The sequence below is a fragment of the Pan troglodytes genome, chromosome 10 (genome assembly GCF_028858775.2).
Source record: "Pan troglodytes isolate AG18354 chromosome 10, NHGRI_mPanTro3-v2.0_pri, whole genome shotgun sequence".
Taxonomy (NCBI): domain Eukaryota; kingdom Metazoa; phylum Chordata; class Mammalia; order Primates; family Hominidae; genus Pan; species Pan troglodytes.
The window spans coordinates 7,849,147-8,677,106 of record NC_072408.2 but is presented as its reverse complement, the minus strand read 5'-3'; the positions used below and the strand labels follow the sequence as shown (position 1 = coordinate 8,677,106).

At 40.5% G+C, this 827,960-nt stretch overlaps 3 protein-coding genes, 2 long non-coding RNA genes, 1 other non-coding gene and 1 pseudogene across 122 annotated transcripts; 2 read left to right on the top strand and 5 right to left on the bottom strand.

Moving 5' to 3' along the window:
• Positions 1-31,793: 31,793 nt before the first annotated feature.
• On the bottom strand, positions 31,794-568,693 carry ERC1 (ELKS/RAB6-interacting/CAST family member 1). 50 transcript variants are annotated; one of them, XM_063786196.1, is made up of 21 exons: positions 567,218-567,506; positions 526,430-527,255; positions 462,181-462,597; positions 444,252-444,326; positions 438,755-438,910; positions 436,806-436,889; positions 433,071-433,238; positions 408,335-408,502; positions 369,427-369,564; positions 368,041-368,181; positions 366,686-366,826; positions 360,066-360,259; positions 346,034-346,045; positions 313,574-313,709; positions 287,807-287,938; positions 284,676-284,729; positions 253,029-253,189; positions 156,935-157,079; positions 120,615-120,713; positions 82,626-82,814; positions 31,794-36,155 (listed from the first exon to the last, which is right to left on the bottom strand). In XM_063786196.1, exons 2-21 carry the CDS (start codon positions 527,096-527,098, stop codon positions 36,018-36,020), a joined length of 3,417 nt encoding a protein of 1,138 aa, XP_063642266.1. In that variant the 5' UTR covers positions 527,099-527,255; positions 567,218-567,506; the 3' UTR covers positions 31,794-36,017. The 50 variants fall into 50 exon arrangements, 47 of the variants coding, with proteins under 47 accessions (XP_063642266.1, XP_063642265.1, XP_063642267.1 ...); XM_063786195.1 differs by having other exon boundaries at positions 436,797-436,889; positions 567,383-567,506; XM_063786197.1 differs by having other exon boundaries at positions 567,383-567,506.
• On the top strand, positions 137,344-148,826 carry LOC107967815 (uncharacterized). The gene is made up of 3 exons (XR_010148233.1): positions 137,344-138,251; positions 147,643-147,725; positions 148,340-148,826. It is a non-coding gene; the product is annotated as an uncharacterized LOC107967815 (long non-coding RNA).
• Positions 567,567-646,984, top strand: RAD52 (RAD52 homolog, DNA repair protein). Of its 22 annotated transcripts, XR_010148229.1 has the most exons (14): positions 610,087-610,179; positions 617,612-617,751; positions 624,105-624,206; positions 626,453-626,554; positions 627,635-627,728; positions 627,893-627,960; positions 630,514-630,632; positions 630,829-630,979; positions 632,249-632,324; positions 641,192-641,373; positions 641,531-641,670; positions 643,480-643,578; positions 643,888-644,115; positions 644,557-645,500. XR_010148229.1 is itself a non-coding variant. In XM_009424583.5 (13 exons), exons 3-13 carry the CDS (start codon positions 624,123-624,125, stop codon positions 644,616-644,618), a joined length of 1,254 nt encoding a protein of 417 aa, XP_009422858.2. In that variant the 5' UTR covers positions 567,580-567,669; positions 568,674-568,901; positions 624,105-624,122; the 3' UTR covers positions 644,619-645,500. The 22 variants fall into 22 exon arrangements, 12 of the variants coding, with proteins under 12 accessions (XP_009422863.2, XP_009422858.2, XP_063642291.1 ...); XM_009424583.5 differs by lacking the exons at positions 610,087-610,179; positions 617,612-617,751; positions 630,829-630,979 and adding exons at positions 567,580-567,669; positions 568,674-568,901; XM_063786221.1 differs by lacking the exons at positions 610,087-610,179; positions 617,612-617,751; positions 630,829-630,979 and adding exons at positions 568,219-568,428; positions 568,674-568,901.
• Positions 585,303-609,682, bottom strand: LOC134807452 (uncharacterized; annotated as a pseudogene).
• On the bottom strand, positions 644,560-804,050 carry WNK1 (WNK lysine deficient protein kinase 1). Of its 47 annotated transcripts, XM_063784742.1 has the most exons (33): positions 802,436-804,050; positions 743,822-743,994; positions 730,437-730,657; positions 727,545-727,702; positions 700,811-700,899; positions 698,668-698,887; positions 696,745-697,075; positions 695,818-696,005; positions 688,926-690,164; positions 686,682-686,765; positions 679,680-679,829; positions 678,027-678,485; positions 677,063-677,341; positions 676,271-676,368; positions 675,987-676,149; positions 674,997-675,113; positions 674,488-674,661; positions 674,225-674,282; positions 673,815-673,937; positions 672,882-673,409; positions 671,932-672,839; positions 670,710-670,793; positions 668,788-668,871; positions 667,493-667,553; positions 663,379-663,452; positions 661,287-661,948; positions 660,356-660,558; positions 657,324-657,518; positions 656,341-656,433; positions 653,514-653,555; positions 651,668-651,694; positions 649,973-650,160; positions 646,548-649,526 (listed from the first exon to the last, which is right to left on the bottom strand). In XM_063784742.1, the coding sequence occupies exons 1-33, from the start codon at positions 803,192-803,194 to the stop codon at positions 649,209-649,211; spliced, it is 8,550 nt and encodes a 2,849-aa protein (XP_063640812.1). In that variant the 5' UTR covers positions 803,195-804,050; the 3' UTR covers positions 646,548-649,208.
• LOC112205159 (U4atac minor spliceosomal RNA) lies at positions 775,678-775,803 on the bottom strand. The gene has a single exon (XR_002939010.1). It is a non-coding gene; the product is annotated as a U4atac minor spliceosomal RNA (small nuclear RNA).
• Positions 804,051-818,588: 14,538 nt separating the features above from the next.
• Positions 818,589-826,937, bottom strand: LOC134807540 (uncharacterized). Its single transcript, XR_010148219.1, has 3 exons — positions 826,799-826,937; positions 820,071-820,164; positions 818,589-818,984 (listed from the first exon to the last, which is right to left on the bottom strand). It is a non-coding gene; the product is annotated as an uncharacterized LOC134807540 (long non-coding RNA).
• Between the last annotated feature and the right edge of the window lie 1,023 nt (positions 826,938-827,960).

Below are 827,960 nucleotides of genomic sequence, written 5' to 3'. Positions count from 1 at the left end.
CAAGCAAACAAACAAAAGAATGGCGAGCAAATGGGAAAAACTAATGAATGTGATCCTGTTAATGAACTACTCAAATGCTTGACCGAAAAACAAGGCACTCTTTGGAGTCATGATTGACAAGAAATACCATTTTCCCTTTGGAGACTCCAACATCCCCATATGCCTCCTTTTTCCCTCATCTCAACTTTGACTGAAGCCCTTTAATGCTTTCTATACTGAGGGACATTTCAGAGGAAACGGAGACAGGGTGCCTGCCCTCAAGGAGCTTTGTTCTTATAGTGGGGCCAGGACACAAGCAAATGGAAACGAAACGAACATCAGATGCCCAGGCCACATGCCTCTGGTGCCAGAGCCCCTGGCGGCTCAAGGCCATCCGGACTAAGGGTGGTGGCCGAGCTTCTCCTTCCCTCTCTCTTACTAAGGAGCTGGTTTCCCCTGGGGAAGGTCACTCCCCTTCTTGGATCCTCACCTGTAAAGAGCATGGGTCTAAATACTCCCCAAGAGTAAACAAACCTATGATGGAGTCAAAGGGGAAATGGAGAAAGATGGAGGTTTGAGAGGAAGACAGTGAATCTGACACCAAGACACTTACTTTTAAGGTCAAGGGGGCATTCAAGTGTTGACGGCAAGAAACAGGGAATGTAAGGAGCGTTAGAGGTCAGGGTGGCTGGAGGTGCAGTTTCAAAAAGTGAGCTGATAAATAGGAAGGCCAGAGGGCAAGGCGAGAGAGATGGCGGAGTGAGCAACCTGTGTAGACAGGGCCCACAAGTTTAGGAAGAGGAGAGGGCAGACTGGAGGGTGCAGCAGGGGTCCCTCGGGTCGAGTGATGTGTGCTCCACAATAAGAGAGCCACAGTAAGACACGCACAAAGGCAGAGAGAGGCAAAGCCAGGAGCATTGGCTGTTCCTGTTGGTAGAGGGGGCTGGGAGCAAGGAAGAGAGGGCGGCAGGAACTCAGCAGGGGGCTGGCATTCCAGAGCGGGAGCAGCCCCTTCTTCCTTCCTCTCCAGAGACTGTTAGGATGACAGAAAATGCAGATACCGAAGGAGAGGCCAGCCAGGAAAGGGAGAAAGGATGGCCACAAGCTCCCACAAGGACACTAAAGTGGCCTCTCCAGCTGTCAGGGGAGGCTGACCCCTCCCACGTGGCTGCCCAGGGTGGGAGGCACACCTGTGCCAGGTGACCAGAGGGTGTCTCAAAGTTGTTCACTCACAGACAGCTCCTGGAGGGGCTTCCTAGTGCACTGAGGGTTGAGTCCCTGGTTTATCGGAAGCTCCTGGGAAAGAATGTTTACAGTCCAGTTTCCAAGGCTGTGCCTCTGGTCTGTGACTTCTAAGGCTCCACAGGTCATTCTGATCCTGAACTCAGCCAGGGATCCCAAAGGCCCAGCGTCCAGTGAGCTTGCGGGAGGAGAGAGGCTTGCTGACAGGTACAGGGTAGCCCAGAAGAGCCGTGGCACCCCCTGCCCCAGGCCCAGGAAACACATCACTTCAGTTCCCTGGGACCGCATTGCAGTGGAGGGCGGCAGAGGGGCGGGTGAGAACTGGAGTCTTTGAGGTCTTCCGCCATCCTGGCTTCTTCCTGCTTGGCCTTGCCAGGGACCAGGTGTGCTCACCCTGAGCTGAGACTGGGTCCTGGGTTCCGCCATCATGTTAGCTTTTGCTAAATGGTACTAACAAGGATGATAAAGGAAACCCACAGGTAATCCAGACATCTCAAGGAAGTAATGGTTTGTCTCCTGACCCACGATTATTATCAAAAGCATTTATAGGCCAGGCGCTGTGGCTCACACCTGTAATCCCAGCACTTTGAGAGGCCGAGGCGGGTGGATCACCTGAGGTCAGGAGTTCGAGACCAGCCTGACCAACATGGAGAAACCCCGTCTCTACTAAAAATACAAAATTAGCCGGGCGTGGTGGCGCATGCCTGTAATTCCAGCTACTCGAGAGGCTGAGGCAGGAGAATCACTTGAACTGGGAGGCAGAGGTTGTGGTGAGCCGAGATAGCACCATTGCACTCCAGCCTGGGCAACAAGAGTGAAACTCTGTCTTGAAAAAAAAAAAAGCATTTATAAACTATTGAATTCCACCCTATGAGCTGTGATCTTTGCTAGAATGTCTTATCTGAAGCACTTGTTTGGCTTCAGAAAAAAATGATTGTATCACCAGAGACAAACAGTAATAAGTGAAAATGCATCATTGTAATGGACAATTGTTTAACAATTGAAGTTTTTAAATATTCAAATGTTAAGCTTAAAGCATTTAGCCTGGCACTCTTCCTTTCTCTCTGATATTTTTCACTCTATGTATTTAAACAATTGGCCCTCCCTATTTGTTGGTCCCACGTTCACAGAGTCAACCAACCTCAGATTGACAATATTTTTATTTTTTTAATTTATTTTTTTGAGACACAATCTCGCTCTGTTGCCCAGGCTGGAGTGCAGTGGCACAATCTTTGCTCACTGCAGCCTCCACCTCTTGGGTTCAAGTGATTCTCTTGCCTCAGCCTCCTGAGTAGCTAGGATCACAGGTGTGCGCCACCACAACCAGCTAATTTTCATTTTGTTTTGTTTTGTTTTTTGTATTTTTTTTTTTGAGACAGAGTCTCACTCTGTTGCGCAGGCTGGACTGCAATCTTGGCGCAACCTCCGCCTCCCGGGTTCAAGCAATTCTCCCGCCTCAGCCTCCCAAGTAGCTGGGACTACAAGCACACACCACAACGCCCGACTAATTTTTTGTATTTTCAGCAGAGATGGGGTTTCACTGTGTTGCCCAGGCTGGTCTCTAACTCCTGAGCTGAGGCAACCTGCCCGCCTTGGCCTCCCAAAGTGCTGGGATTACAGGCGTGAGCCACCACGCCCAGCCTAATTTTTGTATTTTATTAGTAGAGATGGGATTTCACCATGTTGACCAGGCTGGTCGTGAACTCCTGAGCTCAAGTGATCCACCTGCCTCGGCTTCCCAAAGTGCTAGGATTATAGGCGTGAGCCACTGCACCCAGCCTGAAAATGTTTTTAAGAAATAAAAAATAATAATGCAACAACAAAAAATAATATAAACAAAAAGCAATACAGTGTAACAACTACTTATATCACATTTACATTGTATTGGGTATTATAAGTAATCTAGAGATGATTTAAAGTATTTGGGAGGATGTGTGTAGGTTATATGCAAATACTATCCCATTTTATATTAGAGACTTGAGCATTCATAGATTTTGATAGATTTTGATATCATGAGGGTCCTGGAACCAATCCCCCAGGGGGTACCCAGAGACAACTGTACAAGCATCTGGGTCCTAATACATAACTAACATCAGCATCCTTTGTTAATTGTTGAGGTTCCTAAGTATGCTGGTCAACGAAATGGTTCATAGAAAACAGCAGTCACTGCCAGGCTTGGTGACTCACGCCTGTAATCCCAGCACTTTGGGAGGCCAAGGTGGGTGGATCATGGGGTCAAGAGATCGAGACCATCCTCACCAACATGGTGAAACTTCATCTCTACTAAAAATACAACAAAAAAATTAGCCGGGCTTGGCGGTGCACGCCTGTAGTCCCAGCTACTCCGGAGGCTGAGGCAGGAGAATCGCTTGAACCCAGGAGGCAGAGGTTGCAGTGAGCTGAGATTGCGCCACTGCACTCCAGCCTGGCGACAGAGTGAGACTCCATTTAAAAATAAAATAATAATAATAAAAAAGCAGTCAGCCTTAATGCTAATTAGACCCTAACATTCCTCCATTCCTAGAAGTCCTCTCCAAGGTGCATTGGCCATAATAAAGAAGGTGAGGGCCAGCCATGGTGGCTCACGCTTTTAGTGCCAGCTACTTAGGAGGCTGAGGCAGGAGGATCACTTGAGCCCGGGAGATGAAGGCTGCAGTGAGCTATGATTGTGCCACTGCACTGCAGCCAGGTGACAGAGCGACACTCTATCTCTAAAAAGAAGTAATAAATAAATAAAGAGGATGATATAGACAAAGGTGTTTACCGAAGAGATGGAAATTATATCCAGTGATTTTTTTCATTTCATGTTTCAAATTATGAGCCTTGAACGCCTTTGTGTTCTGACAGAAGAATGAACAGATAAATACCACGGGTCTGTATAGGCTTAGAAAGGTATTGGAGGTGCTGATTTTTGTGCCCCAAACCTGAGTCGATAGGAGAGTAACAGATAAGGAGAGAACAGGGCAAGAAGGAACTAGCCTGGGAGAGAGAAGCACCATCTAGTCACTTTGTCCTCCTGTAAAGTATCGATGATCTCTTGTACACGCATACTCCAATGTCCCCCTCCCCTCAGCTTTTTTTTTTTTTTTAAAGCAAGGTCTCACTCTGTTGCCCAGGCTGGAGTGCAGTGGCATGATCTTGGCTCACTGCAACCTCTGTCTCCTGGGTTCAAGTGATTCTCGTGCCTCAGCCTCCCAAACCGCTGGGATTACAAATATGCACCACCACACCTGGCTAATTTTTTGTGTTTTTAGTAGAGACTGGGTTTCACCATGTTTCACCATGTTGGCTAGGCTGGTCTCGAACTCTTGGCCTCAACTGATCTGCCTGCCCTCAACCTCCCAAAGTGTTGGGATTACAGGTGTGAGCCACTGTGCCCAGGCCCTCTTCCCCCACTTTTAATTTTCCTTTTGCCTTTCTTGTAGCTTGATAACATGACCTGTATCCCCACCTGCCTGTTTTATTCTTGGGCTGACATTTGTGGTGCATTTTAAGCTGGAATTTCTGGAAACAGAAAGCTACAAGATCCACAGCAAAAGCTACAAAATGCAGTGGTGGAATTTCAGGCACCAGGGCATCGCATGGAGGAGACATTCCAGGGCCCCAGAGTGGGTGGGGAAGCTGCTGAGATCCTGAGAGCCTTCCAGTACCTTCAGACCCCACCACCCTGGCAGCAGCCTGCCCAGAGTCCACTCCCTTGGGCGACTCTGCTTAGGGCTCCCCCATCATCTAGCCGGTGGCAGGCAGCCAGGAGCTACGCGCCTTCTTTAATTTAAATGTACATCTGGGTTTGCAGTAAGTTACAGGGACAAGGGTCTCCAGGAGTGGACCAGGGAAGGCCCTGCCCAGGTAACCAAGCCCATGTCAAGCAATCCACAGTCCTCAGGATTCTTCCTCCATGGGTGGGGTTTTGATTGTGTGTTTTAAAGATGCCTTCATTGTAACAATTAAAGGATCAGAATAAATCTGACCACAATCAGTACTTTAAAACCTTCTTGCTTTGCACTTAGAGAACCCTTGGCATGGCCCTGCTTGCCACGGTGACTGACAACAGCGACCCAGACAGACAGAGGACACTCACTCGCTACAAATGCTGAGCACATAAATATTTACTTAGGCACAAGCAATGGCCTGAGTGCCTTTTATGCGGTGGGGAGAGAGGAATGAATCATGCAGGTTGGCAGCTGGAACAAGACGGGGAGAGGAAGGGGAGTCTCTTCTCTGGGGAGCAGCTGTCTTAAGAGCTGCCAGAAATAGGAGAGGGAGGACTGGAGCTGGGGGAACTTGAACATGGAGAGCCCTGAGAGGATGCGAGAGAGGACGACCGGTGGGCAGCCCTGGGAGGACCCCACCTCTGCCTGGGAGGAGCCTCAGGCTGTTGTCTGCCAGCCAGTGCCAAGGGCTGGAGGGGCCCCGACGGAATCTCACCACTGTTTGGAACAAAGAGTAGTAGAATCTCAGCCCTGCTCCCAGAGGGCGGAGGACGGGAGGCAGGGACGAGCACACCTGGTGAGGCGGGGTTCACCACGGGGCCCCACGGAACTGCCAGGGGCCTGCAGTTCTGCCCTACCCAGTCCTGGGCTCCAGAAGCCATCTGCCAAGACGGTGGGCCTGTGTGCACCGTGCTGCAGGGGTGTGTCTTCTCCCACGCCAGGAGGACCGTCACCCCTGTTCACACCCCGCCCCCAGCCTAGACCTGGTTTTTCCTACAAAACCCCACCGAGACGTTATCTTCCATCTCACTGGGGTCAAGGAGTGGCTGACTGCCCGGTAGCAACAAAGGACGTTTTGAGCCGCGGAATCCACAGGTATCAACTTGGATCCTGGGGCTGGGAACAGAAGTCCCAACACCAGGTAGGGGGTAGCCCGTGGACATGCAGGAGGCAGCCCCAGAACCAGGGAGGGGGCGGCCCCAGGACAAGGTGGGGGCAGCCCAGTGTGCATCCCTTCCTGTCTAACCCCTCATCACTCGGCTGGTCCACCAACAAGAACTGCTTAACCTGGGGCTGATTCTGTGACTCCCCATTTGACCACTTCTCTGCCCTAGAGGGCAGCTGAGAGAGAAGGAAGGAAGGAAGTAGATTCTCTTTGGTCCTTGTTCCCGGCTTGGGTAAGAGAAAGGAGGTGTTCGCTCCTCCTGAGCCAGGCCCTGGCCACCCCCTTTCTGCTGTCCCTCAGTAGACACCTGCACTGTGATCCTAGGCATGGTGGCTGTGGTGGAGGTGGAGGTGACGGGGTCATGGGAGGGAACATCTCCAGCACAATGCAGCTTTAAAACCACTGCCTCTGCAGCACGGACTCTGGAGTCCAGCTCCCAGGAAAAGCTTCAGATTAGGATATTTCTATTGTTACTACATGTAGGCACTTTGTCAGTTGCACTGTAGCTTTTCTATACTGTACTGGCATGGGGTGTGAGGAAGTTACGTGCAGGGACAGCAGCTCCCACCCAGGACTAACTTCTGCAGGAGAATTATGATAGCATCAGGAAAACAACAGTAATAATCCATTCTAATTGAGAGGTTATGGTGTACTAAGGAGTTTAATCCTTACAGCAACACGATGAGGTTGACTCTCTTATCCCATTTCACAGATGAGAAAACTGAGGCTTAGAGAGGCCAAATTACCTCCCACAATCACACAACTAGCAGGAGTCCAGGTCAGGCTTCACACCCAGTTGTAGAAAAGCCTGTCGGGAGAGAAATCGGGAGACCCTTGCTGCTGTTTAGGCCAAATTCTGCCTCCACCTACCACAAACTGGGAATTGGTTCTTTATTCCTACTTTTCAGAGCCTACATTCCTACAATTACTCAGGACAGGAAATCTACCATGCTGGCCCTAATTCTATAAATAGTGGAAGAGGATGCGTTCACTGGAAAGCTTGAGAGAAATGTATAAGATGAAGTGCTTTTTATATAATCTGTTCAAGTTCACAGTGAGGCAGGAAACCAATTTTCCCCAAACTGAGAACTGAGGAAAGGGCCATCCTTTGATTCTTACCTCCCTTTCTCACCCCTGTGGCCAGAGAGGTGTTGCTTTTAATAAAGCAATTTCCAGGTGGTGCTTGGAACTCCACGGAACAAAAACCCACAAGAAATGGCTTGGGGGGTGGGGGCTGCCATTTCCTTCATTTTTCTCTGTTTTCCTTTACTTCCACCAGGCTAGAGATCACAAAACAAGCCAGAGACCCCACCAAATCCCAGGGTGGGGAGCTCCCCCTAGTGGCCCAGTGGGTCCCCCTGTAGACCCCCCCTGGGGTCTTGACGAAAGAAGGGAAGGGAGCAGATGTTTGAACAAGTCTAGAGTCTTGTATAAGAGAGAATGATCCACTCCTGAGCATACACCCAAAGAATAGGGCAGGGACTCAAAGAGATATTTGTACAGCCATCCATAACAACATTATTCACAGTGGCCAAACAATCCAAGTGTCCATCAGTGGATGAGTGCATAAACAAAAATGTGGTATAACCACACAATGAAATATTATTCAGCCTTAAAAAGGAATGAAATTCTGCCACAGGCCACAACATGGATGATCCTGAGACATTATGCTAAGTGAAGTAGTCAGACACCCAAGGACAAAAACTGCATAATTCTACTTATATGAGGTACTCAGAGTAGTCAAACTCAGAGATACAGAAAGTAGAATGGTGGTGGCCGAAGACTTGGGGGAGAAGGGAATGGAGAGTTATGGTTTAATAGATACAGAATTCCAGTTGGGGATGATTAAAAATTTGGGAGCTGGTGGTTGCACAACAATATGTGTATACTTAATGCCACTGAATTATACACTTAAAAATTGCTAACATGCTAATTTTATGTTATGTATCTTTTATCAAACACAAAAAATAAAAATAAAAAAGAGAAAATATTTCCACCAATTTTTGTGGAAAAAGCACATCTTTTTCCAGGTTTCTAGAAATTTTGCCAAATCACTCAATTTAGGTTGAAATTCTGTGTATTTAGTCTCAGCCTAGAATGAAATCTAGGGTAAATATTGTATTGAAATTTATTTCATCTAGGAGAATAAAATGTGGTCTTAGGCTGGGTGTGGTGGCTCACACCTGTAATTCCAGCAATTTGGGAAATTTGGGAGGCAAAGGGGGGTGCATCACTTGAGAGCAGGAGTTTGATACCAGCCTGGCCAACATGGTGAAACCCTGTCTCTACTAAAAATACAAAAAAAAAAAAAATTAGCTGGGTATGGTGGCATGCACCTGTAGTCCCAGCTACTTGGGAGGGTGAGGCAGGAGAATTGCTAAAAACTGGAAGTCAGAGGCTGCAGTGAGCCAAGGTCACACCACTGCACTCTAGACTGGGCAAGAGAGCAAGACTCTGTCTCAAAAAAAAAAAAAAAAAAAAAAAAAAAAAGAGTCTTAGGGAAGGATAGACAGGTCAATGGAACAGAATAGAAAACCCAGAAACAGGCCTACACAAATAATGCCCAACTGATTTTTGTCAAAGGTGCAAAAGAAAATCAATGGAGGAAAAATTGTCTTTTCAACAAATGATGCTGAAGCAATTATACATCCATAGATTAAAAATATGAATCTCAATCTAAACCTCACATTTTATACAAAAATTAATTTAAAATGCATCATAGATTTAAATGTAAAATATGAAACTATAAACTTTTAGAAAACTGGGGAAAATCTTTAGGACCCAGGGCTAAATAAAGAGTTCTTAGACTTAATACCAAAAGTATGATCCATAAAAGGAAAAAAATCGATAAAGAAAAAAGCCCTGTTAAGAGGATGAAAAGACGGGTTACAGACTAGGAGAAAATGTTTTCAAACTATATCTGACAAAAGTTTATATCTAGAAAATAAGAACTCTCAAGACACAACAGTAAAAAAAAAAAAAAAAAAAACCATTAGAAAATGGGCAAAAAACATGAACAGGTATTTCACTAAAGAGGATATATGGATTGCAAATAGGCACACAAAAGGACATTCATTGTTAACCATTGGAGAAATGGAAATTTGAAATCACAGTGAGATATCATTACACATCTATTAGAACAACTCAAATAAAAATAGTGACAACACCAAATGCTGGCGAGGATGTGAGGAAACTGTATCTTTCATATATTGCTAGTGGAAATGTAAAATGGTTCAGCCACTGAGGAAAACAATTTGGCAGTTTCTTAAAAAACAGTTTCTAAACATAGACTTACTATATGATCCATTAATTGCACACGTGGGCATTTACCCCAGAGAAATGACAACTTATGCTTACACAAAAATCTATACTTAAAAGTTCATAGCAGTTCTATTTGTAATAAGTGAAAATTGGAAAAAGCCCAGATGTCCTTCAGTGGGTGAATGGTTAAACAAACTCTGGTACATCCATATCATGGAATACTACTGAGCACAAAAAAGAAAGAAAGAAAGAAAGAAACTATTGATACATGCAACAATTTGGATGGATCTCAAGGGCATTATGCTGAGAAAAGCCAGTCTCCAAAGGTTACTGGATGAAAGATACTCTGTATGATTTTTGTAACTTCCTGTGAATCTATAAGCATTTCAGAAACAACAAAGACTGGGATAAAACCCACTGCAACTCTGCAAGACAAGGAAGAGAAGGGAAGTAAGCTTATGAAGAATTTGCCCTGTGCCAGGAGGTCCAGGACGTCCAGGACATGGGCCAGGCAGTCTGCATGGGTCATCTCATTTGATTCCTTCAGAGCCCTGTGAAGTTATGCAGCATCCCATATTACAGACAAGGAGATCAAGGCCTCAAGTGTTATAATTGTGTTTCAAACCAAGTCTGTCTGACCCTAAAGCCTCCTCTCTTTTAGGGAGCCGAAGTGTATATGAACTTTTGAAGCTAAGTAGTCACGTCAAAGAAAAACAAGTTTTGCGTTGTCTGCCAAAGTTACCACCATCTCAGAAGTGAGCCTGTGCACTTTATTTCGATCAGTCATCATTGATTGAATGGTTCATCTCCAGTTTATTCTGTTTGATATCATCCACACAAGCTAATCACAACAAAGCCCTGCCTTCTGATAGTTTATGTCCTTCCTTAAATGCCACTTTTGTTATGTCACTCTCTAGCCAAAAAATCTAGGTAACTATTTTTTCTTTTATAGATACATAGTATTTTATATGTTTATGGAGTACATGTGAGTGTTTGTTACATGGACAGAATGTGTAACGATCAAGTCAGGGTGTTTGGGGTATTTATCCCCTTGAGTATTTATCATTTCTATGTGTTGGTGTCATTTCAAGTCCTTTCTTCTACTTCGAAATATATATAATATTGTTGCTAGTCACCCTATTCTGCATCAAACATGAGAACTTATTTCTTCTCTTTTTTTTTTTTTTTTTGAGACGGAGTCTCGCTCTGTCCCCCAGGCTGGAGTGCAGTGGCGCCATCTCGGCTCACTGCAAGCTCCACCTCCTGGGTTCACGCCATTCTCCTGCCTCAGCCTCCCAAGTAGCTGGGACTACAGGCGCCCGCCACCACGCCCGGCTAATTTTTTGTATTTGTTTTAGTAGAGACGGGGTTTCACCGTGTTAGCCAGGATGGTCTCGATCTCCTGACCTCTGGTGATCCACCCACATCGGCCTCTCAAAGTCTTGGGATTACAGGCGTGAGCCACCGTGCCCGGCCTTATTTCTTCTATCTAACTATATGTTAGTACCTATTAAACAACCTCTCTTCATCTCCACTTCCACCGACCCACCCTGCCCATTCTCTGGTACCTATCAATTCTACTCTGTATGTCCATGAGATCAAGTTTGCTAGCTCCTGCAAATGAGTGAAAACATGCGTTATTTATCTTTCTATACCTGGCATATTTCACTTAACATAATGACCTCCAGTTCCATCCATATGGCTGCAAATGACACGATTTCATTCTCTTTTTATGTCCAAATAGTATTCCATCGTGTGTATATATGACATTTTTTAATTCATTCATCTGTTAATGGACATATAGCTTGTTTCCTTACCTTTGCTATTGTGACTAGTGCTGCAATAAACATGTGAGTGAAGGTATCCCTTTGATATACTGATTTCTTTTCCTTTGGATAAATACCCAGTAGTGGCATTGCTGAATCGAATGGTAAATCTATTTTTAGTTTTTTGAGAAATCTCCATACTACTTTCCGTAGTGGTTGTACTAATTTACATTTCCTCCAGCAATGTTTAAGAGTTCGCTTTTTTTCCACATCCTCCTTAGCATCTGTTATTTTTTTACTTTTTGATAATAGCCATTCTAACTGGGGTGAGATGATATCTCTTTGTAGTTTTGGTTTACATTTCCCTGATTGTTGGTGATATTGAGCATTTTTTCATATACCTGTTGGCCATTGTATGTCTTTTGAGAAATGTCTATTCATATCCTTTGCCCATTTTTTTATTATTTTATTTTATTATTTTTTAAGACAGAGTCTCGCTCTTGTCGCCCAGGCTGGAGTGCAGTGGCACAATCTCGGCTCACTGCAACCTCTGCCTCCTGGGTTCAAGCGATTTTCCTGCCTCAGCCTCCTAAGTAGCTGGGATTACAGGCGTGGTGTGCCATATGGTCTATTCTGGAAAATGTTCCACATACTGATGAGAAGAAGGTGTATTCTGCAGTTATTGCATAAATGTTCTGTAAATATCTTTAGGTCTATTTAGCCAAAAGTCCAGCTTAAATCTGATGTTTCTTTTTAAATTTTCTCTCTAGATGATCTGTCAAATGCTGAGAGTGGGGTATCAAAGTCCCCCACTATTATTGCATTGGAGTCTATCTCTCTCATTAGATCTAGTAATATTTGCTTTATGACTCTGGGTGCTCTAGTGTCAGATGCATATATATTTAGAATTGTTATATCCTCTTGCTGGATTGATCCCTTTATCATTATATAATGACTTTCTTTGCCTTTTTTTTTTACTGTTTTTGACTTAATGTCTGTCTTATCTGATATAAGTATAGCTACTTCAGCTTGCTTTTGGTTTCCATTTGCATAGAATATCTTTTTCCATCCCCTTACTTGCAGTCTTCATGTGTCTTTACAGGTAAAGTGTGTTTTTTGTAGGCAGCATACAGTTGGATCATTTAAAAAATCCATTCAGCCAATCTATACCTTTAAGCAGAGAATTTAATGTATTTACCTTCAAGGTTATTATTGATATGTGAGGTTTTGTTCCTGTCATATTGTTAGTTGTTTTCTGGTTGTTTCATATGTTCTTTGTTCCTTTTTCTTTTATTGTTTGTCCTTATCGTTGATGGTTTTCTGCAGTGACACCCACCACTTGAGTCTTTTCTCTTTCTCATTTGTGTGTTTGTTTACCGGTGAGTTTTATATTTTTATGTGTTTTCATGATGGTAACTGTTGTCCTTTGCTTCCTAGTGTAGTGCTCCTTTGAGCATTTCTTGTAAGGTTGACCTAGTGGTGATGAATTCCCTCAGTTATTGTTTGTCTGAAAAAGACTTTATTTATCTTTCATTTATGAAGGGTAATTTTGCTAGATATAGTATCCTCTGGTGGCATTACTTTTCTTTTTTCTTTTTCTTTTTTTTTTTTTGAGACAGGGTCTCACTATGTCACCCAGGCTGGAGTGCAGTGGTGCGATCTCAGCTTACTGAAACCTTCACCTCCTGGGTTCAAGCCATTCTCCTGCCTCAGCCTCCTGAGCAGCGGGGATTACAGGTGTGCACCACCATGCCGTTCTAATTTTTTTATATTTTTAGTAGTGACAGGGTTTCACCATATTGGCCAGGCTAGTTTTGAACTCCTGACCTCAAGTGATCCGCCTGCCTCAGCCTCCCAGAGTGCATGCTCAACATCTCTAATCATCGGGGAAATGCAAATTGAAAACACAATGAGATATCACCTCACACCTGTGAGAATGGCTATTATCAAAAAGACAAATGATAATTATTAGTGAGGCTGTGGAGAAAAGGGAACCCTTGTACACTGTCGATGGGAATGTAGGTTAGTACAGCCATTCTGGAAAACAGTATGAAGGTTCCTCAAAAAAATAAAAATAGAATTACCATATGATCTAGCCATCCCATTTCTGGGTATATATCCAGAGGAATTGATATGTTGCAGAGATATCTGCACTCCCACATTCATTTCAGCATTATTCACAATTGCCAAAACATAGAAGTAATCTAAGTGTCCATCAGTGGATGACTGGATAAAGAAAATGTGGTATATACACAATGGAGTACTACTCAGCCTTTAAAAAGAAGGAAATTCTGTCATTTGTGACAACATGGATGGAACCAGAGCATTATGCTAACTGAAATAAGCCAGGGACAGAAAGACAATACTGTGTCATCTCACTTACATATGGAATCTAAAGAATTGATCTCATAGAAACAGAGAGTCGCAGGGCTGGGAATATGAGGGGGAGGGATGGGGAAAGGGAAGAGGTTGATGAAAGGATATGAAGTTTCAGTTAGACCGGAGGAACAAGTATTGGTGACCGTTCTGCAGTGACCTCAGTTAATAATAATGCATTGTATATTTCAAATAGCTAAAAATAGATACTTAATGTTCTAACCACACAAAAAAATGATGTTAGTGAGGTGAGGGAGTGTTATTCAGATTGATTGAATCTTTCTATAATGTACAGATAGATCAAAATATCTCATTGCACCCCATAAATATGTACAATTATTATTTGTCAATTAAAAATAAGTAAAAACAATCTTAAAAAGGAACTTAAGTCTCTAGCACACAGTAGGCACTCAGTACAGGCTTGTCGAATAAGTTCATTATGAACCTATCACATATGGCCTTTTATTCGCATTCAATGTGTATTTATGAATTAGTTTTACCTTTCTAACCAGATGCTAAGTTCCTTGGCTCACACTGTTTTATATTCTCAACAGCCCTTAGCCCAGACTGTTAAATGATTTTAAAACAGCCGCCAATAATGAGAGCTCATTCTCGCTCTGCAGCTGAGTATCCATTCTCACTGCAGTCATCTACGTGGATGACCTTGCTTTAGACACAGTCACTGCTGGGGTGCTGGTGGCCTTGGGGTCCAGCTGCCACTGACTTTCTCCTTGTTCCTTCTCTGCTTTTGTGGAGAAGTTTGAGTTGCCAAGGACCCAAGACACACGATCTCTCAGCCATAGCGCATCCATCCACCTCCCTCCTCAGTATTTCCTTCAGCAATTATGACCTTCCTTAGGGGGTTGACTTGGCTCCTTCAGTTTCAAGCCTGCATCTGGAATGAACTCAGACACCAGAGCGCACAGCCCTGGTCATCCATCTCTGGGGATGAGCAAATCAGGAAGGAGCATGGAAAGCGTAACTGAAGACGAATGGGTTAGAGGCCGGGGAAGGGGCTGGGGCTGTTGCCATGAGTGGGCCTGACCTCACGGCCTTTCATAAATCACATTCACTGGACTGAGGCTTGAGAGAGACACGCCAGAGGGAGGAAGGTGTTTGGGAAACTCACATGACTGTGGAGAATGAGCTTGTGTCAGAGACAGTGAGTGGGAAAAGCTACCTCTCCTTTCCGTTACCCAGGTTCTCTGAGCCAGCATCACTGAGCTCTGGGGACCCTCCTGAGCCGGTTAGACCTTGAGGGCATCTGCTCAAGGGGGGTCTTCAGAGGGGTGTTCTGAGTGTTCTTGAGCCTTGGAGCACAGGAGTCGGGCTGGGTTTCTGGCATCCAACCTCATTCCCCAGGAAAGCACCATGGGGTCCATGCAAAGGGGCTCTGGTGAAGGACTTGGCCACGTGTGTCTTGCTGCTGAGTCTCCGCTCAGGCGGAGGAGGAGAACCAGGATCGTAACCTTGGAGACCACAGTGACTCTGTGTAGTGAGAGAGGAATGGGAAGGGAGTAAATGGCTGGACTTCCGTCTCTACTGCGATCATGTGGGTCAGGTCCAGGGTGTCAAAGGAACAGGTGCTGCCGCAGGTACATTTCCCTCCTCTCACAACAGTGTAGACACACGCAACTCTTGGTTACTGCTAACACCTCATTCCTGCGCCCCAGTGGGGCAGCACGTTAGCATCAACTGTGCAGAGCAGGCTTGGTAGGTCCCCAGGGGTCTGAGCCACCAAGCAGAATTGCAACAAGAGGAAAATTACGGTATCCCCAAACGTTTCTTTAAGGCAGGGGTTGGCAAGCTACGCCTCCCCATCCAAATCCAGCTCAGTATCTATTTTTCTACAGGCTGCAAGCTAAAATGACTTACATTTTGAAGTGGTTGGAAAAAAATTTTTTTAAGAATAATATTTCATGATGTGAAAATTATATGAAATTCAAATTTCAGTGTGCACAGTTTTATTGCAACATGTGCAATCTTTTATATGTTGCTTTAGCGCTCTGATAACGGCATCGCAGGCCGTATGGGTTTCATATGCTAAAATCAAGACTGGCCACATAATTTGAGATACAATATGCAAATGTAGAGCCCCTTGTTTAAAAAAAAATTAAGAATTCCGTGATGGCAATAGTTGAGGATTAAACCAAGTGTGGCCCCTACACCCAGAGTCCTGGGTGACTGCCTATGAATCCAGCCCTGACTAAAATATTTACTCTCTCTCTGGTCCTTTACAGAAAAAAATTGCCAACCTTTGCTGTAGGGGCTAAAATACCAACAAATGTTTTCTCTTTTCTCTTTTTTGAGATGGAATCTCGCTCTGTCACCCAGGTTGGAGTGCAGTGGCGCAATCTCGGCTCACTGCAAGCACCGCCTCCCGGGTTCACGCTATTCTCCTGCCTCAGACTCCCGAGTAGCTGGGACTACAAGCGCCCGCCACCAAGCCCGGCTACTTTTTTTGCATTTTTAGTAGAGACGGGGTTTCACCATGTTAGCCAGGATGGTCTTGATCTCCTGACCTCATGATCCGCCCGCCTCGGTCTCCCAAGGTGCTGGGATTACAGGCGTGAGCCACTGTGCCTGGCCATGTTTTCTCTTTTTTTCGTACTATTAATGTTAATCTCCAGCAAAAAATCCGGGGGAAATTATTAAGGTATTTCTAGATACTTTGAAAAGGAGTTATTACATACTAGGACCCAATACGGGTTGAGTAAAAATAAATAATTCCGAATTAGAGTCATTTTCTTTTCTGACAAAATGACCTATTGGGATGCGAGGGTGTGTAAGGCTGAGCAGGCGAGTGCCATATACCCGTGTAGCAGCCCTTCCACTCAGGCAGCCATCCACATTGATACCAAAACTATCAGGAAAACTGTGTAGTGACAGTTTCTTCCTGTGTGAAGTTACATTCAATGTGTAAATATTTCTTCTTATTTTTCAGTCACATAATAGCTCATTCAAAAGTACTTCAGGCCAGCGCGGTGACTCACGCCTATATTCCCAGCACTCTGGGAGGCCGAGGTGGGCAGATCACTTGAAGTCAGGAGTTTGAGACTAGCCTGGCCAACATGGTGAAACCTCGTCTCTACTCTACAAAAATTAGCCAGGCATGGTGGTGCATGCTTGTAATCCCAGCTACTAGGGAGGCTGAGGCAGGAGAATCTCTTGAACCCGGGAGCGGGAGGTTGCAGTGAGCTGAGATCGCACCACTGCGCTCCAGCCTGGGCGACAAGAGCGAAACACCGCCTAAAAAAAAAAAAAAAGAAAGAAAGTATTTCAGATGCATTATAGTTGGATTGATAAGTTACTTTTGAAAGTTATTTCCTTGGGAGGCTAAGGCAGGAGAATTGCTTGAACCTGGGAGGCAGAGGTTGCAGTGAGCGGAGATTGTGCCATGGCACTCCAGCCTGGGCAACAGGAGTGGAACTCCACCTCAAAAGAAAAAAAAAAGAAAGTTATTTCCAAGTCTTGGGCTTTTTCTCAAGCCATTTTCAGAGGTTGTGAATGAAGCTGAATGCATATGAGCATTTTTGTTGGATGCATTCATTGGATTTCGTACTTACAAGGCAGCAGACATAGTTTATGGCTCCAAAATGGGGACTGAGTGAATCCTGATCTCCATCCCCAAAGGCTCATGTCTACACTTTGTGGTTGCGGAATTTTAGAATCTGAGTGATGTTATCAGTTGAAGCATCGCACAGTCTTTTGCTGTCTCCACCAGATGACATTAGCTTATTAAATAAAATGTGAGATGCAGTTTCTGTAGGAGGTCACAATGGGGAATTCAGTTCTAGTTGGAGCAAATGGTATTGACCTTTGCTATTATTTCTGATAGAACAGATTCATGCTTGTTGAGGTAGAAACGGGCTGTGGGATGGGATTCAGGCTCCACCTATGACCAGTGTTTAGTTGCCCAGCTCTTGAGTTAATCTTAGGAAGACACGCTCTCCACTTCCTGTAGACAAGGAGTTTCCCAGAGCAGGGGAGCACATTGTCAGGGCTAAGGCAGGAGGAAGAGCTGGCTGTAGGGGGAGCGTGCTAGCGGGTGTCCAGGTCACCTGGGGCCAGGGTGCCCCAGCTCCGAGATCTTTTGCGTGCTACTGGAGGGAGCTTGGGGCCGAGGAGCAGGGTCCGGGTGCTGCCATGCATGGCCATGTGACCTTGAACACACGGCCACATATTTTGAGGCCTCCTTGTGTTTAGAATGAAGAGAGTGGACAGGATTATTTCTAAGATCCTTTACTGCTCCAATCATCCATGAGTCTCTAAGGAAGACTTTTTTACATAAAAAATCTGTTCAAAAACAGAACTGGGCTGGGCATGGTGGCTCATGCCTATAATCCCAGTACTTTGGGAGGTCAAGGTAGGAGCGTCACTTGAGGCCAGGAGTTTAAGACCAGCCTGGGCAACATGGTGAAACCCCATCTCTACAAAAAACACAAAACAAATTATCCATGTGTGGTGGCATGTGCTTGTCATCTCAGCTACTAGGGAGGCTGAGGCAAGAGGATTGCTTGAGTCCAGGAGGTCAAGGTAGGATCGTGTCACTGCACTCCAGCCTGGGTGACAGAATAAGACCCTGTCTTAAAAGAAAAAAAAAAAAAAAGACTGGCTGCCTTCATGAGGTAGAGAGCATGTATGCACGGAGGAGATTTTTTCAATCAGAGGGAAGTTGGGGTGACCCCCACTGCCCTCCTGCCGTACCCTTAATAGAAAGCAGCCTTTTCTTTATTCTTATATAAAATGAGTTTCTCAGGAGGTTTGTGCTCTAAATCAAACAAATAGAATAAAAAGTCCTTTACTCAACCTCCTTGTGCCCTATTCCCCATTCAGAAAACAGAAGACATGTTCAGAGATGCTTGTTGACTAGGCGAGAGGGATCCAACACACTGGCTAGACAGCCTGGGTCCGCAGGGCTGGGGAGGTGCTGCCTCCGGACTGCGGGAAGGGCTGGGCTGGCCATGGGGGCCAGGAGCCTCTCAACAGCCCAGGGACACCACCCTCAACCCAGCCCAGGGTGGGTACCAGTGCTGGCAGGCCCAGGGGTGCTGGGCCAGAGGTCTGTCGGGGGAGAGGCCTTGGTGCTGGGCTAGCAAATTGGCTTTTAAAATTCATTAATTTTTTTTTTTTTTTTTTGAGATGCTGTAACCCAGGTTGGAGTGCAGTGGTGCAATCTTGGCTCACTGCAACCCGCACCTCCCGGGTTCATGCGATTCTCCTGCCTCAGTCTCCCAAATAGCTGAGATTACAGGCAGGCGCCACCGCGCCTGGCTGTATTTTTAGTAGAGACGGGGTTTTGCCATGTTGGCCAGGCTGGTCTTGAATTCCTGACCTCAAGTGATCGGCCTGCCTCAGCCTCCCAAAGTGCTGGGATTACAGGGGTGAGCCACTGTACCTGGCCAGAATTCATTACTTTTTTATTGTGGTAAAATGTACATAATATTTATCATCTTAGCCATTCATAAGTACACAAGTACACCACGAATACATTTAATGCTGTGGCACTAAACTCATTCACGATGTTGTGGAAACATGACCACAGTCTGTACCCAAAACTTCGCCCGTCATCCCTAACAAAAACTCTACCCTTCAACCAATAACTCGCCCTTCCTCCCTTCCCCTCACTTGCTGTCTCTAGCTACCTTTCATTAAGTTTTTATTGTGAAAATTTGCACAACATGGAAGTTATCACTGTAGCCATTTTTAACTGTACAGGTCAGTGGCATCAAGCACATTTACACTGTTTGCAACCATCACCACCCTTCATCTCAGAACTCTTTCATCTTCCCAGATTGAAACTCTGTATACTTTCAACCCTAACTGCCCGTTCTGACCTCCCCCAGACCCTGCAGGCAGGGGTTAGACGAGGCGAACATGGGCAGAAAGACTCCTTTGCGTCTCTGTGAATTTGCCTGTTCTAGGTCGCTCGTCTAAGTGGGATCATACAATATTTGTCCTTTTGTGTCTGACCTGTTTCACTCAGCATGTCTTCGAGGTTCATTTTTGTGTGGCGTGTGTCGGAACTTCAACCCTCTCTGGAGACGGAATAGCATTTGTATGTCTAAGCCGTAATTCACAAGTCCATTCATCTGTAGCTGGACACTTGGGTTGTTCCACCTTCTGGCTGCTGTGAATGAGGCTGCTATGGATAGGGGTGTAAGGATCTCTCTGAGACCCTGCTGTCAATAATTCTGCATATGTGCCCAGAAGTGGGATTGCTGGACCACAGGGTAATTCTATGTTTGATTTTTTTTTTTTTGAGATGGAGTTTCGCTCTTGGTGCCCAGGCTGGAGTGCGATGGCACAATCTCGGCTCACCGCAACCTTCACCTCCCGGATTCAAGCAGTTCTCCTGCCTCAGCCTCCTGTATAGCTGGGACTACAGGCATGCACCACCATGCCCAGCTAATTTTGTAGTTTTAGTACAGACGGGGTTTCTTCATGTTGGTCAAGCTGGTCTCAGACGACGCCCGACCTCAGGTGATCCGCACACCTCGGCCTCCTAAAGCGCTGGGATCACAGGCATGAGCCACTGTGCCCAGGCTGTTTGATTTTTTTTTAAGGAACCACCATATCATTTGGGGGTGGTCTTTGAAAGAGCACCACAAGCTACACCCAGAGAAGCCACCGCAGATGCTCGGAAGGTGGCGAGGAGGAGCTCTGGCTTGGGGGCGGGAGGCCTGGGCTTCAGTCAGCCTGGCCACTGCTGGGCTGCCTGACTCTGTGTAAGTGGCGCCGCTACTCCGGGCCTCAGCTTCCCTCATGTTCATTTATGGAAAGCATTTTTATTGAACACCTAGAATGCTCCAGACACTCTCCTAAGCACAGGGATGTACTGATGATAAAGCAGATGTGAGCCATGTTCTCACTCAGCTTTGCATGGAAGGTGGTAACGGATGGAAAGGGCAAGCTCAGCCCTGACCCATCATTAGAACTTCAAGAACTCGGAAGCTGGGAGGGCGTGTTGGTTGATCAAAGATACTGTATGTTCTCATATGAATAACCTCCTGTCGTGGTTTTCATATAAATAACTCCCTTCTAATTGCCATTTTTAAAACTCAGAGAGGGCCACTGTGAAAAAACACAAACAAATCTATGGGGTGCTTGGTATGGAGCGAGGAGTCGTCTGTGTGAAGGCGCTGGGTGAAGACCACAGCACCTCAGGCACAGCCTGCCGGTGCTGGCCGCCTACGTCCACACGGGTGCGAGTGGCGGGAGGTGGCAAGGTGGGGGCCGGCTGGCCCGGGATTGTTTGGTCACTAGAGTCCCTGACAGTGCAGTGACTGATGCAAACCTGGGACAAACACACACCAGCAAACCTCAAAGGGCATCTCAACAAAAGCTAGTGAGGGACACAGAACGTAAATCATGGGGCTTGAGTCAGGAAACTCTGCCACCAACCCAGCCCAGCTGCAGACAGCTGCGATTTTTGTGTCCTGGAGACCCAGGAGAAATTCCTTCCAATCTTGAAACCCGTCCTGATCAGCACCCGAATAAGGAGAACTCTGGGCTACAGGCCCCCACAATTTCCACCCTGCAGTTTCCTGATCCCAGTCGCTACAAGTGGAGGAAGAGAAGAAAACATTTTTGTGGTGAGATCTTTTTAAGCATAGGAAAAAATAGAAGAGAAAGAAAACAAGGGCAGCTCTGGGCAAGGGCCTGACAGGTTTGGGGTTGGAGATGCATCCCTCGGAGCCCAAATGGCAATTAGCGGGCAAGGGTGGGTGCAGGTCAGGCAGGCACGGGCGAGGTCATGCAGGTGAGGCAGGTGCAGGTGAGGCGGGTGCGGGTGAGGCGGGGCGGGTTTGGGTGACGGGGGTGCGGGTGAGGGGGGTGCGGGTGAGGTGGAACGGGTGAGAGCGGTGCAGGTAAGCCAGGTGCGGGTGAGGCGGGGCGGGTTTGGGTGACGGGGGTGCGGGTGAGGGGGGTGCGGGTGAGGCGGGTGCGGGTGAGGGGGGTGCGGGTGAGGGGGGTGCGGGTGAGGTGGAACGGGTGAGAGCGGTGCGGGTAAGCCAGGTGCGGGTGAGGCGGGGCGGGTTTGGGTGACGGGGGTGCGGGTGAGGGGGGTGCGGGTGAGGCGGGTTTGGGTGACAGGGGTGTGGGTGACGGGGGCCAGGGTGCCGAGGGAGGGCAGGCGGAGCATTTCTTTCCTTGCTGCCACCTGAGGAAGGGGCGTATTCTGCCAGGGTCAAATGCAAGTACAAGCAGTCACTCCAGCCTGTGTGAGCTGTCTCGAGTCTCTTGCTATTAAGGAAGAGGAATTAAGAGGAACTCGGGAAGAGGTAGTTCACTGAATAGAAGCCTGTTTTGCAGATGCTGATATCCAGTCAGGAGTATTTTTAATCACTGTCTACAGAGACACCTACATACACACACGGGTGGGGAATGAACCCAAAGTTTTTAGGGGAAGTCTCTCAGGGCCCACCCCGTGCCACAGACCTTCCTCGGTTGCAGAGATTCTGGGCAAAGCATCCGTGCTCTCATGAGATTATCCTGGGGAGATTTAGAAGAATTTTGTGGCCAGTCCCAAGCTGTGCTGATAATTTTTAACACCTAATGCTACTACCAATACTTTTGTTAATACAGGAAAGACTGGCTGGGCGCGGTGGCTCATCCCCATTCTGCTGAAAAAAAAAAATACAAAAAATTAGCCGGGCGTGGTGGCGCATGGCTGTAATCTCAGCTACTTGGGAGGCTGAGGCAGGAGAATTGCTTGAACCTGGGAGGCAGAGGTTGCGGTGAGCTGAGATGGCACCATTGCACTCCAGCCTGGGCACCAAGAGCGAAACTCTGTCTCAAAAAAACAAATAAATAAAAAGTAAAATAAATAAAACAAAACAGGAAAGACCAGTGGGTCTCCTGAAGCCATTTGGCCACTGAAGTCTAGGTGGCCAGAGAAAGACCAGCACAGAGCTGCGCCCACCACCAGGGCGCCCTCCCTCCTTCCTTCATCTTCACTGCCTCCCTCAGGCCAAGGAAATCAGAGACGCCAGCTCCACGGAGGGACAGCTTTGTCACATGTAGGATGCGGTGGTCCCTGTCCCGGGTGCCACGAGGTCCTGTCCTTGGCAAGCTTATGTCGGATCGTGGGGATGAGATGCAAGTTCAGTGACGCAGAATCGCAAAAGCCCCTTGTGGTGCAGAAACGTCATCAATTCCAAGCCTTCTGGAGATGAACCGCCGAGGCGGTGACGCTGAGTGGGCGTGGGGGCAGGTGCCTGAGGTGGCAGGGCACTTGCGGGGAGTCGTGGAGCCCAGTTGGGGCGGAGGTGGAGCCGGCTGTTTGCAGTGTGAAAGCTTCTCTGGCTGGTCTGCCACGCTGCGTCCTGTCCCGAGCCCCGTGCTCACTGCGGAGTCGTGTCTTCATTCTGATTCCTGCCCTGGGTGTGGCGCCCTCACAAGCAGGGCTTTCCCGTGTGTGTCTTGTGGGAGGCTGACATGGTCCCTGCCCCTGCTGGAGCAGCATCTTGTGTTTGGAGGAGGAAGGGTGCCTCTGGGTGGGGGGTAAGGAACGGGTGTCCTTCATCAGGGGGACCCACTGGGACTTCGCTCTCTCGCTAGTCTAGCAAGTGGGCAATTCTGGCCAGTTCTCAGTCTTGCAGGGGTCGGCCCTCCCTCCCCTGCCTTGCTCTGGGCCCTTTAGGCGTGAAGGAGGCTCCATTTGCTAAGGAAACAGTGTGAGGAGAGCAGAAGCAGGAACAGCTTAGAGGTCTTGCCAGCTCCTGCGCCACCCTGCTCTGGCCACGGGGTGGGTGGCTGTGTCGGGGCTGTGCCTCCCTCTGCCTCTCCTGGCTGGACGCGTGGGCTCACCCCCACCCTGCTGTCTTCCTCCACTCGATTCCTTCTGGATTAGCTCAGTGTAGCATTACCCCAAAGACTCTGTCCAAGTTGGCAAGAATCGCACATTGGGCTGTTTGGCTTTTAATAAAATTTATGATTTAAATCTTGTGCTCTTAACACCTTCTTTGCAAGCCTCAGAGGGAAACAACAATGTTGAAGTTGTTTACTCATTTCCTTCGTCACGTGGAGACCCTCACACTTGGCCAGGGCCCGTGTGTGTGAACACAGAGTCAGGTTGTGTGGCTGTACACACACACACACACACACACGTGCACTCAGAGGAGCGGAGGAATCTTTGGGAAGACTGGCTGTATTTCAGTACCTGGCAAATTTCCAGAACATCAAATGAGCCCTTAAGCAGGAAGACTCCTCTGCAGAACTAACACCTGCAGTAGATTCTGAGCGTTTGCCTCCTCACCAGAGTCAGTACTGTTCCCCTGGAAGTAAAGAAGGAGACTTATCAGGCCTCTTGTGTGCCCCCAGGAGGAAATACAAGTTCGAAGCGCACCAGAGGACCTGTGTGGAGATTTCAGCGTAGGGGAGCGAGGAGAGGAGAGGAGGCCGTGGTCGGATCCTCACACAGCTGCTTCCCTCCCTCCCGGCTGCTTGCACTGGCGATGCAGTCAGGCCCGGCACCGAGGCAGCTAAGGCTGCGGCAGACCCTGCGCTGTCCTGGACCCTGGCCTGGAAACAAGGAATTCCGCAGAGGCAGCAAATGGGATTCCCCTTGACATCAGGTAGCCACCGCGCAGGCTTGCTCTGACCTGTCCCGCCCACAGGGAAAGCTGGGGTCATAACGGATGTCCAGGCTAATATTTCCAGGCCCGACACATCTCCAATGACGTGGGCTAGAACTGTGCCAGCTGCAGAAAAGAAGGTCCTGGAAGACGAAGCCCTGGGAAGCCTGCAAGTCATCAGATCAGCGCCGATCACTTGGCAAGGTCAGCGTGTGCACAGGCATGCTCGACTGGGTCTGCAGGGGACCCAAAAGCAGGAACAGACACATGCCCTGCCCTCAAGGGGCTTGTAGTCAGTGAGGGGACAGGAGAAGGAAAGCAGGCTCCTGTTTTGGGTGGGAGGCAATGGAGATCTAAGTGCTCTCTCACCGCGGAGGCTGCCTGGGGACTCTTCAAGGGGCTTTTGTGACATTTAGTCCATGTAGGAGAGTTCAGAGATACCGGAGCCAGGGATGGCTTGCATGCTGCGGCCTGAACCCCATGACGTGACATCCTGGCAAAGGATCCAATGTTGGGCTCCAGTCTGCCTGGGTCCCCTTTGTCACAGTGACTGACAGGCAGGGCAGACAAAGCTCTCATTCAAGAGAACATCCCAGCCAGGTGCTGTTGCTCACGCCTGTAATCCCAGCACTTTGGGAGGCCGAAGCGGATGGATCACCTGAAGTCAGGAGCTCGACATCAGCCTGACCAACATGGTGAAACCCCGTCTCTACTAAAAATACAAAAAATTAGCTGGGCGTGGCGGCAGGCACCTGTAATCCCAGCTACTCGGGAGGCTGGAGCAGGAGAATCTCTTGAACCCGGAAGGCGGAGGTTGCAGTGAGCTGAGGTTGTGCCACTGCACTCCAGCCTGGGTGACAGAACGAGACTCCCTCTCAAAAAAAAAAAAAAAAAGATTAAAAATAAATAAAAAATAAAAAAGAAAATAAAAAAATAAAAATAAAAATTAAAAGAGACCATCCCTGCAGGAGGATGACGCGGCCCCAGATGATGAGGCTGGTGGATTGGCACCTGGGCTTTTTTCCCCTCCTCGAGCAGAAACAATCTGACTGTTGGTATCTGACTTCTTGGGGATGGGGTGGGCACCACAGCCCTTCCCGGAGTGGCCTCTCAGGAGGGCAGGCCCAGAGGCCTCTGTGAGGGCTGGAGGGGTCTTGGAGCAGGGGTAGCGTGAAGAGGCCGGCAACGCCCTCACGTCTCCAGGACAGCTCCCATTGCAGGCCTCAGTGCTCCCATCTCTAGCTGGTTTCTACACCCACGGAGGATTTTAGACGCAGGAAATGGCCTTGGAATAGGGTCTGGTCAGAGGGGGATGACCTCTATAAGGGTGATGGTTCTGTTTCCAAGATCCTAGGCTTTAGGACAAACGATATGAGGGCTTCCTCACAGCCCCTGGGAATAATGCCACCGACTTACCGCAGGCACCACCCAGCAAGTTTTCAAGCAGGAGCCAGCCGGCCAAGGCCGACTGAACGCAACCATGGGTGCCGGGCCCTGCCGTGTGCACGTCGGGCCTCACGCGGTCCCCTAGTCCCTCGCCCACCTGCCTTCATGTTCAAGGCCCACAATCCAGGCCCCACTTTGCCCTGAAATGGAGAGCTGATTCCTTGCCATTCCGCAGGACAAGCGTCCTGTCCCCCACTGCCCCGTAGGCCCCACAAAGGCTGTGCTCGGGGAGGAGCGGTGAAACCGGAGGCAGCCTCCCCTGAGAAGGTCAGTCCCCCTGCAGCCAGCCTCCCCCGATCCCCTGCAGCCAGCCCCATGGGAGTGCCCAGGCAGGACAGTGGGATGAGGAAGGCCAACTGGCTTCCTGCCTAAAGGGCCAGATGGCTCCTCAAAGCTGCCGGGTCATCCTGACATCAGTACTTAGGATAAAAACCAAGAAGAACTTCGGGATGGAGAAACGTGGCACGCCTCCCGTCACCTGGACCTGCCCTGCTCGTCTAGGGTCACTGCCTGTGTCCTGGGGTTTACTGCTGACCTGAAGGCCCAGGCCTGGCTGCTGCGGGAGGCGCGGTGGTGGCCGGGGCGCCGTCTCACGGAAGTCCTCGTTCCTGGGTTGTGTTCCCGGCACGGGAGCGCTGCACAAATGCAGAGGGAGGAGTCCAGGCACATCGGCCCATTACATCCTGCACACGGGCCAGGTCCAAGTCAAGATGCAGATTCCCACAACCCTGAAGAATAAAATCATAGTAATAAAAAAGTGTTAAGCCCAAGACAAACCAAGCAGGAACCATCTTTCGAGCGTGAATTCTTTCAGATGCCAGAGATGGCTTTTTGTTATGGAAGTTTCTCAGACATTCGATGCACTTTTTTTTGCCCACATCTGACTCTCCCTCTTCAAAGCAGTGCGGCTCAAGTTTTTGACTCGCACGAGCAAGGCTGAGCCGACCAAGTGCTGTGGAGACTGGGACCGAGGGGCCGGGAAGGTGCCAAGGTGGCCAAGACAGAACTGAGCGTTAACTTGGGAAGGGAAAGATGAATGTCGCACGCTGGGAGCAGCAGGAGGAGTTGGGAAGAAGAGTGCTTCACGGCTGAACCCAGCCGAAGGCACGGATGTCCCAGGTCACCCTGTAAGCCATTGCCTATGGCAGGGGATGGCTTCTTCCCCAGACGACACGGCAAAGGAATGGTCCCTGTGGACAGGGAGGGCTGGAGTGGCACTACCAAGCCTGCAAACCTCATTCCTGTCCCATCGAGGGCCTGGAGGAGAGAACATTCATAGGGCTTCATCGCCTCATTCCCAGGAAATCAACTGCCCAGAGCCAAACGGAGCCTGAAATCCTGACGTGACTCACATCCACCGTAACGGTGACCAAGCCACGCATGTTATTTTCCTCTTTCCTCTGAAACCCCCAGCCACAGTGTGGCCCTGATGCCTCAACCCCTCTGAGGCTGTCGGGGAGTCTGGGGCCAGAGAAAGGTTTGGCAGCAATGGACCCATTCTGAACCCAGGTCCAGTTAAGTTGCTGTATAACTCAGGGCAACTTAATCTTTCATTTCTAGTTTCTCTGCCAGAAAAGCAGGTGAAGGGAGGCAAAATACAGACCTCATGTTGAGTAACTGAAGATTGAGTGATGCCCTTTCTAAAGGGCCCACCTGCCTGGATGCGGTAAAAACAATGTCCCATGTCAGCTGGTGCTTTGGCTAACACCTATATCCCCGCACTTAGGGAGGCTGAGGCGGGAAGATTGCCTGAGCTCAGGATTCAAGACCGGTCTGGGCAACATAGCGAGACCTCATCTCTACAAGAGTTTAAAAAATTAGTTGGGCGTGGTGGCACACACCTGTTATCCCAGCTCCTCAGGAGGCTGAGGCAGGAGGATCACTTGAGCCCAGGAGGTCGAGGCTGCAGTGAGCTATGATTGCACCGCTACACTCCAGCCTGGGTGACAGAGCCAGATGTGTCTCTCGATGTATCAATAAGAACATCCTCCTTCCCTTAGGGAAGCAGAGTCCCCTCATGTAGCTTCTCTGCACGTGGCCTGGGGAGCCTCCCTTAGGTCACAGGCTGGCAGCTCCAGAATGCATGTGCCCAGGGGTGTTTCCTTTGCTTTTTTATATCAGCCCCTGGGGAGGCTTTTCTTTGTCTGCAGCTGGGGAGGGGTCAGGACCACTGGGGCTGTGAGATCGTGTCTCCCAAGCTGGCCTCCTTCCTAGGGCACTGGGGATCCCCTTTCATGCTGCAACTGCGGCCACAGCCGCGCCTCATCGCTCTGAAGCCACGCAGTACGCACGTCCTCTGTCCACACTGGCCACTTGCTGTCCCAGGTGCCCTCCTCGTACTTTCCTACCTCCCTGGTCTTGCTCATCTGTCTTTTTGGCTTCCCTTCACCCCCTTTTCCGGCAAAATCCACCTGTTGAAGTTGTGTGACGAGCACTGCCTGCTCTCGTGCCCCACTGCACTTCACTGGGCTTAGCTGTCCCCAGCAGACTGTCCTCCCCGGGAGGTGGCCACAGCAGTGGGCTGAAGAACACACACTCTGGAGACAGAGTCGGGTGTGAATTCCAGTCTCACCACTAACATGCTGTGTGGCGCTGGGAAGGTCGTGCGTCCACTTTGTGCCTCTCCTGTAAAGTGGGGTAACAGTACCCACCTTGTAGGACTGCTGTGAAGGTGAACCGACACCAAACCTGTGCAATGCTCAGAACTGAAGCTGGCAGGTGGTCCACATGTCACTAGCTTTTATTATTTGTAGCCTGGAGTCTAGAACACAGGGAAGTACAAATTCTGAACGGAGCGCTACAGTGGCCCTTTGTGAATGCAGAGTGCTTGGATCTTCGGAGGAAGAGGCCTGTATGGGCAAGTACAGTTGAAGGATGTGAATATTTAACTGATTCAGGAAAAATTCAAACACAAGAATAAGGAGAATGGACTTACAAACCCCATGCACGCAGTTCCCCAGCTTCATAATTACCGACCTCTGGCCCATCTTTTTGTCTCCACACCCTTGCTCCTCCCCGACAGACATGCTTGATTATTTTTAAGTGAATCACAGATGTTAAGAAAGCAATTTATGCTCTGTAAAGAAAATTTCAAAAAGGAAAAAGATTATCCTACGGCACCTTCCTTATGACCTAGGCTGGGGACAGGGATGAAGGAGGCATTCTTTCAGAGGGGAAGAAGAGACTGGGAGGTCAAGCGGCAGCCCAGGGCTGCAGTCTGCGAGTCTGGGCCCTTTCCAGGACACCTGGGAAGGCTCACAAACCTCACACCAGCTTCCCCCCAGCCCCAGAACCTAACTATTTATTTTTTTTGAGACTGGGTTTCTCTCTGCACCTCTAGGCTGGAGTGCAGTGGTGTGATCACTGCAGCTCACTGCAGCCTCCATCTCCTGGGCTCAAGTCATCCTCTTGCCTCAGCCTCCAAAGCAGCTGGGATTATAGGCACATGCCACCGTGCCCTGCTAAATTTTTAATTTATTGTAGCGAGAGAGGTCTCACTATGTTGTCCAGGCTGGTCTCGAACTCCTCGCCTCAAGTGATCTTCCCACCTTGGCCTGCCAAAGTGTTGGGATTAAAGGTTTCAGCTAGAGCACCCAGTCCCTAAGTAGCTCCTAATCATTTTTGAGCCAGCCTGAGATATTCCACCTCAAAAATAAAGTACTAGTTATCTTCTCTCAGTTCCAAAAAAAAAAAAAAAATTAATGGATGGAATTCTTAAAAGTTTTCACATATTTTCTTTAAATCTATTGTCGGTGTCCACTTGCCTGCAACTGGGTACTGGTAGAATGCAGGGTGAATAAATAGCAAAAAAGATGAATGGGAAACCTTGGAAACAGCTGACCAGTGTAATCTGACAGCTTTCTGTGGACACATTTGCTTGTGGTTGTGATTTTATATTGTGCAGAATAATACATGCTCGGCTAGTAAAATTGTTCCTGCTTCATATGATGAAAGTACAAGCAACCTCAGCCCTGCGGCCGTGTCCACAGCGCCCTGTCTCCCGGGCACGCCTCCCCTGGCAGAGCTTCCCAACAGCTGCTGTGGCTGCAGAGAGCGAGGCCAGGGTGGGACCTGGGCACTGGGAGGGCCGACTGGGAAGAACGAGTTTGGACTCTCTTGCTACAATTCCCAAGAGCCAACACCCAGCGTGTGGCAGAATTTACACGGGAGAGGGAAGGAATGCAGCAAGCTGGCTTGATTCCTTTCTTGGGTAGACACAGAAGTGTGGCTAAGCAGAAAAGTAATTCTCATAAAAGAAATTCCCCAGAATAATTTCTTATTGAGCATAAAGCCCAAGACAAATCCCAAAGCTGGAAATGACAGCCGCGTCCAAGCACGGGGTTTCTCGGCTTTTACTCTTGGCACGCACACTTTCTGTTGACCCAGCCTGCACGCCCCAGAGTCAGTGCATCAGAACGCGCCCTGCTGAAGCTTGAGTCCCAGTCCTGGGCAAAGCCCTCCCTTGGTGGCCGCCCTTCCGGCTCTTCCACCTTGGTACAACAGCAGCACCATCCCTCAGCACTGGGCACCTACTCTAAGCTCTGGAACAGTGAGACCTGATACGGATAACCTGGCCCGGGGCTGAGGGTAGAAAGAAGGAAAAAGGGAACCGGGAATTGACTTTAAAAGCTGCAAACCCGGAGATCAGGCGGGAAGAGAAAGGAGGCTCACTCCTCCGAGGTCACAGCGGGCTGGGGGATGTGGCACCATGCCCGTCAGGGCTGTGTGGTGACTCTCACACCCACCGTAAATCCTGGGACCCCTGGCCCTCGGGCTGCCTGCCATTGGAGTTGGCCTCTTGGGCACTGCAGGCCTTGTCCATCTTTTCTAGCATTTGGGGACACACCTTGCCTGGATGATCAGCTGGGTGACACTCAAAGAAGGACACAGCACGGTTTTTAAATAACTTTATAATTTCCTGGTGGATTTAGTTTGTGAATAAAAAAGAAAAAATGAACAAAGTGTTTACAATAATTATCAAGGCAAAGTTGAATATAACACAATTTCTTTGTAATGTCATTATCCTGTCAGTAACACAACTCCAGCAGGAACACACACATACAGCTGAAGGCAGCGGGTGCATGTGCATCCCAGACACCACCACGGAGGCTGCTACTGTTACCAAAAGGAACTCAAGCTACAAGGGGGCAGGTGCTCCTCAGCTCCTCCACTAAAGTGCAACACTTCTCTTCTGACGCATCAGGGAGCAGTCACAGGCCCCACTGGATATCCTGCAGTGCCCGGCAGGTGCCCGGGCTAGTCCTGCGATGGGCCAGCAGGCCAGAGTGGGTGGTGCTGCCCTCAGAATGTGTAGCTGCAGTAGATGGATGCAATACTGGCGTGGTGTGGAATGAGGGGCTGGACCCAGAGGGCCTGCTTTGGCTGGGGTGGATTCTCTGGCTTCAGTAGGGTTCACTTCCTTTCCTGACAGTGGCTTCTCTGGGGTCAAGAGAGAGCCTGGGCCTAGGAGATCTGGGGTCTAAAAAAGCTCAAAGGGAAAGAATTGAGGGCCCGAAGCCAGAAGGAACTGACATGGAGGACAGTCTGTTCCACCTGGATTGCAGGCTCCAGGCTGGCCAGTGCTCGCCCGTGCTGGGTGGTCACTGGAAGAGATAGCACCAAGTGGGCAGGAGAGGTCCTGTGGCCTGCCAGGCAGGGGCTTCAGGGTCAAGCCCAGGTTACCATGCAGTATTAGGCACACTGAGCTAGAACCCACGTCGGGTGAGGGTGGTTATGGGGTCACAAACTGTGAAACCTCTACCCAGAGGTCCTGAACATGTATAGGAAAATCCTGGCACAACTGCGAGGCTCTGAGCCCCAGATTCTCGTTCCTTTTGCTCGGCAGGTGTCTCTTGCCCAGGCAGGCACTACCCTAAGTGTGCTCCACGCTTCCTAAGCCGCCAGCCCAGGGCCACCTATGCCAGCCTGGGAGGAGGGGAGTGTGGCTGCCCCATAGCTTGAATTCCTTTATTAACAAGATATTGGTTTGCATTTTTAAAACACAGCTCTTTAATTTTTCATTTCTACAACTACGTTTTAATCTTTTAATAATCTCAACAACAGACACAATGTAACTGCCCCAATTCTCTGAATCACACAGACAATATCGACAAGCAGAGAAAGAAGAGAGGAGGTGGGATGTGACAAAAACCCGCTCCCCCAAATCAATCCCTAAAACCACTTCTCCCCCAAGAGTCAGGAGAAGTACCTACAACAGGGCCACAGCACTTGCCAAACACATTGGAAAAAATCAGGAGACAGTTGGTTACATTTTTGACACTAAAAAGTCTGGAGACGGTTTTTGCTGAAGAGTAGGTGAAGACAGCCATTTTGTTCAGAAGGATTTCCCTGTAACGTATGTCTTTTCTTGCCTAATTCTTCCCTAATTTGCATGGGGGAAACTCCAGATCCTCTTTAAGACATTCCTTTGAGTGGTTCACGTCCCCTCCTGAGCAGCCCAGGGCTGGCAGTGATGGACGGGCGGCCTCACTCTGCGGAGGGCACCTGCTGCATTGCAGTCTCTTCTCATCCTTCCTCCTCAGTTCCGAACCCAGGCAGGTGAAGAGGCGGCCAGGAGCAGATGTTAAATTACTGGTATTTGCTGACACGGGGTCCGCTGGGCTTGAGAAATGCCATGTGGTGTCACACTCCACGCAGTGAGGTCTTCTCTGCTTGGCTCTTTCCTCAAAGACTCTGAGGGTCTTGACACCGGGCCTACACTCAAGTAACATGGTCAACAGGAGGGAGGGATGGTTCTGGGAGGAACAGGACTCTGGCAGCAAATCCAAATGCCAGTGGATGGGCGGCTCAGAAACATTTATATTTTGGGGTGACACATGATGGTTGCCTCACAACCCTGACCCTCAATAGTGGAGGGATTAGTTCAGCAGGTGGGTAAGACCGTGTCTGTGATGACTTCGCCTTCCTCTTCTCTCACTCTGGGGGTGGGTGAGCCCGCAAGTTCCTCATGGAAAACCAGACTTCAATGGACAGAAATCGAGGGGCAAGTCACAATGCCCTTCTTGACACTGAAGGCGGCCTTGGGTACAGTCTGCTTTACAAGTTATTTCTAAAACCCAAGTGTGAGGAAGTCTGAGAGCCACAGGTAGATCTTTAGATTGTAAAGTGCAAGGACAAAGGTTAAAAGGTTAGAGCTGAGATGAATTTGGTGATTCCCATCCATATATATATATATATTTTTTTTTAAATGGAGTCTCTGTCACCCAGGCTGGAGTGCAGTGACACGATCTCGGCTCACCGCAGCCTCTGCCTCCCAGGCTCAAGCGATTCTCCTGCCTCCCGAGTAGCTGGGATTACAGGCGTACGCCACCACGCCTGGCTAATTTTGTATTTTTAGTAGAGTCGAGGTTTTTGCCATCTTGGCCAGGCTGGCCTCGAACTCCTGATCTCAGGTGATCCGCCTGCCTCAGCCTCCCAGAGTTCTGGGATTACAGGCGTGAGCCACTGTGGCTGGCCCCATCCATATTTCTTAAACATGTTAAAGCCCGTTCAAAATTTTTCCATTTCAAATGGTATCAAAGTCCTTGCAAATCTCAATTAAGATACCTCATCAATGATTCAATGAGTACCGGGGGTTAGAGGTATATGAAAAGATGAGAAGCTCACACTGTGCTTCTTCAGTTACAAAACCCCATTGGGATCACACTCACTCTTCTTCTTGCCCTCTTTATGGTGACATTGATTTGGGGTGCAGATCTTTAGGTGCTAAAGGGCAACTAGACTTGCCGATGGAAGGGTTTGGGGAAAACTAAGGGCAACCTGCACGAGTTTTCAAGGCTATATAACTTCAGTAGCAGTTGTATGACCGTATGAAACCATGACCGCTAGGAGAGGGGCATGGAATGACAAGTCCTAGTGTGATGGGAGTGGGACATTTGGTTAAGTGTTGGTTCAATGATCTAGACTCAATGAGATACTCTGAAAGCTACAAACTGCATCCACTCTGCCCTACAGCACAAAGGCAGGCCATGTTTATTATTGAACTCTTAGCCAGTCTCCAGTGCCCAAGAACGGTCAAGAAGATTCCTTGCTGTTCATAGAGACCAGACAGATGATATCTGTCCCAGAAATTCTTCTTCTCAGACGCAGTGTCACAGAGGGCTTCCTTCCATCAGTTTTTCTGGAGGGTAAGTGATGGAGAATGCTGAGATGAAGAGGAGAGTCACACACCCAGTGGCTGAGAGTGGCAGGTGCTGCACCTGATGAGAAAGTCCACGTGGGTGGGATCTGGGGCACCTGCTTGGAGAGAGCAGCTGGCCAGTGCCCGTGCCAGACCACTTGTTTAGGCATGGCCTCGCCTGCTGTCTTGGTTCCACTGTGGCCCCGTGAAGGCTGTTATCACACCCCAGTTCTTTACGTTATGGTGGATAAAGCGAGATGCTAACACTCCTGCCTTTCAGTGCTGGGAGCTTTCTACATGGTTTACGGGCACTGCAATGAACAGAATTGAGGTAACTGACCACAAACGACCACCACTTACTATCTAACCCCTGCACCCCTCTCTGGCCAGCCTGGCTATCAGGAAGCATCTCAGTAAGAGGTTTATGAGCAGAGTCCATTTAACCTTCGATAAGAAACGCTCCACAGTTTCCTCTCACAGGGAGAGGGATTGTTTCACAGCAGGGAGTAGGGGGAGCTGGAAATCTGACCATGTCAGTTAATGGGACAGTCAAGGGCTGGTGGTGGGAAGTTCCTGGACTGATGGGGCTGTGCTGACTCTACAGACTTTAAATTCTCTGAGTAAGTGGGGAAGGAGAGGAGAAAATGCAAAACGAAAACATCGAGTCCAGCAACTCTTATCAGGAGATGTGAGTGTCTGCTGGGTTCTGGTGGTATTTGGGTTAAGTTCCTGCCTAATTATTTACGACTGCTGTTGTCTACGCTACGTCCTTAACAATGCCAATACCTTCATTGATTTGCAGTCTTGGGGTCAGCTTTCTGATTTGCAACATGAAGCTGGCTGAATTCCACGAGGTACATGCAGATGTCAGGAAATGGCCACCCACAAGTAGATACTCAGAGCCCCTCTAAGGGCAATAACGAACAGCAAAAATCCAGAATCATCAAATGGAATCCTACAGGCAAGCGGGTGACTGAGCCCCCCCAAACTCATGAATTCCATTAGGGAACTTTTCTAGAAAACACACCTTAAGATCGGGGAGGGGAAGGACATGCTATTTACTGCTTCAACTCCAGCAGGTATGTCTCACAGAATCCACTACATCTCTCCCTCACTGAGAAGTGGCCTTTTCAAGGATGGATGACTTGCACACAGTAGGCATTTCATAAATATTCTCTGAATGAAATAACCGAGGAAGGAATGTGTGTAGGAGGAAAAACCTTCATTTATGCTAGAAGAAGGTTCCAGGCAATGCACAAGGCTGCGGTTCAGAGAAGACGAGTCAAGGGCAAAGCTAGCAGGGTGAGTGAGGGATCACAACTTCAGCAGCCACTGGGCTGCAGGAGCTCAGGACACGGGTGCTGGCAAGGCAGGCAGCCTCTTGGAGGTGTTCGGGGGAAACCAGCCCAAGAGGAACGGGCATCTGTTACTGGGGCAAAGCTGCAGGCGGGGACAACAGGGTCTCATATGTCAACTTTGTATGTTCTCTTTTTAATTTTTTGTAGAGACAGGGTCGCGCTATGTTGCCCTGGCTGGTGCTCTTTCAACCTCACATGTTCTTCAATTAGAGATATTTGATCTAACACCTCAGTATGATAACGTCAACAGTCTCAAACAGGAGAGACTGGTGGAGAACACCTCACACCATCTTCTTGTTAACTGGCCGAGGAACAGAGTGAGGAAGGCTGGGACAGACACGCAGGGCTGGGTGAAGACTCAGACCTTGGGAGAACGAGTGCTCCCAGGGCATCGTGAGGCCTGCTCACAGCTCCCCGGTACAAAGCATCTCATGTGGAAAGTAAGCAGAAGAGACAGTAAAAAGAAGAGTCGATTTTCTCTTCCCTTCCCCCTTCTCTTTTTCTCATCTTTTTGAGATTGTTTTTTACCCTTTTAGGAGAAAGCACCTATTGTGATATTACAACACTCAGCTCTCTGGTCCATTGGAGGCATCCTCTCAGCCTGTTGAACTCCAAGTCCATTCCTGGTTTCATTCTCATGTCAGAGGACAGGAGGTGAGAGGCTCCTCTGCTCCATGGCTCTCTGTCAGGGCAGAGCCACCAGCTCCCACAGTTCTCCACTGCTGATGACCAGGTGGCAGTTCTTCAGAGAGATTCGACCTTTTGTCTACCCTGGACATCAAGAAGGTTAGTGTAGAGACCACATCCAAAGCAGAAAGGCAGAGTAAGATGGCAGATGTAGAAACGGTGCTGGAATCACACTTCTTCAAGTGAGCAAGTTGGGATGAAGTTTGTAGTGTTTGGTGCCAAGAAGGTTCTGGGCACCTGTTCCTCGTAGTTCTCCTTTCTTGGCTCCTGGGTTGACTACCTCAGGCTTCCCCATAAAGCAGGGTCAAGAGGACTCTTCCAGGGCATTGACCACTTGCTCTAGGATGTCGGGACAATGGTCTGCTATCTGCTGAAGAATGGCGTTGGCAAACTCCTGCAGTTCTGCATTGTCCCGTTCACCTTTCTCTAACTCATCCTGAAGCTGAAAGGGAAAGGAGAGATGGATTTCAGATACAACAATCCCATTTGCACTGAGCTAAGAATTATTTTTCATCAATAAATGACAAAGACACTCTGTATGTGAAGTCTCTCTGCATCAAAATTAACCATAAGAAAAGTGTAAAAGCAAATATCAAATGCGTCTTCATGAAAGTGAGGCCCAAAAAGTGAGTCACTGGTTCTAGGCCGAAAGCTGGTCATTTTTGCAGAGCTGTGACTTCAGCCCTGGCCTCTCACTGTAAACAGAATGTTCTCTCCACCAAGTCACAGGCTCACGAACGTGCATGAGAGCAGGAGAGAGGGGCACGGTGATCTCAGAGAGGACCCTAACCTTGTGGAGTGACCCTCGCCCTAAGGGAACTCAGAATTTAAAGGACTTCGCCATTTGCCGTGTATCGCTTTCATCCGGTACATGAGCCTACCCACCTGAGGCCTGCTCATTTAGCTGAAGAGATGACTTTGAGAAACACAAGATAATCCCTTTGCTTAGAAGTAAGTATATTTCTAACTTCCTGTTGTTTTTAACAGCCTCTTTCACATTCCTTCAAGCATTTTAACCAACATTTCTTGAGCGCTACTCTGTGCTGGGTGCTGAAAGCTGAAGGGATTTGGTCCTTGTCCTGAAGACCCATTTAGGTTAATGGAGACAAGCACGTAAACAGATAAACGACCACCCAGCAGAGTGAGGCCGCAGCTGAGGCTTGAGCATGTGCTGTGGCAGCCCTAAGAGTGTCTGCTCACCCTGAGGAGTCTGAGGAAATGCTACTGAAGAGGCGTGGGGTGTGGATCTTCAGAGCTGACTAGAGTCCGTCTGGGAGACCAAAGACAAAGGAGGCTGAGCGCAGAAGAACAAAGGCTGATGCGTGGGGCTGGGACAGGCCTGGCCCAGATCTTGCGAAAAGGGAAGCCTCAGGATGGCAGGAATGTAAGGCACAGGGAGTGGGTGGAGAATGCCGGGAAATGGAGCTGAAAACACACGCGAGGGCCAGACGGAGCACGAGAAGTGAGGGCGTTCCAGTGTGATCTGCCTAGAAACCAAACCACAACCACAAAAAAGGAGTCCACGCAGTTTTTTTTTTTTTTTTTTTTGAGACGGAGTCTCGCTCTGTCGCCCAGGCTGGAGTGCAGTGGCGCGATCTCGGCTCACTGCAAGCTCCGCCTCCCGGGTTCACGCCATTCTCCTGCCTCAGCCTCCTGAGTAGCTGGGACTACAGGCACCCACCACGACGCCCGGCTAATTTTTTGTATTTTTAGTAGAGACGGGGTTTCACTGTGTTAGCCAGGATGGTCTCGATCTCCTGACCTCGTGATCCGCCCACCTCGGCCTCCCAAAGTGCTGGGATTACAGGCGTGAGCCACCGCGCCTGGCCGTCCACGCAGTTTTAAATGGTACAGTGACATGAGCATCGCCACTTTCTCAGACTGAGCAGAAGGAAGAGTCCACCAAGGGCAGCTCCTGCTCCCAGCCCAGGTGGGGGTTAGGCAGGGCTGAAGCAAGGGAGGGTCAGGGACGTGGAAAGGAACACACAGGTCTGAGCCTCTTCAAAAGGCAGGACTAAAAGGGAGAACTGGAGAATCATTTCTGACAATTCTAGCTGGGGATATTGGACAAATAAGACCAAGAACGAAGGAGACAGCAGGTTTTAGGAAAGAAAGGAGGAAAATTAAAAATGGAATATAAAGTCTAGTTAAGAACATAGGCTCTGGAGTTAGGCTGCCTGGGTTTCAAGGTCAGTTCTGCCAATCAGTTCATCTGACCTTGACTTGTCTGAGTCTCAGTTTCCTCATCTGTAAAATGAGGCAATAATAACCATGTCAGGCCAATGTTTTAAATTTTAATTTTTTGGAGAGATGGGAGTCTATATTGCCTACGCTTGTCTTGAACGCCCAGGCTAAAGTAATCCTGCCTCTGCCTCGGCCTCCCAAAGTGCTTACAGTCGTGAGCTCCTGTGCCCTACCTTATAGGGCTGTTTTAAGGATTTAATGAGATAGTCATATAAAGTGCTTGACAAATATTAGGTGTTCTGTTACTAAATGGGTAAGATCACCCAGCAAGAGCATACAGACTAAAAAGCAAAAAGGGAGCTGCGTACAGTGGTGCATGCCTGTAATCCCAGCTACTTGGGAGGCTGAGGGTGGGGGAATCGCTTGAGCCCAGGAGTTTGAGTCCAGCCTGGGTAAGGTAGTGAGACCCCATCTATCTTTTTTTTTTTTTTTGAGACGTGAGTCTCGCTCTGTCACCCAGGCTGGAGTGCAGTGGCGCGATCTCAGCTCACTGCAACCTCTGCCTCCCAGGTTCGTGCCATTCTCCTGCCTCAGCCTTCCGAGTACCTGGGACTACAGGCGCCTGCTACCAAGCCCAGCTAATTTTTTATATTTTTAGTAGAGACGGGGCTTCACCGTGTTAGCCAGAATGGTCTAGATCTCCTGACCTTGTGATCCGCCCGCCTCGGCCTCCCAAAGTGTTGGGATTACAGGCCTGAGTCACCGCGCCTGGCCTTTTTCTCTCTTTCCTTTCTTTTCTTTCCTTTCTTTCTCTCTCTCTCTTTCTTGTTTCTTTTCTTTCCTTCTTTTCTTCCTTCCTCCCTCCCTCCCTCCTTGCCTCCTACCCTTCTCCTCTCTCTCTCTTTCTATTAATTTGAGACAGGGTCTCCCTCTGTTGTCTGGGGGGAGTGCAATGGTTTGATCAGGCTCACTGTGGCCTCGACCTCCTGACCTCATGTGATCTTCCTGCTTCAGCCTCTTAAGTAGCTGGGATTACAGATGTGTACCACCATGCCTGGCTAATTTTTGTATTTCTCTTTTCTTTTTCTTTCTTTCTTTTTTTTTTTTTTAGAGGTGCGGTCTAACTATGTTGCCCAGGCTGGTCTTGAACTCCTGGCCTCAAGTGATCCTCCTGCCTCGGCCTCCTAAAATGTTGAGATTACAGGTGTGAGCCACCACACCCAGCTGAGATTCCATCTTAAAACAGGCAAAAAAAAAAAAAAAATCTAGATGCTTGGCACCATAAGACAGGGCAAGAAAAAGAAAAGAAAAGAAAGAATCTAGATGCTCTGAGTCAAGAATGAGCACAGTGCTTCTTAAATATATCAAAGAGTTAAGAATAGACCTAGCAATCTTCCTTCTGCTAAATGCTGACTAAAAGACCAGGACACTGAGGGGCCTGAGTTAGACCGCGCTGCCTTGGTGCACCCCAAACTCTGGCTGTGTCACATGAGTAAGAATCTCTTCAACGGGGAAAGCTAGGAGGCTGGGTACCTTGTAAATACAGCTGCAGAGAAAACAACCTAGGAATGCTGCTAAGTGAAAAGGCTACAAACCCTAAAGTCTCAGCAGAACTGACATCAACCAAGCTACAGAAAAGGTTATGGGGTGGTGTTGCTTCAGTATCTTGATTCCAGCTGGATCCTTCCCAGGAATATTCCAGACAATTCTAGTTTATATTCTGAGCCAGGTAACTCTTCTTCAGTCTCTACAAGTCACTTATTTATTTCCCATGAAATAGTCTTTATTCTAATTGGGCTTCTGTTATGTTAAGTAGATAATCATGAAGTTACTGAAGATATAATTTAGTTTAAGAACATTTTTTTCAGGAGTTTTCCACAATTTAAAAAGTGCTTCACAGCCGGGAGTGATTTCACAGCCGGGTGCGGTGGCTCACGCCTGTAAACCCAGCACTTTGGGAGGCCGAGGTGGGCGGATCCCTTGAGGCCAGGAGTTCAAAACCAGCCTGGCCAACACGGCAAAACCCCGTCTCTACTAAAAATACAAAAAATAGCTGGGCATGCTGGCACGTGCCTGTAGTCCCAGCTACTCGGGAGGCTGAGGCATGAGAACTGCATGAACCTGGGAGGCGGAGGTTGCAGTGAGCCGAGATCGTGCCACTGTACTCCAGCCTGGGCGACAGAGCAAGACTCTTATCTCAAAAATAAAATAAAATAAAATAAAGTAAAAAGTGCTTCACAAATATTGTAAAAACTTTCGAAAATAAAGAAAAAAAACAAGAAAAAAATCACCTAGAATATTACCATCATCTAGAGATAACCACTGCTATATATTTTATCATGCATTACTTGAGGCTTTATGTATGTGTGTATTTGTGTGTATAACACATTTCCAAACAAATCCTAAAGGTTCTTTTTGGAATTTGATAATGGATTCTAACATTTATCCTGAAGTATAAATATAGAGAAGAGTCAAGAAAATATTTTAAAGAAAGAAGAGTGATGTTAAGACTTGCTTTACCAAACAAAACATGCCTTAAAAGTACAATAATTAGAAGAGTGTTGAGTTGATACCATTAAATGACTGGGATTTAGGATATGACCAGGAAGCATATGAAGTCAATGAACTGTACGGGGTCAACTAGGCCCATTTATGGTTGTATTCTTGCTTATACCATACAGCAACATAAATTCCAAACTGGTTAAAGAAGTATATTTAAAACCTATGCTGTGAAAACACTGAAAGTAAATTTAAGAGCATATTTTTTATAATCTTGGAATGGGAGACAGAAAAGTATTTTTAGCTTTATTTTGGAGAGGAGGGTAAGTGCTTTTAAATTCAGAAGTCATAAAGGAATAAAAGGGTAAGTTGGGCTATTTAGAAATTTAAAATGTCTGTATAGAGACAGAAGAGCTATAAATTTAATTAAAGTACAAATGACGGCTTGAAAGACATAATAAACACAAAACAAAAAGACAAAGGATTGACATTACTGTATTATGAAGTGGTACCATAAGCCTAAAAACCTATAACCTAATAGAAAAACAGGCAGAGAATATGAACAAAAAACTCACAGAAGAAATACAAATGGCTAACAAACACAAAAATAATACCCAACTTCATTAATAATTAAATATGGCCAGATGCAGTGGCTCACGCCTGTAATCCCAGCACTTTAGGAGGCCAAGGTGGGCAGATCACAAGGTCAGGAGTTCAAGACCAGCCTGGCCAATATGGTGAAACTCTGTCTCTACTAATAATACAAAAACTAGCCAGGCGTGGTGGCGGGTGCCTATAATCCCAGCTACTTGGGTGGCTGAGGCAGAAGAATTGCTTGAATCCAGGAGGTGGAGGTTGCAGTGGGCTAAGATCACGCCACTGCATTCCAGCCTGGGTGACAAAGTGAGACTCTGTCTCAAAAAAAAAAAAAAAAAAAAAAAAAGAAATATAAACTTGACCAGGTTTGGGGACTCACACCTGTAATCCCAGCACTTTGGGAGGCTGAGACAGGCAGATCACTTGAGCCTAGGAGTTCAAGACCAGCCTGGGCAACACAGCGAGACCCCATCTCTACAAAAAATTAAAATAAAAAAATTAGTCAGGTGTGGTTGTGCGTGCCTCTAGTTCTAGCCGCTCTGGAAGCTAAGGTGGGAGGAACTCTTGAGCCCAGGAGGTTGAGGCTGCAATGAGCTATGTGATTGTATTGCTGCACTCTAGCCTGCGCAACACAGCGAGACCCTGTCTCAAAAAAAGAAAAACAAGACCCAGCACGGTGGCTCACGCCTGTAATCCCAGCACTTTGGGAGGCTGAGGCGGCAGGCGCATCACGAGGTCAAGAGTTCGAGACCAGCCTGACTAGCATGGTGAAACCCCATCTCTACTAAAAAAAATACAAAAAAATTAGCCGGGCATGGTGGCGTGCACCTGTAGTCCCAGCTACTCAGGAGGCTGAGGCAGGAGAATTGCTTGAGCCCGGGAGGCGGAGCTTACAGTGAGCCGAGATCACGCCACTGCACTCCAGCCTGGGCGACAGAGCAAGACTCCATCTCAAAAAAAAAAAAAAAAGGAAAAGAAAAACTCAAAACAAACAAACGAACAAGAAATATAAACTACAGAGTTGGCTAGGGCATGGGAAGTGGGAACAGCAGAGCAGCGACCTGTGGGACAATTGTAGGGAGGTGAGCAATTTGCTCTCATCAGCCAAATGTAATTGTATATGTCCTTTGACCAAATAATTCTACTTTTAGAGTATGTTCAACAGAAACACCAGTAAGAAACTGAAGAATGTATGTACAAGTATGTTTACTAAGGCAATTTGTAGGAACAAAGAATTTTTTTTTTTTTTTGAGACGGAGTCTCGCTCTGTCACCAGGCTGGAGTGCAGTGGTGCGATCTCAGCTCACTGCAAGCTCCACATCCCAGGTTCACACCATCCTCCTGCCTCAGCCTCCCGAGTAGCTGGGACTACAGGTGCCCGCTACCACGCTCGGCTAATTTTTTGTATTTTTAGTAGAGATGGGGTTTCACCATGTTAGCCAGGAAGGTCTTGATCTCCTGACCTTGTGATCCGCCCGCCTCAGCCTCCCAGAGTGCTGGGATTACAGGCGTGAGCTACCACGCCCGGCTGGAATAAAGATTTTTTAAAGACCTCATTGAAGCTGGGCGCAGCGGCTCACGCCTATAATCCCAGCACTTTGGGAGGCCGAGGCAGGCGGATCACGTGAGGTCAGGAGTTTGAGGCCAGCCTGGCCAAAATGGTGAAACCCCGTCTCTACTAAAAATACAAAAAAAATCGGTCACACGTGGTGGTGAGTGCCTGTAGTTCCCAGGTACTCGGGAGGCTAAGGCACAAGAAAAGCTTGAACCCCAGAGGCGGAGGTTGCAGTAAGGCGAGATCACGCCACTGCACTCCAGCCTGGGTGACAGAGCAAGACTTCTCCAAAAAAAAAAAAAAAAAAAAACTCTTAGTGGATGGAAGGAGTTTTGATTTTACTTTTACTTTACATACTTCTGTACTGTTTATAGCACAAGCAACATCAATTTTGCAATAAGAAATATACCAAAATATATAACATAAATACCTTTTAAAACTGTATATACTTTTAAAGGCATAATTCTGATACTCTACGACCTTAAGGAGGGAAAAATTGAAGTGTATAAAATATCCACTCAAAAAGTATTAACCAACTGGCCAATAAAAAGGAACGAAGTTCTGACACGTGACATTATGTAAAGCTACACTATGTAAAGTATATAAAAACATTACGTTAAATGAAAGAAGCCGGTCTCAACAGACCACGTCTTGTATGATTCTATTCTTTTTTTATTTTTGAGACAGGGTCTCATTCTGTTGCTCAGGCTGGAGTGCAGTGTCAGGATCTCAGCTCACTGCACCCTCCACCTCCCAGACTCAAGTGATCCTCCTGCCTTAGCCTCCCAAGTAGCTAGGACTATATGCACATGCCCCTACACCTGGCTAATTTTTGTATTTTTTTGTAGAGATGGGGTTTTGCCATGTTGCCCAGGCTGGTCTCGAACTCCTGGGCTCAAGCGATCTGCCCACCTTGGTCTCCCAAAGTGCTGGGATTACAGGCGTGAGCCACCATGCCCAGCCTGATTCCATTCTTGATGAAATTCCAGAGTAGCCAAATCCAGAGTTGGGAAGTAGGAGTAGCAGCTGCTTGGGACTGGGGTAGGATGGGGTGATTGGCAGTGACTGCTAATAGGTGGGGGCCTCCCTTTGGGGTGACAAAAATGTTCAAAAATTGACTATGGTGATGGCTGCACAACTCTGAGAACACTAAATCTACTGAATTATGTACTTGCAATGGGTGAGTTGTATGTATGTAAATTATATCTCAGTAAAACTATAAAAAAATTGGCCAGGCGCAGTGGCTCACGCCTGTAATCCCAGAACTTTGGGAGGCCAAGGCAGGTGGATCACTTGAGATCAGGAGTTCGAGACCAGCCTACCCAACATGGTGAAACCCCGTCTATCAAAAATACAAAAAAATTAGCCGGGCGTGGTGGCAGGTGCCTGTAATCCCAGCTACTCAGGAGGCTGAGGAGGAGAATCACTTGGACCCAGGAGGTGGGTGTTGCAGTGAGCTGAGATCGCGCCAGTGCACTCCAGCCTGGGAGACAAGAGCGAAACTCCATCTCAAACAAACAAAAAAACACAGCCGAGATCGCGCCAGTGCACTCCAGCCTGGGAGACAAGAGCGAAACTCCATCTCAAACAAACAAAAAAAACACAAACAAAAAAACTCTTCAAAAAATTGACTGAGTGCTCTATGCAAAACACTGTGTAGTAACTGCCACAAATAGGTAGAGATAAAATGCTACTGCCTTCAGTAGTTTGGACAGAAAGGAAGGCAGGGTTGGGGGGGCGGGTATTTTCTTGACAGCAGGGGACAGAAAATGGTCAGTTCAAATGGAAACACAGTATGAGGTGAGGCACAAAGGAGGAAAGGCACTGGGCTGCTCACTGCAATTCTGGAGCACAGGAATCGCCGGATCTTGATGGAAGCGATTCCAGCTCTTCAAGAGAGACAAAGGCCCCCGGGCTGGCCAGACACGGGCATCACTCCTCAGCAGGCCCCCATTCCATTACACAGTTTCAGCGAGGCCACACCTAAGGGCACTGTGTTCCGTTTCAGACACCTCATTACCAGAAAAATGGAGACAAACTGGAGTAAGTTCAAAGAAAAATGGCAGCAGGACTAAGAAGCTGAAAGAATCATTTTATGGGCAGGATTAGAAAAACTAAACATGGAGACCCGAACTAAGTAAAAACAAAGGGCAGGGAAATGTGATTGTTACCTACACATGCCAGGAGGGTGTAAACAAGAAGGGGGACAGTGATTTAGCGCTGGAGGAGGAAGTGTAACAAGAAATGGTGGAATAAGATTAAGGAGAAAAAAAAAACCAGAGGCAGACTACAAGGCTATGCTTTTTCCAGGGTCTAATGTGTGCTACGCCTGGGAAAAGGTGTTTAAAAATAGAGGGAATCACAGAATCGAAAAGTTTAGAGAAGGAAGTGTTCCTTCACTCGCTGGAGTTGCTTTCCATCTGGTAGGCCCTTCTCTGTTCTCCAGGGATTAGGCATGGTTCACATTTTATCTGAAAGCAGTATTACATGTGGGCACAGCTGAGCAGGGACAGATTTCATTGGCGCTTGATCCATTCTATTTTTTCTTGGCTTGAAAGAATCTCAAGGATCAACTTCTCTTGTGTAACCGTGACTACTTTTAAAATGCGATTTTTATTTTGTTGACTTTGATTGTAAAGCTTTAGTCATTCTGAAGTCAAAGGAGTACAGGCATGTGTCGTTAAAACTTTTAGATTGCTTAGGAAAGAGAGGCGATGTGAAGAAAGCAACCTGAAATGGATTAGTACCTCCTTATACTAAAATACGGCGGCGCCCCCTTGTCCACGGTTTCCCTTTCCACGGTTTCAATTACCGTCAGTCAACTGCGATCTGGAAATATTAAATGGAAAATTCCAGAAATAAACAATTCATAAGTTTTACAGTGCATGCTGTTCTGAGTATTGTTATAACTGTCCTATTTTATTATTAATCTCTTACTGTGCCTAATTTATAAACTAGACTTTATCTCAGGTATATATGTATAGAAGAAAACAGCATCTATAGGCTTCAGTACCATCCACAGTTTCAGCATCCACTGGGGAGCTTGCAACAGACCGCCCAGAGTAAGGGGGACGTCTGGGGGCGTCTGCATTTCTTTACCATGAGCATCACATGAAAAAAGGCAGTTTTTCCATGGCTTTGGGATGCAATGGATTCTGTGGATAAGTTGGGAAAGATGTATTTTAGTGTCTGAAACTTCCCCTAACAGGTATTACTCGAGATATTCTTGCTCTCTTCAACCCCCTGCCCGCTACCCACACCCCCTCCCACACCTGCTTATCTTCCTCACCTCCTCTTCAAGGCCGGCCCCTTTAGGCTTAAAACCAGAAAAGAATTTCCCAAAGAGTACAAATTAAATTGTGACTTAATGAAAGTGCTCATTACATTCTAGTTACAATGAACTGATTCCTTCTTTCCCCTTCCATTTATTGCCTTGTTAAGACTACAAATCCAAACCCAGTAATGTAAGGAGGAGTAATCCAATGAGATTTTCCATTTCCCATTCTCCATTTTCTAATACTGGCAAGTAATCCCACCACTGAAACTATTACAGTGAAAAATACTGGCTTCTTGGTTACTTTCTTAGAAACACCATAATTACGGGCAGCACTGAAGTTTACCCAATCAGCTCCCTAGATGTGCAGATGCCATCTTCTGTGCGTGTGCTGAAAACCTTGTATCTAAAAACAAACAATAACAAAACATCGAAAAACACTTCCAGAGTAAACCGATTTTCACTAAACTGCAAAACAAGTTTGCTCCCATGAATTCTGCCAGCCCTTTCTATAACTTAAGCACGAAGTCTCGTATCTCAGCACCTTAGTTTCCTCTATATACAGCATTTCTACTACAAAATATTCCTCAAGCCTCCTGGGCACTGCAATATATTTTTTTTTTTTTTAAAAAAAGCCCCTTTCCACCAAACCTTACTTTAACTAAGATACTCTGGAGGAAAGGACTGTTGGAATGACACATGTACAAGTATACACCTTCGGTAGAGAAAATGGAACATGCTTTGTTAAAATAACATGTGCTGTATTCCAGGGGCTTAGAGGTGTGGATGAGGACAGGCGTGAGGGCAGCAGGGCTTGCTGCTGCTCTCAGTGCACGGGGCACGGCTCACGACAGCTCCGTGCTGTTGACTACGTGGGCACCCGGGGAGTCTGGATCCGTCCTGCCTCAGAGTGACCCCACCTGGCTTCTCCAGGCGAGCAGGGTTCCACACGCCTCAGGAGCACCCACACTCCTGAGCTAACTCTCCATGTCTCTGTCCCTTCAGTGAACTCTGTTTCCAACCCCTCCCTTGGTTTTTCACTATGGCTTCTGAGGGCACTGAATCCTGCCCGTCCTGAAAAGACTTTTGGAATCTGCATCTCACAAGCTAGTAGCAACTTTTCTCTTCCTGTAACCAAATTTCTCAAAAGAATAGTCTACATGTGTTACCTGCATTTCTGAGTTCTCTCCTTAATAACTGAGAATTTAGTTTCTGCTATTTCACTGAAATTGCCCTCTCGAAAGATTACAGAAGCCTCTATATTGAAACCATAAAATATTTGGAGAAGTTAAAATGTCTTAAATGGAGGAATAAACATGATTAAGGATTGGAAGCCTCATTTCTGTAAAGGTGTGAATTCTGCCTCAACTAATCTATACAGTCGATGCAAGCCATATCAAAACTGGCAGGTGTGTATGTGAATAGACAAGCTGATTCCAAAGAGTAAGTGGAAATGCAGAGAGCCCAGAACAGCCAAGACGGCCGCCAAGAACAAAGCTATACAAATGCTCCTCTCTGGAAGAAGGCTGTCACTGCAAGGCGGCAGCAATGCACACACATAGCACTGGCACGAGAGCAGACACACAGACCAATGGGACGAAAAGAGAACACGGAAAAACCCTACACGTATATGGCCACTTGACTGTGCATTGGGAAAAGATGGTCTTTCTGATAAATGGTGGGGCTATATGCAAAACACATTTGGATTTCTATCTCATGCCATTAACAAAAATCAATTCATGATGAATACATATATAAATGTGAAGGGTAAAACAATAAAGCATTTACAAGAAAATGTAAGAGACCATCTTTAGGGAATGTAAAGATTTCTTAAACAGAACACAAAAAGCAATAATCACAAAAAGAAAAAATTGATAAACTGGATCTACATTAAAATTAAGGATTTCTGTCTCTCTCTTTCTCTTTTTTTTTTTTTATTGAGACAGAGTCTCACTCTGTCGCTCAGGATGGAGTGCAGTGGCGCGATCTTGGCTCACTGCAAGCTCCACATCCCGGGTTCACACCATCCTCCTGCCTCAGCCGAGTAGCTGGGACTACAGGCACCCGCCACCACGCCCGGCTAATTTTTTGTATTTTTAGTAGAGAAGGGGTTTCACCGTGTTAGCCAGGATGGTCTCGATCTCCTGACCTCGTGATCCGCCCGCCTCGGCCTCCCAAAGTGCTGGGATTACAGGCGTAAGCCACCGCGCCCGGCCGGATTTCTGTCTCTTAAAAGACACCATTAAGAGAGTGAAAGGGCAGTCCACAGGAGAAGATACATATCTAATGTATGCATATCCATAATATATAAAGAACTCCTATAAAGCAGTAACAACAGTTAATAATGAAAAATAGGCAAGACACTTGAATGACCACAAGAGTATACTGAAATGGTTAACAGACATATAAAAAGGTGGATAACTCATTAGTCATCAGGAAAATACAAGTTAAAATCACAAGGAGATACCACTAAATGACCACCAGAATGGCTAAAATTTAAAAAGACAGACAATATCAAGTGCTGACAAGGACGTGGAACCACTTGGCCTCTCCTACACTCCCGGTGGGAGTGTAAATGGCCATAACCACTTTAGAAAAACATCTGGCAGTATCTACTAAAGTTGAATGCCAAGCTGAACAAGTGGACTTGTAGGTACATGTAAATTCACCTGAAGACACTGATAAGAGTATTAAAACCTGGGAACAACCCAAATGTCCATACTGAATGATAAATAGACGATAAACAATTTGTGGCACATTCATACAATGGAATATCATAGAGCAATGAGAATGAATGAACTATATGTGTAACAAAACAGATACAATTCGTAAACATGATGTTGAATGACAGAATCCAGACACAATAGAGTATGGTATGATTCCAGGCATAGGAAGTTTAAAAACAGGCAGAACTAATCTGTGGTGTTTGAGGTCAGGTTATCCTTGGAGGATGAGGAGTGACTGGAAGGAGGATGACAAGGGGCTTCGGCACTGGTAACATTCTGCTGCTTGTTCCAAGAATTTGCTATATGAGTGTGTAATTCAGCTATATACATAGGATTTGTTTACTTTTCTGCATGCAAGTTATAATTTCAAAACTTCAGAAAAAAACCCATCAAGGACCCCCAAGGATTATCTAACTGTACGATCCAATCTGACCCTGAAAACATCTGCTAGGCTGTCTGCCCTAGAGGCCCCCAACACCCACATGTTTCTGGCTCTCCTCCGCCTGCCCCAACATTTCTTCCCTGCCCTGGTGTTGTTCTTCTTTCTGCTCAGTCTCACACGTGCAGGGGTTTCCTGAGGTCTAAGGAGACTGTCCACTGTTCTCTCTTAGATCCTCTGCTTAGCGAAACGTGTTTACCTTTAGCTTTAAAAGGGGGGAGGGTGATAATAACAGCAACTAAGTTACTGGGCATTTATTATGGGCCAAGTATTATTCTAAGTGCTTTAGAGATTAACACATTTAATCCACTTTCTTTCAAATTTATTTCTTTTGAGGTAGGTGTTCTTTAAAATTTTTTTTTTAATCACAGAAAATATCACATGTATAATAACTAGCATAATAACTCTTCTATGCCCATCATCTAAACGTAACCATTATGAAGGTGGATCTACACAATTATAACTCTAGCTTCTTTTTCTACTGAGTTTCAGACTCACATCTTTCCAGTGCCTGATAAACATCTCTTGGTGAATGTTCCCTTTACACATCAAATCATACTGTTCATACTATTTACTGAATTGTTCTTTTCACCCAATAATTAAACAGCTTTTCATGTGATAAAATATTCTTCTAAAATAATTTATAATGGGCTGCATTGTAATCCATTTTATTAATATATTGTAATTTATTTAACTCCAACAGACATTTAGTTTGTTCTTGTTTTCATTACTATAAATATTAATGTATTATATTTTCCCATACATAAATCTTTGCATGTCTATGATTTTCTACTTAAAATTCCTGAGTCAAAGGGTATAGACCTGTGTAAAGCTTTTGACAAGTAACCAGACCATTCTAGAATAGCTGTACTGATATTCAGCCCATAAGCAAGAAATAAGGGTGCCATTTTCCCACTCTCTGAACATACTGGGGACTCCAACAAACCAACCAATCCCAACCTTCCCAGTATGACAGCACTGTTTTCATTCGTAGTTCTTCCCATCTGTAGTGAAGCCAAAAACTGGGGTAAAACATTAAAAAATATATATTTATTGGCCACTTCTTCTGTGAGTTTCCTATTAATGCTCTTTCCAGATCATGTTTCTTCTAATTTAGTTTTTTCTTTCTTTTTTTTCTTTTGAAGAGAGTCTTGCTCTGTTGCCCAGGCTGGAGTTCAGTGGAGTGATCACAGCTCACTGTAACCTCTAACTCCTGGCCTCAAGTGATCCTCCTGCATCAGCTTCCCAAGTAGCTAGGACTACAGGAGAGCGCCACCACGCCTGGCTAAGTTTTTTTTTTTTTTGAGATGGAGCTTGCTCTGTCGCCCTGGCTGGAGTGTAGTGGCGTGATCTCAGCTCATTGCAATCTCTGCCTCCCGGGTTCATGCCATTCTCTTGCCTCAGCCTCCTGAGTAGCTGGGACCACAGGTGGCCCCAGGCTAATTTTTAAAATATTTTTAGTAGAGACGGGGTTTCACTGTGTTAGCCAGGATGGTCTCAATGTCCTGACCGTGTGATCCGCCCACCTCGGCCTCCCAAAGTGCTGGGATTACAGGCATGAGCCACCTTGCCCAGCCTTTTTTTTTTTTTTTTTAAAGAGATGAAGTCTCACTATGTTGCCCAGGCTGCTCTTCAACTCCTGGCCTTAAGCAATCCTCCCACTTCAGCCTCCCATAATGTTGAAATTACAGGTGTGAGCCACCACATCTAGCCTAGTTTTTTCATTTCCGATATCCTTGTTAACAATCCTAATTCAAGCTCTCATGTTCTACCATCTTGCAATAGCTTCACAACTACTTCAACCCTGGTGTAAGAGTAATCTTTCTAAAATAGGCTGGAACAGTTCCCTCCTCCTCTTCCAACATCTTAAATGATTTCCTTCCTACAAAATAAAAGACTAAGCTTTTTGGCATGGGAGCTACTGCTCCAATTTCATCTCCTGGTACATACCTGCCATTCCCTGTCTTTGCTTTTCCTTTTCTCTCATTCTAGAATGTGGACAATCTCACTTCCTACACATCTTTCTTCTCTATCTTTCTTATCCTTCACGGTTGAGCCCCTTTTCTCTGGAATGCCATCCCTGGTTAGAAGTGTAAACTGCTACAGTATTCATTTTGTCCCCTTTCAATAGTTGGTTTTATGTTTAATTCCCCAACTGTTCTTCAAGCTCCTTGGTGAATTCTTTTTTGTATACCAATATTGCCTCGTAACAAAAGGCCTGCACGTAGCAGACAATCTGAAAATGGTGAATGAAATAAAGGAATAGATACTAATTCTGGGGAAAGGCCTCGATAATGTTCTGAAGAGCTATTTAAGTTCAAATTTGAAGCATGTCCAAACCAAAACAATCTGATGATACAGGCCCTTTGGTAGACAGCAGGGCACATAAACTATACAGTGTAGCACCCCACTGTGTATAGTTCTTAAGGGATGGAATACGGGACAAGTATAGGTACGAAGGTGGCCTCTGGCAGAAATTCTCTGGCTTTTGTGTGCTGAATGTTATTAAAATGCGTTCTGTTCTTAGTAGCTGTTCCAGCCCTCCCTGAACTCAGAGTAGTAATATGATTTCTAGAGGGACTTGAGCCAAGAATCACAAATGCAAGAGCAACTCAATCTGAATGCTCAAAGCAACACAGGCTGGAAGCGTATGCAGCAGAGGGAAGGGGAGAATGCCTCACCCTACCACTGCGCAGGGAAGAAACGGACAGAGGAAGCTCAGCAGAGCGGGAACATTTCAGAGATGAGGCTCTCCAAGCACATGGCAGACAAAAGCATGCTTACGACTGGCTACAGGGAAAACCACTCAGGCCCCCTTCCCTCTTTGAGTGTTAGGATAACTGCCAGAGAACAAGCTGACAGTCCAAAGAATAAGGAATGCGAGGGGGCTGAATGGAGAAAGACAAGCAGAGCTGAGGGGTGGGCTGCTTGATTCAGGGAGACTGTCCCAAACATTTACCGCTCAGCACAAGTCATGATTTTAGAACAGAAGCGACATTTTCTCTCTAGTAAAGATGTTAGAGAGAGCTACCAGAACTCCGTGAAATAAATTTGTAAAACAGAAAATACAGTTAAAAGTTCTGTGGACTTGGCCTGATTTCAAGGTAAACAACTCTATTCATAGTCACAAAGCATGAGGTGAAAGGGAGCAAGTATTGATGGGTATAAAGAAGGGACGGTTACAAGAGGGGTCAGTGAATGAACTCCTCTGTGGTTGGCAGCGACTCAGATTAATTCCTTTCTGCAGATGGTTTGGTGGAGGGCAGGAAATTATTCAGAAATGCCTAGTTTGGTTTAAGCAGACAAGAATCTAAACTTGAGGTTCTAACAGCTAAGTCCCAGGATGTGTCACAGGCCATGAGGTCTGAGCTGTAATCTGGCATGATGTTCGGAGCCTTTTGGAGCTGACAGATCAAGTGGAAATGGTGCTCGTCCTGGCCAGGTCTGGCCCACAAGCCCCTAACTTGAATCTGCAGGCTTCTTAGGAGATACGAAGACATAAAATAACTTCCTAGTTTGGAATTTCACACAACTGGAATAAATGGAAATGTACTTTGCCGTAAGAGCATCTATTGAATAAGACATAAAACTTACACAGTCAGAGGGATCTGGAATCCCTCTAACCCTCTGCAATCCCTCTAAACCTCAATCTTTTTTGCCCAGGCATCTATTTTTCTACAGGCATCTGGTCACTTTTTGACTCTACAGAATCCCTTTAGCACTTAGTACCAGGGAAAACTAAAATTGCTCTTGAAGAATTTATCCTATGGTTATTTCCCACTCATTAAAGTTAACTCCAAAGTCCTCTTTCCTTTCAAGTCTGCACTTGCAGAGACTGTGCAAGTGGGCCGGAAGTGGTAATGGCTGTGAGGCTGCTGTGGGGACTTCTCCTTCTCCCTCCCTGTCCTTTTTTTTTTTTTTTTTTGAGATAGAGTCTCACTCTGTCCCCCAGGCTGGAGTGCGGTGGCGAGATCACAGCTCACTGCAGCCTGGAACTCCTGGGCTCAAGTGATCTTCCTGCCTTAGACCGCTGAGTAGCTGGGACTACGGGTGCGCACCATCACACCCAGCTCCCCTTCCTACTTTGTGATGAACTCCTTTGCCAGGCAATGTATGAATTTGTTTTTACAGGAAGGAAAGGCTGTTGCTTAGACCAAAAGTAAGTAAGATGTTACTGCTCTCCCATAACTAACTTTGAACAAAATGGCATAATAAACACGAGAGTTTGGGCCGGGCGCAGTGGCTCACACCTGTAATCCCAGCACTTTGGGAGGCCAAGGTGGGTGGATCACGAGGTCAGGAGTTCAAGACCAGCCTGATCAACATGGTGAAACCCCGTCTCTACTTAAAAAAATACAAAAATTAGCTGGGCATGGTGGTGCGTGCCTGTAATCCTAGCTACTCAGGAAGCTGAGGCAGGAGAACTGCTTGAACCCAGGAGGCGGAGGTTGCAGTGAGCTGAGATCGCACCACTGCACTCCAGCCTGGGCAACAGAGTGAGACTCCTTCTCAGAAAAACAAACAAAAAACAACAAGAGTTTGGCTCCATTCGGGTCTGTCTATCCAAAGTCAAAATTCCACTGCTTAACAATTTGATAGTTCACAGTCATCTCCTCCAGATTCAAGTGGTGATATAAAGGGACTTCCTCCTTTCTTTCCCTCATGATAGAAGATGAGATTCCCTGGATGGGAGGGAAACTCAAGTATGTAATTACTTTCTTGTATTATCAACAACACTTTATGCCTGGCATGTAATAAGTGTTCATTAAATATTTATTGAGTGAATGCTAGCCATATGCCTTAGGGTAGCTAGATTTATCTTCCTTCCTTCCTCCCTCCCTCCTTCCCTTCCTTCCTTTTTTCCTTTCCTTTCTCCCTTCCTTCCTTTTCTCTTCTCTCTTTTTTTTTTTCTTTTGAGACAGGGTTGCACTCTGTTGCCCAGGCTGGAGTGCAGTGGTGTGATCATGGCTCACTGCAATCTCTACCTCCTGGGCTCAAGTGATTCTCTCACCTCAGCTTCCCGAGTGGCTGGGACTACAGGGACATGCCAGCACACCCCACTAATTTAAAAATTTTTTTGTAGAGAGGAGGTCTCACTATGTTGCCTAGACTGGTCTTGAACTCCTGGCCTCGAGCAATCCTCCCACCTTGGCTTCCCAAAGTGCTGGGATTATAGTGGGGAGCCACTGTGCTTGGCCTAGATTTTTTAATGTTAGGTCATCACATATTTCTACCATTCATTTTCAAAGGTTAAAAACAAAACAAAAACAAATCAAGAGCTTCTCTGCTTCCCAGCTATGGCACTGAAAACTCTGCAACTGCACTGGCAGCCCCCAGCCCTAAAAGAAATAAAACAGTTAAGATTTCTAGTGAATCTATATAAAAACATAAATTATCGTTTAGTTTTCCACCCTGTCCCCTATCCCCGACCTGCAGCTCAGGCAAATACCCAACAATGGAACAACGAGACCTACAAATGCTATACCCAAAACAGGCCAATTCTGAAATTTAGACTCATCAGCCCGGAAGGGAGCTACAAGAACTACTAGTCCCATTCTCTAACCTTACAAGTAAGACAGCTGAGGTCTCAAGAGGTACAGGGCCAGGTACACAGGTTAGACTGATAGATCTATCTGTTGTAGGAAAACTTAATATGTATCTATCACGCCTGGCCAGTGGTTAGAGGATCAGGCTCTACTGCATCCAGGTGCACAAGCTCTCCATGGAGAAAAAGAGGAAGTCTCCCCTACCTGAGAGGAAAGCTTTACAAGGAATCTGGTCTTGCTAGCTGTCAGACCTCTTCCAGCTGTCACCACTCACAGTTGTTTATTATTCTTTGCAAGGTTAGAGTCAACCATTATTTTGTGAAAGTCAACAACTGAGAGACCAAGTAACCCCAGCAAAGGTGGACAAATGAATTGGGGTCAGTGGCAATCTACAGGACCAAGAAACACGTGTTGCTAACACCTGTCGCTCCAAATTAACCTCCTCGTGCATAGCAGGAGCTGGAACCACGCACTACAATAGATACAACAATTCAGTTTTAAACCGTTATCTGGACAAAAACCAGAACAAATGTTTGCTTTCTGATGATTATATTTTGTATTTGCAGATGTCACCAACATACTCATATCTTAATTTCTAACTTACTTATGTCTAGACACTTCTAAAATTCTGGCTGTCTTCCTGCCTAAAGCATTCTTCCCTAGCTGAGATAATTTCAGTTTTTTCTACGTGATAGTCTGTGCCTACAGCAACTTTCCAGATTATCCTCTTTCCTGAAAAGTTATACCTCTCTAATTTTTTAGAGAAAGGGTCTCACTGTGTTGCTCAGGTGGGTCTTGAACTCTTGGCCTTAAACGATCCTCCTGCCTCAGCCTCCTGAGCAGCTGGGACTACAGGTGTGTGCCACCATGCTCAGCAGGTTTTATCTTGATGTGGGTGTTATACCTTTTCTGAACAAGCTGGGAAGGGAGCTGAATAGAACGGGAGTTTGGCAAGAGAACAGAAAATATGACTATAAAAGACAAAAATGAGAATTAAAAAAATAAAACTCAACAGGAGATTTACATTGGTCTGATGAGCTTCTATGCACTAAGAAAACAGGGGACCACCTCTTCTACAGAAATGTCCCTGGAACACCAAAGGAACTGTGACGTGGTATCCCACTCAAAGAACAAGCCAGTTACCCTTCTGTGTGGAATGCTTGGACGAAGTACAGTCCTGAAGCAAGAGATGGACGGATGGACTCTGGAAGTCTTTATCAGGCCAAAGATTTGCAGATGCAGGCTTGAGAAAGTGTGGAGTATTCTAAACAAAGAAGCAGATTTCCCAGTGAGGCAGATTTTTAATCCGGTTGTCTAAGCTGATTTGGTAATATCTCACATTACTTCTTACAAATCTATTAACTGAAGTGAACAGAGACGTTCAAATTAAGGGCTCGTCATTATAAAAATGGAGAAAAATTTCCCTCCTTACCAAAGGGACCCATCAGAGCAGCAGCAGGGCTCTGGGAATCGCAGACACAGCCAGGTTAGCTAGTCCGCCTAGCGTATTTGGTTTGGCTCTCAGAAATGAAAAGTGTCAAAAGGGAGAAGATGAAGAAAAAAAAAAAACAAAAAAAAACCCCAAACCCAAACAACTAATAAGAAACCTAATGCTGAAACTGTCAGGGTGGTAAGAACAAGGCTTTGTTGCAGTTGAGATTTAAGTGCTAAACCAGCACAAAGCCTGATCCACGTCCAGGCAATCTCTCAGGCCAGGCAGAAGAGAGAAGGAAGTTTCCCCCCAGCCACAGTGGCACGTGCTCAATGCACCCTCTACGTCCAGGGCTGCACTCTGCTATTTCCAGTGCGTGGTATCTGATTCTAGGGCCACTGTGACAGGGAGAAACTGGAATGGCGCCCACAGAGAGCTATGGATCTTGCTGGATTTTCTTTTTTTTAGTATAAATCTGATACATTCTCTGGGTGGTATCTCCTGACTCCCTGGTGAGATGACGAAATGACCCTTTGATGTGATACAAACTCCTGGCCCAGTAACTCACAAGGGCCATGGAAGGGGTTCCATGGCTGCCAGAGCTCTAGGGTCCTGTGGGCTGCTCTGAGTGACCCCGGGGCATACCTGCCCAGTTCATGGCACACCACAGGGACATGGCAAGTTGTGTCTGACTTGGCTGGCATTGAGGAGGATGGGGGTGGGGTGGGGCCTGGAGTTGCATGTTACTAGTTTTGGATTGCTAAAGGGAAAACAGTACTTTATGTGATTTGAAAGCTCTTGGGGAAGGTTGGGGTTGAAAGAAAAATATTCCCACAGCCCCCTAAAGCTCAGAGAATTTTGTTGTGTGTTTACTTAGGTGAAGAGGTGTGAGAATGAGGGACTCCCGGGACGTTTCCAGTCCAGTCTGGCTCAACGAATGCTTAAGGCTCTCCATACTTGTGAGTGCAGTTCCCCCAGAAAGTGTGGGTGAAGCCACGGAGCTCCAGGCCCCACATGGCTTCACACAGTTTATTCCCACACGGAGGGGAGGCGAAGCCCGCACCACAGCAATCACTCTGGAAGGACCGCCAGGTCCTTCTTCTTTGCCTCTCTTTCTGAGAAAACAGCTGGAGAGGGCGGTGGGCCCACCCCTCCGAAGCAGCCAAGGGAGACAGTGAGCTCCACACAGGCCAAAGGCATGGAATCACCCACTGCACACCGCCCGTGGAGGCTGCTCCCAATCAACAGCTGCCCCAGCTACTCCCATGTTGCAGCACTTTCCAACGATCCCAATGCCCGTATGACAGCTGCTGGCAGCCTGCAGGGTGCCACACCAGACAGTGCTCAAGAGCTGGGCTCAAGGCTCCCACCAGCAGGACAGGGAGAAGAGAGCTGCGTGGAGTCACGGCCCTGCAGGAGCCTCTTAGTAAGATATTCTTAGTTATCTACTCTTCCTTTTTCTCCCGGCAAGAAATCCATAGTGCTTGGTTAGTGCACAACACCTAGCACAGACATGTATCTATCTGCTGTTACGCATTCCTGAAACACTCTGCTTGCACTAGAAGGCAAATGTCCCTGTGGCATCCTGCAGAGGAGTTAACATTAGTGAATGAGAACAGCTACAGACAGAGATGCCTCTGACAGGCTAAGAGGACTTTCTTCCCAAGGTTGCACAGGGAAGTAGTGGGAAAAGGTCTGAAATGGAAGAAATGTCCAGTTCTAACTCTGCCACTTAGCTTTACCGTCTTGAGCCTCTCTGTCCTCAGCTTCATTATGTGTATAAACGGGAGATTAGATGATTTCTAAATTCTTTCCAGATTTAATAATCTGTGGCTAAATACAGCTCATCCCTGGTTTGCCTTATAAAATAACAGTAGAACAGTGATCCCTGAGAGCCTGCAGGCCCTTTCTTTCCTTTCTTTCCTTTCCTCTCTTTCTTCCTCCTTTCCTTTCCTCTCTCTTTCTTTTTCTGTCTTTCTTTTTTGACGGGGTCTTGCTCTGTTGCCCAGGCTGGAGTGCAGTGGCATGATCTCAGCTCACTGCAACCTCCACCTCCCGGGTTCTAGTGATTCTCCTGCCTCAGCCTTCCAAGTAGCTGGGACTACAGGTGTGCAACACGATGCCGGGCTAATTTTTGTATTTTTAGTAGAGACGGGTTTCACCATGTTGGCCAGGCTGACCTTGAACTCCTGACCTCAAGTGATCCACCCACCTTGGCCTCCCAAAGTGCTGGAATTACAGGCGTGAGTCACTGCACCTGGCCCCTGCAGGCTATTTCTAGTTGGAGTTTTTTGCTTTCGTGAAGTCTTCCCCCTGCAGCTTTTCTCTGTCGTATCATACAGTGCTAAGAAAACTCATTACTCCATCTTTTCCATGAGTCTTTACCTTCTTGCTAGTTGTATTCTGACATCTATCTGTGGCTTACTTACTTTTAGAAGTAAGTATTTTTTGGTTCAAATTTAGGCTCAATCCTTGTAAAAGGTTGATGTGATTTCTCACATACTGTAGATCGGGAGTCTCCAACTCCCAGTACTGGGTCCGTGTGCTGGTCCAGGCCCTGTTAGGAACTGGGCCACACAGCAGGAGGTGAAGGGCTAGCCAGGAAGCAAAGCTTCATCTATATTTACAGCCGCTCTCCATTGCGTGCATTACGGCCTGAGTTCCGTCTCTTGTCAGATCAGCTGAGGCATTAGATTCTCATATGAGCGCAAACCCTATGGTGAACCACGCACGCGAGGGATCTAGGCTGCGTGCTCCTTATGAGAATCTAATGCCTGATAATCTATCACTGTCTCCCATCACTCCCAAATGGGACAGTCTAGTTGCAGGAAAACAAGCTCTGGGCTCCCATGGATTCTACATTATGGTGAATTGTATAATTATTTCATTATATATTACAATGGAATAATAACAGAAATAAAGTGCACAATAAATGTAATGTGCTTCAATTATCCTGAAACCATCCCTTCCCCGTCTGTGGAAACACTGCCTTCCGTGAAACCAGTCCCCGGTGCCGAAAACGTTGGGGACTGCTGCTCTAGATGTATCAGGTAGCCTAAAGTTGGAGAATCCTAAGAATAAAGATGCTCAATCATCAGGCCTGGGATACAATGAAGAGGTTAAGCTGGTTTTTAATCTGGCCATTGGGTCCCTCCCTTTTTTGAACCCTCCTTTTCCCAGTCTCTTCCTGTTTGTATCATCCTAGATACACTGGGCACGCTAAGGAGAAACTGACAACACGCTGCCCTTCCTAGAAAACTTGCACTTAGAAAGGCAGTGCCTCAGAGAGATGCCTCATTCAAAGGAACAAACCGAACCACTGAAATTTCAGGCACGCAGGTCGGAGCCTTATCCAATATCCCATCACACTTTTCTGTTAAGTTGGCAATAAGATGTTAGTGTCCGAAGTTTGCTTTAGAGCTTACGTTAGAAAAGAGTAAGATGTTTCCAGTCTGATAACATTAAAAACTACTATTTATCTTTAACAAGAACACCATGAGAAATCCCATCAATCACAACCTGATCTTTAGGGCTATTAAGCATCGTTGCACTTTACAGCAAGATCTGTTATCTTTAGTGTTAAAATTAAAGACTCTCTTTCACTCGTTCAGCCTATGCTAGGTAGGGGCACTTCCTTTTGTGCCTAGGTGGTCTTTTGTATAAAAAGAGGTGAACAAAGCAGGAAGATAGCATTTATACAGCGTAGAAGAATACCATAATCTTATCTCTGGAAAATTCCTGATGTCATTCACTTGCTAAACAAGCACCTACTTCATATTTTATGGCTTTATGTCTCTTACACAACTCTTTTAGAAAGGGCCAGAGACTCAGTGCTTTTCTTACAGCATTCTTTATTGAAGTAACCAGCAGACCCTGAATGGCCCCTAAGGGAGTATTCAGTAATTACTGGACATAACAGATTCGCCAGGACCCCCTACCTTTTAACAGGCAGAGCCCCACAGTTTATTTGGAATGCAGTTTCCAGAGCTTGTTTGACAGTCAGTTATTTTGAAACCCTTAACAATTACCCAAGCAGTAGTTAGGTTCGGAAGTTGTTGCCATGAGCCTATTTTACCCATAATGTCTGTGGTGGGCTGAGCTGTGTCCCCACCAAATTCATAGGTGGAAGCCTAAATCACCAGAACCTCGGAATGATGTGACTGCATTTGGAGACAGGGCCTTTAAACAGGCGATTAAGTTAAAATGAGGCAGGCAGGGTGGTTCCAAATCCAGTATGACCGGTATCTTTATAACAGGAGGAAATCTGGACATACAGAAAGACACTGGGGAGCACAGGGAGAGAGAACAGACCACGTGAGGACACAGCGAGCAGGCAGCCATGTATACACCAAGGAGAGGGGGCCTCAGGAGAAACCAACCCTGCCGACCCCTTGATCTCGGACTTCCAGCCTCCAGAACTGTGAGGAAATCAATTTACGTTGCTTAAGCCACGCGGTCTGTGGTATTTTGTTACGGTGTCCGGAGCAAGGTAATACAGTGTTGTTGGTGTGCAGTGCCATAGGACCTAACCACCATTTCATAACAGTTTATACGCTGGAAGGCGCCTTCTGAGATCCAACTCCAGACATCAGGATATGTCTTCACTTGTCTCAGTGGCAACAGAATTAGCCTGGTCCCATCTTTCCTACTTGGCACCAGAAGGGGGCCTGGGAGAAAACCCGCGACTGTGGCAGTGGCCCCAGCAACAGGACATTCTCACAGGGCATGCAGGTGATTCTCCAGAAGGCTCAGGGAGTAACAGCAGCAACAGCAAGGAGGCCCCACTAGTGCTGCCGTGGAGGGCTGGCACTTTTGGGACCAGGTGGTACTGCGGGGAGAGAGGCTGTGGCCGCACTGCCCCCAACTCTCTAGGGGAAGCGGGGCTTTCAGGCATAGGCACAGGAGTCAAGTGGAGAATGGCAGCAATGTCTGTCTGCAAACTGGAGATGGTTCATATTTCAGGGTTCCTGTCTGATTTTACACCTGGGCAGTTATGCCCCACTGGAAGAAGGGTGTGTGGTCTCACACCTTTTTGTTTAAATTTACGTTGGTTGTCTAGAGATTACTGTTGTACACAGCTACTGTTCCTACAGGAGCTTCACATCCTTCAGGTGTGCTGAGTGCCTCTGGCATGCACCATTGCAGACACTCTGTAAGAAATTTACGTTACTTGTATTTCTAGGCCATCTCAGTAAGATTGGTACCACCAAACCTTTTGTAAACAATTTAAAAGTTTGGAAGAAAACTGTGGGCAATTTATTTCAGATGCTCTAACCGGACCGGAAGACTGTCATTTCCACAGTTTCTAGTCCCACTGGCTTTAGGTTTGCAGCATTGGTGCAGGTCACACTCATGTCTCTTTGGCATTCACAAGGACTCATTTTCTTCTCAGCTTAGTTGGGGGAGCATCATCTCTGGAAGATGACACTGGCGATGACAGACCCGCGTTCAATGACCTGGATTATAGTAATTGTCGAGACTCATTAAAATTCCAGGATGGTAAATAATTCTTCCTGCAGGAGCTCAGGGACTCAGAAGGGTGAACTTTCTTCTCCCACGGGAATACGTTCAACACAAAGGAAAAAAGCAATTAGGGCAGCTAAAATACACTAAGATCTCCATAAATGCTGAGCTTTTTATAAAATATTTTTATAAAATATTTTATAAAATATTCCATATTCATATTTTAGGACTCTTTTAAAGAGTCCAGTGTGAGGCCAAGCTAATAAAAACTAGATTAAAAAAGGCTTTTGTGGCCATGCACGGTGGCTCACGCCTGTAATCCCAGCACTTTGGGAGGCTGAGGTGGGCAGATCATGAGGTCAAGAGATCGAGACCATCCTGGCTAACACGGTGAAACCCTGTCTCTTACTAAAAATACAAAAATTAGCTGGGCGTCATGGTGCACACCTGTAGTCCCAGCTACTCGGGAGGCTGAGGGCAGGAGAATTGCTTGAACTTGGGAGGTGGAGGTTGCAGTGAGCTGAGATCGCTCCACTGAACTCCAGCCTGGGCAACGCAGCGAAACTCTGTCTCAAAAAAAAAAAAAAAAAAAAAAGGCTTTTGCATTCTTTGCTGCAAAGCTGAAGGTACATGAGAACTGAATTCACAATAGGACGTTTTTATGTTCAGTTTTATTTAGACCTGGTGAGTTTGGGGTAGGTACCAGTAATAAGGATCAAGAGCTGCCCTAGTTTAGAGGTGAGGGGAAGACCTGATAGGCGAGCCACGAACACCAGAACTCCCCTTCTCTGAGATAAGCTATGGAAGGAAATGACTGGAACAATCTTTTGTATCATAATGTTTTGGTCTACAGAGGTCTCCTAATATTTTCTCTTTCTTTCTCTTTCTGCACAAACAAGATTATTCTACATTTAGCACAAGGTCCCACATATACACCAAAACTCCATGAGGAGTTCTCACATCCATCGGGAGAGAATTGCAAATAATACTTAACATCTGTGTCATTTCAACTATGTAGAAGAGTTCCTTATCTCCCTGATACTCACATCCCCATTTCCTCTTTCTTTTCCCAACTTCATCTGAGGGGATTTTATCAGAAGCAAGGCAGCCATTCTGCATCGTAAGGTCCAACTTAGTACCCTGTCTTCCCCCGGACCTTTGGTATGTCTGCCCAACCTTCCCCATATTCCCTGCCTCCTTTTTTTTTTTAAAGCAAGCTTTTCCTTGCCAGAGATTTCAACATCCAATTGGCAAGATACCCTTGTCTTCGTATTAAAAAGTTAATGGCAGCTGTCACAGAAGAAGAAAGTGCCAGACTGTGTGTGAGAGCAGAGAGGAGAAAACTACTCGATAGTGTTTCTCATCAGTTTGTCAAGACACACACACACACACACACACACACACACACACACACACACACAGTCTCAGCACCCCAACCCCTCTCTTTCCGTTCTCCAGAGCAGTCCTGATACGGACACACATTTATCTTCACAGTTCTGCAATTCTTTTTGCTGGATTGCTGGACTTGCCTCCCACAGTCTCTCACACTATGCTGCCCTTAGGTTTTTTGGACAAGAGTTCAGCATCTGAGCTGGGGAAACAAGTTCAAACATCACAAAAAGAAGAAAACCAGATCAGAAACATTCAGGCTGGGAACCAGAAGAAAGTTTGCTGCCCCACAAAGAACCATTCTTTTTTCTTTCTTTGTTCTTTTCTCTCCCTGCTGCCCCTCAGGCCCTGTCCCCCAACAGCTACATCCATTTGGCTACTTGAGCGATACACCCATCTGTGCAGGCGCGTTCAGGAGGGAAGAATGAACTGTCATGTCTGTGACTGATGATTGATGCGGTCCCTGAGTGAGGGAGATGACTCCTAGGTTCTGTGCCTAACACTGCCCCAGCATTAACACCCCCTAATCCACCACCTTGGAAAAAGAGGGGTGCAAGTTAAAGAGTAAGTGAGCAAAACCGAGAAAACAAATGGAGAAAGGAATCCAAGGAGAGGATAAGTCTGAGCCAAGTTTTGGAACAATACTTCCTGAAAATTAAAAATGGGACTAAGTGCTGGGAAAGGGACCTGGAATCCAAAGCTCAGTGAGCCACAGAGGGGCTGGCTGATGAAAGTTGATTCCACTGTGGTTCAGCCTCTGATGGGAGGCTGGCATTTACGGTGGAAAAAAAAAAAGAAGTTTGTACTCTAGAGAAAAATTATATTTTTAGCTTTTTAGCAGAATCTGCCTATCAGTTGTACTACTTCAAAAAGTTCAAAAGGAGACTGGAGGCGGAGTATTTTTTTTAAACGTTGCCATATAACAAAATGTACAGATCTTTAGGTGTACAATTGAATGAATTTTGATGAATTTACCTACCCACATGGCCATCTCCCCAGTCAAAATATAGGACATTTTCATTACCCCAGAAGGTTCTGTTTTATCCTCTTTCAGTCAATTCCTGTAAGTAATCACTGTTCTAATTTTTACCACCATAATTTATTCTGTTCCTGAATGTCACATAAATGGAATAATACATTTAGTACATAATTTTTTGTGTGTGTCTGGCTTCTTTTGCTTAACACAGTGTTTCTGAAGATTCAGTTGTTTGTATTAGTAGTTCATTCTTTTCTATTGCTGAGTAGTATTCCATTAATGATATATGATCATTTAAAAATACCTGTTCTCCTGTTAATGGACATTTGGGTTGTTTCCACTTTTGCACTTTTTCCAGTAAAGCTGCTATGAACACTCTTGTACAAGTCTTTTTGTGGACATATGCTTTCATTTCTTTTGAGTAAGAATAGGATCCCTGGGTTACAGGAGAGACGTACATCTATAAGAAACTGCTTCTCAGTTTTCTAAAATATTATGCCATTTTACCCTCTCATCACAGTGTATCAGAGTTCCAGTTGCTCCATATCTTCACGAGCATTTGGTACTGTCAGTTTTGTTAATTTTAGCTATTTTAGTGATACTGTAGTACTATCTCTTTGTGGCTTTCATTTGCATAAACACTTATTCATGTGCTTACTTTGTATATTTGGAGAGTCTGTTCAAGTCTTCTGCCCATTTAAAAACTTATGTTGTTTTAAGTATCTAATAGATACTAAATATCTGTTAAATATCTTTTGTTACTGACTTTTAAAATATCTTCTCAATACAAGTACTTTGTCATGTGTGTATGTGTTTTTGTGTGTGTATGTATGTATTTAGTGAATATTTTTTCCCAGTGTTGATGAATAGAAGTTTAAAGTTTGATAAAGTCCTATTTACCATTTTGTTCTCTTAAGTTTAGTGTTTTATGTCTCTATGCCTGCTGAATTGGGGGTAGTTTTAGCAATATATGTTAGGTGCCTTTTGGTTAATATCTGGAATTAAAACACATTTCTTTATTAAGGCTTAAAACAACCACCCATTGCTACAAAGGCTCAGTTTTATTTTATTATTATTTTTTGAGACAGAGTTTCGCTCTTGTCTCCCAGGCTGGAGTGCAATGGTGCAATCTCAGCTCACTGCAACCTCTGCCTCCTGGGTTCAAGCTATTCTCCTGCCTCAGCCTCCTAAGTAGCTGAGATTATAGGTGCCCACCACCACGCCAGGTTAATTTTTGTACTTTTAGTAGAGACACGATTTTCCCACATTGGCCAGGCTGGTCTCGAAATCCTGACCTCAGGTGATCTGCCTGCCTCAGCCTCCCAAAGTGCTGGGATTACAAGTGTGAGCCACTGTGCCCGGCTCAAAGTCTCAATTTTAGAGCCAAAAACATTGGCTTTATCTAAAATTCCTGGGTGACAAAGGTTTTAAAAACGAAAGCTGCACTTTCAAAAATATTCAATCATTCAACATACAGGTTATACATGTCTCATATTCATATATAATCCATATGGCTAATTGTATGAGATGATCTATCAAATGGGTACAATATTGACAAGTATGGTGAGGTTGGGACGGGCACTAAGTGATGGGGAGTCAACCTTAGTTTTTAAAACTCTCCAAAAGGAAATTCTACAACATTCTTTTGAATTTTTTCCATGTTGCTTAGTTTTATAGTCAGACAGCTGTTCCCTATGTTTAACTAAAATATTTCTTTTGTAATTTAATATATTATCTTGGTCTATCCTAAGTGGAACTAGAAAAATGAAAAAAAAAAAAAAGGGCCTCCTCATCGTTTAGGCAAGTCTTTATCCTATGAAAACTGCCTTTTCAAAACAATTGTTCATTTTTCATTTCTCCTTTCTTCCCCTTTTCAACTATTTTACCTAATTTATTTTTTATGGAGTTCAAGTTAGGATGTCACATTCAAATACTGTCCTAAAACTGGGAGGAGGGGGCTATTATACATCCCTGTTATACTAGATAATAGACAATCAGGGTTAGAAAAACAACACCACCACCACCTTAGAAACAAGCTGACTCAAATCATCTTGCAATCCTGAATCCTTTTTATAACCCAACTGAGTAGCTTCTCTCCAGTCAAAAGGACTTATTTCAAATATGGCTGCCCATTCTTTTTGTGGAGAGATCTAGGAAGTTTCACTTTCTGTTAAACTTAAACCTGCCTTCTTGTAATGTTTACAATTAAACACTGTAATGGTAATGAAATGGATGTCGCGTTCAAACGTATTTACCTCTTGTAACGGTGCTGCGATGGGTGGAGCTTGGTGTAACTGGCAGCACTGCTCATGGGGTAACACCGACTCAGCCCACACAAAGCTCCACCTGCCACGGCACCATTTTGCGGCTGCCTGTGGGTGTTACCTTGGGGTTGGCTATTTAGGCTAATACTTGTATTTTCAATACTCCTGTGCCTCTCAATTTTCACATGAGGATTAAAATCTTAATCCTAGTTTACTAAGTTTTAAAAAACTTTTTATTTTAAAATAATTTCAAAAGAACGTCTTATACCAGAAAGTAAGGAAGTTTTCCAAGAGTAGTGGGCATATATTAGAAGGATGCGGGAAACATCTTGGAGAATTTGAGCATTGAAATAAATGATTATAAAATATTATAACTCACTGAATAAAACAGAAATCTTTAAGTCTATTCTGGTATAGATTTCACCTGGATTCCTTAACTGCTAACATTTTACATTTGTCATATCATTCATTCATTAATTCTCTATCTTGATAAATATACCTGTGTATACACATCTGTCTCTATCTGTATCGTTATCTGTGTCTCTATCTATGTCACTCTGTGTATGTTTCCTGGTGTTAAATTCAGGTGATTGTTTGGCAAGAGTACCACCTGTGTTCTTCTCTGTGCCTATGATGAAGAGGCACACATTGACGTGTCCCACTACTGGAGATGCTAACCTTAATCACTTGGTTTAGATGGTATGTGTCAGATTTTTCCAATGTAAATTAACTATAAATACTTTGTGCTAATTAACTGACATACATTTTTGTGTGTTTGACGAGATACTTTCAGTCTATGCAAATAGTCTGTTCTTAGTCAGCCTTCACCCGGTGTTTTCACATTCGTTGATGATACCTGCCTAAATCAGTCACTACTATAATGGTGCCAAATGCAGATTCTCTAATTCCATAATTCCGTCTACATTATGCTGGCATTCAACTACAGGGTGGAGTTTTCCTTTCTCCCCCATTTACTTGTTCATTCATTCATTCGTTCACTTCTTTATACCATCACAGACTCAAAGATATCTATTTTATTCAATAGAATATTGATTATTTCTAGTCCAGAGATCTGAAAGAAATTTCTCCCCATGGGTCCTCATAAAAAGTCTAATTGTAAGCAACATCTTCAGCATCCTTTCATATATATAGCCATGAGGTTCAGAGATTTCTTTTTTTAAAAAAATCTCAGCAATATCATAATGTCAAAGTTCATTTCATAGAAACCATTTTCTAGGAGACCCTAAACTAAATATTGCTGCCCAAGTACTCAGAAACCTAATGTATTATTTGATATAGGAAATAAATTTTCAAGTCTTTGGAAAGATTTAGGCAATACTCCCTCTATATTGGTTGTTATAATCTGTTACTATCTTTACTTATTTTGATGCTCGAATTCCTCAAGATTTTCCCCATGTTGTTTTGATACATCCCCACCACTCTTGGAATGCTTCCTTACTTCCTGGTATAAAACTGTTCTGGGATTATCACGTGCTTTCCCACACACAGCCCTAAACTCAGTCATTTCCCCAAAGAGCTCCGGTTCCTTCTGGTGGGAAAAGGCATCTAAACCAACATTTGAGCACTAAGTGAGCTCTCTGTTACTGGGTGTCACTGCTTCCAGGTCCCTTCAGCAGATAAGGTTAGAAAATACATACATGCTTTGGGAAGCCAAGGTGGGTGGATCACCTGAGGTCAGGAGCTCAAGACCAGCCTGACCAACATGGAGGAACCCTGTCTCTACTAAAAATACAAAATTAGCCAGGCATGGTGGCGCATGCCTGTAATCCGATTCAGTTACTCGGGAGGCTGAGGCAGGAGAATCGCTTGAACCTGGGAGGTGGAGGTTGTGGTGAGCCAAGATCGTGCCATTGCACTTCAGCCTGGGCAACAAGAGCGAAACTCCGTCTCAAAAAAAAAAAAAAAAAAGAAAAAAAAAGAAAATACATACGTGTATATGTGTATACATACACATATACACATATATAAACACACATACACACAGAGAAATCTAAATCTATTTATCTGTTAAAAACCATGAATTCATATCAATACCTCTAAAAACAATCCAATACGATAGGGTTTGTCTTTACTCTTTCTATATCTGGTACTCTTATCTCCTATAATAACAAACACACTATCCTCAATATATTAGCCCCAATATATTTACTCATTTGCTTGATCTCCTGGTATGTAACCAGTCTCTCAACCATGTGGGCCACCTTCTTGGCCCTGGCCTGCTATTTCCACTCATGCTAGCTGAATCCTCAGCCCTTGCCTCCCCAAAATGTTGGCCATTTAGGCTGGCTTCTTGGTCTCAGCATGACAAACACACCAGCTATGCTAGCAGAATCCATGGTCCTGCCAAATGCCCAGGGCATGATCCTGAGGACCAGCTCCACTACCAAATATGCCAACCATGCTGGTCAAACCCAGTGCCTTTGTCCTGCCAGTCATTTTGGCTATATCCGTTGAACACTTGGCACCAGACTCACTGACCATGCCAGCTGATTCCTCAGCCACCATTAAGGGGAAGGGGCAGATTGACTAACTTTTTTTTCTTTTTCTTTTTCTTTTTTTGAGACAGGGTCTCGCTCTGTGGCTCAGGCTGGAGGGCAGTGGTGCTATCTTGGCTCACTGCAGCCTCAACCTGCTGGGCTCAAGTGACCCTCCCACTTCAGCCACCAAGTAGCTAGGACCACAGGCATGCACCACCATACTTGGCTAATTTTTTTTTTCCTTTTTCGATTAACTTTTAAAGTGTATGACTCTATACTTGAACACTGAATAGCTGCATTCTGGTATCTGTCAAAGACTAGATCCTAAACATATTGCTGCTTAATGTATAAAAAAATGGTTGAGACAACTAATATTTAGAGAGTACTGCCTAAATCTTTCCAAAGACTTGAAAATTTATTCCCAATATTAAATAATATATTAGATATCTGAGTAGCAATATTTATGGTCTCCTAGAAAATGGTTTTTATGAGATGAACTTTGGCCTTATGATATTGCTGAGATGTTTCTTAAAAAAAGAAGTCTTCTGAACCTCATGGCTGTACATATGGAAGGATGCTGAAGATGCTTACGATCAGATTCTTTATGAGGACCCATGAGGGAGGAATTTCTTTTTCTGTTTCTGTTTTAATATTGTGGGGTACTATAAACTGCATACTACAGACATGTCACTTAATGGTGGGGATACATTCTGAGAAATGCATCGTCAGGAGGTCTTGTTGTGGGAACATCACAGACTGACTTACACAGACCTAGGTGGTATAGCTGCTACACGCCGAGGGTGTCTGGTACAGCCTATTGCTCTTAGTCTACAAACCTGTACAGCATGTGACTGTACTACGTACTGTAGGCAACTGGAACACAGTGGTATTTCTGGATCCAAACATATCTAAACATAGACAAGGTACAGTAAAAATATGGTCTTATCATCTTACGGGAGCACTGTGGAACATGGGGTCCATCCTCGACTGAAATATTGTTATGTAGCACATGACAATAATTAAATCTCTGACAGTGCCTGCGAGCTCACTCCTGGCTTCACCTTATTTTTTCTCTCTTCATTTTCTCTAGATTATTAGAATTATGGGGATGGGAATGCAAGAGAACACAGTTCTTCTGGTGATGCTGAGGGCCCCACCCTGAGAGCTGCCACCCTCTTTGATAAGTACAGCTCCAGAACCACTCACTGCATCTGGAGTACTGTGAGACTCAGACCCGAGCTGCTGCTTGCTTATTCCATCTTCTGATGTGTGCTCCCCCTTGGCCTTACATTACAACAATATTATAAATATAACTTCCAATTTTATATAATTCAAAACAAGTAAAACACATAACATGAACTAGATAAGAAAATTACCTTGAGGAGCTAAAATAATGGCTGTTCTTTCATGTATACAAGATATTTAGAAATAATATCTTCTTGGTCATAGGGTTTCTCAAATCTGACCTGACCCAAGTTTACTCAGCTGCTGGAACTTGACAAGATTGCAGCTAGGGGTAAGGTGGCCCTGAATTCATTATTTCAACAACATACGCTTGGTAGAATCTACAGACAGGAAATCCAAAGAAATAGAAACCAAATACTTAAGCCTTCAAAAAATACCTGCAAACCAAAATATTTAAAGTGTGTAGAATTAACTACATATAGTTAGCCAAAACCAAATCTATTTAATCAGACTATCTGACTTCGGCCAGTTGGTGTAAAATCACGATACATAAAATTTCTTCAAATTATGATACTTTGACTGCAGAACAATATTACGCCCCAAATTGGTCACCACGTTCACTTTATAACTACATGAGCCATTGCACTGGTGACAAATTGCAAAGTTGAAGTTTATTGTTGCAGGGAAATTGTGTTACACAGCACAGTGGTGAATGAATAAGAGAGCCACAGGAGGCCCATAAATGTTTCCTCACCTCATTGGAAAGCTGAACACAGTCACTTGCAGCTATGAGAAAGATCACATACCTGAGTGTGGTCTTTCCAATATCTGCACCTGTGGATATCGAACTTTCCCACTCCGTCGCATCTTTCGAAACTAAGGAATTAATGTGTAGCACATGTTCAGTACTGCCTTTTAAAATCATACACAGTGTTTATGTAAAACTCACTGTTACCCCTCTCAAAGGAAGCAGGACTCAAATCCTTGAGTTCTATGAAAAAGTTTGAAATTTTGAAAATGAAAAACGGTTCGCATTTATATACAAGGGAAAGGCGACTTGTCAAAAACGTTCTCATTGAATTTTTCTCACAATTTTCATGGAGTTTCTTAAGAGCCACTAACGCAACTCCCTGAGTAGATGTTAGTTCTACGTGAGCTAATGTCAGTGCTGGATTCATGGAGGCACTAACAAGGCTTCCTGTCCCACAGATGGCAACAGGGCTTGGCGGTGCAACCAGCACATCTTACACATGAGGAGAAGTTCTAAGCGCAGTGCAGAACCCCTGGACCTGGAATTTCAGTGATCGGCGATTCTGAAAGCTAAGTAACAGTGGTCAGATACGGGAGCGTCCTAAAGTAAACAGAGAAGATGCTGAAATCTAAAACTGAACTTCAGAGGCCAGGAAGGGGGTTGGGGCGTGCTGAAGAGAGGCTGATTAGTGGGTTAAAATATAGTTAGATAGAAGACCTAGTGTTCCACAGATCAATAGGGTGACTACAGTTAATCTGTTGTACATTTTATGAAGATTAGAAGAGAATTTCAAGGTTCCTAGCATTAAGAAAGGAAAGTACTTAAGATGATAGATATCCCAATTATTCTTATTTATCTTTACACAGCATATGAATGTATCAAATTATCCATACTCCAAAAATATGTATTTCTATTGCGTATCAATTTAAAAAACTCCTGAATTTAATAAAACCTTTTTCTTAGTGCTAGGTCAAGACACTTCGTACCATAATAGTGTTCCACCTTGACATTACCTCAATCTATTTCCTTTAAAGAAGGCTTCTTTAGGGCTTAGACCACTAAAAAAATGGTCTAAGAATCACCATCTCTGAAAAATGTCAAGAATATGTTTTATTCTATTATCAAATGACTAGAAGGCCTGAGTTCAGTAAGTAATAATGAACTGACAGCCTAAGTAGTATGAGACCATACATTTTAAATTTATATCACACTCAACAGTATTGTACATTGTTTATGGAAACATATATGTATTAAAAAGCTAAAACTATGGACTGTAAAAATGCACACCAATTTAGGACGGTGGCTGTGCCACTGTAGTTGAAAAAAGAAAAATATAGCTGAGAAGAGATACAAAGAAGACTTTAATTATTATTAGAGGCAGGAAAAAACAAAGTGTTTTTCCTAATCTCACAGAGTCGGCACAACTCTTCTGACCCAGATTCTCCAGCAGACACCAACTGGGTGTCCTAGAATTTAATTCTGATACTAGTTACCTGGAGACAGTGTCAGACTTCACAGATTAAGGGCTCAGTCCCACAATATCCACCCTCCAGCTTCAGATGCCAATCACAGGTTGTGACCTGTGCTTCTGACTGACCAGCTATAAACCAGAGTTCTCAGGATCCCTTCCTCGGATTAGGTTAATTTGATAGAATGGCTTATGGGACTTGGGGAAACACTTTACTCATGTTTACCCATTTATTACAAAGGATATTTCAAAGGATAACACAAATGAACCGGCAGATGAAGAGATGCATAGGGCAAGGCACGTGGAGAGGGGTGTGGAGCTTCTGTGACCTCTCTGGGCACCTCCAGCACCTCCGTGTGTTCGGCTGGCTATCTGGAACCCATCTGGACACTATCCTTTAGAGTGTTAGGGAAGATTCATTAAGTAGGCATGATTAATTACATCATTGGCCATGGGCAATCAACTCAACCTGCAGCTCCCCTCCTCTCTCTAGAGGCTGGGGTGTGGGCTGGAGAGTCCCAACCATCTATCACAGGGTTGGTTCCCTTGGCAACCAGTCTCCATCCAGAGCTCCCAGCCACCAGTCATCTATTAGCAGTAAAAAAACAAACACGCATCACTCAGGGGATTCCAAGAGTTTCAGGAGCTCTGTATAAGGAACTAGGGACCGAGACCAAATGTATATTTCTTATTATATCACAATATCATACTATATTTAGCATTAAAAAGGATCTGAAGCAGATAGGACGAAGTAATATTTGTTAATTCTGGGTATAAAGGTAATGTTATATTAATCTCTATATTTTTCCAAATGTTTGAAATATTTCATTAAAATTAATTTGATACAATCACACACAATAAAGAAAAAAGCCTGGGGACAAAAATAGAAATTATATATATATATATATATATAATGTAAAAAATGGTAAGAGAAGGTTTTCACAGAGGAAACTTTCTTCTGGAATCCTCTGCAAATAATTTTTTGTGACTCCTAAAATATGCATGTTTAAGATTGCTTTCTTCGATCACAACATGGACACAGAATGACAGGGAGCTTGACATCGAGAAAGCCTGGAAGTGAGAAGACATAAGGCCAAATTTTCCATGCTCAACATTTTAGAACAAGGGAAAAGCTGTGTGCTTCTGGGGGTAGGGCAGCAACCTTCATGGCCTCTATTCCTAGGCTAGAGAATTGGTACAAAATCTACCCTACCTCTTGTGCTGACATTAGGCAAAAGCAAACTGTTGCCAGGAAGGAGACAGGGACTCCAGTAGGACCCCAAATTATGAACAGATTCAAACTAGAAGTCTGCTGCTACTGGGGAAGGGGTAGGAAATCAGCCGACAGTCTACACCTGTGCTGAGTAGGGGGGAGATGTTGTCTGTCATTGGGGGTGGGACAGAAGTACCAAGACCAAGACTGGAGCAGGAAAATGAAGAAGCCACTCCTGCCCGACCCTGAGTCTTCATTGAGTAACAAGAACAGTCTACTGCTTAGAGAAGAACAAGAGCATGGAGAGAGGCCCTCTGCGGTGCAGGCATGAAGGACATGCTGAAAGCTGAGAGAGAAGCATGAAACAGAAACATCGGCACCATAGAGCTCACATTAAACGTACGAAAGTGGCAATCCACCACTGAAAAGCTCAAGGCCTGTGGCACCATGAAGGTAACTAGAGTGGAAAGAAGCCCAAACCCAGCTCAATTAGTGAGTTATTTGATTCAGTCCCCAATGCTAATGGCCTGACAGAAGAAGAGGAAAGTATATTTCCAGACATAAGTTTTATTTACCTTGGTTTCCACTGTTCTTTTTACTTAGACTATTTAACATTTAATAAAAAATTATGACACACACACAAAAAGAAAGTGAACTTAAGTACAGATCAATATAAATTATCCAAACTAATAACAGAAAACTTCAAGTATAATAAGAAAATATAGAAAACAAAACAAAACAGAAATCCAAGAGATATGGGACAATATCAAATGATCTAACAAATACATAATGGTAGTTACAAAGGAGAAGAGAGAAGTGGGCAGAAGATATATCTGAAGAGATAATAGCCAAGAATTTTCCAAAATTAATGAAAGACAACAAAACACAGATCCAGAGCAGGGGCTCAGAGAATTCCAAACAAGATAGATATACAGAAAAACACAACTAGGTACATTATCATCAAATGGTTGAAAACTAAAGATAAAGAGAATATTTTGAAAGCCTCAGGAGAAAAAAGAACATGGTATATCAACCAACCAACCAACCCACTCACCCCAAAACAAAGCTACGTGAATATAGCGACCTCAACAGAAACTATACAAGCCAAAAGAAAATGGAACCACATCTTAAAAGTATTAAAAGAAAGAGGAAAAAAAAAAATCCCTGTCAACCAAGAAATCTGTGCCCAGAGAACATCTCAAAAATAAGGTGTACAGTTTTCTAGGGCTGCCATAACAAAATACCAGTCTGGGTGGCTTAAACAACAGAAGTTAATTTTCTCACAGTTCTGGAAGCCAGAAATCCAACATCAAAGTATTAGCAGGTTTCATTTCTTCTGAGGCCTCTCTCTCCTTGGCTTACAGATGGCCACCTTCTTGCTTTGCCCTTATGTGGCATTTTCCTGTGTGTGTGTACCCTGGTGTGTCTCTTAAAAGGATATCGGTTACAATGGATTAGGGTTCACCCTAATGGCCTCATTTTAACTTAATTATCTCTTTAAAGGTCTTATCTCTAAATATAGTCGTCACACTTTGAGGTACTGAGGGGTAAGACTTCAACATAGGAATTTTGGGAGGGGGGACACAATTCTGGCCATAACGGAAGTTGATAAAAATACACTCCTTCATACAAATAAAACATAGAATTAATTACCAGCAGATGTGTACTACAAGACATTTAAAAGGAAGTTCTTTTTTAAAATTTATTTTTAATTTATTTTTAATTTTCTGAGACAGGGTCTCATTCTGCAGCCCAGGTTGGAGTGCAGTGGCGTGATCATAGCTCACTGCAATCTTGAAGTGCTGAGCTAAAGTGATCCTCCCACCTGGGCCTCCCGAGTAGGTGGGACTGCAGGCACACACCACTGTATCCAGCTAATTTTTTAAATTTAAATTTAAATTTTTGTAGAGATAAGGGTTTCACCGTTGTCCAGGCTAGTCTTGAACTCCTGGCCTCAAGCAATCCTCCTGCTTTGGCCTCCAAAAGTGCTGGGATTACAGGCATGAGCCACTGCTCTCAGCCTCAGTAAGTTCTTTAGAGAGAAGGAATATGATGACAGATGGAAATTCAGACATACACAGATAAAAAACAAAGATTTTTGAAAACGGTAAACATATGAGAAAGATATTATTTTATAATCTTAATCTCTATAAAATATAAATGATTAAAATAGACAAATGGGACTTCCTGAAAATAAAAAAATGTGTGCATCCAAAGACACTATTACCACAGTAACAGTGAGAAGGTAACCACAGAACGGGAGAAAATATTTGCAAATCGTATATCTGATTAGGGATAACTATCTAACTATGTAGAGAACTTCTAAAACTCAGTAACAACAACAACAGAAAACCTGATTTAAAAATAGGCTGAGAACTTGAATAGATATTTCTCCAAAGAAAAAACAGAAATGGCCAATAAGCACATGAAGAGATGCTCAACATCATGAATCATTAGGGAAATGCAAATCAAAACTATGTGATGCCACCTTACACCCATTAGGGTGGCTACTATTTAAAAAACACACCAAAGACTACAGAATAACAAGTGTTGGCCGGGATATGGAGAAACTGGAACGCTTGTGTACTGCTGGTGGGAATGTCAGTTGGTACAGCCGCTGTGGAAAACAGTACGGTGGTTCCTCAAAAAATTGAAAATAGGGTTAACTCATAGTCCAGCAATTTCTCTTCTGATTTTATACCAAAAGAACGGAAAGCACGGCCTCGAAAAGGTATTTATACACCCGTGTTCACGGCAGCACTATGCATGAGAGCTAAAATGTGGAAGCAACCCAAGTGTTCATCAATGGAGGAATGAATAAGGAAAATGTGGTATATAAAACAGTAGCCTTAAAAAGGAACGAAATTCTGACACAGCATTTCCTTAAACAAGGTGCAACACAGACGAACCTTGCTACATGAAATACGTCAGTCACAAAACGACAAATACTGCGTGATTCCATTTATACGAAACCCTTACAGGAGTAAAATCAGAAGGCAGATGGAATATGGGGCAAGGGAGAATGGGGAGTTACTGTTTAACAGGTATGGCGTTTCAGTTCTGCAAGATGAAAAGAGCTACAGAGATAGATGGTGGTAATAGTTTACGTTATGAATATAACACTGAACTGTGCACGTAAAAATTTTTAAGATGGTAAAATTTATGTTGTGTATGTTTTAGCACAATAAACAATAAAAAAGACAACTGATTTAAAGCAAAAACAGTAACAATGTACTATGGGGTTTATAATATATGGAGGAATAAAATGTATGCCAATGATAGCATAAAGTTTGAGACAAAGGAAATAGAAGTATACTATTGGCAGATTCCGATACTATACCTGAAGTGGTATATTATATTTTCAAAATTTGACTATGATAAGCTAAAACTGTACACTGTAAACCACAGAGTAATCACTTAAAAGGGGTGGGGAGTTGAGCTTTAAGCCACTAGTGGAAATAAAATAAAATAACAAAAAAAAATTACTTTAAAAGAAAACAAAAACAGAGGAAAAAAAGATGAAACAAATAAATATAAAGATGATAGGTTTAACTTTACTGTGTCAATTGGAAACCATCATTCTCAGTAAACTATCGCAAGAACAAAAAACCAAACACCGCATATTCTCACTCATAGGTGGGAATTGAACAATGAGATCACATGGACACAGGAAGGGGAATATCACACTCTGGGGACTGTGGTGGGGAGGGGGGAGGGGGGAGGGATAGCATTGGGAGATATACCTAATGCTAGATGACGAGTTAGTGGGTGCAGCGCACCAGCATGGCACATGTATACATATGTAACTAACCTGCACAATGTGCACATGTACCCTAAAACTTAAAGTATAATTTAAAAAAATAATAAAAAAAAATAATTATATCAGGTGCAAATATTCTAAACACTTCAATCAGAAGACAATTACTGATTTGATATATGTTCTCTACAAGAAACCCACCTTAAATAGAAAGACATAGTGTGTCAGCCCATTCTCACGCTGCTATGAAGAAATACCCGAGACTGGGTAATTATTAAAGAGGTTTAATTGACTCACACTTCTGCATGGCTGGGGAGGCCTCAGGAACTTACAATCATGGTGGCAGGAGACAGAAGTGCCAGGCAAAGGCAGAAAAGACCTTTATAAAGCCATCAAATCTCATGAGAAGCCACCCACTATCATGAGAACAGCATGGTGGGTAACAACCTCCATGATTCTATTACCTCCCACTGGGTGCCTCCCATGACACGTGGGGATGATGGGAACTACAATTCAAGATGAGATTTGGGTGGGGACACAGCCAAACCACACCATTCTGCCCCGGCCCCTCCCAAATCTCATGTCCTCACATTTCAAAACACAGTCGTGCCTTCCCAACAGGCCCCCAGCATTAACCCAAAAGTCCAAGTCCAAAGTCTCATATGAGGCGAGGCAAGTCCCTTCTGCCTATAAGCCTGTAAAATCAAAAGCAAGTTAGTTACTTCCTAGATACAATGAGGGTACAGGCATTGGGTAAATACACCTACTCCAAATGGGAGAAATTGGCCAAAACGAAGAGGCTACAGGCCCCAGGCAAGTCTGAAATCCAATAGGGCAGTCATTAAACCTTAAAGTTCCAGAATGATCTCCTTTAACTCCACGTCTCACATCCAGGTCACGCTGATGCAAGAGGTGGGCTCTCAGGGCCGTGGGCAGCTCTGCCCCTGTGGCTCTGCAGGGCACAGGCCCCTCCCAGCTGCTTTCATGGGCTGACACTGAGTGCCTACAGCTTTTCCCGGTGCACGGTGCAAACCAGCGGTGGATCTACTGTTCTGGGGTCTGGAGGACGGTGGCCTTCTTCTCAGAGCTCCACTAGGCAGTGCCCCAGTGGGGACTGTGTAGGGGCTCTGACCCTGCATTTCCCTTCTGCACTGCCCTAGCATTGAAAAAGACAAAGTTCTTGTCCTGTCCTCATGGCGGTGGTGTTGGTGGCAGCATGGTGGCAGTGAAATGCATTGGAGATATGAGGTGAAAAATGCAAATGTCAGGAGCAGAAGGCTCTGCATCACAAAAACAAAACTACAAAACTATAAACAAAACACGCACACAAAATAAACCAATATGCATATTTGGCAGTGACTCACATCTGTTTCTTGGCCTTTAAAGCTGAAGTCAAACTCTGATCACAATACTTTCATAGGCAAGTCATTTTGTATTGTTAGACAGCCTACATTACTTCCTTAAATTCTTACTTGGGGTAAGGAAGCACGAAACGGGTTGGTTTCTCCACCAACCTTTAGAAGCTATGAAGAAGCTTATAGCAGGGGTTGTTAGTTACTGTATTCCTCTGTAGATGACCCAGGTCTCTCGTTTCGCAGGGACTGTTGGGGAGAATACAATTTCACACACCTCAAACAGTAACTTCAGTAACTGAAGAACATTCTCAATTAAAGGGAAACATGACAATATTAACAGAAGTCGTGTGTGAGCACAATTGTTTGGATGAGTGCAGTAGCTTGACTGTAACACAATCTGCAATGGGAAGTCTATTAATCAGGTTTCATTCACTCAAAACTTGCTGAAAAATCAGTTTGAAATTTTCTATCTTGGTATCACTCGGAAGATTTTTTTTCCCCTTGGTAAGATTGAGTTAAGTCCATCTAGGCATATTGAAAATACAGGACTGAGCAAAAATATCTTTTCCATTTCAAAGACAAGCTGGGCAGGCATGGTCACTCATTCCTGTAATCCTAGCGCTTTGGGAGGCCAAGGCAGGCCGTCTGCCTGAGCTCAGGAGTTCGAGATCAGACTGGGCAACATGGTGAAACCCCATCTCTACTAAAATACAAAAAATCAGCTGGGCACGGTGGCGCGAGCCTGTAGTTCCAACTGTTCGGGAGGCTGAGGCACGAGAATTGCTTGAACCTGAGAGGTGGAGGTTGCAGTGAGCTGAGATTGTGCCACTGCACTCCAGCCTGGGTGACAGAGCGAGACTCTGTCTCCAAAACAAAAACAAAAACAAAAACAAAACAAAGACAAACTGTTTTACAAAGGAATAATTTAATGCCAGTTAAACTTTAATACATTAATAAGCACTGGGTTTTTGTTGTTGTTGTTGTTGTTTGTTTGTTTTTGAGACAGGGTCTCGCTCTGCCACCCAGGCTGGAGTACAGTGGCACAATCTCAGCTCATTGTAGCCACGACTGCCCGGGCTCAAGCCATCCTCCCACCTTAACTACCTGAGCAGCTGGGACTACAGGCGTGTGACACCATGTCTGGATAATTTTAATTATTTTTAAAGACGAGGTCTCTCTATGTTGCCCAGGCTGGTTTTGAACTCCTGGGCTCAAGGGATTCTCCCACCTCAGCCTCCCAAAATGCCGGGATTACAGGTGGGAGCCACTGTGCCCAGTAGCACTGCTTTTAAGAAGCATCGTTTTTCTGCAAAATTCTGAAGCAAAAGTCTCTAAAATGAATAGCCATGTGCCTTGTTTCCAATGGGCTTTTGGTTGCACTGTAGTTGTGTATGTATTTATTTCCATTACATTTTTACTATATGGTTATCAATATCAAAAAGAGCTATTAGGAATTGAATTTAATACTGTCTTTTTTTTTCTTTTTTTTTCGTTTTAGAGACAGGGTCTCACTTTGTCACCACCCAGTCTGGAGCACAGTGGCACAATCATAGCTCACTGTAACCCTGAACTCCTGGGCTCAAGCAATCCTCCTGCCTCAGCCTCCTGAGTAGCTGGGACTACAGGTGTGAGCCACAGCACCTCGCTGAATTTAATACTGTTCTTTAAATTTTTTTCCTCTTTCAAGAAAGAAAGAAATTAAAATTCCTATGGCAACATGCTAAATTTGAGAAGTAGGCCTTATCTTTACACATCAAATAAATGATGGATAACTAGTTAGGCTGTGAAATATGCCTGTGTACTAATATTAGGCAATATCCACATCATGGGAAAGTAAGTACAGCTCTAAGGCTCACCAGTTTGCATTTCTTGACTTGTGGGTTTTCACTGTCATCTTTAATATCACACCACAGGAAGTTCTGTATTAAATACAATTTACCTTCACACACGAGTAAACAAACAATATTTAAGAAATAGAAAGTATTTAGCTAGAAATAGTAAGTAGCTTCAAAGTTCTGATGAAGAGTTTTAGTAAGTTTACACCACCTGTGCCTTTCTTTAGCCTTCTGTTGGTATGATTGAATCTATATGGGGTAAGGAATATCACTGACTTCTATCAGTAAACTAGGAGCAAAAGGAGCTTTAAGTTAATATTTCAAAAACTGACCTATTTTTCTCTTTTTCTATGTCTCAATGTTTATTTACTTTTTCTTTCCTTCACTTTCCATGTCTGTACTGTATGCCTGCTCTCATCCTGTCTTCTGTTTCTTTTATTCCTGATTTGTTGTCTCCAGGCTAGCCTTACCCTGTCTTTTACTGCATTAAAAATCACAACATGTAAAAAAGAGAATCACTGGATTTTTACAAGTGACAGTAAACAGAAAATGTCGTCTAGGGAGTACTATAGATGGAATGTTTACCCTCCTCCCCTCAATTCATATGGTGAAATCCCAACCCCCAACGTGATGGTATTAGGAGGTGGGCCTTTGGGAGGTGATTAGGTCATGAGGTCAGCAGCATGCGACAGGACACAAGGAACCAGAAACCAACCATGCTGGGGCCCGGATCTGGGACTTCCAGCCTCCAGAACAGAAAGCAATAAATGTCTGCTGTTTATAAGCCACCCTGTCTGTGTTACTTTGTTTTAGCTACCTGAATGGTCTAAGACATGGGATTAACCTAAACTACTCAGACTTTCCTTCAGTGGCTACCGCTTCATGGAATAACCTATGGCAATGGTAACAGACCGTCCTTAGCCTTCTCCCTTATAAATCAGCCCTTTCGGATACTTGAGTAAGTTACACTGAGCCAAAAATCGTACTTCCTCCAAAAGGTAATTCCAAATATCTGTTCAAGACTATTCATTGCCAAGAAACTTGAATCTAAGAGGAAAATGGTGGTTACCAGGGGCTGGAAAGATGTTGCTGAAAGGTTACAAAATATCAATTAGACAGGAGGATTAAGTTCAAGAGATCTAGTGTACAATTGGCCAGGCGTGGTGAATCACGCCTGTAATCCCAGCACCTTGGGAGGCCGAGGTGGGCGGATCACTTGAGGTCAGGAGTTCGAGACCAGCCTCGCCAGCTTGGTGAAACCCCATCTCTACTGAAAATACAAAAAACTAGCCAGGCATGTTGGCACGCGCCTGTAGTCCCAGTTACCCGGAAGGCTGAGGCAGGAGAATGGCTTGAACCCGGGAGGTGGAAGTTGCAGTGAGCTGAGATCGTACCATTGCACTCCAGCCTGGGCAACAGAGCAAGACTTCATCTCAAAAAAAAAAAAAAAAATCTACTGTACAACATGCTGACTATACTTAATAACAATGTATTGCTGAGAGTAGATTTTAAAGTGTTTTCACCACACACACACAAAAATGGAAAGTATGTGAGGGAATGTATATATGTTAGCTCTATCTAGCCATTCCTCAATGTACACATATTTCAAAATTACATGTACATGAGAAACATACATTTTTAATTGGTGAATTAAAAAAAAAAACAGTAAAAAATCAATTAAAAATCAGTTTAAAAATTATATCTGGAAACCCCTCCCCACCCCCAAATCTTGAATCTAAACATGGAATTCCCCAAGGTAGCCCTCACTGCATCAACCTACGCAGCAACTGGATTCCCCGAGGTAGCCCCCACTGCATCAACCTACGTGGCAACTGGATTCCCCGAGGTAGCCCCCACTGCATCAACCTACGCGGCAACTGGATTCCCCAAGGTAGCCCCCACTGCATCAACCCACACGGCAACTGGATTCCCCAAGGTAGCCCCCACTGCATCAACCCACGCAGCAACTGGATTCCCCAAGGTAGCCCCCACTGCATCAACCTACGCGGCAACTGGATTCCCCAAGGTAGCCCCATTGCATCAACCTACGTGGCAACTGGATTCCCCAAGGTAGCCCCCACTGCATCAACCTACACGGCAACTGGATTCCCCAAGGTAGCCCCCACTGCATCAACCTACGCGGCAACTGGATTCCCCAAGGTAGCCCCCACTGCATCAACCCACACGGCAACTGGATTCCCCAAGGTAGCCCCCACTGCATCAACCCACGCGGCAACTGGATTCCCCAAGGTAGCCCCCACTGCATCAACCCACGCGGCAACTGGATTCCCCAAGGTAGCCCCCACTGCATCAACCCACGCGGCAACTGGATTCCCCAAGGTAGCCCCCACTGCATCAACCTACACGGCAACTGGATTCCCCAAGGTAGCCCCCACTGCATCAACCTACACGGCAACTGGATTCCCCAAGGTAGCCCCCACTGCATCAACCTACACAGCAACTGGATTTTCACAAGCTCTTTTCAAAGTTTGAGTGAGAGGCTCACCTGCCCCTGGGTCATCTTCTGCAGCTCATTCTCCCAAGCCGCCTGGTCATCGTCCAAGTTATAGGAAGCTGGTGGAGTGAGTCCACGGAGGATCAGGGGGTCTCGCTCATGGCAGAGGGCTGTCAGGTGTCCAATGTACAACTTTAATTTACTTCTATTTTGGTCAAGTTCTAAGAGGGGCTGGATGATCTAAGGCAAAATAAAATAAAATAAAATAAAATAAAATGAGAAAAGTCAAGGTCAGTCTGAAATGAGAGGTTCAAATATTCTTTATGCTTTCCAAGTCGAAGAAAATTGACCAAAGACTAAAGCTCTTCTAATCACTACTGAAATCTTCAGGATTACAGAAACATTTTCACATACTGTCACACATTTACGCTGTCACACCCAGCCGCCCTTCTGGGAGACAGGAAGAGAATGCTGGCTTAATATATTCACACCAGACGGATAGCTCTGTATCGAGGCAGGGATTAAGCACAGGACTAACTTGTTTTTACAGAGATGCTATTCCTGATACAGAAAGACTCCAGTTACCTCACAATTTCTCTTTTCACTTATTTATGAGTAGATTACAAAAAGCTGCTAGTGAAACTGCTCATCTGAAAGCCTGGACTATATATATACTTCAAGTGTTCCTCCACCTCCTGGAATGGAAGAAAAATTCTGCCTCTGGAGAAAGTGCATGTTTTTCTTGGCCAAGAGATGTGATGAGGGAACTCATTACGAATTCTGTCTCATCCTGGCTGATGCTCTTCTCATTTATTTCACAGAGGTTATCCGATATTCTTCTGAACCAGTGACTGATAAATCCCTATATAACACCAAACACCTGACTCACAGCCAAGGACTCTGAAATTCTTAGTTGTAACATTGGTTCTGTGTTTTTCTTAAGTAACAGACTTGCCCTACGTTTTTTCTTTTCTCATTCCTTTCCCCTGCTTGAACAGCTACTCCTTTGATTCCTTCTGGAAGCACACTAAGTGACTGATGACTCCTGCCCCAGGATTTCATTTGACAGCTCTCGTGACAATAGTCTGCCCAGGTATTTGGTAGCTGGTCAAAGCCTGGAGTGCTGAGGAAGAGAGTGGGGCCAGACCTCACATCACAGAACACTGAAGCATTAGAGCAGCCCCTGCTTGACACGCAGCAGCTGTGAGCACTGCGAAGCACCGCCAAAATGCTGGCAGTTCTCAGTGTGTTCCCAGGGCTCACACAGCAGGTCTGCACCTGTTGCATGTCACCGGCCTGGCAATTTTCATGAACAGGACACCTCTGGCCTAACTAATAAATTGGGAGCTCAATAATCTTCAAGTCAATAGGAGCAAGGCCTGGTATTACTTTCCACAGTAACACTGATTCCTCCTTGGACCCCCTCAGAGGACTGCTCCTGCCACGTTCCTTTATTTCTTTTTCAACAAGAGTTTTTTAAGAAATAAAGTTTTATGTTTTTATTATGAAAACAATATATATTTTACTCCAAAAAATTGGGGGAAAAAAGAAAAATATAAAGGAAATAAGACTTTTGCATACACTTCCATCAAGAAGTAATTATTTGGCCGGGTGTGGTGGCTCACGCCTGTAATACCAGCACTTTGGGAGGCCGAGGAGGGCAGATCATGAGATCAGGAGATCGAGACCATCCTGGCTAACATGGTGAAACCCCGTTTCCACTAAAAATACAAAAAATTAACTGGGCGGGTGCCTGTAGTCCCAGCTACTCGGGAGGCAGAGGCAGGAGAATGGTGTGAACCCGGGAGGTGGAGCTTGCAGTGAGCCGAGATCACACCACTGCACTCCAGCCTGAGCGATAGAGCGAGACTGTCTCAAAAAAATAAAAAAAAAATAAAAAAGAAGTAATCATTTGTAACATTTTGGAAATTTTCCTGCCAAGTCTTTTAATAAATTTATATAAATCAGCTTCTAACAGTATCACACCTCACATTTGCTTGATACATTATCTATTTAACATTATATTGTCAGTACTGTTCACTACATTATATATGACCGAAACTATGTTTTTCATGGCTGCATAATAAATATAGCACATTTCCTTTGTTTCTAATACTATTTCCAGGAAATAATTAAAAGAGAATAATGAGCAAGGGCTTAGTGGCTAAAACAATCTTCAGCTTGCTAAAAAGATCAGAGTTCAGTTTAGGCCTATACAGTATATTACACAGAAGCTGGAGCCTGGCTAGACAAACCAGAGAGAATTAATCAATTTAGCATTACTTTTGTTTTTAAAATTCTCTCTCTCTCTCTAAGGATAAACGATAAACACCAAAGTGCTGCTGTGGAAGGCTGCTGGGCTCTGTGAGAGACTCCTAATCAGCAGGTTTACGGTACCAGTTCTGGCCCGGAATTTCCTACCTATGACAGGCATGTCAACACTGCCAGTCACAGAAGGAAGACAGTGTTTCAATCAAGTAGAGAATTTAGAGTGGGGGAGTTGGATAGTTTTTTGCAAACAATACCAACTTTTCAAAAATATTGTATTTTATTTCTGGGCATACATGTATACTTGTGGTCGGTCATGGTGGATCATGCCTGTAAACCCAGCACTTTGGGAGGCCAAGGTGGGCAGATGACATGAGGTCAGGATTTTGAGAGCAGCCTGGCCAACATGGTGAAACCTTGTCTCTACTAAAAATACAAAAATTAGGCGGGCGTGGTGGCGTGCGCCTGTAATCCCAGCTACGTGGGAGGCTGAGGCCGGAGAATCGCTTGAACCCGGGAAGCGGAGGCTGCAGTGAGCAGAGATCACACCACTGCACTCCAGCCTGGGCGACAGAGTGAGACTCTGTCTCAAAACAACAACAACAACAAAAAGTATACTCATTGTGGAAAATTTACAAAGGATTCCAGGTGCAGTCTTCAAAGGTAAAATTACTTTAAATGCAAGCACACTCTGTGCGCCAATGACGAAACCGTCTCATCACGTTTCTATTACTACACCCCCATGATGCCAAGTAACATATCCCTATTTCATTCCTCATTTTTTAAAAGCTTGGTTTTCTCTATCTTCTTTCACGAATACATTGATTTAAAAAAATCACCTTTGGGATTTTCACTGGATTTGTGCAATTTATTCCCATTCTTTTGGTGCACACGCGCATGTTTGTGGGTATAGAGCTGCCATCACAAATGCCACATCTGGGCTGCAAAGGCTGAAAGAGCTGCTTATCTTAGGTAATTACTTTTGACCGACAAAACTGGCAGAAAAAAGTATGACCACGAAGAAAGGGGACAATGTGATAAATAGTCATATTGAGAAGGTCAAATTCCTTATAGTAAAACAGAATTTAAAAAGATATTATTAGCTCACTCCTACAACTACTATGGCTGCGGACGCTGACTTTTTAGATCCTTATTCTTAATAAACAATAAATTTCAGCCGGGCACGGTGGCTCATGCCTGTAATCCCAGCACTTTGGGAGACTGAGGCGGGGGGATCACTTGAGGTCAGGAGTTCGAGACCAGCCTGGCCAATATGGTGAAACCCCATCTCTACTAAAAAAACACAAAAATCAGCCAGGCATGGTGGCGCATGCCTGTAATCCCAGCTACTTGGGAGGCTGGGGCAGGAGAATTGCTTGAACCTGAAAAGGGGAGGTTGCAGTGAGCCGAGATCGCACCATTGCACTCCAGGCTGGGCATTGCAGCAAGATATGTCTCAAAAAAAAAAAAAATTTCAAACAGATTTAAATGCATTTTATGCTGATGGCTAATTGATTAAATAAACATGATGGCATCTGGTATTCTGAAAAATTTCAGAGTCCAATCGAAAACTTAAAAAATAAGGCTGAGGTCAGGTGTGGTGGCTCATGCCTGTAATTCCAGCACTTTGGGAGGGCAAGGTGGGTGGATCACTTGGGGACAGGAGTTCGAGAGCAGTCTGGCCAACACGGTGAAACCTTGTCTCTACTAAAAATATGAAAAGTAGCCGGGTGTGGTGCGCACCTGTAGTCTCAGCTACTCAGCAGGCTGAGGCATTAAGAATTGCTTGAACCTGGGAGGCGGAGGTTGCAGTGAGCTGAGATCACACCACTGCACTCCAGCCTGGGCGAAAGAGTGAGACTCCATCACAGAAAAAAAAACAAAAACAAAAAAACGCTGAGGCAGGGGGATTGCTTAAGGCCAGGAGTTTGAGACCAGCCTGAGCAACATAGCAAGACTGTCTCTATTAAAAAAAAAAAAAAGGCCAGGCGTGGTGGCTCACACCTGTAATCGTAGCACTTTGGGAGGCCAAGGAGGGCAGATCACAAGGTCAGGAGATCGAGACCATCCTGGCTAACATGGTGAAACCCTGTCTCTACTAAAAATACAAAAAAAATTAGCCGGGCGTGGTGGCAGGCGCCTGTAGTCCCAGCTACTTGGGAGGCTAAGGCAGCAGAATGGCGTGAACCCAGGAGGCAGAGCTTGCAGTGAGCTGAGATCTCGCCACTGCACTCCAGCCTGGGCGACAGAGCAAGACTCTGTCTCAAGGGAAAAAAAAAAAAAAAAAAAAGAGAAAGAAAGAAAACTTAAAAAAGAATGAAATTCTAAATTGTTTATCCGGGATAAAAACTCATTTTACAAAGAAAAGATAAATGTTTGAGGTGATGGATTACTCTGATTTGATCATTTACATTGTATAGAGGTATCAAAATACCACAAATACTCCCAAAATATGTATCATTGTGAAAGCATATGAAACTGCCCAACTAGTATAGTCCCCAAATCTATCTGTAAAAAACTACTGAAGCCTCTCGGAACACATGAACCATGTCAATCATGTGGGAAATGCCCTTATCTCTTCCCTTTTCTCCCTATCTAATTTGAGCAGTCCACTTAGAAAAGAAACTGTGTTTCCCACAAGGTAGAACTGCCACTGCCTAATCTCAAGAGGGAAGAGGGACATTTGCCAAGTAGAAAGAGAATGCCTTACAGGACCCGTAAGTTGTAACTTTTTTCCACATGCGACCTCAGTACATTGGCAAGGGGTCCTGCTAAAAATCATCAGATATGTGGTCAGGCCAAATTGGTTGTACAGCTATAATGAACTGTAGTTAAATATACTTTTCTGCACTAGGAAAAAAGAAGTTAAAAAATGAACTCGTCATGATATTTGCTTGTACCAAATATGATGCCAAAACGTCATTATGGCCCCAATGCTACATTTACAAAACTGTTGAGGACATTTAAATTATAAAAAGGGATGAGACATTTTTGGTTAAGTACTAAGAGCTTTGTTTCTTCTTGTAAGAATTTATTTGTTTATGTATTAGATTCTCAAACAGGTTTCAGAGGCCAGCATTTCATGGCATAGTGACAAGACCAGTAATCTTCCAAAGGTGTTTATTTTAACCTAGTTTCCACTTCAGTGAGGTTGGATAACTGATGGTCTTTAGGAAGACAGGTAAGTTGTTCCTGTATCATTCGATACAAATAGTAACAGAAGATTCTACAGCATTCCACTTCTGCAACTCACTCATCTATGAGATCCAAACACACTTTCTTGGGCCACGTGACTTCAATACCTGGAAGAAATGTGCAGAGTGAAGCGTCTGTCCAGCAGGCTCTTCTCTTCCCACTCTACTGCCTCTGTGCCAGATAGTTACTCTAAGAACCATTCCGAGAGGCACAACACAGCCTCCTCATAAAGCCTAGATGAACAGGTACTGGATATTATTTGGGGCTTAAGGTATTTTCTCATGGGGTACTAATCTTTTGTCCGTTGAAAGATGTCATTTTTTATAATATATATATATACTTTTAAATTGAGACAAGGTCTCGCTTTGTCACCCAGACTGGAGTGCAGTGGTGCAATCACAGCTCACTGAAGCCTCAGCCACCTGGGCTCAGCGATTCTCCTACCTTAGCCCCCAAAGTAGCTGGGACTATAGGCATGCACCACCATACCCGGCTAATTTTTAAAATTTATTGTAGAGAAAGGGTCTCACAATATTGCCTAGGCTGGTCTTTAACTCCTGGGCTCATGTGATCCTCCTGTCTCAGCTTCCCAAAGTGCTAGGATAACAGGCCTGAGCCACTGCACCCAGCCCGAAAGATGCCATTTTTTTAAAGCTAACATTCATTGATGACTTATTGTCTTCCTGGCAAATTATTTTTATATCTACTATGATTCTTCTGTGGCTAGCTCAGAGCCCTGAAGTGGCTACAAAATCTTTTTGTTCTTTTTACCTGCTGAAGTCTTCAGAGGCAGGTTCAACTGTCCATATATTAACTGCATAAATGTTAGTGGTAGTTTTGATTTCTTATTGGACTGTCATTGTACTGCTGTCTCTCAACATAGACTACATTAAGAAAATCCCAGAATAACAGATTAACTTTCCATAAATATTATCATCTTAGAATGGCATTCTTATCCAGAGGCCCCAGCGGAGAGCTAAACTCTGAAAAGTAAAAGATGCGAGAAAATAAAATTCATTAATTCTGCCTCAAAGTCTTTACCCTCAATAACTAAGATATCTTCTTAGTCAATAATGTACTTCAGGGTCAGGAAAATGAAGGATAGTGTGTCAAGCCTCGTCACAAAGGTTTGGAGCAATGTGTTATGTTCTTATTTAAACACAGCTATTTTGTGAAAGAATGGAGTTCACAAAATCATATAATTCAGTTACCACTAGGAGTTCAGGTCCAGGGACCACTAGGTCACTGAGATGAATAAACGTTAATCAGAAATCTCACTACTAATAGAAATATCTGGTTCTAAAAGTAGAAACTCTCTCCAAAGGTTTCAGATTGAAAGGGTTTTATGGTCTGTCAAAGTGTAAATGTGCCTATGAAAACCAAAAAAGACTATAGGTTTTGAAATGCAAAGAAACATGAGAATCATTTTTGAAAATAACAAATGATCATTTCTTCTTAGTTTTACAGCTCACAAATCTGTTGCCAATTTTTCTTTAAGGATGCATTACCACTCTAGCAAACAAAACAAAACAAAACATCCTTTATTTCTGGATTCAGCTATGAAGAGAAAACATTATGTCCTCAAAGCTGTAAGGAGATATGGAACAGCGTTCAGAATAAAATAAATCTTGAAATCTCAACTATAGAGCTGCTAACTGCATTCTGCCTATTCAATCTTCATTCAGTTAACATCTCTTTTACCTTATGCATTATAAAAAATGCTACTCAAAAGAAATCTAAGGGACGTGCATAGGGAACAGACTGTTAGGGGCTTGCCTACTAGTGAGGGAAGGACATCTCTGGCTGAGCATATCTATGTGTCTCTCCATGTGCTACAAAAGGATGTCAAGACTGTAGGCATCTCTATACTTGCTTTAGTACTCAGAAATTTGTAAGATACATTAAAACCAGGTCATTCACCACCAGGTGGGCGAACATGTATATACAGATGAGGACAGCACATAGAAATGGGGTGAAAAGTGAAGAGAATGCTACTAGGAGGCATAGAAGCTATTATTACAAGCCAGCCAATCAAGGGTACATACAGTATGCGCCCTGAAAGGATGGCTGCTGAAAGTCGATGAGATAACCAGAATCAAGAAGTCAAGAAAGCCACTCAGAAAGCCACTTACTGCTGCACTCAGAAATTCCAGGAGCAGAAATGTGTTCCAAAATTCTTTCTTGCTGTTAAGAGTTAACAAAGACGAGAAAACACTTTGAATTCAGTTCTTGGCTTGAGGCTTGGCTCCCCACACAAATCACTCATTGTGTTTTAGTGAAAAATGGAAGAGTTAAGTATAAGTACATATATATATATATATCTGAATGGCTTCCCTACTGTACAGTACAGTTCCAGGGCTACAGATTTATGAATGAGACATTAGGGGCAAAAATCTAGGCATGTGGAAGAAACATGAGGCAAAAGAGGGAGAAGAGACAGTCATACTTTTTGAGCAGGCCAGCCCCATAAGGACTGACGCTGGATTTCAAAGGAAAAGCTAGGCGGGCAGTTGGTCACAGGGAAAAATGGTGGCTTTTAACTCCCTGCATGCCCGTGTGAACACATAAACATTGAATTTGATAACTCACACTCTCTTCTGACCCTCTGAGGCCTGGTGCCTCACGTGCTGTAACTGCTGCAGTCAAGCACAACACCACCTTTTGGCATTATCACACGTCTGCTAGACGGATGGATCTGAAAAACAACAATACGCTTGTTGCCTAGGGGGCAAAAGAGTGTAATAACCTCATAATCACATTTTATCTTCTCCTTTCTCTCCTATGGCATTGGGAGTGGAGGGGAAAGGCAAGTGGAGCTACCCACGGTAAACAAAAGGGACCTCCTGACCTTGATAGCATCTCAACAAACAAGGAACAACATAATAAAGATGTGACCTGAACTGAAGAGGAACACATTTACCGGCTCCTTCTCAGTCCGTAGGACTACAAAAAAGAGCCAAGTATGACTGTCTAGTCACTATGAGATTTGATAGTTTATCTGTACAAAGGCTCCCAAAGACAGGCCAGTCTCTGGAGGAGACTCTTCTGTGAGTGGTAGCTATTTCAAGGTCAGGATAAGAGGGCGTGCGTGTGTGTGTGTGTGTGTGTGTCCGTCTGTCTGTACATGGAAGGGCTGGGGGAGCAGGCAGAGGCAGTTTGCAGTTAGTCACCTTATTATTTGAACTCTAGCGTCAAAGCAAACACAACAGACTATGCAGATGTAAGTCTACTGCTGAGTGCTCACAGATAGGCTATAGCCACTGAGGGTCTCATCATGTGTCTAGAGCCTGTGGTAGACGTAGCTTCTCATTAGAGTGCTTAATAAGAACATGGCCTGAGAGGGCACAGGTGGCAGGGAAGAAGAGTTAGCTATCACCCGAAATCCAAGAGAAACTATAAATATATCTGTAGCTGTGTGTAAATATCAGAAATGGGCACCTTTCCATTGGAGAAAGGCAAGTCACATACAGAAATCTGATCTTTAATGCTAACATCGGAAACAGCCAGAAAACTGTTTCTCACTGTAGCAGGTGAGAAATGGTTGTGATTTGGTGTTTAAGAATGCACGGGGGCAAAGAATGCACGGGGGCACGAAGTCCAGATGGGAGGAGAGATCTGAGCAAAATGGCCCTCAGCCAATATTTCCAGCTTAGTACAGCTTAGTTTTCTCTGAAAATAGTGGCACAACAACTTTGTATCACCAAGAGGATGAGGAAATGTTTCTGTGTATCATAAAAGAGCACTTCAAGAATGAAAACAGTACCAGGACAGAAGGCACTAAAAGGGTGCCTCCCTAGCTTCTTCCTCTCAGTACTATAAACTAAAATAAAGCTGGTTTTTCAGGGGGACAGCAGCTAATTCCAGGAAAGCCAGGGGTATATACCTGCCTCCCCAACCCTAGCAGCTTTGGTTTGTTTCTATGTACTGTTATTCTCTTCCTTTCTTCTCCTACCTCCCCTCTCTCCTTCTGACCTGCCCACGGGAAGAATCTTTACTTCCACTCCACACACGCGCTAAAAAATCTCATACATCTGAGAAGCTAAGAAGGATCCTGGCTGCTCTGACAGAGTTGTACTTCCTGGATTTATGTTTGCTATAGTCAATCAGGAAATCATATTTAAAAGGCAAATTCTTTCTGAAAATTTTATATACCATGGATTAACAATTTCCAGACATCAACCCTTTCACCTTGGGAGTAATCCAGACTTTGGTTGGAAAAAAAGATTTGGGAAAAACAAACATGAGGAAGACGGCTTTCTCTACCAACTTCCTTTATTTGAGAATAAAACCTCCCATGCAGTGATTGAATTATTCTCTCTCTCTCGAAACGTTAAGCCGTGTACCACAACACAAACTCTGACGGTCATCACCACTTCAATATTCATAGTTGTGGGCGCTTAAGCAAAGCTTTATTATTTGAAGATATACAATTGACTATGATGAAAGAGGCTAAGCATGGTAAACACCAGAGATACTACAAATGGTGGCTGATGTTTCAAGATTACACAACCTGGACCATGACTAGCCTAAGGATCTCCAGTCAGACGACCCTTTGGGTGTATGTAACACCCATCTCTGGAAGAAGGACCCACGTGCTCTGTTTCCCTCTGCTCCAAACACAAGATCATTAAGCTGGGACTGGAGATCAATTCTGAAGGGTAGTGGCAAAGGGGGGCAGCCCCACTGGGAAGTGGGAAATGGAATGGGCGGAAAGAACAAACCCTAGCATTTGACAGAACGGACTGATACTCATGGGGGAACAGCAGAGCGCCAGCAAGCGGCCACAGAAGGAAGTTCCAAGGGGTACACATCTAGACTGAAGCACAGGTAACTACATGACTCAATAAAGAGTAAGTAGGCTCCTAGTTTAGCTGTAAAGTGACTGATAGTAAAAAAGAAAAAGGAAAAAGTTAAGCTTATATAGAATCTTCATATATCTATTTTTTAATCTCCCAGGCTCTCATACCAGTGCCACCTTTTAGTACTCACAAAAAAGCTACTGCATAAAGGAAGCCACGTCCAGTTTTAGTGAGGAAATCCAGAGGATGGAGACCACGTTTTTGATATAATCAGAGAATCTAATATATTACGGGTGTTTAGAAAATAGGAAACAGATTAAAGAGTGAAATGATAAAATCTAACTCTAGAAATCAAGCAAAGAAAAGGGACAAGAGGAAGCAGAACATGCCTTTTCTGCACCATGTTAATCTGCTCTTGTTTGTAGCTGCTTTTACCTGATTCTCCTACCAGGGAGTACACCCTTTTTTTTTTTTTTTTTTTTTTTTGAGACAGGGTCTCACTCTGTCGCCTAGGCTGGAGTGCAGTGGTGTGATCACAGCTCACTGCAGCCTCAGCCTCAGGGAGTATACTTTTGATAATAAAGACACATACTTTAACAGTAGCAATAGCTCTCTTCATGCTTTAACCAGTCTGCCCAAATATACACAACATACAATTTTGAGGAATTCTCCATACTCAGTTGCCTTGTGGGCTTCAGCAACTGTAATCTTCTTGCATGAGATGCTACTGCTGACAGGAAATAGCCTTTGTTGGACCATTCAAAGGGAGTAAAGTCTCCGCCATCTTGTTCGTTGAAGCAATAAGATCTCATGCCATTGGTCAGATACACTTCTAATTAACAAACCAGCCTCCAGCTAGCAAACCATCCACACATCATTTCCCAGATGCAGCATTTCAACGAATACTGCAAAGCCATTCTAAGGCAGGTGTGTGTGCCTCCGACAACCTGTGAGTTCAGTGCTGTACATTCTATGTACGTGAAGGTTTTCAGCTCCCCGACTTCATTAGCGCATTCTGTCTCAATGATCATGTATTTCTGTACTTCTGTACAGAAGAAAGCATCAGGTTAACATGCTACTTAAAACATACACGTGCATAGAGCTATGAAATGTCTGATTGGCTGGAGCCAGGCTCCTCTGAACTAGGACTCCTGCCTCTGCCATCTCTTGGAGCAATTACAACTTGTACCTTCCAGAAAAGCATGCTGTTTGCCTGCATGCTTGCCCTTATCTGCTCTCACGTCAGTTACTTCCCTCAGGAAATTTTTTAATTAGCCTGGAATTAAATTAATTTAGGTGATCCTCTGCATCTTATAATCTTAACTAAGAATTGCATCTACCTAAACATTTCTTTGGCAACGGCTGCTGTGGCATCACAGCATCTTACAGTACTACACTGGATGCAGACACAGTAGTCCATCCTTTAGTACCAGGGCAGGCAATGTGGCTCCCGTGGCTAAGGCCATTCAAACACCGCACAGCCAGGAGGATGCAGGCGGTTGGCTGGTGACATCACGTTAATGACTGGGTATTCAGTTTCAGAGACTGTGGTGAAAAAAGTTTTTTTTGGTTTTTGTTTTTTAACCCAGAGGCTACCCTCACTAGAGACAGATGTGTATCACTTATGTGCTATGACATCTTTGCACTGTATTGATAGTTCTGTGCCACAGAGCAGAATTACACACAGAGTGATACAGTGGTGAAGAGCATGGGCTCTGGAGACACACTGTATGGCTTGATTCCAGGGTCTGTTACATTCTAGGTAGGAGATCTGGAACAAGTTGCTTTGGTAACAGTGTATTAATGGGGTTGTGATAATCTACGTGCCTGCCACATAGTAAAGTTCTTCAATAATTATCAACTACTATTATTTCCAATAACCTGTTTTGTCATCTGTCAAATGGGAATAATTATGCCCATCCTTGTGAAGATCACGGTACATGTAAAGACAAGTTATCCTTGGTAACTACCTGACATCCTCACCCTGAGGACATTTTAATGCCACCACATGCTTGGCCTCACCAAGGCCTGTGGATGGCTAGGGAAGGCGTGTAAAATGACAAGAAGCACAACAAGAACCAGATAAGCAACACAGCACTACAGTCCATGAACCAAATTCAGCTCCGCCTTTTTTGTACAGCCCATCAGCTAAGAATGGTTTTTATATGAACATGAGATTTCAGTGTCTAAAGTTTGTTAGTTCATAGCCACAGTCATTCATTCACATATTGCCTATGGCTGCTTTCACACTACAACAGCAGAGGTGGATTGTTTTGGCAGGAAGTACACAGTTTGCAAAGCCTAAGTATATGCTATCCCAGTACTTTGGGAGGTCGAGGTGGGAGGACTGCTTGAGCTCAGGAGTTCGAGACCAGCCTGGGCAAAACACAGAGACTCATCTCTACAAAAAGTTTAAAAAATCAGCAGGGTAAGGTGGTGCATGCCAATAGTCCCAGTTACTCAGGAGGCTGAGGTAAGAGGACTGCTTGAGCCTGGGCAGGAGGTTGAGGCTGCAGGGAACTGCGATTGCAGCACTGCACTCCCCGTATCAAAAACAAACAAAAACCAAAAGTGTAACTATACACTATTTACTATCTGGACCATTAAAAAATGTCTGCCAATTTCCATAATAGATCCATCTCAGATAACAGGGTAAATATAATATTAAAGAGGAAATTCTTATAATTTTCCAATAGATTATTGTAAAAAGGAATAATAATTACTATCTTAAAAAATCCATTCACAATGAAAAGTACTTGTATCAAGAATAATATTAACACAAAATAAAACATTGGCTAAATGGAAAATTGGATTTGGCAATAGGCATAAAATGAAAACTGACAGTTACAGGAAGTGATAATTAGTAAAATCTATGTAAAAACTGATAAATAAAATCGTTATGCAATTTAAATATGAAAAAGAACTAATACTAATTAAAATGATTCCATAAGATAAGAAAATTTAAAAATCTGAACATTTTCAACTACATGTATAAATTGATCAAGATACTAAGTTAACTTAGTTTCAGCTCCAGAAAACACTCAGTTAAAAATTCCTTGATACTGATACAACCTGAATTAAATATCTGTGAATAGGTTAAATGTTTCTATTGGGTCCAATGTTCTCAAGGTTAGACAAGTCTAAAACACTAATTGGATCAAAACAGCATCCTGTACTCATTTCGAGTACAGAATACAGAAGATGGAAGGAATTTTAGAGATATCTGCCCCCGTCCCCTGCCTAACTTTCTGAATGAAAAATTCAAAATCCTGAGAGGTGACTTGATCTGTAAAGATGACCAGCAGCTAAGTTCTCAGTCAGCATCAGTGCATCACAGCTTGTGCTTCTCCCCTGGAGCGGTTATAGAACTTTCAGGCTTTATTTCATTGCTTTTCCCTGAGTAGTTCCTACGGGCAAGTTAACTTTCTGAATTATAACTGGGCATTCAGATGGTGTTCTCTATTTTCTCAACCAAGAGAGACTGGAAACCATTTGGGACATTTCCTATAAGAACCAGAGCTTCTTGATAATAAACATATTCTCACTTATAAACTCTTCTATCACTGCACCCCTTCAGCCCCTCAGCATCACTCTCCAGGACAAAGTAGCAAGCTCTGAACTGGCTGTCCTGTTTCCAGTACTCTGCCCCGTGTACCTCCCTCTCCACCTGTCCAACCTCTACAGATTGCAATGGCATGCTGAGGTCTTCACGATCCACCTGCTGCTGACTGCAACCACCTAATGGCTTGTTTTTCCCTCTCTGACATCCCATAGTAATTGAAAAAATAAACCTGAGGCTGGGCGCAGTGGCTCATGCCTGTAATCCCAGCACTTTGGGAGGCCAAGGCAGGTGAATCTCTTGAGGTCAGGAGTTTGAGACTAGCCTGGCCAACATGGTGAAACCCTGTCTCTACTAAAAATACAAAAAAATTAGCCGAGTGTGGTGGTGTGTGCCTGTAATCCCAGATACTCGGGAGGCTGAGGCAGGAGAATCGCTTGAACCCGGGAGGCAGAGGTTGCAGAGAGCCGAGATCAAGCCACTGCACTCCAGCCTGGGCAACAGAGCGAGACTCTGTTGCCAAAAGAAAAAAGCCTGAAAATTATTTAGCATTCCTCTTTTCAAAAAGTGGTGCCTAAGCCCTAATACCCCACTCAGTGTGGGATGGTCTTAGTGACTCACTTCTAAGGAACAGAATGTGGCCGAAGGGATGTTGTGTAACTTATGATTCTAGGTCATAAAAGGCATTGTGGCTTCCTTCTGGCTCTCATCTCTCAGATCACTCATTTTGGGTGAAGCTGGACTCCATGTCACCACATCCAGGAGCCCAACGGAGAGGTTCCATATGGCAAGGAACGGAAGGTTCCTTCCAATAGGTGGCACAAACTGTGGGTGAGCAATCCTGGAATTGGCTGTTCTATCCCCAGGGAAGGTTTTAGATAATTGTGGTCCCATGAGAGACCCCAAGTAAGAACTGCCCAGCTAAGACGCTGCTGAATTCCTGGCACATAGAAACCACTGAGATGAAAATCATTTATTGTTGTTTTATGCTGCCACACTTTGGGGTAATGTGTAATGCTGCGACAGATAATTGACATACACCCGAACTACTATGTATAATGAGCTGCCAAGAATATACTAAATTTGTTATGCTGCTTATGCTTCTATATCTTTGCAAATGTCTTTATCTAAAATTGTATCTGCCTGGCAAATGCCTACTGCTCCTTCAAGAGTTAGCTCAAGTGTCACCTTCTTTGTGAACCCCTGAATCTCTCTGGAGACCTGGGTTTTTCTATTGCATCTTGTATACTTTTTCTCTGTTGGAGAAAATCCATCATTTAGCAGTTGTTTCAATGTCTTGAAACATGTATTTTTTACCACGTACCTAATGCAGTGTTAGGCACATGGCAGACGTCCCAAAAATATTTTTGAATTAATCTTATTTCTCATTTCAGTTTTAAACCAAAATAATAAAAGTTTCACATCACATGGAATTATTCTGCATGAACTTGAGGATTCAGATGTAAATGATAAAGGAGTGTGGAGAATGTACTTTTCAGTTAAAACATGAAATCAGAGATAAACATCCTGGTTCAATTCTTAGAAGACAAAACAATATGAATACTAGATTTTTAAATAGTGACCCAACAACAAAATGACTATGTGACCAAATGTAAGATGTTTTCATTTGATTCTAGAATACCAATAGCAAAATTTTAATAACTTACTTCATATTCACATGAAAATGCAGACAATCTAATACCTTTCTAGGCTTGCCAAATCCCTCCTCCTGCAAAAAGTTTATGATCCTAGTCTTGAAATACAGGAAGAAACAGTGCTATGTGTTCAGTAGTGACTATCTATCAATGAAAAGAAATGAAGTTTTGCTAACAAGTGTTTTGCCTTAAAACCTGAATTTTCACCAAAAAGAAGCCATCTGTTTTGAATATTGTATAGAGCAAGCCTCTATTTGTGCTCTGCTTTGATCTCCTAGCATAATAGGAAGCCAGGGATACAGTGCAGCTACCCCTCAATCAAGTGTGCTCATTTATCCCAGAAATGCCGAGCCAGATCCAGCTGGAAACTTTAGCCTCATCGTCCTAGGATCAGGAAGAAGAAGGAAGGCACATCAGGGAGAATAGCTCTTTTATTTTGGTTGATAATGCAGTTCTGTGTCTAAGAACTGCAAAACAGTTAACCCAAAACAGATAGTAATCCTGAAGACAGAGAGTGTGTATAGAAAATAACAAATCAGCGCGGAGCTGAGGACAAGTGAATGAAAGCAGTACTGCAGGGTCCTATCGTAAAGGGTCTGCTGTTTAATATTTCAGATAAAATGTGAGTTGAACCACATCCTCCACAACGTAACTCTATGAAATCAAAATGTGATGGAATACGCAAGTGTTAGGTCTGTCTTCCAAAACTGGTATTAAAAAAAGGTCAAGTCGTAGGCTAACTGAGGGGGGTGAGTAATGAACTTCATGATATAATATTCTAGAAAGCACACTAGGTATTTACTGGAGCTAAGATCAGCCTGGGACACTAATACACATGAACGGAATCCAATTATAGGATAACCTATTAGGGTGCAGGGAGAAACCAAAAGATTAAAAATAGCTACTACACTGCAGAAAACTGTAAATAACATACAGGCAACTTTTCTTTAGGGTAAAACTCATCCATGTTTTCTTTTAATAAATATTTGTTGAGCCCTGTCGGGTGCCCACATTTTCAGATGACTGTGTGGGAAACAAGTAATACATGAAGAGTTTTATTTTGTACAAAGTACAAAGATACTTTGTTGTCCAGGAAGAATGTCTAAATCACAAATAATACCACAAATAGGGGAAGACAGCTCTTCCTCATTAGTAAAATGCCCATAATCATTAAGATATGAACCCACGGATCTGAGTGCATATGTTCCAGAGATGCTTCAAATGCTATATAATTTTCAGTCTAATAAATAAATCAAGTGAGTCCCAGGACAATGCCACCTTAAATCACTCAACAGAAACCACAGAAAAGCAGGATCTACCTGTGAAACACTATAAATGATGTCTTAAAATACATTAAGTAAAAGGTTCTACCCCAAATTACTTACAATGCACTCATGTAGCCTAAGAGGTCTCTGCCTCAATGTCACCCTCACTGCCATTTATTGAGCACGTCCTATATGTCAGGCAAAGGGCTGAGTGCACTGACTACATTATTACATTTAATTCCCACCTTAACCTTTGGCATAGGTTTTATGATTGCCATTTAACAAATGAGGGACCTGATGCTTAGAAAAGAAGTGACGTGACTTGTGGGCAGTTACACGACCACCACGCTGGATTCAAATTAGGTCTTGGGGCAAAGACACTCTTTATCACCAAGTTAAAAGGCCCTCAAAATAATACAAACGCCCTGTAGGGGAAGCAAAAGAAAATATATTTTGCCAGTTTTATAGGTGGGATGCAATATATTAAAAAAAAGAAAATATGAAATTTATAGTTGCACTATTGTCTTGTATCACAATTATGACAACAGCACATAAGAGAAACAGTAATGCTGATCTGTGATATTCACTGAGATTGCATCGGGGTGATGGGATTATGGACGATTCTTTTTCTTTTCTATTTTCCAAGTTAAGTGGTTACTGTTGACTATAAATGTCTCCTCCAATCCAACTTCCTCACATAAAAGTTCTGATAGGCATCGAGGCACCCAGGTTTCACACAAAGGAGGCCCCCAGCAGTGGTTTACACAGTATGTGTAGCGTCTGCCAGGTAGAGAGCACACATTATAAATCTAGGAGATATGGTGAGACCTAATCCTTTCTTGTCTGCTTGAGTATGCTTTTGTCTTGATGGTCATCTGGTTCTGGAAGGGTCTGTCTGGGATTTAAGAACACAAAGAGCAGGTGAAAGCAGGTCTGAGACACTTCTAGGCTGGTGTCCAGTTATCAGAGAAATTCTAGTTAAGAATAAAGTATATAAACCTGCCTGTAGTGTCCCAGGCACTGCAGCTCTCCAGACATGTATGTTCTAGTGGGCCACTAGAAGGAGGGCAGACACAGCTGTTTTGAAGGAATTCCAATGGTTTTGATACTTATATGGAGAAAAAATGGTTTTTACGAAAAAGGTGGAAGATGGAATGTGGCCCAGTCACAAACCACTCTAAATTACGAAGAAAAAAAGAACGACACATTGAATTTAGAGGTACAAAGACAGAATGGTAAGAAAACCTGGGGTAGAATTAGGAAATAAAAGCAGCATTCCAGTGATATGATAATGTGGACAGAGCTTTCAAATCTGCAATAGTATGCATTACTATACCACACTAGATGAACCACTGTAGTCCACAAAACGTACAATATAGTTGTAGTCTAAATTTGGCAAAAGCTGTATAGTCTAGAGCAAAGATCCTAGAATTCTGGGAATTTCTGCAAGTTATTCAAAAGTAATTGAGTTCTAGAGAATATTAATGTTTAACAAAAGAGACTAACCCTAAAAATCCAGAAATCTGGTATCTTCCAATATTAGTAAACGACTACACCCTGCTCCTATTGACATTCCTCTAACTTACTTGTAAAGAATGTTCTAAAGGCCGGGCGAAGTGGCTCACACCTGTAATGCCAGCACTTTGGGAGGCTGAGGCGGGTGGATCACCTGAGGTCAGGAGTTCGAGACCAGCCTGGCCAACACGGTGAAAACCTGTCTCTACTAAGAATACAAAACTAGATGGGTGTGGTGGTGCACGCACCTGTAATCCCAGCTACCTGGGAGGCTGAGGCAGGAGAATCACTTGAACCCAGGAGGTGGAGGTTGCAGTGAGCAGAGATCGCACCATTGCACTCCAGCCTGGGCAATAAGAGCGAAACTCCATCCCAAAAAAAAAAAAAAAAAAAAAGTCTAAAAAACTCGCTGTGTTAGACTTCAGATTCAGATACTATGCAAAAGCTATACAGAAGTACATGGTGGCTACCTACAGGTTAGTAAACAACAGCTATTAATTGTATGTCAAATTATGGATTTAGAAACTGCTTTCACATTCATTACATCGGTGCCTCAAGAAAAGTAGGATAGTTATCATCACTCCCATTTCAGAGATGAATAAACTGAGGTACCAAGAGGTTAATGGATTACTTTGAAGTCTCTGACCCTGATTCAATGCTTTTTCTATTACTTTCAGTAGGTGTCTACATTTTTCTTGGATAATTCATGTTAACAGACATATCTGAACCTTGAGGAATTTAATAGCTCTGTGCATTAGGGCCAGAAAAATGATAGTTGATCCTAATACTAAGTCTGTCAGAAAAAAAGTAAGTTTGGCCATTAAAAGGATGTGCTGAAAGCTCTAAGTGACGTAAACAGATCAACATTGTCTCACAGTCATTCTGTGAAGCCGAAAACACACTGAGGAGAAATGACCGCGTGAGACCTTTGTTCACAGGGGAATGATGATTACTGTAACCAGTTCCTCCTCTGTTCCAGTCCTTGCTATGAGGAAAGGCTGCACAGGTACAGACAACTGGCATGTCTTAGGACAGTCAGAGATTCAGGAATTTGGGCTGGTGAGAATGCTGGTACTTAAGTTTGTTTCTCTGCTCTGTTTGTCAAGAGCTTCTACAAGTCTGTGGGGAAGGGGAAGAAAGCAGAATGCAGAAGAGGTCACCATCCACTGTAACAGGAAAATATTCCTGTCCCCACAAGAGATGTGGCTATGCCATCACACTAAAAAGTGCTCTCACTGCCAACTACCAAGCACAATCCAGCATAAGTGCCTACTAAAATTATGTATGTGCTTTACGTTCCAGGAAGCAGATAGTTTTGTTTACACAACAGAAGCACAAATTTAAAAGAAATAATACTCCTGGCAGCAAAGAATTCTAACCCTGTTCTACTCTAAGCAGTAGCATGCTATTCCAACCCCTACCCCCCACAAAAAATTAACAGGCAACTGAACAATAAGAAAAGAAAAAAAAAAGGTTCTTAGGTTTTAAGGATTTAAGAAAAAGCTTCTTGAGGTCTCAAGCCACTCTGACATCTCCCTGGCTATGCGTTAGTGAGCAATTATCGACCTGTGGAGTAGAGACAGATTATCTATCTATCTATCTATCTATCTATCTATCTATCATCTATCTAATCTATCTATCTATCTATCATCTATCTATCTATCTATCTATCTATCTATCTATCATCTCAAGCTCTTCTCAAGACACACTTTCAGCGGACGGCTGGGTAGAGAGAATCACAGGCAATTACTTCAGTGTTTATTTCTTTTTCAAAGGTCAAAACCAGTTTTAGTTTGTTTACTTCTAGGGATGAAGAAACAAGAGGAAAAAGGGAGGATGATAGTGAGCTTCCTAAGGCTGCCTGGGTCTCTCCCGTCTTCCTGGTTAAGACAGCACTGCCTTGAGGATCTTTAGAATTAAGAAAAACGACTCTTTTTTGCTTTTTTCCCAATGGTTCTTTTAGAGACATAAGAGACTACTCTTTTTAAATCGTGATATGAAGAAACCACTTTGTTTTAAACAGCTAAAGAACAGAATAGAATTGTACTTGTGTTGGTATACAGAGAATGAGCTTTGGTTCAAGCAAATATCAGGAAAGCAGTAAAACTGTAGCCAAAGGTCATAAGGTCACGTATTTATGAAGCTGTCCTTCCTGACCTGCTCTAATTCTTCTATTACCCCTCTATTGAAAACACCTGGCATTGTATGTTCAATCATTAGTTTTTTCTCTAAAGATTTAAGCTAGATTGCCTACTCATTCATTATGTCATTATGAGCTGCTTCTTCCTTCAATATTAGTTATTAGAAGGCTAGGACCAACGCTCAGTCAACCTTGGAGGTAACTAACTTCCTGAAGTGAGTACTATTGTATCCACAGCATCTCATCCACACTGAGACTTAGAAAATAGATTATTAAAAAAGAAACACACACACACACACACACACACATACATACACACATACATACACACACGAAACCATATTATCTGGCAATCTGCCACCCAGAAAATACTAAAATTCAATATTCAACAAGTATTCACTGAATACCTATTACTTGTTAAACAATATTTACATCTACCTTTACTGTTACTTTGTAGTGCCCCTTGCTGATTTAAGACAGATAAAGTAGATTTCAAGACAAATGATATTTCTGAAAATCAAAAGGGATGTTTCACAGTGGTAAGAAGGCCAGTTTATCAGGAGTATATAACAATCATAAATGAGTCTGCAAACACAGCCGGAGCTTCAAAATACAATGTAAAACCTGAAATAATTCAAAGGACAAGCAGAAAAATCTCCGATTTTTGTTGGAGATTTGAACGCTTCTTTCTCTGCAATTAACAGACCTCTCCCTCTACAAAAATTCAGTGAAGACGGGAGGATCTGACAGGCTCTATCAACCACCTGACCCAGTTGATGTTTACAGAACACTGTATGTGACAATTAAGAATACCATTCCTTTAAGAGCACAAGTTACGTTCATTAAGATGGATCACGTTTTGGGCCATAAAACAACAGTCTCAAAAATGTAAAATAATTAAGACAATACAATGTATGGTTTGTGATCACAATGAGATTAAACAGGTGTTAAAAGATAAACAAAGGCAGTTAGAATTTTAAAGAGTTTATTTGAGCAGACAACAATTCGTTAATCAGGCAGCCTTAGGCCATAAGTGGTGGGGGGTTCTGATGAAGAGATCGGGAGAAGACTTTTGTAAGGTGAAAGCAGAAGCAAGGTAAAGAAAATCTCTTATTGGTTAAAGTGGGGCAGTAATGTTTTTTGGATCATTCCAGTGGAAAGTCCCTGGTTAGAGGTTGGCCAGGCAGTTTCTGATCGGTTAAACTTGAGTATTGGAAAGCCCCTAGGTAGGGGGTTAGTTGGTGGTTTCTGATTGGCCTAGAATATGACTGTTTACAAAGAGTTGGGTTACAGCTTGTTTATGTAGGAACTCAGGGCATTGGAGCTGCCTTAGCCTAATGGCCTCCCAACCAAAATTACACTGAGTTTGAAATAGTACGTGAAAAAATGCTGAGCATCACTAATCATTTGCATGCAAATGCAAACCATGAGATACCATCACACACCAATCAAAATCGCTATTATTTAAAAACCCCCAAAAACAAAAAATAACAAATGCTGGAGAGGATGTGGAGAAAAGGGAACTCTTACACAGTGATGGTGGCAATGTAAATTAGAACAGCCATTACAGAAAACAGCATGGAGGGTTTTCAACAAACTAAAATAGAACTATCATACAATCCAGCTATGATACCACTAGGTATATATCCAAAAGAAAGGAAATCAGTAATCAAAGAGATCACTGTACTCCCATGTTTAGTGCAGCACTATTTACAACTGCCAAGATATGGAACTAACCTAAGTATCCATCAACAGACGAATGGATAAATGTGGCAAATATCTATACAATGCAATGCTATTTAGTGATAAAAAAAAGAATGAAGTTCTGTCATTTCAGCAACATGGATGAGCTGGGGGGACAATATGTTAAGTGAAAAAGTCAGGCACAGAGAGATAAATACCATACTTTCTCATTTATGTATGGAAGCTTAAAAGGTTGATCTCATACAAACAGAGAGTAGAATAGTGATTACTAGAGGCCAGGAAGGGTAGGGGGAAGGGGAAAGCCAGGGGTGGGTTAATGAATATAAAATTGCTTTTGCAAGAATTATAAAAGTGAGAAAAATCTAACCTGACTCCATCTTGCTTCTAATGTCACAAGCTCACTCCCCTGCTCATTCCTGGGCATAGGCCAAGCTAACTATGGGAGGAATTTAGCTTATAGTTTAACTTTGAAGCAAAAATGATAATAGTCCCTCTGCAAGCTGACCCCCACGGGGGACTGAAACCATCTCTGTAAGACAAATGAAAGGCCACAAGGTTAGAATTATGGGAAAAGACTGAATTCTGCTAAGATGTAGGTGTAGTTAAATGATAACCAGCCATTGTTCCCTAGCTTATTTTGCCAGGCTGGAGTGCAATGGCATGATCTCGGCTTACTACAACCTCTGCCTCCCTGGTTCAAGCAATTCTCCTGCCTCAGCTTCCCAAGTAGCTGGGACTACAGGCACGCACCACCATACCCTGCTAATTTTTTTTTTTTTTTTTGTATTTTTAGTAGAGATGGGGTTTCACCATGTTGGCCAGGATGGTCTCGATCTCCTGACCTCATGATCCACCTGCCTCAGCCTCCCAAAGTGTTGGGATTACAGGCGTGAGCCACTGTGCACGGCCCGTTCCCTAGCTTACTTTTCTAAAATTGCTTACTCATCAAGAGTCATGTAGCTGGAGGTTACAAAATTTGTAACTTCCCCAATTACTCCTATAGATAACATCACTGTTGTAAAACCTAAGATTGGTCTTTAAGATATTTTTCAGACTTTTGCATTCTGGCAACCAACTGACTCCACTTGGACCTGTTACTCATACCAAGGAACTGACTCAACCGGTCTTGTGAACCCCATCTAGAAACTGATTTAGTGTATGAAGATAGCTTTTGACACCTCTATGATCGCAACCCCAACCAATCAGCAGTACCCATTCCTTAGCCCTCAGCCTGCTAAATTATCCTGGAAGACCCTAGCCTCTGAATTCTTGGGGAGGAAGATTTGAGAAATATCTCTCGTCCTCTGATCAGCTGCCTTGAGATAATTAAACCCTTTCTCTACTGCAATGCTGCTGTCTCAGTGTATTGGCTTTTCTGTGCAGTGGGTGAGAAGAATCCACTGAGCGAGTAAAAGCACAGGTAGATGGGAGGAACAAGTTCTAATGTTCCATAGCACTATAAGGTGACTATAATTAACAACAATTTGTTATGTATTTTTCAATAGCTAGAAGAGTGAATATTAAATGTTCCCAACACAAAGAAATGATGTCTGAGGTGACAGATATGCTAATTACTGATTTGAGTATTATACATTATACACATTTATCAAAATATCACTGTACCCTATAAACATAAAATTATTAGATGTTAATTTAAAAATAATAAAGGAAAAGATTTAAATACAATAATAGAATGCTTTATAATTAAACCCCCCCCCCCCAAACCAAAACCAACCAAACAAACAAAAACACTGGGCTTGGGGAAGTAAACCAATAAATGCACACCCTTGCACTCCACACACTGTTCTTCTCACAAAGAAATACACTCATTTTGTAAAGAGTTCCAGATAACTCTCCTGTAGGGTTTTGCTTAAAAGTTTAACCTCGGCCAGGCGCGGTGGCTCACGCCTGTAATCCCAGCACTTTGGGGGGCCGAGGTGGGTGGATCACGAGGTCAAGAGATCAAGACCATCCTGGCTAACATGGTGAAGCCCCATCTCTACTAAAAATACAAAACATTAGCCAGGCGTGGTGGCAGGTGCCTGTAGTCCCGGCTACTCGGGAGGCTAAGGCAGGAGAACAGTGTGAACTCGGGAGGCAGAGTTTGTAGCGAGCCGAGATTGTGCCACTGAACTACAGCCTGGGTGACAGAGCGAGACTCCGTCTCAAAATAAATAAATAAATAAATAAATAAATAAATAAATAAAATAAAAAAAAGTTTAACCTCACAAAGCAAAACAATTTTTTTTTTAAAGGAAAAATCTCATTTAATTGATGTTGGGAAATTATTTAAGTCAGTCCCTGGTTCAGAGTATTTTTCTGGATCCAATTTCTAAAAGATGGTCTCCAAATTTGTATCTCTATTGAATGAAAAATGCTTCAATTCATTAAAAAGTTAAGTTTGTAGCTGTTAAGTTGCCTAAATATTCAGTCTTTGTAAAAGGTATAGGTGTGTATCTTTGTTAAAGGAAATGCTGAATGTGAACACATTTAAAAATAATAAATTATGCAAATGATTCTTTTAAAGACTTCTAAGCAGTTCAAATCAAGGAAGAACAGTGTCATGCTTTATTATGCTAATAAAGCAACCAGTTAAATAAACAAACAAATAAGCCCGGTTCCCAAGCAGAGAACAAAAGGCTAAACCAAAGCCTCAAGGGTAGTTCTTTTCCATTTCAAAACCTTGAAATGTTTACCTGGGAAAGAGGAAGGTGCCTCTTTTCACTAAGAAAATTTTTCAAAATAATATTCAGTGCATGTTTTGAACATATCTTTTTTTTTTTTTTGCCAGAAAATCACCATTACTTCTTTTTTAATTAGGAAAGTTTTAAAATTGTAGCAAAATACACATAACATAAAATTCACCATCTTAACCATTTGAAGTGCACAGTTTAGGAGTGCTAAATACTTTCACACTGTTGTGCAACCATTCTCCAGAACTTTTTCATCTTGCAAAACTAAAACTCTATATCCACTATACAACAATTCCTCATTTCCTCCATTACTTTGGTTTTTCACAAGGTTTTATGTCTTGAATGAAATGATGAAAAACATGGCTTCCATTTTGATATGAAACATTAAGGGAAAAATAAATTTAAATGTAGAAATTTTGTCAGCTTTTTTGTTTCTTCTCAAGAATGAGACCTGAGAGATGGCTTACTAGATAGAATAAAGGATGTGAGTTCCAGCTTTAAAAAGACCACACTCTTGGAGGCTTCTTACACTACATGTTATTGATATTTGAAGCAAGAAAGGTATGTCATATCTACATAAAGAAATGTATCCAGGACGTATAATTTTGGAGAAAAAGTACATTTGTAGTATACTAATCCTAAAATGCATTACCAGAAAGATTAAGGTCAACACTTAGGAGAATAGTTACAAATTAGTCCAACATACATACATTGCTACCATGGGGTCCTTTTCTACTCAGATTTTAAAAGGAGTTTATTGTTAGTCTTCATTATTTATAATTGGATATTCTTATGGGAATATTCTTAGGGGAGAAGAGATTTTCTTTTTTCATCCGCTGCCAGGTTAATGGGGGAGAACCCTATAACAGAGACTAGCAAGAGAAAAACATACACATTTATTTACTGTAAGTTTTATGTAACATGGGAGCCTTCAGAAACGAAGACCTCAGCCGGTCTCTGTGGCTCAGGCCTGTAATCATAGAACTTTCGGAGGCGGAGGTGGGAGGATTGCTTGAACCCAGGAGTTCGAGACCAGCCTGGGCAACACAGTGAGACCCTGCTTCTACCAAAAAATACAAAATTCAGCAGGGCATGGTGGTACACGCCTGTAGTCCCTGCTGCTCAGGTGTCTGAGGCAAGAGGATCCCTTGAGCCCATGAGTCCGAGGCTACGGTAAGCTATGATCATGCCACTACACTGCAGTCTGAGCGACAGAGAGAGATCCTGTCGAAAGAGAGAAAGAAAGAAAGGAAGGAAGGAAGGAAGGAAGAAAGAAAGAAAGGAAGTAAAAGAAGGAAATCTGTGTATGATGAAGAGGAGACAGTCATGGAGAAATGGATTTGAGGACAAAAGGGTCTAATCTAATAACAGTAATAAACTGGGGGGAATTAACAAGGCCTGTTTGTTGTTCTTTGTGTTCCTCTGTCTTCAGAGATAAGGACATTCTTTTCCTTCAGCTATGGGGTGGGTACCTCTGCAATGAAGGTTTTATGACTTACTTTAGAGGCAGGTCAGAAAATTCTTTATAGCTTGCTTCAGGCAAGAAGGGTGAGGAGAAGGTCAGAGAGACCTTCCTGCTTCTGTTGTTGTATCCAATGCCAAGGTGCCATATTTTGGGGTAGCGTGTCCTGAATTCCATCATTTACTCTCCTCTCTCTTGTAATCAGCATGAACACAAAGGCATAATAACCTCTTTAAAAAATCCTTCTAGCTATGTATCCTTCAGAGGTAGGTCAAGTTTTGATATAATTAGACATATCTGGCTTCAAATCTGGCTTCTACTGTGTACCAGGTATGTGAACTTGGATAAGTTAGCTAACTTCTCCACAGTTCAGTTTCCTCAGCAGTAAAATAATGAAAATGGTATCTATCTCTTAGGATTGTTACATTGGTTTCAATGAAAACATGCTTACAATATGATTATAAACTTACAACTTAGTGTTTGGCACTTAGTAGGTATTCTTTAAATGGTAACTACTAGCATCACCCATCATTTACTCTTTATTTCCCAATGCCTTTGTCAAAAATAACTCTTTTCCAAAATCTTTTTTTTTTTTTTTTTGAGATGGAGTCTTGCTCTGTTGCCCAGGCTGAAGTACAATGGCACAATCTTGGCTCACTGCAACCTCCGTCTCCTGCGTTAAAGTGATTCTCCTGCCTCAGCCTTCCGAGTAGCTGGGATTACAGGCACGCGCCACCACACCCAGCTAATTTTTATATTTTTAGTAGAGACAGGATTTTGCCATGTTGGCCAGGCTGCTCTCGAACTCCTGACCTTAGGGTGATCTGCCCACCTGGGCCTCCCAAAGTGCTGGGATTACAGGTATGAGCCACCGTGCCCAGCCTCCAAAATCTTTTTTGATTTGACATAGGTTCAAGCTGCTTGGGAGCAGGAAAAAAAAAAAAGCAGCAGCAGTAGCAAAACTGTTTATGTGTTTCAGTACATGCTCATGAGATGAGATGGTGGCTTAGAGAAGACAGAGGCCCACAGAAGGGACCTGCTGAGTATGGTATGCAAAAAGGGCTGGCGGAAAGCTTGGCCTTTAATAGCAGAGGGCAGAGTTCTGAGACAGCTAGTGAGAATCCAGGACAGAAGGATGAGGTGTAAAGGGAGTGAACCCTCTGGAAAATAGTGAAAAGCAGAAATGAGGATTTTAAATTTCTTTGTGGAGAGGAGGGAAGAAGAGAAACCTGAAAAGCAGAAAACAGGTGGTGTGCCGAGGTCAAACAGTAAACTAAAGACATTTCTGAGCATATAGAGGAAACACTATTAAACTGGAGTTCAGGTTGTGCAAGAATAGTTTGAATCCAGAGTTTGAAGAGTAAGGAACTCTTATTCAATACTCCCATTAAATGACAGCCAAGAGGAAGACAGAGAAAGTGAAGAAGGGAGGGGAAGAGAAAAGCAGGAAGGGTATTAATGATATAAGTGGTCAGCTTGTGCCTTCAGGTTAAAGCCAGCTAATAGCTAACATTAACTGAGCAACTACTGATATGTAAAAGCACTGTTCTGTTTTAAGGGCTTTATGTTACTTCATTTAATCATCAAACAGCCCTCTGAGGCAGGTGTATTATTATCCTGATTTTACAAATGAAGAAAGTGAGGTACACAGGAGTTTGAAACCAAGTAATCTGGTTCCAAAGCCTACCTTCTGACTAGGACCTGAAAGCAACAGAACTAGATAAAGGGACAATCAACTTAGAAGACAGTGATTCAGACAACGTCCAAAGGCAGCTGATTACTACTTTAATTCTCTGTAAAGCTTAATATGTAACTGTTCTTGCGAGCTCCTCACATCTGTAGTTTGTCTCTTTGAATTATGGGTGTCCAATATTAAAACAGAAGTGTGGGTGGGGATAGCCATGGAACCAATGGAAGGACAGACACCCTCTGTTTCACTTGGGCTGGTTTCCTCACCAGCCCCTACACATCATATTCTCATTCTTAGGTTGGAACCTCCTTGAAGTTAGTTCCTATCTGAAAACTTTTCTTTTCCTGTCTCATCTTCCCAAACTTTACTCAACCTCCAAGACCTACTTTTTCTCCCTTCTATGGTTCCAAATTCCTCACTAGATTCCTGGTTAGTCACATTTATCAGTGAACTCAGAAACCGCTTAGTTTCTTTTCAGTGAGGGTCTGTCTTGGGTAACCTACAGATATTCCTTACCAGCAAAGACCATTTTGTTATTTCCCCAGTTAGGAATGCAATTCAATTCAACACCCTTCCACAGACTGTCTACTATGTCCAAGGAACTAGACTGGAAAATGGAAGACTCCTCTTTGGGTATGGTGTAATGGAGACAGCGGGGGTCTGGAATATCTGCCGCTTGTTAGCTGTGTAATCTTGGAAAATTATTTAACGTCTATGAGCCCTGTATGAGATAAGACACATGAAAGTGCTGGACCTATAGTAAATGCTTAATAAATGTTCATTTTCTCCCTCCTATTTCTCAGCAGCTAGATCCTTGTGCTTCTTGAATTCCATTGGCTTTGTTCTAAGCTTTCCAGGAAAGAAGTTTCTTGCTAAAATCTCTGATCCACTTCTGAAAATAGAGGATCGAATTCTTCCTTGTCTGTCATATCAAAAGTCAGTCCTGATATTGGCCCAAATTGGTTTTTGGACCATTTTCTCCATACCAAGAAAGCAGTACAATTCACTGCACCATTTAATTCTGCAAGATAATTTAACACCTCCCTTCTATGGATGTATTCTCTAGAAATTTAAGGCTTCCATTGTTGCACTATTGCAATGAGAATAATTTTAGGATGTTTCAAACTGATAAGTACACTGACAACTCCACTAAGATGGACAAAAAGGAAATGCCAAAAGAGAAGGAGATGCTTGTTTTACAACACTTGTCTTAAAAATCTGTGTTAAGCCGCCCCGTCCGGGAGGTGAGGGGTGCCTCTGCCCGGCCGCCCCTACTGGGAAGTGAGGAGCCCCTCTACCCGGCCAGCCGCCCCGTCCGGGAGGGAGGTGGGGGGGTCAGCCCCCCGCCCGGCCAGCCGCCCCATCCGGGAGGGAGGTGGGGGGGTCAGCCCCCCGCCCGGCCAGCCGCCCCGTCCGGGAGGTGGGGGGATCAGCCCCCCGCCTGGCCAGCCGCCCCGTCCGGGAGGGAGGTGGGGGGATCAGCCCCCCGCCCGGCCAGCCGCCCTGTCCGGGAGGTGGGGGGCGCCTCTGCCCAGCCGCCCCTACTGGGAAGTGAGGAGCCCCTCTGCCCGGCCAGCCGCTCTGTCTGGGAGGGAGGTGGGGGGGTCAGCCCCCCGCCCGGCCAGCCGCCCCATCCGGGAGGGAGGTGGGGGGGTTAGCCCCCCGCCTGGCCAGCCGCCCCGTCCGGGAGGTGAGGGGCGCCTCTGCCCGGCCGCCCCTACTGGGAAGTGAGGAGCCCCTCTGCCCGGCCAGCCGCCCCGTCCGGGAGGGAGGTGGGGTGTCAGCCCCCCGCCCGGCCAGCCGCCCCGTCCGGGAGGGAGGTGGGGGGGTCAGCCCCCCGCCCGGCCAGCCGCCCCGTCCGGGAGGGAGGTGAGGGGGTCAGCCCCCCGCCCGGCCAGCCGCCCCGTCCGGGAGGGAGGTGGGGGGGTCAGCCCCCCGCCCGGCCAGCCGCCCCGTCCGGGAGGGAGGTGGGGGTATCAGTCCCCCGCCCGGCCAGCCGCCCTGTCCGGGAGGTGAGGGGCGCCTCTGCCCGGCCGCCCCTACCGGGAAGTGAGGAGCCCCTCTGCCCGGCCAGCCGCCCCGTCCGGGAGGGAGGTGGGGGGGTCAGCCCCCCGCCGGGCCAGCCGCCCCGTCCGGGAAGTGAGGGGCGCCTCTGCCCGGCCGCCCCTACTGGGAAGTGAGGAGCCCCTCTGCCCGGCCAGCCACCCTGTCCGGGAGGGAGGTGGGGGGTCAACCCCCCGCCCGGCCAGCCGCCCCGTCCGGGAGGTGAGGGGCGCTTCTGCCCGGCCGCCCCTACTGGGAAGTGAGGAGCTCCTCTGCCCAGCCACCACCCCATCTGGGAGGTGTACTCAACAGCTCATTGAGAACGGGCCATGAAGACAATGGCGGTTTTGTGGAATTGAAAGGGGGGAAAGGTGGGGAAAAGATTGAGAAATCGGATGGTTGCCGTGTCTGTGTAGAAAAAGGTAGACATGGGAGACTTTTCATTTTGTTCTGTACTAAGAAAAATTCTTCTGCCTTGGGATCCTGTTGATCTGTGACCTTACCCCCAACCCTGTGCTCTCTGAAACATGTGCTGTATCCACTCAGGGTTGAATGGATTAAGGGCGGTGCAAGATGTGCTTTGTTAAACAGATGCTTGAAGGCAGCATGTTCGTTAAGAGTCATCACCACTCCCTAATCTCAAGTACCCAGGGACACAAACACTGCGGAAGGCCGCAGGGTCCTCTGCCTCGGAAAACCAGAGAACTTTGTTCACTTGTTTATCTGCTGACCTTCCCTCCACTATTGTCCTGTGACCCTGCCAAATCCCCCTCGGCGAGAAACACCCAAGAATGATCAATTAAAAAAAAAAAAAAAAAAAAAAATCTGTGTTAATATTTACATCATCTCTAATGAAAAAGAAAAGTCTAGCATACTGGTCCAAATCCTGTTTTGAGATGCTACAGTGCTGATCTAATAGGCAGGCCATTTCCAGATTGTAGTAAGTGGCATGTTCTTATACCAAGACCAACAACTTCTAAGCCCCTTGGTAGGTCCATCCTTTACTGAAGGGACCTAGCACCAGTTCACACAAACTGCTCCACGGGGTGAAGTTCAGAAAGAGCATATGCTGCTCTTCTTGATGGCTAAGAACCACAGGTTACTGGAAGGAAAGTTTCTACCCGAAGGATTTTCAGTTGGTAAATGAAAAAGGTTTCAGAATTACATTCAACTCCATTATATTCAGTGTAAAATTTTAGGAGGCAGGCTCTAGGACTTCATTATGATTTTCCTTTAAATTCTCAACATTTCTCTAAAATTCTTTTGTTTCTATTCATCTTTCTTATCTTCCCTTTCTAGTAACAGCAGTGTTGATAATAAAGCTAACAACCAATTTCTATGCTCCTGGTTTCAATGTAAACTTTACTTTTACTTTTCTGGATTTTTGTGAATTCAGTAGTTAAATAAATACACACACACACACATATATATTTACTGAGGACCTACTATATCCTGGGCATTTATTTAAATGGTGGGAATACATAAGTAAATATATTAAAGTCCCTGTCCTCATGGGGCCTACATTCTACAGTAAGGAGGGAGGAGGAGGGAGGGTAAAGGGAGGTGGGGAGGAGGGGAAGAAAGGAGAAAGAAAAAAGAAGAAAACTTACAGTAAACGGATAGAGAGTGGCATGGATAAACTAACTTACATAGGAAATCTTTGCTCTGGAACTCCCTGTTGGGCGGAGACTAAGTCACATGTGCACCACTGAGATCTATGAGTCAGCAACGTCATTGCTATGAATCGAATGTTTGCGTCCCCTCAAAATTCATATGTTGAAACCCTAATCTCCAAAATGATGGTATCTGGATGGCTTTGGGGAAATTATTAGGTCCTGAGGGTGGAGCCCTCATGACAGAATTAGTGCCTTTATAAAAAGAAACATGAGACAGCTTGCTTCCTTCCTCTCTCTCTCAGCCCTGTGAAACACAGTGAGAAGCCAGCCATCTGCAAAGTAGGAAGAGGGCCCTCACCAAACATCTGACTACGCTGGGATCCTGACCTCAGACTTTCAGCCCCTAGAACAGTAAAAAATAAATGTTTGTTGTTTAAGCCAGGGGTCTCCAACCCCGGGGCCCTGAACCAGCACCTGTCCGTGGCCTGTTGGGAACCGTCCAGCACAGCAGGAGAGGAGTGGCGGGCAAGCGAGCATTACAGCCTGAGCTCCGCCTCCTGGATCAGCGGCGGCATTAGATTCTCACGGGAGCGCAAACCCTACTGTGAACTGCGCATGGGAGGGATCTAGGTTGCACGCTCCTGAAGAGAATCTAACTGATGCCTGATGATGTGAGGAAGAACAGTTTCATTGTGAAGCCATCTTCCCCAAGCCCCCGTAGTGGAAAAACTGTCTTCCACGAAACCGGTTCCTGGTGCCAGAAAGGTTGGGGACTGCTGGTTTAAGCCATCCGGTCTATGATATTTTCAATAGCAGCCTGAGCTGACTGAGATAGTCATAAGACTTCATGGCTATTGGACCCAGTGCAATTTAAACACATTACAATATAGACATTTATTCAAGTGATTTACTGAATAGTTACATAACTTATCAAATCATGCTCAAATTCTACTTAGTTATTGAACTTAGAACACCTAACATGAATGCCTGAGCAGAAGGACATGTGAGAGAGAGAACCAATTTCTTTTTCTTTTTTTTACCTTTTTTTTTTTTTTTGAGACTGTCTTGCTCTTTCACCCAGGCTGCAGTGCAGTGGTGCGATCTTGGTTCACTGCAACCTCTGCCCCCCAGGTTCAAGTGATTCTTGTGCCTCAGCCTCCTGAGTAGCTGGGACTACAGGTGCCTGCCATGACACCCAGCTAGTTTTTGTATTTTTAGTAGAGATGGGGTTTTGTCATGCTGGCCAGCCTGGTCTCAAACTCCTGGCTTCAACTAATCTGCCTGCCTCGGCCTCCCAAAGTGCTGGGATTACAGGCTTGAGCCACCGAGTCTGGCCCTCACATGGATTTTCTATAGGCCAAGAGGAGAGTGAAGGAACTGTTATTTTTTTTTTTATCAGTGGAGGCAGTCCTTGCTTCAGTCGGTGTGTCTTAGGAGGGCTGCTTGACAGCTAATTCTTTCAAAGATTTCACTGACTAAATGTCATATAATAGGGAATTTCTTTATAAAATTCAAGGTGTTTTCCCAAAGGAAAAAATTCCTCAACATATAGGAGATGAAACTTGTGGTGATGGAAGAGAGCTATCACCATCAATATGTCTTCACTATCTCTTTTACTGTCAGATACTAGTTCTTCCTTCCAGACCACAGAAATGCCTGGGGACCTTAAGTCACAACTTTTCAATCTTTGTTTTGCATCCTGACCTATAAAATGAGGGCACTGGATTAGACGATGATGTTAGTAACAACGGGAACTAACATTTACTGAAAGCTTACTATTTCCTGGAGATGGATCTAAGTTAATGATGACAACAGCAACAGCATAACAAAGGCATGTACAGTACTGTTCAAAGCATTCTATAGCCATCAACTTATTAATCTATCCAATAATCCTAGGAAGTAGGCATTATTCATAAACCCATTTTTTGGATAAAGGAACTGGGGCTCAGGGAGTTTAAGTGACTTTCCCAAGGTCACAGGGCAGGTGGAGAGGTCTAGATTCAAAGCTGTGCAGTCTGGCTCTGGAGTCCACGTGTCTCACAACTTATCTACTCCCCACAACAACCTCCATCCTAAAGATGAAGAAATTGAAGTATGGCGCGATGACATACCTTGTCCAAATCAGAAGCTAGTACATGGTGGTGGTAGAATCTGAACATAGGCATCCTGCTCCAAAGCCTACACTCTTAAGCATTACGCTTTACCACCTCTCCTGAAATGGCCTAACTCCAGAATCCTTTTCAGCTGAGTACATCTGTGATTCTCTTCCCATCTATGGATTATATCAAGGAAGGCTCATACTTGATCAGTATATATTGGTGTCCTAGAAAATGTTTCAGATGCAAAACATGTTCTTAAGTTTGATAAGATAAATCGTCAATTTCAAAAGTTTGAATTTCTAAAGAAAATCTATTTTCTGTAAAATTAGTAAGGAAACAGGAGAAGGAAAGTGGATAGCCAGTCAAAACTTCTGCAGTGTTTTAGGGGTCACTCATGCATTTCTTTTGGTAAAATCCTTATGATATAATGAGGTTTATAGCACATTTTATAAAATTGGAAACACCATATCATAGAAATGCCAGTTATGGCTGGCTAATTGCAATTGCATGGTGTTAAACCAATGAAAGTTAATATATTAGTGCAATATGCTCAATAGTGCGATAATTGGAAAAAGCTAAGTTATCCTGTTTTGGTAGAGAAAGGAAAATGAAGATTTCAGGAACAAGTTTATATACTGATTTGTTTACTCTCTAGTCTCCTGGTGAAGTTACCTATAGGCCTGTTTCCTAGAATACCAACAGGCTTCCTCTGATTGGCCAGAAAAAGGATTTGCAACAAAAATATAATCATGTCCACATATGTGGTGCTTCCAGCTGAGGGAAGCTAAGAAGCTCCTATGTTCTGCCAAAATAGACAAGGTAGGGGCATGCTCATTTCTAAGAGACCAGTAAACTACATCCAGCTACTGCACAGTCTCACATGCTTGATGATGACAAATACCTACCCTTGTCCAGTGCAGATAATTAGCACATTGACTGCTCTCAGCTTTAGCTTTCTCTGACATGCAGCATCCTAACCTGAAGAGCTTTCTGGTTGATCCAGTGCGTTTCAACTTCATTCATGCCCTCAGGATAAAGCCATCTGGACAGCTTCCCACCTCACAGCGCACAGCCCGTTTCCACAACTTACCTCTCCATCCTTCTTGGTTGTGCTCAACGTTAAGAGATCTACACATGTCCTCATCATTTTCAGAAGTTTAACACCAAGACAAAGACATTTCAGGGAGAACTGACTCCAGGGGAGTGAGATCACTGATAAGCATGGGCAGTGAATCCAGGGAGTGCAGGCCACCAAATATGTGTGAACTTATTAATCATAATTATTACTTTTTCTAAGAAAAGGATTTCCTTAGTCAAACCTCAAGGGCATCAGATCAAAGGGAGATACTGCCACGGCTGGACTATACTTTCCAGCCAATTGTCCTGAAAAGGACAATCTAGACAGTGTCCTGGCAACTGTTGAATACTGCAGCAATCCATGAAAAGGGAGGGAAAAGAATTTTTAGAATGACTTCTAAAAAAAGTTTTCCTTTACTTTGCTCCTCAATATTTTTAGGGATAGTTTGAGGGTAATGTCAAAGCCCCAGGGGATGTGTCCGAGGTGCTGACTGTGAGAGCTCATTCTTCTACAGAAAGAAACAAAAGGAGGTTTTAGTTCACAGTACAGTTTTTTTTAAACACCATGTATTTATAATTAATCATCATAAAAAGTATACCTCAAACTTAGGCCAATGAGCAAAGTACTTGATCAATTTTCTATTGCCAATTTCATATAAAATTACTATAAACCTTGCCAGGACACTGTAAAATCACCCTAGAAAGGGTAATTAATAAAATCACAACTGGAGAAATTTAGTTACGTGTCCTAGAAGTTCTCCCAAAAATGTATAAAAAGAAATTACAGAAGTGACTATTAACACACAACGAGAAAAAAAAAAAAAAAAAAAAAGCCACAAAATCCAAACCCCACTATGTCAGCAGCACAGCAACACACACAAGAATCACGTGAAAATGAAAAAACAGAAAGCACACCAGGGATTTCATGAATTACAGAGAAATGAGATGTGAGAGTTACTGTGTAAAAAGAAAAATGAAAACAAACAAAAACCATTTCTATAGTTAAGGAAAGCTGTTTCTCACCGTTCTGAACAAAATGGCTGAACTAAGCCTCTGATTGGCTATGCCCATATACCCTCCTCCTCATCCTACAGGGAGAGAGATGACAAGGGGGCAATGCCCCAGGGCAGCATGGAATGAAAAAGAGGTGGTTAGTATTTAAAACAAAGACATAAGCATAATGTAGCAGAAGAGAATTTCTTGACTCTCTCATACAGATTCTAATTCCCTAAACTATCAAAATTAGTAGTTAATGTTGGTCCTCTGTATCTGCAGGTTCCACATCTGTGGATTCAACCAACCGTGGATGAAATATATACATATACATACATATATATATATAAATCAATAAAAAATAACAATGCATTGATAATAAACAAAATTTTAAAAATACAGCATAACAACTATTTGTACAGTATTTACATTGTATTAGGTTACAAGTAATCTAGAGATGATTTAAAGTATATGGGAGGGCCAGGCGTGGTGGCTCATACCTGTAATCCTAGCACTTCGGGAGGCCAAGGCGGGCAGATCACCTGAGGTCAGGAGTTTGAGACCAGCCTGGCCAACACGGTGAAACCCTGTCTCTAAATAAAATACAAAAATTAGCCAGGCATGGTGGCAGGTGCCTGTAATCCCAGCTACTCAGAAGGGTGAGGCAGGAGAATCACTTGAACCCAGGAGGTGTAGGTTGCAGTGAGCTGAGATCATGCCACTGCACTCCAGCCTGGGCAACGCAGCAAGACTCCGTCTCAAAAACAAAACAAAACAAAACAAAACAAAACAAAACAAAACACAGTATATGGGAGGATGTGTGTAGCTTATATGCAAATACTATGCCATTTTATATAAGGGACTTGAGCAACCATGGATTTTGGTATTTGTGGGTGGGTTTGTCCTGAAACCAATCCCCTGAGGATACTCAGGAACAACTGTAGTTTGTCATTATACTTCTTTTCTTCCTACTTTCCAAGATGCCATCTCTATCTCAGGGCTGGATCTGGGCAAAATTATCAAGTTAGAGGTTTTTCTTTATGTTTTTCTTTTCCTTCAACCTTTCTCTGTTTGCCTCTTCCTACTCCAGGCATGCAGTTCTATTATCAAAAACCTGTTTTCATGAGGAATCAAACATGCATCTTATACACCCTGGCATAAATTCAGTTCCAGGTATCAGGAAGCAGGCAGAAAAGGTAAAATGATCTCTTGGCAGGGAAAGACTGCTGACACCAGGCAGATAGCTCTCCATTTTGCCCACATTAAATATTTACATTGTTTTCCTTCTAAAATACAAGGCTTGCCTCAACTGGCTTAGGAAACGTCATCATAATAGGACTATACCTTCCGAATCTTGGAAGCAACAGCAATTTGAATACCATTGCTGCTTTCACCTGCACTATTTCTCCTGCTTCTGCTAAGATAACGCCATAGCTGTTATTTAGTGGAGACGTTTAGCAGGAAAGTTTTCCTTGATGCTTTAGTCATATGGATGTGATTACCTGACTGTTTTTTTTTTTCCCTTAGCTATATATTTTAAGACTGGGTGTGATAGAGATGTTAAAATTTGATTTTTGGCAATGGGATATGAGGTAATCTGTTCACCATTCTCTCCCATCCATCATTTTCAAGATTTGGGGAGAGTTCCCTTCTTCCAAGAAACTAGAATGGAATATGGTTCCCTTCAGATTCATCAATGTCTCTTTTGCGTTGATGAGAAGTTGAAGGCAACAATTTTCCTTAAGCATGACATGCTGGAGGGATCCACAAGGACAGGGAGTGAAGAACTAAGTTTCAATCTTCACTTTTAATACGTAATGAGCAGAGAGTTCATAATTTGCAACTAAACAGAAATAACCTCCAAACTGTGCCTCACTAGGCTTGCAAGGAAAGAGTCTTGTTTTTCTAATAAGGCACTATTTCTTTAAAAAGAAAACCAAGACAGTTAAAAATTAGTAAAGACAGTTAAAAATTACATATTATTAGTGTGTATCTCTGAGGTTAATTTTTTTTCTCAACCCAATTCAAGCATTCTTTATTGTTCAAATCTTTCAAGTATCTGCTCTTAAAATATCCAGAATCACCAACTTCCTATAAAGAAACTGAATCTGTGATTTTTTTGAAAAGAGTAGAGTTTTCAGAACTGAATTAGCTATTTATTTTTATTCTTCTAACTTATATCTCAGAATTTGCAACATGCTAGTACAAAAACATTTCAAAATTTAAGTGTGTGGGTTTTTTAATAAAACATTCCGGAGCCGTCTTACCTGGTCTGGGGAGGGCTTGTGATTTGTTTGATTGGAATGGGAGGATTTGAAGTGGTCATCCTCGTAGTTGTCGGCCATTAGCTTCATTCGATTTTGCGTCTAGGAAGAAATTATTCATAAGGTTAAATTTAAGTAAAGTTTCTATGACATACTGTAAAGTAACGAGTATTTTAAGAGTTTCATAAGAAAGGATAAAACTAATCCTGTCTGCAATAAAATAAACTAAATATGGGATTTCTGAGGATATTGGAAAGAGTTTAGCCAATACTACGGGCTGAATTGTGCCTCCCCCAAATTCATATGTAGAACCCCTAAACCCCAACGTTACCATACCCAGAGACAGGGTCTTCAGGAGGTAATTAAGGTTAAATGAAGTCATAAGGGTGGGGCCTTAATCTGATAGGACTGGGCTTCGTAAGAAGAAGAAGAGAAAAATAGAGGGATTTCTCTTTATATCTCTGTCATATGAGGATCCAGTAATTAGGCAGCCTCTGCAAGCTAGGAAGAACCTTCACTAGGAACTGAATCAAACACTACCTTGATTTCTCCAAACTGTGAGAAAATAAATTTGTTTGATTAAGCTATCCAGTTAATGGCATTTTATTATGGCAGCTTGGGCTAAGACTGGCAATTAAATTGATACAGAAATTTTTTGGGAAGAGGCAATATCCCCAAATCAAGCACTTCATGAATTGTCTTTTTAAAATAAATAAATAAATAAATAAAGAGACAGGGTCTCACTATGTTGCCCAGGCTTGTCTCAAGCTCCTGGCCTCAAGCCATCCTCTGGCCTCAGTTTCCCGAGCAGCTGGGACTACAGGTACACGCCACCATGCTTAATTTTAAAATTTTCTTTGTAGAGACAGGGTCTCAGTAAAAAAATCAATTGAACAACTATTACAATTTACTACAGAGTTCAGTGAGGTGTTCAGACAGAAGTGCTCTCTCTCTCTCATATATATATATATATATATATATATATATATAAATAGCTTTTCTTTATACCATCAATAAACAATTCGAGTCTTAAAAATAAGTTAAAAGTTCTGAAATCCTTCTCCTCAACCCTAAGCCAGAAGAGGACTATAATCCCATTGTCTTTTCTCCATCTTTATCAAAAAGGAAGACTGGATTAGTGATTCTGTGTGAGTGGTTAATTTAGGCCTTGAATAAATGAATAATATATTGAACATTTTAGAAAAATTAACTCTGCAGAGTAAGCAGCTTAGAAAATGCCAGGGTACATGATGCATAAAATCAAACAGCAATATGTTACACTAGTAAAATATTGTTAAAACTTGAAGTTTTAAAGCATTAAAAATAAACTTGCTAATACTGTATGATTTAAAAATACTCACTAAAGATAATTTGGGTTTTCTTTGTTATATTTTAGAGAGTCTCATTCTGTCACCCAGGCTGTACAGTACAGTGGCATCATCACTGCTCACTGCAACCTCAGACTCCTGGGCTCAAGTGATCCTCCCAACTCAGCCTCCTGAGTAGCTGGGACTACAGGTAGGCACCACCACACCCAGCTAATTAAAAAATTTTCTTTTGTAGAGACAGGGTCTCACTATGTTGTCTAGGGTGGTCTTGAACTCCTGGCATTATAGATAATTTAAAAAATAAAGTACAAACAAAAAAGAGAAAAGAAAGAAAAATCATCTATAATTCCTCTATCAGTGATTGTCACTCTTAATATTTAGGTGTATCCATTTAGTCTCCTCCCTGTGAACATAGAAAGTGGCATGCTCTTCTGATTTATTCTATTTCTTCTCTATTTCAGCTACACTATGATATTTTAAAAGTTACTATATCTTATAGCATATTTTCATACCTGGTAGAATATGTCCACCAATTCTACTCTGTCAAAATTTGACAGGTTATTTTTAACACATTTTAGTTTCTAGATGAATTAAAAATAGTTTGTCTAGTTTCATAAAAAAATTTACAGAGATATGTAATGATGTCTGAGCAAGGGATTTAAAAGAGCCAAATTGCCTGAGTTTAAACTCTAGCTCTGTCTCTCACCAGCTGACTTTAGGCAAGCTATGTAAATGCTGTGAGTCTCAGTTTCCTCACCTTTAAAATGGGGATAACAATAGTTTTCTCCTACGTAAGACTGCTGTGAGGATTAACCTGCTGAATTAACACAAGGAGAGCACTTAAAAAGGTGTCTGGCGTAAAACTGACACCCAATACATTTTAGCTATCATCATTATCATGACCATTTTTTCATGTCATTAAATAGTATTCTAAAATATTGTTTTCAAAATTACACATATATGTATATGTGTATATTATATGTGTGTGTATATATATATGTATATATATTTATTTGTTGGTTTTAGAAAGTTTATGTATTTTTTTTAGAAACTTTAGAAATGGGGTCTCACTATGTTGCCCAGGTTGGTCTTAAACTCCTGGCCTTAAGTGATCCTCCCGTCTTGGCCTCTCAGAGAGTTGGGATTACAGGCATGAGCCACTGTGACCAGCCCAAAATCTACTTTTAACTGGCTGCACAGCATTTGGCTGAATAGATATCCATTTATTTAATTTTTTTTTGAGATGGAGTCTTGCTCTGTCACCCAGACTGGAGTGCAATGGCGTGATCCTGGCTCACTGCAACCTCCGCCTCCTGGGTTCAAGTGATTCTCCTGCCTCAGCCTCCCAAGTAGCTGGGATTACAGGCGCCTGCCACCACGCCCGGCTATTTTTTGTATTTTTAACAGAGATGGGTTTCATTATGTTGGCCTGGCTGGTCTTGAACTCCTGACCTCATATAATCCGCCTGCTTTGGCCTCCCAAAGTGCTGGGATTACAGGCGTGAGCAACTGCGCCTGGTCCCCTGAATGGATATTTAGTGAGTCCCATACTGTTGAAGATTTAGGTTCTTTACATTTTCACCTAATAATGTAAGCACATTTTAAAGTCAATTCCTCCCTCCAGTACATAACAATAGAAAAAAAAAAACCGATTAATAAATTATCTGTGAATCAAATTTCTCTTTTCTGGGAGGACCCCCAGAGACCTTTGCTATGGTCTGAATGTTTGTGTTCCCCCCAATTTTATATTATTTTTATTTATTTATTTATTTATTTATTTATTTATTTATTTATTTATATTTTTTGAGCCGGAGTCTCGTTCTCTTGCCCAGGCTGGAATGCAGTGGCGAGATCTCAGCTCGCTGCAACTTTTGCCTCCCGGGCTCAAGCAATTCTCTTGCCTCAGACTCCCAAGTAGCTCGGATTAGAGGCACACACCACCACGCTGGCTATTTTTTTTGTATTTTTAGTAGAGACAGGGTTTTGCTATGCTGGCCTGGCTGGTCTCAAACTCCTGACCCCAAGTGATCAGCCTGCCTCAGCCTCCCAAAGTGCTGGGATTACAGGCATGAGCCACTGCGCCCAGCTTCCCCCACATTTAGATGTTGAAACTTAACCTTTGATTTGGTGGTATTATGAAATGGGGCCTTTTGGAGATGATTAGGTCAGAGGGTGGAACCCTCATGAATGAGATTAGCACCCCTGTAAAAAAGGCCTGAGGGTACCATGCAATATACCCAGGGAACAAACCTGTGTATGCATCCCCCGAATCTAAAATAAAAGTTGAAAATAAAAAGAAAATAACGAGGAACAAGGTTCTACGGCCAAAGTTTGTACTTTGATTTGGGAGATGTAAATATCTAGTTGTATCACTGGTAGGAAACTGAACTCCTAAAGAGGACAGTGTCTCACTCAAAAGAGAAAATATGAAAATAATGTTTTTCTTCTGTTTTTGCTCTCCCAGCACACTTTGCTTGTGAGACCAACTATCGATTTTTTCATATAGAACTGTTATCTCCATTATCAAACTGGTGGCAAATAACATACTTTTTTTTTTTTTTTTTGCAAACAGTAGTTGTTCAAAGGATAATTGCAAATGAATGAGTAAGTAAATGGATGAGTAAATAAATGAATGAATAAATAAATGGATGAGTAAATAAATAAATGTATCCATTATACTTGGAAAAAGGCCCGAGGGAGCCCGTTTGCCCTTCTGCAGTGTGAAGATGCAGTGAAGCAGCACTATCTACGAAGCCGAGAGCAAGCCCTCATCAGACACCGAATCTGCTGCTGCCTTGATCTTGCACTTCTGGTCTCCAAAATGGTGAGCAATAAATTTCTATTGTTTATAAATTACTCAGTCTGAGTTATTTTGTTATAGCAGTCTGAATGGACTAAGACAATCTTGAAAAGATGTAGGCTAATTTTTCTTATGGCATGTGGTATTTCATGACAAAGTCTTCTGCAAAGCAGCTCTCAGAAAAAAGGAAAACAGAAGAAAGGAAAGAGGCATATACAGAAAGTGAGCGAAACATCTGTATCATGTCATTCAGTTGGTTAAGAAACCTTTCCATGTTGACTTTAACAGGAATGTGGGTGAAAGTAGACTTGGCTAGTTATTTTCTTAGAACATGAGACAATCTTTAATATCTGATATCTAGCATAAGTTTAAAAACTTAAAAAGAAATCCTAATAAAGTACACACAAATCCATTTTCAAGGCAGAACGCATTTAAAGTACTTCTTAGGAATGAGTACATATGCCTGCCTGAAAAAACTGATCCAAGTGGATAGATAAGACCAAAGATTCCTTATTTGATCCACGTCAGAGAATGAAAAAAACAGTTGTAAGAACTTACTTCTCCATTTCCAAAAGACACAAAGATGATCAAAGTTTAGTGTTCCTAGGTCTAGTATGAAGAAACTTGGTGTGAAGTCTGTTCCCTGCGTAGTTATGATGTTGAGCACTAAATATCTGACAGCTCACAGAGCATTAGATGTTACACAGATCATATAAATGACTCTGTGCTCTTAAGGGGCTCTCATAGTATGCTCTTCTCAAGATAAGACCAAAAAGCAAAAGGAGTAATTCCTTCATGTTTTACTGACATGAAAGATATTTTATATCCAAATGTTTTTCCTCTTGAACCGTGCCAGGTGCATGTGCAGGGAGATGAAACCCCTGGTCCCAACGACATAAAGAATAACGTTGTCTGAAGGAAGGAAGGGGGAAAAAAAAAAGGAAGAAGGGAAGAAGGAAGAAACTTGCTGAAATAGACTTCTTTGCTATCAATGTATATCTCCAGGTATACATACCCTCCCAGAGGAAAAAGGAGTTAGTTGTCTATTCTGTTAATTTTTTCTTCTACGACAAAAATGTCAATGTCTAAAATGTTAAAATAACTTGTTACAGAAACTACATTTCATATTAGAATACTAAGCTAAGAGACAGGATAGGCTATCCAAACCCAGCTATTAAAAGAAAAAGTTTAAATTCTAATTAGATTTATGTTTTAGTATTGATAAAAAAAAATCTGAGAGTTCAGCTGCAGGTTCTATTAACCAGAATAAAAGCAGACTAATTCTTTAGTAATAGAAGTCTGAAGGGACATCAGATTAAGTCACTGTTAAAATTATTATAATATCTGGTCTTTTCTTCATGAACAATCTGTCCCACTATGTATTTCACATCTAATTAAGTCATTAAATCCTCTCTAAGAACTAGCTTTTAGTTTCACTGATCTTCTCTTATAGCTTGTTTTCTATTTCATTTAATTTGTTTTTATTTTCTTTGTTCTTTTGTGTGTGTGTGTGTGTGTGTGTTGGGGGTTACACAGATATTCTTTTTCTATTTCTTGATTTGGATGCTTAGCTCATTACTGTTCTTTCTTTTTTCTTTTTCTTTCTTTTTTTTTTGAGACAGTCTCTCTCTCTCTGTCACCCAGGCTGGAGTGCAGTGGTGTGATCTCGGCTCACTACAACCTCCGGGTTCAAGCGATTCTCCTTTCTCAGCCTCCTGAGTAACTGAGATTACAGATGCCCACCACCATGCCCAGCTAACTTTTGTATTTTTAGTAGAGACGGGGTTTCATCATGTTGGCCAGGCTGGTTTTGAACTTCTGACCTCAAGTGATCCACCTGCCTTGGCCTCCCAAAGTGCTGGGATTACGGCGTGAGCCACCATGCCCAGCCTTTTCATTTTCAATTTTATATATGTGTTAAGAGTATAAATTTTCCTCCAAGAACTGCTTTAGCAGCATCTCACAAATTTTGATATACAGTGTTTTTCCCTGTTCTAAATATTTTGCAATTTCTCTTTTTTACAATATTTGCAATTTCCTTATTTTCTAATTTGCAAAATCTGTAATTTCCAGTTTTTTAAATGTATACTTTCCTATTTTGCAATATTGGTCCTTCTGAATTTCCCCTATGGTCTTTCTCAAAACTCCTATCAGATGAATGTACCTTCTCAGTCTGTTTTCCATGTCTCCTAATCTCTCTTTGATATTTTCAATTTTGTTTTATCCTTCTGCACTGCATTTTGGATAATTTCGGCAGAATCTTCAAGTTCATCAATTCTCCTTTCATATATGTTAACTTGCCACTAAGTTTTTAATTGAATAACTAGATTTATTGATTATTTGGTAAATCTACGTGTACTTTTAAAAATACCTTTTTTTTTTTTTTTTTACCGCCCTCCCTTCAAAAATAGTCAATTTCCAAGCCAACATTTACTGAATACTTACTAAGTGCCAAGAATTATTCTAAGAGCTTTAGGTAATTTAATCCTCATAGCAACAATATGAAGTTGGTACAATTTTCATGTCAATTTTATTGAGGTACAGAGAGCCTAAATAACTTAGCGACATTCATATGATGAATAAGTCACAGGGCTAGAGCTCTAATACAAACAGTCTAGCTTCAGAGCCTGTTCTCCTTTTAAAACTAAAATAATTATATTTTATATTGAGAATTTCCAAACATACACCAGAGGAAAGAATAGAAAAAACCCATATATCCATGTCCTCCTTCAGAAACTATTCTATTGCTCTACCTGTTTCCTTTATCTTCCCTTCCCTTTATTTGCTACAGCATTTCTTCTTCTACTACTATGACTACTGCTACTATTAGTGCTACTTCTATTACTGCTTCTTCAATTTTTGAGAGAACTGTAAATTCACATGGGGTTTTAAAAAATACAAAAATAGGGCTGGGCGCGGTGGCTCACGCCTGTAATCCCAGCACTTTGGAAGGCCGAGACGGGCGGATCACAAGGTCAGGAGATGGAGACCATCCTGGCTAACACGTGAAACCCCGTCTCTACTAAAAATACAAAAAATTAGCCGGGCGCAGCGGTGGGCGTCTGTAGTCCCAGCTACTCGGGAGGCTGAGGCAGGAGAATGGCGTGAACCCGGGAGGTGGAGCTTGCAGTGAGCCCAGATCACGCCACTGCACTCCAGCCTGGGCGATAGAGCAAGACTCCGTCACAAAAACAACAACAACAACAACAAAAAACAAAAATACAAAAATACAAAAATAGCCAAAACAATATTGAATGAGAAGAATAAAGTTAGGAAGACTCATACTTTCTGATTTCAGATCCTACAGTAAATAGTAGGTTTACCTACAGTGTGTTATCAGCATAAAGATGGACAAAGAAATCAATGAAACAAAATTGAGAGTCCAGAAACAAATCATCATTTTTTTATGGTCAACTGATTTCCAGTAAGGGTACCAAGACAATCTAATGGAGAAAGAATACTCTTTTCATCCCATGGTGTGGGACAAATAGAAATAGACATGCAAAGAAAATGATGTCAAACTCATTAAGTCTCAGTCTCAGAACATATAAAAGAATAAACTCAAAATGGGCCAAAGACCTAAATGGAAAAGCTAAAACTATAAAACTCTTAGAACAAAACATAAGAGTAAATCTTTGAGGCCTGGGTTAGGCAGTGATTTCTTGGATAATATACCCAAAGAGCGAAAGTGGCAAAAGAAAAAAAAAATAAATCGGAGCACATCAAAATTTATAAAATTTTATGCCGTAAACAGTATCAACAAGAAAGTGAAAAGAGAACGACAGGATGGGAGAACATATTTATAAATCATATATATGATAAAGGACTTGTGTCTAGAACTCTTACAACTCAATAATAAAAATACAAATACCCCAATTAAAAATGAGCAAGGGATTTGAATCTTTTCAATCAACAAAGAAGATTCACAAATAGGCAGTAAGCACAAGAAAAGATGTGCAACACCAATAGGGAAATGTGTATCAAAGCCACAGTGATCTACAGTAACAACGGAGAAGCAATACAATATAAAACAAAACAAACAAAACCCCATAATGAGATACCACATCACATCCACCAGGGTGGCTATTAAAAGTCAATAACAAGTGTTGGTGAGAATGTGTAGGGACGGTCATATATTGCTGGTGGGATTGTAGAGTGGTAAGGTCTCTTTGCAAAACATTTTGGTAGTTCCTTAAAATGGCAAACATACAATTACCATATGACTTAGCAATTCCAATCCTGGGTATATACTCAAGATAACTGAAAACGTGTTTCCATGCAAAAAAGTACCCACAAATGTTCACGGCATCATTATTTATTATAGTCAAAAAAGAGGAACAACCCAAAGATCCAACAACTTATGAATGGATACATAAAATCAGGCATATCCATATAATGAGCTATTAGCCATAAAAAGGAATGAAGTACTGATACATGCTACAAATATCAATGAACCTTGAAAACATGATGCCAAGTTAAAGAAGTCCTGCAAAAGGCAACATAGTATATTATTTCACTTATATGAAATCTCCAGAATAGGCAAATCTATATATAGAGAAAGTAGATCAGTGGTTGCCAGGCCTGGGGGAAAGGGACAATGGCTACATTTAACAATTTGAGCAGCAAAATCAATAATGCTTTCAATTTGTCAAAATGTATTTAATATATAAAAAGTGATGACACTGAAATAATACTAGAAAAAGATACTTTAAAAAATAGGGTATTGTAGTGATGGTTACACATTTCTGTGATTTACTAAACAATATGGAATGGCATATTTTAAACGGGTAAATTGCATGGGATGTGAATCATATCTCAATAAAGGTATATAAAATAAGCCAATGTGCAGCCATGTAAGTAAATAATGCTTTTGCTCTTAAAAAATATTAAGAGAGGGCAGGCGTGATGGCTCACACGTGTAATCCCAGCACTTTGGAATGCTGAGGTGGGAGGACTGCTTGAGCCTATAAGTTTGAGACCAGCCTGGGCAACATAACCAGACCCTGTATCTACAAAATAAAAAAAAATTGCTGGGCATGATGTCACATGCCTGTGTGCAGTCCCAGGTACTTTGGAGGCTGAGGTGGGAGGATTGCTTGAGCCCAGAAGGTCAAGGCTGCCTTGGGTCATGATCGCACCATTGCTCTCCAGCGTGGTTGACAGAGTGAGACCTTGTTTCAAAAAAAAAAAAAAAAAAAAAAAAAAAAAGTAGGAGAAAAGAAAATAAACTCATTTGTCAGCACTGAAGTTTACTAGGGAACTCATTACATAAACAAATGAGTAAATGAATAGATGTGTGCAAGGACAAAGCATCCCTGCCCTCTGGAGGATACAGCAACAAGGTACCATCTTAAAAGTCAAAAGCGGCCCTTACCAGACAACCAAACCTGCTGGTGCCTTGATCTTAGACTTCCCAGTTCCAGAATTGTGAAAAAATAAATTTCTGTTCTTTATAAACTACCTACCTACCGACTTTGTTATAGCAGCATACCATACACAGACTAAGTGGGAAACCACAATCCGGCTGCAGGGGTGTTTATTATTTATCATTTCTTCTAGTCTGGTTCAGTCAGAGATAGGAAATACATATTTTTTTAAAAGGGAAAAAATTATTGGTTAACAGTAATGTTTTAAATTCAGATTTAAGATTACAGATCTCAGTCTTGAAGACCGGGTTTACTAAACTACTTTGATTTTATATTTTATATTTTTTTCTCTTATGCTGAAAAATTTTGGTTCCTAACAATAACATAATTACTTGTTATTTGTTTTCTCTAACAATATAATGCTTTTAAAATTCAAAACCAATAGAATTACTATCAATATGCCTTCAGGATGAACTCTAAAATCTATTTGGGCTAGGCACAGTGGCTCACGTCTACAATTCCAGCATTTTGGGAGGCTGAGGAGGGAGGATCACTTGAGCCCAGGAGTTTGAGACCAGCCTGGGCAACATGGTGAAACCCCATCTCTACAAAAAATACAAAAACTAGCCAGACACGGTGGCATGTGCCTGCAGTCCCAGCTACTTGGGAGGCTGAGGTGGGAGGATCGATTGCGCCTGGGAGGTTGAGGCTGCAGTGAGTGGTGATTGTGCCACTGCACTCCAGCCTGGGAAACAGAGTGAGACCATTAAAAAAAAAATCTTTGCATTTCTGTTCTTTTACTTGGAGTTTATCCTACTGAGATGTACAGAGAAAAATCTGTATTATAAAGTTGGCTGAAATAATTATTTGCTCAATGTGAATGTCAACAATTTAATATATAATTAGATTCATTTGTTTCTGTTTGTTTTTAAACTTCAAGGACTGCTTTTTTCGTTTTTTCAGATCTAATTTTATTTTTGATTATGTGATACATTCATTTGATTCCAGAGTCAAAACTATATAACTAGGTATAATCACAGAAGGCTTGCTTCCACCCCTGTCTCCTCTATCCTGTTCCCTCCTTTTTAGAGGTAACTTTTTTGGGTAAATTTTTGATTTGTCTTTCAATTGTTTCTTCTTGCAATTATTAGCAACCATATACTCATATAATTGCACATGTTACCCCTTTTCTTACATAAAAAGTAATATGTTAAATACATTACTGTGCATCTTGCTTTTTCATTTAACAGTATGTTCTGGGAATCGCTCCATATCAATAGAGATCTTTCTCATCCCTTTCTACAGCTGCACAGTATTCCACTCTGATGGATATACTATAATTGACAACAAATATCCCACTGTGGCACAACTGGGTTATTTTGAATCTGTTGCTATTACAAATATTATAGCAATGAATTCCCTTGTGTATATGTTATTTTGTATTTTTGAAGATGTGTCTGTGGGACCAATTTCTAGAAGTAAAGCTTCTGGGTCACAAAGTCAACGCACAGATAAGCAATGTTACTACATATTGCCAAACTGCCTCTATAAGAGGTCTACATTTTGCATTCCCACCAGGAGAGTATCAGAGTTCCCAATGTGCACAGCCTGCTTAATTGAGTGTGTTGTTAAATTCTCGATTTTGGTCACAAACACCTCAGTTTGCCATTATCTTACTATGAATGGGTAAGGACCATGTACATTTCTTTCTTTGTGATCTTCAGGTAGGAACTTCCCAGACAAGTAGTGACATAAATTTTTAGTCTAAACCTGGGGAAGGTACAGGCTTGATAACTTTGGTTTCTTAGAGCCGACTCTGGGCTCCTTCCCAGAGTCAGGGCAGAGAAAAGCTTCTTTGTCATCTGTCACTGGTAGATGTTTGACTGAATGAGTCTTGCTTTTCTGCACAGCAAGCCTCTAACAGACCCATCTTCAGCAGAGGTTCGGTTCCAACTCCCCACCTCTTGTGAGCTCAATGCCTCACCTCCATTCTCTGTATAGGCATTTTGTAAACCCAAGTCCTTCTAGTCATAACTAGGTCTGCTAGCCCCTGGGCAGCTGCTGCATAGGCTCACACACCTCATCTTTATCTTTCAGCCCCCTCTTTGATTCTGACACCATTCTCTCACATGAGCTCAACCACACATGACAAATTTTTAGAGGTGGTAAAAGCTTATGCAGCTTCTTGAGGTTTGGAACAAAAGACTTTCTGCGCTTTCTGAAACAGATTCTAATCATCTGTTTACGTATCTTTTCTTCCAATAGATTTGAGTTTATGAGGGCTGTGACAGAGTCTCATTCATCTTTCTATCAACTCAGTACCTAGTAAAATTGCCAGCTTAGATAAAATCCTTTATATGTTTGTTGAATTCAAGAATCAATTTTCCATGACTGGTGCAAAACAATGATAGGTTTGTAGCTCCCACCTTTCCTACGATTAAGGACGACATATATTTTTTGGCAATGAGTCTAACATTTTGAATGCTTTTTCTATAAAAATTCCTTTATTAAATAATTCATTTTCCTCTTTGTATTAAACAAAAATAGATATATAGTTACCAATCAGAATTTAAAACCCAGTGTTACCACAGTGAGTTATCTCAGTCAAAAGCAAAGAAAACAGACATCTCAACTAGCACAGTTTTTTCTCAGATAAAAAGACAATTTCTGTTCCTTACACTAGTTTCACAAAAGAACTCTAGAATCCAGGGACTCCAGTTTACACGTAAAGTTTTCTCCTTCATTTCCTTCCACACAAATAGATTTAATATGAAAAGGAAAATTGTTGATTATGGATATTCACTTATTTACTTTAGGACTCAGTGATTTTTTTTTTTTTTTTTAAAGACTCCATGTAGTTTTTCTTCTTATCTCAGGGTATTCTTGGGCACATCACCATTTATGGAATTAAGCTCACAAGACATCTGTTCTTTCAACATATTTCCCATGAAAACTACTTTTTTCCCCCTTCTTGGTAGAAAGCAAATAAAAAAAAAATTTTTTTTTGGTCTATCTGCTCGTTCTTAAGAAACTGTTCTCTTCCATCTCATCATGACCGTTTTTGTAATCCTTAGAAACGCTTGCATGGGATTCCTGGCTTCTATAACACAGACACATAACTCAGCTGGGCGGACTTACAAACATAGCTTATAGTTTTCCCTGAGCTGAAGATATCCCTTCTTAGCTGCCAGAATGAGTATGTTCATCTTAATGGTTAATTCCAATTACCATGTATATTTAGCACTTTCCCATATGCTGTGCAGACTTTAACTTCGAACTCTGGAGAAGAGCAGCCTATATTTTCTCTCTTCAAACATATATTAACACAAGGATAAAAACACATTCAACATTTTAAAACTGAAAAAAAAAAAACTACAAAATTTCTATTCCACTCCTAATTTTTGAAAGATTTCCTGTTTTCTGGCAAGGCCATGGTATATAATTATGGTACATTCTGGTGAAAAAGTAACAGTCAGATCTAAAAAGCCATTCCTAAAAGTTGGTCATGAACTTAAGTTCCAGGAGTGAAATATCTTTTGGGCCAATTTGCCTATAATGGCCCAGTGCAGTACCTAAAATGAAACTGTTCAAAAACAAAGAGTGGTTGAGCCTTTGCTCCTGGTCACTGCCCCACTTTGGAGTACAGATCTCACATCCTTGCAATAAACCTAATGCAATCCAATTCTAGTTTTAATGTCATAGGATCATTTCTCCCAGCTGTATCTGTTCTCAAAGAACAGAATGTTTAAAGGGAATTATTAGCTGGATCCAGTGAGACTCAACACCATATCTAAAGAAAAGAAGAAAATGCAGGCAAGTGCATTCTGTTATTCTAAAAATCAGTGAACAATGGCCAGGATCCAAGAACATTTACCACAGTATGTCTGTAATTTAGGTTATCCGAGTGGCTGAGTGTATTAGTCTGCTCTCACACTGCTGTAAAGAACTACCTGAGACTGGGTATATTTATGAAGAAAATTGGTTCAAGTGACTCAGTCCCTCAGGCTTCACAGGAAACATGACTGGAAGGCCTCAGGAAACTTACAATCATGGCGGAAGGTGAAAGGGAAGCAAGCACCTTTTCTACATGGTGGCAGGAGAGAGTGAGAGCACAGGTGAGGGGGGAAGTATCGCAGACTTTTAAACCATCAGATCTCAAGAGAACTCACTCACTATCATGAGAACAACAGGGAGGAATGCTGCCCCCATCCAATCACCTCTCATCAGGCCCCTTCTTCAACACTGTGAACAACAATCAACATGAGATTTGGTTGGGGACACAAAGCTAAACCATATCACTGAGTGTACAGTTGTATTTTACAGATACAGAGGCCACGAAAACAAGAATACTAAATTTCTTTTTTCTTTTTTTTTTTTTAGAGGAGTCTTGCTCTGTCACCCAGGCTAGAGTGCAGTGGAGCAATCTCGGCTCACTGCAAGCTCCGCCTCCCAGGTTCACACCATTCTCCTGCCTCAGCCTCCCCAGTAGCTGGGACTACAGGAGCCCGCCACCACACCTGGCTAATTTTTTGTATTTTTAGTAGAGATGGGGTTTCACTGTGTTAGCCAGGATGGTCTCAATCTCCTGACCTCGTGATCCGCCTGCCTTGGCCTCCCAAAGTGCTGGGATTACAGGCGTGAGCCACTGTGCCCGGCCTAAAAAGTTTTTTTTAAAGTATGATCATTTCCTTACTAAATATACAGAAATTAAATTGCTTAATGCTTTTTTTTTTTTTTTTTTGAGACGGAGTCTCACTCTGTCACCCAGGCTGGAGTGCAGTGGCGAAATCTCAGCTCACTGCAAGCTCCACCTCCCGGGTTCACGCCATTCTCCTGCCTCAGCCTCTGGAGTGGCTGGGACTACAGGTGCCCGCCACCACACTTGGCTAATTTTCTTGTCGTTTTAGTAGAGACGGGGTTTCACCGTGGTCTCAATCTCCTGACCTCGTGATCTGCCCGCCTCGGCCTCCCAAAGTGCTGGGATTACAGGCATGAGCCACCGTGCCTGGCAATGCTTTTTATAATCACATAAATACAGCATATTTTCTCCTGCTTGAAGAACAGCTAAGCAAGCAGAGAAAGTGAACTTCAAGAATCCAAGCACTTTACACACACACACACACACACACACACGTGTTCTCTCTAAAGGAAAAAAAAGAAGAACTTTAGATCACAAGAATAAAAGTTCTTTTTGATATTTAAATTGAGACAGGGTCTCCTCTGTCGCCCAGGCTGGAGTGCAGTAGCACAATCACAGCTCACTGCAGCCTTGACCACCTGGGCTCAAGCGATCTTCCCATCTCAGCTTCCTAAGGCCTGGGACTACAGATGTGCACCACTACGCCCAGTTAATTTTTAAAATTTTTGTTATGTAGAGATGAGGTTTCCCCACGTTGCTCAGGCTCATCACTAACTCCTGGGCTCAAGTGATCCTCTTGCCTTTCAGTTTCCCAAAGTGTTGGGATTACAGGCGTAAGCCACCACGCCCAGCCAAAGTTCTTAAAGCTAGATGTTCTGAGGGAATTTTATCTTTTCTTTTTACAAAATCATGGTCCATATGTGGTAAGAAAAGAATATAACTGAGTCAAAACATAAACCAACTATACACCTGTGTGTACATACAGTGAAGTATCTTTAAATAAACCCAGAGGATATAAAGGCATTTTTAGATTCTTACTGAACCATTCAGATTGAAAGCAAATGATATAAGGCCAAACTCTCCAATACCATTTTTTTCTCCTATACTCTGACTATTCATTATAAAAGGATTTCTCTGTATATATGTATCTGTACAAACATACGTGGTTACATTGTTAAAATTTTCCCACAGCTACTATTGCACTCTTGATTTTCTCTATTCTCTAAAGTTTCTTTTTTGTACAACTGAGCTAAATGGCTTTCAGTCTTTTCTGTAGAAGAAAAAAACAGAAAACCACCATTTATTAAAATCGGGCTTTTCTAAAAAAAGTTGTTAATTATAGAAAATTATCTTAAATTATCTATCTCTTCATAGTTGTTGAAATATTTCCACTTATAATTTTATAAATCCAAATATTTGAAAAACTTTGATTTCCAGAAATATACAAGTATCAGGTATAGATTGATTCTGATAAGAAATGAATACCCATTAAGGACCACTTAAAATGAATTGGAAGCTGAATAAAGTAATGATACTAGACATCAAAGCTCAACTGCTGCCAGAGGTATGGTTTTCCAAAACAGGTAAATATGTGACTTGGGCTAAGGGATGAGGTAGTAATGAAAATTATAACTTAAAAAAATCGGTTATCTGCATGTAAGCATTAAAATTCAACCTACGGATTACTTAGATATCTAAGCCCAGAACATACATTTTATTTTCCTAAAGAGAAAAGGTAGTTTGCTTAAGTCTTCCTTCAAAAATAAATCCCCACCTTTGAGGCCTGATCACTCATGAGATCTGATCAAATTCCTCATCTCCCACTATCAATATGTCATCTCTCTGGCTTGTCTTCAGCAACTCCTGTTGAGTAGGTCTGGCAAGAATCCCCCAGCCACGACATTTCTTCTTAGTAATTTTCCATCACTGACCCCCACCCTGCTCCTTGGCTACACATCTCCATTGGTCCTTGTGTATTCTGAGTTGAGCCCGATCTCTGCCCTCTAACACAAATCCTCATCTCAGTGGTCCCCTGAATAGTCTGCCTTACTGTCTTTAAGAAGTATCAGGAATATTTTTTTTTCTCCAGCACACTAAGTATAAAAGTACAAGAACTATAGACACAGACAAACACTAAAAAGGCAGAGAGAAGGCAGATCAGTCAGGAGTGCTGTGACCTGCAGCTCCCTGGATCTTCTTTTTGCCTTATATATCCAGAGGTAGAGCTGAAGAAGCCAACAACCAGGAAATGCCAACAGGCATAAACCAAAAAAGCTTCAACAGGAGCCCACTCTCTCTAGCCAAAGAAGCCTCCAAAGGAAAGGGACAGCCTAGCAACATAGAAACCTGTGGGACAACAATCACTGTATTCCAAAGACCACGTGGTCCCACTGTCACTCATGTCAGTAAAGACCAAGCGGCGGGCCCCATGCTCACCAGGTTGTGAGGAGGTGCTTCAGCCTCTCCTTGCTCCACTGGAAGGTGTCAGGGAAAGCCGAGGGAGGCAGGGCTATAATCTCCAACCATCAGCAATGAAGTCTCCCCTCCACAGTGTCACTAGAGACTAGGTGAGGATTCTAGAATTCCACCTCCATGGAGCAGTAACAGCCATGTCTCCTGGTGGAGTCAGGACCTTCACTATTGCACAGCAGTAACCAGGCCCCCCTTCCTTCACCCCCACAGTGTTAGTGGAGGCCTTCCTACCCTAACCAGGCAGGGATACACCAGTGAAGCCTAGTGGGGACATGAATACCCATCTCCACCTAGGAGTAACAAGAAGCCTCCACCCCTTGAGTGTCAGCAGGGTCCAAGTGGGAGAAACTGGACTTCTACCTCCACTGGGCAATACTGAGGCAGCACCCCATTCTTCCCCTGCTGGAGTGGTGTCAAAGAAAACCAGCTAAAACAGAAGTCTAAGTAAGACCCAGAGTCATATAGCATAACATCCAACATGTCCAGGTTTCAACTGAGAATGACTCAACATCCCAAGAACCAGGAAGACCTCAAACTGAATGAATAAAAGACAATTATGATTAAAGGCACAGCAGGGAATTGAAACATTCATCTTGCCAATAGGATTAGGTAATTAGCCAGCAACTGATCAGCTACCATAGCTGGACTACTGCTGGGCACCAGAAGTCAGAAACAGCTCTTAGAAGACATGCCAACATAGCTGCTCCCTCCCTCATCAAACTTGTCAGTAAGGCTTCATTAATTTCCTCTCCATTCCTGGAGTGGGATGGTTGAATCAGAGTGGGACTGTGTGTGTCTGGAAGTGACCTCAACTTAATCAGACCTCAACTCAATCAACTAGGAAACTTCTAGGGCCGGGCAACCTATTCCAGTCCCAGTTCTTGTAGTAATTTGACCATAGTGAATCCACAACTGGGTTCATTTAATACTCCAAAATTCATGGTTTGACCACAGTTTTATTTTGGTGGTGACTAAACTAACCCCACCTCCGGGAGATGAACTGACAGTACCTCTGGGCATCCTAAGCATGGTCTGGTAAGTACTTTTGACTTTCCTTCCAGTTTTTAGGTTCAGAAAAATTCATTCTTTGTCCCATGTTTCACCTTCCCATTTAGATTAATAGTAGTAAATGTTAATTTTATTAACTCAGTAATGTATCAATTTAGTAATTTTTACTTTTATCAATTTGAAAAATTAAACTTTATTATTTTTTAAATGTATTGATTTATTAATTAATATTAATAGACAGTTGGTATTTACTGTATCCTTGATTTTTAAAAAATTTTAATTTATGTCACTGTGGGTTACACTGTCCTAGAAATATATGGAGCCATACTGGCTAGTGATCGGTTCTAAATATATCAAGAGACAGGTTTATCGCTAAACAGGCTGACTTATCCCTGTTTAGATGTTTGTTATAAGCTAATCACTAATCATAACATACCACTGTTTACTACTATAATTAGAAGGAAATAATCTACCAAAGAAAATAAAAATTTTAATAAAATGTCTACTGGTATTTTGAAGTATAATTTACCACCCAAATATACAAAGGTCACTTCCAGACACACACAGCCCCGCTATGATTCAACCATCCCACCCCATGAGTGGAGAGGAAATTAATGAAGCCTTAACGACAAGTTTGATTAGTTCATGAAATAAGTGTGTAACTTAAAATGGAGAGATTAACCTACTCAAGGGTTTTTTTGTTGTTGTTTCTTTAAAGGCACTACATATTTTTGCTTAGAGACTGAATGCAAAACAGATTTTTTAATGTAAGGTGCTTTAAAGGAAAATAGGCAAAATACCCGGGAATTAATAGGATTTGGACAGAATTCTTTTCTTGAGGGAGTGCTTTTCAAGACTACATTTATGTTAACTCTTTGGAGTATTCATGTAGCATTATCCTCATTTCCAGGAACAGAGCTTTATTAATTTATATATCAAATCAGCAAAATGGCTATGGGGTATATAAGATCACAATCACCTGTGATCTATTGTGCCATAAATGCTTAAAGCATTTTCAACACATGTAAGACATGAAAAAAAGGTCTTAAAAACCCTAGAACTGCATAAAAACTCCTAGCAATGCATATCCAGTAGAGCCAATTCTGAAATCCATTACCAACAGGCTTACAGAGGGCATATGCTCATTGAACTATAATCTATAAGGATGAAAAGAATGGCCTGTGTTAATATTTTAGTATGTGTCAGAAAACAGTAAAAAGTAAGTATAACTTGCCTATATTCTCTCTTAAGCAAGCTATTCCATTTTCATGGGTTTAAGTAGTATTTCTGTTCTGATGACTCCAAAATTATCATTTCTAGCTCTCATCTTTACCTGGAGCATCTCCAGCCAATGGCTTTCTTGACATATCTATTTGGGTATAAATAACCTCGAATTCAACTCTACTAAAAATAAGCATGTTATATTCTCTTCCATATATGGCCTTTCTTCTTGATTACTCATTTTAATTAGGGAGACCACTTCCACTTACTTGGCCAGACCAGACATCTGACTGGCCAGTGGTCTGTGGGTAGTGACCGTGGGACCCAAGCATAGAAGAAACAGCACGGGAACCACCAATTACTTGTTCCTTTGCCACAGTGACCAAGAAGGCCTCATACTGAAAGAGCTAAAGGAGGAAATTTTCAGTAGAATTGGATTACTGAATTGCTGCATGGAGGGCAGCTTCCTCATAGAGCCGGCAAGATCTGCGGTGGACTTTGTGTAACCAAGAAATAAGCGTTTACTGTGTTAAGGCACTAAGATTAGGTGGTGTTTGATACACAGAATGGCCTAGTGAATACATTACTCCATCTCAACTACCCTATATTCTTGTCCTCATCATTTCATATTTGGGCAACTGGAATAGATTCTTAAACAGTCTCCCTGTTTTTAATCTTACCATCTTCTTACTCCAGGCTCCCCTTAACTTCCTCCATTAGCTGCCAGAGTGATTGATTTATCTATAAAAGAAAACTCTGAAAACATCAGTGAGACTAAAAGCCTCTCCATGGCTTGGCATCACCTATAGGAGCAAGTCCAAGCTACTCTCAGCATTGTCAATCCAGGGCTCTCCGTGACCTGTCTCCTCCTGGCTCTGGAGTCTCACGTCACTGCCCAGGAGTAGTGCAGACTTGGTAATAAGAAGCCTTCTATGGCTCCCTGATCTCAGGATGCTTCATGCTTCAGCACCCCTGGCCACAATGATCCCTCTGCCTAAGAGCTCCTTTTCTAGCTCATTCATGAGGCTAATTTTTTTTTTTTTTTTTTTTTTTTGAGACAGAGTCACTGTCACCCAGGCTGGAGTGCGGTGGCGCAATCTCGGCTCACTGCAAGCTCCGCCTCCCGGGTTCACACCATTCTCCTGCCTCAGCCTCTCTGAGTAGCTGGGACTACAGGTGCCCACCACCATGCCTGGCTAATTTTTTGTATTTTTAATAGAGACAGGGTTTCACCGTGGTCTCGATCTCCTGACCTCCTGATCCGCCCGCCTCGGCCTCCCAAAGTGCTGGGATTACAAGCGTGAGCCACCACGCCCGGCCAAGGCTAACTCTTATTAGTCTCTTAGTATTCTCCTTTCTCCAAAAATATTATTTGACCTCTTCTGCCCCCAGGCTGTCTTAAGAATGTCTTCTTTGCATATATCAACAAATGCTAGTGATTAAGCAGAGATAATGTATTCACCTTTCTCCTTCAAATAAAGGGGAACTCTAATACATTCAGGGGCAACAAGCTTGTCATACATGAAGGACTCGAGAAGCTGTGTTACCTACTCCATGTGTTAGTTTCCTGGAGCTGCCATAAGAAATGATCACAAACAACATAAACACAACATAAATTTACTCTCTCACAGTTCTAGCAGCCCCAAGTCCAAAAGTATGGTGTTGGCAGGGCCATATTCCCTGTGGAGACGCTAAGGGAGCATCCTTCCTTGCCTCTTTTGGCTTCGGTGACTGTGGACATTTCTTGGTTCATAGCCACCCAGTCTAATCTCTGCCTCTGCCTTTATATCACCTTATCTTCTGTATCTGTCTTCTCTCTGTGTCTCACAAGGACTTGTCATTAGGGTTAGGGCCCCACCTGGATAATCAAGAATGATCTCTTCTTGAAATCCTTAATTTAATCCCATCTGCAAAGACCCTTTATCCAAATATGGTTTCATTTACAGGTTATAGGAACTGGACGTGGACATAATGTTTTTTGGGGGCTATAAGTTTGGGGAGGGCATGTGTTTTGGGGGGCATTCCATCTACTACAGCCTGCCTTCTAGTCCCACCAAATTCTTATCTGTCCCATACACAACATATGTTCACCCCATTCCAGTATCCCCCAAAATCTTAACCCACTATGGCACAACTCTAAATCCAAAATTCCATCTAAACAGCATCACTTGAAAGTCCCAAATCTCCTCATCTAATTAATCTGAGTTGGGTATGAGGGAGACTAAGTATGATCCATCTTCTCCATCTGTCAATATGCGAAACAGAAAACAAGTTATCAGGTTCCAAAATACAACGGTGGGACCAGTATATGATAGACATTCTCATTCCAAAAGGGAAAAACTGGAAGAAAAAAAGGGCTCATCAGCCCCAAGAAAGTCTGAAATCCAGCAGAGAAAATTCCATTAGGTTTCAAGGTCTGAGAACAATCCTCTGACTCAAGGCTGTGCCCTCTGCCTGTGGTGGCTCCCCTGGCTTCTGCCTCTGGGTCCCTGGTTGCTCTGTTGACAGAAAATCTTTAAGTTTTGATTTTTTAAGATACAATTAATCAATACTGTCAGAATTCAGTAGAGCAGTTACTCCTGCAGGAATAGGCAGGGGATGGTACCTGAAAACGGAGTGTGAGAACTGGTTGCTGGGGTGTCGGCAATCATCTGCTTCCTGGATGTAGATGCTGGTTACATAAGTGTGTAAAATTTCACTGACATGTATACTTAGACATGTGTACTTTTTAATGTATTTTTTTTTTTGAGACGAAGTCTTGCTCTGTTGCCCAGGCTGGATGGAGTGCAGTGGTGCAATCTTGGCTCACTGCAACCTCTGCCTCCTGGGTCCAAGCGATCCTCCCACCTCAGCCTCTGGAGTAGCTGGGATTACAGGTGTGCACCACCATGGCTGGCTAATTTTTGTATTTTTAGTAGAGACGGGGTTTCACCATGTTGGCCAGGCTGGTCTCAAACTCTTGACCTCAAGTGATCTGCCTGCCTTGGCGTCCCAAAGTGCTGGGATTACAGGTATAAGCCACCATGCCTGGCTGCATGCATTTCAATTAAAATTTTTTTTGTGACCGGGCACAGTGGTTTACGCCTGTAATCCCAACACTTTGGGAGGCTGAGGTGGGCAGATCACAACGTCAGGAGTTCGAGACCAGCCTGGCCAATATGGTGAAACCCTGTCTCTACTAAAAATACAAAAATAGCTGGGCATGGTGGCAGGCACCTATAGTCCCAGCTACTCGGGAGGCTGAGGCAGGAGAATCGCTTGAACCCAGGAAGCGGAGGTTGCAGTGAGCTAAGCTCGTGCCACTGCACTCCAGCTTGGGCGAAAGAGCAAGACTCTGTCTCAAAAAAAAAAAAAAAAAAAAAAAAAAAAAAAAAAAAAAAAAAAGGGCTGCATTGCAAGAAGCTTTAAGCAACAGAGGAAATGATCTCTGACAAGGGGAGTAATTTCTGTCAATCATGGCTCATGTTTTTTCTTTTCCTATAGTTATATCATTATGGTAATAAAAAGGAGGATATTTCAGTTACGGCTCCTTACTAGACGACACAAAAGTAAGAGACCCACTTAGTCTCATCTGAGATTGTTAAAATATGTATTAAGATAAATAGTTACTTCAGTGCACAGCCATAAGAGCTGCAAGTCAGGTGCTGGTAATTTCATCTACCATTCAGGAGGACAATGCGGGCTTAGGGAACATTGCTGTGACTGTTGTCTTGATGTCTAAATACAAAGAGAGCTCTAGATAGCAATTAGCTGAACTAGAACCAGCCTTAAAAACAGGTTTCCTTCTGTTCTTCCTGGCTATTGTTTCTCAATAATAAGATAGGGGCCGGGCGCGGTGGCTCACGCCTGGAATCCCAGCACTTTGGGAGGCTGAGGCGGGTGTTATCACGAGGTCAGGAGATCGAGACCATCCTGGCTAACACGGTGAAACCCCCGTCTCTACTAAAAATACAAGAAAATTAGCAGGGCGTGGTGGTGGGTGCCTGTAGTCCCAGCTACTCGGGAGGCTGAGGCAGAAGAATGGCATGAACCCAGGAGGCGGAGCTTGCAGTGAGCCAAAATCGCACCACTGCACTCCAGCCTGGGCAACAGAGTGAGACTCCATCTCAAAAAAAGAAAAAAAAAAGATAGGAAGGTAATTGCGAGGAAACTTGTTAGGAAAAGAAAACTTGATTTATAAGAATCTTTCATTTAGCAGAAATTGAAATTAAGAAATGTTAAATACTGTAGACTAGGGGAATATGATGCAACTGTGTCCTTTCACTGGCTTCAGGCCAATGACTGAGAACCAACCAGGCTTCTCTAAGCGTGTTTTATAATCTGGGTCTCAGGAGACAGTTTGGTGTTTGTTTCGTGTGCAATTTGGGTGTGCTCGTAAAGTGCATATGTAGATTTAAACACAGTAATATCCATTCAATCTCTTTGTGTATTTCTAATGAATCAGCTTGTTAAAAGTTAGGTAGGCCCAGACTGTACATGTTCCAAATTATTTTCTGAGAACCCATAATTTTAGATTTAACCATTAGTAGGTTGTAATTTTCTGCAAGACCAGGAAAAACATCATATCCAATTCTAAATGCTCCATTCAGGAACAAGGCTGGCAATAACATAAACTTTAAGCATCTCTACCCTGAAAACCAACTACCACAAATACTGTTTTAGTATTAAAGCTCAACAATTTATTTATTTAAATTCTTATATTTCATAAAACTTTTGAAATATAGGGGGAAAATATTGAACTTCAGGTATGATAGATGTTCCTTCTTCAACAGTCACTATTTTCTATGAACTTTTCAACAGCTTTCCAATCACTCATCTCTATGAGCTGTTAAGTATGCAAATTAATTGATTCTTAAAATTAAAAAAATGCTGGTGGCTAAACACTATCTTAATAAATGCTGTGCAATACTTTGGAACCAGATTTGCCTACATCTTGTCTATGTATACATGACAGTAATAGTATTTTAATAACAAAATTATTTCCAATGGTAATTTAGGGTTATGAGCACACAGATTTTCGAACTTAGCTGCTTAAAAATCAGCTTATCATTTTACCCTCTGCTCTGCTGTACAGCTGTTCATTAATCCAGTCAACTATTTACAAGGTAATTGTTAAAATTAGAAGACATCTTTTTAACACAAGATTTAGAAAACAGTTTGACCTGTCAGGATTCTGAATTAATTTTTTAAAATTGGGGGCAGTCCTTTACAGTAATGTATATATTTTCACTGTAATTTATAATAAGGGTAGATTAAAGTACTATTTATTACAACAGAGTATGATGGGGTTATTAATAATATGGCTGAAGGCTATTGAAATCTCTCACCAAAAGCACATGCTGTAATGATGGTAACACACTTTGGTGTAGTGATCAGGAGTGTCAGCTCTGGAGTGATATGATCGGCTCTGAATCCTGCCCTGGCTCAGCCACTTATGAGCTACGGCAAGGGCAAGTTACTTACTCTTACGACTTAGGGCAAGTTACTTAACCTCTTTCCCTCTCTGTAAAATGAGGATAACTCCACTTCTGAGGGCTGTAGTGATGATTAAATGAATTAATTCACATAAAGAACTCAAAATAGGGCTCAGCTGCCTAGACGTTAAACAGTATTTTCTTGAGATGACTAATGGCGTGAATACTGTTTTCCAGAAAGTCATGTGATAATACATTTGGTCATGTAAATTACAGCTTCTGAAAACGGCACTCAGTGACAGCTAATATTCTAGTTTAACACCACTCCTATTATCCTTGAATGCAAATATCATTTAATTCCACATTCGCTTTTTTTGTGTGTGTGTGACAGAGTCTTGTTTTGTCACCCAGGCTGGAGTGCAGTGGTGTGATCTTGCCTCACTGCAACCTCCGCCTCCCAGGTTCAAGTGATTCTCCTGCCTCAGCCTCCTGAGTAGCTGAGATTACAGGCGCATGCCACCACACTTGTCTAATTCACATTTGCTTTTAATGAGTATCTACATTAGTTCAAAAGAGACCAAAAGAGGCAGCAGGAACAGATTTTTGGAATATATTGGTCTGACTGGTTCCCACCAAGAGAAGTTTAATGGAGGAGGGAACGACCCTCAAACTAATCTTTCTAGTTTTACATATGCTTAATGAGATCCTCAGACCAAGGTCAATGAGCATAGGAAAGGCAGCTATAAATCACACCACCTGACGGACACAGAAGAAACAGGGAGAGGAGGGCACCAGCGTATGGGCAGGAAACCTAGGTTGATTTATCTGCATTGAGACAATTCAAGAGGGATCAGGAAACACAGAAGATTTATAAATTAATTCCCTGTGGCATCATAAAAGGCAGCAGTTTGACGATAGGAAAGGCAAGTTAGATTTGACACTGGAAATGAAGGGAAGAGTCTTATCAAATTGTTGTGAGGGATTTTCCTACATCTGGAAATGATGACAAAAAAATGCAACAGATGGATGAAAGGAGCCTGGGATGAGTCCAGGTTTCCCCATATTCCCAGCCTCTGGACTTTTTACTTATTAGTAACTCCAATCAAGCAGAATTCATCAAAATATGATCTATTTCTTTGAAGGATTCAAAAAAACCAATATTTTTTCATCTTCATAATGCAATACTTTTTAATAATACTTTCATAAAAAAAGCAAATTTCTATAGACAGAGTTAAACAATCTTTACACACGTTTTCTTATGCTTTTTGATTTGCTTCTTTTTAAACTCTTAATGTCAGCCTTTAGCAGATGATACAGCTACAGGTAAATATGTTGATTTATCAAAATACAGAAAATAATGAATTTTAGACTTTAAAATCATTTGATCTATCCACCCAATATTATAGGTGAGGAAGATAAAGCCCGAAGAGGCAAGTCAGGCAGCTTGTGGCCTTATTTGTGTTAAAACAAACACAATTAAATCAGCCTTGTGGACTGATTTATATAAAAATAAAAAACACATTAGCTGCCAACACTTAGACATAAAGAGATTTGTATAAAAATCTGAATTCTCCAGGGAAACATGGATGCGTGAATAACACAGGGCTCGCATCTTACATGGTCACAAGAGCTGGAATTAGAAGTGCCTGCCTCTGTAGACAACACCATGTGGCCCCTACTTTCTCACAGTTCTTTTTCTGCTGTGGCTTTAAACCACTCACTCCTTTTATTTATGAGATCTGCTTTGCCCATACAGCCCTAGGGTTAGGCGCTATTAAGGATCTGAATAGTACTTTGTAAAGTGTGAAGTGTTTGATATTCGTTGATGGTGTTATTACGTTCAAGATTATATACTTATTTATCAACAGAGTTGGATCTAGAGCTCAGGTCTCCTGACACTCAGTTACTATTTCTATTGTACCACGCTATACATACAAACAGGAAAACAAGACAGGAATGGTTATAGAACGGGAATTCTTAGATTTGAACAAATAATCACACCAAGAATAACCTGGCTTAACATAAAGAATAAATACAATTAACAACTCTAGTCCAAGTGAAAAGTTTCTTTCTCTTTCTCTCTGCTCCCTCCCTCCCTCCTTTCTTCTCATTTGTTCAACTTAAGCCAAGGGAAAATGAATACGTGAATGGAAAAAAGCACAGAATGGCTTTGCTAATGATAAGGAAAAATAGTGACTTCAGGCTAGGAAATTCCAACCTATCATGATGAGTCTTGAAGAGAAGTTTAAAGTGGAGATTGAGCTGAGGAAGTGCAAGGCACTGTCCTCCAGAAGTGAGGACAGTGAATGAAAAATGGTTTGCATCTAGTTTCTTTCAAAACAATTTGGATACCATCAGTAGGAACAATCTAGTTGATCTTAGTGTTTGTAATGGTTCAGAGGAAGAAGTATATATATTTGAGTACTTAATATACACAAATTTAGGGTTGAAAGGAGGTAAAATAATTTTTAAAAGATTAACATTTTTATCTTAACTAGTCAATAGGGGCCATTGAGGACGGTTGTGGTGGCTCACGTGTGTAATCTGAGCACTTTGGGAGGTCAAGGTGGGAGGATGGCTTGAGGCCAGGAGCTATGACTGCACACTGCACTCCAGCCTGGGCAACAGAGTGAGTCTCTGTCTTTATTAAAAATAAATAAGTAAATAAAAAAATAAGGGCCTTTGAATTATTAAATATAGACTGAACTGTAATCTTCTGTTTTTCTCGGAATTGCATTCTTCTGTCAAATTCTGAATATTCTAACCAAATTTTCATTTTCTAGGATAAAACAACAGTCACCATCAAGGAGATAACATCATGCAGGACAGCTGGGAGGTTGATGCTGATGTGCACAGCAGATATGAAGTAGGCACCGTCAAGGGCAAGGTGAAGGGGCCCTGGCAGTGCCTAACACAGATGTGTTTTGAGGAATGTCTTCTCAGTCATAAAACAGGCACCTGGCATTATAGATGACAGATTCATATACAAAACAAATGGGTACATAAATGCTCTCTGAGGCTGGCCTCATTATCGAGGATTTAAACTAAGTGAGATGAACAGATGTTTACAACATTTTACTTTCCACAGTTTCCGCAGCACTTAAGCTGCTGCGATACTTGCTATTTAATTTTCCCTTTATTCACTAACAACTCAGGAGCTCTCTGCTGTTTTATCCTACCATTGTTATCTTCTTTTAGAATGTAAAACAGTTTTAATAGTATGATGAATGGGCTTTTCCAGTTGTTATAGAATTGGTGACCAAGGCCCAAAGCAGGTGACAAAAAAGAGCTAAGCAACCAAGATGTATAAAGGCAGCTTAGCGGCCAGTGGCTGAAAAGGCACTACTGTCAGCAGTCCACTGCCTCAGCAGGTGCCCTTCATCCATCTGTCTAAGACTGGTGTGAGCGTAGTGCTACTGCTGGAAGGACTTGTCACATGGACAGTTACGTGTTCATTCACAAGAGTCCCCTTTGCCTTAGGTAAGACAGAGAGGGCTCAAAGAGAACCACTCCTAAAGACTGAGTGTGAGTACAAGTCAAGGAGACTGGCATCTCATTCCATCAGACTTGTTGATTTGCCTTGTGCTTATCTGAGAAGGAGACAGATGGCAGACGGAGACAGATGGCAGACGGAAACAGAAGTATCGGAGGCGGCCTATTTCTCACCGTTTGGCACGGCGAGGATGCATGCGCTTTCTGTGGGTCAAGTGATATTACAGAAAGCTGTCAGGTTTGCATCTTTTGGCTGCTGCTCCACCCCAAAGGAAACAATGTTGGCCAGAGAAGCAGCATCAGAAGATGAAGAAGGCAGAGGAGTGAAAGAGAATGGAACTTGTCCCTTTCCCCTTGCAGGCCTCTCAAGTGAGCTGACGAGGGGAAGAAACGATGAATAAGTTCTGCTTTGTTGTCTGATCTGCTTTCTTACACTGTATAGTATGGTGGAATCATACAGTATGTACTTTTCTGTGTCTCCATTTTTGCTCGGTGTGTCTTTGCGATTCATCCAACCTGTTGTGTGTATTTGTAGTTCATTTCTATCTACTGCTGAGCAGCATTTCACTGCATGGACATACCAAATTTGTTAATTCATGCACTTGCTGTGGTAGTCAGCCTTCAGGATGGCTTGCAAGGATCTCTGTCTCCAGGTATTCGCATCACTGTGCTGTCCCCTCCTATACTATATAAGGGTTGGTCTGTGTGAACAGAATAAGGCAGAAGTGATGGTATGTCACTTCTGAGGTTCGGTTATGGAAGACACTGCAAATTCCATTTTGGTTGCTCTCTTCCTCTCTCGGGTCACTTCTGGAGAAGCTGGCTCTCGTGTCCTAAGTAACCCTACAGAGGACCCCGGGTCAGAACCACCTGCTAAGCTGCCTGCAGATTCCTGACCCTCAGTCACTGCGTGAGACAATAATTACTACTTTAAGCCACTCAGTTAAGGGTAATTTTTATGCAGTAGTAGATAACTAATAGATTTTGGCATAACTGGGAATGGGGTAACACTGTAACAAAAACTTCAAACGCTGGTGTGGCTTTGGAGCTGGGTAGTGGGCGGAAACTGGAAGACCTGGAAAGATTCTGAGGAGAGACTAGTGCAAACCTCAAGTGCCCTGAATTGGCTGTTCGCTGAAATAGGGGCTTTTAGGAGGCTGCCACTGGATCTTCAAGGGAAGCAAGGAACTTGTTACTGGGATCCTTGATATGCAGTACCAGAACTTTAGCAACAATGTCACCTACAGTTGTGTAGAAAGTGGAGAATGTACTGAATGAACTCAGAGATCTAGCTAAGTAGATTTCCAGTTAAAGTGCTGAAGGTGGGGGCCTGGTTTCTTCTTGCTGCTTATGGTAAAACGTGAGAGGAAAATACACTAGTGTGGCCACCCCAAAGACAGCTTAGCATGGTCCTTTTATGTATTTATGGGAATTTACAAACACAGCATAAATCTAAAATACATATATTTTAAAAATTCCCTATGTGTATTACAGCAACAAACTGAAACTGAAAAATTAGACCAAAATATCACAAAATATATTCCCTAAATTAGTCAATATTTGACCTGCAAGTAGTGTTCTTTGTGATGTACTTCCCTTTGATAGTGTATTTGTCAAAACCATGAAGTCCCTAATGGGAATCATAGGTATAAAATACCCTAACTATGCAATTTATTTCAGGATGTCATCTGAAGGTTCAGATGCAATAATGTAAGTCAACAAGGTACACTCTACCCTCATATTCCTTAAATTTTAAGTCTTAACTTCCTGACTCTGTAAGAAAATTTAGTCCTCTGTTGGTTCAGAAAATAGGACAGAGAAAAGGAAGGGAGGACTGCTGTAGAAAGCAGTTAATACAACTGACTAGACACATGTCTCTCTGGCTGACCATTACAATACAGAATAACGGCAACTTGAAATTCTACATCATGTATGTGGCTTTAAAGGTTGATTCTCCATTATTCTTATTGGCAACAAGTTTCCATCATGGATTTCATGTCTAAGGAAAAGGCTTTAAATCACTAAGTAGACTACAGACAGGTCTATTTTCTTGGCTAGTTAGGAGAATTTTTCGTATAATTTTTTTTTCATAGAACAGAATAAGTCCCAAAAGGTGATTTTCATCTAACTGGGTTCATATTAGATTATTAGTATGTCTTCACAAGATTTTAGCTTCGTTCAAAAACAACTCATGTATACTGCAGAGAGCCGACAATCAGTCTGACATGTAAGAATCAATTATTTACTGTCTCCAACTTGGCGGTCCTAAATATTGCTCCAACGGGGAGCGGTCAGGGCCCTGGGCTAAGAATTTGAAAATCAAATTTGAGCCTTTTTTTAAAAAAGTATCTGACCCCTACATTCTTCAGATCAATGTTAAGCCAGTTCTTCCCAAATTTTAGTAAATGAGAACAAATCACATTTTTCATATACAAAACAATATATTTATATTCTTTACTCAAAACTTTGAGATAGGTAAAGACGACACATTTCAAACCAGTAAAATGATTTGAGTTTGGCTAGAGAAGAATTAATAATAAAACTGCATTTTCTCTCATAAAAGCTGTGATCAAAGAACATGTCCACCAAAACTGAAAGCTGAAACAGATATTTTATTGTTGTCATAACCCTCAGTTCCTAACAAAGAGAGTTTACTGAACCTTCAAAAAGGTATTCACCTTTGTACTATAAACAAGCCTGGGAAATTTTAGTCCAAATAATGATTTATTTGGAAAGTTCCAAGTGGCTAGAGTGATGATAAAGTGTCTTTTCAACCGCAACTTCATAATTAGTACACCATGCTTCTATAATAGACAGTAGCCTTTTCCACGAGGAGGAAAAGATAGATGATATACAGCCATTTAAAGGTGGGCCAATGGCCAGCCCTACATCATGTGAGAAAAAAGGTTAAAGTCAAAATAAGAAAGGCATTAACCTATATACATTTTCTTTTCGCTAACAACAAAGGAGTAAAATAACCCTAAATAAATGAATCGAAAGATAGCAAGTTCATATTATAGGACAAATTGTTTCTGAGTGGGATATGTGGACAGAGCATTGAATCCTGTTATTATGGTAACCAGCATTCTAATAGGGATGGGGAAGTGTGAAAGCATGTACAAATGCGGGTTCACAGATGAGTGAATGTGTGCTAGAATGTCTGCTAGATTGCAGAAACGGCCAATTCAAAGCTTAGGCTGGTTTTCCCAACCTAATCAGTGAATGTCAAAGTACTCAGCTTTACCGATGAAACAACAAGTAAGAGCAAAGGTATCATAGGCAGTGCCACAAGAGAGACTGAAAACTGTTCACTAGAGAGTGGACGGAAGTTAATAAAAGACAGTTACTCAAAATATTATTCACTTGATTCAGGTATTTTTTCATACCACACCTACTGAAAGTACTTGGGGCAACGGTGAAATACTCTTCCCATCAAGAACTTAGTGATTAGGGAAATAAAGCGGTCTTGGGAGGATTAAGCAAGTAAAATACACATAACACAGTAGAAAACTACTGTATGAAAATGCTTGACTGAAGAATATGGGATCATTCTCAAGACCAACGGGATCACCTGATGTCATCTCATCTCAAGGAAGTAGTGCTGGGACGACGGGAGAAAGACCGCGTGTACCGAAAGGTGATGCTCAGCCTGGAACAGTGAAAAGGGAAACAAATCACACCGTTTCTTTTTTGTTTCTGGTTCTTTACGGATGGAGAGGGGAAGGGCTGGAGTATAAATAGATCCCCTTTTCTGTGTCTCAGGGAACAAATGAGTATCATAAAAACATAAAATAGTATTGTTTGTATTATTCTAATTCTAATACAATCTGATTACCAACCATCTGGAATCTTCACAAAAGATGGTGACAGTGAGAAGAGAATCAGTTCTAATTCTAGCTCCACCGCTTAGTCTTCTTCATGGAAATTTAGCCAGTTTTAACCTTTTTGGGTCTGAAGCGCTTCCCCAAATAATGAAGACACTCTCCAGAGCTGTGGGGAAGACCCGGTGATGTAAAGCCCCTATGCCCTGCGCACGACAGTCAAGTGGCACGTGGTGGCCATTATTGTCACTGCTCTATTTTCACAGAATTCTGAAAAGTTATACTACTCGGGGATACCCAGAACGGGAGGTAACATGTGGAAAATCACAGAACTCGAAGGCGAGTGAGATGGGATGTAGCTTGGGAGTTGACATTTTCCTAATGTTGAGGACTTCAGCCAGACGGGCATTTAAATGTTCTTCAATGACGAAAATGTAAGATTTAAGAAAGACATATTAGAATTTAGAATTATTTTTTAAAAATTCTATATGAGAGTCATATCATTAAAAAGAACAGGTGGAAAAAAGAAAGGATAAAAAGTACCTCTACCTCTTTTTCCTAACTGCCCTGAGAAATACGTTCTTCCTCAGAGGAGTGGAACGCCATGTGCTGGTTGTGTAATTCTGAACACTGTGTGAGTCTGCACATTTAAATAAAGTGGCTAGAGACAACCAAGAAGTAGAGCCAGGCCAGGCGCAGTGGCTCACGCCTGTAATCCCAGCACTTTGGGAGGCAAACACAGGTGGATCACGAGGTCTGGAGTTCAAGATCAGCCTGGCCAAGCTGGTGAAACCCCGTCTCTACTAAAAATACAAAAAATTAGCCAGGCATGGTGGCGGGCACCCATAATCCCAGCTACTCGGGAGGCTGAGGCAGAGAATTGCTTCAACCTAGGAGGTGGAGGTTGCAGTGAGCCGAGATCGCACCACTGCACTCCAGCCTGGGGAACAGAGCAAAACTCCACCTCAAAAAAAAAAAAAAAAAAAGGAACAAGAGCCATGCTTACTGAGACTACCCCTCCCTCAACGTACTGTGTGTAACCTATGGCACAGTTCTGACCACGAACAGGGCTATCAGTGACAGGGAATGGAAGGGGGGACTCTAAGCGCTTCAGGTGTGCTATCTTATTGAATTTCACACCAACTCTGTGAGGTAAATCTGAAGTGAATGGGTAAATAAGTTACATAATGTTTGGATGACCTGCTAAAGCTGTCAGCAGAAAAAGGTGGCAAGGCCAGGACTACCTTCTATAGAACGTGATACGATTTGGCTCTGCGTCCCCACCCAAATCTCACCTCGAATTGTAATCCCCATGTGTCAGGGGAGGGGCCTGGTGGGAGGTGATTGGATCATGGGGGCAGACCTCCCCTTTGCTGTTAAGACAGTGAGTTCTCACAAGATCTGATGGTTGAAAAGTGTGTGGCAGTTCCTCGCTTGATCGCTCGCTCTCCTGCCACCATGTAAGATGTGCCTTGCTTCCCCTTCACCTTCCGCCATGATTGTAAGTTTCCCGAGGCCTCCCCAGCCCTGTGGATCTGTGAGTCAGCTAAACCTCTTGTCTTTACATTATCCAGTCTCAGGTAGTACTTTACAGCAGTGTGGAAGCGGATTGACACAGAATGTCTGCCAGATGACTACAACAACCAGGGTTTGATGCATTAGCCTGTGAGTTCCTTTAAGACGAGCACTGTGCTTTTGTATCCCTCACGCCTACAAAACACTGGAATCAAAGAATATACGCCTACAAAACACTGGAATCAAAGAATATATGGTGTGACAATTAATTCTAATGCACAGGATTACAAAATTGTAGTTGTAAATGAGATTATCCAGATTCAAACCAAATCTGTTTAAGTTTGTAGCCTTTACTTTTATACTGTTATAGTTGACTCTTAAAAACAGAAAAAAAAAAAAAAAAAAAATCCCAGCCTGTCCTGAAAAGCCCAGCCTGCCTATAACACATCTGTGTAGAGCACACAGGGGCAGAGCCAGATTTCACACCAGCAACCAACACAATATGGAGGTTGTAAAATTCTGGAGGTGAAAAGAAGAAAATAATGCTGAGAGAAAGGCCACCTTGTGACAACTGCTGTGACTAAACAGATTGTATTAATGCTTTCCAGGGTTCTATCGGAGTTTACATTAAATCTCGTGCGGGGGCCTGACAATCACAGTGGGGCTTCGTCATGACTTAAGGTCTGAACACACTGGCTGGCACCCACCACAGAACATCTGGAGTTTGTTAGACAGCCTTAGTTTATTTTTTTCACTGGCCCTGGCCCCTTCCTCTGATGCAGCCTCTCCAAGTGCTGCTTTGCCATGAATGAGTCAAGGAGACAAGTTACTCTGTAGGGGGTGGGGGGGCGGTGGTTAGAGGGGATAAGTAAATTGGGACCATATTAGAAGGTGACCCCCAAATCTATATATCCCTCATTGCTTCACCTCTTTCTGACAATAGGATCACATGTGAACGCCAAGAGCCTATCAGGCAGTGGCAGCTCCATTTGCTGGAAAGCCTGGTCAATGCTGACTGCTTCCCTGTTAGGAAATAGCCTTTAGACTGAGGCACATTCCAGCAATTCATGGACTAGAAGCTTTAAATTAAAACAACATTGATGCCATATCCTCTTTCCAAAAGGCCTCTCCCTTGTCCAAAAGTTAGTACACACTCTTGGAGGAATTAAAGAATCAAATGCCTTTGGCAAGACTCCTTCCTTCTTGCTCACAGCATCCAGATACGCTTTGAAAGGGCAGGAATGTAAAAGGGAGGCAGGAGATGACTGTAGGAAGGACTCCTGAGAACTGTTATTATTTTTCTCTTCATACAGGACACATCGCTACAGAAAATTCAAGGCATGTGGTTTGATATAAAGACACTGAGAATTGTTTAGCTACTTCCTTCTAAGGTTATAAGCTCAGAGATTAATTAATTTCCTTTTCTTTTTTTTCTTTTCTTCTTTTTCTTTTGAGACGGACTCTCGTCTTCTTGTCAGGCTAGAGTGCTGTGGCGTGATCTCGGCTCACTGCAACCTCCACCTCCTGGATTCAAGTGATTCTCCTGCCTCAGCCTCCCAAGTATCTGGGACTACAGACGTGCACCACCACATCCAGCTAATTTTTGTATTTTTAGTGGAGACGGGGTTTCACCATGTTGGCCAGGATGGTCTCGATTTCCTGACCTCATGATCCACCCGCCTTGGCCTCCCAAAGTGCTGGGATTACAGGCGTGAGCCACCGTGCCCGGCCAATTTCCTTAATTTTCACATAATGAAAACATATGTTCTTCGGAGGCCATTTACAGTGGTAAATGAGGTATGGTATTCTGGTCTGCTAGATATTCAATTCTATTTGGTGTCTTAAGTGAAGAGATCAAGAACTGCTTAAATCATAGGCCTATGTATTCAAGCCTAACTACTTAAGATAACTGATATTGCTGAATATATAAACTCACACAGCAGTGAACTCCCTTCTCCAATAATATCCTCCAATTTGCTATTATCAGCTTCGATGAGCCACATTTCAGTTTTCAACTACTGGACGGATGTCTTTCATAATAAGCACATTCTTCCTATCTTACATAACAGGTAGTCAGAATATTAGATGATGTCCTCTTCTGGCTAAAAAGTATTTTAGGACCCTGGAAAAGTTTTATTTCACTTGTCAATAAGCAATGGGTTACTTTTTGCTGGTCAACTATCCATCCTGCAGAAAAAAGACATCTTTTGGTATTTTCTCAGCAAAGTGTGCAACATAAATACATATAAAGACTATTTCTAAGCAGTTTTAATTTGATCCACAGAGAAAATAACTTTGTTGTTTAAATATTGATTCTTGTTAACATAAACATTATGCCAAAATACCATCAATTGATGACTGACCTCCAAAAATAGAAGAAAATAAATTTCTTTACTTGAAAAGCTCTTTCTCGGTCTCATTACTTGAGGGCGAAGAGCACACCTGGGCAGCCAAAATGTACAGACAACGTGACTGGGAATGCAGGAGACAGCCACGGAGGCTGGGACGCGGATGCTGCGCCCAGCCAGGAGCACTCAACGAGGAGCACTGCCGTTCAAGCAGGGCTCCGACGTAAACATCCAGCACTCTCGTTATCTTCCAAGGAAAATGTTTTTCCCCATTTCTTTATTGTGGTAAAATATGTCTAACATAAAAGTTACCATTTTAACGATTTTTAAGTTGATGGTTTTGTGTATTAGGTACATTCATACTGTTGTGCAACCATCATCAAAGGGGAAACTTTTAGCTTTTATTTTCACAAACAAAAGGTGTTACATGAATATTAAGCATTAAATTTTGAGAGCATTTAGGCTGGAAAAGAAAAGGGCCAACCTTTGTTCTTATCTTCAGAGCTTACCCAATCCTGAATAACTGGAAATCTTTTCATGAAAATATCCTTAGTGGCTGCTGTCATAGAAATCTTGCTGGATGTTTAAAAAAAAAAAGCCTTTTCATGTCAAATGGGCTAATTTCAATAATTTCTACAATCCATTGTACAAAGTTAAAAAACATTCTCATAGAAGACCTGTGACATTGTCCAAAACAGCCCTCTTACCACGAATGCTCTGCATTTCCTAGACACAGATTTGCGGAGATAAAAAGTCTCTAATGATGAAAACTAACTAGCTCCAATGATCAGATGTCTAATATGAAACATGAGACCTTAAAGTACAAGCTGGCAAAGACCTGTGTGGAGAATGGTGTGAAAGCTGGCCCCACTGACCCTCCTGCTGGCATTTAATAATACCTGCTGCTTAAGCTGCTGTACCAGACGATCCTTCTCCCGCTTCAGGGCAGCCACTTCCTCTTGGGTCTTCTTCTTAGAGGACGAAAGCTCCAAGAGAGCTATATTGGCGTCTTTTTCACTAATGGCAGCCAGAAGAGCTTCTTGCCTGCAAAAGAAAGCAAACGCCAACAGCGCCATTCACCCCTTCCAACAATTCTTTGGAGTTACTATTATCAGTACCCCCATTTTGAGGGTAATAAAACCAAGAAAGCAAACGCCAACAGCGCCATTCACCCCTTCCAACAATTCTCTGGAGTTACTATTACCAGTACCCCCATTTTGAGGGTAATAAAACCAAGAAAGCAAATGCCAACAGCGCCATTCACCCCTTCCAACAATTCTCTGGAGTTACTATTATCAGTACCCCCATTTTGAGGGTAATAAAACCAAGAAAGCAAACGCCAACAGCGCCATTCACCCCTTCCAACAATTCTTTGGAGTTACTATTATCAGTACCCCCATTTTGAGGGTAATAAAACCAAGAAAGCAAACGCCAACAGCGCCATTCACCCCTTCCAACAATTCTCTGGAGTTACTATTATCAGTACCCCCATTTTGAGGGTAATAAAACCAAGAAAGCAAACGCCAACAGCGTCATTCACCCCTTCCAACAATTCTCTGGAGTTACTATTATCAGTACCCCCATTTTGAGGGTAATAAAACCAAGAAAGCAAACGCCAACAGCGCCATTCACCCCTTCCAACAATTCTTTGGAGTTACTATTATCAGTACCCCCATTTTGAGGGTAATAAAACCAAGAAAGCAAACGCCAACAGCGCCATTCACCCCTTCCAACAATTCTTTGGAGTTACTATTATCAGTACCCCCATTTTGAGGGTAATAAAACCAAGAAAGCAAACGCCAACAGCGCCATTCACCCCTTCCAACAATTCTTTGGAGTTACTATTATCAGTACCCCCATTTTGAGGGTAATAAAACCAAGAAAGCAAACGCCAACAGCGCCATTCACCCCTTCCAACAATTCTTTGGAGTTACTATTATCAGTACCCCCATTTTGAGGGTAATAAAACCAAGAAAGCAAACGCCAACAGCGCCATTCACCCTTCCAACAATTCTTTGGAGTTACTATTATCAGTACCCCCATTTTGAGGGTAATAAAACCAAGAAAGCAAACGCCAACAGCGCCATTCACCCCTTCCAACAATTCTTTGGAGTTACTATTATCAGTACCCCCATTTTGAGGGTAATAAAACCAAGAAAGCAAACGCCAACAGCGTCATTCACCCCTTCCAACAATTCTTTGGAGTTACTATTATCAGTACCCCCATTTTGAGGGTAATAAAACCAAGAAAGCAAACGCCAACAGCACCATTCACCCCTTCCAACAATTCTTTGGAGTTACTATTATCAGTACCCCCATTTTGAGGGTAATAAAACCAAGAAAGCAAACGCCAACAGCGCCATTCACCCCTTCCAACAATTCTTTGGAGTTACTATTATCAGTACCCCCATTTTGAGGGTAATAAAACCAAGAAAGCAAACGCCAACAGCGCCATTCACCCCTTCCAACAATTCTTTGGAGTTACTATTATCAGTACCCCCATTTTGAGGGTAATAAAACCAAGAAAGCAAACGCCAACAGCGTCATTCACCCCTTCCAACAATTCTTTGGAGTTACTATTATCAGTACCCCCATTTTGAGGGTAATAAAACCAAGACTTTCCGAGTTTACATAGCTTGCCCAAGTTCACACCTGGAGTAAATGGTACAGCCAGGAATCCCATTTAGGCGAATGTGACTCTAAATTGTCTTTATCATGTTGTTATATTGCTATCTTAATAAGTTCCCCTATATTAGGCTAGGTGAAATAAGCCAGTCACAGAAGGACAAATACTGCACGATTCCATTTACATGAGGGATCTAAAACAGTCAAACTCACGCAAACAGACAGTAGAATGGTGGTTGCAAGGGAGAGGAGAGAGGGGGAAATGGGGAGTTCCCATCAGTGGGCATAAAGCCTAAGTTACGTAAGATGAGTAAGTTCTGGAGATCTGCTGTATGACATTCTCTCTACAATTAACGATACTACATTGTACACTTAAGTGATTAAGAGGGTAGATCCCGTGTTGTCTTCTTACTACAATAAAATAAAGTTTAAAAAATATTCAGGCCAGGCGTGGTGGCTCGCGCCTGTAATCCCAGCACTTTGGGAGGCTTAGGTGGGTGGATCACTTGAGGCCAGGAATTTGAGACCAGCCTGGGCAACATGGCAAAACCCCACAAAAATTAGCTGGGTGCGGTGGCACACGCTTCTGGTCCCAGCTACTCACTACTCGGGAGACTAAGGTAGGAGGATCTCTTGAGCCTGGGAGGTGGGGTTGCAGTGAGCTGAGATGGTGCCACTGCACTCCAGCATGGGTGACAAAGTGAGACCCTATCGCAAAAAGAATAAATAAAAATTGTTAACCTTTTAAAAAAAAACTATATTAGTAAGAACTTAGTATTTCATTTTATATTTTAAAAAGAGTTCCTATAGTTGTAGTTGAATTTGAAAAGTAAACAGTTACTTTAAGAATAATCCTGTAACTTACATACTTTATCCATTTAATTTATTCCTTTGATAATTATTCTGTAGCTTCCAGATGAACTGAGGCATTACTGACACTGAAGACATTTTCATGCATACAGTGTACAACAAACTGCAAACTTTAATGAGGTGGATATAGAAACACAGCCATCTATTCCTGGTGCATTATGAACATCAATCATTCTTTTCATCTCATCAATGCAAATAAGTTTGCAGTTGTGGCTTTACTGGCAATGATCTGCACACTTTGAAACAGTAATTTAAACTTTACAGATTCCTTGTGGTTTAGCTAATAATTACTTTATGGTTTGTGTCCAAAGGAAAAAAAGGTGGATTTAGTGGGGAAGCTGATGTAAGAAATTTACAAAATAATCACAATGGCGTTGGTGAACAATTAGTTTCATAATCCAAAATGCATTTCTCAGTAGCTCATCTTTTATGAAAGAAGACATATTTGATTTATAGGAACTATATAAGTGGCCTGAGCTTTTGACCTGAGGAAATGCTGAATCTGAGAATGCATTGCCCAAGTTTAACCTTGCTTCTGTCTTTTGTTAAGATAATTGAGCTTCAACAGCAGTCATATGGAAGAGTTTTAGTTTAGCCACAGACTGGAAGACTATCTGTCTACTGAATATTCTAATGGATATTCTTTATTCTGGATGCGTAGGTCTACTCAACTCTGAAAGCAATACTAACAAATAGAAGATGTGTACTCGGTTTACATCATGGAAATAAAGATTTGTTTCACTAGTTTTGCTGCTGGAAGAGAGAAGATTCTCATCGCACTGTCCCCACACTACGTAATTCTAAGAAATGGCAGGCAACTTATACCACGAGGATCCAGTCAACACTAAAGGGATAATGACAGTCTAAATATATCCACTGACCACTTGAAAAAAATATGTTAAGTGGTGAAATGAGCTTAAAGGTGAAAGAGTTCAAGAAGGTCTAACTATGCAGTTTCCTGTTGACTGCGGTCATCTGTTCCCTTTCGGGAAGCTCAAAGACTGACCAAGCTGGAAGAGGCAGCATGCTTTCCCAATAAGGGTGCTACATTTCTGTGCACCAATAGTCAGAATCACACATTTAGTAGCAGGCAAGCAGCAGCAGGTGAATGACAGATAAATTACTCTATCTAATTAGATTGAAATACCAGCACCTTTGCTGAATGCAAAATACAAAGGTGATCGGACTTGAGGCCTATTTTGTGCTTAAGGAAAATATTGTAATATGACATAGTAAAAATGATTCCATATTGTTGAAGCTTCTTGACTCAATTCCAAACTCTTTCATAAATGGTATGCTTGGACAGCTAGTGTGGTACAGTTCATCTCTGGGGTAAAATGTCAAATTTGCAAATCACAATATGAAATAACAGATGACAATTTAGATTTCTAATTTCAAAGTTTTGAGGAATGTGTGATTGGAGTCTGAGCCATTGGAATAGCGTCTTTTTAATAAGATATATAATTTGAAGTATTTTTTATGCAATTCAAATAGAGATTTTATTTCATTGATGCTATTTTTTTTTACTAAGCAATGATAATATGCTATGGACTATACAGAATCAAACTTTCTCTCCTATGACCATGGCTCTCATCCTCTAAAAATCCCCTAACAGATCATCATGTCTTTCTGCTTTCCATTTACAACGTATACTCCTGACACTGATTTCTACATGTATAGGTGCCTAAGAAGGGCAATTCATAGTCAAGAGAATAAAATGTTTTGATTATATATTGCACATATAATCATATGAATTCTGAGTAATGTCTATCTTTGATAGGTGTACTAGCTTTTAGGTTTTTCTTTTATTTTCCAAAAGGGACAAAGACAGTATTGTTCTCTTGGTTACAATTCCGGTAAATCTGAAGTGGATGGTACGAGGGAGAACAAGCTCTTGAAAAAAATCTGGAGGATATTAGGGAAGAATGTGGAAGTGAGTAGACAGTGACGCAAAGACTTTTAGGGAATACGAAAATTGCTGTTCCTCTAATCCATGTCGTAGAAAGGACCATATGGTATAGTCGGACTTACCTGATTAAGTTTTACATGGCACACTTGAGAGTGTCTAAACTCAGAAATGTTGTTAAAAACACTCAGCTTTTCAGAGGGAATGGAATTCACAGTGGGAAAAAAAAGCAAATTGAAAAAGAATTTTATTTTAATAGCTGTCTACTCAATATAATTGCTTCTTTGAAAAAAAGTATTTTCTGATAAAAGTAGTACACAGTCATTGAAGAAAAACTGAAAGATACAGAAAAGTATAAAGAAAATAAAAATTACCAGAAGTAATTCTTTTTTATAACTTCTTTTAATCTGAGTCAATGGTTTGAGATCACCTATTCTAATACTGATATAAATATTTTAAAGAAATTGAACCTCAAAGGAATTAATCATCGACTTTAAGAGCTTTACTAACTAAAGGCTATCCACAGAAAGGGGAGACTTGCTAGTGTAGCACATTCTGACTTCATTCCCATGAGTCCCTAGGGAGTAATACAAGCACATAAAATGTGAACGGTAATATATATATGCCACAAGCCCAGGGCAAAATAAGAACTGCAATGCTTTTCCTGTCAAATTACTCTCCTTGTTCTGTTCCCTTCTTTTCCAGAGTTAAAAAAAAAAAAAAAAAGGAAAATGTGGACACGAAACCTTTCAAAGTGATTAGTAATCCCCCCCCCCACATGACCAACATGCACATTATTAGCATAATGAGTAAGTAGCAGCAGAAATCCAACTTTAAGTCATTACAGTAGTCTATTCACTCTATCCCTGGTGCTTTAAACTACCAGGCCAGTTGAACCTGCCCTTTGACCTGCAAATTCTAATAGAATCAAGATGTCTCTAAAAGGGCTCTGCTGCGGCATCTGTGCTTCAGGAAATAGTAAGACCACCCCCTCTATCCCCTTCCCCCATCTGGGCAGATTTCAGAAACTGGAGGCAAACATCAAAGGCAAATGGAGCTCAAGATGCTTTTGAATAACATTCCTGAATCCTTGAGAACGCCACAACATTAGACTTCTATTGCTAGTAAATAAGAGACCGTAATTAGCGTTGGGATATGGTGGTTAAAAATCTGAATGAGTCCTAAGTATGTGTGTGTGTGTAACAGAAATGCAAGACAAAAAGAGGAGTATGAATGAAGGGATGTTACCAAGGTTTATTATTCGCTCCTCCTCCAACCGAGTATGTCAAATTGAATGACTGTGTAATCATGTTCTATACATTCTATCATACTGAAAACATCTGGAAAAATACCAGATTAAAACTAGAACAAGATAAGTAGCTTTGGGCATTTTAATGTCATGGACATGTAGGAATAGTTTAATTTACTCTAATTTTAAGATAAATCTGAAATCTAGATTAACTTACCGATGGACTAAATAAACCTTCGATTCTGCTACCTTCCTAGTTATTTAACCAATTAACTATCCAGAGTGAGTAGTAAACTACCAATATATCTCTTCTACTCTTCTATCTCTTTTCCTGAAGAAATCCTCTAATGACTAGATTCTTCAACTTCCCTTGCAGAGGTTTCAGAGACTATGGTAGATACACTACTTAAATAAACTCTGTGAAAACCATAGTCCATGGGAGAGCCTCTGTGGGTGGACCTCACTGAAATACCTGCCCTCGCAAACTTTGGTCCCTGTACATCTTACGTCCTCTGCAGGTCATGTTTATTTAGGTACCCAGAAATATCTCTTTAATGTAAAATGTCAACACTAACATTTTACATGTTAGTAACATAACAAATTACCCTTTTAATGTTAATAGAGCCATCATATTCCTGGACCCACAGGCTGACAACATTTAGTTTTTAATGTACCCACTGTTTTGTCTGTGCATGTCACTCCCACCCTTTTATCTTGGGCCTGCATTATTCTTAAAGCCTCTTCTCTGATTTCTCCATCATTCTATACTGTCCTACTTTTCCAAGGTCATCGTCATTAGGTCTCTTGCCATAGCAAATATTTTTGCCTAATATTCAGGATCACCTACAATTTTTTAACCCATTTCTTCCTTACTGTCTTCCAACGACTCTCTGTCATAGAGCTGCTATGTGTTTTCACTTAGGTTTATGTTATGTCCTCTGCCTGAAATGCCTGTAGCTTTCTCTCCTTCAAAATCTGGCTGCTCACTTAACTGCTAATTTCTCTCCATTCAGCATCTCCTTTCAGCACTTACACAGTTTGGATGATATTAACAGGCATTTGCTCTGTAAATGTTTTTTGATTCTTCTACATGGGTAGGGTCTGTTTCTCTGATTATAGTATGTTTATGATTTACCTCTTCAAAATTGATTAATGTTTCTGGTTTATTGGTCTGTTTATTAGCTCATTAACTTTTATCTTTTAGGTTTTTTTTAGTTGTGATAAAACACACATAAAATTTACCATAATCATTTATAAATGAACAGTTCAGTAAAGTACATTTACATTGCTGTGCGACCAACCTCCAGAACTCTCTTCATCTCACAAAGGTGAAACTATACCAATAACAGTAACTCCTCTTTTCCCCTCCCCCAGCCTCTGGCAGTCATCATTGACTTTCTATCTCTATGAATGTGACTTCTGTAGGTGCCTCACATAAGTGAAATCAAACAGTATTTGTCTTTTTGTGACTGGCTTATTTCACTTAACATGATGTTTTCAAGGTTCATCCATGTAGCATGTGGCTGAATCTCCTTTTTCAAGGCTGAGTAATATTCCACCACACGCACATACCACATTTTGTTTATCCATTTATCCAACATGGACACTTGGGTTGTGTCTATCTTTCAGGTATTATGCTGCTATTTTTACATTTTAAAAAATGTCTTCCTTCGAGAGTCTTGGTTCCTAAACTTGAAAACTAAAAGCTTTCAAGTATTGTTCATGTTCTGCATTGCATTAGCCTAAACTGCTTAAGCTTTCTTGTTTTATTTTATTTAGGGCTGCAGTTACTCTATATACTCTATACTCAATACGCTGATATACTTTGCTAGTCTTCAATGTTTGCCCAAAGCCTGTGCTTAGGAATAGTTGGAATACAAAATCCACAAAGACAGGATCTTTGTCTGTTTTATTCTGTAATGAATTCCAAATGCTAAGAATAGTTCCCAGCACAGAGTAGGCTCATAATGAATGTATCTTGAACCAACTGCATCTCTGATTCTGACTTCACTTCTATCTGTTGTGGTGGTTCCCCCGCTGTTCAGTGTTTTCACCTATTCTGAAGCTGTATTTCACTGCACTTTTAAGGCATTTTTTTTTCCAGGCCAGTAGCGTCTAGGCAAGTGAGCAGAGCGCGTAAGGAAGATAAACATAAACCACAACTAGAAAGAAACCATGAGCTTTGGGCAACTTACGTTTCATTTAAAGAAAGAAAGAGTTGTGTTTTTCTCTAACTGAACACCTAGGTTCACTAGGTTCAATTCTATATGTCATAATTTGAGAAGGGGTGCACAAGTAGAAGGTATCAAAGGAAGATGACATAGTGGGATTATGTAAGGCTATGTTAATCTAAAAAGATTTACTAACATAGCACAATCATTTCTACCAAAATTTTTAAGGTAGGTTTTGCAAAAACAGAACATTGAATCTGTGTTTGTCCAGAGGGCACAATTGTTACTAAAGCAGGGGAAGTCACAAAAGAGAGAGATTTTGGTTTATAAAAGGAACATCTAGTGTATTAATATTTGTTAGTAAGTAGAGTTGGAAAGCTAAAAAATTATAGATCTTCCCATGACTAGGTGTTTAAAGAGATTATTGGAGATATTGTGTAAGTAATTTTGTTTTCAGTGGTGAGACTGTCCTTTTCAACTCTAAGATTTTAATATAACTAATGAGATGAAACAATAAATGCTAAGTGCCAAATATACTGTATGGGCAGTAAATGCTGAAGTAGTACAGCAGAGAGAAATCACCTCAGGCTAAGGACGTGGGAACTGACATGGGCCCTATTTTGACAGAGAAATATGAAAGACAGAGTGGCAAGTGTGAAAGCACCAGTCACATGTGAGGACACATCGTAGAACTGGATTAGAGAGTGTCTACAGGGACAGGAAATGGCAGAGAAGCTGAAGAGGCAGCTCTAAATCAGAGTAGAGATGGTCTGGAATGGTGGCCTAAGGAATAAACAGAATGTGAAATCCTTGAGGGTTCTAACCAGAACCCAGCAGGCAGAGGGTACACAAAAATGCTGAATGAGAAGTGATTTGATTTTGTACGTAATATAGAAATACCAAAAGTTTTAGAGAAGTAAAGCAAGGTCTTATAAAGACTGAGTTGAAGGTAATGAGGAGAGATTAGAAGATTCTGCAAGGGGAAAGGCCAGGATGCTACTGCTAGAGATGTGTTAGAAGTAAAAACCTTATATTACAAAAACAGTTCCTAAAGAATGAAGAATAAAACGCTGCTGTCTGACTCTTGGATTCAAGAATTGCAGGTAGAACTCTAAATGAAAGACTAAATGCTAGTCAATGAATATGCAACACAAAATAACTATCACATTTATGCTTAAATGCTACAAAGAAACTTTCAAAGGTCACCAAATACAGACTATTTCAGGGCATAGTTCCAACAGTGCACGCTGGGGTCCTGCCTAGCACAGCCCTCCTGCAGCACAATGGCAAGTCCTGTGCAAAGCACAATGTCCAAGATTTCTCATTTGCTGCTCATCTCATGTTTCTCTATCTCCTGACACAAGGGAAAGGAACTGACCTACAGTGAGAAATACACTCATGGTTGGGCTCGGTGGCTCACACCTGTAATGGCAACAATTTGGGAGGCTGAGGCGGGTGGATCACTTGAGCCCAGGAGTTCGAGCCCAGCCTGCGCAACATGGTGGAACCTCATCTCTGCAAAAAATAAAAAAAACTAGCTGGGCCTGGTGGTGCATGCCTATAGTCCCAGCTACCTGGGGGACTGAGGTGGGAGCATCCTTTGAGCCCAGGAGGTCGAGGCTGCAGTGAGCCGTGATGGCACCACACTGCATTCCAGTCTAGGTGGCAGAGCAAGACCCTGTCTCTAGAAAAAAAAAAAAAAAAAAAAAAAAAAAAAAGGAAAGAAATACACTTACAAGGGAATGGGTAGAGAAGTTATCCCAATATGGACTGACTTCCATTTTTCACAAGTTCTTGAAAAAGATCAAAATTAACATTATAAAGGCAGAAACTGCTGGTGATTATAGCTCAGTAAATGACACTGATTGAACAAAATTGTGGGTGGAAAACTTGTGTTCAGTTTTTTCCTTCACCTTTTCTGAAAAATGAGCATGTTCATAAGATTATGGCAAATTTAGAAGACTTAGTTTTACTGTGCTATTGAGACCTCTGCTATCAAGCCTCTACCTGCTTCTCAGATGGGCAAAAAACTCGACATCTGTATCTCTACTTGTTAAAAAACAAAAGTTTGTACATTCCAAATTTGTTTAAAAAATATAAAAATGAACTGTATTCTAATCCACAAGGATCGGAGGCAGATCAGTCGTTGCCAGGGACTGCACTGGGAAATGAAGAGTGACCAGAAAGGGCAGACAGAAGCTCCTGGAAATGACTGTAGCTTGTCAAACTCACCAAAATGTATGTCTAAAATGTTTGCACTTTATTGTATTTATATTATTCCTCAATCAAGTTACTTTAAAAACCATAAAATCTTCTGAATGAGGAATGTTCTCATATAGCAAACATGATAAGTATAAGCACTTTTTAAAATCTATAGTCAAATACAGATAACATAAAATTGACCATTTTAAACCATTTTAAAGTGTATATTTCTGTGGCATTAAGTACACTGATACTGTTGTGCAACTGTCACCACCATCCATATCCAAAGACTTTTCATTTTCCCGAAAAGAAACTCTACACCTATGAAAGGCTAACACCCCTCCTCTGCCCCTTCCAGCCCTTGGCAGCCACCATTATACTTTCTGTGTGTTTGAATCTGACTACTCCAGGTACCTCATATAAGTAGGATCACACAGCATTTGGCCTTTTGTATCTGGCTTATTTCACCCAGCATGATTCGAGCACAATGTATTTTTATGCTTCCAAATTTAAATAATGTGGAAGATACAAATTACCCTATGAATATTTTTTCCTCGAGTCCTCTTTTCCAACTCTTCGAGAGAGAGAGAGAGAGAGAGAGAGAGAGAGAGACAGAGAGAGAGAGAGAGAGAGACAGAGAGACAGAGCTCTGAAGATCAACGGTTCTTATCGAGCCACTGCTGGACTAAGAAGGCAGAGCTGGCGAGTGCCAAGATCGGATGGACAGAGCAGATGAGAAAAGGTCCAGGGCAGAAGAACTCGTAAGACCTGGTGAATGCTGGCAACTTTGCTGGGGTCCTGATGTCCTTTTTCATTAAGTGTAGTTAAAAATACACAACCACAGCTTCAGTGCTGTCAGACTGAATATGATGCAGAATCTCTGTGAATGACTTGTTTTTGGCCACTTAGTGTTAAATATCATTTATGGTGATACTGAAAATTTGTTCAAGAAATGAGATATTTATAGGAATTCTAATTTCACATGCACACAATAGTGTGTCTTATCTTCTAGAGGGATGTAAGATAATGACACCTGAAGAAATACTAGCAACTAAATAAAACAACTTGGAGATAAAAGGTCTAAAAGCAAATAACGAACTGCATGGAAAAACAGAATGACTTTAAGAAGCATTGGAATCCAGGTGCTTTTCCAATGAATATTTTAAATAAAATTCAGCCCCATGGCTCTAAACAAGGTCCCAGTGAACTCTGACATTCTTTCCACTCTTTCCCCCATACTTCATACAGAAAGTCAAGCTGCTAGTTTCATCTCACACTGTTGATGAGTTGATAGTAAGTAAAGGCCTTCTAAATATTACATCCTCAGTTTTTTAATGAATAATCACGGTCTTATAAATGTGGCCCAATGTTCCAGAGTTTTGCTTTCCTGGAGGCACTTTCATGAAAACCAACTTCATGAGAGATTTTCATTCCATATTCATGACAGTGGAATGCGAATTTAGGCTAAGTTTTTAGATATAGGTCTTAGTTTTAGTGCTCAAGATTAAGAAGGTAGCAGGGCTCCTGGTATTTAAGCACAGTTCTAGCTTCCCTTATGAAGGTGGCACCCAAAACTCATTTAATCAAATCATGCATTTCTACAAATTGTTTACTAGTTTAATAAAAACAGGCAATTTTTAATTTAATTTTTATTTTTTTATGTTTCTTTAATTATTATACTTTAAGTTTTAGGGTACATGTGCACAATGTGCATGTTTGTTACATATGTATACATGTGCCACGTTGGTGTGCTGCACCCATTAACTCGTCATTTAGCATTAGGTATATATCCTAATGCTATCCCTCCCCCCTCCCCCCACCCCACAACAGTCCCCGGTGTGTGATGTTCCCCTTCCTCTGTCCATGAAAACAGGCAATTTTTTTTAGGCCAGAGACTGAAATAGCACATCCTCAGTTTCGTGGGTCTATCTTTGAGTATCTTCCATTCATCTTCTATGCCCACCTTTTTTTTTTTTTTTTTTTTTTTGAGACAGAGCCTCACTCCCATCACCCAGGCTGGAGTGCAGTGGTGAGATCACAGCTAACAACTGCAGCCTAGATTTCCCAGACTCTGGTGATTCTCCCACATCAGCATCCCAAGTAGCTGGGACTACATACCAAGTAGCTGGCATCACCATACCCAGCTTATTCTATTCTATTTATTTATTTTTATTAGAGAGGGGGTTTCACCATGTGGCCCAGGCTGCTCTCCTGGGCTCAAGTGATCCTCTCACTTCGGCCTCCCAAAGTGCTAGAATTACAGGTGTAAGCCACTGTACCCAGCCCTGTATTTCCTTAAACGTTACTTTAGCAAAAGTTATCTAGCTGCTTCCTTTATAAAATATACTTGTACTTATATTTGAAATGAAAAGATATGTTCTTCAGGGAATTAATTTTGGGAAGTTACACAAAAATTTATTCTAGTGATGCTGCCAAATTTCTCTTTAAGCTTCACAGTTTTATTGCATTATTTAAATATTTGGAATTATGACAAATACCCTTTTTATTAACTGAATTTTAATTTTGACACCAAGTCTTGTGCACAATGAATCAGAGTGATAGGTTTTGGATTACAGTGAAGTGTAAGTACATATTTATTTTTAGGGGCATCCTGCAAACTGGCTCTGAAAGCAATTTCCAAGAAAAGGATCACAAATATATTTGAGCCATGACAGCCCCAATGAAGTAAGTGTAAAATCACCTATATGACTATTGTGCGACTCTATTGGATCCTAAGTTCCAAAGTTCTTATTTTTTGATAGAAAGATTCTTCTACTTCATAGCCAAGCTTCATTTTCTTCATGACTAGAGAGCACTTCTGCTGAATGACATCCAGATCCTTGTTTATATTCTAAGCTTCTTTACTTTTGAATTATACTTAACAATGTCTGTCAATAGTAAAACAGACAACATAACTGAAATTAAAAAATCAGAAGAGAAATTAAGAAATTACAATAAGCCTCAGAATGTCTTCTTAAACAAACAAAAAAAGAAGATGCCAGAGGAGAAGGGAGTACCTAGTTACGACAATGCCTGCTCATTTGGTATTTACTGTTTAGAATAAGATCCACTAAAAATTTTTAAGATTTACATTAATTTGCAAAATAATGGCACATAGTATCTTTCTCTAAAAAAAAAGCCTGCATCTATAGAATTATAGTTAACTATCAAATTGTATATAAAACGTATCTATATATTCTCCATGTTAGAAGACTCTAAAGATGACGTAACTCTTTTGTGATACACAAATATATACAGACCAATAGTCCTTTCAATATAATATGTAGGGAACTACAGTTTACGGTGAAACATTATAACAGAAAGGAAAACAACATCAATTCAGTGAGTGGGCCAAGGTTTGACTATTCCCTCCCAAACTCATGTTGAAATTTAACTGCCTTTGTAACAGTATTAATAGGTAGAACCCTTAGGGTATGTCAGGCCATGACCGCTGTGTCTTCATGAATGGATTAATGCCATTATTGTAAGGGTAGGTCTGTTAACGAGGAAGCGGGGTTTGGCCTCCTTTTACCTGCCTTCCGCCTTTCTCTTACCCTCTCTTTGCCCTTCCACCATGGGATGACACAGCAAAAAGACCCTTGCCAGGTGTCGGTTCCTTGCTTTTGGACTTTCCAGCTTCCAGAACCATAAGCCAAAATTTCTGTTCATTATAAATTACTCAGTCTGTGGTACTTTATTATTGCAGCAATAAAATGAACTAAGACCATCTTAGACTGTTCCTTACAGTCTTAGTTCTAGTGAGTTGTCTCTATTTCTGTTGAGTGTAGAAGTGACTCCTGGATTCTACCTAATGTCTACCTATTTTGACAGAACTCGTAAAGAAAATATGTTTAATTTGACCTAAAATGATTGATTATTCAACCCCTCACCATTCTACAATTACTGATCCTCACGGAGAAAGCCTCGACTGAGCCTACTTTTCCCTGAAGCTGTTATGCTTTCTCTTTCCCCACCTTGGTCAAAGTTTTGAGGGCTCCAATATAGTACTAATGACAATTTTGGATTCCTGACTTCAAGGCAGCAGAGCAAAGACCTATCAGTGACATTTTCCTCCAGAAAATTACTCCCAAACACCAGAATGAAAAAACGAAGCAAACTCTTATCTTTGTCGATGTAAGAAGATTTATGTCATGCCAAACTATAACGGTTGAAGTGAAAATGGATATGGAAATTCTAAATGATTTAGCATATGAAAATCAATCCAGAGTGCGAACCTACTACTTAGCTTCATCTCTTGAGGCTCAAGCTCAGCTTCCCCTCCTCCAACTTCATCCCCAGATCTCCAGCACAGATCAGTGGATTTAAGACATAATTCAGTCTATGAGCGGGAAGCAGCTTTCCCCTGCAGAACCCAAGGGCTCACAAAGAGGTCAACGGCTGTGGAGAGCTGTATAGCTTATTACATGGTATCAGATTTGCTTTACAATGGTGGCTCTCAAACATGAAAGAAATTATTCAAAATGGAAGTCTGTGCTCTACTCCAGACCTACTGAGTTTCCGGAATGGACATCTATACTTGAGATCCACTGTTTTAGAGGAAGACGAGCTGACTTAAAAGACCAACATCAAGGTATTACATACCTCTGATTCCCTACATCCTTGCCAAGACTGGATTTTTAGCATTTGTATGTACTTTCCTAACTCAATAAGTATATAAAAAGAATCTTTCAATTCCACAGTGAAAATGATCAAAGTAACTTTCGACTCTTAAATTCTGATGATATTGCAGGCACTCATAATGTTGATCATTATTGGACTTAGAAATATTATGCAAAGATGACTTCTATGGGTTGGTTCTATCTAACGTATTATTTGAAAAAAAAAAAATTTAGTGTTTTTTTTTTTTTTGAACAGACAAGGCCTTGCTATGTTGTCCGGGTTGAGGTGCAATGTTTTTTCACAGGCATGATCGCAGCTCACTGTAGCCTCAAACTGCTGGGCTCAAGCCATCCTCCCAAGAAGCTGGGACTACAGGCATGTACCACAAGAACATCCTATAATATATTCTTGGGCAAATCTCCTCCTATTTTCCTGGCAAGGGCTATCACAAGACAGACAGGCGAATTTAGGATCTTCTGCTTTCTACATATCTGCCTTTAAAAATAGCTGGCAAGCCAAGGGAGTTTCTGTTAGGGATTTACTCAAATCCTATCAAAATCTCTACTGAATTATGTCTTAAACCCACTGATCTGCGCTGGAGATCTGGGGATGAAGTTGGAGGAGGGGAAGCTGAGCTTGAGCCTCAAGAGATGAAGCTAAGTAGTAGGTTCACAGTAACATCTGGAGATGGTCTGATAAAAAGATTTATATTGGCCTTTTCTCTCATTTTGTCTTTATTATTTTACAGTAGTATGTCCTTTATGCTTCATGTTTTATAGTGTATGTAATGTGAACAGAAAATTTCAGAATACAATCCTCCCATATGAAGATGTAGTCCCTTCCAACTAAGGTACACCTGTTGTTACATATGTCTACTTTTGGACTACACCATTTATCTTGTCTTCTTTCCTTAGGAAGTCTCTGTCTCCAAAAGTAAATAAAGTCTTCTTACATTGTCTCTCAGAACTCAAACTCCAGAATGCTTCTACTTATTTAGATGTCTGTTTTAAGAATTATTGAATGCTTTCGGCAATTAATCTCTGCACTTTGTCACTGTCCCACTGTTTATTTAACCTTTCCCAGTTTTAGATGGATAGCATGTCCGTACCAGCTGTCCACACTGTGCTACCGAGGGGGCTTGCTCGCCTTTCTTTAGCCTGTGCTGCATTCCACGTCTGTTTGCCATGACATTTGCTAGAAGAATGCCAGCAGTGTCAGGGCACTCAGGTCTCCACCTCCAGCAAAATCAAGATCCAACTGTGTCTTGATCTCATAAAATAGCCAACATTACATAGAACATCTAATTTTGGGATTTGTGGTACACTTACAAAAAAAGTAGGAGCTGCTCCAATGAGTAAGTATCCGAGATATACTCCTATAGCTGTATAGGAAGCTTGTGAAAGCTGTCAGGGATATATATGAGTGCATGCTGGGATGCTGAGAGAGTACTGAAGACATTGGGGCTACTGAGATCTTGGAGGTCACCAAAAACATTTGTTGGCCAAATGGATGAAAACAAACCCGGTAATTTATTACCTTCTTGCATTAATGATTCAACAATTTAATTATTCATCAGCTATCAATTTGTTGGCAAAAACTATAAGAGTCCCTTTTCTCATACACAGGTTTGGAATGAGACACCTGGTATGTAAATTCTGTGGGAATGGGCAATGACTATGCCTGCATCAGGTAGATAAATTCTCATCAGCTGGGATGGTCCCATCTTTTCTGCATCCTCCTATAGGTTCTAGCTGCTTGCCAAATGCCAGACAGAATTTAAAAACAATGCTTACTACACCAATTTTTCCTTTTAATAACGGGCATACGGTTAAAGTAGACATAAAAAGATGGGAAGTGCAGACTTTTAAAATGAAAGTGTTTTTGTTTTTAATTTGAAGGTTCTCTCCTTAGCTATGGCATTATTTTTATTAGGGAAAAATATGCTCAAAATCGTAAAGCAATAACCTTTACTGCCTACTGAGTCACACATCCTACTTCTCAAAGACACACACACAAAAAAACAGCAACTGAAAATATTATTTCAAAGCAAGTTTTAGAATTTTATTATCTATAAACTCAATTTTTTAAGTTTTAAACTTTTGCATATTTTAAAACAACAGCAGTAAAGATTTCAAAACTATAGAAATTGATACCTGTTACTGTTTGTATTTTGCATATGACCTCTGGATCTCTTCTTCCTCTCAACGGAATATAAATATATAAACACACACACACACACACACTTTTTTTTTTTGACAGTCTCACTTTGTCACCCAGGCAGGAGTGCAGTGGTGTGATCTCAGCTCACTGCAGCCTTGACCTCCTGGGCTCAAGCGATCCTCCCACCTCAGCCCTGCAAGTAGCTGGGACCACAGGCATGTGCCACCAGGGCTGGCTAATTTTTTGTGTGTGTTTTGTAGAGACAGGGTTTCATCATGTTGCCCAGGCTGGTCTTGAATTCCTGAGCTCAAGCAATCCACCCACCTTGGCCTCCCAAAGTGCTAGGACTACAGGTGTAAGCCACCGCACCCAGCCAGGACCGAGTATTTTATCTCACTTAGAGCATCTCTATTTTACCTTACGTTAAAGCCATTTTTCCCATTTCTGAAGCTGGTTGACGGAATTAACTTCCTCATGTCCACCCTCAAGTCAGCCAATCTTTGACTCAGCTTTAGTGGTTCACTGGTGCCCACCTCGTAGAGTGAATTCAGTTTCCCAAAATACCATTCTGTCTGTGACCAGTTGGAGCTGATGATCAGAGCAAGAGGAATAAAGACAAGATGCTTTCTCTTGTTATTTACAGTCTGCTCCACAGGCCAAACTTTACCTCTGGCATACATAGCTATTCTCTAGGTCAGTATTTCTCAAAAGCACATTCCACAGAAGTACAGCAAGAGACAGTAACAAATAAGCATGACAGAAGATTTCCACGGTCAAATATGTTTGAGGAACACTGGTCATAACAGCACTGCTGCAGAACTTAGAAAAGCTTTTTATGGTGTAGGTTGCATATCTTTAATAGGGGGCTATATTTTAAAGCAGGAATCAGCAAGCTACTGCCACTCATGGTCAAAGCCAGCCCATGGCCCATGAGCAAAGAATGGCTTTTCCATTTTTAAATGGTTGGAAAAAAAGAAAATAATAATACTTTTGTAACCCCAAATAATATAGCATATAACATATAATAATTACATTTTGTGAAAATTATATGAAATTCAAAGTTTAGTGTCCACAAATAAAATTTTAGTGGAACAAAACCTTGCTCATTTGCTTATGTATTTTCTATGGCTGCGTTGGTGCTACAAGAGATTTGAGTAGTGTGACAGAGACCAAATGGCCCACAAAGCCCAGTAAGTTTACAATCTGGCCCCTGAAAAAGTTCCAACCCTACCTATATTTTCCAAACTTAACTGATCATGGAACCCCACCTTCTCTTTTTTTCTGGGTGGAACATCACTTAACACCTTGAGGGATACTAGAACACGAGAAAACAGTTTGGGAAGTGGTGATTTAAAGATAAATCAGTGGGCGGACTGCTGTAATCCCAGGATTTTGGGAGGCTGAGGTGGGCGGATCACCTGAGGTCAGTAGTTCCAGACCAGCATGGCCAACTTGGTGACACCCTGTCTCTACAAAAACACAAAAACTAGCCGGGCGCACTCCTGTAGTCTCAGCTACTTGGGAGGCTGAGGCAGGAAAATCAACTGAACCTAGAACGCGGAGGTTGCAGTGAGCCGACACTGCGCTTCGGCACTCCAGCCTGGATGACAGAGCAAGGCTCTGTTGTGCCCTGACCCAAGAAAAGGATAAATAAATGATTCTTCAAGACTATGAATGAACTGGGTAAACACTCACTATAATTAGCATTGCCAGCATGATTACTATAGAGCCAGATATTCTACTAGGCACCTTCAACTAAGTTTTTTTTTTTTTTTAAGATGGAGTTTCACTCTTGTCGCCCAGGCTGGAATGCAACAGGGCAATCTCGGCTCACTGAAACCCCTGCCTCCCAGGTTCAAATGATTCTCCTGCCTTGGCCTCCTGAGTAGCTGGGGTTACAGGTGCCTGCCACCATGCCCAGCTGGTTTTTCTAATTTTAGTAGACAGGGGTTTCACCGTGTCGGCTAGGCTGGTCTCGAACTCCTGACCTCAAGTGATTGGCCCACCTTGGCCTCCCAAAGTGCTGGGATTGTAGGCATGAGCCACCACACCTGGACTTAACTAAGTAATTTCATCTTTACATCAACCTTATGAATCTGGGGAGATACCTGGTAGGCATCTGTACTGACAGTCCTGCAATCAGGACCCGATTAAAGACTACGTGGGAATGATCAGCACTGAAAGTAATTGAAATCACAGGAGTATATGAGACCACCAAGATAAGACACGAGACCACCAAGATAAGAGGCGGGGCACACAGCACTGGTGGAAGAAGTCTATGAAGAACTGAGGGGGAATGGTCTTAGAGGAAAAAGAAAACAAAAAGAAGGTGGTCCCCTGGAAGCCAAAGATAAAGAAAGTTTCCAGAAATAAGAAGAGATTAAACATGTTAAAGATTCACAGGCAGGTCAAGATAAAGAATACAAAATTTCCATCGGATTTAGTTTTTCGAAAGTTACTACTTTGGAGAGTAGTTTCAGGGCTGGAGGCAGAAGCTATATTGCAATGGGCTGAGCAGTAAACAGCAGTAAACAAGTGGAAAGAGATCATAAATCAGTCTTTCAAGATCACACAAAACAAAACCAGAATCACAAACTCTTAGCATAACAAGAGACCTTACAGAACAGATCCATTCATGAAAATCATGGCTTGCTTGTGTTCCACACCACATGGCTGCCAAGTGGCCCCCCAGCCTATGTTTAAACACATTGAATGAGCTGGTGCCTATACCAGCTTTGACAACCTCTTAGGAAATTACTTATAGAACTGATCCCAAAAGCTCTCTGTTTTTAAGTTTTATTTATATTTTTTATTATCCTGCATAATTATTAAGACTGAAAGAGCTGTCTCTTTGTAACCTTAGTTCTATTCCTTTAAGCTCCATAAAAGAAATTCATTCTTTCAAATAACTGTCCTTAAAACATTTGAAAATGTTCTCCTGTCTCTTTAGTGTTAAAGAATTATTTGTAGGCCGGGCGCGGTGGCTCACGCCTGTAATCCCAGCACTTTGGGAGGCCGAGGCAGGCGGATCATGAGGTCAGGAGATTGAGACCATCCTGGCTAACACGGTGAAACCCCATCTCTACTAAAAATACAAAAAATCAGCTGGGTGTGGTGGCAGGCGCCTGTAGTCCCAGCTACTCGGGAGGCTGAGGCAGGAGAATGGTGTGAACCCGGGAGGCAGAGCTTGCAGACAGCAGAGATCACACCACTGCACTCCAGCCTAGGTGATAAAGTGAGACTCCAGCTCAGAAAAAAAAAAAAAAGAAAAGAAAAGAAGACTTGATTGCTTCTCATACCCAATAATTTTATCAAGGTGAGAGCTAAAAGATCTGACTGAATATGCATGCCTAAATCACACTCATCTATATTTTTAAAAGAAAAAAGCCATCTCAAACTTAAAGTAGTCCTATTCTAGAGTAAATACACATTCCCTTACATAGGATATAATGAATATGTATTTGTATGTACTTTGAAAGAAACAAAAACAGAAAAAGCAATAGAAAGAATAAAGTAAAAACAAGTGCTACAGTCTCCGATAACAATCTCTCATTAAACATATGATTTTCATTCTCTCAAATGTCTGCGACCACTATGTGCATGGACAAGTGTAGTAGAGAAAACTGCATTAAGAGCTCAGACTGAAGGTCAATGAGGACAAGAAATTATTGTGGCGGGGGGGGGGGGGGGGGTTTACTGACAGATCTCGATGTGATGTTTTCTGAATTAAGAAGATAAATTCTAAGAACATTCTAGCTATTATAATATAAAAATTCACCCTTCTATGAGAAAGGTAAGTATATATAAATACATAAACTATACATGATGACATTCAAACCATTTGCAGTTTGGCTCCAACCTAAATTTTCCAGCCTGATGGTCCAGTGATTTGGAAATTTCTCATATTCCCCCAATACATGCTGCCTTTCCCAGTGTCTTTTTAATCCTTTTCAATTAAAATGGCAGTCTTTTAAATCCCTTTTGCCCTTGCTGGTTCAGCTCAGTTCAGCACACATTTATTAAATGCCTTCTATGTGACAAAGGTCACAAGGAACACTGAGAAAACTAGGATGGGTACTCAATCTTGAAATGCTATCCTGAGAAAGCTCCCTAAGCAACAGGAACAGGGTGATATGATGAAGGCTTGTGGTAGAAGGAGCCTGGTGAGCTCTAACAGTCCTTGAGGCAATAAGAGGGTTAAGGCCTGTTGACTCTTGAAACTCTGGGGAGAATTGGGTATTTCAGAATGCTGTGCTGGGTTAAAGCTGGAGGCCTAATGGATCCTTGGGCCCTTCGAAGCAGTATATACTCAGCAGTGATTTACTTACCAACCGTTTAACCATTATTATAAATAATGTACCATTAATTTATAAATAATATGTGCTTAAATATTCAAATATTAAGAGAATGAGAAAATAAGACACAGAATGGGAGAAAATACTTGCAAAAGATACATTTGATAAAGGACTGTTATCCAAAATAATACAAAAGATACTTAAAACTCAACACTAAGAAAATAAATGATGTGATTAAAAAATGGGCCTTATGATACACTGCATGTATTAAAACATCACTATGTACCCCATAAATATGTACAATTATGTTGTATCAATTAAAAATTGAAAATATTATAAAAAACAAAAATAAAACAAGATAAAAGGAAGAAAATGCACCAGAGACCTTAACAGACACCTCACCAAAGAATATATACAGATGGCACATAAGCAGACAAAAAGATGCTCCACATCATACGTAATCAGGAAATGTATATGAGAACAATACATGAGAACAAAAATGTATATGAGAACAAAAATGTATATGAGAACCACTACACACTTACCACAATGGACAAAATCCAGAACACACACTACCAGATGATGGCAAGAATGCTGAGCAACAAGAATTCTCATTCACCGCTGGTGGGAATGCAAAATGGTACAGCACTTTGGAAGACAGTTTGGCAGTTCTATACCCAACTAAACATACTCTTAAGATCTGGCCATTGCACTCCTTAGTATTTACTCAAAACATAGAAATTATTTGAAAAACATGGGCAACACTTTATAGAAATAAATCCAAGAGAAAATATCAGTGACAACAGGACTAGACTATATTTCAGAGCTATTCTTTAGATTTGTAAGCAGTAAATCAAAGACTGGATAAACACAGCACACAAAAAGTCCAAGGATATCACTATGGTGTGGATATGGTTTGTCCGTCCCCATGAAAACTCACGTTGAAATTTGATTCCAGTATGATGGTGTTGGGAGGTGGGGCCTAATGGGTGGCGTTCAGGTCACAGGGGCGTGAATCCTTCAGGAATGGCTTGGTGCTCATCTTGCGGTAGTGAGTGAGTTCCCACTCTGACAAGACTGCATTAGGTATTGCAGGGAACAGATTAGTTCCCAGGAGAGTGGGTTGTGATAAAGCCAGGATGGACCCTCAGGTTCTCCTGTTTGCATGTGTCCCCTTCCCCTTTGACCTTCTCTGCTGTTTTGTGACGCAGCATGAAAGCCCTTGCCAGAAGCCAGGGCCATGCCCTTGAACTTCTTAGCCCACAGAACCATGAGCTAAATAAACCTTGTTACATTATAAATTATCCAGGCGCAGGTATTCTTTTATAACAACACACAACAGACTAAGACAGACACACTCTAAGAAGGATGAACTTAATTAGCTCTAGAACTGTAAGTCCCTATAAAACAGGAAGAAATCTTGTACACGACATGAGATCCTGCTGGCTCTGTCCTACCTGACTTCATGGATTTATGGCAGTTTCCCAGTTAAAGGCCCATCCCATAGACCATGTGTGGCTTACATATTTGCCATTCCTACTGTGGTATGGCATAAATAAATCATGAGGCTTGGGTCAGTACAGCCAGCCTGTAAAGTGATTCATGGAGCCAGAAGTACCATCCCCTAGGACTGTGTACTTTATTACAGTAAACCTCAGAACAAGATACAATTTCCTGACTTAAGCAGCAGCCTTTAAATCAGGACACCTGGACAGCCTTGGAACCACTTAAAAAATACAATAGGTCTCAACCCACCACTGTGTCTCAGTGCTGGCCTCCGACTGCCCCAGGCCTGTTCTTTTAACACTAGATACTAAATTCAGAATAAGTCCCTTCTGAGTGAATTACTGTGGTGAGAACAACAGAATAAACTGAACGCACCCCATCCTCTTATCTCCATTGTTTTCTGTTTTTCCCTGACTTCACTTACCCACTGAGGAAAATAACATCCCCCATGACGAATTTTTCCCTCTTCCTTTAAAACTCATAAACCAGGAGGAGCCCCTTTTGGTGCCAAAAGAAGAAAGCACAACACTGTGAACCTGGTTTCCCTCCTCAGTAAGGAACAGTAGAGTGGACCTGGAGACAAAGTTGTCAGAGCATTCTCTGCTTAGAGACCTAGGCTGCAGTCAGTGCTATTTTATGTAAATTACATGTACTTTAAACCAACACTGGCAAGAGCGCCATACTCTTGTTTAGGAAAGCTGGAAGTCTAACCAGTTGTAAAGGTTATGTGTTTGATGAACTCCTAAAAGTTTTTTAAGGTCTAAGTATAATCAAGCTATCCTTTTATGTTCTCAACTCTTTGAATAAAATGCTGGAAGCAGCTAAAACGGCCAACACATTCCAAGGTATCAAAAATAACTTTTTTTTTTTTTTTTTGAGACAGTCTCACTCTGTCATCCAGGTTGGAGTGCAGTGGCATGGTCTCGGCTCACTGCAACCTCTGCCTCCCGGGTTCAAGCGATTCTCCTGCCTCAGCCTCTCGAGTAGCTGGGACTACAGGCGTATGGCACTATGCCCGGCTAATTTTTGTATTTTTAGTAGAGAGGGTTTCACCATATTGGACAGGCTGGTCTTGGACTCCTGATCTCGTGATCTGCCCGCCTCGGCCTCCCAAAGTACTGGGATTACAGGCGTGAGCCACTGTGCCCGGCCAAAAAGAACTCTTTTTAAGGCAAGATCTCGAACACTTTTTAGCTAGGACAAAAAGCTATTAATCCTAATCAATCTCACTTTACGGATTTACTGAAGCCTTGAAGCCAAAGGTCAGTCACATACTAACACTGTTTTATGCTTCTTCTTGTAGAAACCCTGGAGAAAAACAAGTGTTGGGACTCTGTTATAAGCACAGAACTGACTCCAGTGTCGTGGTTTTCTTGGGGACAACTTAGGAAAATTTCCTTTTTTCAATAGACGTCTACTTGTTGAATATGTTTTGAGGACATGTAGCCAACAACAGACACAAAAAAGACACAGTGCATTACTACATTCCTTTACAATAAGAACATGGGACAGGAGAACAAATATGAAGTCTAGCTCAGCCTCTTCACACCTCCCCAAGTCATCAAAATGATTGGACTGTATAAGCACATGAGGTGTGCAGAAATAGGAGCATGGCAATGGGAAGAAAAAGTATATTGCAAAAATCAAATCAGAAATATTTCAAGGCTTGAAGCTTTCCAGTGAATCATAAAATAGAGGAAGGAAATGAATATAGGAATGCTCAGCAGTTACCAAAAAACCTACATTCCGGTGACCCGTGTATTTTAAGAGACACAGGTCTTTGTAAGTCCTGAGTAGGAAATCTTGTTGCATTATATTGTGAGACATTATACATTTTTTTTTTTTTTAGATCGAGTCTTCGCTGTGTTGCCTGGGCTGGAGTGCAGTGGCACAATCTCGGCTCGCTGCAACCTCTGCCTCCGAGGTTCAAGCAATTCTCCTGCCTCAGCCTCCCGAGTAATTGGGACTATGGGTGCCTGCCACCACGCCCAGCTAATTTTTGTATTTTTGGTAGAGACGGGGTTTCACCATGTTGGTTTTGGCCAGGCTGGTCTCGAACTCCTGACCTCAAGTGATCTGCCCGCCTCGGCCTCCCAAAGTGCTGAGATGACAGGCGTGAGCCACTGCGCCTGGCTGGACATTATACATTTTTTCCCCTTAAGCTGATTCTTCATCATTGGCCATACAGGCACTGTACGGTTCACTAAGTTTCCTAAAAAGAATTCAGTAACAAAAGTTCTTTAATGAATAAACACTTTTGGAAACAAGAGTGGCAGACATACTCTTTCTTAAAGACGTCTGGTTCACTTCTTATACCCGTATTTTGCTAGGAAAGAAATCCAAACCAGGAAGAGGCAGTGGTAGATCATTTACACTGGTCACATAGTGGTTCCTTATTAGCAAATGCTACCAACCTTTGTAGCATGCCAGACAATGTAAATAAACACTGCAGACAACACATTGTAAAATGTACCACACTCTAGAGAATCAACTAAGTGGAGAGACATACAAGAAACCTGTGTTCATTTTGAATTTTAATTTTTTTTTTTTCTTGAGACCGAGTCTAACTCTGTTGACCAGATTGGAGTGCAGTGGCGCCATCTCTGCTCACTGCAACCTCTGCCTCCCGGCTTCAAGCAATTCTCATGCCTCAGCCTCCTGAGTAGCTGGGACTATAGGCATGCGCCACCACCCTTGGCTAATTTTTGTATTTTTAGTAGAGACGGGGTTGCACCATGTTGGCCAGGCTGGTCTTAAACTCCTGACCTCACGTGATCTGCCCGTCTCGGTCTCCCAAGTGCTGGGATTACAGGCTTGAGCAACTGTGCCCAGCCTTGTGTTCATTTTTGTAAGCCTTGAATTCTTAACCTCGGAACAAAAAGGACAATTTATGTGGCTAGCATGAAAAGTGGTATCAATCACAAAATTTATACTGTATTTTCTTGGAAATACATCTTAAGAACCTTCAAAATAGACAAGCCTGAGGTCTACAGATTTTCTCTATATAGAAATTACTACATCTTGAAAATTGCTGAGTATAGATTTTAAGTGTTATCACCATGAAAAATGACAAGCATGTGAGATAATGAATATGTTAATTAGCTTGATTTAACAATTCCACAAAATATACATATTTCAAAACATCATGTTGTACATGATGGACATACACAATTTTTATTTGTCAATTTAAAAAAACTAATTGTTTTAAAAATAAATTGCTGTACCATATTATCTCTACTTCCCTTTTCAGTTGATCTTAGCCAAATGGCCAAGAAGCGATCAACTTCCCTTTTCAAAGTAGTTAATTTTGATTAGGATGCATTTTACACTGACTAATAAGCACACCGTGAAACAGTAAAATACCTAAAATGTACGCTAGTATTTCAATGATGCATTTCAACGCAGGTCCATGTGAAAATTGCCAGGAGTGACTCTCGACAAAGATAAATAATTGTGTTTGTCTCAATTTTATTACCTTGTCACAATTCTAAATACCTTCCCTGGACTACAACATACCATCCTCAAAGGATCAAAACAAACAAAACCCAAAAAACCTGAAAACCGTCATCTCTTACATAAACAAATGTCACAACACGCTGTTTCCTATACACTGGAATACCTGACTGATAGAGTCTATTTATTCCATTAGGGCCAATCAGTTGTTCTCCTAGAAATGAAAGGTCTGTCAGTATTTTTGAGTTGGGCTGCAGGTAAGAAAATCAACAAAAATTTTGGTGAAAAATAGTGTTGCTCTTTACCCTATTCTAAGCCCAGAGACAATTCAGAAGTGAGGTGATAAAACTGTGAGAATTCCCAGTAATATCCCCAAATGTGGAGAAAAACAGATGGAAAAGGGTGGATTGGTGGTTTAAGAGATGAGTCAGGACAAAACATTTAACTATGGCAACCTCATAAAGGCAAGAAAAATTACTAGGATATGCTGTTTTCTAGCAATCTCTAAAGAATTTCACAGATGATCTGAACCTACTCATGCTTACCAGGATGAATACAGGATATTTATCAAAATTTCAGGAAAAACAAACAAACAAACAACAACAACCTGAGTCCAGGCCTTCCACAAAGACTGTGGAGATCCAGCTGAGCATAGTCCTAGCTCCTCACATTTCCCAGGTTATAGAAAAGCAGGCTGAAGTCAATTCCTGGCCCTTCTGTTCTAACTCAGAGGGGCAACATCAGATGCAGTGATGGCAGGAAGAGAGCATCCGGGAACATTCATCCACTCTGCGTTAGAAGAACACACCTAAGAATTTCATAACTAGCTAAGTGATACTTCAAGTAGAATGGCAAATAAACACTACCAAGCATGCAAACATAAAACAAGAAAATCAGAATTCAGCATCAGTCTTTCCTGAAATAGTCAAGTGAAGATAAAATTAAATAAGCAAAATGATACAGCAAAAAATTCAGGGATAGGGAAAATGTGGCAAAAGGTGTTAAGTGCTGAATTTAACTCCCAGACTAAGTAGCCTGGGAGTTATAAAATAAGATGTAAATATTATAAACCTTGATAAAGCTGATATAAAACTATATCATTAAAAACTGGTGAGAAGAAGTGATAATTTCTTCATCTTTTAGAGCATGGCATGAATTAATACTGATTAAAATAAAAATAAAAGATGCTGTTGTAAAACATAACCCCAATCTCTATCTCTTTTCTTAAACTTGGAAGGATGGCTTAGGAATTCTCCTTTATAGTAAAGAAATATTCCGGCCAGGCTTGGTGGCTCATGCCTGTAATCCCAGCACTTTGGGAGGCCGAGGCGGGCAGATCACGAGATCAGGAGATTGAGACCATCCTGGCTAACACGGTGAAATCCCATTTCTACTAAAAAATAGAAAAAAAATTCGCCAGGCGTGGTGGCTGGCACCTGTAGTCCCAGCTACTCAGGAGGCTGAGGCAGGAGAATGGCGTGAACCCGGGAGGCGGAGCTTGCAGTGAGCCCAGATGACGCCACTGCACTCCAGCCTGGGCGACAGAGTGAGACTCCGTCTCAAAAAAAAAAAAAAAAGAAGAAATATTCTACTGAAATTCTCTTTATTCTGCTAATGTCAAGTAAAATTAAATTCAATTTTTATTTAAAATGGCATGTTACATGTTAATTTTTTTCTATATGTGCATAGGAATATGACAGGAATCCTGCTTACCTCTACAAATAATGATTATTTTCTAGGCAATTGACTTGGGGGCTGTTTTTTTCTTTATTCTTTCTACTTTGTACTACTGCTTAAATTTATAAAAGAATAACAAATAAGTAAATCATATAAGTGACCGAAGGAGCACTAAAATACACAAGAAAAAGCATGTGTTCTGGAGCTGGACAGTGCCGCTTACTAGTTGTATGACCCTAGACAAGCAGCTTCCTGAACTTCCTTGATTTTATCTGTCAAATGGAAATATAAATGTGTAAACTTACCGGAGTTGTTATTAAGATTGAGATAGTGTAAAATAATAATTATACCTCTCTTACAGACAGGACTCTGGCACATGGCAGGCCCTTAACAAATGTTAGTTTTCCTAGAGAGCTCAGGTTCCAACAACAGAAAGAGAAAGAAAAAGTGGAATTACCACTCTGGGTTTTAGATTTCTTTTTAACTGTATCTTTTAACCTTTAGTCAAGAGTTAAATGAATACTTATTTTAGTTCCCAAGATTTGTGTGGCTGAGGACTGTCAGCTTTGTTAAAACACAGTGATCAAAATGTACCGTCAGGGTTTCAGGGTTTCACAGCACAAGCCTTCATGTGGTTCCAGTCTCTCCTTTCCTCCTTCAGAGATCAACAGCTTCTTCACTCAGTGCAGAGAGAACACTGTGTTAAAACCCCTCTTTCCCCCCTTTCTCCCACTGAGGTGCTGACGGAATCTACTGCATACTCAAAGTACAGCTCATGATTTGCGAAGAAAAGCCACCGCCACAGAACCAGGCCAGGTATCTTTTAAAAATAAGTAAATAAATGACAGACCCCACCCCAACCCTGACTCCCCTCTTTGAGTCCCATAAAAGTATTGTTGTATAATCAGATGTTTTATTTATAAACAAAGATGAAAATGTTTTTACAGGCTGGGCGCGGTGGCTCACGCCTGTAATCCCAGCACTTTGGGAGGCCGAGGCGGGGGGATCACGAGGTCAGGAGATTGATATCATCCTGGCTAACACAGTGAAACCCCGTCTCTACTAAAAATACAAAAAATTAGCCGGGCGCGGTGGTGGGTGCCTGTAGTCCCAGCTACACGGGACACTGAGGCAGGAGAATGGTGTGAACCTGAAAGGCAGAGCTTGCAGTGAGCGGAGATCGCGCCACTGCACTCCAGCCTGGGTGACAGAGCGAGACTGTCTTAAAAAAAAAAACAAAAAACCAAAATGTTTTTACATATGAAATCTACAATTTAAATGATAAGCTTCAGAATATACCTTATTTCAGCATACTGGCAGGTAGTTTAGAAGCTTTAAAGGAAAGTCCTGCAGTCACTGGCATTATATGATGTGTTTAATCTTTCCTAGTAATATGAAGAATGAAAAAGCATCTAAGACTTGGGTGAGAAGTGAGACAGTGTAAGTGGCATAGATGTTCCGAAAGGATAGTTAAGAGAATGACTGATGAAAACACTGAGCCACTGACCACCACAGAACTCTCTAAAAATAACTCAATGTCAATACTAAGATAACTAAACTCAAGTTACAAGAGAATCTGCTTCAGGGAAGAACAGACATACAGTTTTTCTACTAGATACGATATTCCTGGTGCAGCTCATAGGAATCTTTTGAATTAAAAGCAGCATGATGACTGTATGGGATAGTTTCATGCCAAAATAATCAGCGGAGCACTGGAACTGAAATATAAAGACTAACACCAAAGCTGCTAGAATTTGAATGACCCATGAACTAATTTAGCATTAGTGACACAGATAAAAGGGGGGAAAATACTAGTTGGGACGAATGGCACTCTCTCTTGAAGGATGAAGTCTATAATGGAAAAGAAATGGTCGTTTGCTTATGATGCCTGTTTGCACAGGGCTCTGCTGGCCTCATGTTGCCTACATGAGAGATCCCCAGTAGAGCTGTAAAGCCTGCTTTAAGTCCAGGTGCTCTAACTCCTGTCTGTCAAAACAGGACTGTTTTCTTAATAAACATTTCAAAGCTCTCTAATGCCCGGACTGATTAGTTTAGGGGCTGGAAGGAGTTGTGAGGACCGCATGAGTGACAGGCAAAAAAGGCAGATAACACAGATACTGGTATTTATTTCATTAAGTGTGTTTAATAAATTTTGAGAGTGTTACTGTCTGCATTCATGTAATGGATTACAGGGTCAGCATGATCTTCCTGAAATATGGATTGGATCACATCACTTCCTTGCTATAGAATAGCAATTTAAATTAGTGGCATGGCATAGAAAGCCCTTCTAGCCTTTTCCTCAAAATTCTCCTCAAACATTCTTTGCTCTAGCAATACTAAATTTCTTATAGTTCCTCAAATACACATTAATATTTCATACCTCTGTGACTTTTCGTCTGCTATTTTATCAACTAAGAATACTCGCAATGCTCTCCTCTCTGATTTATCCTAAGAGCCAGCTAAAAGACTAGGAGGGTCTGTACGATACCAGGCAGACATGGGATGATGTCCTCTCAGATTGAGTCTAGCTTCTACACTTAAATTCAGCACTTGGCACCTTTTGCCATGGTTTCTCTATCCCTGCATTTTTTGCTTTGTCTTTGTTTTTTTTTTTTTTTTTTTGAGACAGAGTTTCGCTCTTTGTCGCCCAGGCTGGAGTGCAATGGCGCCATCTTGGCTCACTGCAACCTCTGCCTCCCAGGTTCAAGCGATTCTCCTGCCTCAGTCTCCCAAGTAGCTGGGATTACAGGCGTGTGCCACCATGCCCAGCTCATTTTTGTATTTTTTTAGTAGAGACGGGGTTTCACCATATTGGCTAGGCTGGTCTCAAACTCCTGACCTCAGGTAATCCACCAGCCTCGGCCTCCCAAAGTGCCGGGATTACAGGCGTGAGCCACTGCGCCCGGCCTGCTTTAACTTTTTGCTTACTGAATTTTATCTTTACTTGACTTTTTCAGGAAAAACTCTCTCTACAAGCTCCCACTGAAACCTGTTCATACTTCCTTTATATTATTATAGTATATTATTAATATAATCTCCTGTTTTGTGTATTTCTCCATAGATTTGGACAGGTAAAAACCATCCCCTTTCATCTATGAATTCCCAGAAGAGAGTAGAAACTGTTTACCATTCAGTGAAATACAAAAAGAAATTCTTATTTTTCTTAAGTTCAAACGAAGTTTTGAATATCCATTCAAAGTGATTCAGCAAGAAACTGTCAACAGAATTTATGCAAAATATTCCAGGCTGATCCCAAAGCTTCAAGTTTCTTTTTTTAAAAATTATACTTTAAGTTCTAGGGTATGTGTACACAACAGGCAGGTTTCATACACAGGTATACATGTGCCATGTTGGTTTGCTGCACCATCAACTCTTCATTTACATTAGTTATTTCTCCTAATGCTATCCCTCCCCCAACCCCCCACCCCATGACAGGCCCCAGTGTGTGATGTTCCCCTCCCTGTGTCCATGTGTTCTCTTTGTTCAATTCCCACCTATGAGTGAGAACATGCAGTGTTCGGGTTTCTGTCCTTGTGATAATTTGCTGAGAATGATGGTTCCAGCTTCATCCATGTGCCTGCAAAGGACATGAACTCATCCCTTTTTATGGCTGCATAGTATTCCATGATGTATATGTGCCACATTTTCTTAATCCAGTCTATCGTTGATGGACATTTGGGTTGGTTCCAAGTCTTTGCTATTGTGAATAGTGCCGCAATAAACATATGTGTGCATGTGTCTTTATAGTAGCATGATTTATAATCCTCAGGAGATTGAGACCATCTTGGTCAACATGGCGAAACCCTGTCTCTATTGAAAATACAAAACAAATTAGCCGGGCTTGGTGGTGTGCGCCTGTAGTCCCAGCTACTCAGGAGGCTGAGGCAGGAGAACTGCTTGGACCCAGGAGTCGGAGGCTGCAGTGAGCCGAGATTGCGCCACTGCACTCCAGCCTGGGCGACAGAGTAAGACTCTGCCTCAAAAAAAAAAAAAGAAAAGAAAAGAAAAAGAAAAGAATAAATGGACATTCAAGGAAAAATAGAAATGTTAATATTCTGTGTTTTAAACCAATCTGTATTTATTCCTTTGGAAGAAGGTAGAATATACTGGCAATGTACCCCTTAGAATGAAAATAACAAGAACTGGAAAACACATCCTTAAAAGAGAGTACTAGGCTGGACACAGTGGCTCAGGCCTGTAATCCCAGCACTTTGGGAGGCCAAGGCAGGAGGACTGCTTGAGCCCAGGAATTGGAGACGAGCCTCGGCAATATGGAGAGACTCTGTCTCTATATTAAAAAAGAGGGGGAAGGGCACTAAAGCCTACTAAAAGCAGCCAGGTGGAACAGCTGCCAGCGAGAAACCGAGCTGACTGGCACAACAGACCTTCAGAGGGAAGGCAGTGAGAGTGGATGGAGGGAACACACAGAAGCAGGCTGAAAGGGGAGGATGCTGGGAACGCTGCACCGGGCTACTGCACACAGGGACTTGTTCCTAGCCCCCAACGACCCTGAGGGAATGAGCGAGTTGTACTCACAAAGAGTAATCTGCTCTTGCTACGGGCCTCTGGAATTCCAGCAGAAGATGACCCCTCATCTACCACAGACACCGATTTGGCAGGGAGAGCTGCTTAGAGAAGCAAGGGCAGCGCGTCAGCTGAGGTGGAACCCAGAGGGTTTGGTGTGGTGGAGTCTGTAGTGGAGCATGGCTAGGGAAGCCCATCTCCCTAGGCTTGACTTGCTCCCATAGGAGACTTTAGCCCCAGGGGAACAACTGGACCTAACCTCTGCAAGACCTCAACTCTGGGGGTCTTGCCCATCAGATGGGGCTGGTCCAACCTGAGCACCTCATGGTCTGCTGGACTCTCTAGGGACCACAGCCTAGCTGTGCCTGCTTGCAGGATAGCCTTGGGTACCCTGGAGGCTGTCATTATAGCTCCTGTGCTGGGGAACTATGCCTGACTGGCAGAGAACTCAAGCAGGCTGGCCCCCACGGTCACACACTGGCCACGCACCAGGCCTGCCTGCTCTCTCCACACATTGCAGCTTCCCCCCCAGGCCTACAGCAAGCCTCCACATCTCTTTGCCAGCACATGTGTACGTGGGCAGATTTTGCTTTCCTTGCCCTGCCAGTGTGCATGTGTGTGTGCACCCTACCACCTGTTCCCCCTCTGCTGGACCGTCACTGCAGTTGGAGCCTTGGTGAGCACAGAACCAGCCAGCCCTGCCCTTGTGCCAACACTGCCACGGGAGTGAAACCAGGCACAGAAGACAGCAGACCCTCCCCAACCCTGAGCAACCGCCCCTGCCTGGGGCACACAGAGACCTGTCCCCACCAGTAACCCACATCCATGTTAACACAACCACCAGTGATATCACATGCACAGTCACCAGCAAGGGCTCCCTGGCCCCCCAGGCTGAGCTGCCTCTGCCACTGCAGTGAATGCCTACATGGGGGCAGGCACCCTGGCACCTGCTAGCACCCTGTCACAGTCATCCAGCTGAGCTGCCTCTGCCACTGCAGTGAATGCCTACATGGGGGCGGGCACCCTGGCACCTGCTAGCACCTGTCACAGTCGTCCAGCTAGGCTGCCTCTGCCGCTGCGGTGAATGCCTACATGGGGGCGGGCACCCTGGCACCTGCTAGCATCCTGTCACAGTCGTCCAGCTGAGCTGCCTCTGCCGCTGCAGTGAATGCCTACACGGGGGCGGGCACCCTGGCACCTGCTAGCACCCTGTCACAGTTGTCCAGCTGAGCTGCCTCTGCCGCTGCGGTGAATGCCTACATGGGGGCAGGTACCCTGGTACCTGCTAGCACCCTGTCACAGTCATCCAGCTGAGCTGCCTCTGCCACTGCGGTGAATGCCTACATGGGGACAGGCACCCTGGCACCTGCTAGCACCCTGTCACAGTTGTCCAGCGTGTACTCTGCTGCGCTGCTGCTGTTGCTGGCATGTGCAAATGAGGACGGATCCTGCTGCCGCCACATTATGAAGCACTTTGGCAGACACCACCCATTAGATTGTAGTGACCAGTGATCGTGGAGCACTTCAGCCCCACCAGCACAGTGGACTCCTAACCTCAGAGGAGCCAGAGAACAAAGTCATTGCCCAATATAAGTCCCCCAAAGTTAGAGCACACAGTCTAGAAGATCAGAGCTGAGTGTTGGCCCCCTAAAGTCTTCCAGAAACAGTCAGTTGGCTGAATCCACCTTATACCACAATCAAACACTGAAGGTCATCAAATAGTATAAAAGAAGAAGAAAAAAAAAACTATCCAAGGTCAGCAAGTTCAAAGATTGAACAAACATTACCCCAGAAAGATAAGAAAGAACCAATCCAAGAACTCTTGACAACTCAAAAAGCCAGAGTGCCTTCTTTCCTCAAAATGACTGCACCACCACTCCAGCAAGGGTTCTGAACCGGGTTGAGATGGCAGAAATGACAGAAACAGAAGGCAGAATATGGATAGGAATGCAGATCGTTGAGATGCAGGAGTATGCTGAAACAAAATCAAGGAAGCGAAGAATCACAGTACAACAATATAGGAGCTGACAGACAAGATAGCCAGCAAAGAAAAAACATGTAATCGACCTGACAGAGCTGAAAAACAGACTATAAGAATTTCATAATGCAGTCACAAGTATTAACAGCAGAAAAGACCAAGGTGAGGATAGCGTCTCAGAGCTTGAAGACTGATGTTTTGAAATAAGGAAGTCAGACAATAATAGAGAAAAGAGGGTATAAAGGAATAAACAAAACCTCCAAGAAATGTGGTATTATATAAAGAGACCAAATCTATGAATCACTGCTATCCCTGAAAGAGATGGGGAGAGCGTAAGCAACTGAAAACGTATTTCAGGATATCATCCATGAGAGCTTCCCAACCCTAGCTAGAGAGACTAATATGCAAATTCAAGAAATGCAGAGAACCCCAATGAGATCCTTCATGAGAAGAACATCCTCAAGACATAATCATAAGGTTCTTGAAAGTTAAGATGAAAGAAAAAAATGTTAAAGGCAGTTAGAGGGTAAGGTAAGGTCACCTACAAAGGCAAGTCCATCAGACTAACAGCAGACCTCTCAGCAGAAACCCTACAAGCCAGAAGAGATTGGGCACCAATAATCAACATTCTTAAAGAAATTCCAAGCCAGAATTTCATATCTGGACAAACTACCTTCATAAGTGAGGGAAAAGTCAGATCCTTTTCACACCAGCAAATGCTGAGGAAATTCATTACTATCAAACCTGCCTTACAAGAGCTCCTTAAGGAAGCACTAAATATAGAAAGGAAAGACCATTACCAGCCACTTCAAAAATGCATTTAAGTGAACACACTAGTGACACTATAAAGCAACCACACAAACAAGTCTGCATAATAACCAGCTAACATCATGATGACAGGTTCAGATCCACACATATCAGTACAAACCTTGGATGTAAATGGGCTAAATACCCCTATTAAAAGGCACCAAGTAACAAGCTAGATAAAGAACCAAGACCCACCAGTGTGCTATCTTCAAGAGGCCCACTTCGTATGCAATGACACCCACAGGCTCAAAATAAATGGAGAAAAATCTACGAAGCAAACAGAAAAAAGCAGGACTACATCCTAATTTCAGAAAAAATAGACTTTAAACCAACAAAGATTAAAAAAAAAGAAAAAGAAGAACATTACTAAATAGTAAGGGGTTCAATGCAACAAGACGACCTAACTATCCTAAATATATATGCACCTAACACTGGAGCACCCGGATTCAGGAAGCAAGCTCTTAGAGACCTTCAGAGAGACTCAGACTCCCACACAATAACAGTGGGAGACTTCAATACCCCACTAACAGTATTAGATCAAAGATTAAGGCCAGGAGCAGTGGCTCATGCCTGTAATCCCAGCACTTTGGAAGGCTGAGGTGGGCAGATCACTTGAGGTTAGGAGTTTGAGATCAGCCTGGCCAACATGGCAAAGCCCTGTCTCTACTAAAAATACAAAAACAAAACAAAACAAAACAAAATAGCCGGCATGCTCGTGCACGCCTGTAGTCCCAGCTACTGAGGAAGCTGAGGCAGGAGAATTGCTTGAACCCGGGAGGCGGAGGTTGCAGTGAGCCGAGATTGTACCACTGCACTCCAGCCTGGGCAATGGAGCGAGACTGTCTCAAAAAAAAAAAAAAAAAATTAATAAAGATATTCAGGACCTGAACTCAGCATAGGATCAAAGGGACTTGACAGGAATCTACAGAATTCTCCACCCAAAAGCAACAGAATATACATTCTCACCTTCGCATGGCACATACTCTAAAACTGACCACATAATTGGACAGAAAATACTCCTCAGTAAACGCAAAAGAACTGAAATAATAAACACTCTCTCAGACCACAGCACGATCAAATTAGAAATCAAGACTAAGAATTTTGCTTGAAACCATACCATTATATGGAGATTGATCAACCTACTCCTGAATGACTTTTGCATAAATAATGAAAGTAAGGCAGAAATCAAGAAGTTCTTTGAAACTAATGAGAACAAAGATACAACATACCAGAATCTCTGGGACAGAGCTAAGACAATGTTAATGGGGACGTTTATATCATTAAATGTCCACATCAAAGAGTTAGAAAGATCTCAATATAACAACTTTACATCACAATTAAAAGAACTAGAGAACCGAGAGCAAACCAACCTCAAAGCCAGTAGAAGACACGAAATAACAAAAATTAGAGCTGAACTGAGGGATATTGAGACATGAAAACCCATATAAAGGATCAATGAGTCCAGGAGTTTATTTTTTTTTTTTAAAATTAATAAAATAAACTGCTAAATAGGCTAGTAAGAGAGAAAATCCAAATAAACACGATTAGAAATAACAAAAAGGATACTATTACCGAACCCACAGAAATACAAACAACCACTAGAGAATATATGAACACCTTTATGCATGTAAACTAGGAAATCTAGAAGAAAGGGATGAATTCCTGGACACATACACCCTCCCAAGACTGAACCAGGAAGAAACTGAATCCCTGAACAGACCCATAGTGAACTCTGAAATTGAGGAAGCAACAAATAGCCTACCAACCAAATAAATAAATAAATAATAAATAAATAAGCCCAGCACCAGATAGAGTCACAGCTAAATTCTACCAGATGTACAAAGAAGAGCTGGTACCATTACCACTGAAACTATTTCAAAAAAATTGAGGAGGAGGGACTCCTCCCCAGCTAATTCTACGAGGTCGGCATCATCCTGATATCAAAACCTGGCAGAGATAAAACAAAAAAAGAAAACTTCAGACCAATATCCTTGAGGAACGTCAATGCAAAATCCTCAACAAAATCCTGACAAACTGAATCCAGAAGCACATTAAAAGGCTTATCCACCAAGATCAAGTAGGCTTTGTCTCTACGATGCAAGGTTGGTTCAACATGCAAAAATCAATGTGATTCATCACATAAACAGAACTAAAGACAAAAACTACATAATTATCACAACAGATGCAGAAAGGGCTTTCGATAAAATTCAACATCGCTTCATGTTAAAAACTCTCAATAAACTACGTATTGAAGGAACATACCTCAAAATAATAAGAGCCACCTATGACAAATCCACAGCCAATATCATACTGAATAAACAAAAGCTGGAAGCATTCCCCTTGAAAAACTGGCATAAGACAAGGATGCCCTCTCTCACCACTCCTATTCAACATAGTATTGAAGGTCCTGGACAGGGCAATCAGGCAAAAGAAAGAAATAAAGGGCATCCAAATGGGAAGACAGGAAATCAAACTATCCCTGTTTGCAGATGACACAATCCTGTATCTAGAAAACCCCATGGTCTTGGTCCAAAATCTTCTTAAGGTGATAAAAAAACTTCAGCAAACTTTCAGGATACAAAATCAATATACAGATATCACTAGCATTCCTATACACCAACAGTCAAGCCAAGAGCCAAATCAGGAATGTAATTCCATTTACACGTGCCTGAAAAAGTATAAAATACCTATGAATACAGCTAACCAAGGAGGTGAAAGATCTCTACAAGGAGAACTACAAAACACTGCTCAAAGAATCAGAAATGACACAAACAAATGGAAAAACATTCCATGCTCATGGATAGGAAGAATCAATATCGTTTAATGGCCACACTGAACAAAGCAATTTATAGATTTAATGCTGTTCCTATCAAACTACCAATGACATTCTTCACAGAACTAGAAAACCATCTTAAAATTCATATGAAAACCAAAAAAGATCCCCAACAGCCAAGGCAATCCTACCCAAAAAGAATAAACCTGGAGGCATCACGCTACCTGACTTCAAACTATACTACAGGGCTACAGTAACCAAAACAGCCTGGTAACTGGTACAAAGACACACAGACCAATGGAACAGAAGAGAGAGCCCCAAAATAAGGTTGCACATCTAGAACTATCTGATCTTCAACAAACCTGACAAAAGCAAGCAATGAAGGAAAGGACTCCCTATTCACTACATGATGCTGTGGTAACTGGCTAGCCATATGCGGAAGATTGAAACTGGACCCCTTCCTTACACCCTATACAAAAATTAATTCAAGATGGATTAAACACTTAAATGTAAAACCCAAAACTATAAAAAACCTAGAAGACAACCTAGTCAATGCCAATCAGGACACAGGAATGGGCAAAGATTTTATAATGAGGATGCCAAAAGCAACTGCAACAAAAGCAAAAACTGATGAACAGGATCTACGTAAACTAGAGAGTTTCTGTACAGCAAAAGAAACTTTCAACAGTATACAACCTACAGAATGGGAGGAAATTTTTGCAAGGTATGCATGTGACAAAGGTCTAATATCCAGGATCCATAAGGAGCTTAAACAAGAAAAAAAAACCCCATTAAACAGTGGGCAAAATACATAAACAGACGATTTTCAAAAGAAGACATAACACGTGGCCAAGAAGCACATGAAAAAAGCTCAACATCAGGGATCACTAGAGAAAAAATCAAAACCACAATATTATCTCACACCAGTCAGAATGGCTATTATTAAAAAGTAAAAAAATAACAGATGCTGGCGAGGTTGTGGGAAAAGGAAACTGAACACTTATACATTGTTGGCGGGAGTGTAAATTAGTTCAACCATTGTGGAAGACAGCATGACGATTCCTCAAAGAACTAAAGACAGAAATACCATTTGACCCAGCAATCCCATTATTGTGTACATAATAAAAGGAATATAAATTGTTCTATTATAAAGACACATGCACGTGTATGTTCACTGCAGTGCTATTAACAATAGCAAAGATACAGAATCAACCTAAATGCTCATCAATGATAGACTAAAGAAAGTGGGGCCAGGTGCAGTGGCTCATGCCTGTCATCCCAGCACTTTGGGAGGCTGAGATGGGTGGATCATGAGGTCAGGAGATCGAGACCACCGTGGCCAACATGGTGAAACCCCATCTCTACTAAAAATAGAAAAATTAGCCAGGCATGGTGGCATGTGCCTGTAATCTGAGCTACTCCGGAGGCTGAGGCAGGAGAATCGCTTGAACCTGGGAGGCAGAGATTGCAGTGAGCCGACGTCGCGCCACTGCACTCCAGCCTGGCGACAGAGCGAGACTCCATCTCAAAAAAAAAAAAAAAAAAAAAAGGAAATACGGTACATATACACCACGGAATACTATGCAGCCATAAAAAAAGAATGAGACCATGTCCTTTGCAGGCACATGGATGGAGCTGGAGACCATTACCCTTAACAAACAACACAGGAACAGAAAACCAAATACCGCATGTTCGCACTTATAAGTGGTAGCTAAATGATGAGAATCCGTGGACACATAGAGGGGAACAACAGGCACTGGGGCCTAATGGAGGAGGGAGGGTGGGAGGAGGAAGAGGATCAGGACAGATTATAAAATCACTAAGGGTACTAGGCTTAATACCCGGGCGAGGAAATCATCTGTACAACATTATAAAATCACTAAGGGTACTAGGCTTAATACCCGGGCGAGGAAATCATCTGTACAACATTATAAAATAACTAAAGGGTACTAGGCTTAATACCCGGGCGAGGAAATCATCTGTACAACATTATAAAACAACTAAGGGTACTAGGCTTAATACCCGGGCGAGGAAATCATCTGTACAACATTATAAAACAACTAAGGGTACTAGGCTTAATACCCGGGCGAGGAAATCATCTGTACAACATTATAAAATAACTAAGGGTACTAGGCTTAATACCCGGGCGAGGAAATCATCTGTACAACATTATAAAACAACTAAGGGTACTAGGCTTAATACCCGGGCGAGGAAATCATCTGTACAACATTATAAAATCACTAAGGGTACTAGGCTTAATACCCGGGCGAGGAAATCATCTGTACAACATTATAAAATAACTAAAGGGTACTAGGCTTAATACCCGGGCGAGGAAATCATCTGTACAACATTATAAAACAACTAAGGGTACTAGGCTTAATACCCGGGCGAGGAAATCATCTGTACAACATTATAAAACAACTAAGGGTACTAGGCTTAATACCCGGGCGAGGAAATCATCTGTACAACATTATAAAATAACTAAAGGGTACTAGGCTTAATACCCGGGCGAGGAAATCATCTGTACAACATTATAAAACAACTAAGGGTACTAGGCTTAATACCCGGGCGAGGAAATCATCTGTACAACATTATAAAACAACTAAGGGTACTAGGCTTAATACCCGGGCGAGGAAATCATCTGTACAACATTATAAAATAACTAAGGGTACTAGGCTTAATACCCGGGCGAGGAAATCATCTGTACAACATTATAAAACAACTAAGGGTACTAGGCTTAATACCCGGGCGAGGAAATCATCTGTACAACATTATAAAATCACTAAGGGTACTAGGCTTAATACCCGGGCGAGGAAATCATCTGTACAACATTATAAAATAACTAAAGGGTACTAGGCTTAATACCCGGGCGAGGAAATCATCTGTACAACATTATAAAACAACTAAGGGTACTAGGCTTAATACCCGGGCGAGGAAATCATCTGTACAACATTATAAAACAACTAAGGGTACTAGGCTTAATACCCGGGCGAGGAAATCATCTGTACAACATTATAAAATAACTAAAGGGTACTAGGCTTAATACCCGGGCGAGGAAATCATCTGTACAACATTATAAAATAACTAAAGGGTACTAGGCTTAATACCCGGGCGAGGAAATCATCTGTACAACATTATAAAATAACTAAGGGTACTAGGCTTAATACCCGGGCGAGGAAATCATCTGTACAACATTATAAAATAACTAAAGGGTACTAGGCTTAATACCCGGGCGAGGAAATCATCTGTACAACATTATAAAACAACTAAGGGTACTAGGCTTAATACCCGGGCGAGGAAATCATCTGTACAACATTATAAAATAACTAAAGGGTACTAGGCTTAATACCCGGGCGAGGAAATCATCTGTACAACATTATAAAATAACTAAAGGGTACTAGGCTTAATACCCGGGCGAGGAAATCATCTGTACAACATTATAAAATAACTAAAGGGTACTAGGCTTAATACCCGGGCGAGGAAATCATCTGTACAACATTATAAAATAACTAAAGGGTACTAGGCTTAATACCCGGGCGAGGAAATCATCTGTACAACATTATAAAATAACTAAAGGGTACTAGGCTTAATACCCGGGCGAGGAAATCATCTGTACAACATTATAAAATAACTAAGGGTACTAGGCTTAATACCCGGGCGAGGAAATCATCTGTACAACATAATAAAATAACTAAGGGTACTAGGCTTAATACCCGGGCGAGGAAATCATCTGTACAACATTATAAAATAACTAAAGGGTACTAGGCTTAATACCCGGGCGAGGAAATCATCTGTACAACATTATAAAATAACTAAAGGGTACTAGGCTTAATACCCGGGCGAGGAAATCATCTGTACAACATTATAAAACAACTAAGGGTACTAGGCTTAATACCCGGGCGAGGAAATCATCTGTACAACATTATAAAATAACTAAAGGGTACTAGGCTTAATACCCGGGCGAGGAAATCATCTGTACAACATTATAAAATAACTAAAGGGTACTAGGCTTAATACCCGGGCGAGGAAATCATCTGTACAACATTATAAAATAACTAAAGGGTACTAGGCTTAATACCCGGGCGAGGAAATCATCTGTACAACATTATAAAATAACTAAAGGGTACTAGGCTTAATACCCGGGCGAGGAAATCATCTGTACAACATTATAAAATAACTAAAGGGTACTAGGCTTAATACCCGGGCGAGGAAATCATCTGTACAACATTATAAAATAACTAAGGGTACTAGGCTTAATACCCGGGCGAGGAAATCATCTGTACAACATAATAAAATAACTAAGGGTACTAGGCTTAATACCCGGGCGAGGAAATCATCTGTACAACATTATAAAATAACTAAAGGGTACTAGGCTTAATACCCGGGCGAGGAAATCATCTGTACAACATTATAAAATAACTAAGGGTACTAGGCTTAATACCCGGGCGAGGAAATCATCTGTACAACATAATAAAATAACTAAGGGTACTAGGCTTAATACCCGGGTGAGGAAATCATCTGTACAACATTATAAAATAACTAAAGGGTACTAGGCTTAATACCCGGGCGAGGAAATCATCTGTACAACATTATAAAATAACTAAAGGGTACTAGGCTTAATACCCGGGCGAGGAAATCATCTGTACAACATTATAAAATAACTAAGGGTACTAGGCTTAATACCCGGGCGAGGAAATCATCTGTACAACATAATAAAATAACTAAGGGTACTAGGCTTAATACCCGGGCGAGGAAATCATCTGTACAACATTATAAAATAACTAAGGGTACTAGGCTTAATACCCGGGCGAGGAAATCATCTGTACAACATAATAAAATAACTAAGGGTACTAGGCTTAATACCCGGGCGAGGAAATCATCTGTACAACATTATAAAATAACTAAAGGGTACTAGGCTTAATACCCGGGCGAGGAAATCATCTGTACAACATTATAAAATAACTAAAGGGTACTAGGCTTAATACCCGGGCGAGGAAATCATCTGTACAACATTATAAAACAACTAAGGGTACTAGGCTTAATACCCGGGCGAGGAAATCATCTGTACAACATTATAAAATAACTAAAGGGTACTAGGCTTAATACCCGGGTGAGGAAATCATCTGTACAACATTATAAAATAACTAAGGGTACTAGGCTTAATACCCGGGCGAGGAAATCATCTGTACAACATTATAAAATAACTAAGGGTACTAGGCTTAATACCCGGGCGAGGAAATCATCTGTACAACATTATAAAATAACTAAGGGTACTAGGCTTAATACCCGGGTGAGGAAATCATCTGTACAACATTATAAAATAACTAAGGGTACTAGGCTTAATACCCAGGCGAGGAAATCATCTGTACAACATTATAAAATAACTAAGGGTACTAGGCTTAATACCCGGGCGAGGAAATCATCTGTACAACATTATAAAATAACTAAGGGTACTAGGCTTAATACCCGGGCGAGGAAATCATCTGTACAACATTATAAAATAACTAAGGGTACTAGGCTTAATACCCGGGCGAGGAAATCATCTGTACAACATTATAAAATAACTAAGGGTACTAGGCTTAATACCCGGGTGAGGAAATCATCTGTACAACATTATAAAATAACTAAGGGTACTAGGCTTAATACCCGGGCGAGGAAATCATCTGTACAACATTATAAAATAACTAAGGGTACTAGGCTTAATACCCGGGCGAGGAAATCATCTGTACAACATTATAAAATAACTAAGGGTACTAGGCTTAATACCCGGGCGAGGAAATCATCTGTACAACATTATAAAATAACTAAGGGTACTAGGCTTAATACCCGGGTGAGGAAATCATCTGTACAACATTATAAAATAACTAAGGGTACTAGGCTTAATACCCGGGCGAGGAAATCATCTGTACAACATTATAAAATAACTAAGGGTACTAGGCTTAATACCCGGGCGAGGAAATCATCTGTACAACATTATAAAATAACTAAGGGTACTAGGCTTAATACCCGGGCGAGGAAATCATCTGTACAACATTATAAAATAACTAAGGGTACTAGGCTTAATACCCGGGCGAGGAAATCATCTGTACAACATTATAAAATAACTAAGGGTACTAGGCTTAATACCCGGGTGAGGAAATCATCTGTACAACATTATAAAATAACTAAGGGTACTAGGCTTAATACCCGGGCGAGGAAATCATCTGTACAACATTATAAAATAACTAAGGGTACTAGGCTTAATACCCGGGCGAGGAAATCATCTGTACAACATTATAAAATAACTAAGGGTACTAGGCTTAATACCCGGGTGAGGAAATCATCTGTACAACATTATAAAATAACTAAGGGTACTAGGCTTAATACCCGGGCGAGGAAATCATCTGTACAACATTATAAAATAACTAAGGGTACTAGGCTTAATACCCGGGCGAGGAAATCATCTGTACAACATTATAAAATAACTAAGGGTACTAGGCTTAATACCCGGGCGAGGAAATCATCTGTACAACATTATAAAATAACTAAGGGTACTAGGCTTAATACCCGGGCGAGGAAATCATCTGTACAACATAATAAAATAACTAAGGGTACTAGGCTTAATACCCGGGCGAGGAAATCATCTGTACAACATTATAAAATAACTAAAGGGTACTAGGCTTAATACCCGGGCGAGGAAATCATCTGTACAACATTATAAAATAACTAAAGGGTACTAGGCTTAATACCCGGGCGAGGAAATCATCTGTACAACATTATAAAACAACTAAGGGTACTAGGCTTAATACCCGGGCGAGGAAATCATCTGTACAACATTATAAAATAACTAAAGGGTACTAGGCTTAATACCCGGGTGAGGAAATCATCTGTACAACATTATAAAATAACTAAGGGTACTAGGCTTAATACCCGGGCGAGGAAATCATCTGTACAACATTATAAAATAACTAAGGGTACTAGGCTTAATACCCGGGCGAGGAAATCATCTGTACAACATAATAAAACAACTAAGGGTACTAGGCTTAATACCCGGGCGAGGAAATCATCTGTACAACATTATAAAACAACTAAGGGTACTAGGCTTAATACCCGGGCGAGGAAATCATCTGTACAACATTATAAAACAACTAAGGGTACTAGGCTTAATACCCGGGCGAGGAAATCATCTGTACAACATTATAAAATAACTAAGGGTACTAGGCTTAATACCCGGGCGAGGAAATCATCTGTACATTATAAAATAACTAAGGGTACTAGGCTTAATACCCGGGCGAGGAAATCATCTGTACAACATTATAAAATCACTAAGGGTACTAGGCTTAATACCCGGGCGAGGAAATCATCTGTACAACATTATAAAACAACTAAGGGTACTAGGCTTAATACCCGGGCGAGGAAATCATCTGTACAACATTATAAAATAACTAAGGGTACTAGGCTTAATACCTGGGTGAGGAAATCATCTGTACAACATTATAAAATAACTAAGGGTACTAGGCTTAATACCCGGGCGAGGAAATCATCTGTACAACATAATAAAACAACTAAGGGTACTAGGCTTAATACCCGGGCGAGGAAATCATCTGTACAATATAATAAAATAACTAAGGGTACTAGGCTTAATACCCAGGCGAGGAAATCATCTGTACAACATTATAAAATAACTAAGGGTACTAGGCTTAATACCCGGGCGAGGAAATCATCTGTACATTATAAAATAACTAAGGGTACTAGGCTTAATACCCGGGCGAGGAAATCATCTGTACAACATTATAAAATAACTAAGGGTACTAGGCTTAATACCCGGGCGAGGAAATCATCTGTACAACATAATAAAACAACTAAGGGTACTAGGCTTAATACCCGGGCGAGGAAATCATCTGTACAATATAATAAAATAACTAAGGGTACTAGGCTTAATACCCAGGCGAGGAAATCATCTGTACAACATTATAAAATAACTAAGGGTACTAGGCTTAATACCCGGGCGAGGAAATCATCTGTACATTATAAAATAACTAAGGGTACTAGGCTTAATACCCGGGCGAGGAAATCATCTGTACAACATTATAAAATCACTAAGGGTACTAGGCTTAATACCCGGGCGAGGAAATCATCTGTACAACATTATAAAACAACTAAGGGTACTAGGCTTAATACCCGGGCGAGGAAATCATCTGTACAACATTATAAAATAACTAAGGGTACTAGGCTTAATACCCGGGCGAGGAAATCATCTGTACAACATAATAAAACAACTAAGGGTACTAGGCTTAATACCCGGGCGAGGAAATCATCTGTACAATATAATAAAATAACTAAGGGTACTAGGCTTAATACCCAGGCGAGGAAATCATCTGTACATTATAAAATAACTAAGGGTACTAGGCTTAATACCCGGGCGAGGAAATCATCTGTACAACATAATAAAACAACTAAGGGTACTAGGCTTAATACCCGGGCGAGGAAATCATCTGTACAATATAATAAAATAACTAAGGGTACTAGGCTTAATACCCAGGCGAGGAAATCATCTGTACAACATTATAAAATAACTAAGGGTACTAGGCTTAATACCCGGGCGAGGAAATCATCTGTACATTATAAAATAACTAAGGGTACTAGGCTTAATACCCGGGCGAGGAAATCATCTGTACAACATTATAAAATCACTAAGGGTACTAGGCTTAATACCCGGGCGAGGAAATCATCTGTACAACATTATAAAACAACTAAGGGTACTAGGCTTAATACCCGGGCGAGGAAATCATCTGTACAACATTATAAAATAACTAAGGGTACTAGGCTTAATACCCGGGCGAGGAAATCATCTGTACAACATTATAAAACAACTAAGGGTACTAGGCTTAATACCCGGGCGAGGAAATCATCTGTACAACATTATAAAATAACTAAGGGTACTAGGCTTAATACCCGGGCGAGGAAATCATCTGTACAACATAATAAAATAACTAAGGGTACTAGGCTTAATACCCGGGCGAGGAAATCATCTGTACAATATAATAAAATAACTAAGGGTACTAGGCTTAATACCCGGGCGAGGAAATCATCTGTACATTATAAAATAACTAAGGGTACTAGGCTTAATACCCGGGCGAGGAAATCATCTGTACAACATAATAAAACAACTAAGGGTACTAGGCTTAATACCCGGGCGAGGAAATCATCTGTACAATATAATAAAATAACTAAGGGTACTAGGCTTAATACCCAGGCGAGGAAATCATCTGTACAACATTATAAAATAACTAAGGGTACTAGGCTTAATACCCGGGCGAGGAAATCATCTGTACATTATAAAATAACTAAGGGTACTAGGCTTAATACCCGGGCGAGGAAATCATCTGTACAACATTATAAAATCACTAAGGGTACTAGGCTTAATACCCGGGCGAGGAAATCATCTGTACAACATTATAAAACAACTAAGGGTACTAGGCTTAATACCCGGGCGAGGAAATCATCTGTACAACATTATAAAATAACTAAGGGTACTAGGCTTAATACCCGGGCGAGGAAATCATCTGTACAACATTATAAAATCACTAAGGGTACTAGGCTTAATACCCGGGCGAGGAAATCATCTGTACAACATTATAAAACAACTAAGGGTACTAGGCTTAATACCCGGGCGAGGAAATCATCTGTACAACATTATAAAACAACTAAGGGTACTAGGCTTAATACCCGGGCGAGGAAATCATCTGTACAACATTATAAAACAACTAAGGGTACTAGGCTTAATACCCGGGCGAGGAAATCATCTGTACAACATTATAAAATCACTAAGGGTAGTAGGCTTAATACCCGGGCGAGGAAATCATCTGTACAACATTATAAAACAACTAAGGGTACTAGGCTTAATACCCGGGCGAGGAAATCATCTGTACAACATTATAAAACAACTAAGGGTACTAGGCTTAATACCCGGGCGAGGAAATCATCTGTACAACATTATAAAACAACTAAGGGTACTAGGCTTAATACCCGGGCGAGGAAATCATCTGTACAACATTATAAAATCACTAAGGGTACTAGGCTTAATACCTGGGTGAGGAAATCATCTGTACAACATTATAAAATAACTAAGGGTACTAGGCTTAATACCCGGGCGAGGAAATCATCTGTACAACATTATAAAATAACTAAGGGTACTAGGCTTAATACCCGGGCGAGGAAATCATCTGTACAACATTATAAAACAACTAAGGGTACTAGGCTTAATACCCGGGCGAGGAAATCATCTGTACAACATTATAAAATCACTAAGGGTACTAGGCTTAATACCCGGGCGAGGAAATCATCTGTACAACATTATAAAATAACTAAGGGTACTAGGCTTAATACCCGGGCGAGGAAATCATCTGTACAACATTATAAAACAACTAAGGGTACTAGGCTTAATACCCGGGCGAGGAAATCATCTGTACAACATTATAAAACAACTAAGGGTACTAGGCTTAATACCCGGGCGAGGAAATCATCTGTACAACATTATAAAACAACTAAGGGTACTAGGCTTAATACCTGGGCGAGGAAATCATCTGTACAACATTATAAAATAACTAAGGGTACTAGGCTTAATACCCGGGCGAGGAAATCATCTGTACAACAAACCTCCATGACTTAAGTTTACCTACGTAACAAACCTGCACATGTACCCCTGTACTTAAAATAAAAGCTTCAAAACAAGTCTATTTTGAATAGCTGCAATAGTTTCCCCTCCTCACCTCCCTATGCTCTTACACAGGACATGCAGTTTATTATTTTCCCCACCTATAACAAGTAAGCAAAGAAACCTGAAACGATCTTTTCTGTGACACTAAGTAAACTACTGAAATGATCCAGGACTGCTTATATCACAGTTGGTGACCCAGAATAAATCCTTTTTATTCTTAAATTTGGGGGGTGCCTCCAACCTGACAGTGGATCCACACCATCCATCCTAAAGAGACGGCTACCAGTGGACAGGTTCTGCCAGTTATACAAAGCTGCTAGTCAGCTGTATCGCCCAGAGCAGAGGCCTAGCAGGGAAGCAAACCTGCAAACACCACCAAAGAATTTCAATTTGGCCATGTGCCACAATCAATCCAGTTCTCCTTAAACACGAAGGGACAATGAAGAATTGACTAATACATGAAAAACCTCTGAAATAAAAGAGAAGATACATGAGTTTAACAACTAAGGCTATAGGAAACACAAATAATTCAGGAAATAGAAGAACATTTTTATAAAAGGTCTAATCAATTTCTGAAGAGAAATCCAAGAAGACGCTAAAGCTACAAAACAGATACAGCAGGCTATGAAAAAGAACATTCCAATTGTAAGAAAGTTAAAATGCTCTTTAGCAAAATAAAAAAATTCAAAAGTACCGTAAGATAAAGTCAAGGATATTTCATCCCCCCAACCAAGAACTAAATGAAGAAAAGGAGATAAAAAAATACAGAGTAAAAAATTTAAGAGAAATCTAAATCCAACAACTAGAAGTTTTAGAAGGTGAGAATAGTGAAAATGAAGGAAAGGAAACGACCAAAGAAGTAATACAAGAAGTTTTCTAAGCTTAAACAAAGGAAGAAAAAAAGAAGTCATAAATATATCCCGAAATCCAGGAGTCTTCAGATTCAAAGAAATACTTCTGGTTAAGATGGTTTAGTAAAGTCACGCTCTGAAATATAAAATACATAGCAATGACTATAAGGAGAGATCTAGAAAGCTACAGCTGGGATCAAATACAACTTAAACGTATGTGTGGTGCATAAATGGAACAGAGCTGCAAAATACACCATGGCCTGCCAGGAATATGGATCCGAAAGCAGCCTCGGGAAGCCAGAACTCTCACTCCTCCTGGATGAGGGGACTAACAACACTTTATAGAAGATACAGGCTCATCGGTTAACACCAGAAACTACAATCGTGTACTCACCTCCTGTCCCAATGACTAATTATTTGTTAGGATCAGGGCATAACGAATCAAGCAGATGGATTCAAGAACAGAAACAGAACCAAGGTATCTACCGGCTCTGTGACTGGATCTCTGTGACAGCCTCACTATCTCCCTGGGTCAAGAACCACTACTTTACTGGAAATGCTCATGGTACCACTATCTGTAAGAGCCCCAAACTAAATGGGCTCTGTCTCCATCAACAGTGAATAAATAAGTAGATGGATAACTGCTAGACAAATAAATATTGTATAGTCACCCAATGTAATACCATATGGGATAAGATTGAAAGAACTATTGGCTACATGTAAAAACATGAATAAAACTCACAACACAGAGTGAAAGAACCCAGACACAAAAGAGTACTTATTTGATAACTCCATTTATATATAACACAAAACAGGTAAATTTAAAATATGCATTCAGAAGTCAGGATAGTGATTACTCAAGGGAGGTGTTACTCACTGGAGGGAAGCACAAAGAGGGCTTCTGGAGTATTGGGAATATTCTGTTTCTTGATTTGGGTGTCAGGTTACATAAATTTTTCAGATTGCAAAAATATAGTGAACTAAACTGACAGTACACATATTCTTTCAGAGGTATACTATACACTCCAATAAAAAATTTAACAAATATGTTAGTAAAGTTACAGACAAAAACTAAATAAGCAGGGGACAGTACATTGAATGTAGCTGAAGACAGAATCAGTGAATTGAAAGATAGTACTAGGAATTTACTCAAAACATGGAACATAAAGGATAAAAGACATAAAGAGATAAAAAAGAGAGAAGATAAATTAAGAGACATGTAAAAAAGACAAAGAGACTCTAAGTCTACTCGGAGTTGCAGAACAAAATATTAGAGAAAACAGTATTTGGGAGAATTGTTCATAATTTTCCAAAATAGAAGGACAAGATGAGTCTTCAACTTTAAGATATGGCTGCATGTCCTGTGCAAACGAATAAAAATAAAAATTCAACTGTCAGAAGTTAGGGAAGGGGAAGAGAGAAGAAGGGAGGGGAAGAAAAGTGGGAGGAAGAGTAGAGGTACTGATAACCTTATTTTACATGTCACTAGGCAGAGAGCCTGTGGGAAGATGATAAAGAGAAATTAGAGTTTTAAGTGTATGATTTAAAGTTACAAAGGTAACGAACAGGAGTCATAAAATAATAATAATAATAATACAAAAACTGGGAGAAGGAGTGAGGGAAAACAGGCAGCAATTTAAGTAAGCTAAATACTGACTGTAGCAAGGAGTCAATAAAAAATAACATTATGAGTCTAAAGTTCTGAGTGATGATTGCTTCTCAGCCTTAGCTAAGAGCAAGTGCAAAGTTTTGAGTGAAGAAAGCTCAAAGGATCACTCACTTGAGGATGTGGAAAGGGGGACAGAAAAGGTAGAGGTGTTGTTGCTTTTCCTTATAGGCCTTTCTATGCCATCTGACTTTTCCCATTATCGTGTATTATGTTGTTTATGCATTTCACAGAAGAAAATAAAATGTTGGTCCTGTAAAAGGTGAACTTGTGCTTCCTAGTTATATAACAGATGATACTGGTTCTTAGCCATAAAACAAAGGATACTGCTTGAAACTTCAGGGTTGAATCCACTGCTGCTGGCTCTAGGGTTTAAATATTCCCATCTCAGCTTTTATAATTTACTTCCATTGGGAACTGTTAAACTATTCTCCAGAATCTTTTTAAAGGAGAAACCAAGCACACTAGAAAAGTGGGGTCAAAAGTCCTGGGAGCTTTTAGCTTAAATCATCTTTAACTCCTCCCTTTCCTTCAAATTCCACATATCCCTTTGTCATTAAATCTTCTGTTCATTCTACCTCCTCAATATTGCTTCATCGTCCACCTCTGACATAACCCTAATTCATAATTTCTTGCCTGAATTACTTTAACATCCACTTATTTTGGTATCTTATTCACATTTTCCCCTTCCCCAGCTAGGTAAGATCTACAAGAGCAACATTAGATAGCAAAAGGAAACCAAAGTTACGGATCTGTTCCTTCTCATTTATTAGTATAATTGGGAAAATTACTCACTTTGTTACAGTCTCAGTTTCCTCAACTATAAAATGAGTATAATGAAAGCAGCTTTCTCACAAGCTGCTCGTAAGGCTTTCAGAATATATACATGGAAAACGTAAAACAATATATTATTATTGTTCTAGTTATTGCCTCACTTTGCATCCCAAATAGGGATAGAAGGCCATTATTAATACGTGGGTAGTTGATTTTATTTAGGCTATTATAAAATTATTTTGAGATTATTAGATGAATCTATATTGAAAAATTTAGAAAAAAAATAACCTTTTCTAAGACTTTTCTTTTTTGTTTTTTTTGATTCAGAGTCTTGCTCTGTCGCCCAAGCTGAAGTGCAGTGGCGTGATCTTGGCTCACTCCAACCTCCGCCTCTGGGGTTCAAGTGATTCTCCTGCCTCAGCCTCCCAAGTAGCTGGGATTACAGGCATGTGCCACCACGCCTGGCTAATTTTGTATTTTTTAGTAGAGATGGGGTTTCGCTATGTTCGCCAGGTTGGTCTCAAAATCCTGACCCTCAAGTGATCTGCCTGCCTCGGCCTCCCAAAGTGCTGGGATTACAGGCGTGAGCCACCGTGCCTGGTCTCTAAGGCTTTTTTTTTAAAGTAACTTTTAAATAGACATTTATTTATTTGTCAAATCACCTGTAAAAAGTTCCAAGAATGAAAAAGACAAGGACCCTCCCTCCCCAAGAACAGAGGCTGTCTTATTCCAGGTGATAGTGCTAACACGTAGAACCGTGTCTAACACTGAATTAGATGCTCCTAATTCAACAGAAAACATGTACACAGATATTTTAATCCATGGTAAGAAAAAAAGAAGAAGCAATAGGAGAGGTTCAAAGCAAACTCAGAGAAAGAAATGATTTCCTGCTGTATGTAGCATCATTTGTCATGGAAGAAGTAGCATCTTAACTGAGGGAGAAAAGGGGAGGGGGGGAGAAAGGAAAAAGGGCAAGAGGGGGAAAAGTGAAAGAGAGAGAAAGGAGGAACGTGAGGTCATATGGGCGTGGCGCACAACAGGAGGACCCAGATTATGGGGAACCTTCAACGCCAGGCTTCGGAGTCTGAATTTTATCCTGAAAGGATAAGAAGCCTTTGGAAAATTTTAAGAGGAAATAACATGACCATATACGTGTTTTCAAAAGTATTAAGGGCAGGTGCAGTGGCTCATGTCTGTAATCCCAGCACTTTGGGAGGCCATGGTAGGAGAACTACTTGAGCTCAGGGGTTTGAGACCAGCCTGGGCAATGAAGTGAGGCTTCATTTCTAACAAAAAAAATTAAGCTGGGCATCATGGCATGCATCTGTGGCCTCAGCTACTTGGGAGGCTGAGGCAGGAGGACTGCTTGAGCCTGGGAGGTTGAGGTTACAGTGACCAGTGATTACGCCAATGCACTTCAGCCTGGGTGACAGAATGACACAACATCTCCAAAGGAAAAACAAACAGACAAACACAAACAAACAACCAAGTATTAACCTGGAAGAAGCAGAAGAAAAGGACTGGCAAAGGGTAAAATTAGTTACAAATTAGCTAAGATGCTGTTGCAAAAACAAAGTGATAAAATAGAATAATTCCTGTGAAGAGAGAAACAAAATGATGTGGAGATATGTCTCAAAGGTTGAAAAAGCTATGAGAAGCAAGGGAAAAAAAGTGGTTAGGAACAATTTAATTAGTTTCCGGCTTGAACAACTGAGTAAATGACATTTCTTGATGATGAAGATACTGAGGAGCATATTTGTAAAAAAAAAAATGATGAGATGATTTTAGGTATGTTGAGGTTGTTTATGGAACGTTCAAGCTGTCAGGTGCAGTTGGCAGTTGATAGGGGCCCAAAGTTGGGAAGAGAGATATGGGCTAGAGTAGACCACTTGTGTATTTATTTGTACTTGGACGTCATAAGCATGTATCAATAGCGGTTGATGCCACTGAACAGATAACATTACTTTGGAAAAAATATAGGGGAAGAAAGTATAGAAGGAGAAGAGAAGGGAGCTAAAAGTGGACTCATGGAGACCATCAGTTGTAAGGGAGAGAAAAAGGGGACTTTTAGGGAACGGCTAAAGACACAGGAGGAAAACCAAAGAAAGTACTGAAACAACCCAAGATCAACTGTCATGTGCAGGCAACATGAAGAAGTTCCCACAGAAAAATTTATTTGGGGGCTACATATCGTTTAATGTTATATAATCATGGGAATAAAAGACCTCTAAATGCTACTGTAGGTAACTCTAAAATACTTGTGTAAATATATGTATATTTTGCTAAAAGTACGTTAAAAAAACTTCATTGTTAGAACATAAAGATATAAGACATGACTCTGGGGGATGGATCCACAAGACACATAAAAATCACTCATGACTTTAATAGAAATGTCTAGTATTTTTCTTTTCCAGAGTGGGCCTCAAATCATAAAGAGGTTATACATTTGAATTAATATGGTAATTTGTAACTTAGGACACAAGATTTAGAATTAAAACAAGGCCAGTAATGTGGTAGATGAAATAATGTTAAATTGGGTTAATTTTTAATATTAGGTACAAAAAGAGTTAAATTAAAAAACCCCAGCATTTATGAACCAATGACTATTAACGAGGTAACATGTTAAGACATAATTTGTCACAAACTGAAATACCTCAGTTCTAGTAGGATGTACATCAGCTTATTATACATTATCCACAGATTTTTGGCATTATTAAAAAAAACCCACAAAGTGTCTATAATTGAGCCTGGAGTAATGTGACTATGTCACACACTATTTCAGAGAAAAACACGCAAAAACAGGGAGTTCTACTTTCTGTTGGCAATCTATAACCTTTCCAAGAGGGAGAAATAATAAGTTTAAAATGACTGACAACATTACCCTGTGAACTATTCATAAACAGGGAAACTAAAAAATATCAACTTTTCAACCTAAAACATTTGCCCTTACAAGCAATTTCTTTCAAAAACTCAAGGGAGACTTTTTGTCTCTACATCTAAAATATCACCTTTCAAACACAAAGAATTATAGTACCTAGTCTGTTCTAAATTCTTCTTGCATATAGTCTTTCTGGCTTTGATAAAGAACGCTGGACAAGGTATAACTGGAAAATGGTACTATCAGGCAGGATCAAAACTTAGTTTGCATCCTTTTTTGACACAGATGAATTGCTTTTCTGCTTCAAAGGGTGAGCTTTGTCATGAATGCCTTCGGCACTGTAGATTCATGATTATCCCAGTCTGACTAGAAGTTATCACTTGATAAGCAAAATAGGAGAAATAATGGGACTTAATGCAGTTCATAATTAAATCTAATTTGAGAGGTCAAGGTCTTGGGCCAGATTCTGACTTACCTTTTTAAATTAGTGGTCTTTGAGTAAAATGTCTTGATTCTAACACCTTGTTCACTTTACCAGCCTGCAAATCAGTAAAACGGTGAGGATTTTTCTACCTTACTTTTGGAAAATAAAGATTCAAAGATAAACTGGTGAAAGTTCCTGGCATTCTTTCATGAAAAGAAATCAAAACTTATTTCCAGGATGACGACTAACTTAGGTTCATTTTCTCCAAAGGAACAAGAAGTTTTTGAATCATGAACATCAAAGTAGAAGATTGGCAGTTTCATACCACAATCACATCCCTGAAACCAGTAAGGTTTATCTGACTTCAGCAAATATCCAACTAAAGCGACTGTATACAATGGTAACAATTGATCAAATAAAGAAATGAGTCACAACCAAAGATGCAAACAGGTTTGGAGAAGCAAAAAGGAATGAATAGACAAACGGGTGCATATCTTGTATTATAAAAGAGAAAAGAGAAACTATACTCATGAAAGAAATGAGTCAAAACTATAATCCTTAGATTACTCTTTAGATGTCTACAAATTTTTGTTTATTCTATTTGTCTTTCAAGAAAGAGGAATAAATGGTATGGTCAATTCTAAGAATTACAATCTGAAATATCTAATTTGAAAAGTGAATGGAATCAAAGAAAGTTAAAATATATATAAAATTGTCTTTATTGAACTGTCTTGTCAAACTTCTGTCCTTCTAATATTAAATTTATAAAGTTTTATGAAACATGCCTCATTCATATGTTTACCAATAAAATCAGTTGTCGTGGCTCCTAAGGACTGTTTTCTTACAGCAGAGAAAATGCCAGTTAAACAGGATAAAGAATAAAGCCAAACTCAATGGATACTTGGCACAATTAACAATGTTATCCAAACCTCTGGACACAAACTCTTAGCATTTTTTCAACCTCGAAACTGGTTAAAAATAGTGCACTATGGGTTCCTTGAAATTTATCATCAAGCGAAACTAAGCAAGAAAGGCCCTGACAATTCAGCAATACAGACTCCCAGAACATTGATACGTTTTATTACAGCTTAAAGACAGAGGGAAACATGGGTGGGAATAATAGAATTTTTAAAACTTCTCAAAGTCCATGTTCTGCCTAAAACCGAAAAAGGGAAGCTGAAGAGCTTCTTGAAGACTAAAGCCAAGTCTTTACATAAGGAACGCTGAGTCATCAACAATAATTCATTTTTTTCTACAAACAGTTGATTATTTTTAAAGTTTAGAGACTTTAAAAACTCACTAATATTCTATGTTTAACACACTTCCAGTAATTAACTTAAAACATTTTATACATTAAGTTGCCTCCTGTGTGGGCTACAAAATATATGTGTATGAGGGGTGACTACCAATGTGAAGTGGGGATGAATGGACTTGAAAATACTTCATTCACTTTTATGATACCTGAAGAAAAATAGGCAGTGGAGGCCTAAACTGAATTTGGAAAATGAAAGATTCACCAACATTCATAACTGGAAACAAAATTGGAAGATTTACCTTAGGTATACTCATTATCTCCAATTAAGTTTGAGACTGCCAAGCAACATTCTAGGAATCAAATAAACAGGAGTAGCAAATAATTCTGGAAGGTCTAATCTGTCATACCATATGTATTGGATAATAATTTTAATGGAAAGAAGGAAGAGTTATTTTAAAAAATGAACTTTATATTCAAGCCTTGTTTCGGATGCTCCCTCTCTGACTGGATTACCGCAGTGACCATCTGAGACTGAGGCCTCTGGCTTGGTACGTTGAGAGAAATAAAATATATATTTGTCTTTGGTGTCCATGAATGATAAGTTACACTCCTGACATATGCACCCAGCAAAGTCTACCTGTTAACCTCCTCGAAATGAATTCTATGAAAAAGCAAAAATCTTGGCAGGCTCCAAAGTGAGACATGCCTTCTGTCTGGGTTCTTTTCCCTCCCAGTTGCTCCCAGGGTAGACTTTGGAGTTCATTATCACCTCATCAGTAGGTCTGTCAGCTGCTAATGACGAGAGAAGACTAAGTCACTCACTAATTCCTGGCCTTTTTGCCTTCTCCAGAGCAGAAGCAAATCCAGAATAGACGGATACGTTTTAAACCCACTATATTCACTTGCTCATTGTAATTTATCAGATCAATCAACTTAACTCAGAATAGGAAATGACTGACATTAGATATTCCTCTAAAGGGGCACTGTTCAAATACTGTTCAAGAACATCAAGATATGAATTAGCAGGGAGACAAGACCACCGACCAATCTTTGATGTACTGCTAATAACAGGGAGGTGGGAGGGCAGGGGGTGGCTCAAATAGGATGACAAGGGTTCACAGCTTAGAAGGTAAAACAGCAGAGGTGAAATTCGGGTAAAACGGGTGAAGATGTTGGGAAGCAGCAACAATCAGCCATACAGCTTTCAAGGTAAGGAGTAGTTTCATGTTGCACATTTAAAAGAAAAAATTGAAAAGACAAGAACAAAGAACAATCATTCCTTCTAAGCAAAATATTTTCCTAATGCCTTTTCTATTTTGGAGTGTGGTTTCAAGTCTTTAATGTGGTCATAGTTAATTTTCTGCAACAAATTTGCTATACTTTACCTACCCATACTCACAGAAAAAAACTTAAAAGAATAATGAGAAAACGAACTCTAGGTATAATATGTAAGTGAATGTATTCTAGTTACGATTTGTGATTTCCTTGTACAAACGTAGCATTTGAGTCTCAATATTCACAAAACTCATGGAGTAATAAATCTCTGTGGCCTGTTTCAAATGGTGTGGCAGTGTAAGAATTATAGACAGTGACCATTTCTTTATTCTGAAATATAATTTATATAGATACCACATGTGTACAGAAGTGCCCTGAAAAACTGCAACATGTAAATGTAAGAAGTTATTTTCCATGTTAACTAGTATCTTACATTGGCTGACAGGAAAGCTAATATTCAAAGTGAAGGCACAACAAATCACATGTAATTTTATATAACACAATACTTTTGGTTGTAGCCTTTTTTTTTTCCCATTACCAGCAAGCACCATACTTCAACTCATCAAGTGCGTTGACATTAAAATTAGAATTATTCGGGCTTTAGACATTGCACACTTACGTCCAAAATTATTTGTCAAATGTTGAATAGTCACATAATTAATTCCCCACAAAATATATAGTCTATACCAATTTGAGCCCTCTTTTCTAAGACATAAGATTACAACATAATTTTTCCCATCATGGTGAGGAAACAGCTTGGCAATAAGAAGAGAGATGAAACAGAAAGTAGGTTTCCCAATTCCTAGACCAGTTTTCTTTTGTATCATCCACTGTTAGGGCATACATACTCATATTAATCTTTAATCAACAAAACTAAGGAAAATCAGGTGTGAAAAAGGAAGTCAGAGATAATTTGAGATAACCGAATTAATCCAGCAAAATCAAGGATATTTTGGCTGTTCTAAAATGGACAAATTAAGGTCGCCAGGCTGGAGAACCAAGTTAAAAGTTAAGTTTAGAAAATATAAGCAAGCTTAGAATGGAAAAATGATGACTGAGACAAGTTACGTCAGATTTCAATCAGAATAAAGAGCTTAGAATTGGAAAATTTTATCAGGTGAGAAAAGGTCAATCTAAAAGAAACAGCTGAGAATTATGGAATTATCATTATTAAAGATGTTTAGACTAGAACTCAACATCCCCCTCTCTGGCATGGGTTTGTGTAATAAATGTTTACTTCTTAGCAATTTCTGTAAGTGCTAGATTTTATCAGGATTGAAGAAAGACAAACTGATAGTTGTTGCTCATTTTTTCTCATAGAAAATTGTACAAATGAAAGTAAATTACTATGGATGCTGCTTGGTATAATGGAAAGAATCTAGCTGTAATCAAAGTGATGGATCCAGTCTCAGTTCTATCACTAAATTGGCCTTTTGACTATGCACAGATCACTTAGCCATTCTGAGTATCAGTTTTCCTAAGAGAATGGAAAGGAAGAAGGAAAACCAGCATGTAGTGAGAGCCTACTATCTACTGTACATTCTCAGTTAGTAATACTCATTTTATGTTTACAGCATTCTTATGAATTAGTTATTATTATGCTCATTTTAAGTGATAAAACTTGGTTCAAAAAGACAAATTTGCCTAAGATCACACACACATTTTTTTAAAAATCTGGTGGAGTTTTTATTAAATCCGGAGAAGTAAAAACCAAATCGTGAGGAACTGGGGGGATGGGGCCACCAAGGAGTGGGAGTCAGGCCACCAGGGGAGTGGGGAAGGGGTGACTGAGGACAGAGAATGGAGCCAGGCTGGGCTGGCCACCAAGCTCACACTTTTATACCAGGCAGCAGAGCAGACTTTGTGTCTTATCTCTATTTTTCTCTGAATTCCATAATAAAATATTAATTGCCTCTTAACAGCCCCCAAAGGTACCAGTAGCCTTAATTCTCTGTGGTTTTGCTGGTTAGAAATTTGCCATCCCTATTGCCATCAAGATTTTTCTACTGGCATACTCTGTGCCAGCTCTGAGAGGGTCTCCCGCCCCCAGTCACTAACCTCCCTCATTTAGTTCTTATATTGTTACCACAGTGATACTTCTATGAAATACAAACTTTATATTTTCACATCCTTGAACAAAGCTCCAAAGATAGAAAAAAATGCCAAAATCTTTGGAAGCACACATGAATGTCTTCACAGTCCATTTTCAACTCTCCCTCCTAATTTCATTGTGATGGTTCATATTAGGTGTCAATTTGATCGGACTGAAGGATGCCCAGATAGTTGGCAAAATATTGTTTCTGGGTGTGTCTATGAGGGTGTTGCCAGAGGAGATTGACATCTCAGTCAGCGGACTGGGACAGGAAGACCCACCCCCAGTGTGGACGGGCACTATCCAATTGGCTGCCAGCATGGCCAGAATAAAGGAGGCAGAAGGAGGTGGGATACACTGGCTCAATGAGTCTTCTGGCTTTCATCTTTCTCCCGTGCTGGATGCTTCCTGCCCTTGGGAATCAGACTCCAGGTTCTTCTGCCTTTGGACTCCTGGATTTACACCGGTGGTTTGCAGGGGGTCCTAGGGCATTCAGCCACAGATTGAAGGCTGCACTGTTGGCTTCCCTACTTTTGAGGCTTTTGGACTTGGACTGAGCCACTACTGGCTTCCTTGCTCCTCAGCTTGTAGACGGCCTATTGTGGGACTTCACCTGTGATCGTCACTGTGAGTCAATTCTCCTCCATAAACTTTTCATATATACATATATGCTATAGTTCTGTGTCTCGAGAACCCGAATACATTCACCTTCACTCCAGTCAAAATGACCTAGGTGCTACTGCCAGAAAACATCTATGCCTTTAGGAAGGCTGAAGATGTGCCTGGCATGCGTTCCTCACGCATCCATACGGAAAAAATGTCCTGGACTTTTAAGTGTAGTCTGTTTTTACCAAGGACTGTAACTTCCTCCATGCAATTACCATGCTGACCAATCCAGACTGTATTTCTTCCTCTTCTCTACTGGCAAAATCTTAATCTTCGAAATGCTACTAAATTGTCACCTCTTCTGTGACTTTCCCCTCCAAACTCCCACTGAGCTGATTCTTCCTCTGACCTTCCATATAGCATGTCATGCATACCTTTATAAGGTATTACCTTAAAGTAGTTTTCGAGCCTGTCTTCTCTATTGTTCTCAGGCTTTTACTTATTTTTGCATTATTGTCCTTCTCTTGTCACCCAGCAGTGTCTAATAAATGATGAATATTAAATTTAAGTTTGTTAAATGAATTAACAAATCTGGAAAGGATAATGCTTTCATTATCAGTAAACATCATGACCTCCTCATTGATCCTGCAGTGGCCCCATTTCCAGCACCACAAGAGGTCAAAGATCATCTTGTTTAGGATGTATGTGCATACGGTGCAAGAGTAATGGGAGGGAGAGGAGGAAAGGAAAGGAAAAAGGAGGAGGAGCCGGAAAGACGGGCCAGGAACAAATAGTGCAGGGCCTAGTGGGGCTAGAGAAGGGACACACTGCAGGGCAAGGAGGGGTGGCCAGGAGGAGGAATCAAAGTTTTAAAGTTTAGGGAACTGGGTGGAGGTTAGCACCTTTTCTTTTTTGAGATGGAGCCTGATAATTGCAGAGGACAGTTTCGAGACGGCTAGTGAGAATCCAGGACAGAAGGATTAGGAGGAAAGGCAGTGAGTGTTCTGGAAAATCAAGAAAAGCAGAAGTGAGGATTTTAAATTTCTTTTTGGGAAGTGGGAGAAGGAGAAACAAAGGCAGAAAGCCTAGGACAAAGAATAAAGTAGTTAATGACATTTCTGAGAGTACACAGGAGACATTATTATAATAGTAGTATTATCATTATTATTGTTATTTTTTTTCGGAGACATGGTCTCACTCTGTCACCCAGGCTGGAGTGCAGTGGCACAACCAGAGCTCACTTCAGCCTTGAACTCCTGGACTTAAACAATCCTCTTGCTTCAGCCTCCTGAATAGTTGAAATTACACATATGTGCTACCCTGCCCGGCTAATTTTTAATTTTAATTTTTGAGATAGGGTCCTGCTGTCACCCCAGGCTGCAGTGTGATGGCATGATCATTGCTCACTGTAGACCTCCCAGGTTTCAAGAGATCCTCCCACCTCAGCCTCCTGAGTAGCTGGGACCACAGGCAAGCACTACCATGTTCGACTAATTTATTTTTATTTCTTTGTAGAGACAGGGTCTCAGTACGTTGCCCAGGCTGGTCTGGAACTCCTGGGCTCAAAACATTCTCCCGACTTGGCCTCCCAAAGTGCTGGGATTACAGGCGTGAGGCATGATGCTGGGCCTAATTTTTTATTTTTTGTAGAGATGGGGACTTGCTATGTTGCCCAGGCTGGTCTTGAACTCCTGGTCTCAAGTGATCCTCCTGCCTGGGCCTCCAAAGCACTGGGATTACAGGCATGAGAGGCACTGTGCGCAGCCAATACCACTATCTAAGGTAGGAAATATGGAAGGCAGGATACATGCATAGGCAGAAATAATGAGTTAAGCTTTAGTTTAAAATTCCTGTAGGGCACTTATCTGAAAATGCCCAATGGCCATATGAAAATCTAAGTCCAGAGAGCTTCAGGATGAATGGTTTGGAAGTTACAGATACATACATGGCAGTTGAGGGTGAAGAAGAAAAAAACGAGCACTATTATCTGACATTGATTAAGGGCTTTCTAAATGCCAGGCATGATTCTAAGAACAAACGGGGATCAATGCATTACATCTTTAGACTATAGGAAGGAATTTTTATTATCTTCATTTTAAAAATAAGGAAATAGAGATGAAAATATTTCTAGTATTATCTTGCCAAGCTTACATGGTTAGAAACTGGTAGAGCTGGTATCTGAACCCCGGCAGACTAGTTTCAGAGACCCCCTCTCTGACATAACTTCTGAGTAGTTAGTATAAGAGAGAAAAAAATGTCCAAGGTGAACCTGTACATGGGAGATGAGCAACCTTAGGCTGGAAGGGGAACACCAGCATTTAAGGAGTGGCTGTAGCTCACTTGCATAAACATTTACAAAGCATCTACTACATAACAATCAATATGTTCTAGATATTGGGAGGTAAAAAGAAACAATGGGCCGGGCGCAGTGGCTCAGGCCTGTTAATCCCAGCACTTTGGGAGGCCGAGGTGGGCGGATCACCTGAGGTCGGGAGTTTGAGACCAGCCTGACCAACATGGAGAAACCCAGTCTCTACTAAAAATACAAAATTAGCTGGGCGTGGTGGCGCATGCCTGTAATCCCAGCTACTCGGGAGGCTGAGGCAGGAGAATTGCTTGAACCCGGGAGGTGGAGGTTGTGGTGAGCCAAGATCGCACCACTGCACTCCAGCCTGGGCAACAAGAGCTAAACTCCATCTCAAAAAAAAAAACACCAAAAAAAAAAACCCCAAAAAGACAATGGACAGTTAAATAGGAGAAACAGACTTTTAAACAATGAACTAAAATACATAATGAAGATTCAGTTATAAAAAGGGCCATTATCAAAGGATTAAAAGGAACAGTTGAAGAAAAGTCTGAGAGTGAGGTGACACAGAATCCAAGGGAGGAAACAGCTTCAAGATAACATTTTAAAAACGTATTTAGTAGGGTGGCAAATGCTACCGAGTAGCCACATAGAATGAGAACCACATAAATTATATTGGGCTGCTTCTTAACTTTTGAAAGGAAACACATTCTGAAAAAAGCGGCATCTCTGGTTAAGTATTTTCTCTCAGGTATAGATTAGAAATTCCCGGCCAGGCACGGTGGCTCACCCCTGTAATCTCAGCACTTTGGGAGGTGGAGGCGGGCGGATCACGAGGTCAGGAGATCGAGACCATCCTGGCTAACACAGTGAAACCCCGTCTCTACTAAAAATACAAAAAAATTAGCTGGGCGTGGTGGCGGGCGCCTGTAGTCCCAGCTACTCAGGAGGTTGTGGCAGGAGAATGGTGTGAACCTGGGAGGTGGAGCTTGCAGTGAGCCGAGATCGTGCCACTGCACTCCAGCCTGGGCGACAGAGGGAGACTCCGTCTCAAAAAAAAAAAAAAAAAAAAAAAAAAGAAATTCCCATTATTCTAAACCCTACATATAATTAATTCAAGCATCAAAGACTTTAACAGTATGGGATCTAAGTTCTACTGGTTTCCTCACTTGCATCAGTGAGGTATATTATCGCTTAAGTATATAATCCTGCGTGAGCACGAGGACACTTATTCAATCTACTATCACAAACTTAAAAGCAGATGACTACTTCTCAAAGCATCAAAACACAAAGGATGCCTTGATTAGTGGGTATAAAACATATTACCACTGCCGAACGTGGTATGGAGAGATGGAAAGCTTTTCATCTCTATTTCCTTATTTTTAAAATGAAGGTAGTAAAAACTCCTTCCTGTATTCTAAAGATGTAAAATGCATTGATCCCCGTTTGTTCTTAGAATCATTCCTTTCAAGGAATATGCTATGAACTTGGGAGTAACTTTGTCTTTTGCTTAATTTTATTAGCACAAAAGGAGATAAATGCTTCTCACAGTGTAGCTGTGTACTGTGAATTCAACAAACTTATAGAAGAGATATAGGAAATGGTTACGAAAGCCAAACATTCTTTTTATATTGAACACTCAAGTATTATTTATAAAGGCTTCTAAAGCAACTGCATGCTTTCCCAGTATATCACCTAAAGCCATGAGTAAGATACTCTATTTGAAGTGCCCAAAGAGAACATTCATCAGGAAGAGAACAAGCTTTAGAGGTCTCAAGTTTCTAGGAGTGAAGCCATTTTGCCTTTAAATTATACTCAGAAGTAAAACATAATTCAAAACAGAAGCTGCATTTTCCATGCTGACAACTCTATGTATAATTGATTAAACAAAAGCATCATTGACAAGTAGGCTCCGCATTGTATGAATACAACAGGCAATTGCTACCTTTACAAGAAATATCTGTGCCACATATGGCACAATATAGAGCAAAATATATATACACACACACACACACACACACACACACGTATCATATGCTGGCCACAGTGTCACATAATTTCACATACAATTTTGCATTTAATTCTCATAATACTATCAAACAGGCATTTACTAGCTTTATTTACATACACGTGGAAACTGAGGCTCAGAGTAAATTAAATGTTTATGTCCTGTTGTGACCTAAGTCCCAGTGTACCCTTAATTTTAGTTCTAACTTGAAAGCTCATTTCCCCCCGCACTCGCCATGTTACCATGTGTGCCTGCACATGGATATTCTTATACGCTTCCCCTTGTAAACAAATGGTAGCTTTTCCTCCGCACTCGCCATGTTACCATGTGTGCCTGCATGTGGATATGCTTATACCCTTCCCCTTGTAAACAAATGGTAGCATACTGTTTTACATCTTCCTTTTCCATTTAACACTAGCAACTAGAGGCTGGGAGTGGTGGCTCACGCCTGTAATCCCAGTACTTTGGGAAGCCGAGGCGGGCGAATCACGAGGTCAGGAGATCAAGACCATCCTGGCTAACATGGTGAAACCCCATCTCTACTAAAAATACAAAAAATTAGCTGGACGTGGTGGTGCGCGCCTGTAGTCCCAGCTACTCGGGAGGCTGAGGCAGGAGAATGACGTGAACCCGGGAGGCAGAGCTTGCAGTGAGCCCAGATTGCGCCACTGCACTCCAGCCTGGGCGACAGAGTGAGACTCCATCTCAAAAAAACAACAAAAACCAAAAAAACACTATCAACTAGAATTACAAACACATACTCCCTCTGTTACATTTTGGAATTTATCCTGCAGATATACTTGCATACATGTGAAATGACTTTTGTAATAAGGTTATTCTTATACTTATGAAAATTCTGCATTACAAATTTGTTAAAATTTTGTAGCATCAAACGTAATGGCAAACTGTTAGAAGTAACTTAAATGTTCATTAATGGAGGACTAATTAAATATAATACTATGGAATACTACTCTGCTGGAGAGAAAAGAGTGAGTAATGGTGTAGAAAGATATCTCAAATATAAAAGTAAGTCAGCAAAAATGTAAAAGATGGATAGTATCCACTACACCTAACAATTAAGGAGATGCACACTCTCATACGCATTTGGGTGAGAGCACATGTGGGGTGGAGCCTTTTATAAGAGTGCTTGACCAACAGTTTTCAAAATAAAATACGCCATTATGTTTTGACCCAGCAACTCCATTATCTATCCTAGAAAAATATGCTTACATATGTGAAAAGATGCAAGTATAATGATTTTCTTTACAGTATTATCTGCAATATTACACAACTGGAAATAACCTAAATAACCTTCAACCAAGAAAGGATGAAATAAATAATGCAATACCTATACACTGGAACACAAAGCACTTGTTAAACAGAATACAGCAGATCTTTATGCTGACATTAAAAAATAACCATGAATATTCTTCCACTGAAATATAAATTGCAGAACAATATATCTAACATTGTATATATAAAATCAGAAAAAAGGTAAAAATAAGAAGCCGCCCCCCCGCATACAAACACACACACCAGTATTCTATATGCTATTCCATTTCTATCATAGCTTTAGATACTTTGAAAAGTTATTACAGGTAAGGGAAAAAATACAGAATTTAAATATGCCAAGCACATTTTTGTGATGGTCCAAAACAATTACCAAAATTCTGAGGCTTTCATTTTCTAATGATGAACTCAATTCATGAATTTGTTTCAATAATGATACCAAAATGTAACATATATGAGCCTAAATGGAAAGACAAAATCTGAAATACATCATTATAATAAAGTCTTGCTAATAAAATAATCCAAGTGATATTTTAGTACTAAAATTTATGGGACTGACCAGCTATGCATGGATAATGGTTGTTTGTTTACTTGAAAGAAAATAATAAATATCTCATATCATACCTAACAGTATCCTGCATATACAGAGAGCTTAGTACATAAATAGGAAAAAGCAATGTAAGAAACAGAAATTGCGTAATATAGAAACTCAAACTGAATCATGTGATAACAGGCACATGCTTTGGGGGTGAGTGAATGAGAATTTTTCTATTTGGTATACGAAGGAAAGCAGAAAGCTAACAAACAGAGGTAAATACTATCCTTAAAGCGAATATAAAAAATATACTCACATATAATAAGGGATGAATTAAAATCAAATTTTATTCTTAAAGTTTCACTCTTAGCAGAACTGGATAGTATCACCGTTGACTTTTAAAGCAATAAAACTGACACTGACTCGAGATGAAGGGATGAAAAATGAAGAAAGTATCACTATAGAACATAAAATAGCAGAAATAATAAGACAGCTATCATAAAGCAAGCATCAGTTCAGAAGTCAGGACCATGGAATAAATAGGACAAAGTTCTGTGCTTTGTGAACCTTCCCCCTTTATTGAGGAATGGCATTTTCTGACACATAATTACTCCCACAGAGGAAATGCTTTTCCATAACCTCTTCTTCAAAATTACAAAAAGCTGAGAATTACACAGTAAATTTTTGGCAGTTAACTTGGAGAGACTGTTGCTTGGAGCTGCTGCACCCAAACACTGAGCTTCTCAGCAAACGGCCTGCTGCAGCCCGTCAACTGATCTCTGTGGAGGCCCCACCGAGAGACCCACAGGCTCTGCAGCTCAGTGCCAACAGCCTTTCAATACTCCAAAGCTTCACTTGCAACTCTGCATAAATTGCCAGTTTCTCTTGGCTCCAGAGACAGCTTCACCTGCAGGGTTTCACTTTTCTGTTTGACACCTTAATGTTGATTTTCCTACGCACTACAAAAGAGCCCTCTCCAGTGCTTCTCACACAATTACACAATCACTCTATTGTGAGTCAGAAGAGGATTAATGATTGAGTTTTATTTGATTATAGTCTTGATTAATCCTGACTTTGTTTAATTTGTGACCTTTGCTGGAATCCCAAGGGCTGGGAATTAGAAAATGCACACTGTACCACTGTATTCCGAACAGTTTGAGCTTGCCAATTTATTTCATGCCTCATTAGCCACAAAAACTATAAAATTTTAGTCCAAAAACAGTTCCACATTTTTTCAGAGTACGGGTACAAAATTTTGTATGAGCTTTTCATTTTGATTTAAATACAGTAAGCCAATAATTAAGTCTACCCTAGTTATACCCATAGGGTTCTAATTCCAACTGGCAGGTATCTCAGCAAAATACCAAACCCCAGGCAAGTCACATCATGATGCAGCTGCCCTGATTTCCCAAGGCTCAGATTTAGTTTTTGTGAAGGGCAGAAAAAATAAAATCTGCTTTTAAAAAATCCTCCCAAATTACAATATTCCTTGATAAACAAATCTTAAAATAGATATCACATCATGGAAATTTTAGTTCTAACTTGAAAGCTCATATATACTTATTTACTATTTGAGAATAGCATTTGTAAATTTTTAGTTATTTACTATTTCAGAATTAGGTCTTTTAAAACATTTTTATAAATAATTTACAATAACACATGCTACATAAAATATTTACCTTTTAGAGTTCCCAGAATCAGCAAATTATTTATGAGAAACTACAGAAGAAGCCCTTTTATGTGACACTCAAGTCTGCTAGGTGATTAACTAAAATATTTCTTAAAGAATAAAGAAAGTATATAGAGAGTGTTTTGCTGCTTTGAAGCTGCTTTGCTGGTTTTTCATGTAGACAAGATCCAAAGATCACCATATAATCTGATGACTTAGGTTCAGTATTGTCTTTTTCACATCCTTTTCAGCTCTGGTTGTGTGAAAGTGGGGCTAGTCAGTATGTAGACATTTGAAATACAATGCCAATTTCAAACTTTGAGGTTTCAAAAAGTCTCCCAATATTCAGTAACTGTTACCTAATTCAACAGCAGCAATTTTTTTTTGGATTTACTTTTTTTAAAATTATACTTTAAGTTCTGGGATACACGTGCAGAACGTGCAGGTTTGTTACATAGGTATACATGTGCCATGGTGGTTTGCTGCACCCATCAGCCCATCATCTACATTAGGTAGTTCTCCTAATGCTATCCCTTTCCTAGCCCCTGATCCCCCGACAGGCCCTGTGTGTGTGATGTTCCCCTCCCTGTGTCCATGTGTTCTCATTGTTCAGCTCCCACTTATGAGTGAGAACATGCGGTGTTTGGTTTTCTGTTCCTGTGTTAGTTTGCTGAGAATGATGGTTTCCAGCTTCATCCATGTCCCTGCAAAGGACATGAACTCATCCTTTTTTATGGCTGCATAGTATTCCATGGTGTATATGTTACACATTTTCTTTTTTTTTTTTTTTGTTTTTGAGACAGAGTTTCTCTCTTGTTGCCCAGGGTGGAGTGCAATGGCATGACCTCGGCTCACTGCAACCTCTGCCTCCTGGATTCAAGCGATTCTCCTGTATCAGCCTCCTGAGTAGCTGGGATTACAGGTGCCTGCCACTACACCCAGCTAATTTTTGGTATTTTTAGTAGAGATGGGGTTTCACCATGTTGGCCAGGCTGGTCTTGAACTCCTGACCTCAGGTGATCCACCCGCCTCGGCCTCCCAAAGTGCTGGGATTACAGGCGTGAGCCGCCTTGCCTGGCCATGTGCCCCATTTTCTTTATCCAGTCTATCATTGATGGGCATTTGGTTTGGTTCCAAGTCTTTGCTATTGTGAACAGTGCTGCAATAAACATATGTGTGCATGTGTCTTTATAGTAGCACGATTTATAATCCTTTGGGTATATACCCAGTAATGGGATTGCTGCGTCAAATGGTATTTCTGGTTCTAGATCCTTGAGGAATCGCCACAGTGTCTTCCACAATGGTTGAACTAATTTACACTCCCACCAACAGTATAAAAGCGTTCCTATTTCTCCAAATCCTCTCCCGCATTAACAACAGCAATTTTGAAATGACTTACCTGCATCCCTTTTCCAAAACATTTTGCTTTATTTCACAGAGATATTTTTTCATATGAGTATGTCATTGGTTTCTTATAATAATAAAAATATATAATTAAAATATCAAGAATAGCTGGAATAAATAACTTTTCAGCAATAATACAACTCAACAGGTTAACAGAGCCATGCCTGGTATATGTGACAGTAATCTAGTAGCTTTTTCAGCATGCTCTGAGCAAAAATTGGCATGGTTAACAGAGAAAAGAAAGTCTCAACCTGACAAGTAGTTATGAATTAAGTGGAAGGTGGTTTAAAAAGCTTCTCATATATTTAATAGTGTTCACTGCTCAGTTAGCCTAAAAGTGCCCATTAGCTATAAAAAGATGTTTACCAGCCGGGCGCGGTGGCTCAAGCCAGTAATCCCAGCACTTTGGGAGGCCGAGGGGGGTGGATCACGAGGTCAGGAGATCAAGACCATCTGCCTAACACGGTGAAACCCCGTTTCTACTAAAAATACAAAAAATTAGTCGGGCGTGATGGCATGCACCTGTAGTCCCAGCTGCTGGGGGAGGCTGAGGCAGGGGAATGGCTCACTGGAGGTGGAGCTTGCAGTGAGCCAAGGTTGCACCACTGCACTCCAGCCTGGGCGACAGAGTGAGACTCCGTCTCAAAAAAAAAAAAAAAGTTTACCATTTCATACTGTAAATTCACGTTTCTAGAAATGATATTATTGTTATCAGTTTTGTAAAGTGATGAAACACCCATGATTCACTTCACTGTCTTTCTATGAACTCAATTATACCATCGGTCCCACCTTGTCTCTTCTTTCCTCTCTCTTGCTCTCTCTCTCTCTCTCTCTGGCTTTCTCTCTCTCTAATGTGCCATTCAGAAATAAAACTAGTAAAAAAATAAGTCTGAGAATAAATTTGGGAAGAGGCACAACTTCATGTTTTAAAATCCTGTAGATCCGCCCACCTCGGCCTCCAAAAGTGCGGATCCCCTGAGGTCAGGAGTTCGAGACCAGCCTGGCCAACATGGTGAAACCCCGTCTCTACTAAAAATACAAAAATTAGCTAGGCGTGGTGGCGGGCACCTGTAATCCCAGATACTTGGGAGGCTGAGGCAGGAGAATAGCTTGAACCTGGGAGGTGGAGGTTGCAGTGAGCCAAGATCACACCACTGCACTCTAGCCTGGGTGACAGAGCAAGGCTTCATCTCAAAAAAACAAAACAAAACAAAACAAAACAAAAAACTGTAGAAAACTTCTGAATATGGGCTGGGCGCAGTGGCTCACTTCTATAATCCCAGCACTTTGGAAGGCCGAGGTGGGTGGATCACCTGAGGTCAGGAGTTCAAGATCAGCCTGGACAACATGGTGAAATCCCACCTGTACTAAAAATACAATTAGCCAAATGTGGTGGTGAACACCTGTAGTCCCAGCTACTTGGCAGGCTGAGGAAGGAAAATTGCTTGAACCCAGGAGGCAGAGGTTGCAGTGAGCAGAGAGAGTGAGACTCCATTCTCAATAAATAAATAAACAAATAAATAAAAAAGAAAGAAAATTTACTGACTAAAATCCAATGAAGACAGAAGCAGAAGTCTTTATGGCATTAGACCATCAGGCAAGTTTCATTTGGAAATACTTCATTGACATAGTTAGAAAACTACTTCTGAAAGTTGGGAGAAGAGTTAGGAAGACTGGTTGTAGTAAAGATAGAGCCCAGAGGTAAAATAGACAAGACCAAAATGGACAGACAGATTGAAACAAAAATTAAGATATGAACAAATAAATAATTTTTATTTTTAAAAGATTGCCATTATCTTCCTAATATAAGGTGAAACGAAAACATATTAAATGTTCATGGCTTAGATTTTCTAAAAGAAAAAAGCTTTGACAGTAAATTACATATTTACTTCTTAGAAAGCTTCACACAAATTACTACAGTAAAGAAAAAAACTGGCTGGAGTTAAAAATACCTTATGTCAATTTACCAGGGTCAATCATTGTGTGCTTGTCAAAAACTCAGGTAGGAAAGTTCCTCAAAGTAGAATTGCAGGGTCAAAAGTTTTTGCGCATTTTTTAAAACCTTTGATAAATACACCTAGTTGCCCTCGTTTACTACTTCAGACTATCTTTACACTCAAGTACTTGTTTCTTTATATTCTTATTGCCACTGGGTATTACATCTCTGATACTATGTTACATTTTTAGAAAGGGACTTTTTATTTAAATTTAATCTTCTTTTGTCATAAGTGAGGCTTAATATTTTCTTATAGTTTTATTAGTCATCTGCGTGTATAGTTTTGTGAATTGCTTGATTATATTCTTTGCCTACTTTTCTATTATGATCAATGTTCTCATTTCATGGATGGAGAAACAGAGGCCCAGATAGGGTAAGTATTTTTCTTAAGGCTTTATAGTAAATGAATCACCTCTATGGAGTTAAAATTTAAGGAACCTTCTCATCTTTCTAATACAATAGGAAATACTGATGAAGTAGACAGGATGTGGGTTAGCATGTCAGCAACGTAGACTCACCATACCCTCCAGCCCATTATCACTACCACACACTTTAATTTAATTTAATTTATTATTATTATGTTTTTAGACAGAGTCTCACTCTGTTGCCCAGGCTGAAGTGCAATGGTGTGATCTGGGCTCACAGCAAACTCCGCCTTCCAGGTTCAAGAATTCTCCTGCCTCAGCCTCCCGAGTAGCTGGGATTATAGGCACCTACCTCCATGCCCGGCTGATTTTTGTATTATAGTAGAGACAGGGTTTCACCATGTTGGCCAGGCTGGTCTCGAACTCCCGACCTCAGGGGATCCGCCCAGCTTGGCCTCCAAAGTGTTGGGATTACAGGCATGAGCCACCGTACCCGGGCAAAAAAAAATTTTTAGAATATTTAATACTTCCAGAAAAATACTGAAATGTCATGGGATAAATCAAAATGTTTTTGGTCTTTACATGTATTTTTTTCCATTTTTTGTACAATTTGATTTACATATGGGAGGTGATTGGCCTCTTTTCAGTGGTTGGTTAGTGCCTCTAAAGGTCTTATTCTAGCCTTGTAAGTCTATCTAGGATAGATAGAATTAAAGCAATACATGGAGTTATAACACGTTTCTGAACAGGAAAGTTGAATCTCTGTTTAATATCCATCCACTCCATCAACATCCTTTACTAACGGAATCTGGATTTTGCACTGGATGGTCACTGCCCAACTAAAACGTGATATTCCAGGCTCCTTTGCAGCCTGTTGTGTATAGAGGGTGGGCACGCTACAAAGTTCTGGCCAGTAAGAAGAAGAAATCTAGTGGGTGGGTCTTTGATATGGTGATTGTTGTTTAACCAGTTGGCACGTCCCTTTTCCCCCTTGTCTTTCTTCATATTCTGGAATATGTAGGAAAGGCTTCTGTATGCCACCATTTTGCAAGCAGGAGGAAGAAGGCCATATACTAAGGATAGCGGAAAAGAAAGAGCCCAGAACCACTGGTATCATGGAGCCACTGTGCAGCCCCAAATTGCCTATTAATAGAATAAACCCTTATTCTATTAATCTTTTCTTATGGTTTTATTGCAATAGGAGCATCTTTTGGATGTTCATTAAAAATGAACTAAGAGAACCCTAAGTGATACTGCTGTAACCTGCCAAAAGTAATGATGGAGAGTTAAGAAGACTGGCTGCCAGGAATAACATGATAAATGTTACAGTGAAAGTGGCTGCAGGAGAGACAGAAGGGGACTTTAAAAGTAGAACTCTTAAAAACAAGCTCAACTCATGAAAGAACTGACCAACTCATAAATATAGTGGATGACTCAAGCCTAAAAATACATGTAATTTAACAGAAGCAATTATCTTGGAAGTGAGGTAAGAATCAACCAAAGTCAATATATTAAATGCCTATATGTAAAAAAAACTGCTTTGGCCGGGTGTGGTGGTTCACGCCTGTGATACCAGCACTTTGGGAGGGCAAACTGGGCAGATCACTTGAGGTCAGGAGTTTGAGACCAGCCTGACCCACATGGTGAAACCTCGTCTCCACTAAAAATACACAAATTAGTCAGGCATGGTGGCAGGCACCTATAATCCCAACTACTCGGGAGGCTGAGGCATGAGAATCATTCAAACCCGGGAGGTAGTTGCAGTGAGCCGAGATCCCGCCACTGCATTCCAGCCTGGGTGACAGAGGAAAAAAAAAATTGCTTTACTTCTCTGAGAAACAAATAATACAATGTCAAGGAGTCAGAGGTGCCATCAGTGGGTTAGGAGGACACAAGCAAACAGACTGACTCTGGCAACTGATTTTCTTTGATACCTTTACTGCTTAAAGCTAGAGGTCAAGCTCAAGGTGCTGAAGAGACAGCAGCATAAACTTCAAAAGAAAAAGTCAATATGGGGTATGTGATCATACCACTGATTACACAGAGATGTCAGGAACTCCACTTCCTCCTGTAGCTGTTGATGAAAAAATAGAAATAGTAGCTACAAGCAGCAGAAAATGTGTTTCTAGGAGAAGAAATTACGCTGTCCAACCCCTGCACTGAGATGCAAAAGACAAAATTATGTTCTTGAGGAAAAATGGGGACATAGTTTTCAAATAATAAACTATATATTGGGTAGCATAAGAAATAATTAGTTTAATTTTACATAGTGGAAATTCAATCATATAAAGTCAATGGGAAAGTTTTTATATTGCTCAAATTTTATCAAATTTCCTATCATCCAGCTGGTGAAAAGACTTAGTTTTGGCCATGTATCTCCATAGAAAAAAAGACAAAGCATGGCTACTTCAAGTGAAATAGCCAGAAAAATAACTGAAAACTCTATGAGTAAAGCAATTGCATCTTTTTGAGGAAAGAATAGAACAGTGCTTGCACATTTTATGCCAACTGGATCGGTACCATTTCCAAGAATTTCTGGTCTAAAATAAGTTGGTAGTTGCCTGATACACGAGAAAAACTATTACCACTTCACATACATAGAAAAAAAAGACTGTTTCAGATGCTCACAGGAAAAAAAGGTCCCCATTGATAGGACAACTATGTATTTAGGTTAGAAGTGACAATAAAAATTAGGTTAATAAATTATTTTCCTATAAATAAGAAAGATCAAAGGCATATCTCTCTTGCTATCTTAGGCATATAAAATCCTTTTTACTAATCAACTAAGGCTGATCTCATACCTCTAACACTACTGAAGTTTGACAAAAACAAACATTGATAAATTTAATGTTGTATCAACAGAACAGGGGAGAGAAGTCAGTGGTCAATTTTTCTTGCCAAGTAGTTTTGTCTGTTTTACGGCTCTTAGAAATTCTAGGATGCCTAAGCCAGTGCAATTAAGTGACACAGGCAGAATTCAAACCCTGGTGTATCTGTTTTTAAAGTTCGTGCCAGAAAGGATACCTAACTACTAAAAGTTACAAAACATGAACTTGATTATGGACCTCCTGTATCCTTATAAAATGTTCCCTTTGTTAAGGTGATATTCTCATTCTTCACATTTCTGTGCCTATGTTTCTAGTCTCCCTCCCTTGTGAGTTATATCATTGGCAGATTTTGAAGAAAGAGGTGAACACACGCAGTTCAGCCCCTTCTGCTCTCCTCTCTTCAGACCTGGCTGCCTATGCAGAAGGTCCATCCTGTTCTACTCTCTGCCACGCAGTAAGAAGCCTGCAGTTATGCAGCTGTGCTGGTGGCAGGAGTGATATACTAGTGAAGCTACTTGGCTGCAAATATGAAGTCATGTTCTCTAATCAGCTTTGTCAGTAATGACGATAGTATTTTCATCTCCCTTATTTTGACTCCCCTGTTTACTACTCAACTGGATCCAGATTCAAGGGGATAAATACGGAAAATCTTTGGCAAGGGATACACAATCTATCTGCCCAAGAGCAGAAATTCAGAAAAGCCTTTGGACTGTATGCAGTACCCTTTAGAGCACAGAACTACTGCATCTCCCTAATTTCCCAAATGTTTTAGCCTCTGATTATTCATTGAGATTCTAGTAATAAAGCAGTAATTACTGATCAAGAACTGTTTAAATGGCCAGGCGCGGTGTGGCTCCTGCCTGTAAATCCAGCACTTTGGGAGGCCAAGGCAGGCAGATCACCTGAGGTCAGGAGTTCGAGACTAGCCTGGCCAACATGGTAAAACACCATCTCTACTAAAAATACAAAAAAATTAGATGGGCCTGGTGGTGCGCACCTGTATTCCCAGCTACTTGGGAGGCTGAGGAAGAGGCAGAGGTTGCAGTGAGCCAAGATCATTCCATTGCACTCCAGTCTGGGAGATTAGAGCAAAACTGTTCCTCAAAAAAAAAAAAAAAATAATAAAAAAAAAGAACTGTTTAAAGTGTTTTACATGTATTAACTTCCTTAAAATCCCCTCAGCACTAACACGGTGAAACCCCTTCTCTATTAAAAATACAAAAAATTAGCCAGGCATGGTGGCGGGTGCCTGTAGTCCCAGCTACTCAGGAGTCTGAGGCAGGAGAATGGCGTGAACCCGGGAGGCGGAGCTTGCAGTGAGCCAAGATCGCACCATTGCACTCCAGCCTGGGCGACAGCGTGAGACTCTGTCTCAAACAAAACAAAACAAAACAAAAGAAAACAAATCCCCTCAGCACTAGGTACTATTACAAATTACCACTCTATAGACGAGGAAACTGAGTAACTGAGAGGTTACATAACTTGCTTACAGTCACACAGACAGGAAATGGTGAAGGCCATTTTAAAGTTGTCAGTCTCTCGAGTCTGTGACCTTAACTAGTTTCCGTCAGTTCAGTAGGTCTTAAGGAGACATTAAAAAAAAAGAAAAAAAAGTCAGAGTGCACATAATGAGAATACTGTTTTGTTAAATACTTATTTCACTATGTGTGTGTCTGTTAGAGCAAGAGTGAGAGATAACGAAGAGACAAAAAGGGAGAGAGAAGGGGAAAGGTACAGAATACTTTTCTTATTGGGGTCAGAGTAAAAAAATAGGCCATGCTGTCTCTCCACAGGTGGGTGAAGAAATTCATAATCATTCTGATAACAACCTAGTATATGATTTACTCACTTCCCCTATAGTCTGACATACTAATAATTATTCCTAAACTAAGATGCCATCAATACTTATTATTAGATAATCTTACTATCTACAATACTACCACAGTTCCCAAATTGTGCACTGCAGCACCCCAGGGAACTCACAGGGGTACTGCAGAGCATTTTAAATTTTGAGAAACACAGTGCTGTCAGACAGTGTGCAAATTACTAGCTTGTGGTATTTCACAGTTCAATACGACATCATGCAAAATTATTGTTCATGATATTCCATCTCTTCGAAATTGAGTTTTTGATGGTTGCGGTGTATCTTAGTCTATTCAAGCCGCTGTAACAAAATATCATAAACTAGGTAGCTTATAAACAACAAAAAATTACTTCTCACAGTTCCAGAGGCTGGAAAGTCTAAAATCAAAGTGCTGTAAGATTCAGTATCTGGTGACAGTCCGCTTTCTGGTTCACAGATGGCATCTACTCACAGCTTTTCTCACACAGTGGAAGGGGCAAATGAGTTCTCTGGGGTCTCTCCTACAAGGACACGAATCCCATTCATAAGAACTCCACCTTCAAGATCTAATCACTCCCAGAGGCTCCACACCTCCTAATATGATCACCTTGGGGTCAGAATCTCAACACATGAATTTTGGGGGGACATAACCATTCAGACCACAGCACTGTGACTAAAAGCACAGCACAGTTCTGCACAGAAATTAGCGTGGAACAAGAAATGAAGTTGGCAGTGGCCAATCTGATTCCAAGGTTTAAAAAACCGTGCCATGCCCAACAATCACACATTTGATGAGTAAGTAATAAGAAATTAAAATATTTTCTTTCAATTTATTATTACTAATATGTCTATTATTTTTTGACATGATTACAAACTGTTGGAACACAACAAACTGTTGGGAACTGTTAAGTATTTATTTTGGTCTAAAAGTCACGAAAAATTTAGTGATTGTGCTAGAACCAAGTAATGTTGGGAACCTCTGTCCTACTGCCAAGAAACTGACTTCCTTTAAGAAAGCTGTAAGATAATGTCTACCATCAAGTTTGAAGAATTTTCAAGTATTCTTTCAATTTATGCATGCAGAACAACATAAGCTGCTTTAGTTTTTTATTGAAATGTCCTAATTTTAATATAACTGAATAAAAGCATTTTTTTTTCTTTATCTCAGGTCTTTATTTGCTGCTAATCTGTTGCAATACTCTGGGATTCAAGGGAAATTTGCCTGTGAAGTAACTGCTACCATTCATGCAAATAATAATAATAATAATAACAATAGTAACAGCTAAAGAAGAAACAGAACCTCACCTATGAACACGTGACTGTTTGGCAGCCACTGATTCTCCTCTCGCCTCTATCCCTGTCAGAGGTTAGGACACTGCCCTGTCTTAAGAGCTACACTACTAGTTTTCAAATAATAAAATAATGTCTTATATGCACAATGACCATTCACACAAATGTGACCTTTGAGGTTTATCTCCTGATGTTTTGAACTGCTGTCAGTATTCAGATGGGATTTACAATGAATCAAAGCTACTACTGGTCACACTACATTACATCTACAATGGAGTGCAATGAGATACCATAATATTTTCATTTGTACTTTTTATTAGCCTACAGTTCAGTTCAGTTCTAGTCAATGAAATACATAGTACTTTTTAGGTTGAAAGCCTCTATTTATAATACTGCTTTAAGAAGCTTAGATGGAGGAGGAATACCACAGAGGACATTGATCCTCTGACCTAAAAAGCAAGTTAAAAATGCTCAATTTTAAATAAAAAAATCTTGGATAGCAAAAAGGAATCATCAACTTACCTAAACAGTGATTGGTGACTAACTAAAGGGGCGCTCGGGCATTAGTTTAAAGCAAAAACCAAACACAGCTCTGGAACCGTCTTAGGTTTTAAAAGTGAAAACAAGAATATAATTTTTAGCAGGACGCAGAAAGGATGCACCCACAGCTAAAAGTAGTAGGAGAAGCAGCTGCAACAGAAAAACTCCTTCAAACCAATGACATCCAAGTTAACTGCAGAAAAGTCACTTCACTCAATTTCAATGTGCAACTTCTATTTAATCCCAACTACTAATAAACAACAAACACCTCACCTGACATGTTTACAGGGCCTGTGGACTCATTATTCATACATCACCACAAAGTGGGTGGCAGGGAGTTGAACAGAAAGAAAATTCATGCCAAGTCAACCCAGGGTCAAATCACCAAGAACTTATTTTACGCAATACTCATTAAACTCAGTTATTCTTTTACTTATTGGTCCAAAATTAAATGACCTGATTAGCTATCTTCAGGAAAAAAACAAAGTTGATTTATCTTTCCCTTTAAGACAATCAATCCAAAGAAACTGACAACAGCTGAGCTTTAGTAAAACAGGTATCTTCTTAGCGATCAAAGAGATGAGACACAAATGAACACTGACGTGTCATAAACAGTCTCTAGGGCCTCACTTGCTCCGGAGCCCGTCAGCACTTCCCAGGATGCCAGCTGGGAAGAAGAGGGCATGTGCCCACAGTATCTCCATCTGAAACCTCCCAACTACAACCATGCCAAAGATCACCTATTGTTTGCCTGTGATGTATCCATAAAAGTTTATATACATAAACTTTGCCATTATTTGGATACTTTCTAACAGATGAAATTACAATAAAATGAGTAATTAACTCACTGAAACATGTATAGGTGTCTGGTCAAAAAACTTTCTGGGCCTGTCTAAAAAAAACAAAAAACAAAAAAAAAACCCAACTTTCTGATTAGGCCTCTTCTACAATTGGAAATTACTGACAGCTTCACACTATATTATTTCATAAAATAGGATTTCATCCCTAGCAAGCAGAGCTGCAGCATCTACTTAATAACATAACAATTTCATTCATCTCCCGATGTCTTAAATTGAAGCACTGAGGGGTTTAGCTACATGAACTCTGCCAATAAAATAAAACTACAACAAAAAAATCAGACCTAGAAATAAAAAGAAATGTTTTCCAATACAGTTTTACATGGAGAGATGGAAATACACAAGCACAGTGTGACTGTCTTATCTCCACAGGAAATTAGCAACTGAACGTGGTTTACTCCTCCAATTTTCTACTTCAGTATTAACGGGTGGAGCAATTGCCACATGGAACAAGCCCCTTTAATACCACCTGGTCTACTTCCCAGCAGTAAGTTCCACTCCCAGGCCTGTCATGGCTCATTTAAATAGTACAGTATGCTCCCTCTGTAAGTCTGCTCCTAGAGCTTAGAGAATTTAAGATATAATGAGATACGAAGGTGTTTATCATGAGGTAGAATGGAACTCTGAGCCAAAGCAACAGGAGCTGGATGTCATGAGCAGGCTGAGAACAGAAGGTTTTTTTTTCTTTAAAGTATACTGGAAAAATAAACTATTCCAGAAGACACCATAAAGTTTGGGTAAAGGCAGAAGTTTTAAGCAGAAGTAACTCTTACAGAAACTCAGGAAACAAAATAAGATTTCAGAAATAGAGATGAAGAGCAGGAAGTACATCTTTCATCATTGCCTTCTGCTGCCTTTCCACAGAAAACTGTTGTTTAAGAGAGCTGTAATTCATCCCATCCCATAAGCAATGGCAAAAACTTTGCAACAGATATATATCTAAAAAGCAACAATCAAATCCATCTGATGGATTTTGAAGACTTCAGGAAGAAAAAGAATGATTATAAAAATAACAGTTGACAAAAATTAGGAGAGAAGGAGAAAAAAATCCTAACAGACTGAAAATAAATTAGCTTAAATTGGAACTTGTACTTGTGATAAATATTGTGAAGGAACCCAACATGACCCTCCCCTCTTGCTCCAAACTCATAAAAATAGTGCATAAAAAGAAAATAATAATTAGGTATTGAGCTTTAGCCAAAGCAGAAGTGCTAATAACAAAGAATTCAGTTATAGCTGACGAGTTTAAGTGGAAATAACTTACGGGGGTGGGGCGAGGGAGCGGTAGGCAAAAAACTGGGTTATAAGCCTTAGGGAGGAGATCCCAGGATTGGGGCTCAGGAGGAGCTGGAACTAACCTTTCTGCATAAAGTTAAAGAAAGTCACAAAGGTTGACTATCCCTGTAAAAATAGAGACCTTTAGAAAAACTTTACTTACTAGCCCAATGAAGCAACAAAGACTCTTAGGCTATGGGTAGGAAAAGAATTACTCATTAGAAATCACTGATGCATGAGAGACACACAGAATCCCAAGCACAGAAATTAACATAAAAACTGGTCCAGAAAGAGTGAGTGTACTAAGTCCCCAGAGAGAGAAACTGGAAGCTGCTCTGAAGGAACAGGACTCCCAAGGAAAGTAGCTCCACAGAAGCACAGCTACCAAAGATTAGAAAACAAGCCCTCGTTTAAGAGTTACAACAAACAGGCCGGGAGCAGTGGCTCACGCCTGTAATCCCAGCACTTTGGGAGGCCAAGGTGGGTGGATCACGAGATCAGGAGATCGAGACCATCCTGGCCAACACGGTGAAACCCGTCTCTACTAAAAATACAAAAAATTAGCCGGGCGTGGTGGCGGGCGCCTGTAGTCCCAGCTACTCGGGAGGCTGAGGCAGGAGAATGGCGTGAACCCGGGAGGCGGAGCTTGCAGTGAGCTGAGATCGCGCCACTGCACTCCAGCCCGGGCAGCAGAGCGAGACTCCGTCTCAAAAAAAAAAAAAAAAAAAAAAAAAGAGTTACAACAAACAGAAGACTTCACATTGTAAAAACTCGAAATAATAGAACTGTGTTAAAGGGCCTTTAAATAAGCATAACAGAGGTTCTCCTAACAGAATGCCAATTATCAGACTCTCTGGATCAACCAGTATTCTTTCTCCCTTTCAATAAATTGGCTGACACCCAGGCATATTGAAAGATAGCAACTCAGAGACAACCGAAGACTCTTTTGGCTGCTTAACCAGTTGTGCTTCCAACTGTTTTTCATGTATCTTGCCTTCGCAGAGTGCCTTAAAGACTATCTCTAAATCTCAGAGGTAGGTGCTGATTAGATTAAGCCAAGAACGATAATCCCACTTTCCCTCCTCAATGACTTGGCACGGGACTCTGTCTAGCCTAACAGATGTTGAGTAAAAGTCTACTGTTGGGGGAGGCTGGATATCAGGACTTCTGAGAAACATTTTCAAATATCTAAGGAAGAGACCTAGGAACACTCAAAAGGATGGCATCACTTGACACCAGCCTGAGGACAAAAATCAACAGTTCAATGCCAGTACATCTGGTCAGTGGATATTTTTAAAATCTTGACTGTAGTTGTATTTACACCTCCTGTGTTTTCCTTTTATAGACTATGTTTTTTCACCACAATACAATAATACTGTGAACTCCACAACAAATACCTCTCTCCCAACTCCCAATTTTATGAAATGAAACCACCACACCCAGGAATCCAGAGACTTCATCATACATGAGAAAAAAAAAATCTAGATATATATCAAACCTTGGATATAGCTAATGGAATTCTCTCTTTTTTTTTTTTTTTCTGAGGTGGAGTTTTGCTCTTGTTGCCCAGGCTGGAGTGCAATGGCGTGATCTTGGCTCACCATAACCTCTGCCCCCGGGTTCCAGCGATTCTCCTGCCTCAGCCTCTTGAGTAGCTGGGATTACAGGCATGCGCCACCACACCCAGCTAATTTTGTATTTTTAGTAGAGACAAGGTTTCTCCATGTTGGTCAGGCTGGTCTCGAACTCCCGACCTCAGGTGATCCCCCGCCTTGGCCTCCCAAAGTGCTGGGATTACAGACGTGAGCCACCACGCCTGGCAGATAGAATTCTTTTTTTTTTTTTTTTTTGAGATGGACTCTTGCTCTGTCATGTAAGCTGGAGTGCAGTGGCGAGATCTCAGCTCAATGCACGCTCTGTCTCCTGGGTTCATGCCATTCTCCTGCCTCAGTCTCCCCAGCAGCTGGGACTACAGGTGCACGCCGCCACGCCCAGCTGATTTTTTTTTGTATTTTTAGTAGAGACGGGGTTTCACCGTGTTAGCTAGGATGGTCTCAATCTCCTGACCTCGTGATCCGCCTGCCTCGGCCTCCCAAAGTGCTGGGATTACAGGCGTGAGCCACCGCACCTGGCCGGTAAAGCAGCATCAAGACTGAGAGGATTGACTCCAATTTTGAAAGAAGTTCTACTGTGGGTAAAATGCTTATCCAACAGCATCCCATGCTTCAGAAAAATCTTTTGTGAAAGGAAGAGTCCATTGATGTGGCAACTTTATTACTGTCTTATTTTAAGAAATTGCTACAGCTACCCGAACCTTCAGCAACCACCACTCTGCTCAGTCAGCAGCCATCAAGATAGAGGCAGGACCCTCCACCAGCAAAAAGATCATGACTCCCTGAAGGCTCAAGATGATCAGGAGAATTTTTTTTAAATAAAGCATTTTTAAAGTATGCACATTTTTTACGACACAACGCTATTGCACACTTAACAGACCATAGCATAGTGTACATTTAACTTTTTCTTTTCGAGACAAGATCTCACTTTATCACCCAGGCTGGAGTGCAGTGATGCGATTACAGCTCACTGCAGCCTTGACTTTCTGGGCTCAAGCAATCCTCCTGCCTCAGCCTCCCGAGTAGCTGGGACCACTGGTGTGTGCCACCATGCCCCGCTATTTATTTTCTTTTTTTGTAGAGACAGGGTCTCTCTATATTGCCCAGGCTGGTCCTGAACTCCTGGGCTCAAGCAATCCACCTTCCATGGCCCCAAAGTGCTGGGATTACAGGCGTGACACATTCCACCCTGCTTACATATAACTTTTATAAGCACTGGGAAACTAATAAATTTGGGTGACTCGCCTTATTACAATATGCACTTTATTTCAGTAGTCTGGAACAAAACTTGCAGTGTCCCCAAACTATGCCTAAAATGCCCTAAACAACCATGTTTATGAATACATACGTTTTGGAATTTTCTTTTGAATTTTATTCTCTTTCCCTCCTTCTTTTCTTGCATTACTAGGATCTCCAATATAGTATTGAATAGGGGGATGTAGACATTGTTATCTCTTTTGCAATCTCAGGGTCCAGCTTACATCATTAGGTATGATGTCAGCTGTAAATTTTTCATGATGCTCTTTACTAAGCTGAATTACCTTCTATCTCTAGTCAGCTAAGATATTTTATCATAAATGGGTGCTGCCTTTTATTAAAAGCCTTTCTGAATGTCCTCAGGTGACTAAATGATTTTTTTCTGTATTTTGTTCAGGTAGTGAGTTTAATTAATTCATTTTTGAATACTGAACAAACCTTACATTCTAGAAATAAGGCCAACCTGGTTGTGATATATTAGCTTTCTTATTTATCTTGAATTCAAATTGCTAAGGTTTTGTTAGGGACTGTTATGTCAATGTTCATGAGTGACACTGATGTGTAATTTATTCTTTTGCAATGTCTTTGTCAAGTTTAGGCAGGAGGGTCACAATTCTAAGCTGACTTGGTAAGTATTTCTATAATACCTTATTTTGTGAATGAGTTTCTCTAAGACTGGTATTACATCTTGCTTAAACATTTGGTAGAATTCAACAGTAAAGCCATCGGGGCCTGGAGTTTTCTTTGTAGGAATGTTTTTGATTATAAATTCTATTTCTTTTTCTTTTTTTTTTCTTAATTTTTAATTTCAGGGGCACATGTGAAGGTTTGTTACATAGGTAAACTTGTGTCACGAAGTCTTGTTGTACAGACTATTTCATCGCTCAGGTATTAGGTCTAGTACTCATCAGTCATTTTTCCTGATCCTCTCCCTTCTCCCACCCTCCACTCTCCACCCTCCAATAGACCTCAGAGTCTGTTGTTCCCCTCTATGGGTCCATGTGTTGCCATCATTTAGCTCCCCTTGTAAGAACATGTGGTATTTGGTTTTCTGTTCCTGCGTTAGTTTGCTAAGGATAATGACCTCTAGCTCCATCCATGTTCCTATAAAAGACATGATCCTGTTCGTTTTTATGGCTGCACAATATTCCATGGTGTATGGGCACTACATTTTCTTTATCCAGTCCACCACTGATGAGCATTTAGGTTGATTCCATGTCTTTGTTATTGAGAACAGTGCTGCAATGAACGTATGTGTACATGTGTCTTGTTTTATTTCAAATAGCTTTTGGGGTCTAAGTGTTTTTTTGTTACAAGGTTGAGTTATATAGTGGTGAATTCTAAGATTTTAGTGCACCTATCAACTGAGTACTATATACACGTGGTACCTAATATATAGATTTTTATCCATATCTTCCCTCCCCCACCCCCTCGGAGTCTCTAAAGTCGATTATATCACTCTGTATGCCTTACATACTCATAGCTTAGCTCCCACTTATAAGTGAGAACATAAGGCTTTTGGTTTTTAACTCCTGTGTTACTTCACTTAGAATAATGGCCTCCAGCTCCATCCAAGTTGCTGCAAAAAACATTATTTCGTTACTTTTAACGGCTGAGTAGTATTTCATGATGTATATATGATAGAACGATTGATATTCCTTTGGGTACATACCTAGTGATGGGATTGCTGGATCAAACTGTATTTGTTTTTCGGTCTTTGAGGAATTGCCACATTGTCTTCCACGATGGTTGAACTAATTTATACTCCCACTGACAGTGTTTAAGAGTTCCTTTTTCTCTGCAACCTCACCAGCATCTGTTATTTGACTTTGTAATAACAGCCATTTCAACTAGCATGAGATGGTATCTCATTGCAGTTTTGATTTGCATTTTATCTAATAATCAGTGACTTTGAGCTTTTATTCATATGCTCATTAGCCACATGTATGTCTTCTTTTGAGAAGTGTCTGTTCATGCCCTTTGCCCATTTTTTAATGGGGTTGTTTTTTTCTTGTAAATTTGTTTAAATTCCCTACAGATGCTGGATATTAAACCTTTGTCACACAATTTGGAAAAATTATCTCCCATTCTGTAGGGTGTCTGTTTACTCTGTTGGTAGTTTCTTTTGCTGTCCAGAATCTCTATAGTTTAATTAGATCCCATTTGTCATTGTTTGTTTTTGTTGCAACAGCTTTTGGCGTCTTTGTCATGAAATCCCTGCCCGTGCCCATGGTATTGCCTAGGTTGTCTTCCAGGGTTTTTATAGTTCTGGGTTTTACATTTAGGTCTTTAATCCATTTTGAGTTGATTTTTGTATATGGTGTAAGGAAAGAGTCCAGTTTTAATCTTCTGCATATGGCTAGGCAGTTATCCCAGGACCATTTATTGAATAAGGAATCCTTTCCCCCATTGCTTGTTTTTGTCAGGTTGGTGGAAGAGCAGATAGTTGTAGGTGTACAGCCTTATTTCTGGGTTCTCTATTCTGTTCCTTTGCTCTGTGTGTCTGCTTTACTACCACTACCATGCTGTTTTGTTTACTGTAGTCCTGTAGTATAGTTTGAAGTTGGGTAGCATAATGCCTCCAGCTTTGTTCTTTTTGCTTAGGATTTCCTTGGCTATTTGGGCTCTTTTTTGGTTCCATATGACAAATTCAATTTCTTTAATAGATAAAGGCCTGCTCAGTTTTCTATTCCTTCTTGAGCCAGTTTTAATAAATTGTATTTTTCAAAGACTTTGTCTATTAAATTTATTGGTATAAGTTTGCTCAAAATACTGTCTTATCTTTTTACGTGTCTTTAGAAACTGGAGTGATAACCCCTCTCTCGTTCCAGGTATTGGCAATTCATGTGCCTTCCTGTTTCCCTTGATCCATTTGGTAGGGACCTATCAATTTTTTTAATTCTTTAAAGAACCACGGTTATGAATTTTGTGAATTTTCTCTGTTGATTCTCTGTCTTCTATGTGTTTGATTTCTGTTTAATATTTCTGTTATCCTACTTACTGTGGTTTACTCTGCTTCTTTTTCTGGTACCTTAGTGTAGAAACTAAGATCAATGAATTTCAACTTTTCTTCTTTTCTAATACAGGTATATAAGGGTAAAAATTTCATTCTAACCACTTTTTCAACTGTGAAACACAAAACTTCACATTTGAATTTTCATTCAGTTCAAAACGATTCCTAACATTCCTTCTTCTCTAAGCCATGGTATTTAGAATTATGTTATCTAATTTCCAAACATTTTCTAAGTATCTTATTAACTTCTAACTGAATTCTACTATGGTTAGAGAACAACTTTAGCATATCTCAGTCTTCTGAAATTTACTGAGACTTACTTTTAAGGCCCAGCATATGGTCTGTATCTGTGAAACTTCCATATGCACTTAAAAAACATATATTTTCTTCAGTTGTTAGATGTAGTATTCTATAGATGTTAAATAAGTCAAGTTAATAGTCTTTAGATCTTCTATATTTCTGATTGCTTTTGTTTGTTTAGTAATTCTATCAGTTTCTAAGGAATAGAGGTCAAAATCCCCGGTAATGACTGGTGACCACAGATTTGTTTTACCTTTAGTTCTGTCGGTCTGTCCTTCATGAATTTTGAAGCTCTATTAGATATATATTTATTAGGATTATTATGTCATTTGGATGTGTTGTCCCCTTTATTATATGCTCTTTTCTTATCTCTGGGAATACTCTTTGTCTGGAAGTCTCCTTTGTCTGATATTAATATAGCTATGCCAGGTTTCTTAGGATTACTATTTCCAAGAAGTACCTTTTTCCGTTAATTCCAGCCAGTGTTTATGATAGTACAGGTCTTATGTACAGCATACAGTTGAGCCTTGCTTTTTTTTTTTTTTTTCTAATACATCCATTTTAGTATCTCTGTCCTTTACTTGGTGTGTTTGCTATATTTCATTTTGCCATAAATATTGATATGGTTGAATTTATGTCATTCATTTGTTGTTTCTGTTCTTTATTTGTTGTTCCTTTTCTGCCTTTATTGGTTGGATAAATGAAACAATTTTTAGCATTGCATTTTATTTCCTCTGTTAGCTCTTCAGGTGCTTTTTCTTTGTTTTTTTTTTTTTGTGACAGAGTCTCGTTCTGTCGTCCAGGCTGGAGTGCAGTGGCGCCATCTTGGCTCACTGCAACCTCTGCCTCCCAGGTTCAAGCAATTCTCCTGCCTCAGAATCCCGAGTAGCTGGGATAACAGACACCCGCCACCACACCCGGCTAGTTTTTGTATTTTTAGTAGAGACAGGGGTTTCACCACGTTGGCCAAGCTGGTCTCAAACTCCTGACCTCAAGTGATCCGTGCGCCTTGGGCTCCCAAAGTGCTGGGATTACAGGCCTGAGCCATGGTGCCTGGCCGCTCTTCGGGGTTTTTAAAATTTTTGTTGTTATTATTTTGGTAGTTGCTCTACAGCTAACAACATGCACCTTATCAAAGTCTATTTAGATTAGAAATTGTACTACTTCACATCTAACACTTCGTAATCTTTCTTTCTCTCTTTCCTTTCTTCTTTTTTTTGTTAGAGACCAGGTTTTACTCTGTCAACCATGCTAGTGTGCAGTGGCACAAACAGAACTCAGCGTAAACTCAAAATCCTGGGCTCAAGTGATCCTCCAGTCTCAGCTTCCCAAAGCACTGGGATCACAGGCATGAGTCACCATGCCCAGTCAACAGTTCATATTTTCTACTTCACGAACGTAACAACCTTACAATTCTACCTCCTAATATTTTGGGATACTGTTGTCCCATCTTTCACTTCTACACATATTATAAATGCCAACTCATCATGTTATTTTTGCTTTAAATGGTTAGTTGTCTTTCAAGGGAATTCTGAGAAGAAAAAATACATTTTCTATATGTATCAACTGATTTACCATGTCTGTGTTTTTTTTTTTTTTTTTTGGTGGAGGGACAGGTCTCACTCTATCACCCAGGCTGGAGTGCAGTGGTGTGATCTTGGCTCACTACAGCCTCCGTGTCCTGGGCCCAGGAATCCTCAGTCTCAGCCTCCCAAGTAATTGGAACAAGAGGTATGAGCCACCATCCTCAGCTAATTTTTTTTTTTTTTTTTAGAAACAGGGTTTCGTCATGTTGTCTAGGCTGGTCTCAGACTCCTGGACTCAAGTGATCCTCCCACCTTGGCCTCTCAAAGCGTTGAGATTACAGGCATGAGCCACAGTGCCCAGCCCATGTCCGGTGTTCTTCATTCCTTCCTGTAGATTCATGCTCCCGTCTGGATTCATTTCCCTTCAGCTTGAAGAACACTCATTAGCATTTCTTGTAGAGTGCTTTCTAGAGATGAATTCTTTTCATATTTGTTTATATGAAATTGTCTTTATTTAATCCTAGTTTTTAAAGGATCTTTTTCTTTGCTTACAGAATTTTAGGCTATTTTTTTTTTTTTTTCAGTACCCTGAAAGAAGTTCCATTGTCTTCGGGTCCTCACTGTTTCTGATAAGGACTCAGCTATCATAGTTTCCCTTTATGTGCTGTGCCTTTTTTCTTAGGCTGCTTTTATTTTTCTCTGCATATTTTGTTTCCAGCAACTGGACTATGATATTTCTAGTTGTGATTTTTTTATTTTTTGTATTTGTCCTGCTTGGTTTCACTTAGTTTCTGGGATTTGTAAATCAAAGATTCATGGTTTCAAATTAAATTATAGAAATATGTTGGCCATTTTTAAAAACTGTCTTTCATCTGCTTCATTCTCACTCTTTTATCCTTCTAGTGTTCCACATGTATGTTAACCCATTTGAAATTGTCCTACATTTCACTGAGGCTCTGTTCATTCAGTAAAAATCCTTTCACTCCCTGTTCTACAGATTGAATAATTTCAATTGATCTATTTTGAAGTTCACTGACTCTTTCTTTTGACAGCTCTAATTTGCCATTAAGACTATCCAATAGGCTGGGCACGGTGGCTGACGCCTGTAATGCCAGCACTTTGGGAGGCCAACCTGAGGTCGGGAGTTTGAGACCAGCCTGACCAACATGGAAAAACCTTGCCTCTACTAAAAATACAAAATTAGCTGGCTGTGGTGGCACATGCCTGTAATCCCAGCTACTCGGGAGGCTGAGGCAGGAGGATCGCTTGAACCTGGGAGGCGGAGGTTGCGGTGAGCCGAGATGGCGCCACTGCACTCCAGCCTGGGGGACAAGAGCGACACTCCATCTCAAAAAAAAAAAAAAAAAAAGACTATCCAATAAATTTTTCATTTCTATTTCAATTATCAAATTTCCATTTTCATTTTATGATTATTACTTTTTTGAGATAGGGTCTCATTTTGTTGCCCAGGCCGGAGTATGCTGGCACAATCAAAGTTCACTGCAGCCTCAATCTCCTAGTCTCAAGCAATCCTCTCACCTCACCCTCCCAAGTAGTTGGGACTATAGGTGTGCACCACCACACCTGGCTGGTATTTAAAAACATTTTTGTAGAGACAAGTTCTCACTACGTCAAATTTCCATTTTAAAATACTTTTCCTTTCTCTGTTGAGATTTCCTATCTATTCCATCATCAACATGACATTTTTCTTTAATTCTTTAATGTATAAGGGTGAATTTAGTTTTTTTTTTTTTTTCTGTTAAACCAAATAGGACTCCTCAGAGGTGATTTCTACTGCATGCTCTTTTCTGCTCTATAGATCATATGTTCCTGATTCTTTGCATGTCTGGTAATTTTTAAAAGTTCAACATGGGATATATTGCAAATATCGTTAATTTCTTCTGAGGAGCAGTGATTTTTATTCTAGTACATATAAGTCAGTTAATAGTTGACTCCCTGAACTTGTATAGGTTTGGATTTAACCTTTGGTATGCTGATCTGCTGAAAGCTCAGGGTATTTCCCAGGCTTCTCTATCTCGGTGAGACTCATTGTCCAAATTTGGTCTACCCTGTAAGAATTAATTGGGGCCTTGTTTTACTAGTCTTAGCCTGGGTCTAGAGTAGGCCTTATATTAGAGCATGGTCCTTGTTCCTAAAACCTATCTTTTTTGTTATCTCAGCTAGATAACTGAAGTTAACAAGGATTTCTCCATGTTGACTGGCTTGGAACTCCAGATTCCCCATGGCTCTATCTCTAATATTACAATTCCACTCTCATTCTGTAGCATCTAATCTCTGGTAAGCCTTGGGCAGTCTCATTCAGTGAACACGTAGCCTAGTCCTCAGCCAGGAATCATGATACCTGGCTTCCAACTTCTCCTCAGTATACTGCTTGTATATGAATTACTTCCCTGATTTACACAGGACATTTACAACTACAGAATCAGGGGACCTCAGGAGGTCATCTGGCCAAAGTCCACAATTTTTAAATCGATGGGGGACCTTTCGAATCTGAGTGAGAAAACTGCAGACCTGAAAAGCTAAGTGATTTCTCCAGGTACGAACACAAAAGCACAAATTGGATTTTCAGTTGTAAATGTCATGCTTTGCAAGCACATTCAGCTTTACCAACTTCAACGTGCTTTTTTTAAATCTCATTTGATCCGTACAACAACTTCATGAGGTGGGTCTAAGTATTACTATGCCTGCTTCACGGGTAAGCAAACTGGCCCAAAATGTAAGCAAATCCTTTGCTACACAGACCATCTGCTAATCCTCTTTCATTCAGTAACTTCTGGAAGAAAAGCTTATGATTAAATGGATAGATTACTATCTTTGACATCCATAGCTTGAGGGGAGTTTTACCTATTTGGAGAGTGAGTAGCTACCTATAAGGTACACTCTGGAGAACAATGAAAAAGATGGTCCTGAAAGGAAATTTAAAAAACAAAAAACATCAAAAATCCAAACAAAACCAAAAAAACCTGCCATGCTGGTAAATTATATATCAGATTTTCTTCAACGGGGTATTGCAATTAGGTTAAGGCATCAGGTTACCTACCTACAATAATTAACCTTTTAAATGATTCATTTATATTTAACAAAAGGGATGAGGGTTGATCCTATACCTCCAACAGAGAAAAAAAGAAAAGATAAGGAAAAAGTAGGACAATAATCTCACTTCCTTCCTTTTGTGAAGAGTAGATGACAGACAGTCTTAATTTCATCCCTACACAGGTAAGCACATTTTTACACGTGAACCATATATTGATAGAGAGAAAGAATTTTGAAAGCTGAAAACAAGAGGGACTTTCGGAGCCTTTATCTGAAAAGTTTAGTTCTTTATTTGTTACTTAGACCTTATTCCAGCCACTTGAGGCTTTTTACATAAGAAAATGATTAGAAAGCATGGATTTTTTTTTAAACATGGTTTCTTCTATTTGGAAGTTATGTCTGATCTTAAAAAGCTAAAATGTGGAATAAGTTTAAAATTTAAAGAAGGAGAAAGGCAAAGAACATGTAGGGTTATTTGTAATTTATTCCAATTCAGGTCACAAGAAAGTAAAGAAATTTCTATAGGGTGGGCCGTATAAAAGCACTGAATATCAGGGCAGAAAAAAGGGGAGCAGAATGAGAGAGTTAAGCAAAACTGAGGAGGAGTCCCAAGGGATAGTTGATTGTAGATATAAACTTTGCTTCATAATTTTAACTAGTCCCAGACCCACCAATGCTATTTGTTTATAGCTATACTGTACAACATATTGTTTTCTTTTTCAAGTGTAAAATAATTTTATATTAATTTATGTGGGCTTCCTACATAACATTCAACCTCAGTATTCTAGCCCATTGTGAAAAATGCTTCCAAGTCCACTAAAAGTCCTTTATCATATGTCTACAGACTTAAAAAAAAATGGCTTTTGGTGGAAGTATAAATAAATATGGCTTTGTGAAGAGTAAACATGCTCTTATGTAACTCAGAATGCATTTTCATTTTTATTTTCCCCCCTAAATTGTTACTAGGATATAATTTGGTTAACTATTTACAATTTTGTGGTTAATTTGGAACACCATGTCATAAATCCCTAATGAGATTTTTTTAGAATGTGAACAACCCCACAATTTTTTTTTTTTTTTTTGAGACAGAGTTTCACTCTTGTTGCCCAGGCAGGAGTGCAATGGCATGATCTCGGCTCACTGCAACCTCCGCCTCCTGGGTTCAAGTGATTCTCCTGCCTCAGCCTCCTGAGTAGCTGGGTTTACAGGCACCCGCCATCACGCCTGGCTAATTTTTGTTGTTGTTGTTGTTGTTGTTGTTTGAGATGGAGTTTTGCTCTGTCGCCCAGGCTGGAGTGCAGTGGCACGATCTCGGCTCACTGCAAGCTCCGCCTCCTGGGTTGATGCCATTCTCCTGCCTCAGCCTCCCGAGTAGCTGGGACTACAGGCGCCCGCCACCACGCCTGGCTAATGTTTTGTATTTTTAGTAGAGACGGGGTTCACCGTGTTAGCCAGGATGGTCTCGATCTTCTGACCTCGTGATCTGCCCACCTCAGCCTCCCAAAGTGCTGGGATTATAGGCATGAGCCACCGTGCCCAGCCATGCCTGGCTAATTTTTTTTTTTTTTGAGATGGAGTCTTGCTCTGTCACCCAGGCTGGAGTGCAATGGTGCAATCTCGGCTCACTGCAACCTCCGCCTTCCAGGTTCAAGTGATTCCCCTGCCTCAGCCTCCAGAGTAGCTGGGATTACAGTGTGCGCCACCACACCCAGCTAATTTTTGTACTTTTAGTAGAGACGAGGGTTCACCATGTTGGCCAGGATGGTCTCAAACTCCTGACCTTGTGATCCACCAGCCTCGGCCTCCCAAAGTGCTGGGATTATAGGCGTGAGCCACCACGTCCAGCCAATTTTTTATATTTTCAGTAGAGACGGGGTTTCACCATGTTGGCCAGGCTGGTCTAGAACTCCTGACCTCAGGTGATCCACCCGCCTCGGCCTCCCAAAGTGTTGGGATTACAGGTGTGAACCACCATGCCCGGCCTGTTAACAGCTCTCTTAATCACAATTGTACTCTACTTTTCTCTCCTAACAGTCAATAATTTTTTAAATGTCAGAATTTAGTACTGGACTCTTCTTAGGTACATATGAAAATTTATTCTCTGTTTGTGGGAGACCTTTTTTTGGCCAGAAAGCATCTCATGAGTATATAATTTAACACAGAGATATTTGGATTTCTCTGCCAGCTTTACTTGTTTCCAGAGAAGACCAGTCTTCTAAATATGTCTGTCTAGTCAGTTCAGGAGATTCTAATATTTTTCCTTTTTCACCTGTGTTGACATCATCTTTTAAATCATATTTATTTATTTTTTAAGCTCCCAATGAGTATAGTGATTTAACTTCTACTCGTTGGTTTCATTCTTTGAATGACTTACAACTAACTGCCTGCATATAGGAGGCTACCTATTGAATAGCTCTAAACTCTCAATGAAACCAAAGAGCTCTGCCACCCCTTCCCTGAACAAACCAGTTGTCAGGGCAGTGAAATTCACAGCTTAATAAAAATTTTATTAAAAATAAAAAATGGACTTATAAAATTTATTCTGAATGCTAATGTAGGGTGGGCCTGCAGGAGGAGTTTGAATGCAGGGCAGTGTCGAATGAACTAGCTCATCTAGAATTCTTAACAGTGAACCTCATGACCTCAACTGATACTTAAAATTTATTACAGTTATTACAGTTGTTATTTTATTATTTTTCCCCTGCTCCGTTTTATCCTTTCTTTCTTAAGGGAAAAAGGCTAACATAAAAGTGGAATAAAAAAGTAATGGTTAACAAAACCACAGCATAAGGAAGAGAAGACCCATTGTGGGATCTGCCAATTAAAACGTTCCTTCTCTCCAGGGCTGGCTATAACCAACGCAAATGTTTCCAATGCACCATTGGCAGGCTACCAAGTGAACCGTTTTACGTCTCCCCAAACTTACGGTCACCATTTATCTGTAACAGACGCTCAAAAATTACATTAATATATACTAGGAATGGAAAATAGCTATTAAATCATTTCTCTTGGCTTGATGAAGTCAGGATTATTCCAGAAAACAAAGCTATTCTAGTGCTTTGCTGAAGAATTTTCTATGCAAATGGGCCAACTACCTTTTCCTGAGGGAAGACTCTGTCTTATTCTAGCTCCAGAGTCACACATACGCATGTTTCAGTCTCCCTGCACACTTCATTCCCCTCATATTTCTGCCTCTCAAGTTCTCTAGGTAGACTAAGTCTTTTCACTTGTTCAATGATCAATAATTGAATAATTTAAACCTTTAAAATATGGTGGGTCCTGCAGTGACTACAGAGTGAAGAATCTAGTGTCACTGCCAACAGTCACAGGGAGGACTTTCCTTTCTCTACTTAAACCTGCAAGCTTTTTTCTGATGATGCTACTTGGAACTCTAACCTCTCTTAATTCTCCCCCTATGCCAATCCACTTCCGGCTTCACTTACACATTACTTCCAAGACATATCACTCATAATGCTTTTCTAAAAGGACAGAATCTCGTAGCCTTGCACTATAGCCCAAGAACGTGAAAGCACAGAGGACACCTCAACATTCTTGGGTTGCAGTCACAATATCACAATCATCATGTCCCATGAGAATACATGCTAAGGCATCATGGCAAGATTCTGTACAGCTCTATTATTCAGGTATTCAAAGTTTATTGATAGTTCAAAGTAGCAGAAAAGTAAACTGATGTCAGTTTAAAGCACTAGTTGGAGTGAAAAAAATTTATTTTAGGCCAAAGACAGACTGTGCATTTATGCAGAGAAGAAGTGAGCAAGGGTCATGTGAGAGAGAAGTGACAGCGAAAGGCTGCTGAGGCGGGGACTTGAAATCTGTGACAGAAAGAAGAATCTGGCCTTATGAAGGAGAAAAAAACCTATCCTCTGAGACAGAAAAGAAGACAACAAAAATAAAGATAACTGCTGACAGAACGAGGGTAAATGAGGGATCCCAGGATAGACCTGGTTTCAGTAAAATAGCAGTAGGGCCTTTAGGTAAGGGGAAGGGTTAGGAATGGTAAATGAGAGGGTACAACTGGATTTTCAAAAGAGACATGTTTGTTTTAAACAGAAGGTCACTGAGAAGTAAAAGAAACATCTACTATGTATTAGCAGATGTATACATGCTTCACAACAGATTATGGTCTCAGCAACCTACAAAATGTGGGGGAAGCAGGAAAATGTGTATAGCAAAGCTCTGCTAAAAGTGACAATTTTCTAAAAATTGGCTTCCAGTGTGGCAAAATGGTAACTACTGAATCTTGGAGACAGGTATATGGGGGTTCATTCTCTCTACTTGTGTGTACCTTTGGAAATGTTTACAATAAAAAATGTGTTTAAAAATTGCCTAGTCTTCATACAACCTCAGAACCAACAGCCCTCTTCCCCAGTAAGCTCGCCATTTTGCCTGAACTTTCCAGAAGATTTTAGGAATTTCAGAGAGGTAATTACACACAGATATGTATAAGCCAGAGGATTTAGAAATCATTAAAGAGGAACCAAAAATATTTCTATTTGATCAGGATTTGTTCCACCTTTGACCAAATTTATTCTAGAGAGTGAGAAATACAAGTTAGCACTAAAATTAAGTAAGTGTATTGGGGTAAAACACAGAGCCAGAAGATAAATGCAGGGAGAAAAAGTATTTCCACTAAGCATATGCTTGAAGAATAAGACTACAAACACTTACTTCATCTCCAGAACTTCCTCTAAGTGTTTCCTTCTCTCTGCCCGAAGATTAGTCAAGTGAGTTTCCTTTTCTGCCAGAGACTGCTGGGTGGAGGACAGCTTTGCTTTCATGGATTCTAGTTCCTGCTTTACCTTCTCCATGGCCATCAGTAACTCCTCCACCTATCATAAATATGGGAAAGAGAACAACAGAGTATCTTGATCAGTCAGAGTCAGAGGACCTGGGTAACACGCAACTCCTGGGTCTAGAAAATTGAAGAGACACAGGAACACATTAAAAATTCTGTACTCTTTCTGGATCAGTTATGTGTATGTATATATCAAGAATCAATATAGCAGATAATAACATCCCTACGGTATAATTCTTTTCAGTTTAGGTCAGAAAGAACTTAATACATGCAAGGGCATACGAGTCATCAGTTTAAGAAGTTGCACGCTGCCACAGACAATACCTTTTAAGGAAGTTCTTTGGAAATGACCCAGAAATTTCCATGGAAATAATACAATACAAATATAAAAAAATATACAGAACGATTTTAGGAAATAAAAGACATAAACTTGACAAATAACAGATTTCCTGTATACATAGATGAATAATTTTTAGTCCTCTAAACTAAAATTTTCCTATTTACATCATTAAGAAGAATTTGTTTTTAAAGAAACTGCTAGAATTCAATCAGACAATTTCTTGCTCTAAATCCAGGTAGGTAGGGTTTCTTTTTTAAGGAAGGCAGAAAGGAAATATATCCCTATATACCTATATAACTATACAGGCATATATATACCTATATACTACATAGGCAGTGTATATATTATATATATATACTATATATTATATAGGCAGGAAGGAAATATATCCCTATATACCTATATAGTTATATGTGTATGTGTGTGTGTGTGTGTGTGTGTGTGTATACATACCAGATAGAAAGGAGACAGAATGCTTTAAAAATGACATGGGGAAAAAAAAAAAAGCCTTGACAGCAACAGACCTGAAAAACAACAAACAAAAAGCCACCAGAGAAGACAGACAAAATGCTAAAACATAAGGAAAAGAAACTAAGAGAGCAAGGTAAGTACTTTATCAGTAATTTCCACTTATTCCAGGTGGCTACCAAATCAGAATTATTTAAATAAACTTGTTCATTTTAATTCAGAAGCAAATGTAATCAAACAGCCAACTGCATCAATTACAAGAGTTTATGTTAGGTTGTTAATTGCCAAGAAATAATCTTGGTAATAACCAGTCTTTTCAGAAGTAAAAGGTAGAGCAGGTAGAGGTGGGGCATTTGCCATTCATTGACTCCTACATAAACCCCATTTGTGTGATGCTAAAACAGAGAAACCTGGAGTCAAAAATCAGCATGACAAATCAAAGTTGTTTCACTGGCCCTTGGAAATTAGTGCTTCCTGCCTAAACAAAGTTTCCATGTTGATTGGTAACAGCTGTTAAACAATGATAGTAAGCAGATGCATTTAGTTTTTTTGGCACCTGAATTTTTTTATCCTTCCAGAAGTGAGCAAGTTAAATGTCTTCAGCTAACAGCATCCTCACAGTCCCAGTTGCCATAAGAATATATTGTTACGGCCGGGCGCTGTGGCTCATGCCTGTAATCTCAGCACTTTGGGAGGCCAAGGCCGGTGGATCACCTGAGGTCAGGAGTTCAAGACTAGCCTGGCCAACATGGCAAAACCCTGTCTCTACTAAACAAACAAACAAACAAAAAAGAGAATATATTGCTATGTAATATACTGGGATATGTATTCGCATATCTGCAAGCTTTACATGAACATATACCATTGATTCCATTTTATCAGTTTAATTCATGTAAAATTTTATCTAAAATTGGGTACAAATAATACACCAAGCTATGTTTTTATAACATAAAATCAGTAATGGATAAGAACCATTTATAGGAGCTCCAACACATAAAGCATAGGATGTGTCCATCTTTTATAAACTTTAACAGATCTAAACAAAATCTTCCTCTTATCCTGTCTTTTGCCACTCCAGGCAACCAACATTGGCACTTTCTTACATAACTTGGACAGATATTTTACATATACACAAGCAAGCATGTACAAATAAACTATTCCTCCTCTTTCTACACAAATGGAAGCCCATTCTATACATACTCCTATGCATTTAAACATTTTGGGAAACTTTTTATTAAAATACAAAATAAACATAGAAAAATACACAATAAATGTACAGCTTTAAGAATTTTCTGAGTGAACACACTATGTAATCAGCACATAAAACAATAAACTAAACATTACCGGTACCCCAGAAACTGCCGGCATATCCCCTTTCCAGATAAAGAGTAACTGGAGTAAAAGAGTATTCTGCCTTTTAACACTCTAGATTAATTTTGACTGCTTATTTTTAATTTATACAAATGAAATTATGTAGTATATAATTTTACAGATTTTTAAACTCAGTGTACTATCTATGAGATTCATCCAGGTTGCGTGATGCAGTTATCATAACTGTATGGTATGCCATTGTGTGAAAATACCATTTATTTAAAGCACTTGTGATAATGAGCAGTTCTTAATTTTAATGGAGTTTAATCAATTTTCTCCTTTATATTTCTTATATGCTCAGAGCTTTTCGTATACTGAATAAGATTTTCTCTACTTCAAGGTCATGAGAATATTCTTCTATCCTTTCTTATAAATTCTTTATTGTTTCATGTTTTCATTTACAATATATATGCAACTGATTTTTGCATACGTTGTAATGGTTAAAATTCATTTTTATTTGTATGAAGATAGAAGAATTTCAAAAGTCATGGTTGGAAGAAACTTTCTACCTACTTTGCAAAAGATTATAGCTTTAAAGACTACTTATAAACTGTAGGAAAAAATGCAGGGTCCAGCCCTACCGGGCCTGTGGGTTTTCTCTTTGTGTGTGGAGATGAGAGATCGTAGAAATAAAGATACAAGACAAGAGGTAAGAGAAAAGACAGCTGGGCCCCGGGGGACCACTACCACCAAGACGAGGAGACCGGTAGTGGCCCCGAACGCTTGCACTCGCTGCTATTTATTGTATTCTAGGCAAGGGGGCAGGGTAAGAAGTGTGGGGCATCTCAAATGATTGATAGGGTCAAGCGAGTCACGTGTCCACTGGACAGGGGGCCTTTCCCTTTAATGTGATCGAGGCGGGGAGGAAGGACAGCATACGTCAGCATTTCCTATATGCACTTAACAGAAAGATCAAAAGACTTTAATACTTTTACTAATTCTGCTACTGCTAAGAGGGGGACCCAGGTGCACAGGCTGAACATGAAAGTGGACGAGGAGCGTGACCACTGAAGCACGTGACCACTGAAGCACAGCACCACAGACACACGTTTAGGCCTCTGGATGACTGCGGGCAGGCCCGGCTAACGTCAGGCCTCCCACCAGAGGTGGTGGAGCAGAGTGTTCTCTAACTCCCCCAGGGAAAGGGAGATTCCCTTTCCCGGTCTGCTAAGTAACAGGTGCCTTCGCAGGCACTGGCGCTGCCGCTAGACCAAGGAGCCCTCAAGCGGCCCTTATCCGGGGTGACAGAGGGCTCACGCTCGTCTTCTGGTCACTGCTCACAGTGTCCCTTCAGCTCCTAATTCTGTATGGCCTGGTATTTTCTTAGGTTATAATTATAGAACTGAGATGATTATAATAATAAAGAGTAACACTACAAGCTAATGATTTATACTATTCATACATAATCATATCTAAATCCTATTTCTAGTATAACTTTAATTATTCTAATTGTTTTCTTTATTATACTGGAACAGCTTGTGCCTTCGGTCTCCTGCCTCGGCACCTGGGTGGCTTGCCTCCCACAAAAGAATATTTAACAATGTTCTATATTACACATAACTACCTCAAATTTTATGAATAAGCAACGTAAAATACTGCATGCAAAAAACGGGGCCTCCCATATGCATGTATTTTAGAATCCAGTGCAAAGCAGCCATCTCTAGACTTACTACCCAGGAGCTCTGCAAGTGCGTTGCAGCTGTATCGCACTGAATCTCCCACGAAAGGTCATTAGCATTCTTAGTGTTACTTATCCCTTACATGTCTTTATTTTTACCTCTAAGGTATATATGCCAAAATAAATCACTGATTATTTTCATCAGTTTACGAACTTCATATAAACAGCATTTACTTTCTTATTTCATCCAACATTATGCTTTTTTGATGTGTGGGGTTTTTTTGTTTGTTTGTTTTTTGGGACAGAGCACTCACTGCAACCTCCGCCTCCCGGGTCCGAGTAGCTGGGACTACGGTGCCCGCCACCACGCTCGGCTAATTTTTTTGTATTTTTAGTAGAGATGGGGTTTCACTGTGTTAGGCTGGATGGTCTTGATCTCCAGACTTCGTTATCCTCCCGCCTTGGCCTCCCAAAGTGCTGGGATTACAGGCGTGAGCCACTGCGCATGGCCGATGCATTTTTTTTTTTAAAGGCTCACCGTATGTGAATATTCCAGAACCAAGAGCAAACACACACCTGTGTATTCACCTCCCAGAAGCCAAAAACAGTGACAGCTCAACAGCATTGACCGCACTACCACTAAACTGAACAGGCTCCTTAGAAAAATGACTGAGTCCAGATTTCAAGCAGGAAATTTATGAGATGAACTTTGTACATCTTGTGCTGGAAAAAGCAAGAGAAATAGGGATCATGGCAAAAGGACACAGAAACCCTGATACCAAAACCAGCCAGGAAGGAAGGGAAGGACTCAGGGAGGGAACTAATTGACTACAGAGGAATATCTCCTACACAGATGCAAAAATCCTCAACAAAATATTAGAAAACCGAACCCAACAACATGTAAAAATTGAGATTTATCCCAGGAATACAAAGGTGGTTTAACATACAAAAATGAACCAATGTAATTGGCCTGGTTTGAATATCTGTCCCCTCCAAACCTCATGTTGAAATTTGATTCCCAGTGTTGGAGGTGGGGTGCTTAGTGGGAGTTACGTGGGTCATGGGGTGGATCCCTCACGAATAAATTAATGCCCTTCCTCGGGGATGAATGAGTTCTCATTCTCTTAGTTCACTGAGAAAGAACTGGTTGTTAAAGAAGAGCATGGCACCGCCCCATCTGTCTTGCCTCCTCTCTCACCATAAGATCTCTGCAAAAGCTGGCTCCGCTGCACCTTCCACCATAAGTAGAAACACCCTGAGGCCCAAACCAGGTACAGATACCAGTTCTTGAACTTTCAAGCCATCGTGAATCGTGAGCAAAAGAAACCTTTTTCTTTATAAATTACCTAGCCTAAGGTATTCCTTTATAGCAACACTAAATGGACTCAGGGCTACTGGATATCATATCAATAATACACTGTATTAATAGAATACAGGAAAAAAAAACTCTATGATCAACTCAATCGATGGAGAAAAAGCATTTGACAAGTTCTAACATCCTTTCATGCCAAAACCACTCAACAAACTAGGAATGGAAGAGGACTTCCTCAACTGATAAAGGGCATCTATGAAAAACCCACAGGTAACATCATCCTTAATGATGAAAGGCTGAATGTTTTTCCTCTAGGATCAAGAACAAGACCAGAATGTCTACTATTATTATTTCAATTTAACATTGTACTAGACATAATAGCCAGGGATATGAGGCCACACAAAAAATTAAAAGGATCCACATTAGAAAGGAAGACATAAACTATGTTTAGTTTACAATGACATGCTCTTGCACACAGAATGATCCTAAGAAATCCACTAAAAATCACTTACAACGAATGAGCATTCAAATGTTGCAGGGCACAATAGCAATATACAAAAATTAACTGTATGTCCATACACAGCAATGAAAATGAAATTAAGAAAACAATTCCATTTAAAATAACATAAAAAAGAATGAAATATCTAGGCATAAATTTAACAAATGAAATGTAAGATGTATATACTGAAAATGACAAAACATTGTTGAAAGAAATGAAAGACTTAAATAAATGGAATATTTATGTTTATGGATGAAAGACTTAATATCGTTAAGATGGCCAATACTCTCCAGGTTCAACATAATCTATACTGATCTACAGGTTCAACATAATCTCTATGAAAATCTGAGCTGTTGTTTTTTTGCAGAAATTGACAAGCTGATTCTCAAATTCACATGGAAATAAAAAGGAGCCAGAATAGCCAAAAACATCTTGAAAAAGACAAAGCTGGAGGGCTACTCATACTTCAAAACACACTACAAAGCTTCTGGGTTGGTACTGGTTTAATGATGGACAAAGATATCGGTGGAAAAGAAATGAGAGTCCAGAAATAATCCTAACTTTCCAGGTCATAATTTTGACAGGGGTACCACGCCAATTCAATGGGGAAAGAATATTCATTTGAACAAATGGTGCTTGGACAAATGCCCCAGTACTTCATACTTCTAATTTCTTAATGGCATTAACTTCCTGATGACACTGGGTCACTTGTCCTGTCTTATGTACCACATTCGGGATTCCACTGACTATTTCTTTTCTTTTTTTTTTTGAGGCAGAGTCTCACTCTATCGCCCAGGCTGGAGTGCAATGGTGCAATCTTGGCTCACTGCAACCTTCACCTCCTAGGTTCAAGCGATTCTCGTGCCTTAGCCACCCCACCGCCAGCTAATTTTTGTATTTTTAGTAGAGACAGGGTTTTGCCATGTTAGCCAGGCTGGTCTTGAACTCCTGACCTCATGGGATCTGCCTGCCTTGGCCTCCCAAAGTGCTAGGATTATAGGTATGAGCCACCGCACCCAGCCTTTGTTGACTATTTCTTAATGGTGCCATTTAATCTGTTCCTCTTATCCTCATTTTTCTTGTAAACTGAAAGACTTAAAGGTGTTAAGTCTTCGTCAGATTTTGGTTCAGTATTTTTGGTCTTTTTGACAATAATATTTCGTAAGTAAGGCTGTGTAGTCATAGTATATCACATGAGATATATAACTGGTTGTCTTTCCCATTTTTAACAATAACATTGATTAGTGGGTTCAGGTGACAGCAGTATGATATAAATATTTTTATTTTAATTAATTAATTAATGTTTTTTTTTAGACAGTCTTGCTCTGTTGCCCAGGCTGGAGTGCAGTGGTGCGACCTCGGCTCACTGCAACCTCTGCCTCCTGGGTTCAAGCAATTCTCCTGTCTCAGCCCTCCAAGTAGCTGGGATTACAGGCACCCACGACCACACCAGGCTAATTTTTGTATTTTTGGTAGAGACAGGGTTTTGCCATGTTGGCCAGGCTGCTCTTGAACTCCTGACCTCAGGTGATCTGCCCACCTCGGCCTCCCAAAGTGCTGGGATTACAGGTGTGGAGTCACCACACCCAGCCTGACAGAAATCATTATAAATGTATTAATTAATCTTTTGTCAAATTATTTAATCACCTAAATAATAATCAGTGAAGGTGCACGTTTTATTTGTTTAGGAACCATTTATACTTCTTCTTCCTTCGAATTCCCAGCCACATCTATCCCCACCTTCCCACACAACACCAACAGCTTGCTTTTCTTAGTCTTGCTGATTTAAAGGAGTTATAAACATATTAATGAACATATATTCTAGATAACGACCCTTTATCAACTACGTGTGTAGCAAATTTATTCTTCCAGTTTATGGCTTTTTCTTTCCATTATACTGGTTTTTGATAATCAGAAATAAAGTTACATGCCACATAATGCTTTAGTCAACAATGGCCCACATATATGATGGTGGTCCCATCAGATTATAATGGAGCTGAAAAATTCCTATTGCCTAGTGATGCTGCTGCCATCACAGTGTTGTAGCACAATGCATTACTCACGTGTCTGTAGTGACACTGGTTAAACAAACCTACTGCACTGCCAGTTATATAAAAGCATGGCACATACAATCATGTACAATACGCAATGATAATGAACTGTTACTGGTTTATGTATTTATTGTACTATACTTATTACGTCAGAGTGTACTCCTTCTACTTATTTTAAGTTAATTGTAAACCAGCCTCAGGCAGGTCCTTCAGGAAGTATCCAGAAGGCACTGACATCCCAGGAAGATGACAGCTGTGTGTGTGTTATTGTCCCCGAATGCATTCCAGTGGGACAAGATCTGGAGGTGGAACATAGTGATACTGATGATCCTGACCCCGTGTTGGCATAGGCTAATGTGTGTGCTTATGTCTTAGTTTTGGGGAAAAAAGTTTTAAAAGGTCATAAAAAAGTAAATTTTTTTTTATAATAGAAAAAAGATTATATCAAGATATAAAGAAAAATTTTTTATATATTTGTACAGCAGTACAATATGTTTGTGTTTTAGGCTAAGTTATTAATTTGTGTTTTAGGCTAAGTTATTACTATAATACTATAATAAAAGTCAAAAAGCTTTAAAAAATTTTTGTTTTTGTTTTTTTTTTTTTGAGACAGAGTCTCGCTCTGTCGCCCAGGCTAGAGTGCAGTGGCGCAGCCTTGGCTCACTGCAACCTCCACCTCCCGGGTTCACACCATTCTCCTGCCTCAGCCTCCGGAGTAGCTGGGACTACAGGTGCCCGCCACCACACCCGGCTAATTTTTTGTATTTTTAGTAGAGACGGGGTTTCACCGTGTTAGCCAGGATGGTCTCGATCTCCTGACCTCGTGATCCACCCGCCTCGGCCTCCCAAAGTGCTAGGATTACAGGCGTGAGCCACCACGCCCAGCCTATTTTTAAGTTTATAAAATAAAAAAGTAAGTGGCCGGGCATGGTGGCTCATGCCTGTAATCCCAGCATTTTGGGAGGCCGAGGCGGGTGGATTACGAGATCAGGAGATCGAGACCATCCTGGCTAACACAGTGAAACCCCGTCTCTACTGAAACATACAAAAAATTAGCTGGGCGTGGTGGTGGGCGCCTGTAGTCCCAGCTACTCGGGAGGCTGAGGCAGGAGAATGGCGTGAACCCAGGAGGCGGAGCTTGCAGTGAGCCGAGATCGTGCCACTGCACTCCAGCCTGGGTGACAGAGCCAGACACCGTCCCCCCACAAAAAAAAGAAAAAAAAGTAAGCTTAGTAAGCTAAGGTTAATTTATCATTGAAGGAAGAAAAACATTTAAAAAATAAGCATAGTGTAACCTAAGTATTCAGTGTTTATAACGTCTACAATAGCGTATAGTAATATCCTAGGTCTTCACATTCACCCACCATTCACTCACTGACTCACCCAGAGCAAGTTCCAGTCCTGCAAGCTCCACTCATGCTGTTTCCCTAACAGATTATCTTTTAAACAATCTTTTCTATTGTACTTTTACTGTGCTTTTCTATGTTTAGATATGTTTGAATACTAGAACACTTACCTTTGTGCTACTACATTATTCAGTACCGTAATGCTTTCCACACGTTTGTAGCCCAGAAGCGAAAGGCTATACCGTATAGCCTAGGTGTGTAGTAGACTACAGCACTAGACTTGTGTAAGTTCGCTCTGTGATGTCTGCACAAGGAAGACTGCCGAAGAGTGAACTTCTCGGATGTAATTAAGTCTTTGTTGTTAAGGGCACGACTATACCATATATTAATATATTCAAATTTATCAGACATTTATTTTAGAATGTGTGACGTTTACATTCCATTTAACAAATCCTTTCTTATACTCAAAGTCGTATTTCCTACTTTTATACTGGTTTCATTGGTAGGCTAAATTAGTGGTCTCAATTATTCATTCCTTTATAGTAAAAATGTACATCTATATCCTTGCTAGGGGCTTATGATGGGCAAAGTACCCTGAGTACCTTTGGCTAGGCTACGTGACTTGCTTTGGGTAAAGAGATGTTTGCAGATCTGACAGAAGCTGAGGCTTACAGTCTGAGTGGCTGAGTTGCATTTCTACCATTGCCAGGAGAACAACATTTTGCATAGCTGCTGCCCCTCAGCTGGGCCCTAGAAGGAGCCATGTGGGTCAGAGCCACCCCAGTTAAAACCTAACTCAGAGCCAACCATGCTCACCCTCCATGTCTGTGAACGAGAAATAAATGCTTGGTATTGTCTGTACCTTAGTTAGAATTCTCCAGAGAAACAGAGTGTATATGTGTAAATAAAGACTTATTATAAGAAACTGGCTCATGAATCACAAGATCTATAGGGTGAGCTGGCAAGCTGGAGACCCAGGAAAGCCAGTGGCATAGTTCCAACCCAAATCCAAAGGCTTGAAAAGCCAGGAGAGCCAATGGTATGGCTCCAGTCTGAAGGCGAGCAGGCTCCAGACCCAGGAAGAGCCAGGGTTTCAGTCTGAGTCTGAATGAATGCAAGGAAAAGCTAATGTCCCAGTTCGAAGGCAGTCAGGCAGAGGGAATTCTCTCTCACTTGGGAAAGATCAGAGTTTTGTTCTACTCAGGCCTTTAACTGACTGGATAAGGCCCACCCACATCAGGGAGGGCAATCCACTGTACTCAATTTTGCTGACTTAAATGTTAGTCTCATCCCCAAATACCCTCACAGAAACACCCAGAATACTGTCTGAGCAAGTATCCGGGCACCCCGTAGCCAGTCAAGTCAACATATAAAGTTAACCATCACAATATGCTACCGATATTTTGTGGTTGTTCGTTATACAATATCTGATTGATAAACTTTGTAAGAGTTTTAAAGTATTGCTTTTCATGTTTAGTCCTTAATCCATCTGGAATTCATTTTTGTATATGGTATGAGGCAGGGGTCTGATTTCATTTTTCCCCATATGGATAGCCAATGTGCAGTACCATTTATTTAAAAATTTATTCTATCTTAACCTTTGATATATATCAAGTATACTCACAAGCATGGATATTTCTGCACTTTCTATTATGATCCACTCTTTTGCCTAGTCCTGTACCAATACCACATTCATTATCTTAATTACTATCACTTTATAAGGCTTGATATCTAATAAGTCTCAGCTTGTTCTCTTCAAGAGCATCTTAGCTATTCTTGAACTTCTGCAAAAATATTTAGATTTTATCATATGCCAGGTACTGTTCTAGAACACATAATGAACTAGATATATTTTTAGAACTTTAATATCTTTCATAAAGTTTAATAATTTTTCTCATTAAAATGTTAAACATCCTAATAATATTTATTCCTAGGTACTTCATATGCTTAATTTTCTAGTAAATAGTATCGTTCTTACAAAAAATGTAAATTTTCTGTTCAGTGCAGATTACGGAAATTGAATCTGTATCTAGCAGTCTTCTTAAATGCTCTTACTGACAGATTTTGAAGTTTACTATATAGACAAATATGGTAGTTTTCTTTCTTTTCTTGTAATTCTTACAATATTCATTTCTTTCACTTGCCGTGCTGCATAATCTAGAATGCCTACTACAACGCTGTACAGACATGGTGATAGCATGCATTCTATTTTATTCCTATCTTTAAAAAGAATCCTTTATAAGTTTTATCTACAAGTAGTGTAATTTTTAATAGACACCCTTTATTAAGTTAAGGAAATTCCCTTGTATTGCTAGGTAGTTAAGAATTTTTGAAAATTATAAATGAATGTTAAATTTTCTGCATTTCTTGAGATGACCACTTAACTTTTCTTCTATCATCTTTTACTGTGATGGATTATAGTAATTAGTTTTCTTTTTTTTTTTTTTTTGAGATGGAGTCTTGCCCTGTTGCCCAGGCTGGAGTGCAGTGGTATGATCTCAGCTCACTGCAACCTCCATCTCCCCAGTTCAAGCAATTCTCCTGCCTCAGCTTCCCAAGTAGCTGAGATTACAGGTATGCACCACCACGTCTGGTCAATTTTTGTGTTTTTAGTAGAGACGGGGTTTTGCCACGTTGGCCAGGCTGGTCTTGAACTCCTGACTTCAAGTGATCCACCTGCCTTGGCCTCCCAAAATGCTGGGACTCCATCTCTACAAAAAATTAACCACGCCTAGCCAGGATTACAGTAGTTTTCTACTGTTAAGCCAACCTTGAACTCTTGGAATAAAACTTGCTCATGCACATTTTTCTTTTTTGTGTACACTAATTTTGGATTGGTGTGATTACGTTTAGGAATTTTTCTACATGTTCAGGATGGAGACAGGCCTAAGCTTTTCTTTTCTTGTATTAACTTGTAAAGTTTTGATATAAAGTTATGTGAACCTTATTAAATATGTTGTTGAGTGATTGTTCCCTCTCTTATATTTCCAAATTGTGTCTGTAAGATTGAAATTATTTGCTCCTTGTATATTTGCCAAAAGTTACCAATATAAATCTCTGGGCTTGAAATTTGTAGGAAAAATTTTTATTACTGCCTCATTTTTCTCAGGTTTTCTTTTTCATATTTAGCTGGCTTTGCTAAGTTCAATTTTTCTTGGCATTTGGTCATTTAGTCTAAATTTTTAAATGTGCTGGCAAAGATATCTTTATATCTTTCTAGCACCTACAAGACTAGTAGTTGTGAACCCTCTACCATTCTAAAATAAATATTGTTCATTGTGCCATTTTTCTTTTTTCTTTTAGTCTCACCAAAGACCAGCTGACTTTCTTGGTGTTTTCAAAGAATGAATTTTGGGCTTTGTGGATTTGTTTTATAAAAGAGTGACAGGGATTTGGTTTCCCACTTGACTATCTTGGGCTGCCTTGATCTTTTCTTTTATCCTATGAAGATATAAAACCCAATGTTCAATAGTTATCAAGTACTTATTTTTGAATTCCCTACCTATTCATCCCCTGACCTGAGAATTTCTTACCTTTTTGCCAAGATATAAATGCAATTTTATTGACTATCTTCAATTGTTTCTGTGAAAGTTACTTCCCCAGCATCAAGTCTGTCATGTTTAAGGACACATTTTACCCTTCATTCAAAACTCTTACTTCCAAAGCAAACAAAAAAAATTCGATTAAAATATGAGCAAAAGATCTCTATAGACATTTCTCAAAAGAAGACATAAAAATAGCCAAAAGTTACATGAAAAATGTTTGACATCACTAATCATCAAAGAAACGCAAACCAAAACCACAGTGAAGCTGGGAGTGGTGGCTCATGCCTGTAATTCCAGGAGGCCAAGGCAGGAGGAAGGGGTTTGAGGCCAGCCTAGGCCACAGAGTGAGACTCCATCTCTACAAAAAATTAGCCAGGCACGATAGTGCACATCTGTAGTCTCGGCCATTCTGGAGGGTTGCTTGAGCCCAGGAGTTTGCAGCTGCAGTGAGCTATGATCACACCACTGCGCTCCAGCCTGGGTAACAGAACAAGACACTGTCTCTCCCTCAAACCACTCCTAAAAAAACCCCACAATGAGATACTATCTCATCCCAGTTAAAATGGCTATTACCAAGAAAGCAGAAAATAACAAATGCTGGCAAGGATGCAGAGAAGGCAGAGCACTCATACACTGTTAGTGAGAATGTAAATTAGTACAGCAACTATGGAAAATAGTATGGTGTTTCCTTAAATAACTAAAAATAGAACTCTCTCATGATCCAGCAATCCCACTACTAGGTATATATCCAAAAGAAAGGAAATCAGTATATCAAATAGATATTTGCACTCCCATGTTTACTGTGGCACTGTTCACAATAGCCAAAATACGGAATCAACCTAAGTGTCCATCAGTGGATGAATGGATAAAATGTTGTATGTATCCACACACACACACACACACACACACACACACACACACACACACACGAATACTATTCAGCCATAAAAAGAATGAAATCCTGTCATTTGCAGCAACATGAATGGAACTGGAGAACACTATGTTAAGTGAAACAAGCCAGGCACGGAAAGACAGATGTTGCTTGTTCTCACTCACACGTGGGAGCTAGAAGAAATTTGATTTCATGGAGATAGTGAACAGAATGGTGGTTACCAGAGGCTGGGAAGGGTAGGAGGGAGAGGGGGATGAAGGGAGGTTGGTTAATGGGTACAAAAATACAGTTAGATCGAAGGAGTAAGTTCTAGTGTTCAATAGCACAGTAGGGAGACTATAGTTAAATCATTTATTGTGAATTTCAAAATAGCTAGAAGAGAAGATTTGGAATGTTGCAACACAAGGAAATAATAGATGTTAGAGGTGATGGATACCCCAGTTACCCAGATTTGATCATTACACATTGTACACATATATCAAAATATCACATGTACCCCATAAATACGTACAACTATTACATATTGTTAAAAAATTTAAAAATCTCCACCTTTCAGATTTTTATCTGTTAGTAAAATCATTTTCTTAAAGATTGCTTAATTTTCCCATCCATTTGAGTGTCAGACCCTCAAAGTATTTCTGCCTCAGATTATACATATATCCAAGTAAGTTCTAAAGCATTTTAGTATTCAAGGCAAGAATGGTACCATACATTCCTGGTATTTCCAATCAATCATCTGATTTGCTCTCTGGCTCTAAGCCAGGGAAACAGTTTCAAAGTCAAATTTAATTACTTCATTTTCTGTTATGTTTCCACAATCCAGGAGAACACTTCCAGCTAGAATCATTTGGTTCCATTTCATGCCTACCACTGAGCAGTTGTACAGTATTGGGTACAGCCAGAGAAACTAGGGTAAAGACCGATGAGTAGAAGAAAAGAAGAGATAAATCCTATACTAAACAATGAAGAATTTATCCACACTTTAAAAATATACTCCAGGTCACAGCACAATTTTCAAAAGCAGACGTTTTAAAACACAGAAAAGCTCAGGCCAGAGCTGGGACTCAAATATGTAACTGCCTCCAGTAACATAATAAGCAGAAAGCACGGGGCTTGACAGTGTGCAGTGCCAGCAGGACCAGATGGTTTGCTTAAATCACAAGCTAATAAACTTTTGCTCAGAATAAGAAGGGAACAAATTATGACTTTACCACAGACCTATTTTCCTTAAGAAAGCAGCACAATAGGGGGCTTCAGAGGCTGGCAAAGCCCGCTTCTTCAAGTTTCCCACCTTCTTCTGTTCCACAACCAGGAGAAAAACACTTTTTGTAGTTTCCAAGACGCATATGGAAAATCTTGTTATACTCTCTTGGGAGAGTAAAAGGCATAAGTCTCCACAAGAATAAAACAATTAGAAGAAAAAGGGAGTGGTACAAAAAGATTATCCAGAGGTTCAGCAGTCACCATGCAAGCCAGATTGTCACTTGAGAAGTCCACTGGTTTCCCTGACTAGAACAAAATTCCAGATTAAAACCTACTCTCTGTTTTATAATTATGAAGAAAAAAAGGTAACAAGCTCTTGAGTGGAGGAGCATTTTTGAAGTATTAGTGAAAACATGTATACACATATACCTACATACATAAATTCTATCATCCTTTCCTAGGAAATTCCTTTAGAGGATCTCACAACCATTGCTAATGAAAATTTGAATTTACATTTCCCAAGAGAGCTTTAGGCTATTATTTACACTAGAAATCTCTTTTTTCCAATACGTTCTTTTTGCCAACTCATGGTAATTCTTTGACAAGATATATAGCGGTAGTACAGTATTTTATAACTATGGAATAACTATAGTTATTGCAATAATAATTACTTACATTATTTGTCTACTTTGAAGTACACTGTTCTAAGTGCTTTAGATGTATTGTCTCATTAAAGCCTCAAAATGATCCTATATGGTGGGTATAAAGTATTATTATCCTCATTTTTATGGCAAAAGAAACAGGGTTAGTGGGTTTAAGTGCCTTGTCCGAGGTCATACAGAGAAAGCAAAGCTAGGATTCCAAGCTAAGTAGTCCGACTCCATCCTGCTATACACACTGAGCGCTGCTTTGCTATCACGTATCAGTGTTTACCAAAATCATCCACAATGGTATCTAATGAGTCACTCTGGGGAGTGTTCCCATTCCCACTCTTTTTAAAAGAGAGTGGAAACATATCAGTGTGAAAGAAATACTTCTTTTTCAAGCCATCTCAATTTTCCTTTTATTTTTTAAAAAAATCAACTCAGAAGGCTTAGGAAGATAAATCCCGTAATAAGCACTCATCACTCCTAAGTAGGGCTTGAAAAATAAGACACAATAAAATGTGGATGCACATTTTCAAAGCAAACATCACCCTGCTGCTATGACCCTCAGTATCTTGTGTCACTGATGTTAGAAAGAGGCTAAGACGGGCCAATGTTTCATCATTGCCAATTCTATTTAGGTGACTTTGGCAGCACAGCATCAAAACCAAAAAATAAACACCTGAATTAATGCACTGAAAACAAACTATCTTTTCAGCAGAATATTATTTCATTTTTTCTATTTTTAAGTCAGCCTACATCATGCTTTGACAGCAAAATATTATTTATCTCCCAAGATTTGCTTATTTCAGCAACAGATTGTAATGGAATCAGTTAACACAAAAAATTAATGATCTACTGGGTACACATAAGCTCCTGGAAGAAGGGAGGACAGAAATAATCTAAGTAATAGATTGCATTTTCTTCCTCCAGCAGTAGTAACAAAGAAGATGTGGCAACCACCATTTTATGCTTTCTTCTGCATCTGGGTCTGAGAGCTCTTAATATTTCATTAGGGTTTGTGACAAATGTCTAATTTAGGAAATGAAATATGAATAGAGGTGGAATGACAAAGACCATCCCTAGAACTCTGAGCTCTGATAAGTTCTCTTCTGAAAAGGCATTTTTTTTTTTTTGCTTTGCTAGGGAGTTAAGACAATAGAATAAAGCAAGTGTTGAATGGCTATATAATTTGTCCAGGTTTTGGAAAGAAATTTCCTTCTTAAATAATCTGATCATCTCAAATGGAGAAAATATTTATTGCATTTTATTTGGAAAACAGCAAACAAAACAGACCATGTAGGGATTCAGCCCTTCTTCTAAGATCAAATGAAATAATGTGAGTAAAACAGACTCAAACACTTTCCTTAAGTTTTTAACAAAAATAAAAGTTCACTGCCATTTTAACTGGAAATTTTAATTCTTCTCATTTGCAATGGTGAAAAAAACCAAACTGCCACCTAGAAATAAAGTTGACATTTCATTAATTAGACACACATTTTGTGGAGAAAATTTATTTCAACATAACCCTGGACAGTTGTTAGAAACACAATGTTGGCAAATAAAATGACACTTACTTGACCTTATCAAAAGTATACTATTAGCCAAGGGAGAAAAGTAAAAGGATGGGATTTTATGTCTGGTGACCCTAGGACGCCAAGAGGGAAACTCATAAACATCACGTAAGTGCATGTATAATATGTGTATGTATGTGCATATACGATACGTGTATGTTTGTGCATGTCTGGTGTGTGTGTGTGATTTTGGCCATAATAAGGCTCAACACTTGTATGCTGCCTTTGTAAGCTACTAAAACCCTTGCAAATACTTATCTCAATGTGAGGTAGTGAGTGGATACTTGTGGGGATAATAATTTCTTCCATCTAGGTGAGATTACAGATACTCGGAGAGATTACAAAACTTATGCCAAATCACTGTTAGTACACAGAACAAGGATTAGAATCCATGTCACTTGACTTCTAATCCAAAGCACTTTACATTAATTTTAATGCATCTTTATTCATTTATTAAAGAGGGTGGAGATAAGAGGAAGGGACAATTGAATGTCAAAATAGGACTTGGGATATGACACACACAAAAACTATCTGTTGAATAGGATAAATCCCACCGTGCACATTTCTCCAGAAAAAAATACCTTTCATTGAAACATCCAGGAAGACACAGCCAAGGAGAATATAAACTGCATATAAAAATCAGCGGGAAGCCATCTGGCTCCCAAGGCTTTACTTTCAGCCGTATCTTGGATGACTGCTTCTATAATCAATAACTTGGTTTATCAAACTTCTCAGTAGGAGAAAAGAAATAAGAGCCAAACACCCCAAGAACTCATTACAAGCGAATGATATATCCCTTGGTATAGATCCACCACATAGACTCCAAGCGTGCTTCCTGGTACAGAAGTTGCTCTGCAGTTTAGATAGAGTATAGGGTATAAAAACATGTCTGGTCGGGCACGGTGGCTCACATCTGTCATCCCAGGACTTTGGGAGGCTGAGGAGGGTGGATCATGAGGTCAGGAGTTCGAGACCAGCCTGGCCAACATGGTGAAACCTTGTCTTTACTAAAAATACAAAAATTAGCTGGGCATGGTGGCATGCGCCTGTAGTCCCAGCTACTTGGGAAGCTGAGGCAGAAGAATTGCTTGAACCCGGGACGCGGAGGTTGCAGTGAGCTGAGATGGCGCCTCTGCACTCCAGCCTGGGCAACAGAGCGAGACTCCGTCTAAAAAAAAAAAGTCTGCTTTGAAAACCAGTATCCATAGACTTCTGGCAGTCATTTCTGGGGTTTAATTTTGGATATGCCAAAGGTTTGTTTCCACTGTACTTAATTTTTTCACATCGCTCTAACTTTTGAAAACACAGATACAGTCCTTTTGCTGAATAAAATGAAAACTTGAGCCTAAATTTAAAGGCATAGATATTTCCTGGACTTCCAGGACAGTATTATCATATACTACTATGTCAAAAAAATTTTCTGGAGGTTTTTCTAGAGGAAGAAACTAAGATAACAACAACAAAAAAAGACAAATCCAAATGCATTACTTGAAGAGCGACTACTCATGTTTCTAGAGAATTTTTTGGTCATACTATGTCATGGGGTTATTTCCTGGGGGCTTCAGTTCTGCTTCAGAATTTCTTTAGCAGTTATCTACTGACCCCATCTGGTAAAATTATAGAGTAAGTTATAGTCTTTAAAGCTTCTGTCAACTCGATTTCTAAAAATTTTATGAAAAGAGATATTTTAAGAGAAACAAGAAAATAGGAGATCAGGGCAAATGAATCTAAAGATCTTTAGCTTTATCTTCCTATACACATAGGATGAGAGAGAAAACATACAATTAGGAAAAAGGTCATGCCATTCACTTAGAAGGATTTTACATTCCAACTAATTTACACTCCAAGTTCATGTTGAGTATAAAATCTCCACTTTTTTTTTACTGTTATATTATTTATAAAGTTTTCTGCTTTCTTTTTCGAGTATACTAAACATTACTCCATCTTTTAGGGCTATCCGTATTCTAAAAGAAAGAGTTCATGTTGCTGCCTTTTCCCTTGTTATTCTTGAAGATGACTGTTAGTACTCTGACCTTTTATTAAGGGTTCTATTAAAACTCTGAGGCTTTTTTTATTGTTTAATATAAACACAAGGTAATTATTTTAAAATTGTATTCAGCAGAAAGGGATGAATATAACTTCAAATATAGTACAAGGTAGCTTCAAACTTTAAGTACAGAGTTACTAAAAGTGGAGAAATGTCCGTTTTAACCATGAAATTTAATCTTATGATTAAAGATTTGTGTTGCTTTCTAATCTATCAATATTCAGAATCTGATTCCATTAAAAGGGCTAAAAATTACATGAAGAAATGGAAGGTTTTAAAAACACACTGAGTTTCATTTTCTTCCCTACTATTTCCAGATTTTTTAAGGTGGCTACAACCATACTATGAAATTTCAACTCTTTTTTTGGACATTCATTCTCTGAGACATTGAGTTTTTAAACCTCCTGTCATTAGAATATATCTGGGTAATTTCCATTAATAAATGGATCAAAATGCAGAGTGCTGGGTTGCCATTACTAGAGACTTTATCATTCCTCTAACTTAAGTCATTTCATACATCTTTCAAAGATCAAAAGAAGGAGAAGTCTAAACATGGAGATTTCTGGTAGGGCAGGGTACAGCCATTTAACAACTTCTTTCAACAAGCCAGAGATGGCAGAATTCTCTTTGAAGTGGCAGCCCCATTGGCTTTTGAAGTCCCTTGTCAATTGCAGAATGGCTGTGGTGGGGTTTGTTTTGTAACCAGCTGTCACCATGAAGGCAGACATGACGTATTTCCAGCAGTCTCACTTCAGGGTCTGTCAAGTGACTGATTTCATAACCAGCCACCATAACAAAGGGGATTCAAACTCCTTGACAGCAGAGCGAGAGTCTACAGTGAAACCTACGAGGTTCCTCTTGACAGAATTTAATTGAAAGACTGAACTGATTACACAACGGCAAAGAGAAGATGATCGTGAACTGTCATATCTCTTAGGTACCTGAAACATTAAAAATATACTTTCTATATGCTTATCAATATCATGTTCCATAATAACATCTTACATTTTAAAAATGAAGTATCTTTGAACAACAGTATCTACAATCTGTGCATTGACCAAACATGATGAACTTCTGCAGAAACCAGTAAACTGCTTTACAAGCACCGTTTACGTTACCAACGTAACACTCTATTTTTTTTGTAAGACAGAATGATTCTACATAGTTCTGAATAACGTTTGTATCTGTAACACTTTTGGACTGCTTAGCTACTCATTTCAAGAATGTCTCACAGAAATCAGTTAAGACTTATAAGAGCAAGCAAAGAAAATGAATTTAGGATATGTTAAGAAGAGATTTCTGTAAACTATTAAATGTAACCCATTACAGCACTATATGAAATGAATCAGTCTTAATAATATTATGAACCTATTTCCAAGTCCGGGAAAGATGAGGCAAATCTTGAAAAACCTAATGTCAAATTTACCAGTGATGATCAGAAGCATCAGTCCCACTAAAAGGAAATAAAGTAGGATCAAAAAGATTTTCAAACGATTCTAATCAGTTTATACCTGCTCTGCAGAATGTTTTGAATTATTACATGTTTTCATAAACATGGTGGCCTGGTATTTCCGAGTGGAAGGCTCACTGCTACGTAAGACTTTCAGCTAGTTCCCACTAGCTAAGAGGTCAACAACAGTGGGCCCAGAATTTTGCACATTCACTTTTTGAGACATATAAGCCCTCTGTTTTGCCACTGAAGGACAGGTCAGGGATAATAATGATTTCTAAATTGTATTTTTCCACTCTGGCTACCATTCTTTAAAATCAAGCACAAAAAATGTAAATAACTTTCACATAAATATCTATTCTGATTCTTTAAATCTACAATTCTGACACCTTTAAGTTCTTCTGTTCAGATGAAAAAGTAGTTTATCAAATCCAGTGGAAATGCAATTGCAACAAAGAAAACATTTCAAAACACTGTTTAGATAAGTATAAAAATATGATAAAATTACCATTAAATCCTAAATTGTTTAGTAAGTACAGTGATGCTGCAAACATTAAGTCAGGACAAAATTTCATTTATTCGCTCATAATTTAATTACTTAGTAAATATTCATTGAATGCCATTGTGTACCAGGCACAATGGTAGATGCTGAGGATACAACAGTAAATAAGACACAGCTCCTGCCCTCAAGGAGCTTTCATTCTAGGAGACAAAATGGAGACAGTCTCTTAAAGCAATAGGTAGTAAATACGTAATAATAATGCAGTGTTATTAAAAAAAAAAAAAAACAGGACTAAGTACAAGTGCAGTTGAAAAACATGAGAGGCTGGGCACAGTGGCTCACGCCAGTAATCCCAGCATTTGGGAGGCTGAGGTGGGCAGATCACCTGAGGTCAGGCGCTCGAGACCAGCCTGGTCAACATAGCGAAACCCCGTCTCTACTAAAAATAACAAAAAATTAGCTGGGCATGGTGGCGGGCGCCTGTAATCCCAGCTACCTGGGAGGCTGAGGCAGGGATAATTGCTTGAACCTGGGAGGTGGAGGTTGCAGTGAGCCGAGATCATGCCACTGCACTCCAGCCTGGGCAACAGAGAGAGACTCCATCTCAAAAAAGAAAAAGAAAAAGAAAAAGAAAAAGAAAAACATGAGAGAGACATGTAACTCAGACTTGGAAGGTCAGAAAAGGTTTTATGGAAGAAGTAGGATTTTTCCAGACAAGGGAATAAGGTAAGGTTGAAGAGATTGCTTCACTCAGAAGGAACATGTAGTTTAAGACATGTAAGCCCTTCTTTACTCTTCTGAAAAAGGACCCAACAAGAACTGGCACTTGTTTTCGACCTAGAAAACATTACATATATCTGAGAATCTGTTGTTTAACAACTGAATAATATTATAAAGAAAGTATGTACCACAGTGACTGGCAGACAGTAGGTAATCAGTAAGTGTCAGTAAATCTACAAGAATTGTAGTTTGTATTAAGAATAAAAGGTACTCTGCCTTCCGACACAAGTGGAAGCCTGAGACCCTCACCAGAAGCAGATGCGGGCATCATGCTCCTTCTAGTCTGTAGAACCATGGCCAAATGAACCCCTTTTCTTTATAAATTACCCAGCCTTAGGTAATTCCTTTATAGCAACACTAAATGGAATAAGACAACCATCCACTTAAAGATCCTCATGATAAAAAGCGTAGAAATCAACCTTGCCACTTCCCTCTCCTCTCCCTCATCATCAACATGCAATTGACCAGCAAATCTTGCTGAGTTTATCTCCAAATAGACCTCTCCATCTCCTTTGCCATCACCCTACATGTCTTTGGATTATATGTTTTCCTAAGATGTCCTCAGCCCTTTCTACCCTTACTCTCCTATTTATTCTTCATATAATTGCTGGAATACTCTATTTATTTTTGAGATGGCGCAATCTGGACTCACTGCAACCTCTGCCTCCTGGGCTCAAGTGATTCTCCTGCCTCAGCCTCCTGAGTAGCTGGGACTATAGGCGTGCACCACCACGCCCAGCTAAATTTGGTATTTTTAGTAGAGACAAGGTTTCACCATGTTGGCCAGGCTGGTCTCGAACTCCTGACCTCAGGTGATCGACCTGCCTCAGCCTCCCAAAGTGCTGGCATTACAGGCATGAGCCACTGTGCCCAGCCTGGAATACTCTTTTTAAAACAGGAAATAAGTCTTACCGCTCTTCTGCTTAAAATTACTTAAAAGATAACCACTGTGGTTAAGATAAAACCTAAATTCATTAACATGACTATCCTATATATTCTGGTTTCTGCCTACCTCTCCAGTTTCATGCCACACCATCCATTCATTCACTCATTTATTCAATCACTCACCTACTATCCATAGAGCTACCGGCTCACTTTGACTTAGTACACTCCACGAACTCTGGTTTTCTTTTGATTTCCGAACTATGCCAAACTATTTCCATCGTTAGGGTCTCCACACATGTGGTTCCTGCTGAAGTAAACTACCTGCCATTCTTAATTTCACTAATTCCTACTTACTTTTCATTTTCATTTCTCAATTTAAGTATCAATGTGTTAAGAGATGCCCTCCAGCTAGGCACGGTGGCTCATGCCTGTAATCCTAGCACCTTGGGAGGTCAAGGTGTGCGGATCACAAGTTCAGAAGTTCGAGACCAGCCTGAACAACATGCTGGAATCCCGTCTCTACTAAAAATACAAACATTAGCCGGGTGTGGTGGTGCATGCCTGTAATCCCAGCTACTTGGGAGGCTGAGGCAGGAGAATCGCTTGAACCTGGGAGATGGAGGTTGCAGCAAGCCGAGACCACACCACTGCACTCCAGCCTGGGCAATAGAGCAAGACTCCATCTCAATAAATAAATAAATAAATAAATAAATAAATAAATAAATAATAAAATAAAATAGAAGAGATGCTTTCCCTGACCATTCACTCTAAATAAGGTCTCGTTACACACTTTTATAAAATACTATACGTTTTTTATTTGCATGGATCAAATTTTAAAGTATATGTTTATTTCTGTGATCAATCTCCCCTACTAACATATAAGCTCCATGAGGAAAAGGACCATACTCATTTGGTTCAGTAAAGTATTCTCAGTTTCTAGCACATAGGAGGATCTAGATAAACAATGAATGAACAGCGAAATGAATGGATGATACATAAACTTCTAACAATGCTGGGGTGGCATGTTCTCACTATGGACATCGAATGTAGATGACTCTCATTTCTGTAACTATTCCACTCCTTTTTCCTCCACTAATTCCATCACTCATGTCATAACTTTAAGCATCTACATGATACTACTACACGAATGTGGAAGAAAACACTCATATGCAATTATAATATCCCTTGAAAGTGATCTAGTCTTCCACCATTATTTCTTAAAGGAAAAATTACTTTTGACAAACATGGTTTTATGTCACAAATGTTTTTCCAAAAACAAAAATTTAAAAAATGACCAACTATATCAGAAAATGCTTGTATTTGAATATCCTAGTGTCACAACTCTGTCAGGCTTAGGAGGAAAAACTAACTAGTATCTACTAACTATGTATATGTAGATAGATAGATATCCATGTATCTATCTGTCTGTCCATCTGACTGTCTGACCGACCATCCATCCATCCACCCACCCATCTGTCCAACATACTATAGAGTTGAACTGTCCAATATAGTAGCCACTAGGCAGATATGGCCATTAAAATTTACTTAAAATTAAATAAAAGCAAAGTATCAGTTTTTCAGGTGCTCTAGCCAAATTTTAAGTGTTCAACAGAAACGTGGCTAGAGGCTACCATCTTGGTAGAACAGACATAAAACATTACCATTGTTTTAGAAAGTTCTATTTGACAGTGCTGCTATAAAGACTACAGAGGTTTCAGAAGCCCATAAGCACTTGCGAAGAAAAATGTATACTTATAATATTCACTTTATGCCAAAAAAGTAACTTTTGTTTAGATTTCAAGTCCTTCTAATATTGAATAGTATTTAGAAACCGTATCTGACCACTACGAGTGAGCATTGCTACTAAGAAGATGATTTGTTTTCTAGGTATTTGCAGTACATAGGAAATGCATGTGTGACTGTGTTTAAGAGAAAAAAGTCATAAATTTAAACAAATGTTTCAAATTCCAATTTAAGATTACAAAGACTAAACCCTTAAAATATTTTTACGGTTTTAAAATTTCCGTATCTTCCTGCTTCTAGGAATAAGATCTAAGGATAATGTTCTAAAACCAATGCTTAGTTTCAAATAATGCTAAGAAAGTATTTTTCCCCTCCCTCCCTTCCTTCTGGAAACTATAGAACATCTGGCTTAGTAAAACTGAAAGCATTAGAACTGGATTTTATAGCATATATTTCTAGCAGTTTACTAAAGCTACTCAAGGTTTTTTGGTTTTTTTTGTTTTTTTTTAGACGGAGTCTCACTCTATCACTGAGGCTGGAGTGCAGTGGCATGATCTCAGCTCACTGCAACCTCTGCTGCCCGGGTTCAAGCAATTCTCCTGCTTCAGCCTCCCGAGTAGCTGGGATTATGGGCACCTAGCACCGCGCCCGGCTAATTTTTGTATTTTTAGTAGAGATGGGGCTTCACCATCTTGGCCAGGCTGGTCTTGAACTCTTGACCTCGTCATCCACCTGCCTCGGCCTCCCAAAGTGCTGGGATTACAGGTATAAGCCACAGCGCCCGGCCTACTAAAACTCTTTTTATGAGAAGACCATGGATGTAAAATGGGAAATAATGTACAGATTAAGAACCTGTATTGATCTAAGACAGACTCTCAGAGAATAAATAATCTGGTGATAAGAATAATGTCCATCTGATCAACATATTAGGTGACTGTGTTATTCTCAGTTGATGCAAATCTACAACTTCTAGAATATGAGACCAGATTGGGGAGAGGACAAGAATTTGCTTGAGTCACAGTATTAAAACTTGACATATGTAAATTAGAATTTAACAGTAAGTTTGTCACTGCTGGTGCTGAATCAACCAGACAGGGTCTATAAATACGACATTTATCTGGGGCCTTCAGCCAACCAGTGAGAGCAGTGCCTCCCCTTGGAACCACAGAGGGCAGTGGTGGTGACAACAGAAGTACCAATAGTGGTAGATGTTTACTATGGCTTTACCATGTGTCAGAATCTGTTAAAGGTGCTTTATACAGATACCATCTCTTTAATGTGGCAGATGTAGTAACTATTTCTTTTACAGCTCGGGGAACTGACCCACAAGTAACTTGCCCAAGATCATAATTTCTAAGTGGTGGGAGCCTAATTCCAACCAAGGCTTCTAACTCCAGAGTCCACCTTCTTCGCCATTATGGAATACAGCTTCCCTAAGGTTCTGGAACGACCTTTTGAACTGGAAAGCCACAGTGTAAAAATTTCTGTACCTAACCTATCACTTCTGCCTCTCTCAGACTCGACTTCCGTCACATTCAGTAAGCCTACTTTCAGCTTTGTAAGATTACAAAGAAGTCCTCTCAGATGAGATGAGCAAACCTGGGGGAAAAACTGGTTGGAAGGTGAGAATCAAAAGATTGAACTTAGTTTCTAGTTGAGATATCAAGGAAATATTGGTGTAAAGATATGAAATGGGCTGTTGTCTATTTCGTAAGTTTGGATCTCAGAAGAGAAAACTGGGCTAAAAATATAAATTGTGCACGCATACAGTGCCAGCTTTGTGGAAAGGTAGCTTGAGCCCAGGAGTTCGAGGCCGTAGTGTGCTATAATCATGCCTGTAAATAGCTACTACAGTCCAGCCTGAACAACATATCGAGAACTCATCTGTAAATAAATAATAAAAATATCTGATGTGATAACAATTCTAAAACTGACGATAATGTAGCTAACATTTCTTTAATACCATGTCTTGCTTCTTATCCTCAAACAAATTTTTCCCTCAGGCTTTCTCATCTCAAAAAATTATACCACTATTCTCCCAGTTGGCCAACCAGAAATCCAATGGCCATCTTTGTTTTCTCTTCTATCCTTTATCCATACATGTAATTCACCAAATCCTTTTAGCTCTATTTCCGAAAGACGTTTTAAATCTATTTCTCTTTATCTCCACTGTCACTGTGGAATCTCTTCAGCTATTGCCTGATTCGCCCAACCCCTTGCATAGACCAAGAGTCTCTCTATACATTTTTGCTTCTATACCTCCTAAAAGAGTTTATACAACTATGATTTTTAAAATGTATCTTTTTATACTTCTTTTTTTCTGCTCACAAACATACTGAGACAGAATGATTTTAACTTGATATATAAATTTTTTACATCGAAAGTTTAAAGAGTTGCAAAGATTTAATTTCTTGGGTATTAAAGACTGTTTTTTAAAAAAGCATCACTTTTTTTAAAGAAAAGGAAGTATCCAATAAAATACAAATACCATACTTGATATCCATCATCATCTATTCAAAAACTGTAAGGACAAATTATTATTTACATTTTCCTTTTTCTCTTTGACCTTGTTTCCATTCTACTTCTCCTTAGAATTTTATACTAATGTAATTTACTTTGTGCTAGATGGCTTGCACAGATCCTGTCTTGTACTTTTCTCAACAAAAATATTTATATAAATTTAAATTTGATATTTTAATATTTTCCTGTGGTCATAACCCTTAAGAATTCTTGTGCACTGAGTTATCATTAGAATCACTAGTTATATAGTATCAATCAAGACCAATATATATATTGAATATTATAAGAAAATTATTATTAAACATGAATACATTTTAATTAAAATGTATCTTATTAAACATATTTATCTTAATGAGATTAATGGGACTTTTATACTTTTATTAGTTTAGATATCCCTTGTTAATATTACTATTAATAGAAAGATAAAGGTTCAGACCGGGCACAGTGGCTCACGCCTGTAATCCCAGCACTTTGGGAGGCAGAGGCGGGCGGGTCACCTGAGGTCAGGAGTTTGAGACCAGCCTGGCCAACATGATGAAACCTCGTCTCTAATAAAAATGCAAAAAAATTAGCCAGGCATGGTGGTGGGTACCTTTAGTCCCAGCTACTTGGGAGGCTGAGGCACAAGAATCGCTTGAACCCGGGAGGTGGAGGTTGCAGTGAGCCAAGATCCCACCGCTGCACTCCAGTGTGGGTGAAGAAGTGAGACTCCATCTCAAAAAAAAAGGAAGATAAGGGTTCAGCATCAATTCTATCGGTATGTTTCACTTCTATAGATGTAAGCACTAAGAAACCTTCATCATATAAATGGATAGGAATGGAAGGAGTTTTGTTGTAGCAATATAACTCAACTCTTTGCATTCCTTCAGACTTACATGCCCCAAACCAGATAGTAACGTGTCATCGAAAATTATTTATAATAATCTACCAACTGGCAACTTAATTAGGTTTTATTTCAATTCTGTTGAAAACAACCTGATGGACTCATCCATTATCTTAACACCAATATGCTGAATTGTCCCTTTGTTAACATTCCAAAGTTTTTTCACCTCTGAGGAATAGAGGATAGTAAGAGTCAGGAGAGTTGTCAAGTGAGGGGTGCAGAACCGTGAAGGGGAAAATGAAAAAGGAGAATCTGCACACCTTAGGTGCCTTTTGAGCAGATCAATTTCAGGGATACGTATGTTTAGAGGCTGAGAGCCTGTGCCCATGTGCCTTTTGGGAAAGTGTTCATGCACTTTCAGGCGTGTGCATACCTCAGAAGACATCCAGCCTAGGCTACTTTAATAGCCCATCTGATCCTCCCGCTTTCAATCTTACCCCCCTCTAATTCATCCTCCACCCAACATCCAGAATGATCTTTTAAAAACATCAATCAGATGATGTCACGCCCTCTTTAAAACTCTTCAATGGCTTCCATCCCTCTTATGAAGCACAAACTTCTGCCATGGCTTATATAAAAGGCCCTGCATAGCTTGCACTGTTCTTGCCCGCCAGTCATATTAGTCTTCCTTAGACACGTTCAGCTCTTCTCCACCTTATTACCATTATGATTGCTGCTTCTGTCCCACTTGTCACATGTAAGCTTCTTAGCCTTCAAGGCTTAGGACAAAGCTACTTTCACAGAGGACCCTCTCTGAGCACTTAATCTAAAATAGCTGCTAACCCTCCAACTTTCAAGAAATTATTGTGTATTTCTGAAAACCTGTTCCTTTGTCATAACTAGCAATTAAATGTTATCTGTTGGGTTAGTGTCTGTGTCCCTATCTGAACTGTAAGGTCTCAGGCATGAAACCACAGCTACTTTGTTTATCAGTATGTATTGTCCAGGACTACCACAGCACCCACTGAATAAGTTATAAAGATCTGTTGAATGAATGAATGAGCAAGTAAACTAATAATAACTATTGTTCTTTGTTCAAAGGTTCTCTACTTCCTTGAACATAAGCTTGAGCATGCTTCATTCAGCATGATCTGACTGTGCACACCTGTACAAAGGATCTCTCTTACTCTCTCATCTTTTTCTCTTCTTTACATAGTTCTTGCCATTCCTATTTACACTCTACTGTAGCTACTAACCACAACTTGGTTTCCTAGACGCTTCTAGCTTTCACTTCTGTTCCCTCTACATGGAACATGTTGAACATCTTTCACTTCTTTGCCGAGTTTCCTTTCTTTCCTTTCCTTTCCTTTCCCTTTCCCTCTTTCTTTCCTTCTTTCTCTCTCTCTCTCTCTCTCTCTCTTTCTTTCTTTCTTTTTTATATGGAGTCTCGCTCTGTCCCCCAGGCTGGAGTGCAGTGGCACGATCTCAGCTCACTGCAAAGTCCGCCTCCCAGATTCACGCCATTCTCCTGCCTCAGCCTCCCGAGTAGCTGTGACTACAGGTACCCGCCACCACACCCGGCTAATTTTTTAATTCACACATAGACATCTCCTCCAGGAAGCCTTCTGCAGACCTCCCAAATCTGGATTTCAGGCTTGCCCCTCTTGCTCTGTTCCTAAAGCTCTGTATTAAGACCTCTGCCATGGTAGTTGTCAAACAGAACCATAATTATAAGTTCATCCTTCAGTCTTTCCCAATAAACCACAAGCTTCTTGAAGACAGAGGCTGTATCTATTACCTTTTCATTTCAGTGCTTAATGTGGCATTTGGAAAAGCACTAGATATTTTTTAAATGTTAGCAGGGAAAAAGGTACAAGTGAAAGTATAATTTTATTTTCAGAGCATCACTGCCATTTAATAAACATTGAGGGAAATATAACTTAATATTCAGACCAGTAAAGAATTATGTTTATAAAAGTAAAGAATAAATTGCTAAAAGTAAAAAAGGCAATAAGAAAGACGAAGCAATACAATTATAGTTCTATTAGTGTACATTATCTTCTACAGACATACCCCTCTACCAGTTTTGCTTCTGTAGTGGCAACTGTTCATTCTGAAAATGAACTTGGGTATTCTGGTGATAACTGCTGCATAAATGACAGAGGAGATTTCCAGCCAATGAAGAACTTTATACATGAACAACAACAAAAAAGTATGTAATCCTTAAAAATGCTCATTAATGTATCATTACCTAGCAAACCACAGATATAACCCTATAACCTTGAACATCAAGAATTTATACTTTATAAGCCAAATAATGTCAAAATGGCAATTTGAAAAAATATTACTGTTTATCACTGAATATCACTGTTAAAAATGGGGCTTTTAAAAGAACAATCAAATTCATATGTGCAAATATGTTGTTATTATTATTATTTTTAAAGACAGGGTCTCACTCTGTTGCCCAGACTGAGATGCAGTGGTACAATCATGGCTCACTGCAGCCTCAAACTCCTAGGCTCAGGTGATCCTCTCACCTCAGTCCCTCAAGTAGCTGGGAATATAGGCATACCCCCTCATGCCCGGCTAATTAATTTTTATTTTCTTGTAGAGACGAGGCCTCGCATTGTCGTACAGGTTGGTCTCTAACTCTTGGCTTCAAGCAATCCTCCAGCCTCTGCCTCCCAAAGTGCTGGGATCACAGGCATGAGCCACTGTATCCCGGCCCAGTGAAGATATTTAAATCACTCTTTTAAAATGTTAAAATTCAAAAATTTAAATTTCATAACATCATAGCTGAACTAAGCATACTGCTCCTTAGCCCCTGGCAATTCTGAGACTTGTTTAGGAGACCTTGTTTAAGAAAAGTGACACTCACATTCAATAAAGCACAAAACCCACCAAAAGTTAAACAGAGAAAGCTTCCAGAAATAGAATCCCCACGTGGAAAGGGACAAAGCAAAAGTAAAGGAGCTGTTGGGTTCTCCCCTGTGGGGATCATTCACTTCCATCTTCTAATTTGCTCACACAGGTTAGGGGGCACCTTCCTTCATTAGGTCATTACACAACTTCTCTAAATTTCTAGCATGGGCTCAGCGTGGGGCAGCATGTATTAGGAATAAATAAACTGTAAGGGGATCCCGTGAGAATAGAGAAAAGGCATCAAGAGATGTTTTCTTATGGGAGTTCTTCCTTGCTCGAACTTTGGAAGGTTCTACATCTTATTTTAATAAGAGCTATGGCTCCCATACAATTTTACTTTGCTCTTGGAGGAATTAAGAGATGTAGATATCCTACCTTTATCAGAAAAAGTCATTCTTTCCCAGAAGCTAAATTTAAGTGAGAAACAGGTAACTTTTGAATCTGAGAAAGATAGAATAATGTTCCTAAACAAAAAAGCTCATTTAAGGCATTTCAAAAGAACATTTGTAGATTATCTCAGTACATATAATTAACGTACATAAGTAAAATTAATAGTAGAGCTAAAAGACAGGAAAAGATGGGCCAGGCACGGTGACTTACACCTGCAATCCCAGCACTTTCAGAGGCCGAGGCGGGCGGATCACTTGAGGTCAGGAGTTCGAGACCAGCCTGGCCAACATGGTGAAACCCCGTCTCTACTAAAAATACAAAAATTAGCTGGGCGTGGTGGCACATGCTTGTAGCCCCAGTTACTTGGGAGGCTGAGGCAGGAGAATGGCTTGAACCCTAGAGGCAGAGGTTGCAGTGAGCTGAGATCACGCCATTACACTCCAGCCTGGGCGACAGAGCAAGACTCCATCTCAAAAAAAAAAAAAAAAAAAGACAGGAAACGATAAAAATAATAATAATAAATGGGAGAGGAGAGGACAGTAGATGAAGATTGTAAGGCTTCAGAAGTATAAACATAAAAGCAATTTCTTCATACCTTGAACCACTTAAAGTTCAAATAACTGGTCTCATGCAATATTTCACGCAACAGCTTCAGATAGGCAGTGAGTAGCAGAAAGGTGGACGACAAGAAAACAGAAAAGGAAAAAAGCATACAATTAAAAGCAAAATACATACAGCCACTTTGGGAGACTGTTTGGCAGCTTTTTCCAAAACTCCTACCATATGATCTTACCACAGAATCCAGCAATCACACTCACAGTTATTTACCCAAATGAGCTGAAAACTTATATCCACACCAAAGTCTGCATGTGAATGTTTACAGCATCTTTGTTCCTAAGTGCCAAAAACTGAATGGTACCAAGACATCCTTCAACAGCTGAAGGAATGAACAAACCGCGGCATATCCATACAATGGAATATCATTCAGAGATAAAGAGAAATGAGCTATCAAGCCACAAAAAGAAGAGCCTTAAATGCAGATGCTGAGTGAAAGAAGCCAATCTGAACATGCTACATACTATATGACTCCAACTATCAATAAAGAAAACGGCAAAACTACAGAGGCAGTAAAAAGATCACGGACTGGGGAGACGGGGGAGGAATAAATCGGTGGGGCATGATACTTTCAGGGCAGTGCAACTACTCTGTATAATACTGTAATGGCAGATGCATGTCATTACACATTTGGCAAAACTCACGGGACTATGCGTCACGAAAAGTGAACCCTCAACTATGGACCACACAGTTAATAACAATGTATTAAAACTGGTTCATTAATTTTAACAAATACTACACTGACGCAACATGTTAATAGGGGAAACTGAGGCAGAGAAAGGCGTAAATGGAAGCTCTTTGCACTTTCTGCTCAATTTTTCTGTAAACCTAAAAACTGCGAAGTCTATTAACCATAAATAAAACATACCCCTAAAGCATATTATAATCAGTTCACACAATAGCCTCAAAAAGGAAAATACATAACAGAAGTCTGTATCCCATAATGACATGATCTATTATTAATTGCCAAAATCTCTGCATGATTTCTGATGTTTAATACTTGTCAATAAATAATGAGGCCAAAGCAGAAGAAAAATCTGTATTTGAAAAATAAAGGAGAGAATATAAAAAGGGTAAAATCAAGATTAAAGGAAATTCCTCTCCACCCTTGGGTGACACAATGGCTGTCACCATCCCTTCTCTGAAGCTCTCCACTAACCAAGCTCTATGTGACTGTGCATTAGGAATGTATTTGAAGAAAGAGTAGACAAGGTATTTATCTAGGAACAGGGCACTGAAAGGCACTCATTCTGCAAAAAGTTCATTCTCTCTCAGCTTTGCCAATGAGGTTGGTCTTTTTTTCTATACTTGACACAAAAGAAACCATATCTTTGTATCTCACACAGCTATGAAGGGACTCCCTGGGGCACATACTATGTCTGCCTTGGAAACATACCCTTCTTTACTATAGCTACCTTAACTCAAAATAACACCTTGGTCTGACCAAGGGGTTCCTAGAAAGATTCCTGCCACCCTCTCATTGAATATTTTTTTCCTGTTTAACATTTATATTTCTCCCACAAAGAAATGGAAAGGAAACAACTACTGCAAAATTAAGTGTTATGAACCTCTGTGTCAGATAGATTTGAAATCTTTTTTTTTTTTTTGAGACAGAGTCTCGCTCTGTCGCCCAGGCTGGAGTGCAGTGGCGCGATCTCGGCTCACTGCAAGCTCCGCCTCCCAGGTTCACGCCATTCTCCTGCCTCAGCCTCCCGAGTAGCTGGGACTACAGGCGCCTGCCACCATGCCCAGCTAATTTTTTGTATTTTTAGTAGAGACGGGGTTTCACCGTGTTAGCCAGGATGGTCTCGATCTCCTGACCTCAAGTGATCCGCCCACCTCGGCCTCCCAAAGTGCTGGGATTACAGGCGTGAACCACCGCGCCCGGCCTAGGTTTGAAATCTTAAATCACATTCTCATAATGGGAGCTGGGATTATAACCTTCACTTGTTAAAACTATTTCTTCCACTCACTTTTCCCATCTGTAGTTATTCTTCCTAATGAAAAGTCAAAAGCAAGAGTCTGGAGATCTTAAAAGATGCAGGATATATATAAAACAAGCATCACAAACTGCCACAGCAGAACTCTTCAGCAAGTCCCTCCGAGGCTGAGACATGCTTATCTGGGACTCAAGTGCATGGTTTCTATGTCCTTCATACTCACTGTTAACCTTAACTTGTTACAACCTTAACTCTTCTCTTCAATGAGGCAGGGTATGAAATGAATAAAATATTAGCTATTTGAAATTAACGTTTTTCAGTCAGAAATGTTTGTATCTTTTTTTTTTTTTGGCCGGGCACAGTGGCTCACGCCTGTAATCCCAGCACTTTGGGAAGCTGGGGCAGGTGGATCACCTGAGGTCAGGAGTTCGAGACCAGCCTGGCCAACATGGTGAAACCCCAACTTTACTAAAAATACAAAAATTAGCTGGGCGTGCTGGCAGGCACCTGTAATCCCAGATACTCGGGAGGTTGAGGCAGGAGAATCACTTGAACCCGGGAGGCAGAGGTTGCAGTGAGCTGAGATCACACCATCGCACTCCAGCCTGGGGGACAAGAGCAAGATTTTGTCTCAAAAAAATTAATTAAAAAAAAAAAAAAAAAAAAGAAATGTTCATGCTTTTTCTTTCCGTTTAAAAGCCAGGGTTGTGCCCAGTCTTGTAGCAGACAGACAAGCTCCATTTCATCTCGTCCAATACATTAGCACACACTACATAAATATATATGGGATCAGACCTAAGTTATTAATGCAGGGACTTCTGTGTTAACATGAGTCAATTCTCATACAACTTTATTTCAATTCTTATTTAAGAAAGAGTAGACAAGGCATTTATCCAGGAACAGGGCACTGAAAGGCACTCATTCTGCAAAATGTTCGATTCTCTCTCAGCTTTGCTAATAAACTTGGTCTTTCTTTCTATACTTGACACAAAAGAAACCACATCCTTGTATCTAATACCGCTATGAAGGAACTCCTTGGGACTTCTCCTCTATGAAGTGTTTTTGAAACCCTATAAACATACAATATGTATAGTTTACCTAAACTATACTGGTTGTGTGTTACCTTTTGGTTAACCAGCAGCATTGCTTGGAACTGTATAAAATAGCAGACCTGTTTTTCAGCACTGGTCCTGGCTGATTCCTCTTGTGCTAGCACCATTTCCCGCTCTGCAGTTATCTGTACACTTTCTCTTAGTGCTTCTTCCAGCTCTTCAATCCTGTCATCCTTCTTACGGAGACTGTCCTAGAAAATGATGGAAGACTAGGTGAAGTAGATTAATTACTTAACCCAGGGAGAGCCTATTTATTAAGAAAGGGCTGTTTGCTTATTAAATGTTCTTTCCATCAGAAGCAAATCCAGGTCAACAAGATATCGTCACAGAGGACACAATAAAGCAGGCAAGGAAAGGAAAGAAGTAAAGGAGGCCGAAGAAGTATATTATTAACAGCAAAGGGTCAAGTTAGTTAAGCAAGATAAATGTGAGAAATTTGCTCTCTGTAACAGAGAGAACAAAACTGTGTTAGACAGCAGAGGTGGCAAGGGCTTGATTATTTAAAAGCACAAAGTTGTTTTTGAACTACTCTCTAAGCATAAAGCCAGCTTTGATGAGATAGTAATTAGACCGAATATCAAAACACTCTTTCCCTGCAGTTAAGCCTAGATGAAAAAGTGCAGTAAGCAGCATCGTCTTTCAGATGATAATCTTCATAGACAATTGTCAGCAAACGATTTCTTAAAAGACATTAAAAAGCAAGTGATGCATCCTAGTATTTCAAGAATGTATGGTTTTCTCATAATCTCATAGGAGAAAACCAAAAATGACAACTGGATATAAGTGGCCGGTCTGGCTAAGAATGAGCAATTTTATTAGCCAACCAAGCAATTCCCAGCCCTGATGTTCTACACAAGTTTAAAACACAGCTTCTGGAGAGGTGAATGTTGATCTATCAGAAAGTCAAACAAAACCCTACAGAACGCTGAGTTCATGTAAGATAGGAGAGATCTTAAGAAGACAACATGAAGAAGAGTTCAAGTGGGATGGAGAACTGCAGTCATCAGGTTATTATAAGCACTTCCTTCTTTAACTTCTTATGAAACTAGAGGATTAAGAATAAAGTGCTTCCTTTTAAAAACACATAAAAGAGCAAGATTTGCTAAACCATTCTCCAATTTTCAGAGTACTCAGGAAAAGATATCCAAGAATTTTTTATTTTATCTAAGAAACTCAATTATACCACAGCCCACTTTTTAAGTCCTTTTTGACAACTGTACCTTCAAAAATCTAGAACTTGAAATCTGTCAAAGTTAAGTCAGATTTTTCTCCCCACTTTGGAAGAACAGCATCTATTATTTAACATTCTTCTTAATCAACGGTTGATAAATCTTTTCCTCTCTCGTTTTTCTAAATTTTAAAAAATGAGATTTAGAAAAAAATTCACATTTTGGTGCTGTACGTGATGTTCATGTTACAAGTTTTCATTCTTCTCAGAGAACTATGGTTCTCCACAGTTATAAAATACTGTGATCTATTCCCATAAGTGAGGTTCTGTTTTATGTAGGGCAGTTTATCTGTATCAAACAAAACAAAACAAAACAAAAGAAAACACATGCTGTTTGTTGAGCTCTTCCTTCCCTCTGTTGACTTGCCATGAGCAGCACAGTACAGTGGAGGGTTTAAAGGGACGCCGCGCGCAGAGACAAGGAACGATGCCCGTCAAAACAAAGGCCAAGGTGGTTTCTTCAGAATCAAAGAAAACTCAACATAAAAGAAGGATTACGAACTAAGAGATGGATGCAATGATTAGTTCAGTCTTCTCAAACCCTCTAATGAATGAGAATGACTATTTTGGAGTAATGTGGGATTCTAAAATACAGATTGCTGTAAGTATAAAGAAGCATAAAGAAATTATTAATACATAAAGTTGATAACGTTTCTCATTAGCAACTTACGGAAAACTCAGTATTATGTCTTTGTGCGGTCTATCCTATCCCACTCTTAAACTGTTTTTTGGAAGTCTCCTGAGAGGCTTCTATTATCTACATTGAGGCTCAAACAGTTAATTCCAAATAACTTCCCAGGAATCTATTTCAAGCAAACAACTTCATTTGTACATCTGCGTGGGGCAAAAATAGCTTTGTGGCTGTATCAATAAAAAACTTTTAGGGAGAAAATGATTAGTAATTTGTCACAATGCAGAGAATCAAGTTTCATAGTGTTTCATTATAAAACTCATGTCATGACTTTACCTGAAGCCGGCAGTGAAACCAGAGTGTACTCCATGAGCTCAGTGTTCATGGCCTTATTTAAAAAAGATTTCTGGAATTAATGGCAAAGCCTGGTTCAAAATCTTTCTCGATAATAAGGATGAAAAACAAAAGCCAAGTGAAACTACAAATAAAAGGAAATGGCTGATAAGTAATATTTATGTGATATTATAAGTCACATAACATTTCGATGTAAAGCTAAGTATGGAAGCATTTGCTCTAACGCAACTGTATCAAACTAGGATAGTATAATACAAGAGAAAGAAGACGGCAAATATCTCTCTCACCTTCATTTACAAAGTCCAGAATTACTTAATCTATCGAGTGGGTAAAATCTGGCACGTTTTAGTTTTGGAATTTTGAGAGCTCTGCTAAAATAAACCAAGGAAGTTTCTCTTGTGTTGAACCACAGCTTGAATCTCCTATTTAATTTAATAAAATGTTGAGCCACTGTAAGAAATAAACAGGAAAGCCTTTGAGTCCTACAAATACCAGAGTACCAACAGCACTGCTAGGTAATATTTATAATCACTCTTTCTTGTCCTCGCTCTTGCAAAAAAATTAAATCCATCATTTGGTGCTTAGATGATAATATGAATACTCTTTTTGTAAAGTTTAGAACACTAGAGGAAAGAAAACATCTTGAAAACTTTTAGAAAGGCCAAAAATGATCACTTGTCAGATCAACAAAGCAGAAGACACTGGAGTTTTTAAAGGCAACACAGGAAAGTAGAACACAATTTGAGTAATGGTTTCAAAACTCTAAGGGAAAACAAATGTTTACCAATGTAGAATTCTGTATCTAAACTACCAATCAAATATGGGAGTTGAATGCAAAATCCCCCCAAAAAAGTAACTCACTCAACGACTCTCTCAGGAAGCTACTACGGTATACTCTATGAAAATGAAGAGGTAAACCTGGAAAGATGTGGGATCCAGAAAAAAGAGGTCTACCATAGGTGAGTGGTGAAGGGAACCACAAGCATGACACAACCTAGAGACTAAGTACACACTACAGCAGAGAAAGGAAATGAATGTTTCCAAGAAAAACAGCAGATGTATGGATTATCCAAGGGCAATTAGTAAGGGATGATGTATTTTTATAGTAGCAATGATATCAGGAGGAATTTTATGGGTGTAGAAAGGAATCTGGGAATAGATACCCAAGAAAGCAGGGCGTGGTGGCTCACGCCTGCAATCCCAGCACTTTGGGAGGCCGAGGCGGGCGGATCACGAGGTCAGGAGTTTGAGACCAGCCTGACCAACATGGTGAAATCCCGTCTCTACTGAAAATACAAAAAAATTAGCTGGGTGTTGTGGCGGGCGCCTGTAATCCCAGCTACTCAGGAGGTTGAGGCAGGAGAATCACTTGAACCCAGGAGGTGGAGGTTGCAGTGAGCCAAGATCATGCCATTGCACTCCAGCCTGGGTAACAGAGCGAGACTCCGTCTCAAAAAAAAAGAAAAAGATACCCAAGACAGGAAAAACAAAAAGGAAAACTAAGGTACCCTAGGAAAGACCAAAATGTAAATCATAATATACTACATGCCTCAGTTTTAAAAATGTAGACCTAGATATAATTATATTGGAAGGACAGAAAGAAGGAAGTGTGTGTGTTGGTTTGTGTAAAAACACTAATTCCTCATCATCTATGATAAGACGTCAACAGACAATGCCCAAATAAGAAAAATAATAGAACAATAATATAAGAATGTCATTTGGAAAGATAAAAATAAACAACAGTAGAAACAACCAAAAGAGATGAAAGTGGTCATCTCAGAGGAAGAGGAATCAGAGTTAGAAAAGAATAATAGAAGTGACTATTATTCTAAGACATGTAAGTATTATTTGTGTAAATAATATAAAATACATATTGTTCTGATATAAAATCAAAAGAAAATTGAAAAATATGTTAAAAGAGTATCTTGCACTATGAAGAAATCAATAGGGATATAAAGACCTTCTGGAAATAGTTACAAGTGTCATTGTTTAGATAACTGATATCTCAATATGTAAGTTAACTGTTTACTGTGAAAAGAGAAAAGCAGACCAGGCAAACACATCTTCAGGCAGTGCTCATGATCAAAAAAAAGAAAGGTAAAGAGAACAAAACATGTATGGATTATACATCATTGTGCTCTTCAGCTTTTTATTCAAAAGTCCTATGAATTTCTTCATGGCAATATTTTACAGAAGTGGGTCAGAATTATGATAAGAAATTCCTTTCAAGTCTTTTGATAACCATGGGATGTTCTAAACAACAACATTTTTTAAAAGGGACAATATTATCACAGTAAGTTCTTCCATAAATCCTGAAGATTCTGAAGATTTAAAAATCTCTAATCTGTCAATGCCAGACTTTGAGTTGAAGAAGTGACAGTTGTCACCAGCTTCCTTGAAAGTGAGTGAGCCAGTAAGATGTCATATTAGACTTGAGAATCATGAAATGCAACAGACTTCACATACTTCTGCTCTGAGGACCACATGGATGAAGTAAGGGGATGTGCTAAAACCCCTGGAAAGTGCTTCCTGGTGGCTCAAGTGTAAGAGTGATTCTACCATGTGTAGCCTGAGGCTTGGAAGACATGCTTTACATGCTAAAGTGCATTTTCTCCTTCAAAAAGTCCATATTCACCAACCTTCATGATAAACTATGAGACAGTAAGAGCCATTCTGAGTCTGTAATGCTGAAGAAATCTACATATACTATCTACTATCCCTAATTCCTCCTATCCCTGTATTCCTTAGGTTTGAAGGATCTGAAGCATCTGGAAATTAGGAAGTTGACTTACTGGAACTAAATGCAGCTAGAGATTAAGGTAGGACACGTCACACTTAATTTGAGAAAATCATACCTGTTGTTTATAGGCATTCTTAATCTGCCGCTACTTAGAAGAAAATATTCTTCTTTAGCTAATATACTATTTGTACTGTCCAATGCAGAAGCCACTAGCAACAACTAGCTACTGGGTGATTAAACGTGGCTAGTCCAAACGGAGATGTGCTATAAACACACCTAAATTTCAAAAATTTAGTCTTAAAAAAAGGAGGTACAACACTTCTTTAATAATTTTCATATTGATTATATGTTGAAATAATATTTTGGATATATTTGATTAAAGAAAACATTATTAAAATTAATATGTTTCCTTTTTTTTAATGAGACTATTAGAAAATTCAAAATTATACGTGTGGCTCACATTGTATTTCTACTGGAGAATGTGGCACTAGTTAGAGCAGTTTTTTACGTAGGAAATAAATCTATAAAAGGCTATATGACACATCATGTTTTACATACATTTGTAACTCTTTTCCCAGCTTACAGGCTGTCAGCAGACAAATATGAGTTATATAGGTAATAAACACCAACAAAAGCTCCAATGGTACCCAACCCTGATAATTACCATGGTGATAATATGAATAAAACAATTTAAAATAGCATTTATTATTCTAACAGAGAAAACCAAACTGTGGATTTAGAGGGGAAAAATCAGACTATGGTAGATCACCTTAATACTAAAAATATAAAATATCTGTAATCATTGTTCATTGTTGTATTAATTAGTTACTTCGAAACTTAGCAGCTTAAGACAACAGTGAATACTGATTATCTCACACAGTTTGTGTGGGTCAAGAACTCAAAAGCAGCTTAGCTAAACAGTTCTGGTGCCAGGGTTTCTTATGAGGTGCTAGTCAAGATGTCAACCAGGCTTCAGTCCTTTGCTTCCACTTACATGGCTGGCAAGGTGGTGCAGCTAGTGGCAAGAGGCCTCTGTTCCTCTCCACCGGGCTGCTTGAGTGTCATTACAACACAGAGGCTGGCTCTCACCAGGGCAAGTGATTCAGGAGTGCAAGGCAGTTGCATCAATATCTTTTGTGATGTAGCTTCAGAAGCCGGCGCCATCACTTCTGCCTTCTTGTACGGTTCATACAGACCAATCCTGACAGGGTGCGGGAGAGGACTACACAAGGGCATGAACGCCAGGAGGTAAGGATGACTTGGAGTCAAACTGAAGGATGGGTATTATACAACCTGATGATGTAGCTCCAGTATAACAAAACTGGATTATCAATGAAGACAAAATTTCTTCTCCAAGAAAAATGCCTTTTAGGCTAACAGGACCTCAATTATAAAAACACAGCTGTTGGTAAGAGACTATATTAAAATGGAACCCAAACATACCTAAAATACAAAGGCAGATATTATGGAGACTACAGAATTGAGATATGGCTCAGCATTTCACTGAATGTGAAACCAGCAAGATATGCATTATGTCACGAATTATTCAGAATAAACTCTGCAAGTGATTTGAATTCTAATAAAATATTTTCTTGTGACTATGATTACAAATTAGAGTAATCCAACGTATTCATAAATAGTTCAACACCAAGAATACTCAGTGATAGGCCAATCATCAAAGTTCAGCTGAAAAAAAATTGGGCAAATGTTTTAAGAGATATACAATGGAGGTTTATCAATAAGCTTAGTCATCACATTTGAGTGAATCCTCACATTTGACTGTTTGGGGAATCAACTTTTTTTTTTTTTTTTGTTAGTCTGAGAATGAAATACTCAGAGTCTATTGGCCCCCACTGAATAAAGACCCTCTTTAAACTCCTGTTTCCTCATGAATTTTCATTATAACTGCTTCTAGTCTTAAAGTAGACAAGCGAAAAAGTTATAAAAAAAAAAGGCAAAAACAGTCTAATTTTAAATTACAACTGTGTATTTCAAAATTGTTTTTAAAGAAGTAGATTTCATCAGAGTGAACAGGCAACCTACAGAATGGGAGAAAATTTTTGCAATCTATCCATCTGACAAAGGGCTAATATCCAGAATCTACAAAGAACTTAAACAAATTTACAAGAAAAAAGCAAACCCCATCAAAAAATGGGCAAAGGATATGAACAGACACTTCTCAAAAGGAGACATTTATGTAGCCAACAGACATGAAAAAATGCTCATCATCACTGGTCATTAGAGAAATGCAAATCAAAACCACAATGAGATACCATCTCACACCTGTTAGAATGGCGATCATTAAACTCATGCCTGTAATCCCAGCACTTTGGGAGGTTGAGGTGGGCAGATCACAAGGTCAGGAGATTGAGACCATCCTGGCTAACATGGTGAAACCCCGTCTCTACTAAAAAAAATACAAAAAAAAATTAGCCAGGAGTGGTGGTGGGTGCCTGTAGTCCCAGCTACTCGGGAGGCTGAGGCAGGAGAATGGCGTGAACCCGGGAGGCAGAACTTGCAGTGAGCCAAGATCACGCCACTGCACTCCAGCCTGGGCAACAGAATGAGACTCCGTCTCAAAAAAAAAAAAAAAAAAAAGCCAGGAAGCAACAGATGCTGAAGAGGTTGTGGAAAAACAGGAATGCTTTTATACTGTTGGTGGGAGTGTAAATTAGTTCAACCATTGTGGAAGACAGTGTGGTGATTCCTCAAGGATCTAGAACTAGAAATACCATTTGACCCGGCAATCCCATTACTGGGTATATACCCCAAAGGATTATAAATCATTCTATAATAAAGATACATGCACACGAATGTTTATTGTGGCACTGTTCACAATAGCAACGACTTGGAACCAACCTAAATGTCCATCAGCGATAGACTGGATTAAGAAAATGTGGCACATATACACCATGGAATACTATACAGCCATAAAGAAGGATAAGCTCATGTCCTTTGCAGGGACATGGATGAAGCTGGAAACCCTAATTCTCAGCAAACTAACACAAGAACAGAAAACCAAACACCGCATGTTCTCACTCATAAGTGGGAGGTGAACAATCAGAACACATGGACACAGGGAGGAGAACATCACACACTGGGGCCTGTTGGGGGGGTTTAGGGCTGGGGGAGGGATAACATTAGGAGAAAATAGCTAATGTAGGTGACAGGTTGATAGGTGCAGCAACTCACCATGGCACGTGTATACCTATGTAACAAAACTGCACATTCTGCACATGAAACCCAGAACTTAAAGTATTTTAAAAAAAGTGGATTTGAGATGTTCTCACCACAAAGAAATGACAAGTATGTGAGGTGATGGATATGTTAATTAGCCTGATTTGATCATTCCACAATGTATACATGTATTCAAACATCACCATACATACGTACGATTATTATTTGTCAATTAAAAATTAAGCTTGTAATCCCAGCACTTTGGGAAGCCAAGGTGGGTGGATCACCTGAGGTCAGGAGTTCAAGACCAGCCTGGCCAACATGGTGAAACCACATCTCTATTAAAAATACAAAAATTATCCTGGGTGGTGATGCACACCTGTAATCCCAGCCACTCGGGAGGCTGAGGCAGGGAGAATTGCCTGAACCGGGGAGACGGTGGTTGCAGTGAGCCAAGATTATGCCACCACACTCCAGCCTGGGAGAGGGAGTAAGACTCTGGCTCAAAAAAATATATAAAATAAAATAAAATAAAATAAAAATAAAAATTAAAAAAATTACAAAGGGGAATTATTAGGTTGGTGCCAAAGTAATTGTGGTTTTTGCCATTAACACAGGTACTGTTTGGAGATAAGCCATTTTATAGCACTAATTAGAAAAAAGCATTAAATTGGCAGCCTAGGGGAATAAGACTAAGTAGAGAGAGAGTTTTATTCCATGCACCTGCCCTAACTTGGCTATTTTACTCTGCTTAAACAATTCAGGCAACCCAAAATTTAGAAATGTACTGTGTGTCACAGACATCTCACTTAATAGCTATCTAGAGATAGCAAAGGAACATGCTTTATCATTTTAAATAGTTCATATCACCTAAAATGAAAGCAGTATCTTTAGAGTTTTACTTCAACTGCTATTAACCACATTTGCACTCACCAAAACGAACCCAGACCATTTTTCCTACCATTGGATTATGTAACTGAAGCCTACTTTTGCCAGCCTCACATATTTGCCAAAATCAAATACGAATACTTCACTCACAGAGTACAGGGTTCACGGCAGGAGGTTTGTGTGACTACTTTGAGGGGTCTGGTAGAGGGAGAAGAAGGAAGACCTTTCAAAGAATCCCTCATCTCCTTAAAGAAGACGACTCCTATATTCATTCAAAGAGACTAGGGCAGAAGTTGGGACAGCCTAACTATAGCTTCACTCAGGCAGATTAACAGGGAGAGACTGGACTCTACAGGAACTCCCATGATACCACTCCCAATACAACTCTCAGAACTTTACTTCTTGATGTCAGCTCTGTCAACACCAAGCTACACATCACTGAGCTGTAAGACTCTACCCTCCACTGCCTTTTTTTTTCTTTGAGATGCAGTTTCCCTCTTGTTGCCCAGGCTGGAGTGCAATGGCGTGATCTCGGCTCACCACAACCTCCACCTCCTGGGTTCAAGCAATTCTCCTGCCTCGGCCTCAGAGTAGTTGGGATTACAGGCATGCACCACCACGCCTGGCGAATTTTGTATTTTTCGTAGAGATAAGGTTTCTCCATGTTGGTCAGGCTAGTCTCGAACTCCTGACCTCAGGTGATCTGCCCGCCTCGGCTTCCCAAAGTGCTGGGATTACAGGTGTGAGCCACCGCACCCAGCTAGTTGCCTTTCTTTCCAATCATTCAATCAGAAAAGCAAAGGCAGAGGATAAACTGCAATTAAAATTTAATTTGTTGTTCCCTCAAACATCTCCCTCAAAAATTGTTAACAAGGCTCTACAGTATAGTAACATAAAAAAGAGCTACTTGATAATGGTAGATCTTCCTAAGCTTTTGCCTTTTTCTGCAGCAGAAAGAAGGCCAATTCAGATTTCACAAAGATTATCCAAAGTAACAATCTCCCACATTCTCTCCTCCCTCTCCCAACTCTCATTCTGACATGGTAATGGAAGTCATTTATTTGAATTAATAATAAGAGCTGCTTCCTTGGAAGTAAACACCACTTACCAGATAGACTTTAACCTGTTCTGAAAGATATTAATGTTAACTGTTATCCATTATCCTTAATGTAAAGAGACAGTAATTCTTTGTTACCTTCAACCCCACTGCTTATTCTGCCTCCCTCTTCCCCATCCCCTAAGCATATATACACATCCAGAAGATTTCATTAAAATCATTCAACATGTCAGAATTCATTTACCAACTTCTCAGATGCTTTGTGGGGAAAAAAATTGAAGCCAGATGCACTGATGAAGTGAAAGCTAGCACAACACAGAGACAGAATTTGGTTACACACCAACTAGTTTAAGGCAATACTGTGGGTTAAAATTTAAAAATATTCTCTCCCTCCTTCTCCTTAAAACTCCTTAAATGTCTCCCATCAGTTAAGAGTGGTGCTCTGTTATAACCCCAATTGTTAAAAACCAAAGTCAAAACAAAAGCAGATGTATTTCATTAAATAAACAGAAAAGTACACATATAAAAATGATGCTTTATATCAATAAATTTTACACAGCATAGAGTACAAATATCCCATATAGACTGGGAAGGGTCTCATCCTGAAAATCATGGTAGCTGAGTATGAGAAACTTGGGCGAGGACATGGAGTTCACCTAATCCTAGGACACTGTAAATCTTTGATCTGTAATGCTTATAAAAAGAACAAGCATACCTTTTCAAAGTCTTTACCAAAAAATCCCAAAAATATCTTTTCCTTAAAATAACAGACAACTGATGTGGCCCATAAGAGGCTGACCTTTGCTTCTGAGGTCTTAGAAAATGACTATTTGCATACCTGCTTCTGTTCTCTTAAAAAATAACAGGATTAGTATTCAGTGGCGTAATAAGGCAACTATAATTAACAACACTTTGTTGTACATGTTAAAATACCTAAAAGAATAGAATTATAACGTTCCTAACACAGAGAAATGATAAATGCTTGAGGGGATGAGTACCCTAATTACCCAGATCTGATCATTACACATTACATGCTTGTATCAAAACATCATGTGTACCTCGTAAATATGTATAACTATTATGTATCCATTATAATTAAAAATAAAATTTAAGAAAAAAAAGAATCTCATTGGAGACTTTTCCTTCCAAATGCAAACCAAGAAGAGCTCACACAACACAAAGGAAAGGAGTAAACCATTCATTTCACTAAAGTGAGAACTTAGTAGTCCAGTTTTTAATAATTTTAGTGCCTAATGTAATTTTATTTATCATTTTATGGAGAGCACATTAGTCCTATCAATAAAGTCTTTCAATAAATTTCACTGCTATTAAATTGAACTGACATGTGGCCAGAGGGAAAAGTACTATAGAGTCCATTTCGAACACTGCAGAATTTTAAAAAATAATGTTAAGCCGTGTTTTTCTTTCTTTCTAAATGGTAAAAAGTGGCCCAGTTTGAGATAGGAGTTTTTAAAAGCTGCACACGTAACCAACAATTTGTGTAGGTGCTTCACCTGCAGTAAAAGAGAATTTTCATGCGTAATTTCAGCAACTATCCACAGGGATGTAAAAACAGATGCTGATTTATATGCATACTTTTCCATTGTGATCCGTTACTCTAATATTCATTAAGAACACCATAAAAACTCACCTACGACAATATTCTATATAGAAAAAGCCCTGTTTTACTAAGAAAAAATTTTTATTAAAAAGGAAGAAATGATACAGGATTAAACATTTAAATAGGTGAAGGAAAAGTTCTAGAAACAGGAAATCAAAATTTATTTTTGCAAAAACAGGAACATTAATATATTAGATGTATCCAGCATGTGACAAATCACATACTATTTCTAGAAATAGTATTCCTAAAAAGATGTCAATCTTAATTTTTATAAAAGGCTTTCTTAAATAATTATCCCCCTGGCAAATCTAAAAATGAAGGATAAGTAGTGTTCATTCTCAGAAAGGAAAAAAAATCTCTTACCAAAATGAAGAAACTGTTTTTGTAGACAGAGTTAAATCAAATTACAGAGAAAAACACAAATGTTTCATTGACTATATATCTAAGAAGAGAATATGCTTAAATATATGTAAAGCTGATTTTCCCCGGCTCTATTTCCATTGTTTTCACTTTCTTTGAACTTTATTCTTAATATTCATTGGTTTCGGGAGAGCTGACTCACAGCACCACAGCATTCTTTCAGCATTCCATTAATCTCTCTCACAACAACCTCTTTCAAGGTTAAATTCAGATACTTATCTTTGTTATAAAGGAAAACAAAGCCCCAAACCACTATTGATAGGAGCCTCCTTTCAGTCCACTCTACTTTGCATTATTAGGACGTGACTAAAACTTACAGCCTTGTTGAAAGGTGTATCTGAGTGTCACTGCTCAAAGAATTAATATTCTCAACTAAGGGAAGATGGCATTTCCTGTGTTAAAACATACAAGGCTCTTAAAGGATAGCCTACAGAATTTTAGATAATATTTATTAGGATGCTGAACGGAATATCATTCAGTTCCAAAAAAATTATAACTAAATTAAATTTTATTATTTATAACTCAATAAGTACAGCCATAATTAATGAACCTATGCAAAACAATGTTTAAGAAAAACTAAAAAGAAATTTTAAAGTAATTCTTCACTTATGAAAGATATAAACTAGCTGAGAAGGGAAAATTAAATGGGTTAAATCTCACAGGGGCAATTATAAAACAATGTATTGAAAAGTATGTAAACAATAAAGCATGATTAAACACACAGGCTAAGGAACAATGGATAAGACAATAACAAGTCCAGGCAGAGTTCATCAACAAAAGTTAATTTGAAGGCAGAATCTTTATGTAGTAAAACTGGAAATCCACAGGAAAAAGATTCTGCGGAAGTAGAAGAGCATACATTAGGAAAACCTGTTATATTCAAAGAAACCAACACTGTCAGCTTGTGTAAAACAGAGGAGCCAAGCATCTGACTTCAAGATGAGGTTAAAACAGAGCTTGCTTTAATAGGAGGCTCCAAATGCCAGGTGCCGTGATCTGAATCAGATCAGATCAGAATCAGAATCTGAACTTCGTGTGCTCCCAAAATTCAAACGCTGAAATCTAATCACCAATGTGATGGTATTAGGAGGTGGAGCTTTTGGGAGGTCATTAGGTCATGAGAGCAGAGCCCTCATGAATGGCATTAATGCCCTTATAAAAGAGGCTGCAGAGAGCTGCCTTGCCCCTTCCACCATGTGAGGACACAACAAGAAGGTGCTACCTATGAACCAGAAAGTGGACCTGTACCAGACACCAAATCTGCTGGTTCCTTGATCTTGGACTTTCCAGGCACAGAACTGTGAGAAATAAATTTCTATTGTTTATAAGCTAGCCAGTTTACGGTATTTTGCTATAGCAGCCCAAATAGACTAAGAGACCAGGCTAAGATGCATGTGACAGAAAGTTCTTGACATCTACAGATACAATTAAAATCAATAAACATTTATGAAGTACCAACTATATGTAAAATACCAAGACATGATCCCCAAGCTCAAGTATGCAGAGGAACCAGCACACAACTAGTATATAATACAAAGTAATATAAAATAATCCCCAAATCAATGCAGAAACAAACTAATGAAATTACAACAGAAGGTATGATTAATTCCAACTGTGAGGATTTAGGCAGCTTCGCAAGAAAAAGCATCTGCCCCTTAAAAGATGGGTAGGCTTTCAAGAGAAAGCTTTTTTTTAATCCCCAATTCACCAATAGTCAAATCAGCTAGAACTACGCTTCTATATGTTTTATTTGAAAGGTTCTTGCTGTTGCTGGAATTTACCTAATTTCAGTTCTGCGTATAGCAATTACTATAATTGAAATTATTCTACTTGTATTATAACACATCGTTTGACAGCCAGCAGAAATAAAAAGTTATAATAAGTAATGTAAAGTATAATCCATGCATTTTGGAGGCTAAGGCAGAAGGACTGCTTGAGGCCAGGAGTTCAAGTCCAGCCTGGGCAACACAGCAAGACTCAGTCTCTACTTAAAATAAGAAGAAAAAAAAAAAATTAGCCAGGTGTGGTGGCACACCCCTATAGTCCCAGATACTCCAGAGGCTGAGGCAGGAGAATCGCTTAAGTCCAGGAGTTTGAGGCTGCAGTGAACTATGATCATGCCACTGCACTGTAGCCTGAGTGACAAGAGTGAGTCTGTCTCTAAAAAAATTTTTTTAAATATAAATAAAAACCTCTCTCCTCAATTCTCACAGAGCCCTTACCAGAATGTGAGCTTCTTGAGAGAAAGAAGCTTGTTTGTCTCGTGCAACATTACTGTTTCTAGCATAGAAAACTGCACAGCACACAAAGGTATGAAACAGTGAGCAAACACTTTTGTATGACTCTTGTCCCACTCCAATCATCCTCCAAATATTGCAAAAAACAGTATCCTGAAAATGCAAATCAGATCCTGTCAACTTTTCACGTAGAATGTTTCACTACTTGTAAAATCTAAACTTCTTTTCATGGCCTATAAGGTCCCTTTTGACCTGATCCTTACCTATTCTCTACTTTGAAAATGCCAAGCTTTTCACTGCCATATGGGTAACCTCAATTTTTTGTCTTCTCCACTTTTTATACGGCTTTTTCAGATCTCAATATCCTTTGGGAGGACCCCTCTGATGTCACTACCTAAATTTGTTGCCCAAAATATTTCCCTCCCCCATCATCTATCACAGTGTCCTGTTTATTTCTTTGTAGTACTTACCCTGATTGATATTTACTTATTTGTTTAGTTTTATTGTTTTTCCATGAGACAATGTTCCAGAAGGGCAGAGAACATGTCTTTTCACTGCTGTATAACCAAAGATTAGCAACAGTGCCTGACACTTAGAAAGCATTCGATAAATTTATATTGAAAAAATGAAAGACATCTCAAGTATGTTTAAAAATGAGTAAAATTAAACCTTCTATACTTGAAGGATACAGACAGGTCAAGGTTCATCTCTAGGTCTAGGTATAACTCTACTGATAATAGCCATATTACATCATCATGGCTTGAGGATTTGAGTCTAATCTTTAGAACGATCAACTTGATTAGCTACATCCTTTTTATTTTTATTTTTTTGAGATGCAGTTTTGCTGTTGTTGCCCAGGCTAGAGTGCAGTTGCATGATCTCGGCTTACCGCAACCTCCACCTCCCAGGTTCAAGCGATTCTCCTGCCTCAGCCTCCTGAGTAGCTGGGATTACAGGCATGTGCCACCACGCCCGGCTACTTTTCTATTTTTAGTGGAGACGGGGTTTCTCCATGTTGGTCATGCTGGTCTTGAACTCCCGACCTCAGGTGATCCACCCACCTCAGCCTCCCAAAGTACTGGGATTACAGGCATGAGCCACCGTGCCCGGCCTGATCAGCTACATTCCTAATTAAGCTACGGGTTTACGAAGTCAACAATATGAGAACATAATATCTGCATTCCTAAATTCAGGAAAAATGCCTGAGCTAACTAACCTGTTATGTTAATTTTGGTAGTAAGACATTTTTAAATTCCAAAGCATACTTATTTCAAAGAGATGGCAAAGTGAACTGGGTGATTAAAAGTGCTGAGAAATATAGTGTCAATACATTTGTTAAATAAAACTTTTATTCTGAATTAATTATGAACATACAGAAAAGCTGCAAAAACAGAACAGTGCCCATCTGCTCCTTATACAGGCTCCTGTAATGTTTATGGTTTACATAACCATAATAAGATGATCAAAACTGGGAAATTAACACTGGTACAATGCTATTTACCAACCTGAGAACCTTACTTTCATTGTTTTTCCACCAATGTCCTTTCTTTCTGGATTTTTTTTTTTCTTTTTTTGAGACAGGGTCTCACTCTGTCTTGCAGGCTGAAGCGCAGTGGCGCAAACAGGGCTTACTGCAACCTCAAACTCCTGGGCTCACTGCAACCTCAAACTCCTGGGCTCAAGTGATCCTCCCTCTTCAGCCTCCCAAGTAGCTGGGACTACTTATAGGTATGCACCACTATACCCAGCTAATTTTCTGTTTCTTTTCCTGAAATCTGCTTTAATCCAAGATCCCACAATTCATTTAGCTGACATTTCCCCTCAAATACATCTGTAACTGCTCAGTCTTTCCTTGTCTTTCATCATCTTGACATATTTAAAGTGTACTGCTCAGTTATGTCGTAAAATGTCCCAGAATTTGCATTTGTCTGGCATTTTCTCATTACTGGAATGAGGTTACACATTTTTGGAAAGAATAACACAGAAATGATATCGTGTCCCTCTCAGTGCCTTATATCAAGGGGTTCATGAGGTCAATGTCTCTTTATTACTGGTAACGTTAACTCTGAACACTTTGTTAAGGTGTCCTGGTAGGTTTCTTCACTGAAAAGTTATAGTCTTCTGTTAAAATAAATAAACACCTTAGGTAAAACATTTTGAGACTATGAAAGCCATGTTTAACCTCAAACTTTCACACACTAACTTTCACAACCAGCAGTTTGTCTCATGGTGATTTTCTTTTGGTCTATTTCCATCTATACTTATTAACTGAAATTCTTCTATGAGAAAGAACCGTCTGTCCATATGCCATTTATTTATGTATTTGATTACTTATTTATATCAGTATAAACTCGTGGATATGTATTTCATTCATGATTAAAATACTATCTTTTTTTTTTTTTTGCTCACGTTTCATTTCTTTTTTAAAACTGCCAGTCTCCTTTGTGTAGATTCACCATGGTGAATTTAAGCACTCTCCCACCTATAGGCAATTAGGTTTTCAAAATTTTGCAATTACGAATAATGTTATAAGTCACCTTGTACATATGTATTTTTATATTTTTGGACATGTATATGCATATAAATCTACGACATGGGATAGCTGGGTCAAAAGATCTGCACATGTATATCATATATAACCCATATAAAAAAATCACTTTGAGGCCTGGTGCAGTGGCTCACGCCTATAATCCCAGCACCCTGGGAGGCCAAGGTGAGAGCATCACTTGAGGCCAGGAGTTCGAGACCAGCCTGGGCAACATAGTTAAGACTCAGTCTCTATTTAAAAAAAGAAAAAAAAAATCACTTTGGGAACTTTAATAATGTTTAAATGCAAAGAGGCTTCTGAGACCAAAAAGTATGAGATAAGTTACTATAAATCACAGTAATTAACTGTCCAAAACACAAAGGTAGAAATAGGATACAACTGAGTGGCAACATGACATCGCAAGGAAGAGTATTCATATCTAAGGCCATGATAAATGACAAAAAAGTGTTTAGAATCTCTGGGATCCTCAGATTCTCTCAGTTTTTCAGGTATCATTTTCATTTCACATGTAAGACAGTGTTTAATCCAATCAGAACATTTTAATGTGTTGAACCAAAAACAAAAAGCAAAGTAACCACTTACTTCTAAACTCACTTTCTGCCAAAAGGAATTACTTTTGGTACTATCTGAAGTATTCAAAGAATGGAAAATTGAAAAGAAATGAATCATCTTTTCAGAACACTTTCAATATAAATGTGGAATTCTGAATTAAATAAACACAGTACAAGGACAATAAAGGAATGGATGCTACATATAACTAATACAAATGAATCTCACAAATAATGATCAACAAAAGAAGTGACAAAAGAATAAATACAATAATTCCATTTATTGAAGTACAAAATATACAAAACTAAATTATACTTTTTGATATATGTGCAGGTCATAAAGAAAAGCAAAGAAGAAGAAAAGTCAGAATAGTAATCTCTAGAGGAACAGAAGAGAAAAATGATAGCAAAGAAATACACATATGATTTCTGGGATGCCAACAATACTCCAATTTCTCGAGATGATCATGTTATAAGTATTCTTTACACGGCACATCTACATGTGCATGTGCATACTTTAAAAATGTATTTTATTTTTCAGAGTTAAAAAAGAGAAAAAATAGAAAAGTAGTACTACTGCTCTCTGGCAAACTGTAACTTCTACCTGGAACAGTGAAGCCAGTGATGAACTTAACATCACAAGTGGCAGTCGCTGAATAACAAAAAGTGAAAATGAACCCTGCAGGTCAAGTGTTAATCTTCACAAATAAAATAAACTTACTACGTGCTTATTAACGTAACTAGCAAAATTGACCTTTGAATATCAAAACGGCATCTGATAAAGATTAAACATAAACTATTCAAAACATTAAGTATAAGGCCAGGTGTGCTGGTTCACACCTGTAATCCCAGCACTTGTAGAGGCCGAGGCAGGCAGATCACATGACGCTAGGACCAGCCTGGCCAACATGGTGAAACCCCGTCTCTAATAAAAACAGACACACAAAATTAGCCAGGCATGGTGGCACACTCCTGGAATCCCAGCTACTCGGGTGGCTGAGGCATGAGAATGACTTGAACCCGGTAGAAGGAGGCTGCAGTGAGCTGAGATCACACCACTGCACTCCTGCCTGGGTCATAGAGCAAGACCCTGTCTTAAAAACAAACAAACAAACAAACAAATCATTAAGTACAAAACACTTAATGAATATTTTAATCCTAGAATTATTATACTTAACGTAGAAATACTAAAATAATTCCTTCAAAAAACAGAAATAAGGTAGTAATGTTTCCCTTTACTTCTCCTATTTCATGAAAACATCAACAGATCACCTAAATAGCCAGAAATTTAAAACACAAAACATTGTGATAAAAATGATCAAAATAAGAAGACATAATTAATTGCTATTCTACTATTCTATGACACACCAAAAATATAACCAGTCATTAGATTACGATTGTGTGACAATTATTAAATACTTCTAGAGTACCAAGTCTTCTTTAACAATAATACAGAATACTTCAATCACATGGTATATTAACTTCAATCTGGAATTATGTGCCTGGGAATGATGGTTAATGTGTATGTTATGTAAATTACTCACCACAACTCTCCTAGCATTATTTCACATCAAATTAGAGCACGGTACCAGAAAACTATGTACCTAGGTGATATTACTGGGTACTGTGGCACTGCCACTACAGAGTTTTAACTTCACAGCCTTGGTCTTAGCTCTACATAGAAAAAAATATAAATATGGCCATACGTATTAGGTTTCCAAAGCTAATCATGAAAACTTCATCCACAGTAACACTTGGGATAAAGAACTGGCGTTCAAAGTGTTTCTAAACGTGGTTTCAAACTTCAGCACTATTTGCAGTGTGGGCCGAGAAATTCTTTGCTGTGGGGACCATCCGGAGAACCACAGGACGCTTAGCAGCACCCCAGCACTCTGCTCACTAGATGCCAGAAGCACCCCTCAAGTTGCCAATGTCCCCAGACAGTGCCAAAGATTCCTTAGCGCCAAAACTGAGCCTTAATTGAGAACCACCGCTCTAAATGAAGTAACACGAGGCAAATTTCTCACAAAATCCTACCGGAAAAATTAAAAGTTCTCTCCTGATGAAGTGAGTGCCTCCTTTTACAAGAAAATTATAGCATCTCTCACGTTTCATTACATCCCTACATAGGACCTCAGTATCTCTCACGTTTCATTACATCCCTACAGTAGGACCTCAGTATCTCTCACGTTTCATTACATCCCTACATAGGACCTCAGTATCTCCCACGTTTCATTACATCCCTACATAGGACCTCAGTATCTTCTGGGGATTGGTTCTAACACTCCCCTGGAATATGAAAATCCACAGATGCGCAAGTCCCTGATATAAAATGCTGTCGTATTTGCAGATAATCTATGCACATCTTCGCATATATTTTAAATCATCTCTCGATTTCTTCTAATACCCAATACAATGTAAACACTATGTAACTAGCTGTTACACTATATTATTTTCTATTTATTTTTTATTGTTGTATTATTCTGTTTTATTGGTGTTTTTTTCCATAATATTGTCAATCCACCGTTGGCTGAATCCAAAAATGCAGAACCTATGGATATGGAGGACCCACTGTACCTGTTATGTTACTACTACCTAGTCCAATCCTGTTAACATTTGCTCTTATAGAAGCTTTTACATGTATCATCTCATTAATGCTCACAACCTTTAGAGACAGAAGCTCTGTAAGGAATTTGACTCCGTTTTCATAAGGAGAAACGTTATTTTATAGGTGAATACAATAAAGAGCATTTGCTAATACTTTTTTCATCTTTTTATGGCTTGAAGTTTCATTTGCCTTTTTCTTCTCTATTATCTACCACAAATCTTTAATAATTTGGTTGTAATCTGGATATTAGCTTTCTTTAGAAAATATTTTATATTCCTTAAATCTTTTTTAACATGATAAATAATAAACATAAATAGAAATAAAAAGAGGAATGAATTTAGTTCCTGGCTGGAGATGACTAAATAAATTACAAGTGATAATATTCTTTAAGTTATTAGTATAATTTAACAAACTAAAGACACTCAAATGATGTTTCAAAGGTTGTTGAAAAAACTGATAAATTTACCTAGAAAAAAAGTTTTGAGATAAAGTTAATGACGTTGAAGATGACCTACTGACTTTGTAAACAAAGGGCAAAAGAAATGCAAAAAGGCTGGGCTTACGCCTATAATCCCAGCACTTTGGGAGGCCGAGGTGGCTGGATCACCTGAGGTCAGGAGTTCCAGACCAGCCTGGCCAACATGGTGAAACCCCATCTCTACTAAAAATTCAAAAAAATTAGCCAGGTGTGTAATCCCAGCTTCTCGGGAGGCTGAGGCAGGAGAATCACTTGAACCCAGGAGGTGAAGGTTGCAGCAAACCGAGATCACACCACTGCACTCCAGCCTTGGGGACAGGGCAAGAGACTCCATCACAAAAAAAAAAAAAAGAAGAAGAAGAAGAAGAAATGCAAAAAATTGGATTAAAGACAAAACAATGAATCTAGAATGAAATGGAAACTTCTATGTGATTATGTAGCATATGATTAGGTAGATTTAAAAATTTTTTAAAGAATACCTATTTACTAAGTGCTACCAGGAGAACTGGGTATCAGGGTAAAGAAAGAGTACTTTAAATCTATGTTTTGTAAGTTAAGTTAAATAAATTCCACATGCATTAAAGCAATGAACATTTACAAGAAACAAACACATACACACAGCTAAAGAACTAAAAGAAACTAGTATGCTTGACTCTGTTGCAAATGGGAGATTAAGTGAAAAAATTGCCTTGAAAGGACAAGATAAGCAATTTAAAAGATTTTTTTGAAAAGATGTTTAAACAACAAAATCTAATAAATTTCAAAAGAAAAATGACTGAAAAAGAAAAAATACGTAACAATCATCATTCCTCAATGTAATTCATAACATATCAATTCAAAGGAGGTGATATGAAAAGATCTTCATGATAGGTAGCAAATGTAATTAAAATTTGACACGGAAATTTCAGATAATAAATCATTACATGTGAAAAACGGACAGTGTCACTGAAGAAATGAAATATAACAACTTGAAGATGCCATTATATGTAAAATGAGCAAAAAATTAAATAGAACCAAAGTGGCTATAGGGAAAATAGAATGCCTGCAAACTGCTGGAGGTACTATAAATTAGTTCATCTTTGGTAACAAAAATTTAAGAAAAGCTACAACACTTCATATACTTTGAGTAAGTTTGCTCTGAGGAATAGCCAAAGGAAATCACCAAATTGGGTACAATTTATCTGTACAAATTTGCTCTGTGAAAATTGAAAATTAAGAAATGTCCAGAAAAAGAGGAACATGTATAAAGCTACTGAACTCTGGATTCAACTGAAAATAACAAGTACAAGCATCATTATGAAACATATAACTCATGGAAATGTTTAAATGATATAAAGTTTTTAAAAAGCAAAATACGGAAGAGTGTATATATATTAGTATTACAAATAAGTAAAATTAAAGTTTAAAAATGTAGAGGGATATAAACAAATATATATTATGGATTAATTTTTCTAGTATGTTAATTAAAATTTATAATTTTTAGACAAAAGCAAAGGTATATGACCAAAGCTATATGACCTTCAGTTTAAAAACAGAAGAAACCAACTCCATGAAATTCAAGCAAAGATATGAAAAAAGTTACTTGGAAAATACAGAAAATATTTCTCAAGTAAAGGGAAAACACAAATAAGGAGCTTGGCTAAGAAATGAACCCAGAGTCACAGGCTCCACTCCAGGGCTACACAAATATGGTTAAAAAGCTAGCTTAGAACTGAAAGACACACTAAAGTCTAAGAGTGAAGTCTTATCTGTCTTAAGACTCATTTTACAGATATGAAAGTTTCAAGTGGTTAAGTGATATCTTTCTTTTCCAGCATTTTATTAGGGACAATTTCAAACATGCAAAAGTATAGGAAAGATAATATCATACACCCCATGTCACCACCACTCAGCTTCAATAAACTATCAAAAAATGGCCAATATTTCCCCTACTACCATTGGAATTTTAAAAAGTAAATCCCAGTGTTAGGGCATTGGTGTCCCAGCAATCTCCAAATTATTTTTATAGTCTCACAATGAAGTTTCCAGATTTAAAAATAATTTGTTTTAAAAAACTGTGCTCATTAGTCTTTCTTATGCTCAAACTGTCTATCCTAGGCCAGTGATAGCCCCTTCATTCTTGCTCCTCTGTCCATCCTTATATGACCCCAGTAGTCTTTGATAGGTTCTTAATTTTTCATATCGCATGATGCTATAGCGCAGTGATTTTTCAAAATGTGGTTCCTGGTCCAGGAATGTTATCATCACCCAGTAACTTAGAAATGCAAATTCATGGGGCTTTCCCCAAACTTACTGAATCAAAACCCCTAGGGACAGGAGACAGCAATCCACTTTTCTAATAGCCCTCCATGTAACTCCAACGCACACAAGTTTGAGAACCACTAATTTAGGTTTGTCTTGTACATTTCTTGCTCTAATCCTGGAATGAGTAACTTCTCCAAGAATTCCTAACTTCTTTTATTTTCATTTAATTTATTTTAGAGACAGGGCCTTGCCCTGTCACATACGCTGGAGTATAGTGGCACAATCACAGCTCACTGCAACCTTGAACTCCTGGGATAAAGCAATTCTCCAGTCTCAGCCTCTAAAGTAGCTGGGACCGTACGTGTACACCATCCTGCCAGGCTAATTTCTTAAATTTTTTTAGAGGCAGGGTCTATGTTGCTCAGGCTGGTCTTGAACTCCTGGTTTCAAGTGATCCTTCATCTCACCTCCTGAGTCGCTAGGATTAGCATAAGCCACGATGGCCGGCTGTATTTCTTCATCATGTTGTGGTAAATGACAATGCAGTGGTGGGGAGTACCCCTAACACCCAGATTGCGATCTCTAAATATGATCCATAGGGCCAGGCACAGTGGCTCACGCCTATAGTCCTAGCACTTTGGGAGGCTGATGCAGGAGGTTCGTGTGGAGCCAGGAGTTCGAGAACAGCCTAAGGCAACATAGTGAGACTTTGTCTCTACAAAAAATTAAAAAATTACAAGCCTGCAGTCCCAGCTACTTGGGAGGCTGAGACAGGAGGATCACACAACTGCACTCCGGCCTAGGTGACAGAGTAAGACTGTCTGTCAAATAAGTAAATAAATAAATAAACAAACAGAAATATACTTAAGTAACTGAGTAGTTAGTAAAAGAACTGAGATCAGATCCTAAGTATCCTAACTTGTAGTCCAGTGCTCTTTTCACGGTATTTGAACGAATTACATCTCTGTGTAACTTGCACATGGCCATCAGCTATCTTTTTCATAACTTTGGTATCTATCATTTACTTAGACACCTTGGGGAAGCCAGTCATCCACTCTAAATTAGTTTTCCCTATAGGTAAAATATAAATAATATAATCTATCTTATTTATCTTTTAGTTTATATAAAAAGGAAATAAGAGATTACATATGAAAGCACTTTTGGTGTTATAACAACTGAGAGAAGATTAGAAGAGTATCTTTGGTTTATAAAGAGAGACTGCTAATAGAAAACATTAAATGATGAGCAGGGGAAGAAAGACAAATGAAACAGTTAAAGTGCTAACATAAAGAGAGGCTTGCCTTATCATAAAATAAATACTTTCTAGAATTAAACAACGTGGCCATAGTTCAAGAAGGGAGGTTAAATTGAAATCCTAGAAACAGACTCATCATTAATTTCATGAAATATAAAGACATCAATTCAAGTTTGTGAGCAACGAAATAATTCCCTATAAACATTCTTGTGAAGTTGTTAGCAATAAAGAAAAAATATCCTCACCACACAAATACCACAAAATGAATTAAAAAGTACAGGCAAAAATATGAAAGCACAGAACAACTTAAAAGTATTCATGTGTAAATATATACTCTCAAAATGTGGATAAACTAAGCAAAAAATCCATGGGAGGAAAACCTAACAATGGAAGAGAGATTTAAATTACATTAACAAGCAAAAGAAAATTCAAGACTTGAAAAAACAATGTCATTGGTAATCAGAGAAATATAAATTAACACAGAATGAAATATTTACCACTCATCAGATTTGTATTTTGTTAAAAAAAAAAAAAAAGGAGGAAGAACAGAAAGATGAGAAAACTGCCAATATTAACTGTTATTGGCAGGGATGAGGAAAAACGGGCATGCTGCTTTTTGCAAAATTTGGTGCATTTGAGGAAATTTATACTTTTTCTATAAACATAATCAGTAAAAGTTACATAAAAGAGGAATGAGAAAAAGAAGTAAAAAGTAGAGTCTTCTTCATATGTTAAAAGAATTTGTTGTAAAGCCTCAAAATGGCTTCTACATAGTAACCCCTCCAAATCTCTCCAGTAAAGATTGTAATTGCGGCATATACACAGTATCAGACCCAATTAGAAATTGTTAACTAGAGAAAAACAACCTGGCAGTGGCTTAGTCTTAGCATGGCTTTCAGAGACTCCAGCACGTTTATGGTATTCTTCCCTATAATCTACACCTTCATTCTGAAGCATTATGATCAAGACAAAGAGGACAGTCTACAGATTCAGGAAGTCCCAGTTAAAATCATGGCTGAGCCATTTAGAAGCTGTGTGCATTTACGTAAGTAACACAATGTCTCTGAATCTATTTCCCCCGGTGCAAAATGTATACAATACCACCTGCTCCGCTTGGATTACTGTGAAGGTTAGAACAAAATGAATGACCAGAGCCTAGTTTCAAATACTGAGGACCTAACTGGCACTTATAATATGGTAGCTGCTACTGCTGTTATTGAGCCTGGTTTAATTAATCTGTGAATTATTAGGTTTAGGCATCAATTATCACTCCACTGAAGTGAAAAAATACAGTTTATATGTCATATTCTGTATGACTGTAAAATATTCTTGCTAACTTGAATATTTAAAAAGAGGAAAGGAAGGAAAGATAGAGGGAGGTTAGAGAGGTAGAAGGAAAAGAGAAAGGAAGAATAGAAAAAAGGAAGAAAGACACAAACCAAGACTAGCAATCCATTTTAATGAATGGAACTGCAAAGAGGTATACTGACAACCCTGAAGCCTAATATAACCCACTCATTAAACTGTCATTGAACTTACCAATTAAGTGTGATCAACTTGAAGCCAGTTGAACTTCCTCCTATGCTGAGGTGTCCTCATAAAGCTGTGGAATAAAACTTGCATTTTCTATTTAAAGCCATTCCTTCATTGCTAAACAGTTGGTCTGAGAGGAAGGCAGCAAGCAGGGTTAGAAAGAGAAAAAAGAGGGGGATAAAGATGAAGAGAAAAACAACGTGCGACTGCGGATGAAATGTCTTCACCCGATCCTTGCAGATTCTCCTTGTGTTCTAACCTGTAGCTGCTGAGAGCTGTCGTTGAGATTGTCCTCCCGTCGTCGCGCCTCCTCTAACATTTGTGCACTCTTCTTTTTTTCCACCTGCTCCTTGTGCTTCAGATTTGCTACCTTCTTATTCTGGTCTTTCACTTGCCTAATGACAGAAGGAGAAAAATCAAGCTTTGCATATGTATGTATAGAAACAAATATGTTTATCGAGAGACTTATACCAGTGACAATAAGGAATGGCTGAAAACCAACAAATAAATACATGCTGCGAAATTTTTCAACAATTCCAAATTCGTTCCTGTCAATGGTAGCACATTCGTTTACAAAAATAAGTTTTCCCATAAAGAACATGTATTTCAGCATGTATTCTATGAAGAACAATGAAATCATAAAACAAAAGAAAGGCATGGGATAATTTGAAATGACTAAAAAGAAACCAAGTCAGAGATTTTGGAAATACAGAAGCAGTATTTTTGACATCGACGCACTGAAATATTAGAATGGCTGATAGAAAAAGAAAGCTTTGTAAAACAACTCTAATTTTACCATTATTAAATATTTCAAACATTCAATACACTGTATATAATGTAGGTGTATATGAAAATAATGACATGAAAATCCATAAACCTAGCTTAAGAAATTGAACATCATATTTACTTCTGAAGCTCCCTATTGTGTCTCTCTCTACTATTGGTCTATCCTCCATTAATAAGAACAACCTATATCTCAAAATTTATGTTTAAAATCCCTTTGCTTTTATTATTGTTTTGCTACATATATATATATGAACTGTTCATTTATAGTTTACATGTTTTTGAGCTTTATCAAGATAAATAATTATTCATTTTTCTTTTCGGTACAGAATGATATTCAATATTATTCCCTTTCAATAGGTTTCGAGACTTAGACCATTCAGAGTGTAAGGTATCTTTTAATCTTCTCCACTTTCACTGAGGTATGAAATAATATATGGCAATTACTTTAATCTACTCCCCAGAAGATGACAATTGCATTGTTTCCATTTTCTTGCCATTTTAAATAATGCTGCTAGGTGCACTCTGATATACCTGGGCAGGAATATCTCTAAGGTATAGGCCTAGGAACTGAATTGCTAGGAAATACAGTAGGTACACCTTATTTTATTTTATTTTCCAAGATGCTATATTAATTTATACTCTTGCTAGCTGTGCACAACTGTTGGCCATTATACCTCTCCACACCCATTAATACATGGTACTGACTTTCTAAATGTTTCCAATAGGGTAGAAAAAAAATAGTACCTCATTATAGTTTTACAATGCATGTTTCTAACCACCTAGGCTGAATATCTTATCATACAGTATTTGGTCATTCCTGTTTCCACTTCTGTGAAATAGCTATTTGTGTCTTTGTCCACTTTTTAAATTAACATATCTTTTTCTTAATGACTTGTAGGTATTCTTTATACATTATAGATAATAATACTTTATCCGTTATGTGTTATGTAAGTATTTTCTTCTAGTCTATGATTTCTTTACATCTTTTCATCGATAGAATTCAATTTTATTTTTTTTCCGAGATGGGATCTCACTCAGTCGCCAAGGCTAGTGTGCAGTGGCACAATCTCTGCTCACTGCAGCCTTGACCCCCCAGGCTCAGGTGATTCTCCCACCTCAGCCTCCTGAACAGCTGGAATTACAGGCACATGCCACCACACCCAGCTAATTTGTAGTAGAGATGAGGTTTCACTATGTTGCCTACGCTGGTCTTGAACTCCCGGACTCAAGCAATCCACTGGCCTCTGCCTACCAGTGTTGGGATTACAGGCATGAGTCACCATGTCCAGCCTAAAACTTTTAATTGTTTCAAATGTATCAATCTTCTCCTTTATAATATACAATTTTGTGACATTTCCACAAAATCTTGTCCATCCAAGTTCATAAAGATATTCCCCTAAAACGACGTTAACTTTGTCTTTCACGTTGCAGTCATTAATCCATCTGAAACCGAGGTTGCATATGTTATGAGGTAAAAACATACTTCCATTTTGGGGGGTTTGGTATAAGAATAATATTTCATTTTTTACATGTATTTATAATGAATTTTCCCAGGAATATTTACATGCATTGCCACTTCTGGTGGGTACCAAGTTTCTATATGCACGTGTACCTGTTTTGTGGCTATGTTTGTATATTTCTGTGCCAGATCTATACCACCTTAATTACTATACCTTTACAAAAAGTAATTAGCAAGGCAAGGCTCCCTACCTTTTTCTTCTTCAAAACTGTCTTGGCTATTCTTGGCGCTTTATGCTTCTCATAGAAATTTCAGAACTAGCTCGTCAAGTTCCACCAAACCAACCAACCAACTACAGCAACAAAAAACCTAACAGCAGCCTCTGGGATTTTGATTCCAATCACATTGAAGCAATGTCAGTTTGGGAAAAACTTCATGCTTTTGGATCTTTCAATTCATTAACATACTACAGATGCTCCTCAACTTACCATTGGGCTATATCCCAATAAACCCACCATAAGTTGAAAATATCCTAAGTCCAAAATGCATTTAAAACACCTAATCTGGAAAGTAGCAGTTGTTTACTCTCCTGGTTGTGTGGCTAACTGGGATCTGTGGCTCACTGCCACTGTCCAGCATCACAAGAGAGTATCATATTACATACCAACAGCACAGGAAAAGATCAAAATTCAAAGTGTGGTTTTACTGAACGTGTATCACTTTTGCACTATCGTTAAGTTGAAAACTTGTCAGTGTGTTTATCTATTTGTTTAGGTCTCCTTAAAAGGCTTCTAACAAAGCATTATATTTTCCTCCATAAAAAATGTGTATATATTTTATTTCTATGTACATTATACGTTTTGCCATCATTTAAAATTCCAGACATCATGTCATTATACCCTTATACATGCTTCCTGATGCATCTCCAAAAAAGAGCATGTTTAACAACGTAAATTGTAACAAAATTAACAATTCCTCAATATCAGTATAATATATAGTCCATATTCAAATTTCCCCATTTGAATCAAAGTTTATTTTTTACAGCTACTTTATTTGAATGAAAATACAAAAAATGCCCATACATTGTGCTTATTTGTCAGATCCTTCAAATCCCTACTAATCTAGAGAAAAGTCTCTTACCTCCTCCAATGTACCCTTTTTGAATGCCAGTGATTTTTTTAAAAAGGAAATCAATTATTCCATACAACGACTCATATTCTGGATTGTACGTTTGCTTCTTCATGATGAAATTCAACTTGTTTCTCTATATCTCTTGCTTTTTGTTTGTTTTGATACTGAATATTAGCTTTAAAGACTTGAATATATTCAATTTTCATTTTTAGGTAAAAATAATAATTAATGGTGTTGTGTAACTGACATTGCCTCACATCTGACAGCATATAATATAATGTCTGGTTTTCTTACTCTTTTTTTTTTTTTTTTTTTTCTGAGACAGGGTCTCACTCTGTTGCCCAGGCTGGAGTGCAGTGGCGCAATGTTGGCTGACTGCAACCTCCACCTCTCGGGTTCAAGCCATTCTGGTGCCTCAGCCTCCCAAGTAGCTGGGATTACAGGCGTAAGCCACCACACCTGGCTAATTTTTGTATTTTTAGTAGAGAAGGGGTTTCACCATGTGGGCCAAGCTGGTCTCAAACTCCTGGCCTCAAGTGACCCACCCGCCTCGGCCTCCCAAAGTGCTGGGATTACAGGCATGAGCCACTGTGCCTGGTCCCTGGTTTTCTCACTCTTAAAGAGGCTAAGATTAACTAGTGCATCAAGGCAGTGACAGCCTGGTCTCTTCTGTGTGTAGAGTTCACCTTTTATCAACCTTTCACCTAATGGCTCCATGCACTAATGAACTTTTCCTGAATAAATTATTTTAGTAACTTTTTAAAATTACATTTTCTAGTGGCTTTTTGCTGGCATATAAACAGGAACATGATTCCCCTATATGGGTATTCTATCTAGAAAACCTGTTAAACGCTCTTGCTAATTCTAATTATTTTTCTGTAGTTTTTTTTTTTATTTTTCTATGTATTCGGTTTACAGTTATATAACACATCACCGAAGTAAACCAATAAAGCCCTTATGACTGATCACAAAGGAATGGAGATTCATGAAATGACTGATGGCATTAAAGATAATCATCCTAAAGAAGCTCAATGAGACTCAAGAGAACCCAGAAACAAAAATCAGGAAACTCAACAAAAATTAGGAAAACAATACATGAACAAAACAAATAGTTTAATAAAGGAATAGAAACTCTAAAGAACCAAACAGAAATCTTGAAACTGAAGAATACACTGACAACTGAAAAAAAAAAAATTAATAGCTTCAATAGGAAACTCAGTTATGCAGAAGAAAGCATCAGGGAACTCAAGCACACATCGTTTAAAATTATCCAGTTAGAGAAACTAAAGAGAAAAATGAATTAAAAACGACGAAAGCATACAGAAGCTCCGATGCAGCATTAAATGAATGAGGATGTGCATTACCAAGGTCCCAACAGGAGAAAAGAAGAAATACCTAGCTCACGTAAATGAATGTCTGTTGCCTGAGAATTTCTCAAATCTTGAAAGAAATACGGACATCTAGATTCATGAAGCTCAAAAGCTCAAGTCAAAGAAAATTACACTGAAACACATTATAATTGAATTCTGAAAAATCAAAGGCAAAGAGGAAATTTTGAAAGCAGCAGGAGAAAAGCAACCTATAATACAAGGAAACCCACAACACATATACACACACCACCATTACCACCACCAACAAGGCAATCAGTGGATTTCTCAGCAGAAACCTTGCAGATCAGGAGGGAATGAAATGATATAGTCAAAGTGCTAATAGACAAAAACTGCCAGCCAAGAATATTATACATAAGAAAGTTGTTGCTGGGCACAGTGGTTCATGCCTGTAATCCCAGCACTTTAGGAGGCCGAGGTGGGTGGATCATGAGGTCAGGAGATTGAAGACTATCCTGGCTAACACGGTGAAACCCCATCTCTACTAAAAATACAAAAATTAGCTGGGCATGGTGGCAGGCGCCTGTAGTCCCAGCTACTTGGGAGGCGGAGGCAGGAGAATCGCTAGAACCCAGGAGACGGAGATTGCAGTGAGCCAAGAACATGCCACTGCACTCCTGCCTGGGCAACAGAGCGAGACTCCGTCTCAAAAAAAAAAAATTGCTTTACTTCTCTGAGAAACAAATAATACAATATTAAGGAGTCAGAGGTGCCATCAGAGGGGGGAAAAAAAAAAGTTGTCCTTCAGAAATAAAAATGAGATAAAGACATTTCCAGACAAACAAAAGCTGACAGAGTTCATCACACTAGACCTGCCTTATAAGAAATGCTAAAGGGAGCTGAGTTGAAACTAAAGGACACTAAATAAAAACATGAAAACACATTAAAGTATAAAACTCACTGGTAAAAATAAATATACAGTCAAATTCAGAATACTGCAATGCTGTAATCATGGTACATAAATCAATTTTAACTAGTATAAAAGTTAAAAGACAAAAGTATAAAAATAACTATAGCTACAATAATTTGTCAATGGGTACACAAATATAAAAAGATGTAAAGTGTGACATCAATAGCATAAACTGTGAAGGAGGGAGACATAAAATTGTAGAATTTTTGTAGGTAATTAAAGTTTAGTTATTACAACCTTAAAACAGCCTAAGATGTCTTATGTAACCCTCATAGTAACCACAAAGAAAACTAACCTCCAGTAACATATAAAAGACAGAAAGGAATTAAGCATACAATTACAAAAAAAAAATCATCAAATCACAAAGCAAGAGAGAAAGGAACAAAGGACCTACAAAACAGAGAACAACAAAATGGCCTTAACTATCAATAATTACTTTAAATGGATTAAATTCTCCAATCAAAAGATATAGAGTGGCTAACAGACTTTTTTAAGTATCCAACAATATGTTGCCTACAAGAGACTCACTTTAGCTGTAAAGACACACACAGGCTGAAAACAAAAGGATAGAAAAAGATATTCCATGGAAATGGTAACCAAAAAAGAATAGAAATGGGCTTACTTATATCAGACACAATAGACTTTCAGTCACAAGAGACAAAGAAGGTTATTATACAACAATAAATGGGTCAATTCATCAAGAGAATATTACAATTGTAAATGTATTAATATATATGCATCCAACCTTAGAGCACCTAAAAATATAAAGCAAATACTAACAGAACTGAAGGGAGAAACAGACAGCAATACAATAACAAGAGAGGACTTTACTACCCCACTTTTAACAATGGATAGGTCAAACAGTCTATCAATAAGAAAACATTAGACCTGAATAAGAGTATAGAGCAAATAACAGACTATATGAAACATCCATCCAATAGCAGCAGAAAACATATCCTTCTCAAGTACACATAGAGCATTCCCCAGAATGTATCATATGTTAGGCCACAAAATTAAGTGTTAAATCCAACTATGTTAAAATTATATCAAGTATGTTTTTCAACTACAATGGTATAAAATTAGAAATCAATAATAGGAGGGAAATTTAAAAATTCACAAATACATGGAAAGTAAACAATATACTCCTGACAAAACCAATGGGTCAAAGAAGAAATCGAAAGGAGAGTCAAAAAGTCAGGCCGGGTGCAGTGGCTCACGCCTTTAATCCCAGCACTTTGGGAGACTGAGGTGGGCGGATCACTTGAGGTCAGGGGTTTGAGACTAGCCTGGCCAATATGGTGAAACCCCATCTATATTAAGAATTAGCCAGGCGTGGTGGCACATGCCTGTAATCCCAGCTACTCAGGAGGCTGAGGCAGGAGAATCGCTTGAACCCAGGAGGCGGTGGTTGCAGTGAGCCAAGATTGTGCCATTGCACTCTAGCCTGGGTGACACAGTGAGACTCCAACTCAAAAAAAAAAAAAAAAAAGAGTAAAAAAGTATCTTCAGGCAAATAAAATGAAAACACAGCATTCTAAAACCTATAGAATACAGCAAAGCAGTTCAAAGAGACAAGTTTATGACAATAAACTTTAAGAAAAAAAAGATCTCAAACAACTTAACCTTACACCTCAAAAAAATAGAAAAAATAACAACCTAAGCCCAAAGTTAGCTAAAGTAAGGAAATAATAAAGAGAAGAAATAAATGAGAGACCAGAAAGAAAATTCTAAAAAATCAACATAATAGTTGTTTGTCAAAAGATAATCAAAATTGACAAGCTTTGAGCTAGAATAACTGAGAAAGAGAATTCAAATAAGAAAATCAGACATGAAAGAGAAGACATTACAACTGATCCACAGGAGTACAAGGAGAATATTATGAAAATTAATACACCAACAACTTGGATAACCTAGAAGAAATGAATAAATTTCTAGAAACATATACCCTAAAGACTGAATCATTAAAGCAACAACAACAAAATTGAAGACTTTTTTTAAAAAGAGATTCATTCTTGCTTGGTTGTCCAGGCTGGGGCACAGTGACACCATCATAGATCATCAAAATTCTGGGGTCAAAGGATCCTCCTGCCTCAGCCTCTCAAGTTGCTATAACCACAGGCATGCACCGCTGCAACTAGTTAATTTTTTATTTTTTGTAGAGACCAGTCTTGCTATGTTGCCCAGTCTGGTCTCCAACTCCTGGTCTCAAGTGATCCTCCCACCTTGGCCTCCCAAAGTGCTGGGATTACAGCCGCTGTACCTGGACAAGTGAAGAAATATTAATAGCTGAACAGACCAATAACAAGTAAGAAGACTAAAGCAGTAGTCAAAAACCTCCCAACAAAGAAAAGCTGAGGACCAGATGGCTTCATAGCTGATTTCCACCAAACACTTAAGCACAAGCTAGTACCAATTCTTCTCAAATTCATCCAAAGAATTAAAGAGGCAGGAACACTTCCAAACTCATTTTAAAAGGCCAGTATTGCCCTTATACCAAGGCCAGATAAGGATACTATAAGAAAAGAAAATTACAGGTCAATAGTCCTGATGAAACTAGATGCAAAAGTTTCAACAAAATACTAGGAAACTGAATTCAACAGCACATTAAAAGGACCATTCACTATAATCAAGTGGTTATTTGCAAGGATAGTTCAAAATATACATAAATGTCATACACCACACTAACAGAATGAACGATAAAAATCACACAATCATCTGAAAAAGTATTTGACAAAATTAAATATCCTTTCATGATAAAGACTCTCAATAAATTAGGTAAAGAAGGAATGTACCTCAACACAACAATAAAGGCCATATATGATTAGCCCACAGCCGATAAACCTAATGGTGAAAAGTTGAAAGCTTTTCCCCTAACATCAGGAACAAGAAAAGGGAGTCCACTCTCACCACCTCTTCAACAGAATATTCGAAGTCCTAGTCAATTAGGCAAGAAAAAGAACTAAATGGCACACAAACTGGAAAATAAAAAGATAAACTGTCTCTATTTGCAAATGACATGACCTCATACACAGAAAACCCTAAAGCCTGCATAAAAAAATTGTTAAAAACTATTATAGTAAGTTCAGTAAAGTTGCAGAATATAAAATATACAAAAATTAGTTGTTTCTATACACTAACAATGAACTATCTAAAAAGAAATTTTAAAAATCTTATTTACAATAGCATCAAGAAGTTCACAGGAATAAACTTAATCTTAAGTGGCTGAAAGATTTGTACACTAAAAACTAGAAGACAAAGGAATGGAAAAAGATACATACAAATGGAAAGATAATCTGTTCATGAATTGAAACAATTAATGTTGTTAAAATGTCCATACTACTCAAAGCAATCTATGGATTCAATGCAGCCTCTATCAAAATACCAATGGCATTGTTTCACAAAAACAGAAAAAGAATCCTAAACTTCGTATGGAACCATAATAGACCGTGAATAGCCAATTGTGAGTAAGAAGAACAAAGCTGGAGTCATCACACTTTCGGATTTCAAACTATGTTACAAATCTAAACACTGTGGTACTAGCATAAAAACAGACGTCTATACCAATGGAACAGAATAGAAAACCCAGAAATAAATCCATGCGTTTACAGTTAATTGATCTTCGATAAAGATACCAAGAACACACATTGGGGAAAGTATAATCTCTTCAATAAATGGTGTTGGGGAAACTGGATATCTACATGCAGGAGAATGAAATTGGACCCTTATCCCTGACCATATACAGAAATTGACTCAAAATGGATTAGACTTAAACGTAAGACCTAAAACTTTAAAACTAGTAGAAGAAAACATTGGGGAAAGAAAGCTTCCTGACGTTGGTCTGCACAATGATTTTTTGGACATGACCCCAAAAGCACAGGCAACAAAAGCAAGAATAGACAAATGGGACTGCATCAAACTAAAAGGCTTCTGCACAGCAATGCAAGCAATCAACAGAGTAAAGAGACAACTTACAGAATGGGAAAAAATGCTTGCAAACCTATCTGATAAGGAGTTAATATTCAAAATGTCTAGATAACTCAATAGCAAGAAAACAACCTGATTTTAAAATGGGCAAAGGATCTGAATAGACATTTCTCGAAAGAAGACTTTAAATGGCCAAATGGTCACCAGGTATATGGGAAAATGCTCAACAGGCCAAAGGATAGCTAAATGTGAAAAGACGCTCAACATCACAGGAAGATGCAAATCAAAACCACAATGAGATATCACCTCATACCAGTTAGAATGGATACTATGAAAAAGACAAAAGATAACAAGTATTGGCAAGGATGTGGAGAAAAGAGAATCCTGGTACACTGTTGGTGGGAGTGTAAACTGGCACAGCCATTATGGAAAACGGTAAGAAGGTTCCTCTAAACATTAGAAACAGAACTACCATATGACTTAGCAATGTCACTTCTGCTACACATCAAAAACAACTGAAATCAGGATCTGCACTCCCATATCACTGCAGTATTAGTCACGATAGCCAAAATGTGAAAACAACGTAAGTGTGCATCAGATGAATGGATAAAGAAAATGTGGCATATATAATCAAATGGAATATTTATCAGCCATAAAACAAAAAGGAGGCCAGGCACAGTGGCTCACGCCTGTAATCCCAACACTTTGGGAGGCCGAGGCAGGTGGATCACTTGAGGCCAGAAGTTTGAGGCCAGCCTCGCCAACATGGCGCAACCCCATCTCTACTAAAAATAGAAAAATTAGCCAGGCCTGGTGGTACACACCTGTAATCCCAGCTACTCAAGAGGCTGAGGCAGAAAAATTGCTTGAGCTCAGGAGGTGGAGGCTGCAGTGAGCCGAGACTACGCCACTGCACTCCAGCCTGGGTGACAGAGTGAGACTGTTTCGAAACAAGAACAAAAGGGAAATACTGCCACTTGTGATACGAATGAACCTAAAAACATCAAACTCACAGAACTCAGAGAGAGTAGAACGGTGGTTTCTAGAGGGTTGGGAAAGGGGGAGATCGTGGAAGATGTTTGTCAAAGGGCATAAACTTTCAGTTACAGAAGATGAGTAAGTTCTGAAGATCCAGTGTACAGCATGGTAGACTATAATTAATAATACTGTACGGTGCACTTGAAATTTGCTAAGAGCAGATCTGAAGGGTTCTAACAACACACAAAACAAGTGGTAACTATGTGAGGTGATAAAGGTGTTAATTAGCTTGATTGTGCTAATCCTTCACAATGTATACATGTATCAGATCATGTGGTACACCGTACTTAAATGCATGCTATTTTATCAATTTATATCTCAATAAAGCTGGGAAAAATTATTCAAGATAAAATCATGAATTAATGACACAGATGATGAGATAATTCATTCTCCATTGAAAATGCACACTGAGAAGTTACATTTTAGATCTCCATTTTTGGCCATCTTCAATATCTACAGAAGAATTCAGCCACAGACAATATAATAAAATCAGCTATCACTAGAGGAAATAAAAAGAAAAATAATGTTTATATTTATTCTCCTTACTCTATAATTTTTTATTTCTCATTTTAACAATCTGATATCAATTATATTAACTAATGGAAAAAACAGACTGGCTCTTGGCATTAGAGAAGACAAACAAATGGAGAAAAATTCTGTTTTTACGAATCAAATTGCTTTTTCTCAAAATTAAGTTCCTCCTAACATTCATTTACTAGATGCAAAAATTTTGCTCTGTTTTAAGAGAGAGAAAAAAATTTAAATGGTGCAGAAATTCCTTTCACCTTGCATTTGTGAATTATTCCAGACGGTGCTGGCAACCTTTAATGCCAATAGCAGTAGCCTGGTTATTTGGGGCATTATGATACATGGAATAAATAACTGAATTAAAACTACTAGACTATGTTTTGGTTAGAAGGCAGATATTTAATCCAATCAAAGCCAATTTCATTCCTCAGCACTTTCCATCACAATTATATCGAAGAGTAAGTGATTTTAAAAATCCTACTTTACCTACAAATCATAAAACTAGGTTATGGTGTTTTTAGTCGTGTTTCAGAAAAAACAATTCAAGAAATTCATTACCCTCATCCTATCCAATCAACCACTCCGTGTGTGTGTGTGTGTGTGTGTGTGTGTGTGTGTCTGTGTGTGTTTTAAGAGACAGCCTCATTTTGTTGTCCTGGCTGTAGTATAGTGGCGTGATCATAGCTCACTACAGCCTTGAACTCCTGGGCTCAAGTGATCCTCCTGCCTCAGCCTCCCAAGTACCTGGGACTATAGGCACACATCACCATGCTCAGCTAATTTTTGTAGAGACAGCACCTCGCTATGTTGCCCAGGCTGGTCTTGAACTCCTGGCCCCAAGTGACCCTCTCGTCTCAGACTCCTGAGTTGCTGAGATTACAGGTGTGAGCATTCCACCTGGCTCACAGACATACTAACGGCTACCTCCATCAACTCCAAAAAGACATAATAAAATGCTAACTAAAGAATACAGAGCATGATCCCAAATGTATGTATATACACACATATAATGAAGAATATTAAGATGGACAAATTAAGCATGTTTTTTTCTTTTTGTCTTTTGAAAATTCATTTTTTTCTTTTCTTTTCTTTCTTTCTTTTTTTTTTTAGACAAGGTCTCACTTACTCACCTAGGCTAAACTGCAGTGGCACAATCATAGCTCATTTCCCAGGCTCAAATGATCGTCCTATGTCAGCCTCCCAAGTAGCCGGGACTATAGACGTATGCCACCATGCCTGGCTAATTTTGTCATTGCTGTTTATTTTTTGTAGAGATGAGGTCTCACTATGTTGCCCAGGCTGGTCTCAAACTCCTGGGCTCAAGCAATCCTCCAGCCTCGGCCTCCCAAAGTGCTGGGATCACAGGAGTGAGCTACAGCGCCCAGCCTATTTTTTTTTTCTTTTTTATCATTTTTTTATAGTTTCTAAATTTTCTACTTCAGACATAAAATATTTTAAAATTTTCTTTAAAAGTTGTTTCTAAAAAGAGATATGGTTGTATCTCAAAATAGGTTGTTTGCCTATATCAGACTAGATATACAAAGTAGTACAGTATGGCACATTTTTTTGGTCTTTGATTCTTTTAAGTTTTTGGTCTTTGATTTTCTTAATCCATTTTCTTTTCATATTTTAAATCTCCTATCTTTAGTTTCACCACTATTATTTCTTCACCTTCACTCTATAGGCTAAAGGATGACTATCAAGATAAAATGGTTTTATCTATGATAGGCAACCAAGAAAAGTATAGAAAATTGTGAGACAATTAAATCAATCTCTTGCCTACCCCCACCTTCTCGTCCTGTGTATGCGTGTCTGTCTGTGTACGTGTGTGTGTGCATGCACATGTTTTTATGAATGTATGCATAGTTCTGAATTCATGAATTAACTGGAAAAGATGAAAACACACAATGATTTTCTTGCCTATTATCCTTTTCAATACTGTTTCTCTGGGAAGAGATATAAGAGGGAGTATCATCTAAATATACGTTAAAAGAGTAAAAGGAGGGTATTTCTGGAATGTATATTTAGGAAAAAACATTCTGAGACATAACAGAACTTGTGAAATGAGGAATTTCCTTCTTTTTCCTTATAAACATCTAGTTTGATTTGAATCGAAATTCTCAAGAAAACCCAGATGTTAGTAAATTCCTATCGTGAGGTGCCATGGATTTAATGGTTTAGTAAATTTATTAAAACTCTCTCAACTGCTGTTTTGCCTGAACTAATCTGAATTTCATTCATAGTGAACGTAGATGTTTTACCATTCTTCAAGCAGGAAGAGGACAAATTAGAGCAATTCATAAATAAATTAATGCTTTAAAATTAGATTCACAATTGCTAAGCTCCCAACTATTATAATAAACAGTGAAATGATGAATAAAAGATTTAACTCTCTCCACCAGCACACAGATGTAAGCAAACAAAAGTGTAAGAAGACAGAAAAACGAAGATGGGAAAGAAAATAGTAGTTGAATTTTTACTGGTCTCTGCCACCAGAAGTTTTACAAAATGTGGTCCACCATCTTGCTATCTAAAGTGTGATCCATGAACTTATATCATGAGTATCACCTTAGTGCTTGGTAGAAACACCCAATCTCAGGTTGATGCCAGACCTACTAAATCAGAATCTGCACTTTAACGAGGTTCCCAGGGGATATGAATACACACTAAATGCACAATGTTAAGAAACAACAGTCAATGAAGACTATGCCAGGCAGGCTTTGCCCATATTTACTTTGTTATTGCTACCCTAAGCCTCTGTCTCTTAAAATCCAAACTCAAATTTAGGTAAATCTATTAGATCACAACTATTATGGACGCTCCTAACTCCCACACCACTTTAACTGAATCTATCTTATGACTTGTTGACTTGTTCTCCACATTAGGGAGGGAGTCTACATACCTGTATTTTATAAAGACTCTGTACTTTATGAACATGCCTTCCTAGAGGTTAAAGTCCTCCTCTGATATATTTTCAAAATCCACAATTCCTAGTACAGTTCCTTGTGGTTTATAGGTGCTCATTAAACATTTGTTGAACAAATGCGTAAAAAGGAAACTAATCATACCCTACTGACAAATCCACCCAAAACAAAACTCTGAGAGAAAATACAGTTTGTTTGAAGCTCTAAAACAATGGAATTACTAAAAAATAAATATCTTCCTTGTATCTTAAACATCTAGCAAAATTAATTGGTAAAGGAATTCTTATTATCTGTCTTTAACTTACTCCTTCCTATTAAGAAACTAACAACATTTGTCAGAGGCTACACTTCTACTGGCTGTTTTGCTTTACCAAAAAGGAAGTTACATATAGTTAGTGTTACACGTTACTATACCATAAAATCTCCCACACAAATTTAAGAAAAAATAGGATGCTTCTATTGTCAAATTTAAAAAAATATTATCAATCAAATTTCACTAAGATATTTGTGTTTTCACTCAAGAAGAGAAGCTTAAGCTAGGGCTTAAACAGACAATGATTAAAAATAAAATGACATTGCTAAAGCACTGTGTATATTACACATAAACATCTATAATATTTATAAAATGTTACATATAGAGAATATGGGCCAGATGTGGTGGCTCACGCCTGTAATCCCAGCACTTTGGGGGGACAAGATGGGTGGATCACTAGAGATCAGGAGTTTGAGACCAGCCTCAAAACCCCGTATCTGCCAAAAATACAAAAATTAGCTGGGCTTGGTGGCACCTGTAATCCCAGCTACTCAGGAGTCTGAGGCACAAGAATTGCTTGAACCCAGGAAACGGAGGTTGCAGTGAGCCAAGATCGCGCCACTGCTCTCCAGTCTGGGTGACAGAGCGAGACCCTGTCTCCTCAAAAAAGAAAAAAAAAAAAGAGAATATGTACACTCATAATAGTCCTACAGCACATGATGATAATGCTTTGGTCAATAATAGACTGCATCTTGTATGCAGATGCATATAAGATTATAATACTGGATTGTTACTGATGTTTACATGTTTAGGTACACAAATGCCACTGTGTAATGCTGCCTACGGTAACATGCTGTACAGGATTATAGCCTAGGAGCAATAGTCTATACCTTACAGCCTAGCTGTGCAGTAGGCTAGACCATCTATGTTTGTGTTAGTATACGCTATGATATTTGTACAATGATACCACATAGTGATGTGTTTCTCAGAACCTATCATCCCAATTATTCAATGACTCATGACTATATATATTGCACACGTGCACACACATGCACACACTCTCTCTCATTTTACCTTCCTCCAAAGAGCTCCACTCACAGTTAACATAAAAATTAAGACATAAAATTTTATAATACTACTTAAATATCTAATTGTGCTTTAAAAAATACCTGCCCAAAGAATAACCAAAAAACTAAAAATAAAATGCTAATAGTTTCACTTGTTATTTATCTAATTAAAATGCTTTTGACTATTTCAAAGCCATTTTAAATATGGGTTTTATTTTCACGGAACCATATTCCTAACTGTCTAAAGAAAACAAGTCATGATGAAAAGGAGAAAAGATATCAATACAGAACGTAAAAGTGTTAATTACTTGGAGTTTTACATAAACACTTTTAACTTCTGCAAAAATACTTTAAATGATCAATTCAACATTTTTTTTAATCAGCAAGGAAACTGCAGGATAATTAGTCTCATCTTACATTTGGTGTCTTTTATTTCTACGCTTATTCTCACTACTACACTAATTTCTTTGAAGACAAGGACCCGATTTTATACAACTCCATAGATCTGAGATGAGGACTGTCTTATGGCAATTAATCAATGTTTACTGAAGTGTTTTGACTTTTTTTAATGCTGGTTCTCAAGATAACTTTAATCTATGACCATTAATTCAACAAATATTTAATAAAAGCTTCTATGGGCCAGGTGCTATCTTCGAAAATATGGCCGTGAACAAAACAGACAAAAATCTCAGCCCTCACTGAGTTTACTGTCCACTGGAAAGAAAGAGAACATAAGAAGAATACATGGTATGTCAGACAGTGATAAGTCAAATGGGAAAAATAAAAGAAGAAAGGAGATAAGGTGTGTAGGAATGGGTGGCGGGATTGGAATTTAAATTAAGTGCTCAGGAAAGGCTCCACTGCAAAAGCAACAGCTAAGCAAAGATGTGAAGGAAGTAAGGGAGTGAGCCTGAGTGTTCCTCACGAAGGAAACAGCAAATGCGAATGGGCACGAGGCCCAGGTGAAGCAGACAGGAGCAACAGGCCACTAATGAGGAAGGCAGGTAATGAGGGCCACCGCCTCCAGCAAGGGTTAGCAAACTTCCCTTGTAAAGGATCAGAGAGCAAATATTTCACATTTTGTGAATCATGTAAAATCTGTCTCATATATTTTTCTTTTTTGTTACCCTTGAAAAATGTAAAACCCATTCTTAGCTTGCAGGTTTTACAAAAATAGGTGCCAGATGAGCTGTAGTTTGCCAATCCCTGCTGAAGAGCTTTGCAGGTCACTGGAAAAGTCTTTTTCATTTGGAAGCAATTACTTGTTATCACAAAGTACAAAAGAATTGCTCAAAAACACAAATAAAAATAACAGTAACCTAATAAACATTCAAGTTTCTCTCAACTGATGTAAAGCCACATATTTGTCCATAATTTAAAACTAGCATGCATTCTCAACTGTCAACTTTTTCAGAAAAGAGCCAGCCCTCGCACATCTATTCAGCAAATATTTACTGAATGCCTGCCAAGAGTTAAATACAGCTAAGGAAGAAAAAAGAATACAATGTCCCCACCCTCAACAAACATATTGAACTTATTTTTAAAAGGAGGAGGTGGGAACATAAACTAACAAAAAAGTATGTCATAGCACAGTGACATGTGCTAGGAAAAAAATTAAAACAAGCAATGTAATGGAGACACTGGATGTGACAAACAGTGTATTTCAGCTACAATGGTCAGGGAAGAGACATATAATGATCTAGGAGAAGAGGCACAGAGAATCATAACTACAAAGGCTTTGAGGATAGAAAATGCTTAGCTTGTTTTAACAACAACAAAAAAGCTGACAGGTGGAGTATATGGAAGGGGAGGTTGTGGTGGGGTTACAGGGGTGGCAAGAAGCCATAGGATACAGAGCCTAAGCTGTGGAAGGAGCTTGGGTTTCACTGTGTATGATGGGAGAACACAGGAAGGTTTTAACCAAGGAGTGACAATGTCTAAGAGTTCAGTTCAGGCCAGGTGCGGTGGCTCATGCCTGTACTCCCTGCTCTTTGGCAAAACCCTGTCTCTACAAAAAACACAAAAATTAGCCACGCATGATGGTGTGCACCTGTAGTCCCAGCTACTTGGGAGGCTGAGGTGGGAGGATGGCTTGAGCCTGGGAGGCAGAGGTTGCAGTGAGCCGAGATTACACCAGGCTACTCTAGCCTGGGTAACAGTGAGACCCTGTCTCAAAAAAGAAAAAAAAAAAAAAAAAAAAAGAGAGTTCAGTCTGATTGCTACAGAGATGAGACTAGTACAGAAGTAAGATATAGAAGCAGACAGCCATTGGAAAACGGCTGCAGTAATTTGAGCAAGGGATAATGGTTCCTAGAGAGAATCGAATGGAATCATTGAATTAAAGACACATTTTTGAGGTGTGATCGGGCCTACTAATAGATTTAATGTAGGGAGTAAGAAAAATCAAGGATTGCTTGGTGATTTATTGCCTGCACAATGAGTGAATGGTAGTACCATTTATTGAGGGTGGGAAACTGGGGAAGAAGAGGTTTTGAAAAAGGTGGGCCAGATCAAGAGATCTGTTCTGAGTAAAACTAAATTTGATATTTAACTAAAGACATTGTGTAGGTAATAAGTAGAGTATTCTGGAGCACCTTGTATATTATTAATTTGGTAGCTATTGCTGTGTTTTTGATAATGAATGCCTTAGACTTGAAGAAGTCTGAGGCCAGGCATGGTGGCTCACGCCTGTAATTCCAGCACTTTGGGAGGCCAAGGCAGGTGGATCACCTGAGGTCTGTAGTTCAAGACCAGCCTGGCCAATATGGTGAAATCCTGTCTCCACTAAAAATATAAAAATTAGCCGGGCGTGGTGGTGCATGCCTGTAATCCCAGCTACTCAGGAGGCTGAGGCAGGAGAATTGCTTGAACCTGGGAGGCAGAGGTTGCAGTGAGCTGAGATGGCACCATTACCCTCCAGCCTGGGCGACAGAGTGAGACTCCATCTCAAAAAAAAGAAAAGTCTGAGAATATATATATATGAGAATAAGACTGAGAGTGGAGGCTTTTAGAGGTCTAGAGGAAAGTGGCAGAATCAGAAACACCACAAAAGGAATGACAGGTGAAAGAGGGAGAAAATAAGGAGACACTGGTATCAGAGATACCAGAAGAAAACAGTGTTTCAAGGAAGGAAATGTGTAGAATGATGCTGAAAGGTAAAGTTAAGATGGGGCCATGGAAGTGATTTCTGTATTTGGTAACATGGATATTTATGATAACTTGACAAGAGCAGTTTCGTAGGAGTACTAAAAATAGGAGCCTGATTAAACAAACTTGAAGAAAGGTAAGGAAAGGCAGATAGCAACTACAGTCAATTTTTTAAATAAGATTTGCTGAGAAGGGAAGAGAGAAACAGGGTGGCAACTAGAATAAGACATCACATCAAGAGAATGATTTTTTTTTAAGACATTAAGTGGAACTCTAAAGGCAGGTTAGTACACTTGTGAACCAGGAGAAAGCAAAAATTTGAAAGGAGGGAGAAGGATAATGAGGGAGAAGCATCTTTAGGTTGGGCAACTGGGATAGGATTAACAGAAAAGGCAGCAGAGGTGAATTCAGGAATAGTGGCACTATTCAGGCAAAGGCTCCAGGTATAGATGCAAGTAGGCTGGTAGATTTGATGAGGAGACAAACTGGGTAGCATCCAATTATTTTAATTTTCTCAAAGAAATATCAAGTGAAGCCAGAAACTTTGAGTGGAGGCGAAGGATTTGCAGATTTTATAAGAGAACAGAATGATACAGTCACCTCTGAGAATGGGAAATCAAATCTAATAGTCCTCTTAATTAGGACTGCCTGCAGAATTAGGAGCAATTTGAGATCTGTGGCCATAAATTCAATGTGAGACCAGTCTGCAAAGCTTTGTGACTCTTCTTGCCCGGTAACATAAAGCTGCTCAGGGCAGAGGCAGTGTAGGAAGACACTTGCTTTAAATCAGGATTGAGGTTTAGCAAGCAAGTGTGACAAAAGAGAAAAGCAAGTAAGTCAAGGGGATTTAGAAGGGAGTAATTACACTGCTGGACCATGAAATCTGACCCGGGTAAGGAAGGAAGTGTGAGGCCATACGAGGTTCAAAACAAACAAAAAAAAGTAGTAGGTTGTTGTTTCAAGGTCCTAATTAGATGGAATAATTGGAGTGGAGACCAGAGTAAGTGAACTGGGAAGACAGGAGGTGTTGGCCAGAGCTGAATTGTATCTTTCAGTATCACCATTCCAAGGTGGAGAATTCTGACGGGTGACAATCTGTTCCACATTTAGAGGCAGGTTTACTCTACCCAGAACAGCTACACAATGCCCTAAATCAGAGAAACGACACTGTCTAGGAATGGCAGCAGGCTAGAGGAAAAGCAAAGCAGAGAACCCACTCCCACATACCACAGCACAATTTATAGAGCTGTTTTTCCAAAACAGTCATTGTCCATTTCCCAAACTGTGTAAAGATAAGAATCTAGTACTGCTGGTACAGTCAGAATCAATTTATAAAGTCTGATAAAACAGACCAAGGATATGACACAATGCTATGACTGTACTGTGCCAAGAAATCTAAAGGTGTGGCTGAGAAATAGAAAACCAAAGAAAACCCTGCCTTAAAACGCAGGCTTGGCTTTTTGGATCTATGACAGAATAAATTTATTGTCAACTTTTTTCACTGTTTAGAAAAAGGAGGAGAGGGAATACTTTTATGTTGTTCACTTCTGGATTTCTTGCTGATTAATTCATAATGACAGAGGAAAGCACGGAGCACTTTTATGGAGCAAAGCACCCATTTTTGTTAAGCATTATCATAATTTTTATCACTGTATCAAACAAGACATACAACCTTACACTTCTGAGTAAAATGTTCATAGTAAGAGAAATAAGTGTATATAACCTCTTCCTCTACCTCTATTATTTTCTCCCTTAATTGTATTATTATTCTGCAACACTCCCACTTCATTTAATTTTCCTCTCCCTTTCATGTCTCTTGTTTATATGCCTCAGGCTTCACAGGATCAACCAGGGATTCAACCCTTCTTGGTAGAAGTCAGACATATAGTGGTTGCTAGCCCCATGACTTTGGAAAAGTAACGTACTAGTCTGAATAGACAATATGGCCTTTTATTTCCTATTATCTTGTTTCACTCTTCCCAGCTGAAAAGTGTTTTTGTACATATCATTCCATTTACTCCCCCCGCCCCCCGTCCCTCCTCCCCAACCCCACCAAGGCTATGTCAATGATGAAAGTTGTGAATGCTACAGTTGAATTATACTGCACCAACAGCATATGAAAATGTATATGCAGGAATAATATGCCATCCGTATTTCTCCACCTGGTGATTTCACAGGGCTCAGCTTAAAAACTAATTTAATTTGTACATTTCACTCTAACATGCATAATACAGAAGTAACAGCTGGAGGCTAACTGTGGGAAATCAAGGCATAAAATCATTAATAAAAGCAGATCTATTAAGTAAATGATAGTAACACCTTTTTCTGTGCAAATAAATATTAGTGATCAGAAAATCTCATATGTAGTTTTCTCAATAAATGTTAGTTAAAATAAAATAAAAATCATTAAATCAAATGGGTAGAATACTATTAATTGCTAAAATATCCCAGTGAGATGGGAGAGAAGAATAAAGTTACGAGTTTCTGATTTCATTATTAAAAGATGCACCTAGAGGAAAAGAACGGAAAGAAGGAAGGAGAGGGGGAGACCAAAAAAAAGGTAACTTGTAAATCTGAAAATTTGGGGACAATTTATTTTCATACAAAAACATTTACATTCCATTTCCAAATAGTCTTTAACCAATAAGATTCTGGTTTTATGTAAAACATGACTTAATTTACAAAGATTCCATATGCACACAATTGAATTATAAAAGTTGTTTATATTCCCACACTTTTTGCTTTTTTTGGATTCACACTAACTACGTAATAAAATCCATATCCCCTTAATTAGCACTAAAGGTCTTTAACAATAACCTATATTTTTAATATTCCCTCATGCAGTAAGCATGAGGAAAAGATTCTTTTGTTTTTTTGCCTTTTCAGATGTCTTCATGTCCCTGCCCTTTCCCTTACCCTGTCTTTGCCGAGCATAAGAGCATACATGCGCTCATTCTGCAAGAAGCAGCTTAAATGGCAGTATCTTGGCAAAGCTTTCCAGCACTCCCCTAAACAGAACTTATTCCTTCATCTCCATGAGCTAAAGGGTCTGTATCTAGATGATAGTATAATATAGTATAATTATAAAAGAAAATATTTTCTAGATCCACTGATAGATTGTAATATTGTAAAAAATGCAAATATTAGATCTAGAGTTCCCAAATTAGATGCAATTCAAACCAAAAGACATAATGCAAAGTACCAGTATTAACTGAATATGCTGTTAAATTGCTGCTCACAATGCACTCATGGTACTTATCACTATGGTCCAAGTTGTTTTGTTTTGAGCCATAAGATGATCCAACTGTCTCAGAAATTTTCTCAAATTACTTTTTAAAAAAACTTTGCTGCTTATAGTACATTGTGACATCATTGAACTCTGCTTGGATAAAAAGCAACAGTATGGATTAGGCCCACCACTGTTCTTTTCTCATTGGCCCATGACAATTACAACAGTAATACCTGAAGACAATGAGATGATATCCATAAATATAAATGAAACTACATAGGGTACTTCATTGTAAGACAGTCACCCAGGTGATCCAGAATATGTATATAAACTTTATTGTCATTGAAATGAAAATACAAAATCATAAAATTTACATGGTAACTTGTAAATCTCAGAATATGTTCAAGGTCTCCCAAGGGATGTGAGGACCCCTAACAGGAATACAAATGGTAGAGTGGTTAAAAGCAAAAGTTTTAAGGGCTAAAGAGCTCTAGGTTAAATGCTGGTTCACTATTCATTATCTATATGATCTTTAGCCTCTCTAAGCTTCAGAGTGTTCTTATCTTTTTTATTTATGACATGGGAATAATGCCCATCTCTTATAGAATTGTGAGAAGTAAATAAAATAATGCAGGAAACATGCTTAGCGTAAGATTTGGCACACTGCAAGAGGTTACTAACATATCCTTTTTCTCCTCACCCCAAACATATATGTGTGTGTGTGCGTGTGTATGTATAAACACACACGCATATTTATCTGTTTTATATGTTAATATATAAATTTAAATATCTAAATTTGCCCTTACATTAAGATCCAAGCAAACATGGAATATGCTTCTTCTTCACTCTTTGAGGGGAGGCCGGGAGGGGGGAGTGGAGGGAAGGAGGATACTATTGAAGTTATGTGTTATATGTTTATATCTAACTCAAGCGCTATGCTAAATATAATACCATAATAACCCTTACAAGTACTTATTATATACCAAGCACCTTAATGTTTATCACAGCATATTTATCATCTTATTCAAAATGTTTTATGAGGTTTTATTAACTCCACACTAAAAATGAAAAGAGCAAACCTTCAATAAAATTGAATCATTACCCAAAATCAGTTTTAAACATCCTAGAACTAGTACTCAAACTCAGGTCTGTCTGACAGTAACTACGATACTTTTAACCTCTCTACTATAGAAATTATAAGCAAATACTGTTTACCTGGGAGATCTCTGATACCAAATATGAAATGAAGATGGTGTACATAGTACATAAATCAGAAGGCAGAAACCCACTGCTCTACAGAGTTGTTACCTACCAGGATTCTATTACCATGGTTAACAGCATGTATTCCTCTGTTCTTAGGAAATTTCATCTTTCAGTGTCTTTTTTCTTTCCAAAAGTGCAGCATATCCAATGATGTAAGTACCCTGGCATTCTCATATGGATTCATTTCCTTTTTTAAAAACTCAACTTTTCCTTTTTTTTTTTTTTCTTTTATTTTTGGAGACAGAGTCTCATTCTGTCACCAAGGCTGAGTGCAGTGGCGTGATCTCGGCTCACTGCAACCTCCGCCTCCTGGGTTCAAGTGACTTTTGTGCCTCTGCCTCCCGAGTAGCTGGGATTACAGGCATGCACCACCATGCCTGGCAATTTTTTTTTTTTTTTTTTTTTGAGATGGAGTCTTGCTATGTCGCCTAGGGTGGAGTGCAGTGGCAGCGATCTCGGCTCACTGCAACCTCTGCCTCCTGGGTTCATGAGATTCTCCTGCCTCAGCCTCCCAAGTAGCTAGGACCACAGGTGCCCACCACCACAACCAGGCAGTTTCTGTATTTTTAGTAGAGATGGGGTTTCACCATGTTGGCCCTGCTAGTCTCAAACTCCTAAGCTTGAGTGATCCGCCCACCTCGACCTCCCAAAGTGCTGGCATTACAGGCATGAGCCACCGCACCCGGTCTTAAAACTCAACTCCTCTGAAAGCAAGTTTCGACTCTACAACAGTATTTCTATGCACTCTTCCTTTTCAAAGCTACCACTTTCTTCCCACTTGAAATGATGAGTATGACCAGATGAGTTTAGTTCTTCCACAGAATCTGTCTCTTCACTCACATTAGATGGTGAATGTGAAAGTGCACTTTAAGCTACCAGGTACTAAATAAATGTAAGACACTATGGGGTTTTTTCCCCTCTTTATGTGAATAGTCAAAATGGAAGCCAAAAGATTTAGGCACAAAGAGTCAGGAAATAATTTTACATCTAGAAAAAAAATACCGGTAAGTCAGAAAACTAGACTAAATGCTAGGTTACAGGTAAAGGTGAAGAAGACTAACCTCACAAAGGGCAGAATCGGGATTACTAGACAACTAAAAAATATGCTTTAGGCATTGCCCAGGAGAAAATAGGCTCTGGGATGTAAGAGGATCACATTTATCTAAGCTTTGACAGCCTGCTAAGTTTTTTACATATTCACTACTCATTAAATAGACAAATATTTCATTAAATGCTACCATTATATACCAAACACTGAGGATATAATTTTGAGAAAGCCAGGTAGGAAGGGGTCCCCAGAGAAACTCCAGCCAGCGGTGCCCTGGGAGGAGAGCACACTGGGATGGAGCTACAGAAATCTGCACCTTGTGCAGCAGGGAGGAGCCTGGCCCCTCCTTTTCACGGGTATAACCTGGGAGTCAATCTGCAAGGCGGGAAGCACTCTAGCAAGGAATCTGGCCTGCAGAGAGGCCCTGTTTCCCCCTTTTCCTTTTCACCCAATAAAACCCTGTCCTACTCATCGTTCGAATCGTACGCAAGCCTAAATTTTCGTGGCTGTGTGACAAGGACCCCGTGTTTAGCTGAACTAAGAAAAATTCCTGCAACAATTTCATGAATAAAAATTGTTCGTGCTCTCAAATACTTCCCAGGCATCTAAGGAAATATAGTATATAACAAGTGCTATTAGAGTGGACAGGAAAGAGCCCTAAGCTAGTCTGGAGGTGGAGGTGATGATCAGGGAAGGCTTCCTGGAAAAACAGTATCTGAACTTTCCTAAGGGATTAAGTCCAAGTTACTAGGCAGGTGATCCAGTACTAGGCAGAGAAGAACTATGAACAAAAACCTGAGGAAAAGGAGAATGTGTTATCTTGGGGAAAACCTCATGGTTCAGAATGACTATAGCTTAAAGTTGGAGGAGAGAGTAGAGAAAAAGAAAGCTAAAGGTAAGCAAAGCCAAACAATTATATGCTAAGCAAGGAATGTGTAGCTTACCCAAAGTATATAGGACTTATATAAGGAAGTGATATAATCAGATTTCCCAAAATTTGGAACAAGCTGAAAGGGAAACATAATGAGAGTGGACAGGAGGAAGCATTAGATAGCTTTTGCAGTAATGTAGGAAAGAATCAACTTACTCTACTGTTGCATCAATAAACTAATAATGACAATAAGCAAGCTACTATGGTTTATATTTAATTGACCTCCTTTAAATAAGGTAAAGAGCCTGTGGTGAATTTTCCTCTCACAACACATTGTATAGAACTTCTGATTATGGCCGGGCACAGAGGCTCACACCTGTAATCCCAGCATTTTGGGAGGCCAAGGATGATGGATCCCCGCAGATCAGGAGTTTGAGACCAGCCTGGCCAACATGACGAAACCACGTCTCTACTAAAAATACAAAAAAAAAAAAATTAGCTGGGCGTGGTGATGAGTGCCTGTAATCCCAGCTACTAGAGAGGCTGAGGCAAAAGAATCGCTTGAACCCTGGAGGCAGAGGTTGCAGTGAGCCAAGATTGCGCCACTGCACTCCAGCCTGGGTGACAAAAGCGAAACTCCATCTCAGAAAAAAGACAAAAAGTTCTGATTATATCCAGGTTATATCATTATGATCACTTCCCCAAGCCAATTGTTCCTTCTAGTTTTCTTGGAAAGTCATCTGCAAAGTACTTTCCTATTAACATCTCAACTTAGGCCAGGCATGGTGGCTCACGCCTGTAATCCCAGTACTTTGGGAGGCCGAGGTGGGTGGATCACCTGAGGTGGGAATTCGAGACCAGCCTGACCAACAATGAAGAAACCCTGTCTCTCCTAAAAATACAAAATTAGCCGGGCATGGGGGTGCATGCCTGTAATCCTAGCTACTCCAGAGGCTGAGGCAGGAGAATCGCTTGAAAACAGGAGGCGGAGGTTGCGGTAAGCCGAGATTGTGCCATTGCACTCCAGCCTGGGCAATAAGAGCGAAACTCTGTCTCAAAAAAAATATACATATATCAATTTAAAAGATTGCATTTGAAGGGGATTATTTTTCACTAACACTTTCAAAATAGTTGTGTAACATACTTAAGTGATTTTTGAATATAGAAACTTACAATAACAAACATTGAAATTTGTAATACCTAGGCCAAACAGCTAGCTACATTTTTTTTTTTTTTTTGAGACAGAGGCTCACTCTGTTGCTAGGCATGGCACAATCTCAGCTCACTGCAACCTCCACCTCCCGGGTTCAAGAGATTCTCCTGCCTCAGCCTCCTGAGTAGCTGGGACTACAGGCACGTGCCACCACACCCAACTAATTTTTGTATTTTTTAGTAGAGACGGGGTTTCACCATGTTGGCCAGGCTGGTCTTGATCTCTTGACCTCGTGATCTGTCTGCCTCGGCCTCCCAAAATGCTGGGATTACAGGCGTGAGCCACCATGCCCAGCCCTAGCTAAAGAATCTTAAAACTGTCTTTTGTAGCCATTGACAGCAACTATCCCAAACACACCAGAAAATAATAACAACAATCCCATATTAATGAAGGAAAGCGAAGTAAAGAAAAATTAAACACACATTTCCCTCCTGCCTATGACAGGAGTCAAGTTTCTGAATCCCATTACACTACACCTTAAAGATGAGATCTGCTTGCAAAAAGAACTAGTTTTGCGATCTTTGCTATCATGCTCAAACATTTGACAACCCAGACAAGAGGTGGAAGTTAAAACAAAAGAATACAACTTCACCAACAAAGAAAATGCCAACAGTGGATAAACACTGCAGCTTAAAAAGACCGTCTTAAAGACAGAGCAATCTTGACGTACACACAATTAAACCACATCACTTACAGGTCTGCCAGCTGCCAGTGAAGGCCACTGATTTCCTCGTCTGTTTCTCCCAAAGCACAATCTCAAATTCTGAGACCTCAAAACCACATACATGGACAACAGAAACTGGAGGTTGGAAGGAAGGTTTCTGTGAAAGCATAAGCCATACCCAAGAAGCCAACTCAATAGTTCTGAAGTTTGTGACTTTTTTCTCCAGTTGCTTCACCCTAAATTTCTTGTCACTTTGTTCCACTGTTCAATATGCTTTTATACATTTAAAGCAACAAGGCAACAGGTGCCAGTGAAAACAGTGCTTTTGCTCTAACATCCTAAAATCTTAACCTGACTCTTGTACCCATGCCAATAGAAAACCTCAGACGTCCTTTAACAAAGGCAAACGGTCACCTTGATATCCTAAACCCAAGGAAAGGTCGATTTTTATAACAAGTTCAAATATGAGCTAGTATAAATAAATCAACAGAGATATTGTTAAACGTTTGTGAATTTTTTAAAAAAGGAGAAAAATCTATTTGAAAAACATTAACTCACTAAAGTCTTATGAGTCAAAGCACGCTCAACAGACCAACAGTATCAGCACCAACTGGGAGCTTTTCGAAAGGTAGAAAAATTCAGGCCCCAACCAAATCCATCAAATAAGAACTCTATTTTAACAAGCTCCCATCCAATTTGTATGACACTTAAGTTTGAGAAGCCCTGTTCTAAAGGATCTTATAAAATAATCAAATTACCCAATATCTGAAATACAAGTTGTGTTATAGAGCATTTCTTGAGCAAGACAGAAAATGTTGATAAATAGGACAACACGAATGAACTAGTCAATACTATAGGAACATCTCATACAACAGGCTACAAATGGTGACAGACTAGCCAATCTCACCTAAGAATTAGAGCAAAAAAAGAAACCAAAATGCTATGAAGAAATCCCAAACATTGCTACATGAAACCATAAGTTTGTTTAACTGTGTGAATTCCAAATGTATTGATAATCATAGGGAACAATACATACCAATAGCCCCCTTGCAAATAAAGCCATCATGAGACTGCTTTAAAAACAGTTTATCACGCCTGTAATCCCAGCACTTTGGGAGGCCGAGGCGGGTGGATCATCTGAGGTCAGGAGTTCAAGACCAGCCTGGCCAACATGGTGAAACCCTGCCGGGCGGATCACGAGGTCAGGAGTTCGAGACCAGCCTGAGCAACATGGCAAAACCCTGTCTCTACTAAAAATACAAAAATTAGCTGGGCATGGTGGCGCACCCCTGTAATCCCAGCTACTCAGGAGGCTGAGACAGGGGAATTGCCTGAACCTGGGAGGTAGAGGGTGCAGTGAGCTGAGATCACATCACTGCACTCTAGCCTGGGAGACAGGGCAAGACTCCACCTCAAAAAAAAAAAAAAAAAGAAAAATTAGCTGGGCGTGGTGGCAAGTGCCTGTAATCCCAGCTACTCGGGAGGCTAAGGCAGGAGAATCACTTGAACCCGAGAGGCGGAGGTTGCTTGAAAGCAGTGAGCTGAGATTGCACCACTGCACTCCAGCCTGGGTAACAAGAGAAAGACTCCGTCTCAAAACAACACAAAAAAAGTTTAATTGCTGATTGCAATATCACTATTTTATTCAGAATTAATCCATTTCCCATACAAGACAGGCTTAGTATAATCAAAAGAAGACACAACTGCAACATGCCAACAGCTGCCAAATAAGAGATAGAGCTGCATGCAGTTTCCACTCCAAGACCACACATTCTGCTTCTCTGGCCACTGTGCATACCAAATAATACAAGTAATCCAACCCTCCACCCCCATGCTCCAAGGATCTAAAAAGCATAAATTTAAAAAGGTATTACAACCTGCATGTCACCTCTAGATGTCACAAAAACATAACAGAACAAGATATAGAGCAGGGGTGTCTATTCTTTTTACTTCCCTGGGCCACACTGGAAGAGTAAGAATTATCGGCCTACACATAAAATACACTAACACTAATAATAGTTGATGAGCTTAAAAACATGCAAAAAAAGCTGATAATATTTTAAGAAAGTTTACAAATTTGTGTTGGGCCACATTCAAAGCTGACCTGAGCTGCATGCAGGCCATGGGCTGTGGGCCATGGGTTGGACAAGCTTGATACAAAGGAAAGGAAAGCGTGAAGTAAACTTGAAATGAGACAAACTAGATTTGTGCCCTAGATTCTGCCACTTAGTAGCTATGACCCGAAGAAAATCATCTCATCTCTCTAAAGTCAATTTTCTGATCTGTGAAATGGGAAAATGTCATCCAATTCATATAGTTGTTATGAGTTGAAGTGAGATAAAGAATGTGATAGCATTTTTAACAGTGTCAAACTGTAATCAGAAATCAGACGTGTTTCTGTGGTTTTACTGAGATGGGGGGGTGGGTGCCAGAGTAAGTATGGCCCAATAGTTATTATAAGACATATTAAAAGATGATTTGTGGTTTATATGAAATTTAACTGGGCATCCATATTTTTATTTGCTAAATCTGGCAACTCTATAAAAACTCAAATTTTGGCCAACTTTAAAATTATTCTTTCTTCCCTTCTCTGTTGAATTTGCCATCTTCAGCTGATTTACAGAATTTGTGGTGATCTACAACCGTGGTGATCTACAATTGCTATCTAAAAAAACATTTACCATTTATCAATGCATGATAGCATAAAACTATCATTTTCAGGAGAAGAGTTAGGAAGATCAGCACAAGTCTGCATTCACATATTTTTCTTTCCCACCAATGAGTTATTCAAAAGAGTACACTACCACACCAGCAGATGTTATTTAACAGAGAAGATGCTACACTTGCTTGTGCAGACTATTACAAAAACACTAGGCACTATTATTTGAAAGAAAAATAATAAGAAATACACTCTTGAACAATAGAGTTGCTTAAAAAAGCTAAAGGAATGAAAAGTGGAAGCTAAAAATGCAAATAATAACAGATCATTCTCCTGGGTTATAAACTCTTGCCCATAAGTCAAACTCCTTGTAAATAGAGTTTATGGGGTCAGAAATTTTCTAGGGCCTATAAAAAAAAGCTTTAGCTAAAAAAATAAGAAACTAACCCTTTCAAAAATACAATATCTATTTTTGTGAGTGATATATCTTATGATGAGGTTTTAGCAACTAGTGCCTTTTCTTAATGAAATCAGACAATAATGTAAAAAATCTTTTTAAAGTGTGTAATCAGAGAAATAACTATTTGAATTAGATTTTAGAAATTAATGTGAAATGTTTTCATCAAACTATATAAAAGAGACTATAACAATGGGATTTTTTTGGGGGCAAAGTATAAAAGTATTTTAACTTTTAACAACATAGGGACTCTGGTCTTAACCCATTTATGCCTAGTGTTCTATTATTGGAATGCTAAGCTTGTGGGAGTTATTTATATCCTACTGCTCAAGGTCATCACGAAGCTCTGATTCTTCACACACAAAAAATGTACAACCTCTGGTATAAATGGGTTAATGAAGTTGTTAGAAACTATCACACATATTCCAAACATTTGTTTTAAAAACAAGTCTACAATGGAAACTGATAATTAAAACATAGATATTAATAATATTGAGCTCAATTTTAGACTTAAGTGTTAATGAGAATAAAGAGATGACATTTATAGCTCTCATCTCTGAATGACCGTTAGCCAAAAGAAGAATTCTGAACCAAATCATATATTTTCATCTATACATGGAATAATTTCTTTGTATTCACTCTCTGGTGCTAATGTCATTGAACAGGAAATAAAAAGATGTGTATGTCTGAAGACAGAAAATGTGAGTCTTCAGTCAGTATCACTCTAAATAAAATCTCACTACTCTGTACTGAATGCAAAGGAAGACAGAGGAGAGCAGGGGAAGAAGACAAGGGAGAAGAGAGGAATAAAAATAAACCTCTGCAAAATAGAGATGTTTAGTGGAGACACTAAAATACAAATACTACAGTTAAGCATCACTATTAACACAAAACAAGTGGTTAAAATAAACAGGGAAAGGTTAAGTATCTTGCCCAAGGTCATATAATGAAGTCACCCAAACAATCCAGTATCAAAGCAGTAATAAATTATACTCTCTTTATGACCTATTCAACTGGACTTGGCAAAACCACAATTAAAATGGTAAAATGTTTCTGTCTAGAAAAAAAATACTGCACTAAATCATAATCTGGAATGAAGAGAGACTTTAAACTTTTGCATACTACAGCTAAGATGATCTTTGCCACTGAAAAAACAATGACTATTTTATTTTGTATTCCTTGGAAAATAAACTTATTTAGAAATAAGTATGATTTAATGGCATTTGCTGCTGGGTAAAAGTGAACTAAAATAAACCAGCTAACAATATTACAATTAATATAACCTGTAACTCAGTGAATTATGTATATACCAATGGCTTCACTGTCAAATTCTTCTGAAGCTTTTCTCAGGGTTTCATTTAGAGAGACTGAGAGCAAAACCAGTCGTGCAAAGGACTAACTATGGGACAAATGATAAAACTTCCCACTAAAATGAGTCAGCTTGAAGCTTAAGTTAGAGATGAAAGTTCTCTAAACACAAGGCAAAACACTTCATGAAATTTTTATACTAAAACTCAACTGCTTTCAGATTTTGCCACCTAATTGGAATTACTTAAGTGGTACCCATACTGTTCTACTACAATATGTGGAGAAAATGTTTAGAGTAGAAATGGGAAAATCTATTTTTTAAATGCAGTATTTGTGTTTGCTATTTTTATTACAAACACTTTAAGATTCCTTCTGTAATGAATACAGCTTACTCAAAATGGGCAGGGGGCATAAATTTTTTTCAATTTATTTTCTTTTTTGGGGAGCTAACTCTTTAACACTTATCCCAGTGTAACCCATATGCTAGCTGTTGAGTCAAAGAGGTGCTTTTATAAACAGAAAATATATATCTATATATATATATATACACACACACACACACACACACAGATATATATATATACACACACACACATATATATATAATCGCTATTATTATTAGGCAGTTGCTAGGTAAAACACATATGATATTAACAGGCTCATTTCTGAATCCTATCAGAAATCCTCACACTTTATATTGCCATGGCTCATATGCAAAATAAGTAACTTTTTAAATGCAGATTTTTGTTTTGTGCCACGTCTCTCACTATTTACTTACTAATGAAGATGGGCAAGTTACTTAATGGTCTCTGCACTTGTGCTTTTTCAACTAAAAAATCAAAATAATACATCTCTCTTCATAGTTGCTAAGATCAATTGAAACAAAATACGTTCCGCTACAGTGCCTCTGGCACATATAAACACCAGTAATCGTTGCTGTTTTTCTTATCACTAGTTCTACCACCCAGCAGAGTCACAAAATGAAACCAAAATTTAAAGGATGTGGGTGTGTGTGTGTCTGAAAGTTCGTCTCAGTAAATAATTCAAGGTTTCTTCTATAAAGCTATAGACAGTTGTGACTTTCCCTCCATCATTTTTGCGGCACTTTATCCCGTTTAATAGCCAGAATGTCTCTATTGAATGTTCAATTAAATTAACACAATTCTTTTTCCCCTCCTCTTTCCTCGTAATGCTCTTTTCATCTCCACTTCTCTCTCAGTCAAAATCTGGCCATCTGGTTCTTGCTCTCTGACTACTCACACTACCTTTTCAAAGCACAAAAATCTGAACACACTCTTCTGATAAACCCAATACCCTTGACATTTTATCCTCACAGCTAGATTTCTAGATATCTCTCTCCTGAAATATGTTCAGTTCCCTATAAGAATTCAAGATAATGTTCGCAAACAACACTCAATCACATCATCTTTGTTTTAGTGCAAGCATACTGACCTTGAGGTGAGACTGAAGGAAACAGCAAATCCAGGAAGAAAATGTGAAAAAGAAAGTTAGAAAGAATTAATAAGGACAATATTCAGAAATATTATTCATGGACATCATAAAATGCAGGATTAGAGAAGGGAAGGAGTCACAAATTCTATACAGTCACTAAAAAAGAATTATTTCAGATTTTCAACTCTCAACAAATTTACTTTCTTATTAGATTACACCATTGTATTTTAATGAAAGTTTCTAAAAAAAAAAAAAAGTTGTCTAAAATTTACCATTTCCTGGGGCAGGAAAAAAAAAACAATTTCTTAAACACTAAGAAAAATAGAGAAGGTTAGCCATCTCATTCTCATTTAAGTAGTCAAGAGTTGGCTTTAAGTAACTGCACAATTTTAGTCTGCTTAGTTTTATAGACACCCACCTTATAACTAACTATGCCTTAACCACCCCATTCCATTAAGAGGATCCAAGTTATCTAAAAGCAAAAGCAGAAAAACACAGCTTCTGTAGAATACAGAACTTTAATGTACTTGAAATAATTTTCTCAAATGTTAAAACATAATTTTCTCCTAATAACAACTAGTATTTCTCACTCCAAATCTACCAAAATCCTCAAATGGTGCAATCTAAAAGCAATACTGAACAAGAATACACAGGCTTGTTTACATCAATTCAGTTCCAATGCTGCTTAGCAGTAGGAGATATAAAGCAGTCATGCTTAGTATTCCTGCATAGCATGTAGCCCTTACAGTTCATTACTGCCTTTTACAACAACGAGCAGTTTTTCTCTTTTCAAAAAGTAATCAGTTTCACTGAAATTAGTATGATCCTCCAAATAGTTAGGGCTTCTAACGACCAGTATCATCTGGATTAGCTTCATGGTCTAAATTGTACCTTAAGAATCTGAAACAAAATATCTATTTCTTGAATGCAAGCACCATTTCCATTTATACTTTAATGTTTTCTAAGACTTAGTGATGTCTTGCAAAAGTATAATTCAGTACTTACAAGTTTTAAAAAGTCATTGTGAGAATAAAAAAGGATAAGAAGGACAAGATTTGTTACCTTGTAACATGAAGAGATGAAAAACAGAAACAAAACGACTTGCTGGCAATCACATGGTGCCTTAGTGGCAGATACAGAATAAGAATGTAGCAGCCGGGCAGGCGCGGTGGCTCACGCCTGTAATCCCAACACTTTGGGAGGCCGAGGCATGCAGATCACCTGAGGTCAGGAGTTTGAGACCAGCCTAGCCAACACGGTGAAACCCCATCTCTACTAAAAATACAAAAATTAGCCAGGCGTGGTGGCACACGCCTGTAGTCCCAGGTACTCAGGAGGCTGAGGCACAAGAATCGGTTGAATCCGGGAGGTGGAGGCTGCAGTGAGCCGAGATTGTGCCACTGCACTCCAGCCTGGGCAACAGAGCAAGACTGCTGACATCTCACCTGGGCATAATTTATCTGTTTTATGATGCTTCCTTAGGAGTCTATAAAACTCCATGAACGTTTAGCATCTATAACGCAGTGTAAAATGCAGACAATGTTCAAAGGCAGAAAGAAGCCGATCTCTAAATGATTGTTCCCAATGATCCTTTTATCTCATTGGTCATGACACAGGAAGTCAAAATAATTTTAGATGAACAAGGACATTAACTGAGTCTTCTTTGTATGCAAGTTTTTATATAACACACGGGTAAATCCATGGGAAAAAATGGAATGCATTCCTGCCAGAGAGCAACTTTAATTATTAATTTTTACCTACTTTATTATTCATGAATCATATTTCACTTTAGCGTCAAATTACAACTCTTTTTTTTTTTCCTTTTTGAGACAGGGTTTCACCTGTCACCTAGGCTAGAGTGCAGTGGCGCAATCTTGGCTCACTGCAAACTCTACTTCCCAGACTCAAGTGATCCTCCCACCTCAGCCTCCCAAATAGCTGGGACTATAGGCATACACCACCACACCTGGCTAATATTTGTATTTTTTGTAGAGACGAGGTTTCGCCATGTGCCTAAGCTGGTCTCGAACTCCTGGGCTCAAGCAATCCACCCACTTTCATCTCCCAAAGTGCTAGGATTACAGGCATGAGCCACCACGTCCGGCTAAACTGTAATTCTTGGGAAATAACCTTAGGAGAAAAAATCTGTACATCGAATTATATGTAATCCTAATGTTTATACTTTTAGGTAAAACATTACAGTAGCCATTAAACACAGATTCCTGTAAGACCACAGTAACAAACTATAAGGTGCTGTGCCCACAGGAAACTTTGGGAAGATAACCTAACAGAACTGACTACAAAAAGCTTTGTAACTTACTCTCCTTTTAAAGGAAATCTATGATATTCATCAAGGAGGAAGAAGAAAGAAACAAGCAGCTTCCCCAGAAAGCAAGCTGAAGCAAGCAGGATCAGATAAAGAACCAGTCATCTTCAGTTGTAATATGCTGGCATCTTTCTTTTCCTTTTCAGTTTTTTCATTTTTTAAACACAGACCATTCTCCCTCAAGCAAGAACACACATTATATAATTACTCTGAGCCACCATCCGCAGCCCCAGTCATCTCTCTTCCACTCTAACCACATTAAGAGCATATTCTCTGACACTATACTTCATGGATTGAAGATGCATATCCATAAATTTAAAAGTAAGAATATTTTTCTCTAAAGAGACACTTTCCTCATGAATTATATAGCAGTTTATGTCAAACTTGCACATGGCTTAATTTCTATATGGTAGATCTTTGAAGACACATTAAATGACTATCAATTCAAAATTTAAGGAAAAATATTTACAAGAATAAAGACTAAATACCTAGGTTTACATTTTCAGGTTACACTATGCAATAGATGCCTGAATATAATGGGATACTAACATAAAGTAATATCATAAAGCCCATTTTGCCAAGGAGATGGTCCAAAAGAAACCGTTTTCGGTCAACCTAAATAAACAAACTCAGCATATAGGTAAACCAGTCAAATATCTAATTTACAATTTATACTAGTAAATACATTCACTTGGTTACTACACGTACATTTAAAATGAAATATATGACAAAATAATATTAATTTAGAAATACTACTTTCTCCTACTCCCACATTCAACAAAACAATTTTATTCACTCTTTGAATGCATTCTTAACATCAATTCACCAAGGACAGAAGACACATCATAGTATAAAGTATTTGATATTACTGAGAAAGAAAAAAGTTATACCAATTAGATTATACCACGCCATTTACTTGTATGTGTATCCAAATTTCAGAGATGTTAAAATACAAAAACAAGGTCAGAAATGGCATTTCATTGTGACAAAAAGGAGAAAGGGAAAGTTACCTACACTTTTGTTTAATCTACAAATCTAAAAGTAATTCAACTGAATTATAGTAAATTGTATAAGAATATAGGCAGATGAATGTACTTACATTTTTACAGAAGGAAAAATGTGCAAATATATATGTATGCATATATAAACATGTACATGTGTAAACATACTATATACATATAAAAGAAATATAAAAATATTTTCAATATAATATCAAGGTATGGGAGACTACTGAATCTCTCTTTTTAATTTCTAAAGGGTCTGAATATTATGGGCAATGGTAAGAAAAGGAAATGTGGGCCGGGTGCAGTGGCTCACGCCTGAAATCCCAGCACTTTGAGAGGCCGAGGCTGGCGGATCACGAGGTCAGGAGATTGAGACCATCCTGGCTAACACAGTGAAACCCCGTCTCTACTAAAAATACAAAAAACTAGCCGGCTGTGGTGGCGGGCGCCTGTAGTCCCAGCTACTCAGGAGGGTGAGGCAGGAGAATGGTGTGAACCCGGGAGGCGGAGCTTGCAGTGAGCCAAGATCGTGCCACTGCACTGCAGCCTGGGCGACAGAGAGAGACTCCGCCTCAGAAAAAAAAAAAAAGAAAAGAAAAGGAAATGTGAGATGATTAGATAGCAGAATGAGAAAAGAGTGCTACTTCTCTTTTATAACATATATACATTGGTCTCTCTAATGTACAGTCACAGGACAGAATGTGATAGGTACTACTGGAAAAGCACAAGTAAAGGAAAGAGAGATTACTAGCGAAAGGAGGTCAGTAAAGTTTTCTTTTTCAAAAAAAGTAACATTTAAAATAGGTCAGATTCCCACAAACAAATAAAGGGAACAAAACTTTCAGTCAAAGAGAAAAGAATAAGAAAAGACAGATAAGAAAAAAAGCATTCATCTTCAAAATTTGACTGCTATCAAGCCAAAAATTGGTAATATCATCCTATAAACTAGTTCAAGTTTGCCAACACATTTTAGAAGATTTATGAAAAATAAAAACCTCCATTTTCATTGTATAAAAATTTTAGAAACTACTTGTAAAATCTTTAAAAGAAAATTTAAAAACTCAAAAGGCAATAATCTTTAGGCATTAAGTTGAAGCCTAGCAGCTATTTTCCCAAATGCCATCAGAAAGGTTCTCTTTCTCTTACACATACACACGTGCAAATAACACCTCCAGACTAAAAATCACTACCGGCATGATAGGAAAATGACCTCATTCATTCTTTGTGTTCCAAAAAAAAAAAAAAAGTTATGTAATCTGTTCATAGGATTTGGGCTAATCTTGTTGATTTTTGTTTTTAATCAAGGGTGTTCTTAGTATGCTCAGAATTTAGCCCAAATCCTATGAACAGATTACATAACTTTTTTTTTTTTTTGAGATGGGAGTTTCACTTTTGTTGCCCAGGCTGAAGTGCAGTGGCACAGTCTCAACTCACTGCAACCTCTGCCTCCCAGGTTCAAGCAATTCTTGTGCCTCAGCCTACCAAATAGCTGGGATTACAGGTGCCTGCCACCATGCCCGGCTAATTTTTTTTTTTTGTATTTTTTAGTAGAGACAGGGTTTCACCATGTTGATCAGGCTGGTCTCGAACTCCTGACCTCAGGTGATCCACCCGCCTCAGCCTCCCAAAGTGCTGGGATTACAGGCGTGAACCACCGTGCCTGGCCATAACATTTTTTTAACAAAGTCAGTTGTTTATAAATCAAAATATAACTACCTTAAAAACAATACTATAAATACACACTAGGTTGTCTTGGTAGTCCACAAAATTAAAGTTTAATCATGATGTAAAAGCCAAGAGCTAATAGTTCCAGATGAGTGACATGGTTTGGCTCTATGTCCCCACCCAAATCTCATGTTGAATTGTGATCCCCAGTGTCGGAGGTGGGGCCTGGTGGGAAGTGACTGGATCATGAAGGTGGTTTGTAATGGTTTAGCATCATCCCCCTAGTGCTGTCTTGTGATAGAGTTCTCACAAGATCTGGTTGTTTGAAAGTGTGTAGCACCTCCCCCTTTGCTGGCTCGCTCTCTCCTGCCGGCCATGTAAATGTGCCTGCTTCCCCTTCACCTTCTGCTATGACTGTAAGTTTCCTGAGGCTACTCCAGAAGCAGAAGCCTGTACAGCCCACAGAAACATGAGCCAATTAAAACTATTTTCTTTATAAATTACTCAGTCTCAAGTATGTCTTTATAGCAGCATGAGAACGAACTAATACAATGAGGTATGGAAAAGATGGTTAGCAAAGAAGATAAAATTAACCACCACAAAATAGAAAAACAAAGTTACCTCCATCATAACTACTCACAAGGCTAGCCCTAAGAATTTTATGTATATACGAACAACAAAACTGATCTCCAGTTCTCCTATCTTTCTCAGAATAATTGTAGCAGTGCAATATTTTGGCTTTCCCTCTGTATTCTGTATCTCTCTACTAGAGCTGGAGGACCTGAAATTAATATTAATAGTTTAGGATCCAAAATTACTTATTAGCCTTCCAACCAAATAACCTCCCAAGCTACTATCATTTAATATTGGCTTCGAACATGCAAAGACCAAAGACTTAAGAGTCCAAATTTCAGGGCTGGCTGCAGTGGCTCACCTCTGTAATCATATCACTTTGGGATGCAGAGGCAGATGGATCACTTGAGCCCAGGAGTTCGAGACCAGCCTAGGCTATCTGGCAAAAACCCATCTCTACAAAAAAAATACAAAAATTAGTTAGGCATGCTGGCATGCGCCTCTAGTCTCAGCTTCCCAGGAGGTTGAGGTGGGCGGATCACCTGAGCCCAAGAGGTCAAGGCTGCAGTGAGCCGTGATAGTGCCACTGCACTCCACCCTGGATGAGAGAGACCCTGCCTCAAAAAAAAAAAGCAACAAAAACAAAACAAAACAAAACAAAAAACAGTCCAAAGTTCAACAAGTCCTTTCTTTCTGATACTACTACATTCTGGGCACATGATAACTGGGATGACCAGCCTCTGTGGTATGTTAAGTGATACCTTCCAGTAGAGCTCAACCAGACCTTAAGGAACTAAAATTTCATCACTGGAATTTCTAGCTATTAGACAAGCTATAGATAAACGCCAATGCTAGCATAATCTATAAATGAAATGACAATAGCTTCCGTATTGATGGAGTCTTAGTCTCTTTGAGCCAGACGTATCCCTTAACTGAGTCCAGACTGAGAGAAGCATTAAAAAGTACAAGTGTAGAAAAACTGGCCCCTAGCAGCAAAACAACCCACATGCCAGTTCCACAGTACCTGTCCTGTAAGTGGGCATTCCAGCACGTGGGAAAGAGTGTGGCCTCAGTAAGATCCTCAAGTGAACAGACTCTGAATCGTCTAGCTGTCTACAGCCTCCTCTTCTAGGAGGTGAGGTCATTAATGAAAACTGAACACCTGAAAAGGATTTCTTTTCAGGAAGGAGAGACAGACACTGGAATTGTTAGGCATGACTCTGCTACCTACTTATGTAATACAGGACCAGTTGTTTAACTTCAAACATCTGTATAACAAAAATCTAGGCCAGGCACAATGGTTCATTCCTGTAACCCCAGCACTTTGGGAGGCCAAGGCGGGCAGATCACTTGAGGCCAGGAGTTCGAGACCACCCTGGTTAAGATGGTGAAACCCCATCTCTACTAAAAATACAAAAATTAGCTGGGCATGGTGGCGTATGCCTGTATTCCCAGCTACTCGGAAGGCTGAGGCACAAGAATCGCTTGAGCCCGGGAGGTGGAGGTTGCAGTGAGCTGAGATCATACCATTGCACTCCAGCCTGGGTGACAGAGGGAAAATCTGTCTTACAAAAAAAAAAAAAAAAAAAAAAAAAATATATATATATATATATATATATATATATATATGTAGAGAGAGTGAGAGAGAGACAGAGAGAGAGACAGACAGAGAGAGAGAGAGACAGAGAGAGAAATAGCGTGCGCACATGCACCAGGTGTGGTGGCTCATGCCTGTAATCCCAGCACTTTGGGAGGCCAGGGGGATCACTTGAGTCCAGGAGTTCAAGACCAGCCTAGACAGCATAGTGAGGCACCAGCCCTACAAAAAAATTAAGCAATTAGCTGGGCATGGTGGTGCGTGCCTGTGGTCCCACCTACTCAAGACACTGAGGTGGAAGGATCGCTTGAGGCTGGGAGGTCTAGGCTATAGTGAGCTGTCATCACGCCACTACACTCCAGCCTGATCAACAGAGTGAGATTCTGTCAAAAAAAAAAAACCTACATAAGAAACCTTTCCAACACATACCACCCCCCAACCCAGAAAGTCATGATGTAGACAGGGCAGCTAAAATGAACAAATATAACTAAACAAATTGCATTAAAATTTTTGGGTATCTTCCTTAGATTCAAAATACATCCCCTTTAAAGTAGCTGTCTAGTCGGAGGCAAAAATCCGCTATGCGTATTCCTCTCGAAAGACGAAAGGGCGAGATCTGTTCCAGGCATTTGGGTGGGGATGAGGTGGAGGCAGAGACAAAGAGAATAAAGAGGACTACAACAAAGGGAAAGCAGGACTGACACCTGAGGGGGCTGATTTGAAAAGAATGGCATAGAATAATCTATGACTGGTTTAACTATTACCCTCAAATTACCACCTTATTTTAAAAGAACCAAAATCAGCACACTGAGGAAGTTACTCCTGATTTGGGGGAGTAATTAAAATACTAGGGAAATTATTTTTTGATTTGGAAGGTATTAGGTAGACAAAGAAACCCCAATTTGGTCAGGGCCCCTGTGTTGTCCCGGCTTTCAGCAGCATTGATCCTTATTTGACTTACCAAAAAACTTTAACTCTTTTCAAAATGATTGCTTCCATTACAAAAAAAAAGGTGGGGGGGGGGGGGCGGAAATAAGTATATATTTATATCTATTTGAATGCACTGGGTTGGAAGTAACGGAGAATCCTCATCCAAACTGGCTTAAACAATCAGAAATTGTCCTATCTCACATAACAAGCAGCACAGAGGCAGTTTCAGGAATAGTCCATTTCAGTTCCAACTCTGCTTTGCTGAGGTTTTGTTAACTGTCACTCTCTGGACGCTGGCTTCATCTTAGGTTGGCAGAAGTAGCTGCAGCAATTACGGGTATCACATCCCGACAAGATAATGTTCAGGAGAAAGGGGTCATCTTTCTTCTTGCAAGTCTGTCTTATAAGAAAATCATTCCCAGAAGCCTCCCTGTGGTTCTTCCTTCCAATCACTAATGCGTATGTGCTCAATGTGAAACTAGTCACTAAGAAAGAGAATGCTATTATCCTGATTGACTTTAAAAAATCTGAATCTACTTCTGGAGCTGAGGAAATAGGGAATTATACATACTTGTGGTTGTGTTAGAATGGGAAAGTAGAAAATTAAATGTTAAGGCAAAAGGGAGAAACTGAAGTTTAATGTATAAAATTAATTTTAAAAGTAGGTCTCAGATCTGCAGAGGCTGGGACTAGGGTTGGGAAGAGATTTGCTGTAAAGGGGCAAAAGGGAACTTTCGGGGATGAGGAAATGTTCTATATATCTTGATCATGGTGGCAGTCACATTAAGTGTATAGATTTGTCAAAGCTCAAACAATCAGCTTAAAATGGGTGCATTTTATTGTATGTAAATTATGCCTCAAAGTTGTTGAGGTTTTTTAAGGGGCTTCTGCGGACTTCTTATAGAGCCCCTCCTTCAAATCGCTGCTCATATATCAATAACTTTATCAGACAGGTCTTTCTCGACTATCCCATAAATAATCACTTGGCTGAACTTCAAAACACACCCTGCCGCCCCCCCCCCCAAAATCTATATCCATTAAAATCCCAGTTCTTATATTCCCTCAAATCAGGAAATACAGTAAATCCACAATTCCTATTAATCTTTAGATCACACAATAATAGACTCTATTATTCTTTGGATCACTGAAAATTTCTAACTTTGATAAACCAAAGGCAACCTTTGTTATCTAAATTATATGAAAATCAGATGGTTGCCATTCTCTGAATACAAGTTTTGAATGGCATATTGAATCTAACAATCTCATATTAGAGTAAAATTGAGTATTTCTGCTGCAAACACTAAACTCTGTGAATCCATTAGTCATGGCATTAGAAAAAAGGTAACAAAGCACATTAAAAAGCAAAATTATAAGGCACAATACAATATACGGCACAGGGGACAATGTTCCCAGGGTGGTGCTGTAACATGGGAACATTCAGCTAAGATGGACAGCGTGAGTGAAAAAGGAGACAGCAAGCAATCCTGTATCAGCCTCCAGTACGCTTCTAAGTACTTTATTTATTTTATTTTATTTTATTCATTTTTTGAGACAGAGTCTCGCTCTGTCACCCAGGCTGGAGTGCGATGGCATGATCTTGGCTCACTGCAACCTCCACCTCCTGAGTTCAAGCGATTCTCCTGCCTCAGCCTCCCGAGTAGCTGGGACTACAGGCATGTGCCATCATGCCTGGCTAATTTTTGTGTTTTTAGTAGAGATGGGGTTTCACCATGTTGGCCAGGCTGGTCTCAAACTCCTGACCTCAGGTGATCCACCTGCCTCAGGCCTCTCAAAGTGCTGGGATTACAGGCGTGAGCCACTGCACCCAGCCACTCTAAGTATTTTAAACATGACAGCAAAGAAAAGCCTACTCACTATTAATCTAAATAGATCTAATATGCTCATTTTAGGAGAGAAATTCTCAGTTACATTCAGGGTTCCTGAGGCTACTCTAAATTTATCTACTTATCTAATGACTTTTCAAGCTCTGGTTTGTTTGCTTATTTGTATACTATCCAGAACCATCAGATGATGACTTTTTTGAAATATTAACTTGTCTATGTTACAGTGCCCAGTTATTCCATCAAATATTAATCTAGATGGTGCTTGTGAAGGTAGTTTGCTGACATAATTAAAGCCTCTAATCAAATTAAGTAAAAAAGACTATCCTAGATAATCCCAATGGGCATAAATGAATCCTTTGGAAAGATTTTAAAACAGGGCTGAGGATTCCCAGGAGAGAAAAGAAATTCTGCCTGTGGACCACAGCTTTGGCTTGTGCCTGCAACAGGTTCCATCCTGCTCACGATCTTCTCTTCCTGATAGCCTGCCACAGGGATTTCAGTCTTGCTTAGCCAGCCCCACGATTTTACAAGACTATTCTCTGTAATAAATCTCTTAATATATGTAGGCATATATTAATATATATAAATATACGTATAAATCTCATAATATATGTATGCTTCTGTGTGTGTTTATATGAGTGTGTGTATATATGTATTTATCTATCTCTATGTGTGTGTGTGTGTGTGTATATATATATATATATATAGCCTACTAATTCTGCTTCTCACTGAATTCCAACTAATATGCACCACAGTATGGAACATGAATTTAAAGTATTACTTCTTAGATTTAATTGGGGAAAATATTTTATATTTATAGATGTATTAATGGGCTTATCCAATCTTCTTTTTAAAATTGCAGTGAGTCAAGAGAGTAGGACAACACTAAATCATCTTCTGACAAGAACTCTTATTTTCTGTAACAGCCAACATGGGAAGGACCTATTTATTTATTTCTTTAGATCACAAAGAACAGGCCTGGGAATCCTTCATAATACAATCTGAACCATTTAATATTGGAGATCCTTTTATAAGAAGCACTATAAAATGCAAAGAATACTAAGGATTTTCTTGAGTTCAATTATTGTAACAGTCTCCTTTCATTTTTGCACTTAGTGGGTTGCTGAACACCCTTAAGAAATTAATTCTACATGCTGAATCTACAGTGTGGCACTACAGTTACATTAGTTGAGGAACTATTTAAAGAGTAAAACAAAGACTAAAGCAATCACAACTAGCAATATCAGAACTTTACCAGAACGAACACAGACTGATTGTATCAAAAAGTAGGGTACCTAAAGAGGTACAGTTCAACTTGACATATAATCAGCTGTTCTTTAACTCTGATCAAGCAAAATTCCAAACAAGCCCCAGCAGTAGCAAGAGCAGCAGCAGCAATTCACTCTAGTATAAGACTGTAACCTTATTTAATGCTCACTTTCCCAGAAAGTCCCAAACAAAACCCCCTGATGGTACAGGGACAGAAACCTGGCATGGAGGGTACAATTTGCACGAGACTGGCTTTCTGAGAAACAGCCATGGCCAAGGGGCAGAAGGAGCATACACATATAAACACACAGACGCCAAAAACCCCAATGGAACAGGACCATGGTAAGACAAAAAGAAAAATGAAGAAACTCAAATGATAAACTACAGGGAGACAGACACAGGCATAGGAAATAGTGGAATGGCAACATAAGAAGCAAATGATTAGTAAGAAACACAGCAGCCACACACATGCAAATGAGTACTAAATCTGGGAACAAGAGGTATAACATAATCCCAACTGTCTTTGACAAAGAATGCACTGATTATCTCCTAAAATAAGCAGAGCTCAGTTTATAAAAATGGCATTCAAGGGCATAAGTGAAACTAAAATCTACCTTAGTTTGTAAGCAAGCCATAATACTAAATATAACCACTTCTACTTAAGACATTGGGTCCAGATGGGGTAAAAGAATAAATCACCTAAGGGTAAGGAGTCTTCAAATAACAGTTGCCAGGAAGTCCAAAAAGAACATAACTAGCCTTGGCAGAACAGAAAGAAAATTGATTTGGAATTTACAAACCCCATTCTATTAGCTCTGGCTCAACCACTGTGTCACTTCAGCAATAACTTCTCTGGGCCTCAGTTTCCTCTTCCATAAAATGCCATGCTCGATCACTTTCACAAATTCCATGATTTTACCGTTTATTCAACATCTTAAACTATGTTACCAAGGAACAAACTACAAAGCTGGTAGCAAAAGCTGAGTTATGAAAGCTGTTCCTTTTTTTTTTTTTCCAGTAGCCAAGAAACTGTGCTGAATTCTAAAACAAAATTATAATGCAATAGGGCCAGAGGACAGAACTCTACAGTGCTTTTTCCAACTTTTATGAGAGTTACATTCTGTGGAAAGAGTAGATCATTTACAACTCTTTCTCAAAATGTGAGAAATACAGTGGCTAATAAAAGCTGCTATTTGGTGTGCTTTGGATATCAAATACAGACTTAGTCCTATTTCTTACTCTCCTTCAGTTCACATCCATCTCCCAAAATCAATATTGGTGCCAAAAATGAGTCAAAAACATTTTCAAGCAAGCTGCCTGAAATAGCAAGCAATAATTTCAAATGTAGATTTCTAATAAGAAATCAAACCATAAAATAAAACTTATTCAAGGAATTTCTTTTCTGAAATATATTTAGTGGGAAGTCACTAATCAATCAAAAGCACCGCATTTTTGTATCTATGCAGTACTGCTGCAGATTTCAAGCCTTTCCAAAAGCAAAGAGAGGCATGTATTCACGTAAGCACGTAATGGGTGAGGGGGTATATACACATGTGTGCATATGTGTGCATGTGTGTGTTGTGGGGAAGGCTGCAGTGCAAAAATGAAGACTAAAAAATGTACATAATCTAATCTTGAGGCTATGGTAGTTTTAAAATTCTGACTTAGAGAATTTTATCCATATATCTTATCCAGAACTGAACAAAATGAGTAGAGTTAATACCAAAATAAGAGGAAATAAGTGAGCAGGTAATCAGCCCGTGTTATTTACACTTTCAGTACAGTGAAAGAGAACTGTGAAGGTTAGACTTTATAGTTTTGGTTTCTTGAAAATTAAAATTCTATGACTATAGAATAGGAAAAAATAATACCTTCAGAGGACAGTATCAAGTCTACCACTAACCCCAAAACTTTAAAACTTAGTAAAAAATTTATGGAAGTACTCTAATACTTCTCAGCCTTCAAGATCATTAAAAAAAAAAAAAAATTATTCTTAAGGATCAGTCCTCAAAAGGCCAAGTAGATTAGTGACCCCTTTCTGTCACTGTCAGTCTTTCTGGCTGTTCAGAATACAGGTAATTAACAAAGTTCTACCGGCAGAGTTGTTTCTGCACAGTTTTACATTTATGTTAGACATGTGGTGTAAAAGAAGAGGTCAAGAGGCACATGCTTGACCTTTAGCATAAAATAATAAGAAAACACACCAAAAAAATTATAGGAGACCTGTCTGCCTAGATCTGTTCAAACACAGAATATTTTGAAGAATTCCAAGTTAGAGACAGCTTCATAAAAAAACATATCCGTGGCTCCTAAATTGTCCTCAAAGTGTCTCTCCTCCTAATTTTGATCTAATGCACTGAAGTAACAGCATGCTTTTCAACAACAAAAACTGTGAAAAGTCTAAAAATTTACAGCCCAACAGAGCATTAGCTCAACAACAAAGGTCTAAACCAGTGATAAAAGATTAACTCCTTTGCTTGAGGATCATTTGATCATTATACAGAGAAATTAAAAAGTAGACATTTGTCCTCTCTTGATTTGCCAGTAAAAAAAACTTTAATTTTAAATTAATGAATACTCTCTTTTTTGTCAATCAATGATGTTACAGCCCATAGCTTCCCAATTTATTCCCATTCTATGTTGCCTTTCAGACACCGCAACAAAGAACGCACACTGACCTAGAAAAAAGGCAGCTAATACAGTAATAGCAAGAATTCGAGAACCTAAATTCAGAGTTAGATACACTGAAAAAGTATGTCCCCAAAAGCATACTTTTAAAACCATACTTTAACCTCATAAGCCCCAATCAGCTTCACTTTCTTACCTTTCCAACTCAGCTATCTTCTTATCTTTGTCATTCTTCTCATTTTCCACCTCCTTCAAGATTTCTAAGAGTCGATCAACTTCTGCCTGGGCCTTGCTAGATTCATCTTTGTACCTGGTGATCTCTCTCTCCAAGTGCTGTATTCGGTCACTCATCTCTGGACTGGCTCTGGCTTCCAATGCTGCCTCATGTGCCTACAAAGAAAAGCATTTCAATCCTATCAGATACACACAGGTGGCAATGGGCAAACCATGTCCCAAACAATGATTTATATTCCAATTTAAGTACAGAATTATCAAATATCTACCAGTTTGTAATTTATAAGGTTTTTATCTGCTTAAGTATTATATAGACAAATATTAGTAATAAATGGAGAATTATCTTAGGTTCCAAGTAGATTAGTTGTTTTAAATAACACATCTCTGAATATTATTAAATCAAACACCATCATAAGCCAAAAGATGCTTCAGAGTTTAGTGAGACAAACTAACAGTCATTGAACTGTTGTTATTGATCTCTCCAAAAGAATATCAAAAGGCAACACCAGGGACTCACTGCTGATCGTACAGCCGGACCAGTGCAGAGACCTAACTCCCACTAGACCCTAACTTCCATTTCCATTTCCTATATGCTGCTTTACCTAACACGTGTGACTCACATGGCCTTGGGCATCTAGAATCATACAGATACTGGGAGTGTGATGCCATAATAATGTGAGTCAGGTTAAGAAAACAGCTGCTACCATCACACAGGTACCTCCCTCATGCAAGGATTAGAGAATTTACGAAATAATATGGGACAAACAAATGAATTCAGAAATCGAGAACCACACTTAAGGATGGGCTCAGTGGCTTGAACCTGTAATCCCAGCACTATAGGAGGCCCAAGCAGGGGGACTGCTTGCAGCCATAAGTTGAAGACCAGCCTGGGCAACACAGCAAGGCCCCATCTCTATTGGAAAAAAAAATTGTTTAAGAAAAATTTTTTTAAAAGAACCACACTAAGATCTGAGAAAAAAATTTTTATTCAGGATCCTACAAAAGTCAACTAATATTGTTAATGCATTTTGGAATACAAAACAGTTTCAATAATTACAAACTAATTTTCAAGTCCCTAGCTGTCTTCTGGAATCTCTAAAGCCATGTATGTATAATGTGTTTAATGAGAAGACAAAAGCTTAGACGTTTTATTTTTTCTTATTCAATAGACAACAGAATATATTTAGTCCCTTAAAATGGTTTGAAAAAACATTAAAGGAGAAAATATATATTCTTAGGAAATATTTCAGAAAGCTCTGAAGCAAAGTACCCTGAGTAAATGAGAAATGTTTATATAATTATATTAAACGCTTGGTGAAAGTAACAGCTATACTTTTAAGATAAGTCCTTTCCCAAGTTCATTTGTTTAAGGCTTCACATGTGTAGAAAAAAATCTTTTATGTCTTAAATATAGGCTTCCCTAACCCTTAACCTTGATACACATATGAAGTATATTTTAAGAAACAAAAATCATATAAGTTTGGAAGGTAAGAAGAGAGCACTGTTCTGCACTGAATGTTGTCCAATGTCTAAAATCAGTTGTTTCACGTGGTTTCCCAGTTTTTGAGTTGTTAATTGTAGGAGGGAAATTCCTGTAGTAGTCAATCCTTCATGGGCAGGAGAAGGCTATAAATATATCTAATAGAAAAGGAGAGAGGGAAGAAGACCATAAGGAGTACCAAGATCAGGAGATATTTCAATAGAAAGCTGATCATATTACACATAAAGAGAGGGGACAACAAAGGGGAAGAGATTGAAGATGCAAACAAAAGCAGAAGTAACTGAGAAAATTCTTAGTATCTACGAAGAAAGGTGACGAAATAGGCAATAGGAGGCAGCTTGATGTAGGGGCACAAAAGATGATTGTGTAAACAAAAGTGAAGGTCAGCTGCCATTTAATGTCACTGAGATAATTCTGATTTCTAATAATTTTTTATAAATTATTTATTATAACTCCACAAATATAAATATAACTACTGCATATCAGCATTCTGGGCCTTCATACATGCTGGTGAGTCCTTACTTTGAGGTCTCGGCTTAGAAAGTGTCGCTTTTGTTAGGAGGTTCTCCATGACCTTGACCTAAGTTAGTTCTCCTTGATATAAGCTTCCCTCACACCATGTGATTTACTACAATTACCTTTTTAAGTGTCTATCTTCCTGATAGAGGCTATAAATTATATAAGTCGAGGGACAGGTCTGTCTTGTCCACCACTATATATCCTCAGTGCACAGTGTGGTAACTGACAGAGTAAAAACTCAATTATTTGTAGAAAAAATGAATATGCAAAAGCAGTGTGCTAGTTTCCATTTGATTTAAGACAGCCCATAGGCCTAAACGGTAGGAAAAGAAAAATGATTGGGAAGAAGAGAAATTAATCAGTAATTAAATATAAGTGCAAGATTAAATGTAGCTGGAAGATTATTAAGAATATCAAATAAGGCCAGGTGCAGTGGTTCACGTCTCTAATCCCAGCACTTTGGGAGGCTAAGCTGGGAGAATTCCTTGAGCCCAGGAGTTCAAGACCTGCCAGGGAAACACAATGGGACCTCGCCTCTACAAAAAAAAATAAAATAATAATGATAAAGATAATAAAAGAATACTAAATGACAATCTTTAAAGACAAAATAAATCAAACTAGGAAAAAAAAAAAACAAAGATACTATAAACCTTCCCTTCCCTTATGACAACAAATTCTGTATCAGAGTATTTACATCTAAACTCTTGCTGAGTTATTTTGTACTTTAAAATAAAATTCTAAGAATTTTAAACCCCTTAAAGACCTTTACAACTATATAAATTATAATACAAACTCAAAAAAAGGCATATTTTTGAAATCAGTGTTATAAACATCCCTTTAAAAGGGATTTCTAAGCCAGGTGCAGTGACTGGCTCACGCCTGTCACCCCATCACTTTGGGAGGCCGAGGTGGGTGGATCACCTGAGGCCAGGAGTTTAAGACCAGCCTGGCCAACACAGCAAAACCCCATCTCCACTAAGAGTACAAAAATTAGCCAGGGGTGGTGGCGCACACCTGTAATCCCAGCTACTTGGGAGGCTGTGGCACGAGAATTGCTTGAACCCGGGAGGTAGAGGCTGCAGTGAGTCGAGATTGTGCCACTGCACTCCAGCCTGGGCAACAGAGTGAGACTCTGTCACAAAAAATACATGAAGATAAAATGGATTTCTAAATTGTGGAATATGACATTTAATTCAAGATGTAAGCATTTCTTCTGTCCATAGAGTCACTTATCATGGTATCAATATGAAAGGTATTTTCTGGATGAAGGTGTTTTATTTCATGCCTTCATTTTCTTCTCCCCTTTCTTACCCATTAAGTTCTAACTATACGTTAACCTATGCTTTAAAAATGCAGATACTCCATACACCTTGCTTTTAGAATGTGAAAAGGTCAACATTCAGAAGCAAAAGCTGCAAACTTTAGTGAAGTAACAGTATTTGTATAAAATATCACCTTTGGACAAGAGAGGCTGACCTAACAGTGAATAATCCTCCTTAAAATACTGAGTTAAAGGTTAAGCTCTCCATCCACAGGCCTTGTTCTACTGAAAAACACCTACCTTTAACATTATTAAAACCTCAGTACTCATACACTGGAGGCAAAGATTTTGTTCTTTTGTATTTCATACATGTCATAGTAAAACATGTAAGATTACAAAACCATGCAGATAATCATATTCCCATAGAAATCAACATTTTCACCACATAACCTATTTAATGAGAAAGTAAAGACTAAGACAAGTTTTTTTCCTTATTCAATAAGCAACAAAACATATTTAGTCCCTTAAAATGGTTTCAAAAAATATTAAAGGGGCAAACATACATACTTAGGAAAGCTCTGATTCAAAGTACTTTGAGCAAAAGAGAAACGTTTATGTAAATTTTGTTAAATGCTTTGTGGAAGCAATAGAGGTACTTTCCAGATTAAGTCCTCTACCAATTTCTTTTGTTTCAGGTTTCATCAGTTGTCAAAATTCAGTTACTAAGCATGGCCTTTACAAAAGACTCTATTGGCAGATACATATTTTAATGTGTTAGCAAAACTGTACCCTAAACTGGTGTGGCTAAAAGCCACAACATGGTGGAAATAAAAGCAAAGAGAAGCAGTCCTGAATGAATTAACTCACTAGGAACAAAACAAGGTAAAAGCAGCAGAAACGCAAACAGTTTCCAAAGTCTCAGGAAAAATTTTGGTCTTAGAGAAGCCTTTCTATTTTGTAGTCACCTCAATATAAATTAAAAAAAAAAAAAAACAACAACCTAGAGTTCCTATTTCGGGAAGGGAGAGGTGAGAAGGTTAAGTATATTCATTTATCTATAGGGTGATAAAAATGTCATTCACACAAAAGCCAGAAAAGAAACTATCAACTGGGACTTTCTGGCAACACTTGGCTAGGTCACTCACTGGCTTGGATGAGTGGCTCCACACTATTCCAGGATGCCAAAGACAGTAAGAAGCATCAGGGAGAAAAGAAGAAAGAAAAGTACAGAAAATGGTTTTAAGAGTAAGATAATCAAGGGAAACAAAATTAACGGTTAAAAAAATGGTGAAAAAAAAACCAATAAAAAAATCAGAGTACAGAAATAAATATTTCACTCTACAAGGAAAAAAAAAAGCATTAAGCATTTTTAAAATTCTGATAACTCAAGGCTGAGCATAGTGGCCTTGCTCCCAGCAGTTTGGGAGGCCATGGCAGAAGGATCTCTTGAGGCAGGGGTTTGAGACCAGCCTAGGCAACATGGCAAGACCCCTCTATTTAAAAAAAAAACAAAAGGCCAGGTGTGGTGGCTCATGCCTGTAATCCTAGCACTTTGGAAGACTGAGGCGGGTGGATCATGAGGTCAGGAGTTTGAGACCAGCCTGGTCAAAATAGTGAAACCCCATCTCTACTAAAAATACAAAAATTAGCCGGGCGCAGCGGCATGCACCTGTAAACCCAGCTACTCTGGAGGCTGAGGCAGGAGAATCACCTGAGACCGGGAGGCAGAGGTTGCAGTGAGCCGAGGTTGTGCCACTGCACTCCAACCTGGGCGACAAGAGTGAGACTCTGTCTCAAAATTAACTTAGCCAGGTGTTGTGGCATGGGTCTGTAGTCCCAGCTCTTCAAGAGGATGAGGCAGGAAGATCACTTATACCTAGAAGTTTGAAGTCACAGTAAACTATGATTACGCCACTGCACTCCAGCCTGGACGACAGAGCAAGACCCTGTCTCTAAAAAACAAAGAAAAAAAGACCAAAAAATCTGATATCTCAAAAGTTGAGTTTCAATCCTTTCCTCAATAAATTCTGAGGATATTATCTCACGCTGAAGACATGGAATGCCAATATTCAGATACAGGATATACATTCTTAAGCTATAAATAGGTCAAAAATGACTCCAATTATCATTACCTCAAGACCAGTCATTTCCTACTCCAAACAAAACAGAGAAGAAATCTACTTTTAAAATTTCAATGATAAGCACAGGCTTTTGAAAAAATGTGAATTAGAACACTAATAATACAGTAATAGTTTCCAAGAAGAAAATACGCCAAATAGTCCTTCATGTAAATCTACACATAAGCTATAAACCAAAAAATAGACCCTAATGTAGAAGGTGAAGACAATAAAATTCTAGGCCCAATAAGTTGCTAAGAAAAATTAAAAATATAACAAATAAAAAAAACTTTCTGACAATATGTGCCCTGTCTTTAAAAAAAAAGCTAGGAAATTAACATTCTCCAAAATGAGATAAAATCTGAAACAGGATATTTAACAATTATTCTGAGTCTCAGACCTTACTACATATGTTAAATTAGAAAATATGCTCCCACTTATTCTTTTTTTTTTTTTCTTTTTTTTTTTTGTGAGATGGAGTCTTGCTCTGTCGCCCAGGCTGGAGTGCAGTGGCAGATCTTGGCTCAATGCAACCTCTGCCTCCTGGATTCAAGTGATTCTCCTGCCTCAGCCTCCTGAGTAACTAGGATTACAGGCCTGCGCCACCAAGCCTGGCTAATTTTTTTGTGTGTTTAGTAGAGATGGGGTTTCGCCATGTTGGTCAAGCTGGTCTCGAACTCCTGACCTCGTCATCTGCCCGCCTCGGCCTCCCAAAGTGCTGGGATTACAGGCATGAGCCACCGTTTTTTCTTTTTTTAAGAGATGGGGTCTCACTCTGTGGCACAGGCTGGTGTCCAACTCCTGATCAAGTAATCCTCCCACCTCAACCTCCCAAGGAGCTGGAATTACAGGCATGAGTTACCACACCTGGCAGAAGTCTGATTCTAATGGAAGAAAAATATCAGGTAACAGAGATTTTTACACTCTGGTCTCATATTTTACCCACAAGAGAGTTGCATATTTTAATCTTTCTCTGAACTGTCAATTTTCAAAGATTTGGGGATTATCTTGAATAAAATAAAGTAGGATAAGAATGCTAAGATAATTAATTCAGATATACATGGTATTTTAAAGTTTGGCGGATTATTATTCCATTGGTAAATTATTCCATATAAACATGCTAAGGTTATCTACTATGTTCTTATTTAAGGCAAAGCAAAAAAATGTGAAATTTTTTCTTTAACCTTTTTCAATTGTGATTCCATTTTCAGACACTCCTCCTTCTTCTGCTCCAAAGCAATCTCTAGTGTCTTAAGCCGTGAGTCCTTTTTCAGTCCTGAGGATGCCAGAGAAGAAGCATGCTCTTTCAGATCCAAAAGTGAAGCCTAAAAGAAGGAACACACATCTAGAATAAATAATTTTAAAAAAAATAGAGGTTTAAATTTTTAAATTTATCATGGTAGCTGTAATTTCCTTTCTATTACCAAATGCTGACATACTCCCATTTCAAGGAAACTCATTCATGAAATATAAAACAATATTAGCTCTAGCTTTCAACTCTTAACAAATAAGATGGATTCTCAAGAAATACCCATTGAACAGTGATGTAAAGAGTTCTGTCAATACAAAATAAACCAAAGTAGATCAAGCTTTGTGAATGTAAGTAGTCAAACCTCAGTAGCTACGTTAACTTAAACAGAAAACATTTTTCGGCCAGATACCTGTAAACCCAGCATTTTGGGAGGCTGAGACAGGGGGATCACTTGAGGCCAGGAGTTCAAGACCAGCCTGGGCAACATAGCAAGACCCTGTCTTCACACAAAAAAATTTTTTTTAACTTAGCTGGGCATGGTAGTGCACACGTATAGTCCTAGCTACATGGAAGACTGAAATAGGAAGATCCCTTGGGCCCAGGAGTTCAAGACTGCAGTGAGCTATGATAATGCCACTGCACTCCAGCCTGGGCAACAGAGTGAGACACAGTCTCTTAAAAGAAAAAAAAAAATCACATTTTTCCCCATTAAAAGAAAAATTCTATTAGGAATTTAAACTTTCATAACATTGCCTAAAGATATTAGAAAGAAAATCCACAGAAAGATGCTAAAGCTCATGCATTATCATCATCTGATTACATAGCATGAGGCATCTTTGCTATTTAGGTCATATTAACAGGATTCTCCAAAAACAAGATCAAAGTATATTAAGTCACCTAATTTAATAGCTGTTGTGTTCTTTGATAGTTGCTATACATAAAATTTCCTCCTTTTGCATATTCCTTTTATCTATCAACTTTCTTATCTTTAGCACACTATTTCTCCAAATGTATCTGAGCTTCAGTTACTTTAGGTCTATAAAAATATTAGTAAGTAAAAAACCAACATAAAACAAAGTGAGTAATACTTAGAAAATGAATGAACCAAGCCGCTATGTCTCTGCAAAGCTTTCTGAAATATTCCTTAAGGTATTCACAAAAGCCTGCTAAAAGAATATTAAAAAAATTTTCCATCGAATACTTTTTTACATGCATTATGTAAACACCAACATACAGACACATGCAATGATTAAGCAAACAAACTAATTCCATTTTGGGGAGCTTAACCTCTTTCTCTGAAAGGTCGCCTTGCAACAGGCTGACTTTTTCCTTCAAGTCTTTAAGATCTTTTTTGTAGTTATCAATTTCCTCTTGCTTCTCTCGCTCATCTCTGTCCCTCTGCTCCTTTAAGCGTTCAATTGTCCGCTCCTGATGAGAGAATATATCAACATGTGAAGAAATTCCCTTTTGCACTTATATGACTGTAATTCTGCTTTTAGCAGAATTTCAAACTTCTATATTCAAAAGACAATGGTAAGTTTTTAAAGAATCCACTTTTTTTTTTTTTGAGACAGAGTTTCGCTCTTGTTGCCTAGGCTCAAGTGTAATGGCGCAATCTTGGCTCACCACAACCTCTGCCTCTCGGGTTCAAGCGATTCTCCTGCCTCAGCCTCCCAAGTAGCGTGCCACCACGCCTGGCTAATTTTGTATTTTTAGTAGAGACAGGGTTTCTCCACGTTGTTCAGGCTGGTCTTGAACTCCTGACCTCAGGTGATCCACCCGCCTCGGCCTCCCAAAGTGCTAGGACTACAGGTGTGAGCCATTGTGCCTGGCCAGAATACATTTTTTAAATAATTCACCCTTCTTATTCATCTTGCCATAACAAGGATATAGGTTTATTCATTTGAATCCCAAGGTTTCTTTTCTTATAATCTCAACTAGTATTTGATATCACTAAAGTATTCTTTTGCAATACTTCCATTTATTCAATTTCCAGGTAACTAAAAGCTTATATATACACCCTAAGGACAATAACTAACAAATATTTCTTCTCTATATATTATTCACATGTTGCTCACAAGGCAATGGAAACAACTCACAACTCACACACCAAAAAAGGGGGGAATGGGAAAGATTTTGATATACTGAGCTTAAAATATAAAGGAAGGTAAAGAAAAGAGAAATCATCAAAACTTTCTGTCAACAGATACTCAAGAAGTTTGAAAATCAGAGCAATTTGGCCAGGTGCAAGGGCTCATGCCTGTAATCCCAACACTTTGGGAGGCCGAGGTGGGTGGATCATTTGAGGTCAGGAGTTCAAAACCAGTCTGGCCAACATGGCAAAACCCCGTCTCTACAAAAAATACAAAAAATTAGTTGGGCATGGTGGCTCATGCTTGTAATCTCAGCTACTCGGGAGGCTGAGGCAGGAGAATCGCTTGAACCTGGGAGGTGGAATTTAGTGAGACAAGATCACGCCACTGCACTCCAGCCTGGGCACAGAGTGAGACTCCATCTAAAAAAAATGTTTCCCTTCACACTACGTATGTCAGCAATAGCACACAGCAGCTCTTTTCCCTTGTGCCCACAGGGATTTCTTTTGTATTCTATATCCAGTCTTAGATTAATGAGAAAGCAGAAAACGTGTGTGGAGAGTTGGGGCCAGCCACTCACTTTCTCTGCAAGGGCCTCCTCCAAAGTTGTCAAGGCAGTGTCAGTGTTGGTGGTGTCAGCCTGCAAGGATTTGACCCGTTCTTTCAAGCTGCTCATCTGCTTTTCCTTGTCTCTAAGCTGCTCTTGAAGATTTTCAATCTAAATGTACATAAATATTTAAGGGAAAAGAGAGGACATGTATAAAAAAACAATAGCACAATCAAAATCACTTCAATTTGAAAACAGATAGCTCAGGGTTGTCTGTGTGTGTGCATTCTGTAGAAATCATTTAATCCTAAGAGTTTCAGAATTACATGCAAAACCTTAAATTTGTAGGCAAATTAAATTTGTAGGCATTTGTAGGCAAAACAAAAAAAAGTACACACACACACACACACACACACACACACACACAAATCCCTAACAAAATAAGAAAAGTAGCTAGCAGAAAAGATCCAGTATAGAGATGGCCATGTAGAGAGGAAAGCCATGAGGACTAGGATTACTTCTAAAATGACATTGTAAATGCCAAGAGGGATTTCTTCACAAAGAATAAAGGGAGGACAGAGGATAGAGCAGCTAAACAGTGAAAAAGACAAATCAGCTATATAAAGAAAAGACTGTTCTTAAAGGCTAGTGTTAGATGGTATAAAACTAACCTTTTATCTAAGCAGCAAACATTTTCTTAGCCATTCATTCATACATACTTATATGCATTCATTTACTTATATCATCTTTTATCTAAGCAGCAAACATTTTTGTGGCCATTCATTCATATACACTTACATGCATTCATTTACTCAAAAATGTTTGTTGAATTCTGTATTACATGCCAGACACTATGGATATGAAGAAAAATGAATAGACTCATTTTTATTCTACCATGAGATGGTAAGAAAATGCATCATTATACAGCTGAAGCCAAGCTATAAAACAGTTTGTGTGCCAACCTAAGGAGCACAGATTTTATTCTAGAGAGATGGAAGCCCTTAGAGATTTTTAAGCACAGAAGTGGTCTGGCCAGTTCTGTACTTTAAATAAATAACAGTACCAGTGTTGGCAGTGTCAGCATGCAAGGATCTGATCTTTCAATGAAAATTTAAGAGGACTCACATATAGACATGGAAAACCATTAGAGTTTGTATCAGTTCAGGTAAGATGATGGGGACTCAACATACTATGAGATAACACTGTGGAAATAGCATGTTATCACTCAAGTACAGCAAGCGGCATGTTATCACTCAAGTACAAGGAGACTCAAGTACAATAAAAATTATTATTCAAGTATAATAAAAAAAATCAAGCAAACTATGAGGAAATTCTAAGGAGCTATCCTTAATAAGCTAAAGGAAAATTATAAATAAACCAACTACTCACAAAGTTTATTCATTCACTATATACACAGGAGTTCAAATTCCCACCATAGATCAGGCACTTTTCCAGTTGCTGAGGAAACAGAGTAATGAAAACAGACCAAATCCCTGCCTTCATGGAGCTTACATTCTAGTAAGGTAGACAAATGAATGATGGAGGGAGGGAATGAGTGATTGAACAAATGAATGAATCAATATAGTGTAGGGCAGAGATAAGTTCTATGGAGAAAAATGAAGCAGGAGAATATAATCACCATCTCCTCTTGAGCTGATACTAGAACTACCTGATTTTTCTACGTGGTTTTCAAAATGCAAGATAAACATTATCTCCTCTAGGAACAGTCTGTTGCCCTCACCCCCAAGAGAAAAACCTGATCATTGTCTGTACCCCAGTAATGATACATATACATGTACATTTTATGTATAAATACACACTCCTCCATTCTTCCATGTATCTATATATTGATCACATATCTCCATTCCTCTATCTATCAATCATTATAGCACTGATTAGTGTATGAAACCATATGTAATTCTTTGTTTTATACATGTCTCCACAAGTAGACATGGATCCTGCCCCTCCAGCTGTTTTGTACCTTCCTATACAGTACATCTCAGATCATAGTAAACATTAATCAATAAATGAATAAAATATAAGTTTGGACTTCCATAAACTATATTCAGGGATTCACAAAAACTCCTGCCAATAATGGAATTACAAAACAATCCTGGATCCAATTGTCAGGTAGTTTCTTACATTAATAAATTTAGTACAAGCTCTTTAAGGTACCTCTCTAGAGTCAAGAAGAACTCGACAGGCAGAACAAAAAAGCTAAGAAAGAGATTTGGTAAGTTTAGAATAGGGTATGTGAATATGCTGAAGCTTACATTTTCACTTGTTAACAAAGAGATAATCATATGGGTGAACCACTGAATTGCCCAGTAAGAGATCAAAGCCTATTGTAAGAACTGAGTTCATCCGAGATGGAAAGCATTAGTCTTCCCTTGATTTAATCAGACACTACTATTGAAATCTCATACGGATCAACACTTAGGTCAACTCATAACCATTAAAGAGAATTTTGCCACTCAAAAATTCAGTACTCCATATACGGGTATACCTGGATTTCTTACGCTTTGCTTTATTGCTCTTCACAGATACGGGTTTTTTACTAACTGAAGGTTTGTGGGAACCCTGCGTCGAGCAAGTCTATCGGTGCTACTTTCCAAGAGCTTTCTAACTTGGTGTCTCTGTCACATTTTGGTAATTCCTGCAATATTTCTTTTTCACTATTACTGTATCTGTTACAGTGATCCGTGATCAGTGATCTCTGATGATACTATTGTAATTTATCTGGGGTGCCATGAACTCTGCCCGTATGAGATGGTGAACTTAAGAAATGTTGCATGTGTTCTGACTGTTCCACTGATCAATCATTCCCTCTTCTCTCTCCCTCTGTGTCAGCATTCCTTGAAACACAACTACATTGAAATTAGGCCAATTCATAACCCAACAATGCCCTCTAAATAGTCAGGGAGAAGGAAAAGTTGCACATCTCTCACTTTTAGTCAAAATTTAGAAATGATTAAGTCAAATGCTACATGCAGAGTTTGAAAAGTAAAAAAGATTAAGCTTAGCGAGGAAGGCATGTCAAAAGCCAAGACAGGCTGAAAGCTAGGCCTCTGGAACCAAACAGTCAAGTTACTGAAGGAAATCAAAAGTGCCACTCCAGTGAACACACAAAAAAGAGATCAACCTTATTGTTGATATGGAAAAAGTTTGCTGGTTTGGATACAGGATCAAACCAGCCACAGCATGTCTCAAGCCAAAGCCTAATCCATAACAAGGCCCTAACTCTCTTCATTTCAATGAAGATTGAGAGAGGTGAAGAAGCTAAAGGAGAAAAGTTTCAAGCTAGCAGAGGTTGGTCATGAGGTTTAAGGAAAGAAGCCGTCTCCATAATATAAAAGTGTAAAGTAAAGCAGCAAGTGCTGACAGAGAAGCTGCAGCATGTTATCCAGGTCTAGCTAAGACAATCAATGAAGATGGCTACAACAAACAATGAATTTTCAATGTATTTGATTGGTGCAAAAGTAATGGCAGTTTTGCCATTGAAGTTACTTCTGCACCAACCTAATAGATGAAACAGTCTTTTACTGGCAAAAGATGCCATCTAGAACTTTCATAGCTAGAGAGGATAAGTCAATGTCTGGCTTCAAAGCTTCAAACATTAGCCGGGTGTGGTGGTCCATGACTGTAATCCCAGCTATTCAGGAGGCTGAGACGGGAGAACTGCTTGAACCCGAAAGGCAGAGGTTGCAGTGAGCCAAGTTCATGTCACTGCACTCCAGCCTGGGCAACGAAGCGAGACTTTGTCTCAAAAAGGAAAAAAAAAGAAAAGAAAAGAAAAAAACAAAGAAAACGAAGCTTCAAAGAAGAGGATGACTCTCTTGTTAGGGGATAATGCAGCTGGTGACTGAAAGTTGAGGCCAGTGTTCATTAATCATTCTGAAAATCCTAGGGCCTGTAGAATTATGGTAAATCTACTCTGCCTATGCTTTATAAATGGAACAATGAAGCCTCTATCACAGCTCATCTGTTTACAACATGGTGTACTTGGTGTATTAAACCCACTGTGGAGACCTACTGCTCAGAAAAAAAAGATTCCTTTCAAAATATTACTGCTCACTGACAATGCATCTGGTCACCCTAGAGCTCTGATAGAGAGGTACAAGGAGATTCATGTTTTTCTTATGCCTGCTAATACAACATCCATTCTGCACCTCATGGATCAAGGAGTCATTTTGATTTCTAGTCTTACTAGTTAAGAAATACATTTTGTAAGGCCATAGTTGGTGATTCCTCTGATGGATCTGGGCAAAGTAAATTGAAAACTTTTTGGAAAGGATTCACCATTCCTGATGTCATTAAGAACATTTGTGATTCACAAGAGGAGGTCAAAATATCAACATTAACAGGAGATTGGGAGAAGGTGATTCCAATCCTCACGGATAACTTTGACAGGCTCAAGACTTCAGCAGAAGTAGTCACTAAAGATGTGGAAATAGCAAGAGAAACAGAATTAGAAGTGGAGCCTGACGCTGTGACTGAACTGCTGCAACTTCATGATAAAACAAACAGATGGGCCAGGCGCAGTGGCTCACACCTGTAATCCCAGCACTTTGGGAGGCCGAGGCAGGCAGATCACTTGAGGTCAGGAGTTCAAGACCAGCCTGGCCAACATGGAGAAATGCTGTCTCTACTGAAAATACAAAAAGTTAGCCAGGCATGGTGGTGGGCACCTGTAACCCCAGCTACTCGGGAGGCTCAGGCAGAAGAATCACTTGAACCCGGGAGGCAGAGGTTGCAGTGAACCAAGATCACGCCATTGCACTCCAGCCCGGGCAACAATAGCAAAACTCTGTCTCAAAAAAAACAAAAAATTGAACAGATGTGGAGCTGCTTCCTCTGAATGAGTAATAAGAGTGGTTTTTTTTTTGTTTTTTTTTTTGAGACAGAATCTACTCTTGGTGAAGATGCTGTGAACATTGCTGAAATGACAACAAAATATGTAGAATATTAATAAACTTAGTTGATAAAGCAGTGCCAAGGGTTGAGAGGACTGACTCTAATTTTGAAAGAAATTCTACTGTGGGTAAAATGCTATCAAATAGCACTGCAGGATTCAGAGAAATCTTTTTTGAAAGGACGAGTCAATTGATGCAGCAAACTTCACTGATGTCTTACTTTAAGAAACTGCCACAGCCACCCCAACCTTCAGCAACTACCACCCTGATCAGTCAGCAGCCACCAACACAGAGGCAAGACATTCCACTAGCAAGAATATTACGAGTTGCTGAAGGCTCAGAAAATCATTAGCATATTTTGCAATAAAGTATTTTTAAATTAAATTATGTACATTTTTAGATATAATGCTATTGCATACTTAATAAACTACAATATAGTATAAACATAACTTTTTATATGCTCTGGGAAGCCAAAAAATTTGTGTGACTCGTTTTACTGTGGTGGTCTGGAACTGAATCTGCAATATCTCCGAGGTATACCTGTATATACAGAACACAATGCCTTGGTGTTTACATGTTTAACCAGCTGTGCAGGTCATTCCAGTTGCTAAAATATAGGTCTTATACAAAGAAAAGCTATGGTCATGCTGTTGATTAGACTTTCTTGTCAAGAAAGGGCAATACAAGAAACATTATTTAAAATGAAATTTCACAGAACCAACCAAGTTTTACATACAAGAAGGCAGATTTGTTTTATGAGCCTACCTAATATACAAACACCCCTTACATGCATCATAAGGATAATACCCTTCTTTCTACTCCACCATCTGCATCTAGGGAGAAATTCAGGAATTAAAATGTTAACAATTTCACTTTTATACCTTATATGTAGTTAAACTATTAAAGGAATCCATTATTCTTTGCTAGTAAACACTTCTGCTGATATACTCAGGTGCAGAAGCTGCTGAAACAGGTAAAATCCCGTCAGCAAGTTCTTGGCAAGCTACTTTCTTTTTCAATTACCCACTCTAGAGAGACTGCCTGTTGAGTCGGAGTGAAAAGGGATGGCTATTCTTAGACTCTTATTTACTTCTAAAAGAGGAGAAACAAACATTTCATAGTGAAAGGATCTCACAAAATAAAAAAAGAACAGTGGACACTAAGATTACCTCCTCTGGGCAAGCTGCCATCAGCGAGGAAGACCTGAAATAGACACAGATAGGTGCAAACCAGCTGTGTAAGCACTGAACAAACCCGAAACACGCAGGGGGTGGGAGGTGGGTGTGTCGGGTGAAATTTGTGTCCATAAAAATACTTCTCTTTCCGTTTATCCAGCATCATGATGGGTAACAGCTGAGCCCCGCTGAATGCAGCATCACGATGGATAACAGCTGAGCCCCCACTGAATCCAGCATCATGATGGGTAACAGCTGAGCCCCACTGAATGCAGCATCACGATGGATAACAGGTGAGTCCCATTGAATCCAGCATCATGATGGGTAACAGCTGAGCCCCACTGACTGCAGCATCACGATGGATAACAGCTGAGCCCTCACTCACTGAATTCAGCATCATGATGGGTAACAGCTGAGCCCCACTGAAGGCTCCCATGACATATCCTCACTTTCGTTGTGATCAAGGACCTCAGTTTATATGTGTCACTGACCAGCTGAAGAATGAATGTTACCACATTATTCTTGTCATTATTCTCTTCTTTTTCACCAAGCTAATGTTGAGGTTATAAATGCTGTTTACTCTGATAGTCCCATATCATATTATTTCAGTATGTATTATGCCATTTTTATAAAATATTCAGCAGAGAGCCTATTCTATACTAATTCAAGTACCCATAGGATCTGAAATATAAGATTTGTAAGAAGCTTTGAACAGCCAAGAGAAAAACTGGATCCATTATGCACATACTAGAACATAAAGATAAAAATGATTGTTCAGAATCACGTTTAGCACAAAAATACCCTTTTAAATATGCTCGGAATATCCAGTTTTTAAAAACTCTCCATTGTTTAGGACTATAAACCACAGAACCCCTAAAATACAATAACAAGAACGACGATTCTAACAGTGGTGGTGGGGAGGTAGATTACAGAAGCAGCCAACACTTAAAAACATGCCAGGTACTGATGCAAGGACTTTATATGTAACAATGATTTAAGCATCACTACAGGCCTATGGGAAAACCACTAGGTAGTGTAGCTCCAGAATCTACTCTTAATTACCACCCTATAAATAATATGTTCTATGGTGAAAAACTGAAAAAGTAATCACATAAAGCATCTTTCCATAAATGATTTCTTATGATTATAGTGTTTATTAATATAGTATACCATTACTACGATCATGTACTTAAAATGTACCCCCTACTGAAGCAAAGAATAAAACGAACCCCCAAAGAATGAGGTACCAAACCACTGCAAATGGAAAAGTACATCCTTCATGGATGAAACATACATCTAATCACCACACACTAAAGCTGCTGGGCAGAGCCAAAGATGCTTGACGTTAAGGATTTCAGGACCACGACGTTATTCAAATAATCTGTTTAGCCTAACTTTCAAGGTTAAAGGAAGCTAGTTTATTTACAGACAGACGGACCAAGGAGGACCTGACAATAAAACATTTAAAAGGTTTTTCTTCTGTTACATAAATTAGTTTTAAAATTGAAAATTAATAAAATAATTGTTACAGAAAAGGATACATTTTATAATCCCATGGGTTTTTTTTTGTATAAACTCTCCCTGATATAGAAAGAAATCACTACCTATTAGCATATATTCAATTTCTGTACAAGCAAAATTTTGTAGTGATCAAAGGAACTGGCATTTATTCTACACATCTGTGCCGTCAATGATAATAGAAGGGGGGTGATACCCAACAGGTTTATATATACAGTTTACTATCATATATAATTATCATTATTGAGTAGTAAACTCAAGAAATACATATTTGTTTGTTCTGTTTTTGAGACAGGGTCTTGCTCTGTCACCAAGGCTGAAGTGTGACAGTGTAATCACTGCTCACTGCATCCTTGAACTCCTGAGCAATCCTCCAGCCTCAGCCTCCGGAGTAGCTGAGACTACACATGCATGCCACCACACCCAGCCAATTTTTAATTTTTGTAGAGATGAAGTACTGCAACATTGCCCAGGCTGGTCTCAAACTCCTGGCCTCAAGTGATCCTCCCACCTTGGTCTCTCAAAGCATTGGGATTACAGATGTGAGTCACTGTACCCAGCCCAAGGAAGAAACATTTTTAAATTAACTGTTTGGAGAAAGACGACGTTATTCCTTAAAATGACCTCTGTAATCATGGTACAGTTCTGTTTACTAGGGTGGAAAGAAACAGAAATAAAATGGTTATTTTATATAGAGGCTTTCTTGTCCTCATACAATTTTTATTTTAACAAGAAAGAAAATCTGATAAAATCAGAGGAAGTCTAATGCTGACTGCAAAGCTACAGAGTGAATTCATCAAATCTGCATACTAATTCCACATTGGCACAGATTTATTGACATCTTTTGTTTTGGCTTTTATCAGCCCTGCCCAGTTGTCAGGAGCTATCATGTTTCAGTCTGGGTGATTTATTTCCAGTCAAGTGGAACTGATTACTCTGCCTTTGAGGCCCAAATCACTGGGCAAACGCAGAAGAGACTTCCTCTAGGACACAGTTCTGAGGACAAGACAGCTCAAAACACTTCTTGCAGTCCCCTGGCTCACTTTAAATATCATTTAAGGGAAAGGAACATTTTTGAGGGTGCCTCCACAGGTCTTTTAAATAGCCATCAGCATCAAATTTATTGCATGAAGTCAGTTATTCAAAAAGGCTCTGACCTTTACTTTCTTGGTTAATAATACCTTTCAGTATTGATGGCAGAAATACAGTCTGGATGAACTGGTCATAATCAGTTGGCAAAGAGGGATCTATAGTAATTAATAGTGAATTTTTCCTTTTCAGGTTCTAAGTCCCCTGATTTCTGGTCAACAGTTTGTCCACCATCAGACACTCGGACAAAATGTACAAACAAGGCAAAACTATAATTTACCAAAAAAAAAGAAAAAAAAAGAATGTTTTGCCCAGACTATTGCTGACATCTAAATTTTGCTTCTCCACTTGTTTCCAGCGATGAGAAGCTGCAAGACTGACAAAACCATAAGAAACTCTAAGCAATGTTTTAAATTTAATTTGGGTTTTTAAAAGTTTTCATATCAGTATTCTTAATTACTGCTTATGGTCCTCAATAAGCCCAGCAAAGATGTCGGGTAGCAAGTAACACTTCCTTGGTTGGGTTTCCCTGTCAGTTGTGTTGTTCTCTCATAGTACAGATTATGGAGTGAATTATTGCAATGAATGACTAGTTACGTGGCATTGAGCAAATTGCTTAATCTTTCTCATCACTTTAACTGTAAAACAAAAGACTAGTAACATCTCTTTCAATTATAAAATATAACAATATTCTTCTAAGGAAGATGAGAACATTTAAAAAGTAATAAACTTCACCAGAATACTACTGTGTTTTATCTTTAAAACTGTTCAAATTTAATTATACAGGAATGGTATAGCCCTTAAGAAAATATATTTTCAGAGTCCACTGCTCCAGGTAGATTTCATTAATTGCTGGTAGGAAAGAAAGTTCCTTGACAGATTTGCTCATGGTACAGATCATGGAACTAGGGGCCTCTCGCATTAGAACAACTGGATACAATGACACAAAAGCTGGTAAGACCAAAGGTCACTGCCAGTCAAGATCTGCCTGGTAGATAATTATGGAAAATAGCTCAAACCCTTCTTTTTATATCTAGTCAGCATATATAAAAAACTGACAGACCTCCCTGTGCTAAAATTGCTCAAAAGACAAAGAGGGCACATAAATCCACAACGGTAATCCTTCTGTGGCAGTAGCAATGATGAGATTTCACGGAGGCCCTCAATTCACATCATCGATGTGAATGGCTTCCCTTGAAGTTGTTCAGTTACAGTGGCTGTCTAGGTAGCCTAGTCTCAGTTCACTACATTTTAGTGATGAGAGATCCAATATTTTTTTAAAAACTAAAGCAGGCAAAAGAGGCTTAATTTTTTTAAAAAATCCATTGTATTGTAATAATTTAAAAATTGGGAATAATTAAACACTTAACAATAAAAGGCTAGCCAAATTAAATATGGTCTATCCACTGGATGGAAAGAATATTACACCACTACAATTCATATTCTTGAGAATTAAGGATACAAAAACTTGTTTATTATACACTATTACATGAATAAGACAGGTCACCAAAAAGTATGTGTAATATTATACCAATTTCAAGTGAGGAGAAGTTTATTTTTACACAGATTTTTTCTTTTTATAGCTTTTCCATACTTTTCATATATTTAGAATGGACATCTACAATTTTAATGATAATGCCAAAACCAAATATTTTCTGAATACAGTCCAAGAAATCTTAGCAAAAGGAGATTCTCTTATCATATTCACCTGCCAACATAGAAAACCTCTAGGGGTTTCTTTGGGGCATGTAAGCAACTGTATTATTTAACCCATACCTTTCACAAGTTCATAATGTGTAACCAAACAAACCAAGCTTTCAGAGATTTGGGGAGTCTTTCTTCAAAGAAAGACTGAGAGACACAAATAAATTCAAAGAAACCAAGACTCTGAAAAACTACTTGAATATAAGGTCTGAAGGAAATATGATGAGATGTTTCACTTATTTTTAATTTAAATTCAAGTTCATCTCACTGAATTTTTATTTTCGCCAGGTCTACTTTTTTGGGTTGAAAGATGCTAACTTGTACTAATATCCTACCCTATATTCTACCCAAGACTGGGTTTCCCAGAAAGCAGACCCTGAGATAGACATTATTATGCAAGAAGTTTATTAGAGGGTGCTCTTTGGGGTCGGTGTCAGTAGATAGGAAGAGAAAAATGAGGATTGTACAGAGGGAGCAATTCAGCTGCCACGAAGTCCCAAAGGATTCTGACAACCCCACGAGGAGCTCTGAAGCTGTTGTCCCAAGTAGGGGGAAGGAATTCAAACCATGGCACCTCATAAGGATCAGTCACTGGATGTCCATGGGAGGGGGCTTGCCCTCGGGCAAGGTGGTGTCTTTAGCCAAGACAATCTCTAGGGAAAGTGGAGGGCTTTCTGTTGATAACACTTTCAGCGATCTGGGGAAATAAGTCCTTCAACAATCAGGAGAGACCTAGGTTGCATCGATCATCGCAGCATCCACCATACCCAACAGCTACACTCTTTCTAGTTAAATTATAATTAACATGAAATTGTAGTTGCCATGAATTTCTGTTGTATTTGAACCATACACATATTTTATGATTTTGTAAAACCTAGAAACCAGTGTATATCACCAACTTGGTTGTTCCATAGATGGTGAGTGTTTTTATTTATTTTTTTCTTCACCATGTCATGGTGAAAGGTGGGTGTTTTTAATCAGAAGTTCATGGATAAACTTTAAGGTGTATATTATATCTCAGTTCACACAAATGAACTATGCACACTTTTACCTGGAGAAAGCCCATAGCTTTCATCAGACTGTCAAAAGCATAAGAGAAGTTACAAATTATTAATCGGTGGCATTCTTTTCAAGAATCCAGAATGTTGTTTAAAATGACCTGTCACAGCCGGCACGATGGCTCACGCCTGTAATCTCAGCACTTTGGGAGGCCGAGGCGGGCAGATCATCTGAGGTTAGGAGTTCAAGACCAGCCTGACCAACATGGCAAAACCCCATCTCTACTAAAAATACAAAAAAATTAGCCGGGTGTGGTGGTGGGCACCTGTAATCCCAGCTACTCGGGAGGCTGAGGCAGGAGAATTGCTTGAACCTGGGAGGCGACGGTTGCAGTGAGCTAAGATTGCACCATTGCACTCCAGCCTAGGCGACAAAAGCAAGACTCCTCCTCCAAAAAAAAAAAAAAAAAAAGACCAGTCACTTCATTTAAAGTTGTTTGCTTAGCTGCTTTATAAAAGTGCCAAATTTGGCCAGTGCAGTGGCTCACACCTGTAATCCCAGCACTTCATGAGGCTGAGTCGGGTAGATCACTTGATCCCAGGAGTTTGAGACTAGCCTAAGCAACATAGCGAAACCCATCTCTACTACAAAAAGTATTAACAATCAGCCAGGCATGGCGGTGTACAACTGTAGTCTTAGTTCCTTGCAGCACTGAGGTAGGAGGATCACCTGAGCCCAGGAAGTTGAGGCTGCAGTGAGCCATGATCGCACCACTACACGGCAGCCTGGGTGACAGAATGAGACCCTGTCTCAAAAAAAATAAAAATACCAAATGTGCTGTGTATAAGGCAGAGTTCAGCCTGAATGAGATGCAATGAAACAAATCCAAATGTCAGTTTCTTACCTATATGCACTGTATATAAGAAGCCCAAAGGCTGACAGGGCGTGGTGACTCACGCCTGCAATCCCAGCACTTGGGGTGGCCAAGGTGGGTGGATCACAAGGTCAAGAGATCGAGAACATCCTGGCCAACATGGTGAAACCCTGTCTGTAGTAAAAATAAAAAATTAGCAGGGTGTGGTGGCATGCGCCTGTAGTCCCGGGTACTAAGGAGGCTGAGGCAGGAGAACTGCTGGAACCCAGGAGGCGGAGGTTGCAGTGAGCTGAGATCATGCCACTGCACTCCAGCCTGGGCAACAGAGCGAGACTCCATCTCGAAAAAAAAAAAAAAAAGAAAAGAAAAAAGAAGCCCAAAGATCTTATAGAATTTTGCAAATTTTTCTCTGTAAAATTACATGATTTTTCTAATCTGAAAAACTCCTTTAGGAAAAAAAATCATTAGGAGAAAAAATTGAGGAAGTCTGACAATTACAGGAAGATAAAAGATAAAGAACAAAATAGATGTCTGATTCTTGAAGCTATTTTCTGGTTAGGATATACATACTGGTGTAGCAGGAAAAAGGAAGAGCATAAAAGGCTGCTTCATCAGAGTCTGATTTAATAACTTCTTCACGTGGTTAGTTACTTCAATTTCTCAACTAGAGTTGACAGATACCTGGGCATCTAATCAAACAGCCATTCCCACAGATGAGAATGCAATGTAAGAGAATTTATGTCAAGTTATAAGCAGTTTTTAAGCAGAAGAAAATATTGACTCTGCTTTAAAACTGCGACCAGGCACTTTTCCCTAAATCTTTTGTCTTTTTCTAGATATGTGTCTGTATATTTACTACTCTGACAAGTTCCTGCTACAGGATCTCCTGAGAAACAACTAAGAACAATCTTTGTCAGAAGAGGGATCTGACCCTTCCTTATTGACTTGTTAATTATCAATTTTCAAGTTTAAAATGTGTGCTCGGTCAAAACACTCAACTAGAACTTGCAAGACTCTGAGAACATTAATGTGGCGTATTAACAACAGATGAGAAAGGACACAGATAAGCACAGATCCTCAAATTATTCACTAAGTTACTTAAAAGCCCAAAGAAATAATGTTTAATAAGAGTCAAAATTATTTCCATGATGTAAAAATATTACAATATAAGCCTTTGCATATGTCCATTTATATTACACCTTAGCACTTGAAAATTAAGCATTTATCCAAAGGCTATATTCTCTCAGGTCCACTTCTATTGTCTCCATAATAATGCTGATAGAACAAGTTTCTACATTCATCCAGCTGAAAAACACAAAGCTATTTAAAAACAAATCTATCTTTACCCAGGAATGCAAGGTTAGTTTCAAAATACAAAAATCAATCAATATAATGTACCACATTAACAGAATACAAGAGAAAAACCAAATGATCATCTCAATAGATACAGAAAAAGAATTTTATAAAATCCAACATCTTTTTATGAAAAAAACATGCAACAAGCTAGGAATGGAAGGGAATTCTCAACCTGATAAACAGCATCTATGAAAAACCCACAGTCAACATCATACTTCAAGGTGAAGACTGAAAGCCTTCTGTATTCGTCCATTTTCATGCTGCTGATAAAGACATATCTGAGACTGGGAAGAAAAAGAGGTTTAATGGACTTACAGTTGCACATGAATAGGGAGGCCTCACAATCATGTTGGAAGGCAAGCCACCATGTGACTTGCTTGGAAGGCACCAGGCAAAGACAGAGAGAGCTTGTGCAGGGGAGCTTCTCTTTATAAAACCATCAGATCTCGTGAGACTTATTCACTATTGCAAGAACAGCACGAGAAAGACCCATCCCATGATGCAATTGCCTCCCACTGGGTCCCTCCCACAATACATGGGAATTGTGGTTATTACAATTCAAGATGAGATATGGGTGGGGACGCAGCCAAACCACATCATTTCGACCCAGCCCCTCCCAAATCTCATGTCTTCACATTTCAAAACCAATATCCCCCAAAGCCTTAACTCATTTCAGCATTAACTCAAAAGTTCACAGTCGAAGGTCTCATCCAGTATAGGCAAATCCATAGAGACAAAAAGGAGGTTACCGGTTGCCAGAGGATGAGGGGTTGTAATTGCCAGCAGGTGTGAGTTTCTTTCTGAAGTGTTGAAAATTGGACAGTGATGATGGTTGCACAACATTGTAAATATTGTGAAAACCACTGAATCATATAGTTTAAAATGGTAAATTTTATGATCTGTGAATTCTAGCTCGATTGGAAAAAAAATTCCATCCAAATTAACCCCTCAGTGCTAGGTCAAAACAATATCCATCAACGAATTGTGAAAACACTCTAAGTTCTGAGATGTATCTTGCTTTATCCCCCTCAAATAACACAAAACAGTTTAGCCATGTTTATTTCTTCTTAATGTTCTTAAAAATTCTCGCCAGGCGCGGTGGCTCATGCCTGTAATCCCAGCACTTTGGGAGGCCGAGGTAATCCCAGCACTTTGGGAGGCCGAGGTAATCCCAGCACTTTGGGAGGCCGAGGCGGGCGGATCACGAGGTCAGGAGATCAAGACCATCTTGGCTAACACGGTGAAACCCCGTCTCTACTAAAAATACAAAAAAATTCGCCGGGCGTGGTGGCGGGCGCCTGTAGTCCCAGCTACTTGGGAGGCTGAGGCAGGAGAATGGCGTGAACTCGGGAGGCAGAACTTGCAGTGAGCCAAGATCGCACCACTGCACTCCAGCCGGGGCAACAGAGCGAGACTCCATCTCAAAAAAAAAAAAAATTCTCCTGCATTCTGTGTATCATCTATACACACCTCTATCTTCTAAAAGGCAGTCTTGTAGCAAGCACACTGGTTCTTGTTAGATCACTAATACACAAGAGTTTCCATCTAGACAGTCGTGCTTCTCACCCAAGGTGAATCGCCAAAATCAGTAAGTAGCATTAATTCACCTTCTGTTAGTCCTCTTCCTTTCCACATACCTTATTCTTCTGTACTTTCTTCCTATGAATTACATTTATACTCTGTGGTAATTCCTGAATTAGGTAAAACAACTCTTAAGTTGTTCAGAATTCTTTCTGGTTTGGAGTAGCTCGTTTGAAAGCAACAGATAACAGTAGAAACCCTAAAAATAACAGATTAAAACACTGAGCAGAACATGGAAATAGAAACATTCCACTTCCATTCTGGTTAATAAGGCTGCAATATCATAAGACAACAGAAAAGGGAGTAAGAATTTTATTGCCATACCGCACAAAAAAACTCACTCTTTGATTTCCAACCCCTTATCCAATGTTTTATTCTACTGAAGTAGATATTTTCCAAAAATGGTCACAACAATGTCTCCCATCTCACATACTCTTCTGCCATGAACTCTACCCCTTCTCAGGAAGAAGGTGGAGCCCCATTCTTGACACCACCACCACCCTGCTTTAATAAGGACAGGTTCTGGCCAGGCACAGTGGCTCACGCCTGTAATCCCAGCACTTTGGGAGGCTGAGGTGGGCGGATCACGAGGTCAGGAGATCGAGACCATCCTGGCTAACACAGTGAAACCCCTTCTCTACTAAAAATACAAAAAATTACCTGGGCGCGGTGGCGGGCGCCTGTAGTCAAGCTACTCGGGAGGCTGAGGCAGGAGAATGGTGTGAACCCTGGAGGCAGAGCTTGCAGTGAGCTGAGATAGTGCCACTGCACTCCAGGCTGGGCAACAGAGCAAGACTCCGTCTCAAAAATAAAATAACATAAAATAACATAAAATAAAATAACAAAATAAAATAACATAAAATAAAATAACAAAATAAAATAACATAAAATAACAAAATAAAATAAAATAAAATAGAATAAAATAAAATAAAAAGGGCAGGTTCTGTGACTACTATGACCAACAGAATACAACAGAAGTGACCTGCTACTTCCAAGCCACTTTCAAGAATAACCCTTAACTGACCAAGCAGCTTCTGCTTCTAACATCTATAAATCTGGAAGCAGCTTCCACATTAGAAGTGTGACTACTTTCCCCATGCCACGAGGAACCCAAGGCACCTGCAGAAGCTGGGGCAAAAGACACCATGTAGGTCAGACATGGTGGCTGAGGCCCGTAATCCAGCACTTCAGGAGGCCATGACAGGCGGATCACTTGAAGCCAGGAGTTTGAGACTAGCCTGGCCAACATGGCAAAACCCCGTCTCTACTAAAAATAAAAAAATTAGCCAGGTGTGGTGCTGCATGCCTGTAATCCCAGCTACTAGGGAGGCTGAGGCATGAGAATTGCTTGAACCCAGGAGGTAGAGGTTGCAGTGAGCTGAGACTGTGCCACTGCACTCCAGCCTGGGTGACAGAGTGAGACTCTATCTCAAAAAATAAAAATAAAGAAAATAAAAATAAAAACCACCATGTAGACAGAGGCTAAGGAGCAAAGAGAATATATGCAAGTGAATAAGCCATCTTGGTAGGAGATCATCCAATCATAGACACTTCCAGGTGAAAATACACAAATCAAGAACTAACTACCTATGTGAGCCCTTCTGGAATTCCTGATTCACAAATAAATAAGCAAAATAAAATGGTTGTTTATGCCACTGCGTTTTAGGGCAGTTATCATGCAGCAATAGAGTTTGCTAGATCTATCACAATACATCCATTTTTATTGTTGTTTTAATCACTTATATCTGAAGTTTATTATTTCTAGATTATCACAATGTAGGGATGAGGGGGTATTTTGTTATTTTGTAGTATTTTTTGGAGAGGAGTGTTCTGGAAGTGGAAGGAATACTGCTAAGGAACATATCATAATTAAAAGATTTACACTATAACAAGGTAAAAAAAATAACCTCCCTTTCTAAGAGAATAATTCTTCAATAATTATAAAATATCACTTGTATAGGATCAGCATCATTTAAAACCAGAAACCTGTTGACATACAGAAGTTAAATCATACTTTGCAAGTTAAACTCTCCACTTCCTTAAGGTTTACTTTTAAAAAGGGAGGGGAAAAAAGTTGTATGAAGCAAATAAATTTACACAGAGTATATTTCCTTAGCTACCAGTAAAAATATAATCATCAAATCAAACTTCATTTACTGCGCATTGTTTTTGCAATAAAATGATATTTCAAGAGTTTAACTATACATATTCTCCATCAACAAAGAACTGCAAAGTGAGTTCTATTAGACAATTATAAGTAAAGGAAAGAAAAGGAAAAAATTCTAATATCTAACTAAATTATGTTTCAGACGTAAAGTTCAATTAGGCCTGACACAGTCTTCTCTAAACTTAGCTTGTTTCACAGCTGGGTTAAGATTTAAAATAATAACATTCAGAAAATACAGGAATTGATCCTTATTAAAAATAAAAAGGCACAATTTTAAAAATAAAATATTTTCTCAGAATATATTAGTAAATATTGTCTTTAATTAAAAAAACAACAACCTTACTCTCCTGTCCGATTTTATGATATGGAAAAAGTGAACAAACTAACAACTGTCTTATCCAAGACTTCACAGAAAACAAACGGAACATACAAAGGACCTATTCTTTCTGACCTCCTACCCAAAACAAAATAGAAGAGATTTAAAGAACCAACTAGGACAAAAAAAAAAAAAAAAAAAAACCTATATATCAATTGGCTTTCTAAAACTCTAAATATCAAAACCTAGGAAACTGGAGATGCAAGCAAAACGAAATAAACAGAAGTTACAGAAGCATGGAAGGGAATGTTGATAGCATCTGTGTAAGCAAATTAAACTCCAAGCTACATTATCATTTATAATCAATCAAGCAAGAAGCTGTACAATTTTAACACAGATTTTGAATGCAGCTCAGATTCAAATGCTCAATTACATTTTCCAGGTCAGTGATTTATTATAAAGATAAGAAATTTACTGTAACACAAAACTACTTTAAACCATAGGGGAGAACCCTGGGAAGGAGGAGCCCAATACTAATCCCATTGTACAGCACGCTTGGCCATCTGCTATTGTCTCGTTTCATTCTCTAAGCACTGGGTTACCCTAGTGCATACAAATATGTATACTACTTAGAAAGCAAGGAAGACTAGGGGTGGACAGTGGTGGCCCAGACAGAACCAGAGACAGTCCACAGTATGTGACTAACTTATAACCCAGCGATTACCATAACTGCCATTGTGCTCAGAAGAAAAAATTTCTTTTAAGTATATCTAGATAAATGCCAAAATAACATAGTTTCTCAGTACTGCTCCCTAAATATTGCAATATTTAAATATTACTTAAATATACAATTATAATATTCATGAAAGAAATGATTAGAGAATGTAGACACCAAAGAACAAGAAAAGGATAAATGTAGTGTTACCTTATTCTTCTTCCTTAGGGAACAAGTGTCTGAATCAAGAAGCAAAGTACAGAATTTAAGGCTTTTTTGTACAGAATTAAGGCATCTCTACAGGGATACCTAAACTTCTACCTTAAAAGTTATACCACAATATCCCACTGAAGATAAATTTCTACAGTTTTTGATTGAAAATCTTCTGGGACAGAGGAGAGAAAAACTCAACTCAACTGCTTCCTAAATTAACAGGTCAATAAAGATGACTACATTCACTGTAATTTTTCTCATTATGTAAAAATTGGGTATAATTTTGCCAGGGAGCAAGTGATTTCAGAGTTCGTAATAAGACAGAAATGGCATTCATATGCAGAGCTCTACCAGAAATTTTTAAGAGCGTATATTACAAATGTTTAAAAGCAGAAGTGAAATGCCAGGGCATGACACAGTGGAAAGGAACACCCCTCCCCGTTTTTATTCACACCGCTCTCCAGGCTTAGATGCCCCCTTCTCCATCTACCTTGCAAACTTTCAAGACTCAGCTCCTAAGACTTCCTCAGACTCCTTTCATACAGGGCTAAATCTAAAATTCCTTGTTTTTTTTGCCCCACCGTATACCATTCGTATCATAACCTTCTAACCTCCCATAATTCTGGGACTCCTGAGAGCAGAGACCACATCTGTATGTCTTTGCCTAGCACATAGTGGAAAACACTATGCGGAATGAGGACAGTTTAGAAAGACTGGGAAGACTGGGAGACCCACAAGAACATAATTTTGACTGTACAACTACAAATGTACTCATTAAGGAAAAAGAAGAAGAAACAGCAAAGACTATTCCAGTGCATACATTGCTTAGAACGCTAGGAAAATATGTGTAGGTGGTGGTCCTGAGGTGGTTCACTATCAAGGTATCATCATTAGAAGGAATTTCAGGCTGGGCACAGTGGCTCATGCCTGTAATCTCAGCACTTTGGGAGGCCAAGGCAGGAGCATTGCTTAAGACCAGGAGTTTGGATACCAGCCTGGGCAACACAGTGAGACCTTGTCTCTACAAAAAGAAAAAGAAAATTTAAAGAAGAAGGAATTTTACAGGCTGATCTTACATTTGATTTTTTTTTTGGCACAGTCTTGTTCTTTCGCCCAGGCTGGAGTGCAGTGGTGTGATCTCAGCTAACTGCAACCTCCACCTCCTGGGTTCCAGAAATTCTACATCCTCAGCCTCCCCAGTAGCTGGGATTACAGGTGGGCACCACCACGCCCAGCTAATTTTTTGTATTTTTAGTAGAGACAGGGTCAAGCTCCTGACCTCAGGTGATCCACCCTCCTCAGCCTCCCAAAACGCTGGGATTACAGGTGTAAGCCACCATGCTCAGCTTGATCTTAGATTTTTAAGGGTCTTATTGAAGAACATACATGAAGGACAAATAGGAATATAGATTTATAAAAGTCTGGACCTGCAAACAAAGTGAGCTTACAAAAAAAAAATTCTACAGGCAACAAAAAAAGCTTTTAGAATTGTTGTGATGGATATATCAATCTGATCAGCAGTTTCTTACAATGTATCACCTAAATCTTTTGGGGGCTTGTTCAACATTTTATTGTCTATACGAAAGTATACAGAGCACGTTTATAAATGGGTAGAAGGCATGAAATTGAAGGACTGACAATCCTTCAATCAAATCAAGGCTAAACAATTTGTTAGTCTAAACGATTTGTTAGTCAAATCAAGACTTGATTGTCAGACTAAATTACTGTTAGACTAAACAATCAAATCAAGAGTCAAAAGATTCTCCATGATTCTAAATTCAGAGTAACTGGCTGAATGAAATTTAATGAGAATAAATTCTGTTGATACCTCATATCCTGAGTATATACCACTTTACAGGTTCCAAGGTGCACGATTTCATACACATTACATCGTTCCACAAGAACCTCCTTAAGTAGCTATTATATCCACTCTACAGATGAAGAAACTGAACGTTAGTGAGTTTCACTGAGTAGCCCACATTTCAGCTAAGGGCCGTGAACGGAACATGAATCCCATTTTAATCATCTCTCTTGCAATTAGATCCAAAATTCTAACTAAACAAGTCAAGATGGAAGAAAAATCAGTTTAGACACATAAAAGTCATCAGAAAAAATAACCAAAGCAAATAAGAACAATGAGGGGAATAAAAATACTTCACGTAGGATATTGAGATTTGGGGGCTGCCAAAGAGTAAGCTCCAAATATCTAAATATCATGCAGAAAAAAGTTCTGACTTATTCACTATGGCCCCAAGTTAATCTCAATCAGCAAATACTCTAAGGCAGGGGTCCCCAACTCCTGGGCCATGGACCAGTGCCGGTCTGTGGCCTGTTAGGAACTGGGCCGCACAGCAGGAAGTAAGTGGTGAGACAAGTGAGCATGACCACCTGAGCTCCACCTCCTGTCAGATCAGTGGCAGCATTAGATTCTCACAACAGCATGAATCCTACTGTCAAGTGTGCATTCGAGGGATCTAGGTGGCATGTTTCTTATGAGATTCTAATGCCTGATGATCTGACGTGGGACAGTTTCATCCCAAAACTGTCCCCTGCAGCATGGCCTGTGGAAAAATTGTATTCCACAAAACTGGTCCCTAGTGCCAAAGGCTCTAAGGAATCAATTCTGGTTAAACAAAATAAGGTCAAAACTGTCCAAAACTGATACATGCTACCTGAGAGGAAATCAATTCATTCATTATAGTTGGACATTTTTCTCATATTTATTTGCCATATGTACTTCCTCTTATTGAACATGTATAAATACTAAAATCAAGTATTAATCTCTGGGATAGAATAAAAAGGAATACTATCAAGGAGAGATATGCCAATGAACTTCAACAATATTTGAAATGTTTACTTAACTTGAGTGATTATACTCAGTATATTATTCTCTATACATTTTTGTATCTCTGAAAGGGTTTTTAAAATATAAAAAGATAACATAAACACATGGTCAACAAACAAGGAATTGGGATAGCACCCATAACCCTTCATACAAAACAATTCAAAGAAGTTCCTGGGCAACCAAAAATTAAAGTTTAAAACTTGGGAACAGCCAGGCGCGGTGGCTCACACCTGTAATCCCAGGACATTGGGAGGCCAAGGCGGGCAAATCACCTGAGGACGGGAGTTCGAGATCAGCCTGACCAACATGGAGAAACCCCATCTCTACTAAAAATACAAAAAAAAAAAAAAAAAAAATTAGCTGGGCATGGTGGCACATGCCTGTAATCCCAGCTACCTGGGAGGCTGAGGCAGGAGAATCGCTTGAACCCAGGAGGCGAGGTTGCGGTGAGCCGAGATCATGCCACTGCACTCCAGCCTGGGCAACAAGAGCAAAACTCCTTCTCAAAAAAATAAATAAATAAAACAAAAAAATTGGGAACAGTTAAGCTGTTTTTAACGACTAGTTATGAGCATTAAATATACTGAAATTCAGAAATAAAAGCTAAATATGAATCATAATTACAGTAAGCAATGTTTCTCCTTTACAAAAAACAACACAATATAAAACTGAAAAGTACTATGAACTCAGCAAAATATAACAAAAGTTTACCAACTAAAATCAAGAAGGGGGATTGGTAATATAAATAAACTATTTTTAATAAAAAGTAGTCAATAAACGTGGCTTCATTTTTAAACGTGTTAAATCAAGACACAGAAAGTTTTAAAATATTGTTTAAAGTAACAGATAATCACAGGAGAAACTAGGCACAAACTATAAACTCTGCCCACTCTACTGGACATATAGCAAAATTAGATAAAGTGACGGATTACACTTTAATTTTGCTATATGTCCACTTATAATGAATGAATTGATTTCCTCCCAGGTAGTGTGTTATCAGTTTTGGACAGTTTGACTCTCTTTAGAATTGACTCCTTAGAGTATCTGCTGATTGAATTAATGTGGGGCCATATTGAACAAGTCTAATCTTTCTTCTGCATGATGGTTTTTTAGATATTTGGATCTTCACTTTATTAAAGCCAATGGTCAATTTTCAGTTTTTGTAACTCATCAGCAGTATTTGAAAAAGCTGATCATCCTCTCCTCTTTGAAACCCTTTCTTTACTTGACTTCTGAGATACCACATTCAATAAAAAAAGTAACAAGTTCATTTTTTGGAAGAGGAAAATTTGACAAAATCATACTAAAGTTCATCTGAAAAAGTAAATGAGTGAGAAGAGTGAGAAATTCCTGCAAAAATAAAATTAATATAGCAAAACAATCTACTAATCTGATAATTTATTTGTGGCATTTCAAATCAGAAGAGAAGGGGTGGATTATTTAATAAATACTATAATGACAACTGGCCAGCCACATGTAAAAACATAAAACTGAATCATTACGGCAATATATAAATTTTATAAACCAATTTTTAGATGTATAAAAAGAAACTTTAAAAGTACCAGAGAAAAGCATGTATGAATTATTTAATAACCTTGGCAAGGGCGGACTGCTTGAGCCCGGCAGTTGAAGGCCAGCCTGGGCAACATGGCAAAACCCTGTCTCTACAGAAAGCTAAAAAACTAGCTGGACATGGTGGTGTGTGCGGCTGTAGCCCAGCTACTCGAGAGTCTGAGGTGGAAGGTTGGCTTGGAGCCTGGGAGGTAGAGGTTGCAGTGGGCTGAGACTGCGACACTGCACTCCAGCCTGGGTGACAGAGTGAGACCCTTTCTCAAAAAAATATAAAAAGGACTTTGGCATGTATAAGGACTTTCAAAGTGTGACCTAAAACTGAGAGGACATAAAGAAAAGTACTATTAAATTTGGTGACATAAACCCCCAAATAAATACATAAATGAAGTTAAAAACAAAAAACAAAAAACAGGAAAATGTATTTGTAAAACATAAAAGGAAATAGACCAATGTATTTACTAGAGGAAAAACTTCCTATAAATCAACAAGAAAAAATACATCATCAAACAGAAAAATATGGAAAAGAAATTAACATATACCTCCCAATTAAAACAAAACAAAAACCTATGAAAAAATGCTCAATGAGAACTCAACTTTAAATGAATACTAAGCAAGAAAAGAGACACTTCAGAATTGCCTACCAAATCAGTGGAAATTTAAAAAGGTTTGATAACAAATGTTTAATGAAACTGTGCAGAAAAACATTCTCCGTGTAAATCAGTGGAAGACTCTTGGTGGATAATTAAACAGCTATCGACATTTTACATGCATACAATATCAACTCATGAATGAGACGGTTATGTCATTATGCGTTATACTACTATAATCAACAAGAGGTCAGGCGTGGTGGCTCACAACTGTAATCCCTGCACTTTGGGAGGCTGAGGTGAGCAGATCATGAGGTCAAGAGTTCGAGACCAGGCTGGCCAACATGGTAAAATCCTGTCTCTACTAATAATACAAAAATTAGCCAGGTGTGGTGGCGCGCGCCTGTAATCCCAGCTACTCAGGGGGCTGAGGCAGGAGAGAACTGTTTGAACCCGGGAGGCAGAGGCCGTAGTGAGCTAAGATTGCACCACTGCACTCCAGCCTGGGTGACAGAGTGAGACTCTGTCTCAAAAAAATAAAATAAATAAAATAAAATAAGAAAAACCCCTATCTTCATCTACCTGTAAATCTTAGGTTAAATTTAGTTAAATTATGGTAGAAGTATGATTCAGAAAACCATGTAGATATTTTTTAAGATGAGATAAAGCTGCATATAAGATGATATTAAAATGTTTATTTTTAAATTAATAAAAAGTATGATTCCAGTTGTTTTTTAAAAGGTATATAACACATAAATGCTTGATATGCATAGAAACTTTATGAAACAGCACACAAAGAACTGTTAACAACAGTTAATAACCCTAAAGAACTGCACTGAGAGGAACAAAGGATGGGAGAAGGAACTTTAATTTCACTCCATATGTTTTGGTAATTTTTATTTTTATTTATTTATTTATTTTTTACCTTGAACACATATTACTCTCATACTGTTAATACAAGCCATTTTTTAAATCCTACATTGTCATTTCTCAGGGCTTTTAAAAAAAATACTTATCAGCAGGGCGCGGTGGCTCACGCCTGTAATCCCAGCACTTTGGGAGGCTGAGGTGGGCAGATCACGAGGTCAGGAAATCGAGACCATCTAACATGGTGAAACCCCGTCTCTACTAAAAATACAAAAAATTAGCCGGGCGTGGTGGCACGTGCCTGTTGTCCCAGCTACTCAGGAAGCTGAGGCAGGAGAATGGTGTGAACCCAGGGAGGTGGAGCTTGCAGTGAGCCGAGATGGCGCCACTGCACTCCAGCCTGGGCGACAGAGCGAGACTCCGTCTCAAAAAAAAAAAGGAAAGTTTAATTTTCTTTATCCATTCATTGGTTGATGGGCACTTAGGTTGATTCCACATCACAGATGTCTTTTTTTTCAGAATGACTTCTTTTCCTTTGGGTAGCCACCTAGTAGTGGGACTGCTGGATGAAATGATAAATCTTTTTTTTTTTTTTTTGAGATGAAGTCTCGACCTGTGAGTGCAGTGGCATGATCCAGGCTTACTGCAACCTCTGCCTTCCAGGTCCAAGCAATTCTCTTGTCTCAGCCTCCCAAGTAGCTGAGACTACAGGCACGCACCAATATGCCCATCAGATTTTTTTATTTTTAGTAGATATGGGGTTTCGCCACGTTGGCCATGTTGCCAGGTTTGTCTTGAACTCCTGACCACAGGTGATCCATCTGCCTCGGCCTCCCAAAGTGCTGGGACTACAGGTGTGAGCCACTACGCCCAGCCTGAAATAATAAATGTACTTTTAGTTCTTTGAAAAATATCCATACAGTTTTCCATAAAGGTTGTACTAATTTATGTTTGCTCCAACAGTGTGTAAGAGTTCCCTTTTCACCACATCCATGATACCAGCTATTATTTTTTAACTTTTTAATAATAGCCCTTCTGGATGGGGTAGGGTGGTATCTCACTGTGATTTTAATTTGCATTTCCCTGATGATTAGTGATGTTGAGCATTTTTTCATACATTTTTGGGCATTTGTATATCTTCTTTTGAGAAATGTCTATTCATGCTATTTGCCCATTTTTTATGGGATTATTTTTTTTTCTTGTTGATTTAAGTTCCTTGTAGACTGTGGATATTAATATTTTGTTGAATATGATGCAAATATTTTCTCCCATTCTGTAGGTGGTCTATTTACTCTTTTGATTATTTATTTTGCTGTACAGAAGCTTTTTAGTTTAATTAAGTCCATTAAGTCCCATTTATTCATTTTTATTTTGTTGTGCTTTTGAGATCCTTGTCATAAATCCTTCGCCTGAGCCAATGTTCAGAGGAGTTTTCCCTGTGTCCTCTTCCGGAATTTTTATGGTTCCGAGTCTTAGATTAAGTCTTTAATCCACCTAGCTTAATTTTTACATGTGGCAAGAGACAGAAAGTGTGTGTATAAATACACGTGGGTATGTGTGTGTATATATACACATATATATACACGTGTGTGTATGTATATATACATGTATATGTGTATATATACATGTATATGTGTATATATACATGTATATGTGTATATATACATGTATATGTGTATATATACATGTATATGTGTATATATACATGTATATGTGTATATATACATGTATATGTGTATATATACATGTATATGTGTATATATACATGTATATGTGTATATATACATGTATATGTGTATATATACATGTATATGTGTATATATACATGTATATGTGTATATATACATGTATATGTGTATATATACATGTATATGTGTATATATACATGTATATGTGTATATATACATGTATATGTGTATATATACATGTATATGTGTGTATATACATGTATATGTGTGTATATACATGTATATGTGTGTATATACATGTATATGTGTATATATACATGTATATGTGTGTATATACATGTATATGTGTATATATACACATATACATACACATACACATATACATATACATACACACACACACCATGGAATACTACTTGGCCATGAAAAAAAGAATGAAATCATGTCTTCTGCAGCAACCTGGATGGAACTGGAGGCCATCATCCTAAGTGAAGTAACTCAGGAATGGAAAACCAAATACTGCATGTTCTCACTCATAAGAGGGAGGCAGTGCTGAGTACCCAAAGGCATACAGAAAGGTATAACGGACACTAGAGACTCAGAGCAGGGGGAGGCAGGCAGGGGAGAAATGAAAAATTACCTATTGAATACAATGTACATTATTCAGGTACACTTGGGAACTTCCCAAACTACTCCAAACGAATAAAGTTATTAATTAACAAAAAAAGAAATGGAGTATCCCAAAAGTGCAGGAAGGGAAAGGGCCAGGGGAAGGCGCAGGGCTGGCGGCTGTGATTATGTAGGCCAAAATCCGACCATGTGAAGAAAGGAGGGCCCAGGAGGGCAAGCCCAGCATTCCACACGCACGGCCAGGGAGGGGCTTCGAACACCTGCCCCGCTTGGCAAACTCACAGTGATCCATTTGTTTTCCCTTCTCCGAGTTCATGCATTCTTCAAGCTTTGGTAACTGGAATGTTTGTCTTTTCAGGCTCAAAAACAGTCAGTAGAAAAGGAACCAAAATTAAGTACCAATCATATGTCAGGATTCACCTAGGAAAACTGTGAGCTGTTGACTGGACTGCTTCTCTGAATAAGCTGGTACTCCCTTTTGTCTCTAATTTTAAAAGCTCCCAGGCAGCAATCTGAAATCCACAATCTCTTTGGAATAGGATGGGAAATATTCTGAAGGCACAGTTAAACACGTACAAGTCTCAAGCCTTAAAAAGAGTCAAAATACCAAAGGCAAGAAATTGTGGAGCTTTGCCCACAGTGCTGTGATAACCTGCAATTGTCTAACATATTCAGCATGTGTCTATCAGAGTTCTAGAACAGAGAGACATCTTGGGATTAATCTGATTTGGGAAAAGCCTTTAACTGTAGCTAGGAGTCACCTCAGTGTTCTTCATGTAATCAAGCCTTGGAGATTTTCTGTTGTGGTTTGCTCTTCTGATGTACGGTTCCCAGAAGTAGGAAATGGAAAGATGACCTTTTACAGACAACTGTGAAAGGAGAAACTATGACTGTGGAAGAGAAAGCTCCCTAGAACGCCCTCACAAAACCATCCAATGGAAGACATCCTCCAGGAGGCCTCCAACGGATCCCTTGATACTACAACAATACCGGAGGCTTAGGAGCTGGGAACTTCCAGGGGCTAGAGATCTCTTGCTGTGGTCCTTTCCATCATCGCACTGACAACAGCTCTCTCCAACACCTTTCTGCTTACCACCATCTTCCTCACCAGGAAGCTACATACACCAGCCAACTATCTCACTGGCTCCTTGTTCATATCCATGAGCATCACATAGACCATCACACACACCTGGAAATTTGGCCAACTCCTGTGCAACATCTGGCTGTCTTCTAGCATCACGTGCTACATGGCCTCCAACCGATATTTCTGTCTGTTGCTCTGACCAGGTACTGGACCATCACCAATGCCCTGTAGTATAGTAAATGGGCCATCTCAAGTTGTATCTCTATCCCAGTGCTCTTCTCCTAGATCTCTTGCACCACCTACTCCACATGTAAGACCTTCTACATTTTGGTTGTGTTGTTCATCATCTTCACACATTGCCCAACAAGAACATCCAGAAGCCATCATCACAGCACCACTGCCCAGGTCATCACAGCTCACTCTGCTCCCTCAACCCCAGCCTCCATGAGAGGCAAAGGCGCTTAACTGGCTCTCCTCTGCTTGTTAATCACATGAAAATCAAGCATGCTTATAGTGTCCTAGTACAACGGGAAATTTACTTTCAAACAAGGAAAGCCACAGAAACCCTGGGGATCATTTTAGGGGCTTTTATCATCTGCTGGCTGCCTCTCTTTATTGTTTCTCTGCCAGCCAAGATACCCAACCATATTAAACATCTTCATCTTGCTGAGCTTCTTTTTTTTTTTTCTTTTTGATACCAAGTCTCACTCTTGTCTCCCAGGCTAGAATGCAATGGTACAATCTCAGCTCACTGCAACCTCCGCCTCCCGGGTTCAAGCAATTCTCCTGCCTCAGCCTCCCGAGTAGCTGGGATTACAGGCACCTGCCACTACTCCCAGCTAATTTTTTGTATTTTCAGTAGAGACAGGGTTTCACCATGTTGGCCAGGCTGGTCTCGAACTCCTGACCTCACGTGATCCACCTGCCGCGGTCTCCCAAAGTGCTGGGATTACAGGCGTGGGCCACCGCGCCCAGCCTTGCTGAGCTATTTTTAAACTCCATCATCAATCCAGTGATGTACATTCTGTCTAATGAACAGTTTCACCAAGCATTTCAGAAAGTTGTCTTTTTTGCGGAAAGCCTCCTAGTCTTATTTGGTGGCTACTTGGTTATCTTTACCTGTTGTCTTCTGATCCACCAAAAGTTGGGCAGTTGTGTGAAATGAAACAGGACTGAAATTTGTCAACAGCGTTAGGTAGAAACATGGTTCACAGGGTTACCTGTTGATATAATTCACATAGAAAAGTGCCTGGCACTGAGAAAGAACCCTGGCTCAAAGGATGGTTTCCTGGTGTACCTAAGATTTGTATAAACCTCCAAGGAAAGCAGAGGAGAATAATGACCTGAATTGAAACAGAATTTAAGAGTTCAAATGGAGGGGTCCATTCCACATAACACTCTCCACTGGAATATAACAGGGATTTCTTGCATTGAGTCTTTCTTAGATCAAATCTGTCCTGGTTGTTCATGAGATATTCAATATTGGGGTGCACATGGTCTATGGTGACTTGGAGAGAGATCTGGAAGCCAGGGGCAAAGAAGACAAATAGAATTAGGTTGACTGCTTTGTAGCCTTCCCTCTTCCCCAATAAATTCATACAACCTTAATGTTCCGAAGGTAAAATCCCTGATCTCCCCCACTGAAGTATTTATAGGTTTTGGGTCCACCAAGCTTTGAAAAGAATGCCATTCCAAATTTTTTATTTTTGAGCTCTCTCAAAATCACTGTTACCTTATTATTCTTAACCCTAATACGCTGCCAAATTTGAATTGATTTTTTAAATGCACTTTTTGTTTAGAATAGTTTTGGATTTGCAGAGAGGTGAGGATGGTACAGAGAAGGTGATACAGAGAGTTCCCGGGAACCCAGAGGCCAGATTTCACACTGTTAACATCTTACATTAGTATGACACATTTGTCATAATTAATCAACACAGATACATTATTCTTAACAAGAGTCCGTGCTTTATTCGCATTTCCTTAGTTTCTGTCTGCTGCCATTTTTCTGTTCCAAGATATTGCCTGGGATATGTCATTATGTTTGGATGGCATGTCTCCTTGGCTCTTCTTGGCTGTGACAGTTTCTTGGACTTTCCTAGTTTTTGGAGGCTTGGCAGTTTTGAATACTACTAGTCAGTTGTTTGGTGGAATGTTTCTTAACTGGGATTTGTCTACTGTTTTGTTCATAATTGGACTGGGGTTGTGCGTTTTGGGGAAGAGAACCACAGAGGTGAAGTATCATTGATCATATCAAGTACACATACTGTCAAAATGACTTATCATTGTTAACAATGACCCAATTATTTTTCATATCCCATTCTCATTAGGAATCTTAAGATGTTGACTCATCAAATAAAAAGCCTGAAATATCATGATTCAAAAATAAGCAATATAAATAATAAATAAAAATGGTAATACCTGCTCAAAACACATTAGACTAGCTATTTTTATTTGATCAATTTATATGTAATGGTTTGAAGATAAAAGAGTTGTAAATAACTTTGAATTTATCCTTTCCCTATGAATATGTTCTGCTTCTGGAAAATATTTTAGTTCTACTGTTCTATTTTTACTGCCATGGCTATCAGGAGAAGCCTCTGACTGCGGGAGAGAGGGTAGGGGGTTGTTGCTACCAGCTAATTCAGGGTTCAGTAGTAAACTATGAGATGGATAGTTTCCACATATAAGTATGCCTAAACTGCATCTGAGTTCCTTCAGTAGGAAAATGTCCTGTGCTGTCTGAGGGAAATGCTTCAAAGACTCTGTTTAAAGACAACACACAGAGTTATGAACATCTTATCCCATGCCAGAATGCTTTGCAATTTACAGGAGAGTGCACTGTAAATCCCCCTAAGATATTCAAAACAACCTTCCCCTAAAGCAAAATCTTGATTCGATTCTTCTCAGTCTTGGTGATGGCCAAGGGACTATGGTCCCAGAGATTAGTTCAAGTAATATTAAGCAGGTGAAATTTTTCTATGTTGTATCCACCACCACCCATGTCATTCCTAATACCTCACAAAGCAGGCAAATGAATGAAAACTAAAGAATAATAATATTCAATCTGAAGTCTTGTTCAAGTAATACGCTTTATCTCCACGACTTTTTGCCAGTCAATATCTATGTATTTGTCTCTATATATCATATTGGCTGAGTTTCAGAAATAAATGATAACAAGAAATGAAAAAAAGATGTCTGGCATGGTGGCTCATGCCTGTAATCATAGCACTTTGGGAGGCCGAGGTGGGCAGATCACTTCAGTCCAGGAGTTCGAGACCAGCCTGGCCAACATGGTGAAACCCCATCTCTACAAAAAATACAAAAAATTAGCTGGGCATGGTGGCATGTGCCTGTAGTCCCAGCTACTCAAGAAGTGAGGTAGGAGGACTGCTTGAGCTCCAGACACAAGGGTTGCAGTGAGCCATAATTGCACCACTGCATTCCAGCCTGGGCAACACAGTGAGACCCTGTCTCAAAAACAAATCAACCAATATATATGTATATATGATACTGTATTGAAACTAAGTTTCAGCTGTAAGCACTAATCTTCTCTCAATGGTGCTACACAAAATTTCAAAAGTTTAAACAGTAAAACTATGGCTAGAATAATAAATGCTGTTTTGACCTTTGTTCTCTGGATGGAAATGTGGAAAAAGTTGTTACTCCTGCCTAAAAATACATAAAACTGCACGTTTCACCAAGAAAAAAAGATTACTTTAAAGTTATTTTTATATAATTTTTAAAAAATACATAGATCCCTTGAGAACTTTAAACTTCTCTAAACCTACAGTATTCATTTTATTTTTTATGGATACTAAATTTAAAGCTATCTCTATTTTATCAGCCAACAATGGTGCTGGAAATACATCACAAATGTTGATTCTGACCACATTAATACAGTAACGTCAACAAAAAAAGTACACAGAATGGGAAGGATCTAAGCACTGAAAATAACAGGCATAAAGGTAATTGTCTACAAAGCATTACTAGGCCAAACTTGGTGGCTCATGCCTGTGATCCCTGCACTTTGGGAGGCCGAGGCGGGAGGATCATCTGAGGTCAGAAGTTTGAGACCAGCCTGACCAACATGGCGAAATCCCGTCTCTACTAAAAATAGAAAAATTAGCTGGGCGAGGTGGCAGGGGCCTGTAATCCCAGCTGCTCAGGAGGCTGAGGCAGGAGAATCACTTGAACCCGGGAGGCAGAGGTTGCAGGGAGCCAATATCACGCCACTGCACTCCGGCCTGGGTAACAGAGTGAGACTCAGTCTCAAAAAATAATTAATTAAATAAAATAAAAAAGAAGCACTAATAACATAAACCAATTTTGAAAACAGTTGTACTATCTGGTAAGTTTTAAGACACATAAAAGTTTGTAACATGATGAATTATTGGGGCAGTGTGGTGTACTAAGACAGCACAATTACTGATCCTCTGCTGCCTTCTGTGAAGGATGAAGAGGAAGGACAAAGAAAATATATACAAGATTTGCATGATATGTGTGTGTGTGTGTCTGTCTCTCTCCTGTTGCCATGTAAGACGTGCCTTGCTTCCCCTTCACCTTCTGCCATGATTATAAGATTCCCAAAGCCTCCCTAGCGACTCAGATATGGAAATGTGAGTCAATTAAACCTCTTTTCTTCATAAATTACTTAGTCTCAGGTAGTATCTTTATAGCTGTGTGAAAATGGACTAATACAAAAACTTTTCTAAAAATTTTTACCTAGTTAAAAATAAGAAATGCGTTACTTCCAAACAACCTTTGAATTCTAACCAGTATATCTTTTCTTCCAGCAACATGAATCATCTAAGGCTTTTTTAGTAGCTTGCTGTCATGTTCTCATGATCTGAAAGGCAAAGTTTAATGACTGAAGACCCACGCAATCTTTCAACACTTTGGTTTTAAATGAAGTAATCCTTATAGAATGAGAGCGAAGAAAATAGGAGCTGAAAAACAAATGTTATAAAAGTAAAATATATGCCCCTAACACTTATGACCTAATGAAAGTGATAATCCATCATGTCACCAACATTTTGGGTATAATCAGCCTAGAGCAACAAACAGGCTGCTGGCACAGTGGTGAATCGAGTCTTTGTGCATCCAGATGCCTTCAGAAACTTGCACTGTATGAAATCAAATAATGAAATCACTCCCCTCCTCACAAACTCCACAACTGCAATAACCAGCGAAATTTTAAAAATTCATATTTTACTAATAATATCCTACACTTAAAGAAAAGTTTAATAGGAAATGGAACTCAAAAGGCTTACGCATTATTAATCATAGTAAAAATTACAAGTAACTTCTAATCCACTAAAAGTTGTCTGGTCATATTTCTTACCAACATGTTATTGTGCCTAATAAGAAGTAAATGTATGAGAAGCACAATGGGAGAAAAATATACAATGATCAAGTGCATGAGAAGTGAAAAGTGTTTTGAAACTATTAGGTCTATTACTTGAAAATATTACTATTGAAAGATCAAAACTAATACCAATAAAATAAAATAAAAATCAGATGATCATCTCAATAGACCCCAAAAAAGCAGTTAACAAAATCCAGCATCCCTTTATGATTAAAACCCTCAGCAAAATTGGCATACAAGGGACATACCTTAAGCCATCTATGACAAAGCCACAGTCAACATTATGCTGAACGGGGGAAAGTTGAAAGCATTTCCCCTGAGAACTGGAACAAGATAAGGATGCCCACTTTTACCACTTCTATTCAACAGACCCCGCCATCCCATTACTGGGTATATACCCAAAGCATTATAAATCATGCTGCTATAAAGACACATGCACACGTACGTTTATTGCGGCACTATTCACAATAGCAAAGACTTGGAACCAACCCAAATGTCCAACAACGATAGACTAGATTAAGAAAATGTGGCACATATACATCATGGAATACTATGCAGCCATAAAAAATGATGAGTTCGTGTCCTTTGTAAGGACATGGATGAAACTGGAAACCATCATTCTCAGCAAACTATCACAAGGACAAAAAACCAAACACCACATGTTCTCACTCATAGGTGGGAATTCAACAATGAGAACACTTGGACACAGGAAGGGGAACATCACACTCCGGGGACTGCTGTGGGGTGGGGGGAGGGGGGAGGGAGAGCATTAGGAGATATACCTAATGCTAAATGACGAGTTAATGGGTGCAGCACACCAACATGGCACATGTATATGTATGTAACAAACCTGCACATTGTGCACATGTACCCTAGAACTTACAGTATAATAATAATAAAATTAAAAACAAACAAACAAACAGTACTGGAAGTCCTCGTCAGAGCAATCAAACAGGAGAAAGAAATCAAGGACATCCAAATCAGTAAAGAGGAAGTCAAACTATCATTGTTCGCTGATGATAAGGTCATATACCTACAAAGCCCTAAAGACTCATCCAAAAGCTCCTAGATCTGATAAATGAATTCAGTAAAGTTTCAGGATACAAAACTAATGTACACAAATCAGCAGCACTACTACACATCAATAGTTACCAAGCTGAGAATCAAATCAAGAACTCAACCCCTTTTACAATAACTGCCAAAAAAAAAAAAAAAAAAAAAAAACAGTAAAATACCTAAACAAGGAAATGAAAGACCTCTACAAGGAAAACTACAAAACTGCTGAAAGAAATCACAGATGACACAAACAAATGGAAACACATCCCATGCTCATGGATGGGTAGAATCAATATTGTGAAAATTACTACACTGCCAAAAGCAATCTACACACTCAATGAAATTGCCATCAAAATACCATCATCATTCTTCACAGAACTAGAAAAAACAATCCTAAAATTCATATGGAACCAAAAAAGAGCCTGCATAGCCAAGGCAAGACTAAGCAATAAGAACAAATGTGGAGGCATCACATTATTCAACTTCAAACTATACAAGGCTATAGTTGCCAAAACCAGTCATGGTACCGGTATAAAAACAGGCACACAGACCAATGGAACAGAATAGAGAACCCAGAAATGAAGCCAGACACTTACTGCCAACTGATCTTCAACAAAGTAAACAAAAACACAAAGCAGGGAAATGACACCCTATTCAACAAATGGTGCTGGGATAACTGGCAAGCCACATGTGAAAAATGAAACCGGATCTTCATCTCTCACCTTATACAAAAATCAACTCAAGATGGCTCAAAGACTTAAATCTAAGACTTGAAACCATAAAAATTCTAGAAGATAACACTGGAAAAACTCTTCTAGATGTCAGCTTAGGCAAAGACTTCATGAACAAGAACCCAAAAGCAAATGCAACAAAAAGATAAATAGATGAGACTTAATTAAACTAAAAAGTTTCTGCACAGCAAAAGAAATAGTCAGAAGAGTAAACAGACAACCTACAGAATTGGAGAAAATATTCAGAAACTATGCAACTAACAAAGGACTAATACCCAAAATCTACAAAGAATTCAAATCATCAAGTAAAAAACAAATAATCCCATCAAAAAGTGGGCTAAAGACATGAATAGACAATTCTCAAAAGAAGATATACAAATGGCCAAAGAACATATTAAAGCTCAAAAAGGGCTGGGTGCAGTGGCTCACACCTGTAATCCCAGCACTTTGGGAGGCCAAGGCGGGCGGATTGCCTGAGATCAGGAGTTCAAGGCCAGCCTGGCCAACATGGTGAAACCCCGTCTCGACTACAAATGCAAAAATTAGTGGGGCGTGGTGGCGAGCACCCGTAATCCCAGCTACTCAGGAGGCTGAGGTAGGAGAATTGCTTGAACCCGGGAGACGGAGGTTGCAGTGAGCTGAGATTGCACCACTGCACTCCAGCCTGGGCGGCAGAACAAGATTCCATCTCAAAAAAAAAAAAAGCTCTGCATCACTAATTATCAGTGAAATGCAAATCAAAACCACAATGCGATATAATTTAAAAATAAAAAAATAGATATTTGCATGGATGTGGTGAAAAGGGAACATTTTTACACTGCTGGTGGGAATGCAAACTAGCACAACCACTGTGGAAAACAGTATAGAGATTCCTTAACTAAAAGTGGACCTACCATTTGATCCAGCAATCCCACTACTGGTATCTACCCAGAGGAAAGGAAGGCATTATACGAAAAAGACACTTGCACAGGCATGTTTACAATAGCACATTCGCAATTCCAAAAAATATGGAACCAGCCCAAATGCCCATCAATCAACACGTGGATAAAGAAAATGTGATATATATATATATATATATACCACAAAATTCTACTGAGCCATAAAAAGGAACGAAATAATGGCATTTGCAACAAGCTGGATGGAGTTGGAGACCATTATTCTAAGTGAAGTAACTCAGGAATGGAAAACCAAACATTGCATGTTCTCATTTACAAGTGGGAGCTAAGCTATGAGGACGCAAAGGCATAAGAAAGATACAGTGAACTTTGGGGAGTCAAGGGGAAGTGGGAGTGGGTGAGGGATAAAAAGACTACACATTGGGTACAGTGTCCACTGTTCAGGTGATGGGTGCACCAACATCTCAAAAACCACCTCTCAAGAACTTATTCATGTCACCAAACACCACCTGTTCTCCAAAAACTACTGAAACAAAAAATAATAAAAAAAAGTTTAAGTTTTAACTCACTTTATTTGATGGATACTTTCTTAATGTAGCTATCAATTCTAACACAAAAGCAAGCACTGTACTTTAGTGGGAGAGAACTAAAAGCATTCTCATTCAGATCAGGTATAATGTGGAGATGTCCAGTATCGTGTAGTGTGGTACGCATAAGCAGAAGGAGAAGGAAATGGGCTACATACATTAAAACTGAACACAGGAAGATAATTATTATTTAGAAATGATAACACTACATATTTGGAAAAGCCAAAAGAATAAACTAAAAAAAAATCCAAACCTTTAAGAGAATTCAGTATGATGACTAAGTACAAAACTGATATAGAGAAATCACAAGCCTTCATGTGCACAAAAAAACAAGCAGTTAGAAGATGTAATGAAAAACATAACACTTTATAACAAAAAGAAAACCTAGGAAGAAGCTTAATAAATGTATAAAATCTATTATGAAGGAAACATTAAAACATTTCTGAGAAACAAAAAATGAATTCATGGAAAGATATACCCCATTCTTGTCAATTCTCTATAAATTAATAACTACAAATTTTATATACTCCCAATAAAAAACACAACGGAAAGAATTAAAGGCAGGAGATGATAAAAGCTGATTCTAAATTTCAAATGGAAAAATAGCCAAGAAAAAAAAAAAAGCTAGGGCACTTCTGAAAAAGAAACGTACCTTAGAAGGAATTAGCTATTAACATATATCACAAAAACACAAAAATTTAAACAATGTTACTGGATACAGACAGATCAATATCACTAGAAAATAAGAAATATTCTAAAATATAACTTTTGTAATATGTCACAAAATCCAGAAGCCTTAAAAAATTCACTTTATTTAAGAAGTCTGAACACACACACACACACACACACACACACACACACACACACGAGTCAAAAGCCAAACAGAGCTAGGAGCAGTGGCCTTGGGAGGCTGAGATGCGAAGATGGCTTAGGGCCAGGAGTTTCAGACCAGCCTGGACAACATCTGTTTTATTTATTTCTTTTTTTTAAAAAAAGGGGGGCTGGTGCAGTGGCTCACGCCTGTAATCCCAGTACTTCGGGAGGCCCAGGTGGGTGGCTTGCTTGAGGCCATGGACTTCAAAACCGGCCTGGCCAACATGGTGGTAAAACCCCGTCTCTACTAAAAATACAAAAAATTAACCAGATGTGGGGGCGGGCACCTGTAGTCCCAGCTACTTGGGAGGCTGAGACAGGGGAATCACTTGAACCCAGGAGGCAGAGGTTGCACCGAGCCGAGATTGTGCCACTGCACTCCAGTCTGGGCGAGAAAGTGAGACTCCATCTCAATAAATAAGCCAAACAAGAAGAAATGTTTAGAACTCACATCAGACAAAAGAACTAATTTTTAAATTGGGAAGAGATTTCTACAAATCAACTTTTAAAAAAGCAGGAAAGAACTCAAAATAAAAATGGGTAAAGCATATAAACAAATAATAGAAAATAGAAAGGATGTTAAATATAAAAGTCTGTTCGACTTTACTTCCAATGAAAGAACTGCAACTACACTGACATTGTTTGCTCACCTATCAGACTGCCAAAAAGTGAAAAAGCCTTTTAACACACTCTGCAGACAAGTATGTGGGAATATAACACTTTCATCACGGATAGTAAAAATGAAACTTGGTACAGTCTCTTTAAGGTTACTTGGCAAAATCCATCAAAATTATAAATGCGTATCCTCTCACTCAGCAGTTCAACTTTAAGGACTTTATCCTAGAAATATACTTGACTTGACAAATGTATAAACTAAACATGTACGACATTTTTTACTATTAATCATTTTATGTAAAGGAAGAAATTTTTAGCAAAATTAATGTCCATCAGTAGAAATTTTGCTATAGTATATCCATACAATGCTGTTAGTAACAACAATGAAGAAACCCTTGGAAAGAATACCAAAATATATTAACTGAAAAAAGGGGAAAGAACAAGCACTAAGGAACAGTAAGATTTGTATTGAAATAGACACACACACTTTTTTTTGCTCATATATGAATTATGTGTTTGTCTGGATGCTACTGGTCTCAGCTTAAAATTGTCATCTTATTAAACACACAAATGAAGTTGTACTATCCCAAGTCCATGTACTAAACCAGTTTAGTACAGTTTCAATAAAAGACAGAAGGGGCAGAAGAATGTCAGTTCAAACACTTTGGCAATTTACAAGGCACTTTTGAGAAACAGCATGAAAAGCACTACTGGAAGATACTAACAGTGTTTAAATTTTTAAAAACTGAATATATAGAGCAGTCTTAACAATCTACCTACCGCAACAACAATTCCAAATTACTAATCACAAAAATATAAACTGAAAAATGAGCAAGAAACTCTGACAGCATTTAGAAATAACTTAGTGGTAGGAGTGAAGATGTATGAGGAATGGGCCACTGAACTCGAAACACCTGCACCTTACCTTCTTCTGAAGAACATTAACCTTCCGCTCCTTCACATCCAACATGTCCTTGAGGTCATGTATCTCTCCAGCTTGTGTCCCCTTCTCTTCAGCCATATCCTGAATTTGTTTTGTCTTTTTATTCAACATGGTTTCCTTCTCTTCCAAACGCAATCGGAGAGCATCCACCTAAGAATGTAAGAGTTTTACAAGTGATGAATTAAAAAGAAAAGAATGTAATTCCTTTCAAATAGATATGTTATAAAGGTTATAAAGAGGTTGAGTTTTGTTATTCTATAAAAGTAGTATTATCTACATCTATGTTTCTCTGGATTCAGAGTCCAGTGTGCTCACCGTTACACAATGGAATCTCTACAACTATGTTTCTCAAACTTCACGCACATCAGAATCATCTGGAGGGCTAAATCAAGCCCTTAGTTTCTGATTCAACAGGGTTGGGGTTCAAAATCAGTATTTCTAACAAGTTTCCAAGTGAAGCTACATTGCTTTAGAAAATCTAAAATGAGGAAAAGGGAAAAAAAGCATCACCAAGCATAACACTGGCTATATCAGATAATACAGTCTAGTCATAGGCTCTGAGGCTTTTATGAAAAACAACCCCATAATGCACTTAGATATCCATACAAAGCAAAAGCAAAGGTCTACTTTTTAGACAGCAAGACTAACCAGCTAAAAAGTTTGGTAACTAGTTACCTTTATCCCTGAAGTTTAATGCCTTTCATTAGATATAACTTTAAAATAACAAGAAATCTAATGATACTTATTTTAAAATCCATTCACAGAAAATTTTATTAAGCTTTTAGCACCCCATACATAGATTCAGTGCTGTTCAACAGGAAAATAATGAGTCATATTTTCAAGCCGAAAATTGTTAATAAGCTGTTTTACATTCTTTTTTCATTATTGTCATTTCAAACATATAACCCATATAAAAAACTATTAATGAGCTATTTCATATTTTTTCATACTAAGTCTTTGATATCTAATGTATATTTCACCTTTATATCACATCTCAATTTGGGCTAGCCACATTGCAAGTACTTAATAGCCACAAATGGCTGGTGGCTACCAGACTGAACAGTGCAAATCTAAGAAATCAAGTATGGTTCTATGGTCTCTCATCTTTAACTTGTCTTATTTTTCCTATCTGAACGTGGATTAAACCACAAAGAAAATATGAATAATGTTTCATATTTAGGGTACATCAAAGCACTCAGGAAGATCTAATACAGGTTGAACATCCCCAAATCTGAAAATCCAAAATCCAAAATGCTCCAAACTTCAGAACTTTTTGAGCACTGACACGACACTTAAAGGAAATGCTCAATGGAACATTTTGGATTTTCGGATTAGGAATGCTCAACCAGTGAGCATAAGTATAATGCAAATATTCCCAAACTCAAACTCTGAAACACTTCTAGTCCCATGCATTTTAGGTAAGGGATATCCAATGTGTAGCCTATCTAAACTACAAGGTATCTGAGAAGCAATACTGTGTGTGCGGTGGTACTTCCTGTTCAGTTAAGTAGTATGGAAAATTTCTTAACAAGACTAGTCTCATTGGAGACTGCTATAATAAGTACTTGCTACTACTGTAAGTACTTACAAATTATGTTGGACCATATGGAAAGGAAAAACATGTAGATAAACCATAGTTCACTCTGCTAAACTACATTTCTACCAACTACTTCTATGCGACCAGTCTCACCAAGCCAGAAAGTAGGGAATAATCATTTGAGCTCCCATTTGTCATTATTCACCACAAGTTCTACCATGCTCCTTCAAAAGAGTCTTTCATCTGTAATTTACCTCTATTCTACTTTAATATACATAGTTAACCTAATTATAATCTGGAAAGATCTACCCGAGAACTTTCAAACTCTAAATTTTTTTTCTGAATCACAAATACTATTCTTTTCTTCCTCCTACACCTACTAAATCTACCCTTTGTCCATAGCATGACCTCTGATCTATCATCCTTCTTTTTTTGTCATTCGTCTTTATTCTGGTTTTTGTTTTGTTTTGTTTTCCTCCCAGCTTAAGCAATGATTTCAGTCTCATATCAACTCCTTAAAAAAAAAATCATACCTGTTTTACTTTACTACTTTATTTCTGAATTAAACAGTTTTCTGGGCCTTCCTGCATGTGTTCATGTATATTTTTGTCACCATATACAGTAATCCCCCCTTGTCATCAAAGAATATAATCCAAGACCCCCAGTGGATGCCTGAAACCACAGACAGTATCAAACCCTATACACACTATGTTTTTCCTCTATATACATATCTATTACATAATAAAATTTAATTTACAAATTAGTCACAGTAAGAGATTAACAACAATAACTAGTAACAAAATAGAACAATTATAACAATATGCCAGCATCATTACTCTTATGCTTTGGGGCCATTATTAAATAAAATACGGGTTATGTGAACACAAGCACTGATACTGCAACAGTCGATCTAATAACGAGACAGCTACTAAGTGACTAAGGGGCAGGTAGTGTGGATACGTGGATACACTGGACAAAAGGAAGATTCACCTCCAGGGTGGAACACAGCAGAATGGCATAAGATTTCATCACACTACTTAAAAAAAAGCTTAACTTAAAATCTGTGAGCTGTTCTTTCCTGGAATTTTCCATTTAATATTTTCAGACCACAGGTGACCACAGGTAACAGAAACCAAGGAAAGCAAAAAAGCAGTTAAGGGAGGACTACTGTATATACATTAAAATCCTCACAGTTCTGTTCTCAGGTATCGTATTTTCTTCCCTTGCATTCTCCCTGCAGAAAACGTCACACTCTCTCACGGCAATGTGGGAAACTGGGCCGTGGAGGAGATAGCAGGCCCAAGATCTCACAGCTACAAATAAGCAGAGATTTAAGATTACGTGGTCTTGCCTCCAGACCCCACACTCTTAACCACTAATTCTCTAACACCACCCTCACCCACAGGATCACAGCGGGGAATTCAAGGTCCTCCGTGGTCAGACGGTCCCAATGTACCAGCACTGCCTAACCTTTGCCATATGCCTCCTTGCCCCACTTCCAGTGGCTCTCCATTGCAGCAGTACTGCCATTCTCTGAATAAATACTATACTTTCCTTCTTTCTTGTCATTGTTCACATTTTGTCCTATGCTTGTAATATCCTTAACCCTCTACCACTTAAAAAAAATCTGCCTACTGAACACATCTTTCAAGGTCCTTTTCCTACGCTACCATTTTAATAAATATTTTCCAAACCCCCAACAGACAAATACTATCTCCCTCATCCTTTCTCAGGGTATTTTGTAATAGAATTTAACACTTTTTTTTCTACTTATAGAACTTAATAACATTATTATACAGAACTTACCAATATTTCTATATATAATATATTATATATAACATATATTATATATTACATATTATATACAACTAATTATATATAACATATATATTATATAATATATTATATACAACATATGCATTATATACAACATGTATTATATAATATATATATTTTGTAATTATATCATATATGATATATAATATATATAATTATATATTATATATGATATATAATTATATATAATTATATGATATATATTTATAATTTTATATATTTATATATTATGTAAATAAATATAATTATATTATATATAATTATATTATATGTATTATATATTATATATAATATAAAACAATATATAATTATATATAATTATATTTTATATATAATTATATAATATATACATTTATATATTTATATATTATATATACTATATATGATACATATATTTAATTTATATAAATATATTATATATTATATAATATGTATTATATATAATACATATAAATAATATACATAATATGTAATATATTATAAATTATATATTTTTTTTGTTTTTTTGAGACAGTCTTGCTCTGTCGCCCAGGCTGGAGTGCAGTGGCACAATCTCGGCTCACTGTTAACCTCTGCCTCCTGGGTTCAAGAGATTCTCCTGCCTCAGCCTCCCTGGTAGCTGGGACTACAGGTGCATGCCACCATGCCCAGCTAATTTTTTTTGTATTTTTAGTAGAGACAGGGTTTCGCCATGTTGGCCAGGCTGGTCTCGAACTCCTGACCTCAGGTGATCTGCCTGCCTCGGCCTCCCAAAGTGCTGGGATTACAGGCATGAGCCACCACTCCTGGCCCATATTTTGCCCACCCTTTTATCCTCAGTAATCCTATCTCACTTAAAACATTTAGCACTATAAAGTAGCTAACATTATCTCCCTATTTTAAAAGATGATAAAACTGTGACTCAGCGTAGTTAAATAGTTTACCTCATATTGTATTAAAGAACTGGTGAGTAGAAGGACTATGGCCGGGCGTGGTGGCTCACACCTGTAATCCCAGCACTTTGGGAGGCCAGGATGGGCAGATCACAAGGTCAGGGGATAGAGACCATCCTGGCCAACATGGTGAAACCCCGTCTCTACTAAAAATACAAAAATTAGCTTGGCATGGTGGCGCATGCCTATAATCCCAGCTACTCGGGAGGCTGAGGCAGGAGAATTGCTTGAACCAGGGAGTTGGAGGTTGCGGCAAGCCGAGATGGTGCCACTGCACTCCAGCCTGCCAACAGAGCGAGACTCTGTCTCAAAAAAAAAAAAAAAAAAAAAGAAAGAAAGAAAAAGAAAAAGAAAAAAGAACTGATGAGTAGAAGGACTGGAACTCAAAGACTAGATATGACATCAAAGATTATAATCTGTTATCACATACCAAAGAATACCAGCATAAAGGAACACAGGTGAACACAGGCAGGCAGGGAAATCTCTCCTATGAACAGTATGTCAAAAGAGTCAGAAAAGTTTTCTAAAAGAATAAATGTCTGAATTGGTTTTTGAATGATGAAGAGAACATCACTAGATACAAAAGGGAAGGCAGAGAGAAATGCATGGATATCTAGGAAGAGGAAATAGAATACTTTAAAATCTAGAAACATGAAACAGCATGATATACTTATAAATTCATTTGGTATTGCTTGGCATAAAGTAAGAGAAGAAGGAGAATAGACAAGCCTGAAAAGATAGTAGATCATAAATCCTTGCCTGCCAAAATAAGATGCTTAAATTTTATCCTACTTGCAAATGGAAGTCAGTGAAGATTTTTAAGCAGGAGAAAGTCATGGTATTTGTATATCGGAAAAGTTACACTGGGCTGGTTACTGGAGACACAAAGATAACTAAGATATTTCCTGTCTTCTGCTGAAGTTACAACCTAATGGAGAAGAATGTTGCCAAAATAGATCACATAAATATATTATAGAAAGTGTAGAGAATATTTTCTTAAAGTACAGAAAAGAAGCACTCAGCTTGCTTGGAGATACCTCAAAGCACGTAAAGATGAGCAGAAGATGGCTGGTGAGGAAGATAATGGAAGAACCTTTGAGCAGAGATAACACAAATAATGAAGATTAGAAAGGATGTTAACTTCTCAGAGAGCTATGAATAGAGAATTGCTAAAGCATAGAATAGGCGGTAAGTTATGTGAGGTGCAGCAGAAGACAAGGCCTTAGCCATGGAAAGCATCAGTGTCATGTCTAGGAGCTTGACTTTTATTAGTTGTATATAAGGGATAAAAGAGAGATAAGTCAAACATGGGTTCCCAGGTTTCTGATGAAGAAGACTAAATGGGTTTTAGCTTTGAGAGAGAATAAGAACCTTATTTTTGGTGTGTTATTTCTGACATGACATATATCTTAACAGTCTCCCTGATAATACCTGAAATGCTTTGATAATAACCTGAAAATACCTGATAATGACCTGAATATGAGCTAGAAATCCAGAAAAACCTAACTGTTTTACTCACTTAGGACTGCCCTAACAAAGGACCACAAACCAGGTGGCTTTAAACAATAGATTTTTTTTTTCCTCTCAAAGTTCTGGAGTTTAGAAGTCTGACATAAAGGTGTAGCAGGACCTTGCTCTCTATGAGGGCTCTGAGAAAGAGCCTTCCTTGCCTCTTGCTGTCTCCTGGCTCCTCGTCTTGTAGACGATGCATCACTCCAATCTCTGTTTCCACCTTCACTTCACCCTCTTCTTTGTATCTTTATATGTCCTCTCTCTTCTATAAGGACACCAGTCATTGCATTTAGAACCCACTCCATCATGATCTTATCTCAAACCTTAACTAATAATAGCTTCAAAGACCCTATTTCCAAATATGGTCACATTCTGAGTACCAGGTAGACACAGATTTATGGAGGATACTATTCAACCCACCACACCTACTGCTACAAAACACCCAGAAATGCTAGGTAAAGCACAACAAACTTCTTTTCAAATTCATAGATCAGCATGCATATAAGCATATACAGAAGTGTACACATAGAGAAAGAGACAACATCACTAAAATGTTGAAAACAGAGACTAGAAGCCCGAAGTGGTAAGCTTATAACAGAAGTGACGCCTGTCCTGCTTTTTCATTGACTTGTTTCCGTGACCTGGAGAACTGAGTTTGGAAGATGCCTCCAGTAACAGAAAATAAGATATCAGGGCAACACAAAGGTTAGGTTGGAACAGGAAGCAAAATCCCAAGCCCCCTTTGGGCAAGTACCCTGCTCTAGAGAAGCCTCAGGCACCCACATGTTCTGAATGTTCCCTTCCATTACCATTCTCAGACCCTCTGGTCTCAGGACTCCTCAGCACTCTTCAAAATTACTGAGGACCGGCAGGGCACAGTGGCTTAGGCCTGTAATCCCAGCACTTTGGAAGACCAAGGTGGCCAGATCACCAGAGGTCGGGAGTTCAAGACCAGCCTGACCAACAGGGAGAACCCCTGTCTGTACTAAAAATACAAAATTAGTCAGGCGTGGTAGCGCATGCCTGTAATCCCAGCTACTCAGGAGGCTGAGGCAGGAGAATCACTTGAACCTGGGAGGCGGAGGTTGCAGTGAGCTGAGATCACGCCATTGCACTCCAGCCTGGGCAACAAGAGCAAAACTATGTCTCAAAAAAAAAAAAAAAAATTTACTGAGGACCCCCAATTATTGAGTTTTTATTTATGTGAGTTATATCTATCAATATTTGCTATACTCAAAATTAGGGCCAGGTGCGGTGGCTCACACCTGTAATCCCAAAACTTTGGGAGGCTGAGGCAGAAGGATCACTTGAGGCCAAAAGTTCGAGACCTCCCTGGGCAACATAGCAAGACACTATCTCTACAAAAAAAATTTTTTTTAAATTAGCCAAGTGTGGTGGCACACACCTATAGTTCTAGCTACTCGGGGGTCTGAAGCAGGAAGATCGCTTGAGCCCAGGAGTTCAAGGCTTCAGTGAGCTATGATCACACCACTGTACTCCAGCCTTGGTAGCAAAGCAAGACACTGTATCTTTTAAAAAAAAAAAATTAGAACAGCTTTTAAATAACAATAAACCCATTATGTTAATCAAAGTAACATTTTAATTTCAAAAACCTGTATTTTCCCCCTAAAATAGTAAGAAGAATGTAATTGTTTTAAATTTTTGCAAATCTCTTTAATATCTGGCTTATAACGGGGGGGGGGGGGGGCGGTGCACGAGGAGACTAGCTTTAGAATAAATGCAATTTTGGTACCATCTAACAAAGCTTAAATGAAAGACCCAAAAGAATGAAACTATTTCCAAGTATTTTACCAGCATCACAAAACAAAGTTCAGTAATATTTACAGGAATACAAAATGCCTAGCACCCAACAAGGTAAAACTCACAATGCTTGGCATCCAACCCAAACTCACCAGACAAGCAAAGAAGCAGAAAAACACAACTCATAATACAAGGACAAAAAGCATTCAGTGAAAACTGAGATCAGAAATAACACAGATTACGGTATGATCTCACTTACATATGGAATCTGAAAAAAGTTGAACTCAAAGAAACAGAGAAGAGAATGGTGGTTACCAGGGGCTGGGGATAGGAACAGGGAGAGGCATGGGGAGATGCTGATCAAAGGGTACAAACCCTCACTTATAAAACAAGTAAGTTCTGGGGATCTAATATACAGCAGCGTGTAATTAATAATGCTGTATTATATACCTGAAATTTGCCAAGAGAGTAAAAATCACAACACTCCACCATGCAAACAAAAAAAGGTCCAAAAGGGAAGTGTCAGAACAGACTGAATATTGATTCAGTTAAAAGAAAAGGACTGCAACCACAGAGTAAAGACCTTAGTGGAATATGAAATTCAACAACCAGGCTGCTCAAGATGCCAAAGAACCCACTGACTCTTATCCACTGGCATTCAGGCACAGCTCAAGCCAGCCAGTATCACTACTAATCCTATTTGACAGTATCAGGTTTGGTTCCTATTAGCTGAACCCATTACAAGGCATCAGTCATGGCGAAGGTGCTTACTGAATCTGGTGACCCTTCTACACAGTTAAGGAGGTCAAAGCCTTAGAAAAGTATACGTCAGAAATTTGAAAAATAAATAAATCATATGATCATTTGCATCTAATTACTACACGCTAATCTGTATTTTGTATACTATATATTAATCTACCACTACCTCTGACCAAAAGCAAAAAACAAAGCACCTCATTAAAAAAAAAAAAACAAAACAAAACCGGCCAGGTGTGGTGGCTCACACCTGTAATCGCAGCACTTTGGGAGGCCGAGGCGGGTGGATCACTTGAGGTCAGGAGTTCAAGACCAGCCTGGCCAACAACGTGAAATCCCGTCTCTACTAAAAATACAGAAAAATTAGTCAGGCGTGGTGGTGCATGCCCGTAATCCCAGCTACTCGGGAGGCTGAAGCAGGAGAATCACTTGAACCTAGGAGGCGGAGGTTGCAGTGAGCCAAGATTGTGCCACTGCACTCCAGCCTGGGTGATGCACTCCAGCCTGGGTGACAAGAGCAAAACTCCGTCTCAAAAAAAAAAAAACACCCCACATTATTTTATCCTGTATCTCCTAAATACACAAATTCTTACTACAAAGGCAAAAAGCTTAGGCATTCAAACCTAAAGTCTCAACTGCCTAATTTTCTTGTCTCTCAGTTCTTCTAAGCATTAATTTCAGAAAAATAAAAGCCTTTCCATCTGTGGGACATGGATTTGTATGTAGGAACACATCCCTCATCACTTCTAAGTGTTTTTCATTCTGATGGCACCACCATCACACAGGACAACATTTGTGAGACCCCACATTGCTGCCTCTTTATGAAAGGCACCCAGATGCCCAAGCTGCACTTTATATTGGATCCATGATTCAGTTAAGTGACCTGGAAACATGTCAATGCTGACCGGACATAAATACCCGCACGGCACTGAGAGAGCATCAAGTATGAATTGGTGACCGAAAAAGGTGACTGAAAAGGGAAAGAATAAGAATTCTTGTTATAAACATACAAACCTTTAGTATAAGTGTGGCTGGAAACACAGGCTTTGATACAAAAAATATTTCATATAATAAATATTAGGAACAGAAACTGCCCAAGTCCATACCCCTAATTATTAAATGATCTTTTATTGACTAAGTATTCAATTCTAATCACCTGTGTACACTTTGTCTTAGTCTGCTTTTTTGTGCAGTACAGAATTCAAATACGCTAGTCTGGAGATTTGAGATAAAAACCACCACAAAAACCACTTTGCTACTACCAGATTAATTGCTCTGAATTCTACACTGATCTTTTGGTTTGGAGTGAACTAAATTTGTAGTATAATTTTGCGTGAGGTCCGTATTTTACAAACCACAAAAAACATATTCAGGAAAACCCCTCAAAGGCCAGCAGGACACACACAGTCATTGCCCTGACACCAGTCCTGGCAGGAGGAATAAAACCTCGTTTATTCACACCAGCGGAGCTGCAGGAACAGCATTCGCCCAACTTGTCAAGTTTGTCTGTGGCAAACAGGTCACGCCAACTTCAATAAAAACAGAAGGCTTCTGTCTACACGGTTTCCTCTACCAATGGAAGTGAACAGAAAATGGCTACCCTACTGTTTTGGCCTCTCACTTCTGATCAAAAAACAATTAATTCTGGCCGGGCGCGGTGGCTCACACCTGTAATCCCAGCACTTTGGGAGGCCAAGGGGGCGGATCACAAGGTCAGGAGATCGAGACCATCCTGGCTAACAGGGTGAAAGCCCATCTCTACTAAAAAAATACAAAAAAATTAGCTGGGTGTGGTGGTGGCGCCTGTAATCCCAGCTACTTGGGAGGCTAAGGCAGGAGGATGGTGTGAACCCGGGAGGCGGAGCTTGCAGTGTGCCAAGATTGTGCCACTGCACTGCAGCCTGGGCGACAGAGAGAGACTCTGCCTCAATAAAAAAAAACAATTAATTCTGTCAACGTACCTTAACTTTCCTTTGTTTTAAATCAATAAACAGATCTATCTAAAGGCAAATTAGTAGTAATAACTAGTTGCATGGATATGTGGCTTGTTTCCTATCATTCCCCTCTTGGCTTTGCCAGCATGACACTTTTCCTTTCTAACTCTGTGATCACACTTTTCCGTGTTCTCCATCCTCTGTCATTTCCTCCTCCTCACATCTCACGGCATGGAAGCTCCTCTGGAGAAGCTAATCCAATTCTAAGGCTTTCACCGCCGCCTCCACAGCTTCCAAAGCTTTATTCCTGGCCCCAACTAGTTCTAAAAACCCAAAATTCTAATAACTTTTATTTAAACCACATCTTCCATTGATTAGTTTAGAATGAGACATTTTTAAGAATTCTTTATTTTAATGTATGTTAAATCTGACTGGTATCTATTATATTTTCTACAATTTTCCTGTATTCCGCAGTACTTCATAAATTTTTTTAACAGTTAAATAACTGAATTTAAACTCCCAACTTTAAAGCTGAGAAAAATCAAGGCCCAAACTAATTAAGTAACTTGCTCAAGTCCACTCTAAATGATATATCCTATGACTGCATTTCCCATTGTTCCCACCTAGATGGGAGGCTGAATGCTACGTGAAGGGCACTGAGCCATGGGACTGACAGCATTACAGACCACATGGAAGTAAACTGTTTTAGAGTACTGTTTCAACAAACTGCATTGAGCTCTGTTTGATACCCCATACTTGACAAAAAGATGAAAAGCTCAGATATCAAAATAGTCAAGATAGAAATGAGTCATTGCACAGTACACAGTTTAAAAAAAAAAAAGACTATATGTTTCACAAATTTATATTCTGAAAAATTAATGTTGATACCTTCACTCATTTTCCCTTGAAAACTCATAGCAGACAAAGAAGACACAGTATTGGCTACACAAAGTATACTGCAATAAGTGCTATTCAGGTACGCAGCCCCAAGGAACTCTTGGCCTCTGCAAACCTGATAAAGCATGGCAGTCAGCCAACCTACTTTGACCCCTTTAAGCCAACACATAACGTAACACTTCCTCGTTCTGGTATCAGAACTAAGATCAACAAAGCCTTATAACTCTATGTGAAAACCCTCACAGAAAGGGAGAATTCCTTATAGCTTTCTCTATGTGAAAACCCTCCTGGGCTCAAGTGATCCTCCTGTCTCGGCCTTCCAAAGTGCTGGAATTATAGGCATGAGTCACTCTGCCTGGCCACTGCCGAGGTCTTTATGCTTTCTTACAATTTCTGTCTTCACACACCTTGAGCTTCATTTTCATTTTGCCACTGTTGAAATATATATTCCATTTATTTCATTCCTATGCTCTTGACAGGGAAGATAGAAACAACCTAGATGCAGAATTCCACCTGCTCTATTATTTAGCAACATTGTACCAACAAGGAGAAGCAACAGACAAGCTCTTCCTTTTGTGATCTTTCTCTGAAATTCCTCACCTTTACTGAATAAACCTCAATTGATTTGCGAGTTTTGGCTGTAACGGCACTCTTACTGTAAGGTCTATGCCATACTATTATATTGAGATTGGATTCGTTTTTCCTGTTACATTAATGCCTTTTCATCTCCTGTTTTTTTTCTTGCATCTCATTCTTTTCTTCTTTCTAACATACATCTTTTAACAGTTCTTTCCATAGGGATCCTGGGTAGTAAACTCTCATTTGTATTAATCTGAAAGAAAAAGTCTTTCTTCTATCTTTACTGAAGAATGATGAGAGTTCAGCTTGGTACAGAATTCTGAGTTGCCAATGTTTTTCATTAAACTTTGAAGATTTTACGCTACCATATTCTCACTACTGTTGTTGCAACTGAAAAGTCTGATGTTGGCCTAATTGTTAATCCTTTACAGGTAATGTATTTTTTCTCCCCAGCAGGTTGTTTGTTTTCTTTTTTAGAGACAGGGTCTTGTTCTATTGCCCAAGCTGGAGTGCAGTGGCACAATCATAGCTCACTACTGCCCTGAAGCCCTTAGGGTCAAGGGATACTCTCGCCTTAGACTTCTGAGTAGCCAGGACTACATGTACACAGCACACCTGGTAAGTTTTTTTTTCTTGTTGTTGTTGTTGCCTGGTTAGTTTTTTGTTGTTGTTGTTAGTTTTGTTGTTGTTTGTGGAGACGCGGTCTCACTGTTGCCCCGGCTGGTCTCAAACTCCTGGTCTCAAGTGATCCTCCTACCTTGACCTCCTAAAGTACTAGGATTACAGGCGTGAGCCATCATGCCCAGTCTACCTGGCAGTTTTTAAGATTAGTTTATCTATGGTTCCACTATGCTGTATGTAGGTGTAGATATTTTCCTGCTCAAGAATAATTTGTTCCTGAATTGAAGAATCCATTCCTATCATCAAAATCAGAAAAATTCTCAGCAATTCTCTCTTAAGATTGCCTCCCATTCTCTTTATCCGCTCCTGAAACTCCTACATATAAGTTGGGCTCAATTTACATAGAGTTCTTTTTAATAATTTCTATCTTCCTATCTTTCCTATTGCTTGCTGGGTAATATCTCATCAGATCTATGTTCCAATTCACTAACTGTTCCTGCAGCTCTCTATAATCTGCAACTACACTAATATACTGAGTTTTCCATTTTAGTTACTATATATTTCATGTCTAAAATCCTGTTTTGATCATTTATAACCCGGTTGGTTTTATTTACAGTACCTTTGTTTTTTTCCTCGCGTTTTAAATCGTTTCTTTATGCATTTATTAATTATAATAGCTAATATTTACTGAGTGTTACTACATAGATAATTAACATTTAATTCTCACAACATTATGAGGTAAGGCTATTATTCTTCTCACAGATGAGAAAACTGAGGCAAAAAAGTATACACTCATACAGCAAGTGGCAGAGCCAAGATTCAAACACACTGTACTAAACAGCTAGTGCTAGCTGGGCACGGTGCCTCACGCCTGTAATCCTAACACTACGGGAGGCTGAGTTGGGAGGATCACTTGAGTCCAGGAGCTGAAGACCAGCATGGGCAACATAAGGAGGTTCTGTCTCTATAAAAATTAAAAATTAAGAAAATAAAAATTAAAAACCTAGTGCTACTTCAGCTTTTGCTCTCAATAGTCATGAAACAACATCCTAACAAGTCATATCTGATCATCCATTCTGGAGAGTGTGCCCATGCCTCTCAGTCCGTCCTTTAATCATTTAGCTTATACTCTCGTTCTATTATCCAACGTTCCTAAGGGTCTGATCACTCCATTTGTTCTTACTCCCATTATTGGTTCAGGGGAGATTACAATCCACAAGTGACTAACTAACGCAGAATTGTAAATTCATTCTAAGCAATGCTTTTACCTGTGGGAATCTACACGTCCTAGGTTGAGAGAATGTCCCTTCAGAGCAGTTATGTCTATTCAAACTCAAACCTGCATGATGAGAGACCCTTCTCCACAAAATCAAAGCCAAGGAGAATAAGTCAGTCTCTCATATTGCCACTAATACTGGTAGGAGGAATTTTTTTCTCGTCCGACCTTTCTCAGGATAGTACTAGATCTATGCGGAGGTCTTGGCTTCAGATCCCTGTCTCACTTAGGACCAAGGTCTATCTGTTGTCCACGTGTTATCGTTGATTCATGTAAAGTTCTACTCTTGTTTTGTTTTACTCTTTTTCCATTTATGTCCAATACCCATCCCTCCTTCAATATGCAGCTATTCTAATATGTTTTACTATGTTCCTGAATATGTATCTTAGAAACACAGAGGGTGATTTTTATATTCATACATGTTTTCAATGTATATTAATGCTACATACCTCAACCTGTTTTTTACTTTTAAAAAACGGGATGGATGCTGTTTTTTAAACAACACACTACTTGTAACAAGTACTGTAAAGTGAGCCGAGACTGCACCATCGCACTCAAGTCTGGGCAACAAGAGTAAAACTCCGTCTCAAAAAAAAAAAAAAAGTAAACATAGATAGTACTTATATCTATCCCTGCTTCTGCATCACTGCTTTTGACTTTTGTACAGTATTCCATGGTACATATCCACAATACTTTATTTATCCAACCCCCTAGTAATAAACACTTATGCTGCTTTTAATTCCTTCTTCCCACAAATAATACTGTGGTGAACATCCTTATACATGTCCTTTTGTGGACCAGCAGGAAAGTTTTTCTGGGAAATATACCAAGGAATGGGATTACTGAAACCACCTACGTCATTTGTGTTACTGTTTGCCCAAATCCTCACAAGCACTGAATGTTATCTCACATTCTAATTTTTATCAATTTGATGAACAAAATATAGTATTTCATCATCTTTGAAATTTGCATTTCTTTATTTACTAGTGAGATTGATGATATCATGGCATAGTTGTTAACCACTTAGGTTTCTTTATCTGTTAATTGTCTATTCAAATCCTTCCCTCTCCCTATAGTCTCTATTGATTTTCGAGCTTTTTTTTTTTTTTTTTTTTTTGAGACAGAGTCTCGCTCTGTCGCCAGGCTGGAGTGCAGTGGCATGATCTCAGCTCACTGCAATCTCCGCCTCCTGGGTTCAAGCAATTCTCCTGCCTCAGCCTCCTGAGTAGCTGGGACTACAGGCACATGCCACCACGCCCAGCTAATTTTTTTATTTTTAGTAAAGATGGGGTTTCACCATGTTGGCCAGAATGGTGTCGATCTCTTGACCTCATGATCCGCCCGCTTCAGCCTCCCAAAGGACTGGGATTACAGGCGTGAGCCACCACGCCTAGCCTCAAGCATCTCTTTTTTCTTCTTTATCTGAATCCTTACTATTTTAAGAGGCTCTAAAAAAACTCTTCTCCCAATCTCATCTGTTAGCTTTGCCAATGGTTTTCTTTCTTGAACAGAAATGCTTAAATTTGATGGAGTCATTTAAGTTATCTTACCCAATATATTCCTACTAAACATTTTCATTGATTAGCTTTATAGTTTCTCTTTAACACTGAGGTCTTTAATCCATCTAGAGTTCACTGTTTCATCTAGCATGAAGTAGGTGGCCAACTTTATTCTCCATATGGTATGTCAGTTTTCTCATACTTGCTTAATTTTGCACTAGTTTATGACTATCTCTCCACATAAATGTTTCTGATTTCACATTCCCTGTTCTTTTCATATCTGCTCCTTCCTGTGCTAGTTACCGCACTGTTCTGAGGTGCACTGTTTGGTTTCGTTTGGTTTACGACTCTGTATTTTCATGTCTCACAGGGCAGGGTTCTCCCATCTTCTCTTCTCTTTTTGTTTAATGTTAGAATAGCTTTATTCATCCATATACATTTTTAAAAATTTAATAGTGGTAAGATATACAGACATAAAATTTGCTATCTCAATCATTTTAAGTCTACAGTTCAGTAGTGTTGAGTATATTCACACTGTTGTACAACCAATCTACAGAACTCATTTCACCTTACAAAACTAAAATTCTATACCCATTAAACTCCACATTCTCTCCTTCCCAGCCGCTGGTAACCACCTTTCTACTTTCTGTCTCCATGAATTTGACTCTAGGTATGACAAGTGGAATCATATGTAGTATTTGTCTTTTTGTAACTCCTCCTTACAAAATTTAAAATAAAATGAATTCCTAAAAAATACTGTTTGTTTTTTTTTTTGTTTGTTTTGTTTTGAGACGGAGTCTCGCTCTTGTCACCCAGACTGGAGTGCAGTGGTGCGATCTCAGCTCACTGTAACCTCCGCCTCCTGGGTTCAAGTGATTCTCCTGCCTCAGCCTTCCGAGTAGCTGAGATTACAGGTGCGCACCACCGTGCCCAGCTAATTTTGTATTTTTAGTAGAGACGGGTTTTCACTATGTTGGCCAGGCTGGTCTTGAACTCCTGACCTCAGATAATCCACCTGCCTCAGCCTCCCAAAGTGCTGGGATTATAGGTGTGAGCCACCGTGCCTGGCCGACTGCTTGGTGTTTTAATTGGAAATGCAGAAGAATATATACATTAACTTCAGGAAAACTGATATCCCTGCAGGATTAAATTATACCATCTATTGACATGGAGTATCTTTTAATTTATTTATTTTTCCTCATATCCTTGGGTAGAGTATTAGGCTTTCTTGTTTTTTCTTGGGGAGTGGGGAACAACTTGAGGATGAAAATGACTATTTTTAAATATTTGATAGAAAATATCGAATATTGGGCTGGGCGCGGTGGCTCATGCCTATAATCCCAGCACTCTGGGAGGCCAAGGTGGGCGGATCACAAGGTCAGGAGATTGAGACCAGCCTGGCTAACACAGTGAAACCCCATTTCTACTAAAAATACAAAAAATTAGCTGGGCGTGGTGGCATGCACCTGTAGTCCCAGCTAGTTGGGAGGCTGGAACAGGAGAATCACATGAACTTGAGAGGTGGAGGTTGCAGTGAGCCAAGATCGTGCCACTGCACTCCGGCCTAGGCGAAAGAGCAAGAATCTGTCTCCAAAAAAAAAAAAAGAAAGAAAATATCAAATATTTTCTCCTCGAAAGCCATCTGGGCCTTAGGATTTGGGAGGGAAAAAGGGATGAGGTTGATTACCATTTCAATTTCTATAACGACTGTTGTTCATGTTTTCTCTTATCTGTTGAACTTCTTCTGTCATTTTATATTTTTCCAGAAACTTATTTCTTCTTGTTTTTCAAGCTTATTCGAATATAATTGTTTAGAGTTGTCTTACATTATTTTTAAACTCTGTAGTACTAGTAGTTACTTTCCCTTTATCATCTGTAAGAGCTGTTCCTGTCCTATTAACCTTTTTCAAATAACTACCTCTTGGTGTTGTTTTATTCTCTATTAATTTCTCACCTTATATTTATTATTCTTTATTGTTTTTGGATTAACTCTGTTTTTTCTAAGTTTCCTGATTTGAACACCTAGATTACTTGCTTTTCTTTCTTATTTTCTGATAAATATGTTAAAAACTAGCTATTTCCCTCTAAACACTGCTTTAGTTACACCCCACAGATTTTTTTCTAATTATGTCCCACAAATGTTTATATAGAGAGCTTTCACTGCCACTCATTTTTAAGTGTTCAAATTTCTCCTTTAACCCACAGGTCATTTTGGTAGTATGTTTCAAGATTATAGACTTATTTTGGTTTTCTGCTGCTGTTCTTTACTACCTTTATTACTACTTTACTATCTTTACTCCTGATTTCTAATTTTGCTGCATTAGGAGTGCAAAGTCATGTGACTTTGACTCTTGGGAATTTTAAAGTTTCCTTTATGACCCAGTACATGGTTAGTTTTTACGACTGTTCAGTAAGTTCTTGAAAATATTGTTTATTCTCTATGTTAGGACAAAATTCTATATACACATCTATGAACTTGAGCTTGTTAATGTTATTAAAACTTTATGTTGATGCTTCTTTGTTTATTTGATCAAATTCTGACAGGAGCACATCCAACTGACCAACTACAATTATTGATTTATCTGTTTCACCTCATTGCTGCTATATATACATTTATTTGTTTACTTATAGACAGAATCTCGTGCTGTCACCCAGGGGTATGATCTTAGCTCACTGCAACCTCTACCTCCTGGGTTCAAGCAATTCTCCTGCCTCAGGCTCTCAAGTAGCTGAAAACTACAGGCATGTGCCACCACGCCCAGCTCATTTTTGTATTTTCAGTAGAGACAGGGTTTCACTATGTTGGCCAGGCTGGTCTCGAACTCCTGAACTCAGGTGATCCACCCACCTCGGCCTCCCAAAGTGCTGGGATTACAGGCGTTGGCCGCCGCGCCCAGCCCGCTTTATGTATTTAAATGCCATGCTGTTAGGTGCATCAATCGGCACGGTTATATTTTCTTGATCTACTGTTTCTTTTCTCAGCATATAACATTGCTCTGTGTGCCTTAAAAGATAATTTAATCAATATTAACATAAATCATATTTGGGAAGGCCTATTTTCCTGATATAACTTTTATTTTTAAATTTATTTCTATCTCTGTATTTTTAACTTTGCTGTTACTTTCTGTCTGTTTAACTCTTGTTGACATTATATTTCTGTATCTTTTTAGCCCAACTGAGATTTATATTTTCATTTTGATCCAAGTACTTATTTGTATTTATTGACTTACCCATGATTTGTACTTATCTCAGCCTTCTTTTTCATGGTGTCCACATGCTATCACATTTCTTTCTCTCCCCTCCCCATTCTTCTCTATTCTCCACTGGGTAAACTGGGTTTTACTCTGACGGTTTGAAACTTATACATTCCATTCTGATTTTTCTAGCGTATTAAGAGCCATACTTATGCTTGTATTTTCTTAAGCTTATCATTATCTTCTTAAGTAACTGTATTTTCTTAAGCTTATCATTATCTTCTTAAGTAACTTAATGTAACTGCTTAAGCTTATCAGTATCTACATCTTCCCACAAACAAGACATTACCCCATCACCACCGTAAGCAGTGCCATCTCACCAGCTGGAGCTGGGGGAGTGGTTGTGGCAGGAAGCAAGCCTCCCAGATCAGAACGCCTCTGGTATGATCATCTGTACCGCTGCTAGAACAAATGCTCTGTCCCAGGTATAGAGAGGATGCTGAAAGGGGAAGGAGCACTCCAAAGCCAGTCTACCTTCACGAGCAGACTTGAATATCATACCAGTGTCACCCTGCAGCACCCACCCCAACCCCTACCCCATAACTCCTACAATCCACATACAACAGTGAGAGAAACACATTCATCTGAAAAAGATTCGAAGCCCTATCTCTTTTCATAGTACCCAGTCCTCTTTTATTCTGAGCAGCTGTTTCAGAGATTTAGATAGATATATACAGATATATTAATAGATGCAGATAGAGAGATAGATATAGATCATCAGCCTTTGTTTTATTTGCCACTGTATCCCCAGTGCTCAGAAGAGTTCTCAGCAGGTACTCCCAAAACCGTGTTGAATGAAGAGATCAATCAATACATCTTTCTCTTCTTTCACAATCTCGTCACAAAAGATGCCTATCTCTTTCTGAGGCTATGTAATTCCATCAACCTAAATCCTTTTCTCCTCTCTACCAACATGAATTGTTTCTTCTTCTCCCCATCTTTCTTTGTGGCTAGTCCTCAACCTACCAATCAAACAAGAGTCATGGTCGTCTATGCACATCATAATTAGCGAAGTCAGAAATGATGAATTCCAGTCCCAAAACTAATACCAAGTAGTTGTATAGGCCTTCAGCATGTCACTATATTCTCTCTGCACAGGGAGGAATTGCAGCGTTATGATCAAGAACGCAAGTTTGGGGGTTTGAATAGATCGGGCACTAGGTCATGTAACCTCAGTCTCTCTAAGTTTTAACTCCCCATCTGTAAAATGTTACAGCAATTCTTATTTCTTAGAAGGTTACTCTAAGAATTAACTGGGAAAATGAAAGTATACAAACCCTCCATGGTACAAGACTCAGGTTAGATATTATCATACATATTCTTTAAATTACGGAAAGACTGGATGATCTCTAAAAATGCCCTCTAGTTCTAAGAATGTATTACTAACTCTTACTATGCTGAAGAAGTCAGAACTCTAGCTTCAAGTGGCACTGGGCTGGGACTGCAAGCAGAGGGTGCACGTCAAACAACAGCATCCTAGCTCTAGTGCCTAGTGCCGAAACATCCTAGAGCAAGGGCAGGTCCTCACCTCGTGCTAGATGCTGATCTCCTGAGCACCTCCGAAAAAAAGAACCACTTCCTCTTACTATTACTAAGATATAGATTATATTCCTTACCTATAATAAACAGAATTCCAAAACACAATTTCACGGAGAAGGGGAAAAACCTGTACTACTTTGAAGCAGTAAGGTGTACATTATTTTGGCTTATTGATACAATCAGCTCTGCTCTGCACATTGAGAATTCATCCTGAAAATACATTTAATGGTAGGTCCCTAGTATAGCATCACGATTTTGGAACAAGAAAAGAACTTTAATTCTTGAGAATACTGTAAATGATATATCAAAAGTCCCAGTGTTACTAGTGAGAGTAGCCTCAAGTGCCAGTCAAAAGTGGTATGCTAATAAGCAGTTCACAAAATTCTCAATTATAAAAGCAAAACAACAATAATTATCTTGTCTAACCCATGCCATTACTATGAAGAGCAAATAAAACAATAAAGATCAAATCAAATCAAAGTGCTATAAACTGTAAGGTGTTTCAAAATTTTTTAACCCACTGAATTTAAATTTCCCTCCATGGCTGGACACAGTGGCTCCTGCCTATAATTCTTGTGCTTTGGGGGCTGAGGCAGGAGGACTGCTTGAAGCCAGGAGTTCAAGAACATCCTGGGCAACATAGTGAGACCCTGTCTCTACAAAAAATACAAATTAAAAAATCAGCCAGGAGTGGTGGCCTGCATCTGTAGTCCTAGCTACTCAAGATGCTGAAGTGGGAGGATCACCTGAGCCCAGAAGTTCAAGGTTACAGTGAGCTATGATCAAGGCACTGCACTACAGCCTGAATGACAAAGTGAAACCTTGTCGCAAAAAAAAAAAAATTAATTAATAAAAAAATGTCCCTCCATATTCAGATGAGAACAGAATTAAACACCTAGTCATAAAAACCTTAGGAAGTTGTTATTATCATTATCCTCATTTTATAGATGAGGAAATGGAGGCTTAAAGAAGTAAAGTAACTCCTGAACGGACGCGGTGGCTCACACCTGTAATCCCAGCACTCTGGGTGGCCGAGGAGGGCAGATCACCTGAGGTCGGGAGTTCGAGACCAGCCTGACCAACAGGGAGAAACCCCATCTCTACTAAAAATACAGAATTAGCCAGGTGTGGTGGCACATGCCTATAATCCCAGCTACTCGGGAGGCTGTGGCAGGAGAATCGCTTGAACCCAGGAGGCAGAGGTTGTGGTGAGCCAAGATTGTGCTATTGCACTCCAGCCTGGGCAACAAGAGCAAAACTCCATCTCTCTCTCTCTCTCTCTCTCACACACACACACACACACACACACAGAAGAAGTAAAGTAACTCCTCTAAGGTCACACAACTAGTAAAGGTAGAGGGCTGGTTTTCAAGCCTATGTCTGACTCCAAAGACCATGCTTTTAACCACTATATTACTAAATCCAGACCACCTCTGTGAAAGTCATCAGATTAAAAGAGATGGTTACAAAACAGGAGTGATTCCATATATACTGTACCTTGTATAACACCAGAGGGCCTCATTCCATGTACCCTGAATAGGGAAAACAAAAAACAAAAAAACAAAACAAAACAAAAAACAAACAGATCTTTTCACATGTAACTGTTTTCCTTAAAGGATTTTTAAAATTTTTTAAACTCCAGGCTAGGCACAGTGGCTCACGCCTGTAATCCGAGCACTTTGGGAGGCAGAGGCAAGAGGATTGCTTGAGCTCAGAAGTCCTAGACCAGCCTAGGCAACACAGTGAGACTCTGTCTCTGCAAAAAGTTTTAAAAATTAGCCAGGTGTGGTGGCACATGCCTATAAGTCTTGGCTACTCAGGAGGCTGAGGCAGGAGAAGCGTCTGATCCCAGGAGTTCCAGGCTGCAATGGGCTATTAATATAATCATGCCACTGCACTCCAGCTTGGGTGACAGAGTAAGATTCTATCTCTAAAAATAAAAATGAAAGAAAAACTCCATGCTCCATGTTCTTTTTTCATATATACTTATTTAGTAATCTGAGTGTTAGATCTTTTGAAGTCTGGATAGCTGCAGAAAAGAAGATGAAATCAACTAAGAGCAAATTATAGAAACACATGAAAACTTTCAAAGAGCTGGTATAAACTGCCTTTTACTGGGCTCTAACATTGGCAAGTTACATTGGAAAAGGTGACTCTTGTCAAGTGTCACCAGAGTAATTTTTAAAGTAATGCTAATAAATAGACATATTACATTCTTAAAATCATCCCAAATTCCAAAGAAAGTTAGCTTTCATTCTTTTATCTTTTATGATGAGATGGTTCTGTTTGAGCAGTGGCCCTAGTAACTTACAGAAATAATCACTGAGACTCAGCTACTCCTGCAATGGCTAAAAACTAAAAACCATTCATGAATGGCAACAAATACAATCTATTCTCTATGGTACAAGAAACCAATCACAAGCCCATCTGGGTGAGACCTGGCTAATAAGAATATTATTTGAGGGGGGTACAAAGAGAAGCATGGATTGCCAAGGGGGAAAAGTCATTTATTAGACTGTGACAAGCTTTTAAATGTTTGCATTATCATTAACCAACTGCTTGGTTCTCTGGTTTATACACCTGCCACCTCCATCCAAAGCTATTACAGTAGCAAACTTGGAAGTGTGGCTGACCTCTAGAACACTGGCGCCCTCTTCTGACCCTTTTGCTGTATTGCATGCACTCAAGCTACTGAAGTGAAAAACGATTAATAAAGCTATTACATTTTAAAATAAAGAGTGTAATTGGATTGTTTGTAACTCAAAGGACACACGATTGAGGGGATGTATACCGCCATTCTCCATAATTTATTTTCACATTGTATGCCTGTATTAAATATCTCACATACCCCCTAAATATATATACCTACTATGCACCCACAAAAATTTTAAAATAAAGCTATAAATGAATAACTTTGCAGGTAACATTATCTAGATGATTTCATATTTATAATTCCCTGAATAAACCTAAGTTTAGCTTAATAAAAGTAAGAAAATGCAGATCATCTAAATACTATGTTCTCTTAACATCTCAACAGTATATGCATTAGTTGATTTTATTAGAAGAATTATAAAATGATAACAATGACGAATGTACAAAGACTTTACTATGTGCCAGACACTGGCAGTAAATAAACGAGTTTAATTCTAACAACAAACTTATGAGTTAAGCACTACTATTCTCTTCACCTTACAGACGTGAAAAGTGAAGTGTAAGGAAGTTGAATACATTCCCAGGATCACGCGACTCACAGTAAGTGGTAAAGATGGAAGTCCAAACTCAGTAAACATGACTCTAGAGACAAAGCCTTAGCCACTACTGCATCTCATGATTTTATACCCAAATATCTCTGTGAGGTAGAATGGAGCTGACATCATAACAAAATGAAACATAACTAAAATAGAAAAAGTGTAAGTTATAAGAAAAATGACAAACATGTCAGCTAAAATCTCCCATTTTTAACAAAGCCCCAAATTGTACAGATAAAAATATTACATGAAACAGTTTCGGTTCCTTCTTCATTCTTCCTTATTGGAAGATTCTTGTCTTCTAAGACTATGAGGTTTTTATTCTTTCTTTTCCTCCTCATTCCTTTTTTCCACCAAATTATGTTCTTATTTTTCTTTAAAGAAAAAAAGCTAATCTACATCATATGCTTTATGTTTCTTCTATAAAGCAAAACTACTTATCTATTCTTAAATTACCGATTTCACTGCAACCTTTAAAAAATATTTATATTAAGACAGTAAATCCACATGGCATCATCAACTCTTTCTCTTCGATCATTGAAAGTAAGATAGATAAGAATCGATCTGGGATTATTTAGCAAATACACTAAATATCTATCTGAAGTCATATACCTATCTGAAGATGGTCGATACCTAACTGAAGTCATAGCCAATAGTCTAGATCATCTTCCAAGATTTCGAAAAACACTGCCCGGGCATGGTGGCTCATGCCTGTAATCCCAGCACTTTGGGAGGCAGAGGTGGGCGGATCAAGAGGTCAGGAGTTCGAGACCAGCCTGGCCAATATGGTGAAACCCCATCTCCACTAAAAATACAAAAATTAGCCAGGCTTGGTGGCGTGTGCCTATAATCCCAGCTACTCAGGAGGCTGAGGCAGGAGAATCACCTGAACCCAGGAGGCGGAGGTAGTGGTGAGCCAAGATCACGCCAAGCCAAGATCACGCCACTGCACTCCAGCCTGGGCGACAGAGCGAGACGCCATCTCAAAAAAAAAAAAAATTTTTCTAAAAACACTAACTTTATTTTCAAACAGGATATGAAGACACATTGTCTAATAATCTGTGGTTTAAAATTAGACTATCTAGAACTTTAACAGATTCCAGTTTCCTATATACAGTTATTCATAATATCACAACTTAAAGACACTTAAATGTACTCCAAACACAGTGTAACCAAGCTCATTGTCATTCATGACTAGAAAATTCACCAGGGGTTGAACTGAAGCTTCTAAATCAATGATTTCTCTTTTACAATTATCCTTTTATTTTTAATACTGTTAGAGTATACTTTGAAGTACAGACTTGGCGAAAGTTTAAAGAATTAAAAACATAAACTGCACCTGTTTTAACTTGTTAGATCTAAGAACAACTGAAACAAGACGGTTACATTTTAGCACAGTGACTGATCACGCTGCTGAAGAATTAATCATAACATTACTCATATTTCCCAATTCTAAACATAACAAAAACAGCACAGGTAACGCTTATGAAAAGGTGCCAAGAAACCAACTCCCCACAAATCCCAGAATTCTTTCTACCTCAGTCTGCAGGATGGCAGCCCTCTGCTCCTTAGCAGTCAAGGACTCCTTCAACACTTCAATGTGCTGTTTACTATCTGAGAACTGGTTTGTGAGTGTTTCTAGCTTTGTCTGCAGGGCGAGTAGTTCTGTGTCCTTTCTGGACAGCTCCTGTTTCACCTGGCCAATCTAGAAAAGAAGTAAAACACTTTAAGGAAAAAAGAAATAAAACAAACACCTCTTATCTGGATCTTTCACAGATCTGAGTCACAAAATATGAAACTAAATGCAGCACGAACTGTGTGATAGGTCATATTCATCTTTTTGCATGACATAATCTTGGATCTCCCCCAACCCTGAGCCAAAAAAAAAACACAACTTATTCAACCAATAGGGAAATGTCCAGTTTTCATTTATTGTGTCTTCTAAATATTCTTTGAAACCTCTTAGAAAGGGAATGGAGGGAAAGGAAATTCCAGTTCAATTAGATGACTATGAGACAGCAGTAAGCAACTGAACAACACTGTACTGAGGAAACGGTTTTCATTTTTCTAGGTGAGACCTCTTCAGAACATGATGGATCAAATGCAGGATGAGTGTAGATATAACACAAAAGGTTTTAGAAACCTCCTAGTACTATTTAAAATTCAAAATCTGCTGCCGTTGCGCTAATTTTTCACTGTTATCTTTTTCATTCTCAAAAGTTTGCATAAAATTCTTATCTTAAAAAGCCACTTTTAATGTTATACATAACATGGTTTTGTAAAATCCTATAATTTGATGTTATGTGTATTGATTAATTTCTCTCTTAACATTGAAAGTATTTTCTTTCTAACACCTTCTTTACATTCCTGTTTTCTAAGAATTTTTAAAATAGTTTTTTACCCTAAATGTAAGCCATGTAAACAGAAATTACATCTGCTTTTACATTATGTCTACCACCTAACAAGGAACTAAAAAAGATACTAATTATTGGAAGTATACATTTGACAAGTCAGTAATTTCGGTGTCACTGATGAAACAAAAAGTTATCTTTTCATTTTCAAAAACTTGAATGTATCTGAAGTATTGTAATTGTAATAATCTTAGGTATAAGCGATAAAGCTTTTGAGAACAATTTCCCATGAAGAAATAAATTTCACATTAATTAAAATTAGACCTTTGAGGAACACCAAAAATAAATTTCCAATGTAGCCTTCTGTTTCAAAAAAGATTAAGTATTTTTCTCATATGCATAAAATCTCTTCTTAGAGATATAGTTATTCATTCATTCAACAAATATTTCTGTATGCTTATTGTATACAAAGTACCTGACGATACTAAAAACATCAGTGGAAGATAATTTTAAACGGTGGCTATATTCATCCTGCAAAATAGTATGTACCCAAGAGTTAGCACACACTGTAACAACGTGGAGTCTTTTATGATATCCCTTCACCAATAAAAACAACCCATTAACACTATTCCATTCCCTAACACACTGATTGTAACAAAAACACATTTGTTGTATGAATGAATATTTTGGGGGATGTTCAAAGTGTTACCATTTTCTCAGCTAAAGAACTATGACTTAAAGATTATTCAAATTTCCAGCTACCTCTAATCACGTGGTCAAAAATAAATATAAAAATCTGTTTCGTCATCATCTGCATTATTAAGTAAGCTTCAAATAATGCTATATTGACCTTAAAGACTAAGAAAGAAAAGAAAATATTTTAAATGAAAAGCAGGGTTTAGGCCGGGTGCAGTGGCTCACGCCTGTAATCATAGCACTTTAGGAGGCCGAGGCGGGTGGATCACAAGGTCAGGAGATCAAGACCATCCTGGCCAACATAGTGAAACCCATCTCTACTAAAAATACAAAAATCAGCTGGGCATGGTGGCGCATGCCTGTAATCCCAGCTACTCAGGAGGCTGAGGCAGGAGAATCACTTGAACCAGGGAGTCAGAGGTTGCAGTGAGCCGAGATCTCACCACTGCACTCCAGCCTGGCGACAGAGCAAGACTCTGTCTCAAAAAAATAAAGAAAAAGAAAAAAAGAAAAGAAAAGCAGAGTTTAGAAGCACAAATTTTCCTTAAAGACTGAGAAGGGAAGAGATTATAAAGGGGAAGCAAATATAATACAAAGCTTAGGAGCACAAGGCTTTGCAGACATTCACATATGAGAACTAAGCTAGCTATGTGTCCCTGAATAATTACTTTCCTAATCAGTTTCCTAATTAGTAATAAGGAGAAATTATATGAATGCCACTGTACTGTTTATGGATTCAATAAAATAAAGCGTGAAATGTGCTTAGCCTGTTGTCTGACTCGATGCAGAAATTACTAATAGTAGCTATTTTAAAAAGGAAGTTATCGATCAACCTTCCCTCCAGCCAATATATGGTTTCCAGAAACCAAATTAGACCCTTTCCACCAAAATGTTTCCCTTTTTAATATATACTATGAAGTGGACCATAAACAGCAAATCTACAAAAGTAGCCCAAGTTTGGTTTTTTAAATGCTGTATTTTTTTATTCCAGTCTTAGCCACAATTAGTTTCAGAAGCAGTTTTTGCTGACACTTTGACAAATGTGTGCACAGCCTAGTATAGGTCAGTAAAGAACCTGTAAGCAGTATGTGGAAGAAGACTGCCTGTATAAAACCAAATCCTGCCTCTTACTAGCTGTGTTTTCCTAGGCACCATTCTGTTACCTCAGTTTCCTCGTCTATAATTTGGAGTTGATAATATGTCTAACTCAGCACCTTATAAAATGTTTATAGTAAGTGTGCAAGTGTTAGCTACTTTATTATTCAGCCATCCCTCGGTATCCATGGGTCCATGGGGGACTGGTTCCAAGACACACCTTGGATACCAAAATTAATGAAGGCTGAAGTCCCTGATATAAAATGATGTAGAATTTGCATATAACCTATGCACATCCTCCGGTATACTTTAAATCATCTCTAGATTACTTGTAATACGTAATACAATGTAAATATTTACAATGTAAATAGTTGTCATACTGTATTGCTTAGGGAATAATGACATGGGAAAAAAGCCTGTACATGTTCAGCACAGACACAACATCCATTTTTTTACCCTGAAAATAAAAAAGTTGGTTAAACACACAGATGCAAATCCACAGATATGGAGGGCCAACTGTATTTATTTTATTATTATGTTCTGAATTGAAATTTTAAGTTCATTAGAATATTGGACTAGATTTAGATACCTGAAATAAGTCTCTTAGTAATTTCAATTTACTAGATAAATACTTTCTATACATCTGTCCTAAAGAAAGTAACATTTGTGGCAAAATCACTCACTGGAGACTTAAAGATAATGTCTACATAAGGTAAAGCACTTTGCTCAAGAGTTCCAAATTCAAATAAACTCTAGGTGATAGGCCTAGAACAACTGCATATATTCTTGTACCTAGGAAGAAAAGAAGGCCGCCATTCATATAAACCAACAATAAGGGGTTGAGAAAAAAACAGGCTTTGAAATACCATCCACAGAGTGACAAAAGCAACAATAAAGTACCAGGTACAAGGCTTCCAGAACATGTGAAGGCTCACTGCACACAAAGTGACATGTGGGTCAAACTAGTGAACAGGAGTCAGTTAAAGAGCAGAGCAGGCTGGTTAGTGCTAGTAATGGGCAAAGCTGCCAACCATAGAGAATGAAAGGGTAAGCCACCCAGAAGCCATAGAGCCAGCAGGGTCCCACTGTGGGACCACCGCACACAAAGAGGTAAATCTTACGGCAAAGACCTCAGCCTGAAGACCAGCCGCTCTCTTTTTCAGCTCCTCCCATTGAGCCTCTTTCGAACTTAGTTCCTCCTTCAGTTGTTCTACCTGTCACGACATTATTATTCTTTTTCACTTATGTGTCAACTTAGGTCTTCTTCTTGTCTACTTTTGAGGCAGAATGGTAACTGGAAATAACAATAACTTATATAACACAATCAAATCTGTTCCCCTCGTTCCCCCTTCAAAGAGCCATAGGTAGTTTCTCTAAGTTCACAGGTTTTTTCCCCCCACAGTGGACTGGAATGTGCTAATCAACAAATGAAAAACATAAACACAGAGATCATACTGCACTATGTCTTGTTCTCAAATTAGGGTGAAAAATCCAAACTAACAGAAAGTTGGTTATGTGAGGCCAGGCGCAGCAGCTCACACCTATGATTATATCCCAGCACTGTGGGAGGCCAAGGCAGGAGGATCACTTGAGGTCAGGAGTTCGAGACCTGCCTGGCCATCATAGTGAAACCCGTCTCTACTAAAACTACAAAAATTAACTGGGCACGGTGGTGGGTGCCTGTAATCCCAGCTACTCAGCAGACTGAAGCTTGAACCCTGGAGACGGAGGCTGCAGTGAACCGAGATCACGCCACTGCACTCCAGCCTGGTCGACAAAGCATACCTCCGACTCAAAAAAAAAGAAAAAAAAAAAAAAAGTTGGGTATGTGAGTTTTTAATTTCTAAAACTGAAATGAAAGTAGTAGAAATAATTAATAATAGAGTCTGAAGGTAGCAGAGGAATATTCTGTAGACTTATATGCCAGGTATGGGCACCATGGCAAGAAGCCAGAAACTGGAGGGGAAGTGATGTTATCATTCCTTCACACTACTGGGATGTTTCGGGTTTCATTTCTAAGAACCTGGAGAATACAACTGGGAAATAAAGGGGGAAAACAGTTATTTTCTGGCTTAAACTTTATAATTACAATCATAATGTTTAATTAAACCACAACAAAACTGGTAAATTGATAATTGTGATAAACTAAATCCTCCAACTTGCCTAAATAGTTTAGAGAATCAAACTAAATGACTTTGGATACAAGCAAGGAACATTGTGACTGATGATAAACACAGACTGATAGGTCTTGGTGGTATCTATCTTTGTCATATTACGCCTGAAGTGCACATGGGAAGCAATAAACCTGACAGCAAGTGGATCTTCCCCACAGGATAGGGCAAAGAAAGGGCTTTCCTTTACAGAACTGTATTTGGAGGGGAAACGTAACTTCATTTCACCCATTTCATTAAAAAGCCTCTTAGGGCTGGGCACAGTGGCTCACGTCTATAATCCCAGCACTTTGGGAGATTGAAGTGGGTGGATCACCTGAGGTCAGGAGTTCAAGACCAGCCAGGCCAACATGGTGAAACCCCATCTCTACAAAAAATACAAAAAATTAGCCAGGTGTGGTGGTACGCACCTGTAATCCCAGCTACTCGGGAGGCTGAGGCAGGAAAATCACTTGAACATGGAGGCAGAGGCTGCAGTGAGCTGAGATCACACCACTGCACTCCAGCCTGGGTGACAAGAGCAAAACTCCATCTCAAGCCTCTTAGGGTTTTGACTTTTTAAATAATTCACAAGAGGTAAAGAACCTGATGTTTCATATAGTGAGAAAAACTCATCTGGAAGTTTTTCGGAAGTACTAATAGATATGAAAAGTTAAACCATGACAATACATATGTAGCCTCATACAGAGAATTGTCTTTATAAGTAAAAACTTGTAATAACTATCTATGTCAGTAATTCTGACTTTAATTCTGGAGAAGTTTCATTTGAAAGAACTGTGCTAAAAGTATTCTTCCCTGAAACCTGATAAAATAGTGTAAAATACGGCTTTATCATCACCAGAGAAGTAAAAAATATGCATCAATTTTTCAAACCCCTGTTAAGAATCAAAAGTCTCACATGCCATTACCTTATTTTTCATAAATTTAGAATGGCTCCGATACACTTCCATTTGCTTCATTTCTTCTTCCCTTTCCTCAGTACTCAAAGCACCATTCGATTTCAGCATCTGAATTTCCTCTTCCAGGTCTCGAAGCCCACGCTCCATAGAGGAAATTTTTGAATCCTGAAGACAATGGAAGATTTAGTGATTGAAGTATTCACAAAAACCCAGAAAAGCTGAATAACATATTTAAAGAAGTTACATTTAATAAAGATAGACAAATATACAGAAAAAATGCTGTCTGGCAATTGGTGCCTTGCTTCCTTTTTTTGAGACAGAGTCTGTCGCCCAGGCTCTAGTGCAGTGACGCAATCTTAGCTCACTGCAACCTCTGCCTCCGGGTTCAAGCAGTTCTCCTGCCTCAGCCTCCCAAGTAGCTGGGATTACAAGTGTACGCTACCACGCCCAGCTAATTTTTGTATTTTTAGTAGAGACAGGGTTTCGCCATGTTGGCCAGGCTGGTCTCGAACTCCTGACCTCACGTGATACACCTGTCTTGGCCTCCAAAAGTGGTGGGCTTATGGGTGTGAGCCACCATGCCCGGCCAGTGCCTTCCTTCTAAAATACGTCCTTTACAGCCATTTGAGTGGGAGGAGAAGCACTCATATCCACAGTATGATTTTTCTTCTATGGCTGCCTCCAGTTCTGCATCCTTTAAATTAAAGTTGAAAATAATTACTAAATTACTGAAGAAGTAAATGCAACGAAAAACTGGTTAAAATTTCTTTGCATCAGAAATTACAAATTTCTGGTGAAAAAAATTTCCAGTATTAATAGTAAAGCCTTTTCTAGTTCTAGTATTTTATCATTTTACTTGGTGACCCCTAAAAAACATATTATGCCCCAAAGGAGGGGGAAAAAGTAAGAGGGTTTCAAAGATTTACACAGTAACGTGTACAGCTATATGTGCAATAATAAAAATTACATAACATCCCACTGCAGAAAAATGGGGGAATAATTAAGCTGTTATTTATCATGTTAGCAATCCTTATTGTCTGTACTTCATACATTTAAAATAATTCTTAATTTTTTAAAATCACTGTCCTTATAAACCATCATCTCTACCACAAATATCACCTTCCAATAGAACATTATTTCATATTCGATCTCTTGATTTTGTTTGTGGCAGTACCTAGTTTCTCCCCAGGCTACTTTACATGTCATGAATTACAGAAAGACTCCTACATGGAATGAATAGTTTTATGTATCTGTAGCTGCAGGTGCTTACTCACCAAAGAGAGACCTTAAAGAGCATAAATTAAGTGTAGCTTTATTTCACTTGGAGTTTTAGATAAACCATTCCTTTGGAAGCTATTTTGAAATTAACTCCTTTTCTACTTTACCTCAGTAATTTCTTGATTAAGTCTCCTTAATTCTCAGAGCATAAAGATGAGAGAGATTGAGGCGTTATACCGAGAAAACCACACCTGGCTATTTTCCGGTTCGAGTGAGGGAGGAGGGGATGTACTCCTCTGTCTTGCTCATCACGTGGCCGTTAGAACCATCAAGGAAAACTGTCTTTTATAAATTCATTCAAATTAAACTTAAAAGGTACCTGTTCACAATCCATTGTACTGAATCGATACAATCACAGTCATTCTATACCTAAACCAGGATTTTTATTTACTCATGTGCAATGACTGACCCATAAAAAGTACTACTTCAATTGCACTACCTGAAAATTCACTTTTAAGATTGCTATAAAATTTCTCTGGAAATATCAGAACACAGCCCCTTAAAAAAGACTAAAATACTAGGCATAAGCATATGACTAGCCTACAAATGAAAGAAAGTGAAAGTTAAAGGTAAGCTCTCCTCTGTCATTAGCCTGAGTGGTAATGAAACTGGACCAGCTGAAAGAGGGAAGTGTATCTCCAGCAGCACTGGGGCTCCACTCAAGACAATTTAGTCCCAGGTAAGAACTCCAACTCTGTACATCACATGGCAGCCGGAACCTGTACAGAGCCTCTAGAAAGTCTCTACAAGGCCCTTAAAAATATTATCTATCTTCTCCCCTACCCTAAACACAGACAAAGGCAGCTTTTGACAAATTAGCACCCTCACTACCAAATCATGAGCCATAAAACCTTCTTCCCAAGAAGGGATCATGACTCCAGCTCTGAAAACCAGGACGCAGGTACTGACTAACCAGACGAAGAACCTACCAAGGAAATCAGGCCAGAAAATCAAGGCCTGATACTCTCGACTAGTTCTAGCACCAACCCAATGGGTACCAATGCTGGGTTTAAGGAGAGTCATTCCAACCAGGTTTCTTATTCCTAGAATGTGTAATATTTAAATAAAAAAAGTCCTTTTCACTTTACTACTCTGTACTTCCCCAGCCCCAGCCCTTCCATCATTAACCAACCAATCCCACTGGACTTACTGAAATCCTCTGCTCTTTGTCAAATTCCCCAAATTCTCAACCTTTTTCCCATCAACTCTCTCCAGTGAAGGCCAATAACACCCCAACACCACAAAGGAGCAGGGGAAAGGGTTGACATTCTCCCAGTTCTTCAAGGCTGTTTCCCTTTATGGAAAGTTCATACTCCTTTTCTCCTACCCTCCCCATTGCTGCCATCCAGGGACTTCTCCATCACTCCTGCCCATTTTTGGAAGTCTTTGGCACCTGGCTTACAATATCCCCTTCAATCACCACTCTTGCCATAATCCAAGGATTGCAATGTCAGAATTCTTTGACGCCCTTAACTGCAATGATCTCATCCTCCAGTCCATTTGGGTGATCCAGTTTATAGGACTGATGGATCCTATCATCATCCAGAACTCTCTTCCCCTGGCCTGTCATACCCTCACTCTGATTATTTCCTGTTCAACCTCACAGAGAATTCCACTTTCCTAACTTTTACATTTTCTCCCAACCTGTCAGTCCACCTGAATTTTACTCTTTCCAGATACAGGGTACAGTCCAGGACCAACCTCCAAACTACTCTGTCATCATCACCCTCAATTCATTTGCATCCCAATCACTCGCTCTGCTTTATCTATCCCAGCAAAACTCTAACCCTAGAGCAGTACAGTCATTCTTCCCTGTTCCTCCACTGGTAAAGGAAAAACAAACAAACAAACAAAAATAGTAGAGAAAGGGGAGGAAGAGAAAGAGAAGAAGAGGGGCAAAGAAGGAAAGGCTGGAATGAGGGAAAATGGTGGGAGAAGGGATAAGAAGAGGAAAGAGAGGAAGAAGAGGCGAAAGAGGAGAGGGCAAAGAAAATTGCATCACCTTCAAGATTACTGGGCTCTTTTACTTCAATCACCTTTCTTCCCTATTTTCCCTAAAGACTACTCTAGATTTTCATAATTCTCTGAAGCTCATTCCACATTCTCAGCAACACAGCTATTTCTGCTGTGATTTCAGCATCACATCCTCTTGACCCCACTGGGCCACCAGAATCTTTCTCCTTCTTAGCAGAATGGCTGAAGGTTCACACAACCTAAAATGCATCCATTGCCACCAAGTAATACTATTACTCGTCCTCATTCTGTCAAAAGGCGGTTAAACAAATCATTTTGTGGACATAGGTACATTCATGTGTTTTATTCTTAGGTGTTAACAGGGGATCAGGAAATAACACAACAAACTTGTGGTGAATGTGGAAAGGGTAAAACCATGCAACTGAACGACTCTAAAGGCCCTTTACAAGATGATTATACTCAAGACTACCAATTAACTACAAAGAACCCAGAATCCACTAATTCGGAATTTGTTTGGTAAATCCTTTCCCCACCGAGAATAAAGATGTATACAATATAAAGTTTTAAGAGGAAATCATCCAAATTAAGACAACAGTTCCCATAACTACTTCAGAAGTATCTATTTACATAAAATTATTTATATACCATTGACTAAATATTCTTGTCATATCAACAAATATTAAATGAAGGCCCACAATGCAAAACACAGTATTGAGCTTTCTAGAGGATATGAAGAAGTAGTTGTGGGGGGAGGTCCCTAACTACATGAACTTTTATGAGAAAGAACAGATTGTGAACAAAAATAACAGCTGCAACAGCTAGTATGGATTGAATGTTTGCTATGCGCTAGGTCCTGTTCAAAGTGTTTTAACTAATTTAAACCTCAAAACGACCCACTGGATGAGTACTATTACTATCACCATTTGTTGATAAAGAAACTGAGGCATAGGTAATTTGCTCCATATCTTACAGTTGGTTAAGTGAAGCGAGATTTTGAATCCAGGGAGTTTAACTTAGAAAGCAAGCTCTTAATCACTATACTGAACAGCCTAAAGATTTCTAAATATTCATTAACTTAAGGCAGAGGTTTTCAAAGGATGGTCTATGGAACTCTCAGGGTACCCTCAACCCTTTCACAAAGTATGCATGATCAAAACTATTTTCACAATAATACCATGATGTCACTTGACTTTTCCACTGTCTGCACTAAAGATATACAGCAATGATGGGCAAAACTGCTAGTGCCTTAGCACAAATCAAGGCAATGGCATCAAACCATACTTGTAGTCATTACATTAATATTTGTCACGTCAAGTACTTGTAGGAAAAAAATGAAAAATAAGAAATAAAATTTTTAAAAGACTACTTCATTTAATACTGCCCTTGAAGAAGCAGTAAAAAGTATTACTTTTAATAAATCTTGGCCAGGTGCGGTGGCTCACGCCTGTAATCCCAGCACTTTGGGAGGCCGAGGCGGGCGGATAACGAGGTCAGGAGATGGAGACCATCCTGGCTAACACGGTGAAACCCCATCTCTACTAAAAATACAAAAAATTAGCTGGGTGTGGTGGCAGGCGCCTGTGGTCCCAGCTACTTGGGAGGCTGAGGCAGGAGAATGGCGTGAACCCGGGAGACGGAGCTTGCAGTGAGCCAAGATCACGCCACTGCACTCCAGCCTAGGCGACAGAGCAGGACTCCATCTCAAAAAATAAAAATAAAAAATAATAAAAAAAAATCTCAACTCTGGAGTACACCTACTTTTAATATTGTGTGTGACAAATGGAATGAAGCTGCGTGCTGAAATACGACGGCTGTCCCTAAGCACAGGACTCGTGTTGCTTTGAGTTGTAAACTGAATTCAGTATTTTCTTCACGGAACACTATTTTTACTTGAAAGAAAACTGACAAGCTATGGTTACCCAGACTTGGTATCTGGCAGACATTTTCTTAAAATGAAGGAAGTGAGTCTGTCATTTTAAGAGAATAAAGGGGTCCTGAGACCAAGACATCTACGAATAGCTGATTTAAAGAAATTCTGTTCAACTCTTTTTGGTCCAATTTGAATTATGGTCTACAAGTAAAAGGAAATAAAACTGAAATTCTTTTAAGATGTCATTTTCATTGATTCTCACTCTTAATCTCCAAATAAGTGAAATACTATTACATGCCATTTCCTAACACTCACACATGGAAGTTTTTGATCACTTAAAAGTATAAGGTAATTCATAAGATTCTTTACTAGATTCTCACTTACCTTCATCTCAATAACAGTTTGCAGAGCTTTTGTTTTGGCAGAATCAGGAGCATTCTCAAACCTTCGATGCATCTCCTGTAGAAAAGAGGCAGAAAGAGATTCAGTGCTCTCCTGTTCACCCTCATTTTCTTCAAAGAGGAGTGCGAGCCGATGTATGCAAAAGATCACTACAGCCTTATGAGACAATGACCCCTTCTGTGTTACCAACCTTTCCCTGTGAATCAGGGAATCCACAGACTGCATTCAGGCTCACTCAACCATGCAGGCATAGGAGGATCCCTATCTCTGAACACCTAGTTATTTAATATCAGTCACACAGACACGAGCTACCATAACAGCTGAAACTATGATTTCACATCCTCAGGTTGTGTGTCAATCTTCCACATAACTCCGGGAAATATAATCAGAATTCCAAATGATCCAAAATGGGGATTAGAAATGCTCCCTTTTAAAAGGAGAAATAAATACCATCACAATCAGTCTGCATTGCTGACTGCAGCTGTGGAAAGCAATCTGTGTTGACAACATCCTTTCCACGGCATCCACCCCCAGAATAACAACCACCTGGTTACCTACGATGAAGCTCGCTCTCTAGTGGTGCTACAGTTAGGAAGAAAAACATGACACTGTTGAACAAGTTTCCTAAGTAGTTCAGGTTCAGAAAATGTCAGAAAAACATAGCTTTTTTTTTTTTTTTTTACCCAAATTTTACTGAGTTCCGGATAGAAAAGGAAGGAAGGGATATCAGAGCCTTCCAGGTTACCAAACCACCTCGGTGATTTTCTTGTCGGACTCTGTGAATGTCTCTAAATAAATAAGTCAGTACTTCCAAGTACCCTGGGGACAGGCTCTTGGGAATCCAGGGAATACAGAGATGAATGCTTTCTGCTGCCTCTCTCCCTACTTCCAGCTTTAACTATCCACCTAGTCATCCCACTTTCATGTCCAACAAACATTTCAGACTCTATATGCTCAAAACTCAACTCCTGACGAAGCGTGATGGCTCACACCTGTAATCCCAGCACTTTGGGAGGCCAAGGCAGGAGGGTCACTTTGGCCCAGGGGTTCGAGACCAGCCTGGGCAACAGGCAAGATGTCATCTCTACTCCTGATGGTGCCCCCAAACCTGCTCCATCCTTCCTGTTACTCAGGCCACAAACCTACGAGTCTTCTTAATGCCTTCCTTTCGCTCTCAAGCCGCAGTCAGGAAATCCAGTTAGCTCTAGCTTCAAAACATACCCAAAATCCAAGCACTTCTTGCCATCTCCACGGCCACCACCTGGAATGAACCACTAAACAAAAATATACCTTTTAATCCATAACAACCTTCTAACTGAGCTCCGCTTTATCTTGCTCCACTACAGTGTTTTCTGAATGGAGCACTGCAAGTGACCCTTGTAAACATAAAGTTGTCCTTGTCAGTCCTCTGCTGAAAACCCTGTCATGGCTCCCCATTCGACTCCAAGCAGAGCCCAAGTCCTCTCGGCAGCCTGCAAAGGCCTCATCTCATCGCCCTTCCCTGGGTCTGCATGCTTTAGCCACCCTGGACTCCTTGCTGCTCCTCAAATATGCTAAGCATGCTCCTGATCCTTAAGCCCTTTGCACAAGCTGCTAGGGGAAGACTTCACTTCCTTCCAGTCTTGGCTCAAATGCCTCTTTTGTGTTAGTATTAGGTTTAGTTGTTGTGATAATGCCATTGTCGCTATGCAAGGGAATGTCCATATATTTTAGAGACGCATATTAAAGTCTGCAGAGGAAAATGACGTCATGCCAGGGATTGGCTTTAAAATCTTTGGTAAAGAAAAGAGGAAAAAGAAAAAAGAATACATGGAGGAAGTGTGGCAAAATTTTCGAAACTGGTGTATCTGAGTGATGAGCATGTGGAGATTCATCATGCAGTTCTTACTGCTTTTGTGTAGGCTTGAAATTTTTCATAACAAAATGAACGTTCAATGTTTTCAGTATAATCTACACCTTATTTTAAAATTTAACACAGCCAAAAAAGAACGCATGTGTCCTTCCCCTTTACTTCGCTCTACTTTTTCCTGTGTATAGCACTTACCCTCTAACATATTTTATGGTTTATTATGTTTCCTTATTATTCTCTACGAGAATGTACGCTCCACAAAAGCTAAGATCTTTGTTTCATTCATTCACTGATGGATCCAAAGCACCTACAACAGTAGCTGCCACACTGGTAAGCGCTTAATAGACATTTAAGGAATGAATACTGAATGAATGAAATGGCTACCAAATGTTCAAGAATTAGCTAGAAAGGAAATATTTTAGTCCCTTCCTACTCCTGTGCTGAATTTTGTACACCTCCTATTTCTCATACAGCATGCTACACAGCTTACATAGCTCCATGAGCACTTACCCCATTGTATTAGCAATAGTTTTTCTTCTCTAACATACCATACTGTGAACTCTTTTAGAAACTGTCTTCTGTATTCCTCAAGCACTGTCTGATATGTAAGCAGTCGTTAAAAATTACTTCTCCTCTCTATCTGTTCCTCTTTTGTTAGATGAAGGAATGAACGATAAATGAATGAATGATCAGCCAGTTTCTATCCTCACCTCTCCACTGAACCATACGATCTAAAATAGCAAATAAAAAACCTCCTTGTTTCTAAACCTAATAGTTATTGTCAGTTCACCTCCTTTGCAAACTCTAGCTGGTACCAGAAAAAAAAAAATTTAAGTTAAAGAAGGAACGTCTTTAAAATTTTCAACCGGCTTCCATTAAAGAATTATCCTAGCTCTAAACTCTTATTCTCCACCCTTTTCCTTTCCTACCTGCAGACATTTTCTAAATTCCTGTCCTTGGAACATCTGGATTCTATAGCCTGAATCCAAAGCCTTCACTAATCCACAGAGTAACTTTATGCGAATTAGGAAAAAAGCAACCCTTCTTGGGTAGATGCAACATCACCATGAAGCACAGGCTGAATTTTAGGGCCTATGGGCTCCATCAGCAGGAAGCTCTTGTTTGGTGAACAACCCGTACAAATAACCATCCCAAACAGCCCTTCCCTAATCCTATGATTTCAACTATTACCTTTTCATGTATACCCCACAAAATCTATTTATCTTGCACCGTGGCAGGCATTCAACACTCTTCCTCGCCGTGTGATATCTGAATTCCTTAGCATGTGTGGGAACTCCACATTTAAAGGCAGAGTCTACCTCCCACAACAGAAACTGAAAATGCCACATACTTGTTGCCCAGCCTTTCTTGCGATTAAAGCCCAGGTACATGACCTAATCACCTCAATCAGACACATTCGTCATGTACTTTGAAACAGAATCTTGTGACATGAAGAAGCCGGGACATGAATATTTACAGACAATTCCAGCAGTGGGTGGCAGAGGCAGCAGCTACCTCAGGCTTCCAGACACACCAACAGCAGAGGCTCCAGTGGTGGTGAGCAGTGTCAGTGATGTCGGCGTAACACACTCACACGCCTGTGCCACGCAGCACTGTCATCACTAAAGCAATATAGGAGTGTGATTGATTCGAGGCATTATTCTTGGCTACATAACTTCAGAGCCCAGTTCTCTAGTCCTCCCAGAGGCTCTGGGACCTATGTATTTATCCCATTTATGCACTCCAGGAACTAAGTTTTGGAGATATAATAATGAGAAATAACATACTTGGTCCCTTTTATCATGGAAGCTTTAATAGGAAAAATAGAGTTTAATCAAATAATCATCTATGCAATTCATCAGGGTCACTGACGACCTCCACATTGCTAGCACCCATGATGCATCCTTAGTCACTGTACCTGACCAGCAGCATTTTACCCAACTGCTCAATCCCTCTTCCTTATTCTACTCTCTTTCCTTGGCTTTCAAGGTATGGCACCCTAAGCTTTTCCTCCTATCTTACCCTAAGCTTTTCTTCCCAACTCCTCAGGAGTGTCCCAAGCATCAGTCCTTTGTAGGCTTCTCTTTTCCACCTATACTCATTCCCTTGGTATTTACCCTTCAGTATCATGCACATACTGGTAACTCCCAAATGTTTACCTCCTACTGAAATCCATACTCGTATGTACCTTTACTTTCCTGGAGTATCAAATATCTGCCCCACTGTTAACACATCTGCAAGTGACCTCCTGGCCTTCCCCTCTAAACTTGCTTCACTCATCCTGCCTTGATTCATGGTATGCATCCAGCCAGTTGTTCAAGCCAAAAACATAGGAGTCTCTTTTTTTCTTACACCTATATCCAACTCATCAGGAAATCCTGCTCTTCCCATTTTCAAAATATATCCTGAAACTTACCACCTCCACCATCACACTGCTCTAAGCCACCATTATCTTTTGCCTGGATTACACCAACAGTCTCCCAAATCTATCTCACCCTTCACAATAGAGCATCTAGAGTGATCTTTTTAAAACAGAAGTCAAAATATGCTTGCAATTATCAAAAGCTTCTCGTTCTACTCACAGTAAAAGTCACAGTCCTTATGCTGACCTAGAAGGCTCTACATGATCTGGCCCTGTTACCTCTCTGGCCTCATCTCTTATACTCCTCTCTCTCATCCAGTTGGCTCCAGCCAGACTCGCCTCTTTGCTTTTCCTCAACATGTCAGTCACCCTCTTGACTTAGGGCCTTTCACTCACTGCTCCCTTTGACAGGTTCTCTCCTTCCCTTAACTGTTGAAGTCTGTTCAAAAGTCAAAGTCTCGGCTGGGAGCGGTGGTTCATGCCTGTAATCCCAGCACTTTGGGAGGCCGAGGCGGGTGGATCACGAGGTCAGGAGTTCAAGACCAGCCTGGCCAACATGGTAAAATCTTATCTCTACTAAAAATACAAAAAAATTAGCTGGGCCTGGTGGTGCGCACCTGCAATCCCAGCTACTGGGGAGGCTGAGGCAGGAGAATGGCTTGAACCCAGGAGGTGGAGGTTGCAGTGAGCCGAGATGGTGCCACTGCAGTCCAGCCTGGGTGACAGAGCAAGACTCTGTCAAAAAAAAAAAAAAAAAAATCAAAGTCTCAAGCAGGCTCATCCTTATTACCCCATTTTCACTTATGATTTGACTCTAATATACATTCCCAATCTCCCTAACCAAGATCTACTTTTTTCTTGGTATTTATAACTGTTTATGTTTATTGTTTGTCTCTCCTATCCCAGGAATTTTTCTTTTTTATTCTCTGATGTATATCAGCACCCAGAACAATACACAGTACAATGATAGTACTCAAATATTTGTCAAATGAACGAAAATACTTTTTAAGTAACTATAATTCATATGTAAAAAGTGTTATAAAGAAAATATCCACAATACTGTAAGAGATCCTGAGGTAGTCTTGGGATCTTGTAAAGTTTCCTAAGGAACACCTGAGAGCTGAAGGATGAACAGGAGTTAGAGTGGGCAAAGTGCAACCATAAAAAGGGAGGGGAAAGATGATCTCACAGGTATGTTTTCGGCCAACTAAAATCCAGAGAATGACACATGGGAGTTGAGAATCTGAAACTGCCCACACACCACTGCAGAGTCTCTGTGAACTCCAAGGTGTTCAAATGCCTGCCCTGAAGACAGCTGGTCCACATCTGCTATCTCTCCTTCTTCCTCTCCCTCTCCCATTCACTCTTTTTATTTTAATTACTTTTAAAATATTTCAGACATACAAGATCCCTTTACCTCATAAAAGCAGCCTAATCTGGCTTCTTTCTCTACCCCTCCATTGAAACAACTCATCAAGACCACCAACGAATTCTAAGTTACCAACTCTAACAAACACATTTCTGTCCTCATCTCCCTGGAACTCTCAGAAGCATTCAAAGCAACGGCCCAATCCCTCCTAGACACTTGTTTTCTCTTGACTATTATGACATCACACTCTCCTGTTTTTAGTTCTCACTCTCCAATTGCACTTTCTCTGTTTCCTTCACAGGTTCTTCCTTCTAAATTAGACCTCCAGGTCTAAATTAGACCAGTGACCAGGTGATCAGTTCTAACCTTTTTCTCTTTTCCATCTAAACTCTTTAATCTACTACATGGTTTAAAATACAATGGAAATGCTGATGAATTTCTAGGCCTGCCCTCTGCTCTGATTTCAGGACTCATACATCCAACTGCCCATTTGGCATCTCTATTTAGATGTCTAACAGGCAACTCACACTTATTTTATCAAAAAAAATTCTTGATTTCCTCTTCTTCAATCTCACCCATCATCTGGTGACTCTGATGAGAGATGAGTCTTCTCTGTCTCATTAAATGGCACTGCCATTCCAGTGGCTCAAGCCAAACACCAAAGCTCTCCTTTTTCTCCTCCTGATATTCATTTCCCACAACCAAGTCAACAGCAGGTCCTAACTGTTCTAGTGCGGAAGTATTTCTTGAGTCTAACCATTTCACCCCATTTCCAGTCTAGCTTGCAACAGCCTCTAGTTAGCTTTCTTCCACCTCCTTTGTCTATTTTCAAGAGAGCACCAGGGTGATCTTGATAAAATATCCACAAATCATGGCATTAATCTGCTTTAAATCTTTCAATAAATTTACCATTATACTTCTCACTTTGACCATAAGGTGAGATGGGCCTTCCTGTCATAAACTATCATAAAATTAAACAAAATGCATGAAATAACTGTTTTCAGAACCTGTTTTCAGATCAAGCAATACAGGACTATGATCCTTGAGAGAAAATAAACAAGGTGATGGCCCAGATATGTCTAGTATGGGGCGTAGGGAAGGAAAGCCCAAACAAAGAACAGCAGTCTTGCAAAGCTCCAAAGACAGTTTAATGAGTAAGGTTCCCATTAATCTGCAAAAATTTGCAGAGCAAAATACCAGAGGTCTGGGCACCATGGCTCATGCCTGTAATCCCAGCACTTTGGGAGGCCAAGGCAGGCAGATCACTCGAGGCCAGGAGTTCAAGACCAGCCTGGCAAACATGGCAAAACCCCGTCTCTTCCAAAAATACAAAAAGTAGCTGAGCATGGTGGGGGGCACCTGCAATCCCAGCTACTCGGGAGGCTGAGGAAGGAGAATCGCTTGAACCTGGGGGGCAGAGGTTACAGTCAGCCGAGATCGCGACATTGCACTCCAGCTTGGGCAACAGAGTGAGACTCTGTCTCAAAAAAAAAAAAAAATTAAAAATTAAAAACAAAACACAGAGAAGGGAGCTTACCAGAAAAGCAGCACTGTCTAACCTGACAAGGGTCCCCTTGAGTCTTTGGCCAAATACTAAGCTGTGCATGTATAGGGCAAGCTGCCACAAAATAAGATCAAGAGCTACTGGAGAAAGAGCAACTATCAGAGAGCCATGAGTTGAGCAACTACCTGAACCCCATAGGGCTGGGAAAAATTCAAGTTCCAAATAGTGGGGAGAACAGCAGAGGCATTTAGTAGAGACACTAAAAGGTCAAGCTTAGGAGTAGAGCTGATGTAGCCTAGAGAAAAGGCTGTTCTAAACCAGGCCTAACAGAGTTTAAAAGCAAGTCTTGAAAGGATCAAGTTAATCCCCAAGTAAATTAACTCTTGCCAGACAAAACAACCCTTCATTAAGGAAGATACCAAAATCCAGATACTCAATCACCTTGTGTCCATAATGTCCATCACACAACAAATTCTATACACACGAAGTAGGAAAATACGACCTACAACCAGGAGACAAGTCATTCCACTGAAATAAACATGGATATTACAAAGATGATGGAATTGTCATTCCAGCTAATAAGCCAAGAAATGCTCCAACTGCATGAGAAAAAAAAAGGAGGAATTAAGGGCAAATCGGTAATTAAGATATTTAAAGCATATTTTTGAAAAACAGACAAAACAAAGACATAATTCTTAGGGATGATACCTAGGAATGATATTAATTTAACATATAATACAAGATAACAATACTATGATATTAAGGATCAGATGTGATAAGTATAATAAGCAAAGGCATGATAACTATAAAACCCAGAATACTGGTTACTTTTAGAGGGAAGGGAGAGTTCTGGCTGGGTTGGTTCACGTACAGGACTTCCGGGTGGCTGTGAAAGTTCTATTTCTAGACCTAGGTAGTGGTTATGAGGGTGCTTACTTTATAATTTACTTAACTATACACCTGTTTTATTCTATTTCTTACATGCATTCCATATTGTATCAAAAAAGAGTTTTTAAAATCTCTTAAAATTATTTGTTTTCTTCCATCCCAACACCTAACACATTAATTAGTTTAGGCCATAATAATCTCTCGCCTGCCTTAAAATGACAAACTCGTCAGCCTCCTCCCAGCCTAGTTTGTCCACGTTGAATCTGTTCTGCACACTACAAGGTGATCGACTGGGCACACGGTAGATATTTAATAGTATTTGTTCAATAAATGAGTGTCGAACTTTAAATTGTCTGAGTAAAAATAAAATGAACTCTGCTAACTATAAACAATCTTCATTTATTAACAAAATTTTATAACCTATACTTTACAACATTTTTATTTGGTATTTCTGTATCTACTTGAAAATATTAAAACTGCATTTTTTAAAAAATAACACACAATTTAGATTTTCAACTTATTTCATCTGATTTCTCCTCTTGAGCATCACCTAATTCCTAAAGAAAACAGAAAAATCCATTTGAATAAAAAGTCCTGACTGGGTGCAGTGGCTCATGCCTGTAATCCAAACACTTTGGGAAGCCAAGGCAGGCAGATCACTTGAGCTCAGTAGTTCGAGACCAGCCTGGGCAACACGGTGAATCCCCATCTCTATGAAAAATACATAAAACTAGCTGGGTGTGGTGGTGCTCATGTGTAGTCCCAGCTACTTGCGGGGGCTGAGGCAGGAGGACTGCTTGAGCCTGGGAGGTGGAGGCCGCAATGAGCCAAGATCACGCCACTGCACTCCAGGTGACAAAGTCAGACCCTATCTCAAAAAAAAAAAAAAAAAAAATCCTTCCCTGCGTACAATAAAGAATTGGGGTGTATTTTAAACCATCCATAGGCATAAAGCTTTTCTACAAAGACGTTTTAAAACCCATTGCTCAAAACAAACTCCCATTCAGAAGCCTGCACCTTACAGTTCACTATGAACACATCTTCCAGTCAGTGAGCTCATAAGCTCCCCTTTCCCACCAAGCACATCAAGCCTATGCCTCCCGCATTGTCAATAAAGAGAGAAGACTGGAAATAGAAGTACTATTCAAAGAAGTGTAAGAAGTAGAATATGCTATTTGGTCACTTTATTTCACTCCTTTTTGGCTGAAAATTTTCATTTGAAAAAATTAGAGGTAGAAGTATCTGAATCTTGTTATAGTCTATTTGTCTTTTTTTGTCTTAGTCCATTTAATGTTGCTATAATATACTTTCAACTGTGGTAGACCATAAAAAATATGTTCATTTTCTCTCCTTAAATAACTAAAGAATAATGACTAATTTATATTTAGAAAATAAACAAGTTAGAAACAATTTTTTTTTTTTTTTTTGGTGCAGTGGCACAATCTCGGCTCACTGCAACCTCCACCTCCCGAGTTCAAGCGATTCTCCTGCCTCAGCTTCCCAAATAGCTAGGACCGCAGGCATGCACCACCATGCCTGGCTAATATTTGTATTTTTAGTAGAGATGGCATTTCAGCATGTTGGCCAGGCTGATCTTGAACTCCTGACCTCAAGTGATCTGCCCACCTAAGCCTCCCAAAGTGCTGGGATTACAGGTATGAGCCACCATGCCTGAGAAACAAAATTTAATAATTCTCCTTTTCCCTAGTTGTTTCTTTGTAAAAGTAAGTCAACTTTTACTTGCACACCTGAGAGAAAGAAGTATGTGTGACTAAAAAGTAAAACTTAGGTCTGAAAATTTTTTTTCAAGTTTCAAATCTTAGCCCTCAGCACCCTTGGTTCAAGGATAGAAGCTCCACATTGTTCGGGAAGTCCCTTCACAGATTCAATTTCTGAATTTATCATACTGACAACACAGCGGAGACAGAAATAAAAAAGAAGGGAGGGTAAATGGAAAGAACTGTTACCACTTTTTCGTATCTTAACTTGCCCAGTGTCACACACCATTGTACCTGAACCCATTACCATCTCTGGTAATAGTAGTGTGCTCAGAAAATGTCACCTTGTCAAAATGGAAATGAAGGACAAATGATGTAATTTAAAAAGGAGAGGAAGGGCCAGGCACGGTGGATCACGTCTGTAATCCTAGCATTTGGGAAGCCAAGACCAGCGGATCACTTGAGGTCAGGAGTTCGAGACCAGCCTGACCAATACAGTGAAACCCCATTTCTACTAAAAATACAAAATTAGCCCAGGTGTGGTGGCACACGTCTGTAATCCCAGCTATTTGGGAGGCTGAGGCAGGAGAATCACTTGAACCCAGGTGGCGGAGGTTGAGGTGAGCTGCGATCGCACCACTGCACTCCAGCCTGGGCGATAGAGCGAGACTCTGTTGCAAAAAAAAAAAAAAAAGAGAGAGAGAAGGAATAACTTAAATAAATAAGGTATGCAATTGTTCTCATCTTCCAAAATTGCTACAAAAGACAAACTAAGAATTTCTTTTTCTTTTTTGGCCGGGTGTGGTGGCTCATGCCTGTTGTCCCAGCACTTTGGGAGGCCGAGCCAGGAGGATCACTTGAGGTCAAGAGTTTGAGACCAGCCTGGCCAACAAGGTGAAACCTCATCTCTATTAAAAATACAAAAATTAGCCAGGCATGGTGGCAGGCACCTGTAGTCCCAGCTACTCAGGAGGCCGAGGCAGGAGAATTGCTTGAACCCGGGAGGCGGAGGTTGCAGTGACCTGAGATTGCACCACTGCACCCCAGCCTGGGCGACAGAGCCAGACTATGTCTCAAAAAAAAAAAAAAAAATTCTTTTTAAATTCCTATTCGTTTTCTATGTTTTTCTATATATATATATAGAAATATATATATATTTATTTATATAGAAAAATATACATTTATATATAGAAAAATATTTATATATAAATAAATACACATAAACATATATATGTTTCTTTTTTCTTTAATCTCCTCTGCTTATACCTTCTAACTGCCAGTAATACTGACAAACTGACAAGCAGTCCTCAGATATGCTAGTTAGATTCAGAATTCCCCAGCCTAGAACATATTCAAATATTAGCACTTTTAACCTCAAAGATTTTTGCAAACCTAACACGATAGCAGTTGTACTAATACGGTTTGTTGATAAAAATACAGACAAAAAACTACTAGGCTGCAATAATGTTTTAAAACAAAGTTGTATTTTATTAATCACAATAGCATACCAGCATTTAAGTAAGTAGGAGCACATACTGAAATATATTATTTAGTTGGCCTATAGACAATGTTTGGTATGCATATGGATTGAAGACCCAAAAGTTCCACAGCCAACTTAGGTATCCTCTGCTAGCGGACTGAAAACCAAAGTTGGGGCCTCAAATGTTGGTGTATAACAGAATCACCTGTCAAGCCCCCAGCACTAACCAAGTCTTGCCTGTAATTCAGCATTTGTCCAAGAGATGTCCCCACTCTTCTAACAGTCAAATGAAAGGAGCTACAGCGAAATAATACAAAACCTAAGAATAAGCAGTCAAACAACAATGTGATTTGAGTACCAACAGAAAATACAATGCTTCACTGAAATCTTACTTTTTACCTCTCGGCTTTTAGGGGGGAGAATTATTTACCTGCCATCTACAAAATCATGTTAATAAAGAAAATGTAAAACTAATTACAAATGTTACTATTAATAGCTACAAATGCCATTTTAATGCTATCTTATTTCATCAAATCTAAGATGCCACTGATTATAAGACACACCACTGTTGTACATGCTGAAAAGAAATAGTGGAAATGCCTCCAAATAAATCATGACACAAAACTTTATCATAAATTTAGGGTTTTGTTTGTTTGTTTGTTTTTGAGGCAGAGTATCACTCTGTTGCCCACGCTGGAGTGCAGTGGTGCAATCCTGGCTCACTGCAACCTCCGCCTCCTGGGTTGAAGCAATTATCATGTGCCAGCCTCACAAAGAGCTGGGATTACAGGCGTGTACCACCACACTCAGCTAATTTTTGTATTTTTAGTAGAGACAGGGTTTTGCCATATTGCCCAGGCTGGTCTCGAACTCCTGGCCTCAGGCGATCCGCCCGCCTTGGCCTACCAAAGTGCTGGGATTACAGGTGTGAGCCATTGCACCCGCCCTAGAATTTTTACTTAATACTGATTGCAAGAGTTAGTTTTTTTAAACTTATTTAAACAGAGTTTAATCACATACCATCATAAACTGTTTTCATAACTTTCTCCATACCCAGTAATTTTGTTTCAATGCTGATTCACAGAATATTTATGCAGAAACACTGAACAACAAAGTTAACATGGGAAATGCCAACAATGCTCATACCTCAGCTGAAATGATGACAAAATGAATGGACATGATTATATTTGTGAATACACGGGCAAACAAATATACCAGGACTGCTGCTTTGCTGATATAGACTGTTAACATGACACCAAGTGTTAACACTTAACTCAATTTCACTGTTAAAACAGGGAAAGTTGTGACTTTTAGAATTGATTAAATGTGGGCCGGGCGCGGTGGCTCACGCCTATAATCCCAGCATATTAGGAGGCCGAGGCGGGCGGATCACGAGGTCAGGAGTTCAAGACCAGCCTGACCAACATGGTGAAACCTCGTCTCTACTAAAAACAGAAAAATTGGAGGGAGGCGGCGGCGCCGGCGGCGGCGGCTCGGGTGGCTGCGCTGGGAGGCGGCGGTGAGAGGCTCGCACGCCTCCAGCCCGGGACAGAGACCCGAGCAGCCCCGGCTCTGGGCTACGGACTATGGGCGAATAGCTCTGACCACCCGGCGAAGCATGCCGCCTGCCTTGGCCTCCCAAAGTGCCGAGATTGCAGCCTCTGCCCGGCCGCCACCCCGTCTGGGAAGTGAGGAGCGTCTCTGCCTGGCCGCCCATCATCTGGGACGTGAGGAGCCCCTCTGCCTGGCTACCCAGTCTGGAAAGTGAGGAGCGTCTCTGCCCGGCCGCCATCCCATCTAGGAAGTGAGGAGCGCCTCTTCCCGGCCACCATCCCATCTAGGAGGTGAGGAGCGTCTCTGCCCAGCCGCCCATCGTCTGAGATGTGGGGAGCGCCTCTGCCCTGCCGCCCCGTCTGGGAAGTGAGGAGCGCCTCTGCCCGGCCGCGACTCCGTCTGGGAGGTAAGGAGCGTCTCTGCCCAGCCGCCCCGTCTGAGAAGTGAGGAGACCCTCCACCTGGCAACCACCCCATATGAGAAGTGAGGAGCCCCTCCGCCCGGCAGCCACCCCGTCTGGGAAGTGAGGAGCGTCTCTGCCCGGCAGCCACCCCATCCAGGAGGGAGGTGGGGGTCAGCCCCCACCAGGCCAGCCGCCCCGTCCGGGAGGGAGGTAGGGGGGTCAGCCCCCTGCCCGGCCAGCCGCCCCGTCTGGGAGGGAGGTGGGGGGGGTCAGCCCCCTGCCCGGCCAGCCGCCCCGTCTGGGAGGTGAGGGGCGCCTCTGCCCGGCCGCCCCTACTGGGAAGTGAGGAGCCCCTCTGCCCAGCCAGCCGCCCCATCCGGGAAGGAGGTGGGGGGGGTCAGCCCCCCGCCCGGCCAGCCACCCCGTCCGGGAGGGAGGTGGGGGGGTCAGCCCCCCGCCTGGCCAGCCGCCCCATCCGGGAGGGAGGTGGGGGAGTCAGCCCCCCACCCGGCCAGTCGCCCCGTCCGGGAGGGAGGTGGGGGGGTCAGCCCCCCGCCAGGCCAGCCGCCCCGTCCGGGAGGTGAGGGGCGCCTCTGCCCGGCCGCCCCTACTGGGAAGTGAGGAGCCCCTCTGCCCGGCCAGCCGCCCCATCCGGGAGGGAGGTGGGGGGGTCAGCCCCCTGCCCGGCCAGCCGCCCCGTCCGGGAGGTGAGGGGCGCCTCTGCCCGGCCGCCCCTACTGGGAAGTGAGGAGCCCCTCTGCCCGGCCAGCCGCCCCGTCCGGGAAGGAGGTGGGGGGGTCAGCCCCCCGCCCGGCCAGCCGCCCCATCCGGGAGGGAGGTGGGGGGTCAGCCCCCTGCCTGGCCCGCTGCCCTGTCCGGGAGGGAGGTGGGGGGGTCAGCCCCCCGCCCAGCCGGCCGCCCCGTCCGGGAGGTGAGGGGCGCCTCTGCCCGGCCGCCCCTACTGGGAAGTGAGGAGCCCCTCTGCCCGGCCAGCCGCCCCGTCCAGGAGGGAGGTGGGGGCGTCAGCCCCCCACCAGGCCAACTGCCCTGACCGGGAGGGAGGTGGGGGGGTCAGCCCCCCGCCCGGCCAGCCGCCCCGTCCGGGAGGTGAGGGGTGCCTCTGCCCGGCCGCCCCTACTGGGAAGTGAGGAGCCCCTCTGCCCGGCCAGCCGCCCCGTCCGGGAGGGAGGTGGGGGGGGTCAGCCCCCCTGCCCGGCCAGCCGCCCCGTCTGGGAGGTGAGGGGCGCCTCTGCCCGGCCGCCCCTACTGGGAAGTGAGGAGCCCCTCTGCCCGGCCAGCCGCCCGGTCCGGGAGGGAGGTGGGGGGGTCAGCCCCCCGCCCGGCCAGCCGCCCCATCCGGGAGGGAGATGGGGGGGTCAGCCCCCCGCCTGGCCAGCCGCCCGGTCCGGGAGATGAGGGGCGCCTCTGACCGGCCGCCCCTACTGGGAAGTGAGGAGCCCCTCTGCCCGGCCACCGCCCCGTCTGGGAGGTGTACCCGGCAGCTCATTGGGAATGGGCCATGATGACAATGGCGGTTTTGTGGAATAGAAAGGCGGGAAAGGCGGGGAAGGGATTGAGAGATCGGATGGTTGCCATGTCTGTGTAGAGGGAGGTAGACACGGGAGACTTTTCATTTTGTTCTGTACTAGGAAAAATTCTTCTGCCTTGTGATCCTGTTGATCGGTGACCTTACCCCCAACTCTGTGCTCTCTGAAACATGTGCTGTGTCCACTCAGGGTTAAATGGATTAAGGGTGGTGCAAGATGTGCTTTGTTAAACAGATGCTTGAAGGCAGCATGCTCGTTAAGAGTCATCACCACTCCCTAATCTCAAGTACCCAGGGACACAAACACTACGGAAGGCCGCAGGGTCCTCTGCATAGGAAAACCAGAGACCTTTGTTCACTTGTTTATCTGCTGACCCTCCCTCCACTATTGTCCTATGACCCTGCCAAATCCCCCTCTGTGAGAAACACCCAAGAATGATCAATAAAAATAAATAAATTAAAAAAAAAAAACTTACAATCATCAATAAAGAATGACACTATACACAACATGAAAAAAAAAAAAAAACAGAAAAATTAGCTGGGCCTGGTGATGGGTGCCTGTAATCCCAGCTACTCGGGAGGCTGAAGCAGGAGAATCGCTTGAACCCAGGGGGCGCAGGTTGCAGTGAGCCGAGATCGCACCATTGCACTCCAGCCTGGGCAACAAAGCGAGACTCCGTCTCAAAAAAAAAAAAAGAATTGATTAAATGCCAGTTTTTTTTAAAAGATGGACAATAATTCAATAACTAATGAAATTTCTGGATACCCTAGCATTGCCAGCCCATAATTCTTTGTGCTGTTTCCTGATACGCTAGTGATATTCTGTACATCTCCAGCAATCATTTCAAGTCCCCATTCCCCTAATCTAGATTACAGCAGTTAAATTCCTTACTATACTCCCTTGTTCACTCTTCTCTCCTTCCTCCATTTATTCTCAGCACAACCAGAGTAAATTTTAAAAGCTAAATCAGATTGTGTCACTCCCTTGATTCAACGGTGGAATGGTTTTCTCTCCCATTTTGAATAAAATGGTTGCATTATCTGCAAGGATCATAAAGGCAGGTACTTTTACTCAAAGACAGCATGGATTTGTTTGCTGCTATATCCTTAGTGCTGTGCGCATGGTTGGTGTCCAGTAAATACGTGATAAGTGAATCTGACTCTGGCCACCTCTCCAATTTCGCATCTCATTAAGTCTTCCCCTTATACAGTATATTCTTGCCCTCCAGCCTCCCTCCTGTTTCCTCAAAACTCCTTCCTATGAGGTCTTTAAAACTGTTAATGCTTCTTCATGAAATTATTTTACTTGGCAAAGCTGGCTCCTTCTCTTCAGATCTCCACTGAAAGGGCACCTCCTAAAGGACACTTACCCTGTTATAAAATCCCCTTCCCAACTTAATTAGCACTCCACCCAGAAAGTCTTACTGAACAGTGCTGATGCACAGCATTCCATCCTTGTAAGATAAAAAAAGAAACAAATAATGAAGGAATCTATAAATAATAAAAATGGGGCTGGGTGCAGTAGCTTACGCCTGTAATCCCAGCACTCTGGGAGGCCGAGTCAGGCAGATCACCTGAGGTCAGGAGTTTGAGACCAGCCTGGCCAACATGGCGAAACCCCGTCTCTACTAAAAATACAAAAATCAGCTTGTGCACGCCTGTTGTCCCAGCTACTCAGGAAGCTGAGGCAGGAGAATAGCTTGAACCCGGGAGGTGGAGGTTACAATGAGCCAAGATCGCGCCACTGCACTCCAGCCTGGGACAGAGCAAAGCTCTGTCACTAATAATAATAATAATAACAACAATAATAATAATGGGCCAGGCATAGGCATATTGCCTGTAATCTCAGCACTTTCAGAAGCCAAGGAGGGAGGATTGCTTGAGGCCAGGAGTTCAAGACCAGCCTAGGCAACATAGGGAGACTCTGTCTCTACAAAACTTTTTTTTTAATTTAAAAATTAACAATGCATGGTGGCATGCACCTGGAGACCTACCTACTAGGGAGGCTAAGGCAGAAGGCTCACCTAAGCCCAGGATTGCAAGGCTGCAGTGAGCCATGATCATGCCACTGCACTCCAGCCTGAGTGACAGAGTGAGACCCTATCTCTAAAAATAAAAACAATAAAAATTTAAAATAAAAAAAATGACTGGAAGCATATACATAAGTTAATAATTATTACTAGGTAAAAATACCTTGAGTTATAAGTTTTTGTTAATCTATTTCCTAATTTTACTACAATGGATTTCCAGTGCAATAACATCATGTTTTTAAAAAACAATGATGTTCTACTTCAAAAATAAAAATGCCCTCACTGTTAAAAAAGATTTCAGACTTTTTACAAAAGGAAAAATTATAGAACAACCTACAAATTAAGAAGTATTTTTTAAAATTATTATTTTGCTGCTTTGGGAATACGCCATTTTTTAAACCTCCTTCCTCACATTTTATTTAAAAAGGAATTATTCAGACTCATACTAACACAGATTAGGGATTTATTTTCCCCTGCCCAAAAGTGAAAATTACCTGAAGTCCAACTATATATAGAAAAGTTATTATGACTATTAATTTTTTAATTCAATATAAGATGGTTTCTTCCTTTACGCCTTCTTAAAATGATACATTATTTAGAAAAGTAAAAAATTATCAGTAGTCACCTAGGTCAGCTAAAAATAAGTAACACTGTGTCTCTACATCACTCTCTCCAGCTATGCCTCCATGGCAGCCAATGATTTTTATCACGTCTCTTTTACAGCAAGGCAACAGTTTCCATGGAAACCACAGGGCAAATATCCATTATTGCTGCCAAGGACTTTTATAAGCACACATAAGCTGAGATAACCGCTTACTCTCTTTTATTAATATTTTTAAATTAAGCAATGGTTAGCTATTCTGATTCTGGTTTTGTTGTGTTTGCTGTCTCTATGAACAGATCTAGAGATGAGTGAAAAATCAAGGAATTTTTTACCCCTTTAGCAACAAATGAACTCTCAAAATCAGGGGAGCAGGAGAGAAAAGACCCAGAAAGTCATTAAGCCAGCATACATACCAGACAATGTCATCCATCCCATACAACAGGGCAAATCAGAATAGAAATCAGTGACGCACTTAAATACAAAAGATGAAATTCTCTTCCACCAGCACGGCAGAGCACGTAGATTCACTGGGGCCAAGATGCTGATTAATCAGTGAAAAAAAAGATAACCAACAAATCATAAAACTAAAAAAGTAGTCACATACCTCTCTCAACATACTGTTCTCTTTTTCCTTCTGCTCCAAAAGGCTTTCTAGGTGATGAACGTGCATCTCTGCCTCTGCCAGTCGTCTTGTTCTCTCATGGTCTTCCTCGGTAGCCTTGGCAGAAAGTCCTTTGCTCTGCAACATTTCCAGAAGCTTCTTAATGGATTCATCCCGAGCATTTAGGGTCTGCTTTTGAGTCTCAATACGCAGCTCCATTTCCTCCAATGTCTTTCGAAGAAGAAACAGCTCTTTGGCCTGCCGCTCATGCTCAGCATGAAGCCTCTGAAAGTTCTCCTCTGTCAGCTCTGCTACACAAGGTTCGCCAGTCCTGCTGCTACTATCCTGCTGAAACAGCTGATTCAGGTCCCTCTGGATCCGCAATTCATCCTGGAGAGCCTGGATCGTCATCTGCATGTGCTAGAACCAAGACAAAAAGAAAACCCCCAAATCAGCTTTCCTCCTCAAGTAGCAAATCAGAGCAGCCTGCAGGAATCAAAAATAGCTACAAGAAATCTGCATCTAGCAAATTAGGATTCACCTGATTCTGTTTTACAGGTCCTTAAAAAATGATTGAGATAATATGCAAAATGTCAGTAATTTAACTTCAGTTTATTCCCAACAGGAAGCAAAATAAGTATGGCACTCACTCCTCACTTTGCATAAACTATAATAAAGACACTGTTCAAAATTAATAGAAGATATTACACGGAAACTAAATTTGAGGGAATGTGGGAAATGGGAAATCTACAGGAATATGAATACATTCTTTCAAAAAAATTCATCAAAACGGCCGGGCGTGGTGGCTCACACCTGTGTAATTCCAGCACTTTGGGAGGCCAAGGTGGGCGAATCAGCTGAGGTCAGGAGTTCAAGACCAGTCTGACCAATATGATGAAACCCTGTCTCTACTAAAATACAAAAGTTAGCCGGGCGTGGTGGCGTGTGCCTGTAATCCGAGCTACTTGGGAGGCTGAGACAGGAGAATCGCTTGAACTTGAGAGGTGGGAATTGCAGTGAGCCAAGATTGCACTCATTGCACTCCAGCCTGGGCAACAAGAGTGAAACTCTGTCTTAAAAAAAAAAAAAAAAAATCTTTTTTCATCAAAAAATACAAGGGATGGCCAGGCGCGGGGGCTCACACCTATAATCCCAACACTTTGGGAGGCCGAGGCAGGCGGATCACCAGGAGTTCAAGACCAGCCTGGCCAACATGATAAAACCCCATCTCTACTAAAAATACAAAAATTGGCCAGGCACGGTGGTTCACGCCTGTAATCCTAGCACTTTGGGAGGCCGAGTCGGGCACATCACGAGGTCAGGAGTTCAAGACCAGCCTGGCCAACATGGTAAAACCCCATCTCCACTAAAAATAGAAAAATTAGCCAGGCATGGTGGCACGAACCTGTAATCCCAGCTACTCAGGAGGCTGAGGCAGAAGAATTGCTTGAACTGGGAGGTGGAGTTTGCAGTAAGCCAAGATCACACCACTGCACTCCAGCCTGGGTGACAGAGCAAGGCTCCGTGTCAAAACAAACAAACAAAACCGAAGGACAGCGAAATACAAAATGACTTTTAAGTATTATAAACATTAAATAATAAATATTAACATTTAACAAGTAGTTTGTATATGCCAGATTGTACCACACATTTTTTATGTTATTTAATCTTCATTATGACACATGAACTCTTTTTTTATTTTACTGTAGTAAAAACCCTTAACATGACATCTACTTTCCTAACAACTTTTAAGTGTACAATGCATTACTGCTGACTACAGGTACAATGTTATACATCAAATCTGTAGAGTTTATTCATCTCAACCAAAAGTTTCTATTCCTGTTGATTAGTAACTCTCCATTTCCCCCCACCCCCGGCAACTACCATTACACGCTTTGATTCTGTGAATTTGACTATTTTAGATACCCAACACATGTACTATTATTTAATTTTATAGATGAGGGCACGAGGCTTAGAGAGGTTTAAGCACTTGTCCAAGATCACAGAGTAAGTGATAGAGCTGGCATTCAAAGCAATCCTTGCAGCCCACTAAAACTAGAACCAAGAAAAAAAGAAAACTCCAAATCAGCTTTCCTCCTCTAGTAGCAAAAACAGAGCAGATTGCAGAAATCAAAACTGGTAATACCCAAAGATAATAATATAGCAAAGTTTTTTTTAAGTTAGAACATGCAAAGCTTTTTATACAGGGCACGGTAACAACATGGGTGGCTAATAAAGGTGTTAATGCAGATGAACTACTAAAATGTTTGAGAGGGTAGATCTTTAGCTTGTATCCCTAAAGAAGATATACGAACCTTTAATCTGAATGGTTATGTAAATTCCAGCACATTATACAATGAATTCCAAAAGGCTGTGACATCAAAAATCTTATTTTTAGGAATGAAGAAGCAACAATAAAAGATCATTCCTTGTATTCAAGGCCTAAGCAGTGTACCATACTGGGAAGAACACGAAACTGTGATGAGAAAACATGAGTTTTAGTTCTGACTCTCAAGCTGACTAGTTATGACATTTAGACATGTCACCATCTTTCTGGGTTTCAGATCCCTCATACTTTAAATGAGGGTATAAATACCTGCATTATCCATTGAAAAAATCTTTTTTTTTTTTTTTTTGGAAATAAGGTGCCTGCTCTATTAGTTCGTTTTCACGCTGCTGATAAAGACATACCCAAAACTGGAAACAAAAAGAGGTTTAATTGGACTTACAGTTCCACGTGGCTAAGGAAGCCTCAGAATCACAGTATGAGGCAAAAGGCACTTGTTTAATTGGACTTACAGTTCCACATGGCTGAGGAAGCCTCAGAATCACGGTGGGAGGCAAAAGGCACTTCTTACATGGCGGCAGCAAGAGAAAATCAGGAAGAAGCAAAAGCGGAACCCCCTAATAAACCCATCAGATCTCGTGAGACTTATTCACTATCACGAGAATAGCATGGGAAAGACCGGCCCCCATGATTCAATTACCTCCTCCTATGGCCCTCCCACAACATGTGGGAATTCTGAGAGATACAATTCCAGTTGAGATTTGAATGGAGACACAGCCAAACCATATCACCTGCTAATGATTTTCAGCCTTAAAAAGGAAAGAAATTCTTACACATGCTACAACACAGATGAACCTTCAAGACGTTGTGCTAAGTGAAATAAGCCAATCACAAAAAGACAAACACTGTATGTATCCATTGACATGAGGTATCTAGAGCAGTCGAATTGATAAAGAAGGAACTAGAACAGTGGTTGCCAGGACATAGGAGTGGGACAGAACGAGGAGTTATTGTTTAATGGGTATAGAGTTTCAGTCTGTCAAGATGAAAAGAGTTCTGGAGATAGATGGGATATACTGAATGCCACGAAACTGTACACTTCGAAATGGTTAAGATGGTAAATTTTATGTTATATATATTTTACCATAATAAAAAATTGGTTGGAGAGAAGATGTTGGTCATAAAATTCCACTTATGGATATTTTAAGTTAGTTCTCATTTTTCACTATTGTAAGATGCACCTTCACATATGTATCTTTACACATGAATCCACATTTTTCTTGGGAATTCTCAAAGATGGAATTGCTGGATCACAAAGTATGCACAATTGTAATTCTGATACATATTACAAATCATTTCTATATGTATCTTTGTATATCAACTTTTGTCATATTACAAATCATTTCTATCTGTATCTCTGTATATCAACTTTTGTCATATTACAAATAATTTCTATCTGTATCTCTGTATATCGACTTTTGTCATATTACAAATCATTTCTATCTGTATCTCTGTATATCGACTTTTGTCATATTACAAATCATTTCTATATGTATCCCTGTATATCGACTTGTGTCATATTACAAATCATTTCTATCTGTATCTCTGCATATCGACTTTTGTCATATTACAAATCATTTCTATCTGTATCTCTGTATATCGACTTTTGTCATATTACAAATCATTTCTATATGTATCTTTGTATATCGACTTTTGTCATATTACAAATCATTTCTATCTGTATCTCTATATCGACTTTTGTCATATTACAAATCATTTCTATCTGTATCTCTGTATATCGACTTTTGTCATATTACAAATCATTTCTATATGTATCTCTGTATATCGACTTTTGTCATATTACAAATCATTTCTATCTGTATCTCTGTATATCGACTTGTCATATTACAAATCATTTCTATCTGTATCTCTGTATATCAACTTTTGTCATATTACAAATCATTTCTAGCTGTATCTCTGTATATCGACTTTTGTCATATTACAAATCATTTCTATCTGTATCTCTGTATATCGACTTTTGTCTTATTACAAATCATTTCTATCTGTATCTCTGCATATCGACTTTTGTCATATTACAAATCATTTCTATCTGTATCTCTGTATATCGACTTGTCATATTACAAATCATTTCTATCTGTATCTTTGTATATCGACTTTTGTCATATTACAAATCATTTCTATCTGTATCTTTGTATATCGACTTTTGTCATATTACAAATCATTTCTATCTGTGTCTTTGTATATCAACTTTTGTGACTCCTCTCTCCTTGTTCTTTGCCCATTTTGTTATTGAACATTTTTTCTTAATCCATTTTAAGAGCTCTTCATATTAGGAAAATAACCTTTCACCTGCTGTGTATGTTACAAATATTTTTCCAAGTCTGCCATTTTTAACATTGTTTATGATGACTTTTAATAGATATTTTCTTTTTTAATACAAAGGCAATGACATTTTCCTTTATCATTTCCGGTTTGGGTATTATGTTTTTAGCAAGCAGTGAGCTTTCAATTCTGGTAGTCTTCAAACACTTGAAAAGCACTGCTATTTCTTTCGAAGAATAAACTCACCAAAAAAAAAAAAAAATCAGGAATTTAAATTCATGAATATAAATTTTAAAATGCATTTCACTACCAGCATCATCTTTTAAAGATTAACACTTGCTGGAGTTCAAAAGACCTTCAATAAAAAGATGTATCAAAATGCTAATTCTCTGAAGCCTAGTTTCTTTCCCTTGGAAGTCAAAAAAAATCCTGACACTCCTGAGTGAATATATCCCAAAGGGAAATACCAGAAGTGAAATTCAACAGGGAAGCTGATTTCTAGGTATGACTGTTCCTCCTTTTCTGACCATTCGTCATCAATTCATTCAAGTCAGGAGAAATATATGTTGGCTACAGTTAATAGTTTCACATACGCTTTGGCACATATGGCTAAATGTAGCATGGCAATTACTATTTTGGTAAAGAAAGAAAACGTTAACTACTAGTGTGTCTGGTTCTTCAGCTCCGCCTGCACCCATTTTACTATAGTATAAAAATAAAACAATGCTCTGACTGGTAGCCTAGAAGTCTATACAGCAGTTTTCTCCACTAAAATATAAACCAACACTTCCTCTTTTGGCTACAATCAGGCTAGCTTTATTTTATAAAAATTCCTGCCAACTCCTTTAGAAGAAGGAAAAAAGCAGACTACAAGCAAGGCTACTCTTTCTCCAGCATATTCATACAGAAGATAAAATGGGCATATTCATACATCACAGACATCTATAATGATCAACCAAAAACAGATACATTGAGTTTAAGGAAAGATCGAGTTGTCAGATAATACTAGAATGTCTATTTGGGAAGTCTGTTCCCGACACACTGCAAAATGATCTCACACTCCAAATTTTATAGCAACACTCACTAGTCTACTTCTCACTCTAACACTCAGCTTGATTTTGAAAGGCTGGGAAAGTATTTGTCTAAAATTTACTCCAGGGACTGTACTATTATTACACCAAGCTATATCTCAATGAAATGGTAGGATATTGTGAACAACAATAATGAAAATTCTTAACTATCTGACAGGGCCTATGACTTTTATTACAACAATTAGATATCTGCAAAAACAATGACAGATCACAGCTACTATTCACATATTGTAGATAAATATCAGAAGCTCTTCTGAGGCAGAACTTCCAACAAATAAACTGTCATTAGTTTCTTAGAACAAGAGTACACTTTGATCCCGTTTATTCTTATTCCTAAAATAACAGAACTATGTAGTCTAGAGATATTTTTAGAGAAAAAAAATTATGGACACGTGAAATGGTCATGATTACAAACAAAATATATCACAGAGAACTCAGTACACTGTTTATCAAGAAGATCAGAGTTAGAGAAAACACCAGTATTGTACCCTTTTACAAATGTTAAATTAAGAACATTTTTTTCTGAAACATATAAATACATGTATTAAATAAACTTTATTAATGTAACATGCAAAAGAGTTTTAAAGAATTCTTAAGTCAACCAAGTCAAGCTTCCGGTTTGGTTGGGCTATCTGATGTTCCCGTCTGTGCTGCCCAGGGCTGTATGCTTATCCACAGAATAGCACTTCTAAGACTGATCTGCAATTTAATTCTTTGTATTTATCATCAATAAACTTTCTAGGACTTAGGAATGTCATCTTTTTACCCTGTCATATATTTTTTATGAAAAACTGACAAAAATTAAACGTTGAGAAATTATGTTGAAAGTAAATGGCTACTGTATATTAGCCGCATTGCAAGTATCTGGGAAGTTATAACTCTTCCTTAAAAAAATAATGCAGCCAATTACTCTTATTCTAAAAAAATCACTCATGCCTATAATCCCAGCACTTTGGGAAGCCAAGGCAGGCGGATCACAAGGTCAGGAGTTCAAGATCAGCCTGACCACCATGGTGAAACCCCGTTTCTACCAAAAATACAGGAATTAGCCAGGCATGGTGGTACGCGCCTGTAATCCCAGCTACTCAGGGGGCTGAGGCAGGAGAACTGCTAGAACCGGGGAGGCAGAGGTTGCAGTGAGCTGAGATCCTGCCACTGCACTCCAGCCTGGGCGACAGAGTGAGACTCCATCTCCAAAAAAAAAAAAAAAAAGAAAAAGAAAAAAAAAATCAGTTCTACACCAACCAATACAAGTAATTCTTAAATCCAAACTGGCCAAAATACAAACCACAGTCCTAATAAAAATGTTAATTATATGCTCTAGGTTTATTCAATATTTGCCCTGAAGCAAAAAGAAGCATTTTCAGATAATCAACAGTCAACAAGAATCTTTCATAGTTGTACTATACAAAGCACAGCAAAAGTACAGGATAAAGTTCTTATCCAAAAATAAAGCTCACAAATGGGTAAAACATAAGAGTTATAACCTATTACAAATTTTAAATTAACAACAATATTCAAGAAAGACAAAAGGAACACAGATAAAGCACTTATTTTACATGCAATATATTCAAATGAAGCTTAGAACCTATAAGATCACTATGAGCTAAACTCATAAAACTTTAATATATCTCTATGAAAACAAAGTACAGTTGACCCTTGTACCACACAGGTTTGAACTTTGAGGGTCTGCTGACACATGGATTTTCTTCTGCCTCTGCCAAATCTGAGACAGCAATACCAACCCCTTTTCTTCTTCCTCTTCCTCAGCCTACTCAAAACAAAAATGATGAGGATGAAGATCTTCGTGATGGTCCACTTCTACTTAATGAATAGTAAGTGTATTTTCTCTTCCTTGTGATTTTCTTTTTTTTTTCTTTTCCCCCTGAGACAGTCTTGCTCTGTTTCCAAGAGATGGAGTGCAATGAAGTGCACTTTTGTTGCCCAGGCTGGAGTGCAATGGCACAATCTCAGCTCACTGCAACCTCCACCTCCCAGGTTCAAACGATTCTCCTGCCTCTGCCTCCAGAGTAGCAGGGATTACAGGTGAGCACCACCATGCCTGGCTAATGTTTGTATTTTTAGTAGCGACGGGGTTTCACCATATTGGCCGGGATGGTCTTGATCTCTTAACCGTGTGATCCACCAGCCTCGGCCTCCCAAAGAGCTGGGATTACAGGCATGAGGCACCACACCCAGGCAATTTTCTTAATAACATTTTCTTTTCTCTAGCTTGCTTTAAAGAATGCAGTATATACATAAAATACATGTTAACATATAACATACAAAATATGTGTTAATCAACTATGTTATCAGGCCCCTGGTCAACAGTAGGCTATTAATAGTTAAATTTGGGGGGTGTCAAAACTTATACACAGATATAACCCCACTTTGTACAAACGTCAACTGAATTCTAATTTCCATAATTTTAAAAGAAGAAACATTTTAAAAGAAGAAACTAATTTAATGAGTCTGAACCACAGAGAATGAGACAGAGGAAGAGCCTCCAAGGTAATTTAATCCTCCTTATTGTTAGTTTAGTATTCTTTGAGTTAATGACAGAGATTTATTTCCTGTACAGCAAAGCACACTGAAAGCCCTCAAATATTAAACCAAATCAAAGTTTTCAGACTAATCTAAACACAAGCAGGAGACTCACCAAAATGCAAAAAAGACCCACACTAGAACTCAAATGGATGGATTAAATTGTTTAACATTCTCACCCATTATTTGGAGCTTACTAACCAAAGTTATTTTCCTCTAAAAAAAGATGTCAGAGTCAAGAAAATGAATGAGCAATTACACTAGAATTCTAACATCTACTCTCTGCCTCTGAATCCAGGAAAAATAAGATCATCTATCTTTTTGCTCTGCGAATGCTGTACCTAAATCTAAGTAGCAAGATAGTCGCTGGAAAACATCAAAATTTGGACAACAGGTTTATTTCAGCAATAAACATAATCCATCTTTATGCTACCACAACCCAGAATAGAAGTTAAAGAATAAATGAAAATGTGGTCGGGTGCAGTGGCTCATGCCTGTAATCCCAGCACTTTGGGAGGCCAAAGTGGGTAGATCACTTGGGGTAGGGGAGTTTGAGACCAGTTTGACCAACATGGTGAAACCCCATCTCTAAAACTACAAACCTTAGCTGGACATGGTGGCATCCTATAATCCCAGCTATTTGGGAGGCTGAGGCAGGAAAATCGCTTGCACCCAGGAGCTGGAGGATGCCAAGATCACGCCACTGCACTCCAGCCTGGGTGACAGAGCAAAGCTCTGTCTCGGAAAAAAAAGAAAAAGGAATAAATGAAAACACTATCAAAATGGGTAAGTCCTACTGTCATAAATGCATTCTATATACACCACATGACGTTTCAGTCAACAAGAGACTGCATGTATCATGGTGGTCCCATAACATTACAATGGAGCTAAAAAATTCCTATCACAGGCCAGGCATGGTGGCTCACACCTGTAATCCCAGCACTTTGGAAGGCAGAGGCGGGCAGATCACGAGGTCAAGAGATCAAGACCATCCTGGCCATCATGGTGAAAGCCCGTCTCTACTAAAAATGCAAAAATTAGCTGGGTGTAGTGGTGCGTGCCTGTAATCCCAGCTACTCAGGAGGCTAAGGCAGGAGAATCGCTTACCCGGGAGGCGGAGGTTGCAGTGAGCGGAGATCATGCCACTGCACTCCAGCCTAGCGACACAGCAAGACTCCGTCTCGGGTGGGAGGGTGGGGAATTCCTATCACATTGTCATAGCCATCATAATGTTGTAACACATGCCTTACCCATGTGTTTGCAATGATGTTAGTGTAAATAAACCTAATGCGTTGACAGTCATATAAAAGTGTGGTACATACAATTATATACAGTACATAATACTTGATAATGATAATAAATGACTATGTTACGGGTTTTTGTTGTTAGCTGTTTTTATTTCCAAGTCCCTTCTGTTTTGAGACAGAGTCTCGCTCTGTCGCCCAGGCTGGAATGCAGTGGTGTGATCTCGGCTCACTGCAACCTCTGCCTTCAGAGTTCAAGCCATTCTCGTGCCTCAGCCTCCCAAGTGGCTGGGATTACAGGTGTACGCCACCACCCCCTAATTTTTGTATTTTTAGTAGAGATGGAGTTTTGCCATGCTGGCCAGGCTGGTCTCAAACTCCTGACCTCAGGTTATCCGCCCACCTCGGTGCTGGATTCAGGTATGAGGCACCTCATCTCCTAGACAGTAGCATTTTATTGGTCTTATATCTTGTGTATATTTTCCACACATTGCTGAAAAAAACATTTTTTTAAATTTTTTTTTGAGAAGGAGTCTTGCTCTGTCGCTAGGCTGGAGTGCAGTGGCGTGATCTCGGCTCACTGCAACCTCCGCCTTCTGGGTTCAAGCCATTCTCCTGCCTCAGCCTCCCAAGTAGCTGGGACTACAAGTGCACAGCCACCATGCCTAGCTAATTTTTGTATTTTTAGTAGAGACGAGGTTTCACCATATTGGCCAGGATGGTCTCGATCTCTTGACCTCATGATCTACCCGCTTCAGCCTCCCAAAGTGCTGGGATTACAGGCATGAGCCACCGCACCTGGCCTGAAAATTTATTTTTAAAGTATTTATTGGCTGGACACAGTGGCTCACGCCTGTAATCCCAGCACTTAGGGAGGGCGAGGCACGTAGATCATGTGCGGTCAGGAGTTAGAGACCAGCATAGCCAACATGGTAAAACCCCATCTCTACTAAAAATACAAAAATTAGCTGGGCATGGTGGTGCATGCCTGTAATCCCAGCTACTAGGGAAGCTGAGGCACGAGAACTGCTTGAACCCAGGAAGCAGAGCTTGCAGTGAGCCGAGATCGCACCACTGCACTCCAGCCAGGGTGACAGTGCGAGACTCTGTCTCAAAAATAAAAGTAAAAATTAAAATTAAAGAAAACACAGAAAGGACTTGGAAATAAAAACAACAACAAAAATGATAAAACTTGCATAGAGAAGACCATACATTTTTCTTGAAGCAAAACACTGCAGTATAAATATAAACATTTGTACACAAACCCTTAATATTTTCCATGACAATCATCAAATAAGATGCGTCTGAGACTCTTTTGCACATGTGTTTGTAAAGACATTAAGCAGATAAAAGAGCTCCTCAAGAAAATTAATGAAGAAAATTTTTGAGAAATTAATGCAAGGAAAGGCAATCAATGTAGGTAGTAAACATTACAAAAGATTACTTCATGTTTTCGTATTTGAAAGGAAAATAAATTTGCTCTTCCTTCATAAATTTTCCTTCATATTTAAAAGGAAAATAAATTTGCTTCCTTGGTTATCTGCCAATTCTATCACACAAACCCCAATAAATATATTTGTTGGCATTATTTCCAGACAGACATTTAATTCCTGCATGCATACTGCAGAGCTTTCACACACCAAGTTATATTTGCAATTCAAATGCTTAGGTCTATGATCACAAAAGCTTTCATATCACTTCAGCTGACTTTACACTTTTTTTTTTTTTTTTTTGAGACAGAGTCTTGCTCTGCTGCCCAGGCTGGAGTGTAGTGGCACAATCTTGGCTCATTGCAACCTCCACCTCCCAGGTTCAAGCGATTCTCATACCTCAGCCTCCCAAGTAGCCGAGATTACAGGTGCCCGCCACCAAGCCTAGCTAGTTTTTGTATTTTTAGTAGAGACAGGGTTTCGCCATGTTGGCCAGGCTGGTCTCAAACTCCTGACCTCAGGTGATCTGCCAGCCTCGGCCTCCCAAAGTGCTGGGATTAAAGATGTGAGCCACCGTGCCCAGCCTCAGACTTTATACTTTTAAGGGAAAGATATTTGGATGGTTATCTTAGGAAGTACTAATGATAAAACTTTAAATTCACAAATTAGACTTCAAAATTTTTAATTTCTGCTTATCAAAAAACACTGTATCATATGGAAAGAGTGATGAGGAAAAATTTTAAAAAGAAAGAGACCACTATAAAAATTGGCATGCCACATATAACTGTTAAAGGACTTGTATCCAGAATATATAAACTACTTCTACAACTCAATTTAAAAAAAAAACTTTTTAAAAGTGGGTAAAAGACTTAGATACTTCAAAAAGAAAAATACATTCCTGGGGAAGATGAACGTTCTTCTAAGGACAATAAGCAATTGAACTAACTAACCAATAAGCAAATGAAAAAGTGACTAGTATCTTTAGTAACTGGGGAAATGCAAATCAAAACCACAATAAGATATCACTACACCCCCACTGGAATGGCTAAAATTTAGACAATTAACAATACCAAATGCTGGCAAGGATGGAAGCAGCCAGAAGCAACACTGAAAACTGCTCTGGTAGTTTCTCACGAAGTGAAGTATGCACCACCCTAGGACCCAGGAATTCCACCCTTAGGTATTACCCCAAGAGAAATGAAAACATGTACCAATAAACACAACCATATAAAAATGTTTACAGTGGTTTTATCTGTAAGAGCCAAAAACTGGAAACAACACAAATGTCCATCAACAGAAGATTGGATAAACTGATAGTACCACATTCACACAATGGGGTGTTACTCAGTATATAAAAGGATAACTATGGATACATGCAACAACATGGATAAACGTAAAAAACAACACACTGAGCAACAAAAGTCAGGCACAACAGGGTACAGACTGTATGATTCCATTTAAATGAAGTTCGAGAACACGTAAAATTAAAGTGAAAGGAATCAGAACACTACCTGTGCTGGGGGGCAGGGATGATGCGAACTGGGGAGAGATGCAAGGGAACTTTATGGGATGACGGAAATGTTCTGTATCTTGACAGAATTGTGGATTACACGGGTGTTGGCATTTGTCAAAACTCATGGAAACAAGATACTTAAGGTGTGTGCATTTCACTGTATGGAAACTATATCTCAACCAAAATATGTTTTGAAAAGAAGTAAAAGGTCTAAGGTTTAAAAAGGGAAAATAAATAAATATTCAAGAGAATCTCTTAACAAGTAGGAATGACTTGGATTAGAAGAAGGAAGAGTAGACCAGGCACAGTGGCTCACACCTATAATCCCAGCACTTTGAGAAGCCGAGGAGGAAGGACTGCTTGAGCCCAGGAGTTCAAGACGAGCCTGGGCAACACAGACACTGTCTCTACAAAAAAATTTAAAAAATTAGCTGGGCACAGTGGCATGCATCTATAGTCCCAGATACTCAGGAGGTTTCCCTGAGCCCAGGAGTCTGAGGCTGCAGTGAACCATGATCATGCCACTATACTCCAGCCTGGGCGGCAGAGTGAGACCCTGCCTCCAAAAAAAAAAGAAGAAGAAAAAGAAAAGAAAAAAAGAAAGTAAGAAAAAAAGAAGGGATGATAATTTAAATGATTTTAAAGAACTCTTCCAGTTCTGACATGCTTTGTAGCATACTTTTATTGCCTAACTTAATGTAACCTTACATTCTTAAGGTAAAACAGAAGGTTTAAAAGCTGAAGTTTGAGGTTATAAAGACACATTCAAACATACAACAAAGTAAGAAAACCACTACCAATAATTTGCCTTATTTGCTTCAGAGCTCTCTCTCTCTCTCACTGTTGCTTATTTAACAATTCACATAAATGATGTCATTTGCACAAGGTTATCTCTGCAACTTCCTTTTGTTACTTAACATAATATGCTTCAGATTTATCCACATCGATACATGTAGCTCTATTTCATTCATTTTATAAACTTTATAATATGGGTTCACAATTCTTTTTCCAAAAATCTAAAATCCAAAAAGCTCTTAAGTTTTCCCATAACTTAATTTAAAAATGTAATTAACCCAAATAGTATGAAGCCATTTAAAATCTATTTATCCCACTTAATATGAATATTCATAAATTTTGCTACAGAAAAATTAGTATGTTTGATTATGAGGTGTTTCCCAAATCCCAATGGGAGTGTTATACAATAAATGGTATACATACCGAATTACCTTTAAAGTTTAAAAATTTCTAAATTCCAAAATACATCTGCCCTAAGCATTCTGGAGATAAGGATTGTTTACTTGAATTCCACTATACGAATAATATCAATGTATCCATTCACTTACTGAGGAACAGTTAAGTATTTTTGTACTTATTCACTATTATAATAAATACACCTCCATCTATCTAGATCCTATCTAGATCACCATTATAATAAATTACACCTCCATCTATATAGATCCTTGAGCACATGGGTAAAAGTTTCTCTCAAGAAGACACAGAAATAGAACCGCTGGGTAGCAGAGTGTGCCTCCAACTTTACCAGTCATTTAAACTTGCTACTTTTCCATTTTATATACAGCTAAGTACACCATGCAGATGATAAAAGGAGTCAGATATCCAGCCTGGAATGCTTCTATCTAAGGAACCTTGATATCTAATCATATAGCACTAACTTTTGGTATAAATGATCAAACTGCTATTTCATAAAAACAAAACAAAAAAACCCCACAAATGATTGTGCATTCAAGTCCATCAATAAGGAATAAAGGTACAGCATTTTCAAAGAAAGCTGTGAATTACAAAGCTGTCTTAGCAGAACCCTCACTTCATTCTGAGACAGGAGAAATATTTTTAAAATTACATCTATGGAATATTAAATAAATCTACCTCTCAATATAAGACCTTATGTTTCTCCATTTAAACAAACAACCATTTGCCAAAAAAGAAATAACCTTTTGTGTCTTAATGTGCCACTTACTGCCATTTTCAAGACAGTTTAGCTTACTTAAGAAGGTATACATAAAGACATCATCTTCACGCTCTACGTATGCAGAGACTATGCAATGCTCCAATGAGAACACAGTGTAAGAAGGCGAAAGTTCCCTGTTGAAAAAAAATTAGTCTGCTAATTGGATCATTCTTAGACAAAAGAACCAAATTGATAAGCAATCGGGCATAAGAGGAGAAATCAATAAATTTACCTTGCTAGTATATTTTGAGGTTTTGTTCACTTAAAAAACAAAATTATCAATAAAATCAGAGCTTCAAGGGTATGAAATGCAATTAATTTTCATTTTTTCAAGGGCTTTTAACATCATTTTACTGTTAGAGGGATAAAAATTATTCACAAAAAAATGCTAAGCATCAGTAAAGAATCAGGTATCCCTGAGTGACTACTTTTTTTTTAATTCCTCAAGGGAAAAGTAATTTATTTTTGTATGTAATAAATAAGAAAGGGCTAGAAGAGAAACTTGATTCTTGTGTCTTTTAAGCCTTCAGGTTCCTTATCTCCAAGATAATTTCATACGGATCTTTGAGATCAAAATTTTGGCACCTTAGTGTACAATTACAGTATTTGGCATTTTGTAGGGATTCTCAGGTAAAGATGAAAAACTTGAACATCTCTCTCCAAAACTTAGAGTCTTAATTAAGATCTCAGCATCACCGGGCGCGGTGGCTCACGCCTGTAATCCCAGCACTTTGGGAGGCCAACACAGGCAGATCACAAGGTCAGGAGTTCGACACCAGCCTAACCAACATGGTGAAACCCCGTCTCTACTAAAAATACAAAAATTAGCTGGGCGTAGTGGCGGGCGCCTGTAATCCCAGCTACTCAGGAGGCTGACGCAGGAGAGTCGCTTGAACCCGGGAAGTGGAGGTTGCAGTGAGCTGAGATTGTGCCACTGCACTCCAGCCTAGGTGACGGAGTGAGATTCCATCTCAAAAACAAAAAACTCATCTCATCATCATCGCTTCAAAAACTTAAACATCTCTCTCCATCTATGTTCCTTCCCACCTTGCTGCTTCCTCTTTTCAACTATAATCTCTCTCAAAGAAGGAAAGAGAGAGGAAACAGAAAAGATTGGGAATAATTCTAATTTCTCTCCTCCTTTCACCTAACATCATAAAATAACATATTTCCCTGAGAATCCCTACAAAATGCCAAGTACTGTTGTACTTGTACACTAAGGTGCCAAAATTTTGATCTCAAAAATCCCTATAAAATTATCTTGGAGATAAGGAACCTAAAGGCTTAAAAGACACAACAATCAAGTTTCTCTTCTGGTCCTTTCTTATTTATTGCATACAAAAATAATTACTTTTCACTTTAGGAACTAAAAAAAAAATTAAGTAGTCACACAGGGATACCCGATTCTTTACTGATGCTTAGCATTTTTTTAATCCAAATATATGAGCAGGGATAGATGCTTATACATGTCTTTATTCTGACAATTTCCTGTGTGTGTGTGTGCATGTGTGTTTAATAGAGAGATGGGGGTTTCGCTTTACTGCCCAGGTTGATCTCAAATTCCTGAGCTCAAGCAATCCTCCCACCTCAGCCTCTCCTGAGTGGTTGGGACTGCAGGCATGCATGCCACCATGCACAGCTTTTTCTGACAGTTTTGAACAAAATTTTTGGTCCCCATATTACAGGGGTAATTGACATTTCAAATAAAGCTACTTGTTTAACCTTAAGGTTTCTATACAAAACAAGAAAACTTAAATGAAATATTCACACAAGAATATTAAATAACTTTAGTGAACCTAAAATTTTCACGCCAGAAAGAAAGGAAGTACTCAAAGAATAACAGGAACATGTCTACCAGACACAGGAGTGAGCTTGAATGGGCTCCTACTGGCCAACTCTTGGACAGATTGAGCATCAAATTCAATAATGGTGATTACATACAAACTACTGAAAAAAACAGGGATCTATAAATCCAGTACAGACTTCTGGAGGACTGTGGACTGAGTGCATAGCACAGCTCAGTCCTGAGCAGCAGGCCGCCATTCAGGAGCTCCTGAACTCTGCGTGAAGGGCCTTAATGTCACCCACCAGAAAACTAACTCCAAATAAACGCTTACCCTTTCGTTTAAAAAAAAAAAAAAAAAAAATCCATACAGATATGACATAAATAAATTGAACAGTTGATGAAGAATGAGATATGTATATAGTCTCAAGGTATCTCCTCACAAAATAAGTATTAATTACAAAAGGAGAGTAACTGCCCAGTGGAGAAGCTGGAAAGATATTATCACCTTGCTCAAGCAATCAAAGTGATCATCTTCAGTAATAAGACAGCCTGACAATCATGTGCCACCTGCCAGGGTACAATGACAAGAACAGAGCATCACTTCTGTGATATTCTTTTCAGTGATATACAACCTGAGCATATAATGAAGAAACATAAGACAATCCAAATAGAAGTATATTCTATAAAACTACTAGTCTGTAATCCTTGAAAGTATCCAGGTCATGAAGCCAAAAACAGACAGAAAGTGTCCCAGATTGAAGGAGATGAAAGAGACATGCAACCTGTGGACTGAAGGAGATAAGAGAGACATGTAACCTGTGATTCTAAACTCAATCTTTTTTATTTACAAAGATTATTTTTGTTTATTAGAACAACAAACGAAATTTGAATTTAAAGGTAATTTCCTGAATGTGATGGTTATGCCAAAGGTCCCTTTTTGTGGGAAACATACACTGTATGAAGGGGAGCGGTATGATGACATATAGGTTGGCAATTTATCCTCAAATGGTTACAGAGGCAAAAAAGTTATTTTTACCGTATTTGGAATTTTTCTCTAAATTTGAGATTGTTTCAATTTTTAATTACTGAAAAAATATGATTGGGAAAAAATCCATTCAAAGTAGGGAAAAAAATTTTACAAATTACATAGTAGTAACCTTGACAAGAAATACGCAACACTTAAATGAAGAAAACTACAACACTTTGCTGGAACAAGTAAATAAACTTTTAATCAATTAAAAAAAAAGCCATACTTTATTTTTATTTTTTTGACACAGGGTCTCACTCTGTCACCCAGGCTGAAGTGCAGTGGCGCAATCCTGGCTCACTACAGCCTCAACCTCCCAGGCTCGAGTGATCCTCCCACCTCGGCCTCCACAGTAGCTGAGACCACAAGTGCATGCCACGACACTTGGCTAACTTTTTTATTTTTTTTACAGATGAGGTTTCACCATGTTGCCCAGGCAGGTCATGAAGTCTTCGGCTCAAGCAATCTGCCCACCTCAGCCTCCCGAGGTGCCGGGATTACAGACATGAGCCACCATACCTGGCCCAAGCCATACTTGAAAAATAATTTGTAGGTTTAACACAACCCTAATTGTGGTTGACTGAGAAAAAGAACAGTTCTAAAGCTCATTTTTAATTTATTCAGTGATCCAAAATATATTTATTGAGTATTTACCATGTGTCAGGTACAAGGGATACAGCAGTAAGCAAGAAAAATAAGATCTTTACCCTCATGGAACCGAAATTCCAATGAAAAAGAGAGTAGACAAACTGTCAAGAATGTTATTTACAGATTGTGATAAATGATATTGAAGAGATAGGATAATATGGCAGATTGGGTACAGGATTTTCTACTTTAGATAGTGTTGGGTTCAGGAGGGCCCTTTGAAGAAACAGCATCTGAGCTGAGCCCTGAGGCAGCTGGGATATAAAAAGAGTTGGGTAAGAGTATTGGGCAGCACCTAAGAATAAAGAGTGAGAATGGCAAAAATACAGATACGGGAGGGAAATTTTTTTAATGCCCAACCGGCCATTAATACAAAATTATAAGCCTGTAATAATTAAATCAATCTAGTACTATAAAAAAGTACTAGAAAAAAGGATAACAAACAGAAAAATAGATCTTATAATATATAAGCACTTAACAACAACAACAACAAAATGCCACAAACCAAAAGGAAAGACACTGATCACTTACCCATACACTGTGTAGAACGTTCTTCAGTTATTAGGAAAACATCAAAATAAGTTTGTCTCCTCACACAAAAATACAAAACAAATTCTTAAGGAAGATTAAAGAACTAAGAGTAAAATGCAAATTAATTAGAAAATAAAAAATATATATACACATTTAATGATACTCATTCAGATAAAGAAGGCCTTTCCAAGCAAAAAAGAAATGTAAGGAATTGCAAAAAAAAAAAAAAAAGTGTGGTACATTTTACTGCTTACCAATATAAAATGTGTATACATCAAAAATATAAAACTAAAGAGCAAATGACAAACACTGAAAATTATTTATAACAAATGTGAGAGGAAAAACTTTATCCTCACTATATAGAGCCCATATAAATTAAATATTAAGCTCTTCCCTTCCCCAAGAAAAATTAACAAAAAATACGCAATTCACAGATAATACCCAAATAGCCAGTAAACACAAGAAAAATGTAAACCAAAAAATGCAAATTAAAACAAAATAATACTTTTTAACCTATAAAACAGGCAAGATTTTTTTTCAGGGAAAAGATCTTCGAAGATAACATTAAGATGGGAAGTGAGACATGCATTCTTACACACTGTTTTCCATAAAATTAGACCATCTCACTAGCAATCTGTCAATAGGTATATCCAGAACAGCCTTTCTAAACCAGTACTGTATTCTGCTAAAGAATTAAGCCCTACATAAAATAATTTCATGACTGTTTTCTCAATTCTCTCAAGGATAATTCAAGCCAGTAGAGTTCAAGACGCACAGGAAATACGTTAATTTCACTACACATAGTAGATGCCTCAAGGCATCAGAGCTTAATTTCCTCAAGGATGGAATTGAGAAGGGCTGATCAAGAGCTACTTTAAAAACACGTATTCTTTAAGAATATTATAATACACCTCTTTCATTTTATAAGCACAATTGTGTCATCATCAAGAAGCAGAGACTGTATTTTAGCAATGTTGCTTTTCTCTCCCAACATAAGGTAGCTAATATAATAATCTGTGGACTCATTTTTGTAACATTTTTTTCATTACAAAGTAATGTTAACTATGTCAAAATATGTTAAACACTTTAATAATATATAATGTATATGGGGGGAAAAGGACTCTCCTGTAATTCCTTTGATCATCTTTGACAAACAGGTTCAATTATTTAGCAATCTACCTTAGGAAAATAATCAGAAAATGTGAAAATGTATTAACAAAGATAGTCATAACAGTATTATAATAAAAAGAAGGAATACCCTAACTATCCAACAATAAAAGAACAGCTAAAAATATGACATCATTTCATATAGTCATTTAAAATAACCTTCCTGAAGAATATTTAGTAACATAGGGCAGATGCTCTAAAGTTTTTAAATCAGTTCTTTAAAGTCATATAAAGAGTGTGAGGGCCAGGTGTAGTGGCTAACACCTATAATCCCAGCACTTTGGGAGGCTGAGGAGGGAGGATTGCTTAAGGCTAGGAATTCGAGACCAGCCCAGGCAACAGAGCGACATCCTGTCTCTACAAAAAATTTTTAAAAAATTAGCCAGGGCTATTGGTTCACACCTGTAGTCCTAGCTACTCAGGCAGCAGAGGCAGGAGGATCACTGGAGCCCAGGAGTTTGAGGCTCAGTTAGCTATGATTGTGCCACTGCACTCCAGCCTGGGCAACACAGTGAGACTCTGTCTCTCTAAAAGAACGAAAGAAATGTGTGTGGTATGTGTACACATGCATGCATCAACCCAGCTGAATATGTCTATGACACATAGAAGTATAGAAGGTTTCTTTTCCTACATACCCTTTAGTATTCTTAAACATTTTTTATCATATGTTAATATTACTTTGTAATGAGGAAAAAATATTAAAGAAATAACTCTACAAAGTACTATGTTATCTACTCCGCATTTAGAGAGAAGTAACATTGCAAACGATAATGAATGCTTCCTGAAGATGGTACAATTGTGCTTATAAAGTAAAGGAGGGTGAATAGAATATTCTTCTCAAAGAATACAGAGATCAGGCCAGACGCAGTAGCTCATGCCTACAATCTCAGTACTTTGGGAGGCTGAGGAGGAAGAACTGCCTGAGCCCAGGAGGTAAAGACCAGCCTGGGCAACATGGCGGGGCCCTGTCTCTACAAAAAAATTTAAAATGAGCCTGGCATGGTGGCACGTGCTTGTGGTCCCAGCTACTCAGGAGGCTGACGCTGCGGGATCACTTGAGCTGGGGTGGTCAAGGGTACAAAGATCCATGATCACACCACCGCACTCCAGCCTGGACTATAGAGCGATACTCTGTCTCAAAAACAAAAAATACACAGATCAAGAATCTTAACAGTGCTACCCTAACAATACACTCTTCCACATACTCCAAAGTCAGTTCCAAAGTTAGTCTCCAGTCAAGAAACAATGAACACTAAAACTAAGAAATTTGCCAGACCTTCAAATGTACACTAATGAGGGACATTTTAAAGCTAGAAAGCAATAGTTGTCCTTGAGACTGGCCTGTAAGTAAAATCCGCCTGCTTTTTGAAAATCCCTACCTACCCAGTATCATCAAGGTTCTAATCAAGTTATAAGTTCACTTAAGTATTAAAGTTAGGCAGCCAATAACCTGAAATCAATACATAAAAGCTTCATTGGGCAATATAAATATACTCTTTAGAGTCAAGGAAAGCTCTCATTTCAGCACTATACACAGAGTTTACAGACAAAATAAGAAATTATAAGCTGGGCGCGATGCCTCACGTCTGTAATCCCAGCACTTTGGGAGGCCGAGGCAGACGGATCACAAGGTCAGGAGTTCAAGACCAGCCTGACCAACATGGAGAAACCCCAACTCTACTAAAAATACAAAAATTAGCCAGGCGTGGTGGTGCCTGCCTGTAATTCCGGCTACTCAGGAGGTTGAGGCAGGAGAATCGCTTGAATTCAGGAGGCGGAGGTTGCAGTGAGCCGAGATCACACCACTGCACTCCAACCTGGGCGACAGAGTGAGACTTCGTCTCAAAAAAAAAAAAAAAAAAAAAAAAGGGGGGGGGGGGCCGGGCACAGCGGCTCACGCCTGTAATCCCAACACTTTGGGAGGCCAAGGCAGGTGGATCACGAGATCAGGAGATCAAGACCATCCTGGCTAACACGGTGAAACCCCGTCTCTACTAAAAATACAAAAAATTAGCCAGGCTTGGTGGCAGGTGCCTGTAGTCCCAGCTACTGGGGAGGCTGAAGCAGGAGGATGGCACGAACCCAGGAGGCGGAGCTTGCAGTGAGCCGAGATGGCGCCACTGCACTCCACCTGGGGGACAGAACAAGACTCCATCTCAAAAAAAAGTTATAAAATCATCTTATATAATACTGTTAACAAACAAAGCACCAGTGAGTTTATGCCTATCATTCAAGAACACTGAACTCACTGTTTGACATTTGGCAAACGACTATAATACAATCTTTGAAATCAAAATGTCAAACTGACACAACCAGCTATGGCAATTACTCTAAAAAGTAGTGGCTAGGCCGGCCGCAATGGCTCACGCCTGTAATCCCAGTACTTTGGGAGGCCGAGGTGGGCAGATCACAAAGTCAGGAGTTCGAGACCAGCCTGGCCAAGATGGAGAAAACCCGTCTCTACTAAAAATACAAAAATTAGCTGGGCTTGGTGGTGGGCGCCTATAGTCCCAGCTACTTGGGAGGCTGAGGCAGGAGAATCACTTGAACTCGGGAGGCGGATGCTGCAGTGCGCTGAGATCGCGCCACTGCACTCCAGCCTGGGCGACAGAGCGACTCTGTCTCAGAAAAAAAAAAAAAAAAAAAAAAGCAGTGGCTAAAATGAAATACAGTAAAATTGGCAAACTACACTGGACACACACATAGTTTTGCTCTAAATATATTTTTTACAATATAAATTAGCTCATACATGATCATGGTAAATAGAGAACTATCATTATAACAAAGCTGTGCTGATTCATGTGTACCTTTTCCTAGGCAAGAGAACTACAAAGACAGGCAGAATTGCAGCCTTCAGCAGGAAAGGAAAATGCCCTCTGCTTGGCTGCTGAATAAATAGTGATCCTTTCAGCTCTATTTTGAGAAAACTAAAACACAGCACCTGTATCCAGGGCTCTCTTCCTACAGGGGCACACCCCTGAGCACTCATGGCCCTCTGCTCAAGACAGGCTGCACTTTTTCCTGCGCTCAGAGATCCACTTCCATCAGCATTTTCTCAGCACTGTAAGCAAGCATTTCTACTCAATTACTTCCGTGAGTTTTGAATATATGTTGAAGCATTCTCTGGCTACTATGACCTGGCATCCTAGTGCTATCCAAGTAATCTCCTGAGGTACCATTTATTAACATTACTTCTGTTTGTGTTATGATTACAAAGTTACATATATTTAGAATACTCTTCCCCAAACCCTAACTTTCCAATAGTAAAATTTTATAGAACCTGATGCTTTTCATCGGATAGCAGAAACACTGGCATTTTACACTAAAAACTTTTCAAACTGGCTTGTTATAAAATGAGTTGTAAAAACAATTTAGTGGTTGCCAATCTTTTTTCATTAAAAGAAAATAAAACTTAAAACATCTAACATCGTCCATAGAGTAAGTATTATATCATAAAACTTATGTTTTGGCCGGGCACAGAGGCTCACACCTGTAATTCTAACACTTTGGGAGGTGGAGGCAGGCAGATTGCTTGAGCCCAAGAGTTTGGGACCAGTCCGGGCAACATGGCAAAACCCCGTCTCTATAAAAAATACAAAAACTAGCTGGGTGTGGTGGCACATGCCTATAGTTCCATATTTTCAACTACAAAACTTAAAACTGAAAGATAAAATACCGAACTCAAATAAACATAAGTTCGTAATAAGATCCTTCTTGCTAATTTTTTTTTTTTTGAGACAGAGTCTCGCTCTGTTGCCCAGGCTGGACTACAATGGCGCAATCTCAGCTCACTGCAACTTCCACCTCCCAGCTTCAAGCAATTCTCCTGCCTCAGCCTCCTGAGTAGTTGGGATTACAGGCACCTACCACCACACCCGGATAATTTTTCTATTTTTAGTAGAGATGAGGTTTCACCATGTTGGCCAGGCTGGTCTCAAACTCCTGACCTCACGTGATCCACCTGCCTCAGTCTCCCAAAGTGCTGGGATTACAGGCGTGAGCCACCGCACCCGGCCTCTAGGTGATAATTTTCAAAGTATCAAACTCATTCAACAAATCTGTGTTTATGACTTAAGACGCTCTCAACATAGCCAGAGCAACATAAGTACCATGGGTGCCCCCTACCGTCCAGTCCCTGATTAAATTTCAAGGGCTCACTTGATTTGATAAACAAGGTGTAAAGCAGTTTAAAGCCATTATTTTAAACTACCAATATAGTTCTTTGTTCTTCCTAATCTATCTTGCAATGCTGACATAAGGCTTAGAATCAATATATGTGAAGGCTCCAGCTCACGGTAAATCCTCAACACAGGGCAATTATATTAATCACCATAGCGAATATTTGTTTTAATTTATGACTGTTCATAAAACTTTTAAAAAATAATGTATTGAGGTGTAGTTCATATAACATAAAATTAACCATTTTAAAGTGAACAATTCAGTAACATTTAGTATGTTCACTGTGTTCCGCAATGACTGCCTCTACCTAGTTCCATAATATTTCCATCACTCCAAAGTTAAAACTCCTTACCCAGCAGTTTCTTCCCATTCCTCATTCTTCCCAGCCTCTGGCAACCACCAATTAGCATTCTACATCTGTAGATTTATCTACAAAATATATTACATATACACGGAACCATACAATAAGTGATCTTTTGTATCTGGCTCCTTTCAGTCAGGATAAAGTTTTGGAGGTATATCCACACTGCAGCATGTATCAGAACTTCATTCCTTTTCATGGCTGAATACTACTCTATTGTACGGCCAAAGCACGTTATCCAGCCAATACTGTAGATATACCTGCAGGAAAAAGTATTTCTGCACAAAAGCTGCTCCATAAAATTGGAAGGAGCAGCTGCTGCACCAGATGCACAGATGCCAAAGTAGACACAAGAAACATAAAAAAGCAAGGGAAATACAACACCTCAAAAGAAACTCAATTAATTCTCTAGGAAGAAATCCGTCCCCCCCGCCCCCAAAAAAGAAATCTCTGAAATGCCTGAAAAAAATGAAAAATAATGATCTTAAGGAAACTCAGCAATACACACACACACACACACACACACACACACACACAAACGGTACAAAGAAATAGGAAAACAATTCATCAGTGAGAAATTCAACAAGGAGATATATATCAAACAAACAAACAAATTGTGAAATTAAAGAATTCAATGAGTGAAATAAAAAATAGAATAGACTACATCAAGCAGATTTTCTGAACTTGAAGACAGGTCTTTTGCAAAATCTCAGACAGGGCTGCGCGCAGTGGCTCACACCTGTAATCCCAGCACTTTGGGAGGCCGAGGTGAGCAGATTACCTGAGGTCAGGAGTTTGAGACCAGCCTGGCCTGGTGAAACCCTCCCTCTACTAAAAATACAAAAATTAGCTGGGTGTGATGGTGCACACCTGTAATCCCAGCTACTCAGGAGGCTGAGGCAGCAGAATCACTTGAACCCAGGAGGCGGAGGTTGCAGTAAGCCAAGATCGTGCCACTGCACTCCAGCCTGGGCAACAGAGCGAGACTCTGCCTCAAAAAAAGAAAAAGAAAAAAAAGAAAAAACTCAGAAGAAAAAGAAGACAGGATAAAAAAGAATAAAGCCCACATGGCATATGGGACACCATTAAGTGAACAACTACTTGCACTTTGGGAATTTCAGAAGAGATGATAAATGGCATAGGCAACCTGTTTAATGAAATAATAGCGGAAAACTTCCGAAGTCTCAGCAGAGATACAGGCATATATCCCTCGAATCTTTGGTATTCACAGATCCCAAAACATATTCAGCCCAAAGAAAGTCCTCTCTAAGGTACATTATTGCCAAGTTGTCAAAAGTAAATGATAAAAACAGAATTCTACACTGAACACGGTGGCTAACTCCTGCAATCCCAATGCTTTGGGAGGCCAGGCGGGAGGATTCTTTGAGGCCAGGAGTTTGACACAAGCCTGGGCAACATAGCAAGACCCTATCTATACAAAAAATGTAAAAAGTAGCCAGGGATGGCTAATCTTTTAGCTGTAGTCCTAGCTACTCAAGAAGCTGACGCAAGATCACTTGAACACAGGAGTTCAAGGCTGCAGTGAGCTATGACTGAACCATCACACACCAGCCTGGGCAATGGAGCAAGACCCTATCTCTAAAAATAATAATAATCACAGTAATAAAAAAGAATATTCTGAAAACAGCAAGAGAATACTCAGGAGGCTGAGTGGGTAGGATTGCTTGAGGCCAAGAGTTGGAGGGCTGTCGTGAGACATGATTGTGCCTGTGACTAGCCACTGCAATCCAGCCTGGGAAACAGAATAATGTCTCTCAAAAAAAAAAAAAAGTTTTTTAAACAGCAAGAGAAAATCCTCAAGTCACATATATGGGAATCTCCATCAGACTAATGGCAGATTTCTTAGCAGAAACTTTACAAGTCAGGAGAGAATGAAATGATATATTCAAACTGCTGAATGAAGGGGGGGGGGAGCAAAAAAATTGTTAGCCAAGAATACTATACCCAGCAAAGCTATCTTTCAGAAATGAAGGAGAAATAACGTCTTTCACAGACAAATGAAAACTGAAAAAATTCACCACTAAACCAGCCATACAAAATGCTGAAGGGAGTCTTACATCTGGAAGAGAAAGAATAACATGTATCATCACGAAAACACATAAAAGTATAAAATTCACTGGCAAAGCAAATATACAAATGAGAAAGAGAAACTAGTCAAATGTTATCACTACAGAATACCACCAAACAGCAAGGATAAACAATGAGAGGAAAAAAGGAACACAGGATATACAAAGCAATCAGAAAACAACAAAATGACAGGAGTAAGCCTTCACATATCAAGAACAATCTTGAATGTACATGGTTTAAATTCCCCAATTAAAAGATGTAGGCTGAATGAGTGGATTTTTTTTTTTTAAAAAGACTCAACTATATGCTGTCTACAAGAAACTCACTTCACATGTAAAAACACACATAGAAAATGAAGGAATAAGCCAGGTGCGGTGGCTCACACCTGTAATCCCAGCACTTTGGGAGGCCAAGGCAGGTAGATCACCTGAAGTCAGCAGTTCGAGACCAGCCTAGCCAAAATGGTGAAAACCCCGTCTCTACTAAAAATACAAAAATTAGCCAGGCGTGGTGGCACATGCCTGTAATCCCAGATACCCAGGAGGCTGAGGCAGGGGCATCACTGGAACCCAGGAGGTGGAGGATGTAGTGAAGCAAGATCACGCCACCACACTACAGCCTGGGCAACAGAGCAATATTCCATCTCAAAAACTAAATAAATAAATACATACATACATACATGCAAAAAATCAGCCAGGAGTGGTGGCGCATGCTTGTAATCCCCAGCTACTTGGGAGGCTGAGGCAGGAGAACCGCTTGAACCCGGGAGGCGGAGACTGCAGTGAGCCAAGATCATGCTACTGCAGTCACTCCAGCCTGGGCAACAAGGGTGAAACTCCGTCTCAAAAAAAAAGAAAATGAAGGAATGGAAAAAGATACTCCACATAAATGGAAACCAGACGCATGAAGGAGTAGCTATATTTATATCAAACAAAATAGACTTTCAAGTCAAAAAACATAAAAAGGGACATTATATAATGATAAAGGGATCAATTCAGCAAAAGGACATAACAACTATAAACACATATGCACCTAACACCAAAGCACCCAGCTATAAAGCAAATATTATTAGAGCTAGAGACATAGATCCCAATATAAGAATAATTGGGGACTTCACCACCCCACTTTCACCACTGAACAGATCATCTAGACAGAAAATCAACAAAGAAACACTGGTCTTAAGTGGAACTATGGACCAAATGGATCTAACAGGCATTCACAGAACATTCCATGCAACAGCTACAGAATATACATTCTCCTCATCAGCACATGGAACATTCTCTAGGATAAACCATCTGTTAGGCCACGAAACAAGTCTCAACAAATTTTGTAAAAGTAAAATCATATCAAGTATCTTCCCAGACCACAGTGGGATAAAACTAGACATCAAAAACAAGAACTTTGGAAACTAAACACCTGAAAAACCACTGGGTCTATGGAGAAATTTAAAAGGAATTCAAAAAATTTGTTGGAAAAAAAACCGAAATAGAAACACAACATAATGACAAGATGTGGTGGCTCATGCCTGAAATCCCAGCACTTTGGGAGACTGAGGCACGCAGATGGCTTGAGCTCAGGAATTCGACACCAGCCTGGGCAACATGGCAAAACCCCGTCTTCATTTTCAAAAAAAGAGAAGAAAAGGCCAGGCGCATTGGCTCACACCTGTAATCCCAGCACTTCGGGGGCCGAGGCGGGCAGATCACGAGGTCTGGAGATCAAGACCATCCTGGCTAACACGGTGAAACCCTGTCTCTACTAAAAATATAAAAAAATTAGCCAGGCGTGCTGGTGGGTGCCTGTAGTCCCAGCTACTAGGGAGGCTGAGGTGGGAGTGAACCCGGGAGGCGGAGCTTGCAGTGAGTCGAGATCATGCCACTGCATTCCAGCCTGGGTGACAGAGCAAGACTCCGTCTCAAAAAAAAAAAAAAAAAAGAAGAAAAGAAAAAAAAAAAAACACAACATACCAAAACCTCTGGGAAACAGCAAAAGCAGTACAAAGAGGGGGGTTTACAGCAATAAATACTTATATCAAAAAAGAAGACAGATTTTAAATAAACAACCTAGCAATGCATCTCAAGGAACCTGAAAGGCAAGAACAAACCAAACTCAAAATTAGTGTAAGAAATAAAGACCAGAGCAGAAATAAGCAAAATAGAAACCAGAGAGAGAGAAAGAGAAAGAGAAAGCAAGAGATGGAGATATGGAGATATGGTGGGGAGAGAGAGAGAGATTCAATTAGATTAGATAATTAGAGAAAGATACATATAAAACATCAATGAAACAAGAACTTGTTTTGGGGATTGTTCTTGTTGTTGTTGCTGCTGTTTCTGAGACAGGGTCTTGCTCTGTCACCCAGGCTGGAGTGCAGTGGTGCGATCTCAACTTACTGCAACCTATGCCTCCCAGGTTCAAGTGATTCTCATGCCTCAGCCTCCCAAGTAACTGTGATTACTGGCATACACCACAACGCCCAGCAACTTTTTTTTCTTTTTTTTTTTAGTAGAGACAGGGTTTCACCATCTTGCCCAGGCTGATCTCGAACTCCTGGGCTCAAGTGATCTGCGGACTCAGCCTACCAGTGTGCTGGGATTACAGGCATGGCCCACTACGCCCAGCCAGAAACTTGGTTTTTTGAAAAGATAAGCAAAATCCACAAACCATTAGCTAGACTAAGAAGAGAGAAGACTCAAACAAAATCTGAAATGAAAAAGGAAACCACAGAAATACAAAGAATCATTAGACGCCATTATGAACAACTATACACCAACAAATTGGAAAACCTAGAAGGAATGGATAAATTCCTGGATATATAGAACTTACCAAGATTGAACCAGGAAGAAGCAGTGATATAGTGTACTATACCCAAATCTCAACTTGAATTGTATCTCCAAGAATTCCCACATGTGGCCAGGCGTGGTGGCTCATGCCTGTAATCCCAGCACTTTGGGGGGCCGAGGTGGGTGGATCACGAGGTCAGGAGATCGAGATCATCCTGGCTAACACGGTGAAACCTCGTTCTACTAAAAATGCAAAAAAAATTAGCCAGGCGTGGTGGTGGGCACCTGTAGTCCCAGCTACTCGGGAGGCTGAGGCAGGAGAATGGTGTGAACCCGGGAGGCAGAGCTTGCAGTGAGTCGAGACCGCACCACTGCACTCCAGCCTGAGCGACAAAGCGAGACTCCGTCTCAAAAAAAAAAAAAAAAAAGAATTCCCACATGTTATCTGAAGGACCCAAGGGAAGGTAACTGAATCATGGGGCCAGTCTTTCCCATGCTATTCTTGTGATAGTGAATAAGTCTCATGAGATCTGATGGGTTTATCAGGGGTTTCCGCTTTTGCTTCTTCCTCATTTTTCTCTTGCTGCCGCAATGTAAGAAGTGCCTTTTCATATACACCATGGAATACTATGCAGCCATAAAAATGATGAGTTCATGTCCTTTGTAGGGACATGGATGCAACTGGAAACCATCACTCTCAGTAAACTATCACAAGGACAAAAAACCAAACACCGCATGTTCTCACTCATAGATGGGAATTGAACAATGAGAACACATGGACACAGGAAAGGGAACATCACACTCTGGGGACTGTTGTGGGGTGGGGGGAGGGGGGAGGGTTAGCATTAGGAGATATACCTAATGCTAAATGACGAGTTAATGGGTGCAGCACACCAGCATGGCACATGTATACATATGTAACTAACCTGCACATTGTGCACATGTACCCTAAAACTTAGAGTATAACAGTAAAAAAAAAAAAGAAAAAAAAAAAAAAAAGAAGTGGCCTTTGCCTCCCACCATGATTCTGAGGCCTCCCCAGCCATGTGGAACTGTAAGTCCAATGAAACCTCTTTTTCTCTCCAGTCTCAGTATGTCTTCATCAGCCAGCATGAAAACAGACTAATACAAGTAGTAAACCTGAACAGAACAACACCAAGTAACAAGACTGAATCAATTTTAATAAAAAGTCTCCCAACAAAGGAAAACCCTGGATCAGATAGCTTTAATGTCAAATTCTACAAAACTTTTAAAGAGCTAACACCAATTCTTCTCAAACTATTCCAAAAAGCTGAAGAGGGGTAATTCTTTGTAACTTACTCTATAAGGCCAGCCAGCATTACCTTGATGCCAAAACCAGACAAGGGTACAAAAACAACAAAAACTATGGTCAATATACCTGATGAACACAGAGGCAAAAATCCTCAACAACATACTAGCAAACGAAATCCAACAGCACATTCAAAAGACAATACACCAAGACAAAGTGGGATTTATCCCAGGGATGCAAGGATGGTTCAACATACGCAAAATGATAAATGTAATATAGCACATCAACAGCATGAATGACAAAATCCATATGATTATCTCAATAGATGCAGAAAAAAAATTGGATAAAATTCAACATACCTTCCCGATAAAAACTCTCAATAAACTAGGCAATAAAGGAACATACCTCAACATAATCAAGGCCACATATGACAAAGTGACAGCTAACATCACACTTAATAGGGAAAAGCTGAATGCATTTCCTCTAAGAACTAGAACCAGACAAGTATGCCACCTTTTCACCATTCTTACTCAACATAGTACTGGAAGTCCCAGCCAGAGCACTTAGGCTAGAGAAAAAAATAAAGGGCATCCAGATTGCAAAAGAGGCAGTCAAATGTCCCTGTTTGCAGACAACATGTTCTTATATCTAGAAAAACCTAAAGACTCCATCAAAACAATCTTAGAACTTATAAACAAATTCATTAAAGTTGCCGGATAAAAAATCAACATACAAAAATCAGTAACATTTCTATACACCAATAACAAACCAGCTAAAAAAGTAAGCAAGAATGCAATCCCATTTACAATAAGGTACAACAACAAACTCTAAGAATAAATTCAACCAAGAAGGTGAAAGAGCTCTACAATGAAAATTACAAAATACTGATAAAAGAAATACTGATAAAAGAAATACTGATAAAAGAAAAAGAGGACACAAAAAAAATTGGAAAGACATCCCATGTTCATGGATAGGAAGAATGCTGTTAAAATGACCACTGTCATCCCAGCTACATGGGAGGCTGATGTGGGAGAATCATTTGAGCCCAAAAGTTTGAGGTTTCAGTGAGCTATGATCATACTACTACACTGTAGCTGGGATGAGAGAGCAAGACCTCATCTCTTAAAAAAAAAAAAAAAAAAAAACCATACTTTCCAAAGCAAACTATAGATTCAATGCAATCCATATCAAAATATCAATGACATTCTTCAGAGAAATAAAAAAAACAATTCTTGAGTTAAAAATAAACCCCAGAGAGAAGGACTGTGTGGTAGATAGAGCTCCCTCTCCCCTCCCCCCTCCCCCCTCTCCCCTCTCCCCTCTCCCCTCTTTCCACGGTCTCCCTCTGATGCCGAGCCGAAGCTGGACGGTACTGCTGCCATCTCAGCTCACTGCAACCTCCCTGCCCGATTCTCCTGCCTCAGCCTGCCGAGTGCCTGCGATTGCAGGCGTGCGCCACCACGCCTGACTGGTTTTCGTATTTTTTTGGTGGAGACGGGGTTTCGATGCGTCGGCTGGGCTGGTCTCCAGCTCCTAACCGCGAGTGATCCGCCAGCCTCGGCCTCCCGAGGTGCCGGGATTGCAGACGGAGTCTCGTTAACTCAGTGCTCAATGGCGCCCAGGCTGGAGTGCAGTGGCGTGATCTCGGCTCGCTACAACCACCTCCCAGCCGCCTGCCTTGGCCTCCCTAAGTGCCGAGATTGCAGCCTCTGCCTGGCAGCCACCCCGTCTGGGAAGTGAGGAGCGTCTCCGCCTGACCGCCCATCGTCTGGGATGTGAGGAGCCCCTCTGCCTGGATGCCCAGTCTGGAAAGTGAGGAGCGTCTCTGCCCGGCCGCCATCCCATCTAGGAAGTGAGGAGCGCCTCTTCCCGGCCGCCATCACATCTGGGAAGTGAGGAGCGTCTCTGCCCGGCCGCCCATCGTCTGAGATGTGGGGAGCACCTCTGCCCTGCCGCCCCGTCCGGGATGTGAGGAGTGTCTCTGCCCGGCCGCCCTGTCTGAGAAGTGAGGAGACCCTCTGCCTGGCAACCGCCCCATCTGAGAAGTGAGGAGCCCCTCCGCCCGGCAGCCACCCTGTCTGAGAAGTGAGGAGCGTCCTCCCTCCTCGTCTGGGAGGGAGGTGGGGGGGTCAGCCCCCCACCCGGCCAGCTGCCCCGTCCGGGAGGTGAGGGGCACCTCTGCCCGGCCGCCCCTACCGGGAAGTGAGGAGCCCCTCTGCCCGGCCAGCCGCCTCGTCCGGGAGGGAGGTGGGGGGGTCAGCCCCCCGCCTGGCCAGCCGCCCCATCCGGGAGGCGAGGGGTGCCTCTGCCCGGCCGCCCCTACTGGGAAGTGAGGAGCCCCTCTGCCCGGCCAGCCGCCCCGTCCGGGAGGCAGGTGGGGGGGTCAGCCCCCCTCCCAGCCAGCCGCCCCATCCGGGAGGGAGGTGGGGGGGGGTCAGCCCCCCGCCCGGCCAGCCGCCCCGTCCGGGAGGGAGGTGGGGGGATCAGCCCCCCGCCTGGCCAGCCGCCCCGTCCGGGAGGGAGGTGGGGGGATCAGCCCCCTGCCCGGCCAGCCGCCCTGTCCAGGAGGTGGGGGGGGCGCCTCTGCCCGGCCGCCCCTACTGGGAAGTGAGGAGCCCCTCTGCCCGGCCAGCCGCTCTGTCTGGGAGGGAGGTGGGGGGGTCAGCCCCCGGCCCGGCCAGCCGCCCCGTCCGGGAGGGAGGTGGGGGGGTTAGCCCCCCGCCTGGCCAGCCACCCCATCCGGGAGGTGAGGGGCGCCTCTGCCCGGCCGCCCCTTCTGGGAAGTGAGGAGCCCCTCTGCCCGGCCAGCCGCTCTGTCTGGGAGGGAGGTGGGGGGGGTCAGCCCCCGGCCCGGCCAGCCGCCCCGTCCGGGAGGGAGGTGGGGGGGTCAGCCCCCCGCCTGGCCAGCCGCCCCATCCGGGAGGTGAGGGGCGCCTCTGCCCGGCCGCCCCTTCTGGGAAGTGAGGAGCCCCTCTGCCCGGCCAGCCGCCCCGTCCGGGAGGGAGGTGGGGGGGTCAGCCCCCCGCCCGGCCAGCCGCCCCGTCCGGGAGGGAGGTGGGGGGTCAGCCCCCCGCCCGGCCAGCCGCCCCGTCCGGGAGGGAGGTGGGGGCGTCAGCCCCCCGCCCGGCCAGCCGCCCCATCCGGGAGGGAGGTGGGGGGATCAGCCCCCCGCCCGGCCAGCCGCCCTGTCCGGGAGGTGAGGGGCGCCTCTGCCCGGCCGCCCCTACCGGGAAGTGAGGAGCCCCTCTGCCCGGCCAGCCGCCCCCTCCGGGAGGGAGGTGGGGGGGTCAGCCCCCCGCCGGGCCAGCCGCCCCGTCGGGGAAGTGAGGGGCGCCTCTGCCCGGCCGCCCCTACTGGGAAGTGAGGAGCCCCTCTGCCCGGCCAGCCGCCCTGTCCGGGAGGGAGGTGGGGGGTCAGCCCCCCGCTCGGCCAGCCGCCCCGTCCGGGAGGGAGGTGGGGGGGGTCAGCCCCCCGCCCGGCCAGCCGCCCCGTCCGGGAGGTGAGGGGCGCCTCTGCCCGGCCGCCCCTACTGGGAAGTGAGGAGCTCCTCTGCCCGGCCACCACCCCATCTGGGAGGTGTACTCAACAGCTCATTGAGAACGGGCCATGAAGACAATGGCGGTTTTGTGGAATAGAAAGGGGGGAAAGGTGGGGAAAAGATTGAGAAATCGGATGGTTGCTGTGTCTGTGTAGAAAGAGGTAGACATGGGAGACTTTTCATTTTGTTCTGTACTAAGAAAAATTCTTCTGCCTTGGGATCCTGTTGATCTGTGACCTTACCCCCAACCCTGTGCTCTCTGAAACATGTGCTGTATCCACTCAGGGTTGAATGGATTAAGGGCGGTGCAAGATGTGCTTTGTTAAACAGATGCTTGAAGGCAGCATGTTCGTTAAGAGTCATCACCACTCCTTAATCTCAAGTACCCAGGGACACAAACACTGAGGAAGGCCGCAGGGTCCTCTGCCTAGGAAAACCAGAGAACTTTGTTCACTTGTTTATCTGCTGACCTTCCCTCCACTATTGTCCTGTGACCCTGCCAAATCCCCCTCTGCGAGAAACACCCAAGAATGATCAATAAAAAAGAAAAAAACAAAACAAAACAAAACAAAAAACAATTCTTAAGTTTATATGGAACCACAAAGACCCTGAATAGCCAAAGCAATAATGAACAAAAAGAACAAAGCAGAAGACATCACACTGTGTGACTTCAAAATACACTACAAAGCTATAGTAACCAAAACAGCATGGTACTGGTATAAAAACAGACACATAGACCAATAGGACAGAACAGAGAACCTAGAAATAAATCCACATATTTACAGCCAACTGATTTTCAACAAAAGAGCCAAAACCATACTTTGGGAAAAGGACACCCTCTTCAATAAATAGTACTAGGAAAACTGGATATCCACATGCAGAAAAATTAAATTAGACCCCTACCTTTTACCAAACACAACAGTCAACTCAAAACTGATTAAAGACTTAAATGTAAGACCTGAAACTATTCATATAAAACTATTAGAAAAAAAATGTAGGGGAAACACTTGAGGACACTGGTCTAGGAAAAGACTTTCTTGGTAAGGTTTCAAAAGCACTGGTGAGAAAACCAAAATAGACAAATGGGACTATAACAAACTTAAAAAGCTTCTGCACAGCAAAGGAAACAATCAACAGAGTAAAGAGACAATCTGCAGAATGAGAGAAAACATCTGCAAACCATGCATCCGAGAAGGGACTAATATCCAGAATATAAAAGGAATTCAAACAACTCAACAGCAAAAACAAACAAAAAAACAAAAACAAAACAAAAAAAACCTAATCTGATTTTAAAATGGGCAAAGGATCAAAATAGTCTAGATCTAAAGGATCTAAATAATCTAATAATCCTACACACCTGAGAAAGATCACTAAAAAAAAATTTTAGGCCGGGTGCGGTAGCTCACGCTTGTAATCCCTGTACTTTGGGAGGCCAAGGCAGGTGGATCACGAGGTCAGAATATCGAGAGCATCCTCGCCAACATGGTGAAACCCCACCTCTACTAAAAATACCAAAATTAGCTGGGCGTGGTGGCAAGTGCCTGTAATCCCAGCTACTAGGGAGGCTGAGGCGGGGGAATCGCTTGAACCCGGGAAGCAGAGGTTGCAGTGAGCCGAGATCAAGCCACTGCACTTCAGCCTGGCAACGTAGCAAGACTCCACCTCAAGAAAAAAAAAAACTATGGGCATCCTTCAAAACAGTTTTGCTATGCTGATCTTCACCTTTTTTTAAAAAAGTACAATAAAAGTCATAATTAATGCTTACTGCAGGCCAGCCCCTGTTCTATTTTTATTTTCATTTATTTTTTAAACAGACACTTCTCAAAAGAAGATATAGAGGCTGGGCGCAGTGGCTCATGCCTGTAAGCCCAGCGCTTTCCGGGAGGCCAAGGAAGATGGACTGCTTGAGGCCAGGAGTTTGAGACCACCCTGGCCAACAGGGCGAAACCCAGTCTCTACTAAAAACACAAGAATTAGCTAGGTGTGGTGATGTACGCCTGTAATCCCAGCTACTCAGGAGGCTGAGGCAGGAGAATCACTTGAGCTCAGGAGGCGGAGGTTGCAGTGAGCCGAGAGATCGCGCTGACAAAGTGAGAGACTGTCTCAAAAAAAAAAAACACTAAAAATAAAACAAGCATATGATCCATGGTATTTCTGCCATGTTTGCCATGTTTCCTATGCTAAATTATGAACAGCTTCAAGATAAAATAACATCACCTATGTAGACCATTCAATATCATTCAAATATTTACTAATTTCCTAGCAACAAATTCTAGATTTTGTTGTATCATTGATACAGGAGGTAGAAAGAAATTATTTACGCAGATCATAAGGGCAATAGAGTCCTCGGCATAATTTCCCCTTTTAACAAAAAGCAGCCCCAAAAGAATTTCTTTTCTAACAAAGAGCAGCCTGAAAAATCATGCTGCAAACATAAAAAAGCAAGCTGGAAGCTCGCACGGGTGAATGTCAGCAGCTATGCTAACAGAAAACAGCTACCTGGGGGCCAGGTATGTTCAACATGGAGGCTTCACCTTCCCTTTTCTTTGTCACCACATGTATAGTAAAGAAACAGACACTGCACTGGGCAGACAAAGAAGCCATCTGCATAATAAAAGATTAGGGTGGGGGTGGCCAGATTTTTGCACCCTAGGCAAATGGAACACCTAGCCCTAACCAGTTTTCCAGAATGGCACACCTGGTCCAACCAATCTTTCATGCCCTATGTAAATCATGACACCACCTCCTCAAGCTTATCTATAAAACCCCTTGCATTCCACTGCAGAACCAGCGACCAGCCTCTCCAGGACCCTCTGAACCTCACTCTTTGTGTGTCTGCGTCCTAGTTTTCCATGGCCGTGAGACAACAAATCTTGGTTATCAATGACAGACAACGACACTTCTTCATAAGGATTCATATAAATATTCAGACTAAATCTTATTCTTCATTATCTTCTACTTTATTACACTAGAAACGTGTTCATTACAGGGGGAAAAAGGAATTACAGATAAAAAGAAAAATTAATAATCCTATGAATCTGAGAAAAATTACAAAAAAAAATTTTATGGATATCCTTTAAAACAGTTTTTCTCTGCTGACATTCACCTTTTTTAAAAAAAAAAAAAGGCTACAATAAAAGTAACAATTAATGTTTACCACAGGCCAGACCATGTTCTATTTTTATTTTTATTTTCATTTATTTTATTTTATTTTTTAGAGACGGGGGTCTCATTATGTTGCCCAGGCTGGTCTCAAATTCCTGGGCTCAAGCAATTCTCCCGCCATGGGCCTCCCAAAGTGCTGGGATTACAGACATGAGCCACCACGCCCAGCCAGCTCCTTTTCTGAATGCTTTATACATTCTAACTCATTTAAACTTTACATCTCACCCATGATGTACCATTATTTTCATTTTACAAAAAAGGAAACAAATAATAAAATCTACCTGTCCCTAGGTCAGTTGAAGTGGCAGAATCATCCAGCAGTCTGACTCCGTAGCTTGCGCTTTTTACACTATGCTGCTCCAAAGGTTGATCATTGTATACATACATATATACACTATATATACATGTACTTCCCCTAAAATATTATGAGCATCTTCCTATTCCAAACATTTTTTAAATGCTGAGATTGTGGGAAATTCATTACATATTTTAAGATATACTAATTGTGTAAGCCTATATATCAAATACCACATTTAAAGAAATCCTTAACAGGCCAAGTACTGTGGTTCACACCTGTAATCCCAGCACCTTGGGAGGCTGAGGTGGGCAGATCATTTGAGGTCAGGAGTTCGAGACCAGCCTAGGCAACATGGCAAAACCCCATCTCTACTAAAAATACAAAAATTAGCCGGGCATAGTGGCGCATGCCTGTAGTCCCAGCTACTGGGGAGGCTGAGGCACAAGAATAGCTTGAAGCCGGGAAGCAGAGGTTGCAGTGAACAGAGATCGCGCCACTGCACTCCAGCCTGGGTGATAGAGTGAGACTCTGTCAAAGAAAAGAAAGGAAAGAAGAAAGAAAAAGGAAAGAAAAAGAAAAGAAAAAAGGAAAGGAAAGGAAATCCTTAACATTAAACATCTCTCTTACATGAATAAGTTGTACCTTAATGAGGAAACAGTTCATTCTTTTTTTGTTTTGTTTTGTTTTAGGTAGGGGTCTCCTGTCACCAAGGCTGGAGTGTAGAGGCACTGCTCACAGCAGCCTGGAACTTCTAGCTTAAGTGATTTTACTCTTAAGAATAATTCCATTCTTGAAGCTAATGTGGGCCAGAATACTCTAGAATTCTGCTCCTCCAGAAATTCATGTTTATAAAATCACACACGGTATACATATTTCATGTTAACATTATTCTAAACTAAAATGCATGTTTCTCTTTCTTTCTACCCTGCCCCCTTTTGAAAAAAATCTCTCAAAGTACACAGCATACTACTGGGCATTCACAGTAGGCACTCAATAAATATGTATTGATAGACTGATTAGACAATGCTTTGTTACAGCAGAGAATGTGTAGAAACAAAAGTCACCTTGTGAGAGTGAATGCAGCCAGACCTCCCTTCTCTCATTGGGAAACCATACAGATACTCACAAAGCATGCCATCCCAGATAATGCACAGTGACATGCCAGGAGAAAAACAGCTAACACTGCCATCCGTTTTGCCTAAATGCTGAACTCTGCCTGCAGCACTGTCTAAGTGTTAAATATAAGTGTTAAATATATCTAAGTGTTAAATATATCTACTAGCCAAACAGGCAAGGGACAAACTAGGTAAATTTTTTAAAAAGAGCTGGGGGTGCGGTAGGGAAGAATCCTAGTGAAATGTAAGTATGTTAAAACAAAAATCTTAAAGGAATCCCAATACGCAGTTCCTAAACAAGGGCAATTGCTCTGTGATATTCATCATACTACATAATATACCCAGGCCCTGGGAAAGCACTGGCCTTAGAATGGCCCTCAACGAAGAAGAAAGTTATTGATTAGGCTTTAATTTGAATGTCTGGCAAATCCTCATGAATCCAGAATTGTGATAGTACAAACTTTGAATACATGATTTTTACAGCACGTAACAGTCAAGATGATTTTCTCTTTGTTAGTTTTGGAATTCTTATCCATAAATATAGGAAATCCAGTTATAAAAATAATAACCTCTCTTTTTTTCTGAATCTAGAAGATCAGGACAATACAAATAACATAGGTAGCATGCTTTTTTTTGATATACTGGTCCTAATTACTGCAAACACTTGAAAGATAAGCACAGACCACCCAAAAGGTCAAGGCTAGCTTAAAGATCACACTCTCATCTGCAAGACAAAACAGAGGTGGTTTCCAGGGAAAAGAGACCAAGCTCCCAGACTTTTTGAAAACTGAAGCAAACATACCATAATTTGCAAAGTATTTGCTTTCATCTGTCTTCTACTACCTGCATATATTATATGAGCTGTAAAAACAAGCTGGCCTCCCTGTTAAAGGAAACATGGGAAGGACTCTTAAAGTTTAGTTAATGAGTGAAGATAAAGAGTTCTAGCAAGAGGGAACAAATAGTCCAAGAAGGAAGCAAATAGAAGAGTCTAGAAAGACTAAATAGAAAATAAACAAGTGTGTCAAGAGAATAATTTCATGAAAAATAAATAGGAGGGAGGACAATTGAAGCTATACAAGGATTTTCATGAGACAGTTAAGTCCATACTTTCCAAAGCCCTTGCTTCGAAGAATGGTGAGGAGGATTTATAGAAGCTAGCAAGTTCAGGGAATCCTAGCATTAGCTCCACGATGAAAAAATACATACACTCTTCATGAGAATATAAAAACAGCATTATTTCTACCTGACAAAACTAACCTGGCTGGGGTGGGGTGATCTCCTCCTGAATGAAGCACATATTTAATGCATAACGAAAAGCTAGGCAAGACTAATGAAAGCTACTTGAATTGTTCCATAGTCAAGTTGAGAGTCCTGAATGTAAACTCAATGTTTGCTGAATGAATAATACCCATTAATACTTTTTCCCTCTTGATCTATATCAAGCATAGGGGAAACAAGTCATTTTAGAATTGAACAAGCGTTTTAGAATTGAAAATAATATTTTCACGACACTTTTAAATTTTTTATACCATACATAACAGTTTACCCTTCCCCTCCCAAGTTTCTAGATATAGAAATAAATTCAACTTATTAATTCCATGAACTATTCAAATAAACTATTCAAACAGAAAAACAGGATAAAATGATTGCAGCTGACAATTTTTTTTTTTTCCGAGACATAGTTTCACTCTTGTTGCCCAGACTGGAGTGCAACGGCACCATCTTGGCTCATGGCAACCTCCACCTCCTGGGTTCAAGAAATTCTCCTGCCTCAGCCTCCTGAGTAGCTGGGATTGCAGGCGCCTGCCACCATGTCCGGCTAATTTTTGTATTTTTAGTGGAGACGGGGTTTCACCATGTTGGCCAGGCTGATCTTGAACTCCCGACCTCAGGTGATCCGCCCTCCTCTGCCTCCCAAAATGCTGGGATTATAGGGATGAGCCACCGCGCCTGTCCGACAATTTCATTTTCAGATACATAATACTTTTTAATGTTTTTTCTCAGATGGAGTATACAATCTAGACTGTACTGTTTTTCTTTGCTTTTCTCATTTGGTTGCCTAAAAGACTGATGAAACAAGTTAATGGAGCACTATTTTCTCTTCGGTGTTATAGCTTAACCTAAAGAGCACTTATCTCAAGCCCAGAAAAGCTGTATTTTTTTATTGCTTGTACTCAAAAGTGTGAAATAAAACACAGCAGTTTATTATCACCAAAAAGGGAATATTTATTCATAATTAATATTTATCCACACACCCATTAACATTTACTAATTCTAGGTGATGGAAACACAGGTTTGTGTTTACGTAATTATTTTTAAAGTTCACTGGATATATATAAAATACACAGAGACAATAAATGTCAGGCTAATATTCTAAAGTTTTCAGCTTGGTTAACTAGATGAGTGTTTCAAGTGTTGTTCCCTGACCAGCAGCATAAGCATCACCTGGGAAATTGAATCTTGTGCCCCACCCCAGACCTACTCGATCAGAAATTCTGAGGATGAGTCCCAGCAATCTGTGTTTTAACAAACCCTCCAGTTAATTCTGATGCACACTTACGTTTGGGGACTAGCTGACAATTTTAAAGCTCTTGCTATTCATCAAGAACAGAAAACAAGAGAAGCAGGCAGGAGCAGAGGAGATCGTAAGGACAAGGTGCCTTAGTGCTTTATTAATTCACCTTCTTTTCCCCTCCCCCTGCCCACATCCCCCAGGTGGTCACTGTGGTGTTTTTCATTCTTGTTATAAGAGACAGGGTCTCGCTCTGTCACCCAGGCTGGAGTGCAGTGACAGGATCAGGACTCACTGCAGCCTCAACCTCCTGGACTCCGGCAATCCTCCCACCTTAGCCTCCTGAGTAGCTGGGATTTGCAGGCACCTACCACTGTACCTGTCTAATTTTTCTTCTGCCCTTTTTTTTTTGGGGGGGGGGTAGAGACGAGGCCTTGCTATGTAGCCCTTGCTGGTCTCAAACTCCTCGCCTCAAGCGATCCTCCTGCCTCGGCCTCCCAAACCACTGGGATTACACGCATGAGCCACCATGCCCAGCCAGTCTTCTTTATTTCTAATTATACCGAGATAAGTGTATTTTAGTATTCATGAATTTATGCTTCTTAGTCTAACTGCATTATATGCTTTTTAACCTCTAAATCCTCAACCCAGAATATACATTACGATTACCTTAGGAGAGTGTTTTAAAAATCCTGATGTCCAGGTTGTAGCCCACACCAATTAAATCGGGGGATGGGGGCTGACCAAAAGTATTTTAAAAATGCCCCAGATTCCAAGTGTGCAACAGTAGCTGAAAATCATGCAATCTAAGTGAAACTTTTTGTCTCTAGTTCAATATTTCTCCAAGTATGACGACAAAACTATCTGTATCAGAATCGCTAGTAGTTCCCAAAATGATATTAAAAATAATCTTCAGAGTGGTACATATATGACTTTTTTTTTTTGAGACTGAGTCTCACTCTGTTGCCAGGCTGGAGTGCAGTGGCACAATCTCGGCTCACTGCAACTTCCGCCTCCCGGGTTCAAGCGATTCTCCTGCCTCAGCCTCTCTAGTAGCTGGGACTACAGGAACGCGCCACCACGCTCAGCTAATTTTTGCATTTTTTTGTAGAGATGGGGTTTCACCATGTTGACCAGGATGGTCTCGATTCCTTGACCTCGTGATCAACCCGCCTCGGCCTCCCAAAGTGCTCGGCCTGACCTTTTTCTTAATAGTTATGTATTTACACTTTCATTTTTTATTTTTTGGCAAATGTTTTCCACGTGTAGTAGTGACAGTTTCATTTTAAAATAAGATTCAGTTTTTTAAAATGAGTCAATTTTTTAAATTACTAAATAAATAGAACAAAGAATAGGGAAAACACTGAATAGATGGTAAGCAAACAAAAAAGGTTCAGTTAACCTTCACAAATACAGATTCCTGAGCCTTCCCCCAGCAGTCCTAAACCAGAAACTTTGGGAGGGGATCCAGAAATTTTAACAACTGCTCACAGGTGATTCACATATAGTAAAGCTCATAGTGCTGTAATAAAGAAAATGCTCTAATAAAGAAAAATTTGTGCCTTCTGCCACTAAGCAAAGAACAAGTTTGGGTGTAAAAGGGAACCTCTCATTCTATCCTGTTTGCTACCACCACTTCCCTGTCTCACACCTCCTGGGTCAGGAAGAAGTACAGTTTCTGCTTCAAGTCTTAGATCTTATCCTGACGTCCTGTTCCATCCTTTCTTTTTTGGCCAAGTCCCAAAATCCAGGGCTGATCATTTTGCTCTCTTCTCAGCCCTCTCGTTCTCCTTAACGCCATCACAGAACGGGTATCCCCACCCCAGGAGGCTGTGGAACAACCTCTTGTCCCACATCCATTTGCTTTTCCAGCTACCCTCTGAAGGCAATTCTTTTAAAATGTCATTGGCCGGGTGCAGTGGCTCACGCCTGTAATCCCAGCACTTTGGGAGGCCGAGGCGGGCGGATCACCTGAGGTCAGGAGTTTGAGACCAGCCTGGCCAACATGGTAAAACCCTGTCTCTACTAAAAATACAAAATTAGCCGGGCATGGTGGCACGTGCCTGTAAATCAGGAGGCTGAGACAGGAGAATCGCTTGAACCCGGGAGGTGGAGGTTGCAGTAAGCTGAGATCGTACCATTGCACTCCAGCCTGGGCAACAAGAGTGAGACTCCATCTTAAAAAAAAAAAAAAGAAAAGATCACAAAACACTGGTAAATCATCCGATGTTACTTGTCATTTGTCCTTTCAAATTCCAATGATAACCAACCTCTATCCATTCAAACTGCAAATTGTTTATATATTGTGGCATGGTTAGAAAATCCCCTCACTAGACTGAGGATGGCAAATACATTTCAGTTCACACTACCAACTCTTATCCATTTGTAGTAGCCAGTGGTTCTCAACCAACCTTGACTTCACATTAGAATGACCTGGGGAGATTTTTTAAATCTCCACAGCAAGACCACCCCCAAGCCCAATCAAATCAAATTATCTGAGGGTTTGGGTGAGACTCAGGCATCAGGTTTTGGTTTGTTTGTTTTTTAAGTTTCTCAGTGATACCAATATGCAGCCAAGGTTGAGAATCACTGATCTGGGTTCAGCTAGAGATGTTGTCAAGAGAGATTTAGAGATGATCTGCCATGAGCAGGCAACGTTTTTGCCAATCCTGCACTATTCACTCAGGCAAGTACAGCAGACTCTGACAGAACAGTGACTTCTGAGGACAGAAATGTCAAATTCCAGTATCAATGAGGGTAATGCGCAAATATTTGTTTACATTTATCTTGGGGTATTTCTTGACAAAAACATAAAAAAACAATTTGCTTACTCTGGCCTGCCAGGTTTTTTTAAAAAACCAAACACCATACCTCCAAATATGCACAGTAGCTTTATGAAATTAAGCTGTCTCAGACACTTATAATTTTCAAGAAGGCCTAAGATGGTGAAATTTATAACTTATTTAGCTGAATCTACTCAAGGGGAGATCCAAAGCAAGACAGTTAAAATAGACAAACACTACTGTCTATAGGTACCACAAAGCATATGCAATCACAAGTTCAATACCACACATCACAAACAATTCCAACTGTTTCTGTGATCAGAAGTCTCTGTGATACAGATCCCTTTCGTAATTATATTTATTATACTAGTGCAATTAGAGCTACTCATTCAATGTCTTGCACAGACTATAAATCTTTGAGTATGTGAAATTCAGATTAAAAATCTATTTTGTAATAAATTTGCCACCAAAAAATTTTTATAATACAACATTAAGGGAAAAGCATATTCTAAAAAGTAATAAAATTTAGCTTTACTCTTGATGTGACAGAGAAATAATGTTTAATTTTAGGAAGCACAATTTTTCTAATAAATGAACACTTGGCACAAAGTATCGCAATTGTATCCACTTCCTGCCATAAATGCCAGCAGCAAGTACATCCTATTTCAAGTTCCTCTGAAGCCAATGAGTGGGCAGAACACAACCAGAGCCAAAATGGGGAACACATGGTATTCGCTCTTTGAAAAAAATCAGCAGTGGATTACAACCAGGAGGGGAAGCCATCTGTCACAAGAAAAAGAGGTGGCAGGAGCTGTAACATGCCACCTCAACCTGCACAGTCACATTTTAGATTTTAACCCTTGTAATGAACAATAGGTTTCAAAATTATTAGTGTCAAGGTTATGGATGGAATGGGAAGAGGAAGAAAAACCACTAACACTATAATTCTACTAATACCATAACCCTATCTCATACTGGGAAGAGCAACAACATAGCAGCAAACAGAAACCAAACAAATGCAAAAACATCAGAAACGAGTCAACACTTTGAGAAAGTCAATGCCCTCTAGTATGGGAAGTGCTGGCCGCTGTTACCTGCATTACCTGCATCTAGCCTGAGAACATTTTGCCCAAAACTTCAAAATGAACAAAGGAAGGCGACTTCCACAATTTAAAGATGAAAGCGAACTACAAGTCAAAAATCAACCTTAACCACTGTCTCAATTCCCCCTACCCTTTACCCACCCTAATTCACCCTCCATCACCTTGAATAAGGTAAAATCATAGAACAATTAAATAGATTGAAAAAAAGAATCTTACTAAAGTATCAGTCCTATCTTCTCTGTGGTCTTAAACCCATTAAAACCCGTTTTAGACACATATAACAGGTTTCTAACCTTCAGAGGAGCACAAAACTAACATTAGTTACTGTCATTTTTAAATCCAGAATATAGTGAGGTTTAACTAAGAAAAAGTGTAGCCACTAAACTTCTATTTATTTAAATCAGCATTTTATACTGCCATTACAATGTAGGAACACTGTTTGTAAACACATTATTTGAGAAATCAGAAGTGGTCACACTAATTCTAGTTTATTCACTTACTTGTCAATATTCTTTCATTCAACCAGTTCTTGAAACCTTACCTCCTCCACCCAAAGCCATCTCTAAAACGAAAATAGTGATTTCCCCTTGAATAGATTCAGCCAAAAATCCAACTACTGGTAATGTAATTCTTCTTTCAGGCTTTGGCATACAATGGCTTTTTTTGGGGGGTGGGGGGTAGAATATATATAGACATTTAAAAAGCCATTTAACAATTTTTAATTAAAATATTTCTGTATGTGTAAATAAATGTTTTATTTTTAAATTAAATCAATGACGGGGGGCTTATGCCTTATGCTCCTTAAGAACAACACGATAAATATTTATGATAGAGAAACAGTTACCCTCCACCAAGTTAATAGTGTAATTTATTATTTTAATTATACCAAAAATGAACTCAATAGTTCAGAAATAACAGATTTATTTGTTCAAAAGTTCAATAAGTAGGACATCAATAAGTAGGACATTTCAATCAACAGACCTCTGGGGAAAATCCACTGGGTCACATAAAAATACACCAAATGTTCATGCATCATGAAGTAATTAATGCTGAATTCTTCATTCAACTACTCAGTGATAACACTTCAGGCAACTATAGAATAAGGCTACTTTCCTCTTTTCCTAAAACAACTACGGCAAATGTGAAGGGTGCGTCACATCCTGAAGTCTCTGATTTCCTTCTCTGCCAGCCAAGTGCAGTGATGAAGCATGTACCGTGGAGTGGCACCATCTAGGCAGAAGGCTGCCTCTGCTACCTAACAGCCATGTGACCTTGGGCAACTTACTCCCAGCCTCAGTTTCCACTTCAATAAACAGTACCTACCTCATAAAATTGTTATGATGGTTAATAACATAGAGCACATAAAACAGGGCCTGTTTCTTAGTAAACACTACGCAAGTGTTAGCTATTATTATTTACTCTGTTATCTAAACAAAGTATTGAAAAACTTTGTAAAAGGCCAGAGAGTAGACACTGTATTTCAGGTCTAGTAAGTCATATAGACTCTATCACAACTACTCTATCTACCACTGGTGTGAAAGCAGCCATATATAATACAAAAATAAACATAGCTGTGTCCCAATAAAACTTTATTTATGCACACTGAATTTTGAATTTCATATAATTTTCACATATCACAATATATTAATTTTTTAATCATTTAAAAATGTAAAAGCCATTCTTTGCTTATAGGATGTACAACTCCTGTAGGAAGGATTTGGCTATAATGTGGTGTTCCCTATTATAAACTAATGTTTCTCAAAGCCAGTCCATGACCAAGTTGCCTTAATAAAACTGTCACTACAAAGTTAAAATCTGTATTTTCTTCAAAGAACTGTCTCTTATTGTGGAATAATGCACAATTCCTTTGGTGTTAGATTGACCTTCCCCTTATAAAACAACAGTAATACTATGTAGTCATGTATCACTTTTTAATTGTTTTTATTTGACAATCCTATGCCAGTCTCCCCCACTTTTTTTCTGTTATTTATATTTTATTTTGCTAGTGTGCAAAATGCAAGTCTGGGAATCATTACTCTACTGCTTCCTGCCTAATCAAAACAAGAAAAGTACTGATGTATGTCATTTACACCTGCTGATGTTGACTGATTAAAGTAATCAAATTATATTTATCATCTTCTCAACTGATCACCTATTATCTCTTTTCTCTACCCCTTCTCTCAATGTTAACCCCTTCTCAGGAGCCTTTGGATCCTATGATACTCCTATTCTTGTATTTCCTCCTCCAACAAAACACAGAGGAATTTTAATGCCATCTTTTACATTTAATAAATGACTGAATATTAATTTTTCAATAAATATTTTAAACTAGTATGTACACTTCATTCATTTGTCCTTAGTCAAAAACACAATGACATTTGGCTTTGTAGCCAGACGGACCAATATCTGTCACTTGCTAGATGTGAAACCTGAACAAATTCCTCTCTTAATTTTCAATTTCCTCACCTATAAATGAGGACAACATTGCTTACCTACAGAACTGTTAGTAAGGATTAGAAGCAATGTATATGAAAGCATCTAGGATGGTATCTATAAATGTTCTATAATAATTACTAGCATCTATAATAGTCTAGATATATTAGCATCTATATCTACAATAGATATTAACCCCTTCACTAGTTCTCTATCATAGGTACTCAGAGATGCCTTTGATAACAGCATCACAGTAAGACATCATTTTCACTGACAAATCTATTACACTATTTTTTAAAGGATACAACAGCAAATGATACATAAAAACCAAAGGGAACCTCAGATGTAATGCTACAATTTTAATGTCAGTGGAGTAAATAATAGGGAAATTGTGAGCAAAGTATACCTTTTAGTGACACACACTTATCATGTAAGAATTTAAAAAGCACAGTACAGGACCACAGTACAAAAATTAATAATTTAAAATAAGCAGAATAAGAAAATATAAGCATTCTATGTTGCCCATTCAAGAGAAATCTCCACTGCCTTGTTAAGGTTAAGTCATCTTCATACAAAAGCACGTATTTTAAATTATTTGTGGAGAGTTTTGGGCCCAACTAACCAACAAGGAACCCCTTACCAAAGAAAGAAAATAGAGCAATAAAAAATTTATTTCCAGCAATACTACATTCCTTTTGGGAAAGCACTCCATAATTCATGGATGAGTCATTGTGGAAATAAAAATGTTAAATAATGAAAATGACTGTAACTGAAAATCCTGAGAGATAATTACTCTACTCAAAGTTCCTGATAACTCCTACAGGAATATTAAGGCTGGGCTGGTAGTGATTAGTTATCCAAATGAAACTTATTATCCACTGTGACCCACTTTCTAAAAAAATTTTATAGGTCCCATGCTACTGTTTGCCTCTGGTAGCAGATCATGTAAGGTATATTTCATACTTCAAAATATATTATAAAATGTATTTGTATTTAAGAAATGTTTGACTTAATTTTAATTCAACTTTTATCTGCATACCTATTATGTCAGGTAGTCTTGTCCATAATTTATAAATATTATCTTCTTTAATCTCACTTAAATATTCCAACAACAATACAAGTATTATTATCCCCATTTGTCAACTGATGAAATTCACATGAAGGCTCTTTGCCCTTTAGATGTAAACACTGATTTTCTCCCACCTACCTTGAAAAGAACTTCATTAGTCATGTATTTCTCCTTCCCAGAAGCACTCAACTTGGTTATATGAATCAGTTTTGAATTTGGGCATTATGATCAAAGTGAACAGACTCTTAGAGAATTCCACTAGGATAACTGACAAAAACAAAATCAAGTATTTTCAGAAGAAAGACTCTAAAGATCACCTAGTCCAACTCTATGGGTTTTAAAGATGAGGAAACTGGCATTCAAAACGCTTAAATACTGCCATGGCTACACACCTGGCAAAGCCAGGATCAGAACTAGAATGCAGCTCTCCTGATTCAGTGTTCCATCTATGACACCAGTGAATTTCAGGCTTATCAGACTTAATACTCTCCCATTTTATAACAAACATTTTGTAAATATGCCCTTCACTATCCTGAAATGCAGATAATAAGCCCACTCCCACATACGGTTTCAAAAAAAAATTATATAATGCTGTATGAAGGAAAAATGAAAAGAAAGAATTTATAATAAAATAGTATGTATGTTAACATGTAAATGCCAGGGCACAACTACACCAAAAGACTATGCAAACAGAAGCTAAAGAGACAGTAGCATTAGCAACAATGCAATGCTGCTGTTGAAGTGCTTTTCCAAAATGGCAAAAGTTCTAGGTAAAGTTACAAACAAAACAAAGTATAATCTTCTATCAACTTCGTCCTCAGTCAAACAATGCTAATGCACTTACACACATTTATTTAGTTATAGGATCTTGGCTCAAATGACTATAAGCAGATTTTTTTCACCTATCAAATTCCTAGCAAGACATATGAAAATCATATGGTATGAGGGAAAGCTTTTCAGTATGCAGACCTGTCCTAAGCAGTGAGGGGAATGTGGTAACTTTAAGACCTCTCCACCCTAAATCCTAGAAACACCTTCTGCCCCCAGTTATTCTAACAGCCAGTGTTCCCACAACTTTCCAACAATCGAGACCCAATACACTATCCCTTTAAAATAAGTATCTTTCATCAGAAATACCAAGAGAAATCCAAAAATTTATCTGCTACCATTTAAGTAAATAACCTTTTACCTGCTTCATCTCTTGAAAATACTCTGTACAGGCCGGGCGCAGTGGCTCATGCCTGTAATCTCAGCACTTTGGGAGGCCAAGGCAGGCAGATCACAAGGTCAGGAGTTCGAGACCAGCCTGACCAATATGGTGAAACCCCGTCTCTACTAAAAAATACAAAAATTAGCCAGGCGTGGTAGCAGGCGTCTGTAGTCCCTGCTACTTGGGAGACTGAGGTAGGAGAATCGCTTAGACCCGGGAGGCAGAGGTTGCAATCAGCCAAGATCGCGCCACTGCACTCCAGCCTGGGCGAGAGAGCAAGGCTCTGTCTAAAAAAAAAAAAAAGAAAGAAAAGAAAAAGAAAGAAAAAGAAGATACTCTGTACCATAGATAACATGTTTTCATAGAAAAATAAGAAATAGACCCTCGTAAAATTACAAGACAGGAAAGAGTGGAAACACTCATTACAATATGCTTCTCTCCTAAGAATGTAGTACCTACTTTAAGTTCCTATGCCCAGGAAGAGGAGTCATGTGAAAAGAAGAAATTACTTATTATGCAGGCTATCAAATCCATGAAAGATAATCAAAAGAACATTTTTTGAATGTATTCTCCCAATTTTTCAGATTTTAAGTCCTATAAAACAAACTTAGTTCCCAAAAATGTTTCTTTGAAATACAACAAATGCTGTAGGTTTATCACATAAATACAATGCAACTGGGTTTAAAAAAAAAAAATTAAAAATACTAGGCCGAGTGCAGTGGCTCACACCTGTAATCCCAGCACTTTGGGAGGCCAAGGTGGGTGGATCACTTGGGTTCAGGAGTTTGAGACCTGGCATAGTGAAACCCTGTCTCTACTAAAAATTCCAAAATTAGGTGAGCATAGTGGCAGGTGCCTGTAATCCCAGCTACTCTGGAGGCTGAAGCAAGAGAACCGGTTGAACCCAGGAGGTGGAGGTTACAGTGAGCCAAGATCGTGTCACTGCACTCCAGCTGGGCAACAGAGCTAAACTCCATTTCAAAAAAAAAAAAAAAACAGGCCGGGCGCAGTGGCTCACATCTGTAATCCCAGCACTTCGGGAAGCTGAGGCAGGCAGATCACCAGGTCTGGAGATTAAGACCATCCTGGCTAACACAGTGAAACCCCGTCTCTACTAAAAATACAAAAAAATAGCTGGGCGCGGTGGTAGGTGCCTGTAGTCCCAGCTACTCGGGAGGCTGAGGCAGGAGAATCGCGTGAACCTGGGAAGCGGAGCTTGCAATGAGCGGAGATCACACCACTGCACACTCCAGCCTGGGCAACAGAGCCAGACTCTAGTACTGGTAGGCCAGATGCAGTGGCTCACACCTGTAATGCCAGCACTTTGGGAGGCCAAGGCGGGTGGATCATCTGAGGTCTGGAGATTGAGACCAGCCTGGCCACCATGGCAACACCCCGTCTCTACTAAAAATACAAAAATTAGCTGGGCGTGATGGCGCGGGCCTGTTGGTTAGCCAACTACAGTATAAGGGCTTCCTTAAGACAGCCCACCCAAAGAACCTCTCTAAGGGTCAAGAAATACATGCTATCAACAACAAATCAACAAAGTTACCATTCCTCACCATTACTCACAGCATTTTCCCATTGCTCACTGTTACTAAAGAACAGTGTAACTTCCTAACCCTTGACCAAGAAGCCAGATACTTGTTAATCCATGTTGATGTCACAGGTCATAATATTTTATTACAATACGGAACAAGTAACAGAGATCTCAGCTAAAGAGTGACCTAGTGAGCACTCTAGTGGCAGCCTCTTACAAGAGGCAGAAGACCCACATAAGGCCTTTAGATTTGTAGTCCTCCTTTCCTTAGAGAGACATGCAAAACTAGGCCAGGTGCGGTGGCTTACGCCTGTAATCCCAGCACTTTGGGAGGCTGAGGCAGGTGGATCACCTGAGGTCAGGAGTTCGAGACCAGCCTGGCCAACATGGCAAAACCCTGTCTCTACTAAAAATACAAAAAGTAGCCAGGCATGGTGGCGGATGCCTGTAGTCTCACCTACTTGGGAGGCTGAGGCAGGAGAATCACTTGAACCCGGGAGGCGGAGGCTGCAGTGAGCCAAGATCATGCCACTGCACTCCAGTCTAGGAAACAGTGCAAAGGCTCTGTCTCAAAAAAAAAAAAGAAAGAGAGACTTGCAAAACTGTTTTTCATTTTAAAATGTTACTTATGATAGATAACATTTATTAGGTTTATTGTTTCTAAATGTACTAATAAATATTATTTTTTTATTTTAGTATCTAATATGACAAATATTGGTAGATATAACCTACATAAACAAAAGCTGCTTGGGGTCCTTAATAATTTTTACAATATACAGAGGTCCTGTGGCCAACAAGTTTAAGAATTACTGCTACAGAAGACTATTCAAGTATCTGAGGATCATTTAAGATCAGAGCAGTTATCTCAGGTTGACTTCAAAGCTAAACAGATCTTTGCATACCACATTCTCTGAAAGTACATAAGCCACCAGCCACTGGTAAGAGATGGTACACTGTGTACATTAAGGCTGAATTATCTCACTTTCTCGGCCTATACAGTCACCACATATGAAATTAAGCAAGTGTCACTGCAATCCAGTATTAGGAAGGAAAGCCTATTATGTAGAAAAACTGGCAAAATAAAGGGGGAGAGGGTTCAGTAAGTATTGTTAATATATGGAAAAATCAAAGGAAAAGATCTATGTTAAAGACTAACTTTCCAAATCTGGAAAGAAAAATGAGTATTTTTAGGCTGGGCACGGTGGCTCACGCCTGTAAACCCAGCACTTTGGGAGGCCTAGGTGGGCGGATCACGAGGTCAGGAGATGGAGACCATCCCGGCTAACATGGTGAAACCCCGTCTCCACTAAAAATACAAAACATTAGCCAGGCATGGTGGTGGGTGCCTGTACTGCCAGCCACTCAGGAGGCTGAGGCAGAAGAATGACATGAACTCGGGAGGCGGAGTATTGCGCCACTGCACTCCAGCCTGGTCGACAGAGCGAGACTCCGTCTCAAAAAAAAAAAAAAAAAAAGAAAAAAAGAAAAAGAAAAATGAGTATTTTTAGAAATGTGTATGGTAGCACAAAAACAGTTCATAAAAGCATTTCTAATCTTGTCCATAAGGGAAGAACAGAGCATTTTCAAAAACAAAATTTATCATTTCCTCACTGAAAGCACATTTTTTGTAATAGTTCTCTTTTTCCCAAAGTCACTCCTAATTTATCACAACAGAGGTAGGTATATGATCTCCAAAAAACTTGTTGTTAACTAAAACAAAATAAGGGACATCTAATAGTAGAAGTTTGTAAAAAAATCATAAATCAGTATTAACTTTAATAAATAATAACTTTCAGGAATTGAGAGAATCACTCAAGGTATCTGCTGTCAAACAAAAATACCACAATAAAGACAGAGAACCAAAACACAAATCGAGCTGGATGAGAACATATATATAAAACTGTATCTTCTAATGGCTTCTCCCTCTCCACTTCTTACTCCCATAAGCAGAGGCATGTAGCTGATACTGAATTAACTAGAAAAGTGAGTTCCCCAACATTAACAAGCACACCTTTATAACATCTATATGCATGTACGTGAGGTCACAGTCATTAGTCTCTTATCTCCAAATTCTTATGAAAAACTTTTATTCAAATAATTAAAACCAAATTCATCATTCCTTACTCTAAATTTAGTTCCACTTTCTAATCCATTTCCATTGTTAATCGTTGGGAAAAGAGTTCCCCAATCTCAATACCATGGTTCATTGTATTCTTCTCTCTTGCCATCTATATCCAAATATTTCTTTTCTTTCTTTTTTTTTTTTTGACAGACTCTTGCTCTGTCACCCAGGTGGAAGTGCAGTAGTGCACTCACAGCTCACTGCAGCTTCCACCTCCTGCAGTCAAGCTATCCTCCTGCCCTAGCCTCCCAAGTAGCTGGGGCTACAGGCGCATACCACCATGACAGCTAATTTTTTTTTTTTTTTTTTGAGACAGCGTCTCGCTCTGTCACCCAGGGCTGGAGTGCAGTGGTGCGATTTCGGCTGACTGAAAACTCCGCCTCCCGGGTTCACGCCATTCTCCTGCCTCAGCCTCCCGAGTAGCTGGGACTACAGGCGCCCACCACCACGCCCAGCTAATTTTTTTGTATTTTTAGTAGAGACAGGGTTTCACCGTGTTAGCCAGGATGGTCTCAATCTCCTGACCTCGTGATCCGCCAGCCTCGGCCTCCCAAAGTGCTGGGATTACAGGCATGAGCCACCGTGCCTGGCCCTAATTTTGTTTTTTAAGAGATGCAGTCTCACTATTTTGCCGAGGCTGGTCTTGAACTCCTGGGCTCAAGTAACCTGCCCACCTTGGCCTCCCAAAGTGCTGGGACTACAGGCACGAGCCATCGTTCCCTGCCTATATCCAAATATTTCTTTGAAAATCTCATGGATGTGCACCTTCTTCTCCATTCCTATTACCCTGTTTAATCCAGGTCTTCAACAAGAAACTCATTTCCCTTCTCCACCTTTTCTTCAATCCACTCTGCTGACAGCAGTAAAAGCTGCTCCTGAACAGTATTTTTTATTACATCATTTATGCCCTCGTTCAAGAACTTCCTAGGGCAACTTACTATTACTTTCTTCAAAATCTTCTTTGAGTAAATCAGATTAAGAAAGAAAAGGCCGGGCACAGTGGCTCACGCCTGTAATCCTAGCACTTTGAGAGGCCGAAGCAGGTAGATCACCAGGTCAGGAATTCAAGACCAGTCTGGCCAAGATGGTGAAAGCCTGTCTCTACTAAAAATACAATAATTAGCAGGGCATGGTGGCGTGTGCCTGTAATCCCAGCTGCTTGGGAGGCTGAGGCAGAGAACTGCTTGAACCCGGGAGGCGGAGCTTGCAGTGAGCCGAGATCCCACCACTGCACTCCAGCCTGGGCAACAGAGCGAGACTCCGTCTCAAAAAAAAAAAAAGAAAAAACTATACTTTAAAGGGTGAATTCAATTATATCTCAATAAAATTGTCATAAAAGAAGGAAAGGAGATGGGGAGGGAGAAAAAGGACAAAAGGACCTGGGAGGATGGGGTAAACTCCCTAAATGTTTCTCCACAAAGTACCACTTGATGCCATACCCCCTTGGGCGTTGTGAAGAGTTCAATGACTTAGAGCACCCACGCAGCTGTCAGAAGGCAATCTGACCTTCCAGTGACCACTTCTAGTGATGACGAAGCATTACTTTATGAAACTGTTCTTTCATCAAATGGAAATAGTTTTTTTCTTTTTCTTTTTTTTGAGACGGAGTCTCGCTCTGTCGCCCAGGCTGGAGTGCAGTGGCGCAATCTCGGGCTCACTGCAAGCGCCGCCTCCTGGGTTCACGCTATTCTCCTGCCTCAGCCTCCTGAGTAGCTGGGACTATAGGTGCTCGCCACCAAGCCCAGCTAATTTTTTGCATTTTTAGTAGAGACAGGGTTTCACCATGTTAGCCAGGATGCTCTCGATCTCCTGACCTCATGATCTGCCCGCCTCGGCCTCCCAAAGTGCTGGGCTTACAAACGTGAGCCACTGCGCCCGGCCGGATATAGCTTTTTTCAAAAATCCATTCCTCCTTGCAGCCAAAATTTAAAACCTTAATATTTGTGCTCATTTTTCCAGTGTTTGTTCTCCAAAAACAATACTAACAAAGAAAGAAAAAAGGAAAAATCTCCTTCAACATGGCTGTCCACCAAATACTTAAGAGTATAATTAAAATGTTGTAAGTCTTCTCTTCTTGAGTTCCTTCAGCCATTTCTTATAAAGTATGGTTTCTAGGCACCTCCTATACTCTTCTGGGCGTAACAGTGCACTCATAACAGATGTCAAGTTCCAGAGGGTGGTACGATTTTAAATGTTAAAAAATGAAACTATGACCTCCACTGATTAACATTAATGTAACTAAAAACTAAACCCATTTTCTGATTTCTTTTGCACAATAAAAAGGACCCCCAAATTATATTTAAGATGCTATCTGCAAATTTGCTGTAAATTAGCAAATCTCTAAAAACAATTTTATTTCACTGAAATGAGATCACACACTACACTGCACTATGAGATCCAAAAAGACAGAGGAAAATAAAAAGTGAGAGAGACACTGCAATTATCTGGCAAACTCTGCCCTTATTTCTTCATATAAGCCCTATCTCATATTTGTGCAACATTTTTATTAGCTCTGCTTAATTATTTTTCATACTTCACTACATTCCAGATAAGCAAACTTACCAACTGTAAAAGAAGCAAATTTCCCACACTGATTTAAATACCTTCACATATGATCAAGACCTGATAAATGCATAGTTCAAATTTCTGTAAGCCATACATGTACAAATTTTGCTTCTTGAAATGACTGTTAACTCCCCAAAAGGAACATTATCCATTTTACATTTGATTTCATTTTCTCATGGCACTCTGCATACTGCCTTTAACACATTCCCCTTCTGAAACAACAAAAAAGATTAAACTTATCTGGGCAATAAACAAGGATACCAATTTATCTACATCTCCTTGTTAAAACAAAATTATCAAAAAGAAAATTAAAACAATAATCTAAGACATAGATCCCAAATTTTAAGATCAGACTTCAAATGACAGTGAAATAACCAGCAACCTCATGAAAAAGTTTATTTAAGGCCAGGAGCAGTGGCTCACACCTGTAATCCCAACACTTTGGGAGGCCGAGGTTGACAGATCACCTGAGGCCAGGAGTTTGAGACCAGCCTGCCCAACATGGCGAAACACCATCTCTACTAAAAATACAAAAAATTAGCCGGGCGTGGTGGCGTGCACCTGCAGTTCCAGCTACTCAGGAGGCTGAGGCAGGAGAATCACTTGAACCTGGGAGGTGGAGGCTGCACTGAGCCGAGATCGCACCATTGCACTCCAGGCTGGGCAACAAGAGCAAAACTCTGCCTCAAAAAAAAAAAAAAAAAAAAGGTTTATTTAATGGCAAATAATAATGGCTTTTATCATGCGGCAAATCAAGATACGACCTAAAATTATATGTTAATAGTCAAAAGTCTCCAAATGAGAAAAAAAATGACAAAGAATTACACAAGGTTATCTTTTTGCATTTCTGAACTAGAAATTCTCTTGATTCCTAAGTAAATGAGCAACATAAAAATCAGACTCCAAAAAGAGAAGAAACACACAAGGCAAAAAACATTAAATTCACCTGCCATCCTATAATATTAAACAGTATTTTGTTCATGAAATATTTCAATGACAGTGCTTTAAATAAACATTTTTAAAATAAGCTTCCAACTAAATTCAACATACAGAATTATTTCAAGGCATAATTAAAAAAGAAGTATGATGATAATCTGGTTAAATGCTGTTTAGAATAAAAAAAAAAATCATCCAAAGTCTTTTTTTTTTTTTCTGAGACAGAGTCACGCTCTGTCTCCCAGGCTGGAGTGCAGTGGTGCGATCTCAGCTCACTGCAAGCTCCGCCTCTCGGGTTCATGCCATTCTCCTGCCTCAGCCTCCTGAGTAGCTGGGACTACAGGTGCCCACCACCACACCCAGCTATATTTTTGTATTTTTAGTAGAGACGGGGTTTCACCATGTTAGCCAGGATGGTCTCGATCTCCTGACCTCGTGATCCGCCCACCTCAGCCTCCCAAAGTGCTGGGATTATAGGCATGAGCCACCGAGCCCCGCCCCATCCAAAGTCTTAGTAGCTCTGCAGTTCCACCAAGCTCACAGCTAGATTTTCATTCTTTGTCAAACATACACTAAAAACCCTCCTTACTCCCAATTTTAAAAAAGAAAAAGAAAAAGCCTTCCCTGTTACATACTATTCTAACTCTCCAACCAGCAGTATTTGAAAGTTCAGTAACAAAAGAAGGATGAGACATAAAAATTGCTGAGTATTTATATCAGAAACATCTTCTAAAAGAACTCCATAATAAAGAACCACACATATCAAGCAATTCTAAGCAAATGTGTCTTTACATCTGATAGGATCCTAGAACAAGATCTCTATGGTCCAATCAGATCCAATATTTAGAATGGACCTAAATCCCCAGTCTCAAACTGAAATGGGGAAACCATTTAATTACTGTAAATCCTATTAAACCAATCTTCTTTATCAAGTGGAAGATGCCTGACCTCTGAGGGCTATGGAGGGTATAATGAATGCAGAGTTTAATTAGGCCCCACTGCTGGCTGACTATAATCTATTAATTAGCATTCTCTGTCTCTCTATCTCATTGCAGTGTTTCACTTTACTTTAAAATTGCACCCTTCATTTTTCGGACCAAAGTTATACAATTTTAGGATTGTGTAGTAATTACAGTGGGTATACGGAGAATACATCGCTGCCAGCACTGGTGTTTAATTAGGGCAAGGGGTGGAATCTAGATAAGGCGGTGTTCACCATTCTTCAGCACATATGGGTTTTTTGGCATGAAAATCCTGTGGACTGTTTCACTGGAACTGAACTGAAGTATTCAGAAGATTCAAATATTTTGTCTTTGAATGTAGACTGATACTTAGAAAGGATATTACGTATTTTCCACACAGCTTCTGAAGTACAGGCATAAACAATTGCTTCAATTATTCCAAAATGAACAAGTACGCCAATAACTTTTTTCATTAAAATTGACATTTCTGAGTCACTTCATAATAAAAACCATCTTAGTGAGGGGCATAGTTTCAGCATCATCAACAAGGTATAACGGTGACTAGCTAATTCCAGGTATAATGGTGATAAATCCAGTAACTTCAAATCTACTCTAAATTTGATACACACACACACACATACGTATAATCTTACACACACATATACTGTCAATCCATTCTTGAAAAGTAGAGCCTTTAAAAAGAAGTGTTTATTCATATGCAATTTTTCCACAATATTTCTTAATTATTTTAAATTTTTATTTATTTTTTTATTTATTTTTAAGAGACAAGGTCTCACTATGTTGCCCAGGCTGGACTCAAACTCCTGGACTCGAGGGATTCTCCTGCCTCAGCCTCCTGAGTAGCTAAGACTACGTGCATATATTACCATACCCAGCTCACAATATTTCTTATAATAAAAAATTATGTCTCAGCCACTTTTCAATTAAATCAAACTGTGATTTTTTATTAACAATACATTTGAAATTGTATAATACTCAAATATGATACACTATGATAATTATCTAAATACATATAAAGAATCTCATATTTGGGCACTAGTATACACCATTACATACTCCAAATTTACCAATCTCATTTTTACCAAGAAAAAAAAAAGAACCCAATACAACCCCTAAAAATAGATACAGTTTCCAAGACCTAGGTTATATTGATACTTAACCACAAAACTAAAGAAAGCAAACTCATTTTTTTCTCCTGATATTTACAATTCAATACCAAACTATAAAAACAGAATTTAAGCTGGGCATGGTGACTCATGACTGCAATCCCAACACTTTAGGAGGTTGAGGCGGGCAGATCACCTGAGGTCAGGAGTTCGAGACCAGCCTGGCCAACATGGCAAAATCCCATCTCTACTAAAATACAAAAAATTAGCCGGGCGTGGTGGCACATGCCTGTAATCCCAGCTACTTGGGAGGCTGAGGCAGGGGAATCGCTTGAACTCAGGAGGCGGAGGTTGCAGTGAGCTGAGATAGTGTCACTGCACTCCAGCCTGGCGACAGAGCAAGACTCCGTCTCAAAAAAAAAAAAAATACAAAAATTAGCCGGGCATGGTGGCACACGCCTGTAATCCTGGCCACTCGGGAGGCTGAGGCAGAAGAATCGCTTGAACCTGGGAGGCAGAGCTTCCAGTAAACCGAGATTGTGCCATTGCGCTCCAGCCTGGGCAACACTGAGACTCCAGCTCAAAAAAAAGAAGGCCGGGTGTGGTGGCTCATGCCTGTGATCCCAACACTTTGGGAGGCCAAGGCAGGTGGATTACCTGAGGTCGAGAGTTCAAGACCAGTCTGGTCAATGTGGTGAAACCCGTCTCTACTAAAAATACAAGAAATTGGCCAGGCGCGGTGGCTCATACCTATAATCCCAGCACTTTGGGAGGCTGAGGTGGGCGGATCATGAGGTCAAGAGATTGAGACCATCCTGGCTAACACCGTGAAACTCCAACTCTACTGAAAATACAAAAAATTAGCTGGGTGTGGTGGTGGGCACCTGTAGTCCCAGCTACTCAGGAGGCTGAGGCAGGAGAATGGCATTAACCCGGGAGGTGGAGCTTGCAGTGAGCCGAGATCACGCCACCACACTCCAGCCTGAGCAACAGAGCGAGACTCTGTCTCAAAAAAAAAAAAAAAATTAGCCAGGCGTGGTGGCACACACCTGTAATCCCAGCTACTCCAGAGGCTGAGACAGGAGAGTCACTTGAACCCTGGAGATGGAGGTTGCAGTGAGCCAAGGTTATGCCACTGCACTCCAGCCTGGGTGACACAGTGAGGCTCTGTCTCAAAACAACAATTAAAAAAAAAAACTGAGAATGTACTATCATTTTATATTTAGGAATTATTCTTTTTGGTGTTGTACTTCAACTGACAAATTTAACTAATTTACTTGGTAGTGCAATGCAAATTAAAAACTAAAGTCAGTATTGTACTGACAACTCAAAAATGTCAACTGAAGAAAATGTACTTCTCTGTTCTGCTGTCATATATCATTTGAACATTTACCTGGTGCATCAATGAATGATTCACAAGGTGAAGAGACATCAAAATCACCTGAAGAGCTCTTTGTAACTAAACATATCTAAAATTTTAAACACCCTTTTCCCCTACACACGCCCCATCCACTGAGGGTTCCTGTCACAGTTAATGATCATTAGGAACAAGAGTAGGTCACATCCCTGAGATGTAAAGTGGTAGAATAAAGGATGAGACACACTGAGCAAATGGTCCCTTGTTTCTTTTCCTTTCTTTTATGGTTGAGCTCAAAAGTGCCACAACAGAACCATCACAAATTGACAAACAGGCAACAGACAAGTTTAAGACTTAGATTTACACCCGATGCAGTGGCTCCTGCCTATAATCCCAGCACTTTGGGAGGCTGAGGCGGGCGGATCACGAGGTCAGGAGTTCAAGACCAGCCTGGCCAACATGGTGAAACCCCATCTTTACTAAAATACAAAAATTAGCCAGGTGTGGTGGGGGGCACCTGTAATCCCAGCTACTAAGGAGGCTGAGGCAGGAGAACTGTTTGAACCAGGATCCAGGAGGCAGAGGTTGCAGTGAGCCAAGATCGCATCACTGCACTCCAGCCTGGGCTACAGAGCGAGACTCCGTCTCAAAAAAAAAAAAAAAAAAAAAAAAAGAATTAGATTAGATTTACTAAATTCTAAAGATCCCAAGAGTGGTTTCTCATTAGAACCACCAGAGAAGCCTGTTCGAAACATAAGTTCCTGGACCCCATCTCCAGAGATTGTACTTAGCTGGTATGAAGGGAGGCCTGGCAATCTATGTTTTAACCAAATATGCCTGTTGATGTTGATGTTTCTGAGCCAGCATTTAAGAACCCTGTCCTTAATTTTAGACTCCATCAGTGGGGTCTATTTTAGCTTTTTTTTCTTTCTTTACACATTCTTAAAGTCTTAATGACTCAAACTCAAAGAACTTTCTAAGGAATATTTTTTAAAGAACAATTTCTCTTCTTTAAAGAAGCTAAGTCTCTAAGAAAGAGATTTAAGTATATTAAAACATTCAAATTTTGAGTAGTGACAACTTAAATTTAATAACTGATTAAAAAGTAAAAGCAAAGTAGTTTGAAGTTATAATGTATCTGAGAAAGAATAAAATTATCATAATTTCTAATTACTTAGAAATCTGATTCAAATGAATTCAAGGTTTTTAATTTGTGTTGTACTACCAAGTAAATCTGAAGAATTTTGGCCCTGTGATATTATTAACTAGAATAGATACAATAGAATAGTAGGAGGCATTGAAAATAATGATTTAGATATATATTAGAGGCCTTTAATATACAGTAGAAATGTTGTTAGCTAAAAGAAGGTCACAGCATAATACCAACAGTATTCCATTCAGGTAAATCTGTTATGTGTATATGCATAGAGATATTTCAGTAAAGAGAAATGTCAAAATGTTAACAGTGGAATAGCAAAGTTGTCAGTAGATGGGAGGATCTGGAATATATTTTGCTTTCATATCTATGCTTTTCTGTTTTATATTTATGAACAGAAAAATTGAGCTATTTTTATTGCTGAAAATGTGTCTGGAGCTTTAACAGACAAAATGTAATGTAACTAGAGATCTTCAAGTAGCCAAAACAGTAGATCTGAATATCTGGACTGCATATTAGTAAGAATGGTAAGACAATCAACAGAAATCTTAAATTAGATTTACAGTCATATGTTGCTTAATGACAGAGATATGTTCTGAGAAAGGCGATTTCATCACTGTGCAAAGATCATCAAGTGGACTTATACAAACCCACCTGGTACGGCCTACCACACACCTAGGATATAGGATATAGCCTACTGCTTCTAGGCTACAAACCTGTACAGCATGTTACTGTATTGAATACTGTAGGCAACTGTAACACAATGGTAAGTACCTGTGTATCTAAACACATCTAAGCATAGAAAAGATACAGTTAAAACACTGTAGTATAATCTTTGTTTTTTGTTTTGTTTTTAGAGACAGGGTCTCACTCTCACCCAGGCTGGAGTACAGTGGCCCAATCTCGGCTGACTGTGGCCTCGACCTCCCAGGCTCAGGTGATCCTCCTGCCTCAGTCTCCCAAGTAGTACAGGCGCCCACCACAAAACCCTGCTAATTTTTTTTCTATTTTTTGCAAAGACAGGGTTTCACCATTTTGCCCAGGCTGGTCTCAAACTCCTGGCCTCAACCAATCCGCACCCGCTCAGCCTCACAAAGCGCTGGGAGTACAGGTGCGAGCTACCACACCTGGCTAACACTATATTGTAACCTTATGGGACCACAGTGATACATGAGGTCCATCATTGACCTAAACATCTTTGTGTGGCAGATGACTTCTTCATCAGAGACACAGATCATTTCTGATTGCTTCTTTACTTCTTAATATCATTTAAGAACACTGCAGAAATTGATATCAGTTGCTTTCTTTATAATTTTTATTAACCTAATCCAAAAATAAAGTGTAATACCAACAATGAGGTAGCTAATTACATATTCTCCTTTAAGAGTATAAGACAGCTTTTTTAAGGAGGAAAAAAACTCAAGCTTGCAAGTTTAAGAAAACTTCTAAAAGTACAGACAACTTGGGCCATGGGGGAAAACAATGTGAAAAGAGAAAAATTCTAAAAGTCTTTTAAACAAAAAATATGGGCCTGGGCATGGTGGCTCACGCCTACAATCCCAGCACTTCGGGAGGCCAAGGCAGGTGGACCACCTGAGGTCAGGAGTTTGAGACCAGCCTGGCCAACACGGTGAAACCCCGTCTCTACTAAAAATACAACTATTAGCCAGGCGTGGTGGCGGGCACCTGTAATCCCAGCTGCTCAGGAGGCTGAGACAGGAGAATCACTTGAACCTGGGAGGTGGAGGTTGCAGCGAACTGAGATGGCGTCACTGTACTTCAACCTGGGAGACAGAGCAAGACGCCGTCTCAGAAAAAAAAAAAAAAGTATGTTTAACATTTTAACTAGTAGAGCCTGAATATGATTTGTTCACATCTTTGGAGTCATCAGCTTCCTCACTGAATGTGACATGGCTATCATCAAACATCAACTATAACCTGGAGGAGCCCAGAAAAATAAGTGAATATTTCCTGTAGCTAATGTGACAGCACTTAGCTCTCAAATTGCAAAGCCTCATAATTATAATGCCCAGTCATCTCATTTATTTTCTACAAGTAAACAATCACACCAAGTTGCCTTTCCTTCACCTTAAATGTAAAGAATTACAGAACGAAAAGCTACAAAAGCATCCTGAAGTTAAACTTCCATGAATGGCAACAAAAAGAACAGGTACTTATTGTTCGTACTTAATAAATACATCATCAACATTAACTTTTTTTTCTTTTTTGAGACAGAGTCTCACTCTGTCACCCCAGACTGGAGTGCAGTGGCGGGATCTCAGCTCACTGCAACCTCCGCCTCCCAGGTTTACGTGATTCTCCTGCCTCAGCCTCCTTAGAAGCTGGGATTACAGGCACACGCCATCACACCTGGCTAATTTTTGTATTTTTAGTAGAGTCGGGGTTTCACCATGTTGCCAGGCTGGTCTCGAACTCCTGACCTCAATGATCCACCCACCTCGGCCTCCCAAGTGCTGGGATTACAGGTGTGAGCCATTGCACCCGGCCAACATTAACTTTTTAAAAGTAATTTCTGTTCTCAGCTGACAACACTGATTTATCCTGTGATAGTCATTTTGTTTTGTTTTTAAGAATGACTTTTTGACATTATGACAAATCTTAATGGTATACCTTACACTTAAGTTACCTACTCTAAAATACATTTGGTAATAGATATTAGAGTGTGTGGCAAAATTATACTCTCAGAAGAATTGAAAAAAAAAAGATAACATATGCTGAAAGGAAAGACACGAAGAGAAAGAGAAACCAGAGAAAAGAACCAAGCAAGAATGGGAGCAAGGAGACATGGGCAACTAGAAGAAAACAGGGCACAGGACCAAATTTGGAAAGGGCTGAGAAATGGAGGACACAAAACAGTAAAATCAATAGGAAAAAGGAAGATACATATACTACGAAGGGAAAAATCTAGGAAAGGGGAAAAAAAGGCTATTTCATTTATATACATGAATTCAGCCAATAAAGGTAAACACACGTAGAACTTACCTGGTTTTCCTCCTGTACAACTCTGTACTGTTCCTTCCAAATGGTGATTTTGGAAGCTTCATCTTTTCTCAGGGCTCGTTCTTTCTTCAGCTCTGGGCTCCAGAAGGTCTTGATGCTATTCATTGAAGAACTCAATTTGCTCTCCTTTACTTCCACATCCTTCCGCAGGAGATCATTTTCTCTTAATACTTCCTTCAGCTGTGTCTGCAGATCCATGATTGTGTTATCTCTCGCCTGACGAAGGGAGTGAGGTACAGTGGATGCCATACTCACAGGAGGGAGGTGATGCTCTCCAAATGCTATGGTGTCACTAGCAACCCCACTGCTAGCTATGTTGGGGCTACTACCCATAGCAGTCATCCGAACACCGTAAGGCAGACGTCCCCCAGAACGGCCAAGTGTCATGGTGCTTTTAGGTGTTTCTGAACCCACATTTTCATGGTCACTTAGATACATAGGGCCAGAGGTGGCATAGGCAGCATTTAAAGATTGTATATTTTCCATTGAAAGGGTTTTCCCACTGCCACCTCCGACACTGCTTCCCGAACTCCCTCCCGTACTGTTGGTTCGACGGTGACCCAAGCGAGGGGAACGTGGAAGCCTGGGTGAACGCCCAGGGCTCTGGCTGCTCGGCTCCACCTTCCCAACAGAGCGGGCACTTCCATACATGGTTGCAAGGTCAGGAAAGGTGTGAAGCAGAAAATCAACAACAACAACAACAAAAATGGGAACCTTGTGAGGTGTCTCTATGGCTATAAGTTGGTTTAAGGTTAATCAGAAGAAGGTCCCCAGCTGTCCAATCTTGAAGAAGTATCTTACACCATATCTGTAATGAAAAGATCACATATTAAATCCTCCAATAATAAACATTTCCCTTCTCAGAGACTTTCCATTACCCCCCACTTAAAGATCTAGCCCTTCTACCATGTATTTACTCATGCATTCAGAACGTGATTACAGCATAAGGTACTCATAGTAAACAATATTTTAGAGATATTTTAGATGTCTCAAAACTGAATGCTGAAAACATACCATGCAACTGGAAAACAAACAAACAAAAAAAGTGCCAAGTGCAATGGCTCATGCCTATAATCCCAGTGCTCTGGGAGGCCAAGGTAGGAAGATCGCTTGAGGCCAGGAGTTCAAGACCAACCTGGGATACATAGCAAGACCCTGTCTACAAAAAAGAAAAAGAAAAAAAAAAACAAGAAGTATAAAGATTGACAAGGAAAAGATTAAACTCAATGTCTGAATATCTGATTTGCTAACTGAAAACCCAAGATAATCAACTGACAAGTTATTAGAATAACAGAACTCAACAAACTGGTCAAACTCAATATCAATATATAAGTATCAATGTATACATCAGTAGTAACAACTAGAAAATGCAGTTTTTAATTTACAAGAAATTTTAAATCCCATTCACAACAGCAACAAAACCATAAAAGTACTTTGATGTAAATCAACAGAAATGTGCAAGCATTTTGGGGGAAAAAAACTATAACATTTTACTGAAAGACATGAAAGAACACCTAAACAAAGTTATCTGTGTTCATGGATGAGAAGATAAACACTGCTAAGATTCAGTTCTTCCCCAAATACTTAGCACAATCCCAGTGAAAAATCTCTACAGGATTTTGCTAACCAGCTATAGATCCCTTCCTTTCACAGGTGTTGAAGGATTTTTCAAGTAACTCAACAAGCTGACTCTAAAATTCAAATGGAGAGTAAAGATACAAGAGTAACCAAACAATTTAACATAGATGAACAAAGAAGGAAGACAGCCCTCAACAGCAAGATAAATTACAAATCCATAATTCTTCATTTGTACTGCAAAAATCCAAAAACCTCTGAAAATAAGATTTTCCTTTTAACTCATCTAGCAGCAAACCTTGACCTGATCTGAGCTTACTTACTGTTTATATGCATCCCACATAGTGTGACTTCATATATTTCATTAAGAAAACAATGTGTGTGATTACTGGATACTACATAATGTCCACTAAGTATTACTGGAAAAAATTCCTGACAACAAAACCACACCTGACCTGCAAGGTTTCTCATAAAGTATTGTAGCCTTGTAAAACTATAATAACGAAAAGTGTATAGTACTAGCCCAAGAACAGGGTCTAAATTATATATGGGATTTTAATATATGTTAAAAGTAACGTTTCAAAACAGTGAGTGATATGGTTTGGCTGTGTCCCCACTCAAATCTCACCTTGAATTGCAATCATCTTCATGTATCAAGGGTGGGGCCAGGTGTACTTAACTGAATCATGGGCGCGGTTTCCCCTCTACTGTTCTGGTGGTAGTGAGTACGTCTCATGGGATCTGATAGTTTTATAAATTGGAGTTCCCCTGCACAAGTTCTCTTGCCTGTCGCCATGTAAGGCATAATTTTGCTCCTCATTCGCCTTCTGCCATGATTGTGAGGTCTCCCCAGCCATGTGGAACTAAGAGTCCATTAAACCTCTTTCCTGGCAGGGTGCAGTGGCTTACATCTGTAATTCCAGCAATTTGGGAGACCAAGGCGGGTGGATCACCTGACATCAAGAGTTCGAGACCAGCCTGACCAACACGGCAAAACCCAATCTCACTAAAAGTACAAAAATTAACCAAGCATGGTGGCAGGTGCCTGTAATCCCAGCCACTCAGGAGGCTGAGGCATAAAAAGCTTGAACCCAGGCGGCAGACATTGCAGTGAGCCGAGATCGCGCCACTGCACTCCAGCCTGGGTGACAAGAGCAAGACTCCGTCTCAAAAAAAAAAAAAAAAAAAAAAACTTTCCTTTTTAAATTACCTAGTCTCGGGTATGTCTGTATTAGCAACATGAGAACAGACTAATACAGTGAGGAAATGAAAAATCACTCAATAAATGAAGTTTAAATACTTGTTGCTCTTTGAGAAACATAAAGTATACTCGTCTTCACATAGTACACCAAAATAAATTCCATATACGTTAAAGATATAAATTTTTTAAACCATTAAAAGTACTAGAAGAAAATTTTGAAGAATATCCTTGTGAACTTGAGTTAGGAAAAGGCTTCTTAAATAAAAAACCAGAAGCAAAAACCATAAAGAAAAACAACCAACACACTTAATTATGTCAAAATGACAAAGTATTATACCAAAAAATGCTGTAAATAAAATTAAAAGATAAACCAAAAGCTAGGTGAAAAATACAGTGAACATAAGTATAATGATCTGTAAACAGAGTATGTAAAGAATTCCTACACGGGAAATGCCAATTTTGAAACATCAATAATTAGAGGGAAGGAAACTTGTGTTATAAAGGGGAAAAATGTTTGTGGAGGCTTTAGCTCAACTTAGAAAGCTTTACACTCAAACTACCATAAAGCACCTGAATTTTTTTTTCAAAAAAGAAAACATGTTCATACTCTACAAGTATAATTAAAACAAATTTTAAAACCACAGGCAGTTGTCCCTTGGTATCTGCTGGGGACTGGCTCCAGTAGAACGTATCCAGATATCCAAGACTGCCCCAGACAACAAAAATCCCAGGATGCTCAAGTCCCTGATTCAAAATGACATAGTAATTGCATAAAACCTATGGATATCCTCCAGCATACTTTAAATCATCTCTAAATTACTTATAATACTTAATACAATGTAGATGCTATGTAAATCGTTGTTATACTTATTGTGTTTTTTATTTGTATTATTTTTCCATGTTGTATTATTTTTTCCCAAGTATTTTCTTTTTTTTTTTTCCACTTTTTTTTTCAAGGTGACTTTAAGATTCTTTCCAAAATATTTTTGGTCCACAGTTGGTTTGATCTGTGGATGCAGAACCCACTAAACTATAGCTAACAACTTTATACACTTCTTTCAAAGACAATACAGATCTAAACTAGATCTCTCTGATTTCCTGGCATCATTTCAAAGTATTGGCTTAGATCAAGTAACAACAGGCTTCAGCATATTAAACAATATTTTCCCAAAATCCATTGTTATGTAAATTGATTCTTATAAGTGTTTCTTCATTGAAAACAGTACCCAAGTAAATCATATTGTCAAAAATAAGATTCTAAAGACAGTATCTATTCTGGTCAAACAGGTTAAAAGTCCTCAAAAATGTGAACACACAGGTGGTCTCATCTCTATATTAGTGGACCAGTAAAGAAAGCCCAGGGTTAACAACAAACGAGACAGGAAATACACAGAGCCTGACCCTTTAAGGAAAGACTCCAATCTCCCTCCATCTCAGAAATTGCTATGGCACACTAAGTTCAGAAATTGCAATATTTTGCTAGTAATGTTACGAAATTCCTTTCCAGGACTAACCTAGCTCATGAAGTAAAAATTCCTTTTCATGAGTAATCTGGACTGTAAAGTGGGTGACAGGTAGTAATCTACAAATCACTACTTAAGATGAATTCTATTTCAAGATCGAAGAGGAATACAAAGTTTTTTCTTTTTTTAAGTAATTTGAATATTGCTTAAAATAAGGGAGCCATTAATTATCTGGAATCCTTTGAATAACAAAAGCTAGCATTTAGTGAGTGAGTGTTTCATATGCCAGGCACTGTACTATGAGTTTTATGAGATTTAATATTTATATTAAATATAAATATTCAATATTCATTTATAATTTAATATTTTGTATGAATAAGTAAGATGGGTCCTGTCATTATTTCCATTTTACAGATAAAGAAAGTTGAGGCTTAGAGGGCTTGAGTGACTTATCTAAAGACACACAGCTATTAAATGGTAGGGTCAAGATTTGAATTAAGGCAGCCTAATTCCAGATCCCTGGAGGCTGTTAACTATCATGCTTGATCACCACCACCTGCTGATGTAACAGCTCAAGTGTCCATAGGATAGTAAAGGTTCTCACAATTTTAAGGTAGTGTATCCTACTAATTTACCACTCTAAACTTTAGGTTACATCTTAGATTTTCCCAGGTGTAAAACTTAAACAATCACTTATATCTTTCTATTAAGTAGGAGAAAGTCTTTTTTAAAAGATGGTAGGCAGAACAAAATAAGTAAAACAATAAAATAATTCAGAAATTCAAGAGTTTCAGGAATCACACCATGAGAACTTTAAACTGCCACATTCACGCACACAAACACACACACACACAAAATCCCAACTGTGCTGCTGTGCGGAACTCTATTTTCATGTAGTGGAGTAACTAAATCACACTAAATAGGCTAAGATCCAATAACAAAAATTCACATTGTTTTCAACATTAGCAGGTGCACACTCTAATATTCAAGTCACTTCTGAATCCAAAATCATATTTCCAAGTGGAGTCTGTTATTTTCAGAACTATATTCATTTATATGACAAGGGAAGGAATTCACCAGCTCTTTCTGAAGGAAGTCCTTATATCAGCTTTTTAATCTCATGAGCTTCAGGGAAGACAGTGTTTTAAAAAAATTCTTTCTAAAAATATGGAAGAAAGCCACAAAATAATAATTCTTGCACTTTAAACAATTTGACCAAAAATATGACCAAATAAGTCACACAGTATGACTCAATTTATGTAAAATTCTAGATTTATTATGACAGAAAGCTACTAAGTACATGACTAGGGGCTGGGTAGAGGGAGGCATGGATCATAAAGGAGCAGGGGGAAACTTTTGGGGGTGATTAAAATGTTCTCTATTGCGCTTGGGATGATGGTTTCACAGGCATATATGTACGTCAAAACTGATCAAACTGTATAAATACGTGCAATCATCGTATATAAATTACACCACAAGAGTTTGGGGAAAACTGCATGTATTTTAAACTCTTTCTCTAAATTAAGCCAAAAGAAACACCTTTAGTGATTTATATACCTAGAGTCCCGATTGCTGCTAGAGAAAATCATGCAGCTGTTCAGTTTGATTTCCTACCTCAGCTGTACCCATGTTTCTCCCCCAGAGCCCCACAAGTCCCTTAGTTAGCTTCCTATGCAATATCTGTTATGGTGGGTTATTTCAAATCTTGGTCTTCTGCCTCTCACTTTCAGCAAATAACTTCATATTATGGGATGAATTGTGTCCCCTAATCCAAAATTCCTAAATTGAAGTCTTAACCCCCATACCTCAGAACGTGACTATATTTTAGATGGGGTCCTTAAAGAAGTAATTAAGGTTCAAGGAGGGTATTGGGGTGGGCCCTAATCCAATATAACTAGTATCCTTATAAAAACTGATTAGGACACAGGCAAGCACAGAGGAAAGACCATGTAAAGACACCAGAAAATGGCCATGTACAACCCAAAGAGATAGGCCTCCAGAAGAAACCAACCATGCCAACACCTTCGTCTCAGAATTCTAGCTTCCAGAATTATGAGAAAATACATGCTTGTGCCAGGCACGATGGCTCACACCTGTAATCCCAGCACTTTGGGAGGCCACAGTGGGTGGATCACCTGAGGTCAGAAGTTCAAGACCAGCCTGGCCAACATGGTGAAACCCTGTCTCTACTAAAAATACAAAAATTAACCGGGCATGGTGGCGCGTGCCTGTAGTCCTAGCTACTCCGGAGGCTGAGGCAGGAGAATGGCTTGAACCCGGGAGGCAGAGGTAGCAGTGAACAGAGATGGCGCCACTGCACTCCAACCTAGGCGACAGAGTGAGACTCTGTCTCGGAACAAAAAAAAAAAGAAAAGAAATTGTTGTTAAGCCACATCATCAGTAGTCTTGTGGGGGGGCACGGTGGAGGGGCAGGAGATGTTTTGTGTTTTTGTTTGTTGAGACAGGGTCTCCTCTGTCACCCAGGCTGGAGTGCAGTGGTACGATCACAGCTCACCATGGCCTCAACCTCCCAGGCTCAAGCACTTCTCCCACCTCAGCCACCCAAGTAGCTGAGACTACAGGTGAGCATCAGCACACCCAGCTAATTTTTGTATTTTTGGTAGAGGTGGGGTTTCACCATGTTGCCCAGTCTCGTCTCGAACTCCTGGGCCCAACGGATTCGCCTGCCTCAGCCTCCCAAAGTACTGGGATTACAGGCGTGAGCCACCGTGCCCAGCTGATGGTACTTTCTTACAGCAGCCCTATCAAATTTATGTATCTTATCTCTTACATAAGAGAGAAACAAAGAAATCAAACAGGAACTATCTCAACTTTCTCTCTCCACATGTTCATTGACAGCAACAACCATCCTTGACTTCCTGTATTCTGATGGAAGTGGGCTACAGCTAATCCTTCCACAGGGTACTTTAGTCCCCATTCCCTCTGGCTTCTCCAGAGAAACCTTAGTTAATGATCACTTTTCCTCTCTAATGCCTTTTTAACTTCTGTCTGTAATACATCTTGTTTCTTAAGCACTCCCAATTTTTTGACACTCTCCTCTCTTGGTTTCTTTATATCATATGCTCTTTTCTTCTAACCCTCCTCCTTCTTTGTTCGTTCCTCCCTTAAATGTTTCTGATCTTCATCCCTATGTTATTCTCACACTACAGTATCATCCTTAAGAAATCCTTTCTTCCTGCCTCCACCAGCTTAAAATAACATATGTACAACAAAGACTCCAAATTCACTACTTCTCCAGTACTTTTTTACTTCTCCTTTGAGAATCAAAACTATGTATCCCACTTCTGGACATCTTCACTTATACACCTCACATGCACCTCAAATACACCATGCCCCCGAACTGAACTCCACATCAAGGTCTCCCCATTCCAAAACCAAACCTGCTGCTGCAGGGGAAAAAAAAAAAAAATCAAAAAAAGAACATGGCAGTGGACAACATCTATTCAAATGAATAACATCAGCTGCTCAAGCCAGAGCCTGAGAGTCCTCCCAAAATCTTCATACTCCATATACACACATATTATCAAAATACAATTCCTGTTGCTTTGATTTCTAGGTACCTCTTAAATTGATCCTCTTCCTCCATTCCCATGATTATTACCTTGGTTTATGCCATCCTGTCCTACCTGAATTAAAACAACTTTCTAACCCGACTGCCTGCCTCTAGCCTCAGAGTCCTGTATTAGTCCAATCTCAAGCTCTATGTAGAATTACCCACAAGACTGGGTAATTTATAAAAGAAAGAGGTTTAATTGACTCACAGTTCTGCAGGGCTGGGGAGGCCTCAAGAAGCTTACAATCACGGCAGAAGGGGAAACAAACACATCCTTCTTCACATGGCGGCAGGAAGAAGTGCCAAGCAAAGGGGGAAGAGCCCCTTACAAAACCATCAGATCTAGGCTGGGCGCGGTGGCTAACGCCTGTAATCCCAACACTTTGGGAGGCCAAGGTCGGTGGATCACTTGAGGTCAGGAGTTTAAGACCAGCCTGGCCAACATGGTGAAACCCTATCTCTACTAAAAATACAAATATTACCCAGACGTGCTCACTTGAACCCAGGAGGCAAAGGTTTCAGTGACCCAAGATTATGCCACTGCACTCAAGCCTGGGTGACAGAGCAAGACTCTGTCTCAAAAGAGAAAAAATAAAATCGATCTCATGGGCACTCACTGTCAGAACAGCATGGGGTAACCGACCCCACGATTCAGCTACCACCAGGTCCCTCCACAACATGTAGGGATTATGGGAACTACAATTCAAGATGAGATTGCTGGGGACACAGCCAAACCGTAACAGTCCCCAGTCAGTGTTTTTCAAACTTAGAATTATGACCCAATAGTAGGTTGTGAAATCAGCTTGATAAGCTGCAACCAAGCTTGTTTTCTTGTTTGTTTTAAATGAAATAAAATCACTACATACCCTGAGCCAGAATCACCCAACACACTCTTCATGAAATCAGATGTTTGTTTTTCAAATCCACTAAGTTCTGAAGTAATTGTAACGCAACAAGAGATAACAGTGTTGTTTTCTGCAATGTTTCAGGTGCGCATATGCATGCACATGTGCATACTGGATCACAATATAAAATGTACTTCTTGGCCAGGCACAGCAGCCTGTGCCTGTAATCCCAGCACTTTGGGAGACCAAGGAAGTAGGATTGCTTGAGTCCAGGAATTCAAGACCAGCCTGGACAACATAGCAAGATCCTATCTATAGGAGAATAGAGATTGGATCTCTAAAATAAACAGATAAACAGAACAGAAAATAAAATGTATAGCTTATTTTCACAGTGTATCACACTAAAGTAAACATAAGCATTGTTGAGAACTGTGAAGGAACTACGATTTTATTTAACCCTACTTACAGGTTAATACATTAGCCTATGACCATTTCATGGATACTGACAGAATACATGAGTCTCCTGGGTCAAACACAAAGAACTTTTATTACTCACAGCACAGCAAGCATGAACATGTTTGCACTGTCTCCCTGTTATCCCCAAGTCCCATAAGCTGACATGGAGGGGCTCAGATGGATGCTACACAGGCAGTGGGTTTGCATCACAGCTAAGGAACATTGGGCTTAGGGAATCCACCACTTTTTTTTTTTTTTTTTTTTTTTTTTGAGACGGAGTCTTGTTCTGTCGCCCAGGCTGGAGTGCAGTGGCGCGATCTGGGCTCACTGCAAGCTCCGCCTCCCGGGTTCATGCCATTCTCCTGCCTCAGCCTCCCGAGTAGCTGGGACTACAGGTGCCCGCCACCACACTTGGCTAATTTTTTTGTTGTTTTAGTAGAGACGGGGTTTCACCATGTTAGCCAGGATTGTCTCGATCTCCTGACCTCGTGATCCGCCCGCCTCGGCCTCCCAAAGTACTGGGATTACAGGCATGAGCCACCGCACCCGGCCGGAATCCACCACTTTTATAGTAAGTAGTAAGTAGGCCTGCTCTTTGTCCCAATGGAAGACATTACCTCCTCCCGCAAAGTGGCCCGCTGCAAACACAGTCCTGAAAAATGGCCTGGCCTAGGAACAGTCAAGGCCTTGCTTGCATTCCTGGCACACTCAACAGGGTGTATATGAAATAAGAGTCTCGGCTGGATGCAGTGGCCCATGCCTGTAACCCCAGCACTTTGGGAGGCTGAGACAGGCGGATCACTTGAGGTCAGGAGTTTGAGACCAGTCTGGCCAACATGGTGAAACCCCGTCTCTACTAAAAATACAAAAATTAGCCAGGCATGGTGGCATGTGCCTGTAATCCCAGCTACTCAGGAGGCTGAGGCAGAAGAATCGCTTGAACCCGGGAGGTGGACGCTGCAGTGAGCCCAGACTGCGCCACTGCACTCCTGCCTGGGTGAAAGAGCAGGACTCCATCTCAAAAAAAAAAAAAAGAAATAAGAAGCTCATGGAAGATTCATTCTCCTGACAATTATTTGTGGTAGTTTTAAAGTATGTTCATAAATTATTTAATGCTCCTCCCTTCAAGAGGGAGAGTAAATTTCCTCTCCTTGAGTGTGGACTGGACTTAATGATTTGCTTCCAATGATGTACTTTCATGACTAACTGTTAAAAGACACTGGAGCTTCTGTCTTTGTCACTCTCTCAAATCACTCTCTCTCAGGAATCTAGCTGCCATGTTGTGAGGATACTCAAACTTCAAACTACCCTATGAAGAGAGTCACATATTCAGAAACTGAGGTCTCCTGCCAACAGCCACGTGAGATAGCTTCAAAGATCCTCCAATCCCAGTCAAGAATTGAAATGAGTGTAAACTCATCAGTCAACATCTTGACTGCAACCTCACTAGATACCCTGAGTCAGAATCACCCAATACATACTCTTCATAAAATCTGAGATGTTTGTTTCTTTTTGTTTTGTTTTGTTGAGAAGGAGTCTCACTCTGTTGCCCAAGCTGGAGTGCAGTAGCACAATCTTGGCTCACTGCAACCTCCATCTCCCAGGTTCAAGCGATTCTCCTGCCTCAGCCTCCCAAGTAGCTGGGATTACAGGCATGTGCCACCAGGCCCTGCTAATTTCTGTATTTTTAGTAGAGATGGGGTTTCGCCATATTGGCCAGGCTGGTCTCAAACTCCTGATATCAGGCGATCCATCTGCCTTGGTCTCTCAAAGTGCTGGGGTTACAAGCATGAGCCACTATGTCCAGCCAGATGTTTGTTCTTTAAATCCAGTAAGTTTTGAAGTAATTTGTAAAGCAGCAAGAGATAATACAGTCTTGTTTTCTGCGATGTTTAAGGTGTGCATATTGGATCACAATATGAAATGTCCTTCCTGGCCTGACACAGTGGCCCATGCCTGTAATCCTAACACTTTGGGAGACCAAGGCAGGAGAATTGCTTGAGTCTAGGAGTTCAAGACCAGCCTGGACAACACAGCAAGATCCTATCTCTGCAAAAAAAAATTAAAAAAAAAAAAATAGCCCAGCACAGTGGCTCATGCCTGCAGTCCCAGCTACTCAGGAAGCTGAGGCAGGAAGACTGCTTGAACCCAAGAGTTCATGGCTACAGTGAGCCATGGTAGTGCCACTGCACTACAGCGAGCCACGATAGTTCCACTGCACTACAGCGTGGATGACATGGCAAGACCCTGTCTCAAAAAAGCAAAAATAAATGTGATTCTTTTTATAGGTTCTAAACAATTCTCAACACCAGTGCCATAATGATCTTCTAATATGATTCTCCAGATGGGTAAGGGATTCCAGGGGTGCTCAAGACCCTTGCAGGAGGTCCATGAGGGCAAAACTATTTCCATAAAAGGATGATGTCATTGGCCTTTTTCACCGTGATTCTCTCACAAGTGCATAATAGTGTTTTCCAGAGCTACATGACATGTGATAATATCCCACTGACAGCTAATGGAATGTGTGCTCGTGTATTCTCACATTTTAAAAATGTCTTGGCTGGGCACGGTGGCTCATACCTATAACCCCAGCACTTCAGGAACCCGAGGCAGGACGATCACTTGAGCTCAGGAGTTCAAGACTGGCCTGGGCAACATGGCGAAATCCCGTTTCTACTAAAAATACAAAAAATTAGCTGGGCCAGGTGGTATACACCTGTAATCCCAACTACTTGGGAGGCTGAGGTGGGAAGGTAACTTCAGCCCAAGAGGCGGAGGTTGCAGTGAGCAGAGATCATGCCACTGCACTCCAGCCTGGAAGACAGCCAGACGTTGTCTCAAAAAATATTTTTTTTAATCTGAATTCCTTGGTAGTGCATATGAGATTTTTCATCATTTGGCCCTGCCTATCTCTCTGAAACTACTACTTATCCACTGTCCTTCTCCACGTGACAACCATAATCAGGTCTATGCAATTCCCTGAAATACCAAGCTGTCTCTGGTTTCCATGACCTTCTTCTGCCCCATCAACTGGCTAACTACTGCTCATTTTTCCAAACTAAGTTCAACAGTCACAATCCTACACAAACCTTCATGCCCCTCAGTCTAATTTAGGTGCTCCTCTGAGGTAACCAGGGGCTTTTAAAATAATGTAATTATTGTTTTAGTTAATCACCTCCTTAAAAGTAAAGGAATGTCTTACTCCATCTCCAAAACCTAGAACAGTGTCTAATACAAATCAAGCAGGCAGTAAGTGTTTGCCAACACCACAATTAACCTAAATCCACGTAAAAACCATTAGATAGTTCATATACATTTAAAAAGTAGTACTCATCTTGAATGTAGTTTATGGAACCTACAACTAAATGTAATCTAAAGCAAATATAATGAAAGCAATTTTTAACATTCTCCTCAAGTTAAGAAAGTTTTCTCTATCTTTAAACAGTATCCAAATTTTATGAATTAGGCTGGGTGTGGTGGCTCACGCCTGTAACCCCAGCACTTTGGGAGGCCGAGGCGGGCGGATCACTTGAGGTCAGGAGTTCGAGACCAGCCTGGCCAACATGGCAAAACCCCGTCTCTACTAAAAATACAAAAATTAGCCAGGCATGGTGGCACACGCCTGTACTCCCATCAACTCCACAGGCTGAGGGAGGAGAATCACTTGGAGAATCGCTTGAAGCCGGGAGGTGGAAGTTGCAGTGAGCTGAGACCATGCCACTGGACTCCAGCCTGGGCAACAGAGTGAGACTCTGAATAAAAATAAATAAATAAAACAAATTCCATGAACTGACAACCTCCTTCTGTACATGTCTTGCGATTTATTTTTGTCATCTATCCCCTGAAAATAATTAACTAAATGGGCAAGATTTCAATTTTTTAAAAAACTGTTCTTCCTGCATTAATAAGAATACAAACTTCTGTAGCTAAATCTTAATTCCAAGAAGATGGCATAAGCTCAAAAACAGACTAATGCCTCTCATCTAAGAAAGAAATTAAAAATTCACATACACACAGAGCAATCACACGCAGAAAATATCATGTCTGCGGGAACAAATGGGTTCTCAATACTAAAAAAATCTCTATTAAACTCTATGTCAGAGACCTACCAAGCTAAAGATGTACCAAGCACTTAAGATGAATTTTGTACCCTATATTTTGAGTTTTTTAAAAATACCAGATGGGCTGGGCATGGTGGCTCACGCCTGTAATCCTAGCACTTTGGGAGGCTGAGGCGGGCAGATCACCTGAGACCAGGAGCTCGAGGCCAGCCTGGCCAATATGGTGAAACTCCATCTCTACGAAAAATACAAAAATTAGCGGGGTGTGATAGCGCACGCCTCTAGTCCCAGCTACTTGGGAGGCTGAGGCATGAGAATCACTTGAACCCGGGAGGTGGAAGTTGCAGTGAGCAGATACTGTGCCACTGTACTCCAAGCCTAGGTGACAGAGCAAGACACCGTCTCAAAAAAAAAAAAAAAAAAAAAAAAAAAAACCAGAACAACATTTAAATCTCTGCAAGCTTTCCAGGATTTACATTTAGAGAAATTTCCTAAAATCTAATTCTGAGAAGAATATTACCAGAAATCTGGCTTATCTTAAATTATGTGTTTATTAACAATACAGTTTCACTATCAATTCACTACTATTCACATCACTACTATTCTTTGTGTTCAGAAAAAAACACAAAGAATATTCAGGACGAGCATGGTGGGTCATGCCTGTAATCCCAGCACTTTGGGAGGCCGAGGCGGGTGGATCACTGGAGGTCAGGAGTTTGAGATCAGCCTGACCAGTATGGTGAAACCCCGTCTCTACTAAAAATACAAAAATTAGCTGGGCGTGGTGGCACATACCTGTAACCCCAGCTACTCAGGAGGCTGAGGCAGGAGAATCACTTGAACCCAGGATGTGGAGGTTGCAGTGAGCCGAGATCATGCCACTGCACTCCAGCCTGGGTGACAGAGCAAGATTCCATCTCAAAAAAATAATAAATAAAAATATTCAAAAATTCCAGAATCATTTTTCCCTAAGAAAAGCACTGAAGCCGGGCACAGTGGCTCACGCCTATAATCCCAATAATTTGGGAGGCCAAGGCAGGCAGATCACTTGAGGTCAGGAGTTTGAGACCAGCCTGGCTAACATGGTGAAACCCCATCTCTACTAATAATACAAAACTTAGCCAGGCATGGTGGTATATGCCTGTAAACCCAGCTACTTGGGAGGCTGAGGCAGGAGAATTGCCTGAACCCAGGAGGCAGAGGTTGCAGTGAGCCGAGATCGAGAATGCACCACTGCACTCCAGCCTGGGTGACAGAGTGAAACAGTATATCCAAAAAAATCAAAAAAAAAAAAAAAAGAAAAGCATTGATCCCAATGGTTACATACATACTGTGAGAGAAAAACAGCCCCAGTCTCGCCTCACCCCACAGAAATCCATTATACTCAGAAGTCTAAAAATAAAAATACTTCTACCCACAATGATTATATGTTAGCCTTTAATTCTCACTCTTCCCACAAATAGCTACAAGCATAACATGCAACTGCAGACAGCAATCTCTCACTCTCCTCATAGATTAGAAAAATAATAATAGCTCTTTATGAACTGAGTCTCCAAAGGAACACCAAATATTATATTAAGACAAATGAAAGCAAAAAAATTCTTTCATAGCAACACAGCAGCTTACTTCAAATTAACTACAATGGACTAGGTTGACACAGATGTGCTATATTTGTAAGTTGAACCAGAAAATGTAATATACCACACATTAGCTATTTAAATAATTATATGTGAAATTCTGACATAAATCTCAAAATCACTAGTCCAACCTGATGTAATATACCACCCATTAGCTATTTAAATAATTATGTGAAATTCTGACATAAATCTCAAAATTACTAGTCCAACCTGATGTAATATACCACCCATTAGCTATTTAAATCATTATGTGAAATTCTGACATAAATCTCACAATTACTAGTCCAACCTGATGTAATATACCACCCATTAGTTATTTAAATAATTATATGTGAAATTCTGACATAAATCTCAAAATTACTAGTCCAACCTGATGTAATATACTACCCATTAGCTATTTAAATAACTATATGTGAAATTCTGACATAAATCTCAAAATTACTAGTACAACCTGATGTAATATACCACCCATTAGCTATTTAAATCATTATATGTGAAATTCTGACATAAATCTCAAAATTACTAGTCCACCCTGATGTAATATATCACCCATTAGTTATTTAAATAATTATATGTGAAATTCTGGCATAAATCTCAAAATTACTAGTCCAACCTGATGTAATATACCACCCATTAGCTATTTAAATAATTATATGTGAAATTCTGACATAAATCTCAAAATTACTAGTCCACCCTGATGTAATATACCACCCATTAGCTATTTAAATCATTATATGTGAAATTCTGACATAAATCTCAAAATTACTAGTCCAACCTGATGTAATATACCACCCATTAGTTATTTAAATCATTATATGTGAAATTCTGACATAAATCTCAAAATTACTAGTCCAACCTTACGTAATATACCACCCATTAGCTATTTAAATCATTATATGTGAAATTCTGACATAAATCTCAAAATTACTAGTACAACCTGATGTAATATACCACCCATTAGCTATTTAAATCATTATATGTGAAATTCTGACATAAATCTCAAAATTACTAGTACAACCTGATGTAATATACCACCCATTAGCTATTTAAATCATTATATGTGAAATTCTGACATAAATCTCAAAATTACTAGTACAACCTGATGTAATATACCACCCCTTAGCTATTTAAATAATTATATGTGAAATTCTGACATAAATCTCAAAATTACTAGTCCACCCTGATGTAATATACCACCCATTAGCTATTTAAATAATTATATGTGAAATTCAGACATAAATCTCAAAATTACTAGTCCACCCTGATGTAATATACCACCCATTAGCTATTTAAATAATTATATGTGAAATTCAGACATAAATCTCAAAATTACTAGTCCACCCTGATGTAATATACCACCCATTAGCTATTTAAATAATTATATGTGAAATTCAGACATAAATCTCAAAATTACTAGTCCACCCTGATGTAATATACCACCCATTAGCTATTTAAATAATTATATGTGAAATTCTGACACAAATCTCAAAATTACTAGTACAACCTGATGTAATATACCACCCATTAGCTATTTAAATAATTATATGTGAAATTCTGACATAAATCTCAAAATTACTAGTACAACCTGATGTAATGGGGTTATGCTCATCAACGAGTCAAATATTTTTAATATTGTATTTCAACATGTTTAAAGATCCTGTTCATTTTCTTAAAGGGTTATAAATATTACTAGGGACGAGAAATATGCTGCTATCCTAGGCTCCCTTTGAAAAGATGAACAATAAACCAAAATTTTAAAATCCCACTGAAGTACAATTTGGCACAATCTATCAAAATTTAAAATGTGCACATTGTTGAACTAGAAGTTTCACTTTAAAAAATATTCTCCATAAAATATATTTTCACAGGTTCAAGGACATAATGTGCAATGATATTCAATTATTGCATTGTTTGTACCAGCAAGGAGACAGCTTAAATTTCCAACGAGATCAGTTGAATAAATTTATGTATCTCTCAACTATAAAAGACAATGCTGCTGTTTAAAAAAAATTTCTTTCAGACAATCTTAATTTAAAAAAAAGAAAAGAAAAACAATGGCCAGGCATGGTGGCTCATACTTGTAATCCCAGCACTTTAAAAGGCTGAGGTGCGCAGATCACTTGAGGTCAGGAGTTAAAGACCAGCCTGGACAACACGGTGAATTCCTGTCTCTACCAAAATACAAAACTTACCTGGGCAAGGTGGTGTGTGCCTGTAGTACCAGTTACTCAGGTGAGAGGATTGCTTGAACTCTGGAGGCAGAGGTTGCAGTGAGCCAAGATCATGCCACTGCACTCCAGCCTGGGCAACAGAGCAAGACTGTCTCAAAAAAAAAAAAAGAAAAAGAGGCAGGGCACAGTAGGTCATGCCTGTAATCCCAACACTTTGGGAGGCCAAGGAGGGCAGATCACTTGAGATCAGGAGTTCGGGACCAGCCTAGCCAACATGGTGAAACCCCATCTCTACTAAAAATACAAAAATTAGCCAGGCATGGTGGCGCACACCTGTGATCCCAGCTACTTGGGAGGCTGAGGCAGGAGAATCGCTTCAACCTGGGAGACGGAGGTTGCAGTGAGCTGAGATTGCACCACTGCACTCCAGCCTGGGTGACAGAGCGAGATTTCATTTCAAAAAAAGGAAAAAGAAACAAAAACAAAAAATTAAGTAAATATCTATATCTGACATGCAAAAACATATTGTGAAGTGGGAAAAAAACCAGGTTACAGAAGAATGCTTACGAGGCAATCTCATTTGTGTACAAAGGATATATATACGTATGTTTGCATATACACAGAAATGATTTGTACAGTAAAAGCCTATTTCTGAAAGACCAGATGGAATCACCTTTTTCCTTAGTTACATACTTTTCTTCTCTGTTCCATTTTCTTTTTATAGTGAGTGTGTATTACTTTTACTTTTTTTTTTGGCCTGGTGCGGTGGCTCAGGCCTGTAATCCCAACACTTTGAGAGGCCAAGATGGGTGGATCTCCTGAGCTCAGGAGTTCGAGACCAGCCTGGGCAACATGGTGAAACCCCATCTCTACCAAAAATACCAACATTAGCCAGGCATGATGGCACACGCCTATGATCTCAGCTACTCAGGAGGCTGAGTCATAAGAATTGCTTGAACTCCAGAGGCAGAGGCTACAGTGAGCCAAGAACACACCACTGCATCCCAGCATGGGCAACAGAGTGAAACCTTGTCTCAAAAACAAACAAACAAAAACTTACATTTTTTTAAGTCTCATTATAAACTACAGGTTTAAATAAAGACCTCCACAACCATTCAGCACTAATTTACACAGCAATTAATGGGCTAGGCACAAACAGATTGCTAATATCTCTGTAAGTAGCAGGAAGTTTAAAAAAAAAAAATCACCAGGCACATGGCTTATGCCTATAATCCCAACACGTCGGGAAGCCAAGGCGAAAGGATCACCTCAGATCAGCCTGGGCAACACGGCAAGACCTCGTCTCTACAAAAAACTTTTTTTTTAATTAGCCAGGTGTGGTGGCACACATCTTTAGCCCTAGCTACTTGGGAGGCTGTAGCAGTAAGACAGCTTGAGCCCAGGAGTTCAAGGCTGCAGAGACCTATGATTACATCACTATACTCCAGCCTGGGTGACAAAGGAAGACAGACAGACCCAAAGACAGACAGACAGAAAGACAGACAGAAAGAAAATAAATCTACAAGTTAATGAAGGCACAGATTTCTCTGCTTCTACACTCAGCATGTAACTAAAATGTATTAAGTTTGCTAACACTACGCATCTAGTTGTATAACCTTAATCTGATTCTCCAATACTGACTAGAGACTAAAACTATACGACAGTGTGGCTAAAGCAGCACTGTTTCAGGGCATACCTATCTGAAAGGCCACCTCTGCTTGGAGCAGCAATGACACATCAATTGTAAATGAGCAATCTTAACATTTGTCAGTTACTATTTTGCCTTTTTTTAATGGAAGGGTAACTCAGTTTACAATCAAGTTAACTGTAGTTTTTAATAATTCTTATCAGTTAATCAAGTTAATTATAAGTTCTCTCAAAGTTCTCATCATGACAAATATTTTGTCAAGCTACTTAGAAATAAACACAAGGTTGTTAATCATAGTTGTTCTCTAGTTATAACAGCAATCTGCGCCACTTAGTTGAAACAAGTCAAGTTCTAGGTTGTGTAGCCTTCCCCAACGACTCTAGTGCTCATTGATAACCTGATTTCATAAAATCCTAAAATATTAAATTGTTTGGACATAAAATTACGTTATCTTGCATTTTAAAAATCTCATACTACATCGTGATCAGCTCAACACAAAGTTCAACAAATTCTACCAGTGATTAAGCTGAACAAAGTAAAACAGATGTACCTGTTCACAAACGTCTATTCACAAGTCTGAATAACAAAAATGTCTAAAAATCCAAACATTTGTAACTAATATGATAGTAAAACCAGACCTGGACTGGGTCAGTAATCCCAAAGTGTTTGATGAAGAAATTAGGGACCATTCCCAAAACATACTTGAAAAGTTAGCTTATATATAATATATGCATGTCATCTGTCTAAAAATCTGAAAAAAATTCTGAATTCTGGTCCAAAAGATCTTGGATGCAGACCTGAATTAATGGTTAAGATTAAATATCAGCCGGCAGCAGTGGCTCACGCCTGTAATCCCAACACTTTAGGAGGCCAAGGCAGGCAGACAACGAGGTCAGGAGATCGAGACCATCCTGGCCAACATGGTGAAACCCCGTCTCTACTAAAAATACAATTAGCTGGGCCTGTAGTCCCAGCTACTTGGGAGGCTGAGGCAGAAGAATAGCTTGAACCCAGGAGGTGGAGGTTGCAGTGAGCCAAGATCACGCCACTACACTCCAGCCTGGTGACAGAGCAAGACTCTGTCTCAAAAAAAAAAAAAAGATTAAATATCCACATCACTGTTGGTAAATACAGACATTTATAATCAGGAAGAGCTGCACAGGAATTTTAACTCTGTAACTGTTTATTTCTTAAGCTAGGTGGCAGATACACAGATATTAATTACATAATTCTCTGTATCTTTTTGCATGTCTGAATCATAAGTTTAAAAGGGTTTACGTGAAAAATTATAGGAACCCAGTAAGTATTTGTTTCTTCCCAAAAATAATAAAAGTATCTGAGAAGCAGCAAGTTTGAAAATGGTTACGGTAAGGGTCTGAAAAACATATCTTTTGATCCAGTAATTCTATGAACAGGAAAAACCAATCTACTCAAATGATCCAAAATGTAGAGAAAAGTTTATAAAGATACACCAGCTTTATTAGTACTCATTTCATTGAGAAATGTTTAAGTGAAATCTTTATGACTTAACATGAAGCCTACAAAAACCATTTACAAACCAATGTCTGCCATTTAAAAAAGGTTTATAACACAATAATGAAAAAGGATATGCTTTTTTTTTTTTCCAGAGTCTCACTCTGTCACCCATGCTGGAGTGCAGTGGGGTGATCTCCGCTCATTGCAACCTCCGCCTCTTGGGTTCAAGCAATTCTCATGCCTCAGCCTCCCAAGCAGCTGGGACTACAGGCATTTGCAACCATACCCAGTTAATTTTTGCATTTTTAGGGGAGACAGGGTTTCACCATGTTAGCCAGGCTAAGCAGCCAGGCTCGAACTGCTGACCTCAGGTGATCCGCCCAACTTGACCTTCCAAACTGCTAGGATTACAGGCATGAGCCACTGTGCCCAGCCTTCAAGAATATATTTTAATCTACAGTATACTCTCAATTTTGCAAATATAAGCACAGCCAAAAGATGAGCTGAAACCTAGTTTTTTCCTAATAGTTGTCAAAATTTTCCAAACAGGTAAACACTATTTAAAAAGGAAAATGTTGACCAAACAAGGTGGCTCACACCTGTAATCCTGGCACTTTGGGAGGCCAAGGTAGACAGATCGCTTGAGCCTAGGAGTTTGAGACCAATCTGGGCAATACGGAGAGACCCTGTCTCTACAAAAAAATTTTTTTAATTAGCCGGGCATGGTGGTGCATGCCTGTAGTCCCAGCTACTTGGGAGCTGAGGTAGGAGGATAGCTTGAGCCCAAAAGGTCAAGGCTGCTGTGAGAGTGAGCAGTGATGGCAACACTGCACTCCAGCCTGGGTGATGGAGTGAGACCCTGTCTCAAAAAACAAAAAAAGGAAAAATGTTAAGAAGACTTAAACAGAAACAAAAGGAGAGCCACTGTAATTCCAGGGTGAACACTTCGTCCTTTTGTACCTAGTCTCAAAGTCATTTTCAACACAGCACTTGCAGTTGCTATCACCAAATGCAGTTGGCACATATAAAATTTTTCATTATTTCCAATAATACGGATGTAAAACGCCTAATATTATTTCAGACCTGAGTGGGTCTACTGAAACTACCACAAATAAGGCAGTAAGGTTTCCCAGTACACACTGTGTATATAACGCATGGGTACGCATTATAAACATGTTTCTGGTCTTCTCCAAGAAACGGGTGGAATGGCACACTGCCAGAAGATAAGACTTAAGAAAAAGACCTCAGAAAAGAATTTGCAGAGCATCAAAAATCATATAGCCAGCCGGGCTCGGTAATCCCAGCACTTTCGGAGGCCAAGAAGGACGGATCACCTGAGGTCAGGAGTTCAAGGCCAGCCTGGCCAACATGGTAAAAACCCATTTCTAATAACAATAAAAAAAAATTAGCCAGGTGTGCTGGTACACACCTGTAATGCCAGCTACTCAGGAGGCTGAGGCAGGAGAATCACTTGAACCTGGGAGGTGGAGGTTGCAGTGAGACGATATCATGCCATTGCACTACAGCCTGGGCAACAAGAATGAAACTCTCTGTCAAAAAAAAAAAAAAAATCATATTTCCTTTCTCTTTTTTTTTTTTTTTTTTTGGAGACAGAGTCTTCCTCTGTCACCCAGGCTGGAATGCAGTGGCATGATCTCGGCTCACTGCAACCTCTCTTCCCGGGTTCAAGCGATTCTCCTGCCTCAGCTTCCCAAATAGCTGGGATTACAGGCACCCGCCACCACGCCCAGCTAATTTTTGTATTTTTAGTAGAGATGAGTTTTTACCATGTTGGCCAGGCTGGTCTCGAACTCCTGACCTCAAGTGATCTGCCCACCTCGGCCTCCCAAATTGCTGGGATTACAGGCATGAGCCATGGCACCCAGCCAATATTTCCTTTCTCTTCGACCTGGAAAAGTCCATTTTCCTCCCCTCGGTTACCATGCTTCTCTGAATAAACTCTACCAAGGCAGTTTTTTAAATAGTAATTCTTTATATGTGTACTCACTAAGGTAGAATTACAGACTCAAATTCTGCAGATTTAGCCTGGAGAAATCATAAATTTAAAAGTATCCAAAGAGATTCAAGCAGAATTCAGTGGTTCCTGAAATAACTGAAAAAAGGAGTTATACCATCATGCATTTTAAAGTTTCCAGAAGAGATTTGTATTGCAGAATCTACTTAAATGAAACTTTATAACAGAAATATCATATTACATTGCATATTTATAAAAATCAAACCTTTTACATCACCATATAAAGCATTTAACACAGTATCTAGTTTATAATGAACACTCATCAATATTAATATTTTAAGATAAACAGTTTTTCATATTTTAAAGTTTCTGAATTGGGATGCAGCTTATAATTAACATGTATAACTAAATTATGTTTCTTTTTTTCTAAAAAGAATGAATTATTAAGTTGATGGTACACCCCACCAAAAAGAAATGGCAACTTAAAAGTAAAGAAATACGGTATTATATGCAGTGAACACTTGTCACAATATTTCATTTAATCCCAATAGCAAACCCCTTTCAAGGAGAAAGATTGTATTAGGCCCAGTAAGTTGCCCAAGATCACACAGCTCTATCAAACTCTAAAGTCAAAATCTTGGCCGGGCGCGGTGGCTCACGCCTGTAATCCCAGCACTTTGGGAGGCCGAGGCGGGCGGATCACAAGGTCAGGAGATCAAGACCATCCTGGCTAACACGGTGAAACCCCGTCTCTACTAAAAATACAAAAAATTAGCCGGGCGTGGTGGCGGACACCTGTAGTCTCAGCTACTCGGGAGGCTGAGGCAGGAGAATGGCGTGAACCCAGGATGTGGAGCTTGCAGTGAGCCGAGATAGTGCCGCTGCACTCTAGCCTGGGCAACAGAGACTCTGTCTCAAAAAAAAAAAAACATCTTTTTTACCACCACAAGATACTGCATATTCATCTACTATTATACTCTCACCAAGATGCTTTTATCGATTTTGTTTTAAATGGAGCACCAAGGTTAAAATTAGTTTGCTCAAAGTCACAAACTTTTTTTTTTAAATCCCCATGTTCCTCACAGCTCCTCCCTTCTAACTTCTGTGTTGCTACCTCTTTCCTAAACTCCAGACCTGAATTTCCAACCATCCAGTGAGCAGTTATTCCAGAGCTGTGTTGTCCAATATGGTAGCCACTAGCCACATGCAGCGCTGAGTGCTGAGCACTTGAAAGGTGGCTAGTGAGACCGAGGAACTGAATTTTTATTCTTATTTCATGGGAATTGAAACTTTAAAAACCGATACTTAATTCCATTACTGGAAAAGTTTTAAGCATGTTTGGAATAACCTGGGCATATAAATCTACTTTTTCAACTGTAAATTTTATGATTTACAGATATAAATACAGATGAAATATTTCTGATAAAACTTAGCATTTGAAAATAATGAAAGAACAAAAAAATTAGCATTTCAATTAAGATATACTATGAAAGTATACAATTGATTTCAAAGATCTAGTATTAAAAAATAATGTGGCCGGGCATGGTGGCTCACACCTGTAATCCCAGCACTTTGGGAGGCTGAAGCGGATGGATCACTTGAGTCCAGGAGTTCGAGACCAGCCTGGGCAACATAGCAAGAGCCTGTCTCAAAAAAATAAAAAAAATTTATGTAAATAGATCAGTAATTTTTAAATGTTTTAATGTGTTGTAAATCATATTTTGGACATACTGTGTTAAATAAGTTATAAAATCCAATTGTTTCTTTTTACTCTTTAATGTGGCTACTAAAAATTTTTTAATTACATATGTGGCTCATATTTCTAATAAACAGTGCTTTCTGGCAGCTACTGTTGTCCCACCACAACCATCAATAGCTCGATGAATGACATCACCATCTCTCTAGCTCAGTGCCGTCCAAAAGAACCTTCTCTGATTACAGAAACGTCCTATACCTGATGACTGGGTGATGGTGGTTGACAGTAGTGAACGGTATCTAGCAGAATCCCTGGGTAACAATATCACACAACAGAATACTGTGGAACCAAAGTTCTTAGGAGACGAGAGAAAACCACCTGTTATTCTGACTCTCCTCTGGCGGGGAAAAGAAAGTAGAAACCAAAAACTGCAGACCACTGCTGTCCCACTGAACCTTCTGTAACAGAAATGTTCTATATCTGCACTGTCCAATACAGAGGCCACCAGTCCCATACTGCTGTTAAACACATGTAGCCAGATATTATTTTCTGCTTGAATCTCTGCGCATACTCTTGAATTTATAACTTCATAGTACTCTGAATGAAATTTACAGAATTTAAGAGTCTGTAATTCTATATTTGTGTGGCTAGTGCAACTGAATAACTGAATTTTAAATCTTATTTTATTTAAATTAGTTTAGACATACCTTAATGGCCATACGTGGCTAGTGGCTACTGTACCCAATAGCACTGTTCCTAGCCTAGGGGTTCCATCTGAAAGTCTGAGAGTCACTTTAGTCTTCTTCCTCCCCATCAACTAACTGTCCTTTCCCCACAAAGTGTGTACACACACACACACACACACACACACACAGAGAGAGAGAGAGAGAGAGAGAGAGAGAAAGAGAATTACCCAGTGAGAGAGAGAGAAAGAGACAGAGAGAATGAATTACCCAGTCCTGTTAAAGCTTTTAACTCTGTACGCGTCTCTATCCCCACTGCCACTACTTTAGTTTTTAGGCTTTAGTGGGAACAGGTCCACAGCCTCCTAGTTGGCTTCCTCACGTAGCCTCCTCTTAACCATTTGTTGTAAAATACAAATATACTCCTGTTATTTCCTTTACTCAAAAGTCTCCAAAGTCTTGCCATTGCTCCAAGGTAAAAGTCAGATTTTAACAGGGTTTACAAAGCCCTTCATGATCCAAACCCAATTTCAAGCCTCTTTGGCCACTCCTTAAACCTTCTAGTTCTTGCACGTATCAATAACACTTATCACACTCTACTGTAATTGCCTGTTTACTGTCTCCCTCCCTGGTCACCAGCATCCTGAGGGCGGAGACAGTGCCTCAAACACTGTACTGCCAAGATGGAACACAATACAGAGTAATATATATACACACTATACTATATATATACTATATATATACTATACACCATATATATACTATATTATATATACTATATACACATATATATTGTATATTAGATTTTCCATATTTTTTGAATGAGGAACGAGAAAAAGAAAAAAGGAAATACATATGTACTCTTGAACAACTATAAAAATGAAAAATTTATAAAGCAGACATTTTTGCTATACTATTTACAAGAATTGTATCCTAGGAGGCCAAGATAGAAGATCACTTGAGGCCAAAGAGTTCAAGACCAGCCTGGACTGCAAGACCCTGTCTCTAATAAAAAAAGAAAAGGCCAGATACAGTGATACATGCCTGCAATACCAACACTTTGGGAGGCCAAGGTGAGGGGATCACTTGAGCCCAGGGTTTTGAGACCAACTTGGGCAACACGGCAAAACCCCATCTCTTAAAAACAAAACAAAAAAAATTACAAAAATGAGCTGGGCATGGTGGCATGCCCCTGTAGTCCCAGCTATGCAGGAGGCAAGGTGGGTAGATCACTTAGGAGTGGAAGGTCAAGACTACAGTGAGCTGAAATTGCGCCTAGGTGACAGAGTAACACTGTCTCAAAAACAAAAAAAAATTTGCCAGGACAGTCCCAGCTACTTGGAAGGCTGAAGCAGAAGGATTGATTAAGCCTAAGAATTCGAGGCTGCAATGAGCTCCAGCCTGAGCGAGAAAAATCTGTCTCAAAAAATAGTAATAATACTGGCCAGGTACAGTGGTTCATGCCTGTAATCCCAGCACTTTGGGAGGCCAAGGTGGGTGAATCACGAGGTCAGGAGTTCAAGACCAGCCTGGCCAAGATGGTGAAACCCCGTCTCTACTAAAAATACAAAAATGAGCCAGGTGTGGTGGCAGGCGCCTGTATTCCCAGCTACTTGGAAGGCTGAGGCAGAGAATTGCTTGAACCTGGGAAGCAGAGGTTGCAGTGAGCCAAGATCATGCCACTGCACTCCAGCCTGGGTGACAGAGCGAGACTCTGTCTCACAAAAAAAAAAAAAAGTAATAAGAATTTTAATATAAACTGTTAAGAATCTCAAAAAAAAAGTAATAATAATAAGAATTTTAATATAAACTGTTAAGAATCAAAACCTAATTCTGAACTTTGGAAGGAAATCCTGATTGATGATTTAAAATATACATGTATATACTTGCTGTACAGAAGAAATATAATATCATTATACTTTACCTGCATTTGTCAAGTTCAAACTTAACAAATAATTTATGCCCATTTTCAATTAATTTATTTTAAAAATAACAGGAAACCAGATAAGAACTGCTGCTCTACAAAAATTATCAGGCCCAAAGCATAAGAATAAACAATCACATTATTCAGAATGGATTCAGAAACTTGGCAATACTATAAAATTGACTACAGTAACCACCAGAAAAATCACATGAAATAGCCAATAATTATCTACCTTCAGTAACTTTTTCTGTTTAATAACTTTATATCTAAATGCAAGGGAGAATAACGTCAAGCAAAGGTTCAGCCTAAATTTCATATAAAAGTTTAGAAAAGGGGCCAGGTATGGTGTCTCATGCCTGTAATCCCAACACTGGGAGGCCAAGGTGGGTAGATCACTTAAGCTCAGGAATTTGAGACCAGCCTGGGCAACATGGCAAAACCCCATCTCTACAAAAAATTAGCTGGGTGTGGTGGTGCACTCCTGCAGTCCCAGCCACTCGAAGGCTGATGCAAGAGGATCGCTTGAGCCTGGGAGGTCGAGGCTGTAGTAAGCCATGATAGCACTGCCGCACTCCAGCCTGGGTGACAGAGTGAGACCCCAGGTGAAAATAAATAAAGATTTCTTTAAAAATGTTTAAAGTTTAGAAAAGGGATGGGAACTAATTTGAAGTACTCAAAATTACTTGTCTTTAATGAAAGTAAAGTGAATACTACCATGAAGGTAGAAAAGTCACCTACGTGGCATCTGAAGATGTAAAACATGGCTTCTTCTTACTTCAGAAGAAACCCCTATGAGTCTCTCGGACCATTAATAACTTCTTAATGATGAATCAGAAGTTAAATATGGTCTTTCTTCCTTGAAAAGTTCAGCAACCTGAATTCTATACCTGAATTCTATATGAACAATGAGAAAAAAAAAATTTATACACACACACACACACACACACACACACACACACACACAGAAAAAGGCAGGCAGCCAGAGAAAAGAAAGTCATCAACAGCAATTTTTTTTCAAGTAAGTAAAATCTTTCAAAGGAAAAAAATGCTTAGAAATGTGTTAACCAGCTGAGCATGGTGGCTCACACCTGTAATCCCAGCACTTTGGGGGGCCAAGGCGGGTGGATCACAAGGTCAGGAGTTCGAGACCAGCCTGGCCAACATGGTGAAACCCCATCTCTACTAAAAATACAAAAATCAGCTGGGTGTGGTGGCGGGCACCTGTAATCCCAGCTACTTGGGAGGCTGAGGCAGGAGAATCGTCTGAACCCAGGAGGCGGAGGTTGTAGTGAGCCGAGATCACGTCACTGCACTCCAGCCTGGGCGAGAGGGCAAGACTCCGTCTCAAAAAAAAAAAAGAAAAAAAAGAGAAAGAAAAAAAGAAAGAAATTTATTAACCAGCAGAAATGAATTTTTAAATCCATGTAACTGGCCATAATAATGGGTTGAAAGCGGGGGAAGCATCCAATAGATACGAAACACACTGGACAGATTTTAACATTTACTAATGAATAAAAATCTAGGTATAGGAGGAAACTTTCTTAATCTAATAAAGGACATGTGCAAAAGCAACTATAACAAACATCTGTAGGGAAACAGTTCCACCATGGTGTTCTGGTGACCTGCAGCTTATCTGAGTCTTGGAGGAATGCCCTGTGATCCTCCCATAACAGGAGATGGTGGAAGGCCTATATGGAGCTCTCCCAGATCACCTCTTCCCTATCTTCCTTAGAAGCTGCCATGAGACAGTTTCTCATGGCATCCTGGGTTCTGACAAGGCATAGAATCTTCAGCCCTGCCTAACTTAGAACAGCGCTGTAGAATACAAAACCACTTAGCAGCAGCCTAGAATAGGCTCCTCATCAACAGAGTATCCCCCAGCTCACACTGCAGGCATCAGCCCCTTTTGTTGTGGTGTTATCCTTTTTGGTATGTGGGACAAAGATCACAGGGAGCAGGAACCTTTGGCTTATTCTTCTTTCTGCCGACTATGTAACAGATAAACTGTCTGAGTCTAAAGAGGCTCTCTGTGTCTTTGCCAGTCAAATCAGACAGGCAAGGTCTTAGCCTTGCCTTGTCTTGTGTAAGTGTGCTTGACAACATCATGCCTAACAATGAAAAGTTGAAAGATTTCCCTTTGAGATGGGAAAAGACAATGACGTCTCCTATCTCTATTCAACAACATGCCAGAAATCCCAGCCAGTGAAGAAAAGAAAAAGGTGTAAGAATTGCGAAGAAAAACAGAAAACAGTAATTATTCACAAATGATATGTTATGTAAGTTGGAAAGCCAAAAGAATCTACAGATAAAATTATTATAAGGCTTGATTAGCAAAATACAGAGTCAGCACTCAAAATTCAGTTTTATTTCAATATACCAACAAGTAATGGAAAATAACACTGATCTTAGAATTCTATTTATAATACCATCAGATACTAGGACTAAATTTAACAAAAGATGTGTAATACTGCACAGAAAACTATAAAACATTACTGAGATATATGAAATACAACATAAATAACAGGGATATCATATTCAATTAGTCAAAGATTCCTCATTACAAAAAAGTAATTCTACCCAAATTAATCTACAAATCCAATTAAAGTCCAATTAGGGTCCTAACACATTTCTTTTCTCTTTTTTTTTTGTCTTTTTTTTTTTTTTTTTTTTTTGCATTTTTCATAGAGATAGGGTTTCACTATGTTGCCCAGGCTGGTCTCGAACTCCTGGACTCAAGCAATCCACTCTCCTCAGCATCCCAAAGTGTTGGGATTACAGGCATGAGCCACGGTGCCTGGCCTCCTTAAGAAGTCTTAAATGGCAAGCCACAGAATAAGGTGGAAATATTTGCAACACAAATAACCAAAGAAGGGGTCATATCCAAAATATATAAGGAACTCCTATAATAAGAAAAAAAAGATAAAATTGGGCAAGACATGTGAATAAGCATTTCACAAAAGGTTTCCTAAGTAACCAACATAAAATTATTCAACCTCATTAGTAATAAGTGAAATGCAGATTAAAACCAAGAGATACTACTATAAATCCACCAGAACGGCTAAAGTTAATAATAGTGACAATACTAAGTATTGGCAAAGATATGGAACAAAATGAACTCTCAAACACTCTTTGGGGCATGTAATTTGTAGAACCACAAAGGAGGAATACTGTTTGGCAATTATCTAAAATTCTACATATGCATATCCTATGACCCAGGACTTTCACTCCTGGCCAAATACACAAAAGAATTACATACACATATGCACTAAAAGACTTGCACAAGGCAAGGTGCAGTGGCTCACACCTGTAGTCCCAGCACTTTGGGAGACCAAGGCGGGCAGATTACTTGAGCTCAGGAGTTCAAGACCAGCCTGAGCAGCACAGTAAAACTCCATCTCTACAAAAAAGTACCAAAAAAAAAAAAAAAAAATTAGCCAAGCATGGTGGTATGCACCTGTAGTCCCAGTTACTTGGGAGGCCGAGGTGGGAGGATCACTTGAGCCCAGAAGGTCAAGGCTGCAGTGAGCCATGATCACAACACTTCACTCCAGTCTGGGCGACAGAGTGAAACTGTCTCAAAAAAAAAAAAAAAAAGCCGGGCATGGTGGCTCACACCTGTAATCCCAGCACTTTGAGAGGCTGAGGCAGGTGGATCATTTGAAGCCAGGAGTTCGAGACCAGCCTGGTCAACATGGCAAAAACCCATCTCTACTTAAAATACAAAAAAACAGCTGGGTGTGATGGTGGGCACCTGTAATCCCAGCTACTCGGGAGGCTGGGGCAGGAGAATCACTTGAACCCAGGAGACGGCGGTTGCAGTAAGCAGAGACTGCGCCACTGCACTCCAGCCTGGGCAACAGAGCGAGACTCCGTCTCAGGAAAAAAAAAAGACTTTACAAGAATAGTCATAGTGGCATAATCCATAATAGCCCAAAACTAGAAACAACCTAAATATCCATCAATAATACAATAAACTGTAGTATATTTATACAATGGAATGCTATTTAGCAATGAAAATGAACGAACAGCTACATACAAATCTAAATCTTACAAACAAAATGTTGAGTCAAAGCCAGACATGAATACATACAATATGATTGCATGCATATAAAGATGCAAAACAATCAAAACTAAGCCAAAACTAAAAAGGTCTACACACACACAAAAAGAAGGTGATTCTCCTACAATCAGGACAGAGATTACCTTTATGAGAGAAGGACTGGGTTGTGATTGGGAAGCTTCAAGGAAAGCTTGTGGAATGTCAGTAAGGTCCTAGTGCTTGACCTACATCATGGTTATACAAGTGTCTGATTCATAAATTGTAAAGCTTTACTTTTGTTTTACATACTTTTCTACATATGTGTTACATTCAAGACAGGCTTCAAGGCCGGACACAGTGGCTCATGCCTGTAATCCCAGCATTTTGGGAGGCCAAGACAGGAGGATCATTTGAAGCTATGAATTTGATACCAGCCTGGACAAAAAACCAAAACTCAATATCCACAAAAATAAGTTTTAAAATTAGCCAGGCAAGGTGGCAAGCACCAGCAGTGTGGCTCACGCCTGTAATCCCAGCACTTTGGGAGGCCGAGGTGAGCAGATCACCTGAGGTCAGGAGTTTTGAGACCAGCCTAGCCAACATGGTGAAACTCCATCTCCACTAAAAACAAAAATTAGCCAGGCGTGGTTGCCCAAACCTGTAATCTCAGCTACTTGGGAGGCTGAGGCAGGAGAATCGCTTGAACCTGGGAGGTGCCGTGAGACGAGATCGCATCACTGCACTCCAGTCTGGGCAAAACTCCATCTCAAAAAAACAAACAAACAAAAAAGTTAATTAAAAATAAATAAATACACAAATAATGGCTTCAAGAAAGAATTCCTTCAAAAGGTAAGTTATATTCCTACAGTAAAATTATGTTTAAGGTCTGAATTTTATTTCTTGAGAAGTTTTTACAATTTCAGACACTTAATTTTTTTTGTTTTGAGACAGAATCTTGCTCTGCCACCAGGCTGGGTGCAATGGCGTGATTTTGGCTCACTGCAACCTGTGCGTCCCAGGTTCAAGCGATTCTCTCACCTCAGCTTCCCAAATAGCTAGGACTACAGGCACACACCACCACACCCAGCTAATTTTTGTATTTTTAGTAGAGACGGGGTTTCACCATGTTGGCCAGGATGGCAGAGACACTTAATTTAAGTTCACACAAATTTTCATCCCAAAATTTTCATCCCATTGGGTTATTTTTTTTTTTTTTTTTTTCTGAGACAGGGTCTTGCTCTGTCATCCAGACTGGAGTGCAGTGGTGTAATCCCAGTTCACTGCAACCTCCGCCTCCAGGGTTCAAGGAATTCTCGTGCCTCAGCCTCCAGAGTGGCTGTGATTACAGGCGTGCACCACCACACCCAGCTAATTTTTTTATTTTTTAGTAGAGATGGGGTTTCGCCATGTTGCTCAGGCTGGTCTTGAACTCCTGGCCTCAAGTGATCCACCCACCTCAGTCTGCCAAAGTGCCAGGATTACAGGCGTGAGCCACTGCGCCTGGCCTGATTATCTTATTTCCATGCAAAAGGGCTTCCAAACATAAATGCATTAACAATGAGAAAAAATGAAACTAATATATACAAAAGGGCTGTCACATAAAAATTATCTATTCATCACTTAGCACACCATAATAAAGTTAAAAAGAATACAGGTGTTTAGTTTCATTCTTTGGTGAACAACTAAAAATGACTGTTCAAGAGTTGCCACCTTTCTGAAGCACAGCCCTGATCATGCATCTCCTACTCAGAAATCTTCAATAGCTACACATGCAGTATCTCAAGATTGGAAGGAATCTTAAAAATCACCTAGCGGGCTGGGCACAGTGGCTCACGCCTGTAATCCCAGCACTCTGGGAGGCCAAGACAGGCGGATCACCTGAGGTCAGGAGTTTGAGACCAGCCTGACCAACATGGAGAAATCCCGTCTCTACTAAAAATACAAAATTAGCTGGGCGTGGTGGTGCATGCCTATAATCCCATCTACTCGGGAGGCTGAGGCAGGGGAATCGTTTGAACCCGGGAGGCGGAGGTTGCACCATTGCACTCCAGCCTGGCGACAGAGCGAAACTCCACCTCAAAAAAAAAAAAAAAAAAAAAAAAATCACCTAGCACCAGGTTCAATGCTTGCAACCTGGCAGAGGATGCACTACCTCATAGAAACATTCACACCATCACTGAACAGCCATGGCTCTAGAAAAATAAAAAGCAATAGTAAAATGGAAGGTGGAGGAGAGGGAGAAATCAAGAACACCACACACATTTCCGGCTTAAGCACCCAGTGGTGTCATTTAACAAATTAAGAAACACCAGAGGAAGTGTAGGAATCATACATTCCGTTCTGGATGTGTTCGGTTTAAGGGGCATCCAAATGGAAACATTCAGTAGCAATTCGATAGAGTGGTCCTCAGACTCAGGAGAGAGGTAAAAACTGAAGACATAAAAATGAATACTCAGCACACAGATGAAAAATGAAATAGAAAGTGATGAGAAAGCCCAAAGAAATTCAAACATTTAATAAATGAGCACTGAAAGACTCAAAAGGTGACTGAGAGGCCAGGCACGGTGGCTCACGCCTGTAATCCCAACACTTTGGGAGGCCAAGGCAGACAGATCACCTGAGGCCAGGAGTTCCAGACCAGCCTGGCCAACATGGTGAAACCCCATCTCTACTAAAAATACAAAAATTAGCTGGGTGTGGTGGTGCACACCTGTAATCCCAGCTACTCAAGAGGCTAAGGCAGGAGAATCACTTGAACCCAGGAGGCGGAGGTTGCAGTGAGCCAAGATTGTGCCACTGCACCCCAGCCTGGGCGATAGAGCAAGACTCTGCCTCAAAAAAAAAAAAAAAAAGTGACAGAGAAAGAGCCCAGAGAACCAGCAAGAAAAACAGAAAAGTGCTCTGAAGACCTCAAGAGAAGAGAGAGCTTTACAAAGGAAGGAGAGGTATCCGCTCTGTCAAATGCTGCTGTGGTAGACAGTCCTGAAATGGCTATGAGTGATCTCTGCCTCCCAGTATTCATGCAATTGTGAAATCCTGCCTTGAGTGCACTGGACCTAGTGACTGGCTGATAACAGAATACAACAAAAGTGATACCACATCACTTCCAAGATAAGGTTACAAAAAGATTCTGGCTAATATCTGTCCTCTTTTGAAGACAGAAGCACTGAGATATCATATTTTAAGTAGTCGTATGCAGAAACCCAAATGGCAAGGGACTCATCTCTCCAGCAAGCAGCCAACAAGGACCTCAGGCCTGCCAATTGCCGCATGAGTGAGCTTGGAAACAGCCTCCCCAAGTAGCGCTTTGAGATGACTGCAGCCTTGTGAGTGACCCTGAATCATAGGTGCCAACCGCACCCACATTCCTGATCTACAAAATCTGTGAAACAATAAATGTTTCTTAAGTTAGGGGGTAATTTGTTATATAGCCAATAGAAACTAGCACAGCTGCTAAGAGGTTAAATAAGAACAGGATAGCAAAATAGACATTGGCTATTTTCATACATATTTTCACTAGCTATTTTCAGTTTCACTGAAATAATGGCGATAGAAACAAGACAGAAATAGGTTGAGAAGTCACAGGTGAAGAAATGGAGATACACAGCAAATGCAGAAAACTCTTAAGTGTGTAAAGCAGAGAGCAACTTAGAGCAATAAAGTATAAATCTGGAGTTTTTTATTAAGATGAAGAGACATTTTAAAGTTTAAATGATGATAACATGAAGCCAATAGGGTGGAAAAATACACTCTCATGGAACTTCATTCTTTTATCAAGAAACTCCTCTAAAAGTCTTCAACTTCCTTGGGAAATGTTCTTGCTACCTCTCTGCCTTAACTGAAACCTGACTTTCCAATCAGGACACCTCTTCTCATATAGTCCTTTTAAGTGAAAGCTACTCAGTCTCTTCCACTCCACACCCAATATTGGGAAATGAGGCTGGTACCTTCCTTCCTGCCAGTGCCAGTTCCAGACCACTATTCCCAAACCCTTACGTGAAATCTTAGTCTAATTCTCATGCTATTCAGCAGCAGTCTTCAACCTCTACCTCTTCACTATCAGCTAATGACCACCTGGACATCCCCCATACTCAGTAAGGATATGCTGACAACTAGTTCACAGCTGCCATTATCCTCTATGCCACCAGTCTTGCTACCATCCTGTGTCATTTCAATAAATGTATGGATGAGTCTAACACCAAGCTCCTCAAACCCAAGATCCTCAACAAGCACCTCTTTATTTCCTGGGTATTCAACTTGTGAATTCACATTATTATGCTAGCATCCATTCATTCATCAAGTATTTAATAAGTATCTAATAGATAGTTCCTGTCCTCAAGAAATCTAGGACACATATGTTCGTACTTTCCACAAAGACGGCATGAAAAAACCTAGCTGACGTATACATAAATTCCAACTACTGCATTTCCTTTATTTATCAGTCAAGTAACCAAGTCAATTCTAGGCAACTACTGTCTGATGTGACTTAGTGAATCCATGTTTGATCCTAGCAGTCACTATTTCCCTTGACAGGCTTCTAAAACTATCTTTTAAATAATCTATTCTAAAATAGTGCCTGGGCAACATAATGACACCTTGTCTCTCTACAAATTTTTTTTAATTAGCCAGGCATGGTGGCACATGGCTACAGTCCCAGCTACTCTGGAGGCTGAGGTGGGAAGATCGCTTGAGCCCAGGAATTCAAGGCTGCAGTAAGCTATAACCACACCATTGCATTCCAGACTGAATAACAGACCAAGACCCTTCTCAAAAAGTATAAAATATTGCCAGTGTTCAATATCAGAGTGGAAGATCAAATGTTTCTTATATTTATGCAATTTTAGAATAGGTAATGTCCTATTACACAAAATTTCACTGGCTAAAAAGAAAAAACAAGAAACTGCAAACAGTGATTGCCTTCAGAAAGAACTAGATGGGATAGGAGACACTTTTAACTGTGTATTCTCTTATACCTTCTAATTTAGTACATATATTACCTATTTCTTAAAATAAGTGTACATAAAATTAACAACAACAATAAGAAGTCATGTACCTTTCCTTAGCACTCCCAGGTTGCCTATTTTGTTCTGAAAAGAATGATTTTTTTTAATTTACAGATGGGGTCTCACTATGTAGCCCAGGCTGGAGTGCAGTGGCTATACACATATGCAATCATAGCACACTACGGCCTTGATCTCCTGGACTCAAGCAATCCTCCTGCCTCAGCCTCCAGAGCAGCTGGAACTACAGGCATGTGACACTGTGCCTGGCTAAAATATTTCTTAAAAATCTACCCGGAGAATGAGGCCAGGTGTGGTCGCTCATGCCTGTAATCCCAGCACTCTGAGAGGCCAAGGCAGGCGGATCATGAGGTCAGGAGATCAAGACCATCCTGGCTAACACAGTGAAACCCTGTCTCTACAAAAAATACAAAAAAAAAAAAAAAAAAAAAAAAGCCAGGCATGGTGGCGGGCACCTGTAGTCCCAGCTACTCCGGAGGCTGAGGCAGAATGGTGTGAACCCAGGAGGCGGAGATTGCAGTGAGCCAAGATTGCGCCACTGCACTCCAGCCTGGGCAACAAAGAGAGACTCCATCTCAAAAAACAAAACAAAACAAAACAAAAAAACAGAGAAGTAAAAAACTAAAAGACTCTTACATTTGTCTCATCTATCTCACACTAAAACTTAGTCATTTCCCTGTTACTAGACATCATAATCAAGCAGAATTCTCTCTTACTCAACATTCTGACACAACTTTAAACAATGACACCGCTGACCGTTCCCTCCTTCTTGAAAGCTTCCTTTCCTTCACTTCTAGAATATCATACTCGCCTGGTTTCCCTCCTGACTCAATGATTTCTTATCACTCTCCTTTACTGGTTCCTCTTGATTTCCCCTCACGTATCTAGAAGGTAAGTTCCATGAAGGTGAAAACTTTTGTCAGGTTTATATCCCCAATGCCTAAAAAGGTACCTAGAAGAACCATACTCACTAAGTAACTTATGAATGAATAAGTGAATGAATCAGTCCCCTAGGCTCAGATGTTTGGATCTCTTCTGCACCAAAATTCACTCCCCTGATGATCTCACCTATCTCATAATCATAAATACTACAAAGAAGCTGAAAACAGCCACATTTCTCACTCTTCCTGGACATCACCCTGAACTTCTGGTTTCTCCACAAACATGCTCCATGAATTACCATCTCCAATTCAGTTACTGGCAACTTTATTCTTCCAGTTATTCAGGCCAAAAACCTTATTCTTTATTCTTGTTTGGCCCACATCCCGCAAACAACCACCACAAATTCTATAGGTCTACCCTCAAAATACATACAAAATCCAACCCCTCCTCCCCATTTCACCTTGGTCAGAGATACCCTCACCTGGAACAATACAGCATAAGCTCCTGACTACTGCCCGTACTTTTATTTATTTATTATTTATTTGAGATAGCCTTCCCTCACTCTGTCGCCCAGGCTGGAGTGCAACGACGGAATGACAGCTCACTGCAACCTCGAACCCCTAGGTTCAAGTGATCCTCCTGCCTCAGTCTCCTGAGTAGCTGAGACTATAGGCACATACTGCCATGCTAATTTTTTTTTTTTTTTTTTGAGACAGAGTCTTGCTCTGTCACCCAGGCTGGAGTGCAATAGCATGATCTCCACTCACTGCAACCTCCGCCTCCTGGGTTCAAGAGATTTTCCTTTCCTGCCTTAGCCTTGCGAGTAGCCAGGATTCCAGGCACGCGCCACCACCCCCAGCTAATTGTTTGTATTTTCAGTAGAGACGGGGTTTCACCATGCTGGCCAGGCTGGTCTCGAACCCCTGACCTCATGATCCGCCCGCCTTGGCCTCCCAAAGTGCTGGGATTACAGGCGTGAGCCACCGCACCCGGCCTAATTTTTTTATTTTTGTAGAGACATGGTCTCGCTATGTTGCCCAGCCATCCTCCCACCTCGGCCTCCCAAAGTGCTGGGAGAACTGTTCACTACTATGATTCCAGCATCTAGAATATGTGGTACATAATATGTATTTAATATATACTTATTAAGTAAAAATAGTATACACAGTTAAACTTCAAATGATGTTAGTGAACCAGCTAATTATGTGCCCAAACTGTTCTAAATACATGAATTAATTCATTTGACCAGCTTAAGAGGTTAGGTACTACTGTTATTATTTCTATTTTGCAGATGAAGAAATTAAGGTACAGGTTAAGGTTAGGAAATAAACAACATTAAGCAGTTTGCCCTACATCATACCACGGCAAAGCCAGGATTTGAACTCAGGCACTCTGACCCCAGAACCCAAACTCTAGTACACTGAAAGACTTGGTGAGCAATAGATTTCAATTACATTCCACACACAAAAAATAAATAAGAAAAAAAAACAAATTATATTCCACATAATCTGTATGCTAAGTTTATTTTACTATATGTCTCTGAAAACTGATAATCAATGTACTACTGATTCTTAAACCAAAATACTTCATTTCTTGATCTTTTTCCATTAATGTTTCTGATGAAATATGTGTAAAATACACATTTAACAACTCTCATACTTCTAAATGTAAACATAGTGTAAAACCGAGCAGCTGTTGCTATGAAAACCTTCACTTTTTTTTTTTTGAGACGGAGTTTTGCCGTGACTCAGGCTGGAGTGCAGTGGTGCAATCTCGGCTCACTGCAAGCTCCACCTCCCAGGTTCAAGCAATTCTCCTGCCTCAGCCTCCTGAGTAGCTGGGGTTACAGGTGTGCACCACCACACCCAGCTAATTTTTATTTTTATTTTTTGAGATGGAATCTCGCTCTGTAGCCCAGACTGGAGTGCAGTGGCATGATCTCGGCTCACTGCAGCCTCTGCCTCCCAGGCTCAAGCAATTCTTCTGCCTCAGCCTCCTGAGTAACTGGGATTACAGGCATGCGCCACCACGCCCGGCTAATTTTTATATTTTTAGTAGAGACAGGGTTTCGCCATGTTGGTCAGGCTGGTCTCGAACTCCTGACCTCGTGATCCACCCACCTCAGCCTCCCAAAGTGCTGGGACTACAGGCGTGAGCCACCGTGCCCGGACAAATTTTTGTATTTTTAGTAGAGATGGGGTTTCACCATGTTGGCCAGGCTAGTCTCGAACTCCTGACCTCATGATCCACCCGCCTCGGCCTCCCAAAGTGCTGGGATTACAGGCATGAGCCATGGCGCCCGGTCAAGAACCTTCACTTTTAAGTTTGCAGTATTAATGTTGAATTAACAGACTGGCATACTTATCTATGACACAGGTAATGAAGGGAAAAAAACACCTCAGTAGACTCAACAAGGATATCACAAGTAATGACTAGCAAGCAACATTTTTTGAAAAATAAAATGTAGGCATAGTTTCAGGCACAAGAAATGCTAAACGAAATAGCTTACTTTTACCTTAAGACTTTCCCCAAATTATGTGATTTCATTCCTACAAGGACAAGAATCACAGCTTACTACCAGCCATGCAAATGTCATTTTAGGAGTACACACAAGTTTTACCCAGTATCTTAGTTCACATTTGTCCCAATTAATTAAGTCTATGTATAATTTAAAAGCGAAAACTAGATATGTCAATTTTGTTTTCCTTCTAACTAATCCAAAGTCAAAACTGTTCACTTTACCAAATGAATTAACTGAATACAGTTAATTAAATCTTTTATTTATAATTATAAATTGGAACACACACTTTCTCACTTAATACCCATTATGTCCTGTTTCCCATACCTCTCTATAAAGCAGAAGTATTTGCTGGAAGACAATAATCTGCTCATTAAGTAGGCACTTAGAAAAAGCAACGATCTGCAACTACTGAAATTCTTATCTGTATATTTCTCTTTTGGGTTACAAGAAAGCACTTCTCTGGCTATTTTCCCAAATAAACTAGGCAAGCCTTGGGAAAGTCACTGCTTAAATCCCACTTTCTGACAGCTTCTCTTCCTCCATAAATGAATTATTGAGAGCCATGTCTACTTCCATCCATTACATAATACATGTCCATCATGGGACCTGTTTTCTGAACAAGAAATAGCTTAAATGACACTAACTGATAAGTAGGGCCAGAGAATACTGTAATCTAACAGGGAGCAAGAATCCAGAAAAGAAGATTCTGATTTACAGTGCTAAGTTGTGAAAGAGTGATGTGAAGAACATTGAACACTGCTTACTCTAACTAATATTTCCATACAAAGTGACACACCTGCCCCCAAAATGTTTTTAAAGCACTTGACTCCAAGAACATTTCTCAGAAATTGAGGAGCCTACCAAAAAAAAAAGAGTTCCATTTCATTTCAAAGTGTTTTAATAAAGACTGCAAGAAATATAACTGCAAATGAGAAATAAAATTTCAACAATTTAGCACTGAACACAAAATGTTTAAAAGTCAAGGTGTACTGAGCAAGCAACACGCTATAAAAGACGGTTGTACTTTAAAACATTTAAGCATTTTTCATATAATTAGCTCCAACAGAACTATTCCAATTGTTCACTTTATCCACCCAAAGCAGTCAACCACAACCACCTGCAACTATTATTCAGCAATGTGCCTTCCAAAGCAACCACCTGAGTTTGGGGCCTTCTCTCAAGGGGCCAGGATAAAGCCTGTAAAACGGTGGTATAAAGAGATCTTTTAGGCATTGGGGGGAAAAAAAACTGGAAGACACCACCTTAAAGGAGCTAAGCGTAATGCGACCCAAATGGTGGCTGCCAGAACGAAGTTGTCTAAACCGAAGATCTCCCTCTTCTTCGGTGTAAAACTTTCAGATACATCCACGCTCACAATTTACCTGAGCCAAAGTAAGGGGATTCTCTTCCCTCTCCGACCCCCACCCACCCCGCCAGAAGAAAAAGAATCTAACCCTAAAGTAGAAACGTGAGATCTAGTGCAATAAAATAGGTTCTCCAACTGCCTCAAAGGCAACATGCACAGCTCATCGTCCTTTTGAAATACACTTCATCTTTTATCTCACCATTTCATCAAAAAGAAAAGAATCATCTTCAGCATTTTACATCACTCACCTAACCCAAAGATCCACCCTGACCGCACCCCAACCTCATGGCTCCCCAATTTCTCCGTCTCCCCACTACCTCGTCCGCAGCTTCACTAGTCCTAAGCCTCCCACCCTCCGCTCCCCAAGTGCCCAGAGCCCCAGTCCCCACTCCCCCACCTCCCGCCCCAGGATCCCCACATCTACCGCCTCGGCTCCCGCCCAATCCCGGAGCCCGGCTGGGTGGAGCCCGCGGGTGGGCGCCGGTGGTCTGGGTGGGGCCCGCCCCTCCCCACCCCCCGGGCTGCAGAGGAGGGGGAGGGGGTCGCGAAGCCTCACCTACAGCTCCGCCCCTCCCCGGGGGCGCGTTGCCCTGCCCAGCCCAGCCCGGGCCGTGAGCAAGAAGCTGGGTAGGAAAGGCGAAAGCCTCAGCACTAGCGACAGGGGGGAAGCTCTGGGTCCCGCGCGACTTCCGCGCTGTCGCCGCCGCCGCGGCCGTCTCACCGTCCTCAGGGCTGCCGCTACTGCTGCCGCTGCCGCCCGGGCACCGCCGCCGCCACTACCACCGCCGCCGCCACTACCGCCGCCGCCGCCGCCACAGCACGGCCCAGGCGCCCGCGACGTCACCGCGCCCCGCCCCCTGCGCGAGACACCTAGCCCCGCCCCCAGCCCCGCCGCGGGGCGCAGCGCGCCTCCCCGGGCTCCCGGCTCGGCTGCCTCCCTTTCCCTCAGCCTCCCGGGAGCGTGACGCGGCGGCCCGGGGGCCTCCGGGCGCCTTCCGGGGCACGCGGGTGAGGAACTGGGAAGCGGGGGAAATTCGGCGCCACGGCGGTCGATTAGCACCGAATCAGAGTGATGGGCGCGGAGCGTCCCTGCACACACACACACTCACACACTCATACACACACACACGACCCCTGCGGCCACGGGAGGGGAGAGCCGGGGTCGGCTCCGCGAGCGCAGGGTGGCGCTTGTCTCCTCCTGCTTGCCGTAGGAAGTGGACGCTGGAAGCCCGAGGAGCCGCTTCGTGTCTTCCCAAACCTAAGCGGCGCCCCACCCCCTTCTCGTGGCCCGTTACGCCCGGGGCAGCCAAGCGCCGCGGGAGCAGCGCCGGGATCGACCCTGGCTGCTGGGGGGACGCTTTGTCCCAAGAAAGGTGGTTTTTTGCCCCTTAGCTTCGTGGAACGCGGCCGCGAAATTAGTGGTCTTCTGACCTGAGACTCGCGGGGCTGCGCACACGGGCATCGCCGAGGACCCCAGCAATGGACGTCGTGTTCTGTGGTGATCCCGCCAGGACGCGGGGAGCGTGGGCGGAAATTAGTGTCCCCGTTCCGACCCTGCGCTGTGCCAAACGCTGCTTCGAGCTGTTTATTTAGCCTCCGACAGCTAAGCGAATCGGCGGGCGGCTGGGGCCTGGTGCAACCCGATTTTCTCGTGCAGACTCGCAGCCGGCTTTGGTTTTGTTTTTTGTGGTTTTTTTTGGAGCCATGCAGAGGGTAGCTACAGCCATTAATTTAAGGATGTAGATAAGCTATCTCTAAACCAAGAAAGTAAGAATGGTGTGAATTATATTTATTCCCAGCCTTCCAGTGTTTATTAAAATAATTTTCGGTGTCCTTGAGAGGAGTTAAAAGCCATCATTTTACTCCTGCTTACCTCCGCCACCGTAATTAACCACTTTATACTGCCTCATAATCCCATTAACAAATTGCAGTCGTTCCTCAGCCTTCACATTCATTCACTCACCAGTTTCTACTGTTTCATCCTGCCCGGACTCTTAATTGTTCCCTCCCAGGATCGACATGCACTTGGATCACTGCAGTTCCTGGGCCTGCTGTCATCTCCCCCTTCAGTACTTCCCACATATGACTACCAACTGTTAGACGATGTGCTGCCAGACCAGCCTTTCATTTCTTGGACATCCGGCTATTTACCCAGGAAAATACCCTTTGACTATTTTTCATGACCTTTCTCATCTGACTCGTGATCTGCCCATCTTGTTACTCCCTAGCAGTGTGGTAAGGTAAGAGAAAATTCAACTAGGAGTCAATAGATATTTCTGTTCTCATTCTCCCACTGTCTACTTGTGTGGCCTCGGGCAATTCATTCTACTTGTGGTCTTACTTAACTGTAAAGTGAGGTTTGAAGTAGGTGTCTGAGATACATCATGTCCTTAAAATATGTGGATCTGGAGAATTAAGTTGCTAAGCGCTATGTTATACACGGAAATACTGTCCTAACACAGATTCAGATTTTTGTTTTTTATTTTTTGCCACCACACTGGCAAAAAATATTATTTCCTGCCCTGCTCCAGTTATCTTTTTTAAAACCTACGTTTAGGATTTTTGATTAAAGCTAGCTAACCGAGCACATGTATTTACTGCCTCTTCTTCCTGAGACCCCATAAAATGATGATAAATAAAAGTGATACAAAATAGAAAATGAGAAGGGGGACATCGGAAGATAATTTTTTTTAATTTGACATGCAAAAAGTAAGTGTGGTCTGACAAAATAAAATGGAGAAAAGCATAATGTAGAATGGGTGTAGAGGGTGCTGTAGAAAGGAAGGGGACCTGTCAGCCCAGAAGTGCTTTAGGGAGACGGAGATTTGGAGATAACTACCAGACAGAGCAAGAGTGAGAAGCAGGGTTGAGACCAGGGAGACTAAATAAAGGTCTATATAAGGAAGAGCAGAACCCTCCCTATATCTCAGATACAATATCTAGGCATTTATCCAGGCTAAAATTAAGCACTCTGATAATCTGGGGAGATTTGGGTTAACTGAGTATTGAAGGGCCTAAGAGTAAAGTATTCTTTATTCTAGCACAATAGCTGGTTTCCTACCCACCCACTTTAAAGTGTAGTTGGGCAAGTTGGCAGGAACTTCCTGCTATGGTTTGGATATGGTTTTTTTGTCTCTACCAAATCTCATGTTGAAATTTGATTCCCAGTGTGATAGTATTGGGAGGTGGGTCCTGATGGGAGGTGTTTGGGTCATGGGGGCAGATTCTTCATGAAGGACGTGGTGTCATTCTTACAGTAGTGAGTTCTCACACTTGCGAAACTACGTTGGTTATCAGGAGAATGGATTTGTTCCTTGGAGAGTGGTTTGTTGTAAAGCCAGGACTCACCTTGGGTTTGATTTCTCTTTGCATGTGCACAGACACTATTCCTTGACCTTCTCCGCCATGTCTTGATGCAGCACAAAAACCCTCACCAGAACTGAGCAGATGCTAGTGCCTTGCTTCTTGTACAGCCTGCAGAATTGTGAGCTAAACAAACCTGTTTTCTTTATAAATTACCCAGCTGCAGGCATGCCTTTATAGCAACATAAAATAGACTAAGACACCTCCCAAGTTCACAAGACTCCCCATCAGCATTCCAACTGCCTCATCTTACGTATGAACAGACAACTAAGTGTTATTAGGTATTTAAGAAAAGTCTCCAACGTGGACTGTGGGGGCAGATAAACAGAAACTTCAGAGAATTTAGAAAGGAAAACCTAATTAGTATACTAGGATACTCAGATGAAGTAACAATCCAAGGTTTAAAAATAGATCTTGAAATTTAAAATAAATTGCCAAATTATAAATTTAATTAAAATATTGAAAGATAAAGTCACTGAACTTTTAAAGAAAATAGAAGCAGCCTGGGCAACATAGTGAGACCCCATCTCTTTAAAAATGTTTTAAAACTTAGCCAGGTATGGTGATGTGCACCTGTGGTCCTAGCTATTCAGGAGGCTGAGGTGTAAGTATTACCTGATCCTGGGAGGTCAAGGGAGCAGTGAGCCAGGATGGTGGTGCTGCACCCCGGCCTGGGTGACAGAGCAAGAGACCTTACTTCAAAAAAGAAAAGAAAAAGAAATAGGGCTGGGTGCAGTGGCTCGCGCCTGTAATCCCAACACTTTAGGAAGCTGCACCCCAGTCTGGGTGACAGAGCAAGAGACCTTATTTCAAAAAAGAAAAAAGAAAATAGGGCCGGGTGCAGTGGCTTGCGCCTATAATCCCAACACTTTAGGAGGCCAAGGCAGGCAGATCGTTTGAGCCCAGGAGTTTAAGACCAGCCTGGGCAACATGGCAAAACCCTTTTTCTACAAAAAAATACAAAAATAAGTCAAGTATGGTGGCATATGCCTGTGATCCCAGCTACTCAGGTGGCTGAGGTGGGAGGATAGCTTAAGCCCAGGAGGCAGAGGTTGCAGTGAACTGAAATAACACCACTGCACTCCAGCCTGGGCAACAGAGCCAGATCCTGTCTCAGGAAAAAAGAAAAAAAAGAAAATAATAAATATACAAAGGGGTGGAAATTGTAAGAGAAAATAAGATAAAGAATTAGTTCAACAGGACTAATATGTGAAAAAGAGAAAACAAAGTAAATGAAGGACAGAAAATTATTGAAAAAATAATGCAAGACAATTTCCTAGAACTGAAAGAATCCACTAGTGCAGAACTAAAAGAAAAAAAAATTCAACTATGTGAAATGTTTGAACTCTAAATATAAAGAAGATTCTAAGTTTCCAAAGAGGAAAAAAAGGAGCCCATAAAAGGACAAAAATCAAACTGGCGGGCTGGGCACGGTGGCTCACACCTGTAATCCCAGCACTTTGAGAGGCTGAGGCGGGTGGATCACGATGTCAGGAGTTTGAGACCAGCCTGGCCAACATGGTGAAACCTCGTCTCTACTAAAAATACAAAAATTAGCCAGGCATGATGGCGGGCACCTGTAATCCCAACTACTCAGGAGGCCGAGGCAGGAGAATTGCTTGAATCCGGGAGACGGAGGTTGCAGTCAGCCGAGATTGTGCCATTGTGCTCCAGCCTGGGCAGTGAGCAAAACTCCATCTCAAAAAATAAAAATAAATTTTAAAAAAGAGTTACTTAAACGTGTGCTCAAGCAAAATGAGGGAGAAATCAGGGTATCTGACAACATCCAGTAATCACTAGATCCAATTCAGGAAAACAGTAAAGGGAAGTCCCAGGAACTTAGTTAGATTGGAACAGAAGGGTAGGAGTTCTGGGAGAGAAAACGCCCGGAAAAGAGAGAATTAAACAGAATAATCAGTTACTATGATAAAAAAAAAAAAAAAAAAACTTAGAAGTTGCTGCTTTTAGGGGTTTCAACTTTTACACCCAACCTATTGATGAAGCATAGTCTTGCTATCGTTAAAACAGTTTAGGCTCAGTAGGTCACATCTGTAATCCCAGCACTTCTGGAGGCTGAGACAAGAAGATCACTTGAGGACAGGAGTCAGAGACCACCCCAGGCAACACAGCGAGACCCTGTCTCTACAACAAAATTTTAAAAATTAGCTGGGAATGGTGGCACACACCTGCAGTTCTTAGCTACTTGGGAGGCTAAGGCAGGAGGATCCCTTGAGCCCAGGAGTTCAAGGCTGCAGTGCACTATAATGGTACCACTCTCCAGCCTGGGCAACAGGGTGAGACCCTGTCTCAGAAATAAAAACAAAAGCAGGCTGGATGTGGTAGTTCACTCCTGTAATCCTAGCACTTTGGGAAACTGAAGCAGAAGGATTGCTTCAGCCCAGGAGTTCAAAGCCAACCTGGGCAACATAACGAGACCCTGTCTCTATTTTAAAAACAAGGCCAGGTGCGGCGGCTCACACCTGTAATCCCAGCACTTTGGGAGGCCGAGGCAGGTGGATCACCTGAGGTCGGGAGTTCAAGACCAGCCTGACCAACATGGAAAAACCCCATCTCTACTAAAAATACAAAATTAGCCAGACATGGTGGCACATGCCTGTAATTCCAGCTACTCGGGAGGCTGAGGCAGGAGAATCACTTGAACCTGGGAGGCAGAGGTTTCAGTGAGCTGAGATTGCGCCATTGCACTCCATCCTGGGCAACAAGAGTGAAACTCTGTCTAAAAAAAAAAAGGCCAGGTGCGTTAGCTCATACCTATAATCCAGCACTTTGGGAGGCCAAGGCGGGTGGATCACCAGGTTAGGAGTTCGAGACCAGCCTGCGCAAGATGGTGGAATACTAAAATACAAAAATTACAAAAATTGGTTGGGCGTGGTGGTGGGCGCCTGTAATCCCAACTACTCGGGAGGCTGAGGCAGGAGAATCGCTTGAACCTGGGAGCCGGAGGTTGCAATGAGCAAGACTCCGTCTCAAAATAAATAAATAAATAAATGTTTTTTAAAAAAAGTGGTGCTTGAACAATTGAATATCACATGCAAAAGAATGAAGTTGAACCCATACCTCACATATATGAAAATTAGTTCAAAATGAATCAAAGACCTAAGTGTAAAGCTTAAGCTAAAATACTCATAGAAGAAAATATAGGTATAAATCTTCATGGCTGTGGATTAGGCAATAGTTTCTTAGCTGTGAGACCAAAGGACAAGTAACAAAAGAAAAAAATTGAGACCAGGTGCAGTGGCTTTATGCCTGTAATCTCAGCACTTTGGTGGGGCCAAGGCAGGAGGGTCACTTGAGCCAAGGAGTTCAAGACCAGCCTGGGCAACATAAAGAGACCCCCATGTCTGCAAAAAATTTGAAAGATTAGCTGGGTGTGTTGGCATGCACCCATAGTCCCAGCTACTTGTGAGGCTGAGACAGAAGGATTCCTCGAACCCAGGAGATCAAGGCTGTGGTGAACCATGATTGTGCCACTGTACTTTAGCCTAGGTGACAGACCAATATCCTGTCTCCAAAAAAATAAAATTAATTGGACTTCATCAAAATATAAAACTTTTGTATTGGCCAGGCATGGTGGCTCACGCCTGTAATCCCAGCACTTTGGGGGGCCGAGGCAGGCGGATCACGAGGTCAGGAGATCGAGACCATCCTGGCTAATACTGTGAAACCCCGTCTGTACTAAAAATACAAAAAATTAGCCTGGTGTGGACAGGCGCGGTGGCTCACGCCTATAATCCCAGCACTTTGGGAGACTGAGGCGGGCAGATCACAAGGTCAGGAGATTGAGACCATCCTGGCTAACACGGTGAAACTCCATCTCTACTGAAGAATACAAAAAATTAGCCGGGCATGGTGGCGGGCGCCTGTAGTCCTAGCTACTTGGGAGGCTGAGGAAGGAGAATGGCGTGAAGCCAGGAGGCGGAGCTTGCAGTGAGCCGAGATCGCGCCACTGCACTCCACCTTGGGCGACAGAGCAAGACTCCATCTCAAAAAAAAAAAAAAAAAGTCTTTTGTATTATTCAGCCTTAAAAAGGAAGGAAATTCTGACATATGCTACACTGTGGATGAACCTTAAAGACCTTACACTAAGTAAAATAAGCCAGTCATAAAAGTATAGATCTTATATGATTACATTCATATGAGGTACCTAAAGTAGTCAAATTTATAGAGACAGGGCCAGGCACAGTGGCTCACATGCATATAATCCTAGCACTTTGGGAGCCTGAGGCGGGTGGATCACCTGAGGTCAGGAGTTCGAGACCAACCTGGCTAATATGGTGAAATCCCATCTCTACTAACAATACAAAAAAATTAGCTGGGTGTGGTGGCAGGCACCTAGAATCCCAGCTATTAGGGAGGATGAGGCAGGAAAATTGCTTGAACCCGGGAGGCGGAGGTTGCAGTGAGCCGAGATTGCATGGCTTCACTCTAGCCTGGGCAAAAGGGCGAAACTCTGTCTCAAAAAAAAAAAAAAAATTCATAGAGACAGAAAGCGTAATGGTGGCTGCCAGAGGATAGAGGGAGGGGGAAGAGGGAGTGTTTAATGGGTATAGAGTTTCCGTTTGGGAAGAAGAAACATTTCTGGAGAAGATAAGGGTGATGGCTGCAGATCGCTGTGAATGTACTTAATGCCACAGAACTATACACTGAAAAATAGTTAAAATAGTAAAGTGTTATGTTACTTACATTTTACCACAATAAATAAATATTTTAAAACTTGTGTGCATCCATTACACTGTTAAAGACTGAATTATATTCCTCCAAAATTCATATGTTGAAGCCCTAACTCCCAGTGTGACTATATTTGGAGATGAGGCCCTGAAGAGATAATGAAGGTTAAATAAGTCATAAGAATGGTATCTAACCCAGTAGGACTGGTGTCCTTATAAGAAGAGGAAGAGATACCAGTGACAAACATCAGAGAAAAGGTCCTGTGCAGATCCAAGAAGATGCAGCCGGCCGCGTGCGGTGGCTCATGCCTGTAATCCCAGCACTTTGGGAGGCCAAGGCAGGTGGACCACCTGAGGTCAGGAGTTCGAGACCAGCCTGGCCAACATGGAGAAACCCTGTCTCTACTAAAAATACAAAAATTAGCTGGGCATGGTGGCGGGCACCTGTAATCCTAGCTACTCGAGAGGCTGGGGCAGGAGAATCATCACTTGAATCTGGGAGGCAGAGGTTGCAGTGAGCTGAGATCACGCCATTGCTCTCCAGCCTGGGCAACAAGGGACGCTCCGTCTCAAAAAAAAAAAAAAAAAAAAAGCTTCAGGAAAAAACAACCTGCTGACACCTTGATCTTGGACTTCCAGATTCCAAAATTATGGCAAATAAATTTCTGTTGCTTAAACCACCCAAACTGTATTATTTTATTATGGTATCCCTAGCAGAATAATGTAGACTTTTATGCCAAGAAGTGGAGTGCTGCTGTAATAAATACTTTATAAATGTGGAAGTAACTCAGGAACTGGATAATGGGTAGAGAGTGAAAGAGTTTTGAGGTGCGTGCTGGAAAAAGCCTGATTGAGCCGTGTGCAGCTGCTCACACCTGTAATCTCAGCACTTCGGGAGGCTGAGGCGGGCGGATCACTTGAGATCAAGAGTTCGAGACCAGCCTGGCCAACATGGTGAAAGCTTGTCTCCACTAAAAATACAAAAATTAGCCAGGCCTGGTGGCACACGCCTGTAACCCCAACTACTGGGGAGGCTGAGGCAAGAGAATCGCTTGAACCCAGGAGGTGGAGGTTGCAGTGAGCCAAGATCATGCCACTGCACTCCAGCCTGCTTGACGGAGTGAGACTCTGTCTCAAAACAGAACAAAAATTAGCAGGCATGGTGGTGCGCACCTGTAGTCCTAGCTACTCAGGGCAGGGGCGGGCGGGGGTGTGGGGCTGAGGTGGGAAGATCACTTGAGCCTGGGAGGTCGAGGCTGCAATGAGCCGTGATCCCACCACTGCGCTCCAGCCTATGTGACAGAACAAGACCCTGTCCCCCCCGCCAAAAAAAAAAAAAGTCTAGATTGTCTTGAAGAGATTGTTGGTAGGAGTAAGGAATAAAGGTGATTCTGGGGAGGTCTCAGACGGAAATTAGGAACATATTATCGGAAAGTGCAGGAAAGGCCATCCTTTCTTCCACAAAGAATTTGGCCAAATGGTGTTCTAGTGTTTTGTGGAAAGTGCAGGTTCAAAGTGATAAATTTGGTTATTTAGCTGAGGAGATTTGTAACCAAACTGTTGAAGGTATGGCCTAGCTTCTTTTGGTTGCTTTAGTAAAATGTGGGAAGAAAGATAAACTGAGGGAATTATTAAGCAAAAACAAAACTTGAAGATTTGAAAAATTCTCAGTATTTCATAGAGATTATAGGTGCAATTTACAAATTTATTCAGCTTTCTCAGCGCAAGCCAGGAAGAGAGATGAGATTATACCAGCATAAACACTGTCATCTTGGACTAAAGGGGACACAGGACAGAAGGAAAGAAGGCTGACGTACTTCTGGGATCCTAAAGGATGAGGCAACAGAGTTATCTGGCTGTGAACACATGTTACCCTTTAAGAAAAGGGAAGACTGATCCCAAAGGAGATTCAGTTAGCAACAAGGCTGCCATTCGAACTGCAGGCCCAGAAGATACAGGTCTGGGGAGCTAAGATGTCTCCTCAGTTCCAGAGAGTCAAGCTGCTGCCATCCAGTGCCTCAGAGGCATGGCTGCTACCCAGGACCAATAGGGCCAACGTGGTGATGCTGCCTCCCCCGTGGCCCTAGAAGGCAAGCCTGCTAATCCACTGGACCAGGAGGGCAGAGCGTCAAGCCAAAGACAATTATTCTTGAGCCTTAAAGTTCAACAGAATTTGCCTTGCTAGGTTTTATTTTATTTTATTTTATTTTATTTTATTTTATTTATTTATTTATTGAGACAGAGTCTCACTCATTCTGTCGCCCAGGCTAGAGTGCAGTGGCTCAGTTTCAGCTCACTTCAACCTTCACCTCCTGGGCTCGAGCGATTATCCTGCCTCAGCCTCCTGAGTAGCTGGGATTACAGGCGTGCACCACCATGCCCGGCTAAAGTCTTACTAGGTTTTGAATTTGCCTGGGACCCATGTCCCCATGTCCCTGTCTTCTTTCCATTTTTTGCCTTTGGAATGGGAATGTCTGTTCTATGCTTGTCCCACTATTATACTCAGGAAGTACATAACTGGCCTGGTTTCATACATTGACAGTCAGAAAGGAACTTTGCCGCAGAATGACTCATATCTCAAGTATCACCCACACCTGATTTGGATAATATTTATTTTGGGTTTTTATTATTGTTGTGGTGGTGGTTGTGGTTGTTGTCGTTTTGAGATAGGGTTGCACTCTGTCGCCCAGGCTGGAGTGCAGTGGCACAATCTTGGCTCACTAGAACCTCCGCCTCCCTGGCTCAAGTGATCCTCCCACCTCAGCTTCCCAAGTAGCTGGGACTACAGCCACTTGCCCCCACATCTAGCTAATTTTTTTTTTTTTTTTTTTTGGTAGAGACGGGGGTTTCACCATGTTGCCCAGGCTGGTCTTGAACTGCTGACCTCAAGCTATCTGCCCACCTCAGCCTCCCAAAATGCTGAGATTACAGGTGTGAGCTACCACACCTGGCTATGATTTAGATGATATTTAAATGAGCCTTTGGACTTAGAGTTGATGCTGAAATGAGGTAAGACTTTTGCGGCTGTTGGGATCAGGATAAATGCATTTTATATGTGAGAAGGACATGAACTTTGGGGGTCCAGAGGACAGAATATTATGGATTGAATTGTATTCCCCCAAAACTCATGTTGAAGTCCTAATCCCCAGTGAGGTCATACCCAGTCTGTGGTATTTTGGTATGGCAGCCCTAGCCAAGTAATATAGACACTGTCAAGAAAGTGAAAAGGCACCCAGGCGCGGTGGCATGGTGGTGCATGCCTGTAATCCTAGCTACTCAAGAGGCTGAGGCAGGAGGCCTGAACCCGGGAGGCGGCGGTTGCAGTGAGCTGAGATCACGGCACTGCACTCCAGCCTGGGCAACAGAGCAAGACTCTGTCTCAGAAAAAAAAAAAAAAAAAAAAGAGGCTGGGTGCGGTGGCTCATGCCTGTAATCCCAGCACTTTGGGAGGTTGAGACAGGCGGATCACTTGAGGTCAGGAGTTCGAGACCAGCCTGGCCAACATGGTGAAACCTCGTCTCTACTAAAAATACAAAAATTAGCCGGGCATGGTGGCAGGCACCTGTAATCCCAGCTACTCGGGAGGCTGAGGCAGGAGAATAGCTTGAACCCGGGAGGCAGAGGTTGCAGTGGGCCGAGATCGCACCATTGTACTCCAGCCTGGGGGACAAGAGCGAGACTTCGTCTCAAAAAAAAAAAAAAAAAAGGAAAGACAACACAATAGGAGACATTTTGCAAATCACATATCCGATATTTTTTTTTCTAGCCTATATAAATAACTCTCTTCCCTCCCCTTCCACCCCCCGCCGGCCAAGATGGAGTCTCACTCTGTCGCCCAGGCTGGAGTGCAGTGGCACAATCTCAGCTCACTGCAACCTCCGCCTCGCGGGTTCAAGCGATTTTCCTGGCCTTAGCCTCCCGAGTAGATGGGATGACAGGTGCCCGCCACCACGCCCAGCAAATTTTCGTATTTTTAATAGAGACGGGGTTTCATCAGCACGATCTCGGCTCATTGCAAGCTCTGCCTCCCAGGTTCATGCCATTCTCCTGCCTCGGCCTCCTGAGTAGCTGGGACTACAGGCGCCTGCCACCACGCCTGGCTAATTTTTTGTATTTTTAGTAGAGATGGGGTTTCACCGTGTTAGCCAGGATGGTCTCAATCTGCTGACCTCGTGATCCGCCTGCCTCAGCCTCCCAAAGTGCTGGGATTACAGGCAGGAGCCACCGCGCCCGGCCAAGAGCTGCCATAATAAAATACTGCAAAATGGGTGGCTTAAATAACAGAAATTTATTTTCTCACAGCTTTAGAGGCTAGAAGTCCAAGATCAAGGTGCTGGAAATTTGGTTTATTGTGAGGCCTCTCTTCCTGATTGCAGACAGCCATCTTCTCACATGGCATATTCTCTGTGTATGCACACACACACACACACACACACACGCACAGAGAGAGAGAGAGAGAGACGGCACATGTGGTCTGGTGTCTCTTCTGACAAGGACACTAGTCTTATCTGTTAAGAGCCCCATTCTTACGTCCTCAATTAACCTTTTTTTTTTCTTTTCGTGAGACAGAGTCTCACTGTTGCCCATGCTGGAGTGCAGTGGCATGATCTTGGCTCACTGCAACCTCCACTTCCCAGGTTCAAGCGATTCTTATGCCTCAGCCTCCCAAGTAGCTGGGATTAGAGGCGTGTATCACCACGCCATGCTAAATCTTTGTATGTTTAGTAGAGACGGGGTTTCGCCATGTTGCCCTGGTTGTTCTTGAACTCCTAAGCTCAGACAGTCCACCCACCTCGGCCTCCCACAGTGCTAGGATTACAGGCGTGAGCCACCATGCCTGGCCGCATCATTTAACCTCACTTACCTCTTCAAAGGCCCTTCTCCAAATACAGGCACATTGGGGGTTAGGGCTAAAATCTATAAATTTGGGGTGAGCACAATTTCAGTTCATAACAATAACCTGTGGGGGTGGGTGGAACAGATGGGAATGGTAATGAGATTTCCCTGAGCATACCTTTTTTTTTAAAGTTTTACATTTTGAATCATATACATGGCTTATATCTATGTCTGTCTATCTATCTATCTATCTATCTATCTATCTATCTATCTATCTATCTACCTACCTATCATCTACTTTTTTTTTAAGAGACGGAGTCTCTGTCACCCAGGCTGGAGTGCAGTGGTGCAATCTCAGCTCACTGCAACCTCTGCCTCCTGGGTTCAAGCAATTCTCCTGCCTCAGCCTCCCGAGTAGTTTGGATTACAGGTGTGCACCACCACCTCCTGGGTTCCAGTAATTCTCCTGCCTCAGCCTCCCGAGTAGCTGGGACTACAGGTGCACGCCGCCATGCCCAGCTAATTTCTTTTGTATTTTAGTGGAGACGGGGTTTCACTGTGTTGCCCAGACTGGTCTCAAACTCCTGAGCTCAGGCAATCTGTCCACCTTGGACTCCCAAAGTGCTAGGATTACGGGCCTGAGCCACCTCACCCGGCCAGTTTATATATTTTTAAGAACTTAATTCAAAAATGATGAAGCAAATGAACCTAGTTATATAAAATTGACACTATAGCCACACTGAAAAAATTTTAATTCAAGTTACATTTGAACATAGTATTCTGACTGCACATCCTTAATTGTATGTAGTTTAAGAACTACAAACGGCCAGGCGTGGTGGCTCACGCCTGTAATCCCAGCACTGTGGGAGGCCAAGGCGGGCAGATCACGAGGTCAGGAGTTCGAGACCAGCCTGACCAACATGGTGAAACCCTGTGTCTACTAAAAATACAAAAAAAAAGAAAAATTAGCCGGGCATGGTGGCATTATCTAAATGTCTTTGGAAAGATAGTCCAGAACGAAAGGACAGTTGGTGCCTCTACTCACAGGGATTGAAGAAACACGAGACCGTGGAAAACTGTATCTCAGTAGCCAGTCTGTGGGACATTCTATAAGACAAGTGGCCTGGAATCATTAAAAATATCAATCAGTGTCAATGTCACTGTCATTGTAGCAAATGTTGTCAGTGTTCTGCCCATATTCACTCAACTTGATCATTTCAATGTCCCATTCACAGCTGATGTCCCACTCATAGGTTTTGCATTTCTTTGCTCAAGGGCTTTTTCCCTAAACCCATGTCTAAGGCGGAGAATTAATACCCTCCCAGGGGGCAACCCTCAATTAGTGACTGATAAAAGTCAGTGTATAAATATTCCAGCTCCCTCACCCTCTGAGTGAGATAACTCTGAAATATATGGTTATACTAGTTCCCTGAGCTCCCCAACATTCCCAAAGCAGTGTTCAGTGGTGACTGGCTTGATAACACACGCTATTGTCTGCTTTCTTTCCCTGTCTCACTTCCCCGTTACCTACTGGTGTTGTTAGAGTGGGTAGATAGGCAGATAGGAGCAGGGCAGGATAGGGTCCCAAAGAATGTCAGACAACTATCAGGTGACTGCCAGGCAAATGTCAGGCGGCTGGTCAAAGGGGAGGGGAAATTTTCCTAATAAACAGGAGACATCTTGGGCTTGTGGGCAACAACTTCTTGGTAAGAACTTGAAATGGTGGAGTTTGACCTTCCTCAGGGGACATGGCCAGGCAAGCATGGTAAGGTGCAAAATGGCAGCGTTTGACCCATACGTGACCTTCCTCTGGGGGCACTAGACCAATAAGGGAAAATTGCTCTAAGAGAGGATGCACATAACTTCAGTATGGCACATGTGCCCCTCCCAGATACTAGCAAGACATTGCACATGCAGCAATTAGCCAACAGCCTGCCAAGGGGGAGGGACAAGAGGAAGAGACGGGGGAAAAGTCAGAAAATAGCAAATCTGCAAGTCCTGAGCCAGCAATCAGGCAGAGTACTGAATTTTTGAGTTGCCTGCTTGGTTCCTTGCATGTGTGCTTTTATTTGCTTCAGTGAATTCTTGTTTCTGCCTTAAATCTACTTCTGTCTCAGCCAAATTCATTCTCCCAAGAAGACAAGGATCGAGGACTGTGGAACCAACTCAGACTCGCCACGGCTAACAATGTTTCCTGGGATCGCCTCCCAAATAAACTGCTTGTACTTGAACCCTTGTCTCAGAGTTGACTACTGGAAGAACCCCAGATAAGACAATCTGCGAGTAGAAATGTCAGATAATGCAGTTAGATATGAATCTGGAATTCAGAGGAGAGGCTCATGCAACTTGCGAGTCATCATCAAAAAGATGTCATTTGTTCTGTTTGTCTACTGCAGGAAGACAGATTACCCTAAAATTTAGTGGCTGAAAACAACTCTATTTTATTGTAGCTTACAATTTTGTGGATTGGGAATTAGAGCCTGTCTCATCTGGGCAACTCTTCTGTTCCCCATGGCATCACCTGAGGTCACTCCATGGTATTCAGCTACCAGACGAACTCATCTGGAGTATCCAAGTATTCATTCACGCTCATATCTGGCACCTTGGCAGGGATGACTGGAAGCCTGGGCTCAGCTGGGACTGCTGACCGTAGTACCTACAAATGGCCTCTTCAGCATGGCTTCTTAAATGGCTGCTCGGAGCTACCAAGAGACAGGAAGTAGAAGCTGCTAGTTTCTTAAAACCCAGAAATGGTACAATTTCATTCCTGCCATTGGTCAAAGCAGTCACAGAGCCTTCCAAGAGGAAACACAGACCCTCACTTCTCACTGGGAAGTTTGTCAAAGAGTTTGGGGCTTTTCTTTTGAGAAGGAGTCTTGCTCTGTCGCCCAGGCTGGAGTGCAGTGGCAAGATCTCGGCTCACTGCAACCTCCGCCTCCCGAATTCAAGCAATTCTCCTGGCTTGGCCTCCCAAGTAGCTGGGATTACAGGCATGCACCACCACACCCGGCTAATTTTTTTGTATTTTTAGTGGAGACAGGGTTTCACCATATTGGCCAGGCTGGTCTCGAACTCCTGACCTTGTGATTCACCTGCCTCAGCCTCCCAAAGTGCTGGGATTACAGACGTAAGCCACTGCCACCAGCCCTGGGGCTGTCTTTAATCCACTACAACATTGCAAAGCTGTGAGCCAGGATGAGAACGCCAGAGGTATGAATGTGGATTAAAAGTCCAAGCACTGAAACTTTCAATGTTTAGAGACCAGTGAGATAAAGAACCAGCAACAGAGACTCAGAACTATATCATATTCTGCTGATAAGCCAATAAGATGATAATGATAACTAAGAATTGACATTGGCTTTAGTGATGTAGACATAATTGGGGACCTTGACAAGAGCAGTTTACTGGGGGTGGTTGAGTTGAAACTTTGATTGTTTCAAAAGAGAATGGAATGAGCGGAAAGATAGTTTGTGAGTGCTAGCAATTATTCAGAGAATTTCTGCTATAAATGGGAGCAGGAGGATGTATCGGGAGCTAATGGGAGAAATGAGGTCAACATTATTTCTTGTGTAGCTTTCTCTTATGCCCAAATTCCACTGGATATCATCCACTTCTGGTTACTTCTGGTTTGGGATGTATAGGTGAAGGAATAGTTTTGGATCCTCCTTTATTACCTGTTTTATTTGCATAATTGGACAATAACTAAACTTGCTTTAAATATCTCTTAAAGCATTTTAAATTCAAATTTGGGGAGAGGAATATGAGAGTGGTTTTTGGTCATTGTTTAGCCATATACAATATTGTCTTACCTTCTGCATTTGAAGTTTTTGATACCTGATAAATGTTTGTATTGTGTAGTTGAACAAGAATTTGCCACATGAAGGTTTACAGTTGTAGTTTATGTTAAGTTCTTTACAGTAGTCCCCTCTCATCTTTATCCCCCACTTGGAACTATCTACAGTAGTTCCAGGACCCCCCCCTCCCAGTGGATGATTGAAACCATGGATAGTACCAAACCCTATATATATATTATGTTTTTCCTATACATACATACCTATGATGTTTAATTTCTAAATTAGGCGGAGTAAGAGATTAACAACAACTAATAATGTAATAGAACAGTTATAACAATATACTATAATAAGAGCTACATGAATGTGGTTTCTCCCTCTCAAAATGTGTTACTGTACTCACCTATCTTTGGTCCATGGTTGTCTGTGGGTGACTGAAACTGCATATGAGGCAGGGGACTACTGTAACCACAGGTGTTGGAAGGCAGCATAGCAGAGTAGTTAGGGTCAGGACTGCGGAGGAAGACTGCCTAGGTTCATATTATGATGTAAACTCTCCATGCCTCACTTTTCTTATCTAATGCGGAGATAATAATAGTAACTCATTTGTAAAGTTATTATAAGTATTAAATGAGAAAATACATGTAAAACACTTAGAGTAGCACAGGTCATCACTTACTTAGTATGTAGTAAGTATTTGATGAGGTTAGTTACTATTCTTATTGAGCAGTGAATCAGTTAGGAATGCTTTCGGCTGCAAGGAGGAGAATACTGATTTACAGTGGCCTCAGTGAGAAGCCTGCATTTCTCTCACAGAGCAGGCACTGCAGAGGTAGGCAGCTGCTAAAACAGGTTCCTTTCTACAGCTCCAGGGGTCTGAGTTGGCCACTCTTCAGTTCCCTCGGACCTCCCCTGTTGTTTGCCGCACCACCAATCATCACATTCTCAAAGGCATTCAAGGCAGAAAGCTGGGAACAAGGAAGGGCAGAGAGTTTCTCTTCATGAGCCTCTCTCTTACTAGAGAAGAAAAAACCTGCCTTTTATGTGTTCTTTTGTCTCGTTTTTCATGACTGTCTTCATTTGAGAAAGTCCTCAGGCCAAAAAATGGAGGTGCTGGCAGTTGGAGATCAGGCTGTCCATAGCACACTGATGTGGCACAGGCAAGGAATATGGCCGAGGCACCAATTTGCTGCTACTGCTGTCTAACAGGCATTGGAAGTCGTATGTGTTCAAAAATAAACTTCTGATTTCTACTCCCAAACCTGCTCTTCCCACATCTTCCCCGTCTCAGTAGGTGGCAGCTCTATTTGTCCGGTTACTCAGACCAAATATTAGAGTCCTCCTTAATTTCCTCTCTCTTGTGCTTCACATTCAGTTTATTAATAAATCCTGTTGACAGCCTGGGCAATATGGCAAGAATCCATCTCACAAAATAAATAAATAAGCCAGGTGTGGTGGTACGTGCTTGTGGTCCCCGGTTACTCGAGAAGCTGAGGCTGAGGATCAGTTGAGCCCAGGAGTTGAGGCTACAGATAGCTATGATCACACCACTGCACTCCAGCCTGGGCATCAGTGAGAGCACATTTCTTAAAAAAAAAAAAAAAAAAAAAAAGAAGGACTGGGCGTGGTGGCTCATGCCTGTAATCCCAACATTTTGGGAGGCCGAGGTGGGCAGATCACTTGAGCCCAGGAGTTTGAGACCAGTCTGCACAATACGGTGAGACCCCTGTCTCTACAAAAAATACAAAATTTAGCTGGGCATGGTGGCACATGCCTGTAGTCCCAGCTACTCGGGAGGCTGGGGCAGGAGGATCTCTTGAGCCAGGGAGTTGGAGATTGCAGTGAGCCAAGATCACACCACTGCACTCCAGCCTGTGCAACAGAGCCAGACTGTGTTTAAAAAAAAAAATCCTGTCAGATCTACCTTTAGATTATGTCCAGAATTCAACCACTTTCATCATCTGTATCATTACTACACTGACCCAATCCACCAACATTTCTTGCCTGTATTATTTAAAATTTCTGGCCAGGTGTGGTGGCTCACACCTGTAATCCCAGCACTTTGGGAGGCCAAGGAGGGTGGATCACGAGGTCAGGAGATTGAGACCATCCTGGCTAACATGGTGAAACCCCGTTTCTACTAAAAATACAAAAAATTAGCCGGGTGTGGTGGCGGGCGCCTGTAGTCCCAGCTACTTGGGAGGCTGAGGCAGGAGAATGGCGTCAACCCGGGAGGGGGAGCTTTCAGTGAGCCGAGATCGTGCCACTGCACTCCAGCCTGGGCGACAGAGCGAGACTCCGTCTCAAAAAAAGAAAAGAAAAGTTTCCTAACTGGTTTTTGTGTTTTCTTCCCCTTTCCCCCCATTGATTTAAAAGCTAGGTTATATTCTGTCACTTTCTTGCGCAAAATTCTCCAATGACTTCCAGTCTCACTCGGAGTAAAATCCAAATTCTTAGGATGGCCTATAATGTCCTACAAAATTTGCCCCCTCATTGACTCTTTGACCTCATCTGCTAGTCTCCTAGCTCATTCTGCTCCAGTTGCCCCAATTTCCCTACTGTTCCCCCAACCATGCCAGGTGTGCCCCCACCTCAAGAGCGGCCCTTTTTTTTTTTTTTTTTTTTTTGAGACGGAGTCTCGCTCTGTTGCCCAGGCTGGAGTGCAGTAGTGCTATCTCAGCTCACTGCAACCTCGGCCTCCTGGGTTCACGCCATTCTCCTGCCTCAGCCTACCGAGTAGCTGGGACTACAGGCGCCCGCCACCACGCCCGGCTAATTTTTTGTATATTTAGTAGAGACGGGGTTTCACCGTGTTAGCCAGGATGGTCTCGATCTCCTGACCTCGTGATCCGCCCTCCTCGGCCTCCCAAAGTGCTGGGATTACAGGTGTGAGCCACCACGCCTGGCCTAAGAGCGACCCTTCTAATGGGCACAGTTTTCTGCCAGGTTGCCTCAAGGCTTGCTTCCTTACTTCCTTCAGGTCTCAGATATCACCATGCCTGAGCCTTCCCTGGTGCCCCTATGTGAAACAGCCATTTTCTCATGCACTTTCTGTCCCCATATCCTGTTTTATTTTTCTCCACCTGATATACTATATGTGTATTTATATATATATGTGTGTGTGTACTATGCTTGCTTATCTTCAGTCTCCCCCACTGAAATGTAAGTTCCATGAGAGAAGACTTTCTTGTATTACCTGTTTCACCCCTAGTGCTTGGAACGTAATAGGCACTTGAAAAGCATTTCCTGAATGTATACATAAACAAACAATATTGCATGTTAGCGTTGCCTCAAGATTTGTGCTTATTCCTTCCATATTTTGTGATTAATTCCCCTCTGCCTACTCCCAAAATGAGATTATTAAATCAAAAGGTAAAGGTACTTTGGGAGGCCGAGGCGGGCGGATCACGAGGTCAGGAGATCGAGACCATCCTGGCTAACACAGTGAAACCCCGTCTCTACTAAAAATACAAAAAATTAGCCAGGCAAGGCAGCGGGTGCCTGTAGTCCCAGCTACTCGGGAGGCTGAGGCAGGAGAATGGCGTGAACCCCGGGGGGCGGAGCCTGCAGTGAGCTGAGATAGCGCCACCGCACTCCAGCCTGGGCGACAGCGAGACTCCGTCTCAAAAAAAAAAAAAAAAAAAAATTTCCAAATAGCTTTCAAAAGCAAAGCAATTATGTGGAGAGTATCATATGAGTTATACGTTCTTGTTAAGCATTGTACTTTTAAACTTTTTCACAAATTTTATAGAAAAGACTAGCAAAATGTATTATCTTTCCATATTTATTTACAACCAATAATAGTAGTTTTGAATAAATAATGTAATTTTTTAAAGTATTTAAAAAACGGAAATCTTGACCAAAGGCTTTCTCAGGTTTATTCACCTTTTTGACTGTGATCTGACCATGGCTGCCTGTAACCAAAGGTGAACTTACTAACCCCGCTCTGCACACTGCTGCTTATTTTCCTCCGTTAAGTGCAATACCTGCCTCCCCAGTTCACGATTCTAAGTCCTATATATTAGCTTATCTTTATATCTTAGTTATATAATTCTCACACTAGAGGAAAAGGCAGTCTTTTCTGGCTCAATGACTATGTCTTTAAAAAAAAAAATACCATGCCCTTCCCCACAATGTTTTCTGTATCCTATAATAATATGAAACAAAACAAAAGGTTGATTAAATGAACGTACATATTGGTTGCATCATAGTCACCCCAAGGGAAATATTAGGCCCCAATGAAAGTAAAGACATACAGGTTCCTTTTCTTCTCCAACCAAAGGAGCTTGCTGCTCAGAGTTCAAAATCTATATTTTGCATATAGATTATCTATATTTTATCTTTGCATATGCAATGATAAAATTCCATGGAAAAAAATGGTGACATATGCACATAAATCCACTTCTATATACATACACTTTGACTCTTAGAAACAGCTACTATATAACACAATCAAGTATCGATTTATTTCCTGTCTCTCTCTCTCTACGTATATATTTGGTTCAAAATATATATATTTGGTTCAAAGTCTCAGCAAGGAATGTACCTGGCTTTGGTTATTGATGAGAAGAGTACTTAATAGAACATTCCCTTTGCTATGATACCCTACCCAAAATAGCTCAGTTGTTGGTTCACTTTCTTCAGATACCTCCTTGTCTCATGGACCGCCTACTTACTCCCAAATGCCATTCTGAACAACCATTTGTAACCACCTCCTCCCAAATGCCCTCTCCCAACTGCCTTTCTAAATCAATGTTTCACTGTCCTAATTTCTTACTGTTCTTTGCAGTTGTCATTTTAACCTAAGAGCTAATTATCTTTGCCAAACACCATTCCTAATAGGCCAAACTTTCAAACTGAAAAAAGAATCTTAGGAAGTCTTTTGGTAAAAATAAATGTTCCCTTATTTTTGGTTATTAGTATTTTGTTTTTTATTTTAAACTATGGATAGCTTCTTGACTGCCTAAGATTGTGCTACATGAAAATCCAGTAACCACCCTAATCAGCAAAATGAGATAGTAAAACAATCCCAAAAGGAATGTGAGTAGGACTAAATTATGACTTTTTTTGTTTTTTTTTTTTTTTGAGATGATGTCTTGTTCTGTTGCCCAGGCTGGAGTGCAGTAGTGCCATCTCAACTTACTGCAGCCTTCACCTCCTGGGTTCAAGTGATTCTCCTGCCTCAGCACCCCCCTGCCCCACCCAGGTAGCTGGGATTACAGGCACCTGCCACCACACCCGGCTAATTTTTGTATTTTTAGTAGAGACAGGGTTTCGCATGTTGGACAGGCTGGTCTCGAACTCCTGACCTCAGGTGATCCGCCCACCTCCGCCTCCCAAAGTGCTGGGATTATAGGCATGAGTCACCGCGCCCGGCCCTAAATTATATCACCAGAAATGGAGTGGGATATATGAAGACAATGTGTCTCACTTCACACTGACGCAAAGTCTGTCAACAGAACAGAAGCAAGAATTCCTGAATTAAGTTATCACCAGTATATATGGAATGCTGTCTGATAAACCTCTTTACATAGTTTCTTCATTTTACTTTTCCCAGATTTTGTACTTCACTCTTAATATCGTATACACATACTAAAATCTTTTTTTTTTTTAAGAGTCAGGATCTTGCTCTGTCACCCAGGCTGGAGTGCAGTGGTGTGATCATAGCTCACTGTAGCCTCAACTCCTGGGCTCAAGATATCCTCCCACCTCAGCCTCCCAAGTAGCTGGGACTACAGGAGCATGACAGCATGCCCGGCTAATTTTTAAATTTTATTTTTGTAGAGACAGGGGCTCCCTGTGTTGCCCAGGCTGGTCTCAAACTTCTGGGCTCAAGTGATCCTCCTGCCTCAGCCTCCCAAGGTGTTGGAATTACAGGCTTGAGCCACCATGCCCAGCTTAAAATTCTTGTAATGAGAACAACTATGGTCAAATGTAATAAATTGTGATTATATATATAATAAAATAAGTAAAATGTCTATTTCATATAATTTATATGACAAATATAATACAATTAGTGCAGCCCCACCAAAGTCTCATCTAAATAAAATTATTGACTATTATACTTTTGGTATGAATCAGTTCTCATTGTGAGAATGTTAAATAATTCTTTGACTGGTGTTCCTGGGATGCAAATATATGTAGTTGTTCCTCAGTATCTGTGGTGGATTGGTTCCAGCACCCCCTTTCAAAACCAAAATCTGCAGATACAGTTGCTGATATGAAATGGCATAGTATTTGCATATAAACTACGTACATCCTCCTGTGTACTTTAAATCACCTCTAGATTATTGTAATATCTAATACAAAGTAAATGCTACATATATTGTTATACTGTATTGTTTAGGGAATAATGCCAAGAAAAAAAAGTCTATACATGTTCAGTACAGATGCAGCCATCCATTTTCTTGTCCAAATATTTTTTATCTCCAGTTGGTTGAATCCACTGATGCAGAAACCACGGATACAGAGAGCTGACTGTGTGTGTGTGTGTGTGTGTGTGTGTGTGTGTGTGTGTGTATACTCACCAATTCTTTATTTATTCAACAAATATTTATTGAATTTCTACTATGTGTGAAGCATAGTTCACGATCCTGGGGATATAGTAGACAAGCTCCTTGCCTTATTGAGCTCACATTCCTATGGGGAAGGGCAGGTTCAGGGCCTTCTCAGATCTTTGCTGGGCATGCACACAGCCCTATGCATATGCTGCTTTGTAGATTCCCAGAATGAGCTGAAGCTTTTCAAAGCTCCTAGGGACATACCATCCTCTGGCTTTTCCTTTTGAGCTTTAGGTTAGCCTCTTGTTTGCCCTAATATCACCCACTACTCAGGCAGGAATGAAGTCAAACAATTGTCTTGAAATATTTTCAATAAATGCCTCTGGAGAAAAGGGTTTTTATTTTTTTAGCCCTGGATAAGATCCTGGTTAGGTTAAATAAAGGCAGCCTTGCAAGTGGGGTCTTCCCGGGAAGCACCAGACAGACAAATAACTACAGTACCATGAGAATGAAGCTTTGAAGGTGCTCTAACCCCATTCTGCCTTATCCAGTGGCTGCCAGGTTCCTGGGGTCACCAGGATTGTGGACTGTTGGCTTCCAAGGCTGCCAAGGAGCTGGAGAAAGGGGGATGGAAATAGGATAGTTAAAATGCCACAAACCTCTTTGTTTTTACTAAGATTCAACCATTTGTCTTGATAAATGCTTCCCAGATTGCTGCAAGCAAGCCTTTGGTTAATTTCCAGAGTTCTGATAAACTTAATACTATCAATTTTTGTCAGTTTTCTACTTGCTTTTATGGAGGAAAGAATTGTGGGAGTTTCTTTGTCATTTTCACTGCTAACACTCATAGGGATGAATCTTACAAACTTAATGTCATGGAATGAAATGGGAAAGGCATAAAATAGTACATAGGGCATAATTCCATGAATATAAAGCTCAAAAATAGGCCAGACACAGTGGCTCACACCAGTAATCCCAGCACTTTGGGAGGCCGAGGTGGGAGGACAGCTTGAGCCCAGGCTGGAGAGCAGAGGTGCGATCTCGGCTCACTGCAACCTCCCCCTCCTGGGCTCAGGTGATCCTCCCACCCCAGCCTCTCAAATAGCTGGGACTACAGACGTGTACCACCACACCCAGCCTCAAAAAGTTTTTTTAATTAGCTGAGCATGGTGGCCTGCATCTGTAGTCACAGCTACTCAAGAGGTTGAGGAGGGAGGATCGTTGGAGCCAGGGAAGTCGAGGCTTCAGTGAACTTTGGTCGCGCCACTGAACTTCGGCGTGGGTGACAGAGACCCTGTCACACACACACAAAAGTTCAAAAATAGGTAAAACTAAATGACATAGGCAGGGATGTGCATATAGGTGATAAAATGCTAAAGAAAATGAAGAACACAATAACCGTAAAATCCAGGATGGTGCTTCTTGAGGATTGGGAAGGGGTACCCACTAGCCACCTAGTGAGCTAGGTGATGGTTACATGGGCAGTAATTTCACACCTATTTGTTAAATTGTACTTATATGTTTTGTGAATTTTTTTTTTTTGAGACAAGGTCTTGCTCTGTCACCCAGGCTGGATGAGTGCAGTGGTACAATCTCAGCTCACTACAACCTCCGTCTCCTGGGCTCAAGCGATCCTCCCACCTCAGCCTCCCAAGTAGCTGTGACTACAGGCAGGCGCCACCATGCCCAGCTAATTTTTATATTTTCAGTAGAAACGGGGTTTCACCATGTTGGCCAGGCTGGTCTGGAACTCCCTACCTTAAATGATCTGCCCACCTCGGCCTCCCAAAGTGCTGGGATTATAGGCATGAGCCACTGTGTCCAGACCACATTTCTTTATGTGTATTATATTTCACAATAAAACATTTTAAAATTAAATAGATACTTCATTTATAATTTGCACCAAGCAGGGAGTGAACACATTGCACCCACACAGAACTCAGTTGTATGCCATCATATTTAACTACAGCGCAGGGAAAAATAAGGAAGTGTAGCCAAAATAGATTTTTTTTTTTTTACCTTGTGACGCAACAGTAAAATAGATGTTATAATATCTACGCGTTCAAAGGAGAGCCTCGCCGGCCTTATTTAAAGGCTATTTATTTTTATTAATGTCTAACATACTTGGTCTTCTGTTTCCTCAGTAGACAGTAAACTCCTCAATATTATTTGAGCTCCTAGGACAGATCCGTGTCTGTTTTGCTTACAATAGCATCTCTAGCACTTAGCCGATTGTAAGTGCTCCATAATCATTAAATCAAGAATGACTGACAGCAAATTAGGAAAAAAGGGAAAAAGTTGATGTAAGCAAGTGCACTGACTGTAAGTCAGGAATGGAAAAAAAAAAAAGCCAATAGAAGGCGAAAGCAAACAGAAAACCATGAGCATTAGAATGGAGTAACGGCTTAAACAAGTTATCTTTTCTCGTATAAAAAAATGGAGGTGGCATGGCAGACTTTTGTATTATCAGGAGCCCAGGCTCCCATCTTTCTGCTTGACCATCCTCAGTTCATGGTTTCTAGTCTCGAGGTCACCTCAGGGTCCAAGATGGCCATGAATATTCCATTATTATATCCAGGAATAAGGAAGTCAAGTAAAGGGGAGCACAACATATTAAGGTGATTTCCAGAAGTTCCATACAACACCCCTGTTCACATATTGGGCCCATCGTGGTGGCTCACACATGTAATCCCAGCACTTAGGGAGGCTGGAGTGGGAGGATCTCTTGAGGCCAGGAGTTCAAGACCAGTCTGGACAACATAACAAGACCTCAACTCTACTAAAAAATTTTTAAAAATTAACCAGTTGTGGTGGCACATGCCCGTCCAGGGGCTGAGTTGGGAGGATGGCTTGAGCCCAGGAGGTTGAGGCTGCAGTGAGCCATGATCGTGCCACTGCACTCCAGCCTGGGTGACAGAGGGAGATCCTGACTCAAAAAACAAACAGCCAGGCACAGTGGTTCATGCCTGTAATCCCAGCACTTTGGGAGGCCAAGGCGGGCGGATCATGAGGTCAGCAGTTCGAGATCAGCCTGGCCAACAGGCGAAACCCCGTCTCTACTAAAAATACAAAAATTAGCCAGGTGTGGTGGCGCATATGTGTAATCCCAGCTACTTAGGAGGCTGAGGCATGAAAATCCCTTGAACCTGGAAGGCGGAGGTTGCAGTGATCTGAGATCGAGACAGTGCACTCCAGCCTAGGCAATAGAGTGAGACTCTGTCTTGAAAAAAAAACCAAGCAAACAAACAACAACTACAAAAATAAAAAAACCCCAAATACATCTTATTGGCCAGAACATAGTCACCTGTTCAAATGTAAATATAAGGAAAGCAGGGAAATACAGTCTCTTATCAGGGCAGCTAATACTGGGGATTCTGTTCACTAGGGAGGAGGACAGATCAGATTTGGTAGGCAGCATTAGCAGGGAGGAGGACAGATGAGATTTGGCGGGCAACATTAGCCTCTGCCACAGGGAGAATTTGATCAGAAGCAAATAGATGAACCTGTACGCATCAAGAGGTTCTGAGTACAGCATAACTCTAATACATAACAATACAAAGCAGTCGTACTTGTTAATAATGCAAATTCTGAGACATCAAGAAAAATATTAAATTACATGTACCAATCTTCTGTAAAGAAAGCAAAGATGTGGCCAGGCACAGTGGCTCACGCCTGTAATCCCAGCACTTTGGGAGTCGAGGTGGGCGGATCAGCAAGTCAGGAGATCAAGACCAACCTGGCCAACATGGAGAAACCCCATCTCTACTAAAAATACAAAAATTAGCCGGGCGTGGTGGTGTGCACCTGTACTCCTAGCTACTTGGGAGGCTGAGGCAGGAGAATCGCTTGAACCCAGGAGGCAGAGGTTGCAGTGAGCCAAGATGGCGCCATTGCACCCCAGCCTGGGCAAGAGAGTGAGACTCCGTCTAAAAACAAAACATCAAAAAGGAAGGAAGGAAGGAAGGCAGGCAGGCAGGCGGGCAGGCAAAGATGAGTATAATACATTTTCTGATGAAGTGTATCCAAAATATTGAATATTGAAAACTTAGAGCACATAGAGGCTGGGGAGGTAGGCCACATCTGTAGCCCCAGCACGTTGGGAGTCCCAGGCAGGACTTGAGCCCAGGAATTTGAGACCAGCCTGGGCAACATAAGGAGACATCATTTCTATAAACATAAAAAAATTAGCTGGGCGTAGTGCATGCGCCTGTGGTTCCAGCTTTTTGGGAAGCTGAGGTGAGAGGATCTCTTGAGTTCAGAAGGTTGAAGCTGCAGTGAGCTGTGACTGTGCCACTGCACTCCACCCTGGGCAGCAGAGCCGCTATTGTCTGTCATCCAGGTTTTGCAGTAGGAATCTGATTGTTTTTTGTGTGTTGTTGTTGTTTTGAGACGGAGCGCAGTGGCGCGATCTCAGATCACCGCCACCTCCACTTCCTGGGTTCAAGTGATTCTCCTACCTCAGCCTCCTGAGTAGCTGGGATTACAGGCACACACCACCACACCTGGCTAATTTTTGTATTTTTAGTAGGGACAGGGTTTTGCCACATTGGCCCGGCTGGTCTCGAACTCCTGACCTCAGGTGATCTGCCTGACTCGGCCTCCCAAAGTGCTGAGATTACAGGCATGAGCCACCACCCCCAGCATAATTAGTCTTCTTGTTTAACATCTTTCCCCCCACCTTTCTTTTCAACATAGCAGCCAGCAAAATCCTCTTAAAACTTACATAGATAAACATCACTCTTCTGCTCAAAACCCCTCAGTGGCCTTCCTTCTCAGAGTAAAACCAAAGTCACATCGCCTAAATGCCTTGTCTGAACCCCAAACCTTCCTGATCTCACCTGTGCTTGCTTCCTGGTGCCCTTGACTCAAGCCATTTCCTACTCATGTTGTACCTCCGACACTCCAGACGTGCTCCATGCTGTTCCCTCTGTCTGGAACACTCTTCCCCCCCTGCACTGTGCCCTTCTCACTCATTTCATTCAGTTCTTTGCAAATGTCACCTGATCAGAGAGGCCTTCCCTAAGCAATCACTCCATTTGAAATAGTACCGCTGCCCTCGTCACTCTCTAGTCCTGCTGCATTTTTCTTTTCTTTCTTTTTTTTTTACTTGCCGATAATTTTATTGCTTACATAGAACATCCAAGAGTATTTAATGATAAACAGAACCCCCAAAGTTTCAGACAATTATTTGGTACATAATCCATACATAAAAATGAGTTGGCTTCCTCTATGCCAGAAGCCAACAGTTAGAATATATAATTTTATAAAAATTCTATTTATAGTATCAACAAAAATTTTTAAATTCCTGATAGAAAATATAAAGACATGTAAATTATTCATAAAGAAAATTATAAATCCTTATTGAAAGGAATCAGTGGAAAGCTATACCATATTTATGGATGGGATAATTAAAAATCATTAATTTGATATCCTGCATTTTTCTTTATAGCATTTACTTCTACCAGCCACACTCTAAATTTGTTTACTTGCTTATCATGTCTATCATGTCTCTGTCTCCTGGAATATAAGCTCCAAGCCGGGAACTTGTTTTGTTTCTTGCTCTATTCTCAGTTCCTAGATCAGTACCTTTCACATGGGAGTGGATTAATAAATATTTATTTAATGAAGGATGAATGAACGAATGAATGAGAGATATTAACACTGTTTACTCTGCTACAGGAGTCCTTGGCTAAAAAGATTGAGAACCAGTAAGCTATAGAACACTCTATGCAAAACAAAAACCACCCGTACTTTTCACGTGGAAGCATAAGACAGTTTTAACTAAATAAATGAAAACTTTTCTTCAAAAAAAAAAATTACTCTTCTACTTTTGTTTCAGTATTTCATTTACACTCCTTAAATCTAGTAAGAATTAGGCAGCCAGGCACAGTGGCTCATACCTGTAATCCCACCACTCTGGGAGACCGAGGCAGAAGGATTGTTTGAAGCCAAGAGTTCAAGACCATCCTGGGCAACATGGCAAAACGTCATCTCTATAAAAAGTGTAAAAAATTCCAACAGAGTTAAAATGTAAAAGTGAAAAGTATAAAAAAATTAGGCATGGTGGCACATGCCTGTGATCCCAGCTACTCAGGGGGCTGAGGTGGGAGGATGGCTAGAGCCAGGGAGGTAGAAGTTGCAGGAAACTGAGTCATGCCACTGCACTCCAGCCTGGGTGACAGAGCCAGACCCTGCCTCAGGAAAATAAATAAATAGATAGATAAATAAATAAATAAGGCATGCAAACATACTCAAATATCTGTCTTAAAAAATGTCTTCCTTGGGCCAGGTGCGGTGGCTCACGCCTGTAATCCCAGCACTTTGGGAGGCCGAGGCGGGTGGATCACAAGGTCAGGAGATCGAGACCATCCTGGCCAACAAGATGAAACCCTGTCTCTACTAAAAATACAAAAAAAAAAAAAATTAGCCAGGCATGGTGGCGGGCACCTGTAGTCCCAGCTACTGGGGAGGCTGAGGCAGGAGAATGGTGTGAACCTGGGAGCGGAGCTTGCAGTGAGCCGAGATCAGGCCACTGCACTCCAGCCTGGGCGACAGAGCAAGACTCCGTCTCAAAAAAAAAAAAAGAAAAGAAAGAAAGCGTGGCAGATGGGGCCACCTCTTAACTCCTCATTGTGCATTCTCTCGATTCTACTCATGCTTCCAGGAAACTGCTCTTATTAGAATTGGTAAGATAATCTTGTTCCTTACTGGTGGTCACTTCTCCATCTTTATTTTCCCTGCCTCTTGTCAATGTCCTACACAGTAGACCATTTATCTTACTTGAAACATTTTCTTCTCTCTGCTTCTGGAGTAAAATACTGTAGTAGTTTGCTAGGGCTGCCATAACTAAATACTACAGACTGGGTGGCTTTAAGAACAGAAATTTGTTCTAAAGGCTAGAGTCTAAGATCAAGGTGTCAGCAGGTTTGGTTTCTCCTGAGGCATCTCTCCTTGGCTTACAGATGGCCACCTTCTCACATGGCTTCTCACGTGGCTTCTCACGTGGCTTTTCCACTGTGTGAGCACATCCCTCTAGTGTCTCTCTCTCTTTTTTTTTCTTTCTTTTTTAGATACAGGGTCTCACTCTGTCATCCAGGCTGCAGTGCAGTGGATTGATCTTGGCTCACTGCAACCTCTGCCTCCTAGGCTCAACCGAGTCTACTGCTCCAACCTCCCGAGTAGCTGGGATTACAGGTGCATGCCACCAAACCCTGCTAATTTTTTTGTATTTTTAGTAAAGACAGAGTTTCACTATGTGGGCCATGCTGGTCTCGAACTCCTGGCAACAAGTAATCTACCCACCTCAGCCTCCCAAAGGGCTGGGAGTACAGGCATGAGCCACCACCGTGCCCAGCCATAGTGTCTCTCTTTGTGACAAAATTTCCTCCTCCTTTAAGGACACCAGTCAGGTTAGATTAGGGCCCACCCTAATGCTTCATTTCAACATTTCAACTTAATTATGGCTTCAAATGCTCTATTTCCAAATATGGTCACATTCTGAGGTATTGGACATTAGGGGTTCAACACATGACTTTGGGAGGAACATAATTCAGCCCATAACAAGTAACTTCCTGGCTTTCTTCTTTACCTCACTGGCCTTTTTTTTTTTTTTTTTTTTTTTTTTTTTGAGATGGAGTCTCACTCTGTCGCCCAGGCTGGAGTGCAATGGCACTATCTCGGCTCACTGCAACCTCTGCCTCCCAGGTTCAAGCGATTCTCCTGCCTCAGCCTCCCGAGTAGCTGGGATTACAGGCGCCTGCCACCACGCCCAGCTAATTTTTGTACTTTTAGTACGGGGTTTCACCATATTGGCCAGGCTGGTCACTCCTGACCTCAGGTGATCCGCCCACCTCTGCCTCCCAAAGTGCTGAGATTTTAGGCGTGAGCCATCATGCCCAGAGTTTTGTTTTTGTTTTTGTTTTTGTTTTTTTTAGGGACAGGATCTAACTCTGTCACCTAGGCTGGAGTGCAGTGGTGCAATCATAGCTCACTGCACCCTCAAATTCCTGGGCTCAAGTGATCCTCCTGCCTCCTGAGTAGCTGGGACTATAAGTGTACGCCACTGTGCCTGGCTAATTTTTAAAATTTTTTGTAGAGATGAGGTCTCACTGTTGCCCGGGCTGGTCTTGAACTTCTGGGTTCAAGCAGTTCTTCTGCCTCAGCCTCCCAAAGTGCTAGGATTACAGGTATGAGCCACTGCACCTGGCCTGGCCATTCTTTTTCAATTTTCGGGGGTTTTTTTGTTGTTGTTGTTTTTGTTTTTTTGGAGACGGAGTCTTGCTCTGTCGCCCAGGCTGGAGTGCAGTGGTGCGATCTCGGCTCACTGCAAGCTCCACCTCCTGGGTTCACACCATTCTCCTGCCTCAGCCTCCCGAGTAGCTGGGACTACAGGTGCCCACCACCATGACCGGCTAATTTTTGTATTTTTAGTAGAGACGAGGTTTCACCATGTTAGCCAGGCTGGTCTTGATCTCCTGACCTTGTGATCTGCCTGCCTGGGCCTCCCAAAGTGCTGGGATTATAGGCGTGAGCCACCGCGCCTGGTCATTTTTTTTTTTTTTTTTTTGAGACGGAGTCTCACTCTGTCACCCAGGCTGGAGTGCAGTGCTGCAATCTCGGTTCATTACAAGCTCCGCCTGCGGGTTCACACCATTCTCCTGCCTCAGCCTCACGAGTAGCTGGGATTACAGGCACGTGCCACCATGCCCAGCTAATTTTTTATATTTTTTAGTAGAGATGGGGTGTCACCGTGTTAGCCAGTATGGTCTCGATCTCCTGACCTCGTGATCGGCCCGCCTCTGCCTCCCAAAGTGCTGGGATTACAGGTGTGAGCCACCGCACCCGGCCCCTCTTTTTCAATTTTCTTTGCTTATTTCTTCTCTGTCTTGCCTCTATGTGTTGGAGTGCTCAGGACTCAGTGTTGGGGCTCCTTCTCTTTATACTTTACTCTTACCTACTCCCATGGCTTCAGATAGTATCTGTGTACCAATGACTTCTTTATGTATATTTCTAGCTCTGCTCTGCTCTATGTCCTGACTTCTGATTCACATATTGACATTTTCATCTGGATGCCTAACAGGTAACATATTAACATATTTGAAACAGAACTTTGGTTGGGTGAGGTGGCTCACATCTATAATCCCAACACTTTGGGAGGCTAAGAAGGGGGGCATTGCTTGAGGTCAAGAGTTCAAGACCAGCCTGGGCAACATAGCAAGACCCTGTCTTTACAAACAACAACAACAACAAAAATAGGGTGTGGTGGCATGTGCCTATAGTCCCAGCTACTCAGAAGGCTGAGGTAGGAGGATTGCTTGAGCCCAGGAGTTTGAGGCTGCAGTTTGCTATGATCGAGTGCAGCTCCAGCCTGGGTGTCAGAGCAAGCAAACAAATCCAAGAAAATCAGACCTCTCCATTTCTTCTAAACCTGCTCCTGCCTCTGTCTTTCCTACTTCAGTAAATAACACCAACATTTACTCGGTTACTCAAGTGAAAAACCCAGGTATTATCCCTGATTCCTTTCTTTACCACCATTATCCAAACTATGGTCAAATCCAACAGTTTGGATCCTCTATAGATTCTCTGTGAACACATTTTCCATATCTGTTATTTTCTTTCCAACTTCACTAAGCTACCATCTCTCAGCTCCTAGCTGGTGCCCCTGCATCCACACATTTCCCTACAATCCATTCTCCGTACAACAACCAGAGTGATGTTTCTATTCAGATCAGGGCATTTCCCTGCTTGAAATCTCGAAAGTGCCCTTGGTCCTTTATGGATGGTCCACCTTATAGGGGTCCCATAAACTTAAACCCCCAAATCTTTACCCTGGCTTATAAGGCCTGTGCCCTCCCTCCCTACATCTTGTACAAATCTCCCTTTGACCCATTACCGAAACTCCTTCCCACCTCTGGACCTTTGTATTTGCTGTGCCCAGTGTTAAAATAATTGAATTTGGAGAACATCAGGCTGAAACAGCTTCAGGGCCATGGGTTTCTCAGTAAGCAAACTAAAGCCCATGTAAAGGGTGAAACTTCAGCTTAACCACCCAGAAGCCAGCAACCAACCCTAACTAGGGACTTTACTGATCAGAAACTTCCAACTCACCTTTAACTAGAGACTTTCCAATGTAACCAATCAAATATGTTGTCTTTGTCTTGCTTCTGAGAACACCTTATGAAGGTTTTGCTCTTGCACATTTCCCTAGTGGAGCACTGGACTTCTTGGATTCTGGTGCCCCCTGATTCATGAACCACTGTCTGCTGAAATACACTTTTGAAAATTTAAATGTACGAAGTTTATCTCAACATCCGCCAGAACTGCTCTTCCCCCAGCCTTAGCCATGATTGGCTTTTTCTTGTCACGCAGTTACCGCCATAAAGTCATTGTCAAACATCTCATTTAACGTCATTATAACCTGTGACCTGCTATTTTATTGTAAGCTCCGTGACAGTATAGACTTTATCTCCTTCATTCACAAATGTATTCTTAGTGCTTAGAACAATGCTCACTTCTGATAGGGGCTAATAAATATGCATTAAGTGAATAAAATTATAGATTTAACCATAATAAGGTAGTATAGCTAAGAGGCACTGCAATCAGCCTTGGATTTGAGAGTCCCTAACCTTGCCAATTACTTCACATCTCTAAAATGCAGTTTTCTAACTGTGAAATAGAGATGATACTAGTGCCGGTTCTTAGAATCCTTTTGAGAACTAAATGAGATAATGCATAGGAAGCCCTCAGCACTCGGTTGAGTAAACAGTTAATCTTAGCATTATTCTTACTTTTTTAGAACTCTCCTGTGAAAGTATTAAGTCATATGCCTAAATGCACCTTTCTCTGGTGGGCGGAGTGACAGCGCCTGGATCAGTAGTACAGCTGCTATCACACAATAGCCAAGGACAGGAAACAGAAAGAATACTTTATCCCCTGAGGATCGCAGGGGAATTCAAAGACACACAATGTTATGACTAGATTTGGAAGCTGGCCGAGTTACTAATACCACCATAGGGTGCTTGAGGAAAATGCCCCCAACCTCCTCAAGCCAGCCTCCATCCTAGCTGAGTGCCCCACCCACTGCCACTTGTAGAAGGGCCTCTGAATCGCCACACCCACCCTGCAGGACCCAGATCCTTCCCATTTCAGCCTGTGTTCCACGTGAAGCACACCATAGGCTGCCAGACACTTCATTGCCTGGCCCAGACCGTCAGTATTCTGTGGCCAGCAGCATTTTCCAAAAATGGCTGTAACAACAGCACTGGTTCTGCATGTTCTTCTTTCATGTGACCTCAACAGTCTCCCAGTGAGAGGTGGGGCTATGTTTTCTTCTCAGGCTAGGTCATAAAAGGCGATACAGGCTGGGCACAGTGGCTCATGCCTGTAATCCCAGCACATTGGAAGGCCAAGGCGGGCGGATCACTTGAGGTCAGGAGTTCGAGACCAGCCTGGCCAACATGGTGAAACCCTGTCTCTACTAAAAATACAAAAATTAGCCGGGTATGGTGGCGAGCGCTTATAATCCCAGCTACTTGGGAGGCTGAGGCAGGAGAATGGCTTGAACCCAGGAGGCCGAGTTTGCAGTGAGCCAAGATCTGGCCATTGCACTCCAGCCTGGGCGACAAAAGCGAAACCCTGTCTCAAAAAATAAAATAAAATAGAAGGCAATACAGCTTTCTGACATTCTCCCGGAATGCTCACTCTTAGAACTCTGTCATGCACCCTGAGAAATCCCGTCTGCGGAGAGGCCCACATGGAGAGGAGCCCCATGTTCCTCCCAGCCCCGGAGCCCCCTTACCTCTGGGCTGGGAGCAGCACCTCCTTGCTGGCCACGCGAGTGAGCCATCCTGAAGAACAGATCCTGCAGCCCCCAGTCAAGCCACTGGCTCTTGCCACAGGTGCAGGGGCGAGACCGCCCTGGTGAGCACTGCCCACAACGAGATTCAGCAAAACAAATGATGATTCCGTCTCCAGAAAAATATTCCTGGTAACAAAGTAGGAAATTAATATGCGTAAAGCCCATTTTGGCTAATGCCTAAGCCAAATGGCAATTCTTTTTTTGTTTTTTATTATTTATTTATTTTTGAGACAGGGCCTCACTCTATTGCCCAGGCTGGAGTGCAGTGGCGCGATCTCCACTCACTGCAACCTCCGCCTCCTGGGCTCAAGTGATTCTTGTGCCTCAGCCTCCAAAGTAGGTGGGACCACAGGTGTGTGCCACCACACCCAGCTAAAATTGTTTTGTATTTTTAGCAGAGATGGGTTCTCACTATGTTGCCCAGGATGATCTCGAACTCCTGGACTCAAGTGATTGACCCGCCTTGGCCTCCCAAACTGCTGAGATTACAGGCATGAGCCACCGTGCCCATCCAAAATGACAATTCTTTTTTTTTTTTTTTTTTTTTTGAGACGAAGTTTTACTCTTGTTGCCTAGGCTGGAGCACAATGGCACGATCTTGGCTCACTGCAACCTCCTCCGCCTCCCGGGCTCAAGCGATTCTCCTGCCTCAGCCTCCCGAGTAGTTGGGATTACAGGCGCCCACCACCACGCCCAGCTAATTGTTTTTTTGTATTTTTAGTAGAGACGGGGTTTCACCATGTTGGCCAGGCTAGTCTCGAACTCCTGACCTCAGATGATCCACCTGCCTCGGCCTCCCAAAGTGCTGGGAATATAGGCATGAGCCACTGCACCCAGCCTCAAAATGGTAATTCTTAATAAGTGAAAATTTTATTTCCTTCTTTTCTTATTTGGCTTTTTTAAACAACTGAAATCTGAAGGTAGTTGGCCCAGATAAGGACTTTTGTCTGCATGGAATTTTTATGCTTCTCTCCTTTTATCAGGTGGGTTCATTGTAAGGTGTGGAAGTGAAAAAGAATGCAATTAACATTACAGAAACATCTATTAAATGTCAGATATTGTGTGCTTTATATCTCATCTAATAACTATAATCTTATAACTCATCTAATCTTCCCACAACTCTAACTAGTAGATGTTATTTATTCTCACTTTAAGAATAAGGAAATGGGGCCAGGCGTGGTGGCTCACGTCTGTAATCCTAGCACTTTGGGAGGCCGAGGTAGGCAGATCACCTGAGGTCAGGAGTTCAAGACCAGCCTGGCCAACATGGTGAAACCCTGTCTCTACTAAAAATACAAAAATTAGCCAGGTGTGGTGGCGGGTGCCTATAATCCCAGCTACTTGGGAGGCTGAGGCAGGAGGATCGCTTAAGCCCGGGAGACAGAGGTTGCAGTGAGCCAATATCGCACCACTGCACTCCAGCCTGAGTCAAGCAGCAAGATTCTGTCTCAAAACAAAACAAAACAGAATGTGTTTAGCTATAAGTAACAGAAAACCCAATCAACAGTGTTTTCATCCATAAGGATATTTACTGTTAACAAAAGGATTAGAAATAAGAGATTCCAGAATTTGCACTGTGGTTCCTATCAGGAGTAGCTATACAATTTGTGGGGCCCAATGCAAAATAATAAAACAGGGCCCCTTGTTAAAAATGATTAATAACTTATAGCAGCATAGAACATTGAACCAAGCACAGGGTTGTTCTAAGTGCTGAGGCCTATACGACAGGTTCAGAGGCTGAACCTGGTTCTAATGACGTCAGAATTATGGGTTGGCTTCTGAAATTTTCTTGTCCCTGTTTATTGCGTTGGAAGATGGCTGTCGTAGTGCTAAACAGAAGAGGATGAACAAAAAAGTTCCCAGAAGACTTCCACTTGCATTCTGTTGGCCAGAGCTGAGTCATGTGGCTGCCCCTTGTTCAAGGGAGTATAGGAAGGGGAGTAGCAGGCAAAGGGAAGTAAATTGCTACAATGAACTTAGATCAATCCAGATTTAAGCTCTACAGAATAGTACATTGGGCTGGGCAGCCAACATGGTGAAACCCTCTCTCTACTAAAAAAAAAAAATTAGCCGGGCATGGTGGCGCATGCCTGTAATCCCAGCTACTAGGGAGGCTAAGGCAGGAGAATTGCTTGAACCTGGGAGGTGGTGGTTGCAGTGAGCCGAGATGGCGCCACTGCACTCCAGCCTGGGTGCAACAGAGCAAGACTCCATCTCAAAAAAAAACCAAAAAAACAAAAATGCCCAGGTGCAGTGGCTCACACCTGTAACCCCAGCACTTTGGGAGACCGAGGCAGGCGGATCACAAGGTCAGGAGCTCGAGACCAGCCTGGCCAATATGGTGAACCCCGTCTCTAACAAAAATACAAAAAATTAGCTGGGCGTGGTGGCGTGTGCCTGTAGTCCCAGTTACTCGGGAGGCTGAGGCTGGAGAACTGCTTGAACCTGGGAGGTAGAGGTTGCAGTGAGTTGAGATTGCGCCACTGCACTATGGCCTGGGCGACAGAGTGTGACTCCGTCTCAAAAAAAAAAAAGAAAGAAGAAGAAGAACAGTACATTGCTGTCCCAAATCAGGGTTCTGTTAGCAAGATAATGGGTTGGGGTTATGGCCATTGACTAAGCATCACTGTATCTTCTACAGATATCTTTACACAGTCGGCACACACTAAACCTTCCTATATCCTGTGGTTCATTCAAATTGGATTATACTGTAAACATACTCTTAATTTCTTGCCCTTGCATTCTTACTTATGCTTTGTCCTCTATTTAGAAGTCATCATACATAGGATTTTGTATGCATATAAATCTTACCCATACTTGGCAGTCTATTGAAAATGTCATTTCTGTCATGAAGAATTATCTGGTTCCCCCAATAGGGTGCAATTGTCCCACCTCTTAAATCCTTAAGAATACTTACCTTTAAATTCTAATTAATGTGTTTATTTACCTTATCACCCCTGTAGTGAATATTGTTTTGTCTGCCTAGCACTTAGTAAGGCATCTTGCTAATTGGGCCATAATAATGGGCATGCAACCCAATCCAGTGAGTCAGAGTCTTTCTCTGTAATTTTTCAAATTGGATCTAGGGAAAAGAATCCCCTTTCCTCACTGGTCACAGAATTAAAAAGTTGCATAACTGGAATGCTTTAGATATGTCCCTAATGTATCCCTAACCAATGCCATGTATCAAGGAAAATTCTAAATGAAAGATCCAATTAAAAAGAGTACTCTATCAAGGCTTAATTTAGAATTTTAATAGAAAAATATAAGTCATTATTTTTGCAACCTACAACCAGAAAGAGATTTTAAATACAATTCTAAAGGATTAATCAATAAGGAAAAATATCTATGACTGTTATTACATTTTTTTGGGGACGGGGGATGAAGTCTTGCTCTGTCGCCCAAGCTGTAGTGCAGCAGCACGATCTCAGCTCAATGCAACCTCCACCACCCGGGTTCAGGCGATTCTCATGCCTCTCAGCCTGCTGAGTAGCTGGGATTACAGGCGCGTGTCACCACACCTGGCTAATTTTTGTATTTTTTGTAGAGACAGGGTTTTGTCATGTTGGCCAGGCTGGTCTCAAACGCCTGACCTCAAGTGATCCACCTGCCTCGGCCTCCCAAAGTGCCAGGATTACAGGCGTGAGCCACCGCGCCCAGCCTGTTATTATAAAAAATTTAAGGATTTCTGTTTAGGAAATGACACTATGGACAAAGTTAATAAGCAGCTAACAGAGTAAGAGAAGATATTTACAAAGTCAAAATCTGACAAGAGATTAATATCTAGAATTTCAAAGAATACCTTCAAATCAACAAGAAAAAGGTAATGATCACATACAGAAATGGGTGAATGATATGAACAGCCAATTAAAAAACCAGAAAACCAAAAACTGAGCATGCACAGGAAGTGCTTAAAATCATTAGTAATCAGAAATATAATTTTTTTAAAAAAGATAACATTTCACACTCATTACACTGGCAAAAGTTGTGAATCAGCATGATGTCAAGAATTGGCAGGGGTGTGGACATACAGGAACCCTCATGCAAGGGCGGTGGAGAGCAAGCTGTCATTACTCAGGCAAATAAAATAGACGTCTGTCACCCAACGGTTCCACTGCGGTGTGTACGGAACGTTCTCACACAGTTTATAAAGGAACATGTAGGAATATGTTCACTGTAGTATTATTTATGATGTTCACAGTGGGGAAGGTAGATGGGCGAAATATGGTGGATGTACACCATGGGAAATGCTATGGCAGGCAGGCACGATGGATTAGAAATCACATTGTGTTAGTTTCCTAAAGCCATTGTAACAAATTACCACCAACTGGGTGGCTTAAAACATCAGAAATTTAGCTTCTCTCAGTTCGTGAGGCTCTAAGTCCAAGATTAAAGAACTTGGCACGGCCATGTTATGAAGTAAATAATACTACAGTGAATATGTTCATGTATGTCCCTTCGTAAATTGTATGAGGACTTTTTGTACACAGGAGTGCAATCACTGGGTCGTAGACATACACTTTATTTGACTAAGTAATGACAGCTTGCTCTCACAGCAGGGGAGGATACTTCCTTGCCTCTTCCAGTTTCCGGTGGCCTCATGTTCTTTGGCTTCTGGCATAATGACTGCAATCTCTGCCTCCATCTTCAGAGGGCTGCCTTCCTTCTGTCTTTGTCTCTGTTTTCTTATTTTTATTTTTATTTTTTTTGAGACTGAGTCTCACTCTGTCGCTCAGGCTGGAGTGCAATGGCACAATCTTGGCTCATTGCAACCTCCACTTCCAGGTTCAAGCAATTCTCTTGCCTCAGCCTCCCGAGTAGCTGAGATTAAAGGTGTGTGCCACCATGCCCAGCTAATGTTTGTATTTTTAGTAAAGATGGGGTTTCAACATGCTGGCCAGGGTGGTCTCAAACTCCTGACCTCAAGTGATCCGCCCCCCTCCCAAAGTGCTGGGATTACAGGTGTGAGCCACCTGGCCTGGGTGTCTCCCTTCCCTCCCTCCCCCTCCCCTCCCCCCTCCCCCCACCCCCTCCCTTCCTCCTCTCCCCCCTCCCTTCCCTTCCCCTTCCCCTTTTCCCTTCCCCCTTCCCCTCCCCTTCCCTTCCTCTCCCCTCCCTTCCCCTCCCCTTCCCCTCCCTTCCCTTCTCTTCTGTTCCTTTTCTTTTGAGACAGAGTTTTGTTCTTGTCGCCCAGGCTCAAGTGCAGTGACTCTATCTCGGCTCACTGCAAACTCCACCTCCCAGGTTCAAGCAATTCTCCTGCCTCAGCCTCCCAAGTAGCTGGGATTACAGGCACCCACCACCATGCCCAGCTAATTTTTGTATTTTTAGTAGACACGGGGTTTTACCGTGTTGGCCAGGCTGGTCTCGAACTGGCCAGGCTGGTCAAGGAGATCCTCCCGTCTTGACCTCCCAAAGTGTTGGCATTACAGGTGTGAGGCACCGAACCCAGCCTGTTTTCTTATAACAGCAATTATATTGAAGAAGGTCTATTCTGAATTGAGTATGACCTCATCCTACTTGATTACATCTACAAAGACCCCACTCTAATTAAGGTCACATTCACAAGTACTGGAGGTTATAATTTCTACCTGTCTTTTTGAGGAACACAATTCAACCCACAACAAAGAACAGCAGGAACTATTTTTAAAATGTAGTTTTTAGAGCTGAGCATGGTGGTGAGCACCTGTAGTCCCAGCTACTCAGGAGGCTGAGGCAGGAGGATTGCTTGAGCCCTGGAGTTTAAGACAAGCCTGAGAAACATAGTAAGAACCCCTCTCTAAAAAAATTTTTTTTAATTAGCCAGGCATAGTGTCATGCACCTGCAGTCCCAGCACTTTGGGAGGCCAAGGTGGGAGAATTGCTTGAGGCTAGGAGTTCAAGACCAGCCTGAGCAACATAGCAAGACCCTGCCTCCACCAAAAAAATGTTTTTTTACTTAGCTGGGCATGTAGCCCCTGTAATCCGAGCTACTTAGGAGACTGAAGCAGGAGGATCACTTGAGCCCAGGCATTTGAGGTTATAGCGAGCTATGACCGTGCCACTGCACCATAGCCTGGGCAGCAGAGTGAGGTGCTGTCTCTTAGAAAAAAATGTTTTTCATAAAAAAAAAGAAAACAATATAGTATATTCAATAACATGCAGGTAGGTAACTTTAAAATACATTTACCCCAAAAATTATGTTTCAGAATTTATAAAATTCAGCTAAAGGAGTTCTTAGAGGAAAATTTATAGTTTAATAGTTTAAATGCCTTTACTTAAAACAAAAAAAGGTTAAAATCATAGGTTTAGCTTCCACCATAAGAAACAAAAAGAAAGAAAAGTAAAGTAAACCTAAAGTGAGCAGAAGAAAGGAAGTGATTAAGATAACAATGAAAATCAGTGAAACAAACAAATGGAAAAACAATTGTAGTAATTAATAAAACCATGAGCTGGTTCTTTGAAAAGATAGGTAAAATTAATAAACATCTAGCTGGACTAGTGAAAAAAGGAGAGGACACAAATTACCAAAATCACAAACGAAAGGACACAACAAAGAAAACAACAGAGTGAGAGAAAATATTTGCAAACCATATATCCAATAAGGGGTTACTATCCTATTCTAAATATGTGAAGAAAACAAACAACTCATAGCAAAATCAGATCACACGACTAAAAAGGGGGCAAAGGGCACCAGGTGCACTGGTTTACACCTGTAATCCCAGTGCTTTGGAAGGCTGAGACAGGAGAATTGCTTGAGGCCAGGAGTTGTGAAAAGCCTGGACAACATAGAAAGACCTTGTCTCTACAAAAAAATTTTAGATTAGCCAGGTGTGGTGACATATGCTTGTAGTCCCAGCTACCTGGGAAGCTGAGGTGGGAGGATCACTTGAGCCCAGGAGTTAGAGGTTGCAGTGAGCCATGATTGCAGCACTGCAGTACAGTCTGGGCAACAGCTTGATAGCTTGAGACCCTGACTCTTAAAAAAAAAAATCATTTATCAAAAGATGACAAACAAATGATCAACAGGTTCATAAAAATGCTCAATATTGGCTGGGCACAGTGGCTCACACCTGTAATCCCAGCACTTTGGGAGGCTGAGGTGAGCAGATCACCTGAGGTTGGGAGTTCGAGACCAGCCTGACCAACATGGAGAAACTCTGTCTCTACTAAAAATTCCCCAGAGGCTGGGGATTAAGGGGCTGGGGGAGAGAATGGGGAGATGAAGATGTTGGCCTCAGGGTACAAAGTCACAGTTAAACAGGAGGAATACAGTTTTGAGATTTATTGCACAGCATGGTGACTATAGTTAATAATAATTTATTGTATATTTCAAAATTTCTAAGAGAGTAAGTTGAAAATATCTTGCCACAAAAACAATGATAAGTGGGCTAGGTGCAGTGGCTCATACCTGTAATCCTAGCACTTTGGGAGGCTGAGGCAAGAGGATCACTTGAGGCGAGGAGTTCAAGACCAGCCTGGGCAACATAGCAAGACCCTGTCGCTACAAAAACTTTTTTTTTTTTTTTTTTTTTTTTGAGACGGAGTCTCGCTGTCGCCCAGGCTGGAGTGCAGTGGCCTGATCTCGGCTCACTGCAGGCTCCGTCCCCCGGGGTTCACGCCATTCTCCTGCCTCAGCCTCCCGAGTAGCTGGGACTACAGGCGCACGCCACCACGCCCGGCTAATTTTTTGTATTTTTAGTAGAGACAGGGGTTTCCCCATGTTGCCCAGGCTGGTCTCGAACTCCTGACCTCGTGATCAGCCCGCCTCGGCGTCCAAAAGTGGTGGGATTACAGGCCTGAGCCACCACGCCCGGCCTCAGGGGACATTCTAGAGGGGACTTCGCCCCCCAAGCCGCACTTCTCCATTTCCCTGCGGTCGTCGCTAACCGAAGGCGCCATCCGGTGACGACTGGATGTGCGCGGCGGTGGTGAGGGGCCTGGAGAACCACCAGGTCCACCGCTGCCTCGGCCCGGGCGGAATCTGGGAAGGTCTCTGACAACCATTCATCCTAAGATTTTCCCAATTGTGCATGGGTGGGCGGGCCCCGCATCCTAATGGGCACTGGGCATGTGAAGTGTGAACCACCCGGGCCTAACTAGCCCCTGAAGGCCTGACGAAACCGCCAAGCCCACCAGGGGGCAGCAGAGATCCGACGGCCGCGGACCGAGGGAAGCTGGAGGGAAGTAGGAGGCAGAGGGCGCGCAGGGAAGCGGCAGGGCGAGCGGCTCAGAACGTAAAAGCCAGCACCGCGCCTCCAGGTTGCTTTACGGCTGCCGCAGAAGGCTTTGCGGCTCTTTTCCCCTCCGACTTGATTTACGGTTCCTTCTCTGGTCTGTTTTTTTTTTCCCCCTCCGGCGCTGGGCGTGGGTTCGGACCTTCTTCCCAGAGACGCTCGCACATCCTTCCCATTCTCCTCTGCGCGGCCTCCATCTAAGCTCTCTTCCCCTTGTCCATAGCCTAGATCGAGCTCCCTGTGTGCACCGCGCGCTGCCCGAGGCGCGTAAGTGGGGGAGGAGAGCGGCTTCCCCCGGGGTGGTTCTAGCCGTGGGTGTGGAGCGTGGGAAGGCTCAGCTTCCGGGTCGAGAACCTGGGGCTGCGGTGGACCTGATCCTGAGGTCTCAGCGTAGAGATGCGTCCAGAGGCCTGTTCTAGTTCGCCAGTGCAGTGAGGGGCTCAGTATCCGGGCTTCCCGAGAGGTGGGTAGGAAGGCGGGGTACAGGAAACTTGGCACCGACGCGCCGGGACCCCACCGCGGTGCGGACAGCCAGGTGTCCGTGGTGCGGACAGCCAGGTGTCCGTGGTGGCGCTTCCTTGGAGATGCTGCCTGCAGACAGGCGTGGGGAATCTGAAGTTTGTGTTAATAGCTAAACGAAGTTGAGTTGCAGGGAGCGGGGGACGCTGGGAAGAAATGATTGATTTAAAAGGAATTTGACGCCGGGCATGGTGGCGGCATGCCTCCATGTTCCCGGGAGGTCAAGCCTGCAGTGAGCCGAGATCGCACCCGTACCACGACACTCCGTCCCGGGCGACAGAGCGAGACCCTGTCACGGGGGAAAAAATAAAAATAAAAATTTGACGCTCACTTTAGCTGAGTATTGAGCCTTGTTATAACATTGAGATAGAGGTCTGGCGCGGCGTCTCACACCTGTAATCCCAGAACTTTGGAAGGCCGATGCGGGAGGATCGCTTGAGGCCAGCAGTTCTACGCCAGCCTGGCTAACATAGCGAAACCCCGTCTCTACTAAAAATACAAAACTAGGCAGGCCTGGTGGCGGGCGCCTGTAATCCCCGCTACTCGGGAGGCGGAGGCATGAGAATCGCTTGAACCCAGTAGGCAGGTGTGCCGGTAAGCCGACATCGCACCACTGCACTCCAGCCTGGGGGACAGAGCGAGAATCCATCCAAAAAAAAAAAGTTATAATTCACGTACAATTAAATTCACTCCCTTCTTTAAAAAAAAGTGGAGACGTAGTCTCGCTCTGTTGCCCAGGCTGGAGTACAGTGGCGCCGTCTCGGCTCACTGCAACCTCCGCCTCCTGGGTTCAAGCGATTCTTTGCTTCAGCCTCCCAAGTAGCTGGAATTACAGGCGCATGCCACCACACCCAGCTACTTTGTATTTTTCACCATGTTGGTTAGGCTGGTCTCGAACTCCTCGCCCTTCCAAAGTTCAGGGATTACAGGTGTGAGCCACCACACCCAGTCTAAATTCACCCTTTTAAAGTGTGCAATTCAGTGGTTTTAATATATTCACAAGGTTGCGCAATCACCACTATTATCTAATTCCAGAACATTTTTATCATCCCTAAAAGAAACGTTAAAACCATTAGCAGACACCCATTATTTCCTCCTACTCCCAGCAGCACTAATCTATGAATTTACCCATTCTCAGTACTGTATTATACAATATTTGTTCTTTTGTGTTTGGTTTATTTCACTTCATGATTCAAAGTCCATCTATGTTGTATGTAGCATGTATCAACTTCATTTTTTAAATAACTGAATTATTTATTGTGTGGATATACCACATTTTGTTTCTCCATTTTTGATGGATACTGGTGGTTTTCTAGGCTTTCTAGATCTAGTCCTCCACAGAACTCGCAGTCTGAGGCACAGACATTTAAAACTTAAGTTTTTGGAAACTAGCATTTAACTCTTGGGTTGAGTCAGGTAATTCAGTGGCCTCAGGTCTGGTATCGTTTAGGGCAGTTTTTTTGTTGTTGTTGTTTTTTTTGAGATGAAGTTTCACTCTTGTTGCCCAGGGTGGAGTGCAATGGCGTATCTGGGCTCACTGCAACCTCACCTCCTGGGTTCAAGCGCTTCTCCTATCTCAGCCTCCTCGGTAACTGGGCTTACAGGCGCATGCCACTATGCCCGGCTAATTTTTGGTATTTTTAGTAGAGACAGGGTTTCACCATGTTGGCCATGCTGGTCTCGAACTCCTGACCTCAGGTGATCCACCCACCTCGGCCTCCCAAAGTGCTGGGATTACAGGTGTGAGCCACCGTGCCTGGGTGGGAGTTTTTTTGTTTGTCTGTTGTTTTTTGGGGGGACAGAGTTTCGCTCTTGTTGCCCAGGCTGGAGTGCAGTGGCGAGATGTTGACTCACTGCCACTTCTGCCTCCCGGATTCAAGCGATTCTCCTGCCTCAGCCTCCCGAGTAGCTGGGATTACAGGTGTGCACCACCACACCCGGCTAATTTTGTATTTTTAGTAGAGAAGGGGTTTCTCCATGTTGGTCACGCTGGTCTCGAACTCCCTACCTCAGGTGATCCTCCCACCTTGGCCTCCCAAAGTGTTGGGATTACAGGCGTGAGCCACTGCGCCCCTCTGGGAGTGTTTTTTAAAATGTTCTATTCTCAGTTCACCACTTACCAGGTCGTTAATTATAGTGGTATCAAGCAGAGAAATGTTTGTGTGCTGGTCTTCTCAGGGAGGCAGAAACCATCAGAGATTGCTGTTGTGTAATGTACACCAAAACGTGTTATCTTGTAGTATAAACGGTGTAGTTGGAGATGAGTGTATGAAAAATGTAACTGAGCTAGCTGTGGGAGAGAGTAGTTGTGAAAAATTTTGAGTCACCCACTGTATGCTTTCCCAGCTATGTTCAAATAAGGTGACACTCTGCCTTTCTGTTTCAGCTCTAAAACTGTTCATAAGTGTTCTTTTGGCTGTATACGTAGTGCCATGTTTTTTTGTATTTTTGTGCTTTTGGTGATTTTGCTGTTTATAGTGGCCTCCAAGAATAGACGTGCTGTCTAGCATTTCCAAGTTGAAGGCTGTGATATATCTTACAGAGAAAAGATAAGCTTTTAGGTTAGCTTTGTTCAGGCATCACTTTTGTTGTTGGCTGTGAGTTCATGTTACTGCATCAACAATATATATTAAATAAGATATCTTTAAACAGAAGCACGCATAAAACAAGGTTATGTATTGGCCTGTTGAGTAACCCTGTATTTCCCCTGGGAGCAGTGGCTCAGTATTTGCTAGTTCAGTGTTCATGATGGCTTTACAGGACATAACTACCCTGAATAATGAGAACTGACTGTCTCAGTAGTGCTTCAAGGGCAGAAAGCCTAGTGGATATTTTTCCATCTCTGCAGCTTTTAGCATTTCTTCACTCAAGGCACTCATTTTTAATATTGAACTGGCAGTTTTGATGTGGAGAGAAGCTAAAATAAGGCTAAAATGCTCTTCATACTATGTGCTGAGTGGGGACTGTGCTGAGTGTTGGGGATTCAGTGATTAGTGTATGGCCCCGCAGTTCTCTAATGGCTGAGTGTGGGAGTGCAGAGAAATGATCAGTGTGAGGGAATTAATCCTATGTTCCCACAGATTTTTTTTTTTTTTTTTTTTGAGACGGAGTTTCACTCTTGTCGCCCAGGCTGGAGTGCGGTGGCGTGATCTCGGCTCACTGCAACCTCCGTCTCCCAGGTTCAAGCGATTCTCCTGCCTCAACCTCCCGAGTAGCTGGGATTACAGGTACCCGCCACCGTGCCCAGCTAATTTTTGTATTTTTAGTAGAGACGGAGTTTCACCATGTTGGCCGGGCTGGTCTCGAACTCCTGACCTCATGATCTGCCTGCCTCGGCCTCCCAAAGTGCTGGGATTACTGGGTTCCCACAAATTTTAAGACTTACTTCAGGCCAGGTGTGGTGGCTTATGCCTGTAATCCCAGCATTTTGGGAGGCTGAGGTGGGCAGAACACCTGAGGTCGGGAGTTCAAGACCAGCCTGGCCAACATGGTGAAACCCCTGCCTCTACTAAAAATACAGAAAATTAGCTGGGTGTGGTCGCGCATGCCTGTAGTTCCAGCTACTCAGGAGGCTGAGGCACCAGAATCACTTGAACCTGGGAGGTGGAGGTTGCAGTGAGCTGAGATTGCGCCACTGTACTCCAGCCTGGGCAACAGAGCGTCTCCCCCTCAAAAAAAAAAGACATACTTCAGAGTGTGATGAGCTGCATAAGGCTTTAGAGGTAATGACATTTTGAGATTTCAATTAAAAATTTTTTTTCTACTTTTTTTTTTTGAGACAGAGTCTCACTCTTGCTCAGGCTAGAGTGCAGTGGTGCGATCTTGGCTCACTGCAACCTTCGCCTCCTGGATTCAAGCGATTCTTGTGCCTTAGCCTCCTGAGGAGCTGAGATTACAGGCACCTGCCACCATTCCCGGCTAATTTTTGTATCTTTAGTAGAGAAGAGGTTTCACCATGTTAGCCGGGCTGGTCTTGAACTCCTGACCTCAGGTGATCTGTCTGCATTGGCCTTCCAAAGTGCTGAGATTACAGATGTGAGCCACCGTGCCTGGCCACTTTTTTTCTACTTTTGCTAATTTTTTTAAAGTATCATGAACATTATAGTATTGTGTTCATAAATGAAAATAAAAGAAACTTGCTCCAGTCTTGTTCATCAAGCCGTTCTTGACCTTCACAGTCAGAATCTCACCCATCACCTTGTCACATCTCCCTCTTGATCTGTATATCCAGAGTCCACCTGACACGCTTCTTCAGCCCTCCACATATAATAAGAAATGCTTTTGTGAGCCGAGATTGTGCCATTGCACTGCAGCTTGGGCAACAGTGTGAGACTCCTCAAAAAAAAAAAAAGAAAAAAAAATGCTTTTCGGTGATAAGGAAATGGAGAAGAATAAAACATCTTTGCCAGTCTTTACCTTTTTAATATCTTGAATTCATGATTTCTTGCCATAGCCACTATCCTAGTCCAGGCTCTCTCCCTTCTACCCCTGACTTGTTGTTTTTTTTTTTTTTAACCATGTTTTTATTTCCTCTGGGAAAACACCTATCAGAATTTTGGGATCATATGACAGATACATATTTTATTTCTTTCTTTCTTTTTTGAGACAGGGTCTTCCTCTGTTGCCCAGGCTGGAGTGTAGTGGTGTATGATCATGGCTGTCTGCAGCCTTGACCCCTTCCTCACCCCCGCTCAAGTGATCCTCCCACCACAGCTTCCTGAGTAGCTGGGACTGCCGGCATGCTCCACCATGCCCGACTAACGTTTTGCTGCTTGTAGAGACAGCCATGTTCCCTAGGCTTGTCTTGAACTCCTGAGCCTCAAGCGATCCTTCCACTTCAGCCTCAAGTGCTGGGATTACAGGCGTGAGCCACCACTCCTGGCTACTTAATTTCTTTCTTTCTTTTTTTTTGAGACAGTCTCGTTCTGTCACCCAGGCTGGAGTGCAGTGGGGTGATCTCTTCTCACTGCAGCCTCTACCTTCCAGGCTGAAGCAAGCCTTCCACCGCAGCCCCCTGAGTAGCTAGGACTACGGGAACATGCCACCAGGCCCAGCTAATTTTTGTATTTTTTGTAGAGATGGAGTTTCATGATGTTGGCCAGGCTGGTCTTGAACTCCTCACCTCATGCAATCTGCCTGCCTCAGCCTCCCAAAGTGCTGGGATTACAGGTGTGAGCAACTGCACCCAGCGGGCCCCGCCCAGACCTATTTTCAAAATTAGAAAACCGTGAGGCTTCTGGAAGAAGATGAGAAGAATATCTTCATGACCTGAGTGTGTGCAAAGGTTTCTTAGGGCTCAGGATGCCATAGAGTCACTTAAAAAAGCAAAAAAAACCCCAAACACACACAAAGATAAATATGATTGATTACATCAAAATGTAATCACAGACTACTCTAAGAAAATGAATGGGGAAACACAGGGACCTATTTGACAAAAGACTGATATTCAAGATATATAAAGAACCAATAGGCCAGGCGCGGTGGCTCACGTCTGTAATCCTGGCACTTTGGGAGGCCGAGGCGGGGGAATCACTTGAGCTCAGGAGTTCGAGACCAGCCTGAGCAACATAGTGAAACCCCATCTCTACTAAAAATACAAGAATTAGAATTAGCTGGGCGTGATGGCACATGCCTGTAGTCCCAGTTACTCGGGAGGCTGAGGCTGGAGAATTGCTTCAATCAGGAAGATGGAGGTTGCAGTGAGCCGAGATTGTGCCACCGCACTCCAGCCTGGGCGACTGAACAAGACTTCATCTCAAAAAACCAGTAGGGCTCCAGGCCTGGGATTGGGCCTCTGCTGCTCTACTCCCTGGACGTGTGGCTCCGTCCTTGGAGTAGGCCTTTGGTTTTCATGAAGAGTAGTGTGCATTAACAGCTGAGTGGTTTTATCAGCCTGTTTCCTGCCAACAGTGTATGAGAGTTCCAGTTGCTTTACATCCTTGCCAGCGTTTGGTGTTGTCAGTCTTTTGAGTTATTCTGATGGGTGTGGTGTGTCATGGTCATAATTTTAGTCCTCAGTCACTAATGGTGTTGAGGACTTTTTCCTGTACCCATGACAATGTACGTCTTCCTTTGTGAAGTGCCTGCTCAAATCTTTTGCCCATTTTACATTGGGTTGTGTGTCTTTTTATTATTGAGTTGTAGCAGTTATTTATATAACCTTTATATGCTGGTTACCTGTCCTCTGTCTGGTTGCCTATTCATTTTCTTAGAGTTGTCTGATGAACAGAAGTTTTACATTTTGATGTAATCAGTTTTCTCTTATATTTTCTTTTATAGTTATTGCTTTCTGAGTCCTAGGAAATCCTGGCTACCTTCAGGCTGTGAAGATAATCTTTCATGTTTTCTTCTGTAAGTTTTTTTTTTTCGAGACAGAGTCTTGCTCTGTCGTCCAGGCTGGAGTGCGGTGATGCGATCTCCACTCGCTGCAACCTCTGCCTCCCAGGTTCAAGCGATTCTCCTGCCCCAGCCTCCCGAGTAGCTGGGATTACAGACATGCGCCACCACGCCCAACTAATTTTTGTATTTTTATTAGAGACAGGGTTTCACCAGGTTGGCCAGGTTGGTCTTGAGCTCTTGACCTTGTGATCCACCCGCCTCGGCCTCCCAACATGCTGGGATTATAGGCGTGAGCCACCGTGCCCGGCCTATAAATTTTATAGTTTTAGTTTTATGTTTAAGCCTATCACCCATCTCTAGTTTAGGTGAATGGTGTGAGATATAATTAAATATTAATTTTTTTTTCCATATAGATATCCAGTCATTCCAGCACCATTTGTTGAAAATGCTATTGTATTGCATTTTCGAAATTAAGATGACTGTACAAATGGTAATTGATGTCTGCACTCCCTTTTCTGTTCCATTGTTCAATCCTTGTGTTAGTACCACACTTTTAATTACTGTAGCTTTTTAGTAAGTCTTGAAGTCATGTAGTTGTAGGTCTTCCAATTTTGTTGTTTTAAAGCTTGATGTGAATATTCTAAATCCTCTGCATTTCCATATAAATATCAGAATTATCTTTACCAGTTTTACAGAAAAGTCTGGTGAAGTTGTGATTGGGATTGCATTGAATCTATGGATCAATTTGGAAAGAAATGACACCTAAACAGTATTGAGTCTTCAAATATATGAACTTGGTGCATTTTCCTTCTTATTTAAGCCTTTTAAAATTTCTTTTTAGGCCAGGCACGGTGGCTTATGCCTGTAATCCCAGCACTTTGGGAGTCTGCAGCGGGCAGATCAGCTGAGGTCAGGAGTTCGAGACCAGCCTGGCCAACATGGTGAAACCCCGTCTCTACTAAAAATACAAAAATTAGCCAGGTATGGTGGCAGGTGCCTGTAGTCTCAGCTACTTGGGAGGGTGAGGCAGGAGAACTGCTTGAACTTGCTCAGGAGGTGGAGGTTGCAGTGAGCTGAGATACTGCCATTGCACTCCAGCCTGGGCAACAAGAGCAAAACTCTGTCTCAAAAAATAATAATAATAAAAATAAAAATTTCGGGCCAGGTGTGGTGGCTCACACCTGTAATCCCAGCAATTTGGGAGGCTGAGCCGGGTGGATCACCTGAGGTCGGGAGTTTGAGACCAGCCTGACCAACATGGAGAAACCCTGTCTCTACGAAAAATACAAAATTTGCCAGGCGTGGTGGCGCATGCCTGTAATCCCAGCTACTCTGGAGGCTGAGGCAGGAGAATCACTTGAACCTGGGAGGCAGAGGTTGCAGTGAGCCGAGATGGTGCCATTGCACTCCAGCCTGGGCAACGAGTGAAACTCTGTCTCAAAAAAAAAAAATTCTTTTTAGTTCTGTTTTATGGTTTTCAATTCAGAAGTCTTATACATATTTTGTTAAATTTATTTCTAGATATGTTTCTTACCTTTATTGTAAAATGGAGCCATCATTTGCATCATTCATTACTCTGTATGTAATGTGTTATCATTCTCTGCCTGCTTTCAAGATTTTCTCTTTATTTTTGTTTTTTAGCAGTTTGTCTGTGGTGTATCTAGGTGTCATTTTATTTGTATTTATCCAGAGATTTATTCTTGAGATTTGCAGAGCTTCTTAAATCTGTAAATTTATGTCTGTCAGCCAATTTGGGAAATTTGGAGCTATTAGTTTTAAAAATATTTCTTCTGTTCCATTCTCTTTCACTTCTGGGACTTCAATTATATGTGAGTTAGACATTTGGATATTAGCCCACAGGATCCTGAGGTTCTTTCATTCTTTTCAATCTTTGTTTTTCCTCTAAGTTTGCATTTCGTGAGCAGGAGTGACAGTCATTCAGGATGATTTTTGAGATTCCTAGTTCAAGAGTAGTTCCTATTCTTTTGTAGGTGTAGTCAAGTATGGCTTCTAATTCTACTAGAAGGCTTTTTTGTCGGGGAGGTGGTTCTATGTCCTTCGGCTCTTAAATTTTCTTTTGTGTCTTTCATAGCAGTTTTCAGAGGGTACCCTTTCTCTTTGGTTTGGTTTTGTTTTTTTTTTTTTTAGACGGAGACTTGCTCTGTCTCCAGGCTGGAGTGCAGTGGCGCAATCTCGGCTCACTGCAACCTCTGCCTCCCAGGTTCAAGCGATTCTCCTGCCTCAGCCTCCAGAGTAGCTGGGATTACAGGCGCACTCAACCACGCCCACCTAATTTTTGTATTTTCAGTACAGACAGGGTTTCACCATCTTGGCCAGGCTGGTCTCGAACTCCTGACCTCGTGATTCGCCTGCCTCAGCTTCCCAGAGTGCTGGGATTACAGGCATGAGCCACTGCGCCCAGTGCGCCCAGCCCTCTTCTCTCTTCTTTGCATCTGTCTTCCTATCTGGATCCCTCTTTGCTGTCCTTAAAGAGCTGGGATGAGAGGTTGAGAAACATCTCTATAAGAAATTGATGTTTTTCTACTTACGGGTAATTAGAAGCTTGTGTATTTTCAGTCTTCTAAGTATGTTGAAGATATGAGATGTTGGTGATTTTCTTTGTTTCTCCGGTTGGTTGGTCTGTGTAGTTTTTGGAGGATGTGTTTGGATATTTGGATTTATATAGCTGCCATAATCTTGGCTATGCAGGTAGTCTTTCCTGACACTTCATCCTGAAAGATTTGAAGCCTTTGGACAAATTTTACAATGGGCTGGGTGCAGTGGCTCACGTCTGTAATCCCAGTGCTTTGGGAGGCTGGGCAGGAAGATTGCCTGAGCCCAGGAGTTTGAGACCAGCCTGGACAACATAGTGAGACCCGTGTCTCTACAAAAAATAAAAAATATGCTGTGTGTGGCATTATACAACTGTAGTCCCAGCTACTCAGGAGGCTGAGGTGGGAAGATCACGAGCCAAGGAGTTTGAGGGTACGGTGAGCCATGATCGCCTCACTGCACTGGGTGGCACAGCGAGACTGTCTCAAAAAAAAAAAAATTTATGATTAATGTCTGCATATCCTTCACCTAGGTTCATAAATTTGTACTTTTGCTTTATCTACTTGCCTTTTTCTCTCTCTCTCTACACACAGACACACACACACACACACACACACAATTAGTTGAATGAATTGAGAGTAAGTTGCAGAAAACATGACACTTTACTCCAATACTGCATCATACAAAATCATACATCTAGTGATAGGCCATTGTCCTACAGAATCATGATATAATCATCACACTAACCAGCTGTGGTGGTGCACACCTGTAGTCTATGCTACTCGGGAGGCTGAGGCAGAAGGATCACTTGAGCCCAGGAGGTTGTGGCTGCAGTCTCATATTCATCCCATCATCAGATTTCTCCCATTGTCCTAATAATATTCTTTATAGCTTTTCTTTATCCCTGATCCGAAATTTCATTGAAGATCACACAGTGCATTTAGTTGTCATGCCTCTTAAGTCTTTATTTATTTATTATTTATTTTTTGAGATGGAGTCTTGCTCTGTTACCCAGACTGGAGTGCAGTGGCATGATCTTGGCTCATGCAACCTCCACCCGCTGGGTTCAAGTGATTATCCTGCTTCAGCCTCCCGCATTGCTGGGACTACAGGTGTGTGCCACCATGCCCGGCTACTTTTTATATTTTTAGTAGAGACTGGAATTGTACCATGTTGGCCAGGCTGGTCTTGAACTCCTGAGCTCAGATGATCCACCCGCCTTGGCCTCCCAAAGTGCTGGGATTACAGGCGTGGGCCACCACACCCAGCCTTAAGCCTCTTTTAACATAGAAGAGTTCACCAGCCCTTCTATTTTGTTTTGCTTTTTGAGACACTGATGCTTTGGAGAGTCCAGGCCAGTTGCTTTGTAGATTTCAACTTGTTTGATTGTTTCCTGATGATTAGGTTGGTAGAAATACTACCTCAGTGATGGGACCTTCTTAGTGCGTCCATCAGGAAGCACATGATGTGACTGTAATTGGTGACATTAAGTTTGATTCCTTAATAATTAAGGTGGTAACTCCCAGGTTTCTACATTGTAAAGGCATCTTTTGCTGCCCTCCTTTTTATTCCCAAGTAGTTTATTTGGAGATTAGTCCTTTACACAGTAGAGGAGCGGGGAAGGGAGACAGGAAAGGAAAGTTTGACAACAAAGGGCGAGTTTTCAAGCCTGTTGCCACGGGGGAACCTAATTCCACTGGGGAAGCTCATGGCTTGGTGATGTTCCACAGAGGGGTCAGAAATTTAGCGTATTTCAACACCAGCTCCTGTCAGGCACCATTTGAGGGCTGCTGCCAGGGTGGTTCAATTTTCTGGTGCTTACAGCTTGCCATAAACAGGTGCAAAGTAGTCTGGATACCAAAGAAAGCTCTCAGGTAACAAGATGCAGATGTTGGCATTTGGAAGTCAGAATAGGGTGCACTATTGTGGTAAGAGCTGAAGGGATGGCTGGGCGCGGTGGCTCACACCTGTAATCCCAGCACTGTGGGAGGATGAGGTGGGCAGATCACCTGAGGTCAGAAGTTCGAGAGCAGCCTGGCCAACATGACGAAACCCCGTCTCTACTAAAAATACAAAAATTAGCCAGGTGTGGTGGTGGATGCCTGTAATCCCAGCTATTCAGTAGGCTGAGGCAGGAGAATTGCTTGAATCTGGGAGGTGTAGGTTGCAGTGAGCTGAGATCACACCACTCTGCACTCCAGCCTGGGTGACAGAGCGAGACTCCATCTCAGAAAAAAAAAAGTGCTGGGATTACAGGCGTGAGCCACCACGCCCGGCCCTGACTCTACTAAAAATGCAAAATTTAGCCGGGCATGGTGGCGCACACCTGTAATCTCAGCTACTCAGAGACTGAAGCAGCAGATTCGCTTGAACCCAGGAGGTGAAGGTTGCAGTGAGCTGAGACCACACCACTGCAGGGCAGCCTAGGCGACAAGAGCGAAACGCTTGCAAAAAAAAAAAAAAAAAAAAATGATTCACAGGTGATGGTGATGCTGCTGGTTAAGGAAGTGAAGTGGCTTTTTGCTCTGTAGCCTTCCTGAATGTTGGGGCCTCCTGCTCTTCATTTGTTTCATTTCTATTAAGTCTCCTCCCTCCAGCTATCTTGTTAGCTCCTGGAAAGCATTTCAGTGATTGTGGCTTCTATTTCTTTTTGACCCCACAGTGTCCAGGGTCATGCTGCCTATATAGTAGTGAGCAGTAAGTTGAGGTTTTTAAAAACTTTATTATTATTATTTTTGAGATGGAGTCTTGTTCTGTCACCCAGGCTGGAGTGCAGTGGCACAATCTCAGTTCACTGCAACCTCTGCCTCCCAAGTTCAAGTGATTCTCCTGCCTCAGCCTCCCGAGTAGCTGGGACTACAGGCGCCTGCCACCACATCCGGCTAATTTTTTTGTATTTTTAGTACAGATGGGGTTTCACTATGTTGGTCAGGCTGATCTCAAACTCCTGACCTCAGGTGATCCGCCTGCTTTGGCTTCCCAAAGTGTTAGGGTTACAGGTGTGAGCCACCACACCTGGCCGGTTTTTTTAAACTTTAAAACAGATTCACTTGATTTTTCTTCCCTACCCCCCAGCTTTTTTGAGATATGACTGACAAAAATTGTATATATTTAGGGTGTACAATGTGATGATTTGATATGTGAATGCACTGTGAAATGATTACCACAGTCAAGGTAATTCACATATCCACCACCTCCCAGTTACCCTCTTAGCTAGTACAGGTTGGGTATTGCTTCACTGAAATGCTTTGGGACCAGAAGTGTTTTGGACTTCAGATTTTGGAATATTTGAATATATATAATCAGATATCTTGGGAAGGGGACCCAAGTCTAAACATGAAATTCATTTGTTTTCAGAGCCTAAAGATGATTTTTTTTTTTTTTTTGAGATGGAGGCTCACTCTGTCGCCCAGGCTGGAGTGCCGTGGCACAATCTCGGCTCACTGCAACCTCTGCCTCCCAGGTTCAAGCGATTCTCCTACCTCAGCCTCCCGAGTAGCTGGAATTACAGGCTCGCACTACCACACCTAGCTAATTTTTGTATTTTTATAAAGACATTTCACCATGTTGGCCAGGCTGGTCTCGAACTCCTGACCTCAGGTGATCCGCCCGCCTCAGCCTCCCAAAGTGCTGGGATTATAGGTGTCAGTGACTGCGTCTGGCTGATAATTGAATTTTTCTCTTGGAGAAGCTGAATAAACTGTGTGTTGTGTGCCTGCCTTTTTTTTGTTTTTTTTTTTTTTTGAGACAGAGTCAGACACTCTGTCACCCAGGCTGGAATGCGATGGGGTGGTCATAGCTCACTGCAGCCTCAAACTCCTGAGCTCAAGCGATCCTCCCACATCGGCCTCCTAAGTAGCATAGCACCACGCCTGGCTAATTTTTAAATTTTTTGTAGTGATGGGGTTTTGCTGTCTAGGCTAGTCTCAAACTCCTGGGCTCAAGCAGTCCTTCTGCCTTGGCCTCCCAAGGTGGTAGGATTATAGGTTTGAGCCACCATGCCTGGCCATTACCTGTGTTTTGACTATAACACATCATGTTGGCACTCAAAACGTTTTGGATTTTGGAGCATTTTGAATTTTGGATTTTTGGATTAGCAATGTTCCACCTATAGTACATTTTTTGTTTGCTTTCCCATAAAGAATTTTTTGTAATTTTGATTTTATAGTTCTAAATGTAATATATTCTTATTGTAAAAATCACCTTTAATAGCACCACCAGAATAGCAAACATGTTAACAGAAAGGTAGAAGTAGACCTTAAAGAATCTTCAGCAGCTTGAGAGACCACAGCTAACCACTGAGGAACTCTGTTCTGGATTGGAGCAGTGCTTAGAAGCTTATAAATAACTCTTAGGGTATTGCATACGGATTCTTTTTTTTTTTTTTTTTTTTTTCCTGAAATGGAGTCTCGCTCTGTCGCCCAGGCTGGAGTGCAGGGTGTGATCTCAGATCACTGCAACCTCCGCCTCCTGGGTTCAAGCAATTCTTTGCCTCAGCCTCCCGAGTAGCTGGGATTACAGGCGCCTGCCACCATGCCCAGCTAATTTTTTTGGATTTTTAGTAGAGAGGGGGTTTCACCATGTTAGCCAGGATGGTCTCCATCTCCTGACCTTGTGATCCATCCACCTCGGCCTCCCAAAGTGCTGGGATTACAGGCCTGAGCCACTGTGCCTGGCCACATAAGGATTCTTTATGTGATTTTTCAGTAGAGGCTCTTGCCTTTTACTTTAAACATTCTTTGAGGGTTGTTTTTTTTTTTTTCCGCCTTTTATTTATATAGAGGTCAACCAGAATCAAGATGTCTGGGACTGAGGAAGCAATTCTTGGAGGACGTGACAGCCATCCTGCTGCTGGCGGCGGCTCGGTGTTATGCTTTGGACAGGTAACTGTGGTTCCTTCATGCCGGGAAAGAATGAGGTGAAGTGAGTAAAGTTAGGGCAAGGCAGTTTATAGAGCATCGTAGTACATGTGTGAGCAGTACCTAGTACGTTTACCTAGTACGTGCGGGAGCAGTACCTAGAACGTTGACGTGGTACGTGCGTGGGCAGTACCTGGTACGTTGACGCGGTACGTGCGTGGGCAGTACCTAGTACGTTGACGCGGTACGTGCGGGGGCAGTACCTAGTACGTTGACGCGGTACGTGCGGGGGCAGTACCTAGAACGTTGACGCGGTACGTGCGGGGGCAGTAGCTAGTACGTTGACGCGGTACGTGCGGGGGCAGTAGCTAGTACGTTGACGCGGTACGTGCGGGGGCAGTACCTAGAACGTTGACGCGGTACGTGCGGGGGCAGTAGCTAGAACGTTGACGCGGTACGTGCGGGGGCAGTAGCTAGTACGTTGACGCGGTACGTGCGGGGGCAGTACCTAGTACGTTGACGCGGTACGTGCGGGGGCAGTACCTAGAACGTTGACGCGGTACGTGCGGGGGCAGTAGCTAGTACGTTCACGCGGTGCGTGCGTGGGCAGTACCTAGTACGTTCACGCGGTGCGTGCGGGGGCAGTACCTAGTACGTTCACGCGGTGCGTGCGGGGGCAGTACCTAGTACGTTCACGCGGTGCGTGCGGGGGCAGTACCTAGAACGTTCACGCGGTACGTGCGTGGGCAGTACCTAGTACGTTTACGCGGTGCGTGCGTGGGCAGTAGCTAGTACGTTGACGCGGTGCGTGCGTGGGCAGTACCTAGTACGTTTACATAGTACATGTGTGAGCTATTTGTTATTGGTTTTTCCTTTAGATGCATTTTTTGGGAGTCTTGTGAACTCTGGAGGGCATTTTGGAATGTTAGCTATCAAAAGACTGATAGTACTGGGGATTAGATTTAGATTTTAAATTTTTTGTGGGGGGGATAGATAACATTTGTATGACATCAAATTCAAAATGAAACTGTGAAAATCTCCCTATTTCCTATTGCCCCTGTGTGCATGCCACCCAGTTCTATTTCTTTTTTTTTTTTCGAGACTGAGTCTTGCTTTGTCACCCAGGCTGCAGTGCAGTGGTGCGAGCTCAGCTCACTGCAACCTCCACCCTCTGGATTCAAGCAATTCTCCTGCCTCAGCCTCCCAAGTAGCTGGGATAACAGGCATGCACCACCATGGCCAGCTAATTTTTATATTTTTAGTAGAGATGGGGTTTAACCATGTTGGCCAGGCTGGTCTCGAACTCCTGACCTCAGGTGATCCGCCTGCCTTGGCTTCCCAAAGTGTTTGGATTACAGGCGTGAGCCACCATGCCCGGGCTTAATTTTTTTGTATTTTTAGTAGAGATGTGGTTTCACCATGTTGGCCAGGGTAGTCTTGAACTCCTGACCTCGTGATCTGCCTGCCTCGGCCTCCTAAATGCTGGGATTACATGCATGAGCCACCGCGCCTGGCTCCAGTTGTCTTTCTTGGAGGCATGGAAAGTTACTGGGGGTCCTGTTCCTTGTAGGGACATTGTGTGCACAGAAAAGAGTTTCTTGCTTTGTCCACCCAAACTCCATCTTTGTCTTTAGCAGAGAGTTGTGAGTATTCATCTCATCCGAGCAGGGCAAGGGGGACAAAACCCAAATCAGCAAGCAGTAGTGTGTTGCTGTTTGTGCAGGATGGGAAATTGTTGTATTGGAGAAGGCGTCAATCTCTGGAAAGGACAAATGAAAGCAAGGCTTCCTACCCCTGTGTTCTTTCCGTGCTTGCTTCCTGTGCTGACGTCATTTACAGATCTGGAGGCAGAACATTTTAGCTTCCTAAGCTTCAGAAACATTTATAAGGATGGTAGCAGCAGCTAAGGCAGCAGTTCTCAAAATGCAGTTCTCAAAAACCCTGGGGTTTCTGAAGATCTTTCAGAGTCCAGAAGGTCAAAATTATCTTCATAATAATACTATTTGCCTCTTTCACACTCATTCTTTCATGAGTGAACGGTAGAGTTTTCAGAGAGTGCATGATATGTGGTGATGTCACTGCTATGATGCCTAACGGCATGCATGCCTTAAAAGTTTCTCAGTTTTGATTCCTAATAGGATACATAGAACCCACATAAACAAAGGTTCTGGGGGTCTTTTTAAGAGTATAAAGTCTCCATAAAGGATGGAGACTCAGTGATGTGAGGAATGGTGGAAGTGTGAATTTAATTTTCTTTTTTGGGGTTGCAGTGCCAGTACACAGCAGAAGAGTACCAGGCCATCCAGAAGGCCCTGAGGCAGAGGCTGGGCCCAGAATACATAAGTAGCCGCATGGCTGGCGGAGGCCAGAAGGTAGGAGAATTCATGTTCCTGGAAAGCAGGCGTCCATACCGCAGACTCCGATGGTCTTGCCAGTTCCCTCTCTGGGTCCTCAGGGATTCGGAAGTCTGCTGTTAACTGTTCCTGGAGGTCTCCCAGTGCCCCTGGGAGGGGATGGGTTCCAGACTTCATTCTCATCTGAAGGGGCCCGGGCATGGTCTTGACACTCGCGTAGCCGCCATCTTAAGATTTTTACATCATCTTTTTTTTTTTTATTTTTAAAGACAGGGTCTTGCTCTGTCACCTAGGCTGGAGTCCGACCAGTGGTGTCATCTCGGCTCACTGCAGCCTCCACCTCCCAGGCTCAAGCGATCCTCCTGCCTCAGCTTCCTGACCAGCTGGGACTACAGGCACACGCCACCACGCCTGGTTAATTTTTTAATGTTCTGTAGAGACGACATCTCGCCATGTTGCCCAGGCTGATCTCGAACTGCTGGGCTCAAGTGATCCTCCCACCTCGGCCTCCCAAAGTGCTGGGATTACAGGTGTGGGCCACCATGCCCAGCCTTTATACCATTAAAAAAAAAGTTCCTTTTGCCATTTGCTTCTTTTTTTTTTTGAATTAAACACTTTTTAAAGAACTTATGATTGACACATAATAATTGCATATCATTTGCTTCTAATTTTAACTTCTGTGTATATTTTTGGTCTTCCATAAAATATGTCAAACAGATTTGTACTTTTTGCAAACTGAATTTTAGCAACTGCTGGGTGAGTTCCTCCTCCCAACAGACCATTCGTTCTCGTGGGCTCCATGTAGAAGATTTTTGAAATAAATTCATTGAGAATTTTCTTGAAAAAAAAATTTTTTTTTTTTAAGAGACTGGGTCTCACTCTGTCGCTTAGGCTGGAGTGCAGCGGCACGATCCTAGCTTACTGCAGCCTTGAGCTCCTGGGCTCAAGTGATCCTCCCACCTCAGCCTCCCGAGTAGAATGTTTAAGGACAGTTTATCCAAAAAAGTAGATGAGGAATAAATTATGTCAATTTTGATTCACATTTAAGTGTGGTAAGGAATTAGCACAGCTTTTCCTTAAAACCATTTGTTTTTCTAGGTGTGCTACATTGAGGGTCATCGGGTAATTAATCTGGCCAATGAGATGTTTGGTTACAATGGCTGGGCACACTCCATCACGCAGCAGAATGTGGGTGAGTATGCTCTCCAGCAGTGGGGACTTCTGCACTGTCCAGCTCCTGCTGAAAGTCTGCTGTGGGTGAGGAGGTAAGGTAGGTGGACTCAGCTGCCAGCAGGAGGAATGGTTGTGGCCCAGCGGTCAGTGTCCTCTTCAACTTGCTCTCTTTCCCACTCCTAGATTTTGTTGACCTCAACAATGGCAAGTTCTACGTGGGAGTCTGTGCATTTGTGAGGGTCCAGCTGAAGGTGAGGGGGATGGAGTAGACCTGCTGCCCGGAAGGATCAGTGGGTGGTAGGAGAAGGTGAGCAGGTAGGGAAGTAGGTAGCTGGACGGGGACCCAGGCTCCAGAGTTGTGTCTCAGCCAGCGTTCCCTAGAATGGTGGAATTCAAATACTCTTGCTCATGTGCTCCCTAAAAGAATGGAAAAACTGTTCTCTTGCACATGTTCAAGCTGACACCTAAAAGTTTTCACCATATATAAAAATTGTTGCAAAGGGTGTATTTTTTGGCATATGGTAAAATCTGACATTCTAAAATACAATAATTTTACCATCACTGATAAGTGTTTGGAAACTCAACTTTAGGCAAAGCAGGTCCTTTTGTTATAACATTGATGAAAACAAAAATTGGTTTTGTTAATAAGTTGTTTCGCTTCAAGTCACAGTTTTTAAGGTGTTAAGTGAGGACTTACCGTAAATCTGTTAGATCTTGTTAAATATTCCAGTGGACTCTAAACACTATAGAGGATAAGATCTATCATTTATTTGAAGAAATACAATGAACAAGCTTTTTTTTCATCATTAGAAATTTTACATTGTTCTTTCTTTATCTGAACTCATATTTCTATTCCATTTCCCCACTGGTTTTAATCCTAATACATATTTATGGTTGAAAGTTTGGCTAGGCGGGGTGGCTCATTCGTGTAACCCCAGCGCTTTGGGAGGCCCAGGTGGAAGGACTGCTTGAGCCCAGGGATTTGAGACCAGCCTGGGCAACATAGCGAAAGCCCGTCTCTACTAAAAATACAAAAAATTAGCTGGGCATGGTGGTGTATGCTTGTAGTCCTAGCTACTCAAGAGGCTGAGGTGGGAGGATCACCTGAGCCCAGGAAGTCGAGGCTGTGGTGAGCTGTGATTGCGCCACTGAACTCCTGGGTGGAAAAAAAGAAAAGTTTTATCAGTAGCCTTACTGTGCTTCTCTGCCTTTGCCTGTGTATAAAAATAAAAATTTTTGGTAAATTTTTAGTGCACTTAAGGCTCTAAATATTAAAATATTTCTTTTGGATTTAGTTATATTATAGCTACTGTTAACACACAATTGACCAGACAGTTGTGTTTATGGTGAAGAGAAAACATAAATACAGCAAAATTTTGATACTTAGAAAAATTAAAGATATGAAATCTTGCCACAAAAATAAAAAATTTAAAATATAAAATTTATGGAAAATGTATATCTTAATGAGATGGATGGTGCTGTTTTTTTTCAGTTAGTTTATATATCCATATATCCATAATTGAATATTACTTACTTCTTTTTTTTTTTTTTGAGATGGAGTTTTGCTCTTGTTGTCCAGGCTGGAGGGTGATGGTTCAATCTCAGCTCACCGCAACCTCCACCTCCTGGGTTCAAGTGATTCTCCTGACTCAGCCTCCCGAGTAGCTGGGATTACAGGCATGCGCCACCCCGCCTGCCTAATTTTTTGTGTGTGTTTTCAGTAGAGACGCAGTTTCTCCATGTTGGTCAGGCTGGTCTGGAACTCACAACCTCAGGTGATCCACCCGCCTCGGCCTCCAAAAGCGCTAGGATTACAGGCGTGAGCCACCGCACCCAGCCTACTTATTTCTTGAATGAACAATTCAGCATTAATTCTATTCTGACTTATTTTTCTAAATAGTACTAAAAAATCTTGTGTCTATGAGTGAGTAGCTGAGAATGGAAAGAATTGTGTTATAGTGTCACTCATTTATTTGAGTGCTTTCTGAGTTATTTTTTAAAAATCACAGAGCGCTGTCATCAAACATTGTATTTAATTCTCAATCAGCGAATGATGTGCTCAGGTCCACCTTCTCTTTTGGTGAGAGGCAGGAGCTGGACGCCACCTGATTTACAAAGGGTTTGCTCTCCCGTCCTTACAGACCTTTAGATCCAATGTTCAAATCATCCCTTTGTTTCATATCCCAGAGGTTTTTTTTTTCCAAGACGTAGTCTCATTCTGTCACCCAGGCTGGAGTGCAGTGGTGCAATCTCGGCTCGCTGCAACCTCTGCCTCCCAGGTTCAAGTGATTCTCCTGTCTCAGTCTCCTGAGTAGCTGGGATTACAGGCGCCTGCCACCACACCCGGCTAATTTTTGTATTTTTAGTAGAGATGGGGTTTCACCATGTTGACCAGGCTGGTCTTGAACTCCTGACCTCAAGTGATCCACCTCCCTTGACCTTCCAAAGGGCTGGGATTACAGTGTGAGCCACCACGCCCAGCCCGGCCATCCCAGAGGTTTTTTACCTTAGGGTGATGCACACTGATAGGATTTGGGGTGAGTTTCTAATGTGCCCTTTGTGTGTTGGGAAGTTGGGAAGGGAGGATTGTCTTCACACCTTGACCACAGGCACATGTCCAGGCAGCCCAGGTCTAGGAAGCAGCACTCGCGATGGATTCTCACCCAGCCTTCTCTGCCCGTGCCCCTGTAGCAAGGCCGCCAGGTGGGAGAGTCCGGCTTTGAACCCTGCTGCTTGAGGAACAGGGGAGTTGTGGCGCGCCTGCCGCTCTCGTGTTTGAGTTCAAACTCCTTTTCTGCCCCCAGGATGGTTCATATCATGAAGATGTTGGTTATGGTGTTAGTGAGGGCCTCAAGTCCAAGGCTTTATCTTTGGAGAAGGCAAGGAAGGAGGCGGTGACAGACGGGCTGAAGCGAGCCCTCAGGTGAGCGCGGGGCTGGGAGTCTAACCTGCGTCATTTCAGCTCTTGCTTCAGAGCAGGTTTCGATTTTTTTTGGAAGAGGTAATACATGCACATGGTTCAAAAATCCAAGCAGCGTGGAATAATTCTCACCCCTGCCCTGGGTCCTGTCTGCCGTTTTCCCACTTTCGTTAGTATTTTTTCAATGTTTCTGTTTCAGGCTTCCCTTGCTGGGAGTAAGTGGTAGAATCCTGTACTCTCTCTTCTCCGTGCACTCAGTCATGTGTGCCGGAGGCCTTCCCACTCCTACTGCGAGTGCACAGACAGCACCCTCCTCTCCGTGCTCCTCAGCAGTCCTCCGCTACGCACAGGTAGCATAGTTAACTCAGTTACACAGTCACGCAGATGTCCGTGTTAGTCCATTTATGTTGCTATACAGGAATACCAGAGGCTGGGTAATTTATAAATAAAGGAGGTTTGATTGGCTTATGATTCTGTGGACTGTACTGGAAGCCTGGTGCCAGCATCCACTTCTGGTGAGGCCTCAGGAAGCTTCTAATCATGGCAGAAGGCGAAGAGGGAACGTGGAGAGAGAGGGAGCAAGAGAGAGAAGGAAGGGGTCCCAGGCTTATTTATTTATTTTATTGTTGTTTTTCATTTTTTGAGACAGGGTCTTGCTCTGTTGCACAGGCTGGGGCGCAGTGGTGCCGTCATCACTCAGTGCAGCCTTGAACTCCTGGGCTGAAGTGATCTTCCCGCCTCAGCCTCCCGAGTAGCTGGGATCACAGGCACATGACACCACCCCCAGTTAATTAAAAAAAAAATTTTTTTTTTTTGGAGAGACAGGGTCTCCCTTTGTTGCCTAGGCTGGTCTCAAACTCCTGGGCTCAAGTCATCCTCCTGCCTTGTGCCTCCCAAAGTGCCGGGATCACAGGCATGAGCCATCGTGCCCAGCCCCCACACTCAAAACCACCAGATCTCTCATGAGCTGAGTGAGAACTCACTCAACACCAAGGGGATGGCACTAAGCTGTTTATGAGGAATCCAGCCCCAGGATCCAGTACCTCCCACCAGGCCGCACCCCCGGCATTGGAGGTCACGTTTCAACATGAAATTTGGAGGGGATAAACATCCAAACCATATCCGTGTCTTTGAGAATTGAAGTGAATTGAACCAGAAAAACCTATGAGTTCTGTGGGGGAGTCCATAGATCCCAAGTTAAGAACTTTGGTCATGGGAGGTTGTGCCCTTGAGCCCCCAGTCCCCAAGTGTGTGTTGCCTACTCCTGCTGGGAAATTGGAGCAGCCTTTGGGGGGAAAAAAAAGAAAAACTCTCTGCAGTTTGTTCTCCATGTCAGGAGGTGGCTGGTGGGTTTTGTGAATGGCACCTTAATCTTTTCATACTCATCTTCTCTGTGAGGGCAGGGATTTGTGTCTTGTTCTCACTGCAGTATTCTCAGAAACTAACACAGTGCGGGAACATGCTAGATGCTTACCAGACATCAATGGGGAATGCATGTTAGGGTCCATTTCCTCTGCTGCTCCTGAGAAGCAACCTGTACAAAAGTTGTAATTCTATTCTCTGATATTCATGTGTAACAATTCTTAACCCTGTTTCACCTTTTTTTCTCTTGCCCTTAGGAGTTTTGGGAATGCACTTGGAAACTGTATTCTGGACAAAGACTACCTGAGATCACTAAATAAGCTTCCATGCCAGGTATATCAGACATGGATGAGTGGAGTGAAGATAATGCGGCAAACTCTTGTGTGTCATGGGTTGAGTATTTGGAGGATGCAAGGAGAAAAAGTGAGGACTCAGCTCTTTAGAGGGTCGGGAATGTTGATTTCAGATTTCGAATGTTAGAGACAGCAGGAACTAATCCCAACATTTTCCTTTTTTCTAAAGTCACATCATGTGGGCCGGGGACCGTGGCTCACGCCTGGAATCCCAGCACTTTGGGAGGCCGAGGCGGGTGGATCACGAGGTCAGGAGATCGAGACCATCCTGGCCAACACGGTGAAACCCCGTCTCTACTAAAAATACAAAAAATTAGCCGGGCGTGGTGGCGGGCGCCTGTAGTCCCAGCTACTCAGGAGGCTGAGACAGGAGAATGGCGTGAACCCGGGAGGCGGAGCTTGCAGTGAGCTGAGATGGCGCCACTGCACTCCAGCCTGGGCGACAGGAGTGAGACTTCGTCTCAAAAAAAAAAAAATCACACCATTTGACAGGAATGTGAGGTCTAGAGAATTTGTGTGCGTGTACGTAGAGAACTGTGCTTGGGGGTAGTCTGTGGAGCCTCAAAGCGAGCACACAGCCCTCTGCAGCACCGCTGTCCTTCCCAGACACTCCAGCCTCGCTGTTGAGCCTTCTTTCTTTTCCTTAGTTCATGTCTGGTGTCATTACAATGTCATTTACATGTCCATTATTTCTGTCAATACCTATAACGTGATCTGAGCCTTTGCCTTTGGAGAATGGGGTCTGTGGCTGGGCAGCCCTGGAGTCACACTGCCTTGCCATGAGTGGCTTCTGGAGTGTTCCTCCTGCCTCATCTGCTCTCCGAGGTCCCTGCCATGTCGCTCCCCAGGGCAGCATTCCCATCCTGTGCCTGAGGGATTCTTGTCCTCATGGAGCCCCACAAGGTGTGTGTCACTGGGCATCTGTAAAAACTCCTTTAAAAAAATCATTTTTAAACATTATTGGATTCAGTTTGCTAATATTTTGTTAGACTTTTTTTTTTTTTTTTTTTTTTTTTGAGATGGAGTCTCGCTCTGTCGCCCAGGCTGAAGTGCAGTTGTGTGATCTTGGCTCACTGCAACCTCTGCCTCCTGGGTTCCAGCGATGCTCCTGCCTCAGCCTCCTGAGTAGCTGGGATTACAGGTGTGTACCACCACGCCTGGCTAATTTTTGTATTTTTTTAGTAGAGACGGGGTTTCACCATCTTGGTCAGGCTGGTCTCGAATTCCTGACCTCATGATTCGCCTGCCTCGGCCTCCCAAAGTGCTGAGATTACAGGCGTGAGCCCCCGCGCCCGGCCTTTGTTAGGCATTTTTGCATCTATGTTTATGAGAGATATTAGTCAAGTTTTCTTTTTCTTTTTTTTTTTTTTGAGATGGTCTCACTCTGTCGCCCAGGCTGGAGTGCAGTGGTGTGATCTCAGCTCACTGCAACCTCCGCCTCCCGGGTTCATGCCATTCTCCTGCCTCAGCCTCCCAAGTCGCTGGGACTACAGGTGCCAGCCACCACCATGCCCAGCTAATTTTTTTATTTTTAGTAGATTGGGTTTCGTCCTGTTGGCCAGGCTGGTCTTGAACTCCTGACCTCAAGTGATCCGCCTGCCTCGGCCTCCCAAAGTTCTGGGATGACAGGCGTGAGCCACCGCACCCGGCCTTTTCTTTTTTTAAATTGTAGTAAAACACATCACATTTTAACTATTTTTAGTGTGTGGTTGAGTAGTGTTAAGTGTATTCCCATTGTTGTGAAATTGATCTGCAGAACTAAGACCCTGCACCCGTAAAACAAGAACTCCGCATTTCCCCCTTTCCCAGACCCTTGTAACTACTTCCACTTTCTTTCCTTTTTTTTTTTAAAATTTATTTTATGAAAGATGAGGTCTTGCTCTGTCAGCCAGGCTGGAATGCAGGAGTGCCATCATAATTCACAGCATCCTTGCACTCCTGGGCCCAAGGGATCCTCCTGGATCCTCCTGCCTCAGCCTCTCAAGTGGCTGGGACTACAGGTATGTGCCAGCGCACCTAGCTAATTTATTTTTTAAACAATTATTACTATTTTTTTTTTTTTTTTTTTTTTGAGACGGAGTCTCACTCTGTCACCCAGGCCAGAGTGCAGTGGCGCAATCTCGGCTCACTGCAAGCTCCGCCTCCCGGGTTCACGCCATTCTCCCGCCTCAGCCTCCCGAGTAGCTGGGACTACAGGCGCCTGCCACCACGCCCAGCTAATTTTGTTTTTGTATTTTTAGTAGAGACAGGGTTTCACCATGTTAGCCAGGATGGTCTCGATCTCCTGACTTCGTGATCAGCCCGCCTCGGCCTCCCAAAGTGCTGGGATTACAGGCGTGAGCCACCGCGCCCGGCCACTATTTTTTTTGTAGAGACAGAATTTCTCAGGGCTGGTCATGAACTGCTGGGCTCATGTGATCCTCCTGCCTCGGCCTCCCAAAGGCTGGGATTGCAGCGTGGGCCACTGCACCTGGAGCCAGCTAATTAACTTTTTTGGGGGGCTTTTTTTTTTTTAAGAGATGAGTTCTTGCTATGTTGCCGAGGCTGGTCTTGATCTTTTTTTCTTTTTTAAAAAATTAGGTTGGGCGCTGTGGCTCCTGCCTGTAATCCTAGCACTTTGGGAGGCTGAGGTGGTTAGATCACTTGAGCCTAGGAGTTTGAGACCACCCTGGCCAACATAGTGAAACCCTGTCTCTACTAAAAATACAAAAATCAGCTGGGCATGGTGGTCAGCCTGCCTGTAATCCCAGCTCTTCTGGAGGCTGAGGCATGAGAATCGCTTGAACCTGGGAGGTGGAGGCTGCAGTGAGCCAAGATCGCACTACTGCACTCCAGCCTGGGAGACAGAGTGAGATTCTGTCTCAAAATAATAATAATAAAATAAAAATAAAATACTTTTTTGTGTGTGGACACGGAGTTTTGCTGTTGCCCAGGCTAGTCTCAAACTCCTGGCTACAAGCGATCCTCCCACTCAGCCTCCTTAAGTGCTGAGATTATAGGTATATGTGTCTACTTTCTGTTTCTGTGAATTTGTCTACTCTGGATACCTCATATAAATGGAATCACATAATTTTTGCTTTTTGTGACTGGCTTATTTCACTTAGCATTAATGCCTTTAAGATTCATCCATGTAGTAGTGTGTATCAGAATTCCCTTCTTTTTGTGGCTGAATATTCCATTGTATATATAGACCACATTTTGTTTATGCATTCATTTGGTGATGGGCATTTGGGTTGCTTTCAACCTCTTGGCTATTGTGAATAATGCTGCTATGAACGAGGGTGTGTAACTCTCTTTGAGATCTTGCTTTCAATTCTTTTAGACATATTCTGAAGGGGATTGCTGGGTCATGGTGATCCTACTTTTAATTTTTCGAGGAGCTGCCACACTGATTTTCATAGCAGTTGCCCCATTTTACCAATTCCACCAAACAGGGCACATGAGTTCAGATTTTTCTAAATCCTAACCAGCACTTGTTATTTTCTGAGTTTTTTTTTTTTTTAGCCAACCTAATGGGCGTGATATTTTATTGGGGTTATGATTTGCATACCCCCTGATGATTAGTGATGTTGACCATATTTTCTTTTTTGAGACAGAATCTCACTCTGTTACCCAGGCTGGAGTGCAGTGGCAGAATCTTGGTTCACTGCAACCTCCGCCTCTGGGTTCAAACAATTCTCCTGTCTCAGCCTCCCAAGTAGCTGGGACTATAGGCGCCTGCCACCATGCCGGGCTAATTTTTGTATTTTTAGTAGAGACGGGGTTTCACCATGTTGGTCAGGCTGGTCTCGAACCCCTGACCTCAGGTGATCCGCCTGCCTTGGCCTCCCAAAGTGATGGGATTACAGGTGTGAGCCCCCGCACCCAGCCAACCATATTTTCATATGCTTGTTGGCCATCTGTTTATCGTCTTTGGAGAAATGTCTATTCAAGTCCTTTGTCATTTTATTTTGTTTTATTATTTTAATTTAATTTCTTTTATTCATCTCATCTCATCTCATCTCATGACAAGATCTCGCCCTGTCACCCAGGCTGGAATGCAGTGGTCTGATCATGGCTTGGCTCCCTGGAGCCTCGACATCCTGGGCTTGAGTGATCCTCCCACGCAGGCTGGAGGGCAGTCGTATGATCTCGGCTCACTGCAGCCTCTATATCCCAGACTCAAATGATCCTCCTGCCTTAGCCTCCCAAGTAGCTGGGACTACAGGCATTTGCCACCATGCCAGGCTAATTTTTTTATTTTTTGTACAGAATACAAAAAATTTTACCGTGTTGCCCAGGCTGGTCTCAAACTCCTGGCCTCAAGTGATCCACCTGCCTTGGCCTCCCAAAATGCTGGGATAACAGGCGTGAGAAACCCATATGGCCCAACTCCTACTTTTATTGAGCTTTTTCGTATTGTTTTTGTATTCTTTCACTTACGTTTGCTGTCATCTTTTTAGAATTTCCTTTCTTCTAGCTTTGGGTGTAACTTTTTTTTTCTAGTTCTTTGAGGTATAGCGTAGATTTGAGATCTTTTTTCTTAACTGTGTGTGTAACTTCCCTCTTACGACTTCTTTCCCTGCACCCCAGAAGTTTGGTAGGTTGTGTTGTAGTATCATTTGTCTCCGGGAATTCTTCTAAGTTGTCTTGTTACATTTCCTTTGACTTTAAGAGTGTGATGTTTAATTTCTACTGATTTGTGGATTTTCCAGTTTTCTTTTTGCTGTTGATTTCTAGTTTCATTCCATTGTGATTGAAAAGAGACTTTATATGATTTCAATCTTGAATTTGTTAGGACTTGTTTTGTGGCCTAACATGTAGTCTGTCTTGGAGAACGTTCCATGTGTACTTGAGAAGAATGTATTTTCTGCTGTTGGTGGGTGGAATGTTATGTATATGACTGTTAGGTCCAGTTGGCCTATAGTATTGTTCAAATACTCTATCGCCTTATTCATCTTTTGTTTGGTTGTTTTATCTATTATTGAAAGTTGAGTAGTGAAGTCTCCTACTATTATTGTGTTGCTTTTATTTCACCTTACAATCCTCTCAAAGTTTGCTTCATATATTTAGGACCTCTGATGTTTGGTGCATAAATATTTATAATTGTTATATCTTCTTGGTGACTTGACATTCTTTTTTTTTTTTTTGAGACGGAGTCTCACTCTGTCGCCCAGGCTGGAGTGCAGTGGCGGTGCAATCTCAGCTCACTGCAGGCTCTGCCTCCTGGGTTCACACCATTCTCCTGCCTCAGCCTCCTGAGTAGCTGGGACTACAGGCGCCTGCCACCTACACCCGGCTAATTTTTTGTATTTTTAGTAGAGATGGGGTTTCACCATGTTAGCCAGGATGGTCTCGATATCCTGACCTCATGATCTGCCCACCTCGGCCTCCCAAAGTGCTGGGATTATAGGTGTGAGCCACTGCACCTGGCTGACATTCTTATCATTATATAATACTCTCGTCTCCTATAACAATTTTTTTTTTTTTTTGAGATGGAGTCTTGCTCTGCCGCCCAGGCTAGAGTGCAGTGGTGTGATCTTGGCTCACTGCATCCTTCGCCTCCCGGGTTCAAGCAGTTCTCCTGCCTCAGCCTCCTGAGTAGCTGGAACTACAGGTGCGTGCTACCATGCCCGGCTAATTTTTTTTTTTTTTGAGACAGAGCTTTTGCTCTTGTTGCCCAGGCTGGGGTGCAATTGTGTGATCTCGGCTCACTGCCATCTCTGCCTCCCAGGTTCAGGCGATTCTTCTACCTCAGCCTCCCAACTAGCTAGGACTACAGGTGTGTGCCACCACACCCAGCTAATCTTTTGTATTTTGTAGAGAGGGGGTTTCACCATGTTGGTCAGGCTGATCTCGAACTCTTAACCTCAGGTGATCCGCCCACCTTGGCTTCCCAGGGTGTTGGGATTACAGGCGTGAGCCACCACCCCGAGCCCAGATTTTTTTTTTTTTTTTTTTAGACAGAGTCTTGCTCTGTCGCCCAGGCTGGAGTGCAGTGGCGCTATCTTGGCTCACTGCAACCTCCGCCTCCCGGGTTCAAGCGATTCTCGTGCTTCAGCCTCCTGAGTAGCTGGGACTACAGGCGCCCGCCACCACACCCAACTAATGTTTCGTATTTTTTAGTAGAGCGGGGTTTTGCTGTGTTGGCCAGGCTGGTCTCAAACTCCTGGGCTCAAGTGATCAATCCACCTGCCTTGGCCTCCCAAAGTTCTGGGATTACAGGTGTGAGCCACTGAGCCTGGCCCCAAATTTCTCTTTTTTTGTTGTTGAGACAGTTTCACTCTTGTCACCGAGGCTGGAGTGCAATGTTGTGATCACTGCAACCTCTGCCTCGTGGGTTCAAGCGATTCTCCAGCCTCAGCCTCCCAAGTAACTGGGATTACAGGCGCCCGCCACCATGCCCGGCTAATTTTTATACTTTTAGTAGAAACGGGGTTTCGCCATGTTGGCCAGGGTGATCTCAAACTCCTGACCTCAAGTGATCCACTTGCCTCAGCCTCCCAAAGTGTTGGGATTACAGGCATGAGCCACCATTTCCTAAGTGAGCAGAGCCGTTCACCTCCCAGATAGGGAATCAGACCTTTACCAGCAGCCCAGAAGCCCCATTCTGCCCTCTTCCAGTCACTGCCTTGCTTTCCTTTTTTCAAAAGTAACTACTATCCTGTCTTCTATTCTGACTTCCATGGATTATTTTTTCCTGTTTTTGAACTTTATATATGTAAAGTTCACAAATGGAATTGTACTGTAAGTGGAATTGTACAGTTCATATTTTAAGAAAATTGACCGAAGTATGAAAAAGAACATATAGACAGGTAGACGAGTGCACGTATCATCCATGCTCAGCTTGATGAATTTTCCAACCAAATACATCCACACAGCCAACATCTGAACCAAGACACTGCCAGTACCGAGAAGGCCCAGCTGTGTTCCTTGCAGTCACTGCGATCCCCTGCCCTCCTTCCCACTCTGAGCAAACCGCTTTTAACAACACAGATTGGCCGGGTGTGGTGGCTCACTCCTGTAATCCCACCACTTGAGAGGCCAAGGAAGAAGGATTGCTTGAGCCCAAGAGTTGGAGACCAGCCAGGACAACATAGTGGGACCCTGTCTGTACGAAATAAAAATAAAAATTAGCTGGGCCTGGTGGTGGCGCCTGTAGTCCCAGCTGCTTGGGAGGCTGGGCTGGGAGAATCATTTGAGCCTAGGAGGCCCAGGCTGCAGTGAGCTGTGATTACGCCACTGCACTCCAGCCTGGGCCACAGAGCGAGACCCTCTCTCAAAAAACAAAACAAAAAACAAAGAAAGCCACCAATTTGTTTTTATTGTTATGTACTTTTTTGGAATCCTACAGTTTGAACTCTTTGTATCTTACTTGAATTCAGCATGGTTGTGAGATTCATTCATGGTACGAGCAGCAGTTTCATTGCTGTATAATTTTCTTTTGCATGAGTATGTGGCAATTTATTTTTCTAGTCTTTTCTTAGTAGACATTTTGGTTTTTGTAGCTTGTGGCTGTTTCGATTAGAGCTGCTGTTAGCATTCTTTTGCTGTACACGTGCACTCATTTTTGTTGGGAATTACTGGGGGAGAAGATAGGTACGTGTTTAGTTTTACTAGGTTCTTCCCGTTTTCCTGTATGGTTGTATTAATTCACACCCCACGTGGCATTGCGTAAGTTCCAATTGTTCCGTATCTTTGACAGCACTTGGTATCGCCAGTCTTTCATATTTTTCAAAGCTCGTTTCTTTTTTTTGAGACACAGTCTTGCTCTGTCGCCCAGGCTGGAGTGCGGTGGTGCGATCTCCGCCCACTGCAACCTCTGCCTCCCGGGTTTAAGTGATTCTCCTGCCTCAGCCTCCCGAGTAGCTGGGATTGTTGGTGTGTGCCACCATGCCCAGCTAATTTTTTTTTTTTTTTTTTTTTTTGTATTTTTAGTAGAGACAGGCTGCTACTCAGGAGTTCCTTCGATTTTTTTTTTGTATTTTTGTATTTTTGCCATTTTGGCCAGGCTGGTCTTGAACCCCTGGACTCAAGTGATCTGCTTCGGCTTGCCAAAGTGCTGGGATTACAGGCATGAGCCAACGTGCCTGGCCAAAGCTCATTTCTTTTTAAACTACTCATTTATCTTTCAATGTAGATATGAAATCTGCACTATAATTTTCATTTTCAGGTCAAAATGTAATCATCTTAATCCCTCATATTCAAACAATTATTCCATCAGCATCAGTTTTATGAATTGAGAGATGTTTTCCCAAGTAAAAATGTTCTGGATTTCTGTAGGAATCCGTGTGGAAATGAAACCATTTGCCCTGTGCCACGCAGCACAGGACTGTCCTTTCTCATGTTGATGAGATGCAGAGCAGCCCCGTTCTGGAAGATTCCTCGCAGCCTCGGCCAGCCGGCGTCCGTGCCTCCCAGGGGTTCTTCCCTCTGTCGTTTGAAGGGTTCTTCGTGATGCCACAGCGCGCGCTCCCTCAGTGACGCGCGCGATTTGCAGGGGTGGCCCTGGCAGAAAGGGGTGAGAAGGTGCAGACCTCCACAGAGACTGTGTGTGCTCATTTCCGTGGAAAAAGGACAAGGAGGCAGCAAAGACAGACCCAGCAGCCCGGGAAAGATTCAAATGCGATTTTACAGAACATCTGCCCTAAGTCAAAACCAAAGAAGGATTCCTTTTTATCAAAGCTTCACTAACACAGAACATGAAATTGTTTGGCTCCTCCTTCTCATGGAGTTACAGGACCTAGAAGGCGTGATGGATGGAGGATGTCAAATGCGATTTTCCAGGAATCGAAATCTGCGAGTCAGGGAGAAGAAGCGGAGGGCAAGAGCCAGTTGAAGGAATTTGTTTTTCTTCTTTCCTTCTAGTTGCCTCTTGAAGTGGATTTAACTAAAGCGAAGAGACAAGATTTTGAACCGTCTGTGGAAGAGGCAAGATACAACAGCTGCCGACCGAACATGGCCCTGGGACACCCACAACTACAAGAGGCGACCTCCCCTTCCAGACCAAGCCATGCTGTGATACAGGCGGACAAGGACTGCAGCTCCCGGTATGCGGCCTAAGTCCCCTTCCTTTCCTCTGCGGCCCCTTCCTATGTCACGGGGGCTGCCTCCACTCAGGCCTTCGGAGCCAGCCAGCCGTGCGTGTGCTCCCAGCAGCCGTGGCTGTTGCTCAGGAGCCCTCGTCCCCGCTGTCCTCTCATGCAGAAGCCTGACCTCATCCGCCGTGGAGAGCGAGGCCACGCACCAGCGGAAGCTCCGGCAGAAGCAGCTGCAGCAGCAGTTCCGGGAGCGGATGGAGAAGCAGCACGTTCGAGTCTCCACGCCGTCAGCTGAGAAGAGTGAGGGTGAGTGAGGGGTGGGAGCAGAGCCCTGGGAGGTGTCTGCAGGAAGAAGTGTAGTCGCAGGGTCTTCTGATTCTCTGCGGTAACCCTGGGCCGGCTCCAAACCAGGCCTCGCTGGGACTTCTCTCAAGCTACACGCAGGAGAGATGAGCCCAGGAAATTCAGATATTTAAATCTGCTGTACACTTTCCCGTTTCTAAAGACAATGATTTTTTTTTTTTCCCCGTGGAACTAAGTGGGCCTTGATAAAATCTTCTAGAATTAGAAATTTCAGGGTAGAGAACTTTTTTTTGCTTCAAATGCTTTGGCCATCTCTACATTAGAAAGCCTTGGCCAGGCACGGTGGCTCATGTCCGTAATCCCAGCATTTTGGGAGGCCAAGGTGGGCGGATCACTTGAGGTCAGGAGTTTGAGACCAGCCTGGCCATCATGGCGAAACCCCGTCTCTGTTAAAAATACATAAAAATTAGCCAGGTGTGGTGGTGCATGCCTGTGGTCCCCCCTACTCGGGAGGCTGAGGCAGAATTGCTTGAATCCAGAAGGCAGAGGTTGCAGTGAACCAAGATCGTGCCACTGCACTCCAGCCTGGGCAACAGAGTGAGACCCTGTCTCAAAAACAAAAACAAAAAAAACAAGCCTTGTGTTTCTGAGATATCTTCGAATACAAGGCAAAATTGGGATTGAGAATAACGGGAACTTTTGGCAGATTATTTATCAACTTTAGTTTATTTCAGAGTCCAGATTGAGTGGGAATAGTGATACAGACGCCTTCTTCTCTTTCTTCTCTGTCTCCCCACCTGTTCTCTCCTGCTCATCCAGCGGTAGGTAGTCCTTACTCAGAGAGTGGAAACAGAGAAAGGGCTTGTCTCAGACCCATCGAGCTTTTGCCCAGTTTTTCCCTACAAATTGTGAAGAAGATTCACAGAGGACTTGCTTCATGGTTGGTTCATTCATATGCCCCTCAGCACTGACAGGCTGAAATTAACATAAAAACCAAAACAGAACCACTTCCTGTCCTGTGGATGTCCTTACTGTTGAGTTATTGCAGGTGTTCAGCTTCTTAACCATTGCAGAAGCTCCCAGGTAGATTGTGGAGGAAGCTGCCCTCCAGGCCTTTCCTGCCCCTTGGCAGACAACCCGAGCCATTGTTATTTTAATCCATTTCACGCATCAGATTTTGGCTGAAGATTTTGTTTGTTGGTTTGTTTTCAGACAGGGTCTTGCTCTGTCACCCAGCCTGGAGTGCAGTGGCGGGATGAGGGTTCACTGCAGCTTTGACCTTCCTGAGCTCAAGTGATCCTCCTTCCTCAGCCTCCTGAGTGGCTGGGACTACAGGTGCATGCTACCACACCCGCTGATATTTTATTTTTTGTAGAGGTGGCGTCTCGAATTCCTGGTTTCAAGCGATCCTCCCACCTTGGCCTCCCAAAGTGCTGGGCTTACAGGTGTGAGCCACTGTGCCTGGTCAGATTTTAGTTTAAGATTTTGTTTGAGCAAGGGTTATGGCTGTAACAAGCAAGCCAGACACTGGATTAGATGGCCTGTGAGAAACCTTTTACTTTTGCTGTGAAAGGAGAAAGAAACTTGTTTTTCCCACTGGTGAGAAGAATTCAAACCACAGACAGATCTGTAGGTAGGACTGGGACTCGGGAATCTGAAGTTCTTTTTACTGGCTGAAGCAGCGTAGCCCTAAGCGGTGTTGTGCTTCTGAGAGTGTTCCCTCTAACAGGAGGGGAGTGGACCCACGCTCTGAAATCCCATGCAGTGATGTGATTGTGACTTGTCCTTTCTCTCCTCTGTGAACCGTGGCAGCGCCTCCGGCCCCTCCTCTGACGCACAGCACTCCTGTAACCGTCTCAGAACCACTCCCGGAGAAAGACTTCCTTGCAGGAGTGACTCAAGAATTAATCAGTAAATACCTTGAAATGCTTGTAAGCTACTGTGCTGTATGTTTCTAGTAGCCACAGAATACCTTTTAGGCGACATAAAAATCCTCATTTTCGTGTGGTTTTGTTGAGGGGGTTCTGGCTGATAGCATATGTCCAGTTCCTCTTTGGTCCTAACCAAAGGGAAGTGTACTTTTAGGGGGAGGGGAGAGAAATTCCAAAAACTTTCAGAAGGTACTAAAGACATGGAATTTCTGAGGGCCAGTTTTTCCAGTGCTTTCTGTGAGAATACTTCATTATTTGCTGATGATGCACTTTTCCTTGACCTCTGTAGAGACTCTTGAAGACAACTCTGAAAAGTGGGCTGTGGCTCCCGATGCAGGGGATGGTGTGGTCAGGCCCTCGTCTATAGCAGACCCAGCCCAGGCCTCTGACACACTAGCCTTGAACAACCAGATGGTGACCCAGAACAGGACTCCACACAGCCTTTGCCACCAGAAACCACAAGCAAAATCTGGATCTTGGGACCTCCAAACTTATAGCGCCGACCAACGCACAACAGGTAGCAGAGAGGTGTTTAGGCACAAAAATTAAAGGGAGATCCTAGCTTTAATTCTGGGAATTTTTGAGGAAGGATGACATTTCATTTAAAGTTTGATAGAATCGGGAACTTCTATTAGGGAATGGCACTGCAAGTAGAACAGAATTGATTTAAGAGCCAGAACTTTTCCTTTGGGCTCCTGACTTCAGGTGCAGCCCTTTTCAGCTCCTGATAATAGCAGGAAGCGGAAACGACTGCATGGAGAGCTGTCCCTCCCAGCAGCAGGTCTGTCATGAGCACGAGGCCACTCGGTCTAGGAGAATCATCTGCCTTCCTCCTAACAGTAATTCTCATTCTTGGGCTTAGTCTAAATTAGGATCATTAATATAATCCAGAAATCATTAGCTGTCAGTTTATTTTAAAATTATGGCAGCTACATTTAAGCCATTTTGTCTTCCATAGGAAACTGGGAATCTCATAGGAAGAGCCAGGACATGAAGAAAAGGAAATATGATCCATCTTAACTGAGGCTCAGGCCACATGATTGGACTCTGTCACAAAGGGACTTTGGAAAACTACTTTTTGGTCATGAAATTGTTCATCGCTCCTGGAGAATGAACGTCATTGCGATTTATCTTGCTTCATTCTGAACCTTATCAAGAGGATCTGACTGAGAGCCCACTGCAGTTAGAGCTGAGCACTTTTGAAAAGCTTGTCCATCACTCTAGTAGGGAGAGGCTCTGGACAGATGAATACCTTTTCTTCGGCTTGTGAGGCTTCCCACTATTTATTACTGAACTATTATGTTAATAAAGATGGACATTTTAGGAATCACCAATGGCTCCTTGCCCTCGAGCAATATAGGCCAGACTTGGTCCTAAGCACCTGCCTCAGCAATTGTCTACGTTCGGCTATTTTGCATAACGTCTGCCTTCTTTCCTTTACGGTCCATGCCTTTAATGTTGTCCACATTAAGCACTGTGGATCACGACAGGAAAAAGGTTGGAGCAGTGCTTTTCACTACTTTGTATCAATCCAGGCTACAATCTTCATTTAATATAAATAATTTATGGATTTATGACATTACAATCCTGCATTGTTTCAAGATGGACATTTTTTCCTAAGGAAGGAAATAATCAAGACCACGAAAAAAGCTGTTTTTTTTTTTTTTTTTTGAGACGGGGTCTGGCTGTGTTGCCCTGACTGGAGTTCAGTGGTGCAAACACAGCTCTCTCCACAACCTCCTGGGCTCAAGTGATACTCCCACCTCTGCCTTACAAAATACAGGGATTACTGGTGTGAGCCACTGTGTCTGTCTGGCCAGAAAAGGCATTTTTGAGAAAGCAAATCGTATACCTTATTAACAAAATAGAATATATATAGATTGCTTATCTGCTTATCTGAAATGCTTGAAACCAGAATTGTTTTGCATTTTTTGAATATTTATATACACATAATGAGACCTTGGGGATGGGACCCAAGTCTGAACGTGGAATTCACCTGTGTTTCGTGTATATGCCTCATACACATAATTTTGTGCATGAAACAAAGTTTTTGTATAAGAAGATACACTGCAGCTGAAGGGGGCTGGGCCTTTTTTTCTCTTAGGGTCGCTGCATAAACTGTTGTATGCCTGGTGCTTTGCGACTTGTCACACGAGGTCACGTGTGGAATTTTCCACTTCTGGCATCACATCAGTGCTCAGAAATTTTCTGATCTCAGAGCATTTCTTCAATTAGGGATGCTCAAACGCAACTGTTTCTACTTCCCCATTTCAGGTGTGAGATGTAACCCACCTTGACCATAAATTGGCTTTTCATAGTGCTCAGATGTTTCACAATTCTTCCCCCAAAATAATGAAGTTTGCAGTTTAACTTTTTTTTTGAGAGGGGGGTCTGGCTCTGTAGCGCAGGCTGGAGTGCAGCGGTGCCATCTTGACTCATTGCAGCCTCCGCCTGCCAGGATTCAAGCGATTCTCCTGCCTCAGGCTCCCGAGTAGCTGGGATTACAGACACCCACCACGACGCCCGACTAATTTTTGTATTTTTAGTAGAGGAGACGGGGTTTCTCCATGTTGGCCAGGCTGGTCTCAAACTGACCTCAAGTGATCTGCCCACCTCGGCCTCCCAAAGTAAAAAGTACTAGAATTATAGGCATGAGCCATTGCGCCCAGCCAATTTAATTTTTTTAGACGTATTATTTTGGGCTGGGCTGTGGCTAATCTTGAAGCAGTGACTTCCTATTTTTTGGCTCAGACCCATTTGGGAAGCTGTGAACCTGAGATAAGGAAGTCTGAAAGTACTAGCCGGCAGCCGACCGTTTCTGTTCCTTTGGAAGTTAAGGAGGCAGCAAAGGAGCTCCCAGGAATTAGGAATCCAGTTATAAATTGCACTTAACTCAAAATAGTGCCAATGAGAATGTGAAGGAATCTTCTGGAAATGAAACCCCACAGCTCAACAAAAGCAAGTTTGGTTTATTTGAATGGTTTCATTAAATAAGTCTACAAAGGTAACAAACTGAAGCACAAAGCGCAATCTTACAAGAAGCGCAACACCGAGTTAGTGCAAAATGTACAATTAACGGCTGCTGAGAAACCCCCAAAGTAAGTTTGAATTTTTATTTTTATTTTTAACAGTGTACATTGTTAAATAATGTAAGGAAAACATTTATAATTCAGAAAGTTTTTAATGTGGAAAAAGATACTCAAAGTGTACTATTAACACAAAAATAATTTAAACAAACAGTTCAGTAGCACTAGTTCATTCCTCTAGGCTTGTTATTTCATACACAGGAGGATGAAATCAACAGTAAATAACACCAGTTCTGACTTTTTTTGTGTATGAGTGAAAAGATGTCAAAATTATTATTAAACCCAAATAACAGATGATAATGTGCTGCATGAGGCTCCACTGCTCCTCTGGTATAAAGTATGTTTCACTCTTGGGTGGCCCCTTTCTCAGCTACTCAGCCCCTTGTTGGTTCTATCCTTACTCTCTCCACAAGAAATATAAGCAGAGACTAAATAAATCATTTTAAAGCAGGGGTGGAAGCCCTTGCCCTTTTCCTTTCTACCTTTTAAAAACCTTCAGCTCTCATTTGCATATTTAGGGCCGTAGACCAACTTACTTACTTATTAAGGGAAGCAGGGCCCTTAAGGAATGAACAGGGTACAGGAGCCTCCAGCCTCTTTCTGTGGTAGTGGTGGTGGTGGTGGTTCCCAGAATATGCCATTGACGTGGGTAAAAGGTTGGAAATATTTTCAGTTTCCCAACTAAGAGTCAAGAAGCACCCCAAAATTAAGAGTCCTAGCTTCTTTCTTTTTGTCTTCAGAGATAACAAAGATCCTAAACATAGCCAGTTAGGACAGTATTTCCGGAAAGCTCTGAAAATAATTAATAACTACCCATTACAAGGAGGCATAGCACTAAATAACACTGATTGGTTGCAGTTATTACTTACGGGGAGTATTTATTTGAAAATGTGAACATATTAGTTGTCCTTCTAGAAATAAAGGTGGCACAATAGATTATGATCCTGCAACCATTTGGACATCATAAAGGAAATGAGTAGGAATAAGTATTCTTTCCTAGAATGATTAATTCAGATGTGGAAAGATAGATTCACTTTCCACAAAATGTAGTACCCCAAGCTGAGAAATGCATGGTACATTGTGCAACAAGAGGAAAGCAATCCAAACAGTTTTTCTGAGAGCAACTTTCTCCATCTGTGACTTTTCACTATCAGGTTCCCCAACTTGAAAACTAGCCCCCACCCCCTTCTCTTTATGTTCAATTTCTTCTAGGTCACGTCTGTTCAAGCCTAGCTCAAATAAGAAAGGTTTATATGACAGTCCCTGGCCAGGCAGCACGTTTGTTTCCTCATTCTTTAGTCTTTGTCTTTCACCCAGCACACACCATTCTTTTAAGTTGCCCAATTTTGTTACAACACCCCCTCCTCACTATTCCTGAAACAGAACTTTCTGTTTTTAACCACTGATGCCAACTTAACTTCCCACCCTACTCATCTTACACCTGCTCTAGACAAAGTTGTTGAATGACTTCTTAAAAAAATACTTTTTCAATTTCCCTTTGGCATAACCACTGCTGGACTGCTGGGGTCACATGGACCTAAGATTTCCTTCCACATGCCCTTTATTGATCTGGGGTCTGATAAGTTGATGCTAATGGCAGAAGCAATAGAAGTCCAAGGCACTAAAATGTCCAGCAAGCAACACTGGGAAACAGAAGTATTCAAGTACAGTAATTTATACAATTTTACATTCACATTTATTTATCTAATACAATGGAAATACAAAGGAAAAAGTTAAAGTGTCTCAATAAGTAAAGGACAGAGCTAGCTTTTTTTGGAACTTTTTAAACGTTTCATATTTTACTCTTAAAACTACTGTTGTCCAACAACATTTTATATATCACAGTGTTTCCACATCAAAACTGATGGCAAAGTTACATGTCCGCAGGGAACTTAATTTTTTTTTTTCCTAATTGCTAATGCTGCAGTCAAAGCTGCTAATATCTTTTGCTTAAAGCACTAATGACCTATCATAAGAAAGAGTTGCACCCCAGTACCCTGGTATTTTTCACTGGGTTCTAAAGAGCAAAGAAAAAATAAAAAAGAGAGGGGTAAAAAAAAGGGAGGAGGGCAGGGTAGGAGAGAGCCCAGTAGGTGGTTTTTGTCCTGTGGTTCGGATTCTTGAGGGAGTAAGGGATTCAGGGCATGTACCAAAAGCAAGAGCTCCACCCACTCGAAATTACAGATGGGTTTGATTTTACATTGAGTTCTCCAGCTTCCTTATGAACAAGACTTTCCTAGCCCTCATCCTCATTACTGAGTATAGATAAACAGGAAAGCATGGTCTGAAGCTGCCCCTTGACAAAAAAGCTGTTCTTTCCTTCCTCCCCCACTCCAATAACTGGAGCGGGGGAGACTCTCCATTCTGAGGGCTCAATGCAGTATTAAAAACATTCCCCTCTGGCAAGAAATAACCAGTTAAATGCAGCACTAGTAGTTAGTATATAGGCTACTTCCCACCCCCCACCCACCCCCTCAGCATTCCATCTCCTGCCCCCAGATCTATTCAGTTAATGTCTCTAGGTCTAAGTGGTCCGCAGGTTGGAGCCTGGGGGGTTGCTGATGGATTTCTGCAAATTGCTGATGTTGAAATTCTGCAAGGAGGCAGTTCCCACAGGTTGGAACTGGCCAAGTGGCTGTGGTGCTGGGCCACCCGTCCCACTCCATTGAGTGCCAAATGGGGTAGCTGGAAAGCCATACTGCTGTGGGGGGCACATAGACTTGGTGAAGTGACCTAGAGAGGTAGCTGATGCTGCAGAGATGGGGGCAGAGCCACCCAGGTTCGAGGTCATGGAGATGCACAGTTGCCCAGGTGCAGAGAACTTCCTTGCCATTCCAGGGCCCTGAAAACAAAACCACCACGTGTCATGTCTGGTGTGGGCCATGGGTATAAAATGTGTGGCGCTAACATATACTTCTAGTATAATCCTGTAAGATACAGCAAAACAGTCTTCTGTAGTATTTATTGGCTCTTTATATTTACCAAGTAAGGGTGAAAATAATCCTGATGAGAGGGGAGGGATGACGTGTGTGTGTGTGTGTGTCTGTGTGTGTGTAGTTGAGGATGATGAAGGAAAAACGAAGAAGAAAAAGTTGAGCTGACCAATAAGAGGTTAGGAATTCAGGGAAGGAAAAATAAAAGGGTACCTGGGGGATTTTTGCCTTGTTTTTCTGAAGTGTTAAAATTGAAGAAGGTCGTGGTGTAAGACGTTAAGCAGCAGCTTAGTTGTTTCTATCACCCTGACTCAGATGTGTGTTACGGATTCTCTGTGGCCAAAGAGAGACTTACCTCATAATTCATGTGCCCTTTGCTTCCTCTCCTGCCTGAGAGATTCATGGCATCTCGGGCCCAATTGTCTACCAACTTGTGCAAGTCATCTGTGAATGTGCCCTTCCTGCTGGACGTCATGGCAGGAGGCTGAGCTTGGGCGGCTTGGCTGTTCACTGTTGCCCCAACAGTGTTTGTGCTGCTGGTCCCTATTATAAGCAACAGAATACGAGCATTAAAAGAAGCCTAGGTTACAATTTCAGGAAGAGGGAAAACTTCACGGGATGATGAATGGCAAGCCACAGAATGGGGAGAGGATGAACTGGGAAGCCATGCAAGAAGGGAAGATTCCAAGGTTTTATTTAGCCGTTTGTTTTGGTATAATAGGGTGGTGAAAACAGTTTCTCTTCAGTAGCTGCTGCTAAGCCTGAACAACTCAGGATGACGGTAGGTACACAGGCAGGGGCCTCTTTCAGTCCATTCACAAAGCACCTAAGAGTATTGGAACTGCTCGCCAGTACGCTATTCCCAGCATCACGTTGCTGATGGAGGTGTGATACGATCAGCAAGGCTAGTTGCTCTGGAATTTTGCAGAATGCAGGGAAAAAGAGGTTTTCTTGTGCATTGGGCGCGGTTAAAGTAGGAGTAGGAAAAGATGCTTGGCTAAGGAGAAGGTGGGTTTCCAAACCACTGGACACTGCCACATTCTTTAGTCCTTTTTTTTTTTTGAGATGGAGTCTCACTCTATTACCCAGGCTGGAGTGCAGTGGTACGATCCCACCTAACTGCAACCCCTGCCTCCTGGGTTCAAGCGATTCTCCTGTCTCAGCCTCCAGAGTAGCTGGGATTGTAGGTGTGCACCACCATGCTCAGTTAATTTTTGTATTTTAGTAGAGACAGGGTTTTGCCATGTTGGCCAGGCTGGTCTCAAGAACTCCTGACCCTCAAGTGATCCGCCTGCCTTGGCCTCCCAAAGTGCTGGGATTACAGACGTGAGCCACCACGCCCGGCTTTTTTTTTTTTTTTTTTTTTTTTAAAGGAAGGGTCTCTTCTTTTTCTGTCACCCAGGCTGGATACAGCGGCACAATCACGTCTCACTGCAGCCTCCAACTCCTCCTGCCTCAGCCTCCCAAGTAGCTTGGGACTAGACGTATGCACTTCCACACCCAGTTAATTTTCTACTTTTTTATATAGACAGAATCTCCATATGTTGCTTAGTCATGAACTGCTGGGCTCAGGCAATCCTGCCATGTCAGTCTCCCAAAGTGCTGGGATTACAGGTATGAGCCACCATGCTCAGCCTAGCCATTCTTTAAATAGAGAGAGGTAATAAGAGAAGTAGCATGCTGTGTTCAGAAAAGTTTTTCACCTGGACCCATAAACATGAATTTGCAAACATAAACTTGGGAGGGGTTAACCTCTCCCAATTTCCCATGAGTAAAGAACAAGATTATTCATGAGGAAAGGACTGTATGGTGTGCCTGAATCTTTCAACTTCAGGAAGACATGGTTTTCCTGAAGATGACCTCAGTTTCAATTGGCTCAAGGATTCCCACCGCTTCTCCCCACTCTTCCCAGAACAGCAAGCACTCCCATGTAGAAGCGACAAGAAAATGCAGCTGAGGCAGGGTGCAAAGGGGAGGAGGAAGCTTTGCGGTTATGATGACGGAACTCTATTTCTGCGGTTTGATGAGAGAGGAGGGAGTCTATGCCTGCCTGATTTCGGCTCTGCTGGAGGGCACACTGAAGATTATTCCAAGAGGCACGTTTTGGGGAAGAGGGAAAGAAGAGTCATGGTCTTGTCTGTTTTCCTTACCCCCCACTGTCTTACCAGATCTCACGTGTTACAGAATAAATAAAAGCTCCTAAAGTAAGTTGTGAACCACTAGTCCTTAAGGTACCCAAGTAATGCTGGGGGTAAGTAAGTGCATGCGTTTTCCTGCTTTCAAGGTCAAAGCAGCACCAGATCACAGCAGCACACCTAACGCAATCCTGCCACTTAAAAGCCTGTTACTGACCATCGCTGGTCTCAAGTCAAGCTTATATCCTACCACCTGGGGAATGGCACACACAAGCATGTCTGTGCTGCAGTAACAGCTAATTCTGAGGTGAAGCTGCAGTGAGGAAGGTCACATGCTTCTTACCACTATGGCAAGACACGGAACTACTGCAGTGTGAGTGTCAGCTCACTTCTTGGTGCCTGCTGGAGCCACAAGGGGATTGCTATTGCACATACAGTGTGAAGGGAAGAGTAAGTTCCCCTACAGTACAGGAAACCCAAGGGGAGAAGCATGAGAGCACAGAAAACAGCCTTCCATGAACAGCAAATGTGAGAGAGTGGTGAAGTGGGAAGTACAGGCAATGAGGATGGGCAGTCATGACAGTGAGTGACTCAATCTAGAAAGCAAGCATATCACATGCATGGGGATTGTCATCCTGTTTGAACAATTATTGCTTGGTGAGCTTGATGTGAGAGACAATCAAAACAAAAAACAGAAATAATCACAGGGGAGCAGAGCTGTCAAAAGCTAAATACAAGAAGCTGAGGAGACGTGACCATTGCTTATCCACACAGAGCTCATGCTGGGAGACACACCTCTCTAGTCTGTCGCCCCTGATGCTGCGAGGCCCCTTTAGAACGAAATTTCACTTTTCATTTTACCCTACATTACCTAATACAGGATTCTCTATGAGGAAAGAGAAACCATGAGCAAGAGTCAACCATACAGCTAAACCTTCACGTTCTGGCTTCTGTATACAGGCCTCCCATTAAAGAATGAAACAAACCTATCATTTTCTGACCAGAAATTAACTCCTAAGAAAAGGAGACTTGACTATAAAAGATGTAGAAAGGCCTTTGAGAGAATATGCTAACTTCTTAACCTTTTTTAGTTCTTCTGAAAAGCCCTAATAAGTACTAGACTTACCCCCAAGATTCATTTTTAAATCTCCTCCTGCCATTATAATACATTTCCCCTATTCCCACATCACCAGATCCTACTAACAATAACCTATTATGAACCATAACTTACAGCCCAGCATCCCCAGTACAGAATTTCCCCGTTGACCCTACCTTACAACACTGTAAGTGGCCTTCTCATTAAAGTATGAGAAGCCACAGTCTAAGAAGACAAACTCTAGAAAGTGGTGTTTTTCTCCTCGTCAATCTAGCACACATCTCCCACTTCAGTGTGAACATGGGAGGGCATGGACTTTTGTATGCTTTCGTCACTGCTGAGTTTCCAGTTGGGGTAATAACACTGCCCGGCACATATTTGCTGACCAAAGGATCGCTCTCCTATAGGAACTGGGCATCCCTGACCTCCCTATATATGGCCATTACCAATCCATGTCTGTCACAAGCTAGGCTCACATGGGGTTATCACTGAGGGCACCGACTAGGAGATGATTTCTCAATTAAGCATGTTAAATATTTATTAGAATAGGATACAGAGATAGATGGAAGTTAGGAATCAGGGAGCTATGAGACTGCAGAGTTGAAAGAACTCATGGTTAACAGGCTTTGCAATCAAGGACCAAAAATAACAGAAAAGATAATTACTACAGAGCTGGTTGCAAGGACAGACTTTTTTCACCATCTTCCCTGAAGCACAAAGAGAGAAGCAATGTGTTAAAGAAACATCAGTGTAAAATATTTAGAATCTCCAAACAGCACACAAACGCCCAGCAAGAGAAAGCAGGAGGGGAGACAGATAGGTAGGACCTGGTAGCCCTTGAACAGATATAGTTCTACAGAATGTTTCGAACTGGCTGTTAGCCTTAACATGATTATCTGATGGGCTGTGTTACCTGGCTGACAGATGCGGAGTTTCTACACCCAATCTTTGTATCTAAAGGAGTAATGCCCTGCACTGAGGTTCTGGAATCGGCGAGGAACTCCAGTCTCTCAGGTCTCACTGCTTGAATTTCAAATACCCAAGCAGCGTTTCCACTGATCCTGTCCCACTTCCTGGTTCTCCAGCTGGGCTGTTAAAAAGCACTCAATTAAATGCATTAGCAACCCCACCACAGTAGACGGATAGTATCACTGTTAACAGTTTTAAGTTCATTTAAATTGGCTATCATATTTCCACATCCCACATATATATACTAACCCCTTCCCTTCCAGAATAGTTTTTAAAAGTACGTGGAAAACAAGCAACCTCTGAACATAAATATAGCAGTAAGCCAAGCCGTGCTTCCAAACCATTATCTATTTTGAGAGCATAGAATAATACATCTCAAGCTAGTAAGGTGCCCTACTCTTTCAAGTACCTGTTTCCTTTCCATATTTCAAGTCTGTCTCTTGGGATTTGTTCACCAGGCTTACATGATGTATCCTGATGTGACTTCAAAGGATGTAGGGCCTTTCATTTTGCACCCAAAGGGAAGTGACAAGATTCAATATTTCTGACCACTTTCACTTGAACAACAGGGGTAATACCACCTACCTTTAAAAGTGGGATGAGAATTTATGGAATTTAATTAAAGTGGTATTTGTCACATTATATTTCAGAAACAGAAGCTTTGGTTCTCTTTCTTCCCTCTCAGACACTTCAGGCTGTAGACCATAGGCCTGACATGTCACATTCTACTTCAAAAACACCCCCCTTGCAACTTTCTAGGTGGACATGCAAATTAAATGCTTATTCAACTGTCAAAGTGCTAATATGCACAGTCCAGGAAAGTCTGACCAGAAAAATTATTGATCTGAGTCCTCAAAAAAAAAAATCACACAAGCCTGGAAAACGATCGAATTGGGTAATGCCTTCCACCCGCTTCTTTGTTAAATAGCCTGGGACTAGTGCATGTGGGGAAAGTCAGTAAAGACTGCCTCTCAAGTACAGCTAACCCATTACTAATACAGGTACGAATAATAGGGGTGCTGGAAGGAGCCAATCCATTTCTAATGCAGGTAAAAATAACAGGGGTATGTGTGAGGGAAATGGCAGTTAAATGTGTTATGTGCTTCGCTTTAAATCTAGTCGCTACAGAGAACAAAGGGAGGTGTAAATTCTTCCCACTGTGAAGAGGCCCAAGGGCCTCTGACCCATACTCAGAAACAGTGATGGCCTGAGCACATGCATGTAAAAAGCACTTCAATAATCACATCAGAAGTTTGAGGCCTTAACAGAGAAGATCTTTATTCAAATTATAACAAAGGTTTTTCTACTTGAACTATGTTTTTGTTTGTTTTAAACTGTTCTTCAACGAACCGTTATTGACTACCTATTCTGTGCCAGGTAGGCACCGACTCATCAGAGAGAAACCATGAGTGCTTTTCAAGTGCCACCTGTTTCTCTGTACATGATCTTAGCTTGATTTGTACGATGGCCCTAGGACACTGGCATCATCTTCATTTCACATATGGGGAAGATGGGGTGACTTGCTATTGTGCCTTGTTTTTAAGTAGAAAGCTGCAAAATCCCAGAAATCATGTTAGAAGGAGAATTTTCACTTGCAGATGCTGGGCTTTGATCTTTATTAGACTAAGTGCTTTATCGGAATAACCAAACTAAAAACCGCTTTTGATTTTATGGGGTTAGAGGACAGTAGTGGTGGAATGATCCAGTGAAGAGATTCTAGCATCTTTTCAACTGGTAGATGCTTAGGCTTAATAGAGAAGAAAAATAAGATTTCAATCTACTCTGACAAAGAATGGAAAAAAATGGTACATAATTTTTACCTGCTGCCAGGATCTAAGAGCATCATTGGTCAAAATGCTTTCTGTCATTTCGTTTCTTTTTTTTGAGATAGAGTCTCACTCTGTCGCTCAGGCTGGGGTGCAGTGGTGCAATCATGGTTCACTGCAGTCTCAACCTCCTGGTCTTAAGGTGGTAATCCTCCCGCCTCAGCCTCCTGGGCAGCTGGGACTATAGGTGCACACCACCACGCCAGGCTAACTTTTTTTATTTTTAGAGATGGGGTATCACCATGTTGCCCAGGGTTGGTCTCGAGCTCCTGGCCTCAAGCAATCTTCCCGCCTCGGCCTCCCAAAGTGCTGGGATTACAGGTGTAAGCCACCGTGTCTGGCTGATTTCTCTCATTTCTAATGCTAGGGCAGACAGACAGCACTATGACTGTGGAGTTCAGTCTTCATTATTCTAAATGACCCAGCAATCTATTGCCTAGATACCATATCCACTCTCTGTCACAGATCCAGAAGCACTTCTACCAGAAAGTTACATTGAAATTTGTAGATAACTTGTTATTTTGACATTTTTTATCATAATTAATGTGGGGGCCCAAACTTCTGAGGGTAACAGTAATTCAGCCAAGCCACCGAGTAGATGATATACAAAAAGAGACAAATGAAAATGGACTGCGTGAAACATCAGATCCAAGCAGCAGAAACACAAGGACAAGGAAGGAGTAAAGGTGTTACACACAAAGAGCCAAGCAGGGCGTACTCAGAAATCGGGTCCTCCTGCCACCAGGTTTGAATGTCACCTGTTCAGATGCACAGTTAAACTTCGCACAGCCTGTGAGAGGGGAAAAACAGGGTAGAACAGAGAGAGGAGAAGAGACAGAACACAACTACAAGATGTTAGAAACTTGAGGCTGGAGTGGTGAAATGCACTAAGATGGCACACAGAAGAACAAGCTTCTGGGGGAAGGTCAGATATGTAAGAGATGAAATATTAGGTCTTAATTCTACCCATCTGCAAAATGCGGAAGCTTTTCTTAGTTGGAATAATGCTAGCTAGTTTGCCCTCCTTACCAATCAAGTGCATTCTTCCTGTGAAGAGACTAATCTCTAATTTCTGTGAAACTGTGGCAAAGGCACATAAGCCAGTACCTATATTTTTTTCATTCTTCTCACCCAGATGCCCAAGTCTTTTCAATTCTTGTTCCAATATGACTAAAAGCTCTTTCCTCTGCGGGAATTTTTTCAGCAATCATTAATAAACAGAGCTATATTTGGAAAGTAGATTATGGATAAAAAACTGAATTGTAAGGTTATTCATTTTAGTATGCCACTCCCATACTTAAAAGTAATAAAATTCTACAATGGCTAAGAAAATGTATTAGCTTTCAGAAACTGCTAAAACACCTTAGAATTTCATCCAGGAAATCTCAGCCTAATATTAAAGTGTAAGTTCCAAATCCCAAATGAGCAAGTCATATAGGCCACACAGATGTAACTTTTCACTGTAATTCCTTGAAAAAAAGTAATTTCACCTAATGGGAGCAGCGAGCCCACCGATTCTCATTATCACTCCACTTCCCTTTTCACCCAGATTCTTCAGTGTACAACACACAGGCTGTGTTCTGGTCAGCTAGTCTCCCAACCCGCCTTAACAGGCTTTTGTCCCAGGTATGGCAACATCTCCATTTTATTGTTTTTGGATGATGATGGTTGCTTTATTACCTTGACCTGGAGCAGAAAGGCTTGGTACTGAAATGGCACCATCACTGGTGAAGGCTGAATAGAGGTTGTCACTGGAGGGAGATGGCTTAAGGGGCTGTAACAGCTGATTCTGCCCGGACTCTGGGATGTTGCCAGGAGGGTGGAGGGTCTGCTGGGGGTGCAAGACTGAAGCTGCACTCTGACCAGACAGGTTACCTGCCAAAAGACAAAGTGGCATGAGGAAACATGTCCAGCTCTTCCCATGTACTCATCAGGCACTGTTCTTATACATTTGGTTTGTTCCACTGAGTGATGAATGATGGGTCAAAAGCTACAAACTGATGAGAAGAACAAAGTCCTCACTAACGGGAGAAGTGAGGAATGACACTAAGAATCAATAGATAGGCTGGGTGTTGTGGCTCACGCCTATAATCCCAGCACTTTGGGAGGCCAAGGTGGGCGGATCACCTGAGGTCAGGAGTTCGAGACCAGCCTGGCTAACATGATGAAACCCTGTCTCTACTAAAAATACAAAAATTAGCCAGGCGTGGTGGAGGGTGCCTGTAATCCCAGCTACTCAGGAGGCTGAGGAAGGAGAATTGCTTGAACCCAGAGGCAGAGGCTGCAGTGAGCCGACATCATGCCACTGCACTCAAAAAAAAAAAAAAGAAAAGAATCCATAGGTATTAGGGCCATATGTACTACTCCAGAAGCTTTTTAGCTTTAGAAAACCTAGATGGGCCACATGTCTGAGCAGAGTAAGAAGACCAGAGTACGTAGTGGATACCCAGATTCCATTCTGCAATTCCATGATTGCTTTTTTTTTTTACCCTATTAGAAAATGTGTTGAATCATTATACAAAAAGGTTTGCTAGGCAGTCTCTGCTTAGACTTTCCTATAAACATGCATCAGAGCAAATACAAAAGAGGTGTCCAAAAATGATGGAGGTCACTACAGACCAATGGGTGTTTAAAATTATTTTTGGTAGGTTGCTTTCAATAGGTCGGTTGTCCTAAAATTGACTCTCTGTTCCCCGGTTCCCAGTTGAATTCAAGTCCACTCAAAAAGTATGTCAAAATTGGGATTAGAATTTGATTAGGATCATAGCTGGGCATAGTGGCTCATGCCTGTAATCCGCACTTTGGGAGGCTGAGGCGGGCGGATCACCTGAAGCCAGAAGTTTGAGACCAGTCTGGCCAACATAGTGCAACTAAAAATACAAAAATACGAAAATTAGCCAGGTGTTCTTATACATTTGGTTTGGGATTACACGCTTGTAATCCCAGCTACTTGGGAGGCTGAGGCATGAGAATTGCTTGAACCTGGGAGTTGGAGGTTGAGCCACTGCCGATTCTGCCTCAAAAAACAAACAAACAAACAAAAAAAACAAAAAAGATCTGATTTGGATCAGATCAGAAATTAGCTGATTTCTCTTACAATCACATCTCTACTAATGGGCTGCATGAACTGGCCCTAATGTGCTACATTTGGATATCTGTGAACCCTTCCAGAGAATGGAACTGCTAAGAAGTTTGCAACTGCTTTTTAACATATTTTAACCCTCTTTTACTTTTCAACTAATTGTGTTAACACTACCATAATTTCACGAAAGGATTAGAAACTATCTATCCCAATTAAAATATAGTCCAGGGCCGGGCACGGTGGCTCACGCCTGTAATCCCAGCACTTTGGGAGGCCAAGGCGGGTGGATCACCTGAGCCAGGAGTTTGAGAGCAGCCTGGCCAACATAGTGAAACCCCATCTCTACTAAAAATACAAAAATTAGCCAGGCATGGTGACGTGTGCCTGTAATCCCAGCTACTATGCGGGGCTGAGGCAGGAGGATCACTTGAAACTGGGAGGTGGAGAATGCAGTGAGCCGAGATCGTGCCACTGCACTCCAGCCTGGGCAACAGAGCGGGATTCCGTCTCGAAAAAAAATTCAAAGTTAGCAGGGCATGGTAGTGTGTGCCTGTAATCCCAGCTACCCAGGAAGCTAAGGTAGGAGGACCACCTGAGCCTAGGAGTTTGAGGCTGTTGTGTTGTGTGCTATGATCACACCACTGCACTCCAGTCTGGGCAACAGAGTGAGGCCCTGTCTCTTAAAATGAATAAATAAATAAATGTGTGTGTGTGTATATATATATATATATATATACACACACACACACTACATTACAAAAGAGTATCACTTAACTATTTCTTTGATTTTAATGACTAGCAAGTTCTTCTTCTTCTTTTTTTTTTTTTTGAGACACAGTCTCGCTCTGTCGCTGAGGATGGAGTGCAGTGGTGCAATCTCAGCTCACTGCAAGCTCCGCCTCCCGGGCTCATGCCATTCTCCTGCCTCAGCCTCCCGAGTAGCTGGGACTATAGGCGCCTGCCACCACGCCCACCTAATTTTTTTATTTTTAGTAGAGACAGGGTTTCACCGTGTTAGTCAGGATGGTCTTGATCTCCTGACCTCGTGATCTGCCTGCCTCAGCCTCCCAAAGTTCTGGGATTACAGGCGTGAACCACCATGCCTGACCAATGACTAGCAAGTTCTTTAACCCAATATAAATGAAATAAAAACCTTAATCAAGAAGTTACCACTTAGACATACACACAAATATCTATATGACGATTACATTCATCTAAGTTGCAATTATGACTAAGTCATCCATTAAAACAAAGAATCTACCCAAGTTTTACTAAACAGAGAATAATGTATTTTCTTCCAACTGCCCAAGAGTTTGGTTAAATGTGAGTTATATGAGTTAACAGGCAAAGCTAAATGTCTATCCTTAAGAATAACTATAAATAAAGATTACCAGTAGATAGCAATATGGATTACAATGGAATAAGCCATTGTATTCCCTAAGTCTACTTCTATAGACTCAAAAAGAGGTACAATAAATGTAAGTACAGCAGTCAAGGAAGCAAAAATATCAGGAGAGCCAAATTCCTTTGAAATTTAACGAAAACAACAAATGTTCAGCAGGTCACATACAGGTGGAGACAGAAACAAAAGATAGGACAGCTGTGGCTGACCTAGTCCAGGGCTTTTTACCTGAAAGCTGGGGGCTTTTATTCCCCAAGGAACTGCTTCGACTAGATTTGCTGCCTTTGCTTTTAGTGGGTCGTCGTCTTCTCCCTGAAAGGGGAGCAGCTGGGGGAATAATAACAGCAGGGGGCACCTTGCCCAGTTTGGTATACAAAGATTCAATTTCATGCTTCTGGCGACTCTGCAGGTCCTGAATCTCTTTGAGATGTCTGTGAAAGATAACCAAACATAATTCAAAATACCATAATCCTCTTCATTCAAACAAGAATTAACAGCATATTCCTAAACCTGCTTTCAAGTATGTAGTAGTTACTAATGAACCTTTTCCCCAAATGTACTACCACGAGATTCTAGTTTGTCAACTCACCTTGCTGGCCTGCGTTACCCAAGCCATGTTCCAACAAGCTCCTAGCCAACAACAAATGGTTCATAATGTTTTAGGAGAAAAACATTTCCTGACTTTTGAGGCCATGCGCACAATAGCTGAATTTGCTACTCTGACCCAATCTGCCAAACAAAACGTGCCAACATAATCATACATCCCAGTGCCAGATTCATTTAGTGGACTAATAAATAAAGAGCAGTTAATAGTGATACAATATGCTATTAATAAAAATAATAATACAATACAGTAACAATAATACAGTAATAATATAGTAACAATGAAGAAGTTCTAGAACTAGAAATGCTATGGGTCTGTATGAGTGCAAGAGAAGCTGCCTGTGCCTGTGAGTGGTTGGGAATCGTGTGTGTGTGTGTGTGTGTGTGTGTGTGTGTGGTGGGGTGGGGAGGTATGGGGTGGGGCTTCTGTGGCACTGTCTCTTTAAAAGAAATGAGACATTAGCATATTGTGGTGAAAAATATTATTAATCTTGGCCCTAGGATCTAGGTCTGAAAACCTTATCTGACATTCTTTCACAAGAGAAAATATACTTACTTATCTCGTAGTCGTCGCAGCTCTAACTTTAAGTCTTCATCTTCGATATCTGACTCATTGTCGCTACTCATGTAAGAGGAGTTAAATGAATTACTAAGGCTTTGACTTAGATTCTGGCTAGGAAGGCTCTTTGAGCTCAGCTGATGGGGGGAGTGTGGACTACCGGAACCATCATCCACATCCCTACTTAAAAAAGCGGCCTCCGGGTCAGAAGACGGCCCATTTAGATGTGAAGGCTCTGACAGTTCAGGCTTTTCTTTCTTTGGTATCACAGCAGGAAGAACAGCTTGTTCCAAATCCATAAAAGGAGGAGATGCCACTGGTCCTTCTTTCTTTGTGTCAGTGATCTTGTCCTCAGTTTTTGATACAGAGAAACGACCCACTTTGTTTGCTGTAGTTGTCACCTGAAAACGTCCAACCTTGGTAGGCTGCCCAGTGTCTGACTTTGCCTCTGAGGCAGTAGTTTTGTGGGCACTCTCTGGCACATCTGAAGAGATACCAGGGATGGTTATCCCATTCGGCTCTGGTTTCACCAAGGTACTCTCTGGACTACTACTTGATAGCACTGAGGACTCTGAAGTGCTGGATTCAAAATGAACAGACTTTGCATCTTCTGACTTATTTTTACCCTCTTTCTGGGCATCGTCTGCTGCAACTGAAACCTGATAAAAAAAAGGACAAAGATTAAAAACTTAAGTTCTCAATATCCAATTTCTATCACAGACAATTTTAAAAAGGAAAAAAAAGAGTCACTTTATTTCCCTGTCAAAGAGTAGGCTGATTATCTCTTTACATAGTGCCTCCATCTTTGACTAGGAAGAAAAATTGAATACCATCATAGAGAACACATGGGTACTGAGATGCAGATTCTGTGTGGCTGGCTACGCTTATAAAGTAAATAATTTACTTTCGTATTTGATGTCATACACAGAATTCAGATTTATGTCTTAGTCAACATATAAATAACAAAAGGTCAGGGCCAGGCATAGTGGCTCATGCCTGTAATCCCAGCATTTTGGGAGGCTGAAGCAGGTGGATCACGTGAGGTCAGGAGTTTCAGATCAGCCTGACCAACATGGTGAAACCCTGTCTCTACTAAAAATACAAAAATTAGCCAGGCATGGTAGCGTGTGCCTGTAATCCCAGCTACTTGGGAGGCTGAGGCAGGAGAATCACTTAAACCCGGGAGGCAGAGGCTGCAGTGGGCTGAGATCATGCCACTGCATTCCAGCCTGGGTGACAGAGTGAGACTCCGTCTCAAAAAAAAATAAATAAAAATAAATAAATAAAAGTAAATAAATAAAATAAATTAGCAAGGCATTGTAGAATTTTTAGGGTTGCCTGTGAATAAGAAAAACTACAAGGTAAATGTTAAATGCCTGCTATGCCTCAAGAATCAACACAACTAACTGGTAACTAAAAAAGAGGATCCAGATCCTTGTTCTGGTTTGTCCATGTATTTACAAATACAAACTCAGCCCACCTATAAACGCTCAGGACCTGTTTACAAATGAGAAAAATATCACCTACTCTCCCCAGCCAGAAAATGCTCACATGTTGGACAAGCTGGTAAAATAAAGTGATATGGTATCATGTGTTTTAATTTAAAGAATTAATCTTAGGACAATTATTTTAAACGTGGAAAACATTTTTATACACAAAGATGTTTGCTGTTACTTAACTCATTATGTTGGAAAAATGAGAAATGATGATAGAGACTGGTTAGGTAAACCAATTACTGGATGGGGAAAAAAAGCTGTAACATTTGGAACAGGAGAAATGGTAGTCAATTTTAGATAAACACTTGTACAGAAAACAAGGAGTGGAAGGAAATACACCCCAAAAAGTAATCTTGGGAGGTGGGTGGATAGATAGTACGACTATCTACCGTGTCTCTACTGTTCTAAGTATTTCTATATTTTATTTAGTATATATTACTTTTATTAGGAAAATGCTAAAAAGAGCTATAAAGTACTATGTGACAGAAATCACTAGACTGGCAATTGTGTCCCAAATAGGTAGGCAGTAATTTTATTATATAGACAACTCCTCCAAAGGAAAGAATCAAGGCAACACAAGGTGACTGTCTTACCTGAAATCGTCCCATCTTAAAAACACCAGCTCCTGAACTAGTTGCTAGGACAGGGCCTTCTTTGACTTGAGAAACTGAAACAAATACATGGATGAGGAAAACATAAGTGTCTCTTTCCAGTTAACTTCTTTTCCCTTTAGCTAGAAATACAGCAAAATCAAACTACACATGAGGAAAGCTGTTAGAGGCAAAGAGAACTTCCTTATCTCCTCCCTCCATGAGGCTTTGTCCAACAGGGGAAAGAGTTATTGTTTGCTCTACTACTAGATACCAACTACAACATTAACATATACTATAAAAACAAAGGTTAACAGGCTTTAAAAACTCAATTACTCATTCTTTAATTCAGATATATAAGTAAGTGAAATGAAGGATGAGATTTTACTGAGGACATTAAGGACCCATCTTTATTTTATTGAGATGGAGTTTTGCTCTGTTGGCCAGGCTGGAGTGCAGTGGTGCGATCTCAGCTCATTGCAACCTCCACCTACTGGGTTCAGGTGATCCTCCTGCCTCAGCCTCCTGAGTAGCTGGGATTACAGGCGTGTGCCACCACACCCGGCTAATTTTTGTATTTTTAGTAGAGACGGAGTTTCACCATGTTGTCCAGGCTGGTCTTGAACTCCTGACCTCAGGTAATATGCCTGCCTCAGCCTCCCAAAGTGCTGGGATTACAGGTGTGAATCACCATGTCCAGCCAAGATCCATTGTTAAATGAAAACCAGCTAATTTTATTTTCTCAATGTAACACTGGCAAATTCTAGAATAGGATAGTACAGTTCTCAGAATTATTATTATTTGAGACGGAGTCTCACTCTGTTGCCTAGGTTGCAGTGCAGTGGTGCGATCTTGGCTCATTGCAAGCTACACCTCCCGGGTTCATGCCATTCTCCTGCCTCAGCCTCTCGAGTAGCTGGGACCACAGGTGCCCGCCACCACACCCGACTAATTTTTTGTATTTTTAGTAGAGACGGGGTTTCACCGTGTTAGTCAGGATGGTCTCGATCTCCTGACCTCGTGATCTGCCCGCCTCAGCCTCCCAAAGTGCTGGGATTACAGGCGTGAGCCATTGCACCCAGCCCTCAGAATTATTTAGTTTTGGGCAATTTAAAAACCTTTCCGGGGAACAATGCTTTGAGTTTCTTTCTAGAGATATATTTATTTTATACAGCTAGTAGAACATTGAGCGATTTTCATGTTTTCATGTAATTCTATATCTTTGAGATCATTCCATATCAATGCCTCATTCTTTTTAATGATTGCATAGTGTCATACCCTATGTATATACCATATATATATTTCATATTTAATCAGGCTTCTACTGATGGGCATTTAAATTATTCAGAATTTCTTTTCTTTTTTCCCTGAGACAGGGTCTCACTCTGTCACCCAGGCTGGAGTACAGTGATGCCATCACAGCTCACCACAATCTCGACTTCCCAGGCTCAGGTGATCCTTCCTCCTCAGCCTCCAGGGAAGCTAGAACAACAGGTGCATACCACCACATCCGGCTAATTTTTAAAATTTCTTGCAGAGATGGGGGTCTCACTATATTGCCCACGCTGGTCTCGAAATCCTGGGCTCAAGCAATCCACCTGCTTTGGCCTCCCAAAGTGCTGGAATTAGAGGTGTGAGCCACCATGCCCGGCCCAGAATTTCTTGCTATTTTAGAAATAAATATTCTCTTATAGATCTGTACAATAAATATATCACAATGAAAGTGCTGAATTATTTCCATTTAAGACTGTAGTAGACATCACTATTATAAATTGATCCCCCCAGAGGCTGTACCAAGTCACTGGTGGCTATTAGACCCCTGAATTTACCAATGAGAGGTGAGAATTGCTATCACTTGTAGCCTTACTTTGTATTTCTATCATTATGGACGTTAAATATTTTCATGTCTAAGTTTCCTTTTCTGTTATCTTTTGATTGTTTTTTGGTTCATGTTGAATTTTAGGAACTCCTTGTACTAGCAAAACGAGTTCTTTTTGTGATATGACTACACATACCCCTCCCCCTCCCACAAATATATATATATTTCCCCAGTTTTTCATTTATATTTGCAATCAGTGGCACTTTTCTTCCATGAAGAAAATTTTATATCTATTACTACTTGCTTCTGGATTAGACATTGAACTTAACACCTCTATTAAACTTATCTGAGAACTCCAAACTGATCCATGGACCAAATTCAGCCTACTGCCTGTTTTTGTAAATAAATTCTATTGAAACACAAACTCATTTATTTATGTATTGTCCATTGCTACTTGTGAGATCTGAGTAAGTTGCAAGAGACTATATGGTCTAGAAAGCCTAAAATTTGTACCATCTTGCCCTTTACAGAAAAAGAGTTTGTCAACCCTGCTTTAGATAGTTGAAAAAAATCCCCTTGGGACGGGGGAGGGATAGCATTAGGATATATACCTAATGCTAAATGACGAGTTAATGGGTGCAGCACACCAACATGGCACATGTATACATATGTAACAAACCTGCACGTTGTGCACATGTACCCTAAAACTTAAAAGTAATTTAATAATAATAAAATTAAAAAAAAAAAGATTTCCAAGCCACACACACAAAAAAAAGTTAGTTATAATGTGGGATCTGAAATAATAGTAATAAGATATTCATAACTGTGGCCATTAAAATCCATTGACCTATAGATTTTTTTGTTCATGCATGAATTTTTTTTTTGAGACAGGGTCTCACTCTGCCACCCAGGCTGGAGTGCAGTGGCAAAACCATAGCTCACTGTAGCCTGGAACTCCTGGGCTCAGGCAATCCTCTCGTCTCAGCCTCCCGATTAGCTAGGACTACAGGCATACACCACCACAGCTGGCTAAATTTTTGTCTATAGTGCAAAAGGAAAATAATGTCTTAGTTTTACTGTAAAATAGTGTTGCCCTCATAGGCACCCCAAAAGGGTCCTCAGCCCACACTCCAAGAACTGATGCCTTAATACTATGCAATTCTCAAGTTGTTATTACTAATAAATTAAAAAACTAAAAAAAAAAAAAAAGAAAAAAATCCCCTTATGATTTCATATAGTACTATTTTATGATGTAATATTTCATCTTTGGCCCACGTGGACTTTACTTATGTCTAGGCTAGTGATCCACCTTTGCTTTTTTCCAGATGGCTTTCAAGTTGTTCTAAACCACTTATAAAAATATTCCATCTTTCAGCCAGGCGTGGTGGCTCACGCCTGTAATCCCAGCACTCTGGGAGGCCGAGGCGGGCAGATCACCTGAGGTCAGGAGTTTGCGACCAGCCTGACCAACATGGAGAAACCTTGTCTCTACTAAAAATACAAAATTATCCAGGTGTGGTGGTGCATGCCTGTAATCCCAGATACTTGGGAGGCTGAGGCAGGAAAATCGCTTGAACCTGGGAGGTGGAGGTTGCAATAAGTCGAGATGATGCCACTGCACTCCAGCCTGGGCAACAAGAGCAAACTCCACTTCAAAAAAAAAAGAAATATTCCATCTTCCAATGATTTGAAAAGCTACCTTTTTCATATTCTACATTCTCTTTTTATTGGTAGTAATCTTTATTATTTTCATTGTACATACTTGATACTCTACATATGTTGATAATCTACATTCCCCTTTCATTTTTCCATTTCTAGACTATTCTAATGATTTGCAAATCACTTTTAAAATGAGAGCCAATTGAGAATATAATTGCCTTGAAAATAAAAATGTTTAAATTGATTAACTGAAATCTTAAATTTGTATTTCCATACAAATATATGTCCAGACTATTCAAGCTTCTATCCCTATATATCCAGTGTCACAAAAGCTAAGAGGTTATCAGTAAATTTACTTTTCTAAATACGGTATGCTTTAATTTCCTAATCTCTAATAGCAAGGAACTGGCATAGCTAATAATGAAGGGTCTTATCATTACCTCCTGTATAACCTTTCCTCTGACAAATAATAACAGAACAGATTTATTAATTTGCTAATCTTTCAAGCTTTAGATATTACTACCAATGCTCCTCAGTTATCAAATACATGGAAATGTGTCTTTGAAACAGTAAACCTCCTGAATCAACTACAGGTAGGGCTGGAATTAGTAACATAAAAGGAGGAAGGATGTTTCTCACCATCCTTCTGAGGCTGTGCTCCTGCTTCTGTAATTGCTGCTGGAGCCACCACGGACACAGGCTGTAAAACATACACAGACAGACACCACAAATCTTTAGCTTCAGTCACTCAAACTTTTGCCTCATTGCCTTTCCTATGGTCTTTGTAAAAGGGCAGAATGACAGTATATGTGATGAAACACTTATGTCTGAGAAAATTTTATCTTCTTTTCCTTTTTCTTTTAAAGTCTAAAAGTCTGATGTAAAGAAAGGCACCTTTTAGGGCCAGGCATGGTGGCTCACACCTGTAATCCCAGCATTTTGGGAGGTCAAGGTGGGCAGATCATTTGAGGTCAGGAGTTCGAGGCCAGCCTGGCCAACATGGCGAAACCCCGTCTCTAATAAAAACACAAAAATTAGCCGGGTGTGGTGGCGGGCACCTGTAATCCCAGCTACTCGGGAGGCTGAGGTAGAAGAATCACTTGAACCTGGGAGGCGGTGGTTGCAGTGAGCCAAGATCGTGCCACTGCACTACAGCCTGGGTAACAGCGCAAGACTCTTGTCTCAAAAAAAAAAAAAAAAAAAAAAGGTACATTTTGAAAGAATGAATTTCTACTCTTAATTCTTGATTGCTTTCTTAATTTTTCTCATAGGATGCTTAAGGGTATAACTTGGATATTCACAGAAAAACAGTTTCAATCAAAACATTATTATTATTTTTGAGACGGAGTCTCACTCTGTCGCACAGGCTGGACTGCAGTGGTGCAATCTTGGCTCACTGCAAGCTCTGCCTCCTGGGTTTTACGCCATTGTCCTGCCTCAGCCTCCCGAGTAGCTGGGACTACAGGCGTGCACCACCACACCTGGATAATTTTTTGTATTTTTAGTAGAGATGGGGTTTCACCGTGTTAGCCAGGACAGTCTCGATCTCCTGACCTTGTGATCCGCCCTCCTCGGCCTCCCAAAGTGCTGGGATTACAGGCGTGAGCCACTGCACCTGGCCCAAAACATTATTTTATCTGACAAAATTTAGCCTCCTCTAAAACAAAAATACGAAATCCATAGAATTGATCTATGGCACAATCTGACCAGACGTACAACTAAAAAAGCACCTTTCAAATAAAATCTTTTCCATAGTGATACTCCTGAGTCAGCATGAATCTTTCATTAATCAGTCTCATTTCTTTTGGCTAGAATAAGCAGGAACTCTGAATACATGTTAAAGGTATTAATAATGGTTTAGGTTACAGTTTGTGTCCCAGGCATATAATATATTAGGGTTATGAGTAGATTTTATCAAGATTTTCAAAACTTACACCAACCGCAGAAGTCACTGTGATAATCTCTGGACTAAGTGTTCTTCTCAATTGAGCATCAAGATCCTCTAGAGGTTGCTGGGACTGAATGAAAACAATCACAGTAAATACAGTTCCTTGGCACCTTCAGAGTCACGATATATAGCCAATTTAGATAGGACACACTGTTTTATGCTTTATATTGGCACAACATGACATTTGTCTTTATGGAACATACAAAACTATACTCAAATTTAGTATACTGCTTTGATTATTTTGCCAGTTTCTCAAGATTGTATGTCAGATTCTCAAGGCTCAGAGTAGTTCATGTTTTTGCAGTTTAAGAGAAGTCTTATTACATTCTATGTTTGATGTTACTCAAAACGGTAGAAAGAGTTATTTATTTGTGCGATCTTTAAAATATATTGTGAAAAATGTACAAAGATCTACTGGTAGATTCACTATGTCTCATGTTCCCTCTCTTCTTTCTCAGTTTTATACATCTTTCTGGGAAGGTGCCCCTATGAATAAAAGATGGCATTAACATATTCTGTCACTATCACAGGGTATCATTTTCTTCTTCTTTCTTACATGTATACTTCTTCCCTACAGATGGTGGCAGGAAGGTCTGGGTATTCCATCCTGTTAACCATTCCATCCACCGCAAGCACACAGCTTCCTTCTACCCTTCCACAGTCTAATCCTACATCTGTCTTGGCTTCTATCAATCTATTCTTGCACAGTCTTTGCTTAGGCCTTTCCCTCTATCTAGGCACTAGCTATTTACCCTTACCCCTCCACATGTCTCACTTGCTATTTTTCGTCACACTTTATACTCCCTTAGAAATCTGAATCCATGTTTTTAAATGGGAAAATAAGTTTAAAACTAATTTTCTAACTCCTGATTTACGGACTTTCACAATGCACTTTCCCCCAAATGTGGTGGCTGATGGAGTGCTTTCTCTGTTGGGGTTTTTACTTCATTGTGGCAAGTTCCTCAAATAGTGTTCCCCTGTACATTGGGACCAAAGAAATAGGGATAAATTCCAACTCAGCTTCTCAAGTAAGCAATTTACCATGTTTTTCTTATTTCTTATATATGATTCAAAAATAAATTCCTAATTTAGTTTAAAAGTTTACTGGCTTGTCTCATGTCAGAAGATTTTTCCTGGTCACAACAGATTCACAATTAGTACTTTTCTTATGGAAATTCAACAAATGTGTTGGCGGTGGGCTGGGGTGGGAAAGAGAAATAATAAATATTACAGGTAATTCTGTCCACCACTGCACTCCAGTGAGCAGAACTGACTGTGAGATGGGAATCTCAAGTTCATGAGGCTGGTCTCAGTTCCTCCATGAGTGATCTCATAATGTTAGCATCTCACTGAGCTCGGTGGCTTTTATTTTAAGAGACAGCACACATAGTTTTCATGAAACATCACCCCTATACCTACCTATAAGTAAGCTAATTCCTTCATTAGGTGGCTAGTGAAAGAAATGATCAATATTCAAGAAGAGACTGGTTGCTCTGGACTCGCGGAAAAAGTTTCTCAGTTGCCATATTGTGCTTCTCCTTTCTAGGGCACTCTCAAAGTTAATTTTCATTATATATGCAATTTCGCTATTCTACAGAAGTGTGAATGATAAAGGGAGCTATATGGGTCTGGCAAAATGTTTGCTTTGCTGTTTTCTTCCTTCATAAGATATAAAAAAAAAATTAGTATCAAGTGTTTTTGGATAACCGGAAACAACATTACAAACAAAAGAGCTATGAAGCTTCTTACTTAAGTAGGAACTGGGTCATTGGTTGTAACGTTTTAAAAGAAAGGTGTTACTAAGTCAAAGCCAAATAGGCAAAAGCCAAGACCACGTAGTGGAGAACTTCAGCAAGCTTTGTCAAAGAAAGTAGGGCACAGGAAGAAATTTGTCAAGTCTTGAGGCACCTGGGTTAGAGAAGGTCCTGGAAAAGGTGGCAGCTGCTCGCTGGGTAGAGTACCTGCTGGAAGTTCAGTACCCACTGGCAGCACCTACAGACAACAAAGGGAAAATCAAGTCCGTCAGACGCTAAATATAAAGACTGTGTACTGAAGAGCAAATCAACTAATTTGAATGCACAAACATAAGAATAAAATATATATAGTTAAGACATGTTTATCACTGAGGTTACTCTCTGGTATCTGTCTTCAAAAAAGGGTGTGACAACCAATGATGTTATTATAGGGGTTACTATGATATACCTATAAAATGAATAGTAAAATACAGTAAAAAGTTGTCCCCTAGGGAGAACAGAACAAAGGCTATATGTACATAAGTGGCAGCGTCCAGATGTTCTTGAGCTACTTATTTGGTACAGTATGTATCAGACTTTTGCCATGTAAAACAAGATTTTCTGAGAAAAGAAAACAGTAACTGGTTAAGAAATAACCAATAGGCAGGTCTGATAACAAAAGGCATCAGAAATCTAATACTATTATCAAGAATTTCTATTTTATCTGAGTGAAGATTCTGCATTATCCTACCACAAAAAGAACCTCACATCAATGGCAATGCAGAAAGAGGCTGAAGCATACAATACAGTAGACATAACACAGCCTTGTTATTTGGAGAAGGTGGCAGAACAAGAGGAAATCCACCACAGCATAATTAGATAATAAATTTTAGTTACTTCAGTCCTAGGATTAGATTATTTATTTCTCCTCTGTATCAATTTCCTTACTAACTTCCAATTTTTTATAACCCCCAAACTGTACAACTGTGGAATCTACAACAAAACCAAAAATTTGCTTCATTCTCACTGAAACAAAGATTATGAACTGCTGTTATTTACGTACATTTTGCTGACAGATGCATTTAGCGCCCTTTTGGAATACAGACTTCTTCAGTTTGTACCAATTCAGAAGAAATACCTGTATTTTACCCGATAATTATACAATCTTGGAAAACTGTGCAGCATAATTAACCCCAAAATCCTGCCACACTTGAAAAAAAAAATCTCATGTTAATTGTAGACATACCCTCAAACTGCTGTCAATTTAATAAATACTATAAGCCAGGTACCTTTATAACTATGTTTCTAACTTACAAGGCTGAAGTGAAAAATGTACTCATTAGGGAGAAAAAAAAACTGATCATATTTATCTAATTATTTTATAACAATAATTTTACCGGAGCCTTAGTTAGAGGTGGCTTGGAGGGAGCAGTTCCAGGTTTCACTCCTGATGTAGTAGTGCTGACTGGGGTAGAAACTTGCCCAGGTGTGACCACTGGTGTAACTGGCAAAGCAACTGTTCCTAGTGGTAAATTGGTTGGTGGTAAGCAAGTACTTGTGGTAGAAGTCAGGAGTTTGCTTGGTGCAACAGCAGTAGTTGGGATGCCTGGTGTGACAGTGCTCTCTATGACTAGTGAGGTCTCCAGTGAGACAGAGGCATGCTGAGCTCCAGAGGAGCTGTGTTCACTGAAGAGAGACCGCAGCTTTTCTTCTAGAGTCTTTATGTCATCAATTCCAGGAGCTTTGGGTTGTGTATCAGAATCTATTTCAGGACAATGAGTATGGGGCTGGTTGGGAAGCAAAGCTGGTTGAGGCTGACTATGAATTAGTGTCTGCTGTACAGCAGGCACATTGGCAACAGGCTGTACCAAGGGTGGGATACTAGGTACTTGGGGTAATAAAGGTGTAGAAGTAGGACCTGCTGCTTGGGGAAGAATAGGAGTAGAAGCTATCACTGATGGAATGACCAAAGGATGCAGCCCACCAGGCTGAGAAATAGAACTAGACACTCCTGCTCCAGGAGAGGAAGAGGAAGATGGTGCAGAGAGGGAGAAAGCCAATCCAGTTGTACTGCTATGAGATGTCTTATCTAGTGAGTGTGCGCTAACTACCACGGTTTCAGCTAAAGTAGGAGCAGAAGTACTGCTGCTAAGCTGAATGGACAGCTGTGAAGCTGTGCTTGGGAATGAAGTGGTGGTAGAAACTGATGTTAATGTGGCTCCCACAGTAGTGCTGCCTGCTGCCTGCTGAGATACTACAGCTGGAGGCTTAGGACCTGGGGTAGCAGTACTGCCCCCTGCAGAGGCTGAAGTTGCTGAAACTGTTACTGAAGGATACAGTGCTGTACTAGAAGTTGCTGAAACTGTTACTGAAGGATACAGTGCTGTACTAGAAACAACGCTCTCAGATGTGGATGTGGGGACTTGAAGTGACGGGGATGTAGTAGATATTGAGACAACTGCAGGTACTGTGATACTTGAAACTACGCTGGAAAGTACTGGTGATTCAGACACAGGTGGTATGGGGAGACCACCTGAAGTTACCACACCTGTGCTGGAGGCAACTCCAGCAATCCCCTCTTCAGTGGGCCCTGTAACCTCAGACTGAATTACTGATGTGGAAATGTCATTAGGAGGGCTGCTTGTTGCAGGGACTGGTGCTGTGGCTGCTGCTGTGGTTGGGACTCCAGCAATGCTACTTAAGAAAGGAGGTACTACTGGAAATGTTGGTCCTGTATGACTAAAGTTTGGAGGTGCTGTATTGGGTCCTTCTGTCATTTGGGCACGTCTAAGTTCAGAAAAGGCCTGTTGTAGACTAAGGGATGATGCAGAGTGAGACAAGTTCATTCCAGGGCTCTGAGCTGTAGAGGCAGCAACTGCAAAGGAATACAAAAAGATAAGAATCAGCCGATTTTAAAAGGATGGATTCAAAAGATTGTCTGCTAGCCTAAGTCAGCTCCTATAAATATCTGTTTCTGATAAAAAATATGGAGTAATCTTAAAACATAGACAACAGTACTAAGTGCAGAAATAAACACATACTACAATATCTGTTATACAGGCTATATCTTGGTATGGCCATGCTTCTTGGCTTTTTCTGTAATTCTCTGTATTCTTCATCTATTTCCCTCTCCCATATGTTTATCTGTTGGTTATAACTTCAGTTTTCTATTCTTTTTTATTATCTGTGTCATCATAAATTACTGCTTTATGATTAAGCTTTCAACATAGCAGAGGCACTGTAGAATTTACATAACAATGTGGCAGAATCAATCCCTTACCTGTATCTGTTATTTCACTGGGGAAAACTTTTGATTCTCGTAATCGGCTTTCTGGCACAGGACTCACTATAAACCGCCTTCCCGCAGAATGAACAACTTGAGTTAAAGAACTGGTAGGAATGCCTGGTCAAAAACAAACAAACAAACGTAACTTAATAGCATTATTATTATAAATATTGTTAGACTTCATTATTGGCACACACAACTGCTTTTTGAGGCACAGTCTCACTCTCTCACCCAGGCTGGAGTGCAGTGGCGCGATCTCAGCTCACTGCAACCTCCGCCTCCTGGGTTCAAGCAATTCTCGTGCCTCAGCCTCCTGAGTAGCTGGGACTACAGAAGCCTGCCACCACGCTCAGCTAATGGCTTCTTAAGTCAAAGGTAAAAACAAGGAAAGAAAATAAATTCACCTATTTGCTGTGGCATGGAAGACGCAGGAGTTGGTTGTTTGAACTCTCCTTCCAATTTCTACAACAAACAAAAGTGATTAAATACATTCTCAAATGCAATCTCAATGACTAGGCAAAGCAAACTGCCACATGTGAAGAGAACATAAAAGTTTGTTGTCGGTCATGGGTGTCAGGTGATATCACTGGACATTTTGCATAGCAAATTTAGAACTATGAAAATATTTTAAATCAACAAAGTTTCATTATGGGAGTGGTGAACCTACCTGAGAACCTGAAAAGCCATAGTCATCCTTTCCTTGTAGACTCTCCAATCCCTGATCACCCTCTGGTTCCACACTGACATCCTCACTGAGCATTTCATCAGCTTTTTCGATAATTTCTCGCACTTGATCCACAAATGACTCTCTCTCTATTGCTAGAATAAAGTCATTGTTCACCTGTAAAAGAAATGTGATGTCAGTCTAATTAGTGTCATTTCTCAAACTTTATGTCACTTTTATGACTTCTGTCCTATCTGCATACTTACCTATATTTTTATTTATTTTGTACTCAAGTTAGCTCTTCTCTTTTTAAGAACTTCAATATCTAGTTAGACATAGCCTAGACAAAAACATCACTAAATCACAGGTTGGGTGTGCTAGTTTTATTCACATTGAAGTAAATGCATAACTTTAAAAAAACATGGATTATAAAATATGGCATATTTGCCTAGAGCAATGGCTATTAAGATCAAGTACTAAGGAAAAACCTAGAACTCCAAATGCAGACGTACCATAATTGTTGCTATCTCCTCGGGGTTGTCACCATCTAGGTCAAATTTGAATGTAACCATTTTCCTATTATGAGTCTCTAATTGACATTCTACTACTCGGTCTCCTTTATTTGAAACCTAAAAAGAAAAAAGGTACATCATCTCCAAAGACCATATTCAGCTTTATTACTGAATTTCAGAAAAGCAATGCAGATTAGCACTTGACTTCATGTCTAAGGAAGCATAGTGTTATCGCTGTTCCTTGGAGCACTAGTACTTTGTCTCTTAAACTGGTAGCAAGAAAAATCTTTGAGAAGACGTTAGCCTTTGAGCTACTTACTAAAACTCTCTATTCTTTTTCTAAAAGATAAGTAGTGCTTTATCATAGAAATATGGAATGTAAGAATATCATTTGGCTAATTATAAGATCCTATACATTCATCAATTCATCTAAGCCTTAAGAAATATTTAAATGATATTAACTGCTGGCCCTATCATAGCTTTATGAACTACCTTTTCATTTTTCTAAAAATGTGATATTTAAGTCAAAGAGACTGTGGGCATTAAATGAGAAGAGTACTTATATAAATTATCTGGCTGGGTGCCTGTAATCCCAGTGCTTTGGGAGGCCGAGGCAGGTGAGTCACCTGAGGTCAGGAGTTTGAAACCAGCCTGACCAATATGGTGAAACCCTGTCTCTACTAAAAATACAAAAACTAGCCGTGCGTGGTGGCACGTGTCTGTAGTCCCAGCTACTTGGGAGGCTGAGGCAGGAGAATCGCTTGAACCCAGGAGGCACTGCAATCACAATGAGAAGAGATCATGCCACTGCACTCCAGCCTGGGTGACAGAGCGAGACTCCGTCTAAAACAAAAAAAAGAAATTATCTATCACACACAGATAGTTATCTTTATTTTATGAAGTGAGTGGTTTGGATTTGATGACCTCTAAAATCTTTTTCAGTGTCAAATTCCTTTAACAACATGAAACTCACAAATTAGGAATACTTACATTCAAAATTCTTAATTTTGGGCGTGAAGTTTTTTCATGTCGAGAGCGACTCCTTACAGATTTTCGGTAATGCCGTTTTGTAGTTCTTCCTTCATGCCTTCCACTGGAAGATGGGACATTCTCATTGCCATCACTCATACCTGAAGCAACATCTGAATGTGCACTTTGAAATTTAAAAAGAAAAAAAAGTGCAGTTTATAATATGAGATTTAAAGGTCTGACAGTTTGGCGTTTCATACCATCTTATTTACCAGTCAAGGAAGGAGAATTCTAGTTTTACGTACCTGTCTACAGAGGAAGCCAAAGTGGTCGGCTGGGTAGGTTGTGGCTGTGCTACTGCAACTGGCTCTGCAGGAGCAACCTGAGAGACTCCCTGAGTACTCTGTGAATCGAAAAGATAACTCAAATCTCGGTAGTAATAGATTTATCATTCACTATCCCCAATAATCTACTTATTTTTTTCCTTATCCCTCCCCACTAAGTCCTAGAAGCACTAAATTTACTAGTAAATTCTCAATATTCAGCATCTAGAGATAATGGTCTTAAAATTCCAAAGGAAGTTTCTAAAGCTAGTCTCTGGTATAGACTGCATGGTATGAGGTCAGCCAACATATCTGCTAGGCAGTGTGAACCTACAACTTGCCATGCAGCCAGCATCTTACCAAGAGTGTGCAATAGCGCAGACAGAGCATAGTACAAAGATGAATTCAGATCTTCTCCTAGCAGGGCAAAAATGATTGCTGAGAGCACAGGAGGGTAAGATACTCTTATGACTGCCAATGGAAAAAGTTTGTGAAAGGACAAGAATAATGGCTAAAGGACTAGCTAGAGAAGTGAAGTGCTAATAGGGTTCATCTTCTCCAAGGCACACTCACTTCCCAACAGAACAGCCAGTGGAAACAAGGACCCCACATTGGCATTTCATTCTGCTGTAAGAAAAAGTCATGCAGAAGTTAGTTTGACATGGTCTCCAAATAAGTTCTAAACCAGGGGAGCCTATGTTTCTTTCTCCTTTATCATTGTTGTCCAATTACATATATATGTTTTACATATAAACATGCAGTAACTCTATTTACCTCCAAAACTGCTTGCTGGGAGGATGTAGTGGGGGCTTGTGCTAAACTCCCTCCTGGCTGGGACACTTGAACCTGTCCTCCTACACCACCCATAGGAACTAAAAGATTTGATTCCACATAAGGCTGCACCACTGTGGGAAAGTACCCAGGTGTAGCCAGTACTTCTGTCGGCATGGGAGGGGATAGGACTGTAGAATGGATGCAAACAGAAGCCACGTTGGAAGAGGGAGCAATATTTGAATCTCCTGGGTACTGTGGTGGCAGTCGAGGTGGGAAGCCCTGTGACAGAAATGAGGAAGGTGAGTTAGAGCAGGTTGGGGGTCAATAAATTAGCAAAACAGCAAGACATGCAAAAAAAAAAAAAGAAGCACACAGCAAAGAATAGTAGCCAATCTCTTTCTAATAATCTAAAGGGCATATAAAGACCACATTCTTGAAATGAAGTAGTAGACTGGTTCCAACAGAAGAGACAGGACTCTACAATACTACTTTATTGTTGGTTATCTTCACCTAGAGATGATTTAAATAGGAGGAACACAATTTCTTCCTAGCCAATCTTAAATGGAAAAATGCAAAAATTCTTCCACATAACAGTCATATCATGAAATGCTAATTTTCCCAATCTAAACCCTGAAGCTTTTTGTTGATACCATGTTGGCTATTCTATTTATTCTACCCATATATGTAAAAGTTGCCAGGTGTACTATTAACGACATCTAGCATTCAATCAGCTTACAGTGAATACTGAGAGAACCATTTTTCTCTGAAGAAGTGTCTTGAGAAAAATGGATCAGGAATCACTGAACATCATTATCCAATCCTTTCTCAGAATTTTACTATTTTGCTTCTCTAGTTGACATGTTATTGCTAGTTATTCTGACACTCAACTATTAGATTTCCATGTTCCTGATGATCTACTAGGATCAAACTCTGTGGTGCCCTCTTTTGCTAACTAACACAATACCTGGTACAGAACATCTCCAGAGGAAAGTGGAACCTCAGCAGCTTGTCCAAGGTTAGCTGGTATTCCCATGGACTGAACTGCTGGTTGTAGGAGCTGTGGGTGAACCTGACTTGGCAGCTGAGTCACAGGCTGCAGAAGGGTTGGAAGCTGACTAGGAACCACAGTTGATACCCCCGGGATCGCAGCTGTTGTAGCAGATGAAGCCAACGTGAGCAGAGGCTGAGTAATGCCAGCTGCCATTGTGATGGGAAGGGATGAGAAACCTGTCTGAGCCGTAGACACATGAGGAGTTGATATGGGAATTTGAGAGACAGGGTACTGAGGGAGCAAGGGAGTAGGGAGCGGCTGTCCCACTGGAAGGAAATGAGCACCAGAGTGGACTGGAACAACCGAGGGTTGTGTCGCAACTGGGATCTGAGGTTCGCCTTGGATAGTTGGTACTGGCTGGGAAACTGGAAGCTGGGAAGGTAAAGAAAAACAAAACAGACAGGCTTTAAAAAAAAAAAAAAAAAAATAGCAAGGCTGCCAAAAGCAAGATTTATGTATTAGCCAAAAAGAAGGAAAAAACAAAACAAAAAAAAACACCAAACCAACAAAACCCTGCATACATTAGTGTTAAGTTAATATGCCACATAAGAATATGGAAAGGAGAGCAGGAGAGAAAGAGGCTAAATAGACTATTACTGTTCTACACCTTTTGTCATAGAAATATTTGCTAATGCTTCAGCATTTGGCAATAGAAGAGGACCCTTCCATAGACAAGGGGTTGGCTTTTTTTTTTTTACAGCCTTATTGGAATATATTTTATATACCATAATGCTATCACTAAAGTTACGACTGCTATTACAGTAGTTACTGAAATTCAAATGAATTCCTTCCCAGTGGAATTAAGATTTCATTCATATTATTTCTAAAATTCTTAAGTCCAACATGGCTCAATAAAAATTGGTATAATTCACATATTTCACTCATTCTAGGATGCAATCATCCCTCTCCACTACCTGATCATTTTAACATGTGAGAAATTGGGATCTACCTTATAACTGATAATGTGGTACATTTTAAAGTTGATAGCATCTCAGATGTGATGAAATATTAGGGTAACAATACACTGTGCACATACATGCACAACAGTGCTCAAAAATAAAGTTGAACAAAGGTCATTCAGAAAAGCATAACTTCTACAGGGTACTTCTCAAGTGATTAGGAGGACTACTTAAGAAAAAAAAACATTCCACACAGTAAACAGTGCAGAAATCTACATGAAAATAAAGCATAGTTTCAAACCTAGAATATCAGACATAGCTGACACAATTCTAGGGAATGTCATAGGTTCAGTTACCAGAGCACCTTTATTTAACCTGTTATTTCTAATACCTGTTAAATCGATTTTGGACTGGTAAGACTAGAAGTGAAACTTTGGATTGTCACTGCTGTCAGTAACGTACCCATTTACATTAAATAATGCATATGCACCAATGAGGTGATCTTCACTTCATTTCTGCAATGAGATTAACCTACTTCAAGGGTTGGTTACCCTTAGAAGAAAAGGTAGAAGTCTATCCACACGAAAGGACAAGTTACATGGAAATCCCTTTTAGCACCCTTTCAGAAATTAAGCGTTTACCTGTTTAAAAAAAAAAAAAAGTTTACCTGTTTTCCAGCTGATACTTGAGGCAAGACTTGTGGAGCTTGAGGTTGACTCACTGGCTGTGCAGTAGTGGCCTCACTGGAGGTTGATGTCTGTGAAAGTGAATACTGCACTGTCTGTTGAGGAGGGGCTGTCTGCTGTATTCCCTGCTGCTAAGAATAAAATACAATGATTCAGTTTTATTTCAAATCAATAACAGCATGTTTCTAGGGAAGCATGTCTACCTAAAGCCTTCAGTGTCTGTAAATAATGATGATTTTAGTAATCAAGACATGCACAAACCCAAATTCATCAATTTCCATTATATATTTGTTTTCCCTCTGATGTTCTTTGTGATGGTGCCACCAGGAAAAATTAACCAATCTTTTAACACTCGAGTTACCATTGGCTCTTCACCCAATTATCTCCCTCACCCCAACAACAGGGCTTTACAAAGACATTTACATAACATATCCAGACAGTTCCTTTCCCCATCCCATCCCTGCCATTCCCTTTTCCCTATCTCTTGGCATCAGCTCTCACTTTGGCACCTGTATCAGATAGATCCAATGGCTTCCTTTAATCTTTTTTCCTTACCCTATTTTATCAACTGTATAATTAATATGTTTGAAGAATAGCTTTGATTATAGCTACAAAATAGTGAGGAAAGCACTGGATTTGGAATAACAGACATTTTCAAATTTTAGCTTTAATATTCACTAGCTGTTAATGCCTTAGATTGCTTATTTTATTACAAAAATGAAGTTTCTCTTTTTGAAACAAGGACATTATTTTTTAACTCAAAGTGGGGCAAAGGGAATGACACCTGGGAATCTACTATGTACTAGGGACTCAAGTATAATTTAATGCATGGTGCGTAATTATACACCTAATTTAATGCATGGAACATAACTGTACTCAAATACTAAATTCTGTAATAAATCAAGCAAACAAAACCAAACAAAACAGGACTATGACCCCTAAAGTACTGCCCCTTCTGTCTAACAAATAAAAACTTGAGGCTGGGCGCAGTGGCTCACGCCTGTAATCCCAGCACTTTGGGAGGCCGAGGTGGGCATATCACCTGCAGTCCAGAGTTCAAGACCAGCCTGACCAACATGGAGAAACCCCATCTCTACTAAAATTGCAAAAAATTAGCCGGGCGTGGTGGCACATATCTATAATCCCAGCTACTCAGGAGGCTGAGGCAGGAGAATTGCTTGAACCTGGGAGGCGGAGGTTGCAGTGAGCCGAGATTGTGCCATTGCACTCCAGCATGGGCAACAAGATCGAAACTCTGTCTCCAAAAAAAAAAAAAAAAAAATTGAAGTTTAGGACTGACTTTCAAGATCTTCTAATACCTAATTTATATTTTTTCTTTAATACAACATCTGCTTGTAATAAAAATTTTAACTAGTACATCATATTATAAAGTTAATGAAAATACCCCTAATCCTATTCTCCAGAGGTAACCACTATTAGTCGTTTGGTGCATAACCTTCATGGATTTTTTTCTATGCGTAAGTGGCCATTTTCACATAGTTTTCTTTTTTTGTTAAAATAAACAAAACAAAAACATGCCTTTCCTATACATAGTGTTCTATAGCATACTACTTTAATTTCTAAATGTCATCAGTCTCCTAATGATAAACACTTTGGTTGTTTCATTTTTGCTACTTAAAATAATGCTGCAACCAACAGCCTTTTACGTATGTGCTGGTATACCCATACGACTAATTGGTTACTGCTGGTATAAAGATAAGCTATTTATTTGTACATTATTATGTATCTTGCCACCTTGATAAGTGTCTTAGATTTTGTTAGGTGATAATCTACAAATAATATTTTTGCTCTTCTTATATTTATATCAATTAAAATCACCAAAAGAATGCTAAAATATAATGGCAACAGCAGTCATGTTTGGTTTATTCCTATTTAATTATTTCTGATAATGTATTCTTTTTTTTTTTGACACGGAGTCTCGCTCCGTTGCCCAGGCTGGAGTGCAGTGGCGCGATCTTGGCTCACTGCAAGTTCCGCCTCCCAGGTTCATGCCATTTCCTGCCTCAGCCTCCTGAGTAGCTGGGACTACAGGCGCCTGCCACCACGCCCGGCTAATTTTTTGTGTTTTTAGTAGAGACAGGGTTTCACCATGTTAGCCAGGATGGTCTTGATCTCCTGACCTTGTGATCCGCGCACGTCGGCCTCCCAAAGTGCTGGGATTACAGGCGTGAGCCACCGCGCCCCGGCCTCTGATAATGTATTCTTATTTTAACTTTTAAAAAAGCAGAAATGGCTGCTGAATTACATGAAATTTATTTTCTGCAAACTAAGATAAATCACATGCAGCCAATTCTAAAGGTGCTCTGAATATAAGACAAATTTGTTAATTTCCCACCTGAGAAAAAGGAACTAAAAAACCAGAAAACCTTTTTTATTTGCCAACTTGAACATATTTAACTTTAAGGAATGTGAATATCTATAATTATCTAACTCATTAATTTACACACCTAAATAAGATTGCATATTAAATATATTAATTCAGAAATACTGCTCCCTCTCCCCCAAACTCTACATAGGTAAAGACACCAGCATCTTTACCTTCACTGAAGCTAAATTATGAACGCTCCTGCAGTTTTCTGGCATAACATAACACATTCCCTCTAAGTTGTGTCTTCAGGTAAAATGTGCAGCGAAAAGCACCTATTTACATAACATTAAAATAAAACTAGATTTTTTTTTCCTTTCTCTTTTAGGTTTTTATTCATGTAACCCTTATATTGACATCTTAAAGAGATCTTTAAGCCAGTTGTTTAAAACCACATACAGTCCTCAGAATAGTGAAGTCATATTGCTGAGAATAAGGACTAAATTTATGTTTATTGCTTAAAAAAAATTCTGTCTGATGTTCTCAATAAACATTTCTAACTACATGAGCTAAAGTCTTTGCAGGCACATTTGTTCTCACCTGTTTCATTTTATTTCATTAACCTTTTTTGGTTTGTTGTTGTTCAAAGTAAAGGACAGTGAAAACCCTGTAATATGAGAGTACGATAAAGGTCTGAATACATGGTGATTCCCCTCTTTTCTAACAGATAAATTTGAGGAAGAATTCCCATGTTATCTTTGGGCATATGGTAATCATATGCTCCCAGCCCCCAATACATCCTCCTTAATTCAAAATTATGCTCATATCAAAATTTAGACTCTATCAACTCTTTCCTGAACTTATACCTTCACATATCTATGCTCTAGTTAAACCAAACTAAAGGCACATTTGTTTTTGTCCCCTATTTTTCTATCTTAGGGCCTTTCACATTGCTCACAATATAATTTTTTTATCTTCTGGCCTGGAATATTCTTTATTTCTACATCTAACTTATAATCAAAGTCCATTTCAAATGCCTCCTTTTTCCTAAGGTCTTCCTGATATTCCCTTTCCTGCTGGGGAGAGATGTTAATTTCTTCCCTTTTTTTGGACATAATTGGGTAGTAGTCAAATGGTGAGCTGTGGAATTAGATTATTTGGATTTAAATTCTGTTTTTACCTCTTATAAGCTGTAAGTTTGGGTAAACTACTCACCTTCTCCAGATCTCAGCTTTCCCATTAGTAAAATGGAAATAATTATAGCATCTATACTTATAGGGTTCTTAAAACGATTAAATGAGAATGTAGGTACAATGTACAAAGCACTTTAATATTAGCTATTATCCTTATTTGTTTTTTAGAAATTTACATATATATTTACTATATTATTTAGACTCTTTCAAAGTAGTCATACCTGGTCCAGCTCGGTAGACCTTCAGTATCTGAACTCAATTAGGAAAAAAAGCTGAAAGGACTGTCAAAAATGAGCAGTTTTATGGACAAATTATTTCTTTGCTTAAGACAACTGAGAAGCATCTATGACAGTAACCCTTGTATTAACATCTTAAAGAGATCTCTAAACCAGTTGTTTACAATGGCTAACGGTTAATGTTATATCTTAGAGCATCTGGGGAGAAGTGTCACCTCTGGATATGCCAGAAGTACATGATGATCTGCTGTGCGCAGTCCCACTGACTAATAATCAGCACTTCAGCCAGGCAGGGGTGGTCTAGCTTAACAGTTTAGCATCATGCTTTGCCCAAGCTTGCCTCATGAAACCAGTTCAAACAGACTTTATGGATAGTAGGGTAGGTAGTTCACAACTTCGGTGCTTTTTTTTTTTGAGATGAGTCATGCTCTGTTGCCCAGGCTGGAGTGTGGTGGCACTATCATAGTTCACTGTAGCCTTGAACTCCTGGGCTCAAGTGATCTTCCTGCCTCAGCCTTCCAAGTAGCTGGCACTGTGTCTGACAAAGTTCACAACTTTGTTTGTGGTCACAAAGCTTTTCAGCAGGAGGCAGCTATTTTTGGTACCTTGCTAAGATCTAGCATATCACTATACGAGACCCTATAAAAACACACAAAAAAGCAATTCCTCATTTACTATGTTCAAGAAACACATGAAATAAAGTAAATTTTAGCAAAAGTATATTTCTTTCCTCACTAAAATAAAACAAGAGCTATGGTTCTCTAAGGTGGGATTGGGACCTGAAAGTACGTAAAACAAAAATCATGTCTAAAAATAGACTATCCATATAGTACAAAAAGTTTTCAACCTTTCTTTTTTCAAATGTGGAACTCCAATAGTTAAAACAAATAAAGAGAGCTTCTGAGGTACATTTGCAGAATCATTAAGTCCCTGTAGAACTTTATTTAAAATGGAAGAAACAATACTATTCTAGGAATCTTGAATTCTGGGTTATAATTTGTAGCTCCCTTATTATCTAAGTGACTTTGGAGAAGTTAATTATTCTAGACTGAATACACTTCCTGTATATATCGAGGGCTCAATTTTGTGATTCTACAACACATGCTATAAAAGTATCTGAAACAAAAACATCACTGAAACAAAAATTAATTTTTGTTTCTGCTGTAGAGATAGCATTTAGCCATATTTTTTTCTCCTGGAGAGGTAGCTACCTAATTCTTTTAATCTGACATTTATGGTACTGCTCTCTTCTTTTCTCACACTCTTTCTTAACATGAAACTCAATGAATTATTTTATTATCTTCTTCATTTGATAGTAAGTATACATACATATCCCCAAATACAAGACAGATAACCAATTCCTTTGGAAAAGAAAAAACAGAGCACATACAATTTGCTCAGTTCATTGGTGTTCGTCTACGTCCAAAGATAAGCAAGTTAGGAGATTAGTACTCAGTACTTGCATTCTCAACCAGCTTTATGTGACTTGTAATTTGCATTCTAATTAGGAACTGTTAATAGAATAAAACAGATTTTGTTAAGGTTGGCAAAAATATGTTTACTTGAATTTAACCAGTCTTGTTTGGAAGAAAGGACAGGTGCAAAACAAAGCATATAAGTCCCAGCCCTTCAGTTCACGGAGTGAATGCATGTATAAACAAACTAATCAACTGTTTCTGTAGAAAGTGCCTTTAAGTGATTTTCATCTTGTACAAGCAACTCCTGATCTTAAACCAGTATCGAATGACTACATGACCATATGTCAGACTGAAAAAGGGCCATTTGTAATTAAGAACTGAAAACTTTGTTTCAAAACCAAAAACTAATAGAAACAGAAGCCAGTTTAGAGTTTGCTGATTAAAAAACCCACATGGGGAACTAACATTAGGAAGTTTGCATTACACACATAGTGGCTACAAATTTTATGTAGACTAGCTAATCAGTATTCAGTTATGCCAAAAATGCATTATTCCCTTGCAAATAATTACTATTAACTAATACCAGTGATGCACTATAAATATTTAATTTTAGAATTACCAGTTTTACTGTTGGATGTATCAGGATTACACTGATCTCTTGAATTACTTGAACTTTCTGGAACAAGCCCCCCAAAACAAAAGTTAAAATATTCTGGCTGGGCACAGTGGCTCCCAGCACTTTGGGAGGCCAAAGTGGGTGGATCACTTGAGGTCAGGAGTTCAAGACCAGCCTGGCCAACATGGTGAAACCCCATCTCTACTAAATTAGCCAGGCATAAGTAGAACATAATACAAAAATTAGCTGGGCATAGTGGCACGCGCCTGTAGTCCCAGCTACTCGGGCAGCTGAGGCGTGAGAATAGCTTGAACCTGGGAGATGGAAGTTGCAGTGAGCCAAGATTGCACCACTGCACTCCAGCCTGGGCAACAGAGCAAGGCTGTCTCAAAATAAATAAATAAAAATAAATAAATAAGTAAATGTTCTTGAAGTAATTGTTCTTAGGTTTTCATTAGATGCTTCTTAGCGTAAAATCTGACACATCATTCTACAGATTAGAAATAATTAAAAAGAAGTGGAGGATTAGTAGAGGCAAGCACAATGAAGGTAATGACAAATCACTGCTGTAAGCAGTGGAAAAAAAAAAAAAGAAAAGGAATGACATATTCTTTGTACCGTAAATTATGTGTAGAATCCAGGCTGGGTGAGGTGGCGCATGCCTGTAATCCCAGCACTTTGGGAAGCCGAGGAGGGTGGATTACCTGAGGTCAGGAGTTTGAGACCAGCCTGGCCAGCAAGGTGAAACCCCGTCTCTACTAAAAATACAAAAATTAGCTGAGTGTGGTGGCAGGCACCTGTAGTCCCAGCTACGTGGAAAGCTGAGGCAGGAGGATTGCTTGAACCTGGGAGGCGGTGGTTGCAGTGAGCTAAGATTGCACCACTGCACTCCAGCCTGGGTGACAGAGTGAGACTTTGTCTCAAAAAAAAGGTGTAGAATCCTCTTTTAAAAAGATAATTATATCAGTAATAATGTATGTCTACTAAATTGTTCAAAAGTATATTAAACAAAAGAGATTTTTCTGAAACACAGAAAAGTCTCTTTTTTTTCTTTGTTACTGAACACAAGACATGGTATGCCTCTTAATTTTCCTTTCAAAAACTTAGCAGGCCATTTATATAACAAATCACAAAAGTTAAAATAGTGTTCTGGCCACTGCTAATTCATAAAATGTTGCAATGCATTGTTCTCACCTGCTGAGGATGTTGTATGGGTTGGGAAGATGAAACCCCTGTTAAGCTACTTGAGGATGGCTGACCCTGGCTCTGCCCCTGTGCCTGAAGGAAAGAAGTGAACACAACAAATTAGAGAAGGCCTAAAGTAAGTGTATAGAGGTCAGGCTTTTGCAATGAATATTTAATCTCCTCAGAGTTTGCTTGATCAAAATGAAACATTAACCTGATTATGTATGGGAGAGGCCTCTGGGTCATCTTTTGTAAGAAAAATTTAGAGAAGGATCATACCACACAACATGTTCTGATCCCAACCCATGCAAAACCCACTGACAGTGAAAACCTAAGCTGTCAATGCTGCTCAGGCTGTAATTTTAGCTGGCTAGAATAGTCAGATTCATAATAAAATTTGTTATTAGAAATACAATAATCAGGAACAAAGTATTAATACTATCAATCTGAAATTTATCTGAAGAATTAAAGGTATTTGGTAATGCTAATTTGGTAATACTTCTTGTAGTGCCACAATGACTTTTATCAAAAGTATCAAAAAATCTGTTATCATCAACCGCCAAGTACCTAGGGCGATCATTGCTATCCAGGAGCAATCCTGCCACCCCCAGGGGGGCACCTGGCAATATGTGGAGACATTTCTGGTTGTCACAACTGAGGGAGATTGCTGCTACTAGTATTTAGGAGGTATAAACCAAGGATGTTCTAAATAGCCTACAATACACAGAACAGCCCACCACAACAAAGAATTATCCAACCTCAGATGTCAACAGTGTTGAGTCTGAGAAACCCCAACTACAGTGTTTCTCACTAGAAAGTGAGAAATGATGCAGGACTATATAAAGGTATGTTAACGAAATGAAAAGGCTACCACTTTTGTCATTCCATTTCAGTTTACAAGGGGTTCCTTAAAGCTTACATGGATATAATATCACATTCCACTGCAGCTTAACTATTATAAGTATTGATTCCTTCTGTAGTATGTCTATAAATTAACTACCTGGTATTTTTTACTTTGGAAAGTCTAAAGGATAATTACTGGCAATACATTAATATTTACAATAGGGGCTGCAACTTGAATACTGATGTGAATATACTGCATGCCCATGTATAGCTGTCAAGCTTCTGGATCTTTTTGTGTCTTAGTACAACTCTAAATAATTGATAATTTGTGCACATTTTGGGAGTTGTTTATGCTCCTGATGAGGGAAGAACATAGGAAGAAAGTAGGAAGAACAACACATAGTACTTTATGTAGGATATCCAAATGTCTTCAATATATAACTGCATAGTCTTCTATGTAGATTTTATAAGATGTACACATTTGATAAAATATACCAAATGAATATATGAAACAGTAAACACTGACTGTACTTTTGAATTCTATTACATTCATTACATTGTCTTTATTTGCTAAGTGTGTATATGCTCATACACATAAATAACTAAAATTAAATTTGTTGAGGAAAATACAAGGCCTAAGATGTCTACTGTTCCTTAGCTTGCAACATATCACAAATTCTTATAACAAAAAAAAAAGCCCACCACTCACTAGATTGTTAGTTGCTAAAAATTAGAACCAGTCCTTAATTTTATGAATTAGCATTTTATTTGGACATATAATAATACACAGCAACTTGCTTGACTGATGCCATTTTAAAAAGGCATTTTCATTTGTTAAGGCAAATTCCTAAACTGTTTCCTTTTCTATCTTTTTTTATTCCCATGATATACTTTGTCTTTTTAGATCCTTCGACACTAATGAAAATTCTGTGTATTATTAATATTACTCCAAAAACAGCATTCCCTATTTTCCATGTTTTATATTTTATAGAAAAAAAATTTATCCTATTTTTTAAAAACTTGTTTGGAGGAAGAAAGTAATACTTAAGATTTGTATTCCTAAATAATGCTGGGTCAACCATACATTACATACACTTGCATTTTCACTACTGGTTGAAAATAACGTGCATAGGATAGAAGTCGTGGTTGTGATGAACGACTAAAATTCTAGTTTTTGTGTTTTTTCCACCGGTTTTCACATATAATAGGTAAATCAGGTAGCTTCTCTCATATTTTGTTTTTAAATACATATATGTAGTTCACAACCCCCCAAAGATGGGGAAACTCTACTGATAAAATTAAACAATATTTCTCCAAAATCCATGATTCAGGGAAATGAGGAATAGAAAATTTAAATGTTATGGTGCAAAGTAGGGTAGTTTAAAATAATTGTGGAAGTTTTCCTATAACCTGTGGATGAAGTGCAGATCCTCCTGAAGAAAATGAGGCAGTTAAGACCTGCTGAGATGTGGTTCCTTGGGGGAAACAGAAGAAAAGTGGGGATTCTTGTAACACTGTCTGAGGCAGATGGATAAAGGGCATTGAGACGTCAGAGCCAAAAGGTGCAGCTGCTCCCCCTGTAGGGGGAGGTGACTGAAAATCACTGGGGTCTGAAGAAGTGATTTGTGAGGAATCACTGGAATATTCTGGGCTTCCTATTGGCCAGTTCTGTCCGATAGGCTCTACCACAGAAACGGTCAATTCTGGGGCATGGTAATTATGCTTTTCTTCAGTCACAGGCTGCAAGTAGCCATGTAATCCAACTGATTGAGGAGGCAGTTCTTCTTGATTCAAGTCCACTGCAACCTGCCGATTTCGGTAAACACGCTGAGGTAAAATTCCACCTCCTTCTCCTGAAGAGGAGCTTGGTGTGTGAACATGAAATTCAAATACACAGTTGCTTCTGCTCTCATTGTTATGAGTTAACACAGCAGGCGCAGAATGAGGAACAAAGACAGGGTGAAATTTCAAACGTGTAGCATCTGTACTGATAGGTGCAGAAATACTAGAGAGGGGAGATCCCGGACTCAATCCAGAATCTAATCTTAGATTCTGAAGGTGTCCTACCAGGAAAGCCTGTCCAGATGGAAATTCAAAGACAGAACTTGAAGTAGGGCCCCCTTGTACTGGCTTCTGTTCAGGTATCTGTTTCATAGGACTTGACAGTACTGATGAGTTGTATGGAATGCCCTCATACTGTTCTGCCACCCGGGCCTGGTAATGTACCCCAGCTACATACACTGCTTCCTGAGGAATAAAATAGTGAGCTTCTTCTGGAAGTACTAGTCCAGGTCTATAGTCACTGTAAACTTGAGATGGTTCAAACATAGGATGGACCTGTATCTCACATGACTCTCCAGTTACTCTACTGGCTGTAGTACCCAACATAACTACGGCCTCTGGTGTCCAGTTAGTTGGGCTGCCACCAGGTGGAAGAAGACTTTGGCCAACAGTCCTCAGCAGGGGTTGGAAGTGGTGAGTTTGGGCTTCCAGGAAGGAGGTGCTCTTACGCCGCTGGGAAATGGCTACTTTCGGTGGGCAGGTGGGAGGTGGTGAAAAAGAAACTGGACGTTCATGAATAGTTGGGAAAAATATCTGTGATTCTGGGTATGTTGGGGTCCCCCCACACGGATGCGCCATGGACTGAGGCTGTATCAACATGAATAAGACAAGTAATTCATACATTCATATGTGAAATTACATCAGACATGCACAACTGGGTAGTTCTGTGTAACCCTATGAAATGGTTACACTAAATTTATAATTAATAAATAAATAACAATGCTTCTTGAAATTATGTGCATAGTAAAAACCCATTAAATACATCCAGGGCCAATGAAATCAATCTGTGGGCTCTTTGCTTTAGATAAGAGCTGCTTTTCCATAACTTTCCTCTCTCAAAGGAAATGGAAGAATTAAACTTTGTAAGTAATTATTTCGTTTTTACCCACACTTAAAAAGTTCACTCTTAAGCATTAATGTAAATTACATCAACAGAAAAAGAGTTAAAGGAAGAGTAAGAACTAAAACAAGGCATAAAAGCCCGACTAGTTCTATACTGTAAGAAATGTGCTTTAATTTAAACTATTGAGCTAACTTTCCCTATATTCTTATTACCCTGTGATATGTTAGAGGCCTTCAGTTTTATTTTCTTATCAATTAATAGTATGCCTTCTAACCAGAAATCAGAAGAGATTTTTGATGGATAGTAAAAGATATATAATTTGACTACTGACAGTAATGTCTTTCTCCTATCTCTCCCAAACTAGATGATTAATAGTTTTATTATATTTTTACTACATGAAACATGTTACAGAGTTAAATCACAACATGTCCATTTTTCTGATCATAAATAAGTTATTAAGAGTTCATAAATAACCATGAAATTTCTTTTTTCTTTTTTTTGAGATGGAGTCTTCCTCTTTCGCCCAGGCTGGAGTGCAGTGACAATCTTGGCTTACTGCAACCTCCGCCTCCTGGGTTCAAGGGATTCTCCTGCCTCAGCCTCCCAAGTAGCTGGGACTACACGCGTGCGCCACCACGCCCAGCTAATTTTTGTATTTTTAGTAGAGACACATTTCGCCATGTTGGCCAGGCTGGTCTCGAACTCCTGACCTCAGGTGATCTGCTCACTTCGGCCTCCCAAAGTGCTAGGATTACAGGCGTGAGCCACTGAGCCCGGCCGTAACCATGAATTTTCTGATTCTGACATCCTGGTGTTCTAATCAACTGAAAAGGGTAATATAAATGACAGCCAATTTTATTTGATAGCACTTTTTATTCTAGAAGCAGTTCTAGATTTAAGACTAAATTTAGAAACACAGCTTGCCAAATGCAAACAATATACACTACAATAATTCACTACCCGCTGGGCACGGTGGCTCACGCCTGTAATCCCAGCACTGTGGGAGGCTGAAGGGGGTGGATCACAAGGTCAGGAGATCGAGACCATCCTGGCCAAACATGGTGAAACCCATCTCTACTAAAATACAAAAATTAGCTGGGTGTGGTGGCACGCGCCTGTAGTCCTAGCTACTCGGGAGGCTGAGGCAGGAGAATCACTTGAACCCAGGAGGCGGAGGTTGCCGTGAGTCGAGATCGTGCCACTGCACTCCAGTCTGGCGACAGAGCGAGATTCCATCTCCAAAACATAAATAAATAAGTAAATAATAGTAAGAATTCACTATCACAGCCTCCCCTTTTTAAAAGAATTCAGTTTCATTCTTCCATAGGGAAGATCCTTATCGAGCTGGCAAAGCAGATCAACTGTTCACAACAGCTAAACGAGGATTTCTATTTTCAGTCAGAATGCTCATTTTATTGTTATTTACTCACGGTATGTCTCAAAGCCATAACACTGTACAGTTCTTCATTCTCCTAAGTAAAAATCTGAAAATTCTGGGGTTGCTAGTTCAGAAAGTTAACTATATTCTTTATTTGGAAAAGCAGCAGCAAGGACCCACATGCTTAAAATAATTTTATAAGATAGATCTTTTATAAACATTAATGGAGCCACAGAAAGTCATACATACTATATATGCATCTAATGCATTCATTAGAGCTACAGTCCCACCTTAGGTTGAAACCTAAGGAAAAAATACTTCCATGGGGGAACATTATGCAGTTCTTTGGTTTGCTGATACATCATCTTACATAAATGATTAAATTAAAATAAATGTTCACTCCAAGGTTATTCTTTGCTGACTAAGGTTATTAAAAAAAAAAAAAGGACTCATCCAGTTTTATTAGTGTCTCCTTAGAATAAAGTGAGGAGAAAAAATGTTTGGGTAATGTTTGATAAAATTTGCTTTTGATTAAGGCAATAACTTTAAAATTAATGCTTTTAAAACTAGAATATGAAAATGAAAGAATTTTATGTCGATAGGAAACAGGAAGATATAATAAAAGGTAAATTTTATTGGACACATGCTGGTATGTGCCAAGGACATTATAGGTATTCTCTCTCATTACCTCCTTGCTTTTTATTCCCCCTTAAAGCCTTATTACAAAAAAGTTTCCTATAGGAATAACTGGTATCCTAGAAGCATAATATAACCAAGTTTAGTCCTGTTCTTTATTCAATTTTAATTAAAATTCTTGTTGCCTGGATGTATTCATTGGTAATAATTGTTCATTTGTCAGAAGTTTACAGTTACATACAGTACTGACAAAGAGGGAAGGCAGGCTGGAGCGTCGGTGCTTGCGCTGAGAGGCAGAGTGCATAGGCAGGACACTCTCCAATGCTTTAGAAAGCTTTTCGGCAAAAGTTTCCTCAGGGGCAGTCCGAAGGAGGGAAGGAGAAAGAGGTGCAGACAGCACTGGTGGTGGGGTGGAAGGAGCACTGGGAGAGATGCGGGACAGAGAGGGAACAGCAGAAAGATGGGGAACACAAACCGACATGCTACGGCCACGACGAGGCTAAACAGAAAACAAACACACACATGAAAAACACAGTACTTTGAAAACAAAATAAACAAAAGTACAATGATAACAGGGCATAGTTGCATGAAGAAATGTTCCATCCTCTCCCAATTCCACAAAGTCAGTTTTTTTTTGAGGAGAGCTATAACTCAACATAGCACATCTGACAGATCACAACTATTCACAACTATTCTGCGTTGTCAGTCAAGTACAAGTTTTTTTAATGAATAATCATGATAATGATCAATTATCATGCTAAATATTCTGAAATAACACCAAGTGTTACAAGTGTATGAATTTAAGAATGACCAACTGACTGAAGGGTGCAGACAGGGAAAACAATGAATATTAGCTTGCAACTTTGGCAAACTTAAGATTCAACAAGAATGAATTCTATTAGTTTAAAGTACATTAAAAGATACAGAGAATTTTAAGATTGGATTATTTTGCAAGAGCTCTGGAAACCTCAGAAAAAGATTCTCATTTCTATTTTAGAAGACATGAGATGGAAAGTTGTTGGCTCACAGTATTTCTTATACTTGCCACTCTTTATTTTTAAAGGTAAAAAAGTCATGATCTACTAGGAAAAAGTTTAGCTTTCTAGAAGAAATTCACAACTGGATATAGGAAATATTTTGTACTTTTACAAAGTAATCAATGGGAGAATATCTTCAATCTGAATCTCTAAATAATAATTTAGGCCGGGCATGGTGGCTCACACCTGTAATCCCGGCACTTTGGGAGGCCGAGGCAGGTGGATCACTTGAGGTCAAGAGTTCAAGACCAGCCTAGCCAACACGGTGAAACTGTGTCTCTACTAAAAAAAATACAAAAATTAGCTGGGCGTGGTGATGGGTGCCTGTAATCTTAGCTATTGGGGAGGCTGAGGCAGGAGAATCACTTGAACCCAGGAGGTGAAAGTTGCAGTAAGCCAAGATCACGCCACTGTATTCCCACCTGGGAGACAGAGTGAGACGCTGTCAAAAAACAAAAACAAAAACAAAAACAAAAAACTTAAAAAAATGTTCAGGCACAGGGTTTAATATAGCTATAAGGCAGTATGATCAATACTATAAAGGTTGTCTTGAATAAGACTGTTATTTTCCTTTTAGATGTTGAGAACTATGAAACTATGTTTTCATTTCCAAAACTTGGCTGTGTAGAATGCTTTGGGCCAAATCTGTGGCCCACCAATAGCAAGTATTTACATATCATCATATGATTATTTAGTTTCATTCCTGTTTTGATTTCTCTCTAGCCTTATTTCTTTTATTCTAATTTTTAAAATTTCACTTATAATTTGTCCATATTATTGTAAGCCACATTCCTGAAATGAGACAAGAATAGAATTAGACAAATTTTTAAATTCTCAATATTTAATAATTCTTCATAATACCTCCATAGAATATTGTCATTAAAAAGCAAGAACGTCTGCTTTTAGAGCATCAATAAATATAGCTAGATTAATGGCTCAGATAATATCTTCATGTCATTCTACTTGCTTTCTAAAATAGAGACCTAATGCTCCCCCATGATGAGTATAGACAAGAGAAAATTAAAAAAAAAAAGTTTTAGCAAAATCTAGTTATAATAATCCAGAAAAAAATCAATTAAAGGTAGAAACTGACAAGAAATGCTGACAAGTAATATTTGTCAGAACACAGAAATATATTTTCTGTGCAGTCTTTATAAAGTTCTTCTATTCTACCCTCACTTAATTATTTTAAAGACAGAAAGTAGATTGTTTTAAAAAGTTAGCATATTAGTTGTTTTTTATTTGTGTTACTGTGGCCATCCATTTTGAGACCTAGCCAAAGCAGGATTAAACGGACTCTGAAACAAATGAACATCTTTTATTCCAAGCTGTAGGATAAAAAATCAGAACAAGCAGAAGTATTTTCTTAACAGAGAAAGATTTTCATTTAAAGAAGAGCAAGAATTCCACAAAGTTTAGATTAAAAGCTTTCTGAGAAGGGGAAAATCTGTCTGCTTAAAGATCTCACTAAACAAGTGCTGTACAGTGACAAGTTACTTATTTTCTAATACCTTTCAGAGGCAGATGACGTATTTTATTTTCCTCTGAGGTCAACAAAAGAAATGGGGTATTATCTGATGATCTACTTTAACATTCTCTACATGAGAAACAAGAGTGTCTAATGTAAAACATAGGATAATTGTGTGTGTGTATGTGTATACAAGCATAAAATGTTTCAGGAAATAATTTCTATAAGTTGATTCTGAAAATAAATCAGTAATAAAACAGTTACCAACTAAAGGGAAAAAGCAAAAGAACATATACTGGGGAAGGAACTTGTGTCCAACACAGACTTTAAAAGGCAGGAACACACACAGCAACTGATGATTAACTCAACACAAGCGCTAAATTAAACAGTCATTCAAATAAAGGATTCCCTCAATCTAGAGTACTCACATGCAGCATTCTGTAATGGTTTGAAGGTCTTACCTGTGTTTTGTACAATAGGGAATCTTACAGGAAATACTTAGTAATCATTTTAACAAGCTTTTGAAAAACTCTCCTTGCCCCACCCGCAAAACATTTGTATGTCCAGCTTTTGTTGCTGTGAATAGTTTCAACATCTTAAGTGCTAAAGAGAGCGTTCCCTTTAGTAAAAATGCAGACTAATCTAAATCTTGCACATAGCTGCTTCATGTAGGCAGTTCAGCTAATGCCCACACATTAATGTCTATATCCTACTCTACCAGGACTACTCTAACTCTATAATAAGGCTTTAGAGATACAGCATTTTATATTTTCTACTTCAGACTCATACTGCTACTTGGTTTGTACAAAGAATTTTAATTTAGCAGACTATCCACTGGCTCTCATTGTAGTATTACATGCTCTTAAGCATTTACTTACCACACTTGAGGGTGGATATACCCCATGGGGCTGAGATTGTGCTTGGACAGTAGAAGGTATATGCCCTGGGACTGTGCCTGTAGAATGTGCCTGTTCATGTTGGGAACCATATGAAACTGTCTGTTGGCTGCTCACTCGAGATTCTGTGAAGACAGAGGATCCCTGACCACTGTCAACCGTCCCATCAGCTGAAGGAAAAATGAATCACCAAAAAAAAGAGAGAGAGAAAGACAAATCACAAAATGGAGGTTCACATTTTCTCATATTTAGACCCATTATATTAGGGGTAACTAGTTATTCCTTGCACAGATTTGAACTAAATAAAAAATGAATTGTAGCCATATTCAGTAGATTTCTATATTTAAATGAGGAATCCATATGGCTATCACAGAATCTTACCACCTGAGGAGTAAGGGAAACAGCATGAAACACTATAAGCCTTAAATTTGACACAGCTTTCAAAGTCTTAATTATGGAGGCCAGGAGGTTCTCAGTATTAAACAAGTAATTAAATTAATAACCAGTGTTCTCATTAGTTTTTAGTCTATATACCATTCAGCTTTGCTAAAAGAGCTCAACCAGACTGATGGGTTCAATTTCAGTAGCCAAGCTTGTTCATTCTTCATTATTAATTCTATTTTATTTAAATAAATTGTGAAAAGTAGAAATCTACAAATTGAAACCTCCAAGATGTTGAAGCTTATAAAATTATTTTGTATCCTAATCACATTTCCTTACCACCCCATCCTTCTATTCTCCTAGTCACAGATATAAGAATAAAGAGAAGCTAGACGACAACCATTTCAAATTTTGTATAATAGTAGGATTCATAATTCAAAACCAAAAAGCCAGTGCAAAATAACAAGAAGCTAAAAAAACCAATTAGGAGAATCATTAGCCTATCTATCCACTTCCCAAGATACGTACATAACACAGATATACTGGGTTGCTGGTACTGTAGTTGTTGATGTTGATCTGCCTCAGGTTCTTCAGGTTCTACTTGTGTAGAAACTGAAGCTGAAGTGGTAGAAGCAGTAGGTATGCCGGTGCTAGCAGAAGGGAGCTGCTTGATTCCTGTCTGGGAAGCACTGGATTGTTCTACCTGCTGTTTGAGACTGCTCTCTTCCTGCCTTTTTTTTTCTTGCTCCTCCCGTACCAACTGCCGCTGCTCTCGTTTCCTCTTAATTAATGATACTCTGTCTTTGATAGCTTTAGCCATGGTCTTGTGATCACCTTCACAGACATACCCAGACTCTACCTACAGAATAAAAAGGTAAATTAAGCAGTAGTATATTGAAAGAAAACAACACCCCCCACCACCACCCCCCGCCAAAAAAAAAAAAAGGCATTGTTAAAAAAAAGTAGAGAAGAGGAGGAAGAAAGAATTCTCTCAGGACTGGCCTTAACCAAACTGTAAAATCTGCATTATGCATTTCCCTACCATCTTTGTAGATACTTGAGGGGTGGGTACCACCATTTCTGCAGAAACTCGAAGGGTAGGTATACCTTCACTCCTTATAACAAACAACGAAACAATAGGGCAACTAAAACCTCAGTTCCTAAACCAAGTAAGGTACTCTGTTCTATTCACTGTATTTCCCCCTCACACGTAACCACTAACATTAACCTGTGTTGATTTAACTTTCTTTTACAAGGCAACTACTTAATCTGGTAAAACAACTGTGGTACGAATATGAAGATTTAACACTGCTCCTCCCCTCCAAAAAAGCAAAAAAGCTCAGACAATACAAACAGCTAACAATTAAACATAAGTAACTCATATCTGATCTCTTCTCAGAGGCAACTACCACTTTTGAATGGTTCTTATAAATCCGAGTAGAGATATTCTGAGTTATCTTTCCATAATAATCAGCTATTTTGGGCACTATGGCAAGCATAAATTTGGGGAAGGGTTTCCTTATGGAAGAGTGATCTTTTAGACATACTTCAAATAATAATACATCAAAGGCTTCCTACTAGTATTTGATCAGGAAAACTCTCTTCAAAGTAAAAACAATTCATGGTCCTATGTCTGTTTATAGAGTTCATCCAGATAACTGATCAAAGGCTAATGTACCACTATGTAGAAACATAACTTGTCATTCTTAATGAATGATGCTTATACAAACTGGGAGTCACTCAATCTTACAGACTTTTCAAAATGACTTCGGAACGCATTCTACTAGTTCTACCTATCTATCTCATCTATCTATCCCTATGTATATATATATCTACATATTTTCTCAAAAATAACTTTTGGCCGGGCGAAGTGGCTCACACCTGTACTCCCAGCACTTTGGGAGGCTGAGGTGGGATGATCACTTGAGATACGGAGTTCGAGACAAGCCTGGCCAACATGGTGAAACCCTGTCTATACTAAAAATACAAAAATTAGTCAGGTGTGGTGGCATGTCCCTATGGTCCCAGCTTCTCAGCAGGCTAAGGCAGAAGGATTGCTTGAGTTCAGGAGTTTAAGGCTGCAGTAAGCTATGATTATCAGGCCACTGCACTCCAGCCTGGTGACAGAGCAAGACCCTGTCTCTCTCTCCATAAAAAAAAAAAAAAAAAAAAAAATTTACTTTTAAAAAGGACTATAAAATCTAACACCCATTATAAAAGCAATACAAAGAAGTTTAAAAAAAAAAAACCACACAAACACACACACACACACACACACACACACACAAAGGAAAATCCCACTAATCAAAGATAACTTTTAGGGCCATCACAATTTTATGCCAATGGGATATGCCACACACGGCACTTCATCAACTGCTTTTTTGCTTAATGATAGTATTGATATATATAAGTCTAAATCAATTTTAAAATGGCTAGTTAATGTCAATTTACCATTTCTTGTGCAACATCTTCTGGGACATCTCTCTCTAAATCAAAAGAAAACTCAATAGCTTCATTATCTTTGTATTTTCCCTTTAATTTCTTAATATCTTCAATACGTAGCCATAATTTTATGGCTATTTTTTCTCCATCGTCTTCTTCTGCTAATTCTACCCGTACTCCTGTTTCCTCTTGGAAGAAGGCATGGTTCAAAAGGTCTTTGATGGAATATCTTCCAAACAGAGGGAAAAGAAAAGGAACAAAAATAAAATACCATTAGTTTGAAAAAATAATTTTCAAATGTGGCCAATTATTGTTATTCGCAGAAGAAAAAAATAGGAAAAAATACAGGGGAAAGTATAACTCATTTTTACATTGCTGAATTTGAAGGGTGCCTACAGAGGTTTACTCTGAAGTTATAAAACATCATAACAATCTCATTCATGAATAAGAGCTGATAGTGATAATTTTTAAATCCAATGATCTCATTAGTAATAGTATACTAGTAATGGTGAGCTAACACAGTTGGCTCTATTAAAGCTTCAAAATACCACATGATCATTTATATAGCATTTTATAAGTAACACAGATCTTCATATTTATGATCTTGTCTGACCAACACCCAATTCGATATCATCTCCTGATTATTAGGAAATGGAGGCCCAGAAAGGTTGAGAATCTTGCTCACAGTTATAAAGCTGTAAATGCTGAAACAGAAACTAGAAAATAAATATTTTTGTTTCTAGTTTGGTACTTTCTACCACAGCAAGCTTTATTTACACCAGTAAGTTCTCTTAATTCCTTGTTCAATAATTTGTGTACTGGGCAAGCAGAAGTTTGATTGTGAAACAATCTTAAGATAAAATGGTGTCAATATGCCAATCATCTAATAAACTGCTCCATCAAGAGTTGAAACAGGCTGGGCGCAGTGGCTCACACCTGTAATCCCAGTACTTTGGGAGGCCAAGGTGGGTGGTTCACCTCAGGTCAGGAGTCCGCAACCCGCCTGACCAATATGGTGAAACCCTGTCTCTACTAAAAATACAAAAATTAGCCAGGTGCGGTGATGTGCGTCTGTAGTCCCAGCTACTCAGGAGGCTGAGACAGGAGAATTGCTTGAACCTGGAAGGCAGAGGTTGCAGTAAGCTGAGACTATGCCACTGTACTCCAGCCTAGGCGACGTGACAAGACTGTGTCAAAAAAAAAAAAAAAAAAAAGAGTTGAAACAAACATTCCTTTGTTTATAGTAAAAAGTTCTTAAAGAGATTTAGTACCCAGCATATATAAAAATGAAAACTCAAACTAAATTTTTACTTAATAAAGGCTTAAAAACCATGAAGTTAAGCTCTTCTAAATAATGATGTTATAAAAAGAATGAGACTGGAGAGGTGAAAAGATGGAATTCTTTAATTCGGTTGATTGATAGCTCTCATTCTTCAAGTGGTAGATTATGCTCAATTTGCAATTTATATTTGTACTAGCTGGTCTCCTTTTTCTTTTTTGGAGGATGGAAGGGGTTGGCAAAGATAGACTGTTTTTCAGAAACAGACGCTGGACCTTCGCCATGCCTAACGGGTGATGAATCAGCTATATGGCAGATCAGATACTTGCCACTCCTCTAAGAGAAGCCCTCTGTTAGCACAGATGACTAAGCCACATCTCCTTCCAACCCCTGGGCCAAGTCTTCTCTTTTTACTCAAGGAATTTTGATGTTTTGCTCTTCTTCAATTCTGGCGTAAGGATGGCAAATCAGACCTGTGATAGCTGAGCTGACTTTAAAGAGCCAAAGTTTTATTTCACCACTTAGAATTCAATGGTAAAGGACTAAGAAAAGATTTCCTGTGTTAGATATTAAACTCTTTTTTGAGTTTTATAAATCATGCTGATGTTTTAAGAAGCAGTTCTCATGGAATGTAGCTATGTTTATGGTGGTTCTGGTTTACTGAAACTCTACCAAACCATATTTTTACAGTGTTCCAGTATATCAAATCTGAATAACCACAATGAACAAAACCCTACCTTTAAAAATGTTACAGGCACAAATAGAGAAACCAATCACAAATATTAAATACACTGTAGAATGAGTGTTGTACTCAAAGCACATTACTTTTTAGGTTTTGTTCAAGTATCACCCAGATCAAAAGAGGCAACTTACCTTTCATCTTTGTTTTGTCGTATGCATCCTTCAATAATTTCCTTCACTTCAGGAATTGCTACTTTGTCAAAACTGGCTGGCTTCACCCCCTGAAAACCATAAACAGAAATACATTAATAAAAGCAGGGCCTTTGAACTTTGTTTTTTAAATTTCCAATTAAGGTTCTTTTAGGTTCCTTTCTTACTATCCCGGCTTTTTTTCTGACTCGCCTGCAGGAGTTGGTCATGCAGTGTCACAGTTGGGTAGTGACAACTTAGCTCTTCACAAGAAAACATGGAACAGTGACAGTGGGGTCACTTACTTCTGTATGTGACAATGAAAAAATTTAGGCAGATGTTAATATCTTCTGCTGTGTTTCAAGTAAAGGAATTTATTGCCTAAAAAAGAAAGCTAAATGTTCTAATTGGTTAGAAGATCTTTTGTTCAACCTTGTTCCCTAAACACATCAATCAATACAGCATTTAACTATTTTGAACACTGAACCCATGTGTGGGCATGAATTCACATGCTTAGTTTGGCAGGGATTATATTATTATAGTAATCTTTAACAAACTCAAAGGAGTTGAGGATTTATATTGTTTTGGTATGATAACTGAAGAGCAAATTGTCCTGCACAAATAAAACACAATGAAAAGTAATATATTGGACCCATACGAAAGACAAGCTCTGCAATTAATCTCAGAAGAAAGCTCATTACCACTATTACATGTGATACTACATAGTAGTCATCACAGTAATAGTTTAGAATCTTTATAAAGTATAAATAAATTGTTTCTTTTTTTTTTTTCCTCGAGATGGAGTCTTGCTCTGTTGCCCAGTATGGAGTGCAGTGGTGTGACCTTGGCTCACTACAACCTCTGCCTCCTGGGTTCACGTGATTCTCCTGCCTCAGCCTCCTGAGTAGCCGGGAGTACAGGTATACGCCACCATGCCCAGCTAATTTTTGTATTTTTAGTACAGATGGGATGGGGGTTTCTCCATGTTGGCCAGGCTGGTCTCGAACACCTGACCTCAGGTGATCCGCCCTCCTCAGCCTCCCAAAGTGCCGGGATTACAGGCGTGAGCCACCATACCCAGCCAATAAATTCTTTAAAAATACATTTTCAGGTTGGGCGCCGTGGCTCACACCTGTAATCCCAGCACTTTGGGGAGGCTGAGGTGGGCAGATCACGAGGTCAAGAGATCGAGACCATCCTGGCCAACATGGTGAAACCCCGTCTCTACTAAAAATACAAAAATTAGATGGGCGTGGTGGCGCATGCCTGTAGTCCCAGCTACTCGGGAGGCTGAGGCAGGAGAATCTCTTGAACCCGGGAGGCAGAGGTTGCAGTGAGCTGAGATCAAGCCACTGCACTCCAGCCTGGTGACAGAGCAAGACTCCATCTTTAAAAAAAACAAAAACAAAAACAAAAAAAAAGAGCAATGTGTGGAAAATATACATAAGATGTAAGAACAAAATGCTACTGTCTAAGAGGTGGGGTGAAAGAGAAAAAGATCTCATCTATTCTGACCTCATCTAAGTCACCACACGGATCAAGAGTTGAAGCACTGATATGCTGTTCAAGTGGCACTGTAAGTCAACAGACACATAAAACAAAGGGAATGGAGTTGGGGTGGGGTGGTCAGAAAAGTTAAGTTATTAAATATACATAAATTCTGATTATCTATAGTGTCAATGACAGATATGGTAAAACAAAATTAGTGACTAATAAATCACAGAAATGCATGTAACCTCTCATAGATCTAAATGAAATAAATGAAATACATAAAATGATAAGCTCTAAAGTCTTTTAAGTAGAAGAGTTATATCCAAAGCTGGATAATGCTCAGTTACTCATTGTATTATTCCAAAGACCCAATTTGGAGAATTCTACTCCCAGGGCTAACTTTTCACAGCAAGGAACTGTGTAGCAGGGCTGACCCTAAAGTTAAATTCATGTATTTAAAAGCTTCATTTATGAGAATGACTACAAAGATCACTATTTGTATTTTCCTCAATCTTATTTTTCCAACTCCACCTAAGTTTTTCCCAGCTTGTTTTTATCTTCATATAATTCTAGTGAAAACAAAATAATGCTGCTGAAGCAAAAGGCTGCTTTAATTGAGCAAGCTGGTATTTCAAACTTAAGACTTATGAAAATAGGAAATGCAAGAAAAAAATGAATGCCACACACTAAAAATTCTCTGATAGTAGAAAAACTGAGTACAGTTGGCCCTCCTTATTCATGGTTTCCACGTCTGTGGATTCAACGAACTGTATATTGAAAATTCAAAAGAGAAAACTGTATCTGTACTGAACACATACAGGCTTTTCCCTGTCATTATTATCTAAACAATACAGTATAACAACTGCTTACATAGCACTCACGGTGTATTAGCTATTGTAAATAATTTTTACATGTAAATACTATGGGTCATTTTATATTTCTGGAACTTGAGCATCTTCAAATTTTGGTATCCACAGGAGTGTGGGGTCCTGGAACCAACTCCCCAGACAGGGAGGAACAACTGTATTTTGGTTTACATTTGGTTTTAGTTTTCTACAATAAACATAAAAACTGCATAAACTTTCTTTTTGTAAAGATAAGTTCTTGGCCAGGCATGGTGGCTCACACCTATAATCCCAGCACTTTGGGAGGCCGAGGCAGGTGGATCACCTGAGGTCAGGAGTGTAAGACAGCCTGGCCAACATGGTGAAACCCTGTCTCTACAAAAATTAGCTGGGCATGATGGCGGGTGCCTGTAATCCCAGCTACTTGGGAGGCTGAGGCAGGAGAATCACTTGAACCCAGGAGGCAGAGGTTGCAGTGAGCCCAGATAGTGCCACTGCACTCCAGCCTGGGTGACTGAGCAAACCTCTGTCTCAAAAAAAAAAAAAAAAAAAAGATAATGATAAGTTCTTACTCTGTTGCCCAGGCTGGAGTGCAGTGGTGGGATTGTGGCTTACTGCAGCCTCAAACTCCTCCTGCCTCAGCCTCCCAAGTAGCTGGGACTACAGGTGTGTGCCACCATGCCCAGCTAATTTTTTGTCTTTTTGGAGAAACAAAGTCTTGCTATGTTGCCCAGGCTAATCTTGAACTGCTGGGCTCAACCAATCCTCCTACCTTGGCCTCCCAAAGTGCTGGGATTACTGGCATGAGCTAACACAATTGGCCCTTCTGATTATTTTGATAGCATTTTAAAAGTCTAGGGCCAGGTGTGGTGGCCCAAATCTGTAGTCCCAGCACTTTGGGAGGCTGAGGCAGGAGGATCGTTTGAGCCCAGCTGTTTGAGACCAGCATGGGCACAAAGCAAGACCCTGTCTCTCCAAAGAGACAAAAAACTAGTGGGGTGTGGCGGCACATACACCTGTAGTCCACCTACTCAGGAGGCTGGGCCAGAGGATCATTTCAGCCCAGGAGGTAAAGGCTGCAGTGAGCCATGATCATGCCACTGCACTCTAGCCTGGGTGACACGGTGAGACCCTGTCTCAAAAAAAAAGTTCCTTCTTCCATAAGCACATACATTTCAGGGGAATGTATGTAGCCTACGGGCAATAAAACTATGTATTAATTTAACAAAGCAAATGTATACTGATTCTTCTGTTTTAATCTAGCATAGGCACATTGAAAGGACAAAAACATTTAACAATAAAAGACATTCAGTGTGAACTGGACAAGTAGAAGTAGTTCTGAGCTTCAGGTTTCCTGTCTAGCCAATAATGATAACACCTGTCCAACTGAATTCAAATGTCGTATCTGGGTTCAAAGCTCTTTGAAGTATTAAGTTTGCTGACCCAAGGCTACCTCTGAGTATAAAGGCAATCACCAAAGATAATAAAGGAAGGAAAATCTTTTCTTGAAGCTGCTTTCATCCTTGATTATCCTTAATAATAATCCTCTTGTTAATCCTATCCCTGCAAACATATATGAATTCATGACTTTACAAATAGGAATACTTACTGAGCAAAAGATATTAAGATATAGCAAAACCAATAACTGTGCATAATACAACCTTAAATTTGGTAGGTTATGCTGCTTTTTCAACCTATAGCCAAGAGTTTTGTATAGAAAATTCCATACCAATGCTATACCACATATTTAGATACTACTACTGCCTTAAAAAATGTACCATAGGTGCCAAGTTAGCCAATAAAACTGAGACACACCTTACCAGTCCAGTAGCTGGTATTAAAAGATTAAGACTGCTTAATGCTACCCACTTAAATACTGAAAAATATAACAAGGAATTTTACCAGTCAGCAACCATCAATAAGCCAGGATTATTAAAATACCTAGCTGAGGTATTCTGAATCATTTAAGAAGCAAGCATATACAGGTATTGTATATTAAAAGTAAATGTGTACATGGAATGATTATGAAACCTCACTGATCCTAAAAGTGACCCAGAGAAAAGTCATCTGGGACATGTAATAGAAAGCTGTTTAAAATAAATACAAAATTACAGTTTTTAAAATATACTCATAGGTTTCTCGTTCTTAAGACATGAGAACTCAATGTAATTTTTATAACTGATAATTTTTGAAAGGTGAACTAGATTATTCTTAAACACGATTTTAAGCACCAGACAGAACAAAGTAATGATAACAAGATGTTTTCATGATAAAAGAAGAAAAAAGAACTAAGCTAGATAAATTGGGTTACTATCTTACACAGAACAAAACTAGAGTTTGTTAAGGACACAGACCCCTCTCATTCCGCTCCTCCAGAGCCAACAACTCACTGGCTCTACAGATATTTTTCTCTTACTTTTCTAATTCACAAGAGTTATCTTTAGGCAGTAGTGTCATATGTTTTTTGACATGGGACAGTAGCTTATTTTTCTTCATTAAATATAGGTATTTCTTGAATATCTACTGTACACTCATTACAAAACACAAAGGCCACTTCTGCACAATTTTAAAAGGAGTACAAAAAAATGAACAACTGTAACTCTATAATAGCACATTGAGAGTCCGATATAAGACAAATGTTTATCAAATTTTATGTTGTATTATTTGAACTAAAAAAACCCCACAAAAACATATGCACATTTTATAGGCTGACTTCTCATTTGAATTCTATATACTATGTTTTGCCAACTAATCTGCTAGAAAAATAAAAGTGAGTCATAATACAGAATTCTCTGACTCAATCTTTCAGATCCTAAAAATTGCCAGCACTTGCTTCTTAAAAGCTTATGCTTCAAATGTGGTAGGGTAACATTAACATTAACTCTTAATAAAGGTAAACTTTTCCCTAACCATTCAGAATTAACAAAAGCCTACCCCCTCCTCACACAGAATACACCATAAATTCACTAAATTATAGAACTCTAAATATTTTTAAAGCATTCTCAAGTTAACAATTTCAATATTGGAAACTTTCTACCAATATCACCAAAAAGGCTACAATATAAACTGTTACATATACTGGAAATTCTTACCTACCTCATTTATACAATCCTTTTGAGGGCAGCAGCAGCAATGAGAATTTATGATGACAAATACTGAGCAAAAATCTTTCTTTTTAATATCCATCAGAAAAGGCAAAACAGATTTCTTATTGGAGGAAAATGAAGGAAAAAATGTCTCTGATGTACATCAGCCCACAGCATAAGGAAGGCAGACATCAAAGTCAGACTGAAACACAGTTTCTTGTTTAACACTAGCCATGCTTCCCCAACTCTCAGACAGGAATTTGCTCTACTCAGCCAACAACAGATTTATTCTAGATGGACAAAACTGCATGCCCAACAGCAGGAAAACTATTCTGTTAATATTCCTTCTGCTTCTCTGCCAACAGTAATAGATCCTGGACAAGCAAAATGGGATTTTTACTTGCTCAGTGCTCCACCTACTTTGCGCACAGTTTCTATCTCCTGGACCTATCAAAACCTTTCTTGGATGCTTAACTCTATGTACACTAGAAACCCATTTACCAAAAACACTCCCTTCCTCCAATCATTTTGAAAGTGTACTTTAAAAGAAAAAAGGGATTGAGTTCAATGAACAAAGCGTAAACTCAGAATATGTAGCCAAACGAACACTGGACAGGGAATCACAATACTGGGGCTGGGTTCTCAGTTCAATCCATCACATACTATGTTTGCATGACCTGGACCATATCCCTTAAATTCGTTTTTAAAGTGGAGATAATAGTTCCTCTGTCCACCTAATTTAAAAGGCAGTGATATTAAGGTAGACTACTTTACTACTCTTTCACAGAACATTTTTAAAAAATCAACAGTATTACTACAAGGCTACAGTAACCAAAACAGCATGGTACTGGTACCAAAACAGAGATATAGACCAATGGAACAGAACAGAGCCCTCAGAAATAACACCACATATATCTACAACCATCTGATCTTTGACAAACCTGACAAAAACAAGAAATAGGGAAAGGATTCCCTATTTAATAAATGGTGCTGGGAAAACTGGCTAGCCATATGTAGAAAGCTGAAACTGGATCCCTTCCTTACACCTTATACAAAAATTAATTCAAGATGGATTAAAGACTTAAATGTTAGACCTAAAACCATAAAAACCCTAGAAGAAAACCTAGGCATTACCATTCAGGACGTAGGCATGGGTAAGGACTTCATGTCTAAAACACCAAAAGCAATGGCAACAAAAGCCAAAATTGACAAATGGGATCTAATTAAACTAAAGAGCTTCTGCACAGCAAAAGAAACTACCATCAGAGTGAACAGGCAACCTACAGAATGGGAGAAAATTTTTGCAATCTACTCATCTGACAAAGGGCTAATATCCAGAATCTACAATGAACTCAAACAAATTTACAAGAAAAAAAATCAAACAACCCCATCAAAAAGTGGGCAAAGGTTAGGAACAGACACTTCTCAAAAGAAGACATTTATGCAGCCAAAAGACACATGAAAAAATGCTCATCATCACTGGCCATCAGAGAAATGCAAATCAAAACCACAATGAGATACCATCTTACACCAGTTAGAATGGCGATCATTAAAAAGTCAGGAAACAACAGGTGCTGGACAGGATGTGGAGAAATAGGAACACTTTTACACTGTTGGAGGGAGTGTAAACTAGTTCAACCATTGTGGAAGTCAGTGTGGCGATTCCTCAGGGATCTAGAACTAGAAATACCATTTGACCCAGCCATCCCATTACTGGGTATATACCCAAAGGACTATAAATCATGCTGCTATAAAGACACATGCACACGTATGTTTATTGTGGCAGTATTCACAATAGCAAAGACTTGGAACTAATCCAAATGTCCAACAATGATAGACTGGATTAAGAAAATGTGGCACATATACACCATGGAATACTATGCAGCCATAAAAAAGGATGAGTTCATGTCCTTTGTAGGGACATGGATGAAGCTGGAAACCATCATTCTCAGCAAACTATTGCAAGGACAAAAAACCAAACACCACATGTTCTCACTCATAGGTGGGAATTGAACAAAGAGAACACATGGACACAGGAAGGGGAACATCACACACCGGGGCCTGTTGTGGGGTGGGGGTAGAGGGGAGGGATAGCATTAGGAGATATACCTAATGTTAAATGATGAGTTAATGGGTGCAGCACACCAACATGGCACATGTATACATATGTAACTAACCTGCATGTTGTGCACATGTACCCTAGAACTTAAAGTATAATTTAAAAAAATCAACAGTATTTATGTACACAAGTGGTACAAATTTTTTGCCTCTTCTTCTCCCTCCTATAAAAGTCTCAAAATTAAGACATTCCATTTGCCAGGAAGATCTCATAGACCCAAATAAAAACTACTTTAATTTTAGTGATTAAGGGAAAGTTTTTCTTCAGGGCATTAACAAAGATTGTAGAAACAGCATTGCTCATTGCTTTGTTGTAATGGGTAACAGATTAAAGTCCTCTCTCCCTTGTAATTTTGTAAGCTTGAATCCTGATCAAGACAGTGAATGCTAAGGCTTCAATTACCAACAGTACATAAGATAATGGCTTGGAAGCTGTTTGGAAGTAATACATCTAAAGGTTAGAAATGCTACTAATTCTAACAAGCTATCTCAAAGCAACTACCACTAATCTCTGGCTCAACACAATTTGTTACTACTAAGTAGTCTAGGATGTCAGGTATTGCTCAGAAATGCAGCAATGTGTGCTGCAAAAGTGCAGCCTACCTCTAACTTAACTGTATGAGCAAGCCTGTGTAGGACCATGCTTGGCTAAATGAAAGAGCTAGAAAACAAGTGCCACGTGTCCTGCCTCAAAGGTCCATCAGATATAAAGATGTGGGTAGTTTTAAAACTCTATTAGGCAACAAATAAACCAAACTCAGGGGGCTTTTGGGGGCTTGAGGAGACAAAGGTATGATGTGGGCACAAATATCTAGATTCTATAAAGAGCAACCTTTTCTATAAATCAAAATAAGAGTTTTCAATATATACAACAAAAATACCATTCACAGATAACAGTTTACATATCTAAACTTATTCCTCTTTCTCTCAAAGTCAGTGCCTTTCTCTGGATTTCCCCTATTTCTTTCAATCGTGTCATTATTTCCATAGTCCAGAGAAGAAACCTTAGTCATCATTGGATGCTTCTTCCCCCACAATATTTAAGTAATACTATTATTCTCTATGGGCTCTTAACACAAAGATAAAGTTAAAAACAACTGGGAAATGGTTTTGTGACTAGTATTCTTACTCTTCTCCAACAGCCAAAGATCTCTGACCAAGCAAAAAAAAAAAAAAAGGTTTTTACTGGCTTCTTTGCTGCCTCACAAGTCATTGTTTTTGTATTACAAAAGTAACCATCAAAGTTCTGATTTCTAATACCTCATCTCTTTAAGCCTAGACCAATTTAAGATGGGCCTCATATTTCCATTCTCTTCATCTCCAATTTGTGTTTTACATTGTGGCTAGCTCCAACCATCTGACTCCATTTAAGCATCTGACATTTAACCATTTCCAATCATCTGGTATCATTTAACTCATAATCACACTGCTCAAAAACGGTTAATAGTTCTCCACACCTACTAAATGATCACAGGATCACAGATCTAGAATGAACCAGATTAAGAGTCCTTCCTTGTTCAAATGACAGAAATGTTAATTCTATGTCAAAGTTAGAATTAATCCATTAGCCAGCCAGGCGCGGTGGCTCACGCCTGTAATCCCAACACTTTGGGGGGCCGAAGTGGGCAGATCACGAGGAGGTCAAGAAAGACCATCCTAGCCAACATGGTGAAACCCCGTCTCTACTAAAAACACAAACATTAGTGGGGCATGTTGGCACATGCCTGTGGTCCCAGCTACTCGGGAGGCTGAGTCAGGAGTTATCACTTAAACCTGGGAGGCGGAGGTTGCAGTGAGCCAAGATCATGCCACTGCACTCCAGCCTGACGACAGAGTGAGACTATATCTCAAAAAAAAAAAAAAGAGAGAGAATTAATCCATTAATTCAACTAGTTGACTATGGAGTGTCTCATCTAGTCTAACAGCTATCAGGCAATCTGCTAGATACACTGCACCACCTTCACCACCTAGAAGATAAATATAATTTATACTCCAGGTAAGTACGGGCCGAATCAATGGTAAAACAAAAACTAGAATCCAGATTTTCCAGCATCTAGTTTAATGTTATTTCTGGTCCATGTTATTGTGCTTTTAAAAGTGGTGTGAAAATCATAATCTAACTTCCACCCACATCTTTACCCAATCTCCCCAAAGTAAGTTCAGTCAAACTGGTTACTTGTTCACTGAATACTTTAGTGAACACTTCTACCAACAAGAATACTTTTCCTATTCTGCCCCCTTTTTTCAGTCAACTGAGTCTTATGCTTCTTTCAAGGTATACCTCAAATCATATATACATACAATCCATTAGAGAAAGTAGCAATTACAAAGTATCTATGTGAATCCTTTAGCATTTAGGTTATTTACAGTATACCAGAAAACTCAGTACTGCTGTATTTAAATATGGAAAACAATCTTTCTATATCCTTTGTTTTTATTCTGTAGTCTACCGCCTTGTGAATTACAGATCAATATTCAGGGTAGGTAAGTAAGGTCAGCTTTTTTGAGGAATTCTGAAATAATGATTTAATAATTATTATTTAGTACCTAAAACACTGGGAATGCTACCACCTTTAATCTTAATCAAATCACAGTAGAATAATGAAATGCTTCTGAAAATCATGCAAAATGTTCCTAAGATATAGCCCCCCAGTACTGGAACTTTTCTTTTACAATTATAACCTAAATTTGCTGGATGGACATAGAAACGAAATTTAAGGAACCAGTTCAGCTAATTCCAATAGATTTTCACTGATAGCACAACAAATTCTAGCTGCTAAAGAAATAAATACAAAGTTTCCTTCAACTTTTCAAACACCATCTAATCAGGAATCAGTCTCACTTGTTTCAGTAAAAAGGTAGGGTGAATTGCAATCTGTTATATAAAAACTAAAAGGAATTTCACCCTAATGGCTTTAGTTCTGTTTTTTCCCATACAAAATGTTCAAACCTTGCAATCCAAAAGCTAATGGAATCAGTGACAAAGTCAAATTACACAAACAAAGTAATTAAAAATCCCCATTATTTCTAACTTGGTTGTTATAGGGCTGGATTCAGCCAGATTCTTAACAGTTATGAACCATTAGTTTACAGGAATTTGAACATACCTTATGATCCCATTGGAAAACAAGCCTCTTCGAACTCCCTACCAAATCAAGCTAGCTCTATCAAAGAAATTAACTTACTCACGATTCCCCAAGGCTCGTTACTCTCTGAATACATGAAAGCTTGTGTACTGCTCCAGTTCAAACGCACTATCCTTCATATAAAAAGTTGATATCATTGCTTGCTACGGTTTTTATTATTTTAAAAGCACACCAAAGTTGTGTTAAATATATTCCTACTTTTACTTGGATCTTCTCATTATCAGTGGCATAGATTTTCATGATAACTGGGTCAAGACTACAAGTATAGCATACAATTAATAAGTTTTTCTCTGTTAAACAGGGGGAATGAACCTTTACTCAGAGCTCAAAACTGCAGTACCAGACTTTTGTTACTCACATCTCCTAAACTTTTTACCCTCAGTTTTCCTTGCGGTCTAGAAAACAGGTTAAAAACAAAACAAAAAAGAGGTAAAGGAAAATAATGTTAATGTTTGTATTAGTATCATGTTAACAGAACCTTGGTTTCTGACTACTATTATTTCTCCTGCATGTCCTTAGGCAAAATGCTTAAACTGAGTCTATTTTCTTACCTGTGAAATGAAGACATTATCTACTTATCATGATATAAAAGATTAAAACAGTATATGTAAAGCACTTTGCAAGGTGATCGACAAGATTACAAATAAATGTTAGCTTGTTCTCCCATTTAAAGCTTGATTTTATGTGACACTTACGAAGCACATTAAAATTAATGCAATTTGCTGAATGTCACTGGTTAAAATAACATAAAAAGAGACACCTTATTCACTACTAAATATGTATTAATAATAATGATGTTGATGATAATGGTGATACCTATTAGGTACTGATTGATAACTGTATGCCAGGCACTTTGCCTTTCTCATTTAATCTTCACAAATACTTTAGGCTCAGAGAAGTAAATAATTTGCTCAAGGTCTCACAGCTAGGCAATGACATTGCCGGAATTTGAAAGGAAGCAGATCCAACTCCAGAGCCTATTTCTTCCACCTAAAAAGGCAATCCTGAGCTGTTAAATACAAACTCTTCTTTGAATCCTTTTTCTAAGTTAGTACTAAATCTACAGAAGGGGGAGAGTGGTTTACTGGTTACTAATAGCCAGGGTATACACAACAGACCTGGGATGAAAACCAGAAATCTAGAGTGGCTGGGGTCTGTGGGTGTGTTTGTATCAGGAAGCCCTAGGATCTCTTCCAATGGATAACCACGCATGTTTCTTTAATAAGTATGCAATAGTTAAGCAGACAGACACTAACATATTTTAAAATTAGTTAAATTTACTAACTAAAAATTTAAATTGCAAGCTGATTTTAAGAGAAGGTACAATATTTCAAGGCCTATTTCAACACAGAATCATCATGATTGCTTATATAATTATATAAATTATATTATCTAAGAACTTATTTAAACCCTCCACATTTATCTCAGCACCCAAAACATAAGAAAACTTTTAGGAAAGTAACAAAGACCACAGCCCTTTTTATTCTTTACTAGAAGCCAGAAGATGGGAATGGAGATTGGTAAAATCTAGACAGTATTTCCTAGGCAAGAAGTATGGTAATGGACAGTGCAGAATTAAGGACTGTAGAGCATACACAACTAAATTTTCATAGCTTAGAGGAAAAATAAAGCACAAATGCATGCCACCTGCGGCATCCTTAGAAACTACGGATTCTAGCACAGTTCCAATGGACTTACTCTTCAAGTTTTTTATTCCACATTTTCTACAGCTTGATTTACCGGTTTTCCTTTTTAAAAAGCAACAACCAGGCCTGGCGTGGTCGTTCACGCCTGTAATCCCAGAACTTTGGGAGGCCGGGGCTGGTGGATTGCTAGAGGTCAGGAGTTCGAGACCAGCCTGGCCAACATGGTGAAACCCCCATCTCTACCAGAAAATACATGTTAGCCGGCTGTGGTGGCACATGCCTGTTGTCCCTCCCAGTTACTTGGGAGGTTGAAGCGGGAGAATCACTTGAACCCAGGAGGCGTAGGTTGCAGGGAGCCAAGATCGCACCACTGCACTCCAGCCTGGGTGACAGAGCAAGACCCCATCTCAAAAAAAAATAAAATAAAATAAAGAAAAATTTTAAAAAGCAACAACCAAAAAGGCAGAAAAAATGCAAAATTGCATATAAATGCTATAATAATATAATTTTTAAGTCAAATTGGTTACTTATAATGCTACTTAAAAGTTTACATGAATGACTGAACAATCGTTTATTTAAATAACATTTTGGTATTATACTATATAGCCTACTTTTTATTTAATTAACCAAATAAAGGTACATGGAACTGAAAAAGACCTTAAGGGATTACTGACCCAGCTCATACTTCTCAAACTTTAATGTACATATGAATCACCCTTGGACTATGTAAAATGCAGATTTTAACAGGCCTGGAATGGGGCCAAAATTTTACATTAAATACAAGCACCCTGAGATGCTGATTCTGTCGGTCTGAGGACCACTTTGCATGGTTGGTTTGCTAAAACTGTGGTTCTCAAAGGTGTGGTATAAAGACCCTTCAGGGTCCTCAATATCCTTTCTTGTGGTCTATAAAGTATTTCCTTTTGCAACTACATATCTGCATGAGGCCAGATTTTCTTCATATATTTCAACCCAAACAGCATATTGTAACAGACTGAACAGAAAAGCAGATATGAGAATTTAGCAATCTTCTTTTAGACTAGACATCAGATTTGCAAAAATGTGGAAATGCCCCTCTTCTCAATAAGTTTTTAAAATTTGTTTTGGAAAATAGTTATTTGTCATAAAAATGTTATTGATACCAACATATACAGGGCTTATGTTATTTATCATTTTAAAATGCTTTTGCAAATTCTATTTTAATTTATAATACGGTAAAGTAGATAGAACACAAGTAAATAAAAGCTCTTTGGGGTCCTCAATAACTTTTAAGAGTGTAAAGGATTACTGATACCATGCTGAACTAATCACTCAAGCCTGGGCCAGGCGTGGTCGCTCACACCTGTAATCCCAGCACTTTGGGAGGCCGAGGTGGGTGGATCACTTGACCTCAGGAGTTCCAGAACAGCCTGGCTAACATGGTGAAACCCCCGTTTTAACTAAAAATACAAAAATTAGTTGGGCATGGTGGCGGGTGCCTGTAATCCCAGCTACCTGGGAGGCTGAGGCAGAAGAATTGCTTGAATCCAGGAGGCAGAGGTTGCAGTGAGCTGGGATCATGCCACTACATTCCAACCTGGGCGACAGTGAGAGACTCCGTCTCCAAAAATAAATAAATCAATCAAATCACTTGAGTCTGTTAGCTGTCTTGATCTCTTCTCAAAAATTCTCAGATGACAGAATCTCAAACCTTTACCACCAAGGCCTCTGCAATATTATACAATGTTGCCAAGTTCTTATGTTCAATTACAGTTTCTCTTCCTTCTTATGTAACCTCCTGAAGATCAAGAAAACAGTTGCTGAGCATCTCCCTCTTCCAATAACGCATATAAGCCCCTTCCCTCAAGAAATTCAAAGGAACAAGTTTTACAAATTGACAATGATGGGTCTTGACAAAAAAGGACTCCTAACATTAGAAAAACTGTCTTGAAACATTTTAGGGACTACACCAAGGGAAATTACAATTTGGTCTGCCCTATGAAGTCTCAGGGAAGAAAGAACAAAGGAGAGTAATTATAGGGTAAAAATTAAGGGGAAATACCTAAAAAAATAAAATAAAATAAAATACAGACCTAGCCCCATAATGGAAAGAGTTAAACTAGTTGTTCAGAAATTACAACTGAGATTTGAGAACCTACAAAAGAGCCTTTCTAGTCCTGGGATAGCCTTTCTACCTATTATTGTTTTCTGCTTTATTTGCACCAAATAGTTTTTCCTATTCTACTAGGTTCATGCAAAAGTAATTGTGTTTTTTGCCATTAATATAAAATATATTGCTTTTATAGGTACACCAGTTTCTACTTGCTGCTATTCAACTTCATTTTAGTAGGATAATTCTGAAGGTCACCTCAAATTTCACTTCTCTTTCACAGAGTAAATACAACTCTCCCAAATATACAAAATGTCTGATTTTGACTATATTTGACATTACTTTGAATCATTTATTCTTCAAAATATTAATGAGTGCCTACGGTGTGCTGTGCACAATGAATACAATGATATAATAAACCTAGCTCTAGGACAATACCTTTTAAGACACTATATATTTCCACATTCATGTATGCTATAGTCTGAATGTTTGTGTCCCCCTAAAATTTTTATGTTGAAATCTAACGTCCAATGAGATAGTATTAAGAGGTGAAGGTCTTTGGGAGGTGATCAGGTCATGAGAGCAGATCAGGTCATGAGGGCAGAACCGTGAAATGGATTACTGCCCTTATAATACGAGTCCGGAAGGAGCTTTTTGACTCTTTCACCATGTGAAAATGACACGAGAAAGTCCGGTCTATGAGGAACAGAACCTCACTAGATACCAAATCTGATGGCACCTGATCTTGGGCTTTCCAGCCTTCAGAACTGTGAGAAATAAATGGTTATTGTTTATATGCCACCTAGTTTATGGCATTTTTGATATAGCAGCCCAAATGGACTAAAACATTGTTCTCAATCTCTCTCCAGATTAAGAGGCAGCTATATAGTCAAGCAGTTTAACATTGAGAAAAAGAGGAAGAAACTAAAGAACTAAAGGGAAATAAAACCTGCTGAATAGAACAAAATGTAGTATATATATGCAATGGAATATTATTTAACTATTAAAAAGTACTGATACATGCTACCACATGGATGTACCTTGCAAACATTTTGCTAAGTGAAAGAAGCCAGACACAAAATGCCACTTATTGTATAATTCCATTTACATGAAATACCTAGAATAGGAAAATCAAATCCAGAGACAGAAAGCAGAATAGTGGTCGCTAAGGGATGGGTTGGAGAGGAGAATGGGAAATGACTGCTAACTGGTATGGGGCTTCATTTTGGGGATGATGGGAAGGTTCTGGAATTAGTAGTGATAACTGCATTAACATTGTGGATATACTAAAAACCAGTGAACAGTATACTTAAAAATGGTTAAAATGGTTAATTTTATGATATATGATTTTTGTCTCAGTTTAATAAAAAACAAAAGCTGCTGAACAACTGAAAACAGGTTAAACACTATACTGAGAATACAGAAACAGTGACACCAGTCTTTCCAGGTTCTGTTAAACTTACTATCGAAGATATCTTTCATTTAAGAAGATTTTCTTCTCAACTGAGCTTTTGAGTTTGCATTTGGCAAATAAAAATGTTAAAGTTTTAGTTCACTCTTAACAGAGAGAAAAGACTGCCTACACATTTTCTGACCTGTTAAGTAGCTACTTGTTTGCACCAAGATTCTCATGTCTTTACAAATACAGAGGCTAACGCATTCTTACAGAAGAACATCACCACTACTTTCGTAGATCAGTAATTTCTTACAGGACTCTACAGGGGAACATGTTTTACAAAGTTCTGGTGACATATGTTTAACACAGGAGTAAGTAACTTTTCCTGTTAAGGGCCTAATAGTAAATATTGTAGGCTGTATGTATCATACAGTCTGTTGCAATTACTCAACTCTGCCATTATAGTGTGAAAACAGCCATAAATAATATGGAAGCAAATGAGTGTGGTTGTATGCCAGAAAAACTTATTTATGGACACTGAAATTTGAATTTCATGTAGTTTTCATATCATACAAAATAGTCTTCTTTTGACATTTTCCCCAAACATTAAAAAATATAAAAACCAGCCAGTCATGGTACTCATAACTGTAATCCCAGCATTTTGGGAGGCTAAAGTAGGAGGATCACTTGAGGCCAGGAGTTTGAGACCAGCATGGGCAACATAGTGAGACCCCACCTCTACAAAAAAAAAAAAAAAAAAAAAGCTGGACATGGTGGCACATGTCTGTAGTCCTAGCGATTCAGAAGGCTGAGGCAAGAGGATCACTTGAGCCCAGAAGTTCAAGGCTACAGAGAGCTATGATTGTACCACTGCACTCAAGCCTCGGTGACAGAGTGAGACTTTCTCTCAAAAAATTAAAAACCAAAACAAAAACCATACTTATGTCATGGGCTGTACAAAAATGGGCACCAGGCTGAATTTGGCCAAGAAGCATAGTTTGCTACTCCATTTAGGATATGACAGAATGGGCCAGGTGTGGTGGCTCACACCTGTAATCCCAGCACTTTGGGGGCCGAGGCGGGCGGATCACTTGAGGTCAGGAGTTCGAGAGCGGCATGGCCAACATGGTGAAACTCCATCTCTACTTAAAAAAAAAAAAAAAAAAAATTAGCCAGGCATGGTGGTGGGAGCCTGCAATCCCAGCTACTCAGGAAGCTTGAGGCAGGAAAATCACTTGAATCTGGGAGGCGGAGGTTGCAGTGAGACGAGACTGAGCCATGGACTCCTGCCTGAAAGACAGAGTAAGACTCTGTCTCAAAAAAAGTAATGATTGATAAGTTAGTAAATAAAATATATAAAACATTTCATATACAAATTATAAATTTTATAGTCCCCAAATCTGAAGTTATATATTTAACCTCACAATCAGGTTTGATATTGTTTGATCTTAAGTATATATATGTACATGAGCATTTATTTTCATAAATGTTAAGTGGAAAAAAACAAATGAGGTTAGCTCAAATCTAATTCACAAACAAAATCTCTCTAATCCATCCACTTTGGCCTTCTCTCTTACAACTCCTTATTTCGGACTATTAGTCATTTCCCTTAGATTACTCCAATACCTTTTTAACTGAGTTTTCAACATTTAGTCTTTCCTCAGAAATCCATTCTCCATTCTGCAGTCAGAAATAATCTTTCTAAAATTTAAGTCTGTAGGTGTTCACATACATGATAGTTACCCACTTTTAAAACAGTCCCCTCAGTGCTCTACATTAAAGTCTAAGCTTTCCTTTTGTCCCTTATCCCTTGCCTTGTCCTTTTCCTACTTCTAAACTTGACAAGATACTCAAAATTATGCATCTTCATATATAACACTATCTTAGTCTTTCCCTAATTCTTTAACACCATATCCCAAACCTGTCCAAACTTGATTAGGTACCACTCTTACATGCTTTCATTAAGTACCTATCCCTAAAATAAGTGTTTTCTATTGTATTGTAACTGTTTGCTTTATTTGTTTGCTCCCCTTCCCTTGGTAAGTTCTTTAGAGACAGGGACTGTGTTTGACATAACAATAATATTCAATATCTAGGATCTAGAAAACAGTCTGGAACATAGAAGAGACTTGAATATTTGTTGAATGAACCCATGAATTGTTATGGGGTTGAACTGTGTCCCTCAAAAAGATATGTTGTGGTTCTAATCTCTAGTACCTTACAATATGAATTTTTTTGGGAAAAAAATTAGTTAAGTAATTAGTTAAGATGAAGTCATCCAGGAGCAGTGTGGGTCCTTAACCCAATGACTGCTGTCCTTTTAAGAACAGAAGACACAGGCTGGCACAGTGGCTCACACCTGTAATCCCAGCACTTTGGGAGGCCAAAGCAGGCAGACCGCTTGATCTGAGGAGTTCTAGACCAGCCTGGGCAACATGGCAAAACCTCGTCTCTACAAAAAATACAAAAAAATTAGCCAGCATGGTGGTGTGTGTCCATGGTCCCAGATACTCAGGAGGCTGAGGCGGGAGAATCACTTGAGCCCAGGAGATGGAAACTGCAGTGAGCCGAGATTGTGCCACTGCACTCCAGTCTGGGTGACAGAGTGAGATTCTGTCTCAAAATAATAATAATAATAATAATAATAATAATAATAATAACAATAACAAGGATTGGCAAGAATATGAAGAGATCAGAATTCTCTTACACTGATGGTGGGAATGTAATATGGTACAGCTATTGGAAAATAGGCTGGCAGTTCTTCAAATGGTTAAACATAGGATTAGCATATACACATGGTAATTTCACTTCCAGGTATATATCTAAAGGAAGTAAAAACAGATATTCAAACAAAAACTTGTACATGAATATTCTTCGTAGCAGCTCTATTCACAACAGCCAATGGTAGGAACAGTCCAAATGTCTACCAATGGATAAATGGCTAAACAATTGTGTTTATACACACACACACACACACACACACACACACACACACACACTGGAATATTACTACTCAGACTTAAAGAGGAATGAAGCATGAACATTTGCTACAACATGGACGAACCTTGAGAACACTATACTAAGTGAAAGAAGCTAGTCACAAAAGACCACATATTAAATGACTCTATTTAGATGAAATGTCCAGAATAGAAAAACCTATAGTGACATAAACAGATTAGGGGTTGCACAGGAGTGGGGGGAATGTTTGTATAGAAAAGTGATTGCTACAGGGTGCAGAATATCTTTATCATGTGATAAAATTATTCTAAAGTTGACTGTGGTGATGGCTGCACATACCTGTTGTTAAAGCAAACTAAATACGGCCCGAGAAGGACTTTGTACTTCTATTTTGAGTCTGTGTGGACTAACTGCAACCTAACTTAACAGGTAGACAAGACTGAAAACCTAACTTAGGAGTATGCCCGTAACAACTGCTGAGTCTTGGCCAATCCCAACAGCCAAATTTCTATCTTTTTTCTTTTCTTTTCTTTTCTTTTTTTTTTTTAGACAGGGTCTCACTCTGTCACACAGGCAGGAGTGCAATGGCGTGATCTCGGCTCACTGCAACCTCTGCCTCCCGGGTTCAAGCGACTCTCCTGCCTCAGCCTCCCAAGTAGCTGGGATTACAGGCGCCTGCCACCACGCATGGCTAATTTTTGTATTTTTAGTAGAGACGGGGTTTCACCGTGTCGGCCAGGCTGGTCTCAAACTCCTGGCCTCAGGTGATCTGCCTGCCTCAGCCTCCCAAAGTGCTGGGATTACAGGCGTGAGCCACTGCGCCCAGCCCTCATGGCTGTATTTCAACCACTCATACATTGCTGAGTGTTCAAACTGTGTTCAAATAAGGCAAACAGCAAGATGTAACCAATCCAGTTGTTTCTGTACCTCACTTCTGGTTTCTGTATGTCACATCCCTTTTTCTTGTCTATAAATCTGTTCTGACCATGAGGCATCCCTGGAGTCTCTCTGAATCTGCTGTGATTCTGGGGGCTGCTCAATTCACGAATCGTTCATTGCTCAATTAAACGCCTTTAAATTTAATTTGGCTGAAGTTTTTCTTTTAACACTGTGAAGATGCTAAAACCAGTGAATTATACACTTTAAATGGGTTAATTATATAATATATTCAGTAACACTGATAGAAAAAAACCTAAATGTACATTTTTAGTATGCACATACAAAAAAAAATTATTTCTGATTAATACTCTGACTTGGCACATTATGCCATGCAGAGAATCAATCAAGTCCCCAAAGGTCTTCTAATATTTAATATGATAAGCACAAAATATCCTATAAACAAACTTCAAAAATTCACTGAAGGATAGAAAGCAGACTTTAAGGACTACTGAAAGCCTATGACTTGATTATGTAATCAGAATCATACTTTTAAGTTTTAATATCTAGATATTCATCTCTACACAGAATAATTTGCCATCTATTTACTTTTTTATTGAAAAGTTGGAGGCATTTTTAAAAATAAAATTTCTTGAATATATCACAATCACAGATTTTGTAACTTCTGTGCAAATATGAGCCTCATTACACTTAAGAAAGCCAGTTAGTGCTACTATCCTCCCAATCTTTTGTAGCAGAAAGCCTGTCAAACCCTTCTGAAACATCAAGAATCTATTGAGATAGAAGACATTTCAGAGTCAATCTAGTTATATGTCAAATACAACAAATATATTTCTCAACTTTTTCAAATGTACTTTCTTATATTATTTCAACAGATTTGTTTTTCGCAACCTTAGTAGGCCTGGCAGTTATGACTACCATAATCATATGAGGAAATTAAGGCTCAGGAGTCACATAACAGAAACACCTGTTACTGTTTAGCAATCTCACTCATATAGCATGTTGATCTACAAATCTACTTTGATCCACTACAACTTTTGTTATTTTTCCCCTCAGTTTTGAATCTACTGGCTTATATTTCCTCCCTAATTACTTCATTACATGTTTTAATAAAAAAATCAGATCATACATTTCGGGCAAAAAGAAATGATTGAATTTGCTGTGCTGTAACAATAAACCTAGTTCAGCTTCTCACCCTCTATCTCCCATCTATTCTAGACACAAACCTTATCACTCTAATAGAGTTATCAATTTTTTTTTTTTTTAGACCAAGTCTTGCTGTCACCCAGGCTGGAGTGCAATGGCGCTATCTCAGCTCACTGCAATTTCTGTCTCCTGGGTTCAAGTGATTCTCCTACCTCAGCCTCCCAAGTAGCTGCAACTACAGGCACATGCCATCATGCCCAGCTAATTTTTGTATGTTTAGTAGAGACTGGGGTTTCACCATGTTGGCCAGGCTGGTCTCAAACTCCTGACCTCAAGTGATCCCCCAGTCTTGGCCTCCCAAAGTGCTGGGATTACAGGCGTGAGCTATCACGCCCAGCCAATTTACTGACTTCTATCAACATTTTTTTTTTTTTTAACAAAACTGAATGTAAACTCCAGGTGAGGCACAACTTTTTGACTTGGTATATCCCCAATACCTAGTATAGTGTTTGGTCACAGTTTATAATTAATAAATATTCACAAATACACAGATGAAACTTATTAAGTAGAAAATACACCAAGTAAAATTAACTTTTCTCCTATGAAACCTAACTCATTTATGTCAATAACTTCTATTCTATTCTTCAAACCCTGATACACAGAATTCAGAATATAGAAAACTGAGGACTACTTTAGCAATCTAAGCTATTGTGGGTTTTTTTGTTGTTTTTTTAAGACAGGCTTTCACTCTATTGTCCAGGCTCGAGTGCAATGGCACAATCTAGGCTCACTGCAACCTCCACCTCCCTGGCTCAGGTGATCCTTCTACCTTAGCCTCCCAGTGGCTGGGACTACAGGCATGCATCACCACAGCCAACTATGCACCACCACGGCCAACTAATTTTTGTATTTTTTGTAGAGATAATGTTTCATCATGTTGCCCAGGCTAGTCTTGAACTCCTGAGCTCAAGCAATCTGCCTACCTTGGCTTCCCAAAGTGCTGGGATTACAGGCGTGAGCCTACAGGCCCAGCCTATTATTGGTTATTCACAAGAAAGAAGTATGTAATAGGTAAAAATTTGCCCTTTTCCACTTGCATACACATAGACACGCGTACAAACAATATATTCATTGTTTACATAATAGTGTTTATCAATACTAAAAAGGAAGATTCTGGATGCCTGGTGCTGCTTCACAATTATTATTTCCTAATCAGTTCAAAGTTTCATAGATGTTATTTTAAGCCTTTATCATCCTTAAAGGCCATCTTTCATTCTACACACACCCCCAAGAAGATGACAACTCATATTTCATAGACGATAACCACAGCCTACTATCAGTACCAGTACCATCTACTGTGCTAAGCAATCTGTAAGAGGGTAATAGTATCTCTTTTACAGAGAACAAAATAATTGAAGTACAGAGAAATTAAGTGAATTGCTCAAGATCGTACGGCAATAACTAGGGCAAGGATGTGAACCCAAGACTTTGCTTCCAAAACCCATCTTGCTTCCCTTACCTCAGGAGAAAACCTTCCCTATCAAGACTTACCACTATACCATGTCACAAGCCCATTGAATCCTGGATATTACTCTACCCCATCCACCACCACCCACCATGATTTCTACTTCTCTCTCTCTTCCTCTTGCTCCTTCCAAAAGCCTATAAACAGATAAAGTCTCTTTCACCATTAAAATACAACAATATAATAGCAGCAAAAACACATATCAGGAGTCAGAAGTTTGCCTCTTAATTACCAACCCCAAACTCTCTGCTCTGATATGAGACAGGATTTGGGAGCAGGAGAAACTAAGTAGCAATTGATTTGTCCTTGGATCAAAAATTGATTTGTCCAAGACAACAGCTTCACTCTATTTGATCAATTTGCCTTTCCTTCCATTGTACTACGGTGTTTGGCATCTCAGCATTCATGTAAATCCTATTCCTGTTTCTTAGAATGGCCTCTCACCATTCTTCTACCTTCTCTTTTTGACAGTTCATACAACAGCTCTTTTTGTGAAATCTTCCCTAATCCATAGCAGGGTTATCCATTGTTCCTCCACTCTCCTTAGTGCTTGTCTCCATTACAATACTCACCATAATGTAATTATAATTCTTTGTTTACATATTAATCTTCTATATTAGAGGTAGTTTTCTGAAGACAGGGAATATGATTATTCACCTTTACTTAGTATCAAGCTCTGGGCATGGGACATAGCAGGGATTCAGAAAATGTTGCATTTACTGGCACTGAGATTTATTTTGTATTTAGGATAGTGCTACAGATAAGGATGAAATTATACAGATGTACTAGATTAAAATATTTTAAGGAATATAAAGCAATAAAAATAATAAGCAAGTACATTGAATTTATGAATTTACAAGTAGAATAACCACTAATAAACAAAATTTTATAATTCATATCAATTGAGAAGAATCAGCTCAGAAAAGGCAAAGATCATTATACAGTGAAACCAATCAGATAAAATGTCATGGAGGAAGACCGTTAAGTATACGGATTGACTGGATAGCAGAAAAGCTTATAGTGGAGGTATAGTATTATATAACATTTACAAATGGATAGGAATACAGGAAAGGATGTGGCATATGTGCGAGATAATGAAGAGAACTGATTTAACTAAAATAGAGTGCTTGGATGAAGATGAAGAATAGCAAAGATTAAGAATTTGTACTTGCTCTGATATAAGCAAACTGGTATCTTAAGTTCCTTATACCAAGAAAGGATAGCAAGAAAGCTCAACAAGTTTAAGTGAAATAAAAAAATAAATTCACAATGTAAATTACTTCTGGAATATAATGCAAGGTGTGCAGTAAGGAAGATGTGAAATCACAGTTGTGGCAATGGGAATGAAGAAGGCTTGCATCTAAGAGGTATTCTGAAGCAAGAACCTTATAAACTGGAAGTCGTGGAAGCAGCGAGTAAAAAACAAGACATCAAATATACCTCTTAAGTTTTCTACAATTTTAAACAAAATAAAGGAGGAAATTACCCAATAAACAGTCGACCCTATGCTCAAAGGAAAAAAAAAAAAGAGAGAATGTAAATTACAACGCATCAGGGGAAGAAAGGGGAATAATAAGAGACATGAACTGGGAATGATGATACAGAACTCTGAAAGGCAAAGCAGATGAGCTTTCTAAGGGCATAAATGTAGAATAATGATTAGGGTACTTATCAGAATCATCTGAAGGCACAAAAAAATTTCTCCTGCCCCCATTCAGCCCAAATTGAGAGTCAGTGCTTCAGGGATTACAATTATATTGTGTATTAGAATCTGGGTGAGTATTAAGAAGAAGTTAATAAATTTAACAGTAAGGCCTCAGGCCAGACACTTGTAGACATACACCTAATAATACTAACTGACAAAATACCATCCCAATTACAAAGCCAGAAGTAACTTGAGAGTTACGCGCTTTCTCCATAAACAATAGCTGTCATTTTTACTGGGTATGAAACCTCAAACTTCATATGAAATTAAACTAATTGTCCAAAGTAGCTCCATATCCATCAACAACAGAATCACATACAAATATACAACAAGGATATTGAAGGAATATTCACAGCAATAAATAATTATAATTAATCTTTGACTCCAAAGATTTCTCCCAAGCCTTTATGAAGAGGTAAAATTTGGTCTACCTAAAGCAAAATGTTTCCTATCAGTTTTTAATAATAAACATTTCTGGCTCATGCCTGTAATTCCAGCACTTTGGGAGGCAGAGGTGGGCGGATCACAAGGTCAGGAGATCGAGACCAACCTGGCTAACACGGTGAAACCCCATCTCTACTAAAAATACAAAAAATTAGCCAGGTGTGGTGGCGGGCACCTGTAGTCCCAGCTACTTGGGAGGCTGAGGCAGGAGAATAGCGTGAACCCGGGAGGCGGAGCTTGCAGTGAGCTGAGATGGCGCCACTGCACTCCAGCCTGGGCGACAGAGCGAGACTCCGTCTCAAAAAATAAATAAATAAATAAATAAATAATTAAAAATAAACATTTCCATTCTGTTCAGCTATCAAAATCTAAATAAGCAATTTATAATTACATCTTCTATATCAAAATTCAACTAAATTACATCACTAAAAATGAAATAATGGGATACTATGAGCCTCTCGGTGCAATATAACATATACAGCACCACATATTAAGTATCCTTGCAAAAAATGTTTAGCCTAAATTTTATCAAGACTTTTGAACAGTGGTTCTCAAACTTTTGTCTCAGGACCCCTTTATACTCTTAAAATTAACGTTATTGGGGACCTCAGAGGGATTTTGTCTATGTGTGTTACATCTATTAATATTTACCGTGGCAGATGGTAAACCTGAGAAAGTTTAAAAATATTTATTAATTCATTAAAAATTATAACTCATTATGTTACAAATATATATATTTAAAATTAAAAAGTCAGTATTTTCCAAAGCAAGAAAACTTTAGTGATAAGACTGGTATTGTTTTACATTTTTGTAATCTTTTTAAATATATGGTTTAATGGAAGACAAATGAATTTTTTTTTTTTTTTTTTTGAGACAGAGTCTTACACTCTGTCACCCAGGCTGGAGTGCAGTGGCACAATCTTGGCTCACTGCAACCTCCACCTCCCGGGTTCCAGAGATTCTCGGGCCTCAGCCTCCAAAGTAGCTAGGATTACAGGGGTGCACCACCACGCCCGGCTAATTTTTGTATTTTTAGTAGAGATGGGGTTTCACCATGTTGGCCAGTCTAGTCTCATACTCCTGACCTCAAGGGATCCACCCGCCTCGGCCTCCCAAAGTGCTGAGATTACAGGCATAAGCCACCACGCCCGGCCCTACAAATGAATTCTTTTATATGCTTCTGTATGTACTCTGCTGCAATATCATATGTGCAGTATCATATAGCCTCTGGAAAACGACAACGTACACTCTTGGGTGAATGCGAGTAAAAAAGACAAAATTATTTTTACATTGTTAACCTACCCCAACCATTTTAAGGTAAACTTCTCTTTACAGAAATATAGAAGAATAAACCAGTTAAATGACACCACGAGGAAAATTCAGAATGCGGAACATTCCTCGAAATAATCTAATTTTCTCAATAAATCTCTGACATGCAGAAAAAGAAAGTAAAAGCAATAGTTCTAGATTAAGAACTACAACAATAAAATATATTTTGTGGACCTTGATGGAGCCTGTTTTGAACACTGTCAACGGACGTTTTTGAAACAATGGAGAGAATATCTGAACAGGTTCAGGGTATTGGATGATGCAGAAATGATTGTTAATTTTTTCAGGCATAATATGGTTATGTAAGAAAATGTATTTTAGAGTAGCATAATGAAGCATGTAGTGATAAAGTAAAATGAATCATAACAACTACCTTTCAGGTTTCAATTAGACAGCTGTAGAAAATATCTCTGTCAGCAGACATGAACTACCATGGGTAATTTAAACTACAATAAGGTATTTATTTATGCCTTAAATATGGTAGGTACTAATATATAAGATTTAATAAATCAACTCAAGTCATTCAGAGAAAAGTCAGTGAACAAATTAATTTGACAAAGCATCTTGAATTAAAAACATTACTTTTAACTCTGACCTATGTGGTGGGAGACAATAGGAGTTTAGCCGAATTAATAGGGGGTGAAAAAGTAGGTAATGAGGGTGTGTTTTTAAACATAATAAAGATTTAAATGAATGCAAGGTGGGTACAGGATAAACTAGTGGTTCTTTGATCTTTATCTTTCACTGTATCATGAGCAATAGCCTTACACATACCTCAATACCACCCCCCGAACCCCAACAGTTCACTCAGTATGCCTTCCACTATTGTCCTCTTTTACATGGTTTGATGTCATCCACCTTGGGATTCTTTGTTAGATATGCCCCAAGTTCAACAATCAGTTAGGGGAATACTTACACTGGTCACGCGACGGTAGATCTGCGCAGCATTTTGGCACTCCGAGTAAGGATATTCAGATGTAGCCATCTCAAGCATGCACATCCCAAAAGCATAAACGTCAACGGATTCATCATATTTCTCCTCATACATCTCAGGGGCCATGAACTCTGGGGTACCTTAAATTAAAAGAACGATTCAGACTCAATGCGAGCAGAAGCTTCAGACGTTACTCACCGGGGTGAGAAGCAGAGGGGTTGACCTGTGAGAGAGAAGAAATTGGAATGGGGAGAAAAAAGGAAAGGGGGACAAAAGAGGAAGGAAATCTTCTCAGTCTGTTCCATCAAATATCTCATAAAAGATCTTCCACTGCAAGGACTTTATATGAAACTGGAATAAGGTCAAGGATCTATTTATTGATTTACTGTGTAAAATGAATTTCTTTATACAATATGTCAAAATAAAGCCTTGGCTAAGATAATAAACTAATATAATTCATATTGAAAACAAATAGAAGGAAAAGGAAAGACACTATGCAAGGAACAAAGCAGATATAATGGTACATCTGTAAGATAAGATGATGGGTTTAAAAAGATCAAAATACTTGTGTGCCCACTAATGTATGGTAGCTGTAGGGTTAATATTTACAGCTACACTCTTGGCATTAACACTCAATCTAATTAGTTTCACTTTTTAAGAAGGCCTTGCAGTGAAAAACCCGATATTCAATACATTTTTCAAAAAATGAAATAAAACGTAATTGTCTCCAAAGGCCACTCACCAGAGCCCTTTTCTTCACATACTTACCATCCCACCTGCAGTACACAAATAAGCCTACTACAGACACAAGAAATGTAGTGAGGGACATCCTACAGGCAAAAAGACAAACACACACACAAATATAGAACCCAAATACAGACTGATTTATGAGCACAGTGTGTGATCCCACAAGACTAGGTTTTGTAATGCTTCCAGAAAATTAGGTCTGCATACCTCAAATTATTAGGCATTTCCAAGAAACAGGCATGCACACTATGATTTAATCAACAAAGAAAATAAAAACTCTATTGGGCCAGGGATTTCACGATGCCAAAGACAATCAAAGAAATGTTTCCTGTGAAGAAGGCAAAAAAAGAAATTCAGCTTTAAATGACACTTTTCCCATTCTTCTTGTGAATGTATTGTAAGAAAATGCGAAAGCATTCCTAACCCTAGTCACATAATATTCCAAGGAGAACACTGTTTTTGAAAGATGTACAAATAACTGGTGTTCTGTGTTTTTCCTAGTAATACTTAGTATCCAAGTTCACTTAAAAATTAATGGATTTCTTTTGTTATTGTCACCTTTTGGAGGGAGTAAATAGAATGTTTATGAAGACCTCAAGTTTTTAAATTGTGATATCCTCTTCATAGAGTGAAAGCTTATCAAAATAGGCATTAAATTATTTTTCCAGCTTTGAGTTTCTAACATATAAAGTCTGAAAGGGACAGCCTTGTTCTTTAGATAAGTGATTCTCAACAGGGGGCAATTTTGTCTTCTAGGGGCCATATATAGCAATGTCTGGACACACTTTTGGTTATAACAACTAGAAGGCAGGTACACAGGGAGCGTGCTACTGGTATCTAGTGGGTAGAGGCTGGGAATGCTGCCCCAGAGTCTTACAACGTACAAGACAGCCCCTTGCAACAAAGAATTGTCCAACCCCAAATCTCAGTAGTATTGAGGTTGAGAAACACTCTTTTAGATAGATCATAAGTTCTGAAGAGTGAGACTAAGAAAAAAGTTGATAAAACCAACTTTTCAGAATGAATTGTCATATTTATTTTCACAAAATGTTAGGAGGCTATTCTTTTTATTTTTTTTATTTTTTTTATTTTGGAGATGGAGTCTTGCTCTGTTGCCCAGGCTAGAGTGCAGTGGCGCAATCTCAGCTCACTGCAACCTCCACCTCCCGGGTTCAAGTGATTCTCCTGCCCTAGCTGGGACTACAGGCACCCGCCACCACACCCGGCTAATTTTTTTGTTTTTGTATTTTTAATAGAGATGGGGTTTCTCCATCTTAGCCAGACTGGTCTCAAACTCCTGACCTCAAGTGACCCTCCCACCTCAGCCTCCCAAAGTGCTGGGATTACAGGCATGAGCCATTGCGCTTTGCCAATATTCTTGAATATACATATATATCCAACAGACATTTTATATGTTTAAAAATTTAATTTTTATCTTTTAATTTTAGAAAGTAAAACTAAATATAAATTCCATTTCTTTCATGAAGTGACATACTGTATGTATTACATAAATAGTGTATAATGTTAAGTATCAACAGTGTGTAATGAAAAGATGGCTGGCTGGGCGGGGTGGCTCACGCCTGTAATCCCAACACTTTAGGAGGCCAAGGCAGGTGGATCACTTGAGGCCAGGAGTTCGAGACCAGCCTGGCCAACATGGTGAAACTCCATTTCTACTAAAAATACAAAAATTAGCCAGGCATGGTGATGCATGCCTGTAATCCCAGCTACTCGGGAGGCTGAGGCACAAGAATCGCTTGAACCCGGTGGGTGGAGGTTGCAGTGAGCTGAGCTCGTGCCACTGCACTCTAGCCTGGGTGACAGAGAGAGACTCCATCTCAACAACAACAACAACAACAACAACAACAAAAAAGGCTGTTACATTAGGTTTTATCAACAAAGTTCACTTTATTTCTTGTAACGTAATGTTATCAATAGTCTCTAAGATGATTCCAAGAAGCACAAATATAGAGAATCCTACATCTCATAAGTACAATGGATCACCTCCTGAGTTCAAGCTATGAATTTCTTAAGGTTTATATCACTTAAAACTCTGACAGGGCCAGGATTCTAAATAAAAGGAATGTCAGAAAGCCAGTCAGGCTCCAAGGTACACCTGAAACATACCTATCACACTCTTGGCAAAAGAAGCCCGCTTCAGGGTTGCCAGACCGAGGTCTCCAATCTTGACTGAGCCAGTAGGGCCGGTGATAAAGATGTTGTCACATTTAAGATCGCGGTGAATGATAGGTGGAGTTCGAGTATGAAGAAACTGAAGACCTTTAAGGATCTGACGGCACCAGCTTCTTAGAACTTTGATCTTCATCACTTTAAACCTTTTCAGATACCTAGAAAAAGCAAAGTATACCAAACAAGTTATCAATGATAGGAGTTTGTTGCTTTGAAGAATTCCATTAAATTCTAACATGACTGGAGATGGGAATATCAAATTTAGCATACTAAGATTCAGTAACACTAAAGGTTAATAATACTTTTAGTAAGCAGGGCTACGATAGTTTAAAATAAAAATTCTATTAAGAGACACAGAAAAATAAGTCTTCCAAATGCTTTTTCATCTAAACAATGATAGTATTAGGTAACTAGTTTTTTCTTAAAGAAATGGGAGATCAAGTTGGCTATATCAGCTAAATATTTCAGAGCCAAAAATTTTTAATTAGTGATTGGTAAGAGAATTATGGTAACAAAGCACCAAATATGAATTCCTTAACATTAGGTCACCATTTAAACGATTAAGAGGTAGAGTTCTGCTTCTGTTAAATAGTGGAGTAGTTCTATCAGACACAGATGTATTTATAAACTCTAGTCAAAAATATACAAAACAACTATTACTTGAAGGCTCTGGAGAGCAATCAAAATCAGTCATAGTTGGAAGGGACAAAGGGAAAGCACTACTTGAGTTTCCTTCTTTATAATACATTTTTACCTAAGGAAAGGGCCTGTTCTGATTCTGCAGGTCTGCTAAACCCCAGATAGAAATGGCGACTGAGTTTGGAATGACCACAGCATCAAGAACAGTGCTGTCTAACAGACCTTTCTGCAAGGACGGTCTGTCCAATAAAGTTGCCACTAGCCAAATATGACTACTCAAATGTAGATTAACTAAAATAAAAAATTTCATTTCTCAGTTGCACTAGCCACATTTCACGTGCTGAACAGCCACATGAGGCAAATGGCTACCATTCTGGATGGTGTACGTTATACAACATTTCCATAATGGCAGAAAGTTCTACTGGACAGCACAGATCTAGAAAGGAAAGGAGGAAATCTCAGAAAGCAGGCACCAAAGGAGAGCCCTAAATTCTGTGTATTCACTCTGCCCAAATCTCTAGTTGACCTCTGAAATACATGAATGTAGGAAAGATTCCAAGCAGCCCAAGTATGCTAAAAGAACTGAACAGAGACCTCTGGTGCTACCCACTGTAGAAAAGATACATCTGGGGATTGAGTTCCAATGCCTATTTTATCTGGAAATATTCAGGAAAAAAAGAGCACTAAAAATGTTAAATAGAAAAGACTACATTTTCCTTTCAGTATCTTTAAAATACACACACGATTAGTTAAAGGAAAATCTATAATACTGTGATATATATGATATGCTTATATATTCTATTAAATAATTATTGTTTTTCAGTTCCTGAATTTGTTTAATTTTTGTAATTTCTATGTCTTTACTGATATTCTCTATTTGTTGAGCTAAAATTTTCTATACTCTTAACATTTGGCTGTCACTGTTTCCTGCATTTAGTATTCCAATTTTGTTGAATAGGCACTATAATTACTCCCATTTAATAATGACTTATCTATGTACTTGTATAAGATATGAAATTACTTATGTAATCTTGTACTTGTATAAGATATGAAAATTACAGCATACAGAACAAGCGGTAGAGGGGTTATATGAAAACTATATTTGTGCAAAGGTCTTGTATTTTACATGAAATTGTACAGTATTAGTCCTAAATAAATTGTGAAAAGTAACAATGTAAATGTAATCTTCAGGGCAACTACTTAAAATGAAAAACATGTAGAGATCCAGATCTAACTAAAAATCAAATAGCAGAACTAAAATAAAATTTTACTTCATTTGGGTGGGCTAATTGAAGAAAACTAATAGCAAAAGTGGGTTTTATGGTTTAAAAAATATATCAAAACAGTCATGCTGGATGGAGGGTAAGGAAAAGGCTGCCTGGAAAGCAGCATAAGGGCATTTTCTGATATGATGGAAATGTTCTCTATCTTGAGAGTTTTGGTTACACGAATGAATGCCTTGTCAAAACTCATTCAATCGTACAATAATAATTTATTCTATCCTGATGCTGTTTGGAGGTAAAAGAAAAATAAAGTACACAAATACTGGAACTCTAACGAAATGCATACTGAAAGGTTTACGGGTGAAGCATATTGAATTATTTTATGTTACAATTTATTTTATTATGGAATGAATAAGATAGATGGATGGAGGATGAATAAATGGACATATTAATAATATGGTAAGGCAAGTGATGCAAAAAGTAACAACAGAATCTTGGTGCTGAGTGTGTGCTCACTGTATGCTTCTTTTGCCTTTTCTATATAATTTTTAGAATTTTATAATAAAATATTGGAAAGTTTATTTGTCGTTAGTCCTCCTTATAAACATCCTATTTTTAAACAAAAGGGTATCCTACTATGAACTTTATATTACTTCTCTCTTTTTTTTTAACTATTCCCATAGCACCTCCCTAATTACAGAAAACCTGTTTATCCTTTAAGATCTACTTAAATTATATCTATCATTTTAGTAAAGACCTTCAAGATTATCCCAGCTAGCAGGAGGGAATCATATCTTTGTCTCAATTGCTATTCAAGTGAAAATTACACATATATTATGATTGACATTTCATTTTAAGAACCTATTCTACGGGAATTGTGTACAAACATGATTATTATAGCAATGTTTATAAGGAAAGTATAAGGACAAGAAGGAATCCAATCTGCTCCATATTACAAATGGAACATTTCTAAACTCAGAGAAGCTAAGTTTGGTGAGAATGAAAAGTGGTTATAAAAATATGAATATTAATTAAAATCACCATAACCAACCACATCTTGAGAAAGAAAAGTGACAATTAGGCACCATCAGTGCAGACAGGACAAAAAAAAAAGATGTCTCTGCCAGGTGCAGTGGCTGACACTGGCTCACTCCCAGCACTTTGGGAGGCTGAGGTGGATGGATCACCTGAGGTCAGGAGTTCAAGACCAGCCTGACCAATATGGCGAAACATGGTGTCTACTAAAAACATAAAAATTAGCTGGGCATGGTGGCATGTGCCTATAGCCCCAGCTACTCGGGAGGCTGAGGTTGGAGAATCGCTTGAACCCGGGAGGCAGAGGTTGCAGTGAGCCGAGATCACGCCACTGCACTCCACCCTGGGCAACACAGAGCGAGACTCCATCTCGGAAAAAAAAAAAAAAAGATGTCTCTGATATATCAAGCACTTCAGGGTCTTCCATTATGACTGATTTTTGCCCAACCACATTGAAGACAAAGCCCAATTGCTGAAAAGCTCCACTCTCATAAGCAGAGCTCTTAATCAGTTCTTCAGTACTAAGATATTTACTAAAAACAATCAACTCATGGTTAAATGGGGATAATTATAGTACCTATGCCAAAACTTTGCAGACTAAATGCTGAGAACAATGGCTGCTAAATATTAAGAGTACAAAGAATATTCTATTGAAGTAGAGAATATCAACAGAGACAGAAACTTTAAAAAGGAACCAAGTAGAAATTGAGGTGCTGAAAAATACTGTGAAGATTCACTAACAGATTTCAACAGCATATGTGAACACACAGAAGAAAAAGGCAATAAACTTGAAAATAGCAAGTGAAACTGTACAGTCTGAGGAGCAGAAATGAGCAGAGTCTAAGAGATCTGTGGGACACCATCAAGTTGACCAAAATATACACAATGGGAGTCCTAGATAAAGAAGACAGAAAAGAGCAGAAAGAATATTTAAGAAAATAATGGCCACAAATTTCCCAAACTTAGTAAAAGACATGAATCTACACATCCAAAAAGTTCAACAAACTCTAAGGATAAATGCAAATAGATCCACAATGAGAAACACTATATTCAAACTGTTAAAAGGCAAAGACAAAGAGAGAATCTTGAAAGTAGCAAGGGAGAAGTGACTTATGACCATGGGATCCTCAATAAGATTATGAGCTGATTTTTCAGCAAAAACCATAGAGGGCAGAAAGCAGTGGGATGACATATTTAAAGTGCTAAAAGAAACAAAAGCAAAACCCCAAAAAAAACCTGAAGACTGCCAACCAAGAATTATATATCAGCAAAATTATACTGCAGAAATGAAAGAGAAATTAAGATATTCCCAGGTAAATAAAAGCTGGAAGAGTTTGACAGTAGTACACCTTCCCTAAAAGAAATGCTAAAGAGAATCCTTAGAGGAAATAAAAGAACACTAGACAATAACTTGAAGCCATAAAACCAAATCAAATCTCTGGTAAAGTCCACCACACATCTAAATATTAAAACCAGTATTAATGTATTTTTGGTTTATAATTCCTTTTATTTCCTACATGATTTAAAAGACAAATGCATGTAAAATAACGATTATAAAACTATGCTAATGGGTACACAATGTATAAAGATAAAATTTGAGACAATGAAAACATAAAATGGGAAGGAGGAGTGAGGCTGTATAGGATCAGAGATTTATATGCTATATTAAAGCTAAGTTGGTATCAATTCAGGGTGGACTGTTGGAGGTTTATGATGTTAATTGTGATCCTCAAGGTAACCACTGAAAAAATATCTAAATATATACACAAAAGGAAATGAGAAAGGAATCAAAATGGTATACTACAAAAGAAAAATAAATACATTTAAAAAGGTAGTAATGAAGGAGATAAGGAGCAAAAAACAGTACAAGACTGTCTCTAGGAATGTGATATATTACGGCTGAGGGCGGTGGCTCACGCCTGTAATCCCAGCACTTTGGGAGGCTGAGGTGGGCGGGACCACAAGGTCAGGAGTTTGAGACCAGCCTGACCAACACGGTGAAACCCCGTCTCTACTAAAAATACAAAAATTAGCTGGGCGTGGTGGTGGGTACCTATAATCCCAGCTACTCAGGAGGCTGAGGCAGGAGAATCGCTTGAACCCGGAAGGCGGGGGTTGCAGTGAGCTGAGACTGTGCCACTGCACTCCAGTCTGGGCAACAGAGCGAGGCTCCGTCTCAAAAAAAAAAAAGGTACAAGACATACAGAAAACAAACAGCAAAATGGCAAATCATTCATTTTGACTAATTAAATGTAAATAAACTCTCCTACGAAAAACAGAGATGGGCAGAATGGATTTTTAAAAAAGAAAGAAAAAAAGCCAACTATATACTGTCTACAAGAGACTCATTATAGATCCAAGGACAGAAATAGGTTGAAATTCAAAGGATGAAAGAAAAATGATATTCTATGCTAATAGTAAATAAAAGAGGGTGAGGTAGCAAAACTAGTATCAGGCAAAATAAGTAAAAATACTGATGCAAGAGATAAAGAAGAGCATGACGTATTGATAAAAGGGCCAATCCATAAAAAATAACAATTATATACATCAAACAATAAAGCCACCAAATAATGAAGCAAACATTCACAGAATTAAAGGGAGGAAATTAGTAGACACTACAGTAATAGTTGGAGACTTCAGTATTCCACTTTCAGTAACGGATAAAAAATCTAGACAAAAGATGAGTAAGAAAACAGAAGACTTGAACAATATTATAAACCACCAAAAGGTAACAGACATATATAGAACACACTGCCCAACAACAAGTGAATATATATTCTCAACTGTACATGGAACATTCCTTCAAGAAATCTCCAAAGAAAAGTCTAGGACTGGATGGCTTCACTGATGAGTTCTACCAAACATTTACAGGAGAATTAACACAAATACTACTCTTCCAAAAAGCAAAAGTGGAGGAAACACTTTCTAAATCATTCTGTGAGGCCAGTATTGCCCTGATACTGAAGATACCACAAGAAAACTATAGACTAACACCGTTATTAATGTAGATGTAAAAACTCTAAACAAAATATTGGCAAGCCAAACCCAACTGCATAGTAAAAGAATTATACACCATTTATCAATGAAATGCAAGGGTGATTCAACATAAGAAAATTAATCAGTATATCACACTAATAGAATGAAGTGGTTTCATGATTATCTAACTTGATGCAGAAGAGTATTTGACAAAATCTAACACGTTTCCAAAAAAAAAAAATACTCAAGAAACTAGGATAGGAATAGCAGAGAACTTCCTCAACATGATAAAGAACATTTATGAAAAACTCACAGCTAACATATACTCAATGGTGAAAGACCAAAAGCTTTCTCCTTAAAATCAGTAATATGACAAGTATAATCAATGCTAATCATAATTCAAGTTCTAGCCAAAACAGTTAGACAAGAAAAAGAAATAAAGGCATTCAAATCTGAAAGAACTATCTATTCACATATGACTTGATCCAATATATAAAAATCCCAAAGAATGGCTAGGTGTGGTGGCACACACCTGTAATCTCAGCACTTCGGGAGCCAGAGGCAAGGGAGATCACTTGAGGCCAGGAATTTGTGACTAGCATAAGCAATATATTGAGATCCTATCTTTATGAAAAATTTAAAAATTAGCCAGGCATGGTGGTACACACCTGGAGTCCCAGCTACTCAGGAGGCTGAGGTGGGAGGATCCTTTAAGCCTAGAGTTCAAGTCTGTAGTGAGCTATGACTGCACCACTGCACTCCAGCCTCGGTGACAGAGTGAAACCCCATCTGTTAAAAAAAAAAAAAAAAACCCCAAAGAATGAACACACACACAGACGAGCTAATACAAGAATTCAGTAAAGTTGCAAAAGTACAAGACTGACACACAAAAATCAGTTGTATTTATATATACCAGCAATTAACAATCTGAAAAGGAAATTAAGAAAACAATTTCATTTGCAATAGCATATAAAGGATCTAGGAATAAATTTAACCAAGGATGTGAAAGACTTGTATAATGAAACTACAAAACATTGCTGAAAGAAATTAAAAAAGACATAAATAAATGGACAGACACCCTGTGTTCACGGATTAGAAGACAATATAGTTAAAGATGGTGATACTATACAAAGTGATCTACAGATTCAACATAATTTCTGTCAAAATTCCAACAGCCTTTTCTTGTAGAAATGGAAATCTAATCCTCAAATTCACATGGAATTTCAAGAAGACCCCAACTGTCAAAAACAATAGTGAAAAAGAAGAACAAAATTGGAGAAGTCACTTCTAATTTTCAAAATTTACAAAAATTACTACAGTAATCAGAGCAATGTGGTACTGGCCTAAGAACAGACATGTAGGCCAATGAAATAGAATTGAGAGTCCAGAAATAAACCTATACATATGATTAAATAATTTTTGAGAAGAGTACCAAGACCATTCAATGGGTAAAAGTCTCTTCAACAAATGATGCTGGGATAACTGGACATCAACATGTAAAAGAATGAAATCAGACCCTACCTCATGGCATATACAAAAGTTAACTTAAAAATGGAACAATAACCTAAATAGAAAAGTTAAATTGATAGAACTCTTAGAAGAAAACTTAGGGATACATCTGTATGCCCTTGGTTATTTATGACAATGGACTCTTAACATGACACCAAAAGCCCAACCATCAAAAGACAAAGCAGATACATTGGATTTTATCAAAATTTAAAACTTGGCACAGGCTTGAGCATCCCAATCAGAAAATCCAAGATCCAAAATGCTCCAGTAGAAAATCTGAACTTGAGCACCAACATGACACACAATAAAAATGCTCATTTGAACATTTTGGAGTTCAGATTTGGGAGGCTTAACTGGTAAGTATAATTCAAAGTTCCAATATCTGAAAAAATTCAAAGCCCTTCTGGTCCCAAGCATTTCGGATAAGAGATACTATACTCAATCTGTACATCATAGAACATTATCAAGGAGCAAAAAAGGCAACCTATAGGAGAAAATATCTGCATATCATGGATCTGGACAAGGGTCTAATTTCTAAAATATATAAAGAACTCTAATAAATCAACAAAAAAACAAGCAATCCAATAAAAAATGAGCAAAGAACTTGAATAAACATTTCTCCAAAGATACACAAATAGCCAATAAGCATATGAAAAGATGTTCCACATTATTAATCATTAGGGGAATGCAAATGTAATCCATAATGAGGTATCATGTCACTCCCAGTAGGATGCCTCCTCAAAAAGTTAAACGAAGATTTCCACATGACTCAGCAATTCCATTCCCAGTATACAGCCAAAAGAAATGAAAACAGGTACTCAAAAAAATACTTCTGCACAAATATTTATAGCAGCAGTACTCATAATAGCCAAAAGGTGGATACAGCCCAAATGTTCATCAATGGATGTATAAACAAACTGTGATATTTCCATGCAATGGAATGTTATTCAGTCATAAAAGGGGATGAAGTACTGATGCGTGCAATCACGATGATCCTCGAAAACACCATGCTAAGTGAAAGACGCCAAACACAAGGATCCATAACATACTTTGAGTCTATTTATAGGACATATCCTGATTAGATAAATCCATAGAGATGGTAAAAAGTTGGTAGTTGTCAGGAGCTGAGGGTTGGGAGAAATGGGAAATTGTTCCACAGGCATAGAGTTTGTGACATGAAAAGCATTCTAGAAATTGCACAGAAATGTGTTTGTATTAACACTACTGAACTATACACTTAAAAATGGTTAAGATGGTAAATTTTATGTTTTTTACAATAAAAAAATCCCATCCACGAATGGCTAGTCCCAGAGATCAGGTAGTCCAACCGCTTGTTTTACATACACATGGGGAACTGAAGCCCAAATAAGGTTAGCTATTTGCCCAAAATCACAGCTGGTCAGAGGCAGCGCTGGGAGTAGTCACAACTTCTACTCCAAGTCTAACACTCTTTCTACTTAATAAACCCTCCTGTTGGCATAAGCCTCTGAAGCTCAGAAACTGAAAATTTCTTTTTAATTGTAAAAAGAAAAAGAACTTAGATAATGTGCAATTAAAGAAAAAATACGCTGCCTGGCTGGAGGAAGGGAAATGTGGAGTAACTGCTTAATGGGCACAGAGTGTTCTTCTGAGGTGATTAAAATGTTTAGTAACTTGACAGATGTGGTACTTACAAAACATTGTGAATGTACTAAGTGCCACTGAATTGTACTTTCTAAAATGTTAATTGTATGATATTTGAATTTCATGTCTATTTAAAAAATACGTCTAAATTTATTTCAACTTTTAATCCAAATTTTTTTTCTTTTTCTTTTTTTGAGATGGAGTCTCACTCTGTCACCCAGGCTAGAGTGCAGTGGCACAATTTCGGCTCACTGCAACCTCCACTTCCGGGGTCAAGCGATTCTCTTGCCTCAGCCTCCCGGGTAGCTGGGATTACAGGCGCCCGCCATCATGCCCAGCTAATTTTTCGTATTTTTAGTAGAGATGGGGTTTCACCATGTTGGACAGGCTGGTTTCGAACTGACCTCAGGTGATCCATCCGCCTCAGCCTCTCAAAGTGCTGGGATTACAGGTGTGAACTACCACGCCTGGCCTTAATCCAAATTTTCTGACTCATACATTCCCATCTTATTTTTCAGCTATGGGTGTTTTATCTGTTTCAATGTAAATATACATAGAGAACAAAGATACAAACTCAAAAAGTCCAAAAAGCATGCATTTTGGAATTAATTCCCATTCCTTCCCAATTTGCCTCTCCAAATGCTGCCAATGGTCCTAGTTATCCATTCTTCCAGAAATGAATATGAATGTTTTCAATCTACTTGCTTAGGAATCTGTATACATTCTCAATCAGAATTCTTAAATTCTGAAATTTTTCTTTTTCTCATTCTCTCTACTTTTTCATTTTTATTTTTGAGATGGAGTCTCGCTCTGTCACCCAGGCTGGAGTGCAGAGGCATGATCTCGGCTCATTGCAACCTCCACCTCCTGGGCTCAAGTGATTCTCTGCCTCAGCCTCCAGAGTAGCTAGGACTATAGGGAAACCCCTTTTAGATAATTAAATCTAACTGGGTCTTCTCACTACTATGTCATCCTCTTTAAATATTTTCTGTCTTTTGTGTGCGTTCTGTTGCTCATTTCTTCATAGTTAATATTCCTGTCAATTCAATTCAGTCTGCTGTTTAACCGTTAGACCATTTATGTTTGAATTTTAATGTTCTTATTTCTAGAAGTTCTTCAGAAGCTTTTAAATTATGCCTGTCTTTTTTTTCTTTGGTGTCTTATTCCTTCAATTCCTTCTTTTCTCTTTATACACTTCATCTACACTTACAAATATCTTTACTGACATCATTGTGTAAATAATTGTTTGTAATCACTTTCAGACTTGTCCATGATATCTTTAATTGTTGCAGTGCTATTTTCTGGTTGTGTCTATTCACCTTCATTGGTGTGATTTGTAATTTAATTGTGAGGTCATCTTCTTTGGAAACAGTTTTGCCTCTGGACACTGACCAAGGAACTGTGAAAATGTCCCCGGGAGTTTTCTTTCCGTTCCTGATCAATTATCATGTATGTTCTTCGGTTTGGGATTCTTGTACCAAGTAGATGGTACAAATTTATGTTATAGCGCCATCTACATATGAGATGGAAGAATACCAAACAGGCTGGGCACCGTGGCTCATGCTTGTAATCCCAGCCGTTTGGGAGGTCAAATCGGGATGAGGCCAAATCAGGATGAGCTCAGGAGTTTGAGAGCAGCCTGGGCAACAAAATAGACACTGTCTCTACTAAAAAAAAAATTGTTTTTTTATTAGACAGGTATGGTGGTGAGCAACTATAGTCCCAGGTAGTGGGGAGGCTGAGGTGGAAGGATTCCCTGAGCCCAGGAGTTTGAGGCTGCAGTGAGCTATGATTGTGCTGCTGCACTCTGTCCTGGGCAACCGAGTGAGACCCTGTCTCCAAAAAAAGAAAAAGAAAAGATTAGTTTAGAGAATAATTAAGAACACTGGTAGCATTTGATGTGAATTTCTATTTTTCATAGGTCTCCCCTCTTATCCACAGTCTTCTGCACACAAGTAAAATTCCTTGCAGCTTTCACTGGCTAGAGCACTGAGGTCTCTCTTTTCATGGATAGTTCAGTTTTTTGACACAGGCTAAGTTCTAGCTCCCCTCTCTACCTAGTTCTAAGGCTTTCTGTCCTTGCATGGACATTAAAACTAGCATCAACTCCTCAACCAATATGTGGTCTAAAATCCCAGAGTATAAGTTCCTGTTTTGGCTTTGAGTTATCTCTGCTTATTATCTGGAAGTTAACCTTTCTTTCCTTAAAGCTTAGACACGTATTGGAAAAAGCTTTTATTATATTCCACATTTCAGTTTGTTGGTGTGGGACAGCCATTCCACAGGGGCTTATTACCCCACTACGTTACCCAAAGCTCCTCAATATAGTTTTTAAAACAAGTAAACCATTGTATTTTAGAGTAATCTTAGGCATGCCAGACAAACTGTTGACAACCAAGTAAGTATCCAAACCAGTGGAAAGAATCTCAAGATGTACACATAATTATTACCACATAATTCTCCTTAATTCATTCAAACACTTATCATTCAGTATTAGACATTTCCAGTAGAATGTGATATCTAGCACTTGTTCATAGTACTATAGTGCTAGTTAGCACATTCTAATGGAAGAAAAGAGAGTATCAAGAAGCCTGACTAACTAGGATAAAGGTATTGCCATAAACAACAGTGGAAGTTGGATAAAGAAATTAGAATTTGCAGGACAGAAATGATCTGTTCATGTTTCAACATGTTAACCGTAAGCATTTCAGAAAACATGCAAGTGACTATATCCAGGTGCTGTAACACTGTATTCGAATGATCTGGAATTAATCAGCTCAGCAGTATTAACTTTAACAATTAATAAAGAATATATGCCACAGTGACAATTTAAAAATATCCAGTTTCACCAAATAAAAAATTTATACAAGGTAACTTACTACAGGTTCTTCTCTGAGTAAAAACAGATCCTCTAAGATAGCAGGGGTCCCCAACCACTGGGCCACAGATCGATATCAGTCCATGGCCTTTTAGGAACCTGGCCACACAGCAGGAGGTGAGTGGCAGGCGAGCAAGCAAAGCTTCATCTGTATTTACAGCTGCTCCCTCACTGCTCGCATTACCACCTGAGCTCTGGCTCCTGTCAGCAGCATTAGATTTCTCATAGGACCATGAACCCTACTGTGAACTGTGCATGCAAGGGATCTAGGTTGAGCGTTCGTTATGAGAATCTAATGCCTGATGATCTGCCCTGTCTCCCATCACCCCCAGATGGGACAGTTTAGTTGCGGGAAAACAAGCTCAGGGCTCCCACTGATTCTACATTATGGTGAGTTGTATAACTATTTCATTATATATTTTAATGTAATAATAATAGAAATAGAGTGCACAATAAATGTAATGTGCTTGAATCATTCCAAACTTCCCCAGCCCCACCCCCACACCAGTTCATGGAAAAACTGTCTTCCACGAAACCAATCCCTGATGCCAAAAAGGTTGGGGACTGCTGCTCTAAGAAACCTGGGATTACAAAGGCATACTCCAACTCTTACCAAAAGCTCTTTACAATAAGTAACGGGAGATTTCTGCATTAAACCTATTTCTGTGAAAGGAATGATAGATCTAGCTATTTGGGGATTAATTTCTGATGTTATGGGAAATGGAACTAAAAGTATTTTTTAAGTGATAACTGTCACAATATAATCTGCATCTGATATAAAAGTTGCAGGGATATAGCAAAGCACAATACAAATGAAAAAAATAGGTAGTTTCTCAATAAACCTTAATCTCATTTTAACCACTAGAGGGCTACCTTGACATTTGATTTCTGATTCCTTAGCCACTCTTTTTTTTTTTTTTTTTTTGAGACAGAGTCTCACCTAGGCTGGAATGAAGTGAGGTGATCTCAGCTCACTGCAACCTCCGCCTCCTGGGTTCAAGAGATTCTCCTGCCTCAGCCTCCCGAGTAGCTGGGATTACAGGTGCATGCCACCATGCCCGGCTAATTTTTGTACTTTTAGTAGAGACGGGGTTTCACCACATTGGCCAGGCTGGTCTCGAACTCCTGACCTCAGGTCAGGTGATCCAACCTCAGGTGATCCGCCTGCCCCGGCCTCCCAAAGTGCTGGGATTACAGGCATGAGCCACCATGCTCGGCCATAACTTCTCATTTCAATACTTACCAAGAAATAATTATCAAATCACTTTATATACTAGAGGACTTTGTGGGCAAGGAAATATGCTAATACAGTAACAGTCGGAAGGACTGTTCCCTTCTTAGTAGGCTGAACAACAAAAGTAAAACTGGTAGACCTGAAATTTAAAAAATCAAATTCTCTCATACTTCTTGGTCAGCTTTTGTAATACTGATGAACTTACGTTTTAAGTGTTCCAGACGTCATAAGTTCAGTCACCAAAACAATGCACTTCTTTCCTTTTACTGTGGATTCCCAGGAATCATAAAATCTAACAATATTGGGATGCTGAAGACCTTTTAACATTTCAGCTTCTTCTTTAAATCTCTGCCTCTCAGACTTTGTTAATTTTCGATCCTAAAATCAAAAACCAAAACAGAATGTGGTTTAAAATGATAAAACACCAAATCAGACAGTTAATCTTAGACACTTAAACATTACTAAATCATGATCGATGGTGTTTAAAAAATGCAAATGCTGAAGTTATAAATGATAGATTTGGATTATATACATTCATGCTTGAGATCATTTTAGTATCTTTACTGTTAATGTGTAACTCAGATATAGTCTCATTTTTGTAAGGTGCAGTTAACTTTCCATATCCAACATAAGTCATCAATTGCTAGACATGCAATTTAATATCAGGAAATGAACACAGGCTTTGGAGGCAGAAAGACCTAAATATAAATTCCAGTTCTATCTTTGCCTTGATTAAAATCAATCTATCTTTAACCAAAACATTGTTTTTATTTTTGTTTGTTTGTTTAAAAGACAGGAAGTCACTCTTTGACCAAGGCTGGAATGCAGCGGTGCTATCATAGCTCACTGCAGCCTCAAATCCTGGGCTCAAGGGATCCTCCCACCTCAGCCTCCAGAGTAGCTAGGACTACAGGCATGTGCCACCTTGCCCGGCTAATTTTTTAATTTTTTGTAGAGATGAGGTCTTGCTATGATGCACTGGCTGGTCTTGAACTTCTGGTGATCCTCCTACTTTGGCATCCCAAAGCCTGGGATTACAGGTGTGAGCCACTGCATGAAGCCTAATTTTTTTTTTTCTTTTAAGCAATAACTTAAATACTCAAGTATTTGTCTTCAAGTCAGGAAAATTATCAGTATCTCTCTAAACACTGTCTCCTCTCATTCTCTTTTTCTCCCCTTCCAACTCTTCTTTTCTTTTTAAACAATTTTTAAATGTGTGTGAGTATATGTATAACTTTAGTTTATCCTTAATATCCTTTAATTTCTCTCTCATTTTCCATTTCCTTCTGTATGCTACTTTCTGGGCAATGTTTTCTGATCTACCTTCTTGTTCATTAATTTTTCTCTTCAGTTATTACATCAATTATTAATTGAACTTTAAGGTTCTCACTCTGTCACCAAAAGTACCCAATAAGGAATGTAATAAAAGGAAACCAAGTTACTACTCCTGTTTCTACTCTGCCCAATAGCATTAAAACCAATGGATACTATGTACATGCCTCTTACATAACACTTAATCACAGGCAACATTATATTGACTCTTATCCCCCATAGAATAAGCCCTCAGAGGCTTTATTTTGTCATGAAAAGGCAGTGACAAAATACCTTTTTGTGTTCTATCTTTAGCACCTGACAACCTAGCATAGTGACTTGTTCAACAGCCATTTGTTGAATGAATTCCATAAATGTCTTTTCCCCTCAATACCCCTTTAAAAGTGTGTGTGTGTCCTTAATAAGCAGTTAGCATTTCCCCAAGGATAAAAAATTCCTGTGACTTAAAAGAAAAATGAGAATTGAAATTGGGCCTCTGAGTCTCAGTTAAGTCCAACACAACCCATACAGAATGATCAACTTGCAAAGGTCCCAGCTTTTGATTTTTAAAAATGGTTTGTAAAAGCTTATTGTAAAAAAGCTGCCAACTACTTATTTATAGCAAAGCATAGAGGGAAAAAAATGGGGGACTTCTTTGCCATCAAAAATCCGTGTTTAATTTTCCTTGAGAATACACTGAATGACAATCTAAAAATTCCATAGAAATATTTAGAATATTTTATCTCTAATTTGCCCAGAAGACATCTATACTATAAATACAGGCTACTTTACATAGCTAAGTGTTTTTATCCTTTCTGAAAAGTATTATTTATTTTAAGGGATCTGAGAACCCCTGCTTAATGTTTGAAGTTAGAAATACAGATGCATGACAACAGATTATCATCAACAAAGCAGGAAATGGGGGAAACCTAAACAAATAATTTGGGGCTTCTTTCAATAATTTGTCTACTTGTTCCATCTATAACTGAATCTTGTTTTTTTTTTAATCTAGGAACATTTCATAAAATATCTTAGAGAAGTACATAATTTTAGTACCCAAAAGACTTTAAGACAATAATAAAGTAGATCAAAACTAACATAAGACACAGATCAGAAGGAACACCTGGGGTTTTAAAAATAATTTTTGCCAAGTATTTGCCATTTACTAGTTGGCTGCTTCACTTCATTTAATCCTCAGAAAAATGTTGTGAGACGAACTGACTCACAAAATGTTATTATCTCCCTCAAATTCACATGAAAAACACAACTAAGAGACAAATGAAGATTTGGTTCAAAGCTCATGTTTCAATGACAACAAACAAACCCTAAATATTTTGCAAAACTTCTAAAATAATTTTCTTCTCAGAAGATCCACGTTATTATATAATAATTATTGAAAAGAAATAGGAACTTTATACTAAAATTACAGCTGAAGGTAAAATAAGAGGAACCATATATTGTTTAAATATTACCAACTGTCAATCAAATTATCATGAATACAATGATAAAATTTTAAAAGACTGTATCAAAAAGTAGCATTAAAACATCAAGTGAGACTTAGAATGGATTAGCCACTGTTGCTTTTTAGAAACTTCTCTTCACCATTATGGAGCTGGATATTCCTGGGGCCTTAATATACTATACTATCCCAATTGCAGCATTCATTACCTTCAATATAAACTAAAGCTGATACAGCTAACCCATTCTATTCATTTCGTTCATTTCTTTCCATCTACATTAAGTTGTTTTGACAGGATAAATGAGCAAAACCAAGGATCAGTGTCACATGACCTCTTCATAACATGCACAGTTCCAGGCTGCTGGGGGTGGGGTGGGGGTCAGGCAACAACTAAAACAATTGCTCATCTCAGTACTACCCAAATTACAGTGCTCAGTAGATTATCCACTGATGTAATTTCTTCTGGAGTGAGAAGCACAATGCTAATGTTTAGTACAATGACCTCATAACCATTTGCACATCTTCCGTCCCTTGCTTTTAAGAAGCTGTTTCATTTTAAACATCCTCTGACAGACATCTCTCTTTACCCTCATATTTTAGTATTTTTAAAGTAGCAATCCCATCCTTTGCTATTGTTCACTTTATTCGCCCAGAAGCAAACCTTCCAAACCAATTGTGTTAATGAAGCAGTGAGACTAGTTTTCATTCATTAAACTTGAAATTTTTACTTTACAGCTAACAACTGTATCCCCAAAATTATCTGGTCCTCAAGTCTTATTAACATTTAAATTTCTCTAGTATTATATATGTGCAATATTCAAAATTTTACTGCTAAATTAAGACCACATATGATAACTCTACATATCAAAATATGGGTGGAGAAAAGTGTCTGGAATTCTTGATTAAAATATTTTAGGTCAATATTGGAATACTCCCTCCTTATCATTTTCTGCACCACACTGACTTAGCAAAGACATGGGCATCTATTTCACCTTTTTTTTTTGAGACGGAGTCTTGCTCTGTCGCACAGGCTGGAGTGCAGTGACACAATCTCGGCTCACTGCAACCTCCACCTCCCGGGTTCAAGCAATTCTGCCTCAGCCTCCTGAATAGCTGGGATTACAGGCGTGTGCCACCACACCTGGCTAATTTTTGTATTTTTAGTAGAGACGGGGTTTCGCCATGTTGGTCAGGCTGGTCTGGGACTCCTGACCTTGTGATCTGCCCATCTCAGCCACCCAAAGTGCTGGGATTACAGACGTGAGCCACCGTGCCCGGCCTCTATTTCATCTTTTAAAGTGATACTAATTGTTGTTGGGTATTAGGATAAAGAAATAAAAACTTGTCTTCAGGCAGAGGGTACAGCAGTTTGTAACATTGCTTTCCAGGGCACCATGGGTTTCAGTTACAGTTTACAGAGAAAAAAATTTTTTAAAGAATTATTCTATATGTTAAAAGAAATTAAGCATATAAATAATTATTTAAGTCTGGCAACTCTCTCATAGGCCTATATGGTATAACAGCAATTCAAAGATGACAGAAGTATTAACTGTAGGTAACTAACTCTTCTTAAAAACTTCAGAATTAGAGATTGAAGGCCTGGGAAAGGTTGGAAAAACTACAACTAGAAACAAAATAATAATTCTCATGCAAAAATTCTTAACTGTTAAAGATAGCAAAAAGACTAACATGGCTTTCAAGGTGTTTTGAAGTATAATATAAAAATTACACCTGCATTTTATGTGGCCAAATCTACAGATTAAATTCCTACTGCAGATTTCTTTATGACCTTCCAGTCTGGTACTCTTAGAGATGAAATTTGGGGTCTATCCCATAAAGAAGAGAGTCTGTGTGAGCCCAACTTTCCTCAATGGGTGAAAAGATATCATAATTATGGGGGGGAGGGGCAGGTAAACATGGCATCACATCCCCTGCTTCCCCATGGAGACTTTTACCTAACATTCTGAAATAGTACCAGTTTCAGAAAGACCAAAAAAAAAAAAAAAATTTTTTTTTTTTCTCAAAAGAATAGGAAAAAAAAATCTGGTTACCTGGTTGTTCTAACTCCTCTATCAGCCCCTTCTTCCCAATATGGCTCACCTTTATACACTTTATTTATTTACAAAAAGTTTCTGTTTCAAAGAAGTAAGAAGAAAAGTCTACTTATAAGAGAGATAGGAGGCCAGGTGCGGTGGCTCACGCCTGTAATCCCAGCACTTCGGGAGGCCAAGGTGGGCAGATCACCTGAGGTCAGGAGTTCAAGACCAGACTGGCCAAGATGGTAAAACCCCATTTCTACTAAAAATACAAAAATTAGCCGGGCGTGGTGGCAGGCGCCTGTAATCCGAGGTACTCGGGAGGCTGAGGCCAGAGAATCGCTTTGAACCTGGGAAGCAGAGATTGCAGTGAGTCGAAATCTCGCCATTGCATTCCAGCCTAGGCAACAAGAGCGGAACTCCTTCTCAAAAAAAAAAAAAGAGAGAGAGATACAGTTTTCTCAAGCCAGATGTATACGAATGCATAGGTTCTATTAATTAGGCACCCTTCACTTAATCCCCAAATCTGGGCCAAGAGTATGTAAACGTTGGAGTCTAAGAGGTTCTCTCCACCTCTCTTTGGAGGGCACAAAAGCCACATGGGATTCCAAAATACCTGGGACTTGGCATATACAGGAAGCTTTAGGTTAATGCTAAAAGTAGCAGATACATATAATAGCTGAACCACAAAAAGAAAAAAAACACATTTAGTTCTATTAGAAAATGGCTTAGAACATGTGGACAAAGGCAACAAATAAAAATATATTAATAAATAAAACAGAAAATGGCAAACTAGGGCTGGGCATGGCGGCTCACACTTTGGGAGGCTGGGGCAGAAGAACTGCTTGAGGCCAGGAGCTTGAGACCAGCCTACAACATAGCAAAACCCCGTCTCCAAAAGAAAAAAGAAAAAAAAAGGCAAACTACTTTCACTAAGTGACTTACAGTATCTATTGCATAGCAAAACTTAGAACAATACCTAGTCATTCACATAAATTTTTAAAGTTTTTTATTAAAGTAGATTAAATTGATTTGAATGTGAAAGCAGCTAACTAACAGGGTTAAACTCAAACTACTATAGGTGAGGTCTTGCAGGAGTTCTTCCTGAAGAAAGCAAGAAGGCTGAGAAGGGGAGAAAAAGGAAAGATAAATGTGAATGAGAATAAAAATAGAAGAATTATTGCTCCCAGCCGGGCGCGGTGGCTCACGCCTGTAATCCCAGCACTTTGGGAGGCCGAGGCAGGCGGATCACGAGGTCAGGAGATCAAGACCATCCTGGCTAACACGGTGAAACCCCGTCTCTACTAAAAATACAAAAAATTAGCCAGGCGTAGTGGCGTGCGCCTGTAGTCCCAGCTACTTGGGAGGCTGAGGCCGGAGAATGGCATGAACCCGGGGGGCGGAGCTTGCAGTGAGCCGAGATTGCGCCACTGCACTCCAGCCTAGGCGACAGAGCCAGATTCCGTCTCAAAAAAAAAAAAAAAAAAAAAGAATTATTGCTCCCTACTGGAAGGAAATCTTACACTTCAGAGACAAATGTTACTCTGCAGCAAATGGGGAAGAAACAGTTCCCAAAGTTTTTTGAATAGGGTAATGAGGGTTTGCCAAAGGGGAAACCAACAAAACAGAACTGAAAAGCTCAAATGGAGTTATTAGCACTGAAACTTAGTGGGTCATCCTGTAAGAATCTGCCACCACAGGAAAGCAAAAGTGGTTGTGCACATCACAAAGACAAGCATCTCAAAGAATTGTTTCATTTTGTTCAGGAAAGAAATCAAGAAAAAAAATAAGCCCAGTACATAAAAACAAAGAGTTAGGTTTTCAGTGTGCCTGATGTGGCTTTCACTTAAAGAAATAAAAGCAAAAGAGGGAGGACTCATTAATCTCCGGAAAAAAAAAAAAAAAAAACAGAGACAGGGTCTCACTCTGTTGCCCAGGCTGGTCTAGAATTCCTGGCCTCAAGTGATTCTCTGCCTTGGCCTCCCAAAGTGCTGGGATTACAGGCATTAACCACCACACCCAGCTCTTGTTAACTTTAAATACTGTGTACTACCTTCCCACCCACTCCCCACACCAGCCCCCCACCCCGCCACAAGGGTCTTCTCCTTATCAGCTCAATCTTAACCTTTCTATCCCTCTTTCCCTCTTTTCCATACTTACTTGGGGAATAAGGAATAACTATTTCAAATTTATAGGGAGATCTAGCCCAGAAGCCCAGCAAGAAGATTTGAAGAGTCAGGAAAAACAAAACCTGAAAGCAGAATTTCTACAACAAATGCAACCTGCAACTGAGTTTTACATTGAGAATATACGATATTGAGCATGTACATAAGAATATACAATATCTTTATGCCTGGCAAGGTCTGACTTAAATGTAATGTTTTACTAATTCTGGAATTCAAATTAGATTTCCAAATATCTACGACATTTTATGAGCAAAGACTCAATATATGTCCAAGCCTATAAAGTCTCTCCACAAATCACTCATTCCCTATTTCCCTTTGTCTTCCCAGGCAATCTCTATAATTCCATGATTCCCCATATCTCATTTCCATGGTCACAAACTAATAAAAGCCACAACTACGTCATATCAAAATAAACATTGCCTGATGATTCTCTTTACCCTTCAACCTACCCTTTAGATAAAGATATTCCCCCAGACACTATTTTTATGACACCAAGCTCCTTGCTCAAAAATAGTAAATGCATAATTAACCAATTTTGCTTAAGTATAAGAATCTTCAGGGGCACTTGTTAAGAAAGGATTCTAGGACCCTGGCCCCAGTCTCCAAGGAAGGGATTTCTTATGACCAGCAAGTTTGGAAAATACTCCATTACATCAAATCCAAATTCCAAAGTCACTTGGATCCAGCTTATTTCTCAATACTTTCCAAAAACAACCCACTACAGATAAGGACTCTTGTTATTCTCACATGCCATGCTTATTTCTTCTTTTGCACTCCTATTTCTAAAGTAACTGCCATGAGTTTTAGTTTCCTTGCCTGTAAAATGAAAACACCATCTTTCCTGAATAGCTAAGAATTATTCTGAGTGCTCAACATATTGTAAGTGTGCTTTGAAAACTGAAAATAATTACACAAATTAAGAACATTATTTTTATGGCAGCTACCCCATTCACATTGATTTATTCTCCCATATGTATTCCTGAATATGTTTCACAGGCTGAAATAGGCTGTTGAAGAAGTCATCAGGAGAAGTTAGCATTTTCTTAATTTTGGACTATCGATATTATCAGAGGTGGCGAAAAGAATTTTTCTTCTTTAAATTTCAGAAAAAAGAATTTTGGGTTCTAACTTAGACAATTAATTAAAAATAAATATATGTATATTGTGGCTCATGTAGGTGACCACAAGATTTCATTAGGCAGTTTGCTTTTCGAATCATATTACCAACCAAATGATAACCTAAATGACAATTTATAAGTTCGACACATTAATCATTAATTTTGTTAATTAATTTTGACTATAGGTAGTTTGGCACGTCCTAATGTCAGCAAACTTTCCTAACTATATACTCTGAATTCTTTTACCAGTTAAAGTTTCTGCAGTTATAATTTGTAACTGAAATAGATACTCTCACATAAGACTAAGTTATTTATAAAGGAAGACAGCCACAATTTGGTTTGCACTGTCAAAAACATTAATTTTAGTAGGTTTTAATTAGCACTTACACTAAAAATTGGTTTTGCTGTTATAGCTGTGTAAGATCATTAAGTCACAAGCAGTGTATATGTATTTTTTCCATTTACACATACAATGTTTTAACAATTTAAGTCACATTAAAGAACTGTCCTTTTTTCCTTTAAAACATGTCTAGCAGTAAGATACCACTTCACACCAATCAGGATGGCTATTACCCGCCCCCCCCAAAAAAAGGGCCAGTAGGGAAGCAAAAAAGTGTTGGCAAGGATGTGGACAAAGTGAAATCCTCATGCACTGCTGTGATTGTAAAATGGTATAGACAATGTGGAAAAGAGCATGATAGTTCCTCAAAAAGTTGAACACAGAATTACCATACAATTCAGCAACTTCACTTCTAAGTATACGCCCCAAGAAACTGAAAGCAGGCACTCCAACAGATACATGAACACCAATGTTAACAGCAGCATTTTTTACAATAGTCAAAGGGTACAATGACCCAAGTGTCCATCAACAAATGAACAGAAAACAAAATATATAAATATAAAGGAATATTATTTAATATTAAAAAGGAATGAAATTTTTGACACATGGTACAACTCAAATGAACCTTGAGAACATTAAGCTAGGTAAAAAAAGCCAGACACAACAGGATAAATAATGTCTGAGTCTACTTACATGAGGTACATCTAGCATATGCAAATTCACAGAGACAGAAAGTAGAAAAAAGGTTACCAGGGACCAGGGAAAGGGGACAATGGGGACTCAGTTTTTAAGAGCTAAGAGTTTCGGTTTGGGGCCAGGCACGGTGGCTCACGCCTGTAATCCCAACACTTTGGGAGGCCAAGGCAGGTGGATCACCTGAGGTAAGGAGTTTGAGACCAGCATGGTCAACATGGTGAAACCCCGCCTCTACTAAAAATACAAAAATTAGCTGGGCGTGGCAGCGGGAGCCCATAATCCCAGCTACTCGGGAGGGTGAGGCAGGAGAATCGCTTGAACCTGGGACGCATAGGTTGCAGTGAGCTGAGATCGCGCCAAAAAAAAAAAACTTTCAGTTTGGGATGCTGAAAAAGTTCTAGATATGGATGACAGTAATTGCACAACATTGTAAATGTGCTTAATGCCACAAAACTGTATACTTCTAAGTTACTTGTAAATGGTTACAATAGTAAATTTATGTTATGTATATTTCACTACCAAAAAGGCTGAACATTACTTGATTTTGACAAACCTTGCCCTTGGCACTTAAGACAATAAAATGAAATGTAAAATTCAGGACAGGGGAGGCAGGGAGATGTTACTAGGGAGAAGTACACTGAGAGCTTCGGAGATACAGATACTGTTCTGCTTCTTATACTTGGTAAGGACTTGAGGTACATGAGAAAAAGTGTCTATTGGTCATCTTAGGTCTTTAAATAAGAGAAAAGTTTAAAATTTTACATTTTCTTATTTGCAAAGCAAGTAAATAATTCAATACTAACCTCTTGATAAGTGTAACTAGAAAATAGAGTTGTCTGCATTAATATTGTTGTTACAATTTAATCCAATTGTCATTTCACTCAATGGATTGGTTTTAGCATATTACTTTTAAAAAGTCACTGTACACATTAGAAAAATTTACATAAATGTTTTCAAGCATACAGAAATGTGGAATATATATATGTACCTCTGATATTTGTCACTTCTTAATGTTTTGCCATATTTCTTTTTTTATTATTTTTATTTTTTGAGATGGGAGTCTCACTCTGTCACGCAGGCTGGAGTGCAGTGGCACAATCTCGGCTCACTGCAACATCTGCTTCCTGGGTTCAAGCGATTCTCCTGCCTCAGTCTCCTGAGTAGCTGGGAGTAGACAGGGTTTCACTATGTTGGCCAGGCTAGTCTCGAACTCCTGACCTCAGGTAATCCACCCGCCTCGGCCTCCCAAAGTGCTGGGATTACAGGCGTGAGCCACTGTGCCCAGCCGCCATATTTCTTTTAGATTATTTTCTATGAAATAATACCACTATTCTTCTCTCCACATCCCCAGAGCCACTATCTGGAATATGGTATTTATCACGCTATTGTATATTTTTATAGTTTTACAACATATTACTTATTCATGAATGATACACTATACTGTTTTGCACTTTGATTTTTATATAAATGTTATTTCTGTACTTACATTGCTCAATTCTGCTATTTTGTTTATGATCTTTAAAAATGAACTAATTTTGTACCCCAACAAAGAAGGCCATCCTTAGAGTATAACTAAATAAACACATTTCCTTGTCAAATCAGCAGCACTTACTGTGGATTTTCAAAGTAACCATTATTTATCTAACTACAGTTTACAATACATAAAACTAACCTTTGAATTAGCATACTTTTAGAAGCTGCTTATCAATCCAGGGAAAAAAGAATACACACATTAATTTTTTCAATTTTATTCTTTTTTCTTTTTTGTGTGATGTCCCTGAGTCATAAGAATATGCACATATTTTTTGGCTAAATCTTGTTCATCATGTTCAAAATATGAATACTATGGAAAATGTCTCTTATTTATTGAACATATCCATCTAACTTTATGAAACTAGTTCTGACTACATTTATTTGTGGCCTCAGGCTGGCTGCAGAGTCTGACAAAAAGAAAATCAGTTGCTGCTTCAAAAATATCTATCTCATTTACTGCCCATCTTCACACTGTAGTTTCATTTATGTAAATCATAACATTTTCATTTAGAAACAAATATAATTCCCCAGTCTTAACCTTTAAACTCTGTGACAAGAGATCAGTTCCAACCCCCTATACTTCCAAACTTTGTTATTCAAAGAAGAAACTGAAAATTAAGTAAAGGACGTTTTTTTTTTTTAATTGTCCTTTTTTACTTCTAGAGGGAAAAAAAGATTCAAACGAAATCAGATTTGTTTAGTATCAGGGCTTCAACAATAAGTCAAAGTCATTTCCATATCAATCATAATAGAACTTCTATACTGAACAAGGATAGATCCTCCAAACCTACTGTTTATGACCCCGCTGTCTGACACACAAGTGGAAGTCAAACTCCCTTCTCATATTTACAACTGTGATACGTGTAAAAAGCAGTACTGTTGCCAGTTTCTAGCAAGCTTTTTTATCTAGAGGAAATGTTTCTCAAGTTTCTGTCATTAATGTTATGCCAAAACTAATAACCAGCTGTAATATTTACTTGATATTTTTAACATCATAAAACAGGTACTTACTACCTATTTTAGCATCCTCGTAACTAATTAGTATTGCTGTTAGTTATTAAAAGAAATTTTGGGGCTTTAAAACGTTCATTCACGTACAACCCAAAATATCTACTATTTCTAGAAGTATATGTACCATATTTTGGATAATAATGCCCAATTATACTACATGTACATTATCAGTTTCCCATTTCCACAGCCCTCTTCCCCATCACCCTAATTTTACTAATATTCTTACATGCAGAAAAACTGTGAGGGGAAGTTGATGACTGCTCAATTTTCTGGTTAGCAGGGGCTCCAGGTCTGACTTTTGAACAAACAACGGGGACAGACAAGGATTTTTCCTCCTGGTGGTCATCACTCAAAAAACAAAGTAAATACACATTGTACAAATTGAAATGTATAAGTATTTCTCTGATTCAATCTGCCTCATGATTAGTACCACTTACTCCCAGAGTTCTGTCTTCATATCTGTCAATTTTCATTTGTAGTAATGATTGGAGCTTTCATTCATTCCTGATTTTATGATTATTTTAGTGGGAAAATAGGAATGGTTTGCTGGGCACAATGGCTGACACCTATAATCCCAGCACTTTGGGAGGCCGAGGCAGGAGGACCACTTGAGGCCAGGAGTTCGAGACCAGCCTGGGCAACAGAGCAAGACCTTGTCTCTTAAAAAAAAAAAAAAAAGGTCAGGCATGGTGGCACATGGCTGTAGTCCCAGCTACTGGGTAGGCTGAGGTGGGAGGATCCCTTAAGCCCAGGAGGTTGAGGCTGCAATGAATGTGATCATGCCACTAAACACACACACACACACACACACACACACACACACACACACACACACAAAGAAAAAAAGGTTATATTGGGAGTTGCTAGTGAGATACTATCCTGAACCAAATACATACATACACCTCTGCCTCCTCAATTTTCAACGCTGCTAAGCAAACAACCAAAGAGCAATACAAGTGACACCAAAGAACAGGCTTGTCCCTCCATATTGAAAGGTGACTCAACATCCATTAATATCATTCAAGAAGTCTGCAGGGGCTTACAATTCAGAATGACCGTATAAACAGCTTACTTTACTGTTACCCACTTTCCCTCCAGATTCCATTAACATAACTCAAGAGAGTTACAGAAATAAAATATTAAATGCAAACAATAAAGAGGATGAGAGAGGAGCCATCAGCAGATACAAATGGCGAAATTCTGGCCCAAGAAGTAACAGCCTAAAATATAGTTGGAGGGTACCTGAGAAAGGAACCAATACCTTTCCTCCAAAAAACAATGAGAGATCCAGTAAAGCAGAAATGAGACATGAGATTTTTAAAAACGAAGAATCTGTAGGACAGACAAATCAATGCCTCTTACCTTCTGTGCGCACAGCAAAATGATCACCCAATGCTTACCCTTGGGTAGGCAGGAAATTAAGGTTCTACTCTAAAGATATCAAAACAACTAGTAGGGCCATTAGAGTGCAAATTAACATCCCAGAACAAAACCAGTTACCATCTGTTATTTTGGGGGTTCCCTGACCATTCACTTGAGAATGAAGTCTGACCATTAACAAGTAATGAGGCTTACTATGAGCTCTAAATACAGACAAACTCTAAATACAGAGTTTGCCTAATGGTAAGCCTCATTCTTAAATATCAGCAGGCCCACAGATCATCACACTTGAGAACTCACAAAGATAAAACACTCTTCCCATCAAAAAGGGGAAATTGCCTCAGAGAAACAAAAAATTCAGGAAATAGAATATACTTTTTAAAATGGTAAATTTTAAGTTATATATTTTACCAAAATAAAAAATAATTATAGCAGGCAATTAAAATAAAAATTATTAACACCCATATAGCAAAAAAACCTGAATGCTAGAGGAAAGCTATATGATCTTTTTATTTTCTATATATAAAGTATTATAAACTCACTGCCAAATAAAAAGGTGATCAAAGAAGATGAAGCCAAAAAATGAAGGAAAAGCAAAAGTAGGATGTGTCCGGTACTTAACAAATGTTTTTTTCTGGATTTTGTGATTTTTTGATATGACTTCTTTTAACTTTATAATTTGTTGTCATTTCTTCTTTCAGTCCAAATAAATATTCAGTTAAAAAAAATTTTTTTTGACACAGGGTCTTACTCTGTTGCCCAGACTGGAGTGCAGTAGTCCAGTCCTAGACCATTGCAGCCTTAACCTCCCAGGCTCAAGCAATCCTACCATCTCAGCCTCCCAAGTAGCTGAGACTATGGGTGTGCACCACTGTGCCTAATTAACTTTCTTTAAAAATTTTTGTAGGACAAGCGCGGTATAATCCCAGCACTTTGGGAGGCCGAGGCAGGTGGATCACTTGAGGTCAGGAGTTTGAGAACAGCCTGGCCAACATGGTGAAACCCCGTCTCTACTAAAAATACAAAAAGTAGGCACGTGTGGTGGCATGCACCTGTAATCCCAGCTACTTGGGAGGCTAAAGCAGGAGAATCATTTGAACCCGGGAGGCAGAGGTTGCAGCAAGCCGAGATTGTGCCACTGCACTCCAGCCTGGGCAACAGCAAGATTCCGTCTCAAAAAATAAATAAATAAAAACTTTTTGTAATGTCAGGGTCTCACTATGTTGCCCAGGTTGGCCCTGAATTCTTGGTCTCAAGCTATCCTCCTGTTTCAGCCTCCTAAAATGCTGAGATTACAAGGTGTAAGCCACCCTGCCCAATCTACTTTTATAATTTTAAAAGAATCTTTTACTTTAGAGAAGGCATAAAAATACTGTACTATAAAGCAAGAAGAGAAAATGATTAGGGGTGAGAAAATCAGAAGAAACTCTTAAAATGAAAGACATGCAGGCTGGGTGCGGTGGCTCATGCCTGTAATCCCAGCACTTTGGGAGGCCAAGGCAGCCAGACTGCTTGAGCTCAGGAGTTCATGGCCAGCCTGGGAAACAGGGTAAAACCCCATCTCTACAAAAAAAAAAAAATACAAAAATTAGACAGACATGGTGGTGCACGCCTGAGGTCTCAGCTACTCAGGAGGTGAGGTGGAAGGATTGCTTGAGCCCAGGAGGCTGAGGCTGCAGTAAGCTGAAATTGCGCCACTGCACTCCAGCCTGGGCAACAGAGCAAGACTCTGTCTCAAAAAAGACATGCTCACCAAAACAAAAATTCAATGAAAGCTTGCAAAAATAATGTCAACCTAAAATATCAGGCAAGTAGTTGGGGACAGGGGGGAAGGTTGTTACAAGAATTCCAACATATAAATATATGCCCCCCCAAAAAAGAGAATAGAGAAAAATGAAGGAGTGAAAATTATCCAAGAATTAGAACACTTCCCAAAACAGAAAAACATATTTACAAGGGTCTATTTAACATCCCCGTACAATAGATGGTAGAGAAAAAGTAAAAATTCAGAGAAGTTTCTGAAACCAAAAAAATATCTAGGAGATGGGGAGAAATACCACGAGTGTCAAGGAGGAAAATGAAATAAACAGAATCCTAAACAAAACCAGATTTTTTTAAAAAGGAAAAGTATTTTCATATGTGGAGGCAAAGTTTATTATACATGCATATTTTCTTACTAGCAAGACACTTAAATATGTATTCATAGATTTTTAAATAATTTATTAAAAAGAGGAACACAAAGGAAAAAAAAGACAGTTGTGCAGCATACTCAGAAAGCAGTAAGTTCAGATCAGCAGGATAGAAAAGTCTGAAGAATTCCCTAGGAAGGCAGAAGACTCGATATACTGGATGGGAAAATGAAAACTTTGAAAATGCAATAGTAAGGCTGGGCGTGGTGGCTCACGCCTGTCATCCCAGCACTTTGGGAGGCCGAGGTGGGCGGATCACGAGGTCAGGAGATTGAGACCATCCTGGCTAACACAGTGAAACTCCGTCTCTACTAAAAAATATAAAAAATTAGCCGGGCGTGGTGGAGGGTGCCTGTAATCCCAGCTACTCAGGCGGCTGAGGTGGGAGAATGGCGTGAACCCGGGAGGCGGAGGTTGCAGTGAGCCGAGATCGGGCCACTGCACTCCAGCCTGGGCGACAGAGCCAGACTCCGTCTCAAAAACAAACAAAAAAAAGAAAATGCAATAAGAAAAAAACCAAGGCAATTTGAAATGACAGGAAAAACAGGAAGCAGAACAAGGAAGTACAAAAAGGAGCTCTATCCATAACTAGTTACCTTAGAGAAATGTCAGCCAGACACACTTGATTTTCACTTTTAGACATTTTTAAAAGACAGAAGGCAGATATTAATATTACTCATCTTCACAATGTAAAATACATAGAATAGAGGTTAGACAGTGATTTTTTTTTTTTTTTTTTTTTTTGACACAGAGTCTCACTCTGTCGCCCAGGCTGGAGTGCAGTGGTGCGATCTCGGCTCACTGCAACCTCCACTTCCCGGGTTCAAGTGATTATCCTGTCTCAGCCTCCTGAGTAGCTGAGATTACAGGCGCCCGCCACCATGCCCGGCTAATTTTTTTGTATTTTTAGTAAAGATGGGGGTTTCACGGTGTTGGCCAGGCTCGTCTCGAACTCTTGACCTCCAGTGATCCACCTGCCTCGGCCTCCGAAAGTGCTGGGATTACAGGTGTGAGCCACAGCTGCCTGGCCAGATAGTGATTTTAAGAGAGTGAGAGTATTATGGTCATCTTACAAAGTAGAGAGTAGAACCTGTCTGCATTTGATGCAATAATAAATAAAAGTATGGCATAGGTAGAATACCTAAAGTTGAAATTGACACCAACTGAACGCCGATAATTTGCATACTATCATTAGGATTGCTACTGTATTATTACGATCATTTAAAAATCTAACATTCCCCCAAAATCTACCTTTTTATAAAACTTAAATTTATTGGTATAAAGAAATTTTACATTACAATACTGATTCAAAACCACTAATCTGATGTTTCTCTTATATAGAAGGTAATCATAAAAATGTTACTAAACTCTAGCTAAATTCTGCCAATCTTTATTGAACACAATATCCATCCAACAATTATAGCTACAGCCTTAAAGAACACAGTAATCACAGTAAGAATGACACAATCATTATGAGAAGAGCGTATAAGTACAACAAGGAGACAAAAAAGAGATTAATTTCTGAGAGGATTCTTTAAAGAAACATTTATTTATTTTCATGAATATGAATTTAATAGGAATGCAAAAAGAAGAACGTGGGTGTGGAAATGAAAATCAGCATATGTATAGTAACTTAAAATAAAGTCTGGGAATTGTTTATATAATTTTAGAAGAGATGGTAGGAGAGAAGATTGGATAAACACTAAAATCTTGAGAACTTCACATAACAATAAGGAGATTAAAATTTATACTGTGGAGAATAGGGCACCACTGAAAATTTTAAAAGATGTGATCAGATTTGCATCTTCATAAGACTGATCATGCTTGCATTGGTGTGGAACAGAGAGAAGTGTAATTAGACCTAGGAAGATCATTTTTGGTTGATATATTGGTACAGATGAGGGAGAATCAAGATGACAAGGTGGCTGATTAGAAATGGAAAATGAAGATATAAAGGAGGAAGAGAAGTCTAGGATGATTCTCAGAACTTTCTGGTTTTGTTTTTTAGGGGCAGGAAAAATGGTTAGGTAGGGAGATTTCTTGAAATAGATCTGTCTATAGCCACAAAGAAATTTAAGTTATCCCAAATTGATCATTCAACTTCAATTTGAGATTTCAGCTGGGCGCAGTGGCTCATGCCTGTAATCCCAGCACTTTGGGAGGCCAAGGTGGGTGGATCACCTGAGGTTTCAAATTTCATTAAGAATTCTGATTATATTCTTTCTGAATTTCTCATATATTCATTTCCCTTTCCAATTATCAAGCTCCTTATTGCGTAATACAGGAAAGTATGTGTTTCCTACTCCTCTGCCTTATAATTTCTCTGGTTCCTATACTTCAGAAAAATACATGACAAGTAGCACAACAGATGGAATAAAGGAATTAAGAATATACTGTTACAAGGTCCTTATACTAATCTTGAAGGGTAGAATATTATTTGAAGGCAGATTAATTTAAAATGTATATTATAAGCACAAGAGCAACCACTAAAAAAAATTAAAAATAAGATACATGGTCAGGAGTGGTGGCTCACGTCTGTAATCCCAAAACTTTGGGAGGCCAGGAAAGGCAGATCACTTGAGCTCAGGAATTCAAGACCAGCCTGGACAACATGGTGAAACCCTGTCTCTACAAACGCATACAAAAATTAGCTGGGCATGGTGGAGGGCTACTCAAGAGGCTGCGGTGGGAAGGTCACTTGAACCCGGGAGGCAGAGGTTGCAGTCAGCTGAGATTTGCACCAGTGCACTCTGGCCTGGGTGACAGAGTGTGACTCTGTCTCAAAAAGAAGAAGGAGAAAAGAAGATACTTGTTAAGCCAATGGATAAAAAGAGAAATGTTAAATGACCCCCAACGCATAAAAATTTTTTTCTTTAAAGGAACAAAGAGAAAACAGTAAGCAACAGTATCAGTATTATAATGGGCAAACTTCAAGAAACTGTATAGCAAGAGAGTAGATGATCTAGATAAAATGGAAAGAAATTCCTAGAAAGACACGAACTATAGAAACTGTATTAGTCAGTTTTCATGCTGCTGATAAAGACATATCCAAGACTGGGTTTAACTGTACTCACAGTTCTATGTGGCTGGGGAGGCCTCAGAATCGTGGCAGAAGGCAAGGAGGAGCAAGTCATGTCTTACATCAATGGTGGCAGACAGAGAATGAGAACCAACCAAGCAGAACAGTTTCTCCTTATCAAACCATCAGATCTCTGAGACTTATTCACTATCATGAGAACAGTATGGAGGAAACGGCCCCCATGATTCAATTATCTCCAGCTGGCCCCGCCATTGACACATGAAGATTATTACATTTCAAAGTGAGACTTGGGTGGGGGGATACAGAGCCAAACCATATCAGAAACTGACTCAAGAAAAAAAAAAAAAAAAACCAGAAAATCTGAATAGACCTATAACAAGAAAGGAGACTGAATTAGTAATTTAACAAACTTTCCACAATGAAAAGCCCAGGCCCAGATCACTTCACTGATGAGTTCTATAAAACACTTAAATAATTGACATCAATTATTCACAAATTCTTCCAAAAAATATAAGAGGAATTCTATGAGGCCAGTATTAACCTAACACCAATGCCAGATAGAAACATCACAAGGAAACTAAAGGACAGTATCTTGGCCAGGCATGGTAGCTCATGACTGTAATCCTAGCTCTTCAGGAGGCCAAGGCAGGAGGATCACTTGAGGTTAGAACAAGACCAGCTTGGGCAACACAGCAAGACCACATCTCTACACAATTTTTTAAAAAAATTAGCCAGGCACGATGATACGCACCCATAGTCTTAGCTACTTGGGAGACAGAGGTGGGAGAACTGCTTGAGCTCAGGAGTTTGAGGTTACAGTGAGCCATGATTGTGCCTCTGCACTCCAGCCAAGATGACAGAGCAAGACTGTCTCTAATAAATGAACACATAAATATTTTAAAAGAACAATATTCCTTATTAATACAAACACAAAAATCCTCACCAAAATACAAGCAAACCAAATCCAGCAACTAAAAAGGATTATTTCCCATGGCCACATGGGATTTATCCCAGGAATCCAAGGTTTAGCATCCAAAAATTAGTGTAGTACACCCCATAGAGTACAAAGCCCATACGATTATCTCCATAGACACAGAAAAAGCACCGAAGTCCAACACCCTTTCATTTAAAAAAAAAAAAAAAACATTCAACCAACTAGGAAAAAGGAACATCTTCACTTGGATAAAGGGCATCTAGGAAAACCCCACAGCTAACATTATGCTTAACCTTATTAGCGCAGATGAGGATGTAAAGAAATTGGAACCCTCATTCGCTGCTGGAGAGAATGTAAAATGGTAGTCACCTTGAAAAACAGGTTGGCAGTTCCTTAAAAGGTTCAACAGACTTACCATATAACCCAGCAATTTCACTCTTTAGTATCTGCTCAAGAGAAATTCAAGTATATGTTAATATAAAACCTTATAAATGAACGTTTATAGCAGCATTATTCATAATAACCCAAAACGGGAAACAACACAAATGTCAATCAACTGATGAATAAACACAATGGTATCTCCATACAATCAAATATTAATTACTCAACCATAAAAATGAAGTGCTGATCCATGCTATAACATGGATGAACATTAAAAACATTACACTGAGTGAAAAAAGCCAGTCACAAGAGATCACATATTATATGGTTCCACTTATATAAAATGTCCAGAATAGGCAAATCTACAGACATAGTAGGTTAGTGGTTATCCACACAACTGGAAGAGTTGAGGGGAAATGGGGTTTTCTTTTTTTTTGGAGGAAGTGATTAAAATGTTCTAAAACTTAGTACTGTGATGGTTGCACAATTCTGAATATACTTTAAAAACCACTGAATTGTATATTTTAACCAAGTGAATTGTATAGTATGTGAATTATCTCAATAAAGCTGTTTATAAAAATGCAAATGGCAAGTTAACAATAAAATAATTCAAACTATCATCATATAGATTTAAGAACTGCCATATTTAGTCAAACCTATAGTGCTTCTAATCCAGTGTTCTGTCTCAGGGCCAGACAAGAATATACATATAGTGAGAAGAAATGGCCCACTTCATTTAGGAAGAATAGGGAAGACAGTTCTAAAACCATACCGTCACCCAATATGAATCTCTATTATCCTGATCCTTTTGAAAACTGTTATCAACCTTTCTTTTCATTTGGAATAATTATTTCCAATGTTTTACTACCAATTGAAAAAAGAAATACTATCATTATTTTTGACCGAAATTTACTATTTAGCTTTTGTGGGCGGTCTCCTTGTTTTAATTTACATTAATTAGGAGAACCAACACGTTTTCTCCTTTTTAACTTTATAGGCTTTTCTAGTCACCCAACTTCAGTAAACTCTACTTTATAAAGTTCTTCCATAAAACAGCTAAGAATTTGGTATCTCAGTGATTCTAAAAGCTATAGAGAAAACGTCTGACTCATTCATTCATCATAAAAAGCCTATTATTTGGTAACAGTCATTTTTACTAGGCCACATGAAGATGTTATTCTCTAAAATTAAATGGCTGGCTGATTGTGCTCTATTGCTATAAGTTTATTTCTTAGGTACAGGAGGATCATATAGAAGTATGTTAGCCTTGTTTATTAATAATAGCAGCTACCGTGACTTAGTTACCAGGCTAAGGTGTCCACATGTAGTCTCATTTAAACCTTGTAATAACACTAAAACATTACCCTCATTTTACACATGAAGAAAACAGAGGCTTAAAGGTATTTATATCCAAGTTGTGTCTCTTGTCCTGAGTTCACTAGACCTGATAAGAACTCTATGAATTAAAGAAAAAAAAGTCATAGAATAATATGTTTACATATTTTTTTTAATGTGAGTACATATTTGTGTAAAAGCATGAAGAATTGGAAATACATACAAATATATGGTTGCCTCTGGGCAAAGGAGTAAAGGAGGTTAGGGTCAAGAAAGAACTTCCAGGTTCTGCTGTAAATTTTTTATATGGCTTTAATCTTAAGCAAAACAATGTAAATGTATTCCTCATTGTAAGCTTTTTCGTTACAAGAATAACAGTATCGGCCGGGCGTGGTGACTCACACCTGTAATCCCAGCACTTTGGGAGGCTGAGGTGGGCGGATCACGAGGTCAGGAGTTCTAGACCAGGCTGGCCAACATGGTGAAACCCCACATCTACTAAAAGTACAAAAAAATTAGCTGGGTGTGGTGGTGGGTGCCTGTAGTCTCAGCTACTCAGGAGGCTGAGGCAGGGAGAATCACTTGAGGCCGGGAAGCGGAGGTTGCAGTGAGCCGAGATTGCGCCACTGCGCTCCAGCCTGGGTGACACAGTGAGACTCCGCCTCAAAAAAAAAAAAAAAAAAAAAGAATAACAGTATCATAAAAATTGAAACATTTATTAATCAGAACTAATACATATACTACTGTAGTTCTGTGCCAAGCTCTCTCTCACCTTTAGACCTTTGCTCTTCCTAAGCTCACAGTAGACATTATTTCCCTCTCTCATTTCATGTGGCTTCTTCCTTCAAAAAACTTTGCCTTGACAAGCTCTCTCACTTTTGCGGGGCTAGCGTAGGGGAGTGGCAATGTTTAGGTATAACCAAGATAATTAAAAAGTTCCTGTATTTAGGTCTACATGGGGAATAAAGGCAGGAAGGCTGACCAACAGTTTGGTGTACTGGGAAATCCTGCAATTCCCCTCATCTGTTGTGCACCCTCTGATAGGACCTGGGTAGAATAAAGCTGCTATTCCCTATTGGAGTCTGGGAAGTGGAGGCAGTGACATTATGATGTGTTCTAAACCTGGGTTAATACATGACTCTTGGACAACCATATGTATAAAAATAAAAAGGCTAAAAAGAAACATCATCCCCCAATTTAAGATTAGAGATAAAAAAATTATCAAGAAAGGGCATCATTTATATTAATGTCATATATTTTAAGCACAATGTACTGTGCTAAGTAAGCTGTAAATGACAATTTTATCTGCCCTCTTCAATATCTCTCACAAAGTGAAACCATTAATAAATACCTGATGAACTAAAACGGATTTCCATCTTAGGGTGGCAGGCTAGATATAAAATGTAATAGGAAATGTAGTTTTTTTTTTAAAAAAGAAGCTCTCTCAAAGAACCTCTTGCGTCAAGTATAAGCTGAAACCTAGAAGAGAATGTTATTATAGAAAAGCGAAGATCTACGTTTTAGATAAAGAACCATACTGTACAAAAAATAATTTTCACATACATGATATAATTTATAACAGCACTTTATGATCATTATTTATAACAGCCACTCTGTTATCACTGAAATGTTGTGCATATACATGAAAATTTCCAGATAGGCCTCTCTATTCATGTATTATCTTTTTCTTAGTTATAAGGAAGTCCTTTATTATGTGTTCATAATTTTGTGTATGTGTGTGTATGTGTGTGTGTGTGTGTGTGTGTGGTGAGAGAAACAGTAAAATTCTGTTACTGACATTTCTAGATTTCTATTCTAAGTATGTTACTTAATTATTATATATTGTGGTACTATGACATCCACAATATTTACTACGATCTGCCAATCCTTAAAAAAAGGTTTTATACCCCCTTTTTCAAATATCAAGCTGTCTTGGGTTTAGAAGATTTTCTATTCTAGAGAACTGTCTCTAGAATCCAAACATAGCACATTTCCCTTATTTTTTCACTACAGCTATAATTCATTTCCATAGAAGACCTGGTTAAACCTAGCTTTTCTAGTCAAATCATCAAGTAAATCCTCTTTGGACTTCTACATCTTCATTTCTAAAATTAAGAGGAAGAGATCAGGCAGAAAGAACCAGAAGATGTACTTAAGTTCCCTTCCAAAAGAAAAGAAAGAAAAGGAAAGGAAGGAAGGAAAAAAGAAAGGCAAGACAGAGTAAACACTAAACAAAATAACAGGCTATAAACTCATAGTAACACTAAGATATGAGACATCAAAAGATTGTCTTTTTAAAACTGTGATTAGCAGTTTCTTGTGAGCCCTTAATCTCACAGAGCACGTTGCATTCAACTGAACTGGTTATTATATGTTCTTTTTCAAAAAGTCCACAATGCAGCTTTTACACTCACATACACAGGTCAAGACAGATTCCTTGGGAAATGTTAAGTATGTTTACTATCCTTAAAAATGAAAACAAGCAACAGTACCCATAGACAACCAAGGGCTCAGAAGGATAAGGAAAAGTCTTTCTCCCTAATAATCTCCATTTGTCCACAAAACTTAGTTTACAGACCACTTTCTCCAGATGCGGCACGGTGACTCATGCCTGTAATCCCACCATTTTGGGAGGCCGAGATGACAGGATGGCTTGAGGCCAGGAGTTTGAGATCAGCTTGGTCAACATAGCAAGACCCCATCCCTAAGTAAAAAACAAAATGTAATAAAAAATAAAAACATGAAAAGATAAAAAGAAATCACTTTCTCCAAAAAGTCATTTCCTTCTAGTCTACTATAGCCCCAACCCTCAAGACTGTGTTAAGTATCTTACTTCCCCATCTCGCAAGAGTGAGTCAAGTAGCAGGCACTGTTGGCAGTCTACTACTGGGTCATTCCCAAACCCCATCCTCCTTGCTAACCATAATCCTTTATTTGGTTTAAGTATCTATCTTGTACTAGAGGAAAAGCAAGCCCCATCTCCTGTCAAGACAGTCATAACTGGCCTAACCCAACCATGGAAGTTCCATTTTCAGTATTTGATCTAGACAAAGCCATGTGACCCACAACTCTGACCAGTAAGATATGAAGCATTGTTAAAGAAATTGCTGCTTCTGCTGCTGAATGCTATCCAGGATGCATGTGATGGCTGAAAATAGGGCCATAAGGGGCATTAGCCTGAAATACATGCTGAGAATGGCAGAGAGACATTTGATGACATAACTGAATCAATCTGACACTGCCTTACCGTCTATGAAATATTATAAAAACATCCTGAAAACTCTATGCTTTCAGAAGTTCTTTAAAAAACTTAGCCTGGCGTTTGGTGGCATACACCTGTAGTCTCAGCTACTCAGTGGGAGGACTGCTTGAGCCCAGGAGTTCAAGGCTGCAGTGAGTATTGAATCACTGCATTCCAGTCTGAGTGACAGAGCGAGACTCTGTCTCAAAAAAAAAAAAAAAAAGAAGTATAACCACACAGTTTCTACTAGGACACTGAACAGAGAACAAAGGACTAATAATACAGGTATACAGGTAGAACTGGGGACAAAATCTAAATTTTATGACTAGCAGTGTGTACCATTTATTAGTATACTACCATACTATGCTAAGTAAAAGTTATTCTTTCATTTTAACAGCAAAGAATTCTGTCTTTTACTTTATTCTTATCTACCTATACATAGTACACTGTTAAGCTTCTCATTGAAGAACTAGAATGGAAAATCATTGGGGTTTTGTACTTCAGACTGTAACTTTTACCAAATTTATGATTCTTTATCATAAATCAGGAGCCCTGTTTGGTGCCATCAACAAACAACTACTTTCTCTCAAAATTATGGGCTAAGAATCTTACCTCTCCACTTCCCAATCTGTATCTGTTCTAGTTTCTACCCTTTCCTCTACTCCTGATTTCACCAACAAAGATGTAATGTAGCCTCAGTATGTCCTTTCATTATTATGCCTTAATTGAAGGAAGCATGTGGCCTTCACATTTGAGAACCAACTAATAAACCTTCCCACAAAAACTGTTATAAGCAAAGGTTAAAGTCTAAACTATTAATATTACTGGCACCAAACAGATGTTTGCTCACTTTCCTTTTTTTTTATTCCCCCGAGACAGAGTCTTGCTCTGTCACCCAGACTGGAGTGTAGTGGCACGATCTCGGCTCACTGCAACCTCCGCCTCCTGGGTTCAAGCAATTCTCCTCCCTCAGCCTCCTGGGTAGCTGGGATTACAGGCACCTGCCACCACGCCCGGCTAATTTTTATATTCTTAGTAGAGACGGGGTTTCACCATTTTGGCCAGGCTTGTCTCAAACACCTGACTTTGTGATCCACTTGCCTCGGCCTCCCAAAGTGCTAGGATTACAGGCGTGAGCCACCTCACCCGGTCCTCTCACTTTGATTTTTAAATATATTTTTCATATGTAACATATTTCAGATATACTGTCTGGGTATCAGCTTTTGCTGGTTATTCTGGGAACAATCATTTCCGGTACTGGCATTATAGGCCTTTCTCACTTAAGTCAACAAACAACTCACAAACTTTTAGAAATATGGTCCATTAGTAAGTTGATCTCATGTTAGCAGAGTATAACTATGAATTATTATTTTACTAAAAATATGGACGTTTAATTTCCATATAGTATTACACACAGTAGCTTTTTTTTTAATTTCAAGAAGCTGATATGAAGGACAATCTATTGTGAAATAATATACTCATCTGTGATGGTTAGTTTTATGTTACAATTTTGCTACAGTATTCAATTATTCTATCAAATACTAACTAGGTGTTGCTATAAAGGTATTTTTGTAGATATGGTTAAACCTACAATCAGCTGACTTTATGTAAAGGAGACTACCCTCAATTATGTGGTTGGGTCTCATCTAATCACTTACAAGGCAGTAAACTGGGATTTCCTGAGAAATCCTGGCTAAAGATTGCAGCATCAGCTCCTGTGCTAGAGTTCCCAACCCAATGGCCAGCTCAACCAGAAGACAGATTTCAGACTTGCCAGCCCCAACAACCAAGTAAACTAATTCCTTGAAATTACATATAATATCTATCTGTTATATACAAAATCTCCTAATGGTTTTGTTGCCTTGGAGAAACCTGATACCATTTTTCACACTAAAATTACACACACACACACAATGTAAAGCATCCACATATCCATGACAACATCCAAGTTTTTAACATTTTTTTGTTGTGCCTGTCCTGAGATGGTCAAAGAGTGGAAATGCACAGAGGTCCTCAGCCCAGCAGAAGACAGATGGTCTTTACAATAGAGCAGCCTACATACATTAAAGTGTGTAAGAATAAGGAAAACCGACTTACACAAAAGATAAAGATTTTTTTTAAACACACAGAAAGCTAATATAGGTTAAGAACCAGGCAAGCATTAAACACAGGAACCCACAAGAACTACGCTAATAATGTAGTTTCAAGCTTTTGTTAATAACTGACACCTAATAATAGCTAACATTTATTGACTTCCAGACCCTGTTCTGGTGCTTTACATATATTAACATATTTAAACTCAACAACACCTCTGTGAAGTAGGTACCTACGTGGGCTTGGTGGCTCACGCCTGAAATCCTAGCACTTTGGGAGGCTGAGGCAGGAGGATCACTTGAGCCCAGAGTTTCAGATCAGCAACAGTGAGACCCCATCTCTACTTTAACCAAAAAAGAAATGGATGCACAAGAGGATTACAATAAAAAAGTGGCAAAGCCAAGCCAAGGTGTAAACACAAGCTGCCTTGTTCTAGAGTCTGTGCTTTGCCATTCCACAATACCACCTATGAAAGTAGAGAAATAATTTTATTTTTATAAAGTAGATTTATAGTCTAATATGTAGGTGTTTTAAAAATTAACAATGAAAAATACATAATTTCATTTAAGTCACTTAAATAATGAAAATTACATAAAAGATAGACTACTAGGTGTAAAATGCAAAGAAAATAAATCTATCTAAGAAAGGCAAGGCAGAAATAAAACACATAGAAGGCAGGAAGAAGACCAACTCCAAACATACCAATTATTACTATAAATGTACGTTAAAGTTCTCTATTACAAAAAACCTGTGGAACAGGCTTTAAAAAAAAGTCTAGCTAAACACTGTTTATTTATAAGAAACACATCAAAATTAAAATGACATAAAAAAGAAGATAAAGGGCCAGGCACAGTGGCTTACACTGGTAATCCCAGTACTTTGGGAGGCCAAGGTGGGTGGATCACCTGAGGTAAGGAGTTCGACACCAGCCTGACCAACATGATGAAACCCCGTCGCTACTAAAATGCAAAAATTAGCCAGGCCTGGTGGCGGGAGCCTATAATCTCAGTTACTCAGGAGACTGAGGCAGGAGAATCACTTAAACCCATGAGGCAGAAGTTGCAGTGAGCCAAGATTGTGCCACTGCACTCCAGCCTGGGCAACAAGAGTGAAATTCTGTCTCAAAAAAAAAGGGGGGGGAAGATAGAGGAACAAGTAAAACAAATGTGAAAAAAGAATGACAATATAAAAAGGGAATGTGTTAAGCAAAGAGAATTATTTGAGAAAATGCTGCATATTTTATATTGATAAAAAGTACAATTATTTACGTATATAACATTCATGCTTAACCCAGCCTAAATATAAAGCTATGAATATATAACATAAAAACTGTTAGAAATACAAACGGAAATTGACAAATCCACAATTATTTTGTAGGGCTGACACGTTTATCAAATATCAGCTAATCAAGTAGTCTAAGGCAACAAAAATACATGGAATTTAAGCAATACAATTAACAAATACAGATTTTTTCCCTTAAAAATACTATTTTCAAATAAACATAGAACTTCAATTTTTACAACAGCATACATTAGACTATAAATAAAAAGTTTTAATAAAATCTCTAAAGTGGAAATCACATAAAGCATAAGTTATACTTTGGCATATAAAACTAGGGATCTGAGTAGCATAAATGAACAGCTCTGAAGATCCCAACATCTGCATTTCATAAGATGCCAGAACAGTACAGTCAGATTATACTGGGGCCCACAATCAGCAAACCGCATTTATTTATCAGTTTTCAGTGCCCAACTCAAATGCGACAACCAAGGCTCATGGGATTACTTGAAAAAAGTCTTTAAAGAGCATCCAATCTACACGGGAAGCAAAAAAATAAATAAATAAAATTAAAGAGCAACTAAAATCAGTAACAAATAACAACAACCGAAAAAAGGAACCTGGAAAAGGCAGGGTCATGTGGTGGCTCACGCCTGTAATCCCAGCACTTTGGGAGGCTGAGGCGGGTGGATCACGAGGTCAGGAGATCCAGATCACCCTGGCGAACACGGTGAAACCCCGTCTCTACTAAAAATACAAAAAATTAGCTGGGCGTGGTGGCGGGTGCCTGTAATCCCAGCTACTCGGGAGGCTGAGGCAGAACTGCTTGAACCTGGGAGATGGAGGTTGCAGTGAGCCAAGATCACACCATTGCACTCCAGCTCTGGGTGACAGAGCAAGACTCCATTTCGAGGGGGTGGGGTGGGGGGGAGAAAATGATATGGACATTAGGCCATTGGTCTAGGAGAACCAACATATATGTAACAGGAGTTCTGGAAGGGGCAACATAAAAAACAGAGGGCAAGAAATGAAATGAGTAGAAGGTAAATTTTCAGAATTGATGGCCAGTGAGTTTCCAGACAAAAAGCCACAATGGAAAAAAGAGACCCATACCAAGGCACATTGCTGAAATTTCAAAACGCTGAGGACAAGACAAAAAACCTGAAAACTTCCAGAGGAAAAAAACAATAGGTTACAGGGAACAGAGAATCCTACTAGCCTCAGACTTTAACAGCAATACTGGAAGCTAGAAGAAAATAGAATAAATGTCTTTAAAATTCTGAAATAAATTATTTCCAATCTAGAATTTGTTATCCGAACTACCTATTAAAGAGGGAAGGGAAAGGAAGATGAAGGAAAATATTTTCAGACATGTAAGTTCTCAAAAATACATTTATCTCCCAAATGACCTTTCTCAAAGAGTTATGAAGTTATTCTTTCACAAATGAGGAGACCAAGAAAGAGAAAGAAATGGGATTCTGGAAGCAGGATCAAAAACCAGCTAGATATAAGAAGAATCTCCAAAATGAGAATGAATGAAGATCCCCAACCTAAGCATCAACCTAGAATGCAACCAGTACAAATGGTGAAGTTTAGAAGTTTAAGAGAGGTTATCTCCAAAAAAGAAGAATATCTAAAAGTTTTAATGTAGTGACAGGAGATTTGCACAACTAGGAGGGAAGACTTCAGGAAAATAGTAATAAATATCTTGACTGTGGTGATGGTTTCATGGATGTGGACAACTTATTAAATTTGTACCTTTTAAATATGTACATTTTATTATGTCAACTATACTTCAATAATGCTATTTTTAAAAATAAAAAATAAATGTCAACAAAAATATTCATATTAAATGCTAACATATTATAAAATAAGACAATCACATCAAAGGCAAAAATTTAAAAACTGTAATTCATTATTGATAATTTTTATCACCAACTTCTTGAGATGGTAGGGAAAGGCTGTTGAACAGTTTAACAAGAGGTACTTGGCATTCAGAAATTGAGCTGTCCAGTAATAGTAGCCATTAGCCAATTAAAAAAAAAATTCCTTCAAGATTCACACATCTGGGCTGTAAAAATAAAATAAATAAAATACAATTTCTTCAGAGATGGGAGTCTTGCTCTGATACCCAGGTTGGAGCACAGGGGCACAATCATGGCTCACTGTGGTCTCAAACTCCTTGGCTCAAGCAATCCTCCCATCTCAGCCTCCCAAGTAGCTGGGACTACAGGCACATGCCACTGTGCCTGGATTTTTTTTTTTTTGGTGGAGACAGCATCTTGGTTTGTTGCCTAGCCTGGTCTCCAACTCCTGGGCTCAAGCAATCCTCCCACCTCAGCCTCCCAAAGTGCTGGGATTCAGGCATGTATGTGTCACCACGCCCAGCCCCAAGTATGGTTATTGAGTACTTCACTGAAATGTTGCTGGTGTGAACCGAGATATGTTAAGTGTAAAACACACAGCAGATTTTGAAGATGTAATAGAAAAGAATATATACTATCTTTATAATTTTTATACTGATTATATGCTGAAAGATATTTAGGCCAGGATGGTGGCTCACGCTTATAATCTCAGCACTTTGGGAGGCTGAGGCAGGAGGATCACTTGAGGCCAGGAGTTCAAGACCAGTGTGGGTAACATAGTGAGACCCACCCTACCCCCGTCTCTACAAAAAAATTTAAACATTAGCAGGGTGTGGTGGCACGTGCTTGTAGTCCCAGCTACTTGGAAAGCTAAGGCCGGAGGATCGCTTAAGCCCAGGAGTTCGAAGCTGCAGTGAGCCATAATCGTGCACCACTCACTGCACTCCAGCCTGGGTGACAGGGCAAGACCCTGTCTCAGAAAAAAAAAAAGAAACTATGTTTGGATATATATTGGGTTATATGAAACATATTCATGAAATTAATTCCACCTGTTTTTTTTTAAATGTGGCTACTAGAAAATTTAAACTAGGTTGGGCGCGGTGGCTCATGTCTGTAATCCCAGCACTTTGGGAGGCTGAGGCAGGTGGATCACTTCAGGTCAGGAGTTCGAGATCAGCCTGGCCAACATGGTAAAACCCCGTCTCTATAAAAATATAAAAATTAGCTGGGCGTGGTGGTGCATGCCTGTAATCCTAGCTGCTCGGAAGGCCAAGGCAGGAGAATCGCTTAAACCTGGGAGGTGGAGGTTGCAGTGAGCCGACATCGCTCACTACAATTTTATTTCTATCACTTTCTCCTTGGATTTCAATTAGATTTCAAAATTCCCATTAATTCATAGACTTAGGAACCGCAGAGTAATATATCCAATGTTATTCAACTAAGCCTTCTAAGATTAGATCTCTGATTTTGGAAACATTATTCTATCAAATTGTTCCCTTGGTTTTCTCATCTATAAAATAGGACTGACAACATACTATGTAGTTACTGAGAGAACTAAATAAGATGTACTACAGGACAGCTTAGTGGCACTGTTAGGGACTTGCTAGATCAGTCACCCAGCAATGTAACTACTTCTATACTATTTCCTCTCAAAATGCAACATTCACATTCAGGCCTAATAAAATGATAATTAGGTCATAAACTTTCAGGGTCGCTTCAGACCAAAAATCTCAGAAGTTACTTTCCAAAGTCAGTCGATGACAATGATTTAAAATTATATGAAACTTCAAACTCAAATGTTAGTCTACCACAGTGTTTGTTACTTGTTACTTAAAATAATCCAGCCAAGTATACAAAATTGTCATTTTCAGATGAAGAAAAAGCCTTAGAAGTTAAGTGAGGAGGATATCCAGATTCACACAAATATTAATATTGCCAGAAAACTTCATTTTAATCATTGGATTTAAAAAATAAGCCACAAATCCCATAAGAACTCAACCACTGGGAGGGGGAACAAAGAAATCTGACAGAACTAGAGAAGACTGGGAATTTTAATTTAAGTTCTCAAAAAAAAAGGTTATCTCAATCGTTAGAACACAAAGTATAAACCCCATTTATTTAAAATAAGAGCATATTTATACTTTAAAATTAAATCTGTAGTCTCCACAAAATATCTTTCAAAAACTCAAATCCAAAAAGGTTCTGAAGATTTTTAGTGCCATTGGTTTGTGTTATAGCTAATGCCAGTATTGTGCCTATTAATAAGAGACCAAATAAAAAGCAAAAATAAAACAGATCATTTAATTATAATTTAATTTATCTAATGAAGACCAGCAATTAGAAAACTTCACACACACCTAACTTCAGTTGTTATACAAAATCATAATCATTTGTACCTTTCTAAGAAGAAACACTGTGTTCAGAGCTTATGTTATGATTAATGAACAGTGACAGCAGCTAAAATTCATATAGCCACTATATTTTCATTTTGTGGCAAATAGCTATCAACAACTTACTGTATGATTTAATTAAGTGGTTAAAAGGATCTAGCTTCAAGTTTATGCTCTAAGTAAAATGTTTTTCAAAGATGGGCAGTAAACAGTATTTTCCCCCTGTGGAAAAGCAGTTTTTCATTCTTCCAAAAATTGTACCAAGGTAAAGCAAAGCTCTAGATGATGCAGGCATGTTATGTAGGCGTTAGCAGTACTGCCCTCACTATGTGCTCATTGGACAGTAGTGCAACCCCAAGAAAAAGATGGTTAGCAGTTTTTGTTGTTGTTGTTGTTGTTAACGAAATAAAACAAAAAACAGCTCATTGCTAGTAAGGAAACTATTTTGTGAAACTTTCTTCTTTTTATGTGTGCATATACTAAGTCACAATGTAAATGTATTTCTTAGAATGAGTCTCAGAAAGGTTTGATAGCCACTGCAAAGTAGTCTGTCTATAGCAAACTACTATACATTCAATAACTAGAGAGGTGTTGCAGGAATCAGACTGTACCAAGGTAAAAATCCTTTTTGACTGTGAGAGGATAAGAAGCATATTTAAGGCATGGGCCTAAAGCTGACAGGATTATCCAACTCTACCACTCAGTTTACTAATTAGACAACAAACTTACCCAAGGTCATTCTTCTATAGTTTGCATTAGAACTAAGTCTCCCACTCTAATGCTCAAAATAAGCTCCACAAAGATACTTCAGCATGTAAGTATTAATTCAGAATTTCCTATTTGGTTTTCAATAACCAAAAGAAACTGCAGCTTAACACATGCAACTGTTTCCTCAAATACTATTCTACCAGATTAATGACCATGCCAGCTCTCCCATTAAAAGCTTTTTCTAGCTAGTTACTTGGTACTTAGGTTTTTATAGCACTTTTCTTTTCCCATTATGCTCAGTAGTGCATGCAACACACTACACTTAGGAATGCAACACACTTCCTTTGGGAATGCCTAACTGTGGCCATAACTATGACTGAAATTTTTGTGAATTTCTATCATCTGTCTAAACTTAGAAGAAAAGTACCACAAAATCAAGTTAAATCAGACCATATTTTTGTGATCAGTGTATCTCACTATTAAAACATTGTATGTATTTTAACGGTTATCATTCAAAACTTGAAGTATATCCAAAATACTCCATTCCCATCTCCTGATAAATAAATCTTCACTGACAACTGATTAAGAAGAGAAACATGTTAAGGACAGAAGTTAAAACGGAATTAGACAAAGATGGGGCAGATTATCACAGCTTCATACTACAAACAAAGGTTTATTTCTACATCCTCTTTCCTAAATATCCATAATAAACTCATATTTCTTGCCAAGAACCCCAGAAAAGGTGCCTCAAATTATTTCCATAAAGAAAACAACATTACCCATTAAGCAACCCTGTTAATGATTATCCACAAAATTCCAAATTTTAAAAAACTGCTTAACATTGGGAATGGCAGAGGTACTGAGCCTTATTATGACTAATCAAGCCAGTGAAGTAAACAAAAAATGCAGGCAAGAGAAAAAGGAAGCTGAGTCAAGTACAGAGTTCTTCGCATCCACAGAGAAAATGCTTTGTTCTTTATTTCTCAAACTTGCAGTATAAAGACCTAAAAAATCCACTATTTTAATTTCACAGTCCAGTCAATTCACACGGCTGTATGTGAATTTTTCTTTCAGAAAATTAAGGGAAAGGAGCCAGGCGCGGTGGCTCATGCCTGTAATCCCAGCACTTTGGGAGGGTGAGGCAGGTGGATCACTTGAGGTCAAGAATTCAAGACCAGCCTGGCCAACATGGCGAAACCCTGTCTCTACTAAAGATACAAAGATTAGCCAGGTGCGGCGCGCACCTGTAATTCCAGCTACTCAGGAGGCTGAGACAGGAGAATCACTTGAACTCAGGAGGCGGAGGTTGCAGTGAGCCCAGATCGTGCCACTGCACTCCAGCCCAGGCTACAAAGTGAAACTATGTCTCAAAAAAAAAAAAAGAAAAGAAAAAAAAAAGAAAAGAAAAGAAAGGCAAAGAAAATTAAGGGAAAGGGAATTTATAGTGTGTCTGTGCATTTTAATATTATAGTCACAGCAACATAACCTAAATTACTTTCCCAACAGGGAATTTCGAAATCTGAAAGCAAATACCACTCACATGTCAAATAAAATAACTGCCAAAAATTTACTCACTAATTTTTCTAAAATTTTATGAAAATGAGTACATTATTCAACTGTTTTGGAGAAAAGTAGACAATATGATTTAGAAAAAACACATAATTAGTGGCAATTTTAACAGAAGAGAATGCTCTCCCACTGAACTTCATAAAAACAAAAGAAAATCCAGACTTCACCTGTTTTACTTTTATATTTTAGAGCAGTAAAATTCTTAATTTCTTATTTCTCAAACAATACTCCCCATTATTGTTTGCTCCCCCTGTAATGTTTATTCCTCCCTGAGTTCTGAGATTCCCAGGTATGGAATTTGAATTTCCTGGTAGTACCAGCTTTTGCTCATATTTTTAGAACCTTACTGTGACCCTGTGGTGGTGTTCACCAGAAAGAGCATGAGAGAGAAGTCATACCTGTATTAATAACTATTACCAGTATTACTAAGAATTTAAAATTTGTTCTAGAGTTTACATGTACTGTCCTTATCATTTTATATTTTAATAAGTCATTCATAATCTTAAACTCTAATGAATGTTAGCATGATAGGTATTTCCTTCCAATTTCTACGAATGACTTTAAAAAAAAAAAAAAAAGATCATTGGCCGGGCACGGTGGCTCACACCTGTAATCCCAGCACTTTGGCAGGCTGAGGCAGGTGGATCAGTTGAGGTCAGGAGTTTGAGGCCAGCCTGGCCAACATGGTGAAAGCCTGTCTCTACTGAAAATATAAAAATTAGCCAGGCGTGATGGCATGCCTGTAATCCCAGCTACTCGGAAGGCTGAGGCAGGAGAACTGCTTGAACCCGGGAGGTGGAGGTTGCAGTGAGCCAAGATGGCGCCACTGCACTCTAGCCTGGGTGACAGGGTGAGACTCCGTCTCAGAAAAAAAGAAAGAAAAAGGAAAAGACGAAAAAAAAATTAATAATAAAAAATTTAAAAAGAGAATTTTACATAAATTTCAAGATTTTCAATGCCTTTTAAAACTAAAACATCAAACCACAATCACAGGTATTAAAATTCTAAACATTCAGTAGTATAAAGGAGTAGCCTTCTTCTGGTTTCCCACAGGTCAAGTAAACAGTTTAAGCACAATTTAACCCTAATTATAAGCAAAGAGGCGAAATTGCTTAGGTTGGTAAATGAGTCCTTTTAGGTGAGAATATCATCATTTAAATCATTTAAGTAACCCGGACTCAGCTACTACTTATAGATTTGATAGCTAGAGCACTAAATACAAAGTGAGGTTTAAAGTCTTTCTAAAGTAACAAGGCATCCACTGCCAAAGTTTTGGATTATGTTTTAGAGTCACATTTACCGCATGAAGCTTGTGTTTAATATGACGAATCTACCATATCTGGCATCCACTGCCAAAGTTTTGGATTATGTTTTAGAGTCACATTTACCGCATGAAGCTTCTGTTTAATATGACGAATCTACCATATCTGAACAGCAAACAAAGACAGATGATAAATACTGTAAACTGTTGGAAGTCAAACACTGTAAAGTTTCCTGAGTCTGTGGTAAGTTATTTTTCTTAAACAGCTACCATGTAGCTATTGATGTGTTTCACTGAGCAACTACAGTGAATTTTAATAGATACTATTTACCACTTGTCATTTCATGAAAAATACCAGGAGCTTTGCTTTCACTGTTTCTCTTCAAATGCTTCCCAGTTCATAATATACTAATACTTGAGAAATTACATAGCTGAATTATGTTCCATGGTAGATCATATCTAGCTCTATCTCAAAATTGTAGCAGACTACGTTTGGTCCAAAGTAACACAAGTGCCTAACTCTATGACAAAATCATATCTTTCACATAAAAACAAATCTAATTCTTTAGCTACTTAAAAATTCCAGGTTGGGCGCGGTGGCTCACGCCTGTAATCCCAGAACTTTGGGAGGCCGAGGCAGGCAGATCACGACCTCAGGAGAACGAGACCATCCTGGCCAACATGGTGAAACCCCGTCTCTACTAAAAACACAAAAATTAGCTGGGCGTGGTGGCGTGCACCTGTAGTCCCAGCTACTGAGGAGGCTGAGGCAGAATTCCTTGAACCCAGGAGGCGGAGGCTGCAGTGAGCCAAGATCGCACCACTGCACTCCAGCCTGGTGACAGAGCGAGACCCCGTCTCAAAAAAAAAACAAAAAACAACCAAAAAAATCCCTCCAAATGAAAAAAAGCACAGATGCTGACTAATTTTATCCAATAAGAAAAGTAACTAAAAAGTTAACACTGCACATCATGGAATGAGTTTAAATATACACATAATTCTCAATAAATCACAGAATAGTAACAATAAAGGGACCAAGAGGTCATTTAGTACAGTCTTTTTATCTTCAACACTTCTGAATGAATAGCTACTCTGTGTGAATAAGTCTTTGTAAACACTAGTCAGTTATTATGACTCAAACATAGCACTATGGGTCAATTCTCTATAGTTCACATTCTAATTTATAATAAATCTTAATTTTCTTTTACTGTCTCTTGGAAGTCCTTGGACAACCATACAATGCAACTTCTCTCCCAAAGCACCAGCCCAGGTACAAACACCACGCAGAGCAAGAACACATTAAGATCTGGGCCAGGCGCGGTAGCTCACACCTGTAATCCCAGCGCTTTGGGAGGCCGAGGCGGGCAGATCACGAGGTCAAGAGAGCAAGACCATCCTGGCCAACATGGTGAAACCCTGTCTCTCCTAAAAATACAAAAAATTAGCCGGGCACGGTGGCATGCACCTGTAGTCTCAGCTACTCGGGAGGCTGAAGCAGAAGAATCGCTTGAACCTGGGAGGTGGAGGTTGCAGTGAGCCAAGATTGCGCCACTGCACTCAGCCTGGGGATAAAGCGAGACTCCATCTCAAGAAACACACACACACACACACAAACACACAAACACACACAGAGATCTGACTTTAACTTCACATTTTTAAAATGTAACAACAAACAGCAGCTTGAAAACTGAAAAAGGCCACAGTGTCTCACACCTGTAATCCCAGCACGTTGGGAGGCTGAGGCAAAGGATCACTTGTGGCCAAGAGTTCGAGACCAGCCTGAGCAACACAGCTTGACCCCATCTCTACAAAAACTTTTAAAAATTAGCCAGGCATGGTGGTACATGCCTGTAGTCCCAGCTACTCGGGAGGCTAAAGGGGAAGGACTGCTTGAGCCCAGGAGTTCAAAGCTGCAGTAAGCCATGATCCTGCCACTTCACTCCAGTCTGGGCCACAGAATGAGATCCTGTCTTTATTGTCTTTGGAGTCACAGACAACCTGAGCTATTAGTTTTAACGTGCACTACAAGGTAATCATAAAGTTTGAAGAGAAGCATGCTCGGCTTTTAAAACAAAAATGAAAAACAAACAAACAAGAATGATCTAGGCTCCACTGCCACTTCTACGTTTGTTGAACACAAGCTTGGCAAATTACTTCATTTCAGTCTCTTCACCCTGTAAGATGGGACTGATACCTCATTCAGGTGACATAAGAATATATGACACAAGAATAAAAAAGAATATATATAAAACACAGTGTCTGGTTCATAAATAGTATCAAATCGCCACCCTTTTCTCACCATTTTGAGAACACAAGCCCTTCAAACATAACATAGTTCAAACTTTTTTTTGAGACAAGGTGTTGCTCTATTGCCCAGGCTAGAGTAGAGTGGCACGACCATAGCTCACTGCAGCCTTGAACTATAGCTAGGACTCCAGGCATGTACCACCTCACTCAGCTAATACGTTAATTTTTTTTGCAGAGATGAGGTCTTGCTATGTTGCTCAGGCTGGTCTCAAATTTTTGGCCTTAAGTGATCCTCTGGCTTTGGCCTCCCAAAGTGCTGGGATTACACGTCAAACTTCTGATCAAACTTTACGTTAGGCCCTAAAAAAAGTTGCCACTGAAAACACAACTTGCCATAACAAGACAAATTTAAAGACAACTGATCTAAGAACTCATTTGTGTTACAAGAAAGACTGTTACTTGATAAGCCATTTATCTCATTGTATTCAGTAATGTCTTAATTTACTCTCTACTAGTAAATACAGAATAAGGGAATAACCATTATTGTAACTGCAAAAGCAAAATTTTAAACATTGATAAGGAGCTAGTATAAACATTTTAAAAATCTATTTTTTGTATACTAAGTTCAATTTCAGATTTTAATACTATAACATAAATATATCCATGAAGATAAATCCATTTTAAACACCAATATCAAGAAGATAAAAAACCAGAAATTCACCTATCAAGTTCAAAGATTCACTATACTTAAATGAAAAAAAGAAAAACAGAATTAAGATGACTAACCAATTTGATGGTATAAACAGTGATATACTATTGACATTAAATTCTCGGCATTGAAAAATATTTGCAGAAAATATAAAAGGATTCATTCTGATATAAGGAACTTATGAAAACTGGTTAGGGGAGAAAAGCACCTGAAGGCAAAAATACAACAAAAGACAAAAGAGGAAATACAATTAGTTATTATTATCAAAGCATATGGGGGAAGTTCTGCAGACATAAACTATAGTTTATGAAATATTTAACAGTATTGATAAATGGGGTTAATAAAATAAGAACTCTCACTTGGGACACTGAAAATCTATATAACTCTTCTGGAAAACAATCTTACAATGAATAGAAAGTATTTAAATGTTCATGCCCTTATCATGCCCTTAGAACCAGTAATTCCATTTCTGAAATTTAATCCTAAGAAAATAGTTCTAAACAGTGAAATCTGAGGTATTGATCAGTGTTTTGTTCACAAGGCTAAGTAGGCAAATTCCCTTCTCCTATTCCAAGCCCTTGTGGGCCTCTAGCCTCAAGACTGTTATTTTAGAACCAGCAATTAGAAGACAGTCTCCTCAGCTGGCTTCTGTCTGAGAAAGTCCAGGCCCAAAGGAAGGAGTTTGGTTGGATTATACTCAAGAGGGAGGGGATGAGAATGGAGTTTGAGAGGTAGATGCTGGAGGAAAGGAAGGGATTAGAGGATTCATCCAGAAAAGATCAATACACTCACCCTCCTTGGGAGCTGCAGGGAGAAGGGAGAGACAATAATGGTAAAAACTTTCCTTCGGAAAATTATGCAAAGATCCTATTACCCAATATTCTCTGTAACGAGGCCTTAAAGAAACCTTCCAGACTTACATAAATGGGCATGTCAATGACAAGCGGTGTAGGTGAAAGACTGGAGGAAAGCCCTTTCCTGATAAAGTTCTGGAATGTACGAAGCTCACCAAGGATTAGAGGGAGGGGGATTTGTGCAGGGAAATAATGGCCAACTCAATTAGGTAAGGATACAACACAGATTAAATTTGGTTTTCATAAAACAGAAATATTATTTCATGGTTACAACCTTGTGGAGTAAGACCCTCGCCCACTATATTTACAATAGCAAAAATAACATACTTAACACTGCGGGGAAATGAAGGAAATTATGGCATATGCACATAAGGAACTGTCAAGCAGCTATTAAAAATATTTATACTAATTCTTATGTTATACTGAATTATAAAATGTTCAGGATATAAAATTGCAAACATACACCTATGATCCCGCTGAAACATAAGTTTCACAAGGGCAGAATTTTTTTCTCTATTTGCTACCTGAGACAGCCTCAAGCACATAGGAGTACAATAAACATTTGGTGAATAAATATTAAAATCCATCATGAGAGGGAGGAACAGGCAAACATTCTAAATGCTATATCGACATTGTCTTTTAGTGATGAAACTTCAGTGGGGTTATTTTCGTTTTTATTTTTCCTTGTTTTTTAAGATATCGCTGAGTATACATTACTTCTATGATGGGAAAAAAACTGGGAAGTAGTTCCTTTTAAATGCATTAAGAATTTCCTATATTTCCAAAATATCTTTGGTATGCTCTAGAGTAGATTTAACACTTTAAATAAAGGAAGCCAACTTAGGTTAGATTGAGTGGGTAGGAAGTGGAAAAGGCACAGTAAGGCTTTTCCCCCTATAGCTTAGTCAATATATGAAACTAAACTTCTTTAAAGAACTTTTTTGTTTTTGAGATGGAGTTTTGCTCTTATTGCCCAGGCTGGAATGCAATGGCGCAATCTCAGCTCACCGCAACCTCCGCCTCCCGGGTTCAAGCGATTCTCCTGCCTCAGCCTCCCAAGTAGCTGGGATAACAGGCATGCGTCACCACACCCGGCTAATTTTGTATTTTTAGTAGAGATGGGGTTTCTCCACGTTGGTCAGGCTGGTCTCGAACTCCTGACCTCAGCTGATCTGCCCGCCTTGGCCTCCCAAAGTGCTGGATTACAGGTGTGAGCCACCATGCCCAGCTCCTCAAAGAACTTACAATGTACTGTTATTAAACCCCCTAACACTTGGCTTTTACAAATTTCTGAACCACACAGTACCACTGTTCTAAAAACAAACTACTGATAATACCCCAAATTATATGCGAAGCAGTGAATGGACTTTCTTGCAAATCTCTGAACAAAGACTGGAAGTGAAAAAAATAATTTAGCTTTGTAATATATCAACCATGACTTCTAAACTTCTGTTCAGAGCCATCAAATGTATCAATGATCAATTTACTAGATTTAATTCTAACTAAATGTTTGCATCTGTGGAACAAACATTCTAATTTTCTCTTACTGAGAATTAAAAATATATATATACTCAAGAATTCAAGTGTTTTTTATATATAACTTCAAAATTTTAATGTGGGAAATGGTTTTTCTATAAGGTAAATCAGGCAAATGATGCCACCATACAGCAACATAACCGTGTGTGCATACGTATGTATACACATAATTACGCAGCTGTATGGTGGCATACATACATACATACACATACACACACCCCTATACATACACACACCCCTATACATACACACACACATACATACATACACACACACACACACCCCAATTATGATTACTGTGTACAAATATTTTGCTGCTTTTTAATCTAAAAACCTCAAGTTCTTAAATGGGAAAATGCTTTTGCTATGTGGTAAAACAGGCAAACTGTACAACCATACAATATAACGATAACTATAAAAACAGAGTTCAAACACACAGAAACCAGTGTGTCACACACAGTAACAATGCTTATCTCTGGATAAAGATACTGACTGCAGGTGTTTTTATTTCCTTTTTCCTCCTCTGATTTCCTAATTTTTATAACGAGAGTGTTTTACTAATTTTTTAAAGCATCTTTTTTGTGTATGATTTAAGGATGGTTACAATAACTAAGGTGGAAATAAATGAAGTTTATAACTCAGATAATTTAGTCAAAATCAAATTAGTTTGTAGCCATAAACAATGACTATCAAAGGCCCTTATGCAAAAAAAAAAAGTAAGCTTCTGCAGTCATTAAATTAAGAGGGTTTCTCAAGCCTGTAATCCCAATACTTTGGGAGGCTGAAACAGGAGGATTGCTTGAAGCTAGAAGTTCAAGACCAGCCTAGGTGACAGTGTGCAACCCAGTCTAAAAATAAAAAATAATTTTAAAAAATTACCATTAACAGTCTGAAGAGAATGGTCTTGCCATCTCAAATATATTACAACTTTATTAAAATAAAGCAGTTAAGGCTGGGTGCAGAGGCTCATGCCTGTAATCCCAACACTTTGGGAGGCCGAGGCGGGCAGATCACCTGAGGTCAGGAGTTCCAGATCAACCGGGCCAATATGGTGAAACCGTGTCTCTACTAAAAATACAAAAATTAGCTGGACGTGGTGGCATACCCCTGTAATTCCAGCTACTCAGGAGACTGGGTCAGGAGAATCGCTTGAACCCAGGTGGTGGAATAAGACCCTGTCTCAAAAACAAACAAAAAAATTTAACTGTTCTAGAAAAACTCAATGCTAATGAATAGCTGAACTACAGTTTATCTTTCATAAGCAAGAGACAGACACCAAAAACCAATTTAACCAATTTCTCAGTATCATTAAGATATGAATATGGACACTAAATTAATTAACAAGCTTAAGGAGCCACAATGGCCAGAAATTACTAAAGAATATAAAGCGCCGGGCATAGTGGCTCACACCTGTTATCCCAGCACTTTGGGAGGCAGAGGTGGGCGGATCACGAGGTCAGGAGATGGAGACCATCCTGGCTAACACGGTGAAACCCCATCTCTACTAAAAATACAAAAAATTAGCCGGGCGTGGTGGCATGCGCCTGTAGTCCCAGCTAATCAGGAGGCAGAGGCAGGAGAGTCGCTTGAACCCAGGAGGCAGAGGTTGCAGTGAGCTGAGATCACACCACTGCACTCCAGCCTGGGCGAGAGAGAGCGAGACTCCGTCTCCAAAAAAAAAGAAAATATAAAGCAGTAAGTTTATGCATTTAACGTATTCCAAACATACACTAGCAGTTTATCTGAAATAAACCAAAATATTTCCCAAATATTTCAAGATATTTATAGTAAACACTTCTAATATTCTCTTAACAACAATTAAAGTTCTCAAAGAACAAAGCCATAAAGAAATGCCATTTCTGATTACTGGACATGCTGGCAAATAACAAAAGATAATATTTTAAAGAATGAGGATTCCAATTTTCTTAACAATCTGGTATGAAAAGCATCACAAACCACTAAGAGTTTAAAACCCCAAATTTCTGTGTTCAGCAACAGCAAAGAATTATGGCCTGTAGAGGATGCTAATGCAAGAAACCACAAAAAGGAAGGTATTAAGATATTTTTTAAAAGGAAGTAGTAAATATGCTGTAGCATCAACTTTCACAGCATTTTAATAGAATAGTCTAAATTAGCGATGGTCAACAGAAACATAATGTGAGCTAAATGAAATTTAATTTTCTAGTAGTCACATTAAAAATGTAAAAAGAAACAGATTAATATATTTAACAAATATATCTAAACATCATCATTTCAATATGTAATCCAATTTTTTGAAAACAAATGCTTTTCTTTTTCGTACTAAATTTTCAAAATCCAAAACACACATGCTTACTTATAAATATTTCCTAACTGCTATGGTCTAAATGCTTCCTCCCCACCAAATTCATGTATCAGAAACTTAATTGCTGGCCGGGCGCAGTGGCTCATGCCTATAATCCCAGCACTTTGGGAGGCCGAGGCAGGTGGATCACCTGAGGTCAGGAGTTTGAGACCAGCCTGACCAACATGGAGAAACCATGTCTCTACTAAAAATAAAAAATTAGCCAGATGTGGTGGCGCATGCCTGTAATCCCAGCTACTCAGGGAGGCTGAGGCAGGAGAATCGCTTGAACCTGGGAGGCGGAGGTTGTGGTGGGCTGAGATCACGCCATTGCACTCCAGCCTGGGCAACAAGAGTGAAACTCCGTCTCAAAAAAAAAAAAAAGAAACTTATGCAATGTAACAGTGTTTTGGGAAGTGGGGCTCTGCCTCCATGAATGAATTAATGCAGCTATAAAAAAGGCTTTTGAGAGTGGGTTCACACTCTCTTGCCCTGAGGCCCTCTGCCATGTGAGCACGTGGCAAGAAAGACCTCAACAGATGCCTCTGTCTTGCTTGGACTTCTAGGCCTACAGAACTGCGAGGAAATAAACTTCTGTTCTTTATATATTATGTTATAGTAGCGCAAATGAACTAAGACACTAATTCTTCACCGCAAACAGGCCCAGTAGCCGAGCACACCTGGCACCCAGATTTTTCTGAATACCTTTCTACAACAAAAAGAACCAGGGCTCTAGGAGAAATTGCTGCTGCAGGACTGGGGTGGGGGAATAATAAAATGAACTGAGAACATCTTGTACAGAAAGTAAGGATGTCACAAAAAAATGATAGGGACATGTTAATAACAAGGATGCAGAAGGGGCCAGGCATGGTGGCCCACACCTGTAATCCCAGCACTTCGGGAGGTTGAGACGGGAAGATCACTTGAGGTCAGTCAGGAGTTTGAGACCAGCCTGGCCAACATGGCGAAACCTGTCTCTACTAAAAATACAAAAACTAGCCGGTCGTGGTGGCATGCGCCTGTAATCCCAGCAATTTGGGAGGCTGAGGCATGAGAATCACTTGAACCCAGGAGGCGGAGGTTGCAGTGAGCAGAGATGGTGCCACTGCACTCCAGCCTGGGTAACAGAGTGAGAATCTGTCAAAAAAAAAAGGAAACGGAAGGTAGCTTCTAGCCAAATCTGGGACAACTGTTATGTTTGAAAGTATTTCACAGTAAAGAGTTTTTTGTTTTTTCTTTAAATACTACATCCAGGCTGGGCACAGTGGCTCACGCCTACAATCCCAGCAGTTTGGGAGGCTGAGGCGGGTGGATCATGAGGTCAGGAGTTTGAGACCAGCCTGGCCAACATGGTGAAACCCCATCTCTACTAAAATACAAAAAATTAGCCGGGTGTGGTGGTGCGTGCCTGTAATCCCAGCTACTCGGGAGGCTGAGGCAGAAGAATCGCTTGAACCTGGGAAGCGGAGGTTGCAGTGAGCTGAGATTGCACCACTGCACTCCAGTTTGGTGACAGAGCAAGACTCCGTCTCAAAACAAAAACAAAAACAAAAACAAAAACACTTCATCCATTACATGAAGAAAGGGAAAAATTATATTGTGTAATATTTAGCTAAGTACTGGTTGTTGAAGAAGTTAACTTTACTCATTAAAAGAATAAGAATGGCAGACGTTTAAAACATTAATGAGGTATTCACACCAAGTACACACTCAGTAAATACAGATTTGTGAAAGCCTATAATAGTGGTATTTATGGGTAATATGGCAGTTTCACTTCTGCCCTTCTATGAGGGATAGAATATGGTCAAGATTCTTATCACAGAAATCAAACTATGCTTTAGCCAGAGGATGATCACTAGCAAAATATCTCTATGCTCCCCACTTATGTCCATGAAAACAAAAAAATCTGTGGAGACATAAAGAAACCGATACAAGCAGGCCGGGCATGGTAGCTCACGCCTGTAATCCCAGCACTTTGGGAGGCCGAGGCGGGCAGATCACTTGAAGTCAGGAGTTCTAGGCCAGCCTGGCCAACATGGTGAAATCCCGTCTCTACTAAAAATATAAAAATTAGCTGGTCATGGTTGCAAGCGCCTGTAACCCCAGCTACTTGGGAGGTTGAGGAACGATAATTGCCTGAACCCGGGAGATGGAGGTTGCAGTGAGCCAATATATCTCTCTACTGCACTACAGCCTGGGCCTGGACAGAGAGAGACTCTGCCTCAAAAACAAACAAACAAAAAAAAACCTGATACAATGCAACACAAACAATTTGTCACCAAACTAAAACCTAAACTAGCCCCTCTATGTAGTAGGGTGCCTGGGTAGGCAGAACAAATATTTAAGTTGATAGTTTACCATTTATTAATGGCTGGTGGCTTTTTTTTTGTCTAGGTAGAAAAGAGCATGTCTAGGTAGAAAGGAGCCATCTAGAGTGGTCCTTCTCAGTTACGTCGTTGAAGCAAACAGACCTGAATTCAAAGGGAGTAGCAGATTCCATGTGTGACCTGATAAAAATCTGTCTCTATCAATTAGGAAGGGGGGTAAGAGGTGTGTAGAAGTATGCAGAAAAAGCCAAAAACTCTTCTGGTAAACAACTACAACTCCAAGGCCTTCCATTTTAAGTTCACTATTATTAGAAATTCCCTGATAAACTTCAATGTACTTCAATGCATAAACTGGCTGAAAAGTTTCCCTCACCCTGAACCCACACAGAGTAAGGCAACTCCCCTTGAAAGACAGGAGAATTAAAGTCTAAATTTGGGGATTACAGAGGGAAAGGAGATTTGCATGTGTAGGTAAGACTGAAAACCCCTATCAACCCGGCCAGGCGTGGTGGGTCATGCCTGTTATCCCAGCACTTTGGGAGGCCAAAGAGGGTGGATCACAGGGTCAGGAGTTTGAGACCAGCCCGACCAATATGGTGAAACCCCGTCTCTACTAAAAATACAAAAATTAGCCGGGCATGGTGGCGCGCGCCTGTAATCCCAGCTACTCAGCAGGCTGAGGCAGGAGAATTGCTTGAATCCGGGAGGCGTAGGTTGCAGTGAGCCAAGACTGCACCACTGCACTCCAGCGTGAGCGACAGAGCAAGACTCTGTCTCCAAAAAAAAAAAAAAAAAACCTATCAACCCAGAGAGTCTGCCACAACAGGAATATTTTAAGAAATCTGCCATATTTTGACATAAGCTCTTGTGTGTCCAAGTATGGATTACCCCTGGTGTAAGAGAGCATGAACCTGTCTGACCACAATGAACTATTTTAATCTAAAGAACATCTAGGGCCGGGCACGGTGGCTCACGCCTGTAATCCCAACACTTTGGGAGGCCCAGGTGGGCAGACCGCTTGAGGTCAGGAGTTCAAGATCAGCCTGGCCAACATGGTGAAACCCTGTCTCTACTAAAAACACAAAAATTAGCCAGGTGGGGTGGCAGACACCTGTAATCCCAGCTGCTTGGGAGGCTGAGGCAGGAGAATCACTTGAACCTGGGAGGCGGAGGCTGCAGTGAACTGAGATCATGCCACTGCACTCCAGCCTGGGCGACAGAGCAAGACTCCATCTCAAAAATAATAATAAAATAAGCCGGGTGTGGTGGCCCACACCTGTCATTCCAGCACTTTGGGAGGCCAAGGCAGGCGGATCATGAGGTCAGGAGTTCAATACCAGCCCAACCAACATGGTGAAACCTCGTCTCTACTAAAAAAACAAAAATTAGCTGGGCATGGTGGTGTGCACCTGTAGTCCCAGCTACTCGGGAGGCTGAGGCAGAAGAATCACTGGAACCCAGGAGGCGGAGGTTGCAGTGAGCCAAGATCATGACACTGCACTCCAGCCTGGGTGACAGAGCGAGACTGTCTCAAAAAAAAAAAATAATAATCAAAGCTAAAGCAGTAATTGGCTTGGATAGATACCAAAGCAGACAAAACATGACAGTTCAATGTTTCAACTTTTAAAGACCTTTTCGAGCTCATCTATCCATCTCATCCTTGTACCCAACCTTCCCTGAACTTATTCATTTAAAATTACCAGAAGAAACAGCCTACACTTATTTTGTTCATGGTTTTATTTTTTAATTTTTATTTACATACATATATTTTATTATGGATTCAGGGGTACATGTGCAAGTTTGTTACATGGATATACTGCATAATGGTGAGGTTAGGGTTTCTAGTTACCTAACCTTATCGCCTTATCACCCAAATAGTGAACATTGTATCCAATATGTAATTTTTCAACCCTCACCCCAGCCTACACTTATTGTCTCTACTTTCTAAACTTCCTCTCATCCACTCATTAAACCCACTGCAAATTTTCCCTTCTTCTGAAACTGTAAGGTCACCAAATATTTTGAGTAACTATGACATATTGTTAACCTTTATTAATTCTGCATGTATGTGATAACATCCTTGGTACAGTTTCCCAAAAAATAACTATTTTTTCTTTATTAATAGAGTATACATATTTAAATGTGTAACTTCAGTTCTAAAAACAACACTCTATATACTTTAAAAGGATGAACTTTATGGTTAAAGTTGAACTTTTTGGATAAAGTTATTATTTTTATTTTTAAAATTTTTTGGAGACCCAGATCTTGCTACATTGCCCAGCCTAGTCTTAAACTCCTGGCCTCAAGCAATGCTCTCACCTCGGCCTCCCAGAAGTGCTGAGATTAGAAGTATGAGCCACCATGCACAGTCTTCATATTGTTATATTTTTTAAAAGCACAACTTGACCCAAGATCTGGATACAGCACATTCCAAAAGAATTTTCTGCAATGATTAAAAAAAAAATTGTTTTTGAGACAGGGTCATAGCTCTGTCACCTAGGCTGAAGTGCAAGTGGCATGATCAAGCCTCACTGCAGCCCTGACCTCCCCAGCTCAAGCAATCCACCCAGTTCAGTCTCTTAAAGTAGCTGGGGTTACAGATGCACACCACCAGGCCCAGCTAATTTTTTAATTTTTTGTAGACAGGGTCTTGCTATGTTGCCCAGGCTGGTCTTGAACTCCTGGGCCCAAGCAATCCTCCTGCCTCAGCCTTCCAAAGTATTGAGATTACAGGTATAAGCCACCATGCCCAGCCTGAAAATGTTCTTTATCTGTGCAATCCAATATCGTAGCCACATGTTGTCACTGAGCACTTGAAATGTGGCTAGTACAGGACAATGAAGTTCTAAAAATTTCATTTTAATTTATTTAAATTTAAATAGCCACATAAAGGCTGGACACGGTGGCTCACACCTGTACTCCCAGCACTTTGGAAGACTGAGATGGGTGGATCACCTGAGGAGTTCCAGACCAGCCTGGCCAACATGGCAAAACCCTGTCTCTACTAAAAATACAAAATTAGCTGGACGTGGTGGCACGTGCCTGTAATCCCAGCTACTCAGGAGGCTGAGGCAGAATTGCTTGAACCTGGCAGGCAGAGGTTACAGTGAGCCAAGATCACGCCACTGCACTCCAGCCTGGGTGGCAAGAGCGAAATAGCCACTTGAGGCTGGTGGATATTGTATTAGATAGTGAACAGTGCAGAAATCTAGGGCATTACCAGTGACTTACATGTATTTATGTGCTTTTCTCTTATTCAACCTCCCCCTTACTGAGGCAACCTTAAATTTAATTGTTAGTGACTTTTTTTTAAATTTCTTTTTGTCAGGGCTGTTTCTCAGTGGGAATGTTAATGATTTTTCTTTCTTTTTTTTTTTTTTTTTTTTTTTTTTTGAGACGGAGTTTCGCTCGTTGCCCAGGCTGGAGTGCAATGCTGCGATCTCGGCTCACCACAACCTCCACCTCCCCGGTTCAAGCGATTCTTCTGCCTCAGCCTGCCGAGTAGTTGGGAATATAGGCATGCGCCACCAGGCCCAGCTAATTTTTGTATTTTTAGTAGAGACGGGGTTTCTCCATGTTGGTCAGGCTGGTCTCCAACTCCTGACCTCAGGTGATCCGCCCACTTCAGCCTCCCAAAGTGCTGGGATTACAGGCGTGAGCCACCGTGCTGTGTTAATGATTTGTTAATAGCCAAGTGCAACAATTTCAACAGCCTAACTACTACATTTCTTTACTACTACTTGTTAAATTCATTCTCCACAATTACTACTATGAAAATAGAACTTCTCTGATGTATTATTTTCTTGAAATTTTATTCCCTTGGTAATTGTTACTATTTTGCCTGAGGACCATTACTCTTCCCTCTCCCCCTCTCTAATTTTTCTATCTCTTCATATCCTCCCCCTAGCTTATCTCATTTACTTCCATTATTTCAGCTACAACTAATATAGACATTTTTGGGAATCATCAGCTTTTATCTTCATCTCAGACCTAGTCTTCAAGTTTTAGTAATATATCCAACTGCCTATTGAACTTCTTACTGGAGATTACATAAGAATCTCAATCTCAACATGTCCAATTGAATACATCTCCATACCTCCCCCCATCTAAAAAACAAAAAACCTTAAAACTTAAAAAAAACCTTTGATTTTTCTCTCTCAGTTGACAGCACTATCATCCCCTAACCTCTTATCCATGCTTCATTTTTCCTCCAAACACTAATTAATCACTAAATTATCCACTAAACCCTAAATATTTTATCTCCTAAATATCTAAATGTTCTATTCCTTCTATTATCTCCCTAGTTTAGGTCCTAAAAATCTCACACTCATATCCTAACTAGAGTAGCCCTCCCTTACTTGAGGCTTCACTTCCCACCGTCCAAAAATATTAAATGGAAAATTCCAGAAATAAACAATTCATAACTTTCTCTTTTTTTTTTTTGAGACAGAGTTTCCCTCTTGTCGCCCAGGCTGGAGTGCAATGGCGCAATCTTGGCTCACTGCAACCTCCACCTCCCGGGTTCAAGTGATTCTCCTGCCTCAACCTCCCAAGTAGCTGGGATTACAGGCATGCACCACCACACTAGTTTTTTTTTGTATTTTTAGTAGAGACAGGGTTTCACCATGTTGACTAGGCTAGTCTCCAACTTCTGACCTCGGGTTATCCACTAACCTCGGCCTCCCAAAGTGTTGGGATTACAAGCGTGAGCCACCACGCCTAGCCAACAATTCATGACTTTTAAATTGTGTGCCATTCTGACTAGTGTGATGAAATCTCGAATGGGACATGTCATCCCTTTGTTCAGCATATTCACACTGTTAATGCCACCCACCCATCTCGTCCTTTAGTCACTTAGTCTAATGGGTTATGGGATGGAAAAAGCAAAGTATGCATAGGGTTCAGTAGTGTCTGTAGCTTCAGGTATCCACGGGAGGTCTTGCAAACCTCAAAGTAAACAGAACCAAAAGATAAAAATACGGACCAGGAGTGGTGGCTCACGCCTGTAATTCCAGCACTTTGGGAGGCCGAGGCTGGCGGATCGCCTGAGGTCGGGAGTTGGAGACCAGACTGACCAACATGGAGAAACCCCACCTCTACTAAAAATACAAAATTAGCCGGGCATGGTGGCGCCTTCCTGTAATCCCAGCTACTCGGGAGGCTGAGGCAGGAGAATCCCTTGAACTCGGGAGGCAAATGTTGTGGTGAGCCGAGATCGCGCCATTGCACTCCAGCTGGGCAACAAGAGTGAAACTCTGTCTCAAAAAAAAAAATGAAAAGCAGGAGAAAAAAATAACCATTATCCCCTAAGAAGAAGAGCGGGGACTATTGGAATCTCTACACTTCCCCCTGTATGCCTTTAATCTATTTTTGGGCAATTACTGCTATGCAAATCTAACCAATTAACTTCTCTGTTTAAAACTCAACTCTTCAGTTACTCTCTACTTTCCACACATAAGAACAGTCTGCCCTCCACATCCTCAGGTTCCATATCCACATGTTCTGCATCCATGGATTCAACTAACTGCAGATGAAAATATTGGGGGGAAAAACAATAACAAAATACAATAATAAAAAACAACATGAATTTTAAAACACTACAGTATAAAAACTATTTACATAGCACTTACATTGTATTAGGTATTATAAGTAATTTAGTGATGACTTAAACTATACGTGAGGAGCCACACCTGTAATCCCAGCGTTTTGGGAGGCAGAGGCAGATGGATCACTTGAGGTCAGGAGTTCGAGACCAGCCTGACCAACGTGATGAAACCCCATCTCTACTAAAAATACAAAAATTAGTTGGGCATGGTAGCATGTGCCTGTAATCCCAGCTACTCGGGAGGCTGAGGCATGACAATCGCTTGAACCCAGAAGGCAGAGGTAGCAGTGAGCTGAGATTGTGCCACTGCACTCCAGCCTGGGCAACAGAGCAAGACTCAGCCTCAAAAAAAAAAAAATTAAATTAAAAAAATAAACTATACAGGAGGATGTACTACTGTAGGTTATATGAAAATACCCCATTTTATTTAAGAGACTTGTGCATTTGTGAATTTTGGTACCCTGGGGTGGGGGCTGTCTGGAACCAATCTCCTGTGTATACTGACGGATGACTGTGTGTGAGAGGGGCAATATGGAGAGTTCAAAGAACATTTTAATATGACAATGATATCTAGTAACTCTTTAGCATGTTAAAGAGATAAATCTGTTGCATTTCCCGATTTACCTTAATCCACAATAATCTACCAGTCCATGGAAGGAGATGATCCACATAAAGATAGATATATCAGGTTATGCAGCTCAAAACTCTTAGCCATGAAAATGATCTTATCCCAAGAAATCTGTTAATCTCTATCTAGTAACAGAGAATGTGCACATTAATCATTTGATTCACTAATTAATTTCATCTCTCACTGTTTGGTTTATACATTAGTGTGTGTTCGATTAACTAGACCATCTACCACGTATCTACTGACAAAAATAATATTGTCTCTGAGAAGCTGAACCTCAGCTGCACAAAAGGTATCTGCAGGAATGACAGTGTGGTTTTTCTTAACTAACCTGAGTATGATGATTACAACAAGCAAATTTCCAAACACTCTTAAATTAAAACTGTTAAAATTCTTAAGAATTTTTACATTCCTGAGAAAATTATTTGCTTGTTATGACTAACAGCTTATCTGAGGACTCTTCTAAAAAATCATTCCAACATATTCATTTAGCATAATGTATTTAATATGGTAATTTGGCAAGGCCAAGATTCAAGTCACAACACTAAAAAGTAAATTATTTATGAAACCCCACCTGAAAAATCTAAATTAATATAAGTGAAGGTGGAGATATTATATGATCAATTAAGTTGGCCACAAAACCACAGCTTACTGATGCTTTTCCTCTTATGTAAAAATCACAAATAACCAATCTTTTAAAAACTACATATAAACCAGGAACGGCGGCTCATGCCTGTAATCCCAGCACTTTGAGAGGCCAAGGCAGGTGGATCACCTGAGGTCAGGAGTTTGAGACCAGCCTGTCCAACATGGTGAAACTCTGTCTCTATTAAAAATACAAAAAAAAAAAAAAAATTAGCCGGGTGTGGTTGTGGGTGCCTGTAATCCCAGCTACTCTGGAGGCTGAGGCAGGAGAATCGCTTGAACACAGGAGGTGGAGGTTTCAGTGAGCCAAGATCCCAAGATCACGCCACTGCACTCCAGCCTGGGCTACAGAGCAAGACCCCATCAACAACAACAACAACAACAACAACAAAAACTACATATAAAATTAAGTCTGCTACCTGTCAAAGGCATAATCATCTTCCAAATAAAATATTAAGAGCTTCTGACAATGTTTCTTCAAACTGAAAAGCTCCCCTGTTAAGATTTGAGAAATTAAGTTGACAAAGCAAAAAGCTCCTAAAATCCAACTAAGTTTAATATATTCCATTTGTAACAGGTGACAATTTATAGCCTTCTAAATGAATATTTAAGTATTCTTTGTTATATTTTATATAACACTTAACATTTTTCAAAGTACATTCACATAGTATTTCAGTGGATCTTCAACAATCCTAAATCAGTAAGACATATTGCTAATAAATGAGCATTATAGATTAAGTTCCTTACTCAAAGCTCAGAAAATTGGGTAATCTAGAACTCAAGGGTTCTGCCTTGGTGCTCCTTTTCATTGTATAGTATTCTATTACACCATAGTGAACTTTCCAAAGACTAATGGATTAGACAAAATATATAAACAATTTCAATATGATAAATAAATACTGTAAGAATTATATATGAGATCCACCAAAAGAAAATATGCTTTCTAGATACATGCAAAGATGAGACAAGGATCTTAGCAGATTCTGAAAATAAGCAGTTCAGAAAGATTGGCATTTGGGTGATGGGTCACAAAATTAAAATGTTAGGCAAAGGCCAGGTAGAGCTAAGGAATTTAAAAGCACCAGTAACATAAAGATCAATACCTGCTTTCCTCCTCCTCCAAGAACAGTAGTTAAGTTTTGCTATATGATTTTTCAAGCATAAATATAAACAAACAAAATCTTCGCAGATTCCCTCAAAAGGACAACCTAAAAAAGATGCCGCATCATCACAGTTAATATTTATGTGGCAGGCCCTATCCTACATGTTTTATATATGTTCATTCATTTAATCAGCACAACTCTATAAAATGGGTACTCTTTTTTACACCCATTTTACAGACAGGAAACTAGCACAAAACTTGCTCAAGGTGACACAATTATGTAGCTGAGCCTTGATTTGAGCCCAGGCAATCTAGTTCTTAACTACTACGTTACAAGGCAGAAAAATGGCCTCTTCAAACATAAACTGAGGTCATGCTAAGTCTCACCTATTCCTGCAGACCAGGTTTTAAAACAAAACAAAACGGCTGAGCATGGTGGCTCAAGCCTGTAATCCCAGGACTTTGGGAGGCCAAGGCGGGCAGATCACGAGGTCAGGTGTTCAAGACCAGCCTGGCCAACATGGTGAAACCCCATCTCTACTAAAAATACAAAAATTAGCCAGGCGTGGTGGCGCTCGCCTGTAATCCCAGCTACTCAGGGGGCTGAGGCAGGAGCATTGCTGGAACCCGGGAGGTGGAGGTTGCAGTGAGCCGAGATCGCGCCACTTGTACTCCAGCCTGGGCGACAGAGTGAGACTCTGTCTCAAAAACAAACAAAAAAAAAACAAAAAACTCAAATAAAATGCAAGTTACTAAATATATACTTTAAATTATCAATATAATTTAAAGAACTGGTATAGCAAAGGTGTACTAATCGTAATTATGAATTATTTCATAGTATGCTAAATATTTTCAGAAATGATAATTGAGTACAGCTACTCTTGCTGCTTTTACAGCTTTATCTAAAAAAATGTAAAAACTACCAGAAAACCCAAATAACAGGTTTAGGATGATTTCTGAAAATGAGAGCCCAGTTTTAGTTGAATGTTTCCATAGGGATGAACTAAGATGAATTTTATTTATATTTATATACATATATATTTTATTTTTTTGAAATTCTTTGATAAGCTGCTGGTGGAATAAGATAAATTTTAAATGACTAGGCTCTTACATCAGAATTTGAATGTCAAGAAATGAATTGTCACAAAGCAACAATAGATTCCTGGTTTGTTTTACACAAAAACAACCTCTTTCCAGGTTTTTAGATTACTTCTCAGACTGTGTTACTATGGGTCAGAAAAAAGGTAAGAGAAAAAAATTTGCCAATACTCCTAATCGGTGACTTTGAGGATTTAAGAACAAACTCCAAAAACTATTCCCTGAGACGGAAAGTTACGCTGATTCTCATCCTAAAAAATAAGGAATGTGGCACAAATTTAAAAGATAAGAGGGAAAAAATCACCAACATTCAAATAGAGAGATTCAGTTCAATTAGATATTTTAAGAACTATAGCAAAGAAATAAATGATGGTTTCTTAAGCACAGAACCACATCCCATTTCTGTAACACTGCTAAACTATTCACAAAATATTAATGTCATGTACTCATGACACACAGTCTTAATAAAAGACAGAGAAAAATAGGCAGTTAAGTATATTGGAGCTTCAACAAAAATATGATTTAACCTCTCTTTTCAGGTAGATGTGGAAACAATCTCATCAACATATAACGCATCATGTGAACTCTTCAGAGGCAACTTGGGAAGGTGCTTAAAATAAATCATTCTTAAATCTGTGCATCAATGTTTTCTTTTTCTTTCTTTCTTTTTTTTCTTTTTTTTTTTAGAGACAGAGTCTCACCCTGTCACCCAGGCTGGAGTGCATTGGCGCGATCTCGACTCACTGCAACCTCTGCCTCCCGGGTTCAAACGATTCTCCTGCCTCAGCCTCTCGAGTAGCTGGGATTACATGCGTGCGGACCACGCCCAGCTAATTTTTGTATTTTTAGTAGAGATGGGGTTTCACCATGTTGGCCAGGCTGTTCTCGAACTCCTGACCGCGTGATCCACCCGCCTCGGCCTCCCAAAGTGCTGGGATTACAGGCATGAGCCACCGCACCCGGCTCCATCAATGTTTTCTTAAAGGAAATTATGCTATCTTTTTTGAAAAACAAGATCCCTTTCTAGAAAAGCAATGTAAACTCTGCAGATAGAGCCCAACAGTAATATTTTCTGACCAAGACAACCAAATATTAAAATTAAGGTGCACTACTTGTCTAATAAAACCAGTTAAAGAAATCTGCATCTTAAACATCTCGGTAATTACTGAAGGTCCTGTGGTATCAAAATATTACCTAGGTATTATTTACTAAGAATTGATGCTTGTAATTAGCTGGGTGTGGTGGGGTGCGCCTGTACTCCCAGCTACTTGGGAGGCTGAGGCAGGAGAATCACTTGAACCCAGGAGGCGGAGGTTGCAGTGAGCTCAGATCGCGCCACTGCACTCTAGCCTGGAGATAGAGCAAGACTCTGTCTCTTTTTAAAAAAAAAAAAAAAAGAATTGATGCTTGTTTTACTAAAGAGCAATGCATAGCATAACATGACTCTAAAAAAATTAGCATGGCAGAAAATAGCTTGATTTGTATACCATATTCACCCATCCACAAAAGCCTATTTATATCTCAATTTGAAGTGATAAAAATCAACACCCAAAACAGAAGCCTGAAATTTGCCATGGGTATAAGGACCAGGTTTCTCCAGAAATCCAACAGCCACTTCCACACCAAAACAATACTGCTTCATTTGAAATGACTTATTAGCCATCTACTGGACTACAAATGCTTTATCATCTCCCAAATTATTAGATCCTAACTAGCTTTTGTTCTTCATCTACCTAATCAAGTTATTTACCTGCTCTATGATTTCAGGTTCCTTATTTGTCAAATAAATAGCTGGGCAGGATAACCTAAGATTTCTCCCAGTTTCAATACACTAAGATTTTTAACTCAACAACTTAACTCAATATTCTCCTGTCTTGCTTCAGAAATATATGTATATTAAAAGGATACATTTAGCGAAAAAGTTTCTATCTTTCCAGTGCTTTAGTAATCCCTTGGCTTGTCCTTTAATTTGGCTCCAAAGATAAAAGTTCAAACACTGACCCACTGAATACTTTATTAGGCATGTAGTGCAAGTGTCCTGGTCAAAAAACCAAAAATACTGCCTAACTACTGCTATAAAGGATTTTTCAGATAAGATAATCTTTTCAAAATCAAAACAAAAAATTACAGAAGCACAGACAAATGACATGGAAGTTTCTAAACCAGGTACCACTTAATAAGCTAGGATTCATCTAGTTCTGCAGCCAAATCCTGAAATGACTCAAAAATAATATGCGATGTAAGATTTTCTTTAGTTTGGTAATGCCCATGCCTAGATAGAGAATTAAAAATCCAAAAAGTTACGAGTTCTAAGAAAACCTGAGAAGCTTAGACAAAGTTTTTATCGTGACATTAGACAAATTAAGTTTTTTTCACTGTATTATCAGTTCCAAGATAATAAAGTATCAGAAAATTCCAGGTGATAAAAGGAAAACACACATCACATGCTGAGAAGTCTCAGAAGTGAAATAATTAAAACTAACAAAATTAATTCATAAAGTGCTCAACAAGTAATTGGGTCCAGTCTTAAAAAAGTAAGGTAACCGGTTAAGGAAAACAAAATTGTTAAAAAGCACCTATTCAAATATAAAACTATAATGGAAGAATAAAATTCCAGCATCAGTATCAATAAGCATCGATAGTACAAGAAAGAAATGTGTCTACCTGTAAATTTCTGCCTGTAAACCAAAAGGAATCGGACATAAGTTTTTTTGTTGTTGTTGTTTTTGTTTGTTTTTGAGACGGAGTCTCGCTCTGTCACCACGCTGCAGTGCGATGGTGCGATCTCCGCTCACTGCAACCTCCACCTGCTGGGTTCAAGCTATTCTCCTGCCTCAGCCTCCCGAGTAGTTGGAATTACAGGCGCGCGCCACCATACCCAGCTAATTTTTGTATTTTCAGTAGAGTCGGGGTTTCCCCATGTTGGTCAGGCTGGTCTCGAACTCCTAACCTCGTGATCCACCCGCCTTGGCCTCCCAAAGTGCTGGGATTACAGGCGTGAGCCACCGTGCCTGGCCCAGACTAAGTTTTTTGAATATGACTGACCAAAATGAACAGTTTTCGTTTGACGAGGTTTTTTTTTTTAAAGATCTGTCACCTTTTCAATTTTAAAATACTATAAAATTAATGAGTAGTTTTAATTTCACACTACCTTAGAAGTTCTACATCATTAACTGTAAAAGTTAAGAAATGATTATGTTTGTAAAGAACTTCTTAGTTTTTAAGTTTACTTCCACATGCTGTGTTAATTTCACATTTGATATGGCCTTAGTTATTTGGAACCTGACATTCAAAGGGTTACGTGTTAACATATTAGTTCATGGATAAAATAAGTTCCAAGATCATTCAGTTATTTTCATATCCTGTATCAGGCTGGTCTATATTCTTGGCAAGATTACTATCAATAATGGCATTTTTTATGTATGCATAATGTGGCTGACTTCCTTCAGCATAAACCTGCTCCTACTAATAACCTATGTTCACCTATGCCCAGTCAGGGTAATATTTAAGCAAGCTGCTTCAGTAAGTCAAGCAACAAGTAGCCCAAACTCAGCTGTTTAAACCTAGAATGTACTAGTCAACCGGAATGACACACCATTATTTACACCACTAGAGGTTAAAAAAGGAAGTGTTGCGACTCCTTCGGACTCTTGGGAAAGTTTAGCTTAAAGATATTTTATAAGATTAAAACAATGATGATGACATTACGACTCTCAAAGCACTTACACAATTTTGCATGGGCTCCTGTACTATTCGCTGTATAGTGAATGGGCTGAAAGACATTAGTTTAATGAACAACGTCAGAGCAATGCTGCTACTGTAAGGCTTAAGCATCATTAGGTAGAACAACATCAAACATCCAAAAGGGGCAGAGAAGAGTCTTTTTTTAATAATTATTTTATACTAAATGCCTGTGCAACCATCAAGCAAAATACATCCAAAGGTACAAGGTTGTTCTCATTTAAAAAGAACAGCCTGATCTCAGGAATGGAAACACGCTTCTACACCCAGACGCAGCTCATCACTGCAGAGCCTTTGATGAGATTGAAATGCACAGAGGAAGAAGCATCTGTACTTTCAACTTCCCCACTCATTCCAAGTTTCCTGCCAGACTCTAAACCAGGAGACAATTCGTTTGTACTAAGATGACCTTCACCACCGCTGCCCGGTAGCAAATCCCTCTGGCTACCAGTAATTCTTATCCTATCCCAACCCCTAGGCACATGCTCCACATTCTCCTAATTTCAGCCCCTTTCAAAAGTTGGCCTCCCCCTCCCACTCGGAGTCCAACAGAGAATGCCAAGTGAAGGGTGAACTCGATCAACTGGCTTCGCCGAGCCAAATTTGGGATCCAAAGGACCGTCAAATAAAGAAGTAGGTGGGGCTTTACCTGCAGTTCACACCAGGCGACTTCCACGGTGGTTTCAGTGTCCAGACCTTTGTAGACCGTCTTAAAGGAGCCTCTGCCGATTTCGATGTCAAACTTGAGAAAGCGGCCATCGTTAGACATTCCCACGGCCTTGGTCTCCAGCTCTTCGATATCATCCTGCTGCTGGCTCCGTTCCTCCTGTGGCTCCTTGGCGCTGCCGCCGCCGCTGCCACTTCTCGCCGGCGGCGGCTCCTCTTTGCTCCCCACAAGGCTAGGCTGGGACACTGGGCGGTCTTTGCTGGTACTGCTGGGGACGGTCGAGGGGGCAGGGCCCGCGACGGCCTGTTCCCCAGGGGCGGCAGCGGCTGGAGGCTGCTGGGCTACCTGGGAAGTGGCGGTGGCGGTCACGGTCTCTTCCCGGTGGGGCTCCGGCGGAGCACTCTGCGGGACAGCCGCGGGGATGCTGGGCTGGGGGAGGGAGAGAGGAAGGCCGGGAAGCTCCAGTGCAGTGGCATTGGAGTCGCAGATGACACTCCGGCGGAAGAAGCGGTGCTCAGTGGTGGTAGTGGTCGCGGCCGCCCCACGGCTGTCCTTGTCCATAGTGTGGCGGCGGCGCCTGTACTCCTCGGTCCTGCCGGTCACAGCGTCGGCGGCCGCGGCTCCCAGTTTCTCCCCCACGGAGGAATCGGAGCTGGAGCCATTCTTGGGGGCAGGAGCCGGCGGCGAGAGGAACAGGGAACCGGGAGTGCTGCTCTGCTTCTCTGCGGCGCCGCCAGACATGGTCGGTTCGCTGGAGAGAGGCGAGCGGGCTCGGATTCGTGAATGAAAAGGGCGTGAAGGGCCGAGCCGCCCGCGCAGAGGTCTGCAGGGCACCGCGGCCGGGCGGGTTCGCGCCGACCCGGACGACGCCTCACTCAGCACTGACAAGCCGCGACGAGGGACAGGCGGACCGCTGGGCCCAGCTGCGGCGGCTGCTGGCACCGAGGCTGCTGCGGCTCACGAGGAGGGCTCGAAGGCGGGCGATTCGGGAGCTGAGCCACGGGGGTTAGCGCCGCACGGTCCGCATCCATCCTGCGGCGAGCGGCGGCCGGGCGGGCGGTGGCAGCAGAGGCGCCGCAGTCATGAGGGGAGGGCCCGGGGCCGGCACCGAGTCGAGGCGGATGCGGCGGACGCGGCTCCCACTGCCGCCGCTCGCCGAGCTGGGCGGGCTAGGCCCAGAGGGCGGCGGCACCGCGAGCACGGGACCAGGTCCGACGCCCGGGCGGTGGCAGCCCCGGGGCAGAGGAGTGGGAGGGGCCGAGGCGGGCGAGGGAAGGCCGCGGCCCGGCTCCCGGTCACTCGGGCGGCCGCCTCCTCCCACACGCGCCCCCAGCGATGGGGACCGGCCTCACAGGTCGCCCATCGCCCAGAGGCGAAGGGCCGGAGCCTCGGAGCCTCGGCGCCTGAGGAGCGGGCCCCCCCTTCCCCGAGGCCTCCCCGCCCGCCCCAGGCCTGGCAAACCCGTCTCCTCCCGGGCCGGTGCCGGGGGCTGACGGAGGAGGGAACGGCGGGGAGGGGAGGGCCGCTCACCGCGGGGCCCGAGCTCCGCTGCTTCTCTGAGGCAAGAGGAGAGGAGACCTAGAGGACTGGGTGAGGGGGAATAGGGAGAGAAAAGAGCAGTCACCCCCACCAGGCGCCTTCTGTCACCGAAGATGGGGGTGCGGAGTAGCCGAGAGAGGAGCCGCGTCCACCCGGGAAACTCTCCGCGCTAAATGGCGCCGGGAGTCTGAAGCCTCCACACAGCCCGCTCGGATCCCGCCCCCCGCCGCCCGGAGCAGCCCCACCCCCCACCTCGCTCCGGGGCTTTTGCGCAGGCGTGCTAGCCCCGAGGCACCCTGGGACTTATAGTTTACGGGTTGGCGGGGATGAACGGGACCTAGAAGAAAAGTGCCTACGACTTCCGTGATGCCTTGCGGTTGCTGTAGCCTAATGCCTCGTGGGAGTTGTAGTTTTCTTTGGAAACCGTCCCTTCTGAAAGGCTGATGGGAGCGTCATCACGGGTCGCTCAACCCCATCCCGAAGTCCGCGCGAGCTTAGGAAAATCATTATTTAGGGATTAATTGTGGAAGAAGGAAAGGAAGGGAAAAAAAAAAAAAAGAAGAGGAACGCGCGGGCGGGTGGGGGGGGATGGAAAGACTCCCATCATGCTCTACTAAGCTAGAGAGCTCTTAGGGTTGCCATGCAATGAAAAATGATCTGTTGTTCATCTTTAATGGAGAGAGCCGCAGTAGTGTTGAGTGACTGCAGGGCTGTGAGGGTGGAAGGGAAGGGCAGAGCAGGATAACCGGAGCCTGAGCTCTGAGTCGGAGGAGGGGAAAAGAAACTTTGTGAAGATTGTGCATGAAATTAATATTGATTAAATGGATTGGAGGAGGAGACAGGGAGGATTATCTTCCATCCTCCTCCCCTCATCAATTAAGGCCACATTCTCAGCTCCTGGCCGAGACGGATATTCTGGCTCTCAAAAAAGGGCTGCCTTACTGAAATCGGGGATCCTAGTGAACTCTATCTTTGCTTTGTCTGAAAAATAATAAAAGGGGGGTTGGGGGAGCGGTGGATTCAAGAAAAGATAAGGTCTACGGATCTATGGGTCTTTGACCACACTTGGGGGGCTGGGCTGACTTCTGCCTTTGTAGTTGGTTGAAACTTATTTTCCACCTTTCTTCTGCTTGGCGGCTTCGTGAAACCACACCCCCTCTTTCTCTAGAGCTCCTGAATGTCCACATGCAATGTCTACAAAGGCTCTGGGCCCGGGAAATGTGGATCCATGCGGCTTGCCGCCATGGAATGTTTTTCTTGAAAGCATCCTTGTCGGCCTGTACCCCTGTGCTCCTCGCAACTACTCAAGATGTGGAGGGGGTGAGCACCAGGGGGCACCAGACGGAGTAGGAAGCCGGACTCGGGAGCAGACGGCAGTTTAAAAGCCTCAGTCCAACCGGTGGAGAGCGGGAAGCGCTGAAAACGTACGCAACCGCATCAGAGCGTCCGGACGCGGCCGCCTCTCTTCAGCGCCCGCTGCGGAACAAGCTCGGAAGCGCGCGTCGGGGCCGAGGACCACGCTGCGAGCGAGCAGCTAGCAAGGAACTCGGCAGGAGGTTCCTTAGCACAGTTATCGAATGAGCTCCACCTACAGAAGGCTTGCCCTACAGTTCATGTTAATTCATCTGATACGTAAAATAGTTAACGCTATTTTTCTTTTCTTTCTTTTTTTGTTGTTTATCACAAGCTACACTTTCAAGTTTACAAAAATGTTTTAAACCAATAAGATTGTTAGGTTTCATGAAGCTGACAGGTTACGAACATTTTAAAATGCCGATTCAGTAGGGACAACTAGAGTACTAAAATATTAGTGTTCCATTGCTTTAGAAAATGTATCTTTCATTCGTTTGCTATTGGTAATGGTAAATAATCTCATTATGGTAAATGGAATTAAGAGTGTTTTTCTAACCGTAAACCTAATGTAAGCAAGGGAAGAAATGGCTGTAAAATACATTTTTATTGTACTTTTGAGTAAAATAAAACTTACCCAATTGTTGCCTCACTAGGAAAAATAGTCTGATTTTAAACATAAGGCAGCTAATTACAAATTGGCAAGTTAAAAGAAGATCAGTAAATCACAATGTTCCCTTTTGGCACCATGAAAAAATTAGGATATTTTTGTGTGAGTGGTTGTTAAAGGATTTTATTATTGCCTGTTCCTGTTTACTGAGCCCTGAAACTTTGGCCACACTGCATTGGACACAAGTCCCTTGATAATCACCGTGCCCTATCAACATGTCTTTTCAACCAGGAACAACTAAATTCATTGTAAGTAATTTAATTAACTGTTGACTTAAAACCACACTTGCCTAGGAGACAGCTTTTCCCACTTGTGTAATATTAGCTTTACAATGAAAACAGATACAATTTTAAGTTGAATATAATCTTATTATGTACAATGATTAGATTTAAAGGTTATGTTAGTGTGCGTATTTTACTAACAAACACTTTTTTGCTCAGTTTTTGTTTTGTTTTGTTTTGTTTTGAGAGAGTCTCACTCTGTCGCCCAGGCTGGAGTACAGTGGCTTGATCCCAGCTCACTCAGTTCTTTTTAATGCTTACCAACCTACCTCCAAGTAAATGGTATTTTCTGTTACTCATTACTATAATTCCTAATAGTACTTTTCCTTTCTCTGTCACTTCAATTATCCAGTAAAGAATCAACCTCTCTATGTTCCATATGAAACATCAAGTGACTATAAACAGAGATAACAAAGAACCCAGGATACAATGAATGCACTAAGCTCAGAGGTTTGACTTCCTTACATTTGGTTCCACAAGAAGAATACAAGTATGTTATTCTGTCTCACCATGTCTCTATTCTCTCTAGTTCTTGTTCATGTTCTCACATTGATTGATTCATGTTTCTTTCTATTCCCTTCCATTCACATTTTTTTGTTTACATGGTTTCTGCCATTGGTAACTAGCTAGCAATGAAAGTCAGAGACACCTTTGATTTAGACAGTGGCTGAAATATCCTAAACACACAAAATCTACCTTACTTTGAATATGGCAAAATATTGATACATAAAGTTGCTTCTTGAAGTGTAAGGGGAAAATTGTCCCACCTTAAGAGCATTTCTCTTTTTTTTTTTTTGTCTCCTTTCCCTCATTTTCCCATGCTCCTTTGTCTTGCCTATGGGTAATTTTAATTTTACCTCTTTGTCATCTGGAACCCTGTCATCTGGAAGTAGGAAGTGAGAATCAGGCAGCTAAACAATGAAGAATAGTTTTTAAAGAACTTTATATTATAAATGAAATAAAGGGGGTGGGATTTTCCCTATATCAAAGTATATTATAAAACCATAAAATTAAATCTATATGGTATTGAGATAAGCATAGGCAATGGAACAGAAGAGAGAGTACAGAAACAGTCTCATGTATGTATGGGAATTTCATATAGAAAATGGCATTTGAAGTCAGTAGGGCAAAATAATAAACAGTGCTTGGACAATTAGTTATTCATTTGAAAAATAAATGAGGTCAGTGTTTACTTCAGACTGTTCACAAAATTAATTTCCACATAAATTGAAGAACTAAACTTTTAAAAAAATCTCTAAATAATTTTTTAAATGTAGGAGAACATAGGGTACTAAAGGGCTTCAAAGAGCAATCCAAGAGCCACAAAGGAAAATATTTGACAATATCAAAATTGATAATCTATTCAACAAAACACAAGTGACAAACTGCCAGAAAAACTCTGGAGACTGTATAACAAAAGATTAATATCCAAAAGATATGGGGGAAAAAAACCCTCTTAAATCACTGAGAAAAAGGCAAACCACTGTATAGAAAAGGAGGATATGAAAAGATAATTTACAAATGCCATGGTGGCTTACACCTATAATCCCAGCACTTTGGGAGCCTAAGTGGGAGGATCACTTGAGGTCAGGAGCTCGAGACCAGCCTGGCCAACATGGTGAAACCCCGTCTTTACTAAAAATACAAAAATTAGCCGGGCATGGTGGTGCGCGCCTATAGTCCCAGCTACCCGGGAGGCTGAGGCACGAGAATCGCTTCAACTCAGGAGGTGGAAGTTGCAGTGAGCCGAGATTGAACCATTGCACTGCAGCCTGGGCAACAAAGCGAGACTGTGTCTCAGAAAAAAAATAAAATAAAGCAGTAAATGCAAATAACAAAAATAGACATGAAAAAGATGCTGAAACTCAGTAACTAGCAAAATGCAGATTAAAATATAATATTTTCTCTCATAAAATTGAAAAATTATCTTTTTTTGAGACAGAGTCTCATTCTGTTGTCCAGGCTAGAGTGCAGTGGTGCAATCACAGCTCACTGTAGCCTCATACTTCTAGGCTCAAGCCTGCCGAGTAGCTGGGACCACAGGTGTGCACCACCATGTCCAGCTAATTTTTAAATTTTTTGTAGAGATGAAGTCTCACTATGTTACCTTGGCTGGTCTGAACTCCCTGGACTTAAGCAGTCAGGCGTGAACCACCACGCCTGGTCTAAATTGAGAAAAAAAAAAAAAAAATTTTTTTTTTTTTTTTTTTTTAGTGTCCCCATCATGGCAATTTGCAAAATTTTTAGGGATTCATAATATCAAGTGTTGGCAAGGATGTGGAGAAACGTGCTGTTAATGATACGGTAAATTGGTACAAGCTTTTTTGAGGGCAATTTGTTAGCAATTATTAAAACGTACAATGTACATCGTCTTTTTCTTTCTTTTTGGTACCTACCTTGGAAAAATACTTGCACGTGTTTCCTAAAAAATATCTGTAAGAGGCTGGGTGCTCACGCCTGTAATCCCAACACTTTGGGAGGCTGAGGCGGGTGGATCACAAGGTCAGGAGTTCGAGACCAGTCTGGCCAACATGGTGAAACCCCCGTCTCTACTAAAAATACAAAAAATTAGCCGGGTGTGGTGGTGTGTGCCTGTAACCTCAGCTACTCGGGAGGCTAAGGCAGGAGGATCACGTGAACCGGGAGGCGGAGGTTGCAATGAGCCGAGATCGTGCCACTACACTCCAGCCCAGGCAACAGTGCAAGACTCCATCTCAAAAAAAAAAAAAAAGAAAAGAAATATCTATAAGAATATTCACTATAGCCAGGTGCAGTGGTGTGTGCTTGTAGTCCTAGCTACTTGGGAGGTTGAGGTGGGAGGATTACTTGAGCCCAGGAGGTCGAGGCTGCAGTGAGCTATGATCACGCCACTGCACTCCAATCTGAGTGACAGAGCAAGACCCTGTCTCTAAAAAACAAAAACAAAACATAAAACCTTTCACTATGGCTTTATTTGTAACAAAAAATCCAAATGATCTGCATGTTCATCAATAAGAAAATAGCTAAACTATGGTATTTCCAGTTTGGGGTACACCATGCAACAGTAGGAAAAAAGGAGGGAAATATGTATGTGGTGCCATAACTATTAAGTGAAAGGCTCAAGTTTCAGAATAATATGCACTATATCACATCTTGTATTTTTTTTTAAAATTCTGTTTCTGTGTGTATTTAAAGGCATGCAGAAAAAGTCTAGGTAGTACACACCAAAATGAAAAGGAGGATTACTTCTGGGGAATACTCAGATCTTTTTTGTTGTTTCTTTTTTGAGACGGAGTCTCACTCTGTCGCCCAGGCTGGAGTGCAGTGGTGCAATCTTGGCTCACTGCAACCTCTGCCTCCCGGGTTCAAGTGATTCTCCTGCCTCAGCCTCCCAAGAAGCTGGGACTCCAGGCACACGCCACCATGCCCGGCTTATTTTTCTTTTTAGTAGTGGTGGGGTTTCACCATGTTGGCCAGCCGTGAGCCACGGTGCCCAGCTGAATACTCATCTCTTTATTTTGTGAATTTCTTAACACATTGTCACTCATTGCAGATAATTTGAACGTTACAGAATAAAGTATGGAAGAAAGTGAAAATTACCAGAAAATCTACCCAGCCATAGATAGCAACCTTTAATATGTAGGCGTATTTCTTTCCAGACAGATAAAAATTTTATAATTATGTTGTAAGCTTTTCCAGTGTATTACATACTCTCTGGAAACATCGTTCTTTAATAGCTGCATAGTATGTCACCATAAGACATTACCAAGTATAAGTTTTTCACATTATCTGGAAAGAACATAGGGGAAAATATTTCAAAATGTCCCAGGCTTTAACATGCTCTCACAGGAAAAGATTTATCAGAATCACCCAGGAAGCTTTTACAAAATACACCTGTTGGACTGTTTCACCACTACTCCTCATCCAACCTAGATATATATTTTTGGTGAGAGAATTCATTGCAAGCAGACCTGCGTTGCAATAATTTTTTTAAAGGAAAGTATTAATATATTAGTAAAAGGAGTAGTAAATTAGGATTTAAACAAGGAATGAAAATACCAGAAAAAAAATATGTTGGAAAATATAAAAGGCCAGAAAATAAAAAAGAAAATAAATAAAAGAAAACATAAAAGGCACTTTATTAGTCATGTTAAAAGGTAAATGATGGTTTCAAGCAAACGTAATAACAAGGTATAATATGCATTATAATATATGAAGAAGTAAGCGGGACATGGAGGCTCACGCCTGTAATCCTAACACTTTGGGAGGCCGAGGTGTGAGCATCACTTGATGCCAGGAGTTTAAGACCAGCCTGGGCAACATAGTGAGACCCTGTCTCTAAAAAACAAAAAAATTTTTAAAGTAAATAAAATTTAAAAAATATATATATATAGAAGTAAATGTATAATGGTTATAGCATAAGGGACAGGAGGAGGAAATGGAAGAATAATGTTATTAGGGTCTTATACTATATATGAAATGGCATAATATTATTTGAAGGTAAACTATAATAATTTCAAGTTACATATTGGAAAGACTGAAGCAATCACTAAAATTATCAAATACAGAGGTATAGGTAATAAACCAGTAGTAGGGGTAAAATTGAACCATTAAAAAATGCTTAAATAAGGGGCCAGGCGTGGTGGCTCATGCCTGTAATCCCAGCACTTTGGGAGGCCAAGGTGGGTGGATCACAAGGTCAGGAGTTTGAGACCATCCTGCCGAACATGGTGAAACCCCGTCTCTACTAAAAATACAAAAAAATTAGCTGGGCGTAGTGGTGGGCGCCTGTAGTCCCAGCTACTCGGGAGGCTGAGGCAGGAGAATGGCTTGAACCCGGGCCGGGAGGCGGAGCTTGCAATGAGCGGAGATTGCGCCACTGCATTCCAGCCGGGGCGACAGAGCGAGACTCTGTCTCAAAAAACAACAAAAAAAAATACTTAAATAATTCAGAAGAAGGCAGAAAAAGAACAAAAAGAGAGCGAATGAAATGACTAGAAAACAGACCAACAAGAGGATTTTAGTTCAACCACACTGACAATTATGTTAAAATTATATGGTTTAAACTCTTTTAAACTCTCCAATTCAAAGGAAGACATTAAGAGATTGGATAAAAAACAACACCATACTACATGCTGCCTATGGAAAAAAACTTTAAAGATTAAGACGCAGATTAAAAGGATGAAAAAATATATACCAAGAAAACACCAATCAAAATAAAACAAGAGTGGCTATATTAATACAAAACAAGGACTATTAACAGGGATAGAAAGGGATCTCTCATAATTACGAAGAGGTCAATTCCTCAAGAAGACATTTCAATTCTAAATAAGGGTTAAAACTATAACACTTCTAGAAGAAAACAGGTGAAAATCTTTGTGACTCTGGGTTAAGCAAAGAATTTTTTTTTCTTTTTTTTTTGAGACGGAGTCTTGCTCTGTCACCAGGCTGGAGTGCAGTGGCACAATCTTGGCTCACTGCAACCTCCATGTCCCAGGTTCAAGTGATTCTCCTGCCTCAGCCTCCCAAGTAGCTGGGCCTACAGGTGCGTGCCACCACGCCCAGCTAATTTTTGTATTTTTAGTAGAGACAGGGTTTCACCCTGTTGGCCAGGATGGTCTTGATCTCTTGACCTCGTGATCTGCCCACCTCCGCCTCCCAAAGTGTTGGGATTACAGGTGTGAGCCACCACACCTGGCCTAAGCAAAGAATTTTTAGGTCTGGCTGCAGCGGCTCACATCTGTGATCCCAACACTTTAGGAGGCTAGGAAGATTACTTGAGACCGGAGTTCAAGACCAGCTTGGGCAAAATAGTAAAACCCTGTCTCTACAGAAAATAAAAATAAAAGACTTTTTAGGACACAAAAAGCACAAACCATAAAAGAAAAAATTGTTAAACTGGACTTCATCAAAATTGGAAGTTCGTGTTCTTTTTTGTTTGGTTTGTTTTTTATAGAGTAGAGACAAGGTCTTCCTGTGTTACCTAGGCTGGTCTCAAACTCCTGGGCTCAAGGAATCTTCCTGCCTCAGCCTCCCAAAGTGCTGGGATTACAGGTGTGAACCACCGTGCCCAGCCAGAAATGTTTGTTCTTTAAAGATGATATTACAAAAATGAAAGGGCCACAGACTGGGAGTCAATATTGCAAAACAAATATCTGAAAAAATATTTGTAAACAGAATATATAGGAAACTCTTACAATTCAACCTTAAGATAATAGTACAGTAAAAATGTGTGCAAAAGATTTGAACAGATACTTCACCAAACAATATAAATGAAAGGATAAATAGGCACATGAAAAGATGTACATCATTAGTCATTAAGGAAGTGAAAATTAAAATTACCATGAAATATCACCACATACCCATGAAAATGACTAAAATTAAAAATGGTTGGTGAGGATGTAGAGCAACTAGTTTCTCATACGTTGCTACCGGGAGTACAGTGGTTCAGCCAGTTTGGGAAATAGCTTGACTCTCTAATAATTAAAGTTGAACATATACTTACCACATGATCTAGCAATTCCACTGCCAGATATTTAACCCAAGAGAAATGGAAACATATGTCCACACAAAGACTTGCATGGAAAATTTCATAACAATTTTACTCATGATAGCCAAAAACTAGAAACAAACCGAATATCTATCAACTGGTGAACAGGCAAGTAAATTGTGTTGTGCCCTTATGATGGAATGCTACTCAGCAATAAAAATAAACAAAGTGGTATGTACAATCATATGGATAACTCTCAAAAGCATGATGCTAAATGAAAGAAGCCAGACACAGAAGTCTACTGATTTCATTTACGTGGCCATGTAGAAAACCCAAAACTGGTGGCAGAATGATCAGTTCTGGGGTTAGAGGGGGAGGAAATGAACTGCAGAGGAGCGCAGAGAACTTTTTGAGTCATGAGAATGTTTTCTGTCTTAATTTTGGTGATGGTTACATGACTGTATTCATTCAAAACTCATTAAGTGGGTGATTATACTTTTTTTTTTTAAAGACAGGGTCTTGCTCTGTTGCCCAGGCTAGAGTGCTGTGGTGCAATCATAGCTCATCACAGCCTCAAATTCCTGGGCTCAAGGGATCCTCAGGCCTCAGCCTCCTGAGTAGCTGGGACTACAGATGCACACCACCATGCCAAGCTAATTTTTTTTTTTTTCGTAGAGACGGGGATCTTGCTATGTTAATGATTATCCCAACTTGGTCTCCCAAAGTGCTGGGATTACAGGTGTGAGCCACCGCACCTGGCCCTGACTATACTTTAAATGGGCAATTTTTTATTGTATATAAGTTATTCTTCAAGAAATCAGATTTTTTAAATGATATTTAGTTGTGCCAAAATTATTGAAACATAATATTGAATTATTGAATACTCTATAAAGCATCCTATTCTGCTTACAAACTATTTGTCTCAATACCCAAGAGATATGAAACCTACCTGAAAAGTCTACATATACTCTATGGTAAAAATGAAAAAATGATATTACTAATTCAGTTTGAAAAACCTTTAAGCAATGGTCATTTTCATCCATTTCGATGGTTGGGAGGGATAGGGATAGCTATCAAGACAGATATTGAAAAGATTCTGAACATAATGTTCATCTGAGTACCTCCTTACCAGTAAATAGAAGGACAAGCTTCCCAACTCCTTATGATCTCCAAGAGTTTGCTTACATTATTTAGTTATTTACGATCAAGGCACATTCTGCATGCTACTTATATATTCATAATTTGACATTCAGTGATAATTTTTTGAATCTGTTTTTTTTTTTGAGACAGAGTCTTGCCCTGTCGCCCAGCCTAGAGTGCAATGGCGCAATCTCAGCTCACTGCAACCTCCGCCAGCCAGGTTCAAGCAATTCTCCTGCCTCAGCTTCCCGAGTAGCTGGGATTACAGGCACCTGCCACCACGCCTGGCTGATTTTTGTATTTTTAGTAGAAACGGGGTTTCACCATGCTGGCCAGTCTGGTCTCAAACTCCCGACCTCAGGTGATCTGCCCACCTCGGCCTTCCAAAGTGCTGGGATTACAGGCATTAGCCACCGTGCCCAGCCAATTTTCTGAATCTTAAGATAATTTTACTGAACATACTTTGCTTAATTAACCTCTACAGTCAGGTTAATTCTGTAACCAAAAAGAGTATTTAGCAAATTCAACAACAGCAATAATATTATCATCTTCCAACGTCTGCCTCTGTTTGGACCAATTGAAGATATGGTAAATTGACTCCCTTAGAATAGCTGGGAATTAGGAAAAGAGTGCCAAACTCTATAGCGGGTAATACTTCTCAGTAGATAGAAGTATACATTCTCTTAAGACAGTAATAATACTCTTTAAATAGTAGTCTCGGCCAGGTGCAGTGGCTCACACCTGTAATCCCAGCACTTTGGGAGGCCAAGGTGAGTGAACCACCTGAGCTCAGGAGTTCGAGACCAGCCTGGCCAACATGGCAAAACCATGTCTCTACTAAAAATACAAAAATTTGCTGGGCGTGGTGGCATGCACCTGTAATCCTAGCTACTTGGGAGGCTGAGGCGGGAGAAGTGCTTGAACCCAGGAGGCGGAGTTTGCAGTGAGCCGAGATTACGACACTGCACTCCAGTCTGGGCGACAGAGCAAGACTCCTTCTAAAAAATAATAATAATAATCACAAAGCTCATGAAATTATACCAGGAAACAATAGGGGAAGAAGATGGAGAAAAGGAACCTGGGCCACTGAAGTCCGTAGTGAATGAGATCTTAGCAAGCTGACCTTCCCAGAGCTGAGCCCTTCGTTGAACTGAATTAATAAGTTGGCATTCTATTTCAGAGTGGCAAGTTACCTCAACCTACTCCCTTTGGAACCCACTTCCTGTGAAGTTTCTTACTTGGAAAATCCTGAAATGATTATTTATTTCACTCTCCTGTGTTTTCCCTTCCCCGCCCTTCCTAAGATACTTTGAAATGTCTTTTGCATGCGTATCTAGATGAGGTTCCCACTGGAGAAGAAGCATGTTGAATTTCACATCTTGTAGGCTATGCAATTCTCACTCTTCAATAAGGGTGCTAAGCAATAATTATAGTCATGATGATAAAGGGGCCAGGCTATGGATATGCATGTGTACAAGGAAACTAGATATGAATGTGGGGGTTCCTAGAGAAAAACAAGGTAGTGTGGCCTCATAGCTTAGTACAGGTAGGGAGTAGCTTCTCAAATTAGACCCTGTCAGCTGCCAGGCTGATTTCAGCTCTCTATCTATGCATCTCTACAGCTCTCACCACGGAGCTTTGACGGAGGTATTACCTTATGACAGGATAGGACTGGGGGATCTTATCACTTGTCTCTGCCTATAACAAGCCAAGACAGGTTGGAGTGTGGATTGGCTTCCAAAAAGAATCAGGACACCAGGGCTAGGTCTTGATTAGAAAAATAAAGTCTGTCGGGCTGTCTTTGCCCACAGGTAGTCATTAGAAGGACGCCTCGAGGGCGGAACACCAGCTGGAAGAGCAATGTGAAGCCCCGTAAAGACTTAGCTCTTATTGCCACATCTATTCTGATTCAGTTTTTGAAATGGAAAAAAGAGTGTTACCTCTGTAGACACCTGTGATACATGGCCACCCCCTAAAGATAGATGACATTCCAAAATAGATTTCCTAAGAGGTTTTCAAGCGCACAGATCCTCTCAAGAAGCATCTTCTATCATCGAGTTACATGAATGAAAATCTGTGTAGCAGCTTGTTGAAAAACTTGTCAGCTAACCGGGAGGATCACTGTTGACATTCCTACATATTTCCACAATCAGATGTAAGCTGGCTGAGAATAAGGTCTATGCCTCACACTTACTTGTGTCCTAAGAAGGCCTTGGGCACAGCAGATGTTCATTAACTACGTGATTGACTTAAAATATTTAATTTTGTGCAGCCGGGCGCGGTGGCTCACGCCTGTAATCCCAGCACTTTGGGAGGCCGAGGTGGGCAGATCACGAGGTCAGGAGATCGAGACCATCCTGGCTAACACGGTGAAACCCTGTCTCCACTTAAAAAAATACCAAAAATTAGCTGGGCGTGGTGGTGGGTGCCTGTAGTCCCAGCTACTCGGGAGGCTGAGGCAGGAGAATGGTGTGAACCCGGGAGGCAGAGCTTGCGGTGAGCCAAGATCGAGCCACTGCACTCCAGCCTGGTGACAGAGCGAGACTCCGTCTCAAAAAATAAAATTTAATTTTGTGTATCCAAGCCCACCCTCACACACATTCATGCACACTTACACACACACACACACACACAGAACAAACTAGGTTTTTTAATGAAATGTATTCATCATAACAGTAAAAGATATACTTTTATTTATTTTTATTGAGATGGAGTTTCGCTCTTGTTGCCCAGGCTGGAGTGCAATGGCCTGATCTCGGCTCACCACAACCTCCGCTTCCCGGGTTCAATCGATTCTCCTGCCTCAGACTCCCGAGTAGCTGGGATTACAGGCATGTGCCACCACACCTGGCTAATTTTTGTATTTTTAGTAGAGACGAGGTTTCTCCATGTTGGTCAGGTTCGGCTCGAACTCCTGACTTCAGGTGATCCACCCGCCTCGGCCTCCCAAAGTGCTGGGATTACAGGTGTGAGCCACCATGTCTGGCCAAAGACACACATTTAAAAATTACATTATCTCTTCAAAGGCCAGAAAATCATGATGTTTCACTTTTTATTTATTGTACTCTTTTAAAAAGTAACTTTCATTACTTTTTCATTCCAGCAGTAATACATGTCCTTTTTAGAAAACTTAAAAAATAAGAATAAGGAGGGGCGCAGTGGTTGACACCTGTAATCCCAGCACTTTGGGAGGCAGAGATGGGCAGATCACGAGGTCAAGAGATTGAGACCATCCTGGCCAACATGGTGAAACCCCATCTCTACTAAAAATGCAAAAATTAGCCGGGTGTGGTGGCACGTGCCTGTAGTCCTAGCTACTCAGGAGGCTGAGGCAGGAGAATCAATTGAACCTGGGAGGTGGAGGTTGCCGTGAGCCAAGATCGTGCCACTGCACTCCAGCCTGGCCACAGAGTGAGACTCCATCTCAAGAAAAAAAAAAAAAAAAAAAAAAAGAAGCCAAAAAAAGGAAAAGCTACTCATAATTCCTACCACAGAGAGATAACCTCATTAACATTTAATATATTTCTTTGCAATATTTTTCTACCACAGAGAGATAACCTCATTAACATTTAATATATTTCTTTGCAATATTTTTCTATGCTTTTATGTATGGGTATATGTTTCTTCTTTTTTTGCTGTATATTATTGTCTTATAATTTTTATCTAACAATATACTTTCATTTCGCTAAGTTTTTAATTATAATATTTTAAGTTGTAGCATTGTCTTCCATCATATGGCTGAACCAAAACATATTTTATTTTTTTCTGAGACAGAGTCTCGCTCTATCACCCAGGCTGGAGTGCAGTGGTGCAATCATGGTTCACTGCAGCCTTGACCTCCCAGGCTCATGGGGTCCTCCCACCTTAGCCTCCCGAGTAGCTGGGACTATAGGCATGCACCAGCACACCTAATTTTTTTTTTTTTTTCCTTAGAGACAGGGTCTCACATATTGCCCAGGCTGGTCTTGAACTCCTGGACTCAAGTGACCCTCCTGCCTTGGCCTCCCAAAGTGTTGGGATTATAGGCATGAGCCACTGTGCCCAGCCTCAAAACTTACTTAAACACTACCCCACTTGGGGACTTTTAAGTTGTTACTAATATTTCACTCTTATAAATATGTTGCATTTTGAAGATCTGTCTTTATCCCCAGGTGGGTAAGTGGAAGTTATATGCAGTATGGATGGAGATAGCGCAGAAATATGAACTGATCCTCTATCACAGAGACCTCCTTCCCCTGTCCTCAGACCTCCTGAGGACACAGGAGTTTCCCCTGGCACAGCAACAGACCTCCTTTAAGAAAAGTTTTTTAAAATTATGGCCAGGTGTGGTGGCTCATGCCTGTAATCCCAGAACTCTGGGAGGCTGAGGTGGGTGGATCATTTGAGGCCAGGAATTCGAGACCAGCCTGGCCAACACGGTGACACCACTTCTCTATTGAAAATACAAAAATCAGCCGATGTGGTTGCGCGCGCCTGTAGTCAGTTACTCAGTAACGGAGGGAGGAGAGTCGCTTGAACCCTGAACCCGGGAGGCAGAGGTAGCAGTGAGTAGAGATTGTGCTACTGTGGTCCAGCCTGGGCAACAGAGCTAGACTCTGTCTCAAAACAAAAGAAGAAGAAAGAAAGGTTTTTAAAAATTATTACTATTATTATTTAAATACTAAATATAAGATATAGAGCTTCGTATTCATTACTTCTCCATCCCAGCTTGACTAACCCATTCATCCAATCTCCTCTAGCTCAATCTCACATTCATTCCTTCTTTGCAAAATTCGGTTTCTCTCCTCACTCTAATATTAATGATACTCTGTTTTATAAGAAGACCATTTCAAAGCTTATGCAATCTGATCATCTTGTACATTTTAATTACATGTAGAACATACATAATTGGACTGAATATAATCACTAGAGCATTGTGGTGAGGAGTGAGGGGAAGACCAAGATGAATTCCTTAACGAGCTTCGTGTTCGAGGCTTTTCACTCTCACTGTTTAGAGGCTCTGTAATGAGCCCAGTTAGAAATAGTCCAGTAAGGAGGAGGGATGACCTGCCAGTCTGTGTTGTTTTTGATCACATTAAGGACCTGAAAGTAATTTTTTTTTTCCATGACCACTGAGAATAACAAGAGTTGACAATGGGGAAAAGGTGGGGAAGGAAATAAGTAGGAAATTGTGACAAATGGACATGAGAGCCAAGCTCCATTTTAAAGGTCAACAGATCCATTTAGATATTATGATAGCTTGTCAGCTTCTAACACACTATAAGCTTTTAGTATTTATATGATATTAACTGGGGTTTTAAAGGGCCTTCCCAGTCAGTTTTTATATTTTTTTAGGTAAAAATAGAGGCACAAGGGACACGCAATGTTGTGTCAAATAAAGTCTGACCTGCTTCCTGATCCTGACAACAGTCCACTTCACAGTTAAAATCCCTCATTAACAATAGTCCCTGAAGTTATAGCCGGCAATTTATGTGACTCTTAATTTAAATGAGGACGGCAGGCCTAATCCTCATGTTAAATTTAGGATTCGTTTTCTAGCTGGGCTTGCATGTCTGTATTTTTAAAAGGTGATGCAATGGCCCACTCAAGTTCGTTATTTTACAGTAGTTTTAATTCCAAAACGGTGTTTATTGGTCTTTTAAAATTTTTTTCTTTTCTTTTCTTTTCTTTTCTTTTCTTTTTGGCAGGGGCGGGCAGGGTCTCACCCTGTCGCCCAGGCTGGAGTGCAGTGGCATGATCTCGGCTCACTGCAGCCTTTAACTCCTGGGCTCAAATGATCCTCCCACCTCAGCCTCCCCAGTAGCTAGGACTACAGGTGCATGACACCATGCCTGGCCTGTTTATTGGTCTGTATGGCTTATTGTTGAGGACAGATAACTTCTAATGGCACCTTGTATTTTTCTATCTTTTTCTCAAACTCATACACTTATCCTCTTTCTCCCACAGTCCCTTTGAGGAAGGGTGCAAACTGGAATAAAATATATGGGGAAACTGAGACACAGAAAGGGGATGAGTTCGGCCGTAGAGTCACCTACACAGTGACTAACTTTACTAGCAGGTAATTGTATGTCCAAATATAACCTCCATCTAAACCCAAGACACTGAATCTTAGTGAATCTTAGGATTTTCCCCCTCTCATATTTACTGGTTAGAAAGAAACTTGCCTACCTGAAAACATATTTTTCTGGGCAAATAGCAAGCGCTAAGGATGCTCTATTCATTCTCTTTGACAGGTAAACAGCGTGGAACCAAGATAGACATCCTGAGGGAGGAAACCAAATTTGCAGATAATTATTAAAAGTTCAGTGTTCCTCTAAGTCTGAGATGTTAAAATTACCAGGCTGTATTTGCACATGAATTCTCCAGACAAACCCTGGGTTCAAACCCTGGCTCTGTCACTTAGTAGCTACTTAACTTGTCCGAGCTCCTAAATCTCCCTCTGCCTTTTCCCTCATCTATAAAACGTGGATAATAGTAGCACCCGCTGCATCAGTTGTCAGATTAAATTAGCAAGTGGGTGTAAATCCTTTAGAACAGCGCCTATTAGTAAGTTCTATATATGTTGGTTATTACTAATATATTATTTGCACAAATCTCAGAAGCACGACTGTTGCATAAAATGATAAATATGGCATCAACTCTAAAACTAACTCCTTGTTATAATGCCCATTTCCTTTTCTGATAAGAACACTAACGTGCTGAATCAAGGAAATGCTATAAGACATGGTGTCCTTTTATTTTTATCAAGGCTTATTACGAAGTCTATTAGGAAATTTTCATGGGCACAATGGAGAAATGTGAGCTGGAAGATATCAAGAGCACAGCTGTACAGAGGGAGGCACATGCCAAATTTTGTCCTTGATCTGTAATATTCAACATCGTAATGACTCAGTAAACACTAAAAGAAACACCAACTAAATTTTCCGAGACACAGCCTTGGTTGGTTTGTTGATTAATATTAACACCATTCCTCAGCAAATAAAGAATTTTGTGTCTATATTCTTTTATAGGAAGGGTACATAGTTTTCACCTGACTCCCAAAGGTGTGTTTGACCCCCACCTCCTCAAAAAAAAAAAAAAAAAGCTTAAGAACCATTAATAGATAGTATGATGCTCAGTTCTGGCCACTATATATTTTTTTAATTTTAGAGATGGGATCTCACTATGTTGTCCAGGCTGGTCTTGAACTCCTGGGGTCAAGTGATCCTTCTGCCTCAGCCTCCCAAAGTACTGGAATTACAGGTGTGAACCACTGTGCCCAGCCCTGACCACTACTTTAAAAAGTTTTTTTTTGGAAACAGGGTCTCGCTCTGTCACAGTGGTGTGATCACGGCTCACTGCGGCCTCAAACTCCCAGGCTGAAGTGATCTGAAGTGATCCTCCCACTTCAGCCTCCCAAGTAGCTGAGACTACAGGCACACACCACCACACCCAGCTAATTTTTTAATTTTTTGTAGAGACAGAGTCTCGCCATGTTGTTCAGGCCAGAATTCCTGGGCTCAAGAAATCCTCCCACCTTGGCTTCCAAAAATGCTGGGATTATAGGTATGAGCCACTGCACTCAGTCTGACTACTATTTTTAAAGAAGAAATTGACAAAACAAGTGCCAAATATTGGAGCCTGGGATGGCAAAAGGTTTGGAAATCACGTCCTGTGAAAGTTGTTGAAGAAACCTGGGAAACATAGCGTGGATAAGATAATTTGCGTTGGGGACAAGATGACATTCTTCAAATATCCGAAGGACTTGGGTGTGTAAAATGGATGAGATTTATTCTGTATGGTTCCAACAGGCAGAAGGGTGGAAGTTACAAGGAGGCAGATTTCAGCTTTAATATAAGCAACAATTTGCTAATGATTAAAGCTTCCCTAAACTGGAATCGACTGTTGTGTGAGCCAGTGAACTCCTTGCTATAGAAAATGTTCAAGCAGGAAGGAGCCGGATCATCAGTCAGCGATACCAAGGGCAATTTCCACATTGGACCTTAGGCCGGAATGAATGGCCTGAAGGACACTTTCAACTCCAGGAGTCTGTCATTTCCTAATCCTTGTCTTTGTTAGACAGATTCCTTGGCACCCCTTCCCATCATCCCAAAATAAGAACAAAAAGTGTTTTTTATCTACCTTGTATCTTTTCAGTTACATTGAATGGAGCATATAAAACAGTACCTTCCTGGAGAAAAATAGTGACTTAAACGGAATCATAAAACAGGGTCTTAGAAGAAGCTTGAAAAGCACTCAGAGTTCAACCCAGTCCTATCTGGGGCCCACAACCACTTTTCAAAAATAGGTAAGGAAACTGTGGCTTAAGGAAACAGAGTTATTTGCTCAAGATCCTGACATTTACTGTATTGTAGTTCCATTTATTTGTTTATTTATTTACTTATTTCTTTGAGACAGAGTCTCTCTCTCTGGAGTGCAGTGGCGTGATCTTGGCTCACTGCAACCCCCACCTCCCAGGTTCCAGTAATTCTCAAGCCTCGACCTCCCTAGTAGCTGGGACTCAGGAATGCGTCACCACATCCAGCTAATTTTTGTATTTTTAGTAGAGATAGGGTTTCACCATATTGGCCAGGCTGGTCTCAAACTCCTGGCCTCAAGTGATACACCTGCCTCAGCCTCCCAAAGTTCTGGGGTTACAGGCATGAGCCACCGTGCCTGGCCCCTGTAATTCCACTTACAAAAGCATAAAAAGGAATAAAACACTTAGAAATAAGTTTAACAAAAGAAGTACAAAACTTGTACTCTAAACTTATTCTCAAAACTTATACTCTAAAAATTACAAAACTTGACAGATCTTGTAAACTCCCTAGTCTATTCTTTCCCCTTCTCACTACTGGACTAGACTAGTCTTAAAAAAAATTACAAAACATTGTGAAAAGAAGTTAAATGCCTAAATAAGTATTAATAAAAAGACATCTCATGTTCTGTTTAGAAGACTTAATATTGTTAAGATGGAAGTACTTCTGAATTAAACTACAGATTCAGTGTGATCCCTATTAAAATTCCACTTGGCTTCTTTGCAAAAATTGACAAGCTAATACTAAAATTTGTGTAAAATTTCAAGAGAATCATCAACACAATTGCAAAAAAGAAGAACAAAGTTAAAGCACACTTCTTGATTTCAAAACATTCTACAAAACTACAGTAATCAAGACAGTGTGGCATTAGGATAGAATAAATGTAGAGATCAATGAAATAGAATTGAGCATTCAGAAATAATTCCTCACATTTATGACAAATTAATTTTCAAGAAGGTTGGCCGGGCGTGGTGGCTTATGCTTGTAATCCCAGCACTTTGGGAGGCCAAGGCAGATGGATCACGAGGTCAGGAGATCGAGACCATCCTTGCTAACACAGTGAAACCCCATCTCTACTAAAAACACAAAAAAATTAGCCGAGCGTGGTGGCAGGCGTCTGTAGTCCCAGCTACTCTGGAGGCTGAGGCAGGAGACTGGTGTGAACCCAGGAGGCGTAGCTTGCAGTGAGCTGAGATCGCGCCACTGCACTCCAGCCTGGGCGACAGCGCAAGACTCCATCTCAAAAAAAAAAAAATTCAAGAAGGGTGACAAGAAAGAATCCAATTAAATGGGAGAAAGAATAGTCTTTTCAACAAATGGTGCTGAGACAATTAGATAGCCACAGGCAAAAGAATGAAACTGAACACCTACCTCACACCATACACAAAAGTTAACTCGGAATGGTCTATAGACCTAATTGTAAGAGGTCCAACTATAAAATACTTAGAAGAAAACAGGAGTAAATCTTTGTCACTATTAGGCTGCTACTCGAGAGGCTGAGGTGGGAGGATTGCTTGAGCCCAGGAGTTCAAGGTTGATTGCGCCACTGCACTTCAACCTGGGTGACAGAGTGAGACTCTGTCTCTAAAAAAACCTATACACACACACATGCACACACACACTATATATATATACACACATATATACACACAAATATTCAATTAACACATGAAAAGATGCTACTTGATTGATGATAGTCAAAACCATAATGATGTACTGATCACATCCACTAGGATGACTATAATCAAAAAGAAAGATAGGCCGGGCACAGTGGCTCATGCCTGTAATCCCAGCACTTTGGGAGGCTGAGGTGGATGGATCACCTGAGGTCAGGAGTTTGAGACCAGCCTGGTCAACATGGTGAAACCCCGTCTCTACTGAAAATACAAAAATTAGCCAAGCGTGGTGGAAGCTACTCGGGAGGCTGAGGCAGGAGAATCGCTTGAACTGGTAGGCGGAGGTTGCAGTGAGCCGAGATTGCGCCATTGCACTCCAGCCTAGGCAACAGAGCAAGATTTCATCTCAAAAAAAAAAAAAAAAAGAAAGAAAAAAGATAGTAATAAGTATTGGTGAGGATGTGGAGAAATTGAAATCCTTATTTACTGTTGGTGGGAATATAAGGTGATATATGTTCCACTGACTTGGAAAACAGTCTGGCACTTCCTCAAAAGCTTCAACACAAGTTGGGGGCAGTTACTTATGCCTGTAATCTCAGCACTTTGGGAGGGTGTGGCAGGAAGATCCCTTGAGCCCAGGAGTTCAAGACCATCCTAGTGAGACCCCATATCTAAAAAACAAAAATTAAAAATTAGCCGGTTGTGGTGCCGCACACCTGTAGTCCCAGCTACTTGGAGGCTGGGGTGGGAAGATGGCTTGAGCCCAGGAGGTCAAAGCTTCAGTGAGCCATCATTGCACCGCTGTACTCCAGCCTGCACAATAGAACAAGACCCTGTCTCAAACAACAAAAAGGTTCAACACAAAGTTGCCATACGATTTGACAATTCTAGCTTGTTCCAGTAATTCCACTCCAAGGTACATACTCACAAAAAATAAAAACATATATCCACACAATAACTTGTACATGAATGTTCATAGCAGTATTAGTCATAACAGCCAACCCAAATGTCCATCAATTATAGATAAACAAAATGTGGCGTATCCATACAATCGAATATTTTTCAGGCATAAAAAAGAATGAAGTACTGATACATACTAAAACATGGATAAATTTTAAAACATTATGGATAATCTGTCATTTATCCCATCCAGTAGAGTCATCATCTCAGACATTGTAGTTCTCATTTCTTTTTTTATTTTTTTAATTTATATATATATATTTTATTATACTTTAAGTTTTAGGGTACATGTGCACAACGTGCAGGTTTGTTGCATATGTATACGTGTGCCATGTTGGCGTGCTGCACCCATTAACTTGTCATCTACATTAGGTATATCTCCTAATGCTATCCCTACCCCCTCCCCCCGTAGTTTTCATTTCTAAAAGTTAAATTTGGTTAATATCTTCCATGTCTCTACTTAATATATTTAATCTTTCCTCTAGCTTTATTTATTTATTTTTTTTGAGACGGAGTTTCACTCTTGTTGCCCAGGCTGGAGTGCAATGGCGCGATCTCGGCTCACTGCAACCTCTGCTTCCCGGGTTCAAGCGATTCTTCTGCCTCAGCCTCCCAAGTAGCTGGGATTACAGGCATGCACCACCATGCCTGGCTAATTTTGTATTTTTAGTAGAGACAGGGTTTCTCCATGTTGGTCAGGCTGGTCTCAAACTCCCGACCTCAGGTGATCCACCCGCCTCAGCCTCCCAAAGTGCTGGGATTACAGGCATGAGCCACCACACCCAACCTAGCTCTTTGAACATATAGAATAGAGTTATAATAACTATTTTAATGTTCTTGACTGCTAATTCTAATATCTGCATAGGTTCCAGGTCAGTTTGATTGATTAATTACATTCCTCATTATGGGTACACTCAGTAATTTTTATTTAATATTATTCATAGTGAATGTACCTTGTTAGGGGCTGGATATTTTTATAGTCCCACAAATATTCTTGAGCTAATTCTGGGACACAGTTATTTGGAAACAGTTTAATCCTTTAAGGTCTTACTTTTAAGATTTGTTAGGCAGAACCAGAGCAGCCTTTGGGCTAGGGACAATCTTGGTCCAGAACTGAGGCAAGACCTCCTGAATACTTTAACCCATGCCCTGTGAATTATTGATTTCCAATATGCCTGGTGGGAACAGGCACTACTTCTGGCCCCACGTGAGTCCTATCTACTGGGGCCTCCATACTTTCAGGTGGTTCTGTCCCCAGCCTGGGGCAGTATCCTCACATTCATGTCCTGCCGAGTACTCTGCTGTATACTCACAGGGGGCCCTCTGAAGATCTGTGGATTTGCTGTTGCTGAGTCTTTTTTCTCTCTGTGTACAGTTCTCTCCTATCTGGTATTCTGCCCCGTCCACTCTAGCTGTCTTGGTTGCCCTGAACTCTCAGCTCCATCTCCTCACCTCAGGCTCTCCCAGGCTCTGCCGAGGTTCCACCTTTCTGTGCCACCACCTGGAAACTCTCTCCAAGCAGTAAGCTGGGCAATCAGAGGGCTTACCTCCTTTGTTTCCCATCTCTCATAAATTATTGTTCCTCGTGGCCCAATGTCCCACTTGTTGAAAACAGTTACTTTTTAAAAAATATTTTGTCCATCGTGGCTAACACGGTGAGATCCCATCTCTACTAAAAAAAATACAAAAAAATTAGCCAGGCGTGGTGGCAGGCGCCTGTAGTCCCAGCTAGTTGGGAGGCTGAGGCAGGAGAATGGCATGAACCCAGAAGGCGGAGGTTGCACTGAGCCGAGATCGCGCCACTGCACTCCAGCCTGGGCGACAGAGCGAAACTGCATCTCAAAAAAAAAAAAAAAAAAAATTTGTCTAAGTGTTTAGTAATTTCTGAAGGGAAGGTAAATTTGATTACTGTTATTCCATCTTAATAAGAAGTAGACATCTACATTCATGCTATGTTTAGCAAAAGAGGTAGAATTAATTGGCTCATGTAATCCAACCATAGCAAGGAAGAAAATACACTGGCCTTAAGGTTAACAGGATAGTTCATCTCAAATTACACCAGTATGCTTTCTCTTTCTCCATCTCTCCAGCTGCTCTCTACTTCTGTATGTTGACCACATTCTAGTGAAGACATGGCTACTGATAGTTCTAGAATCCCAACCATATAGCCAGAATGCCAGAGGCCAATGACAGAACTCCTTCCATATCTCCAGCTTGGATCATTCTATAGGAGGGGCATCTCATGTCTGTGTCTTATAGCAAATACTAAGGTCAAGAGACTACTACACGGATTGACCCAACAAACACACAAAACGTACATGTTGATATGGTTTGGATTTGTGTCCCTGCCCAAATCTCAAATCGAATTGATTTGTGTCCCCACCCAAATCTCATATTGAATTGTAATCCCCATTGTTGGAGGCGGGGCCTGGTGGGAGGTGACTGGATAATGGGAGACGGATTTACCCCTTTGGTGCTGTTCTGGTGATTGAGTTCTCACGAGGTCTGGCTGTTTAAAAGCGTGTGGCACCTCCCCCCAACTCTCTCTCTTCCTTCTGCTCCCACCATGTAAGACAGGCCTGCTTTGAATTCGCATTCCACCATGATTATAAGTTTTCTGAGGCCTCCCCAGAAGCAGATGCCACTATACTTCCTGTACAGACTGTAGAACCATGATCCAATTAAACCTCTTTTCTTTACAAAGTATCCAACCTCAAATATTTATTTATAGCAATGTGAGAATAGACTAATACCTATATCATCTACATTGCCATTGTACACAAAGCTTTGGGCATTTCTAAGTATTCTCTTGGAATAACTACCTCAAAATAAAATTGCTGTGTCAAAGGCTTTGGACAAACGTTTTTCACATGTTGTCAACCTGCCCATCAAAAAGTTTACACTGGCCGGGCGCGGTGGCTCACACTTGTAATCCCAGCACTTTGGGAGGCCGAGGAGGGCGGATCACGAGGTCAGGAGATCGAGACCATGGTGAAACCCCATCTCTACTAAAAATACAAAAAATTAGCCAGGTGTGGTGGCGGGCAGTTGTAGTCCCAGCTACTCAGAGAGGCTGAGGCAGGAGAATGGCCTGAACCTGGCAGGCGGAGCTTGCAGTGAGCCGAGATTGCGCCACTGCACTCCAGCCTGGGCGACAGAGCGAGACTCCATCTCAATTAAAAAAA

Excerpts from the sequence above, each read along its gene's own strand:
- ERC1 (XM_063786195.1), bottom strand. The coding sequence starts at position 527,098 with ATGTATGGAAGTGCCCGCTCTGTTGGGAAGGTGGAGCCGAGCAGCCAG. Across the intron at positions 433,239-436,796 it reads TTCAGGCTGAGGTCTTTGCC|ATTGGCCAGGTGAAACAGGA; the intron begins GTAAGATTTACC and ends CTTCTTTTCTAG. Across the intron at positions 368,182-369,426 it reads AGGAGGCCCTTGCAGAGAAA|GAGCGGACAATTGAACGCTT; the intron begins GTGAGTGGCTGG and ends TTCTCTCATCAG.
- RAD52 (XM_009424583.5), top strand. The coding sequence starts at position 624,123 with ATGTCTGGGACTGAGGAAGCAATTCTTGGAGGACGTGACAGCCATCCT. Across the intron at positions 632,325-641,191 it reads TAAATAAGCTTCCATGCCAG|TTGCCTCTTGAAGTGGATTT; the intron begins GTATATCAGACA and ends CTTTCCTTCTAG. Across the intron at positions 643,579-643,887 it reads AGTGACTCAAGAATTAATCA|AGACTCTTGAAGACAACTCT; the intron begins GTAAATACCTTG and ends TGACCTCTGTAG.
- WNK1 (XM_016922525.4), bottom strand. The coding sequence starts at position 803,194 with ATGTCTGGCGGCGCCGCAGAGAAGCAGAGCAGCACTCCCGGTTCCCTG. Across the intron at positions 743,995-802,435 it reads TCGCCTGGTGTGAACTGCAG|GATCGAAAATTAACAAAGTC; the intron begins GTAAAGCCCCAC and ends TTTTGATTTTAG. Across the intron at positions 673,410-673,814 it reads CAGTGAAATAACAGATACAG|TTGCTGCCTCTACAGCTCAG; the intron begins GTAAGGGATTGA and ends ATTCCTTTGCAG.